The sequence below is a fragment of the Microcaecilia unicolor genome, chromosome 10, assembly GCF_901765095.1.
Source record: "Microcaecilia unicolor chromosome 10, aMicUni1.1, whole genome shotgun sequence".
Classification (NCBI taxonomy): Eukaryota; Metazoa; Chordata; class Amphibia; order Gymnophiona; family Siphonopidae; genus Microcaecilia; species Microcaecilia unicolor.
Genome location: NC_044040.1, coordinates 32,182,307 through 33,203,668, shown reverse-complemented (window position 1 = coordinate 33,203,668; position 1,021,362 = coordinate 32,182,307). Strand labels below are relative to the sequence as shown.

General features: G+C 43.4%; 4 protein-coding genes and 2 long non-coding RNA genes across 12 annotated transcripts; all 6 read right to left on the bottom strand.

The window, feature by feature from the left end:
* Window positions 1-8,207: 8,207 nt before the first annotated feature.
* Window positions 8,208-94,136, bottom strand: AASS (aminoadipate-semialdehyde synthase). Of its 3 annotated transcripts, none has more exons than XM_030216042.1 (24): window positions 94,064-94,136; window positions 88,172-88,390; window positions 86,978-87,154; window positions 86,717-86,801; window positions 85,350-85,417; window positions 85,122-85,268; window positions 81,190-81,268; window positions 80,973-81,100; window positions 78,471-78,619; window positions 66,862-66,984; window positions 54,460-54,571; window positions 50,572-50,631; window positions 50,408-50,475; window positions 44,428-44,549; window positions 41,338-41,467; window positions 40,169-40,279; window positions 36,457-36,565; window positions 33,885-34,025; window positions 29,567-29,734; window positions 27,063-27,158; window positions 15,400-15,515; window positions 14,880-14,968; window positions 13,260-13,436; window positions 8,208-10,879 (listed from the first exon to the last, which is right to left on the bottom strand). In XM_030216042.1, exons 2-24 carry the CDS (start codon window positions 88,379-88,381, stop codon window positions 10,761-10,763), a joined length of 2,784 nt encoding a protein of 927 aa, XP_030071902.1. In that variant the 5' UTR covers window positions 88,382-88,390; window positions 94,064-94,136; the 3' UTR covers window positions 8,208-10,760. The 3 variants fall into 3 exon arrangements, with proteins under 3 accessions (XP_030071902.1, XP_030071900.1, XP_030071901.1); XM_030216040.1 differs by lacking the exon at window positions 94,064-94,136 and adding an exon at window positions 93,622-93,704; XM_030216041.1 differs by lacking the exon at window positions 94,064-94,136 and adding an exon at window positions 92,450-92,582.
* A 64,677-nt stretch (window positions 94,137-158,813) lies between these two features.
* On the bottom strand, window positions 158,814-168,947 carry FEZF1 (FEZ family zinc finger 1). Its single transcript, XM_030216751.1, has 6 exons — window positions 168,546-168,947; window positions 168,168-168,392; window positions 167,783-167,917; window positions 167,374-167,506; window positions 166,469-166,676; window positions 158,814-158,847 (listed from the first exon to the last, which is right to left on the bottom strand). Exons 1-6 carry the CDS (start codon window positions 168,945-168,947, stop codon window positions 158,814-158,816), a joined length of 1,137 nt encoding a protein of 378 aa, XP_030072611.1.
* A 28,347-nt stretch (window positions 168,948-197,294) lies between these two features.
* Window positions 197,295-794,088, bottom strand: CADPS2 (calcium dependent secretion activator 2). Of its 5 annotated transcripts, XM_030215887.1 has the most exons (30): window positions 793,659-794,088; window positions 681,154-681,267; window positions 631,681-632,013; window positions 610,357-610,437; window positions 602,259-602,495; window positions 589,906-590,027; window positions 565,335-565,446; window positions 541,760-541,899; window positions 475,991-476,057; window positions 462,409-462,517; window positions 457,061-457,264; window positions 448,294-448,430; window positions 435,584-435,771; window positions 409,175-409,276; window positions 399,360-399,423; window positions 394,639-394,762; window positions 359,858-359,961; window positions 332,254-332,410; window positions 308,535-308,676; window positions 306,109-306,228; window positions 285,565-285,720; window positions 282,734-282,881; window positions 280,465-280,479; window positions 273,797-273,871; window positions 259,328-259,411; window positions 259,194-259,226; window positions 244,712-244,819; window positions 231,836-231,883; window positions 210,468-210,572; window positions 197,295-198,418 (listed from the first exon to the last, which is right to left on the bottom strand). In XM_030215887.1, exons 1-30 carry the CDS (start codon window positions 793,992-793,994, stop codon window positions 198,248-198,250), a joined length of 3,936 nt encoding a protein of 1,311 aa, XP_030071747.1. In that variant the 5' UTR covers window positions 793,995-794,088; the 3' UTR covers window positions 197,295-198,247. The 5 variants fall into 5 exon arrangements, with proteins under 5 accessions (XP_030071747.1, XP_030071748.1, XP_030071749.1 ...); XM_030215888.1 differs by lacking the exon at window positions 231,836-231,883; XM_030215889.1 differs by lacking the exon at window positions 306,109-306,228.
* Window positions 781,952-791,189, bottom strand: LOC115478504. The gene is made up of 3 exons (XR_003943536.1): window positions 791,096-791,189; window positions 783,454-783,459; window positions 781,952-781,962 (listed from the first exon to the last, which is right to left on the bottom strand). It is a non-coding gene; the product is annotated as an uncharacterized LOC115478504 (long non-coding RNA).
* A 113,612-nt stretch (window positions 794,089-907,700) lies between the features above and the next one.
* Window positions 907,701-908,902, bottom strand: LOC115478502. The gene is made up of 2 exons (XR_003943535.1): window positions 907,939-908,902; window positions 907,701-907,801 (listed from the first exon to the last, which is right to left on the bottom strand). It is a non-coding gene; the product is annotated as an uncharacterized LOC115478502 (long non-coding RNA).
* A 1,871-nt stretch (window positions 908,903-910,773) lies between these two features.
* SLC13A1 (solute carrier family 13 member 1) lies at window positions 910,774-1,021,141 on the bottom strand. The gene is made up of 17 exons (XM_030216750.1): window positions 1,021,037-1,021,141; window positions 1,010,699-1,010,869; window positions 995,420-995,548; window positions 978,622-978,758; window positions 960,521-960,708; window positions 959,884-959,941; window positions 959,745-959,787; window positions 958,388-958,426; window positions 956,280-956,437; window positions 951,702-951,821; window positions 937,045-937,143; window positions 936,833-936,934; window positions 929,754-929,857; window positions 921,327-921,436; window positions 917,310-917,471; window positions 912,370-912,507; window positions 910,774-911,064 (listed from the first exon to the last, which is right to left on the bottom strand). Exons 1-17 carry the CDS (start codon window positions 1,021,139-1,021,141, stop codon window positions 910,921-910,923), a joined length of 2,007 nt encoding a protein of 668 aa, XP_030072610.1. The 3' UTR covers window positions 910,774-910,920.
* Between the last annotated feature and the right edge of the window lie 221 nt (window positions 1,021,142-1,021,362).

Genomic DNA, 1,021,362 nt, shown 5'->3' with positions numbered 1-1,021,362 from the left:
TATTTAAATAACTTTTCACTAAAGTACTTAGCTTTCCAAATAGCATTAGTCGTACTGGAGACACATATTTGGAAAAGAAATTAATTTTGATAAAAAAAGAAAATAATATGAGGATCTATGAGGATTGCGGTGGTGCCCCTTGAAATCTGCATGGCTCAGTTAGCCAATATGGAAGCACACACGCTATCTGATGACCCCATATATTATATATATATATATATATAAGAAAAAGGCCTATATAGACCTGTATTGGATAATTGAGTGTTATCTTGATGTGAAGTTGAGCAAAACTTTTGAAGACATAGGAATATATGGGCATCTCTACCATTTAGCACATGCTAATGTTTTAAGGTGTATTGTGTTGATACTAAGTAGCAAACTCTGCTATACTGTAATGAATATTTTACTATTGTAATTGTTTATTCCCTATTCCTAGGTTATACTTACTGTATACTGCCTTGGGTGAGTTTCTTTAAAAAATGAGGTATATAAATCCTAATTATTTAAAATAGCACAGGAAGAAGGTGAAGAGTAGAGCACCCCAGGGATCTGTATTGGGACAAGTGATCTTTAACACATTTATAAGTGATCTGGAACTAGGAACAAGTAGTGATCAAATTTGCAGGAGACACAAAATTATTGAAAGTGGTTAAAGATCATGCATAGTGTGAGAAACCGCAGGACAGCTTTGGCAGACAGGAAGACCGGGCAGCCAAACAGCAGATAAAATTTAAAGTAGTCAAGTGTTAAATGATGTTGTACATAAGGAAGAGTAACCCAAATTATCGCTACACAATGCCATGCTCTACATTAGGAGCCACCACCTAGCAAAAGGGTGTAAGTGTCATTATAGACAATACAATGACATTTTCTGCTCCATATGCGACAGCCAAAAAAGCAGAGAGAATGTTAGGAACCATTAGAAAAGGTAGACAGGAATAAAGAATACCATTTCATTCCATGGTGCAACCATACCTTGAGTACTCTGTGCAGTTCTGGTCAAATTATTTGTAAACTGCCCTGCTGTTTTTACAAAAGTATATCAAGAATTGTAATTGGAAAAGGTACTGAGAAGGGCATCCAAAGTAAAAGGAATAAAATGTCTCCCTCATGAGGAAAGGCTGAAGATGTTAGGGCTGTTCAGCATGCAAAAGAGCAAACAAAGCTTATGAGCTGCTGCATCCACGTTGTCATTCTTTACTGTTGGTAGCATTTTTATTTAATCTTATTTATATTTTCAAATATGCCAGCTTGTGCAGCATAAGGATGTACACAGAGGAAGTATAATAACGGAATATCTTTTCATAGGTAGAGTAGTAATTTGTTATGAATTGTAATCAGTGTGTCATTTGGAGGGGCTGGTTATAGGGACAATCTAGCATGTGTTATATTCGTGCAGAGATTTTTTTTTTCCTCCTCGTAAAGGGCCACTAAAGCAGACATCGTGTTATGAGAATCAGGTGTTCAACATTCAGAGTCTCTATCTATTTACTTACTTATTTATGGCAGTTATATCCCACATTAAACATGGATTAGGTTGAAACCTGAGAATATTTAAAAAAAAACATTTATTTTCCTGTACCTACATCAAAAGAGATAGTTTGTGGGAAATTGCTTCTTTTGTTTTGTGGAATGCAGTGGTATATTATAAAAATGTATTACTACCATTTAAAAGAAAGAAGTCCAGTCAGTCTAAATGTGCCAACATTTTCCAGTTCTGTGATATATATATTTATTTCTTCTTCAAGTCAGTTTTCAATTGCATTTTCTCAAGTTAATATCCAAATGTGAACACAATTATGTTAACTAATACATTTTGGATGTTATTGAATTCTATTATTCTGTCTTGCTGTATTTCCAATTTTGGCACAGTATAAATCATCACAAGGACAAAATATAAGAAAACCAATGGACTGCATTAGGGGGCTTATAGGAAACAGGAGAACAAGTGTTGCTCACAAACCACAGAAATAGCAAACCCAGCAAAGGTGACACCAAAGAAATGAATAGGGCTAGATGCATGATATTTATTAAAACATCTAACAACTCAACACGAATCGTGTTTCAGCCACTGCGGCCTGCCTCAGGAGTCTAAAAATAGGATCCGTAGGCTTTATGTTGCGCCAAGGTTTCTCTCCTTTTACTACCCTGCCTATATCTCTTGTACAGACATGTATTTGCTCACTATCTGATTGCAGCAATTTTATTTTTTTATATACACATGCTAATGGCACCAATTGATGTTTGTATCACTTTTATTCTTCAGGTGTATTGATTTATGCTAGGTTTGAGAACAAGAGTGCTAGAGAACATCCATTTTGAAGGTTCTCTCTCACTTCATTTATCGAATTATGAAGCACTTTTGGTGTGGTTTAAGAGTGTCCAAGTGGAAAAAGGCTACAGTTTTTCATATGAGCCCTCCCGCTTTCAATGTTTTTTTAAGTGATGTTACAATATTTATTTAGATTGTGACTGATTTATTGATCTGTTTTTATATTTTGCTATTGTAATTTCAATTTGATTTAATGTATTTTTTAGGGTCTATTTAACTGTGTCATTTATACAATACTAGTAAAAAAGCCCCGTTTCTGATGCAAATGAAACGGGGGCTAGCAATGTTTTCTTCTGTGTGCATGTGGGAGTGTGTGTGTCCGTGCCCTCTGACTTCTCTCCCCTCCCCCCTCTGAGTTCTTCACTGTTACAGAGCCAGCGATTTGATTTCGTGCTCTGCTGTTTTCCTTCACTGACTGTGTTACAGAGAGGGCGGGGCAGACACTCATAGGGAAACCGGATATCTCGCCCCCTTCACACTTCCGGCTGGAGGCTTCATAGAACGTTGGTGTTGCCTTTTATATAGAGAGATATTTAATTCCATATGTATTGATTATTCTTTATTCTGAATATCTTGTTATTTTTAGACTCCTAAGGCAAGCCTAAGTGGCTGAAACACAATTTGTGTGGAGTCTTTGGATGTTTTATTAAATACCTTGCATGTTCTACACATCATCTAACCCTTTTCAGTGGAGTAGCAGCCTAGTGACTAGTGCAGCGGACTTTTATCCTGGGGAACTGGACTCGATTCCCACTGCAGCTCCTTGTAAGTCTGGGAAGTCACTTAACCCTCCATTGCTCCAGGTACAAATAAGTACATGTATATACTATATAAGCCGCTTTGAATTTAGTTGCAAAAAACCCCACAGAAAAAGCAGTATAACAAATCAATTTTCCCTTTGGTGTCACCTTCGCTGTGTTTGCTATTTTAGGGGCTTAGGCCATATAGTTATGTTTAAACAAATGAGAGATCTGCATGAAAGAAAATATTTATTTTTATTATTTTGACTTGTAAAAACCACTTGTCCCTGAAACATGCTCAAAACAGAATAATCCCATTTGTACAAAAGAGATATGGTGAAGATGTAATTCCATGTGTCCCACTGAAAGGAGAGTTTAATTTTACTTCCAATCTTTATAACACCAGGGTTCCCAAGGCAGATTACAACACTGAAATTTGGCCATGTAGTACTGTATTGTATAGAACACGGTACATAAATAAGCACAAAATACAGCCTTTATTAGTGCTGTTTCCACCAGCTACTATAATTTTTGAGGCTGTGATACTCAGTTTTTTATTTCATGATATTTATATCTACATATGGGAACCTTTCAAATAAATTAAAAACCTGTCAAGTAAAAAAAAAAACCCTTTTCTCCTCCATCTTTTAAGGCACTGCCTATTCAACTGAAACAGCTTTTGACTTTTTACAGATAGAGTACGCATAGGCAGTCCATTATTTCTAATAATCTTACTATTGCTTTCAATACGGTTTGCTATTGTTTTGGGTGTAGTTATGACTCAGCCTACTGCCAGAAACTACACCTACTGGCTTCAACCCATATAATGGGCTAGATAGCCTCATAACATCTCCTGTTCTCAATCTAAACTCCTTGGCTTAGGCACTGCCACACCCCACTCCTTTCTGATACAAACTTCCTGTTGGGAGGGAAGGCAGGCCATGGCAGCACTTAAATGTAGGCCTGCGCTTAAAGGGTGTGGGGCTAGGGTTACCATTTTTTGTCCTCATAAAAAGAGGACACTTGCCCCGCCCCATTTCACGCCCTCGCTCCGCCCCTTTCACACCATCACCCGCCCCTTTCACGCTATCACCCCACCCCCTGTCACTTCCCCTCCCCTTACGCTACTATCCCTGGTGGTCTAGGGGTACCTCTTCGCTCGGGGCAGGAAAGAAAGAGCCCCCTCTTTCCTGCCCGGAGCGCTGCCGCTAGCTGCCCTGCTGCATCCTGTGTGAGTCCGGCTCTCGGCGTTTCAAAATGGCCGCCGAGAGTTGACGCAGCCTCACGAGACTTCAACTCTCGGTGGCCATTTTGAAACGCCGAGAGCCGGACTCACACAGGATGCAGCAGGGCAGCTAGCAGCAGCGCTCCGGGCAGGAAAGAGGGGGCTCTTTCTTTCCTGCCCTGAAAAGCGAAGAGGTACCTCTAGACCACCAGGGATAGTAGCATAAGGGGAGGGGAAGGGAGTCCCGCCTCCGCTCCCGCCAGCCAGCCCGTTTTGTCCAGAAATCCGGACAAACGGGCAGGCTGGCCAAATCTGTCCGGACGCCCGGACATGTCCTCAAAAAGAGGACATGTCCGGGTAAATCCGGACGTATGGTAACCCTACCCCACACCATGCTGAAAGCAGTTAAGTACAGCTCTCCTGCACCACTGGAGCGGCGCTGCTGCCTTCCCAAATTAGACTGCCCTAAGCAGACATCTAGTGGCAGGGCAAGCCCCGAGTTTTATGGGAACCCACTAATAGTTATTTGTTCTTCATTTTCCTATCAAGTATACACAGCTGTGCTATAGGCCACTGGTTCTCAAACCTGATCCTGGAGGCTCCCCAGCTTTTAGGTATATCCACAATGAATATTCATGAGAGAGATTTGCATGCAGTGGAGATAATACATGCAAATCTCTCTCATGAATATTCATTGTGGATATCCTGAAAACCTGACTGGCGGGGGTGCCTCCAGGACCAGGTTTGAGAACCACTGCTATAGGCAGTTAAAAAAAAATTGGTAAGTCTTATTTATGTAGTTTCTAAATAAGCTGTAATATGCCTAAGCTTTCCTTCCTATAAATTGCAAAAGGTGCAAGGTACAGAAGCTCTAAGATCAGGCAGGCAGCCTACTTTAGTTACATTAAAAGATTGTCAGGACCTCTCAGCCCCCCCCCCCCCCCACCCCCCCGTGGTAACAAAATTCATCAGGAATTACTTCCTGCTGCAGCTCTTATGGGAGTGAATAGTTCTCCTGCCTGTCGTAGTCAGTCAACTTGGGACACATTTAGACTGGTCTCTTATGTCAACGGAAAACAAATATTGTAATCTGTTATATCGCTGGCAGTCTTGTTACATCAGGAACCCATTTCTTATTTGCTTACTTTTAGAGAGGTATTTAGCCCCTTCTTGGTTTAAAGATGAGTCGATACCTAGAGAGCTTAACAAATTATCCCAATCTTGAAAAAAGGAAAGAATGGGGATACTCAATATTCATTTTTAATTTTTATTTATGACACAGCAAAAACAGTACAATTAACCATCATTCAACTAGTTAGTCATAAGAATGAAAAATCCAAGGTACCACTCCTGCTCTGGTTGGACTCTTTTCCAAAGGAAGCAATACCAGATCCCATCTTCAGTGTTGTTTTATGCCCCTTGACTTTCAACCTATTTCTAATGTTATCAACTCAGCTATCTGTGTTTTTGGGAAACAGTCAAGTACTACACACCTGTCAGATTATAAGCAGCAATATCAGTTTTGCACAGCACACAGGTCAAAGCAAATCAGAGTTATGAGGCCCTCTGGGTTCACCTAGATCTACGTTCTCCTACTCTTGACACCATCCAGCATCATATGGGTCAGCATTCGACACTGTCCAGCTATGAAATACAGAGATTGGCCCTTAGTTGAGTTTCCTCTTATCTGGGAATAACTTTTTGTTTTTAAGGTTTAAAAGAGGGGTACTGCAGGGGTTTCTTACCTCCTATTATAAGCTAAGGTTTTAGAGTTTCACTTTTGTGCCAATGATATTCAATTGTTATTTTATGCAAAACGATCAGCTGAAAGAATCTTAGTGGAGATTGGGTGGCGACACCGGTAATTGGAGAGTAAAACCAATGCTGGGCGGACTTCTACGGTCTGCACCCTGATCGTGGCTGAATAGATATGGATGGGTTGGAATGTAAATTTTAAGGGGCTTTGACGTTAGCTTCAGAACTTTTAGTACAGGAACAGTGCTGGGCGGACTTTTATGATCTGTGCCCTGAGAAAGGCAAGGACAAATCAAACTCGGGTATACATTTAAAGTAGCACATACTATGTAAAATGAGTTTATCGTGTTGGGCAGAATGGATGGACCGTTCAGGTCTTTATCTGCTGTCATTTACTATGTTATGGTTGATTTAATGAGACCTTAAAAACACTTGAAAGGACTGGTTGCACTGGCCCTCTTAAATCTAGATAAATCCTCAGCAATGTGGAAATCTAGGAGAGATAATCCATTGCCCACTAAACCTACTGTGCAGGGAAGCTCAATTTAAATACAAGAAATAGTGACTTTGGGATTTCACTACAAGAAATAGTGACTTTGGGATTTCACTGTGCTAGACACTTAAGATTATCCGGACCTATCAATTTAGGATTAATTGAAACCATTCTTTACTCTCACAAATTTGATTAACGTGGTCCATGTAACTGTCACTAGCCAGCTTGATTATTGTAATTCAAGGACTGACAGAATATAGCTTAAAGATTTGCAACTTGTTCAAAATACTGCAGCCAAGTTGAAAAAATTTTGATTATGTAACGCCAACACCGGTGAAGCTACACTGGCTCCCGATTGCTGCACACATTTCATTTAAGCTATTGTGTCTGGTATATATGGCTTTCTACATGGAAGCTCCACTTTATTTATCATGTAAACTAGGTGAATATGCTCCTTCAGTAACACTGAATTCTCCTCATCAATTTTAGCTACAATTGTCATTACATAGTGTTAATCTGTTGTCAACAAGAAATAGAGCAATTTGTTATGCTACACCATCCTTACAGAATGCCTTACTGGCTAATTTGTGTGACAGTATCTATCCTTTTGGAAAGTTTCAAAAACTTGGCCTTTTGAGCACGTGGTCGATGGTTATCTTCTTTACTATTGTGTGTGTGGGGGGGGGGGGGGGGGTTAGTTAAATTGATGGCTGGATGCTTATTGCCGATTTAAAAATCATTTAATACATTTTTCTTATTGCTTGGCATAGGATTTTATTGTATATTGTAATAATTTCAATTATGCTTGTGCTTATAATATGACTATTGGAAACTGCTTTAATGTTTTGGTTGTGCTAAACAGTATATACCGTGACTAAAATCTAAAATTTTCACAATTTTAAAAGAAACAGAATATGACATTTTAAAATCAGGGAGATGTAATTGTATAAAACACACACACACACACCATTGTTAATATGAACAATTTTCAACAGCTAAGCCTTCAATATTTTTATAGCCAATAAATAAGTCAATCAACATTTATCAAAATTAGTGACTTTGATTTGCAGATATAGAGTACTGTAAAATGCACTTACAGAAAAATCAGCTCTCACCATGGGGTTAAATACAGAGCTACAAGTTTCAGAAGCATTTATAAACGTTCACTGTGTCAAATTACAAAACCCAGATTTTTGGTAATGTATTTATAAATTACGCATTTCTCTTCTGAATAGTATATAAAAAAAAAACAGCAGCTTATATTTCATTGTTTTGGTGAAGATCTGAAATGAATTTTGGGTGTGAGAACAGCTAGCTTCACATCAGAAACAAAGGAAAAAGAAACCCAAGTGGTCTCTTAAATTTGTCTACGTATGTTTTTAGCCAAAAGGCAAAACAGCAAAAGTAGAGGCTGACAAATGCGCAAACCAATAGGGAGATAATCTCAAAAACCAGTTTATTCAGAATATTCATATCAATATCAAGGACCCAACACGGTCCGTGTTTCGGCGCCAAAGCGCCTGCCTCAGGGGTCACAATCAACTTTCTCTGAGAAGAAGCTGATAGGCTTGAATTCCTTTATGTATGCAAGTTAATCCACAGAGAGAACAAAAGAACAGCCAACCGATCAGCAAACACCATGAGATTATCTCCCTATTGGTTTGCGCATTTGTCAGCCTCTACTTTTGCTGTTTTGCTTTGACTTTCCGTGAAGGCTCCTCCTGTCTTCTTGGATTTAGCCAAAAGGCAACCATGAACAAAATATCAATGGATTCCATTCTATTCTACTACACATTTCCCCACTGCCATGAAAAATGGAAACAATTGCATAGCTGAAAGAATGACCTACCTACATGAGCTGTTGTCATGCTACTAATGGAAAGACTAACACGGGTGGATAATGGACCAAGAGTGGAATGAACAGAGGATGCCCTAGGAGCACACTGGATCTCACAGGCACAACTGCTGACTCATGCTACCTCATCTATTTGGATTTAGCTTGTCATCTCCCTTTTCACTCTTACTCATGATTTGACCTCCTCACCCCCACTCCTCACCATCAGGTTTCATGTCATTGTAATTTCTTTAACCACAGTCATATTGCACCCATGTTTACCATCTTCATTAGCAATATTTCCCAAAAGGAACAAGTATTAAAGAACGTATTCTGGGGAAAAGGGGGGAAATCACTTATGTTCACTAATGCAACTGAAATCTCTCCACATGTCCCAGAATGTCAATGCGCAAACAAGGAGCATCAATGGACAAAACACATATATAAAAGGGCATTTCCTCTCATAGTCCGCCAGGAGATTAAAGGACTGAAGTCACATCACTAACAAAGAAGGGGTTTATCACAAACACTCCAGCTTAAAAGATCAGGTGGAACAAGCCTGAGAAAAGACGAGTAGTAAGAAACAGACCCTGAACTTGAGAACACTTCGGCTAGTCATGTCTAAGGCCTTGTTTATTCTTAAGCTGTTAAACAAAATTAAATAATATTAATTCAGATTTCAGAGAGAGAGAGAAAAAAAAACTATACCCATGCCATATTTCAACCTGCATTAGATTTACCTATAGTGCTTTGGTTCATACAGCCTCTCTGGCGGTACGGAACTGTATTATTTTTAGGCCTATATAATAAAGATTAATGTACACCTAAATAAATCAGGCTATATACATGAAGGCCCAATGTGTACACTAACTCAAAGTCTGGGATATCAGGAGGTTATGAATTAAACTTAACACATGGTCTGCCTGCCAATGGAGAGAATACCGTATGCATTGGGGAAAAAATGTATTTACTGTGGGCCTGCTCAAGCATAAAATTTAACTCCTACCCTGGGCCGAGTGTTAAAGGTTACCATGCCCTCAGAATTTGCCCCCCCCTCCTCCCGCCACAAGAGGCCTGCATGCCTAGACCCAGCTCCCGACAAAAAAGATGTCCGTATGGCAGGAAACAGCAATGTTTAGAACTTCTGGAAGGGGTAAGGCAGGAGGGGGGGAAAGAAAAAAGGGAGATGTGGAGGGGAGGGGAGGTGGGCAGGGGAAGAGATCAGGGCAGTCACATCTCTTCTGTTGAAGATGGAGAGAGGTAGCAGGGCATAGAGAAGGTGAGGTGAATCAGAGTTGACATGCTAACTTTGGCCTGGTTACCACACAGCATGCATGTCTTACATCTCTAGAGTTAGCAGGTATTTTTAAAGAGGCTACATAAGCTAGCAAGCACGCAAAAATACTACATTAAATACAATTTCAGCTTTCACCCTAGAAGAGGTTTTACACGTTAGTGCGTGGGTCCTTTAGGTTCAAATCAAAATTATGTGACAAAGCAGATGAAAAAGTAACACACATGACATTATAATTAGATGCATAATAGAGATTATTTGCTGGGTCAAACTGTTCAACCAGGCCTTCAATAAATGCTGTTAGTGCATGAATGATAAAGTGCTGCGTAATACTTTCTTGAACTAAAAATAGGAAATAACCTTCAAGCAAAACGATTTTGCAGCACAAAAGTACATGTGATGTGAGCCTCAGCAAGAGTCCAAACTGAACCATGAATGGGTTAATAGGCAGGCAGGAAGGCAGTTACACATCAAGGTTCTTGAAGAAATACAGCAGTTATCGTAGTGCACAATTCAGCATAATTATTAAGCACCAGCAAATTCAGCCTTACGGCTCATGTTAGTATAGTCTTGCACAAAAAAAATCCCTTGTTAACCAATACATAGCAACTGCAGTATTCACAATCAATCAATCTACATGGCTGTTCCTCAGCTGGAGAAGCAGATAAATTATTTTCAAAATGGATTAGGTCTTTGGCTTCAAGATTTTTTTCCTAGCAAGATGATCTTGGATCTGTCAATGTGTGTCCACCGGTCAGCTCAGTTCCAGACCATTTGCCATTCTCTACAACCTGATCCAAGCTGTTACAAAAAGTGGATTCAAGTTGCCCCCACCAGGCAAAGCCAATTAAGCTCCAGGATACCAAGACTAACTCTTTTAGGAGAACTTCCCAGTTTTCAAGATGCCGAATGCATTAAAGCATTAAAATTAAAGCCGTAAACTGAGTCGCTCAATTTAGCTGAAAATTTAGAAGCAAACTACCAGTTACTTTTGCAACATGATCCTCTCTGAAGAACGTCAAATAGAAAAATACTCCACCTTTTAGTATTTTCAAGTATATAAAATTACACATTCGGCTCACTGCAGTTAAAGTGAGAATGTGCTCTTTGAATTATATAAAATGCCTTCTTCTCGAATGCGTTCAAGCATTGGTCCATATATATCCTTCGTCATGGGAACTATCAGGCCTCTGGATTCAATCTCACCTGCAAAGAAACACACATACTACATTGTAATTGTTTTAGCGAAATTTCAGGGACAATTACAATTAGGTCTCAAAAATAGGAGTCCTGAAACAATCATACACAGGTAACTTGGTCAACTACTTCTACTCTCAAGTGTTTGTGGCTTTCAAAGTTGTTGGAATTTAGCACTTCTTGGACAGATGGTACAGAGTTCTCTTTGGTATTCTCACTAACACATATACTAGGCAGTGGATGTCAATCCAATCAGGTTTTCAGGAGATACACAATGGAAATTCATACAACAGGTTTGAATGCAAGTGTGTGCAAATCTCTCTCATGCATATTCACAAAACCAAACTGAATGGGAGTGTCTCGAAGGCTGGGTTTACTTGGAAAAACTCAATTGTTATAAACCTTTAGATGTGGGGTTCTCTTTACCCCAGATCATCAGGAGGGGCTGTACAAGTGCTTATCTAAGCAAGCTTGACTAACATGTTCTACCTTGCATAATCATGCTAGACCTACAGGAAAGTCACTGCAACCTCTGCATAAAGTAACCAAAAATGGTGGCATTTACCATTCAGGATCTGTGAATTATCATCAAACCACATAATGGTCTTAGGGGTTCTTTTACTAAGTCACGTAGGCATCTATGAGCACCCAATGCGTGTCAATTTGGAGTTACCGCCCAGCTACCGCAAAGCTCGGGCAGTAATTTCGTTTTTCACGCGTGTCCACTATGCATCATTCTACGCGCGTAGATGGTTACTGCCTTAGACCTTACCGCTAAGTCAATGGCTGGCGGTAAGGTCTCAGACCCAAAATGGAAGTGCGCCAATTTTTATTTTGCCGCACATCCATTTTCTGCAAAAAATTTTTAAGAAGGCCTTTTTCTACAGGCGCACTCAAAAATGGATCTATGCGCACCCAAAACACGCGCCTACACCATTTTTCAGCGCACCTTAGTAAAAGGACCCCTTATTTCTGTATATGGCATTGAAAAACATGAGCGCTAAGCGCTATTCTATCAAGGGCACTCTGAGTTGGGCGCAATTTAGAGAAAAGCGTTTGGCGCCAGGATCTGCACCAAATTTTAGGCGCAAAGATTTACACTAAGTGAAACCTGGTGGTAAACCCTCACACCTGAATTAGGCATGGATTGACCTTATTCTTTAATTCTGCGCAAATTCCACGAACAACCCTGGCCCGCCCATACCTTTCCCCTTGTCCATGTCCCCCTTTTCGGATTCACGCAGAAAAATCTGTGTTTGTAGTTTCACAGAATAGAGACTATAAAGATGCACACATAAATGTCAATTACTGCCAATTAGCACCACTAATTGTTAGCACCCAATTAGAGCTAATTAGCTGATTGCTGAAGTAATTTTGGGCGCCATATATAGAATTTGGGCAAAATGGTCTGTATACAAAGAATGCTCGGAAGCAGAGCATCGGCTCGAAACTAAATTGTGTCACGTTAGACTGAATTTCTTCATATTTGGACATTTAGAAAGCAGAGTTCAACAACATGCTGTTATTGTAACCTAAGAGTTTGAGATGAGTACATTTTTTCTACTTTGGGAATTTTTCAGCATTTATGTAGATTTTCAGTATTAATATGGACATTTCATATATATATAATTTAAATAAATGAGATGAATGGACACATGATAAAATCTGCTTGAAGCTTTCAACTGTTTACCAGTTATTACCAGAATATAGATTCTTATATTTGATGGTCCTTTATTTTCGCTTTGAAATTTTGCCTAAACGCTTTGTTGTCGCAGTGTCGTGGTTGTGTTATTTTACTGTCATAAATACAAAAACCTAAAGTATTTGCTACGCATAAAGAAGGCATCTATCAATATACTTACTTTAAAAATAAACCAAAACTATTCTTTTATAAAGGCAGTACTAAACACACAACACGCCCAGTTGTGAAACAGTCATGACAAACGGGACTAAAAAGCCGAGTTACCCAATTGCGAATTACTACTACTACTTATCATTTCTATAGCGCTACTAGACGAATGCAGCACTGTACACTTGAACATGAAGAGACAGACAAACAGGACAAACAAGAGATAAGGGAATATTAAGGTGAGGATGATAAAATAAGGGCTCTGAACAAGTGAATAAGGGTTAGGAGTTAAAAGCAGCATCAAAAAGGTGGGCTTTTAGCTTAGATTTGAAGACGGCCAGAGATTGAGCTTGACGTACCGGCTCAGGAAGTCTATTCCAGGCATACGGTGCAGCAAGATAAAAGGAACGGAGTCTGGAGTTAGCAGTGGAGGAGAAGGGTGCAGATAAGAGAGATTTACCCAGTGAACAGAGTTCCCGGGGAGGAATGTAGGGAGAGATGAGAGTGGAGAGGTACTGGGATCACAGATAACGCACTTACCATCCAGTACCATCTTTGCAGCAATGGCCGTGGGGTAGCCCACCGTTTTAGCCATTGCTGAATATCCGTTGACATCACCATACACAATCAGGCTAATGCTTTTGGACTCCAAGTGCCCTGATGGATGCTTGATACCGAAGTCATTTCTCATAACTATCATGTCTCTCTCTCCAGCACCTAAATAAAGAGAAAAATAAGTTATAATTTAGAGACAAATTGTGGAAGTCATGTGCTGTTAAAAAGCTTTGCACAACTGATGTGTTGAATGGCCACTGTGGTTTCTGAAAAACAGAAATTCTCTCTCTGAACAAGTTACTGTACAGAGGAGAACATGTAAATCGTAGCTTAAGCTATTGTATATGTATTAGAAAGTTCATCATGAGTTTTGAATGAAAAACAAAATCAACATTAATTATTTAATGCTTATGCAAGTTCAAAATCATTTGTGTTTTGTGAATATCTGGGACCACACAGTGCTGGAAAGAAGAGAAACCCAAAACGCTAGCATGAACAAAATAAAACTGTGACTGATTTTATAGTCAGTTAGCCCCCATGAGCTACCAACATGTCTGGCTTCCAATGTAACTGTATATACACACATTAACATGGATCACAGACCAAATATTTCTAACATTATTTTCTATAGATATCCTGAAACCCAAATCAGTTAATGGCTCTTTGAGGACAGGAGCTGGAGACCCAATGGTCAACAATCCACATGCAGTTGATTGAAGAGCGCAATACACAGTACCATAACAAATAAATACTCTCCTACATTTTTTTACTGGAGACCCTGGAAAGATCTTTATTAGTCATTCCCATAGTATTTTGTCTCCCAGTAAGACTCTTGTAACTTGTCTTGGTTGCTTAAGTCCCACTTATTAAACAAATAAATCCAACTGTACCTAATAATCACTTTCTCTCTGTTGTTCTTTAAATTCCTAAGTCAGTTCCAACCAACATAACGACTTTGTTGATTATTTATTGTCACAAACTCCAATATATATATTCACATTCTTCAATATTATAAAAATGTTTTAAAACTCTTCCAAAATATGCACTGCAAAATATGAAAAAGTGTTGATAAAATAATTGAATTTTTCAGCAAAGTCCTTATGTTGGTTGGAACTGACTTTAGGAATTTAAAGAACAGAGAGAAAGTAACTATTGGGTACAGCTGGGTTTATTTGTTTGATAGTCTAGTATCCCCGCTGGTGATTTTGGACCATTTAAATTGATAAGTCCCACTTCTTGGCAGGTACGGTTAGCCAAGAGGAGTGGCCTAGTGGTTAGGGTGGTGGACTTTGGTCCTGGGGAACTGAGGAACTGAGTTCAATTCCCGGCACAGGCAGCTCCTTGTGACTCTGGGCAAGTCACTTAACCCTCCATTGCCCGCCGCATTGAGCCTGCCATGAGTGGGAAAGCATGGGGTACAAATGTAACAAAACAAAACAATGTACTTCAACTGCTGTTGCCAATGGATTACGAATGCACTGAAAACAAGAAAGAGGAAGACAAGTCTAAGACAGCCGAAACACTGCAAATGCTGGAAGGCTGCCCGAGACACTCAGTTCTGTGATGTTTGCACACTACAAGCAATGTAAGAATTTTCTCACACACCAAAAGAAAGCTTCATCTCCATGTGTTTTGCAAGGGCATCCAAGATAGACTCTGACGCAGGTACCGGTTCATCTTCGAGTAACCCTAACCTGGGGGCAACAAACATTTTGTTTTTGAAATTTACATTGTGGATTTAGCTTTAAAGCAAAACTGCTTAAAAACCGCACACATACACCCCCCCCCCCATTTATACAAATGTACCGTAATCATTAAGAACACAGCTTTGGAGAAAACAATTCTGAATACAGTTCAGCAACGTTTGGAAAGTGAAATGAGTACGCAAACCAAAAGATAAATTTCTTTCCTCTCAAGTAATCAAGATGTCAAAGAAACAGTAATATCAACAGGACAGAGGAAAACCTATTACCTTCTTTTTTCCTGTAGTTATGTTTTATTTTTAATTGGAAACCACTTTAATTTTACTTGAAAGGCGGTGCATCAAACGTTTAATAAACTAACCTAAACTATGCACACATTACGTAAAAGGAGGCACAAGTATGACAAACTAGCATCTCTTTACCATTGCACTGCTTCTAACTGTATGTCATCTTTATCCAGAGCAGCACCGACAACTTCTTTAAGGTGGTCATGGCTGGAAGAAGTTTCAATTCCAAGAATGTTGCACAGCAGTTCTTTCTATTTTAAACAAGAAGAGGGGAATTTTATAACTAATCACCTGGATTCAGAGAGCAAAAAGGTGCCTGTTTTCGTCCAATTTTATAAACACATATAGGCACTTTTATCAAACAGTTCAAGTCAAAATACCAAAAAGCGGAGACACAACTTGCATTCAAACACAAAGTAAAATACGGACATTAACAAAGAGCCAAGTGTATTATATCACATTTGTGGTATTTGCAAACAAACAAAGAAAAAGACCTCAAAACACCCCGACACGTGGAACCCATGTCTATTTTGGGGTAATGAATTATATCATTAGTACTCAAAGCATTCCGAACAAAAAGTTGCAAGATTCTGATTGTATTCACAGAGACATTATTTTCAACGATGCCGCTCTCATATCAAGAATGACAAAAAAAGTGACTAGCGTAACGTATAGTGCTACGGGAAAACATTGCGTTGTGTCACTTTTTTTGTCATTCTTAAAATGAGAGTGGCATCGTTGAAAATAATGTCTCCATGAATTAAGAAAATCAATTTGAATTCTGCAACTTTTTGTTGAAACACAACCCCTGAAGAAGCCAGCGGAGTGAAATGGCTGGGTCACCGTTGGGCTAAAGTGTTTCTTTATATTTATTCATTGGGAACGCTATGAGTACACATGCATTCAGTTGCAGTTTTTTTATGCGCGAAATACATTTCTACAAATATTTTAAAAAGGGTTTTGGCACAACAAGGTTTTTTGACCAATGATATAATTCATTATTCCAGTAAAGATGCAGGGGTTCCAGTTGTCTGGGCAATTGAGGTCTTTTTCCTTATTTGTTTGCAAATACCATAAATATGATATAATAAACTTGGCTCTTTGTTAATGTCAGTACCGTCACCTTTATAAAACAGTATAACAAATCCTGCAGAAATCACAGGTAAAGTGAACCCAAGCATATTTACACCGGCTCAAGGTGTAAATAAATGCATATATTTCACAAAGTATGTGCATAAATCACAACTCAGGGGCGTAGCCAGACAGCAGATTTTGGGTGGGCCTAGGCAAGAAGTGGGTGGGCACCAAATGTTCTCTCCCCCACCCCCACATCAAAAAAATATCTCAGCTGCTGGGAAAATACTTCTCTCCAGTCTCCAACTTGGTAGTCTGCAGCAGGCATGCGCTGAAAACTGAGCATGCGAAGGTGCCAGTATTGTGGAGAGCAGCATTTTCATTACCACTGTGCTATTGTTGGATGGGCCTGAGCCCTATGTGGGTGGGCCCCGGCCCACCCAGGCCCACCTGTGGCTACGCCACTGCTCTGCACATGATTTGCCCAAACTCCGCAAGCACACAAGGAACAGAGGTGGCCGAGGTGCGAGTATGGGGACAAAAAGATGCTCACTCAAGAGTCCATCAAAGGAATAGAACAAACTTGATTGGCCACAGCCTTGCAATGGAAAATAGCTGATGACTAACATGGCTGTGTTTCGGTGATATGCCTGCATCAGGGGTCCTGAAAATACAGAATGTTTGGGTGCAGGATATACACAGTCACAATCTGAGAGCCAAAAATAACAAAAAGATACTTCAATCTTTGGAGCAAATTTCAGCAAAGCTCACGCAATCTCTTCCCTTAGCCATCTCTCCTCATTGTGTGTCTGTATATTGCTGCTGCAATTTGCGCTTCTATTTTTGCTTCATGTTAGTTTGAAGACTGCCCAAACTCTGTTTCAAAACATTCTTACCCTTAATGCGCATACAAGTACACATGATCTTGCCATTATGCATATTTTCACTCGTGGTGTAATTTTAAGGGAGGCAGTATTTGCACATATATCGGCATATACACATGAAAATGACTTTCTAAAATTATCCATGAAGTGTCTTCAGAAATCATTGCCATTAAAAATAGGACCCGAGACCTACCCTCAGTCTATCCATGACACTTCAAATGATGAAAAAGTCAACAATATTCTTTGATTGGCATTAATAAATCAAGGAAGCAGCAATTGTATAATGTATTAACAAGAGATACCTAAAGTGACCTGTAGAATAGCAGACTATTCTTTTTAAAGGGCTCGTTCTTTTTCTGCATCATTAAAAGCAAATGCATCAACTTTTTCGATGGAAAGTATTCTGATTAGTTTTTCTACTAAGTATGCTCTCCCCCACCCCCCCCGCCCCCCAAAAAACTGGGAAGTCACATGGATGCACCCGTTGCACCTGTCTCAAAAGGATAACATCCATTCCTATGTGCTTTTAAAAACAGACTACCTGAAAATTCCTGCACAAAACGTACATCTATTTCAAAGCAGGAATAACTATTCATATATATGCTTATGCCTGTATTTAAAATTCTGTGGAGCCCAGGAAACAAGTTTTAGAATGGACGTTGGGGGCTAAAGACCACCACCACCACCACCACCAAGCATTCCCTATATAAGTGATCCGGTCTCTGCTTTTAACTTAGAGAAGCAGTTGTGAAGGTCAAATATTTACATCAGGCATGGATGCTGTTCAAAAATACCATCCTGGAAGCACAGACCAGATATATTCCATTTATTAGAAGCAAAAAAGCCAGTAAAAGAATCAGTTGGACTACTAGATGACCGAGCGGTAAAAGGGGCACTCAGGGAAGACAAGCCACAGAAGAGAGATTAAAAATTATTTTTCGTTTTTACCAAGGAATATGTGGGAGAGATACCGGTGCCAGAAATGCTATTCAATGCTGATGAGTCAGAGAAACTGAAACAAATGTCTGTAAACCTGAAAGATGTAATGGGGCAATTTGATAAATTGAAGAGTAGCAAATTGCCTGGACTAGATGGTATACATCTGTAAAGGAAGATTTTAAAGATTGTTTTTCAACTCTGCCTTGACCGACAGTGCACTTGAGGTTTATATTTTTGATTAGAAGTAATTGTTTGTGTGAAATGATTTGGAATGTGGAAGAAGACACAGCTCTAATTAATTTGGTATGTGAAGGAAGAGGTGGAGCCTGTTTCGAGTTCAGACTGGCCACCTGGACTGAGAAACACATAACCATATTCCCACATGTCTCAAGCATTCTGTAATTTTCTTTAGCTCTGAACATGAGTTCTAAGCTTAATAAAAAGGGGAATTTTTGCCAGTGAAATTGGGAGCTCATCTGTGAGTAATGTACGTACTGAGCAGAGAACTATATTTCCTGGTCAAAGAAACTCCTGGCTTTAGATGTGAACAGGGCCCCTCCCCCAGCTGATAAGAGCCTGAATGTAGAGATTAAGGACCAGTGACATATGTATATTATGATGTATTATTGCTTCTTTTCCTGGTCTAGAAACTCCTAGCTTTGCTTGGATGTAGTGATCAGTGATGTAATGATTGTTTATAGGTATTGTTTCTTTTTAGGTATTGTGTATATATCTTAATCATTGTGTATCTTAGACAATAATGAACCTCTAATAAAAGTCTCATTTACCTAATATGAATCCAAAAAAATCCTGTGTCTGTGTGAGGCAGACTGTAAAACCAGGTCAAAACAACATCTCAGAGTACTGATAGAATTGAAAAGTGAACTTGCAAAGATATGTTTAGTAATATGCAATTTATATTTAAAATCAAGCATGGTACCAGAAGATTGGAGGGTGGCCAATGTAATGCCAATTTTTAAAGAGAGTTCCAGAGGTGATCCGGGAAATTATAAACCAGTGAGCCTGATGTTGATGCTGTGCAAAATGAGAGAGACTATTATAAAAGAACAAAAAAGATTGTGAAAACTTGCAAGAGGACCTTACGAGACTGGGCATCCAAATGGCAGATAACACCCAGGAAAAGGATCTAGGTGTCACTGAAACACTCTACTCTGTGTACAGTGGCAACTAAGAAAGCAAATAGAATGTTAGGAATTATTAGGAAAGGAATGGAAAACAAAAATGAGAATGTTATAATGCCTTTGTATCACTCCATGGCACCTCAAATACTGTGTGCAATTCAGGTCACTGCATCTCAAAAAAAGAGATAGTGGAAAGGTAGAGATAAGGATGATGAAAATGACAAAGGGGATGGGACGACTTCCCTATGAGGAAAGGCTAAAGCTGCTAGGGCTCTTCAGCTTGGAGAAGAGATGGTTGAGGGGAGATGTGATACAAATCTATAAAATACTGAGTGGAGTGGAACGAGTAGATGTGAATCGCTTGTTTACTCTTTCCAAAAATACTAGGACTAGGAGGCATGAAATGAAGCTGCTAAGTAGTAAATTTTAAACAAACCAGAGAAAATATTTCTTCAGTTAACAAGTAATTAAATTCTGGACTTCACTGCCAGACATGGTAAAAAGCAGTTAGCTTAGCAGGGTTCAGAAAAGGTTTGGATAAATTCCTAAAAGAAAAGTCCATAAGCCATTATTAAGATGGACTTGGGAAAATCCACTACATATTTCTGGGATAGGCAGTGTAAAATCTGATATACTGTTGTGGGATCTTTCCAGGTACTTGTGAACTGGATTGAGCACTGTTAGAAACAGGATACTGGGCTTGATGGTCCTTCGGTCTGTCCCAGTATGACAATGCTTATGTTCTTACATTCCACCCATTCTTCTCTCCTAGGAATGCCAACACATATATCACATAAAAAGAGGAACTATGGGGTCAATTTTTACAGGGTTTACGATCCTAACTTTGATATTCAGGGGCCTAAATTAGCCTCTTTAAAAATTTCCTAGGGCTGAGGTTTCTAAGGGATCCTTTTACTAAACGGCATTAAGCCCTTAACATGGGATTAACGTAGAGAAACAGGGGCTTTGCGTTAGGTTATCTTTTTCACAGATAAAACCGTTAGTTACTAAATTTTTAACAATTTTTCATTCAGAGGGAATGGCATGGGTGAAAACTGGGCATGGACGCATTAGCCAGCTAGCGCATTACACTTATTCTACGTTAACTGGCTAACAGCACCTCCTATATACAAGGTGGTTAAGTGCTCCCTCGTTAACTCAGAGCAGGTTAATCCAAATGTTAACATACAACCTGCAATTGTGGGAACAGCCCTTCCTGATGCAGTGCTACTTTTTGGGCTTGCCACTCGTTAAAATTCAGAGGGTGATGGATTTGACATACAACCAAAGTGGTTTACATTTACTATTATTCTGATGTACTTGAACCTGGGGCAATGGAGGGTTAAGTGTCTTGCCAAGGAGCTGCAGAGGGAATCAGACCCAGTTCCCCAGGTTCCCAGCCCACTGCACTAACCATTAGGCTACTCCTCCATTTATGCACCTATACCAGAGCGATTTTATAAGTGCCTACCTGCATGTATAAAAATATTGACCGATGTGCTCAAGTCATTTATAAAATTACTCCTTTAACCCTTTCAAGTCCCTGGTACTGAAATAAAGTGTAGGGTATCGACTAATTTGCTGTTATGGGCATGAGGGTTAATAAATAAAAGAATCTCAAGGACAATTAAGGTAAAATTATGTATAATCATACCTGATAATTTTCTTTCCATTAATCATAGCTGATCAATCCATAGACTGGTGGGTTGTGTCCATCTACCAGCAGGTGGAGATAGAGAGCAAACTTTTGCCTCCCTATATGTGGTCATGTGCTGCCGGAAACTCCTCAGTATGTCGATATCAAAGCTCCATCCGCAGGACTCAGCACATAAGAGAATTACACCCACGAAGGGACACTCTGCCCAGCTCACCACCGCCGAAACGGGGGAGGGGAATTAACCCAGCTCATCCCCACACAAGTGGGGGAGGGGAATCCGTCCAGCTCATCCCCGCGGAGCGGGGGAGGGACACCACACCCGCCGATGCGGGGGGATCTGGCTTATCCTGCAACCGCAACCGCGGGAGGAGCTGACTGACCCTAACACCGCCGAAGCGGGAGGGGTACAAAGCTGCCCTACAGCCGCACGAAGCGGGAGGGAGTGCCGGCAGAATTTATGTCTCAATCCAGCCCCGTAAAACGGGGGGGAGAGGAATGCAGCAGCTCACTGTAACACAAACTCGTCTCAACTCTTGAAGAATCCAGTGAAAAAACTTGAACACGAAGTCTTTCTGAAGTAACTGAAGACTAAACTTGAACCTGAAATGCAACCAGAATAAAAACAGTACAGATATCTGGGAGGGGCTATGGATTGATCAGCTATGATTAATGGAAAGAAAATTATCAGGTATGATTATACATAATTTTACCTTCCATATCATCAAGCTGATCAATCCATAGACTGGTGGGATGTACCGAAGCAGTACTCACCCAGGGCGGGACATTGAAATCCCTGACCTCAACACTGAAGCTCCAAACCGGGCCTCCGCCCGTGCAGCCACCGTCAAACGGTAATGCTTGGAGAATGCATGAGCTGAAACCCAAGTTGCCGCCTTGCATATCTCTTCCAAGGAGACGGATCCGGCCTCTGCCATCGAGGCCGCCTGAGCTCTTGTGGAGTGAGCCTTCAGTTGGATAGGCGGCACCTTCCCCGCGGCCACATAAGCCGCTGCCATGGCGTCCTTGACCCATCTTGCCACTGTAGGCTTAGCAGCCTGCAGACCCTTACGAGGACCTGCAAACAGGACAAACAGATGATCCGATTTCCGGAAATCATTGGTCACTTCCAAGTATCTGATGATGACTCATCTCACATCCAGATATTTAAGAGCAGAGTACTCCTCTGGGTAGTCCTCCCTACGAAAGGAAGGGAGACAGAGCTGCTGATTCACATGGAAGCGAGAAACAATCTTGGGCAGGAAGGAAGGAACTGTGCGAATAGTCACTCCTGCCTCAGTGAACTGCAGAAAAGGCTCTCGACAAGAGAGCGCCTGGAGCTCGGAAACTCTTCTGGCTGAAGTGATAGCCACCAAAAAGACTGCTTTCAACGTCAGGTCTTTCAGAGATGCCCTTGCCAAGGGTTCAAAAGGCGGCTTCTGCAATGCTCTTAGCACCAGGTTGAGAATCCACGCAGGCACCACTGAGTGCAGAGGAGGGCGCAGGTGATTAACTCCCTTGAGAAAGCGCACCACATCTGGCTGCGAAGCCAGGGAAGCACCCTTCAGGCGGCCCCTGAAGCAAGCCAGAGCCGCTATCTGGACTTAAAGGGAACTGAGCGACAGGCCTTTCTCCAGACCTTCTTGCAGGAACGCCAACACTGAAGAATTGGAGCAGTGAAGGGAGAAAGTGAGCCGTAGAAGTAGAGCGCTTCCTCGCTCTCAACATAGTGGCGATAACCTTGTCTGAGAAGCCCTTCTTCCTCAGACGCTGCCGCTCAATAGCCAGGCCGTAAGACCAAAGGGAGAGGGATCCTCCATCACCACGGGACCCTGATGTAACAGGCCCTGCTCCACTGACAGCCGCAGAGGATCGTCGACTGAGAGCCTGATCAAGTCCGCATACCAGGGACGTCTGGGCCAATCCGGACCCACCAGGATTACCCTGCCGGGATGCTTTGCCACCCGGTCTAGCACCCTGCCCAACATGGGCCAGGGCGGGAACACATAGAGGAGCTCTTGTGTCGGCCACCGTTGGAGAAGAGCATCTACTCCCAGGGATCGAGGGTCCCGTCCTCTGCTGAAAAAGCGCGGCACTTGGCAATTGGCCGATGACGCCATCAGATCTAGGCTCGGCTGGCCCCAGCGCTTCGTGATGTCCAAGAACGCCTGAGCAGATAGTTGCCACTCTCCGGGCTCCAAGGTATGGCGACTGAGAAAGTCCGCCTTGACATTCATGACTCCGGCAATGTGGGCCGCTGAAAGCTGCTCCAGGTTCGCTTTCGCCCACTGGCAAAGACTCATAGCCTCCTTGGCTAGAGGGGCGCTCTTGGTACCTCCCTGGCGGTTGATATAGGCCACAGCCGTGGCATTGTCCGACAGGACCCGTACAGGCTTCAACACCAGTACCGGGATGAACTCCAATAACACCAACCGAATGGCTCTGAGTTCCAGGAGGTTGATAGACCACTTGCCTCTGCAGGAGACCAGAGCCCCTGCGCTGTCCTTCCCAAGCAGTGGGCTCCCCAGCCCATCAAAGAGGCGTCTGTCGTGACGACAATCCACTCCGGGGTCACCAGAGGCATTCCTGCAGACAACTTGTCTGTCTGCGTCCACCAGCTCAGCGCCTTGCGCACTGCTGGGTCCAAGGGAAGGCGCACAGCATAATCCTCCAACATCGGAGTCCAGCGCAGCAGCAGAGATAGCTGTAGTGGTCTCATATGAGCCCTGGCCCAGGGCACTACTTCCATCGTGGCCGTCATAGAGCCCAACAGCTGCACGTAGTCCCAAGCCCGAATAGGAGAGGCTACTAGGAACTAGTCCACCTGAGCCTGAAGCTTGACCAACTGATTGTCTGGCAGGAACACTCTGCCCACTTGGGTGTCGAATCGAACTCCCAGATACTCCAGGGACTGAGTCGGGCGCAGCTGGCTCTTCTTCCAGTTGATGATCCATCCCAGGGAGCTCAAAAGAGCAACTACCCGGTCCATAGCTTTGCCGCACTCTGCATAAGAGGGGGCTCGGATCAACCAGTCGTCCAGATAAGGATGGACTTGCACTCCTTCCTTTAGCAGGAAGGCCGCTATGACCCCCATTACTTTGGAAAGGGTCCGCGGAGCAGTAGCCAACCCGAAAGGGAGGGCTCTGAACTGGAAGTGTCGTCTCAGGACTGTAAAACGCAGAAAGCGTTGGAGAGGAGGCCAGATGGGAATATGCAGGTACGCTTCCTTGAAGTCCAAGGAAGCCAAGAACTCTCCTGCCTTCACTGCCGCTATAACAGAGCGGAGAGTCTCCATGCGAAAGTGCCGCACTTTCAAGGCCCGATTGACCCCTTTGAGGTCGAGGATAGGCCGGACAGAACCTCCTTTCTTTGGTACCACAAAGTAAATGGAGTAACGTCCCTTGCCAATCTGATTTTTTGGCACCGGAACGACCGCACCCAGGCGGATCAGGTTGTCCAAGGTCTGCTGCACTGCCACAGCTTCGACCGGAGACTTGCAGGGAGAGAGTACAAACCCGTCTCTTAAGGGTCGGCAGAACTCTAGCTTGTAGCCGTCTCTGATGACTTCCAGCACCCAAGCGTGTGAAGTTACTGTGGTCCGCTCACCCAGAAACGAGGACAGCCATCCTCCAATCTGCACTGGGGCGTGGACCAAGGCCCCGTCACTGGGTACGAGACCCTGGGGGAGGACCGGAGGGAGCACCTCCGGGACGGCGGTCTCTGCGAAAGGAATGCTGCTTGGGGGAGAAATTCCTCTTGAAGGAAGAGGGGGCAGAGGAGCCCAGCCTAGCCGGGCGGTACCGACGGGCTTCCTGCAACCGTCCTCTGGAGGGACCGGGACGGGTACTAGCCCGAGCCCTGACCTCTGGTAACTTCTTGCCCTTAGACGTGCCGAGATCGGTCACGATTTTGTCCAGCTCGACCCCAACGAGCAGCTTGCCTTTAAAAGGCAATCTAGCCAGGCGGGATTTAGGGGCGTGGTCAGCAGACCAATGTTTCAGCCCAAAGCCACCGCCGCGCAGAGACTGTCTGAGCCATGCCTTTAGCTGAGGCTCTCAAGACATCATACAGCAAGTCTGCCAAATAGGCTAGGCCCGATCCCAGGGCCGGCCAATCAACCCTCAAGGAATGATCCGAGGGGAAGCCCGCTGCACCATAGTCAGGCACGCCCTGGCCACATAGGAACCGCAAACCGAGGCCTGCAAACTTAAAGCAGTTGCCTCAAAAGACGACCTTAAGGCCGCCTCCAATCTTCTGTCTTGGGCGTCCATTAGGGCCGTGCCACCTTCCACCGGCAAAGCCGTTTTCTTAGTCACCGCAGTGATTAAAGAATCCACAGTAGGCCACAGATAGGCCTCACGTTCACTTTCAGATAAAGGATAGAGGCGGGACATAGCCCTAGCCACTTTAAGGCTCGCTTCCGGGACATCCCATTGAGCCGAAATTAAGGGGTGCATGGCTCATGCACGTGGAAGGTTCTAGGCGGGCGCTTCGTCCCCAGCATAATGGCAGAGCCAACAGGGGCTGAGGGAGAGACGTCCTCCGGAGAGGAAATCTTCAAAATGCCCATGGCCTGCACTAACAGGTTGGGCAAATCCTCTGAGCTAAAGAGCCGCTGCAGAGGGGTCATCCGCTCCATCCGAGCGGGGATCCGTCTCCTCCAAGGAATCCGCAAAGGACCGTTGGGAGACCTCAGACACGCTGCCCTCATCTACATCGGAGGAGACAAAGTCCTCCAAGGCCTGGAAATCAACCCGAGGGCGTTTACCTCTGGGAACCTCAACCTCTTTATCAGAAGAGGGAGCAGGGGCAGCGTTTTGCATGAGGAAAGCCTGATGCAGCAGCAAAACAAACTCGGGGGAGAAACCCCCCATACTGTGCACTTCCGCAGCCTGGGCAACAGCCCTAGACGCACCCTCAACCGACGCTCGCAAGAGCGGGGGAGAGACATGCTGCGCATCCAAAATGGCGTCCGGCGCGACACTCCGCGAAGGAGCCGCGCGGGAAGAACGGCACTTAACTGTAGCCGCTTTTGTGCCGTCGCCCAAATTAAGGGCGTTCATGGCACTAATGTCTCCAACCTCAAGGGCGGCCCACGAAGAAGCCGTCCGAGCCGCGTGGCCGGCCAAGATGGCGGAGGCGAGGAGCGGGGGATGGGCATTTATGGCGGGAAAAACCGCCATGCCGGAGGAAGGACCGGGACATTCATCGGTCACGAAACTGTCACCCAACAAGGGCGAATCAGGCTGTAAGACCCCCGCATCCCCTCTAGAAGCGCTCAAGCGATCCGGGGAGCACCCTTTGCGCCCTCGCCCTCCAACGCCATATGCCACGAGGAGAAGAATCGGGGAACCCCCTGCCCGCTATAAAAAGGTAAAATTACCTGCTTGCCGCTCCGAGCTGTAACGAACTGGTGTCCCAGTGAGTAGCTGCAATGAACGTTTAAATAAACGTCGAAATAAACGCCTTTAAGGACGTTTAAATTTTTTTTTTTTTTTTTTTTTTTTTTTTTTTTAAACGGAGCCAGCGGGAGGGGGGAGAAAAGGAGGGACCTGGCACCACCAGGTTTGCACTTGCTCAAAAGAGCCCTCAACCCCAGGCCTCAACAAAACCTAAGGATTAGGCTTGGAGGCCTAGCCAGAGCTGCTGCTGTGTGTGACCACCACCTGCTGAGATAGAGAACATACTGAGGAGTTTCCGGCAGCACATGACCACATATAGGGAGGCAAAAGTTTGCTCTCTATCTCCACCTGCTGGTAGATGGACACAACCCACCAGTCTATGGATTGATCAGCTTGATGATATGGAAGCAATTATTCCTGTGCAGCAATTTGCTCGTCATGCTGCAGTCCGTTTCATTTCATTGCTTTGGAGTCACAGGCTAGAAAGCGATCCATTGGAGGCATCAGCACTTGCACTAGAAATTCTCCGTCCTCATCTCTAGAGATTACCTTACAATGTAAAAAAAAAAAAAAAAAAAACTCTGGAGGGTCAGATTCAGTAACAACTAACTGAGAACTTGGTTTTCTAGGAATAAAAACAGCAACCTGTTGAATAATTATTAATAAAAACATCACAAGCTGGGAGAGTTGTGTCTAGACTTACCCAGGTGATAGGCGGCGCACCCAAACCAAGCATTGGACAAGGATTTGCATTGATTAATCCCAATTTAACAAATCCACTCATAGCTCTAGAAAAACCCTACAAAGAAAAAGTTAACACTCGTCAAAGAAGGCATGAAATGTTCAATACACACTAGGTATCTCAAAGGACTCCATTCACAACAATGTACAAAATCAAAGAGTAGCAAAAAGCATTCGTGTTTAGCCAACCGGGGAAATCTTAAATTATCTAATCACATGGTCCATTTCATTTTTCCAGTTGAGTAAAAACTCTCGACACATGACTGTTTACTAGAGGTAAAAAAAAAAAAAATACTTAAATTGGGCTCTACATCAGAAAACATTTGCATCTTTCATAACCTGGAAAACTACTCATAGCACATTTGACATAGACAATCCAAAAAAACAAAACAAAAAAACACAGCAGTGTGGGACGAACAAAATACGTATGAAAACATAAAACAGTGCACTGTATTGTTACCAGATTTTATGGGCCAAGGTGGTGGTGGCTTTCTTCATGTTAAATTGTGAAGCACTGCGTACGACTGGTAGCGCTATAGAAATGATTTATAGTAGTAGTACTAGTTGTTTCAGCTGTATGCTTCAACATCGCCACAATGCGTCCTTTTACTGCACCAAGGACGCAACACTTGTTCGTTTGCTCCAGACAGCCTTTGGCGGAATTGCTGATACTCATTCTCAGACTCCAGCACAGTAATTATGAGTTTTTTTCTTTTGGACGCCTATTGTATTCCGTAATTAGCGTGCTCATCTTAAGTGGCTGTTGGTGAGTGCCAGTAGTAACTGATGGGGCAACCTCTTTACAGGAGCCCACAAGAGGGCACGAGGACCTCACCAGCAGTGGCATTTGGACATCAGTGGAGGGCAGTAACAGAGGCTCAACCAAGTTACTACTACTGCTACTTATTTCTATAGCACTACTAGATGTACGCAGCGCTGTACACTTGAACATGAAGAGACAGTCCCTGCTCGACAGATCTTACGATCTAATTAGGACAGACAAACGGGACAAATAAGAGATAAGGGAATATTAAGGTGAGGATGATAAAATAAGGGTTCTGAACAAGTGAATAAGGGTTAGGAGTTTAAAGCAGCATCATAAAGATGGGCTTTTAGCTTAGATTTGAAGACGGCCAGAGATGGAGCTTGACGTACCGGCTCAGGAAGTCTATTCCAGGCATATGGTGCAGCAAGATAAAAGGAACGGAGTCTGGAGTTAGCAGTGGAGGAGAAGGCTGCAGATAAGAGAGATTTACCCAGTGAACGGAGTTCCCGGGGAGGAATGTAGGGAGAGATGAGAGTGGAGAGGTACTGAGGAGCTGCAGAGTGAATGCACTTATAGGTCAATAAGAGGAGTTTGAACTGTTCTAAGAATATAGCTGTGGCCCAGTTACTTCAGACTGTGACATAATTGTCAGATCCTAGGCAGCAAACAAATATGATGTGTGTTGAATAGGGCCAAGTTTAGTTTTGTTTTTAGCACTGCAGGCATTTTTTGAACCCTGGGTTATTTGTCCTGTTGTTGGCATCTTTGTTTTTTGTCCCTTCTTTTGTCCTCCCCAATGGAAAACAGAATGGACACTAAGACAAATTGAGAGGAAATTTTAGAAAACAGAGGAAGCAGTATCAGAGTACACTGAGCGAATGGAAATGCCAGGAGGAGGCACACACTGTCACATGCTCATAAACTCTTCCAGACATTGCTAAGCTTCAAGGCAGTGCTTCTCAACCCAGTCCTTGGGGCACATCCAGCCAGTTCGGTTTTCCAGGATATCCACAAAGAATATGTATGAGGTAGATTTGCATATCAAGGAGGCAGCGCATGCATATTCATTGTGGATATCCTGAAAACCTGACTGGCTGGGTGTGCCCCAAGGACTGGACTGCGAACCACTGCTCTAGAGGGAGCAGGTCTGAGGGGACACCATCATGTGATGATGTCACCTATGTGTGGCAGCCTTATTCTGTTTGTCTCGAAAGGCCTAGGGCAAAGTTCAAAAGAAAAATGGCCGCTCTAGGGCAGGAGCTTTATAAGATCGGCTTTTCTGACAGAAGGGGGAGAAAGGAGGGAGTGAGGCATACACCAACGCCTAACAAAATTAAAATTAAAAAAATTAAAGGGAAACATCTCTGAACTACTGAAAGCAAGGATGAGAAAATCATTGCACTACAAGCGAAAGTAATAGGAAGAAGAAAGACAACGCAGAATAAACTTTTGGGGCACTCATTGTAAGTGCTCAAGTCCTTGTCAGATCCTCATGTGCCCTCCAATATGTCCTGAGTACACAAAGGTTATTAGGGACACAGACACAATAATTTCATAAGTCACCTTCTCTTTGGAAAGTAGGCTAAAAAGCCTTCCTGTGTTTATTTAGGGATATCTTAATATGGAAAGATAATGAAATGCAAATCACTAGATGCCTATGTCATATCACTGTAATATTTGTAGATTCCAAAACAGCTTACCTTGTATCTTAAAGTGCCTCTAATCAGGGTGTGAGCTGACTGAATACCATATGGTTCGGCATACTTTGTACTATCCCTGTTCGGAAACCCCTCCAAATTTAGTCCTGGGAAACAATCCATGACAGTAACCGAATCGAGCAGGGATCCACCAGCCGGAATGTTTACAATCTAAAAATAATGAGAAACAAGATTTGTGAAAGTAGTTAATTTACTGTGTAGGAAAGCAATTTCACAGCTACAGTTCAGGATGCCTCACTTAAACTGAAGCCTCTGATACATGGGACTAAAGGGGAAAGTTTGGAGCCAAGATGACAATGCCAGAGACCAATGAAGGAAAGAGGAGGACAGATTAAAGAAACCGAGGGACTATGTGGGAGGGTAAGAATTCATACTGTTACAAATTTGGAGGAAATTCTCTACTGCTCGTCTCAAACTGGGCACCAGGATGCTGTGCGCTGGACGCAGATTCTATAATAGCAACTGTGCGCGCAACTGCTGTTATGAAATATTAGCATAGCCACATTTACACACCCCAACTTAGGCACAAGCACTTAGGCTAGCCAAATAGCCAGTGTAAATGCTTGTGCCTAACTGTAGGCAGTTAGACACGTAACTACAGGTATTCTATAAACCTGTGCGTACAATTGCCAGACAGGGCCCTAACCCACCCCTACCCCTTCCAGCTCCACGTCCTCCTGGCAGTTGGGCACGCTGTTATTTGCGAGCACATTTTTATAGAATACTAACTAGGGGCAGTTACATGCCTAACTACTAATTCCTGCCAATTAGCACGAATTATAGCCCAAAAAATGGTTCTTTTAATGGCAATTAGTGGCTAGCTAGCTTATTACGTTATATAATAAGGGCAGTTGCGTGCACAACTTGTGCATGCGACTTTGACCACTAGTTGCAAAGTCCGGCACCCAACTTTATTTGTTACAATTGTACCCCGCACTTTCCCACTCATAGCAGGTTCAATGCAGCTTACATAGTATTAGGATTATAACACAAAGTGTAGAGAATACAGGCTAAGCATAATACAGTAATGAAGACATGTAAATAGGTAATATTATGGGGAGAAGGGATAGAGGAGGTAGGAGGAGGTGTTAGTTATAGGGAGAAGGGGTAGAGGAGGTAGGAGTAGGTGCTAGTTATAGGGAAGATAGAGATAATCGGGTGATAAGGTCGGGGTAAGCATAGGGAAGATGGAGGAGGCGTGGACTAAGTCATTGCCATTGTTACAGGATCAGGTGATGAATAAGGGTTAGGTTGTGGCGTTTGGGTAAGCTCCCTTGAAAAGATGGGTTTTCAGAGATTTTCTGAAGGGTAGTCTTTGATAGAGCGAACGGGTCTGGGTAGGGCGTTCCAGAGTTGAATACCTTTGAAGGAGAAGTTGGAATCAAATGAGGATTTGTACTTGAGACCTCTACAGTTGGGATAGTGCAGGTCAAGGTAATTTCGAGAGGATTCTGAAGTATTTCTGGTGGGTAGGTCGATCAAGTAGGTCATGTAACTCGGGGATTCTTCATAGATGATCTTGTGAATCAGTGTGTGGACCTTGAAGCTTATTCATTCTCTTATAGGGAGCCAGTGAAGCTTTTCACGAAGGGGTGTTGCACTCTCAAATCGAGATTTACCAAAAATGAGTCTGGCTGCTGTGTTCTGGGCAGTCTGAAGATTTTTCAGGATTAGAGTCTTACAGCCTTTGAAAATGCTGTTGCAGTAGTCCACGTGGGTCAGTACGGTGGATTGTATCAAGTTGCGGAAGGTTTTCAGGGGGAGATATTTGTTACATTTGTATCCCACATTTTCCCACCTATTTGCAGGCTCAATGTGGCTTACATAGTACCGTAGAGGCATTCGCCAAATCCGGTAAAGAAACAAATACAGGTGGTATTGTGATTGAATAAGGAACATGTGTTTCAGTTACAATGGGGATCAAGGAGAGGAAAGATTATGTAGTGTCCATTACAAGCCTTGGTTATGTTGTGTTGCAGAGTGTAGGCATTTATGTTGGGTCGGCGGGGTATGCCTGTTTGAACAGGTAGAATTAGGTAGAATTATAGAATTAGGGGGTTGGAGTGTAATTATAAAGTCACTGTTATAAAATCCTGACTAGTGTAAGATGTATTGGTATAGCAATACATACTTTGCCAGCAGCCATGTACAGCGGCAAATAAATAGGCAAATTTATACACACACAAATAATCTAGGTGCAGATTTTTACACCTGTTGAGCAGGTATAAATGTCAGCAGCTGCAATGCAGGTGCGATTTCTCCTGATTCAGCTTGTATTTTATAAGAGATATGAATGCCCATGTGTCTATGTAGGTGCCTTTTTGTCCTCAAACTTGGCACCTCCTGGTTCAGATGCCTCACAGGAGCAGTAGTACAAGAGGATACCTAATAATCATGAGGTTGCCACAAAGGCAGTATGGAATGCTGGGGTGAGGAAAAGGAGGTGGTAATATCATTATAAAAGTCTTCAGCTGGCCTGCAGTGCAGTTCTGAAGGTATGGCGTGCAGTGCAAAACAAGGAGAGCCTGTATTCTAAGGCTAAAGAGCTAGAATTTAAAGGCACATACACTGGAAGAGAGGGAAAATAGCATGTGTGGGCGTTGGGAAGATAAAGAGGTTGCCCAATACCTCTTGTGGTATAAACACTGCACAAGAGGTAAGCATTTCTCTGTAGGGTCCAAGAAAACAAAAGGGCAGACGATCTGCAAACTCCAAGGTGGAAAAATGACAAAGCAGATCAATATAAGACAAACAATAGTTTATTATTGCAAATCTAATGTACAGATCAGCCCGACACAGACCGTGTTTCGCCCAACAGGGCTGCTTCAGGGGCAACACAATGATCTTTTACTGCCAAAATATGGTGAATATGTACTGATGAAAACAAATGTACAGAAAACTGCAACCATTGGTCTTCTAAAATATGTTGAAAAAAACAGCTCAATTGAATAAACGAAAAGGAGTGGTAACATGAACGCCGTTCAAACACTCTCTTCACTCCGATAGTGCTAAAGTACAACGTGCAGGACGTCAGGCTCAGAACGAAGCTCTGTGCGGGAGGGAAGAAGAGGACCTTGGCTGGTGGGGGTTGGGGGTCCCCCGCCAGCAAAGGTAGGCGACGGCGGGAGGGGGGTCGAGAGGGTCATCGGCAGGGGGGTCCAGGGGCAAATCTACAGGGGCCCAGGCACCCGTGCCCCACGTAGCTACGCCACTGGTATAGATTATGTATCTGGCTGTGTTAAATGCATTTGTAATATTAGCAAAGTCATGGCCTCTTTACTACCAAGCATCATTACAAGTCCTTCGTATCATGTTAAACAGAAGATCTAATAGGTTCCACAGCATCACAGAAGGTAGAGACAAAAAAAAAGCAATCCATCTGCCCTCATATTCTGGGTTCCTATACATCAGCCCATAAGGTGATACAGTAGACTCTGCCCCATTGTAAAAGTGTAAACAAGGCCATTGGTGAAAGCATGGAGTCTCCTAAAACTTAACTAGGTTTTAAAACCAAAAATGATGACGGTTCATATCCCGCTGCTGCTCCTTGTGATCTTGGGCAAGTCACTTAACCCTCCATTGCCTCAGGTACAAACTTAGATTGTGAGCCCTCCTGGGACAGAGAAATAGCCAGTGTACCTGAATGTAACACACCTTGAGCTACTACTGAAAAAGGTGTGAGCAAAATCTAAATAAATATTTGAGGTTCTACATGGAATGTTGGTACTATTTGAGATTCTGTTGCTACTATTTGAGATTCTACATGGAATGTTGCTGTTGCTACTATTGGAGATTCTGGAATGTTGCTACTAGTTTGAGATTCTACATGGAATGAATGTTGCTATTCCACTAGGAACATTCCATGTAGAAGCCTGCCCTTGCAGATCAGCAATGCGGCTGCGCAGGCTTCTGTTTCTGTGAGTTTGACGTCTTGCACGTACGTGCAGGACGTCAGACTCACAGAAACAGAAGCCTGCGCGGCTGCTTTGCTGATCTGCAAGGGCAGGCTTCTACACAGAACACTGCTAGTGGAGGAGCAGCCTAGCGGTTAGAGCACCGGTCTTGCAATCCAGAAGTGGCCGGTTCAAATCCCACTGCTGCTCCTTGTGATCTTGGGCAATTCACTTAACCCTCCATTGCCTCAGGTACAAACTTAGATTGTGAGACCTCCTGGGACAGAGAAATATCCAGAGTACCTGAATGTAACTCACCTTGAGCTACTACTGAAAAACGTGTGAGCAAAATCTAAATAAATAAATATTTGAGATTCTACATGGAAAAAAAACAAAAATGATTTTACCTGTCCATTTTTTAAATATCTGGCAGGCTGCACAGTATTCCACAGAACTCCCAATGGATTCCAGCTAAATTTGTATCTTATAGGGTTATCAGAAAATTCTGGAGAAGGCAGCCCTCCGCAGAAAGAAACGTAGGACTCCACCTGCAAACAAAAACACGCTAGTGGACATCAATTATGCAAGCACAACACAGTTTTAGAAGAAATAAAACATAGATAGAAAAAAGTCTTACATTTATTACTGCCCACATGTGCCTCAAAAATTGTGTTCACTGCCCTCCGAGCCTGCAGCGATGTGTAAACACCTAGGATGCTTTAAGTTCTGTGATTTGTCCTGGAAGGCACTTACCATATTTTTTTCTATTATACAAGACACATTTACTCCTAAAGGCTCATTATTAGGCAGTTACCGTAGATGAAGAATAGGTTTCTTCTTCAAACCCTTTGAGAATTTTACATGGAAATAATTCTCTATTATTACATTTCCCCACAGTCAAAACATATTACATTAGAGTCTTTACTGCTTCCTTCTCATATCAGGATATTAAAACTTTGGAATTCCATACTGCCCGAGATCAGACAGGTGCATTTATATCTTACATTTAGGAAAAATCTGAAAGCTTTCGTATTCAGTCTTCATTTGTTTTGTTATTACTTCTTAATGTATACTATCCCGCATCGCTTTTTGTACTGTTAATCACAATAAGCTGTTAGCCACAATGAACCTGATCTATTGGGATAATGTGGGATACAAATGAAATAAATACAAAATAAAAAAGAGATTTTTTTTTGTTGTAATGATTAATGATTTCTGTCGTAAAGGATTATTATGTATTTAGGAGAATATTCTCTCTTCAGTTATTTTATTGTAATTTGCTCTAAACCTTTTGGTAAGAAGCAAAAAATAAATACAAGTATTACTATTAATATAATTAGGGCTGCACAATTAATGTTAACACGATTAACGCATTAAAACACTTAACGCCGGGTCTGGGTAGGGCGTTCCAGAGTTGAATACCTTTGAAGGAGAAGTTGGAATCAAATGAGGATTTGTACTTGAGACCTCTACAGTTGGGATAGTGCAGGTCAAGGTAATTTCGAGAGGATTCTGAAGTATTTCTGGTGGGTAGGTCGATCAAGTAGGTCATGTAACTCGGGGATTCTCCACAGATGATCTTGTGATCAGTGTGTGGACCTTGAAGCTTATTCATTCTCTTATAGGGAGCCAGTGAAGCTTTTCACGAAGGGGTGTTGCACTCTCAAATCGAGATTTACCAAAAATGAGTCTGGCTGCTGTGTTCTGGGCAGTCTGAAGATGTTTCAGGATTAGGGTCTTACAGCCTATGAAAATGCTGTTGCAGTAGTCCACGTGGGTGAGTATGGTGGATTGTATCAAGTTGTGGAAGGTTTTCAGGGGGAGATATTTATTTGTTACATTTGTATCCCACATTTTCCCACCTATTTGCAGGCTCAATGTGGCTCACATTAACTCCTTCCATTGGCTGCCTCTCTGTGTATTCCACGCCTCATTCTGGTGCTCCAATAGCCTTTCTTGGCGTTCCAAGCCTTATTCTGGCTCACTGAAGACATTGGAAGGAGCATGTCCTGCCACCTTGGTACAGCTGCCTATCCTCCCTCAGAGCCACCTGTGCTGCCGGACCCCTTCACAGCTACTGCCTCTGACCACAACCTCATAGCTGCTGGTGCCTCAGACCCCCCCCCCCCCCCTTCCCAAGAGCTGCTGGTGTCGCTGGGAACCCCCTGAAGGCAGTTATCACCGCTGGGTCATCCTCAGAGACACTGGTAAGAATTGGAAAATCAAGGGGTGGGGGGGGGGGGGGTGGAAAGGTTGGGTAGGGGGAAAAATACAATGTTGATTATGTATTACAGATGAGTTTGAGGGATTTTGGAGAGTTGGTAGACTTGTGGCTGCAGTTAAGTGTATTGTATGATTTTCTTTATTGAAATGTTGAATAAAAACAATCTTAAATTAAAAAAAAAAAAAGAATTGGAAAATCAGACAAAGCAGCTGCACTGTTCACTCTCCCTCACTGAAATCATACTGCAAGAGGAGGAGAATGAGCCTGGCTGCATATTGGGCTGCTTCCTCCTTCTGTGTATGCCTGGAGCTGACTGCTCATGTGAACTAAGGGGGCCTCTGTAGAGCCCTGTGGTTCACATTAAGGTTGAGCCCCGCTCAGCGCATCCCAGGATGCACCGGGCAGGGCAGGACACCATCATTTTGGGAAGCCGCCCAAAGAGGCGGGAGGGTGTGCTAGTCCCTCCCTCCTCCACTTAATACTACTACTACCACGGAGAGGTAGACCGATGGGGGGGGGGAGGGAGAGCTAGCTAGAACTGGACCTCCAGGGCATTTTTGTTTCATGTGGGGGTGGGAAGCAAGTGGTCCCACTGGAGGACCATCAAGGTTTTTGTGTTTTGGGGGGTTTGACAGGTCAACTTCTGCAAGAGGACTGTGCATTGGGCGCATGCCCAGGCACAATCCTCCCACAGAAGTACCCTTATGATCAGAGCTAATAGCACACTGCACTTTAATATTGTAAGTTTGGTTTACCTTTGCTCCAACTTCTCTTGCCATATCAAAGCATTCCATCGCCAACATGTGGTCAAGGCCTGGATCCAAACCCATTTCACCAACAATAATGACACCAGCTTCTTCTGCACTAGAACAGTTTCAGAAAGTGCTAAGTATGCAATCATTCCAGTGCTAAACAGTCATTTGCAGATATTACTTGAGTTATGCATACGCAGGCAATTCCCAGACATTTAAGCAAGTAATGCAGGCTTAATCATGGAGTGGAGGAGTGGTCTAGTGGTTAGGGTGGTGGACTTTGGTCCTGGGGAACTGAGTTCGATTCCCACTTCAGGCACAGGCAGCTCCTTGTGACTCTGGGCAAGTCACTTAACCCTCCATTGCCCCATGTAAGCCGCATTGAGCCTGCCATGAGTGGGAAAGCGCGGGGTACAAATGTAACAAAAATAAAATAGATACTATTGGAGATTCTACATGGAATGTTGCTACTATTGGAGATTCTACATGGAATGCTGCTACTATTGGAGATCCTACATGGAATGTTGCTACTATTGGAGATTCTACATGGAATGTTGCTATTCCACTAGCAACATTCCATGTAGAAGCCTGCGCGGCCACATTGGTGATCTGCAAGGGCCGACTTCTACATGGAATGTTGCTAGTGGAATAGCAACATTCCATGTAGAATCTCAAATAGTAGCAACAGTGGAGGAGTGGCCTAGTGGTTAGGGTGGTGGACTTTGGTCCTGGGGAACTGAGGAGCTGAGTTCGATTCCCACTTCAGGCACAGGCAGCTCCTTGTGACTCTGGGCAAGTCACTTAACCCTCCACTGCCCCATGTAAGCCGCATTGAGCCTGCCATGAGTGGGAAAGCGCGGGGTACAAATGTAACAAAAAAAAAAAAAAAATTAAAAATAAAAAACTCTCCCCCCCCCCTCAATTAGGGCAGGATGTGCTACCAGGGCCAGCCTTAGCAACTGTGGGGGCTCTGTGCAGACCAGTTTGGTGCCGCTACCCCCCCCCCCCCCCAATCCAAGACTGGGGTTTCAAATGAGGTGTCAGGAAGGAGTATAGAGCAACACTTCTGAGGAGCACAATTACCAAGGGGGAAGGGGAGGGAGAGGGAGATGGAAAAGAACCTTTAACTCTTGGTCAGCTGCCAGTTGCAAAGCTGACTGTTAAGTGTGGGGCCCTGTACAGTTGCCCCTGAATAAGGCAAGTCCTGAGTGTTACTTTCAGCTCTGGAAAGTATTTATATACCACTATTCCAAACACAATGAATGTATCACAGAGACAAACAGAATTTCAAAACACATCAATTAGAAAATAAACAGAAGAAAAATCAAATAAAAACAGAAAATGTAAAAAGTAATACTAAGTCATCATATTAACATTAAGCAAAAAAAAGTTATACTAAAAACGTATTCAGACTAGCAGCCTCACGTGACATAGCAGGGCTGTTTCTGAAGAACAAATACTTGGATTCCAGATCGAGCTAAACAGTAGGGTAAGGCATTCCCAAAGTCAGACTCCAAGAAAATTACCTACTTCGTGAGTCAGTAAACTGGTTAAACAGGAACATGTGGGTAAGTCTAACCCAAAGAACACAAAGGAATAAGGCAGTATGTGAAGACAAAACAAACGATCGGACCGTTTCTCTTTAAAAAGTTAAATGGAGGTAATTCTAGAACAGGGTGCCTACTGGAAAGGAAACTATGTATATACAGGAAAATATGAAGCAGCGACAGTAAGCAGTTTAGGATTCTTGGGGCAGCAGTAACTATACTTTATCATGCGAAACAGAAGGTAAAAGAATTTAAAACACGTAAAATATGTTAAAAGTTCAACTGAGCCAGCTGGTGGCTCATTGACAGTACAGTACGCTGCCATGCAGATCAATGATTCAATTCCCAAATCAGGTCCGGGGGATGCTAGGGGAAGACGGGGGGGGGGGGGGGGGGGGGGGGGGCTACCTTTTTTGGTGCCATAACCAATGCCTTTAGAAGGTGCCCCGACTGAACTATGTAGTTTGCTTATGGTTGTTATATGTACCGCCTCCTAATGTAATGCATGGCAATATCTGTTGCCTCCAGAACAGTAGCACCCTGTGGTTCCCAAACTTTCTCAGGTCACAGCACCCCCTAGGCTACATAGTTTCTCTCGTCTCTCCCCATCCCCCCCCCCCCCCCACTGCGGCCCAAGCACCTGACTCCCGCAGCTTTGAGTCCTAACTTTGCTGGTGGAGATGCCCAAGCCCTGTCAGCTGAAAAGGTCCACTGCCCGAGGCCCACCATGCTGCTTGTGCAGCAAGCAAATCGGTGGCATGCTTCAAACACCAACACCAGCATTCCCATACATGCCCTCCTTCTCTTTCCCCTTTCCATCCAGCCTCTGCCCTCCCTCTCTGCCCCCTCTTATCCAGCCTCTGCCCTCCCCTCTCTCCCAGCTTTCATCCAGCCTCTGCCCTCCAGGGTTGCCAGATAAAAATTTTCCCCTCCCAAAACTAGCCCCAAACCAGCCCAAAACCGCACAAAGTCAAACCCCGCCTCCGACATCATTAACCCTGCCTCCGTCAGCAGCCCGCCTCCATGGGGCTTCTATTGGGTCCAAATTGGACCAATAAAAAGCCGCCCAACCTGCAACACGGCCGCGAAAAAGCCACTCAATTTCCCGCAACCCGCAGCTGTCAAAAATTGCCCGCAGCCGGTCGCGGGAAGCTGCCCAATTGTGCAGGAAACCCGCAGCCCTGGCAACACTGCTGCCCTCCCCTCTCTCCCACCTTTCATCCAGCCTCTGCCCTCCCTCTCTCTCTCTCCCTCCTTTCATCCAGCCTCTGCCCTCCCCTCTCTCCCCACTTCCAGCCTCTGCTCTCCCTCTCTCCCCACTTCCAGCCTCTGCTCTCCTTTTCCCCCCTCCCTACTACCATCCATCTGCCCTCTCTCGTGCTCCCCCTTCCATCCAGCCCAAGATCCCTCAATTTCTCCCCCTCTGTCCTCACTCCCTTCACACACACACCCATCCCTGCTGCTTCTCTAGATCAGCAGTGGTGGCAGCAAAACAAGCTGCAGCCATGCAGGACTGGACTCTCCATACACGAGTCTGCTGGCTGTGCCCCAGAATAGGAAGTGATGCTCGAGGGGGCAGGATTGTCAGTCGTGTGTATAAAGAATCCGGTCCCGCATGGCTGCAGCTTCTTTTGCCACCGCAAGAAGCAGCAGAAGTGGTTCAGGTGGCAGAGGGAGGAAGGTCGGGAAAATATGCTGCGGCACCCCTGAAAGTTTGCTGCGGCACACCAGGATGCCATGGTGCACAGTTTGGGAACTGCCGAGTTAAACTGTAAAATCCATCTTTGAAAAAATTAAATGTTGATAATGACATCTAATTGTTAAGATACATTATCACATTTTTTAAAATTATTCTTCTTTCAAAACCAATGGAATGTTTGGGAACTACTCCATTCAAACCGCCCCACTCTTACCCCCTCCAAGTCAGACACACACAGATGCAGAGAGGTGGAAAAGGATTCCATAAGCCATGCTCCACATGTTTTCCCCACTTATTGATGCCATATCTAAAAACGTATCAATTCGCAGAAATTTATTTTCATCACTTGAAGCTCTAATGGGCCACCAAGTACAAACCCTTTCTATCAAATTTTCCGACAGGAAAGAGGACTAAAAAACCAACACGTACAAACAAGTGTAGCAAATTATTTTAAGTTCCTTAATAGTACCTTCTTTGTAGTTCTCTCATAGCAGGAGTTAGATAGCTAGCTGTGACTAGATTCACCTTATTGGCAATGCACTTCTTAGCAACCAAAGGATGTGCTGAATTAGGCAATAAGCTAAAAAAAAACACAAAACAAAACACAAAATAAATAGGTCCAGTGGGAATTATATTTAGCACATCTGATATACAACAGATGCTTTCACTAGGTGTACAGCGGTTAACAAGTACAATTTCCTAAGCAGGTACTAGTACTAGGGAGTGGAGGAGTGGCCTAGTGGTTAGGGTGGTGGACTTTGGTCTTGGGGAACTGAGGAACTGAGTTCAATTCCCACTTCAGGCACAGGCAGCTCCTTGTGACTCTGGGCAAGTCACTTAACCCTCCATTGCCCCATGTAAGCCACATTGAGCCTGCCATAAGTGGGAAAGCACGGGGTACAAATGTAACTAAAAAAAAAAAAAATACTGTCCCTAATGGGGGGGGGGGGGGGGGGGGGCACACTGTACTCTTCAATTGCTAGGCAGATAAATGTTAGTATATACACACACTTCTGAGCAGCGCCACACCAAGGGCTGTGTGAACAGTGCGGCCTCAAAGGGCACAAAAAAATTGTTCCCAGCCCACCGTCTCCTCTTATTGGCAGTGTCAGAGGGCGGGGGGGGGGGGGGGGGGGGGGGTGCCAGCGAGTCACACACTGGGGCTGATATTAAGACCACGAAGGTAGCCCGGCTAACTCCCGCAGTCAGCGGGTGAGACCAGATACTGAATGCTGGGTCATTTTTGACGAGTTTAAACTTAACCGGCCAAGCCTATATTCAGTGCTGGCCAGCAGAACCAAAGACAGGCCTGTATTATCAGCGGCCCGATTTGGCTGTCAAACGTAGCCAGCGATGCACTGAATATTAACCGGGTTAGCCGCTAAGCACTGACTGCGACTATTCAGTGGGAGATAACCAGCTATCTCCCGCTGAATATTCTTGTAGCCAGTTAAGTACTATTTAACCAGCCAGAAGCTGGTTAAACAGCACTGAATCGAGAGGGCAACTGTAGTTCACTCATGGGCCTGCTTCATGGTAACTGAAGGGCATCCTGAAACCCGAAAAGGGAAGAAAGGTCCAATGGAAGCAAATGGTATTAAAGCAGACCAGGCACACTTCTGAACGCCTGTTACCCACCTGACTACCAGCTCATGCTTCTTTATTAGCGAGGACAGCTTTTCGTCTTGCTTAAGCACATCCATAAAGAGAGATGTGGTGTTGTGGTATTTTTTCGCCAGATGCTCAACTTGATCCTTTGCCACAGATGCTGCAATTTTCACACACATATCGTTTGAAAATTTACACACATGAACCTTATCTTTTTCTATACATGATTAATAAGCTGTGGTTTCAGTTACTAGCCCCATTCGTTGGCAATCTAATGGTGTCAATGGGCATCTGCAAGACTCTCAGAAACGATCCACCCACCCCAGTAATACTGAACTGTCCTTGAGGCGTGACTAATTTTATTTATTTATTTAGAACATTTGTATCCCACAAATTCCACTATGTGGCTAACAACATTTAAGATTAAAAAAAAAAAAAAGAACATAGTAAGTCAGGGTTGGAACAGAAAATAAGGAACATCATGGGTGGGGAACAAACAACAGGCGATACAAACGAGGAACGGCAGGAAGTGTCAGAGGCGTAGGCTTTAGTCTTAAGGGACTTTTTGAACAGAATGTGGTCAGTAGTTTCCTTAAGTGTAGATGGTAGAGCATTCCAGTAACAAGGACTCACAAAGCAGAAGTTTTGTTATCTAGCTAAATATAAAAAGTAAACAAAATCAACAAAAATATGAGCCACACAAAGGTGCTCTATCTAGTTTAGATCCCATTTTATTACACTGTGGGTATAAGACTGAGCCTTAGAGTATCAGGAAGCAAAAACTTACCTACTTCATTATACACCAGATAGAATAAAGCTAATGTACCCAAGTGCCTCAGATACTTGCTGGAGGTGTGAGGAAGAGAAAGGGACATATTTTCACATTTGGTGGGAGTGCTCGCTTATACAAGAGTTCTGGAAGTCCGTCACTGGATTAATCACACAAGTGGCAGGGATCCAATTTCCCTATGATCCCAAATGTTGTCTATTAGGTTATGGGAACAAGGGAGGGAAGGCATGGCAAACTAGATTAAAACTGTGTTTAACTAGATTAAAACTGTGTTTAGCAGCAGCTAAAACCAAAAACAGGCCCCTCGGCATGTGACTGGAAAGACAGACTGCATTTATTAATGGAAATGGAAAAAATGACAGATAAACGTAGGGGAAAATATAAGCCCAATGCAGAGGAATGGCTACATTTGGAGGGGATCTTGCAAAGGGTAGAGGGAGAGTGAGGAATTCAGGTACTAGCAAGGGTGAAGTGGAGGGGCGGGGGGGAGAGAGGGTGGGAGGGAGGGTAGAACGGGTTTGGGGGAGGGGGAGGAAGAGGGAGTAGGGGGGGATGGTGGAATAAAAAGAAGGGGAAAAATGATTGTTGTCAAGGCTTGAGTGTTGTTGTCTTTGAATTATATAGGAGAATTGATCTCCGTGGTTTTGTACTGTTGATGATTTAATAAAAAAGTTTTGCAAATTAACAAAAAAAAAAATTAAAAACTTACCTACTTCAAGGACAGAATGCAACTTATATCATGGCAAGAGAACTTCAGAGAAGACCCTGAGGGGATCCAGAACTGGTTGCAAGTGGGTTCCCTTTTTCCTTGGATCACCGTCACAACAAGGGTTACTTGGGCAGACGTTATTACCACTGTCTCCTGCTAGGTCAGGGGTTCCCAAACCTGGTTCCTGGAGGCCCAGGTTTTCAGGATATCCACAATGAATGTTCATGAGAGAGATTTGCATGCAGTGGCCATTTGGGGGGGGGGGGGGGGGGGGGGGAGGAGGGCCCTTACCGCCACCCATTGAGGTGGCGGTAAGGACTCCAGGGCTAACTGGGCAGAGCGCGGCACTGCCCAATTACCGCCGGGTACACCCCGGTGCTACAAAAATAAATACATTTTTGTAGCGCTGGAAATGACGGTGCACTAGGGGTGGGAAGTACCGCTGGGCTGCTACAGTAGCCCGGCTGTACTTCCTGTATAGTGAGCGGTAAGCTGGCATTGGGCTTACCGCTGCTTAGTAAAAGGAGCCCTTAATTGTTAAAACAAAGTTAATGCTATATGGCCGAGTTTGGTGTTAATGCATATGCCTTTGAAAATAGTAGCCCCTTAACCTGCTTCCTAAAGTCAATATCCTAATTCCAGCTGGTAAACAATTCCACTCAAATGGACCAGTAATATTAAGGTAGCGATTGCTCTATCACATATTCACGGTACTATGTAAGCCACATTGAGCCTGCAAAAAGGTGGAAAAAGGGGGATACAAATGTAACAAATAAAAAAAAATATCCTAGCTCTGCCCTCACTAAACCTCGGTGTTACTTACACGCAAACCGCATAAACACAGCTATTATCTTTAAATGCACCTACTTTGTGTGTCTATACCCCTGCTCAATGAGCAAAACATTCTTTACACGTGGAAAAAGCTTCAAAGCATTACTCCCTAAAATCTTACACTATGATAAATGTTATCATTTCTACTCATACTAGCCGTTGAGCCCGTTAAAACGGGCTGGTGGGTCGCTGCCCCCCCTCCCCCCGAGTTCGCCACCCCCGCCGCCCCTCCACCCGGCCCGTCTCTTCGCTATTCAACTTACATCTCCGCAGCAAGCAGAGATCAGCTGAGCTCCCGTCGGCCTTCCTTCTCTGCCTGTGTCCCGCCCTTGTGTGACGTAACGTCAGCGAGGGCGGGACACAGGCAGGGAAGGAAGGCCGACGGGAGCTCAGCTGATCTGCCTGCTCTGGAGATGTAAGTTGAATAGCGAAGAGACAGGCCGGGTGGAGGGGTGGCGGCAGTGGCGACTCCGGGGAGGTACCAGTGGCGGCGACCTCGGGGGGGGGGGGGGGGGGTAGCGGTGGCGACCTCGGCGGTTCCCTCCCCTTCGCGCAGTTTCCATCTCTGTCCTGCCCCCCCGTCATCACGTATTGACGCAGGGGCGGGACAGACAGGGAAGTCTCTACTGCGCATTTGCGAGTGAGTACGGTCACTCGCCATTTATATGTTTGATTGTAAATACAATTCAATTCAATACAAGCATATAAAACTGTTTTTATTTGATTGGCATTCACTATTAAATTCCAAAACAAAGTTTTGACATAACAATATGCAAACGAGCAGACGTACCTACAGTGATTTCAACATTGGGATCTCTGGTAAGGTAGCTAATCACAGGTCCAGAAACGTAGCCAGATCCAAGCACTAAGATCTTCTTTTTTGCACCCATGGTCATCAGCTGAGCGTGCTCCCTACAATTATGAGATGTCCATGAACAATAATAGAGCTTTTATAAGCTCAAGGGAAACAGGATTTATTCAGATAAACTTCATGCTTAGGACCTGCACCAAGAGCTGATCCGAGAGAAAAATGTTTACTTAGCACAGCTGCTTGAATATACAGAAGTAGCAGGCCCAGCTCCTCCCACGTCATCATGACAAAAGATATTCTCCCTAACTCAGGCTACTAAAAATAGAGCAGGGCCCGGGGGGAAGACGCTGAAACAGACGCGCTTCTGGGAGAAGATTAAGTTCTATATTTATTCAGTTGCATGTGTGGCCTATTTACATACCATTCTACAGGCTGACTTTGGCTTCAAACCTCTCTCAATCAAGCTGACTTTCAACATCTTGTACAACTGGCAGTAAGAATTTACCAGCAAAATAAAAACACAGCAACACATTTAGGGGTTTTTTTTTTTTTACATTTTATTGTCATTTCTAGTAAAAAAAAAAAAAAGGCCCGTTTCAGTGAGAGATGAAACGGGCCCTAGCAAGGTTTTGTTGTCCTGCGAGCCTCCTGTTCCCCTGGCCCCCCTGCAGCCACCCAAGGCCACCGACCCAGCTGTCCCTCAGCCCCCCTCCAGGCACCTGTCCGCTGCTGGCGCTCTGTGATGCGGGTTCCGTCGGAAAAATCGCTGTCGAGGGGCAGGGGGAGATGGCGGTTCGTCGTCATCACGTAGTGACGTGAGGGCGGGGCACACACTCATGGGGAAAACGCAGTGGCGTACCAAGGGGGGGGGGGCGGTGGGGGTGGTCCGCCCTGGGTGCACGCCGCTGGGAGGGTGCCGCGCGCCTGTCGGCTCATTTTCATGCCCCCTTTGCCCCGGAACATTCCTGTTCCGGGGCAAAGGGAGCATGAAAACGAAGAGCCGGCAGGCGCGCGGCACCCCCCCCCCCCCCAGCGGCGTGCACCCGGGGGAGGGGGGTTCTTTCGCCGGGGGGGGGGGGGGGGTGTCGTGCTGTTCCTGGGGGGGGGGGGGGCGGGGCGCATCGGCGATCCGCCCCAGGTGTCAGCCCCCCTAGGAACGCCACTGGGAAAACGGATATCTCGACGCCTCAACTTCCGGGGGTGGCTTCATTTAGAACGTTGGGGCTGTGAATTATGTGCGGATGGGGCGTGGCTGAGGGCGGGTCTATGAGTGACAGTGAGTGGTGCATGAGTGAGTGTGAGTGTTGCTGACAGCCTAGCCTACCAACACTGCAGGGCTTCAGTGTTTCCCTCCCACAGAGTGAGCTTCAAAATGTTGCAGGTGAGAATTATTGTCATTATTATATATACACACAAGTAGCAATGAAAATCTAAAACACTCCACAAACTTAATAATTTCACACATCGCTCTTATTTCTAGCCCACATAAACTGTATAATAAAATACATTCAATAAAAAGACAAAAAAAATGGAAAACAAGATAATTAATCCTCACTACTTGCCTGTTTTCATAAACCTAGCTATCAATACACTTCCTGAAAGAGAAATAAAAAATTAAGTCTGTCCTTGTCTAGCTAAAATAAATGCTTCTGTGCAGGATCATAAAAAATGATTGATATTTTCAAAATCAAACATTTACATGGAAATTTATGAAAGAAATTTGCACCAAGAGAAAGTACTCAAGATTTTAAATTGAAGAAACATCTTACATTGTAAATGGGTAGCAGCTACATCAGGAAATATCTTCACTTTTAATCCTCAAAATAGGGGGTCTTTATCCGGGTCAGTGGGAAATGTGGCTAAGAAAGTAGTTTAAATTCCAACTGATTCCAAAACTTCTCTTAGACTTCCCTCAGTCACATTTCTGCTGGACCATTGAAACTGGTAGATAGTAACAATTTAAAAGGCCAATTAATTCTGAATTTGATAGAAACTTGGGAAATTTTAGAAAACACTGATTCCTAGATCCATTTTCATTCTCTAATGCTTCCATCTTATGATGAAGTGTTAAGCTCTCTTTAAGTGCAGAAGTACTAATTCCTTGCAAAGTTCAAATCTGAGTTTCAGTTTTTGCATTCAGTTTTCTAAGCGCCACTTAACTTATCCAAAGTTTGCTTAGACAAAATCAGCCAGATGGGACCAAAGATGGCTTCAAGACTGACTCCATTCTGATAACAGCCAAAATATCTATTAGACAAACCTCCTGCTTAGGACCAGAAGTCGTCTTAACCGTATCAACCAAGGTTAACGCAGCAACATGCAATGGAGTTCCACTAGGAGGAGAATTAGGTCCAACACTAGAAGTGTTGGGGATGGGAGAACTCAGGAGACCTCGGTCCCGTGCTCAAGGAGTGAGCCATGGGGTGTGAGGAGGTAAAACAACCCCCAGAACTCAAGGAGACCCCTGAGACAGTGAAGTGACTAAACTATGAGTAGACTTCAACTTGCTCAAGAAAGCATAAGATGCTTATCCATTGGGCCTGTGAATGTAGTAGGAGCTGTAACATTTTCACTTAACACTTGTTTTCCCATAACATAAAAAAATGTAAAGCACAGTACCGTCACAAGATAGATCCCAAGTCCTCAACAACGGTTCCACCAGGGTCCAGTGGATCTCCGAATGAGCTCAAAAGGGGCAAGATGCCCTTTTGGGCATGCCTCTTTGGACACTTGCCTATGACTATGCACCACAGAGTATGGTCCTGTACTCCATGAGAGATCTTCTGGTGTTTAGCAGATGCAGACCATCTTCCTCATCGCACAGCCTAAGACTATGCACCACAGAGTATGGTCCTTTCTATGCAGTGCCAGCCCCTAAAGATGACACTGCTTGTCACAAACAAGTACTCCATGAGAGATCTTCTGGTGTTTAACAGGTACAGACCATCTTCCTCATCGCACAGCATGCTCCTTTTTATGCCACGCCAGCCCCTAAAGATGACATCATGGGCTGGCACTCTTCTGAGAGTACTACGCATCAAACAAGGCCTCCAAGAGAGATTTTCTGGTGTTTAGCAGGTACAGACCCACTCCTCCGCCTCACCAGGGTAAATTTTATAAAGTCATTTTGTAAATACATGGCCATGCAGGCAAGTTAGTGGACTCTTACACACTTTGACCTTATGGTGTATACTTGGCCAGTAAGTATGTACAGGGTTGGAGTTTGGTAGAACATGCATGTATGTACGTAGACCATAAAATATGCTAATCTATGTGAGTAAAGACTGGTCTTTACAGGTGTAAACTCCCATGCCTGCACTGTAAGTACCATTTCTTGCACTTATAAAGATAAGTGCCTATTTGTCTTTATTTGTAAAATCTCTTAATCAGAACAATGAACAAAATATCACAACTCAACAGCTACATTGTGTCCATTGTATTCAGCATAGTAACATAGTAGATGACAGCAGAAAAAGACCTGCATGGTCCATCCAGTCTGCCCAACAAGATAAACTCATATGTGCTACTTTTTGTGTATACCTTACCTTGATTTGTATCTGCCATTTTCAGGGCACAGACTGTAGAAGTCTGCCCAACACTAGCCCCGCCTCCCAACCACCAGCCCCGCCTCTCACCACTGGCTCTGCCACCCAATCTTGGCTAAGCTTCTGAGGATCCATTCCTTCTGAACAGGATTCCTTTGTTTATCCGACGCATTTTTGAATTCTGTTACCGTTTTCATCTCCACCACCTCCCACGGGAGGGCATTCCAAGTATCCACCACTCTCTCCGTGAAAAAATACTTCCTGACATTTTTCTTGAGTCTGTCCCCCTTCAATCTCATTTCATGTCCTCTAGTTCTACCGCCTTCCCATCTCTGGAAAAGGTTCACTTGCGGATTAATACCTTTCAAATATTTGAACATCTGTAAGCGAACCACATTTTTTAAAATTTTGTTTTTTAATTTTTTACCCCTTCCAAAGAATGATCACACCTGCTTCTTCAATTTATCATGCTCCGTCTCCTCAAGATGTGCTTCCTGGAGCAATGCAATATTCGCACCTTGTTGGCTTTTTTTGTTTTTAAGCATGCAGTATTTTATGTAGGGTTACCATATGGCTCCAGAAAAAGGAGGACACATTGATCCAGTCCGGGTTTTGCTCCATTGAAAGCAATGGAAGTAAAACCCAGACTGGCTCAATCTGTTCTCCTTTTTCTGGAGCCATATGGTAACCCTAATTTTATGCCTTTTAAGAATTGACGATATTCCTCCCGCATATCACAAAATTATTCCTATTGATGTAATGTTACTGTCTCCCAAGAGTTGATATAAACCAGCAAGATCACTCAACACGTTTTCATTGAGAATTGTCCCAGCCACCAACCTCCCAGTTCCTTTTCCCATAATGCCACCAAGTTTGATCTCTGTTGGTTATGTATCTCTTGCTCCATTTGACCCAGTGACCTTCAGCCATATAATAGTACTTACAGCTGCTTCGCATCTCATTCCAGATTCCACCCCATCCCAGTCCCTGATTAACCCCCTCCTTACCCTCCAATGTCCCTCACCTATCTACAAAATAAACTACACAAAGTCCCCCCTCATGCCCAGAGGTCCAAACACTAAAAAAAAAAAAAAAAAAGTCAGCAGGGCCCATTCTCACACCACTCATGCTAACATGTTGACACAAAATTATAAGAAACATTCTGGAGTCTAAATACCTCTTAGTTGTAGCATCTAGCAAACTAATTTGTGATGGCTGTATTATTACCCCGGCCAGCATCCCAGAGGCTCCACTGTGCAGAAAAGGCCATATAGCTAGGAAAGCCACTCAGGTCCATGATAGCCAGTAGATCTTAACATCTAGAGTGTTCATAGTTACTATGTTAAGATAAAGAGAAGTTCTGTCTCTTTGCTTCCATCTGATGGATGGTCCATCATACTCCATTACCCCTTTTTCTTCTTTCTGCCCCCTCCCTGTCACTGAGGGATCCAAAAATACGGTGCTCCTCTCCAAGATAGCATCGAATCACCTTTGTCCCCTCAGAAGTAAACGTCCAACCAGATAGCTCTCCGACTGTAAAACCACGCTCTCAGTTTGATAATCCCCTAGGAAACCTCTTACCCCCAGCATTCACCTCTTCCAGGGTAGTGAATATCTTTGTTTCACCTTGATGGATGACCCATAGCTTAGTAGGATACAGGAGGGTGAACCAAACCTGTAACTATCAGCCTCTCACATTCTGGTGCAAATGTCCTCCAAGTTGAGACACAGGCCAAATGGTCTTGAAAACAAAGCATCCATGCCCATTGTAGTCCAACTGTTTACCTCCTCAGATCCCTCATTTGTGTATGAAATTTAACATACTGAGGATCACCATGCTTGGTCTATCATTAGCATACCAGTATGGGTTCAAACAGTGTGCAGACTCCATGAGTATAGGCCCTGCTGTGCTATACAGTTGCAAGCCAGGTTTCTAGAAAGTCCCGAGCTCTGTTTCTTCCAGGGCCTCCAGGATTCCTACCAGTCTTAGGGGGTCTTTTTCTAAGGCGCGCTAAACGTCAGAGACGCCTATGCATTCCTATGGGCGTCTCCGACGTTTAGTGCACCTACGATTTTAGCACGCCTTAGTAAAAGACACACTTAGATTGTTACACCGAGATCTGTTCTTGAGATCTCCCGCATCCCGATCCAATCTCTCTCCACAGCCTGCAATACATCATCCACTATGTCAGAGTGAGCTGCTGAGATTACAGCTGAAGTAATGGTAGCTGTGGAACATACGGTGGACAAAAATCTCATACTGGATAAACTAGAAGCAAGTTATAATCAAAAGGAATTTCAAGCAGCACTCAGGACTAAAAGGCAGATTACTACTGGCTACTGTATTAAAATTAAATAAATAAGCAAACACGATCACAGACTTTTGAGAAACAGGGTTAGAAATCATACTGTACCTGCTCTCTCTCAGTTTTTGGATGTATTTGTATTTGGGTGTCAGTGAACCATTTGATGCAATCACAGCCTACAAAAGACAGAACAAGAATTCAACTTAATACACATCTTGGCTTTATGTACTTAAAAGATTTAAGAAAAAAAATAAGGATCTGTGTTAACTTACATTTCGCACTACAGGGGAAAAATTCTGTTTTTCCAAAGACAGTGTTGCATCCGATTGCAGCTGTAAATATATAAGACCCCAGTTATAGAAAAATCTGAATGCTTAATTAGAAGTGCTCTACCCTCCAAATTAATAGTTTTTATAAAGAAAGTAATAATAATAGCCTATGGGAAATGTGAAGATTTTTAAAAAAATCATCATTAAACCATGTCCATGCACAGTAGTACAATATAATCTATATCTTGCTCAAAATACCCAGTGTACCTGAATGTAACTCAACTTGAGCTACTACTGAAAAGGTGTAAAATCCAAATAAATAAAATAAAATAAAATAGAGGTGGGAAAAAATCCCATAAATGATATTCCTCTACATATGCCACGAAATTATTCCTATCAATGTAATGTCACCTCCGCCCCAAGTGTTGATATAAACCAGTAAGATCACTCAACATGTTCTCACTGGACTATAAAATGTGGTACAGCATACAATACCACACGCTATTTAAGACTAGCAGCTCCTTGTGACTCTGGGCAAGTCACTTAACCCTCCATTGCCCCTGGTACAAAATAAGTACCTGAATATATGTAAACCGCTTTGAATGTAGTTGCAAAAACCTCAGAAAGGCGGTATATCAAGTCCCATTTCCCTTTCCCTATTTGAGATTCTACGTGGAATGTTGCTACTATTGAGATTCTGTTGCTACTATTTGAGATTCTACATGGAATGTTGCTAGTCCACTAGCGACATTCCATGCAGAAGCCTGCCCTTGCAGATCAGGAATGCGGCCACGCAGGCTTCTGGTTCTGTGAGTCTGACGTCCTGCACGCCAGACTCACAGAAACAGAAGCCTGCGCGGCCGCATTGCTGATCTGCAAGGGCAGGCTTCTACATGGAATGTCATTAGTGGAGGAGTAGCCTAGTGGTTAGTGCAGTGGACTTTGATCCTGGGGGACTGAGTTCAATTCCCACTGCAGCTCCTTGTGACTCTGGGCAAGTCACTTAACCCTCCATTGCCCCCAGTACAAAATAAGTACCTGAATATTTGTAAACCGCTTTGAATGTAGTTGCAAAAACCTCAGAAAGGCAGTATATCAAGTCCCATTTCCCTTTCCCTATTTGAGATTCTACATGGAATGTTGCTAGTGGTGGAGTAGCCTAGTGGTTAGTGCAGTGGACTTTGATCCTGGGGGACTGAGTTCAATTCCCACTGCAGCTCCTTGTGACTCTGGGCAAGTCACTTAACCCTCCATTGCCCCTAGTACAAAATAAGTACCTGAATATTTGTAAACCGCTTTGAATGTAGTTGCAAAAACCTCAGAAAGGCAGTATATCAAGTCCCATTTCTCTTTCCCTATTTGAGATTCTACATGGAATGTTGCTAGTGGTGGAGTAGCCTAGTGGTTAGTGCAGTGGACTTTGATCCTGGGGGACTGAGTTCAATTCCCACTGCAGCTCCTTGTGACTCTGGGCAAGTCACTTAACCCTCCATTGCCCCTAGTACAAAATAAGTACCTGAATATATGTAAACCGCTATGAATGTAGTTGCAAATACCTCAGAAAGGCGGTTTATCAAGTCCCATTTCCCTTCCCTGTCTATTTTATTTTATCAAAAAACGTATAATCTGTTTATATGAATATCTTAATCTCAGTAGACTAAACACAGGAGACAAGAAAAATAAGCAATCAAATCACAACTCTCAACTATAGTCACGCTGCTGCAATAAAAGCCAGCTGACAGTAAAAAGCCTCGACTTGTTTACAGAGGACTGAACAGTCTACATATTGCCACAGATGCCTCTGCAAATCAGTATTTTTTTTTTTTTTTTTTTTAGTCAGCTGGGCTGCCAGCAAGGCAGAAGTACCCACACAGACAATATCAGGTGCACATAGTGGAATATGCTTATGTGAGGAGGCAAAAGTGGTGTTACAGTTAGTGGAGAACCAAGAAGACAGAAAAAGTCTCTGGTCAATATTCAGCCAGCCACGGTGAGTGTTTTTTTAAAACCTGGATATTCAATGCCAGGCCATGTCCAGGCTCTGGCACTGAACATCTGGGTGAACAGTGATAGTTGGAAGCTTTGTACCATACCTGCAGAGCTAAACTGGGCAAAGTTAGGACTGCTATTTAAGTGGTCCTATTAGCCCAGGTGGATAAGCCGACGCCGGCACAGAATATCACCAATGCCTGCATAACTTCCGGGACTGCCCTGGCACTATCTGGACAGTGTCGTGGTGGACAAAGAAGATACTTGATGGCACTGCCCAGTTAAGTGCTGCTGAATAGTCCCTCCCAGCTTGCATAACGTGGTTAACCTGGGCAGGAGCCTCTCTTACCCCGTTAAACCCTTTTGAATATCAGGACTTCTGTTTTTCCCTAACAAAACGAAATTAACACAGAATCACATGCTCTCTCAGTCTTAAAAGTAATATTCTTCCATTTGAAGTGTGGATCAAATTAGGAAATTTGGTAAGGGCCTGCACAGACCACCACCAGACTGCACCATGGGAGCCCCAGAGCCAGTGCCCTGGCTGTAATGACCTTGAAGTGTCCACTGGGATGCAGAACTTCAACACTAAAGGGGCAGTTCTACAACCGGGAACCTCGATGTCGATGCCACGTGCTAATTCTATAACAGTGTCCGGACACCAAGATTCGGTTATGGAATACCAGAGTAAGTCAGAATTGGCACACCCACTTACACCATGTCAATGGGAGATGTAAATGGGTGCACCTAAGTGTGGCAGCCTTGGCACATAACTTATAGCAGCAATCTATGAGATGCACATACGCTGCAGATACACTCATGCCCCTCTCTGCTATGCCCCCTTGCAGTTATGACTACCAGTCACCCAGGTAATCATCGGGGGGGGGGGGGGGGGGGGGGGGGGAATAAACCCTAAAACAGAGCCAAGCATTACAGCAATCTAACTGCTGTGAAACCTAAGAGCAGTCTGACTGACAGAGAGCAGAGCAAGGTATTCCTGGCATAACAGAAAATTTAATTCTCAAGAACATAAGCTTTAGTGTTTAGAGATGTCACGAAATCACATGCAATAGGCCAGCTAATGTACTATGCTATATGCTCATAAGTCACTAGAGGAGAACACCGACCAAAAACAGGGTATGTGAGCTTTAGCACCACTATTTGGGCGCCACTGTTTGGGTGCCATTTGAATGCCAGACTTTTGGAGGTCCAGACAGCAGGGCCAAAAATTCCTCATTCCTCTTCCTAATTCCCCCCCCCCCCCCCCCCCCCAGTGACCTCTAGTACTGATTGGCGGAAACCGGGGCCCATGGCTGCTTGCTGCTTCAGGAATAGTAGGGAGATGTGGGCTGCGGGAGAACAGAAAAGGCTTCCTTAAAACCCATCCTCCCTCACAGGCAGCTCACATCCCCCTTCTGCTCCAAGCCCCTGGCCAAAGTAGTGAACAACTTCCATGGATGAGAACTGAAGGTCAGTGCGGGGGAGAAGTAGAAAGAGGAATTTTTGATGCTACATTTGTGTGTCAAAAGACCAGCAGCCAACAGTCTGGCGGCTAAAAGTCCAGAGCCCTAACTGTGGTGCCCAAATGGCAGTGCCAAAATAACAGCACCCAAAAGTCCTACTTCACCAAAAATAGATTGCAATTCACGATGGCTTCTATTCCTGAAATTCTGACACGGTTTAAAAAAAAAAAAAAAAAAGGTCATTCAGAGAAGCAATTCTCCACTGCATACAACCTAAAACTTCCTCCCAAGCTGGATCAAATCTCTTTCATACAAAGATAAAAATGTATGCTAATTACAGCTCTCTCAATATTATCTGAGATAATTATGTGATTCAGGAACGCTTGCAAAGTCTGACCTAATAAGCTTTTAGGATCTTCACTGCATGCACAACCCTTACCATTTCTTCAATGTAAGGGAAGAGCAAATCCCCAAAGTACTCTGTAGCTTCTATTGGAAGCTGTGCCGGCAAGTTGTCTATTGAGCACATCAGAATGCCACAACCTTCAACACTGGAAAAAAAAATGAAGGCCACATTACTTCACAAGATTTACTTCATGTTTCAAAATAAAAGGTCTCATCTACTAACCTGCAAAACATTTTTGTGGATTAGAATGTAATTTTGCAAAATCTAGCTACAGGATGCAAATGAGCTTCTGGCTCATTTGCAACCTCTTTGGCTAAATACTTAATATTGCATAATGTCTCATTTGTATTCCATTTAAAACATAAAACTATCTGACTTTTTTTTTTTTGCATGGTGGCAGCTTAGAATTAAAAGGGGACCAGCAGGCCTATAACTCAGATCCCCTGGTCACTCCCCCAATCCAAGTCTAGAGGCCCCCTCAAGCGCATGACAACCCCAATTCAGGTAACAGCATCCAAACCCCCAAGTTACATCCCCTCTTATCTCTCAATCCCTATTAAAAATATCTTGAGCACCAAGGACCCCTCATGCCCCTCCCAAGGCTGTGACTCACCAAAACAATGGCTCAGACGCTGGGACAGGAGTAATTTCCATTCACTTAATACCCCTGGCAGCTATCTAACGCCACCAAAGAATATTGCCAGACCAGTCAGCATGTGAAAGAAAGCAATAAAAGCATGCTACCCCTACAGTGTGCCAGTAAGTCAGGGACCAGGTGTTGTAGCCTATCCCCATAGCCGAGGAAGCTGGGAAGCCAAGCGCCACACCTGTAGATAAGGAAACTGGACATACCAGAGGCTAAGGGAGAATCAGGTGCATCAAGTGTGACATACACTTGGTCGCTGTCCATGCGACCACCAGCCGACCCGCAAGCAAGGCTACAAGCAAGAGGCCAAATGCCCTGTTCCATACAGCTAGCCACTGCTGCCTGCCAGTCAAGTAGCTGAGCTTGATATGTCTCCCCAGTGGCGACTGCTGATTGTCACTCATGGAGCTGAGACGATACGTCTCCAGGTAGCTGCAGCAGTCGAGCAAGAGAGCTAGGTCCCGCAGCTGAAGAGAACAGCAGGCTGCCAACTGAATGCTGGCTATTGTATACCTCCAGCTGTTTGCTGACGTAGGATAGCCGAACCTCTGGCAGGCAATACAGAGGGGAGTTGTAGGAAGAATATCAAGTTGACCCACACATGTACACAAGGCTCAGACAAGATAGGCTCAGTAATGGTGCCAAACTGGAAACCAAAGCCGACACGCTGCAGAGCTGACCACTGTGGTGCAAGCGAGGTACTCAGCCAAACCCAGTACCTGTGCGATAGAGCCGTGATCCATATATGATCTACAGTGTGTTCTGACTAGTCTTGCCCATAGCTGGTGCATACAGCTCAGCTCTTCAGAGGACGTGTTCCGGTACCAGAAACTGGTAGAAGAGCCATGCAAACTCTCCCACATGTAATTTGGTCACCGGTTATGTTTGTTTGTTTTCTGGGAACACCCTAACAGCAGGTGTCCTGGAAAGCTCATTACCAGCCTTAATGCAGCCAACAGCTGACCTGACCAAGAGCCAGGACACTGGAATGGACAATTCAAAGAGAGCCGAAGATGTCAGCACTTAAGAACTATGAACTGCAAACCCCGGCAAAACTCACAGTTCTGCACTGAACCTGACTGCAAAGTCCAACAACAGAGATGAACCCTTCGGCTGCGGAACGTAAGAGAGACTGCCCACAAAGAAGTGGAGCATTCTTCCCTGCGTGGGAGTCTATAGGATGCTGTCCCTCTCCCTTAGTAGCACTCTTTCCCAGTGGCACTTTAAAATCCATAGTTCCATCATTGTTATATTAATGGACCAGGGAACATCAACTATAATGGGTCTCCGTAGTACTTGGGCTCTGGGCCCACCCCCATTCACATTATCACTTATCCGCATGGACACATACATAAGGTGTCTTGCATGGGATGACCAGCTAAGCCACTCCACCCTGGAAAAAAAACTCAGATATAAATAGCTGACACCTGCCTCAATGCCGCCAGCCCCAAAGGCAGTAGCCCTGAATAGGTGGCGGCAACGGTGGGTGTTGGAAGTCCTATAGGTGAGATAAGGGGGCCAAGACAGACTAATTACGAAGAGCCAGCTCAAAACCCAAATAGAAGCAAGTAGTAGACCAACGCCTCAGAGATGCCAGTCTCAGTTGGAAGGTGCACATAGCTAACACATCCCGCTATGAAACCTCACAGCAGAGAAAAAAAACACCAGAAAATGTTTTAAGGAACAGGTGTAGCTAAAAAAAACACATGGCAGACTGATGCAGCTGAAAATCTCTGCCGCTCATTAAGAAGAGTCAGCAAGATATGAGAGGCCACAGAGGTAAGGATGGCAGATGCAGGAGGAACCTCCCTAGGTGACCATGAATGGAGAACCTCTAAAGGAGACAGAGTGAATTGCAAAGCACTCAAAGCGATAAGAGGAGCTGAAGAGCTCTGCGGGAGATAGACTTCAGTTAACAACTGCAATAAGTGACAGAAAAAAATGAGAACCTCCATAGGAAACAGAGACAACTGAGGATCACCAAAGGTGACAGAGACACCAGAGAACATCCACAGTTGCCAGAGGGAACCATGAACAGAAAACCTCCATAGGAGAGAGTGAACCTCCAAAGGAGACAGAGTGAATGGAAAACCTCCATAGGAGACATGTTTAACCAAGAATACACACAAGTGAAAGACTGAATCGAGAACCTGCATAGATGACCGATTCAGCTAAGATCCTGCAAAAGGAGCCAGGGTCAGCACAGCTGACAAACTGAGCTAAGGATCCTCCCAAGAGAAACAGCAAGGAAAACTCCCGGAACAAGAGAGGACGGTCAAGAATCTCTCCACAGTTGCACTGAGGAGGGCCTACCCCCTGCCTCAGGGGTACAATGAGGGACCCCCCAACCCTGTGCTGCAAATCTATTGGTAATACAGGCCAGAAAGACAGGGAAAATTGGCCTAGCATAGAACCCAGCCAAAAGTCTCGGGTGAGAATACAAGAAATAGATAGCGAGGAACATCTGAGAATGCTCATTTCACACACAAGGAGGCCCTGCCCCTGCAGGAGCGCTGGCATGATGAACAAGAGCCCCTCTATCATTTGATGTTTGCAGTTCACGACTATTTGCACCTTTGTCGATCCAGTTATTTAAATTACACATATGGACTGACCTAAACAGCTGAGACAGGAATGAAACCCAAGGATGCAAAGTAACTCTCTTAGCTTAAGACATACAGGAAAAATACCGAAGAACTAAAATTGAAAAGCTAGCGACAAAGACAGCATGAGCTCCAGACAACTGCAAACCCATGAAGGGCAGAGTGAGAAACACCCCTGCTGCTACTGTATGCATAGGCATACCTAAGAAGCAGAACAAAAATCTGCCTGTCTGCGCTAGATTGGGGCATCTAAAAAGGGGTGTTGAATGATCCAAGATGGTGGCTAATGGCAAACGGACAGATGTGGAGCCCGCCAAAACATCTGTCAATACCCTCTTCCAACCATCCAGATGAACTATCGTGGACCGACTTGGCAACAGGGGAGTCGCAAGCGGCTGTGAGCAGGCAATGCAGGGCCGACCAGTACCTAACAGCATCCACCAGGGCAGACACGAATGAAAATCAAGGCAAAAACTTACAGGTTCCAAGAGACCACTGAAGACAGAGGCAGAGCAATCAAAGAGCCAGTGCAAAAATATTCTCTGGCAAACCTTCCTCTAACGCTCTTTTTAAAGGGGTTTTGTTTTTTTGTGGTTGGGGGGGGGGGGGGGGTTGTTTTGTTTTAAGAGGCAGGAGTTCAATTTTTATGGTTAAGCATGTAGCCACAATTGAACGACAGAGATAAGAAAGGGATGGGGGAGGGACCTGGCACCACCAGGTGTAACCCCCCCCCCCCCCCCCCCGATAGACTGGAAGAGCAAAACCAACTGCTCAACTAAACCTGAGGTAACAGGCTAGGAGAAAGCAACATTCAGACAGCTGCACAGGATATGTCTATCCACCTGCTGAGATGGAGAGAACACTGAAAGTGAGGCTGATGCACAGTATCCCTCATGGTAGAGCTCGGGTGTTCCCTCCATCTCCATCTGCTGGTAGATAGACATAACCTATTTGTCTTTGGATTGATCTGTGAGATGTAATGGAACATACATTTATGCTTGCCTCCAAGCAGGCTTATATGTACAGGGGTGCATTTTAGCTACAATTATAACAGTCTCACAAAGCCTGCATAAAGACAGAAGGTCCAACATTGAGAATAGAGTTGAGATATCTAGGACAGTTGGAGTGTGTTCAATTCCAGTGGTATTTTACATAAGGCTCTGCCAAACACGAAGCTTTTTGTAAAATATCCTATAAGTCCATACAGGAGTGCATATATATTTTTCCAGCATGCACAGCAGGAGCAGCCATTTTACAAACATATACGAGCAAACAATGAACAGTACAGACTCGTCAGCTTCCATATGGATTTGTCAGCAATTCCACTTGGGAGGAAAAAATGTCTTGCCTGATAATTTTCTTTCCTTTAGTCCTAAAAGATCAGTCCAGAACTTGTGGATTGCGTCCATCGAACACCAGATGGAGACAGAGAAAGAAAGTAGCTCTTTGTGATCTGCCCAGCTCTCATGCACCCCTGAAACACTCAGTATTTTGAATGACAAAGCAATGAAGGTCATATAAAGAGTTCAGAGCACGGGTCACAATCATAATAAATAAATAAATACATACATACATATGCTACTTAAACCACGACAACATTTTTGATTACATTAAACTAAGGTAAAATTATGTATAATCATACCTGATAATTTTCTTTCCATTAATCATAGCTGATCAATCCATAGACTGGTGGGTTGTGTCCATCTACCAGCAGGTGGAGATAGAGAGCAAACTTTTGCCTCCCTATATGTGGTCATGTGCTGCCGGAAACTCCTCAGTATGTCGATATCAAAGCTCCATCCGCAGGACTCAGCACTTAGAGAATTACACCCACGAAGGGACACTCTGCCCAGCTCACCACCGCCGAAACGGGGGAGGGGAATTAACCCAGCTCATCCCCACACAAGTGGGGGAGGGGAATCCGTCCAGCTCATCCCCGCAGAGCGGGGGAGGGACACCACACCCGCCGATGCGGGGGATCTGGCTTATCCTGCAACCGCAACCGCGGGAGGAGCTGACTGACCCTAACACCGCCGAAGCGGGAGGGGTACAAAGCTGCCCTACAGCCGCACGAAGCGGGAGGGAGTGCCGGCAGAATTTAAATCTCAATCCAGCCCCGTAAAACGGAGGGGAGAGGAATGCAGCAGCTCACTGTACCACAAACTCGTCTCAACTCTTGAAGAATCCAAGTGAAAAAACTTGAACACAAAGTCTTACTGAAGTAACTGAAGACTAAACTTGAACCTGAAATGCAACCAGAATAAAAACAGTACAGACATCTGGGAGGGGCTATGGATTGATCAGCTATGATTAATGGAAAGAAAATTATCAGGTATGATTATACATAATTTTACCTTCCATATCATCAAGCTGATCAATCCATAGACTGGTGGGATGTACCGAAGCAGTACTCACCCAGGGCGGGACATAGAAATCCCTGACCTCAACACTGAAGCTCCAAACCGGGCCTCCGCCCGTGCAGCCACAGTCAAACGGTAATGCTTGGAGAATGTATGAGCCGAAGCCCAAGTTGCCGCCTTGCATATCTCTTCCAAGGAGACGGATCCGGCCTCTGCCATCGAGGCCGCCTGAGCTCTCGTGGAGTGAGCCTTCAGCTGGATAGGCGGAACCTTCCCCGCGGCCACATAAGCCGCTGCAATGGCTTCCTTGACCCATCTTGCCACTGTAGGCTTAGCAGCCTGCAGACCCTTACGAGGACAAACAGATGATCCGATTTCCGGAAATCATTGGTCACTTCCAAGTATCTGATGATAACTCGTCTCACATCCAGATATTTAAGAGCAGAGTACTCCTCTGGGTAGTCCTCCCTACGAAAGGAAGGGAGACAGAGCTGCTGATTCACATGGAAGCGAGAAACAATCTTGGGCAGGAAGGAAGGCACTGTGCGAATAGTCACTCCTGCCTCAGTGAACTGCAGAAAAGGCTCTCGACATGAGAGCGCCTGGAGCTCGGAAACTCTTCTGGCTGAAGTGATAGCCACCAAAAAGACTGCTTTCAACGTCAGGTCTTTCAGAGATGCCCTCGACAAGGGTTCAAAAGGCGGCTTCTGCAATGCTCTTAGCACCAGGTTGAGATTCCACGCAGGCACCACTGAGTGCAGAGGAGGGCGCAGGTGATTAACTCCCTTGAGAAAGCGCACCACATCTGGCTGTGAAGCCAGGGAAGCACCCTTCAGGCGGCCCCTGAAGCAAGCCAGAGCCGCTACCTGGACTTTAAGGGAACTGAGCGACAGGCCTTTCTCCAGACCTTCTTGCAGGAACGCCAACACTGAAGAAATTGGAGCAGTGAAGGGAGAAAGAGAGCCTGCTTCACACCACGCTGCAAAGATACGCCAAACCCTGGCGTAAGCAGTAGAAGTAGAGCGCTTCCTCGCTCTCAGCATAGTGGCGATGACCTTGTCCGAGAAGCCCTTCTTCCTCAGACGCTGCCGCTCAATAGCCAGGCCGTAAGACCAAAGGGGGAGGGATCCTCCATCACCACGGGACCCTGATGTAACAGGCCCTGTTCCACTGGCAGTCGCAGAGGATCGTCCACTGAGAGCCTGATCAAGTCCGCATACCAGGGACGCCTGGGCCAATCCGGACCCACCAGGATTACCCTGCCGGGATGCTTTGCCACCCGGTCTAGCACCCTGCCCAACATGGGCCAGGGCGGGAACACATAGAGGAGCTCTTGTGTCGGCCACTGTTGGAGAAGAGCATCTACTCCCAGGGATCGAGGGTCCCGTCCTCTGCTGAAGAAGCGCGGCACTTGGCAATTGGCCGATGACGCCATCAGATCTAGGCTCGGCTGGCCCCAGCGCTTCGTGATGTCCAAGAACGCCTGAGCAGATAACTGCCACTCTCCGGGCTCCAAGGTATGGCGACTGAGAAAGTCCGCCTTGACATTCATGACTCCGGCAATGTGGGCCGCTGAAAGCTGCTCCAGGTTCGCTTCCGCCCACTGGCAAAGATACATAGCCTCCTTGGCTAGAGGGGCGCTCTTGGTACCTCCCTGGCGGTTGACATAGGCCACAGCCGTGGCATTGTCCGACAGGACCCGTACAGGCTTCCACACCAGTACCGGGATGAACTCCAAAAGCGCCAACCGAATGGCTCTGAGTTCCAGGAGGTTGATAGACCACTTTGCCTCTGCAGGAGACCAGAGCCCCTGCGCTGTCCTTCCCAAGCAGTGGGCTCCCCAGCCCGACAAAGAGGCGTCCGTCGTGACGACAATCCACTCTGGGGTCACCAGAGGCATTCCCGCAGACAATTTGTCTGTCTGCATCCACCAGCTCAGCGCCTTGCGCACTGCTGGGTCCAAGGGAAGTCGCACAGCATAATCCTCCGACATCGGAGTCCAGCGCTGCAGCAAGGAGTGTTGAAGTGGTCTCATATGAGCCCTGGCCCAGGGCACTACTTCCATCGTGGCCGTCATAGAGCCCAACAGCTGCACATAGTCCCAAGCCCGAAGAGGAGAGGCTCCCAGGAACTGGTCCACCTGAGCCTGAAGTTTGACAATCCGATTGTCTGGCAGGAACACTCTGCCCACTTGGGTGTCGAATCGAACTCCCAAGTACTCCAGGGACTGAGTCGGGCGCAGCTGGCTCTTCTCCCCAGTTGATGATCCATCCCAGGGAGCTCAAAAGAGCAACTACCCGGTCCACAGCTTTGCCGCACTCTGCATAAGAGGGGGCTCGGATCAACCAGTCGTCCAGATAAGGATGGACTTGTACCCCTTCCTTTCGTAGGAAGGCCGCGATGACCACCATTACTTTGGAGAAGGTCCGCGGAGCAGTAGCCAACCCGAAAGGGAGGGCTCTGAACTGGAAGTGTCGTCCCAGGACTGCAAAACGCAGAAAGCGTTGATGAGGAGGCCAGATGGGAATATGCAGGTACGCTTCCTTGATGTCCAAGGCAGCCAAGAACTCTCCTGCCTTCACTGCCGCTATAACAGAGCGGAGAGTCTCCATGCGAAAGTGCCGCACTTTCAAGGCCCGATTGACCCCTTTGAGGTCGAGGATAGGCCAGACAGAACCTCCTTTCTTTGGTACCACAAAGTAAATGGAGTAACGTCCCTTGCCAAGCTGACTTTCTGGCACAGGAACGACCGCGCCCAGGCGGATCAGATTGTCCAAGGTCTGCTGCACTGCCACAGCTTTGACCGGAGACTTGCAGGGAGAGAGTACAAACCCGTCTTTAAGGGTCGGCAGAACTCTAGCTTGTAGCCGTCTCTGATGACTTCCAGCACCCACGCGTCTGAAGTTATTGTGGTCCACTCGCCCAGAAACGAGGACAGCCGTCCTCCAATCTGCACTGGGGCGTGGACCAAGGCCCCGTCATTGGGTACGAGACCCTGGGGGAGGACCGGAGGAAGCACCTCCGGGACGGCGGTCTCTGCGAAAGGAATGCTGCTTGGGGGAGAAATTCCTCTTGAAGGAAGAGGGGGCAGAAGAACCCGACTTGCCCGGGCGGTACCGACGGGCTTCCTGCAACCGTCCTCTGGAGGTACCGGGACGAGTACTAGCCCGAGCCCTGACCTCTGGTAATTTCTTGCCCTTAGACGTGCCGAGATCGGTCACGATTTTGTCCAGCTCGACCCCAAAGAGCAGCTTGCCTTTAAAAGGCAATCTAGCCAGGCGGGATTTAGAGGCGTGGTCAGCAGACCAATGTTTCAGCCAAAGCCACCGCCGCGCAGAGATTGTCTGAGCCATGCCTTTAGCTGAGGCCCTCAAGACATCATACAGCAAGTCTGCCAAATAGGCTAAGCCCGATTCCAGGGCCGGCCAATCAGCCCTCAAGGAATGATCCGAGGGGGAAGCCCGCTGCACCATAGTCAGGCACGCCCTGGCCACATAGGAGCCGCAAACTGAGGCCTGCAAACTTAAAGCAGCCGCCTCAAAGGACGACCTTAAGGCCGCCTCCAATCTTCTGTCTTGGGCGTCCTTTAGGGCCGTGCCACCTTCCACCGGCAACGCCGTTTTCTTAGTCACCGCAGTGATTAAAGAATCCACGGTAGGCCACAGATAGGCCTCACGTTCACTCACAGCCAAAGGATAGAGGCGGGACATAGCCCTAGCCACTTTAAGGCTCGCTTCCGGGACATCCCATTGAGCCGAAATTAAGGTGTGCATGGCATCATGCACGTGGAAGGTTCTAGGCGGGCGCTTCGTCCCCAGCATAATGGCAGAGCCAACAGGGGCTGAGGGAGAGACGTCCTCCGGAGAGGAAATCTTCAAAGTGTCCATGGCCTGTAACAACAGGTTGGGCAAATCCTCTGAGCTAAAAAGCCGCGCTGCAGAGGGGTCATCCGCTCCATCCGAGCGGGGATCCGTCTCCTCCAAGGAATCCGCAAAGGACCGTTGGGAGACCTCAGACACGCTGCCCTCATCTACATCGGAGGAGACAAAGTCCTCCAAGGCCTAGGAATCAACCCGAGGGCGTTTACCTCTGGGAACCTCAACCTCTTTACCAGACGAGGGAGCAGGGGCAGCGTTTTGCATGAGGAAAGCCTGATGCAGCAGCAAAACAAACTCGGGGGAGAAACCCCCCAGACTGTGCACTTCCGCAGCCTGGGCAACAGCCCTAGACGCACCCTCAACCGGCGCTCGCAAGAGCGGGGGAGAGACATGCTGCGCATCCAAAATGGCGTCCGGCGCGACACTCCGCGAAGGAGCCGCGCGGGAAGAACGGCGCTTAACTTTAGCCGCTTTTGTGCCGTCGCCCAAATTAAGGGCGTTCATGGCATTAATGTCTCCAACCTCAAGGGCGGCCCACGAAGAAGCCGTCCGAGCCGCGTGGCCGGCCAAGATGGCGGAGGCGAGGAGCGGGGGATGGGCGTTTACGGCGGGAAAAACCGCCACGCCGGAGGAAGGACCGGGACATTCATCGGTCACGAAACTGTCACCCAACAAGGGCGAATCAGGCTGTAAGACCCCCGCATCCCCTCTAGAAGCGCTCAAGCGATCCGGGGAGCGACCCTTTGCGCCCTCGCCCTCCGACGCCATATGCCACGAGGAGAAGAATCGGGGAACCCCCTGCCCGCTATAAAAAGGTAAAAATTACCTGCTGTCCGCTCCGAGCTGTAACGAACTGGTGTCCCAGTGAGTAGCTGCAATGAACGTTTAAATAAACGTCGAAATAAACGCCTATAAGGATGTTTAAAAATTTTTTTTTTTTTTTAACTGAGCCAGCGGGAGGGGGGAGAAAAGGAGGGACCTGGCACCACCAGGTTTGCACTTGCTCAAACGAGCCCTCAACCCCAGGCACTCAACAAAACCTAAAAATTAGGCTTGAAGGCCTAGCCAGAGCTGCTGCTGTGTGTGACCACCACCTGCTGAGATAGAGAACATACTGGGGAGTTTCCGGCAGCACATGACCACATATAGGGAGGCAAAAGTTTGCTCTCTATCTCCACCTGCTGGTAGATGGACACAACCCACCAGTCTATGGATTGATCAGCTTGATGATATGGAAGATGACATTTTTTATTACATTAACGACTGCCTTTATCAGAGATCAGAGGCAAGACTACTGACACTGAGTACAGCAGGAACAATAGTACTCCACTGAGAGAGTGAGTACAATGTAAGCAAGAGGTACCGATGGTAAGTGACACACAGAACATCAGCTGAGGCCATAGTTGCTTAACCCAAGCTATAGGGAAGCGAAATATCACTAACAGTAAGAGGTTGCAGCACCAAGATACTGTGAAGCAGAAGCACCTCAAACTCTAAGAGGGCAAAGGAAAGCACAAAATGAGAGGCCTAGGCCTCAGCAGCCACAGAGGCTAAAGCATAATTGACAGTAAGACAAATGTAGGAGGTACTGCACAGAAGAAGCATGTCAGAGGCCACCCAAATGAAGTCCAGTAGCAAGTGAAGCTGTGTGCCCAAAGAGTTTAAGGCTGATGTACAGCAGAAGAATGAAGGAGAGATAGAAGCTGAGAAACTGAAGATAGAAGCGAGACAGCTAATATGACAATACCAAAAAGCTATAGTCCACCAGATATTGGGAAGCCAAAACAGATGATACTTTGAAAAAGAAAGACTCCGTGAATATCGTGAAGACCTTTGTGCAACTTTCCTGATCAATCAGCCCATTCACATCAACGCTAAAAAGGAAAAAAGTATACTTGCTGTTCCCGAAGATGGAGACACCAGTGGGAAAGTGAGCTGGTGGGGGAAGGAGGAAAGGGACTCTGACACCTCTGAGTTATTGTCCTCAGGTTCAATTCGTCTCCAGTAGAGAGGTCCCCTCGCTCAACTGGACTGCACTAAAAACTGGTCCTGGTGCTGGCCTCTATTTTATTCAAACCGAGGCATCTCAACTCCAAGAACCCTTCCTGGGGAAAGAGGGAGCAATAGGAAAAAGGAGGCTTGAACACCACCAAGCACTCCCTAACAAACTTTCTTGTGATATTCATTCATTAGAGTATTTATATATCGCTTAGACCTAAGTGGTTTATAGCTTCACTTTACAGGTACTGGGTCTGTCCCTGCTGTTGTACCTGGGGCAATGGAGACTTAAGTGACTTGCCCAGGGTCACACAGAGCTGCAGAGGGAACTAAACCTGGTTCCCCAAGATCTTGACCCAATGCTGACCATCAGGCAGCAGCGGTAATTGAACCCAGTTCCCTAGTTCCGCAACCCGCTACACTAACCATTAGGCCAATTCTCCACTCCATATAGCTTAATCCTGTATACCGAGAAAGGATATAGCTCAACTTAACCCTTCAGGAGCTAATAAAAGCCTTTGCTGCCTAAGAGCTGCAAGTTGTACTAACACAATCCACTGGAGACAGAAAAATATCAAGTGCGCCAGAGATGAATGATAACCCTTAGGGGGCAGCAGATCATGAACTACTTTATCTCCATCCGCTGGTCAGTACACAACAAACAAGTTCTGGACTTATCTGTGGGATGCTAAGGAAATGATGATTTTGCAACTTTCACAGGTAAGTGGCACCATTCCCATGTGCAGCTGACCATTCTACAACTTCTACATCACTGATGTCCCACATGCAGTCAAATATATATATTTTTTCGTTTTGTGGCCATCACAGATTTGCCTAAAGTGTCCTCATGATGTGGTATTGTTTCATGGAATTTCTACTACTGTTTTACCTGCAAATTGCCCCACGTAATTAGAAATCTAAAGGTCCAGGGCATGCAAGACATCACTCACCTATCATGAATAATGTGCTGGTCTGCATCATACATACAGAATGGCTGGTCAATGGTGGTGCACTCTGTCATAAACTCAATTGATCCTCCTGTGTCAGCTGAAATATCACATATGGCCACAAACCTGGGAAAATTAAAAAAAAAAAAAAAAAAAAAGATAAACAAGTTTAAAAAATACAGGTGCAGAGAACATTAAATATCTGCAAACACAGCCATTACCAGAGAGGAGGATTAGCCTAATGGTTAGTACAGTGGCCTGAGAATCAGGGTAACCGGGTTCAATTCCCACTGCAGCTCCTTGTGACTTTGGGCAAGTCACTTAACCCTCCATTGCCCCAGGTATAAAACAAGTACCTGTATATAATATGTACACCTCTGGCAGTATATCAAATCCCTTTCCCTTATAATCATGAATTTCAAAAAATGGAGAGGTAGACTTTAAATCCTTATCTACTGCACATCAGCAAACACATTTGAACATTCCTAATTGTTATGCAGTAAGGATAAACCAAGCTATAGGTGACATCAATGTATGCTGTACTAGACTAACTTTTTGTTTAAGTATCTTGATGTTCAAAGGTCTGCTCCCTCCATCAGGCCATTGCAAAATCTGTTAAAAGGTGATGTCTGAACATAAAGCGAATGCTACATACCTGTAGAAGGTATTCTCCGAGGACAGCAGGCTGATTGTTCTCACTGATGGGTGACGTCCACGGCAGCCCCTCCAATCGGAAACTTCTCTAGCAAAGTCCTTTGCTAGTCCTCGCGCGCACCACGCATGCGCGGCCGTCTTCCCGCCCGAAACCGGCTCGAGCCGGCCAGTCCAGTATGTAGCAAGACAATACACTTCAAGGGAAGACACAACTCCAAAGGGGAGGCGGGCGGGTTTGTGAGAACAATCAGCCTGCTGTCCTCGGAGAATACCTTCTATAGGTATGTAGCATTCGCTTTCTCCGAGGACAAGCAGGCTGCTTGTTCTCACTGATGGGGTATCCCTAGCCCCCAGGCTCACTCAAAACAACAACCATGGTCAATTGGGCCTCGCAACGGCGAGGACATAACTGAGATTGACCTAAAAAAATTTACCAACTAACTGAGAGTGCAGCCTGGAACAGAACAAACAGGGCCCTCGGGGGGTGGAGTTGGATCCTAAAGCCCAAACAGGTTCTGAAGAACTGACTGCCCGAACCGACTGTCGCGTCGGGTATCCTGCTGCAGGCAGTAATGAGATGTGAATGTGTGGACAGATGACCACGTCGCAGCTTTGCAAATTTCTTCAATAGAGGCTGACTTCAAGTGGGCTACCGACGCAGCCATGGCTCTAACATTATGAGCCGTGACATGACCCTCAAGAGCCAGCCCCGCCTGGGCGTAAGTGAAGGAAATGCAATCTGCTAGCCAATTGGATATGGTGCGTTTCCCTACAGCCACTCCCCTCCTATTGGGATCAAAAGAAACAAACAATTGGGCGGACTGTCTGTGGGGCTGTGTCCGCTCCAGATAGAAGGCCAATGCTCTCTTGCAGTCCAATGTGTGCAGCTGACGTTCAGCAGGGCAGGAATGAGGACGGGGAAAGAATGTTGGCAAGACAATTGACTGGTTCAGATGAAACTCCGACACGACCTTTGGCAAGAACTTAGGGTGAGTGCGGAGGACTACTCTGTTATGATGAAATTTGGTGTAAGGGGCCTGGGCTACCAGGGCCTGAAGCTCACTGACTCTACGAGCTGAAGTAACTGCCACCAAGAAAATGACCTTCCAGGTCAAGTACTTCAGATGGCAGGAGTTCAGTGGCTCAAAAGGAGGTTTCATCAGCTGGGTGAGAACGACATTGAGATCCCATGACACTGTAGGAGGCTTGACAGGGGGCTTTGACAAAAGCAAACCTCTCATGAAGCGAACAACTAAAGGCTGTCCCGAGATCGGCTTACCTTCCACATGGTAATGGTATGCACTGATTGCGCTAAGGTGAACTCTTACAGAGTTGGTCTTGAGACCAGACTCAGACAAGTGCAGAAGGTATTCAAGCAGGGTCTGTGTAGGACAAGAGCGAGGAGCTAGGGCCTTGCTGTCACACCAGACGGCAAACCTCCTCCATAGAAAGAAGTAACTCCTCTTAGTGGAATCTTTCCTGGAAGCAAGCAAGACGCGGGAGACACCCTCTGACAGACCCAAAGAGGCAAAGTCTACGCTCTCAACATCCAGGCCGTGAGAGCCAGAGACCGGAGGCTGGGATGCAGAAGAGCCCCTTCGTCCTGCGTGATGAGGGTCGGAAAACACTCCAATCTCCACGGTTCTTCTGAGGATAACTCCAGAAGAGGGAACCAGATCTGACGCGGCCAAAAAGGAGCAATCAGAATCATGGTGCCTCGGTCTTGCTTGAGTTTCAACAAAGTCTTCCCCACCAGAGGAATGGGAGGATAAGCATACAGCAGGCCCTCCCCCCAGTCCAGGAGGAAGGCATCCGATGCCAGTCTGCCGTGGGCCTGAAGCCTGGAACAGAACTGAGGGACTTTGTGGTTCGCTCGAGATGCGAAGAGATCCACCAAGGGGGTGCCCCACACTTGGAAGATCTGGCGCACCACTCGGGAATTGAGCGACCACTCGTGAGGTTGCATAATCCTGCTCAGTCTGTCGGCCAGACTGTTGTTTACGCCTGCCAGGTATGTGGCTTGGAGCACCATGCCGTGACGGCGAGCCCAGAGCCACATGCTGACGGCTTCCTGACACAGGGGGCGAGATCCGGTGCCCCCCTGCTTGTTGACGTAATACATGGCAACCTGGTTGTCTGTCTGAATTTGGATAATTTGGTGGGACAGCCGATCTCTGAAAGCCTTCAGAGCGTTCCAGATCGCTCGCAACTCCAGAAGATTGATCTGCAGATCGCGTTCCTGGAGGGACCAACTTCCTTGGGTGTGAAGCCCATCCACATGAGCTCCCCACCCCAGGAGAGACGCATCCGTTGTCAGCACTTTTTGTGGCTGAGGGATTTGGAAAGGACGTCCCAGAGTCAAATTGGAGCAGATTGTCCACCAATACAGGGATTCGAGAAAACTCGTGGACACGTGGATCACGTCTTCTAGACCCCCAGCAGCCTGATACCACTGGGAGGCTAGGGTCCATTGAGCAGATCTCATGTGAAGGCGGGCTATGGGAGTCACATGAACTGTGGAGGCCATGTGGCCCAGCAATCTCAACATCTGCCGAGCTGTGATCTGCTGAGACGCTCGCACCCGCGAGACGAGGGACAACAAGTTGTTGGCTCTCGTCTCTGGGAGGTAGGCGCGAGCCATCCGAGAATCCAGCAGAGCTCCTATGAATTCGAGTTTCTGCACTGGGAGAAGATGGGACTTTGGATAATTTATCACAAACCCCAGTAGCTCCAGGAGGCGAATAGTCATCTGCATGGACTGCAGGGCTCCTGCCTCGGATGTGTTCTTCACCAGCCAATCGTCGAGATATGGGAACACGTGCACCCCCAGCCTGCGAAGTGCCGCTGCTACTACAGCCAAGCACTTTGTGAACACCCTGGGCGCAGAGGCGAGCCCAAAGGGTAGCACACAGTACTGGAAGTGACGTGTGCCCAGCTGAAATCGCAGATACTGTCTGTGAGCTGGCAGTATCGGGATGTGTGTATAGGCATCCTTCAAGTCCAGAGAGCATAGCCAATCGTTTTGCTGAATCATGGGGAGAAGGGTGCCCAGGGAAAGCATCCTGAACTTTTCTTTTACGAGATATTTGTTCAGGGCCCTTAGGTCTAGGATGGGACGCATCCCCCCTGTTTTCTTTTCCACAAGGAAGTACCTGGAATAGAATCCCAGCCCTTCTTGCCCGGATGGCACGGGCTCGACCGCATTGGCGCTGAGAAGGGCGGAGAGTTCCTCTGCAAGTACCTGCTTGTGCTGGAAGCTGTAAGACTGAGCTCCCGGTGGACAATTTGGAGGTTTTGAGGCCAAATTGAGGGTGTATCCTTGCCGGACTATTTGAAGAACCCACTGGTCGGAGGTTATGAGAGGCCACCTTTGGTGAAAAGCTTTCAACCTCCCCCCGACTGGCAGGTCGCCCGGCACTGACACTTGGATGTCGGCTATGCTCTGCTGGAGCCAGTCAAAAGCTCGCCCCTTGCTTTTGCTGGGGAGCCGCGGGGCCTTGCTGAGTCGCACGCTGCTGACGAGAGCGAGCGCGCTGGGGCTTAGCCTGGGCCGCAGGCTGTCGAGAAGGAGGATTGTACCTATGCTTACCAGAAGCATAGGGAACAGTCTTCCTTCCCCCAAAAAATCTTCTACCTGTAGAGGTAGATGCTGAAGGCTGCCGGCGGGAGAATTTGTCGAATGCGGTGTCCCGCTGGTGGAGATGCTCTACCACCTGTTCGACCTTCTCTCCAAAAATGTTATCCGCACGGCAAGGCGAGTCCGCAATCCGCTGCTGGAGTCTATTCTCCAGGTCGGCGGCACGCAGCCATGAGAGCCTGCGCATCACCACACCTTGAGCAGCGGCCCTGGACGCAACATCAAAGGTGTCATACACCCCTCTGGCCAGGAATTTTCTGCACGCCTTCAGCTGCCTGACCACCTCCTGAAAAGGCTTGGCCTGCTCAGGGGGAAGAGCATCAACCAAGCCCGCCAACTGCCGCACATTGTTCCGCATATGTATGCTCGTGTAGAGCTGGTAAGACTGAATTTTGGCCACGAGCATAGAAGAATGGTAGGCCTTCCTCCCAAAGGAGTCTAAGGTTCTAGGGTCTTTGCCCGGGGGCGCCGAAGCATGCTCCCTAGAACTCTTAGCCTTCTTTAGGGCCAAATCCACAACTCCAGAGTCATGAGGCAACTGGGTGCGCATCAGCTCTGGGTCCCCATGGATCCGGTACTGGGACTCGATCTTCTTGGGAATGTGGGGATTACTTAGTGGCTTGGTCCAGTTCGCAAGCAATGTCTTTTTTAGGACATGGTGCAAGGGAACAGTGGACGCTTCCTTAGGTGGAGAAGGATAGTCCAGGAGCTCAAACATTTCAGCCCTGGGCTCGTCCTCCACAACCACCGGGAAGGGGATGGCCGTAGACATCTCCCGGACAAAGGAAGCGAAAGACAGACTCTCAGGAGGAGAAAGCTGCCTTTCAGGAGAGGGAGTAGGATCAGAAGGAAGACCCTCAGACTCCTCGTCCGAGAAATATCTGGGGTCTTCCTCTTCCTCCCACGAGGCCTCACCCTCGGTGTCAGACACAAGTTCACGAACCTGTGTCTGCAACCTCGCCCGGCTCGACTCCGTGGAGCCACGTCCACGATGGGGGCGTCGAGAGGTAGACTCCCTCGCCCACATCGGCGAAGCTCCCTCCGCCGACGTAGTCGGGGAGCCCTCCTGGGAGGTGGCCGCAGTCGGCACCGCACGCGGTACCGACATCGGGGACCTCACCCGGGGCGATGGGCCAGCCGGCGCCACGCTCGACGGTACCGGAGGCGCAAGCACCGCCGGTACCGGAGGGGTAGGGCGCAACAGCTCTCCCAGAATCTCTGGGAGAACGGCCCGGAGGCTCTCGTTCAGAGCGGCTGCAGAGAAAGGCAAAGAGGTCGATGCAGGCGTCGACGTCAGAACCTGTTCCGGGCAAGGAGGCTGTTCCGGGCTGTCCAGAGTGGAGCGCATCGACACCTCCTGAACAGAGGGTGAGCGGTCCTCTCGGTGCCGATGCCTGCTGGGTGCCGACTCCCTCGGCGACCCAGAGCTCTCGGTGCCGACGCGGGGAGGCGACCGGTGTCGATGCTTCTTCGACTTCTTCCGAAGCATGTCACCGGAGCTCCCCGGCACCGACGAGGAGGACGTAGAATCCAGCCGTCTCTTCCTCGGGGCCGAGACCGAAGGAGGTCAGTCTCGGGGGGGCTGTACCGCAGGAGCCCTCAGGGTAGGAGGAGACCCACCCGAAGGCTCACCGCCACCAGCAGGGGAATGGACAGCCCTCACCTGCACTCCTGACGATGCACCACCGTCCGACGACATCAGCAGACGAGGTCCCGGTACCACCGACGTCGATGCAGTCGCCCGATACCTTGGCGCCGATGCAGAGGCCCGATGCCTCGATGCACTCGATGCAGTGGCGGCCGAGGAAGATGGTCTGGACGCCGACGACGTCGATGCACTCGAAGATCCCGGTGCCGATGCCGACGAAGAGCCCGAGAACAACACGTTCCACTGGGCTAATCTCGCTACCTGAGTCCGCCTTTGAAGCAGGGAACACAGACTACAGTTCTGAGGGCGGTGCTCGGCCCCCAGACACTGAAGACACGACGAGTGTCTATCAGTGAGCGAGATTACCCGGGCGCACTGGGTGCACATCTTGAAGCCGCTGGAAGGCTTCGATGTCATGGGCGGAAAATCACGCCGGCGAAATCAAAATCCGAAATGACGGAAAAAAGAGCACCAAAAATTTTTTAGGGAGAAAATCTCGACCGAGGCCAAAAAGAGGCCAACCCCGACGACGAAAGAAAACTTTTCGGGCAAAAAGCTGGAAGTACGGGAAGGGGTTGGCCCGAAACCCGGGAGGGGGTTTCCGGAGCACTTCCCGACACTTTTAAAGACTTTTCCGAAGAAAAAGAACACGTCAAAATAAATTTGGACGCGCGAGATCGACTTTCCGGGGCTCGACACGGCGAAACACGACCGTACCGAGTGCGGACAAAAGAAGACTGGCCGGCTCGAGCCGGTTTCGGGCGGGAAGACGGCCGCACATGCGCGGTGCGCGCTGGCGCGCGAGGACTAGCAAAGGACTTTGCTAGAGAAGTTTCCGATTGGAGGGGCTGCCGTGGACGTCACCCATCAGTGAGAACAAGCAGCCTGCTTGTCCTCGGAGAAACAAAGTTCAACGCCACCATCAGGGTGAGGGATAGGGAGGTAGATTTTACTAAGGCATTTTTATTTAGGTATGTTGGAGGATTTAAAAAGATTAGAGGAGAGCTCTTCAATGGTTTGCTGTGACGCTGCAATCTGTGCATGTATCAATTCCAATTCTTGTCTCATATCTTTAGATATATCCATATGATTGTGCATTTCCGTTTTAATGTTCCACAGTTCTTTAAGAATCAGATCATCTGAAAGGAGCTCGTTATTAAGCCCACCTGATTTATCCGGAGAGGGCAGGTTGGATTTGACGCATTTCAAATTAGTTGTAATGTTTACATTTCTGTCACATTTGTTTCTCTTCATTCTGCAGATGACCATCTTCGTCAAGGAGAAAAGAACGATAGAATTAAGCTCCTTTAAACAGTGTTTGTGATGAGAACTTACAGCGGGAGCATGCTACTCAGGCAGCCATTTGCTTCAAGCTCAAAGAGGAAGTCCCCCCAAACACCTATTGTACATCTCTAAGCCTAACTCTGTTTTAGAAAAGAGACGATCAATGGAAATGTCAGGGACAAAATTAACAAAGCAATAATACCAGTACTCGGTTGCTCTCATTTATGTTCAGGGATAAGGATAGCGGAATCTGGATCTTTCTGCAGATACGAGTTTGGTAGAAATAAATTAAGAAATATCTCATCTTTATCTCGGGGGTGAATATAAAGCAAAACTGAGAGATTACAATTACCAGCTACAGTGGGGGAAATAAGTATTTGATCCCTTGCTGATTTTGTAAGTTTGCCCACTGACAAAGACATGAGCAGCCCATAATTGAAGGGTAGGTTATTGGTAACAGTGAGAGATAGCACATCACAAATTAAATCCGGAAAATCACATTGTGGAAAGTATATGAATTTATTTGCATTCTGCAGAGGGAAATAAGTATTTAATCCCTCTGGCAAACAAGACCTAATACTTGGTGGCAAAACCCTTGTTGGCAAGCACAGCGGTCAGACGTCTTCTGTAGTTGATGATGAGGTTTGCACACATGTCAGGAGGAATTTTGGTCCACTCCTCTTTGCAGATCATCTCTAAATCATTAAGAGTTCTGGGCTGTCGCTTGGCAACTCGCAGCTTCAGCTCCCTCCATAAGTTTTCAATGGGATTAAGGTCTGGTGACTGGCTAGGCCACTCCATGACCCTAATGTGCTTCTACCTGAGCCACTCCTTTGTTGCCTTGGCTGTATGTTTTGGGTCATTGTCGTGCTGGAAGACCCAGCCACGACCCATTTTTAAGGCCCTGGCGGAGGGAAGGAGGTTGTCACTCAGAATTGTACGGTACATGGCCCCATCCATTCTCCCATTGATGCGGTGAAGTAGTCCTGTGCCCTTAGCAGAGAAACACCCCCAAAACATAACATTTCCACCTCCATGCTTGACAGTGGGGACGGTGTTCTTTGGGTCATAGGCAGCATTTCTCTTCCTCCAAACACGGCGAGTTGAGTTCATGCCAAAGAGCTCAATTTTTGTCTCATCTGACCACAGCACCTTCTCCCAATCACTCTCGGCATCATCCAGGTGTTCACTGGCAAACTTCAGACGGGCCGTCACATGTGCCTTCCGGAGCAGGGGGACCTTGCGGGCACTGCAGGATTGCAATCCGTTATGTCGTAATGTGTTACCAATGGTTTTCGTGGTGACAGTGGTCCCAGCTGCCTTGAGATCATTGACAAGTTCCCCCCTTGTAGTTGTAGGCTGATTTCTAACCTTCCTCATGATCAAGGATACCCCACGAGGTGAGATTTTGCGTGGAGCCCCAGATCTTTGTCGATTGACAGTCATTTTGTACTTCTTCCATTTTCTTACTATGGCACCAACAGTTGTCTCCTTCTCGCCCAGCGTCTTACTGATGGTTTTGTAGCCCATTCCAGCCTTGTGCAGGTGTATGATCTTGTCCCTGACATCCTTAGACAGCTCCTTGCTCTTGGCCATTTTGTAGAGGTTAGAGTCTGACTGATTCACTGAGTCTGTGGACAGGTGTCTTTCATACAGGTGACCATTGCCGACAGCTGTCTGTCATGCAGGTAACGAGTTGATTTGGAGCATCTACCTGGTCTGTAGGGGCCAGATCTCTTACTGGTTGGTGGGGGATCAAATACTTATTTCCCTCTGCAGAATGCAAATAAATTCATATACTTTCCACAATGTGATTTTCCGGATTTAATTTGTGATGTGCTATCTCTCACTGTTACCAATAACCTACCCTTCAATTATGGGCTGCTCATGTCTTTGTCAGTGGGCAAACTTACAAAATCAGCAAGGGATCAAATACTTATTTCCCCCACTGTATGTAAGTCAAAGTCTCAGTATTTTGCAGACTGACTAAAAAAGGCCCCATATTTACCTTTGAGAAAATATCCCATAACCTGACTCTGACTACCCCCTCGGCTGCTAATAGGGGGGAGGGGACCTTCTATCATGCCGATGCAGATTCCCTCTCCTTTTGTCCTCCAAAGTACAGACTTTGGTTGACTCACTACCATCATCTCCTTCAATCTCACCGTTCCTTCAGCCACCTCCATGGTTGTCTTTTCAACTTCAGAGACTTCATTCTCTTTCAAAGGCTATAACACAAATGAAACCTATATATTGCACCTTAGACCTATTCTCATCTTCTTGGCTTCATATTCCTGAGCTCAACTTACTACCACAAATCTTACCATTAACCAACTTGAGTCTTTCATCTGGCACTATGCCAAAATTATGGGAAAAAAATGCTCTTGAGCAACCTATATTCAAAAAACCCTCTCTTGGTCCTCACTCACCTGCCAATTATCGACCAGTTTCCAATCTTTGTTATCGCTCCAAAATTCTGGAGTGCATAGTTTTTGCTCAACTATCTTTGTTTTCAAAAAAAATCATTGGCTCTACATCCGAAACAATCTGGTTTCAGGCTGCACCACAGTACCGAGACAGTTCTCGCTGTGGTGTTAAATGAAGTTTATTCGCAGCTGGAAAACCATAGGATAGTTCTTGTCATCTCCCTAGATCGCAGCATTAGATTTGGTTGATGACTCTCTTCTGATTTGTCGTCTCTCCACCTTAGGGATTTCTGTTGCTCTTCTCTCTTGGTTCTGTTCTTGTCTTGAAAAAATAGATCCTTCACAGTTGTCACTCCTTCCGCCACTGCTCTCTAAAATGTGGTGTTCCCCAGGGTTCTGTTCTTGCTCCCCTTCTCTTTAATCTATTTTTGAGTCCTCTTGCCACACTTATTCAGTCCACTGGGGTGTCTTTTCACTTCTGTGCGGATGATCTTCTTCTTTATCCAACTGACCATTCTGGTTCCACTTTAGGTCCTTTAAATGACTGTTTAAGTCTTATTTCTAGCTGGCTGGCCGGCCGATCACAGGCTTGTCCTTAAAGAGAAAACGATTGGTTGCTGGTTTATGGGAGGACTGTCAGTCCCCACATTTCCCTTGAACATCTTCTATCCAACTACTGGAGTCCTTTCATTATCTGGGAGTAACTCTTGACTCCCAACTGACATTTATCCCCCAAATCAGTTTTGGAGGCCGTATATTGCTAAGGATGTAAAAAGAATTGAAGCGGTGCAAAGAAAAGCTACGAGAATGGTATGGGATTTGGGTTTACAAGATGTATGAGGAGAGACTTGCTGATCTGAACATGTATACTCTGGAGGAAAGGAGAAACAGGGGTGATATGATACAGACGTTCAAATATTTGAAAGGTATTAATCCGCAAATGAACCTTTTCTGGAGATGGGAAGGCGGTAGAACTAGAGGACATGAAATGAGATTGAAGGGGGGCAGACTCAAGAAAAATGTCAGGAAGTATTTTTTCACGGAGAGAGTAGTGGATGCTTGGAATGCCCTCCTGCGGGAGGTGGTGGAGATGAAAACGGTAACGGAATTCAAACATGCGTGGGATAAACATAAAGGAATCCTGTTTGGAAGGAAGGGATCCTCAGAAGCTTAGCCGAGATTGGGTGGCGGAGGCGGGGATAGTGCTGGGCAGACTTCTACGGTCTGTGCCCTGAAAATGACAGATACAAATCAAGGTAAGGTATACACAAAAAGTAGCACATTTGAGTTTATCTTGTTGGGCAGACTGGATGGACCGTACAGGTCTTTTTTCTGCTGTCATCTATTATGTTACTATGTATGGTAAATGCAATTGGGGGAACTTAGAGAGGGAGAGGAAATGCTAGGATATGTCCATTACGGTCTTTTTAATAATTAGAAAATAACTGGCACTAATTAGCAGTTATATGCATAACTGCCATTAGTCACTATTCTATAAGATGTACCCACAAACCCATTCTGGACATGGGAAGGACATTATTCAACTCTGGCCACCTTGTTGGACAGACTGGATGGACTGTGTAGGTCTTATTCACTGGCATTTACTATGTTACTATGCCTGGGAAGATGAGGATTTACCTAGCACTTATGCACACACATTAGAGAATACTAACAGTTACACACCAAACTGCCTACAATTAGGCACAGCCATTTGTGGACAAATAAATACCCAGTTATACTAGTATTCTGAGCAGCCATCATCATCACAGACTTCACACTTACCGTGCATCATCCCAGCACCTAATTTTAGGTGATCTGTATAGAATTACCCCCATTCTGTGCTAGATAAAGGAGATCTCTACTGCAAACTACCTCTCTCTCACTGGTTCAGTGTGAAGGACTAGTTCTTAAGGACCTTAAGAGATCAGCTTTCTCAAGGAACAATGGTTAACAAGCAGCTTACTTGTGCGGTAATTCTGGACAACCCTCAGTAGCTGAGGGAGAAGGTTTCAACGGGGCCAGCAGCCTCTGGGCATCCTGTCTGTTTAGCAAACGAGGAGTATGGGGGTCCCAGTATATTCCATTTATTAAACAGGTAGTATAAGGTGCAATCTGAAAAGCAGAAAACATCTTCAGAAATTGCAAATCACTATCCTCACTTGTCAGACTTAGTCTTTGTTTAATTATAAAATGAGCAACCTTTGAAACTAGACTGCTCACATCAGTCTCCTTTACCCTACTGCCATACACAAATACATCTGCACCCACATCACTTTTTAACACAATGTACCAGAAACGATACAGAAATGTTCCGTTACTAAAGAAAACTAAGAGCCCCTTTAAACCGTGCTAGCGATTCTCAGCGTGGCAATGCTTACAAAGACCATTCACTTTGAATGGGCTTCGACAGAAATCACTAGCACATTTTTGGTAAGAGGGGCCCTAAGATTTCTTATTAACAGATTCTAGTTGGAGAGGGCGATTTTCAGAAGCAGTTTACAGTAACAGACATGTGGATAAAGGTGAGCCGGTCGTTATTGTGTATCTGGATTTTCAAAATGCATTTGACAAAGCACCTCATGAAAGACTCCTGAGGAAATATGGAGGAGTGGCCTAGTGGTTAGGGTGGTGGACTTTGGTCCTGGGGAACTGAGGAACTGAGTTCGATTCCCGGCACAGGCAGCTCCTTGTGACTCTGGGCAAGTCACTTAACCCTCCATTGCCCACCGCATTGAGCCTGCCATGAGTGGGAAAGCGCGGGGTACAAATGTAACAACAACAAAAAAAAATTGGAGAGTCATGGGATAGGAGATAGTGTTCTATTGCAGATTAAAAACTGGTTAAAAGATAGAAAACAGAGAGTAGGGTTAAATGGTCAGTATTCTCAATGGAGAAGAGTAGATAGTGGGGTTCCCCAGGGGGTCTGTACTAGGACCACTGCTTTTTAACATATTTATAAATGATCTAGAGATGGGAGTAACTAGTGAGGTAATTAAATTTACTGACAATAAAGTTATTCAACGTTGTTAAATCGCAAGAGGATTGTAAAAAATTACAAGAGGACCTTACAAGACTGGGCATCCAAATGGCAGATGACGTTTAATGTGAGCAAGTGCAAAGTGATGCACGTGGGAGAGGAACCCGAACTATAGCTATATAATGCAAGGTTCCACGTTAGGACTCAACGACCAGGAAAGGGATCTAGGAGTCAATGATGATATGTTGAAACCCTCTGCTCAGTGTGCAGCGGCAGCTAAGAAAGCAAATAGAATGTTAGGTATTATTAGGAAAGCAATGGAAAACAAAAAGGAGGACATTATAATGCCTTTGTATCGCTCCATGGTGTGACCGCACCTCGAATATTGTGTGCAATTCTCAAAAAAAGATATGGTGGAATTAGAAAAGCTACAGTGAAAGGCAACAAAAATGATAAAGGGGATAGGGCAACTTCCCTGTGAGGAAAGGCTAAAGTGGCTAGGGCTCTTCAGCTTGGAGAAAAGACGGCTGAGGGGAGATATGATAGAGGTCTATAAAATAATAAGTGAAGTGGAATGGATAGATGTGAATCGATTGTTTACTCTTTCCAAAAACTCTAGGACTGGGGGGGGGGGCACACAAAGTAGTACATTTAATATGAATCAGAGACAATATTTCTTCACTCAACTTGTAATTAAACTCTGGAATTCATTGCCAGAGAATGTAGTAAAAGCAGTTAGCTTAGCGGGGTTTAAAAAAAGGTTTGGCTAGCTTCCTAAAAGAAAAATCCATAAGCCGTTATTAAAATGAACTTGAGGAAAATCCACTGCTTATTTCTAGGATAAGCAGCATAAAATGTATTGTACTGTTTGGGGATCTTGTCAGATACTTGTAACCTGGATTGGCCACTGTTGGAAACAGGGTGCTGGGCTTGATGGACCTTCAGTCTGACCCATTATGAAATATTTATGTACTTAAAAATACAGTTAAAAGTCTACAGAGGTTCAAGAACATGACATTTTCAGCCACAGGCAAGATAAAGTTATTACAGGGGGGAAGGGGTTAACATTTAGGCTGAGGGAGAAAACTAGCCAGTTTGAGATGCGACTTCACTAGCAAAACTGTCAAAATCTTTCAGTTTGAGAGGCAGCTTTTATCTTCTTTTTTTTTAATAGAATGTTAAGCTACTTCATTTATAAATTTATCTAAGAGTGTTGAACTCTGTTTGACCCCTAAGCCGAAACACGGTCCGTGAAAGGTCTTATGAATAAAGGACTCGTGATTAGAACATTTTTACTTTCGTTTTCTTAAAGCAACTATTAAAAACCTTACCAATTTATAAATGTCCCCGACACTGGTACTGCATGAGACCACTACAGGGAGGCTACAACCTGCAAAGAAAAGCCTCTGATGTGCCCTACAGCTCAACAAGATTATACAAGGAAAGACACAATACCAACAACAAGGCAAGAAATCCACAAATCCTTACATTAATATTAAATCGAGACATGTAAAGCTCCGGATGCCTGTCATACTCTAGAGGATCATATACACCGTCCGTCTTCCTCACAAGGTGGTGATGGCGACTTAAAACCGTAGCATACACTTTTCTTAGGTCTGGAAGAGACGACACCAGGTTAGTCCATTTGGAGAGGGGCCCTGTGATGACCTATCAGCCATTATAACCAGATGCTCATCATTCTCACCTCCAGTCTTAGAAACTTCTTTCAATTCATGCGGTTCCACGAACTCGCAAGGCAGCTGGTTAAAGATTTCTTGGGCACCCTACAGACAAGAAATTATCATAACCATCATACTAAAACCAAGAAGTGTGGCATGCAGAGGGTAACTTTATAACAAGGTATTTGGTTTAAGAGCACAAGTATGTGGCTATTTATGTAGCTTTATAAAATGCTGGTCTACTTGATTATATCGGTAAAAATGTAAGTGGTAGAAATTGCATACACCTATACCTGCTGTCAAGATGTCGTCAATTGTCCTCATCTAGATTATTCAAGTACCCACACAGATTAGTCTAGTTTATCATTTAGGTGTGTACTTGTGAACTCTGCCAAACCCCACCATCATACTTTTAGCTGGTTGGTATTTTATGAGGCCACAAACAAAAAATGGCTTTATAGAATTACCTCTGTAAAGTCATCTTATAAAAGGAGTGGCCTAGTGGTTAGGGTGGTGGACTTTGGTCCTGGGGAACTGAGGAACTGAGTTCGATTCCCACTTCAGGCACAGGCAGCTCCTTGTGACTCTGGGCAAGTCACTTAACCCTCCATTGCCCCATGTAAGCCGCATTGAGCCTGCCATAAGTGGGAAAGCGCAGGGTACAAATGTAACAAAAATAAAATAGATACTATTGGAGATTCTACATGGAATGTTGCTATTCCACTAGCAACATTCCATGTAGAAGGCTGCGCAGGCTTCTGTTTCTGTGAGCCTGCGCGGCCACATTGGTGATCTGCAAGGGCTGACTTCTACATGGAATGTTGCTAGTGGAACGATTCCTACTTCAGGCACAGGCAGCTCCTTGTGACTCTGGGCAAGTCACTTAACCCTCCATTGCCCCATGTAAGCCGCATTGAGCCTGCCATGAGTGGGAAAGCGCGGGGTACAAATGTAACAAAAATAAATAAAATTTTGGGAGGGGGAGGAAAAGAGACAGGAGATACTGCTTCATGAGGAAAACTGAGGGAGGGATTGGTGGGGAGGGATATGGGAGGGCTGGGAGGAGGGAAGAGGGGGGAAGTTTGGAACGAGGGGTGGATAAAAGTGAAGGGATGGGGGAAGGGGGGGAAATAAAATAAAAAATCAGATCAGGTTAGAGCTTATATGTTGATGTTTTAACTTTTGCATAGTACAAGAGACTAAGTCTCTCTGAATTTGTTATCTTGTGTTGCTAATAAAACTTTTTGCAAATAAAAAAAAAAAGAATTTTAGATGCCCTAAACAAACCTTCAAAATAAATAAATAAATAAAAAAGGCGGGTAGTGGAATGGAAAGAGGATTATGGCTTCAAATCATATTATGCTACGTACTATTGAATGCAACTTGTTTGCTTATCTGAGATTATATATACACATACACACACACACACGAAATAAACAGTAAAGCTTTATGGTTTTGTACAGATGTTGCAGCAATCCCCGTGGATCAATTGTATCAATTATGCTTATGTAATCCTTTAAAAGCTTCCAGTAGCATCTTGTCCATACCACTGACATCCTGATAGGGGTCAGGTGCTACCATTTTGCAAGATGGCAGCACAGGAGGCAGGACCTGCTTCTCAACTCAAAGGGGGGGGGGGGGATGTTGGAGATCACTGGACCAACAGGGAAGTGTGCTGAAAAAGAGTGTCCGAGACTGCCACTGAGGATTGCTCCTGAATGTGCTGGTTCTAATCTGAAAATGGCTGCCGAAACCTCCAGTGGCAGTCTCGCAAAACTGCCACTGGATGTCCTGGAAGCCATTTTGAGGCAAGAGCGAGTGGAGGATCACTCCTGCCCCCACTAGCCACCAGTGATATGTAGGCCCAAGAGGAGGCTGCTGCCGGAGGCGAGGGGGAGTGTGTGTGGCGGGGGGGGGGGGGGGGGGGGGGGGGAGTGTGTGTGGCGGGGGGGGGGGGGCTGTGAAGTATAGTTTCAGTTCCAGCTGAAATGGAAAGGCAGCCGAACATAGATTCCAGGCCACTTTTGGCCCTGAAGCTGAAATTCGGTCGGCCTCTAGAGATTAAGGTGTTCCATAACAGTGAGGCAGAACCAAATAAAGCAGATTTACATATAGATTTGAATGTGGTTCTAGAAACAGGTAGAATAATGAGGTAGTGGCTGTGAATATCTCAAAAAACACATGGTAGCATATTTGTGCTACCCTTTAGAGTGGTGGATTTGCTTCTGCATTTTTCTGTGCTAAACGTTCTTACTACATTGAGAGGAAGATTAATGCGAGAAAACTGTGAGTAAACTGTGGCACTAAAAAGATAGCACACAGGTGCACCGAACACCTTTTTGTTGGCAAGGTCAAGCGCTGCCCGCAGCTCTACCTCAACCTCACCCTCAACTTCCTGTCCCCAACCCTATCCCTATTAACTGTGTTACTTAGCCTTGTTCCCTTCTGCTACCTACCCTCAGCATCAGACTCCTTTCATCACCTCAATCATCTGCCACCATCGTCCCTCTGTGTCCCTCTCTTCTTTCCTCCCGTCCAGGGCCAGGTACTCTCCCTTACTTCTCTCCTCCTGAAGGTGTCTCTCTTCCCTCCTTCCCTGTACCCTGCCCCCCCCCCCCCCCCCCCAAGCATCTTTCTACTTTCCCCACAGGTCCCAGCATCCCTTCCTCTCCCCCACTCCTCCCCAAGTGGTGCTTTAAACATGCATTTATGGTCAGCAGCAACAGCTCTAAAGACACGCTGTCTCCAACCTTCCCTCTGATATGCCCTGCTCCACTGGAAACAGAAGTTGGGTCAGAGATGGTAAGACACTGCATAGGGAAGTAGAATGTGATTAAAGCCAGTTTTTTCGGTTTCGGATAAAACCAAACTTGTGGCCGAAAGTTACCACTCGGTTTCAGCTGAAGCCAAAGCCGAAACTGGCCCGGACCCTGAACAGAAACAGCCCCTCCCCCACCAAACAGAAGAAGCCTTCCTCCTGAAATCACAGGTAGTGCCTCTTGCCTCCTACCCTCCACCTTGAACATAAGAAACCCACCCCCCAGCCCAATACAAGGAGCTCCGCCCTCCTAGGGATGAGAACCATAGGTAGCCCCTCCCACTCCCCTCCTCCAGGACTACTATATCATTGCCAGGAAGGTTCCGGGGAGATCCCAGTGCCATTTTGAGATTGTACCCAGCATAGGCAGGAGCGAGCCACAGTTACTCCTACCCATGCCAGTGCCAATCTCAAAATGGCTGCCAGAACCTGCTACGATGGTCTCACAAGGTCCCAATAGGCAGGAGCGACTCAGCACCAGCATTTTCGGCCGAATCTGAATTTCAGGCCAGTTTCGGTGCCGAAACTGAAATTCGGTCAGCCTCTACAGAGAAGACCCTTGGCCAGCCACAGACATGCGAGTTTAGAGCTGCCACTGCTGGCCAAAGATAAGTGGGGAGGGCCACGGAGGGTGGGAAAGTGGAAGAAGAGAAGGGAATAGAGAGATGCCAGACCACAGGAAGCCATGTGTGACAGGGCATGCACCCTCCCCCAAACATTCTGACATGATAGTGCAGCTCATTTCAGACCCCTCCCCCCTCCATCCTTTCCCTTCCCCCTCCTTTTAGTCTCTCAGACTGCCTATTTCCCTGCTGTTTTACACTCAATGTATCACTGCTGGAATTAAGGTATACCAGAGAGGGGAGAAAACTCTGCAAAATAAACAGGTAAAATACAAGTACCCCCAAGAGAGAAAACCAGAATGTTTTGTACATCTGCAAGGGACATTAGTATTACCAGCTCAACTTGAATTGACCAACATGATGTGCCTCCAAATATAAAGAGATCAGTGATTTTAGAGGAATTCTTCAAGTCAAATTCAATTCCTCAAAACTCTTATTTTCCTGGTACTTGATGAGAAAAGAAATAACAAACACTTCTACAAATCAGAATTGAAGCGACATCGATGCGACATCTCACCTTTGAGACATTGCCGGTGCCTGTGAACACAAAGGTCAAGGGCCCGATAGACTTCGGCATCAAACCCAGAGAAATCTCATAGCCGGCATCTCGCACTGCCTGGACAGCCTGACTGCTGTTTCTGTAGTTGTGCGACATCCCAATGTGCTGGAAGCAGATACAGAACTTAGGCAGCCATTTGCTTTACAGCTCTTACAAATCATTTTAATGTTGTTTCTAGGTTCTTACCATGAAGGGCGTGTGATGCCCCAGTGCAAGAAATCGTAATCCAAGGCCATGCAAAATGTTGATCATTCCTATCTCAAAAAGGCACAACATGTTTCGTGTTAAAAGCATAAAGCTGTATGAAAATGTCTCCAAATGTATATATTACACACACAACACACATATTTATGTCTGAATGAACAAAGAAATCTAAATGACCTTTAGGCCATTTAAATGAAATAGGTTAGATGTAAGAAGGAACAGAATACAGTCTCATAACCACAGGTATAGTGTTCAGTGGGCATGGGAGGGTGGCACCCAAATGTTGAGGAAGCTAATGCTTCACCGGCCAATATAACTTCTTTGCCCTTAGCTCTCCCCCTTGCCGGTATGACTTCCTTGTTCTTTGCCCTCCCTCCCCCACATTAAGCAACCAAACTACACCAATGAACACATCCTAAATTTGTCATTTAACACCTTTGCCAGAATAGGCCTTTAGTGGTTTAGCTCTGTTAAAATCTGCATGTTCATGTAACAAACATCAGAGAAAAAAAATGCAGACAAGAAGGAGGAGGAGGAGATTCAGGAATGGCTCCTGTCTCCTTTCTCCACTTGAGCTAGACCACAAAACGAGGAAAGGGGGAGTAGGAGGAATAGGCTCTTGAACAACACTAGTAGGCGACCTCACGGAAGTGTAATTGAATACACTGAGCTGTTTTTCCTGCATCGGCAGTGGATTACAATTGTAGCAGAAGCCTTGCTTTCATTCTTTTTGAGCTTAATATTCGTATATCTATATATCACAAGACTCCTGAAGAAGGCGTCTGTAGCACCGAAACATGGCTGTGTTGAGTCGAGTGTATATTTAAATAAAGAGATTGTTCCTAACCTATGTCGCCTACTAGTGTTGTTCAAGAGCCTACTCCTCCTACTCCCCCTTTCCTCAGATTCTACTTTTCGTAGGAATTTGTGTACCTCCACCCTCGTGGTGGTTTGGCTTGCTAGACCACAAAACACCAGGGGCAAAACAATCTCCTTTTCCTCTCATTGAGTGTCAACCATGCAAGCTTGTGGTAGATCTCCATGGTGAGGTGATAACCTTTTGTGGAGAAAGTTACAGAACAAAAATATGGGGGCGTTTATGTGGATTGGGGGAAGGGGGTGGAAGACTGACACAAGCTTGAAACAAGCTCAGTGACCACCTTGTGCCTTTCATTTTCATAAGTCTTCTGCACAAGGTAGCATTTCATGCTGGATAAGTTCAAAGGGGGTGAGGGATTATGAAGTAGAGGGACATCCTTCCCAATGCTTCGATTCTTGAGCACTCAGCTGCTCAGTCCTACTGGGACCCCTCTTCCTCAAGTCCTTACTGTCATCTAACAGCACATTACCTGCAACACCAGCCCACTGTCCAAAGGCTACAACTCTGAGGCCCCTGTGATCCACCATTTTTTCATAATCAATCAGTCTAATGTCCTAAAGAAAATGAAACAACTATATAAGCATTGTAGGATTATAGAAGCAGAATTTTTATCCATTTGGTTGTAGGTATTGAGGATAAAATATGATCACCGAATCTATTAAACCACTACATGGACCTATCAATTTCTATCTTGTTCGAAAAGGGCAGAGGTGGCGATCGTACGACAGACCTGCTTCAGAATCTCATCCAGGAGGGCCATGTTTGCCTCTTGGGCTTTGATGGTATGCGAGAAAAATGCATAGGTCTTTTTTGGGATCAGTTTTTCCTCCGGAGGTCTCTTAACTCCCACAATCAGAGATGCCTGAGAAATATCTTCCTGTATAACACCACCGGCTTTGATGTAGTCCTACAAAATCACGAGTACACAGAAACAATTATGAAAAACCCAAGTCTATTTCACTACCTAAGTTCCACAACATCCACGTGGATTTTGTGCAACTTTTTCAAAACCAGAAAACATATGGTCATAAAATAGGCAGATGGGGAGTACAAAAAAAATGACAGATTTATTACAGAAAGAAAACAAAAGATCTTCCTTCATCGAAAAGAACCACACTGCCTTCATGAACTACGTGTCTCTTCTTTCTGGAACCCTACTGCCTGGAGAGCTACCCAATTCATTTTAACAACTGACAAACCCTGATGAAACAGGAATTAACCAAATTCATGTTTAAAACTTTACTATGTAGATATTGCTTTAAGTAAAATTGCATTAAAATCATATTAAAAGAAAAAAGTATATTCCCATGGTTGAGGTCGGAGGGCAGTGCTCCATCTGGAGTCGTCTACAAAAAGACAGCTAGAGGAAGGTCTACAGGTGTTCACCTCCAGTCCTCAAGACCACAAATTGGTCTGGGGTTCAGCATAAGTATGAGCTCTCTTTCCATATACTGTACCAACTAGAGCAAAATATCCCATGCAAATTCATTAGGAATATCCCAAAGATCAAAAGAGAAGGTTGATCTTGACCGCTGGTGAAGATCTTTGGACTGTTTTGAAAACAAAATAGAAAAAGGTTGTGTTGCTAGTTGTGTCCTTTGAAACTACCTACTCTTTCTATAAGGTTAAAGACTGCATCTTTGATTTCTGAAGCTAAAGGAATAAATTATATTGCTTAGTGCAATGAAAAAGGGCATTTACAGGTTAGCGCTGCTCACAAATTGAATTCCTGTAAACTTAGTATGTGCAATCCAAACCCTTTTACCATTTTTTTTCTGAGCACAGTAATGATGCATTTTTGCATATCATATCACTCATGTTAAACTTGACTACAAAACCATAACATACTCTGATATACATGGCAGTCAAAAACCGACCTAACTGTGCAGAAGTACACGCTACAATTAGCAATAAAACAAATAACCTTTTCATGGATGGCTCTTCGGTTTGATGGTTGTACAAGGACTTTGTAACCCAGATGGGTCAGCTCCCTGACGTGTTTTGGTGCGAGAGGTGCTCTCCTTTCCCATGCATTGACATCCTCTCTCCTGACTGCCAGCACAGCTTTATAATGGGTATGCCTTATAAGAGGGAATCTTAGTGCTCCACCTGGATGTCTCAACAAGCGGAGCATGGTTAAAACCTAAGGAGAACCAAGACAAAAACAATGTCAATCAACATACCTGGATATATCTCTGGAAGATTTGTTTACATAGTAACATAGAGGCATACTTTCAAAGCACTTAGCCTTCCAAAGTTCCACAGAAACCTATGGAACTTTGGAAGGCTAAGTGCTTTGAAAATATGCCTCCATAGTAACATAGTAGATGACGGCAGAAAAAGACCTGAACGGTCCATCCAGTCTGCCCAACAAGATAAACTCATATGTGCTACTTTTTATGTATACCCTACCTTGATTTGTACCTGTCCTCTTCAGGGCACAGACCGTATAAATCTGCCCAACACTATCCCCGGCTCCCAACCACCAGCCCCGCCTCCCACCACCGGCTCTGGCACAGACCGTATAAGTGTGATATTTACCAGTTGTGTTTTCCTTCATATTCCATAATGAAACATACCCACATTAGATTATGTTTAATAAATTTTCATAACCACCTTTCTGTACATTAATATGACTACATCTGGCTACCATTTAACACCAGGCATGAGACACCTAGGTGGTAACCTAAAAGCAAGGGAAGCTCAAAATAATTAATCATGACCTCCTTCTAGCGAGGTTGGAATAACAAGACATCATTCTTAACTGGTTTTGTTCTTACCTGAATGGCTGTACATTTTCACTCCAGTGGGGCGACTCGCTATCTACTCATCTTCCTCTGCAATGTGGGGCTCCCCAGGGTTCACTTTTGGAACCATTGTTACTTTAATATTTTCATGGCCCCTTTTAGCTATATTTATTCAGTCTAGACCTCACTCCATTTATACTGACAGCTCTTGATATACATTGTCCTCAAGAAATGCTACTCTCAAGCCAAAAACCTCAGCTTATAGTAAATTGCCTTACAAGGTAACAAACTGAAATTAAATCCCCAAAAAAGCTAAAGGACTCAATTCCACAGACAATAGCAGGATCTAAATGGTTAGCTTCAGGAGTGGAGGAGTGGCCAAGTGGTTAGGGTGGTGGACTTTGGTCCTGGGGAACTGAGTTTGATTCCCACTTCAGGCACAGGCAGCTCCTTGTGACTCTGGGCAAGTCACTTAACCCTCCATTGCCCCATGTAAGCCGCATTGAGCCTGCCATGAGTGGGAAAGCGCGGGGTACAAATGTAACAAAAAATTATTTGTTACATTTGTATCCCACATTTTCCCACCTATTTGCAGGCTCAATGTGGCTTACATAGTATCGGAGAGGGGTTAGCAGTCCCCGGTGTGAACAAATACAAAGTGATATTATGGTAAGATAAAGTTCGTGTGGCACAGACACATTAGGGAATCGTACAGCGGAAGAGTTGTGTTATGTCCATTACGTCCTTTGGTTTTGTTGTCTCGCAGAGAGCAAGCATTCAGGTTGGGTCGGTGGGGTATGCCTTTTGAAACAGGTAAGTTTTTAGTGTTTTCCGGAAGTTTAGGTGGTCATACGTTGTTTTCAAGGCTTTTGGTAGCGCGTTCCACAGTTGTGTGCTTATGTAGGAAAAGCTGGATGCGAAGGTTGATTTGTATCCGAGTCCTTTGCAGCTTGGGTAGTGCAGGTTTAGATAGGTTCGTGCTGATTTGGATGTGTTTCTAGTTGGTAGATCGATCAGGTCTGTCATATAACCCGGGGCTTCACCGTGGATAATTTTGTGAACCAGGGCGCAGATTTTGAATGTGATGCATTCTTTGATTGGGAGCCAGTGTAGTTTTTCACGAAGGGGTTTTGCACTTTTGAATCGCGTTTTACCAACTATAAGCCTGGCTGCCGTGTTTTGAGCGGTCCGAAGTTTCTTTAAGGTTTGTTCCATTACAGTAGTCTATGTGGCTTAGTATCATTGATTGTATCAGGTTGCAGAATGTTTCCCTCGGGAAGAATTGTTTCACGCGTTTGAGTTTCCACATTAAAATTCTGAGGGTGACCATAGATGTCAAATTAGGATTTCAGATCTCATATTCCTGCTCTAAGTAAAATATGTTACTCTACTCTTCATATGATACATTCTGTACATCCGCTAGTGACAAAAAAACAAAATCTGCTATATTTATCCATTCCTTAGCAGTGAGCACATTAAGCCTACTGTAATGTTTTTCTGCAAGGTAAACAAGTCTCGTATTTTGCATGACCTGTAAGCGTCAAAGATCTATCAACTTAACTGGTTCACAACTGTTCGGTTTCAACTGTAATCAAGTTGTGGATTCGGTTTTCTGGAAACAAAGCCACCAGTTTCAGTCAGCCTCAAAGGAAAGAGGCCAGTAGACAGCAAGGAATTTTTTTTTTTTAATTTTATTTATGCAATTTAAGATACAAAAATTACAGTTGCTTAAGAAAACGAGATATAATGGTGGAAATTAAATTCAAAGATAACACCTCAAAAATAAATAAATACAATTTCCATTACCTCACAAAGGGGCCCTTTTACAAAGGCACGTAAGGGCCTACGCGCATCCAGCACGTGCCAAATCGGCATTACTGCCCGGCTGCCGCATGCCTCGGGGGGGTAATTCTGAATTTGGCACACATTGAAAACACACGTGGCGCTTACCTGGTGGTAAAAGGCAGTGGGCGCGTGCTGCATGCCTACCATCTGGGTAGCATGTGAGACCTTACTGTTAAGTCAACGGATGGCGGTAAGGTCTCAGGCTGAAAACAGACGCCCGTGGTTTGTATTTTGCGCACCATTTTCCAGCCCTTTAAAAAAAAGCCCTTTTTCCAGGACGCGGTAAAAACTGGCCCCGCACGCACCCAAAAGATGCCACAGGCCACTTTTGGCCATGGCTTAGTAAAAGGGCCCCAAAGTCCACAAAATAAGAAGGCAGGAGCAATATAATCCCTGGAAATAATCCTAAAGGAAGTCTGAACTACAGTGTAGCCTATACTTACAGGAGCAAACTGGTCTAGACTTTATTCCAAAGCTGAATTAGGAGGGACGACCTGACTTGGAGTAGAAGTAACCACAGAAATTTTGTCAGCCAAAAACAGAGAGCTGAAATGATTTCAAGAAAGCATATCTTTTACCAGAATATTTAACAAGGTACTTACAGGGATACTTCAACAAAAATTTGCAATACTCTAGGACGTGTTTACCACCAGCTGATTTCTACTGCCAGCTTAGTAAAAGACCCCCTAAAATGGCAAAAAAAAAAAAAAAAGGAACTACAATGTTCAGATAGGAAGGTAGCAGACATTCAAACAGGTAATGCCAATACATGGCCATATTAGGAGCGAACAAAGAGAGGGGGAAGTAAAGAAGGGAAGAGGGATTAGGGTTTAAGCCAGCAGCAATAATCTACAAGCAACTAATTTGAGAGATTAAGCGTTGATGGAATAGCCAAGCCTTTAACGTGGACTTAAACTTTTTAAGAGATGGCTCTGCTCAAATTTCCTGAGGGAGGGAGTTCCAATATGCAGGGGAACTGAAGAAAAAGGCCGTCAAGTGGATTCCAAACTAGCTTGTTTGGGATTTCGCAAAACTAAACGGTAATCAGAGTGATCGTAATAAATGTATGAGCGAGTATGGGATTGTATGATTAGCCAAATAATCAGGAAGCCCAGCCAGAAAGCCCTAAATGTAAAGGTAAGGCATTTATGGGTGACTCTTTGTTCAATGGGAAGCCAATGGCATTTCTAAAGCAAGGATGAAGCATGACCTCAGTATCGAGGATTAAAAGAACCTGGAGATACAGCTGGTGAAGACTTTGGCTTCTTTGGAATATAAAACACCTTTGTAATAACTGGATGGTCCACTTCTGGAAGCTTCAAGGCCTCAACAAAGTATTTCCTTAACATTTCTTTGATGAAATTCTAGGAGCTTTGGGAAAATTAATAAATTACAAATTTTTTCCTCACAAAATATTTTCCATATTTTCAATTTTATTATGTAAAAGCAAGTTATCTTTAACCAATGAATTCTGTAAAAAAAAAAATTTAAGTCCACTTGGGATCCCATCTGTTGAATATCCAGTTTTAATTGTTGTTAAGAGTCCTAAAATTTATCTGCGAAAATCCAATTCTGTGAAGCCTGAGAAAACTGTGAGGCCAAAAACTTACCTAGCTCCTCGATGACATTCCAAATTGATATCAAAGATATTCACCAGGACACTGCAGAGTGAAGAAAAAAGCTAAATAAACAGTGGATCTTCCCTCGAGCAGGAACTCCCTGACCTTCCGCCTGGGAGGAGACTTGTTCTACGCTCTGAAGGCCTGAGTCCTTGTTGGGTACCTAACGCCGGGTCTGCTCCCAGTGTGCTCAACACTGAGGTACTTTCCAACGTGATGCCCGCAGATCTTTCCAGGGCTGGGTTCGATGAGGGATGTCACTCGCCCAGACTCAATGATGTATCCAGGGCAAATGCAGCCGGTGCCAAAGGCTCCTGTGTCACCACAAGTAGCAAAGATCCAGGCTCTAAATCTGACGCCCCTGGCTGAAGGTGACTGTCCATCAGGCTAGAAACATGGGGAGGCAGAGAAGCAGGTACATGCAAGGAAAGGTCCACACACCACTCACAGACCGCCAGACACCGCCTTGCTCTGCCCTCCAGCCCGATAGGTGGAATATTTTTTTTTTTTTGGGGGGGGGGGGGGGGGGATTGGGTCAGTGGAGAAAGGAGGCCACCAGACTACCATGAATTTTTATTTTTTTAATTTCAGGGACAGAGGGGTCTGGTAGGAGGAGGAGGAGGGTGCTACTGAAGTACCCCGCTGGCTTGCCCTTTAAACCAGTTCTAGCCACTGGGCCATGGCCCTACCAATTTTTTGTTCCCCAATCAGCAACTGGGGAGATTCAGAGCTTGGTTTGTTTAGTCCTCTCACGCAAAATATATTCTGCTGCCTCTGAACCTGAAAAGGGGTGCTAATGTAATGTAAGCCACATTGAGCCTGCAAAGAGGTGGGAAAATGTGGGATACAAATGCAATAAATAAATAAATGGTACTGGACCAGCGGCTCCAGTGTCTAGTCTGTACCTTTCTCTAAGACTAGAGGTAGAAGTCACTGTAAATCTGTGACCGTTTCCCTGAACCACACAGGCCAGTCCTTAAAGCAGCAGCAGCAACGTGCCTTTCATATTCTGAATACTCAGATAATACCCAGCACAAAGCCAGAGTCACATTTAGGCCCTGATATCATCTCGGCCCTTTACCGAGCAGAGATTTCAAACTCACAACGACACACGAAACCACCCTTTTACAGCAAAGGCAAAGCCAGCACCACCGAGACCTTACCCGGATTGCACCCGTCCAACTGATCAGACAGACTGCAAGAATTAAACTTGAAGAAGGAAAAGATGAAGAAGAAGCCGGGACACGCTGCGCCGGCCTCAGAACAATCAGACTCGGCTCCTAGTCGCAGCCAATCAGGGCTCTCCTCAACGCAACACCTTCCCTCCCAACCAATCGCAACGGAAGGCTTGGTTGGATGGAAACTCCGCCCGTTCACTGGTTCCCTTCCCTGAGTCCCGAGACGAGTTCAAAACTACTAGCTACTACTGTGTGGTATGCGTATGTATCTCACTGTCTGGCAAAGTGGATGAGAGGACAGAGGAGGTGGGGTGCGTGCGGATGTAGTAACGTGTTGTCCGTCAAGATGTTAATCGAGCTTTAAATGTGACCATCTCTGTTTTCCTAAAGACAGTTATATAGGTAGAAAAATGTAACTTAAATGCACCTTGGAGTTAAGAGGGAGAGAAGCACGGCTTGACCCGTCGGCTCGAGTAGAGCCGGCACGCGGCACCAGCTCAGGAGTCTTTTTCTCCCGCGAACCCGGAAGTACACACGCCTGCAGGAGGGGGGCGCGTGTGCGCTCCCTACATATAGAAAAACAAAGGTTGATTCGCGGGGCCGGCCGCGTAGATAGGGGTGAGCCACAGGGTTAGAGTTAGGAGTAAGTTTGTATTGAACCTCTTTGCTTACTTATAGAAGGCGGGAAGTGCAGTGCTGAAATCCTAGGTGAAGGTTGGGCTATATAGGCAAAGAAAGCTGCGGAGGTATATTGGAAGGCAGCAGTCAGCACAGCAGCTGTTGCACAGAGGGGGATGGGCGCAGGCGAGGGGAGGATGGAGTGGCGCGTGCAGCCGGTGCGTCTTAAACATTCTAAAAGATCCGTTTGGCAGTTAGGAGAGTTTTGTTAGAGAGGATGTGCTGTCAGTCAGCAGTTCACGTGGAAAACTGATGGGACTAACGGAATGAAATGTTCATGACTGAGAGGGTGAAGAACAATCGTTGGTTGCGTTAGTTTCGCTCCATGGTGCCACCACCCTCGAATATTGTGTGCAGTTCTGGTCACCGCCTCTCAAAAAAAAGATATGGTGGAATTAGAAAAGGTACAGAGAAGGGCGATGAACATGATAAAGGTGATGGGAGGGACGACTTCTCTATTAGGAAAGGCTAAAGCGGCTTGGGCTGTACAGCTTGTAGAAAAGACGGCTGAAGGGAAATATGACAGAGATCGTAGCCATGAATGATTGTTTACTCCTTGCAAAAATACTAGGACTAGGGGGGGGGGGCAGACAATGAAGCTACAAAGTAATACATTTAAAACAAATCAGAGAAAATAGTTCTTCACTCAATGTGTAATTAAACTCGAATTCATTGCCAGATGGAGTAAAAGCAGTTAGCTTAGCAGGGTTTAAAAAAAGGTTTGGTAGCTTCCTAAAAGAAAAGTGCAAGAGTTATTAAGATGGACTTGGGAAAATCCACTGCTTATTTCTAGAATAAGCAGCATAAAATGTATTGTACTATTTTGGGATCTTGCCAGGTATTTGTGACCTGGATTGGTCACTCTTGGAAACAGGATACTGGGCTTGATGGAACTTCTGTCTATTCCATTATGGCAATGCTTATGTTCAGCTTTCTATCTCTTTCCTTCATCCCAGGTCTTTTACTCCCCAGTCATTCACCAATTCTATCCTCTTCCCCTCTCTACACCATTCCCCCCCTCTTTTCTCCCCATCTTTCCATCCAGTCTCCTCCCTCTCCCTCCCATCCATCGTCTTTTCTCTCCACTCCAGAGTCTACCCTTCGCGCCTTCTGTTCCCTCCAGCCACTACTGCTGCTTTTCCAAACCAATAGAAGCTGTGACATGGAAATCTGACTCCTAGAGGTAGTCACGCCATTCTGGGAGCAACACTAGAGGGGGCAGGAGTGATTATCACTTCTGCCCAAAGACCCCTTGGATAGACCCCCCCCCCCAACTGGACCACCAAGGGGTCAGGGGCTGGGTGCTGTCATTTTGAGAGGGCTGGACCCAGAAGGAGGAAGCGTTGCTCAGGGGGATCAGAGGCCAGAGGGGGGTATTGATAAAGATGGGTGTTGTGGCTTTGCAGCTCAATGCTCCCAAGTGGTAAAATAACTCCAGCAAGAAGCTGGGATTATTTTATTGTGCTTTTTTAGGCGGGATTCAACAATCTACGGTACCAGGATCTGCAGGTTGCTGAATCCTGCGGGAGAGCAACATACAGTAAAAGGCAAATTTTTACCATACCTTGATGAATTCCACCCTCCCCCCCTTTCATGTGAGCAAGTGCAAAGTGATGCATGTGGGGAAGAGGAACCCAAACTAGAACTACATGATGCAAGGTTCCACATTAGGTCACCCACCAGGAAAAGGATTAGGTGTTATCATTGATATGTTGAAACCCTCCGCTTGGTGTGCATTGGCAACTAAGAAAGCAAATAGAATGTTAGGAATTATTAGGAAAGGAATGGAAAACAAAATTGAAATTATTACACCACCTTTGTATCACTCATGTTGCAACTGCACCTTGAATACTGTATGCAATTTTGGTCACTATCTCTCAAAAAAGAAATAGCAGAATTAGAAAAGGCAACGAAGATGATGAAAGGGAATGAGAAAACTTCCCTATGAGGAAAGGCTAAAAAGGCTAGGCTCTTGAGCTTGGAAAGAGATGGCTGAGGGAAGATATGAAAGAGGTCTATAAATGCTAAGTGGAGTGGAATAGGTAGACGTGAATTGTTGCTTACTTTTTCCAAAAATACAAAGATTAGGTAGTAAATGTAAAACAAATGAGAGAAAATATTTATTCACTCAAATGTTCAATTAAATTCTGGAATTAGTTGCCAAATAATGTGGTAAACGCAATTAGTAGGATTTAAAAATGATTTGGACACATTCCTAAAAAAAAAAAAAATCCAGCTTCTACATCAGCACACAACTGTGGAACGCACTACTAAAAGCTGTGAAAACAACGTATGACCACCTAAACTTCCGTAAATCACTAAAAACCAACCTGTTCAAAAAGGCATACCCCATCGGCCCTACCTAAATGCATAAACCTTGCAACACTACAAAACCAAAGCCTGATGCAGACATTGCATAACTCTTCCTCTTAATGAATCCCAATGTATCTATAACACCTGAACCTTCTTCGACCACAATAACTCTATGCATTTGCTTTTATGCCGGAGCTGGTGAACGCTTCTACGGTACTGTGTAAGCCACATTGAGCCTGCAAATAGGTGGAAAAATGTGGGCTACAAATAAATAAGTCCACAAACCATTATTAAAAGGGAATTGGGAAAATCCACTGCTTTTGGGTTCTGTGCCACATACTTGTGTCCAGGATTAGCTACTGTTAGAAACAGGATACTGGGCTTGATGGACTTTGGTCTGTCCTAGTATGGCAATACATGTTTTTAAGTAGCATAAGGCAACGCTAGATTGATGAAGACCAAACTTTGACAAGGAAGCCAGGGTACATATGTATATCCACACAGGAACAGAATGGCCCCCAAGAGCAAGTAACTATGGAGGGGATAGGAGTGGCCAAGCAGCCAGATGGAACACACTGATAACTACTGGTGTCACCTCAGCAAGGTTAAATACGGTGCCATGGGAAAACTTACTGAGTCACAAACAGCGGCTTGAAGCTGTCAAATACATTTGACAGCGGACCACAGACCACCAGAGTTTTTTTTTAGCTGTGCGGGGGGTGGGGTGCAGGAGTAGGTTCAACTAGATCCCCCTCAACTCAAAGACTCCCTGGTGGTCTAGTGGACCCCCTTCCTAACCCTGCACTCCTGAAACAAAAATCCCTGGTGGTCCACTGGATCGCCTCCTGACCATCCCCAAACAACTAACTCCCTGGTGGTCTAGTGTTTAGCCCCTCCGTGCAATCCAGGATGCACCGGGCAGGGGCTGGGTGCTGTCATTTTGAGAGGGCTGGGCCCAGAGGGAGGAAGCGTTACTCCTGCCCTTCTGCCTCCATAAGGTATATATGTGGGGGGGGGGGGCACTAGACCACCCGGAATATTTTATTGGGAAAGTGGAATGAGGTAGGGAGCACAAGCAGGCAGACTTTGACCCTGTGCTTTCCTCCTCTCCAGCAGCTCCAGAGCTGCTGTAAAATCTAGCATGTTAAAGCTAGATGCTCCTCTCTGTGCATCACATGGATTATTCATTATAATACTAATGAGCTTGTAATACATTTGCATAGGATTCTCCATAGCTGCTAATGGCATACGTTAGATCCATGGAATACCCCTTTGTGCACTACTTGCTAAATAACCTTTGCTTTAGACTGGCTACAACCAGTCCAAAGCAAAGGTTGCAGGCTCGGTAAGCTTTGTGCATTGGCCCCTAAGTCACCTGCAGGCTGGCAATGAAACCACACACCCAGGACCAGTTCTAGAAGCCCCATATTAATACACAACGTATTTCAGGTTCACAAGCACCACATGACCTTTTTCTTAGGCCAGTATAGAGCATATGAGGCCTCAGTAATCTCATTCCATAAATGCACACAGCAAGAATACTGCCGACAGACTCATATATGGAAAAACAAAATATGAAAGTGCAAAACCCTTAAGAGAGAAACTTCACTGGTTCCCACTTAAAGAACATATCGCGTTCAAGATTTGCACAATTGTACACAAAATCATCCACGGAGACGCCCCGGCCTACATGCTAGACCTCGTGGACTTACCTCCCAGAAATGCCAAAAGATCATCCTGTAAATTTCTCAACCTTCACTTCCCCAGCTGTAAAGGATTAAAATACAAGCTAACACATGCAACTATCTTCTCCTACCTGAGCACGAAGTTGTGGAATGCACTACCAACCGACTTGAAAACAATCAATGAAACAACTAACTTCCGTAAATCTCTGAAAACCTACTTCTTCAATAAGGCCTCTAATGAAAACCAATAGCTTAACCACACCACAATGCCAATCCACCCATGCGCTGAAAGTCATCTTTCTTTAACTCTTGACCTAGACCTTTTTCCATATCCTATATCTTTTTGAATCACCAATCGTATCTGTTAACCTGGAAGTCTCTGTAAGCCACATTGAGCCTGCAAATAGGTGGGATAATGATGTGGGATACAAATGCAATAAATAATAATAATAACTAACAGAGCTGCCAGGTTACCCAGTACCAGGAAGAAAGTTTTTACTCCAGTCCTGGATTTCTGACAGTCTCATAGTGGCCGCACTGATTTCAGTGGTTAAAATCAGGGGCTACAAAGACCACGCTGCTTTGGAATGTAAATTTATAACTGGGATTGGTCAAAAAGTTTGGCTCCTGGAACTGGGTAACTTGGTCTCTATGGCCTGATAAGCTAATGGCATTTTGATTGCAAAAATTTGTTTAATGCAGGTCAAGGTTGTTCAACTGATAAGAAGGACATTTGTGACAACTGCAAGAAAGAAGGTATATGATAACTGATCGTGGGTAGGGAAGGACTGTATTTGATCTTACAATTGCAGATTAAGTCTATGTAAACAACTAGACATGTTTAGGTATTTGAACACTGGAGTCCAGATTTTTATTTGTCTTTTCTGTTAATAAACACTCATATCCCAAAAGACAAAAAAAAAAGGGGTGGGGTGGGGGGAAGAACTATCCTGGACAAGGAAAAATCTTGCAGAAGGTCACACTCTGTGGCTGGCAGCTGACATGTATTCTTAGCAGCGTAAATAGAATAACTAAGCAGGCAGAATACACTAGATTGTTTTTACCTGTCATAATTTACGATAATTTTGTTCTTTTCTGCTGTTCAAACCTCTCTCCCTGTTTTCCTACCCATTTCTTCTCTTTTCTAATTTTCAGTTTGTACGGCCTTTATTCCTCATTTTTTTGGCTTCATTTTTCCCATTTGTTTCAGTAAAAATGTTGTAATCTACAGTAAGGGGCCCTTTTACTAAGCTGCGGTACACACTAATGCGTGCTTAGTACAGCAAAAAATGGCTGACTGTGGGGTGCACCGAGATGTCCTGTGGTAATTTTTGGATATGCTCGTGCTACCTATGGGGCGAGTCTGGGAGTGGAGAGTGGGCATGTTCTACGCTAATCATCTACACTGCTGTGTGCTAACCAATTAGCACATGAGCCTTTACTGCCTACATAATGGGTGGCGGTAGGGGCTCACTAATGTGAAAATTAGCTCATGGCCATTAATACTGAGAATAGAAAAAAAAAATCAGCCATTTTACCCCAGCGGTAAAAATGACCTTAGCAACCAGGAATGATCCAAGGAAGGACATGCTAAGGCCACTTTTTACAGCTGTTTGGTAAAAGGGCCCCTAATTGACTTACAACACATTAGTTTGTAGGTTTACATGCATTAAATCAAAAACTTTTATTTTATATTAAAATTTCAATTAACATTCTCACAAAATCTGAATGACAGATATTGCAAAAATCAAGAAAAATACCATAACTTAAGGAAATAGTTAAGAGATCCTTTTACAATCTGCGGTACACATCCCTTGTGCTTACCACAGCTTAAAATTGCTTGCAGTAAAGCGAAGATACTTATCTCCGCTCACAGGACAAATCCCTCCTCTCAGTACCCTTCTCCACCACCGCCAACTCCAGGCTCTGCCCATTCTGCCTCGCCTCACTCTATGTTTGGAATAAACTTCCTGAGCCCTTATGCCAAGCCTCCTCCCTACCCATCTTCAAATCCTTACTCAAAGCCCACCTCTTCAATGTTGCTTTCGGCACCTAACCTTTATACCTTTCAGGAAATCTAGACTGCCCCATTTTGACGACCCCTACTCGACTGACTGTACATTTGTCCTTTAGATTGTAAGCTCTCTGAGCAGGGACTGTCCTTCTATGTTAAATTGTACAGCGCTGCGTAACCCTAGTAGCGCTTTAGAAATGTTAAATAGTAGTAGTAGTAGTAATAGTATTAGGTATTCTCCGAGTACAGCAGGCTGATTGTTCTCACATGTGGGTCGACGTCCACGTCAGCCCAGGATTCGGATGGCATTTTGCAAGCAAAATTTAAAAACTTTGCCAGAGTCTTCTGGCGCGTGAACTGCGAGCACCGCGCATGCGCGGATGACTTCCCGCCCGTGGCACGAACGTGCTTCTTCAGTTTAATCAAAAAGCATAAATAGAAACCAACAATAGCAACTCCAAAGGGGAGATGGGCGGGTTTGTAAGAACAATCAGCCTGCTGTCCTTGGAGAATACCTTGGAGGTAAGTATCTTCGTTTTCTCCAAGGACAAGCAGTCTGCTTGTTCTCACATGTGGGGTGTCCCTAGCACCCAGGCTCACTCAAAACAATGAACATTGGTCAATTGGGCCTCACAACGGCGAGGACATAACATAGATTGGCACACAACATAGATTGACTTGAAACCATAAACAACTAACTGAGAGTGCAGCCTGGAACAGAAGAAAAATGGGTCTAGGGGGGGTGGACCGATGATAAGCACTAATAGCACTAAGGTGAACTCTTACGGAGTTGGTCTTGAGACCAGACTCGGACAAGTGTAGAAGGTATTCAAGTAGGGTATGTGTAGGACAAGAAAGAGGATCTAGGGCCTTGCTGTCACACCAGATGGCAAACCTCCTCCATTTGAAAGAGTAAGACCTCTTCGTGGAATCTTTCCTGGAAGCAAGCAAGACTCGGGAGACACCCTCTGAAAGACCCAAAGAGGCGAAATGTAAGCTCTCAACATCCAGGCCATGAGAGCCAGAGACTGGAGGTTGGGATGCAGAAGTGACCCCTCGTTCTGGGTGATGAGGGTTGGAAAACACCCCAATCTCCACGGTTTCTCGTGGGACAACTCCAGAAGAAGAGGGAACCAAATCTGACACAGCCAGAAGGGAGCAATCAGAATCATTGTTCCGCAGTCTTGCTCGAGTTTCAGCAAAGTCTTCCCTACTAGAGGTATGGGAGGATACGCATACAAAAGGCCTGTCCCCCAATGCGGGAGAAAGGCATCTGACACTAGTCTTTCATGGGCCTGAAGCCTAGAACAGAACTGAGGGACCTTGTGATTGATCTGAGTGGCAAAAAGATCCACCGAGGGGGTGCCCCACGCTCGGAAGATTTTGCGGACAACGTCCATGTTCAGTGACCACTCATGAGGTTGCATTATCCTGCTCAATCTGTCGGCCAGACTGTTGTTTACGCCTGCCAGATAAGTGGCTTGGAGAAACATGCAGTGACGGCGAGCCCAAAGCCACATCTGGATGGCCTCCTGACACACAGGGCGAGAACCGGTGCCCCTCTGCTTGCTGGTGTAATACATGGCAACCTGATTGTCTGTCTGAATCAATATAATTTGGTTGGACAGCCGATCTCTGAAAGCCTTTAGAGCGTTCCAGATCGCTCGCAATTCCAGGAGATTGATCTGAAGACCTTTTTCCTGAAAGGACCAAGCTCCTTGAGTGTGAAGTCCATCTACATGAGCCCCCCATCCCAGGAGGGATGCATCCGTCGTCAGCACTTTTTGTGGCTAAGGAATTTGGAATGGACGTCCCAAGGTCAAATTGGTCTGAATCGTCCACCATTGCTGAGAATTCTGGAAGTTGGTGGACAGTTGGATCACATCCTCTAGATCTCCAGTAGTTTGACACCACTGGGAGGCTAGGGTCCATTAGCTGATCTCATGTGCAGGTGTGCCATGGGAGTTACATGAACTGTGGAGGCCATGTGCCCCAGGAGTCTCAACATCTGCCGAGCCGTGATCTGTTGAGACGCTCGTACTAAGGACACTAGGGACAGGAGGTTGTCCCCCCTTTGCCTCGGGAAGATAAGCACGAGCTGTCTTTGTGATCAACAGAGCTGCAATGAATTCCAATTCTTGAACTGGGGTGAGATGGGACTTGGAATAATTTATCACAAACCCAGTAGCTCTAGAACTGGGGACGCCAAAGCATAGTCTCTAGTACTCCTGGCTCCCTTGAGGGCGGAGTCCACCACCATGGAATTGTGTGGTAACTGAGACCTCATAAACCCAGGTTCACTGTGGATCCGATACTAGGATTCAGCATTTTTCAGGACCACGGGGCCAGACAGAGGAGCTGACCAGTTTCGCATAAGGACTTCCTTCAGTACCTTATGCTGAGGAACTGTCACAGCCTCTTTAGGTGGAGAAGAATAATCCAGAACTTCGAGCATCTCAGTCCTGGGCTCATCCTCAACCTCCACAGGGAAGGGAATAGCCATAGCCATTTCTTGGACAAAAGAGAAGAAGGACAGACTCTCCGGTGGAGATAGTCTCCTTTCTAGTGGAGGGGAAGGATCAGAGGGAATCTCAAAGGACTCATCAGAAGAGAAGTACCTGGGATCCTCATCTGACTCCCACGAGCGCTCCTGTTCAGTGTCAGATAAAACCTGAGTTAAGGTGCTTCGACACTGGACCTGCCTCGACGCCGAGGAACGATGTCTTCTATGGCAATGTCGAGAGGCCAATGCCCGGTCCGACTGTGGTGAAGCTCCCTCCACCAACATCGAAGGGGAGTCAACCTGGGTGGCAGCCGACATCGCCACGCGGTCGGGGACCTCACCACAGGTAAAGGGCCAGACACCGCTGCAGCAGATGGTAGAGAAGGCGCAAGTGCCCCTGACACCAAAGCTGACTGATGTAGCAGTCCCTCCAGAAGTTCTGGAAACAGGGCCCGGATGCGCTCATCGAGAGCCGCCATCGGAGAAGGCTGCGGGGTCGGTGGGACAGGCGGTGTCAGAATCCGTGGAGGCGCAGGAGCAGGTATCGGGCTACTGGGAGACCAACGCATCGGCACCTCCTGTATCGAGGGTGAGCGATCCTCTCTGCGCCGACGCTTCTCGGATGCTGACTCTCTCGATGCACTGGAGCTCCTGGTACCGTGCATCGAAGGAGAATGATGACGGTGCTTCTTCACCTTCGCTCAACGCCCGTCATCGAGACTCCTCGGTACAGATGAAGAGGATGTGGAATCCTCATGTCTCCTCGGGGCCGGGTCCGACGAAGGTCAGTCCCGGGGGGCCTGCAGAACAGGAGGCCTCGAGGCAGGTGGAGACCCACATGACGCCTCACTGCTCCAAGCACGAGTAGGTCTCACGCCATTACCTCTCTTCCCGAAGACGATGCTCCCTTCAATGTCGACGCTGCCGACGCGGTACAGATGACGATGTTGACGTCAAAGGATCAAACTGAGCCCCAAAACGTTTCTCGTTGAGCTTCTCAAGACGCTTGAGTCCATTTCTTCATACGAAGACACAGACTACAAGCGGCTGGGCTATGGTCGGGCCCAAGGCACTGGATACACCAAGCATGGGTATCAGTACCTGAGATCGTCTGGTTGCACCGAGTACAACACTTTAAGCCGCTGGGTGTGTTCGATGACATGGAAGGAAAAACGGCTTCGGTGAAATCAAAAAACGCGATTGTGCTTAAAATACAGAAAAAGGCACAAAAGGAAAAGGGGAGTACCTGACCATGCGGCCTAATGGCCGGCCGCAACGAAAAAGAAAGAAATCAAAGTAGGGAAAAAACTAAAAGGAAACTACGGTCTATGGGGGCCTTTTTCATTATGAAGGTGGACTTTGTATAGCAGCCCGGTGGTTGTGTTTTTCAGGAATGTGATAAATCTATTTCCATACTGAAACCCTGACGTTTATCGTTTATTAATGCTTTTCTTTTCTTCCATCTACCAACATCTATGTAGACTAGGTCTTACACTCTATGTAACCTGCTTCCTCTTACGTCATTTGTCACTGACATTTGTCAGTGACGAATTACAAGTTTGTGGGCCCCTGGTGACAAATTGTGAGGGAGAACAATCATTCACACGTATATGGATGGATAAAAAATGAGCTGTGTACACAGATGAAACAGGAACAACTGACTTGAAATTCAACTGAAAGTGAACTTATTAAACAGTTAAACTTTGATGACGTGGCAGATGACCAAAATCTTCTGTAAAGATACTGTACTGTAGGCCCTATGTCTACCATGATCAATAGGCCTACTATTATCTGTTAGAAAGCAATTACTAATTACATGTACAACAGCTAGATCCTTGATGTTATATGCATATTTAACTTTAACACAACACATTCATGTATAAATTTAACACACACACATATTGTGTTCCGAGTGCAATGGATAGTAAAACTATGTACTCGGCAGTTGTGGTCCGGGAGGGGCTATATGCTAGTTGGTCAAAGGGGCGACAGACTTGTGATCTGTCCCTGGGAAGACTATAGATAACCACTTTCAACTCTTGCTTACAATTTTAAAAAAATAAAAAAAAGAGCCAAAACTGAATTCTGTGGGCTGGAAATAAAGATCCACCAGAATGGAACTTTCTACCAAGAATGAGGGTATAAAATGCATCCCCGAGACACAAGCTAGGAACCTTGCCTTTACTCCAGACACAGAGCTTACTTTGGAAACTCGGAGAATTAAAGTGATCAAATGGATCTAAGTGAAGCTATAGTTGATCTGTCAGCTTCATGCAAACTTTGATTGTGAGCCCTCTAGGGACAGGGAAATAGCAAATACCTACTGTACTTAAATGTAACATGTGTGAGCCAAATAATAAATCAATATTTTGATCAGGCTAATCTCAAAATTATGACACAGGATCTGATTCTGCCCAGTTTAAACTATTGTAATTCTGTGTACATAAGATTTCACAAGAAGTTGATTATTACAACATTGCAGGCAGATTAGCTTTGGGAAGGACAAGCAGAGACACAGTCTCTCTTCTACTTTGTGACGTTCTCTATCGGCCAGGCTGGTTCATACATATTTTAAGCTCTTGACTCTCATGTTTAGAGCTTTAAACACGGTCCAAATTATCTTCACACCTGTTTAAACTAGTACACACCAGGCAGTTCCTTGTGATCAGCACACAAATGGCTCATCTGCACTCCATTCAGGGCTGATGCAAGGACATTACTGTAGTTACTTATTAGGACTTATTTTATTTATTTGGAATTTGGTCTCACCTTTTTCAGTATTAGCTCAAGGTGAGTTGCATTCAGGTACACAGGGTATTTCCCTGTCCCTGTCGGGCTCACAATCTAATTTTGTACCTGAGGCAATGGAGCGTTAAGTGACTTGCCCAAGATCACAATGAGCAGCAGTGGGATTTGAACCAGGCACCTCTAGATATCAAGACTGGAGCTCTAACCACTAGGTTACTCCTCCACTTTTTTTGAAGAAATTCACCCAAGGCAATGCGCAGCAAGTATAATACAGATTTAAGCAACAAACCGTTATAGCAGTAAAAATATTCAAATAGCAGTACATATTTATATTCCCAATGATATTCGAATGTCTCGCACAACCCTGTTCAATGTAATCCATAACCTAGTTGTAACCAATGTATCTCTATTATTCATATCTTATTGTAAGCCACACTGAGCCCGCAAATAGGTGGGAAAATGTGGGATACAAATGCAATAAATAAATAAATAAATAAATAAATATTGTAGCATAGTATACTACCTCCAATATCAGCACAATATACATTAAAATGTCTTAATAGACAGGTGTAAGTGGAGCTAGAACACAGAGGGGCATAATCGAAAGGGGTGCCCAAGTTTTCCTGAGGACGTCCTTGCAGGACATCCCGGCAAAGGGGCAGGGAAACCCGTATTATCGAAACAAGATGGGCGTCCATCTTTTGTTTTGATAATACGGTCGGGGACGCCCAAATCGTGAAATTTAGGCCGACATTAGAGATGGTCATCCCCGATTTTCGGCGATAATGGAAACCGAGGACGCCCATCTCAGAAACGACCAAATCCAAGTCATTTGGTTATGGGAGGAGCCAGCATTCGTAGTGCACTGGTCCCCCTGACATGCCAGAACACCAACTGGGCACCCTAGGGGGCACTGCAGTGGACTTCAGAGATTGCTCCCAGGTGCATAGCTCCCTTACCTTGTGTGCTGAGCCCCCCAACCCCCCTCACCCCAATACCCACTCCCTACAACTGTACACCACTACCATAGCCCTAAAGGATGAAGGGGGGCACCTACATGTGGGTACAGTGGGTTTGTGGTGGGTTTTGAAGGGCTCACAGTTATCACCACAAGTGTAACAGGTGGGGGGGGGGGGGGTGGGCCTGGGTCTGGGTCTGCCTGCCTGAAGTGCACTGCACCAGGGATCTGCATACTGCTGTCATAAAGCTGGGTATGACATTTGAGGCTGGCAAAAAATATTTAAAAAGTTTTTTTAGGGTGGGAGGGGGTTGGTGACCACTGGGGGAGTAAGGGGAGGTGATCCCCGATTCCCTCCGGTGGCCATCTGGTCAGTTCTGGCACCTTTTTGAGGCTTGGTCGTACAAAAAATGGACCAAGTAAAGTCACCCAAGTGCTCATCAGGGACACAAGGATGCCTATGTGTTAAGCACGCCCCCGCCCCACCTTCACTACACTTTCAATACACCCCCATGAACTTTGGTCATCCCCGCGACGGAAAGCAGTTGAGGATGCCCAAAATCAACTTTCGATTATGACGATTTGGGTGACCCTAGGAGAAGGACGCCCATCTCCCGATTTGTGTCGAAAGATGGGCACCCTTCTCTTTTGAAAATAAGCCTGATAGAAGATAAGGGTAGGCACCTTAGGCAAGCCTTCAGCCTTGTGCTACTTCCAATTAACTTTCAGGCCGCTTGCGCACGCCCCCCAAAACCACCCCTTTCAAAATAATCAGGTTAAGTGGACTATTTGAAAACTGCATATGCTTCCTGCTGCTAAAAAGTACCTCCTGTTATTTCTTCTGAATTATGTGGTTGCTTTACTATGAATGCAGCTGAAGCTACTTCCTGAGGTGATCGCCTAGTCCTGCCTAATGGCTGGACAGGCCCTGACTCCATTTCTTCCGCAAGAGCTGTGTATAGTTAAGTTCAGAATTTCAGCTCTCTCAGCAATAGCACTAGATCTCTGGAAAGATCCAATTGTCCTTCAGGGAAAAAGTTTTTTTATGGGGGGGGGGGGGGGGGGGTTGGTGGTGGGGAGATGGGGGAAGGTTGTGGTTTGTTTTTAGTTTTAGGAGTGCTTATTTAATTAGTCCTCTAATAGACAGATCTTTAGCCAGTGTTTAATAGTTAAGTGGGAGAGATTGGTATGTATTCCTTTGTTGGAAAGTAGATTAGAACATTTTCTTTAGATGCTTGAGCTATGTTCATTCATATTCTATTTTAAACTTTCACCCACCCTTACAACATAAAGTAGAGAATTGCTGAATTACCTTATCACTGTGGCAAACCTCAATGACTACTATTTGCCAATGGTTCCTCGGTGGGGTGGGGTATACAAATAATGCCACCTTGTAGCTGTGTTATTTTTTGTGGAGGCAAGTTTCAGATATTTCCTGAGGTTTCTAGAGAAATTCAAGCTAGGCGAAAACAGTTTCTTTACTTAAGGCAAGAGTTTTAGCTTTAGATGCTATTTCCCTATAAATGTTTGATCTCTTTTCCTGATAATCAATATGTCTTCTTTGAACCAGATCAGCTGGAAAGGTTTCTGCTAGATAGGGAAGATAAGTAGCCAATACATAACCCCCAGACCCCTCAGCTCCCCAGAACATATCTCCCCTCCCATCGAAAATACCCTGGAGGTCCAGTGGGACCCTTGACTGGGCAGGGCAGAAGATAAGCCCTGCCCAGCGCATCCCATGATGCACCGGGCAAGGCACTACCATTTTCACGTGACGCCTGGATAGGAGGGAGGGAGTGCTAGTCCCTCATCCTTCTACTACTTTAAGTTATGAGGGGAAGGGGTCATGTCAAGGGTCCCATTGGACCACCAGGGTATCTTCGGTGGGAAGGGGGGGTTCATGTGGAGGGTCCCACTGGCCCACCAGGGTTTTTTGGTGGGAGGGGGGATATGTGAGGTCTGGAGGTCCACCAAACCTCCAGGCCTTGTGTTTGGCAGAGTGGATTAGTGGTGGGTGAGGGATCTGGGGGTCCACTGGACCTCCAGGCCCTTACAAGTGTGGGGGGGGGGGGAGCTTGGAGATACATGCAAATGCATGCTGAAAGGTCTCCCTATTCCTTCTCAATGCAGCCAGACTCATATTTGGAAAAAACGAAATATGAAAGCGCCAAACCCCTCAAAGAAAAATTACACTGGCTCCCACTAAAAGATCGAATTACATTCAAAATCTGCACCCTGGTTCATAAAGTCAATCATGGAGAGACCCCGATATATATGTCAGACCTCATAGACCTACCAGCAAGGAACACAAAACGTTTATCAAGCACTTTTTAAACCTCCATTACCCCAACTGTAGAGGACTTAAATCAATATATGCATCTAGCTTCTCCTACATCTGCACACAACTACGGAACGCACTACCGAATGCCATAAAAACAGCGCACGATCTTGACAGCCTTCCGGAAGTTACTGAAGACTAACCTGTTCAAAGAGACTTATAAAAAGAATCCTTCATAAAAGACTTGACATCAAAACAGTACCAGAACAAGCCAATATTGATCTCTTTTAATTTGGTTACTCTAATCACATTGCTATTATTGAATGTTATACCTTATCCTTGATCTCATATACCTGATATGAATTATTTATGTACTTCTAATTTACTTGTTATTTTATGTACCTTAATTGTAATAATACTCTGTACTTCTCAATCTGTTAATGGCAATCGCCATTGCAGCATAATATAAGCCACATTGAGCCTGCAAAGAGGTGGGAAAATGTGGGATACAAATGCAGCAGATAAATAAATAATGCCCTGGCAAACCCTAATGCCAGCTCTGAGCTGGTGTAGGGTTTGCCATGGGAGCAGCGCGGTGGTTTGGTGCTCTGCCTGCTGCGCATTGGGGAAGAATAGTGATGAACCTATTTAGCATGCAGTTAGTGTTCAGAGCCAGCGAGCTCGTTGTTTCACATGCTGGCCGGCTCTGAACATACCACAGGAACAAATGCGGGCTCTAGTCCAGCGTAAATGGCCTTTAGTGCCTGCATTTGCTTCTGAGCATCTGCATATGAAAGTGGCATTTTTGTTTGTAAAGATCGCCTTAGGATGAAGCCAGGATGAATGATGTTGTCTTTATAATTTTTTCTACTGATTTAATTGGGGGGGGGGGAGTTCCCCCCCCCCCCCCCCCAATGACATCAGCATTGTTCTCCTTTCTGTGATGTGGGTTAGTTATTTTCTGAGTGCCTTTGTACTTAATTTGAAATTTCAATTAAAAAAAAATATTGACGCATGAAATATGCCAACACAGCTAAACGTTTTTGCAGACATAGGTGAAGAGATATTGGAGTTGGTGAATTTCTAATACAAGTAATGCAAGTAAAACCAACGGTTCTTTTACTGGGAAGGAGACATGGACTTTTTAAAAAATGAAAAGTCACAGAAATGTCTTCTGCATCCACTGAAAATCTCCTAATGAGATCCACTATTAGGACACAATATGTGGATTCCGGCAATGAATATCTCTAGGCTTTGTGTGGGCTCTGGCCACGGCCAGAATACACTTGGCTAGGTCAGATATTCAGCCTGCTGCCCAGTTAGCACATAGCTATGGTAACAAAAAAAAGTCTATTTATACTATGTAAAGGCTCTTATTTTATAAACATCCACCGAAGAAAGTGACAGCATTTGCATGAGTACAGAGGCCTACACATATAAATGGCATTTCATAACATCTTGATGTCAAGGGGGCATAGATGAGGGAAGATGGGGATGGGGATATCCTAGGTAGACCAACAATACAGACGTGGATTCTCCAGTTCACCTTTCAGTTATTAGTTTATTTTAGTAACATTTCTTTGGGGCCCTTTTACCAAACTGTGGTAAAAAGTGGTCTTGGCGCGTCCTTACATGGGTCATTCCTGTGCACTAAGGCCATTTTTACTGCCAGGGTAAAATGGCCAATTTTTGCATTTTCCCTATTAAATGGCCATGTTTTTCCCATTACCATGTGAACCTCTACCGCCACCTATTATGTAGGCGATAAAGGCACAGACTCTAATCGGTTAGTGTGTGGCAATGTAGCTATGCTAACCAATTAGTGCAGAGCACACCAACTCTCCACCCCCAGACCTACCTCCAGTGCTAAAAAATAAATTTTTATTTTTTAGCGCGTGGGTAACATGCGCCAATCCTAAAATTACCATGGGACACCTGAGCACTCCATGGTAAGGCATTTTTAGCTGTGGTAAGCACGTGTTAGTGCTTACTAAAACTTAGTAAAAGGACTCCTTTGTCACTTCCAGGCAATTTGCACAGCATAAAAATTTTAAATACAATAAAATTATATTACACTAACATTATGAAAAAGGAATCATAAATAGGATTCCATTAGTTCAGACTAATGTGTTTCTCAAGTCCATTTTAGAGGCCGACCAAAACTGGGTTTTTCAGTTTTGGCAGTAACGTAAACTATTCTCTGACATCTCTCTGACCTCACGTGCAACTTTCTTCAAATCAATCACCTTACTTTCTAATTCTTCCTACTTTCTTACTCATCTATATGTTACAACTTTGCCTTACCCCTCACTACCAATTATAATGTTCTAGTACATATTGTGTTGTCATTGCAAGTAGTATACCATGCCGTACTTTGTATTGTTGTTCGAATATTTTTACTGCTCTAATTGCCTCCTGCTCATGCTTGATCTATTCTTACTATACACCGCCTTGAGTAAATTCCTTCAAAAAGGCGGTAAATAAATCCTAATAAATAAATAAATATTCATCCATTTTTGGCCATAACTGAAAATGTGACCGAAAGCAGGCCAATTTCAACCGAAACTGAAGCCCAATGTCTCTCCGTACCCCCCCCCCCCCCAACCTCTACGCTTCTCTCTGAAATGAATCAGTGGATACGTTTTTGTTTAAGGAACAGAAAGTTGCGTTTGTGTTTCCTACCTGCTGACACAGTGTCTGCTCTGCTAGCAAAGAAGAACTGACCGCCAGTGTGGCTATACTCATATTAGCCCTCTCCTCAAGTCACTTCATTGGTTCCCTATCCGTTTCCGCATACAGTTCAAACTCCTCTTATTGACTTACAAGTGCATTCACTCTGCAGCTCCTCAGTATCTCTTCACTCCTCTCTCTCTCTCTCTCCCTATGCCCCAGGAACTCCATTCATTGGTAAATCTCTCTTATCTGTACCCTTCTCCTCCACTGCCAACTCCAGACTCAGTTCCTTTTATCTTGTTGCACCATACGCCTGGAACAGACTTCCTGAATCAGTAGGTCAAGCTCTATCTCTGTATATCTTCAAATCTAGGCTAAAAGCCTAGCGTTTTGAGGCTGCTTTTAACTCCTAACTCCTATTCTCTTGTTCAGTACCCATGTCTATGTTATCATTCCCACCTTAAGTAATTCCCTTAGCCCTTGTTTGTTGTGCCTGTCTTGATTAGATTGTTGTAAGCTCTGTCGAGCAGGGACTGTCTCTCACATGTTTCGTGTACAGCGCTGCGTACGTCTAGTAGCGCTATAGAAATGATTAGTAGTAGTAGCAATTGACTCATACCCACACACTTCTCTCTGGAATAAATCAAATGAGATTTTTCTCAATGATATATATTTTTGTTCAGCAAGATACCTTTTACATTTGTGTTTTCTTTTCCCTACTGTACTCCCTGTATGTGTGAAGCTAGTCTCTTGTTCTGGAAGCAAAAGAACCAAGGTGGGAGGGACACACACTTAACTCCCCCCCCCCCCCCCCAAAAAAAAAGACTTTTTTCTGGCACCTTTACTCAACTCCCTCCAGGATCCTTCGCAAAACACACATGCACTTGCTTCTCTCTGGTATTAATCAACTGAGCACGCACCGCCCCCAACGCTTCTCTCTGGTACCTCACACACCTCCCTCCACACACAGTCTCTGGAATAAAGCAATAGATAAACTTTTAATCAAGGAAAAGACTTTTCTTACCTAATGATTCTGTGTCTGCTCTACTAACAAACCAATTGGCTCACACGTGCTCCTGTACTTCATACAATTATAAGAAGCAATTTAAACCATTCTTGAACGTCTCCAGTCCGGGATCAGAAAAAGAGGGAGGTGTATCTATTATGACAGCGCACCTCAGGCGTAGGAGGGACAGCTGGGAGTTGTAGTCCAGGACTCAGGAGAGCTGTGCACCAGAGCGCGAGAGGCACCTGTGCACTCACTTTCCCAGCAGCCCTAGCACTGAAGCAGCAGAGCATGGGAATGCTGATCAGCCATTGCAACCAATCTGGTTAGCTGATGGGCGGGTGTAAGTAACTTTTTTTTTTGTTTTCTGCCGGCGGGGCGAGGCAGGGCAGCAGGATAGTTTTTCGACAATCATTGTAAGCATGGGTTAAGTTTATGCCGTAACTGAAACCCATAAGCAATTCAGCACCACAAACCGAAACCTGCAGAAAACAGCTGTTCAGGTCGGTTTCTGCACCAGAACCGAAACCAAATTTCGGTCAGGCACTAGTCCATGTTCTAGCTCATCTGTTTACCAGGTAGGCCTTTTTAACAGGCGGTTCTGGAAGCTTGGATGATTTCATGGTAAATTTTGTTCTTTAACTGTGGTCCTGAAATAAGCTTTATTCTAGGAGAGCACACCTTACACTGGCATTAGCCACATCAAACAAAATTCCTTTCCATTCCCATTAATCCCAACAGCTCTTTTGCTTAATCCCTGCTGCACAGTATGGCAGATTTCACTGTTTGTTCTAAACTGTAAATAAAAATAATCACACTTCACTAGACCACCTTTCTAAATTCTTTCTTTCAAAACTGCAAAAGTGTACGTCGAGGTCAAGAAGGGGCACGTTATGGCTTATTTTATAGGGACACACAATTACTAATGTGGCATTTTAAAATACCAGTGCAGGTGGCAGCCAGTGTTTGTCTATATACATATATATATATTCTGTGGGATTATTTCTAGCTTTGTGGTACAAGTTGTCCACTTTCCTCACACTGAAGATAAAAGAGACCCTTAATTCGTTTGAGTTAAAAAAAAAAATACTAAGGGATCCTTTTACTAAGGTGTGCTAATTGATTTCTGCAGAAGTCAATGGGGTGTCTTCAGCCGCCGACACTGGAACTTCAACAGGAAGCAAATAGCATGAGTAGGAGGGGAGCGACAGTATTGTACTTATTTGGCTGGCAAGGCCTTGGCATTCCTGCCAGCAAAGGTATGTTTAAAGCGCGAGGAGGAGGGAGGAATATGTTGGGCCCCCCCCAGTCCATGCCCAAAATTTGAGGGCTAGCTACTTTTAACAACCAATTATTGGCCATAATTAGAATTAATTAGTGTTAATTGGCACTGATTGGCAGTTAATAGTGTAGCTACCCTTAGTTGAGATTCAACAAATTGTGCACTATAGATTTTGTGTGCACAACTGCAAAGGATCGTGAACCTGGAAGCAGGGCCACCGAGAGGGGGCAGGGGGGACAAAATTCCCCGGGCCTCCGAGGGGGGCCCGGCGCTGCAGTCCCACCCGTCCTCTGTCGTTGACCGTCTGCCACCGGGCCCCCGCATTGAAATCACAGCACCTCTCACCTCCATGTGAAAGCGCTGTAGGCAGCAGCAGCAGACCGCCTCCCTTCGGGCCTCCTTCCCTCCCTGTATCCTGCCCTCGTCTGACGTAACTTCCGCGAGGGAGGGAAGGAGGCCCGAAAGGAGGTGGTCTGCTGCTGCTGCTGCCTGCAGTGCTTTCACACGGAGGTGAGAGGCGCTGTGATTTCAATGCAGGGGGCCCAGCCCGGTGGAGGGGGGAGTGGCGGCGGCGGCCTTGGGGGGGCAGGGGCGGCCTTTCCCCGGGCACGGCCCAGTCTCTCTGCAGCCCTGCCTGGAAGGGGTTTGCCTAGCACTTAACATACGTGATGTATAGAATACTAATAGTTATATGCCTAACTCACACCAGTTAGAGGTGAACATTTATACCAGCCTTTGAGATAACGTAGTGGGTCTTTTACAGAGGCGTGTTAGCGTTATTAGCACATGCTAAAAATAAGTGTGTGCTAAACGCTAGAGATCCCCTTATATTTCTATTGGCATCTCTAGCATTTAACGCATTCTAAAAACTCTACTGCTCCTTTGTGAAAGACCCCCATAAGTGCTCATGCCTAAAGTTAGGCACATACTTGGGACTTACACTGGTGTTCTGTAATGACAATTATGCATGTAATTGTTGATATAGAATTTGCACTAAATACAGGACCTTATATCCTACCTTCCAAAAGCAATGTAGGAGACATCCCCTGACCTGTGACTGACAGACAGGCCCAACGTCCAATTCCTCACACTGTAAGGCAGGTCAGACAGGACGCCAGAATGTTCCTCTCTGAACCTAGAGGGCAGATGCCCGCATCCTCCTTCACTTACAGAATACTTAAATGCAGATTAAAGATGAATCAGACCATTAAATAAAATTTGTGCAAGGAAGGAACAGAGACTGGTTATAAAGTTCGGTCCCTTTGGCTCATGCAGCCGTTTGAGTAGTTGAACTAGCTAAGAGTGTTCAAGTTGTCGGCGGAGCCCTGGATGAATCACTAATTTAGTTCCCTGTTCATTACCCTTGATGGAAATGTTCATTTGTCACATGTTGCTGCAGAATACACCATTTCTGTCCACAGCAGAGGATTCTACTCTTCAGTTTGAGCTGGGTCAAGAAAACAATTGAGCTTTGTTCCGTAAGATTGTTGCACTTAACTGCCCTAAAGAGTGTATTACCTCAGCCATCAAAACCTCAAGGAGATATTGGCATGGTATCATCCAAGCCTATTGGTCACATAGTCCTGTTGTTCAAAAGCAAGGTTAGCCAGCACTGCAAGATAACAGCACAGACTGAATACTACCATAGCAACCCAGCTCATACCAGGGAGCAGTATCTTCTGTGCGACACTTGAGGAAACACAAAGAAGTGTAATGGGATGGTGCAGAAGTAGATGTGAATGTCTAGCACATGACAATTGGAGTGAAGCTGTCAGTCAGACCTGATGTGTTACAAAGAAATGCTATCATTATTCTTTTGAAAACCTGATGCCCTTCAAGCATAGAATGTGTGAGTAAAATAAATCCTTAATGACCCCCGATGTATGGAAGTAATCAAAAATGTTTTTTTTTGCACTGGTCACTAGGCTGAACACATGGTCTCTCCTATTGCACTGTACATTGTGTTGAAACAGACATATTGAAGGCCACTGCCCGGAGGAGTCAGGGCTCAGACATGCCCGGGAGGTGACAGTCCTGGCTTTTTTGGCCATGTAGTGGCCTTTGTCAGCCATAGGCCAGCATCAAAGATTGGAGGAGTAGCCTAACGGTGAGTGCAGTGGGCTGAGAACTTGAAAAATGGGTTCAATTCCCACTGCAGCTGCTTGTGACCTTGGGCAAGTCACTCAACCCTCCATTCCCTCAAGTACAAAAAACTTATGTGCGCTCACAAGGGGCAGAGAAAGTACCCGCATAGAGGGCTAGATTGTATATATATATGGCGCCCAGAAAAAATCGTCAGTGAAAAAAGTGCTATTCTATAAGCCGTGCTTAAAGTTAGGCGCGGTTTATAGAACAGCCCTTACACCTGGGAATTGCTCCTAACTTTAGGCACTGCCATTTGCAGCAGCTGAAATGTGGTTCAAACATGCATAGTAACAAAGATAGTAGATGACGGCAGAAAAAGACCTGCACGGTCCATCTAGTCTGCCCAACAATTTAAACTCATATGTGCTACTTTATGTGTATACCTGACCTTGATTTGTTTCTGCCATTTTCAGGGCACAGACCGTAGAAGTCTGCCCAGAACAAGGCCCACCTCCCAACCACCAGCCCCGTCTCCCCCCACCGGCTCTGCCACCTAATCTCGGCTAAGCCTACATTAGGCATGTATCTCCATTATTCTATAATAACACCCATGCCCCTCTCATTTCTGTGCCCCCTTTTTCATATTCAGTATAAATTTTAGGATTGGATCCCGCACCTAAATTTACATGTGTAAATGCCAATTAAATCTAATTGGTGCCAATAATTGCTTGGTGCTAATTAGCTCATTATTCAATTAAATTGTGCGGGCACCCAAATTTGTTGACTCAAGTTTTGGTGACTGTTGTAGAATTAGGGGGATAATGTAAACCATTTTAGTTGTACCACAGAAAGATGGTATATCAAATCCATGACCATGTCTTGTGATAGGCTATTTTCTAGCCTTATGTCTACAGCGGGTACATGTGTAACTTGTGGTAGTGAACTAGAGAGGAAGAGGTTAAAACAAAGGAAAAATTGAATGGAAAAAAAAATTAGAAATATGTCGGGAGGAAATAAAAGTGAAGCAAAATAGCAAATCATCTTTTGGAGAATCGTTCTGTATTATAAAAGCAGTTTGGCAGCAAGGAATGGTTCAGTGATGGGACAAATATCCATGTGGTCCCTGGGTTTTAGTTTCAGCAGCAGACACCACATCTACTGAGCCTTGTGCATGCCTGGGCTTTATACTGGAAAAAGGAGTGCAGCAACCACAAAACCTTGCTCTACTTTACTAGTTGTCTAGGAGTTAAAATAACTTTCAGAAACTCTTACAGCAAAATGATGGCCGTCATCGAGAAGTGGACCCATTTCCTTTGATTTGTAAAACTTATTGACCAAATGTTGCTTTCTAGAAACAAATTTTAGTAAGCTTAATTTTAAGGTAAAAATCATACTCCAAACAGATGAGACAAGCCACAATCTCTAACAGAGTAATTATTAGCTAATTAGCTTATCAGCTAATCAGCCATCTAGCCCTACCGAGCAGTAGCATCAGCTGCCACAGACTTCAGGATTACCTACTGGCCATATCTGAGCGTGTAGCTTCTACTGTGAACATAATATGCCTTGCAGAAAGTTTAAACATATTCATAAGTACATAAGCAATGCCACACTGGTAAAAGACCAAGGGTCCATCGAGCCCAGCATCCTGTCCACGACAGCGGCCAATCCAGGCCAAGGGCATCTGGCGAGGTTCCCAAACGTACAAACATTCTATACATGTTATTCCTGGAATTGTGGATTTTTCCCAAGTCCATTTAGTAGTGGTTTATGGACTTGTCCTTTAGGAAACCGTCTAACCCCTTTTTAAACTCTGCCAAGCTAACCGCCTTCACCAAATTCTCCGGCAACAAATTCCAGAGTTTAATTATGCGTTGGGTGAAGAATAATTTTCTCTGATTTGTTTTAAATTTGCTACACTGTAGTTTCATCGCATGCCCCCTAGTCCTAGTATTTTTGGAAAGCATGAACAGACGCTTCACATCCACCTGTTCCACTCCACTCATTATTTTATATACCTCTATTATGTCTCCCCTCAGCCGTCTCTTCTCCAAGCTGAAAAGCCCTAGCCTCCTTAGTCTTTCTTCATAGGGAAGTCGTCCCATCCCTGCTATCATTTTAGTCGCCCTTCGCTGCACCTTTTCCAATTCTACTATATCTTTCTTGAGATGCGGCGACCAGAATTGAACACAATACTCAAGGTGCAGTCGCACCATGGAGGGATACAATGGCATTATAATATCCTCACACCTGTTTTCCATAACTTTCCTAATACCCAACATTCTATTCGCTTTCCTAGCCACAGCAGCACACTGAGCAGAAGGTTTCAGTGTATTATCGACAACGACACCCAGATCCATTTCTAGGTCCGTAACTCCTAACATGGAACCTTGCATGACGTAGCTATAATTCGGGTTCTTTTTCCCACATGCATCACCTTACACTTGCTAACATTAAACGTCATCTGCCATTTAGCCACCTAGTCTCCCAGTCTCGTAAGGTCCTTCTGTAATTTTTCACAATCCTGTCGCGAGTTAACGACTTTGAATAACTTTGTGTCATCAGCAAATTTTATTACCTTGCTAGTTACTCCCATCTCTAAATCATTTATAAATATATTAAAAAGCAGCGGTCCTAGCACAGACCCCTGATGAACCCCACTAACTACCCTTCTCAATTGTGAATACTGCCCATTTAACCCCACTCTCTGTTTCCTATCCTTCAACCAGTTTTTAATCCACAATAGGACATTTCCTCCTATCCCATGACCCTCCAATTTCCTCTGTAGCCTTTCATGAGGTACCTTGTCAAACGCCTTTTGAAAATCCAGATACACAATATCAACTGGCTCCCCTTTGTCCACATATTTGCTTACTCCTTCAAAGAATTGAAATAAATTGGTCAGGCAAGATTTCCCCACACAAAAGCCGTGCTGACTTGGTCTCAGTAATCCATGTCCTCGGATGTGCTCTGTAATTTTGTTTTTGATAATAGCCTCTACCATTTTCCCCGGCACTGACTCACCAGTCTATAATTTCCTGGATCTCCCCTGGAACCTTTTTTAAATTTGGCATTACATTGGCCACCCTCCAATCTTCCGGTACCATGCTCAATTTTAAGGATAAATTGCATATCACTAACAGTAGCTCCACAAGCTCATTTTTCAGTTCCATCAGTACTCTAGGATGAATACCATCCGGTCCAGGAGATTTGCTACTCTTCAGTTTGCTGAACTGCCCCATTACGTCCTCCAGGTTTACCGTGAAGTCAGTAAGTTTCTCTGACTTGTCCGCTTGAAATACCATTTCCGACACCGGTACCCCACCCAAATCTTCCTCGGTGAAGACCGAAGCAAAGAATTCATTCAATCTCTCCGCTACGTCATATTCAGATTTTATGCATAGAGAACGTGCAGCTAATGGGGGAGGAGGGAGTGCCAAACACTTGCACACAAAGGTTTTGTGGTAATCATGAAAATATCACATCTTCTTTCCTGCATATACATTTTTGCAAGACTCATATTTAGGTGCAGAAGAACAGACATTGCTAAGTCAGTGGGTTGCAGTAAGGTCTCAGGCCATCCATTTTCAGCTACAAAAAAAGTGCCCCTTTTCCAGGCGTGCAGAAAAAAGTGACCTGTGCGGGTCCAAAACACGCACATACACTAGCGCAGGCCACTTTTAGGCATGCCTTAGTAAAAGGACCCCACAGTTTATACAATAGTTACGCATATAACTGGAGCTGTACCCAGTGGCATAGGAAGGGGGGGCGGTGGGGCGGCCCACCCCAGGTGCACGCTGCTGGGGGGGGGGGGGTGTTGGCTCCGCTGGTTCACTGCTCTCTCTGTCCCGGAACAGGTTACTTCCTGTTCCGGAGCAGAGAGAGCAAGGAACCAGCGGAGCTGATGCAGCTCCCAGCAACAATGTGCACTCAGGGCGGAGCGCCAGTGGTAAGAATGCGCTCCGAGGGGGGTGCACTTTGCTGCACCCGGGGGAGTGCGCAGCGGCGACCCGCCCCGGGTGTCAGCCGACCTCGCTACGCCACTGGCTGTACCAAATAGCATATTTTACTATTTGGCCGAATACGAGTAATGGGTTTTGAGCTTTAATATAACAAATAATAAAAGAAGCCTTTATTGTTCCCTGATCCACTATAGGGGGAATCAAAATTCAGACTCCCAGCTGTTCTTCTTTTCCCTTCTATGATCCACCCTACTTTCTGCTCTTTAGCTTGTGCATTCTCATTACGTGCAAATGATTTATTCGTTTCTTGTCTCATATTATAATTCCTTTCTGCCTATTTATGTACCCTACGTTTTGTGAACCGCTCAGGTCTGCAAGTTACATTGAGCGGTGTAGTAAATTTTAAGAAACTTTAAACAGAGATCAAGTGTTTATTTCTATAGGATTTAACATAGTAAAACCCCGAATTATTCATATTCTAATTTAAATCACTCTTCGGCTGAATATGAATAATATATTCAAGGTTGAGGCGAATCAAATACAAATATTAGCAGCAATTAACATTGCTTATTGGTACTTCAGGGCAATTGACACCTAATTTAACAATTGTTAGGAATGCAACTGCACTATTCCATAATTAGCATACCTAAATTTGTGTGGTAGTTGGAAATTTAGGGGCACAACTGTATAGAATCTGGGAATATGTGATAGTAGGTAATACTCAGTTGCTGTAAATATAGCTAAACTGTTTCATTTATTGCTGCTTTATGCAGTACCTTAACTAGATCGACTTTTACTCCTAGAAGCGGCAGCTAAATATGAAAGTCCATTTGAATACTGGTCTGAATATTCCTAAGCAAGTAACAAAATAATAACAATAGGAAGCATACAAATCAGAAACTAAAATAACTGAGGGGAAATAAACGATGCCAAGGATGGCTCTTGCATTTGCTATCCTGCTCTGCATTTCATGATGGCTCTGCTTCTCCACCCCTGAGACGGATCTCTTCTTGAAAGCAGCCTTATTTGCCTGCGAGCACGGTGCCCCCGCCAGGCAGTTCATTTCTCTTTCCAGATGTGTCACCTCTGGCTGCAGAGCATCTGCACTCCAGCTGTGACTGGTTGCCATTGTTTTTCTGGAACTCAAGTTGAGGCAGCAGGTTACCTGCCATAAATACCTGGTTTTCGCTACAGGGAAGCCATTGTCATTTCTTTACTGAATCTGTCACGGCACTTTGTTCACGCTGTCCGAGTGCCGTCCCCCATTGCCTTATTGCAGATTTCTGTGCATGGCCCTAAATCTCGTTTATATAAAATACCTTGATCGTTTACCTGCAAGAGTGTGTACAATTTACAGGCATTCTTTCAAGACTATACAGATACAAGATCAGAATGCCTTACTTCTACAATACACCCAAAGCTGCTTAAATGACACAAATCCATTTGTACAGGGTTTTAAAAAGAAACTTTCCTGTGCACCCTGCTGAAAGGACCCTCATAACCCAGGCCTGCTGTTGTGATGGTGGGTTATAAGAGGAATGTGGGGACCAAGTAAGGAGTGATTGGGGGGGGGGGGGAGGGGTGGAACTCTGAGAGGTACAAATCCCAGATCACCCTTGCCATTCACATACACAGTCCCCATCCTGAGTTCTGTTAGTGTCACAGAGATCAGGAATTAGTAAGTGAGCCCTTGTGCTGATCCGGAGACCAGCGGTCAGAAACCCAACACTTCACGTGCAGCGACCACCGTTCCCCAGCAGTTGAGCCCCTGGGTTCAGGCGGCCAGCGGGACTTAAAGAGTTGGGCGGTGAGGTGAGCTCAGAGCTGGCAGGAGTCAGGTCCAAGCAGTAGACAGGTCAGGCAGCTATCCAGCAGAGGTCAGGTCCAGGTGGCAGTCAAGGCAGGCGGCGATCCAGCAGAGGTCAGGCCCAGGCAGTGGTCAGGGCAGGCAGCGATCCAGCAGAGGTCAGGTCCAAGCAGTAGTCAGCAAGGAAGAACAGCAACGAGAAAAAAACGAACCAGACACCAGGAAGGTAGTAGCTCAGGCAATGAAGTAGTGAGAAGTTCCTGGTTTTAAAGTGAAGGCGCCTGACGTCAGAGTAAGCGCGCCTAGAGTCTAGACACACCCAGATGTAGGCGCGTCCAAAGTGGAGATACTCAGGAGAGAGGTATTAAGTGCGTCGTAGGTGTGTACATCTGGCTCCACATTTGATATTCCAGGTTCGTGACAATTAGGGCTGGAAACTCAGGTGTATCAAACCAATTTTAAATAAATTCAGTGTGTCCAAGGGCGTGGATCCAGTCAAACAAATCAAGCCCTTCTAAGCGAGTTTCATCCTGGCTTAGTAAAATCTGACCTAGACCCAGTGTTTTTTTTCTAACCAAAAAAAAAAAGTGGCAGCACTCACATGCAGGGCTATCCTTAAGGCAAAGGGTGACCACTGAGTGCCACAGACCCTAATGCAGTATCACAAATTTGCCTTTAGTGTAAAAATTGTGCAAATGATAGGCTGTTTTTAGCATGGTAAGGATGCATGCTGTTGTAGGCTATTTCGATCTGTCAGTTTGGAAAATATATGTTTCCAAATGACCTTCCTTCATAAAGATTTTCACATCCAGAAAACACATTTCAGGCCGATGGTAACCACACTGAAAAGTAACTGTACGATGACAACAAATTGTAATAATGTTGTCAAGGCAAATGACAAACACGTCATCAATGTAGCCCCACCAGCATAAAACATACTCAAACTTCAGCAAAGTATAAATGACCTTTTTCCAAATCGGCAAATGTGAAATTAATAGTAGGTAAGTTGGGTTGAAATTTCTGTCGCGATCCGCTTATACCACGATGTGATTCCTTGGACCCCAAGCACCGGGTTGAACTGTACTTATAAAGTGCTATTATTAAGTCTTATCATTCTGGACAACTCCTGTATCTTTCTCGCTATTTAATACCATATACACCATCCAGACCTCTCTGTTCATTGCAACATAATCGTCTCATTGTACCGACTCACCGGCAAATTTGCCTAGAGACGACTTGCTGTAAAGTTTTCAGTGTTAAAGGACCTTTTCTCTGGAACATGCTTCCGTTGTATCTATGTTTAGAGTCTTCTCTCTCACAATTCAAAGTAGCATTAAAAACCTTTCTATTTTCAGATGCATACGATAATCTTTAACATTTTATATCACATATCACTATATGGAATGGTACACAGTAACTTTTAGTTTATAGTTTATTTAATTTTGCTATACCATCTTACATAGTTCAAATACAAAAGTGGTTTATAATTATTGAATAAAAAATACAAATAAAGTTAAAAGCAGACCTACAATTAAAAAAAAGAGGAAAGCATATTAATAAGTCATTCATTCCAAATACAGAAATCCTCCAAAACTTGTCATCAGTTCCCACCAAAAGCCAAAGTAAAGAAGCTGTTAAAAGGGAAATGGGACTTGATATACCGCCTTTCTGAGGTTTTTGTTTACATTCAAAGTGGTTTACATATATTCAGGTACTTATTTTGTACCAGGGGCAATGGAGGGTTAAGTGACTTGCCCAGAATCACAAGGAGCTGCAGTGGGAATCGAACTCAGTTCCCCAGGATCAAAGTCCACTGCACTAACCACTAGGCTACTCCTCCACTAGCAGCATTCCAGGTAGAATCTCAAATAGGGAAAGGGAAATGGGACTTGATATACCACCTTTCTGAGGTTTTCTGCAACTACATTCGAGGTGGTTTACATATATTCAGGTACTTATTTTGTACCAGGGGCAATGGAGGGTTAAGTAACTTGCCCAGAGTCACAAGAAGCTGCAGTGGGAATTGAACCCAGTTCCCCAGGATCAAAGTCCACTGCACTAACCACTAGGCTACTTCTCTACTAGCAACATTCCATGTAGAAGCCTGCCCTTGCAGATCAGCAATGCGGCGCGCAGGTTTCTCGGTCTGTGAGTCTGATGTCCTGCACGTACGTGCAGGATGCCAGACTCACAGAACCAGAAGCCTGTGCGGCCACGTTGCTGATCTGCAAGGGCAGGCTCCTACATGGAATGTTGCTAGTGGAATAGCAACATTCCATGTAGAATCTCAACTAGTAGCAACATTCCATGTAGAATCTCAAATAGGGAAAGGGAAATGGGACTTGATATTCCACCTTTCTGAGGTTTTTGCAACTACATTCAAAGCAGTTTACATATATTCAGGTACTTATTTTGTACCAGGGGCAATGGAGGGTTAAGTAACTTGCCCAGAGTCACAAGAAGCTGCAGTGGGAATCGAACCCAGTTCCCCAGGATCAAAGTCCACTGCACTAACCACTAGGCTACTCCTCCACTTAAACAGGACTAAGGATCTTTCCTCCCATAAATACCCTGGCTATTTATTCCAAAAATCTGGACTTGCCACAAAAAATGCGCCTCATATATACCAGGCATCTATCAAACCTAAATTTCTATTTGGAACATAAGGTTGTATTAAAAGTAGCCAGAATATGTGGCATACATTCATAATATACTCCATGTACTAATACTAAAATCTTAAATGAAATTCCCCTTATAGCCAGTGATATTGGATATACAGGGGTTGTTTTACTAAAGCTTAAGTTGAGTTATCATTTTATTCCTATGGGCCCTGTTGCAGGGCTGCCGAGAGCGGGGGGCAGGGAGGACAAAATTCCCCGGGCATGGGCCTCCAAGGGGGGCCCGGCGCCGGGGTCAGGCTGCCGGCGCTGCAGTCCTCGGTCTCACCTGCCTGCCTGCCTCAGCTCCGGGCCCCCTGCATTTGAAGCGGCAGCCACAGATCACCTCACTTCGGGCCTTCCCTCCCTGTGTCCTGCCCTCGCGGAAACCGGAAGTTACATCAGATGGCCCGGAGCCGTGGAGGCAGGCAGGTAAGACCGGGGATGGCAGCGACGGGGAGAGCGGCAGGGGAAGCGATGGGGGTGGGAGGGGCAGGGCAGCTTTGCCCCGGGCCCAGCCTAGTCTCTCGGTGGCCCTGCCCTGGTGCAGATAACTCAAGCTAAGCTTTAGTAAAAGACCCCTACAGTGATATAACCAAATCAAATTTATGCAGCCCACCCAGTAACCAAAATCACCATATTTTGCATTGTCTGAAGTTTAAAGGCATTTCTTAGGCAGACCCATGCATTAGCATTGTCCAGTTGTGTCATATATAATAATGCATGCAATAATACCAAAAACGCTGGCTTATCTACATAGCCCCGAACAGGACGTACTTCACAAAGAGTCATTTATCCACGTCTGATCATAGCATTCATCTGCTGGTCAAACTCTAACTGGTAATCAATCCGAACTCCTAAATATCTAAACACTTCGAGCACAGCAGTATTTCCCCCAAGAATGTTACAGTAATTTGTGGCCTCTCTCTCTTCCCGGTGAACCAACATGCAGTCGTTTTATCCAAATTTAAAACCATTCGCTGCTTCATCAACCGACATTTTATACCCACCAAACAACTCTGGAGTATCCCAATATCACAAACGCCAGTTTATTATCTAATTCCTATCCTCAGGATGTTTATTTCCTTTCTTACTTTGTTTCATGATTCCTCTGTCCTATTGGTTTTGTTGTTCTTTTCAAACTTCTTATAATTTTAATTTAAATGGTTACCTCTGTGTGATAAATCAAATTTTAACCTGGAAAAGCAGATCTCAAGGGTCTCAAGACTGGCAAGGGCTACATTTATGTACTAAATATTTTTCCTCATTGACATAACTCATTCTAACTTCACTGTTTCTTCACTGACCTAAATGAAAAGGACAGCTCTTAGATGTGTGTAACAAATTAGTCCAATGAACTGGTATCGTCTACAGTTTGTCTGATGACCCCCTGCTTTCCACATATCCAAGTGGACTAACAGCAACCATAATTCTACTTTCATAGAATGGGGAAACCCTCCTGAGTCCACAAACCAGTATGAGCTCTGGATCTGTTTCCTGTTCAGTAGAGCTGTGGCTCCCTCTGGTGGACGCTTGGGAGAGCATCGGGGCCACAAGCTACTTTTGTAGAGTCTGCTTTGGGTGCAAGACATGTTTTGAACGAAACATCAACATGAAATCTGATTTAAAAATTGGTTCTTTTCATTATGTGCAATTTTCTTTTATAAATTTTCTCTATACAGATTCAAGGAGAGTAGAAAGTGTAATTATATAATAAAATCATTTCTGAGTGTTCAAAGGGACATCCCAAATACATGAATCTTCATCTTTGGGTGCAGAGGCAGAAAATTACACTTTGTCAGGTAGCATTTTCATTTCCTTCTAAATCAAAATCAGTTCCCATGTTCCAGAACTATGTGGCAGTGACCAATAACCAACTAAAACTGTCTGTAAAACACAACACTCAAAGCACTGTGAATATATGTGTGTAACATAGTAGATGACGGCAGAAAAAGACCTGCACGGTCCATCCAGTCTGCCCAACAAGATAACTCATATTTGCTACTTTTTGTGTATACCCTACTTTGATTTGTACCTGTGCTCTTCAGGGCACAGACCGTATAAGTCTGCCCAGCACTATCCCCGCCTCCCAACCACCGGCTCTGGCACAGACCGTATAAGTCTGCCCAGCACTATGCTCGCCTCCCAACCACCAGCCCTGCCTCCCAACCACCGGCTCTGGCACAGACCGTACAAGTCTGCCCAGCATTATCCCCGCCTCCCAACCACCAGTCCCGCTTCCCACCACCGGCTCTGGCACAGACCGTACAAGTCTGCCCAGCACTATCCTCGCCTCCCAACCACCAGCCCCGTCTCCCGATCTTGACTAAGCTCCTGAGGATCCATTCCTTCGGCACAGGATTCCTTTATGCTTATCCCACGCATGTTTGTATGTGTGTAGAAAGAACACTGGCACGGTTTATTTATGAGAGGAAACAGAGACCTCAGCGTTCGTGGGAAAACAATTTATTTATGCTTCCTTAAGCCACCATGGCATTATTTTGGAGTAAAGACACAAAAAGTCAAGCTGACAAAGGCATGCATTGAGAATATTGAATTTAGAAGATGTAACCCATGGGGAAGCCAGCATGTCTGTGTGAAATGGTGGCCCCGTTGGATTTAAGATAAGTGCTCTCCATGCCTGTATTTAAAGTGTCAGCATATTAAGTTAGAGTTAATGCACAGCATAGTGAATAACAATACTATTTTGGTATAAAGAAAATATCGCATGAATATCACCAGCAACACTTCAAACAAAGAGAGGTTTTAGATGGCCTATGAAAGACATTGGTACTGCTTGAGGAAATGTATAAATAAACTAGTAAAACAGGCCCGTTTCTGAAACAAATGAAATGGGCGCTAGCAAGGTTTTCCTCTAATGACAATTATGTTTTTAAGGGAAGTGTTAGGAGAGGGTATGTGTGAGAGAGTGAATGAGTATGTGTCAGAGTGTGAGTATCAGGCTTATTTTCGAGAGAAGGGAGCCCATCTTTCAACACAAATCGGGAGATGGGCGTCCTTCTCCCAGGGTCGCCCAAATCAGCATAAACGAAAGCCGATTTTGGGCGTCCTCAACTGCTTTCTGTCGCAGGGACGACCAAAGTTCATGGGGGCGTGTTGGAAGCGTAGCGAAGGTGGGACTGGGGCGTGCCTAACACATTGGCGTCTTTGACAAATAATGGAAAAAAGAAGGGTGTCCCTGACGAACACTTGGACGGCTTTACTTGGTCCATTTTTTGTTACGACCAAGCCTCAAAAAGGTGCCCGAACTGACCAGATGACCACCGGAGGGAATCGGGGATGACCTCCCCTTACTCCCCCAGTGGTCACCAACCCCCTCCCACCCTAAAAAAAAAAACTTTTTAAATATTTTTTGCCAGCCTCAAATGTCATACCCAGCTCCATGACAGCAGTATGCACATCCCTGGAGCAGTTTTAGTGAGTGCAGTGCACTTCAGGCAGGCGGACCAGGCACTGTACTCACATGTAGGTGCCCCCTTCAACCCTTACGGCTATGGTAGTGGTGTACAGTTGTGGGGAGTGGGTTTGGGGGGAGTGGGGGGCTCAGCACACAACGTAAGGGAGCTATGTACTTGGGAGCAATTTCTGAAGTCCACTGCAGTGCTTCCTAGGGTGCCCAGTTGGTGTCCTGGCATGTGAGGGGGACCAGTGCAGTACGAATGCTGGGTCCTCCCACAACCAAATGGCTTGGATTTGGTTGTTTCTGAGATGGACATCTTCAGTTTCCATTATCGCCAAAAATCAGGGATGACCATCTCTAAGGTTGACCTAAATTTCGCGATTTGGGTGTCCCTGACCGTATTATCGAAACAAAAGATGGATGCCCATCTTGTTTCAATAATACGGGTTTCTCCGCCCCTTCGCCAGGATGTCCTGGCACCCCTTTCGATTATGCCCCTCCACATTTAAGAGAGGAAACAGACCTCAGCATCCACGAGACAGCAATCTAATATAAAAATTTGCTCCTGCAACGTTCCAATGTGTCTCACTGGGATCGTAACCATCTCCTGACGTCACTCTGCTTGCCTGACGTCAGGAGATGTTACTATTCGAAGCAGGGAAGCGGAAAGCTATTCTACACGCCCCCCTCTCCTCCGAGTTCAACGCCCCCCCCCCCTGGAAGTGCAAGCAGGACCTGTCCTCCAGTAGCCCCTCTCCTTTCTGCGTGCCGTCTCCAATTTAAAAATTGTTACCTCAGGGTCTGGCATCAGCATTGAAGGCGAGCGGCGCTTCACACTGCCTTCCCATCTGTCTGAGCTCTGCCTCTGGTCCCGCCCTTCCGGAAACAGGAAATGAGGGTGGGACCAGAGGCAGAGCTCAGACAGATGGGAAGACAGTCTGTAGCGCCGCTAGCCTTCAATGTTCACGCCAGACGTTGGTAACAATTTTTAAATTAGAGACGGCACACAGAAAGGTGAGGGGCTGCCAGAGGACAGGTCCTGCTTGCACTTCCAGGGAGGGAGGCGTGGGGGCGTTAAACTTGGAGGAGAGGGGGGGCGTGGAACTCAGAGGGGAGTGGATGGAGGGAGGGAGGGAGGGGGGACTGGAACTCGGTGGGGGAGGTGTGATGCAAATGTAGGGGGGAGGACAAGGGACAGAGGAGAATTGCTGCACCACGATGGATGGAGGGAGCAGGGGAGATATGCTGCACATGGATGGATGGAGAGGGCAGAGCACAGAGGACGTTTGCTGCATATGGATGAATGCAGGGGAGAGAGCATAATTGATGCACACGGGACACACACTACACTCACTCACACAGACAGACAGACAGACACACACACACATACATTCTGTCTCTCAATCACACACACTCTCTCTCTCACACACATAGAGGGGAATTTTAGAAACCGACCATTTAACCATTGAGGCAGAAAGGTGCATAATTTTATAAAGGGAATGTCTGTACCTATCTAAGTCAAATTCCCTTCTCCAGGAGCTGCCCAGGGTTACACCTCTTCTGACTCTTTCAATCTCCAGGTCAAATTTAAGCAACTCTGAATATACTTTCTCCGAGGACAAGCAGGCTGCTTGTTCTCACTGATGGGTGACGTCCACGGCAGCCCCTCCAATCGGAATCTTCACTAGCAAAGTCCTTTGCTAGCCCTCGCGCGCCCGCGTGCACCGCGCATGCGCGGCCGTCTTCCCGCCCGAAACCGGCTCGAGCCGGCCAGTCTTCTTTTGTCCGCACTCGGTACGGTCGTATTTTTCGCCGTGTCGAGCCCCGGAGAGTCGACCTCGCGCGTCCATATTGTTGAACGTGTTTTTTTCTTCGGAAAAGCTTTTCTTGTACTCGGGAAGTGCTCCGGAACCCCTCCACCGGGTTTCGTTTCAATCCTCCCCGTATTTCCAGCTTTTGGCCCCGATAAGTTTTCTTTCGTCGTCGGGGTAGGCCTCTTTTCGGCCTCGGTCGAGATTTTCTCCCTCTAAAGTTTTTGGTGCTCTTTTTCCGTCATTTCGGACTTTGATTTCGCCGGCGTGATTTTTCCGCCCATGACATCGAAGCCTTCCAGCGGCTTCAAGAAGTGCACCCAGTGCGCCCGGGTTATCTCGCTCACTGATCGACACTCGTCGTGTCTTCAGTGTCTGGGGGCCGAGCACCGCCCTCAGAACTGTAGTCTGTGTTCCCTGCTTCAAAGGCGGACTCAGGTAGCGAGACTAGCCCAGTGGAACGTTTTGTTCTCGGGCTCTTCGTCGGCATCGGCACCGGGATCGTCGAGTGCATCGACGTCGTCAGCGTCCAGACCATCTTCCTCGGCCGCCCTTGCATCGAGTGCATCGAGGCATCGGGCCTCTGCATCGGCGCCGAGACATCGGATAGCTGCATCGACGTCGGTGGTAACGGGACCTCGTCTGCTGATGTCGTCGGACGGAGGTGCATCGTCAGGAGTGCAGGTGAGGGCTGTCCATTCCCCTGCTGGTGGCGGTGAGCCTTCGGGTGGGTCTCCTCCCACCCTGAGGGCTCCTGCGGTACAGCCCCCCCGAGACCGACCTTCTTCGGCCTCGGCCCCGAGGAAGCGACGGATGGATTCTACGTCCTCCTCGTCGGTGCCGGGGAGCTCCGGTGACATGCTTCGGAAGAAGTCGAAGAAGCATCGACACCGGTCTCCTCCCCGCGTCGGCACCGAGAGCTCTGGGTCGCCGAGGGATTCGGCACCCAGCAGGCATCGGCACCGAGAGGACCGCTCACCCTCTGTCAAAGAGGTGTCGATGCGCTCCACTCTGGACAGCCCGGAACAGCCTCCTCGCCCGGAACAGGTCCTGACGTCGACGCCTGCATCGACCTCACAGCCTTTCTCTGCAGCCGCTCTAAACGAGAGCCTCCGGGCCGTTCTCCCAGAGATTCTGGGAGAGCTGTTGCGCCCTACCCCTCCAGTACCGGCGGTGCTTGCGCCTCCGGTACCGTCAAGCGTGGCGCCGGCTGGCCCATCGCCCAGGTTGAGGTCCCCGACGTCGGTACCGCGTGCGGTGCCGGCAGCGGCCACCTCCCAGGAAGGCTCCCCGACTACGTCGGCGGAGGGAGCTTCGCCGATGCGGGCGAGGGAGTCTACCTCTCGACGCCCCCATCGTGGACGTGGCTCCACTGAGTCGAGCAGGGCGAGGTTGCAGACACAGGTTCGTGAACTTGTGTCTGACACCGAGGGTGAGGCCTCGTGGGAGGAAGAGGAAGATCCTAGATATTTCTCTGACGAGGAGTCTGAGGGTCTTCCTTCTGATCCCACTCCCTCTCCTGAAAGACAGCTTTCTCCTCCCGAGAGTCTGTCTTTCGCTTCCTTTGTCCGGGAGATGTCTACGGCCATCCCCTTCCCGGTGGTTGTGGAGGACGAGCCCAGGGCTGAAATGTTTGAGCTCCTGGACTATCCTTCTCCACCTAAGGAAGCGTCCACCGTTCCCTTGCACCATGTCCTAAAAAAGACATTGCTTGCGAACTGGACGAAACCCTTAACTAATCCCCACATTCCCAAGAAGATCGAGTCCCAGTACCGGATCCATGGGGACCCAGAGCTGATGCGCACTCAGTTGCCTCACGACTCTGGAGTTGTGGATTTGGCCCTAAAGAAGGCTAAGAGTTCTAGGGAACATGCTTCGGCGCCCCCGGGCAAGGACGCTAGAACCTTAGACTCCTTTGGGAGGAAGGCCTACCATTCCTCTATGCTCGTGTCCAAGATCCAGTCTTACCAGCTCTACACGAGCATACACATGCGGAACAATGTGCGGCAGTTGGCGGGCTTGGTTGATGCTCTTCCCCCTGAGCAAGCCAAGCCTTTTCAGGAGGTGGTCAGGCAGCTGAAGGCGTGCAGAAAATTCCTGGCCAGAGGAGTTTATGACACTTTTGATGTTGCGTCCAGGGCCGCTGCTCAAGGTGTGGTGATGCGCAGGCTCTCATGGCTGCGTGCCGCCGACCTGGAGAATAGAATCCAGCAGCGGATTGCGGACTCGCCTTGCCGTGCGGACAACATTTTTGGCGAAAAAGTCGAACAGGTGGTAGAGTCTCTCCACCAGCGGGACACCGCATTCGACAAATTCGCCCGCCGGCAGCCTTCAGCTTCTACCTCTACAGGTAGACGATTTTTCGGGGGAAGGAAGACTGTTCCCTACTCTTCTGGCAAGCGTAGGTACAATCCTCCTTCCCGACAGCCTGCGGCCCAGGCTAAGCCCCAGCGCGCTCGCTCTCGTCAGCAGCGTGCGACTCAGCAAGGCCCCGCGGCTCCCCAGCAAAAGCAAGGGGCGAGCTTTTGACTGGCTCCAGCAGAGCATAGCCGACATCCAAGTGTCCGTGCCGGGCGACCTGCCAGTCGGAGGGAGGTTGAAAGCTTTTCACCGAAGGTGGCCTCTCATAACCTCCGATCAGTGGGTTCTGCAAATAGTCCGGCAGGGGTACACCCTCAATTTGACCTCAAAACCTCCAAATTGTCCACCGGGAGCTCAGTCTTACAGCTTCCAGCACAAGAGGGTACTTGCAGAGGAACTCTCCGCCCTTCTCAGCGCCAATGCGGTCGAGCCCGTGCCATCCGGGCAAGAAGGGCTGGGATTCTATTCCAGGTACTTCCTTGTGGAAAAGAAAACAGGGGGGATGCGTCCCATCCTAGACCTAAGGGCCCTGAACAAATATCTCGTAAAAGAAAAGTTCAGGATGCTTTCCCTGGGCACCCTTCTCCCCATGATTCAGCAAAACGATTGGCTATGCTCTCTGGACTTGAAGGATGCCTACACACATATCCCGATACTGCCAGCTCACAGACAGTATCTGCGATTTCAGTTGGGCACACGCCACTTCCAGTACTGTGTGCTACCCTTTGGGCTCGCCTCTGCGCCCAGGGTGTTCACAAAGTGCCTAGCTGTGGTAGCAGCGGCACTTCGCAGGCTGGGAGTACACGTGTTCCCATATCTCTACGATTGGCTGGTAAAGAACACGTCCGAGGCAGGAGCCCTGCAGTCCATGCAGATGACTATTCGCCTTCTGGAGCTACTGGGGTTTGTGATAAATTACCCAAAGTCCCATCTTCTTCCAGTGCAGAACCTCGAATTCATAGGAGCCCTGCTGGATTCTCGGACGACTCGCGCCTATCTCCCAGAGACGAGAGCCAACAACTTGTTGTCCCTCGTCTCCCGGGTGCGGGCGTCCCAGCAGATCACAGCTCGGCAGATGTTGAGATTGCTGGGCCATATGGCCTCCACAGTTCATGTGACTCCCATGGCCCGCCTTCACATGAGATCTGCTCAATGGACCCTAGCCTCCCAGTGGTATCAGGCCGCTGGAGGTCTAGAGGACGTGATCCACCTGTCCACGAGTTTTCTCGAATCCCTGTATTGGTGGACGATTTGGACCAATTTGACTCTGGGACGTCCCTTCCAAATTCCTCAGCCACAAAAAGTGCTGACCACGGATGCGTCTCTCCTGGGATGGGGAGCTCATGTCGATGGGCTTCACACCCAAGGAAGCTGGTCCCTCCAAGAACGCGATCTACAGATCAATCTTCTGGAGTTACGAGCGATCTGGAACGCTCTGAAGGCTTTCAGAGATCGGCTGTCCCACCAAATTATTCAAATTCAGACAGACAACCAGGTTGCCATGTACTATGTAAACAAGCAGGGGGGCACCGGATCTCGCCCCCTGTGTCAGGAAGCCGTCAGCATGTGGACCTGGGCTCGCCGGTACGGCATGGTGCTCCAAGCCACATATCTGGCAGGCGTAAACAACAGTCTGGCCGACAGGTTGAGCAGGATTATGCAACCTCACGAGTGGTCGCTCAGCTCCCGAGTGGTGCGCCAGATCTTCCAAGCGTGGGGCACCCCCTTGGTGGATCTCTTCGCATCTCGAGCAAACCACAAAGTCCCTCAGTTCTGTTCCAGGCTTCAGGCCACCGGCAGACTGGCGTCGGATGCCTTCCTCCTCGATTGGGGGGAGGGCCTGCTGTATGCTTATCCTCCCATTCCTCTGGTGGGGAAGACTTTGTTGAAACTCAAGCAAGACCGAGGCACCATGATCCTGATTGCTCCTTTTTGGCCGCGTCAGATCTGGTTCCCTCTTCTTCTGGAGTTATCCTCCGAAGAACCGTGGAGATTGGAGTGTTTTCCGACCCTCATCACGCAGGACGAAGGGGCTCTTCTGCATCCCAACCTCCGGTCCCTGGCTCTCACGGCCTGGATGTTGAGGGCGTAGATTTTGCCTCTTTGGGTCTGCCAGAGGGTGTCTCCCGTATCTTGCTTGCTTCCAGGAAAGACTCCACTAAGAGAAGTTACTTCTTTCATTGGAGGAGGTTTGCCGTCTGGTGTGACAGCAAGGCCCTAGATCCTCGCTCTTGTCCTACACAGACCCTGCTTGAATACCTTCTGCACTTGTCTGAGTCTGGTCTTAAGACCAACTCCGTAAGGGTTCATCTTAGTGCAATCAGTGCATACCATTACCAAGTGGAAGGTAAGCCGATCTCAGGACAGCCTTTAGTTGTTCGCTTCATGAGAGGTTTGCTTTTGTCAAAGCCCCCTGTCAAGCCTCCTACAGTGTCATGGGATCTCAATGTCGTTCTCACCCAGCTGATGAAACCTCCTTTTGAGCCACTGAATTCCTGCCATCTGAAGTACTTGACCTGGAAGGTCATTTTCTTGGTGGCAGTTACTTCAGCTCGTAGAGTCAGTGAGCTTCAGGCCCTGGTAGCCCAGGCCCCTTACACCAAATTTCATCATAACAGAGTAGTCCTCCGCACTCACCCTAAGTTCCTGCCAAAGGTCGTGTCGGAGTTCCATCTGAACCAGTCAATTGTCTTGCCAACATTCTTTCCCCGTCCTCATTCCTGCCCTGCTGAACGTCAGCTGCACACATTGGACTGCAAGAGAGCATTGGCCTTCTACCTGGAGCGGACACAGCCCCACAGACAGTCCGCCCAATTGTTTGTTTCTTTTGATCCCAATAGGAGGGGAGTGGCTGTAGGGAAACGCACCATATCCAATTGGCTAGCAGATTGCATTTCCTTCACTTACGCCCAGGCGGGGCTGGCTCTTGAGGGTCATGTCACGGCTCATAATGTTAGAGCCATGGCTGCGTCGGTAGCCCACTTGAAGTCAGCCTCCATTGAAGAAATTTGCAAAGCTGCGACGTGGGCTTCTGTCCACACATTCACATCCCATTACTGCCTGCAGCAGGATACCCGACGCGACAGTCGGTTCGGGCAGTCAGTTCTTCAGAACCTGTTTGGGCTTTAGGATCCAACTCCACCCCCCGAGGGCCCTGTTTGTTCTGTTCCAGGCTACACTCTCAGTTAGTTGGTAAATTTTTTTAGGTCAATTTCTGTTATGTCCTCGCCGTTGCGAGGCCCAATTGACCATGGTTGTTGTTTTGAGTGAGCCTGGGGGCTAGGGATACCCCATCAGTGAGAACAAGCAGCCTGCTTGTCCTCGGAGAAAGCGAATGCTACATACCTGTAGAAGGTATTCTCCGAGGACAGCAGGCTGATTGTTCTCACAAACCCGCCCGCCTCCCCTTTGGAGTTGTGTCTTCCCTTAAGAGTTTGTCTTGCTACATACTGGACTGGCCGGCTCGAGCCGGTTTCGGGCGGGAAGACGGCCGCGCATGCGCGGTGCGCGCGGGCGCGCGAGGGCTAGCAAAGGACTTTGCTAGTGAAGATTCCGATTGGAGGGGCTGCCGTGGACGTCACCCATCAGTGAGAACAATCAGCCTGCTGTCCTCGGAGAATACCTTCTACAGGTATGTAGCATTCGCTTTATAAAATACACTTGTAAGTCACAATTATACCCCCCAGAATGCCTCCACTAATTCTGAATACAAATATACACAGATAGGCTATATGCACTCATTCAGGGGTGTAGCTACCATTGAGTGAGCCCTGCAAAATGCCCAGGGTGCCTGCTGTCCTACTGTTGTACTCTCTCAGGTCTTGAAATTTCTCCTCTTCTTTCTGCCCTCTTGAAGGTCGAGCATCTCCCCTTCCCCCTCCCAGGGCCCTCAAAGTGTGCAGCCAGCAGAGGTAGCGAAGTAAACGGATTGTCTCTGGCCGGCGCCAGCGGGACCTTTCCACTGTTGGGTCTCTTCCACAGGAAATGACAGAGGTGGGATGCAACATTGGAAAGGCCAGAGCAATCTGTTTTCCTCGCTGCCTCGGCTGGCTATGCCAACCGTGGATTTTGAGGTCTCCAGGGGGAAGGGGGGATACTGGGGGAAGGGGGGGGGAAGTGCTGGGGCCTGGGCTGGTGGGGAAGAGGAGGAGTTAGAGAGATGCAGGGACCTGTAGGGGGGCAGAGGAAGAGAGGGATTCTAGACCTGCTAGGAGAAGGGAGAAAGAGAAGATGCTGGGACCTGCGTGTGGGGGGGGGGGGGGGGGGGGGGGGTTGAGGCAAAGGGAACAGAACGAGACCTGAGTAAGAAAAGGTGAGTAGAAGGAATAGAGAGAGACAGATTGGAGCCTGGGTTAAGTGAGTGGAAGAGAAGCTAAAGCAGTGGAAGAAAAAAATGATACCAGTCTGTGGAGGGGAAAGGGGGAGAGATGCAGGGCTTGGGTGGGGAATGTGGAAGGAGGGGAACTGAGAAGCGACAAGCTGGATAAGCGGAGGGACACCAAGAGGGTAGGTGCTGAATATAAGGAGAGGATAGGGGCAAAAGATGGATAATGGACAGAGAACAGAAATGTCAGCTTTAGGAAATGTGCAACTCTAATATCTTGCATTTAGGTCTCTATTTCTGTTACTATGATAGATTTTCTATATAGGTCTGGAAAGTATTTGCTTTCTGCAGGGTTTGTTTACTGGAGCTTTGAAGGGGTTTCACCTCCTCCACCCTTCCCCCTCACTACTTTGAGAGAGATGGCATTATTGGAGGGAAGGGGGGAAGGGCATCTTAATTTTTTTCCCCGGGGTCCATTTAGTCCTAGCTACACCATTGGGCTGGGCATGTCTTGAGTACTGGATTGAAACCACTGATCTATCTGAACACATCCTTCAGAGCATTATGGAATGAAAAAGGTACATCTGAGCTTGATTAGTACATCATATAAATGCATTAGAGAGTTGCAAAGGGACAGAAATTTCACCCATCCCTGCTGGAATCTCCTTCATTCCTGCAAGTAAGCTCCATTCCTGCCCTTGCCCTGTGCTAAAGTAACCTGACTTGTGATAAAATAACTCCGCAACAGTAGCCCATGTTGATAACTTCCCCTCTCAGTGCTTATGGGGATTTCAATGCTATCAACCATATCCATTAATTTTATAGTGCTATTATAATTGCCATGGCACAAGGAAAGGATAGGTAGGTAGGCTGGCCTGGCACTAGACTTCCGTGGGACCCACACAGGACCCGCTTCCATCCCTGTGGGAGTCCCGTGAGTTTCCCGCTAACCCCGTTCCCATGCAGCTCCTTAATATGCATTCTACTCATACCCTGCCTGCTCTGCACCATGATGTCAACAGCAATAGGTTTCCACATATGACAAAGATAAATATAAAATGTAGAATTAACATTCAAAAGGATTACTACCTGGTTAGGTCCTGATGAGAGAGCTATTCAGCAGCACTATAGGGGTAATTCTCAAAAAGTTGCCTAAAGTCAAGCACCGTGATGATGTGCTAAGCGCAAATTCTATAATGACGGGTATGTATGTATCTATGTAACTGCCATTATAGGATACTAGTTTAAATCCACAATTATATTCTAACTTTAGGCACAAGCACCCAATGTCAGCTCAGTGGCTGGTATAAATGCTCACACCTAACTGTAGACGGGCATAATGTGCACATCAGTGCTGGGCACGTCCCCCAGCCTGCCCACACCCCTCCCAGGGGCACCGTCCCTTTGCACTTGCAAGCTATGGATTTTGTGCTCATACATACCAACTAAGCACAGTTTAGCATGTTAACTGCTAATTAATTATAGCCAATTATTGTTCTTTAATATCAAGTAACAGCTTATTATTGAATTAAGTTATGCGCAGAACTGCTACTATTCCATAACTTGCGTGGGTTAGACACCCGAGTTATCCGGGTAGAGACAATTTTCAGTGCCGGCATCTAATTAACTATCTGGAAAACTTCAATATAATCCATAATCTTCTCAGATAATGGCTGAATATCCCTGCTCTCTGGATAATACTGGTCCCTCACCGCTCTGTCTGTCTGTATATTCAGAGGCAGTCTATCCAGATGCTGTCACTGAATATGCAGATTATTTTGCCCACAGCAGCTGGTATTAAAAAAGAAAAAAAAAAAGAAATGTGGACGCTACCGGCTCCGTATCGGGGAGTATTTTGTTTTAAATGTAATGTGTTGCTTTAGAAATGTGGAAAAATTAAATTTTGTCATTTGATGTGTTTATTGTACTTATTCAGTGGCTCTGTATCATAGTGTGATTTCCTAATAACAGCTGTACTATATTTGATACATTGAATATATTTTGTAAAACATATTAAATTATGTCAGTCACAATTTCAGCTACTGAGTGCATTACTGGACATTTTCAATTAGGAGTATTTGATAGATTGCATTCTAAGATAATTTAATGCTAATAATGTTTTTATGTCATGGCAGTGTTGCTTGCCCTTTGAGATACTGTCTTGCATTGATTCAGTAAGGTTAATATTGTTTTTACAGTATAATGTCCTCCAACTAACAATTGTCAGTTCTTTATGTAATATACCTAGCTTTATTATAGAAATATTTGGCAGAGGTGATATTGACTCTAGTTGATTGCATGTGTAGGCTTAGCCCTGCTCACTTGATACAGCTGTCTGTGAGCATTCAAGCATTTTTTTCAAAACAAATTTCTACTTGTCATTGTGAAAGAAGAGTCAACTCCATGGCTTAGTGGCAACTTCATGGCTGCAGCTACCATGCAAGAGAACCGGGTTCAGTTCCTAAACTTGCCTCTGCTTTGGGGATGACTGAACCTGGGTATGCTGAGGAGGTAGCACTCCCAAGCACTGCTCAACAGATCCGAGGTGAATCCATACCAGTCCCTGAGACAGCAGTGGTCCAAGAACCATGACCAAAGATTATTACTTATGGGCAGTGTTGTTCAAAGTACTTGAGTAAAAATAAACGTATGTTTTAATGCTTAAGTACAATGAACAACACATTAAAAAATTTACTTAAGTGAAAGTAAAAAAGTTACTGTCCAATATAATACTTTGAGTAAAAAATAAAAGTACCGTAAATACAGTGAATGCATCCATTGTTAACATTTTTATCCCAACAATTTTATTGATCTACAATTCAATCTACTTCATTTTTAGTAAAAGTGAATTTTGAAATGACTGTCACTCTTGTGAGTGCACCTGTGAGTCTTTAATCCACTGCAGCTAAAAAGGTGTTCAACAGCTGCAATATCAGGAAGCGGATTGTTCAGTTTGATAAAATGGTTCTTCAAATCAGGCCAGGCTGCAATATTACTGATGCCTTTTAACTGTGTCTGCAGGTATTGATCAAAGGAATCTCTATCTGGAACACTTGAATTCTGTCCTTATAGCAAAGAATGCTTTATCATCATCATTGTCATTATCATCTGTTTTAGTAGGAGTCTAATTCATCACTTTCAGCTTCATCTTTGTTATCATTGTCATGCTGTACAATTACAGAAGAAGGCTTTCACAAATTTGAAATCATTGTCTGTTGTCCTATTTTTTATCTGTTGCAAACTCTGAATATCTTCAAGAACGGATACAAGAATGTCAAATGTATGGGAAAAAAAACTCAAGTCTTAAGGCCAGACAAGCAGACTATCAACCCAGTGGACTGTCACACCGATTGTAAAATTTTCCATGAGACGTCCAGCGGTCGGTTGTGCTAGAGACATATGTCTGTTCACCAAGAATTACAACCAGCTTCAGCTTCATCTCCACTTCAAAGTGACTAGGCTCATCACTGTTCTTTTTGGCTGGAGACGAGTAACCAGTTCAACAATCACAGGCAACTCTACAGTTCTCATAGGCTATGTTCCCTGATCCACTGTGTGACATGGAGGGGCATAATTGAATGCGAACGCCCATCTCCATGGGCGTCTATCTCCGAGAATGGGTACATGAAGGGGCGGGACAAACCGTATTTTTGAAAAAAATGGGCGTCCATCTTTGTTCCGATAATACGGTTTGTGCCAGCCAAATGCATCGGATTTGTGCAGATTTGAGCTGGGCGGTATCGTTTTTCAGCGATAATGGAAACCGAATGCGCCCAGCTCAAAAATGACCAAATCCAAGGCATTGGGTCGTGGGAGGGGCAAGGATTCGTAGTGCACTGGTCCCCCTCACATGCCAGGACACCAACCGGGCACCCTAGGGGGCACTTGTAACAATTAAAAAAAAAAAGTTAACTACAGTGAAACCTCGGTTTTCGTTGACTTCGGATTTCGTCAGTTTCGGTTATCGTCGATTTATTTCGCGAAATTTTCATCTCGGTTTTCGTTGATCGCCTCGGATTTCATCGCCGTGCCCACGCAGCTAATCTTGCGTTCTCACGTGTCGTTCTTCTGGGGCATTGTTTCCGGTTGTGGGATCACACTGCTGCTGTTTTATGACCAAAATGTCATCGTTTTGCCACACGACTGCTGCTGCTGGTTGAGTGCCTTTTTTATTAATTTAAAAGAAAAATTGTTGTTGCCTCGGTTTTCGTCGATAGTTTTCGGACGAATTATTGATGAAAACTATGGTTTCACTGTACCTCCCAAGTCCATAGCTCCATTCCCTTGGGTGCTGAGCCCCCCAAATCCCCCCCAAACCCACTCCTCACAACTCTACACCGTTACCATAGCACTTATGGCTGAAGAGGGGCACCTAGATGTGGGTACAGTGGGTTTCTGGTGGGTTTTGAGGGCTCCCATTTACCACCACAAGTGTAACAGGTAGGGGGGGGATGGGCCTGGGTCTATCTGCCTGAAGTCCACTGCACCCACTAACAACTGCTCCAGGGACCTGCATACTGCTGTGATGGAGCTGGGTATGACATTTGAGGCTGGCATATAGGCTGGAAAAAAAAAGTTTTTAAAGTTCATTTTTTTGGGTGGGAGGGGGTTAGTGACCACTGGGAGAGTCAGGGGTGGTCATCCCCGATTCCCTCCGGTGGTCATCTGGTCATTTAGGGCACTTTTTTGGGACTTGTTCGTGAAAAAACAGGGTCCAAAAAATTGAGCCAAATTCACGCTAAAAACACCTTTTTTCGATTATCGGCTGAGGACGCCCATCTCTCCTCGGCCGATAAACACGTCCCAGTCCCGCCTTCACCACACCTCTGATACGCCCCCGTCAACTTTGGCCGTTTCCGCGATGGAGTGCAGTTGAAGACGCCCGAAATCGGCTTTCGAATATACCGATTTGGGCGCCCATGGGAGAAAGATGCCCATCTCCCGATTTGGGTCGAAATATGGGTGTCTTTCTCTTTCGAAAATAAGGTGGAAGGTTTCCAATAGTAAAATCCTGTTCCACGTTTTGCTGTTTCTTTTGGTTTACTGAGGAATCGTCATTTTGATCTCTCTGCCACTTTTACTTTTTAACTGCAAGCATCAGAAGTAACTAGGTAAAAGTAGTAAAAATTGGTGAAATTATTACTTCGGTAAAAGTAACAAATCTTTCCTATACTTTTTTACAAATAAAAGTAAAAACTTTTACTTAAGCACAGTAACTGGTTACATGTACTAGTTACTTTACAACACTACGGCTAGACTAGACTAGGTGGGAAGGGTACTTAAAGCAGAGTGGTGGGCAGAAATAGAAGTACTTATCAATGAATCCTCCTGACATCATAGTACAGGTGCCAGCTCTATGTTCACAGTAGGGGGGGTTGAGTACCTCCAATATTGCACAGAATCCTTCTCTGTGTCTGAGGATGGGATAATTTATCTTGTTTAGTACCTTCAACTGTTCTGAAAAGTTGTTTCCCCATGCATCATACTTCCAGCGAAGGTCAATTCCAATTGGACAGCAAGTCTAAATGAGCAGGTGGAAACTGCTGGACAAATGTTTTGCAAAAGATGCAGGAAAGCTGCTGCTATGTAGTTTAAGCCCTATTTGTAAGACATTTTAGCCAAACACAGGTGGACGGTGAACTCTAGTCTCTGGGTTTCAGAATTGTCAAACTGCACAGAGTAGCCTGCTCCTTGGATCAAATGTATCCCAAATATTCACTGTGAAAATCCTGAAAGCAGACCTGTTCATAACACTCAAGGTACAGTGGTTGACATCCTTGCCTTTCACGCAACCTTCCCCCCAAAGCAACCTAATTGTATTACACTGGCATTTTTCCTTCAACAAGCAGGATTGATTCAGGCACACAAGTGGGCAATGTCATCCAGTGATGCTAGAACTTAGTGTAAACTTCTCAGCATGTGTGACCTTCCTGTGCACAGCGGGCTCCTCAGGGGCTGATGCAGAAAGCTACCGTGGGCCTAACTTCATGATTATCATGGGTGGAATGGGGATTAATGGATATACAGAAGAACAAAGGGCTCCTCAGACGTGAAAATACACACACACACACACACACACACACAAAACCCAGCGAAGGTGACTCAAAAAACAAGGAGGCGATGCTCCAGTGGTCTAAAAAGCTTTCTCCGAGGACAAGCAGGCTGCTTGTTCTCACTGATGGGTGACGTCCACGGCAGCCCCTCCAATCGGAAACTTCACTAGCAAAGTCCTTTGCTAGCCCTCGCGCGCCCGCGCGCACCGCGCATGCGCGGCCGTCTTCCCGCCCGAAACCGGCTCGAGCCGGCCAGTCTTCTTTTGTCCGCACTCGGTACGGTCGTGTTTTCGCCGTGTCGAGCCCCGGAAAGTCGACCTCGCGCGTCCAATTTATTTTGAGCGTGTTTTTTTCCTTCGGGAAAGTTTTCTCTTAGTCGGGAAGTGCTCCGGAAACCCCCCGCCGGGTTTCGTGTAAATCCTCCCCGTACTTCCAGCTTTTTGCCCCGGTAAGTTTTCTTTCGTCGTCGGGGTAGGCCTCTTTTTGGCCTCGGTCGAGATTTTTCTCCCTCTAAATTTTGGTGCTTCAAATTTCGCCATTTCGGCTTTTGATTTCGCCGGCGTGATTTTTCCGCCCATGACATCGAAGCCTTCCAGCGGCTTCAAGAAGTGCACCCAGTGCGCCCGGGTTATCTCGCTCACTGATCGACACTCGTCGTGTCTTCAGTGTCTGGGGGCCGAGCACCGCCCTCAGAACTGCAGTCTGTGTTCCCTGCTTCAAAGGCGGACTCAGGTAGCGAGACTAGCCCAGTGGAACGTGTTGTTCTCGGGCTCTTCGTCGGCATCGGCACCGGGATCTTCGAGTGCATCGACGTCGTCAGCGTCCAGACCATCTTCCTCGGCCGCCCCTGCATCGAGTGCATCGAGGCATCGGGCCTCTGCATCGGCGCCGAGACATCGGATAGCTGCATCGACGTCGGTGGTACCAGGACCTCGTCTGCTGATGTCGTCGGACGGTGGTGCATCGGGTGGAGTGCAGGTGAGGGCTGTCCATTCCCCTGCTGGTGGCGGTGAGCCCTCGGGTGGGTCTCCGCCTACCCTGAGGGCTCCTGCGGTACAGCCCCCCCGAGATCGACCTTCTTCAGTCTCGGCCCCGAGGAAGCGACGGATGGATTCGACGTCCTCCTCGTCGGTGCCGGGGAGCTCCGGTGACATGCTTCGGAAGAAATCGAAGAAGCATCGACACCGGTCTCCTCCCCGTGTCGGCACCGAGAGCTCTGGGTCGCCGAGGGATTCGGCACCCAGCAGGCATCGGCACCGAGAGGACCGCTCACCCTCTGTTCAAGAGGTGTCGATGCGCTCCGCTCTGGACAGCCCGGAACAGCCTCCACGCCCGGAACAGGTACTGACGTCGACGCCTGCATCGACCTCTCAGCCTTTCTCTGCAGCCACTCTAAACGAGAGCCTCCGGGCCGTTCTCCCAGAGATTCTGGGAGAGCTGTTGCGCCCTACCCCTCCGGTACCGGCGGTGCTTGCGCCTCCGGTACCGTCGAGCGTGGCGCCGGCTGGCCCATCGCCCAGGTTGAGGTCCCCGACGTCGGTACCGCGTGCGGTGCCGACCGCGGCCACCTCCCAGGAAGGCTCCCCGACCACGTCGGCGGAGGGAGCTTCGCCGATGCGGGCAAGGGAGTCTACCTCTCGACGCCCCCATCGTGGACGGGGTTCCACGGAGTCGAGCAGGGCGAGGTTGCAGACACAGGTCCGGGAACTCGTGTCTGACACCGAGGGTGAGGCCTCGTGGGAGGAAGAGGAAGATCCCAGATATTTCTCTGACGAGGAGTCTGAGGGTCTTCCGTCTGATCCCACTCCCTCTCCTGAGAGACAGCTTTCTCCTCCCGAGAGTCTGTCTTTCGCCTCCTTTGTCCGGGAGATGTCTACGGCCATCCCCTTCCCGGTGGTTGTGGAGGACGAGCCCAGGGCTGAAATGTTTGAGCTCCTGGACTATCCTTCTCCACCTAAGGAAGCGTCCACTGTTCCCTTGCACCATGTCCTGAAGAAGACATTGCTTGCGAACTGGACCAAGCCATTAACTAATCCCCACATTCCCAAGAAGATCGAGTCCCAGTACCGGATCCATGGGGACCCAGAGCTGATGCGCACTCAGTTGCCTCATGACTCTGGAGTTGTGGATTTGGCCCTAAAGAAGGCTAAGAGTTCTAGGGAACATGCTTCGGCGCCCCCGGGCAAGGACGCTAGAACCTTAGACTCCTTTGGGAGGAAGGCCTACCATTCCTCTATGCTCGTGTCCAAGATCCAGTCCTACCAGCTCTACACGAGCATACACATGCGGAACAATGTGCGGCAGTTGGCGGGCTTGGTTGATGCTCTTCCCCCTGAGCAAGCCAAGCCTTTTCAGGAGGTGGTCAGGCAGCTGAAGGCGTGCAGAAAATTCCTGGCCAGAGGAGTTTATGACACTTTTGATGTTGCGTCCAGGGCCGCTGCTCAAGGTGTGGTGATGCGCAGGCTCTCATGGCTGCGTGCCGCCGACCTGGAGAATAGAATCCAGCAGCGGATTGCGGACTCGCCTTGCCGTGCGGATAACATTTTTGGCGAAAAAGTCGAATAGGTGGTAGAGTCTCTCCACCAGCGGGACACCGCATTCGACAAGTTCGCCCGCCGGCAGCCTTCAGCTTCTACCTCTACAGGTAGACGATTTTTCGGGGGAAGGAAGACTGTTCCCTATACTTCTGGCAAGCGTAGGTACAATCCTCCTTCCCGACAGCCTGCGGCCCAGGCTAAGCCCCAGCGCGCTCGCTCTCGTCAGCAGCGTGCGACTCAGCAAGGCCCCGCGGCTCCCCAGCAAAAGCAAGGGGCGAGCTTTTGACTGGCTCCAGCAGAGCATAGCCGACATCCAAGTGTCAGTGCCGGGCGACCTGCCTGTCGGAGGGAGGTTGAAAGCTTTTCACCAAAGGTGGCCTCTCATAACCTCCGATCAGTGGGTTCTCCAAATAGTCCGGCAAGGATACACCCTCAATTTGGCCTCAAAACCTCCAAATTGTCCTCCGGGAGCTCAGTCCTACAGCTTCCAGCACAAGCAGGTACTTGCAGAGGAACTCTCCGCCCTTCTCAGCGCCAATGCGGTCGAGCCCGTGCCATCCGGGCAAGAGGGGCTGGGATTCTATTCCAGGTACTTCCTTGTGGAAAAGAAAACAGGGGGGATGCGTCCCATCCTAGACCTAAGGGCCCTGAACAAATATCTCGTAAAAGAAAAGTTCAGGATGCTTTCCCTGGGCACCCTTCTCCCCATGATTCAGCAAAACGATTGGCTATGCTCTCTGGACTTGAAGGATGCCTACACACACATCCCGATACTGCCAGCTCACAGACAGTATCTGCGATTTCAGCTGGGCACACGCCACTTCCAGTACTGTGTGCTACCCTTTGGGCTCGCCTCTGCGCCCAGGGTGTTCACAAAGTGCCTAGCTGTGGTAGCAGCGGCGCTTCGCAGGCTGGGGGTGCACGTGTTCCCATATCTCGACGATTGGCTGGTGAAGAACACATCCGAGGCAGGAGCCCTGCAGTCCATGCAGATGGCTATTCGCCTCCTGGAGCTACTGGGGTTTGTGATAAATTACCCAAAGTCCCATCTTCTCCCAGTGCAGAAACTCGAATTCATCGGAGCCCTGCTGGATTCTCGGACGGCTCGCGCCTATCTCCCAGAGACGAGAGCCAACAACTTGTTGTCCCTCGTCTCGCGGGTGCGAGCGTCCCAGCAGATCACAGCTCGGCAGATGTTGAGATTGCTGGGCCACATGGCCTCCACAGTTCATGTGACTCCCATGGCCCGCCTTCACATGAGATCTGCTCAATGGACCCTAGCCTCCCAGTGGTATCAGGCCGCTGGGGGTCTAGAGGACGTGATCCACCTGTCCACGAGTTTTCTCGAATCCCTGTTTTGGTGGACGATTTGCTCCAATTTGACTCTGGGACGTCCCTTCCAAATTCCTCAGCCACAAAAAGTGCTGACCACGGATGCGTCTCTCCTGGGATGGGGAGCTCATGTCGATGGGCTTCACACCCAAGGAAGTTGGTCCCTCCAAGAACGCGATCTACAGATCAATCTTCTGGAGTTGCGAGCGATCTGGAACGCTCTGAAGGCTTTCAGAGATCGGCTGTCCCATCAAATTATCCAAATTCAGACAGACAATCAGGTTGCCATGTACTATGTCAACAAGCAGGGGGGCACCGGATCTCGCCCCCTGTGTCAGGAAGCCGTCAGCATGTGGCTCTGGGCTCGCCGTCAGGGCATGGTGCTCCAAGCCACATATCTGGCAGGCGTAAACAACAGTCTGGCCGACAGGTTGAGCAGGATTATGCAACCTCACGAGTGGTCGCTCAATTCCCGTGTGGTGCGACAGATCTTCCAGGCGTGGGGCACCCCCCTGGTGGATCTCTTCGCATCTCAAGTGAACCACAAGGTCCCTCAGTTCTGTTCCAGGCTTCAGGCCCACGGCAGACTGGCGTCGGATGCCTTCCTCCTGGATTGGGGGGAAGGTCTGCTGTATGCTTATCCTCCCATACCTCTGGTGGGGAAGACTTTGTTGAAACTCAAGCAAGACCGAGGCACCATGATCCTGATTGCTCCCTTTTGGCCGCGTCAGATCTGGTTCCCTCTTCTTCTGGAGTTATCCTCCGAAGAACCGTGGAGATTGGAGTGTTTTCCGACCCTCATCACGCAGGACGACGGGGCTCTTCTGCATCCCAACCTCCAGTCCCTGGCTCTCACGGCCTGGATGTTGAGGGCGTAGACTTTGCCTCTTTGGGTCTGCCAGAGGGTGTCTCCCGCATCTTGCTTGCTTCCAGGAAAGACTCCACTAAGAGAAGTTACTTCTTTCATTGGAGGAGGTTTGCCGTCTGGTGTGACAGCAAGGCCCTAGATCCTCGCTCTTGTCCTACACAGACCCTGCTTGAATACCTTCTGCACTTGTCTGAGTCTGGTCTCAAGACCAACTCCGTAAGGGTTCACCTTAGTGCAATCAGTGCATACCATTACCAAGTGGAAGGTAAGCCGATCTCAGGACAGCCTTTAGTTGTTCGCTTCATGAGAGGTTTGCTTTTGTCAAAGCCCCCTGTCAAGCCTCCTACAGTGTCATGGGATCTCAATGTCGTTCTCACCCAGCTGATGAAACCTCCTTTTGAGCCACTGAATTCCTGCCATCCGAAGTACTTGACCTGGAAGGTCATTTTCTTGGTGGCAGTTACTTCGGCTCGTAGAGTCAGCGAGCTTCAGGCCCTGGTAGCCCAGGCCCCTTACACCAAATTTCATCACAACAGAGTAGTCCTCCGCACTCACCCTAAGTTTCTGCCAAAGGTCGTGTCGGAGTTCCATCTGAACCAGTCAATTGTCTTGCCAACATTCTTTCCCCGTCCTCATTCCTGCCCTGCTGAACGTCAGCTGCACACATTGGACTGCAAGAGAGCATTGGCCTTCTGCCTGGAGCGGACACAGCCCACCAGACAGTCCGCCCAATTGTTTGTTTCTTTTGACCCCAATAGGAGGGGAGTGGCTGTAGGGAAACGCACCATATCCAATTGGCTAGCAGATTGCATTTCCTTCACTTACGCCCAGGCGGGGCTGGCTCTTGAGGGTCATGTCACGGCTCATAATGTCAGAGCCATGGCTGCGTCGGTAGCCCACTTGAAGTCAGCCTCCATTGAATAAATTTGCAAAGCTGCGACGTGGTCATCTGTCCACACATTCACATCTCATTACTGCCTGCAGCAGGATACCCAACGCGACAGTCGGTTCGGGCAGTCAGTTCTTCAGAACCTGTTTGGGCTTTAGGATCCAACTCCACCCCCCGAGGGCCCTGTTTGTTCTGTTCCAGGCTGCACTCTCAGTTAGTTGGTAAATTTTTTAGGTCAATCTCAGTTATGTCCTCGCCGTTGCGAGGTCCAATTGACCATGGTTGTTGTTTTGAGTGAGCCTGGGGGCTAGGGATACCCCATCAGTGAGAACAAGCAGCCTGCTTGTCCTCGGAGAAAGCGAATGCTACATACCTGTAGAAGGTATTCTCCGAGGACAGCAGGCTGATTGTTCTCACAAACCCGCCCGCCTCCCCTTTGGAGTTGTGTCTTCCCTTGAAGTGTATTGTCTTGCTACATACTGGACTGGCCGGCTCGAGCCGGTTTCGGGCGGGAAGACGGCCGCGCATGCGCGGTGCGCGCGGGCGCGCGAGGGCTAGCAAAGGACTTTGCTAGTGAAGTTTCCGATTGGAGGGGCTGCCGTGGACGTCACCCATCAGTGAGAACAATCAGCCTGCTGTCCTCGGAGAATACCTTCTACAGGTATGTAGCATTCGCTTTATTGTCCGACAACAAAAACTCGACACAGCAATGAATCCTAAGGGGTTCCCATGGAAGTGAACACTGCAGCTGCGCCAGCTTTTCACCTACCAAGTTCTTTGAGTGCCATCTCCTCCGCCTCACTTTAACAGTGCAGACACGGAAAGTCTTCCATTAAGGAGGTGGTAGAGACACAAATGGTGATAGAATTCAAAAAAGCGTGGGATGAACATAGAGGATCTCTAATTAGAAAATGGAAGTTATAAAAAAACCAAAACTTAAGTGGCTGCATGTGTGTGGATGTGTTGAGCAACGCTTAGATGGTGACTCTGGCTGTGATGAACTAGGGCCGATAATGGGCAGACTTGTATGGTCTTGTATATGGCAATCTGGTTAGGATGGGCTGGAAAGGGCTTAGACAGCAACTTTAATGGCTGGTACATGAGGACAGTGCTGGACAATCTTTTACTGTCTGTCCTGCAAATGAGAAGATGAATAGACTGGAGTGGGCTTCGACGGCAACTCTAGCAGTTGGAACATAAGGACAGGGCTGGGGGACTTCCATGGTCTACAGTGGTGGAAATAAGTATTTGATCCCTTGCTGATTTTGTAAGTTTGCCCACTGACAAAGACATGAGCAGCCCATAATTGAAGGGTAGGTTATTGGTAACAGTGAGAGATAGCACATCACAAATTAAATCCGGAAAATCACATTGTGGAAAATATATGAATTTATTTGCATTCTGCAGAGGGAAATAAGTATTTGATCCCCCACCAACCAGTAAGAGATCTGGCCCCTACAGACCAGGTAGATGCTCCAAATCAACTCGTTACCTGCATGACAGACAGCTGTCGGCAATGGTCACCTGTATGAAAGACACCTGTCCACAGACTCAGTGAATCAGTCAGACTCTAACCTCTACAAAATGGCCAAGAGCAAGGAGCTGTCTAAGGATGTCAGGGACAAGATCATACACCTGCACAAGGCTGGAATGGGCTACAAAACCATCAGTAAGACGCTGGGCGAGAAGGAGACAACTGTTGGTGCCATAGTAAGAAAATGGAAGAAGTACAAAATGACTGTCAATCGACAAAGATCTGGGGCTCCACGCAAAATCTCACCTCGTGGGGTATCCTTGATCATGAGGAAGGTTAGAAATCAGCCTACAACTACAAGGGGGGAACTTGTCAATGATCTCAAGGCAGCTGGGACCACTGTCACCACGAAAACCATTGGTAACACATTACGACATAACGGATTGCAATCCTGCAGTGCCCGCAAGGTCCCCCTGCTCCGGAAGGCACATGTGACGACCCGTCTGAAGTTTGCCAGTGAACACCTGGATGATGCCGAGAGTGATTGGGAGAAGGTGCTGTGGTCAGATGAGACAAAAATTGAGCTCTTTGGCATGAACTCAACTCGCCGTGTTTGGAGGAAGAGAAATGCTGCCTATGACCCAAAGAACACCGTCCCCACTGTCAAGCATGGAGGTGGAAATGTTATGTTTTGGGGGTGTTTCTCTGCTAAGGGCACAGTACTACTTCACCGCATCAATGGGAGAATGGATGGGGCCATGTACCGTACAATTCTGAGTGACAACCTCCTTCCCTCCGCCAGGGCCTTAAAAATGGGTCGTGGCTGGGTCTTCCAGCACGACAATGACCCAAAACATACAGCCAAGGCAACAAAGGAGTGGCTCAGGAAGAAGCACATTAGGGTCATGGAGTGGCCTAGCCAGTCACCAGACCTTAATCCCATTGAAAACTTATGGAGGGAGCTGAAGCTGCGAGTTGCCAAGCGACAGCCCAGAACTCTTAATGATTTAGAGATGATCTGCAAAGAGGAGTGGACCAAAATTCCTCCTGACATGTGTGCAAACCTCATCATCAACTACAGAAGACGTCTGACCGCTGTGCTTGCCAACAAGGGTTTTGCCACCAAGTATTAGGTCTTGTTTGCCAGAGGGATTAAATACTTATTTCCCTCTGCAGAATGCAAATAAATTCATATACTTTCCACAATGTGATTTTCCGGATTTAATTTGTGATGTGCTATCTCTCACTGTTACCAATAACCTACCCTTCAATTATGGGCTGCTCATGTCTTTGTCAGTGGGCAAACTTACAAAATCAGCAAGGGATCAAATACTTATTTCCACCACTGTATGTCCCACAAACGCCAAAGAAAGACCATAATCAAGTATATAATATCACGTTCTTTGTTGATTTAATCACAAATTGATAATGAATGTGACTATTGGGCAGACTGGATGGACCGTTCAGGTCTTTATCTGTCGTCACTTACTATGTTACTATTAATCCTCTCTTCTCCTGGGCTGAGGTGCAGACCTCAGCACTGACACAGGCATGAGCATCAGAGGTCACCTGACCTACTGTCACTTGTATGTGGCGGCCTCTCAGTGCCAGTGAATCAGAGACAAGTCTTACATGTGCACACCAGAATGTTCCAAGTTCCAACTTCCGTTCCTTCCTTCCCTGCAGTTCGAACCCAGAAAGAGACCAAGAAAGACAACCGGAATTTTTTTAATGTACCATTAAATTCTTGCAAGAATGGGTGGGGACAAATTAAATTCTTGCGGGGACAGTTAAATTCTTGTAAGGATGGGTGAGTTCCAGTGGGGCAGATAAGATTTCAGCAGGAATGGGCGAGGACGGGTAAGATTTTTGTCCCCATGCAACTCTCTAGTTTCAATGCAACCATCCTGATGAAATGTTACCAGCTTATCTCTTTTTCAGACAATTCAAGTTACCCAGTTTCAGACTGGAGATTTTGGGCAGTCCTGGATTTCTGACCATCTCGTCATGGTGCATTAAGGAACTTGTAGCACTGATTTCAATGAGAAGGATCAGGCACTACAAATCCCACACTGCTTTCAGATTTATTTGTTTATTATTATTTATTTATTTTGCTGCATTTATATCCCACATTTTCCCACCTATTTGCAGGCTCAATGTCTTACAATATAATACAACTACAATCACATTGATGGAATAGAGAATCAGAGTATATATAACAGATAAGGTGCATAGGAATATTATGGCAATCATATTAACGGAGAAGAATTTCAGAATTATTGCTATTAAGGTTCATACGAAAATTATGTTGATTAAGAAGTGGGTAAGTGGATAACAACATAATATAATGATATCAGGACAAGGTATAATTGTCAGTAATTAGGATAAATGGATAACAACATAACATAATGATATCAGGACAGGGTATGATTATCAGTAATTAGGGTGTAAATAAAATAGGCAAAATAAAAGAGTGCCAATATAAAATTGTGTCTGGTGTAGTTTAGGAGTCAGATCGTTATGAGGGATCCATTTTGTATGCTTTTTTGAACAAGTAAGTCTTCAGTAGTTTCCGGAAGGTCATCAAGACGTGTGTTTTTCTTATAGTGGTTGGTAATTCATTCCATCGTTGTGTACAGATGTATGAAAAGCTAGATGTATGCATTGATCTGTATTTAAGTCCTCTGCAATTGGGATAATGGAGGTTTAAGAAAGTACGTGATGAACTTTTGTTGTTTCTCTCTGGTAGATCTATAAGGTCTGACATGTAAGATAGGGCATCTCCATAAATAATTTGATGAACTAAGGTGCATATTTTGAATGTAACTCAATCCTTTAGTGGAAGCCAGTGTAATTTTTCTCTAAGGGGTTTAGCACTATAGTATTTAGATGTAAGAAACAGAGAAAAAATGTAGGCAGATAAAGACCAGATGGTTTATCCAGTCTGCCCATCCATGCCATCTACTCTCCCTATCTCTCTCAGAGATTCTATATATTTATCCCAAGCTTTCTTGAAGTTAGATACTGTTTTCATGTCTACCACCTCCACCGGGAGGCTGCTCCATGAATTCACCACCCTTTCTGTGAAGAAATATTTCCTCAGGTTCCTTCTGAGTCTACTCCCTTTCACCTTCATCCTATGCCCCCCCCCCCCCACTCCAGAGCTTCCTTTCAATTGAAAGAGACTTGCCTCCTGTGCATTTCTGCTACGTAGGTATTTAAATGTCTCTATCATATCTCCCCTCTCTCCGCCTTTCTTCCAAAGTATACATATTGATATATTTAAGTCTGTCCCCATATACCTTATGTCGAAGACCACTGACCATTTTAGTAGCTGCCCTCTGGTTAGACTCCATCCAGTTTATCTCTCTTTGAAAGTGCGTTCTTCAGAATTGAACACAATATTCTAAATGAGGTCTCACCAATGTCTTATACAGGGGCATCATCACCTCCTTTTTCTTACTGGCTATTCCTCTCCCTATGCACCCAAGCATTGTTCTAGGTTTCGCCAACACCTTTTCTACCTATTTGGCCACCTTAAGATCATCATATACGATCACACCCAAGTCCCGCGCCTCTTTCATGCACAGAAGTTCTTCACCCCCTAAACTGTACTGTTACCTTGGATTTTTGCAGCCCAGATACATGACCCTACATTTTTTAGCCCAGATCATTCCTCAAGCTTTACTAAGTCCCTCCTCATGTTTTTCATACCATCAGGGGTGTCTACCCAATTGCAGATTTTGGTCTATGCGGAACTGTATCAGGGCTGTTAAAATCTAAATATACCACAGCTAGCGCTCTTCCTCAATCCAACCCTCTCGTAAGTTTAAAACCAGGACTGGCCAAAATGTTATTGGGTAACTTAGGATCTCTGCTTTTTGCAGAACGTGTTGGATAAATTTGGCAAGGATTCCTCAAAAGCTTTGAGTCATATTATGAGACTTGGATTTCCTTGGGAGGCCTGTGCAGTGTCATTTCTCTATAGGCTCTATATTAATATCATTCTTCACTTGTTGGCTGTTGTCCAGTGTTAATCAGACATTAATCTCTCTGCTCGTTATGTTCATCACTTAATATAGCAACTTTCCTCCTATTAGTGAATAAGTGCTCTAGTACCAACAGGAATATATTTCTTATTAAAGGTTTTTAGAAAGAAAGAGCTCATAAAAGACTGTAAGGAAGCACCACAAATTGTGATGGAGACAGACCACTTCTTCTCCAAGTCAAAACTCTATGGCCTCTGTAGCATGGTGAGGGAAATGAGATCTTTACTCAAGACCAGTGTGGTTTTTTTTCTCGCAAAAAAGGTGCCGGTACTCAAATACCAGGCCACCCTTCATGGGTGGGGTGATCACTGACGGATCCACCTCACAATGGCCAGGGCCCCTGCAACCAGTCACAGAATCTATTACAAGGCAGAATTGGTGTGTAGAGCATGGTCTCCTTCATTAAAAGTTAGGGTCCATAGGTCAATTTTAGCAGACAATGGAAAAGGTGCCGGTACTCAGTACCCCCTCAAAAAAAGCCCTGCTCAAGACACTATCTCCTGCTCAATTTCAGAGACCTCAACCATTTTTTTCTGAAGAAGGAATTCAGCATTACCATCATCTTCCCCATTTTCTTAAAGAAAAGAGAGAGGGGAACTGGATCTGTACCTGGGATCTCAGAGCTTCATATGCAACCTTCCTATAAGTGGAACCACATGTTTACCATTCAATCTGCTATTTCCAATTCAAAGTCCTCCCTACGACTTTTTATCAGTCCCAAGATTTTGATCCAAGTGCTTTGGGAGGGGAAGGGAGCAACTGCTTACCTTCACAAGCAAGGGTATTCACTTTTCCCATACCTGGATGACTGGCTTTTAATGACTAAGTCAACGGCACAGACCTTAATTCTTCCAGACAATCACTCTTTTATGATCTTTGGTGTTTTTAACTAACTTTCATAAGTCTACACTTTTTAACCAATAATAGTAGTAGTCTTGCACACCAGCCATTCTTAGAAAATGCTGAGACACCATTACAGTTGTTCATGTGTCTTCTCAGCTTCTATAAAAGTGTGATATCTTCATGGGATCTTGACTACTAGGACAATCCCAACCCCTCCCTTCCATGCTATACCCACCTCCTACCTCTGCCACATGTTACAATGGTAAAGGCATAAACCCGATTGAACAGGGGTATTTTGTTTTCATCAGGTGCTTCCACTCAAGGATGGGAACCTCATCTCAACAACCAACATTTCCCAAGAATCTGGTCAAGGTGCAACAATTCTTCAACTTAGCTATATGACACTTAGGCCATCTTCTATAATGGGATTCCTTCACATCCTTCGCAGTTCACTTCATTATCAAAGTAGCAATCTCTAACCACCTCAAGAAAGAAAAAGAACAAAAGAGCAAGAGGGCTCTGACTCTGTGGGTGATTAGTCAGAATCTGTTATCAACCATATTCAGCTGCAAGCAGGGGTGTGCTGGTAAATTTTTAACAACAGGCTCTTTCTCCGGTCCTAACCAGCTCTGCAGTTGGAAGGGCCAGGGGCGGCCGGGGGGTGGGGGGGGCAACACTTGCCTCTCTCTCCTCCCTCCCTTCGTGCGGGCACGCTAGGCATACCTTTGCTGGCAGCCAATAAATGGACTGCCACCACTCCCAACGCCTTGCTCCGAGCAGCATGCTGGAACTTCTCTCACATGCTCGAGAAGTCCCAGCCTGCTGCCCAGAGCTGGAAACAAGGAGCGGGGAGCAGCAGTAGTCTATTTACTTGGCTGGCAGGGCTCAGCATCCCCACCAGCAAAGTAAAAGAGAATTCAGTAGGGGGCCCAAGCCCACATTATGGGAGCCAGTTGTTAAAGTAGCCATGGAGGGCCCTACTTTAACAACCAGCTCTTGCGAGCCTGTGAGAGCCTGCTCCAGCACACCACTGGCTGCAAGCCACTCCCATGACCAGATCACATTCTCATATGGCCAGCTTCAGCAGGGTGCATCATCCTCGCATCTATTCCCTTGAAACAAATATTTAGGGGTGGTAAGTGCCTTTGATCAGCCTTTTTGTCAGTGATGAGACTCTCAAAGCGATATGTTGACACGTGCACATAAATGTTTATAGTACCAGCATTTACGAACATACTTGCTGCTAAATCTAGACAGCTCCTTATAGAATTACCTCATTATCTTTGTCAGAACCGATTCATTCCATCTCCTCACAAACTACTCCAATTCCCAGCTCTCATAACTCATCAAGATGACCGTCTTCAGCCCTCATGGCCTGGAAATTCAGCAGTTTCTATTTTTTTTCCCTTCCTCATGATGTCCTGCACCCATCCAGGATATCCTCATAGTTATTCAAGCCTTTCTCTAAGCAAGCCTATGATTCCAGGTAGATAGAAATCTCAGTCTGGCAGTTTACAAATTATTATAACCCTACTACTTGTCCTCCTGCAATGATGCCATAGTACCTACACCACTTGAATCATCTAGGCCTTCAAACCAATTCTATTTGAGTGTACATCAGTGTACCTTGGCTCCTCACATTCTGATGAATAATCATCCAATATTATAATCAAATATGGTGGCTGTATGCAGAACAGGTCTCATTCAAAGCCTCCACCGCAGAAACCCACTATGCCTAGGACTTCAGTTCAGATCTCACTTTGCTCATGGACTCTCCATTTGAGCGTCTACAAGTAAGATCTTTACAGTTCCAAATTTGCAAAGTAGTATTCATCACTTCACCTAGGAGAGTAAGGGGCTCATTTTCAAAGTACTTAGACTTATAAAGTTACATATTAACCTCTGGAACTTAAGTTCCAAAATGCTTTGAAAATATGTCTCTATGTAAACGCCAAGCATTAGTAATATATCAACCACATATCCCAATTCTATCATAACTAATGTGTTCCTTAAACAGCCCAAGTTCCTACTTAGAGTTTTCATACCTCTTTCACCTAAATGAAGAAGTAATATTTTTTACCCTTTTTCTGAAGCCCATTCAAATTCTTGTGTGAAAGCCCTCCATACTCTAAACTGTGAATATACTTTCACCTTCTACTGAAGAGGAACGGAATCATGTTGGACCCCACTCAGCATTTCATCTTCTTTAGTCCTAACAAAACTGGTATCTAATAATCATTATGAAAAGTCCCTATTTTTCTAAGCTCCAAGGTCATTAGATTAAAGCTTACACTCCCAAAGTAAGCTTCCTTAAGTGGGCCTTTCTGAATACCAGCTGCAACCTCTATGCGGTCTTTTCTTCATATGTTTATTTCACATTATTGTTTGGACCAGGATTCAGCACATGATAACACCTTTGCCCAAACGGTGCTAACCAAGCTGTCCCTAGAGATAAATGACTCTTGCATTTCACTGTGTGGGCTGCTAAGGGCTAAGACAACCTAACACTGAGCAGCCCTAAAGTTGTGAATCGCCCACTTATGTGACAGACTTAATCCTGCTCGTCAACATAAAGAACAGAATTGATCGCCTATAACAGATGTTTTTCCATAGAAAGTGGGATTGATAAGGCATGTTTGAGCTTTGGAATTAACCGAATTGCTGAGTACTGTAGACCACTGAGCGGAATGGTCTACACATGCTCAGAACTTTAAGCTCTGAGCTCTGGGAGAGCTGTTCTGTCCTGATGTGGTTGGATGACATCACCCACTTGTGCTCCTTATCAGCCCTGTTGCCTATGGAAAACATTTGTTACAAGTTTGCAACATTGTTTTATGCTGCCTTTTTGCTTATCCTATATAATAAAACGCACCTCCAACATTCTGAAGCTGACTGCATGGCTGAGGCATTCCTGCTCTCTGTATCCATCTCCTGAATTGACATCACGTACTTCCGGGTTCGTCACAAGCAGAAGTGACCAACCACATGAGGTTTCTCGGCTTCAGAATGTTGGAGGTGCATTCTATTAAATAGGATTGGTCAGTTCCTGGCAGCACAGCCAGAGCTCAGTGTCCTGCACAGTAACGCTCAAACACCAGAGAGAGAGAGGGGGGGCCTGACACCAGAGAGGGGGGGAGGTATCTCTGTCACACACACACTCTCTCTCACACAGTCAATGTCTTTCTCTCACTCTCACACACTCTATGTCTCACACTGTATCACATTCACTCTCTGTGTCACACAGTCACTCACACACTCTCTTGGTCTCATACACTCAGTCTCACAGAGAGTCTGTGTCTCACACACACACTCTCACTCGCACACACTGTATCTGTGTGAAACACACTCTCACACTGTCTCACATATGCACTTGCACACACACTCATTCTCACACACACACTCTCATTCTCACACACATACACTCGCACCCAGACTCTCACACACACACACTCGCACAGTCACTCTCTCTCTCACACACAGTCACTCTCACATACGCTCTCTCAAACATACACACTCCGAGGAAAACCTTGCTAGCGCCTATTTGTGTCAGAAACGGGCCTTTTTTACTAGTGTAATTATATTATGTTCTTGTGCTGTGAACCACTCTAAGTCCTATGGGTGTAGTATACAAATCTTAATAAAAAAAATAAAACCAAACTGCGACAATAAAACTTTTTGAACCACTTTTTGAAACTGCCTGTAAGCCAGGATTTATAGAAATGTTGGGAAAGTAGGGAATGGTGTGTTTCCTCTTGGTGAACAGGCTATTAGAAGGCGACTGAAATAGATGTTCTCACTGAAACCGAATCTGCGGTCAAAATTTGCCACAACTGAAGGCAAAACCATTGCCCCTGTCCCCCAGAAAAGACTGGGTCCTCCTGGGCTGTCCACCAGTCCCCCCTCCCCAGGCCTACATTTAGAAGCCCTGGTGGTTTAATAGCCTTCTCGGGGCAGGAGTGATGCCTAGTTGCTCCTGCCCCCACTGGCTCCAGCAGTCCGAATGGCTGTTGAGGCTGCTTTGGGAGATCTTAGTAGCCATTTTGCTCCTGCCCTTGCCAGTTCAAATCTGAAAATGGCTGCTGCGACCTCCTGTAGCAGTCTTACAAGGCTACTGTGGAGAAGTCATGGCAGCCATTTTGACTGCAGAGCTGGTAGGGGCAGAAGCGACTAAGGATCACTCCTGCCCTGAAGAAACCACTAGGCCACCAGCAGGGCTTCTAAAGTTAGGCCTGGGGAGGGCCTTCAGGTGGTGGGAGGTAGTACAGGTAGAAAGTGGTTGTTTTGAGGTCATATGGGGGAGGGGAGAGAGAAGTTTTAGTTTCAGCCAAAAATGCTCTGACATTTTCGGCTGAAACTGAAACATGGTCAAACCTGGATTTCAGGTCAGTTTTGATGCTGAAGCCAAAGTCAAAACCAAAATTCAGTTGGCTTCTACATGATATCAAATTATCTTCTCTGCCTCATCTTGGTTTTGTTCAAATGTGAGCTGAGGACAGAGCTTCTCAACCTTTTGGCTGAATTTTAGTATCTATAACCTGGGGTCTACCTGACTCCAGGGAGACATCATCAAGCCAGTAGGACCTGAGCCACCTTAGGTAACCTATACAGAAAAAGAACTATAAGGTCAAATACAATTAAATAATTGTAGTCTCCTCTGCACCTGATTTAAATTTGTAATAATTTAATCCATTTCTATATAATCCCACTCCTGTCTGTTAACCAGGTAAATAACAGTTATTATGGTATTGTACATCTAGCCCAGTCTTTGGCCGTTTTCAAGTCCAAACTTAAAACCCACCTCTTTACCACTGCTTTTGACTCCTAACCACTACTCACTTGCCCTGTCCTTTAACCTCTCACCTATTGTTCCCTTACCCTTAATTGCTCTGTCTGTTTATCTGTCTTATCTGGATTGTGAGCTCTTTGAGCAGGGACTGTCTTTTGTATATGGTGTACAGGGCTGCGTATGCCTTGTTGCTATAGAAATGATAAGTAGTAGTAGTACTAATACTGTGCCAAGTAGGCTACCCGACTTCCCTAACATTAATTTGTATTAACGGTAAAGTGTTAATTATGCATCCACTCTCCTCCTGCCCCAAAATTCTGAAAGAAATTATTGAGATACAAACATTCTGTTTTCTAGCAAACCTACTGGTGAACTTGCTGTATTCTTCAGGTCTCACACACACGCAGAGTAAATGACGAGATGGTGAACGGATACAATTCCCCTGCCCTTCTGCCATACAAGCAGCAGGTTCTCCGTGCCCTCCCTGGCACCTGAAGTACAGTCCTTGTCGACCTTATTTGTTGTCATCTACACAGGTCTCCACAGAAAAACGCAGACTTTGCAACAATAGACGTTTCAATTTTGTTAACCTGACCTGACGCAGCCGTCAGATCTCCATGCAATTAAAAAAATAAATAAAATCAGACTAATATCCATTGAATTAAATGAATAGATTCACCAGAGACACTCCTCCTGCTGTAAGGAAAAATAACATTTAGGGTGGTTTTCGGTAGCATAAGATGTGTGCGTATATGCTTTATAATTGTTTGATAATATAAGTGAAAAAAGTAGTGTGATTTTTGTGTGAAGATAAAAATAAAAATAGTCCAACGGTATGCGTACTAAAGTCTAAACCACGTGCATAGGAGAATCTGGTGGGCACATTATGGAAAAAAACCCGAACGGTTCAATTTTGTTTATAAGTGGCCACTACGGTCTCTTGCTGAGAACGATTTGACATTTTTCTAGGTTCTCCGAATTCCTCGCCTATTACCAAGAGCGTTAACTGCAAGATCCATTTAGCTTTTGCAATACACTTTGTTCTGTTTTATAATTATTGCAAGAACGACCTGAGGTTTTACCGCGCGTTATAAACAAGCAACTGTTATCACTAGCTGGGACTTAAGGTAGAGAGGATCGAGAACTGCTTTTCCTGCAGGATACTTTTAGCTTAGACCAAGTATCCACTGGTGGTGTGTGGTGGAGGGGGTGGGGGTGAAAAGTGTTAGAACTGAAACCTTTATTGTGATGTCTTCTGATTGAAATTCGTTTGGTTTCAGCTGGTATTAATAGGGATAGTGCAGTTCTTGTTCTGTTGGTTCCTCTTTTGCTCATTTTTGGGACGTTCTACTCCCTCCCTTTTTAACCCATTAGTGCCCAATGCTCCCATCATAATGGCTTATAATGGGAACATTGGACACTAATGGGTTAAGCTGATCTCTTCGTGCGTTTTCAGTATATAAATGTGTGCATGTGTTTCACCATTTTTAATGTCCTTTCGTTGTTCAACTTTGGGTTCTATGTATATGCATTAGTGTGATAGCTGTAAAGGGAGGGGGGTTGATAAAGATCTTCATTCACCCTCCCCACTCCCCCCCATGCCTCCAACTTCATTGGGTTCATAACGATTGGATGCGTTTAGCACAGGAGCTTTTAAAAAAATCCTTGGGAAGTCCTTGGGAATGAAATATAAATCAGAACTACAAAAGAAACCGTAATTATTGTCTTTCAACTACCCCATTACATTAAACTAAAGAGAAATTACATCAAGGCTGTGTTTAGCATTAGGGATAGCGTGTGTTCATTTTCAGGTGACCACCACCGTGCTCACGATTGTGAGATCTATAACTAATTCCCAGGATCACATCTACAAAAAAAATTAAAATAGATGACTGTTCCTTTTTATGCCAAGATGTGGTTGACAGACATTGAGATTGTCTCTCTCAGGTCAGGCATAATCCGAGTGAATACCTTAGGACACCAACGTGACCTCCAGGCTGTAGGAACGCAGCCCATTAGTTTTATGTTTGCCAGAATATATTGAAAGGGGAGATCCTTCGCCTTGTGCAACCTTGTAATATTTCAGATTAGAAAACAATAATACAGCTTAGCTCTTATGTTCCACTAAAAGGGGCCCACTTTAAAACAGAGACTCAATTAAAACTCTCAATTCATCAGCCGTTCTAATTGCTTTAAGGCGCAGCTTCAGTGATTACGCCTAATTAAAGTTTGTGTTTAATTGTTACTGGGTACATACATGTTTAACAGTATAAGCATATAGGCAAGCTGTAATGGTAGTCTTTGGTAACAGATATGTCTCCACTAATGTTTAGCGAGAGGAATTTGCTATGCAGAAATTAGTCTGGTCTATAATTTTTAAAGCTAAGACGTATGGGTGTAATAACGGAAGTGAACATCTTAGGTTCCTTTTTTTTTTTCCTGTTATATGCAAGGTTATTCTCTAGAGCAATTACTATAACTGCTACAACTGAAAATTGCATACACAGAAACGTCCAGAAAGGATAAAAGATCTAAAGATTTGATCTGCATCGGCCTTGCCCTTACAAAACATTTTGGAGTATTCAAAAAGATACTTTCAGACATGCGTAAACCAATCAGCCAAACTCATCGGCCAATAGAGGTGCTCTAGGACGCCTGAAGTACTCTGAACGCCTTAAGATAATATGTCTTGTACATCAGGGTCTGAGTTAATTTTGGTACTTTGGGTATATCAGATATTTAAAAAAAAAAAAAGTCGGATAGTAAATACCCATTGACTAAAAGGTCTTTTCAACCACACGCACAAATATTGCAAGTAGAAGAAATGAGACGATGAATCAATATCAAATCTGTGAACTAAAACGTATGAAATCTGAAACGAAAAAAAAATCTGAAGAACGAATTGCTAGTGATTTTGTCTGTCTCAGGTGCACCGATGTTGCTCGTCTGGAGGAACTGAGCTTTGTGCGGTTAGGGGAAAATGTCTTCTAAAAGACTATCTTTGAGTTTTAATTCCATAAAAGTGGCCATAGTGAAATGTTATTAAGCAAATGGTTTAAGAAATTGCTATGAATTAATATTTGGTTCAAATAGAGAAGCAATACATTGGTATATAGGAAAAAGCCAAAAGTGAAATATCACACTGACCTAAAAACACTGTGGAAGCTGTAAGAAATATCTGCTTTGAACTGTGGATTTCATTCGTATATCTCTCCCCCCATTTTTCTTTCCCACAATGTATTTTATTTCTTAAATTGTATTTTTTTTGTACGGATATAAATTGTGTGGTTTTCCTTAAATGTTTATTCCCAGAGCTCACCCGTCACAGGGTATGCATGGAGTTATTAGAAAGAATCATGCAATCGATTTAAAATTGAAAGCAAACACTTGGCGTTTTCAAAAATGTTAAATCCTAATATGTGCCTTGAATTAAAAATTTAAAAAGAGGATACAAAGGGTTTTGCTTTTTGTATATTGCTGTTGTGTTTATTTTGCTCTGACAAATTAATTGTTTTCTTAAAAAAAAAAAAACAGAAGATCTTTTACTGATGGTTTTGTGGGAGGGAGAAACAAAGCAAGTTATAATAAACAGGAGACTGCTTCTACAAGTTTCCTAGGAAGCAGGGTTTATTTGATTGCCAGCTTATCAAATAAACTGTTTAATTTACGGTCAGCCAGTTTTAGGAAACGTATGCAAAGGAGCCAGCTCTATGGGTGCTGAGCAGCCCCAAAATGGAGCAAGCTCTTTCATTATGTCCAGGGAGGGGTGATTTCTATTATGCTTGGCAACCCCCAATCGTTTTGAAATGTTGGCTGAGCATTCTTGCAGCGTCATCGATAACTCATCACATATCCTGACAGTTGAAGTTGCTCACCCATAACTTTTACACCCATGGAGGGGGGCACACCCAAAATAGCAAAAGTTAATTCGATCAAGGGGAAAATGACTTGGGGAAAAACAGCAGAATGTGCTTGGCTAGATTGAATTATTTGGAAACTTAGCCCTAACTGTTTCCACTTCAGCACAAGCTAGCCCACAATATTTAATAAAACATGATGATCGTGGGGAGAGATTCATTAACCAGTAAAGGGGGTCATGGGGCAGCGTGGCTAAGAAGGCTAAGAGGCAGAAATGGGACCACAATATAAACATATTCTAGCCTAAAAACTAAAGTTCACTTGGGCACTGAATGCCTCTGATTTCCCCCTTTACTGTAAAGTGGATTGTCTGCTTGTTTATTTGTAAATTTGATTTGTTCTTTGAGGGTTTTTTTTTTCTTTTGGGGAAAAGAGAAATTTAGACCCCCCCCCCCATAAATAGGACAGTCTAGTCACTTTCTTCCGGGTCCCCATCTTTCATACTCTGTCAAGCCCCTTAACATTTGGAAGGACGAGATTGGCAACTGATACTAAGAATTATATTCAGTGTAAAAAAAAACCTGGAACAGAAATTCTGTTTCTCGACCATTCTTTCAACCGCTACCCTGTGCAGTGTATTTTCTCTTTGGTGTCTCTGCTGGAACACTGAACCTTGAGCCTTCTGCTTTCTCCTGTTCTTTTGTTTCTTATTTTGCCTGTGCGTCTCCCTAGCTATCTATCTCTATCGAGCTGCAGTGCTGCCCCACTAAAAAGTAGCTACAACCGAATCTCACTAAAAACCTATTCATTCCCTTCTAAAGCCTGGCAAGATCTGCAGCAGTCTCACTGTCCTCTTAGCATTCACACTTCCAATCCGTGGGAGCTCATTCATCAGGCATTAAAGTCGGAGCTAAGACCTTTGTACTGCATAAAAGATTTTCAAGACTGGAATCGCTAATTGGACTTTTTTTTTTTCTTCCCATTTTAATTTTCAGATAATACAACAGTGCCCATTCATCTCACGTGCACTTTTTCTCCCAAAGCCGTAACTACAAAAATCAAGGATGATTCATGTTAGTTTTTAAATGTTACTAAACGTATCATCGGATTCTGAAGCCGTTTTTTAAACTCAGATTTCTAGAATCGGGGGCGTGTTTGTTCAAAACAGTGCCACTTTTTTCTCAAATGGAATCAAAATCGCTGAGCCGACAACAATGATTTATTTCAACTGCCCCCCCCCCCACTCCCGTCTTCCAAACCTATAGGTGACTCACAATCACAGCTGAAGTTTCTGTATTGACCACAAACAGCTTTACTGATGTCCCAAGTAAATCTGTGACTATTTTCTATCTAACTTTGCGGAACAGTATTATCCGATGATAGATAAAACACACACAGACACCTACATGCATTCTGTGTACACACGACAAGCACTTCAAATAAACAGTCATAACTCCTGTGGGAAAAGGATATCTCCCTGTCTAATATCAGGATGGAGGGTCTTAAGCCACTGATAACACACCACAACACTACACATGTTTACAAAGAAAAATCCTAACATTTTGTCTAGCACTTCCTAAAGGTCCAGTTGAACAAATACAGTTTTTTTTTAGTTCTCTGTCTTTTAATATTTCCTGGAAATTAATTACCCCATTACTTTGTTACTTTTTTTTTTTTTTTATTGTTGTACAAATAAGTGAATTTAAACATCTTATAATTTGGTTATACATTTCACTCCGTGCACAAAATACGTTCCTTGTTTCTATTTGTTCCTACATTGTCCCAGTTGTATTGTAAAATAGTAAAATCATTTTCACAGCGGAATCGGATTAAATAAATAAAGTTAAATTACAGAGATGCATTTTTTTTTCACACATGCATTCCTTGACAGATAAGTAAATACTTTCCAAACCTGTAAGTTAGCCGAGAAGGTTCGATCGATTCTATATATTTTATTTCAAGTAATTTGTTTACCTGGTCTAGGTACGAATATGTGCGTTGTTTTGTTTCATTTCCAGTTGAAAATAACACAGTTCTTTTCTGCCACTTTCTTTGTCTCGAAATACATTTTCATTTAAAAAAAAATATATATTGCACGACTTGGACAGACAGGAGAGTGTTTCACTAGCGAGTTTATACAAATTTGAAAGCGGGGGGGGGGGGGGGGGCTTCGTTTGATAATAAAATTAGCTCCTGGAGAACCTCTAATTACCCGTTCATAACCAGTCATTAGCTGAACTGGTAGGCGGTAACCAGTTTGCTTCGTTTTATTTTACAGAAAGAAAAAAAAAAAAAGAAAGAATTCACTAGATCGAAATTTTGTATCTCCAAGATTTCTGAAATCAAACGAAATCTCAAACACGGTCTCTCACTGCCCATTGCTTTTCCCCCTTTTGAGCACTGGTTCTAAGTAACTAGGGCTCATCTGGCAGCATTTGAAGAGCAAGCTAATGGTATAACAAGCAGTCTTTGATAAATCTGAACTAATTACCCCTCTTAATTAAAGCCTTTAACAGTTGTTTCAGTGTTTTGGCAAGAAAACAGGAGATACTTGCTGATACACCATTGATTGAGTACACAGCAGATTGCTGGTTAACACTTTCTTCACTTCAAGGACCTGGCACCGGTTATATTTGTGTTTTCATCCATTTTGCCGGCTTGAATTCAGATTTAATAATTATGTTTCCTAAGCGAACCCAGATAGCACAAAGCCGTTCATTTATAAATCTAGGTGAAAACAACATGGATTCAACAATACTCTCAACAAGATTACTATTTAGGATGAATAATTTACATTATCTACATATTTCCAATAATTAAATTAGCATATTCTGAGCATTTGTGTGCACCACAGTAAACAAAATTTTCACGTGCAAGGAGAAAGGGAAATGTAAAATCCGTACATATAAGAACAAGCTCTGTCCACCAAAGAATACTAGCAACAAACCAAAGGAGAACGAAAAGTAAACGACCATCCTAGAGACAGGCTTGAATTTGACACAATGGAAAATGAAAAATACATATAGAATATATACATTCAAATATATTTAAAGTGGTGCAGCATTCTGGAAGGATAATACATACCCCAATAAATATAACAGAAAATTCCATCTTACTCTTTGTTTTCTCTTTCTTACTTCTGAACCAGAGATGAAAAAAATCGAGACTTTGCAAAATAATAATAATAATAATCAATAATCAATACCCATGAAAACAAAATAATATAAAACAAAATTGGAAGTCCAATAATAGAATGTGAATAGTTGTAGAAAGCACAATACACATCATACACTTAAAAAAACAAAACCAACCCATAATCTGTAAAAGGTGCATGCAAAGGAGGGCTTTGTCCAGCAGACTGGCCGTGCAAGGAGAGGAAGCCAGGCCAAGTGACAGTCCGGGGACCCCCCCTTCCCTTCCTACTCTTTCAGGTCCTCAATCTGACCAGGTTGTGCTCGGCTCTGAAAAATCCAACCATCAGGGCCCGGCGCTCTGCGCTCTGCAAGGGGAGGGCATTGAATCGTCCGGCCCGCGGGGTTCCCCCTGTCCCCTGTGCGGGACCCCCTGCAGCCCAGACCCGCTGTCGTGCAGTTTGCGCACGTGTTTTTTCAGATCAAAGTTCCTGCAGAAGCCCTTGCCACAGGTGGGGCAGGTGAAGGGCTTCTTGTCGTTGTGGGTGTGCATGTGAAAGGTGAGGTTGTACACCTGGTGAAAAGCTTTATTGCAGATGGTGCACTTGAACTGCTTCTCCCCGCTGTGCGTCAGCTTGTGGTTCTTGTAGTTTCCTGTAGGAAATAAGGATAATATCACCATTAGGCATGGAAGGGGAGGGGCGGGGGGTTGACAGTGAAGAGAGTTTCAAACATAATCTAGTTCGTGTAATGTAATTATTATTTTACAGCCTCTTGGCTGTTTGTCCTTTGAAAAAGGACAAATTATAAAAATATAACAATCTGCGTAAAAGATAAATGCAGTTTAAACAATAAATACTTGTTTGTGATCTTAAATATTGCGTTGCACATGTATTGACGATTCTTTGTTTCTGTGTGGGATTGTGGTTTTTATTTCGTATTTTGTACTGTCTTCTTGTAACTTGTTAGCCACATTGAACTCGAATTTGTGCAAAATGTGGGGTATAAAAGTGAAATATACTCTTTTCTTTAAAACATAGCTTTATTCTAAGAAGGTCGACAGCAATCTAATGCTACAAAGCTATTTTAACCAAATACATGTACAGCAGAAAAGTTAGTACAAAATAAAATGTCTCTGCCATACATTCAATTCTAATGCAGCTTTTGCATTTTATTGCGTTAGTCTAAATATTTTTTTTAAGATACATTAAAATAATCTTCCCAGCTTTAAAAAAAAAATTGTGTTAACACTGTTATATTTGCTTAGGGTTAAAACAGCCGTGAATATTGCAATTCAGCTGACACCAACTTGTTGTTACGGAAGTCGGGAAAACTGTTTTTAAAAATGTACCTTTTTGATGAAATCCTTTGCCACAAAATTCACAGACAAAAGGTTTGTAGCCGGCATGTATTCTTGTATGTGTGTTTAAAGTAGAGCTTCTATTAAAAGCTTTGCCACATTGATTGCATTTATGCGGTTTTTCCTGTTAAACAAAAAAAGGTAAAGCATAAGTAGTTTCTGCACGTGCAATGCAGGTCATCTGTATATCTTCAAGTACTGTTTAGTAAGGTACAGTTTTTGTGATTCAGGATCCCTTGCACGGTTACGGAATAAGTGACCACAGAACCCAGAAAGATGTACACAACAAAAACGAACTTGGAAACCTCAAGAACAGACTCCGCGTACAATGCAGTAAAGGAGAGAGACATAAAAAACAGAAATAAGAAAAGTGGCCAGAAATGAAGGGACGGCATTTTACCTGGGTGTGAATGATCTTGTGTCTGCAGAGAGTGCTCGCCTGTCTGAAGCCCTTGCCGCAAACTTTGCATACAAAGGGTCTGGCTCCCGTGTGCACTGGCATATGACGCGTTAAATTATAATGCGCATTGAATACCTTGAAATAAAAAAAAAGATCTAGATAAGCGCTGTGAATTGATTTCATAGCATTTCCAATATTTTCTGTTTGTAAAACCAAAAAAAAATGACATTCATTCTGACCTTTTCCGTAAACACAGTTAATTAGATACACAAACAGATATAAATATCCACACAACCCTACATCCTGCAAACACAAATAAAGCTTTGTAAATAAAGTCACCGGTGAACACCCCCCTTTTATTTTTTTTTAGGAAATAAATACTTGCCTTTCCGCACACTTCACAAGTGAAAACTTTTGGTTTGTTGTTCGGGGAGCCGGCGCTGAATTTGGAAGAGGCTTTGAACGCGATTTTTTCCGACAGTAACTGCGCGCTCTCTTTCATGTAGTGCTGGAGCTGGGCTTGGGACAGGTCTTTGAAAGCCACTCCCGACGCGTACTTGTCCACGCAGGGGGCGAGCAGTTTGTTCCTCTCTGCCAGGTAGCCTTTGGGCTGGGAGTGAAGAGGGGAGCTGAGGAAATAGGAAGCCACGGGATGAATGTTGACACTGGCCGACGGGTGGCAAGGGCCGTCCTCTCGATTAAAGTAACAGAGAGCTGCCCCCATGGCATGGAAGCACGAGTGGTAGACCACCCTGGGTCTCACCAGCTTGTACTGCTGCAAGGGCAGCGCGTCGCGGGGCAAATCGGCCTTGAGAGACAGGGCGCAGTTCAAGAGATCGCTGCAGCTGAAAGGCGAGGACAAGTCCGGCTGGCTCTTCCTCGGCTCTGCCCCAGCCACCGTGGCTTTGGGACCACTGCTGTCGTAAGCCACGGGCACAAACGGGATCATGCATGGGATGGAAGAGGCGCTCAGGTGAAGGGCTTGCTTGGGGTCTCCTTTGGCCAGGGTTCCCTGCAGTATGTGTGGGACGGGCAGAGCCTTGGGCTCTGGAGTCCTGGCCATGATCCTTTCGATGGAGAAGGCAAGAGGCTTGGAAGTGCTGATCATGGTGCCCGGCGCAGTTGCAAAGGGCTTCGCCTTTGCGTGCGGGCAACTATTGTCCATGGCTTTGAGCGCACTCGTGGGTTCTCCTGCTTTGTCACTGCTCTGCAGCCAGGGAGCCCCGCCGGATCCCCAGCATCTCCCCCAGAACCACCATTAGCAGCCCTAGTGGACTGGTGCCAGCCCAGCGCAGCTTACATGGCGCAGCAGTGACTTTTGGCCACAATCAGCAACTCATTTCTAGCAGCGCCCGCTCAATGCAAAGTGTTGTGTCAATAACGCAGCCAAGATCTCGCCAATCGTTAACTTCCAAGAGGAGAAGGTAAACTAGATAATTGCTCAATTCGTTTCCAACAGTCAACAGTGAAACTTTTTTTTTTTTTTTTTTGCCGGCGAGTGACTACTTTTTATTGGTAGCTAAGAGTCCCCCGCCCAGAGAGGGAGGTTCCCTCCCCTCCCCCCTCTGCTTCCTTCTCTTGCTCTCTCTCTTTTTTTTTTTTTTTTCAGATTTGCAGTCTGTTCCAGTGGTTCGGGGACCAGCAGATCGATGATCAGTTTTCTTTTCTTTTCTTTTTTTTTTGTAGCACAAAATGGTAAAGTCTCTTTTTGAGCAAGAGACAGGCCAGGCGGGTTTAAGTCCCTGCCCCCCCCCCCCCCGGGTGCAAGAGCAAAATCGCGGGATTCGTCCCCCTTTCCCACCCTAATACCGCAATGCTGTGGGGCCTGGGAAAACCCAGATGCTGTGACAGTGCACTGAAAACCAGGAACAACGACATTGAACTGAAGGGGTTAAAAATAAATAGTAGCCAAAAGCCAGGGCAGCGGAACACCTTTTTGGTTGGGGAGGGGGCAATCAAAACAGCCCCTCCCCCTCCCCAAGTTTCCTAGTTGCTGATGCTGGGTGGGGGCCATGGTCTTGCTGACCACCCCATTCCCCTGCCCACTAAAAAGCTCTATATTGTTTGATACCTTTGATTTATAAAGACATATTAAAATCACAGATTTACAATTTAAATAGAAGTTAGGTTGAAAAGAAATTAAAAGAGGTATCAGAGACACACACACACTCTAACGTGTAATTATTGATGGAGGTATTAGAAGACCCAAATGGGGATTGGTGTCACTCACTTTGTGGTTCTTTTACTGGCCTGCTGATCATTGGGCCTAAACTTAAAAAGAAACATTAGCAAATGCAGATGCCTTTTATTAAGAAAGCGTCTCGCCTCCTGTGTATACAAATCATTTCTGGCTATGGAGTGATGCAATTGTTGCCTTAGCTGTAATGGTGAAAAGCCCAATTCAGTCCATCCAGTTACATTCTCTGCTGCCAGACTGAAGGCAGAAGTTTTGCAGTGTGAGCTGTGATGAGAACGGGGCTGCCTCCTCCTTGCGGGGTCCTGGGCCTCCTTCATAGCCCGGGACCCAGAGGTTACTCAGATCTGTTGTTATCAGTTCTTCAGAGACAGGACTCTAACCAGAGACTGCAGGCAGATTTGCTTAAGACATTAGAAAAAAAAAGCTGCTGACAAGGTGGGTCCCTGGCATGAAAAGATTTCCAGCAGAAAAGAGACCTAAAATGAACCAGGGCTTGGAAAGAGCTATTTTTCCAGGTAAGCCTGAACAATATCTATGTGATGTATCATTTACCAGAGCCACTGAAACGGCTCTTTGGAAACAAACACGCACAAGGGAGCGAAAATAAGCCTTCAGAAAAACTCACCAAAGTTAAAAATCGCAGAGTTGAGAGGACTTGAAAAGGTGGTAGTTGGCAATTATCCGGATGGCACACAAAAAAACAAAACTCCAGATTCAAAAGGAGAGGTTTACTTGGGAGGTATTGAAGCTTTTTAGTTCGTTGCCTGAATTTATTCGAATTAGCCGTGTATGAAGTGGGCGCTTTATGCGAAAGAGCGCCCCTCCCCCCACCTCCACTGACACGGTGGGACTATTTGTGCTTCTCAGTGAAGTCCCCCTATTTAGGATCTCAGCCACTTTAAAAGAAACTGACAGGTATTTCCAGCGTGCTTGGAAAATAGATTATTTAGGCCTATAAAGTTAGAGGTACTCGAGCACTGTGCGGAAAAGTTATGAAAGGTAATGTTAACACTGATTTTACCTTTAAGCAAATGGAAGTAGCAAACGGACGGAATGCGGAATTGTTATGGTGTCTTGAGATCAAAGGGATCTACAATTTTTCCCCCCTCATGAAAAGAGTGAAAATTGGATAAAGGCATCTGGCCAAGTAAGCACTTGGCTGTGGCCTTGAAAAGTGTGTATTTGGCAGGTAATTCGGTGGCCACGGTGTTTGAAAGAAAAGCAACTGAGTGAGAGGCATTAAATGCAGGAACGGGGTGGGGGAGGGGGGAGCAAAGCGGAGCTCCCTTAATTCTGTTTGGGATTTAGCAGTCAAACGATTCCGTTCTCATCATAGCCCCAAAATGTCTTTTATCACTCCCCCAACCCCCACCTTTGTTGTTGTTTATCGCTTATATTTTCAATTTCTCTTGGCTCGCAGACAAAGGCAGAGGGGTAGAGAGGGCAGAGGAACGGTGCAGCAGATGGATCTGTCTTAAGTCTTTAATTGCTGCCTTTTTTGCAGGTATCAGATTCACACGGGCTTACTCTACAGGGCTGGCTCTCGAGTACTTGTTGGCAAACCAGCATTGTACCTTCACGAAAAACGAGGGAGAGAGAAGAACGTATTCATTCCTAAATGGAAAATACTTCCAGATTGGAATTTAAGCGCCCATCAGCCCTCAATAAATGCAGATTTGGAAACACGGAAAGCCCAAAGGGTGGTTGCTCTATGAAATGCACATTATTATTATTTTGTATATATCCCCGCTTAATAATTCACTGCATTGCATTTTAAAGGAAAAGGAACAGGGCTTTTAGAGTACTAAATTATTTTTAGGATTGTATTTCTAGCGCAAAAAATTTCAGTGAAATGTACTCGAATACTGTAAACAACCCGTAACGGTTCAGTTGCATTTATATTAATCTTCTTTGCATGCAGTCCTTTTTCAGGTCGGAACCTGGATTTTTATTAATTCTTTAGGCTCAGACGATTTTGTTTTTAATTGATGTGCCATAACCTTCTGCAAACTTCAACGCACAGATCTGATTCAGGCTTCCGTCACCCCAAACACCCGACAAGCTTTTTTCCCTATAGCAAACATAAAACTTTCTCAGCTTGACAAATATAAGAAAACTGTAAACCCCACTATTTGATATAAATTCTCTTAACATGTAAATAATTTATTCTGAATTCCTGGAAGCCCAAATTGAACCCCACCAACAGGTGGGAAAATGTGGGATACAAATGCAGAAAATAAATAAATAAACGAAATAGCCAAATGAGGAACTGAAGACAGATCTAACTTTGTAATAGAATTATGATATATTTTGTTGAGGTTTGAGAAAAAAATAATTTTGTTCTGAACAGATGTTGCAGGTGGAAAGGTTGAATGATTTGCAAATTATATCGTTTGCAAGACATTGCCCTAAGAAATGAATGACATGCAATTCTATACTGCTGCTGTAATTTCATATTTTACTGTTGCTTTCATTGTAGAAGCTACATTTTTAAATAACTTTCTCAAACTGCCTCTGTGTTCTTTGAATATTTGCTTTTTGGCTACAGATACTTGAGTTATTTTTGTTAGACTGATTTTTTTTCCTCTCCAAAAACATTGTTTTTTTTCCTCCGTCTTTATATCCCAGATTACCTCCCAAAATTGTGAAGCAATTTGGGTGGTAGTGAAACTGCAAAGGCCTAATCATTTTTTTTGTTTTTGCTGTCATTCCTAGGCTCTTGGTTCTTATTCATTGATATTGTGTTAATAGAAAGAAGCACAGAGTTAAACCCAGTCCAGGTCAAATCCACCTCTCATTGTAGAGAGTAAAGTTGCTTGTGATTGCTGCAAATTTTTCTGGATTTGATTTCCTCTCTCTGAATACAACATAATTCCATCAAGCTTCATGAATTCAGAAGCTGAATCTTTTTTTTTCCAGATTATTAACCTATGCCCTTGGACCGTTTCTAGATCCCCCTCCCCATGGGGACAGAAAAGACAGAAAGAGTTTTCCATTCAGGACCTTAGGAGAGGCCTCATAGCCTTGACTCAGAATGTTTTCTCCTGTCTCTGTCTAACAATGTCTGCGTTTCTGTATCTGCTCACATGTCTGCCTGTCTTTCACTGCCTCTGCCTGTGGACACCTATGGTCATCAGCCTCTTCCTTTTTTATTGTCCCACTTTCTCTCCATGGTTGCTGATAGAAATTACAAAATGGCAAAAAAGACTCCTGTCTTTAGAAGTTGGGGGATCACGTCGTTTCAGGCGATTTTCACCTATCAGATGCCTTGTCTGATTTCCAGAGAAAAGATTTATCAAGTGGACAGTTCTACTGCCCTCCTGGTATAACTACTACCAGTTAGTGCTCTGATTCAAGAGAAAGTGCAGGTAGACCTGAGCTAGACACAAGGGTTGTAAGGGATGAGCAGCCAGAGGTGACATGAGTGCTGCTCGTTCCCCCTTCATTCTGGTCTTGCTCTTCTGTTTCTCTGCGACTGGATCCTTGGAGCACTTTCAGACATGCTTTAGTCGAGTGCAGTGGCATAGCTACGTGGGGCCACGGGGGCCTGGGCCCCCGTAGATTTGGCCTTGGACCCCCCTGCCGATGACCCTCTTGACCCCCCCTCCCACCACCAACCCTCCCCCAGAACGAAGCCTTGCGCCGGAAGAAGAGGACCTTGGCTGGCAGGGGGTCCCCTGCCAGGGGGAGGGTTGGCTGCGGGAGGGGGGGTCGAGAGGGTCATCGGCAGGGGGGTGTCAAAGTTGTTGTTGGTGGCAGTGGCCAGGGGGGGGGGCTAAAATATGCCCCCTCACCTCAGGTTCTGGACCCCCTCCTCCCGCCCAAGTCTGGATATGCCCCTGGTCCAGTGGTTCCCAAACCTGAACCTAGAGGCATCCCAACCAGTCAGGTTTTCAGGATATCCACAATGAATATTCATGAGAGAGATTTGCATGCACTACCTCCACTGCATGCAAATCTCTCTCATGAATATTCATTGTGGATATCCTGAAAACCTGGCTGGCTGGGGTGCCTTGAGGATCAGGTTTGGGAACTACTGCTTTAGTCTTAGAACAGCAAGTTGATCAATTTGATTCGTCGATTCCATGGAAATTGCGCATGATTCGGAAAATTTTTTCCAGTTTCTTCTGTTGACTCTGAGACTCTTCTCGCAGTTTGCCTCATTTTCTCTTCAATTGTACAAGAGAGTAAGGCTGAGGCAGCTTTTACCTGTGGGCCGACGCTCAGAACCCTGCTTGCTATAGGGAACAGCGCTGGAAAATACTGAGGAGCCAGCACACAAAAATAGCTTCCCGGTGCTCAACATTAACAGCATGCAAATGAAGGGCCTCTTTTATGAAACTGACTAGCGATTCCCTTGTGGTGCATTTGCCGCGTTTGGAATTGCTAACACAAATTAAACAAAGAGGCCCTAAATGTGCACTGTGCAAGGGGGAGGAAGCCTGGCGCATGTGCATAAACGTTTTGCGGTAAGCAAAGCTCTTGTGCACATGGCCATTCATAGTAAATGACAGCAGATAAAGACCTGTAAGGTCCATCCAGTCTGCCCAACATGCTGAAAGACAGGATTCCCTTGCTTCCCGGTTCACTGTGATTCAGTAGAACAGATACAATAGTAGAGAAGACAATGCTGTGCAAGGTCTTCACTGAAGGAGAATTTAGTAGCTATAAGTAGAGGAGTGTGGTAGCCGTGTTAGTCCACTCTTAAGGTTATCAGTAGAAATCAAACAAAATAAAACATGGAAAAGAAAATAAGATGATACCTTTTTTATTGGACATAACAATACATTTCTTGATTAGCTTTCGAAGGTTGCCCTTCTTCGTCAGATCGGAAATAAGCAAATGTGCTAGCTGACAGTGTATATAAGTGAAAACATTCAAGCATTACTATGACAGTCTTACAGGGTGGGAGGATGGGGGTGGGTCAGAGGTATGCATGGGGACATCAAAGCATATCATTGATATTCTAACAGGATGGGTGTGGATAGGTGAGGGGTGGGGTGATCAACAGAGACATACAGCTTTATGGTTTATAATGGGCTAGGAACCCCAGATCCTTGTTAAGTCCTTTCTGTTGGGTGTTAAACTATTCAATCATTGTGACTTCAAAGGTCTTACGTTCTTGTATGGTTTTAAAGTTACCTTTCAGGATTCTCACTGTGAAGTCACTGGTACAGTGTCCTGGTCCTGTAAAATGCTAACAGGGGTGGGAGCCCTACTGGCACCAGTATTGTTCATGTGATGTCTATGTACATTGAATCTTGTCTTAAGCATCTGGCCTGTTTCTCCAATATAGCATCCTTCGTTACATTTTTTTATAGCTATAAGGAAAGGGTGGAAGCTCACAGCAGTAGTACCCTTTATTGTACCCCAAAAGAGGTACACAGCCTGAAAATATGAACTTATTCCATATCTATATAGTCTAATATCTGCTCCAGGAAGACATACGTGTCCTAATGACAGAAAGGAGCATTGCAATGGGAATGGAGCACCCTACAATACACATGATAGGAAGCCAGATGCCATGAGTCCCCATACAGGGGTGATTCTACAGGCAATGCTAGAATAGAAACCGGAATAGGAAGATAGCTGAGTCAGCCAGAAGAGGGAACCTTATTTAATGGGTAGGACAGAAAGGATTCCAGAATAGAGAGCGAGAGAACAAGTCATACTAGATCAAGATACTAACGATCTCCCTATTCCCCTATTAGAGACGACCTTAGAGCTAAGAAAGAAGAAAAAAAAAACCCCACAACTTCAACCACATATGACTAGCGCAACCCCTTGAAGGAGGCAACCACAGCCAAAGAATCATAGCCATGGATATTATAGCTGCTAAAAAACATCTGAGTGGCATAGTGAGTGAAACAGCTGGGTGGTACAACCAAGCAAGACCACCAAGCAGCGGTGCAACCCCTCTGGGCAGAACAGGCATGTAATTACCTGAAATGACCAGATGTAATCAGGCTATGGTTATTTGCGTTATTGGAGGAAAAAGCCTCTGTATTCCCGATTCAGAATATTTTTCGAGTCTGATAAAGCGGGATGGAACCTTCATTGGCTGAAAAACCTCCATTAGTGTTATATACAGATGTAACTTTAATGACTATGTCAAAAACAAACACTTATCTTAGTGCTGTCGTTGCAGTGTGGTTTCACTTTTGTGTGCCCGACGGGGTCCCGTTTCGCTGTCACAGGCTTTGTCAAGGAAACAACCTCGAACCGCGATGCGAAATCTGTAAATAAAAGCAGCCGAAAAGCCCTTACAAAATGCCACTCTCGCATATGCTGATTCTGATTCGCATTCATTGATTCTGCTTACTTACTTGTCGTTATATACGGTTTCACTTTGTAAACCGGTAATGACTGCAAAATGGTGTCTTAAATACTAGCGCCTTGTGATGTCATTGCGTCCTATTGGTTAACGCATTTAAAGGGAAAACATTAGTGTGTTTTTAAAGGGGCACACCTTACAAAAAAGTGGCCCACTGTATAGTGGTATTTAAACCAGTGCCCATGTTGTAAAATTTATATTGGAAAAACCACACGACAGATTGTAAGCTCTCTTGAGCAGGGACTGTCCTTCCCCATGTTTAAACTTGTACAGCGCTGCGTAACCCTGGCAGCGCTATAGAAATGCTAAGTAGTAGTAGTAGTAGTAGCTCCACACACGTTTGCTAGAACACAAATCATGTTTAAAAAGGAAACAATTGGGATCACCCTTAGTTGCTCATTGTAACATCGCTAAACACGATTTTGTTCAATTCCGTTGTTTCATAATTGATCAGGTTAAATCAAACATGAGAGGAGGTGATAGAGCAAAACACCTCCTCCAAGCCGAACAACGGTGGATTTTCAGATTAAAATCTCTGGAACCCAATGGTTTAAATACCACTATACTATGCCACTCAACCTGGTCAATAAACTACTGTGATCAACCAGGTTGAAAGCACATGACAAATCAAACTGAATCACTATCGCTCTATACCCTTGACTTAGTAAAGCTTTACCATGCGTGATAATGGAGGCTACCACAGTTTCGGTACTATGTATAGTTCTTAAGGAGTTGCTTATTCTTTCCCTCAGGCCCAATTAGCATTTCAATAATCTTCATAAATTCACTTATGAATATTTTATTGGGGTCTGTAAGCAAGGGAAAGAGCACGAGAGCCAATTTAATCTTTTCTAAGTCCTTAAAATTTAACATACTGAAGGGTCCTTTTACTAAGGTGTGCTGAAAAATGGTTTGCGGCAGTGTAGACGCAGGTCTTGGATGCGCGCCAATCCATTTTTCAGCGCGCCTGTAAAAAAAGGCCTTTTTAAAATTTTTGCTGAAAATGGGCATGTGGCAAAATCAAAATTGCTGTGCGTCCATTTTGGGTCTGCGACCTTACTAACAGCCATTGACCTAGCGGTAAAGACGGTAATGGCCTACGTGCATCAAATGCTACTTGGCACATGTCCGATATGCGTGTCCGAAAATAAAAATTATTTTTCGGATGCGTGTATCGGACGCACACCAAAAATGAAATTACCACAGAGCCACATGGTAGCCGGCGGTACCTCCATTTTGGCACATGTTGGGCGCGCATAGACGCTTATGGGGCTTATTAAAAGGGCCCCTATAATTTTTATACCGCAGATGTTTCTGTTTATGGTAGTGACATATGACTGAAACAGCATTTAGACTATCAAAGTTCTTCATACCTAGAACATTAACATCATTTCATGGTTAAGCAGACAATAAAGCAGAGCCAAAGCTGCCTTAACTGGAGCTTGTGGTTCTTTCTAGCTCAGTGGTTCTCAGCCGGTGTGTCAAGAGTATCACCAAGTTACATGGTCAGTCTATTAGATCTTCCATCCAGAAACAGGTCACCATCTTCACGGACATACCTTAACCAGCACCTTCCCAATTGCAAAAGACTAAAGTATAAAACATATCATGCATCTAACTTCCCCTACCTGGGATCCCAACTCTGGAATGCTCTACCCAGATTCATTTGATCAACTAGTGAATACCTTCCCTTTAGGAAACTATTGAAAACCCACCTATTCAAACAGATTTACCCAAATGACTTGACCTACATAAGCAACCCATTCATTTACTGGTTCATCTAATCATTAAAAAACAATGGCTCAGAAATTACCTCCTACCAATCTTCTTACCCTCCATGCTCTTCCCCTACCTCTTCTTCATCGCTCCACTTCCTTACCTATCCCTATCCTTTCTTTCATACCTCTTTTATCCCATTTACCCTTGTTCATTTGTCCTACCACATACCGCCTTTGTTGATTCAGATACTACAGATTGTCTTCTCTTGTTACTATGTAAGCCGCATTGAGCCTGCGATGAGCGGGAAAGTGTGGGATACAAATGTAATAAATAAATAAATAAGACACATTGGTGTGTCAACAAAAATTTGACATAGATAGGAAGCCTGTGCTTTACAACCATTTGTACCTGCAAGCTGGGGAGAGAAGAGATCCAGAGATTCAGGGTATTGAAATCTTCATAACTGGTTACTATTTCTACTTCCTTGCTGCCACCAGCCCCATCTGGAAGTGCTGCAGGTCTTTCCATAGTTTCTGTTGATCATATTTGCAGAGTTTTGTATTACTTCATAGTATCTGGCAGTGGAGGAATTCTGTGTTGCTGTTGCTAAGATGACACCAGAATCTGAATATATATATTTGTTTTGTATGACAAGCTGTAAGGGGAAACATCCTATGTATAGACTCTAGAATAGGCAAAAGTTTCTTGATGTTGACAGTACGTTTAGTGTGAATTTACCTACCATTCAACCTCATATCGAAAAACAGTATGCAACACATCAGTTCCAGATTTCTTTCTGATAAAGTACATAAAAATTAAAACCCACTTTGAGTCAACAGGCATTCTGCCTTTTATTACCCAGCTCCCACAGTATGGAATAGTTTACCAAAAACTATCCGTAGTTAAGAATCTTTTCTTAAGTTCAAATCCCTTTTGGCCATGACTTCTGATAGCCTGGAGCCGGTCCCTGACACGTGGAGGGGCATAACTGAACAGGGCACCCAAGTTTTCATGAGAGTGTCCTCGCAGGACGGCCCCACAAAGGGGCAGGGAAACCCGTATTGTCTAAACAAGATGGGCGTCCATCTTTCGTTTCGATAATACGGTCGGGGACGCCCAAATCTCAACATTTAGGTCGACCTTAGAGATGGTCGTCCCCGGTTTTCAGCCATAATGGAAACTGAGGACGCCCATCTCAAAAATGACCAAATCCAAGCCCTTTGGTGGTGGGAGGAGCCAGAATTTGTAGTGCACTGGTCCCCCTGACATGCCAGGACACCAACCGGGCACCCTAGGGGGCACTGCAGTGGACTTCACAAATTGCTCCCAGCTGCATAGCTCCCTTACCTTGGGTGCTGAGCCCCTCAAAACCCACTCCCCATAACTGTACACCACTACCATAGCCCTAAGGGGTGAAGGAGGGCACCTACATATGGGTACAGTGGGTTTTGGGTGGGTTTTGGAGGGCTCACATTTACCACCACAAGTGTAACATGTAGGGGGGGATGGGCCTGGGTCCGCCTGCCTGAAGTGCACTGCACCCACTAAAACTGCTCCAGGGACCTGCATACTGCTGTCAGGGAGCTGGACATGACATTTGAGGCTAGGAATGACCTTCTTTTTTCCATTATCGGCCGAGGATGCCCATCTCTTAATCACGCCACAGTCCCGCCTTTGCTATGGTGCCGACATGCCCCCGTGAACTTTGGTCATCCCCGTGACGGGAAGCAGTTGGGAATGCCCAAAATCGGCTTTCGATTATGCCAATTTGGGCAACCCTGAGAGAAGGATGCAGATGCCCATCTCCCGATTTGTGTGGAAAATAAGCCTTATAGTGTATTTGGTTATGCTTATGTCTCTTCATATCAATGTTTGTCTTCTGTCCTATCACTACTGGTGTTTCTTTCTTATTATTTTATGTTAATGATTTTGATTGTACACCGCCGACCCATTATTTTGGAATAGGTGGTTTAGCAAATTAGAACAAACATAAGTATTCTTTGAGAAAAAAAATAACTTTAGTATTAACAACAGTTCATGAAACAAATTCTATTTATGAATATATTTCCCTTGCATCATTTTAAACAAAAGTCTTAGGTTTTTGTTTAGTTGTGAATTTTAGTGTTCAGTGTGTCATACACATGAACATTATCTGTCAGGCGTGTCACAACAGAAGAAAGGTTGAAAACCACAGTGATTGATGGGTATAGGGGCCAACTTCTCAAAATGATTAGGGGTGTTAAACTCAACACCAATTACCCCTCTCTGGACACAGTGCTCTATTTTGGGAGTACTCAAATACCCACTGCACCCACAGAGTGGAACTTATGCTGCTGGGTGTGTTCATGCACCTGCAGGAAAAAGGTTCAGTTACAAAAATATTATTAGGTGCTTAATGTAATACATTTCTTCACTGCTACAGGTATGTATCTTTGCTTTCTCTGAGGACAAGCAGGCTGCTTGTTCTCACACGTGGGTCGGCGTCCACGGCGGCCCAGGAAATGGCAAATTTTTTCAGAGCAAAAATAAAAAGGTTTTGCCAGAGCCTTCTGGTGCGCAAACCGCATGCACCGGCCATGTGTGGACACTTCCCGCCCGTCGCGTGAGTCTTCCCGCTCAGTTTAATCAAAAACCAAATAATAAACAACAACTCCAAAGGGGAGGTGGGCAGGTTTGTGAAAACAATCAGCCTGCTGTCCTCGGAGAATACCTGCTACAGGTATATATCTTTGCTCTGCTGGGTGTGTTCATGCACCTGCAGGAAAAAGGTTCAGTAACAAAAATATTATTCGGTGATTAACGTAATACATTTCTTCACTGATATTTGGAAGTTTGTACACTTTTGAAAGGGCATAAAGAAATGAGCAGACACACTATTTCAGCTGCTTGAAAATCATTATCCCCTGGATTCTATATAGAACGCCTAGAGGTCCGCACCAAAATCCAGGCATGTTCTATAACAATGCATGTAACTTAATTGGCTGAACAAGCTAATTAGTGTTGATAACAGCATTTAACAAGCAATAATGAGCACTAATTGGCAATAATTAGAATTTATACACACAACTCACTAAGAGGTATGTTTACTAAGGTGCATTAGCGTTTCTAATGCACCCTTAAATTTAAGGCACATTAAACGGTAACGCGCCTATACATTTATATGGGCGCCTTAGCGTTTAACCCGCGTAAACCATTTACATGCGTTAAAAATGCTACCACACCCATTGCACGCCTTAGTGAACATAGGTGTAAGCATATTCTGTAGTGACCTGTGCCTAAATTCTCATCTGCACAGTTCAAAAGGGGCGTGGCTAAGGTCAGCTGCTAGCATGGCTTTGTAAAAGAAGGGTAGTTTTCTACCACAGGGGGCATTTCTGGCGGTAATCAACAGTGGGGCCACATTGGCACACATTGCCTGATTACCGCACGAGTAGCGTGTGAACCCTTACTGCTATTATTTTCCTATATTAGTTGTTTCTGAATTGCTTTTATTTAAAGCAGTATTCAAAAATGTTCAATAAAAATATTTGATAAAAAAAGAAATGTCTGATGGAGGCTTGCCTTTCACGGACAGATTTATTCATTAAGCAGAAAACATTTGTAACATTGCCATTTCATGATAAATCATACCTACTCTCCAACAGACATTCTCATCTTGCTGTGTAGCATTTGAATGTCAGATAAGTTGTTTAAAGTACAAATTAAAGCTTTATTATGGCCTATGAATGTATATTATGCATTTAATATTATTATTATTATTATATAGTAACAATATTATATTATGCATTATTCTTTGTTATGTATCCTATACTCTTTATTGTAAGCCACATTGAACTCAAACTTGTTTGGGATAATGTGGGATTTAAACATCACAAATAAATAAGGCTCATACTTCGAAATCTGAGATGAAATGGCAGAGTTTATGGTTTTTTTTCCTCCTTTAATAAAGTAGTGTGGTTGCTATGTTAGTCCCCTTTAAGAGTTAATAAAAACAGAACAAAAATAGAATATGAGGTGATACCCTTTTATGGGATTAACAGTATTTTTCTGGCTGTTTTTTTGGGAGTCAGCAGAAACACGATGATTGGAAATCCATGGACCCTATGGGACAAAGCCAGGACTGGATCAGTCTTTTCCCAAGGACATGGGGCCAATTTCATCCCATTACATTCTTTCCTCACCCCGTCACTTCTACACTCCGTCCTAGTTTGGGAATCAGTTGTTACATAGAGGTGTTTGTTTAAATGTGTTTCAAGTGCGTGCTATGTGCAAGCCATAATTTGATATCTAATGACTCATTTCAAGCCAGTGTACTCTTGTCAGGTTGTTTCCAGTTTCCTTTCCTGTCTGCTTTAACATTTGAATCAAGGAGTGTAGAAATATGTGAAGAATAAAAGGCTCAAATCCTTATGAAGTTCATTCCCCAGCTGCCAAGCGTGACTAAATATATATCTTGACTGTGTGGAGTCACTTGGCTTCTGCCAGCGGTTCTGGAAGTCTGTGCCAGAATCAACACTCTGAGGGGAAAAAAACAGTATTTGTAATAAATATTTTCCCCAGTGATTACTGATTTCATATTTTTAAGGCTTCCTTGTGATGATGTGTGTCAGCTCTGTCCTCTCAGCATGGCATTTGTTGTTGATGTAGATCAATAATGCACAGAAATAAATGTTATAGGTTTTGCTTGTGATACTGGACTGTGCAGATGCAGAAACACAGATTGATTACACATCCCAAGGAGACCAGTGAAAACCGTGCTGAGAAGATACTGCTCATCAGCATCCCTGTGAGAATCCTTTCCTGTAGTCTACTGTGAGCAAACCTTTCATTTTCAAAATCCATGTTAGGACCAAGGGGCCCTTTTACAAAGGCGCTGAAAACGGCCTGCGGTAGTGTAGACGCGTGTTTTGGGTGCACGCAGTATCATTTTTCAGCGCACCTGTAAAAAATGCCTTTTGAAAATTTTTGCCGAAAATAGAAGTGCAGCAAAATGAAAATTGCCGCACATCCATTTTGGGTCTGAGCAGGGCCGTAGCTACTATGGGGCCACGGGGGCATGGTGGGCCCCTGTAGAGTTGGCCCTGGGCCCCCCTGCTAATGACCCTCTCAACCCCCCTTCCCGCCGCCAACCTGCCATCAACCCGCCGTCGCCGTCTGCTACCTTTGCCAGCCGAAGTCTTCTTCCTTCGTTTGGTTTCTGAGTCTGACGTCCTATACGTACAATGTGCAGGACGTCAGACTCACAGAAACAGAATGAAGCCCTGATCGCAAGGCTTCATTCTGTTTCTGTGAGTCTGACGTCCTGCACATTGTACGTGCAGGACGTCAGACTCAGAAACCAAATGAAGGGAGAAGACTTCGGCAGGCAGGGATTGGGGTCCCCCGCCAGCAAAGGTAGGCGACGGTGACGGCAGGCGGGGTCGAGAGGGTCGTTGGCAGGGGGGGTCAAGGTTGTTGGTGGGGGTGTCAGCAATGGCGCCGGGGGGGGGGGGGTGGGTAAAATGTGCCCCCTCACCTCGGGCTCTAGACCCCCCCTCCTGCTAAAGTCTGGCTATGCCCCTGGGTCTGAGACCTTACTGCCAGCCATTGACCTAGCGGTAAAGTCTCACATGGTAACCGGGTGGTAATGACATACATGTGTCAAACGCCACTTAGCACACGCCCAATATATGTGTCCGAAAATGATTTTCGGACGCGCATATTAGACACACACACCAAAAGCCGGGCGGTAACTCCATTTTGGCGCACATTGGGCATGCATAGATGCTTACGCAGATTAGTCAAAAGGCCTCCTAGTTACCTATGGACCCAGATTAATAAACCTCCCCCTCTTTCGTTTCAATGGATACAAGGGATATTTCAGAGGGCCTTTTTCAGTTGTGGGCTCTATATTGTGGAATTCCCTTCCCACTGCTCTCTGGGAAGAATCTGATTAAAAAAAAACTTTTTATTTGGTAAGGCTTTTGCCTGGTTTTGTGTTTATTAATTTATGATAAATGTTGTTTGTATTTCTGTTTATATATGTTTTAATGATTTTTGTGTTCCTCCATAGATCGTCTAGGATTGGTGAAATAAAAATGTAATAAATAAAATCTTTCAGAAACACATTGAAGTTGGAACTATGCCCATATATGGCGGGAAAATTTATAACAGAGTGCCTAATAAATATGAATCGTGTGCTTAGGGCCTCTTTTACCAACCTGCGCTACTGATTCCCGCACGGCGGTGCCGATGAAGCCCCTTTCATAGTGACTGGGCTTTTGCCGCATTGCCGTACTGGGATCACTAGCGTGGCTTGGTAAAAGAGGCCCTCAATTTATGCCTAGTTTAGAAAGGCAAACGAATGAAGTTTACTCCCAATTCCGCATAACTTAAAGAGTCTCATTGGGTCTTCAGAGATTTTAGCCCAAGTCGGTCCTGGAATACCCCCTTGCCAGTCAGGTTTTCAGGATATCCACAATGAATATGCATGAGATTGATTTGCATACACTGCCTCCAATGTATGTAAATCTGGACATCCTGAAGGCCTGACTGGCAAAGGGGTACTTCAGGACAAACTTGGAAAACACTGCCAGAAGTCATCATCGAGCCAATTTTGATCAAATTAGAATAAGCAGTACTGTTCAAAAACCAATTACAATATCTTTTTCTATTAACTTATCTTTTTCTGATTCAGACTTCTTCATGAAATCCAAAATTTACCATGTTTTGCTAAAAAGCTGTTTCAAGGATTAGTCTCCTTTACTGTCAAAACACTTTGGGGTCCTTTTACAAAGCTGTGGCAAAAGGGGGCGTCGGTGCGTGTTTTTTAAATTTATTTTATTTATTTGCTACATTTGTACCCCACATTTTCCCACCTATTTGCAGGCTCAATGTGGCTTGCATTATATTACAAAAGATATAGTTATGAACAGAGTAAGAGGTTTGTTCTAAATTAACATATTACTATGTAAGAAATAAGGAAGATATGTCTGTAGAATAATTTACATAACACATAATAAAAAACAATAATATATGATGACCAATAATGATAATATGGCTAATATAATCAATTCAGAGGGATCAGTAGGTGGTTGGTTTAGCTATAGAATAATCAAGTTCTTAAGGAGGATTTTTATTGTAAGTTTTGTTTCGAACAAGTGCGTGTTCAATAATTTCCTGAAGTCTGTCAAGTTACATGTTATTTCTGTAGTGTTCGGTAGTTTGTTCCATGCTTTTGTGCAGAGGTACGTGAAGGTAGATGCATGTAGTGATTTGTATTTGAGTCCTCTACAATTAGGGTAGTGGAGGTTTAGGAAGGTACGTGATGAACTGTTGATGTTTCGTGCCGGTAAGTCAATTAGGTCTGACATGTATGAAGGAGCTTCTCCATGGATGATTTTATGGGTTAAGGTGCAAATTTTGAAAGCAATACGATCTTTTAGTGGAAGCCAATGCAATTTTTCTCTGAGGGGTTTGGTGCTCTCATATTTCGCCTTTCCGAATATGAGTCTAGCTGCGGTATTCTGTGCAGTCTGAAGTTTCTTAATAGTTTTTTCTTTGCATCCTGTGAAAATGGAGTTACAATAATCCAGGTGGCTCAGTACTAATGATTGCACCAGCGTACGAAATGCTTCTCTTGGGAAAAAAGGCTTCACTTTTTTTAGCTTCCACATTGCAAAAAACATTTTCTTTGTCACATTCTTCACATGGTTGTCAAGGGTGAGATTTCGATCAATAGTAACACCCAGGAGTTTCAAGTTATTTGCAACAGGGAGAGTGGGGATGGTGTGTTTGTATTAGCGTAATTAGTATTATTAAACTGCGATGATAAGACATTGTGTTTTTTTCTGCGTGTGTGCCAAGGCCCCCTTTTACCACAGTGGGTAAAAGGCAGGTCTTTGTTTTTTTCAAGAAATGGCCATGTGGTATTTCGGGGGGGGGGGGGGGGGGGGGAGGGAGGGGGGAGCTAACCCGGTGGTACAAAAATTGAAACATTTTTGCAGCGCCAGAAATGGCGCATGCTGGGGGAGGGAACTATCACCAGGCTGCTGCTGTAGCCCGGTGGTACTTCCTTTTTAGAAAGCGGTAAGCCCGCATTGGGCTTATCACCGCATCATAAAAGGGCCCCTTTATTCTTCTTACCTAAAGATATGCACCTACATGCCTTCATAAAATACAAACTAAGGGGGTCTTTTACTAAGGTGCGCTAGCGTTTTTAGTGCGCGCTAAAAATAGGCATGCGCTAAACTCTAGAGACACCCATAGGAATACATTGGCATCTCTAGCATTTAGCGAGCACTAAAAACGCTAGTGCACCTTAGTAAAAGGCCCGCTTAAGAATGACTATGAATGCAAATGCACAAATTTACACCTGCTCTGAGACATACATAAAAGAGCACCCAAGTTAGGCGTGCTACTCGGTATTCTATAACTACACACCTAACTTTTCGGAATGACCCTGACATGCCAATGCCTCCTTTTGAGATATGCACTATGGGAGTTAGGAACCCTGCCTTATAGAATAGCACCCAGCCAGATACATGTGCAAATTTGAATGCATACCAACTAACATCAATACTTGGTTGTTGGCACCCAACATCTCATTAACCTTTTTAGTTTAATTTATTCAGAACTTGATAAACTACCCTTCACAGGGCAGAGTGGTTTACAGTAATACCCAGAGAGAAAAGGAACTCTATCAAAATTCAGACAAAGCGAATAGCAAGGGAAGAGTAGTCCCAAAACTGTTGTCTAAGAGTCACCGTGTGGCAACAGAAAGGGGAAAAGGCCAAGAGCGTGACCAGTTGGCTCACTGAGAATAACCTAAAATTGAATACTGCTAAGTTGACCTTTATGATCTTTTCTCCCCAACGTTCTCCAGATTATCTGCTCAATATCTCTATCAGGGGTACTCCCTTTCGCTACACCTGTACTGTTAAAGGTACCCAGTGTCACTCTGGCTAACAGTCTATCTTTTTGAACCCCACATTTCTAAAGTACTATCCTCATGCTTCTTTATCCTCAGACAGATACATCCTGTAAGATCCCTTCTTGAACCCTTGACCCTAGGTGACCTCCTGCATAGCCTTTGTGATTTTGAGATTAGATTACTGCAATTCACTACTTAACAGTCTTCCAAACACCCATATAAAGAGATTTATAACTCATACAAAACACCACCATCAAATTTATTCACAGTCAGAAGAAATGTGATCCTTTTACTCCCCTTTTCATAACTGAGCACTGGCTCCCAATTGCTTATAGAATAACATACAAGATCTTAGTCCTATGCCACCAGATACAGTCCTCGGGTCTCCTTTTTTGGCTTTGCTCTTCATCCCATATTTCCCATCCAGGAGCTCCATTCATCTCAAGTCTACTGTTTGTCCCCTCTTACCACCAAATATACGTGCTCTACAGTAGTTGCTCCTACCCTTTGGAATTCCCTTTTCCTATATATCAGGCTTGAACCATCATTGAATAAAATTAAATCCCAGTTAAAAATAATCTTTTTTCACCTTTCCATCTGCAACCCAAAACTCATTTCCATGGATGTTTCCCTCCATATTGGTTGCCTTAATCACGAGGAACAAGAAATGTCCTCTGTTGTACCAGTCTTCCTTGTCTTCTCCTACCTTCTTTCCCCTTGTGCTCCTTTTGTGATATCCCTCATCTATAGCTTTTGGCATCTGATGTCTTTAATAAGTCATTTTGTTCCCCTGTCCTTTGCTTTTTAACTGCCTCTATAAACTGTTTAGATTTTAAATATATTTGCAGTATATTAAATACATTTGAACTTGAACTATGCATAGGATCACTCCCAATATATACTTTTATGTGTGTGTATGGCAGAAAATTAACTCATTGATGTGGAAAAGTGCAAAGAGGAAAAAAAAAATCCCAATTATACGTACAAATCGTGGTGCTATATTAGGAGTTACTACTCAAGAAAAGAACCTTGGAGTTATTACAAACAATACATTGAAATCCTCAGCTCAATGTATTAGATTTATTCTATATTCTTTTCCAAATAACTCTAACATAATGTTTGGTTTTCTGACTTCTACTGCACACCCATAATAACTTTGTCGAAATCAATGGTTTAACTAAACCTTGAGTAGTGTGTGCAGTGCTGTTGCCCCCTTATTTATCATTTATTTATTTATTAGTATCTAGCTCACAACGTTTTCAGTGGCAACTCAAGGGGAATTACATTCAGGTACACTAAGTCCCTCTTCCTGGAGGGCTCACTTTGTACCTGTGGTGACAGAAGGTTAAGTGACTTGTCCAGGGTTGCAAGGAGCTGCAGTGGGATTTGTACTGGGCTTCCCCAGTTCTCAGCCCACTGCTCTAATCATTAGGCTACTCTACTCTGAACTAGAAGCAGCATAGAGAAGGGCAAAAAAACATGAAAAAGGGATTGGAATGGCTCCTTTATGAAGAAAGGCTGCATAGGTTAAGGCTCTTCAACTTAGAGAAGACAAAACCTAGGAGGTATAATAAAGGTTTATATAAAAGCATGTGTGGCATGGAGCAGTAATTTACCTTTTCAAATAGTACCAAGATTGGGGCAACACTCAAATTATGGAATTTGTTAAGGCAAGTATTACTTCTGGGTGTAAGTAAGGTTTGGCCAAGTTCCTTCGGTACAGCTCCATTAGCGAGCAATAGGAAGCAGACTTGAGGTTCATCACCTCTTCTGTGCACAAGCCACATTGAATGGATCTCTGCATTGGGTTCTGTCATGGAATTCCAAGTGATCCAGGCTGGCAACTGTCAGAGACAGGGTGGTGGGCTTGATGGACCACTAGCCTGACCAGCATGGTCCCTGTTATATTTTTATTCTCTCCTAAATCCCAGAATATGGTGTTCAGCCTTAAAGAACGCCTCATTAAATATTTCTTTATATGCTGCATTAAGAAAAACAAGCGTAATGATAAGAAAGTATCTTCCATTTAAATCACTAATTTAATTATCTATAATCACATTTCATGGCTCCCAATGACCTATTTTGCAGGATTAGGATGCTGGTGTATTTTGCAAACTCAGCTTTCATTGAGGGATTTTAAAAATATCCACTCACAGCAGATTTCTTCTGATCCCAGAGCAGTTGTCAGGAAACTCTGAAATGCTCAAAAGCAAACGCGAGTTGCTAGAGGCCATTAGCATTTTACTAGCGCCCGCAGAATGTTCAGAGGACTGGAGCGCAAGGATGAACAGCACAAGTAGCATGTTAATGTAGTCAAACTTATGTAAATGAGGCCATTCTGTATTCCTTCCCAATGATCAGAAAATAGCGCCCAAAACAAAACTGCAGGTCGGAGCAGGTGTTGGAAGAGAGGATTTCTCATGATTCTTGCCTCAAATCTGCTGGTTTTGATTTCTTTTGGAAGCGGAAGCCCGTGCAAGCCCTTAAGCGCTGGTCGTGAGAAACAAATATGCGTAAGTCACAGCAGACCTAAAAGTGAAAGCACACATTGGTATGTGTTTCCTGTATTTAAATATAAGCATCAACGCAAAAACAAAATTAAAAATGCTTATATTAAGGCCGTTAAAGGGAAGTGGGAAGTGGACCAATGACTCCAGGGAGACGGGATACTGATGTACTAAGTATCGCTTTATTCACAGACTTGACACAGTACCGTGTTTCGGCCACAGGCCTGCCTCAGGAGTCCTGAGTGTTTCTGGTACTAGGAATCGATCTGGAGGTTAAATGGTTTGGAAATAGAAATCAGTCTGAAGGTTAAATGGTCTTTAAAAAGACCTTTGAAGATTTATAACTCGTTCTGTTGAAAAACAGAACAGCGCGTAACTGCTAGTCGGTTGTAAACAAAAAAACAGCGTGTAGCTGCTTGTCGGGAAATCATATACCAATGTGTGCTTCATGTTCGGGTTTTCGCCCAAGAGCAGAGCTTACCTTAGAACTCCTCTGCGCATGCGCCAAGCACAATTCTCCCGCCGAACTCCCTAATGATCAATGCTATGAGCGTTCCTATATTTGCATCTCATTAGCTTTGAGCATTAGGGAGATGTTCTTTGACGCTTTTCTGGTGGTATTTTTATGGCGCTGTTCGGAACAGCGCAGGAGTTTTGATTATCGGGGCTTTCGAAGACTTTTGGAAAGCAGCTATTCCTCTGTGGCAGTGCATTTCCTTCTCTTCTCCTGTCTCCTTCTGCTCGCATGCAGGAAGTTCACACATTCTTTGCACTTGTTAGCTCATCTTAAGACCTGTGGACAAGTGCTAAGAGTTTAGTAAAATCACTTCCCTGCTAAAGAGCGCCAGCAGGTAGTGTGAATGTAATAATACGGTGAAGTGTTACAGCAAGGGATGTAATTTGTAAATCAGATTTGGATTAGACAACATGTAAATAACAAACATCAGTTTTATTGTTTCTTATTTCCAAAGTATTCATCATTATACATAACAGTAAGGATATATAATACCTTTCAGTGGAAAGCTGCTAGATGTTTTTGGCCTAGTAATAGATCCTTCTCCTTTTTCTTCCATCTCCTTCTTGGTATCAGCCTGCACAGTTCTTAATTTTGAAGCCAGGCCAGGAATTTGGTTGTGGCAGCAAATAAACAGTGGATCAGAAAACCTATCGCAAAGATGATTGATTTGCCTGGTGGTTGAGTCAGGGACGTATAGATTTGTCATACTATATAAATAATTGGAGTTGTAGGGACTCTAATGTACAAAAAGGACTTCTGTTTTTTTATTGGGGGCGGGGGAGGGTAGTTAAGAAATTTTGCTTTTTCACCAAGATCTAAAAGTCCTCTAATTTGAACCTGAAGGGCAAATGTGGTGTCTTGTAATTGTGTCCTGATCCTCCTATATAATTGTTCTTATCAAGAATCACAGTCCTGCCACCCTTGTCAACTGCTTTAATGATCGTGTCCTCGGTATTTCTCAAACTTACAATGGCTTTATACTCTCTCTCTTGTATTGTGCCACTCTTTTGTTCCAAGTTATCTATTTCAAAACGACTTTGTGAAAGGTATGGAAGAAGGGGTTATAAGGCTAAGGGGAGACTCACAGAAGATAGTCGTAATGAAGATGTCAGAAGCTCTTGCTGTCTCTCTTTTGAAAACAAACAACCCCCCCAAGAATACTCCTTAGTTTCTTAAGTGAATTGGAAAAGGTCTACTCTTGTCTGAAAATCATTTTACTTAGCAGTGGGGACAGAGGATAGACTTTTTTCAGAACACTTCTTCAGTGGGATCAGTTAATGATGGGGACATTTATCTGTGAGTGGTCCTCTGGTACAGTCATCTCTCTCATAGTGGAATTCTGTCTTCCTGTGTAGCTGCCTAACTTCTTCATTAAGCCTTGTTTCTGGTGTCGTATTCAATGTCGATCAAACCAAAAAGGTCTGGAGGTTGAAGGAGATGAGGTAGAAGGTTGAGAAATTGAGAAAGTTACCTGCCTAGACCATTTCGGATTTGCGTCTTCACTTGCTTCATCTATATTTTGGGTGTTAAATTCTGTTTTAGGCTGTAAAAAGCCATGTCTTGGACTCAGGGAAACCAATTATTATCTGACCTGCCCTAGGCAGTGTTTCCCAAGTCCGGTCCTGGAGTACCCCTTGCCAGTCAGGATATCCACAATGAATATGCATTTGCATTTGGAGGCACTGTATGCAAATCAAGTCCATGCATATTCATTGTGGATATCCTGACTGGCAAGGGGTATTCCAGGACTGGACTTGGAAAATACTGCCCTAGGACAGTGGTTCCCAAATCTGGTCCTGGAGGCACCCCAGCCAGTCAGGTTTTCAGGATATTCACAATGAATATTCATGAGAGAAATTTGCATATAGTGGATGTTGTGTATGCAAATCTCTGTCATGAATATTGGCTGGAGGTTGGGAGGCAGTGATAGTGCTGGGCAGACTTATACGGTCTGTGCCCTGAAAAAGACAGGTACAAATCAAGGTAAGGTATACACAAAAAATGGCACATGTGAGTTTATCTTGTTGGGCAGACTGGGTGGTCCGTGCAGGTCTTTTTCTGCCGTCATCTACTATGTAATATTCATTGTGGGTATCTTGAAAATCTGACTGGCTGGGGTGCCCCCAGGACCAGGTTTGAGAACCACTGCCCTAGGATATATGGAGTAGAGAAGGCAGTCATTTGCAGTGACATGTCCTATGTCATTGCACTTTATTACTAAAAGAAAACAAGCAGAAAACAACAAATTTTGTGTGTTGTCGTCTGCCAATACTAATGCACACTCTTTGGAAATGCTATGCACTATGTGGAAAAGGAGTGCACTTTTTTCCCATAACGCAGGGCTACTCAATTCCAGTCCTGAAGATCCAGAGGTAGACCAGGTTTTCAGGATATCCATAATGAATATTCATGAGAGAGAGATTTGCATGCACTGCTTACTTGGTATACAAACCTCTCTCGTGTATATATTCATTGTGGATATCCTGAAATCCTGCCCTGCAATAGTGGAATGGTCATGCATGAAACATTGTGCCTTTGCAAACTTGTGCGTGCATGTGCACCCTGTTTCCACTTTGGGGGGGGGGGGGGGGTGTTTCTATATATGGCACCTAAAAAATCCATGTGGAAAACATTTTCACCTAAGTGTATTTTATAAGTGGCGCCTAGATTTAGGCATGGTACATAGAATATGCTTAGTAACTATGCACATGCATTTACACCAGTGAAAACATGGTGTAAATCCTGGTGCATAGATTTAGGTGCACTGGGCCATATTCTAGAACAGTACATGTAAATGTCAGAACACCCATTTCCTTGCCCAAAACTACACCCCTTTTTGCACACATTAGAAGTTAGGCGCAGGGCATTATAGAAACAACCTAACAAAAATGAAAGTTCCTGTAAATGACATGGGAAATGACAAAAAAAACCCCCCAAAATTTCTGGATGCCCATCTTTAATATGGAGCCCCTCTTGTAATCTCTCTTATCTCTTTTGAAATTTTTAAATTTCATTTTTTCCTCTCTGTTTGTGTTCATTCAGGGTCCTGTATACCAGGGGCGTAGCTACGTGGGGCCACAGGGGCCTGGGCCCCCGTAGATTGGGCCCTGGACTCCCCTGCCGATGACCCTCTCAACCCCCCCTTCCGCCGTTGCCATCTGCTACCTTTGCTGGTGGGAGACCCCAACCCCTGCCAGCCGAGGTCCTCTTCTTCCTTCTTTCTGTTTCTGAGTCTGACGTCCTGCGATGTCAGACTCACAGAAACAGAACGAAGCCTTGCAGATCAGCCAGCAACGCGGCTGCGTTGCTGGCTGATCTGCAAGGCTTCGTTCTGTTTCTGTGAGCCTGATGTCCTGCACGTTGTACGTGCAGGACGTCAGACTCAGAAACTGAATGAAGTGTTGCGCTGGAAGAAGAGGACCTCGGCTGGCGGGGGTTGGGGTCCCCCGCCAGCAAAGGTAGGTGACAGCGGGTTGGTGGCAGGAGGGGGGGGGGGGGGTGAGAGGGTCGTTGGCGGGGGGGGGGGGGGGGCAAAGTTGTTGTTGGTGGTGGTGGTGGGGGATTGGCAATGGCAGTGGGGTGGCGGCGGTGGGGGTCTGCGGCACCGGGGGGGGGGGCTAAAATGTGCCCCCTCACCTCGGGCTCTAGACCCCCCTCCTGCCGAAGTCTGGCTACGCCCCTGCTGTATACTAAGCAGCATTAAGGGTGCATTAGCATTTTTAGCGTACACTAAATATTGGCGCAAGTTAAACGCTAAAGACACCCACAGAATGTATGGATGTTTCTAGTGTTTGCTGAATGCTAATTTTAGGTGCACGCTAAAAATGCTAACACGTCTTTGTAAACAGGACCCTCAGTTTATAATTAAAATTACCAATGAGCATCAGAAAACTAAAGTTTGTCAAATATCACCAAATACTGATTGTATGAATTGATGATTTGATGTTGTTTTATATTTTGTGCCCCTGCCAGGTTTTTAATTTTGTGTAATTTATTTTGATATAGCTACTGATTTGTGTCTTACATAACTGTTTAAATGATTATAAGGAAGATTGTTCCTCTTCTCGATTCCTTTGATATAGTTGGTATTTTGGTTCTCTGTTTTTGCTGTGTCTTGGTTACAGTTCATTGTTTATTGTTTTCAGGAGTGTGCAGGAAAACAAATTGTTTAGTTTCATGTGTCGTTTGCAGGTTTTCATTTTGTTTAATTTCTGTTTTATATATTTTTGTTTCAGGGCAATTTTGTTAAGTGGCATTTGTGGTTGTTCCCCCCCCCCCCCCCCCAAAACAAACAAACAAACCAACCAACTTGTGGCCAATCACCCCAAGCCCCAGGATCACAACACAAACCCCTAATGACATCTAGTACCCCTCTAGGAGCATCAGCAACCCACCAATGCCCCCTCCTGCCAGTACAAGCATTAGTGAGGGTCCCAAAAAACAACAAGGCAAACGATCTGCAAAATCCAATATGGGAAAGAAAGCCAGCAGATCAATGTCACAACAAAAAGATTTTATTGAAGATCCACGGTATGTTCAATAAAATCTTTTTGTTGTGACATTGATCTGCTGGCTTTCTTTCCCAGTACAAGCATTAGGAAATGTATCATTCCCTCATCCCCTACTGAAGAAACAGCTGATTCCCTCTGCACTTACCACTGCAGGGGCGTAGCTACGGGTGGGCCTGGGTGGGCCCAGGCCCACCCAATTCCAGCCCAGGCCCGCCCAGCGCCAGCTCCCATTGCCGCGGCGCTACAAAAAGAAGAAGCACTCAGCTGACTGAGCTGAGCGCCAACGCGTCGCTAAGAACAAGAAAAAATGTTTTTAAAAAAACGCGGCACCGCAGGCAGCCTCGAAGCATTGGCTGCTGGCTCTGTGCAGGCTCCTCCCGTCTCTTACATCACTGCCCCTGTAGCGAAGCAGGGGCAGTGACGTAAGAGACGGAAGGAGCCTGCAGAGCCAGCAGCCAATGCTTCGAGGCTGCCTGCAGTGCCGCGTTTTTTAAAAAACATTTTTTCTCGTCGGGTTAGCGACGCGTTGGCGCTCAGCTCAGTCAGCTGAGCGCTTCTTCTTTTTGTAGCGCCGGCCCTGCTGCTCATCAGGAAAAGCAGCAGTGGCCGGCAATGGGAGCTGGGGCTGGTGGGCCTGAATGGGAGAGGGAAAATGGATGGCAGGATGGGGAGACAGAGGAAAAATGGAAGGATGGGGAGAGAAAGAGGGAAAACAGATGGGAGGATGGCAGAGAAAGAGGGAAAATGGAAGGATGGAGAGAGAAAGAGGGAAAACAGATGGCAGGATGGGGAGAAAGAGGGAAAATGGAAGGATGGGGAGAGAAAGAGGGAAAACAGATGGGAGGATGGCAGAGAAAGAGGGAAAATGGAAGGATGGGGAGAGAAAGAGAGAAAACAGATGGGAGGATGGCAGAGAAAGAGGGAAAATGGAAGGATGTGGAGAGAGAGGGAAAACAGATGGCAGGATGGCAGAGAAAGAGGGAAAACGGAGGATGGGGAGAGAAAGAGGGAAAACAGATGGGAGGATGGCAGAGAAAGAGGGGAGATGGATGAAAGGATGCAGAGAAAAAGGGGAGAGTGGAAGGATGTGGAGAGAGAAGGGACACTGAACAGAAAAGGGTAGAGAGATAGACACTGGTTAGAAGGAGGGAGAGAGACATTAGATGGAAGGATCAGGAGAGAGGGTAGATGGGTGGAAGGATGGGGAGAGAAAGAGGGAAGACGCTGGATGGAAGGGTAGGGAGAAAGAGGTGACACTGGATGGAAGGATGCAGAAAGAAAGAGGGGAGACTATTGGAAGGATGGGGAGAGAGAGGGGAGACACTGGAAGGATGGGGAGAGAAAGAGGAGAGCTGCTGCATGGAAAGGGGGAGTAGTGAAAGATTGGAGAATAAGAGGAAGGGGCATGGGGAGAACAAGGGTGAGAAAAAGATGAAAAGCCATAAGTAGATGAAGGAAATTAAAGAATGGATAGTAAGAATGAATTAAATCAGGACAGAGAGAGAGAGGCAGAAAAATATTGAAGAAAGCAAAGAAAAAGGAGAGAAAAATGTCAAATGGCCAGGAAACCCTGGCAGAAGAGTCAAGCGAAAACGAAGGAAAGCAGAATCTAGAGACTGGGAGCAACACAATGAGAAAAAGTAAATGGCCATACAACAAAGGTAAAGAAAATAATTTTATTTTTAATTTAGGATAAAGTAATATGGTGTTAATAAAGTTTCAGAGACCAATACTTCCTTCCTTAGGTCAGGAGAGGATACCATAACAGCATTATACTGACCTGAGGCAGGAGGTTTTGGCCTCTGAAAGCTCACTGAAAAGGGTGTTAGGCTATTAAAATAAATTGTCTGAAATCTGATGCACTGAAAAGCAGCACTTTACCCTGTGTGACAAATGCATCTGAGTGTGACTACATTTTGCTGGGGGGGGGGGGGGGGGGGGTAGAGAGAAAATTTTGTGCCCACCCACTTTGGGTTCAGGCCCACCCAAAATTGGCAGTCTGGCTACGCCACTGCTTACCAGAGATATCAGTTATGTTGTAAGAAATTTTTAGTGTACACTGCCTTGTACCTGATGGGTAAAAATGGGATATACATGCGTATTATCCCATTTTTCAAGCAGTTACTTTGATTAAAAAACATCAATATCAGAGCCAAGATCAGCACTGGACAGAGCGGCTGACACCCAGGGCAAAGGGGTTTCTTTATCAGGCTGATCCGGCTCATTCAGAATGACTCATGTAACAAAACAAATTCTACTTTTTCACACACACACACTCTCCTTCCTTAAGCCTCTCTCAAGCCTCGCGCTGGAACAGTGAGGGGCTTTACCGCACTCTCTGTCTTCTAGTCCATACTTTCTACACACACTCCCCCCCCCAGCACCTCTCCTTCCTTAAACTTCTTTCACTACCACATTCTCTCTGTCTTCTTGTGTATACATCTCACACACATACTCCCCCCAGCCCCTCTTCCACGTGCTTTTTTTCAACATCCGCTTTCCCCCCTTCATTCTAGTCAGGCTTACACTCCATTTAGTCATTCTCCACCCCCAACTCCTTCAAACTGTCTACACCCCTCAAAAATCACTTGAAGCTTTTTAGTGGAACCACCTCTGCAATAGTTATTCTGGGGTTTTTTTTAAATGGTGCTCTATATAGTCTTAGTGCATTTGAACATAATGGCATTCAGATTCCTGAACTGCTTTCTCAGTCTTACAAAAAAAAAAAGCGTGATCAAATCTCCTATTATAAAAATGTACTTTCTTTTAAGAGACCCTTATTCCTTGGAAGTTGAATATCGAAAAAGAATCAGCAGTGCTTGGAAGCTTATTGGCATCCGACTTTATTCGGTATGATTAAAGACCGTACTGCACAGCAGCTAAGGTGCCAGACCCCTGCTTTCTCCATGTGGCCTGACAATCCCAGAAGTCAGCTGTGCGGTACAGTTATCAACTGGACAATGCTAGAAACCAAGACAGCACGATTTATGGAACATGAAAAAAATTAAATACAAACCGAGGAAACATTACAAACGAGATTCTGTACACAAACAAGACTGACATAGACTGTTTGGCACACAGTGATAGCTTCAAAGATGGACTCATGTATCATTTCATATTCTTAACACATGAATATGACTTGTCATGGCTTGGAATTACACCAGAAATGAATATTTAACACATGATATCAAAGTCCCCCATCCAACCCACAAATGGAGCTCAAGATTTAGGGGCCATGCACCTTCAGAGGTCAAATACATTTTCTATCACCCCCCCTTCCTAGAAAAGCTCTAATTTAGATGTATTTAAAAAAATCAATTCCAAAGAATTACTTCTTCTGTTCTGGAGTGGTCTAAGGTAAAAATATAAATGTAAATGAATTCAATGGGTGAGCTCCAAAGTAAACTCCAATGACAGCATACAAACTTGCAAGCCAATGAGCACCTCGCTCGCAGATGTAATGAGAAAACCAGAAATGGCCAGTTCAGTCTTTTGTGCATCTCTCTTTGTAAACCACCCCCCCTTCCTACATGGACAAGATGCATACGGTGCAACTTTGTATGTGGTGCTAGAGTTAAATCTTTCCTATCTAAATTCTTTCTTTATAACAAACTCTGCTTAAAACAAAGTATACTTGTGTCCCCCCAAACTAAATGACATACAGGATCCGTTACAACTGTCATAGTGTGCAATAACAAACTTTTCCTTATTAACAGGCTTCCTGGCTGCCAGTCCACTCTGTAGAAAGAGGTCTTTGTGATTTCTCATCTCATCCTTCCTCTTCATCACTGTCTCTCAGAGAGATGCCTTGAAGACCTCCTCCATCACTAACAGAAACAGTGGCCTCCTCAACAGTCAGACGGCTACGGACAGTCTCATAGTTTTTGTTATTTAGAGTTCCTTCCAGCACACCCTGTAGCCGAAAGTCTCGGTAGGATTTCTGTATTGCGGGGAAAAAAGAAGAAAATGAAACCTGGTAATATTTTCAAAACATTTTTTTCCGCATGAACTTGTGAGCACAGAGCAGTTAAGTTTTTCTACATTATAAAGAGACAGGCAGATGATTTTGTGGTGTGGTGTGGTGTCTATCTGCCATTGGAACACTGCATCTTGATGCTTCTGTCCTACCCCAAATATTTTTAATAGTTTGGCCTAAAACTAACTTTGAGGGGGATAATCGTACGTCGCCAGTGAAATAGGTCGCCGGCGATCTATTTTGGCGGCAGCGCTACAGCTGGCCGGAACCATATTTTCGAAACAGATGGCTGGCCATCTTTTTTTTCGATAAGACGGTTGAGGCCGGCCAAATGCCAGAGTTCGCTGGGTTTGAGATGGCACTTTCACTGGCGCGGCGACGGGAAAGCGGCGATGGTGTCAAAAATGCGGCTTTCGATTATACCGATTTCGCCGGCCATCTCCCGATTTATGTTGGAAGATAGCCGGTGATCACTTTCGAAAATAAGCCTGTTTATTTTTTTAAATCATAGTCGATCTGAGTTCTATAACGTCTGGCTCCTATTTCAAAACATAAAGTTTCGACATCTGATTTTCCTTAACAATTTGAAATTGCTAGATATTTTGACTCCTCTTTACTAATCTGTAATAACAGCAGCTTAGTAAATAGGCTTCAAAATGTCCAAATTTGGTGTTCAGTGCATGAGGAAAATACACTATCACAGGCTGCATTGGAGTGGAGGACTAGGCTAATACGAGATAAGGGGAGCCTTGTTCAAATATTCACATGTGAAAGAGTTGGAATAAAACCTAGGTGACACTTATGAACTACATAAACACCAAAAGATCAACCAGAGAAAAGGCCTGTATATTCAAAGCAAAACATAACAACTTTTACGCATCTTAAAAACTGGAAGAAAAAGACCTCAAACACTCTGTTAAAACTCAAGACTAAAGGCTGGTAACATGGGTTGTATGAATTTATCATTGGTCTAAAAACATCTCCTGTTTTTATTTTTATATTGCAATACCATTTGTGCCACTGCAAATATGTGCAGTATTTTACAACATGCAAAAAAAGTTATTTACTTAACTTATACAGAACCCCTCCCCCCCTTTGAAAGCTAATCAAAATATATATTAAGTTAGTACAATAAAAAGGTATCAGAGAAGGGTGATGAAAATGATAAAGGGGATGGGATGACTTCCCTATGAAAAGGCTAAAGCAGCTAGGGCTCTACAGCTTGGAGAAAAGGCGGCTGAGGGTAGATATGATAGAGGTCTATAAAATAATGAGTGGAGTTGAACGGGTAGATGTGAAGCGTCTGTTCATACTTTCCAAAAATACTAGGACTAGGGGGCACGCAATGAAGCTACAATGTAGTAAATTTAATCGGAGAAAATGTTTCTTCACTCAATGTGTAATTAAACTCTGGAATTCGTTGCCAGAGAATATGGTAAAGGCAGTTAGCTTAGCGGAGTTTTAAAAAGGTTTGGACGGCTTCCTAAAGGAAAGCTCCATACACCGTTATTAAATGGACTTGGGGAAAATCCACTATTTCTGGGATAAGCAGTATAAAATGTTTTGTACTTTTTGGGATCTTGGTATTTGTGACCTGGATTGGCCACTGTTGGAAACAGGATGCTGGGCTTGATGGACCTTTGGTCTTTCCCAGTATGGCAATACTTATGTACTTATTTTCTCTGTTTTGTTTTATTTCCATTTAGTACCTTTAAAAGTGGACTAACACAGCTACCACACTGCTTTACTCATGTTTCTCGAGACAGTGTACAATATAGGAACAGAATTAGTGTGTGAAGTAACACAATTGGCTAATTAGAATCAGGTGCTTAATTAATTGGATAACAAGTAAATCACCCTGCAGGGTACATCTTCAGAACTGAGGCCCCGATGCTCAAAAGGAAATGTGGGTGCTAGAGGTTATTAGTGCCTACATTTACCTGCACAGAATGTTCAGAGGCCTTGAGCGCGGGGACGAACAGTGGAAGTAGCATGCTAATGTAGTCAAGCTCATGTAAATGAGGCCATTTTGTATTCCACTCAAAACAAAACTGCTTTACTGCTGCAAAAAATAATTCCAGGTTGGAGCAGGAATTGGAAGAGAGGATTTCTCATGATTATTTCTTCAAAATCTGCTAGTTTTGATTGCTTTCGGAGGTAGAAGGAAGCCCGTGCAAGCCCTTAAGTACTGGTCATGAGAAACAAATATGCGCAAGTCACAGCAGACTCAAAAGTGAAAGCACACATTGGTGTCTGTTTCCTGCATTCAAATCTAAGCATCCAAGCTAAAATTTAAAAAGCTTATATTTAGGCCACAGAAAACGGACGTTGAAAATGATAAAGGGGATGGGACGACTTCCCTATGAGGAAAGGCTGAAGCGTCTAGGGCTCTTCAGCTTGGAGAAGAGACGGCTGAGGGGAGATATGATAGAGGTCTATAAAATAACAAGTGGAGTGGAATGGGTAGATGAGAATCATTTGTTTATTCTTTCCAAAAATTCTAGGACTAGGGGGCATGCGATGAAGCTACAAAGTAGTACATTTAAAATGAATCTGAGAAAATATTTCTTCACTCAATGTGTAATTAAACTCTGGAATTTGTTACCGGAGAATGTGATAAAGGCTGTTAGGCTAGTAGGGTTTAAAAAGGGTCTGGATGGCTTCCTAAAGGAAAAGTCCAAAGACCATTATTAAAATTGACCTGGGGAAAATCCACTGCTTATTTCTAGGATACGCAGCATAAAATGTATTGGGATTTTCAGGTACGTGTGACCTGGATTGGTCACTGTTGGAAACAGAATAATGGGCTTGATTTGGTCTGTCCCAGTATGGCAATACTTATGTTCTTCAATCCAATTAAAGCTAGTAGATGTGGTATTTAATGCAGGGGTGCTGTAAACACATTTAAATAAAGGCCCAATGCTTGAGAATGCTTGGAGTGAAGGAGTGGCCTAGTGGTTAGAACACCAGTCTTGTAATCCAGAGGTGGCCGGTTCAAATCCAGCTGCTGCTCCTTGTGATCTTGGCCAAGTCACTTAACCCTCCATTGCCTCAGGTACAAACTTAAATTGTGAGCCCTCCTGGGACAGAGAAATATCCAGTTTCTCCGAGGACAAGCAGGCTGCTTGTTCTCACGACTGGGGTGACGTCCGCGGCAGCCCCCACCAACCGGAAATAAGCTTCGCGGGACGGTCGACACGCAGGGCACGCCCACCGCGCATGCGCGGCCGTCTTCCCGCCCGTGCGCGACCGCTCCCGCCAGTTACTTTTTTTCCGCGACTGAGAGAGTTGTGTTTTCCCCTCTCTCTCGTTTCAGCCGCCGGATTTTTTCGACCGCGTTTACGCGGATCGTCGCTTTTGGCCTGTTCGGCCTCTTCTTCTTCTTCTTTCTCTTTTATTTAAAAAAAAAAAAAAAAAAAAAGAGAGAATTTTGCGCGTGTGGAGCACGCGCTCCTTCTTTTCCCTCGCTTTCTAGCGGGGACGCCTCGTTGCGGCCTAGTGGCCGCTCGGTCGGTTTCAGTTTTCGTGGTGTGATTTTAGCCACCATTGCCGACTTTGACTTCGCCGACGCGATTTTTCCGTCGATGTCCTCGAAGGTCCCGAGTGGATTTAAAAAGTGTGGTCGCTGCGGCCGGCCGATCTCGCAGACCGACACCCACGCTTGGTGCCTCCAGTGCCTCGGGCCGGAGCACAATCTCAAGTCGTGCGTTTTGTGTCTCGGTCTCCGGAAACGGACTCAGGTTGCGAGGCAAGTTCTGCGGGACCGTCTTTTTGGAACTTGCGCCGGCCCCTCGACGTCGACCTCGACGGCATCGGTATCGAAGACCGGTTCTTCGGTACCGGTATCGATGCCCGCGACATCGGCACCGATGGCAGCGACCCCAGGAGAACAGGTCCCGTCGGCCCGCCGGTCCGCCGGCGAGAGTGGGGTAGAGAGACCGCGTGGGCAGTCGGCCCCGGTCACTCCCTCAACTCGTGAGCCACGGGACCGAACCCTGTCGGACCCGGTACCTCGAGACCGAGGGGGATCGACCTCCTCCTCCTCCATGCCCTCCGGCGCCGGTGACGTGCACCGGAAAAAGGACAAGAAGCGCCGTCACCGGGAGCCCTCGGTGCACCCTGAAGGGGAGTCGACGCCGAAGCGTCATCGTAGAGAGGAGAGATCTCCGTCGGTGGTGGAGGTACCGACGCGTCGGGGTTCCGGCACCTCGGTGCCGTCTCCTGGCCCCCAGCAGCTTCCGGCACCGACACCCTTACCGGCCCCACCGCCTTTCCCGGCAGCGGGCCTGGACGAGTGCCTCAGAGCCATCCTTCCGGGGATCCTGGAAGGGCTGATGCGCCAGGCTGTGCCGGCGCCGGGGGTGCTTGCGCCCTCGGCGCCGATGACTGTGGCGCCGGCGAGCTCTAGCCCGGCGCCGGGGCAGTCGACACCGCCGCCGCTTGCGGTGCCGGTCTCGACAGCCACGCAGGTGGAGTCCCCGTCGACGTCGATGGAGGGAGCTCCGTCCCCGCCGGCGCGGGAGTCCACCGCTCGACGACACCGAGACCTCGGTGCCTCGACGTCGAGCCGGGCCCGGTACCGGACGCAGCTACATGAGCTAATGTCCGATACCGAGGATGAGGACTCGTGGGGGGAAGAGGAGGACCCGAGATATTTCTCCTCAGAGGAGTCTACGGGCCTTCCCTCGGACCCCACGCCGTCACCGGAGAGGAAGCTCTCACCTCCTGAGAGTCTCTCCTTTGCCTCCTTTGTGCGGGATATGTCTATAAGCATTCCCTTTCCCGTGGTCTCTGTGGAAGAGCCGAGGGCCGAGATGCTCGAGGTCCTCGACTATCCATCACCACCTAGAGAGTCCTCCACGGTACCGCTGCACAATGTCCTGAAGGAGACGCTGCTCCGGAACTGGGTGCGACCACTAACTAATCCCACCATTCCCAAGAAAGCAGAGTCCCAGTACAGGATCCACTCTGACCCAGAGCTCATGCGGCCCCAGTTGCCCCATGACTCAGCGGTCGTGGATTCTGCTCTCAAGAGGGCACGGAGTTCGAGGGATACCGCCTCGGCGCCCCCGGGGCGGGAGTCTCGCACTCTGGACTCATTTGGGAGGAAGGCCTACCAATCCTCCATGCTCGTGACCCGCATCCAATCTTACCTGCTCTATATGAGCATCCACATGCGGACCAATGTGCAACAGCTGGCGGACCTGGTCGATAAGCTCCCGCCGGAGCAGTCCAGGCCTTATCAGGAGGTGGTCAGGCAGCTGAAGGCGTGCAGAAAGTTCCTGTCCAGGGGATTTTTGACACCTGTGACGTGGCATCTCGTGCTGCGGCCCAAGGTATAGTGATGCGCAGGCTCTCATGGCTGCGTGCCTCTGACCTGGACAACCGCACCCAGCAGAGACTGGCTGACGTCCCTTGCCGGGGGGATAACATTTTCGGTGAGAAGGTCGAGCAGATGGTGGACCAACTGCATCAGCGGGAAACCGCTCTCGACAAGCTCTCCCACCGGGCGCCTTCAGCACCCGCCCCCACGGGTGGGCGTTTTTCCCGGGCACGGCAGGCTGCACCCTATTCTTTTGCGAAGCGTAGGTACAACCAGCCGGCCCGAAGGCCTCGTCAGGCACAGGGACAGCCCCAGCGCGCTCGTTCTCGTCAACAGCGTGCGCCTAAGCAGCCCCCTGCGCCTCCACAGCAAAAGCCGGGGACGGGCTTTTGACTGGATCCACGGGAACATAGCCGCCCTACAAGTGTCCGTACCGGACGATCTGCCGGTCGGAGGGAGGCTAAAATTTTTTCACCAAAGGTGGCCTCTCATAACCTCCGACCAGTGGGTTCTCCAAATAGTGCGGTGCGGATACGCCCTGAATTTGGCCTCCCTGCCTCCAAATTGTCCTTCGGGAGCTCAGTCTTTCAGCTCCCTTCACAAGCGGGTACTTGCAGAGGAACTCTCCGCCCTTCTCAGCGCCAATGCGGTCGAGCCCGTACCACCCGGGCAGGAAGGGCAGGGATTCTATTCCAGGTACTTCCTTGTGGAAAAGAAAACAGGGGGGATGCGTCCCATCCTAGACCTGAGAGGCCTGAACAAATTCCTGGTCAAAGAAAAGTTCAGGATGCTTTCCTTGGGCACCCTTCTGCCAATGATTCAGAAAAACGATTGGCTATGTTCCCTGGATTTAAAGGACGCATACACTCACATCCCGATACTGCCAGCTCACAGACAGTATCTCAGATTCCGCCTGGGCGCACGGCACTTTCAGTATTGTGTGCTGCCCTTTGGGCTCGCCTCTGCCCCACGAGTGTTCACAAAGTGCCTCGTGGTGGTGGCGGCGTATCTCCGCAAGCTGGGAGTGCACGTGTTCCCATATCTCGACGATTGGCTGGTCAAGAGCACCTCGGAGGCAGGAGCCCTCCGGTCCATGCAGTGCACTATTCAACTTCTGGAGCTGCTGGGGTTTGTGATAAATTACCCAAAGTCCCATCTCCAGCCTACTCAGTCTCTGGAATTCATAGGAGCGCTGCTGAATACCCAGACGGCTCAGGCCTACCTTCCCGAAGCGAGGGCTACCAATCTCTTGGCCCTGGCTTCGCAGACCAGAGCGTCTCAGCAGATCACAGCTCGGCAGATGTTGAGACTTCTGGGTCATATGGCCTCCACAGTTCATGTGACTCCCATGGCTCGTCTTCACATGAGATCTGCTCAATGGACCCTAGCTTCCCAGTGGTTTCAAGCCACCGGGAATCTAGAAGATGTCATCCGCCTCTCCACCAGTTGCCGCACTTCACTGCTCTGGTGGACCATCCGGACCAATTTGACCCTGGGACGTCCATTCCAAATTCCGCAGCCCACGAAAGTGCTGACGACGGATGCATCTCGCCTGGGGTGGGGAGCCCATGTCGATGGGCTCCACACTCAGGGTCTGTGGTCCCTCCAGGAAAAGGATCTGCAGATCAACCTCCTGGAGCTCCGAGCGATCTGGAACGCACTGAAGGCTTTCAGAGATCGGCTGTCCTGTCAAATTATCCAAATTCGGACAGACAATCAGGTTGCAATGTATTACGTCAACAAGCAGGGGGGCACCGGATCTCGCCCCCTGTGCCAGGAGGCCGTCGGGATGTGGCGTTGGGCGTGTCGGTTCGGCATGCTCCTCCAAGCCACGTACCTGGCAGGCGTAAACAACAGTCTGGCCGACAGACTGAGCAGAGTCATGCAACCGCACGAGTGGTCGCTCCATGCCAGAGTGGTACGCAAGATCTTCCGAGCGTGGGGCACCCCCTCGGTGGACCTTTTCGCCTCTCAGACCAACCACAAGCTGCCTCTGTTCTGTTCCAGACTTCAGGCACACGGCAGGCTAGCGTCGGATGCCTTTCTCCTCCATTGGGGGACCGGCCTCCTGTATGCTTATCCTCCCATACCTTTGGTGGGGAAGACCTTACTGAAGCTCAAGCAAGACCGCGGCACCATGATTCTGATCGCGCCCTTTTGGCCCCGTCAGATCTGGTTCCCTCTTCTTCTGGAGTTGTCCTCCGAAGAACCGTGGAGATTGGAGTGTTTTCCGACTCTCATTTCGCAGAACGACGGAGCGTTGCTGCACCCCAACCTCCAGTCTCTGGCTCTCACGGCCTGGATGTTGAGGGCGTAGACTTCACTGCGTTGGGTCTGTCTGAGGGTGTCTCCCGGGTCTTGCTTGCCTCTAGGAAGGATTCCACTAAAAAGAGTTACTTTTTCAAGTGGAGGAGGTTTGTCGTGTGGTGTGAGAGCATGGCCCTAGAACCTCGTTCTTGCCCTGCACAGAACCTGCTTGAATACCTTCTGCACTTATCAGAGTCTGGCCTCAAGACCAACTCAGTAAGGAATCACCTTAGTGCGATTAGTGCTTACCATTATCGTGTGGAAGGAAAAGCCATCTCTGGAGAGCCTTTAGTCGTTCGATTCATGAGAGGCTTGCTTTTGTCAAAGCCCCCTGTCAAGCCTCCTACTGTGTCATGGGATCTCAACGTCGTCCTCACCCAGCTGATGAAACCTCCTTTTGAGCCACTGAATACCTGCCATCTGAAGTACTTGACCTGGAAGGTCATTTTCTTGGTGGCAGTTACTTCAGCTCGTAGGGTCAGTGAGCTTCAAGCCCTAGTAGCTCATGCTCCATATACCAAATTTCATCACAACAGAGTAGTGCTCCGCACCCACCCAAAGTTCCTGCCGAAGGTGGTGTCGGAGTTCCATCTTAACCAGTCAATTGTCTTGCCAACATTCTTCCCCAGGCCGCATACCCGCCCTGCTGAACGTCAGTTGCACACATTGGACTGCAAGAGAGCATTGGCCTTCTACTTGGAGCGGACACAGCCCCACAGACAGTCCGCCCAATTGTTTGTTTCTTTCGACCCTAACAGGCTAGGGTCGCTGTCGGGAAACGCACCATCTCCAATTGGCTAGCAGATTGCATTTCCTTCACTTACGCCCAGGCTGGGCTGGCTCTTGAGGGTCATGTCACGGCTCATAGTGTTAGAGCCATGGCGGCGTCAGTGGCCCACTTGAAGTCAGCCACTATTGAAGAGATTTGCAAGGCTGCGACGTGGTCATCTGTCCACACATTCACATCACATTACTGCCTCCAGCAGGATACCCGACGCGACAGTCGGTTCGGGCAGTCGGTGCTGCAGAATCTGTTTGGGGTGTAAATCCAACTCCACCCTCCAGGACCCGAATTTATTCTGGTCAGGCTGCACTCTCAGTTAGTTGTTCTTCGTAGGTCAATTTCTGTTGTTTCCTCGCCGTTGCGAGGTTCAATTGACCTGGGTTCTTGTTTTGAGTGAGCCTGAGAGCTAGGGATACCCCAGTCGTGAGAACAAGCAGCCTGCTTGTCCTCGGAGAAAGGGTATGATACATACCTGTAGCAGTTGTTCTCCGAGGACAGCAGGCTGATTGTTCTCACCTTCCCTCCCTCCTCCCCTTTGGAGTTGTGTATTTCATATTTTTTGCTAGTCATTCAACTGGCGGGAGCGGTCGCGCACGGGCGGGAAGACGGCCGCGCATGCGCGGTGGGCGTGCCCTGCGTGTCGACCGTCCCGCGAAGCTTATTTCCGGTTGGTGGGGGCTGCCGCGGACGTCACCCCAGTCGTGAGAACAATCAGCCTGCTGTCCTCGGAGAACAACTGCTACAGGTATGTATCATACCCTGTACCTGAATGTAACTCACCTTGAGCTACTACTGAAAAAGGTGTGAGCAAAATCTAAATAAATAAATACAAATAAGTACTTTGAACATTAAGAATTATGGCTTGATGACCGTCTCTGATGCAGTAACATGGCCTTGTCGATATCGATAATTACCTCAGTAATCAGTTAAGGCCTGGAAGTACAGCTTTAGAAAATGGTAGACCCCCAGTTTGTGTGACTTGTAGGCTGGCAGGAGGGGTGTGGATGTGTTGGTCTGGTAAGAAATGATGCATCTAAAGGGTATATGTGTCTCGTTCTGTTGGAGGTAAGTCCACAGAGGTGTGCGTGCATGGGGGTGGGGGTAGAAATATATATGTGGAGGAGTAGGTGCATATGTGTATGTACGGAAAGATAAGAGGATGTGTATGTGGGGATGGGGTGGAAGTGTGTGTTAGAGCATATGGGTGGGAAATAGAGTTGTGTGCATGTACGGGGATATAAGGGGTCTGTGTATGAGTGATATATATGGGGACATATAGAGCTATGTGGAGGAGGATAAGAATATACAGTGCTGAAAAATGTTTTTGAACCTCAGGTAAAAGAAACGAGAATTACAAGTTCTTGACATGATACTCTTATTTAACTGAACCAAGTTTTTTCTTATGCATTGAAAAGGATATAAATTCAACAATTCCATATTTCCTGAGAAACAATAATACACAAAGTAGAAACAGTAAGATTAATTCAAAACCAGTGTGCAAAATAATTGGCTAATTAGAATGAGATGCTTAAATAACTGGGTAGCAAGTAAATCATCCTGCAGAATTAATCTGTCCAGCTGAGTTTGGACATCCTCTCCTACATAAAAGTCCAAAACATGCCGATGTTGATCTCTTCAAAAAACATTAGTGAGAACACAACATGCTATGATCAGAAGAAATTATGGAGGATCTACAAAAGAGAGGAGTTGCTGCAGATCATTCTGGGTAAAGTTACAAGTCCATTTCTAAACATTTGAGGCTGAGGACTACAGTGACTCTACTCAGAAAATATCATCCACAAAGTCACAAGGAACCCCAACTGACCATCTAAAGATCTGCAGGTTTCTCTCACTGTGGGTGATGTGAGGGCTCATCCATCAACCATTATGAAAATACTGAATGGGAGTGGTATTCATAGATTGTTTTTCTCTAAAACGTTACCTACCTCAGGTTTGCCAAAGAGCACATGGATGATCAACAAGATGTCTGGAATAATGCTCTTTGTTTTTTCGCCTATAAGTTTTGAATAGTAAGTGGTTTTTGCTCTGATAATCATGCTCTTGTAAGATTTTGTGAGTTTTTTTTCCAATTAGTCTATTTTCATTGGATTTGTTTCTGATCCAAATTATTTTTTGTCTTCTACATTTACGTTTCATTTGTAGGAGGTCTTTCTTAAACCATGGAGATAACTTCTTTTTTGGTCGAGATTTGTTTGTAATTGGTGCAAGTTTGACTAAAACAGTTTTGCAAGTGTTGTTCCATTGTTGAATGAAACTAGTAGATGGATTAGAGGAAAGTAAGTCACCAATTTGTTCATTTGACCAAACGTTTGAGGGGTCAATAATTTTACCTCTGATTTTGAACGTATGTGATATGTTAGTAGGCTAGATGAATGGGTGGATTCTTTTCAGTTTAGATTGAAAGAAAGGCTGCTATGATTTGACCAAGGTATCGGGGACCATCGTGGTTCAGATATGTGAAAATTAATAGAATGTGTAAATTTGGTTGCTAATAAATCTAGCTAATGCCCTTCGATGTGGGAGGGCATTCCATTGAAAAGTGAGAATTGCCAGACATTAAGGAAATCAAGGAATTGTTTTAGTATGTAGATTAATAGCATTTTCAAGATTTAAGTTGATATTTCCAATCATAATGATATTGCCATTATTGACACATATGTTGGATAAATTCAGTAAGTTCAGCCTCGGCCAAGTTCCAGCTATCGGGAGGACAATATAGTAATGGGAAGCAGATAGATTTGGATAGGGAATCGTATTTCAAAGAGTAGGCAACAATTTCTAGGTTAGGGGATTGCAATTCAGTAATAATTTTTACCTGGAGGAATGATTTATAAATAATAGCTAAGCCACTTACTCTCTTTTTGGCTCTGGGGAAATGAAGAACGGAGTATCCAGGTGGACATATGTCTAGGATTGCTGGATCATCTTTTGTATGTAGCCAAGTTTCGGAGTTAATGGCTAGACTGAATTGAGCTTCAGTTATCCAATCTTTGATGATTTCCATTTTGTTGACAACTGAGCGAGCATTGGTATAGCCTATGGGTAGGGGCAGGTAGGAATGTTTATCAGTAATTGACAGTGGGACTTTAGTGAGTATGCATTTGTTGTATGATGTTTTTTGTTATTATACTTAGTGGGAAGTGTGATGTTTGGAGCATTATGAACGTGGTATTGAGATTCTAAAGTAAAATGATTATTTTGGTATCTGGTAGAAAACCCATATGGATAGTGCCTACGGGTGTATATCACAGGGATATTATAGATGAATTCAAAAGCATTGGTGAAATGACTTGTGTGTCTTGATAGAAAGTGTAGGTCAAGTAACCAGTATAACAAGATTTTAGCAAACTCATTATACAGCACTGAGAAAAGTGATTTTGATGATGACTGGGACTGGCAGCATTGAGTCTTCATGATCCCTGCTGCTCCTCTTACCTACACTTGTGCTCCTCAGCTTGTGCCCACAGCATTTGGAAGGAAACTGTCACCGTTATGTGTCTCCCCCAGATTACACCCATGATCTCTATTTTTGTCTTTCACTAGTAACATTGAGCTCTAAGATACAATGCTTTGCTTACCTTGACTATCTTGATGAGAGTTTTCAGCTGGTAGACATGAAGCTGGAGATCTAATCTGTCAGCCAACCACACACAGATGACTTTCATGGAACTGTTGTACCATTGCTGGAAAGAAGGATAAAAAAGCCCCTCTGCAGTATTCATTTAACTGACATAGTAATGAGTGCTAATGAAACACTTTCAAATGATCACAGAGCAGCACTTAAAGTCAATAATGCTATAATTTCTTGATAAGAGAACAGCAGGGTTTTTTTCTCTCTTATATTTTTTTTGCCAGGAAATCAAGCAATCTAACCTGGCCATTCCTTATGTGAATTAGCACTCACTGTTTTGATTTCAAAATATAATAAAGTTGTTGCAAGTAGAATTTGATTTGCAATCCAGGACTATGAAATGGACCTTAACAGGTTGGTTCATAGGATTCTGAAACTGGAAAGGGGGCCGACACAGCAATTCGGACAGGCTGGCATATAAAAACAATACGTGCTGTTCAATGCTACTACAGTGGCTGAGCGACAGGCTGAACAGGGCAAACACAGACAGCATAAAATAAAGCATTTGAGGCCACACTGATACAGTAGTTGCCTCATTTCTCTATGTGTGAGCCACATTACCCCGCAGTGGACAATCAAAGCCACACTAACATATTGGTGCCCTATAGAGAAAGGCAGGGAATCAGCATTGAGCATGCTCAGAAGGGTTAAGTACCAGCCAGTCAGGTTTTCACAATTAAGAAATATGAAATAAATTTGCATACAGTGGAAGCAGTGTATTTAACTCTCTCTCTCATGCTGATTTATTGTGGATATCCTGAAAACCTAATTGGCTGCTGCTTCCTATAGGACAGGCTTGAAGATCTCTGATTTGAGAGAACCAGGCCCAAATCAACTGCCCATATTTTGACCTCTATGCCAGGCGCATAGCCAGATATCAATTTGTTTTTTTGTTGGGGGGGGGGGGGGGGGGAGGGGGCTGAGCCCAAAGTGAAGAGGCACATTTTGCCCTGCCTCCCCACTGCTCTGCGCCCCCCACTGCAACCCCAAACCCTACCAGCAGAAGCCTTCCTCCAGCGCTGTTCACCATTGCGCCGACTTCCCTGCTTCCCTCGCTGGTGTGCAAGCTTGGTTTTAATGAAACTGAGCATAGACAAAGCCTTGTGCAAGCTCATCTTCACTAAAACTGAGCATGTGCATGGGGGGGGGGGAGCAGGGGTGAGAAGGGAAGGCAGCGTAGTGACGAACAGCATTGGAAGAAGGTTTCTACTGGCCAGCCAAACCCAATTTGGGGGTCCAAGGTCCCTCCATCCCCCGTGGCTACACCACTGCTCTATGCTGCTTCATTTGTATACTCAGCAAAACTTTGTTTCACTAACTCCTTTGAAATCAATAGGGAAATCTCCATCAATTACAAATATAGGGGAAAAAATATTCAACTGGAAGTGATCAGTGATTTGTAAATGCTGACTGCTACTGGCTAACTTAGACCTGAATATTCAGTGCCAGACCCCATTCAGCCACCGGTACTGAATGTTCAGGTCTTTAGTGGCGCCCAGGAGTAAGTCATGCTGATACAGCCAATATTCAGTGCTGTACTTGCTTAGCTAACCAGGCAAAGTTCGGACTGCCTTTTGATCAGTCCTACATGCCTGATTAGCTCCTCCGCCACTCTGCCCCGTCACTATTTGGTGGGTGCAACATTGGTCCCACCAAAGTATTAGTGGCACTGTGTGGTAAGCAATGCTGAAAATCCAGGGATGGCCCACTCACCACAACTTATCTGGGAAGGCGCCTCAACCTGGCCAGCTAAGTTGTTTTGAATATTAATCCCCATGCTTTTGCCACTCGTAACTGCAACATACAAGACTGGTATGTGTCCAATGAAAACACTTGTTTACATGTACACAAGAAGAGACAACATTTACAGGTCACTACTAGCCACACATCTTTCCCTTACACACATCAGGCAAAAGGCTTTGGAGCTACATCTGTCACACACATGAGTTCATTATTGCACCAATTTCCCAGAATCGTTGTCATAATAAAGAGTGGTTCTGCCTTGGTACATGTTGACTACGTTGCATCTTTTCTCCTCTGTGCATCATGCCTTTTAATTTCTTGTTTATGCTTGTTAGTGTAACTGTACTGCTCGTGTATTTCCACTTCTCTTTTTTTTTTTCATGCACTGTCTCTAGTACGTGTAGCAGCTTTTCACATGCAAGTGAATTTTAAAAGAGAAACTTCGTACAGAATTTCCATTTCAAAATCCAATGGCTGACTGGTATGCTAGTGCACATTTATTTTTCATATTTTTGCACTCATGGCAGCTGGCATTTAAAAGAACGCTGACCACCGTGGACTCGATATTGGGGGTCACTCTTTAAGACTACACCTGTATTTTGGACATGGTTTTAGCAATATTTAGCACAACGGAGTAACTTACACTGCTTGAAAACATTTTTTTTTGTGTGTGTTACAGGCAGTTCATGACAGCTGCCAAGCACTTTAACAAAAACTAGGTGGTTTCTTTTTACTTTATTATTATTTTTTGCTGTTGTGGTTTCTTATTCATGGCTCACCCACCTCCTGTAAGGGCATGTATTACTCGCTTCATTTTCCCAAGACACCTCTGTTAAAGTAGAAAAAAAACCATAAGAGAAAAGGAAAGGCTGGGGTTGACTCTGTGAGACCCCTGTATTTATTCACACTTATTGTGCATGACTGCAGACAAGCAAATCATATTAGCGGCCAGTCTCCCCATCAAGCTGATACTTGCTTGCCAGCCCTGGGAAGGTTCAACAAATCAACGGGAGCACGGAAAACAGAACATCAGTCTAATCTAGTGTTTAAGGTAAAGTTTTCAAACCCTATCTAAGACGATCTTTAGAGCAACCACCAAGCTGAAGGGCTCAGAAGGTGGTATTGAATGAAAAAGGGTTGAAATATTGAGAAATACAGCACTTGTGCATTTTTTATAACAAAGTAGGTCAACAAGGACACAACACCCTCAGTGTCAATAGTTGCCACTGACTATGGAAATCGCCACACCAGGGCTATAAACGCTCTCACTTCATCATCTTTCTTAAACAGTTCATCAGCTTTCTTAAACACCCTAAATCCCCTCAGTGGACCTTTAGTCTTGAATTAACAAACCAAAGCAATGAAAGAGGGTGCAGTCTGAATGGCTAGCATTGATCCCCAACTGTGTTCAGCACTGCTACAGGCAGTGGAAAAAAAATCCTCTCCATTGTCAATAGAAATTGACAAAACTCCTCTCCTAAATAGTACAGCTGAGCCAGGCTGGATCCATGCAGCTGTAAAGGGTCCACTCGCAAGGCCTTGGTGTGCTAACAATAGAACAAGCATGAGCTCTTTGTCACTCACAGACTCTGCAATTTTCTAACAAGGATTAAAGTTGTTTCTCGGCCGTGCTACTGAAAAGAGATTTAGCAACATACCGTGCTTTCTTCATTCAACTTAAAGAGAAGTAGTTAAGGAATTTCATTTATTTGCTTGACCATTGGGGGAAAAAAAACATACATGAAAAATTCAGAAATCCCTTTTCTTGCCAAACCTAGAGCATGTTGAGATGGCTTCATTGAGATAACACATTTTCATAAAATAAGACATTTAGACTTATTTTTGAAGTTTAACTTTAAAAGGGTAGTTGCTGGCCACCAACAATGAGATTCATGGTGCAGCATCTGAGTATTGTCAGGTTTTCAAAACCTGGTTGCCTTGTACCTGAATCACAAAAATTACGGGGACATTCAGTTATATGTTTTGCACTGTGATAAATATATAACTGCTCTCTGGCTTTATTATTAATAATCTGTTTATAACAGGTCCTCAAGGGAAAGCACCTCTTTGCATGTGTAAGTGTAGGGAAAAATAGCCCTTAAACACATAAGTGCCCTGAGCCATATTCTATAAGGGTGAGTGTAAGTGCTATAGTATGCAAATGCAAGGGGGCGGAGCGTGGGCAGGACATGGGTGTGCCTCCCAGTTACGCACGTAATTTATAGAATACTATTAGCTAGTCACACCCTTACACATTTATGTGATGATGGTTGTTTGAGTTTGTTTGGCTGTTAGGACCTATTATTTTGCTTTGACTGCAGCTGCTCTGTGCTGCCCCAAAAGAAGCTGCTGCCCTAGCCGACTGCCTAGTCTTGTCTAATGTTTTAATAACCACCCCCCTGTTTACAAGCTTTGAATGGGCTGTATCGGCATTAGTGCACCGGCAGCCACTAGTACAGCTTTGTAAACAGGGGGGTAAGAAAGAGATTAAATTACTTTAGTCCTTAAACTTAATTATGAAGAAACAGCACACAACCCCCCTCCCCTCAAAAAGAGAGTTGGCATTCGCTATAATTATAATTAGAGCACTAACTCCTCCTGTAAAAGAAAAGAAAAAGGAACAATTAAAGATTCAAGTGTCACAGCTTCCCCTACTTGTCCAACAAAAGGGTCCCCAATTGAGAAGGATCTGAATAAACATAATTAACACCATGAAAAGTAATCAAACATCTGCATGGAAACCATAGGAACAAAGATGCACGGGCAGATAACACTCAAGTATAGGAATCATTTTCTATGAACTGGAAACCTCTTTAAAAATAGTAATTTTGAGGGAAATATTCATTAGCCGGATAGTGCTGTGGTTAAACCCTGACGGCCAGCTTTGTCACTGATTCTCAACGGCGCTTAACTGGTGAGTTCAATGGATATCGGGTCAGCGCTAAGGAAGTCCAGGACTGAGTCAGGGTAGAACCAGAACTTAGTCAGTTAGTGGTGATTTTCAGTCCACTAACCAGGTAAGTGCCCATATAAAGGTAGGGACAGCAAACAAGGCTGTCCCAAAGGGAACATATCGGTCAGCACCCAGATATCTTCCAGCAGCTGCCTACAGCGTGGATATTCATGCTGGCGCCTGGATTAGGCCGGGCATTGAACATCACAGTCAGATTCAGCCCATAGTGGTCAGCGCTTTTAAAATTTGCTGACTGCTTGGAGCCAAACATGGGGAGGGGGGTTTCAGTTCACAAAATGGGTTTTAAGAATAGCTATTTTATCTATTTCCAAACCAAAAGAATCCTTGATGTGCTGGTAGAAAGCACATCCCAGGAAAACTCGTGAAAATCAATTAAATTACTGCTAAACAGGTCCTCCAACTTCAAGGCAGCATCTCTTTCATATGAGGTTGAATTAACAGAGGAAATATAATAAGCTTTGGAAATAGAAACTGAATCAGATTTTGATAACTGAAGAACATCCTTAAAATAATTTCTATGCAAGATCACAGAAGAGAGTACAGGCGTTTCGGGGAAATTTTAAGAGTCTCAGGGCCCTGTTTACTAAGGTGCACTAGTATTTTTAGCGCACGCTAAAAATTAGCACGCACTAATGATAGAAACACCCATATATTCCTATGGTTGTCTTTACTGTTAGCGCACGCTAAAAACGCTCGCACACATATAGCGCAGCTTAGTAAACAGAGCCCTCAGTTTTTAACTCTCAAGAAACTCTATATGGGCTTGATATTAAACCAGCGGTGTTAAGCGGCTTGTAAGCCACTCACAGCCGCCGGCTGAAATAACCTTAGATGTTCAATGCTGAGGCATGTCCAGCTTTCAGCACTGAATATCCGGGTTATCTGGGGTCACCTGGAAGTTAATTGAGCACTGGCTGATATTCAGGCCCGTGCCCGGTTAATGGTGGACAGAGTTAGGATAGCGTTTTTGCTGTCCTAACTTTAGTGCTGTTCAAAATATGAGGCTAAAGCACTTAAGTAAAAGTAAAAATAAATGTATATTTTAATACTTAAGTAAAAGAACAGAGAAGAACAATTTAAAAATGTACAGCAGTTTGGTGGAAAGAGGTACCACACGTAGTGTGGAGGTGCACTTGATCCCCACGAAACAAGTAAAAGGAAAAAGAGAGGGAGGTGGGGAAAATAGGCTCTTTTCAAACAATGGGGAAGACGTATATTTTTAAAAAAGAATGTTTATTATAACAAGTCGGCTCAACACAGCTGTGTTTCGGCACCGTAGCGCCTTCTTCAGGAGTCTTCCAAAGGTATATCGAGCGCTTGAACAGAAAACACACCAAGAACAACACTGATGAATACCCTATTCCTTCCTATTGTCTATTAGATTGTAAGCTCTTTGAGCAGGGACTGTCTTTCTTCTATGTTTGTGCAGCGCTGCTGCGTACGCCTTGTAGCGCTATAGAAATGCTAAATAGTAGTAGTAGTAGTCCTTCCAAATCAATGGCGGTGCAACACATGACGAGCATAGTCGTAGTTGTACTTTACACCAGTCACTGAGTTTGCATAAGTACTAGTATTCTGTAACTGCAATTACACACGCAATTGCCATTACAGAATTTGCACTTAGCGCACCCTAGCACACACACATTAGGGGTGAATTCTATACATAGTGCCGAAAAATTGGAGCCTAAAAAGTGCTATTCTATAAGCTGCACTTATGCCCGGGAATCGTGCCTAACTTTGGTGCTGCCATTTCCAACAACTGAAATGTGATGGAAATATACATGCCTAAATTAAGTGCATATCCTTCATTGTATAGCAATGCACATAAGTGTTAGGAACGCCCCTCTTCCACTCATGACCATCCCATTTCCACACCCCTTTTTCAACTAGCGCCTAAATTTAGCTCATTATTCAATTAAATTGAGCACAGAAACTGGGCGCATGCCCATATTTGTGCAATTTTTTTAGTGACTTTTATTGAATTAATGGGTAGGCGCCTAATTTTAGGCAACCTTTTGAAAATTACCCAACCACTATTCTATCAAGGGCTCTCTGGGATGAGTGCTCTTTATAAAATAGCATCGGTCACCATATACTGTGCCCACCTTTGGGTGTGAGGACTTGACTTACCAACTGAAACCAGGTGAAAATCCTGATACGCAAGTTGAGTGCGCATCCACTTTATTCTATAATACCGCACGCAATTTTCTGGAGCGCCCCTGTCCTGCCCATGCCCCTCCCTTGGGAATGCCCCCTTTACAGTTAGAATGATATTTCTGTGCCGAATGTTGGGCGCTGAATGAGTGCCTAACTTGAGGTTCCATTTATAGAGTTTCCCAGTAAGTGTACAATCAGGATTACAAATATACTACCACCAATACTACTACTACTATTTAACATTTCTAGAGCTACAAAGTGTACGCAGCGCTGTACAAACACCACCGATACGATTGTTTTCGTTTATAGCCTTTGTCCAAAATTGCATTTGACATATCCCGTAGCACACAATCTGCACTACAGCCGGTGCTTGTTTCATCCTTTTTAGAAGGATGGATAACTGAGCTCCTCCTGCTGAATTCTGAATAGCACATTTTCAGAGATATTACAAACATAATTGCTGCTAAGTCATTTGCAGGTGTTTTTGATAGGGAATTTTTTTTTTGTACTTTGTGTTGTCAGTATTCTGGCGCTGAAGAGGCATGACGAATCACGATTAAGACTGTTCTGTTCAGCTTTCTAATTCAAACTTTGTCCCAAGTGCATGATGAATTCACAACACGATTAGTGTCACCTCAAAGGATGGAGTAATCCCTGCCAGTGTAAGGACACGTCACGAACGCTGAAGAAAAAGGCAGTTCAGCCGGAAGAAGAGAGTTTTAAAAAGTGGAGGCCTATATGACTGAGAAATTTTGCAGGTCACAACTTGTGTGTTTACTAAGATCCGTGGTGTTATAATGGTGGTAGTTGTGGTTTGAATGGCACTTTTAAAGTTTGTGTTTATCACACTGTAGCTGGTAGCCACGTTACATAACTCAACATTTTGTCTATGTAGATTTGTCTTTTTCTAGATTTTACAAAGACAACTGTATCAAAAGCTTTTTAACTTATGTTTTCTATTAAAATGGTATAGGTGCAAATAATTTATAATTCTAATGATGATCCCACAAATTAAACAAAACGTTGGTGTTCTGTGGGATACAAAAATATTTATTTTTTCAAACTTTGCCGCAGTTGACTTCCTTGGGGTTTATTCTTAAGATATTGAGTCCTAGTTTCTTGGCTACAGACATGTAGGGTGAATGTATAAATTGTTTTCAATAATAGGGAAGAGGGTAGTATTTTTCTTTATGGTCATCACTTGTTCCGTTTTAAGTGCGTTTTCTCTTTTTCACTACTCATATGGGGGCCACATTTTCTAACAGGTCATCCATGTGAGAAGTCCAAATGACATCTATTTCATAAGAGCAACACAGACACCTATTGCCTTTATACAACGGGCTCTCAGATACAACCCAATGGTGTGCACTTCTCTCGGAGAGGGTACAAATGTGTGTGTGTGTACTTTCTACACCTGTGTACTTGGGCGTTTTATAAAATACACATGTACACTGCAACTTTGCTCCAAAACTACTCCCTCAAGACGCCGACATATGCCTGTCTTCACTGCACATACTTTCATGCTTCTACATCATGAGGTAATTTTATGAAGCCCATTTCCATGTGAAAAAACTTGATATTTCCATTTTTTGGTTTGCCTAACCCGGACATGCTAAGAATATAGGGTCCTTTTTTTTTTCTTTTACTAAACTGTGTTAAATGCCAACACACACTTAATGTGGGAAAATAGCATGTTAAAGCATTTTGCAGTAATTTGTCTGTCAACACACAGTAGTTGCATGCTATTTTTTTTGTTAATTTTTTGGGAGTGGCGTGTCAGGCGTGGAAGAATTATCTAGCTAGTAAATTCACATAAGCGTTGTAAGTGCTCCTGCGTTAATACTTTTGCAGGTCTCGTGTGCTAATAGAAAAAGTAGCAAGAGACTTGCAAAAAGAAAAGAGCCCTATTTTTGGGTCACCTTAAAAATAGGTTTAGTTTATGGAGAAGTCTGATCTTAAAATGCACTAAAGCCCAGATTCTATATATGGCGACTAAACTTGAAAGTGCAACTTAATTTATTAATAAGCCTTAATTGGGAGTTACGCACACATCATATTCTATAACAATGTGTGCATAACTCCCATATCCTCAGATTCTATATAGCATGCCTAAAGATTGCTGTGGATTCTGTGATAATGCACGCAACTTAATAAGCAATAATGAGCACTAATTGGCACTGATTAGAATTTAGGCGACTAAAGTCACCATGCAATATTTAGCGCTTTCATATTCCTTGGCCCAAAGCATCGGCAGATTCAAAACACAGTGCAGCGCAGCACCATGTTTTGAATCTGGCAATGCTTCAGGCCAAGGAATATGAAAGCTCTAAATATTTGCAGAGTGTGGTCTCCAAGAAGAAGCCATTAGCAAAACGGGTCCACGTCGGGACACATACCGTCTAGCGCAGTATTATCCTGGAGGCAAAGCCGCATAGTAAGCGGAAGACATTGTCCAAAAACCTGAAAGAAGATATTATAGCAGGAAGAGAATGCTGTAATTGCCAGTTTCCCACCAAACGAGAATGCACTTGTTAGAGAAAGACATTGGAAATAAGCTAAGTGTGCTTTTTTTATTCACTCTAAAGTGGGGAATTAAAAATTGAATAAAGTTTTTGGCACTTTTTAAGGCAGTGCTTTTTTAGACCTATGATTACTTTTTGCTGGGGGCAAGCGAGTGGCGCATTAAGCTGCATTTATGTAGGATTTACTGCATTAGTTGCACCAGCTAAAGGCCCCTTTTACTAAGCTGCATAGGCGCCTACGCACGCCAAATTGGAGTTACCGCCCGACTACCGTGTGGCTCTTGCAGTAATTTCATTTTTTGCATGTGTCCGATACGCGCGTCTGAAATTTTTTAAAAAAAATTTTCTGGTGCGCCAAGCAGCATCTGACACGCATAGGTCCTTACCGCCCAAATTCTTTACCACTAGGTCTATGGATGGCGGTAAGGTCTCAGACCCAAAATGGACAAGTGGCAATTTTGATTTTGCCACACGTCCATTTTCAGCGAAAAAAAAGGCCTTTTTTTACAGGTGCGTTGAAAAATGATTCTGCGAGCATCCAAAACCTGCGCCTACACTACCGCAGGCCATTTTTCAGCATGTCTTTGTAAAAGGACCCCTAAATGAGGTCTTTTCCTCTCCTTTTTTCAATAATTTAGAATAGGCTTGGTTTGAATTTTAATATCAAGAAAAATTAACAATATTCGGAAGTAGTTTTCCTTTTTGTTTAAATTTCTTCTGAAGTAGAAATAATAATGGAAGCAAACTGAAGTCTCAGCTCCAGGTCATTTGGGTTAAGTGAATCCCAAATTGCTTTTGAGAGATGTAGTCTAGAGGATAGGCTCACTGCTGAAACTGACACTCTGTGCAACTGGGCAAGTTGGTATCTCCCTGTGACTCTGTATATTCCTTTGTAATTGGATAATAATAGCATTATTACTGCTTGCTTTTTCCTCTTGGAGGCACATATGTAATCTGAGAACTTGAAATCTTGTATGCATGAACCTACAAAGCATATTATGATCAGTTTGGGTTCTGTTGCTTTATATTTAGGGGGATCATTTTATAAGGGGTTTCAGTATGTAAAACATCTTTTACAGGCCCAAATTTAATGATCCTAATTGTTCAAGCTATTTTTGTCATGAATGAAGTTTTACCTATTAACTTTAGCTCTTATCATAGACGAACTTTCCTCCTGTAACCTAATCCAATCTGTCCCTGTACCTCAACTATGTATTTCTCCTATTCGGAACTGGTAATCACCACTTACGGAACTATGTAAGCCGCATTGAGCCTGCAAATAGGTGGGAAAATGTGGGATACAAATGTTATAAATAAATAAATAAATAGGCTCTTATAACATTTTCTATTGGTAAATGTGCACAAAAATACACAGAAATATGGCACCTCATTTATGACATATATCTATCGGTGTTTCCAGGGAAAGAGAAAAAGCAGAGTAGGGGTGAGTATTCTATAAAACACTGACACACACAGACACAGACACACAATGACATCAGCCTAACAGCAGGTGTACTTACTTTCCTTGGGGTAATTTTCTGAAGCACATGAGCGCACATAAAATAGGTCCAACATAACGCACCTATCTGCTTTGTAATACAATTACCCTCCTAGTGACTTTTATTGTACTAAAAGGTGGAGGAAGGGAAAGGAAGGTCAAATTGCTTCCTTTTGTCTTGTAGTTCATTCATACTATTTCGGTTAAAGATATATAAAGCTCTACAAGGGAAAAGAAAATGGTCAAAACCTAAAAATGTTGATAGCTTAGGAGCAGTGCTCAGAGTGCTGCAATGCACAAGATCCAAATTTCATTCCAGGATCTGACACTGTCCCTCAACAGGGACTACTAGAGGCTGGAAGGAACACACTTTGGTAGACCCTGGTGACCTTTAGGTTGTTGTGTCTGATAGCGTTTGTAGGGAACTCCAAACAGAAGGGAAAACTCAGCCATGTAGCATTTTAACCCCTGCTGTGTCTCTTGAAGGACTGGAGCAGGTCTGGACTGGCCTGGAATCCAGGGAGTCAGAGCCAGTCAAACCAAAAAACAAACAAACAAAAAAACAAACAAACAAACAAACCAAAAAACAAACAAACCCCAAAACATATGCCAGAAGCCCTTGTTGGATTATTATTTCTCTCTCCTTTTATTAACAGCTAGTCTTTTCATTATTTGCCAGTTTGCAATGTACAGTGCACCTTTTTATTTGCTACATAAAATAAAATATGAGACAAAATAAAAATACAAGGTCCAGACCGTTATACTAGTATATATACAACTTTCATGCACGTCTGATAACAAAAAACGTATTTTATCTTTTCTTTGGGAAATCTGAGTCTTCAGCTATGTCTGCTTGAAACTATTTTATCCCATTTCAAACTAACACCTCAGATCAGTTTGCAAGTCTTATTATTATTTTTTGGTATAATTAAAGGTAAGTTAGGGCTTTGGTGGAAATTTAAAAAGCATCAGCAAATCAGAACACTGTTTGGCTTTTGAATTGCATTTCTATTTCTCAGCTCTTTTAAATGGTTTTCTATGGCAGGGGAACATTTTTCTTGATTAGTCACAGCTAATTAGTGTTCTGGCATAGACAAGCAAATCAGAAATGTCAAGGCTGCAAGGGCTACATCTCCCTAATCCTTTGATAATAATTTAGTCTCCTGGGAGGGCCTCAAACTGCGGTAAATAGTGGCTGACAATAAGGCAAAATTAGGTGGGCAGCAGATTATTAGGGCAGAAAAATAAGCAGCTCTACCAGATCCTGCTGCGCACCAACAGGCAAGTTAACTGCAGTGCCAGATGAGGTGCCTGTTTAAGCCTGTGTTGTTAATTAGCTGATTCTACCAATCTTGCCACACATGTCCAGGTGCATCATGCAAAAGATGTGTCTTCCTGGTCTCTTGCCAAACACAATTGTGTTCACTGATCACATTTCAAGACTCTTGAGAAAGCAGCACCACATACTTCTGGAAGCATTAAAAAAAATTGCAAATTATCAAAAAGACGGGTAAGCTCAACAAGCTGAAAATACATTTTTCCTGTGCAGTTTCTTCTTGGTAATTAGCTAAGTCAATACTGCATTTCACAGGCTTTAGCTCAGGAGCAGCATTAAGATTCAAATGAACACCTTTCACTCAGTCTTAACCTGCCAAGGATGCTTCCGCACATGCATGGGATCCAAAATGCCCTCTCCTGTACAATTATGCTGACAAATACAGCATTAAAGCAGTGGAGGAGTGGCCTAGTGGTTACAGCACCGGTCTTGCAATCCAGAGGTGGCCGGTTCAAATCCCACTGCTGCTCCTTGTGATCTTGGGCAAGTCACTTAACCCTCCATTGTCTCAGGTACAAACTTAGATTGTGAGTCCTCCTGGGACAGAGAAATATCCAGTGTACCTGAATGTAACTCACCTTGAGCTACTACTGAAAAAGATGTGAGCAAAATCTAAATAAATATTTGAGATTCTGCATGGAATGTTGGTACTATTTGAGATTCTACATGGAATGTTGCTGTTGCTACTATTGGAGATTCTGGAATGTTGCTACTAGTTTGAGATTCTACATGGAACGAATGTTGCTATTCCACTAGCAACATTCCATGTAGAAGCCTGCCCTTGCAGATCAGCAATGCGGCCACGCAGGCTTCTGTTTCTGTGAGTCTGACGTCCTGCACGTACGTGCAGGACGTCAGACTCACAGAAACAGAAGCCTGTGTGGCCGCATTGCCTCCACATGGAATGTTGCCAGTGGAGGAGTAGCCCAGTGGTTAGAGCACTGGTCTTCCAATCCAGAGGTGGCCGGTTCAAATCCCACTGCTGCTTCTTGTGATCTTGGGCAAGTCACTTAACCCTCCATTGCCTCAGGTACAAACTTAGATTGTGAGCCCTCCTGGGACAGAGAAATATCCAGTGTACCTGAATGTAACTCACCTTGAGCTACTACTGAAAAAGGTGTGAGCAAAATCTAAATAAATAAATAAATTACTTATCGTGCAAGTAAAACTAAATAGACAAGAGATAATTTCAGAACATGTAAAGTTACAAATCCTGAAGGGTAAAAAGTAGCAATCAATGCCACTTACAGGAACGAGGGTAATTCTACAACTGGGTACCCTCCTGTATGCACCACTTATAGTCTAATGAATAGAGCTGCACACTGAGAACCTGGGAAGCCTGGCTCAATTCCCACTGTCCCAAGAGGAAGTCATTTATCCCTCCATTGCCCCAGGTACAAACTTAAGGATCCTTTTACTAAGCTGCAATATGCACTAGCACGCACTTACCACAGCTTAAAAGGGCTTACCGCAGGATGCATTCAGGTATCCTGCAGTAATTCCCAAATATGCACGTGCTATCCAAGCACTAAAATGGGATGTGCCTGGGGGTGGGGGTGGGGAAGAGAGTGGACATTTCTTCACTAATCAGCACACCTATTAATATGCACTGTCTCATTAGCACAGGATTACCGCATGAGCCACTACCACCTACAAAATGGGTGGAGGTAAGTACTCACATGGCAATCGACATTAGCACATGGCCATGAATACAAAAAATAGAAAATCGGCCATTTTACTGCTGCAGTAAAAACGGCTTTAACATGCAGGAAAGACTCAGGTATGGGCACGCTAAGGTCACCTTTTACCACAGCTTAGCAAATGGACCCTCCAGGGATAGGGAAGCACCTATTATTATTTTGGATTTAGTCCACCCCTTTTTTCTCGTAGCTCAAGGTGAGTTACATTCAGGTATACTAGGTATTTCCCTGTCCTTTGAGGGCTCGTAATCTAATTTTGTACCTGAGGCAATGGAGGGTTAAGTGACTTGCCCAAGATCACAAGGAGCAGCAGCGGGATTTGAACCTGACCTTGTTGGTTGCTCTACCATTCCCTAGAGTGGCAGAACGAAGTGACCTTGAACTACTAAAGAAAAAGCATGAGCTAAATCCAAATAAATAGAAACATCACTGCTGAATTATATTCACTGCCCATCTCATGTATTTATTGGAGACAATTGCTTTATTGCCCTTCTAACTACAATGGGCAGTTTACAATAAATATAAAAATGAAAACAAGAAAGAAAATAGACAGGAAAGGGACAGAAATAGGGGGAAATGAGTAGCTCAGAAGGAGGGAAGAGAGGGAGGTAACCGTGCGAGAGCAAAAAGCAGCAGATATCATCTTCCACCTTACTGCTGTTCTTTCCCAGTAACTAGCCCCTGCATTCTATATTTGGCGTTCAACATTGCAGTTGGAAATTTGGGCAACCACCCAATTTGCATGTGCAATTTTCCTGAGTAACGAGCCTATTACTGCCAATAACTGGGCACTAACAATTATCGGTGATAATTGGCAACAATTTGGATTTATCACATTTATACCCCACATTTTCCTACATGTTTGCAGGCTCAATGTGGCTTACAATAAACTGAAAAGGCTATCACCAGTCCAGTAGTTATACAATTACAATATATTGTGGAAATCAAAGAGAATAGATAGAACAAGGTAAAAAGGGGAGATGGGGAAAGGTAAGAGAGTTCAAAATGGTCCGTTTATATTCTGTTTTGAAGGACTTTAGGATTTATGTTGGATCCTGGTGGAATAGGCTGGTCTATAAAGATGCACGTGTAAATCTCTTGACGTGCAAATGAACAGGGGGCTCGGCTATGGAGAGAGAATGGGTGGGTTGGGGCATTCACTAAAGATACATTTAGTATCATAGAATTCAGGAGGATCTGCAGTTAATTTCAGCTGGTGTAAATTCTCACACTTAAAAGTTGGCTGCGGATTTTGGCGCAATGCCCGACTGTATAAAAACAGCAGCCAACTCAAAGCATCGCTTATAGTGCTAATGTTTTTGGCACCAATTTTTTAGTGCCATATATAGAATTTAGTGCTAATTGATTTGGTTACTATCTTTTCCTGACTTGGAAATTGTAAATGGTTACTACTAAATCCATAAATGGATTTTGCTATGGAGACAAAACTGATTTCCTAAAGGTCGAATTTAAATTTTGGGTACTATTTTTAAAGTGTTTCCATTATCCAGTTGATTCAATTTGCTACATCTTATGCAATGGAAATCCATAGGGGAAAAAATCTGTGCAGTAACATTTTTGTCAAAAAAGGACTTTAAGACTTTTGTCCAAAAGTGCTAAATTTAAAAATCCAGTAATTTCAAAGTGCTTTGTGCGTACACTTTGGTTTGCCTAATTTTCCTTTGTGGAGCATATTTTCTCACAGAAATTACAGGAAATTTAATTCTTGGCCAAATAGGGCTGATTTCACAGTTGTGCAAGGAAAATGACTTCTTGGTTCTCTTTTGGCAGCGATGATAAATCTGGCCTTGTAAGTTAATGCAAGCACACAGATATCTTTGGCTGATTCGAATATTTAAGCGACATATCAGACAGCCTGAACAACTTACATAGCCTGTGGACCCTTGCTTGTCTGACATTGCTATCTGGATGTCTCAACGCCACCTGAAATTAAACATGACCAAAACCGAACTTCTCATTTTTCCCCCTAAACCCACCTCCCCACTCCCCCCGTTTTCTATTTCTGTTGATGGCTCTCTCATTCTCCCTGTCTCCTCGGCTCGAAACCTTGGGGTCATCTTTGACTCTTCTCTCTCCTTCTCTGCTCACATCCAGCAGACCGCCAAGACCTGTCGTTTCTTTCTTTACAACATCCGTAAAATCCGCCCCTTTCTTTCCGAGCACTCTACCAAAACCCTCATCCACACCCTTGTCACCTCTCGTTTAGACTACTGCAATCTGCTTCTTGCTGGCCTCCCACTTAGTCACCTCTCCCCTCTCCAATCGGTTCAAAACTCTGCTGCCCGTCTTGTCTTCCGCCAGGGTCGCTTTACTCATACTACCCCTCTCCTCAAGTCGCTTCACTGGCTCCCTATCCGTTTTCACATCCTGTTCAAACTTCTTCTACTAACCTATAAATGTACTCACTCTGCTGCTCCCCAGTATATCTCCACACTCGTCCTTCCCTACACCCCTTCCCGTGCACTCTGCTCCATGGATAAATCCTTCTTATCTGTTCCCTTCTCCACTACTGCCAACTCCAGACTTCGCGCCTTCTGTCTCGCTGCACCCTACGCCTGGAATAAACTTCCTGAGCCCCTACGTCTTGCCCCTTCCTTGGCCACCTTTAAATCTAGACTGAAAGCCCACCTCTTTAACATTGCTTTTGACTCGTAACCACTTGTAACCACTCGCCTCCACCTACCCTCCTCTCTTCCTTCCCGTTCACATTAATTGATTTGATTTGCTTACATTTATTTTTTGTCTATTAGATTGTAAGCTCTTTGAGCAGGGACTGTCTTTCTTCTATGTTTGTGCAGCGCTGCGTAAGCCTTGTAGCGCTATAGAAATGCTAAATAGTAGTAGTAGTAGTAGTAACATGTTCCTGAATGAAAAATGATTGATTGGCTTCATGCTAACAGAGAGGATGACAGAATGTAAAAAGCAATCAGCAGCAGAGGGCAGGACACTGTGGAGCAACAAGAGATCATTCAGGTGATGACAATTCAGCTGATAACTTAATTGCCACAGAAAATAAGAATAAGCTAGATTTTAACTTTGGAAAATAAAGGAGAATTCTAAGGACAAATATAACCTAGAAATTAGTTTACAAGTAAAAGAGAAAAGCATGTACAGGACAAATCTCTAACAGGGCACCTGGTAGGTGCCTGTGTTTCTTTATAGAATACTAGAGTATAAATGCCTTGAGTATTGTGTTCAATTCTGGTTGCCACACCTCAAGAAAGATATAGTAGAATTGGAAAAGGTGCAGCGAAGGGTGACTAAAATGATAGCGGGGATGGGACGACTTCCCTATGAAGAAAGACTAAGGAGGCTAGGGCTTTTCAGCTTGGAGAAGAGACGGCTGAGGGGAGACATGATAGACGTGTATAAAATATTGAGTGGAGTGGAACAGGTGGATGTGAAGCGTCTGTTCACGCTTTCCAAAAATAGTAGGACTAGGGGGCATGCATTGAAACTACAGTGTAGTACATTTAAAACAAATCGGAGAAAATCTTTCTTCACCCAACGCATAATTAAACTCTAGAATTCGTTGCCAGAGAACATGGTGAAGACGGTTTGCTTAGCAGAGTTTAAAAAGGGGTTAGACGGTTTCCTAAAGAACAAGTCCATAAACCAGTACTAAATGGACTTGGGAAAAATCCACAATTTGAGGAATAACATGTCTAGAATGTTTGTACGTTTGGGAAGCTTGCCAGGTGCCCTTGGCCTGGATTGGCCGCTGTCGTGGACAGGATGCTGGGCTCGATGGACCCTTGGTCTTTTCCCAGTGTGGCATTACTTATGTACTTATATAAAAGTTAGGTACCTGCAAGGGTGGACTGATCATTTGGGCAACCAGGCAATGCCCGAGGGCCCAGAGACTCTAGGGGGCCCAGAGGTTCTGCCTGGTTGCCCTCTGCCGCTGGTCCTACCTTGAAGGGCCCTGGTGGTCCAGTGGCATCTTCGGGGGTAGCCAAGCAGGAAATAATCCCAATCTTTCCTGCTCGCTGCCGCTAGTGCACCCAGGGCCGGCAAGTTTTCAAAATGGCTGCTGTGACTTCCTCCGGCAGTCTTGCAAGACTGTCGAGACCCTCAAGATTGCCGCAAGAAGTCTCGGCAGCCAATCTGCAAACATGACGGCGCTGGCCCCAGGCATACTAGCAACAGTGGGCAGGAAACAGTGGGATTTTTTCCTGCCCGGCTGCCCCTGAAGAAGCCATTAGACCAGCAGGGACCTTCAAGGTAGGATCCAGTTGCAGGGGCCTGTAGTGTGTGGGAGGCACCAGCAACTGTGGCAGTGAGGGGACAGTGATGTGTGTGAGGAGGGCAGCGGTGCAGCAGTGTGGCAGCAGGCAGTGGTTGGTGGAGCCACGATGACCCTTACTGCCCGGGGGCTCCGACCACTGTCACAGTCCGCCCTTGGGTGCTTGTACTTATGCCAGCCACAGAGCTGATATAAGCTCATGCCTAAATGTCATTGATATGTGCATAACTTAACAGTTTTCTGTAAGTTAGATGCATAAATTTCAGCCCTAAGCTGTGCCCATGTCTTCCCCCTCCTTCTTAGCATGCTATGTAAGTTAAACAGGCATTTGCAGAATAGTGCTTAGGTGGAGTTTCGGCATTTACACACATATCAGCGCACATATGCGAAGAATGTGTATGTATGTATGTAAATGTTAATGCCTATGTTTTCAAATTGCTACCTTACAGCCTTAGAAAGGACCAATTGATTGGTTATAAATCTGCAGAGAAAACAAAGCTGAGAGCACTGAAGGCTGGAAAAAAAGAAATATCAGAGGCGTAGCTATGTGGGGTAACGGGGGGGCCTGGGCCCCCCAGATTTGGCCCTGGCCCCCGCCGACCCGACCCCCCATTTCCTGCAGCCGCTAACCCTCCCCCGCTGCCGCCATTGGGTACCTGTGCTGGCGGGACGTCAGGATGACTCACACAGAAGAAACAGAATCCTAGACTTCCACATCAGTTGCAGCAATGCGCCGGCACTGGAGACCGGCTGAGGAGGACTTCGGCTGGCGGGGGTTGGGGACCCCCACCAGCACAGGTACCTGATGGCGGCAGGAGACTCGGGGGAGGGTTGGAGGCGGCAGAAAGGGGAGGGGTGCCAGGGAGGAATTAAAGGTGGCATGGGGGTTTGCGGCGCCGAAGTCCCCCCCTCCTGCCGAAGTCTGGCTACACCCCTGATTATAGATATGGGTCAATTTACAAATTCTTTTCTCTCATTATTCCCCTGATTCTATAAAAGTTGCCAAAATTGTGCACACAATTTAATAGAATAACGAGCCAATTAGTACCTATAATTGGCTTTTTAACAAGCAATTATTGGCGCTGAGATTTAATTGGGGCTTACGTGACGCTCGAAAAAGGGAGTGTGGAAATGGGAGGGTCTTGGTTATTTTGGGGTGGATTGGGGGCATGGTTTTGAGTTACACATATAATTATAGAATAACAGTGCTCTGTGTGTACATTTAGGCTTTGGGAATTTTACACCACATTTTCGTTGCTGCAAATGGTGGTGCTGCCAAAATTATGCGCAATCTCTCTGCTTAAGCATTATTCTATAAGCCGCGCCAAAGCTTATAGAATACGACTGAAGCGGGGTTTTTTTGTTGCCGATTTTAAGGCCCAATATATAGAAAATATCCCTCGAAAAGATAAAAATATTTCCTGATTTAAATAAAGACACAGAAATGAAGATGAGAATTCATGGCGTTAAAACCTAGAATTCTCGCACTAGGTGGTACTTACATTTTAAAATTTCCTTGTAGGTGTCTTGTATCTATTAATAATGTAAACTATCTTTTCCTTGACCCAAAGAAAATGTCAGAATATATAGCATCTAAGGAAAAGGATGTTGTTTCAACCTGAATTCTTACACAGATATATGCTGTTAATACTGCCAGCAAGCAGATTCTTGTTCTCCCCTCTGATTTGATTATTGTTTTTCCTTTATTGTATAATTTCCTAAATCTTGTCTCCAAAAATTGTGGTCAAATGATTTGAGTTTAAATACCTTAACCGTAATTGGGAATTAGCTTTCGTCTTGCTGTTGATTTTCTAATGCTTTGCATTTGTATAATATAAATGTAATATTGAAAATGTGCAAATAAAAATAAAAAAAGAAACTATCCCTATGTGTTTATGTGGGGACTAGGGGGGGGGGAGGGCAAAGCTTAGTAAATCAGTTCCTAAAACAGAAAGAAATTAAATGTTAAACCTATAAATCTACGATGAGTTACATGAGGTGATAAAAAGATGCATAGGTTTACGCGACCTACATGTTCAGGGTTATAGTTTGGGCTGATAGCAGGCAGTCACAAAATACACACATGGGTTAAACATACACACTTCAGCCACATCCATTTGCACCAGCTCCCCAGCTGATAGAAATAGACAGGACTGTTTTTTTAGTCACAATGTTAACAGGTTGTATGAGGCTACCTATGTGTCTTTTTAAATGTGTCTGAGAATACACGCCTACTTGTTTCCCAACCTATAGGAGTCTTTTCTTAAGCCGTGGTAGAAATCAGCTGGCAGTAAACGCCGAGACACCCACAGGAATATAATGGGCATCTCAGCGTTTACCGCCAGCCGATATCTACCATGAGCTAAAAACGCTACTGCGGCTTAGTAAAAGACCCCCTCTGTGACCTGTTTAAAATAACCCTCAATAGGCAAAAATGCTCCTTAGTGAATCTGGTTCTTAATTTCTCTTTCAAATAATTACTTTTTGATTTTGGACCATCAAATGTTTTGACTTTTCCCCCATAGGGTAAAATGACATAATATGTAAAATCTATTCAGTTAAGAGTGCATTTTTTTTCTAACTTTTGTAGAATTTGCAATCCAAATTTCACCAAGTTTACAAAAAAAATGGCTAGCTTCCATGGAATTAATATTTTTGTTTGTTTGTTTTCTAAAGATACACCAGTCAAATGGAGAGCTCAACCCAATCTTGCTGCACCAAAGTTAGTTTCTCCCTCTCTCTAATACAGCGTTTTTCCAATCGCGGAATACATAATTTGCTATATAAAACGGCAAGTAGAAACGAAGCAGTGGCCATGCCTTTTTGTTATGAAAATCTAATTCAGGTTAAAATCCCCTTCCCTTCTGCAGGAACGACTGGCTGTTCTCACATGCCTGAAGCTGTTGCTCACCTGCACATTTTTCTAATTTCTGCACGAAACTGAGTAACACACACACACACCACTAAAAACATACAAATCCAGTTTTCACATGAGCTACTACCAGCAGACACTGTGACAAACATAACTAATGAAATGCACAATCTACCCCAACCCCCAGGGCACAATGAGGCACACAAAGTAATAATGTTTTAGTGAAAAAAATAAAGACACTTTTACCTCAAACAGCCTCAAGTACATCACTGAACTTATATCATCCATCCCTTTCTACAGATGCAAAAGGAAAACAACAGTCATGGCATGGACAAGCAATTATCATTCAAGTCAGCATTGATCTTTTGACCAAAATGACAGCGCAGTTGGTCTCGTTGCACAGAAATAGTTACCAGTTAGTGTCACGGTGGGTTAAAGAACAACTGAGCAATTAATGCAATTGAAGTAAACTGTGATTAGGGGGGTTTTCAGGTTTTGCTGGCCCAGAGCATAGCCCAGCATTTGGGACGCTAAGTACAGTACGTCCAGACTACTGTTTCCTATGAGTTTAGGGAACTGATGAGAGAATTCCTCAAAGGACAAGAAATGATTAGGCAGAACAGGAATCTCTCCTTTCCCCCTCTGATATTTCGGTGACATCCATAATGTCCCTGTCTTTCAAAACCCACATAATATCTGCATAGGGAGTATGAATAATACAAACAATATGGAACAGCTTTCAGGAAACTCAAAATGTGCAACTTAGAATTAATTGGCAAATACAAACACAGAAATGATTCTAAAAAGGATGTGATGGGGGGGGGGGGGGGGGGGACGGCATCTGTGCAAATTTAGCTTCTGCTTTCATAGAACTTACCTGTTATCCTAACTTTGGTTGCATTTAGTTAATTAATACATACTGGACCATAACGATAATGAAAGCATACAGGATCATAAGGCATAAAAGTGAGTAAATTATTAGTTGCTATTATAAGCTATCTATATCCACCTGTTTTACATACTTTTTTAAAAGAAATAATTTCATATTCATGAAGATAATTTAATTCCCTTTGTTATTGGTCTCGTCTATAACAGAAAATAAGAAAACCTCTTTAGCACATCAGGCCTTTAATGAGTCTTTTGTCAGCTAGAAGTGGACAGCAGGAGGAGGAAGAATGGTTATGATGAAGCATTTCTTCAGATATCTACACAGTAATTGGATTTGAATTATATTTAAATGTACAGATTTCCTCTAAAGCAAAACTCCTAGCTACTTGGAGCCAAGTCAGGATTCATGATTGCATTAACAGCTAACTTTTTTTATTTATCCAGTATGGATCAGGAAGTACTGCATGAATTTTATTTAGCCATCTGCTTACATGTGCTTTTTGATGCTGCTGGTAGTTTTTGGTGGTGTTTTGGCAGATCTAATTAGGACTTCCCCGCCTAACGTTTAGTTGTACAGTAGCACATTTTTGGAAACATCAGTACAGATACAATTTTTCCAGCAAAGGTTAAAAATAGTGCTATTAAAATTGTTTTATGATATTGGTGGAAAGGTGGGTTAAGCAATTATACATAATAATGAACTGCTGTAATAGATGCCTACGGTGTGTAAAACAGGCAGCAGTATCAGCTTTCCCCATCCTCCACATAAATATTTATTTCCTCCAAAAGATATTTTTTTCGGGCTGAAGGCCTACCTGTTTGATGCTGCTTTTAATTCCTAACTTGTCACCTGCTCATAACCTTATCTTGTCTTCCTCTCTTCAATAGTCCCTTTTCCCCATGTGTCCTATCTGTCTGTCCTACCCTTATCCCTTATTTGTCCTGTCTGTCTGTCCTGATTTAGATTGTAAGCTCTTTTGAGCAGGGACTGTCTTTTCTTCAATTGTGAAGCGCTGCGTACGACTGGTAGCGCTATATAAATGATTTGTAGTAGTTTTTCCTGGCCAAGTTAAGTCTATTTGCATTTAAAGTGGGAATACATTTTTAATACTTTTTTCTACGTTCTGAATTGGTCAGCAATTCTTTTTGCTGAGATTGCCTTACTTTTTCACCAGAAGGAACATTACAGGAACCCAAAAATTTCACTGGAGGACTCAATGAAATGCGGTTGGATAAAGCTACTGTGCTTTTGCCATTTATGTAATTATCTGGCATTGCGTTACAGCAACACTGCTTACAAGCATGTACGGAGGAACCAGTCGAGTTCTAACAAAATCACACTATCCATATCTCTTTTCTCATTGAGTCCTTGAACTTTCAAACAAAATTACTGGATTTGACCCAGTAACTAATAATAAACCTCTAACAAATCTCTGACACTAAGTTCACAAGTCTTTTGTTACTGTGATGCCCACAGAAATAAATATGTAATCTCTAGTCTCAGAGGGTCATTTTTGAAACCAATTGATTGACTGGGCCTTGAAGTGGATAACATATGCTAATGACATTACTCATTAAATGACCCCCTAAACGCTCATGTTATTCTTTTGAAACTGGAGATTTCCAGTCTTATTTTCTATTCATGTACTAAAAAACACTAATTCACAGTGGCATTTCTCCCAATGTGTCCACCGGAAAGAATTTAATGATCATTACTTTTACATAGTAGATGACGGCAGAAAAAGACCTGCACGGTCCATCCAGTCTGCCCAAGAAGATAAATTCATATGTGCTACTTTTTTATTTGTACTGTCCTCTTCAGGGCACAGACCGTATAAGTCTGCCCAGCACTATCCCCGCCTCCCAACTACCAGTCCCGCCTCCCACCACCAGCTCTGGCACAGACCGTATAAGTCTGCCCAGCACTATCACTGCCGCCCAACCACCAGCCCCGGCACAGACCGTATAAGTCTGCCCAGCACTAGCCCCGCCTGCCCGGTTTGATCATTACTTTTGGAATTATTGTTGCATTTTGTGTATGTTGCTTTGTTACCCACCTTGGATAAAGGCGGGATACAAATAATAAAACAAACATTATTTCAAAGAGGAATACTGAGGGAAAACATTTTTAATAATTAGGCATGAGCCAGAAAGACATCTGGCTTCCTATTAAAGCACTAACTTATTAATGTACTCATGGTTGCCTAGCATGAAATGTCAAAAAGTTGCTTTAGAGCAGGGGTTCTTAACCCAGCCAATCAGATTTTCAGGATACCCAAAAAGAATATGCATGAGATAAATCTGAATGTGCAACCTCAATCGTAAACAAATGTATCCCAGGCATATTCCCCATTGATTCTATATAGTGTGCTTAGATTTAGGCACCGAAATCGGCTTGGATTCTATAATACCACGCGAAACTTAATTGGCTTAACAAGCTAATGAGCGCTGATAACAGCACTTAACAAGCAAGAATGAGCACTAATTGGCACTCAGTGGCTTAGCAAGGGCGGGGCATGGGGATGCAGACAGCAGCCGCGCACCTGTCGGCTCCGCTGGCTCCCTCTGCCCCGGAACAGGTTACTTCCTGTTCCGGGGCAGAGGGAGCCAGCGGAGCAGACAGCCACGCGGGCTGCTCCCTGCAGCTAGGAATGCACCTGGGGGGGTGGAGTGTTGATGCGCCGGGGGTGTCATTGTGTCGGGGGGGGGGGGGTGTCATGCTGCACCCTGGGGGGACGGATGCCGCTGCACCCGGAGGGGGGGGGGTGCGCAGCGGCGATCCACCCCAGGTGGCAGACCTAGGAACGCCACTGTTGGCACTGATTATAATTTAGGTGCACAACTTGCTAAGTGTATTCTGTAGTGATGTGCACCAAACTTCTAACACATGCAGGCAAAAGGGGCGTGATTTTGGGTGGGTAAATGAGCGTTCAGAAATTTAGGCACCTAGCTATACAGTATGGCCCGGTGCGCCTAAATCTACACGCTGAGATTTACGCCGAGATTTAATCGGCGTTGGAATATCAACTAAGCATATTCTATAATCGGAGCCTAAATCTAGGTCCTGATTATAGAATACGTTAGTCGGTGCTGATTTTGTAGGCACCATATATAGAATCTCCTCTATTAGGTGTATCCTGTAAAGCTAACTTGTTGGATGTGTCTTGAGGACAGGGATGAAAACATCTGCATTAAAGAAAGCTGTTACTTTGGGGCTCAGGTTGAACACTGAGAAACATCAGGAGAACAAGGAAGTTAGACATAATTCCATTTTTGGTATAAATTGAATGTCATTCCTCCTCCTGCAGCTCCCTATTCACTGCTAAAACTCCCCAGATCTTAATGGGGAAGCAGCAATCCCCAATCAAGACTGCCTGCTAATGCCATGATCCTGAATTTGTACGGGATGACCACAGGTATTCCTCTTACCTAATGGTTAGAGGTACAGCCTGACAACCAAGAAAGCCAGGCTTGAAATCCCACTGCTGCTCCTTGTGATCTAGGCAGATCACTTAATCCTCCATTGCCTCAGGTACACATTTAGATTTTAAGTACTCCCAGGACAGGAAACTGCTTACTGTATCTGAATATAACTAGTTTTCAGCTAAAAAAGGTGTGAGCTCATTCAAAATATGTTTTTTTTAAAATATTAAGTACTTGTGATTTTTCAGTATTATGTATTGACTGATGTTGCATCTGTTCTCTGTATACTGTAAGCGGCACAAAGAAGAGTCCAAAATCTTTTTATTTCTTATAATTTCATCCGGCCAAATTTTAATTTCATAACACAATTTTATGATATATATTCTCTTTTCAATTTATTATTTTCCCTATTTAGTTAAATTTTTATTTAACTCAAAATCATTTAGGTCTGGTCTATAGTGAAACATTGGGCAAACCACTTCAGGCATGACCCTTCTACTAATCTATCATAACCATTCATAATTGCTTTTCATTTAAAATTATTTGTTGAACGTTCTTCATTTCATTGTTTTAGACAGTTTCTACTTGTAATCTTACTTAAACTTTGCTGATTCAAATGCTACTATAAAATTTATAATTTTCTACAATATCAGTATAGGTATATGCAAACAGATAGGACGGATGATCGGTTAACTCTAATCATCATAAGGAACTTTTACTTTGGTTTTCTGTTCAGGTATATACCTGCACATTTTTATTTTTTATTTTTATTTTTATCTTTTTATTGTTTGAGTTTCTTTACCATATCCATAGACTTGCTCAACTCTATTAGACTGTTCTAATTAAATAATCAGTCATAATTTCGGCAAAACTAATATATAGACATTCTAAGACATTGAATCCCTTAACTACTATTACTCTATATACGTCATTAATTGATTGAGACAGTTTAAAGCGTCACCATATTTTCTTTTAAACTTTGTGTATCTCAGCCATCATAGGCCCTTATGTGCAGCTTACATCACTCGCGACGTCAGCCTATTCATTACAAATAACAGCTGACTTACCATCACTCGCTTTCAACGTCTATATAGACAGTGCCGACGAATTCATTCTGATTGTATTAGTGGTAAGTTCTAAACTTTTTGTCTCATGACAACTCTTTTCTTGCCTATAACAATTGCCATTGCCGACCTTTAATGCATGAGTGAGTCCATGTAGATTAAATTTAAAACCTATATTTCCATTTCTATCACTTCCTATTTTTCTTTATAAGTATCTCTTCAAAAAACGCCGGTTGGAATTTAAGCTTTTGCTATTAACAAGATAAAACCATAGCGTATATTGTTAGAACAACGGAACTTTCTCATTTATGTTCTTACCAATACCAGCATCATCAATGTTCATTGTTACTATACATACCTTAAAATTTATATTAAAAACACCCTGTATACAGTTATAACTATCTCTTGAATTGACTTCATTTATAATGCTTGAATTGACTCCATTTACATTTTTGCTACCATTAAATTCATAACTTTCTACAATATCAGTATAGGTATATGTAAACAGATAGAACGGATGATCGTTTAACTCTAATCATCATAAGCCACTTTAAACACTAGCACTTTTACTTTTGTTTTTCTGCTCATTTTTATTTTTATTTTTTTTATTGTTTGTGTTTTTAAATCCTTAGTTACTTAACCATATCCATAGACTTGCTCAATTCTATTAGACTGTCCTAATTAAACAATTAGTTATAATTTCGGCAATACTAATATATAGACATTCTAAGATATTGAATCCCTTAACTTCTATTACTCTACATACGTTATTAATTGATTGAGACAGTTTAAAGCGTCACCATATTTTCTTTTAAATTTTGTGTATCTTAGCTATTATAGGCTCTCATGTGTAGCTTACATCACTCGCGACGTCAGCCTATTCATTACAAATAACAGCTGACTCACCATCACTCGCTTTTAACGTCTATATAGACAGTGCCGACGAATTCATTCTGATTGTATTAGCGGTAAGTTCTTCTTTTTTAGGGAATTTTTTGTCTCTAGGTAACTCTTTTCCTGTCTATAACATTTGCCATTACCGACCCTCAATGCATGAGTGAGTCTATGTAGATTAAATTTAAAATTTAAAATCCATATCCCTATTTCAATCACCTCCTATTCTCCCTTATAAGTATCTCTTCAAAAACGCCGGTTGAATCTTAAGCTTTTGCCATTAACTAGCTAAAACCATTGCATATATTGCTAGGACAACGGAACTTTTTCATATACGTCCTTACCAATGTTAGCATCATTCATGTTCATTGCCATTATACATACCTTAAAATTCATATTAAAAACACCCTGTATATAGTTATAATTATCTCTTGAATTGACTTTGTTTATATTGCTTGAATTGACTCCATTTACATTTTTGCCTAGATTATCTCACTATCTCTGTGAGTTCTTTTTCGGATGAATATTAGTATAAGCCAGCTTTGAAGGTATGATATTTACACTTATATCCATATAAATTTACATTCATGCAAAAAATTGGCATGTGTATAGTTTACAATTAACCTTATATACACCTATATCTGTGTCTATACCTTTATATGTATTTGAGTATATTATGTTCAATCATTTTTTCACATTACTTAATGCAGTATTTTCCCTGTATGTATTATGCATATATTTCATATTATGCATATATTCTATATTATGCATATATACACATTTTTGTCTAAATACCATTATATACATTTTGCTTTTAAACTAATCAAATTTTATCCAATCTTACCAAATATAAATCCATTGATAAAACTTTCCTGCGATTAATCACATACATATATATTTGTTTAAAATCAACACCAAATGTTATTTTAAAGTTAATTTTATTATATATAATATACTTTTATCTGTTCTTACTGTATCATTATGTTATTATTATATATGTTGTATTCTTGTTTTAGACCCCTGAGGAAGGCCTTTGGCCGAAACATGGACCGTGTTGGGTCATAATAAATTATATTTTTTGGCTTTTACATTTGCGAACTCAGTCTGGTCTCTCTGGATTGCTCCCGTTCATTTTTGTTTCATCTCTGTATACTGTAACCAGGGCTTTTTTTGAGGGGGTACTTGGGGGTACTGAGTACCGGCGCCTTTTCCACCCTCTGATAAAATTGACCCATGGACCCCAAGTTTTAATGAAAGAGCTCAAGCTCTACACACCAATTCTGCCTTGTCATAGATTCTGTGACTGGTTGCAGGGGGCCTGGCTATTGTGGGATGGGTCCATCAGTGATCACCTCACCCCTGAAGAGTAGCCTAGCATTTGAGTACCGGCACCTTTTTTGCTAGTAAAACCACACTGATTTTAATACACTGAGTACTGGGTCACGGATGGAATGTCATGACTTCCAAACTGAAATTTAATTACTTTACAGAATCCAAACTGAATGATATGTATGTGGCAACTTTCAAACTGTCTAGGTCCAAACTCCATTGGTACCTTGTACTTTATTTTCAAAGGGAAAGTATGTGTACAATTTCCCTTTCAAAACCATGAAGGACTCATGACTTCTGCCCCTCCTTCTTCTGCAGGTACAACTTGTACGCAGATTGTATTCTCCTTAGGTTATTCTCCAATCCAATCCAAAACAAGCCTCCAGTAATGTCTTCCCTTAGTCTGGCTAAAAGCACTCGTGCTATGGCAGCCCAGATTGAAAGAGAGCAATGTTCAGTCAATCCTCCTTTGAAAATTTCCCTTTAGAAGGGCAATTCAGTAATCTAACTGCCTGCATTTACACACACATTACACATGTCAGTGTGTAGAATACTATGGTGCTCATTTTCAAAGCACATAGACTTACAAATTCACATAGTAATCTATGTAACTTTGTAAGTCTGTGTGCTTTGAAAATGAGCCTCTATCTGTGCGCACACTAGACAGTATTCTGCAAATACACGCTTAACTTACATAGCTTATATTTGGAAGGGAGCGCACACAGGGGTGGAGCATGGGCAGGGCACAGGCAGGACCTCCCATTTATGTGCCTAACTTACAGAACATTGGGCTCATTTTATAAAGCCGCGGTAGTGATACCTGCATGGCAAATGTGATGAAACCCATAGGAATTGAATGGGCTTCGTCGCATTTGCCGCACCAGGAATCACTACTGTGGCTTTGTAAAAGGAGCCCATTGTAAGTACCATGGGTCCTTGCCATATGTAGGTTGCCACATTTATGCCAGCTCTATGGCTGGTATAAGTTCAAGTCCTAAATGTTAGGCATGCTGATACCAGGTTATGCTTGTATTTTATAATGGAACCTAGGCCTCTAGATTCGGTTAGAGAACAGATTCCTACAACGTGGCCTCCAAGTGCCCAGGTACAGAACTGCCCCTTATGGGACAGAGATAACACATTTATCACAGCAGCACTAGATCTGTTGAGAAATAAACAGTTTTCTTAAGATCTGCATGCTTTTAAGCTGGTGCAAAATATTTGCTACTTGTAATGTTTTATTTTCCTTGCAAATTTTATTAAATGCACTGAATAGTTTATTTTTGTAAAATAATTGTCACAGGTTAATGGATCTTTTCTTGACAAGTGCTTTTTAGTTTATGACCCCATCCTTGTGGAATAATTTGCCTATTTATATTAGAATGAAACAATCTTTTATAAGAAATTTACGAATATTTTAAATACTTATCTAGTGCATACTCTTAATTTATGAAAGGTGCCTTGAAGGCAGGTTATTACCTTGCAGTCAGATGTGCTGTAGTATAATGAGTGTGTTCTTGATATGAGTGGGATCTTTCCTGTCAGATACTGCGGTTCTTTCCTTAATGACTATCCCCCTGTTTATTAAGCTACCGCACAGCAATGCCGACATAGCCCATTCAAAGTGAACGGACTGTGTTGGCATTAGCGCACTGGCAGCTGCTAGAGTGGCTTAGTAAAAGGGGGAGGGTACGTATTTTTACTGTACACCTCTTTGACTTACATGTTAAAAAAAGTGATTCAAAATAATTTTAAATAAATGTAAACATTGTAAATTTGATAAGCTTCTCAGTTTCTGCATTGCTGGATCCTTTCATATATATGTTTTGCCATAGGCACACAATGGAAGAAAGAGCACCTCTCATCTGTATTTGTAAAACAGGTCAGAAAAGTCAATGAAAGTCCAATATCTACCATGCAAAGAATTAGCCCATAGAAGGCGTTAGGCTTTTATTTTCCTGTGGAAATCTCTGATCTGTGACTGCTATCAGAGTAATAAAAATAATAATAAAAAAATTAACAGGTAATTAATCGTCCTGCTTCAGACATGGTATTATAGTTTTTGTATCAACAAGGTGAGAAAGACAACTGTGGCCCTAACACATCAAATCTGCATAAATAATTGAAGAGTCCTGAATCTTCTTATATCTTATTCCTTTATTTACTTTTTTATACCTTAGCTAAGTGCTCAACATTTTTAAATTATGTATGTAAAAAATAAATTAAATAAAGGTATAATTAAAATTTTTTTTCCCCAAAAAATCCTTTCAAGGAAGGGAGACCAATGATGATTACACACTACCCTAAGTTAAACACATGAAAAATAACATTAGCGTCCAGGTGTATTGAGGTCTCCACCCTGTTGATAAACAAGATTAGCAGTATATATATATATATATATATTACTGTAACACTGGACTATTCAATTACTTATGCAGATTTTAATTTTTCTGCCCCTTGTGAGATCCTATGGCTGGGAAACTCAAATCAAAAGTCAAGAAGAGTCTTTCCTGAGCAGATAGGTCAGGTCTTACAATTCATCTCTGCCCAAAAGAGGCCAAGAAGTGATTAGATCAGAACTGTTTCCAGAATAAATACGATGGAAAGTAACGCAGTAAAGGCACGCAGGCTTTCTATGTTACCCTCCAGTCCGTGTATTTCTACAGAAATGCTACATGATGCAATTATATCCTTACATTCAGGGCAGGTACATTTAAAAAAACAAGATGTGCAAATCTCAACGCTGCCATTTTTTTTTGTTTGTTTTAAATCTCTCATCTACTTGAAAGAGAAAAATCATTTAGGAAAAAAACCTGCATGGTATAAAGATAAGATCCACATGCATGCATCATTAATTGATCACCCAATGACCGAACTTTTAAACAGGCAAATCTTTCATATATGAAGAAATCAGCTGAGGAGTTGAATATAACATCTAAGATATCCCTGAGATGCATTATGACAAGTTCAATTTAACCCTCCCGAGTGACAAAGAAATAAAAAATAAATGAAGAAACCCTTGAAACGTAAACATATGCTGGCAGATTCAGTGCTATACCAAACTGAGGCAGAAGTTGCTAATATGGTTTTAGTATTTCATGAAAGTGCCAGCTGGATGGATGATAATTTTTCTACCCCTGCAGGGCATCAAAGCTTTTATAATAAAATCATTCTTTTCACACATATTAACACTTGGCTTATTAAAAACAGATGATACTTTTGTTGTAAAGCTGCCTGGTAGAGGCCTACAAATGCATAATATGAGATAAGTCTCATTTTGAAAGCCCATTCTGACAAACAACAAAAACACTGACATTACAAATTGCAGCTGAGAGTCGACGTTTACAGGACCTTCCTGTGACTGCTGCAGCTAAAGTGTCACAGTAAGGGCTGTGAAGAACTGTTATGAAAACATTTGCAGTAAGTTGCATAATTAAATGTGGCTGCCAGAACAGCTTTTTCTAAAACGTGTACAAACGTCAATGAAACCAACGTGATTTGGTAGAATCAGTATCGCAATGGGCTCTGCTCGGCTGCATCCAAGTGCACACTTGTCTTCTGCAGGGATTTCCACTGATGTTAACAGAGCGTGTCATGCTCTAACTCTCACTTAGACATTATTCTGACGTGGAACAGAAATCTTGTTTTTTTTTTTTTTAAAGCTATTGATAAAGTAACAATATCAGATCTACCCTTCAATTCAAATTTTATAAAACGTTGTTGAAAAAGCTACATAAAAAATAAAATAATTAAAAAAAATTAATTGTAGATTCCCATGATATAATGCAGTGACATTATCTCACAGCCGTATGCTCAAGGCCGCTGTCAGAAATAGGATACTCGGTTTGATAGACTTTTGGTCTGACGCAGTCTAAAAAGCTTCTGTTTTTATGTGTAATGATACCCAAACTAGTTACTTAGAGAGTTACAGGGGGACAGAAATCTTACCCATCCCCACCCGTCCCCACTGGAATCTTACCCATCCCCACCCATCCCCGTAAGAATTTAATGGTACATAAATGAAAATTCCAGTCAGCTCCCTCAGTCTCTCTCTGGATTTGAGCCACAGCACTGTAGGCAAGGAAGGAATGGAAGCTGAAACTTACAACACTCTGGTGTGCACATGTAAGATTTGTCTCTGATTTCTGGTACTGTGTGCTGAGAGGTCACCACATGCACGCGCCAGTAGGTCAGGTGACTACCGATGTTCATGCCTGTGTCAGAGCTGAGGTCTGTGCATCAGCCCGGGAGCAAAGAGGATTAATTGTAACATAGTAAGTGACAGCAAATAAAGACCTGAATGGTCCATCCAGTCTGCTCAATAGTCACACTCATTATCAATTCATAATTAAATCAAGGAGTGTGATATTATATACTTGATTATGGTCTTTTGTGTTTCTGGAACATAGACCATAGAAGTCTATAAGGCCATATTCTTATATTCCAACTGATGGAGTTGTCGTTGAAGCCCACTCCAGTCTATTCTTCTTCTCATTTGTGGTACACAGACTGTAAAAATCTGTCCAGCACTGTCCTTATGTTCCAGTCACTGAAGTTGCTGTCTAAGCCCTTTCTAGCCCATCCTAAACCAGACTGCCATATATTAGACACAGACCATACAAGTCTGCCCGGTATCGGCCCTAGTTAATCACAGCCAGAGTCGCCATCTAAGCATCACTTGACACATCCACACACATGAAGCCATTGAAGATTAGGCTTTTTATAACTTTCATTTTCTAATTAGAGATCCTCTGTGTTCATCCCACACCTTTTTGAATTCCATCATCATTTGAGTCTCTACCACCTCCTTAATGGAAGACTTTCCACATTTGTGCTGTTAAAGCAAGGAGGAGGAGGAGGAGACAGCACTCAAAGAATTTGGTACTCGGTAGATGAGAGGCTGGTGCAGTGTAGCTTACACTTCTGCAGGAACCCCGTAGAACTGCTTCCGTCCCCGTGGGAACCCCGCAGAACTGTCTCCGTCCCTGCGGGAATCCTGTAGGATTCCCGCGAACCCTGTTCCCATGCAGCTCTCTACTAGTGATTCAAGTGAGTACCCCACGCATCCTAAGCATTCAACTGAAGAAAGAGATGCTATAGGTTTTGTTTTAAAATCCACGGCAGATGTAGTGTGCATAACCCATTACAATACTGTTCTAACTGTGCAGCCATAGAGAGAGGGGGAGGAAATGAGATAAAATGAAACTTCAACAAGTAAATAAAGAAATGAGTAAGAGAAAAGACAAATGAGGAAATGGTATACAGGTAGGCTAAAAATGAATCTTGAATTCAACTTTTAAATTTACTCAACCCAAGACAGCATGCATGCAGGAAAAACACTGAAAGAAAGCCTCCTTCAGAACCTGTAGGTTAAACACATAACTATGTCACACAGACAAAGCAAAATTGAGTGTAACAGGCAAGAATGACAAAAAGACAAGCATGCATAGTACAGTCAAAATGCAACTTATCCCTTCATTGTATAACCATGATGCCAGCATGCCTTGCAAGGGTAGCTACTTACATCAAACAACTTTTCAATATACATTTCCTCATTGACCTTTTCTCGGAGTATATCCTGGTTTTGACGGACAAACATAATGTAGGTGTCTGCCAGATCCATCCCGGGTTTCTGCAGGGAAGAAACATCAAGAGAACAGATATCTGTGACTCACCACGTCAAAAGAGTCTGAACTGTGAATGCATGAAATGGTTTTACTTCTGGGTCTGCACTTGAAAATAGTGCAGTACATATGTAGAAAAGTGTGACAAATTATCAGTAGACATATCATACAACATTATTTTCAGATATCCATTAAAAACATTTCTGTGGTTGAAGCAGACTTGCTCTTTTACATGGCTTTGCAAATTTAGTTTAAGTTATTTAATTGCCAGGAAAGGATGCAGTTTCTATGGATTAAATTCAAAGTCAAGAGAACTTTTCTGACAAGGCAAATTCGAATCACCACTTTATCCTAACCTGAAGGAGAGGTAGTCTGGAATGAGACAAGGACAATCCAAAACTCATTGCTGCGTGAGCTATTTTAATTCAAAAACTCTATTGTAAGAACATAACGTAAGAGTTGCTTGACTGGGTCAGACCAAGGGTCCATATAGCTCAGTATCCTGTTTCCAACAGTAGCAAGTTCAGGTTACAAGTTCTTGGCAGACTTCCAAAAAGTGGCAAACCTTTAACTGTTGCAACCACACTATGCACAGCCTGTGCCATGGGACCAGAAAGTGTTGTAAATCTGCAGAACAGGATATTTCTCTTCCTGAAAAAATGGTATATCAAAGCCATGACCCTTTACCTTTACTGAACTCATCCATCTAAATCTGCAAGCATATCAGGCTTTAAATATTAAAAACTAGTAAAAGAGGCCCGTTTCAGAGCAAATGAAATGGGCGCTAGCAAGGTTTTCGTCGCCAACACCCCCCCTTCCCTCCCTCCCTGGCCAACCCCTTCGTTGTGCTGCCATTGCTCCGCCCCCAACGTCATGACGTTTGACGCGAGGGCGGGGCCCGGAGCGATTTCCCCCCCCGCCTCCCTCCCTGCCAACCCCTTCGTTGTTCTGCCATTGCTCCGCCCTCGAGGGCGGGGCCCGGAGCGATTTTGGTGGCTTCACCACCACGAACCTTCTTGAAGGAAGTCAGGGCTTGGCTTCACTGACGTCAGTGTCCTCAGAACGTTGAGGGTGAGTTTTTATTATAGTAGATTCTTTCATTTTCCTGAGACTATCCATCTTTAGTAGGGTAACACTTGTCCTCTATCTCAGGAGTTAGCAAACATTCAAAATTGCAGAATATTGCTATTTGCTCATTAATTCTTGAGATGGAAACAACACAGATTTGCTAGAAAAGTACAGCACATTGGAATCCTGGTTGCTATAACCGCGATGCCAATGCTTGCGGGTACAGTCCACTGGAACCACATGTAACATTATGAGATATTCAGCAGGGTAAATCTGCCTGAATTCAGCGCTGTTCCCTAAAAGGCCATTTGGTGTCACTGTTCTCACTGGTGGCTGTGGTAGTAAGAAGTTATAACAGCACTGTTCCTGAGTAGGGTCACCATTTTTGCGGAGACAAAAAAAAAAAAAAGAGGACACAAAAAACAACAATGGTTGCTACCTTTGCTACAGAAATATTTAATCATAGCAAACGTGTAAATGGCTTTTAGAAAATAGTGACTGACTTGAGTATAGCAGTAGACAATCTACTTTTTCAAAACTTCCAGATTTGAGTTTGACTGAGCCTGAACCCAAGTGTACTTATCAGAAGAGCGGGGGTATCTCTCAACAACTGTGGCTGGCTTCTGAGACATGTGTAAAAGGTCTTTGCATGACATGCTTCAAATTGTGCTGTCCGAACAAAATTCCTCTGGCAGATTCAACCAGCAGGTAAACAGAGAGGAGATCAGCAATGCCTTTCTCTCTCTTTAGCACCCCCGTGTGTCCAGACTGATTAATAGGTCAGAGAGAGTTTCTTTCATTATGTGGGTAGGTGTGTTGGTCATAGGCACATAAAAGAAAGAGAAGATATTTTCCTAAAAATTAAAAAACCTGGAGGACATATCTGAAGAAGCCCAAAAAGAGGACACATAGAGGGGCATAATCGAAAGAGGCACCCAAGTTTTCCTGAGGTCGTCCTCGCAGGACGTCCCGGCGAAGGGGCGGGGAAACCCGTATTATCGAAACAAGATTGGCATCCATCTTTCGTTTCGATAATACGGTCGGGGACGCCCAAATCTTGACATTTAGGTTGTCCCTAAAGATGGTCGTCCTTAGACTTGGTTGTTTCTGATTTTCAGCGATAATGGAAACTAAGGATGCCCATCTCAGAAACAACCTTTGGTTGTGGGAGGAGCCAGCATTCGTAGTGCACTGGTCCCCGTCACATGCCAGGACACCAACAGGGCAGTGGACTTCAGAAAAAGCTCCCAGGTACATAGCTCCCTTACCTTGTGTGCTGAGCCCCCCCCCCTAAAAAAAAACCCACTACCCACAACTGTACACCACTACCATATCCCTTATGGGTGAAGGGGGGCACCTAGATGTGGATACAGTGGGTTTGTGGTGGGTTTTGGAGGGCTCACATTTACCACCACAAGTGTATCAGGTAGTGGGGGATGGGCCTGGGTCCGCCTGCCTGAAATGCACTGCAGTACCCACTAAAACTGCTCCAGGGACCTGCATACTGCTGCGATGGACCTGAGTATGACATTTGAGGCTGGCACAAAATATTTTTAAAGTTCTTTTTTGAGGGTGGGAGAGGGTTAGTGACAATTGGGGGAGTAAGGGGAGGTCATCCCCGATTCCCTCCGGTGGTCATCTGGTCAGTTCGGGTACATTTTTGTGCCTTCGTCGTAAGAAAAACAGGACCAGGTAAAGTTGTCCAAATGCTCATCACAGACGCCCTTTTTTCCCATTATTGGTCGAGGATGCCCATGTGTTAGGCACGCCCAAGTCCTGCCTTCGCTACGCCTCTGATACGCTCCCAGGAACTTTGGTTGTCCCCACGACGGAAAGCAGTTGGGGACACCCAAAATCAGCTTTCGATTATGCTGATTTGGGCGACCCTGGGAAGATCTTCACGAGAGATTGAGATCCCTGACAGTTGATTTTGTGTGCTGGTTTGAGGATTTTAATGATTGGACAATGATGGATTATAACAACTATTAAATCTGTGGAGCAGGGTAAAGGAACCCGCGATGAACTGTTTTGGACAGTGTGTATGATTCAACAATCGGGGTCAGAAGAAGTGGAATGCTATGTTAAAGGAAATTGTTATATGAAGTCTTACTGTGGTGGATTGGTAATGTTTGAATTAATAAATGTTTCAAAACAAGTAATTAAAAAAAGTAATCAAATAAGAAATGAATGCATTTATATTGATGAGTAATTAGCGAGTGTGTAAGGTAGTTAATACAGAGTGACTAATTACAAATAGAATGTAACCCCTGTATGATGCACTGACACTTAGGGATAAAAGCTTTCCCAAGTTAACACAGCTAATAAATGGTTTCTTGATCTTTCTTCCAGGAGTTAGTCTAAGTCCTTTTTAAACCAGCTATGGTAAACTGCTTTCACCACAAACTCATCAATAAAGTCCATAGATTCATTATGCGCTAAGGGGTCCTTTTACAAAGGCTTGCTGAAAAATGGCTTGCGGTAGTGTAGGCGTGGGTTTTGGGCGTACGCCGATCCATTTTTCAGCGCACCTGTAAAAAAGGCCTTTTTAAAATTTTTGCCGAAAATGGATGTGTGGCAAAATCAAAATTGGCGTGCGTCCATTTTGGGTCTGAAACTTTACCGCCAGCCATTAACCTAGTGGTAAAGTCTCACACGGTAACCGGGTGGTAATGACCTACGTGCGCCAAATGCCACTTGGCGTGCGTCCGATACGCGTGGCCTAAAATACAAAATTATTTTTGGACGAACGTATCGGACGTGCGCCAAAAATGAAATTACCACAAGAGCCGCGCGGTAGCCGTGCGGTAACTCCATTTTGGCGTGTGTTGGGCGTGCGTAGACACTTATGTAGCTTAATAAAAAGGCCCCTAAGTAAAGCACTCCCAAATAGTTTTAAACATGCCTCATATTAGCTTCATGGATTGTCCTCTAGTCTTAATACTATCTGAAATGGTAAACAACCATTCCAGCTGAAACATGATTTTATACATCTCTATCCTATGTCATTTCAGGTGTCTCTTCTCCATGATGATCATTAACCTCTGTAGCCTTTCTCCTAACAGATTGGTAAGACATGACTTTCCTCTCCTAAATCTATGTTGGCTTTGACCCATTAAGCCATGTATATATTTGGTAATTCTGTTCTTCAGAATGGCCTCTACCATTTTGCTAGCACTGATTACAGTGGTGGAAATAAGTATTTGATCCCTTGCTGATTTTGTAAGTTTGCCCACTGACAAAGACATGAGCAGCCCATAATTGAAGGGTAGGTTATTGGTAACAGTGAGAGATAGCACATCACAAATTAAATCCGGAAAATCACATTGTGGAAAGTATATGAATTTATTTGCATTCTGCAGAGGGAAATAAGTATTTAATCCCTCTGGCAAACAAGACCTAATACTTGGTGGCAAAACCCTTGTTGGCAAGCACAGCGGTCAGACGTCTTCTGTAGTTGATGATGAGGTTTGCACACATGTCAGGAGGAATTTTGGTCCACTCCTCTTTGCAGATCATCTCTAAATCATTAAGAGTTCTGGGCTGTCGCTTGGCAACTCGCAGCTTCAGCTGCCTCCATAAGTTTTCAATGGGATTAAGGTCTGGTGACTGGCTAGGCCACTCCATGACACTAATGTGCTTCTTCCTGAGCCACTCCTTTGTTGCCTTGGCTGTATGTTTTGGGTCATTGTCGTGCTGGAAGACCCAGCCACGACCCATTTTTGAGGCCCTGGCGGAGGGAAGGAGGTTGTCACTCAGAATTGTACGGTACATGGCCCCATCCATTCTCCCATTGATGCGGTGAAGTAGTCCTGTGCCCTTAGCAGAGAAACACCCCCAAAACATAACATTTCCACCTCCATGCTTGACAGTGGGGACAGTGTTCTTTGGGTCATAGGCAGCATTTCTCTTCCTCCAAACACGGCGAGTTGAGTTCATGCCAAAGAGCTCAATTTTTGTCTCATCTGACCACAGCACCTTCTCCCAATCACTCTCGGCATCATCCAGGTGTTCACTGGCAAACTTCAGACGGGCCGTCACATGTGCCTTCCGGAGCAGGGGGACCTTGCGGGCACTGCAGGATTGCAATCCGTTATGTCGTAATGTGTTACCAATGGTTTTCGTGGTGACAGTGGTCCCAGCTGCCTTGAGATCATTGACAAGTTCCCCCCTTGTAGTTGTAGGCTGATTTCTAACCTTCCTCATGATCAAGGATACCCCACGAGGTGAGATTTTGCGTGGAGCCCCAGATCTTTGTCGATTGACAGTCATTTTGTACTTCTTCCATTTTCTTACTATGGCACCAACAGTTGTCTCCTTCTCGCCCAGCGTCGTACTGATGGTTTTGTAGCCCATTCCAGCCTTGTGCAGGTGTATGATCTTGTCCCTGACATCCTTAGACAGCTCCTTGCTCTTGGCCATTTTGTAGAGGTTAGAGTCTGACTGATTCACTGAGTCTGTGGACAGGTGTCTTTCATACAGGTGACCATTGCCGACAGCTGTCTGTCATGCAGGTAACGAGTTGATTTGGAGCATCTACCTGGTCTGTAGGGGCCAGATCTCTTACTGGTTGGTGGGGGATCAAATACTTATTTCCCTCTGCAGAATGCAAATAAATTCATATACTTTCCACAATGTGATTTTCCGGATTTAATTTGTGATGTGCTATCTCTCACTGTTACCAATAACCTACCCTTCAATTATGGGCTGCTCATGTCTTTGTCAGTGGGCAAACTTACAAAATCAGCAAGGGATCAAATACTTATTTCCACCACTGTATCTGTAGCTTCCTGGATCCCCAACTGATCCCTTTTAAAAATTTGGTGTTACATTGGCTACCCTCCAATCCTCAAGTACTGCAGTCAATTTTAAAGATAGGTTACAGATGGCTACTGATAAGTCTGCAATTTCATTTCTGGGTTGTTTAAGATCCTAGTGTGCAAACTATCTGTTCCAGGTGATTTTCTACTCTTTAGTTTGTCAATTTGCAGTCTTGTATCTTCCAAATTCATTGTGATTTACCTGAGTTCCCCTGAATTACTACCATCAAAGACTATTTCCATTGTGGGTATCTCCCCAATATCCTTCTCAGTAAAGACTGAATCAAAGAATTAATTTTGTTTTTCCACTATGGCCCATCCAATAATCCAACTGACTCCCTCACAAGTTTTTTCTTGTAACAAGAAATCAAAGAGCAATACTTTTGCATCTCGGCTTCTCAAAGAAGTTGTTGCTTTTTGCAGCAATTAAAGTTAAAATAATCCTCATTTTGTCTTTCTCATCTTTGCTTTTATCTTTTAAATGTTTACCTATTCCAGAAACAGTGACATATGGGAATTTCACAGCCAGTGAGTATATTTTCATGCAACTTATGGCTTGAGACTACAATCATTAAAAGACTACACACGAGAAAAGAGTCACTGCAACAGCTGGTGACATTTGCCAAGAGGAATTTTATTTCTTTGAAAAGCCCACACTTTTTTCATTAAGTGCATCTAGCATATTTACTGAAATGAATGATTGAAATAAACCTGTAACTTTTAAGTGACCTCTTTTGGATGTGTTTTACCTAAGTAGAATCAAGAAAGTGCTCCCAGATCTCCTCTATAGAAGAAAACCTCAAAACCAGCCCTGCATACATTTTTTTTAAATAAATTCATTAAAGCGTGAAGCATATTTTTGTCATGACAGAGATGTCTGATCGTCTGTCTGTTCTGCAGTGAGAAACCTACAGAACTGTATGATTAGTAAAGAAATGTGTCACACACCAGGAAATAAAATACTTCAAAGCAGGGGCTATTCCACCTCCACTGGTTACACAAGTAACTGAATACACCGACAAGAGGAGTTTAAATAAGGGTGTAGGCTTCAGCAGATTCTTCCTAGGGTTAATCACTAGTTAACCTGGCAAGATGAACAAGCTGTTTAAAAAAAAAAAAATTCCTAGTTAATTATATGCTGCAAATGCTCTTGCTTCCTGCTGCTCTATCTAATCCCCCAGGTGCAAATTCTCGCTTTTACCAGACACTGGAAGGTGGGCCCAGATTCACTGTTTTTTTTTTTTTTTTTTTTTCATTTTACCCCCACAGCAACAGATTCAAATACAGGAAAAAGAGCTTAACCTTTCACTAGAGGTTAACAATAAGATAGAAAAACACAGTCATGGTGCCTACTTAACAAAGAAAGGCCCGATTTTAAATACTCTATTCCCGTATCAAAGACGGCCTAGTAGGCTCATTACAGCTGACTCCATTTGATAGTACAACGCCCTTTGGCTAGGGTGAAAAAAGTTTATTTTTCCGCAACAACAAACTAAAGATCAAGGCTTTGGCCTTTCGGTATTTCAAAAGAAGACGTCTCTATCCACTGAAGTATATAGATATAAATAAAACCAATAGAAATTAAATACATAAATAGAACATTTCTTAGAGGGAAATCATAGGATTCAAGACCTCATATAGATATAGATAGATTACATTCAGAAAAATAACATTATCACTTACTTTGGATAAATGTGGGCATGTATTATGACAGTAATTTTACCACGTCAGAAAGGCGCCTATTTTAGCCTTTTTAATAAAGACACACAGGCACCTCTGTGTCTTTATAAAACACCAGCGCAAATTCTACAGAAATAGTGCCTAGATTGTGGGAACTGAAACTTACGCTTAGCGCTCATTTTTTGACGCCCAAATTTGGGTGCCATTTACAGAATCCAGCCCTTAAGGGTGCACAAAACATACATAGAGCATAAATGCTGGGGGAGGGGGGGGCATATACATGGGCGGAGTTCCTCTTACCTACAGAACTTACAGGACACTGTATGTTACATGTAACCTACATAGTAAATGACGGCAGATAAAGACCTGTACAGTCCATCCAATCTGCCCAACAAGATAAACTCATTTTACATGGCATGAGATACTTTATATGTATACCCGTGTTTGATTTGTCCTTGCCATTCTCAGGGCACAGACCGTGGAAGTCTGTCCAGTACTCTTTCCTGTACTAAAAGTTCTGAAGCTAATGTCGAAGCCCCTTAAGATTTACACTCAAGCCCACCCATATCTATTCAGTCACGATCGTTTCTGCCATATTTATACACCTGCAGTTACAACAGCTCTATGGCTGGCATCAGTGCGGGTGAGTAAATGTTTAGGTGCCATTATAAAAGAGGCTCAATTACACAGTATCGCTCTTATTTTCAGTGATTGAATTGATAACAATAAAAGTTGGGATCTTATGGGATCAAATGAGGAACATCTGCCCACCATAAAAGTGCCTGGCTCACACTAGCCTGAATGGTGGTGACAGAGATGTCTGATGGATCCTATATAATAATACCTATATAAATAGTACAAAGAAGAAGTTGTCATATAGTATGTGAGCTGGGTACTATATGTTGCATTATAAAAGAGGCTCCCACCGAGAATCCTTGGGGCATCTAAATAGAGACACCCAATAGTAGAATTGCTCCACACATGTATTTCTATTTTTATTTCTGCAATGCAGGAATTTCCGTTTTATACTACATGAAGGTGCAGGGGTGCTTCAGAGGGGCTGCAGTTAGCTCCGGGCACACTAGAAGGGACAATCAAGATCCACAGCGGGTAATGATATAACACCTTTCTGTGGTAAAATCAAAGCAGTTAACATATACAGATACCTTCTCTGTCCTGGCCCACAATCTAAGGGGCCCTTTTACTAAGCCAGGTAGGTGCCTATGTGCACCCAACAAGCGACAAATTGGAGTTACCGCCTGGTTACCGTGTGGCCCTTGCGCTATGCGCATCCGAAAAGATATTTTTTTTATTTTTTGACGTGAGGCATTTGACGCGCGTAGACCATTTCTGCCCGGTTACTGCGTACGACCTTACCGCTAAGTCAATGGCTTGTGGTAAGGTCTCAGACCCAAAATGGACGCGCGGCAATTTTCATTTTGCCGCACGTCCATTTTCGGCAAAAATAATAATTAAAAAAAAAAAAGACATTTGTTGCAGGTGTGCTGAAAAATGATTCTGCACGCGCCTACACTACCGCAGGCCATTTTTCAGCGCACCTTAATAAAAGTACCCCTAAGTTTTCTTTTGGACCTGGGGCAACAGAGGGTTAAGTGACTTTGCCCAGGGTCACTAGGAGCTGCAGTGCCCCTGGTTCTCAGTCCACTGCACAAACCACTAGGCTACTCCTTCCATTGAGAATGGTTACTTTCACATTATTTCCTCTGACACTTAGGTAAATATTTATGTGATACCTGCCACCTAATTCTACAATTCTGAATTTTTAATTGTAATTTACGCCAAATGCTTTGCTTTTATTCTTTTATTTGAGGGCTGATAATACTATTTCAGTGAAAAGAAAACACAGAAGGAAGTATGCTGCCTATTTTCCAGCTATGCAGTGAGTCCCTGATGGTGGTCACTGCCAACAATTTCCCTTTTAGGTTAAACACATTTTCTTTAATAACTGTACTCCTGTACATACAATATATGCTATTCTTTTCTTTCTTTCCAGTACAGACTGAAGCTATTGTACTGCTTCCGATGCCACAACACTAAATACAGCACTGAAAAGCATTTCAGCTTTTCTTTCTTTTTAATATAAAGGAGGCCCTATGTTTTAAGAGACTGCGGAATAATTGCATTGATATATGTAAACCTGAAAAAACTGTTCCACACTCTGCCTGACCAGTATTAATGGCCATGGGCTAATGTTAGAGAAGATCCGCCAAAAACGGAGAACTCAAAACGCCCCACGGAATAACACAGAGGTAAGAAAAAAGTGGGAGGTTGACCACGGATGCCAAAGACTGGAGAGGTGAACACTTAAAGTCAAATTGTGTGCGGCCATGTGAGCACTTATCAACACCCATTTTCTAGACGGTTAAAGGCTCATGCAGTAATCCTGTGCTAATCAGTTAGTGCATGGTAATGTGGCTGTGCTGATTAGCACAGGAATGCCCACTCTCTGCTCCTAGACATGCCCCCTCCAACAGAAATGATATTTTAGTGCAGTTAGTGCATGCTGATTTGGAACTTACCACAGGACGCCTGAACACATCCCGCAAAGCCATTTTAAGTTGTGGCAAGCACGCGTTAACACTTACCGCAGCTTAGTAAAAGGGCCCCTTAATTGGGTAAAAACTACGTATTCCACAAAAGATCATTTAAAGTGACTAAAAACTAGGTTCCTTTCCTCGCTGGGACTTCCAGGAGTGGAGGAATAGTGCAGTGGGCTGAGAACCAAGGAAACTGGTTTTGATTCCCACTGCAGCTTCTTGTGGCCCTAGACAAGTCAGGGGTCCTTTTACCAAACTGCAGGGAAAAAGAAACCTTTGCTAGTGGGGGGGGGGGGGGGGGGGGGGGGGGGGGGGGGGTTCCTGTGCGCTAGGGCCATATTTACCGCAGTGGGTAAAAAGCCCCCCAGACAAACATGGCCATGCAGTAAGACAACTCTTCTGCATGGCCATGCAGCGGGGAGCCCTTACCGCCACCCACCGAGGTGGTGATAAGGGCTCTCGCGGTAACCCAGCATTAACCAGGAAAAACGGTAATGCCCGACTACCGGGTTACCGCCGCACAAGCCATTTCTGGGGGTTTTCTTTTTCCTCCGAAATTGGCGTGTGCTTGGGGTAGAACTACTGCCGGTGGCCGCACTGGGACAGCAGTAATCCTGATTTAGTATTCGGTAATCCCGTGTCGGGCTTTCCGACACTTTGTAAAAGACCCTCTTACTGAGGGGCCCTTTTACAAAGTGTCGGTAAGCCCAATGGAGCTTATCGCACGCCAAATCGGAACAACCACTGGCCCAATGTGGCCGCTGACGGTAGTTACAGCTTGAGTGCATGCCGAAAAATGTCTTCTTCTAGCGTGGTGCTAACCTGGTGGTAATCAGGCATCACCACGCACTGTCTGGTTATTGCTAGGTTACCACCTCAGTGGGTGGCAGTAAGTGCTCCATGCCACATAGCCACTCGGTAAGTCATCTTGCCGCATGATTTGGGGCGACTTTTTACCTGATGCAGTAAAAAGGGCCCTGGTGTGTGGGAAACATGGACCCCGCCACTACCGCAGGGCCCTTTTTCCCCGCAGCTTAGTAAAAGGACCCCTTAACCCTCCATTTCCTCAGGTACAAAAACTTGGATTGTGAGCCCACTAGGGACAGAGAAAGTACTTGTATACAATATTCCCTCTGATTCTATAAAGGTTGCCAAAAATTGCGCACGCAAATTTAGGCATATTCCAGATTTGCACACGCAATTTAATAGAATGAGTCAATTAGTGCCAATAATTGGCTTTTTAAAAAACAATTATTGGCACTAATTAGATTTAATTGGGACCAATGCACATAAAAAGTTAGGCGAAGGATCCACGCCTAAAATGTACATATGGTCCAAAAAAGGGGGTGGGAGGGTCTTGGGATTTTTGGGGGGCAGAACAAGGTGTGCATTCGAGTTACGCATGTAATTACAGAATAATGGTTCTCCACATGTAAATTTAAGTGTGGGCATTTGCACCATGTTTTCGTTGGTGCAAATGTCTGTGCCTAAATTTATGTGGGACTCCCCACTTAAGCATGTATTCTATAAACTGTGTCAAAGTTTAGGCACGGCTTATGGAATACCATTTAAGCGGGTATTGTTCAGTGCTGATTTTTTTTAGGTGCCATATACAGAATCTAGCCCTATATGTAAACTGCTTTGGTTGTACCACAGAAAGGTGGAAAATCAAATGCACTACCCTTACCCTTGAGTTGTTTTCATACTGATTCATTTCCAGTGACCCTCCAGTCCTTACAGGGGGTCAAGTCTTAGTAGTAGCAGCTAGCTAGCGTTCGTTGCAACCACTCTGTGATTTTGCGATTTAATTTGTGTGTCTGTTTCATATTTGTACTCACCTGTTGCGATACTTCTCAGAAGTATTTTGACCCCTGAGGCAGACGGTAGAACCGTCGAAACACGGTCCCATGTTAGGTCACATATATGTATTTCATGCAAATAAAGTGACTACAATCAACCCAATCAGAACTAAGCAACATGACAGGCACATGAAAACTCCACACATAGGATTCATTGGTAGGAATAAAAAGCACTGGTGTGGGGGGGGGGGGGGGGGGGGCGGTGGGGCTGTCCACCCCGGGTGCACGCCGCTGGGGGGGTGTCGGCTTTGCTGCTTCCCTGCTCTCTCTGCCCCGCGGGGCAGAGAGAGCAGGGAACCAGCGGAGCCAACGCAGCTCCCAGCGACATGCACTCGGGGCAGTTCGGCCCTCCCGCCCCGCTTTCGAAGTAAGTACGCGCTCCAGAAGGGAGGGTGCATTCCAGAGGGGGTGGTGCATTCCGGAGGGGGGAGGGTGCGTCATGCTGCACCCGGGGGGGGGGGGGGTGCGCATCGGCGACCCGCCCCGGGTGTCAGCTGCCCTTGCTATGCCACTGATAAAAAGAATGGATCAGCATGACAATATTTTACATCTAATTCAAGCGCCAACATCTAAAATATTTTTTTTTATTGACAATTTCATGGATTTATATGACACTAACTAACTTTAGGAAAATTGCGGAAATACATCATCTTTGATGACCAAAATGCAATAATAGAAAAAAAAATAACATAAATGAATGCAATAAATTACTTTCATAGTTCAGGTTTTTTGTGTTCTCGTGTTTTATTTCATGTTGAAGGAAAATGCAAAAATGAAGATTAGATTGATTTATTGGCACTGGGCTCATATTTAGACTATTATTAATTAAAATTTGATTAACTGTTCCTCAAGCCAGAAGGCACAGCAAGGCAAGTCACAAGGAAATAAAAAGTAACTATAATAAAACACTATCTGTCCCTTCATCCTAACAACAAAGTTCTCTACAATTCCAATTTCTAAACATAAATTTTGTGCTAATTATATAGTTACATAATTTTAGAAATTAACATAGAAATCAAGGTGTGCTAGAGAGACATAAAACGTATCGTGCGTTCGAATCACTGTTGTGGACTTGGATCTCTCTCCTTTCACCGGGGGAAGATGGGGGTGGGTGGGAATGTGCACCAGCAAAGACCAGCGGGTCTTATCTGAGTGGCCAACCAACATCTCTGGTATGTTATCTCCCTTCTATGCAGGAGATGTGAACCAGAAGCAAAATATGAATTAGTCTTCCATGGAGAACTAATATCTTTACGTATAAATTAGACAAGAAGAAGGCAGTGCTTGAGAGTTACATGGGATGTGTAGTATCAGCTGATATTCCTTTCTAATTATACAATCAAAGCTGTTTATCAAGTGCACAGCTGACAAAAGAGGTGAGGTGAATGGCACATAACTTGTCTACTATGGAGAATACAAACAAAAAAAGCAACACTGGGCCTTCAAGATTGGGACAACAGAAGTTCTTTATTGATAGGTGACCAGACACGGGCCGCGTTTGCAAATGAGACGGCTCTTAAGAGAGCCTGATCTTCACATTGTGGCGAATACCATCTTTTTCTACTACTGAGGCACTGGACCTATACAACGTATATATTGCAGAAGCATACCCAACTCACAAATTGCAGAACAGAACTTCGACCCCTGATTGACGCCAAAACACGGCTCGTGTCAGGTTACCTATCAATAAAGAACTTCTGTTGTCCCAATCTTGAAGGCACAGTGTTGCTTTTTTTGTTTGTATACTTTCTATGTACGCTGTATTACCCTCTCTATTTGTTCTCTACTATGGTGAATAACATAAGTAATTTTTTTAACTGGAAAACTGTACCAAGTTTATTTGCAATATCAGGTGTTTTTTCTATTGAATTTTTAAAATTATATCATCATTTGTTTTTTTAACAGATGCTATAAAGTAGAGATGTAGAAGCCAGTTATAGGTTTCCCAAACTTGACTTAAGTGACCCCACAATCAGTTGGATTTTTAGGATACCCAAAGTAAATTGATGTGCATACAATGCAAATGATACATACAAATCCACCTCATGCATATTTATTGTGGGTACTCTGAAAACTTGAATGGTTGTGGGGTACCCAAGACAGGTTTGGGAAGCTCCGATCTAGGTAATATGGCAAAATGGTGGGACTTTCCTCTAAAAGTCCATAACCCTGCCACTACAGAAAAGCGGTGTTAAGAAGACTCTTCTTGAGTTTTATCCAGAGTACAGGTCATTTGTTTATGGGAAACTTGGCTTAAATTCTCTCCGAAGTCAAATGTTCTCCAAGTGTGTTGTGAAACAGAATACAATACAGAGTGATAACCATAAAAAATAAACTGGAGACAACAGAAGGTGAAATAGATAGAAAGAAGGAAGAAAAGGATTATAAAGCCATACTTACAGGAACATCAACATATTTGGCAGCAGCTTTTACCTTTATAAAGCAGAGAAGATAGAAATGGATTGTGATCAATCAGTTACTGCCTCAGAACAAAGGTTCTAATGTGAATAAGCTGGTTCACTATTAATACTTACAGTGAAAGAGAGTATTGATGAGAAGAAAGTGCCTTCATCGTATCTTGACAATTTAGATAGTATACCTTCTAACACAGAAACAAGCTGCATGGAAAATATATAAAGCAAACATGTTTAAATAAGCAGAGCGAACGGTGGCACTTTACCAACCTCTACATTCATCCCAACAACCTACAAAAATGCACATTTAATCAAACAAAAAAAAATGGAGGAAGACAAAGTATAAACTATGAAGCCATAATTTGTCATGGGGGAAGTAAGCCATCTTATAAGCAGCTATAATTCTAGGCGTCTTCGTTGATGATATGTTGAAACCCTCTGCTCAGTGTGTGACGGCGGCCAAGAAAGCAAATAGAATGTTGGGTATTATTAGAAAAGGAATGGAAAACAAAATTGAAGACATTATAATGCCTTTGTATCACTCCCATGGTGCGACCACACCTCAAATATTGTGTGCAATTTCGGTCACCGCATCTCAAAAAAGATATAGTGGAATTAGAAAAGGTACAGGGAAGGGCAACGAAAATGATAAAGGGGATGGGACAACTTCCCTTTAAGGAAAGGATAAAGCGGCTAGGGCTCTTCAGCTTGGAGAAATGACAGCTGAGGGCAGATATGATAGAGGTCTATAAAATAATGAGTGGAGTGGAACGGGTAGATGTGAATCGTTTGTTTACACTTTCCAAAAATACTAGGACTAGGGGGCACGTAATGAAGCTACAAAGTAGTAAATTTACAATGAATAGGAGAAAATATTTCTTTCACTCAACATGTAATTAAACTCTGAAATTAGTTGCCAGAGAATATAGTGAAAGCAATTAGCTTAGCGGGGTTTAAAAAAAGGCTTGGATAGCTTCCTAAAAGGAAAGTCCATAAGCCATTATTAAAATGGACTTGGGGAAGATCCACTGCTTATTTCTAGGATAAGCAGCATAAAATGTATTGTACTGTTTTGGGATCTTGCCAGGTACTTGTGACCTGGATTGGCCACTGTTGGAAACAGGATGCTGGACTTGATGGACCTTCGGTCTGTCCAAGTATGACAATACTTATGTACTTATGTAATCAGTCATGCTTTGCAGCTGACAGCTAGGATGTATACTTACAAGTGTGGACAGAATAAGTTGGCAGACTAGATATGCTGCTTGTTTTTTTTCCTGCTGTTATTATTTACTAGGTTAGAATCTCAAGAGTGCAGGATTTAGATCTGGATTTCATTACTAGACTTTTCCAAACCTGACCTCATGGTGTAGCCTAATGGCTAAAGCAGTGAGCTGAGAGCCAGGGAAACTCAGTGTCCAAGTCCCATTGATGCTCCTTGTAATTTTGGGCAAGTTACTTCATCATCCATTGCCTCAGGTACAAACTTAGCAGGCAATTATATAACTTGATGCCAAGATGTAGGCATGCTTACTACCAATTCTACAACAGTTTCAGGGTGTGCCTAAGACACAATAGAATATCAGTGCAAAGCCATTTTAGCACGCTGGAATTTAGGCCACCCACGTACAACAGGGCAATGACCTGCCCAACTTGGAGCACCTAAATGTGGCATATAACCAGTGGTGTGCCAGAGCGGGCTCGCGAGAGCCGTTTGTTACGTTTTTAAGAATTTTGGGAGCCGGTTGTTAAAGTAGGCCTCCCCATGGCTATTCTAACAACTGACTCCCAAAATGTAGGCTTGGGCCCCCTCCTGAATTCTCTTTTACTTTGCTGGCAGTGATGCTGGCCCCACCAGCCAAGTAAATAGACTGCTGCTGCTCCCTGCTCCTTGTTTCTCTGAGCATCGGGCTGGGACTTTTCATGCAAGCGCAAGGAGGTTCAATCATGCTGCTCAGAACCAGAAACAAGCAGCAGAGAATGGTGGCAGTCCATTTATTGGCTGGTGGGGCTCGGCAAAGGTATGCCTAGCGTGCCTGCACAAGGGAGGGGAGAGAGAGGCATGTATTCCCCCTCCCCCCAAATTTCAGGGCTGGCTATGTCCGGAGAAGAGAGCCCATTTTTAAAAATTTACCAGCACACCCCTGCATATAACTGATAGTATGCTATAAACTGCATGCCTTGCTTGGTGACGTGCCCATACTCTGTCCACCAGTGGTCTGGACTCCCCCAAATTGGATTTGAGCTCTCCAAGGTCTGCTGGTTTGGCTGGCGGGGGTCCCCAAGCTCTGCCAGCAGAAATCTTCCTCCAGCACAGTTCACCACCACACTGCCTGCACTGCTTCCCCCCGCCCCTGGACATGCTCAGTTTTAGTGAAATTGGGCATGCATGAAACCTCACGCACGTGTGCACGGCGGGAAGCAGGGTAGAAGGTTTGGCAGAGGGAGAAAGCAAGGCAGACAGCGTAGGGGATGGAGAGCAGTGGGGAGGTGAGCACAATGTGCTCCTCCACCCCAAAATTCAGGTCTGGCTATGTGTCTGCTGTCCACGTGTGCTCCCCCTTGTAGTTATGCACTAATTTGGGATCTAACACTTACATGTATATTATTGGTGTCTCTGATGTGCGTAAATGCTATTACTCTATAATATATGTGCACATTGAACCCCTGATTCTATAAATGGAAGCAAATTTCCATGAGCAAAACTGTGCTCTATCCTGAGATGTGCGCGCAACTAAATTGGCTAATGAGCCAATTAAGGCCAACAATTGGGTGCTAACAATTATTGGCATTGTCAACAATTTGAATTTGTGCACACAATTTGCTAATAAATGTTCTATAAAACTCCATGCACAAATCTTATAGTGTGCAACTTAAAAGGGGACGTGGTGATGGGAGTGGCATGGGCGGGTCAGGGGCGGTCACTAATGATGTACACAGTATTACTGAATATCAAGGATTGGCACCTAAACTGCACACCAAGATTTACACCAGTTTCAGTAGACGTAAATCCTTGAGCCCAAAGTTTGGCACGGAAAACGGCTCTAAGTGCTATTCTATAAATGGCACCCAACTCAGAGTGCCATTTAAAGAATAGTGCTCTGCGTAGATTTTTTTGGCACCACTTTTTGAGCACCATTTATTGAATCTACTCACAGGTACCAAGCTATAGGATGAAGCGGTAAAACTGCAAGCCCTCAGGACATAAGGAAATACCTACTGTACCTCAGTGTAACTCACTCTGATCTACTACTGAAAAAGACATGAATTAAATCCAAACACCTTCCCTCACCTTCAGGTATCGGTTATTTCCTGGCCTAAACTGGCTCAGAATCTAAATCATACCTGAGGTAACAGAGGGTGAAGTGGTTTGCCCAAGGATACAACAAAGGAAGAGGCCAATCCGATTAGGGAGGCCAGACACAACTGGGCTGGAGGCCAGCAAAGAGCAGTGGTAAGGAAAGGGTTAAGGGAAAGAAGAGGATCCAGCGGGGGGGGGGGGGGGGGGGGGGGGGGGGAAGTGCATAAAGGCGAGCTCCGTAGGTAAGGAGGGGTCTTTTCGAGCAAGCAGCAGTGAGGCAGTGGAGTTTGCAATACAATTAAGGAGTACTGATGACATTGAATGTTAAAGTGCTTGGCTGCGGCCTTAATAAATTCCAAATTCAGTCGAAAGAAGTGGCTTCTGTGTCTTTTTGGTTGTAAATAGAGCGTGGATGAGTGGGTAGTGCCGAATGCACCAGTTGTGTGAGAACTGGGATTTAAAACCCTAACTTCACATATTGCTTCTCCAGCCACTAGGTTACACACTTGCACCCCATACTTCTGTATTGCCAATGTTTGACAAAGAGCCCTGCTACTCTTGTTCTCTTTCCTACCTTCTTCCTACATCAAAGGTAACAGTGAAACTGCTGTAAGTAGTTGGAGATAAAATATGCTATTCAGTTCCTCCACTGCTGTTATCAACATAGACTGAGTGGTCTGATAGAGCCATGTCAATTGTTGCAACAGAAGCATCAATGATAAGCAGTTTGTAAGTTAAAGGATGAATCCTTCCTTTATTATTTGCTTTGCTCTAAACAGCAAGCTAAGAATGGACAAAATAGTGGAAACTAGCCAAGGGAGGTCTTGCCTCACCAATTTGCTTCATTTCTTTGTAGGCGTGAATAAACATGTTGATAAAGGTGAGCTGGTTGATGTAGCATATATAGATTTTCAGAAAGCTTTTGACAAAGTACCTCATGAGAGACTCCTGAGAAAATTAAGAAGTCATGGGATAGGAGGCAATGTCCTTCTGTGGATTAAGAATTGGTTATTGGACAGAAAACAGAAGGCAAGGTTAAATGGCCATTTTTCTCAACGAAGGAGGATCTATACTGGGACTGATGCTATTTAACATATTTATAAATCATCTGGAAATTGGAAAGATGAGTGAGCTGATTAAATTTGCAGATGACACAAAACTATTCAAAGTTGTCAAAATTTTGGAGTGGTGGAGTGGCCTAGAGGTTAGAGCACCGGTCTTGAAATCCAGAGGTGGCCGGTTCAAATCCCACTGCTGCTCCTTGTGATCTTGGGCAAGTCACTTAACCCTCCATTGCCTCAGGTACAAACTTAGATTGTGAGCCCTCCAGGGTACCTGACTGTAACTCACCTTGAGCTACTAGTAAAAAAAAGGTGTGAGCAAAATCCAAATAAAATGCATGCCGATTGTGAAAAATTGCAGAAAGACCTTTGGAAACTGGAAGACTGGGTATCCAAATGGCAGATGAATTTAATGTAGACAAATGCAAAGTTATGTAGATGGGAATAATAATCCAAATCATAGTTATCTGATGCTTGGGTTCACTTTAGGAGTCAGCACTCCAGAAAAGTACCTAGGTGTCATTGCAGACAATACACTGAAATCTTCTTCACATCCTGCAAACTGGATGCTAGGAATTATTAGGAGAGGGATGCAAAATAAGGCCAAAAATATTATAATGCCTCTGTATTGCTCCATGGTGAGACCTCACCTTGAGTACTGTGTTCAATTTTGGTCTCCGTATCTCAAAAAAGATACAGAGGTATTAGGAAAGGTGCAAAGAAGGGATGGAACTTTTATACTATGAGGAAAAGCTAAACAGATTAGGGCTCTTTAGTTTGGAAAAGAGCCAGATGAGGGGAGATATGATTGAGGTCTACAAAATCCTGAGTGGTGTACAACGAGCAGATGTAAATCGATTTTGTACTCATTCCGAAAGTACAAAGACTAGGGGACACTCAAGGAAGTTACATGAAAGTACTTTTAAAACAAATAGGAAGGGATATTTTTTTCACTGAATGAATAGTTAAGCTCTGGAACTCTTTGCCGGAGGATGTAGTAACAATGGTTAATGTATCTGGGTTTAAAAAAGGTTTGGACAAATTTCTGGAGGAAAAGTCCATAGTCTGCTATTGAGACAGACACAGGTAAGCAACCGCTTACCCTGGGATTGTGTTAGCATGGAATGTTGCCACGATTTGGGTTTCTGCCAGGTACTTGTGACCTGGCTTGGCTACTGTTGGAAACAGGACACTGGGCTAGATGGACCATTGGTCTGACCCAGTATGGTCACCCACCATAAGGTTAGCACAAGCTGATGGTGAAACCAATGCAGAAGACTTTACTGCATCCTGAATTAGGCCATTTATGTTGCATTAAGTATGCGTTAGCGCTTCATACAGTTTAGTAAGAGGGCCCCATAGTTCGGAGGTTTTCAACCCAGTTCTTGGGGCACACCCAGCCAGTCGGGGTTTTCAAAAATCAATGGGGATAGCTGCCTTAGACTATAAGCCCTCTAGGTATAGAAAAATACCTACTGTACCTAAAATACCTACTGTTTAGGTACCTAAAATACCTACTGTACCTAAACCTACTCAGCCATCTCTCTCCTCTTCAATCTGTTCAAAATTCTGCTGCACGACTAATATTCCGCCAAAGTCGCTATGCTCATATCAGCCCTCTCCTGAAGTCGCTTCACTGGCTCCCTATCTGTTTCTGAATACAGTTCAAACTCCTCTTATTGACCTATAAGTGCATTCACTCTGAGGCTCCTCAGTATCTCTCCGCTCTCATCTCTCCCTACATTCCTCCCCGGGAACTCCGTTCACTGGGTAAATCTCTCCTAACTGCACCCTTCTCCTCCACCGCTAACTCCAGACTCCATTCCTTTTATCTTGCCGCACCATATGCCTGGAATAGACTTCCTGAGCCGCTACGTCAAGCTCCATCTCTGGCCGCCTTCAAATCCAGACTTAAAGCCCACCTGTTTAATGCTGCTTTTAACTCCTAACTTTTTCACTTGTTCGTAACCCTTATCTTCCTCACTTCAATAGTCCCTTATCCCTCTGTGTCCTGTCTGTCTGTCCTGACCCTTATCCCTTATTTGTCCTGTCTGTCCAAATTAGATTGTAAGCTCTCTTGAGCAGGGACTGTCTCTTCATGTTCAATTGTGAAGCGCTGCTTACGTCTGGTGGCGCTACAGAAATGATAAGTAGTAGTAACATAACTACAACTGAAAAGGTATGAATTATTTTACATATAAATCCCCTTCCCTCCCTTTTATTTCGTCTTTCTAGCAAGTGTAAAGCCCAGACATGTAACCGCTCACGGCAGTTCACAATGAGATCCCTGTGTGTGGGTGGCTGGCTCCACACTCCTCCACCAGACTCAAGGCTCCAAAAGTAGTTTTGATATTTTAGTTTGTTTCATATGCGCGTACATAAACACACACTTATTTGCTCATAAAGCTTCCAGAAAATAATGAAAATATGTTTAAACTGATTTAATACTTTTTGAGCACTGTTCTGGAACTACAAATAATAAAACAGATCTTCTTTGGTTAAACAGATGTGGCCTATTCTACAGAGCCAGTTGCTTTCACAGTGGTTAATGACATCTCAAAGTCATTTTAACACTTACTGTCAAATGAAAACAGCATAGTAAACATCTGTTTAACAAATGGTACAAAAAAATATAAATAATGGTTACCTATTTTATGCTAAATTTATTCTCACTATTGACTCATGGGAGGGGTGGGGGGGAAGAATGGAGAAATGGTTTCCACAGTTACTAAGAATAATGAGAATAAAACCTCTCTCTAATGGGAAAATATCATATATTTCATCAAAAAAAGAGTATATGATGATTTAAATCAGTGGCTCTGAAACCTGTCATACCTATACTTCCATAATTTGAAAATACGCTTCCACGCTACTATAGTATATGGTGTCTTATATTCCACAATATTCCAATTAGATTCAATGCGTATTACATCACCAGAGGTCTTCCAATTAGAGGAGAATTATAGTTTTTAGCAAATTTCTTCAGAATGCTAAAAAATAAGAAAAAAAAATACTAAAGTTTTCTTTCGAAACTACCAATAACAACAGCACTATGTTATATTAGAGAATAAATAAGTTTTTAAAGCTTTTCTGAAGGGGAAGCTGGTTCCATTCTTTGACTCCTTGAAACGCAAAAGAAGGTTCTAACATATATTTTTGAAGAATATTTTTTGCAGACGGATAGCCTAATGTCAATCACTGCGTAATGTGATCAGAAACAAGTGTTTTAGGTATATTTAGACTATGTCCTGGGCCTTTCAGAATTTAGTCCATATAAAGATTTAAAAACTAAACATGCCATTTTAAATTCTAACCTTGATTTTATTGGAAGCCAATGCAGCCTCTTCAACAAAGAAGATGCCTTCTTAAACGAATATAACCAAAAAAATCAACCTCACGGATGTATTTTCCAGTAATTGCAATTTTTTCTGTAATTTAACTGTAACCCCATAATATAGGGAGTTATAGTAACCTAAATAAGGAATTATGGCTGGACTTTACACTTGATGTCATGATAAAGCATCGGTCAATCATGTTTTTGTGATATTCAAAATGAATATGTCATGTCCCTCACCTATCTCCTGCAGCATTCCGTGCCAGAAGAGCATTTCCTTTATAACCCTGTCTACTGGTATATAAGGAACTTCCTGATTCTCAACCAGCGCCTTTGCAACAGGTTGCCTAGCTTGGTCTAGAGTGAGTTGCAGCCTACTTCCAATCTGTTTCCTCAACCTTGTTCCAGTCCTTGTCCAGCCCGTGCCTTCAGCCTTGTTTCAGCCCTCAAGCATTACACCAATGGTCTCTAATTGTTCTCATACCTCACACTAACATTATTGACTTTTGTCTCACCTAGAATGTAAACTGCACCGAACCCTGGAAAGGGGATATTTGCGGTATACAAGAATTGATTTAACTTGGTTCCAGCTACTCCATGGCTTCGACTCCATCAAGCCATTCTCTGCCCTGACTTGTCGGGGCACCCTCAAGGGCTCTTTTAAGAATCACTCTCTGGTTAGGTTTTTGTTGAGGCATGACTTGCCTGCCGCCAGCTGGGGCCCACCTAGCCTTCGGGTTGGGTAGGCAGTGGGAGGTTCACCTACCCTGAGCCGTGAGAGAATAGCTATGAGATTACTTCTGCTGAAGTAGAACAGCTGAATGAATATGCAAGGAGGAAGGTCCTATGGGCTCGATATTCAGCGCTATTTAACCAGCCAGGAACGGTTCCTGACCAGTTAAATAGCACTTAGCCAGCTAAGCGTTAATATTCAGTGTGAGATAGCTGGTTATCTTCACTGAATATTAGCTATTAACCAGCTATTTCGTGCGACTTAGCCAGCTAAGCACGAACTTTCAGTGCTAAAACGGCTAAGTTGAGTGGTTAAGATAGGCCACTTAAATAGCAGGCCTCTCTTTAACCGCTATTAACCAGCTAGCACTGAATATTCACTTAGCCAGTTAAGTTGCCATAGCGAAAAGTGAAACCGGATATTCAATGATGGTCGCCGGATATGGCCCGGCATTGAAAATCCAGGGTCAGCGCCAGCGGTGGAAGCTAACCGCACTGATTGCCACTAGCTGAATATGGGGGGGAGGGGGTATATATCTAATAATTATGGCCCAAGAGCAGACCCTGTGTTAGAGTAGGACAAGTGAAAGTGTACTGACCTGAATGATGCTGAAAGTAATTAGATGAAGAGTGTGATGCTTGGTAAAATTATATTGCCTGGGAACTAAAAGCTGTATTGTGTCAGTCAACATTAATTCATCAGACTAAAGAATAAGAATGAGAAAAAGCAGCAGCGTACTGTGGCCTCTCAGATAAGCAACATTGACCGCCAGTGTCTTTGTGAATACTCTGGGGGGTAGAGGAGAGTCCAAATAGGAGGACTCTGTAGTGGAAATGTAAATTTTGAGATGTGAAGCAGAGATATTTCCAGTGTTGGGTGGATAGAAATGTGAATATAAGTGTCTTTTAAATCCAGCTTCGCTAACCAAGAGCTTCGAGGAATGAGAAGCAGAATTGATTTGAGTGTTCATTCTGAATCCTTTCTTCTTGACAAACAGATTCACCTGTCTGAGATCGTGTATGGGTCTTACACCGAATTTCTTTGGTATAAGATAATACTGGGAGTAAAACCCTTGAAGCAAGGTGGATGGGTGGACTGCTTCTATCGCTTAATATGTGAGAAGGGATTGAATTTCTTCCTCTAAGATGGTAGATTAGGAAGTAAGTTTTTTTTGTTGATAGTAGGAGGAAGAGTTGTAAAATGTATTTTGTAGCCTTGTAGGACTAATTGAAGAACCCATTTTTCTGTGGTAATATTTTGCCAAGACTGGTAAAAGTAACGAATATGACCGTCTATGGGTAAAATTTCAGAAGCTAGGGGTAGATTTTGAAGGCAATGAAGTGGGCCGCAGATTATGTCTTCTGTTCCCATGGTCTGCAACATTGATAAGGTGGTTGCTGAGATGGTCTAGGCTGAGGTTGGCGAAATAAGACTGGAAGTGTTGTCGTTGAGGACAAAGATGATCCTCATTTATAGGAGAAGGTTTATTCTTGAGGAGGATTGGAAAGCTCCTTATAGATGGAACGACCCTCCTTCATCTGGGTAAGTGTATCCCTTACTTTTTCCTGCAAAGATTGCCTTCTAAGCAGGGGCATCTACAAGTCTGTCATGAAGGTAATCTCAGAGGCCTGAGGCCAGTAACCATGTTATGCGCCTGGTGGCAACTGAGATTGCACCTAGATGTGAGGTGGTGTCATACAGATCATAAGTATTAGTGATGAGATGAAAACTGATTTCCTCCATGGCAGATAATAATGCAGACAATGGTTCTGGGAGGGACAAGGAAATGGATTCTACATCAGAATACAGCTTTGAGTGTTGAAAATGTAAAACCTGTAATCGATAGGCTGCAATTCTGGAGGCCAACATAGCTCAGAAAAACCCTTTCTTCCTACCTCATCAAAAGTCTGATTCCTTCCCTGGATGATAGAAAAGATGAGACTTTAAAGCTTTAGACTTATTTATAACAAGCTTCAAATATCAAGGAATGATGTGTCAGTTGTGCTTTCTCAAGCCCTGGAGTAGACTGAACCTCGTACTTTGCGTCTCCTAGGCATTTAGAAATAGGTTGTTTGGAGTAAGGGGTCTGCCAAATTTTTGATTTTACACCCTGAAGGATGGAATGGATAGGAACTGCTACAGGTCCTGATGGAGAATCTACTGCCTACAGAATGCTCTGAAGGTCTTTTTTATTCATGGCGGCAGTTTGAGAACCAAGAGCAAGGTCATTGAGCAGTTTTTGGATGAACTTGCTGTAACTTACATCTTTTGAAGACAGATCTGATTTCCCAGCATCCAACTTGTGCGGCACAGTGGTAGAGGTAGAGGGTTGGTCAGGGTCAATACTTTCTGCAACTGGTCCTCATCTGAAGAAAACATCTCAATAGAATCTGTGAGTGGAGAGGGACTCTGAAGATCATGAGAAGGTGCAGGAGAGGGTGTGTGAGGAATTGGTATAGGCGCAGTGAGAAACTGTGGCTGGAGTGGAAGTTGAGATGGAGAAGGCTGCTGTAGTACCTTTTGAAAGAGCTGAAAAAGCAACCAGGCAGCAATCTGCACTGGCTGATAAGTAGTCATGACAGCAGACATTAAAGGAGAGTCCTGAGGGAGGAGTCATGGTGCCTGAGGCACAACTAAGGTAGCAGAGTTTTGTTTTTGCCATCTTTTTAATTTTCTTAGCTGGTGGCTGAATTGGAGGTTGAGCCAATAGTGGAGGAGTGCAGTCTCGGAAATGCTTAGGCGCTAGTGTGAGAGGGGAACCCGTCTTTGAAGAAGTGTGAATTTGAACCTGATGTGAAGGTGGCAGAAAAACCGCAAGAAGCTGTTTTGTACGCTGATTTGATTTTTAGGATTTGGAGTACAGCGCTTTTCATGTGAGCCTTTGTAACAAGGGCTGGCTCATTGGAGCCAACAACCGTAGGTACTCCTATGGAGCCTATGGGTTACAAGTGTACAGAAGGTTTTCCTGTATTTAAGCCCTCCAGTATCAAATCTTGGCCCTTTGGATTGGCACAATTCGGTTCCATGGTGAAATTTCAGAGTGTCTGGTTAGTATATATCTCAGCTTTTCCTTGTATGAGAAGTAACGTCCATCACGGTATGCGGAAAAGTTAAAACTGAAGAGATTTCGATATTCCACTGAGTGGGAAAGGCAGGACAGATCCAATTGGCTACTGCTACTGTTCAAACAAGCTACGAACAGCACATCCAACTATGCAGCTTGAGAAGAACCTAACCATGTGTGTCTGCATTGTCCTGTGGCATCGAGTAAGACAGATGCTGAGCCAAAGTTGAGCATACAGGGCAAGATGGGGTATAAGGGATAATAAGAGAACAGAAGTAAGAAGGGATCCCAGAAAGAATCTTGTGCGTTAAGATAAGAATCTTAGGGGTCCTTTTACAAAGGCGCACTGAAAAATGGCTTGCAGTAGTGTAGGCGCAGGTTTTGGGTGCATGCCGATCCATTTTTTAGCGCGCCTGTAAAAAAAAGGGCTTTTTAAAATTTTTGCCGAAAATGGATGTGCGGCAAAATGAAAATTCCCACACGTCCATTTTGGGCCTGAGACCTTACTGCCAGCCACTGACCTAGCGATAAACTCACACTTAGCGATAAACTGGGCGCTAATGACCTATGCATGCAAAATACCGCTTGGCGCATGTCCATTACGCGTGCCCGAAAATAAAAAATATTTTTCAGATGCGCGTATTGGATGCACGACAAAAATGAAGTTACTGCAAGAGCCATGTGGTAGTCGGGTGGTAACTCCATTTTGACGTGTGTTGGGCGCATGCACACGCTTACGCGGCTTGGTAAAAGGACCCCTCAAAGCGAATATGAAAGGGAATGTGATGTGATGTGCCAGAAGGGGAGTAACATGGTCTGACGTGGGCATGTGAGAGTAGTCCAATTGCGGTATTTTGGACAGTTTGTACACATTTGAACAGAGGAAGAATGGACAAGATAATATCATGGTATTATCACAGATAGATTATTGCAATTTTCTTTATTTCTGGGGTGCTCCAAACTGTTAATTAGAAAACTTCAAACTTTGCAGAATACTTTGATCAGATTAATTTTCTTTTTACCTAGGTTAAAATATCAATGCTTTATCAAAAATTACATTATTATTATTTATATTTTGCTCACACCTTTTTCAGTAGTAGCTCAAGTTGAGCTACATTCAGGTACACTGGATATTTCTCTTTCCCAGGAGGTCTCACAATCTAAATTTGTACCTGAGGCAATGGAGGGTTAAGTGACTTGCCCAAGATCACAAGGAGCAGCAGTGGGATTTGAACTGGCCACCTCTGGATTGCAAGGCTGGTGCTCTAACTGCTGGGCCACTCCTCCACTCCACATTGGCTCCCAATTGAGGATATGATTCTTTTTAAATTTATATGTGTCCTTCACAAAGTTTTGTATGGGTCATTGCCCCCTTATATATATGATCATTTTCAGATTGTACCGACAGGATGAAACCACAGAAAATATTCAGTCTTTGTTTTCATTCCCTTCTCCTAAAAGGAAGAAATTTTTGATCTTATTTCGTGCTTCTGTAGCCTGTCAGGCAGCTAAAGTATGGAATGATCTTCCAGAGGATTTACAATCTGTAACTCATTACTGATCTTTTAGAAAACGTTTTCAAACTTTTTTGTTTAGAAAATGTTTTAGTGATGTTGTCTTGAATTAGTATGCATTTAAGCTGCATTGTTTAGAGTCTGTTTTTTTTTTCTCGCTAGTACTGTTCTAGCTGACATTTTATTGGAATCTGCTTAGAACTTGTAATGGCTTTAGTGGAATATTAAATTAAAATGTTATGTTATATAATCGAGACATGAAGGAACAAGTGAGCATAATAGTGTTGCATCAAAGGACATGGGATGCGGCAAAGTCTCTAACAGTACGCAAGCGCAAAGGTTCTGTGGTGCTCATTACTGTTTTTAATTTTGCTTTCATTGCCCCATTGTAGGGCTCCAGCAAGGAAGGAGGTTTGAGAAGGGATAATGCTGGGCCATGGGGCTGAACAGGACAGTAGGGATCAAAGCAGTGGCTTTAAATTTTAAATATGCTAGAGATTATATGGCTTCTCCTTTCAAATGCTAGCCTGCAACACTGGGGGGGGGGGGGGGGGGAGGATATACTACTACTACTACTACTATAGAAATGATTTATAGTAGTAGTAGTATATTACCTGCTCTTGCCCCCCCCCCCCCCCCCCCAAATATACCCAGATTTTGAACACCTAGGGGAGAGGAGAGAAGGGAGAATTCTGTACAAGGAAGAGGGGTGGGAGAGATTTTGGACATGGAGTGGTTGGGCCTGAGCGGAGCAGGTAGCTGAAATTATGTGCTACAGCACTTACACATGCCTTTATTTTATTTATTTGTTACATTTGTACCCCACATTTTCCCACCTATTTGCAGGCTCAATGTGGCTTACATAGTACCGGAGAGACTTTGAAGTCTCCGGTGAACAAATACAAGGTAATGTTGTGACAGGATAGAGTTCATGTAGCCCTGTCACATTAGGGAGTCGTACAATGGAAGAGTTGAGTAATGTCCATTATGTACTTGAGTTCTGTTGTGTAGCAGAGTTCAGGCATTTAAGTTGGGTCGGTAGGGTATGCCTTTTGGAACAGGTTAGTCTTTAGTGATTTCCGGAAGTTTAGGTAGTTGTACGTCGTTTTCAAGGCTTTTGGTAATGCATTCTATAATTGCGTGCTTATGCAGGAGAAACTGGATGCGTAGGTTGATTTGTATTATGTCTTAAGAAAATGTTTTCTAAATTTCTTAAAGCAGTTCTTTTTACAAAACATGTACTTTCAGGCTAAGGTTGGTTATTGTTATGTTATGACTATTAAAGACTATTATGACTATTATATAATAATGCATAGTGCACTTACACATGCAAGGTGCAGATAACTGTAATGCATTCAGTTATAGCATTGTCTTCTAACTGCTTATCACTCTTCAGTAAAAGGGGCCACTTGGATAAAACATTCAGAGAACTCATTCTCTAAGTAAAGCCTTTATAAAGGTTCAGTGATATAGGTAAATTCTGTCTAAATTGGACATGCATTCCTACTGCACAGGACAAAGAAAGAAATACATCCTCTATTGTTTGGTGTCAGTAAATGCCACACATTATCGACAAACCTACCTTTGCAACTAGCAGTGAAATGACGTCCTTAACAGTTTCCTCAATCAAGTCGTCTATTTTGGAATGGTAGTGTTGCTGTGTTTTAAAAGACAGCAAAGAAAACAGTGCACACACATGAACCCAAAATGTGGTTAATGAAAGGAACTCTTAAACCTTGCAGATCAGATAATATTTAAAATTATCATTCTAAACACCAGGACAACAAACACCTTAACAAAAATCTACACAATCACCCCTCTCACTTGCTCTGTTGAAAAATTTCCCATATGTGCCATTGAGTTAAGCAGTTAATGGGGTTATTATTTCGGTGAATGGAGTTCTTACTCTTATTCAGGCACAGGAATGTGAAGGATACTTTTTGTCTTTCTATTAATTAAGGTGGCCCTGTATGTCTTCTAAAGGGTTGGTCTAGCTGGACAAGTAAAAAGACTGGAAAAAGATTTAATTAATACAGCTCATGTCTGACAACTCACATTCATAAGTTACTTTAAATGTACTCTAGAAATAAAATGAGCTCTCAATTGTTCAGCTTAAAAAAGGACTTCTCCATCAACACTTCACATGGCCACTCATACAAATTCTTACAACATGCTCAAGTGACAGCAAAATTAAAATCTGATCAACAAAGAATAGATAGTAACAAATCTGTGGCCCATCAAAAGATTAACCAACTAGCTCTCACGCTCTCTAGTATTAAAAAAAAAATCTTTTGTTTTTATATGCCTTCCTGAAAAAGATTGCATTTAAATAAGTCTTATTTAGAGCAATCCCAAAAGATCCTGCTCCCAACCTCTTCTGGAAATCACTATGGAGGCTCCATTGATGAGAGCCAAAGGTTTACGCCATCTCGCAGAGGCCTGTCTATTTAAATATTAATTCTTCCCTTGGAAACATTTATCCGACAGCAAAGATGGTTTCTCAATAGCCACTTCACGGGAAATGCAACTTGTAAAGATCAACACTATCTGAGAGTTCAAGGCTCCTTGGAGCAGCTAGCCCAGGGGTCCTTTTACTAAGCTGTGTAAACGCCTATGCGCGCCCAAGGGGCGCCAAAATGGAGTTACCGCGTGGCTCTTGTGGTAATTTCATTTTTGGTGTGCGTCCGATACGCACGTCTGAAAAATATTTTTTATTTTCGGGCATGTGTAACGGACACGCACCAAGTGGCATTTGGCGTGCATAGGTCATTACCGCCTGGTTACCGCGTGAGTCTTTACCGCTAGGTCAATGGGTGGTGGTAAGGTCTCAGACCCAAAATAGACGAGCCGCAATTTTCATTTTGATGCACGTCCATTTTCTGGCGCGCTAAAAAATGGATCAGTGCGGGCCCAAAACCCACGCCTATACTACAAGACATTTTTCAGGGCGCCTTTGTAAAAGGACCCCATAATGTTGCTCACAAAAAGCACAATGTCAGGACAAACTGGGCCTGATATTCAGTCGGTGGTGGATAGCATTTTTGCTGTCCACCATCGGCTTTAAACCAAGATATTCAATGCCGGGCCATTTCCGGTGACTGGCATTGAATATCTGGCATTTTTTTAAACGCTAAAAGTTAACCGCTTAAGCCGATATTCAGCACTAACTGGTAACTGGTTAACTTTTTAGCGGTTAAAGACAGGCCTGTTATTTTAAGCGCTGAATATCCGCGCCTAACCAGTTATGTCGTGCAATATAGCTGGTTAGTGGCTAGTTGCTAACTGCGAATATTTAGTGGTAGATAACTGGTTATCTCCTGCTGAAAGTCCGCAGTTAGGCACAGATATGCTATTTAACCAGTTGGTGGCCGTGTCTGACCGGTTAAATAGCTTTGACTGTTGGGGGAACTATACCTAACCAGTGGCGTTCCGAGGGGTGCTGACACCAGGAGCGGATCGCTGATGCGCCCCCCCCCCCCCGCCGAAGAGACACCCCCCACCTCAGCAAAAGAGTCCCCCCCAGGTGCACGCCGCTGGGGGGGGGGGGGGTGCTGCGCGCCGGTCAGCGTCGTTGGTTTCCATGCTCCCTCTGCCTCGGAACAGGTTACTTCCTGTTCCGGGGCAGAGGAGCATGGAAACCAACGACGCTGACCGGCGCGCAGCACCCCCCCCCAGCGGCGTGCACCTGGGGCGGACCGCCCCCACCGCCCTCCCCTTGGTACGCCACTGTATCTAACTTGACAGCTACCAGAACATTCCCTAAAGCTGTAACATTTGTTTCAAAAGCTAATTTTCTTCTGCAACCATGCATCACGATTTCTATTTGAATCAAACCTGAATCATTTTTAAACTGAAAAAAAAAATACATCTATTAATTTTCAAACAATAATAATTGCAATACTGCTGTAAACAAACAAGCAGGGAATGAGCATGAAGTTAAAAACAAATACAATATTGGCAATATATACATTTTTAAATAAAGTCAACTACAATATAAAATTGAATTTAGGAAGGATAACAGAGATTAAACCACATAATATCCTACGAACACCTAAGAAAAAGGAGGCCAGGAGTTCCGGTAGAGGGTCATCCACCAATTACCAGAGCTCAATATATTTCTGGAATTAGATCTCAATCTCAAGGTTCTCAACCTGGACTTAACCTCACTGAATTTCTGGAAAGTTCTTTAGATGTGGTAACTCAACGTACTACTCTCCTGGTGACTTTTGCATTGGAACTGGATGGAAATAATATCTTTCGCTTGTATTTTAAACATATGAAGGCATTATTCTTAGGAGTCAGGATACAAGTTTTTCCAGATTTGAACAAGGAAACACAGAAAAGGCGGCGAGAGTTCCTGGCGCTTAAACCACGAATTCTCGCACTAGGTGGTTCTTTTGTGTTGAAATATCTTTGTAGATGCTTTTTGTCTCTTAATGATGTTAATTTTGTGTTCCTGGACCCTGAGAAAATGCTGAAATGGTTAATTGCCAAAGAAGTGAGTGGTGGTGATGGAGCTACCTGAATACTCACACAGTTTATGCTAGTAATATCAGCTAGTTGACCTATGTGCTTTTCCTCTCAATTTATTTGAAAATAATGCCTGATAATTTCTTATAATTTATTCCTAGTATCTTGTCCAAATATTGTGGTCAAAGTAATAAGAATTATAATCTTGATATTGTTTTGGAGAAATCCTGTATCCTGAATAATTTAATTCTCACATCATGTACATGTATCACATGCTTTATATTATTTTTTTGAAAATTATAAAAAAAAAAAAAAAGAAAAAGGAGGCCAATTTAAAAATTAATTTCCTGATTGTCCAGACAATTGAACAGAAAGTCAACTCACCATATTTGCAAGAGGAAAATACACAACAAATGAAATTAAAGGAAAAATACCCAGTAGTAGTGAGGGACAAAAGAAAACACTATTTCACATTTGTATAAACAGACCGTGTAGAGGTACTTGGAACAGGCATCTGTTGGTCAACCAATAATACAGAGAGCTGAGATGATTGGTAGAAGATATAATGGACTCTCGGGAAGCTAATCATATATTTAAAAGAGTATTTTAGATAAAGGTTCACTGCTATCTACAACACATCAACCAACGATAAAGCTATCTCGTTTTTCTGGTAAGCCTTTGCAACATCAGGGAAGACCCTAAGCTTGGAGTTAAAATAAAAATATGTATCATCCCAAAGCCTGAGAAAAACATTGTGTGAGAGACTCCATCACAAAGGGCTTTTTTTTTAATTTTTTTACTAAACTGTGGTAGTGATTCCCGCGTGGCAAATGAAAGGAAGCCCATTCAATTCCTATGGGCTTCCTCTTACTTGCCATGCCGGCAATCTCTAGCGTGGGTTAGTTAAAGAGGCCCAAAACTATTACATTTGAAAGGCACCAGTTCCGCATTAGAAATGTTTCCCAGTAATGCTGATACTTCCAAGTTGTCAAAACAGTGCCTGGGGGTTTCAGAAAACTCTGTCCCTGAAGGAACCTTTATGCGGGTAGCAAATTAGAAATGCTATGAAAGAGATTCAACAGTAATTCTTTAAAGTGGTTCCTAATTTTATAAATGTCTGCATTGACCAGTGTAAAAAGTATGCATGTTCTCATGGTGGGTATGTGCATGGGTGGGATTTGTGCAAAGCAGTGGCGTTCCTACGTCGGTAGCCACCTGGGGCAGATCGCTGCTGCACACTCCCCTGGCGCATCACCTCTAGGTGGCTCCACCTCCCCGGTACATCACCTCCTGGGGATGCAGGGAGCAGCCGTGCAGCTGTCAGATCCGCTGGTTCCCTGCTCCGGAACAGGAATTTAGGTCAGGGAGCAGGGAACTGCCGGAGCAGTCAGCCACGCAGCTGCTCCCTGCACCCCCTTGCAGCATGCACTCAGGCTGCCCCTACCTTGGTACACTACTGGTGCAGAGTGTTGGTAGAATGCACAAGTACATGTGTATATTATAAAATATTATGATTTACAAGGGCTACAAACTGGTTTCACTTAAATCAGTGCCATTGTTTGTTTACCTTTTGTTTGGTTTTGCTTTTAATTTTTGTTTTTCTTAATTTATGTTGTCATTCTATAACTGTTTCTTATGTTTATATATGCAAGCCACTTAGCAACGTTTAGAAGTGTTGTGTTCTGGGTTAATTTGCCTTTCCAAGACTTGGCCTTGCTTCTTTTTGCCTTGAGGCGGGGGATGTTAACAGCTGTATTTTGCTGATTGTTCTTTTGTGTTTCCGTTGTAACTGTGTTTTTTGCTCTTGGGAATTTATATAGACTTAGCAAAATTATACAAAATTATATAAACTAAAAATGAAGTGGATCTGTAAAGATCAGAAACTAGAATGAGATATTAAAGCTCACTTTGTACAAATGGCCTCAGTAGCACGCAAGTCCACCAATGAAGAACACCACAGTCTTGCACAGACCATTGAACTAGGATTATATTTTAGACACAAAGTTGCATTACCTACTTGAAATAAAATGAATTTTTATAGCGTGCATTCTGATGCTGAAAATATAGGAAAACTAGGAAAATCCATTTTTCAACAATGAAGACAAGCAGGTTCATTTTGAGAGCTCTATTTCCACTAGAGTTGAAAACTTAGGGTCCAGTTTACTAAGCAGCACCAGAGGTGCGTTAGCGTTTTTAGTGCGTGCTAACTATGTAGGCACCCACAATATTCCTATGGGTGCGTACACAGTTAACACGTGGTAATTTTGTGCACACGATAAAAACACTAGCACACCTTAGTAAACAGGGTCCCAAATCTACCATTTTACATTTTGAAGAAAAGACTCCCTGGCCCATAGTCTATTAGAAATGACACTGTCTGTTGGAAAGAGAAAATCTTGATTGACATATCTGAAATCCTAACCTTAGTATTACATTTATTTATTTGTTGCATTTGTATCCCACATTTTCCCACCTATTTGTAGGCTCAATGTGGCTTACAATTTTCCATCATAGCATACGCCATTCCAGAATACAGATACAATTGGAATTGTGAAGAAAACATGGATGACATAATAAACAATCAGGTAAAAAGAGAAAACATTCAGTTGGTATTACATATAGGACAAGGAAGACATAGTAATAGTAAACACTCCGGTGTAAGGAATATTAAATAAGTGATGGTGTATTACAGCTCCTGCTATGAATCATTATGGCATGTCTTGTGAGTCTTCAGTGCTTTACGGAGGTTATTTAGGTTGTGAACTATTTTCAGGTCAGGTGGTAAAGCATCCACATCTGTGAACTCATGTATGAAAAACTGGACGCATGTATTAATCTGTATTTTAGACCTTTCCAGCTGGGGAAGTGAAGATTTAGGAATGTGCGTGCTGATCTTTTAGCATTCCTGGGTGGTAAATCAACAAGGTCCGACATGTAGGCCGGGGCATCTCCGTGAATTATTTTATGCACCAGAGTGCAAACTTTGAACGTTATCCGTTCTTTAAGAGGAAGCCAGTGTAGCTTTTCTCTTAGGGGTTTGGCACTTTTGTACTTTGTTTTTCCAAATATAAGTCTGGCTGCAGTTATAGTTTAAGTTATACTTTTTTTTTTTTTTTACCACACAATCAAATTACCTGACAACAAAAATACAGCAAAATGAATCATTAAAGCCCTCAACTAGTTCTACAGTGTTATGAAGGTCATTTTAAAAGCATCTCTACACGGAAATGGTAGCATTTATACATGCACATAGATTATATGTTTAAACAGTGATCTCAGAAAGCAGCTGGAAATGACCGTGATGCTGAAACTTGAAGGAGATGTGCCATAGACGTGATTTGGGTGATTTTAAAGACTACATAAGTATTTCCCATTTTACAATTGGAATATATATGCCAATGAATTTCAGCCTTGGCTTTCGCACCTGTTCTGAAGCGAGCACAACTTTAATAAAAGTGCTCAATTTGGTGAGTTCTTGACTTTATAAAATATGCACATGAGGCTGCTCTATTTTTCTGCACAAACTTTTGCACAATTACGCCTCCTATTGCCCATGTCCACAAATACATATGTTCTTGCCAGCTTCCTATGTATTTTACAAAAGGTTCCATGTTTGGCAGAGTCTTTTGTAAAATACTGGGGAATTGTCAACTCCCTGACCTGAATGTGCCACTTCCTCTCTCAATGACCTATGCAAAATGGACCGTCAATGTATCATAAACTGTTATGCTCATGGAGAATTAACGAATGGAAATACTTTCTAAAAAAAAAGGCACTTACCCATTGCCTAGCAAACTGGACCGTGTCATGGAAAACCAAAAACCGAAAACAGAGGTGGCAGGGAGATGAATATGAAAATGATGAAATAAAAAAACAAAAGAAAACAAAATTGTGAAATACCATGGAACCTAAAGAAATAAGAAAGACAGCTATCTGAGGTAAACATTGGGGTCAACATTCAAACACCCGCTAAGAGGGCAATAAAAACAGTTAAATTCACCCAGATGTTCAGTGGCATTTATCTCGCTAAAAATGCAGCCAAATACCCAACTTAGGGGGTCTTCTGTTAACTAGCTAGCATGGGTTTTACTGCATGGTAGAAGTCAGTGCAGACCAGGTTAACCTCTACTACACATTAAACCCAGCAGCGTGCTAAGCTGCTTAACACAGGTAGGAGTGGAAACGGGGCGTGACGGTTGGAAGAGTGGCTGTATGTGACAACTAGTGCATGACATACAAGCTGTCATGACTGCTGATAGCATGGCTGCACCTAGCGCCTCCTGAAGGGGAAACACTAAGTGCAGCCCCCACTACTGGAGTCTTCTGCAGTGGCATTGTGACCTGCACATCTGATGCCCCTCCCAGACACCCCCTCCATCCCATCAGCCCCTCCCCAAAGTCAAAACCACATCTACCTGATACCCCCTTGATCTGATTCCCTCCTGCAGTCTAATCCCCATCCCCCAACACCACCTCAATCCAATAAGCACCCTGAAGTCGCATAACCCTGCCTGAGGTTAAAAAACCCCCCACCCCCTGGCTACCAGTTCCTTCCCCCAGGGTCCGACCCTTATATGAAAGGAAACCAACTAGTGGTAATAACGTGAGACTACCGAGGTGTTGGTGGTGCTATTTTGGATCCCAGCGCAGTACTCGGCAGAAGCAGAGGTGCCCTCTCCTGCCCAGACCCATAACAAATACCAATGGTGACCCTCTGGAAAAAGCTGGGGATGGCGAGGGGAGGGGGGGGGGAGGGAGTTGACATCAGGGGCAGGCTTTTTTTTTTTTTTTACCTCAGTGGCAGGGTTTGGGACTGCCAGGGGCTGAATAGATCGAGGTGGGCTGTCAGATGATGGGGGATCGGTCTGCAGGGGACTGATCAGATTGAAGGGGGTTTGGGGGATGCAGTTTTTTTTTACACTGAGGGAGGTTGTTGGGGGGGGGGGATGGGGTTTTGACTACAGGAGGCTGATTGAAGGGGAGAGATGTCTGTGGTTGGGGGTGCGCCGCTGAATCAGTGCGTTATGGTTTCATTATTTTTCAGTCAGCCCACCCCACGATATACGCAGGGCCAGACAGTGTGCGAGTACCTACACTAACAGGCACAGCACGTGACATGGTGCACATACCCAGTGAAAAAGAAATAATGGTGCCACAGTGGCACACCTCCAGCAGACATTTCTCCCTTTGATCTGGTCAACTCCTCCTGCTCCACACCCTCCTATCCAATTAGCCCCCCCCACAGTCAGATGCCCCAGACAGTGACTTTACCCAAGTGCACAAATGTAGTAACAGTTACTGTACTGGCATAAAAGTCTATGTTGAATTGTGTGCTAACTGCATGCCATGTTAGGGAGTAGGAGTTGGGTGTGTAATGGGCATAGAATGGGTGTGGATCACACACTGCAGTTCACACATGGTATTTTCCATCTGCTTTCACTGTTCAATAAGCATAAAAAGCAGTTAAGTGCATCCATGCTAATTGCCAATATACTTACCATGCAATAAAGAACTTATCTGTGTAGTAACTGCATGATGACATGCTGGGACAAGCCCAAAGCAGACAGTGCATGGCCTTTCCACGTGCTAATTTTTGCATTTAACATGTGTTTGTGAAAAAGCTTAGCACAGTTTAGTAAACAGGCTCTGAATTTAGTTGCATGAAAGGGTGAATTTTGAATGGCTAAGGATTATTGGGCTAACACCCATTTTCAGCATGGTAAATCGCTTGAATATTGATCTGCAAGTCCAATCAACAGTAATTATATGCAATTACGCAGTCACAAGGATGTAAAACTCACAGAAAAATAAATCTTAAAAAAAAAAAAGCAACAGAACAGTGAAGGTGGACGAATGATTAAAAAAGATAACTATAACCAATGGAAAAGATTGCAAGTAGCAATACCACTCCTTCAAGGCTGCCTGAACAAACTGAACTAAATTTTACAACAGAGAAATCAAATTTTATATCAAGTTTTGATTTTTGTTTTCCACAGCGTGACTTTTGATTTATCCTAGAGTCCAGAAACAGTTCCATAACATCACCTACCTCCAGTCCTCCATCGAGAATGCAGAGTTTTGCACTTTGCTTCTTGGCATCCACTAACACATTAAGCATTGTGCATACAGAAGCAGGTATGCGCAGGTCTGTTGATTTGCTCATCTTCTGCAGCTTGAGTTCAAATGCAATTCGAGTTCTATTTATCAGGAGAAAAAAAAAAAGCAAGATAACCTAGCAGACACAAAACAGTCAAAATTCCAGACAACTGATGTGTGGTGTGCAAATGCTCAGAGCACTTTACTGTGAACTATACAGCAAAATACCGTGCTGTCCAATATAGCATTACAAAGACAGTGGATTTTTTTCTTATGCTTCTCAAGGTTGTACATTGACTTGTTCAAGGGGTTAGATGCCTGTTAGTTGCAAATATGAAACATTCAACAATATGCTTCAGAAAAGGTCAATGGTAAGAGCTTTACCGCCTCCGTGAAAAGGAAATTCATCTCTCTATTTTTCGTCTGTTCATTCTATGTTGCTCTACCTACAGTGACTTAAGCAGCAAAAAAACCCACTGATGTCACTGCCATACAATACACAAGCTATATTTTCAGGAAAGAAATATGATTGTAGAGAACAAAGCAGTAATTTGGGATGACTATTATGGTGCAAATAATAATAATAATAATAATAAAAGCTATGAACACTGTGTGTACTTGTTTTTCCCCTATAACATGTCACTTACAGAAAGTCTTTAATAAATATCATAAGGGAAGATACAGTGAGACATAGCCAAAGCAAAATGTCAAAGACCATGAATAAAGTCATTATATGAATTAATTCTGCCTAACCAATATTTTGTAAATATGCACATAACCTACGTGGTACGTATTTTGCAGGTGGGTATATACATGGCCAGACCATAGACCTCTCAGTTACGTGCTAATCTTCGGGATTTAGAAGAACGCACTAACACCAGCTCTATGGTTGGCATAAGTGCTTGTGCAATAGGCACATATCTAAGTGATTACATTAATATTCGATGAAAGGAAAATAGGCAGCTACTTCCTTTGTACTGTAGAGCAGGGGAGTAGCTAGTATGGGGCCACGGGGGCCTGGGCCCCCGTTGATTTGCCCCTGGACCCCCCTGCCGCCGCCTACCTTTGCTGGCGGGGGACCCCAATCCCCGCCAGCCGAGGTCCTCTTCTTCCCAATCCCGCGCAAGGCTTCGTTCTGTTTCTGTGAGTCTGACATCTGACGTCAGACTAGAACAAAGCCTTGCGCGAGATTGGGAAGAAGAGGACCTCGGCTCAGCTGGGGCAAAGTTGGTGGGGGGTTAGCAATGGCGGAGGGGGCTAAAATGTGCCCCCTCACTTGGGCTCTGGACCCCCCTCCCGCCGAAGTCTGGCTACGCCCATGCTGTAGAGTCTGTGCCAATCAAGCACCCTCTGGGTACTTATTCATAGGTGCCCTGTTGTCGAACTTCCTTCAAAGTGCTCTGGAAGTTGCTATGAAAATGAAAAAGATGGTTTGTTTATGTTATATATTCTAATTCTCTCAGGGGTCCTTTTACTAAGCTGCGCTGAAAAATGGGCTGTGCTGGTGTAGGCGCATGTTTTGGGCACACGCAGATCCATTTTTCAGCGCGCCTGTTAAAAAAAAAAAAGGCCTTTAAAAAAATTTACCAAAAATGGACGTGCGGCAAAATAGACAGTGGTAAGGTCTCACACGGTAACCGTACGGTAATCGTCTATGCGCGCAGGATGACAATTACCGCCCGATTTCCGCCGCGCGCAGGAAAATAAAACTTTTTTTCTGGCACGCGTAAAAAAACAAAATTTCCGTTCGGGCCATGCGGTAGCCAGGTGGTAACTCCAAACTGATGTGCATTATGTGCCTACATGGCTTAGTAAAAGTGCCCCTTAAAGAGGTGCTGCCATGTTGATATCTCATGCTATGCTTGAGAGACACATACAGCCGTGAGAGTACTACAGCTTCTGCTGCTGCCTCTGCCACTGGATTTGCTCCCCCCCCCACCACCTTAAAAGCTGCTGCTGAAACCACCACTAACTCCTCCCCCCCTCCGCCTGAAAAATCAAGTGCTACTGAAGCGCCATTTCTTGAATGCAAAACATGGTTTATAAAATTACCCCTTTATTGGGCACACAGGGGGGCACGGTGTAATTCTATGTGGGTACCTTCATTTAGGCACCCCAAAACTATACAGTGAGCGCCTATTCTATAACAGCATTTGGGCACCAGAATATCCATTATAGAATACTAGTGCAACCCAATACCGGGACATCTAAAACCAGGGCTTTTTTTGAGGGGGTACTTGGGGGTACTGAGTACCAACACCTTTTTCATTGTTTGCTAAAATTGACCCATGGCTCTACACACAAATTGTGCCTTGTCATAGATTCTGTGACTGGTTGCAGGGGGCCTGGCTATTGTGGGGTGGGTCCCTCAGTAATCACCCCATCCCTGAAGGGTGGCCTGGCATTTGAGTACCAGCACCTTTTTCGCTAGAAAAAAATGCACTGTCTAAAACCTAGGTGCCCACAGTTTCACCAGCAACAGACCTATCATAACTGTGTGCAAGGGCACATATAATTTACAGTATTCTGTATGCAATGCATGTAAGTGGCAGCATCGCCTATATCTTCCATGCTCTGCTCATCCAGAACAGTACTTAGCTGATTTGCTGCCACTTACCCGCGAAAGTGCTGATGTCCTGTACATTTATGCATGCAAGTGGCACCCTAAATAGGGAGCCCAGTTACAGACTTGCCCTTATCACGTCTAACTTCTGCTGTTTATTAAAACAATACCCATAAATAATATCATTGCACCCATCAAAACTGTTTCATAAAACATCTAACCTTTTAACACATGCCTCTATCATATCACTGGCCATCAGTTTAAGTCGTTGTTCTAAATGGTGTGCAAATTCTGCTTCTGGCCAATGTAGATCAAAAACAAACATCTGCAGTGCATCCAGTTTCCAAAAAAGATCTTCTGAAGTTGATGAACCATTGCTAAAAGAAAAGAAAAACCTTTTATTATGAAAATGATCTTTAAAAACCCATTTTTAATCACATCCATGGCCACCATTCCATTACCAGAGTCCTGTATATGGTGTATTTGGATTCCATGTAGGCTGCTATTGTTCATAACCTTCTGTAAGCATAAAGGTCCATTCTTCCAGTGATGGCAGCTGATATAATCTACTCTTAACATTTATACTCAGTGCCGGCATTGGGGAGGTGCAACCAGGACAAGTGCCCTGAGACTCCATGCCACAGAGTACCCCAAGCCAGATGGATTATTTTGGGGCCCCTTTCCAAATTTCTGCTCTGAGCCCAAGCATGTCTAACATTGGCCCTTATTTGTCCTTACTACCATCTCCCTTTTGATTCTTTCCTGCTTCCTGTCTGCATCTCTTACCTCCTTCAAGTATGCTTCTGCTATTCTACCCTCTGAATTATAGATCTATCTTTCCCTCTTCTGTACCTCTGTTTTCCTTACTCCTTGTGAGACTCCTCCTTCCTTTCTATGCTCCTCTGTGTGTTATAAGATCCTTGTGTGCCAATTTCTACAACAGATATCCTCAAAAATTGAGACCATCCTCAGAGTTGAACAAGCATTCCCACCTATAAGGAATGACTTTCAGAAAAACCCCGAAGATAACCATCGTGCCACTGGCCTGGTTCCAAGTCAAAAGTACTTCCAAGATGAGTTGTTAGTCATTGAAACATTGCCCCTGAACTGATAATTCAGAGCCCAACTAGGGGAGGAGATAAGCACATGGAGGAGACGGACCAATGGGCATCTATATGGCTCAGTGGGGGCTCCAACTTTGTTCAACTTGCTAATGATACCTGCCACTCAGGCTTCATCTTTCCTCTTTCTAGACTAGACCTTGAATAATGATAAACCTGATACACTGCTGCATCACATAGGGGCTCACATTAAGGCCTAGCAAAATGCTATCCACTACATGTTATTTTCACGGTCCCAGCACCAAAGAATACTGTAGCCTTTACATGGGTGGCCAGAGACTAAAATAATAGTCTCTGACCAATACATCAGGCTATCCAGACTGAATCCCGTCATTTCAGAAACACCTAAAGGGAATTCAAGCAAAGATCAAATCTTGAGTCAACTTGCTAGCCAAGCTTGTTGGATTCATATGGATAGCTGTAGCTACCAAGGAAGAACAATCCTTCACGCAAAGCACAAAACATCAAGAAACAGTAGCGACGACAAAAACACAAAAGAACAAGCAATGGTGCTCAGCTCTTGCTTTTTCACATACAGCAGTAGAATATTGCATACTTGCCAGACATCTTGTTGACAGTCAGCTGAATTCAACCATATGCTTTATAAATGGCGCTCTCCATGCCACTCTTAACCCCTTGCTTCCAGCTCTTGCAAATGTCACTTCCTCAAATATCCATTTCCTGATAACAACCTGTTGAACTTGGTTGAAATCATTCATCCTATACTTTACCTACGAATCCACATTGATTTATCTAACCTACCAAAGGCCTGCCTTTGCTCATGACACTCTATCTGCAGATACCCAGTTTTTGATCGAAAAGGTATCATGGAAAATCAAAACCAAATCCTTTGCATCAAACTCTACTCATTAACTTGCTGGCTCTAAACGATCATGAGAAAGATCCTAGATAATCACATTCAAGATAGGCATGGTTGTGATAATGTGCCAGCATTCTTACCTGGGCTAATGCCAGTCTCAACTGGAAGTAAGTATTCTGAAGTCTGAGAGCTAGAAAGGTCTTATGTGTGTATCTGGATGAACGGGTGTTTATAGACAGGCATTTGGGCATCTAAGGTAACTCTTGTTCATAAGCAATCCAAAAGATCTTATTTCATGATGTCACAAATATTTGTTTTTGGCAAAATAATTTTGATATATTTCTACATAACATTTCTTAGTCGGTAAAATGTGAAACAAATCTTATTATTCATGATACAAGGGATAGATATCCAAAGAATTGTCTTGGGCATTATAATCTTCCAGATCAGGATGGGCTGGAGTGGGCTTCAATAGCAATTCTAGTACCTGGATATTTGGGGAAGTAATGCTAGTGCCAGGCTGACCTATACAGTCTGTCTTGAAAATGGCAAAAGATTACTTTTCAAATACGTCAAGAACTAAACCACCTAAATCTGAGAACTAGTCACAACTAATCAGTGGTTTTTCTACTGTGTGGCTTTATTGTAAATGTTTCTTCAGAAACAGAAATTTTTTTATATAAATTTTTAAAAAATTTTAAACTTTTTCCTATTCTCTTGAGTAAATGAGATTTCAAAGAGGGAAAATGCCTCTGTATGTCGGCGGTCTGAATATTATTGTGTTTTACAGACTCGTTGAACAGCCTCTCTTCAATGGCAAAAAACCCTCTATTTTCTTGTCTTAAAAATCATTGAGTATAGCATATATATTGCAATATGTTGAAATACTGCAAATAGCATATATCAGCACAAATATCAAAAGTATTGAAAAATATCAAACTTATATATTTGAATCATCTTCTCTTAATGATCTCAGCAAATGGGTCCAGTTTCGCTCATTAATTTCATTGGGCTTCATCGGGGAAATCCATATTTTATTGCTGATATTCTATTTCACTTCTCAACACTTCTTCTTCATATATGTGGTGCTATACTTCTCATGACAATTTGTACGGCAGCTTCTTCCTTCCTTTTTATTTTTAAATATTTTATTTATAACGTATGAAAACATCTTACAAGTTAACACTTGCTTAAAGAAATAAAAATGTAAAGGAACCCCCTCCCCCCCACACAAGAGGATTGTGAAAAATTGCAAGACGACCTTATGAGATTGGGAGACTGGGCATCCAAATGGTAGATGATGCTTAATGTGAGCAAGTGCAAAGTGATGCATGTGGGAAAAGAGGAACCCGAACAATAGCTACATAATGCAAGGTTTCACGTTAGGAGTCACCGACTAGGAAAAGGATCTAGGAGTCATCGTTGACGATACCTTGAAACCCTCTGCTCAGTGTGCTGCGAAGGCAACGAAAGCAAATACTGTAGAATGTTTGGTATTATTAGGAAAGGAATGGAAAATAAAAACGAGGATGTTATAATGCCTTTACATCGCTCCATGGTGTGACCGCACCTTGAATACTGTGTGCAATTCTGGTCACTGCATCTCAAAAAAGATGTAGTGGAATTAGAAAAGGTACAGAGAAGGGCGACGAAAATGATAAAGGGGATGGGATGACTTCCCAATGAGCATAGGCTGAAAAGGCTTGAGCTCTTCAGCCTGGAGAAAAGACAGCTGAGGGGAGACATGGCAGAGGTATATAAAATACTGAGTGGAGTGGAATGGGTAGACGTGAATCGCTTGTTACTCTTTCCAAAAATACTAGGACTAGGGGGCACGCAATGAAGCTAGAAAGTAGTAAATTTAAAATGAATCGGAGAAAATATTTTTTCACTCAATGTGTAATTAAACTCTGGAATTTGTTGCCAGAGAATGTGGTAAAAGCAGTTATCTTAGCGGGGTTTAAAAAAAGGTTTGGATAGCTTCCTAAAAGAAAAGTCCATAAGCTGTTATTAAAATGGACTTGGGAAAATCCACTGCGTATTTCTGGGATAAGCAGTTTAAAATGTATTGTACTGTTTTGGGATCTTGCCAGGTACTTGTGACTTAGATTGGCCACTGTTGGAAACAGGATAATGGGCTTGATGGACATTCGGTCTGTTCCAGTATGGCAACACTTATGTACTTATCCAATCTATAGAAACTAACTTCATACGCTCTTCCTTAGACCTCAATTAAAGAGGGGGAGTGAAATAAAAATAAGGAGATCAATATTAGGAAACAAACATAGGAAAGGCTTAACCCAATTAATCCCACATATACTTCATAGCTTTAACCAGTTGTTTCCCACCGGAAAGTTTCTTCATATCCAAAAAGGTTCTCAATTGTTCTGGTACAAAAAACAAAACATACTTTATACCTAAATACCGAACTAAACATTTGCATGGATATGCCAGTAGAAAAGACGTACCAAGAAATAACTTTCTCCTACCTTGTGTAACCTTCGTTACATCTGGATATATCCAAATTCTATGACCACAAAGGGGTACTTGAGAATTTCTAAAATACAATCTCATCACTGCATTAAGATCTTGCTCCAATACAAATGAAGCAATCATGCCCCTCAATCAGAAACCTCGGTCAATGAATCTTCCAGCATTGCAGATAAATCTTGAATTCCAGTCTCTTGTGTCTAAACTGGATCACCAGGCCCCCACTGGCACTGCCCCAGTGATTGTCTTTATTTCAAGAAACTAGTTAATACATCTGTTTTCCCATGTATTCACTTAATTCTTTTCTCTCTTCTGCTTTATTTAATTTGAATTTACTTTCACTGTTTGAATTAGTAGATGCATGTGTGATTTTTATGATATATTCCCTGCATTTTTATAAATTTGGATATGAAGCACCCTGGGCTCTGTTCTGTCTAAGTAAATAAAATAAATAACTTCCACATCAGAGATCTATAAATAGTAGTAATCACCTCAAATCTGGGGCATTTGCTATGGCACTGGTGAATTAAGAGCCTGAGGCAAATCTGTAAGCCCTTAATTCCTCCCATCAGGCATTAAGTACTAGGAAGATTGTCAGCCATTACTATAATAAATCTCATGGGAGTAGTATACAATGCCAGAATGGGAATCCTGTATTTTAACTTCTTGACATCCAATCATCTCTTCTTGCAACAAAATTAGCCCTCCTTGCTACTTTTAGTTTAGTTACAGTGTAGGGCTTTTCCTAATTTCCAGCAATCAACGACATTCGCTGGGGGCTACTTTAGTAATCCGCAATTAGTAACAGAGACAATAAATTGGAAAATCCAAGCAACTACCACACATTGCAGTATGTACACTTGTCAGCAATGAAAAGGGTTGTGATACTCTGCAACAGGGCTGATTCACTCCAACTCCACTTAATATATCCCAAATTCATTGTCAGACAACTAGAATTCAATTGTTAACAGGAACAATGGCGCATAATAACAATAAGTAAAGTTGTCAGAACAGACTAGCAGCTAATTTATTTTGCAGAATATCATGCATGTGGTACTATGATACTAAATAACCAGTGCTGTTACTATACTTCATATGTAATTTTTGAAACCGAAATAAGGACATCATAGCTTTTTATTTTTAAGCTTACAGTTTTAGCATGGTTAACGTGCATTAAAAACGTTAACGCGCCTATAACCCTGCTTAGTAAACAGGGCCCTTAGTATGTGAAATGATGAATAAGGGGCCCTTTTACTAAACTGTCTTAAGCACTTACCCCTGGATTCTATAAAGGTCACCCAAATTTACGTGCCAAAATCTGGGCACAATCCTGAGATGTGCGCACAACTTAATTGGTTAACGAGCCAGTTAATGGCAATAACTGGGTGCTAACAATTATTGATGTTAGTTGACACCAATTAGGATTTACATATGCAATTGCCTACGTGTGATTCTATAAAATAATGCACCTAAATTTCCTCGTGCACATTCCAAAAAGAAGGGGGCATAGCCATGGGAGGGGCACGGACATTCACAAACGTTACGTGCAGTGTTACAGAATTGTGTGTGTGTGTGGTGGGGGGGAGGGGGGGTGCACACCCAACTTGCATGCTAGGATTTACACCTGGTTACAGCAGGCAATATGTCCTGGCACCTTATTATAGTCATGAGAATCAGCACTACGCTACAGAGGCATAGCCAGACAACAGATTTTGGGTGGGCCTAGGCAAGAAGTGGGTGGGCACCAAGTGTTCCCTTCACCCCCCCCCCCCAAAAAATTTTTTTTAATCTCAGCTGGTGAAAAAACGCTCTTTTCCACATGGCAGTTTGTAGCAGGCATGCGCTGAAAGCTGAGCATGCGCAGGTGCTGGTATTGTGGACAGTAGCGTTTTCGTTACCATCAGAGGGAAGTCTTCAGCTGGCAGAACTTGGGATCCCCACCGGCTACCGTTAAACGTGTGCTAATGTTGGGTGGGTCTGAGCCTTAAGGGCCCACCCAGGCCCACCTGTGGCTACGCCACTTCTATGCTATAAAAGGCGCTCATCTCAGAGTGCTTTTTACAGAATAGTTCTGAGCACCGATTTTTCCTAGCATCCAAATTTAGGTGCCATTTGTTAAATACTGGGGGAGATGCTCAAAGCAAAGCAGGCTTGCAAAGCTTCATTTTGATTGGTTTTTGCCAGTCTAAATAAAACGTTAATATGTTCCTAATGCACAAAGGCTTTCAGCGCTGCTTTTATTGTGCACGCAAGCAGTACCCGAAAGCTCTATGCAAACAAGCTCGCCAGTATTTAAAGGAGACTATTAGTGATTCCTTCCAATACTCAGAGAAACGGCACATGGAAACCCCATGCCCCACCGACTAAAACCTACCGACAGCTCCGAAGCTAGATTGGAAGACCGGTTTGCTCTGAGTTAAAGATTTGCTCCCCTCATCAGTTTGAACTTGTAGCCATGCCTCCTAAGTAAGCATGGCTGCATGGCACACCTCCCCGCACCAATTTTGCCACCAGAACAGCTTCTGCTCCTCAATCACCACTTTGATCCCCACCAGGCCAGGAGTCTGTGAAAAAAGTCTCCGGGGTAAGGGGCAGAACAGAGCCCAGCATTTGCAGTGCCCACTGACTGGGCATATGCACAAGAGCTATTCCATTTCTTTCTCCCCCCCCCCCCCCCAACTGTATGGCATCTTTTCCACCATTCCTTCCACCCAGGCCCATCATGTCTCCCCCTCTCTTCCCCTCCCTCTGATCCTCTGATTCAGCATCTCGCCCCCTTTTCCCCAGGTCCACCACCTCTCCCTCTCTCATCCCTCCTTGCCTCCTGTTGTCCAGTATTCCTCTCTGTCCCCTCCACTCCATGGGCCCACATTCTCTCCCTAGCTCCTGTTGTCCAGCTTCTCTCTCTCTCCCTCCCCTCTGTCCCCACGCTGTCATCTCTCCATCTAGTTGTCTCCTGGTCCAGCATTTCCCCCCTCAACCTCACCTTATACCTTAAAACAAAACATTTTTTTCTTCACAGGAGTTGCTGGCATGGCAGTGATTCTTATACAATGCTTTTGGTCAGCTCTTGCCCTTTTCCTCTTCCACATCCTACCTCCTCTGACATAATTTATATCTTATTTAAATTTTATATACTACTTATCCACAAAAGCGACCACAGCGGTTTACAATAATTACAACTAAAAAAGGAAAATAGTTCAGTACAATCATACCAGATTATTCAATCCAATTCTAAAACTCATATTAAAAATGTAAAATATAAAGGTTAAAAAAACAAACAAACAAAAAACTAAGCTAACTCCTCTGGAAGAGCAGCCTAAGGAAAAAAGTAAGATTTAAGAAGACGCTTAAAACATGATAACGATTCCATTTCTCAAAGAACTCATGGAAGATCATTCTGCAATGTTGGTATTGGCAAAAATCTGGGGCTGGCCACAAGTAGTGTATTAGAATCACTGATATGCCAGTGACTGCTGTGAAGAAAATTACATTTTAAGATATTCTAGGGGAGGGGAGGAGGAAAGGGGGAGATGTTGGGCTGGATGAGGGAGGAGATGCTGAACCACAGGGGTCCCTTGTAGCTCCAGGGGAGCTGCCCTGTTTGCCCTCCCCTAACACTGGCCTTGTGTAGCAGTAGTCATTTAGGACTAGAGTTTATATATCACTCCTAAAAAAATTGGTGCTGAAATAAAATTCGCTTAAGTGTATTTTATAAAGTACGCCTTAATTTAGGTGTACTTTATAGAATAAGCCTAAATTTCCATGAGGTATACAGAATACGCTGAGCACTGGTCCGCGCAGCTAAATTTAGCCACAGGCAATTATGCCAAGTAAAACTTGGTGGAAATCCCAACGCCTAAATTAGGCACGGTCCGGATGTATTATATAACAGCGTACACAGATTTTACAAATGATGACCTGCTCATGTCATGCCTACTTTTCAACTGTGACTTAGAATTTACACACAGCACATTATGGAATATGCTTAGATAGTTCTGCGTGTAAATTCTAATTAATGCCAATTAGTGTCAATTTCTTGTTAATTGGCAATTATTGGCACTGACTGGCTTGTTAATTTAATTGCACTCGCAAATACAGAATATGGCTGTATTTGATGTGCAACGTAAGTCGCGCTATATAGAATCCGGGGGTTAGATGGTAATTTTAAAAAGTGGCTGCAAGAATACACCTATTTGGAGCACCTAATATAATAATTTGCACCTCCAACGTTCTGAAGCTGACTCCGTGGCAGTGTGGCAGTGAAGCCGTGTAGTGTTCGTAAGGTTCGTAATCGCCCTGCCCTTGAGGGAACTCTGTATAGTTGCCAGGGAAACAAACGCGACATCAGAAGGAGAAGGGACCAACCACAGGCAATCGTACTTGCTCTCACTGCCCCACCCTCGGAGGGAAGGGAAGGCTGCATATTATATTCACCCACCGGAAGTTCAATCCCTCCCTTCGAGTTCCAGGGTCGTCGTCCGTCCGTCCCCCCTCCCTCCCTCCCAGTTCCAGGGTCGTCGTCCCTCCCTCCCTCCCAGTTCCAGGCCCCCTCCCTCCGAATTTTAAAAGTCATCCTGACTTCCCTCGTGCGGTAAAAAGCATGCAGGCTCGGCACTTACTTCAGTTTTCTCTTCTCTGTCTCTCAGCTCTGGTCCCACCCTTGCGGAAACAGGAAATGAGGGCAGGATCAGAGCTCAGAGACAGAGAAGGGAAAACTGAAGTGCCGAGCCTGCACGCTTTTTACCGCTGCTGCCGGCCGCCATAACCCCGATGAGGTAAGTCAGGATGACTTTTAAAATTCGGAGGGAGGGGGCCTGGAACTGGAAGGGAGGGAGGGAGGGTGGGACGATGACCATGGAACTCGGAGGGAGGGACGACGACCCTGGAATTGGGAAGAAGGGAGGGGGGACCCTGGAACTGGGAGGGGGAGGGAGGGAGGGGAGACGCTGGAACTTCCCTTAAAAACATTAATTGCAGAAGGTGATTACCTTGCTAGCGCCCGCTTCATTTCAATGAGAAACGGGCTTTTTCTACTAGTATTCTATAAAGAAAAACAGATGCCTACTTTTCTTTATAGAATATTATATTAATAGGTAAAAGGTCTGCCTATACTTTAAGTGCAAACATTTTTGCCACCCACAGAGCCAGTGTAAATGTTTGCACCTAGATTTTTAAATAACATGTGTTCATTACAGTATTCTATAATACACGCATGTAAATGTCTTCCCCACCCGTGTGAATGCCCAACTGCGAAGTATGCACCATCAAATATAGGTGTGCACTTACCGAATTATGTGTGAAACTGAGCATATATGGAGGCTGGCGGCAGCAGCTCAGGGACAGTGCCGGTGGCCGTTCAAAATGTAAGTTCTTTCGATGGGGAGGAGGTCTTCAGCTGGCGGAGCTTGTGGATCTTCGCCAGCACAGGTATTTCATTTACTCCGGGGGGGGGGGGGGGGGGGGGGGGGCAACAGGAGGGGAGGCAGAAAATAAATTTAGGTTCCGCTTTAGTTGGGGGTGGGGGCAGAGATTACTTTTTTGGGCCACCCACTTTGATCTCAGGGCTGCCCCTAAATCACAACGTCTGGCTACTAAACCCTTTAATGGGCTCTTATCACTGGCCTTGGTGTAAACCTGAAAAACAGCAGTGAAAAAACTCCAGGAGGAGAAAAAAATCCACTACTTCAAAAAACAGATATACCAAAACTAACACAAAAAAATCTTACTCACTTCATATGTGTTTCCCCAAACTGGTGCGGAAAATAAAAAGTAAACAAACTTCAAAATATTCCAACATGCACTAAGAATGAAAATCAAAAATCACTTATCTTCAGCTTTCAAAGTAAATGTTGACCTTCCGTAACCACATCTTCAATGACCGTCCTTTACAAGTCTTGTTCAAAATTTCCAAGCTGCACTTTCTACGACCCCGACAAGGACTCAGGACCCCCCCCTTTTTTTTCAAAATAACTGCATCAGGAGGAGGGGTGTCATACAAAATAAGTTCTTCAAAATGGTGCCGAGACTAAAACTCTCCTTTGGGAGTTTTTTCACTGCTGTTTTTCCCGTTTTACTGAGGCCAGTGGTAACAGCCCATTAAGAGGTTTGGTAAAAAAGTCTATGTCTCTCCCCAGGCAGTTGAGGCTTCAATTGTTAAAATTATTAGGGGTCCTTTTACAAAGGAGCGCTGAAAAACAGCTTGTGGTAGTGTAGGTGCGGGTTTTGGGCGTGCGCCAGTCCATTTTTCAGTGCACCTGTGAAAAAGGGCTTTTTTATTTTGGACGAAAATGGACATGCGGCAAAATCAAAATTGCACCATGTCCGTTTTGGGTCTGAGACCTTACCGCCAGCCATTGACCTAGTGGTATTTAAATCTTTTTATTAATAGTAACAGAGCTAATACAGAGTATGCTATGAAAAGAGACCATTACAAATTATCAATGTCATAACTCCAGTCACTATACAAATTTTCCATTTTATCCCCCCTCCCCCCTCCTCCCTCCCCCCCACCCCTCCCCCCCCTAATTACGTTTCAACAAATGTTATTGATGATATAACAAAGAATGCTTCCCCCAAGTTCAATATACAATGGATCGAAAACCTTAAACAAAGCAGACTAAGCAAAAGCTGACATTAACCACATTGATAAACTTTGTGACGTGCATGAACAGTCCCTCCCCCCTCCCCCTCCCAATACTTTAATAGCTCAAGGAGCACACAGATTATGATTCTATAACCAAACTCTCCTGGCCTTATACACTATAAGACCGCATACCCCTATCGCAAAGGACTGGTAGAGGGCCCGTGTTAGAAATTTAAAACGAATGAGAGGATTTTGTCTTATCACCTCCCATTCTTCTTTTGAGCCCCATTCTCAAGCCACGAAGCCCCCACAGAGAAGGAGAGAGAGAAGGGAAAAAAAAAAAAAAAAAAACCATTTAGTACTAAACTTCGTGCCCTTGGAGACAGGGACTGAACATAAGGCCCCCAGACCTCCAAAAAACCATTGACCTAGTGGTAAAGAATCTGGGCGGTAATGACCTACACGCGTCAAATGCCACTTGGTGGGCATCTGTAAATAAAAAAATATTTTTCAGATGCATGTATCGGACACGTACCAAAAATGAAATTAATGCAAAAGCCAGTCGGTAACTCCATTTTGGCATGCATTGGGTGCGTGTAGACGCTTATGCGGCTTAGTAAAAGGACACGTAAGGAATTTACACTCATGTTCTTTCCCAGCTAGTGTGAAAGCAAAACTATGGAATTGGTACCTTCATAAATCAGAAATAAAAGAAATGTTTTTAAAATTTTACATTGGTGCCGTTACTAAACCTCCACTACTCAAGCTGCAAAGGACTCAAATACAAATCAACCTACACATCCAGCTTCTCCTACATAAGCACACAAATGTGGAATGCATTACCAAAAGCTGTGAAAACCATGTACGGCCACCTGAACTTCCGGAAAGCACTAAAAACCAACCTGTTCAAAAAGGCATACCCATCCGACCCAATCTAAGTGCCTAAACCTCACAACACAACGAAACCCAAAGGTCGTAATAGACTTTATGCAAGTCTTCCCCTCTACAATTCCACAATGTGCCTATAACACATGAACCTTATTCTACAACTCTCTGTATTTGTTTCACTACCGGAAATGGCGATTGACTCTACGGTATTATGTAAGCCACATTGAGCCTGCAAATAGGTGGCAAAATGTGGGATACAAATGTAACAAATAAATAAATAAAATTACCCTCAAGGTGTCCACCTTTACAGCACACATCACGAATTTACTTAGCAATTATTTTATAATTTTTATATGTTTATAACTTTAAGGCACCCAAGGGCCCTATTTACTAAGCTGTGCAGTATGTGCACAAACTTTTTAGTGCATACTAAACATTAGCACGCAGTAATGCTACAAACACCCATAGGAATATAATGAGTGTCTCTATCGATAGAACGCACTAAAAAGTTAGCATGCACTCATTTTTAACGTGCACTAAAAAGTTAATGCGCCTTAGTAAACAGGGGTCTAAGTTTGAAAAGGCTCAGATCAGTGAGATCTTCTAAGTCACCGAAACGGCCACATTTGCTAGTAGGTATCTATTAAAGAAAGCTTTATTCAATGAAGAAATAATAAATCAATGGTTTTTTAGTGTGTTCATACTAATTGTACCTGAACATAGTTCACCTTGAACTACTGTTGAAAAGGCACGACATAAATCCAACAATTCCTACTTGGAAATTTCCATAAAACCGACAACTATATATCTACTTTTCAAAAGATACTAAGATGACATTCATAACTGTATCCTTTCCTTTAACTGCATTCAGAAGAGTTTCAGAACCAATATTTTTAGACTACATGTTTGGGGCACCTTACTTTCAATTTCCTTAAAGTAAGAAACTAACATAGTAACATTCATAAACATATCCTTTCCTGTAACTGCATTCAGGAGAGTGTCAGACAGGGGCGTAGCCAGACCTCGGCGGGAGGGGGGCCAGAGCCCGAGGTGGGGGGGGGCACTGTTTAGCTGCCTCCCCCTGCCACTTTGGACCACACCCGCTGCTGCAACCGCAACCCCCCCCCCGCATCAGGTACCTTGTTGCTGGTGGGGGTCTCCAATCCCCACCAGCCGAAGAGTCTTCTTCAGCGCCAGTTGACTCTGGCGCCTTCATGGTGTGATCATCTGTTTCTGACGCCTTACGTCCTGCACCGTGCATGTAGCCCCTTGAAGGGCCTAAGGCGTCAGAAACAGATGATCACACCATGAAGGCGCCAGAGTCAACTGGCGCTGAAGAAGACTCTTCGGCTGGTGGGGATTGGGGACCCCCGCCAGCAACAAGGTACCTGATGCGGTGGTGGTGCGGGGGTCGGTGGAGGGGGGGGGGGTCAAATGTAGAGGGGGCCAGGGCATAATCTATGGGGGCCCATGCCCCCACGTAGCTACGCCCCTGGTTTCACAACCACTATTTTTAGACTACATGTTTGGGGCACCTTACTTTTAATTTCCTTAAAATAAGAAACTAACATAGTAACATAGTAAATGACGGCAGATAAAGACTTGCACAGTCCATCCAGTCTGCCCAACAAGATAAACACATTTACATGGTACGTGATACTTTATATGTATACCCAAGTTTGATTTGTCCTTGCCTTTCTCGGGGCACAGACTGTAGAAGTCTGCCCAGAACTCTTCTTGTACTAAGTTCTGAAGCTAACGTCGAAGCCCCTTAAAATTTACACTCCAGCCCATCCCTATCTATTCAGTCACGATCAGGGCATAGACCATAGAAGTCTGGCCAGCTCCCGTTTTGTTTCCCAATTACAGGTGTCGCCACCCAACCTCCGCTAAGATTCCACGGAACCATTCCTTCTAAACAGGATTCCTTTGTGTTTATCCCACGCACGTTTGAATTCCAATACCATATTAAACTCCACCACCTTCAGCGGGAGGGCATTCCACATATCCACCACCCTCTCCGTGAAAAAATACTTCCTAACATTAGTCCTGAGTCTGCCCCCCTTCAACCTCAATTCATGTCCTCTAGTTCTACCGCCTTCCCGTCTCCGAAAAAGGTTCATTTGTGGGTTAATACCTTTCAAATATTTGAACGTCTGTATCATGTCACCCCTGTTTCTCCTTTCCTCCAAGGTATACATGTTCAGGTCAGCAAGTCTCTTCTTGTACGGTTTGCAATGCACTACTATTGTATGGAAAGGTGCCATCTATGATCCTAATCCCACCTAAAAATTACTGGTATAGTGTATTTTAGATTAATGACACTGTAAATTAATCTGGGGACTATTCTTTCCACTGGCATGTAAAGCTAATTAGTAGAACAGCATTTCTCTTTGAAAAAGTCTAGTATCTATGATTTTCCATTCCTCAATACTTAGGACACTTCAAATTTGTTATAAAAGTCTGCTCAATATAATTTGTCAGTTCCATAGATAGTACGTTTTAGCTCAAAAACACAAACAGGCTTATTTTTGAAAGAGAAGGGCGCCCATCTTTCGACACAAATCGGGAGATGGGTGTCCTTCTCCCAGGGTCGCCCAAATCGGCAAAATCAAAAGCCGATTTTGGGCATCCTCAACTGCTTTCCATTGTGGGGACGACCAAAGTTCAAGGGGGCGTGTTGGAAGCGTAGCGAAGGCGGGACTCGGGCGTGCCTAACACATGGGCGTCCTCAACCGATAATGAAAAAAAGAAGGGTGTCCCTGACGAGCACTTCGGTGACTTTACTTGGTCCATTTTTTTGTTACAACCAAGTCTCAAAAAAGTGCCCAAACTGACCAGATGACCACCGGAGGTCACCAACCCCCTCCCACCCTAAAAAACCCCCATTTTAAATATTTTTTGCCAGCCTCTAAGCCAGCCTCAAATGTCATACCCAGCTCCATGACAGCAGTATGCAGGTCCCTGGAGCAGTTTTAGTGGGTGCAGTGGACTTCAGGCAGGTGGACCCAGGCCCATCCCCCCTACCTGTTACACTTGTGGTGGTAAATGTGAGTCCTTCAAAACCCACCAGAAACCCACTGTACCCACATGTAGTTGCTCCCCTTCATCCCTTAGGGCTATGGTAGTGGGGTAAAGTTGTGGGGAGTGGGTTTTGGGGGGCTCAGCACACAAGGTAAGGGAGCTATGCACCTGGGAGCAATTTATGAAGTCCATTGCAGTGCCCCCTAGGGTGCCCAGTTGGTGTCCTGGCATGTGATGGGGACCAGTGCAGTACGAATGCTGGCTCCTCCCACGACCAAATGCCTTGGATTTGGTCGTTTCTGCGATGGGTGTCCTCGGTTTCCATTATTGCCGAAAATCGGGGACGACCATCTCTAAGGACGACCTAAATTTTGCGATTTGGGTGTCCCCGACTGTATTATAGAAACAAAAGATGGACGCACATCTTGTTTCGATAATACGGGTTTCCCCGCCCCTTTGCCAGGTCGTCCTGCAAGGACGTCCTCAGGAAAACTTGGGTGCCCCTTTCGATTATGTCCCTCAAATTGACTTTAATGAGTCTTAAAATGTCTCATGTATATCTGAATTGGAATAATTATTGAATAGAAAAAGTAACGAGAAAACAAATTCATAAGTACAATGGATAAAGACACATCTCCATCTTTAAAAATGAGCAGAAAATTAAAAAAAAAAAAATACTGCAATGACAGAGAAAATACAGAATACACATTAATTAAGTACTTTGCAAGAAAAACTCCCATCTTGGCTAATTAAAAGCATTTTCTTCTCAACAAAGTGTCCCAGCCCTTCCATCCCTCCTGTATGCCTCCTTCATCCATATCTGCCAACAATTTACAGCGCTCTTCACGTCTAGCCAAGATGTCCTTTGAGTTAACTTCTCAAGGGACCAATCACAGAAAAACACTGGATACTGCACAGAGCACTTTGCTCTTCTTATATTTCCCAAACCTTACTATACAATGCCCCAAATGTACCATTAAAAGACACAGAACAGTGAAAACAACTGACAACACAGTAACGAAGACACTGTGGAAGCCGGAAACCACCATGAAAATACACATTTTCTTTTCCGCTCTAAGACTTACTACCCATGCATTTAGATGGTGTTTAAGAGGAAAGTTTGAGAAGTTATGAATCTAATTGACTAAATATCTTTATGGTCCACTAAATTCTAAATATCCAGTGATAATCAACTATAGGGCCTCGATACTAAGCTGTGCTGTTTTGCACTTGGCATGTGTATACGACGCTAAGGTGTGTTAAGGGTAAAACCTCCCTGTAAACTGTTTTAAGGCATTCCCAGGATTTTAGTGAAGGCTGCCATGCCGTTATCAAGAAGTAACAGTCATTACTGTGCATTACCTGTATGGACAATTATGCAAAACGCAGATAGCTACACCTTACATTGTGATGACTTCCGCATTACCTTCATGACACAGTCCCTGCCACCAGTAGGAATTTCTGCAATAGCAGCTAGAATTATTAACATGTGCTACCGTGTTATTTCATGCCTATGCAGGTAATTTTATCATTTATGTAATGCAGGAGTTTTCAACCCAGTCTTTGGAACACACCCAGCCAGTCAGATTTTCAGGATACCCACAGTGAACATGCACGAGTTAAATTTGCATACAATGGAGGCAGTGTATGCAAATTTATGTCATGTATATTCATTGTGGATATCCTGAAAACCTGACTGGCTGGGTGTGTCCTGAGGACTGGATTGAGAACTCAAATGTGATGGGAGATAGTTATTAATGACACGGATTAATGGTGTTGGTGTTCACTAACAAAGGCGCAACACATAGATGTAAGAATTTAAACCTGCAGTTAGTATGCATTAAAATTCTAATTTGGACTAGTAAATAAGTCCCTATGAGTGGCTGGTAAGAAATCCATCATAGTACGTTCATTAACTTTTACAACTTTTAAAATTTGCACTCTGGTGCATAAAATCATCTACGCTGAAGCCCCAGCTTATATGGACACCCTTATCAACTTGCCACCAAGGAACTCTCACAGATCAGCTCGTTTATACATAAATCTCCATTACCCAATATATTGTGGCCTCAAGTATAAAACCACCTACGCACCCACCTTCCCCTATATTAGCGCTCATTTGTGGAATGGTCTACCTAAATTTGTAAAAATTACTTCTGATCATCCGACCTTCAAAAAAACATCTCAAGACCTTTTTATTTGGAAAAGCTTACGCTAAAGACCCGCCTAGCCAGTGGCGTAGCGGGGCGACTGCCACCCGGGGCGGATCGCCGCTGCACCCCCCCCCCGGGTGCAGACCAACACGACACCCCCCCACATCGGCGTCGACACCCCCCCCCCCCGGCATAGCACCACCCCGACACGGTTCCCACCTGCCTACGAGCTCCATCCATCTGCAGCGCTGCTGTAAAGAAGAAATCGCTTCATCGGCCCTTCCCTCACTCACTGTGTCCCGCCCTCTGACGTAACTTCCTATTTCCTCAAGGGCGGGAGACAGTGAGTGAGGGAAGGGCCGACAAAGCGATTTCTTCTTTACAGCAGCGCTGCAGATGGATGGAGCTCGTAGGCAGGTGGGGACCGTGTCGGGGGGGAGGCGCTGCGCTGGGGGGTGGTGGACGGATGCACCCCCCCCCCCACCCGTTGACACCCGGGGCCGAAAACAGTATAATTCTCCAACTAAAGAAGAGTTACTGCAAACTCATACGACCGGCTAAAATGTCCCTTGTTTTGCACCGAAATGCAAATAAAAACTCTTGCAAAACAGCAAAAATGTCACTATTCACAGAAATCCCCACACTTATTTCACACTTCTGGAAACTCATTTTACAACTGATCTCTGGTGGATTTTCAAAAGCAAAGTATGCAAATATTTCTGTTTTGAAAATGGCCTCAGGGAATCTACGTGGTTACATTTACAACAAAGTGAAAACGTTTCCTAGGTACATTTATGTACAATAAATGCATATTTTGAGAAGTATACATATAAATGCAAACCCCTCCCTCATCCTGTTCCTGGGAATGCCACTGCTCAGTCTGGGTAATTTTATGCATAAACAGGCTGTATATCCGCACTTTACATTCAATTTCTACAAATAAAGCCTTATTTCCTCACAGAAATGGCTTTCAAACTTGTCAACCCTATGGATAACTTATAAACCATAGGCAGAGAATGATTAGAAGATCTGTGCTGGCATTGAGTGCCTAATCAAATAGATGTAAATTAAAACCATTAAGCAATATTTTAAATATATAATGAAAATCTAAGAATGCACTGGGTGAGTTTATTCTTTTGTTTACATAAATAAACTTGAGAAGCATTTCCTACTATTAAATCATCGGTACTATAACCACTTTCATTATTTTACCGACATCCGTGCCTGTATCAAAACATTACCACTCTGTCCCTTAAGTATCTTTATTTCTGGGCATGCTGCCAAATAGTCCAATGGTGATAACCTCTATAGGGAAAGACCTCTTCCAGCTGGTGCCCGTGACTGTGAAATGTGTTATACACTTTTTGACTATGATAATGGCTCACTATGCCAAGAGACCACAACTATTGCAGGAATGATCATCTGGGTCTCAAGGTACCATGCTTAAAAAGGGGAGGGAGGTGCTGGGTGAAGAAGAGATTCTACTTAGAAAGTTACCTCTAGTGTATTGGAAGGATGAGAAGGGATGCAGAATTAGGATACGCGATGACTGCCAATGGCTGAGCGCGCCTTCTTTAGAACCTGCTGTGACTGTTATAAGCAAACATGCAAATGTGGCATTGGGTACAGAAGACTAAGAAGAAGTCAGAGTGAAACTTGTTATTGATGCTAACAGGGAATCTGGGACCACTCCCACCTCCAAGGTAACCAAATACAACAGACATAGTAATCCCCTCCCCAACAGCATTTGGCTCAGAGAATAAAACTCGGCACCATGAATTGGAATAAACTGGCCACAGTTTTGTCTATTGGAAAGTATTGGTGGAGGAGTAGCCTAGTGGTTAGTGCAGTGGACCTTGATCCTGGGGAACTGAGTTCGATTCCCACTGCAGCTCCTTCTGACTCTGGGAAAGTCACTTAACCCTCCATTGCCCCTGGTACAAAAAAAAACCCGCTTTGGATGTAGTTGCAAAAAACCTCAGAAAGGCGGTATATCAAGTCCCATTTCCCTCCCCTAATAATACAAAGCTAACTGAGCATAAATTCCTAAATTATACAGTAACTGGATTAATAAACATGAACAAGCACTCTGCCATCAACAGCTAGGAAGGCTGCTTAGCACAAAAATAATTGAAAACAGCTCTTAAGTGCCCCGACTTGCTCAGCTGGGACTTGTTGGGTTGCCATGGACCTTCATGCCACAATTCTGGGTCAAAATCCACTGAACAAGGGCCTAATGATCTCATCTGGGTGACCTCTGACTTTAAAGGCATCCTTTATAATTAAACAATTTAGCTCAGGTTACTCCCCTCCCTTTGCTGTGACAAACTGTTGGAATATGACCCCCGCTAAAGTCCAAATGGTATAATGATCCAATAAAAGGGTGAGAAGGGAGGGTAAGCTGTCTCTGAAGCGCATCAAGAAACCCGTGATTCAGAGGTGCTCCAATAAGCAAGTTCTTGCACTCTGCTCTTGACAGGATTTTTAGCCAACCAAGATTTGCCAAATTTCTCACTGCACACAATTTAAAAACATCCAGTGGGAAACCTTTTAATACCACTCAGGCTTACATTGCTCTGCCTCCAGGTAAGTTCCCCTATCACTCAAACTTTTTCACTTTCCCAGTCCTCCACCATAACCCCACTACTAGCTAAGTCCTCGCTCAAGGTACCTCTCCAGAAATGGCTGGCTAGGCCCAGCTTCTGGGTCAGCTCTAGCAATGTAGGGCAAGGGGTGCCTTATCCCCCCCCTCCCCCAGTTAATAGGGATGCTCGGGACAAGCCCTCTCACTGGGTTCAACAGACCACAAAAAAAAGGCAAAGATGTCCACCTGCCTCGATCCCACTCTCCCTCCTCCAATGTCCAGAAGCTGGAAATTAAAATGTTCATTACTACTTCAGGAGCTTTCTAGTTTCATTCTAGCCTTTGGTAGAAAAACAGAACCCATATCCACCGTCATCGCCCTCCCCCCTTTTAACTTGGTAACAACAAATCACTGCGATTTGGTAAAACAACCAAAAGAATAAATATAACAAGAATAGCCATTTTCTAATCTTCCCTGTAGTAGGCTTATTTTGAGAATACACTTGAAGCAGTACTTTCTTGTCATCTTACTAGGCATTAAGATCTGTGTCCAGTGGTAAAAAATAAGAACTAAATAGCAACAAATCCAGCAATATTAGATATAATAGATATAAACATTTTTGAATCCCATCCTGCTTCACCAGATGCAATATCTTATACTGTAAACAGTTTGTGATGGCATCTTCTAACCTTTTATGCTTTATGCCAGTCTTCTCCTTTGCAAGGGTGTAGATTTTATTTATTTCACCCAACTTATGCCATTTCACAACATCCATGTAACAGGGTGCTAAAACGTCACTTTGCAACCTGTAGATGGACACGAAAAGCCAGAACATGCACCAACCAGCTCCCCTGTGGACCTGTAGGTTGGTGGCACTTGCAGATAACAACAATAATCATAACAAAGAACGTGCCAGCCACAAACACTAGAAAAGCACAACCACACATTTCCACACGGCTCCTTACTGAAAAACAGGGGCAACTAAAACGACCAAAGGTAAAAATAAAAATCACGAGGCAAGCCAAATACAACATGAAAAGCCATCAGGTGGGTCATGCAGAGCTGGCATGCAACCTGAAGCACAGTCAGGGATACACACGTGGAATCATATAAGGAAGACATCCAGGACGGTGCAGAAAAGCTAGGTATCTGCGGAAGATTAAGAGTCAGACTTGGAACTTTTGGAAGAGGTACATTAGGAAGACTGTTGGTGATGCTCCTGTGAAAAAAACAAAACGAAAAATTCAGGAACATAATGAATTAAAAAAAAAAAAACCCAAACCAAAAAGAGATAATAAAAGTTAGGGGGGGGGGGGGGTCAGCATTAAAAATGATATAAGTGTGCTGGAGAGGTCCCTGCTTGGTTAAATCATGCCGTCTGACCATAGAACAGATACTCAGTGGCAATTGACCAGAGAGTACCACTAGAATATCTGTCTGACCACTAAGGCAGTTTTCAGCAAGTGTCGGGGTGGACCTGTAAGTTGTTCATGTGCTGTCAATATTCAGTGCCGAACCCAGATAACTATCCCGAATAAGGAGGACCAAAGAAACAACTATCCTAACTTGCCTGGTTATCCAGGTACCAGCGCTGTGTATCAGCTGTCACTCAGATAACTTGTTCTGCACTGCTGTAACATGTTTTGTCCTTTTATTAGGTTTAAATTTGCCATTTCCAAGTTCACCTCATTGATTGTATTTATGTTTTTATTTGGTCATTTATGCTGTTAACAAGATTGTAAATTTTATGTTAAACTGTACTTGAGATTCACCCAAGGCTGTGTACTGCTTCATAAAGGTAGTTAATAATATCCCAATAAATAAAATAAACTTCTGACAGCCAGGCAAGACCCATATATTTAGTATCAGTACCAATATTAGGCTCAGTATTGACTATTTGGGTTAAATTCAGTCTGCGGGCACTCAGTGCCTTATGCATTGCTGACCGCTGCCAGTTAAATATCAGGCCTTGCTGGAGTGACCAACAGCATTGTCCCATTAACTCACATCATAGCGGTCAAATGTTGGCAAAATGTCAGCTGGCTTTGCGGCTAAGAAGCAGTCCTTATTTATTTTAAACAGAATTAGAGCCTGTAATAATGCCTGCAAATTTAATTTATCTCATGCACAATCATTGTGGGCATCCTGGAAACCAGATCTATTTCTGGCTCCTGAAGACCAGAGCTGTCTGTCCAACCCAGCTGTAGATGCGCCAAGATCTTAACATTTTACCTTATACAAATATTCTCCAATATGCTGCCAAGTGACAAACTAGTTCAGATGTTCTTTATTGTGATCTGCCCTTATTTCTGACTATTTTAGACAGAAAGCATAGCAACCTGCTTCCTAGTGTGTGCCCTTTCAGATTAAGTAGGCTTTTTTTTAATCATTTAAATTTTTTACACGCAGAACATGCAATATGAAATACATTGTACAACTTGATCATTAAAGCAAAAATAATTACTGTATTAAGATTACAATACTTTCAATAAAAGGAAAGAGCAAGTTATACAATTGATTAGACCACAAATCTACCAGAGGGGGGAAGTGACTTAGATAATAGGAGATCTCAAACAGAAAAGGAAAAAAGCATTTATGGCCTGGCCTATCTACCCTTATATCTTTAATAATCAAATGATATCAATTACTCTACAGGTTTAATAGCTCATTTTTTCATCTCTAGGAATGCTTTAAGATGTTCCGGTTCAAAAAAAGTATATTTTACACCCAAATATTTAACCAGACATTTACATGGGTAAGCCAACAAATATATTGCCTCCAGGGCTCGGGTCTCTTCTCTATACAATAAAAATTTCTTTCTCCTGTCTTGAGTTGTTTTACAGACATCTGGGTATATCCACACTCTTTGACCACAAAAAATTTTCAAAGCTTTTTTAAAGTATAACTTCAGCACAGCGTTCAAATCTTGCTCAAAGATAAATGATATTAAAAGAGTTCTACATTGTTCAATATCAGATATAGATGTCTCCAAGATTAATGAAATGTCCAACTGTGCCGGAGAGTACATGGATTTTTTCTTACCACTATCTCCTGGTTCAGCTGACAGAGGACTAGGTAAATAATATACTCTATTTGTTAAGTAGGCTTTTATCAAAGATTCTACATGTACATAGTGTTAGAATTAGTGCCTTGACTTTTTTTTTTTTGCTAGTTGAACATAGTCTTGGTGAATATAAATTAGTAACCTTACAATGCTACTAGACCCTGTGTTCAATTTACTCAGAGATTTCACGCTGAAAGTAAGGAGAGTGGTTGGTAGGTTAGATTGCTTGAATATTTAGAAAAAAAAATGTCACCAAACAAGTGTAGGTAATGAGTTTGTACTGGACAACCCAGATATATACACAGTTTGACACAAATATCTTAAGCCATCACCCATGACTTCAATACTGACAGTAAAACTGCAGAAGTTAGACTTTCAACACAAATGTAGCAAAACCATTTCGTTAAACCTTTTCTGTGTTCCACCCGAGGGAATCATAATCTGGTGAGTAGTTTACTTACTTGACCGGCTGCCATGTCTCTTGTTCAAGCCCTCTGTGAATGGACTGGGCAATTGAGGACTCCATAAGGTCAATATAGCGGATAACCAGGGGAACAAAAGTATCCTGCAGGTGTTTATGAAACTTTCCATTGCACATAAGAGCTTCAAAACAAAGAAAAGCATATATAGCCTCTTCTGTATTTCAGACAAAGTAATACCAACGCAAAAGAACTTAAAGCAATACAGTAGGTTCTAGCCAATAAAAATATTTTCTATAGGGATGGACTATCCCATGTCGTTGCATGTCGCTAAATGAAAACGAGCAGAAAAAGCAGGACAGTTTGTATTTTTTCATTTGGTAACAAACGCAAAAGGGGAAGCTCGTTCAAAGTCAAACTCAACAATGTAATGGGAAACAAGCGTATTACTTGGTAGAAATTAACAACACTCAAAAAATGTGAAAAGACGGGGGAAAAGACCTCAGGCAAAGGTGAGACTGGTCACAATACTTGTGTGTAATCATCGGTCAACCCCCCCCCCCCCAACCAACCTGATTGTGTAAAACTTTTAAATCTTTTTTGGTTTTTTCTTATTGCATCATGTAAAAATCAAGAAAAGAAAAAAAAAGAAAGGGAATGTAATCAACAAATGCTCCCCACTGCAAGATTGTAAAGAGTACAGCTTGACTTAACTGGCTGAGCTTGTCCTGCATGTGGTAATCTCAACAGGGCACCCAACGGGCCCGTTTCACCATAGGGCTTCTTCGGGGGATGTAGGATACCAATCTTCTCAAAGCAGATTCTGACTCAGTAATGGTGCTCAGCGGTACTGCGGATTGCTGAGCACCATTGCTGAGTCAGGATACCAATCTTCTCAAAGCAGATTCTGACTCAGCAATGGTGAGAACCGCTGAGCACCATTGCTGAGTCAGAATCTGCTTTGAGAAGATTGGTATCCTACATCCCCTGAAGAAGCCCTATGGTGAAACTGGTCCATTGGGATGCCCTGTTGAGATTACCACATGCAGCCAAGCTCAGCCAGTTAAGTCAAGCTGTACTCTTTATAATTTTGCAGTGGGGCGCATTGGTTGATTGCATTCCCTTTCTTTTTCTTGATTTTTACATGATGCAATAAGAAAAAACAAAAAAAGATTTAAAAGTTTTATACAAACAATCAGGTTGGTTGGGGGCTTTTTGACTGATGATTACACATAAGTATTGTGACCAGTCTGCTTCAGCTGCTCTAACTTTAGAGCCCAGCGTCACCTTTGTCCGAGGTCTTTCCCCCCGTCTTTTCACGTTTTTTGAGTGTTATTAATTTATACCAAGTAATACGCTAGTTTCCCAATACACTGTTGTATTTTTTCATTTCCCAATAATAGTGCACACTATTTGCATAGAGGGCACACTCTTTCCCAATAGTGCATCCATGCAATTCATCGTGCATGCACATACTTTCAGGAAAGAGTACACACCCTTAAGAATATTGCTCCTATGATGACAGAATAGCCAAGAAAAACCTGAATAAAATGAAAATTCCAGTACATGACATGGGAAATGACACAAAACGAAACATTTCTGGCTGCCCACCCCCATTTCTCCATAGGCACAAAATTAGGATAATATTTTGAATAAGGCTAAATGTCTATATGAAGTAGATATTCTTCTTTATCTACATATTTATTATATTAACAATTTTACCGTGGAAAATACATGAAAACATTAATACCAGAAGGAAAGGGTCTGAAAGATCAATGTTACCACTACTTGTTCTACTGCTTCTAATCTATATACATGCATAAATCAAATGCTGTCAAGTAACTGTAAAAATACTGCCAAAATTACACTTAGGGATCTGTAAGATGCATGATGACATGGAGGCTTCTGGGATGTTTGACCATGGTCATAAAGCGTGAAGTGGTCTCTTCCATAATAACTGACAGTGCTGCCATAAAGTCCGTATTTTCATTTTTCTATAAAAAAAGATTGGTTGGAAAACTAAGGGCTTCTATTACAAAGCTGTGCTAGTGATTCCTGGGTGGTAAATGAGAGGAAGCCTATTCAATTCCTATAGGCTTCCTCATTTGCCATGCCGGAATGGCTAGCACGGCTTTGTAAAAGAAGACCTGAATAAGACGTTCCAACCACTATGAACTCACTTTCCTAACTAACCAATAAAATGAACTTGGGGGCCCTTTCAATAAGCTGCGTAAGCGTCTATGCAAGCCCAACGTGCACCAAAATAGAGTTACCACCCGGTTACTGTGCGGCTTTTGCGGTAATTTCATTTCTGGTGTGTGTCCGATATGCGCAGCTGAAAAATAATACCAAGTGACATTTGACGTGCGTAGGTTACCCGCGTGAGACTTTACAGCTAGATCAATGGCTGGCAGTAAGGTCGCAGAACCCAAAATGGACCCATGGCAATTTTGATTTTGCTGCACATCCATTTTCGGCAAAAAAAAAAAAAAAAAAAGGCCTTTTTTACAGGTGCGTTGAAAAATGGATCGGCACACGCCATTTTTCAGTGCAGGTTAGTAAAAGGATCCCTTGGTCTGTTAAAAGGAAAAACAACCCATAGCTGGTTTCATCAATCAGATTGTCTATCTTGATGTCCATTTATTTTGCATTAATTAGATTCATATACTCGATGTATATTCATATTATTTACAATCGATATATATACATAGATATAGAGAGATAGACAGATTATATATATATATATATATATATATATATATAAGATGGGCTAGAAAAAAAGATAAAGGCCTAAATAAAAATTCCATCGTTGGAATTCTACATCTGATGCCATCTGAAGCTCTATGCCTACTGCTCAACAAAGAAAGCATGTTTTCCTGATATTCCTTGGGAAGAAGCCCTTTTGTTTGAATTTCTTACTGTCCTTATCTGCATTCCTGATGAACAGATGCCACCAGACACTGAAGAGAGAGAACTTCTCTAAAGTAGTAATATGGGCTAGATTACTTAGTACTACAAGGTGAATTTGATACATCACTACTAATTGCAGAATTTATATAGTGGAGGAGTGGCCTAGTGGTTAGGGTGGTGGACTTTGGTCCTGGGGATCTGAGGAACTGAGTTTGATTCCCGGCACAGGCAGCTCCTTGTGACTCTGGGCAAGTCACTTAACCCTCCATTGCCCCATGTAAGCCGCATTGAGCCTGCCATGAGTGGGAAAGCGCAGGGTACAAATGTAACAAAAATAAAATAGATACTATTGGAGATTCTACATGGAATGTTGCTACTATTGGAGATTCTACATGGAACGTTGCTATTCCACTAGCAACATTCCATGTAAAAGGCTGCGCAGGCTTCTGTTTCTGTGAGTCTGACATCCTGCACGTACGTGCAGGACGTCAGACTCACAGAAGCAGAAGCCTGCGCGGCCACATTGGTGATCTGCAAGGGCCGACTTCTACATGGAATGCTGCTAGTGGAATAGCAACATTCCATGTAGAATCTCAAATAGTAGCAACAGTGGAGGAGTGGCCTAGTGGTTAGGGTGGTGGACTTTGGTCCTGGGGAACTGAGGAACTGAGTTCGATTCCCGGCACAGGCAGATCCTTGTGACTCTGGGCAAGTCACTTAACCCTCCATTGCCCGCCGCATAGAGCCTGCCATGAGTGGGAAAGCGCGGGGTACAAATGTAACAAAAATAAATAAAAATATCATTTAAAGTATTATGTGCATAACCTGTTCCATTCTGTACAAACAGAACAGAACCCATTATTAACCTTTTCAACAAAAGATTCAGGAGCATAGTTATCAATGTGGGCAACCGTTTAGACATTATTTTATTACTAACTTCTGCGAACAATAACTGGGACTAACAGTGAAATAATATATTTTAACAGTAGCCCACATTGATAACTTCCTCCTTATTGCCTGATCTGAAACTGGGATAACCTGAGATTTCATTTCTCAGAGAGGGTAGATTAGGTAATCCCCATATAACACAGCCTATAACGGCAAGTAAAAGGCAAATGGCTCCCCAGTCGGGCACAGTTATTCCCATTTACATTATTAAGGCTATATCTCAGTTGCCAGCTGCAGGCTTTTAACCACTTGTAGGACATAATAGCTTCTTCACCAATCAGATTTTCAGCCTCATTTTTTTTTTTAAATGGAAAAATCATTTTTATTAACAGCAGAAAAATGTACAGCCAAATAAATGAAAACGTAACTATGCCAAATAGCTAAAGTGAACAAATGTTCAGCAACAGATAACTATATTATGTTTTATTATATTACTAGTAAAAGAGGCCCATTTCTGAGCAAATGAAACGGGCGCTAGCAAGGTTTTCGTCGCCAACACCCCCCCCTCCCTCCCTGGCCAACCCCGTCGTTGTTCTGCCATTGCTCCGCCCCCAACTTCATGACGTTTGACACGAGGGCGGGGCCTGGAGCGATTTCCCCCCCCCCCCCGCCTCCCTCCCTGCCAACTTCTTCATTGTTCTGCCATAGCTCCGCCCTCGAGGGCAGGGCCCAGAGCGATTTTGGTGGCTTCACCACCACGAACCTTCTTGAAGGAAGTCAGGGCTTGGCTTCACTGACGTCAGTGTCCTCAGAACGTCGAGGGTGAGTTTTATTATAGTAGATATTGTGGAGGAGTGGCCTAATGGTTAGTGAAGTGGGTTGTAGACCTGGGGAACCGGGTTCAATGCCCTCTGTAGCTCTGTTTGACCCCGGGCAAGTCACTTAACACCTCCACTGCCCCAGGTACAACAGTAGTACAAAGTACTACTTAGATTGTGAACCCATTAGGGACAGATCCAGTACCTGTAAAACGAAACTGTAAACTGCTTAGGTCTAAGCAGTATATAATTCAACACCCGGGCCATCCTGCCATGTTTTGCCATAATCTAATCTATGCAGCTATCATAACCAGCATGGCGATTGCACCAACATCCAGCCACCTATTTCTCTGTAGCCTTGCTGGATTAGTATATGGCCATCACCTACCTGCCGGTTATCAACCTGGCTGTTTTCTGGGTACAGTGCTAGTTCTCACTTGATTGCCATCCCCAGTGGTTTCTATTGTCTGTAGCTTGTGTTTCTTGTATCCATGCCTGTTCTCCCCATCTTGCCTCTGCTAGAGGGATGAAGCATGTGTTGTTTGAAATACTGCAAATTCGTCAACTTTGTCATATCATTAGGGGGAATGAATCAGGAACTGGCCCAGGCCCTACATCATCACTGTAGACACAGCCCAACATGACTTCCTGAATCCTGACTGTTGGCAGGTAGATATATTAATGGCTGTGCTGTCGTAAACCTCAACTAGGGTCCAACTAGGGCCCTTTTATCCTAACACTTCAACCTCAGACACACTGACCTTGGCCCTGCAACCCCCTGGTGTCAGCCCTTGTTCCAAACGTGCTTGAATTCTGTCACAGTGTTAGCTATTACTACCTCTGATGATGGTCTAATTCCAGGAATTGGCCATGGTAAAAAGCATTTTTTCTTATTTCTAAGTCATCCTCCTGCAACTTAAGCTAAGGGCCACTTGACTTAACAAGGCCATAATATCATTAATTCAAATTAGCGTAAAATTAATATAAGTACAGAAGTATTACCATACTGGGGCAGACCAAAGGTCCATCAAGCCCAGCGTCCTGTTTCCAACAGTGGCCAATCCAGGTCACAAATACCTGGCAAGATCCCAAAAAAGTACAAAACATTTTATGCTGCTTAACCCAGAAATAAGCAGTGGATTTCCCCCTACTCCATTTTAATAATGGTCTATGGACTTTTCCTTTAGGAAGCAGGCCAAACCTTTTAAAAACCCTGCTAAGCTAACTGCTTTTACCACATTCTCGAGCAACAAATTCCAGAGTTTAATTACACACTGAGTGAAGAAATATTTTCTCAGATTCATTTAAAATTTACTACTTTGTAGCTTCATCGTATGCCCCCTAGTCCTAGTATTTTTGGAAAGAGTAAACAGACGCTTCCACATTTTATAGACCTCTATCATATCTCCTGTCTTTTCTCCAAACTGAAGAGCTCTAGCCACTTTAAACTTTCCTCATAGGGAAGTCGTCCCATCCCCTTTATCACTTTTGACACCCTTCTCTGCACCTTTTCTAATTACACTATGGGGCTCATTTTCAAAGCACTTAGATTTACAAAGCTACTATGCAACTTTGTAAGTCTAAGTACTTTGAAAATATGCCTCTATATCTTTTTTGAGATGCGGTGACCAGAATTGAACACAATATTCGAGGTGCGGTCGCACTATGGAGCAATACAAAGGCATTTATAACATCCTCATGTTTGTTTTCCATTCCATTCTTCAAAGTGTCAACATGCTTGTTGCTTCCTCCCTACACTTTACTCCCCAGTCTCCTTTCTCATTTGTCCTCATAGGCTTTACTGATTACATTTTCAAACAGCAAATCCAGACCTTTCAATTGATTAAACTTTTTAAAAATTAATTTCCTTTTTCCCGAGTCTATTTTTCATTTTATTCATGCTGTATACAGATTTGGCACGCTTCTGTGTGCTAACTACATGGGGTCCTCTTGCTGAGGAGTGAAGTAGCACTCAGATTCGCTTAGGTTTGTTTATTTTTATCTTACATTTCTATGCTGCTCCATCTGTTCAGGCTCACAGTGGAAAACAATAGAAAAACCTTAAACATTTAACATCCACTCAAGAAAAAAAAGAAAATCAGAACAGAGCTGGGGGATCTTAATTCTGTATGTTTTAGCCGATAAGTAAGCTATCTAGAAAACTGATATTCCTGCTTTATCTAAAATGTTCCTTGTTGCCCAGCAATGCCAAGGGTGGGCCATCCCGAAGAGTGACATTTACCACCCCAATGAGTGAGACTGAAGGCCAATCAATGATGTCTTTCTCATGGTGCATTCTGAGTATATATTGTGTGTGGTGGTGGAGAGACTGAGGCCTGAGGAAGGGCTGCTGGCTAGTCTTATTGACAAGCAATGCCTTCATGTGCAACTAAAAATGGATTTCTGCATCATGTCTGTACATAAGTACATAAATATTGCCATACTAGGAAAGACCAAAGGTCCATCGAGCCCAGCATCCTGTTTCCAACAGTGGCCAATCCAGGTCACACATACCCAACAAGATCCCAAAAATGTACAAAACATTTTATACTGCTTATCGCAGAAATAGTGGATTTTCCCCAAGTCCATTTAATAACGGTCTATGGACTTTTCCTTTAGGAAGCAGTCCAAACCTTTTTTAAACTCCGCTAAGCTAACCGCCTTTACCACATTCTCTGGCAACGAAATAAAAAACTAATCTGCTATAGTATAATGACCAACCATCTCAACATATATCAGATCTTGCAAAATGTTCTAAAACCCCATCTGATGTTATGACAAACTAATATTACATTAAAGTTTTCATGACACCTCAGTAAGGCCAGAACATCAATCCTTCCACTGCGAAGCAATATGCACAAACTTGTGTAAAAACACTCAAAACCTTATTGTACCGTAACAACACTAGCTTCCAGGACTCAAAATACAACCACCTTATTGTCTATGAAAAGGCAGCACTGTAAATATTACACCATGCCCTGAAACACCAGTATACCACCTAGTGAGAAAACAGAACAAATGGGACTTCTACAGATTTCTGCAAAGAAACTACATGTTAGCAGAATACTACACCTTGGTCACAAATGCATAACATTAACAGATGCTCAACAAATATGAAACAAGGGATCACAGATCAGTAATAGATCTATGAAGACAAAAAACTGAAATGGAAACTTCAAGAAGTCAGACTCTGCATATACAGCAATATTAGAGAAAAAGATTAGAAATAAAAGAGACACTGGGCCCAAAGTGAATAAGAAAAAAAAAATACTCAGACAACAAAGGTAGAAATGATTGTCTTTTGAATATATTTAATGGACTATGTCCACTTAGCGAAATGTGCAAGTGTAAAACAGATACAATACATTTCAATGCAGCTAGATTTTCAGAAAGACTAATCAAACATAGACGTCCAATTACTGTCAACGAGCTCAACCTAAGCAAACACAAATACCTAAATCTATTTGTAGAATGACAGAAGCATTCATAATATTCTGTGCAAAATCAATTCAAGCTATGTTAAAGGCATATTTAAATCAGGGGCGTAACCAGACTTCGGTGGGACAGGGGTCCAGAGCCCGAGGTGAGGGGAGCACATTTTAGCCCTCCCCCCGGTGCCGCCCCCCGCCATTGCCGCCCCCCCCACCAACTTTGACCCCCCCCCGCCGCCGACCCTCTCAACCCCCATCCCGCCGCCAACCGTCAGCTACCGTTGCTGGCGGGGGACCCCAACCCCCGCCAGGCGAAGTCTTCTTCCTTCGTTTTGCTTCTGAGTCTGACGTCCTGCACGACGTCAGACTCATAGAAACAGAACGAAGCCCTGCAGATCGCAAGGCTTCGTTCTGTTTCTGTGAGTCTGACATCGTGCAGGACGTCAGACTCGGAAGCAAAACGAAGGAAGAAGACCGGCTGGCGGGGGTTGGGGTCCCCCGCTAGCAAAGGTAGCAGACGGCGAGTTGACGGCGGGAGGGGGGGTTGAGAGGGTCATCGGCAGGGGGGTCCAGGGCCAAATCTATGGGGGCCTGGCCCCATAGTAGCTACGCCACTGATTTAGATGCCTCTCCCCATTCTCCGCCTGTCCATGTCATATGCTCTCTTCACGGCAGGAAAGCATCATTCTTGGATATGTTAGTATGTACCAAGTCCATTACAGCAATTTGAATCATTTTTCAGCGCGCCTGTAAAAAAGGCCTTTTAAAAATTTTTGCCGAAAATGGACGTGCGGCAAAATGAAAATTGGCACGCATCCGTTTTGGATCAGAGACCTTACCACCAGCCAAAGACTCATGCGGTAATGACCTATGCGCATCAAATGCCACTTGATGCACGTAGCTGACACGCCAGAAAAAAAATAATTTTTTGGACAAGTGTAGCAGACCCGCGCCAAAACTGAAATTACCACAAGGGCCACGTGGCAGCCGGGTAGTAACTCAGAATTGGTGCGCGTTGGGCGCATGTAAGCGCTTACGCCGCTTAGTAAAAGGGCCCCTTACCTACCTCAGTCAGCACATGATAGATGATACTCTCTCAAACTGATTACTCGGATATTAGCCAAGAATCAGTTTTTAACAGAGATGGCAAGCAAGTCATACAAAATGTGAAAAGAGGGGGCAATCAAGTTTATTTCCTTTCTCCGATTTTCTTTTTTCAAACATTTTGCATTAAATGAGTAATTGATTTGTGGGGGTTTATTTATAGACTCTCTCTGTATGTGTTTCTAGCTCTTCTGGCATGCTTTGTATGTAGGTTAGGGAGGAAGCAACATACCCTGCTAATGATTTTCAGTAAGTCTGAAAGGAACACCACTCCCTTGATCAAGGTAACCAGCAGTATTTCAAATTCATAAAGCATTATAAGGAAGGATTAAAAAGCATCAAGAGGAAAACATAATTAACCTTCCTTCTGCGTGAAACATATTACCTCTAGATATTTGTTCAAAATATACAATTTCATTCTGTTTTATCAGGTAATTGCAAAAATAAAAATAATAAAAAAAAAAAACAACTTCTATCCTCCTTTTGGGCTCCCTATGTCTGCTAGATCCTGCAAATGAAAACAGATACCTGCATCTCTGATTCAGAGCTCTTACCCAGCACTAGAGATAGTATAACATCCAGATGTCAGAAGTCCTCCAAATTTTAAAGCTTGCAGATTAACCTAATAGGCAATATGGTGATCTAACCGTTCTTCATCTGAAAATAAATCTGAAAAATAATCTGATAAAGCCATGGTGTAAGAATAACCCAGTGGGGATTCCACCTCTTCAGTTCCTAATGAGTTTTTTCTGATAATGAGAGGTGACTTTGCCAGTCACTCTGGGCTCTATTATAGCTAATTTAACTTCACTTCACTCTCCTTGTTAATTATTAACACTAGCCTTTTTATCCTCGTGAGGCTACAATCCAATTTTTTTTTCCTCTTTGGTTTTTCATGTCCAACTTTATAAGGATGAAAGTCTTCGGGAATAGGTTTACATTTAGCGTTCAGCCTGAACCGTTATTACCCATTTAAACAGAATTTGTGATATTTACAGTAGGAGCAGGGGTGTAATTTCTGCTGGCTTTAATGTGCGAGAAGTGTAAAAGGCTGTTAATTAAAGAGTAAGTGCTGTGATGTGTGTTTCACCGGGGAATCCATTCCCAGTAGAATGGTCATTTGCCACTTGCTCGCACATCCTGCGCAGATTACAAGCCAGCTAGCGCCCAGGGTTTCCTGCTCCACAGGGCTGAAGGAAATAAATCTGTACAATTTTCCAGATGGCTTTCACTTGTCAGGAATGGCCACTTGTTATGAAAAGACCTTCAGGAAATAAGACACCGCCGCAGGACTGGTTTTATAGCTACGTACACTATTGTATTAGAAGCAAGTGGTTGATTTTTGCATAACATACAAGATAAGCAATACATTTTTTTTTTAAAAAGGGGCCCAGAAAGGTTAACCTGGGCACGAAAGAACTATTCTTACAAATTTTCAATATTAATGGAGTATTAAACTCAGTGGGTAAACTGCTGTTCTTGTTGCCATCCACTCTGAACTTCCTCAATCATCTATCCTGCGCACTATCCAGTGTACCTGAATGTAACTTACCTTGAGCTACTACTGAAAAAAAGTGTGAGCAAAATCTAAATAAATAAACCGGATGTTCTGCTAAATGTGAAATTGTACAAAATACTAAGGGGCTCAGTGTATAGAATGGTTTTAATCAGTCGTGTGGAATATAAATGTTTTTTTTTTAAATAAATACAAATATATTCACACACATATACACACAGGGTAAGGAAAAAAAAAGTAACCTCCTAGAGGTTTTTGGTTGTTTTCAAATCAACCGCTTGGAATTTCAACATGAAATGACACAGCTTTATTTGTTGTTACTATCTACACTTATGTGCCAAGTGGAATCAGATTATTTTTAAGCACAGCAAAGTTACAGACTTTATAGCATGACCACCCACTAATTTTCACGCATTCAAAAATATTTGAACTGTAAAACTATCATTATTTGAAAAAACAAGGTACCAGTTTAAATATGTCACTCTGACAGGCTTTTGTAAACAATAATTTGAATAATTTGTATTTGATAATATGATCATTGACAAATAATTTCTTTTTAAAAGCATTTTGGATTGGAACGGCAATCATGGGCAAGGTGTCGGCAGATGATCTCGGAGAGCTTGTAATAGGGACCTATTGCAAGGTTCTTAAGAACTTTAAACGGCTGAAGGCCTGTGTTAAAGCTGAGGGTGGACAATTTGAGCATTCACAGTGACTGCAAAATTCTGACACACTGTTAATTATATCGTTTGAATGACGTTATTTTACTGCGTTTTAGCTCAAACATTTTTAATGAGCAAACATCGCTAGGTAGTAATGCTAAAATGTCAGTAACATCAACAGAGCTTAAGATAATTAAATGTTGTTTCATAGTAACATGCAAATATGATGACTAAATAAGTACGTAAGATTTGTCAGTGAAATTCAACGCAGTTGCTGAAAAAACTACAAAAACTGTAGGGTTGGTTTTTTTGCTTCACCCTGTACACACACACACAAATATATATATATATATACATACACACACACACACACATATCTATATCTACATCTATATATAAATAAAACCATTAATGAGAAATAAAATGTGCCCTGTGGCTAGTGCGATCTCAAAAGATCATGTGCAATAGCAGCTTTTGTACGTCCCTTGAAAGATATCCAAGAAAAAGAAGAGGCATCAAAAAACATCAGCTAAACAATGCAAATGTCAAAAGGAGCAGAAGGAGGAACCAACCAGTGGCTACTGAATAAGAAGTTTATTAAAACAGCAATGTGACAGTGTGTTTTAAACCTGTAAAATTGTCATTATTAATTCTGAAATGCATTTCTCTAGTTTGGTCAGCAGATGGTGAACGTTTATGTTCAAGTTGTTATAGAAAAGTGCATGCCCTCTTTTAGTTTCACTTAGTGAAGAAGTGAATCTACAGTACTGTGAGCAGTATACTTTTAAAACTTGTTGACTGGGCTCTGATTGGCCTGGAGTTTGAAATAACCAGCAGTTGTTGCTGGCTGTTGCTTCAATCTTAGCCTGGGAGGAAAGAGAGACAGATCTCTCTGCTGAGGCTCAGTGAATTATATGTCCTGACCTTCCTAGGTACTGTTTAGACAGTATATAGATGTTTAGTTAGTGTTATAATTGATCCATATACCTGTTATTGTTTGCTGATTGCACATTTTTTGTTCATTGTTCCATTGTTAGTGTGACAATAAACCTGTTTAGTTTGTTGGGTCTGCTGTCTGGACTGATAAAGAATCCTGGTGGTTTGTGTGTTGGGTCTGTGAGTGCTTTCTGGGATTTGTGGGACCACTGGAAGTGTGGACCCAGTAACCTTGAAATCACTGGGGATAATTGGAAAGTGGGAGACTCGACCAGAGGCAGATGTGACTCAGTCAGTGGGAGGAGGGTGCTAGTATGTAGCACAAAGTGGCTGGTGCAGGCGATCCTGAGCTGTGCTGCGGATAGACCCTGTAAGTGGCCATGGGGTAACCCCAGGTGGGTGGCTAGGCCAGGGGTAGGTAACTCCGGTCCTCGAGAGCCGCAGGCAGGTCAGGTTTTCAGGATATTCACAATGAATATGCAGGAGATAGATTTGCATACCATGGAGGCAGTGCTTGCAAATCTATCTCCTGCATATTCATTGTGGATATCCTGAAAACCTGACCTGCCTGCGGCTCTCGAGGACCGGAGTTGCCTACCCCTGTGTTAGGCGATTTGTGACAAGTAACCTTTGATAAAAGAACGTGTTCTAGTATTGTCCTACCATCCAAACATGTTAATAAAAGCCCAACATGTTTCAGCAGTGGAATGCCTGAATCCGGGGCACATATGGTCCTCATAAAAGGTACTACTACTATTTAGCATTTCTATAGCGCTACAAAGCATACGCAGCGCTGCACAAACATAGAAGAAAGACAGTCCCTGCTCAAAGAGTTTACAATCTAATAGACAAAAAATAAAGTAAGCAGATCAAATCAATTAATGTGTACAGGAAGGAGGAGAGGAGGGTAGGTGGAGGCGAGTGGTTACAAGTGGTTACGAGTCAAAAGTAATGTTAAAGATGTGGGCTTTCAGTCTAGATTTAAAGGTGGCCAAGGATGGGGCAAGACGTATGGGCTCAGGGGACATGTAACACATCTTAATTTGAAAGCATAAAGGATGCCTACACTGGGCTCCTCAAGGCCAGTGTGATTATCTTCAAAATTAGCTTAAAAACACTCATTTTGCTTAAAGGGACCATTTGTGCCCCTGATGTAGGCAGTTGGGATTTTACTAACACATTTGGATGGTAGGACAATACATGCACACATTCTTTTATCAAAGGTTGCTCTTTTAATAAACTTCACTGGTTGGATTCCTTTGGCGGCTGTTGCTGACCCTTGAAAGACATGACAACATATTAAGGCCCTGGTTATAAATAGTGCAGCTAGAAAAGGTAAAGAGAAGAGCAACAAAAATACTAAAAGTAATGGAACACATCCCTTATAACAAGGGGCTCAACTGGTTAGGGCTTTTCAACACGGAGAAAAGACAACAGAGAGGATATGACAGAATAATATTATGAGTGGGTGGATCAGTTTAACCAGTCAAAAGAGCACAAAAACAAGAGGACAAATCCAAATATATAGAAGAAGTAATTTCTGTTAGCATTTCACTGCTCGTTGAGGTGGATGATAGTATAACTCCATCAGTATGCGCCTCCTTTCACAAGTGACATCTCTATCCACAAAGATTCCATACTGCATTATGTTTTGTACAGAACTTGTACCATGCAAACATGCCATCCCCCCACCAATCTGATCGACCCTTTCATTTCAATTTAGACCCTGGTATCATAGTATCCCTTTGTTTGTCCTCCTTCGACCATGTCTCAGAGATGCCCATCTAACTTCCTTCACCGCCAAAGATTCTAATTCTCTCATCTTATCTTTTTAGACTTCTTGCATTTGCATACACTTTAAAGAATGTTTTTAGTTTCTGTTTACAACTAGACAGCTGCTTGGGAATGGGGTTAGCAGGAATCCCACGGTTACAGCCGGCATCCCCTCCAGGTCTGTGGGTCCTGTTCCTGCAGAAGTGTAGGCGAGTCAAGCCTTTTCCCTCCGTGAAGCCTCAAGGTGTCCTCCCCGATCATACCTCAATAAACCTTAGTGAACTAGTGGCCTCCAGGGCCGGAAAGATCTCCTCTTTCCTGCCCGCTGCTGCTGATCCTCTCGCTGCCACCATTTTTTCTAAATGGCTGCCGAGACTACAAGTGGAAGTCTTGTGAGGCCACCGCTTGAAGTCTCGGCAGCCATTTTACAAAATGGTGGTAGCAAGAGGATCAGCGGCAGCAGGAAAGAAAGAGTGGGGATCTTTCCTGCCCCTAAGAGACCACTAGACCACCAAGATGTACTGAAGTACCTTTGGGGAGGGCACCCAGGGTAGGAGGGGAGGTGGATTGGGAGGCATGGGTGGGAGGAAGTGAGGGGCATATAAAAACGGTGAAGAGAGGGGGGGGGGCTGGAAAAATTTTTTAAGGGGGGCTGTACATGGAGTGGGGGAAGGGAAAAGGGGAAATAGAGCACATCAGATAGAAGGGGATGGAGAGGAGAGAGGACATGCTGCTCATTGATGTTTGCTTTTTTTGGAAATGTGCATCTTTTAAAATTTTTATTTGGCAGAGTATGGAAGAAAATGCATTTATGTTACTTTCTTGGGGGGGGGGGGGGTGTCAAGGTGACTATGCGGCGAGGTGTGATGCAGTGCAGCGGGGGCAGGGCTGGGTGGGAAGGGGTAGAGATGGAGATTACTTGCAGCGGGAATGGGTAGGGATGGGCGGGGATAAGTTAGATTCCTGATCTATTTACAACTTGCACAGTAGTTAATGTGGTAGTTTGTAATCATCATTTATTTCTGTCTGTTCTTTATTTAAATATACCTGTGTTATATTATTGTCATAACCTTTCTGTTGGAATGCATTATCTTCTGTATCTGGCCAGTATTACTTGAAAATACTTTACTCCAAACCATGCACTCCTGAGCCAACTGTCAGCTTCCCTCTAGGTTACAAGCTGCTCTATCTCCTTTTAAAGATTAGGACCAGCAGTCCTGCTTCCACTGTAGTTAAGGTGAAGGCCATTCTTTCACAGTAGGTTCCCTTTTCCCCAGAATGTTGCCCAAATCTTAATAAATCTAAATCCCTCCTCCATGTACCGTCTCATCCATGCACTGAAAATCTGGATTTCTGCCTACCTATTGGGTTCTGTTTATGGAACAGGAAGCATTTCTGAGAATGTTACTCTGTGGTTATGGAGGTCAACTTTCTATCTAAAAGGCTAATTGTGGTTTTCAGAGCCCTCCTCCTGCATTTTCTGATGTCTCTGGTACCAACATGTACTAAGACAACCAAATCCTCCCATAGCACTGTCTAAAATTTTATCTAGCTGATGCGTGAGGCGATCTTCATGCTCACCAGCCATCTACAGGTCCAATGACAATCACCAACTAAAATGGTTGTCCACACTGGAGGTGGGACTTCTGTACTATAACCCTGAAGGTCTCCTCTATATACCTCTCTGCATGGTAAAATTACAGAGAAGGGTGGCCATAATGATTAAGTAGATGGAACAACTCTCATGTGAGAAAAGGCTAATGAGGTTAGCGTTGTTCCTCTTGGAGAAGAGACAGCTGAGGGGAGATACAATAGAGGTCTATGAAATTTAGAATGGAGTGGAACAGGTAAATGTAAATCAATTGTTTACTATTGCAAAAAAGTACAAAGACTATGGAATACTCTATGAGGTTACTTAGTAGCCCATTTAAAACAAATAGGAGAACATATTTTTTCACTCAACATATAGTTATGCTTTGGAACTCACTGCTGGAGTAAGTGGTAAAAACAGTTAACACAGCAAGTTAAAAAAAAAAAGGTTTGGACAAATTCCTGGAGGAAAAGTCCATAAACTGCTATTAAAGTAGATCTGGTGAAAGCCACTGCTTATCTCCAGGAGTAAGTAGCATGGAATCTTGCTACTTTTGGGGACTCTACCAGGTACTTGCAACCTGGATTGGCCACTGTTGGAAACAGGGTACTGTGCTAGATGGACCCTGGTTTGACCCCGTGGGGCAAATTTTATGTTTTTAGCTTCTCCAAGTCTGCTCCTCTAGCCTCCAGAGATCAGACTCATTCTCTGAGAGCTAGGAGCTCTTTGTATCCAAGTTTACACACAGCCCTTTCACCAGCTGGGAGACAATCCTATATAATAAAACGCACCTCCAACATTCTGAAGCTGACAATGGCTGAGGCATTCCTGCTCTCTGTATCCATCTCCTGAATTGACATCACATACTTCCGGGTTCCTCACAAGCAGAAGTGACCAACCACACGAGGTTTCTCGGCTTCAGAATGTTGGAGGTGCATTCTATTAAATAGGATTGGTCAGTTCCTTGAAGCACAGCCAGAGCTCAGCGTCCTGCACAGTAACGCTCAGACACCAGAGAGAGGGATGGAGGGAGGGGGGCCTGACACCAGAGGGGGGGGGGGGGGTATCGCTGTCACACACACACACTCACTCTCTCTCACAGTCAATGTCTTTCTCTCTCTCACTCTCACACACTGTCTCTCACACACACTGTCTCACATTCACTCTCAATGTGTCACACAGTCACTCACACACTCTCTTGGTCTCATACACTCAGTCTCACAGAGAGTCTGTGTCTCTCACACACACTGTGTCTGTGTGAAACACACTCTCTCTCTCTCACACAGTGTCTCACATACGCACTTGCACACACTCTCATTCTCACACATACACTCTCTCTCTCTCTCACACACACTCGCACATTCACTCTCTCACACACACTCGCACATTCACTCTCTCTCTCACACACAGTCACTCACATACACTCTCTCAAACATACACACTCCGAGGAAAACCTTGCTAGCGCCCGTTTCATTTGTGTCATAAACGGGCCTTTTTTCCTAGTTATACATAAAAGACTGGATAGCTCACATCTCCTTGCTGGACTGCTGTCTGCAACTTAGTCTTGGTGAGTTGTTTATTTGAAGTTGCTAAGGTGGTAGGAATACCTAAAAAATATTTGGTTCATTTCATGCTATTATTTTGGATTTGTTTCTCAATGAACTGAAAGTATAATCTGTTGTTAAGCGTTAATCACTTGGCGGTCCTTTTACTACAGCTTAGTGCACGCTAAATGCACATCCTATCTCATACCCATGAGCCATGTGGCACGTACTGCACCCTAAGCTTTCATAAAAGGGCTCCTTAATGACCTGTGGTGACAATTTCATCTTCTCTTAATTGGGATCAGTGACTATAAGTTAAGGGATGTTCCTGGGGTAGGTGGGAAAGAGACTATCTAAAGCTAACAGCAATTTTAAATTTCTATGCAATAGGGGCCCCTTTTAGCAAGCTGCGGCAAAAGAAGGCCTGCTCTGGCGTCAGCCTATGTTTTTCCACGTATGCCAAGGCCCCCTGTTACCGAAGCAAGTAAAAGGGAAGTCTCTCTTTCCTGCAGGAAATGACCGTGCAGCAAATAAAGCACTTGCCACGCGGTCATTTCAGGGGGGGGGGGGGGAGGGCCTTATGGCTGTGAGGGTTCCCATGTAAACGTGGTGTTAACCACGCAGCGTGTGACACTGCCCGATTACCGCCGGGTACACTCCGGTGCTACAAAAATAAGTATATTTTTGTAGCGCCGGATATGACGGTACGCTAGGGGTGGGAAGTACCGCCGGACTGCTGCAGTAGCCTGGTGGTACTTCCTATTTAGTGAGTGGTAAGCCACTAGGAATAAAACTGTCAAGTATGGGAGAAAAACCCCCTATTTGGCAGCTTTATCCCTAGAGTTACTACTGAGATACTACAGCTAGGATGACAATCCAGGATGATGATGAGACAGGAGTATTTGGGCTTTGCTCCTGCCCAACCACTATATCACCAGAGAAACCCCCAGCAAGCGTCAGGAGAAAGATATGGAAATGCTCTTCCGGGAGGAGCTTGAGGGGGGGGGGGGGGGGGGAGATTAGGCAGGTGATGCTGATGCAGTTCGGGGGGGGGGGGGGCTGGGAGTTCCTGATCTTCATCGGCTGATTTAACTATTTTTTTTTTTTTTTTTTTTGTGATTGGGCCATGCTAACTGCCTGGTGGTAGTACAGGTGCACTTAATGCCTCTGTTCGAGGAGGGCATTAAGTGCACCCTCAATATTTGCAAATGTGACAGTTAGTACACAGTAACTTGCTGTGCATTAACTGCAAGCATCATCCACACCTAATCTCCACTCCTATCCTGCCCAGTTCCTGCTCCATATCTAGGCAAGCAATTAGCACAGGATTTTTGGCATGCAGGCTTCTTTTTTAGTATGTGGAAGCCAATATGGTATGCTTGAATGTTTAGTACATGGTGAATCCTGCAGTAGCTGCTTAACAGACTTAGGGCCCTGTTTACTAAGACCCACTAGCATTTTTAGCACGCTCTAAAATTTAGCGCGCACTAATGCTAAAGACACCCATATATTCCTGTGGGTATCTGTAGTGTTAGCATGTGCTAAAAATGTTAGTGCGCCTACAGTGCGGCTTAGTAAACAGGACCCTTAAAGGCTTATTTTCAAAGCACATAGACTTACAAAGTTACATAGGTTACTATGGGGCTCATTTTCGAAAAAATGTCTAAAAAGTGGCTTAAAAGCAGCATTTGGACGTTCTCCAAAACTCAAGGGGGCATGTTAAGGGCAGGATTTGGGTGTTCCTAAGATTTAGATATTTTTCAGCCATAATGGAACAAAACAAAACCACCTAGGACTAAAAGTAAGACGTTTTGAGCTAGACCTCTATTCATAATGAATAAGACACAAAAAGGTGCACAAAATGACCAGATGACCACTGAAGGAAATCAAGGGTGATCTCCCAATACCACCCCAGTTGGTCACTGACCTCCTTCCACCCTCCAAAAATGTGAATAAAAATAAGACTGTGAATAAAAATATGACGTACCAGCCTCTATGACAGCCACAGATGTTAAAGCCAGGTCTATTAGAGCAGCATGCAGGTGCCTGGAGTATTGTAGTGGTCAGTGCAGTGCACTATGGAGTTGGGGACCCAAGTCCCTATCTCCTTCTACCTATCACATTTGTGATGGAAACTGTGACCCCTCCCAAAGTCACCAAAACCTTACTGTATCCATATAGAGGTGCCTCTTTCACCCATAAGGGCTATTGTAGTGGTGTACAGTGGGAGGTAGTGGGTTTTGGAGGGCTCATTTGGTGTACATGGGAGCATTTTTATGAAGTGCACAGAAGTGCCCTCTAGGGTGTCCCACTGTTCTCCTGGGATGTCTATGGGACCAGTCTACTAAAAATGCTGGCTCCTCCTACATCCTACTAGCATGAATCTCTACGTTTTGCACTTATTCTTTTTTTTTAATTTTTTTTCGAAAACGGACCAAAAAACAAAATGTCCAAAGCACAAAACCTTGTTCGAAACAGTATTTTGGAAAAAAAAAAAAAGATAGACTTTTTTTTTCCCCGGAAAATGACCTTTCCTATTCGGATTTTGGATGTTTTGTGCAAAACGTCCAAAGTCAGACTTAGATGTCATATTGAAAATGCCCCACCATGTAACCCTGTAAGTCTATGTGCTTTGAAAACGAGCACCATGGTAAACAAACCCCATAAGTATTAAAGTAGGCTTTTAAAAAAACGCTTCATGTCTCAAAATTATGAATAATCAAACACACTTCAACATAACTCCAGATTACCAGAATTGCTGCAGAAAAATATTGCATTTTAGTTATAACTGGAAGATCATCTCATGGAGAGGCTGCCTAGAATCCAAGGGCCCTTGCTGGAACATATCAAGTCACTCTTTTATTCAAATATTTTGGCTCAATTTTGTGAAAGGCCTTGAAGATTAGACAAACATACTTAAATTTAATTCTAAGCGCCAGTGGGAACCAATGTCGGTCATGCAACAATGGAGTCTCTCTATCACATCTACTATGTGTTATCACCGTAGTTAAGATTTTACTAGCCCTCCTTTCGGCAGTCCTAAATACATCTCATTACAGTAGTCCATATGATTCAAAAGTGTTAATTGGTCAACTATCTGAAAATCTTGAGGTCTCAAATATGACAAATTGCCTAACCAATCTGAGTCAAACCCAAGCTTTCCCATCACTATCTCAGTTTGAGTTTCCATGGTAACACACTGCTTACTACATCGGCCTCTCTGTGTGTAGAAAATGTTTTAAACACAGAAAATACTTTGCAGAATTACGCCATAAAAATTTATTTCATGCATATTCATTGTGACTGTCCTGAAAATTTAACTGGCTAGACGTACATTCAGGACTGGGTTGGGAAAGTGATGTAGCAGCCAAGTGTAACTTCAAGGACACTGTAAACAAAATCACAATTACATTGAGTGCTGAAGTGAAGGGGAACACAACTACCAAATTGTTTGCTTTGTTCTTATTCTATATCAGTGGCTCCCAAATCTATCCTGGGAACTCCTAGCTGATCAGGGTTTCAGGATAGGCACAAAGAAAATGCATGAGATAAAATTTGCATGAACTGCCTCAATCATATACATATTTATCTCCTGTATATTTAATGTGGATATCCTGAAAATCCAACTGGCTGGGGGTTCCCTAGGGCAGATTTGAGAAACATTCTTTTAGATCTAATTATGATGAAAGTACCAGGCAGGAATTTAAAAAAAACATCAGTTAAATGCATAATTCGAGTTGATTCTGCTGGAATATGATATTTGCCTTGACTGAGGAAAACATTTTTGACACCTGGAGTGAAGAAAGACTGTGCTAGACTGGGGGGGGGGGGGGGAGGGGGAAGAGACATTCTGTATATCATTGATGGAATCATTAGGACACACAGAATTTTGCTTTCCAGGCCAACTGGATTATGTGGCCTAAAATCTTGGAAATTAGAAAACGATGGCATTCTGGCTGGGCAAGCGCATTGCTATAATCTCAGACAATACTAATGTTTTTTATAGGCCTAAAGATTGATGACCACTGCTGTAAATTCTGCCTAAGTGTTCCTCACAGCACAAAAGGAGGCCCAATGATTCTTCGCTCTGGAACCCCTGAACCACATCTGACTCTCCCATGGTGCTATTTCTACTGCAGCAAACATGGAGTAGTGTAATCAACAGGCCACTTCCAGAAAAAAACCACGTGGACGATGAGGGTTTAAAACATATATTCCATAAAAGTATTTAAAAGCGCGACACAGCACTGTGTTTCGGTTGTAATGCCTGTGTCAGGAGTCTAAAAAAGAACATATACATAACAACTTAAACAGAGTATATGATAAAATAACATAATAAAAATAAAATACATAATTATAAAAAAAATATGTAGAACAAAAGACATATCTAGAAAATATACAATGATACAGGTAAGATATGCAATACAGAAAATCGTGCAAAAAGAAAAATAAGGTTTTTTTTTTTCATGGCTAATTCGAATAGATGGACTATATGCCGTCTGTTAAATAACAAGAGGGCAACACATTTTATGTACATATCGTTTTAATAGAAAAATTATAGCCATGTGGAGGGGCATAATCGAAGGGGACGCCCAAGTTTTGCTGAGGACATCCTCGCAAAACGTCCAGGTGGAGGGGCGGGGAAACCATTATTTTCGAAACAAGATGGACGTCCATCTTTCGTTTTGATAATACGGTCAGGGACGCCCAAATCTTGACATTTAGGTTGTCCTTAGAGATGGTCGTCCCTAGACTTGGTCGTTTCTGATTTTCAGTGATAATGGAAACTAAGGACGCCCATCTCAGAAATTACCAAATGCAAGCCCTTTGGTCATGGGAGGAGCCAACATTCGTAGTGCACTGGTCCCCCTGACATGCCAGGACACCAACCGGGCAACCTAGGGGGCACTGCAGTGGAGTTCATTATGCCGATTTGGGCGACCCTGTGAGGATGCCCATCTTCCGATTTGTGTCGAAAGATGGGCGTCCTTCTCTTTCGAAAATAAGCCTGATAGTGTACTCAAAAAGGAAATGTGTACATAATGTACCCAAATAACATAGCACATAGTAAGGGCCCTGTTTACTAAGGTGTGTCAGTGTTTTTAGCGCACCAACACTTAGCGCGCGAGCTAACCATGTAGACGCCTATAGGGATATTGTAGGCATGTACATGGTTAATGCATGTTATAAACGTTAACGTGCCTATAATGCTGATTAGATAAGGACACAGCCCAAACATATTTTTTTTTACCTCCTAGCGTACTTTTTATTTCTTAGCTCACCATTTTCAGTGTTGCCCTCTTATTTAACAGATGGTATATAGTCCATCTATTCGAATTAACCATGAAACCCCCCCTCTTTTTCTTTTTGCACAATTTTCTGTATTGCATATCTTATCTGTATCATTGCATATTTTTAAAGACATAATTTAACTGTCTTTTGTTTTACATATTTTTTATAATTATGTATTCGTTTATATATTTTAAAGATGTTATTTTATCATATACTCCATTTGTTACGTATATGTTCTCTTTTAGACTCCTGACGCAGGCATTACAGCCGAAACACAGTGCTGTGTTGAGTCTTTTAAGTACTTTTATGGAATAAACGTTTTAAACCTTCATCGTTGCCAGAGAATGTGATAAAGGCGGTTAGCTTAGCGGAGTTTAAAAAAGGTGTGGACAGCTTCCTAAAGGAAAAGTCCACAGACCCTTATTAAATGGACTTGGGGAAAATCCACTATTTCTGGGATAAGCAGTATAAAATGTTTTGTACTTTTTTGGGATCTTGCCAGGTATTTGTGATCTGGATTGGCCACTGTTGGAAACAGGATGCTGGACTTGATGGACCTTTGGTCTTTCCCAGTATGGCAATACTTATGTACTTATCGTCCACGTGGTTTTTTCTGCACGTGTCCTGTTGACTACACTACTCTTCCTTTGCAGCACCTACGTTCGTAGTGTTCCACGTTCCTCCACGTTTGTGGTTATCTTATGCTATTTCTACTGCAGTAATGAGCAGAAGGACAATGAGAAGGCACACATACTCACAGAGGCCTGACTTCAGCCCATTATTTGAATGGGTTTTCTTGGTCACACTGCAGGAGGCTGAGGAGGGTGGGCGAGTGTACGATTTGGTCACAGGTCCCATGTTGGTTTTCTTTCAATACTGCTTCTGAAAGATCACCATAGAATACTGACCCTGATTTAACAGCTCCATAGTAGAGGACCACTGGACTCCCTTTGTGCTTGTGCCAGAACCAGCCAGGTGAAGTGAAGACCAGAGAAGGATATGATAGAGTGGGAAAGAAGCAGGAAAAGATATGGGGGTGGGGGGGGGGAGAGGAGAAAGAGTGTTGAATTAAAAAAGTGTAGACTGACTATAGCCCCCACTCCTGGTGGACTTCTGGATTGTCAACGAAAAAGCACAACTCCCCTCAAGTACTCTTAGATCTTCATGAGAGGTCTGGAATCTGAATTTATGCCACTTCCGATGACTTTCCATGTTATGTGATTACAAAAAAAAAAAAAAAAACAGCTGGGATTATGTATGCAATTTAGATGACAAATTATAGAAGAAATTTCTTACGGTCATTTCTTAGGAAATTATTTAAAAGCTGGAAAAGTGGAAAGCTATCCCAGGAATCTTGCGATTGTCCTTCCAGTGCTGCATCCATATCAACAGAGAAGAGGGACCAAAATATTTCTGCATGTTCAGCCATTAAATCAGGCCACCAAGCAAATGCCTATGATGCAATGCAGGTATGTTAGTTAAATGGCAGATAAGAAAATATCATGCATGCAGTGATTCATCGTTTCACTTCTTTTTTCCCAACTGCCATCAAGATTTCAAACAAAATAAACACCTTAAAAGTGTCATTGATCAGCAGGTATCAACGTTGCATAAATTAAAAGCACATCTATACTGACAATGACTACAAGAACAAATCCCCGATATTCAGCTTGCTGTGGCCAGTGTATTTTTAAATGCCACCTACTACAGGCAAAAACATCCAGATTTCAGTGGCAGTATCCGGATAGTGACTGCCGCCGAATATTCAAATACTGTAATGACTGCCCAGCACTGGGTTGCTCATCTACACGGTATCCGGAAAAAAACAGGATCCTTTACATAGCTTCAAAATACTTTGCAATTGTTTACACATTTAGGATGACCTTTGAAAATACATTAGTCCAACCTTTATAAGGAAAGTCCCTTAGCAAACGCTTTGCACTGTATACCTTATTTTGTTGCAAAAATTTAATTGCAACTTTATTTTTTTTGCTAAATGTCATTTTGCTAAAACGAATCTTAATGGTCACTTCCTGATTGATGCCATTTTGAAAACTGGGATCATCCAGATTTTACAATAACTTGCAGTAACACCTTTCAATAATAGTAATAATTTTTTTTTTTTTTAATAATAGTACATTTGTTTTTGGGTTATTTGGAAAACTATTGAGGGTCCTGTTTTTTTCCGGACACCCTGTAGATACACTTAGAATTGCTTTCCCCAGTCCTAAGTTATTCAGTTATCTGGTAGCAGACTGACTATCATTACTATTTGGGTAACTCCCAGCTCCACTCAAGCTCTGCCCCTTGATAGAGCCATAGCAGTCTGTTACAATACCTAGTGGCATCATCCAGTGAGTGTCACTGAATATCCTTCTCAGCAGCAGGTGCTGCTACCTGGAAAATGCTTTTGAATATCAACCCCAAGATTTTCTCCTTAACCTTATGCTTGAGTTATTAAGGAGTCCCTGAAACACAACTCTTAGAAAGTAGAGAAAAAACTGAGGCTTTATGTTTTGTTTCCCAAAATTAAAGTGAAAAAGAGGATGAGCAAGATATATCGCAAGCAATTTCAAGACTGAAAGGGGGCAACTTTCAAACAATGTGCATATTTTTTATAGACGCTCCCATCCCATCTGTTTTCAAACGGAAGAATATCCCTTGGAGAAGTAGCCTAGTGGTTAGAGCAGTGGACTTTGATCCTGGGGAACTGAGTTCAATTCCCACTGCAGCTCCTTGTGACTCTGGGCAAGTCACTTAACCCTCCATTGCCCCTGGTACAAAATAAGTACCTGAATATATGTAAAGCGCTTTGAATGTAGTTGCAAAAACCTCAGAAAGGTGGTATATCAAGTCCCATTTCCCTTTCCCTATTTGAAATTCTAGATGGAATGTTGCTACTATTGGAGATTCTAGATGGAATGTTGCTACTATTGAGATTCTGTTGCTACTATTGGAGATTCTACATGGAATGTTGCTACTATTTGAGATTCTGTTGCTACTATTGGAGATTCTAGATGGAATGTTGCTACTATTTGAGATTCTGTTGCTACTATTGGAGATTCTAGATGGAATGTTGCTACTATTGAGATTCTGTTGCTACTATTGGAGATTCTAGATGGAATGTTGCTACTATTGAGATTCTGTTGCTACTATTGGAGATTCTACATGGAATGTTGCTATTCCACTAGCAACATTCCATGTAGAAGCCTGCCCTTGCAGATCAGCAACGCGGCTGCGCAGGTTTCTGTTTCTGTGAGTCTGACGTCCTGCACGTACGTGCAGGACGTCAGACTCACAGAAACAGAAGCCTGCGCGACCACATTGCTGACCTGCAAGGGCAGGCTTCTACATGGAATGTTGCTAGTGGAGGAGTAGCCTAGTGGTTAGTGCAGTGGACTTTGATCCTGGGGAACTGAGTTCAATTCCCACTGCAGCTCCTTGTGACTCTGGGCAAGTCACTTAACCCTCCATTGCCCCTGGTACAAAATAAGTACCTGAATATACAGTATGTAAACCGCTTTGAATGTAGTTGGAAAAACCTCAGACAGGTGGTATATCATGTCCCATTTCCCTTTCCCTTAGAAACCTGTCCTAGGAAATACACACATACAAATTTGCACCTGCTATTTGTACGGGTTCTTTTTCTGTGAAAACTTGTGCGCATATTCCTGGAAAAGTGAAAAATCCAAAAATTATGCACAGAAGTACACTCTGCCCAAACTCAGCACCAGAAATATCTGCCAGATATATATGAATGTGTTGGGCAATTTTCAAAACCACCATTTTGAATCTTTGTTTCATGGTCAGAAAAGGCTTTTGAAAATTTCCCTCCATCAGGCCAAAGCTTTAAAAAAAATGTTCACACTAAGGGGCCGTTTTATGAAGCAACGGTAAGTCCAAAGTGGGCTTACCGCTTTCTAAAAGGGAAGAATCACCGGGCTACCACAGCAGCTCAGTGGTAGTTCCCTCCCCAGAGCACGCCATTTCTGGCACTGCAAAAATATTTCAATTTTTGTAACGCCAGTGTGTACCCGGAGGTAATCAGGCAGTGTCGTGCGCTGCCCAGTTACCGCCAGGTTAGTGCGGGATTAAACTCTGGAATTAAACTCTGGAATTTGTTGCCAGGGAACGTGGTGAAGGCGGTTGGCTTGGCAGAGTTTAAAAAGCGGTTGGACGGTTTCCTAAAGGACAAGTCCATAGACCGCTACTAAATGGACTTGGGAAAAATCCACAATTTTGGGAATAACATGTATAAAATGTTTGTAAGTTTGGGTAGCTTGCCAGGTGCCCTTGACCTGGATTGGCCGCTGTCAGGGACAGGATGCTGGGCTCGATGGACCCAATATGGCATTACTTATGTACTTATGAGGTGGCGGTAAGTGCTCCCCCCTGAAATGGCCGCTTGGCAAGTGGTTCACTTGCTGCACAGCCATTTCTTTAAGGAAAGGGAAACCTGTCGTTTACCCACTGTGGTAAAAGGGAGCCTTGGCGCATGTCAAAAACATACGCGGATGCCAGCGCAGGGCCCCTTTTGCTGCAGCTTCTTAAAAGGACCCCTAAGTGGATGTTTGGCTCAGCAAATCCCCTTTCTGTACGGGAGGGGCCCTTTTGCTAAAGGGCATTAGAATCTGGGCTTAGTTCATCTTAACGCAGGGCTTTCCTGTGTCCTAAGCCCAGACTCAATGCGGCATTTTTAAAAAACATTTTCACTTTTTTTTTGCAGGCTGTATGCTGATGTTGCCATTAGTGTGAGATACCTGCAAAATGTTAGGGCTGGAGCACTTATCACCTACTGTTTAGAAAGCGCTGAGTTCTCCCATGTTAAGTCTGCATTATCCAGTTAGCATGTGCTAAACAGAACACGCTAGCTGAATAACAACTCCTTATCCAGTTAGCATGTGCTAAACAGAACACGCTAGCTGAATAACAATTCCTTATCCAGTTAGCATGTGCTAAACAGAACACGCTAGCTGATTAACAACTCCTTATCCAGTTAGCATGTGCTAAACAGAACACGCTAGCTGAATAACAACTCCTTATCCAGTTAGCATGTGCTAAACAGAACACGCTAGCTGAATAACAATTCCTTATCCAGTTAGCATGTGCTAAACAGAACACGCTAGCTGATTAACAACTCCTTATCCAGTTAGCATGTGCTAAACAGAACACGCTAGCTGAATAACAATTCCTTATCCAGTTAGCATGTGCTAAACAGAACACGCTAGCTGAATAACAATTCCACGTTCATTCCCCACAAACGGCATGTCCCCTCCAAAAACATTTTTAAAATAACGCACAGTTATTGAGCAGGACAGGGGAAATTACCGCAGAATGCTTTAACGCATTTTACGGTTAAGCGTTTTCTCATACGCTAGGGCTTAACACCCTTTAGTAAAAGGGCCCCAGAGTGTCTAGAAAATATTTTTAATAAGTGCCAATTTAAAGAATGCAACCACTAAATGAAACTCAAAGTCCATGCTTCTCCATGTCCTGCAAAAACAGTGATTTTAAAAAGCTGTATGTCAGAAAAACACAACCTGTGCTACCTCACCTGACATCTCAGCTCCTGGTCCCCCCCCCCCCTCCCCAACCAACCAGCTGCTCAGCTTCCCCCACCCTCTATAGTATCAGACCTCTTCCATACCCTCCTTAATATAACACCCCCCCCCACCTGATTTATCAGGACAACAAATGCCCCTAATGCCCCTTAAGTGAATGGGGACTTCTCCTGCTCTTAATAGACATTAAAGCCTCCAAGTAAGGCTGGAGATGGGACTGAGGGCTGGGGAAATCAGGAAGGATTTTTTTTCCTGGGAAGGCATCATGGTTGAGGTATTGATGTTTAGGGCAGAGGCTGTCATAGGAGAGTATTGATGTTTGGGACACTGTTAAGGACATATTCGCTCTCTTTTACTATACCATGCTAGCGATTCCTGGCCCGGCAAATGCACCGTAGCCTATTCATTTTGAATGGGTTGCATTGCATTTGCCGCGTGGGAATCAACTAGCACAGTTTAGTACAAGAGGCCCATTGATTGATGGGAAGGGGAGTGTTTGGAGGAGGGGGGTGGGCAGGTATAAATGCTGACATCCAAAATTATTGCTAGCACTGTGTATTCCTTTTGTAAAATGGGGATATCTTTTGCTATTGGAGGCCCGCCCACATTACTCCCTCTCCATGCCATAACCATGCCCCCTTGCCAGTTAGACATGGTATGGCTCTCCATGTGTAAATGGCAGCTTTCTAAAATTGCCTTTACACATGTAAAACCTGCTATTTTATACAAGATGATCCTTCTAACACAAGGGCTATAATCTCATATCTGGTTCAATAATATACTACTACTACTATTTAGCATTTCTATAGCGCTACAAAGTGTACGCAGCGCTGCACAAACATAGAAGGAAGACAGTCCCTGCTCAAAGAGCTTACAATCTAATAGACAAAAATAAAGCAAGAAAAGCAATTAATTTGTAGAGGAAAGAGGAGAGGAGGGTAGGTGGAGGCAAGTGGTTACAAGTCAAAAGCAATATCAAAGAGGTGGGCTTTTAAACTAGATTTAAAGATGGTCAAGGATGAGGTAAGACGTAGGGGCTCAGGAAGTCTATTCCAGGCATAGGGTGCAGCGAGACAGAAGGAGCGAAGCCTGGAGCTGGCAGTAGTGGAGAAGGGAACAGATTATAAGGATTTATCCATGGAACGGAGAGCACGGGAAGGTGTGTAGGGAAGGACGAGTGCGGAGATATACTGGGGAGTAGCAGAGTGAGTACATTTATAGGTTAGTAGAAGAAGTTTGAACAGGATGCAAAAACGGATAGGGAACCAGTGAATATAATCATTGTTCTTAAAAATACAGGGTTCTCTCTACTTTTTTGTTCAAGATTTTGTTCTCAAATATTGACAGGAGCTGAATGGACATACACCCTCAGTGGGAGAACGTTTAAATGTACCGAACTACGGATTATTTATCGTCTTATGTGGTCATAAGGTCTTTGATCACTGCGCCTTTTGATTATAGGCTTTTTCGTCGTAGGACCTTGTGGTCATACGCATAATGGGCATAGGAGCCGGCTCTGTGGGTGCTTGAGCACCCCCAATATTGAGAAAATTCCTTGTATATGTGCAAGGATCAATTATTTCCACTGAGCTTAGCACCCCAATAATTTTGAAAAGTTGGCTCCCATTAGGTCACTAGTATATTGGTCACAAGGTCTTTTTGTCACAGGGCCTTTTGTCATGAAAAACTTTGGTTTTATAGATTTAATATTGTTACACGGGCTTCAAAGTCTAGTAGGGATAAGACTATTTCTTTGGGTTTATTCTAAGTAAATCTCATTTATGCAAGTTATTGTTTATAATAAGAAAGCTCAAGGCAGAGTTTCCTTTGCCACTTGTACTTATGATGTTGCCAAAGAAGTCAACACTGACAGGAAAGATTCAATTGGAATGAAACATAGATCATTTCAAATGATCTTAACTTTGAAGTACCCATTCTCCACATTGCCCAGGACCACGTTTTCACACCATCCCTTACATGTAAAGTTCTTCCTAATATATTAAATTTCATTGCAAACAAAAAAATACCACAAAAGCCCCTGTATCTAAATCAGAATTACTCCCAAAGTTATAACTCTCTCGGGACCTTTTTTAAACCTTCAAAATATTAAAAACTGTTTTTATTAGGAAATTTAGCCATTGACACTGAGTAATATCTTTTTGGCATGAACAACTGCTTCTTCACACTGAAAAATATGTGCTCAACATTTCACTATCTTTAATTTTGTTGGGATTTTCTCCCATGTCTCTCTAATTTCCTCCACTCCACTTTTTACTGTTCCAGCAGCTCTGATTACCATGGGTTCCTATTGTTTCTCTATTGATAGATCCTACTACAGCAAACTTATCTATAGCTTCCTTTAAATAACTATTTCATAAATATTTGAGCCTCTATCTCCTTTCCCTCCAATCTCTAATCCAAGTACAATTACCATAACCTTTCAATTCTGTCCATATTTCATTGGCTGATGCTTTCAATTTATCTACACCTTCCCCAAGTGTCTGTTGTATAGTAAATTGAATTAAAAAAAAAATTGGTATGAAGATGAATGTCGTTGTACAGATAAATCTCTTAATTATTGTGTCCAGTATCTTTCTCCTCGGTAAAAAAACAAACCTAATACCTGTCCTTCTTGTATTTGTGCATTCTTTTACCCTCTGGGAAAATCCTAAATCCCCCCAACAGTCTGAAAAAGACTCTTGAAGAATCAGTCAATGACAACTTAATGGGCTATTAAAATCACTTAAAAATCAAGAGTTCATGATGTTTTGAAGCTCACTTGGAAATCCACTGATTCAAATTACCAAGTGTTTAAGTGTTCTTGCCATGGCTCTTTGCTGGTTTAATAGCATCAAGGGGTAGACTCAAGAAAGTCTCAAGGAAGGGAGTACCAATCAAGTTCCAACAAACTACAGAGGTGAATAAATATACATAAAGTAGTATTTATTAATAGACCAAAATACAAGAATGATAAACAATTTTCTAAACCAATAAAATATAAAAAACTGATTACCTGATTCAATTATATAAAGAAAAATGTTTACAATACACATGAAAATGTTGCCAGGCTTAACATAGATCTATGTTTTGGCAATAAACACCTGCCTCAGGAGTCACAAGATCTAGCCAATACCGTATCTGACGTGTATAGGCAAATGTCAATGAATCGGAATGTGTTAAGCAAAAAGGAAGAACAATCTGCAATCACTTCAAGGGTTAACAAACAGTCAAGCTGTGTGCTTGTAAAGAATCAGACAATGACAATGTTAATGGGCTACTAAAATCACTTAAAATCAAGAGTTCAGGATGTTTTGAAGCTCACTTGGAAATCCACTGATTCAAATTACCACGGGCCTCTTTTATTAAGGTGTGCTAGCATTTTTGGCGCACTAAACACTGGTGTTTAGCGTGCCCTAAATATTAGCACGTGCTAAAAACGCTAGTGCGCCTTAGTAAAAGAGGTCCCAAGTGTTTTTCCAATGGCTCTTTGCTGGTTTAACAGCATCAAGGTGTAGATTCAAGAAAGCCTACCAAAAGTTAGGCACCAAATATTTGGGTGCTAAGGGGGGAATTCAATAAACGGTGCCAAAACGTAGGTGCTGAAAGAAATTCAGCGCTAAGCACTATTCTATAAAGGGTGGGTGTTATATATAGAATAGGGTTTAGCACAGATCCCGTGTCTAACTTTTGGGCACCTGCTAATACCTGGTGTAAATGTCAGGACCCAAGTTAGGCATGGTTAAGCAGCATTCTGTAATTCTGCACATAGGAGCCAACTTTTCAAAATGACTGGGGGTGCTGAAATTTTTTTTTTTTTTTTTTTTTTTACAGGTGGTGCATTCCCTTGTCCCCCCCTCCTTGCCCCCTCCCTTCCCTCTCTCTCTCATTTCCCTCCCTCCCTCCGAGTTCAGGCCCCCCTCGAGTTTCAGGGTCCCCCTCCCGCCCTCCGAGTTCCAGGGTCCCCTCTCTGAGTTCCAGGGCTGTCCCCCCGCCCTCTGAGTTCCAGGGTCCCTCTGAGTTCCATGGCCCCCCTCCTCCCTCCCTCCCGAGTTCCAAGGCCCCCTCCTCCCTCCCTCTGAGTTCCAGGCCCCCTCCCTCCAAATTTTAAAAGTCATCATCTTACCTCGTTGGGGTTACGGCGGCAGCAGTGGTGAAAAGCGTGCAGGCTCGGCGCTTAGTTGTCTTCCCTTCTCTTTTTCTCAGCTCTGGTCCCACCCCTGGAACTTGAAGGAAGGGAGAGAGGAGGGATGAAGGGAACTTCCAGTGGGTGAAATATTGGGGGTGCTCGAGCACCCACAGCACCCACGGAGTCGGCGCCTATGATTCTGCATGCAAATTTTCAGAACACCTCCAATATGGTCCCTTTTCAGATACGAGCCATGGGAGGGAAGGGAATTGGGGGGGGGGGGGGGGAGGAATGGGACTTGATATACTGCCTGTGGTTACAATCAAAGCGGTTTACATACTATATTCAGGTTGTACCTGGGGTGATAAGAGGGTTAAGCGACTTGCCCAGAACCACAAGGAGCTGCAGTGGGAGTCAAACCCAGTTCCCCAGGATCTGCCACTAGGCTACTCCTCCTGGCCTTAGAGAATAGCTTGCATCCAGGCGCATGTGCAAATTTTAATGCATGCCAATTAACATCCATAATTAGTTGTTACTACCCAATTATTGGTGTTTCAGAGCACATTATTCAATTTATTTGAACACACAACTTTGGGCACCATATATAGAATCTGGAAGTAAGCCTCAATTTTAGAGCAGCAGCTCCGGTCTCCCACTTAGCCATCTTTCTCCTCTTCAATCTGTTCAAAATTCTGCTGCACGACTAATATTCTGCCAGTGTCGTTATGCTCATATTAGCCCTCTCCTCAAGTCACTTCACTGGCTTCCTATCCGTTTACGCATACAGTTCAAACTCCTCTTATTGACCTATAAGTGCATTCACTCTGCAGCTCCTCTCCACTCATCTCTCCTTACATTCCTCCCCGGGAACGCTGTTCACTGGGTAAATCTCTCTTACCTGTACCCTTCTCCTCCACCGTTAACTCCAGACTCCGTTCCTTTTATCTTGCTGCACCATATGCCTGGAATAGACTTCCTGAGCCAGTACGTCAAGCTCCATCTCTGGCCATCTTCAAATCTAAGCTAAAAGCCCACCTTTTTGATGCTGCTTTTAACTCCTAACCGTTATTCACTTGTTCAGAACCCTTATTTTATCATCCTCACTTTAATATTCCCTTATCTCTTGTTTGTCCTGTTCGTCTGTCCTAATTAGATTGTAAGCTCTGTTGAGCAGGGACTATCTCTTCATGTTCGAGTGTACAGCGCTGCGTACGTCTAGTAGCGCTATAGAAATGATAAGTAGTAGTAGCTCCATGAGGAACTGCCATTATAGAATACTAGAGTAAGTGCGCATTGACATGCCTAACTTTGGGTGCAAGCACTTATACCAGCTCAAAGGCTGATGCAAGTGTTCATGCTTAGCTGTAGCAATTAGGCACATAACTGCATGTATTCTGTAGCATGTGTACGCATGTCTTGGGCATGCCTCTGAACCACCCATGCGCCCCCCCCCCCCCCTTGCAATTGCATGCTATTGATTTTTTGCATATAATACTGATTAAAGTCAGTTGTGTGCACAACTGCTAATTAGCGCCAATTAAGTCTCATTAAACATTATACTACTTGGTGGTACCTATTGCTAGTTAACATTGATTATCAGCTCATTATTATACTAAGCTTTGCTTGCAACTGATCCTACTGTATAATTTACAGTCACAATGCTGCACACTAAGCAAAAAGTTGGGAGCCCAATTGTATAGACTTTGGGAGCAAGTAACTAACCTGTTTCTCCTTCAAAGTCTCAGGGTCCCAAATCTGTTTTCAGTACTTTACTCGCTTGCCTCTGAACCCCCTGTGTTTTGGCCTCTGCTACACACTTCCTTTGTCTGACCTCCTGAACCTTACCTGGACCTAGCTGTAACTAAGGATTCTGCTCATTAGGAACTGCTTCATCAGGTAATGACCCCAGCCTGCCTGATTGTTTTTTTTTTTATTATTCTGCTGTGATTGATCTTGCACCATCGCCTCAGCCCAGCCATAACAACTTGAGTGTTTATGTTGCATGATTTTACTAATCCTCCTCTCAACCACTATAGACAGACATTTATAGACCAGGAAGTTTTGCCTCCCAAAATGAGCAGCTCCTGGAGGAACTGCAGCCCTCTACATTTTTTTTACTCCCTTTTTTGTGGCTAAGTTATATCAGGGTCATTCACACATATTCGTAAGGGTAACAATGAAACCTGTATAATCAGGATAACAAAGAACATGCCAACATCCCACAAAAGGAAAAATTCATAATCAAAAAGTATTTCTTATTAAACCAAAACATCACTAAAGTGATCACACAAAACAAAAAGAATAAAAAAAAAAAAAAAAAAGAAAGTAAGAACTGATATTTGTGGTGAAGGCCATTTTCTTTTTTTTTACGATGAATACTGTCCTGTTGAATACAGCTGTTAAACTAGCAGACGCTGAAGCAGGCATGAAAGGTCTAAGCATATTCTTTAGAAATACCACACATTACAGTTATTTTAATCCCGTACTGTTAGGAAGCTGCAGAAAAAGAGCCTTCTTGCTTTCTGAAATGTTCTCAAAACAATGAGAATGATAAGAAAAAAAAAACCCCTACATTCCTTTCTCAGCTAATCAAAATGCAGTTAGGAAATATGATTATTTTTCCTTTACAAGGCCACACCAAACCACAGCCTGAAAATTGGATTATGTATTCATTACTTTAATTCTTGAGTGTTGGTGGAAAGGTTTTTGAAAAATGCAAATGAAGATAGGAAAATTGCACGTTTCCCACTTTTGGTAAAAAGATAAAAGATAGATAGGTTATGGGCTTAAAAAACCCCCCAAACAAAAATGGTTTCAAAGTATTTCATTTTTAAAGAAAAGGGAATAGAGAAATTCCAAATTGGTTACAGGAATCAGCTGTACCTTACGAGTACAGGGACATAGCCAGACACCCAATTTTGGGTGGGCCTGGGCTCAAGATGGGTGGGCAGAAGAACCCCACCCAGTCCTACAGGTGATTTGGTCTCTCCTTCTCTCGCCTGCACCTTGAGTATTGTGTTCAATTCTGGTCGCCGCATCTCAAGAAAGATATAGTAGAATTGGAAAAGGTGCAGCGAAGGGTGACTAAAATGATAGCGGGGATGGGGCGACTTCCCTATGAAGAAAGACTAAGGAGGCTAGGGCTTTTCAGCTTGGAGAAGAGATGGCTGAGGGGAGACACGATAGAGGTATATAAAATAATGAGTGGAGTGGAACAGGTGGATGTGAAGCATCTGTTCACGCTTTCCAAGAATACTGGGACTAGGGGACATGCGATGAAACTACGATAAAACAAATTGGAGAAAATTTTTCTTCATCCAACACATAACTAAACTCTGGAATTTGTTGCCGGAGAATGTGGTGAAGGCGGTTAGCTTGGCAGAGTTTTAAAAGGGGTTAGACGGTTTCCTAAAGGACAAGTCCATAAACCACTACTAAATGGACTTGGGAAAAATCCACAATTCCAGGAATAACATGTATGGAATTTTTGTACATTTGGGAAGCTCACCAGGTGCCCTTGGCCTGGACTGGCCGCTGTCGTGGACAGGATGCTGGTCTCGATGGACCCTTGGTCTTTTCCCAGTGTGGCATTACTTATGTACTTATGTATATATGCATGCCATATGGTCTCAAACATCCCCCCTCTCCCGCATACCTTTTAAATAGCAGATTTTCACTGGCAGTGAGAAGCAACTAATACACACTGGTCATGTTGGCCCTACAGCCTTCCCACTGCTGCAACTTCCTGTTTACGCATAGGCGGGAATACATCAGAGAAAAGGCTATGGGGCCGGTGTGAGCAGTACGTATCAGTCGCTGCTTGCTGCAGGTGAAGATCTGCTATTTACAAGGTATGCAAGAGGGACAGTTGTTGGGAGTTTTCAGCCAGTGGGGCTTCGGAATCCCTGCCAACCACATCACAGATGTGCTGCTACCGGGTGGGCCTGAGTCCAAAGTGGGTGGGCCTATGCCCACCCTTGGCTACGCCACTGCATGACACTTCTTATGCTAGATTCAGTAAATGACAATCAAAAACGGGTGCGGGAAAAGATCGGCACAAAGTGCAATTCTAAAGAGGGTGTGCATCCTTAATAGAATCAAACTTAAGTGCCGATCTTGTGCTTAACTTTAGGCACCAAACTTACGCCTGCTGAAACCAGCGCAGAACATTCTGGCATATCCCTGCCACTCCCCCAAGTCACACCCCTTTTCAGCTACTCACAATGGGATTTAGGCGCCAAGCTTTATAGAAAAGCATGCAGCCAGATGCATGCGCAAATCCTGAAGGATATCAATTAACTGCAATTGGTTGTTAGCACCCATTTATTGCTGGTTAAGGGCTCATTAATCAAATAACTTGCGCATGTATCTTGGGGCATGCGTCCAAATTTAGGTACACAAATTAGGGAGCCATATATAGAACCCAGAGATTTGTGATTTTGGGCAAGCCATTTCTCTCTCCAACTTAGGTTGTAAATCCATTTTTTTTTTTTGGGGGGGGGGGGGGGGGGGAGAACATATATACCTGTTTGTGATTCACCCTGAACTTGAATTTGGAAAGGTAAGTCGAAAAATGCAAACATGCCTGCCCTTATCATCTATGCAGGAAGCATGTGTGCTCAAAATGCCACACTGAGTCTCTGATGGTTTGTGACAAATTCACAAAATCCCAAATATTAGTTCTAGCTGTGATTTTGTATGCCAGCATCTACCTGTGTTTATATTAGTAATAATCTTGTTATTATTAACAGAAGCATTCATTGCAGTCTACTGGTAACCATGTAAAAATGTGCTATCAGGCCATCTGTGCCCAAGTTGTCAATATGAGTGTGCATGAGGTATCAAATGCAATCACTCTGCTTTAGGAAAAAGGTGTTATGAAGTGGAGGAGTCATCTAATGGTTAGAGCACCAGGCTGACAACCAGCAAAGCTAGGTTCAAATCTTTCTGTTGCTCCATGAGCTCTTGGGCAAAAGTCATGATACCCAAGTCAATGGAAGGTTGAAACTTAAATTGCGAGCCCTCTGGGGCAGTGGCGTAGCCAGAGGTGGGCCGGGGCCCATCCTATTAGGGCTCAGGCCCACCCAACAGTAACACACGTTTAGCGGTAGCTGGTGGGGATCCCAAGCTCCAGCAGCTGAAGAGTTCCCCCTGATGGTAAAGAAAATGCTACTCTCCACGATACTGGCACCTGCACATGCTCAGTTTTCAGTGCACACCTGCTGCAGACTGCCATGGTGGAAAGAAGTGTTTTCCCACCAGCTGAGATATTGTTTTGGTGGTGGTGGTGGTGTTGGCGGGGGTGGGAACACTTGGTGCCTACCCACTTCTTGCCTAGGTCCACCCAAAATCTGTTGTCTGGCTACGCCCCTGCTCTGGGAACATAAATGTAACTCACCTCGAGCTACTACTGAAAAAGGTGTTAAGCTAAACCAAAGCAAAGAAATAATGCTGTTAATATTTCCCATCATGTTAATAATCATGGGGCCCTTTTACTAAGCTGCGTAAGCGCCTACGCATACCATTTAAGAACTACCACCCAGCTACCGCGTGGCCTGGGCGGTAATTTCATTTTTACGCCCGTCCAATATGTGCGCTGGACATTTTCCGGCATGCGGTGCTAACCGAGAGGTAATCAGCATTGCATGTGCGCATTACCGCCCAGTTAACACGCGAGACCTTAACGCCATGTCAACGGGTGGCGGTAAGATCTCAGACCCAAAATGGATGTGTGCCAATTTTTATTCTGCCGCACACCCAGATTTGGCCAAAAAGAGGCCTTTTATTTTGCAGGTGCACTGAAAAATGGAACTGCGTGCGCCCAATATGCACGTCTACACCAGCGCAGGCCACTTTTCGGCACACTTTAGTAAAAAAAAGGACCCTCATGATTCTTCTTCAATTTTCTGGCCCTTCATGTATTTTCTTTCTAATAGTACCTCTGTCTTAGTTCTAGCTTGGGTGTGAGGAGAACGAGGGAGAAGTGCAGAGGACCTTTCCTTTCAAGAAGACAACATTGTGGGTCCAAGCTGGCCACTCAGATGCACTGAAATAACTGTAAGTGATAGTTCAAGAAAAGCTCTCTCTCCCCCAGGGCATCTAAATGTTAACACCATTTAGGTACATTTGCTATTGAATACTAACACTTTTGCACTTATACAGTGCACTTAAGTATATAAGTGTGATCTGTGCACTCAGTGGTATGCTATAAAATAGGCACAGAAATGCCTTAGGGGTCATTTTACTATGCTGTTATGCGCTAATGCATGCTTAATGCAGCAAAAATGGTCAAATGCAGGATGTGCTAAAGTGTTCTGAGTTAGTTTTGTGATCTGCATGCACTAAGCATACAACAATTAGGTTTCTTTATATTTTTTTGAGGGGGGGTGTGTCAGGGCGGAATGGGCATGGATGCCAATGCTCTAGTCAGCACACCAACATCACTGGTTAATGCATCTATAACTCAAGAGCCCTTAGCACCACCTATATAAAGGTGGTGCTAAGGGCTTAACCAAGGCCTTAACCCTTTCATCTATGCAGACGATGTCACAATATTCATTCCTTACAAATCTAAACTGACAGAAATCAAGATCAGCTTGAACATCATGGACTCTTGGGCAAATGCATTTCAACTAAAACTAAACAAAGAAAAAACACACTGTCTCAGCCTTGAAGGTCGTTTTCATGCACTGGAAGACTTTGAACCAAGCCACACATCAAGACTGGTAAAATCTAGTGTTTCAAATTTATAAATATGAAACATTCCTTGCTAAAAAAATCACTTTGTTTTGCCTTGCACAAGGAGAAGTAGTCTTTGTTTCCGACTTATTTTAAAGATGCGTGCTGAGAAGTGTTATACATAATTTTTTTTTACGTTCTTTGCGTATGTACATTATTATTAAAACACTGGTTTGTTCTACGCTGTTCTTCTGTAAATTAAATCAATAAAAATACTAAGACTAAAAAAAAAAAAAATTGCACATAGGTCCAAAAAGGGGGTGTGGCCATGGGAGGTTAAGGGGCGTTACCCACATGGTTGCGCCTAAAAGCAGTCATGGTTCCTGGCGCTAAGTGCTATTCTATAAATGGTGCCTAAGAGTGCCATTTACAGATAGCACTTTTTTTCAGTGCTGATTTTTTAGGCATTATTTATAGAATTTAGTCCTAAATGACTGCAGATAAAGACCAAAATGGATCATCTAGTCTGTCCAAAAGCAGTTGGTCCATTAACAAAGTATTTTGGTACCTGCTTTTTGTGTGATTAAAACTTTCCTATAGAAAACAGCATGCATAGACTAGAAACTACAAGTTAGGCAGTTTAGTTTCAGATCAACTCCTTGAAATCTCTTATAAATGCATCTAAAAGTATGCATCAAGGAACACAGTGAAGATGACACAAAAATGAAGATCTTAGATGATGTATTAAAAGTCCACTTTAAGTGCAGAACAATGTAGTAACTCGAGGTGACTCGACACGGCCATGTTTCGGCCAACCGGCCTGCCTCAGGAGTCTTAATGTTCTAAATTAAAACATATACAAAAGAAATACATTGCATATACTGTTAAATGAAAAGACACAATGTAAGAATGTAAATGATAATAAAATGTATTTATATATATATACTCAAAGAACGCATCACGTTCAAAATATGTACCCTAGTTCACAAAATCATTCATGGAGATGCCCCAAGCCTACGTCAGACCTGATAGACTTACCACCCAGGAACGTTAAAAAAACATCCCGCACATTCCTTAATCTTCACTTCCCCAACTGCAAAGGTCTAAAATACAAACTAACGCATGCATCAACCTTTTCCTACTTGAGCACACAATTCTGGAACGCGCTGCCGCGCAACTTAAAAATGATCTATGAACTAACTAACTTCCGCAAACTACTGAAGACCCATCTCTTTGACAAGGCATACCACAAAGATCAACAAATGTGAACTCCTACAAATATATCCAAAACTGCCTTACGATATTTGCTTGTTATATTACTATCATGCTTTATCATTATCATGTCACCCAAGATCTTTTTGCAATACTAAATGTCTATTTTATTATATATTTCCACTATTTATGATGTATTGTAAGCCACATTGAGCCTGCAAAGAGGTGGGAAAATGTGGGATACAAATGCAATAAAAAAATAAAATAAAATAAAATATATAAAAATGACAAAATGCAACACAATATAAATCAAGCTAAAAAACCATATAACGATAAATTCTTCTGGATAAAGAAATGACCCAAGGGATTTAAAAAGAGGAAAATTATTACATATGTTAGCTGTATTGATCTCAAGTTTTTCTTTGATTTAAATGAATAGGCACATATGAAGACACATGTGCCAAAACAAGGATCACAAGCATAAAAATGCTGACATTATCTGTTACTTACAAGACAGTCGTATGAATATCAACACAATAAAAACAAATATAAGCACAATGTGAACATTATTTGTTATTTACGAGACAGTCGTGTTAATATCAACACATTAAAAGTGTAAACACAATCAAAATGTTAATGCCGTGTCAAGTCACCTTGAGTTACAACATTGTTCTGGACTTATCCAAAAAGTAGACTTTTTATACATAGTCTACGATCTTCATTTTTGTGTCATCTTCGCTGTGTTCCTTGCTGCTTTGAGCTTGCGAAGACTGTGTTCTTCTGTGATTCATCATCATCTAAAAATATGCATGCCATGAACTTCACCCCTGCCCCCACTTTAACCATTTTCAAGGCAAATTTTCAGACCACCAATTCACACATAAAAATCACTATTGAAAACATCCTCAAGTTAAATTAAATGGATTTCTTTCCTTGTTTTTCTGTGACTGTAACCCTTCTTCCAAAGCTCCCCCACTCAAAATTTATCCCTACAGACCCCTGGGGGTCATTAGTGCTGAAAGACTGACACTCTCAAATATAAAAGTTAACAAAATACAAAGCTGCATTTTCATAATCAGAGTAGGACAACAAAACAAAACTTACAGAATAATATTTGTTTCAGTGCATTTTAATGTAGCAAAAGGAAGAAAAAGATGATCTGAATAAAGACGATACACACATTATTTCTTAGTTTCTCGAGCAAGAGAAACAGATGTGGCAAAACGAACCAGAAATGATCAGAATAATTTATGCCAACTGGTGAAGGCACAGTGACAGGTCTCTGCTATGAACGGGGAAAAGCAAGACTGCTTTGTTTATGGTGAACAACATACCTCTCTTCCCTGTGGGAAATCCATAAATTTGTAAGTGTTGCAGAATAAGAAAAAAAAATAGTTGTAATGTTATAGCACAAATTTCATGTCACAGTTTTGTTACAGAAGAATAGTTTTATTTCCTCATGTTCTTTCAGAGTGAAACCCAACTCATTAGTTCTTTAATATCAGCACAGTCTAAGATGGACGAAATGATTTTGTGTCAGCTTATATGGAGATCTTTTTTTAGTGTGTGTGCTGAGCATGATTTCCCCTTGATTCAGATAGTCTATTTCTGTTAAGGAAGAATAAATAAAATGCCAAATTTAAAGTGGTCTTCCATCCAAACTGAAGCTAGAAGACAATATAGGGATAATTTCATATAACAGGGCATCTAAATATATTTCAAAAACATGTGCATTTTTTTGCCTATTTTATAAAAGTAACATAGACACTTATATGACTTTATAAAATAGGATTCCAAAATGATTCCCAGTAGCACATAAATTCTCACCTGCTGCGAAGGTGTAAATATGTGTGCATACCCTATGCTTGTAAAAGCACATATTTAAAGTACACATATACATTGCAAATTTGACTCTGCTCCACTCTAGGTCCCCAGGAATACCTTGCACAAAGTAAAAAAAAAAAAAAAAGAAGCAAATCGCCACAACACTTTCATAAAAAGTTCAATTTATTCACCACTAAAACCTCAAACTAATAAATAATTAAAAGTCAGACATGGCTGCATTTCACCCTCTTCAAATCTCACAACTGTTAAACAGACACATAAAAGAACACATAACTACGTTTTGAAATGCATAAGTTCTGTGGATTTTTTGAAATTTTATATATTGTTGTTTGTGATTTGAGAGCTCTATTTTTCATCCATTATCCCCCAGATTCTATATAGCACGCCTAGAGATCCGCGCCAAAATCCAAGCAGATTCTACAACAACGCACGTAACTTAACAAGCTAATGAGTGCTGATAACAGCATTTTGATACCCTTCCAGAAGCTACGAAAGACTAAATTGTTCAAAAAGACTTATCAAAAGGATCGTTCATAAATGACCTGACATCTAAACTCAATCAGAACAAGTTAACAGTGAACTCTTCTACAATGAAACCTCGGTTTTCGTCGGTTTCGGATTTCGTTGATTTTTTCGACTAGAAATTTGTCTCGGTTTTCGTCGAAAAAGAAGGACGTCTGTCTCCCAATTTGTATCGGAATACGGATGTCCTTCTCCCGATTTTGGCCGTCCTTGTTAGCTGCCTCGGTTTTCGTCGGTTTCGGATTTCGCCGATTGTTTTTGGATGGATTATCGACGAAAACAGAGGTTTCACTGTATTTGATTATTTTAATTTCTTTTTCTTTACTGAACGTTATACATTACGCTTGATTTCAAATTCCTGAAATGTATTATATATCCATTTACTTCTAATGTGCCTCATATTTTTTGTACTTATTGTTAATTAATAATAATATGTATTTCTCACTCCGGAAATGGCTACCGCCATTTCGGCATAATGTAAGCCACATTGAGCCTGCAAAGGGGTGGGAAAATGTGGGATACAAATGCAACAAACAAATAAATAAATGAGACTAATTGGCACTAATTAGAATTTACACAAACTTGCTAAACGTATTCTTTAACAAAGTGCACTGAACTTCTAATGCATGCAGGTTAACAAGGAATATGGTTATGGCTGGGGAAATGGGCGTTTTGTGCGTGTCTGGAAATTTACATGCATAGTTATAGAATATGGCCCAGTGTGCATAAATCTATGTGCTGGGATTTATACTACATTTTCATTGGTGTAAATGGATGTGCGTAGTTTTAGGGGCTGAGATATCAATTAAGCCAGTGGTTCCCAAACCTGGTCCTGGAGGCACCCCAGCCAGTCAGGTTTTCAGGATATCCACAATGAATATTCATGAGAGAGATTTGCATGCAGTGGATGTAGAGTATGCAAACTTCTCTCATGAATATTCATTGTGGATATCCTAAAAACCTGACTGGCTGGGGTACCTCCAGTACCAGGTTTGGAACCACTGAACTAAGCGTATTCTATAATTGGTGTCTACATCTAGGTGCTGATTATAGAATACGCTTAGTCAGCACTGATTTCAGCACCAACTTTTTAGGCACCATATACAGAATTTCCCTCTCTGTGTTTACAAAGAGTTTTGAGTTATCTTTTGTTTTTATGATGTTTTAAGTAGCAATTTTTTGCGATTTTATTGCGAGATTTAATGTTTTTTTGTCATCCAGCCATCACTAGATAACATCTATGATACTTATGGGATTATGGTTGGTTAAAATGATCATTTAAGTACATTAATACATTGTTTTAATATCTGATTAACTGGGTAACCTTTGACCTCTGGAGCCTCTATATCAACTGTGTTATCAGCTGACTTTTGTTAAATTCACTACATTATTGGTTTGGTTCACTTAGCAGATCAGTCCACTACTGTGACACAGTCCAGTGGAGTTAGCAAGCTGTGTGATGTTCTTTCTGATCTATCACCGTTTCTTACTTTCACTGCTTTATCTTTGCAAAGATGTCTTCTTAATTTTATCACCTTCTGTGATAAAATTGTAGCTCCCCACCTTCATCTACTAGTGTATTAGGAGGAGTGGCCTAGTAGTTAGAGCCAGGGGCGTATCTGAACTGCGGCGGTAGGGGGGGCCAGGGCCAGAGTGAGGGGGCACATTATAGCCCCCCCCCCGTCGCCGCCGCTGCCATTGCCGATCCCCCTCCCCCCAGCTGCTACCATTTCCAACCCTCCCCCTCCGTTGCTTGCCTACCTTCGCTGGCGGGGGACCCCAACCCCCGCCAGCCGAGGTCCGCGTCCTCCTGCCGCTGCCGGCTGCCTTTGGTCCTTTCATTTGTCCATTGAAGCTGGCGCCGACGAAAGTTTCTTTTGACTCTGACGTCGCTGCACGTTGTACGTGCAGGACGTCAGACTCAGAAACATTTTCTGAGCCTGACGTCCTGCACGTACAACGTGCAGCGACGTCAGACTCAAAAGAAACTTTCGTCGGCGCCAGCTTCAATGGACAAATGAAAGGACCAAAGGCAGCCGGCAGCGGCAGGAGGACGCGGACCTCGGCTGGCGGGGGTTGGGGTCCCCCGCCAGCGAAGGTAGGCGAGCAACGGAGGGGGAGGGTTGGCAGCGGTAGGGGGGTCCAGGGCGAAATCTGCGGGGGCCCAGGCCCCTGAGGCCCCACGCAGATACGCCCCTGGTTAGAGCACCAGTCCTGACATCCAGAGGTGCCCGGTTTAAATCCCACTGCTGCTCCTTGTGATCTTGGGCAAGTCACAACCCTCCATTGCCCCGGGTACAAAATTAGATTGTGAGCCCTCCAGGGACAGGGAAATACCCAGTGTACCTGAATGTAACTCACCTTGAGCTACTGCTGAACAAGGTGTCAACAAAATCCAAATAAATATAAATAATATAAAATATTATGTTCCTGCTGCTTTTCAGTAGAGAAGGTATCTGCACATTGTATCTCCCTTATTAGGTGATGAAATGGCAAACTTTAAGGCAATGTCAGCTATATTAGTTTTATATTTTGATATAATGATTGTATATGAGTATAGATAAGATTTGTAATACACTCTTTTATTTTATATTTATATATTAAGTTAATTTGGATGTACATTTTAGCAAGTTAAACAAGTTATCACAAAGTTTTAGGTATATACCGTATTTTTTGGACTATAAGACGCACTTTTTTCCCCCAAATTTGGGAGGAAAATGGGGGGTGCGTCTTATAGTCCGAAGGTAGCGAGGTCCGATTTCGGGATCGCCCACCCCCCGAGTTCGGGATCGCCCTCCCCCCGAGTTCGGGATCGCCCTTCCCTACTCACGTCACGCGATGTTCCCTGGTGGTCTAGTGACGTCGGGGCAGGAAAGAGCCCCCTCTTTCCTGCCCAGCGCGCTGCTCTCCTGTATGCATGCAGCCTGACGGTCTCGGCGAGATTCAAAATGGCCGCCGAGAATTGAAGTCTCGGCGGCCATTTTGAATCTCACCGAGACCGTCAGGCAGTATACAGGAGGACGGAGAGCAGCGCGCTGGGCAGGAAAGAAGGGGCTCTTTCCTGCCCCGACGTCACTAGACCACCAGAGAACATCGCGTGACGTGAGTAGGGGAGGGCGATCCCGAACTCGGACAAGACGCACCGGAGCACCTAGGTTTTAGAGGAGGGAAAAAGGAAAATTTTTTTTTTCCTATTTCCCTCCTCTAAAACCTAGGTGCGTCTTATGGTCCGGTGCGTCTTATAGTCCGAAAAATACGGTATGTATTTGGATTTCAGCTGATTAAAATACAGCAGGTGGAACTTTTTAGACTGCACCACTGGGTACGTATTGAATGGATGATTTATTTATTCAGAATCTATTTATATACACATATATTAAGACAGTTAATAACTATTTCTTTTTATATTATGTGGTCTGTATATCATTAAGACACTTGTGTTATTTTATAATTTATTCTTATGTGTTCTTTTATATGTTTTTTTTTAAACAGTTGTGATTTCAAGCCTCTGACGCAGCCCTTTAAGAGGGTGAAACATAGCCGTGTCGAGCTTTTAATTAATTATTAGTTTGAGGTTTTAGTTCTGGATAAATTGGACTTTTAATGAAAGTTTTGTGGGAATTTGCTTCTTTTTTTTACTCCATGCTAGATTTTGTAAGTTGTCTGCCTACTTGTTTTCTTGGACCCAGGACTGAAAAAAATCTGCTGTTGTCTTTTAACACATGTACACTCCCACACAATTTTATAATAGTCATTTTCAGTGTGTAAAAAAATGCTTTTCATGAGCAAAGCGGTTCTTTTACTAAAATGTGCTAAAATTTGCAGGTTAACACTACCTTTTTTCAGGGCATTTTTCCTTTTGCTTTTTTTTTTGCAAGTCATACACTAATATTGCCATTAGCATGCGAGACCTACAAAAACTTAACGCTTAAGGTGCTAAGTGCTTCTATGTTAACTCAGTGATAACCTGTTAGAGCACACTAATTATAATGCAAACATGCCTATTCCCGCCCATGCCAAAGAATTAAAAAAATATATTACCGCATGATTTAGCACGCGGAAACATGGAAAACACTGCACAAAGTATTAATGTATTTGTGCCATAGCTTGTTCTCATATGCTAAGAGCTAGGCTTACTAAGTGGTGCTATGGGCACGTTAGCGTTAACGCACGTTAATGTTGTACGTGCGTTAAACACTAACACGCTCATAGAAATGTATAGTTTAACGTGATTTAAATTTACAGGTGCATTAAAAACGCTAACGCACCTTCGTAAACATACGCCTAAATGTTAAAGGTATACTAAATGTCTTTAGTATAAGGGCACCAAAATGCTTTATGAAATTACCCCCATAAGTGAATTTTAGCACTGCTTCTGAATATATTTCATTTGAGAAGGGGACAGACAAATAATAAGCCACAGTAGTGATTCACTGGGAATCACTACTGCGGCTTGGTGAAAGGAAGCCCAAAGGAATTTCAGGGTAGAAAATGATAGTTGGTTTTGATTTTCAATTAGAAACAGAAATTTCTGAACTCTAGCAAATGTCTTTCTATACCACATCTTTCCCTGCAAGAGCAAATACATATACACATGCATTTTAAAAAATTATTAATAATTATTTACAGTGATAATACTGGTATAAAAGATAACCCTCTGGGGAATTCATTTCACATTATTGAGACAGCTGTTTCTTCACACTAAAATAAAATATCCGTAACAGGTTCACACATGACAGATGCAAACTAAAAAACTAGATTCTGTTGTGTGAGCTAAAAGCAGATGTTTTGAAGCCTCATATTTATAACAATATGTATTATGCACCTCAGTTTTGCCTCTGTGTAACATTTCATGTAAATTATTCTTCAAAAAAAATCCTATCTGGCATCTTTCAACATTTCAGAAATCAGAAGCATTAAATTTAGATGTGCTCCTGTGTTTGATGTGTTTCTTATCAGATCACCATGGAAATAGTGCAGAAGAAAAATCAGTGCAGTTGCTTTATATTAAGATATCATCAATAACCAATGGGTTGCAAATCTAACAGTGCTTGCTGTGAGTAGTTTGTATTCAATCGGGAAGGAAAATAAATAAAGTTTCATGTATCTAAACCAGAAGTAGATTTTCACTCTTGTAAGTCAAAGCAAAGATGTCCCAGTCTCACAATAAACTAAAAAAAAAAAAAAAAAAAAGTGGAATAAAACTCTTGTACCCTCTTCCTATTGGATAATTTTACACAGTATTTGAAGGACAAACCTCTTTTGATAGACTTCAAAATGAAATAGACAGTGAGAAATCAAACATATAAACGGCAAGTGACTGACTCACCTGCAAGTGCGCAGTAGAGACTTCCCTCTCTGTCCCGCCCTCGCGTCAAGACGTGATGACGTCAGAGGGCGGAACAGAGAGGGAAACGGAGTTAGAGTCACTGTCGGACGCTGCCGCCTGGAAACGAACATCGCGCGCACCAACCTCCACCCTCCCCCCCATCCCCGCCGCCGCTCCCGCCCTCCTCCGCATCGGGCCCCCCTGCACTGACCTGACAGCGCCTCTCACCTCCGTGTGAAAGCGCTGCAGGCAGCAGCGATCTGCTGCTGCCTGTAGCGCTTTAACACGGAGGTGAGAGGCGCTGTCAGGTCAGTGCAGGGGGCCCGGCACGGAGGGGGGAGGGAGTGGCGGCGAGGAGGGTAGATGGAAATCTCGCCAGTTTTTACGGGCTTAACGGCTAGTTATTCATAAAATGGAGGAATTTTCTTCCTATCTGCACCAATTTCTAAAATCCTGACAAAAGTAAGATTCAAACTTTTACAACTATTTTATATATTTTTTAAGAAAATACCTCTATATCGAATCTAGGGGTCCTTTTACTAAGCTGTGATAAAAAGTGGGCTTAGCATGCCTTATGTGGGTTTTTCCCCACACGCTATGACCAATTTTCCATTTTCTGAATTAATGGCTATGCACTGATGCTACCATTACTGCACAGCCACAAACGGGGTAGGCCAGAACTAACAGGTCCCTGCCTCCCCCTCCCTTGCCCCTTCTGCCTCCACAGCTCATATTACCTCCTCCCCTTTCATCCCCTTTTCTCCTTCTCGTGAAGTACACGAACCACCTGCATTAATTCTTCCAAATGGTGGAATTTATTGCAATTGTCGCACTACAGCTACAAAAGAACATTTAAACCATTTACAAACTTTAACAAGGACCACCATATATCCCTGTTTAACTTGCTAACAATTCAACCTAACTGGCCAAGGGGGCTAGACATGTTGTTATAGCATGACTGAACCATCTGCATGTTGTACCACTGCTCTGCACAGGTACTGCTGTCCAAGCAGGTTGCCTTCTGTTGCATATCTCTTTGCCTGGGTGCTCATCCAAGCACACCTGGTTTTCCACCTTTTGTCCCCCACCCTCGACCATCCAAAGTCCAAAGTCAGGGGTGATGATTCGGTGGTCTCTGCTGATAGTAACACTGTCACTTCAATTGGATCCTCCCGCCTGTCCAAGACAGTGGCCCCTCCCCCTTTAGCTTCTGACGACAGCACAACCTCCACTCAAGAGGGTGTTTCCCTGCAGCATGCAACTTTTGTATGGCCCCTTTTTCTTGCACAAGACCTTTGGCTATCTCCCCTAGCCTCTGTGCCGCAACAGGAATGCCTCAGCTAGGGCTAAAGGATGGGCTAGGAGGGGGTTGTACAATACATGGCATCTCCGCACCCCTTTTTTTTTTTTTAATTCATTCCCTGTTTTCTTAATGGCTATCCCTGCCTAGATTCCTTCCCTCCTCTCCCTCCTCCTTTCTTTAGTAACCCTTACCCTGCCACCCCTTTTGTGGGAGCCCTGCTTTATCTTCATGGGCTCCTCCTATACCAAAAATTAGCACGAGTCTTTACTTCCACCTGTTTTGTAGGTGGTAAGGGCTCACATGCTAATCCTGCACAAATCAGTTATGGTAATGTGGCTACACAAACTGATTTGCACTGTAACGCCCACTCTCTGCCCCCCCCCCCCAGATATGCCCCCCTCCATGATGCTATTCTATAAGGGGCCCTTTTATTAAGCAGTAGTAGGGCTAATGCGCAGGTAGCGAGCGCCAGATCGACACTACCGCCGGGGTAGCACGGGTGCCTGGTGGTAACTTCTAAGTTGGCCCGCACTGTTTCCCGTGGCAGAAAATATTTTTCTATTTTCTACCACGAGGTGTGTCCGGTGGTAATCGGCAACGTGGCCACATTGGTGCAAGCTGCATGATTACCTCGTGAGTAGCACGTGAGCCCTTACTGCTAGGTCAATGGGTGGCGGTAAGGGCTCAAATAGCTGCGTACTACTTTTAATTTTAGCGCACGGCCATTTACTGCCACATTTTTTTTTCATTTTTATTATTTTTATTAGTTTTAAGTGTAACATCCATCCAAATGCATTACAAAGTACAAAGTAACTGCCATTCCATAAGAAGAACCATAAGATATCAAACATATAACTACAATACTGGTATAGATCATAAAATCAAATTAAGTATACAACAGGTATACAAAAATGGAAGAGGCCACATTTTTTAATAAAGCCTTTTTCCCCAGATGTGGTAAAAAAATGGCCCACCCCATGCTAATTTCATGCGTCCAAACTACCTTAGGCCACTTTTTACCACAGCTTAGTAGAAGGGCCCCTTAGATATTGCATAAGTGTCTTAGGTCATAACTGCAAGGGATGTACACTTTGGTGGGGTATGGGAGGAGAATGGTTGTCTCTCCAACGTACAGTATTCTACAAGTTACAGGTGTTGTGTGGCACACCTATGTGCCCGTCATTTGCCTGGTATAAATGGTCACATCTTAATGTAGACGTGCCAATTTGTGTTTACGGTTTATTCAGTTCTTTCTCTGTCTCCTTTCTGTAGGTCAATCAGTGCAGTTTAGAAGGAAAAAAAAAAAGGAGGTCAAGAGTTGACCAAGTTATAGAACAGCTCCTACTGTGTTTGAGCTCTAAAGACAGCGGCAACATTCTGTCACTTGTTCTATTATCTCGAACGCACATTTTTGCACTTGGCATGCAAAATTACATGCACAGGTTATGTACATACACACATATAAATTAGGTGCTAGCCAGAGAATGAGGTGTGTGAATTTAAGCTGTAGTGATATGCATGTAACTTATAGTATTCTGTAAGTTACATGAGTGTGAGTCTTTGCCCATGCTCCACTCAGACGCTGCTTATATAGGGCAGTGCAAGCAGTGTATAAGGCACAAGGGAGATGCGGGAGTAAAAAAATAGCTCCTAAACCATTATCTCCCCTCAGGTGGCTGAGGTGTGTTGCACAGGGTACAATTCTAGCTCGGGATGCTCCTGCAGTTACTTGTATGCCTATCTGTAAAATACACACTATGTAAGATGTATGCATATTTACAGAATAGAGTTTAGGTGGATTTTTAGCATACATGCATTTATGTGCACACATACGTGGGTATATGCCATTATTCTAGTAAGTTACGTGTGTAATCGGCATGTAAATGTAAGCACAGGCTTTATAGAACTACCTTCTAACAGCAGTGGTTGTACCTAGCTTAGTTGCCACCCGAGGCAGAGCCTCCCTTGACTCAGAAGGGGGTGCACTGAGTTGTTGCGCAGCTGTCAGCTCTGCCGACCCCTGCCCTGGAACAGCAAGATGATGTCAGAGGGGGCAGGAGACCAGCAGAGCCAACAGCCGCATGACTGCTTACTGCACACTCTTTGCTATCTGCACCTGAGGCGGACGGCATCCACCGCCACTGTCTTACCGTACACGTACCTTTGAATAACTGGCCCCCAAAGCATATTTCCTGTGAATTTGAGCCACTTCACAAACATCCAAAGACTTAGGTGAGAATGTGCCCTGACAGTGATAATGCACGTCATGGAGAACCTGCTTGGGAAATGACATGTGACCTATCAGCCTAACTAGTAGTTCTTACCTCTGAATGATGCTCTTCATTCTGCTGCAGTACTTCCATGCAGAGTTCAGCTAAATGAAGAATGTCTTCCAACTTTTTAGCGGGTGCTGCTTGGCTCAACATCTCTTAAGAAAAAAAAATAAAATTTGTTTCAGCCACTAGTATCACAGACACAGAATATACACATTGGGGTAGATTCAAAGAAAGGGTGCCTGAAGTTAGGTGCTGGCATACAATGCGCTAAGCACGGATTCTATAACAGCAGTTGTGCGTGCAACTGCCATTATAGAATACTAGTGTAAGTCTGTATATATGCACCCAACTTTAGGTGTGAGTAGTTATGCCATGTCAAAAGTTGGTATAGGTGCTTGTGCCCCACTGTAGGCAGTTAGATGTACAAATGTTAGTATTCTATAACATATGCACATAATTGCTAGGCAACGCCCCTGACCTATGGCCACATCCCTAGTTAAAGCCTGTGACAGAATTTGAGTGCATGCTAAAGAATATAGACTAAGGACAGTTGTGTGTGTAACTGTTAATTGGTACCAATTAGTGCCAATTAAGGCGATTGTAGCTTATTGCTCATTAACACCAATTATCAGTTCATTATTAAATTAATCTATGCATGCAACTGACCTTACTCTGTACCTTGAGCATATGACTTTCTGTGCTAAGTGTAAAGCTGGGTGTATAAGTTTATAGAATCTGGGGAATTGTTACTAGCTGTATCATAATATAGAATGTGTTGCCATTTAACTCTAATGGTAATAGAAATAAAACAAAACACAGAAAAGAAAATAACAGAACATAACAATATATCCTATATTCCGTCATTTACCTTGAGGTTTTAAGCGGAATACGTCAAGAAAACTGAACATAACCAGGAAAATAGATTTATGATTAAACTCAACCTTCAAAATAACTGCCCAGTAGAATTCAAGACATATTTCCTGAACAAATGTCTTGATTAGACCTCTAAAGTGCCTGTAATCAATAGCTGATACTAAAAAAGTCAAAACTATTTTATCCTATCTTGCTTCCTGAAATAAAAATAAGTTATCTAATAGCTTAATTCTCTCTATACTCCGTAAGGAAGAAAAAGTGAACAAATTATCAATTCTACTTACTCTAGACTTCTTTTGAAACACAAAGAGGGCACCTTCGCTCATTCTGTTTCTTCTACAATTTTGGGGACTACTAAAGAAGTTGTACAGCTCTTGGGTTCCAATCAATCCAAAGGATTATCCCGTTCCATTTTATGTTAAATCTTTTTTATTGCAAGGTAAAGTAAAACACATTGTTACAGAAACGCAATAATCAGAACTTGTTTTATATATACTTCCCCTCCAACTAACCCCTTTCCCTCCCCCCTCTCCCCCCTACTCCCCTTCCCCCCTTCCCCATCCCCTTATTACTAGTCTACAGAGTACCATTAGTAGTTCAATAGTCTACTCCTAGCTGTCGGAGTTAGTGTGTGAAGAAATGTGTTCCATACAACTTGAAACTGTGATCCAGCTTTGGAATTAAAGTCCGCTATCCCCATTCTCTCCAATCTCAATAGTGCTATCATGCGCGTCCTCCACTGAGTCCGCGTGGGACATTGTCGAGACAGCCAGCCAGCCATGATCACTTGTTTGGCAACTATAATTGCTTTCTGAACAAAAATTGTAAATCCTGCTGGGATTGGATAGATGAATTTTGGGTGTCCCAGCAATAACCCAGAGTCATATTTCCATTGTGCGGACCACAGGCCAGAGACATATTGGATCAGAAGTGTCCAGAATCGCGCTACACCCCTGCAACTCCAGAGCATATGTCCCAGTGTGGCTCCGACTTCTCCGCATTTGGGGCACTCTCCCCACGAGGAGAGCCCCATGTGGAAAGCTCTTCTCGGGGATATGTAGAGGCGGAGCGCTATTTTAAATTGCAGTTCCCAATGCATAGTCATGCTGGTTTGTTTCCGTATCTTTAACAGGTGCTCTTTAAGTTGAGATGCCGTCAAATCTAATTGTATGTCATTTTTCCACATGGCCAGTAGCTTATTATAATCCAGTTCTTCTGCTGTATCTTTAATATGTCTGTGATGGAATTTGAGTGGAATCTTTTGTTGCGCTGTGAGAGAAAAGGCTGAAGTTAGTTCCTCTTGAACGTCCTCTGCTAAGTCTTCCCACGGCAAAGATTGCACATAGTGCCTCAGTTGGAGGTAATGGAATTTGTCCGAGGGACGTAAAGAGTATTCTTTCTGTAGTTCCGGAAAGGATTTAAGTTTTCCCTCCGGGGTAACAACATGTAATAAATATCGCATCCCACTGCGTCCCCATCTCTGAAAAGCTGGATATAGTAAGCCAGCCTCAAAGGCCGGATTTCCACATATGGGTAGGTATGGAGTGGTCCTCGCTGAAAAGTTGTGAAGTTTACAAATCCATTTCCACACCATTCTTGCTGTCTTCATTATTCCAGAAACTCTCAAAATGTAAGGTATCTGGGGCCCCCTTACATGTAAGTAGGTACTAAAATGTATTTCAGGGTGCTGCTGTAGTTCAAGTGCTGTGTTTGTGAAATCTTGAGTTCCTCTGAACCAGTCATTTATATGGCGCATGCCACTGGCCACTGTCATAAATTTGATGTTCAGGAGTCCCAAGCCACCATATTCTGTCGGGATACATAGCACTGAGTATGGGAGGCGTGGTTTTTTCCCCCTCCATACGAAGACCTGCACTGTTTTTATCAGTTGTTGCTCATCAGTCCTCTTTAAAAAGAGCGGGAGGGTCTGAAATGTATACAGCCATCTAGGAACTATGACCATATTGACCAGGGCAATTCGTCCCATTAGAGAAAGTGGCAGCGCCCTCCAGGCCAACAACTGTTTTTTTGTGTCCCGCAAAAGCCGCTGTACATTGAGTTCATAAAGTTTGGACAAATCCATGGGGATGTGGACTCCCAGATAGGTCAGCGAGATCCGCGCCCATTGTAGGGGAAAAGTTCCAGGCCAGGTTGTTTGTATCTCCGGGAGCACTGGAAGTGCTGTGGATTTGTGTAGGTTTAATTGGAAGCCAGAGAGACTCCCATATTGTTCAATGATCTTTAGTAATCGTTCTAGGGTTCTGGAGGGCTCCCTCAGTACCACCAATAAGTCATCTGCGTAGGCCAGAATTTTTATTGTATGACCCACTAATGTAACCCCTTGTAGGTCTGGGGCTGCGAGGACCGTTCGTATCAGGGGCTCCAGAGACAATAGAAACAGCAGGGGAGACAGGGGGCAGCCCTGCCTGGTACCTCTGTAAATCTGAAACTCTGTCTCCCTGATACCATTCACCAATACACTCGCTCTGGGTTGACTGTATAGAGTTTCTACCGCTTGTGTAAACCACCCCCTTATACCCATCTTTTCCAATGTTTGAAACATGAAGTCCCACCCAACCCGGTCAAAGGCTTTCTCAGCATCAAGACTCAGAATCAGGGTGGGTACCTCGTTTTGTCTACTTGCTGCTATTGTCAAAAGGAGCTTCCTGACATTATGTACCGCCTGTCGGCCTCTCACGAATCCCACCTGCTCTGTACCTATCAGTGAGGGCAAGCATTGTGCCAGCCTATCTGCCATTATTTTCGCCAATACTTTTGTGTCTACATTTAATAGCGATATCGGTCTATATGATTCCACTTTGTCTAAGGGTTTCCCTGGTTTAGGTATGAGCGTTATCAACGCTGTGTTCGCATATCGTGGAAAGCTCCCTTCCTCAATGACCTCTTGGAAATATTCCAGGAGTGCTGCTAAGGCTTTACCAGGCAGGATTTTATAGTATTCCCCAGAAAAACCGTCTGGGCCCGGTGCAGACCGCAATTTTAACGCTTTGACCCCCCTCTGCAGCTCGGACATTGTCAATGGCTGGTTTAAAGTTTCCAGCTGTTCCTCCGTTAATTTGGGGAGGTCTATGTGCTGCAAATAATCTCGTATTGCATGTGCGTTTGGAGGTGATTGCTTTTGATATAAAGTAGTAAAATATTCTGTAAATGTCTGTCCTATCTTTCTATTGTCACTTATGAGTTCTCCCTTATGGCTTTTTAGGGAGGTCACCGTCCGTGGACCGCCTACCGTTTTAATTAATCGCCCCATCATTCTGCCTACCTTGTTCCCAAACCTCTCTAATTTGTATTTATAAAACAAAGAAGACTTCACCTCTTTCTCATGCAGCAGACTATTTAATGCTACCCGAGTGGCTTTTAAATTTTCCAGGGTAACCAAAGAGGGATGATGTAAGTGTATCTTTTTAGCCCTCTGTAGCTGTCGTTCTAAGAGTAATATGCTAGCTGCTTTTCGTTTATTCTTAGCGCTACAGTAAGCTATGATAGCCCCCCGCAGAACTGCCTTTGAAGCTGACCAGAACAGCTCAGGTTGGAGATCTGCATGTATACCATTATGCTCTATGTATTGCTCCCAGCTCTTTTGTACATGCGCCCGCAGGTGCGGGTCGGTATGTAGATGAGCCGGATACCTCCATCCTGTCCCCCCCTTGAACTCTGACCTAAGCTTAAGGTCTACCCATACCAGGGCGTGGTCGGATATTTCTTCGGGACCTATGGTTGCTGCCTCCACCAGATGAAACAAGGGACGGGCCAACATAATATAGTCTATCCTGGCATGAGAGCCATGTGCCCTTGACCTATGTGTATAATCGCTCTCCCCAGGGTGGAGCACCCTCCACGTGTCCACTAAATCTAACGTTTTATTAAACATTTGGAACTCTCGCGCCCTCGTCCCACGGTAGTCGGAGGCCAGGATATTAGTGCAATCTTGACGAGGGTCTATAACCGCATTAAAATCCCCTGCTACTATCAAATCTCCTCCCCCACTCTGCAAACATCTCCCGGCCAGATCTTTAAAGAATGCAGCATCAAAATTATTGGGCCCATATAATACCAGCAGCAACAAGTTCCTCCCTTCTAGCCACACTTTTAGCAAAATAAAATCCCCTCTATCCCCCCTTTCCAAGATTGTAGCTTTATAGGGGAGTCCTTTTCGAAATAGTACAGCAACTCCCCCCTTCTTACCGCGAGATGGGGAGGCAAATACTTCGCTAACCCATGATTTTTGCAGCTTTAAATGTTCTTTCTCCGTGAGGCGGGTTTCTTGCAAGCATGCCACATCAGCTTTATGTCTTTTCAATGCTGATAAGATCTTAGATCTTTTAATCGGGGAGCTTATTCCTCCTACATTCCAGGTTACAATTCTAGTGGACATGCTTACTAAACTCACCATTTTTAGTGATCCTGCCCCCCAACTTTACGGTCTCTCGCTGTTCTTTAACTGTAAGAATCCCCCAGCTCTCCGACCACTCACCCCAACTACCCAAGTTGCCTAAGTGTTTCATATTACCCCATTGATCTCTAACATACAGTGATTTTAAACTTCTGGTACTCTTTGATTTTGAACTGAATAACATCCCAAATCCCAATCCCCCCCTTACCCCCCACCCTTTCTTCCATCCCTCTGCCATCATCCAGGCCCAGACCTGCGCCTGGGTACGGCTAGAGTCCACCTGAGTAGCGAGGGGCCCTCCTCCCCGTATGATTTAAATTTCCTGTACTTACTGCTGCTGCTATATATATTATTCTCCGACTCACAGCAAGCGTTTTAGGACTTTCAATCACCCTCAGAGATGCCCTTCTCCTGTAATCCAGTCTTGGCTTCCTCTGATGTTTGGAAAGTGTGCCACTGTCCTTGTATCAGAACTTTTAGCGTAGCCGGGTATTGGAGCCTAAAGCGAATTTGTTTCTGTGCTAGCATTGAGCATATCTGATGGAATTTTTTCCGTTGCTCTTGTACGCCAAAGGAGTAGTCCTGAAACATCAAAACTGGGCGCCCCTCGTGTGTTAAGTCTCCCCTCCTAATCTTAAATCCATTCAGTATTTCCATTTTAGAGCGGTAGTTGAGCACTCGCGCCACTATGACACGAGGTCTCTTTTGACTATCAGTTTTGCGTCCCACGCGGTGTGCGCGCTCAAGTACTAAAGGCCCAAGGGAGTCTGATAAGGCCAATTCTTTAGATAGCCAGTCTGTGAGCCAAGGCACTAAATTTCTGTCCGGTATGTTTTCCGAGATGCCTACAATGCGCACATTGTTCCTCCTGGAGCGGTTTTCTAAGTCCTCCAGTTTATCGTAATGCTCCTGGAGCTGTTGTTTAATTTCGCGGATGTCCACGCTATAGGCCTGTGAGTCATCTTCTAAAGCCGAAACCCGCACAGAGAGATCTTCCGCGCGGGTCTCCAGTCCCTCCAACTTAGCGTGGAAAGTGTCTATTTTTTGTTCAACAGTGTCCCACCGAGGCTGCCAGGCCTTCGCCACCGCGGCTGTTAGTTGCTCCAGTTGCGACGTCGAAAATGCTTGTTCACATTGTTGTGGTTCGCCCGCCATTTTAGACTCGGAGGCAGGCAACTTAACCTTTTCTTTCTCTTTTTTCCCGGTCCGAAGCGCCATTCCAATCGGGGTTTTGTTCAGGTATTTGTCCATGCAGTTATGCTGTAGCCGGCGGCTATTTTATTAATGTTTTTTGAGCAGTATTTTTAAGAATACGGGGTTGAGGCCCACGAGCTGCAGCACTGCACGTCTGCTCAGCTCATCGCATCACGTGGACTCAATTTAAAAGCATTTAACATCCTCATTAATTTAAACATCAGAAATACCTGGCTGAGGGACCTATGCAGAAAGCTACTACTCATCCCGTTCCATTTTTACCCCATTTTATTATCTGACTCAGTATCATCTGCTTCTAAACAGGAGGTTTCTTTGAAAGATATTTATGATGTTTTGTTTAAGATGGATAAAAACTTTAAAGAGACTTTATCATTGTATAGTAAATTTACTTTTGAAACAGCAGAAAAATTTGTTGAAACTGATAAACGGTTTATTACATTGCAAAAGGACAAGGAGAAATTGGGTACTCAGGTTGCCTCTTGTCAAACAGCTGTAGTGTCTTCTGTTAAAAGATAGTCTTATGTTGCATAGGCATTTGGAGAATTCTGTAACTTGCGGTTTCTAAAACTTTTCTATTACTCTTTTTCTTTCTTCAATGGAACTTTTTAAGATGTACATGAAAGATGTTATGCAAATGGCATTTCATTCAGCTGATATAGGGGCCCTTTTCCTAAGGCACACCTTGAAAAATGGCTTGCAGTAGTGTAGATGCATGTTTTGGGTGTGCACAGAATCTATTTCAGAGCACCTGTAAAAATACCTGTTCTTTATTTTTGCCGAAAATGGACATGCGGCAAAATGGGTCTGACACCTTACCGCCAGCCATTGACCTAACGGTAAGGTCTCATGCAGTAACCGGGCAGTAATGGTCTACGTGTGTAGGATGCCGATTACTGCCCGATTACCGCCTACATGCCAGAAGATAAAAATATTTTCCGGCACACATAGTGGGCACGCGTAAAAAGTAATATTACCGCAAGGGTCATGATGTAGCTGGGCGGTAACTTGGAATTGCTGCACGTTGGGTGCACATAGGCGCTTACGCGCCTTAGCAAAAGGGCCCCATAAAGACTATGTATTATATGTCTAAAGATGTAAGCCAAATTAATCAAAACAGTGAGTTTGATAACTTAAATTCCCCTGATTATTTAGATCTTACCAAATTTCATGAATCCTCTAAGGATGTAATTGAGAACCGAACTGGTTACTTTTACTTTTTTTTTTTTTAGAAAAAAATGGCAATTCTTAGGACATATTTTTAAAAGAAGAATATATACCCTTTTGTGGTCAAAAAATGACAGTGTTTCCAGGCCAATGCAAATGCATCATAAAGCTTTCTTACAGCTTAACACAAAGGTTTTGGCTGTGGATGGCATTTTCTTCTTAATATTTTCATGTAAATGCCTGGTAATTTATTTATTTGTTTGTTGCATTTGTATCCCACATTATCCCATCCATTTGCAGGCTCAATGTGGCTTACAATGTTCCGTCATGGCATTCGCCATTCCGGAGTGTAAATTACAATTGATATTACATAAAGAACATGGATGACAAAATAGTATTAAGCAATCAGGTAAGAGAGAAAACAATCAGAATATCAAGTAAGGGGTGATGTGTTACAGTTCCTATTATGGATCATTGTGGTATGCCTTCTTGAAGAGATAAGTCTTCAGTGATTTACGAAAGTTGATTAAGTTGTAAATTGTTTTCAGGTCAAGTGGCAGTGCATTCCACAGCTGAGTGCCCATATAGGAAAAGCTAGATGCATGTGTTAGCTAGATGCATACGAAAGCAAATTATATATTTTCTTGGAACCTAATCATTTGAAAGTGTTTCTATCTTCTAAAGCAACAAACATGGAATAAGCTATATTGTAAGTGAGTTAGGTTAGTTTGGGATATTGTTGTTTATTTTTTATGCCTGAATAGTTATCTTTATATATATGACTAGTAAAAAAGGCCCGTTTCTGACACAAATGAAACGGGCGCTAGCAAGGTTTTCCTCGGAGTGTGTATGTTTGAGAGAGTGTAAGTGAGAGTGACTGTGTGTGTGAGAGAGAGAGAATGTGCGAGAGAGTGTGTGTGTGAGAGAGAGAGAGTGAGTCTGGGTGCGAGTGTGTCTGTGAGAGAGAGAGAGTGTGTGTGTGAGAATGAGAGTGTGTGCAAGTGCGTATGTGAGACACAGTGTGAGAGAGAGAGAGAGAGTGTGTGTGAGACACAGACTCTCTGTGAGACTGAGTGTATGAGACCAAGAGAGTGTGTGACACATAGAGAATGAATGTGATACAGTGTGAGACATAGAGTGTGTGAGAGTGAGAGAAAGACATTGACTGTAAGAGAGAGAGAGAGAGAGAGAGAGAGAGAAAGAAAGAGAGAAAGAGAGAGAGAGAGACCTCCCCCCCCCCTGGTGTCAGGTCCCCCTCCCTCCCTCTCTCTGGTGTCAGGCCCCCCCCCCCCCTCTCTCTCTGGTGTCTGAGCGTTACTGTGCAGGACGCTGAGCTCTGGCTGTGCTTCAAGGAACTGACCAATCCTATTTAATAGAATGCACCTCCAACATTCTGAAGACGAGAAACCTCGTGTGGTTGGTCACTTCTGCTTGTGACGAACCCGGAAGTAAGTGATGTCAATTCAGGAGATGGATACAGAGATCAGGAATGCCTCAGCCATGCAGTCAGCTTCAGAATATTGGAGGTGTGTTTTATTATATAGGATTCTTGGATTTTCTTAGTGACTCCTGCGAATCCCATGATGTGGACTTGATGCAAATATCTTTTTTTTGGAGTGGAGTTGCCTAGTGGTTAGTGCAGTGGACTTTGATCCTGGGGGACTGAGTTCAGTTCCCACTGCAGCTCCTTGTGACTCTGGGCAAGTCACTTAACCCTCCATTGCCCCTGGTACAAAATAAGTACCTGAATATATGTAAACCGCTTTGAATGTAGTTGCAAAAACCTCAGAAAGGCAGTATATCAAGTCCCATTTCGCTTGATGATTATGTTTTGTATTGCTTAATGCATCTTCTTGGTTTACTGTGGATGCTATATCTATAAATTCAATTAAAAAATTATTATAATGGAAGATAAAAATTGGTAATCGATGTGGTTTATCCTCACACTTTTTTTCTTCTTCACCTGAGTTACTAATTAGCAAAACCTTTTTTTGTGAATAGTTTGTGCCATTTCATCTGTAATTCCAAGGAGTAAATAATACTATGAATCAAAGTAGATTGTAATGAAACTAAAGAATCAAGTGATGATACTTCTACACCTTCAATCATGGGATATACTCTTATAGCATACAGTTATATAACCTTGGCTCTTGCGTACCTTTAGAGCACACTGGTGGCAAATCTGTAACAAGGGTGTCCCTGCTTATGTGTCCTAATGCTGTGCAAAAACTACCTTTTCAATAACAGCATCTGGGTGCCCAGATTCCACTACAGAATACTAGGGTAAACCCGCCTTGGTTCACCTACAGTGACCATTTAGCCCAGGTCAATGGCAAGCATCAATGGGCACACTTAAGTATGACATGCAACACATGTAACTTATTGCATTCTATAGGTTGCATGCATAAGTTGGGGACATGTTCATGCCCCATCCACATATATGTCCTCCTTACAGCTATGTGCTATAGCACTATCATATAGAATAGCGCAGTGTGCACTTACGCATGCAAACATGAAATTGCTCATCTACTGTTAGTGATATATATATAACCTGTCATTAAAATCATCCATAGTACCTGAAGATTGGAGGGTGTCCAATGTAATGCCAATTTTTAAAAAGGGTTCCAGGGGGTGATCAAGGAAATTACAAACCAGTAAGTCTGACATCAGTGCCAGGCAAAATAGTGGAAACTATTATAAAGAATAAAATTATAGAACATGTAGATAAACATGGTTTAATGGGACAGAGTCAGCATGGATTCAGCCAAGGGAAGTCTTGCCTCACCAATTTGCTTCATTTCTTTAAAGACGTGAATATACATGTTGATAAAGGCGAGCCGGTTGATGTAGTGCATCTAGATTTTCAGACAGCTTTTGAAGTTCTTCATGAGAGACTCTTGGGAAACTTAAAGAGTCATGGGATAGGAGGCAATGTTCTGTTATGAATTAGGAATAGGTTAATGGATAGAAAACAGAGGGTAGGGTTAAATGGCCATTTTTCTCAATGGAGGAGGGTGAATACTTGAGTGCCGCAGGGATCTATACTGGGACTGGTGCTATTTAACATATTTATAAACGATATGGAAATTGGAATGATAAGTGAGGTGATTAAACTAACGGATGACACAAAACTATTAAAAGTTGTTAAAACGCATGCGGACTGTGAAAAATTGCAGGGAGCCCTTAGAAAATTAGAAGACTGGGTATCCAAATGGCAAATGAAATTTTATGTGGACAAATGCAAAGTGATGCACATTGGGAAGAATAATCTGATTCATAGTTATCTGATGTTAGGGTCCACCTTGGGAATCAGCACCTAAGAAAAACATCTAGGTGTCATTGAGGGGCATAATCGAAAGGAGCGCCCAAGTTTTCCTGAGGACGTCCTCGCAGGACGTCCCGGTGAAGGGGCGGGGAAACCCGTATTATCGAAACAAGGTGGGTGTCCATCTTTCATTTCAATAATGTGGTCGGGGACGCCCAAATCTTGACATTTAAGTCGCCCCTAGAGATAGTAGTCCTTAGACTTGGTCATTTCTGATTTTTGATGATAATGGAAACTAAGGACGCCCATCTCAGAAATGACCACATGCAAGCCATTTGGTCGTGGGAGGAGCCAGCATTCATAGTGCACTGGTCCCCCTGACATGCCAGGACACCAACCGGGCATCCTAGGGGGCACTGCAGAAAAAGCTCCCAGGTACATAGCTCCCTTACCTTGTGTGCTGAACCCCCCAAAAACCCACTACCTACAACTGTACACCACTACTATAGCCCTTACAGGTGAAGGGGGGCTCACATTTACCACCACAAGTGTAACAGGTGGTGGTGGTGGGGGGTGGGCCTGGGTCCGCCTGCCTGAAGTGCATTGCACCCACTAAAACTGCTCCAGGGACATGCATACTGCTGTCAGAGACCTGAGTATGACATTTGAGGCTGGCACAAAAGATTTTTAAACTATTTTTTGAGGGTGGGAGGGGGTTAGTAACCACTGGGGGAGTAAGGGGAGGTCATCCCCGATTCCCTCCGGTGGTCATCTGGTCAGATCGGGCACCTTTTCGTGGCTTGGTCGTAACAAAAAAAGGATCAAGTAAAGTAGTCCATGTGCTCATCAGGGATGCCCTTTTTTATCGACTATGGGTCAAGGATGCCCATGTGTTAGGCACACCCAAGTCCCGCCTTCGCTACGCCTCAGACATGCCCCCAGGAACTTTGGTCGTCCCCGCAACGGAAAGCAGTTGGGGATGCCCAAAATCGGCTTTCGATTATGCCGATTTGGGAGAAGGACGCCCATCTTCCGATTTGTGTTGAAAGATGGGTGTCCTTCTCTTTCAAAAATAAGCCTGATTGTATTCAATTCTTTAAAAACAAATAGGAGGAAATATTTTTTTACTCAGCAAATAGTTAACACACTGGAGTTCATTGCTGGAGGATGTGGTAACAGCAGTTTGCATATCTGGGTTTAAAAAAGGTTTGGACAACGTCCTGGAGGAAAAGTCCATAATCTACTAATGAGACAGACATGGGGAAGCCATGGTCTGACCTAGTATTGCTATTCTTATGTTCTTATGTAAAACTGCACATGCCTATTTATAGAATTGCCTTTTATCTGTTCCCTTGTGCATTACTGGCTCTTCAATACCCAACAGCTCTTCTGCTTAAACCCAATGCAAATACTGCGCTCAGTGGTGGGAATTCAATTCCTATTCTTGTCTGTCAACATTCTTACAGTTTTGTTCCTTACTTCACTGTCACCTTGGAGCTCACTTGCATTATGGACCTCTGGCTACGTTTGTAGCCTTGGTTTTCTATTTAAAACAATTCCCGAGGTGGTATTAGTGTAGCCATACTATTGCCATTACTAGCCACTCCTCCATCAAACCACCATGCTCCACCTATTCTTGCGTTAAGCAGGTAGCATGGATTTGTTCCCCATACTGGCTTTCAACATGCATTAGACATTAGTGTGGGCCTGCACTAACATTTAACACGTGGTAATGCAGCTTAGCAAAAGGGTCCCTTTATTTTACTTATTTCATACTTATTTTATGACAGTATAATTCTCCAGAAATATTACAATGTGGATAAGATCATAACAATTATCAAAAGTCATGCCACCTCTTAAAATGCCTTAAGAAAAAGCAGTAAATGGGTTTTCATTAGAATAAAGGTGAGACAAAAGATCAAAAAGAGGGAGAACAAAACGGCAGATTAATGTGATTTACCATTTCAAATGACAATTTACAGTAATAAAAAAATGTGATAACAGCAGGTACATTTTGGTCTAAATCGAGAAATATCACTTATAATGAAAAATTGTTGCGAGGCATTAACCCCCCTCATTAAGCAATAAGTAAGCTCACAAGAATTGCTTAAAGAGCAAAATATGTCATTTTCAGTCAAAAAGAGTACATGCAAAAAAAAAACTTAAAACAAAGTTTAGATGGGTAGGATTAAAATGAACAGGGGATAGCTGAGGTTTTATTTATGACTGCAATCTACAGTTTTCAATAAGGATTACTTAACATAGCTACTGTACAGTAAACTGCACAATATCTTCTCTAGACCCCTTGAGAAAAATATATGAATGAAGAGGACTATGGTGTAATTTAAGAAATAAGACATTAGCCTCCTAGTTGATAAGGAATCCTAGTGACTGTGCAATTCAGTTCTGTAGAATGATTAAGGTCTTTGACTGTGCCACTAGAAGTCAATTTTCCAGATATGGAAATTATAGGCTGACTGAATTTCAGTTTTGAATGCACAGCTAAAACCCCAAATCCTTTTTAAACCTAGTTTCAGTTTCAGCCAAAAGGTTATTTTAAATTTTGGCCATGTTATCAGTTTTGGTGAAAAAATTGCCATGTATTTTGGTATAAGGCGAAAATTTGTGCTTTGTCCCATTTGTCTCCATTCCTCTCCTGAACAGGATTTTTGTTACATTTGTACCCCGCGCTTTCCCACTCATGGCAGGCTCAATGCTCCTCCTTCTAGACCCATCTACTTATATCTCCCACCCCCACCTGTAGACCCCCCCTTGGCCTATCTTGGTGGTCTTGGGGTGAAGTTGGGGCAGGAGTGATCCCCAGTTCTCAAAGTGGCTGCTGTAACTGGGGCATCACTCCTGCTCTGAGACCACCAGCAATTGTAAAGTAGTCCTTGGGGGGAGGAGGGGGGGGGGGGGGTTTACTGTTTGTATCTTTTAAAGTTGCAATTACAAGCAATGCAGTTATAAGTACATAAGCACAATAGCTTAAATGGCAAATAGAGTACTCCAAATAAATGTTTTTGATACAAAATTTTAGGAACAATTTAACGCTGGGGTTTACTAAGCTGCTAGTGTGGCTGGCTGTGCACTAGTGCAAACACAGCCCATTCACTTTCAATGGGCTGTGTCGGCAATGTCGCAGGGAAGCTGCTAGTGAGGCGTGGAGGGGCATAATCGAACGGGGCCGTCCATCTATATGGGCGACCATCTTTAAAGCAGGCCCCGTAACGCGGCATACCCAACTGTATTATCGAAACAACATGGCCGGCCATCTTTCTTTTCGATAATACGGTCGGGGACGGCCAAATCTCAACATTTGGGCCGGCGTTAGAGATCGCCACCATTGGTTTTCAGCGATAATGGAAACTAATGGCGGCCATCTCAAACCCGGCCAAATCCAAGGCATTTGGTCATGGGAGGAGTCAGCATTTGTAGTGCACTGGTCCCCTTCACATGCCAGGACACCAACCGGGCACCCTAGGGGGCACTGCAGTGTACTTCAAAAATTGCTCCCAGGTGCATACCTCCTTTATCTTGTGTGCTGAGCCCCCCCAATCCCCCCCAAAACCCACAACTGTACACCACTACCATAGCCCTTAGGGATGGAGTGGGGCACCTACATGTGGGTGCAGTGGGTTTTGGGGGGGTTTTGGAAGACTCCCATTTATCACCACAAGTGTAATAGGTAGGGGGGGGGGGCGAATGGCCTGGGTCTGCCTGCCTGAAGTGCACTGCACCCACTAAAAACTGCTCCAGGGACCTGCATACTGCTGTCAGGGAGCTGGGTATGACATTTGAGGCTGGCATAGAGGCTGGAAAAATAATGTTTTTAAATTGTTTTTTTTTGGGTGGGAGGGGGTTGGTGACCACTGGGGGAGTCTGGGGAGGTCATCCCCGATTCCCTCCGGTGGTCATCTGGTCAGTTGGTGCACCTTTTTGAGGCTTGGTCATTAACAAAAAGGGACCAAGTAAAGTCAGCCAAATGCTCGTTAGGGCCGGCTTTCTATTTTCCATTATTGGGCGATGCTGGCCATCTCGTAACCACGCCCCCATCCCGCCTTCTGTACCCTGCTGACACGCCCCCTTAAAGTTTGGCCGGCTCCTCGACGGGAAGCAGTTGAAGCCGGCCAAAATTGGCTTTCGATAATACCGATTTGGCCGGGTTTAGGAGGTGGCCGGCCATCTCCCGATTTGTGTCGGAAGATGGCCGGCCTTCTCATTCGAAAATAAGCAGGTTAATAAACAAACCCCTCAAGTCTGTAAATTTAGGATGATAAGCTCTTTAGGAATTAGCCCTCAGTTTCAGTTTTCATTAGCTGCAGTCCATGTGTGTGGAGGCTATTTTGCTTGGAGGTAATATACTGTCTTTTGTTATTTAAATTATTATATTCTGGCTTGAATACTGTGAGTTTAATAAAGGGATTCAGCCTGCAAGCTCCAACAATCCCCTGTGGCCTTCACATAACCAAACTTGAGTTTTCAGTTTTGGATGAAACCAGGTGATAAGTTTCAGCTGCAGTTTCGGTTTTGGCTGCAAACTTTCAGACACTTTCAGTTTTGGTCGAAAATTCTAACAGAAATACTTGATAGCCTCATTTAAAAAGGTGTGCAGCTGCTATGAGGCACTTCAAAATCTCCTATGGGGCTGAGGAAAGGACATATGGGAGGACACTGTCCTGGATTTGATTGGACTGAAAGGGAAACCAAAGGTATTTCTGATATGAAGGATAATTTGGAATGTTTGCTCATCAGAGGTTCCCAACATTTTTGGTAGTGAGGACCTGTTATTTAATTTCAAAATGTTCAGGGACCTTTAGTTCAACCCCTCTTCCCTGACCCCTCTGTGCCAAGCCTGTTCCTCTTAGTGTCCACTTTTTGCTGCATTTTTACACACACCAAGACACACATAGATACAGGCATGCAGTTACAGAATCGTCTTTTTAGCATGCATGTCAACGTTCTGGGTATAGACAAAACCCAGATTTAGAAGGGTGAGCCCTTAGGTGGTTGGCAGACTGCGGAGAAAGCCTACGGCCCAAGCCAGCCACAGATGAAGTCACCAGGGGCAAGGAACCTGGCTGAGCAGGATAAAAGATGCTAGAGAGCACTGAAAAGCCTATTCCAAAGGGGCTTCGGCTGAGCGGGATACAAGAATGGAGAAGCCCGTCCCAAAGGGGCTTCGGCTGAGCAGGATACAAGGTGCAAGAAAGCATGGATGCAATGCCAGTGACAGAAGGTCAACAGCTGCAAAGGCAAGGAGGCAGGAAGTTGAAGTTCTAAAGAGGACGCTCTCAGGATGACGTCACATGACCATGCCTTGCCCTGATCTCCAGAAAGGTGGATGTCAGGCACGCACCCATGCCTAAGAGGCCCTGCTCGAGTCCGCTGTGTGTTCCCCACACGCTGAAATGCCTGGGTTAGGGGTGTGATGCCAGCGCCACTCCCACACCACACTGACGCTGTGGGTGGCCCAAATTGGGACTCCTGAAGCTGAAGGTAAGTGCGACATAGGGAGTTTTCTTTGATTCTACCTTGTCATTTGAAATTCAGGTTAATAATTTGGTTAAGAAAGTACTTTTCAAGTTTAATTAACTGAAATCTATTCTCTCTAACTATCAAAAAGAGCATTTTGCTTTAGTGGTCCAGGCGTTGATATTATCTAGTCTAGATTATAACTATCTACTCTGCTGTTCCTCGAAAACTACAGACTAGGCTGCAATTGTTGCAAAACATGGCCTGCTAGATTGATATTTTGCCAAAACAAACATCATAGTGTTACTTGCTTTGTTACAGCTGTTGCGTGCTTTGTGTTGGCTTCCAGTGTCCGTGAGTGTGTTGTTTAAAGTTTTGTGTTTTATTCATAAATCCATTTATGGTTCTGTGCCTCGTTCCTTGGTCAACTGAATTTTATCTTTCTCTCTCCAGGAAACATATGTCATTCTAAAAGTTGTTGTTTATTGTTTTATCCCTCTCTTGCAGGTTTAAGATGGTGAGCACAGTGGAATGTTTTTTTTTTCCGACTTTTTCTGTTTCAATTTGGAATGATCTTCCTTTGGCTCTTAGGTTGGATTCATCGTATGTTTCTTTTCGGAAAAGACTGAAGACATTTGTTTGAGAAATTTTTATTCAAGTAATGCATGCTTTTGTTAATTTTATTCTGTTTTTAACAATGTTATTTACTGTATTTTAATGTATTGATTTTGTAAACTAGAATCTCAATTGTAAACCGATTAGGATCTTTTTAGATTCTGTGGTATATAAAACTTTAGATTAGATTATTAAAGTTTAGTGCACGCTAAATGCTAAGAAGCCCATTTTATACCTAGTTTATGCTAATTCTGTTTGCGCATACTAAGCTTTAGTAAAAGGACAGAATAGTCTTCTATCTAAAATAATTGAAGTAAACACAACAAAACCACAGGAGACCCTTGTTTCATGTCCATTTGGCTGAGAGAAAAAACAAAATTGAGGAGCTGAGGGACCGATGCACATTGGAAGAGCCACTTTATGCTAATGTTCTACATTCTGGAAGCAGCAGTTTCATCCTAGTACCATTGGATAAATGGATAAAGTCAACCATTTGTGTACCTGGACTCAATCTTGCTTGTCAGCAGAAAAACCAATGGATACCATCGAAACAGATGAAATTCACTTCATTATATACAAACGGAAAACCACCAATAAAAAGGGTGATCATAAAATTTAATTTAATTCAGATACTTAACATCCTTTTAATCAAAAGTGGTTTAAGGCAGATTACAAAAGAGATGAGAAACAAAATAAACCACAGGATATAAACATCTCAAATACAAAACAACTCAAATAGTTACATACAATAAAATAATTTACCTTGTAATATAAACATAGGAAAATAAAAGATGGATTAATATGCATCAAGCCATTATTACATAAAATATTTCTGAAATAGCCAGAATTTTAGAAGAAGGAAAAACCCATATAATTCGCTATTAATCTTATTTTATTTTTTATTTATTTTCTTATATACTGCCTGTAAACCAGAAAGCTAGGTACAGTAGATATTTTCTGTCCATGGAGGGCTTATGATCTGAGTTTGTACCTGAGGAAATGGAGGGTTAAGTGACTTGCCCAAGATCACAAGGAGCTACAGTGGGATTTGAACCTGATTCCCCTGATTCTCAGCCCACTGCTCTAACCATCAAGTTACTACCCCACTAAGGGCTAGGTTTACTAAGCCACGCTATGGGCACGTTAGCATTTTTAACGCATGGAAATGGTGTACACGCGTTAAATGCTAACATGCCCATAGAAACGTATAGACGTCTCAGCGCTTAATGCACCTTAAATTTACAGATGTGTTAAAAACGCTAACGCACTTTAGTAAACATACCCCTAAATTTACAAGACACCTCACAGTACACAGAAGGCTAAACACAATGTACGCAATTCTTTATCTTGTAGTAAATTATATAAATATATACACAGGAATGAAAAAAAGTACGAATATTACACGAACCAGGCTAACAGTGTCTTGGGGATCCTGGGGGGGGGGGGGGGGGGGGAGGGGGATTTGGATGGGCTTCTGGATTGACATTTTTCTAATGCCAATCTCCAGGTGAGATAACACTGAGGCAGAGCATGCATCTCCTTATATTCAAGGGGAGATTGTTCCAATAATTAGCAGCACTAAAGCTTATAATGTTATCATGCACTCACTTGTACACAAATTCTTTAGAAGAAAGAAGTATTAGCTTATTAGTGCCCAGGGGCGTAGCCAGATGGCCAATTTTGGGTGGGCCTGAGCCTAAGGTGGGTGGGCATGGAATTCATCCCCCCACCCCCCCGTTTGCTCCTCTCTCCACCCCTCCCTGCCCACAAACCCCAAATATTAAATACTTGAACTGGCGGAGATCCCCAAACCCTGCCAGCTGAAGATTTCCTCCTCCTCATGCAGCCAGCACTCTTCCAAACGGCAGCCAGCAGCACCTTGCTTCAAATTGATGCTGCTGCCGGCAGGCCGTGCATGCTCAGTGCTTTTGCATGTGCGAAAACTGAGCATATGCAGAAGGGCCAGTCTCAGCCTCGGTTCAAGGCAAGTGCTGCTGCCTGACATTGGGAAGAGTGGGGACTGCCCAAGGACAGAAAATCTTCAGCTGGCAAGAGTTGGGGATCCCCACCAGCCACTGCAAGAGTGTCACAATTTTGGGTGGGCCTGAGTCCAAGGTGAGTGGGCCCCGGCCCGCCCAGGCCCACCTGTGGCTACGCCACTGTTAGTGCCAACAAATATTTGACTGACTCAATTCGACCTCAGACATAATATAAAACAGGAGGCAATCCATGAATGACTTTGAAGGTCAAACATAATTTAAAAATATCCCTTGCCTGAAGTAGTAATCAATGAAGCCTTTTCAAATGAGGGGGTTGCTCATTCCCACTGCCTACCTCCACCAACTGTGCTCTTTAAAGTATGCAATTAAGTCAATCAAAAAAAACCCCACAATTTCATTTCCACAGACCATAAAAGGTTTGCATTAAACCCAAATTATTAATAGTGTTCATATTTGATTCGATTCAGCCTCGATTAGTGCCCCAAATACATTATTTGTATTCAGCCGAATAGTGATTTAAATTCGGATACGAATAATCCAGGGCTCTACTGTGCTAAATCCTACTGAAATAAACACCTGATCTCTAAATTCACATTGCTTCTTTTATTATTTGCTATGTTAAAACTCAATACCCATTATTCGTATTTGGCCAAATAATATTTTTCATTATTTGTATTCAGCTGAATAATAAAATATGCAAGTCAGTACAGCCCTAATTATTATTAATAAAAATAATATAAATAAATCCAGGTGACTTGGGAACACAAGACAATTAGAATGACTGACTCTAGACAAAACATCTAAAGTCCAAAATATCATAAACTCACTAATAAAAGTGAAAGATGAAACCTAGTCAGTTCCATAACAATATATTCATCTATAAAATTTTGCTGCTATAGCTACTGCTTCTCTTATTCCCCCCAAGGATGATACAAAGTATTTCCTGAGATTTAGTGAGATGTCTTTTCTCTGTCAGCTCTGGGAAATGCTCACTTCTTACCTTTGTGTTTTTCAAAGTACAGGAGGACACGAGTTTGCTTTTCTATCTGATTTCTTGAAGTTTCCAGTTCAGCTTTTAATTCCAGTTTCTGGTCACTTCTGTAATTGATGAGGGTATGTACCTTTGAAGTATTTTGCCCCAATTTGATTGGCTGCACTTTTTTGTCCTTTAGATTGTAAGCTCCTTCGAGCAGGGACTGTCCTGGTAGCGCTTTATAAATGTTTAGTAGTAGTAGTTCTGTGCAAGCTAGCTTATTTTGCTTTCCAACCTGTGCATCCCAATATGAGGTACACTAGTGCTCCAGGGCCACTGGGAATATTCCAGTGTTGCCTATTCATAGTCCGGTTGTTGCTGCTTTCAACACTGGGAATTAGTGCCACAAGGATAATGAGTGAATATTTTGCAGAGTTTACATTACTTTACAAATTGCCCGACAGTAGAGACTGTTTCTGTGTGACCAGAATTTGAAAATTTGTTTTTATATGTTGAGGAACATCCTAGTTCTGCCCTGCGCCCACTGCTTTTTTTGGGGGGTGGGGGGTGAGTGTTGGTGGTCTGTGGAAATGAAATGTTTGAATGTTTGTTTACAGAACTAGAGTGCCAGGTTTTTTTTTAATGGTATTCTGCATGGTTCTGGGTTAATGAGAGACCCTAGACCAGTCTCATATGGAAGATCTGACTTGCGGAATTATGTAAGCCACATTGAGCCTGCAAATAGGTGGGAAAATGTGGGATGCAAATGTTATAAATAAATAAATAAATATTATTTTAAGCAAGAAAATAGCTAAGGATTTCTTTATTGAATAGGATCTGGGAGAAGGACAACAAATGATAAAGAGGATGGAATGACTCTCCTATGGAGAAAAACTAACGAGATTTTACTAATCCACATAGGCGCTTATGCGCGTCAATTTTGAGCTGCTGCCCGACTATCGCATGGCCCGGGTGGTAATTTCATTTTTTTTTTTACACACGTCCACTAAGTGCACGGCACTAACCGGGCGGTAAGCGGCATTGCACATGCATAGACCATTACCGTCCTAATGCGTGAGACCTTACCACTAGGTCAATGGGTGGTGGTAAGGTCTTAGGCCCAAAATGGACGTGCGCCTATTTTTATTTTGCCGCACGTCCATTTTTGGCCAAAAAAGGCTTTTATACACGTCTATACCAGCGCAGGCCTTACTGAGGTGGCACCAAAACATCAGAAAGGGTGTAGAGCCTAAATCATGACACACTACCTCTTGAAGGATCTACATATGGTCGTTAAGAAAAGGAGCTCATTGTGAACACTATCCACCCTAAAAGGGTGTTTTGTGGCTCTACATGAGAATTGTGATATTATGATCCTTTGTTTCATATTGTTGACAGTCTGCATTTTCCGTATGGGTGGTATATTGGTGTATTAGGGTCTGCCCAGTGTAATATTTGTGGTACAGTAAGGTTCTGAGTGTGTTTTTGCACAAATTTGTGCATAGTGTTTTGCAGGAGCGATTGTGGTTAGTATATGCTTTGAGCAACCACTTTATTCTTTGACCTATGATACATATCTAACATCTAATAATAAAAGGTATTTTATTTTTACTTATTTTTTTTCTGTGTGTTGTCAGACAATTATAGAGGTAAGTTCCACCCCTGGCCCCACCCCTAACCCCACCCCCTTTAGCCTCCTCAAACAGTTGGGCCACCGAACGCCTATGCCCAGGACCTCACATTTACATGTGTGTTGTACATGTAAATATTTAGAATACTAGCATTTATGCACGCATGTGTGCACTTATATATATATATATATATATATATATATATATATAAATGTTAGTATTGTGCCTAAGCTCTATTCTGCAAATAGCCGCATAGCTTATATAGCATGTATGTGTAAAGAGAGCATACACTGGGGCAGAGCATAGGTGGAGGCTCCCATTTACACATGTAACTTACAGAATTTTGTGTCCCTGTCACACCTAGGCCATTGCACTTACACCAGATCTATGGCATAGAACACTAGATATCTGCCTAGGTTCCTTTATAGAATGAGTTCCTATTGGAGGTATCCAGTTATAGAATTGCTCCCGTAGTGGCTTAAAATACAGGGACAGGAGGTGGAAATACATTTACCGGTCACTGGTGACTACATATTTCTGAATATCAGGTCAAATGTTGCTATATTATAATCTCTGTTAAAAAAAAGAAAGAAAAAAAAAAAAAAAGAAACAGCAGATTATTGTGAAACTTGGTTTATGAAAAATATACATTTTGCTCCTGTAAAATCTTGATTGCTCTGATAGCTTCTACAATTACACAAAACAAGCAACCAAGATCCTCTGGGAAAGTACTTAGAATGTAACTCAATGGAGACACTGTAAAAATGAAAGCACCTGGGTGTTGGACCTGGGAACCTGGCAACAGCATAGTTGATAAAGATTCACACAGCATATGCAGTTTACAGTTTATCTCTGTGGAATGTTTTATACAATTCTCTTCTACAAGTTCCATCATTAACAAGCATATGTACTTGATCTACAAACAAACAAAAAATAAAAAAATCAAAAAAAAATCACAGGTTAACAATGGGGGGTGTAGTCTAGTAGTTTGAGAAGCAGGATGAGAATCAGAGAAACCACGGCTCAAATTCCAGTGATGCTCCTTGTGACTTTGGACAAGTCACTTAAACCTCCATTGCCTCACACAAAACCTAGATTGTAAGCTGTCTGTGGACAGGGAAATACCCAATTTATAATCAAATCTGTTTACTTTTTCAAAGAGTAGAAAGACTAGGGGACATAACAAGAAGTTATAAAATAGCACATTTAAAACAAATAGGAGAAAATATTTTTTCATGTAATACATATTTAATCATTGGAACTCGTTACCGGAGGATGTGGTAAAAGCGGCTGTTGCAGCTAGGTTTAAAAAAGGTTTGGACAAATTCCTGGAAGAAAAGTCCATAAACTATTATCAAGGCAGATCTGGGGAAAACATGGAATTGTGCTACTTTTTGAGATGCTGCCAGGTACTAGTGACCTGAATTGGCCACTGTCAGAAACAGGATGCTGGGCTAGATGGACCTTTGGTCTGACCCAATATGCTAATTCTTATGTTGTAACCTAGGTGGAACTTTTACCCTAAGCTACTAGCAAAAAAGGCAGGAGATAACTTCAAATAAATAAATTTGGGCACTTCTGTGGACTCTTCTTTCCTGACAAGTTTTGTGGGACAAAAGGGAAGGTGGGATCTCTGACTATGAAAAGTGTTGTGGGTTTGGGAGGACTAAGGAACTTCACTGCCCATCTAATTTGCCCACTTTGCTTCCCTTGGCCATAGAATAGACTTCACTTGATTTCTACCTTTACTTCCATTTTCTTGGCACTAAAGACGCCCAGTTCTTATTCTATGCTTTCTTGAATTCTTTTACTGTTTTTGCCTTCTCTGCCGCCTTTGGGAGGCTGTTCTACTGTATCCAATTTGTGTGCACCCAAATTTGCACATGCAATTTAGCTGAATAGCGAACCAATTAGCATCAATAATTGGCTTTTTAAACAATTATCGGTGCTAATTGGATTTAATTAAATTTTGTGTGTGTAAATTTTATGCACAGGTTCAAAAAGGGGGTGTGGCCATGGGAGGGACATAGGCAGATTGGGGGCATTCCCACAATTTATGCGCATTGTTATAGAACAGGGATCCGTGCCTAATTTAAGTGTGGAGATTTACACCAAGGATTTCATTTGTATAAATGGTAGCGTCCAAATATAGTCGCGGTTCCCGGCACTATGCATTACTCTGGAAGTGGTGCCCAACTTTAAGCACCGTTTATAGAATAGCGCCAAGCACTTTATTTCGACACCAATTTTTTAGGCGCCATTTATAAATCACCACATATGACACAGTAAAATCAAAATAAAACAAGCACACTAAAAACAAAAAAAGTAAGGGGATTACACACATCCAAAATGACACCTAATGTTATGATAAATAATTCCACTGGGATGCAGCAGATTCTGTTGCATGTTCTTATGTGTGCATAAGAAGTCTTCTTCTGATAATGTATGCATATTGCATATCTTATTGCTCTTTACATAATTTTGTAAGCAAGAAAATGCGTAAATAGTACATGCATACTTTTTCTGATTGAAACTAATTACTTGAATAAATTTACACCTGCTCCTCCCCATGCACACATTTTCTGAGTTATTATTAGGCATGCATGTTCAATAGTAAGTATATATTGCACTCCAGAGAATGCCTCTGCTCATTTTGGATAAAGTTCCATAGAACTATATGGGGATGTTGGAGGGACAATTTTATAAGGGTCCATTTCTACACATAAAAAACCCATACTTTTAAAATAATTTTTCTATTTTTAATATATTACAGTATGGATGTATTTTTTTATGTATTACAGTTTTGATGATATAATAGGTATATTTATATTCACACAGAGATATCTTATATATTGACTCCTGAGGTAGATGCAGTTAGAACCAAAACGCAGGACTGCGTCAAGTGTTTGGATTTTATGTTTGAATAAACCTGATGTTTGGATACCCCCTACTTCTTTTTTGGGGGGGATACTGTGAGGTTTGTTGCTAGGGGGGTACTTCTGTTTTGTTTGCACATTAAAAAAAATCACTTTCTGCCTGATTTTCGAAAGAGATCGCTGGCCATCTTCCGACACAAATCGGGAGATGGCCGGTGATCTCCTGAAGTCGGTCAAATCGGTATAATCGAAAGCAATTTTGGCCGGCTTCAACTGCGTTCTATTGCGGGGCCGGTGAAAGTTCAAGGGGGCGTGTCGGCATGGTAGCGAAGGCTGGATGGGGGCGTGCGTTGAGATGGCCGGCTTTGCCCGATAATGGAAAAAAGAAAGCCGGCCTTCACGAGAATTTGGTCTGCTTTATTTGGACCCTTTTTTTTCAGGTCCAAGTCCCAAAAAAGTGCCCGAATTGACCAGATGACCACTGGAGGGAATCGGGGATCACCTCCCCTGACTCCCCCAGTGGTCACTAACCCCCTCCCACCCTAAAAAAAAACAACTTTCAAAACTTTTTTTGCCAGCCTCAAATGTCATATTCAGGTCCATCGCAGCAGTATACAGGTCCCTGGAGCAATTTTAGTGGGTGCAGTGGATTTCAGGCAGGCGAATCCAGGCCCATCCCCCCCTACCTTTTACACTTGTGGTGGTAAATGGGAGCCCTCCAACCCCCCCCCCCCAAAAAAAACCCACTGTACCCACATGTAGGTGCCCCCCTTCACCCCTTAGGGCTATGGTAGTGGTGTATAGTTGTGGGGTTTTGGGGGGGGGGGGGGGGCTCAGCACCCAAGGTAAGGGAGCTATGCACCTGGGAGCTATTTTTATTTATTTATTTTTACTTTTTAGAAGTGCCCCCTAGGGTGCCCGGTTGGTGTCCTGGCATGTGAGGGGGACCAGTGCACTACGAATCCTGGCCCCTCCCATGCCTTGGATTTGGTCGGGTTTGAGATCGCCGGCTTTGGTTTCCATTATGGGCAAAAACTGAGGCCGACCATCTCAAACTCAGCCATCTCTGACATTTGGGCGGCCGCAACCGTCTTATCGAAAAAAAAAGATGGCTGGCCATCTTTTTCGAAAATACGGTTGGCTCTGCCCCTTCACGGCGCCGTTCTCGAAGATGGCCGGCCATGAAGATGGCTGGCGCCTTTCAATTATCCCCCTCTTTACATGCAGAAATGCCCTTTTGTTGATATGATAAAACTCCCTAGCATAATGGTCTCATGGTTGTTACATATCCCTTCAAGTTCATCAGAATTCATATTTACACTTTTAATGAACACAAGAAACAATACTGTTCATAATTCACAGTGGAAGCTTTACCATTCTGTATACTATATACAGGGGTTGGTACTACGGCCAATTTTGTTTAATATATTTGTGAGAGACATAGCTGAAGGGTTAGAAAGAAAAGTTTGCCTTTTTGCAAATGATGCGAAGATAGCCAATACAGTGGATACCATGGAGGGAGTAGAAACCAAGAGAAGGGATCTCCAAACGTTGGAAGAATGGCCAAGGGTCTGGCAGTTAAAATTTAATAAGCAACCTAGATACAGGAAACTAAAATATATCTAAAACACGTTTTACTCTCCTGCATTTTTGTGCGTTAAAATTTAATGCCAAGTGCAGAGTGATGCACTTGAGGAGCAGAAATCCAAAAGAAATGCACCAGATAGGAAGAGAAAGATTGGTAAGCTCGGCTCAGGAGAGGGACCTTGGGGTGATGGTGTCCAAGGATCTCAAGGTGATGAAACAATGAGACAAGTCAGTGGCTGCAGCCAGAAGGATGCTAGGCTGCACAGAGAGGGAATAACCAGCAGAAGAAAAGGAGGTGTTGATGCCCCTGTACAAATCGTTGGTGAGGCCCCACTCGACTTGAAGTGGTTCAAAGAAAAGCAACTAAAATGGTATGGGGTTGGTGGAAATGCAAACAGTAAAGAAATTCAAAAATGTGTGGGATAAACACAAAGGAATCCCTTTTAGAAGGAATGGACCCAAAGAAGCTTAGCAGAGATTAGGTAGCAACACTGGTAATTGAGAAACAAAGCCAGCACTGGACAGACTTCTACGCTCTGTGCTCTGATCGTGGCTGGACAGATTCATCTTCAAGGCCCGTGCTGGGCAGAGTTCTACTATCTGTGCCCTGTTCATGGCTGAATAAACTTGCTTGGGCTGGAGTGCAGCTATTTAGGGGCTTCGACGACAACTTCAGAAATTTTAGAACAAGGCCAGTGCCGGGCAGACTTCTACAGTCTATGCCCTGAAAATGGCAAGGTCAAATCGAGATCAGGTATACATATGCAGCATCTTCAAGTCTTTGCTTAAAACCCACCTCTTCATTGCTGCGTTCGGCACCTAACTCTTACCGTTCAGTAAATCCAGACTGCCCCAATTTGACTGCCCCTATCGGACTGACCGTTCACTTGTCTTCTAGATTGTAAGCTCTTTGAGCAGGGACTGTCCCTCTATGTAAATTGTACAGCGCTGCATAACCCTAGTAGCGCTTTAGAAATGTTAAGTAGTAGTAGTATCATATACCCATAATTTTGGGGCAGGTGATCTGGAAAGATGCATCACCCTCAAAATGTTAATCTAAGTAGTATTGTTCCTATAACCAAAAAAGTAGACATTAATGTACAAATGTGTTCAGTCTAATGGCAATGGATAATGGCTTTTATAAAGCTGAATGACTGTATACACACACATAAGTACATATACTGTATACACTATAAAGTTTGGGCATACCTATATGTGCATAGCAGAGGTATAGTCAGGGTGCAGCAGGGGTGGAGTTATGAAGTGTATATATATATATATACACACACATATATATAGATACAGATACAGTGGGGGAAATAAGTATTTGATCCCTTGCTGATTTTGTAAGTTTGCCCACTGACAAAGACATGAGCAGCCCATAATTGAAGGGTAGGTTATTGGTAACAGTGAGAGATAGCACATCACAAATTAAATCCGGAAAATCACATTGTGGAAAGTATATGAATTTATTTGCATTCTGCAGAGGGAAATAAGTATTTGATCCCCCACCAACCAGTAAGAGATCTGGCCCCTACAGACCAGGTAGATGCTCCAAATCAACTCGTTACCTGCATGACAGACAGCTGTCGGCAATGGTCACCTATATGAAAGACACCTGTCCACAGACTCAGTGAATCAGTCAGACTCTAACCTCTACAAAATGGCCAAGAGCAAGGAGCTGTCTAAGGATGTCAGGGACAAGATCATACACCTGCACAAGGCTGGAATGGGCTACAAAACCATCAGTAAGACGCTGGGCGAGAAGGAGACAACTGTTGGTGCCATAGTAAGAAAATGGAAGAAGTACAAAATGACTGTCAATCGACAAAGATCTGGGGCTCCACGCAAAATCTCACCTCGTGGGGTATCCTTGATCATGAGGAAGGTTAGAAATCAGCCTACAACTACAAGGGGGGAACTTGTCAATGATCTCAAGGCAGCTGGGACCACTGTCACCACGAAAACCATTGGTAACACATTACGACATAACGGATTGCAATCCTGCTGTGCCCGCAAGGTCCCCCTGCTCCGGAAGGCACATGTGACGGCCCGTCTGAAGTTTGCCAGTGAACACCTGGATGATGCCGAGAGTGATTGGGAGAAGGTGCTGTGGTCAGATGAGACAAAAATTGAGCTCTTTGGCATGAACTCAACTCGCCGTGTTTGGAGGAAGAGAAATGCTGCCTATGACCCAAAGAACACCGTCCCCACTGTCAAGCATGGAGGTGGAAATGTTATGTTTTGGGGGTGTTTCTCTGCTAAGGGCACAGGACTACTTCACCGCATCAATGGGAGAATGGATGGGGCCATGTACCGTACAATTCTGAGTGACAACCTCCTTCCCTCCGCCAGGGCCTTAAAAATGGGTCGTGGCTGGGTCTTCCAGCACGACAATGACCCAAAACATACAGCCAAGGCAACAAAGGAGTGGCTCAGGAAGAAGCACATTAGGGTCATGGAGTGGCCTAGCCAGTCACCAGACCTTAATCCCATTGAAAACTTATGGAGGGAGCTGAAGCTGCGAGTTGCCAAGCGACAGCCCAGAACTCTTAATGATTTAGAGATGATCTGCAAAGAGGAGTGGACCAAAATTCCTCCTGACATGTGTGCAAACCTCATCATCAACTACAGAAGACGTCTGACCGCTGTGCTTGCCAACAAGGGTTTTGCCACCAAGTATTAGGTCTTGTTTGCCAGAGGGATCAAATACTTATTTCCCTCTGCAGAATGCAAATAAATTCATATACTTTCCACAATGTGATTTTCCGGATTTAATTTGTGATGTGCTATCTCTCACTGTTACCAATAACCTACCCTTCAATTATGGGCTGCTCATGTCTTTGTCAGTGGGCAAACTTACAAAATCAGCAAGGGATCAAATACTTATTTCCCCCACTGTATATCTATATATAGATATATATATATGCAGGTACATGCTTAGAGGACATGCACTGAATATACTCACACATGTTTACTATCTTCAGGACAGGTGCAAATTTGTGCATTATTGGGCTTGGTTCTGGGTGCTTATTTTATAAAGGCATATAAGGCCCTTGTTGCCTCAATAAAATAACCATCTTTTTGTAACTTTGACTCAGACTCTGTCTAATACAATTACTCCCCAAAAGTGTAGACTTAACACAATGAAAACCAGGCTACATCCATGCAGACATGCATACGTAATCACCTGTTTCCTGTTCGGCTGCTGCTAAAATTATAAGAAAGAGATTGAAGGGGAAAAAATTACAGCGTAAACAGAAGGTGAGACAGAAGCAAGATTTTTTATATGAATTTTCTGACAGTTTATCGACAAAAACTGTATGATCATGTATGATCCCTAGTCAAAGAGAAATAGCACAATGGACAAAGACTGGCACATGAAAACATTCAAACTTGCTTTTCCGTTTTTAGGAAAATCATCACAAGAAGATGCCCATTTTAACCATTTTTGAACCTATCCTATGCATACCTTATCTAGGTATGAATGCAAGAGATCCCTCTAATGGCAAATTGCTCATATCGATTGTACTGTAGGGTAGGTTTATTTACAGGAAGGATAAAGGATTCTTAAGTCCTGTTTTACTAGATTTTATATACCTATAGCGATTCATCTAGACACGGTATTATATAATTTTATTTTTAGTATAGAAAATAATTGCAAAAAGGCCTTCGTTAAAGGCAATACGTTTCTGTTTTAGTTGAGAGACGAGCTGATTTAAGCATTTCCAGTCATAAAAATTGAGGTGAATACTGTATTTCTAAGCAAAAAATAAATTCATTATATCTTTCCTAACACAGCATAACATAATTAAAGATAGTAAAATGGTCATTAAGGAGTTTTCATTTTGTTATTCCTGTGATACAATATTGGTTGCTATGGTGACAAAATGGCCTTTTTGTTTCTTGTGATTACTCACGAGGCTGGTTAACTTTTGTTTGTGGGTAAGCTTGACTAGATTAGATAATAAATATGAAAAAGTTGAGTATACAATGCACCAGCGTTAAAAACGGCGGTTTCTGGAGCTTTTTATGATATCATATGTAATAAATTTACAGAGTTACACATTTTCTCAGTGTTACCCTTCCTTCTGAAGGAAAGGTGGCTTTGAAGATAGTCATGTTTGTGTGTGTGTGTCTTCATGTGCCCCACCCAAGCCTAATATCTGTACGTTTGATGTCCAATCCACACAATCTTTTATGATCCTGATGGGGTACTTCTGAGGGAATCCATGTATGTGTGCCTGTGACATAAAATAGACTCCATTATTTCTACATGTGTAACATGGTGTCAGAATTATTGAGCAGATTGTGCTGAATCAGATACAAATATATATATATATATATATAGCAACACAAAAATATAGCTTAAAAAATATATTTGACACTGCAGCAGAAACTGGCTCTGATAGCAGGGCTAGTCAATTACAAACACTTAACAGAGACAAAAGCTGGCTGGGAGGGTCATCAAGACATCTCCGAAAACCAAAGACCCAAGAGACAGAAAGTCTGGAGAACCCATTGAAGACAAAGACTTCAGAGGAAAAGCATAAACAAGGCATCTGCTTGTTGCCTCAGATATGTATATCTGCCCCCTCCCATCAGCTATCAGCCAGGACATGTGCAGTAAGGAAAGACTTGTAATGTGATCATATGAACAGACTGAAACCTGTGCAAAAGCCCTCAAGCTATAGAAAAGCCATTTGCCAGCAGATATCCAGGAAACATGTGACCATGCTTCCTTGCAAACTACAATACCCAAGATCCCCTGCAAACTACAATATACAGGACTCAGGGAACATTATAAAAGCCTGGGAGCAGCCCAGCTAGTCAGTTTTTCTCTTCTATCCTGCATCTTCCTGGGACCTGCAGCTCACCTGCCTGCCTGCTATGAGGACCTCTTCTGCAACCATGTGCTTACCTCATGCTGTTCATACTATGTAACAAGGACTTGTAAGTAACGTAACTTTTGATCTAGACCTGCTACCTTACTTTACTTAAGTACAGATTCTCTGTAAAGATCTGTAAGACCTACCTCTCGTTTGGTTTGCAATATTATTTACATGATTTGTACCTTAAATAAACCTTTTCTGAAGCTAAATAGATGGTCTTTGTGTCCTGGGTGCATGACTTTAAATCTGGAAACACAGGACACTGCATGTCAACAGAGATAATATTTAATTCATTACAATTGTAAATCGTTCTTACCTTATAGGTAAGTGGTGGAGAAACATTAGTGAGTGCTCTAGCTATCCCCAAGTATAAATTAATTCCTTGTAACACATGGAACTTCCTGGGATTTTCTTCTACTTATATGCATTACTTTACTCCACAGAAGTCGAAGTCGTGAAATTGGTCTTGAGAGTTTCTTGACCAAGTCAGTCCCAAAAATTATGGTACCACAGTGAATATGTTTTTTTAAACATATTAATATACCTCTGGTCAAAAATCAGATTACTGTTTTTATGCATATAATACATGCATTATATATGTTATTAAAACTGTACCTAGCCCCTGCTCAATATGTGTATGCATGCAATACCAGTATACCTTTACTAAGATGTGCTAAATGCAAAATTAGAACATTTATTTTTAAGGCCATTTCTTTTTAGGTTTTATGTGCTTATAATGCCTGCAAACAACTAAAAAGAAAAGTCCTTAAAAACAAACAAGGGCCTGGCCTAGGTCTCGGCAGGCAGCAGACAGAACAGTCTGGGTCCGCTCTGGGTCTTGGCAGGCAGCAGAGTCAGGGTCCGGGTCTTGGCAGGCAGCAGAGTCAGGGTCTGGTCCAAATCTTGGCAGGCAGCAGAGAGTCAGGATCCAGTCTGAGTCTTGGTAGGTGGCAGGCAGGAGAGAGATGGAGTCTGGTCTGAGTCTTGGCAGGCAGCAGAGAGTCTAGGTCCGGTCCGAGTCTTGGCAGGAAGCAGGCAGGAGAGAGTCAGGGTCTGGTCTGGGTCTTGGCAGGCAGGAGAGAGTCAGGGTCTGGTCTGGGTCTTGGCAGGCAGAAGAGAGTCAGGGTCTGGTCTGGGTCTTGGCAGGCAGGAGAGAGTCAGGGTCTGGTCTGGGTCTTGGCAGGCAAGGCAAGCAGAGAAGTCGCAGTTCCCACAAGCGAACAGACTTCTAGCCTAAGCTCCGAGGGACTATAGAAGCCCATGGAAAAAGGTGCGCAGGCGTCTGCTCTCAGCGCTCCGCCCAGCTGTCCTCTGCTTCCTGAGCGTCCCTCTGTCGGTTACGGCCCTTTATGTGTTCTTTGCAACTACTGCCTGATGCTCCTGGGCATCGGGTCGTTGCCTGGAAAGGAATCCTGCACGGTGTAGGAAGCTGCACTCCGTTCTTGCACAGCATTGAAGGTCCCAATTTGGTGAGTGATTGACACACCAGGGAACCATTTTTGATCCGAGACCAAGCTTTTACAGAAACAGAACCATGGTAAGCTTTTTGTTCACAATGAGTTTTATGCAGTACTGTGCGAACACCTATTCCTATTTGTTCATTTAGATTTACAGTGCTGGGCAGACTTGTACGGTCTGTGCCCTGAAGAGGACAGGTACAAATCAAGGTAGGGTATACACAAAAAGTAGCACATATGAGTTTATCTTGTTGGGCAGACTGGATGGACCGTGCAGGTCTTTTTCTACCGTCATCTACTATGTTACTATTGCCATACTGGGATAGACCAAAGGTCCATCAAGCCTAGCATCCTGTTTCCAATAGTGGCCAATCCAGATCACAAATACCTGGCAAGATCCCAAAAAAGTACAAAACATTTTATACTGCTTACCCCAGAAATAGTGGATAAGCAGCACAATCATGCCCTACACAATTCGTTTTCTTTTCTTTTTTGTTGTTGTTGCTGATCAGTGTCAAACAACATTTTAAATACAGATACCTGATGCCTGCTCTTCATTCATAAATTATGTTTTCCGTACATTTTTTAAGGGGTTACTATTGTTTACCGTATTATCCAACTTGTCATTTATCCGACAATGGGTCGGTCCCATTTCATTGGATAATTGAGACTGTAGTGTACATCTATCTTGTGTAAAGAAAGATAGATTTATTCTGAAATATTCAAATGTTTTTCAGTGTATCTCAAGCCACTTCCTTCGCTCATTCTCTCCCTCTCCTCCAGGTCTTCCATGCCTTGCTAGTCCAATATGAAAGATTTCTTTGATAACTTTAGGGTAGGGGGAAAATTTGAGATGCTTACTATCTAGCATGGAACTTCCTCAAAGGGAGGCTTCTTACTAAGTACCGGGGGGGGGGGGGGGGGGGGGGGGCTGGGTGAGCTGACAGGATGAAGCCTCTGAATCCTTACTGCTCGGTCTCAGTACTAATCACACAATGATAGCAATGATCCTAAGAATTAGGCCAATAACATGGAGCTTTTCAATTTCCATTTTAATACAAAACCTCTGTGCTTTGTGAGGCATGGAACAATGCTTGAAGAGTGTCTATGATATATCACTGTTCTATTTGAGAAGATATATTTGTGATGTGACTGTGTACAACCATTTAGACACGGACAACAATGGCTGAGACCTAAGCTGCCAAATTTTGAAGACACCCATCTATGCACGTCCTAATCCAGTGGTTCCCAAACCTGTCCTAGGGGCTCCCCAGTTAGTCAGGTTTTCAGGATATCCACAACGAATGTTGATGAGAGAGATGTATACGCACTACCTACACTGCATGCAAATCTTTCTTATGAATATTCAGTGTGGCTATCCTAAAAACCTGACTGGTACAGATTTCGGAATTACTGTCCTAATCTAAACTCTAGCCCTGGCCAAAAATGTATGTTAAGTTGTGTTTTATTTTGGTAAAGAGAAAAATGAATAAACGTAATCACCCCTAAGGGACTAAGGATACAATTATACAAGGTCCTCTCCTATCCATGACTTCAATTTCTAGGCCCTCTGTTTCCAGAAAGCTGAGCTCCCTCAAGAGTTTTCTCAGTTCAGTGTGATCACAGTATTTAGCTTGCCCTTGGTAAATAATGTATTCCGATTAGTAAATTAACACCAGATCCTAGCAGATATTAAATAGAAACCAGTTAGTGAGCTGTCCCCAAATGGCACGAAGGCTAAGAACATATACTATTTAATGAGAGCTTGGTAAATCCTCATTTGATTATATTATTCCTTCCTTTACATGTGCATACTCATGTTAAAGTCTTTTTGGACACCTTTAATATGTACCTTCCTACACAGGTTGCTATTTTAGCATGCACACTAAAGCTTATTGCATCATAATATTTTTGATATTGCATTTGTGAACTACCAAGTAGGTTGCTCCTGATTTAGCATTTCACAGCCTCGTCACTAATAATTTTCTCATCTTCAGTAATCTTAGCATGATCAGAACTGCATGAAGGAACGGCTAAAAGAAGTTGCATGGGAAATTTTGAAAACAAAATTGTAGATATTAAAGCATGTTTATTTAAATCATATATATATAAAAAGGAAAACATTTTTGCTTTACTGGAAACTCAAAACAAGCAATGACAAGGGAAAAGTTAATCTTGAGGCTTTCATTCAAGTAGGGTCCCAGGAGGCATATTAAAGCAGTGAATAGGAAAAAAAAAGCTGTGCAGTTCACCAGCTGAGATTTTAATGAGACATTTCCCCTTGCCCTGGCACAAGTTTGTTCAGAAGAGGGAAAGGGTTTCTCAGAGAATATTCAGTTAATAAGCACTGTTAGCTCTTAAAGGCACTTTGGCAGTTTCTTACTGTACCAACCTTCTATTCTGGCATATTCTGTAAGTCGCATATAATTGATCAACGCAGCCTTCTCCAGGCATTTTCTAACTACTTTCTTCACGTCTTCTGCGGGTACGGGTGTGGCAATATCTTTCATTAATACCTATGTACGAAACAAGTCCACAAAATTAACTCTTCAACAAAGCCTACAAAAATAATCCTTGATGAATCAAACTACAAATCCTTGAAGACATTTCTCCTCAACATAGCCTACAAAAACAATCCTGAGGAATCATACTACTCCATACATCACCCAAACGCTCTAAAACACTTCGACACGAACTTACCCACTACCTTCTAACTAACTCCTCTTTTACTTCCAACTTTATTACCGACTGTATCTAATACTATGTAATGATCATACCAAATTAACACCCTGTAAGCCACATTGAGCCTGCAAAAAGGTGGGATAATGTGGGGTACAAATGCAATAAATAATAATAATAACTTACTGGTTTCTCTTTCACATACACACACATGCATGTTAGAGATAGCAAATAATCTTTTAAAGCATGGACGAGTGATACCAGGTAAAACAGTAACAACTTAAAACAAGAGAAAACCTATATATCAATAGAGCAGTTGGGAGCTGACTAATACTCGCAGCCGAACAAACAGCATAATTAACTGGTGGATGTTGCCAAGGGAGCCCTAAGCCTTTCTTTTGAATTAATAAATTCTAGCAATTTCTTTGGGTCAACCCCCCCCCCCCCCCCCATATAAATTAATCAAATTAAGGGACACTAGACATCTACAAGGAAATTTTAACACAAACAATCCACCTAAGAACTCTTGGTTTAAAAACCAGGAATTCTCTCCTTTTTTGTGTATCCCTTGCTAAATCGGGGAAAACCTGGATTTTAGATTCCAAAAAAAGAGCATTTACAGTGGGGGAAATAAGTATTTGATCCCTTGCTGATTTTGTAAGTTTGCCCACTGACAAAGACATGAGCAGCCCATAATTGAAGGGTAGGTTATTGGTAACAGTGAGAGATAGCACATCACAAATTAAATCCGGAAAATCACATTGTGGAAAGTATATGAATTTATTTGCATTCTGCAGAGGGAAATAAGTATTTGATCCCCCACCAACCAGTAAGAGATCTGGCCCCTATAGACCAGGTAGATGCTCCAAATCAACTCGTTACCTGCATGACAGACAGCTGTCGGCAATGGTCACCTGTATGAAAGACACCTGTCCACAGACTCAGTGAATCAGTCAGACTCTAACCTCTACAAAATGGCCAAGAGCAAGGAGCTGTCTAAGGATGTCAGGGACAAGATCATACACCTGCACAAGGCTGGAATGGGCTACAAAACCATCAGTAAGACGCTGGGTGAGAAGGAGACAACTGTTGGTGCCATAGTAAGAAAATGGAAGAAGTACAAAATGACTGTCAATCGACAAAGATCTGGGGCTCCATGCAAAATCTCACCTCGTGGGGTATCCTTGATCATGAGGAAGGTTAGAAATCAGCCTACAACTACAAGGGGGGAACTTGTCAATGATCTCAAGGCAGCTGGGACCGCTGTCACCACGAAAACCATTGGTAACACATTACGACATAACGGATTGCAATCCTGCAGTGCCCGCAAGGTCCCCCTGCTCCGGAAGGCACATGTGACGGCCCGTCTGAAGTTTGCCAGTGAACACCTGGATGATGCCGAGAGTGATTGGGAGAAGGTGCTGTGGTCAGATGAGACAAAAATTGAGCTCTTTGGCATGAACTCAACTCGCCGTGTTTGGAGGAAGAGAAATGCTGCCTATGACCCAAAGAACACCGTCCCCACTGTCAAGCATGGAGGTGGAAATGTTATGTTTTGGGGGTGTTTCTCTGCTAAGGGCACAGGACTACTTCACCGCATCAATGGGAGAATGGATGGGGCCATGTACCGTACAATTCTGAGTGACAACCTCCTTCCCTCCGCCAGGGCCTTAAAAATGGGTCGTGGCTGGGTCTTCCAGCACGACAATGACCCAAAACATACAGCCAAGGCAACAAAGGAGTGGCTCAGGAAGAAGCACATTAGGGTCATGGAGTGGCCTAGCCAGTCACCAGACCTTAATCCCATTGAAAACTTATGGAGGGAGCTGAAGCTGCGAGTTGCCAAGCGACAGCCCAGAACTCTTAATGATTTAGAGATGATCTGCAAAGAGGAGTGGACCAAAATTCCTCCTGACATGTGTGCAAACCTCATCATCAACTACAGAAGACGTCTGACCGCTGTGCTTGCCAACAAGGGTTTTGCCACCAAGTATTAGGTCTTGTTTGCCAGAGGGATTAAATACTTATTTCCCTCTGCAGAATGCAAATAAATTCATATACTTTCCACAATGTGATTTTCCGGATTTAATTTGTGATGTGCTATCTCTCACTGTTACCAATAACCTACCCTTCAATTATGGGCTGCTCATGTCTTTGTCAGTGGGCAAACTTACAAAATCAGCAAGGGATCAAATACTTATTTCCCCCACTGTATATGACGGAAGTAGGAACGGAAAACATTACTTCTGTCCGTCTCTATGGCAAAAGTCACTAAGAGAGTAGTTCGTTCTGTCACAACTTCTAAAGAACATTCCAGAAATTCAGTCAAGTTTTACCTGGTATCTGGATCTAAAATGTTTGTGGACAAAGTATAAGGGAAAATTTCCATAATATGATTATATATATATTTTTTCCTTATTACATATTTGCAGATATTGCCTATACATTATGTTTAATATGTAAATGTAAAAAAATAAAGTATTAAAAAAAGCATAGACAAGTGTACATTCATTTTCATTGCTGCATATTTATTTAAACACACACACCCATATGCTCACAGTGTTGGAGCAATTTCTCCTTCTAAACACAAATGCAAAAATTCACTGTGTGTCATCTGTCCATGTCCAGTGATTCTCCTCTGCCCTGCCGTCCCCTCCGTGTCCCGCGATTCTGGCCTCCCCTCCATGTCCAGCGATTCTTCTCTTCCCTGCCCTCCCCTCCGTATCCCAGGATTCTGGCCTCCTCTCCATGTCCAGCGATTCTCCTCTGCCCTGCCCTCCCCTCTGTGTCCCACGATTCTCCCCTCCCTTCCATGTCCCATGATTCTCCCCTCGCCTCCCCATCCCCTCCATGTCCAGTGATTCTCCTCTGCCCTGCACTACCATCCGTGTCCCGCAATTCTCTCCTCTCCTCCCATCCATAGATTCTCCTCTGCCCTGTCCTCCACTCCATGTACTGTGATTCTGTCCTCCCCTATATGTCCAGCGATTGTTCTCTGCCCTGCCCTCCCATCCGTGTCCCGAGATTCTCCCCTCCCCGCGATTTTGGCCTCCCCTCCATGTCCAGTGATTCTCCTGTGCTCTGCCCTCCCCTCCGTGTCCTGCGATTGTCCCCTCACCTCCCATCCCTTCGAAATCCAGCAATTCGCTTCTGCCCTTCCCTCCCATCCCATCCATGTGCAGCGATTGTCCTGTGCCCTGCCCTCCCATCCATGTGCAGCAGTTCTCCCCTTCCCTCCATGGCCAGTGACTCTGTCCTTCCTTCCGCCCTGCCTTTAAGCCGTCCATCTTACCTCAGGTCGGAGTGGCAGCAGGCAGGTTGGGCTTGTATCGCTTTTAGCGTTCCCTGTCAGTGTCCCACCCTCCTCTGACGTAATTTTGTCTCTACACGAGGGCGGGACAATGAGAGGGAAGGGAACGCTGGAGGATTGCTGACGTCACCAACATGTTACGAACCCAGCCAGCCAGCCAGAGAACCTTGAGGTACAAATTATTATATAGATGAGCTTTCAAGGACAAGTGTTCACTTCATCATGCATATGATAAAGCATGGCTGGGTAGCTCGAGAGGGGGTGGGGTGGACAGAGAGTGATCAAGGGGGGAGGGGGGAAGAATTTCAGTTTCAGCCGAAAATGAACTGGCATTTTCGGGCAAATCCTGAACCCAGATTTCGGGCTGGTTTTGGTGCTGAATCCGAAACTGAAATTAAGCCGGCCTCTACTCACAAGTGTTGTTCGCTAATCGATCACCTCCTGTGTGGACTAACATCTTTAAAATGATCTTCCACAGGCAGGATGTGTGAATGTGAACTCTCTCACAGACGGAGTGTTTTGCTCATCACTCTGAGAAGAATAAAGTTCACTTGAGGGAAAGGACTTGTGTTTGAAGCTGAAAAGATGTATTCTGGAGCAGCAGCAGCAAGAACCAGGATGGGCCACAAAGAGAAGTTTAAATCTTTCTAATAGTTAACTGTGTTTCAAAAGCCCATCTCATTTGGCTCTGAACTGGATGCTCTATATTGCTGCAGAAAAATTTGTGACTTTGGCAGGAGACCACCTGGCAGAGTCAGGATTTGATTTTGTTTTACATCTATTTAAAGGGCCAGCATTATGCTACAGCTGTGATCCTGGCACCTGCCAACCTAAAACTGAACATACACGGGCTCATTTTCAAAGCACTTAGCCTCCCAATGTTCCATAGAAACCTATGGAACTTAGCCTTCCAAAGTGCTTTGAAAATATGCCTCACAGCCACTAAAATGTTCATGTTTTTTCTTGAGATTTTTTGGTGGCGGTCTGGAAAGCACGAACCCAATTTCACAGTAAGAAGTGATGCACCCTACCACAATACATGCTGTGATGGTCTAAATTGCTCAACATCAAAATATACTCCAGAAAATGCATTCCAAGCAGAGTAAAGAAAAGAAGCAGCATACCCTTTCAAGTAAGGACAGTGTGGCTTTTAAAGCACCTTCAGGCCGTCCAAAAGGAAAACAGTATCTTTCAAAAAGAAAAGAAAGTAAAATTATTCATTAAGCACCCACAGTTCACAGTTTGTATCTTTGCACTGGTCCATGAAGGAAGCTTCATCCAAAGAATTAGAGAAAAAAAATGGGTCATATCACGAAACACAGCTACCAATACAAAACAAATAATATGAGAAGGTCCAACAAAATAACATCATTTCAAAAGGATCACTTTTCCCTGTTATAAATGTACATAAAATGCATGAACATAAAAAGAAGAAGAACCACCCCCAAATCAGAATGAGGCTTGTTCCTTGACTCTGCATATCAGATGCTATTACTTATTAAGTTAGACGCCTTCGGAACCACTTTTATCACACTGCTGTTTGCCAATGTGAACGACGAGATCCTCTTTTTATTAGATAGAAGGTGCTACAGCACTTTTTTTCTTCTTGGACCTACTGATTGATATTCCAGTATTATCAAACAGACTGGTTTGTGTTTTCATTCCTGAAGCAGGCGCTTTTTGCGCTGAAATGCAGGACTGCATCAAAAATCTATTTCAGTCATACTTATAAGAAAGTACATTTTTTGCTTTGTCATTATTAAAGTTTATTTCAGTTATATCTACAAGAGAATACTTTTTGTTTTGTATTTATTAAACCTTGTGCTGGAATCTCATTGATTATACCCCCAATTTTGTGTTTTTTTTTTCATAAAAGCATGAATGCCACTAGAGTCATTAAAAAAGGGGGTCAATATTCAAAATCATTTAACCAGGTAGGAGACATCTAGCTGATTAAATGCTGCTCAGCTGCATATGCAGGAATATTCAGTGACACCTACTTGGGACACTGCCACTGAATATCCCTTCTAACCACAAAAATGGAATCTGGTTATTTTGTGAATGGTCTGGTTAAGTCTCGGTATTACCTCCTTAACTGATTAAGATAACCAGGGCAAAAGAGGACCACATAAATAGCATTCCTATCTTTGGCTAGTTTACCTTAACCGGTTAAGTGCTGAATATCGCACTTATCTGGTTAAGTGTCGTCTGACTACACACAACCGCATATTTAATTCTGGCGCCTGGATATGGCCTATTATTGAATATCTGGGCATAAAGCTGGCGGCAGCAAAAAAATCACTGACCGTCTTCCAGCTGAATAGAAATACTTTAAAAACAGGAGAAAATATTTTGTCACTCAACTAATAGTTCAGCTCTGAAACTCTTTGCCGGAGGATGTGGTAACAGTGGTTATAGTAACACTGTAACATAGTAGATGACGGCAGAAAAAGACCTGCACGGTCCATCCAGTCTGCCCAACAAGATAAACTCATATGTGCTACTTTTTGTGTATACCCTACTTTGATTTGTACCTGTCCTCTTCAGGGCACAGACTGTATAAGTCTGCCCAGCACTATCCCCGCCTCCCAACCACCAGCCCCACCTCCCACCACCAGTTCTGGCACAGACCGTATAAGTCTGCCCAGCACCATACCCGCCTCCCAACCACCAGCTCTAGCACAGACCTTATAAGCCTGCCCAGCACCATCCCCGCCTCCCGCCACCGGTTCTGCCACCCAATCTCGGCTAAGCTCCTTAGGATCCATTCCTTCTGAACAGGATTCCTTTATGTTTATCCCACGCATGTTTGAATTCCATTACCGTTTTCATTTCCACCACCTCCCGTGGGAGGGCATTCCAAGCATCCACTACTCTCTCCGTGAAAAAAATACTTCCTGACATTTTTCTTGAGTCTGCCCCCCTTCAATCTCATTTCATGTCCTGTCATTCTACTGCCTTCGCATCTCCGGAAAAGGTTCGTTTGTGGATTAATACCTTTCAAATATTTGAACGTCTGTTTCATATCACCCCTGTTTCTCCTTTCCTCCAGAGTATACATGTTCAGGTCAGCAAGTCTCTCCTCATACGTCTTGTAACGCAAATCCCATACCATTCTCGTAGCTTTTCTTTGCACCGCTTCAATTCTTTTTACATTCTTAGCAAGATACGGCCTCCAAAACTGAATACAATACTCTAGGTGGGGCCTCACCAACGATTTATACAGTGGTTATAGCATGTATGGGTTTAAAAAAAGGTTTGGACAAGTTCCTGGAGGAAAGTTCATAGTCTGCTATTGAGACAGATATGGGGAAACCACTGCTTGCCCTGGGATTTGTAGCATGGAGTGTTGCTACTAATTGGATTTCTGCCATGTACTTGTGACCTGGCATAGCCACTGTTGGAAAGAGGATACTGGGCTAGATGGAGCATTGGTCTGACCAAGTATGGCTACTCTTATTTTTTTTTTTTTAATCATTTTACTTAATTACATTCACATTTATCACGTAAATGTAAGGAAAAACAGAAATTAATATAAGGAAAAAGAAAAAACATTTTCTCACAACAATATATATAATTGTCCACAATTGGGGGATCCAAGATCAGGAAAACAATCTCAAAGAAAATAAGAAAAACACCAAGTGGTTAATCTTACAAATTCATATTTTCTGAGGGAGGAAGGTTAATCGGTAATTGCAGCCGGTACAGTGGTAACTAAAGGAAGTTGCTGCAGAGGGTTCTTCATCTGTTCTTTTAACTCCACAAACTCTTGTAATTTCTTGGGTTCAACAAATAAGTAATAAGGAAATAAAACACTTACAAAGGACTCGCTCTAGGAAGGTCCCACCTAGGGCAATGATTCTTGGTTTAAAAGCCAAGAGTTCACACCTCCTAGTCTGCGATTCCCTTGATATATCAGGAAATATATTTATCTTTGAACCCAAAAAACTATCAGCCATGTATCGGAAATACAATTTCAAAACATTGTTCCTATCTAAATCAAAGGCAAAAGTCACTAGTAATATAACTCTCTATATAGGGTATTTTAGGAAGATTAATCATTCTCAAGTTATTTTTCCTTAATTGGTTCTCCAGAAGTTCCACTTTTTTACAAGAAACATGACTGTCCTTCATTACCAGATTAACTGATTTTGTAGAGAAACCATTTCCGTAATCAAAGTCTCTATTTTTATATCTTGGACTTCCACTTTGTTAGGTAAGCATTGATATAATCACATATTTATTCCTGAAAAATTTTTGACATCTGAAGAAGAGAATTATTCACACTCTGCAGCACTTCCCATAGTGCGTCCATTATGACATTTTTTGGCTTCACCAGGTCCAATTTCTCCACAGAAACCGCTCCAGATATCTTTGGGGGGGGGGGGGGGGGGGGGGGGGGGGAAGAGCTCACTCTCCAATCCCCAGTGGGTTTATTATCCGGAGTCAATGCTGCGCCGGGACCTCCTTGGATCGCGTGAGAATCCTAACCCACTTCGGGAGTTTCCACTGTCAACCTCCATAGCGAAGTGTTACTGTTTCCGGGTCTTGGAGAGGTCATGCCAACAGAGGGACTCAAAATTACTCCCTCTCCACTGAGATTCGGCAATAAAGCCTTGCTGTTCCCCGAAGCAGGGACCGATATCCCCGACGTTATGACCCCGAATCTCTCCAAAGTAGACTGAGAAGTGGTGGGAACCCCAGCCGTGTTCGAGGAGGACAACACCACGGCTTTGCCTTTTTTCTTCCCCATTCTCTGGAGAGTGCGCCTACTTCTTCAGGTATTCTGGTGTAAAACGGGAACTCAACTAACGTACGTCCTCCCTCGACGCCATCTTGGATCCTCCAGTTTGGGACACTCTTTGTCTGGTTTCTCCTCAGAGGCCTGTCTGATATGGGTAACCCTTCAGCATAGCCCTCTAAGTCACTGAAACACGGAAGCCCCTTCACCACTTACAAGGTGGTGTCCCTTCGGAGGGGTACTCTTATATTCTTATGTTTACAACATGCAATGAAAGAGCCCTAGACTGAATCTACATCTTCAAAACCCTCACAGGCCTGTTTACTGAAGCACAATAATTTATTTTATTTTAATAGGATTTATTTACCGCCTTTTTGAAGGAATTTACTCAAGGCGGTGTACAGTAAGAATAGATCAAACATGAGCAGGAGGCAATTAGAGCAGTAAAAATATTCGAACAACAATACAAAGTAAGGCATGGTATACTACTTGCAATGACAACACAATATGTACTAGACATTATAATTGGTAGTGAAGGGTAAGGCAAAGTTGTAACATATAGATGAGTAAGAGAGTAGGAAGAATTAGAAAGTAAGGTATTTGATTTGAAGAAAGTTGCACGTGAGGTCAGAGAGATGGTTAAATATTATCTCAGCTAGGGTAGGAGTGGATAAACATGTCCTGCTGCAGTATGTGCAGCCCGAGTCTATCCTTGAATGTGTGAGTGAGACTAACAAGTTAGCTACTTCTTCCATTAAAGGCTTGGTTGAAGAGCCAAGCTTTCACCTGCTTCCTGAAGTAGAGGTAGTCTTGTGTTAAGAGGAGCCTTTCAGGCAATGCATTCCAGAGTGTGGGGGCTATTCCGGAGAAGGCTCGCTTGCGGGTATTACATCATGTAATGTCTTTTGGAGAGGGTGTAGTTAGTGAAAGTCCTTGGGAGGACCTTAGTGTCCTCGGCGGTGTGTGGAGGATCATCCTATTCTTCAGATACTCGGGGCCATTTCCTTTCAGGGCCTTGAAGATCAGACATAGAGTTTTAAATTTAGCCCTGTATTGTACTGGTAGCCAATGAAGTTTTTGCAAAAATGGTGTGATGTGGTCACATGGCTTGCTGCTGCATTCTGAATCAACTGGAGCTGGTGTAGGCCCTTTGTAGTCAGACCATTGTATAGTGCATTGCAGTAATCCAGTCTTGATGTTACCATGGCATGCACAACTGGGATAAGATTTACCTTCTCAATGTAAGGAGAGAGGCAGTAAGTAGTTAGCACATGAATTAGCATGTTAACTGTTAGCATGAATGCATAACTATGCGTGCTAATTCACATGCTATAGGCAGATTATGAGTGAAGAATGAGCATGGACTGCTCAGTATAGTTAGCGCATGGTACTTTACCACACACTGTGACTTATACAGTTAGCACGGATCCATTTACTGCCTCCAAAAGAGAAAGCGGTTAAGTGCATCCATACAAAAAATTGGCACATGGGCCGAAGACATATCACGAACATGCACTCAGAGCAGGATAGGATTGGGGCTGGGAAAGGGAAAGTGAGAGGACGTCACATATGACCCAGCAGCACTTACAAGGGCACATCCCACCTCATGTGCCCAAACACATGTCCCCACATGCAGTCAATGCATATATGTGTGGTGTAGTAAGATAACACATGTGGCCCCTGTGTTATGGGGGGGGGGGGGCAAGGACCCAATAACTTCCAGGACAAACATGCAATGAGCAGCAAAATCTTGTTGGTGGAACAGCCATTAGGAGGATAGGGGAAGGAACACCACATATGTTCACAGAGACAACAAATGCGAGAAGGGTCACAGCACATGTTCTATATAGAACATAGTTGCAACCTCCACCGTCTCAGACCAGGAAACTCTGTGCCTCCCTCATCACGTAAATGGTGTACACAGAGTTCTCATAAGAGAACACCACACTGGGGGAGATAGACTTGAAGGTGCCTGTGGGAGGAATGTAGTAGGATAGGTTGCCATATCAATGCACCATGGCCAGGTTAACAAGAGCCATCCATGTGCCACATATGCACCAATGAACCCCCAGAAGACTGCACTAGGAGACAGAGCCACACACATGCTATGGTGGGAAACACTCCCTGTTAATCTCTGACTCAGCCTCTCTCTACTTTTCCACACAGATTGAGAACTTGAAGGTGGCCAGGTACTGGCACCATAGGAAATCAGAGTGCCTCTTGGAGGGGGGGGGGAGGGTCAGTATCTGGATGGTTGGGGAGGCTGGTCAGTGCCAAGCACACACATATGCCGCCACAATGAGGGAATCCACACTTGACTGATGCCACCACAGCTGACCAAGCAATAGCACTTAACAGATACATTGACCAGTGAGCTGCACAGTGAGAGCCCATATCCAATGTACAGCAGTGGAAAGCACATATGCATAGCTGGCAGAACACGTCAAGCAATGCTGATACCTAATCCCAGGTCTCCCTCTAGGTTTTCCTTAGCATAGTTCCCCCCATCACTACCTCTTGTAATTTTAATTCTCTTGTGATTTAACAACTTTGAATAACTTTGTGTAATCAGGAAATTTAATTACCTCTCTAGTTACTGCCATCTCTAGATCATGTATAAATATGTTAAAAAGAAAAAGGTCCCAGCACAGACCCCTGAGGAACCCCATTATCTACCCTTTTCCATTGAGAATACTGACCATTTAACCCTACTCTTTGTTTTCTATCTTTTAACCAGCTTTTAATCCACAATAGTACACCACCCCTTATCCCATGGATTTGCCAACGCTGTACTTTGCGAGGCATTCATCTCACGCTACACCTACGGCCTCGAGATCCACTGGGAAAGGAATGAAATCAGAAACAGCAAATATCAAAGAAAAAAGTGTAAGTGCACACTAAAATGTAATTTACGTTAAAAAAACCCATTCATTTCAGAGGGCTTACTTGGGGTTGTGGAACCTAGCAACTTAAAAGATGGAGGATGTTCACAATAAGGTGAAAAAAAGTAATGTGGTCATGATGGGTAAAAGTAGATCCAGCCTATGAAGATACCTTTGGATATCATCACCAGCATGTAAAATTTAGTCTTATGTAGTCCATGACTCGGTAAGACTTTTTAAATCACTCATACTTCATTTTCTCTTCAGACCAAATAAGCTGCAGTACAGATCTCAGCTTTTTACTGAGATCCAGGTGCTAAGTCTAAGTTGTTGGCCCCTCTTGGACTTTTTGGCCAAGACTGAGAACTTCTATAACAGAGGCTCTTAACCTTTTTTTGGTTCCCACACCCTTTTAGCTGATTAATGAAACCCTTGCACCCACTTCCTAAACCATATGTCCACTAGAAGCTACTGTTAGCCTATAACAGTGCAAACGCTACTAAAATTACCATAGTACACAATTATACTACCAATAACTGTCGATGTGGAGCGTCTGTTTACGCTTTCCAAAAACACTAGGACAAGGGGTCATGCGATGAAGCTGCAGTGTAGTAAATTTAAAACGAATCGGAAGAAAGTTTTCTTCACTCAACACGTAGTTAAACTCTGGAATTCACTGCCAGAAAAGGTGGTTAAGGCGGTTAACTTAGCGGACTTCAAAAAAGGGTTGAACGGCTTCCTGGAGAAAAAAGCCATAGAATGTTATTGAATGGACAAGGGAATACAGTATTACTAGGATGGGCGTGACAAATTGCTTGTTCTTTTGGCCGCTGTCGGTGACAGGGTGCTGGGCTCGATGGACCCTTGGTCTGTCCCAGCATGGCGAAGCTTAAGTACTTAAATAAATTACTTCACTCTGTCTAGAAAGTTTAAAAAATTGCCTCAGATTTCAAGACCCTTCTCCCCACGGTTTGACTTTTTTTCTGCACCCATTTGGGGGGGGGAGTGCACCTATGCTTAAGAACCTCTGCTCTATAACATGGTAGGGGGAGGGCAAAGAGGTGTCAACACCCTGTCACCCAATCCCAGTGACGACGGGAAGAGGTTACCCCCACCGTGAAAACAGGAGATTCAAACCTTCTTCCAAAAACAAATTAAAACCAAAACGTAAAACCTGGTCTCTAAAGGGTTGCTAGATATCACGTTGTCTCTGTGTCCTTGAAATAAAATGAGGCAACGAGTTAACATTCTTGCAACTAATAAAAATGAAATCTTTGGGAAGTAACCACAAAAGCAAATATGGGATCTTGAGTATGATGGTTATACAACACTACTCTTCTTTTCATAATACAAGGCCACTTCATTTGGCAGATTTAAAACATTACACGCAGAGCTTGGTTTTCTACCGTTGTCTTCGCTCTCCGAGCCTTCCTTAAAAGAAAAAAAAAAAAAAGATGATTGTCTCCCCTAAGAAAGACCATCTTTTACAAGGTTAAAATAAAATGTAAGAAATTGGGTTTTAGCTTATTTAATATGGATATATAGGCTTCATTGTCTCCTGCAATTCTAGCCGTTAATGTAAGGATTAGACAATCTGTTATTCTCTTTGTAAAACACTTTCATTCTGCAGCCCGAAGAGCCAGGTCAGATAAATCTGCACACACAGCTCTGGTATACTACCTTCTGTTTCGCTGTGCTCCTTTCTCATTTACTATGTCGCTGCTTTAGCAGCAGCCCCTTGGGGGCATTAGCAAATTAGCAAAATAGACTTAATCAGCTTGTACCTCTTTATCCTTAATCCGTTTTAAATAAAATCCAAGTTTGGCCTTTGTATTTCTCTCCTCCTGCCTAATTCTTCTCCAGTATTTGCATAATCCTTGTATTATCTGTCCTTTTTTTATACTCCTATTAACCTGTAGGTGACAGAGTTTATGAATGAATGTCACAGATCCAAAGATTACACTTAGGATTTCAGATCAAGAGGTCCCACTGGGTATGTTCTGAAGTGTTATTAACTTCATATGATATGTAAATAATGTAACACTTGTAAAGTGCATGTGTTGCTGAATCAAAATGGGCAAAAGCAGTGCTCTAATTAACATGTATAATTATTCCATATTTAGCAATACAATAATCTATTTAAAGCAATTCTTGTCATAGACCCTGCACTGACCTGGAAAATACAGGACGACAGTTAATATTTACTGATTAGAGCCAAGAAAAACAATACAGGTATTAATTTTAATGAGGAATATTGGGCTGAAGAGGTTATTTGTGTGAGCTGTGCCTTCGGTTAGAACAAGAACCTGCAAATAAATCAAAATGTTTAACTGAGAAGGATGTTATCACAGATTCCAACATTTGTGTCACTCAGGGCTGGATTACAATTACAGGACAATGGAAATTATATCCAAAAACAGCTATCTTCTATTAAGTAATAACCTTTTCTCTGTGTCCTAAACAGAGCAGCAATAGTTAAGCACATATCACAGGAAACTTCCTGGCTTCCAATCTAGTAAGGGACTCCATTATAATCCCTAGCTCGTAATATTCAAATATTGACAAAATTTCCCAGCAATTCCTTACAAAATGAACAAATTAGCTGTAATCAGTGTGCATCCCATTATCTTTAATTTATGTTTAAATAAAATTCAATCTTAGCTGTGATATTTCCCCAGTTCTCCTTAAAGCACAGACACTTAATATACAGCGCATTGTTGTTGATCTTTTTATATTATTATTATTGTCTTCGCTGAGCTGTCCATCCAACAGCTGGAAGCACATATATAAACATACACATTATAGTACACCTCTCATCAGTTAAAATCACACAGGAAAAAAAATCTAAGCACAGATTTCCCTTTTTATATTGATCTACCGTGCAGGACATTAAGAAAGTATAAAGCCCATGTAACAGATCAGTGGGACGTGGACAATGGTTCTTCAGAGACAAACTATAAAGACTTCAAAAGTTCAAAGCGAGAATATTTATTGATGACCGTAGATGACAATCATCAATAAATACTCTCTTTTTGAACTTTTGAAGTCTTTTTGGTTTGTCTCTGAAGAACCACTGTCCACTTCCCATTGTTCTGTTCTTGTGCTTCCTGTGGGATTTTATTGTTCCTCCTTTACGGTGGACCCCTTTTCTGACATCCCATGTAACCCCACAGGTCCACAATATTCCTTTGCTAATCTATAGTGGTGATGTGCACTACAAGTTGTGAAAGATCACAAGCAAAGGAGAGTTTACACAACCATATCCCCAGAACTTGGAATGAAACTTAAGTAGATGTTGAATAAGTATTGCAAGTACCTGAAGTGGCTTATCTGGTTTTCTAGAAGTGTAGAAAGTCTTTCTTTTATCTCTTCAAATCTATCTTTCTCGTCAACCGTTAATGTTCCAATTCCATCAGGCCTGTAAAATATGTGGAGTATCCATTAAAATATACAGTGTACAAATTAGCAACAATAACCAACCCAATGGGTCCGTTTACTAAGCTGTGTCAACGTCTACGCATGCCCAACGTATGCCAAAATGGAGTTACTGCCCGACTACTGCGTGGCTGGCTCTTGCGGTAATTTCATTTTTGGCGCATATCCAATATGTGTGTCTGAAAAATATTTTTTACTTTCGGGCGCGCACCAAGTAGCATTTGGTGCGCATAAGGTCATTACCACATCTTTACCGCTAGGTCAATGGCTGGCGGTAAGGTCTCAGAACCAAAATGGACACGTGACGATTTTCATTTTGATGCACGTCCATTTTCAGCAAAAATGTTAAAAAGGCATTTTTCACAGTTGCGCTGAAAGATGGATCGGCGTGCGCCCAAAACCCGAACCTACACTACTGCAAGCCATTTTTCAGCGTGCCTTTGTAAAAGGACCCCCCCCCCCCCCCATGCATATAAGCAGTTAAGGCCTAATGCTTATTGATTTAGAATCTTCAATAAAATAGGGGGAAGATCACAGAATAAGTTTGGATTTCTAACTTTTTTAATTATTTCTATTTTATAGGATGCTGTCAGCCAGGGGGTTCTTTACAGCAGTAACAGAAATGATAGAGCTATAGTGGATGTTTTCAGGGGCAAGAAGCAAGGATTGGGTTGGGCCTGGCAGTTTCCTGCTGCTCATTTGCGTTTCCATTTCAATCAGAACTGACCTCTACTGGGAAACATTATCATGTGCTTTCATTAACAACTGGCTGAGATTTTTCCGCATCCCTCTATTTTTTTTTAAACCTCTTTCTTCTCTCTTACTTCTGCTTTCCCTCATCCAGTTTGATCATTGTAGCCCAAGTCTTGGCAAGGTACAGCAGAAAGCAGCTCCGTCCTAAACCTGGAACATCTGAGTCAGCCAGTAGGTGTCACCATTGTGTGGTAGAGAGAAGGCACCTATTCCCGGAACGGGGATCAACGCCTACATAGTACCCGTAGCCCCAGTTAGCCACAGGTGCCAAAGCTGGTCTCAGCTACAGCACTACAGTATTTTAAAGGACAGCATTCATGTATTTTCATTTATAGCAAACAATGACAGTACTGACGTTTAAGAAATATCATTAACAGTTAAATCAAATTACACAATAATCTTTCCCTCAACAAACATACAAAAATAAAGGTAAAAAAAAAAATCAAGATCTAGGATGGAACTATGGGCCCTGTTCACTAAGGCGCATTAGGGTTTTTAACGTGCCTACAATTAGCGCTTGTGCTGTGTAGGCACCTATAAGGATATTGTAGGTGCATACATTTATTTATTTGTATTTATTTATTGCACTTGTATCCCACATTTTCCCACCTATTTGCAGGCTCAATGTGGCTTACAAAGACCTGTTATGGTATCGCCATACCAGGGTAAAGAATACAATTGGTGTCACACAGAAGTCAAGGAAAACAAGAGGATCTGGTCAAGCAGACTAACTAGAAACTAGAAGCAGACTAACTAGAAACAAACAAGAATCACAAGCAAGAACCCAAACTAAACAGAAGTGCAGCAAGCACCAACAAACCAGGGTCTAAGGCGATGCAAAGGCAAAGCAGAAAGGTTTCCAAATGGCTAATAAGCCCAGCAGCAGCTGAGGCTCAAGCTGCAGCAATCACCAGGCAATTATGGATGCTGTGCAGGTTCTAACAAAAAGAGCAAGTCTGGCAGTCTGGAAGATCCGGACCAGACTGAGCTGAAATCTGGAACGGGTGACAGTAACCAGACAGTCCATTGCAGCCACCAAGTCTGGCCACCAGGTGGCGAGAAGAAGGAGAGCACGAAACATGGGAACAACTGTGACACTTAGCGTGAATTACCTGAAGAAGGCGTAGCTATGTGGGGCCAAGGGGGCTTGGGCCCCCCACAATTTCCTGTGGGCCCCTAGTTTTGCTGGTGGGGGACCCCAACCCCTGCCAGCTGAAGCATTGTCCGGTGCTGCCGCATTGCCTGCCCTGCTCTGTCTTCCCCTCACGTCCAGCACGCTCCGGCGCCGGAGACTGGCGCTGGACAATGCTTTGTAAGTCTATGTGCTTTGAAAATGAGCACCACAGTGTTACGGAATTTGGGGTTGCGTACCAGAATTTATACTAGGTATTAGTCTTCTCACCATGTGGGCACCAGAATATGTGCTAAGACAAGTGCTATTTTATAAAAGAGCACTCAGTCCGGAGCGCCCTTTATAGAAAAGCGTTGAGTGCAAATTTTTCCCGGCCTCTACTTTTCGGTACCATTTACTGAATCTGGCTTTATGTGGCTACGGACTCACTATATTTATGGAGGTGCCCAGATATAATGACTGCAAATAAGACTGCTCATTCTTCGCCTTTCTAGAGAAGTTCAAAAGGAGTTACACTAATAGGAAGACTGCGGTGCCCAGTGGCGTAGCTATGTGGAGCCACGGGGTCCTGGGCCCCCATAGATTTGGCCCTGGACCCCCATGCCGACAACCTTCTCGACTCCCCCCTCCCGCGGGCTACCTTTGCTGGCGGGGGACCGCTGCTGGCTGATCTGCAAGGGTTTGTTCTGTTTCTGTGAGTCTGATGTCCTGCACGTACAATGTGCAGGACGTCAGACTCAGAACGAAGCCTTGCGCCAGAAGAAGAGGACCTCGGCTGGTGGGGACTGGGGTCCCCCGCCACAGGCGGCGGCAGCAGGAGGGGGGGGGTCGAGAGGGTCGGCGGCGGGGGGGCGGGGTCAAAGTTGTTGTTGTTGGGTCAGCAATGGTGGGGGGGGGCTAAAATATGCCCCCTCACCTCGGGCTTTGGACCCCCTCCTGCCGAAGTCTGGCTACACCCCTGGCGGTGACTTTCTGATTAAGTGCAATTTTTACAGATTGTGTACTGCATTGTTGCCAGGAGCATATGATATGCTCTAATTTAAGTTTAAAAAAAAATAGTCTTATTACATCAGATGATGGATCTACAGAAAACTGTAGCAACACCCAGCACACACATTAAAGTCAATGACAAATACAAATGCCAAATGGTAAAGAATCATTTTGGAGTTTTTCCTCTCTCTCTCTCTGTCATGGAGACCTCAGCATGAGGTCTGCACCAAGTGAGCAACTGCTATTGCAATTACCTGGGACATAATGATTGCTGGGCTCTGTGAGTACACTCAAGTACCAAAAGAGCCTCTCCAAAGAAAATTGAAATGCTAAAAAACTATATAAGATTTTACACCGTTTCTTGAATGTGTACATTAAGGAGATGCACATTTTTGCTTATGACACTACAAAGTTATATACTCTTAACTGTTAAATTATGTATATGAATATACTTATGTAGTTTTTGAAATAAACACATACTTGCAGGATGCAGATTAATGAAAACATTTTAAATACGGAACTACGTAATCTTGAGACCTACACAATAAGCGGGCAATTCTATAAGTGGGTGCATCCTTTTAGATGACCCAATGCTGCGTGATAACATCTTATTCTATAATGGCATCTCAGCACCTAAATTCCATTATAGAATACTTGCGTAACCAGGCATCGGCAATCCTATTATTTACATGTCCCCAGTTACATCAGCCACAGACCTAGGAAAGGTGGTGGGGTGGTATTTGATTCTGGAAACAGCCCCATTATGATGATTATTGAATTTATATAATATTGAACTGCTTTGCAGGCTTTGCATCTCACTATTAGTTAACTTGTATTGTGCTAAAAAGCATATTGTTAAAAGCAAACCATAAAAAAAGCAGTTCTATAAGCTAAGTGCTCGCAATTACGCAACCCTTGTGCATGTAGAATACTGTTATGCAGACATGTTTGCGCTTATCTGCATAAGTGCTTGCAGGTTGCCTTCTGCAAATACTCATGCTAATTACAGTAGATACAGACAGATGATGAAAACCCTGCGCTGTTCCAAACAGCACTCCAAAAATAGCGCTGGAACAGAACGGGGCGTTATTAGACCTATGATCAGAGATAATTGCATGCAAATTTAAGCACACAATTATCTCTGATCATGAGGTAGAAGTGCAGGAAAATTGTGCCTGAGCATGCGCAACCTCCAGCCCCCCTGTCGCTGGGGGGTTGGTTGGTTGCCCACTAGGCCACCAGGGACCTTTTGGTGGGGGAGTTAGGGGGGGCTGGAGACCCACCAGATCTCCAGCCCTCCCTGAACCGGGGGGGGGGGGGGGGGGGGGGGGGGGAGATCATCGGGGGAACTGGAGGTCTGCCGGACCTCCAGCACCCTGGCAGGTTTGCTGTTGGGGGGAATGGGGGCCTGCCTGCATGCAAATGCATGCTGGACAGGGCTCACCATTCCTCCCAAATGATCTGCAAACCCTAACGCCAGCTCGGAGCTGGCGTAGGGTTTGCCGCGGCCAGCGACCCAATCTTTGGCGCGCTGGCCGCTGATCATTGGGGATGAATATGTTTAGCCCTGTTTAGCATACATTTACATACTAGTTGCGTTCAGAGCCCTCGAGCGCGTTATTTCACGTGCTTGAGGGCTTTGATCATGGGGCATTTGCTTCTGATCATCCCCTGATAGTGCGTGTTCGCTTGGGGGGGGGGGGGGGGGTACAGCATGGTTGGGACATAGGTGGGGCTCCTACTTACATGCATAACTTACACAATACTGTCAGTAACGTGCATCTCTTCCACACTGAAAGATGCCTGTGCTGAGGCCAGCTCAATGGCTGGTTTAACTGTGGGCACTTACATGTTAGGCACATTTATACTGGGTTACACTAGTATTCTATAATGAAACCGTGACGCCATTAGAGAATAGGCTCCTACCACGTGGCCTCAGGGTACCTAAATGAAGGAGCCCACTTAAAGAATTAATTATACACGCACCCAATGCGCACCAAAATGGAGTTATCGCCCGACTACCACGTGGCTCTTGTAGTAATTTCATTTTTGGCGCGTCTGAAAAATATTTTTTTATTTTTGGGAGCACGTAATGGACGCGCGCCAAGTGGCATTTGATGCGTGTAGGTTATTACTGCCCGGATTCTTTACTGCTAGGTCAATGGCTGGCGGTAAGGTTTCAGACCCAAAATGGACACGTGGCAATTTTGACTTTGCCTCACTTCCATTTTCAGCAAAAAAAGACCTTTTTTTACAGGTGCGTTGAAAATTGGATTGGCACACACCCAAAACCCGCACCTACACTACCGCAAGCCATTTTTCAGCGCGTCTTTGTAAAAGGACCCCTTAGATTGTGAGCCCTCCTGGGACAGAGAAATATCCAGTGCACCTGAATGTAACAACTTGAGCTACTACTGAAAAAGGTGTGAGGAAAATCTAGATAAATAAATATATGGAATGTTGCTGCTATTGAAGATTCTACATGGAATATTGCTAGTGGAGGAGTGGCCTAGTTTTTAGAGCACTGGTCTTACAATCCAGAGGTGGCCGGTTCAAATCCCACTGCTGCTCCTTGTGATCTTGGGCCAGTCACTTAACCCTCCATTGCCTCAGGTACAAACTTAGATTAGATTGTGAGCCATCCTGGGACAGAGAAATATCCAGTGAGCTACTACTGAAAAAGGTGTGCGCAAAATCCAAATAAATAAGTGTGTACCTATGTGGCACTTATTTTCCTTTACAGAATACTAGCATAACACGGGTATATATGTTAGGTGTGTGCACTTAGCTCTAGAAGTACTGTATATGTTCACGTCTAGTTGCAGCAGATACGGGTGTAATTTCTAATACTCTATCAGTTGCCACACATGCTCTAACCAGACTTCACCCATCTTTATGCCCACCTGTAAAATAAGTGCTATGGAAGATATGCATGTATTTACAGAACAGTGCGTATGGGGATTTTTTTAGCATTTACACACGTATGTTTGCATATCTGTGCCTATATGCCAGTGTTCCAGTCATTTACGCAAGTTATTGGCACGTGCATATTAACACGTTCTTTAGAGAATGACCCTGAAGGTACCCACACTTTAACCTGCTCTCAGGTTCGCATAAATGTCCTAGTTATTTTACGCCAAACTGCGAACATTTTATAACATACACGTGGCCACTACCGGTCTCCCCAGGATATCTCAGGGTTCTGCCTCCTCTTAGTTTGTATGACTTGCCTGTGTATTTATTTATTTATTTATTTATTGCATTTGTATCCCACATTTTCCCACCTTTTTGCGGGTTCAGTGTGGCTTACAATATGATATAAATGATGGAAATACAATTTGGTTATGGATTACATTGTGTAGATTTAAGCGAGACAGTCAAGTAACGTTAAGGAATATAACAATGGAACACAGACATTGAAACATTGGAAGGGGACAATGGGAGGCTTAAAGGGCAATATTAAGGCATGAAGACATATGGTATACATACTTCTCTGAGTGGAGGTATGAGTGGTGTGAGATTACGGGGAGAGGATTGTAGAATTGGATGTGTGATGCATTAGTGAACAGTGAGTATGGACTTTATGTGTTTTGGCTCTTTCCGTATGTTTTTTCAAAAAGATGGGTCTTCAATACTTTGCGGAAGGAAGTTTGTTTGTAGATTGTTCTTAACTTGCGCGGCAGTGTATTCCAAAACTGCGTGCTTATGTGAGAGAAGGTTGACGCGTGTAGCGTCTTGTATTTCAGGCCCTTGCATTTGGGGAAGTATAGCTTACTTCCCACAAACAATACAAATTAGGGCACTCTGTATAGATGAATGCTGTAGCCTTGAGTCACCATCACCAATATTCCTGGAAACAAAGTCCTCCGCATAAATAGATGCTGCCATTTTCCTAACAGTCCCAGCAGCTCTGAATCAAACAACTCTTCACAAAACAAATACTGCCGTTTTCCTGTCACCATCCAAGCAGATCAGAAACGCAGCCTCTTTATAATACAAATGCTGCCGCCCCTTAAGACACAGTTCCTGCAGAGCTTTGAGTCAAACAAGCACTCTAAAGCCAAAATACAGTATTGGCGCTGATGAATGCGGATACTTTTACCACCATCCTCTGTAAGGTCGCAGATGACCCAGCAGAAGTAATATCAGCTTAGAAAGTCTGAATATCTTTGGACGATTTAACAAAATACAAACAGTAAGCATTTACACTTCAATGTACTCCACTGCTTCTCCCTCAGAATTCGTTGCCAGAGAATGTGGTGAAGGTGGTTAGCTTAGCAGAGTTTAAAAAAAAGGTTTGGATGGCTTCCTACAGGAAAGGTCCATAGACCATCATTAAATTGGGGGAAAATCCACTATTTCTGGGATAAGCAATATAAAATGTTTTGTACTTTTTTGGGATCTTGCCAGGTATTTGTGACCTGGATTGGCCACTGCTGGAAACAGGATGCTGGGCTTGATGGACCCTTTGGTCTGTCCCAGTATGGCAACATTTATGTACTGTCCGGTAAGCGCCATGCGCTGAAACGTTTTCCAGCGCGCGAAACAAGTGCATGTACAAAATGAAATTACCACTCAGGCCACGAGGTAGCCGGGTGGTAGTTCAAAATTAATGCACACAGGACACGCGTACGCACCTACGCAGCTTAGAAAAATGGCCCCGTAGTTCTCTCTGAGGTTTTCATCATGTATGCTTCCTTCTTGATCTCTCCTGTATGGCTAGGCTTCCCCCCCCCCCCCCCCCCTTAGGATTCCTCCTTTTCCTCTGCTCCATTGTGATGGTAAGATTTCAGCGCCATCATAGCGCATAAGTTCTAAAGTACATATTTCTGAAAAATGTTTGTGCAGGTAGATTGTGCATCTACCCCAGACAATTCTATAAACGCCTATTTCTGCATGTAAACCATTCTTTTAACAACACAAATGTCTTGGTAATTAGCCCCTAAATAATAAATTTTCAAATGGATTTCCATTTTTAAAAAGGAGTACACTCGCAAAAAAAAAAAACAAAAAAAAAAAACTTTCCTTTGAAAAGTACCATCGCCTTTAAATGGGGAAATTACCTGCAATTTAAAGAATGTGTTTAATTTTCCCTACAGGAAAGGTAAGTGGCAATGGGAGCAGGGCAGGGCTGAGCTGGGCTGGGCTGCTGAAAGTAAGCATGAAAATTCTGTTTTGAAGTCCCTCATGCCCATAGGTAGCAGAATGGGTTGGGTCCCATCAATACTTGTCCCAAAACAGCCTCAGAAACTAGAGAATTTGGGAACAGGGCCAGAGATTGGTTTGTTTGGCTCCTCCATCTAGAAAGGCGCCTGCTTTCTTCTCATTTTCCATAAATACCTTTGCAGCGGTAGGGAAAAACATCTCTCTAATAGCCAGGCAGTTTTTGAAAGGGAACCTTCTTGGGAAGTTTCCCTACGCTTGTGGGTCCACTGAAAACTGTCCTCTAAATGAGAGGTTCAAAAATGAGTGAAATAAAGTTACGAACTGGGTAGAGAAACTTAGGATGGTAGTGGCAATGGAAAAGATGACGGACAGACTTAGAGACAGATTCCGTCCTACTGCAGATTGGGTGGCAGAGCCGGTGGCGGGAGGCGGGGATAGTGCTGGGCAGACTTATACGGTCTGTGGCCTGAAGAGGACAGGTACAAATCAAAGTAGGGTATACACAAAAAGTAGCACATCTGAGTTTATCTTGTTGGGCAGACTGGATGGACCATGCAGGTCTTTTTCTGCCGTCATTTACTATGTTACTATGTAAGGGCTGGGATAAACCAAAAGAATGGAGGAGGAGGGGTGGTCAGTAGGGGGGGAATGGGGTAGAAGAGGTAAGGGGAGAAAATATGGTTTGTGGGAACTATTAGACTACTTGTAGTTTGGAATGTTATTGGAGACAGTGGCTCCAGAATGTTGTTAAATTGGTTGATTAATAAAAATTTATAAATAAAAAAAAAAAAGTTACGAACACACTGGGAAGCCTTAGCTACTATACACTGCTTCCTCTGTACAGGCAAACCTTCTACATTCTCTGGATGCAAAATTTACCTAAAACATGCAATCAATACTGCTGTCCTGAATTTAAGGCACAAAAAAAGCATAAAAAGCAACCGAACTGATCTATGAAAAACTGGTTTTAGAACATTAAACCCAAATGAAAAGTGAATTTTCTCCATGAAATAACATTGACCAGGCACCACAGAAGGTCATGACGTGTTAACAGGCAAAACTAATGCGGTTTAACTCTTATCTGCGAAGGTTAAGCCTATTGGGTGCATGTTGCTTCTGGTCATGACACAATCTCCCATGAAATCAAAAGAAAACAATTTTGTTTTCTCCTTAAACTGAATCATTTATTTGTGACCTGCTGGGTCAAAAAGGAGATGATGGGTGAACTTTATAAATTACTATAAAGGCGGCCATGCAATCACTTACCGTAACTGTAGAACTACATATATATCCCAACTGTGTTTTATAAATTTGAGGTGAAGGAAGAAGTAACTTACTTTTTTCCTCCTTGAAAGAGAACTGTAACACTTTACCTAAGCATGCTGACAGATATAAGATGGCCTTAGCTGAGTAAATTTCACCGTGCTGGTAGGTTGTCAGAATATATAGTGGTCCATAGTGGTAGAGCAAATAGCTCTGTCATATTAAACCTCGCTGGGGCATGTCAGCTACATGACAGGAAAAAGCCAAGGGTTCAGCAATGACAAGTGAGAAAGGTGATCCAGGATAATGGCACATCTGTCAACCTGGTCTAAGGCTACAGTCACTTGCCTTCAGAAACCCTGTCACAAGACTAACTGGGTCTATCAACTCAGAAGCAACGATGACATGTCACACACAGTTCCCCAAATTTTAGACACTTGTGTTTGTGTGTGTAGTAGTATCCCCTCAGGAACCAATGTGACAAGGTTTTAATACACTTATTCCTGGGAAGAAATGAATGCAAACACGGATTATAGGCCTGATTTAGTAAGGTTTTTCTCTCATTCTCCATCTATGAAGAAAACAACTTAGTGAAATCAGGCCCATAAGAGATTGTAGATGCTGCCCAGGCCTTCAACAACTGGGAAGGAGAAAAGGATGAAAGGACACCATTTTTTCATATAAACATTTTAGGTGTTACATCCTATAGGAAAGGAAATTGACTCTTACCAAGTAAAATATATCCAGACAGTAAATCATCATCACTACCACAATATGAATGTTGCATAAAAATACAAAAAAGCAAAGGTGTCTCAATAAACTTGAAATATATATGACTAGTTCTGTGAAATGAATGAAAAAAAAAATGTAAATTGTGTACATGTATTCTGGCAAATCTTTGTATTAAACCAATATACGAAACCAAATTCCATCTTCTCTAGTTTCTTTCCTTTCTGGGGCACAACATATTGGTGCATACATAATTTGTATGTAATTTTCATAACAATGACTCACACTTTTCTGCTTATGAACTGATCTAAATTACAGTGCATGAAAGCAGGGGCGTATCTGCGTGGGGCCACAGGGGCCTGGGCCCCCGCAGATTTCGCCCTGGCCCCCCTCCCCGCCGTCAACCCTCCCCCGCTGCTTACTTTTGCTGGCGGGGGGCCCCAACCCCCGCCAGCCGAGGTCCGACCCGCAATCTCCATATTTCGTCTTCCTCCTCCGTGGCCATGTGCTTCAAGGAAGTAACGCTGCAGTGCTGATTGGTTGAATCCAGTTCGGCGTTACTTCCTTGAAGCACATGGCCACGGAGGAGGAAGACGAAATATGGAGATTGCGGGTCGGACCTCGGCTGGCGGGGGTTGGGGCCCCCCGCCAGCAAAAGTAAGCAGCAGGGGAGGGTTGACGGCGGGGAGGGGGTGGAGAGAGGCGGCGGCGGGGGGAGGGAGGCAAAAATGTGCCCCCCCTCTCTGGCTCTGGCCCCACCTACCGCCGGATTCCAGATACGCCCCTGCATGAAAGTAGTGCTTCTTGAAATCAGATTCCAATTTTGGGAGGGGGCACTTAAAGTGAAGCAAATACACATAGAAAAGGTTACACAATGAGCCACTGCAACTCATTAATTGCTACAAATAATTCAAAGTTAATGACAACTCATATTTCATTTCAAATTACATTTTTTAAACAAGCTACCTTCAGCGTTTCATTCACACAGGACAGAAATAATTTCAATTCGACATATTCCTGAAATTCATGCAATGAGAGACCAGATCACTCATTTCAAATTAAAGCTTTAAATGCAGTTTTAGTGAGTATGAAATTAGATTTGCTGAGGCTAAACTGTTAAGTGTACAGGGCTATAATTAAGCATGCATTTTTATAATTTTCTCTTTTGCTATTTACTTAGGTCAGTTAGTATAACCTTTCATTTACATCAGGTTAATTGAACTGTTCTGCACGTCTTGATTACTTCTCAGCTTTCATTATGATTACACATTTTGGATAAATTGTTTGGAACATTTCCCAACATAAAACAGCAGATAAATGAGTAAAAAGCAAAGTAAGTGGGAGAATGTGGGGGGTCTATTTAGTGGTGTTGATACTGCTACCTCATTTCAGCCATGTAGGCTGATACTTCCTTCTACCCCCCCCCCCCCCCCCCCCCCCATAGCTGGGTGCTGACAACTTTCGAGTTTCAACTGGAATTTTCCACAGGAGGGGAACTCTCTGCTTGTGCCAACCCTGGAGCCTTCTCTCTGATGTAACTTCCTGTTTCTACAAAAGTGTGAAGCGTCAGAGAGAAGGCTCTGGGGTTAGCAGAAGCAGGCTGTATGAAATTGCTGCTCATTGCCGTCAATTGCTAGAGACAAGAAAACATATAAAAGGTACATTGGGGTTGGGGGGGAGGGGAATCAAAAGAGACAAGGGGAGATGCCTGGTCAGCAGCTGGATAGAGGACAGGAGGGAGAGATGCTGGACTATTTTTGTGGTTGTGGGGGGTTCTCTATTTCTGTGGATAACACTCTCATCCTTCCTGTCTCATCAAGCTCGTAACCTCTGTGGATAACACTCTCATCCTTCCTGTCTCATCAGCTCGTAACCTTGGGGTCATCTTCAACTTCTCTCTCTTCTTCTCTGCACATATTCCACAGACTGCTAAAACCTGTCGTTTCTTTCTCTATAATATCAGCAAAATTCACCCTTTCCTTTCTGAGCACACTACAAGAACCCTCATCCACACTCATCACCTCTTGCTTAGACTATTGCAACTTGCTTCTCACAGGTCTCCCACTTAGCCATCTCTCTCCTCTTCAATCTGTTCAAAATTCTGCTGCATGACTAATATTCCGCCAGTGTCGTTATGCTCATATTAGCCCTCTCCTCAAGTCACTTCACTGGCTTCCTATCCGTATCCATATACAGTTCAAAGTCCCCTTATTGACCTATAAAAGTGCATTTACTCTGCAGCTCCTCAGTACCTCTCCACTCTCATCTCTCCCTACATTCCTCCCCGGGAACTCCATTCACTGGGTAAATATCTCTTACCTACACCCTTCTCCTCCACTGCTAACTCCAGACACCGTTCCTTTTATCTTGCTGCACCATATGCCTGGAATAGACTTCCTGAGCCGGTACGTCAAGCTCCATCTCTGGCCATCTTCAAATCTAAGCTAAAAGCCCACCTTTTTGATGCTGCTTTTAACTCCTAACCCTTATTCACTTGTTCAGAACCCTTATTTTGTCATCCTCACTTTAATATTCTCTTATCTCTTGTTTGTCTGTCCTAATTAGATTGTAAGCTCTGTTGAGCAGGGACTGTCTCTTCATGTTCAAGCTTACAGCGCTGCGTACGTCTAGTAGCGCTTTAGAAATGATAAGTAGTAGTAGTAGTAAGAAAAGGTAAATGCTGGACTATTTGTGAAAGTGGGGAAGGGGAAGAGATGGTAAATGTTGGACTATTTGTGAGGGTAGGGGAAGAGAAGGTAAATGGGTGTCGGTAAGTGCTTCACTTGCCGAACATCCAATTCTTCAAAAAAAATTTAAAAAACCTGCCTTTTATCTGCTGCGATATAAGGGGGCCTCGACCCGCATCAAAAACATGCACTGACACCAGCTTTGTCACGCAGCTTTGTAAAAGTACCCCTTAGGAAATTGACCTCCTGGGGGGGGGGGGGGGGGGGAAGTTATCAACATAGACTACCATTAAGACATATTTTACTGTTAACCCCAGTTATTACTAACTAGGTCTCACTGCATAAAATCTATGCTAAAATAGAATGAGTTAGAGATAAAACAACACATCTTAACAGTAGCCATCATTAATAACTATGCCCCTTAATCCTACATAATAAGCATCACCAGTATCACATTTGTTGACATATTTTACTTGGTATCATCTGAACTCAGTTCTCCCTTCCTCCTTCTGGTAATAAACAAAGATTAAAAAAAAAAAACAAATCATAGAAAATAAAATGTATAAATAACAGTAATAATTTAGATGATGCACACAGAACTGGGAAACATTTTTTCAACCCCAAGTATAATAATGAAAATTGCAAAATCTTTCCAGCAAATCAACCACAAAGTCACAAAGAATCTCAGTAAATATATAAAAATGTGCAGGCCTCTCTCACTGTTCATGCATCAACTATCATGAAAAAAAAATGGATGGGGATGTTCTTGGAAGGATAGCTACAAAAAAATCTTCTGCTCTCTAAAAAAAAAAAAAAAAAAAAAAAAAAAGAGTACTGGTGTATGCATCAGGTTTACAAAGAGCATCTGATGACCCACAAGACTTCTTGAATGATGTTTTCTAGTTAGAAGAGTCAAAAATTAACTTTCTGTTTTATTATCATGGTGGAGTTATCATGGAATGGGGCTGCTTTGTTGCACCATAACGTGCCTGGTTTGCCGTCACTGATAAAAACCATGAATTCTGCTTTATATCAGAAAATTCTAGAGGAGAATGTCTGACCAGGCATCTGTAAACTGAAGATGAGCCTTACAACAAGATGACAACTGTAAGCATTCAAGTAAGTCTATTACAGAAGAGTAGAAGACGAGGAACTGTCATGCTTTGGATTGGCCATGTCAAAGTACTAACCAAATCTCTACTGAAAACCTGAAGTAAGCTGCTCGAGTAAAGAAACCCTAAGCTGTTACAGGCTTGAAACATTTCTGTATGGAGGAATGGGCCAAATTTTCTTAAGGGTGACATGAGGGAGGATCATAAACAGTTACAGGATGAATTTAGTTAAGGTTCCACACACCACCAAATGAAGAGTTCATAAAATTGTTTTTACATGTTAATACTGAATCTTTTTATTGAATAAATGATCCAAATATATGTATTCTGTCAGAGTCACTTTTAATAGAGTTATTTTCCTCCTTATCAGAGTTTAGATTAGGACCTAATTATATTTTTGAGTATAAATTGTGCTAGACCACAACCATTCTAGGGGGTTCACAAACTTTTTCTCAGCATTGCATTATACAATAGCATGATAATAGTGTCCTAAATAAACAATAAACATAGTTAAAAGTAGCTATAAAACATACGGGCAGTGGTGTGCTGGAGCAGGCTCTCACAGGCTCGCAAGAGCCGGTTGTTAAGTTTTTAAGAATTTTGGGAGCCGGTTGTTAAAGTAGGGCCCTCCATGGCTACTTTAACAACTGGCTCCCAAAATGTGGGCTTAGGCCCCCTGCTGAATTCTCTTTTACTTTGCTGGTGGGGATGCTGAGCCCTGCCAGCCAAGTAAATAGACTACTGCTGCTCCCCGCTCCTTGTTTCCAGCTCTGGGCAGCAGACTGGGACTTCTTGAGCATGTGAGAGAAGTTCCAGCATGCTGCTCAGAGCAAGACGTTGGGAGTGGTGGCAGTCCATTTATTGGCTGCCAGCAAAGGTTTGCCTAGCGTGCCCGCACGAAGGGAGGGAGGAGAGAGAGGTAAGTGTTGCTCCCCCCCCCCCGGCCCTTCCAACTACAGAGCTGGCTATGTCCGGAGAAAGAGCCTGTTAAAAATTTACCAGCACACCCCTGCATACAGGGGTTCTTTTAATAAGCTACGGTAGTGTTTTTAGCACATGCTAATTAGCACGCGCTAAATGCAAGAGATGCTCATAGGAACATATAGGCATCTCTAGCGTTTAGCACGTGCTAATCATTAGCGCATGTTCTACAACAATGGAGAAATAAAAATTGAAATGCATTTCTTCTTGTACTGAATAAAATACAAAAACATCCACAATGCACATTTCCCAGAGCTAACATACTACAGTTAATAAATTCAAAATAAAATACATTTTTCTACCTTTTGTTATTTGGGCATTTTATTTTACCAATTGTATTGGTCTCAGTCTCTCTTTTCTGCTTTTTTCTATGTGTCCTAACTCTTTCAAATGTCTGCTATTTGTCATTTTTCCTCTTTTCTCCTGTCTTACATCTGACTCGTGACATATTGATTTTGCCTTTTTAGCTCCTTCCTCTATATCTTTCTTTTTTGCTCTCTGTCCAATCAAATTTTACCCTCCTTCTCACCCCCTAGTCCTCAATCTCTATTTTAACTCTTGACCTACCTATCAAACTTTCCATCTTTCTCTCACCTCTTGCCCAGCCCATCTTCTCCAGCTTTCCTAGTTCCCTGTCTTATTATTCCTATCTGCCTTTCACCCATTCCTCATTATCATATTTCTGCCCTCTGTAGTCAACACCCTTTTTCCATTCATTTCCTTGCCAACCCACTATTGACCAGGGGCGTAGCCACGGGTGGGCCTGGATGGGCCCAGGCCCACCCACTTTTGCTACAGGTCCGCCCCGCCCACCCCCTGCACTGACCTGAAGCGCGTTCTCCCTCCAATCCAGCACCAGCGATCATAGCCAGCCTTCTACCACGTCCAGCAGGAAGTTGCAGAGTAGGCGGGACGCGCCTGAGAAGACGCTCCGACGACGCGCGCTGGACGTGGTAGAAGGCTGGCTTTGATCGCCAGTGCTGGATTGGAGGGAGAATGCGCTTCAGGTCAGTGCAGGGGGCTGTCACGGGCGGGACGGTCGCGGGTGGACACAAAATGTGGTGGTGGCGGCGGCGGTGGGCGGGCGGTGGACAGTGGAGAGGTAAGAGGTCTGTGCCCACCCAGTCCACCTCCAGGTCCACCCAAAAATTAATCGCTGGCTACGCTACTGCTATTGACTTTCCCATATAGTTCTATCAGGACCTCTTCCTCACACTGCCCCCCAGTCTGCAGGTCAGCATCTCTCCATTACCTTATTCTTCCATCCAGTGCTGCAAACATGGGTGGGCTTAGGCTCACTCAGCAGTGGCACATCTCTGATGTGGCTGGTGGAGCTCTCCAAGCCCCGCCAACTGAAAACTCCCAGGATATTTCTCTTCCGTCCCCTTTAGGTGTTTCAGCATCTCTCAAATCTAGCCCCACCCCAATCCGCTCTACCTTTTAAAGTCTTCATTTCTTTGCCAGTAGCAACAGTGATTCATATCTGCTGAAAGCGCTGGCCCCAAGCCTTCCCTCTGATGCAACTTCCTGTTTTTGTATAGGTGGGACAAGGTCAGAGGGAAGGCTCAGGGCCAGTGTGCTCAGCGGTTATGAGTCACTGCTTGCTGATGAGAAAGAAATGAAGGTTTAAAGGTATGGGGACAGCTGGGTGGGGGAGAGTGTTTAGACACACCTGTCCATCTGGGGGGGAGGGGAGGGAGAGATTCAAGGTAGGTTTCTTGTGCCTACACATTCTGGGCAGGTTTACACAAAACTGGGTATTTGGCTATGTCTCTATTTCCACCCCATGGTCCACCATCTCCCCTCTTTCTCTTCCCCCTAATCCAGTAGCTTCCTATCCTCCCTCCTCTTATAGTCCAGCATCTCCACATACTCTATATTCTCTCTCCTTTGTAGCCCAGAATCTCCATGTCTCTCTCTCCCCCTTTATAGCCCAGCATTTACATATTCTCTCACCCACCCCACCCCCTTGTAGCATAGGATCTCCACACTCTCTCCTCTCTCCATGTGGCCCAGAATACCCCCCACAAAAATCCAGCATCTCCTCTCAGCCTCTTCCCTGGTTAGATAGGAGCTGCCTGTCCTTCTCCCCCTTCCTCCCTGTGTGCCAACATCTTCCCCTACCTTACTGCTAACACTGCCATGCTGAGAAAGGAAACACAACACAGAGCCTTGGAACCCAAGTGCATGGTGCAGTACCAAATGTCTCCACCATTAGGAAGTTATGTCAGAGGTGGTGGATATATGTCTGATGTACAGCACACACAAGGACCCCACAAGGTCATGCACCACTGTCTCTTTTATGTGGAAGATTTTAGGAGCGGTCCTGTTGCTGGTGTTGCCATTGCTGAGTACAGGAGAATATAACATAGTAACATAGTAGATGACGGCAGAAAAAGACCTGCATGGTCCATCCAGTCTGCCCAACAAGATAAACTCATATGTGTATACCTTACCTTGATTTGTACCTGCCTTTTTCAGGGCACAGACCGTACAAGTCTGCCCAGCAGTATTTCCCGCCTCCCAACCACCAGTCCTGCCTCCCATCACTGGCTCTGGCACAGACCGTATAAGTCTGCCCTCCACTATCCTCGCCTCCCAACCACCAAACCCTCTTCCCCCACCTGCTCCGCCATCCAATTTCGGCTAAGCTTCTGAGGATCCATTCCTACTGCACAGGTTTCCTTTATGCATATCCCACGCATGTTTGAATTTCGTTACCGTTTTCATCTCCACCACCTCCCGCAGGAGGGCATTCCAAGCATCCACCACCCTCTCCGTGAAAAAATACTTCCTGACATCTTTCCTGAGTCTGCCCCCCTTCAATGTCTGGTGCTGGTGTCAGGGCTGAAGAGTGGGGTGCCAGTGCCTCTGGAGCCCAGGCTGAAGCGCAGCCAACTTCGTGCTGGCTCCAGTGACACCAGCGCGCCATAGTTCAACCATAATCCCAGCGACACCAGTGCAGAAGTGCTTTTTTAGTCAGCTATGGTGGAGAGAACAAGGTAAGCTGCGGGTCAGTCACACACCTCCCCCATGCTTCCCGACACACTTGTGTGTCACAGTACACAGGTTGAGAACAGCTGGTCTACAAAGACAGAGAGAGAATGAATGCAGTGTCAATGCTAATCTCCAGACTTTTAGCAGAGCTAGAGAAGAATCGGTTAATGCTTTTATTCTCTCTTAGTAAAACAGATATGACTCATTTACTCTTTCTAGCTCCTATGTCTCTCTTAAAAGGGACGAGGCATATTTTCAAAGCACTTAGACTTACAAAGTTCCATAGTAACCTATGGAACTTTGTAAGTCTAAGTGCTTTGAAAATAAGCCTCATTGTATCACTAGCCATCTTTATCTTATTTATACAGTAGAATCACCTTTGCGCTTACTTTCACACTCAATAACGATCCTTTTTTCACTCTTGTACTTTGGCTGACTTGATTATATCTATTATACTCCCTAGGTTCTGAGTACTTCCTCAATCCCCTGTACCTTCAACGGTTTCAACACTCTCCTTTTCTCTGCTCTCTTTTCTATTGCTGCTGCTGTAAGTCTCATTTTCCCCTCACTTTCTGCTTTCTTTGTATGGGCCTGAACTTCCTGCCCTGTTCTCTGAATTGTTTCTTATTTTCTTTCAGCATGCTCATCACTGTGCCCTTTTATCAAGTTAACCTTGACGAGGAGACAAATGCCTTTAACCCGTTAGTGTCCAACGTTCTCATCAATCTGTTCCCATATGTCTTATTACGGGAACATTGGACACTAAAGGGTTTTAAACTTGGTTTTATAAAAAATACATAATCTTAAATCCCATTTGTGCTACTGCTCTCCAGGGAAAGAAATATCAAAAGACTGTTTTGCATGCCCACTAACAATTCAGTTGTAAATTTTTACCTGCACACATATTCATAAATAGTGCTTATACAATAGCATCTACGATAGGATCCCAGAAGGGGTTGTCGACATCCATTAATCCACTCGTATCCCAGATGTTCATGTGAGAACCGCCACATCCTACATGTTAAAACATCTGCCAGCATTATTTTTAACTACAGACTGATCTCTGATGAAATGGGGGGGGGGTTGGGGGGGGGGAGCTGGTGCAGTATTTTCACTCTTACACTTTGTTTTTCTACAAGACCGTTCTGTCTCTGGACTTCTTCCCTCTGTCTTCTCTCACTTCTGTACAGGCTTTATTCTTTTCCTGAAGGCACTGCAGACAGCATATGCATATTTGTTGCGGATACCATGAAAACCTGACTGGCTGGGGCTCATTCAGGATAGGTTTGGGTACCACTGATATAGAGCCCTAAGCTTACCCAATGCCCTTTTCACGTCTTTTCAACAGACCCGATGTTCAGGCATTCCCCTTGAGAAAGCTAGAACAGCGAAACAGGCACCTGTCGGGGTGTCAAGATTCGGGGTGTTAAAACTCTACAACGATGAGTCCAGATAAGTGTTATAAGTTGAGATATATCTGTAAGGACTGTGAAAAAATTGCTAAGCATAGTAACTGATAGACCTGCACTATTGAAACAAAGTAAAAAAGTAAAAAAAAGAATTCAGGTACAACAAGCAAATTGATTGTGTGCAGGTGTAGGGAGGAAGGGGGTTACGTCAATGATTACAAACTGTCACACAAAGGGTCTCACCAGAGAGCGAGTAAAAGATTACCCCGCGACTACATGTGAGACTTCCCCTTATAAAAACAAGAATTAGAACTTTAAACGTTTGATAAGCGTTTAATGAGTGCATCTACCTTTGAGATACATACACTAATAGTGATACGTAGATTGAAGTCGCACGGGTTTGACAAGTTATATTGCATATGCCCATCGGCAGGAAAGCTCAGCTCATTCAGACTTTGGGGTTTTGTTATCAATTCAACCAAATCTGTTATATGTGGAAATGAACAAAGTTCAACTCACTGATTTTATACTAAACAAATGGGCAGGGGAAAGAGAAATAAGATGCTCTTAAGGGTAGCTTAACATTTAAAGTAGCAAGCTAAGAATCAAGGAAACCAGTGTTCAAATCTCATTGACACTCCTTGTGACCTTGGGTAAGTCACTTCACCCTCTACTGCTCCAGGTACAATTTAGATTATAAGCTCCCTTGAGCAAGGAAAAATTACAGTACCCACAATGTAACTTGCCTTGAGCTCAGATTTGAAAAGACAGGTAATTAACAGCTAGAAGTTACTAATGTGTGTGGGGATGGCATATAAGTTCTGCCCATTAGAAACATCCCGGCAGCGATCTCTATTGCCTCTACTAGTAAGAAGTGTGTAAAATATTGACTTGAAAAGCTCTTGCAGTTCTCAGAACCAGAGCTGATCCTCCTGCCTGACATTAGTAGGAAGAGATACCCCTGTGGAGGGAAACTAAGAAACTTTAAATAACAAGCCCATAGGTTGTAGCCTTGGCTTTGGTTCCTGTTCCCTAGCCACTGCACCACAGACTTAAGAGGAACTTGTGACTGACTAACACAACCAAGGGGAGACATGGAGTGAAGAAAGCAGTACCAGAATGTACCAAGTTGCTGTGCTGAATGTTGGTGGATCTGGAATTGGGAAGAGACCACCATAACTCCCTTCGTAGGAGAATTAAGAGAGGGAGCATCTATCTAAGAGAAGCATGAAATCAGTACCAGAATGTACCAAGTTGCTGTGCTGAATGTTGGTGGATCTGGAATTGGGAAGAGACCACCATAACTCCCTTCGTAGGAGAATTAAGAGAGGGAGCATCTATCTAAGAGAAGCATGAAATCAGAAACCCTCAGTGGTGGGGACCCATTGGGAAAGGGATCCTTTGCCAAGACTGTGTACCTGGAAGCTCAAACAGCCAAGGTCCCTGAGAACCATTTAACTCATAGCGGCCCCTCTCTAGAACCCCAAGTTCAAGGAGAGTTTTCAGCTGCAAAGGACCTTCGGCAAGGGACCCCCACCTAATCAAACTACCTCATCAGAGACCGTGTTGGAGATGAACTATAGGCTACTTAAGGATTTTGACTGTGAATATTTGTAAAGCTATGCTGTCCCTTGGTTTTTTTTTTTTTGCCTCATCCAAGTTAGGTAAACTCTTGGTTGGAATAAGGGGTGTGTGGGCCAAAAAAATATTTTGTTTAGTTTTGTGTGTCATTTTTAAGTTTTATTCATTTTGTTTTTATTGTGCTTTTGTTTTGTTTATAAATTTCTGTTGTTAAGGGGTGGCTGTGACAGCTGCCTCTCCTCCCCCCCCCCCCAATAAAAACAGTTTGCGGCAAACCACCCCAATCTTCCTGATCATAACCTGAACCCTGATAACTCCCATACCACTAACAGCATCATCCAATCCTTTCTCCCCCCCCCACAACCCTAGCATTAGGCAAGGCAATTTTATCATTCCCCCCCCCCCCTTTACACCACAGAGACAACCAACCTCCACTGGCACTTACTGGGAATATTGGTGGTATAGTGTTAGGGCAGGAGAGGTGCTGTGAGAAGACTTCCAGAGAGGAAGAAAACTCCATTGGTCAGTATTTTACCTGTTGGTTAATTGCTTTTAAACTTGGAAAAAAGGTAGAGTTAAATAGGTAATCTCAGTGTCCTTATTTGAAGTTACTCTGCTTATTTAGTAGAAGTAGTTTAGGGAATAGTTTTATTTTAAGTCTCTCTTACAATTGCACAGGCTAGCATTTAAAAGTAATGTTTTAAAGTATCAGTGTAGAGCACAGATAATAGATCAAGGAAATCTTTGTTTAGTGTTTAATTCCTTCCCACCCATCCCAGCTCCCACCCACCCTTGGCCTGATCATAGATTCATAGACCTTTCAACCAATTAGGAGACTAGAAGGTTTAATTAAGGAATTTCTTTCAGCCAGTAATTAGCTCATAGAAATACAGTCTACTTAGGTCTATAGAAGCAAATTTACAACCCCCCCTCCCCGCTAAATACCAGCATAGCCTAGAACAGGGATGGACAACCTCAGTCCTTGAGGGCCACAACCCAGTTGGACAAAGTGCATGCAAATAGCCTAGAATATAAAAATCTGAAGTGGAACCATCAGCTGCAGATAGGAAACAGCACACAATCAATATCTCATTGCCTTTGTTTTGTACATCTACAGAGCGTAAATCCATAACTGTGCACCAATATATAGATGCCCAGATGGTGCCTGATTGGACATACTCTATAAAGGAAAGTAGGCACCTATTTCCTTCATAGAATAATAGCATAACTAGGTAGACACATGTGTACTCACTTAGGTATAAGCATTTATACCAGCCGTAGACCTGGCATAAGTATATTTCTCTACGTTCCAGAGATACATGAGTAGCCTTGCTCATCACACAGGGAAAACATTCACATTTCTTATTAGGATTCTTTTTGATTTTTTTTTTAATTATTTTGTGGTTGTCTTGATAACATTTTTAATGTAATCTGATTATATAATTAATGGATTGGATTTTTCTGCCCAAAGCTTGAATGTTCACAAGGAGCTGCAGTAGGAATTGAACCCATTTCCCCCAGGTTCTCAGGCCACTGTACTAACCACTAGGCTACTCCTCCACATCCACTGTATAATTATACAACTGGATTTGAATGGGATTACACAGTGAGTCATCATTTTTAAGGCAAGATTTGTCACACCAATTAATTAATATGGGAATAAGCTTTATTAACCCATAATTTCCAAACAATCAAAAGAGAAAAGTTCAATTACTTGGAGCTGAAACACTTGAATTCTGGATTAATTTAACTTTTATGCATTAATCAATCAGAGTGCTTTTATTTTTGTAACTGGGATGGCTTTTATGGGCTTCATCATTGCTGATTTCGAGGATGTACAAATGTTTTCAATTTTATTCTTACATCTTTGTTCTTATGCCGAATCCTGAGCACTATGTAACGTTACTCAGGACAAATACCATTACGTTCTTTTAGAGAAAAAAAAGAACATCTCTAAAGCAACTTGATTGTTTATGGCTGGTAGAAAAACTATTGTCTGTTTTAAGCAGTTTTCCTGGCTGCCTTCTCCCGACGAAACCTAACAGAAGGTGTTATACTGTTGTGGAGTGATGCACTGTCATGGCAACTTTGCTTACATTAATTTCTGGATTCTTGGCGCGTGATGGGGTGCCACCGTTGCTTATTTCAAGTATTTCTTCCATGGCAGTGCCAAACCAACATGAGTCCAGAGGGTGAAAACACCTACCAGATGGTAGGAGGATGTTCTTGGCCTTCCAAAAAAATTAATAATGCAAACTATTCTGGCATGCTACAGAGCAATAGCCAACATACTAGTTTTTTATGACGTCTGTGCAATTACTAAATGGATATCAGACTTGAAGAGAACGAGCAGATTCTTTAACCTACCTTTAATACTGGGCGCTCGCAACTGTTTATTTTAAAATTAAAAAAAAAGAAAATTCTTTTCTGGTTACAACCTCAAAACATTTCAACCTGAAGCGGCAGCTTCAATAGTAGTAAGAATACCGGCATGATTTTTTTTTAAATGCCATTTTTTTTTGTACACGGGGTTGCTTAACAGCACAGGCTATATAACATGAATCTAGACTAAATATGCATTAATAATCTTTATAACGCTGACTAATCTTATTACACAGAAACATGGTGCTCTGTTTACTAAGCCGCACTAGAGGAGTGCAAGCATTTTTACTGAGCGCTAACCATGTAGATGCCCGAAATATTCTTATTTATTTATAACATTTATATCCCACATTTTTCCACCCACTGGCAGGCTCAATGTGGTTGACATCAGACCGTAAAGGCAATCGCCAATCCGGTAAACAAACAAATGAAGTATAGTAAGGTGAATGGGAAGGTAGTAATTACAAGGGGCGAGGAAAAAGAGAGGAAGGGTAATATAGTCCATGAGGTCCATAAATAAAGTGTCTCTTATTCTACATGGAACAATCACAACTACTAGGCCTTTAGGACTAGATTCTATAAATGACACTGGAAAATCGGTGTTAAAAAGTTTATAAGCTGAGTGCTATTCTATAAAGGATCCTTTATAGAATAGCGCTAACCCCCCCCAGAGTCTATATAGCATGCCTAGAGATTCACGCCGAAATCCAAGCGGATTTTATAACAACGCACGTAACTTAATTGGCTTAACAAGCCAATCAGCATCTATAACAGTTCTTAACAAGCAATAATGAGCACTCACTGGCAATAATTACAATTTATGCAAACAAGCCGCTAAGCGTATTCTGTAATGCAGTGCACCTAACTTCTAATGCATGCAGACAAAAAGGGGCATGGCTATGGGTGGGGATTTGGGCGTTCTGAAATTTACACACATAGTTATAGAATATGGCCCAGTGCATCTAAATCAACACGCCGGGTTTGATACCGTGTTTTCACTGGCATAAATGGATGCGTGTAATTTTAAGCGCTGGGAAGCATATCCTATTTACTGTGCCAAAACCTAGGTACAACTTATAGAATACGCTTAGTCGGTACTGTTTTCTACGTGGATTTTTTAGGTGCCATATATATATAGAATTTCCCCCTAAGCACATAAATGGTGCCTAACTTTAGGTGCCGTCAATCACGCCTGCTGAAAGCAGGTATAAATGCCAGCACCTAAGTTAGGCACAGATTACATTACTACTGTAATGGATTATATGCAGGATGCAAAGAACAACTGGTAAAGAAACTTCAGACCGCCCAAAACACAGCAGCAATCTTTGGTAAATCCAAATTTGAAAGTTCCAAGCCCCTTCGAGAGAAATTGAACTGGCTCCCAATAAAGGAATGAATTAACTTCAAAATCTGCACCCTAGTCCACAAAAGTCTTTATGGAGAAGCCCCAGGATACATGAATACCCTAATCAATCTTCCAGCCAGGAATACATCAAGCACATCCCGTTCATGCCTAAATCTCCATTATCCTACCTGTAACGGCCTCAAATATAAATCCACCTACGCTTCCTCCTTTGCCTTTATCAGCACCCAATTATGGAATGCATTGCCAAAAGCTGTCAAAACCATCTCAACTTTAGGAAATTACTCAAGACCAGTCTATTCCGGAAGGCCTACCCCCAGGATCCAACATAAAACCTAAAATCCTTGAAAACAGCATATAAACGGATCATTTTGGACCATCTTACCTTTATCCTTTTCCCTTTATACCTTGTTCTTTCTATCCTCTTTGATTACCACAATCTACTTTATTTGTATAACTGCTGGACTGGCAATAGCCTTTTTGGTTTACTGTAAGCCACACTGAGCCTGCAAACATGTGGGAAAATGTGGGGTATAAATGTGATAAATAAATTAAATCTATATCTGTAACAATGTGAATAAATACTGTGACCAACCCCTTGAAATTATGCGCTAGAGGAGTAAAAGAATAGGATGTGTAAGTAACTCCCAATTAAAGTCCTATTAACACCAATAATTAGTTGTTAGCAGCCGAGAAGATGGGGAAGGATAGTTGGGGGAGGGGGGATTAGAGTTATGGAATGGGTGGGAGGGTTGGAACTCCAGAGGTCCATAATGAATATGAGGAATGTTATAAGAGTAAAGACATCCCCCATGTAGTTGATAGATATGACAAGGTGTAGCACTGGAAGACCGGACTGAATCCAACACTTCTCACAAGTCGCAAAGACCGCAGTTCCGATTAGATAGCGAATGTTAAGTGTGGGTGGGGAAGGTATTGCATTGGAATTTTCTAGCTGATAGTATGGAATGGAGGGAAGTTAGATCGGTAGGGAGAGTTATTCGTTGTTTATCGCGGGGGGACAGTGCTATGGGCGGGGGGAGGGGGGAGGGAATTGGGTGTGGGATGATAAAGAGAAAAAATGTATAGACGACTATAAGAATGTATGTTGATTATCTATATCTTTGATTTACCTCATTGAGATGTTTCAACTTGTTTATATTGGGGGGGGGGGTGTTCGTCAATAAAAAGATTTAAAATAATTAGTTGTTAGAATACAATTATTGGTGCCGATTGGCTCATTACTCAATTAAGTTGTATGAGGAAATTGGCAATGTGCACTGATTTTTGCGTGCGCAATTTTTACTTGCCGTATATAGAATCCCGGGGTTAGGCAATCTCCAAATGCCCAGGCTTTGTTATAACTTCAACAAGGAAACTCCTCCAAGAATGTAACATACTATATTTTGTATAGCATCATGTCTTGTTCTCTTTATTATTTGTAATTTTACACCCTGCTCTGTATTCCTTCCCTTCTTCTTCCAACCTCTCTTCTGCTTTTCACTGAGTTACAGAAGACAGCAATAGATTCTCTTGTCTGTTCCTGGTTAAGTTCTCGTCTGTTCAAATTCTCTGATGCTTACAGGTATGAGTATTCATCATCAGTACATGTTTTGCACTGCTATCATTTCAGTTTAGACTGGCTGTAAGGTACCCTGGGCAAAAGCACCTTGTAAAAGTGGAAATAAAAAATTCCATTACTGACTGAGCACTTCTTTTCCCTGCTTTCCCTTACATTTGTGTACCTGTTGCCATGAACATGAGATGCACAGAAGGCAAAGCTGTAATGAAGGAGGGTTGGGTCAATCACAGAACCACTATCAGCATGTTCCATTAATTCTGTAAGGTAGGAAAGATGTCGATGGCATCCTCGGACTCCATAACGAGCACAGTATTCATCCAGCACAAACACCTGGCCAGGGCTAAACCAACCCTAAAAGTAAAAGACAGACAATTTAGACATTTGATCTCATAGTTTTCTTAAATCGATCCGATAAAATGCAGTAAGTTAATATTCTGTATGACTTTTATGCACATCTCTTTTTAAGCTTGATGAAAGCAGGTGATTGCAACTTTGACAATACTGAGTTAGAAGGCATTCGAAACACTCTTGTCAGCTGTGACAGAGTTTCCATTTTTTCCATCCTCTCTAATGGTCAGACCTTACCCAAAACTTCATAAACCACGGTGCTCTAAAACTAGGATTCTTAGGAGCTTAGTGGATGAAACGATGGCAAACATAACCAAGGATGACACAGGTGCCCCCTTCCAGGCAGCACACAAAATCACCCAAAAATCCCCTTTTGTGCTCCTCAGCATGCCACACCACTTCTAGCATCTACTATCTACCATGTACAAGCTGCATTCATTACTCTTTCTGCAGGCCACAAGGGAGGAGATTTTAAAAGGCCTTAAAACAAAGACGAGTAAAAGAATAACAATCAGGAATATGGTTTAAGAAAAATGTTTTAATACACATGGGGGGGGGGGGGGGGGGGTCTATGCTGCTTATTTTTTCCATGTGTATGTTTGTAAAATGGCTGATCCTGCTGTGCATGTTGGCAAATACATGCGCTTTCCTGAATGTCCTTTTAGGAATTTTGCAAAACGCTCTGCGTTTGGCAGAGCTTTTTATAAAATACCACTTGCACTGAGCACATCCTGACCTGGATTCTAAATTCCAATCGATGGTCTATGTAAAATGGGCCTTTCATTCTGCAAAGCCAGTATCATTATTAGGACTGCAAAATTTTGGCAATATTGATGTTTTCACCGTGCATGTTGACTTATTCAGAAAAGAGAAAATCATTTAAATGGGATTAAAACAATTTATTTTTCACCTGTGGCACGGTACATCATTTTAACAAGAAAACTGTAAAGGTCTGGATCGGAAAATACACTTCCTAATGCAGATTTGAATCATTGGAGTTGAGATTGAGAAGGATGTCGCTGCATTTTTAAGTGCAGAACTTGCATAAGAATGCAAGGAAACAGAGGCTTGTTTTAGACTGAACATGCTAATTTCCTGACTAGAGTTATAAAAGTGCCTAAACAGCTCCTGCAAATAGAGGAGGAAACATAGTTGAGAAAAAAAAATCCAGTCAGGAAAATATAGCATTTTTCAATTAATCACCAGATTGCCGTGTTTTAGTCTTTTTATACTAGAAAGTGCTGGGGGGGAAGGGATTTCATAAGACCTGTTATTTAATAAGAAATGAAAAACGTGATGAAACTAGAGGAAGAAAATCATTCCACTCAATCCTTAGAACACCACAGGGGTGTTGGTTATCCTGAAATAATTACATCTAGGGAGCATCGCATGACACTTCATCAGAGCATTCTCTATTCGTATGGCAAGCAGTTTATAATGTAAGATATGAAGATGAATCTTATAATACACTTCTATAAAATCAACACCTTTACGCACACACGTGTGTGTGTGTGTGTGTGTGTGTATATATATATATATATATATATATATATATATATAAGCTTTAATTATTTTGATGAGATTTCTCCTTCATCTATTATTTATTTATTTATTCTCCTGCTTGCTATACCGCAAGTTGTCCATGGAGGCAACTATACTGTTTTCAATTCTAAAAACAGATGAGGGAAAGACTAAGAAACATAAGGAGAGGGGTAACACAATCAGGAGGGAGTATTAAAAGCCTCTGTGAAAAGGAAGGTTTTTAGCAAGGACTTAAATTTCGGGTAAGATGTTTTAAAGTAAAGATGGGGTGGACGAGAGTTCCAGAGAGAAGGTCCATGAAAACAAACTAGCTTCTCTAGAAACAGTATTTATTTATTTATTTATTAGGATTTATTTACCGCCTTTTTGAAGGAATTCACTCAAGGCGGTGTACAGTAAGAATAAATCAAACATAAGCGAGAGACAATTACAGCAGTAAAAATATTCAAATAACAATACAAAGCATGGCATAGTATATTTCTTACAATGTCAACACAATATGTAATAGAACATTTTAATAGACAGCAGAGGGTATAAGCAATGAAGAAGCATATAGATAGGTAAGAGAGTATGAGGAGTTAGAAAATAAGGTGACTAATTTAACGAAAGTTGCACATGAGGTCAGAGATGGTTAAATATTATATCAGCTAGGGTAGGAGTGGCCAAACATGTCCTGCTACAGTATCTGCAGCTCGTGTCACTCCTTGTGTATGTGAATACATATAGTAACATAGTAGATGGCGGCAGAAAAAGACCTGCACGGTCCATCCAGTCTGCCCAACAAGATAACTCATATGTGCTACTTTTTGTGTATACCCTACTTTGATTTGTACCTGTGCTGTTCAGGGCACAGACCGTATAAGTCTGCCCAGCACTATCCCCGCCTCCCAACCACCAGCCCCGCCTCCCGCCACCAGCTCTGGCACAGACCGTATAAGTCTGCCTAGCACTATCCCTGCCTCCAAACCACCAGTCCCACCTCCCACCACCGGCTCTGGCACAGACAGTATAAGTCTGCCCAGCACTATTCCTGCCTCCTGCCACCGGCTCTGGCACAGACCGTATAAGTCCGTATACTTCTTCCACTAAAGGCCTAGTTGAAGAGCCAAGCTTTCACCTGCTTCCTGAAGTAGAGATAGTCTTGTGTTAAGTGGAGCCTTTCAGGCAGTGCATTCCAGAGTGTGGGGGCTACTCCGGAGAAGGCTCGCTTGCGGGTATCACATCGTACAATATCTTTTGGAGAGGGTGTGGTTAGTGATAGTCTTTGAGAAGACCTTAGTATCCTTGGCGGTGTGTAGAGGGTCTTCCTGTTCTTCAAGTACTCAAAGCCATTTCCTTTAAGGGCCTTGAAGATCAGACAGAGTTTTAAATTTAGCCCTGTATTGTACTGGTAGCCAATGAAGGTTTTGTAAAAATGGTGTGATGTGGTCACGTCGCTTGCAACCTTCTACGAGTCTTGCTGCAGCATTCTGAATCAATTGAAGCTGGTGCAGGCCCTTTGTAGTCAGACCATGTATATTGCAGTAATACAGTCTTGATGTTATCATGGCATGCACAATTGGGATAAGATTTACCTTCTCAATGTAAGGACGAAACAGTAAGACATAACGAAGGGAGAGAGGGAACTAACAGAAACTTTCCAGATGAAGAACTAAGAGAATGGGAGGGTGTGTAAGGGGTAAGCAGAGACGAAAGATATTGGAGGGCAGTGGGAGGACGAGATATAGATTATAGAAAACTAAGGGCCATGTATTCAAACCAATCTAAGCAGGCAGGAAAAGCTCCTGACTGCTTAAATTGAGCTCAGTGAGCTGGCCACCGATATTTGGTGGCACTTAACTAGGCACTAACCGACTTTATAAAAACGTGGGCAGGAGAGGGGCGTTCTGAAGTGAAGTCGGGGTGCAGACAGGTACTATGAGGGTGCTGGCATGTAGGACTGTATAAATAGCAATCCTAACTTTGCCCAGTTAGCTATGCAGGTGCCAGCAAAGAGTATTATAGGCTGGCAACTGCGTAACTTCCACGTAGCAGGGCCACCAACCAGTTTAACAAAAACAGGCAACCCCACTGTTCTTATAGATTATATTCACTGAACAGTAAACTTTAAGATGAGATGATCCACTGTCTATATGAAAAGGTTTGAAATAGCAAAATCATGCTCCCAGTTTTGCTGTTTCATCTGGTTTCCTGAGTAATCATCATTTACACATTTCACAAGTCTTATATTCCACAAATACCATAGTAACATAGTAGATGACAGCAGATAATGACCTGTACGGTCCATTCAGTCTGCCCAAGATAAACTCATTGTATGAGCTACTTTATATGTATACCTGACCTTGATTTGTCCTTGCAATTTTCATGACACAGGCTGTAGAAGTCTGCCCAGCACAAACTTTGCTTCCCAATTACCAGTGTTGCCACCCAATCTCCGCTAAGCTTCTGTGGATCCATTCCTTCTAAACAGGATTCCTTTGTGTTTATCCCATGCATTTTTGAATTCCATTACCGTTTTCATCTCCACCACCTCCCGCGGGAGGGCATTCCAAGTATCCACCACCCTCTCCGTGAAAAAATTACTTCCTGACATTTTTCCTGAGTCTGCCCCCTTTCAACCTCAATTCATGTTTTACCACCTTCCTGTCTTTGGAAAAGGTTTGTTTCAGGATTCATACCTTTCAAATATTTGAACGTCTGTATAATATCACCCCTGTGTCTCCTTTCCTCCATGGTATACATGCTCAGGTCAGTAAGTCTCTCCTCATAAATCTTGTAATGCAAATCCCATACCATTTTTGTAGCTTTTCTTTGCATCGCTTCAAGTCAGGGGCGTGCCGATGCGGTAAGCGGGGTAAGCGCCGCAGGGGGGCGCCCACCTCTGGAGGGCGCCGCCGCAGTGCTTACTCTCGCCCCTCGCAGCCGAGGCCTTTAAATCTTTTACCTGGTCGCAGCAGCATCAGTGAAAGCGCTGCCGACGTCTCCCTTCCCTTGCACTCATTGGTTCCCTCAGTGTCCCGCCTTCTTCTGACGTCAGAAGAAGGCGGGACACTGAGGGAACCAAGAGTGGGAAGGGAGACGTCGGCAGCGCTCCGCTTTCACTGACGCTGCTGCGACCGGAAGTAAAAGATTTAAAGGCCCCAGGGCGCGGAGGAAAGAGCAGAGAGGCATAGGCGCCAACCATGACCTTTAAAACCGGCTCCGGTCCCCACCTGGCAGTGTCGACGGCGTCCCTTGTGCCTTTGGGCAGCTTACCGACACATGCAGCACTTCTCTTGTTTCTCCTCTTCGTTGCCGTCGCGTCCCCCCCCCCTTCACGCGATTCGCGAACCGCGCTGCCGCTTAGCACTGCTTTAAAAAAAATTTTACACGTCAGCAGGAACAGGCTGCTTCAGCCAATCCCAGGAGCCTTCCTTCAGCCCTCAGGGGCGGAACACGCTGAAGGAAGGTACCTGGGATTGGCTGAAGCAGCCTGTTCCTGCTGACGTGTAATTTTTTTTTTAAGCAGTGCTAAGCGGTTCGCGAATCGCGTGAAGGGAGAGGACAATTTGCTGGAAATGGAGGGGAGGGGAGGGGAGAGAGAGGAGGATTGCTGGCTATGGATGGAGGAGGGAAGGGCAGAGAGGGACAAGGATGGACAAGGGGGCCCAGGGAGAGGACAATTTGCTGGAAATGGAGGGGAGGGGAGAGAGAGGAGGATTGCTGGCTATGGATGGAGGAGGGAAGGGCAGAGAGGGACAAGGATGGACAAGGGGGCCCAGGGAGAGGACAATTTGCTGGAAATGGAGGGGAGGGGAGAGAGAGGAGGATTGCTGGCTATGGATGGAGGAGGGAAGGGCAGAGAGGGACAAGGATGGACAAGGGGGCCCAGGGAGAGGACAATTTGCTGGAAATGGAGGGGAGGGGAGAGAGGAGGATTGCTGGCTATGGATGGAGGAGGGAAGGGCAGAGAGGGACAAGGATGGACATGGGGGCCCAGGGAGAGGACAAATTGCTGGAAATGGAGGGGAGGAGGATTGCTGGCTATGGATGGAGGAGGGAAGGGCAGAGAGGGACAAGGATGGACATGGGGGCCCAAGGAGAGGACAAATTGCTAGAAATGGAGGGGAGGGGAGGAGGATTGCTGGCTATGGATGGAGGAGGGAAGGGCAGTGAGGGACAAGGATGGACATGGGGGCCCAAGGAGAGGACAAATTGCTGGAAATGGAGGGGAGGGGAGAGAGGAGGATTGCTGGCTATGGATGGAGGAGGGAAGCGCAGAGAGGGACAAGGATGGACATGGGGCCCAGGGAGAGGACAATTTGCTGGAAATGGAGGGGAGGGGAGAGAGGAGGATTGCTGGCTATGGATGGAGGAGGGAAGGGCAGAGAGGGACAAGGATGGACATGGATGGGAGGACAGGACCCAGGGAGAGAGAAGAAATTGCTGGAAATGGATATAGAGCAAGAAATGAAGAAGAAAGGAGGAAAGTAAAGAAATAAATGGAAAGGAAGCCCTGGAAATGGAGTTAAGAGGACAGATAGCAGCAGACTCAGATACTGGGCCAGCATGATCGGAAAAAGAAAGTCACCAGACAAAGGTAGAAAAAAATCATTTTATTTTCATTTTAGCGTTTGGAATATGTCTACTTTGAGAATTTACATCTGCTATCTTATTTTGCAATGTATAGCAATTTGTTTCTAAGAATATTGCTGACAATTCCTGTCAGTGTAGCAAGTGGTGAGCGATCATTTTCACCGGGGGGGGGGGGGGGGGGGGGCGCCAACTGATAGTCTGCAGGGGGGCGCCAGAGACCCTAGGCACGGCCCTGCTTCAAGTCTTTTTACATCCTTAGCAAGATACGGCCTCTAAAACTGAACACAGTACTCCATGTGAGGCCTCACCAATGACTTGTACAGGGGCATCAACACCTCCTTTCTTCTGCAGGTTACACCTCTCTCTATACAGCCTAGCCTACATACCATTTTATAGTTCACTTTTTACTTTTAACTGCAACAGATGTAACTGAGTAAAAGTAGTAAAAATTGTCAAAATTATTACTTCAGTAAAAGTAACAAATGTTATCCTGTACTTTTTTACAAGTAAAAGTAACAAAACTTTTACTTAAGTTCAGTAACTAGTTACAATTACTAAGTTACTAAAAAAAACAAGTAGTAAGGAAGAGGTTGGGAACCACAGGCCAATTAGTCTAACCTCTATGGTGCATAAATTAATAGATACACTTCTAAAACAGAGGATACCAAGGTTTCTGGAATCCAGTGGATTGAACAACCCGAGGCAACATGGTTTTGCAAGAGGTAACATAGTAATGAATGCAGATAAAGGCCTGAATAGTCCATCCAGTCTGCTCACAGTCACACTTATTCATGAATAAACCAACAATGACTGTAATATAAAATACCTAATAATTTCTGGGACATAGACCATAGAAGTCCACTCGGCACTGTTGCCATCGAAGTCCACTCAGGCCTGTCTGAATCCACATTGTCATTTACTGCACACAAACTGTCAAAATATGCCCTCTCCAGCCCATCCTAAACTGGATTGACATGTACAGGACATAGACCGTACAGGTTTACCCGTCACTGGCCTTAGTTCTTCGCAGCTGAAATCGCCATCTAAGCTTTTTATACCATTCATTTTCTAATTAAAGATCCTCTGTGTTTATTCCATACCCTTTTGAATTCCGTCACCGTTTTTGTCTCCACCACCTCCCTCGGGAGGGCATTCCAGGTATCAACCACCCTTTGGTATCTATCAACCAGTTTCTAATCCAGTACACCGCTGTGGGTCCCAACTTCAGCCTGTCAAGTTTATTGAAGAGCCTCCTATGAGGACCTGTGTCAAAGATTTTGCAGAAATCTAAGTAGATTACATGTAGCATGTCCTTGATCCAATTTTCTGGTCATCCAGTCAAAGAATTCAGATTCATTTGGCATGATTTATCCTTAGTAAAACCATCTTGCCTCAGATCTTGTAACCCATTGGATTCCAGGAAATTCACTATCCTTTCCTTCAGCAACGCTTCTGTTACTTTTCCAATAACCGAAGTGAGACGTACTGGCCTGTAGTTTCCAGCTTCTTCTCTTTCACTACTTTTGTGAAGAGGGTCCATATCTGCTCTTTTCCAATCCCACGGAAACTCTCCAAGGATTTATTAAACAAATCTTTAACAGGACCCACCAGAACTTTTCTGAACTTCCTCAATGTCTTCGGATGGATCTCGTCTGGTCCCATGGCTTTGTCTACCTTCAGGTAGATCTTGTCAGACAAATCTGCTGAATTTCTTTTACTGGGTTACCAAACAGTTGGATTAAGGTGGAGCACTAGAAGTGGTGCACTTAGATTTCAGCAAAGCCTCTGACACAGTTCCACTTAGGCAACTGATAAATACACTGAGTGCCCTTGGTCTGGGCCCTAAAGTGACTGATTGGGCCAGAAACTGGTTAAGTTAAAAATGATTGCAGGTGCTGGTAAATGGGGCTCGCTCTGAAGAAAAGGATGTTAGGTGCGGCGTGCCACAGGGATTGGTCCTTGGGCTGGCTCTTTTGTGAGTGATATTGTAGAAGAGGTGTCTAGTAAGGTTTGCCACTTTGCAGATGACACAAATATATACCTTACTAACTTGAGTGAATGTTTTTTCTAACGTAAAATGTGCACAGAGAGTAGTATTACAACAGGTTGCCTATGAGTGAAGAACAAGTACATTCCTATTTCAAATCTATTTTATAAAGACACATAAGCACATATGTTTTTTTATAAAATTACCAGCAGAAATGGCAGGTAAATTGAACCTGCATACATTTACACTTGCTCTGGAGGAGTTGTAAAAGCTTGCATGCAGAGTATATTGATATGCACATTTTTTATAAACTATGGTGGTCATTTTAGACACAGTATTTGCATTTTAGGCATGCATAAACCAGTATTAAATGTGATTATTGCTATAAAATAATGAGTGGAGTGGAATGGGTAGACATGAATCGTTTGTTTACTCTTTCCAAAAATACTAGGACTAGGGGGCATGCGATGAAGCTACAAAGTAGTAAATTTAAAACGAATCGGAGAACATTTTTCTTCACTCAACGTGTATTTAAACTCTGGAATTTGTTGCCAGAGAATGTGGTAAAGGCGGTTAGCTCAGCGGGGTTTAAAAAAAGGTTTGGACAGCATCCTAAAGGAAAAGCCCGTAGACCATTATTAAAATGACTTGGGGAAAATCCACTGCTTATTTCTGGGATAAGCAGCATAAAATGTACTGAACATTTTTTTTTTTGGGGGGGGGGGGGGTGGTCTTGCCAGGTATTTGTGACCTGGATTGGCCACTGTTGGAAATAGAATGCTGGGCTTGATGGACCTTTGGTCTGTCCTAGTGTGGCAATACTTATGTACTTATGTCTAATCCTAATTTTAGAAAGTCAGGATATATACATCTGAAATTTGAATATATGCATTTGGTAAGGGGGCATGATGTGGGCATATTTTGGGTGGGATGAAAAGATGCATATGCAGTGGCGTACCTAGCTTGCTTGCCACCTGGGGCGGGTTGACACTGCACCCCCTCTCTGAGGCGTGTCACACCCCCATCCCTAGTCCCACCTCGAAGCACATCACTCCACCACCTTTCCTCCAACCAAGGGGGTGCATGGAGCAGTTGTGCGGCTGTTGGCTTCAACTGTCCGCTGCCCTGGAACAGAAAGTAATGTCAGAGGGGGCAGGGGTCCAGTGGAGCCGATAGCTGCACATCTGCTCCATGCGCCCCCTTGCTGTCTGCACCTGAGGTGGACCACCTCCACCGCCTCTCCCTTGGTATGCTACTGTGCATATGTATTCTCAAGTTTCAGAAGAGGAATGTATTTGTATGTCTGTTGACATCAACATTGGGATTTATACCTCCTTTTGGGGGCGTCTAGGTGAGAGAAAGTTGCTGATTTTGTACAGCACTCCAGTGGAAGGTTAATCCTCAGTGCCCCCCCCCCCCCTCCCGAAGTGGTACAGGCAAAGGATATTGGGTTCTGTGACTGTCACAAAAAAAATGCATGTGTGTTTATAAAATGGCTGACATACACATGCATGTTCTGGCACATATATGTACATATTCTGGAACAGCAACATACAGGCATAGACACCAGCACTTACACATATATGTTACCGTGTTGAATCAGTTTATAGGTTAGACATTGATGCTTGCAAAATGGATGCTCCTGCTACATGTTAACTGGCCTGGATGTCTCAATTCCAATTTGTATGTCTTTTCTAAAATCCGACTCCACATGCGTAAATCAGGACTTTTCTGTGTTCCACCCAAAATCTGGCCCCGAATACAGCTACATTCGCATCAAGCAAAAGTACACGTGTTCTTGTCATAGCGCATACTTTTACACATAGGGGAATTTTTAAAAAAAGGCATTTTATGCAAGTATTCTGTTGTACAAGTGTAAAAAGCCTTCATAAAATTAACATCATGCTGAAGTATGCATGGAAGTGCAAACCCTATATACAGGAACGCCTCTTCAAAATGCAAATATATCAAGTATATAAACTGATACTATGAATGTACTTAAACTTGAACATAGGGCAATTAACCTTATAAAAGTCCATTTCTGAGGGTAACACACAGGGGCGTAGCCAGACTTCGGCGGGAAGGGGGTCCAGAGCCCGAGGTGAGGAGACACATTTTAGCCCCCCCCCCCCTGGCGTCGACGCCCCCCCGGCCGCCACCATCTTTGCCCCCCCCCCCCGCCGCCGACCCTTTTGACCCCCCTCCCGCCGCCAACCCGCCGTTGCCTACCTTTGCTGGTGCAGCCAAGGTCCTCTTCTTCTCGCAAAAGGCTTCGTTCTGTGAGTCTGACGTCCTGCACGTTGTACGTGCAGGATGTCAGAAACAGAAGGAAGCTTTTGCGAGAAGAAGAGGACCTCAGCTGGTGGGGGTTGGGGTCCACCGCCAGCAAAGGCAGGCGACGGCGAGTTGGACGCGGGGGGGGGGGGGGGGGGGTCGAGAAGTCGTCGGCAGGCGGGTCCAGGGCCAAATTTACAGGGGCCCAGGCCCCCCTGGCCCCACGTAGCTACACCACTGGTAACACACTGTCTTATCTTCAGAAATGGCTTTGAATTGCCTTCACAGTGTAACTTAAATATGTATATGGAGACAAAATAGACAAATATTTTAAACTGTTAGCTAATCTACTGGTATTTATTTTTTATACTATCCAGTAAGGGGTCCTTTTACAAAGGCACGCTAGTGTTTTTAGAACTTACTAAAAATAAGCACATGCTAAACATTAGAGACGCCCATAGCTCTCTATGGGCATCTCTAGCATTTAGCATGTGCTAATCATTAGTGCGCATTAAAATCACTAGTGCGCCTTTGTAAAAGGACCCCTAAAAGCAGTATATTTTCCTGAATCATAAACATCAGAAAGGCCTCAGGCTTTTCATGTTTCAAAATCATAAAATAAGATTGTTTCAAAATTTATTTTTATTTCAAATGTGTTTTAATTCGTTAGAACATTTACAGGAAGCCAACACTACATCATATACTGAACTCCAAGGCCTAAGGATACATTTTTATACAAATTACTCTCATGCTAGATTTTGACAAGGAAGAACGATGCTTATGAGTAATTGATTTCTTTTTCAGCATTTGCTTCTGGGGAAAAATATAATTATGTATTATACGAATATATGTTTATCAAAAAGGTAAAATAAAAGAAGTCAGATGAGAAATGCAACTAAGTCATGGTTGCTATAGCACTGCATATTTCATATAAATTCTTTTAAAAGTTATTCCAAGGTTACATTAAGTGCCTTCGTGCATTGTTAAGAAGAAAAGATTTTTTTGACCCTGGATGCACTGTTGGAAAGCCAAGCACCTACCCTTCAAGTGGCAATTATCTACCCTCCAAGCCTTTCTTGCGATTTTGCAACAACGTACGAATTAGAAAGTAGCCTTTAAATGTTATTTATAAGACAGCACTGAATTGGCATTCATAATGCGATGGAAATTGATAACGGTAAAGCCATTAATAGGGAGGATTTCAAGAGCAGAATGAATAAAAATAAAATTAATCAACTCAAATGTTTATCTTTCGTGAATTGTTTGGAAAGTTAATTGAAAATCAAGATTGTACAGGATGTATGTGCTGACATCACTAACATGTCTTGCATAAATGCTCACAGCAACGTACCAGCTCAGGCTACCTGAAACAAAGGAGAGAGCGCTCAGACCTTAATAAGAACAATATCAACTGCACTCTATCGCTCTTTCCTTTTTTTTTTCTTGGGAGGGGGGTGGTGTTGGTTACAATTGTGGAAAATGAGTAACAATTTAATCTACAGCTCAAACGTCCATACAGCTCAAATTCCCATTCTCCGGCATGTATGTTTGTGATATGTGCCTCCAAGAACACATTTCCTTCAAGTTTAAATTGCTTCAACTGAATCAGCCATTTACTCATTTCATCACACGGTTAACTGCATTCAAATTACACACATATCATATACAGCCCAGTTTCATGAAAACTTGCTTCAACTGAAAACAAACACCAAATCTATATTTTTCTTTTTCATGGGGTTTGGCGCAATTATTTTAGGTTTTGCTTCGCTATCTGTGAAGAGAACGAAATAGATGACATCATGTCTGACATCTGGAGAATAGAGTCTATACCTTAAAATGCCTGTACAGGTGTTAGCAAATCCTCCCACAGAGCTTTCCACCTTTATTAAAGCCTTCTGTTTTTATTCAGCCCTCCCTAGAGGAGCTGATAAACCACGGCTCAGAGTCAGTTTGAGTCTATTCACTTCTCTATTGAGTGGCACAGCAGTGGTCTTCAAGTGTATAATTTTCAAATTTGAAGCCAATCGATTGGAACCCTTTATCCCAACACTAAGCACAGTTATTAAGAGTCGGAAAGAAAAGACCACTTTGCAACAACTATTTCTCACGTCTTCATTTTTTTTTTTCTAATCCAGCTTTGCACTTACCAGACAAGAAAAGGAACCGTTGAGCCTGTGATCCAAGGTGCGCCTCTGAAGTACTTTGAAGAGAGAAGCATGGTCAAATCTGCATGGATTAGCTAAAATAAACTCATCCATGCCATGTTTCTGAGCACGATCTGCATCTGTTTACACAAAGGCAGAAAAAATATACATATATAATATATGTATTTGCAAAATGTGGACAATACTATATATATATCTCTTTAAAATGGAAACAAAATAGCTGGCCATATTTTTTCCTCATTTAAGATGAATAAAATAGGTTAAAAATCTGTTAGTGTCTGAAAAATCATATACAAAACTCATGTTTGTCTAATAAAAAGTACTACAGAATATACTGTGCTTTTATTAAACAAGTGTAGTACAATTTTTTTTAAAAACCCATCAAGTAGATGTTTTCTCCCTAGTTTTAAATCTTGGTCTTCATAAAAATTATATTTGGAGAATAGTTTTCATTAAAGCCGGATGGCAAACTTTATCTGGTACTATACTATTAATAATCTTATTCTGAACATTCTGTTGGCACGAATAAATCTTAAGCATTTTAATTTATCAGTCTTTTCTCCCAACTTCTTATCTGTCTGGGTAAAATAAATACATTTAGGACCTTGATGTTTACTTTTATTGTTCTCCCCATTGAGGAATACATCTATGGCAGTTCCAGCCATCCATTCATAAGAATAGATTGCACTGCCTATTTTTCAGATAGCAAACCGGAGCAAAAATGTACATAGCATGAGTTGAGTCATTTTCAGTCTTTGTTCTATGCTCAGCTTTTAATGAGACAAGCCTTAATGTAACAACAGAAACATGTGAAAAGATGAGCTTTATCCTTCCAACAATAAACAGAAAAGGGAAGCTGCATTATTGTCTCCATATTTGTATCAAGCATCCCCATCCCAAGTGGCATGTCAATGAAAGGCCTATATTTATTGTTCTTCACAGATGCATCTTTCAACGCCTTTAGACCTTGCGGCTCTATCTAAAGACAAGCTCTAGTGATTGCTTTTATTTACGGTACATTTTGACAAAACTCTTTATGTGAATTATTTACCAAGTATAGATAGAAAAACCTTGACAGTTCCTAAAAGGACTAGAGTCATGTCCTATAGTCTACATTGGATGAACAATGCACTATCAACCAAAAAAAAACTGGCTTTTGTAAGAAAAATAGTAACTTTAGACTCTTTGTTCCTTTAAATTCATACATAGGTCCTTTAATGCTCGTTACTAGATGTATACAGTCCTAATTGTACCTTAAAAGTAATTTTGAGGAACTGCGTAGTACAAACTGAAAATATCTGAAAAGGAAGACAAAAGCTTATTGATTAAAGTCAATTATACAGTCAGGTTCATAATAAAACTCAATATTGATCTGTGGGCATGATGCTAACATAATCAGTCAGATCGAGAAATCTAGTCTCAGGTCATATTGATCCATGTCAAGATCAAGTTTCAGCTGTATTTGTACATGGAAGAATTATTTAATTCAAGCTGAAAGATCTGCAGCAGCACATCTTGAAAAGACACACAGGCTAATTCATACCACTTGGATTTGCACTGTCAAAGCACGAGTCACATTCATGTGACAGATCCTACGAAGGTGGAGGCAGTATATAAATAGCTTGACAAAACACCGACGGTTCAAGGTACAAGGATTTATGTATGTTTCCCAGTAATCTCTAAAGCAGTAGACCGAAGGGCTGAATATTCTTCAATTATCCCTAAAACAACTATGCTCATCATAATATCATCAACTAGATACAGATGTGTCTTCATTCATGTGTGCAAGCCTTCTTGTTAACGGCCATTCAAAAACAAATAGCTTAACGTTGTACATCATTTGAATTATATGGCTAACAGGTCTATATTAACAAAATAAATATGTTTTCAAAACATTAAGCTATTAATAAAAGTTTGGGTCTTTGAGAGGGCTATATTATTGCAGGTCATCTATATTTATTTATTTGCAGCATTTGTATCTCACATTTTCCCACACACAAGCAGGCTCAATGTGGCTTACAAGACAATAAGAAATAGGGTCAGGTAAGGAGGGGGTATATGTGTAAAATAAGGTACAAAATAAGAAGGAGTGAAATAGTCCTTTGAGGCAATATAATGTAGGGTCTATTGTGTAGCACCAGTAGGGTAGGCCTTACAAAACAGAAAGGTCTTTAAAGATCGCCGAAAGTCTTGATGATCATGCAGCGTTTTCACACAGTTCGGTAATGCATTCCACATCTGCGTTCCCAAGTAGGAGAACTTAGACACGTAGGCGGTTTTGTATTTAAGACCAATGCAACTGGGATAATGAAGATTCATATAATTACGAGACGATCTGATTCTATTCCTCACCGGAAGATCAAGTAAAATCAATCATATAACCCGGGGCTTCACCATAGATTATTTTGTGGACCAGAGTACAAAGTTTGAATATGTGAAGGACAGGTATATTAACAAAATAAATATGTTTTCAAAGTATTATGCTACTAAAAAAGTTTGGGTCTTTGAGAGGACAATATTATTGCAGGTCATCTATGTGTGATGGACAGGTAGGCACCTATTTGTGGCCTATTTCACAAAGGTACATAGGCATCTATCCGCCTTATTTTCGAAAGAGAAAGACGCCCATATTTCAACCCAAATCGGGAGATGGGCATCTTTCTCCCATGGGTGCCCAAATCGGTATAATCGAACGCCCATTTTGGGCGTCTTCAACTGTAACCTGTCGCGGAAATGGCCAGAGCTGACGGGGGCGTGTCAGAGGCAGGATGAAGGTGGGACTAGGGCGTGTTTATCGGCCGAGGAGAGATGGGCGTCTTCGGCCGATAATCGAAAAAAGAAAGGCGTTTTTAGCGTGAATTTGGGTCACTTTTTTGGGACCCTTTTTTCAACAAGTCCCAAAAAAGTGCCCTAAATGACCAAATGACCACCGGAGGGAATCGTGGATGACTCCCCCTGACTCCCCCAGTGGTCACTAACCCCCTCCCACCCAAAAAAAACAACTTTAAAAACTTTTTTTCCAGCCTCAAATGTCATACCCAGCTCCATCACAGCAGTATGCAGGTCCCTGGAGCAGTTTTAATGGGTGCATGCACTTCAGGCAGGCAGACCCAGGCCCATCCCCCTCCCTACCTGTTACACTTGTGGTGGTAAATGGGAGCCCTCTAAACCGCCCCCAAAACCCACTGTACCACATCTAGGTGCCCCCCCTTCAGCCATAAATGCTATGGTAATGGTGTAGAGTTGTGGGCAGTGGGTTTTGGGGGGATTTGGGGGGCTCAGCACCCAAGGGAAGGGAGCTATGGACTTCAGAGGTAGTTAACTTTTTTTTTAATTGTTACATGTGCCCCCTAGGGTGCCTGGTGTCCTGGCCTGTGAGGGGGACCAGTGTACTATGATTCCTGGCCCCTCCCATGACCCAATGCCTTGGATTTGGTTGTTTTTGAGCTGGACGCCTTCAGTTTCCATTATCGCTGAAACATGAAACCGCCCAGCTCAAATCCACACAAATCCGATGCATTTGGCTGGCACAAACCGTATTATCGGAAAAAAGATGGACGCCCATTTTTTCCGAAAATACGGTTTGTCCCGCCCCTTCACGTACCCGTTCTCAGAGATAGACGCCCATGGAGATGGCCGTTCGTGTTCGATTATGCCCCTCCACGTGTCTTCCTAAAATACCAGGAGCAAAGTGACAGAAGTCATGCCTAGATTGAAGCTGCAGATGTTTGCCTCTGCTCAGGATCAGGCAAAGAAGTTTGCATGTACACATTAATATAATAAGCAACATGCATAAAAATTATGACTCAACCCACACTGCACCCAAACTTCACCCCGAACATGCCTACAGGAAGGTTGCATAAAAGTGCATGCCTTCTTGGCGCCACACATTTTTGTATAGAACCCGGGGGTAATTTTATAAAAGCCCTTTTATGCACAAAAAAAAATCATTTCTGAAATTGTCCCCAAATTGTTTAAATCACTGATTTAGGCCACTTCTTGCAGTTTTGTACTGTCATTCAATAAATAATTTTATTCATACTCTAAATAGTGTTAAGAAAGTATCTATTGCAATGAATAGCTAACATGACAATCACATTAAGGAGGTCATTATAGAGGGCTTGTGTGGCATTTGCATGTGGAAATGGCACAATGCATCCAAGTAGTGACTTTAGGAAAGCCACCACTAACACAAGTACGTCCCTTGTGCAAATACAGCAAAGTTACTTACCTGTAGTAGGTGTTCTCTGAAAGGCATATATTCTCACATGTGGATGGGGGCACAGTCTTAAAGTTTTAAAGTCCAAAAACAGAGATTGTGAGCCCTCTAGGGACAGAGAAAGTACCTGCATATAAAGTGTACAGCGCTGCGTACATCTAGTAGCGCTATAGAAATTATTATTAGTAGTAGTAGTAGTAGTAAAGTGACAGTGCACTATAGCAGTGTCCGCATCAGGCTCTGTGGATGATGTCACCCACATGTGAGAATATTATGCCTGCTTGTTCTTGAAGAACTCATATTTCCGATTTTGTGACTGCAATATATACATACTTTGAAAAATCTAGATGCCAGCATTTACATCTGATCTGAGGCGCATGCACACTACATAAATGCTTTTGAATATCAAGCCCACTGTTTCTATCTTTACAAGCACACAACTAGAAATGTACAACAAAATATCTCTGATTTAAAGAAGACCTTTTTTTTTGTATATCTTTTTATTGAAGAATGGCACACAGACAACACAGCAAGCCAGGGGCGTAACTACGTGGGTCCACGGGGGCATGGGCCCCTGTAGATTTGACACTGGCCCCCCCCCCCCCCACTGCCAACCCCTTCAACCCCCTCTCCGGCCGCCAACCATCCCCCGCCGCCGTCGGGTACCTTTGTTGGCAGGGGTCCCCAACCCCCGCCAGCCAAGGTCCTCTTCTCCGGCACGGCCGCATTGCTGATCTGCAGGACGTCAGACCCACAGAAACAGAAGCCTGCCCTTGTAGATCAGCAATGTGGCCACTCCGGAGAAGAGGACCTCGGCTGGCGGGGATTGGGGACCCCCACCAGCAAAGGTACCTGATGGTGGGGGAGGGTTGGCGGCGTCGGGAAGACGGGGTCGAAAGGGTTGGCGCTGGGGGGGTCAAAGGTGGTGGTGGCAGCGGGGAGGTCAAAAATGGTGGGGGGGGGGGGCTAAAATGTGCCCCCTCACCATGGGCTCTGGACCCCCCTCCCGCCGAAGTCTGGCTACGCCCCTACAGCAAGCCAAGAGGGAAAATTCTATAAACAATGCCAAAAATTAGGTGCTGATAAAAATCAGTGCTCAGTGTTTTTCTCCAAGGATGAGCGCGCTTTATAAAATGGCATTGAGCGCCAAATTCCACGCTCAACTTTGGGCACAAGGACTTACACTAGGCTAAAACTTGGTGTAAATCTTGAGTGCAAATTGGGCACGGGTTCCCGCTATTCTGTAGCACCGCTCACCTGTTTTGTAAATGCTCTTGACTCTTAACACACGAGCATGATCAAATTTAGACATCCATTGTTACAGAATAGCATACAGCCAGATCGGCATGCAAATCATAAATGGTCCAAATTAAGTGCTTGTTAATTCCAATAATTAAATCATTGGAGCCTATAAATTATTTTGGGTGCTAATCTGGGATCCGCACCCAATTTTGGGGCACCCAAATTTAGGCATCGTTTATTGAAGTTGGGGATTAACGCATGATTGGTGCATGGTAACAGGCTACTGTACAAACGCATTAAGGGGTTCTGCAGTTAGTTTGCCTGTTACCGCGTGTCAAACTACGCGCTACTGAATTTTTCTCTGAGGGGGCATGGTACGGGCAGAATGTGGGCATGGAAGCACACATTGCACTTAGAGGGTTGGCATGCGGCAATGTCAATCTGGAACTATTGCCGGGCTGCTGCAGGAGCCCGGCAGTAGTTCTCACTCCCAGCGCGCACTATTTCCAGCACTACAAAAATATTTTCTATTTTTGTATCATTGGTGTTTACCCAGCGGTAATCAGGCAGCACCGTATGCTGCTTGGATACCACTGGGTTAGCGCAGGAGCCCTTACCGCCACCTCAATGGGTGGCAGTAAGTGCTCTCCCTCCCCCCCCCCCACTGAAATGGCCGTGCGTTGAGTGGGTCACTTACCACACAGTCATTTCTTGCATTTAAGATCGCCTTTTACCTGCTGCGGTAAAAGGGGGCCTCAGAGCGCGTCAGAAACATGCGCTGATGCTAGCGCAGGCCCCCTTTTACCACAGTTTAGTAAAAGGACTCCAGCGTGCGCTAACTTGCTAATGCAGAGTTAATGCGGGAGTACCCAGTGCCTCCTAAATAGGAGGTGGTAAGTGGTCCCATGCGCTACTGCTTACATAAACCTACGATCTGCAATTAAAAAAAATACAGGGCAGCTCCCGAAAGGTGATGAATTAAATCTGGGCACAGAATGCAGTAATGTTAAATCCACATTTTACCGCACTTTAGTATAAGGGCCTGAGAGTGTTAAAAAAGTTTTACTAGACATTTGAAAATTAGTAGAGTTTTACAATGGGAATCACATACCTTTTCCAGCTGTGGGTAAGCAGGGAATAACAATAAGTGTAATTTAATAACATTTTCCAATGCAGTAACTCCATTTCCAATGAACTGTGAGCTTTTTAGAGTTTTACCTCTTCTTGATTATTTTATCCAATAAATAAGTTATGTTAATTAACTATCACTGAACCATTCTATTTAGATTAGTACTGTACATTAAAATTATTTCCTGCTGCTAACAAAACAAAGACATTACTCTACATTCTTAGCAAACATATTCATTATCCTTGATGTGGAATATTATAAGGTATAGAGAATCAAAGGGTATAGAGAAAGCTTTCCATTATTTATTCAAAACAGCAGAGAGAGACAACTTTGTGTTTATCATCAAACCCACATTAACTCTTAAAGCAGCTACTTGAAATTTATGGGGTAATTCTAAAAAGGAGGTGTCTAGTTTTAGATGGCAAGATCAGCAGAAATGACATCTTTCTAGTTATTAATGCACAGAAATGATGATAGTCATTTACATGAGTAAATGGATGACCTCTTAGATAATACCAATTAAAGCATATTCCAATGTCTTGATGGTTCATAGTTTGCCAGTAGCTGTGTGCAGGAGCAAAGTTTGTATGGGGAATATGGGTATATATGCCTATTATAGAAGACTATAATTTACATGAGCTTTCCCATAGATTTTGACACAGGTATTTATACCAGCAATAGGGCTGGCATAAGTTTTTGCACCTAAATATATGCACATTTTTTGGCCACTTAGACTTGTAATCTCTAAAGGAAGTTAGCAACTACTTTTCATTAAATAACTAGAGAAAAAGGCCCGTTTCTGTTAACAATGAAACGGGCGCTAGCAAGGTTCCATGGCCCCCTCCCTACCTGCCTCTGTGTGTGGTCAGGCATTCCTCCCCGTCGAGTTGCAGTGCCCCCCTACCTGCCTCCCTCCCTGTGCTCCGAGTTCCAGGGCACCCCTCCCTGTGCTCTGAGTTCCAGGGCACCCTTCCCCCCTCCCCTTCGAGTTCCAGGACCCCTGGACCCCTCCCTTCGAGTTCCAGGAACCCTTCCCCCCTGCCGACGACCCTGCCGCCACCGCCAACCCGCCGTCGCCTACCTTTGCTGGTGGGGGACTCCAACCCCTGCCAGCCGAGGTCATCTTCTTCCTGCAAAAGGCTTCCTCCTTCTGAAGTCCTGCATGTTGTACGTGCAGGACGTCAGACTCACAGAATGAAGCCTTGCAGATCAGCTCAGCAAGGCTTCGTTCTGGCGGCGGAAGGGGGGGAATATTGTGGGTGCCTACACAGCGCGTGCTAAAAGATTGTAAGCTCTCTTGAGCAGGGACTGTCCTTCCCCAGGTTTAAACTTGTACAGCGCTGCGTAACCCTGGCAGCGCTATAGAAATGCTAAGTAGTAGTAGTAAAAGCACTAATGAGCCTCTAGCGCAGCTTAGTAAACAGGGCACAAAGTGTTTTTGTGGTATTCTGCCTATTTGCGCACACCAATCCATGCATCACTGATTTAAAAATAAATACTTTTTGGAGGTGGGGGTGCCATGGGCAGAGAATGGGTATGGAGGCATTAACCAGGTAGCGCACGCTAACTGGCTAACATTGGGTTAATGCGGGAGCCCTTAACGCCTTCTAAATAGGAGGTGGTACATGCTCCCGTATGAACTTTTTGCAGGTACTGCGTGCTAATTGGAACATTGGACCTGCAAATAAAAAAAGAAAGCCCTAAAAAGATGACAATGTAAATCTGGGCTTCGCACGCGTTAAAATCCTACTTTATCACGAGATAAGTCCAGGTTTTACTGCACTTTACTAAAAGGGTCCCCGAGTTTACATTTGCAGATATATATTTATAGGTACAACATTCTAATCATCCTGAAATAAGCAACCATTTTTGTTTGACATATACTTTAAAACACACTGAAAACACAACTAATAATAACTGTTCTAATCAGGGGTGTGCTGGTAAATTGTTAACAGGGGGCTCTCTCTCGCCAGCAAAGTAAAAGAGAATTCAGGAGGGGCCCAAGCCCACATTTTGGGATCCATTTGTTAAAGTAGCCATGGAGAACCGGCTCCCAAAATTCTTAAAAACTTAAACGGCTCTCGAGAGCCTGTGAGAGCCTGCTCCAGCACACCACTGGTTCTAATATTCAAAATAAGCATAATATAATAGGCCCTTACAAAGTTGTGAGACATCTATCAGGGTATGTGCTCCTTTAGGGTTCAGCTTCTGTGCTTTGTTTGAAGGGATTGGCTTGTACGATTGGCCTGTTGCTCTGTACATGGCTTGTACCCATAATATTCTATCCTGCTCATCATCACTGGCAAATATAACGGTATCTCCTTCTTTAACAGCATTGAAGAACATTCGACCACCTTGAAAACCTGCAGACATTAGTTAATCAGAGTGCATCACAAAATTACAACTTTATCAGTTAATTAATAGAAAGAAAAATAAACGGAGCAACGTGCCATGCAAATAAATTAATAACCGCCACATCTGTTTGACAGGAAAACTCTAGGGTCAACTTTCGTATTGCTAACTGTTGAAGCATTTGATTAGCATAGCAACCTCATGGTTCCTATCAGAAGATAAAATCTTATTGAAAACAAAAATATCAGCAGGGTTTTCTTCCTAAGGCAGGTCCGAGAAAAAAAAAAAAAAAAAAAAAAAAAATCAAAATTTCAGCTGTGGTGTAAGTTAACTTTCTGTTTGCACCAGACTAAGGGCTAGGGGCGTCTTTTACTAAAGAGCGCTCACATTTTTTAGTGTGCGCTAAAATTGTGGTCACGCTAAACGTTACAGACGCCCTTAGGAATGCATTGGTGTCTCTAACGTTTAGCGTGCGCTAAAAACGTGAGCGCGCCTTAGTAAAAGACGCCCTAGGTTTACTAAGCGGCACTATGGGTGCGTTAGCATTTTTAACATGCGTAAATGGTGTATGCGCTTTAAACGCTAACGCGCTCATAGAAATGTATAGGCGTGTTAGCATTTAACACACCTTAAATTTACAGGCGCGTTAAAAACGCTAATGCGCCTTAGTAAACATACCCCTAAGATAGACTAAGAACATTTGGCAATTCCACTTGATTTAAGGTATTCATCAGGTACATTCCAAAACCTGGTACACAGCATATTTTTATGACCTGTTAGAACAATGTGTCAAGAATACCTAAATGACATCTTGGGGGACCTTTAACTAAGTACATTAAGCACTTAAATTGTGGTTTACTGTGCAGTAGCTGCTAGCACATAACTGCGGTAAGGGTTTTGCAGTATTCTAGTAGTTACCATGCGGTTAAGTGCTTTCTGAGCTAGGGAGTGCAGCAAGGGTGGAGAATGGGCGTGGAAGCATTATCCAGGTAGGACACTGCACTTTCTGCACACTAATCCCCGGATTCTTTATACCGCTTGCAAAATCAGCACACATAGCCGATTTGTGCACGGAACTTAATTGGATAACAAGCCAATTTGCGCAGATAATCAGACGCTAACAAGCAATTGTTGATACTAATGGGCACTAAGTAAGATTTATGCGCATAGTCACTACGCATATTCTATAAAGCAATGTGTGTAAACTGGACCATGCAGATCTCAAAAGGGATTGCATGGCCATGGGAAGGGCATTAGGCGGGTTGTGGACATTCCTAAAATTTATGTGGTGTTATAGAATATGCCTGATCCATGCATAAATTAGTCGTGCAGTTTTACACCAGGTTTTAGTTGGCGTAAATGGCCGCAACTAAATTTAGTCACAGGAATGGGCACTAAGCGTATTCTATAAACCACGCCTAACTTTAGGTGAGGTTTACAGAATAGCACTAAGCGCATTTATTTTTTTTGAAGCAGTGTATAGAATCTAGTCTTAACTGGCTAACATGTAGTTAATGTGAGACCAATTACTGCCTTCTAAATAGGAGGTGATAAGTGCTTCCATGTTAACTGCCGGAAGGTACTGCGTGCTAATGGAAACAAATGCAGGACTAAATAAGAAAATTCTGCTTACACCCCCACTAAGTACCATGTAAAATTTGCAACTACTGTGTAGAAAGGCCCGCATTATGCCACGGTAACCACAAATTTTACCGTGGTTTGTAAAAGGGCCTCTGAATGTCCTGTGAAACCCATTATCAATAGGTCTGTCAGATCTTAGATTGCTTAAGAAGGGAAGCTACACACTAGAGATATGTGAATTCGACAAAAAGTTACTGGAATATACAATTTCATCACAGGGCAAATACATGGACCTTCATATGATTTTCAGAGTTACAGAGTAGCAAGTTCCAAGGAATGCACTAAGTTAACACGATAGCTCACTTAAGTGCCATTTAATAAGATTTGCAATTACCATGCAGTTTAGTGCTGTCCGATTCACGGTTCGAATTGATTTGATTTAGGAAAAACTGGGCTTTCCCCACCTCCCTCCCACCATCACCTAAGCCACCACTGCTGCTGCTTCTTTAGAGCAGCAGAAGTGGTACTGGCAAAAGAAGCTAAACTCACCACGGAGCCAGACTCTGTACTGGAGCAGGTTACTGGCTCTTCCCCAGAACAGGAAGTGGGACATCCAAGGAGGCAAGGCTGGCAGCCACACCAATAGAGTGTCCAGCCCCGTGGCAAGTTTAGCTTCTTTTGCCACCACCGCTGGTCATCTAAGAGAAGCAACAGCATCAGGGGTATCAGAGCGGCGGGGGAGGGACAGAGGCTGGACAGAAGAAGTGGGGAGAGACAGAGGACAATGGCTGGATGGAAAGGGGGCAGAGGAGGGAACAGTGGATGGAAGGGGGAGGGAAGGAGAGCAGATGCTAAATGGACAGGGAGAGAGGAGGGCAGACACTGGATGGAAGAGGGAGAGAAGGAGAGCAGATGGATGGCAGGAGAAGGGATGAGGAGAGCAGATACTGGATGGAAGGGGAAGTGGAGGGCAGAGGCTGGATGCAAAGGGGGCAAAAAGGACGGCAGATACTAGACTGAAGGGGAGAAAAGGAAAGCAGACACTGGATGGAAGGGGGAGAGAAGAAGAGCACATCAGCGATGGAAAGAGGAGAAAGGAGGAGGACAGATGCCGAATAGAAGAGGGAGATGGAAGAGGGAGTGGACACTGGAGGGAAGGAGAGGCGAGAACAAGAGAAAAGGAAGGGACATGCTGGTCTTGGGGGAGGAAGGATAAAAGGGGAGAGGAGAGAAGGGATAGGAGAGGAGGAATAAGAGAAGAACAACAACATGAAGGGATACATAGATGCGATGCAGGACATGAGGAGGGGGGGGGGTAGGGACACAGAGGGGTGCTGCTGGACAGGGTAAAAATAAAGATACAGAGAGGGGAGATGCTCAAAAAGGCAGGAAGATATGGGCAGGGACAAAGAGGGAAGATGAATGACAGACATGGACAGAGAAGAAATGCCAAATGGACCAGGAAACCCTGGCAAAAGTGTTAAGAGGACGCGGAACCCAGAGACTGGGACCAACACAATTATAAGAATTAATAGACCAGATGACAGAGGTAGAAAAATGAAATTTGTTTTTTTATTTATTGACAGTTGCCTTAAAGAACTGAATCAAACCAAAAACTATTTGGCCGAATCGGACAGCATTAGTGTACTGTTCTATGTTAACTGTTGATGGCATGCCCACAAGAGAGAACACAGAAGCAATATACTTATGTCTCAATTGCATGGCAGACAGCACAGATGCACTTAATACCAACTACTGAGTTAAGTGAACTACGTTATGTGATCTACATTATCTCCTGCATTAATAAGTAAGCTACTGTATATCAACTACACAGTGCAGTCCATGCCCAATCTATGTTATCCCCGGAATTCTATAAAACTTACTAAAAACTGTGTGCGCAAATTTGCACACGCAGTTTAATTGAATAACAAGCCAATTAATGTCGATAATTGAGATAAGCAATTATTAGTGCTAATTGAATTAAAATTTACGTGCGTAACTTTTACACACAGGTTCAAAAAGGAGGTGTGACCCTGAAAGGGTCGGGGCAGATCAGGAACATTTCTTTAATTTATGTGCATTGTTACAGAATAAAGGGTATCCATGCCTAATTTAGATGCGGGGATTTACACCAAGGTGTTGTTGATTTAAATGGACACGCCTAACTGTAGTTGCGGTTCCTGGCACAACACACTATTCTATAAACGGCAGCTAACTTTAAGCTCCGTTTATAGAATAGCGAGCGCTGTGCTATTTTTTTGGCGCCAATTTTTAGGTGCCATTTATAGAATTTAGTCCTAATGAAGGAATACTAAATGTCAAGCCATCCCAATGACTGTTAACATGGTCGGGCACTAATTCCCACTTTAACCCCTAATTCTATACATAGTGCTCAAAATTGCACATGCAAGCCTGAGCACACACCCAAATTGTGCGCAAAATTTAATTTTTTAACGAGTCAATTAATGCAGATGAATGAATGCTATCAAATTACTGGCACTAACTGGCACTAATTGGAATTTCTGCGTGAGAGTTGGACCTGGAGGCGAGAAAAGGAAGATATTAAGTTTTTAATCAGTGGTATAGCCTCAGGGGAGGGGAGGGGGCTTGGAGAACAGGCCCCTCCCCACTTGGGCTCCTGTCCACTCCAAAGCTGCAGTACCTGTTCAATGACTGGATGCCGAAGCCAGGCCCCTGCCTGAGCCACACCTTTCCTCCTCGTACAGCCTCAGGAGCAAGGAAGTCAGTGGGGTGCCTCCAGCCAGTAATGCTTGCACTCCCCAAGCATGCTCAGTTTGTGCATGAACTAAGCATGCTCAGGAAGTGCGGGCATCGGTGGCTAGAGGCACCCAGCTAACTTCCTTGCTCCTAAGGCAGCACAAGGAGGAAGGGGCCGCTTTAGGAATGGATTTCTTCGACTGGCGGGGCTTCAGCATCCGCAACCCTACCAGCAAAGGTATGATATCTAATATGGCAGGGGGAGGGGAGGAATACAAACCCCCCCCCCCCCAGTATATCCCTGTGCCCCCTTCCCCTCCTGTGCCCCCCTAATAGACTATTGGCTATGCCCTGCCTTTAACTGCACGATTAATTGCAATTAAACATTTTCTTTTTCCAAGGTGAATTACATTAAAGTATATGTTTTTTCTTGTCCCCGGTGAGCTCATAATCTAAGGGCACTGTTTACTAAGCAGCGTTGTAGGCCCATTAACATTTTTAACGTGAGTTAACAATGTACGCACATTAACCATGTACGTGCCTACAATATCCCTTATAGGCACATGGTTGGCGCGCTAAAAACACTAACGCACCTTAGTAAACAGGGCCCTAAGTTAGTACCTAAGTTGTGCATATATGAGGGACAATTACCTATGTCCTGCCATGCTCCTCCCACATGTAGGACCTCTTGTATTTATATACTTGATTACTTACAAGTGCCCTACCAGAACAGCACTTAGAGCTCTTACATGTGTAAGTGCTAATTACCCCGCATTAACATGCACAAGGGGTGCAAAACTGCAGGAGCTCAGTAATAGAATTGCCCTTTATAATCACACTTTTATGGGTGTTTTACCTGGCTGAGGATCGGTATAATCCACAGTATATCCTTCAAGTTGCATCAGCTCCTGTGGCTCAGATTTCTTTTCTCTGTAACTGCACATCGCAAAGGTATACTGGCTTACCTACACAAGGAGACAGATTTGGAAATAGGAAACTGGTATTTTACAACCTGACTTATTTTAGAAAAAGACAAGAAAACGCATCAGTGCTAACAAGAACAGAATATTTGCTCATTTACAATCAGTAAGCTACCTTGAATGAACCTAGAGACTGGGGAGGGAGTACATACAAGTATTTAAATAAAATTGAACACTATGGACAAGTGATATTTTGAATTTATTACTAAGTAGTCACACCCTCAAAGGATTCTGTATTTTACCAAATTTTCCATCTTAAGTAGTTTATTCAGAAAATAAAAAGATTATTCTTCCATTAATTTCTATGAATTAGGTCACTTATACAGAAATGTGTACTAACAAGATTTAGTCAGCTCACGGAGAACCATGACTGGAATATAATTGTACCTGGCTAGAATCTACTCAGGAAGAACAGGGTAGGAAAAAAGGGGGAGGAGTGGCATTATATGTTAACAGTAATATTAATGTGACAGAACTGAAGGACGAATGGCATAAGGAAGAAGCGTCGTGGGTTAAACTGGAAAGGGGAAAAGAAAAATATATTTACATTGGTGTAATATACAGGTCACTTTCACAGTCAGAAGAACTGGACTGCGACTTAATAGAAGACATCCACAAGCTAGCTAGGAAAGGGGAAGTACTACTAATAGGTGATTTTGGATGCTGGACGTCGATTGTGGCGTCCCTGCTGTGGGATCATCTAGAAGCAGAGGGATCTCGGACTCTCTACAGGAAGAATTGTTTCAGCAGTGGGTGATGGAACTGACACGGGGTGGAGCTATTCTAGACCTGGTGCTTACAAATGGGGACAATGTTTCTGATTTTACTGTGGGAGATCATTTGGCATTAAGTGATCACCGAATGGTGTGGTTCAATACTAAGAGAAAGAAGGAGAGGGCTTATTTGAGATTGAAGGTCCTAGATTTCAAAACAACTAACTTTGCTGAGATGGAGGAATTTCTCAAAGAAGAGTTAGTTGGATGGGAACAGCTGAAGGAAGAACAGCAGTGGCTGAATCTGAAAGGAGCCAACTTAAAGGCGACAAACCTTTATGTTAGTAAACTACATAAAACTAAGAGGAAAAGAAGACCGCTCTGGTTCTTGAACGTAGTAGCTGAAAAGGTAAGGGAAAGAAAATTAGCCTTCATACGTTACAAGAGGACTCAGAAAGAGGAAGACAGGCAGAGTTACCTGGAAAAGCTAACAGACGCAGGAAATGTGTCAGGAAAGTGAAGAGGTAAATGGAAGAAAAGATAGCCGACATAGTAAAATTGGGGGGAAAATTATTTTTCAGATATATAAGTGACAGGAGGAAGTGCCACAATAGCATTGTGAGGCTCAAAGCGGAGTGGGAGGAGGGTGAATGTTGTCCTTCTGCACTAGAGCGGAAGTAAGAAGGAGGTTGGGAATTACAGACCTGTCAGTCTGACCTCTCTGATGAGTAAACTAATGGAAATGTTTCTAAAGCGGAGGATTGTAAGGTTTCTCAAATTGAATGGCCTGCAGGACCCGAGGCAGCATGGCTTCACTAGAGGCAGGTTGTGTCAGATGAATCTGATTGGCTTCTTTGACTGGGTGACCAAACAATTGGATGCGGGAGGGGCGCTTGATGTGGTGTACTTGGATTTTAGCAAAGCCTTTGACACGGTTCCGCACAGACGACTGATTAATAAACTGAATGCCCTCGGCAAGGGATCTAAAGTGACTGACTCGGTCAAAAAGTGGTTAAATGGGAGGAGTCAGAGGGAAGTGGTAAATGGAGCTTGCTCTGAGGAAAGGGATGTTATTAGTGGTGTATCACAGGGATCGGTTCTAGGGCCAGCTCTTTTTAACATCTTTGTGAGTGATATTGTGGAAGGGCTGTCTAGTAAGGTTAGTCTCTTTGCTGAGGGAGTGGATGGCATAAAGAAGGATCTAGTGAAGCTTGAATGGTCCACAAATTGACAACTTAAGATTTAATGCTAAGAAATGCAGGGTCATGCACTTGGGTTACAAGAATCCAAGAGCACAATACAATATAGGGGGTGAAGTGCTCCTGTTTGCAAACAAAGAGCAGGACTTGAGGGTAATTGTGTCTGATGACCTTAAGGTGGCCAAACAGGTAGAAAAGGCGATGTTCAAAGCCAGAAGCATGCTTGGGTGCATAAGGAGAGGGATGACCAGCAGGAAAAAAAAGAGGTAATAATGCCCTTTTATAAGTCTCTGGTGAAGCCCCACTTAAGAGTACTGCATGCAATTCTGGAGACCGCACCTACAGAAAGATTAAAAAAAGGATGGAGTCGGTCCAGAGGGCGGCTACCAAATTGGTAAGTGGTCTTGGTCATAAAACATACAGAGATAGGCTCATGAACCTCAACATGTATACGCTGGAAGAGAGGCGGGAGAGACGAGATATGATAGAGACATTTAAATATCTCAGTGGCATTAATGTACAGGAGGTGAGCCTTTTTCAAATGAAGGGAAACTCTGGAATGAAAGGGCACAGGATGAAGTTAAAATGAAATCGACTTAGGAAGAACCCAAGAAAATACTCTTTCACAGAAAGGGTGGTGGATACGTGGAATGGCCTCCCAGTGGAAGTTGTGGATACGAATACTGTGCTAGAATTTAAGAAAGCAAGAGACAGGCACGTGGGATCCATTAGGAAAAGGAGGGAGTTGGTGGTTACTGTGGAAGGGCAGACTGGATGGGCCATTTGGCCTTTATCTGCCATCATGCTTCTATGTTTCTATAAAATAGGTCACTATATGCAAAGAGGGTGTACTCTTACTAAAAGACTGTGCATTATGTATGCATGCACAGTGGTATGCAGATGAGCAATAGGTCACACGTGCAATAGTTCATGCACGCACAATGAATATCATCTTTGCATACAGTGCAAACTCTCTCAAAAGAATGCACACTATTAGTAACAAATGATAAAAATGCAAATTTTTATATTTTTTTCTGCACATTTTCAAGTCTTCATTTATTTTGATATACCGCAACGTAAGTATGCTTTCTGAGTAGTTTACAATAGTTTAAATTTAATACAAACAGCAGGAAAAGGAACTACAATAATTACAGGATGGGGAAAGAGGAAGGGAGGGGTAGGCGATGCCTCACTACTACTACTACTATTTAGCATTTCTATAGCGCTACAAGGCATACGCAGCGCTGCACAAACATAGAAGAAAGACAGTCCCTGCTCAAAGAGCTTACAATCTAATAGACAAAAAATAAAGTAAGCAAATCAAATCAATTAATGTGTACAGGAAGGAGGAGAGGAGGGTAGGTGGAGGCTCAGTCCACCAATAAGAGCCAACCTCATCAGTGATGTCACAATGGCTTGATTGCCTGATACTTGGCTCACTTCTGATATTGTGATGTCATAAGGGAAAGGGGGAAAGGGAAATGGGACTTGATATACCGTCTTTCTGAGGTTTTTGCAACTACATTCAAAGCGGTTTACATATATTCAGGTATTATTTTGTACCAGGGGCAATGGAGGGTTTAGTGACTTACCCAGAGTCACAAGGAGCTCCACTGCACTAACCAATAGGCTACTCCTCTACTACTACTACTATTTAGCATTTCTATAGCGCTACAAGGCGTACGCAGCGCTGCACAAACATAGAAGAAAGACAGTCCCTGCTCAAAGAGCTTACAATCTAATAGACAAAAAATAAATAAAGTAAGCAAATCAAATCAATTAATGTGAACAGGAAGGAAGAGAGGAGGGTAGGTGGAGGCGAGTGGTTACGAGCCAAAAGCAATGTTAAAGAGGTGGGCTTTCAGTCTAGATTTAAAGGTGGCCAAGGATGGGGCAAGACGTAGGGGCTCAGGAAGTTTATTCCAGGCGTAGGGTGCAGCGAGACAGAAGGCGCGAAGTCTGGAGTTGGCAGTAGTGGAGAAGGGAACAGATAAGAAGGATTTATCCTTGGAGCAGAGACTCGGCCTACAGCTTCCACACCAACTGACTCCAGTAATGGCTCATTAAGGGTCCCTTTTACAAAATGACAATTAAAAAAAATATATTAAAATGGCACAATGTAGGGTAGAAATAAGAGATAAAAATAAAAGACAGATGGTCTTATATTAATAAGTTATCATTTGCCATGCAATGAAACACAGAAACATAGAACATGTCAGGTGAGAATGACTGTGAGGCCCATCGAGCCTGTTCATTTTCCCTTTCTTTTGCAATATCACAACTTCATCTTCTATTTTATCATCACTTCACTTACAACTAAGGATCTCCTGTTCTTTTTCAATACTGTTAGAACGCACCAGTTTTTTTTTTTTAAAGTAGGAAACCTAGGGCAAAATTGAGATTTCAAATTGTTTTGTTCAAGGATTGTTATCATATTTAAAGTGTTGCCCAGACCACACCAAATTTACACTTAAAACAAAATATCACACCATTTCATACTGAGCTTCTTTTAATATCGCTATACATTTGGAAAATGTGTAAATGATTGCACCCCCTCATCCCCCAAAACTCAGCTTGCACAATTCTGAAAAGGTCTTAATGTACACCTAGAGGGGCATAATCGAACGGGGCGCCCATCTCTAAGGACGGCTCCGTAAATGGGTGGGACAACCCGTATTATCGAAACAAGATGGGTGTCCGTCTTTCGTTTCGATAATATGGTTGGGGCCGGCCAAATCTCAACATTTAGGTCGACCTAAATGTTGAGATCGCCGACCTTAAAGATGGGCAGCCTCGGTTTTCGCCTATAATGCAAACCGAGGACGCCCATCTCGAAAATGACCAAATTCAAGGCTTTTGGTCGTGGCAGGAGCTAGCATTCGTAGGGCACTGGTCCCCCTCACATGGCAGGACACCAACCAAACACCCTAGGGGGCACTGCAATAGACATCACAAATTGCTCCCAGCTGCATAGCTCCCTTACCTTGTGTGCTGAGCCCCACAAAAACCCATGACCCACAACTCTACACCACTACCATAGCCCTTAGGGATGAAGGGGGGCACCTACATGTGGGTACAATGGGTTTCGGGTGGGTTTTGGAGGGCTCCCATTTACCACCACAAGTGTAACAGGTAGTGGGGGGAATGGGCCTGGGTCCACCTGTCTGAAGTGCACTGCACCCACTAAAACTGCTCCAGGGACCTGCATACTGCTGTCAGGGAGCTGGGTATGACATTTGAGGCTGGCATAGAGGCTGGCAAGAAATGTTTTTTAAATTGTTTTTTTGGGGTGGGAGGGGGTTGGTGACCACTGGGGGAGTAAGGGGAGGTCATTTCCGAATTCTTCCGGTGGTCATCTGGTCAGTTCGGGCACCTTTTCGAGGCTTGGTCGTGAAACAAAAGGGACCAAGTAAAGTCAGCCAAATGCTCGTCAGGGACGCCCTTCTTTTTTCCATTATCGGCCGAGGACGGCCATCTCTTAACCACACCCCCGCCCCGCCTTCGGTACACTGGTGACACGCCCCCTTGAACTTTGGGCGTCCCCACAACAGAAAGTAGTTGAAGGCGGCCAAAATCAGCTTTCGATTATGCCGATTTGGTCGGCCCTGAGAGGACGACGCCCATCTCCCGATTTGTGTCGGAAGATGGGCGCCCTTCTCTTTCGAAAATGAGCTGGCTGGTTACCTCTGAAATAAGTGGGAGTGATGCTAACCAAAGGATACTACCTTTAGGAATAACGAAAATTTACCTCACAATCTATTTCTGAAATGAGCGCAAGCAGCACCTGGTTTTCCACAAATTGTGCATGCTGTTATATTGACAACTAGGATGAAACAAACGCAAAAGATGTCACCTTATAGTAACATAGTAAGAAAGATGCCATATTAGCTTTAACATGACGAGAAAATACATGTTAATATGAATATTTCTAACAAATTTTAAGTCGTCTTAATTCAGGCATTATGTTTATTTTGTTCCTTTAGAGCAATGGTCTTCACTACTCTTGGGGGCCACTTTGGAAAAAAATGAGCTAAGAGCCATCAAATACCTTCCCACAACATTTCTGACTGCTGTATGTCAATGACATCTACCCTACCAGCCCACCTTCAACCTTTTCATTCGGGGTATCCTCAAGTAGCTGGGCCTTTAATACATTCTCTTCTTCTATTAAGAAACTCCTTGTCCTTCAAGCATGTGGCTCTTCCTCCATACATTTCCCTTTTTCTATTGTGAGCTTGGGTAGAAAGTCAGAGAAAAGAAAAAAAATCAGCATGACGATGGGGGCCGCCCCAGAAGTCTCTAGGGGCCACCACTGGCCCCCGGGCCTTGCACTGAAGAACACTGCTTTAGATAAACAGCTGTCATTATTTAAAGAGAGCTATTTTCAGTAGTACTCCTAAGTGAGCACACAGGGGCTCTTTTATTAAGCTGCAGTAAAAAGTAGCCTTACAATGCTTTTACGTGGGTCTTTCCTGCCTACTAAGGCCATTTTTACTACAGCCTTAAAAATGGCTTTTTTTTGTATTAAAGGCCACAGCAGCAGCAGCAGCAGACAGACCAAGAGGGTGATGACCCCCTTCCCCACAGAGCTGACCAGGGACCACACCAGCTGGGGATCTGCCCCAGACAAAGACTCATACAGAACAATTTCCAGTAAAGGTCAGCAAAGTATTTATTTGTGCTCACAATATCTTATTCTAACCCCCCCCCCCCAACTCCCCCCTCCCAAACATACCCCCACCCCTTCAACAATCCCCTCAGAACACATAACCTACTCCCCCCCACCCCGCACACAGACACCCCACCCTTCCCCAGCACAGACAACTCCCTTCCCCCATGACAACCACACATCCTCCCCCTGTAGCACACACCACCACAGCATGGTATTTGCCTCACAGCCCTATCTTTCCCTCTTCCTAGCTGCTAGGGATGGTCCAGGCCTTGAGAAGCAAAAGCAGTGTCCGACTCCTCCCCTGTGGGGCTACCACTGCCCTCAGAAGTGTCAAGAGCTACAGCTGCTTCTGCTGCCCCATGAAAAAATTGAGCCGCCTGACTGGTGCTGCGCCCAGCACCAGGCAAGGCAGTGTACTAGCCCCAGAGAGCCCTGGCTGTAAGGTAGACCCACTGGCCTGGGGTTCTGTGAGTCCCATCCACGCCTGCTTGGATGCTGGTTGCCTGGCCAGAGCTGAGGAGGTTGCTGTAAAGATGGCCTAGGAGATGTGGGCACTGGTGACACTTGCGGCTGGGTGTGGAGGATGCTGCTTCTGGAATGCTGGCCTCATCCTGGGAGGGTCAGGTGCCTGCTGGGTTGGCAACATGCTGGACAAGGTCTCTGTGTAATCATGCAGATCTCACAGATTAGTGACTCTTGCAGTAAACTAAGGAGATTTAGGTGCCTTGATGCCACATGGTGAGAGCCTATTCTATAATGGCATCTGGACGCGCAATGGAAACTTAAACGTATAAGACCTTACTTTCCGAGGGATATATTCCGTAACTTGACACAATCAATGGTATTGAGCCACACAGATTATTGCAATGGAATATATGCGGGTTGTAAAGTACAGCTTATGAAAAAACTCCAGTCAGCCCAAAACACAGCTGCCAGACTGATATTCAACAAAAAAAGATTTGATAGCACTAAACCTCTTCGATTGAAACTACACTGTCTCCCTATCAAGGACCGCATCACTTTCAAAATTTGCTCTCTAGTCCACAAGATAATCTACGGTGATGCCCCAGGATATATGATTGATTTAATAGATCTTCCAACCAGAAACAGAATCAGTTCATCACGTACTTATCTGAACCTTCACTATCCAAGCTGCATTGGACTCAGACACAAATCAACCTATGCATCCAATTTTTCTTACTTAAGTACGCAAATGTGGAATGCATTACCGAAGAGTTTGAAAACGACACATAACCATCAAAACTTCAAGCGAACTTTAAAGACCTATATCTGTTTTGCAAGGCCTACCCTACTGATTCTACTTAAATGGCTCAACTCAGCAATGCATCTATACATACATTGCAATGAATATATTATTTCTTATTTCCTTGTCCCTTATTGTATCCATTTACCCCTACCTTGCCTGATCCTTTTTCTAATTGTATTTGTTTAAAACCTGCCGTACTTGGCGTCCACCATTACGGTATTTTGTAAGCCACATTGAGCCTGCTAATATGTGGGAAAATGTGGGATACAAATGTTACAAATAAATAAATTATAGAGTACTAGCATAACCCAGTAGTGGGTTACCTAAAATCTAGGCACCTGCAGTTACATCAGCAATAGAGTTGGTGCAACTGGTATCAGTGCTTCTTATGCTTTCATCTACTGAAATTATCCACAAGCTCAACAGTTGTTCAAGGCAAGAGAGACAATCCAAGAAGTATCTTTGGATTCTACACTTTAGATGCTTTACAATATGTTTTTACTTTAATTTAAAAACAGTTGTACAAATTGTTCCTTGAAACCCTGGATGGAAGAGTCCAACTGTAATTACTCTGTGACTGGCACTATTGACAGGCGTTAAGAGGCTAGGGGTGTTGGCAGGCAACCCAGCTGAATGCCCCTTGTGCTCTCAAATTGTTAAAAACACATAACTTCCCAGGCTGTCTTCTTGCCAGACTCAGTGCATGCCATGCAGAGTGATAGAATCATGCTACGTCCATAGAAAGATAAACTAATAAATATAATGAACATGAGGTGAATTTCCTTCCAGCCTGGATGATTTCTAGCGCCAATAAAAAGCCATTTTATGAAAATGATGATTAACTGCACTGCAGGAGGTGAGAAGAACATTACCCAAGGAATAAAGGTTTTAAAAAGGTAACTTTTCTATTACTATTGCAAAGGGATTAACTTTAAAGTTTTCACGTTAGTGTAGGCTCCTATAAGTTTATTATGCTTGATATGATTTTGAGTTGACATGTACAGATTCTCTATTTAACAATCATCTTCCTTAATGAAAGGACAAACTAAAGTACCATGAAATATCTTGGTACACCAGGTAACACTTCAACCTTCCAGAGAAGAAAATTGAGAAGTGTTAATTCTCCTGAAATGCTTGAATTTCAACTTCAAAGGACAGTCTATTCAAAGTTCTTATCTTCTGGCTACTTTATACTCCACAACTAATACTGATCAATAAATTAAAGACTTGAAATTTGCCTTCCAACATAAAAAGCTGACTTACTTTCTATATGTACCTGTAGACTTCTGTTTCCTGGTATTAGTTTAATTTGGAAGAGCTTATCAGAATTCATTCAGGAAATTACTTTTGTTTTTTTTATTGTTGCTTACCAACTAAGCTTAAAAGGATAGATTTCAAATAACAAAAGTGTAAAAAAAAATTAATATCTATACTCTCTTTTTTTAGTCTTCTATGATAATTTGATCTAGATTTTGTTTTACATCTTTACTCAAAATATTAACATTTGAAGTACAGTTTTCAAAGCTTCCAAAACTGCATTTCCTCAACGCTTTGATGTCCCCATGCATACTTCCTACCCACCCCCCTCCTCCCATCCTGTCAGACTGTCATAGTAATGCTTGAATGTTTTCACTTATATACACTGTCAGCTAGCAAATTTGCTTATTTCCGATCTGAGGAAGAAGGGCAACCTTCGAAAGCTAATCAAGAAATGTATTAAGTTATGTCCAATAAAAAAGGTATCATCTTATTTTCTTTTCCATGTTTTATTTTGTTTGATTTCTATTGATAACCTTAAGAGTGGACTAACACGGCTACCACACTCCTCTACTCAATGTGGACAAAAGCCAGTACATACTTTGAGAAAAAGCATTTTTGAGTTGTGTTATGGTTGGAGCAAAAAAAAAAAAAGGTTGGGTGGAGATTGCATTTTCAAAACTTTCTGTGTACTTTTCAGCAAAGTTCTATCTACAAAAATGTAAGTGCAAGTGACCAAAAGTACTTTCTACCCACAGCAGGTTTCCAAGTATACGTAGACTTTCACTTTGACTTACTGTACAGTCCATTTGTAAAATGTATGAAGGTCTTTGTCCTACTGCGAATAAGGTGAAAATTTGCCCCTTGAAGCATCACTCTGTGAAAATTGCTCTTCCATTTGTCTACTGTTTAACCATTCTGCTGTCTTTGGGGCTGATGTAATAAGTGTGGGAGACCTTTTCTTCTTTTTTTTTTTTTACCCCTTACCCAACTTGCTTCTAAAATTCCCTCCAGTTCCATTTCCACATTCTCTTATCCCTTCAAGTCCCGTGTCTCTTTACATTCTTTTAAAATGCCTGCCCAGACCTTCCAGACCCTTGATACCATCTCTCCAACTCTTCCCTCCAGACACTCCTCCCCATTTTCAGCCTCTCCATTACTAGAGGCCTCTTTCCTCTTCATACTCGCACATACCAGACACATCTTACCCCTTCCTGCCCCTCTTCATTCTTTACTCCTTTATACAAGACCCACTTTCCCTCTTTGAACCACACCCTTCCTCCCTCCTTCCAGGCACTCTTCCACTACCTTAACACCCCTCACTCCCTTACTCAATTCTTCCTCCCTCATTATAACCTCCATCCACTTTTCTATCTTTCTCACCCTCCCTCTTGTAGATCATACTATCTTTCTCACTTCTTCCTGCCAAACACTCTTTACTACTCATTCAGTTTCCCTCTTGGTGATAGTCTCCCTTTCTATCCCTTCTTCAAGACACTGGCACCTCTTTCCCACAGACTCAATCTGGACACTCCCTTCCTCTATTCCTTGATAGACAGACACCATCTCAGTGTCCAAGGGCTACTGAAGAGATGGTACCCATCTATCAGAGAAGGGATGACATGTTTTCTGCAGCAGACTGACTCCCAGATGTCAAGGCCTAAAATACAAATTTTCATACTAACCCAGCTTCACAAATATTTGCCCCAAGATATGGAACAAAATACCGGAAACACGCGAAGGACTACATAAACTTTCGAAAACACCTGAAAGCCCACTTCTTCAGGAAATTTTTCTTTTTACAAACCCACATAGTCAACCTGAATACTAACTAACACATCACAATGCTCAACCACTGATGGAAACCGAATAAGACACGCATCATCTCTAAGCGGCAATGTAACATGTATAACAGAAGTAAACTGTAAGCCACATTGAACCGACAACTTGATTGGAAAATGTGGGGTACAAATGCAGACAAATAAATAAATAAATAAAACCTACTTAAGAGGGCTTTAAATTAGAACCATTGGGGATGGGTGAACAAAGTTTCCAGGAAACTAAAAGCCCTCAGGAAAGTAAAACATTAAATAGCTCTACAGAAATGGGATAAAAGGGCAACATCTGGAAAGCTGCACAGACTAATGCCTGTAGTATGGGAAATAGGGTTCTGGATCTACAGGCTTTGATGGAAGAGGCTGACTTGAATCTTACTGGCAGTCAATGAGATATGGTTCATGAAGAACCATGACTGGGATATTCCCATACTTGGCTATAATATATTCAGGAAGGAGATGGTAGGAAAAAAGGAAGGAGAAATGGTATTATATATGAAAGATAATATGAAGGCAACAGAATTTCAGGGCTTATGGGGAAAGGAAGAGGCACTGTGGGTTAATCTGGAAAGAGAGAATGGATTTACATAGGTATGATATACAGGCCTCCTTCACAAACAGAAGAGTACAGAGATTTAATTGAAAACATTCACAAAATAACAATGAAAGGGCAAGTACTACTAAAAGATGATTTCAATATGCTAGATGTTGATTGGAGCATCCATATTATGACAATCTTCAACTTAATAATAAGAAAAACAAACAAACTGTGGTTTCATCCAGGTTTATTTCTTTTATGGCAGCAATTGAGGTGTGCAGAATGTCTCTGGCGTAAGAATAGATCTCCAATTTGTCAGAGTTTAAATGCTCACAGCACTACTACTCCCATCAATTAAAAAATGCAAAAAAAAAAGGTTACTAATCTAAATTAATTGCTGAAGCAACTGATCCCAATAAGAAGTTATTTTGCATTTTTGCTTCGCTAACACAGGGCCCTATTTACTAAGCCACATTATGGGCGCGTTAGCATTTTTTTACGCACGTTACCCATGTACGCGCATTAAAACTATAGGCACTTACAATATCCCTATAGGCGCCTACACGGTTAGCACGTGTGCTAATTGTAGGTGCGTTAAAAACACTAACGCGCCTTAGTAAACAGGGCCCACAGTCTTCTTCTCTAAACAATTTCCTAGTTATGCCCTCAGAAGATTCTTTAGCTCGTTAGTTTGTTGACAAGGTGTCATTGTTGAGCTCTTCTTTTGTAAATTGTTTGGTGAAATATTCAGTTTCAGATTCCGGTCTCGGCATCCAGAGGTACCCAGTTCAAATCCCACTGCTGCTCCATGTGATCTTGTGCATGTCACTTAGGGATCCTTCTACAAGGTCGCGCTAGCATTTTTAAGTGCACGCTAAATGCTAGAGATGCCCCATAGGAATATATGGGAGTCTCTAGCATTTAGCACATGCATATTTAGCACAGACACACTAAAAACGCTAGCACGCCTTTGTAAAAGGACCCCTAACCCTCCATTGCCTCAGGTATCAAAACTTAGATTGTGAGCCCTCCTGGGACAGGAAAATACCCAGTGTACCTGAATGTAACTCACCTTGAGCTATTACTGAAAATGGTGTGAGCAAAATCCAAATAAATAAATATATACATACATACCAAGGTTATCCATGAGTGGTCGGAAGATGTCCATTTAGTGGCAATATTACTACTACTACTACTATTTAGCATTTCTATAGCGCTACAAGGCATACGCAGCGCTGCACAAACATAGAAGAAAGCCAGTCCCTGCTCAAAGAGCTTACAATCTAATAGACAAAAAATAAATAAAGTAAGCAAATCAAATCAATTAATGTGAACGGGAAGGAAGAGAGGAGGGTAGGTGGAGGCGAGTTGTTACAAGTGGTTACGAGTCAAAAGCAATGTTAAAGAGGTGGGCTTTCAGTCTAGATTTAAAGGTGGCCAAGGATGGGGCAAGACGTAGGGGCTCAGGAAGTTTATTCCAGGCGTAGGGTGCAGCGAGACAGAAGGCGCGAAGTCTGGAGTTGGCAGTAGTGGAGGAGGGAACAGATAAGAAGGATTTATCCATGGTTAGACTGCTATAACCAGATAGCTATCCAGATAAAGTTAGGAGAGCAAAAACGTTGTCCCAGCCTTTTCTAAATAGCATTATCAATCTAAATATCACCATTAAACAGACAGGACCGAGGACCTCCAGGTCAATACTGAAACCGGATATTCAGTAACAGTCAGCAGCTGGTCCAGTCACTGAATAGTAGCTGCAATTTTTATTAAATGCTGATAACTGCAGTTCAATATCAGCCCATAGTTCTTGAAATGAATTTAACGAAAGTTCAATAAAACAATGTCACTTACAACTTGTTTGTTGACCTTTAGTTTCTATAACAGTAATTAGACTAGAACAGCAATCATATTACTTTACAGGCAGACTAGAAATTAGGATATAAATTTCATTATAAAGCATAAAATCAATATACTAACCTGCACCAAAACAAAGTATCGTTTTTTCCATCGTTTCCAAACCTTCTGCCCTAAAGCATACAGATACCTATGAAAGAAAAGCATAATATATTTTCTTTAATATTTGTGAATATGATTCATTTTATAGTTCTGTTTCTAAATATAATTCAGTTGCTGTATCGAATTTATAAAGAAATTACATGAGTGCCTAGGGGGCAATTCTACATTGAACCTATTTACATTTCTACATTGAGCCTATTCTATAAATGTGCACCCCACCCACCTTCTGCTAAGAGGTGCCCATGTGCATCCTTACCTATAAAATATATCAATATATAAGATACACACGTATTTATAGAATGGTGCACAGATATCTATATCTGGCATGTATACGGGGATGTGGACACATATGTAGGTATATGCTAGTATTCTGAACATTTATATACATAACCGGTACATAAATGTTAATACTTTACAGAATTATCCCCATATCACCGGTGCATAAATGTTAGTACTTTACAGAATTATTCCCAAATTGGCTATATACCAACAGACATTAAGGAGGTATTTTTACACAGTACTTGTCCTGTGTCTATGGCCACATATGCATGTAAATGTCCTCTTATAAAATAAAAGGCAATTCTATAAATTGACACCTACATACTCTGCTGCTGGAGGATCAGAAGATCCTTGGATTGGAGGGGGAAGTTTCCTTAGCCCTAGAATGCCTGAGGAATTTCTGGAACCGAAGAGAATGTTGGGAGTGGGTCAAGGGAAGAGCAGATAGATGCAGAATCCCTTATGATTATGGCGAGACAGTGCACTTCCAGCTCTGCGGTGGATTCAACAGTGACTTTGTGCCCTCCAGTACATGGATCTCTTATTTTACCTGTGGTGGCATCTTCTTTGCCCGAAAGGGCAATTTAACTAGACGTGAATTTGACACTGCATCCACTGCTCAATGCCGCAACCAGAGTTGCCAACGTGCTGTGATGCCAAAGACATACTGCGGGCCACAACCCATAATATGTCAAATAGCATCCCGTAAAGTAGGCAGACCCTGCATCCAGCTGGGAATTATGGTGCCCATCTTGTATTGCAGACTTCAGGCACAAACTCTAGACACAAACGAGATGCACACTGTCACTTGAAGACCCAAACAGACCACTTCAAAGGCTTGTTTCAGTAAGCCTTCTAGTTTCCTATCCTGTAGGTCAATTAGGGCAATGCCCCTTTCCAACGGCAAGGTGGTCCTCTTAGTCACTGCTGTAACAAAAGAATCCAAACTAGGAAGCTGGAATTTCTTTCTCCTCCAGAACCAACAGGTAGAGGCGAGAAATGGCTCTTCCCACTCTCAGCCCCACATCTAGTGAGACCAATTCTGCTGTAATCAGGTCTGGAAATGCCTGGATGCAGTAGGAAGCCCTTTGAAGGGCCACTAAGCCCACTCATGATTGACAAAGATGGAACTTCTGACACCGAAGCAGAAGGCTCCTCAATGGAAAGCACCACCAATGTCTCTGAAATAAGAGCATTGAGCTCCTCTTTATGAAACAATCTCAGTACTTGTGGGTCACCCCCCCCCCCCCTCAGGAGGGAGCTCTCCCTCCTCTAAAGGCTCTAATGGCTCCTCTGAATAGACCAAGGCGAAGCAGAGCTAGACCTCTAGGAGTGGGCAGATGAGGCTAAACAAGATCAGTTAGGAGCCAGAGGGTCAGCAAGGCAAGCACTCTGCAGCAACTCTGACTATCCCTGCTTCAGTAAATAGGCCAGGTGTGAGAGCAATATAAACTGCAGAGAAAACAAAGATCCTGAAGCAGCTGAACGCTCTGTCAGGACATGAGGTTCTAAAATGACAGCTGTGCCCCACACAAGATCAGAAACTGTTCCTTACTGCAAGTTGGCCTTGACAAAATGGCACTCATTCCCACATTCTCCTCAAAACTGCGCACCGGTCCTGCCAGAGAGCCCAAAGTCCCCAGCATATTGGAATGTTGCGCCAAATCTGAAGACATGCTGCTGCCAACCGTTTCCCCCGTGTCCTGCAGGATTCCCAGCTTACATGCACTGCAACACCCGATGCCAGCCGGTTGGTCCCACAGTGGGAAAACCACTTAAGTGCATCGTGGGAGTCGCCAATCACCCTGTTACAAGCACAGCACAATGCAGTCCCACGCAGTGAGTCAGGATCCCTCCAAGCGGTTCCGAGTCAAACTTTAGTCAGACTTATCACTTCCAGCTGCTCTTCCCAAGCTCACAGTTTCCACAAGTCTTACCCCAGATGAGAAAGAATCAGGACTGACAGTCTGTCCCATGCTGTCCAGTAAGCCGAAAACCTCCAGATATGACTCAAACCTCCCACAAAGCTCAACTGGGAATCAGTTGACCAACTGGACCAGTAGCAAATCACTCAGAATCAAAGGCCGAACAGCATGTCCACCCACTTGCTGGAAACAGAAAATACTGAGGAGCTGGACAGGATGCCAAGAGAGATACATCTCAGCTCAGTTTTCAGTTCTTTATCTTCACCTGCTGACTGATGGACACAGCTATCTCACAGATTCTGGAATAGTGGGAAGCTTCATAATAGAAAAGCCCTTTGTTCCCCCAGATTTCTCTTTTCTCTGACTTCACCGCAAACGTCTAAAGGGAAAACCAGACAGATTGGAAATGGAAACGGAAATTGCAGCCTTTGCCAAACGACCAGCACGCAAAAAATTTACAATTTTTCAATGCATCTCAGCTGTATCCATAGCTACTGACCACCTTGTACTCAACCATTAAATGAAAAGTTACTCTCACATCAAAAGACCAGGCACTAAAGGAGCCCTTTTACAAAGGCAAGATAAGGTTACCACATGAGTAGCATGCGCCAAAACAGCACTACCGCCGGGTGTTCCAAAGCGCTTGGCAGTAGTTCTGCGTTTGGCACACTATGGAACTTTGGAAGGCTAAGTGCTTTGAAAATATGCCTCACTGTTTCCCGCAGTAGAAAATAATTTTCTATTTTCTACCACGAGGGGAATTCCCGGGGGTAATCAGAACACAGCCCACATTGCCACGCGCTGCCTGATTACCACTGGGTTAGCTAGTGAACCCTTACTGCCTCCTAAATAGGTGGCAGTAACGGCTCAGGTAGTAAATGGCTGTGCGTTAATTTTAATGTTAGCGCACAGCCATTTAATGTTCCATTGAAAAAAAGGCCTTTTCCCCACCACAGTAAAAAGTGGCCTAGCCTGCGTCACTTTCGTGCACCAAAACTAGCGAGGGCCACCTTTTACTGTGGCTTAGTAAAAGGACTCCCTAAATCTTTAATGTTTACACAACAAAGTACATAAGTACATGCCATACTGGGAAAGGCCAAAAGGTCCATCAAGCCCAGCATCCTGTTTCCAACAGTAGCCAATACAGATCACAAATACCTGGCAAGATCCCAAAAAAGTACAAAACATTTTATACTGCTTATCCCAGAAATAGTGGATTTTCCCCAAGTCCATTTAATAACGGTCTATGGACTTTTCCTTTAGGAAGCCGTCCAAACCTTTTTAAAACTCCGCTAAGCTAACCGCCTTTACCACATTCTCTGGCAACAAATTCCAATTACACGTTGAGTGAAGAAAAATTTTCTCCGATTCGCATGCCCCCTAGTCCTAGTATTTTTGGAAAGCGTGAACAGACGCTTCACATCTACCCATTCAACTCCACTCATTATTTTATAGACCTCTATCATATCTGAACAGTTACCTGAAAGACGGCACCTTGTGCAGAACTGCTCCTCGAATATCAGTACAAAGCCATAGATTGAGAAATGGTCCAGAGGGAAAGTACTTCCAACATCACTTCTAGCCCTATACAGTATTTCTAGGTAGCTTCCTATCTGTCTATTGACCAGGCCTGATCCTGTTTAGCTTCTGAAATCTCCAGGGACAAGGAACCAAGGTGATAAAGCTACAATTTCTGTGAGAAGACAGACTGCCCCTTCAACAATCTAAATTTAATTTTCTGTCATTGCGAGAAATAATGAAGAGTTCTGGTGTTGCAGAGAGGAGCACTAAAAGCGAGGGGGATTTCAGCACGGTGGATGTCATTTCTTATCTATCCCACATTAGACTGTTGATACGTGTCTACAAAAAAAAAAAAAAAAAAAAAGCTAATCTCCCTGAAAAGTGAATGGTACACATGTAACTATGTAATATTTCCAGGGTTAAAAGGTTTCTTCACATGTGTTGATATTTTATGATGAACATACCAAAAGCACTTCCTACTTGAATCTCAACTCATAACTCTGAAATTTTACACAAGAGATTTACTAATGTACATTATCACGTTAGTATGTGCTAATGCAGAAAACGCATACTAAAGCCCTTTTACTAAACTATGTTAAGTGCTAATACGTGGGGGAAAAAAAGGCTTACTGCAAAACATGCTAAACTGTTTTGTGGTAATTTGCCTGTCAGTGCATGTAAATTGCCTGCTATGTTTTTAAAATATATTTTTCAGGCTGGGGCATGTCATGGGCAGGGAATGGGCATAGAAGCGTTATTCAGCTAGCATGTTCGTGTCAGCATGTGCAAACCTTATAATGTTAACTTAACGCAGGAGCATTTTGTGTCTCCTAATGGAAAAATGAGCATGGGGCCCGCAAAAATGAAAAAGCCCTATTTTAGGGACATGTAAGAAATGGGCTTGGTGTACGAGAAAGTCCCGTGTTAAAACACAGTAAGTCCATTTCTTAGCGAATGTTAGTAAAATGGCCCCTTTATAGGTCCCGTTACATAAAATAAAAGATTCTTGGTAAATAACATGCTCTGCGTTAGTATGCAGTAACATGGCAACACTTTTTATTAAATCTATCGCTGTATTTTATCACAAGCCTATTACGTTATTTATTTATTGTAAGCCACAATGAACTTGAGTACGTTCAGCACGATGTGAGGTATACATTTCAAAAATAAATAAATATTTAAATGAAAATGTCCAAATGAAGAATTAAAAATAGCGAGGTCGATATTCAAAGCAATCGGCTAGAAACAGACCCAGGCTCGTTAAATCGCTGGTTCAGAGCTATCCACTTAAACGGTTAGTGCCGCTGACGATCACCACAGACCATTAAACTCAAAGCTGGCCATTTTGTGGGCAGTCCAGGGGCGAAATCAGCACTTATGTGGTTAAGTACTGATAGTCAGGGCTTAACCGCCTAAGTTTAGTGATCAAATCAGACTGCATAAAAGTCTGTCCTATCTTTATGCAGTGTCACTTATGTAGTTAAGTGCCGAAATATCACACTTAACCGCATAAAAAGTAGTTGGTTGCATAAACCCGGATATTCAATGCCAGTGTCTGCTCATGGCCCGGCACTGAATATCCGTGAATTATACCACCAGCAGCTATAAAACCGCTTACCACCGCTGGCTGAATATCTCCCCCAGCATTGTTTTAAATACATGAAGACTTAAAAATAGCATTATTTTAAATAAACTTGCGGGCTTGACTTTACAAGAGATTTCTGACACAGAAACGGAAAATAAGGAAATTAACACCACTGACAGAAAACAGAATTGATAAAGAAGCAAAGCCTACAGCATTTGATTTCATAATTCACCACAATCACGTTACAGTATTCCATTACTGTTTCTTTTCGAACATGTTACAGTGACTTGGCTTATTACACATTGCAGACTAGAAGTGGATGCACTGTCTTCAAAAAATTGCTTATAGATTAAAAACAATTTTTTGAATTCAGAGTGGAGTAGCCGCCTACTGGTTACAGCATCAGGCAGACAGCCGGCAAAGACAGGTTCAAATCCCACTGCTGCTCTTTGCCTCAGGTACAAACTGACTGCAAGCCCTCTACAGAGAGGAAAATATCTGGTGTATCTTAATGTAACTCACTTTGAGCTACTACTGAGATTTATGTGAATTAAACCTAAACATACAAATAAATTTCAACATGCCTCTTCTCACTGGTTAAACTATTTCACATACGTGAAAATTTTGTAACAATATTCAAATATAGGAGGGTGGTGCTGGTTGCGGGGGGGGGGGGGGGGGGGAGTGATAAGGGGTCAGAAAGAGGCTGGTGATCAGTTCACCCAAGGAATACAGCAAAGTAGTAATAAAGTGCCAGAAGCTTCACTGTAGAAGAGAACATTAAAGACATTTTAATGGAATAATGCAAGTTATTTACCAAATTATTTATCGCCTTTTTGAAGGAATTCACTCAAGGCGGTGTACAGTAAATAATGACAAAAATGTGCATTATTCTCCCTTAACAAATGTTTTGGATTTTTACTGTAGTGCACGTTATCTAATAATGATATTCAAAGCATGCAAATCAGCTCATTATTATGCAAAAATCAATAAGGCAACTTGCGTGAAACCTCATAAGCTGTGTTATTCATGAAGAGATAACAGCACCTTCAGAGGTGACATCATTTTTCCTCTCTAGGGCCCCGAAGCTCAGAGGTAAACATGGGAACTAAAGGCCATTAGCGCCAGACTAGCACCCACGTTTACCTGCGCTTAATGTTCAAAGCCACAGAGCGCGGGAATGAATGAGCGCGCAGCTTATCAATGCAAGTAGCATGCTAATGCATGTTAAAAGTATGCTGATGTGCTCTTTCGCCAAAGCTGCCCCATTCTCAGAAAAACAGCGTGCTGAACAATGGCACCCTACCACCTTAAGCCTTACATTTATTTATTTGTTTCATTTGTATCCCACATTTTCCCAACTATTTGCAGGCTCAATGTGGCTTACATAGTACCGTTAAGGCATTTGCCCAGTTGGTTGATAGCAAATACAAGGTTGTATAGTGATCGAATGAGGTATATGTGGAGGGTCGGAAGGGATGAAGATTGTGTGTTGTCCAGTACGATCATTAGGCATGCTGTGCTTCTGGGTGAAGAGGTTTACGTAAGATCGTTGGGATAGGCCTTTTTGAAGAGGTTGGTTTTTAGTGATTTCCTGAAGTCCAGGTGGTCATGTTTTGTATTCACAGCTTTTGGGAGGCCATTCCATAGTTGTGCGCTTACGTAGGAGAAGCCAGATGCGTAGGTTGTTTTGTATTTCAGTCATTTGCAATTTGGGTAGTGTAGGTTTAGGTATGACCTTGACGACCCGACTCTGTTTCATATTGGTAGATCTATGAGGTCTATCATGTATCCTGGGACTACGCCATATATAATTTTGTGGACATCAGCTCGGAGCTGGCATTAGGGCAGGAGGGAAAGCAGACTAGACTGACAAGTTCCCTAACAGGGTTCCTGGTTGTATCAAAGCAGGGATGGAGCTGCTGTGCGAGCCTGATCAACCATTTAAAAGTGGCAACATAATAATTAGTCTCCCGAAATCTCAAGAGAAGAGCGGCTTTTTTATCACTCGGGACCATTGGCGTTGGTAGTACTGAGCCCACCTCTGAACTCCTGTAAAGGTTGCACTTCTTCCTCCTTCCTGGCATTCTGGGCATGTGCTGAGGATCGGTGCTTGATCCACAACTCTTCAGTGCATGCACCAGGCATCATCCTCCCACTTCACTTCCTCATGCTCAAAGCTAATAGCACGCATATCATTTGCATACTATTAGCTTCGAGCACGAGGAAGTAATTCCTTGGTGCTGTTGTGGAAGTAAAAGTTTGGCGATGTTTCATACAGCACTGGAGTTTTGAGCATCTGGGCACAGATGCATCAGGCTGCTAATATGTAGCCTGATGTATCCAGACAGCAATTTAAAGAGTGTGCTTGACAAAAGAATCCCCATCCCACACCCCTCTGACATACCCATACCTAACCCCCCCCCCAACAGCATCTATCGGGGATCTCCCTGGTACGTAGTGGGGGAGGGGCAGATGCGAGCCCCAGACACTCCTGCTTCCAAAGCTCCCAGTCTCAAAATGCAGTTTCAGTCTCCTAGCAGTGGTCTTGTGGTACTATAGCATGGGGTCAGACTGCGAAATAAGGGAGTGCTCCCTTATTTGGCAGCCTGAATTTATAGTGGTAGGTCCTGCCAGAATACTACTGGTCACATCTCAAGAAAGATATAGTGGAATTAGAAAAGGAACAGAGAAGGGCGACGAAAATGATAAAGGGGATAGGACAACTTCCCTATGAGGAAAAGTTAAAGCGGTTAGGGCAGCTTGAGGAAAAGATGACTGAGGGAGATATGATAAAGCTCTATAAGATAATGAGTGGTGGAAAATACTAGGACTAGGGGACACGCAATGAAGCTACAAAGTAGTAAATTTAAAATGAATCAGAGAAAATATTTCTTCACGCAACATGTCGTTAAACTCTGGAATTCTTTGCCAGAGAATGTAGTAAAAGCAGTTAGCTTAGTGGGATTGGATAGCTTCCTAAAAGAAAAGTCCATAAGCCATTATTAAAATGGACGAGGAAAATCCACTGCTTATTTCTAGGATAATCCACTGCCTATTTCTAGGATAAGCAGCATAAAATGTATTGTACTGTTTTGGGATCTTGCCAGATACATGTAACTTGGATTGGCCACTGTTGGAAACAGGATTCTGGGCTTGATGGACCTTCGGTCTGTCCCAGTATGGCAATACTTATGTTCTGATAAGTATTAGTATGCCCACGGCAATGATGAAAGCATCTTTGCTGAGCTCTAAAATGGTAGGGTTTCTCATACTCAAAATCATTATCAAATGCGTCATGACACCTACAAAGTTAATATCAGCAAGAAGATGCATTTGAATGATTTTGCTTCTCCTGCACCTAGAAGTTTAATTTATATATGGTACCTTACCATCATTTATATCACCAACTGAAAGTCAGTTGGCAGCATGAATGTTTTTAATGTGTGTAATAAACACAGCTTGTTTTAAAAAAACAAAACAAAACCTGATCTAAGCACTTTTCATAATCTACAAACACATCAGAGGGAGGGCCGAGCTAGCCAGTCTTCATATGTTCTGGGGCTGTCTGTTATGAATTTGTTATTTTTCATTCACTTAATCCCTCCAGCAGAATTATAGAAGACCAAATTATGAATTTGTTAAGCGCTAATTGGTACTGCACCACATTCATCCTTAAGAAAGTACCAAAGACTAGATGTAGGAATGCTTATAAGTGAAACACTGGTATACAAACAGAAATATTACTGGCCTACAAGGGCCATGTCAAGTCCTTAAACAAATATTCTGACAACCACATACTCTTAAACCCTACGTGCATCGTACTCAAAATGTGGATAGTCAAATTCTTTGGAACAGACCTGATTTTCCTAGACCTATCATAGTGACTCCACAGTCAGATGGGTTTTCAGGTTATCCACAATGACTTGATGACCTGAACATGTATACACTGCAGGAAAGGAGAAATGGGGTGATATGATACAGACATTCAAATATTTGAAAGGTATTAATCTACAAACTAAACTTTTCCAGAGACTGGAAGGTTGTAGAACTAGAGGACATAAATTGAAGTTTCAGGGGTGCTGAATCAGGAATGGAGTGGAGGAGTGGCCTAGTGGTTAGGGTGGTGGACTTTGGTCCTGGGGAACTGAGTTCGATTCCCACTTCAGGCACAGGCAGCTCCTTGTGACTCTGGGCAAGTCACTTAACCCTCCATTGCCCCATGTAAGCCGCATTGAGCCTGCCATGAATGGGAAAGTGCGGGGTACAAATGTAACAAAAAATAAAAAAATAATGTCAGGAAGTACATTTTCACAGAGAAGGTAGTAGATACTTGGAATGCCCTCCCGTGGAAGGTGGTGGAGATGAAAATGGTAACAGAATTCAAAAATGCATGAGATAAACACAAAGGAATCCTGTTTAGAAGGCATGGTTCCAAAGAAGCTTAGCGGTGATTAGATGGCAACACCAGTAATTGGGATGCAAAGCTAGTGCTGGGCAGACTTCTACATTCTGTGCCCTGATCTTGGCTGGACAGAATTGGATAGGCTGGAGTGGGGCTTTGATGACAACTGGACAATATACTGGACAATATACAATCTACATTCTCTTCGACCCTCATGGTGCCTGATACACACCTACCTCATTAGACCTCAATATAACCTGTATTTGTTATCAATTGGCGAACGCCATTACGGTACTATGTAAGCCACATTGAGCCTGCAAATAGGTGGGAAAATGTGGGGTACAAATGTAACAAACAAATAAATAAAAAAATACAACTTCAGTTGGAGGAGAAGAACAGTGCCAGGCAGACTTCTATGGTCCACATCCTGAAAATGGGAAGGACAAATCAAGATCAGACTGGATGGACTGTACAGGTTTTTATCTGCCATCATCTACTATGTTACTAACCAATCAGTGTGTGAGCCATTACCACCTATAAAATAGGTAGCAGTAGGGGCTCATGCAGTAATGGCCACGTGCTAATGGGAAAATTACTACATGGCCATTAATAGAGAAAATAGAAAAATCGGCCATTTTATCCCTGCAGTAAAAATGGCCTTAGCGTGTGTGAATGACCTTAATAAGGACGCATTAAGGCCACTTTTTACTGCAGTTTGGTAAATGACCCCATGGTGTGTAAATGCAAGAGGAGTCAACATGAACGGGACATAGGCGTGTCTCTCACTCAGGTATGTAACTTACAGAATACTGTAAATTATGCACATCCCTGCCGCATCTATGACTGGTGTAACTGTGAGCACATAAGGAGCATTGATAACCAGGGTACACCACCTACCTTCACCTCACTGCATTGGTGCACCTAAACAAAAGCACCCATGTAGAAGTTCCTCCTAAGGTCCCTCCCCATTCCTGCACCTGGGAACACCTCAGTTCAAGTGGATAAACTTATGCATACACAGAGTGTATACATATATTCCTTCACACAGATCACTGCTCTTTCTAAGCTGAGGAGTCCTCCACTTACACTCTTGCCAGTGGGGGGTGCTGTTTCACTATCACATTTTCAATAGAGAGAGACAGGCAAGCTGTTCAGGACTCCAAAGACCCTGCCTGTCCGTAGTGATTAAAAAAAAAACAATACTGAAGCACCCCTCCTTCCCCCTGGCAACAACGCAGTTGGAGGACTCCTGCTTAGCTTAGAGGGTACAGTGACATAGATAGTTCAGACAATTTTATAAAATCCTTTTGCACCCACAGAAAAGCCTTTTAAAATTACTTAAAAAAATAATCTTTATTGAAACATTCAGCGCATAGAGAAAAATAAATCAGCAGCATTTTAACATGATATCCAACCCTTCCACCCTTCCCACAAAATTCCTTCTTTAATGTATTAATTCATTTTAACTAACTTAATAGACCATAGAGAAAAATAAATCAGCAACATTTTAGCATATTTATTTATTTAATTGCATTTGTATCCCACATTTTCCCACCTTTTTGCAGGCTCAATGTAGCTTACAATACATCATGAATAGTGGAAATATATAAGAAAATAGACTTTTAGTATTACATAAGGATCTTGGGTAACATGATAATGATAAAGCATGGATAGTGGTATAACAAGCAAATATCGTAAAGCAATTCTGGATATATGTGTAGGAGTTCACATTTGTTGATCTTTGTGGTATGCCTTGTTAAAGAGATTGGTCTTCAGTAGTCTGCAGAAGTTAGTTCATAGATCGTTTTTAAATTGCGCGGCAGCGCATTCCAGAATTGTGTGCTCAAGTAGGAGAAGGTTGACGCATGCGTTAGTTTGTATTTTAGACCTTTACAGTTGGGGAAGTGAAGATTGAGGAATGTGCGGGATGATTTTTTAGCGTTCCTGGGTGGTAAGTCTATCAGGTCTCACGTGTAGGATGGGGCATCTCCGTGAATGATTTTGTGAACTAGGGTACATATTTTGAACGTGATGCGTTAAGTGGGAGCCAGTGTAGCTTTCCTCGTAGGGGTTTAGCACTTTCATATTTTGTTTTACCGAATATGAGTCTAGCTGCAGTGTTCTGGGCTGTCTGAAGTTTCTTGTTTATTTGCTCTTTGCAGCCAGCATAGAGTGCGTTGCAATAGTCTAGATGGCTGAGCACCATTGATTGTACCAGGTTACGGAAGACGTAACCCCACTTCCCAAAGAATTCCTTCTTTAATGTATTAATTCATTTTAAATAACTTAACAGAAAACACTTATTCTCTCTCACTTACTGAATTGAAAATAATATGCTCTCAGTTGACCTTTTTATTCATAATTCAGAGTTTCTATTAATATGCCTTCTAATGTAAAAATAGTCCAGTTTCTTTAAAGAAACTATTGGTGCAGTTAGGGATATATCTTAGGTAAATGTATGTTTCGCATTCAATGCTTTTATTCTCTCTACTGTAACACAGAAATAAGGAACTTTTGCAAACATATTTTGTTCTCTATACGGTATTCTCAAAGCATTGGGCAAAATACTATAGTTTCATTCGAGGTATAATGAGGATATAGAGAAAGAATATGGCAATTTATTTGCACTGAGCTCACACTGTGAGAGTTCATGATTCTACTGCAAGATGAAAAATCAACGCTAATGAAGAGTTGAAAAACATAATTGTGTATTGAAGACTAGAACTATTCACTACCAAAAAATGGAAAAGGGCAGTTATTAGTTTTGCATGGACCAGTTTTGAGTCCAGCTTTTCATTCTAAGGAATGAAGCAATCTACATCCTGAATGATAAATTCTCTATTTTTATTCCTTTTACAAGGCTTTACTTAGCTCACACAATGGGGAAAATAGAGAGAAAATTCAATACATGTAGCAGCTTATCCAGGAAAGGGCTTTCTTAAAGACAAACCTCAGTCAAGGTTGAAAGAGCAATTAATGCGGTCTCAAAAATCTGGGCCATTCTGATGGAGTTCGGTTAACATGTGGCAGAAGTAATCATCCACTTGTGAAAATGATTTTCAGTTCATTCTCAAACACCTTTCAGACACTCATGATCCCATTTAACTGACAACAATACAGACTATCTGTGGGCATCGTAGCATTCGAAGTGAGAACCAATAGGGACCAAATGCCCACAGGCACTTTCAGTTATCGGTTTATTCTCCGTTGCTTGCATAAAAGGAGTCTGCCTTACCCTGCATTCCTCCTTTTATTTAACTCTACGAGGTTCGGCTCTTTTTTTAATGTCATCAGTAAAGGATGACAAAAGCAACCAAAGCAAGACTACAAACAAGGCCCTGGGTCATCAGAAGCCTGGCAGTAAACACTCTTGGATTGATTTCAGTACTTCCTGCACTCTTCAGTAAGAGAGCGAAAGAAACCTTCAACAAACATGGGTGGATAAAAGAAAACAAACATAAAACTGCCATTGTAAAATGCAAATAAATAAAAATGTTGAGCAACCTAAGAACTGTGGTTCAAGAAGGATGTACAGCCTCTGTCAATTTCATCTGAATGGATTACTTAATAAAGTCAGTTCATTCAAATGAATGGCTCCTAGAATATGGCCATGCAGTATTTTATCTTCCTTATTTAAGGCCTTTCACCATAAATATTTTAAATATTGAAATTATTATTACATTTCAGAATGCATCATAACTTATAGCTACCTTTTTCACCTAAATGTATCTATTATTTACCTGTATCAGATTTGAGATGGGCATTACAATTCGTTTTAAATAATTTCCTACAGGCACATAAAAAAAAAGAACCTTCTAGAATCCAAAATTCAGTTTGTTAGAAAATGTTGCTACTTCTCACACAGACAAAATATTCATCTCTTATCTTGAAGTCATTTCACTAACTCTTCATTCCACATGGAATCGAATGGCTAGATTTCAAAGCCAGTTATGTCAGTCAATAGTCGTTTACATGTATAAAGCCGGTTGTTTGAAAACTACCCTCCGTCAATATGGCTAGAAATATGCCCATGTTTCAGGCAGAATTGGAAAATGTGCCTAGATTGTACTTTCAAGTCTAAGCATGTTATTTTCCACTGAAAATGAACTTGCACATAAGGCAGATGAAAAAATCTGCAAGTATTTTATACAAGCAGTAAGTTTTAATATTGACCATGCCAAGATCTTTCTTTTTTAAATGTTTTTTTTTTTCAATTTAATCCACTATTCTGTTTTATTTTATTTCACACTTACAAATATTACAAAAGGTGGCAGCAAAGTTGATATTTTGGGGATCAAAGATAGGCAGTTCCTTATTTGTGATCTCTTCTTTGGCTGCCTATTAAGGCTAGGGTTCAGTTTAAACTGTTGCTCTTTTTGTTCAAGACATTACACGGTTTGGTCCATAATTACATGGATACTTGGGTAACCTGGTGCGTTCCATCCCGACAGCTGCGCTCGGCTGATCAATATAGAGTTACACTCCCTGCTGTTAGTAATTTTACATTGCAATCTACAAAAAAAAATGATGCATAGATGGTATTAGTCCAGAGATGTGGAACTCCTTGTAACTCACCAATTACATACAGTTTTGGCCATATGTTAAAAACTTAGGGGTCCTGTTTACTGAGGTGCACTAACCTTTTTAGCACGTGCTAAAAATGTTAGCGAGCCTATAGCGCGGCTTAGTAAACAAGGCCCTCGGTTGTTCAGAAACTATTTTAATAATGATTAATTTTGTCTTGTTTTAATAATTTTGATCTGATTTTGTTAACTTCTTGTTGTTTTTTTTAATGTAATCTGCCTTGAGCCACTGCAATTGGTTAAGTGAAATAAAAATTTATGAATTAAGTTAAATTAGATCCGATCAGTTGTCTTAATCTGAAGAGCCCAAAGTGGAGATCAATCATACAACAAATCACACAGCATTCCGCATTAGAAGATGCTCAGCTTAACCACGTCATTTTCCCTCAGTCTGTCCTTAAAGCTGCTAAACTGCATAAAGTCAATAAAAGGCCTTTTTCGTCTTCTACCCCACGAAGAAGAAATTGTCCTCTCTTCCCTTCTAATTTATTTATTTATTTTATTTATTTGTTGCATTTGTGTCCCACATTTTCCCACCTATTTGCAGGCTCAATGTGCCTTACAATGCTCCGCTATGGCTTTCACCATTCCAGTGTAGAAGATAACAATTGGTGTTTCATAAAGATCATGGATAACATGATAGAATTAATTAAACAGATATCGGGAGAAACAGTTCAGCATTTAAGGCATTAATCCCTTCTCATTTTCAGATCTGATTTTGATTCCTCCCTTTTCCTTACCATGATCGCAATTTGATTTACTTGGGCTAGGCTTATTACAGAACAATTTTCAGGGACCGAATCTTCATTTCGAGGTAGTACACGCCATGGCGCTTTTTATTAAAGTGAGTTAGATTTTAAATTTACTGTGCATCCTGTCCCCCCATCTTTATATCTGCATTTGGCCCCTCAGCTATATGGTAAGCTGTATTGTACAAAAGCTTTAGTATCATAGCAATGTTATTTGAATGTTCTAATTGTGTGCTCAATTTGCTGTTTTTAAGTTTTCCTCTTTCATTATAATTATGTTTATACTTGTACATTTTACTATTGTTATGCTGTCAACCAAATTATAAGTTTGATGTTAAACTGTACTTCCTGTACACTGCCTTGAGTGAATCTCTTCACAAAGACAGTTAATAAATCCCAATGAATAAAAAAAATTAACATGTGGTAAGTGCAAAGACAATGTGGTAACTAATAGGGGCGTGCCCAAAATGTCCTCTGCCATTCTTGCATAAAAGTGTTCAATAGTACTCAGTACTCGGGTTGCAATTAGTGCATATGGATCCTAGATTCTGCGTGGAGATACGTGTAAATTAATTGGTGTAACAAAGTAATCAACAATTTTAACAGCATTTAACAAGCAATAATGAGCACTAATTGGCAATAATTACAGTTTATGAGCGGAAATCACAAAGCGCATTCTATAAAGAACTGTGGCTAAATTGCAAAGTGTGCAGTTGAAAATAAATGCACATAGCTTAAAAGGAGCATTTTTATGGGCATTTTGTGGGCGTTCTAAAATTTCCGCACGTAATTACAGAATACGGGTCAGTGCGCTTAAATCTACACCAGATTTTCACTGGCATAAATGAATATGTGTACATTTAGGCGCTACGGTATTGACTACGTGTGTTCTATACACCACGCCTAAATGATATAGAATGCGCTTAATTCTGCATGGATTTTTTAGGTGCCATATATAGAACCTGGTCCTTAGCGCTTCCTATTTAGGGGGCACTACATGGACCCTCGCTAATTGCACAAGTGACGGTTAGTGTGTGTTATGTGCATCATGCTAAACACATTCATTCTTTACCCATGCACTGCCTAGTTGCTGTCCCCTAACACAAAATATTAATGCACTTACCCCTGGATTCTATATAGGGCAACTACAGCTGCGAGCACAAATCAGTGCACACTGCCAATTTGTCTGCACAACTTAATCGATTAATGATCCAATCAGCACAAATAATTGGCTAACAACCAATTATTGGTGTTAACTGGCCTGAATTGAGATTTACACATGGATGTGTATTTTTTCGTGGGCATATTTAGGAGGCAATTACATGCATTTGTATAGAATATGCCTGATCCATGCCTAATTTAGGTGCTGTCAAAAATCTTGGGCCAAACTCTACTGAATCGTCTACACAACAAATACCAAACAATAGTAGAGATCAACTGGAGAGTCATTCAAGACAGACGTGCTCAGGGAAAGTCTCATACAGTCATTAGGGTACTTCTTGACACCTGTATAGGCGACCCCTAATACGTGACACTTATAATCATAGACTAACCCCCTCCTCCCAAAATTTGTTGCACGATTTTTAGATAAGGTTGGTTATTTGTTGGAGGAGTGATCTTCAACACGTTTGTCTATACTCTCTTTGAGCCATAAATGAAAAGTGATACGGCAATACAGTCTTATAGTCTAAAGTCACAGTTATCTGTGCTGACGCTGGTCCCTGAGTTGCTAGTCTGCTGATTTAGCCTGAAGTCCTGCACAGGTACTCCCAACAGGTGCCTGTTTCGCTACACTCCACTTTGTCAAGGGATACTGGTGCTCAGGATCATATGATGGCTTTGATTCGGACAGTCTGACAGCTTCGGGTTAATTTCAGCGTGCTGGCAGGAGATTTAAGCTAGGCGCTTAGGTGCTACTTTATAAAGTGCCGATGCATAATTTTTTCAATCTAGTCCTTAAAGTGCGAATTTGCACATGCTCTTAAAACAACAAGGTAATAGTTACTGCACTTATGTGGTATCAGTTAGTGTGCTAATTCACTTTTGAAAATTGCTCCTATATCTCTCTATAGGTGCTAAATTCGTATCTCTAAATTATCCAAAGACGTAGCAGTCCACTGGTTCTAAAACTGGGCTTTCAGATCACTTTTCCAAAATTCTTCTTCCCTTCTGTGTCCATGGGAAAAAGCACAGCGAATCAAGCCTTTGATGAGCTGAGGATGACATGCCCCTTTTTCTCCATACCAAACAAGTTTTCCCCAGATTTCTCTTCACTGCAAATGGCCAAAGGGAAAACCACAGGGACCGAAAATGAAAATTGCAGCATTTGCCACACGACCAACCCTAGCACAATTTACAATGACTTTTCAGTGCATCTCACCTGCATCCATAGGAACTGACCATCTTGCACTCAATTGTTAATTGAAAGGTTACTCTCATATCTAAAGCCCAGGCACAAACCCCCATAATTCTACAACTGGGTGTCCCCATTTAAGAGCCACTTGTGCACATGAATGTACAAGATACCTGCAGCAAAACACCTAAGTGCTATTCTGTAAGGGTTCACATTGAAGTGGCATAGCGCCTAAATGCAAGAGGGGGCATTTGCACCAGAGGGACATGGGCAGTTCTGACAATTATACAGTTGCATCTAGAATACTGAAGTTATGCATGCCCTTGTTGCATTTCACCCGCAGTTAGCCAAGTATACCTATGGGCACCTAAATATTGGGCATGCTGATGCCCGGTTATGCTAGTATTCTATAACGGAGTTTGGGTGCCCAGATGCCACTACAGAATAGGTTCTCACCGCACAGCATCAGGGCACATAATGGAGGCGCCCACTAATAGAATTGCCACCTAAATATTAATGTGTACACGACAGATAAAGTCTTGATGTAACATTCACCTGAAAGATGGCTAAGGCCATTAATGGAAATTTATAGTAAATAGGTCCCACTCCATAATATTTATTTATTTTATTAGGATTTATTTACCTCCTTTTTGAAGGAATTCACTCAAGGCGGTGTACAGTAAGAACAGATGAAACATGAGCAGGAGGCAATTAGAGCAGTAAAAATATTCGAATACAAAGTATAGCATGGTATACTACTTGCAATGACAACACAATATGTACTAGACATTATAATTGGTAGTGAAGGGTAAGGCAAAGTTGTAACATATAGTTGAGTAAGAAAGTAGGAAGAATTAGAAAGTAAGGTGATTGATTTGAAGAAAGTTGCACGTGAGGTCTGAGAGATGGGACCTAGGCTGTTTAATAAAAACTTGATATGCAGTGTATTGCAAATGCGAGGATCTAAGCAGTGTACATTAAAATCAAAATATAAAAATAAAAGGAAAGGAATGCAATTAATGATAGGACAGAATAAAATATTCATACATCAAATAAAATATTGGATCACTGCACGGTCCAGAGCCGACTCACAGCAGCTAAAGTCTTTAGCCAAAAATGTGTTTGTAATACTATGTCTAGTTTTAAATCCCTCCTCAAGACCATGTTTCTTCACTGCAAATGTGCCCAGGTAAGTTATTCCACAGTTTGGGAGCCAGGAAGTAGAAAGCAGTACAGTGAGTAGACTCATAATGAGTTTGTTTAGGATTAGGAAACACGAATCGGTTAGTGTTGAGAGACTGAAGGGTACGTGATGTTGTATAGGGAGTGATTACGGTAGAAAGGTAAGGGGGTCCCGGTATAGTAAGACTTATGTGCAAGCATAAGAATTTTAACAGAAATATGATATTTAACAGGAAGCCAGTGTAGATGAGATAGTAGAAGGGTCGCATGCTCAAAGCTAGTAGCTTTTCAAAGGAAACGAGCTGTGCAATTCTGTAGTTTTCAGCTGTTTCATTTGTGTAGAAGGAAGACCAGCACAGACTTCATTACAGTAATCCAATGTGAACTAACGCGTGTTAGCAATTGCTAATGTGGTAGCGTACACTCTATTAAATTTAGTATCCCCCTTTCTTTCTTTTACTAGCTCTTCTTTGTCCCCTCCCTGAAATATACTGTGACAAACTGGTACTGTCAAGGATAGCAGAGCTTTTGGTGACATTTTTGATCTGATTTTATTGCTCAACTTCTTGTTTTTTTTTGTCTTGAGCCATTACAATTAGTTAAGTGCGCTACAAAATATTATACCACTGCACTATAAATGCAAACCATGCGCTAATTTTGCTGTTAGTACATGACCATTAAAAACAGATTAGTGTGTGAACACTTACCACCACCCTTTATGTAAACACTAAGGGGAAGATTCTATATATGCTGCTTAAAAAAATCTGCGCAGAAAACACTAAGCGTATTCTATAAGCGGCACCTAGATTTAGGCACAGTATATAGAACTAGTAAAAAAGGCCCGTTTCTGACAAAAATGAAACGGGCGCTAGCAAGGTTTTCCTTGGCTCCCCTGCTGCCACCCATGTCCAGCGACCCTCCTCTCCCCCTGCGCCCACTGCAGCCACACATGTCCAGCGAACCTCCTCTCTCCCCTGCCCCCTCCAGCCACCCATGTCCAGCAACCCCCTGCCCCCCCCTGCAGCCACCCATGTCCAGCGACCCTCCTCTCTCCCCTGCCCCCCCTCAAAGGCACCCATGTCCAGCGACCCTCCTCTGGACATAGATCAGTTGTGAGGCATGTTTTTTTCCCCCGGGTTCTGAAGTTGACATCATAATGGCTACGGTGATGTCAGCCTGATCTATGGAGCCTAGCAGACCAACTCGGAATGAGCCACGGTCCCAGGCAGCAAGTCAGAACGTTGGAGGTGAGAATTATTATATAGGATATGCTTAGTCGATATCCCAGCACCTAAAACTTTGCGCCTCCATTTACACCAATGGAAACGTGGCATAAATCCTGGCATAGATTTAGGCGCACAGGGCCATACTCTACAGAATGCCCATGAAACGCCCATTTCCCAGCCCAGAACCATACCCCTGCGCACATTAGATGTTAGACACACTGCGTAACAGAATATGCTTCGCTAGTTGGTCATGTAAATTGTAATTATTGCCAATTAGTGCTCATTATTGCTTGTTAAGAGCTGTTATCAATACTGATTCGCTCATTAAGCACATTACGCACGTCATAGAATATGCTTTGGATTTCGGCACGGATCTCTAGGCGCTATATAAAAACTCAAGGGTGAGTGCTCACCTGCTAATCAGTTAGCATGCGGCAATGCAGCTATGCTAACCAATTAGCACAGAACACACCCACTCTCAGCCCCCCCCGCCCCCGACATGCTCTCTGTGCCCAAAAAATGTTTATTTTTTTTAGCGCATGGATAGTGCAAGCACATGGCAAAAGTACCACAAGATGTCTCAACGCCCCCCCCCCCCCCCGCCCATTTCTTGCTGCAGTAAGCATGTGTTTGTGCTAATGGCAGCTTTGTAAAAGGACCCTTATGTGTGCACATACATGTGTAAATGGCAATATTCTGGCTATATGCTATTGTGTAACATGGAACCTAATAGGCTGAGTCAGGGTGGAGTGTGGGTGGAGAGCACAGTTCTATGCATAAATTATAAATTAACTATAGCTTGCTTGCATGTTTTAGCAATTTAGGCCTGAGCATTTACACCAGCTCTATGACTGGCGAAAGCCCTCACACCTAAATTACAAGCATATATTTTACCTGTTACACTAGTATTCTATAGGGAAAGTAGGCACCTATTGTCCTTTATAGAATGGGTGCCACATGGACACGCTTTGGGTACCTAAACATAGGTGCTCTATTCAGGGCCGCTGAGGGGAGGGGGCAAAATTCCCGGGGCCCGGGCCTCCAAGGGGGGCCCGGTGCCAGGCCACCGGTGCTGCAGTTCCCTGTCTTACCTGCCTGCCTCCTCTGCTCCGGGCCGACTTCATTCAAAGCGGCAGTCGCAGATCGCGTCTCTTCTGGCCTTCCTCCCTGTGTCCCGCCCTTGTGGAAACCGGAAGTTACATCACATGAGGGCGGGACACAGGGAGGGAAGGCCAGAAGATACACGATCTGCGACTCCCGCTTTGAATGAAGGGGGACCGGAGCCGTGGAGGCAGGCAGGTGAGACTGCGGACTGGAGCGGCAGGGGGGGGTGTGGCAGCAGCAGGGGGAGTGACGGGGGCGGAGGCGGGGCAGCGGAGGCAGCTCGGCCTAGTCTCTCGGCGGCCCTGGCTCTATTACAGCATTATCCTCATAGTGCTAAGTATGTTTTACTTGAGGCATATTTTCAAAGAACTTAGAATTACAAAGTTCCATAGGTTACTATGGGGTCCTTTTAAAAAAGTGCGCTGCAAAATAGCTCGTACTGTAGGCGCAGGTTTTGGGCGCATGCTGATCCATTTTTTTAGCGCACCTGTAAAAAAGGCCTTTTTGTTTTTTTGCCGAAAATGGACATGCGGCAAAATTAAAATTGCCGCGCGTCCATTTTGGATCTGAGACCGTACCTCCAGCCATTGACCTAGCGGTAAACACTCACGTGGTAACCGGGCGGTAATGACCTATGCACGCCAAATGCCACTTGGAGCCCGTCCATTACAAGCGCCTGAAAAATATTTTTCAAGACGCGCGCCAAAAATGAAATTACCGCAAGAGCCACGCAGCAGTTGGGCGGTAACTCCATTTTGGCACACGTTGGGCACGCGCAGATGCTTACGCGCTTAATAAACGGGCCCCTATGTAACTTTGCAAGTCAAAGTGCTTTGAAAATGAGCCGCATTATAGTCGAACCAGGAAATCATAAGACAGTTAGAACTGGAAGAGGCTTTAAGAGGTCATCAAATACATACCCCTATTAAAAAAAAACCAGCCCTTGTTTAATGGCTGCTAATGTTTATTAGAATGTATCCAGAAATAACCAACAATAATTTACCAATGATCTTTCATCTCTTTTCATAAAGTAAACAGCAATGAAGGGTGTGGGGTGAACAAGTTCAGACATATCTTGTACCCCTTGCAACCTCCCAGATCTGTATACAACATATAGCATGTACAATAATACCTCATCGTCGGTTTCGGTTTTCATCGATTTTTTCCGCAAAAAATTTGTCTCGGATTTCGTCGGTGTCCCCACGTGACCTCGCTGCTAATTTTGCAAAAACAAAGGGCAACTCGTGCGTTCTCCTGCTCAGTGTGGCGTTGTTTCTCGTTGTGTGAGCATCACCCCGCAAGTTTAGCCAAACAATTCCATTGCCTTCCAGTGTTGATTCTTATGGAAATAATTGCCTCGGTTTTCGTTGGTTTCGGATTTCGCCGATTGTTTTCGGACGGATTATCGACGAAAACCGAGGTATCACTGTATATAAACTGGCAAATGGAGCTCAATTTATATTGTGACTATCAGAGCCATCTACTGGACAATCTACAGAGCACAAGAAGTATGATGCACAAATTTAACACTCAAGGAGACACTTCTGTTTTACTGCATAGACATCTGGGCAGAATGTATAATAGCCTGTACCACATTTAATATAACAAAAAAAAAAAAAAAAAAAATCAAAGCACCTAGTGATTATATTTTTCATCAAAGTACATATCAAGTTAAAACAGAAAGTACAGTGATGTGAAGGCCCATTTTGCATACGATATTGAGGGAAGAACTGAAAAAACTAGGCTGGCAAATTCACAATTTCCAGAGTAGTTTACAAAAGTATCTATTAAACACGTAAAGTACATAGAAAGCCATAAAACACACATGTATTCATCAGCATGTACAGTAGTAGAAGAAAAGGTCTATTTAGTAAAAAGCAGCATCACTCGGCAGCCTCCATGCATTAATACCAGCATTTCTTCACATAACCCCAAAGTCTAAAAATTGTGATATTCAGCACTTAACCAAATAGGTAATACCAGGTAAAGACAGCAGCACTATCTGACAACAAATCCCCAGTTAGCCCCAGACACACAATTTATTTTCATTTTGCTCATACCTTTTTCAGTAGTAGCTCAAGGTGAGTTACATTCAGGTACACTGGGTATTTTTCTTTCCCTAGAAGGCTCACAATCTAAGTTGATACCTGAGGCAATGGAGGGTTAAGTGACTTGTCCAAGATCACAAGGCGCAGCAGTGGGATTTGAACCAGCCACCTCTGGATGCCAAGCCCAGTGCTCTAAACACTAGGCCACATCTCCTCTCCTAGCCATTTAGAATCATTTTGAATATTGACCCCATAATTTCTTGTATTAATTTCCATTATTTCAAATGTCTAGCAGCACCAAAATGTTATCTGGGCAATTCTATAAGTTAGTGCCTAATGATGTCAAACGCGCCATTAATTAGGCACCTATCCAGCTCATTTTGGAAAGAGAAGGGCGCCCATCTTTTGACACAAATCGGGAGATGGGCATCCTTCTCTCAAGGTCGGCCAAATCGGCATAATTGAAAGCCGACTTGGCCATTCCGCAACTGCTTTCCATCGCAGGAACGACCAAAGTTCACGGGGGCGTGTCATCAGTGTTACGAAGGCATGACAGGGGGCGTGGTTAACAGATGGGCATCCTTGGCTGATAATGGAAAAAAGAAGGGCGTCCCTGACAAGCATTTGGCCGACTTTACTTGTTCCAATTTTTTTTCACGTCCAAGCCTCGAAAAGGTGCCTGAACTGACCAGATGACCACCGGAGGGAATCATGGATTACCTCCATTTACTCCCCCAGTGGTCACCAACCCCCTCCAACCCAAAAAAAAGACAAAATAAAAATTTTTTTCCAGCCTCTATGCCAGCCTCAAATGTCATACCCAGCTCCATGACAGAAGTATGCAGGTCCCTGGAGCAGTTTTTAGTGGGTACTGAAGTGCACTTCAGGCAGGCGGATCCAGGCCCATCCCCCCCTACCTGTTACACTTGTGGTGGTAAATGTGAGCCCTCCAAAACCTACCCAAAACCCACTATACCCACATCTAGGTGCCCCCCTTTACCCTTTAAGGGCTATGGTAGTGTTGTACAGTTGTGGGGAGCGGGTTTTGGGTTTTTTTGGGGGGGGCTCAGCACCCAAGGTAAGGGAGCTATGCAGCTGGGAGCAATTTCTGAAGTTCACTGCAGTGCCCCCTAGGATGCTCTGTTGGTGTCCTGGCATGTGAGGGGGGGATCAGTGCACTATGAATGCTGGCTCCTCCCATGACCAAATGGCTTGGATTTGGTCGTTTTTTAGATGGGCAGCCTCGGTTTCCATTATCGACGAAAACCGAGGTCGCCCATCTCTAAGGCCGGCGATCTCAACATTTAAGTCGACCATCTCTAAGGTTGACCTAAATGTTGAGATTTGGCCGTCCCCAACCGTATTATCGAAACGAAAGATGGACGCCCATCTTGTTTCGATAATACGGGTTTCCCCACTCCTTCGCTGGGCCGTCCTTAAAGATAGGCGCCCCCGTTCGATTAAGCCCCTCCACGTAACCTAGATGCTATTCTATAAGGCAGTGCCTAAGTGCCACAGCACTTAATTGCAAAAGTGGGGGTATATGTGGGAGGGACATGGACATCTCTCCCAGTTACGCAACTCCGTGCAGTAAAGATTTCTTCCTAAGAGTATTCTATAAGTCGCATCTAGATTTAGAAGCGGTATATAGAATATGCTTAGGTGGAAATCCAAGTGCCTAAAACAACGTGTCCATTTAGGCCAACGAAAATGTGACCTAAATCCCTGCGCATAGATTTACACATAGTGGGCCATATTCTATAACTGCGCATGTAAATTTTGGAACTCCCACAAAACACCCATTTTCCTGCCCATAGTCACGCCCCTTTTGGACTCCGCACATTAGAAATTAGGCACAGTTCAATACAGAATACGCTTAACAAGTTGTGCGCATAAATTCCACTTAGTGCTCATTATGGCTTAAGTGCTGTTATCAATGCTGATTAGCTTGTTAAGCCAATTAAGTTATGTGCGTTGTTACAGAATACGCCTAGATTTCGGCGCAGATCTCTAGGTATGCTATAGAGAATCTAGGGGATAGTTTGTAGAATATTATAAATTATGCACATCACTTGGCACTTCTAGGCATGCCAATTTCCACTTAGCATTGACATGGCTTAAGAGGACACGCCTAAACATGGGTTTACACTAATATTCTATAACTAAATCATGGTATCAAGATGCTGTTATAGAATGGATACTAAGTGCACAGCTTTGGGGAACCAATTTATAGAACTGCCCAGTATGTTTTTAAATCAGTGGCACTGAAGGCAACGTATCTCAAGTGAATTGTGATATCTTGAAAAAAGGCCAAGTAATTCTAACCATCCAAAAAGGACAATTTCTCCGCCCCTGAATATATGTAAACCGCTTTGAATGCAGTTGCAAAAACCTCAGAAAGGCGGTATATCAAGCCCAATTTCCCTTTCCCTTCCACCCCACCTCCAATGAATGTTGTGATGAAGAAAGATATAAAGTACCTCTAAAAGAAGAGAAATTTGAGCTGATTTTTTTTTTCAGGGGGTGGGGGTAGTTTTCTTCTAAAAGGATCTTCAGACCTAGTAGGTTTGTAAAATGAACAACAAAGATTTTATTAACTGTTAACAGGCCATCACCATGCTTGCTGCTCAACTCGTAGAAATTGAAAAGCAAAAAAGGTGGCAGAGCGGATGCCATGGTTTGTGTTATCGAGCCAAGAGCTCTATTTTTTTCCCCCTAGTCAAAGCAGCAGAGCTGACAAGTAATTAACCCTCTTGGGTCCTTTAGTAAGCCACATAAGTTCTTTATATAATTCAGTGTGTGACAGCCTTTTGGGGTACAAACAGAAAGCAGGAAACATTAAAGGCAATTTATTTATTTTTATTCATATGTGTGCTCCCTAGGATGTGGGAGCAGCACATAAACCATAGTCCCCTGGAGTGAGGTTTATTTCAATCATGGTAAACCAAAAATAAGAAAAATTACCAAAAGACAGGATTAGAACTCCACATGGTCGATATTCATTGCAATTTAACTGGTCAGAAACAGTTCCTAGCCCAGTGGTTCCCAAGCCTGGTCCTGGAGGTATGCCAGCCAAGCAGGTTTTCAGGATACACAATGAATATTCATGAAAGAGATTTGCATACACTGCCTCCCCTCCTCTTCCATCGGCGCCGCCTTGAAAATGGCGGCGCCCAGCCCTGCCTGGTGCATTCTGGGATGAGCTGGGCGGGGCTTCACACCATATAAGAGAGGCGGTGCCTATGGAAGAGGAGAGATGCCACCTCCCTCCTCCAATTAAGGTAGGGTGGGAAAGAGGGCCACTAGACCACCAGGTCGGGGCGGGGGGGGGTTGATATGCGGCCCACTAGGCCACCAGGGCTCTATTTGAGAGGATGCTAAGGGGGGTTAGGGGGGCTGGACACCCACTGGATCTCGAGCCCCCCCCCTTGAACTTGTGTCAGGGGGGGTCAGGGGGACTGTAGGTACTCCGGACCTCCAGCCCCCATGTCGCCTGGCTCAGGGTGGGGGTCCTAGGCCACCAGAGCCATGCTGTTTGGGGTGGTCCTATGGACCTCCAGCCCCTGTGTTTGACAGGTCTGAGCTTTTGACAGCCCAGACCTGTCAAACAAGTAAGGAAGGATTGTGCCTGAGCGCATAAATTTGTATGCTATTATCTCTGATCATTAACCCTTCATTGCCTCAGGTAAAAAATTATATTGTGAGCCCTCCAGGGCCAGAGAAATGCCCGGTGTACCTGAACATAACTCAGCTTGAGCCTACTACTGAAAAAGGTGTGAGCAAAATCAAAATAAATAAGTCTAGGTGTCCCTTATAGAACACGCTTAGGCAGAAATGTTTTTCGTGCAGATATTTTAGGCGCCATATATAGAATCCCTCCCCACCCCCACCCCCCAATTAGGACTTGCTAAGGTGTAAGGAACATTCACATATTGCTCTCCGCCTAAAGAAAAAATACAGGACATCAACATTAAATCAAATTCAAAGTTCTTCCCCCCCCCCCCCCCCCCATGTAGACCCCCTTGCACTGGCATGCTTTCATAAGCAAGCGCTAGTATTCTATGAATTTACACACACAAGCGGTACATAAATGCAGGTGCCCAGACTATAGAATTAGGTGGCAAAACCTCACGGAAATGCGTGTGTTAACTGCTTATTTGCCAGCTGCATACTAAGTGTGAATCAATCTTTGATGGGGCATACTTTGCAGATTTACTGTTTATTATTGAATATACTGCTTGCTTTCTGAACAACCCAAAGTGGTTTACAATAAAACAAACAGAATTAAAAGCAGGAAAGGAACTCCAGTTAGTGATAGGAAAGGGCAAAAATCCAAACATCATTCATTTAAAACAGATGTACAATCTAACGCTCCTGTTTACTAAGCCGAGCTAGCGGCTGTCCCGACGCTAATGCCGACAGAGTGCATTCAAATTGAATGACTTCTGCCGGCATTAGCGCCAGGACAGCCGCTAGTGCAACTTAGTAAACAGACCCCTAAGTTGAAAAAAAAAAACCCCATAACAAACTCGCTTCACAATTCCCCTGCCGCAGGACAACCACCAACAGAACAAAAAAGTGAGGACAGCTCAAGGAGGATGTCAAAAAGTCTTTAATATAACAGATAAAAAAATAACCCGACACGGACGCGTTTCAGCTCCAAGGCCTGTATCAGGGGTCTATTAAATCTCTTGTGTTTGGCTGATGGCTTAATCAAGAGAAAAGTAGCTGTTAGGCTTCCTTAGCTGAGAAAATCTAGTACTGCTGTACACCGTGACGGTAGAACCACCTTCATGTCTCAAACGCTGAATGGAAAAGACATATCTTCAGGTGGGCGTTCATATGGGCAGAGTGTGAGCGGAAACCACAATTATATGAATAAATTTAATAGAATATTAAGATTTACACGTTGTTTCACAGTCTAGGCATAAGTAGTTATGCCAGTTCTATGGATAGCGTAAGAAGTTGCACCTCATATATACACAACATGATACTAGTATTCTATATAGAAACGTAAGCGGCCACTTTACTTTACAAATAGGTGCCTTCTCTGTGCCTGAATATAGGTGCCCTTTTATAGAATTATCCTCTATGATGGTAATTTTATAAATAACTTAAGTGTGTACTACTGTTCTATATAGTCAAGAAAGTGCTTATAAATGTCCATAAAGCTCGCAGAAAACATAGGGCCTGATATTTACAAAATACAATAAAGCGAATGCTACATACCTGTAGAAGGTATTCTCCGAGGACAGCAGGCTGATTGTTCTCACTGATGGGGTTGACGTCCTCGGCAGCCCCCTCCATCGGAAAGTTTACTAGCAAAGGCCTTTGCTAGTCCTCGCGCGCGCATGCGCGGCCATCTTCCCGCCCGAAACCGGCTCGAGCCGGCCAGTCCAGTATGTAGCAAGACAATACACTTCAAGGGAAGACTCAACTCCAAAGGGGAGGCGGGCGGGTTTGTGAGAACAATCAGCCTGCTGTCCTCGGAGAATACCTTCTACAGGTATGTAGCATTCGCTTTCTCCGAGGACAAGCAGGCTGCTTATTCTCACTGATGGGGTATCCCTAGCCCCCAGGCTCACTCAACACAACAACCATGGTCAATTGGACCTCGCAACGGCGAGGACATAACTGAGATTGACCTAAAAAAATTTACCAACTAACTGAGAGTGCAGCCTGGAACAGAACAAACAGGGCCCTCGGGGGGTGGAGTTGGATCCTAAAGCCCAAACAGGTTCTGAAGAACTGACTGCCCGAACCGACTGTCGCGTCGGGTATCCTGCTGCAGGCAGTAATGAGATGTGAATGTGTGGACAGATGACCACGTCGCAGCTTTGCAAATTTCTTCAATGGAGGCTGACTTCAAGTGGGCTACCGACGCAGCCATGGCTCTAACATTATGAGCCGTGACATGACCCTCAAGAGCCAGCCCCGCCTGGGCGTAAGTGAAGGAAATGCAATCTGCTAGCCAATTGGATATGGTGCGTTTCCCTACAGCCACTCCCCTCCTATTGGGATCAAAAGAAACAAACAATTGGGCGGACTGTCTGTGGGGCTGTGTCCGCTCCAGGTAGAAGGCCAATGCTCTCTTGCAGTCCAATGTGTGCAGCTGACGTTCAGCAGGGCAGGAATGAGGACGGGGAAAGAATGTTGGCAAGACAATTGACTGGTTCAGATGGAACTCCGACACGACCTTTGGCAAGAACTTAGGGTGAGTGCGGAGGACTACTCTGTTATGATGAAATTTGGTGTAAGGGGCCTGGGCTACCAGGGCCTGAAGCTCACTGACTCTACGAGCTGAAGTAACTGCCACCAAGAAAATGACCTTCCAGGTCAAGTACTTCAGATGGCAGGAATTCAGTGGCTCAAAAGGAGGTTTCATCAGCTGGGTGAGAACGACATTGAGATCCCATGACACTGTAGGAGGCTTGACAGGGGGCTTTGACAAAAGCAAACCTCTCATGAAGCGAACAACTAAAGGCTGTCCTGAGATCGGCTTACCTTCCACATGGTAATGGTATGCACTGATTGCGCTAAGGTGAACTCTTACAGAGTTGGTCTTGAGGCCAGACTCAGACAAGTGCAGAAGGTATTCAAGCAGGGTCTGTGTAGGACAAGAGCGAGGAGCTAGGGCCTTGCTGTCACACCAGACGGCAAACCTCCTCCACAAAAAGAAGTAACTCCTCTTAGTGGAATCTTTCCTGGAAGCAAGCAAGACGCGGGAGACACCCTCTGACAGACCCAAAGAGGCAAAGTCTACGCTCTCAACATCCAGGCCGTGAGAGCCAGGGACCGGAGGCTGGGATGCAGAAGAGCCCCTTCGTCCTGCGAGATGAGGGTCGGAAAACACTCCAATCTCCACGGTTCTTCGGAGGATAACTCCAGAAGAAGAGGGAACCAGATCTGACGCGGCCAAAAAGGAGCAATCAGAATCATGGTGCCTCGGTCCTGCTTCAGTTTCAGCAAAGTCTTGCCCACCAGAGGAATGGGAGGATAAGCATACAGCAGGCCCTCCCCCCAATCCAGGAGGAAGGCATCCGATGCCAGTCTGCCGGGGGCCTGAAGCCTGGAACAGAACTGAGGGACTTTGTGGTTCACTTGAGATGCGAAGAGATCCACCAAGGGGGTGCCCCACGCTTGGAAGATCTGGCGCACCACTCTGGAGTTGAGCGACCACTCGTGAGGTTGCATAATCCGGCTCAGTCTGTCTGCCAGACTGTTGTTTACGCCTGCCAGATATGTGGCTTGGAGCACCATGCCGAGACGGCGAGCCCAGAGCCACATGCTGACGGCTTCCTGACACAGGGGGCGAGATCCGGTGCCCCCCTGCTTGTTGACATAGTACATGGCAACCTGGTTGTCTGTCTGAATTTGGATAATTTGATGGGACAGCCGATCTCTGAAAGCCTTCAGAGCGTTCCAGATCGCTCGCAACTCCAGGAGATTGATCTGTAGACCGCGTTCCTGGAGGGACCAGCTTCCTTGGGTGTGAAGCCCATCGACATGAGCTCCCCATCCCAGGAGAGACGCATCCGTTGTCAGCACTTTTTGTGGCTGAGGAATTTGGAAAGGACGTCCCAGAGTCAAATTGGACCAGATTGTCCACCAATACAGGGATTCGAGAAAACTCGTGGACAGGTGGATCACGTCCTCTAGACTCCCAGCGGCCTGATACCACTGGGAGGCTAGGGTCCATTGAGCAGATCTCATGTGAAGGCGGGCCATGGGAGTCACATGAACTGTGGAGGCCATGTGGCCCAGCAATCTCAACATCTGCTGAGCTGTGATCTGCTGGGACGCTCGCACCCGCGAGACGAGGGACAACAAGTTGTTGGCTCTCGTCTCTGGGAGATAGGCGCGAGCCGTCCGAGAATCCAGCAGGGCTCCGATGAATTCGAGTTTCTGCACTGGGAGAAGATGGGACTTTGGGTAATTTATCACAAACCCCAGTAGCTCCAGGAGGCGAATAGTCATCTGCATGGACTGCAGGGCTCCTGCCTCGGATGTGTTCTTCACCAGCCAATCGTCGAGATATGGGAACACGTGCACCCCCAGCCTGCGAAGCGCCGCTGCTACCACAGCTAGGCACTTTGTGAACACCCTGGGCGCAGAGGCGAGCCCAAAGGGTAGCACACAGTACTGGAAGTGGCGTGCGCCCAACTGAAATCGCAGATACTGTCTGTGAGCTGGCAGTATCGGGATGTGTGTGTAGGCATCCTTCAAGTCCAGAGAGCATAGCCAATCGTTTTGCTGAATCATGGGGAGAAGGGTGCCCAGGGAAAGCATCCTGAACTTTTCTTTTACGAGATATTTGTTCAGGGCCCTTAGGTCTAGGATGGGACGCATCCCCCCTGTTTTCTTTTCCACAAGGAAGTACCTGGAATAGAATCCCAGCCCTTCTTGCCCGGATGGCACGGGCTCGACCGCATTGGCGCTGAGAAGGGCGGAGAGTTCCTCTACAAGTACCTGCTTGTGTTGGAAGCTGTAAGACTGAGCCCCCGGTGGACAATTTGGAGGTTTTGATGCCAAATTGAGGGTGTATCCCTGCCGGACTATTTGGAGAACCCACTGATCGGAGGTTATGAGAGGCCACCTTTGGTGAAAAGCTTTCAACCTCCCCCCGACCAGCAGGTCGCCCAGCACTGACACTTGGATGTCGGCTATGCTCTGCTGGAGCCAGTCAAAAGCTCGCCCCTTGCTTTTGCTGGGGAGCCGCGGGGCCTTGCTGAGGCGCACGCTGCTGACGAGAGCGAGCGCGCTGGGGCTTAGCCTGGGCCGCAGGCTGTCGGGAAGGAGGATTGTACCTACGCTTACCAGAAGCATAGGGACCAGTCTTCCTTCCCCCGAAAAATCGTCTACCTGTAGAGGTAGAGGCTGAAGGCTGCCGGCGGGAGAACTTGTCGAATGCGGTATCCCGCTGGTGGAGAGACTCTACCACCTGCTCGACTTTTTCTCCAAAAATGTTGTCCGCACGGCAAGGCGAGTCCGCAATCCGCTGCTGGAGTCTATTCTCCAGGTCGGCGGCACGCAGCCATGAGAGCCTGCGCATCACCACACCTTGAGCAGCGGCCCTGGACGCAACATCAAAAGTGTCATAAACTCCTCTGGCCAGGAATTTTCTGCACGCCTTCAGCTGCCTGACCACCTCCTGAAAAGGCTTGGCTTGCTCAGGGGGAAGAGCATCAACCAAGCCCGCCAACTGCCGCACATTGTTCCGCATGTGTATGCTCGTGTAGAGCTGGTAAGACTGGATCTTGGCCACGAGCATAGAAGAATGGTAGGCCTTCCTCCCAAAGGAGTCTAAGGTTCAAGGGTCTTTGCCCGGGGGCGCCGAAGCATGCTCCCTAGAACTCTTAGCCTTCTTTAGGGCCAGATTCACAACTCCAGAGTCATGAGGCAACTGAGTGCGCATCAGCTCTGGGTCCCCATGGATCCGGTACTGGGACTCAATCTTCTTGGGAATGTGGGGATTACTTAGTGGCTTGGTCCAGTTCGCAAGCAATGTCTTTTTCAGGACATGGTGCAAGGGAACAGTGGACGCTTCCTTAGGTGGAGAAGGATAGTCCAGGAGCTCAAACATTTCAGCCCTGGGCTCGTCCTCCACAACCACCGGGAAGGGGATGGCCGTAGACATCTCCCAGACAAAGGAAGCAAAAGACAGACTCTCGGGAGGAGAAAGCTGTCTCTCAGGAGAGGGAGTGGGATCAGAAGGAAGACCCTCAGACTCCTCGTCAGAGAAATATCTGGGGTCCTCCTCTTCCTCCCACGAGGCCTCACCCTCGGTGTCAGACACAAGTTCACGAACCTGTGTCTGCAACCTCGCCCTGCTCGACTCGGTGGAACCCCGTCCACGGTGGGGGCGTCGAGAGGTAGACTCCCTCGCCCGCATCGGCGAAGCTCCCTCCGCCGACGTAGTCGGGGAGCCTTCCTGGGAGGTGGCCGCGGTCGGCACCGCACGCGGTACCGACGTCGGGGACCTCAACCTGGGCGATGGGCCAGCCGGCGCCACGCTCGACGGTACCGGAGGCGCAAGCACCGCCGGTACCGGAAGGGTAGGGCGCAACAGCTCTCCCAGAATCTCTGGGAGAACGGCCCGGAGGCTCTCGTTTAGAGCGGCTGCAGAGAAAGGCTGAGAGGCCGATGCAGGCGTCGACGTCAGAACCTGTTCCGGGCGAGGAGGCTGTTCCGGGCTGTCCAGAGTGGAGCGCATCGACACCTCCTGAACAGAGGGTGAGCGGTCCTCTCGGTGCCGATGCCTGCTGGGTGCCGAATCCCTCGGCGACCCAGAGCTCTCGGTGCCGACATGGGGAGGAGACCGGTGTCGATGCTTCTTCGACTTCTTCCGAAGCATGTCACCGGAGCTCCCCGGCACCGACGAGGAGGACGTAGAATCCATCCATCGCTTCCTCGGGGCCGAGACCGAAGAGGGTCGATCCCGGGGGGGCTGTACCGCAGGAGCCCTCAGGGTAGGAGGAGACCCACCCGAAGGCTCACCGCCACCAGCAGGGGAATGGACAGCCCTCACCTGCACTCCTGACGATGCACCTCCGTCCGACGACATCAGCAGACGAAGTCTCGGTACCACCGACGTCGATACAGTCGCCCGATGCCTCGGCGCCGATGCAGAGGTCCGATGCCTCGATGCAGTCGATGGAGCGGCAGCCAAGGAAGATGGTCCGGACACTGACGACGTCGATGCACTCGATGCCTCCGGTGCCGATGCCGACGAAGAGCCCGAGAACAAAACGTTCCACTGGGCTAATCTCGCTACCTGAGTCCGCCTTTGTAACAGGGAACACAGACTGCAGTTCTGAGGGCGGTGCTGGGCCCCTAGACACTGAAGACACGCAGAGTGCCTATCAGTGAGCGAGATTACCCGGGCGCACTGGGTGCACTTCTTGAAGCCGCTGGAAGGCTTCGATGTCATGGGCGGAAAAATCACGCCGGCGAAATCAAAAGCCGAAATGGCGAAAATTGAAGCACCAAAATTTAGAGGGAGAAAAATCTCGACCGAGGCCAAAAGAGGCCTACCCCGACAACGAAAGAAAACTTACGGGGCAAAAACTGAGAAATACGGGAAGGGCAGAAAACCCGAAAGGGTCTTCCGGAACACTACCGGAGCGCTTCCCGAACTTTTTCAAGGAAAAAAAGGACAAAAACACGTCGAAAAGGACGCGCGAGGTCGACTCTCTGGGGCACGAACGGCGTAACACAACCGTACCGAGTGCGGACGAAAGAAGACTGGCCGGCTCGAGCCGGTTTCGGGCGGGAAGACGGCCGCGCATGCGCGGTCCGCATGGGCGCGCGAGGACTAGCAAAGGCCTTTGCTAGTAAACTTTCCGATGGAGGGGGCTGCCGAGGACGTCAACCCCATCAGTGAGAACAAGCAGCCTGCTTGTCCTCGGAGAAAATTAAATTAAAATAAAGTTAAGCTAAAAAAAAGAAAACACGATTTGACAGTTACAGTGTTTTAGTTTGGAACAGCTATGTCATCTTTTGAAATTAACAGAAAAGGACATAACTATATGAAAAATTGTATTTCTGCATTAATTATTTTTATTTATTTGTAATTTAAAGCAATTTTGCTTAGGTTGACTTTCTTTCTCTTTCAGTTAACAATACTGCCCTCAAGTGGGCAACACTGTGCAGTGCTAAACAATAAAAAATATATTTTACACATTGTACTGCATATTTTGTACAATACAAGCAGGCACACTTTACAATACAATTCTTTATCGGGTTAGTATTTGTAATCTTCATAAAACTCCAGGGAGAGTTAACACAGAAACACCACAAATAATGGAAGAAAAAAAACTTAATCCAGTCTGCCCAGACAAACCTACAGTCGTGTCTCCTTAACCCCCTCTTCTCACCCTCAAAGATCGCAGGTACATAAGTTTCTTTAATTCTGATAGTGTCCTCGTCTCTATCAGCTCCACTGGGAGTCTCTTCCATGCGCCCATAAACCCTTCATGTATAGAAATATTTCCTTAGATAACTCCTCAGCCTAGCCCTTTTCATCCTCATCCTATGACCTCAGTCCAGAGCTTCTTTTCCATTGATAAAAGCTGGACTCCTGTGTATTTATACCTTGGAGGTATGTATCATATTTCCCCTTTTCTGCTTTTTTTCATTCTATATATGCTTACATCAAAGGGCCCTTTTACAAAGGTGTGGGAGGGCTAACATGCAGGAAGCGTACACCCAATTGGCATGTGCCCGGCTGTAATTCTGATTTTGGAGCACACCGAATCCCACGGTGGAAAATAATTTCTATTTTCTACTGCAGGGGCATTCCCAGCGGCAGGGGTGTAGCTAAGTGGGGCCACGGGGCCCCTGGCCCCCGCCGACCTTTTCAATCCCCCCTTCCCACTGCCGCTAACCCTCCCCCGCCACCACCATCGGGTACCTGTGCTGGCGGGGGTCCCCAACCCCCGCCAGCCAAAGTCCTCTTCAGCCGGTCTCCGGGCCGGTGCGTTGCTGCAGCTGATGTGGAAGCCTAGGATTCTGTTTCTGTGTGAGTCATTCTGACGTCCTGCACATTCAACATACTTCCCACCCCTAGCAATCCATCATTCCTGGCGGTAATCGTGTAGTGCGGCTCGGTGCCCGGTTAGCGCGGGAGCACTTACCGCTACTTCAATGGGTGGCAGTAAGGGCTTCCCCACCCCTCCACCCCCAAAATGTCCACATGGCAAGTGCTTTATTTGCTACCTGGCCATTTCCTGTAGGAAAGACTTCCCTTTCACCAGCTGCGGTAAAAGGGGACCTCGGCGCACAAGTAAAACGCGCGCCAACGCCAGCACCGGCCCCCTTTTGCCATAGCTTGGTAAAAGGGGCCCTAAGTGATCTGAAAGCCTGAGGGTTAGTGTAGTGGTGGATCTTTAGGTACAGTAGGTTTTCTCTGTTCCTGGAGGGATTGGTAAAAAACATCGAGGGGTTTAGGTGGGATTTGTACCTGGGTCCCTTTATCTGAAATAGGTTGCCCTTCCGCATTGTTCGGTTGTATGTGTGGCCAGTTTATTAGGAATGCTCCAGACAGAAATCCCTATGGCTTGTTATTCTACCTTTATCCTTGGGATATTTTTTTAAATGGCAATTACAGATGGATATGTTGAGCATGAAAACATCTAGCTCAAAGCCATGTAAATATTATACATAATGATAATTATGAACTGCAATGTGAGCAGCGAGCATGGAATTCTGGTACATTCTTTTACCCATTAAGTCTATAGATTTAAGGTCCTCGTTTGGAGAATAAGGCACATGGTCTTTAGATGTTTTGTTCTTCCTCATTGCAGATTTGACTATCAAAGAAACATGAGACAATTGTTGCTTGCCATGTCCTAAAACTTTCTACACTCAATATTTATTATCTGAATTTTGTTTAGTTGGTCTAACTGAATTAGGAGTTGACCAAATGGATATGTACAGGTCTTGAAGTATTTCATCTGTAGGGAGCCGCAATACTCTCCTTATGAAGGTCATATAATGGACATATAATAACTCTTCCTCTCAATGATTCCCTAATGTGTCTGTACACATGAACCTTATTCTACCACAACATTACTGTACTTGTTCATACCGGAATTGGCGAACGCCTTTACGGTACTATGTAAGCCACATTGATCCTGTAAACAGGTGGGAAAATGTGGGATACAAATGTAACAAATAAATAAATAAATAAATAATTGAACCAGAAATGTAGACATTTTTCTAGTTCGATTATGGCTCTAAGGTAGATGATTTTTTGAGACAGTTTCAGCAAAATGTCTTCATTTGGATTTAGACGCCGTATTGAAAATGCCCCTCCATGTTACAAGGTAATAACACATAGATAACAAAGGCAACATATTACTTTGTACTTATGGGCTGCTTTTCGCCAGAGCCAAATCAAGGGCTAAGCAAGTGGTGTAGCCACAGAGGGCACAAAACAGGGAAAGGCACAAGAAGTGTTCCCAGCCCATTTCTATTCTCACTGGCAGTAGTGAGAGGTGGGGGGAAGAAAGGAGTTCCATGCATATTATCCTATGAAATAATGCAAACAGTTCGATTTAGCTAAATTCACAAGCTGTAATTCAACTGATACAGTTGTAATCAACCCATTGATATGAACACTCACGGAAACCTATAATTTTAACCAATCACTTACTTTACGCAGGGGGTCTTTTACTAAAGTTTAGCTCGAGTTATCTGCAGCAGGGCCCACTTTATTCCTATGGGCCCTGCTGCAGATAACATGAGCTAAGATTTAGCAAAAGACCCCCCCCCCCCCCCATAAGGTTAAAACAGAAATGTTTCCTTCATTCAATAGTGGGGCTCTAACAAACGGAAATGCTGCATTTAATTCATGTATTATTATTATAATTACAACTGTAATCTTTTAGGCAAGAATAAGCATATTGTATCCAGCAGTAGCAGTCAAAAGAATGGTTGCAAACCACAGCCTTACAGCATCAACAGGAGTGCTAAAATTCATTACATCAATGTCAACGAGGCCTGGGAATGAGAGCAACATCAGTGCAAATTTAGTGATGAAATTCTTCACGCTAGGAGGATTATGAAGACAGCCTGCTATTTACTGTTCTCTCTTTAAAAAATACAAAACAAAAATTAAGACTACATACATTTTAAGGTGGTATGTAAGGCCAGGGTTTTTTTTTTTTTGTAAACCTTTGAACAATTCCTTTCAAATATGGAAACAAAGAACATTTCAATGACCTGTTTTGCAAGCAATATTTCAAATATTTTAAAATTAAATAAAAAAAATCAAACCTTGGGAAAATAAGAATCCCAGGGAGCTACATATATATCGTACAATTTAAATAAAAACATTTAGAGATCCTTTTACTAAAGTTAGTGAATGCTAATGGAATCAGCATGTGCTAAACGCTAAGATGACCATTTTATACCTATGATCTTCTTTGCATTTAGTGCATGCTAAAGGAATTAGTGCGCTCTAAGGGGTCTTCTACTAAACCGCGTAGGTGCCTACGCATGCCCAACGTGCGGCAATTTGGAATTACCGTCCGGCTACTGCATGGACTGGGCAGTAATTTCATTTCTTACGTACGTCGGAAAATATATTATATTTTCCAGCGTGTGGCACTAACTGGGCGGTAATTGGCACTGTATGCGAGCTGATGATTACCACCCAGTTAACACGTGAAACCTTATCGCTAAAGTCAATGGTGGTGGAAAGGTCTCAAGCCGAAAATGGAGACCCAAAATGGATATGCGCCAATTTTTTTTATTTTGCCGTACGTCCATTTTCAGCCAAAAAAAAAAGGCCTTTTTTTGCAGGGGCGCTGAAAAACGGACCTGCACACGTCCTAAACATGTGTCTACACCAGCCACATTTTGGCGCACCTTAGTAAAAGGACCCCTAAGCTTTAGTGAAAGGGCCCCTTAGTGAAGCCAAGTTGATCATTTAAACTATTTATCAATTACTAATATGTCAGGTTAATAAGAAAATATTTAAAAGTTTATCTAAATGATGGGGCTAATTAATGGGGGGGAAGTTATCAAAGTGAGGTAAAAAATGAGTTTTTATCACGAGAGTCATAAACCTGTACTATGAGTCCCTCAAGTTGCTGATTACCATGGTAAATGAATAACACTGCTTGCACGCCACCTCACCGGCAGCGCTATTCCAAAGGCCTGGGAGCACTGAGCTCCAAAGCCATGGCCTGATGTTCCCCCAGGGCCACCGAGGGGGCGGCAGGGGGGGATAAAATTCCACGGGCCCGGGGTCTCTCTCTCCTTTTCCTTCTCCCAGGCTGCTGGCGCCGCAGTCCCCGGTCTCACCTGCCAGCCCTCAGCTCCGTCGACAAGCCCCCTCTGTCCGCCATGGGCCCCCTGCATTCAAATCAGCAGCGCCTCACCTCCGTGTGAAAGCGGCAGGATCGCCTATCTTCATGCCCTCCCTCACTATGTCCCGCCCTCGTCTGATGTAACTTCCTGTTTCCGTGAGGGCGGAGCACAGTGAGGGAGGGCCCAAAGGGAGACGATCCTGCCACTTTCACAGGGAGGTGAGTTGAGGCGCTGCCGATTTGAATGCAGGGGGCCCGGTGGCAGACGGAGGGGGGGCTGTCGACGGGGGGGGGGGGGAGACCGGGGACTGCAGCACCAGCGGCCTGAGAGCAGGAGAGGGAGGTGACAGTGGTAGCGATTGGGGGGGGGGGGGGGCAGGGCCCGGGCCCGGCTCAGTCTCTCGGCGGCCCTGATGCTCCCCGGGCTGGGGCCTTACGGGCCTGTGCCTCCCTACCCTCCTCCTCCCTGCAAATTCAAGAGGTACCATTTTGGAGATAGTTCCAGCAGGGCAGAAGCAATCAGAGAAATTATGGTAGGCCCTTTAAGATGGGAGGGGGCGAGGGGTCTAGCCATGGAGCTTTGGGCCACAGCTCTGAGGCTCAATGCTCCTTGAAAGGTAAATTAGCCCCAGCTTTTGGCTGGGGTTATTTTACCATCAGTTTAAGCCCAGAATGTGGTTTGCAGGTTGCTTTCTGGCTTTTACATATTAATGAGATGCTTTACATGCTTATGTATAATTTGCATCTCAATACTTAGCAACCCATAGTGATTTAAATATCAGTGTGGTAGGGCAAGACAAGCTGCCTTATAGCCCTTTAAGTTGCATTATGGGGCAAATAACATGACTTAAGGCCAAACACAATTTCCCCCTTCCCTAAATGAAATATGATGAAAAAGAAACTTTAAACATCTGATGAAAATTTGCAACTGGAACTGTTTCACAATGTTATTTCTAGAATTTGAAGCAGTGTAGCTATATGCATAGAAGACAGAATGAAGGCAGATTTTAATTTATTTGAAAGAATCAGGTGTGTTCAGATACAACGCCTGCAGTGGAAGGTCTTGAATTTCTAAGCTAAAACTTGACATTTCAGCTGAAAACAAATTCAAGCAGTTATATGGAAATACACTTGCTGATCTGGTCTGGTGGCTCAATGACAGTGCTATGTACCCTCCATAAGAGAATCTGGGTTCAATTCCCAAACCAGGACCTTGTGCCCCCCCCCCCCCCCCCCCAGCCAGCCAGGTCTGTGGATACTGTAGAGACCCTTAACAGCCCCTGGGTAGGTGTGGAAAAGCCCCAGCCATCTTTCAATGACACTACCTAGTGGCCCGAATCAGCAGGAAGAAAGCTATGATGTGGGCCCTGGCAGATGACTTATTTATTGGCCCAACTGATGTGGCATCAGCACAGCAGGAACATAAAATAAGGGCTACAAAGCTACGTGTGTTATGAATAAAGTTGCACAGTGAGGGGTCAACACAGTTCTGAATCAGCTAAAGTAGAAGGAATCTGCTCTTCCTTTAAAAAAAAAAAAAAAAAAAAAGAAGTTGGGGAAGTCTTTTGGGACCCCAAACTGCAAGACTTCCCCAACTTCCTACACTGCATGGCTCAAGTATCTGTACAACCTAATGCATGGGAGGAAAAAGGACTCTGAGGCAAGGAGGAAGAAAATAAAAGCTGGAGCCTTGATGTTGAGGTAAATGAGGGGGGAGGGGAACAGGTCTGCATTAAAAAAAAAAAATCAGCCATGTTAATTGCCCACCCCTACTTGGAAGTCATTAGTGCAGAAAAAGCACAAAAGCTGAGGGAGGGGGGGGGATACAAAACAAGGCAGGAGCAGCACGAAAGAGTATTGGAGGGGGGGAGTTGGTGTTTATCCAATAAATACCTATTTTATTTTCTATGCATCAGGGTATTTTGACAATGTTTATCGCTAAAACCTAAAATCAGAAGCTCTAAATATGATTTTTAAAAGAAAGTCAAAAGGTTGGCTGTTTACTACATCAGACCATGTTTAGGGAACGGAAGATGCAGTACTAAATTATTCATGAGAGATCTTCAGGGAAATAACTGAATCTGCTTGCAAAGAATTAAGACTTCTGAAATATTGTTTTTTAATCTCAGGTATTCTTGCAATGCTTACTTAGAGGACAATTAATTAAGCTGTGTTACAAATTGACTGCACTAACAGCACATTTTAACATGGATTTCTGAATTATCGTTTTTTAATCTCAGGTGTCCTTCCTTGAAATGCTTACTTAGGGGACAATTAATTAGGCTGTGTTAAAAATCAACTACTAACAGCAGATTTCAATGTGGATTACATTATACTGAATAGACCTATTTGTTCAAAGTGTATTACTTTAGTGTATTTAGTTTCTTATATAGTGCCTGAAACTGCAAAAGCAATCAAAGTGGTGTACATTTATTTATTTGTTGCATTTGTATCCCACATTTTCCCACCTATTTGCAGGTTCAATGTGGCTTACATTGTTCCAACATGGCGATCGCCATTTCCGGAGTAAGAGATACAAGTGGTACATTCAGGTAACAGTATGTATTTTATTAGGGTTGTGCATGAAAAAAAAAGTTCTGGTTCACTTCATTTTCAGATCAGCATATATTTTCATTTGGTTAATTCATTTCAGTGGGGAAACCAAGTATGAACTCCACAATACGCTTGCAGTAGAATAACGAGGAGGATTAGGGGGTGCATAGCTGCACAGGATGCATAAGGAAATACCTGATGGCCACACCAGTCTGTGCAGGCTGGGGAAGGGGTAGCCTAGTGGTTAGGGCAGCAGGCTTTAATCTTTGAGAACTGGGTTCAATTCCCATTGTTGCTCCTTGTGACTCCGGGCAAGTCACCTAACCTTCCACTGCCCCAGGTACAAAATATTACCTGTACAGTGGGGGAAATAAGTATTTGATCCCTTGCTGATTTTGTAAGTTTGCCCACTGACAAAGACATGAGCAGCCCATAATTGAAGGGTAGGTTATTGGTAACAGTGAGAGATAGCACATCACAAATTAAATCCGGAAAATCACATTGTGGAAAGTATATGAATTTATTTGCATTCTGCAGAGGGAAATAAGTATTTGATCCCCCACCAACCAGTAAGAGATCTGGCCCCTACAGACCAGGTAGATGCTCCAAATCAACTCGTTACCTGCATGACAGACAGCTGTCGGCAATGGTCACCTGTATGAAAGACACCTGTCCACAGACTCAGTGAATCAGTCAGACTCTAACCTCTACAAAATGGCCAAGAGCAAGGAGCTGTCTAAGGATGTCAGGGACAAGATCATACACCTGCACAAGGCTGGAATGGGCTACAAAACCATCAGTAAGACGCTGGGCGAGAAGGAGACAACTGTTGGTGCCATAGTAAGAAAATGGAAGAAGTACAAAATGACTGTCAATCGACAAAGATCTGGGGCTCCACGCAAAATCTCACCTCGTGGGGTATCCTTGATCATGAGGAAGGTTAGAAATCAGCCTACAACTACAAGGGGGGAACTTGTCAATGATCTCAAGGCAGCTGGGACCACTGTCACCACGAAAACCATTGGTAACACATTACGACATAACGGATTGCAATCCTGCAGTGCCCGCAAGGTCCCCCTGCTCCGGAAGGCTCATGTGACGGCCCGTCTGAAGTTTGCCAGTGAACACCTGGATGATGCCGAGAGTGATTGGGAGAAGGTGCTGTGGTCAGATGAGACAAAAATTGAGCTCTTTGGCATGAACTCAACTCGCCGTGTTTGGAGGAAGAGAAATGGTGCCTATGACCCAAAGAACACCGTCCCCACTGTCAAGCATGGAGGTGGAAATGTTATGTTTTGGGGGTGTTTCTCTGCTAAGGGCACAGGACTACTTCACCGCATCAATGGGAGAATGGATGGGGCCATGTACCGTACAATTCTGAGTGACAACCTCCTTCCCTCCGCCAGGGCCTTAAAAATGGGTCGTGGCTGGGTCTTCCAGCACGACAATGACCCAAAACATACAGCCAAGGCAACAAAGGAGTGGCTCAGGAAGAAGCACATTAGGGTCATGGAGTGGCCTAGCCAGTCACCAGACCTTAATCCCATTGAAAACTTATGGAGGGAGCTGAAGCTGCGAGTTGCCAAGCGACAGCCCAGAACTCTTAATGATTTAGAGATGATCTGCAAAGAGGAGTGGACCAAAATTCCTCCTGACATGTGTGCAAACCTCATCATCAACTACAGAAGACGTCTGACCGCTGTGCTTGCCAACAAGGGTTTTGCCACCAAGTATTAGGTCTTGTTTGCCAGAGGGATTAAATACTTATTTCCCTCTGCAGAATGCAAATAAATTCATATACTTTCCACAATGTGATTTTCCGGATTTAATTTGTGATGTGCTATCTCTCACTGTTACCAATAACCTACCCTTCAATTATGGGCTGCTCATGTCTTTGTCAGTGGGCAAACTTACAAAATCAGCAAGGGATCAAATACTTATTTCCCCCACTGTATATAACATGAAAACCACTTGGACTGTAACAATAGTAAATCAAGTGTCCCCCCCCCCCCCTTCCTTTATGCCTGATTGTTGCCACCTCCCCTCTTGCCCTTCCCAGGATGCAACCTGGACTGGTTTATTCACGGACAGCAAATAAGCCAATCCCTATTCAGTATCATCTCTTGACTAGAAAGCCACAAAGCAGACATAATTGATATCGGTTGGATGGCCATCATGTTCCAAGACAGTAGGAACAGAAGAGGACACCAGAGGTGACATCTCGAGACAGGCTAAGTATTAATTGGCTTAATCACTGACAATCTGGACATGCATTAGGAAATAAATGGCAACACAACAAATGATTTTTCAATTCAAGACCCATAACCATTCGTTTCATTAGTAGTTTAGGGGGCCTCAAGGTCTACTTTGAGGGAAGTGGGGGCTCAGATACCAATAGATCCTTTAAATGCTGCTGTGCCAAATGGTTGAATTCAATTAAAAAAAACAAGAAAAGACTTCTGAAATATTTATAGAAGAGTTTCCTTCTTTAGGTAAAGGGGCCATCTTAAAAGTTATCAATGCAGTGGCGTAGGAAGGGGGGGGGCGGGGGCGGTCCGCCCCGGGTGCACACCGCTGGGGGGTGTCGGCTCCGCGCTGGTGCACTGCCCTCTCTGCCCCGGAACAGGTTACTTCCTGTTCCGGGACAGAGAGAGCAGTGAACCAGCGCGGAGCCGACACACCCCAGCAACATGCAGTTGGGGCGGATCGGCCCTCCTGTCCGTCCCTCGCCGTAGGTATGCGCTCCGGGGGGGAAGGAGGTATGCGCTCCAGCGGGAGGGTGCGTTGTGCTGCACCCGAGGGGGGGTGCGCAGCGGCGACCCGCCCCGGGTGTCAGCTCCCCTCGCTACGGCTCTGTATCAATGCACTGACACATTTGAAGAATTAAACACTTAGGGACACTTTTACTAAGTTGTGCTACATCCTAACACAGACTTAGCATGCCAAAAAAAGTCTTATTGCAGGATATGCTAAAGCATCTTTAATTAATTTTCCCTTTTGTGCACACACGAGCCACATGGAATATTTTATTTATTTTTGGATGGGGCATGACTGGGTTAGCATGGGAGCCCTTAGCATTGCCTACATAGGAGGCAGTAAGTACTCCCACATTATTTTCAGTTGCAACATTAGCGCACGACCTGAATATAAAAAAACAAAACAAAACAGGGATGTGTTACAAATGGGCTTAGTGCATGGGAAAGTCCCACATTAGGACACTCTAGGGCCCTTTTACTAAGCCGCGCTAAGCTTCTACGTGCGCCCAACGTGCGCCAAAATGGAGTTACCGTGTGGCTCTTGCGGTAACTTCATTTTTGTCATGTGCCCGATACGTGCGTTTGAAAAATATTTGTTTTTTTAGGCACGCGTAATGGACACGTGCCAAATGGCATTTGACACACGTAGGTCATTACAGCCCAGATTCTTTACTAGGTCAATGGCTGGCGGTAAGGTTTCAGACCTAAAATGGACGCGCGGCAATTTTGATTTTGCCGCACGTCCATTTTCAGCAAAAAAAAAATGTCCTTTTTTACAGGCACACTAAAAAATGGATTGGCGCGTGCCCAAAACCCACGCCTACACTACCGCAAGCCATTTTTCAGTGCACCTTTATAAAAGGACCCCTCTATGACCATTTTATAGCACATCTTAGTAAAAGGGTCACAAATAGAGTAAATATAAAAGCTGCTATTCACCTACTGAGAGCCCCAAACCCCTGGGAGCAAATCAACCCCTAGTGTGGCTGCTCATGGTTTGGTTTGAACATTATGATCAAAGCTGAAGTTTCTATGCTTTTGCAAAGCATTTGAAACTGTGGGCTTCAATGAGTTAACTCAAGATGCACAGGCTGCACATAACAACACCATAAAGGCAAATAATAGGAAAAGGATGTGACAGCTGCTTAAAGCAGAAGTTTGTAATTACATGAATATTATCTTCATAATTGTTTCCTAGCACCTTTTAAGTTTGAAAACAAATCTTAATTCTGATATCTGTGTTTTAAAAAGGGAAGGAAAAAACAGAAATGACATTATATGACACCGTGGTTACTATTAGGAAGAGTGACACTGCTAGTTTATCATTTACTTTGCTTAAGCATACATTATTTTAATGTACACACCGCTGAGAGCGAGTGGGTAGATTTCAATCTAAATCTATCTCTCAGCTATCACAAACATTTCCAACTAATTACTTCAAAATGAATGCAAAATGACAGCTTAATTAGCAATGCTTCTCTTGGCAATTAAAATGGCAGACACACTATTAGTGTCCCTAAGATTCCCCATTTCTGCCTCACTAGCAATTACTGTAGGAAACATTAAAAGTTAACTCATACTGCTAATCTGTTCTCTGAGGACGGGACCAGGGGAGAAGTGGTTTTGTCTCTTCTTTACCAGACCAGTCTTCCATGTAAACTCTGGTCTTCATTATCCAATGAATGATTAAAGCTTTCATTCTTTATTTTTAGCAGGTCTAGATTTGCCCCCTATTTAACATGATTGACTGTTGTCGATTTACTATACAGAAACGCACAACATGAAACCAATTCAATGAAAGCACTATTAATGTATATGGGCAGAAGCCTCTCTTTTCAACACTTAATTTTTTTTTTTTACTTTTCATTTAGTTATCGTTTGTTATACTTTCACTTGCCAAACATCATGGCGGTGTACAAAAATCCAGGTTATCAACTGTCACATTAAGTGGATAACCAGAGACAATTAAACAGTTTCAAACGCTTTACAAAAGTATAGAAACTTCAGCTTTGATCTAAGTTCCCCCCAATTGTACCTACCATACATGTACCTTATCTACCATAATATCACCTTCTATTCATTCATACCTTGTATTTGCTCAGACCGGAACCGGCTAACGCCGTTAACGGTAATATGTAAGCCACATTGAGCCTGCAAAAAGGTGGGAAAATGTGGGATACAAATGTAACAAATAAATAAAAGTAAAATAAACAGGAGACAAGAGGCAGGCCTGAGTAGCAGAACAATATCTTCTAGATACAATAAATTGAGGTGCTCTTTAATAAGCTGTGTTAAGCAGCTAACATGGAATTTTCAGTGCAGCAGACAGCAGCACATGCCTGTGATATAATTTAATGTGCTACAACAGGAGTCTTTGCATTAAAAACCCAGCATTAGCTGCCTAATGCAGGAGTGGGCTGGGTTTGGGCCAGTGGCGTAGCTACTATGGGGCCACAGGGGCCTGGGCCCCCGTAGATTTGGCCCGGGACCCCCCTGCTGACGACCCTCTCAACCCCCCCCCTCCCGCCGCCAACCTGCCGTCTGCTACCTTTGCTGGCAGGGGACCCCAACCCCCGCCAGCCGAAGTCTTCTTCCTTCGTTTTGTTTCTGAGTCTGACGTCCGTCAGACTCACAGAAACAGAACGAAGCCCTGCAGATCGCAAGGCTTCGTTCTGTTTCTGTGAGTCTGACGTCCACGTCAGACTCAGAAACAAAACGAAGGAAGACTTTGGCTGGCGGGGGTTGGGGTCCCCCGCCAGCAAAGGTAGCAGACGGCGGGTTGGCGGCGGGAGGGGGGGGGTTGAGAGGGTCGTCAGCAGGGAGGGGGGGGTCAAAGTTGTTGTTGGTGGTGCTCGCAGCGGTGGGGGTGTCAGCAATGGCAGCAGGGGGGGTGGCGGCGGAGGGGGGGCTAAAATGTGCCCCATCACCTCGGGCTCTGGACCCCCTCCCACCGAAGTCTGGCTACACCCCTGATTTGGCCATGACAAGGGCAGGCAGAGGTGTGGCCAGCTGTGACTGCCAGTGCACAAATCTTTACCGTGCATCATTACCTGTCCCAACTGCTGATAATGCAACCCAACATACTGTCACCTCAAGAGGAGGTGGTAAGTGAAGTTGCACTACCAGCAGTCTGGCAATGCAGCATATTCTCATAGCTGGTGTGGGAGTGCTTTCCATGATTTTCCATCCCCTTTCCCCGATGAGGTTGCTAACACAAGACAGTACACCTTGATCCACTACCCGACACTCCTCGACAAACCCCACTGACCGCCCCCATTCAACACTCCATCACCTCCTGGGCACCCCTGACATCATCCCGGATACCCCTGTTCAAAATGGGGGCGGCTGACACAACAAGGCCACTCCTTCACAAAACCTAGCTTCTTGGATTTGAAACCCCTGCTCCCCCAAGCTCAACTCTCTATTACCCCCTGGCACTTACCTATAGGTTGCATTGGTGACCAAGTGGTGCTGCATGGCAACGAGCCTCCTTAGCTGCTGCCCAGATCCAAAATGATGCCGATGACCCCTAGAGGTAGTCTCTCGATACTACTTCTAGGAATCATTTTTCTGAAGACTGACCCTTAGCAGATGTCAAGGTGTTGAATGGGGTGGTCAAGGTTGTATCAGAAGGCAGAGTCTATATCAGGGGTGGAGTTATTGTGTTAGTGCTGTCTTCTTTTGTGGGGGTGTGGGTAGTGGATGGGGTTGCTATGTTGTGTTAGGGGAATGATTGGGAATGGGTAGCACCACCGCCGGTACCTATCATGTTGTTTGTTAATGCACTGATACATGTTACATGCCCAGGCACATAACACGGCGGCCATATGCTATGTGTTGTGTCCTGTGTGATAAATGCATTTACTGCACAGCCTTTGCACTTACTGCATGATAATGCATGGCTAATGCCAAAATTAAGTGCAAAAATGACCACACTTTAGTAAAGGTAAAGGGCCCCTGAGGGGACAAAGGAGGGGAAGGGCTCATGCAACACTGGATTAGCAATCCTCGGAGAATGTAAAAGAAATAATGAACCTGAAAAGAGAATGGGATCAAAGCAAAGGAGATTATGGAAAGCCTTGTGTGAACAGCATGTCTTACGGAGGACCCAATATTTAAAATTACGTATCCAGACCGCAGCATCTATCTGGATACATGTGGCTGGCCAGCTCTATCCAGCCATTTTCAGCAATACTATCCAGATAATGCTGCTAAAATTAATTACTGATCACTCTAGCACTATCTGTATAGTGCCAGAATGGAGCATCGTCTGAACATAAGTAGTCCCAGGAATTATCCGGAAAGCGGACTGAATATCAACACTATCTGGATAACACCAGTTGTTGCTGCTCTATCTAGATATTTGGCATTGCTCACTATCCAGATAGGAGTGCTGCTGCATATTCAGATTTTTTTTTTTTTTTAATCATTGTGGTTGGAATTGAGAAAAAAAATAATTGATCGATTAGTCTTCAACTTTTTGTTTTTTAAAGAGCATTAGAATAGTGGCTTGCTCACCTCAGAGTACCACATAGCAAAACTGACAAATTCTCTAAAAGCAAAGTTGGGGAGGGGCAAAGATGGAATCTGGAGGAGGAAGCAGGATGCTGGGTTCCACGTCTGTAGCCTATGCCTAAACACTGACAACTACGATGAGTGGAGGAGTGGCCTAGTGGTTAGGGTGGTGGACTTTGGCCCTGGGGAACTGAGTTCGATTCCCACTTCAGGCACAGGCAGCTCCTTGTGACTCTGGGCAAGTCACTTAACCCTCCATTGCCCCATGTAAGCCGCATTGAGCCTGCCATGAGTAGGAAAGTGCAGGGTACAAATGTAACAAAAATAAAATAGATACTATTGGAGATTCTACATGGAATGCTGCTACTATTGGAGATTCTACATGGAATGCTGCTACTATTGGAGATTCTACATGGAATGTTGCTAGCAACATTCCATGTAGAAGGCTACGCAGGCTTCTGTTTCTGTGAGTCTGACGTCCTGCTCGTCGCATGCCCAAAACCTGCGCCTACATTACAGCAAGCCATTTTTCAGCACGCCTTTGTAAAAGGACCCCTTTGCTTGGTAAAATAGTCTCTTGACATATAATAACATTTGACGCTAGAGGGCGCTAGTGCTCTTTGATATCTTGATTCTGTTATTCCAGTAACATCAATGCTGATCTCATAAATACAAATGAAATCATCATCATATTTCTAAAAAGAACATTTTAGCAAAATTCACATCCTTCTAAATGGATATAGGAGAACTAGTCATGAGCCCTGATTCCAGTAAGCAATCCAGCTCTATTCTAAAGCAATATTTTGAAACATCAGAACCATTAACTTCTTGAAAAATATTAACTGTGCTTTTAGAAAATTTGCAGCTATTGACTGAGACAAAAAAAAGAGAGCCAGGTCTTTGATCAATATATGGAGAATATAGCAAATGCAAAAAAAATAATAATAATAAAAATAGGTGAACATGTATTATGGTTTATAGAGGATTAGCCTTTGACTCCTTGTTATCTTGGACAAGTCACTTCACCCTCCATTGCCTCAGGTACAAACTTAGTCCTCCTTTTAGTAAGGCGCGCTCACGTTTTTAGCACGTGCTAAAATTGTGGGCTTGCATTCCTATGGGCGTCTCTAACGTTTAGCGTGCCCACAATATTAGCACGTGCTAAAAACGTGAGCGCTCCCTAGTAAAGGGGGCCTTAGACCGTGAGCCCACTAAGGATGGGGGAAATAGCCCCTGTACCTGACACTAGCACAGTCGACTCTAACTTGCTTTGAGCTAACATGGTGAAGCTTACTCCTGTAAAGTACTGGAATTTGCTATACCGTCCAAACTAAACCACAGGTCTAGCGGTTTACACAACATCAAATGAAAGGCAAGAAAGAAAATCCATTTCATGAAAAGAATGTAAAAAAATTCAAACATACAGACAAGGCTAAAATAAGCAGCTCACTTGCCAACACATCCCTGTCTCCTTCCCCTTTTACCTATCCTATCCTTGTCTACCTCTCTATATTTCAATTCATACATTATTGGGCACTGTTGCCACCATGTTTATCACAGTTTATAATATTCTTCTTACATGTCCTTTGTAATACTTTTTTTTTTTTTTTTTTTTAACTATGTACAGTGGTGGAAATAAGTATTTGATCCCTTGCTGATTTTGTAAGTTTGCCCACTGACAAAGACATGAGCAGCCCATAATTGAAGGGTAGGTTATTGGTAACAGTGAGAGATAGCACATCACAAATTAAATCCGGAAAATCACATTGTGGAAAGTATATGAATTTATTTGCATTCTGCAGAGGGAAATAAGTATTTAATCCCTCTGGCAAACAAGACCTAATACTTGGTGGCAAAACCCTTGTTGGCAAGCACAGCGGTCAGACGTCTTCTGTAGTTGATGATGAGGTTTGCACACATGTCAGGAGGAATTTTGGTCCACTCCTCTTTGCAGATCATCTCTAAATCATTAAGAGTTCTGGGCTGTCGCTTGGCAACTCGCAGCTTCAGCTCCCTCCATAAGTTTTCAATGGGATTAAGGTCTGGTGACTGGCTAGGCCACTCCATGACCCTAATGTGCTTCTTCCTGAGCCACTCCTTTGTTGCCTTGGCTGTATGTTTTGGGTCATTGTCGTGCTGGAAGACCCAGCCACGACCCATTTTTAAGGCCCTGGCGGAGGGAAGGAGGTTGTCACTCAGAATTGTACGGTACATGGCCCCATCCATTCTCCCATTGATGCGGTGAAGTAGTCCTGTGCCCTTAGCAGAGAAACACCCCCAAAACATAACATTTCCACCTCCATGCTTGACAGTGGGGACGGTGTTCTTTGGGTCATAGGCACCATTTCTCTTCCTCCAAACACGGCGAGTTGAGTTCATGCCAAAGAGCTCAATTTTTGTCTCATCTGACCACAGCACCTTCTCCCAATCACTCTCGGCATCATCCAGGTGTTCACTGGCAAACTTCAGACGGGCCGTCACATGTGCCTTCCGGAGCAGGGGGACCTTGCGGGCACTGCAGGATTGCAATCCGTTATGTCGTAATGTGTTACCAATGGTTTTCGTGGTGACAGTGGTCCCAGCTGCCTTGAGATCATTGACAAGTTCCCCCCTTGTAGTTGTAGGCTGATTTCTAACCTTCCTCATGATCAAGGATACCCCACGAGGTGAGATTTTGCGTGGAGCCCCAGATCTTTGTCGATTGACAGTCATTTTGTACTTCTTCCATTTTCTTACTATGGCACCAACAGTTGTCTCCTTCTCGCCCAGCGTCTTACTGATGGTTTTGTAGCCCATTCCAGCCTTGTGCAGGTGTATGATCTTGTCCCTGACATCCTTAGACAGCTCCTTGCTCTTGGCCATTTTGTAGAGGTTAGAGTCTGACTGATTCACTGAGTCTGTGGACAGGTGTCTTTCATACAGGTGACCATTGCCGACAGCTGTCTGTCATGCAGGTAACGAGTTGATTTGGAGCATCTACCTGGTCTGTAGGGGCCAGATCTCTTACTGGTTGGTGGGGGATCAAATACTTATTTCCCTCTGCAGAATGCAAATAAATTCATATACTTTCCACAATGTGATTTTCCGGATTTAATTTGTGATGTGCTATCTCTCACTGTTACCAATAACCTACCCTTCAATTATGGGCTGCTCATGTCTTTGTCAGTGGGCAAACTTACAAAATCAGCAAGGGATCAAATACTTATTTCCACCACTGTAAGCAGCATTGAACCTGCTGTGTGTGGGAAAGCGCGGGGTACAAATGTAATAAATAATCCTATATAATAATTCTCACCTCCAACAGGATGTGCCTGGGACCGTGCCTGCCGGAAGTGGTCTGCTAGGCAGGCACGCACTGATGTCAGTGAGGTCAGTGACAGACAATTTGGCAAAGCAAAACAATCTGAGTGCTGGCCATTAGGACACAGGGTTGATAGGAGAGTTTTAAAAGACTGAAGGAACTGAAAGTGTTAAATGGGGGGAGGGGGGGAGTTCTGAACAACTGAAAGACATGAACATTTGGGAAAGGAAAACAATCTGAATGCTGGCCATTAGGGCACAGGGTAGATAGGAGAGTTTTAAAAGACTGAAGGAAACACAAGTGTTAAACTGGAGAAGGGGGGGGGGGGGAGTTGTGAAGGACTGAAAGACATGCAAATTTGGGACAGGAAAACAATCTCAATGCTGGCCATTAGCACACAGGGTACATAGTAGAGTTTTAAAAGACTGAAGGAACCGAAAGTGTTTGGGGGGGGGGGGGCAGGTTCTGAATGAATGAAAGAAATGAAAATTTACGAGAGGAACACAATCTGAATGCCGGGCATTTGGACACAGGGTAGATAGGACACTTAAAAAAAAAAATGAAGGATGTGAAAGTGTTACATCTTGGGGGGGGGGGTGAGGAGGAAAGCGGTGGGGTATCCGGATACTGGGCGTTAGGGCCAAGGGGGTACATAGACTTTTGAAAGCCTTAAGGAACCCAAAGTGTGGGAAGGAGGAGGAAAAGGAGGGGAGGGATCGGGGTGAGGGGCATTAGGAACAGGGGAGGGAGCCCTACCACACACTCTCATTCTCACACACACACTGTCAACACAGTCAGTCTCACTCTGTCACACATCCGCACATTCACTCTGGTTCTCTCTCTCTCTCTCTCTCTCTCAAACATACACACTCCCAGGAAAACCTTGCTAGCGCCCGTTTCATTCGTTCCAGAAACGGGCCTTTTTTACTAGTAATAATAATAATTCAAGCCATTTCTGCTGGTCTCATATCAAAGCCCCAGAAAAGGCACAGTTAATAAATGAGCTTTTAAAAGTGCTCTGACTCTGTTATAAGACAGTTCTTCTCCCAAGGAGATGAGTAACTTATTCCACAATTCCAGTGCAGCCAAGAAATGCAATGAAAGACGGACTCACTGATTCCCGCAATCCAAAAAACAAGCAAGCTGTAAGATACTCTCCCCCTAACCATGGTACTATACTGTCAGGCCACTTAAGAATTTACTGACAGCACTCAATCCGCTACAAAAGGACAACAGAAAGCATTGTATATAAGTTCCCAGCAGCACTGTGATTCCCGTCTGGCTTCACCATCTGTCCATTGGGCTCATCTTTGCTCCACCCGCGCCTCTGCATTTTTTTTTGGTTTGGCACCTTTTCTTTAGAATTCATTATCATCTTCCCTGAAGTCTGAGCTTTCACTCCCCTGTTCTCGCCGTCTCCTTAAAGCCCACCTGTTTTCCCCAAGGGTTCCCCTAACCCTATGGTTTTCAATCCCCTAGCGACGGCCTTCGGTAGGTAGTTGGTTGTTCCTGTTTCCCTACCTGCCTTCGCTGTTTCTCCCTTTTCTGACTTATTCTGATCATTTCCCCTGCTCTTCTGTTATTGGTATTCTTTTCCTATTTTCTCATTTTTTTTAAAAATTGTTTGTAAATCGCTTTGATTTGTTGTGAAAGGCGGTATGCATATCAAATCCCCAATAAACAAAGAGAAGACTAAAAACAAATATAAAATATATATATTTTTTTTTAATCTCTTCTGCACTGTTGTGTGAAGAGTGACCAAGGAAAAAGTATGGGACTGAGATTAAGCTGTGGTGGTCAGTGTATTTTTAAAATGTTGCATATTCAGCACCTGCAAGAGATACTTGCCAGGACTGAATATCCTATCCAGGAGTAAGTGCCAACTGATGGTGCTATCCGGCTGGTGTAATTATTCATACTAAGGGGCTGATATTCAGACCGTGGGAGTTAGCCAGACTGTTTCTCACAGCTAGCGCTGAGCCCAGATATTCAATGCCGGGCTATTTCCAATTCGAAATTCAGCGCTGGCTAAGTTTAAACCGGCCAAAGACATGCCTGCTATTTCAGCGGCCCAATTTGGCCACCAAACTTAGGGGTCCTGCTCCGCGTAGCTGCCTACGCAAGCCCAATGCACGCCAATTCTGAGTTACCGCCCCGCTATCGCGTGGCCTGTGCGGTAATTTCATTTTTGACGCTCGTCCGCTACGCGTGCCAAAAGAATAACTCTGATTTGACACTTGTAGGTGATTCCCGCACAGTTAATGCACTCAGACCCAAAATGGAGGCGTGCCAATATTTATTTTGCTGCACGGCCATTTTCGGCAAAAAGTTTTAAAAAAGGCATTTTTTTACGGGTGCACTGAAAAATGGATCTGTGTACACCCAAAAACACACACCTACACTAGCGCAGGCCATTTTTCACCACACCTTAGTAAAAGGACCCCTTAGCTGGCAATACACTGAAAATTCGTGGATAGCCAGCTATATTATGCAAAACAGCTGGTTATCTGCTAAGCACTGACCATGAATATTCGGGCAGGAGATAACCAGCTATCTCCCACTGCATATTTGCGGATAGCCAGTTAAGCAGTATTTAACCGTCCAGGAGCCATTCCTGGCCAGTTAAATAGCACCAAAAATCGGGGAGTAAGTTTTTTTTCCATTCTAGTTTTATCTATTCTGAATATCGCTATTTACCGGATAACCTTCAGCTCTGACCAAGCCCTTGAACTACCTCAGTACTGTCCAGATGGTACCAAGGCAGTCAGAGGGAACATCTCAAGGCATTACTTGGTTAATGCTGCTGATTATTCTGCTGACTGGCATTTATCTGGTTAGCAGCACCTGCTAACTGGATTAAGGGCGAGGGGGAGTAGTTATTAAAGTGTGGTACAGCCATCATATGCATTATTTGCCCCTTAAAGGGCAATAACCTTAGCTATATTACTTAACACGCCTTAATTTAAGGTATCACTAGATACAAGCAACGATATGCAAAGAATGCAAATGCATGAAAAATACCTCATTGTTACATAAATAGAATACTACAGCTTGCTTTGAACAATACAAGCTGTATTATTCTTGGAAAATCTTTCCTGGGTGAGAGCATTGGGCATCTAAGCTGTGATCTGATTCTCCTGGGTACTTCGTAAAGAGGAATTCAACAACTATTCCCACTTCCCCTTCTCCCTGCACATTTCCCCCTCCCAATGCTCCCCAATATATGCCCCCTCAAGCCCCAAAGACTCCCAAACCCCAACAGACCCCCCCCCCCCCCACCTGGGCAAATTCCTGGTTTGTAATGAGGCTGGTAGGAGTGATCACCAGTCAGTAATTCAGTGGTAACAATAAGCAGTTCCATGAAGAGGGACCCTAGGTTTCATTCCTGCTGCTTGCCAGCGCTGAGCTCAAAATGGCACCAACAACCCCCAAGCAGTAGGTCTTGCGGTACCACGGCTAGGAGAAGTCAAGCTCCATATAAGGAGAAGAAGAGAAGTGGGGGCAACCACTGAATTCATGTTGGCCCTTTTAAGAAGCGCCTGGGAGCAGAGCGTCGCCCGATGCTCCCCGACAGTGTGAATAACTTTGCTGATGAGATCGATCACAAGCAAGCAGCATTATTTCTCACAAAGTAACCTGCATGTTAGTCTCTTCCATGAGGAAGTTGGTAAAAACCTGACTTTTACTACACCTTAATAACTACCTCCCCTTCCCCCAAAGTATTTTTGAACATCAGCCAGTGTGTATTTATGTATTTCTTCAGTATAAGTGCATACACTAAGTGGCAGTGTAACATGCCTTTTCACCACACTCTCAGCAGGAACTCAAAATACTGCAAAGCTGAAAAATATCGTAGGCTGATACAAACAGTGCAAGTTGGCTTGAGGCTGTCAAATGATTATACAGTACACCAGGTAGTCCAACCACAGTCAATGCAATTTTAATGAAAAAGAGAAAAATAAATAAAATTGACCAACTCAGTAGTTCAGTGGCAGTGTTATGCAGTTCCAAAGGTTTGAGTCCCGATTCAGGTCTTTACTTCTCAGGTCAAATAGGAATGGGGATGCTGCAGAGGAAGTATGGACAGTGCTGGGGAAGGGGAAGAAAGGAGGTGGTGACTCGGGAAGTAATCACCATGCAGCGTCAATACCTAGTGGCCAATCCTTCATATTCCCACTTTCCTTCACGCTATATCAAGGGTGGGCAAATGCATTTGCCCCAGAGTTAGGACATGGGTGAAAAAGAGCACTTGAAAAGAATGAGGGACTACTGGGCTCACCCTTTTATGAAATTACCTCCTAAGTGCATAAGCTTACTTACATATAGGATGTGCAATTTTCAAAAAAGTCAATTTCAGGCATGGAAATTTTCCTTTTAAAAGTGGGAGGATGTATACGTGACGAGCAGTCAGGAGACAACATGAGAGAAGCAAGGAGAGCAGAAGAAATCTGAGAAGATTAATGAGAAAGGGAGGAAGATGGAAGGATGTTATTGAAAATACATTAGCAAGAAAAAGCTTTAAAAAAAAATAAGGGTGAGAAGCCGGTAATGGAATGTTTTAATAAGTGAGGCAATTCATAAAGGTAGAGGAAAGTAAAACCTCCTCAAATAGATCTTCTTAATGTTGTTTGCTAATGATAGCCAGTTAATGACATACGGACTAGGGTCAGCTAAATGGATTTCTTTAGTACCTCTGTTGGTCTATAAGGTGTCACTAGTCTCTGTGTTGTTAGAGATGGGTGTGCTGTCATTGCATTTAGAACATAAGTAAAATTAGAGGCTTTTAAAAACAAGGTATTCTGGGCTTTATATATTTTGTGTACTATAGAAAAACTCTAAGGGGTCCTATTACTAAGCTGCGGAAAAAGGGAGCCTGTGCTAGCATCAACATGTGTTTTTTGATGCATACTGAGGTCCTCTTTTGCCACAGTGGGTAAAAGGCTTTTTGTTTTGTTTTTAAAGAAATGGCCTTGCGGTAAGTGAACCACATGGCCATTTTACAGGGGGCACACTTACCACCAACCCACTGAGGTGGCGGTAAGGGCTCCTGAACTAACCCAGCGGTAACCAGGCAGTATTATTGCCGGGTAAACAACAGCACTACAAAATAGAAAATAATTTTGTAGCGTCGGAAATGGTGCGCACTGGGGTTAGGAACTACCGCCAGGCTACTGCGGTAGCCCGGCGGTAGTTCCTGTTTGGCACACGGTAAGCTAGGGGGCATGCAATGAAGCTACAATGTAGTAAATTTAAAACGAATCGGAGAAAATGTTTCTTCACTCAAAGTGTAATTAAACTCTGGAATTCGTTGCCAGAGAATGTGGTAAAGGTGGTTAGCTTAGCAGAGTTTTTAAAAAGGTTTGGACGGCTTCCTAAAGGAAAAGTCCATAGACCATTATTAAATGGACTTGGGGAAAATCCACTTTTTCTGGGATAAGCAGTATATAATGTTTTGTACTTTTTTGGGATCTTGCCAGGTATTTGTGACTTGGATTGGCCACTGTTGGAAACAGGATGCTGGGCTTGATGGACCTTTGGTCTTTCCCAATATGGCAATACTTATGTACTAAAGTAAGTGGGCTGACCGCCACTTAGTAAAAGGGCTCCTAAAAGCAGAACAACTCTGTGGAAGAGAGAGAGAGGTTGGAACTCGGTAGGATGTAGGGATGTACAGTACACAGGCAAATATTGCTGGTTCCTTTTCAAAATGCTCCTGATTTTGGGGGGCTTTCAGTTGTTTCACACGTTCTGTTTAATAAGAAAAACATTTTAGCATGTGTTAATCAGTTTTGTGTGTCTTAACTCATAGGTTAATAGGTGTTAAAAACAATGTGGCATGCACTAAAATTGTAAAGGTAAACTAAGAAACGAAATATTTGCTGAAGAATGCACACCCCTAGTAGGAAGTATGATATAACATACCACTGGACAAAAAAAACTGTTTACTGAAAAGTGTCTACGTTTAGAGCATGCATATATCCTCACTAAGATTAAAACAATTTAGTAGCTTCTGATAAGACATAATTACATTTTATAGAAGTAAATAGCATCTCTGCAAAACCATTTATCCTGAAATAACTATTAAAAATAGTTCCAGATTTGTAAGACTGACAGAGAAGACCCCTTGCTGTTTTTAATAAAATATACACGGCTTATTAAAATATTATAGGAAACCATGCAGAGTTATTGGTTGGTGAAGGGCTGCATGACAGAACATTAATCAATGATTAATTTTTCAATATGGGTTCCAAGGGCAAGCGCTACAGATAAATGATATACCACTTTCAAACTTACACATTCTTACCAAACTGTCTAACCTAAGCATTCATTACTGCAAGAATGATCTTTTCAGTTACTGTACAAAACTTACAGAGGCAATGGAAAAAACAGCTTAAAATCTGAAATATAAAACTGGCAATAATAAAATTAAATGCTATGTGTTATTTTTGACAAATGCAGAGTTGTAGCCTTATTACCCCTAGAGAAAAACAGAAGTCCTGGAACTATGTGGTACCCTTTTAAAGAACCAACCAAAAGAATATTGTAGTGCATGATTTGTTGAGCCCTCGTAGGCTGTGTCTTCAGATGACATCTCAAGAGGCAGCCTGTGAGGTATTAATTGTATTCTGTGCTTGACTTATCTGCCTCAAATCTTATGGAAACCCACCATGTTATATAAATGCAGTCTCAAATTAAATGCACAATATCCTCTCTTTGACTGACACTGAACTCAGATCATGAAAAATATTAAGGCTACTCTATCCAAGTCATTTAAAAATGTCTCTTCCAGTTCTAAAGCATCGGGTCACTGTACTTCCTAAAAATCAGTGATCACCAAACAGTAAGTCATTATTGACTGATCAATCAGGCTCTCCTAACAGTTAACTTCAGTCCTTCCTGAACTGCGGCAGTGGTAGCCCCAGCATTATCCTCCAGCATGAACCTCACCTCTCCCAGCAGCAGCACAAGGTATCAATTTATGGCAAGAAGGCCGAGAACAAATTGATAATCCTGTTTCCTAGGCACAGCTGTGTAGGCAAAGAAACGCCTGCTGCAGGATGCAGAAACCATGCGTCTGGAGGTGTGCACGGAGTCACTATGATACTAAGCCGTCACCTTCAAAGTAAAAAATGATCAGTTTTTCCCACAGACTACCAGGATTCCAGTTTTAACCAGCTGGTCCACTAGAATTATAGATTCCAATGAAACTGAGCTTAGATCTCAGAAACTATTACTGCAACGGATTTCCCTCATGTTGTCTATGATTTTCTCAAATTCCAAGCCTTGAATAGGGTGGAGAAGCTGGCTCTTTGGGACCACCAAAGTGGTTAACCCTTGCAGCAGTACCTTTTTAACTTGAGGCCATTACGACCTTGTCCCCTTTTTGGGTCCTACCTATTAAAATACATTTTAAAAAATGCATCAAACTTTTTAACACAGTCTTCAGTAAAGAGCATAGGGGAGAACTTATTTGGGACAAAGTTAAGGAAATTATTGACAGTATAAAGGAGGATTGCAAAACCTTGGACACCCTGGAGCAGTGGCGTAGCCAAGGGTGGGCTGGGGTGGGCACAGGCCCACCCACTTTAGGTTTAGGCCCACCAAGTAGCAGCACACCTATAATGTGATTGGCAGGGACCCCAAGCCCCACCAGCCAAAAACTCCCAACAACTGTTTGCTGCCGGTGAAAATCTGCTATTTAAAAGGTATATGGGGGGGGAGTGGATGTTTGAAAGACCATATGGCATGCAGGCAAGAGAGGGAGAAACCAAATCACTTGTAGGACAAGGCAGAGTTCTGCCCACCCACCTTGGGTGCAGGCCCACCCAAACTTGGGTGTCTGGCTACGCCCCTGCCCTGGAGGAGGACAATGTGCACAGTTCTAAATCTTCATACAAAAGATTACTGTATTACTCCTCCAAGGGTAGGTATCAGATGAGATGTAATTTACAGTATCAGAAATCCTCCTATAATCACAGGAACAACTATCAAAGACAATAGTTCAGTGCCAATGGAAGTAGGGACAAAAAGTGCTAAAAGTCAACTGTCTCACAGCCGGCGAAGACAAATTCTGGATTTTGACATAATTCCACATTAACCTAATTCTACCAGGCCCGATAATATGCATATGGTACTAGAAGAAATGCATGTGTTTATGCCAACAGCAATGTGTTACCAACCACAGTAATGCCAGCCTGACACTATATAGGACCATTCATGCCCAAAGTAAACCTCCTCCATCTTTGGCATGAGCACACCTTCTGGATATGTCAAGGAGTCCGAGCCCTGAAACTTTGAGGGGAGTTCTGAGCCCCAGAACCCCATTTACCTCATCTAAAATGGTGAAAATAAAAGGTAAGTGGAATGAATAATCATTTTGCTTAACATTTTTTTATCAGGAGAGCTCACAGAGTATCACAACAGATCAGAACGTTGAGCCGTGTAGAGAGTCCCACTTGCCCCAATGAATCAAATGGCATTGGCTGACATGACTTTCCATTTTGCTGCACATGGAGAGCATTAGGGTCAGCTGGCATCATCAGATGCTTTGGAGTGCATGGGGCCATTTTCACTGCTTTCGAGAGGATAGATGGATAGGAGAATCTGGAGGCTCCAAACCTCCATCCAAGCTCTGTTGGAGAAATACAGGAGACAACAAGTTTCAGAGCTACTACTACTACTAACATTTCTAAAGCGCTACTAGGGTTACTCAGTGCTGTACAATTTAAACATAGAAGGACAGTCCCTGCTCGAAGAGCTTACAATCTAAAAGACAAGAGAACAATCTAAAGACAAGTGTACAATCTAGAGGACAAGTGAACTGTTAATCTAAAGGGTGGATAGATTGGTGCATTCTATATTTCTCAAGCGGTTAGGCGCCGAAGGCAGCATTGAAGAGGTGAGTTTTAAGCAGAGATTTGAAGATGGGTAGGGAGGGGGCATGGCGTATGGGTAAAGGAAGATTGTTCCAGGCATAGGGTGAGGCAAGGCAGAATGAGCGGAGCCTGGAGTTGGCAGTGGTGGAGAAGGGTACAGAGAGAAGGGCTTTGTCCTGTGAGCGGAGGTTACAGGCGGGAACATAGGAGGAGATGAGGGTGGAGAGGTAGTGAGGAGCCGCAGACCGAGTGCATTTGTAGGTAAGGAGGAGCAGCTTGAATTGTATGCGATATCTGATTGGAAGCCAATGAAGTGATTTGAGGAGAGCGGTGATATGAGTATATCGGTTCTGGCGGAATATAAGACGGGCGGCAGCGTTCTGAACGGATTGAAGAGCCTGTTGGAATCCACCCCCCACCCCCACCGAAGGAAGGTTTCCAAACTTTGTTGGAGTGTGCTCCCACTGGGGTGAGAGGCAGTTATTTTGGTCTAGGGACGGTCCTTTTCTGGAAAGTAGTGGGTCAGGGCTGATGAAATCAACAGGTGTGTTAGTGCTTAAACTTTCAAAAAAAAAGGATAACTACACCTCTTGAGATCTGGTTAACCTTTATTGTATTAAAACAAACTGCATAGTATTATATGATTTGCAATAAGTTATTTTAATCATAATAATAATCTTATTTGCATGCGACCAGGGCCAGCATAAGGTAGGTGCAATCACAGCAATTGCCCTGGGCCTTCATGCAACAGGGGGATTTAAACATGGTTAAAGCTGAAAGAGATACAGACTGCTGGTGCTTTGGGTCCATCTGCCCTCGGCCCAAGCATGTCAAACACTGGCCCTGCACGTGATACAACCCATTAATACATCCCACCTTGGGATCTCGGAGTCTGCAACACTTTCAATGGCAACCTGGGTCTACCCCCTTCCAGAGATAAGATTGCAATGCCCTATTTAACTTTACCTCATCTCTTTTGGAGAGAAACACAGTCAACATTTGAAATCTGTACAACCATTTAGGTGCCAGTAACATATTCACTAAATAAATCCGTCCCCACAAAGAGAGCAGAAGCACCCCCCGTGTTTGCAAGTGCCCCAATGTATCCTCCAACAGAACTCAGATATTATTCACGTATAATTGTGTTAAATTATTAGAAAGGTAGACCCCTAATACTGCCAGTCACCCACTGAAATGGAAAAGGGCCCTGCCAGGTGGTTTGTACCGACTGCTGAAAAGGCAGGGCTATAGATTTATGATAATTCAAAGTGAAACCTGAGATAAATTCTAGTAATCTCGGTATGGACTCTTCAGGATTGGTCATAGAAACATCTGCAAGTGTTTTGATAGTGTGCTCATTACTCTGGAGACTCTATCATCCCCTTCTATGAGATGTATCTAAGGCTCAAGCGAAAAAAAAACAAAAAGAAGTGATGATAATGGGCATCCCAGCCTGGTTCCTCAAGAAATTGCGAATCAGGAAGTTCTTTCCCTATTTACTATTAGCTTAGTCGTTGGATTATGATATAAAACATGGAAGGCCTGCAAAAACCAACCTCCGCATCCCTATCATCTCTAGGACCTGAAATAGATAGCTCCAATCAACTTTATCAAAGGCCTTCTCAGCATCTAGACTGAGGACCAGCGTTGGAATCTCCTGTTTCTAAGTATATCCCATAGCTAGAAGAATTTTCCGCACATTGAGTACTGACTGTTTTTTTTTTACAAGCCCTGTCTGTGCGTCAATAAATTAGATGTGGTACAGCATCCACCAGGCGATTTGCTAAAATCTTAGACAATATTTTAATATCTACATTGATTAAAGATATGGGGCGATATGAGACTGCTGAATCAACTGGATTACCCGGTTTGGAATTAAGGTAATTAATGTGGTATTTTCATGAGAAGGGAATGCTCCCACCACCACCATCTCATTATAATAGTTCAGTAACAGCTTCACTAATGGTAGTTGTAACATTTTATAAAATTCTCCACAGTAGCCATCATCTCCAGATGCCATATGGGCCTTGAGAGATTTTATGACCTGTTGCAGCTCTTTTAGTTGGATAGGTGCATTAAGACTCTGCAATATTTCTGAGGGTGCAGTCGCTGCGAACATTTGAAAATGTTTTATAAATATCTGTGCAATGTAATCCACCTGCATGGTTCACATGCCTTGTGAGTCTTTTAATAAATGGACCGCCCTTGAGCCCCCCCCTCCCCCCCATGCCTTGACCAACTGTGCAAGCAGCCTCCCCGTTTTGTTACCAAATCTATGTAACCTGTCTTCTGATAGAGTAAGCCCCTGCATGTATGTTCGTGAATATATGTATTAAGTGAGGTCTGCACAGCGAGTAGGAAGTTCTTTCAATCTAGATATGGGGGAATGAGCATATTGCTGTTTTAACTTTTGTAACTTCCGTTCCATACTGACATTTTGTTGAGACGACTGACATAAGCGATTATATCCCCTCTAATTAATGCTTTAGCCGCTGGCCAGTATATCTAAGGTTGATCCTCATAGTGCACATTATATGTGATGTAATCCTGCCATTTAGTAAGTAAATACTTAAGAAAATCTAAATTATGAACCAAATAAGTGGGAAACCTCCATCCTCTACCCAATCCCCTTTCTGTCAAAATTCTTAGGTCTATCCATACCAGTGAGTGGTCAGATATGGCTCCCAACCCTATTTCTGTGGCATGAACTGAGGAGAATAATGTAAAGGAGACAAATATATAGTCCAATCTAGCAGCAGTACTATGTGCTCTTGACAAATGGGTATAATCCTTATCATTTGGGTGAAAGCACCACCATGGATCTAAAGCGTCAACATGAAACTCTGTAACGTTTTGTGGCTTATTACCCCCTTACATGCCCCTTTAGGTTCTCTGATACGATCTAATGTTGGATTAAACACCAAATTCATGTCTCCAGCTACTACCAGTCCTGCATCTCTATAAGGGAGAAGTTCGGCAATCAAAGAGGGATAAACGTTTGATGCAAACGGTGTGGGGGCATACATACACAGAACATAAGAGACTTTCCCATGTGTCCACACCCTGAGGAGGAGAAATCTACCCGAGGAATCCTTACAAATGAAAGAATCTTTGTAATTTAAAAGATTTTCAAAATAAAATAGCTACTCCCCTATGCCTGCCCCTAGAGGAGGCATAAAATACTTCACCCACTGTCTCCGGAATTTCAAATGCTCTATACCAGTGAGTCTGGTTTCTTGCAGACAAATGATGTCAGCATGCTGACATTGTAAGGCTGTTAATATTTTTGCCCTTTTAATGGGAGAGGTTATTCCCCCCCCCCCCCACCCCACACACACACATTCCAACTCACTATTCGGCAATCACCTGTTTTAGAGCCACTCAATTCCAATTAAAGCATATCAGACTTTAAAGCTGTAATAATCTAGGGTGCCCAGCCTCACCCCAGATTCAAAAAACTGACTGTTCTGAAGCCATATATCAGCACCCATAATAAAGCTCACTGCATCAGAATTCATACTTGCATGCACATATAGAGAATCACAAGGCATTTGAATAAATTCCCAGATGAGATACCCATATACTATCAAAGTCTGAATCCCCTCTCGGTTCCCCAAACCTCCCTTCCTCAACTTTCCACCTATTAAACCCCCCCAACAACTCCCTCTGCATTGAAATGCACAGAATGCACAGCAAATGCAGGAAGTCACTGAAATACGTGGGATTCCCACCACCCCCTCCCTCACACGCCACACCAAAATATTGCCAGTAATTTCCTGTCATATTACAATCGAGCACCTAGTACTATAGCAGTGTTCCCATGAAGAATTTACAATACAGCATAACTTCATATCAATTTTCATAACACACAAAACATTTTGTGCCCTCCAAAACCCAACCTCGCTAAGCAAACATTTGCAATACTCAAGTGGACAAAGTATTTAAATAATCTGTTGCCGAGGACTCTGAGTCATAGGTTATCCACTTTCCTTGCACTTAAACTTTCAAAACAGCAGGATACAAAAATGTAAATTGAATGTGTCTCTCGTGCAAGGCTGCCCATATTGGACCAAAGTGCTTCCTTTTTTCCTGCAATCTTGGAATATTTTAATAGGAATGGAATCATATTGCAAAGTATCTCTTTTTTGCCTGAATCCTCTCAATATTTCAATTTTATGTATGTAATTGTGCGGTTTTATAAGAACTACTCTCGGGCGGGAATTCACATCTCAAACTCATCCCACTTGATGGGTCTGCTGAATACAAAATGGGACAACACTGTCGGTTAGTGCAAATTCTTTTTCAACCATGTCTCCAACAAAGGTATCAAGTTGCATTCAGGCAATGATTCAGGAAGTCCAATGATATGGAGATTAGCTCTACGCGATCTATTTTCAAGATCTTCCAATTTTTCCTCCTGCTGCATGGCCTCAAGTGGAGTAGCATGTTGTGAAGTCAAGTCTTTCACATTCGAAATCCACTGTTCCAAGTTGTTTGTATGACCCAACAGATTGGTAAGAGACTCCATCTTCCTGATCTGTGTTATTACTGACTCCAAACAAGGTTGTAAAGCTTTGTCCACTGCCGCTGTCAACTGTGCTAGCTGTTCAGTGAAGGCCATTTCTGCTTGCTTTATGGACCCCGCCATCTTGTTGTCATTCCCCCGCAGCTTGTCTTAGAGAACGAGAGATTAGATATTTGTCCATACATCCAATGCACTAATGAGAAGTGAATCCACAAGTTCAGGTTATCTGTTTATGGTGTGGGAATGGGGGGAAGGAGATGCGGGGCCCCGGAGCAGAGCCGGCAAATGTCTTACTCCATCAATGCATCACGTGACCTCCTCTGCTTCAGATTTTATTTATAAAGTTTCATATTCAATGTGAAAAGCAGAGTATAAAGCAACATAAATATTAGACAAACCATATGGATAGAATGTAAACATCAAACTTACCCACTGTGTTTCATGTGAGGTGGTTTATCCATTCTCACCGCCAGCCTGATTTTCAAATCAGAGTCTTGGCTGTTTTTTGGGACTACCATTTTATGCAACTCAGGTGACTTAGAACTATTGGATGTTGGGGTTAATATTACCTGTAAATGACAAAGACAAAAAAAACATTTTAGTTCTCACAAAATTAAAAACCTATTGCCTGCCAATGATGGCTAATAGCTTTACTGTCTTCTCCAATTTAAAAATGAACCATCAAAGTCAAGATAATGTTAATAGAGCACTTGACTGCATCTTGTCATTTGCAGATGTACTTTTAATGTAGACTCATTCATTTTCTGACAAATGGGTGTTTTCATATTATCGGTTAACACGTTTTCCTTATGTTTCATTTCAAACAGGATAAATGGTTCAACAAGAACCAGTGGGATAGACAGCTAAGAAATAATAGTGTAACATTAAGCCATCAGCTAGAACCCTACAACACAACATTCTGCAGGCACAATGCCTACTGGAAACAAGATGAAACCATCTTATTATGAAAAGAATACTCTCACAATGAAAATATTTTTGTGTGTCTGTGAATACTGAGACTTACACTGATTTTTTTTCCTATTCTCAAAGGTACTAGACAGGGCTGTCCCCTGTCTCTGCTTATTTTTGCATTGGTGATGGAGCCTTTGGCGCAATCAATTTGTGAGAGTTTGGAGATTGGTGGCATTCGGGTTGCAGAGAAAGGAACATAAGATTCTTTTATATGCCGACGATATTCACTCTTATGAATCCTCAGACTTCTTTGCCGGCTGTTTTACAGCATTTGTGGATTTATGGGCGGCTGTCTGGGTTTGCACTTCATGTCGCGAAGTCGGAGATTTTTAATATCACTGTCCCAGCTTCTCAAGTGGCGGAGCTGAAAGCGCAGCTTCCCTCTGTGTGAGCGTTACAAAGTATCAGGTATTTAGGGGTCCACATCCTCCTGGATTTGACTTTTGTTTTCCCTAAACTATCCCCCCCTCTGTTACAACAGGTGGTTGCGGATTTGGACCGTTGAGGAAGGTTTGCGAGTTTCTTCGGTGGGTAGGGTGAGTGCTGTTAAATGTCTGTGTTGCCATGTTTTATTTATTTGCTTGTCTGCCTCTGCCTACTTCTAAGTTATTTTTGGTCAAATTGTAGCAGAGAGAGAGAGAGAGAGAGAAAGAGAGGTGTGGGGGGGGGGTATTTTGTATTTCTATGTTATGATACCGTTGACATTCTGCCTGTGTAATCATTTGCATTGGTTATTTTCTTTAATAAAATGTTAAAAATAAAAAATTTATATTTTCTGTCTCATTTATTCTACCTCCTTTCTTCAAAATACGGATACTAAGTAGCAGCAAATTTGAGCAAAAGGAAGTGCAGAGTATGTCTGCATCATGAAAATTTATATACACAGAAAGTAATTTTACAACAGGGTGCCTAGGTTAATAGGGCAGAAGGCACCTAATTTTGAGTCTATTTTATAAAGACACCTATGTGACGTTATACAATACTATTACAAATCCAGCTGCAATAGCGCCTACAATGAAGGCATGTGCAATATTACATCTGCTTGGGTGCATGTGTAAATGTTCACATGCACAGCATGCAATTATCAATATTTATCATCAATATTCATATTTCATGACTGCCTGCACTCTACTTGGACCATGCCCCTGACACTTTCCACAGTAAAAACTACGTGCCTTCATACCAATGCACATACTTTTACAAAAGCCATTTTAAACATATATACTTCATATACTGTGCATGCTAAAATAACATTATAAAATTACCCCGTAGAGGGTAATTTTATAACACATTGCTTAGTTTGAGAAGTGAAGGACCATATTTTTAGCCCATTTTTAAAAATCTGCCCCAGCAAAGCTTTTCAAATTTCAGCTAAAATGAAGCTGTGCACATTTATGGTAAAAATGTTCACACATAAAATACATACGTAGGTGTGTATTTATAAAATACTAGTAAAAGAGGCCCGTTTCCAACAGTAATGAAACGGGTGCTAGCAAGGTTCTAGGGCTCCCTCCCTATCTCCCTCCCTCCCTCTCTCGTCCGAGTTCCAGCCCCCCTACCTGCCCCCCACCCTCCGAGTTCCATGTCCCCCTACCTGCCTCCCTCCGAGTTCCATGTCCCCCAACCTGCCCCCCTCCCTGTCCTCTGAGTTCTAGGCACCCCTCCATGTCCTCCGAGTTGCAGGACCCCCTCCCCTTCGAGTTACAGGCCCCACCCCTTTGAGTTCCAGGACCGGCCCTCCCCTTCCAGGACCCCCCATCCCGGTCGAGTTCCAGGTCTCCCCCCTCCCGGTCGAGTTCCAGGTCCCCCTCCCCCCTCTCTCGTCCCCTGCCCCCTGAGTTCCATGCACCCACTGTCGTCCGAGTTCCACAACCCCGCGCCTCCCTCCCTCTCTGTGGCCTCCCAGTGGAAGCAGGACGTGTGCGGCTGCCCCTCCCATTCGCAAGTGCCGGCTGTTCTGTAAAACATTTTACCTCGTGGTCCGCCAGCAACAGTGAAGTCGAGCAGGCACGGCACTTCAGACTGCCTTCACTTTCGCGTCTGTTTCAGCTCTGCCTCTGGTCCCACCCTCATTTCCTGTTTGCGGAAGGGCAGGACCAGAGGCAGAGCTGAAACAGAAGCGAAAGTGAAGGCAGTCTGAAGTGCCGTGCCTGCTCGACTTAAATTAGTTTACATTGCATATTAACCATGGGAGGAAAATGAAGTAGCAAATTGTTCCTAGAATGGAAGCATCTTATGAGATTCCAAGATAAATAGATGGGAACCAGATCACGTAATATAAGGAAAACAATTCTATCAGTTTAAAAATACAGTGAGCATGTACCAGCAACCAATGTAATTTTATTAAAAAGGGAGTTACATGCTCTTGACATTGGGCATCAACACGTAATTGGGCAGCACTATTTTGTAGAATTTGTAAATCGCTAAAGAAATTCTCTGTACAACTAATATATAAAGGATTGCAATAGTCAAGGGAAGAAAGGGTAATAGACTGAACAATACTACTACTACTATTTATCATTTCTATAGCGCTACAAGGCATACGGCATAATAACAAGATGGCTTCCTAGAAGCAAAAGACTTACTAACTTGACTGCCAGAGATACCCCTGTCAAGCTTTGTACAATAACTCAGAAAAGGTGTTAAAGCAACTTATCTTAAAAACGAAAATGGTACATTTCAGGTCTTATTATTTACTCTAGAGTTTGGTATGGTTATAAGCAATGGTGATAGTGACATAGCATTTTCAAGAAAGTAGTAATCTTATGCTTTTAATAAAGTAATTTAATTATGCTATTTTATAGGCAACTTATCCATGTTAGAATTGATAACATTAATCAGCTTCAGACTTTGGAATGGCAACTTCCTCTTAAATGTGAGAGGCTTATTTCCTATTCCAATACGGATGGTCTATTTAGCAAAGTTTTAGTAGTTAATGGAGTTTTATATTTAGGCAACACAGATATATTGGGGTTTTTTTCCATAAATACTTGTGGTTGCTAAATCCAAAGGAGTAAATTTTGCTTTCTTCGGGATTTTGACTGCTATAGTGTGATATCCTCCCTATGAAGAAAGACTAAGGAGGCTAGGGCTTTTCAGCTTGGAGAAGAGACAGCTGAGGGGAGACATGATAGAGGTATATAAAATAATGAGTGGAGTGGAACAGGTGGATGTGAAGTGTCCACGCTTTCCAAAAATACTAGGACTAGGGGGCATGCGATGGAAGTACAGTGTAATAAATTTAAAACAAATCGGAGAAAAATTTTCTTCACCCAACGCATAATTAAACTCTGGAATTCATTGCCGGAGAACGTGGTGAAGGCGGTTAGCTTGACAGAGTTTAAAAAGGGGTTAGACGGTTTCCTAAAGGACAAGTCCATAAACCACTACTAAATGGACTTGGGAAAAATCCAGAATGCCAGGAATAACATGTATAGAATGTTTGTACGTTTGGGAAGCTCGCCAGGTGCCCTTGGCCTGGATTGGCTGCTATCGTGGACAGGATGCTGGGCTCGATGGACCCTTGGTTTTTTCCCAGTGTGCCATTACTTATGTACTTATCTTTCTACAATAGTAAACTGATCAGGAAGCATATGAAGTAGAGGATGTTCAGGGTATTTTTTTGAGTTTTCTTTAAGTCAAGTCCAACTTGAGCATGGCATCGCTGTAGATATTTGAGATGCCATGCTCAAGTTTCAATCAAAGAATGACAGGATACCCCTTCACTGTATGCAGGTGTGCAATGACAGCACCCAATAAGATATCCATACCTGCTGTTTTGCTGCTCACTCAATGCTACAGGAAGTGGAGTGCATAGCAGAAGATACAGCTGAAAAAATAGTATAAAACGCATGCTCTCTATATACTAATTGTGGTATACTACTGGTAGGAGGAATCAAATCAAATCTCATGGTTGACAGTGAATAGAACTTGTCATCTGTGTATAGATCTGCTGTTTAAGCTCAGTTTTCATATTAAATGTAGAGTGGAGGAGACCACGTGACGCTATGAGCTGAGCAAGACGTGTGGTGCTCTGGCTCCGGGGCCCTCACTCCTTAGACATCCATTTTTGCACTTGCAAGAGGCTCCAAAAGCGGTTTAACAGACGGGAAAGTGCTTATGGACAAGTATATTAATAAATCGCCAGCGGAGATGGCGCAAAGAGCCGCGAAAAGAGAAAAAACTAAGTTGGGAGCACAAGATGGCAAAATGGCGGACGGGCAAGCAGTGGCGGCAATGTCGATAAGTTTTTCGGAGCAACAATTGATTCAGCTGACCGCGGCCACTAAACAAGCCTGGGAACCGAAGTGGTCCGAGCTCCATGAAAAACTAGATCATTATCAAACAGCGCTAGACGGCCTGGGAATTAGAACAGGAGATTTGGAGGCCCGAATGTCAGCGCTTGAAGATGAGACGCGAGAACACGGGCCTGACATTCAAAGCTTATATCGTAAAATAAAAGAACAAGGAGAAAAACTTGAAGACTTAGAAGGCCGTTCCAGGAGGAATAATGTGCGCATAGTGGGACTGCCGGAGCAATTACCAGAACGGAACTTAAGTACATGGCTAGAAAGTTGGCTGGCAAAAGAATTGGCCCTCACGGATTCGGCAGGATCCCTGGTTATAGAGCGTGCCCACAGGGTAGGGAAGAAACCAGAATCAAACGCTAGACCACGAGTAGTGGTGGCGAAAATTCTTAATTACAAGCACAAGATCGAGATTCTACAGGGCTTCAAAGAACGGAGGGACTTGCTGAAATATGGGGACCGGAACATATTGATTTTCCAGGATTATACAATGGCGGTGCAAGAGCAGCGTAAAAAGTTTCACCCCCTTTGCTCAACTTTAATAGAGAAAAAGATCAAATTTGCGTTGCAATACCCGGCCAAATTGCGCCTATGTCTTCAAAACAATTGGTACTCTTATTCTTCAGTAGAAGAAGCCCGGAAAGCACTGATAGACAAAAAGCTTCTAGAAGAATCTTGAACTCAATTGCATGCAATTGTAAGTGAAAGAATGAAAGTTCCTTTTGCGGTGAATGTTGTTTATAGGATGTTGGGGAGTGGGGGTCCCAAAGCGAGGGATCGTGGTTCTCGCTTTTTCGTAGGCTAAGCGGCCTGGGAGGAGGCATAGGGAATACTGGAGGCAAAAAGGGAAGAGGGGGGGTATTCGGGGAAGAAGGGGAGAGGGGGGGGAGGGAGGGACATTAAGACATTAATATCTTCACCAGTGACAGGTATGAGGCTGGCAAGGGAACACATTAATTGGCAGTATATAAAAATAAGCGCTTTTGGGTGGCTCGCGCAAGGGAGATTGGCCACAGATAACACTTATAGGCAGCCTTGGAGGTTAGTCATGATTTATTTACCACTACTGACATGCCCACACGAATTATCACATGGAACGTAGGAGGGATATCGTCCCCATGTAAGCGCGCAAAGATATTAACAGCACTCCGCAGGCATGGCGCAGACATTGCTTGCTTGCAGGAAACTCGGCTTTCTGAGGTAGAACATAACAAATTGCAGAGAACATGGGTGGGGGAGGTTCTGGCCAGTTCCTCATCAGGCCGGAAGGGCGGAGTGGTAATTTTATTTAGGAAAGGCCTGTCGTATAAAGCCACATTACTAGATAAAGATCAAGAAGGACATTATTTGTTGGTAAAAATATGGCTCCAGGGGTTAGAGATGAACTTATTAGTGGTGTATGGGCCAAATAGACAAGATCCAGAGTTCTATCAAAAAATACAGCAGTTAATTCTTAAACATGGCGGTTTACCCCTATTGTTGGTAGGAGATTTAAATTTAATTATGGACCCAACTATGGATTGCACTAGCCCTACCTCACAGCACTATCGAGGTAATAGAGGGGACATCTTACCAAGCTTGGTGCAGGTTCTGGACTTGGTGGACACCTGGAGGGCACTTCACCCTACAGAAAAAGATTTTACACATAGGTCTAGAGCCCACGGGACCCAGGCTAGATTAGATTATGCTTTGATAACGCGTAACATGTTTCACAGAGTAACTAAGGTAACGATAGGCCCAGAGGAAATTTCAGACCACGCCCCGCTGTGGCTAGACTTAGAAACGAATACAGAGGGGCTTGGAGAACGGAGATGGCGGTTCCCAGCTTATTTATATAAGGACCAACACTTTCAGAAGTATCTTTCAGATAAGTGGGAAGAATATGCAACACATAATGCCCAGCATGAGGACCAGGCCTCCCTGTACTGGTCTGCCTCTAAGGCAGTTTTGCGAGGAGACATCATTGCATATGTGGTAAACATGAAAAAGAGAGCTGCGGCCAGCATCCTGGGGCTAGAAACACAATTGCAGGTAGCCCGGAGGGCCCATGCTAGGCACCCATCGGCACAGACACTTGAGACCTTAAAAGCGACACAGGTGTCCCTCAATACGTTATTGCATGAAAGAGAAACACACTCTCAGTGGTACAGGAAATATAAATTAGAGCGGTTTGGGAATAGACCGGGCCGGTTGATGGCCAGGATAATAAAAGCTGGAGGGGGCACGCGGGCAATAGACTCGCTGAGGGACGCCCAAGGGAAAATAACCAATCAACCTGCAGAGATCGTTCAAGTACTGGCCAAACATTTCGCCCAGCTGTACACCAGGGAACATCTAGGGAGCCCTCAAGACATAGAGCAGTATCTGACACAGGCCAGGCTCCCAAAATTAACAGAGACAGAGAGGCAGGCGCTGAATGACCCACTGACAATGAAGGAATTGCAGGCAGCTGTGAACAAATTAAAACTGTATTCAGCGCCTGGGCCTGACGGGTACTCTGGAGAATACTTCAAGCTATTATCATTGAAAGCTAAAGGGGCATTGTTAGAATACTATGATGAAGCCATAGAAAAAGGGGTCCTCCCGCGATATGCTAATACCTCCACTATCACACTTATCCCGAAGCCCAATAAACCAAAGGAGAAGGTCGAGTCCTATAGGCCAATATCACTTCTAAACGTAGATACAAAATTAATGGCAAAAATTTTGGCGGAGCGATTAGCTTTAGTTCTGCCTGGACTGATTGGGCCGGATCAAGTGGGGTTTGTCAGAGATCGGTCCTCCTCATGGAATGTTAGGAAGGCGCTCTTGGGTATGGCCAGTTGTCAAGAAAGAGGGGACCCGGCAGTGCTGTTGAGTCTAGATGCGGACAAAGCATTTGACAGAGTAAGCTGGGATTTCCTCTTTCAAACTTTACAACACATGGGACTTGGAGACTGGTTTCAGAAAGCTGTTAAAACACTGTATAATCAGCCCAGGGCAACTATAGTAGCAAATGGGGTTTGCAGTACAGAGTTTGACATAGAACGAGGCACGCGTCAAGGGTGCCCTTTGTCTCCCCTCCTGTTTGTACTTTCCTTAGAACCTCTACTGCAGCATATAAATCAAGCGGAAGCGGTGAGGGGGGTAGAAGTGGCAGGGCACCACCTTAAAACAGTGGCATATGCGGATGACCTGCTGATAATGGTTTCTGATGTCCGAAGCTCTCTCAGGCCACTGTTGGAGTTGTTAGAGCAGTATGGGAGAGTGGCGGGATTCACCTTAAATTTGAACAAGTCCCAAGCCTTAATACTAACATCGGACCTGTCAACAAAAGAAATTACAGGGCTGCCAATCCCAGCGGCAGACGGAGCGTTGAAATATTTGGGTGTGTTGATTCCGGCGGAGTTGGATCAGTTATACACAACTAACATTCGTCAGTTGCTGAGAGACACAAGGCAGAAACTGCAGGGGTGGGTGTCCCTCCCACTGAACCTTTGGGGTAAGATAGCAATGTACAATATGTTTATAATACCAAAATGGCTATATATCTTTCAATTATTGCCATTGTCATTAAAAGTCAGCGATGAATGTAAACTGAATCGAATGCTGAGACGCTTTTTGTGGAATGGGAAGAAAGCACGTATATCTTTGCAAGTTATGTACACACCAACTGAGTATGGAGGGATGGGACTAATCAGTGTAAAGAACATTACCGTGGCAAGTAGTATGCGCCACATAAGGGATTGGTTCTGCCGGACATCATATTACTCAAATACAGATTTGGAGCTGCAACTTCTGCCGAAGGCGCATTTTAGTAACTGCTTACATACAGGAGGAGCGGAGATCCCAAGAATTCTGAAATTAACAGGGATTATGAGTTCTGCAAAAGCAGCTTGGAGATGGATATGTCGTCTACATCGTTTCTCTGCAAAAGTAACACCGTTTTTGTCGGTGGCAGGTAACCCGGAGTTTCAGCCGGGGTGCCTTTACCCAGCCTTCACTCGTTGGAAACAAAAAGGGATTATATATTTGTCGCATGTCCTAACCGTGGAGGGAAGGCCTAAAACGTTCCAAGAACTGGAAGAGGAATATACAATATCTAAAATAGATAATTTTCATTACATGCAGCTGAGACATTACCTCCAGTCTCTACCCTGGACAGACTTAACGGAAGATGTCCAAGAGGAGTTATCGTCAGCCTTTTCTTTGGGGGCACAGGTAAAAGTGCCCCTGGCGTACCACCACCGTCATATAAAAGACACGATATCTGAAATGGATTACAAACGATTGGCGGAGAGCTGGGAGAAGGACTTGTTGATTACTCTAAAGCCAGATCAACTTAGAGAACACATAATATCTATCCGACAGCGATCGGTTTATGCGGCCCAATGGGACATACAATATAAAATAGCTCTGAGGATATATATAGCACCAAGGAGGGCATTCCATATGGGAGTGTCCCCCTGGGGCGAATGCCCGAAATGCAAAGCAGAAGGAGCAACATTGGACCATATGCTGTGGTCATGCAGAGGTATCAGAGTTTTTTGGGAGTCCCTGATGGCCCAAATTTCAACTTTATGGAAGGTACGTTGGAAAAGTGATGCCAGGTTGTTGCTGGGTCGTTGGTCGGTGCCACAGCGGAGCCCAAGGGGAATGAAGGCCTTTGTGGAAAAATCCATCATAATAGCAAAACAATGCATTCTGGCTGAGTGGATTACAAATAGATATCCCACTATACAGGGGTGGAGACTGCGGATGATACACCTAACACGGATTGAGAGGATGGACATAAAACAATGGCCCTCGGAAAGAGGTGAGAAATGGACAAACTGTTGGAGCCTATTCACGGACACCTTGACGCCAACCGCACGAAGCCGCATCTTAAACAGATAGTTGTGTAACCAGCACTGGTGGACAGAATGAGTGTAAAAGGTTGAGTTCATGAAGGGGTTGAAGGGGGAAGGTAGGGTGGGAAGGGAGGGATCAGGGAACGACTCTGACCCAATTGGAATCTCACTTAGAGGTGTAAGACTAACGAGTCAAGTCTGGGTAAGGGGAGTTGGGAGTAAAGTTTGAAAACAAATGACTTTCAAGTTATATGGTTATGTATGCACGTGACATGATGATTAGTGAAATGTTAAGCTTGATATGTTACTGACTAATAAAAAATGATTTAAACATAAATGTAGAGTGGAACTAGAACCATTTATCTGCCAAGAAAAAAAAATACTTCTGTGCTATTTGGCAATGTTAATAAGTTATAACAATCTTTCTGGAACTTTCATATCTGAAGACTTTGAAGGATTTGATAGATAAAAATGTAGATAAAGCAAAAATGTCTAGTGAAGCTTAAACAGTATGGGAAGAATTCCAACTGTGAAATCCTGATAAGCCAAAGCAGACCATCAGGGCCTCCATGATGGACAAGAAATCCATTTTCTCCATTCACTTATGAAACTGACAGCTTGCTTCAGCGCAGTGAAATCTTTACCTCAAGTTACAATGCATTCAAAATGAGAATCAAACTCTTTAAATTTACGAGGGAGTAGAAAATTACTAATTTATTACTGGGAACACTGACTACTTCATTGTAAAAAAAAAAAAAAAAAAAATCACAGTAAACAGAACCCACCTGTCTCAGCCAATCCACTTATACAGACACACAAAACTTTAGTCTTAAAAGATATCACTAAATTAAAAGATAAAAAGAACACGAATTCTCAAAATCTGACCAAAGAAGAAAAATAAGCACTTAAAAGAGATGAATCTATCATCATGAAATCAGCAGGTGCAGGAGATGCAATTGTGATAATCAACAAATGTGATTATGTCACTAAGATCAATAAACAGCTCAATAACACCTCCTTTTATAAGAAATTGAAACCAATAAAAGAGAAGATTATCTTTCTTACTGAAATTGCCAGGAAGTGGCATTCCTGACAGCAAAAGAAGCTGAGTTCCTTACAGTGGCCCACCCTATCACCCCGACAATATAAATATTACCAAAAATTCATTTGTCACTACAATCACCGCCAGGCAGACCTATCATTTCTGCCACTGGCTCCCTACTGGAACCTCTCTCCACATTTGTTAATCAATTCCTAAGACCATTTGATTGCAGAATACCATCGTACACTCAAGAGTTAACTGACCTCATAAATATACACAACACCACCACATGTGAAGGGAAAATCTGACTAGTAACATTTGATGTAGAAATTCTCTACACAAATATTCTCCAGAATGAAGCAGTAGAAGTCATTAGAGATAAACGAGCTAATGGAGAATTTTATTTAAGAGTGCCAACTGAATTTATTGTTGAACCAACAACACTAGAACTCACTGAGAATTATTTTGCATTTCAGAACATGTTCTACCAACAGATTAAAGGTACTGCCATGGGTGCAATCATGGCACCTTCAGTGGCAAATTTATATGTAGCAGACTCTGAGAACAAATACCTGGTAGACCATCAGTCTAAAGTCACTGGATGTTATAATACCTTTCTATCCCTCCATGGTGTGACCGCACCTTGAATATTGTGTTCAATTCTGGTCACTGCATCTCAAAAAAGATATAATGGAATTAGAAAAGGTACAGAGAAGGGCAATGAAAATGATAAAGGGGATGGGACGACTTCCCTATGAGGAAAGTCTAAAGTGGCTAGGGATTTTCAGCTTGGAGAAAAGACAGCTGAGGGGAGCTATGATAGAGGTCTATATAATAAAAAGTGGAGTGGAATGGGTAGATATGACTCGCTTGTTTACTCTTAACAAAAATACAAGGACTAGGGGGGAATGCAATGAAGCTACAAAGTAGTAAATTTAAAAAGACTGAGAAAATGTTTCTTCACTCAACATGTAATTATACTCTGGAACTTGTTGCCAAAGAATGTAGCAAAAACAGTTAGCTTAGCAGGGTTTAAAAAAGGTTTGGATGGCTTCTTAAAGGAAAAGTCCATAGACCATGAAATGGACTTGGGGAAAATCCACTGCTTATTTCTAGGATAAAACAAACAATTGTGCCTGTGCTCTGTCGAGCATCAAAATATAACAAAATATTCAAACACACATGAATACAAGTGTAATGCTTCTTCAGCTTATTGAGAGTGGAGTAGTCTCATATGTAACACACGATAAAGATTATTTGATTTTTCACCCAATGACTGGGTGTATTATCTGTGTGTATTGTCTAATCATTGACTAAACCTCCACCACCCTTTGCTAATCTTATATATGAAGATATATTTCTGTTTATCAATATGCTATCATCTAATTTTATGCAGCACTTAGCTTGAACAAGTTGGTGCTCTTAAAACCCCGACAGGTCCCCGTTTCGTGGCTACTTTTTCAAGGGGAAGTCACCAGTTCTAAAACCAAAAACAAGATGCAGCACAAAGTTACTTACAAAATTGTTCTAAAAGGCATATTAGTTGTGTAATTACTTGTATTCTAAATAAAAATGCTGGTGGCTTACCAAGTAACTGTCTCAAGTGCAACTGCAGCATAACTCTGTCTCTCTCAAAAATGGCCAGGCGTCTTTTTGTTAGTGCTCAGCCGTGCCAGCTGATTATGAAGCTAACTTCAAAATAAAAGTCCTTAACAAAGACTTCTAACTAAATAAAAGCCCTGTCTGAGACTAGTGTAGAAAGCTGCCACTGTTGATATTCATCTTGTATGTCTCGAGCGAACACTCCTTAATTGACCATTTGTTTGTGGCAAAAGTTTTAACATATCAAAAGATTTTTCTATATATTAAGAAATAGAGAAAATTGAAAAACATTGAAAAAAATTATGTTAAACTTAGTGCCTATTGATAACTCTAGAACTGATATGGGTATGTTCAAAAACCAGTATGCGTGTTTATTATGAACCATCCAACCAGAGACAAGAACTGAATTGCTCACTTCTTATATCAAAAGGGGAATATTGTGTTAGAAAAAACAACTCCACTGTGTGTAAGTGTTCAAACCCCTTGGTTCTATAGTATCCAATGTAAAAATCCAAAAGGTTTCACGCTGTAAAATTTTTCTGTTTAAATCCCTCCTCTAGTGGAGGGAATCACTTGTTCAATCACCATACATTTAAGATCTTCGATGGTATGATTTTGCGATGTCCAATGTTGTACCATAGGTGCTCCAAAATTTTGTGCAGTAATTCGTGAACGGTGTTCAATCAGTCTCTCATGTAATGACCTCATTGATTTCCCAATGTAGTATTTGTCGCATGGACATTTGATGTAGTAAATGATGCCCGTGGATCGGCATGTAGTTCTGCACTTTAATTTATAACTCCTGCCGTTACAGACGAAATCTGTCCCTTCAATGGTTATGGGGCATGTTTTGCAACGAGGTTTCATGCATTTAAATGGCCAAAGTTGCCTGCGTTGTCAATGGGAACCATAGGTAAAACCGCTGGACTTAAAATTTCTTTCAGATTTTTGGAACGTGAGAATGCCGTCCTGATGTTGTAATTTGTGAACACTGGGTGTGCTTTAATGATGTCCCAATGGCGGCGAATAATAGCAGCAGTAGCCTCTCCACCCGGAGTGTATCTTGTCACAAAAGTCATAATTTGTCCATCATGTTGTGTCCGTGGTGGAGATTGGAGCAATAATTCTCTATTGTTGTACTTGGCTCTGGTGTAGGCTCTCTTGATGGTTTGGTGTGGATAATTTCTCTGCAACAATTTAGAGCCAAAAGATTCAGAATGTGCCTTGTAATCGGCATCTGTAGTACAGATCCGCTTAAAGCGGAGAAACTGAGAAAACGGAAGACTTCGTTTTAATGCTTTGGGATGGCAACTACTGTATTCTAAAAAAGTGTTCCGGTCAGTGCTCTTAACAAAAACATTGGTAATGAATTGCTTCTCTGCAAGGAGAATCTCGACATCAAGAAAATGTATCTTGGATTCTGACCACGTTAAAGTAAATTGGATTCTGGCATGACATTGATTCAGCCAACTATGAAATGACTAATTGTTCGATACTACCATACCACACAATGAATATATCGTCGATGTATCGTTTCCATGTCCCTAGCATGTCATTGTAAGGAGATCTAGCCAACCATTTATCTTCAAACTGGGCCATAAAAAGATTGGCTAGAGTGGGAGCGAATGTCGCTCCCATGGCCACCCCAGATTTTTGTTTGTATAACTCATCTTGAAAGCAGAAAAAATTACTGCATAATGCTATTTCTGCCAGTTTACACAAAAAATCAGTGGGGACTTGATGTGGACTGGGACGATTGTTTAAGGTTTCACCAATGACTTCTAACAATTCATTTTGAGGAATCATAGTATATAGAGATTTTATGTCAAAGGTTGCCATAATAATATGTGAATCTGGTAACTGTATATCCTGCAATATATTGAGAAAGTGTGTAGTGTCCTTAATGTATGTAGGAGTTTTTTTCACCACGTCTTGAAGGAACGTATCTACATATTGGGACAAGGGTTCAAGCAGTGAGCCGCGGGAAGACATTATCGGTCTTCCTGGAGGGTTACTTATGTCTTTATGGACTTTCGGTAATGTGTAAAGAACTGGAACGATAGGGAACCGCCTGTTCAAATAATTGAACTCCTTCTTGTTTAGAAATCCTGCTTCCTCCGCCCTTGTGGTTATTGCCAATATGTGTTCTTGGAGCTGTTTTGTGGGATCCTGATCTAATTTAACGTACGATGTCGTATCGGCCAATTGTGAATGGATTTCAGTTATATATTGAGATCTGTCCAAAATTACAGTAGCCCCGCCTTTATCGGCCCGTTTAAATACAATATCGGTGTTTTTTCTCAACGATTGTAGAGCTTTGCGTTCATCTCGGGTCAGGTTATCATGGAAGCGGTGTGATTTATTATTGTTGGTGTTGTGTAACCGACCCACATCTCTTAAAACTAGCTGTTTAAACACTGATACTATGGGATCGGTCGGGATGGGCGGGATCCATTGGGATTTATCTTTAACTCGGGAAGAGGAATCATGTCTGGCCTTGTCATTGAAAAAGATCTTGAGTTGCAAAGTACGAATGAATTTTTCAAGGTCAATTCTAAATTGAAAATTATTGAAAAATTGAACAGGTACATATGAAAGGCCTTTGGAAAGCAGAGAAATTTCAGTCGAAGTAAAGGTATGTGTCGACAAATTCATTACATTCTGATCTATTGGAACTGGGACCGTGTCTGTGGACGTGGCCTGGATATACCTCTGTTCATACCTCTCCTGTTGCCTCTTGTTCAATGATTAGACAATACACACAGATAATACACCCAGTCATTGGGTGAAAAATCAAATAATCTTTATTGTGTGTTACATATGAGACTACTCCACTCTCAATAAGCTGAAGAAGCATTACACTTGTATTCATGTGTGTTTAAATATTTTGTTATATTTCTAGGATAAGCAGCATAAAACGTATTGTACTTTTTGGGGATCTTGCCAGGTACTTTTGACCTGGATTGGCCACTGTAGGAAACAGTATGCTGGGCTTGATAGACCTTCAGTCTGTCCCAGTATGTACTTATGGAGCCAATACATAGATGATATTTTTGTAACATGGAAGGGCAGTGTAAATGTTTTGAATTCCTTTCAGCAGTGGTTGAATAACAGATAAAATTTTGAAGTTCCAGATGCAATTTGATCAGAAAATATTCCATTTCTAGATATATTAACTTTGTATGAAAATAATACATTTAAAACAGATTTGTACAGAAAACCGATAGATGCAAACAAATTGATAGACTGTAAGAGCTGTCATAACAAATCACTGAAAACAAATTTACAGTTTCTCAGAATAAAAAGAATATGCTCAGATTCTTTGACCTTTAAAAAAGGATCAAGAGAAATGAAAGGATACCTTCATGCAGGATATCCTTTCTCCTTAAATCTATGAATGAGGGGTAACAACGAGCAGCACACCAAAACAGAGAATCTGTTTTAAATTCAACTAAGAAAACCCAGGAAGACAGAATCGGCTGTGCAACACCTTTCAATCATTTATCAAAAGATATCACTAAAGTATTTAAAAAACATTGGCACATTATTCAAAGCACTGAAAGTTTGTTAGGTAAAAGATTAATGATTGCACACAAGAGAGAAAAAATCTTGAAAGTAGTATTAGGCTTAGCAGTTCTACCAGAAACTTTAAAAGTAGACAGACGTCCAATAGCACATCATAAGTGTGGTAACCTTTTGGTGCCTATATATATATATATATATATATATATAGATGTATATTTTTTTTAATATTTATGTGATCGTTCACATTATATATGGCATTACATTCATTTATCATTTATGTTAAATTATTTTTAAATTTGTTTATGATCTTTTAGGATTGATTTGCCACACGTTAGATAGAATTTACTCATGTGATATGACCTATTGTGAAGTCTTGCAGACATGCCTCTGGATTCCATATAGCGCAACTTAAGTTGCATGCATAAATCTGGTCGTATTCTGGATTTGTGCGCAACTTAATTAGTTAACAAGCCAGTCATAACCCATAATTGCCAATTGACACTAATTAACAAGCAATTGACATTAATTAGAATTTATGCACAGAACTGTCTAAGCGTATTCTGTAATGTGATAATTCACATAGTTGAAAGGGGCTATGGAATGGGCGAGTCGTGGGCATTTCTAAAATCTATACATGTTGTTATACAGTACACACAGTTCATGCCTAATTTAGATGCTGGCATTTACACCAAGTTTTACTTGTAACTACCTGCAACTAAATTTAGTTGCACAGAAGTGCGCTCGGTGTACTTTATTAACCACACAGAAAATTAGGCGTATTTTATAAAGTATGCCTAACTTTAGATGTTTGTTTACTTTTATTTACATGATGGATAGTTTTTACTGAATTTGCTGTACTCTCATTTTGCATTTTAGATTGTATTCTGTTTAGTTTGAACTGTTGAAATAATGTAAACCCCACCAAACCCTTTTAGGGAAGGGTGGCGGTATACAAGAAATTGGTAATATGCCTAGGCGTATTTTTTTCAATGCCAATTTTTTAGATGCAATATACAGAATCTAGCTCATTATACATAACTTACTGAATGTTAACATATATAAAGTTCAAGATGATATTGTACCCTAAAAATAAAATGGCACTTTATATATATAAATTTTCACTTTTAAAAATCTATTTTTAAATACGAAATCACTTTATATACTCCATAAAGGTGTTTTGACACTGCACTGAGGTTCCTATAATGGTATATTGATCTTGTTATGCCACATTTCCTGAGCACATAGCAATGTAGTGTACAGGCTAAAATAAGTAAATAGGAAAGGGACTACAAATATAATGTGAAAGAGGAAGAAGAAAGAAAGGTAAGATGCAACAATCAGTCAACAATGCCTAGTGGCAAGAAAGCTCTAGATCAATCATCATCAGACATTGTCAATTAGTCATAGAGAACCAAACAAGCAAACAGGGTGAGGTCTTCCCCGAGAGACTCATATTCCTGCAGCCGCATTGCAATCAGCATCAATACCAAAGGTTTTGGAAAATAGGTATGTCTTTAATTTTGAATTTAAAGGACAGTTCCAGCCTAAGGGGTCCTTTTACTAAGGTGCACCGAAAAGTGCCTGCGCTGGTGTACACGCGTGTATCGGACGCGCGCAGGACCATTTTTCAGCACACCTGCAAAAAAGGCATTTTTTTTGGCTGAAAACGGACATGCGAAAAAATAAAAATTGGCGTGTGTCCATTTTTGGCCTGAGACCTTACCGTTACCCACTGACTTAGCGGTAAGGTCTCATGCGTTAACTGGGCACATACAATGCCAGTTACCGCGCGGTTAGCACCACACACCGAAAAATATATTTTCCGGCGCACATAATGGACACGCATAAAAAATGAAATTACCGCCCGGGCCATGAAATAGCCGAGCGGTATTTCCAAATTGGCGCACATTGGGCACACGTAGGCACCTACGCGGCTTAGCAAAAGTGCCTCTCAGATTGGCAGGGAGCAGGTTCCAAAGGGATAGAGCTACACAATGAAAAGCACAGTTTCTCATAGACTCAAGTCTTGCAGCTCAAATCGACAGAATATATAGTCTGTGATCAGAAAGGGACTGTAGAAGTACGTGAAGGGCATATGGAATAACAGCAGAAGACAAATATGAGAGGGTCCCTGACTGAAGGGTAAAACTTGGCCAAGTCGGGCAATTTGTTTTTCTTGTCAATCTTTCAGATTTAACTATTGGTCGTGCCTCGTCTTGCAAGCAGAAGGAAGCCCCTGTAAGTTTTAATGGCAGATGTGAAGTAACACACACTTGCACATATCGTAACAAAACTGAAAGTGAAAGCATACATCGGTGCTGGTATTTCTGCACTTAAATATGGGCCACCTAAAAATTTTGTGTGTAAACAATTTTTGCAAGGCTCATATATAGGCACAGAAGATCAAGCGCTGATATGTAATGATACTTCCGGTTTTCGCTTGGACATGCGCACAAGATTACTGCATAACCCTGTGCGCATGCGTCTGGCATAATCCCCCCCCCCCCACACACACACATTTGCCGCAGGTTTTCCATACACAATTAGCTTCTTGCATGCCATATGCTCACGCAGAAGCTATGTGCTTAGGAATCTGCACACGGCTCTACCTCGAGCCTTTCTGCATTGGTCTCTGAGTCTGAAATCAGAAGAGCAGCTTTACTACTGTGTGGCTGAAAAAGAGGAAACAAAAACAGCACAAGGTAGCAAGAATAAATACAATGGGAATCTTACACACCCAGATTAAAGAGAATCAAAGAAAAGAGACTGATCATGGGAATAGCCCATACAAGAAACAATAAGAAAAACAAGAGCAGAAGGATAGCTGAAGTCAGAGTGGCACCAATGTAATCAGTAAAATCCAACAGCATTGCTAAAAGGGTACAGGAAAGCTAGTAACGCTGACAAACAAAAATGAGCACAAATACAAAAGACCAATCCCCGGCCAATGATGACACATGGCAAATATGCTGCTTTCCTCTCTGAGCACACCACCCGTACTCTCGTCCACGCTCTCATTACCTCTCGCCTTGACTACTGCAACCTACTCCTTACTGGCCTCCCACTTAGCCATCTATCCCCCCTTCAATCTGTTCAGAACTCTGGTGCACGTCTTATATTCCGCCTGAACCGATATACTCATATCACCCCTCTTCTCAGGTCACTTCACTGGCTTCCAATCAGATACCGCATACAGTTCAAGCTTCTCCTTCTTACCTACAAATGCATTCAGTCTGCAGCCCCTCATTACCTCTCTACCCTCATTTCCCCTTACGTTCCCGCCCGTAACCTCCGCTCACAGGACAAATCCCTCCTCTCAGTACCCTTCTCCACCACCGCCAACTCCAGGCTCCGCTCATTCTGCCTCGCCTCACCCTATGCTTGGAATCAACATCCTGAGCCCTTACGCCAAGCCCCCTCCCTACCCATCTTCAAATCCTTGCTCAAAGCCCACCTCTTCATTGTTGCTTTCGGCACCTAACCTTTATACCTTTCAGGAAATCTAGACTGCCCCTATTTGACTGACTGTACATTTGTCCTTTAGATTGTAAGCTCCTTTGAGCAGGGACTGTCCTTCTATGTTAAATTGTACAGCGCTGCGTAACCCTAGTAGCGCTTTACAAATGTCAAGTAGTAGTAGGATGAGAGTCTACAATTGTTATGGTGCATCATAGATGATTTCTAAGTGGAACAATCTATCTGGTAACTACGTGGAGGGGAATAATCGAACGGCGCCAGCGAAATAGATTGGCGGCGATCTATTTTGGCGGCGCCGCAAACAGCTGGCTGAACTGTATTAGTGAAAAAGATGGCCGGCCATCTTTTCTTTCGATAATACGGTTTGGCCCGGTCAAATGCCAGAGTTTGCCGGGTTTGAGATGGCCGGGTTTGTTTTTCAGCGATAATGGAAACTAAAAGCGGCCATCTCAACCCCGGCTAAATCCAAGGCATTTGCTCGTGGGAGGAGCCAGCATTTGTAGTGCACTGGTCCACCTCACATGCCAGGCCACCAACCGGGCACCCTAGGGGGCACTTCTAAAAATTAAAAAAAATATATATACAAATACCTCCCAGGTGCATAGCTCCCTTACCTTGGGTGCTGAGCCCCCCAAATCCCCCCCAAAACCCACTCCCCACAACTCTACACCATTACCATAGCCCTTATGGGTGAAGGGAGGCACCTACATGTGGGTACAGTGGGTTTGGGGGGGGGGTCGGGGGGGGGTTTGAAGGGGTCAACACTTAGCACCAACAAGTGTAACAGGTGAGGGGGGGATGGACCTGGGTCTGCCTGCCTGAAGTGCACTGCACCCATTAAAAACTGCTCCAGGGACTTGCATACTGCTGTCAGGGAGCTAGGTAAGACATCTGAGGCTGGCATACAGGCTGGCAAAAAAGGTTTTTATTTTTATTTTTTTAGTGTGGGAGGGGGGGTTGGTGGCCACTGGGGGAGTATGGGGAGGTCATCCCCCATTTCCTCCAGTGGTCATCTGGTGAGTTGTGGCATCTTTTTGAGGCTTGGTCGTGAAAATAAAAGGACCAAGTAAACCCAGCGAAATACTGATTTAACGCCACTTTTTTTTCCATTATCCGCGAAAGCCAGCCATCTGGTAGCCACGCCCATGCCCGCCCATGTCCCGCCTTCGCTACTCCGCCGACAAGTCCTCTTGAACTTTTGCCGGCTCGGCAACGGGAAAGCGGCGATGGTGTCAAAAAAGCAGCTTTCGATTATACCGATTTCGCCGCTTTTGAGAGATCGCCAGCCATCTCCTGATTTATGTCGGAAGATGCCCGGCGATCACTTTTGAAAATAAGCCTGTTAGCCACCTAGTTAAATTCCTTTGAAAAATGTCCTTCGGATGTAGAATCTGAGGTGCCGATGATCAAAAGTAAACGCGGGCGCTAAAGTCCATTAGTGCCATACTAGTGCCCTCATTTACCAGTGCAGAATGATCAGAGGGATCTAGCGCAGCAAACAATGAAAGCACCATGCCTTAGTGCAAATAGCATGCTAATGTAGTATAGCTCATTTAAATGAGGTCATTTTATATTCCTCCCCAATGATTAGGAAAGAGCACCCGAAACCATGGTGCCTCACTGCTGTAAAAAACAATGTCAGGTCCAAGCAGGCATTAGTGTGTTGGAAGAGAGGATTTCCCATGATTCTTTCTGCAAAATCTACCGGTTTTGATTGCTTTTGGAAGCAGAAGGAAGCCTGTGCAAGTCCTTGAACGCTGGTTCTGAGAAACAGCAGACCCAAACGTGAAGCAAACATTGGCACTTTCGTTCCACATCTAAATTTAAAGCGGCCATGCTTAAAAAAAAAAACCCCAAAGCACACATTGGCGTCTGTTACTTGAATTTAAATACAAGCATCAAGAAAAAACAATTAAAAACAGTTACATTTAGGCTGCAGAAAACAAGACGCCAATGTGTTCTTCATGTTCGGGTTTTACCAGGCGCATGCGCACAGGAGTTGAGCTTTACCACTGAACTCTTCTGCACATGCGCCAAGAACAATCCTCCCGCTGAACTTCCTAATGCTCAAAGCTATGAGCATGCCTACATATTTGGATCTCATTAGCTTTGAGCATTAGGGCATTGTTTTTCTGCGCTGTTCCTGCACTATTCAGAATAGTGCCAGAGTTTTGATCAACTGCCCCTGAGTTGCCCCAGACTTACAAACACACCTGTTGCTGGAAACATACATACATGGTTAGAGAATTGTAACGAGAAAGGAGTTAGAAAATCAATAAGGATGAAGCCATCATTCAGAGGAATAAAATCCCTTCGGAAGACAGGACACCTTAAGAAAGAACCTTAGGTGGATAAGTAGAACCACCTTAATAAGAATTAAATCCTCATGAGGCTGTAGATAGGAAGAAAGACAGGAGGACAAGACTGAACAGGGTCCAGGTGAACTCACTAGTGGTGAGGATTACCAAGGGAAGGATCTGCTTCCTTGGGAAAATGTAAGTTGTTGCTTATAGATGAGGAAGGAGAAACAGGAATCCCACTTTGTAGAGAAGCTGGCGAGCGAGCCACTTCTTGAGTCTGAGTTGGACTGTATGGAGATTGGAGAAGAAGAGGAGATTCCTGGAATGAATGATGTGGCAGAAATGGAATTCATGGGGTACTTAAATATATAGAATGGTGAAAGAAATGTGGATAGTCTCTCTCTATGTGTCAGAAGGTAGATGGTAGCATTATTAAGAGGGGGGAGATATCAACACAGGCCACCGTTAAGACGGATTATTTTACTATTAACCCCGGTTATTAGTAACTAGGTCTCGCTGCAAAAAATGGGACATGTGGTAAAATAACCCATCTTAACGGCAGCCCATGTTGATAACGTCCCTCTTAAGCTATTGTCACTAATGAAGGTGGAGGTATTAAAAGAGCCCCTCTCTAGCCCTGAACACAAGAAACAAACACTAGGGCAGAGAGAGGTTAGAAGAATTTCTGTTTTTCCATTTTGGGATGCAATGGGCTGGAGCTGGAACCCAGCACAAATTTTGACAAAAAACACAACACAAACTGAATGGAACTGTTTTCAGATACTTATTATTATAATACTCACAACTCGCATGCAGTCCAGATATTTTTAAGTTCATGCTATACCCATGATTAGTGAAAGGACAAAAGAAGTTATATAAAGAAGAACTGGTACATTGTACGTTCATCCACAAGATGGTATAACTACTACTACTTAACATTTCTAGAGCGCTACTAGGGTTACGCAGCGCTGTACAATTTAACAAAGAGAGACAGTCCCTGCTCAAAGAGCTTACAATCTAATAGACAAGTGAACGGTCGGTCCGATAGGGGCAGTCAAATTGGGGCAGTCTGGATTAGGTGCCGAATGCAGCATTGAAGAGGTGGGCTTTAAGCAAAGACTTGAAGACGGGCAGGGAGGGGGCTTGGCGTATAACTGAAGAGATATTCTCAACAACTCAGCAAACAGCAGTTGATGGTATCCAACGATACTATGAGCATTTGCCCATGATAGTGTCTGATATAACAGAAATATCAACTTTTTTACTAACTGTATAATACTGATCAGTGTTGTCCACCCAATACAACTCCCCTCCCCAATTAACCTATTTACCTCAGTACAACATTCTCTCTTGTCCATGCCCCCCTCCCCCCCACCATTTTAATGGACAAGGAGTCTGCAGTCTAAAGGCAAACCACCCCAAATGCTGCCTAATTGTATGGGGGAGGGAAAGGTCTCTCCAGCAATAGTCTGAAAAACAAATGCAAGTTTAAAGTAAAAGTCAAGCAAATTGAAGACACAAGTAATGTAAGTTCATCTTATAGGTCTTAGGCAGTAATCCAAGACCTTTTAGTAAATTTGACATGTATGTTGTGAATAAGTCTTCTGTCCTATCTTCAAATGGTGTTTCTTTCTCATTTTTACCTTGTTTTTTTTTTTTTTTTACCAATTGTAAACCACCTTGACCCAGTGTGTTCAATTGTACTTTTTTTCCTCTGTTCCATCCATGTTTTTGGCATTCCTTTCCTTTTCTAATTATATTTCGATTGTAAACCGCTTTATGTGCCCATGAAGAGTGGTATAGCAAGTTTAATAAACCATAGGTTGTTATTTACACAAGGAAGTCACAAACAGGGTTTCTAAAATAAGGGCCATAAACATGACTGAATTTCTGACTCTTACGAACAGAATATATTGTATTTACAGGCAGGAATTTGACCACAGTACTTACTTTTCCTAGCTCTTTATCTTCAAGTGCTAGTACACCAGTGCTCTCTGTAAACAGTTTAACTTTGACAATAGGACGAGGATGCGTGGTAGTGAAATCTCCTTGGGTGCCCCATCTGCAATAAAAAAAAGATGTCAAAGATGTAAAAAAAAAAAAAAGATACAATTTGATTTAAAACTTGGAGGGTCTTTTACTAAGGCGCGCTCACGTTTTTGGGCATCTCTAATGTTTAGCATGCCCACAATTTTAGCACGCGCTAAAAACGTGAGCGTGTCTTAGTAAAAGACGCCCTTGGTGTCATTCCCTTGGCCATTCATGCCCATAGAAAGCAGCTTTGGGACTCTTTCATTAAAGTGCGCTATGCAATTAGTGAGCAATTCTATAAGTGGACGCCTCCAGTTAGGCATCCTGAGGTGATGCAGTGAGAGTCTATGTTCCATTATAGAATACTAGCAAGAAACCCGTATTGGTGTTCCTAACATTTAGGTATCTGCACTTAACACCTGCCATATGCGACAGGGGCACACTTAACTTACAGTGCTCTATGTTATGTGCGTAAACGGGAGCCCCACCTTTGTACCATCCATGCTCTGTCCATGTGTAAATTCAGTGCTTAATGTGTAGACGAAAAGGAAGAGGAACTATCCGTTTTCACATCCTGTTCAAACTTCTTCTACTAACCTATAAATGTACTCACTCTGCTGCTCCACAGTATCTCTCCACACTCGTCCTTCCCTACACCCCTTCCCGTGCACTCCGCTCCATGGATAAATCCTATCATCTGTTCCCTTCTCCACTACTGCCAACTCCAGATTTCGCGCCTTCTGTCTCGCTGCACCCTAAGCCCGGAATAAACTTCCTGAGCCCCTACGTCTTGCCCCATTCTTGGCCACCTTTAAATCTAGACTGAAAGCCCACCTCTTTAACATTGCTTTTGACTCATAACCACTTGTAACCACTCACCTCCACCTACCCTCCTCTCCTCCTTCCTGTACACATTAATTGATTTGATTTGCTTACTTTATTTTTTGTCTATTAGATTGTAAGCTCTTTGAGCAGGGACTGTCTTTCTTCTATGTTTGTGCAGCGCTGCGTACGCCTTGTAGCGCTATAGAAATATTCTCTGCTCTAGGCGTACCTTCTTTCCCGCAGGCTACTTGGAAGAGAGATTGAGTCTGAAAAGGTTACATTACATTACATCCGATACTTGTATGCCGCGATAACCATGAACGGATCAATACGACTTACATTTAAAAAAAAAGTAGGAACATAATCCTAGAAATTACAACATATTAAAACCTAAACAATGACTATAAAACAACTGCTAAACAATAGTATCCAAGTTGGTCATAATCATAAACAAAAAGAACAAATACTATTATCATGACAGTACCAACTTCTGAAACAGCCAACTTTTCAAATCTTTTTGAAAAATAGCATAATTGGACTGATGACTATAATACCTTGGTAACTTGTTCCACCACCTGGCTGCTTAATAAGTAAAAGACGCTTGGTCTTTCTTTACAACATCCGTAAAATCCGCCCCTTTCTTTCCGAGCACTCTACCAAAACCCTCATCCACACCCTTGTCAATCTGCTTCTTGCTGGCCTCCCACTTAGTCACCTCTCCCCTCTCCAATCAGTTCAAAACTCTGCTGCCCGTCTCGTCTTCCGCCAGGGTCGCTTTACTCATACTACCCCTCTCCTCAAGTCGCTTCACTGGCTCCCTATCCGTTTTCGCATCCTGTTCAAACTTCTTCTACTAACCTATAAATGTACTCACTCTGCTGCTCCCCAGTATCTCTCCACACTCGTCCTTCCCTACACCCCTTCCCGTGCACTCCGCTCCATGGATAAATCCTTCTTATCTGTTCTCTTCTCCACTACTGCCAACTCCAGACTTCGCGCCTTCTGTCTCGCTGCACCCTACGCCTGGAATAAACTTCCTGAGCCCCTACGTCTTGCCCCATCCTTGGCCACCTTTAAATCTAGACTGAAAGCCCACCTCTTTAACATTGCTTTTGACTCGTAACCACTTGTAACCTCCTCTCCTCCTTCCTGTACACATTAATTGATTTGATTTGCTTACTTTATTTTTTGTCTATTAGATTGTAAGCTCTTTGAGCAGGGACTGTCTTTCTTCTATGTTTGTGCAGCGCTGCGTACGCCTTGTAGCGCTATAGAAATGCTAAATAGTAGTAGTAGTAGTAGTAGTATATTTAACCCCAAGTGGAGATGGAAGTTGTAAATTCAAACAGTGCTGCGACATAGGTACATAATTCTTATCTAATAACATAATCAAAGATATCATGTACAATGGGGCTAAACCATACAAGATAGAAAACACCATACAACACAGCAGCCAATGACGCTTTATAAGTAGACGTATAGCACTCTCAAATCAAGAAGTCTTAAAAATTAAATGGGATGCCGTATTCTGTAGTAATTGAATCAGCCTGCAAACAGCTACAGAACAAGCCACATAAATAATATTACAATAACCCAAATGACCCGGTGTAAGTGTCTGTACTATCAGGCGGAAGACATGTATTTTGAAATATGCTCTGATACGTACGTCTCAGCTTCCATAATAATCGAAACACCTTGATGGATAACATATGGACAAGAGGTTCAAAAGAGTACGCTATCTAAAATTACCCCCAGGATTTTCAACTGTGATTCTAATTTGTAAATAATCCCATCAATTACAACATTGTCAGTTAAATTCAAATTACAAGAGTGATTGATTTGATAAGCAAAAACTTAGTCTTCTCAGTGTTCATTTTCAGTCTAACAGACCTTGCCTAGGCCTGGAGACAATTCAAGACATGTTTTATCTTAGCTATTATAAGTGAAATTACCACCATCAAAAGAGATAACAGCAGTGATGTCATCTACATAGTTGAATGGCTGCAACCCCAAAATCCTCCAAACTATGTACCAGCCATTCCCCCAGAAATTAAGCCTTGTGTATGCCCTCCTTCCAAATATTTGGGTATTTGAAGAATAGTGCTTAAGCATCCTGTTAGCACCCTCGTGGGTATGTGCGCCCAAGTGCTGCCTAGGTTACAGAATTGCCCCTTTAGGAGGAGATTCTATATATGGCGCCTAAAAAAAACAATCGGCGCTGAAATCAGTGCCAACTAAGCGTATTCTTTAATCTGCACCTAGATTTAGGCGCCGATTATAAAATATGCTTAGTTGATATTTCAGTGCCGATATCTGTGTGCATCCGTTTAGGCCAATGAAAATCTCAGCACGTAGATTTAAGCTCACTAGCCATATTCTATAACTAGGCGCTTAAATTGTGGAACACCCATGAAGCGCCCATTTCCCCACCCATAACCACAACCCTTTTTGCCTTTGCACGTTAGAAGGTCGACGGACATCATTACAGAATACGCTTAGCAAGTTGTGCACCTAAATCAGTGCCAATTATTGCTCATTATTGCTTAAGTGCTATCAGCACTCATCAGCTTATTTAGCCAATTAATTACGCACGGTGTTATAGAATTCACGCCAATTTCATCACCTATATCTAAGCGCACTATATAGAAGCCGGGGGATAGCGTGTGAATTAGCATGTAGTGCATGGGTGTGGTAAGCATTGCCACATTACCGTTAGCAGCATGTTCTAGTTCCATGTACTGTTTGCATACCGTACCACGGGACAGGGAATGAGCATGTTGTCAATCGATGCACACTAACTGTAAAACTCATTACGCTTTAGTAAAAGGGCCCCTTTATTAAGTGGAAAGTCCCACAGTTAATCTGATTCATCAGTTTAAAGTATTCTGCTATGTAAAATCCATTTACATAAATAATACATACTTTGAGTCAGGGTCTTAATCAGAGCAACAGTATAATGTTTCCTCTGTTTTTCAGCGCACAGTAGCTGCCCCAGGCAAATATAATTCTCATTAATTATTTTGCATCAAGAGAAAAACAGAAGTAAATCCATCATCAGCCATTTAAAATCTATACATTTTATAGCAAAAGAGAAATCTATCCATCATGTGAAGCAAATGTTACCATTTCATACTGAATCCTTCCCACTGAACTAGCTACATACTCACTTCATTATTCCAGTCTCCATAAAACAAAAGGGAAAATAAACTGGTGTGAACGTCGCTACCCACCGCAAAAATAAAAGCATTTCCACAGGAAACACTTTGCCCCAGATATTACTCCCTCTTCACACACCCTCTGTTTAATTTTAAAACTTTCCCACATGACAGACAAAAATATATCACCATCCCATGAAGTGTTCCTTTATGGTAAAAAATAGTGGCTTTTCAAACAGGTAATGGAAAGCATCATCCTCAGGCACGGGATAAGCTTAAAGGACAGGAACATATATAGGGGGAAATTTAAGAAATTTAGGCACCCCAGGATGATGCAAGATGAGTGTAAATTGTTTAACAGCAGTTCTGCACAGAACTACTGTTATAGAATACTAGTATTTTATTATTATTTTTTTTTAATTTTTTGTTACATTTGTACCCCGCGCTTTCCCACTCATGGCAGGCTCAATGCGGCTTACATGGGGCAATTGAGGGTTAAGTGACTTGCCCAGAGTCACAAGGAGCTGCCTGTGCGTGAAGTGGGAATCAAACTCACTTCCTCAGTTCCCCAGGACCAAAGTCCACCACTCTAACCACTAGGCCACTCCTCCACTGTTGCTACTATTTGAGATTCTACATGGAATGTTGCTATTCCACTAGCAACATTCCATGTAGAAGTCGGCCCTTGCAGATCACCAATGTGGCCACGCAGGCTTCTACATGGAATGTTGCTAGTGGAATAGCAACATTCCATGTAGAATCTTCAATAGTAGCAACATTCCAGCAACATTCCATGTAGAATCTCCAATAGTAGCAACATTCCATGTAGAATCTCCAATAGTAGCAACATTCCATGTAGAATCTCCAATAGTATCTATTTTATTTTTGTCACATTTGTACCCCACGCTTTCCCACTCATGGCAGGCTCAATGCGGCTTACATGGGGCAATTGAGGGTTAAGTGACTTGCCCAGAGTCACAAGGAGCTGCCTGTGCCTGAAGTGGGAATCAAACTCAGTTCCTCAGTTTCCCAGGACCAGAGTCCACCACCCTAACCACTAGGCCACAAGTCCTCATCTACGCATCTAACATTACACACAAGCACTTATTTATTTATTTATTTGCTGCATTTGTATCCCACATTTTCCCACCTATTTGCAGGCTCAAGGTGGCTTACATTATGTTGCAAAGGCATCATCATTAACAGAATACAAAATACATGAAAGCTCAAAGGCTGGTCTAAATACTCTTTCCCAACTGCAAGCAGATACATAAACGAAAGTATTCTATAAATTGCATGCCTAACTGCCTGACATACCCCTGACCCACCCATGCCCCTCCCATGTCAGGGATTTGAGCGCGCAACTTACAGAAGAGCGGCTAAGGGCATGGGCGTAGACTGGGGGGGGGGGGCAATGCCCCCCCAAACGACGAAGACGACGAAAACAACTTAATCTTCTTTCCCGCAGCGGCGAACGGGCGAGTGTAAAAACAGCAAGCAAGCGCAGCCAGGCTCAAGTACTCCGTCCTTCGCTTTCTGAATCCTGACCTCTCAGCGTCCCGCCTTCCTCTGATGTCATTTCCTTTCGGGCGGGACACTGAGAGGTCAGGATTCAGAAAGCGAAGGACGGAGTACTTGAGCCTGGCTGCGCTTGCTTGCTGTTTTTATGCTTGTCCATTCGCCGCTGCTAGAGAAGAGAAGCATTTATTTAAAAGTAGATGGGTTGGAGGGTGGAGAGGAGAGCTGCCGTATTGGTGCGGGTGAGAGAGAAGGAAGCTGGTCGATGGATGGAGTATTTGAGAGAGAGGGAGCTGCTGGATTACAAGTGCTGGTGGGGAAGCTTGAGAGAGAGGAGAGTTATTGGAATGGGGGGGGGGTTGTTTGAGAGAGGGAGCCACTGAATCACAGGGGCAGGAGGGGTTAAGAGAGGGGGAACTGCTGGATCACACATGCTGGGAGTGATTGAGATAGGGGGAGCTGCTGGATTACAGGCACCTGGGGGGTTGAGAGAGAGGAGAACTGTCGAATTGGAGGGGGTCAGAGAGAGGGAAGCTGCCAGATCAGTGGGGGGGGGGGGGGGGGTGAAAGGGGAGAAGCTGTTGGACTAGGGAGGTTGAATGAGCTGAATCACAAGGCTGGGGGGGGGGGGGGGGGGGTTGAGAGAGAGAAGGCCTGCAGAATCAGGAGGTGAGAGGGAGAAGGACGAGCTGCTGGACAATTGGAGGACAGTTGAGAGAGAGGCCAGCTGCCAAACTGCAGAGGAGAGGATGCTTGAAAGAGAGGGAACTGCAAATTAAGCATACATATCATTTGCAAATAGAGAAACTAAATGATCAGACAACAAAGGTAGAAAAAAGTATTTTATTCAGAATTTATTAACTGAAATGTGTCAGCTTTTTGAAATGTGCATCTGTGATATTTTGTCTGTAAATTTCAATTCCTTCCTCCATATTAGCATATTCATTTGCATATGTATATATGCAAATGAATATGCTAATATGCTCCGCCCCATCCTTTGCCCCCCCCCCCGAATGAAACAGTCAAACTACGCCTATGGCTAAGGGAAGTTGTGGGCACAACTACTAATTGTTGCCAATTAACACCAATTAAAACCAATTATAGTTAATTAGCTGTTAACTCCAATTAACAGCCAGTTATTGAATTAAGTTGCAAGCATAACTGACCTTATTCTAAATTTTGCACACATCTTTGCACACTAACCCCCAGATGGTGCTCAAAATTGCACGTGAACATTTGGGCAGGCACCCAATTTCTGCATGCAGTTTTAACTGAATAACGAACCAATAGGCACAGATAATTGGGCATTAATAATTGATGCTAATTGGAAACAACTAGAATTTACACTCGCATCTTGCTAGGTTTATTCCATCAAGATGTGGGCATAAATTCTAGTGCGTGGCTCTGAAAAGGGGGATTGGCCACAGGAGGGGCATTGGCGTTCCAAGAATTTGTGTGCACTATTACAGAATACACCTAAATTTAGGCATGGGGATTTACACCAGGCTTCAGTTGGTGTAAGTCTCTGCACCTAAAAATTAGGCACAGATCCTGGCACTATTCTATAAATGGCATCCAACTCAGACTGCCATTTATAGAATAGGGTTTATTGTTTTCAGCACCGATTTTTCGGCGCCATATACAGAATTTTGGCCTAAGCGTAAAGTTGGGCACCCAACTTTATAGAATTTGGAGGAAAATAATGAAGCACAGAAAGGGGGAGGGTGGGGCTTCTTGACTAAGTTGCATTAGCATTTTAAAATGCATTGTATTTTATCCAAAGGTAGCTTATTCACTAAGAATATGGGCTTTCAACATGGAAATTCTAATGCATCTTTGTGAGTCGGCCCCACCGCGTGTAAGGTTCAACTGTACAGTTTGTTTGTTTTAAACAGTCACACTTTTTGGGGTCTGTTTATTTATTCAAAGAGAGTTATGCATTTACCAGCAAGTGACAAATACAAACTAGAATATCCATGTATTTTCAGGCCTTATATGGATCTACTATTTAACTTGCAAAGCAGACAGATTTTAACTGTATCATAAAGGGCCCTCATTGGGGCTGGGTAAAGATGGAACTGGCCCTAATATGTTTAGCTGCAATATTCAGTCATTGCATGAATAAGCTGTGCATTTGGATTTAGGCCTGATAAACAGTCAGCAGCATTTTCACCACTTTTAAGTATATTCATCAACACTTATCCTATAGAGCTACATTTAACTACAATATCCTGGTTGTTCTGACTGAATATCAGTCCATTTCTTTTTAGATTATTTCGTTATTTGTTTTAACAACTTATCTGGAAAAAAAAAATCAACAAGGAAACAAGCAAATTAAAAACCTGCCACAACGATGTGACAAAAAAAGGAGAAATGCATCATAATTCATGTGAAACTCAAAAAGTAAGCGTTCTGTGTGGATTATAAAAATGCGCTTTAGGTAACAAATGACTGACATAAAATGCATTTTCAGCAATGAATAGATGACATTAAATGCCACACTGGGGGGGGGGGGGGGGGGGGGGAAGGGAAATCACACTTTTTGACATGCGCTACAGCAAAAAGGCATATTTCAAATATATCAATGTACATTATAAATAGCTTAAAGATCAACTTGATATTTTAGACAGGATTGCACTAAGTAAACCCCACAATCACAAAAGCACCAGTTGACTTTTACTTCCAGGCAGGCTGGAAATTTTATGTTTTTTTTTTGCCAGAAATGGCAAGTGAATAAATGTCAACAGTTTGCTGTAACTGGGGGTCTATTTACTAAACAGCATTAGCTGTTAATGTTAGTACAAGGAGAGGGTAATTTTATAGCAGGGTTCACAGCCAAGGGAGGCAAATAGGTACGTAAAGGTTGGAGTGGAGGTGGCCGGTTCAAATCCCACTGCTGCTCCTTCTGATCTTGGCCAAGTCACTTAACCCTCCATTTGCCTCAGGTACAAAATTAAATTGTGAACCCCCCTGAATGCCTTGAGCTACTTACTGAAAAGGTGTGAATAAAATCCAAATAAATAAATATACGAACCATAATCCCTATATAAAATTACCCCACCAAAGAGTAGGCTGGCCTCAGGAGGCACGAGTTATCCTCCTATATTCGTGCCACTGTGCTCCTATATCTCACAACTCTGCTCAAGGTCCACACACCCCTTCCCCAGAACATACAAGTTCACCTTGCAGCAAATTTTCACACAGCAACTATCCAGGGAGTTTCTCTTTAAAATGTATGTGGGTTAAAAAGTACCAGCACCAAGGACACTTGAACCATGTTTTTAAATATGGGCTGCAAAATAAAGAGGGGGGGGGGGGGAGGTACCTCATACAGTACTGAAAATCAGAAGAATGCATGCTGTTTTCCTCCCCTCATATAAACACACCCCAGGGAACCCCTCCTCAAAAGCTAGCTACAAGTAAGCACATTGTCAAAGCATGTCTGTTGTTTCAGGAGAGTCATTTGCAGACAGGCCTATTTACCAAGACAAATAGCTTTAAATGTCGTCCTTCCATGTAACATAGTTGTAGACCTAGATGATCCTCAGTTACACATGCATAATTTCCCTAAAGGAAACTGGATTGCCATTGTCAATTAAAATGCATGGAATTTCAACCACAGATCAGCTTTGGCAACTGAAGAATTTATCTTCTACCTGAGATGCTGTAGATAAACTGCAGATACACAGAGTCAGGCACTTCATTCTACAAATCTCAAGAGGCTCTTACAAATAGAAAGAAAACTTATTTGATTCAGTTCTACACAATTTGATGATTCTACTGCACAGGCATTTTTTCAAGTGTTTATTCCCACTTACTTGTAAGTGGCTTTATCACAAACATAAGAACTTAAGAATAGCTATACTGGGACAGACCAATGATCCATCTAGCACAGGATCCTGCTTCCAAGAGTGGCCAATTCAGGTCAAAAGGCCAGACAGAATCCCGAATAGTAGAAAAACTCATACTACTGATCCCAGGGACAAGCGGTGGCTTTCCCCGTGTCTATCTCAATAGCAGACTTTTCCTCCAGAACTTGTCCAAAACTTTTTTTAAACCCAGATATACTAATCATTGATACCACATCCTCTGGCAATGAGTTCCAGAGCTTAACTCTTCGTTGAGTGAAAAAATATATCCTCCTGTTTGTTTTAAAAGTATTTCCACATACCTTCCATGAATTTATTTGTACTTTTTGAGAGAGTAAAAAATCAATTTATGTTTACCCATTCTATACCACATTTTAAGCACTTAAACAAATTTATATTCTGTTGAGTAGGAAAGGGATATGAATAGCTGGGAATCTTCATTAAAAGTGACTGAATTTATTGTAAAATAATCCTAGTTAAACAATTATTAAATCCTACCATGAACGATTTTTAGCTAGCATAAATAAAATCTAAATACATTCATGCATATTAACATTATAGATATATTAACCAAATGAGAAAGAACTCATAGCCAGCATGGGCAGGAGCAACTGGAGATCACACCTGAGGCCACTAGACCACCAGAACGTCTAAGGTAGGCCTTGAGAGGGCCTACAGCTGGTGGAAGCAGCCTGCTTTTGGTCCGGGGGGGAGGGGATGCTGCCTAGATTTAGCTTTGGTTTTGGCCAAAACTCTGTGATGAATTTCGGCCGCAGCTTTGGTTTCAGCCCAAACCAAAACCCCCAATTCTGATCGCCCTCTAATTACAATTAAAACAGAGATAGTTACTGCACGTTAACACACCAGTGGGAAAGCGCGGGTTACAAATGTAATAAATAAATAATATGTCACAGCTGATGGCACTTCAATAGCTATGGCTAACTGCATCATGACATCTGCAATGCAATTAATGCACAGTAAAGAACTTTTCCTTGTGTTAGCAATGACAAATGCCTCTAACTCTTAATCTGAAGATTTTAATACTGTGTATTAATTTTGGAAATTATGGTACAGTAGCTGAAAAAAAAAACTTATTATGCATCAGTACACAGGCCCCCTAATGCAGAATTTTATTTAAATATGGGAGAGGGGTGTTAGGAAGAAGTGAGAACGTGGCACATATATCAGTATTCATTAGTGCAATGCAGAATGTTTCCATAGAAATTTAATTACACCTATAGGTATGTGGCTAACTGCTTCTGTGTGTTATTTCGCTAATGTACAGTAATGCTATGACTGCTTCCCCTCACATTTGGATTTTGCTCACACCTTTTTCAGTGGTAGCTCAAGGTGAATTACATTCAGGTACTGTGGGTATTTCCTTGTCCCTGGAGGTCTCACAATCTAATTTTGTAACTGAGGTAATGGAGGGTTAAGTGACTTGCCCAAGATCAGAAGGAGCAGCAGATGACACCTATACCCCTTTCACCACAAAATATTATTCCTACAAGGCATTCAATTTTGCTATTAATGGACGTTAATAGCAAAACCTTACTGTGGTTTAGTAAATAGAGACCTATGTTATTTCTCAATAGGAGAGTGGATCAATTTCCCTCTTCCAACAAATCACCCATTTACGAACAAGTCAGACAGTAGCATTCATGAGATCTACTGTAAAGATGGAACTACATAGCAGGATATTCTCCGAGTAATATGTTATAGAACCTACACAAGAGGGTGAGTTTGTTATTTAAAGTGCAATTCTATAAATGTTTTACATCTCCGTGGTTGATGTGTAGCTACTCATACCTACCCTGAATCATTTGTGAAAACTACGCTGCATCTCTCCATACATTCACGCCATAATAACATCACAACTGGATTACTGTAATGCACTTTCACTGGTCTGACTACAAATGGTTTACACCAGCTCCAGTTGATTCAGAATGCTGCAGCAAGACTGATAGAAGGTTGTAAGCAACATAACCACATCACACCATTCCCGCAAAAACGTCACTGGTAACCAGTACAATGCAGGGCTAAATTTTAAACTCTATGCCTCACCTTCAAGACCCTTAAAGTAAACAGGCCAGAGTACTTGAAGGACAGGATCTCCCTCTAAACACCTCCAACGTCATTAAGGTCCTCCAAGGAGTATGCCTAACCACAATCTCTCCAAAGGGCATCACATGATATAACATCCACTGGTCAGCCTTCTCTGGAGTAGCCCCACACTGTGGAATGCACTTCCTGAAAGGCTTTGCTCAACGCAAGACTATCTCTACTTCAGGAAGCAGGTGAAAGCTTGGCTCTTCTCTCAAGCCTTTAATGTAAGAAGCAATTAACTTGCTGGTCGACACACACAAGGACTCAACCGCACATAGTGTAGCAGGACTTGCTTACCCACTCCTACCCTAGCTGAGCTTATATTCATGCACCCTTCTGACTTCATGTGCAACTTTCTTTAAATTAGTCCCCTTATTTTCTAACTCATGTTACTCTATCTTATCTGTGTGTTCTACCTTTGCTTACACCCTATGTCTATTAAAATATTTTATTGCGTATTGTGCTGACAATTAAAGGTAGCATATCAAGACATACTATGTACTATTATTTGAATATTTTACAGCTGTAGTTGTCAGTTGTCTATGTCCAACTTATTATTGCTGTACACCATTGGGTGAATTTTTTCAAAAAGGTGGTAAATAAATTTTAATAAACAAACGTATGTAAATATGCAGAATACTGTCACTTCCAAAGGTATATATATTCTAACACATGTAAAGTGGCAGCAATTCAGCTAAGCACTGTACTGTAAGAGCACACATAAGTGACAATGCATAAATGCAAGAGGGGTATTCACATGGGAGCAGCATGGTTGGTACTGCCATTTATATGCACCACTTACAGAATACTGTAAGTTACATGCACCATTGCTGCGTTTAGGTATCTGCAGTTACATCAGGTCTATGGCTAGTTTAACTGTGGGTTGTGCTAGTATTCTATAAGAAAATCCAGGCACCCAGAAGCCATTATAGAATAGGCTCTCACCATACAGCAACAGAATAGCTAAAAGGAGGTGCCAACATACAGAATTACCACCCTAGTGCTCATAAGGACAATGGTCCTAGTGTTGCAGTAGATGACCACAGGGAGGCAGTGTGATTACTACAAGAACAGTAGGAACAGTTAGGCCATACAAAAGATGACGGCCCTATACTGCAGCAGTATCAGCTTTGCTAACATGGTAGACTGCCTCAAGACAGGACGACAGTTCTCACAGTACAAAAACCATGGGTAGAAAAACAGAAGTCATTATTGAGTGTCTCTTGTAGAATTATCATATCTAACATCTGAACTGATATCTCTACTAAATATCAGTTCTATCCCATCTCTGTCAAAGATGGTTTTTGATATATTACTTTATTAAAATGGAGACAACACAGACATTCACCAGAATAGAGTTCTGCGTTACATTTATTATCTAATTAGACATCAAACGGCACAAAACTGATTTACTTAGAGACTCAAGGAGCTACTCCTTGAGAGCCCTTTACGAGTCTTTTGGTGGGAAAAAGTGGGGTGATTTCATATTTCCTATCAACTCAGTTAGCCCTCTCATCGCAACAGTCCTTGATTGTGGGCCATGCACCAAGCTTCTTTTTAGAGTTGTCCTATTTTGGTCCCTAAATCCAGCTGTCACCTCTACAATATTTAGTACTCCTTACTTCATGGGGCTAGCCAACTCAGGGAGCAGAAGACCTAGCCTTGAAATCATACTGAACCACTTGGCTGTCCCTATTTCTCTCTCTCTGAAAATTTATCTCTTGGAGATAATTTTGGGAATGGATGAGATTTTGGATTTAGCTATGCCTTTTTTAAGTACAGTAAATATGTTCCTTCCCCCAGAGGACTTACAATGTAAGGCTATACCTCAATCAATGGAAACTGAAGCAATCTGCCCAACATCGGATTTAACTTCTTCAAGAATGACAACACAATTTTTTCTTTCTTTTGTCATTAAGCATTCACAATGAAGATGGATTTTATGACAGATTGAATATACATGTGGGATAGATTTAATATACAAATCTATCTGCACACATTTCTTGTAAACAGATAAGCTATTTCTTTTCCATTTTAATCATTCCCTTGACCCACCACCCTCCTGAATATACTTTCTATGAGCACAATATTCAGCCCACAGTAGAAAGCAGTTTATAAGTAGCTCACAGTCGCAGGCTGAAATAAACCCAGATATTCAATGCCTGGGTATGTCACTTGTACTTTCTGGCAACGTTACTGTTGGCTCATTCTTGTTTTCAGTCTGGAGGAAAGACAGCTGAGCTCCAGAAATGTATTTCATTATATTATTTTGTGTGATTGCTCATTAACCTTTATTTTTTCTATTTTATAAAACCTGAGCTTTCCTTGCTTATTAGTTTGAGCAGCTTTAAAAATAAATACAAACTTCAGTAAACTACAATGCTATCTTTTGATCCAACTACATACAGTGACCATAGGGGGGAAAAAAAGTATGTGTTCAATATTTTTAGATCAAACATACATTAAGCTTTCTATCAATTTAAAATTTATGAACATTAGGCTGCCTGAAGATAAATCTTCACCGGCTACCGCCTTTATGTTATGCCACCAATGGAGTACCAGGGATCTTCTCTTCTCAAACACAAAGACATTCATACATCTATGAACCACAAGACAGAACATTAAATATTCAGAGCAAAACTGGCTTCTTTAAACTTTCTGTTGTATTGCTGAATATGAACAAAAGGTCAGACTGCATATTTAATAGATGGCAAAAGCAACTTATTTTTAGGCTTTATATTTGCCCTGTTTTATTTTTAATTACATGGAAGCTTTGAGAATTTTACAAGTTTATAATTTGCATTAAGAACTATGTATAATGTAGAGGCATAGCCAGACCTTGATTTGGGAGGAGACATGAGCCCAAAGTGGAGGGGGGGGGGCACATTTTGCCCCACTTCCTCGCCACGTTTGGCTCCCATCATAACACCACATATCTGGGTTGGCGGGGGTCCCCCAAGCCCCGCCAGCAGAAGCTTTCCTGCAGCGATATTCACCGCTGCACTGCCTTTCCTGCCCAGGTGTGCAGGCTCATTTATAGTGAAATTGAGCATCTGTATTATTCACAGTAAATAAGATAATTGTAGCCACAGTACATCAATATATATAGCTCAACCCTCTTATAACACAGTGCTTGAGGTCCAAAGATTCATATCGCGTTATAAGCAGATCATGTACAAACTTTCAACCCATACAGTATCTGCTATCAATTTCACATGCACAAGACAATTGAAATACTACAGAACAACAATATTGTATATAAACCATGTTTCAATCTTTTTGATGTATTGTACAATTGCCTAAAATGAAAAAGAAAAAGGGAAAACATAATGCACTCTGCATTTATTCAAGAAATGAGGATAAATGAGAGTCTCAAAACTTCATCTTGTCCATACAAAAAATTATTTAAGACACCAATAATTGTTTTTAAATGAACTATGTGTCATCTAAGCATACTTAAACACTACCTTGAGTGAATTCCTTCAAACAGGCGGTACATAAATCCAAATAAATAAATAAACATTTAGAATCTACTTTAAAGTCGTTCATTTTTGTTTAAAAAGATATCGAGGGTTGACTGTTTCATTGCGTCTCTTTGCTTCTTTTTAAATTTGAAGAGGACCTTACAAGACTAGGAGACTAGACAGATGACATTTGATGTGAGCAAGTACAAAGTGAAGCATGTATGGAAGAGGAAACCCAAACTATAGCTACATGATGAAAGGTTCCACAATTAGGAGTCACCACCCAAAAAAAGAATCTAGGTGTCATCACTGACAATATGTTGAAATCATCTACTCAGTGTGCAGCACAGCGAAAAAAGCAAACAAAATGTTAGGAATGATTAAGCAAGGAATGGGAACAAAACTGAGATGATCATAATATCTTTATATTGTTCCATCGTGTGACTGCACCTCAAATATTGTGTGCAATTCTGGTCACTGCATCTCAAAAAAGATATAACAGAATTAGAAAAAGTACAGAGAAGAGCGACCAAAATGATACAGGGGATGGGATGACTTCCCTATGAGGAAAGGCTAAAGAGGCTAGGGATCTTCAGCTTGGAGAAAAGACAGCTGATGGGAGATACAATAGAGGTCTATGAATTCCTGAGTTGAGTGGAATACGTCGTTTACTCTTTCCAAAAGTACAAGGACTAGGGGGAATGCAATGAAGTTCCTAAGTAGTACATTTTTAAAGAATCAGAGAGAAAATAGTTCTTCATGCAACATACTCGTAAATTAAGCTCTGGAATTTGCTGCCAGAGAATGTGGTAAAAGTGGTCAGCATAGCACGGTTTTAAAAAAGGTTTGGACAAGTTCCTAGAAGAAAAGTGCAAAACCCATCATTAAGGTGGACTTGGGAAACTCCACTAATTATTTCTGGAATAAACAGCATAAACTCTATTTTACTCTAGGTACTTGTTGGAAGCAGGATACTGGGCTTGATGGACTGTTAGTCTGTCCCAATATGGCAATGGTTATGCACTTTTGTACACACGGCTCCTTTGGATTTCTACACCCTACGTGCACCACTCAATTTCTTCACATTAAAATTTTAACTGCCAAACATTAGACATTCTTCTAATTTTGTAGATCACTTTTCATGTTGTCCACTCCCCTCCAGGGTGTCCACTCTGTCGAAAATCTTTGTGTCATCCACAAAATGGCAAGCGTTTTCTAACCCCTCAGCAATGTTGCTCACAAGATCATGCATTGAAAAAAAATGGGTGGTAAGACTTGACTTGTGCCCTAGAACTTCTCTTGAATCACACAGCTGTGGTTTAGCCATTAGATCAATCCTGTTTTCAGAATAGCTACAGTTAATATGCATGAGGAAGATCTGCATATAGTGGAGGCCGTGTGCAGGGCTAGTAAAAGGGTATTTCATGCCTGAAGCAAATCTTCAGCTTTAAATCCCCCCCCCCCCACCCCCCAGTTACCTTCAAGGCCCCTAGACATTCTCTTGAAATTTTAATAAATTCAACAATCACGATCACCTCAATGCTACTCTTAGCAGATCAGTCCGGTAAAAATGCATAATTGGACAATATAGATTTAAATATTAAACTTTATTTCACATATAGAAATTGCTCTTATAATGTATAATCCATTTATCTGGATAAATGGTCTGTTTCGAAATTCCCACTCTCCTTGTGTGTGGAAGCACAAACTTCTGGTTCTTTTGAGTGTGTATGACTGCCAGGAATATTACTTTGCTTTGACTGCTGATGCTCTGTGTGCCCCCCCCCCCCCCCCCCCCCCGAAGCTGCTGTCCTAGGCAACTACCTAGTCTTGCCTATTGCTGGGCTGGCCCTATCAGTGTGCGCAAACCAATCCCATGCGTATTCAGTGTAGATATCCTGAAAATTAAAGTGGGCTGGGCGTGCTTTGAGAACTGAGCTGACAGCCGCTGCACTAAACTACCTGCTGCTCTTCTGCCCCTCACATACTGTGATATGGTCATTCAGTACGGTAAGGATAACACTTGCAATGTAGCACCTGTTCTGTGGATAAAAGAAGGCCTCTTATGTTTTCGTGCTGTCAATCTGCTCTTTTCCATTAGGCTGACCTGCGAACTTAAATGAAAAGTGCACAAACTCCTATTTTTGTTCTCTGCAAATTACAGTTCACATGTACAGAATTAGTAGTCTTATAGCAGACTTATCAAATAACTTATTACTAGCAATTTCTTCTCTCTTTCTCACCATGGTTCTGAAACAGGCATATTATATCCATCTGTTCCATTTAGGTAATTTTATAGGGCAATTTGTCACATCTTTTTCTATTACTTGTTCCAGTCATAGTAATTCTGAGACAAAAGTCTCAAATTTCATAGAAAAGCTTTCTCTTTAGGATCTCAAAAATACAAGCATGTACTCAGAGAATTAACCACGAAACGTTAATAAAAAACAACAGATGGGAGAAAAATACCAGGCAAAATAATTGACATTCAAAATCAGTGAACATTCTGGCATCAACATGAAATATCCTATCCTACAATAATTTCACTTATACCCCCAAAATGCTTTGCCTGCATTTTTTTTAATGCAGAAGAACCAGAATGGCAAGTGGCACAGTCAATACATGAGCTAAAACTCCCCCAAAATAATTAAAAAATAATCCACATGCCACTTGGGGATCATTTAACTAGGATGCAATAGGCGCTAGCGTGAACTTACCACAGTTTAAAATGGCTTACCTCAGGATGCGCTCAGGCTTACATAAGAGCAAAAGAGCAGCCATACTGGGTCAGACCAATGGTCCATCTAGACCAGCATCCTGTTTCCAACAGTGGCCAATCCACGTCACAAGTGCCTAGCAGAAACCCAAATCGTGGCAATATTCCATGCTACAAATCCCAGGGCAAGCAGTTGTTTCCCCATGTCTGTCTCAATAGCAGACTATGGACTTTCCTCCAGGAACCTGTTCAAACATTTTACAACCCATATAAGTTAACTACTGTTATCATGTCCTCTGGCAAAAAGTTCCACAGCTTAACTATTCATTGAATTAAAAAATATTTCCTCTATTTGTTTTTAAAGTATTTCCAAGTAACTTCCTTGAGTGTCCTCTAGTCTTTGTACTTTTGGAATGAGTAAAAAATCGATTTACTTCTACTCGTTCTACATCACTCAGGATTTTGTAGACCTCAATCATAGTTCCCCTCATCCGTCTCTTTTCCAAGTTGAACAGCCCTAACCGCTTTAGCCTTTCCTCACACGAGAAGAGTTCCATTCCCTTTATCATTTTGGTTGCTCTTCTTTGAACCTTTTCTAATTCCACTATATATTTTTTGAGATATGGCAACCAGAACTGAATGCAATACTCAAGGAGCGATCACACCATGGAGCGATGCATTGTAGTATTTTCAGTCTTAGTCACCATCCCTTTCCAAATAATTCCTAGCATCCTGTTTGCTTTTTTGGCCACTGCCGCACACTGAGCAGAAGATTTCAGCGTATTATCTACAATGACTCCTAGATCTTGAGTGCTGACCCCCAAGGTGCATACTAGCATCAAGTAACTATGATTTGGATTATTTTTCCAATGTGCATTACCTTGCATTTTCCACATTAAATTTCATCTGCCATTTGGATGCCCAGTCTTCCAATTTCCTAAGGTTTTCCTGTAATATTTTACAGTCCACTCTTAAAAACCTTGAATAGTTTTGTACCATCTGCAAATTTAATCACCTCACTTGTCCAATTTCCATATCATTTATAAATATATTAAATAGCACCAGTCCCAATACAGATCCCTGCAGCACTCCACTGTTCACTGCCCTCCATTTAGAGAAATTGCCATTTAACCCTACCCTCTGTTTACTGTCCAATAACGAATTCCTAATCCACACCAAAACCTTGCCTCCTACCCTCATGATTCTTTAATTTTCTCAGGAGTCTCTCATGAGGAACTTTATCAAAAGCTTTCTGAAAATCTAGATACACTACATCAACCGGCTCACATTTATCCACGTTTTCAAAGAAATGAAACAAATTGGTGACCCAAGACTTCCCTTGGCTGAACCCATGTTGACGTTGTCCCATTAAACCGTGTTTGTCTATGTGTTCTATAATTTTATTCTTTATAATAGTTTCCACTATTTTGCCTGCCACTGACATCAGACTTACTGGTCTGTAATTTCCCTGATCACCCCTGGAACTGGCTTTCCTGGGGTATTTTTCAAATCTGCACATGTAAAACATATGATAAAAAATATTTCTATTTGTATTGTAGAGGGAGGGGCTTGTTTGGAGGTTGAGAGTGGGTGTTTCTGACCTAATCAGTTAGAGCATTTACATTACTGTTCACTAGCCCTTACCGCCTAAAAAATAGGTGTCATTAAGTGTTTACACACTAATAGTTTTAATGGCCATGCACTAATGGCAAAATTAGCGCATAGTCATTAATTCAAAAATAAGGTAAATTGCCAACTTTCAGCTGGAAAGACCCACATAAGGGCATGCCAAGGCCTCTTTTTACAGCAGCTTGGTAAAAGAACCACTTGGACGTTCGCTTCTATAGAAAGCTATCAAATGATGGATAATCAATCATTATTAATGTACAATTCATGCAATCCACAGCAAATTTAAATATCTGCAGCTATGTACATTTTCAGAAAAAGTGAAGATTAAAATTTTAGCAGCCAATATAAAAAGAACTATGCTATGCAGTGACTTTCTGGGCAGAATATACATGAAAACAAATAAAATAAATAGATTATTAATGATCAATGCAAATACAATAGTTCATTTTATGTGGAATTTGTTAGCTAACCCTTTCGTGTGTTAACTTGTTACGATTACTGTATCTTATTTAAATTATTTCTTAGACATGTTCTATTACTTTTATGCACATCTGAAATACCTCATGAAATAAAGTTTATACCCAGGGGTGTGCTGGTAAATTTTTAACAACGGGCTCTCTCTCCGGGCATAGCCAGCCCTGAAATTTGGGGGTGGGGGGTGGGAATACATGCTTCTCTCTCCCCTCCCTTGTGCAGGCACGCTAGGCATACCTTTGCCGAGCCCCACCAGCCAATAAATGGACTGCCGCCATTCTCTGCTGCTTGTTTCTGGCTCTGAGCAGCATGATGGAACCTTCTTGCGCTTGCATGAAAAGTCCCAGCCTGATGCTCAGAGTCAGAAACAAGGATCAGGGAGCAGCAGCAGTCTATTTACTTGGCTGGTGGGGCCAGCATCACTGCCAGCAAAGTAAAAGAGAATTCAGGAGGGCGCCCAAGCCCACATTTTGGGGTCAGTTGTTAAAGTAGCCATGGGGAGGCCTACTTTAACAACCGGCTCCCAAAATTCTTAAAAACTTAACAAACGGCTCTCGCGAGCCCATGAGAGCCCGCTCCAGCACACCACTGTTTATACCCGAACCCGTGCTATTATCTCATCATGCCTCATTTTATGAAACAGATTGCATATGACCATACCAGTTGAAGGAACAGAGGGCACACTACTTTACATACAGATCATGAACTTTGTTACATAGACTGTGTGTTAACCACCAACCGGTCTGTGTGTAACATCTCACTGAACTGCAACTATCATCTGTATGAATAACATCAGCCTACCCCAGTGGCTCCCAAACTTGGAGGCACCCCAGCCAGTCAGGTTTTCAGGATACCCACAATGAATATTCACAAGAGAGATTTGCATGGACTGCCTCCACTACATGCAAATCTCTCTCATGAATATTCATTGTGGATATACTGAAAACCTGACTGGCTGGGGTGCCTCCAGGACCAGGTTTGGGAACCACTGGTCTACTCTGTATAGCAGTGAACTTAAGAAGTGTAAGGAGGAGGAATGGATATCCATGTGTATATAAGTTGGCATTTTATACAGCATTTCAGTGTTCTTGTGCTTCATTAATTGATAGTACAGTAAAGTTCCATTTAAGTTACTTCAGGGTGTGGTCTAGATTGTTTTTTTGAATGGACAGTCTTTTGCATGGCTTGCTTGGCCCTCCAGCCCCAAGACTGGCCCCAGCCCTGGGTCCCATCAAATACCTACCTTCTCATACCTTCCGGGCTGTATCTGGGCATCTGCCTAGGCACCTAAACCAGGGGGCTAATACTAATATAGAACTTGATTCAGTAAATGGCACCCAAATTTGGGCATTGAAAAAAAATAAGCCGTCTATAAACAGCGTTCTGAGTTGGGCGCCATTTATAGAATAACGTATAGTACCGGGATCTGTGCCCAACTGAAACCTGGTGTAAATCCTCACGCTGATCCCCCGAATTCTATGATACTGCACACATCTTTAGTGAATACCCCTAACTAACCTGCCCATGCCCCCTTTTTAGTTACATGCTGAAGATCTGCACGCTTATCTTTACAGAATAGCTCATAGCAAGATGCACACGCAAATCCAAATTGTTGCCAATTAATGCCAATAAATTATTGTTACACCCAATTATTGGTACTGATTGGCTCATTGCAAAGACAAATTGGGCCTGTGCTCAAATTTGTGAATGCAATTTTGAGTGCCGTTTATAAAATCCAGGGGATAATGTAATATTAATTAACAGAATTCAGGTGCACAGAATTTGTGGGAATGGCTACTTAAATCTTTGGGGCTCATGGAAAAATAGTCAGATATGCAAAAAGAGGGAATATTCTGCTGTTAAATTAATAATAAAGAAGGCAAAGACTATGTCTCCCTGGAATCACTGCATCAAGGTCAGACTCAGCTTGGTATAGCACGGCGGTAGCAATGGTTGGCAGCATGGTAGGGTAGGATGTGCTTCTGAAGATTTTATTAACTAGGCTTGGGCAGAAATGTCACTAGCTAGGTAGGTGGGCTACTTTGAAGCGATAAAAAGCAGGAAGCAATAGATAAACACACTAGAGCTTATTATTTTAGAATTTAAATGCTAATGAGTGCACACAGCCTACCACAATTTCTTTTTCATATTTTAAAGAGATTTACTTGATCCTGGGAACAATTAGCTACATCAAAAGGAAAGCTAACACACAAAGTGGTGCAGTTCCTAACTGCAGTTACAATGAGAGTGAGCACAATTATTAAAAAATGCTCTATAAACTCCTAAGTGGCAGAAGTGATGCTTCTCAGAGCTTTTATCGGTACTGTCGTAAAAGGGTTCAAGTGTAACATAGTCCCCAGAGAAGATTCCCCAAATCAATCCACAGCTGGCAACGGTGGTAGTCCTCAACCCTAACCCAACTGATGCATACAATTAACTAACGCAAATGCTGACATTACAGTTAGGCTCCATCAGTTGTGGTCGTATCCAGCCATCACATCAAGGTTAGTACAAGTGGTGCAACTGTGTGGAAGGCCATGATTAATGCTTTTTAAGGTAAAAAAAAAAAGGCTCACAGAGACAAATACAGATAGGGATACCAGGAAGCCATCTGATCATTCCTAAAGGAAGACTCCAGACAGCTGGAAGAACATATTGGAGAGCTCGTTTTATGGATAACTCAGTGCCTAGCCAAACCTAGACATAGTTGCTTGGGCTTTTTCTTTCTCTAAAAGCTTTCTTTGATCCCTTAACTAGGGTTACCATATTTTGACCCCCAAAAAGGACACATGCCCCGCCCCCTTTCACACCCTCACTCCGCCCCCTGTCACATTTCCCCTCCCCCCTGTCACACACCCCGTCACCCCCCTCGCCTTACCTTACTACTGCCCTTGTGGTCTAGTGACCTCTTTGAGGCAGGGAAGAGCCCCCCTCTTTTCTGCCCGGAGCACTGCCCTGCAAGCATCCTTCCTGTTGGTGATCTTGGCGCCGATTCAAAATGGCTGCCGACAGTTGAAGTCTCATGAGGTCACTTCAACTCTCGGCAGCCATTTTGAATCGGCGCCAGGATCACCAACAGGAAGGATGCATGCAGGGCAGTGCCCCGGGCAGGAAAGAGGGGGCTCTTTCCTGCCCCGAAGGCAGAAGAGGTCACTAGACCACCAGGGCATAAGCTTACATTCTGTTATTGTGTCATACAGTCTAATGCACTGTGATAGTTTCCATAGCAGACATACAGGTAAAATGACTGCAGTCCATCCTGGGACGAAGTTCCTGTGCAGTTCTGCACAGCCGTACCTAGAGTAGCAACTGTACTGAGGCTCATCCATCTCACATGCCCCAAACCAGGTAGACTGAGTCCCCAAGCCCCTGGCCTCTTACTCTCCTCAGGTTGGAGCAGAAGAGAGGGGAATATGCTATTTTCACCAAGGAGTGAGGACTTGACGAGGGCAGACCAAGCAAGTGCAGTCCTGTGAGTCTGCAACCATTAGAAGCTTCAGCAGCAGCTCTGTGCAAGTTCTCTCTTCCCTTTCGAATGTTTTTGTGTCAAGGGCACAGCAAACGGCTGGTGGACACTGCTTTGCACACTGCTGATTCTTTTCTCCGCTGTCAGCACTGTGCTGTTTCCACACAAGTCTCCTTCAGACAGTGGGCTTGGAAACCCCCTCGGTACACTAGTTTTTCTCCCATGGCACTACATCAGTCTCCTGCATTTCCTCTGTTTGCTGCCTGACTGCACATGCCCACAAGCAGGGGCGTATCTGCGTGGGGCCACAGGGGCCTGGGCCCCCGCAGATTTCGCCCTGGCCCCCCTCCCTGCCGTCAACCCTCCCCCGCTGCTTACTTTTGCTGGCGGGGGGCCCCAACCCCCGCCAGCCAAGGTCCGACCCGAAGTCTTCATATTTCGTCTTCCTCCGTGGCCATGCTGCAAGGAAGTAACGCTGCAGTGCTGATTCGTTGAATCCAGTTCGGAGTCTGACATCGCAGCACGTTGTACGCGCGTACAATGTGCTGCGACGTCAGGCTCCGAACTGGATTCAACGAATCAGCACTGCAGCGTTACTTCCTTGCAGCATGGCCACAGAGGAGTCGGAGGAAGACGAAATATGAAGACTGCAGGTCGGACCTCGGCTGGCGGGGGTTGGGGCCCCCGCCAGCAAAAGTAAGCAGCGGGGGAGGGTTGACGGCAGGGAGGGGGGTGGAGAGAGGCGGCGGGCGGGGGGGGGGAGGGAGGCAAAAATGTGCCCCCCCTCTCTGGCTCTGGCCCTCCCCCCTACCGCCGGATTCCAGATACGCCCCTGCCCACAAGTATCAATATTTTTGGTGGGATGGGCTGTTAGACAGATGAACAACGGGCATTTTCACCAAAACGTGCCTAAAAAGGAATGACACGAGTGCAATACTAATTTAAAGAAAGCAGTGAAAACCACATATTTGCCTATTGTCTACTGCTTTTCAAAATCACTCTACCAAAAATAACCACACTCTCATTTCCAGTAGTGTGTAACATAGGACCATGATAGACCACCTCATCTCCAAGTCTGGGGCCAACTGGAGACATTAGAGATAGACAGATTGAACTTGTTTATAAGCAAATTTATTATCATATGGATAAAAAAAAAAACCAATCCTCTCTGTTTTGTATATAATGATTTTAACCAGCAGATCCACATTTTAAATAAATAGATGGATAAATGGATAAAATGATTAAATAAAAGGTAATAAAACACTTACTGTGGCCTTGAGGCTTCTGCTTGGTCTGTCTGCAGTTTTTCGCCCCCCTCTACTTCCATCGTGCAGTAAACAATGCGATTAGGTGCCACTGACTTTAAACCTTGTACTTCCATGATAACAATCTAAATAAGAGATATAGTATATTACAATACTGTGCATGCCACATCTAAGAAACTCCTCCCCCCCCCCCCCCCCCACCAAAAACAGAGAAATCTTAAATATGACTTTTGGACCCTAAGGCAGTATATAATTGCCTGAACCTAAGCAAAACAGAGATTCTTTGGGTACCTAACACAAGTAGACAAATACCTAACTTCAAAATCCCTTTTGGGAAGTATGAACTCCCTAAAATCACAGGTCATGAATCTTGAGATACTGCTAGACCCTTCACTCTCTATGATCCCACACATTCATACATGTAAATATTGTCTCTATCACCTGCAGCAGCTACAAAATCTCTCTCCATACATTGATAAGACGAGTCTAGCCTTGATAACGACTAGACTACTGTAATGCATCAGCTCCAACTAATTCAGAATGCTGCAGCATGGCTGATAGAAGGCTGCAAGCAGTGTGACCACATCACACCCTTCCTGTAAAAACTACACTGGCTACCAGTAACTTACAGGGCTAAATTTAAAACTCTAGGGGCCCTGTTTACTAAGGTGCAATAGTGTTTTTCGCACATGCTAAACACTAGAGACACCCATATATTCCTAAAAATGCTAGAGTGCCTATAGCACGGCTTAGTAAACAAGACCCTTTGTTTGGTTTTCAAGGTCCTCAGACAAAATGGGCCGAAAGAAGGCCCTCTCAAGGAGCATCACTATCTGTACCCTCATCAAAAGAAACTGCATGATGTGATACCCACCAGTGAGCCTTCTCAGGAGTAGCCCCCACGCTCTAAAATTTACTCCCAGAAGGGTTATGTCTATCCGGAGACTCTCTCTGTTTCAGGAAGCAGGTGAAAGCCTGGCTCTTCTCCCAAGTCTTGCATACTACACACACCGAGGCATATTTTCAAAGCACTTAAACTTACAAAGTTCCATAGTAACCTAAGTGCTTTGAAAATGAGCCCCACTATAAACTTAGACCAGTTTCTTAGATCTTGTTTAACGGAACAAAAAACTTGCCTTGAGTTTAGCCACCCGTCTATTGATCCCTACTGACTCTGTACCACCCACCTTCTCCCTATCTGTACATCTGTACTTGACCACTCAGCTACTATAAGCTGTACTGTAGAAAAGCATTAGAATCATAATTTTCTGTTCTCGTTTACCTCATTTAATGTATTTATGTTTATATTTGGTCATTTTTACTGTTATTATGCTGTTAACAAAATTGTAAGCTTTATGTTAAACTGTACCTGCTGTACACCGCCTTGGGTGAATCTCTTCATAAAGGCGATTAATAAACCCAAATAAATAAGTATAGAGCTTCAAAGACCAGCACCCAGGGTCTTTCTCCACAAGGAGTAAAGGAGAGGCTGACTAGTTGAAGATAGAGCAGCGTATTCATTTTAAGGTAGCTTGATTGGTATATAAGAGTTTTTATGGTTTGGGGTCTGAGAATGTGACAACTCCTATCTATTCCACTTGTACGATTATTTTTGAGAAGTAGTTCTAAATTGACTTTGGATTATTCTTCAGTGAAAAACATTAAATTAACATCAGTTTGAAGAGCTCTTTTGTGTACCAAAGTGCTAAAATTTGGAATAGTGCTCCTGTTCATATTCGACTGATCACTTCATACTTACAGTTTCACAAAGCCGTAAAAATGCACTTGTTTTCTTTATACTGAGCTTTACTGGTACGGATTATATTTTATATTGTAAATATAACTTCCATTTAATTAGAAGCGATTCTTGATGTTACCCACTTTGCAGCTATGGTTAAAGGCAGAATATAAAAGATGAAATTGAATAGAATAGACTGTGCTCATCGGTTGGGGCCCAAGTTCAGCTAGGGTACTACATACTGGAGGACAGTTCCAAGCCTCCCAGTCAACAGAATGCGTTTTCATATATTATCAACTGTAGCCCTGATATGCAGTGGCACTTATCAGGGTTGGAGCTGCTCTTACCCAGATAAGTGCCACTCACTGGGATATACCCACATTTTTAGCTGCATTATCTGGATAATGATGCTGATTGCCCTAACACTACTTGGATAGCGCTGAGGAGGTCCAGAGGTGAAGATGGAAGTTATCTAGGTACTGTCGATTTTCAGCACCAGTACTCAGATAACTACTTGGGCAAGTTAGGACTGAAGGACCACAATCATTCCTTATTTTTATTTATCAGAGTGACCTCTAGAGGCAGTAATACAAGACTATCACCACAGATCAGAGGTGCCATTTTGAATCTGGACAGCAACAGGGCAGGAGCAAGGGGGGGGGGGGCTTCATCTGTCCTGTCCATTAGATGACCATGGATACCCCCAGGTAAGTCAGTCCTGGTAGGGAGTGATGAGGAATCAGGGGAGTGGGGGGAGACTTCTGTAGGCCTGCAGGAGGAGGGAAGACTTCAGACAGAGGAGGCTTGCTGATAAGGGGAAGTTATAGCTTCAGGGGGTCAGAGTTGATTGGGTTGGGGGGATTGAGTTGTGAATAGGTTATTAGCATGAGCGCTGTGTCAAATGCTTCATCAGATAGCATATTGGGCAGATGCCGATCACATCCCAAACATTTCCGCACGGAGCTGTGCAGTTACTGCACCCCAAGTTTTGCTCGGTATTTTAAGTACTTCCCTCCTTAGTATACATTAATTTAATATGCATGATGTCTATTAGTACAAGTTAAAAAGTTAAAGTCTAAAGAGCACGTTGCAGACCTTTCCATCATCCACACAAAATGCAAACTTTTCCTTCTAACCCTTCTGCCATATTGCTTAGAAAGATATCAAACAGAACTGGTTCCAAGAATGATCCCTCAGGCACTCAATCATGTTGCTCTCCTCAGAGTGGATTCTATTTATCATCAACCTCTGTTGTCTATCACTATCATTTTCCAATCCAACCCACCAACTTGAGAATCCAAGTAAACTATATACGCACTTGACCTCAATCTAATTCTCTAGCCATCCAATCAAATGAGAAATCAATCAGACTTGATTGGCACAATCCTGCCCTTGGTAAAACTATGCTGCCTAGGATCCTGCAACTCAATATATTACAGACAACTCACTATAGAGGCTGACTGAATTTCGTCTTCAGTTTCAGCACTGATACTGGCCCACAATCAGAACTTGGCCTTGCTTCAGTTTCGGACGGTGCATTTTCAGCAGAAAATGAAACTCTGTAAAGTATCCCATAGCACTCCCCAAACAGGAGCAGGCTCCACTCACTCACTCCTTCCTCCTCCCCTCTCCTCATTCCCCCTGAACAGAAGTAACTCCATTTCCTCCCCCATCCCCCAAGATCCACCTGAATGCCTCTCCCCTCCCCAGACCTACCTTACCATCACTGTTGGTCTAGTGGCATAATCAAGGCAGGAACAATCTCCAGTCACTCCTGCTCATGCCATCTGCTCTGTCAAAATGGCTGCTGCGACTTCCACTAGAGATTGTAGCAGCCATTTTGAGACTGGAGTCAACATGGAAAGGATTGACTAGGGATCCCTCCTGTAGATGAAGTGAAATAGGCTGGAGCCTGAGGAAGGAAAAGGCAAGAGAGGACTTCAGGCCTTATGATGGGAGAATTCTGGGGGAACATACTACAAATGAACTTTGAAATACTTTGTGCAGAATTTTCAAGAATTTTATACAGAATTCCTCCAGGAGTAGACTTTATACATGTTTCATATTGCTTTTATTTTTTGAGTTAAAATTTACAATTAATTATGATGAACTGTACCTAGAGTATCTAGAAAAGGCAGGAGATCCTCTATATAAATGATAGGCGTGTCAGACTTTATCATTATCATTTATCATTAATAGTTAAACCACTCTCTCGAGGTTTGAGGAAAAGGCCTCAAGAAGCTCCCAGCTTTTGATTTTAGCTTCGGGGGCTGGACTGCTTCATCATTGGCCCAAAACCTTGTGGTATTTAACTTTTATGGCTCAATTGCTCTATCACATTTAAATAGACTCTTTAAGCATGAAAACAACTTAGCTTGTCTCATTCTCCTTTTTGGTCTTTCTTGCACCTCACGTCCTGACCATGGCCTACGATGGCCAGCGTTTCATTCACCTGCCTCAGGGTCCGGTGGTCTGCGTTTATCTCTGCACACAGACCACTGGACCCTGAGGCCGCTGGCCATCGTCTACTTGAAAAGTAGAACTACAATAATATATTGAAATAGGGGGAAAGAAAATAAAGAGTAGAACAAAGAAAAGAGATAAGGAGATTATTAAAGTTGTCTGAACCAAAACTAGTGGCCATGCAGGGGCGCTTCCTGCCTCTCTTCATCCTGCCCTCCCCTCTTTCCAATGCTGCTGGGATGTGCAATTTAAACACACCTGTTTGAGCCATAGGGAGACCTCGCATGATTCAAACATCTGTTTCAACCACAGAAGCCTATACAGTTCAAACTAAATATGTTTGAAATGCACAGGACTCTGTACATACAGAGCCCCATGAGGTTCAAACAAATTGGTGTGATTTAGTAGCCACAAGAGGGGCAAGGTGGGTGGGAGGCAGAAATCATGAAACCGGAGCCACAGACCTAGTCTCACCAGTTTACATGTGATTGGGAGAGAAGGAAAAACAGGAGCTTTGGAGAGCAGCTGAGCAGGAGGAAGGGACTCAGGAAATGGGTGGAAGACAACAGAGCAGAAGACTGGGGGGGGGGGGGGGGGATGACAGAGCACTGCAAGGCTTTCTAAGGATTAGTGTCTTACTGCCTGTGCTCATTCTGCTGACTCAAACTCAAATATGCATCCGGAGCATGGTAATGAAAAATAAGCAATGTACCTTCATTGAGCACATCCCACCAGTCAATAAAATCTATCCTCATTTCAGCCACGTCGCCTACAAAAGTCCAGTACACAACTTTGAAAGCCCACAGGAAAGATCCGCATAAGGGTGTGCTAATGCTAATTCTAAGCTTTACCCACATAATACATGAATCAGTGTGCTTAAAGCATTGTTTCCCACCTGTTAACAAATGTTTTTTACATAGAAAGTAGGATTTATCAGCTACAGAAGTGGGTGTCATCATCTAATGCTCTTGGAATGAAAATAGAGCCAAGAACTAAAGTAAAGTTCACTGCACTTACTGCAGGATCTCAAAAAGTATAGAGAATGACACAGTTACCATAACAGCAACACTGAAAAAAAATTCCCATGGATGCGGGAACAAAATCTTTTACCACTCCGCAGGAATGGTAAAAAGCCTTGTTCCCACAGTTCAAAAAAAATCTTCTCCTTCCCATGGAGGTCACCACCTACACTTTCCTGCAGTCAGCCAGCAGCATCAGCGATTCACACAGACCAGCTCCATGACCTTCCTCCTGTCAATTCACGCCCTGTCTACTGCAACTTCCTGCTTGGTGTCAAACAGGAAGTTGCAGTAGAGAGGGTGGGACTTGATAGGAGGAAGACCACAGAGCTGGCCTTGGTGAACTGCTGCCAGCCGGTAGCAAGAAAGGCAGTATGCTTACTTACCTTACTGATGCTGTTGGCGGCCCAAAAACTGCAGGGAGCAGGAAGGGAGTGAGTACGAAACAGCTGACCGAGGAGGTCAGACTGAGAACCAGAGACAGACCGACAGGTGAAGCCCATGAGGTTTGTAGTCTCCCTTCCATCTCCTCCGTGCAGCCGTCATCCCCATTCACTCAAACAAAGCAAGCAAACCTATGAGCTGTTCTGTCCACTTTGTTGTTCTTTATTGTTGGTAGCATTTTTATTTTATCTCATTTATATTTTCAAGCATGCCGGCTTGTGCAGCATACAGATATACAATGAGTAAGCATTGTTTTTCATCCGTTAGAGTAGTAATTAGTTCTAAATTGTAAATCATTGCGTCATTTGGAGGGGCTGGTTATAAGGACGCCCTGTATTTGTGCAGAAATGTTTTCACCTAGTAAAGGTAAAGTAACAGAGAGAGGGAACCAAGTACAGAAAAAGTCCCAGCAAAAAATAAAAAGCACAAAGGGCCTTTAAAAACGAAAGGGAACAACGTTCTTTCATCAAAAAAAACCTTTTTAATAGTGAACATCAACAGTGTGTAAGCTCTGCATTTTATTTGGAGGAACACATCACACACAATTTTGGAAATCATCATCCTTTTGAAATTAGTCTGTTGAAGCCTCCTTTGTCATTGGTGTGACCCCTGACGCAGGTGCAGTAGCACCGAAACACGGCCCGTGTCGGGTCTTCCTTCAATCAAAGTTCACTATTAAAAAGGTTTTTTTTTTCATGAAAGAACGTTGTTCCCTTTCGTTTTTAAAGGCCCTTTGTGCTTTTTTTTTTTTTTGCTGTGCCTTCACCTAGTAAAGGGCCACCAGTGACTATCAGGTGCTTAACAATCACTTACTATTTATAAGTACAATTTTTAAAAAATCATTTAATTAGATTGAGACCTTGGCTTTTTCCTGTGCCTACACCAAAAGAAGAAGATAGCATAGCATGTAGGAACTTGCTCCTTTTGTTTTGTGCAGTGAGGTATTACATAATGAAGGGAAGGCTTCCTTCATGCAGAAATTCTGTCCAGAGTGTCCAGTTTGAGGCTTGTACAGATGGGAGTTAGAGCTCATGGGAACGGGGACGGAGACTGAGTTCGCAGGGACAAAACTGGCGGAGAAGGGGCGGGGACAGGGGCAAACTTTGTCCCCCTGTCATTCTCTAGTAATGCAACTCTCAGACAGGTGGGGAGGGATGATGAATCCTGCCTTCTACAGAAAATATCTATTACAATGCTTTTTCCCTTGACAATCACTGCCAACAAATGCAGCTGTACTCTACTGATACAAATCTCAACACACACAAAATTAGTAGAGAACTACCAGTGCATAGGAGGTTTAAGGGCAAAGTCTCATTTCAACACTGTAGCTACTCTTGGCGTCTAGACAAGCAGGACCAAGACAGAAACACAACTGGGTAACTCCTAAGTTCAAGGCTGCTGGATTTAACTATTTGTCCATTTTTCAACAGCAGAAAAGTGATAAGAAAAACAATGCAACAATTCATAGTATTAGAAAGGCAGGCTGGGCAACATAGCTTGACCAAATGGTCCAAGCAGCAGTGTGAAGTGCAAGACTGAAGCAATGAGAAAGCAGCTGCTCTGCATATGCTGGCCAGCAAAGATTTCATGAATGTCACTAAGTAGCTGCTTTGGCTATAAGTTAGCAAAGGTTTGATTTTACTGGTTAGAAGAGTTCCACTTTGTAACAGAACTAGATACAGGACTCTAGTCAATTTGGTGAAGCTTGTTTGGCTACTATCTCGTTTGACTACTAGCTTTAAATACTGACTACTTGCCAGCTAATTTACATAAGTACATAAGTAGTGCCATACTGGGAAAGACCAAAGGTCCATCTAGCCCAGCATCCTGTCACCGACAGTGGCCAATCCAGGTCAAGGGCACCTGGCACGCTCCCCAAACGTAAAAACATTCCAGACAAGTTATACCTAAAAATGCGGAATTTTTCCAAGTCCATTTAATAGCGGTCTATGGACTTGTCCTTTAGGAATCTATCTAACCCCTTTTTAAACTCCGTCAAGCTAACCGCCCGTACCACGTTCTCCGGCAACGAATTCCAGAGTCTAATTACACGTTGGGTGAAGAAAAATTTTCTCCGATTCGTTTTAAATTTACCACACTGTAGCTTCAACTCATGCCCTCTAGTCCTAGTATTTTTGGATAGCGTGAACAGTCGCTTCACATCCACCCGATCCATTCCACTCATTATTTTATACACTTCTATCATATCTCCCCTCAGCCGTCTCTTCTCCAAGCTGAAAAGCCCTAGCCTTCTCAGCCTCTCTTCATAGGAAAGTCGTCCCATCCCCACTATCATTTTCGTCGCCCTTCGCTGTACCTTTTCCAATTCTACTATATCTTTTTTGAGATACGGAGACCAGTACTGAACACAATACTCAGTGTCAGGCCCCATTTAAATAGTTCTGAATGTTTTCAAGTTTACCTCATTTATTGTATTTATGTTTATTCTTGGTTATTTTACTATTGTTATGCTGTTGACAAAATTGTAAGTTTTATGTTAAACTGTACCCACTGTGCAACGCCTTGGGTGAATCTCTTTACAAAGGCGGTAATAAAATCCCAATAAATAAATAAAATAGCAAATGTGGAATGAACTGTAAACTATAAAAAATTAACAAAATAAAATAAGCAAATTGGGGGGGGGGGGGTGGGAGGGGTAGGTGAAAATGATGAAAATGCCAGACACAAGTGAAGGTGAAAACCTGTTTCACAAAGGAGATATGTTGTCATATCTATTCAGAGGAGCAGAAAAAAAGTCAAAACTAAGAACTGAGAAGACTGCTGCCCATGGGAAGAGATGTGCATGCTCAGAAAGTTATGCCAATTCTAAGCTCTAGGAGAGCTGCCCCATTTTGATGCTATTGGATGGCATCTCCCACTGGTGTGCCTGAATCAATTCTGCTTGTCAACAGAAAAAAATAATGCATGCACATTTTAAAAAGGTGTATGCTTTAATCAAATTCAACATGCATTCATTTCTGAAATGAACCAAAAAATTTGAAAATCAGCCTCCCCAAAATGAAAATGATCTATAAATGAATTCAAAAATTTTCTGCGCATATCCCTAGCTAATGCAGTGGAAGCCAGTGCACTTTCATTAGCATACTCTGTATATAATATCTCTGTATATAATAATACATTGCAACATAATGTAAGCCACATTGAGCCTGCAAATAGGTGGGAAAATGTGGGGTACAAATGCAGCAAATAAATAAATAAATAAAAGATTCATCAAGGTCAACATTAATGTTAGCTGTAACAACCATTACTATGTTTAATCTGAGAAAATGTCTTAATTTTTTAAAATCAAAACAGAATTGTTTTGACTTCTATTTTCACACAAGCTAATTACAGCTGAAGAGCTTCACTCTGCCTTCAATTGTGTATTATACAAAAATAAACCAAGGAGAATCCTCTACCCTTTAGGCAGGAGCCCTAGAACATCTCCTATCCCAAAAAGTAAATTGTTTCTTTCCAGTATGTGAGTCCAGGAAGGAAGAACAACAGGGGAAGGGGGAAAAGCAAGAGGTGAAGAGACAATAAAGGAACACAGAATATATGGGACAATCAATAATTGTGTTCTTAAACCAATACAGTAGCTCACTGTTCAAACACTGCCATGTAAGGAAGTGGGTTTGATTATGAAGTCAGGACCTTCCCCAAGTCAGTCAGGGAAGGGGAAGCTACATCCACAGCCCCTTGTAGGGAACCAGTTTGCCAGCCCTCCTCCTGCAAGAGTAGCACCAAGCGTCAGATTTAGGACCCACACTTTTAGGGTTGGAGGAGGAGTTTTGGTGCAAGACTTCTGCCTGAGGACTGTCACTGCAATGACTGGGGAAAATTAGGTAGAAGGCAGATATAAAATAGTGGAAACAGTTGTGATTGGAGGCTCATGGTGCAATAGCCCAACAGAAGCCAGATTCAACGGAGATAAAAGCCCAAGGAAACAGAGAAAACTGCCAGTTCAAAATAAAAAGGACTGCACTCCTCTATTGTACATACTGGACTAGATTCTAAAAAAATATGCCAAGGCGTATTCTATAAAGTATATCTAAACCTAGGCATACTTTATATAATAAACCTAAATCTCCGTGCGCATTATACAATATACCAAGCTCCCGTCTGTGCAACTAAATTTAGTCGCAGGCAGTTACGCCAAGTAAAACTTGGTGTAAATCACAAAGCCTAAATTAGGCGTGGACCGGGTTAGAATTTACGAACATCACATTATAGAATACGCTTAGACAGTTGTGCGTGTAAATTCTAATTAATGACAATTAGTGTTAATAATTGCTTAAGTGGCAATTAGCACTGATTGACTTAACTAATTAAGTTGCATACGTAAACCCAAAATAGTCGCAATATATAGAATCCAGGGCATTGGGGGCAATTCTTTTAACTGGGTACTTCCATTTATGCACTCACAGACCACATGGTAGGAGCCTATTCTATAACAGAACCTAGGCACCTTTATAGAATACTAGCCTAACCCAGGATAGGCATACCTAACATCTAGGCATTTGCACTTACACCAGCCATACAGCCAGGATACGTGAAGACGCCTAAACGCAGCAGGGACGCAAACAATCTACAGTATATTATAACTTATGCTCAAAAAGTGGGACTCTGGTCCATGTCCCGCCCATGCTCCACATGCATGTGTACACCTATTGACAATACACACTGTGCAAGATAGTTGTGGAATTGCGTTTAGGCGTCATACTGGCATATACATGTCTAAGTGCGCACATATACGCGTATATGCTAGTATTCTATACATCTGTGCATGCAATGGGTGTACAAATGTTAGCACCCAGTTTATAGGATTGCCTTTTACGCCATAAATTTGTGCAATGGACTGTGAGCGTAGTATGATCAGATGGCCATGGTACACACGATATATTTCAGCCATCGCCAGGCTTCTACAACAAGCAGTTTAGGTATTCTACTGAAGTAGATAAGGCTATGCACTAGTTTGAACACTGGGCTCTAGATCTCCTCTCCTTTGAGTTGCTGTGTTTGGTCTTTAAAGCCTAAGAGGTCCTTTTAAAACTCACTTCTTTGCTGCCTACAATTTGAGGGGGGTGAGGGTGAACTTCTGGGTAAGATGGGTTTCCCCAGCTGAACACTGCGGATCTCAGGACAGCAGAAGCAGCAATACTCTGAAATCACAGACAAGTGTATCTTGGGAAACATCATGGCACAGGATGAGAAAAGGTGGCAAAATGGTTATAAGAATGCTGATCCTACAACTTAGTGTAGGGCAGCTGGTAATCTAGAAGTAGGGGTAACCAGGGCCAGCATTAGTGGGTGGCAGACAGGGCAATTACCCTGGGCCCCCGTTTCTATAGAGGGCCCCCAAGCCTGCCTCATGGGCTGAAGACTAGCTTTGGGGCCCCATCCCCAGTTTCTGCTTTGGGCCCTTGAATGTCTAACACTAGCCCTGGGGATACCTACTTAGATTCCCATTGCTAGTACTTTAACCAATAGGATCTCACCTTTTGTCTGACCTCAGTGATAGGCAAGCAGAATAAGAGATGACCATCTGAACATTCTGGCCTCTTCTAGAAAGGAGAAGCTAAGAGTAACATACTCAGAGGGAGGAACTGTTTGTGAAAGAAAACTCCTCCGACTATAAAACCTTGACTGTTGAAACCCTGCCTTAGGTTTATGATACTCCGCAGCCCCTGACTCTAAGCATAATGGGAGAACCTTCAAGCCTTACCCTTATAGCCCAGATGTTATAAGGACTACCCAAGGCAGTACCATAAAGTCAAAGGACTATTCAAGAGTATCTGTGCCAGAAAGACATTAAAGCACCTGCCCAGGTAGATGGCAAAGGGAATGGAGAACCCTCACCACCTTCTTGAGTTATTAAGGAGAAGGAGAAACTGGCCTATTCATGTATCTATTACAGCAAGTTGACTTGGATTTCATCCCATCCACTGGTGGTACAGGAATAACATGGGGCTAAAGGAAAGATACTATTCATCACATCTACAGGGTTCCTGAGAGTCCTTGCAGACATCATCAGATCCCAAATACAAGGACCCATGCCTGAGTCTCAGAGTTTCACCTGCTACTCTCAACAGTGGAAAGTAAGATTAAGAAATTGGGACGTTTCTATGAAAGTAAAGTTGAGTGTGAATAACCTAAGGGACTTTGTATATTTTGCTTGCTACTATTGCCTTTGTCATTGTGCCTACTGCTTCTGCCTTACTGATTGTGACTAATGAGAAAGTGACTGTAGTAAATAGTTGGTTCAGAAGAATAGCTTAGGAGTTCTTTGAGTTCTTGATTGGATTGAATAAAAATCTGAGAGAAGCTGTTTAGCGACCTCCTGGTGTACAGCAGTCCTGATCTGGCTACAAATTAATAAATACTGTTATATGAAGGATATATCCACAATCCAGGTATGCATTAGACAACCGACTAGATGACACAAGGAAAACCCCTGTTACATGGCAGTAGCACAGGAAAACAAAATCCTTACATTCCATCTTTGACTAAGGGACATATGTTAAACCATGTGCAAAAGACACTTCCCCTACTTCCTTTTTATGGATCCAGAAATAAATATGCAAAAATAATCCACTGATAAACCATGCAATGCATATATTCTAGAAATCTGACCTAAGAAATCAGACTTGTAAATTGAGAAAGGATTCTATACAAAGAATGTCACCACCTACCTCTAAAGTAAATGACAACACCACGTCTGATTTTGATAACTGGATCTCATTTTCATCTCCAATATCCAAGAAAGCAGAATTCTGTGACCGCTTTAACTTCTGCAGTTTAAATTCTGGGCCACCTCTTGACACTGGAAGACTTTCTAAATTGGCCATAAGTAAATTCACCGAAGAACGAAGCTCTTCTATATACATGCCCTCCATTTCTTTCACTACAAACTTTGGAAACTTTCTTTCCTAGAAAACAAATTTAAAAATACAAAAGTCACATATAATATTTCACAGCCAGTTGTAGTCTTGTAGACAGCAATTTTGAAATAGTTTACATAGACTTGAGCACTGCAGGCAGTTTTAATGCATGTAGGAAAACCACATGCACAGTTTCCCTTTGACAATTAAAGCAAAGTACATGTGTTAAAAACCACCTGTGTATTTGCGGATGCTCTTTTGTGTGTGCTTCCTAGAGAGAGAAAATACCACACATGATTTTCAAAATTTCAGCTGCATATGCTATTTTCCTCCCTGACTATCCCCAAAGGAACATTCCCCCCCTCCCCTCTTTACTTTCACAGCAGGAAAAAGTCTGCACATTGTAAACAGCAACGAACACAGCGAAGATGACTCAAGAATGTAAGCTTGAGATGACGTAGGAAAAGTCCAAATGTATTATGTAGCTCAATGGATACGAGTCCAAATCAACAGTATAATCGAAGAGACTCGATCGACACTGTCGTATTTCGGCCTGCCTCAGAAGTCTTTTTCGCCTAGATTAAAAATATATAAAAAAGCATTTTTATACACGTGTAACACATAGAACTAAAATTTCAACACAAACATATGAATGTGCGGACAATCAAATTACAGGAACAGAAAATGACATAGAAAAACTATGTAAAAACGTTGGTTTTCACAGAGTTTTTCTATGAGTCATTTTCTGTTCCTGTACAATATTTTTATTGGAATACTCCTTTATCTTATTGTAATTCTCTCTTACTATTTATCATACTTTATGTTTTCATATGTTTAGACTATACAATATGTTGTATTTTGCATATATATTGCTTTTTCAATTTTTATGTAATTTGAATGTCCGACATTCATATGTTTGTGTTGAAATTTTAGTTCTATGTGTTACACATGTATAAAAATGCTTTTTTATGTATTTTTAATCTAAGCCAAAAAGAGTCCTGAGGCAGGCCGGAAGTCCAAAACACGGCCATGTTCTTTGATTATACTGTCGATTTGGACTCATCACATCCATTGAGCTACATAATAAATTTGGACTTTTCCTACATTGGCTCAAGCTTACATTCTTGAGTCATATTCGCTGTTTTCGTATTTGCGAAGACTGTATTCTTCTGTGTCTATATCATCTGCACTATTCTCTAAATTGAACATATCTATAAATAGCCAACACTGGCTTCATTCAGTTAAAATCCTAAGATTTCAAAGTAGACCGTGATGATACTGTATATACTCTTCATAACACATCAAAGATAATTTTGTACATTTCAGAGTTCTGAAGTCCAAACTGAAGAACCTGTCATGCCCCCCCTGTACCTGGTTTCTTCATTAGAGATTTTTTTTATTTTTATTACATTTGTACCCCACGCTTTCCCACTCATGGCAGGCTCAATGCGGCTTACATGGGGCAATGGAGGGTTAAGTGACTTGCCCAGAGTCACAAGGAGCTGCCTGTGCCTGAAGTGGGAATTGAACTCAGTTCCTCAGTTCCCCAGGACCAAAGTCCACCACCCTAACCACTAAGCCACTCCTCCACTCCTCATGTCATGCCCTTATGTTTTCTTTAGAAAAAGAAGAAGTGAGACCCTATACACTGTCCTATGGTCTACAGCTGAAAGCTGCTCCATTCATTGAAAAGATCAAATATAGGGAAAATACTGGTTTGTAACATATTGTACTCCTGGGGGAAATCTGTACAATGCAGAATTTGTGCAGAATTCGGACCCCACCCCCATACAGAACTGACCTTTATCAATGCAGAGTTTTTCAAGAGCTAGCTGAAACATGGCTAAAAAGTGGGGCTCTGCAAGATGGTGGAAGAAAAAAAAACCCATTGTAGCTGTTAGTGCATGAAGAGCAGGGTGCATGGTACAGGAGGCTGAAGATCTAGTTCTCTCTTTATTTAAATTTCTTATATACTGCCTTTAAGCCTATCAAAATGGTGTACATTCAGGTACAGGAGGTATTTTTCTGACCCTGGAGGGCTCGTAATCTGAGGTTGTACCAGAAACAATGGAGAGTTAAGGGGCTCTTTTACTATGCTGCGGTAAAAGGGAATCTGCGCATGGGGCGGATGTTTTTGCCATGCGCTGTGGCCCTTTTTACTGCAGCAGGTAGAAGAAACAACCATGCAGTAAGACTGCACTTACTGCGTGGCCATTCAGGAGGGACCACTTACTGCCACTCATTGTGGTGATGTCATATGCTGGGAGTGGCCGCATTAAGCCGGTGGGGTAGTTCCGGATTGCCGCGTGGCAAGCCCGCAGTGGACTTACCACTGTTTAGTAAAAGGGCCCCTAAATGACTTGCCCAAGATCACAAGGAACTGCGGTGGGATTTGAACCCTGGCTATCCTGGTTTTTCAGCCTGCTGCTCTAACCATTAGGCTACTCTTCCACTCTCCTCTTCCAGAGATGCACCTCTCTGAGGTATAAGCCATGCATTGCCTGAACTCCCAAGATGGAGAACAACAGTGCAGTTCAGGCTCCATGCATCTTACAAGCTGAGAGCTTCACAATGCAAACGACAGCTGTTCCGAGGCAGTAAGCAGAAGACAGACTGAAAGAGGGGTAAGAAAACCAGATTTTGGATGCTAACGGCTGGGAGAGGCAGTAGGAAGGGGAGTGGGGGTGGAGTGGAAGAAGAGTGTGCACTGGCAGGACAAACTAGGGAGGAAAGGAGTGCTACTGGAGAGACCAGGAAGAAGGAGAATGTGTGCTGAGAGAGACACTTGTTCAGTACCCTTATCATCCCCACCTTAGTAATTCCCTTATCTCTTATTTGTCCTGTTTGTCTGTCCTAATTAGATTGTAAGCTCTGTCGAGCAGGGACTGTCTCTTCATGTTCAAGTGTACAGTGCTGCGTATATCTAGTAGTGCTATAGAAATGATAAGTAGTAGTAGTATATGGTTTTAAGGATGCAGAGAAGAGAGAGAGTGTATAATTTGTGGAGGAGGGAGTTTTGCAAGAGACAAGCTGGATAGAAGAGGCATAGAGGGAGTTGAGGACATGAGGAGGAAGAAACAGCAGCAGGTGATGAGCTGGGGTTGGGGGGAGAATGTTAGAGTTGAGAAGGGGAACAGAGTGTTGTAGGGGACATGCTAGGAGAAGGGAAGAGTATGTATGTTTAGGGGGGAATAAGCCGTAGGCAGGGGGAGAGTGGTATATTGCCTTATGGTTGGGGTTTCAATTTTCAGTGATTTTATTTGGAACTGGTGGAGCCTGAGAGAAATTATAATCAGCACCAATTTCTTTCAACTGCTGATATTTATAGTGATGATAATGGACACAGACGTGTTGCCAGAAGTTTGGGACTTTTTTTTTTTTTTTGCTGAAAAAGGTGCTAAAAAACAAACAGTAAAAACAGAGTGTGCAGCTCAAAGCTACCCATGGCTCAAGGAAAATCACTGAACAGCAGAAGCCATAGTTATTAAGAACACTATTATTGTATTACTGGAGGAATTTTGAACCAAAACTTATTTCACAGCTTTAGTTATAATATCTTTTCTTTGAAGTTTAAATTAATTAGTAGTCAAACACAGTGACTGTACTATTTTGATAAATACAGAATTTACATAGAAAATGAAGGCAGATAAAAACCACTAATGCCTAATTCTATTTGGCAGACAATTACTTCTTGTACGCACATGCAATGAGCTTAGAAATTCGCTCTCTCTAATTTTCTGCAGGTAAATTATTCTCCTTTTAGTCATGCTTTGTTTAGTGAAACCAGACAGTAGTTCTCAGTTCTATTCCCCAGGCTCCTTGCATCAAGCCTGGTTTACAGGATCTCCACAAAAGAATATTAATTGTAGCCAAGGTAATTTCCATATTATTGGCTGCTCTGAAAAACAAACCTATCAGGGAGAAAGCTGAAAAAAAAGGTACTTAGAGTCACTAAATTAATAGATCATTCCCATTTGAAATAAACAAACATGTAATCATCTTTACCCAAGAGAGCTCTCATCAAATTCAAACAATCAAAAATATATTTCTTTTCTCAGAATCAATTTATGAAATATTTACAATAAAGTAAATACGGCAGGCAGATACGATTGGAGTGTGATGCATGTTACTAAATGGAAAGTGCTGAATAGCAATCCCAGTTTTGCATAAGGCACATAAGGGCCCCTTTTACCAAACTGTGTTAAAAAGTGGCCTTAGGGTGTCCTTACGCAGGTCAGTCTCACACGCTAAGGTCATTTTTACCACCAGGGTAAAAAGGCCATTTTTACCACCAGAGTAAAATGGCCAATTTTTCTATTTCCCCCATTAATAGCCACATGCTACTTTTCCCAATAACGCATGGCCTATTAGCACATGAGCCCCTACGGTCACCATTATCCAGGTGACAAAGGTTCATGTGCTAAGCACGTGCTAATCGGTTAGCATGCGGCAATATAGCTAAGGTAACCAATTACTGCAGAAAATGCCCCACTCTCTGCCCCAGACATGCCCCAGCGCTATAAAATAAATTTTTATTTTTTACCACATACGTAGTGCACACACATATATAAATTACCTGTGCACACCCTGCAGTAAACAACAAGGCAGACGATCTGCAAACTCCAAGATGGAAAACAACAGAGCAGATCAGTGGAAAGGCAACATGAATTTCATTAATCAAATCATAAAAGAGCACGTGTTTCTCCCAATAGTGCTACGTCAGGGTCTATTCAAAGATCCTTACTGTCAAGTGTATTGCTTTCAAAGTTTGCACCCTGGTTCATAAGATCATACACGGTGAAGGTCCAGGAACTGGTAATCACCACTTACGGAACTATGTAAGCCATACTGAGCCTGAAAATAGGTGGGAAAATGTGGGATACAAATGTTATAAATAAATAAATTCTTGAATATGTATCAATAAGTTGTCATGAATATATAGGGGATCACAAGTCTATCCTTTCAAACGCTAAATTAAAAAAAACAGCCGATAGCCCCACATACAGGTGCCAATATCAATCAATGCATCATGACAACTTATTGATACATATTCAAGTACTGACAATAAGGATCTTTGAATAGCCACTAACGCAGCCCTATTGGGCAAAACACGGCCTGTGTCGGGCTCTTTTATGATCTCATTAATAAAATTCATGTTGACTTTCCATCGATCTGCTCTGTTGTTTTCCACACTCTGCAGTAAGGCATGTTTTTGCTGTGATAAGCCCATGTTACGGCTTACTGCAGCTTAGTAAAAGGACCGTATAGAAGGGATTGAAGAGTTCAGAATTCCTCGTGTATTTTACAAAAGGCTCACTGAACTTGGAGCCTTTTGTAAAATCTGTGTTCATGTGCCGGCACATCCACCAACAGCCATTTTAGTGAAAAACTATGTTAAAAATAATGAGCAGCAGCACAATTTATAAGTGCTGGCATTTACATATGTAAAGTAGCGATTTAACAGCCTGCATGTATAAGTGTCAGGCTCTACAAAACTGGATGTTCATGAAGAGCCAATAAAGATGCTGAGTGAAAAAAAAAAATTCTACGTGGTTTTAAACACCACAGAGGTCACTCATGCAGATCCCAAGTCTAAACACACAATTAGCTTACAGGTTTGCCTCAGCACAGATATAAATACAGACATAAAAAAAGTATATGGGTACTGTAGTTGCATAATTGAACATACATGTATACTTTTCCAGCCTACCCAAATATACCCACAACATGCCCTCTTGAAAACAGTATATGCTGCAGATTTACAAGTGTAAATAGTGGCTTTTTAAAATTATTTACATATGTAAAAGTCATGCATGTTGTGTTTTAGATTATGTAATGTTCTCTACATCCCAAAACTCAAATACAACACCATATAGAGGCTCCAACATACAATATATATATAACACTTTGAATAGCGTTAGGGAATGAAACGCCATAGGAGTGGAGGAGTGGCCTAGTGGTTAAAGCACCGGTCTTGACATCCAGAGGTGGCCAGTTCAAATCCCACTGCTGCTCCTTGTGATCTTGGGCAAGTCACTTAACCCTCCATTGCCTCAGGTACAAACTTAGATTGTAAGCCCTCCTGGAACAGAGAAAAACCCAATGTACCTGAATGTAACTCACCTTGAGCTACTACTGAAAAAGGTGTGAACAAAATCTAAATAAATATAATATATAATAATATGGCAGAATAGTAAGGATCAGTCCCTGATGCAGCAGAGTAAAACATGGCCCATGTAGCCGGGGTCCTATGCAGATAAGTTCTTGAAATAACTTTAAAATAATATTTAAAAATAAAATAGTATGATGAGATTTAGAATAAAACAAAGTGAGACCAATGAAGATTAAAGAGAGCCAAGGGGCAGAGCACCTCATTTGAAACAAGTCACTTGTGATGGCAGTAATAAAACAATTTATATATATCGAATGTTGAAGCCTCCATATGGTATTAAACTTAAGAACTGGGATACAGAGAATATTGAGATAAAGTAGCCCAAGCTGAGGAATAAGCTATGACCTAAATCCTATTAGATTATAGAATGTTCAGTGTAAATTCTTGAAGCTACTTTTCCAATATTAACAACCATAAATTACCCAAATTTTTACTTTTTTCAAAATATTTTAAAAACAAAAATATTTCATAACAACTCTTCTGTTAATGCTGGAGGTTTACTTATACATTTCAGGTGTAGGTGGTGCTTGGTTTCTGGTATTATGCAGCACACCACACCTAATTAATGTGGAACCTTTTGTAAAGGGCCACAGAAAAATATACCTGTATTTCCCTAAACATGCAGCAGGAGCAAGCATACTATAAAAAGCACACAATTATTATCACATCATCACATTTCTGAAAGTGGTAACAAAGTCAAAAGACCAAGGTACAGTCCTCGGGAATTACATAAACAAACAGGTCCTAGTATAAAAATGACAACCTCAACAAAATTTACATAAATTTATCTAAAACAAAAAGTATAGTTTACAAAATGAGTGTAATCTCTCAGCACCGTGTATGTGCAAATGCTGGCATATACAAGTGTGTCAATCTTTGCTACTTACATACATAGGAGACATATAACAGAAAATGACATGCATATGGAGCAGCCACCTAAGGAGCCAAGCTCCTAAAAGACACTTTTCATATTTTAAGGTAATTTTAAATTCCAAACTTCTAAGCACAATTGTCCCATCAATTACTTTTCAAAAGCCCTGGTGGGGAGGTGCATTTTGCTGTCATTTATGCATGCCTCTGAAGAGGTACAAAACCTGATGGGAATTTTTTTTTAATATATTTGCATATTCTCACCTAAACCACACCCAGAACACAACTCTTTAAATCTGTTCATCCCATGGCAATTACACATGAAAATAGCGCTATACAGGTGAACACCAGTTTTGCAATGCTGCTATCTACACCGGTATATGATTGCCATGCAAAGGTTCTAAAATGACCTTCGAAATCTCTCCAACTGCACAGCTGTGCTCTATTGTCATTATTTAAGCACATCCGTACAACTTCTTGCTTTCATACAGCTTTCTGAGCTGGATTTCCTCAACCAACTAAAATAGTCATGAACAAAAAAAGCTGTTCTCAGGCTGGAAGGCTCAGCAAGATTCTATCGTCAATTTACCTGCCGAATAGACTGTGACATCAATCCATAAATGAATAAGAACAGTTCCATTAGCAGGAGAATATCCTTTTATACAGTAGGAAAGGTTCAGCTCAATAAATATTAACATGTTAGCATTTGTTGAAGCTTTGTTTTCACAAACTATGTACTTGGGCATCACACAATTTTATATTTCAGGGAATGTTCCTCCCTAACGGCATCAGTAGATTCATTCTTATAATAAACATGTAAGAAACCACTGTCACAGAAATGAACACAGACATGGAAAATGGCCCTACCTTTGTCATCTGTTCCGCCAGCTGTAGACGCCCATCCAGCTCTCGGCGGATCTGAGCTGCCTGCTCATCTGCATTATCCAGCTGTGATAAAGAAAACACCACACAAAATAAGGTATGTTCTCTGTTTTCTATAGTCCATTGACTTCCTGCCTGCCTCCTGCCCCTCCACCAATAAAATGTATTAATATTTACTTCAGTTAATGATTTTTCTGAGGGATGGGGTGTTTCTGAAAGAGAACACAAGTACTGTTTTAAAAAGTGCTTTTTTTAACATAAAAATATAAGTTGATTAAAGCTGCAATAATAGTTTTAGCAGAGTGAATCATTAATTTTCCAGCAGCCTGTGTATACAGGACACCTAAGGGAATTGTCAAAATTCTACATTGCACATTGGCACAGAAGGCTTCCGTGCTGCACAGAATTTTGAACAGGGTCCAGAAATTGCCAGTGGCTTGCATCAAACCCTTTTCCTCAGCCCATCGTCCTCTGCAGTCTAAAATCCAATTGCTAATTTGAATTGTGTGGCTGTACAGCATCCCACAAGGCTCAGAACAGCAGTGAGCCCCAGGTACCAGAGGATGAAGTTATGGCTACTGTCCTCACCCTCTTACCAAGTAGGAAGGGGGAGGGGAGACAGAGGGAGAGAGTGAGGAAGTTAGAAATGTGTGTCCTGGGACAGGGACGAGAACAACTTGAGTATATGTGCCCTGGGATCAGAGATGAGAGCCAAAGAGGGACATTTTCAAAATGTCGTCCAAGTCGGACTTTGGACGTTTTGCGCTAAACGTCTCAAATCCAAATAGGAAATATAGCCATTTACGAAACAGCAAGACATCTATTTTTTCTTTTTTTTTTTTTTAAATGGCCACATACTAGATGGTTCTGTGCTCTGCGCATTCACTTTTTTGATCCATTTTGGTGGGTGGGGGGGAGGGGACGACACATCCAAGCACAACACACAAAATCAAGTCATTGGGATGTAGGAGGACACAGCAATCTTAGTGGACTGGCCACACAGACATCCCAAGAGAGCAATGGGGCACCCTAACATAGTAACATATTAAGTGACGGCAGGTAAAGATCTGAATGGTCCATCCAGTCTGCCCAACAGTCACATTCATTATCAATTCAAGATTTAAATCAACAATGAATGTAATATTAAATACTTGATCATGGTCTTTCGTTGGTATTTTTGGGACACAAGTCTATACAAGTCTGCCCGGCTCTGTCCTTATATTCCAACTACTGGAGTTGCCGTCAAAACCCACTCCGACTATCCAAATCCGTCTTGTCATTTGCGGGACAAAGACTGTAAAAGTATGCCTGGCACTGTCCTCAAGTTCCAAATTACTGGAGTTTTTGCTGAATCTCTCTCCAGCTCATCCTAAACCAGATTGCTACATGCAAGACTCAGACGGTACAAGCTAGCCCAGAACCGGCCTTAGTTGATGCAGCCAGAGTTGCCATCTAAGCACCATTTGACATGAAACACATATGCAACCCTTTAAGCTTTGTTTTTTATATCATTCATGTTCTAATTAGAGATCCTCTGTGTTCATCTCACGCCTTTTTGAATTCTGCCACAGTTCTTTTTTTCACCACCTCCCTCGGAAGGGCATTCCATGAATCAACCACCCTCTCCGTGAAAAAGAATTTTTCTGACATTACACCTAATGGGCTCATTTTCCAAAGAGAAGGATGTCCATCTTTTGACACAAATCGGAAGATGGACATCCATCTCACAGAAACGTCAAATCGGTATAATCAAAACCCAATTTTGGAAGTCTCCAACTGCAGTCCGGCGCAAGGACGTCTAAATTTCAAGGGGGCGTGACGGAGGTGTAGTAAAGGCGGGACTTGGGCGTGCCTAACACTTGGGAAGTCTTTGACCCATAATCGAAAAAAGCAAGGACGTCCCTGACGAACACTTGGACGTTTTTACCCGGACGTGCTTTTATTACGAATAAGGAACAAAAAGGTGCCAGAAATGACCAGATGACCACCGGAGGGAATCGGGGATGACCTCCCGTTACTTCCCCAGTGGTCACTAACCCCCTCCCACCCTCAAAAAACATCTTAAATATGTCATGCCAGCCTCGGATGTCATACTCAGGTCCATGACAGCACATGCAGGTCCCGGGAGCAGTTTTAGTGGGTACTGCAGTGCACTTCAGACAGGTGAACCCAGGGCCATACCCCCCCTACCTGTTACATTTGTGGAGGAAACAGCAAGCTCTCCAAAACCACAAACCCACTGTACCCATATATAGGTGCCCCCCTTCACCCATAAGGGCTATGGTAGTGGTGTACAGTTGTGGGTAGTGGGTTTTAGGGGGATTTTGTGGGGCTCAGCACACAAGGTAATGGAGCTATGTTCCTGGGAGCATTTTATGAAATCCACTGCAGTGCCCCCTAGGGTACCCGGTTGGTGTCCTGGCATGTCAGGGGAACTAGTGCACTACAAATGCTGGCTCCTCCCATGACTAAATAGCTTGCATTTGGACGTTTTTGACATGGATGTGTTTGGTTTTGAAAATCAATGAAACTCAAAGACATCCATGTCTAGGGCCATCCAAATCTAGGGATGTCCAAATTTAAGGATTTGGACTTCTCTGATGGTATTTTCAAAACGAAAGATGGACGTTCATCTTTTTTTCGAAAATACGGGTTTCCCCACCCCTGGATTTGGACATTTTGCAAAGACGTCCAAATCGCAACTTGGACGTTTCTTTGGAAAATGCCCCTCCAGGTCTACCATCCCACAACCTCAATTCATGTCCTCTAATTTTACCATTTTCTCTTCTCTGGAAAATATTTGTTACTATATTAATACCTTTCAAGTATTTAAATGTCTATATCATATCTCCCCTGTCTCTCCTCTCCTCTAGGGTATACATATTCAGGTCTTCCAGCCTCTTCTCATATGTACTTTGGCGGAAGTCCCATATCATTTTTGTCACCTTCCTCTGGACTGCTTTAAGTCTTTTTACATCTTTAGCAAGATATGGCCTTGAAAACTGAATACAGTACTCCAGTTGGGGCCTCACCAATGACTTTGTACAGGGGAATCAAAGCCTCCTGTCTTCTGCTGGTTTCATCTCTCTATATATACAGTCTAGCATCCTTCTGACTACAGCCACCACCTTGTCACACTGTTTTGTCACCTTCAGATCCTCAGATACTATCACCCCAAGATCCCTCTCCTTGTCTGTGCATATCAGCCTCTCACTGCCTAGCACATATGTCTTCCTTGGATTTCTACCCCCTAAATGCATCACTTTGCACTTCTTATCATTGAATCTTAATTGCCAAACATTAGATCATTCTTCTAACTTCTGCAGATCCTTTTTCATGTTTTCCACTCCCTCCTGAGTGTCCACACTCTTACAAATCTTGGTCTCATCCGCCAAAAGACAGACCTTACCTTCTAACTCTTCAGCAACATTGCTCACAAATATATTGAACAGAATCAGCCCCAACACTGATCCTTGAGGCACACCACTACTCACCTTTCCTTCCTCTGAATGAAGTCCATTAACCACCACCCTCTGGCATTTTTCAGTCAACCAGTTTCTAATCCAGTTCACCACTTTGGGTTCTCACTTCATCCTGTCAAGTTTATTCAAGAGCCTCCTATGAGGAACCGTGTCAAAGGCTTTGCTGAAATCTAAGTAGATTATATCTAGCGCACGTCCTCGAGCCAATTCTTTGGTCATCCACTCAAAGAATTCAATCAGATTCGTTAAAGGATTTACCTTTGGTAAAACCATGTTGTCTTGGATCTTGTAACCTACTGGATTCCAGGAAATTCACTATCCTTTCCTTCAGCATCACTTCCATTACTTTAACCAAAGTGAGGCTTACCAGCCTGCAATTTCCAACTTCTTCTCTATCACCACTTTTATGGAGAGGGACCATATCCGCTTTTCTCCAATCCCAAGGAACCTTTCCCATCTCCAATGATTTATTAAACAAAACTTTACGAGGACCCACCAGAACCTCTCTGAGCTCTCTCAATATCCTGGGATGGCTCCCGTCCAGTCCCATGGTTTTGTCCACCTTTAAATTTTCAAGTTGTTCATAAACACTTTCTTCCGTGAACAGTGCTATATCCACTTCATTCTCATATGTACCTTTACCAGTCAACCATTGTCCTTCTCCAGGATTTTCTTCCGTGAACACAGAACAGAAGAATTTGTTTAGCATGTTTGCTTTTTCTTTATCATTCTCCACATTGCGCTTCACAGCATCTTTCAGTCTCACAATTCCATTTTTAATCTTCTTCCTTTCACTAATATACCTGAAAAAAATCTTATCACCCCTCCTTACATTTCTAGCCATTTATTCTTCCGTTTGCGTTTCTGCCAGACATACCTCTCTCTTGGCTTCTTTCAGTTTCATCTGCTGTGGACGTCATATAAAAGCTCCCAGGTACACATCTCAATGCTACTCCCTTATCTTGTCTGCTAAGCCCTCCAAAACCCACCACCTCAACTATACACCACTACAGTAGCCCTTATGGGTGAAGGGATCACCTATATATGGGTACAGTAGGCTTTTGATCAGTTTTGGAAGGCTCACACTTTCCATCACAAGTGTAACAGGTAGACTGAGATATGGGCCTGGGTCCCCTTCTTTACAGGCCACTGCACCGACCACTACATTACTCCAGGTATCTGCTTGCTGCTGTAATAGAACTGGATATAAAATCTGAAGCTGTCATACAGGTTGGTAAGTACTATTTTTATTCACATCTTTGGGGATGGGAGGGGGTCAGTGACTACTGGGGGAGGGTCATCCCCGATTCCCTCCAGTAGTCATCTGGTCATTTAGGGCATCATTTTGTGACTTATTCATTCTAAAAACAGGTCTAGATCAAAACATTGAAGTTTTAGCCCTAGACATTTTCATTTTGTTCTATTATGGCTATAAAACTTTCAAGTGTTAGGAACGTGCTAAGCCCGCCCTAATCCTGTCCCTGAAACGCTCCCAACATGCCTCCTTGTGATTTAGATGCAATGCAGATGAACATAGATAAATGTCTGTAAAAAGATTTTGAAAATACCATTTGGACGTTTTGAGGGGAAATACGTCCAAAATGCTGCTTTATGACACTTTCTGGACGCTTTTCTCTTTCAAAAATGAGCCCCAAAGAGAACGTGAGAGCTGCGAGTCAGAGAGAGAACAGGGAATAGAAAAATACAAGAAAGCAGGTGGTGGAGGAAGAATGAACTATGGGGCTAAGAAGGTTCTCTCCACACTTGAGAAGGGGCAGAAAAGGCTGGGGTACTGAACCTGCTAGGCAGAGTGGATTCAAATTAAGTTACGAAGAAAGGGCTGGTGATGTTGGATCTTGAAGAGGGCGAAAGCTTGGGAGAGTGGTTTCAGACCTGGCGCCGAGAGGCACCAGACCTTATGATATTACAAATAAACTATATGTAATTTTTTTTAAATATTGCATGCAGAATCTAAAAGTTTTGTGTGGAATTTTTAAAAGTATTATTATTATTTGTTCACAGAATTCCCCCAGGAGTAGCAAAGTGCTTTAAAGCTGAATATTTATCATCTTTAAATTGGTTTTCTTTTTTGGAGTCCATCATTTCCTGAAATATTCATGTTTTAATTATATCTGCACTCTTAATCTTTGATGCTGACAGGGCACAAAGTATGCCTGAAAGGTAAAACTGAAAACATCTGCAGTTAATATCAGTAAACCCAACTTCTTCTGTTTGTACGTTAATCAATACAAAGTAAAAGCAGAAACGGCAAAAGCTAAGCAGACGGTGTTAATACAATGCTTCCCAAAGACAATCAGGTTTCCAGGCTACCCTAAGTCATAGGAGTATTTTGGGGTGCCCCCCCCCTAAATATTGTGGTTCTAATCAGGGGCGTATCTGCGTGGGGCCACAGGGCCCTGGCCCCTCTCCCTCCCCCACTAATGTTGTTTACCTTTGCTGGCAGGGGACGTGGTGCGACGTCAGACAGACTCCGAATCAGCAGCGTACAGCATGGCCACGGAGGAGGACGACGAACAAGAACTTTGAAGACCTCGGCGGCTGGCGGGGGTTGGGGTCCCCCGCCAGCTGAAGAATTATTTTTAAAAGCAGGCGAAAGCGGACCTCGGCTGGCGGGGGTTGGGGTCCCCGCCAGCAAAGGTAAACAACGTCGGCGGGAGAGGAGGTGGAGAGAGTCGTTGGTGGCAGGGGGGGGGCTCTGGCAATGGCTGGGGGGGGGAGTCGTTGGTGGCAGGGGGGGCTCTGGCAATGGCGGGGGGGGGGGGGTCGGTGGTGCCGGGGGGGGGGGCTAAATGTGCCCCCTCCCTCTGGCCCCCCCTACTGCCAGAGTCCAGATACGCCCCTGGTTCTAATGTTGAATTGATCCCCCCTCCCACCACAGTCAATATTCTATTCTATGATTTATATTCAAGGCGGATTACAATGCAAGAGATCTTCAACAAAATGAAGAGATAATACAATCATCAATCTACATTAAATACAAATGAAAGCTTGAGTCAAATATCTTCTAATATTGAAAACAGATGCGTCTTTAAAGTTTTTCAAAAGAGAAAATATGAAGAAATTTGTCTAATCTGTAAAGGGATAGAATTCCATATTTATGCACCTCGATAAGCAAATAGACTGCACTAACACTGATTTTAAACAAATTTTCTTCACAGAGGGATAACATAGTTTTTAAAGATTTACACAATTACAAGGAAAGTTTAGCATCTGTGCGAGTATAGAAGAATTCATATCATGCAAGGATTTAAATACTAAGCAAGCCATCTTAAATTTGATTTGCAGCTTAATAGGCATCTTTCAAACTTATCCAAGCTGTAAATCAATCTAACAAATGTGTTCTGGAGCAGTTGTAATCTGTATTGTAATTTTACTGAAATACCACTGTATAAAAGGGTTGCAATAATCTAGCTGGGGTAATAAAATAGATTGTGCTTCATTTCTAAATTTTTCTGGACTTAAAAAGGAACGTATAGTTTGAAGTTGACTCAAACTAAAAAAAAACGTTTTTCTTGACCAGCCAGCTCATTTTCAAAAGTGTTCGCCGGCCATCTTCTGACACAAATCGGGAGATGGCCGGCGATCTCCTGAACCCGGCCAAATCGGTATAATCAAAAGCCGATTTTGGCCGGGTTCAACTGCTTTCCGTCGCGGAGCCAGCAAAACATCAAGGGGGCGTGTCGGTAGGGTAGTGAAGGCGGGACGGGGGTGTGCTCACAAGATGGCCGGCTTCGCCTGATAATGGAAAAAAAAAGCCAGGCTTGACAAGCATTTCGCCGGCTTTACTTGGTCCCTTTTTTTTCACGAGCAAACTTCAAAAAGGAGCCCCAACTGACCAAATGACCACCGGAGGGAATTGGGGATGACCTCTCCTTACTTCTCCAGTGGTCACCAACCCCCTCCCACCCAAAAAATAAACATTTTTTTGCCAGCCTCTATGCCAGAATGTCCTACCCAGCTCCAGGACAGCAGTATGCAGGTCCCTGGAGCAGTTTTTAGTGGGTGCAGCGCACTTCAGACAGGTGGACCCAGGCCCATCCCCCCTACCTGTTACACTTGTGGTGGTAAATGGGAACCCTCCAAAACCCACCCAAAATCCACTGTACCCACATGTAGGTGCCCCCCTTCACCCCTTAGGGCTATGGTAATGGTGTAGAGTTGTGGGCAGTGGGGTTTGGGGGGGCTAAACAACCAAGGGAAGAGAGCTATGCACCTGGGAGCTATTTTTATTTTTTTGTTAAAATTTTTAGAAGTGCCCCCTAGGGTGCCCGGTTGGTGTCCTGGTATGTGAGGGGGGCCAGTGCACTACAAATGCTGGCTCCTCCCACGACCAAATGCCTTGGATTTCGCCAGGTTTGAGATCACTGGCATTATTTTGCATTATGGCTGATAACCGATGCTGGCCATCTCAAACCTGGCGATCTCGGACATTTGGCCGGGCCCAACCGTATTAGCGAAGAAAAAGATGGCCGGCCATCTTTTTCGAAAATATGGTTGGCTCCGCCCACTTACGGCGCCGGCCCCGGAGATGGCCACCAATAGAGATGGCCGGCACCATTCGATTATGCACCTCCAGATCATTTATTTGGGTTTCAAAAGTTTAGGGCCTCTTTTACTAAGGCGCTAAACATTAGCAATGTCCATAGGAATATATGGACGTCACTGTTTAGTGTGCCCTAAATATTAGCACATGCTAAAAACGCTACTGAGCCTTAGAGTCTAAAATGTTACCCAATACCCTTGATTTGTTTTAATTTGTAGAATTTCACCAGCAGAAAAAAATTCTCTCTTTCCTATTTGACTCAAAATTTATTAAGCTTAAGGAAATTATTTTGAGTCCATTATCAATAAATTAGATATTTTTTAATACTTGAATTACAGGACTCAAAATAAAGATAACATCCACGTATGACTTCCCTACTCTGTCCTCCCCCCCAGAGTAAGCAGGCAAACTACATATATGTCCACAACAAATATGTGTCCAAATGTGTGTGTATATATGTGCACCTTAATTTAAGCGTACTTTATAGAATAAGCTTAAATTTCTATGCAGTTTATAGAAAATGCAGAGCACCGCTCCACGCAACTAAATTTAGTTGCAAGCAGTTATGTCAAGTAAAACCTGGTGTAAATGTCAATGCCTGAATTAGGCATGGACCAGGTATATTCTATAACAATGCACATTGATTCTGGAAACGCCCACAACCTGTCCATGTTACACCCCCTTTCCAAATATGGGGCTTAGAATTTACGCTCAGGACATTACAGAATATGCTTAGACAGTTCTGTACGTAAATTCTAATTAAAGCCAATTAGTGTCAATAATTGCTTGTTAATTGGCAGTTATCAGAACTATCTGGCTTGTTAACCAATTATACACACTATTATGGAATACGCTTCGATTTCCACATGGAAATCTTGGCGCAATATATAGAATCCAGGGGTAAACGCTTAAGGTGCTTTAGTAAGATGGGCCCTAAAGTATATCTTTTGTTTTTACTGGTTGTAATCTACTTTGAACCTTTTCAGTAAAAGGAATATAAATGTCAAATTAACTTGTATATAAAATTAAATTGGAATTAACCTAAACCTTCATTGCACCCACCTGAAAAATCCCAATTCTAACTTGTAATAGTCATATACAGTGCTATATAGTAACTAAGTAAATGTAACTAGTTACTGTGCTTAAGTAAAACCTTTGTCACTTTTACTTGTAAAGAAGTACAGGATAATATTTGTTACTGTTACTTCTAAGGAAATTATAATTTCACCCATTTTTACTACTTTTACTCAGTTACACCTGATAGTTGCAGTTAAAAGTAAAATGGGAAGCAAATGTAAATGATTTGCTGCATTTGTATCCCACATTTCCCCACCTCTTTGCAGGCTCAATGTGGCTTACATTATGCCGAAATGGCGATAACCATTTCCGGAGATACAGTTAAAGTACAGAAATATGAAGTACATTAGAAATATGTGGATATACAGTACATTTCAGGAGTTTGAAATCAAGGGTAATGAATAACGTTCAGTAATGAAAAGAAATAGAAGTTAAAGTAATTGAATAGAAGAGTTCACTATTAACTTGTTCTGATTGAGTTCTGATGTCAGGCCATTTATGACGGATCCTTTTGATAAGTCTTTTTGAACAAATTAATCTTTAGTAGTTTCCGGAAGGGTGTGTTTTTATGGCATTCGGTAGTGCATTCCAAAGTTGTGTACAGATATAATGATTCTTCAGTACACCAAATGAAAAAGCAAAACTGAGAAGAGGATTTTGCTACTGCAAACCTCATTACACAAACAGTGGATCATCTCATCTTAACATTTTGCTGTTCAGTGAACATACCCTATAACAGTGGAGTTGCTTGTGGCTGTTGAACTGATTACTAGTCACCAGCCAAACAGACCAGTGATGAGCTGTGCCACTTTAAAGTGGAGATGAAACTGAAGCTTTTAGCAATTCATGGCGAACTGACCTTTGTCTCTACTGCCCACTGGATTGAGAGAGTCTTTAGAAAGGAAGTCTGCTTGTCTGGCTTCAAGACTGAAGGGCTCCCACTCATTTCCCGTTCTTACATCGGTTCTCGAACATATTCAAACAGTTTGTCATCAGATGAAAAACTGTTAGAACAACATGATTCAAACTTTCTGAAAGTCTTCTTTGTAATCGCACAGCATGACAATGATGATGAAGATGAAGATGCACGTGATGAATTAGCACTGCTTCTAATACAGATAATTACAATAATGATGACAGAATATTCTTTGCTACGTGGAAAACAAGTGTTTCAGATTCCCTTGATCAAAACAAGCAGACCCATTCAGAAGACTCAATAATTTTATTATTAGGATTTATTTACCGCCTTTTTGAAGGAATTAACTCAAGGCGTTGTACAGAAAGAATAGATCAAACATGAGCAGGAGGCAATTAGAGCAGTAAACATATTCGAACAATACAAAGTATGGCATGGTATACTGCTTGCAATGACAACACAATATGTACTAGAACATTAACATTGGTAGTGAAGGGTAAAGTAAAGTTGTAACATATAGATGAGTAAGAAAGTAGGAAGAATTAGAAAATAAGGTGATTGATTTGAAGAAAGTTGCACGTGATATTGCACCTGGCCTGATTTGAAGGAACTTTTTATTAAACTGAACAATCCACTTTCTGCTCGCCATTGTTGAACACCTTTTTAGATGTACTGCATTAATAACTCACATGAGTGACATTCGTTTTCAAAATTTAGTTTTACTAAAAGCAAAGTGGATTAAATTAAAATGTTAACAGTAGTTGCATTCATTGTTATTGCAGTACTTTTGCTCAGAAAGTATTATATTAGGCAATAACTTTTTACTTTCATTTAAGTAAATTTTTCAATGTGTTCTTCAATGTATTTTTACTAAAGTATTAAAATATACACTTATTTTTACTTTTACTTAAGTACTTTGAACAACACTGGTCATATGGTAATATTAGCAGCAACCACCACCAACAAAATTAAAGAATTTGATAGTCAAAAAGAAATGAAGATCTTAAAATTAGTCATTCTGTAAATGCACACACACACAGAGAATACCTAAAAGGAAGAGTGTTAACCCTTTGACACCTTTTATCTTCATTTATACTTAATTCTAGAAATCAGTGTGAATACTAAGGGCATTCATGCAACTATTCTGCTGTGATGAGTAAATAAGCTACTGGAAATGTAAGAATTTTCTTATGGTGATGAAGCAGCACTGAATTTTCAAACTATCAAAGGTTTGTCTCAAAGAACTATGGATTGCACTGCCTTAAGAATTTTAAATACAAAAACAGAGGAATGCAATTAAGGCAATGAATGTCAATAAATGTTGTTAGCGGTAGACAAATGGCATCCTGAATGTCACAGTAATAACTTCCACCAAATAAATTTCTTTGGCTGTCACGATCAGCTATCAATCTAAAAATGTTAACAGTTCATAGTATCTTAATTGCTGATTAGTTACAGCTTTTAAAATATTTCTTTGCCAAATAAAATAAACCTCATTATGTCAGTTTGGTTTAGAAAACTATTACAGTGTATTCCATGCCAGTTTTATCAGCTGCACAGCTCAGAGTAATGGAGGAGGGTAGAGGTAAAATATGTTCTCTACAGACATGGAATATATGTCTCTTTGGAAATCACACTTCAAAACAACCAATAAAAATAATTTCATGATCTTACCCATAATTGTGATAAGTTTTCAGCACAACATGCAGGAACTCAAAAATGTTCACCAGCCAACTGAGGTCACAGTAGCCAGGCATTGTAAGCAAGGCTGAGACTGGAGAAGTAGACCACAGAAAATTAAATATGTCAGCGATTCTGGAGTGGTCCTAGCTAACTCTGACTAAAACCCCACCTGGACTGTTTCTACTGATATCTCTCAGGGGCAGTGTCTCCAGATGGGTTAATTTTATGCATTTTATTTTAACATGGAGTTTGACAAAAAAGAAACGTGACAAAACTGAACCAATATTTTACCAATCCGCTAGAGTGTGACCGACTTCAAAGCAATGCTTGCTAACTTTTTTCTGAAAAAGGAAAAACGGGCCTCAAATATAGACCCAAAACAGATTGGGTCAATTTTCAATAATAGATCCAGAAAAACTTCTTAATGTATTCAAATCTAAAATTCAATGAAACTTAATAATCCTACTTCAAATTATTCTGTTTCAATACTCTCGTTTCAATGTAATTCACAAGCTACAACAAACTTATCTTTCTAAAAAAAAAAAAAAAAAAAAAAAAAAAGTCACCTTCATCTCTTTCAGAAAAAATTCAACAGAGGCTTTTGTTTTATATACAAACATGCTGCTTTAGGGCCAGAACTTTTTTCCCACTTCCTCTCATTACATCACTTCCATTTTGTGCATACCATGACAGTAATGAACCTCATCAGTTACATCAGGATGTGTGACTGAGATGCAGTGTATAGGAAGTTGCCAGTCTCCTTTAACAACACTCCCTCGCAGAGCCACCTTAAGAAGCCAGGTGTTGCAGTACAGAGCAGGGAGGGTGTGGCTCAGGTCAGAGCAGGGAAGTGTGTGGTTCAGGCAGCTTTATGGTGTATACCTCCACTACAGATGTCAAAGATATCAGAAACCTGGCTAAGGTAGACAAGCTTTATCTTGAATCTTGTGAGAACCCTGGTTTTTTTTGTTTTTTTTTAAAGCCTGGCTAGAGTCAGGCCAGGATTTGTCTAACACTGCAGCTAGGCTGTGCACACCAAGGAGGTTTGACTAAGAGCCGGAGAAGGCATGACGTCAAAAGGTTGAAGTCACTTAGGTTAGTCTATGTTTCCCACTTCCCTGCGCAGCCATCATTCTGCATACACTCAAAACAAAGCAAACCTATGAGCTGCTGATCCATGTTGCCGTTCTTTATTGTTGGTAGCATTTTTTATTTAATCTCACTTATATTCTCAAACAGATCGTCTTGTGCAGCATATGGATGTTCACCGAGGAAGTATAATAATGGAATACATTTTCATAAGTAGAGTAGCAATCAAACATATAAATGGCGAGTGTCGTACTCACTCGCAAATGCGCAGTAGAGACCCTCTCTGCCCCGCCCCCGCGTCAATACGTTATGATGGGGGCGGAACAGAGAGGGTCTCTACTGCGCATTTGCGAGGGACGAAACTGCCGTTGCTAATGCTCCCCCCACCCTCCACCCGGCCGGGCCCTCACTCCGCTATTGAAACAGTGAGGGAACGCAGCACACAGCTCTGCTGAGCTGCCGTCCTTCCTTCTTCTCTGCCTGTGCCCCGCCCTCAACGTTACATCACACGAGGGCGGGGACACAGGCAGAGAAGAAGGAAGGCCGACGGCAGCTCAGCAGAGCTGTGTGCTGCGTTCCCTTGCTGTTTCAATAGCAGAGCGAGGGCCCGGGCCAGATGGAGGGGTGGCAGCGACTCGGGGGGGGGGGGGGGGGGGCGAGCTCGGCGGTGGGGGGGGCCTTGCAGCGGCGACAGGAAGGGGCTTTCAACCCCCCCTTTCCTATACTAGCCCATTTTTACGGGCTCAACGGCTAGTTTGTTATAAATCGTAATCAGTGTGTCATTTGGACCCCTAGCACGTATTGTATTTGTGCAGAGATTTGTTTTCTCCTGGTAAAGGGCCACTAAAATGGACATGTTATGAGAATCAGGTGCTCAACATTCAGAGTTTCTATCTATCTATTTGTTTATTTACTTATTTATGACATTTATATCCCACATTAAACATGTTTTTCATGCCCTAACCATATTTTTGCTGGCAGGGATGCCGAGGCCCCGCCAGCCAAATAAATAAAGTGCCTCTGCTCCCCTCCTTCTTGGCTGCTTCCTTCCTGCAGAGTCAGCAGCACCGGGAGTTCTCACACATGCTCAGAGCATGCACAAGAAGTCACAGTGTTGGCGGCTCTAGGAAGGAACCAGCTGAGAAAGGGGGGGGGGGGGTTGCGAATGCACTGTATTTATTTAGCTGGCAGGCCTTCACCATCCCCGCCAGCTTTAAAGCACGCTGAGTAGACAAATCTTCAAGCTTCTTAATCCATTGTGTATTAATTTGTCACTGCTAGAAGTACCCCGGAATACAACTGAGAGACTCCATGGCCGACCACAGAGAGTCTAGAGTGACTTCTGAAGGTCTCTCTAACAGAGGACTTTTCATTCCCTCTCATGGTTCCTCAACTCCTCCAGCAGCTTGAATCAAATCTGCTCTCGCTGCCACTGGAAATCCATCCAGGGCATGACCCGATGTGATCTCTCCTGCAGAGGCTGCCAACAGTGTCTGTTCCAAGTGCTGCAACTGTGGCGCCAGGCCATACAGAGGAGCTGGAGGAGTAACAGAACCTAATGGGCTGAGCAAAACATCGTTCCCCAGCTCAGGGCTCTTCCTCTTGCCCTAAATGGTGGATCCACCCGGTATAGATGTTGGCTGCATCTAAGCTGCAATCTCCATCTGACAAAGTGAAGGAGGAGCAGGTGGGAAACCTCACCTTCCCTTGGTGCTTAGGCATTCTGAGCGCTCTGCAGAACCGGATTATAGGAAAATCTACCAGAAGGCAGGCGGTACGAAACGCGTAGCATTCTCAACACACCATCTCGTCCCTCCACTGCGATATATAGTTTGACTAACTTGATATCTGCTAAGCAGAAACCAGAGCAAGAACTCAAAACTCATATTGTAAGCATAAGAGAAGAGACATTGTGGCTAGGTGGGCATGGAACCTTGAGAACCTGTGCAAACTCAAGGCCCCAAGTTCGCTGGTGGCAATGCCTCTTCTGTTAGGCTGTCTATAGTGTCACAGCCCCAGAGAAGGGAGGTAAGAAAAACACCTCATGGGAGAGGGAGGGAAGGAATTTTTTTTTGGAGGGGGGGTACCATGGTATCTGTGGCTCCTCCCATTCTGACACCTATGTCCCCATTAAGACTACAAGTAGAACTAGCTACAATTTTAGAAATATCTACTTGCGTACATGTTTTACTCTATTGCGACTTCTGTGCATTTTATTTCCATGCCTCCTCTTCAGTCTGTGTAAATATATTTCTGCATATTTTAGGGAAGCAAAAAGTAGTTTTAATTATGTAATTGCTTAATGCAAGCATGTAAATTGATATATTTTGCTCATTCATTAATTCACAAAACTGTAATGATTTTGCATTTCCCCCATTAAGTCTAAAGATCTCATTTAGATTCTGCCTGCAGAAAGGTTTCATGAATAAATTTAGCTGTGAACTCCTCTCTCCTGTCCATCATCATTACCATACAAAAAAATGGGAGACTACAAGAGTGAACATGTTATCTTCACACTACAATGGCTCTTTACAGTTTCATTTCCATCTACATTCAAAATAACTTTCCCCTTGCATATTATTAAGAGGAAATTGGGACAAATTACAAAGGCTTAAAAAATATCTATTGTTTTAGGTCTTACATGCATTTTTAAATCAGTCTCTCCTACCTGCTAATTTCCTTCCTTTGTTCTTGCTAGACAAGTCCAAACAAGTTGTGCTCCCTAAGCAGCAAATGGATGTAGAGGACACTGATTTCCAGTGATAGCATCACCAGTACAAGTAGTGCTGTCCTGGAACTTGACAGAATAGTTGTCAGGTCCGCGAGGCAGGACCGGAATTCGTGAGCCCTTGGGCCACTGCCGAGGAGCGGCAGTGGCAGGCAAGACCACCCTGGAACTGGATACACAGAGGAGCAGGACTGGAACTCTGGACTGGAGTAGTAACTGAGGCCGGACACTAGAACAGGCAGAACAGGAACAACTTCACCTGCGCTTGACCACCGTTCCTCCAGAGTTGAGCTCCGGAGTGCGGGTGGCCGGCAGGACTTGCAGGAAAGGCAGGAACTGAAGATCCAGAGGACCCACCCTGGGTCTAGGATACACGAGGGAGGCTGGGCAAGGAACTAGACTAGGACTGAGAGCTACACGCAGCCACAAAGCCAGAAACAGAAGACAGACTAAGGAGACAAGACGTACACCAAGGCTAGGCAGAGACAGGATTCAAGATATACACTCAGGATATACACCCTAGCAAGGCAGAAGCAGGACTCCGGATATACTCAGGATATACACACTAGCTAGGCAGAAGCAGGGTTCAGGATATACACTCAGGAAATACACACTAGCTAGGCAGAGACAGGATTCAGGATATACACACTAGCTAGGCAGAGACACACAGAGAGTATCAGGGTTCAGACTATAGTCAGAGACAGGCAAGCAGGCAGAGAATATCCGGGTGCAGGCTGTAGTCAGAGACAGGCAGCATGCAGGGAATATCCGGGTTCAGGCAATAGTCAGAGCCAGGCAGCAAGCAGAGAATATCCGGGTTCAGGCAGTAGTCAGAGCCAGGCAGCAAGCAGAGAATATCCGGGTTCAGGCAATAGTCAGAGCCAGGCAGCAAGCAGAGAATATCCGGGTGCAGGCAATAGTCAGAGCCAGGCAGCAAGCAGAGAATATCAGGGTGCAGGCAATAGTCAGAGCCAGGCAGCAAGCAGAGAATATCAGGGTGCAGGCAATAGTCAGAGCCAGGCAGCAAGCAGAGAATATCCGGGTGCAGGCAATAGTCAGAGCCAGGCAGCAAGCAAGCAGAGAATATCAGGGTGCAGGCAATAGTCAGAGCCAGGCAGCAAGCAGAGAATATCCGGGTGCAGGCAATAGTCAGAGCCAGGCAGCAAGCAAGCAGAGAATATCCGTGTGCAGGCAATAGTCAGAGCCAGGCAGCAAGCAAGCAGAGAATATCAGGGTGCAGGCAATAGTCAGAGCCAGGCAGCAAGCAAGCAGAGAATATCAGGGTGCAGGCAATAGTCAGAGCCAGGCAGCAAGCAAGCAGAGAATATCAGGGTGCAGGCAATAGTCAGAGACAGGCAGCAAGCAGAGAATATCAGGGTGCAGGCAATAGTCAGAGCCAGGCAGCAAGCAGAGAATATCAGGGTGCAGGCAATAGTCAGAGCCAGGCAGCAAGCAGAGAATATCAGGGTGCAGGCAATAGTCAGAGACAGGCAGCAGGCAGAAGAATACACCAGGGAAAACAGAGTCAGGGCTGAAACTTCAGCAGCTCCAAACACAGACAAAGAGAAAATGGCTGAAGCTTCAGACTCCAAACGCAGAGCAAGGCAAAGGAAGGACTAGCAGTCCACAGACCCAAACAGCAGATGGGCAAGAGCCCCAGAGAAAGGCTAAGAAGCAGCGCAACAGTGCTCTCACTAACCTCACGACCTTTTGACATAACACCTTACTATGCAAAGGCCCTGAATGCAAGCACAGCACTTCCTTATGAAGGCTCTCACTGATGATGTCACCTACTGCAGGACAGGAGCAGGGAACACCCTCACACCAAGGAGAGGCTTGGAACACATAGGAAGTGAACACACAGGAAGGGCAAGCAGGAGCCATCTTGGAAGCTGGAACAAAACAAGCGGGAGCCATCTTAGATGCTGGCTCCTCAGAGAGGCATAGCCCACACAGGTGAGGTCTACTGAAGCTATCAGCCCACAGAGCCAGAGACAAAACTAACACAGAGACAGACAGAAGCAAGCACAGATGCTGACCCCCAGAAATAAGGTAAGGGTGAGAGGGTGGTCACGGCCACAGACGTGACAATAGTATTGACAAAGCAATATTCTATAAGTGGCCACTTATGCACACAAATAACTAAAATACTGGCATTTGCATGCATTCATAGTGGCTAAAACTAGGCAGCTCCTTTTTAATTTTTAAAGAGTATCTGAGGTTTTTTCAGGACATTAGATTTTTGTTTATCCTGATTTGTCATCTATAAGGAAAGCATGTCTGGACTAGAGAAAGTGTTAGGAGTGTGAGGAAGATGTGGAGAAAAAGGGATTAAGGAAAAACCTTGGATGAAATGCCCTAGTGTGCTGACCAAGGACGTGGAAGTCAGTACACCAACCTTTGACTCAGACACCTCTATTTTTCTATTTTCCAACTCCAACTTCTACTATGTATAGTAAATCTAAGAGAAGTTTGAATAATTACAGAAACAGAAAATATTTCTTTATGCACAAAATTAGGATTAATAAACCAAAAAAATGTATTTACTTGAAGTTTGAACAAAGAACCTGAATATATAAACTGATAAATTTACCATATATTATAACGTCATTTTATTTTGAAGCTGAAATCCAAGTCAGCACATTCTTACCAACTCCGGCTTCACCCAAAATTGCTTTCCAACTCCAGAGCTCTGGTGCTGACCCTTAGATCATGGTGCATTGAAAACAGCTGTAGTAGTGCCTGTCTTAACCAGAGATGCACAACAGCACCACCATCCATACTGTTTAGACTTTTGGGATTTATTTATTAATATTTATTCATTCAGACTTTCTATCAGGCTTATTTTCGAAAGAGAAGGACGCCCATCTTTCTACACAAATCGTAAGATGGGTGTCCTTCTCACAGGGTCGCCCAAATCGGCATAATCGAAAGCCGATTTTGGGCATCCCCAACTGCTTTCCGTCACGGGGACGACCAAAGTTCACAGAGCGTGTCGGAGGCGTAGCGAAGGCGGGACTTGGGCATGCCTAAAACATGGGCATCCTCGACCCATAATGGAAAAAGAAAGGGCGTCCCTGACAAGCACTTGGACGACTTTACTAGGTCCTGTTTTCTTACGACCAAGCCACAAAAAGGTGCCCAAACTGACCAGATGACCACCGGAGAGAATCGGGGATCACTTCCACTTACTCCCCCAGTGGTCATTAACCCCCTCCCACCCTCAAAAAAACATCTTTAAAAATATTTTTTGCCAGCCTCAAATGTCATGCTCAGGTCCATCACAGCAGTATGCAGGTCTCTGGAGCAGTTTTAGTGGGTGCAGTGCACTTCAGGCAGGCGGACGCAGGCCCATCCACCCCTAACTGCTACACTTGTGGTGGTAAATGTGAGCCCTCCAAACCCACTACAAACCCACTGTGTTGGGGCTCCCTGCCTACCTGCTGCTGCTGCTCTCGGCTCTGAGGAATCAGCATCAGGGCATGGTTCCACCCCCAGCTGTTCCTGCTGCTTCCTTCTATTGGCAGCTGACATCCTGGAATGCCCATCTCCCTGAAGATGGACTCGCATTGGCTGGCTGCTATCCCAACTCCTCCTCCCTGCAGGGCTTCCCTGATGACATCACTCTAGAGCTGTGAGCTGATTGGATCCGAACTTCCTGGTGTCCCCCTCCAGTAGTGAGTGGGCGGGACATCCCAGGCTGACACTGTCCAATTTGTTTAGCCCCTCTCTATTGTGCTTCTAAGCATGGGGGGATGCTGCTTCCCAGCAGAGGCTGTTTGACCCTTGTCTTCCTTGCATTTTTTGAAGTCACCATTACTTTTATGCTTTACATTTACTCCCCCCCCCCACCCCCATTTCTTGCCAGTAAAATGTCATTTGAGAAAAGAATCATGGCACGGCTCTCATACACGCAAAGAAGCTGCGTGTAAGCCAGTGTACTTTTTTTTGTGCGCTCCATCTTCCCTGCCTTTTTTCTCCCCTTCTCCTACTTGTGATTATGAAGAACCGGCAGGTCCAGACCTGCCGTTAAAATTTCCACGGTAAAGGTAGGGACTGCTTTTGTGCATGAAGTCAGAAACAGCAGTCCATCGCATTACATGCACATTATAATAGTAATTAGCTAATTATAATAGCTTTGCATTCCGTTTTCGTTAGCTGCTACCGTGACAGGAAAATGGCTCGAAGAACCCTTTTGTGCATGTCCCGGTTTACTACTTGCATGCTAAACTGGCTAGAACTAGTTTAAAAACCATGTTGCTGGCTCGTTAAGTTTGGTGCATCTGGCCCAGAATAAGCAGCCTTGGCTAGAATGCATATACATTTACTGATACTTCCCTAAGATCTAAGCCAGCTCACTGAAGCTGAAATTCTGCCACTGCTCTACTTATTTGGAATCCTGGGAGTCTGAACATTCTTAGAGTAATGTTTCACCCGGGTACAACTGCCTTTTTGGATTACAGACTCTGGATTTACTAGGCCTGGAAGAAACCTGTGCAATGGAGAATTTGCACAGAATCTCCTGCTGAAGGCAACAATGTTAATCAGAAAAGGATGAAATAAGCAACTGAATGGATCCACAGCATCAGAAAAAGAAACCATTTGTGCAGTCAGCATGGACCTAGAAAGCAAGAAAAAGGTAGCTCCCTGGGTCCACAAAGTTGAAAGAGAGAGGTGTTTGAATCAGACCTAAAAGGTGACAGGATGTGCTATTAAAAGCTAACGATGCCAGACCTGGAGGATGGCTAAAGAGATAGAGGTGAGGGGGTCAGTAGTGGAAAAGGGTGTTCAGCCTGGAAGTGTACTGAACAGGAGTAAAGCTCAGCAGGACGGATTTGGAGGAAGGGGGAACCAAGACATTCATGAGAGGCTTAAACTAGGGGGAGGGGCAGGATGAAATAAACTGGAGAAAAACTGGAGAGGTAGAAGGACGATAATAAGCTGAGGTTGGTGGGTGAGGAGCTGAATCAATGGGAAGGAGGGCAGAAAGTGAGAGCTAAGTGACAGAATAAGCAGAGTGTGTTATGTGTGGCATGCACACAAGGAAAGCTAGCTGGTTAAATTGGGAATCAGTGCTCAGAAAGGCCAGACCTTATCCTGGAGGTTCCCCAGCCTGTCAGGTTTCAGGATATCCATAACGAATATTCACGAGAGAGATAAACTAAGCTAAGCTAACCATCTTTACCACATTCTCTGGCAACAAATTCCAGAGTTTAATTATACGTTGCGTGAAGAAAACTTTTTTCCCGATTCGTTTTAAATGTACTACTTTGTAGCTTCATCGCATCCCCCCTAGTCCTAGTATTTTTTGGAAAGAGTAAACAAACTATTCACGTCTACCCGTTCCACTCCACTCATTATTTTATAGACCTCTATCATATCTCCTCTCAGCCGTCTTTTCTCCAAGCTGAAGAGCCCTAGCCGCTTCAGCCTTTCCTCACAGGGAAGTCGTCCCATCCACTTTATCATTTTCATCATCCTTCTCTGTATCTTTTCTAATTCCACTATATCTTTTTTGTCCAATATAGAATTAGTGCAAGTTTTGGAAATATGCCCTTCAATTAAAGACTCTAGTGAAAATTCATCCTTATACACATAAAGGAGGTCATTTACTAAGGACTAGCCCACACCATCTGTCACAGGACACATTTTATTCCTATGGGTCCTGCAGCAAATGGCTTAGCACATGCTAATGTTATTAGCACATACTGTTCATAAATGTCTACCAAAATGAATGTTTGTGAAAATGTTAGAGAGATGGAGAACTTACCTGACAAGCATTATAAAGCAACTGATGTTCAAATTTTTTGATCCCCAGAATCTGTTGAAACATTTCATAAAGCTGATCTTTACTAAGAATTAATTCCGACACAGCACTTAATGCCATTCTGTTTGGTTGTTTACGCAGGTCCTCCTCTCCTCTGTATATGGCATCATACTTGGCTATCCAGGAGCTCAGAACAGTCTCTTTGCTTAATCCATCAATTTCTGGCAAACTTCGAACTCTTTTTTCTATGTTTTTCTTGAAAACGTCTCTGAAGTCATTTGCAGAGCACCCTCCACTGTGGACCATTCTGGCAACACGATCACTCTTGAGAAAAATCTACACACAAAAACACAAAATTAATCAAAATTGCAAAAGACAAGCAAATATATGCAGCCACTTTGGGGGAGATTCTATATAGGGCACCTAAAAAATTGGCGCGGAAATCAATGCCGACTAAGCGTATTCTAGAAGCAACACCTACATGGCGCGGTATATAGAACAGGCTTAGTTGATATCTCTGCATCTAAAACTACGTGCCTCCACTTACACCAATGAAAATGTGGCATAAATCTCGGCCAGTAGATTTACACGAACTGGGCCATGTTCTATAACTATATGTGTAAATTTTGGAATGCCCAAAAAATGCCCATTATAACCATGCCCCTTTTTACCTGCACTCATCAGAAATTAAGCGCACTGTGTTACAGAATATGCTGCGCGAGTTGTGCCTGTAAATTCTAGTTATTGCCAATTAGTGTTCATTATTGCTCATTGAGTGCTGTTAGCAATATTGATTAGCTTATTAAGCTGATAGAATATTCTGATAGAATATGGTTGAATTTTGGTGCGGCTCTCTAGGCGAGCTATATAGAATCCAGGGGTTTGTGCTTAAATTTCCAAATCAAAAGTACATTTTGTGGTATGAAACGCATTCCCACTTCCAACAATCATGTAACTAATGCAATAAAACATTAGCACCACTTGCAGCTCATAAGAGAGTTCAAACAAAGTTTTAGTTTCATAATTGATAGCTCCATAATACTATAAACTAGAAGCTTTGTAGGGTGTGATACATTTCAAAGGGGTAAGCAAAAGATGTAATGTGAAACATGAGTATATTAGAAGGAGCCTATCTTAAAAGTTGATGTTCATATAACAGGTGGTTATTGGGTCCTGGGGGAGAAGCCTCTAAAGCCAAGTAGGGTAGAGATTCCCAACATGCTTTTCAAACAGGTATTATGGCCAGGAAAGGAAGCAGGAAGACTAGCAATTCGGGAGTGTTGCTGCTTCTTGTTAAAAACATTTTATGAACTGCCTTTTGGAACTGTGACATAAAGGATGAATATTTCTTGCAAAGAGGATCTCATGAACTGCCTTTAAGCTGTGAGTTTACAAACTGTGTTTATTGTTTCTTGGGTGAATTGAAAAGGAAAATTACTCAAAGGGTTATTGAAAAAGCCTGGGGCTGATAGTGTCTGTACAATAAAGGAAGTTGAAATACGGGTGCAATTTGTGCTCTGTTAGTATTCTTTCGGTCTGAACCTCGTATGAAGTTGGAACTGAGGCAAAGAATAATTGTGAAATTTCTTCAACAAGTGTCCTACTACAGATCTGATTAAGGCTTCAAGAAGGCCAGAAACTCCACCTACATTATCGCTTTTTTTTTTTAAGACATTTCCACCCCCAACCCCCCCCCCCCCAAGATTACAACCTACACCAAACTCTAGTTTTCTTCAGAACCAGTATGGCTACTAGAAATCTACATTATGTGAATATTAGAAAGATTATCAATTTTGTAAATAACATATTGGAACAAAATAACACATTTAAGGCACAGATACTACAGATCATCTGGCGAATTATTTTATAACAATGTGCCTATAAAACTTTCTAAAAACTGCTTGTTTTATGTAAGGGAAGAGAAGGTATTTGGATTTAACTCATGCCTTTTTCAGTTCTACCTCAAGGTAAGTTACATTCAGGTAAAGTAGATATTTTCCTGTTCCTGGAGGGCTTACAGTTTATGCTCCTAATTTTGAGAATGATGCTCCTTACCTGGCACCCCTTTGTATCTCTGCTTATTCCTTATACCTCGGGTCATTCACTTTGATCTCTTGACGCTCATTGCCCTCATACTGCCTACACTCTTTGAAAAGTTCACTATGAATCTACTAGGAACTCTGCCTTCTTTCTCTTAGCACCCAAGCTGTGGAATGAATGACCTTCCATATTTCATTTCTATCTGAACACTCCTTTACAAAATTTAAGTCCTATCTTAAAACCTATTTCTATGAACTTCCATATGGCTCTCCCCCTCTCAGATACTGTGTGTAACTGAGGTGCCAGTCCAAACGAGCAGTCTTCCCAGTGACTTCTTGCTGTGTTTCTGGCTGAATGATTGGTCTGTCCTTTGACATATGGCATTCTTTTTTTTTTTTTTTTGTTACATTTGTACCCCGCGCTTTCCCACTCATGGCAGGCTCAATGCGGCTTACATGGGGCAATGGAGGGTTAAGTGACTTGCCCAGAGTCACAAGGAGCTGCCTGTGCCTGAAGTGGGAATCAAACTCAGTTCCTCAGGACCAAAGTCCACCACCCTAACCACTAGGCCACTCCTCCACTGTTGCTACTATTTGAGATTCTACATGGAATATTGCTATTCCACTAGCAACATTCCATGTAGAAGTCGGCCCTTGCAGATCACCAATGTGGCCGCGCAGGCTTCTGCTTCTGTGAGTCTGACGTCCTGCAGGACGTCAGACTCACAGAAACAGAAGCTTGCGCAGCCTTCTTCTACATGGAATGTTGCTAGTGGAATAGCCACCAACAGAAAACGTATTTACAATATCAATGTCTCTGGTAACATTCAACCACTTGTATACACAAACCAGGACTCTTAGCCACCAACTTCAAGAAAGTGCTAGCAAAACAGTTCACACCAGTATAATGTGGCAGATCTATAATTTATATGTATAGAGTACCCTCAGATATAAACCACTGTAACTGCAGTCAATAATGCTGCTAAAAAGTGGCATAGCACTTCTTTCATTGGGTAACTCTGACAATTTTGGGGGGAGAGCAACATATGCTCATTTTTTTATGCATCCCAATCACCACAGTGCTATAAAATCACTTGTAACTTTTAAAATAGTATATACTAGGTGAAAACTGTGCACTTATCTTTTGAGTTCTTGCCTCCCAGGCAGAACTATCTTGCCTTGTTAAAACATTTATCAGTTGCCTTTCCCTGGAACTGCCCGACTCCGCGGGGTTTCAATCTCTTTCCTCAGGGACAAGGGTTAAGGCTGCATAGATGTTATCTTCCTCCTTCTTTGTTGCTTCTTTTCTTTGTTCAAGCAATCCACAAAACAAGGCCTTTGTGGATTGCTTGAACAAAGAAAAGAAGCAACAAAGAAGGAGGAAGATAACATCTATGCAGCCTTAACCCTTGTCCCTGAGGAAAGAGATTGAAACCCCGCGGAGTCGGGCAGTTCCAGGGAAAGGCAACTGATAAATGTTTTAACAAGGCAAGATAGTTCTGCCTGGGAGGCAAGAACTCAAAAGATAAGTGCACAGTTTTCACCTAGTATATACTATTTTAAAAGTTACAAGTGATTTTATAGCACTGTGGTGATTGGGATGCATAAAAAAATGAGCATATGTTGCTCTCCCCAAAAAATTGTCAGAGTTACCCAATGAAAGAAGTGCTATGCCACTTTTTAGCAGCATTATTGACTGCAGTTACAGTGGTTTATATCTGAGGGTACTCTATACATATAAATTATAGATCTGCCACATTATACTGGTGTGAACTGTTTTGCTAGCACTTTCTTGAAGTTGGTGGCTAAGAGTCCTGGTTTGTGTATGCTAGTGGAATAGCAACATTCCATGTAGAATCTCCAATAGTAGCAACATTCCATGTAGAATCTCCAATAGTATCTATTTTATTTTTGTTACATTTGTACCCTGCACTTTCCCACTCATGGCAGGCTCAATGCGGCTTACATGGGGCAATGGAGGGTTAAGTGACTTGCCCAGAGTCACAAGGAGCTGCCTGTGCCTGAAGTGGGAATCGAACTCAGTTCCTCAGTTCCCCAGGACCAAAGTCCACCACCCTAACCACTAGGCCACTCCTCCACTGTTGCTACTATTTGAGATTCTACATGGAATGTTGCTATTCCACTAGCAACATTCCATGTAGAAGTCGGCCCTTGTAGATCACCAATGTGGCCGCGCAGGCTTCTGCTTCTGTGAGTCTGACGTCCTGCACGTATGTGCAGGACGTCAGACTTACAGAAACAGAAGCCTGCGCAGCCTTCTACATGGAATGTTGCTAGTGGAATAGCAACATTCCATGTAGAATCTCCAATAGTAGCAACATTCCATGTAGAATCTCCAATAGTATCTATTTTATTTTTGTTACATTTGTACCCTGCGCTTTGACACTCATGGCAGGCTCAATGCGGCTTACATGGGGCAATGGAGGGTTAAGTGACTTGCCCAGTCACAAGGAGCTGCCTGTGCCGGGAATTGAACTCAGTTCCTCAGTTCCCCAGGACCAAAGTCCACCACCCTAACCACTAAGCCACTCCTTTCAATGCTGTATCTGTGTTTACTGTTTTTCTTGTTAACTGTGAACCACTTTGACCTGTATACTAGAAAAGGCAGCACAGCAAATACTTATAATAAGCAAACAAACATGGTTTAAGCAGCTTGGCATTGAACCATGAATACTTAATGGCTATTATGGTATATCAATGTATTGAGAGTAATATCATGTATTTGTGTAGTGTTTTCTGATATGTTTGTATGCTTTTAATTGTCTTATTGTATATTTTAATGCTGCAGATCACCCTGGTTTTGCAAGGAGAGTATGTGATTAATAAATGTATTTAAATAATGTCTGGGGTTCAATTGGGGAGGTACTATTGACAGTTTTCACATGGAGCATCATTTGCCCCAAAGTTGGCCTTTTCTTTACCCCCCCCCCCCCCCCCCCTTAGAGCATATCCACCACAGTTAGTGTTCGTACTGCTAACCTGATGTTCCAATATGCAACCCATTATGTTCAGTGTCCCACACTTTATCTAATATAGGTATTCCCAATAATTCTTTTTGGACAAAACCATGCACAGGGCCATAATATTTGGCAAATTCAAAATAAAAAAGGAATGATGGATAAATTCTTACAACTATTAAATTATTTTAATTGCCTTCTCTTTGCTGAGCTCTTCCACGTTTCAGAATTGAAACATCTCATAATAGTAAGTTTATGGCTGTCTAGCAGAACCACTTAACAACCGTCATGTGAAAACTACATGTAACTAACTGTGGAGTAATTATTACCCTAGTAAGCTTTTCATTAAAAAATGATTCAATTTGTCTATTTATTCTAAGGGGCCCTTTTACTAAGCTGCGTAATCATCTACGTGCACTCAACGTGCGCCAAAATGGAGTTACCGCCCAGTTACCGCGTGGCCTGTATCAGGGGTCTAGCAAGTGTGTTTGAGTGTGAAACCATATGAGCTTTGACTGTAATCCAACTGCTCTAGGAATATATACTGTATAACAAATTCCTAGACCCCTGACGCAGGCCGATAGGGCCGAAACACGACTCGTGTTGGGTCGCTGATTTTATCGATTTGAATAAAGAAAGACTTTGCTGTGGACACCATCTGAGCGAGGTCTTTTGGCTCCATTTTTTCGCTTGGCCTGCAGTTACATCAGCCTTAGAGTTGGCGTAAGAGCGGGCAACTAAATGTGGAGGGACACAGGCAACACCCATGTAAGTAGAAGCCCCACCCATGCTCCTCCTTTGTGTAGGCCCTTTTTAAAAACAAGTGTTCTATTCCTCTACATATGTAATAGGTGTGTAAATACAGCTGCCTAGATTACAGAATGCCCTTTTAGTGCTTTTTATAATTTTGGTAATAAATAGAAAGAAAAGAAAATAAGATGATACCTTTTTTATTGGACTAATTTAATACATTTTTTGATGAGCTTTCAAAGGTACCCCTTCTTCAGATCAGGAATGAGCGAATGACAATCTTGGAAATGTACTAGTTTTGATCTTTGCATCTGTCACAGGAACTGATCGTGGTGCTGAACTGCAGCAAAATCAGCAGAAAGAGGGAGCAGATGGGGTAATGCATGTGAGTGGACCAGACTAAAGGGTACGCAAAAATAATTTAACAAACCCTCCCACCTACCCCCCCCCCCTTTCTCATCTACCCCTTGCTCTTTTCTCTCAGACAAATATTTTGCTGCTGATTTCACTAAGGTGGGTTAGGCAAACTAATGTTTCAGTTGGACTCACCACTATTCAGACTCAGTACCCCAGCTCTGAGATACTTAGGTCACATCACTCCTTGTAACTGGCTCCACTTTTTTTTTAAATGTATTTATAACCATTTAAATTTTTACAAGCGATAAAACAGCTTGCCGGAAATACAGAGAAAATAATATATAGGAATTATTTCAGTCAGGTAATTCTATTCTCTTCCTTAGACCACTAAATAGGGAGAGTGAAACAAGACAAGGAGATCAAACAGTAAACAGAAAACAAAACGTGGTATTAACCTGATTATCCCCAGATATTACTCGTCTAATTCACTATTCCACATTGATCATCTGGTTGGCTTCTTCAAGGCCAATACGGTGTATAGTCAAAATCATTTCATTGAAAACATACTTATTGTCCAATATTAGTTAGAAATAATAGATCTGATTACATTCTCTCTCTTTTAAAACTGGCTCTACTTTTAAACTCAAAGACCAATCCCCACTTTCCCAAGTTCTGTCTATATTACTCATCTGTTTTTATTTGTCTGTAAGCGTCAAGAAGCTGAGACTACCTAGTATAAATGTGTCTGTAAAGCACCATGTACATCTGGCGGTACTATACAAATGACAGTAATAAAAAATAATTTATTTGATAACAAGAGCATGGACAAATCATCAGGACAAAAAAAAAAAGAGCTCTGGGCAGCTTGTATCTCAGTTGGAAGTCTAATTATGTTCCAGTTGGGAACTAGTCAGGTTATCAAAGGAAAGTTCTCTGTCCTATTGTAACTGCAGCAATTCAGTATGCTGGAAATGGTCTCTACTGGCTTTGCCTGCCTATGGATATTGGGACATGGGGCGTTGTTGGTATATAAAATATAAAAATTTTGATTGTATCACCTCAATACCTTATTTGAATTAATGGAATCTTTAAAAAGCAAAGACACCGATTTTAATTCTGTTGATCTAGATCACAGATTCTTAACTGGTGGTACTTGCACCTCCAAGAGGTGTAGAAAGAGGCCAAACAAGGTACAGAAGGGTCTTAAAGTCTGAGGCAATTTATTTAAACTTTCTAGACAAAGCAAATACAGTTATTAGGACACTTACTGGTAGTATAACTGTGTACTACTATAATTTTAGTGACATGTTAGCAGTTAGGAACATATGTAACTGTCAGTCACTAGTGGACATATAGTTTAGGCAAGGGGGGTATGAGGATTTCATTGATCAATTAAAGAGGTGTGGGAACCAAGATAGGTTAAGAACCCCTGATCTAGTTAACCTATTTTCCAAATTTTTCAAAAAAATATTCCTTTGAACAAACTAGAATATTTTAAAGATTTTATTTATACATTATCAGACAACCATTTCACCATATGCAAATAAGAAAGGCACCAGAAGCATAAGAAAAAATGTCCTTTCCTTTAGTCATATCAGACCAGTCCAGACTAATGGGTTATGTCCATCTACCAGTGGATGGAGACAGAGAAAAGTAGTTCCAAGTAATTTGCCCCTAAAGGGAACTGTGCAGCCTGGAATGTTCAGTATTTCGAATACCCAAGCTTTGGTGCTCCAAGATATATAGTTATGAACACTGAAGAACTCAGCCCGAGTTATATCATAAAAAGAGGCTGATGCTCCATAGATAAACAGAATCCACAGAAACAGGAGATGTGAAACATCTATAATGATGAAATGGATAACCAAAGAGGCAATATCTGTGAATAAATATTGAATGAAAGAAAACACCAGAGGGAAGTGCTCTCGACTGGTCTGGTATGACTAAAGAAAAGAAAATTTTCAGGTAAGAACGTAAATTTTTCTTCCTTGTCATCTATACCAGACCAGTCCAGAGCACTTTCCACTGGTATTTCTCTCTCTTCTCCTTTACTCATCTTCCAGTGCTGAACCAAGTCAGTTTAGGGGCAGCTGCTTGCTTTTTATAGCCAAGTGGCCATCATGGAGGCTGCACCCCAGTGTGGGCTGTTGAGTCCCCCCCTTGGGGTCCTGCAGTACACGTCTTTCACAAAAGCTCCTCTGGAAGGAGGAGAGAAAAACCATTGGCTACCTAAACTGGTCTTTTATACATTCCTCCAAAAAACAAGAGAAGACACCACCTGATCACTAAATGACACTGTAGAGCAAGGTTAGACTAGGAGCAGAATCTTCCTCTTTGTGGAAAAGAGGGGAAGATTTGAGTGTTCTGCTACATCAGAGTTACAACTGGTTGTCACACATCTCTCTATATAAAACGCACCTCCAACATACTAATGAAGCCTCACTTTCCCAACGTTCTAAAAGTGAGGCGGCAGAGACCGATTTTAGTCCAGGAGTGTCTGCCCCGCCAATGCGTCAAATGTGATGACGTCGAGGGCGGAGCTATGACACTCACCGACCGTGTTGCACTACTGATTGGCTGTGCCTTGGGTGAAGCCTCGGATGACGTCGCAAGCACAGACGCAAAACAGAAAATCTCCCAGGCAGGGGGAGGAGTAGGGAAACACGCGGAGCATGTTTCCCTACTCCTCACCCTGCCTAGGAATCAACTGTCAGTGCCCTCCCCCCCTTTGGCGACAAACCGCAAAAAAAAAAAAACAGTCACTGAGTCGCTCCAGGCCAGCCAGAAAAAGTCTATCACACTCCTCCACAGTGTACCAGCACGGGGATCAACCGCAAAGAAAGCGCAGGCGAAGACCGCCAGTAACCCACCTCTACATCGCCACCCTTACTCTGGAAGCTCTGTCTTGATGCGGTGATTCTCCAAGCTGGCGTTCACGCAACCCAGGAAGGAAATCAGCTGACAGAGATTCCTGCAAACGCCAGCACTACCAGCTCGAGCCACCGCATCCGCACCCAGTTCAGCTCCCCCTCCCAAACACTCACACGGACTTCTAAACCACCTTGCTTTAATCGGCGCCGCAGAGGAGCAGGAGGAGGACAGGAAGAAAAAGCAGCAGTGGCGTTTGGATAAAAAATAACACACAAGTCTCACCCCTTCAAACAGGGGAATGCACGGCTCCACTCCCACATCTGATTCAAAATTCGCTGTCCAGAGACGGAGGAAGTTTCGATGGCCCCAGCACTACAGCAACCGAACCAGACCCGAAGTACAGCAACGGAGCATGCCCATCTGCCGGGCCGATACAAAGAATTCAGTACAGAAGCAACAAAAGAGAAACAGCTCTCCCAAGCCTGACAAAAATAACGATACTGTCTCCAAAATACATCCAAGACCACCTCAAGGTCCCAGACAGTGCCAGACACAACCAAGCAGCACCAACATGACTGCGTGACAGAAGAGGGAGGAGGAGGGGGGAGGGGTACTGAGACCACAGAGAGGGAGGGGGGGAGGTATCTCTAGAAGCAGCAAAAGAGAAACGCCTCTCCCAAGCCTGCAAAAAATAACGACACTGTCTCCAAAATACATCCAAGACCAGCTCAAGGTCCCAGAGAGTGCCAGACACAAACAAGCACGAACATGACTGTGTGAGAGAAAGAAGAGGGGGGAAGGGATACCGAGACCAGAGGGGGAAAGGGGGTGTCCAGAGACATGAGAGGAAGGGGAGAGTGGAATCAGAAGGGGGGAGGGGTCCTGTGACCACACAGAGGGAGGGGGGAGGTACCTCTCCCACACACACAGTGTCTCTCTCACTCTCATACACTGACCACCACACACTCTGTCTCACACTGTGTCACATTCACACACTCGCATACACTCTCATTCTCACACACACACTCTCTCACAGACACGCTCGCACCCACACTCTCTCTCTCACACAAACACATTCACACTTCTCTCACACACAATCACTCTCAAACACACTCCATCAAACATGCACACCCCAAGGAAACCCTTGCTAGCGCCCGTTTCATTTGTGTCAGAAACGGGCCTTTTTTACTAGTACTGCAAATATTGTTCAGTATGAACACAACTGCCTTTCTCCAAAAATATTACTGAAATGCATAGCAACGGTGCTTAATTACTCATGAAGCAATTATTGAAAATCAGAAATCAAAGTAAAGAAAACACAATATTGTAATGCAAACTAGATAATAAGCAGATTTATCATGCCTGTCTCCATATGAAATTAGAAAAAAAAAAAAAACAGAAGTACATCAGAGCCCTGAACTCTAAAATAAAGCAACAAACCAAATAGATACAGAAAAGATGCAGGAAAATAACTAGTCTCAAATCAGTAAATCACAAAAATCATTTTGCAGAAACAGACCAACCTCCATCCCCTTCCCAAAGTGTTCCTTGCTCACACAGTTAAGAAATATAACAAAATGCTCTAATTCTGTAAAATATTTTTCAACTTCAACATCTAGGGAGGACATTTTAGAAGGGTTGAGTGGCTTTTACACATGTAAACAGCATTTATAAACAGCCAACGTGTAAACTGTGGTTTTGCACATCTAAACTATGCATGCTGTGGCTTTTACAAGGGGCCAGGGTTGTGGATGCGATGGACTGCCTATGATGGTGTAAGAGCTTGATATACACAGAGGGGGTCACATACCTTTGTTAAGGGTTACATTGTTTTTCCACTCATCGGTAGCTTAGACTTATATTGTGTAATCTTCCCCGTTTCTCCTCCTTTTCTAGGGAGGTGATAGGGATTTTGTAAAAAACGTCTAAAAAGTAGCATAATGCAGCATTTGGAGTTTTTTCTCTCAAAAACGTCCAATTCAGTTTTTTCGAAACCTATTTTTAGCCGTTTTTCTATGAAGTCCATCAGAAGTACATCCAAAGCTCAAGGGGGCATTTCAGGGGCATGTTCAGGGAGGGATTTTGGCATTCTTAAGGCTTAGACGTTTTTCTGCCATAATGGAACAAAACAAAAATGCCCAGGACTAAAAACTAAGATGTTTTGAGCTAGACCTGTTTTTATAACGAATAAGGTACATAAAGGTGCCCTACATAACCAGATGACCACTGGAGGGAATCAGGGGTGACCTCCCCTTATTCCTCCAGTAGTCACTAACCTCCTCCCACCCCCACCCCCAAAAATGTGATGAAAAACATTACTTGCCAGCCTCTATGCCAACCTCAGATGTTATACTCAGGCTCATTAGAATACCATGCAGGTCCCTGGAGTAGTCTCGTAGTGGTGCAGTGCATTGCAGACAGGTGGACCCCTACCTCCCCCTACCTGTTACACTTGTGGAGGAAACTGTGAGCCCTCCAAAACTCACCAGAAACCCACTGTACCCACATATAGGTGCCTCCTTCACCCATAAGGGCTATGGTAGTGATGTACAGCTGGAGGTAGTGGGTTTTGGGGGGCTCAGCAGACAAGATAAGGGAGCAATGGTGAGATGTGTACCTAGGAGCTTTTTATGAAGTACAGTGCCCACTAGGGTGCCCTATTGCTGTCTTGGGACGTCAGGGGGCCCAGTCTACTAAAAATGCTGGCTCCTCCTACATCCCAATGGCTTGAGTTTGTGCGTTTTGCACTTGGACATTTTTTTTTCTGAAAATGGATCTAAAAAACCCGTCCAAATCACAAAACGTTCACAGTATTTTCGAAAAAAAGATAAACTTTTTTTTTCGAAAATGACCTTCTTTTCTATTTAGATTTTATACGTTTTTTGCAAAACGTCCAAAGTCGGACTTAGACATCATATTGAAAATGCCCCTCCAGATGTGAGAAAAACTGTGCGTAAGCTCTCAACTTGAGTGAACATAGATCTTGTAATATAAATAAGTTTAGGGCACTTTTGGTTTCTCATTGCAGGAAGTTTCAACATGATTTTGGATCCTTCAAATGTTGGGTAATTGATTGTGTCTGGCAGTTCGTGGAGGGGAAACTGACAAGCGATTACTTCAACAGGAACGTTGGAATTTTTTATTTGAAAACTTACACGCCTTTGGACTGAACATGGTGCTGCAATAGGCAGCGTTTCTTTAATCAGTGAACCGTATGACGTCACTGAGTTGTGATTGGCTCTTTTCTTGAAGGCGTCTTTTTGAGAACTGGCGCCATCTTTGATGTTGGTTGAACATTTGCATTCAGGTAGCACTGAGTAAAGTATGTTTTTCAGTCAGACAGGTTCTTGAAATTTTCAATTTATTTTTTGGAATACTGATTTTGGTTTTTGTTTGTAGATATTTGTATAGTGAGGTCTCCATAAGAAGCCTGAAGTGAAACGGGTCCCCATTGGGACCTGCACTGTCCTGTTTATCTGCTCGAGACTGTGGAAAGCTACAGCACTGCGTGCAATTATTTTTGATCCTGACTATAAACTTCACATCGTTGGGCTGCAATAAGATAAGAGCTGTTTGTGTTATTGAGAATATGTTTGAGATTATGTGGGTACATATATGAAAAAAATATTATTTTTGGACACTAATTCATTAAAGGAGGTTTTTTGACTTATGATTACTGTTTTAACTGTGAGCAAAAGTGAATACTGACAAAATGGTTCACGATATTTATTACTTTCAAGAACTTTGGTATTCACTATTATTGCATTTAGGTGCTAAGCTAGTGGTGTACATCAATTCTAGAATAACACTGAGCGTTCAGCTACCACTTACAAATGTAAGAGTACATTTACCTGTGTTAACTGCTAGTATTCTATAAATTTGCATGTGCAGTCTGCTCATAAATTTAGGCAACATGTTATAGAATGAGATGGCAATACGCTGCATTTACTCAACCCTTGCACAAGTAAATGTGTAAAATAGAAGCACTTACACGCTTAAGTGTACACTTACCCACAAAGTGCCAGCAGAGCACCTAAGAACTATTCAGTAATGGTGTGCATAACTTATACAGCATGCAAATGCAAGGGAGCTTACATATGGGCAGAGCTCCCACTTATGCACATAACTTACAGAACATAGAATACTTGAGAGGCACTTCAGATCTGCACCAGTAATGATGCAGAGAAAAGAGCAGATCCAAATGTTTTGTTAATGCAAACATGACATGGTCCACGTTTCGCCCTTTCAAGGCATAATGGTGTCACTCACCTTACATTACTGACACCATTATGCCTTTTTATATTACACAGGCATGTTTTTTTTTATTCTATATTTTTTATTCTTTTTTACGCACCAATTATTATTTTTGTAAAGTATATTTTATATCTATATTTATATCTATTGTAAATGTTTATTTGCATGATGTTTGAAACTTTTTTTCTGTAAGTGCACACAATAATTAGACCGGAACCCCTTACATTTTGGCCCTCTTTTACAAAAGTCACACAGCAATGCCAACATAGCCCATTTAAAGTGAATGGGCTGGGTCAGCATTACCACACCAGCAGCTGCCAGTGTGGCTTTGTAAAAGGGGGCCTAAGTTGTTCAAAGTCTTTATGTTATTGAGTTATGATTACATTTTGCTTTGGTTATTGTTTTTAGTATTTTACCTGAGGCAGCCCTTGAAAGGGCAAAACATGGCCCACGTTGGGTTTGCAAGATTCACTGCTTCTACTGGTGAAGAGGAAGTGCTGCTGTTATTTTGGAGCATCTCCTGTTTTGGATTGAATTCAGCTTTTAGGGGAAAGTTTTGTTCTATCTGCTATTCATTTTAAATCCTGACGCAGCCTTAGGGCGAAACGTGACCACGTCGGGAGTCTGTGTTAATAAGTTGCCTACTTCTTACACCGATTGATCTGCTTTCTGCTGTGCTGGTTTGCTATTTGCAGATCATTGCCTCTCGTTTGTATCTACATTACCTGCAGAATTCAGAATTTAGGCACCCACAGTTGGTGTAACTGTAAGCATGTAAACGTTAGGTACACTGATACCAGGTTACCCTAGTATTCTGAAATGGAACCTGGGCGCCCAAGGAGTCAAAGACCAAGAAAGGGATCTAGGTGTCATCGTCGATGATACGTTAAAACCTGCTGCAGCTAAGAAAGCAAATAGAATGTTAGGTATAGTAGTAGTAATAGTAGTAGTAGTATTAGTAAAGAAATGGAAAACAAAAATGAGGGTGTTATAATGCCTTTGTATCGTTCCATGGTGCGACCACACCTCGAATATTGTGTTCAATTCTGGTCGCCGTATGTCAAAAAAGATAAAGTGGAACTAGAAAAGGTGCAGAGAAGGGAGACGAAAATGATAAAGGGAATGGGACAACTTCCCTATGAGGAAAGGCTAAAGCGACTAGGGCTCTTCAGTTTGGAGAAAAGGCGGCTGAGGGGAGATATGATAGAGGTCTATAAAATAATGAGTGGAGTGGAATGGGTAGATGTGAAGCGTTTACGCTTTCCAAAAATACTAGGACTAGGGGGCATGCGATGAAGCTACAATGTAGTAAATTTAAAACGAATCGGAGAAAATATTTCTTCACTCAACGTGTAAATCAACTCTGGAATTCGTTGCCAGAGAATGTGATAAAGGCGGTTAGCTTAGCGGAGTTTAAAAAAGGTTTTGATGGCTTCCTAAAGAAAATGTCCATAGACCATTATTAAATGGACAGGGAAAATCCACTATTTCTGGGATAAGCAGTATAGAATGTTTTGTACTTTTTTGGGGATTTTGCCAGGTATTTGTGACCTGGATTGGCCACTGTTTGAAACAGGATGCTGGGCTTGATGGACCTTTGGTCTTTTCCAGTATGGCAATACTTATGTACTTATGAGTATCACTAATATGAGAGACAAAAATGCCATTAAAATTATTAGGGGCACATACTTTGCTTAACATTATTTTTTTGTCCATCTAATAATCCAAGCGTTACGATGAATTTTGCTTCCGGGTCTTGCATTTGTTAATGGCAAAGGAGGCTGTTTTATCAATAAAAGACCAATTCATTTACACAGTCTCTGTTATTTCTTGTGTTCAATCATGTTCAAATAGGTCTCAGATACAAAGGTAATGGAGTAAATGCTTAGTAAATAGGACCTATTGTCAGCTTTGCCTTTTTTGTGTATATTTCAAAGAGTTAAGTGTTTTTGTTCTCTTTATAGGGGAATTACTACTTTTTAGATTTGAAGAAGCTAGAACAATGGTCTAAGGTCTGGCAATTAAAATTCAATGCGAAGAAATGCAAAGTGATGCACTTAGGGAATAGAAATCCACGGGAGACGTATGTGTTAGGTGGCGAGAGTCTGATAGGTTCAGACTGGGGAGAGGGACCTTGGGGTGATAGTATCTGAGGATTTGAAGGTGACGAAACAGTGTGAAAAGGCGGTGGCTGTATCTAGAAGGTTGTTGGGCTGTATAGAGAGAGGTGTGACCAGCAGAAGAAAGGGGGTGTTGATGCCTCTGTATAAGTCGTTGGTGAGGCCCCATCTAGAGTATTGTGTTCAGTTTTGGAGGCCGTATCTTGCTAAGGATGTAAAAAGAATCGAAGCGGTGCAAAGAAAAGCTACGAGAATGGTATGGGATTTGCGTAACAAGACTTATGAGGAGAGACTTGCTGACCTGAACATGTATACCCTGGAGGAAAGGAGAAACAGGGGTGATATGATACAGACGTTCAAATATTTGAAAGGTATTAATCCGCAAACGAACCTTTTCCGGAGATACGAAGGCGGTAGAACGAGAGGACATGAAATGAGATTGAAGGGGGGCAGACTCAAGAAAAATGTCAGGAAGTATTTCTTCACGGAGAGAGTGGTGGATGCTTGGAATGCCCTCCCGCGGGAGGTGGTGGAGAGGAAAACGGTAACGGAATTCAAACATGCGTGGGATAAATATAAAGGAATCCTGTTCAGAAGGAAAGGATCCTCAGGAGCTTAACCGAGATTGGATAGCAGAGCCGGTAGTGGGAGGCGGGGCTGGAGGATGGGAGGCGGGGATAGTGCGGGGCAGACTTATACGGTCTGTGCCAGAGCCAGTGGTGGGAGGCAGGACTGGAGGTTGGGAGGCAGGGATAGCGCTGGGCAGACTTATACGGTCTGTGCCAGAGCCGGTGGTTGGGAGGCGGGGATAGTGCTGGGCAGACTTATACGGTCTATGCCAGAGCCGGTGGTTGGGAGGCGGGGCTAGTGCTGGGCAGACATATACGGTCTGTGCCCTGAAGAGCACAGGTACAAATCAAAGTAGGGTATACACAAAAGTAGCACACATGAGTTGTCTTGTTGGGCAGACGGGATGGACCGTGCAGGTCTTTTTCTGCCGTCATCTACTATGTTACTATGATAGATTTACAGAAATCAGCTTTATAGCAGCCATCCATCATATTTTTTCAGCTTTAGGGCCCCTTCAGAGGCTACCTAGTAAAGCCTCCTATAAAGGGGTTTATAGGAGAAGACCCCAGTCCTCCTTAAGGAAAGCAAAGCTGAGTAACCTTGGAAGATGGAGAGAGCCCAAGTAAAGAGTTTAAAACCCCAGGATCAGAGTGATGAAAGCAGGCTCAATCTAGAGGAAGGCAAGCTGTAGAAGTACGCTAAACTCACACATGTGGAAAGGATTTTTTTTTCCTTTTATCATGTAAAGGACTTTGATAGAACCAGTTAAAAGACATGAGATCTTGAAAATAAACATTTTTCCTTTTTACTCTTCATCTGGGTTCAGCCAGTTTGTTTCTCTCCATATGCCTCAATGCAGGCCCAGAACTTGTTCATACCCATGCTACTACAGCTGTTTGAAGACATTTCCAGCTCTCATTGAAAGATATCTAGACTTCCAAAACTGAGTCGGGTATTAAAAAAAGATTTATGCATTCAATTACTGTAAACACATCAGTGGCTTCTTCCACTATGGTGACTCGTAGAATATTAGCATTTGTAGATGCATCTTTCCAAACTGTTTCTCTACCTTGCTCTCTTTTATCTGTTCCTCCCTAGGAATTACTCCAATCTTCCCACTGTTACTTCATCAGACCCTTCTTCTCCCTAGTTTACAATCTTCCAATTTCCATCTGCCAACTTATTAATGCTTCATTACTTCATTAGAAACATTTGGCTTACTCCCAGATTGGCTTAGTGCCTCAGTATCAAAATGAGTTCTCTAAGGTCTGTATCATCAGAGGAAATGTTAATTTATAATAAATAAATCGACCACTGCAAATTAATTCATCTGACGCAGACCTTTAAATGCAAATGTTGACAGGTTAATTTACTAGCAGTGATAGTTTTAACCACAGTCACACGGACCATGCCGAGGGATTTCTCTCCTGCTAAAGAAAATGGGAAATTCAATCCTACCTGTATTTTGTTCTCTGTATTTTGTTAAGTAAAAAGAGAACAACTGACTCAGAACTTGTACGTTCACCTGCTTTCTGCATGCCTCCTCCTCAGATCCATGCCTTTGTGCTCGCCTGATCCAGCACTCCCTTCAGCCTGCTTGCTGCAAGCTCCACCTACATGACACAATTTGCTTCTCAGAGCCTGGCTACCACAGTATTTGCTCCAGCCCACTCACTACAAGCCCCACCCACCCAATGCAGTCAGATCTGCACATCAGTGCCTGCCTGCCCTAACGCTTCAGCTTCACTGCAAGCCCCACTCATCTGATCCACCTATCTGCCCCAGCACTGGCTCCTGCCTACTCACTGAGGGCATCTTATATCAAGCCGAGCTAGCGGCTCCCATGTGGCAATGTCGACTGAGCCCATTCAAAGTGAATGGGCTTTGTCAGCATTGCCACACTGGGAACCCTCTAGTGCGGCTTGAAAAAATAGACCCTGAATGCAGAAACCTTTTCTAGATTGTACATTTGAGGTAATGAAAAATATAAATGCATCCAATAACACATACATTGAGAACAGTCATTTTGCAAAATACTTGTTGAAAAAAAGTAGCATCATTTGGAGCACTGAGCATGTAAGCAGTAGCACTTACATGCATATATAGAAAATTGCAAATCTCATATATTGAATTGGTGGCTTTCATAAAGCTGTACTTCCAAGGACAGCGAGAAATGGAACAAAGCTACAAAAAAAGTTTGGATTTTTGGAGGTGTTTTTTCTTTTTTAAAATCTTATTAGTTTTATAAGTATAATACAAAGAAATAATATACCATAATATTTACTGCATATAAAAAAGAATGGCCAAACCAATGTAAATGTTGATGTGGTTTTAAACACCAGAGTAGAGAATGACACAGGGACGAGGACCCACAGTAACCACGGGAATGGGGACAGAGCTTGCAGGGATGGGGCGGGGACAGATCTAGTGGGGATGGGCCAGGGACGGAGATGGGGATAGAGCCCACGAGGACGGGAACAAACTTTGTCCCTATGTCATTTTCTACTTTGAAACCTGTTAATGAATTGGACTGTTATTTATGTTTGAGTGATGCAGAGAACAATATTTTGATTTTTTTTTGGAAAAACAAGCAAACATTATGGCCACAACTAGCAAAATTTGCATGGATCTTGTACATCCTGCTACCAGCACATCTTCTAAGAAGACATCTTCTATTGCAGGAGGGACTGTGGAAGACAGGAGTGCTAGACTGAATCCTAAGAATGATGACTTCTTATTCATCCACAAATTAAAAAATCATAACAGTGCTACATAGGGCATACAGAATGGGTTGTATTTTGTACCCCTGGACATTTTAACAGGGTGGATTGGGGTAGTAGAAATCAGCTATTGTTGGAGTTGGAAGGGTAGAGGGTGATGGTGAGGAGGGTTATTATATCTGCTCATTGTTATTGTTTTCTATTTGCAATTTATACACAATAGTTGCACAGCATATTGTTTCTTTTTATACTTTAATACAAAGATTTAAATTAAAATCATAATTGTTTGAGACTTCTGCAGATGAGGACAAAGCCCATGGGGATGGAGTGGGGACGGGACGGGGACAGAGACAGGGCCTGCGGGGGTGGGATGAGGATGGAGACAGAACCCATGGAGACGGTGTAATGGTATCAGTTTATTACTGAAATATGTAGCATGATATTTTGCTGGATTATATATACACCAATATATTTGTGCAGCTTTTATATATATTTGACACTGCAGCAGAACTGGCTTTCATTCCAAAAACCCTCTTCCCTCTCCCTTTGGGGAACATTTAAAAGACAAAAGGTACTGCTGCAGTTGCAGGGACCTCACCTTGCCTTTTCTCATTCCTTAAACAAGACTGCTTTAAAGTTTTAAATTGACTCTATTCCTCTGATCAACACAACAAAGATTGGACGTAACCAGAGGAGGCAAGAAGACAGGCAGGGAAAGGTGTGAAATCCAACTTAAAGACAAAGGACACCTGCTGGCTGCCCCAGACAAATCTTATCTATCACAGAGAATCAAGCAGGAAGCCCTGTACATCAAAAGACCATTTGTCAGCAAAATCCAGACAGCAAGTCTCGTGATGTCATAAGACATGAGACCAAGACTCAGGGGTCGTGTGCAAACATGAGACCAAGACTCAGGGGTCATGTGCAAACATAAGACCAGGACTCAGGGGTCGTGTGCAAAAAACCAGGAACCCAGCAACCAGATGCACATGGCCTGCTTCCCTGCAAAATAAGAGTATAAAAGGACAAGCTGTTTCCCCAAGAAGGAGACTCTCTTCAAGACTCTCCCTCCAGGAGATTCTCTCTTCAGCACCAATCCAGATGCCTTGCTCCTGATCTGCAGTCCACCTGCCTCATGGCTCTTCAATGGACCACAAAATGCTTTGCAACAGACTGCTTTGTAAGTTATAACTTTTGATCTAGACCTGCTACTCTACTTTGCCTTACTTAAGCACAGATTATCTGTAAAGATCTCTTAAAACCTACCTCTCGTGTGCAATTGTATATTAAATCGACCTTTTTGAAGCTAAAAATACGGTCTCTTTGTGTTCTGAGTATATGGTATTTTTTATATATACTTAATTTATATAATTTATTGCAATTATCACCTTTGGTGATTGGTGGAGAAATTAATATCCTAAAACTTATAAATACAGCACCTGCTCTTAAATTATAAACAGTAGCGAGTGCTCTAGAGCTCTTTCCCCCCCAAGTAAATCATTTCTTGTAACGACGGGGACAAACTTTGTCCCTGTGTCATTCTCTACACCAGAGAGATCAGCAAAATTGCTCCTTCAATCACTCTTAATAAATCTAAGTTCAAACCAGCAGTTAAGTAACAACATGACTCAGAGCAGATATAAATGCCCATGGTCAATTGTTCTGAAGTATATGGGTGCTGCCATCATAAAATGGAATATACATGCATACCTTCTGGAGCAACCCAAACCCTGCCTACCTTATGCCCCCTTCAAAACTATACAGGTATACATGTAAGTAGCAGCTTTTCCAAAATTGCTACCCAAAGGCATAGGGCCATTTATATTTCTAAACCAGCTATTTATATAAAAATCACACGCATAGCTGCTACATGTGAAAGTTTTTATTTAATTTTATAAATAATGAGTTGCTGTGGCACAAAAATACACAGAGCAGCTCATTTATTAATTTGTCGAAAACTGGTGCAGAAAAAAAAGTGTTCACAGGCTGATTTTCACCAAAGGTAAAACTACACTTCCTTGAGGTATGATTATATATATTTTTTTCTGACTTTTCTGAACAACGTTTCTTGTAAGAGTTTCTGATGGAGCTCATTTGCATCTGTAGAAAAAGCAAGCTCTAAACCCATGGAATATTCCATGGGTTAGTACAGCAAACACAATATAGATGAGTCAAATAATTGCTTTAAAAGGAACATTTGATTTCTGCTACTTACTATATATCTGACTAGTGTCTATCATTTTCACACTAATTTGTAGGGATTCAATTTGGGTATATTGCTTTAATAAAGAAAAATTTGGCCTCACCTGCTAATTTTATTTTTTGCAGTTTCCACCAGATCAGTCCAGAATTAATGAATTGTGTCTGTCAGCCAGCAGATGGAGGTAGAGACTGAAGAGCTACAAGCAGTACCATATAAGGACACTACACAGGCAAAACTCTCCAGTATTCCTATAACAAGACTAAAAACTAGATCACTAACGTTACTAAAAGAATTAAACACCCCTAGAAGGAATTCACTTTGCTAAGAACAGCAACTCAAGGAATCATTCGGTGTCCCCAATACAGGTACTAAGACTGAGAAAAAGAGAACATTAATATCAGATAATATTATCACACAGGTTGAGTTTCTGGAGTGGTCAAGTTCCAACTCAAGGAAAGAAAATTAGCACGTGAAAAAACAAAGTTTTACCTCCTTTTCATCCCAGAAGACTAGTCTAGAACTAATGGGATATAGCAAAGAGATCTTCAAGCTGGATGAAATGAAAACACCCTTGGCAATAGAATGGATGCTCCAAAATCAGCATCTTCCCTAGCCTGAGCATATAATCTATAACACTTTGAAAAAGAATGCGAAGTAGACCAAGCAACAGCTTTGCAAATATCTAAGAAAGAAACTACCCAACTTTCTGCCCACAACACCGCCATACTTCTGGTCAAATCTTAAGTGAAAGTGGAGGCTCCAATCCTTTGAGGAGATGGGTAAAAAGTGATCAATTCAGCCTTACAAGCAATAGAAGGTTTAGTAGCAGATTTGTCCTTCTTAGAACCACCAAAAAGATGGTCCGACTTGCAAAACTCATTTGTGACCTCCAAATAACTCAACACTCTTCCAACATCTGAAGTCTTAAATCCTTAAATATGTCCCCTCAATATTCCTAATGAGAAGACAATCACCACCATTTTTACATTAAAAGATTATACTACATTCAGAAGAAAAGAAGGAACTGTCCTAAATAAAACTCCAGCTTAGAAGATCACAACATGAAAGAGCCTGCAATTGAGAAGTTTTTCTAGCTGAAGAAATACAGTAGCTACCAGAAAAACTGTTTTTAAAGATATCTTTCAAAGTAGCTTTCCTTAGAAGCTTAAATGGGCGAAAGCAAAGCACTTCCAGGCCAGAATCACAACACAATGGAGGATGCATATGGGCAACTCCCTTGGACAAAACAAACCACATTCAGATGATAGCTTATGAAAATCCCTTTTATGAGAGCTCTAAATAAAGCTAAGGCTATCACCTGGACCTTAACAGAAGTCAATGGTAATCCCATTAACTACTTTGTGGAAATCAATGTTCTCTGTTACGGGACCTGTTCTGATATGCATCAATTACAATCCCATTCGGAGTTCAGGGCAGCCCTGAAAACTTATTTGTTGAGGCAAGCATATGGAGATATGCTATGATTTTTGGACTTTTTGGGCCCTCTTCTTCCTGTCTTCTTTATTGTTTTGATCCTTTCCTTACCAGGTTGTCGGGTTGTGACTGCGTGCCTTGGCCTGTTGAATTGTTCCTTCTCCTTTCCCTTTTTCTTTCCTATAATTTTTGGAGTTCCTTTCCGTAATCTCTCCTATTAACATTATTATATTGTGAACCACTGTGATGGCATGCCCTTTAGCAGTATATCAAGACTAGCGTACCTTGAACCTTGAGATTATGCTTCACTTTACCCTCAGGAAGCAACAGGTAAAGCTTGCCCATTGCTCTCCCTACTCACAGGCCAGGCTCTGGAGTGTTCCAATCTGCCAAAATAATGGCCTGAACAGTTTAATAGAGTGGAAATGCTTTCTAGTACTTTCCAGAATAGGGTCCCCTAAAGTCCCAGGATCCTCCACAATGCTTAAACCCTCAAGCGCATAATCATCCAAGAAATTCTTCCTTCATCCCCCCCCCCCCCCCAACAGGGATTTCTCCTTCCTCTAAAGACTCATTCAAAGACCCTTTTGCTCAACAACATTGCAACCATCTGAAAACAAATTTTCAGGCATGAGAGAAAGAGTCTGAGCCCTCAAAGTCCAACCCTTGATCTCTTAGCCAAAGAGGAGTCCTGCAATAAGACGCTCTGCTATTTCATGTTTCCCACTAAACCTTAAGAGCATCACAGAAGAAAGGCTTTATGATGAGGAAGTACAAATTCCAGAGGGGAAAAAAAAAAGTCTTATAGCCTGCTGGGAGGGAGGTTCACATTGTAAAAGATGGGTTTTACTTATAAAGGCTTGGCAGGCAAAGAAACTTGAAAAAGAGGCATAGGAATCAAAAGCAATTGTTCAGCATTCTCAGATAAAATAGCTTACTCTCCAGTCAATTCTTGCAGACTTCTGCAAACTGGACTGAGAAGAGAGCAACTTCTTTACAGTGCTTTCACAAAGAGATTTAATTTACATAGACACCATATGAAAAATGCTAGTACCAACCAGGATGTCACCTCTGTGGGGCAGCACTTTACAAAACCAGAACACCTTACCAGTGATTTTATGGTAAGAATACTGAAAGGGAACTTTAAAACAATACAGGAACGTAAGACCTTTGAAGTCAGAATGATTAAATATTTTGACACCCACCAGAAAGGACTTACTTTATTTATTTATTGCATTTGTATTCCACATTTTCCCACCTATTTGCGGGCTCAGTGTGGCTTACAATACATTGTGAATAATGGAAATACAATTTGTTACAACTCGATTATGGGTTACATTGTGAGGAGTTGTGAAGACAAGGTCAAACTATCGTTAAGGGGAATAGAACAATGGAAAAAGAACAATGGAGGAACAACGAAAGCTGATAGGGCTTAACAAATGTCTGGGTTTTCTAACCCATTATGAACCATAAAATTGAACTGCTTTGTCACCCTCTTATCTCCTTGCAAATCTCCCTGTCCCTCATCCACCCAGCTCTCCCTGTCTCTCACCTAACCCACCCTCATCCTGTTAGACTGTCACTGAAATGCTTTGATGTTTCACTTATACATACTGTCATCTATCAACATTTGCTTATTTCTGATCTGATGAAGAAGGGCTACCTTCGAAAGCTAATCAAAAAATGTATTAAGTTATGTCCAATAAAAAAAGTATTATCTTATTTTCTTTTCCATGTTGTATCTTTTTCTATTTCTATTGATTACCTACAAACAAAAAAGGTAGAAGGGAGGTCCCCACTTCAAAAATAAGTTCCCTGAAATACTTTGATGGTTCCCATTGTGCAAACACCTCTTAGCAACTTCTGTCCGGACCACCATCAACTTAAACTGCAAGTGGGAGAAACTCAGCAATACAGCTGCCTCACAGGCATACTGCTTCTAGCACACAAATATCTGAATGGAAAGTACTGTCTGTGGGCAGGGCCGCCGAGAGACTGGGCCAGGCCCAAGCAAAGGCCCTCCACTGCCTCCGAGGTTGTCGCCACCACCGCTCCCCCCTCCGTCTGCCACCGGGCCAGGCCCCCTGCATTGAAATCACAGCACCACTCACCTCTGTGTGAAAGTGCTGCAGGCAGCAGATCACCTCCCTTCAGGCCTCCTTCCCTCCCTGTATCCCGTCCTCGCGGAAGTTACGTCAGACGAGGGCGGGACACAGGGAGGGAAGGAGTCCCGAAGGGAGGCGATCTGCTGCCCTGCTGCACTTTCACACGGAGGTGAGAAGCGCTGTGATTTCAATGCAGGAGGCCCGGCCCGGTGGCAGACGGTCGACGACGGAGGGCTGGTGGGAGTGCGGTGTCGGGCCCGGGGAATTTTGTCCTCCCTGCCCCCCCCCCCCACCTCGGCGGCTATGCCTGTGGGAAAAGCCTCTCCCAGCTGCAATAACATGGTCAATTTAACTATAGAGTGTTCAGGGAAGCTAATTCCCTAATGACACAAATAGGAATAACAATTTATCTGAATGTCAATATACAACCTGCAATAAATAAAAAAAATAGTGCAAATTACCCTTCTCGATGCAACGATAGTTCTATTAGATTTTAAGCTCTTTGAGCAGGGACTGTCTCTCTTTGTTAAATTGTACAGCGCTGCATAACCCTAGTAGCGCTCTAGAAATGTTAAGTAGTATTAGTAGTAGTAGTTTTGGGTTGCCACATGTTAAAATGTAACTTGATAGTGCATTAAGCCCAAAACTTACTAGAAGATCCTCAAAGTGCTTTAAAACATTTAAGGAGGATGTCTCAATGAAAGGAGGGTGCGAGCTTTATAAACATACATAGCAGAAAATTATCCTCCAATTAAGCTTTAAAAGTTGAACAATTTTAGTATTAGAAACAATGGAACCAGTCTGGATCAGATAATATAGTCTCTGATGAAAGAAAGGAAGCAGTGGCACAGAGCAATCTACATTATATAATCAAAGGGTTGGCTGAATTATTTTGGAAGGAAGGAAGGAAGGAAATGAATGAAAAATGATAACACTTTTTGCAAAAGGACATGGCATTACAAGACATTAGAAAGATATAAAATTGACTTTTAATTCTGAACCCTGAGCTCAAGATAGGCTTTTATAGTTTAATTTTTGCAATGCATGATTACTTTGCTTTTGTCTTCTAAAAGTTTTCATAAAAAAATAAATAAACTTGACACCGCTCTAGTTGGAACTGTTGGATTTGGTAGGACAGTTTATAAATAAAGGTGAAAATTTTACAACTTAAGTGAATTTTGCAGCCTACTTAGGGAGCCTTTTACTAAAGCTTAGCTCGAGTTATCTGCAGCAGGGCCCATAGGAATAAAATGGGCCCTGCTGCAGATAACTCGAGCTACGCTTTTTTTTTTTTTTTGTTACATTTGTACCCCGCGCTATCCCACTCATGGCAGGCTCAATGCGGCTTACATGGGGCAATGGAGGGTTAAGTGACTTGCCCAGAGTCACAAGGAGCTGCCTGTGCTGGGAATCGAACTCAGTTCCTCAGTTCCCCAGGACCAAAGTCCACCACCCTAACCACTAGGCCACTCCTCCACTCCACTTTAGTAGAAGACCCTCTTAGTTAAGTGTGCTAAGCAGTTAGTGTGTGAATTAAAGCATTTAATTTGTGTGCTAACTGCATGCCATGATGTAGGGCAGGAACTGGTTGGCTTATGGACGAACAATGAGCATAGACTGTATAATGAATTTGAAACTAGGTACTTTATACATGCTAATTCTTATGGCTACTAACAAGCACAGGTGCAGGTAGTTACTGCAACCAGGGCATGGGGAAAAAACAAAACAGATTCCCACCCTTATTGAGTCCTTAGTGGGTTAATGGAGAGACATGAGTGAACCCTAGGCATTACTACTACTACTACTAATCATTTCACTAGCGCTACCGGACGTACGCAGCGCTTCACACTTGAACATGGAGAGACAGTCCCTGCTCGATAGAGCTTACAATCTAATTATGACAGACAGACAGGACAAGTAAGGGATAAGGGTTAGGACAGACAGGACATATCAGGGATAGGGGACAGTTGAAGGGTTAGGTTTAGGAGTTAAAAGCAGCATCGAAGAGGCATTCCTGCCCCATTGCAAGGGGGGTGCAAAATGGTAGCTTTGACCTCTGGTAGTAGTTTCACAGTGACACCAATGGGGGGGGGGGGGGGTCAAGCTACCAAATAAGGAGCTAGAACCCTAGTGGTAGTACCGTTAGGGGTCACAGCCGCAATTCTGTACCCAGGTGAGTAACGGGGCAACAGCATCTGGGGTTCGCACCTACCCTCTGACAAGGATTCAAGGCATGGAATGAATTACTACCAGCCTTGCAAGTTGAGCTGAACTACATAGTATGTGGATTTTCAAAAGAAACTGAAAACTCTGCTATTTGTACAGTAGGTTTGATAGGACTGTGTAGGGTGGGTATATTGTGCAGTGTTTTTTTCTTTCTTTTAAATTGAAACTCATTACGACCCAAACTAGACACAAAGAAACAAATTTATATTGAGCAACTCTATAAAGGAAAAAAAAAGATGATTTAAAAAAACAGTACAAAGACATCAGCCTACATTACAAGGACAGGAAATGTCTAAGAAATAATTAAGTAATAAGATCAGGTGAAGTAAAACACCTAATTAAAAAAAAAAAGAAAAAACCCACATGCAGCAAAATACAAACAATGAATACTTCTTTTAAACCCGTTCCAATCAGAAAATGATAAACAAAAGAATTAAGAGGCCCTTTCACAGGAGGGCGCTGAAGTGTCTTGCAGTAATTTTGGGATGTGAGCATGCTACCCACATGCAAAAAAAGTATTTAAAAGAAACCGGCAGCTTTGAATCAGTAGAGAATAGAGGACTGTGTTGGCCAGCTTTGTGGAAAAATTTCAACAAACAAGATGAAGACGACATTGGGGGGGGGGGGGGGGGTACGGTGAATAGCGTGTTATTACTGGATCTGGGAGAAAGCATCACAGGACCAATACACCAACTGCTGCTCATTTGCTGGCACAGGAGAGGGTATTCTTCAGGTGACTTAGAGGGGCATAATCAAAAGGGGCACCCACGTTTTCCAGAGGATGTCCTTGCAGGACGTCCCAGTGAAGGGGCGGGGAAACCCGTATTATCGAAACAAGATGGGCGTCCATCTTTCGTTTCGATAATACGGTCGGGGACGCCCAAATCACGAAATTTAGGTCGACCTTAGAGATGGTTGTCCCCGATTTTCGCCGATAATGGAAATCAAAGATGCCCATCTCAGACATGACTAAATCCAAGCCATTTGGTCATGGGAGGAGCCAGTATTCGTAGTGCACTAGTCCTCCTGACATGCCAGGACACCAACCGGGCACCCTAGGGAGCACTGCAGTGGACTTCAGAAATTGCTCCCAGGTGCATAGCTCCCTTACCTTGGGTGCTGAGCCCCCCCCCCCCCCAAAACCCACACTCCACAACTGTACACCACTACCATAGCCCTTAGGGGTAAAGGGGGCACCTACATGTGGGTACAGTGGGTTTTGAAGGGCTCACATTTACCACCACATGTGTAACAGGTGGGGGGGGGGGATGGGCCTGGGTCTGCCTGCCTGAAGTGCACTGCACCCACTAAAACTGCTCCAAGGACCTGCATACTGCTGTGATGGAGCTGGGCATATGACATTTGAGGCTGGCAAAAAATATTTAAAAAGTTTTTTTTTAGGGTGGGAAGGGGTTAGTGACTACTGGGGAAGTAAGGGGGGGTCATCTGGTCAGTTCGGGCACCTTTTTGAGGCTTGGTCGTAAGAAAAAATGGACCAAGTAAAGTCATCCAAGTGCTCATCAGAGACACCCTTCTTTTTTTCCATTATCAGTCGAGGACGCCCATGTGTTAGGCATGCCCCAGTCCCGACTTCGCTATGCTTCCAACACGCCCCCATGAACTTTGGTCACCCCACGACGGAAAGCAGTTGAGGGCACCCAAAATCGGCTTTCAATTACGCCGATTTGGGCGACCCTGGGAGAAGGACGCCCATCTCCCGATTTGTGTCGAAAGATGGGCGCCCTTCTCTTTCGAAAATAAGCCTGATATTGGACCACTGCTATGTGCAACTGCAGTTTTCTCTGCCCCATTTTGCCCTCAGCAGTAGCGTAGCTAGGTGGAGCCACGGAGGCCTCGGCTCCCCCAAATTTGCTCTGGGCCCCTGGTTGGCTGGCGGGAGTCCCCAACCCCTGCCAGCTGAAGACTTCGTCCAGCGCTGGTCTGTGACAGTGCCGCCACATTGCCTGCCCTGTTCTCTCGTCCCCTAACGTCGGGCACACTCCTCTTAGTGAAATTGAGCATGTACACCATGCAAGTTTCAAAGCAAAAATAAAAGTGATGAAGTGTCTATGGTTAATAATAGTGACAGATCCAATACTTATTTAGAATTATATTAAATATATGCTGTTCACCTTTCAGTTGTATTGCTTTAATATTTAACAAGCTTGAAATCAATTATTCATCATAAACATTCATCCACATTTAGTATGAACATTCATTTTCACTCAGAAAAACAATCATCTCTAGAAGGTGTTTCCAGGTCTCGCATTTAGATTTTCTACTAAGTAATTTGAGCCAGCTCTTAATTGGGTTGCCCCCTGTTACTATCTAAATAATCAAAGATGATTCAAATTAAGCCAGACTGTCCATATAATTCAGACTAGATAAAGAGCACTTTTTAAAACAGAATTACCTTCTCTTCACTTTGTTTTGGCTAATTTGAGCAACGTGAAGTGATCCTGTACCTCCCCTGTAAGTAATCCATCAAGCTATTTGGCTTGTATCTTTCTCAGAATTGCTAGAAGAACATTGATTAATAATTTCTGCAGACCTAAATCTAAAATGTACTCCATAATTTCCATGATTTTGTTTGCTCTCATTTCTTTTGCTCAATATGGTCTATGAAAGTAATAGGGTGTTAGCAAAACTCACTGATTCACATACAGTTATGCATCAGTACATATCTGAAAGCCTTCCAAATAAGCTTGTATTACTTCAATTAATTCTCTGCATGCTCATTACATTTCACAGGAAAACTCAAAGATCTTTTTACATTGCCTAGAGACTTTGCAGGACTCTTAGGAGTCTGTTTACGAAGCGGTGTTAGCGGCTGTCCATGCGCTAGTACCGACACAGCCCATTCAAGGGCTGTGTCGGTACTGAGCCCGCAAAAAGGTGGGAAAATGTGGGATATAAATGCAATAAATAAATAAATAGTGCATGGACAGCCGCTAGCGCTGCTTGGTAAACCAGAGTGTTTGTTCTAATAACACTACACACAAACCTGGACAGTAAAAAGCCTACCCCCGGATCTGAAATTCTCAAACTGTACACATTTTACATGAATCAGTTCAAACAATACATTTTCTAGCTTTCGGTCCCTTCAGACTAGTCCAGTCGCTTTGGTTTGTGCTGTCCTGTCAGCAGATGGAGACCGAGAACTACTGAGCTGTGATGTCATCACTTAAGAACCCTGCGCAACCCCCTGGCCAGTCAATATTTATCATAACATAGCAGAAGAGCAAAGAGAATTAAAAGGAAAATCCTCACCTAGGAACTAATGAACTGCTCAATAGGAAACCCACTAACAAAGGATATAGCCCTCCAGACTAAAGATCCAACTAGATCCTGATGCTTCTATATCCTGGAAGTACATATAGAAGACTCAACCATGGCTATGGTTACATAGTTACATAGTAGATGACGGCAGAAAAAGACCTGCATGGTCCATCCAGTCTGCCCAAGACAAACTCATATGTGTATACCTTACCTTGAATTTGTACCTGTCCTTTTCAGGGCACAGACCATATAAGTCTGCCCAGCAGTATTTCCCGCCTCCCAACCACCAGTCCCGCCTCCCATCACCGGCTCTGGTACAGACCGTATAAGTCTGCCCTCCCCTATCCTCGCCTCCCAACCACCACCCCCTCTTCCCCCCACCTGCTCCGCCACCCAATTTCAGCTAAGATTCTGAGGATCCATTCCTTCTGCACAGGATTCCTCTATGCATATCCCACGCATGTTTGAACTCCGTTACCGTTTTCATCTCCACCACCTCCCGCGGGAGGGCATTCCAAGCGTCTACCACCCTCTCCGTGAAAAAATACTTCCTGACATCTTTCCTGAGGCTGCCCCCCTTCAATCTCATTTCATGTCCTCTCATTCTACCGCCTTCCCATCTCCGGAAAAGATTCGTTTGCGGATTAATACCTTTCAAATATTTGAACGTCTGTATCATATCACCCCTGTTCCTCCTTTCCTCCAGGGTGTACATGTTCAGGTCAGCAAGCCTCTCTTCATACGTCTTGGAACGTAAATCCCATACCATCCTCGTAGCTTTTCTTTGCACCGCTTCCATTTTTTTAACATCCTTCACAAGAAACGGCCTCCAAAACTGAACACAATACTCCAGGTGGGGCCTCACCAATGTCTTATACAGGGGCATTAAAACCTCCTTTCTTCTGCTGGTCACTCCTCTCTGTATACAGCCTAGCAATCTTCTAGCTACGGCCACCGCCTTGTCGCACTGTTTCGTCGCCTTCAGTTCCTCAGATACTATCACTCCAAGATCCCTCTCCCCGTCCGTGCCTATCAGACTCTCCCCGCCTAACACATTGTATCACATTGTGGTTGAATTAAGACATCTATTCCTTTTGACTTTCAATCCCTTCTCCAACTAAAAAAGGCTGGAACCTTTGTATTCTGACCTGTTGCCATCAGGTCCATGATCAGATAACCCCAACAGTGTACCACTTCCAAGAAAGAATCCTTCCTTACACTCTATTCTCCTGGATCCAAGAAATTCCTGTTTTGATAGTCCACCTAGATCAGTGAAACCAAAAGGTTTAAAGACCATCGCAGATTGAAAGGTATTTCTTTATATTATTTGGTGCTGCTGTCAATCAGAAAATTGCTGGATCCTGATAGGTGGTTTCTGCATGGCATTTGTTTAGAAGTCGGTGGCCATTTTGAAAGCCACAGAGGGAATAAATGAAAAGAGAAGGAACATATGGGTACTGTTGGTGCCGATAATGAAGGTTGCTCCTGAGGAAGCCTGAAGTGAAACGTCAACGCACTGTAGAGTGTATCAGCAATGAAATTAAGTGCCCGCTGTATAAGTTTTAATAACAGTCCTATTATTGGATACGTTTGGAATTTTATTATAAATAAAAAAATCTTTTACAAATTTATTTGAAGAGAATGGCAAACACAGTCATGAAGAATTAAAAGAAAGGAGGTGTTTTTTTTTTTTTTTAAAGACTCAGGAGGAAGCTGCTCAGCCACTAGTCCAGTGATTTGGAAAGCAGGACAGAATTCTGTGCTTCTGAAGTCTTTTTTCCTCCGTTTGAGATAGCGACATGTTTAAAATGACTTAGCTTACTAAAGTTATAATTTACCCTGAATAGATAGTGGCCATTTTATAACATGAATGTTCCTTTGCTGCCACAAAGATGTCCATATTCCTTGTTTTCCCCTGTTCATCATTTGAACATTTCAGTGTGTAAAGCAATGTTCATGCTGGACCTCTCCAGCACGTTTGTCAATTTCCCATGTATTTTAGAACAGGCTGTATTTTGGCAGATTCTGTCCTAAAATACATGAGAAGTGGACATCCATGTGTGATGCACAAACTTAGTAGTGGAGTGGAGCAGTGGCCTAGTGGTTAGAGCACCGGTCTTGCAATCCATTGTGGCCAGTTCAAATCCCTCTGCTGCTCCTTGTGATCTTGGGCAAGTCACTTAACCCTCCACTGCCTCAGGTACAAACTTAGATTGTGAGCCCTCCTGGGACAGAGAAAGCGAATGATACATACCTGTAGCAGGCTGATTGTTCTCACGACTGGGTTGACGTCCACGGCAACCCCCACCAACCGGAACAAAACTTTGCGGGTGGTCCCGCACGCAGGGTACGCCCACCGCGCAGGCGCGGCCGTCTTCCCGCCCGTGCGCGACCGTTCCCGCTCAGTTGAATGACAAGCAAAGGAATGAGGAAAAACGCAACTCCAAAGGGGAGGAGGGAGGGTAGGTGAGAACAATCAGCCTGCTGTCCTCGGAGAACACCTGCTACAGGTATGTATCATTCGCTTTCTCCGAGGACAAGCAGGCTGCTTGTTCTCACGACTGGGGTATCCCTAGCTCTCAGGCTCACTCAAAACAAGAACCCAGGTCAATTGAACCTCGCAACGGCGAGGGTATAACAGAAATTGACCTACGAAGAACAACTAACTGAGAGTGCAGCCTGACCAGAATAAATTCGGGTCCTGGAGGGTGGAGTTGGATTTAAACCCCAAACAGATTCTGCAGCACCGACTGCCCGAACCGACTGTCGCGTCGGGTATCCTGCTGGAGGCAGTAATGTGAAGTGAATGTGTGGACAGATGACCACGTCGCAGCCTTGCAAATCTCTTCAATAGTGGCTGACTTCAAGTGAGCCACCGACGCTGCCATGGCTCTGACACTATGAGCCGTGACATGACCCTCAAGAGTCAGCCCAGCCTGGGCGTAAGTGAAGGAAATGCAATCTGCTAGCCAATTGGAGATGGTGCGTTTCCCGACAGTGATCCCTTTCCTATTGGGGTCGAAAGAAACAAACAATTGGGCGGACTGTCTGTGGGGCTGTGTCCGCTCCAAATAGAAGGCCAACGCTCGCTTGCAGTTCAATGTGTGCAACTGACGTTCAGCAGGGCGGGTATGCGGTCTGGGAAAGAACGTTGGCAAGACAATTGACTGGTTAAGATGGAACTCCGACACCACCTTTGGCAGGAACTTAGGGTGAGTGCGGAGCACTACTCTGTTATGATGAAATTTAGTATACGGAGCATGAGCCACCAGGGCTTGAAGCTCACTGACCCTACGAGCTGAAGTAACTGCCACCAAGAAAATGACCTTCCAGGTCAAGTACTTCAGATGGCATGAATTCAGTGGCTCAAAAGGAGGTTTCATCAGCTGGGTGAGGATGACGTTGAGATCCCATGACACTGCAGGAGGCTTGACAGGGGGCTTTGACAAAAGCAAGCCTCTCATGAATCAAACGACTAAAGGCTCTCCAGAGATGGCTTTACCCTCTACACGAAGATGGTAAGCACTAATCGCACTAAGGTGATTCCTTACTGAGTTGGTCTTGAGACCAGACTCTGATAAGTGCAGAAGGTATTCAAGCAGGTTCCGTGCAGGACAAGAACGAGGTTCTAGGGCCTTGCTCTCACACCAAACGACAAACCTCCTCCACTTGAAAAAGTAACTCTTTTTAGTGGAATCCTTCCTAGAGGCAAGCAAGACATGGGAGACCCCCTCAGACAGACCCAACAAAGCGAAGTCTACGCCCTCAACATCCAGGCCATGAGAGCCAGAGACTGAAGGTTGGGGTGCAGAAGCGCTCCGTCATTTTGCAAAATGAGGGTCGGAAAACACTCCAATCTCCACGGTTCTTTGGAGGACAACTCCAGAAGTAGAGGGAACCAGATCTGACGGGGCCAAAAGGGTGCTATCAGAATCATGGTGCCGTGGTCTTGCTTGAGCTTCAGCAAGGTCTTCCCCACCAAAGGTATGGGAGGATAAGCATACAGGAGGCCGGTCCCCCAATGGAGGAGAAAGGCATCCGACGCTAGTCTGCTGTGTGCCTGTAGTCTGGAACAGAACAGAGGCAGCTTGTGGTTGGTCTGAGAGGCGAAAAGGTCCACCGAGGGAGTGCCCCACTCTCGGAAGATCTTGCGTACCACTCTGGAATGGAGCGACCACTCGTGCGGTTGCATGACTCTGCTCAGTCTGTCGGCCAGACTGTTGTTTACACCTGCCAGGTATGTGGATTGGAGAAGCATGCCGAACTGGCAAGCCCAACGCCACATCCCGACAGCTTCCTGACACAGGGGGCGAGATCCGGTGCCCCCCTGCTTGTTGATGTAATACATTGCAACCTGATTGTCTGTCCGAATTTGGATAATTTGACAGGACAGCCGATCTCTGAAAGCCTTCAGTGCGTTCCAGACCGCTCAGAGCTCCAGGAGGTTGATATGAAGATCTTTTTCCTGGAGGGACCACAGTCCCTGGGTGCGAAGCCCTCCGGTGCCCATCATCGGCGCTCAGTGGTACTGAAGAGGAGGAGGTAGATCCCCCTCAGCCTCGAGGGATCGGGTCCGACAGGGTTCGGTCCCGAGGGCCCTGGGTAGAGGGAGTGACCGGAGCCGACTGCCCATGCGGCCGCTCACCCCTGCCGTCTTCGGAAGACCGGCGGGCCGACGGGACCTGTACTCCTGGGGTTGGTGCCGTCGGTGCCGATTTCGTCGACATCGGTACCGGTACCGAAGATCCGTCCGTCGATACCGATGCCGTCGAAGTCGACGTCAAGGGGCCGGCGCAAGTTCCAAAAAGATGGTCCCGTAGAACTTGCCTCGCCACCTGTGTCCGTTTCCGTAAACCGAGACACAAGGTGCACGTCTTGGTATCGTGCTCCGGCCCGAGGCACTGGAGGCACCAAGCGTGTCTGTCTGCGAGATATGCCGGCCGCACCGACCACACTTCTTAAATACACTCGGGACCTTCGAGGACATCGACGGAAAAATCGCGTCGGCGAAGTCAAAGTCGTCGATGGTGGCGGTAAAATTCACACCTCGAAAAATAAATCGGCCGCAACGAGATGCCCCCGCTAAAAAGACGAGGGAAAACAAGTTCTTCTCGGTTTTTTTTTTTTTTAACAAAAATAAAACAAAGAAGCGAAGAAAAACACAACGAAGAAAATCTCACGGCGAAAGCGCGATCCGGTTTCCGGGGCTGACAGAGAGAGAGACGAACGCGGCTCTCTCCAGCGCGGAAAAGAAAAGACTGAGCGGGAACGGTCGCGCACGGGCGGGAAGACGGCCGCGCATGCGCGGTGGGCGTACCCTGCGTGCGGGACCGCCCGCAAAGTTTTGTTCCGGTTGGTGGGGGCTGCCGTGGACGTCAACCCAGTCGTGAGAACAAGCAGCCTGCTTGTCCTCGGAGAAATATCCAGTATACCTGAATGTAACTCACCTTGAGCTACTACTGGAAAAGGTGTGAGCAAAATCTAAATAAATAAAATAATAATAAATATATTTTGAGTCAGACGTCCTTTCTAAAATGCCATTCCACTGGACTGTGGTTCATTTTTGGTCATGGATAGAGAGGTTTAAGTTTCTCTTTCCTTGCTAGTAGACATTTTCTTAAGTACTGGAGGGTTCTGTTTGGACCTTGGGACTAAATGTGACACCACAAAAACAGTTAACTATTACAATTAAAACTGCAAAAAGACAAAACATTTATTCAAGCTTTTAGCTTGTTCCTCAGAGAACAGCTCTCATGCATCCATCTGGTGGAAAGCTCTCTAGCAATCCCCTCGTGAAAGGTCATTTTAAACAACTCCTTTCAGTGTTCTTCCACAGGCAATACAAGTTACCTTTTTTGTTCCATAAATGTCTGATTCTGTACCAAAGCAATGATTCATTGATGTCATAATTTGACATATAAACTATCACCGACTGCAGTCCGCCCTTAATATGATTTACTTCTTCATCACAGAATGTGAATTAGAGGCCTGAGAGGTCTGAGATGACAGAAGTGCACTTCCCTGTAAGTAATCTGAATTTAGTATTGTCCTCAGAAATCAAGCAGAGATGGCAGCTCAATGAAGACAGACTTAGGGCAAGACTGCACTGGCAGACTTCAGAATGGAAATGAGGAATCAAAATGGAAAATCTCTCTTTATAGTGTGCAGTCAAAAGATATAGCTACAAGTTTGATGAAAGAAGCTAATGCATTTTACAAATAAAGAACAGCACTGCTGCGGATCCTAGCATCCTACTGCGCAACAGCCAAGCAGAAGGTGGTAAAAGCGTGATGCAACTATGCTGGAACCTCCTCCACCTCCTATGCCCCAGAAGAAAGAAACATGAGGTTGCTACGGTATGGTAAATATAAAAGGTGAACAAACAAGCTAAAGAGCTCACCACTAAAAAAAAAAAAAAAACAGACGAATTGTCAACTCACAAGCCTGAAGATTCTGATTTGATTCACAAATTCACCATATACTGGTTTTCATGAGCTAGGGAAAGTAGCAGTCTACAGGGTTCTGAAAATCCACTCACTTTAAGCTAGTGGATTTTGACTCCTGAAATTCAGAGTTGGATTAGCAGTGGACTCGTGCTCTCACTGAGCAAGGGGCACACGATTAGGTCAATGTCCCAGCCCAATCTGCAGCACAAGGTAGAGATGGCCTCTTCAGTCCCTGAAAGGAAAAGCTCCAGCAGCTTCACAGAGCCTTCCACTGGCAGGCAGAGCAGCAAGGCTGGGACTTTCCACCAGTGACAACAGCAGAAGCACCGTGGACACACAGCCAAGTTACAGAGCTGCCAAGTACTTCAGTTTCAGGAGAGGCATTTTTAAGACAGTTCTGGATTTCCGAGACCCTCATCTTGAAGCATTATGGGACTACAGCACTGATTTCAATGAGTAGAATCAAAGACTACAAAAACCACACTGCTTTAGGATGCAAGATCAAAACCAGGATTGGCCAGAAGGCTCCCTGCTGGAACTGGGTAACTAATAGCTCTGAAACTGGTGGGACAATGAGGTGAGGCACCAAGGTTGTGGGCAGGGAAGAATAATGATACAGATGCATCATGGAGGGCTATACACAAATAGGGAGAAGAGAGCGGTAGTGGTCCTGATCTGTGGAATAAGCTGCCGTAAACAAATATAGTAAACATAGTAGATGACGGCAGAAAAAGACCTGAACGGTCCATCCAGTCTGCCCAAGAAGATAAATTCATGTGCTACTTTTTTATTTGTACTGTCCTCAGTGCACAGACCGTATAAGTCTGGCCAGCCCTATCCCTGCCTCCCAACCACCAACCCTGCCTCCCAACCATCAGCTCTGGCACAGACCCTATAAGTCTGCCCAGCACTATCCCCGCCTTCCAACTACCAATCCCACCTAGACTGTGAGACTTATGAGATTGGCATACCAAGGTCTGCAATGCCAATGTAAGATAATAAATGATATTATTCTTTTAGGAGGCCAGTTAAAGAAATGCTCATTGCACAATACCTAACAGGCATATAGACTAGAATATAAATGTCTAGAGATTAGAAAATGACAAGCTATCTTTACTGTAATTTGGGGGCATGTCCCCGGATCTGTTCTCTTTTATTTTGTGATCTGCCTTGAGCCAATTGGTAAAATGGAATAGAAATGTCCATATTAGATAAGATTAGATTACAGAGTGATAGAGAGCTGCACAGAGAGGTGGGGGGAGAGGAGGGGAAGATAGAGAGAAGCAAGAGATATTTAGTGGTGGGAAGGGAGAAAGAACATATGGTAAGACTTTGAAGAAATTTTGATTCCCCAAACATCTGAATTATTTAGTACAATACTGGGTACTCTGATGTTATTATATAGATTATTACTAAAATATCACTTAAGAAAATGCAGGGTGGCATGACTGGAATAAGAATTTGCAAAGCAGAAGACTCAGAATGGAAGTATATGGGGAAAAAAAAGAGAATACCTTTAGCTAAGAAAAGCTGTGGATTACCATTTGTATTATCAGAGAAATATAGTGAAAGTTTCTGTAGTAGATTACACTTAATAATTAGAAATGCATAATTTAGAGTGCAAACTATATGAAACTCCAAAGATCCTACATAAAATCTAAAAGTATATAAACATATGCCCCTCATACAGGCCTGATGACACTGCTGGGCAAGATGATAGAAACTATTATAAAGAATACAATTACTGAACACATAGATAAACATGGTTTAATGGGACAGAGTCAACATGGATTTAGCCAAGAGAAATCTTTCCTGGATAAAGGTGAGCCAATTGATATAGTGTATCTAAATTTTCAGAAAGCTTTTGACAAAGTCCTTCAGGAGAGACTCCTGTGAAAATTAAAAAGTCATGAGATAGGGGCAATGTTCTGTTATGGATCAGTAACTGGCTGAAAGAAAAAAACAGAGGGTAGGTTTAAATGGCCAATTCTCTCAATGGAAGAAGGTGAATAGTGGAGTTCCCCAGGGATCATCAATGCTTTTGATGATTTATATATGATTTTAGAAATGGGAATGACGAGTGAGCTGAGTTTTGTCTCATCTGCAAATTTAGGTTCCTGTTTACAAAGGTGCACTAGCATTTTTAGCGTATGCTGTGTAGAAGCCTATAATATTCCTACAGGCGTCTACACAGCACAAGCTAAAAACACTAGGGCACCTTTATAAACAGGGCCCTTAAATTTGTTAAATTACATGCAGACTGTGAGAAAATGCAGGAGGATCTTAAGAAATTGGAAGACCGGGCATCCAAATGACAGATGAAATGTGGACAAGTACATGGTGGTACACATTAGGAAGAATAAACCAAATCATAGCTACTTGATGCTAGGTTCCACATTAGCAGGTACCATCCAGGAAAAAGATCTAGGATTCATCTTTGAAATCTCCAAATGGCAGATGAAATATGGACAAGTACATGGTGGTACACATTGGGAAGAATAATCCAAATCATAGCTACTTGATGCTAGGTTCCACATTAGCAGGCACCATCCATGAAAAAGATCTAGGTTTTATCATTGAAATCGTCCGCTCAGTGTGTCGCGGCAGCCAAAAAAGCAAACAGAAAGTGAAGATCCTTACCTGTAGCAGGTATTCTCTGAGGACAGCAGGCCTTATATTCTCACAATTGGGTAACGTGAGCTTTGAGGAGCGCGAGCGTCACTCCACCGCGCATGCACAAGTGCCTTCCTGCCACCACAAAAGCGCAGTTACTGCAGTTAGATACTAATGCATAAAAAAGCAAAAGTAAATTTAGGAGACAACTCCAAGGGGAGGTGGGAGTAGTAGGCACTCCTCCTCAACTTTCCAAAATATCTCCTAGATGAGGAGGCAGATACAGAAGGGGCCCGGCGGGAGACAGAAGAGATGGTATATCAGTGTGTTTCTTGATCTGGTTAGCGACCTCCTCAACCTTCTCTCCAAAAACGGTTATCTCCCCCAACTTCTGCTGAACCAAAGGTTGCAAGTCAGAAACACACAGCCATGAGAGTCTGCGCATTGCTATTCTCTCAGCAGAGATCCTGGATGACATGTCAAAAATGTTGTACGTGCCCTGCCAAGAACTTACAACACTCCTGTTGCTTGACCAACTGGTGCACCGACTTGGCCAAGTCTAGCAACTTTGCACCGAGTCCCGCAAGTACATGCTCATAAAGAGCTGATAAGATTGTATACAGGACACGAAAATTAAGGCCTGGACATTTTCCTCCCAAAAGAGTCCAAGGTCCTACCTTCTCTGCCTGGGGGCGCCGATGCATAGTCTCTAGAACTCCTGGCTCTTGAGCACGGATTCTACCACCATGGAATGATAAGGCAACTGGGACTTATCAAATCCATGTGTGCTGTGGATCTGGTATATCGTGTTGATCTTTTTTGGGCAAAATAGGGACCGACAGAGGGGACTTCCAATTCCAAATGAGAACTTCCTGGAGTACTTCATGGAGAGGGACAATCACAGCCTCCCTAGGAGGAGACTCGTAGTCCAGGACCTCGAGCATCTTGACCCTGGGCTCGTTCTCCACCTCCAAATGAAATGGAATGGCCTCCTTCACAAAAGAGGGAAATAAAAGGCTCTCTGGAGATTTTCTCCTTTCAAGTAGAGAGGGAGGATTCAAATGGGATGCTATAGGACTCATCCTCCAAAAAGTACCTTGGATCCTCCTCTGATTCCCATGAGCATTCCTCATCGGTGTCAGACAGCAACTCCTCATGGTAGGGCTGAGACCGAGCCTGCCTTGGCTTAGAGGAGCCATGTCCTTGAGAGGGTCGTCGAGCAGTCAGCTCCCGCCTCAACTCCGGAGAAGCTTCCTCTACCGATGTCAAGGGGGTACTGGCTTGGGTGGCAGTGGACACTGGAGCCACATGCAACATCAGTGTCGGAGGCTGTACCACAGGCTGACGACCAAGTGAGGCCGCAATGGGAGGCACAGTAGGTGCAAGTACCCCCAATGCCAATGTACACCATTGCAAGAGGCTATCCAGCAGCTCAGGAAGGCCCGGATACACTCATCAAGGGCCAGGAAAAGCTGGGGTGCCAGCTCCGAGACAGGCTGCAGAACTGATGGGGCCGAGACGGGAGGTGGGTCCTAGCTGCTAGGGGACTGACGCATTGGCACCTCCTGGATAGAGATGAAGTGGTCCTCCTGGCATCGACATTTCTAGGGTGCCAAATCCCTTAACATCCCGGAGCTCCCGGCACCGTGTGTCGAGGAAGACCAATGCTGATGCTTCCTGGCCTTCACCAGAAGCTCAGCTTTCGAGGCTCCTCGGTGTCGCCGAGGATGATGTCGAATCCTCATGTCACCTCGGGGTCGGGTCCAATGTTGGATGGTCCCAGAGACACTGTCCAGACAGCGTCGAGATAGGTGGAGAACCACTCGACGCACTACTGCTTCCAATCTCCATGGGTCTCATAGCAGCTATGCAGACCGATACTCTCAGGTGCAGACCCCATGTCAATGCTGACACAGCCTGCCTCGATGCCAATGCAGACATCAAGGAATGAGACCTGGCTCCAAATATTATCTCGTGCTAAAACTCTTTGGACACCTGGGTCCTCTTCTTTGTCTGAAGACACAGTTAGCAGGGCTATAGTCAGGCCCTAAACACTAAAGACACCAAGAATGGGCACCTTTGCCAGAGATGGTCTGATTATACCAGGCACAGCGATTGACACCACTAGAAAGTTTAGTGGACATGGACTGGAAAACTTCTACAGCCAAATCAAACAATGCGATGGTGCCTAAGAAAGGGGCAAGGCACCAGAAAAAGACAAGGGAAAAACCCAGCCGAATTCAAGGCCTAAATGCAGCCTAAAGACACAGAAAAAAAAAGGAAACAAAAAACTTGGAAAAAAAGAAAACTAAGAAGCTACAGGGAGAAATAAATGGAAACCCGATCACGGGCACACCATAAAAAGGGCGAAAAGACACACTGAGAGGCACTATAAAAGCTCTTTCCAGACCGGGAATGAAGAGATGCCACAGTAGCAGCTTCTCCTCACTACGGTAGAAAAACAACTGCAGTAACCGAGCTCTCACAGCATACAGGAAGGCACTCGTGCATGCGTGGAGCGGCTCTCGCACTCCACAAAGCTCCATTTTGTACCTTGTTACAACCTCCGGACCAAGTTACCCAACTGTGAGAATTCATGGCCTGCTCGTCCTCGGAGAATGTAAGAAATTATTAAGAAAGAAATAGAAAATAAGACAAAAAATATTATGCCACCTCTGTGTCGCTCCAAGATGTCTCAGCTCACCTTAAGTATTGTGCAATTCTGATCATCACATCTCAAACCAAAAAGAAGACAAAAACCCCAAGCAAACTAACAAAGAAACAAAAACAAAAAAATGGGGGACGACCAATTCAATTCCAGCTAAAGGGTAACTTACTTTTTTTAAGACAAAAAAAGCACAAACTTGCAATAAAAACTAAAATGTTCCTTATTATTGACAATCAACTTATTAAATTCAATGGACTCTTGTTGGTTGTCGATAGATTCAATGCATTGTTGCTTGTGAATACCTTTAACATCAGATGTTTTTCTACATTGTTTCTATACAGTGAGCTCCACTGTGCTTTCTGTACACAAATAATTTTGAAATCGGACTTCTCTCTACATAGGCTGTATAGAGAGAGGTGTGATCAGCAGAAGAAAGGAAGTGTTGATGCCCCTGTACAAAGTCGTTGGTGAGGCCCCACCTGGAGTATTGTGTTCAGTTTTGGAGGCCGTACCTTGCGAAGGATGTTAAAAAAAATGGAAGCGGTGCAGAGAAAAGCTACGAGAATGGTATGGGATTTGCAATTCCAAGACGTATGAGCAGAGACTTGCTGACCTGAACATGTATACCCTGGAGGAAAGGAGGAACAGGGGTGATATGATACAGACGTTCAAATACTTGAAAGGTATTAATCCGCAAAAAAAATCTTTTCCGGAGATGGGAAGGCAGTAGAATGAGAGGACATGAAATGAGATTGAAGGGGGGCAGACTCAAAAAAGATGTCAGGAAGTATTTTTTCACGGAGAGGGTGGTGGATGCTTGGAATGCCCTCCCGCGGGAGGTGGTGGAGATGAAAACGGTAACGGAATTCAAACATGCGTGGGATATGCATAAAGGAATCCTGTGCAGTAGGAATGGATCCTCAGAAGCTTAGTCGAAATTGGGTGACGGAGCAGGTGGGGGAAGAGAGGTTGGTGGTTGGGGGCGAGGATAGTGGAGGGCAGACTTATATGGTCTGGGCCAGAGCCGGTGATGGGAGGCGGGACTGGTGGTTGGGAGGTGGGAAATACTGCTGGGCAGACTTGTACGGTCTGTGCCCTGAAAAAGGCAGGTACAAATCAAGGTAAGGTATACACATATGAGTTTATCTTGTTGGGCAGACTGGATGGACCATGCAGGTCTTTTTCTGCCGTCATCTACTATGTTACATTGCTATTTTTACATATTTTTGTGCACCAACAGTGCAACATTTGTTCATCTTATTTGGGCTTACTGACTGATGTCCTAGCATAGACAGACATCTTTGTACTATCAAGTAGACTGAATTATTTGAGACTCCTGAGGCAGGCGCCTTCTGTGCAGAAATGCTGGACTGCGTCAAGTCTATCGAACACAACAAAAGTCCATTGAATTTAATAAGTTGATTGTCAATAAGAAGGACCATTTTAGTTTTTGATGCACATTTGTGCTTTCTTGTCTTAAATAAATATAAAATTACCCTTTGGTTGGAATTCGATTGGTCGTCCCCCATTTTTCTTGTTCACCACATCTCCTAAAACATATAGCAGAATTAGAAAAGGTTCAAAAAAGAGCAACCAAAATGATTAAGGGGATGGAACTCCTCTCATCCGAGGAAAGGCTTAAGAGATTAGGGCTCTTTAACTTGAAGAAGAGACAGCTGAGGGGGGATTTAATAGGGGGGGGGGTCTACAAAACCTTGAGTGGAATAGAACAGATAAAAATGATTTATTTACTCTTTCAGAAAGTGAAAAGCCTATGGGATACTCCATGAAGTTGCAAGGCAATACTTTTAAAACAAATAGAAGAAAATATTTTCTCACTCATTGCCAAGGATGTGGTAAAAGCAGTTCATGTATCTGGGTTTAAAAAAATTTTTCAGCATGTTCCTGGAGGAAAAGTTCATAAATTGCTTTTAAGGTATACTCAGGCCAGATGCGCAAGACTCTGGCGCTATACTGAACAGCACTGTAGAAATACCACCACAATAACACGGCAACACAGCTCCCTAATGCTCAGTGCTAATGACATGCAAATGTAGGTGCATTGTTAGCGTTGAGCATTAGGGAGTTCAGGGGGAGAATTGTGCCAGGCGCATGCGCTCAAGAGTTCTGTGTTAAGCACAGCTCTTGAGCACATCCTGAAATGTCACAGGGGGGAAGGAGGAGATGCCGATCGCCCAGCTACGTGACTGCAGGTGCGAGATCACCAGGCTCCATTGCTCTGGCCCCTCTGCTGGGCAATCTGTCTGCTCCTGCTCTGTGGAGCTCTCAGTCAGACCACGCCAGTGAAGCCAGGCAGCAGGCAAAAGTGAGTGGACTGCTGCGGAGCTTTCTTACCACCTTCCACCCCCAGAGGGGCAGAAGATTCAATCGACTTCCAGCAAGGGTCCCTTAAAAAAAAAAAAAAGGAGAGGAAGAGGAGCAGGTTTATTAGTTTAATACAGGAACGAAAGGGGAACTGAACAGCGTAATGGGAAAACGAGCCTCTTACATCCTAACACCAGCTCCGAGCTGGTATAGTGTCTGCAGCGAGAGGAGCGCCCTTCTTTGGCACGCTGCCTGCTGAGCACTGGGGAGGAATGGAGAATGAGCTCATTAACATGCATTTATACGCCCTTTGCATTTTTTCTTCCTGCGCTCATTTGTTCCCACTCTCCGGTTGCCACATTTTCTTTTGAGCATCAGGGCCTCAGTGAAAGCTGCTACTTATTCCTGGGGTCAGTGGCATGGAATCTTGCCACTTTCTGGGATTCTGCCAAGTACCTGTGACCCAGATTGGCCATGTTGTAAGCAGAATACTGAGCTAAATGGACCTTTGGTCTGATCTAGTATGGCAATCCTTAGGTTCTTTATGCTCATAACCTTAAATAAACAAATATTAAAAGCACTGGAGAATAAGTACCAGAAATGGATAAACTGCACACAATACAATATAAGTGTTATATTACAAATATTCCTTATCTAATAACTATCTCTCTATATAAAACGCACCTCCAACGTTCGAATGAAGCCTCTGTTAGCCAAAAGTGAAGGGGGTGAGATCGCATTGTGTCTGCCCCGCCCACGCGTCAAACGTGATGACGTCGAGGGCGGAGCAATGACACTCAACCAATCGCAACGCTCGGCAGCGAAGCGTCAGGGAAGGAGGCGGCGCTCTCAACGTCTAGCCTTCCCTTCGCTGTGTTCCGCCTTCTTCTGACGTCAAGGATGACGTCAAAAGAAGGCGGAACACAGCGAAGGGAAACCTAGACGTCGGGAGCACCGCCTCCTTCCCTGACGCTTCGCTGCCGGAACCGCCACGGAGGTAAATTTAAAAACAAGAAAAAAAAAAAAACCATGTTGGGGGGAGCGAAGATGGCCACAAAAGAAAAACAATGGGACCGGGAGGGCAAGGGGAGAAACGACAGCATGGATGCGGGGGGGAGGGGGGGGGGGAAGAAGAGGGCGGCCCAGGCTGGGACATGGGAGAGAGAGGAGCATGGATGCAAGGGGGGGGCATGGAAGGGAGACAGGGGACTTGCTGGAAAAGGATGAATGGAGGCGGCAGGGGACAGAGGAGCATGGATGGGCATGGATTGGGAGGGCAGGGCTCAGGGAGAGAGGGCAATTGCTGGAAAGGGATGAATGGAGGGGGCAGGGGACAGAGGAGCATGGATGGGCATGGATTGGGAGGGCAGGACTCAGGGAGAGAGGGAAATTGCTGGATAGGGATGAATAGAGGGGACAGATGGGCATGGATGGATATGGATTGCAGGGCAGGCCTCAGGCAGAGAGGGGAAATGCTGGATAGGGATGAATGGAGGGGGCAGTGCCCATGGAGAGAGGGGAATTGCTGGAAATGGATGAATGGAGGGGGCAGGGGACAGAGGAGCATGGATGGGCATGGATTGGGAGGGCAGGACTCAGGGAGAGAGGGAAATTGCTGGATAGGGATGAATAGAGGGGACAGATGGACATGGATGGATATGGATTGCAGGGCAGGACTCAGGGAGAGAGGGCAATTGCTGCATAGGGAAAAATGGAGGGGCCAGGTGACAGATGAGCATGGATGGGCATGGATTGGAAGGGCAGGACTCAGGGAGAGGGGAATTGCTGGATAGGGATGAATGGAGGGGACAGATGGGCATGGATGGATATGGATTGCAGGGCAGGCCTCAGGCAGAGAGGGGAATTGCTGGATAGGGATGAATGGAGGGGCCAGGTGACAGAGGAGCATGGATGGGCATGGATTGGGAGGGCAGGACTCAGGGAGAGAGGGAAATTGCTGGATAGGGATGAATAGAGGGGACAGATGGGCATGGATGGATATGGATTGCAGGGCAGGCCTCAGGGAGAGAGGGCAATTGCTGGATAGGGAAAATGGAGGGGCCAGGTGACAGATGAGCATGGATGGGCATGGATTGGAAGGGCAGGACTCAGGGAGAGGGGAATTGCTGGATAGGGATGAATGGAGGGGACAGATGGGCATGGATGGATATGGATTGCAGGGCAGGCCTCAGCCAGAGAGGGGAAATGCTGGATAGGGACAAATGGAGGGGCCAGGTGACAGATGAGCATGGATGGCCATGGATTGGAAGGGCAGGACTCAGGGAGACGGGAATTGCTAAATAGGGATGAATGGAGGGGACAGATGGGCATGGATGGATATGGATTGCAGGGCAGGCCTCAGCCAGAGAGGGGAAATGCTGGATAGGGAAAAATGGAGGGGCCAGGTGACAGATGAGCATGGATGGGCATGGATTGGAAGGGCAGGACTCAGGGAGAGGGGAATTGCTGGATAGGGATGAATGGAGGGCATGGATGCATATGGATTGCAGGGCAGGCCTCAGGCAGAGAGGGGAATTGCTGGATACGGATGAATGGAGGGGCCAGGTGAAAGAGGAGCATGGATTGGAAGGGCAGGACTCAGGGAGAGGGGAATTGCTGGATAGGGATGAATGGAGGGGACAGATGGCCATGGATGGATATGGATTGCAGGGCAGGCCTCAAGCAGAGAGGGGAAATGCTGGATAGGGAAAAATGGAGTGGCCAGGTGACAAAGGAGCATGGATGGCCATGGATTAGAAGGGCAGGACTCAGGGAGAGGGGAATTGCTGGATAGGGATGAATGGAGTGGACAGATGGCCATGGATGCATATGTATTGCAGGGCAGGCCTCAGGGAGACAGCGGAATTGCTGGATAGGGATGAATGGAGGGGCCAGGTGACAGAGGAGCATGGATTGGACTCACACTTTCACTCTCAAACACTCACTCTCACATACACTCTCCCAAACATACACACTCCGAGGAAAACCTTGCTAGCGCCCGTTTCATTTGTGTCAGAAACGGGCCTTTTTTACTAGTCGTTTAATAATCTACATGGATTTTTTTCAACAATTCATGTAGATTATTATTATTATTAACATTTGTATAGCGCTACTAGACGCACGCAGCGCTGAACACCTGACACAGAGACAGTCCCTGCTCAATAGAGCTTACAATCTAAAAGTAATAGATAATAGATAGATAGATAATTACTAATGATTTAATTAGTATTTTAGAAAACTACAAAAAAATGTTTTGGTTCACCGTTTTTGATATATAAGTTCTTGAATCCTGCCCGAGCAGTGGGAATATCTCCTTCCCTTAAGCTGGGGGGAGATGGAGCAAATTTTTGCTCCATCCACTATATATTCCACTGCAACAGGTAGCCTTGTCACTAGTTTTTATAAAAAGCTGTCTCCATAGCCAAGTGCTTAGATTTCTTATTGCCCATCTATTGTTCAAAGTTTACATTCATATACCCACATATTCCTTTTTTCTTTTTGTTCTAAGTAATACAACCTATGACCTCTCTCTCTCCACACCCTCCACCCCCACTACCTCCGAATTCCTTGAGCAGGTTCTAAGGTTGGTCTGGCAGGACTCAAGGAGTGAAAATACCAAATGTAATTCTGGGTATTCAGTAAAAATCGGTTTCAAATTACAAAATTAGCAAACTATAACAGAAACCTTAGTAGAAATTTTAAAGTATTAAAAATATTCTCATTTACTCATATTGTATACATAATTACTTTTTATAAAAAGCTCAATAAAATTATATAAATATTTATTTGTTGTGCTCAGTTGTTTTGGTGTATTGCTGTGGACTACAAGTCCAAGCTTTGCAGGGACACCCCATTTACATCATAGCACATCCTACCTCCATCCTGATAATAATGCTCAATTGATGGACAATGTCCAAAAAAAAAAGATGTTAAAAACTGATGTTCAAAAAATTGAATAACAGCTATTTAGCTTAGGTAGAGATTGTGCAGAACCAAAGATCTTCTTCCTGCAAAGTTCTTGTCCACTGCAATACTTTTTTCAGAAAAATCACTCCGTGCAAGACTTAAGAACAAAAGAATCACTGTTCATCGATTTTAGTTCCCTACATGGGCCATGTTTCGCCAGACTAATGGCGTCTTCAGGGGAACTGATTTTTCAGCAAAACCAGGGAGGAGCACCACCCTGTCCGGTTCACAAACCTACTTCCGAACGCCCACACATGCGCAGAATATATGTCAGGCATCAGCCTGACTCAAGGAGTGACAGTTATCAGGTAAGATGCAGTGGTACTTTTCATCCATGCCAGACCAGCTGAATATACAAAAGCTCTCTTCATCTTTTGACTATTGCTCCAAAGAAGGCTTGTTTTCTTGCTAGGAGGTCCAGTCTATAATGTTGCTGCTCTACAGATATCTTCCTTCAACAGGGTATAATTGAAACCCTTCCTTAAGGGGTACTCTGGGGCTGGCTACTAGCTTGCAAAGCATCCCTTTTAAACCCAGGAGATGGGAGAAAGCGGAACAGCCAAACGCTATATTACTCACCACCAATGCTGAGTGATTTGGGCAGTGTGGCATCTCTGGGTGGTGGATCTCTAGCTGTACCAATTTGGGGACTCTGGGGCTGCAGCGGCGAAATTGCATGCTGACTTCTCCCACTGCTCAGCCTTTTTCTGAACATAAACTTTACCGCCAAGCCACTCCAGCCAAGAAGTCCTCAGTGAGAAATTTCTAGACCAGCTTTAACAGTGCCTTCCAAAGCCCAATGAAGGTGAAAGAAAACTCCATGCCACAGGCACCCAGGACCTGCCCAATGACAAAACCAAAGGCTACCAGAGCTTTTAGTTCTTTCTTGACCTGCTTCACCTGTCATCTTCTCTGCTGGAGACAAGAAATACTGACAGGTTACCTGCTGCACTGACACACATAGTGGATGTAGCATCAATCTGGTCTGCCTCCCTCTGTTGGATGGAGGGCATATTTGCCACTGGCCTGGATTGGGCTAGCATGGATGAAGAACGTCATTACATCAACATATTCTACTTTAACAACATTTCCAAAGAGGATTAAAACTGATATGAGAATAATGCCTAATGTACAGCAAACTTTGCACAGAAAAATAATTTATTAAGAGGATTAGAAAATGTTCCTTGTAAATGAAATCTCACAAAAGAATAACCAGTGTTTTAGCTGCTATTAAATTAATTCACATAAAAAACATATGGTGAAAAAGATAGCAATTGCCAGCCATATAAAAAAAAAATGTCAAATTTTTCTTGTGTGCCAGGGTTATTTTAAACAAGTGGATATTTTCCAATTCTGTTTATCTCCTCTCTTCAGGCGGCTAGATTTTCAGCTTTTAAATCGTTAAAAAAAAAAAAACATAACAGGTGTACTGTGAGGATCTAAAACCTTTAAATGTATCACAATTGTCTCTCAACATTAGAAGGAAGAAACAATGCCTTAATTAATTAAAAAAAAAAAAAATTTAAACGACAAGAAAATGCATTCAGCTTACCTGATAGTAACTTCGAACTGCATTGCAGAAAGCCTCATCTGCCACAATTTGTGTCTCCCCATTCAGGAAAGCCTGAAACCGTTCCTTTATTATCTGTAATTGCTGCTTATTGAGCTAAAAGTAAAAAAATAATAATAATAATAATTAGCATTTAAAAATAGGTTTATTCCATGAAAATTCAAAAATCAAACACTTGTATTCTCACTACAGACAGCACACTCATGGTATAAAGCAGAAAATATATTAAAAGTATTCTGAGATTTCCATGCAACAGTACATACACAGGCACATACACAGCACATCAGATTTTATTAAACCACTGCTGAATGTTCTGTTTATCTTTAAGAGCTTTGGGGCAGTCAGCGTCGGTATTAGCATGCACTGTTAGTGCTGCTAGCCCATGCTAACATCTAACGTACATTACAATAGCCAACGTGGGATAAACCTAGCGCTAACTGCTCAGTGCAGGATGCGGCATGGAACGGGCAAGGTATAGGTGGAAAGTGGACTGCACAGTAGGCAGCATGCACTGTTAAATATTCAGGTAACATGGGTTCACCTACACCACCCTCAAGAAGTGAGAGATGAACCCATCCATGCTCATCGGGCCTGCAAGTAACACGCATTAGCGAACCTGTCTGCACAGAAACTGCAGGGGGAACATAACTCTGAACATGCCCCCAACGGTTACTGCAGAGTCTTTGCACTTAAGGCATATTGATTTTGCCTGTTAACCCATGTTAAGTGCAAAAACTTAGCACAGTTTAGTAAATATACCCCTTTATTTATATCTATCAATGTTAAATGTCTTATTTATAATTTTGTGCTGCATGTTCTCTACTGTTCTTGTTTTGTTTTTTTTCTTTAATATGGCCCTTATTTTAGAAGATTTCATTCAGAAAACTCCATGTTTATTCTTCTATGCATACTTTGCACTCTCCTTCATGCATGTGGAAAGCATATGGGTACCGTTTGTGGTGTTTCTGATGTTATATGTTTTATTGTTACCTATCTAGATATTAAGCGGTCTAGAAATAAGATAAATATTTCTGTACCAAAGACAAAAAAGCAGCAAGGCAGGTGGTCCGCCAAGTTCAATATGGAAGATAAAACAACAAGGCAGACCTTGTAAAAAAAAAAAACACAGTTTTTATTAATAGATTACAATCTCCCAGAAACTTAACATAAAATGTTCGACATGGCCATGTTTCGTCAGTATAAAATAGCTGCATCAGGGGCAGTGGGTCACCAGCTGATATAAAATTCCAAAAATAGCCTGGCTGGTGTAACTAACAAAGCAAGCTAGATTCTGGGATATCCCTCTCATAAAAACACTGTGATTGTAGTGAAAAACTGCCCTTTAAATTTTCCAAATGCACAGAGGGCCAGGAGCATGTCACATCTACCGAGAGCAAATAATAAATGCTGAGGTTATTTTAATCTGTTTAACCCCATGAAGCTGCAAAAAAGCAGGCAGAGGAGGAAAGATCTAAGAAACAGATGGGGCGCTTTTGAATAGTTGTTTATTTGTGCGATTTACATCTAGTTTGTTTCTAGACCTATTGTCCATGCACAATTCCGGGAATAACATGTATAGAATGTTTGTACATGTATAGAATGTTTGTACGTTTGGGAAGCTCGCCAGGTGCCCTTGGCCTGGATTGGCCGCTGTCGTGGACAAGATGCTGGGCTTGATGGACCCTTGGTCTTTTCCCAGTGTGGCATGACTTATGTACTTATAGCTACAGACTCCTGACGCAGGCCTGTGGCCGAAACATGGTCTGTGTTGAGTCAGATTGAAGACCTGTCAATAAAAGATCTCCTGCCTCTTTCATCCACTCCGCTGTTTTTCTTTGCTTGCTTGCTTTGTGCGGATTCTTGTTTATACTTTTGCCGTTGCATTCTCTTAGTCACCAGAAAACGAATCTCCAAATTCAAAGACCACAAAATGGTCTGGGCTTCAGTATTTTTATTTTTCATGCTAAATATGTAAGGGATATTTTTGTATCGTTTGCCACCATTGTATGTAAATATCTCATGCATATTCATCATAGAAATCCTAAAAACTACCTTGATGTTTTATTATGAAAGATGGTAGATCAAACCCTCTAACAAACAAATATAAACCAATTTGCCACCCTCAAGGATCAGATATGGGGAGCTCTGTAGTAGAATGTTCATCAATAAACTAGCAATCAAGTGGACAGGATGGATTCACTTATTCAAAAACTAATAACCGGAGGAAAAAGACCTCAGATTTTGCATGGGCCTTATACCAAGCCCAAAATACGTTAGGCTGAACAACAGAGTCTCACTGCGATTGTTCAGTCATTGGCCAAAAAACCTCCGTGTGTTACCTTTCATTAAATACTCTAACCCGAACACTCTGCATTGTTACTCCAATCTATGTTGGTACTAAGACCCTGAGGTTACAGCGAAACGAAGGGGAAATATTAACAAAAGATTTTTAGAGTGAGAGCAGAGATGGATCCACTGCTTGAGATCACTGGAACCCCAGGGTCTTACTACCAATGTAGACTGGAGCTGTTTTTACTAACTATGAACGGTACAAGTTTTGTTTTGTCTGCCTCTATTCCAGCACGGTAGCCAACTGGGGAAGGGGTGTAAGCGTTTGTTTTTAAAATGAGCACCATTTTTATGTCTAACTTTATGCAGAAGCTAAGCTAATCAGAAGTAGGCACAGGTAACATTACAGGGCACTTGGGTTAGAGAATTTAATATACAGAGTCACTTTTTTGTTTCAATACATTAACTGCAGGATATTTCAGATACTTAGCAGGGAGATTCCCTCACGAAGCAATGCAGTAAAGCGGGTGCCTGTCGGGATCCTGTGTGAAAAGATAAGTGCCCCTTCAATTGGCTTTTGCAGTTGAAGTATTGAATGTTTTTGAATTATTTTTCTAAAATTGAATTGCACGAAACAAGAGACTATATGCACGTCAAGATGAAAGATTACACGCAGAGGTTTTTTGGCCAATGACTGAACGATCGCCGTGAGACCCTGTTGTTCAACCTAACATATTTTGGGCTTGGTATAAGATCCATGCAAAATCTGAGGTCTTTTTCCTCCGGCTGTTAGTTTTTGAATAAGTGAATCTATCCTGTCCACTTGATTGCTGAAGTGTTAACTTGTATTGACAGTGAAGGGTTATTGCCATTGGTTGATATATTAAGCGTCAATATACTAGTCACAAGGTTCTTAACTGTCATCCCCCCCCCCCCCCCAATAGCTATAGACTGGTCTGCTTATCAGCCTAGATAAGCTATGCAAATTAACTTTGTTGTCAGACCATATATATGCAAATACATCTGATGAATATTCATTGTGGCCATCCTGCAAACCAGACCCTGTTGATAACTTTTGCTAAGAAGACCTCCTCCTGCCTATTCCCCCCCCCCCCCCCCCCCCCCAAGACAACTTTGTCTTTGTTCTCATCCAAACCTGCAATATTTTTGGACTGCAAAACCACCTATGCGCCATGGCCAAGAATGGGTAAAGAAGTTGAGATGCCGAAGCATCATTCCTTGTGCTTGATTTATACCACCCCGGTGTTGCCTGATGCATCAATTTTATTGAAAGGCTTAAGGCCATTCTATTCTTTCATTCTTTCACAGTCCCCTGCAGGCTGCATATCACTTTAAATGGTTCTCCCAGCTGACAGCCTTATTTGCTGGAATGCTTAAGATGAGGGAACAGTAAAGTACTTCAACACTCTCTTTTATGAGACTTGTTGGAGAAAAACAGGTTTCTGGATCTTAAAAGAACTCTTTTTTTTTTGTTGTTGTTGCATTCCTCTAACTGGCCTCTCTTGCTTTCGCTCTTCCCAGTCTAAATAAGAACAAACTGTGTAACAAGAAAACAAAAACATAACTAGCACTGTACCGAGCATGGATATAATACAAGCATAGTAATAGTAAATGACAGCAGATAAAGACCTAAATGGTCCATTCAGTCTGCCCAAAGTCAATTCTTCTTTCCACATCCTTTAGTCAGCCTATTAAGTTGTACCACTGCCATTTAGGATTGCAATTGCTCCTCTGATCAAGTTATCCCCATGTGCTTCTTGTTTTGGGTTGTAAGTGGGATGTAACTGCCACTCCCTGCTGGTCTCCCTAGTGCTTTACTTCCATCCTCTTCACTCTAGAGTTCATCTATGTCAAGGCTTCTTAACTAGTGGTGCCCGCACCCCCCCCCCCCCCCAACAGGGAGTATAGGATGAGGTCAAATGGGGTGCACAAAAGGGTCTTGCAATCTGAGGGAATTTACTGAAATTTTCTACATAGTGTAAAGGCAGTAATTAGGGCCATTAGTAGTACAATTGCGCACTACTGTAATTTTACTTAATAAGAAAAAATGGTCACAATGATCCACGCAAATAAGTGAAAAACTTCAACACTGGGTGGACCCACCAGATTCACTACTTGTGCTACACTGGAGGAGAAAGACCTCAGACGTCGCAAGAAACATCAGCCCAAACCCTCAAAATGTCAGATGTTTTCAGGGTTTGGGATGATGATTTTTGCGGCGTCTGAGGTCTTTTTCCTCTAATATAGCACAAGTGCGAATCTACTGCAATTTTAGCAACATGTTAGCAAATAGCACTGGCATACCCCCATGTCTACCTCAACAGCAAACTATGAACTTCTCCTCCAGGAACTTGTCCAAACCTTTTTTAAACCCAGATACACTAACCCTCTAATTCTATAAAAAGCACTAAAAAATGTGCGCAAATTTGGGTGCATGCCAAATTTGCATACACATTTTAATAGAACAATGAGCTAATTAGCACCAATTGGCTTTTCAACAAATGACACTAATTAGATTCAATTAACATGCAAGTGCATAAATTTACTTTATTTCAAACCCACCAAATAGAAAAAAATGTGGGGACTAAACATTCAAAAACACTCATGTCCCAAACAATCTCATAAGCAGGATTAATTAAGAAATAAGCTTAAATTCTTCTGGGGGTCATCAGATTCACATGCAACTCACAACCATATGGACAGTCCTGTTCTATCGCTATAGGCGAAATGGTGTGGTGCAAATCATAGTAACATAGTAGATTACGGCAGAAAAAGACCTGCACGGTCCATTCAGTCTGCCCAACAAGATAACTCATATGTGCTAATTTTTGTGTATACCCTACTTTGATTTGTACCTGTGTTCTTCAGGGCACAGACCGTATAAGTCTGCCCAGCACTATCCCCGCCTCCCAACCACCAGCCCCCTCACAGAATCCCCCCTTTTTTTTTATTTTTTACAGCTTTTATATCCCAAAATTGCACAAAATAGCAAAAATATTTAAATATAGCACACGTGCTTCTTCACACAAACTTATCTTTTAAATGGCAGCAACTGAAAAGCGTCAAAGAACCCCCGCCCAACCCCGCGGGGGTTCTTTGACGCTTTTCAGTTGCTGCCATTTAAAAGATAAGTTTGTGTGAAGAAGCACGTGTGCTTGTGCTATATTTAAATATTTTTGCTATTTTGTGCAATTTTGGGATATAAAAGCTGTAAAAAATAAAAAAAGGGGGGATTCTGTGAGGATTTGCACCACACCATTTCGCCTATAGTGATAGAACAGGACTGTTCATATGGCTGTGAGTTGCATGTGAATCTGATGACCCCCAGAAGAATTTAAGCTTATTTCTTAATTAATCCTGCTTATGAGATTAATATTTGGGACATGAGTATGTTAGTGCATAAATTTAGACATGGGATCCACGCCTACATTTTATGTGCAAGTCGGAAAAGGGAGCGCAGAAATGGGAGGGTCATGGGCAGGTCGGGGGTGTAATTTACATGCGTAACTATAGAATAAGGGGGCTCCATGTTTTCATTAGTGCAAATAGCACTCCTAAATGTAGACGCAATCCACAGGCTTAAGCGTTATTCTATAAACCATACCTAACTTTGACGCTTTATTCGGCACCAATTTTATAGGTGCCATTTACAGAACTCCTCCCTAACGGCTGATACCACATCCTCTGGCAACAAGTTCCAGAGCTTAACTATTCGTTGAATTAAAAAAATATTTCCTTCTATTTCTTTTTAAAATATTTACAAGTTTCTTCATTTAGTGTCCCCTAGTCTTTGTACTTTTTGAAAAAGTGAAAAATCCATTCACTTTTACCTGTTCTACACTACTCAGGATTTTATAGACCTCAGTCATATACCCCCCTCAGCCATCTTTTTTCCAAGCTGAAGATCCCTATCCTCTTTAGCCTTTCCTTCTATGAGGGGGAGTTACATCCCCTTTATCATCCTGGTCGCTCTTCTTTGAACCTTTTCTAATTCTGCTATATTTGAGATACGGCAACCAGAAATGAACACAATACTCAAGGTGAGGTCGTACCATGGAACGATACAGAGGCATTATAGCATTCTTGGTTTTATTTACCATCACATGCCTAACAATTCCTAGCATTCCATTTGCTTTTTGGCCACCACAGCACATTGGGCAGAAGATTTCAGCATGTTGTCTACAATGACACCTAGATATTTTTCTTGAGTACTGACTCCTAAGGTGGACTCTAGCATCAGATAACTATGATTTGGATTATTCTTCCCAATGTGCATCACTTTGCATTTGTCTACATTAAATTTCATCTGCCATTTGGATGCCCAGTCTTCCAGTTTCCTAAGGTCTTCCAGCAATTTTTCACATTAGCTCACTAGTCATTCCCATTTCCAGATCATTAATAGATATGTTAAATAGGGTACCTGATAAAAATAGCCCCGACAAAAAGCCCAAGCAGAAAATAGCCCAGACAAATAAAAACCAGACAAAAATAAACCCTTGACATAATAGCTCAAGGCAAATCAGCCCCTGACAAAAGAGCCTGCCCTCAATATGGCCACTGACAAATGAGCCCTCTGACAAAAGGGCTCGCCCTTGTGTATCTTACCTGTTCTGCTCCTGCAACTGTGTGTCTTCCTGAGTCTCACTGCTGCTTTGAGCCAAGGTGTAGTACATCAAGTTTAAAATAAATATAAATTTTCATATCCTGCCAAATCTATAACTAACCAACTGTGCATGACTTTTGTCAACATTTTTTTCTTTTGAATTCCAGCTGTTCCCTTCTCCTCCTTTAGGCTTCCAATTAGACTGGATCTAGACCCTAGTAGGTGGGTTTATTTGAAATACTTGTAAACCGTCCATTCCCAGTTCTGGGCTGGGTACAATTAACAAACATATAATAAATAAAACACTGGACAAACAATAACTACTGTATAACAAAACCATACATAAAACATACATAATAAATCACTAGACAACAAATGACTGCCTTATAACATCATCCAAAGAACTACCAAGCCTTCCTCAATCAATTTTTTAAATGTCACAGCCAGAGACCTGACCCAAGAACAAACAAACTTTGCAACTGTTTCCTGAAACTCATTGTATTTTACATCAATCAATGCCAAAGGTAACCTATTTCAATCAGAAGCACCAGCAACTGTAATGCCCTGTTCCTAGTTTTGCATAAGTGGAACTGTCTCACCAAAGGAATGTGAGGTAATGGGGTCCTCCTCTCTGATTGTAAGCATCTTCCTGGTGTGTACATTGACATATTGGTGTGCTTCACTGTCCAAAACACATCAGCAATGATATCCTTCCACATTAACTCTGGATCAACATGATGTTGATCCAATCATGCACAATACTTAAATTTTCTGCTAAAATACCCCCGTGGCCATTGTGTGGATGCAAGAACAGATCTAATATGTTCACATCTCCTTACTTCCACCAAAATTCTGGCTGCAGCATTTTGAACAATCTGTAATGCTTTCACTAATGTGCTTGGAAGGCCCAAATATAATGAGTTAAAGTAATGAAGCCTAGTTAAAACCTGAGCATGCAACACAGTTCTAAAATCATCATGGTCTAAAATATTCTTCAATGTTCTACACAGCGACAAAAAAACAAAAAATGAAGGAGCTTTTCACCACCTCCCTTATATGTGGTTTCATAGAAAGAGAACAATCTAAGATCACAACCAAACTTCCCAATTCTGATTTCAATGAAACCATTTAATATCCTCTCCCAAATTAGACCAATCATTGCCAAGCACCATAGTTTAATCCCAAACCCTATGATCAAGGGCCTAAATCCACCTGCCCATGCACCACCCATGTGTGCACAGCCTTGCGAATACATGCTATGGAGTTAAATGGCTAACTTAGAAAAGTGTTTGGTGCCCTGCTAGTACTTATGCGCAGACCTAAGTGCGTTGAAATGTTCATATTCACAACATTTACATGCGTAATGGCCACCTAAATGTTAGTGCCAAGTTTACAGAACTGCTCTTAATGGGCCTAATTTTTCAATGATTCTTTCTAGAGGCACCAATTTGGAAACAACCTCAGTATATACAAGGCCCAAGAATTGTAAAAGCAATCTTATTTTTGAAATACAGTGTCCCCTAATTTACCTAACACCTTCTCCCAGTTCATGCCTGCAGGAAAAACCTTTTAGAAATCATATCCAACGTACTGATGATTGAATGTTACTCGGGGACTACAGGATTGCTTTTGCCTTACAGTTTAAGATTGGGGAAAAATGCTCTCTCTACAAGTGACAGAAAATATTACAACTGTAAATGCTGTACTTTAGCTTCCTATCATTCTAGCATATTAAGCGCTTTCCCTGTGGGCTCTATATATACCAAACTGTCACAAAAGATTTAACTAAACAAAGAATAACCCCCCAAAAATCGTCTTCTGTCATCTGCCAGTTGGTACACAGAAACCTTTCATCATATCTAATTTTAAGAAATGCTGCCTGAAATTTGACTACAACTAGCCTCACATCCCATATGGAATTATAACATCCAAAGTTCCTCAGAGGTAAGAAACAAAAATAGAAAGAAAAATGCACAGTAAAAACCACTGGACAATTACAATGCAAAAGGATAATAATCCAATAAATTGATTATACATACATAGATTGATGAAAACGTAATAGGAAAAACATATGAAATGTGAAATGGTTTGAAAAGGACACTTACGTAGTGAATCAAATGTGACAAACATCAACATTATGTATTCTGTATGACGTGGAGGGGCATAATCGAAAGGGGCACTCAAGATTTCCTGAGGATGTCCTCGCAGGACGTCCCCAGACAGGGGCGGGGAAACCCATATTATCAAAACAAGATGGGGGTCTATCTTTCGTTTCGATAATACGGTCGGGGATGCCCAAATCTTGACATTTAGGTCATCCCTAGAGATGGTCGTCCTTAGACTTGGTCGTTTCTGATTTTCGGCGATAATGGAAACTATTTATTACATTTGTACCCTGTGCTTTCCCACTCAAAGCAGGTTCAATGCAGCTTACATAGTAATTGGGATTACAAAGTATTGGTGGACGCCCATCTCAGAAACGACCAAATGCAAGCCCTTTGGTCATGGAAGGAGCCAGCATTCGTAGTGCACTGGTCCCCCTCACATGGTAGGACACCAACCAAGCACCCTAGGGGGCACTGCAGTGGACTTCAGAAAAAGCTCCCAGGTACATAGCTCCCTTACCTTGTGTGCTCAGCCGCCCAACCCCCCCCCCCCCCCCCAACCGGGCACCCTAGGGGGCACTGTAGTGGACTTCATGAATTGCTTCCAGGTGCATAGCTCCCTTACCTTGTGTGCTGAGCCCCTCTCCCCCAAAACCCACTACCCACAACTGTACACCACTACCATAGCCCTTATGGGTGAAGGGGGGGTACCTAGATGTGGGTACAATGGGTTTGTGGTGGGTTTTGGAGGGCTCACATTTACCACCACAAGTGTAACAGGTAGGGGGGGATGGGCCTGGGTCCGCCAGCCTGAAGTGCACTGCACCCACTAAAACTGCTCCAGGGACCTGCAATACTGCTGTGATGGACCTGAGTATGACATTTGAGGCTGGCATAGAGACTGGCAAAAAATATTTTGAAAAATGTTTTTTTGAGGGTGGGAGGGGGTTAGTGACCACTGGGTGTAAGGTGAGGTCATCCCTTATCCCCTTCGGTGGTCATTTAATGGGCACATTTTTGTGGCTTGATGTAGCAAATCAAGGGTTCGGATATTGCTTTAAAGATGGTTTATTCACACATCAATAGGCACACACATATTATATAACACTCTTATGCAGTTCACACATCAATAGGCACACACATTTTACATAACACTCTTATGTAGTATACATACATCACCACAGGATTGTAGCCTTCATCTGAGCTGCAACAGCAATCGGGAAAGCACCAATGACCGCCCAGAGATCTGCAGGAAATCCCACACTGGAGAGGCGTCCCTCGAACCAGGTACAGAGCTTCTGTTTCAGCCAGGGCCTCCCCTCTTTTTATAACAGCTCACAAACAAGTGTGCCTGGAACAGAACAATGAGTGGCCAATCTACATTCCTCTCTCCCAGGCACCCTCTGATGAAAACACCAGCCTTTGGACTTGTTTCTCAGCACAGTCCTGTAGTGAGTTACCCACCGCAACGGAGCGTTGTGGTAGCAACCTGTCAAACAAATATTCTGGTAGCAACAGGTCAAAACAAACATTCTGCATGTCAGAAAACAAATATTTTGGGTCAGCATAAGTATCATATCATAAGTATTATACTCCAACACACTTGATTGTAAGAAAAAAAGGACCACGTAAAGTCATCCAAGCGTTCGTCAGGGACGCTCTTCTTTTTTCCATTATGGGTCGAGGACACCCATGTGTTAGGCACGCCCCAGTCCTGCCTTCGCTACACCCCCAACACGCCCCCGTGAACTTTGGTCATACCCGTGACAGAAAGCAGTTGGGGACGCCCAAAATCGGATTTCGATTATGCTGATTTGGGCGACTCTATGAGAAGGACGCCCATCTTCCGATTTGTGTTGAAAGATGGGCATCCTTCTCTTTCGAAAATAAGCCTGAAAGGGTTCAGGATTGCACCCTGGGGGAGAAAGGCTTATGCAGAAGAAATTCTGCTGCACCACTCAACCTGTACCATCTGCTGGAGACAGAGAAATACTAGGAATATTCCTGGAAGCATCATCTATTATACTGATAATGTCATCTGAATCTTCTAGTCTCTGCTTCCTTTGGCTGATAGGGAGACAAAACCCATTAGTCTGGACTGGTCTAGTAGGATGATAAGGAAATTATATATGTAACAAGGCTTTCACTCCCACTGCTATCTGATTATAGGCTTGCTTAAGAGCAAACAGTGGCAAGGAAAAGAGGAGGAAGGAAGCAAAGACAATAGTGGAGGGTGTATACACAAAACAAGTGCAACTCGTTTTTTCAGGTGAAAGTTCTACACCACAATGATTTGTTTTTGTTTAAATCAATTAGGAACACTGTAACTATGTGTTCAATTACCAATATACCCTTTCCAGCTGTTTTTTTAAATCTTGTAGTGGAAACAAAAGGAGGTGAATGAGGCACCATATGGAACTATTTCACAATGCTAAGAGATTTTTATTTATTTGTTTATTCATTTCAGAGCAGATGGCAAGTCCTAAGCCAAATTCCAATACATGTTTACTCTGCAAGATATAACTTTATTAGGAGGAGTTAAATTGTATTGTTTATACCTGCTTTTAATTGACATTATTTAGTTATTTCAGTTTTATTATTATATATTGCTCATCATATATACTGGGAAGGTGCTTTACATTAGTTTTTATGCTTAAACTTTTTTTTTTTAATTAAAGGTTATAACGGCTTCTACAGGAAAAGTCAATAGACCATTATTAAAATGACTTGGAGAGAATCCACTGCTTATTTCTGGGATAAGCACCATAAAATGTACTGAACCTTTTTGGGGGGATCTTGCCCGGTATTTGTGACCTGGATTGGCCACTGTTGGAAACAGGATGCTGGGCTTGATGGACCTTTGGTCTGTCCCTGTGTGGCAATACTTATGTACTTATGACTCCACCCATGGACCGCCCACAAAACAGCCAGCTTTGAGTTTAGAGGTTAGTGGTGATATTCAGCAGCATTAACTGGTTAAGTGCCACTGAAATCAGCAGATAGCCCCAAACAAGCAATTTAACCAGCCAGGAGTCATTTTTGGTCAGTTAGTTCACTTTGAATATTGACTCCTGTTATTTATAACAGGATAACCAATACTAGAAACCTAACCATTAAACTTAACTAAGACAATCACGTGTAGTGTAATAGTGAATGTGCTCAGCATGCCCATGCATGCTACACAGCCGTAACCAGCTTAAAACATAACATTGGGACCCACCATCATAGCACAGCCCTCCCTACCTACCAGTTAAAAAAAACACAATGTTCAATAAAGTCACTGTTTTGTTAGATAATAGTAGTGGTGGTACTTAGCTTATAATGTAGATGTCTCATAATGGGGGGTATCCAAACGGGAAACGAGACTGTAGGTCCATAGGCATCCTCTCTATTTTTTCTTTTTTCCTTTTGTATTTGCTCGTGCTGGTGACGCTAATAAAAATAAAAAAATAGCACTATTTGATAATTATAGGGAGCCAGTGAAGGGTCTTGAGGAGAGGAGTAGTATGAGTAAAGCGACCCTGGCGGAAGATGAGACGGGCAGCAGAGTTTTGAACCGACTGGAGAGGGGAGAGGTGACTAAGTGGGAGGCCAGCAAAAAGCAGATTGCAGTAGTCTAAACGAGAGGTGACAAGGGTGTGGATGAGGGTTTTGGTAGAGTGCTCGGAAAGAAAGAGGCGGATTTTACGGATGTTGTAAAGAAAGAAACGACAGGTCTTGGCAATCTGCTGGATATGAGCAGAGAAGGAGAGAGAAAAGTCAAAGATGACCCCAAGGTTTCGAGCTGAGGAGACAGGGAGAATGAGAGAGCCATCAACAGAAATAGAAAACGGGGGGAGCGGGGAGGTGGGTTTGGGGGGGAAAATGAGAAGCTTGGTTTTGGTCATATTTAATTTCAGGTGGCTTTGAGACATCCAGACAGCAATGTCAGACAAGCACGCTGAAACTTTGGTTTGGATGCAAGGTGAGATATCAGGGGTAGAAAGGTAGATTTGGGAGTCATCAGCATAGAGATGGTAGGAAAAGCCATGGGATGAGATTAATGAACCAAGGGAAGAAGTGTAGATAGAAAAGAGGAGGGAACCAAGAACAGAACCCTGAGGTACGCCGACAGGCAAAAGGTTAGAAGTAGAAGAGGATCCACCAGAGTGAACACTAAAGGTGCGGAGGGAGAGGTAGGAAGAGAATCAGGAAAGGACAGAGCCCTGGAATCCAAGTGAGGACAGGGTATCGAGAAGTATGCTGTGATCGACAGTGTCAAAAGCAGCGGAAAGGTCAAGAAGAATGAGGATAGAATATTGACCTCTGGATTTAGCCAGTAATAGGTCAATATCGTGAAGATTCCTAGATAAATTAGACAAGATAGGACGGGACTGGGAGGGAGGAGATTTAAGTGTGAAAGTTATAAGATGGTGATCAGAGGAGGGAAGATCAGAGGCAAGGAAACTAGAGGGTGAACAGTTGGAGGAGAAGATGAGATCAAGACAGTGACCATTTTGATGAGTGGGGGAGGTGGAGCATAGTTGGAGATTAAAGGAGGATGTTAAAGCGAGAAATATAAGAGTTGGAAGGATCATTAGCAGGAATATTAAAGTCACCAAGGATGAGAGAGGGGGAGGAAGGATCATGGAAGAAGGCAAGCCAGGCGTCAAAGTCACTGAGAAAGGATGAAAGGGACTTAATCAGGGGGACGATAAATGACCACTATTCGAAGAGGCAGAGGAGAGAAAAGGCGGATAGAGTGGACTTCAAAGGAGGAAAAACAGTGAGATTGAGGTGGAAGAAGGGATTGAAATCTGGAGGAGGAAGGGAGAAGTAGTCCAACACCGCCCCCACGGCCAGCAGGGCGAGGAGTATGTGAAAATAGATAACCGCCATGGCACAGGGCTGCGACTGAAGCAGAGTCATCAGGGCAGAGCCAGGTTTCTGTTATGGCGAGCAGATGGAGGTGACGCGAGATAAAGAGGTCCTGGATATAGGCGAGTTTGTTACAGATAGAGCAGGCATTCCATAGGGCGCAAGAGAAGGGCAGAGAAGAGGAGGGGAGTAGAGAAATAGAGATGAGGTTAGAGAGGTCGCGGTGAGATCTGTAGAGTTGGGATAATAGTTGGTGAGGGGGGCCAGGACTGGGATTGATGTCACCGGCTAAGAGTAAGAGAAGGAGTAAAAGAGAGCGGAGGAGAGTAGGAGAGGTGTGGCCACGAAGGCGTCGAAGGCGAGAGGTATTTAGGTGGAATGGGGAAGGCAAGATGGACGGAAGAAAGAGGCGGAGATTAAAAGCCAAGAGGGAGGAAGAGGGTAGGAGAGAAGGTGAGGTGATGAAGTCGATGGATGGGCAGTGAGTTCCTGTAGCGGAGAGAGGTAGGGGGTGAGGGAAAAGATTAGGAAGGGACAGGGCTAGAAAGAGAATGTGAATAGGGGCCATAAATGACTGAGGTACTTTAGCAACTGGGAAGATGATTAGATGTAAAGAGAAAAATGCCCCGGCACACGGCACCTAGAGCGGAGGCCCTGAGTGGATCGGAGTGGACCTGGGTGTCACCCCGGAGAAGGCTGTAAGGATATGCAGATCAGCTGCAAGTCCTCCACAGCACCTGAAAGGCAGCCGGTGGTAGAGCTGGGCACCTCTCAGCTGAGGAAAGGCTTACCAGGGGTTAGGCCGAAGCCAGCATTCCTCCCCCTGAGGGTCGTCTGAGCATAACTGTGCAGGACGCTGAGCTCTGGCTGTGCTTCAAGGAACTGACCAATCCTATTTAATAGAATGCACCTCCAACATTCTGAAGCCGAGAAACCTCGTGCGGTTGGTCACTTCTGCTTGTGACGAACCCGGAAGTACGTGATGTCAATTCAGGAGATGGATACAGAGAGCAGGAATGCCTCAACCATGCAGTCAGCTTTAGAATGTTGGAGGTGCGTTTTATTATATATATATATATATATATATATATATATATATATATATATACATATATACACAAACCTATTTCAGTGAAAACAGGCACACACATTTAATTTGTTCTGACGCATATATAAGTGTGTGTGTGTAGAAGACGGAAGATGGCAGCCGAGTGAGCAGCTTGAGAAGCTGCTCCTGATTTACTCTTCACTTCGTTGTAATACTGTTTCATATCCCTATGCCTAAAAGACGAGGCAAACAACGCACCAGCCCCGCGGCGCCTGACTTGCCTTTGGTGGGGATGCTGGGTCTTTTGTCAGGAACTTCTTCGTTGCCGGTGAGTCTGGGGAGAGGTCTGCCACACTCCCGGCTGGAAGCGGAGACATCTTTCAGTCCTGAAATGCGAAATTCCCCTCCTATGCCGGTGGAAATCTAGAGGATGGTTCAGGAAACCCCGGATATTCAACAATCGATGGGGTCTCCAGACGCGGGTGCCGCCCAGAGAGCAGAGACGCCGACTATCCCTGCGATGGCAATGGCGGGTGAAGGGGAAGAGAATGCCTTGGGAGAAAATCATCTGGCATTGGAGAGACAGCTAACGATGGATTCCACTCCAGAGATAGACTTACCAAGTCTTTTTTGCCTAATAAACCTGCGATAATAACTTTAGACACTATATGGGAAGCTTTGGTTGGTCTAGAGATTCTCTCACAAAAGTTTAAATCCTTAAACCAACAGTTTAACTCTGTCTGAAAAAATACCTATATTGGATAAAAAGGTAGCCAACATGGGTAAAGGTATTGAAAATAATTCTAAGATAATACAAAACTGTCAACAAATCCAAGTCAACATGATTAAAGAAAATCTTTACCTACAAAACAGGAATGAAATTTTGGAACATTACCAATGTTCAAATACCCTAAGGCTTATAAATTTTCCAAAGCAACTTTCAATCTCACCTCTTCCTGCTTTTAAAAAATGCCTAACGAAGGTCTTAAACATTCCTGAACAGTCACATCCTCCTATATCAAAAATTTATTATATGCTGCCTTTCATAAAGAAAGATTTAGAACATGGAGAGTGGATGTGCCTGTACAGACATTAGATATGAATTTAACTCAAATACTTGAAGATGACAATGTGGGATTGACAACAGCAACACTTAAAGAGACTGGATACTGAAACAATATTTCCTTCATAGAGAAAAAAATTTCCTGGACTGTAAAATAAGAATGTATCCAGATGTCTCTAAAACTACACAAAAGACAAGACAATAGTTTCTTAAGCTACGCCCAAAAGCACTGCAACTAGGCGCTCTATTTTGGTTGAATTTTTCTTGCAAACGTGTCTTAAAGTTGAATTCCATTAAATATGTATTTTTTTTACTCTAAACAGTTAAATACTTTTCTGGAAACTAAGTTAGCTCAATCACCTATGCCACAACCAAGCAATGTAACAACTTCTACTCCGTAATAAGTATTTATACCATGGTAAATAAGTACATAAGCACCGCCATACTGGGGAAGACCAAGGGTCCATCAAGCCCAGCATCCTGTCTCTGACAGCGGCCAATCCAGGCTTCAAGAACTCGGCAAACCCCTCCCCCCCCCCCAAAAAAAAAAAATTAATAATGTTCAGTGGACTTTTCCCTCAGGAATCTGTCCAAACCCCCTTTAAATTCCGTAAGGCCAGCTGCTGTCACTACTGGCAACGAGTTCCAGAGTCTAACTACACGCTGAATAAAGAAAAACTTTCTCCTATTTGTTTTAAATCTACCATATTCTAGCTTCATCTTGTGTCCCCTGGTTTTGTTGTTGTTTGAAAGTGTAAACAAACGCTTCACATCTGTCCGCTCTACTCCGCTCATTATCTTGTAGACTTCTATCATATTACCCCTCAGCCGCCTTTTCTCCAAGCTGAAGAGCCCTAACCTTCTCAGCCTTTCCTCAAAGGGAAGTCGTTCCATTCCCTTTATCACTTTGCCATCTTTTTCCTTTAATGAAGATTATTCTATGTTTTTCTTAGTATTGTGTAAGGCCTCTAAATTGTGGACTAAAGATGAGTGTAACAAAAATAAAATAAATAAATAAAATAAAAGTAGCAGCATACATTTGCATGTTCTGTAATGCTATTCTGCAGATAAATATAAGCCACTCAAACATTTATTGCACGTTTGTGATGTTGATATTTTTGCACAGAATAACATTCTAGAACACATACAGAAGTATGCTGTCACCATGGGGGGGGGGGGGGTGAGTGAGGGAGAGAGGGAGAAGAGGGGGTTCAGGAGTGCCATGGCTGTCACTAATGCCATGGTCTTCACAATTTTAGCTGCTTCCTCCTCCCTGCTGCTTCTAGCCACTGCACTTTCTGTTCTGTTCCCCCCTCCCGTGCCACTTCTCTGCATGGCTGCTACTATTGGGGGGGGGGGGAGTGGTGGTCAGCACCCAAGGAAGTGAGGCTGCATCAGGAAGCATAGAAACAGCCCCACTCCTTTCCAAGAGAAATAATTTTTAATTTTTTACAAATTTACATTTTTTAAACTTTTCCTGTCAGCATTTACACCCACCCTGAAGAATGCATGTCAGCTACCTACTTATCTGGACCTAGGGTCTCCACCGGTGATTGAGGGGGCAACTGAGCTTTTTTCTTTAGTGTGTACCACCACCTCAAAAATGCCAATAAAATTAATTTCATTCTGCTCCCTAATTAGCTCCCTTTGTATGAATAAGTTTATGAAATATACCAGAAAATACACATGTATTTTTCTACATCGGCACGTTCTTAAATATCTTTGCATGGGTATTTACCAGTAGAGGGCAACAGAAACTGTTTTTTTCCCTGTTTTGGTTAAAATGAAATCTGAGGCTGAAATTCACTATGCAGTTTCGGCCAAAGCCAAAAACAGCATGGCAGGGCCTCACTCCCAACACCCGTGAGCAAAATCTGTCCCCCATCCAGTTGTGAGCCCTCCCCAAGTCAACCTTAAAACTCTGTGGGTCTAGTGGCCTAGTCAGGGCAAGAGCAATCCTCAGGCACTCCTGTCAATGTTGGCTCCACAGTCAAAATGTCTGCCATGACGTTGAGATAGTCTTGCTTGTGCATGCGCCTTGGATACCTATACTGGGCACTTGGGTCCTGTTTATGTCACTGAACTGGTAACTTGTACGCCATAGAAGCATTGCCCCTGCTGTCCTCCTGACTACTGATTCATATAAATAAACCTTTTTTTTTGCAGCTTACTTTGCAACTAAAACATTCATGAATAAATGCAAAATGAATGAGTGGAGGAGTGGCCTAGTGGTTAGAGTGGTGGACTTTGGTCCTGGGGAACTGGGTTCGATTCCCACTGCAGGCACAGGCAGCTCCTTGTGACTCTGGGCAAGTCACTTAACCCTCCATTGCCCCAGGTACAAATAAGTACCTGTATATAATATGTAAGCCGCATTGAGCCTGCCATGAGTGGGAAAGCGCGGGGTACAAATGTAATAAAAATAAAAAATAAAAAATGATCAGCAAATAAGTTGTAATTCTTTTTCTTGGTATAATTTATTCGTTATTTCAGTAGCTTTCAAAAGTTATGTTACCATCCTCAGGACTACGGAAATATTTCACTGACCAGATGAAAGAAGAAATGCCGTTCTCAAAAATTAAATTATAAGTAATATAATTCATTTTTCCTGAGTGGAGGAGTAGCCTAGTGCAGTGGACTTTGATCCTGGAGAACTGAGTTCAATTCCCACTGCAGATCCTTCTGATTCTGCGCAAGTCACTTAACCCTCCACTGCCCCTGGTACAAATAAGTACCTGAATATACTATGTAAACCGCTTTGAATGTAGTTGCAAAAACCACAGAAAGGCGGTATATCAAGTCCCATTAACAAGATTCCATGCAGACCTTAGGAAGTAGCAACATTCCATGTAGAACCCCAAAGAATAGCAAGATTCCAGAATCCCAGCCTATTTGAAATTCTACATGGAATGTTGCTACTATTTGAGGTTCCACATGGAATGTTGCTAGTGGTGGAGTAGCCTAGTGGTTAGTGCAGTGGACTTTGATCCTGGGGAACTGAGTTCAATTCCCACTGCAGCTCCTTGTGACTCTGGGCAAGTCACTTAACCCTCCATTGCCCCTGGTACAAAATAAGTACCTGAATATATGTAAACCGCTTTGAATGTAGTTGCAAAAACCTCAGAAAGGCAGTACATCAAGTCCCATTTCCCTTCCCTTCTTTTACACATTCAAGCAGCAGTACTATCCCCGTAAGCACTATGAAAACATTTTCTGAAAACTCAAACCATCCCAAATTAAGTCAAGCTTCATTTGGGGTGGTATGCAATTTCCTATCAAATTTTAAAATACAATAATTAAGATAGGTGATGCATTGAGTCCCCATGCAAGTGTTTGTTTCTTGCTTTTTAAATGCTTTTCACAATAGCAATCTAAAACACGAGTGTAAAAACTGGCTCCTCACTTACAGCCAGATGATCAAAACACCAGCGCTGCATGAAACAGCACTGAAGTTTTACTGTCAAAACAGCATTGAGGAATTACTTCCTCCTGCTTGATGCTAAAAGTATGCAAATGATATACACGCTATTATCTTCGAGCATGAGGAAGCAAAACAGGAGGAGGGTGCCTGGTGCATGCACTGAAGAGTTGTGCATCAAGCACAACTCTTCAGCGTACGCCCAGAATGCCAGAGCGGAAAGGGGGGAGGAGGAGAAAGAAGTGCCAACAGCATTCACAGGAGTTCAGAGGTGGACGCAGTACTACCAATGCCAATAGTCCCGACTCATAGAACATATGCTGTTCTCTTGATATTTCACAGATCCAAGGGAGTCTAACACGGCACTATCTTTATTAAGTTGCCACTTTACAGATCGAGCTCGCACAGCTTCTCCGTCCCTGCTTCAATACAACCAGGACCAAACATTCCCTGTTGGGGAACTTGTTCCTCTAGTCTAGTCTGCTTTTCCTCCTGCCCTAACGCCAGCTCTGAGCTGACATAAGGTTTAAGCTGTTTGGCACGCTGTTTTTCTGAGCATGGGGCAGCTTCAGGAGAAGAGTGCATCAGCATACATTAGCATGCTACTTGTATCGATAGGCTGCACTCTTGTTCGTTTCTGCACTCCGTGGCTTTGAACACTAAACGCAGGTAAATGCAGGCGCTAGTCCGGTGCTAATGGTCTCTAGTGCTCGCATTTACCTCTGGCATCCATTTTTCTTCTCATGCAGGAACATGATCACTATGTAGCTAGAACCTGAGGAAGTTTCTTGAAACCTGGCCAAGAAGGCTGAGGTTCTCCTGCGTTGAAATTTTGCTGCCAGCCAAAGATAAGTGGTGTTTCTATGTTAATCGGGACTTGTTGACGGCTTGAAAAATGTTTGATATGAAGTTAGATACATTGAAGTAATTTAAAAATCACTAATAGGTGGATCAATGTCGTTTTGCGCCACAACCACTGTTTCAAAAGAACGCTGTGTTCGTATGGTGTGAGCTGCAGTAGCATCTGAAGATCCCAATAAAAAAATGCATACAATACATAAAAATTGCATGAACTAAAGAATATATTGATTGCACTCCTTTATGTCGTTATGACGAAATACTATATAGAAGTTTAAAATATTTCTGTAAGGATTTTTGTCTGGGACAACGTATATACTTTGTTGCGCATTTACCTCTGAGCATCGGAGCCTTATTGTTTCAACAAAATAAGTATTTACAGTAACAGATCTCCCACACTTTATTTTTTTATTTCAGTTTGGGTATGTGAAAATGTTCTAGTAGCCTGTGAGAGTATATTTGTTATACTCTATTGTTCTGAAGGAAGAAAACGCTGTAGATATGATAAGCTATTGTTATTTGACAAAGAATCAATTATAACTGTACAATCTAAGAAAACAATCATGCAATCAGTCGTATTGTGGTTCTTTTTTTTTATTTTTTTTTTTATTTAAAGCATATTGGCATACTACCAGTAGGACTACCAGTTCTAAAATGAAAGGATTTCAATTTGCTACAATACAGGACTTTGAAATATAAATACACTCTAAACGTGTAAGCACAAAAATATATCTCCCTCCCAAATATTGTATTCTGTGTTAAGGAAAGTCATTCCTTCTGGAAGAGTAGCCTAGTGGTTAGTGCAGCAGACTTTGATCCTAGGCAACTGGGTTCAATTCCCACTGCAGCTCCTTGTGACTCTGGGCAAGTCGCTTAACCCTCCATTGCCCCAGGTACAAAATAAGTACCTGTATATATGTAAACCGCTTTGAATGTAGTTGCACAATACCACAGAAAGGCAGTATATCAAGTCTCATTTCCCCCCTTTCCCTTACTATATGCTGATGAAAAGATTCTGCTGTATGATGGACGAACTTCTTCTACTAACCTATAAATGTACTCACTCTGCTGCTCCCCAGTATCTCTCCACACTCGTCCATCCCTACACCCCGCTCCATGGATAAATCCTTCTTATCTGTTCCCTTCTCCACTACTGCCAACTCCAGACTTCGCGCCTTTTGTCTCGCTGCACCCTACGCCTGGAATAAACTTCCTGAGCCCCTACGTCTTGCCCCATCCTTGGCCACCTTTAAATCTAGACTGAAAGCCCACCTCTTTAACATTGCTTTTGACTCGTAACCACTTGTAACCACTCGCCTCCACCTACCCTCCTCTCTTCCTTCCCGTTCACATTAATTGATTTGATTACTTTATTTATTTTTTGTCTATTAGATTGTAAGCTCTTTGAGCAGGGACTGTCTTTCTTCTATGTTTGTGCAGCGCTGCGTATGCTTTGTAGCGCTATAGAAATGCTAAATAGTGGTAGTAGTAGTAGAAGCACAGTACCATTTAGAAAACTATTAGGTTTCCTACAGTTGGTTGTATTAATACAAGTAAAAAAGTGCTACTATGGATTTCCTGCAATAGGTCCTGGTGAAAACCAGAGATATCATTGTAAATGTGTTAGGGCCTGCCGGGAGCTGGTGTTATATATATCAAGACAAGCAAGCAGCCTGTACTTGTCTGCTGCAGCTGGACATTTCCCTCCGCTTCTCTAAGGGGCGCTGTTTTCCTGTCTTTCTTGCCCTGGTTGAAAGGGAACTGTCTTCCTGTCCTTTACTGAATGGGCATGGCTTGCCTGATTGGCCCTGCTGGGGCCAACCCAGAAAACTGGAGGCTTATCCACTCTGCTTCTGAGCTAGACCTACGCTGGGTCATTATCTGTGCTATTTCCTGCCTTGTATCCTGACACATGGCTAGCCTCTTGTCTTGTTCCAGCTTCTTGTTCTGTTCCTACTCCTGTGCCAGATTTTTGTCCAAGTCTTGCCCTGTTTCTGCATGTCTGCTTCTATTTGGATTCCTGCTTTGCACATGTGCAAGGGTGATTGCTGTTTAAAATTGGCCCTTATATTAACGATTGTGCTAATAAAAACATGCCTTTACTCAGCGCTGTGGATTTGCACTTCGCTTCTTCCAAAGGGATCCCTTCCCAGTGGCCGCCTATGTCCAAACTGGGGAACTCTTTACAAACTGTCGGAGAGTACTGTATTGGCATATAAGATAGCCCTGGATACAAGGCAAGTCACATGTTACATTCAAGTCAATACAGTACAAACAGCAAATCACCCTGGCTTTAACTTTCACTTCTATGTCTGCAAGACCACCTCAGTGATAGGAATCGTATAAGCTTCCCTGTGTGTTGATCCAAGAATGCAAGCCATTATAAAAGCATAACGCAAACTATGCTTTTTCAATAGTTTATTGTAGCTTTGCCATTTCTTTAACAAACCTCAACTAAATCTGAACGAAGTCTAGTACAATCTGTCTTTTTCAGCTATGCTGTCTGCATTGATGCAACAGACCCTCTGGATTGGTAGTTTACATATATGCATAAGCTGCTGCTTATATCTTGTTTTGTTTTTGTGATATTTTGGAAATGTTTTTATAGAGATTGGTTTTTTTATTGTGTATGTTTTTATGTGAACCGCCTAGAATTGTAAGATAGTGCGGTCTATAAATAAGCAACAAAAGGAGGCCTAAATCTGATACAGTTGATAGCATTTAGGCAACATTACTTCAGCAATTTAAATCAAATCTAGAGGACACTTCTCCTGCCATTAAATTTCCTTTGATAGCTAGCCAAGGCCACATGATCAAGTAACGTCTTTCTAGTTAAAACAAATGTTTACTCCATTGAATGAATCTGCCACTTTCATTTCACGTGAATGTGAATCATTTTATTAATATATTTCCACATAAAATAATATACACATTAAGACTATCCAGCATAATTACCACTTATTTCTACCCCCACAGCTTCAAATTAATAATTTAGTCATTTAATAACATTTAATCATCTCTCTGACCTCATATGCAACTTTCCTTAAATTAGTCACCTTATTTTCTAACTCCTCTTACTCCCTTAACTATCTACATATGTTCCATCTTTGCTTATACCCTACACTGTCAATTAAAATGTTCTATTATATATTGTGTTGACATTGTAAGTAGTATACTATGCCATACTTTGTATTGTTATTTAAATATTTTTACTGCTGTAATTGTCTATTGCTTATGTTTGATTTATTCTTACTGTATACCACCTTGAGTGAATTCTTTCAAAAAGGCAGTAAATAAATCCTAATAAATAAATAAAAATTTTGCATAAAGTCCCAAAGGTTCTTAATTGAAAGAACTCCATTGTTAGATCATAGTTCCTAGAAAGTTCCTGAAAATCCCAACTCATGAAAATTACTTATGCAATACTTTTAAAGTAGGGCTCTGTATTGCGTCCAGAGAAGACAAGTTGTTCACAGAGATTTCTTCTGGCTAAGGAACACCAGCGTTATGGTATAAACAAGACTTAAAATCCAGTGAAAACGTTGCAAACCAAACCATTTGTTCAGCAGCCTTTCCCAAGAGGCTAATCCATGAAGTAATATTCTAATTGAAAATGAGAGGGAAGGAAAAAAAAAAAAAAAAAAAAGAGGCTGGTGCAGTAGTAGTCCAAAGTACAGGAACAGGCTGCTAGTGAATACACAGGAAAGAAAACAATTCTATTTATTGTAATTATAAAAAAAAAAAAAAAAAAAAAAAAAAAAAAGAGATTACACTCTACCAAAATATTTTTTTTGTTACATTTGTACCCTGCGCTTTCCCACTCATGGCAGGCTCAATGCGGCTTACATGGGGCAATGGAAGGTTAAGTGACTTGCCCAGAGTCACAAGGAGCTGCCTGTGCCTGTGCCGGGAATCGAACTCAGTTCCCCAGGACCAAAGTCCACCACCCTAACCACTAGGCCACTCCTCCACTGTTGCTACTACATGGAATGTTGCTATTCCACTAGCAACATTCCATGTCGGCCCTTGCAGATCACCAATGTGGCCATGCAGGCTTCTGCTTCTGTGAGTCTGTCCTGCATGTACGTGCAGGACGTCAGACTCACAGAAACAGAAGCCTGCGCAGCCTTCTACATGGAATGTTGCTAGTGGAATAGCAACATTCCATGTAGAATCTCCAATAGTATCTATTTTATTTTTGTTACATTTGTACCCCGCGCTTTCCCACTCATGGCAGGCTCAATGCGGCTTACATTGGCCAATGGAGGGTTAAGTGACTTGCCCAGAGTCACAAGGAGCTGCCTGTGCCTGAAGTGGGAATCGAACTCAGTTCCTCAGTTCCCCAGGACCAAAGTCCACCACCCTAACCACTAGGCCACTCCTCCAAATAGGATTCTCTCTATTTGAAAAACTAAAGCTAACAAAGAACGTGCCAGAGTCATAGTAGCTGCTTAAAACCTGGCTTTTTTTTGTGAAGCTTATGGATAAGCTATGATGAGGAACTTGGAGGATATTTAATATGAATTCTAGTACTCTTAGAAGCTATGGTTGTCTTCCCTACTTTATAATTTTCAGCTTCTTTTTCACTGTAACATTTTGCCTGATATTATGTTGTTGGATGTGTTATTTATACTTATTCTGAATGTGACTGTATTTATGTTTTGCATGCCATTTAAAGTGTGCATCGCTTAGATGTACTTAATTTGAGTGGAATATGAAGCAAATAAACAGCATTTTGGCTGATTTAACACTCTGAGATTATTTCTTGTACCATCTCCCCTCCCCCTATTAGCCGTTCTTGGCTTCACGCCACTCTACCACATCCTTATCTGCTAGCAGGGGCTTGACCACCATCACTGTGGCTCTCCCCACACCACTGTTTCATCTTGTACATGTGAGCATGCTTGCATCTTCCTGTGACGTATGGCCAGGCACATGCTCCGGTGTAGAAGGGCAGACAAACAGACAGAAGGATACACCCTTGACAAAATACAATCTGGATGTTTTTTTTTTTTTTTTTTGGCGCTGATCCGCTGTCGCAGAACATTCCGTGACGATTAGCAGTCACACAAAAATCCACGCCAATTAAGTACGATGATGTTGACGAGTAATACGTGATGTCTTCATCCGCACAGGGACTGAGAAATATGGCAAGTAGCAGGAGGCAGCCAAATATTAGCAACAGAGACACTCTCCTCCTAGCCAGCCTGTTTATGAAAAGAAATTCTTAATAATTTCAAGGCACAGGAACAGGAGGTACAATTCCTATAGGAGGGCATGGCAGAGGCTGACTACATGCTATAATGAGCATGCCTCCCTCCCTAGGTTCCACTTGGAAGGCAATATGTCAGTGTAAGATTGCCATTTATGTCATTTGTCCTGGAAATAAGAACACTGAAGGTAGCATTGTGAAACATCTGCCATGTACCTGTCACTCAACCTCCCTCTCCCTTCCCACCCTTCGTCTCCATACAAATTGAGGATTTGAGGAAACATGGATGGTACCTGCAGCAGCACTAGGGGAGCTATCTCCAGAGAAGGGGGGGGGGGGGGCAGTGAGACAGCGACTGCAGGCACAGGCAGTTGAGTAACACTGCAGTATCAAATGCATACATCATTGGCTCCCTCTACTTCTCACTCATCCTACAGGAAATGAGTTACCCACTGAGCTGTCACCCTACCTGAACATAACATAGGCAGCCGAGAGACCTCGGTTTACAATTTTTATAGCAGTAACCGCATTGATACATCACACGACACAAGGCATTTGGTATGGTACAACTCGGCCGCAGCTTTATCTATATACAAACATCTTATACATGGGCATACCCAAGCCGCTCACAGCCTCCGGCTCAATGTCCACCTTCAGTCCGCCGTCCTAGCAGGACTGAGCAATCGTAACTTGAGCTCCCCGCCGTCTAGCAAGGGAGCTCCCCCGTACTCGCAGCTCGCCAGCTGCCTATTTCACATTAGGCTTGGGTACCCCGCCAAAGCTGCGACAGTATATAACATGTATAGCAACCTACAGTAATTGGGGGAGGGAGGGCTGGGTGCACCTGGAGCCCGGACGCGAAAGAGGCTGTCCAGGCTCCTCCCCAGGGCTTTTAAGCCCCGTTTCCTCTCCTCCTCTCTCTCAGCGGGGTGCCCCTCTTGCGGAGGGAGCTAGCCCACCTTGCTTCTCCCAGGGCTCCCCGCTGGCACAGTCGCGCATGTCCCCTCGGTGCACGGCGCCATGTTATCTTCGGCTCCATGCACCCGAGGGGGCACTACGCCTCCCTTTTCTAACAGCATTACTGTAAACAGGAGCTGCTCCTAGGGGGGAGGAGGAGGAGGAAGGAAGGAAGGAAGAGAAGGAGGAAGAAAAAGCGGAAGGAGGCCCAGCCTAACATCCCACCCCTTTCCTGCCCAACCAAGCCTCCCTGTGTCACCCTAGGAGCCACAAGACCAGCCTCAGGAGGAAGAGGTCAGTGGCCTGCTGCTGTCCCCAACTCTCTGTGTCAAGTGAGATGAGTCTCTGCCAGTTCCAGAGGCAGGTGCAGTAGCCCCTGGAACTGTATCTGTGTTGGAGGGGATGGGGTCAATACTGGAGGCCATGGACCTGAAACAGAGGGCCCTGGAAGCTGGTCAGGCTAGGAACCAACAAACTCTAGGCCGCATCTTATCTGGCCTATAGAATGCTGGCATCCTGCAACCTGACCCCTTCCCAGTACCCTTAGTCTGTTCCACTTCTTGAGGCAAGCTTCTGCAGCTCTTGGGGTGTCCCCCCCTTCCTTAACACTTTTTTTGTATATCATCATTTTATATTTGACAAATAAGATATTTAAAACTTTAATTTTTAGAATGATACCTTTTTAAACTAGATTTTATTGTTTCTTATAGTTTTCAAAATTTTATTAGCTATAGTTCAAATTTTATTCTATATTTATTTTTTATAAAACAGTTGCTTGTTAATATGGGTGTCCTGTGTTCTCCTCTCAATGCCCTTGAGCCCTTAATTTCCCTAACTGATAGTAGCTGTGAGGTTACTACACTGGGTTCCTGCTCACTGTGAGGAGCAGGAAAGGAGGGTTAAGGAAGGCTGTTGCAATGACCTGTCTGATCCTTGTGTCACTTGCAAGGGTATCAGCTGGGGATCTGTTTGCAACACTGCTATTCCAAGGGTTGCTCTGAATCCACATCACCTATGAGTCACAATGGGCCCTTGCCATCCTATATTATACTCCCACAACAGTGGCTGCAGATCCAAACACACACAAACCTCCCTGCATACAGGGATGGTATAGAGGGTCAGGGAGGGGAGCAGGCATGGGGGTAAGGGACAGCAGGTGAGTGGGAAAAGACAGAGTAGGAAGGACAGAATGCAAGTGAGTAGGATGTAGGAGTTGAAAGGATGGAATGCAGGGTGAGTAGGGTTTAAGGGAGGGTCAAGGCACACACCAATATTGCAAAATATCACCGGAAACACACAGACATACTCTCTGAGTCCCAAAAGACGAACACAACTAGATTTGAGTGCTATTTATAGCAAGTGTATGAATCTTTGGCATCATCAAGATCCATCCCATTTCCTGAATACGCTTTTCATGCAGAAATTCAAGGAACACCCATTCTCCAGCCATGTCTGCCTTTTTTTTAGCATAGAAAAATGGCCTCGATAGCCTAGTAACACGCAGAATGCTTAGTGTTTCTGGCACCTAAAGGTAAAATTATGTATAATCATACCTGATAATTTTCTTTCCATTAATCATAGCTGATCAATCCATAGACTGGTGGGTTGTGTCCATCTACCAGCAGGTGGAGATAGAGAGCAAACTTTTGCCTCCCTATATGTGGTCATGTGCTGCCGGAAACTCCTCAGTATGTCGATATCAAAGCTCCATCCGCAGGACTCAGCACTTAGAGAATTACACCCACGGAGGGACACTCTGCCCAGCTCACCACCGCCGAAACGGGGGAGGGGAATTAACCCAGCTCATCCCCACACAAGTGGGGGAGGGGAATCCGTCCAGCTCATCCCCGCGGAGCGGGGGAGGGACACCACACCCGCCGATGCGGGGGGATCTGGCTTATCCTGCAACCGCAACCGCGGGAGGAGCTGACTGACCCTAACACCGCCGAAGCGGGAGGGGTACAAAGCTGCCCTACAGCCGCACGAAGCGGGAGGGAGTGCCGGCAGAATTTATGTCTCAATCCAGCCCCGTAAAACGGAGGGGAGAGGAATGCAGCAGCTCACTGTAACACAAACTCGTCTCAACTCTTGAAGAATCCAAGTGAAAGAAGAACTTGAACACGAAGTCCTCCTGAAGTAACTGAAGGCTAAACTTGAACCTAAAATTCAACCAGAATATAAACAGTACAGATATCTGGGAGGGGCTATGGATTGATCAGCTATGATTAATGGAAAGAAAATTATCAGGTATGATTATACATAATTTTACCTTCCATATCATCAAGCTGATCAATCCATAGACTGGTGGGATGTACCGAAGCAGTACTCACCCAGGGCGGGACATAGAAATCCCTGACCTCAACACTGAAGCTCCAAACCGGGCCTCCGCCCGTGCAGCCACAGTCAAACGGTAATGCTTGGAGAATGTATGAGCCGAAGCCCAAGTTGCCGCCTTGCATATCTCTTCCAAGGAGACGGATCCGGCCTCTGCCATCGAGGCCGCCTGAGCTCTCGTGGAGTGAGCCTTGATATCGACATACTGAGGAGTTTCCGGCAGCACATGACCACATATAGAGAGGCAAAAGTTTGCTCTCTATCTCCACTTGCTGGTAGATGGACACAACCCACCAGTCTATGGATTGATCAGCTTGATGATATGGAATTGCCGATTACCACCTAATTTAAATGCCACTTTTTTTTTTTTTTTTTTTAGAATTGTACAGGTACTGGCAGAAAACAAGCACAACCATACACCCCGGACAAAGCCTGCAACAGTGGCCTATGTAGGCTGGAGGGTGGGGTAAGCTGCTGTGGTCAGTAATGGGAGGAACTAGCCCTAAGACCTACAGGTACTCTGGGACGGCCGTGGGGGAAGTTGGGGGTCGGGAGAGAAAGATGTGATATGAGAGACTGGGAAGGAGAACATAGGAATAGCCATCTAGCCTGGTATCCTGCTTCCAACAGTGGCCAATCCAGGTCACAAGTACCCTGGAAGATTTCCAAAGAGTAGCAACATTCCATACTACAAATCCCGGGGCAAACAGTGGCTTCCCAAGTTTATTCAAATTTGCTACCCCACCCTACAGCAAACCTTCAGGGTGGTTTGCAATCTAATACAGGGAAAAGGGGAAATAAAATTACTAAGACAGAATGAGATACGAAAGGGAAATAGGGGTAGAACAACATGTCCATCTCAATAACAGACTATGGACTTTTCCTCCAGGAACTTGTCCAAACCTTTATAAACACAGAAATGCTAACCACTGTTACCATACCCCCCGGCATCAAGTTCCAGAGCTTAAATATTCGTTGAATGAAAAAAATATTTCTTCCTATTTGTTTTAAAAGTATTTCCATGTAACTTAATTCAGTGTCCCCTAGACTTTACTTTTTGACAAAGTGAAAAATTGATTCTACACTAAGGGTGTTTGGCCAATGGCACTGCAGGTTACTTTTCCCCTCAGGGGTTTCCTCTGTTCCTTTTGGGAAGGTAAGCTAAAAAAAAAAAGAACAGACCTCTACTACAGGTATAATGTTGAGGTCAAACACCACCTGCTGGTCAATCAGGAAATGCACTGAAGGGAAGAAAAGTGTCATAGGGCAGCATTACAAATCACAAAAGCATGAAAGTTCCCAGTTTTGCCACAGGCTGCAAGTCAGATGCCCCTATTGTAAAATATAAGAATATTCATACTGGGTCAGACCAATGGTCCATCTAGCCCAGTATCCTGCTTCCAACAGTGGTCAGTCCAGGTCACAAGTACCTTCTCACCCAGTACTTTCCTCGCCCTTGTCTGTCTGTATTTTTTAGATTGTAAGCTCTATCGAGCAGGGGCTGTATCTCTGTGTCAGGTGCTCAGCGCTGTGTGCGGCTGGTAGCGCTATACAAATAATAATAATTCTACGCTACCCAAGATTTTATAGACCTCAATCATATCCCCCCCCCCCCCCCCCCCCCCCCCCCCCCCCCAGCCATCTGTTTTCCAAGCTGAAGAGCCCTAACCTGTTTAGCCTTTCCTCATACAGGAGGTGTTCCATCCCCTTTATCATTTTGGTCGCTCTTCTTTGAATCTTTTCTAATTCTGTTATATCTTTTTTGAGATACGGCGACCAGAACCAAACGCAATACTCTAGGTGAGGGAGTAAAGGGAAGAGAATTAAGGAGAGAATGGGGAGAAAATATATTCATTTTTTGCAAAACATTATATGGCTTGCAGCTAGATACATCACTTATACTATTCAGTTGAGTCTGAAAAATACATGCTTTACAGTTCCAATGTTGAATCACATTACTGAAAGGTTCCAGAAGGAGCACCAGCAAAGGACTGTCATTACAGTGAACAGGCTAAGGGTGGGGGGGAGGGGGTTAGAAAACAGGGATGGAAAAGAAGGCTCAGGGCCAAGGAGCAAATGGAAACCACTGGGGGGGGGGGGGGGGGGGGGATCAAAACCAAGGCATGCATCTCTTCCCAATCAACTAGTACTGTATAAGCGATATACACACACTTGTACAGACACCACATTCCTTGGGGGGGGGGGGGGTTCAAAAGATTTCTTTGATTTAATCCCTTGGACAGTGTATTTCTCACATATATCATATAAGGTAACCAATGCTGTGTATCATCTGCAAAGCACCACACAATCGTCAGCTATTACTGGCAAACAATGAAACTGACAGCCATTAATTTATAAAATGTCAACACTCCCCTGCCTATTGTAAACAAAACAAAAATTAAATACCAGCAAGCAAGACTGTGTTTTCCTATTTGATGGAATCAGTTCTTTTTTATTTTTCTATTTTTCAGGGCGCTCTTGTATACCCCTGAAGCTTATCTTCAGAGCCAAGAACATGCGATAGAGTGCTGGTGCTAATTGAGATATACTACTGTAGCCTGTCCACCTGCCAAGTCTGAAAACAAAACTTGGGAGATTTCCCAGAACAAATAAATCCCCCCAAGCCTCCCTCCTATGAGACAATGTGTTTACTTTGATGCTTTTATCTAAAATGTACAAGATTAAATAAAAACACTTTTTAAGCAGCATCCGAAATCCTTTGGCCAAGCTTCTTATCAATTTGTTAAAGCACAAAACTGGACATATTCCTGAAAAACAAAGCCACATTACTGGTTTCTTGGCTTTGTCACTTCCACTTCTAATCTCATTATTAGGTCTTTGTTCTTGGGTTTTTGGGTTTTTTTTTTTAGTTTTCATACTATTTTGGAATGAAATATATTAGACACGGTGAAGTGCATATTAGTATGGCTGCATCCCCCCAGTTTTCTCAATTTCCTGCTCCTGATGAGGCCCCCTCCCCCCCCTGCTTTACACTGAAGCTCTCTGTTTCCTGCAGCAGATTTATCAAGATTTGGTTGCAAGAGTTTAAAAATGGTGTGACACCTATAGTAAGTGAGCTATACTTAACTACCCTTACTCTTTTCGGTAGTTAGAAATCTTGATAATGCTGTTAAACTACCAAAATTCATAAAAGTTAAAAGATATTCTAATAAAATTATTCATATGATGAAAACTAAACCCCTAATATTCAACCTGCAGCAGTCAACAGTTTTAAATCCACTGACCACCATGGGTTGAATCTCACCTGGATATTAATGTCAGGGCCACATCCAGGCACTGGTGTTGAATACTCGGGTCAGACACAGACCCCAGAAGTTATGCAGGTGCCAGCTAATAATTCAATGCCCAACACCAGCATAGTTAAACGGGCAAAGGTAGGACTGCCTTATGTGCGGTCCTATCTACCCGCTTAGCTATGCGGCCACCGGCACACTGACTCTGCCCAAAGACCACCCCAGCACTAACCGCAAGTGTTGTATAGTAACTAAGTACAGTAAATGTAACTACTGTAATTAGTATAAATTTTGTTATTTTTACTTGTAAAGAAGTACAGGATAACATGTGCTACTTTTACTGAAGTAATATTGCCAATATAAGACTATATACGACCTAGACACAACCGAAATCTTATCACTTGACTGATTAACCTCTTTACTATTAGTGAACAAGCATTATCACTTCTATCCTTATGTCGAACATGGTCTCTCCATAGTCGATGACACACTGTATGTTATAATCCAATCATCACTCAGGAACCTTCATGCAATACCATAATGTATTCTTCTATACAATGTATGTATGCATATATATATATACCATGAACTGTTCCACGAATGTTATGTTCCATCTATGATACCATGTATGTATGCACCTTAACGCAACACCATTTGTAATTCTGTTACCTGGAAATGGCAACCGCCATTACGGAAAATGTGGGATACAAATGCTACAAATAAATAAATAAATGATTACTACTTTTACTCAGTTACATCTGATGTTTGCAGTTAAAAGTAAAAAGTAAAAGCAGAAGGGAGATATAATTGACGATTCCTCAGTAAACCAAAGGAAACAGCAGAACTGGGAACATGCTTTTGCTATTGCAAACCTTCTCATGCAAACAGTGGATCATCTCATCTTAAACTTTGCTGTTCAGTGAATATAACCTACAAGAACAGAGGAGTTGACTGTTTTTGTTGAACTGGTTATGGCGTCCAGTCAAACAAAACAATGATGAGTTGGGTCACTTTAAAGTGGAGATGAAGCTGAAGCTGGTAGCAATTCTTGGTGAACAGACATGTGTCTACCACAACAGACTGCTGGTCAATCCCATTGAAAATTTTACATTGGGGTGACTGTCCACAGAGTCTTTAGAGAGGAAAGTCTGCTTGTTTGGCCTTTAAGACTGAAGGGTTCCCACAAATTTGATGTTTTTGCACCAATTCTCAAAGATACTCAAACAGAGTTTGCCATCAGACAAAAAATTGTTAGAACAACAGGCAATGATTCCAATGCCTTCTTTGTAATTGGACAGCATGACGATGATAATGTAGATAAAGATGAAGATGTAAGTGATGAATTAGACAGCACTACTTCTAATACTGATAATGATGATGATAAAGTACTCTTTGCTATATGGAAGTCTTTCAGAGAGATCATAAGCTGAAGACCCAGTCAGAAGACATAGTAATACTGCAATCTGGCCTGATTTGAAGGAATTTATCAGACTGAACAATCCACTTTCTGCTAGTGCAATTATATTGAACCTTTTTAGCTCTGCTGGATTAATGACTCACAAGCACACTCGAATGAGTGCCAGTCATTTTCAAAAATTTAGTTTTACTAAAAGCAAAGTGGATTAACTTTTAGAGCAAAACAGTTGTTGGGATAAAAATGTTAACAATAGTTGCATTCATTGTAGTTGTGGTACTTTTACTTTGTACTCAAGTAGTATTACATTAGGCAATAACTTTTTTACTTTCAATTAACTAAATCTTTTTAATGTGTTCTTCACTGTACTTTTTATTTTTACTTAAGTATTAAAAAATACATTTATTTTTACTTAAGCACTTTGACCTAGTACTTTGAACAACACTACTAACCACATACAGTGATTTGGACATTTTGTTCTTTGGTCCATTTTCAAACAAAAAACGTCCAAATGTAAAACACACAAAATCAAGCCATTGGGATGTAGGAGCAGCCAGCATTTTTAGTAGACTGGTCCCCCAGACATCCCAAGAAAGCAATAGGGCACCTTAGGGGACACTTCAGTGGCTTTCATAAAATGCACCCAGGTATACATCTCAACATTGCTCCCTTACCTTGTCTGCTGAGCCCCCCCCCAAAACCCACCCAAAGCCCACTGCCCCCAACTGTACACCACTACCATAGCCCTTACGAGTGAAGGGGGCACCTATATGTGGGTACAGTGGGTTTCTGGTGAGTTTTGGAGGGCTCACAGTTTCCTCCACAAGTGTAACAGGTAGGGAGAGGTATGGGCCTGGGTCCACCTGTCTGTAGTGCACTGCACCCAACACTAGACTATTCCAGGAATCTGCATGCTGTTCTATGGACCGGAGGTTGGCATAGATGCTGGCAAGTAACATAGTAGATGACAGCAGAAAAAGACCTGCATGGTCCATCCAGTCTGCCCAAGTAATGTTTGTAATCACATTTTTAAGGGGTGGGAGTTAGTGACCACTGCGGAGTAAGGGGATGTCACCCCTGATTCCCTCTAGTGGTCAATCTGGTCATTTAGGGCACCTTTTTGTGCTTTATTCATTATAAAAAGAGGACTAGCTCAAAACGTCTTAGTGTTAGTCTTGAACGGTTTTGTTCTGTTAAATTACGGCTGAAAAATGTCTGTCAGGAACGCCCAAATCCCACCCTTAACACGCCACTGACACGCTCCCTTGTGATTTGAACGCACTTCTGACGGACTTCACAGAAAAACGTGTAAATATTGGTTTTGAAAATACCAATTTGGACGTTTTTTTGTGAGAAAAATGTCAAAGTGCAGATCTGTGCCACTTTTTGGACGTTTTTCTCTTTTGAAAATGAGCCCAAAAGGCACCTAAATGGAAATCAGTAGTTTATGTTTATTGTGAATATTTGATGTGGAGGAGTGGCCTAGTGGTTAGGGTGGTGGACTCTGGTCCTGGGGAACTGAGTTCGAATCCCACTTCAGGCACAGGCAGCTCCTTGTGACTCTGGGCAAGTCACTTAACCCTCCATTGCCCCATGTAAGCCGCATTGAGCCTGCCATGAGTGGGAAAGCGCGGGGTACAAATGTAACTAAAATAAATACCGCCTTATCTACCTTTGACAGGCCTTAGTGATGCTCACTTCTAGGCGCCAGCTTATAGAATTGTCCCAAAATTATCTTCAAAGCGATTTTAAATTTCACAAAGGATGTTTCCAGTCTCAAGTCCTTAGCATGAGCATTCCACAAACATACACATTTAAAAAGCTGCCTTAGCTTCAACACTGATGCTGGTGCAGTCCATTCTTTTCACATACCCAAGTGAACAGAACACTTCTGTGCTTATACAATTTATCACTCTGATACAGTCTGCAGGTTTAAGTGATCCCTTGATGGCAAGATAACATTTCTTGCTTTTATTTTGTAATTCATTTCAAATTCCATGTGGCTTATCCAGTTATGTTGCAAAAGCAAAATTAGAGTTATTCATATATTAAAGTAAGTCCCATTCTAGAGGAGACCATAGCGATTAATGCAGGCTAAAGATTAAGCTAAATGCCTTTTTTTCTTACTTTCTCTGCTTTCTAATGTATCTTCATAGAGATAAATAGTTCTAATATTCTTTACGTTTGTTTAATGTTCTCATTTTTGTATCTCAAGTGACTCTACCAAACCTAAAAACAGAGCAAAAGATAATTCAGACATTGAGAATTCAATTCAGCATAATGGAGGAGGGGGGTTAGAAATGGCTAAACTGCCACCATGGGGATGTACTTGAACTAAACTAACAGGTTTTACTGCTTGAAAGTTAGAAAGTTTTGAACTAAGAAGCCAGTTTAAGATCTATAGGTTTTCTATACCCCTTTTACAGAGGTTGTCCATAACAGATCATTTAGGAGTCAATTTTACAAAGTGCATCAAAATTTAGGTATCAAAATGCAGCACATTGAGTTTCAATTCTATAACAGAATCTGGATGCCCAGCTTCCATTATAGAAGTCGGCATTTACTACTACAAATCATTTCTATAGCGCTACCAGTCGTACGCAGCGCTTCACAATTGAACATGAAAAAAAGACAGTCCCTGCTCAAAAGAGCCTACAATCTAAATCAGGCCAGACAGGACAAATAAGGGATAAGGATAGGACAGATAGGAAACATAGGGAAGAGGGACTATTGAAGAGAGGAAGCCAAGATAAGGTTACAAGCAGGTGACAAGTTAGGAATTAAAAGCAGCATCAAACAGGTAGGCCTTTAGCCCGGATTTGAAGGCGGCCAGGGATAGAGCTTGACGTAATGGCTCAGGAAGTCTAGGCAAGATAAAAGGAATGGAGTCTGGAGTTAGCGATGGAGGAGAAGAGTGCAATTAGGAGAGATCTGCCTAGTGAACAGAGTTCCTGGGAAGGAGTGTAGGGAGAGATGAGGGTGGAGAGGTAGTGAGGGGCAGCAGAGTGAATGCACTTATAGGTTAACAAGAGGAGCATGAACTGTAGGTGCTAACATCTAGGTGCTAACATTTAGGCATGCCCACTTACGCCACATCAACAGCAGAGGGGAGTTCTGTTTAGTAACATGGTCTTTACGGGGGTGGGGTCAGTGAACAAAATGTGAAGTCAGCTCTCTACAATGGCATTGCAAAGGATGAGCTCTAACCCCTTAGGTAGAAGAAAAGTATGGGCATGTCTACTGCATCTTCTTGCTGGATTTTAGTATCCCTGGCCAAGAGTAGTCTTTAATACAAGATGGTAAAGAGGATGTATAATTTTTTTTCTTGCAAAATATGATGTTTGACAATTCTGTTGCTGGATTTAACTTTTTTTTTTTTTTTTTTTTTTTTTACTATCTGGAGTAATTGTATAATTAATTGCACCTCGATTTAAGTGCCACAATGGTGCACGCTGAGGGCAAACTCTATAATGACACCTAAGCCATTACAGAATACTAGCGTAAAATTACTCTGGTATACCAAACTTTAGGCGTGACCACTTATGCCAAATCAATGGCTAGAGTAAGTTGGGTGCACCTAAGTGTGCCATGAAACGCATATAACTGATAGTATTCTATAAGTTGTACACATTGCTTGGTGACATGGCTATGGCCTACCCATACTCCGCCCATGTGTTTTGCCCCCTTGCAGTGATGCACTATAGCACTTATGTGCTAACTTATAGAATAGTGCATAGTGTACTTAAGTGCCAATTAAAGTGCCTCTTAATCATGCAAGTTGAACGTACTGCACATGCCCAGTTTATGGAATTGCCCTGATCTCTTTTTTTTTTTTACATCAATGGACTGAAACATCCTGTTAAGAGTAAAAGTAAAAATATATTCAATACTTAAGAAAGGAGAAAGCTGATATTATATTTCTCTAAGAGATACGTTATTTACCCATGGCCAGGTATAAAAAAATTGAACACTGATAGCTGATCATAGTTTTATAGCAATGGTTAATAAGAAAAATAATGTATCTTATTCTCTTTAGGTCTTGTCTATCCAGATCCTAACCCACAGATCTGATGCTGGTAGATGGTTTTTGGAGCAGGTCCTGCTGAATAAATGTACTTATGTATTGTTGATGTGTATGCCCCCATCCAGGATGTACCAAAATTTGTTTCAATTGCTTCCTGGATTATAGGTTGAAAAGAGAAATTTGCTTGTCATTATAGCAGGTGGCCTTAATCAACCTCAAGATTTAATTCTTGATAGGAATTCCTCTTACGACCTAACCCAACTGAAATCTTGAGAAGATCTGAGATTGGATCAGCCGACCTGTGAAGAACTCTGAATCCTATGGAATGAGATTATATTTTGTACTCTGCTCCTCATGAAACTTACCCAAGAATAAATTTATTTTGGTCTCAAAGTTGTTAATATCTCATATTAGTGAAGCCAAGATGCATCCAATTCCTATCTCAGATTATGCGGCTATTTCACTTCCTATGGTATGTTTTGAATGTTCAGAGTGGTGTCCCCTTAGCACTTCAATAATAGACTGTTTGCAGGTCTGAATTTCTGTCAGTGAACATCAAATTTTATATCAGACTATTTTCAGAAGAATGGGCAGGCCCATTTACACCCAGGTCTGGTAAGGGTCACATATAAGGTCTCTCACAGGGGGAAAGTTTTAAGCTATTCTTCATGGGGAAAAAAACCAGAATATGAAGGACCCTGGGGGCCCGATATTCAGCTGGTGGTAATCAGCAATTTGCTGACCATTATCCCTAGAAATTTAGTGCTAGGCTATGTCTAGGCTCTGGCATTGAATTTACAGGTATACAGAGCCCGTGAAAACATAGCCAATTAAATGCGATATTTAGCACTTAACCAGCTATAGTGAACCGAATTAAGATAAGACTGACTTTTAAGCAGTCACCTTGGCAGTGCTGACTCCAACCTAGAATACCCCCAAAATAGCCAGTTTCAAGTTGGGAGCTAACCAGGCATTTTCAGTGGCACTGTCTGGTTAAGTGGCACTGAATATAACTGGTTAACCCTGAACAAGTGATTTAACCAGCCAGGAGCCATTTCTGGCCAGTTAAATCACTTTGAATATTGACCCCTGGGGATCTAGAACACAAGAACAAGCTTCTAGAGACAAATATATACAAAACCAAGACAGTAACATATACATGAAAACCAGTGGCGTAGCTACAGGGGGCCACGGGGGCCTGGGCCCCCGCAAATTTCATCTGGGTCCCTGGCTTGGCTGGCGGGGGTCCCCAACCCCCGCCAGCCAAAGCCTTCTTCAGCACCGGTCTCCGGCACAGCCGCATTCGCTGCCCTGCTCTTCTTTCTTCTTGCTCCTCCTGTGCACGCTGTCGCTCCTTTACATGAAACTGAGCCCTAAGACTCAATAAGTGCTGAGAAATATCATTATTGTAAGAAACACATCATATGTATTTATAAGAACACAAGAACAGCCATACTGGGACAGACCAACGGTCCCTCTAGTCCAGTATCCTGATTCCAACACTGACCAAGCCACACCACAAATAAATGGCAGAAACCCAAATACTAGTAATATTCCATGGCTTCCCCATGTCTATCTCAATAGCTGAATTTTTCCTCCAGGAACTTGCCCAAACCTTTTTTAAACCAAGATATGCTAACCGCTGTTACCACATCCTCTGGCAATGAGAGTTCCAGAGCTTAACTATTCTTTGAGTGAAAAAATATTTCATCCTATTTGTTTTAAAAGTATTTCCATGTAACTTCATTGAGTGTCCCCTAGTCTTTATACTGTTTGAAAGAGTAAAAAATCAAATCACTTCTACTCGTTCTACACCACTCAGGATTTTGTAGACCTCAATCATACCCCCCTCCCCCTCAACAGACTCTTTTCTAAGCTGAAGAGCCCTAACCTCTTTAGCCTTTCCTCATATGAGAAGAGTTCCATCCCCTTTATCATTTTGGTTGGTCAAATTCCACAATAGCTTTTTTGAGATATGGGGACCAGAATTGAACGCAGCACCATGGAGCAAACTGGAATATCAAAGAGGCACCAAGAGGCATATTTTCAAAGCACTTAGCCTTCCAAACCTATGGAACTTTGGAAGGCTAAGTGCTTTGAAAATATGCCTCCAAGTGTCTTACAAAGACAGATGAGAAAAACAGAAGGAAGACACAGAGTCCAAACAGGTTCTTTGTTTTTGCATTTGATTTATATTTATTTATTATTTAATTACATTTGTACCCCGCGCTTTCCTACGCATAGCAGGTTCAATGTGGCTTACATAGTAAATGTAGTTACAAAGTCTTGAAGAAGAGTAATAAGTTGTAATAAACATAGTAAAAACAGGTTTAAGGATATGTAGATTGAATAAGAAGAGGTAAGCAAGATAGGATAATCAAAAGGAGAGAGATTGGTAGGGGTAATGAGTAGGAAGGATGGATAAGAAAATGTAGAGGATAAGCATAAGGAGATTGGGAGACTTGGTCTTATGTATAATAATCGTAAGGACAGGAATCATGTGGGTGGGTTTAGGAAGTTAAGTTGGATCACTAGTGTAAGCTTTCTTGAAGAGATGGGTCTTCAGCATTTTTCTAAATGGTAAATGGTCGTTGATTGTTCGGATGGATCTTGGCAGAGAGTTGCAAAGCTGGCTGCCCAAAAAGGAGAAGCTGGATGCATAGGAGGTCTTGTATTTAATACCTTTGCAGTTTGGAAAGTGTAAACATTTATATGTGGTGTGTAAGAATTTATGTATTAAAGATTTAAATTGATGTGCTTTTTTATATATGTTTCTTGTATATCTTAAATTAACTATAAATGTAAATGCCATTTTATTATTTTGTGATATACCTTTTATTTTCTTTGTTAGTTGTTTTATGTTACTACCCCGATGCACCCTTATTGGCGGAAATGTGGCCATGTCGGGTCTGTACTAATAAAGAACCTGTTTGGACTCTCAGTGTCTGCTTTCTGTTTTTCACAACATGGAGCAATACAGAGACATTATAGTATTCTTGGTCTTATTTATCATCCCTTTCCTAATAATTCCTAGTATCCTGTTTGCTTTTTGGGCCACCACTGCAAACTGTACAGAAGACTTCAGAGTATTGTGTACAATGACAACTAGATCTTTTTCTTGGTGCTGACTCCCAAGGAGGACCTAGCATCAGGTAACTATGATTCGGTTTATTCTTCCCAATGTGTATCACTTTGCATTTGTCCACATTACATTTTATCTGCATTTGGATGCCCGGTCTTCCAATTTCTTATGGTCTTCCTACAATTTTACACAGTTTGCGTGTGTTTTAACAACTTTGAATAGCTTTGTATGTCATCTGTAAATTTAATCACCTCACTTGCTGTTACGATTTCCAGATCATTTCTAAATATGTTAAATAGCACCAGTCCCAGTACAGATGCCTGTGGCACTCCACTATTCACCCTCCATCATTGAGAAAAATGGCAATCTAACCCTACCCTCTATTTCCCGACCAATAACCAATTCCTACTCCACAAAAGAACATTGCCTCTTATCCAATGACTCTAATTTTTTCATGAGTCTCTCATGAGGAACTTTGTCAAAAGCTTTCTTAAAGTCTAGATACACTGCATCAACTGGCTCACCTTTATTGACATATTTATTCATGCCTTCAAAGAAATGAAGCAAATTGGTGAGTCAAGACTTCTCTTGGCTAAATCCATGCTGACTCTCTCCCATTAAACCATGTTTATCTATGTGTTCCATAATTTTAATCTTTACAATAATTTCCACTACTTTGCCCAGCACTGACATCAAGCTTACTGGTCTATAATTTCCCGGATCACCCCGGAACCTTTTTTTTTTTTTTTTAAATCGGCATTAAATTGGCTGCCCTCTAATCTTCACGTACTACGGACAATTTTAATGACAGGTTACAGATCACTAACAGCCGATCAAAAAAATTCATCTTTGAATTTTCAGTGCCCTAGGGTGCATGCCATCCAGTCCAGGTGATTTACTACTATTTATTTTGTTGATTTGGCTCAGTATGTCTTCCAGGTTCACAGAGGTTTCTTTCAGTTCCTCCGCATCATCACCCTTGAAAAACATTTTTGGTATAGGTAGATTTCTTACAGCTTCTTCCATAAAGAACTCATTTTGGAAAATGAGTGTGGCAGCAGTGAAAGAGTTAAGAACATGATAGCTAGGGGAAAAAATTGTGATACCCCCTTCCCTTGGTGCCCTAGGCATGTGCTTATTTTGCATAATGGTTAATCCAGGGCAGCTTACCCCAGAAGAACAAGAAAAAGAAGAACACAGAAGGAAACATAAAAATTGAGAGAATGTTTGGAAAAAAAAAAAAAAAAAGGTAAAATGGAAACTAATATGGAGAAGAGTTCAGGCATGCAAAGAAAGGAGCCAAAACCAAAACAATTGAAAGAAAAAAAAAAAGAGGAAAAGAAAAATTATCCTTTTATCTATGGTTTATGTACATATGTTTTTAGCAAATATAGGGGCCCTTTTACTAAAGCTTAGCACACACTAACAGACATTAGTGCATACTAAATGCTGCGTGTCATATTTTATACCTATGGACCATGAGGCACTTAACGCTCACTAATGTCTGACAGCATATGCTAAGCTTTAGTAAAAGGGCCCCATGGGTGCATGTTTATGTTTTTGTATTTAATTTTGTAGCTTTTGGAAATTATTTTGCAACTACAGATCCAAATATCTTAACAATAAAGTTTACAAAAGCAAACTTTATATTAAAAAGAAAAAAAGTGTGATTATGCATCCTAGCACTGTGTATTATCTAAGAAGATACTGCTCCCTTGCCTGGAAGTTAAAGGTGAACTATTGCATTAATAACATAGAACAAACTCTTAGGTGCATGATGAAAAAAAAATATCTTAATTTAGTATAATTATCTTGTGTGCATTTTACTGTATACAGATGCCTGCACTGATCTAATAGCTCAACAGCAAGTTCTGTGCACCAGCTGGCAGAGGAGCCGAGACAGATTCTCAGGTCAGGTTTTCTGCTCCCAGACTAAGGACAAGCTGAAGGGAATGCTGCAGAGCAACGGCAGGAAACTCTGCCTCCCCCAAGCCCTCCAGTAAATTTATTAACATGAGATTATCATTACTGGAGTTGATATTGAAAATGATTTAACCAGGCAGAAACGGCTCCTGGCAGATTGAATTGCCTGTTCGGGGCTATCCGCTAATTGTCAATGGCACTTAATTGGTTGTCATTGCTTAAAATTAGTGGTTAGCACCTAAGTGAAAACCAGCTATTTTGGGGGTATTCCGGGGGCAGAGTCAACACTTGGCCGGTTAAGTGTTGATATTCAGAACTTAACTGGCCAGGTCTACCGCATAAATGGGACCGCATAAAAGTCAGTCTTATCTTTATTCGGTGACCCACAGCCAATTAAAGGCCCTTTTACAATGCTGTGGTAGAGCTACCACGACATTGGCATGCGCCAATCCAGCACCATGGCTGGCCCACTGTGGGAGCTGGTGGAACTGCTGTCTCCCCACCCCCCCCCCCCCCCCATGCACCACTTCCGGTACAATGGAAATTATTTTTTTCTTTTTTCTGCCGGGGCTTACTCAGTAGTAAATGGGCAGAACCGTGAACTGCCTGGTTACTACTGGGTCAGCACAGGAACCCTTACCACCTCCTAAATAAGTCGCGGTAAAGGCTCCCCTCAGAAATGGCCGCACGGCAAGTGTGAACTTACCACAAAGCCATTTCCCTTTTTTTCTGCCTTTGACCCATTGCGGTAAAAAGGTCCTCGGCATGCGGCAAATCCACACACCGAGACTACAACAGGGCTCCTTTTACTGCAGCTTGGTAAAAGGGGCCCAAAGTGCTGGATATCGGACTCCACAAAACTGATATTCAATGCTGAAGCCTGGACAGGGCTTGGAATTGAATATCCAGCAATAATGCCAACAGCAGTCTGCAAAGCACCGAGTATTGCCGGCTAAATATTGACCACATTATTATTACTATATTGCTCCTCATTTACACAAAGTTCAAGCTTTTGAATAACTGTGTTACTTTATTTTAAAACATTTATTATTGCCTGCCTATCAAAATATAGTTGTAAGGGGCTCACAATAAACATCAGCAATAGTTTAAAAAAAACAACATATGCAGCAGGCAAAAGAATATATTTGAAACAGTTTTATTGAAAAGTAAATGTAAGCTCTGAATTCCCAGCCATGCACATTACCATCCGGAATATCTACACTGAAGTACAGGGCTTCTGAAACCTGTCCTACGATGCTGACCCCCATGGCCTATCTGGCTTTCACAATATTACTACTACTACTACTACTATTTAGCATTTCTATAGCGCTACAAGGCATACGCAGCGCTGCACAAACATAGAAGAAAGACAGTCCCTGCTCAAAGAGCTTACAATCTAATAGACAAGAAATAAATAAAGTAAGCAAATCAAATCAATTAATGTGAACGGGAAGGAAGAGAGGAGAGTAGGTGGAGGCGAGTGGTTACAAGTGGTTACGAGTCAAAAGCAATGTTAAAGAGGTGGGTTTTCAGTCCAGATTTAAAGGTGGCCAAGGATGGGGCAAGACGTAGGGGCTCAGGAAGTTTATTCCAGGCGTAGGGTGCAGCGAGACAGAAGGCGCGAAGTCTGGAGTTGGCAGTAGTGGAGAAGGGAACAGATAAGAAGGATTTATCCATGGAGCGGAGTGCACGGAAAGGGGTGTAGGGAAGGACGAGTGTGGAGAGATACTGGGGAGCAGCAGAGTGAGTACATTTATAGGTTAGTAGAAGAAGTTTGAACAGGATGCGAAAACGGATAGGGAGCCAGTGAAGGGTCTTGAGGAGAGGGGTAGTATGAGTAAAGCGACCCTGGCGGAAGACGAGACGGGCAGCAGAGTTTTGAACCGACTGGAGAGGGGAGAGGTGACTAAGTGGGAGGCCAGCAAGAAGCAGATTGCAGTAGTCTAGACGAGAGGTGACAAGGGTGTGGATGAGGGTTTTGGTAGAGTGCTCGGAAAGAAAGGGGCGGATTTTACGGATGTTGTAAAGAAAGAAACGACAGGTCTTGGCGGTCTGCTGGATATGAGCAGAGAAAGAGAGAGAAGAGTCAAAGATGACACCAAGGTTTCGAGCTGAGGAGACAGGGAGAATGAGAGAGCCATCAACAGAAATAGAAAACGGGGGGAGCGGGGAGGTGGGTTTGGGGGGGAAAATGAGAAGCTCGGTTTTGGTCATATTTAATTTCAGGTGGCGTTGAGACATCCAGGCACCAATGTCAGACAAGCACAACAACTATGCATCAGAATTTGACATACCGTTGAGAACCAGTGTAGGCAAATGTACAGACATTCTGGGTGTCCTAAAAACCAAGACTGGCTGTGAAGTTCATCATGACAGGCCAGGTAGGCGGATACCTGTTTTAGGATTCCTTAAGCTGCGGCAGAAGGGGGCTGGTGCTGGCGTCAGTGCGTGTTGTACACACGCGCCGAGGCCCCCCTTTACCGCAGCTGGTAAAAAGGAAGGTTTCACTTTCCTGCAGGAAATGGCCGAGCAGCAAGTAAGGCAGTAAGGGCTCCCGCGATAACCCAGCGGTAACCAAGCAGCGTGCGGCGCTGCCCAATTACCACCGGGTACAGTCCAGCGGTACAAAAAATAAAGTTTTGTAGTGCCGAAAATGACGGCACAGTAGGGGTGGGAAGTACCACCGGGCTGCTGCGGCAGCTTGGCAGTACTTATGTTATAGCAAGCGGTAAACACGCGGTCGGCTTTCCGCCGCTTAGTAAAAGGAGCCCTTTGTAATTAGCACATGTTTCAAGCTCATTATCACTGGGTGGCAGAAAGGAAGACCAAATTTAAATCATCGGGGATTACAGAAGAACTAGTGTATGTTCAATCAACACCCAGCCAGGAGACTTTACCCACTGGATTATTTTTACAGCAGTTAAGGCCCCCATAGGAGGCCCTCAGGACACCAGCAATGCAGCCTTCAGTGTTTTTCCACAGGCAATGTTTTAAAGAACAACTCTAGCAAAGTATTCTACTGCACGAGCTCTCTTCACCACACAAGTCCCTTTTTCAAATGTCGTCTGAAGGTGGGACCTATTCGCTCAAAGCACAAATCAAAATCAGATTTATAACCTGCTTTTCCTTTGGCAGCTCGAAGCGAGGTATACAGACTACAACCATAGCCTCTGGCTTCCTGCTGCTGCTCCTCAGGGAAAATTCTGTGGCAAGAGTTAAATAAGTACAAAATCGTGTGGAAATTATTTTTTAAAAAGATTTGCAGCCTACCTACCCTGCAATTCTAGGTGGGTTACAAATACACAAAATTAAGATGCAAATCATTAAAAAATGGATTAAAAAATAAAATACATGCAAGTATAATCACATAAACCTTCATTTGCCAACTATATCATTACCCTGCCTTTCAAAATAAAACTGTGAGATACAGAGAGGGCATAATCGAAAGGGACGCCCAAGGTTTTCTGAGGACGTCCTCGCAGGATGTCCCCCATGAAGGGGCAGGGAAACATGTATTATCGAAACAAGATGGACATCCATCTTTCGTTTCGATAATACGGTCAAGGACGCCCAAATCTCAACATTTAGGTCGATCTTAGAGATGGTCGTCCTTAGACTTGGTCGTTTCTGATTTTCGGCGCTATTGGAAACTAAGGACGCCCATCTCAGAAACGACCAAATCCAAGCCCTTTGGTCATGGGAGCAGTCAGCATTCGTAGTGCACTGGTCCCCCTGACATGCCAGGACACCAACCAGGTACCCTAGGGGGCACTGTAGTGGACTTCAGAAACTGCTCCCAGGTGCATAGCTCCATTACCGTGTGTGCTGAGCCCCCTAAAACCCACTACCCACAACTGTACACCACTACCATAGCCCTTATGGGTGAAGGGGGGCACCTAGATTTGGGTACAGTGGGTTTCTGGTGGGTTTTAGAGGGCTCACATTTACCACCACAAGTGTAACAGGTGGGGGGGGGGGATGGGCCTGGGTCTGCCTGTCTGAAGTGCACTGCACCAGGGACCTGCTTACTGCTGCGATGGACCTGAGTATGACATTTGAGGCTGGCAAAAAATATTTTTAGAGAACGTTTTTGAGGGTGGGCGAGGGTTAGTGACAACTGGGGGAGTAAGGTCATCTGGTCAGTTCGGGCACCTTTTCATGGCTTGGTCGTAATAAAAAAAAGCACCAAGTAAAGTCGTCCAAGTGCTCATCTGGGATGCCCTTCTTTTTTTGATTATGGGTCAAGGATGCCCATGTGTTATGCATGCCCAAGTCCCGCCTTCGCTACGCCTCCAACACGCCCCCGGGAATTTTGGTCGCCCCCGTGACAGAAAGCAGTTGGGGACTCCCAAAATCGGCTTTCGATTATGTCGATTTGGGCGACCCTGGAAGAAGGACGCCCATCTTCTGATTTGTGTCGAAAGATAGGCATCCTTCTCTTTCGAAAATAAGCCTGATACTGTATCTCGTTTATCAAGCAGATCATCAAAACTTTCTTAAATATGAGGTAAATCTACAAAAATAAAACCAGAGCTCAGTGAGCAGAGAATTATTCTTTACATCGAACTAGAACATGCACATTATTAATACTAGAAAGTAAATCAGCCAATGGACTGCGGTGCATTTCACCATTTGTACGATTTAGTAAAAGAAGCCCTCAAAGCCTTCATGAATGAACGTGCCATTATTGATTTTCTAAAACTAATACAATTGGACATTAACCTTAATTCAACTGGCAAGGAGTTCCAAAAAGTCAATAGAGATAATTGGTATTCATATTCCTCAAGTTGTATTTGCTTAAAATGATGGACTCTCTAGCTGGACAATACAAATGTAACAAACATGTAATTGATTGTGGCAATACAACATGTGGAGGCATTTTCGATATGATGTCCAAATCCAATTTTGGACGTTTTGCAAAAAATTTTCAAAACTCCAGTGCCAAATATGGAGAAATTAGACCTTACCTGCTAATTTGCTTTCCTTTAGTCCCTCTGGACCAGCCCAGAATGTGACTGATGGGTTGTGCACACCTTCCAGCAGATGGAGACTGAGAAAAAAAACTGACTCTAGAGAGAGCCAATAAGAGCCCTTGGCAACAAGAGAAAGATCCAGTAACAAAGTGCCAAATCAGAAGAAGTAAAACAATAAGTAAATGGTCTGTGCATACGAAAACCTGAGCAGCCACCGGCACATTGCCAACACAGGGTGTGTGCCACCAACAATAATGTGACCAATGACATGCCCCTGCATATATCATGCACAAAAGGTTACATACTGAACCATAGAATTTGTGTTTATTTGTTTTTTAAACAATGAAACCAGAAAACCAGCAACACAGCTCCCAAGAAAACAATATCACTTAACTCTTGAAGGCACAGAATACCTAAAGGAAGGGATCTGGGCCGGTCCAGAGGAACTAAAGGAAAGCAAATTAGCAGGTAAGGTCTAATTTCTTCTTCCTTAGCGTCTCTCCGGACCGGCCCAGAATGTGACTGATGGGAAGTAACAAAGCAGTAAGATTATGGGAGGGACCCTAACAGCCCCGCCGTCAAAACGTGTGCCCCGAAAACAACTTGCTGATGACTCAGGAGGTACAAACGATAGTGCTTTGAAAAGGAATGCAAAGAAGACCAAGTCGCCGCCATACAAATGTCATCCAGAGGCACCAGACAACGCTCTGCCCAAGAAGTAGCCTGACCTCTGGTAGAGTGAGCCTTAACTCCTTCTGGAACAGCTTCCCCAGAAAGAAGGTAAGTTGATGCAATAATTTCCTTAAGCCAATAAAAAATAGTGGGCTTAGAAGCCATAAGCCCTGTGCGTGAACCTCCGATGAGAACAAACGAACGATCGGATCGACAAATCTCCTCCGCAGACTTGACATAATGCTTCAGAACTCTTTTGACATCCAAACCTTCATTGCTGAGGACGGGAGGAAGACGAGAAAGAATTTCCCATTTCCCGACCGCTTCTACGACCACCCCAAAAGGACAGAGTCCTCTGAAAAAAACTTGGATCATTGAAGCGGAACTACTCTGCCTGGTCTATACCAAAAGCATGGCCCCTACCACGGCCAATCCTCGGGAAGCCTCAGAACTTTAGCCTCACCAAGGCTACGCAGCAGCTTATTGCCAAAGAGAAAAGAACCCTTAAAAGGAAATTTACTAAGCTTGGACTTCGAGCCCGCATCTGCAGACCAGCCACGAAGCCAAAGAGAGCGACGGGCCGCCACGCAAAGAGCCATAGACTTAGAAGAGGCCCGAAGCAAGTCGTAAAGAGTATCTGCCAAAAAGGCCAAACCCATTTCCAATTTCGCCACTTCATCAGAAGAACGGTCCAATCCGTTTTGCTGAAACTAAATATTCCTTTTTTGTTCCAGAACAGTTGAAATCTTTTCTAGATACTAAACAACTGAGATAATATAAGAATCATGTGAAGCCACCTCGTGTAGCCTTATTATATGTTAAGTTAATCCACAAATAACTCTTCTCAAGTTTTGACTATGTCCCCGAATAGTGAGTGGTCTAAGGAAACGTTGAATATATATATATAATGATATGTTATGAATAATAATGTATGATATTTCCTTTTTTGGTTTATATTTAACGTTGTATTTCTGTACAAGTAGAATGCTTGTTTAAATATTGAAACTAATAAATAGATTTAAATATTAAAAAAAAAAAAAAAAAAAAAGAACGGTCCAAGACCTTTTCAGACCAACGAAAACAGGCTCTCGCTACTAAAGAACCACAGATAGCAGCCTGCACTGCCAGAGCAGAAACACCAAAACTATTCTTTAACAAGGATTCTATACGGCGATCCTGGACATCCCCTCAAAGCCGTCCCGCCATCCATGGGAACCATATTTCGTTTAGTGACTGCAGACACTATGGCATCCACCACTGGAGGGCGTAAAAGATCCTTGTCTAAATCCAGAACAGGCTAAAGCATGAGCATGGATCTGGCAAGATGAAAGGCAGAATCCGGCACCTCCCACTGTGCCTGAATGATGTCCCTAATATCCTGATCCATTGGAAAAGTCTTACCTGGCCTACGAATACCTTTCACCAGTAAATCCACCTTTCTGGACTCCACCACTGGAGTCTCCTGCTCCTCAAATCGCAAGGTAAGTAGAAACCTGAGAAATAAGTTCCTGCAGGCCATCTTTATGAAAAATTCTCACCCCCGCAAGGAGAGGCTCCGCTACATCTTCCAGTTGACAGAGGTCCTCAGGAAAATGGCCTTCCTGAAACACCTGTATCTCCTCCAAGGACGGCATTTCCTGGTCCAAATCAGAAGAAAAATCCTCTTCTAAATCCCAAAATTGCCTGGGCCACTTAGCAGCCACTGCTTGGCCCTCCTGAGACCTCGTCACTGAAGCCTCTCCTGGAGCAGCTTTGTGCAATAAAAAAGCTTAGTACATTTGTATCACAAAGTCAGACGGGAAGCCACCTTCACCTGCTGAAGAAACAGGAGTCTGAGGCAGAGCCGGTAGAGAGGTCGGTAAAGCAGGCAGGGATGCAGCATTTAGAGGGGAAGACAAAATGGCGGCGTTTCCCACCAAAATTGGCGCTGCCAGCGAGGCTGACCCAACTGCACTTAAAACTGCCAAATCAGACCCCCCCCCCCCCCCCCCCCAGCTAACGGCACCGACATTTTTACAGCCCCTGCTCCGACGAACCATCTACCACAGTGCAAAACTTACAAGCACCGCTCGAGCCGACTCCCTGCCGCTGACAGACTGAACAGCGGCGGAGCTTCTCTGCCATCGCGTCTGCCTAAGCCAACTGCGAACCAAAACAGGAGCCAGAAAAAACAACAGCAAACCGTCACAGAGAGAAAACAGAAGCTGTCTTGCTCGTTTAAAGAGAAAGTAAAGGGCAGAGAACCAAAATCAAAGCTTGGCTTTTTGTTTTTTTCACGTGGCTGCCTTTTCCCTGCCTCAAAAGCTCTTCCCCTGAAGAGCTTGAGGAAACTGCCTTTTTGTGCTGAGAGTTCCTCTTTTTTTATTTTTTTTTTTTACTCAAGCACAGCTTAAAAGAATACCAGGGAGGACATGGAGGGAGGGATCCGGCCACCCGAGTTTGACACCCCCGAGGCGCTGAGACCCCCACGGGCCTCTGCCTCTAAATAACAGGCATCCAGATGCACAGAAGAAATAAATTAAAACCAACTAAAAGAATTACAGCAAGAAATAGAAAAAATATAAAGAATAGATAAATAATATAATATTATATCAAAGTATATATACCGCACATTACCCCCACAAACATGCAGGCTCAATGTGGCTTACAAAACCAGAGAGAGAGCGAGATCTCTGGGTGATATCAGAGACAAATTAGAAATGAAGAGCAAAAGTGCAAGAAAGAAAAGATACTTTACATAGAACGTTACAAAAGAATGGGTCCAACCAGCTACCACGTTTGCATATTTCCAGGGGTTAAAGTCCTACATAGTTAGAACATAAATATAATATAAAGAATGAGACTGAAGGGCTCACTATAAAGAATGAGACTGAAGGGCTCACCACCTTCCACCTGCTGGAGACTGAGATTACTGGATCTTTCTCTTATTGCCAAGGGCTCATATTGGCTCTCTCTAGAGTCTCCACCTCAGTCTCCACCTGCTGGAAGGCGTGCACAACCCATCACTCACATTCTGGGCCGGTCCGGAGGGACGCTAAGGAAGGTCATTTCTGAACCAGAAAAATCTCTTTTTGGTTTGAAAATCATTCTATTTTAGATGTTTTACTACTCAGTACATCTTTCTTTACAAGGCTGTTTTCAACCAAAAAATGTCCAAGGGAAAAATGCACAAAAACAAGCCATTGGGATGTCTGGGGGCCAGTAGTCTTATCGATTTATTTATTCCATTATTTAGCCTGTCCACCTGACAGCTCCCAGAACGGGTTACAGAATTACATTCATAATATAATAAAAAAAAAAACAGTGCAACATGTAACAAAATAAAATGAAACAATGGTCCCAGCCTGACAATTTCCATTTCAACTCATCAATTTGCTAAATTGAAACAAGTACGTTTTACCAGCCTTACTAGACTGGCCACACAGACATCCCAGCATAGAAGTGGGGCACCGCAGTGAACTTCACATAAAAGGTCCCACGTACACATCAAATCATAATCTCCTTATATTATATTGTGAGCCCTCTAGGAATAGCAAAACATATATTGTACCCAACTGTTCACCACTACAATAGCCATTATGCCTGCAAGTATCACCTCTATGTGGGTTTAGTAGGTATTTTGTGGTTTGGGGGGACACTCATACTTTCCACCGCAAGTGTACCAAGTTAGAGTGGGATATGAGGCTAGGTCCTCTCCTCTACAGTCCACTGCGCCAACCACTCGGCTACTCCAGGGACCTGTTTGCTGCTGTAAGAGGAATGATCATTATATCTGCAGCTGTCATACAGCCTTTATCACACATCTTGGGGGTGGGAGGGGGGTCATGCCTTTATCCTATCAGTGGTCATCTGGTCAGTTTAGGCACCTTTTTGGCACTTAAGTTTTTATTGAAACAGGTCGAATCAAAAACGTCCTATTTTTTGCCCTGGATGTTTTTACAATGTTCCATTATCGCAGAAAAGCGTCCAAATCGTAAGTCTGCCCTAGCCCCACTCACAACAGACCTCTAACACACACACACCCCCTTGAGATTTAGATGAACTGCATAGAAAAACGTCTTAAAAATTTGTTTCGAAAATAGCAATGTGGACGTTTCTGCAAAAAAAAAAAAAAAAAAGTTCATCTACTACTTTTAACTGTTTTTTTCTGCATTTTTCTGTTTCAAAAATGAGCCCCATACAGCCTTGTGAATACCGTGTTTCCCCGAAAATAAGACACTGTCTTATATTAATTTTTGCTCCCCAAAATGCGCTAGGTCTTATTTTCAGGGGCTGTCTTATTTTTCATGGAAACATCGGGGTTGGATCGGGGTTGGCCTGCCCCCCCCCCCCCCCCGCCCTCTGTCGCTCCCGGAACTAACCTTAAACGCCTCCTTTCACCTTCGCAGCAAGGAGCAGCAGGGCAGGCCACTCCTTCCTTCCGTGTCCCGCCCTCGCCTGACGTAACGTCTGCGAGGGCAGGACACGGAAGGAAGGAGAGGTCTGCCCTGCTGCTGCTTGCTGTGAAGGTGAAAGGAGGAGTTTAAGGTTAGTTCCGGGAGCGACGGAGGGTGGGTGGAGGGGGGGGGCCCAGCAACCTCGGGTGGGGGAGGGCGGCCCGGGGGCGGCCTTGTCCGGCTCTCAGCGGCCCTGCTTTCAAACAAAAATTTGCTAGGTCTTACTTTCGGGGGAGGCCTTATATCTACCAATTCAGGAAAACCTCTACTAGGTCTTATTTTCGGGGGATGTCTTACTTTCGGGGAAACAGGGTAAGAGAGAGAACTTAAAACTGAGCTATCCAAAAAAAAAAAATGGGAAGCCAATTCAACTTCGCAAGTATCAGAGAAATACGTTCAAATCAGGATCCTCCAGTTAGAAAGCGAGTGGCTGCATTTTCTGCAACTTGTAACTCTCTAAGAGGCCCTTTTACAAAGGCGCTCTGAAAAATGGCTTGCAGTAGTGTAGACACGTGTTTTGGGTGTGCACAGAATCATTTATCAGTGCACCTGTACAAAATGCCTTTTTTAAAATTTTTGCCGAAAATGGACGTGTGGCAAAATGAAAATTGTCCCGTGTCCATTTTGGGTCTGAGACCTTACCGCCAGCCATTGACCTAGCGGTAAGGTGTCAAGTGGTAACTGGGTGGTGGTAATGGTCTATGCACATAGAATGACAATTACCGCCCGCGCGTCAGAAAATAAAAATATTTTCTGGTGCACCTAGAGGACACGCATCAAAAATGAAACTACCACATGGGCCACTTAGTAGCCAGGTGGTAACTCAAAACTGATGCATGTTGGGTGCACATAGGTGCCTACGTGGCTAAGTAAAAGGTCCCCTAAAACAATTAAGTGGTAAGCCCAAATAAAGACCATCTCAATAATTCAAATAAGTTAACCAGAAACACAATTCTTTAGAAAGTTAAGACTATTACTCCATTTATCACATAATCCATAGAAATGGTAGAAGAACCAGCTAAAATTAGGATCTCTCTTTTTCAGATTCACTAAAAGACGGTTGGCTTTCAACCAAGCATTGATCGATCTCATACAGATGATAGAAAACCAATAGTATCATTCATTGATTTTTTTCCATTGAAACAAGGAATTGCACAACGTCAGCACAAAATATGTAGTTTACCCTAAGACAAGAGAGCAAGTTACAGATGGGTAACAAAAATTAAGTGGCTTTTTGCATAGATTTGTTTATTATATAATGGTAATTGACATTTTACTTAGGATGTATTCACCACCTTTTTGAAGGCATTTATAAAAATAAAGGCTATCTACTGACATTTTTTGTATATTTGGATAATTCATTTTGTGCTTTTTCTGGGGGAGGGAAGGAGGGATAATCAAGGATGTGAGGAGAGGGAAAGAGATCAATTTCTCACATCTGTATTCCCATCACTAATCCCTTTATTTAAATAAATACGCCTTCCAATGCCTTACCTCACTTCCCTGCCTCCCCCCTGATAATCCCTCTCACTCACTACTCCATTTTAACTCTTAGCCCCCTAAAATCACTGGTATATACCTAATACTCCTCTCTCACAACCTACAAACCCATGGAACCCCCAAACACATTTCCCCTGCGATTCCCTTACTTCCTTAAATAAAAGGGCTCCTTGCAGATCCTCTCTCCTCCCTTCCCCTCATTATCTCCCTCTTGCTGATATCCTCTATCCACCCCAACTCCTATGTTCAGTAATCTAAAAACAGCAGTGCCTCCTGCAGTTTCCTCTTCCCATACAGACCCAGGCCACAGTGGCATGCTGAGGTACTTTGCACTACATAGTTAAAAACCCGGATACCCAAGACCAAAATGTGGGGGTGGGAGGGGGAGAGAACAACAGAAGGCACTGCTGATTTTAAATGATCACAGCAGGATCAGCAAGCAGCCTCTGGGGACAGAAAAGGATGTGCAGTTGATACCAACACTGCTTCTGCTGTTTGACCCAGCTTCCGTCTCCTGTGGCAACTACGCAGGAAAAATCTTATTTGTTGGGTTTTATTAATCACTTTTATGTTCACCCAAGGTGGTGTACAGCAGGTACAGTTTAACAGTGGAGGAGTGGCCTAGTGGTTAGAGCACCAGTCTTGCAATCCAAAGGCGGACAGTTCAAATCCCACTGCTCCTTGTGTTCTTGGGCAAGTCGCTTAACCCTCCATTGCCTCAGGTACAAACTTAGATTGTGAGCCCTCCTGGGACAGGGAAATATCCAGAGTACCTGAATGTAACTCACCTTGAGCTTCTACTGAAAAAGATGTGAGCAAAATCTAAATAAACAAACATAAAAAAAACTTACAATATTGTTAACAGTGTAACAATAGTAAAAATGGAAAAATATAAACATTAATACAATAAGGGCCCTGTTTACTACGCAGCGTTATAGGCGCGTTGACATTTTTAACGCGTGTTAACCATGTACATGCCTACAATATCCCTATAGGAGCCTACATAGTTGGCACGCACGCTAAGTGTAGGCGCGCTAAAAACAGTAACGCACCTTAGTAAACAGGGACCTATATGAAGTAAATTTGAGAATAGCAAATTAACATACACAGATTTATCAGCACTGAAATTCAAACAACAGAGATACAATACAATGCCAGAATACTGATGAAACATCTAATAAGCACACATTAGAGCATTTAAATAACATAGATATGATGCTAATGCTTTTCTACAACACAGCTTACCATGTAGCCGAGGGGCCCTGTGCAGATATATAGAAGATAGGTGGAACAGAGTCAGTTGGGATAAATAGATGGGTGGCTAAGATCAAGGCAAGTTCTTTGAACAGTTAAACAAGATATAAAGAACTGGTTTTAGGGGGGGGGGGGGGTTGGGGGAGCTCAGCACACAAGGTAAGGGAGATATGTACCTGGGAGCAATTTATAAAGTCCACTGCAGTGCCCCCTAGGGTGCCCAGTTGGTGTCCTGGCATGTCAGGGGGACCAGTGCATTATGAATGCTGGCTCCTCCCACGGCCAAAGGGCTTGCATTTGGTCATTTCTGAGATGGACGTCCTTGGTTTCCATTATCGCCGAAAATCAGAAATGACCAAGTCTAGGGATGACCATCTCTAAGGACGACCTAAATTTCAGGATTTGGGCGTCCCCGACCGTATTATCGAAACGAAAGATGGACGTCCATCTTGTTTCGATAATACGGGTTTCCCCGCCCTTCCATCGGGACGTTTTGCGAGGACGTCCTCAGCAAAACTTGGGCGTCCCTTTCGATTATGCCCCTCTTTGAGCAGGGACTGTCCTTCCATGTTAAATTGTACAGCGCTGCGTAACCCTAGTAGCGCTTTAGAAATGTTAAATAGTAGTAGTAGTAGTCTATCTGATTCCAGCCCGCTGAGTTAGCTAGGAATGGTAGTAACGCAGAGATAGTATTCCACACCCTAAGGGAAAAGGAGAGCAATTCGTATTGCCTTGCAACAGCCCCTGGTAATTGGCCAAAGGTAGTCCTATAGCCTAGAGAAGTTGCCTACATTCTCATCCACTACAAAGAGTTGGAAGAAAATGGAAAAGTAATTTAAGAAAACAAAAACATTTACTATTACAATACCTGAAGCTGGACCAGTTATTATTGGAGGGAACAAATTCTCACCTCAGGTTTTCCTCTATCCGGGCCTACCAAAACTGGGAATGATATGGAAGGGATTGTGCAACCCAAAAATTGTTATTTTGTTTAGTTTCCCATGTCATATTATAAGAGCTTTTGGATTATTCAGATTCCGTTTTAAATATTTTCATTTCAGGAGCAATATTATTATAAGGTCATACTCTTTCAGAAGAGTGCACACTATTTATGGCACAGGAAAAATCATGAAATCGGGGAGGGGTCCTGTCATTTTGGGCAAAAAAAAAAAAAAAAAGACAAATGATATAGGAAATGTTTTTGACATCTCCCATGTCAATTCAAACAAATGCTTATCCCTACTATGGAGCCAGCTATCATAGCCTCTGGGTGTGGGGTGGGGGGGAGAAGAGGGGATCCTAATCATTGCTTAATGCTGACAACCAGTAACTGAATTTAACTGATTACAGAGTTCTGGAGGGAGCTCTGATGGATGAACCTCAGTCAAGGATTGTTATGGTGACACTTGTACTAAAGTAAGTTGGAAGGGGATATAAAACAGGAAATAATCCTCAGATAGTTGTGCATGAAGACTCATGGTGCCAGATTTCAGTCCTGAAAGTCCAAGTGAGCAAGAAGAAACTGCTAGATGAAAGCATTATCTGCAGAAGTGATTGCTATAAAACAGGGCCGCCGAGAGACTGGGCCAGGCCCGGGGCAAGGCTGCCCCCGGGGCCCCGCCCCCCTCCGCCACCGGCCCGGGACCCTGCATTGATCGCCTCCCTTCAGGCCTCCTTCCCTCCTTGTGTCCCGCCCTCATCTGACGTAACTTCCGCAAGGGTGGGGCACAAGGAGGGAAGGAGGCCCGAAGGGAGGCGATCTGCTGCTACTTGCAGCGCCTTCACACGGAGGTGAGATGCGCTGTGGTTTCAATGCAGGGGGCCCGGCCAGGTGGCAGACGGTTGACGACGGAGCCGAGGGTAAGCGGGTGGGACTGCGGCGCCAGGTCCCCCTTGAAGGCCCGGGGAATTTTGTCCCACCCTGCCCCCTCTCTCTGCGGCCCTGCTTTAAAAACTCCAAAGAGAATCTCCCCCAGCTAAGGCCTTTCCTTATGGGAATACCACTGACAGCAGGGCTTCCTAAAACTGTACTAGAGAACCCAGCGCCAATGAAATATACAGGAGACCTGAGTCTATGTGTTAGTTTATGCCAATGCATTTCATGATACATATCCATGACTGTGCAAGCTTGCATAGTACTACTACTACTACTACTACTACTACAGATACCGCATACAGTTCAAGCTTCTCCTACTCACCTACAAATGCACTCGATCTGCAGCTCCTCCTTACCTCTCTACTCTCATCTCCCCTTACGTCCCTACCCGTAGCCTCCGCTCTCAAGACAAATCCCTCCTTTCAGTACCCTTCTCCACCACCGCCAACTCTAGGCTTCGCCCTTTCTGCTTCGCCTCACCCCATACTTGGAACAAACTCCCTGAGCCCATACGCCGGGCCCCCTTCCCTACCCATCTTCAAATCATTGCTCAAAGCCCACCTCTTCAATGTCGCCTTCGGCACCTAATCACTACACCTCTTCTCAGGAAATCTCAACTACCCCAACTTGACATTTCATCCTTTAGATTGTAAGCTCTTCTGAGCAGGGACCGTCCTTATTTGTTAATTTGTACAGCGCTGCGTAACCCTAGTAGCGCTCTAGAAATGTTAAGTAGTAGTAGGTCATATAGAGATTTCTTTTTTCTAATTGTATTTTAATGAACAGCAGGAAGCAATGCTTCTTTTAAACAAGCAGTTACTAAACTTCTACCCTAGCTGAGATAATACGTAACCATCTCTCTGACCTCGTGTTCAACTTTCTTTAAATCAGTCACCTTACTTTCTAACACTTCTTATCCTCTTACCTATCTATATGTTACATCTTTGCTTTACCCTTCGCTATCAAATAAAATGTTCTATTACATATTGTGTTGACATTGTAAGTAGTATACTATCAAACATATAAACGGCGAGTGACCGTACTCACTCGCAAATGCGCAGTAGAGACTTCCCTCTCTACCCCACCCCCGCTTCAATACGTGATGATGGGGGCGGGACAGAGAGGGAAGTCTCTACTGGCATGCTGCAGACGTCGGAACCGCTCCCCTCCCCCCCTCCCCCAGAAACGCCGCCGCCCCTCCATCTGGCCCGAGCACTGTGAACTTACATCACCACGCAGCAGCAGGCACATCAGCAAAGCTGCCGTCGGGCTTCCTTCTCTGCCTTTGTCCCGCCCTCGCCGACGTTACGTCACACAAGGGCGGGACACAGGCAGAGAAGGAAGCCCGCCCTGACGGCAGCTTTGCTGATGTGCCTGCTGCTGCGTGCTGATGCAAGTTTACAGTGCTGCTCGGGCCGGGTGGAGGGGCGGCGGCAGCGACTCCGGGGGGGGGGGGGGGGGGCTTGGAAACCCCCCCCATTCCAAAAGTAGCCCGTTTTCACGGGCTCAACGGCTAGTTGTTATAGAAATGATTTGTAGTAGTAGTAGTAGTTATTTGAATATTTTTGTAATTGCCTATTGCTCATGTTTGTTTTATTCTTACTGTACATTGCCTTGAGTGAATTCCTTCAAAAAGGCAGTAAATAAATCCTAACAAACAGGGCAAAAAGCTTCAACAAATGCTAGTACAGTATCTATAGTGCTGTAGATTACTAGCTACAAGTTTACTCTTTATTGTGTGTCTTACAGAAATGCTCTACTATATATAAACATTTGATATTTCTCTTCTTGTAAACTGAATACAGAGAAGGAAAAATGCCTACAGTATGCTACTTGCAACATATCCTTTTACTTCTGCTCTGCTGTCATGATGAAAGTAAGGCTCAAAGCTAAGGGTGGAAGAATCAAAAGACCTAGGTAACAGAGCTAATTATGTAGTCTATGAAAGCAGCACTCTCCTTGTTACAGAGTCAGGCAGGCTGCCACTGGAAGTACCTCAGATTAACCAAGTAAGGAACATAAGGAATCAAATTCAAGTCTCCTAGAGATAAACAGAGGATGTACATGCACATCTTATGTGCTTCGAGGGATTAGCTGCGCTTATGCTTCCTAGCGGATAACAGTTTCGCCTGCTATTCAGACGCACGGAAATTTTAACACTCAGATGTGCTGATTCAGGGATGAACTCCACTTGCCTTGAAATAATGACATGAATTTTGTTTGCCTAGAGGATATATGCAGATCAAGTTCTTTAAATGTTTTTTTTCTCTCTCTCTCTCTCTCTCTCTGAATGCAAGGAAGAGAAAAATGAAAACAGGTGAGCAGTTCTGCAAAGGGTTGGAACTGATATACCGATGTGTTTCTGGCAAACTACGATACAGTTATAATATATTTTTAGACAAAGCAGAACTAAAATTTGTTTCACATGTCTGAGTTATATCGTGCCAGATGTTCTGCACCATAGTATCGGGAATGAAAAGGCTAAAAGGATAAATTAGACCTTACCTGCTAATTTGCTTTCCTTTAGTGCCTCCGGACCGGCCCAGAATGTGACTGATGGGTTGAGCATGCCTTCCAGCAGGTGGAGACTGAGAAAAAAAAACTGCGACTCTAGACAGCCAATAAGAGCCCTTGCCAACTAGAGAAAGATCCAGGAATAAAGTACCAAAGCAGAGTGGAGGAGTGGCCTAGTGGTTAGGGTGGTGGACTTTGGTCCTGGGGAACTGAGTTCAATTCCCACTTCAGGCACAGGCAGCTCCTTGTGACTCTGGGCAAGTCACTTAACAATCCATTGCCCCATGTAAGCCGCATTGAGCCTGCCATGAGTGGGAAAGTGTGGGGTACAAATGTAACAAAAAAAAAAAGAACCAATTGGTCTGTGCATCCGAAAGCTTGAGCAGCTATCGGCACATTGCCAACATAGGGTGAGTGCCTGCAAACATATCGTGTCCAAGATATACCCGAACATATCAGGATACTTAAAGATCTATTCAACTACAAAACCAGCAACACAACTCCTAATAAAGAAATATTTCCTAACCCTGGAAAAAACACAGAATACCTGAAGGGAGGGATCTGGGCCATCAGTCACATTCTGGGCCGGAGGGACTAAAGGAAAGCAAATTAGCAGGTAAGGTCTAATTTATCCTTCCTTAGTGTCCCTCCGGACCGTCCCAGAACGTGACTGATGGGAAGTAAAAAAAAGCCACTGAAAGCCAAACACGGGTTTCCTTTTTTTTTTTCTTTAAATAGCTGCCTCTCCCTTCTTCTCAAGCTCTTCCCCTGAAGAGCTTGAGGAAACTGCTTGTCTGTCTTTTATTTTATTTTTTAAGTCAGTGAGCTTTCCAGCAAATTAAAGGAGCCCAGCTCCAAAAAATGTCAGGGAGGATATGGGGGGAGGGACTCAGCCTCCCTAGTATAACACCCCCGAGGCACTGAGAGACACCCACGGGACTCTGCCTGTGAAAGCTTTTTTTTTTTTTAAACAAGATGCACAGACAAAGCAACTCAGCCGAAAGAACCTTTTAAATAAAGACAAAGAGAAATAATACAGAATAGAAAAAATATAGAGAATGAGACTGAAGGGCTCACCACCTTCTTCCACCTGCTGGAGACTGAGATTACTGGATCTTTCTCTAGTTGGGAAGGGTTCTTATTGGCTCTCTAGAGTCACGTTTTTTTTTCCTCAGTCTCCACCTGCTGGAAGGCTTGCACAACCCATCAGTCACATTCTGGGCCAGTCCGCAGGAACGCTAAGGAATGGGTCTTGTGGCCTTTATATGCCATCACCTTCTATGTTTCAATAGAAGTCAAACAATTTCATTTAATTTGTGAGAGCGAAGGAAAAAATTGTTTCTGCCAGTTTAGGATCCCTTCTACTAAGCTGCATTAGGTAGCTAATGCAGCGTTTTCAGAACAATAGACAGTAGCATAGGCTTGCTATGGTCTGCTGCACTAAAACAGGAGCCTGTGCATGAAAAACATTGCATTAGCTGTCTAACGAGGGTCCAGGCTAATGGTGGTGGGCTGTTGATTTGGGGGGGGGGGGGGTTGATGGCAGGGCTGTGAAGTCTGTGCACCAAACCTTCGACTCCAACGTCAATTGATATTAGGCTTTAAAATTTTTTTGTTCTGGATCTAAAGTACTACTTTAGATTCAGGACAAAGATACGTATACACAAGTATAAAATGTATTTATTGATTGGGATTTATTAACCGCCTTTATGATGAGATTCACCCAAGGTGGTGTACAGCAGGTACAGTTTAACATAAAACTTACAATTTTGTTAACAGCACAACAATAGTAAAATATCCAATAAACATAAATATAATAAATGAGGTAAACTTGAAAACAGTAAAATAATAGAACTACCATAAAACACTATCAAAAATATGCACATATAAAAGCATCAGGGTCTTAGAGGCTGGGTTTTGCATTTATGGTCACCTCCAGGTAGTGCATAGCGGAACCCAGCCTCTAAGACCCTGATGCAGCAGCGCGAAACGCTAGCCACCATCAGCTTGAGGCAGGAGGGTAAAGACTGCCGATAAAAGTGAGCAGTGAACCAGCTGTATACACAGACTCAACCTACAGGCACGAGCAAAGGAAAAGCCTACCGGCACTTGAACTAAGATAAGTGTCTTTTTCTTCATTTAAGCTCACTTGATGATAGCTGAGCCTGAAATGTATTTTTGAATGGAGATACTTTAGAAATGATTCAATGATGTATTGAATACCACACTTTTTGTAAAATGTATTTTGTGGGCAGTACTCCATCTCAGAATGTTTTTTTTTATTTTTACAGCTAATGATGAAGAGCGGATCTTTTCGATCCAGTTAGCTCTGTAGATATACCATATCCTTGAGCTCTTTGAGGCCATTTTTCCTTCTTTAGAAATCCCTTTGGGGGTGGAATTTCAGGCATTAGTATCCAGATGATATCATCATTTTCTGGGATTCAATATATTTTTTTGTATATTCTAGCAATTTGTTGATCCCACCCCCCCCCCCCCCCCAAATAACATTTTTACTGACTCCAACTCCGAAACCCGGGGGGGGGGGGGGGGTCTGGGTTGTATAGAAAATACAAGGTTTGCTGGAGGGGGGGGTGGAATCGCGAACCAGTTGCACCTGCCCAGCTAGTTGTCAGTGTCCTAATTAGCACAGGGGTTGTGTTACATAGACCAGTGGCACAGAGAAGCCGTGCTTTTGGCCTTGCTATGTAACATGGCACAGCCCCTGCATTTACTGCACAGCCTTTGCACTTACTGCACGGTAATTTTGGCATTAACCATGTGGTAAATGCAAATCTTACTGAAGTGCAGTAAAAGGGCCCCCTAGTGAATTCTCTTTGTGCATCATCTAATTTGGCTATTCTTTTTAGGTTTGAAACCTAATTTCGAGAAGGAAGCAATCGCATTTTGCTGTTCAAAACTATCATATGTATACTCACACGACAACATCACGATTATGACTGGCTCCTTGTATACAAGTCCAAATTACATGTCTTGCATAGCTACTTTTTTTTTTTTTATATACTACTATTTTTAGACCAGTTTCAATTGAATTTTTGGAAATATTTGATTTGATTCCCCTATTGTATTTGTTCCCCAATAATACTGAGAGGGCCTGAGCTTCAAAGATCTCTTATCATTACAGATCTGCCAATGCAGGAGCTACCTAGTCAATTCCTGGATCGGGACTTCCACACTCCTGTCAATCAAGGGCTGGGCTGTAATTCTTTATATTTGGGGTTGTCTGCCTCTAGATTGCATGCTCTAAAGGTCGTTCAAAATGCTGCAGCGCAATTGATCTCGGGTACATCATGTTACCAGCATGTCTTGCCAATTTTGCAAGCACTACATTGGTTGACAATTAGAGAATGGATTGTCTTTAAAATTTTACTGTTGATTGATATGGTGTTGAAGAATGAGTCTATTCATTATTTTTTTTTCTGTGTTACAAAAATATGTACCTAATCACAGGTTGAGATCTGAGCAGCTACACGTTTAACGATTCCATCTTTAAGGAATGTGCACCTGAAGGAAACATGCTAAAGTTCTCTCTCAATTGCTGGACCAATGTAGATACGTCACAGTTTAAGAGACATTTGAAAACCCATCTTTTTGTTCAAGCATATGGATCTGAAGTAGTTTTAGGAACTGCACAGTAAGAAGAGTTCATTAATGTCAGTGATTTGTATTGTGTTGCTGATTAGTTTATGGATTTGAGAGTTTTGCGGGGATGGAGTTTAGTATAGGATGGTGGAATTTTATATTGTGATTGATGTTTTGTATTTGTTTTATTGTTTTGTTTTATTTGTATTTCATGTATTTTTTTTGTACATCACTTGGCTATAGGCAGAATATAAATGAATAAACCTAAATCTAACCTCTTGGGTAAAGGAGGGAGTCATGGTTCTCAATACAGAAGTCAACTGACCACAGTTAAGTAATAACCAGTGCTGACCACCTATCTTAACTGTGCTCTGACATGCTACAAGGTATCCACAAAAAAATGTAATGGTCAGGGGGAAGGCAGGAGCAGGAATTCAAACAACAAGTTTAATCATCAACTTCTTTTTCCCCCAGCTTCCTTCCCCCTCCCCCTCAATGCCCAAAAGAGCACACCATACTGAAATCAACCCATAAGAACAGTCAGTATATTTAATTCTGGGGGCACAAGAGGTAGGAAGGTCGGTCAGTACACTGGAGTGAGGGGTAACACTCTTCCCTCCCTCCCCCACCCATCCCCACACTACCACTAAGATTGGTATGGATTGGGGGAGGGACAGGAGACCGGGTTCAAATTCTCTCATATACACACCCCATCTTTCTAGACACAACCCCAATTCTTCCAGCTGTTCAGTTGTAGCTGTAGCAAGGCAATTAAACACAAGTATTTGAAAGCAGTTTTATAATCTTCTATTTTCTTCTTTGATCATTGTTTCTTTTTTCTTTCATTTACATTTATTTTCATTGTTTATATAATTCTTTTTCCTCCCCTTTGATTTCTAAGTTTTCCTCCCTCTTTGATTTCTAAGTTTTTCCTTTCTGTACCCAGTCTATTCTCTCTGCCTTTTCACTAGGATTTATTTCATTTCTAGATTCCATGTATTTTATTTTCTCGTCTACTTTTTATTTCCCTATCCTACCTATACTCTTCCATTCTTCTCTTGTCTGCTTGACTCTCTCACATACCCATTTGTTTTCCTGTCAAACATATCCTTCCTCCCCAGCACTCACTTAGACACTGCTCTTCTCTCAACACCCTCCTTCCCCTTTTTTCACACTTCCTTCCTTCATCTTTCTCCCCTCCATTTTCTTCCTGTCTCTTCTCTATTCCCCTTCCTACTTTCACCTCCCATCTCTCTCCTTCCCTTCCACAATCACCCTCTCTCTTACTCATCTTTTATATTTCTTCCCCTCTCATCCTCTCCTTTTCATATCTATTCACCATACCCTCTCCACTTTCCATCTTTCTCCTCTCTCCTCGTCCAATCCTTCCTCCTTCCTCATCAATCCTCCTTTAACCCCTCTTTCACTTCCCCACAGCCAGCAGCACAGGCTGCCTGGGTGAAGCCGTAGCAGTTCTGGGTGTATGCATTGCTTCCAAGTCCTTGTGGCCCCTCCTCTCCTTACCCATAGCTTTCTTTAGACACAAGGGATGTCTGAATAGAGGGAGGAGGACGACTATAGAGACTGGCAGTACTGAGCATGCTCCAAGCCCCATGAAGAACAAACAGAATGCAGTATTGCAGCACCTACTTGCCAATCATCACCTGCCCCTCATTCACTGTGGGACCTTGGCACAAGTGCAGCAGATGCTGCCTCCTAGTCTTCCAGGCCATGCTTATGCGATACTGCTTCCTTCTTTGGGCTTGTAGAGGCCAATTCAGCACAGGAGCTTTTAGGAGCCATTGCCAACAACTCCCCCCTCCTCCCCCTCCACAAATCTGCTTAGGAATCTATTCTAACAAGGAAATTTTACAGAAAATATTTTTTTAATCCCTTTTGCTACACACTGCGCCTCAATTCATGCAATATGACAGGCAAACAGGCTTGAAATCAGCAGGCTGTCAAAAAGAATTAAGCACTCATTGCAACACTAAATTCCTTGGGCTGATTTCATCTTGCAAGCACTGACATGCAGACATGAAGCATATAGGTTGTCTGTCCATTACTGTACCAAAAATCACTTGTTACACAATTTAATTACTTCTTCCAGGCCATTTGAAATATTACTTCTTTTCCCCTCCCCCAGACCATCACTAAAGGATCCATTCAAATGGTGTGTCAAAGGCTGGAGTCTGTGGATAAATCAAGAAACTGACTTCCATCAAAGTCAATCAAAAGGAGTAGCCTAGTGACTAGAGAAATGGCCTGAGAACCAGGGAAGCCTGGTTTAACATCCACCACAGTTCCTCATGATCCTAGGCAAGTCTCTTAACCCTCTGTTGCTTCAGATAAGAAAGTCAGATTTTTGAGCCCTCCAGGGACAGAAAAGAACCTACTATACATGAATGTATACCACTTTTTGGGCTTGCAGGTGATATCAAACATATAAACGGCAAGTGACCGTACTCACTTGCAAATGCACAGTACATACTTCCCCCCACCCCCCCATCCCAGCCACCGCTCCTGCCCCCCTCCATATCGGGCCCCCTGCACTGACCTGACAGCGCCTCTCACCTCTGTGTGGAAGCACTGCAGGCAGCAGCAGAACAATCTGCTGCTGCCTGTAGCGCTTTCACGCAGAGGTGAGAGGCGCTGTCAGGTCAGTGCAGGGGGGCCCGGCACGGAGGGGGGAGGGAGCGGCGGCGATGAGGGTAGGTGGACTTGGGGTGAGAGCAGGGCACAGAGGAGGGTTGCTGGACATGGGGGGAGGGGGGAGGCCAAGGGAAAGAGGAGGGTCGCTGGATATGGGGGGGGGGGGTGGAGGCCAGGGGAGAGAGGAGGGCTGCAATACTCGCCCGTTTTTACGGGCTTAACGGCTAGTATAAGAAATTAAATAAAACTACAACCCAGTTAGTCAGAATTCTGTGGTGAATAAGTTAATGGAAACTGTTCTTCAACAGAGGACAGCAAAATTTCTTCTTTCCCATTAATTTCTTTTCCTTAAGTCCTGCCAGACCAATACAAGTCTTTGGGTTATGCCCCCTTACTAGCAGATGGAGGAGGTAGAGACTTGAAGATTCCAATGGCATCATTAGTATAACATATTGTACAACCAGGAACATTCTAGTATACTAATGCCAAAGCCACTCAACAGAGAAAGCAAAACAATTAATGAAAAAAAAACAAGAGAACCAAACTGAAGCCAGAACAGATGCCCCGCAGAACTACTTTTGTAAAACTGACTATATGCAAACAGGTGAATGACCTAGGACCAAGAAATTTACAGAATTCCTCAATCTTCCAGGGCAGCTCCTGGACTGCTCTAGCCGGACTCATGGGAAGGAAATTAACAGACAAAAACAAATTTCACTTCCTTATCCTCCCGCTAGACCTATGGGATATACCAGAGCTTTTGTCCCACAGGGAGGGAGGAAGACAACACCTTACTAAGATAAATACCAAACACCAATTACTCATGCTCCATAGTCATGAAATTCTGATTATTTATTTTTTTAAAGGAGAAAAGGAGACATCAGAGATCCTAGGGAAACCCTTAGGACATCCAGTTCAATTAATTTTGTACTGGTGTGTTATTTTTTTCATTGGCCTCCAAAAAACTCCCTTATTTTTTTATGTATATTTTGTAGATGCTAGCAACTTTATCTGTCAACTTAACTATTTAACTGTGTCACAAAAATATTGGAAAAAAAGTGCCTGAAAGGAGGAGTTTAGTTTGAAATTGGAAAAAGTTCAAGTATTCACAGCACAAGTTCCTGACAAAGCTGCAAGGGGTGAAACGGAGGCCCCGTTGAACTGAAGCTAAGTGCTGTTTCATTTAGTGACTTTCAGGTGCTTTTTTCCCAATATTTTTGTGGCACAGTTAAATAATTAAGACCCCCCCCCCCCCCCCCCGAAATGGCCACGCGGCAAGTGCTTCAATTGCCCCACAGCCATTTCTTTTCAAAAAGACCATTTACCAGCTGAAGCAAAAGGGGGCCTCGCATATCAAAAATACACGCCGACACCAGTGCAGGCCCCCTTTTGCTGCAGCTTGGTAAAAGGGGGCCCAAAATGAACTAGGGGGGGGGGGGGGAAGTTGACCCTGGTATAGAATCCTGCTACACTGCACTAAATTACTTTGTGTTACTGGAAAGTTTTTACACGGTGAACTCCACCATGGAGAAAATAACAAAAAGGTAATGCTTTAAAAATCAAAGACAATTACTCCAACCAGGTTTTAATAACCCGAGAGGCAACAGTTTTACAAAATGTTTTTAGGTAGAGAAGAGAAAAATGTGATAAATGTTAATATGTGTTCTAGCTTGAGACTCATTCACTGGAATGGCGGTGGGCCAAGCTACATAGCTCAAACCAGCTGAAAAGCACTGACTAGGTCTAATAACCAGCTGATGGCCTTATAGCAGAGAACCTGCAAGAGCAGGACTGCTTGGTGAGTCTTAATGAAACCTGGTACAACTTTCAAATTGAGTGTAACACTTAAGATGAGGAAATTAATGACAAAAATGGTAAAAAGTTTGGTTCTTAAGATGGAGATTGTCTTTATAAAATGGCTCCCAGTATCACAAGATATAAAGACACAGATCTCTCTCTTAGGATTAGGCAAGAGGTTTTAAAAGTGTCGAAATTGGCACTATGAAGCAATCTTTGAGAGGAGGGGCAGGTGGGCACCTGATCTGCGGTCAAGTGTGACTCAGAGATGAAGCAAGATTAGAGAAAAAAAGTCCCTTTCCATAGACTTGTATGGGGACCAGATTGTATATAAGAAGGGTGCATCAGAGCCCTCGTTGGAACGTTTCCCCAATTCATCTTAGGGAGCAAAGCTCTGGCCGGTTGGACCCAGAATCTGTCCACTGAATGTACCAGATTAAAGCCTGATTTGGGTAAGAATAAAAGACTATTTCTGTAACCAAACTGTTTCTGTCTTTGCTTCAATTTATTCTCTATCTTCCATCTGTTTTACAAAATAACACACACATAAGTAAGATTTCTCCCTGAAACAGTTTTATAGATATTTTATAGATTTTATGTGGGAACATAAATGGCCAAAGATTCACTTAGATCCAAATAGACAGAAAGCTGTGGTCATGGGAATTAGATTTGAACTGCGCCTTCTGATACCTCCCCAGCGCCGATACCCATGGGAAGGGGTGTCACTGGAATTCAGGGAGGCGGTCAACAAGCTCTTAGAAGAACAAACCCTCTGTACACCTCCGTGTGGAAGGGTCCTGCGGGGGTCTAGAGAGGGGTAGATAAAAACATAAGACAGCAAAGGAACAAACTAAGGAGTAGTATAAATTAATGGAAGAGACACCGGAAGAGGTGACCCTATTAAAAACAAACGTGGTTTGTCTTATGAAGCAAAGATGACGTACTGAGGAATTGAAAAGTCTAGATCAGGGTTGTCCAACCTCGGTCCTCAAGGTCCTCAAAACCAGTCAGGATTTCCTTAATGAATATGCATGAGATCTATTTGTAGGCACTGCCTCCATTGTATGCAAATGGATCTCATGTATATTCCTTAGGGAAATCCTGAAAACCCGACCTGCAAGGGCCAAGGGTAGACACCCCTGCTCTAGATCATACAGAATGAAGCTACTTGACTGATATTGTTACCCTCACTTTATTCTAGAGGATGCCCAGCTCTATAGTACCTGTTGTTTGTAGTCGTGACCAATACCTTGAGCTGGATCTCCAGATTACCAGGGAACAAATTAAAATTAACCTCCCCCTAACTCAAAATTAGGAGGAGGAAAAAGAAAGTAAGTTTGGATTTTCCCAGAAATAACAACCCGGAACTTATGGATGTTTTTTCCCACATATGTTACAAGTTACATATGTTTATGGACAAAAAAAATAAAAAAAAAAAACAGGCAATCTAATGATAGCAGCCCAAAACACAATTCTTGGGTAAGGGTTTTATTTTTTTTTTATTTGTTTTTTCACAATTAACTTAGTTCAAGTTATTTATTTTCTCACAGCTCTACTCTGCGATTTTGAGGACAGACATGAACTTCTAGCAAGAAAATTTGTCTTAAGTTGTGAACTTAACACTTTATTGTAATAATTCAAACCTTTTATTTAAGCACAGGAAAATATTCTTTGTGTCCTTGTTTTGTTTATCTATAGCTAGGTGAAAAAACTCTACCCTGAAACCAACTCAGGTAACAACTAAATGTTAATATTCTTATGTAATGCAACCCAATCTCTTTATTGTAAATGCAGGGATGACACAAACTCACTTAGCTGAATCTTTCTTGTTACACCAACACTTTGGTCTTTCTTGCGTGGGAGCTCATGGGCAGCAGCATTGTTCTCTATAAATCTTCTATAAGCTGTAAATCTAGCTTTAATCAAAATAAAATGGATACAAAACCCTAAATTCCTGTTCTATTTCACAATTCCTTTCTATCTGGGATATTCATTTTTTTAATACCGAGGCCAGATTAGCTAACTCAAACCAAAGAAATAATTTTTAACCTTGGCTTCCAAGGTCCTACACTTAAACTTAATTCCCTCACTAAAGAAGAGCTTTGCTATTTTTTGATATAGGATGTATCACACACACTCAAAGGCTCACTCACACCATCTAGCCAATCAGTGATCCATCTGCCCTTACACCTCAGTGACATTCAATTCTCTTTATGCCACTTCAATCAGTTAAGGCACAGGTCAGGCAAATATTTATATGTTTAACATTCAACTTTGTTACCATTTAAAATTGATATTAAACCAAAAATGACTATTAATCACAATCAGTACACTCGCCCTGTCTCATAAATAGTTTTAAATAGGTTTTTAACACCTCTAATTTGGACATATTCCCCTTCCCTCTTCCCTCAAAATTTGCCCTCTCCTTCCATCCATTCCTATTCTTCCCCATTATCTCTTGTAGGTTTGCTGTATTAGCTTCATTGTACTGCATTGGCGCCTGCCTCTGTGGTGCATTGTAAGCCACATTGAGCCTGACACTGTTGGGAAACTGTGGGGTACAAATGAGATAATAAATAAATAATCACTTATGGGACTTTTCTCACACACTTATGCTAGACACTGAAAACAGCATTTCTGTCTCTCTTGCCTCCCTCAGCTCTTCAGCCCAACCATCAGGGACGTGTTACCAAGGACACCCTGCCTCGGCTGGGTCATCTGAAATGGCTCAACCAATCAGGACACCATCTTAGAACTTAAAGTTTACAATGAAACCTCTTTGAAATCAGCCCAGCTCCATTTTGGTTTTTATTTTTCCCATAGGAAATAATAGAAAAATGCAGGTTTTTAGGATATCCACAATGAATATGCATGGAAGAGATTTGCATATAATGGAAGCAGTGTATGCAAATCAAGTTCATGCATATTCATTGTGGATATCCTGAAAACCTGACTGGCAAGGGGTACTCCAGGACTGGACTTGGCACTGTTCTAAGCTGTGCAGGAGTCCTCAATCTACAGCCTTGCCAGTTGGGGGTGCTGTTTCAATATCACATTTTCAATGGTGAGGGACAGACAAACTCTGCCGGACTCAAGGTAATCTGCCTTCCTCTAGCGACTGAAAACACAACACCCCCCACCGGCATCAATGCCTAGAAGAAATCTAACGTTCGATAGATGGTAATTACTTGGAAGTAGATGTAAACACAGAAGAACACAGTCTTCACAAACTCAAAATCACAAGGAACACAGCGAAGATGACAAAAGTAAAATGATCTTGGGCCAATGTAAAAAAAAGTTCAAGTTTATTATAAGGCTCAATATACACAAAAAGTCCAAAAGGATCAAGGAGGCTCGACACGGCCATGTTTCGGCCAACCGGCCAGCCTCAGGAGTCTTTAAATTCTAAATAAAACATATTAAAAAATACATGTATTTATATCTACAAACTACGAACACTAAAATAGGACACAATCAGAATACATATACAAATCTTAGGAATCTGACTTAAAAGATACAACTTAACCTTAAAGTTCAAAGTAAAAAAATGAAATGTAAAGAAACAAATATTAAAATGTTAAGAAGCATAAAATCTACATCAATATAAAAAAATAACAGGACTACTTCTATAAGTATAGTTTACCATTACAGCATTTGGGTAGACACATACTCAGAGATATATATGGAAAAAAAAATTTTCTAATAGATACAATGGTGACTCGGTTGAATTAAAACCGTCACAAACACTCGATCGAACACAATAAATGGGTAGGCACATGTTAAACAAATATATCAAGATAAGGGCAATAAAAAAACAATAAACTACATTATTTAAATTAAAAATCCAAAATAATGATTTGTTTGAAAATCATAAATCTGTGAATTCTCTCTATAATCTATCTCTCCCAAATACAAGTATTAGTGAATCAAATGTATTGCGACTTGTTTTACTCAAATAAGGACTAGGTATTATTACCTCCTAGGAGCAGTGTCATTATATGTGAAAACTCACTTAAATCAATACTGTCATACAGATTTTTTTTAACAAAGTTTCTACACCTTAACATGGAGTGCATATAAAGTGCAAAGCTATATAATAAAAAAAAAGTGTCTAACGTTTGAATACCAAAGTGATGGTCTTTGAAACAATATTGCAGAGAGACATAATGTGAAGATCAAGTTGGAGAACTAAATCATTTAGGGTGGCAGGACCAAAGAAGTGGAATAAATTACTTATGGAAATGAGATGTATATTTAATGTGCTTGACATTCAGGAAAATGCTAAAACATATTCTTATTCCCTAATTTATAGGAGAATACAGGATATAATGGTAATGGGTGGGATTGACAGTAATGCCTATGGAGGTTGTCAATTGTGTACGGTTTGCAAATGTGTTTTTATATACCCTTTATCCTTAGGTTTGTCATTTAAATTGTGTTTTATGGAGAAGTGTTAATCATTTTGATTGAAAATTTCAGAACATGGTATACAAAACCTTTATAAATATAAATAATGCACTTTAAGCAACAATCACGGGGAGGAAACAAGCTATGTTAAACATGCAAATAGTTCATGAACAATTTCCCCCCACAGCTCTTTTTAGAATAGGACTTTATTCTTCACCCATTTAGTGTACCCTGGGTGCAGAAAAAAAATCATCTACAGGAGACCACATGACTTTTCAAAGAAGCTTCTTTTGTTTTGTTCTTTTTTGTTTAAATAAGCTTATAAATAGAACAGCCAGAAAAGCACATAAAACTAATCCATTGTACATTGCTATACATCGATATACATTCTCCTTCATAAAAAAACATTAGCACAGATTATTTTTAATAGTATTTCTACGGAAATGGCAAAATTCTTCTTCCCGGAGGATAAATCTGGATGTTTATTGCTATGTTAGCATGTTTTGTTTTGTTTTTTGGACGCAGGGTCACAGGGGGATGTGGTACCATGAGAACTGATTACAAATGACTGATTGGGGAGGGGGGCAACGCTGGGCAAGACTTCTACGGGCTGTGCTCTGAAAATGGCAGATACAAATCAAGGTAAGGTATACACAAGTAGCAGCACATATGAGTTTATCTTATTGGGCAGACTGGATGGACCGTGCAGGTCTTTTTCTGCCGTCATCTACTACGTTACTATGTTTAGGAAAAATACTTGCTAGGAGAAATATCACCTAACGCATCTGAATCAATTTCACAATTATTATTATCAGACACAATTATGCACACAACAGATTATTGCAAACGTTTTCACTTTCACATGTGAAATCCTGTCCAGCGTCCTGGCCAAGACCTTTTTTGCCTGTACAGCCAGGGCTATCCATTGTGTGTGTCAGGAAGGACTAAAAATAACTAGTGATCAGGCAGAAGGTAGCAGGATGTTAGGTGTACTTCTGTATCTACAGTAAACAAGCAAGGATACCGATGTGCTTAGAATGAAAAGGAATCTGTTGCCAGTGCATGAAATCTGTTAACACACCGTCAACAACAGGAATACAATGCTGGGAGCAACGATGCTTCAGAAAATTCTGCATTCAATCACCAAGATGACAGCCGTGTCACATGATGATTGTGGTAGATGTTATCCACAGAAAAGCGATTGCTCTGCCCTTGGCGCAGCTATGCATTAAAAAAAAACCACCACACAGAAGTGAGCAGATCCGCCAAAGCGTGACAACATGTGATGAATCTACAACATGATGGGAGATCACGTCGACCACTAATGACAGCTCTAATAATTTTAGAGTCTTCCCAGCAAACCAACCCCACAGAACAAAAAGCTTAGCCATAATGACATTCTCATACAAGGCATGAGACTGAGGTTTTTAACTGAAACAGGTGCATCGCTGAATGAGACATTTGTATAAACATGTAGCATTGTCATTGTAGAAGCGAATACATGACTCCCTAATCCCTTATTCGTCCTGTTTGTCCATCTTGAATAGGCTGAGCTCTGTCAAGGAGGGACTCTCTCTTACGTGTTTTTGGACAGCGCTGTATACATCTAGTAGCACTATAGAAATGGTAAGTAATACTTAGGTTTGGGAAAGTAAATGCTACTTTTAACCCTTGAGACTCCAGAAGACAACAGTGAAAAGAAGCATTTGTTTCCCAAACCTAAGTCAGACAGATATTTAAGATATTCACAATTAAGATGCATGAAATACATCTGCACATTCTGAGCCCCCAAAGCCCTCATCTTCATCTCATGTATATTGACAGAGGACAGCCTCAAACCTGACTGTATGAAGCACCCCTAGTACAGGTTTGGGCTCTAGCATACCTAGGGTGGAGCGGTGAGGGCGGTCGGCCCTGGATGCAGGCGCAAGGGGATGTGTTGAGCAGGCATGCGGCTGTCAGCTCTGTTGGTCCTCTGCCCTGAAACAGAAGGGACATCAGAGGGAGCAGGGGACTGGCAGAGCCAACAGCAGCATGCCTGCTATGCCCACCCCTTGCTTGAAGGAGGGGGTTGTGCTCCACACGGTATGATGCTGGGTTTGGGAACCCTACCTTAAAAAGTGACCAGACACCAAAAGAAGAGCCACTGTCTGTTGACCCTACCCGTGTAGCACCTAAGCTTTGGCTAACCTGGAGCCAGAGGAATGATCGAAGAAAATCTGAATTAGGAACATGCAGGCACCGTCATACCCATTATCCCCCTAATTCTATACATATGTGTGCCCAAATTTAGGCTTAGAGTGCACATTTGTGAATCCATTTTATAGAATAAGGTCAGTTGCATGCTCAACTTAATATAGTCAGCTGTTAATTGGAATTAAGACTATTGGTGCTAATTGGCACCGATTAGCAGTTGCATGGGCAACTGCCCTTAGTAACTATTCTAGAAACTGTGTGCACAAATTATATTGTGCACAACTTCTAGCAGGTGTGGATATGGGAGGGGCATGGGCAGGTCAGGGGCACGCCCAGGAGTTAGGTGGACATGGGAAGAGCATGGGTGGGTCAGGGGCACCCCTATGAGTTAGGTGTGCAGGTTATAGAATACTAGGAGTTACGCGCAAGCACCTACACCAGCCTTTGACACGGCACCAATATAGAATTCATGCTTAGCACTCAACCCGTTGTCTAAATTTTGGTGCTCTTTCTTGAATCTACCCATATATGTGATAATTCTAACATACATAGCCACACAAACCACCACCAAATTTTATCTTCCTCAGCCAATGAAACCTTTACCCGTGTAATCAGGCACCCTTTTAAAAATAATTAACTAATAACTGATCCGAGCCCAGTCAACTGTGAACATTATTCAAGTCCATAATTACACAGCAATGAGGTTATCACATATGCTTGTAATAATTCTGCGTGAAACTGCTTTAAAACACCAAGAAAGCAGAATGTCAAATAGCCCAGTGTAAAAAGGGAGCAAATCCTTTCTTGTACATCAAACACTTTCAGTACTTCTTTATACTGTTCAAGCCAGGGTGCTGAAACATGTTTTACCCCTGTTTTGCTTGTTTTCAGTCCTAATGAGTTGGACAAGCTTAACAGCTGCAGTGCATTAGTGATTATGCTTCTCCCTCAATAATGCACAGTTTCTTAAATTTTTTTTCTATTAATACTGTGACTGATATGCTTTCACTTGAAAAATGATTGGCTAAAACAGAAGTGTAAAATATTTGTAGTGTGCCTGCCTCAGACCTACCAAATAGTAGCATGCAATGCCATTTAAATAGACAACCAAAACGAACACCACCATTTTCATCAATTTTAAAAAGGCAGGCTGCGTCCTTTGGAATATCAGTTGCTCATATGAAATCCCCAAGAAGATGGTGACTTGTCCAGAACAGTTATATAGACACTCTGAATGCAAAGTTAGGTATAAGGATCATCTCAAAGACTAAATTCAGCATTATCACATCAAGTCAGGCAAGATGGCATCTGGTCCCCATTCCTTTTCACGGTTGCCAAGGACTAGACTATGAAAGAAGACAGTGTCCGTCCATCCCCCCTCCCTCCCCAATCACCCAAACTCATTACAGAAAATCTGGACTATGCTGATTACTTCAGCCTGCTTTCAACCTGTCAGAAAGACACGTAAAGACAGAGATTGACTGAGATAGCTCAAAAGCTTGGGCTGAAAGTGAACACCAGCCAAAGATGATGCAAAGCTTTGCGCAGACATCAGCACATTAAAATCCATGCTAAAAGGAGATAGTGCTGGAGCTTTAAAATGTAAGGTCTGAGGAGGCATAAAAGGTTAGCTTGTTCATCTGTGGTCAGCATCAGTGGGCAATTTTTCATACTTGTTTCTTCTCTTTGCGAGTATACAAGATCTGCTACTTTTTTCTGGCATCCCCATAAAGAGCGTGGGTTACAAAAAAAAACAGGACAGAACTGAGGGGCAGTTGTGCTGGAACAAACAGCAAAGTGCTGAAATGTTAACAGCTGCATGCATGCACGCACTCACCTGGGCACAAAAAATATTATATCAGCAAGTGCAGCACATACATGTGCCCTTGGTTGGAATGCTATTCTGTGCATAAATATTGATGTCACAGAAATTTTATTAAGTCACAGAAGAGAGGGTAAAACAGCATATAAATATAAACAAAAACAAAAAAAAGCAACACTGGGCCTTCAGGATTGAGATAAATGTCATCCTTTTAATTCTGAAAATGACCCAACACGGGCCGTGTTTTGGTGTGCAAACGCCTGCCTCTGGGGTCAGAAAGCTCTTGAAGGTATAGTCACGGAAATTTAGAAATAACCAAACAATCAGGATATATTGCCCAGAGCGCAGTAACAGTGGCGATCCTAGGTCGGCTGCCACCCGGGGCGGATCGCCGCTGTGAACACCCCCCCCCCCCCTCCACCGGGTGCAGCAGCGTCCGTCCGTCCCCCCCCCCCAGGGTGCAGCATGACACCCCTCTCCCCAGTGCAATGACACCCCCCTCCCCGGCGCATCAAGCCCCCTCCCCCCGGGTGCATTCTTGGCCGCTGGAGGGTGCAGAGAGCAGCCGCGCGCCTGTCGGCTCCACTGGCTCACTGCTCCCCTCTGGCCCGGAACAGGAAGTAACCTGTTCCGGGGCAGAGGGAATCAGCGGAGCCGACAGGTGCGCGGCTGCCCTCTGCACCCTCCAGCAGCGTGCATCTGGGGCGGACTGCCCCGCCCTTGGTAGGCCACTGCGTAGTAATTATCCATGTAGTAAAAAATATAGCATTCTTTTTGACTACACGGATAATTACTGCGCTCTGGGCAATATATCCTGATGGTTATTTCCAAATTTCCATGACTATACCTGTAAGAATTTTCAGACCCCTGAGGCAGGCGTTTGCATGCCGAAACATGGCCCATGTCAGGTAATTTTCAGAATAAAAAGGACGACATTTATCACCATCCTGAAGGCCCCGTGTTGCTTTTTTTTTTCTACAAAAACTTTATTGGCAGAAGAGTATTCTAACACATGGGCAAATGTGTATGGGTAAGCATCTAACTACTGGTGTCAATTTGTGTACAAACAGAGGAACAGTATGATCAACAGGACACTTCTAAAAAGCCAAGGAGACGTGATGTAAAGAAATATCTTTTTAATAACAACTGGAATAAGACCCGACGTGGCACCGTGCTTCAGGACTCTGTGTGTAATGGTCACTTTGATCATAAAACTGGAGGAGAATGCATGAAAGTACATACCAAATCAAGTCTAAAGACTAGTGACTGGTGCAATGCAGGATAGATGACTTAATAATAAAGTGCTGTCAGTAAACACCAAGTGGAGTTCTGCTGAAGCAACCTATAGCTGCCACTAGTACAGTCTCATGTGCAGACGCATCCAGTAAGCTCTCCCATATTGCAGCACATTTTTTTCTACCAGATCTGTTTTGTTTGATTAGTTACATTTGTACCCCGCGCTTTCCCACTCATGGCAGGCTCAATGCGGCTTACATGGGGCAATGAAGGGTTAAGTGACTTACCCAGAGTCACAAGGAGCTGCCTGTGCCTGAAGTGAGAATACAACTCAGTTCCTCAGGACCAAAGTCCACCACCCTAACCACTAGCCACTCCTCCACTGTTGCTACTATTTGAGATTCTACATGGAATGTCACTATTCCACTAGAAGTCAGCCCTTGCAGATCACCAATGTGGCCGCGCAGGCTTCTGCTTCTGTGAGTCTGACGTCTGACGTCCTCACAGAAGCAGAGGCCTGCGCGGCCACATTGGTGATCTACAAGGGCCGACTTCTACATGGAAGGTTGCTAGTGGAATAGCAACATTCTATGTAGAATCTCCAATAGTAGCAACATTCCATGTAGAATCTCCAATAGTATCTATTTTATTTTTGTTACATTTGTACCCCACGCTTTCCCACTCATGGCAGGCTCAATGCAGCTTACATGGGGCAATGAAGGGTTAAGTGACTTACCCAGAGTCACAAGGAGCTGCCTGTGCCTGAAGTGGGAATACAACTCAGTTCCTCAGTTCCATGCTAATTGGTTGCTGCATTGGGGAACAAAACTTTGGCATTGCCCTTTCATTAGAAAGCCATGCACTAAGCATCAGCGCATGGCTCTAACTCAAGGTTTCTGCATCAGCCTTCAAGATAGTAAGGTTACAACAGAGATATATATAGAGAGCGACGTCAACACAAAAACTAGTAAAGTCAGCCTGTCCTTTTCTAAACTGAAGAACATCTGGACATCAGAACAACTGGAAACAAAGACAAAGCTAGGGGATTTGCAACAGCAAGAGCCACAGCAAGGTGTTAAATGGTTCAGATTTCTGGAAGATCATGAGATAAAGACCTTCCAAAACATGCAGAAGATCCTCAGAATATTTTGGCCAATAAAGAATCCTAAACCAAGAGAAAATACCAAAATGTATTGTCCAAACAATGAAAAATGGAGAAAAGATAAATGTCTTAGACATATGTGTCTAATGCCACTCAAAGTACTGTCCAGAACTGCACTACACTGACAACAGTTGGGAAGTGTGAAAAGGTTGACCTAAAGAGACTTAGCAAACAGCAGCAGAGAAAGGGGATGAAGACTTTCACTCTGATGGGATACCCTCACCGAAGTCTTGTTTCCCATTTACAAGCCTGCACTCAGGCACACTGCTGGATCATGACCTCTGCCTGACTTAAAATGTAGAGGAAGACCCCCACGCCAGCGCTAAAACTGTATTAGAAGCACAGAACAGTTATGAATGAGAGGAGGGGCACAGGGAAGAAGGGAGGACATTATACATGTAGCTGCTACCAGCAGGACTGGGGGAGACCCCAGGGGGAAGAGGGAGAAGAAGGAGAGATGCTGAAACCAGTGTGGGTAGGTGGTAGACTCACTTATAGGTCAACCCCTACTTTTAACCTTAGAAATGGTTGAAAATTTTGCAACCTATTCACAAGTATATACAGTAAACATCTCCAATCAGTCTCCATCCTTAAATTAGGACAAGAATTCCAAAAAGTAAAAAGAATTATGGGAGAATCCACTAGCACATATGGGGAAGGAAGCAACACAATTTGCAAAACAAAAGAAAAAAAATTATTTTAAAGAATCAGACCAGCAAACCAGAACAAACTGGTAAAATGCACAAATACAGTGGGAAAAAGTGTTGTAAAGTATGTGCAGTTGAAGTGAAACAGAAAATGAGATGTGCTTGTTATATACCATTAATATATCACGTTTTAATTTTTTTTAAACAGTAGCATAGTAAAGTATCAAACCAACAAGTTTAGCATTCAAGATCATACAGCACTATACTGAAATATATGTCTATCTCATTTCATGCAAAAATTGAACACAGCACTTTTGCTTTCAGGCAATAAAATGCAGATTCTGTAAAGCAGAAAAGACAACAGTTATTCATCTCATTACTGGCTGCAAACTTTTCTGATAGGAAAAATTTTGTATACAGACAGGCACAGCAAGACAGCAGATCTCATCCACTAGAAACTATCAGGTCAATATTTAACATCGTGGTTGAGCAGCGATGAAGAATGACAAATGACAGTTTGAGGTTAAATTCAGGGTTTGTTCTGAGCTATCAGACTATGTACTAGCTTAGGTAATGGCATGAGTTTACTAGATTAGTATGCAATGAGGATTTGTTTATGCTTGTACATGCTTGTGGAGAAATTAGGTCCTACCTGTTTAATTTGATTTCCTTTAGACCCTCCAGACTGGCCCAGAATGACTGATGGGTTATGCACACCTACCAGCAGGTGGAGACTGAGAATACTGATTCTTAAGCGAGCCAATAAGACCCCTGCTCAGCCCCTGAAAGCCTCAGTATTCCCATAACAAAGAGGAGGAAAATAAAGAAAGCCAGACGTCTGTGCGCCACTCAGTTCTCACAGCCACCTAAAGACAAAGGAATATTGCTGGCACCAGTCGAATAGTTCGACTACCCTATTCTGTGCCAGTAACACCAGTAGCATACCTATTTGCAACTGGGTATTCTGGTTGTTTTATTGGATTTTGTTTTGAATTTCTTTGGTTTATTTTATTTTTTTTTTTTCAAACAGCTCCCCATAGAGACAAGAGAGAATGGAACGAACAAAACCATAAACCAACCTATCAGAATGAATTAGAAACTGGAGGGACTAAAGGAAAGCAAATAAGAGGGTAGGACCTAATTTCCCCTTCCTTTGCGTCCCTCTGGATCGGCCCAGAATGACTGATGGGAAGTATCAGAGCAGTAATTAAAGGAGGGACCCCAACAGGAGCACAAGAAGAACATGCTGACCGAAAACCAAATCCCAGTGCACCTGGATGTCCATCTTGCAAAGCCTGACATAAGGAGGCCTGTAATATCAGGTCAACACTGGCCACCAGTGAACACTCAGGCCAAGAAAAGACCTTTGAAAGAGACTTGCCAGCCAGAAGAGATGCAGAACCAAGCGGCTCTTCAAGCCACCGAACAAGGGAAGCCAGGGAGAGCTCCAGATCTGGATGACCCACACCAAGAACACCTATAGAACCAGATCACTGTCCACACCTCCCAAGTACTCCAAGAACTTTGGTCCTGCGAACTCCAGGAAGCACCTAGGAACAGGACTAAAGAGTGGAAATACGAAAGGGCATCCAGACCTTCTGACGAAAGGAAGGAACTGGCCACAAAATATTCCATCCTCATGGAGTCCCAAGAAATGAAAGGAAACCTTACGAGAGAGAGAGACGGCAACTCAACATCCCAGCTCACTGAGGAATGGCACTAAAAATACTACCCGCAGAATAAGGTGTTGAAGGGAAAGCAAAGTGAAAGACAGGTTCAAAAGGAGGAAAAACCAGAGCATAAAGCCCAAGGCAGAGAGCACAAAAAGCAAAAGGAGGACACCCTGGAAGACAGACGAGACTAACACCATTCAGGAACCTCACAATATCTGAACAACTCCCCAGAACTAACCAGGAGGCATCCCCAAAGTCAGGCCAGCACCTCCACCTGAACCAAACGAGAAGCAAAGGCTAATCCTTTCTCAAAATTATTCTGCAAAAAAATAAATAAATAAAAAATCATCAAGTATCTGTGGCACCAAAGAATACAACAGGATGACCCTCAAAGCGGGCACATCGACCCTCAAAATATCTCCAAGTTATGGAAAACCAACAAAGGAGAGTAGCACCAGGAATCCAGCCCTGTGACAAACAGCAAAGCCAAAAATACTTGCTTCCTTAACCGCATCCTCCCAAGAGCCAAGCCATACAACAAAATCGAGCTGGGCTGGGCAAGGAAGTCAAACCCAGAAGGTAAGAACCATCACCTCGGGAGGAAGAAGCAGTGATGACTCCACTACCAGACACCACAGATCAGCAAACCAAGGAGTCCCAAACCTAACTGGAACTACTAGTACAAGACACTGGGCTGCTCAATCCACTAGAGGACACAGCATAACCAAGACCACAGAGGACATACGTACAGGAGACCATCCAGCCAAGACCACATCAGAGCAACCAGGCTCTTAAAGCCCTGCTTCCTTCAGCAACTGAAAACTGGAGGCATCTAGGCATGCCCTTGGGTTGCCACGAGGTCCAACACCAGCAAACTCCTCTGGTAGTTGACACAGTCATTTCATTGACCGACAAACCTCGAATTACTGTGGCTTCTAAGAGTATCTGAAATCTGCAGTGATGCAGTCGAAGCACTCAGTTTCTGGGATTATGGCCCTTGCAACAGCTGATGCTGACAGCAGACCCCCCCTAGCCCCTGGGACTGACATCAGAGACACTTCCATCCACAGAATGGACACTGGAGACTTCGACATATAGCAGCCATGAACAGCAGCTTGTCCCCCCAAAGCGCATGACAAAGGTGACCACTCCGAGGAGAGACATTTGAAAGAACCCCACAAGTACTGTGGCCCCTGGGACTGCCCCCATGCCCGCCACCTTCGATCCCATAACTTGAAAGGAAGCCCAGGCACACAGCACTGGTCAACTCACCAACTCTCGAAGCTTGGCCATCCACGACCATGCACAATACACTCAGCTGAAAGATATATCACAGGAGGCACCCGAGACTCCAAGACTGTGTTGGGAGTAAGAGGATCACGTGGGAATACAGAACTCATCATAAAAACTACTCGAGCAGGAGACCCAACTACCGCCCCGAAATGACTCAGGGCAAATTAACCAAACAACCAGGCATGGAAGAACCAGCACCCCTTCCTTGTGAAGGACCGCCACCACTACTACCACAACCATGGCCAATAGTGCCAGATTAAAAGGCAATACACTGAAAACGATAGTCACTCAAAGGGGCAAAGGGAAGGCATCACTAGAGAGACCAACTGGCCAAAATGCGAAGTCAGACTTCGAACAAAACTAGCACGAAAAGCAATTCCAAGAAAAGAACTGCTACCAAGAACAACCAACAGTCTTCCATGCAGAACGAGGGAACCCAAAGAGCTTGAAGAACACCTTGAGGTCTAGGAGGGGACGAAAAACCTCTTCCCTCTTCAGCACTACGACAGAGATAGAATACCAATCCCTCTCACCTTTGGACCCCGTAACCAGGCTCACCGCCCACAAGATGCAAGAGACAGGATGACTCCAAAAAAGCATTCTGCAAAGCATGAGCGAACTCAAGATCCTAACTTGGAAGAAAAACTTTGAAGATCCCCCTGGACTGAAGGAAGGTGAACCCACCTACCAGAAAAAAACTTCAATAGAGTCCCTAATGGAATAGATAGGCTTCAAAGCCCTACAGTGCACAGTACGGCCATGGGCCTGGGAAGTGTAACCACCGCCCCAACCTTCAAGCCTACTTCCAAGAAAAGACTGAGTACGCAGGAAGAAACGAGACCACTGAAAGCCAGCACCTCTGTCTGTACTACAATACTGCAACATACAGCCACACTTCTACCAGGCACAAACCTACGGCCAAAAGAGCTCAGCCAGCTCTCAGAAGAGACACCTAAGAGAAGCCTAGGCTGTGGACCAACACAACTTCTTCATCTCCAAACTACAAAGATCTCCGAAAGGGTGAATCACCAAGATTGGACACAGATGCTGCATCTGCAGACCAACCACACAGCCCAAGAAAAAGATTCACTACCACACTGCAGGAGATATACTTAGATGCCAGAAACATCACCAAAAGCTCACTGAACAAAAGAACTGACTCCCTTCCAAAGTGATCTACTTCCCGATCCATCAAGAAAAGGGCTCTTATCTAACATCCCTGGAGACCATGGAAAGCATGTCTTGATTACTACCTCTCCGCAGATGGCTACTTGAACTGCCAAAGCTGCAATAGTGAAATAATGCCAGAAAAGAAGAAAAAAACAACTCCAAAAAGCAGAGAAAGCGATCCCGACAAGACAGCCTAAAGCTCCAAAACCCTACTTACCGATGCAATAGCCACCAAGAACGCTGTCCTTAGTGTAAGATCGTTCAAGGAGGCCTTCTAGATCCAGAGTGGCTCAAAAGAAGCCTTCTGCAGAGCCCGAAGGACTAAATTAAGGTTACACTCTGGGCACGGCGTACAAAAGGGCTGCCGCAGGCGGCCTGTTCCTTGCAAGAATTTAATGATATCCAGATGAGCCACAAGAGATGTTGTCTTTCTGTAGTCTGCCCCTGAAACAGGCCAAAGCTGCAACCTATACTTTTATAGAACCCAACACCAACCCTTTCTGAAAGCCTGCCTGGATAAGAAGTTCCACACAACAAAACCGAAGATAGTGATAAAGGAGAAAAATAAGAGAATGGCATTGATAATAGAAGGGCCAAGTGATTGTTCTGTATATCACGTCGAGAGAGAAGAACCTTAAGTACCAAGAATTACAATCAGAGACCTGGAAAATGTGGTAGAAAGATGCAGAAATATTCCCCATCAAGCTCAGCACCACAGGCCTGAGTTAATGCAATTTCCAAGCACACCTTGGTAAGTTGCCTACACAAATTACATCTTATGAACTCCAGCTCTTTTTGGCATAACGCAAGTATTAAGGCAAACAGCAGTACTTTTGAGACTGTAATCATACTCCACATACCCTGGCTTAGAGGGAAGTTCATTACTTCCATGGATATGCACCTCAGTGGTGTAGCCATAGGGAGGCCTCAGGGGCCTGGGACCTCTTACCTTTGGCTCAATACCCCTCTGCTTTAATGGCTGGCAGGCATGCGAGGCTCCACCAGCCACCGACATCTCCTGCATGAGTCCCATCTGCAGCAGAAGCACTTTGACCACCAATGCTAGCTATCTCGCATATGCTCAATTCAGTGACTGAACTGAGCACGTGCAGGAGTGCCCATCACCGGCTGAAGTGCGCTGCGGACGAGTGCTGCTCAGCAGGCAGGATTCACACAGGAGACGCCTTCAGACGGCAGAACTCCCCATCAGCAAAGGTATATTTTAATGCAAGGGCAGGGAAAGGAATACCGGGCTCCCTCAGTCCACCTTTGGGACCCCCGATGGCCCTTACTAATCCAGTTGGAGATGTTGCCCCTTGAAATCCAGACTGCTGAAGTTAATTATGTTACACTGGGGTCAGATGAGAGTAAGCGAACTGCTGAATATAAAACACTAGAAATAGAAAATTAAAAATTGTATTTTGATGTAAAGAGCATTTTTTTCTGTTTTCCTTTCACCTCATCTGCCAAATGTTTATAAAATACCAGCAGTCGTGTTCTATTCGTTATTTCATTTAAGCTGAGTGACCACTGACCTTTCTGATAAGTGATCTAGCCAAATTCTTTCATCCTCAGAAACAGTAGAGAAATACTTTTAAGCGGTGGCATAGCCAGAGGGGCCTGCCGCCGCCCCCCCCCCACCCCCACCCCACGCACACATTTACTACCTATCCAATTACAAAAGTGCCTGACACTCAGTACAATCATTCAAACCCACAGTACAATCATTCAAACCCACAGGGGGAAGGCATTGTAAGTGATGTATCCAGCATTGTTCTTTATCAATTAAAAAATGTAAATGATCCCCTCTCCTCTGTAGCCATTCTATATATGGCCTCATATACGACTACCTTAGAACTCAAAAAATTCTTTAATCAATGGTGAGAAATATCTTTCAAGTGATACAGAAATATTTGACTAGTAAGAAATGCCCGTTTCGGAAAAAAATGAAACGGGCGCTAGCAAGGTAATTTCCCGCCCACCATCCTCCCTCCCTTCCAAGTTCCAGACCCCCCCGTCCCCCGTCCCTCCCTTCTGAGTTCCACACACCCCCTCTCCCTCCCTCCCTCAGTCACTTGGTTGCAAGTTTGTGATTAAAGTTCACAGCACTGTCCCCGCTGCTGTCACTGAATGTGTGGGACTCCCCGCTGCTGTCACTGAATCTCTGGAACTCGTGCATTGTGCGTTCCCCGCCCCGCCCTCTACGTCATCGCGTTTTGACGCAAGGGTGGAGCTACACTGACTGCAGGCCAAACCGGATCTCTCGGGCGCCTCAAGTTTCCGGCTTGAGGCTTAATTGGAACGTTGGAGGTGCCTTTTATATATATAGAAGATATTTACAGGAAGTGTTTTTTGAAGAATATTGTTTATAGTATTGTTTCCTTTTGCATGTTTGGTTTGATTTAACAAACAGGAGATACGATAAAACGACATGCACAGTTCCTCAAGGCATGGTTCTGTTGGAATGTAATTTGTATTTTACATGCATTGCCTGTCACCTATTATTTCTCTGTGATTACTCTGTGACCTCTGATGTGAATTACTTAGAGAGGTCACACAGCTATGCAACTTCCTGTGGGGGTTAGATGCAGCAGATGCAGCACATGGAGCACATGGAGCTCATGATCTCTCCTAACCTGAGAGGATCTATGGTGGTGTGAGCATCCATTACCATCTAAGCACATGGAAGGAGCTGATAATACAAATGTATAGTAATATGTATATATAAGCCTGTCTGATTATAATCTAACTACAAACTGTGAGTAAACAGATGTTTTGTTACTTCAACTTTAAAGTGACTCAGCAGTGAATTATTCAGGGGTGAATGAGAGAGAGATGAAGAAAGAAATTAACATTTCTAAAGCTGAAGCTGTGTGTACTAAAATCTGCTAATTATTTACTACAAATAATCCAACAAAAGGGTTATGGGCCCAGAGTCCAGGAATTGAAAAAGAAGAGAAATATTACCAGGCAGAAAAAAAGGCCACATTTTTCTCTTAAGTTTTAAAGGAAAGATTCAGTCTGTCTCTCTCTCCCCCCACACAGCAGACAGAAGGCTAAGAAAATGGCTGAGGGAAGAAATTCACCATTGTTCTATTCTCTCAAGGTGCCTAAATTAACTGAGTTTAATTATCGGCAGTGGGAACTAAGATTCATATGTCTCCTTCGAGCAAAAAGATTAAATATATGCTTAGACCAAGACAGAACAGCTGAAAATATGGCTGAATGGGACAATGCAAACTATTATGTGAAGTGCATGTTTTTGGAAGCTCTCTCAGAGAAACAAGCCATATTAGTGGAGGGAAAAGATACACCAAAGGACATTTTATATAAACTGAGAACTATGTATGCAACTACATATGCAAAGCAGCAACCAATTTGGCTGGCAGAGTTGAATGAAACCAAATTAAGGGATAAAAGTAAATGTAATGATCACATTATGCATCTTATGTCTTCATTTCAAAAGTTAGAACTTTCAGGAATTCCCATGTGTGATGCATTGAAAAGAGCATTTCTTTTTACCTCACTATCAAAGAAGTTTGATGTTTTTAGGTCTGTAAATGAGGCCATTGAAGGGCAATCTTTTGAACAGACAACATCAAAACTAAGGCAGGAATGCATAATAAATGATTCTGAGGAGATGTGTTCTCAAAGCAAGTCAGAGAGAAATGAAACAAATTTCTTGGCAAAGAACAGAGGAAGGCGGAGCTATGGGAAAACTCCACCCAAGGGCAAGCTGATTTGCTACTCATGTGGAAAGGAGGGACATGTATCTAAATGGTGTAAGGAAACACAAAACACTCCCTCTAGCTCACCTAAGCCAATGGAACTAAAGAATTTTCAAACCAGGAAATGTATGAAGGACAAAGATAAACACAAGGGCTTTCTAATGGCAGAAAAATCTTTGACTATGGTAAATAATAATTCAAATGAAAGTACTTGGATTTTGGATTCAGGGAGCACATGCCATTTAACCAATTCTAAAGATTTCTTTCAGGAAATGTGTCCAGAAGAAGGAATTCTTAAAACTGCAAACGCAGGGACTGCTAAGATCCAAGCAAAAGGTATTGGATTCTTAAAATGCAAAGTGTCTAATGAAGTTAAAGAAATTCCTGTAAGTGATGTCTTGTATATTCCCCAAGCAGTTTGCAATATGCTTAGTGTATCTACATTAGATAAGAAGGGATTTGCGATTCATTTTGAAAATAGTAAGTGCACAATCTCTAAAAATGATGAAGTATATGCTGAAGCTTTTATGCATAATGATGTTTATAAACTGAGCATTTCAGGTGAAGCCTCACATATGGCGCAAGTAAGGAAGAATGATGGTAAATGTAGTCTGGAAATCTGGCATCGCCGCCTGGGACATCGTGATTCTAAGGTGATCCAGGATCTTTACAGTAAGCAACTGGCCACCGGCATTCAGATAAGTGCAGATGCTGGTAAAATTGAGAAATGCATAGACTGTGTTACTCAAAAAGGTGTAAGACCCTCATTTCCTGCATACACAGGAAATAGGAGTAATAAAGTGCTGGACTTAATACACAGTGACTTATGTGGACCGTTTAATATCCCATCATTGGGAAATAACAGATTTGTGCTAATATTCTTGGATGATTTCTCTAGATACTGTGTGGTCTATTTGCTGAAAGAGAAAAGTCAAGTCACAGACATGCTGAAGAAATACGTAGCCATGGTGAGCAATAAATTTGAAAGAAAACCAAAGGTTCTTCAGACCGACAATGGTGGTGAGTTCACTTCACAAAGCATGCGCACATTTCTAGAACAAGAAGGCATTCAGCATATCACAACAGTAGCTTATACACCAGAGCAAAATTCTGTTGCAGAGAGAAAATTTAGGTCACTTGTGGAAATGACCAGATGTATGCTGTCAGATAGCAATCTCCCTAAAAGACTATGGGGGGAAGCCATTCTCACAGCAGTGTACCTACAAAACAGAATGCCAACTAAAGGCGCTGAGCGCACACCACATGAGACATGGCATGGTAGGAAGCCAAACCTGTCACACATAAGAACATTTGGAAGTACAGCATATGCTCATGTACCAAAGCAAAGAAGGCATAAGCTGGATTCCACAACAGAAAGGGGCATTTTAGTTGGCTATGCTCCAGGACACAAAGGATATAGAATTTTGAATCTGAAAACTGGCATTGTTGGCATAAGACATGTTACATATTTTGATGAAAACAAAAAGGGTTGATAAAGGCTGGATTATCCCAGATGAGCCTTATCATCCAGAATATGAAACTAGAACCATAATAGACATGCCAGTGTATATAAATGCCATACCAAGGCAGATGTCTGAAAGCAACTCATCTGTATCTAACGAGGAACAGGCAGAGGAAGCAGACACAGAAAGGATCATTGAAGAAGACAGTACAGTTGGAGAAGGGGAATCAATTGGAGAAGGACTCTCAGATTTAGAGGATGCGGAAAGGTCAGACCAACCTGTTGTCAGACGCTCATCCAGGGAAAACAAAGGTGTTCCACCCCCAAGACTGTCTTACCTAACAAAGTCAGCAGAAGCTCAAGAGCCCTTAACATGGGATGAGATTGAGAAAATGCCAGCAGAAGAAGCTGCTGAATGGCATAAAGCTGCACAAGAAGAAATTGATGCATTGGATAAAAATAATACTTGGATTCTTACAAAATTACCTCCTGGCAAGAAAGCTATAGGATGCAAATGGGTATTCAAGTTAAAAAGGAATGCACAAGGAAAAGTGGAAAGGTATAAAGCCAGATTAGTGGCAAAGGGATATCTTCAAAAATATGGAGAAGATTTTGATGAAGTGTTTGCACCTGTAGTGAAACACACGACAATAAGAACACTTCTGAGCATTGCAGTCTCAAAAGGCATGCAAGTCAACCACATTGATGTGAAAACAGCATTTCTTCACGGAGATATAACTGAAGACTTGTACATGGAACAACCAACAGGTTTCATAAATACAAAACAAAGACAGCTAGTGTGTAAATTAAACAAAGGTCTTTATGGATTAAAGCAAAGTGCAAAATGTTGGAATGAAAAATTGCATGAAATATTGACAAATTTAGGATTTAAGCAAGGTGAAGCAGATAAATGCTTGTACACTAGGTGCACAAATGGACAATATGCATACATTTTAGCTTTTGTTGATGATCTGCTCATTGCAAGCAAAAGTGAGCAAGAGTACAAGGACATTGTAAAGTGTTTAAACCTCAATGTTGAGATAAAAGAACTTGGTAATGTGTCATACTATCTTGGTATAGAAATTGAGAAACAAAATGATGGTTCTTATCTTCTAAGCCAGAAGCAGAAAATAAATGAGCTTATTGAAAGTTTAGGTATGCAAGATGCCCAAGTTGTAAGCACTCCCATGATCACTGATTTTCTGAAGGATGAAACAGTAAGAGAACCTTTACCAGATAACATCCAATATAGATCAGCCATAGGTAAGCTTTTATATCTAGCTACCACATACAGGGCTGATATAGCAAATGCAGTAGGAATTTTGAGCAGAAGGGTCAGCTCACCTACCAAATCAGATTGGACTGCAGTTAAAAGGATGGTAAGGTATTTAAAGGGTACCATTGATTGTAAATTAAAGATTTCAGCCAATAGTAATCCAAAACTAATATGTTACTGTGATTCAGATTGGGCAGGGGATCATTCTGATTATAAATCCACAAGTGGATATGTGTTTATGTATGGAAATGTACAAATTTCATGGGCCAGTCATAAACAAAGTATTGTGAGTTTGTCTTCTACAGAAGCTGAATACGTGGCAGTATCGGAAGCGTGCAGAGAACTGATGTGGATTGAAAAACTTTTGCTGGATTTTGGAATAGCTGAAAAGAGACCAATCCAGATAATGGAAGATAATCAGAGCTGCATCCGACTGTCACAGAATGACAAGGTTCAGTCACGCACCAAGCACATCGCAACGAAATACCACAACGTGCGAGAGTTGGCAAAAGAAGGGGTCATCAGTCTACACTATTGTCACACCAGTGAGATGACAGCTGACATCATGACCAAACCGTTACCCAGAGAACATTTTGTGAATCTGCGTATAAAGCTTGGACTTTGTATGAATAAATAATTGCATGACAGTTATGCATGAGAAGGGGTTTGTTGGAATGTAATTTGTATTTTACATGCATTGCCTGTCACCTATTATTTCTCTGTGATTACTCTGTGACCTCTGATGTGAATTACTTAGAGAGGTCACACAGCAGCAGATGCAGCACATGGAGCACATGGAGCTCATGATCTCTCCTAACCTGAGAGGATCTATGGTGGTGTGAGCATCCATTACCATCTAAGCACATGGAAGGAGCTGATAATACAAATGTATAGTAATATGTATATATAAGCCTGTCTGATTATAATCTAACTACAAACTGTGAGTAAACAGATGTTTTGTTACTTCAACTTTAAAGTGACTCAGCAGTGAATTATTCAGGGGTGAATGAGAGAGAGATGAAGAAAGAAATTAACATTTCTAAAGCTGAAGCTGTGTGTACTAAAATCTGCTAATTATTTACTACAAATAATCCAACAGGTTCAAGGACTCTAGCAATAGGGAGAGGCAAAAAAAAAACCACAGATCCAGAAAGATATGAAACAGCACAGGGAACAACAGTCTGGACAAACTGGGTGGTTGTAAACTGCCATCTTCTCTGTTTCTATAAAGCAAAGGATAATAATTTCAAGTTAGCACATAACTGGGGGTTTCAGGTTATGAATATTACTTTTTTTTTTTTTGCACAACAGAATTGTATCCTATCCAGAGACTTGAAGAATGACTATTGAAATACCTTCCCAGAATGTCAAATGCCATCATCTTAACAACATAAACTACAGACAGGATTATATATCTCCTACATGAAATTTCATTCACAATGTTCTACTCCATTGAATTTTAAATAAAACTATTTTGTTTGAATTATGAGCAGTGCCAGAAATGTTTTTTTTCTTTAGAACTCACTATTTTCATCTCTCAAAATAAACCAGCATATTTCTGGTTGCATAGCTTTTCAGGTGTTGTGCAGCGTAGTGCATTCAAGGATTAGACCTATGCAAGAAAAAATGCTTAAGAGCTGATGACTCTTTCTCCATCCTCAAGGCAAAGCTGTATTCTATCTTGCCTTCCTAGGAATGACCAACCAATTACAGTGTTCAATTTAATAAGCTCAAAAAATATGTTTCACAGCACATTACACTGCAACTTTCATCGGTATTTAATTTAAATTCATGAGTCTGAGATATCAATTTAAAAAAAAAAAAAAGGCCTCATAAAAAGTTCAAGAGCATTTGAATATTCAAAGTGACAACAGTAGAGGGTGATGAAAATGTGATCAGATATTATTGAAAGAAAATAACAATTCCTATCACATCAAAGCCAGACAAAAAGCCTGTCAGCATATAACTTTCTAGGAAGAGAATCAGACAGCGCACAAGACTGAACACTCCCATGTGGTGACAAGTCGAATGCAGTATGTATTTCAGGCTTCAAAATCAGAGGATGACAGCCTTTCATTCTCTCTTAAAACGTGTGACAGATGACTGCATCCAAAAAAAATATTGTTAGCAGTTTCACAGATTTAAAAAAATGCATTGGAAAACACTTTACAACCTGCTTTACACTACCAAGACGCCACTGGAGACTAATAAGATTGCATGTGAACAGAAGATCCCTACGCTGATTATAGGCAGGGGCGAGGCAAATGCTAAGTAGGAAATGTCCCAGAGATCAAATCTGAAGACAATTAAAAGAGGAAATCTGTGAAATAACCTACTGACCACATCAACGGCAGTGCTGCAACAGAATGCGTCATTACTGAACATGCAGAAAAAATAAAATAAAACCAAAGCTACAAAAACAACTCAGCAGCTTATTCCTACTGCCAAACATGCAACTTCAAGCCAAGAAGCAAGCAATCAAGCTAAAATATCAGAAAATTCTGGTTTTAAAACCGGGAAGATTTTAGGCCAGACTGGTGGTTCAGTGGCAGCACTGCAAACTGCCATGTGGAGGCTCCCTGGTTCAATTTCCGGATAAGACCTTCAGCAGCTGGAGATGCTACACAAGGCAATCTTGCAGCCACTGAGGAAGGGGAGTAGCGGGTAGAGAAGGTGTCACAATCATCAACCTTTTCACCTTGTACCGACAGCCGCAGTTATTTATTTATTTAGATTTTTTTTTTTTCACACTTTTTTCAGTAGTAGCTCAAGGTGAGTTACATTCAGCCACACCGGGCATTTCTCTGTCCCTGGAGGGCTCACAATCTAAATTTTGTACCTGAGGCAATAGGGGCACTGTCATTTCTTTTCTTCCTTGAGGCCCACTGCTGCTAGGGCCCCTCTCTCCTCTGGCACTGCAAAATTTCTGGCAGCACCACCGAGATCCCTGTACAATTTTTTTTTTAAATGAGCCACACACTGTTGATCTCTACAGAAGAGATGAAAGATGTCAGAGGATGCCAACCGCATAATGCAGTAAGGGAGTTGGTAGAGGGTGAGGTGGGGGACACGAGGAATGAACCAATGACAAAGTCTAGGACTAACATGGATGAGCCCAAGCAGTGCAGTTCCCCAAGACACAGAGCCTTGATGGGCACTAGAATCAGTATTCACCTACAACAAATGAACCCATTCTGAATGTTGCACATTCTGCACTTGAAAGGAAGAAAGCAGCTACAGATATCACTTCCTAAATAGGAAGAGGACAGAACTGGTCAACTCCATCACTCCCCTCCACTTAACAAGTGCTACCTGTGTGGAGCAAAGCAATGAAGTAGAGCACGCATAAAACAAAGCAGCCAGCAGCACCAGAGAAGTGCAGCCCCAGAACTGGATCCAGCTCGCCAAAGAATTAAAATGAGGCAGCACTGGTAGAATCCACTTCCAAGGAAAATGGATAGCCTGGGTTGATGCCAGTCCCTCCCCTCCACTGCAGAAGAATGGGCTGATCCACTTCCTACACGCCTGAGAAAAGAGGCAGCTGCTTGCTTTCCTCCAGGGAGAATAGGCCAGGGCCACCGGTTAATTCCTCCCACCTTCCAGGAGGAATAGAGGGAGCAGAAGTGTGTGACCATCAAGGACTACCTGAGCCCTAAATGATAGCTGGGGCTTTAGCAGTTACTCTTTCTACCTTCCTGCATGCCACTAACTGGGGAAATGAGGAAGAGAAGGTGAGTTGCTAAAGGAGCTTGATATGAAGTTTTAGTACCAAAAAATGCTGCTTTACCAAGTACTGCTAACTCTCATTACTAAAGTAATTTATAGAGAGACCTCACAGATAGATTAAAACCCAGGCACCCAGTCTAACACTAGGCTAAAGGGAACACAGCTGCTAGTTCAAATCAGCAGATACTGTACTGATTCTTCTAAATGCAGTACCCAGTACAAAACTAACAAACACTTTACATTGATACTCAATGTCTGCAGAGCATAAACTATTATTTTATTATAAGGAATACTGGTTTATTTCTGTTATCAATGGTTCACGGTGAACATTGTAAGGAGGTTGGAGGGTCTAAGCAGGTCAGGAGGAGGTATGGGGCCAGACTACATTCCCCACAAGGCCCTGAGAGAAGGGATCCGGGGGGGGGGGTAGGTCCCAAAACCCAGTATGGCCCCCACGTGGAAGGGAGGGGGAAAAGGACTGGAATGAGCAGCTGCTATGGCAGACGAGGGCCAGAAGGGGGAGCAGGGATGACAAAGCTCAATTCCCTTGGGTTAGAAATCAGTACAAGATTCCTTCCACCTGGGAGGGGGAGGAGGTCTCCAACCAACAGCCTAGCAGAGAAGCAGAGTTAATGGAGTGCTTGGAGGAAGGAGAGTCTGGAGGGACCAGCACACCAGGTTTGGAGGAGCCAGTTGACATGGTCTGTAATTGTACTTTGGGGCAGAGTTGCAGGGACTGAAGGTGGTGGGTGGTCACAGGAATCAATTAGCAGTGTTGTGGGCGGTGTACTGCCATTCTGCAACCACCCAAGCGGAAAGACTTTTAAAACTGAAACCCAGGCTGTTGAACTGGGGGAGACCTTGGATTTAAAGGGAAGTTTTTTTTTCTTGTTGCTTTGTTTTGGAAACTGAATGGGACTTTAACCCCCTTGAACTGAGATTTTGTGGAGGAGGGGAAATAAACTGGTGGTGAAGGCGGTTAGCTTAGCAGAGTTTAAAAAGGGGTTGGACGGATTCCTAAAGGACAAGTCCATAAACCGCTACTAAACGGACTTGGAAAAATCCAAAATTCCAGGAATAACATGTATAGAATGTTTGTACGTTTGGGAAGCTCGCCAGGTGCCCTTGGCCTGGATTGGCCGCTGTCGTGGACAGGATGCTGGGCTCGATGGACCCTTGGTCTTTTCCCAGTATGGCATTACTTATGTACTTATGTTTGGAACTAAAAGCTGTGTTGTCTGGAAGGACTTTGTGGACTGCTGAAGGGAGCCTACCACCCCCTGAAGGTTTGCTACCGGGATTACAGATATTACAACATCAACAGCCAAATTATAAACCGTGTATTTTTCAGTTATCTTAGAAAAGAAAACTGCATTTATTTCAAAATTTTTACGTGTGTTAAAACACATTGGCAGTGCAAAGCCAAAAACTAAGCAGCATCCCAGTGAAGGTAAAAATCATTCACTCTCTGAATCATTGTTCCAGCTATCAAATCTTTTACAGGAGTAATTGAGCCCTACTGGGACATTTGAAACAGCAAATACTGCAGTACTCAAAAATAGATACAGAACAAGGATTGGAATTTTTGTTTTACCTCACAATTCACCAGCCTGGCTTTGGAGCATTATTGTAAGGAATAAAGTATTAGAAATGTACAAGAAAAACAGTAGCTTGTACCTCCAGTGGACAAAGTCCTTCAAAAAATAGACTACATTTATCAGATGCAGGGCCGCCGAGAGAGGGGGTGGGGGCAAACTTCTCTCTCCTTCTCCTGCTCCCAGGCCGCTGGGGCTGCAGTCCCCGGTCTCACCTGCCTGCCCTCGGCTCCGTCGACAGCTCCCCTTCTATCCGCCACCAGGCCTCCTGCACTCACATAGGCAGCGCCTCACCTCCGTGTGAAAGCGGCAGATCGCCTTCCTTCGGGCCTTCCCTGTGTCCTACCCTCATCTGATGTAATTTCCTGTTTCCGCGAGGGCGGGGCACAGTGAGGGAGGGTCCGAAGGGAGGTGAGGTGCTGCTGATTTGAATGCAGGGCGCCCGGTGGTGGACCGAGAGGGGCTGTCGATGGGGCTAAGGGTCGGCGGGTGGAGACTGGGGATTGCGGCGCCAGCGGCCTGAGAGCAGGAGAGGGAGGTGACTACTACTACTTAACATTTCTAGAGCGCTACTAGGGTTACGCAGCGCTGTACAGTTTAACAATGAAGGGTGACAGTGGTAGCATTTGTTGGGTCAGCCTTGCCCCAGGCCTGGCAGTCTCTCAGCAGACCTGATCAGATGACTAAACTTACAGCTGTATAACATGGCCAGATGCTTTCCTTTCATAAAACTTGGAATATTTATCATCGCTGGAGAGCATCTGGGGGGTTGGGCTCCATATAGAGGCTCTGCGTACATCAACTGATTGGACATTTGGTTGGGTGAGGGAGGGTTCTTTTACTGAGTGCACAGGGGTGGAGTTTGGGTCTTGGTTGTTTGGTGATGGGTCCAAGGGTGGGGGGTGGGCGGGGGGAGAGAGTATGGGAAGGTATATTTGGATTTTGGTCTACATGAAGTATTGTGGTTGCATCCACCATGTTTTGTGATCTTCTGTTTCTTTTTTCTATTATTCACCAATAAAGTAAAAGAAAAAAAAAGAAACATATAAGAAAAATGGCAAACTCTCAGGAGAAAAGGCTGGGGTAAAGCAGGGGGGAGAGGAGTATAAAGTGTATACAAAGTCAAAACAAATACTGGAAGCAACAAGCTTCAGGCCGACAATACAGTTCAGCAAGTACTTGTCCCCTGCAAATTCTAACAAGGAGAAACAAGGTATTCAAGTTGCTTGGCTAGATATATCCCCCAAATTCTATAAATAGTGCTTAAAATTGCGCATACAATTTTAGGTGCACCAATTTGCGAGTGCAATTTAATTGAACAATCAATTAGCACTGATAATTGGGTGCTAATTGGAATTTACACACATTTTTAGTTGCATGGTTCTGCACATAAAATATACATACAAGGTGCGGACCGGATTCTATACAAGGTGCGGCGAGTAGCGCTTGTTAAATTGAGTATGCAGTCAATTTACGCTCGTTATTTAATTGAGTAACGAGCCAATTAGTCATAATTGGCCAGTTATAACTAACTGGCAATAATTAAAATTTACACGTGCTTTTTTTTTTTTTAGACATATTCTAAAAAGAGGCACATGTAAATTCCGATGCATGTAAACGAATAGGACTGTGGCCATGGGAGGAGTGTCAATCACATTTATGCATGCTGTTACAGAATTCGGGGGAACATGTGTACATTTAGGTGCAGGCATTTACATCAGGTTTTCGGTGGTGTAAATGACCACTCCTTGTATGTACACAAGTTTGCCCAGCCTATGCACTATTCTATAAACCACGTTTATAGAATAGCACTAGGCTCCTACATTTAAGATGCCTTATACAGAATCCTAAATTTTAGTGCAGTTTATAGAATAGCGCTTATCGCCAAAAAACTAATCACGGTATTTATAGAATTTGGTCCTATACTCTGTTTCAATACGATGCCACTTGTAACAACGTCTCTTTAACAGCTGTCAGACTTTAAAGAAATTTGTTGCCCAGAACTAACCTTTTAAGGGCTAGTTGAGTGGAAGTGTCAAGTGTTATAAAAGGGAGAGTGGAGGATCCCTTCTGCTGTATTAAGAGATTTTCAGTGCAGCCATTACAAGAGGACAGATGTGGGCCACATCTGTGCCTAATCTTCCACATGCTCTCTCTGAAATGATGAAGTGGACCATTTGGAGTCTTACATAAGCTGTATTCCATTCACTTCTGGTCATGGTGATTACTCAGGTTAATGAGGATTCTTAGTATAACATCCCAGTGTGTTCTCATGCAGTACTTACATGCATTCACAATATTTCTTGCTTGCTTTTCTTAAAAAGCAGAAGTTGTATATTATCTGCTTCCCAAGTTGGCAGATGAAAAGTCGAAGAACTAAGTAGGGCTTATCTAAAGAAAAGTAATGCCTTCTAGACATCATGTCATCTTTTATAATTCCTGCATTATTTATTCCTTCTGGAATTCTGTGTGACTGCAGAGAACAGAATTTTCACAGAAATCCGCAGCCGCACAGAATTTGTGCTCCGAGGGGAGCTGGCTAGCTGGCTCCCCACCGCCCTCCCGGGCCTACCCGAGGTCTAGTGGCCTCTTCAGCGGCAGGAGAGAACCCCACACTTTCCCGCCCACTGCCACCGCTCTCTGGCTTAGGCCAAAGCTTTTTCAAAATGGCTACCAGAGACTTCAAACAGTAATCTTGTGAGACTGCCACAGGAAGTCTCAGCAGCCATATGAAAAAATTGGTGGCACCAGCCCAGAGCAGCAGCAGGAAACAGTGGGGTTCTTTCCTGCCCCAAAGAGGTATTCCTATGCAGCTCCTCCTGCTCCTACCTCACAGGTAAGTGCAGGGACTGCTGGAAAAAAAAAAAAAACACAATTGATGGCGTGTGGGTGCAGAGAGGGAGGCAGGCAGGGAGGAAGGGAGCTGTTAAAAAAAAAAAAGGTGGAAACTATGTGTGGGTGGGTTTGTGGAGGTAGGGGGCCATAAAAAAAGGTGAATGCTATGTGGGTAGGTGGGTGGCAGGGGCTCTAAAAAGAAAAAAAAGGTGGATGCTATGTGTGGGTGCAGGGAGGAGGCTGCAAAAATATGGATGCTATGGGTGCTGGGAGGGGGCTGGGAAAAGTATGGACGGTATCTGTGTACAGGGAGGGGGGGGCTGTAATATGGGTTAAATCACGACAAATAAACGCAGTATTTTGAAATTGTTTTGCGCAGGATTTTGATTTTTTTTTTCAGGCGCAGAATTCCAGCAGGAGTAATTATTTACAAGATAAGAGGCCCTGCTTTTAAATCATGTAACGACGTTATCACATTGAGCCTGCAAAAAGGTGGGAAAATGTGGGGTATAAATACAATAAATAAATAAAGTAGAATTTTAAAAAAAGCAAAAATAAATGATGTTAATATGCACTTGAGATATTCCAGATCACAGCAACAGAAACTAAGAAAAGCAGTATTTTTACAAGATAAGCAGAAAGCAGGCTTCAGCAATGCAACTTTCCACTATGGTCCCTCAAAAGATTTATTAACCTTCTCCAACAGTTATGTCAACCGCATGACTAATGATGGGCTGCTACAGCATCTGCACTAAGGGCCCTGTTTACTAAGGTCCGCTAGCGTTTTTAGCACACACTAAACGCTAGAGACACCCATATATTGCTAATTTTTAGTGTGCGCTAAAAATGTTCGCACGTCTATAGCGCAGCTTAGTAAACAGGGCCCAAAGATATTCATCCTCCATGTTCTCCCCATTACAATTATTTGGGAGCCAAATTTACATTATGAAATTAACCAGATGTTAAATTTAGAATGCACATTAGATACTATGATGTGGGCCACACCGAATGTCCCCGCAGGTCAGGCCGCATGTTTGGCAAGCCTGACCTACAAAGCAACAACAACAGAAGCCTGTAAAATCTGTTTACAATTTACTAGTTTAATAACTTCACTTATGATCCTAGTTCTGACCTCTGAGGGTTAGCCACATTTTGAACCTTAAGGTGGAGACAAATCTTGCCCCAAGCTAAGAGGTGCGGAAAACAGAAGGGACACAAGAGAAACAGCTTGGAGAAAAGGGGGAAAGGGAAATGGGACTTGATATACCGCCTTTCTGTGGTATTTTGCAACTACATTCAAAGCGGTTTACATATATACAGGTACTTTTTTTTTTTTTTTTACATTTGTGTTCTGTTTGTGTTACTGAAGTATACTGTTAGCATGAATTTTCTATGTATCATTCTGTAGTAATCTGGCTTGTTCAGTTTTCCTAATAGTGAAGGGAATATTTATGAAGGTGGAGGGGAGACAGGGTTTTTTTTTTTTTAATCCTTGTTCTGTATTGGTTGTGATATATTAAATGACAGTTGTACAGAATATTGTCTTTTTTATAACTGTTCGAGGCATCTGCGGGTGGGATCAGAGCTCACAGGGACAACTTTGTCCTCATGTTATTCTCTAGGTAGGGTGGGGTGGGGAGAGGGAGAGAAGACGCTGGGCTACAAGAGTGGAGGGAGCGAGAAGGAGGGGAGATACTGGAATAGTGGAACCATGTGGGAGAGACAAAGGAGGGTGGCAAGGAGGAGGATGGTGAGTATAGAAATGTGGTAATGGGGAGTAGACGAAAGATGGAAGAGAACAGGAGGCAAGGGAAGGAGTGAGATGGGAGAGCTAGGAAGAAGGAGATGGAAAGTTGATAGGTAGCTAAAAAATAAAAAGAAACAGAATGGCGAGAAAGAGGGTGAAATCTAAATGAGACAGTAAAGAAAAAAGGAAAGAACTAAAAGGGAAAAGATCAACATGTCGGACACAGATGTAGTGAAGGAATGGAACAAGACATGAAAGAGAAAAAAAAAAGACAAGCCACTGGAAAGAGAATTAGCAGAAGATAGACTGGAGAGCAGAAGAGAGATTAGGGGGTCCACAAAGTGACATAAATCTGCGTTTGAATGTTTTTCCCACAAAAACATCCAAATTGATATTTTCAAAATCAATTTTTAGACTTGTCCTATGAAGTCCATCAGAAGTGCGTTCAATTCACAAGGGGGCATGTCAGGGGTGTGTTAAGGGTGGGATCTGGGCATTCCTAACACTTGGACATTTCCCTGCCGTAATGGAACAAAACAAAAATGTCCAGGGCTATAACCGCCCTAAATGACAAGATAACCACTGCAGAAATAAACACCCCCTTACTCCTTCAGTGGGGGGTGTCTATTTCTGACCCCCTCCCAGCCCACAAAATGTAAATGAAACAGTACAATCTAGCCTCTATGACAGCTTCAGATGTTATGGCCAGTCCTATTAGAGCAGCAAACAACTCCCTGGAATAGCCAAGTGGTCAGTGCAGTGCACTGTGGAGAAGGTGACCCAGGCCCATAATCCACTGTAACTATTACACTTGTGGTAGAAAGTGTCAGCCCCCCCCCCCCCCCCCCCAAACCTACTGTATCCACTCTGATACCTGCTGCCATAAGGTCTATTGTAGTGGTGTATAGTTGGGTACTGTAGATTTTTTTCCGTGGGTTTTGATGGACTCACCATACAATATAAGGGGGTAATAGTGAGGTGTGTACCTGGGTTCCTTTACGTGAAGTCCACCGCAGTGCCCCCTAGGGTGCCCCACTGCTCTGCTGGGATGCCTGTGCAGCCAGTCTACTAGGAAAACTGGCTTGTTTCTGTCCGTTTTTCACTTGGATGTTTTTGTTTTGAAAATGGTCCAAAAAAAATAGATGTACTAAGCATAGCAACATCTAGAAAATGGCTATTTTGAAAGAAAAAAAAGATACACATTTTTCTGGTTTGAAAATGGGTCATTTTCACTACTCAATTTTTCAGCAAAATGTCCAAAGTCGGATTTAGACGTCATATCGAAAATGCCCCCTCACAGTGACCAACACAATGAAAAGTAAAATGTCCAGACAGCAAAGGTAGATAAAAGTATTTTATTTTGAATTTAACAACTGTAATGCGCTGTCTTTGGGATATGCAACATCTAAAAAGATCAGTGTTTTAACCAAATGCTTGTCCAGCTTAAATATTTATCTAGTCCAAAATATCTTGTTAATGAGCACCTCAATATTTTTTTTTTGTTACATTTGTACCCCGCGCTTTCCCACTCATGGCAGGCTCAATGCGGCGGGCAATGGAGGGTTAAGTGACTTGCCCAGAGTCACAAGGAGCTGCCTGTGCCAGGAATCGAACTCAGTTCCTCAGTTTCCCAGGACCAAAGTCCACCACTCTAAGCCACTAGGCCACTCCTCCACTGTTGCTACTATTTGAGATTCTACATGGAATGTTGCTATTCCACTAGCAACATTCCATGTAGAAGTCGGCCCTTGCAGATCACCAATGTGGCTGCGCAGGCTTCTGCTTCTGTAAGTCTGACGTCCTGCACGTGCAGGACGTCAGACTCACAGAAACAGAAGCCTGCGCAGCCTTCTACATGGAATGTTGCTAGTGGAATAGCAACATTCCATGTAGAATCTCCAATAGTAACAACATTCCATGTAGAATCTCCAATAGTATCTATTTTATTTTTGTTACATTTGTACCCTGCGCTTTCCCACTCATGGCAGGCTCAATGCGGCAGGCAATGGAGAGTTAAGTGACTTGCCCAGAGTCACAAGGAGCTGCCTGTGCCGGGAATCGAACTCAGTTCCTCAGTTCCCCAAGACCAAAGTCCACCACCCTAACCACTAGGCCACTCCTCCACATACTCCTTAAGTATGTAAAAGAGCCCTCAGATATACTGATCATCTAAATCAGGTCATTCAAAAACAGACCTCCACGAATGCAATCACTTTTTTAATCTCATTCATAGGACTTCATAGTGCATCATCACAAAAGTGTCGTGTCTAATTAATTATATAGTGCTACTCAAATACATGTAAGACTTTCTTTAAAAATTATTAATAAATGTCCTGTAAAAGCTCATAACAAAATTAGGGCCTCTTTTACAAAGCAGCGCTACCAATTCCTGGTGCGGCAAATGAGAGGAAGCCCATTCAATTTCTACGGGCTTCCTCTCATTTGCCACGTGGGAATCTGTAGTGCAGCTTTGTAAAAGAAGTTCGGCTTTGTAAAAGAAGTTCTTAATACCGTAGTCATCACTTATCTTTTTTTCTGTAACAGTGGTGTAGCTATGGGGGGGGCCACAGGGGCCTGGCCCCCCAAATTGGCTCCGGGGTCCCCAACCCCCACCAGGTAAGGCGTTTATCCCGCACTAGTCTTACATTGCCTGATAACCTTAACATTTTAGCTGGCAGGGATTGGGGACCCCCCCCCCGCCAGCCAACGTACCTTCCAGCGGTGGTGGGGAGGAGCGGCGGCGGGAGGGCGTCAGCGGGGAGGCAGGCCAAAATGTACCCCCCCACACCTTGGGCTCTGGCCCCCCCCCCTCCCGTCGAGGTCTGGCTACACCCCTGTGAAGTATCCAATTTATCTTCCCCATCCTAAGACTCCATGTTGTGAAATTACATCGATTGTATGATTGAGCAAACAACTGTTTTAGACCCCCCCCCCCACACACACACACACACTAAAAAACTCAACTTCAATGCCCAACATCAGGTTTCGTCATGTCAGACGTTTTTCAAGGACTCGGGTATGCACCTCAGAGTTAAAGCAGGTCTCAGTCTTCAATACTCTTGAGAGGTTGGGTGTTGAAGTTGAGATTTCTAACAGGGTCCAAAACAGTTGCAAAACTGCATTGACTGTGTGATTCAGCAAACAACAGGTTTCAGCTGGTGTAAATCCTTGTACCTAAAAGTTAGGCGTGGCTTCCGGTACTATTCTATAAACAGCACCCAACTCGGAGCACCATTTATAGAATAGCGCTTATTTTTTTTCCATTGCCATATACAGAATTTGGCCCTATCTCCCAGATTCTATATAGCAAGCATAGAGATCCGCGACAAAATCCAGGCATATTCTATAACACACCTAACTTAATTGGCTTAACAAGCCAATCAACATAAACAGTTCTTAACAAGCACTAATTGGCATTAGAATTTACATGCACAACTGGCTAAGTATATTCTGTAATGAACTGTGCCTAAGTTCTAATGCAAGCAGTTCAAAAGGGGTGTGGCTATGGGCGTTCCCAAATTTACACACGTTATAAAATACGGTCCAGTGTGCGTAAACCTATACGCAGGGATTTACGCCATGTTTTCATTGATGTAAATGAAAGTGCGTAGTTTAGGCGCCGGGATATCAACTAAGCATATTCTAAATACCGTGCCTAAATCTAGGCACTGCTTATAGAATATGCTTAGGCAGAAATGTTTACTGAGCGGACATCTTGAGCGCCTTATATAGAATCTGGCCCTAAGTGTGTAAATGTCAGCCTGGCCTCTGCCCCACTCATACCCCCTTCCCTGTGAACACCCCCTTGCAATTATGCACTAAGCCATTTTGGCAAGCCATTATAAAATAGTAGTTGAGTGCACTACCGTCATTTATACACCCAAGTGTACACTTATCCATGTAAAATGCTAGCACTCCATTTATTTAAGTGCGTAACTGGCACTTAAATTTAGGCGACCTGTTACAGAATAAGGATAGTGCTGGGCAGACTTATACGGTCTGTGCCAGAACCGGTGGTGGGAAGCGGGGCTGGTGGTTGGGAGGCGGCGATAGTGCTGGGCAGACAGGTACAAATCAAGGTAAGATATACACAAAAAGTAGCACATATGAGTTTGTCTTGTTGGGCAGACTGGATGGACCATGCAGGTCTTTTTCTGCCGTCATCTACTATGTTACTATGTATGTCTACAAACGCCTTAAAAGAATTCTTATGTTCAAAAGGTTTCCTATCAGGAAATACTTCTGTCCAATGCAAACTAAATTATCTAACACCATAAAGACAAGCACATCAAACAAGAAAATGGTTACTTTGCTACAGTTTATGCGTTTGACTACTCATCACTTTACTCACATCAAAAATGCACACAGGCTCTGGATAGTGCTAGCCCAGTAATCACAAATGCCTGTTGTAGTGTGGATGCACCTGCTGACAAATCCAAAAAGACTCTTCCTAAATCAACACCATTCTTATCCAACAGCAGGAGCTCAGCAGGTCAGCACTGTTCCAGACAATAAGAGGCCTGCATGTTGTGTTTATATTTTTACTCTGATTTAAATACCATTCCCTTGATATTTGCTGGCCTCAAATAGATGAAAGAAAAAAAAAAAGTTAACTGCGCATCAGAAATCACGCAATTTGATCTCTGCTATTCAGTGACAACTGAGTTTAAAAGCCAGAGGCCAAGACAGTCAGCTTTCATGCCACCATTCTATTTCCTAGTTCTGTACGTAAGGGGGCTGATACCCTGTATTTCCAAATAACTCTGAAACCAGAAACCTGCATCACTTAGCATTCATGTGCATTAAAAAATAACAAAATCAGACACCACAGATGAAAAAAAAACAACAGTACAGGATTGCTTTCAGTGTCTGACAAATACAGCAGTATACAAATGCTTGAGCAAGATTAAATATAAGTGTCATATCATAGACAATCCATCAACTGCATCTGGAGTACATCAACTGCATCTGGAGTACCTGAAAATACATTTAAAAGGAAAAAAAAAAAACAGAGACCCTTTTCTCCTCAGAGAATTCGTATGACCCATCACAGACATGCTCTTCTCTATAATACGACACTATTTAGCACCTCAAAAAATATTCTGCGAGACAAATTGAGAAAAAATGTGGTTCAAATGTCATGTTACGAAACGTGGAAGCTTTGAAAGCTCTTTAAATAACAGAAACCACTACAAGCAGTTCTCCTTAGTACTTCATGTATACTACATGCTTGAATTTTTCCCTCTTACTTCCCCAAGCACCAGCTTTGGAACCAGTGTGGGATGCATTCCCTTCTTTTCTAAATATTATGCTAGTGATGATCTAACTAAGCATACAAGGAGAAGGAATTAGAGCAGAAAAGGAAAGAGCTGCCATGAATAAAAGCCAGACCTACAATCTCTCACCATCCAGTCCTCAATCCCATGTACAAAATATTTTTTTGGTTGCCATCCGAGTGACGTGAATACAAAAACGTAAGTTATCATTTCACCAACACCAAAAGAATGACTACTTCTTTCTAGATAATTAAGACAACCAATCACACAAGGCCCTGACTGAAAATACTGCAACAGGCACTTAATTCCTACTGAAAAGAGTTATGTACTAGAAAGAAAAGAAAACTGGCCCATTCAGATTTTCTATCACGCATCTACTAGGAACAGGTATGTATCAGCTGCAGTAATAAGTAGACCTTGCAGACTAAAACATTAAAATTATGTCCATTGGGTTCACTTCCTTCCGTTGTCTACACCAGAAAACTTTATTCACCTTCTGTTAATACCAGCACATCTATTCTTACACAGTGCTCAGGAAGCTATACAGCAATGCAGCATACACTGCCAGAGATGTAGCCATGGTGAGGGGGAGCCTGGATGGACATAGGCCTGTCCAAAATGGTGCATAAGTACATAAGTAATGCCATACTGGGAAAAGACCAAAGGTCCATCGAGCCCAGCATCCTGTCCACGACAGCGGCCAATCCAGGTCAAGGGCACCTGGCAAGCTACCCAAACGTAACAAACATTTAATACATGTTATTCCCGAAATTGTGGATTTTTCCCAAGTCCATTTAGTAGCGGTTTATGGACTTGTCCTTTAGGAAACCATCCAACCCCTTTTTAAACTCTGCCAAGCTAACCACCTTCACTACGTTCTCAGGTAACGAATTCCAGAGTTTAATTGCGCGTTGGGTGAAGAAACATTTTCTCCTATTTGTTTTAAATTTACTACACTGTAGTTTCATCGCATGCCCCCTAGTCCTAGTATTTTTGGAAAGTGGGAACAGATGCTTCACATCCACCTGTTCCACTCCACTCATTATTTTATATACCTCTATCATGTCTCCCCTCAGGTGTCTCTTCTCCAAGCTGAAAAGCCCTAGCCTCCTTAGTCTTTCTTCATAGGGAAGTCGTCCCATCCCCGCTATCATTTTTGTTGCCCTTCGCTACAAACCATTGGCTCCACAGAAAGTTTGGCAACAGGCAGAATAGCAACAGTTGACCCAGCATTTTTCTGTAATTAGATCGGCGCTGCACTCTTATGTCACAGCAGCAAGCGGTGCTTTTTCTTTTAAATTTAACAATTTCACTTTTTACATCACATTATTAAAATGTAACCAAAGAATAAGGGGGGGGGGGGGGAAGAACTATATACCATCAGTTATCATGAAAATGTTAATTAATCAATTAGTCCACGATTATTAGGTAATGAAACCAAGATTAAAGAAATAAAGAAAAAAAATAAAAAATTAACAGAACTGACGACAAATTCAGAAACAGTCCACAGCCGCCCTAAAGATATTCCCAAAAACTGCAAGAACCATGTCTGAACTTTCAGTTCCTCTTGAGAAACCCCAAACTCTTACATTTGCTTAGGATCAGTAAAGACATAGAAATGATTTTGAAAAGTAAAACAAGTACAAGAAAATTGAAGCAAATAATTTATTCCCGGAGACTGTGCCCAAGGGCGCAAGGCCAAGAATTCCTGGCATCTCCTCTGGATATTCCTCGATAGCTCAGAAATAAATACTCTTGACTTGGATCCTAAGAAATCACAATCCATATGATGAAAATATAATTAAGAACAGTATCTCTGTCCGGTTCGAAGGCAAAAGTCACCGATGAAGTGGTACGTTGAGTTACAAATTCCAATGATGATAATTCCAAAAAGGCTGTTTAATTAGCATCTTGATTATCTTTTCTTTGCTTGGCTTATAATGATTTAATTTCTGGAACACAATCCTTATTTGGCAGCTTGACCTCTAGAGGTCAAGGGCACCATCTTGAACCCAGCATCTGATGAGACAGGATCGACTGGGGATTGCTCCTTCCCCACCCACCAGACACCAGGGGAACCCCGAGTACGTCCCTGAGAGAGGGGTTGATAGGGGTGGTGGGGTCAGCATGAGGTACCATGTTTTACAAAAACTGTGAGATGCTTTTCATGTTTTGCATTTGAATGTAGCATGTGTTATGGGAAACTAATGTATGTTACCACAAAATGATGCAAGATATATGCCGTGTTAAATGGCAAAATCATACAGTATTCTCCTAAAGCATATTAGTAGCTGCTCCTCAGAGACAAAAGGAAATAGGCAGGAAGCTCTCGTTAATCACCTAACAACTCCAGTGAAATTATCTACTTTATAAGTTGTTTATGAACTGCTTTACAATTGTCATTGCAGATTAAATACATTTAATAAAATACAATTTTAAAGCATTTCATAAACAACTTATTTGGGGGTTAAGCTCACAACTTTTTTTCAATAGTAGCTCAAGGCAGCAGTTCTTAACTAGTGTGTTGCGATCACCCAGGTGGTGTGTCACATGCTGCCGACACCAGACAGAACAGTGACTTGCAGGCAATGTCTCTTCCCCCTCCCTCAAAGGGTAGCAGCATTGTCCTCATCTCTTCCTCCTCTGCCCCCCACCCAACCCCATCCGTGAGTCCAGCACACATCTCTCAGCTTCCCACCTAACCATACAAATCCAGTACCTCTTCCTTATCCTCCTTCAGGTTCATCCCCCTCACCACCATCAGGCGGACAGGAAGCTGCATCAGCAGGACAGGATGCAGAAGAAAGGCTTTGGGTCAGCCATGCAGCATGTTACCGCTAGCACTGCTGGAAGAGTAGTTAGGGGGATGGACAGGGAGGATAAGAGAGAGGTACTGGACTTGGAGACTGGCTGAGGGAGAGGTAATGGAATCATGGGGGGGGGGGGGGGCAGGAGCGATAATGGACTTGTGAGGGCACTGGGGAAGAAAAGATGCCAGACAGGTGAGGGAACTAGGAGGGAAATGCTGAACTATTGGAAGGGGGGCTGGAGAGAGGAGGAGATGCTGGTCTATGGGGTGGGGGGAAGAGAGTGATTAAGAGAGATGCTGGACTGTGGGATGCAGGGAAGAGAGAGGGAGAGATGCTGGACCCACAGGAGATGCAGCTATAGAAACCCAAACACTGCTCCTCCCCGAGTTGTGTAGGCAGTAAACCATGCTTAGCAAGCTTTCACATCTAGTGTGCGGTTTGCTGCCTACACAACCTGAGAAGAAGCACGGCATTGACGTTTGTGTAGCTGCCTCTCCTGCCAATGGTCTCACCTTGGAGCCACTGCCTTGACCACTTTTTTCAGGTGGAGGGAAGAGGTAGATGCTGGACCATAAGGGGGAGAGAGGGGAGAGATATGCTGAGCTACTGATCCATAAGGGGGAGAGAGATATGCTGAACTACAAATGTGAGTAGAGAAAAAAAAGAGGAAAGACTGGGCTACAGTGCTGTAAGAAGGGAGAGGGAGGAGAGGTACTGGGCATGATGGAACCTTGTGTGAGAGACCATGGGGGTTGTCAAGGAGATAAGCGAGAAGAGTATGGTGAGTACAGGAGGGTAGAAGTAGTAATGGATGGGTGAAAGAGCAAGAAAGAATGAGACACGACAGTTAAGAGGTGAGAGGGGGTGATGGAAAGTTGATAAGTGAAACAGGTGGAGGACTGAAGAGTGAGAGGGTCAAATTTGACTGGGCAGATAGAAAAAAAGAAAACATGTCAGAGATGGATGTAGTGAGGAAATGGACAAAGATAACAGGAAAGTGGAGAAAGGACAAATGGACAGTACCCATTGGAAAGAGCAGAAGACAGTAAAGCAGAAAAGAGCAACAGGGACCAATATACTTAGAAAAATAAAATGCCCAGACAACAAAGGTAGAAAATATTTTATTTTGAATTTATTAACTAGAATATGTTAGCTTTGGGAAATGTACATCACCAATGTATTCGTATGTTGTTCAGTACAGGAGGAAATGCATTTCTGTTTTAAGTTTCTGTGATGTTGTGGTACCTGCCTAATTTGACCTTTTGGTGTTCCCAGTTCAATTTTTGTCTTCATAGTTATATTTATAATTTGTGATCCCTTGTTCTGCATTTGTTGAGGGTTTGTCTATGTTTTGTGTGTGACTGAAATGTAGTATTCTGTTTGCATGTATCTTCTGTGTAGAACTTTGAAGCAGTCCCACTTGTTCAGTTTTACCAGTACTAGTTGTACTGGTGTTTTAGAGCCCCGTGTAATATTTCTAGCGCTGCCTATTCTTAACTAGGAACAGTGTTATAATTAGTGCTAACTCACACCCCTCTCCCTTTTACACAGCCGCACTAGCGGTTGCCATGTGGCAATGCCGACGCAGCCCATTCACTTTGAATGGACTGTGTCGGCATTGCTGCACCGGCAGCCACTAGCGCAGCTTTGTAAAAGGGAGGGGGGGTTCTGTTTGCTACATTTATGCTGAGTTTTGTATTATCTCACAGTGTGCCTGGTATTGGAGAGATTTATGCTGCTATTACTCAGATGACATGAGAATCAGAATTTATTTTCCTATGCTAACTTCCATGGAGAATATATGCTAATTATGATCTGCATCTGTTGTTGGGGGAGTGGAGGAGATAGGGCTTTTTGTAGATGTAGACCATGTTTATATTTAATTCATAAGAACTGCTATACTGCACCAGACCTAAGGTCCATGCAGGTCATATATGAAGTGTCACATATAGAAACATCATCCATCAGGTGTGTCCCGGCTGAAAAAAGATTGAGAACCACTGGCTCAAGGCAAGTTACGCTCAGGTACAATAGGTATTTCCCTATCCCTGGAAGGCTTACAATCCCACCCCCACCCCCTGTTCACAAAGCCACGAGGCAATGCCAATAACGCACCGGAGCCACACGCGATGAAGCTGCTGCAGTGTGCTAAATTTAAAACAAATCGGAGGAAATTTTTCTTCACTCAACGCATAGTTAAACTCTGGAATTCGCTGTCGGAAAAAAGTGATTAAGGCGGTTAACTTAGCGGACTTCAAAAAAGGGTTGGACGGCTTCCTGGAGGAAGCAGCCATAGAATGTTATTGAATGGACGAGGAAATAATACAGTAACTTCTAGGATGGGCAGGACAAATTGCTTGTTCTTTTGGCCGCTGTCGGTGACAGGGTGCTGGGCTCGATGGACCCTTGGTTCCTCCCAGCATGGTGATGCTTATGTACTTAGTAAACCAGAGGCAATGAAGAGTTAAGTGACTTGCCCAGTATTAAAGTGGGCTTCCCGGTTGTCAGCCTGGTTGCTCTAACAACTAGGTTTGTCAAAAATCAAGTGCAAAATATCAGCACCACTTTTGCATTTTCATTCCTTTTGGGATAATCTAACAGGGCTGATTTGCTCAGAGACCATGCTAAGCTCATTTTACTCCTCTGAAAAACTGCTGTCTCTTCTTTCATTACTAGTGCCAAATCTTTCTTTTACATATAACAGGTTGGCAGATATTCAGAAGTTACCTGGTTCGACCCTATGTTTTTTTTTTTTTAAGTTTTCCCAAGTAAGTAATCTTGTGTGACATTTCATCACATCCAGATCTTATGTTTGCATTTAAGTATGGAAAATGTCTTGCACTCTTGTTTTTCATAGAATGGATGCATGAACATCAGTATTTCTGTTCTTCCTCTCTGATGAATTGCAAAACCTGCTTCTTTTCAATTGTTCTCCACAATTGTTCTCCACTTTTGGATAAATAATAATGCAAAGTACCTATGGCTCAAGATTATCTTTACCAACATTAATAGTGGACTAAAATTAAGAATTACTCTCTGAATAGATATATCATTCACTAAATTTATAGACATATTTCAGGTAATATCTTTCACCTAAAATCTTTGTAAAGTCCAGCATTCCAGTGCTTCCCATAAGTCTCTATCTCTGCACAGTTGTCATACAGTTCCTGTTTTCCAGTTCCTGTCAACACTTTGGCTATTTCACTACTTTCCATCTCACCTCCTCAGCAACTGTGCTAGATATGGCTGTAGCTGATTTTGAAAATGAGTGAAGTGCAATTCCACATTTGACAACCTGAAAAAAATGAAATCTTAAGAACAGAAAATTGGCAAGGTTTCTGTACATATCTAGGCCCGACTTCTGAAAAAGGAAAAAAAAAATGATGGATAGGGGAGGGAGAGGGCAAGTAGCTTTAAGAATCTGTTTCCCACTTCCTATCACACCTGCCTGCAGAGCCCATAAGCGTGCAATGCAGCAGCACACAGATTCGAGACTCATTTTGCAAAACCTTAAAGACCTACTAGGAAAAAAAAAAAAAAAAAAAGGTTTTCCTGGTGCATACCCTGCTCACAATTAAAAACTAGACGGTGTGGTCTCCTGTTGCGCGTGTGCAGCGCAGTTTTATCACTATAATCTCTATTGGCCGGCGCTGTGTACAGCAAACCTGAACGACTTTGGAGGTAGATAGGCTGAAATGTCTATTTCTAAAGCACGGCAAGTAGCTAAACATCATTTACTGCAGAAATGCAAGCACATAAAATATGGAACTACTGTACACACAAAAAAATATTAAAAAAAAGTTCCCTTTCTATATCTCGTAGTCGTTCTTTCTGCTGTATCCTCTATTCAAATAACAAACCAAAACAAAATCAAAATCTCACTTTTCTTTTCTATAAGGATTATAGGAACGTTTTAGCTCTGTAGCTTCCACTAATCGTCCTTGATGGCACGTTATCACTGGATCTTTACTTATTTGGATTGATTTTATTTAACCCACTCCAAGCACTTTTGGCAGAAGAGGCAGTTCTCAAACCCGACACTAAATAATAATGCCTGTAAGGAAGCTCTGGAAAATCGCAAATTTAGTAGATTATTCTCTGCAAAGAGCCTCCAAGTCTCGACAACAGTCCATTCTACCAAGTCATACAATAGGAATGTTTGTTCAGTTAAGTCATGCACCTGTGTCAGTTATAGACTATATAGCACACCGCACAACAGGTTCCCTCAACTTATTTAAGAAAAAAAAATGGAACGAACGAACCTGTTGAACGAAGGGATTTTCTCAAGTATATGGCGCTAAAAAAAAAAAGAAAAAAACTGAAACAAATACCAATAGGGAAATAAAGACCTGTTGATTTCTCGCACAGCCAAGGCGGAATGTGAGCGACTCCTTGCATGAAACAAATGTTCTCAATGAACCTATCGGGACTAAATCACTGGCCGTTTCGCCCCCGAAGGAAGTGTAACTCCAGATTGACACTTCAGGATACATTTTTGCACAAGTCGGCGGAAAACCGGGGGGGGGGGGGGGGGGGGGGCTGAAAGAAGTCTGCAGCTCCCTCAACACTGGAAAGGTCCACGCAGATCGAGGCAAAACCCCAAATGATCAATAAAGCAAACCATTTCAACTAAAGAGCAGGTGCTCGGGCGCGTGCTGCAGGGTGGCCCGCCCCGCCCCCAACTCACCTTCTGCTGCCTGCGGGCCATGTCCGTGGGTTGCTTGGCGTTGAAGGGATACGCGATGCACCTCATGACGAACACATAGAGCTGCAGGCGGACCCTGCGCTCCCTCTCCTCGCGCTGTAACCTCTCCTGCTCCTCGCGGCCGTCGCTGCTGCTGCCGCCGCCCACCGACGGGCTGGGGCTGGCCGGTCTGCCCGCCTGTTCGCGGCAGTCCCGGCCGGGGGGCGGCAGAGACCTGTGCGAGCCTCCGGCTGTCGCCGCCGCCACCACCAGCACGTCGCGCCGCTCCTCTTCCACCAGCCCGTCCGACTCCTCTTCGCTGGACGACGGGTCCAACATGTCGGGGGGGGGTTCACTTTCTTCTTAAGGAAAAGTCTTGGAGCAATTCCTTGTGCTGTTGTCGGAGCACCTTGGTGGACACGTCGAGTTTTCTGCAAGCCCCGGACTATTTCCTGGCTTGCCAGAGAGGAGGAGGGAACGGGGAAGGGCTTCCAGATGGGGGGTGGGGGGAAGCCCGGGCCCATTCAGTCCTATGGCAGCAGGCGGCGACCTGTCGCTCCTCCCCGAGTGACGCCACGAGCTCCTCCCGGCGGCTGGAGCACAGGTGGCAGAAAAAACCTGTAGCGCCCACAACAATGCAACACGTGGAATGGAATGTTAGGGAGACGGCGCGCGCCGGTCACTCTACCCGAGGCGAGCAGCGGCACGCGCCCGGACTCCCAGCGCCCTCTGACCGCGCGCTTGTGGAATACTGGATGGAACTTGCAAAGCTGGGGCAAAGCATATCCTCGCTGCGTCTTGATTTATTGCTGCTGCCATAGGACCCAGCTCTGTGGGTGCTCGAGCACCTCCAATATTGAGCAAACTCCTTGCCTGTGTTCAGGGAGGGGTAGTTTCTATTGGGTTTAGCACCCCCAATTATTTTGAAGAGTTGGTTCCTGTGGCTGCTGCTGCAGCATCTGGCGCACCCGTTCCCAAGGCAAACACATTCATTGGTTTGCCACCGTCGCGGTTACGTTGTCAGTGTGAAAATCAATTTTTGAATAGAACAACAATTTAAAATGTGAGAAACTAGGTTTAAAAATTGTGCAGAAGAATCTGTTCCTTTGCTGTAGCCTGTTGCATGAAGGAATCTGATAATATGCTCAGTAACTGAAGCAGGGCATAATTCATTTTTCATTCATACCCACCTTGAAGTCTAAATCTTAGTTTCTTAATTTTATTAACTATGGGTAATGGGACTGCCTCACCTTGCTCTGATAATAGCACCCCCCCCCCCCCCCCCCCCCACACACACACACACACACACACTCTAAGCAGTTAAACAATGTATATAATAATAACAATCTTCACACAATTTGATATGAAAATTAGACCACAGCTTCATTTATTTGTGAATACTTTAGTAAATAACAACTACTTCACCCAAACTACAAATAATATAGCAATGATTACACCAATTGCCCTGACAGCCAAGGCTAATCATGGCATGATGAACCTCCTCCATGCAATCTGAGCCGGGCCATATGACCCCCAGTTGAAACTTGATCTTGCAGGAATACTTGTGCTCAGGCTCATCCCCTATAAGCCAATACCCCATAGCTTGTGTGTCTGCCAGCTACAACAGGTACATGAAGTCAATCTCAGACAGTTAATCAAATTGCAACAACACCAAAGGAAATTAAACAAGGGCAGGAGGGAAGGAAAAGCTGCCTTGAGGAGCTGAGAGAAAAATCCCTGCCCCAAGTGCCACTCCTAGAGAGCTTCTTTAATATACATGAATTGGCCTGTCCAGTCAATAGGTGTGTGGCCAATCATGATCCAGGAATCAGGCGGGTACTTGTATTCAAACTTTTAGCACCAATTAGGCTTGCCCACCTTTCCCCTGCTGCTCACCCAACCAATCCGTTTTCCTCCCCTGAGCCAACATTTCTAGACCTCAGCTTCTTGAACTTTCCAAGGACCAAGGCACAAACTCCCATCAGATTCCGTCTACTCTCAATCCAGGTGAGTTTTCCATGGACACGATCTTCTAGCCACACAAGTGAAATTACGTCACGCTGAAGTGACCGACCTGGCACTCCAATAGCATAGGCTCTAAATATTTTAAACTGAGGATGCTCAAAAATTCCCACCTAATATGTACTATAAGTACAGTAGAACACCTCATGAATATCAGTTTAATGAAAATAGCGAAGGACAACTTAGGAAGGGTGGGAGGGGTTGTATGGCTAGAAGATCTACTGTCCATGGAAAACTATCGTTACAGGTAAGCAACTATTATTTTTCCATGGACACGATCTTCTAGCCACACAAGTGAAAAATCCTTAGCATACACAGGTAAGAGAATGAAATAGAATATATATATATATATATATATATAAAACAAAAAAAGCAAAGGACTAGTACCTGTGTAAGGCAGAGGAGGAGGCAAGGTGTCGTTCAAGACACCTCGTGAAGAATCGTCTGTCCAAACGTGGAATCAGCAAGTTATGCAACATCTAGACAGTAGTGTTTGGAAACGTTGTATCGTTGACCAAGTCGCTGCTCGGCATATATCTAGTAGTGGTGTCCTGTGAAAATATGCAGTTGAAGCAGGCCATGCATGGCTCTAAGTTTACGAGCTGTGACATGAGGAATAGGTCTCAGCTCTTGAAAAGTGGATTTCATGTAACAAAATTGTATGCAACTGGCAAAAATACCGATTTGGATGTTTTGAGAATAAATTCATCCAAATTGTGCTTTACGACACTTTTTGAACGTTTTTCTCTTTCAAAAATGTGCCCCATAGTTAAAACTCTGGACTTCATTGCCAGAACAAATGGTAAAAGCAGTTAATGCAACTGGGTTCAAAAATGATTTCGACAAATTCCTGGATGAAAAGTCTATAAATTATTAAGGTAGAAATGGGGAAAGCCACTACATATTCCTGAGGTTAAATAACATGGAATCTGACCACTTTTGGGACTTTGTCAGGTACTTGTGACTTGATAGGATACTGGGCTAGGTGGCCATTTGGTCTGACCTAGTAGAGCAAGTTAGAGCAGCGGACTTTGATCCTGGGGAACTGGGCTTGATTCCCACTGCAGCTCCTTGTGACTCTGGGCAAGTCACATAACCCTCTCCATTGCCCCGGGTACAAATAAGTACCTGTATATACTATGTAAACTGCTTTGAATATAGTTGCAAAAACCACAGAAAGGCGGTATGACAAGTCCCATTCCCTTTCCCTTATGTTCTTATGGATGAATGATATTTCCAAATATATATCATGTATATTCTTTGTGGATATACTGAAAACCAGACACATTGAGTAATGCTGCAGGACTGGGTTGAGAAACAGTACCCCACAGAAATGGTTTTTCTGGTACATGCTGTGAGGAAAAAGGAAGGGGGACTGTAAGGGGCCTGCCAGCTCAAGCCCCTTTATGGAATAAAGTCAGCATAAGAAAAACAGCTGCAAGTAAACTTGCAGCCAACAGAGGGTGCCCAGTAGGCTGCTAAGCACCCAAGGAAAGGTGAAGAAGGTTCACGAAACATCCTGGTTACCCAGATAGTTTGGGAGGGAACTTCCTATAAAGGGGGAGGGCTTTAAAACTCCTAGCACTTGGGGCTGGGAAGGGGAGAAGGAGTAGCATTTTCCCCAACCCATGGAAGTGGGAGCCATTAATACTCCAGATGAAGTAAGGGAGGAGCCCATGGAGTTTGAAAGCTCAGTCACTGTAACGCCTGAAAAATGTGAAGAGATGGAAATGGAAAACTGACCCCTGAAAGGCTTGTGCATTGTATCCAACAATTGGATCCCTTTATTGCTCCTGGATGATTGAAAAAGTTGGTAGTTAATCCAGCTGTTTGCTTTGTAAGTAAAGTGTTGTTTTTTTTTTCTTAATTGTTGCTAGCAGATGAGGGGAGGGCATAATAGAGGTCAGACCTTCTTTATTATGAGCGATTGTACAATGGATCTGCTAGCTGTTTGAACCCTAAGCTTGTAGGAGGGCCAAACAGAAGATATGAAATAGATGTTTTTGTTTGCACCAGCATTTTCATGGAATGAGACTGTTTGGGGAGCAGGGAATTTGGGAACTTTCTTTATTGCTCAAAGATTGAGCCATAGACTGTTTCCCTGGTAAACTCTGTTTCAGGAAAAAGAGGAGACATTAAGTTGTTTAATAGAAAGGGACTTTCGTTTGAAAAGAAGTAAAGGGAACTGGTATGAAGGAGCTCATTTGCATAAAGCTCTTGGTTGGATTTTTTTTGGGGGGGGTTCTATACAAAGAAAAGGAAACTTAAACCTAGATATTACCAAAATGGTGCATGTCATCACTAAGTTTGTGTGTTTATTTTTTTCAATTTGTGATGCCCTATGTGCTCTTATTTCACCCTGAGCTAAAGGGGAAAGTGCACTTGTTGTCATGGAAAGTTGTTTTTTTGTTTCTACCTCTTTGGTTTCTTGCTGGGAGAGGCCCTATCACAATGCATACAGTGTACATGTGGTAATAATTTCAGTAGAGTTATGTGCCTTTCCAATAAGCTCTTTGAGCAGGGACTGTCTTTTTTGTGTATGGTGTACAGCGCTGCGTGTGCCTTGTAGCGCTATAGAAATGATAGATACACACTACTACTACTACTATTTATCTATTGCCTTGATGTAACTGTAAGGTCTTTGTTATACATTTGTGGTTTCATTACTTGTTAATCTAAATCTCATTTATTTTATGGTTCTCTGATGGTGGTTTATAAGTAGAGAAACAAACCATGCACTGCTGATTTTTTACCCTCTATGTCCCTTTACAAAGATGTATTATTAGTTGTTATAAAGGGACAAAGGAGCAATGGCAGAAATAAAATTTTGTAGAAGAGAACAGTGTTCCATCAACTATCCAAGGTTTCTCTGTTTGTCCTGTACAGGTACAATTCTATGAGGGCTCCCTGAGGTATTGGGATGTGCACAGCCAAGACATTTTTGGTTCATTTCTTTTTTTTTTTTGGTTTGCTTGAAACATCACTTTACTAACTTTTTAATGTATGTAAGCATATTATATGCAGATGTGTGCAACTGAGTTTGCACACTCTAAAATTTTTAAGGTGCCCAAATGAACTGAATGTTGGCTAAAAAATACATGTCTCTAATGAACTACTCTGTGTAGAACCAGAGGGAAAGAGCCTTGTGGACACAATGGTGAAACACGGACCAATAGATAGTCACATTAGTAAGAACTCCTGGTGGGAGGCGGGGATAGTGCTGGGCAGACTTATACATTCTGTGCCCTGAAGAGCACAGGTACAAATCAAAGTAGGGTATACACAAAAAGTAGCACACATGAGTTGTCTTGTTGGGCAGACTGGATGGACCATGCAGGTCTTTTTTTCTGCCATCATCTACTATGTTACTATGTAAGTGCAACCAGCTTGGTCATGTCAGGCTCTGTTTGCTGAGAGGAAAGGCTAGGAAGCAGAAGGAGATAGAGGGGCCTAACCTGCAGAAAAGAGAGGTCAGGAGAAACATGAGATGAACCATCCCCATCAAAAGAGACAAGAAGATGGAGCTTAGAGAGAGAGTAAGTTTAGCTAGCAGCATGCACTCAAGCCAGTTTAGTCAGTCTGTGGCCTACTGGAAGAGGAATGTGAGACAGTTCAATGGAGTGGGGGCCAAGAAGCTGGGTTGTTTCAGGCTATTTCTGAACACAGATGGAAGTGTCCATGCTGCTATGCTTTGCCAATACCATAGTTTAGACCATAGGAACCGACTCTGTGGGTACTTGAGCACCCCCCAATATTTAGGAAATTCCTTGTATGTGTCCAGGGAGGGGTTATTTCCAATGGGCTTAACACCCCCAATAATTTTGAAAAGTTGGCTCCTATGGTTTACACAGCTTAGGGATGTTGTTATGGATGGACATACAGTGCACTGGTGGCCAAGTCCTTGTAAAGACACTAACCTGGCTGAAGGCCTTGCCAGTTATGAATTTCTGCTGAAGCCACTTCATGAGCAGAGAGCAGTAGAACAGCCTGTCATAGTGGCTTAGACCACTGACATCTGGCAGCACAATGACCCAGCAGGACTCACTGGTATGACACATGCATCGCTTTCTTGTTTATTCAGTTGATGGGTCCGTGGAGGTTCACCTGGGCCAGGCTGGTCACCATTTTTAGCCACTGGCTATTTAGGAAGTCCAGACAACCAACGGTGGTGGTCCAGGAAAGGACAGCTTTCATCAGAGGTCAATACAGTCTTCAATATGAACTCAAAGGAACATAAGTCCACACATAATCTCCTTTTTAAAAGCTGGAACGTTTCTCTAGACAGCTTCTGCAAAATGGCCAGCTGCTGTCTGGAGGATCGTTCCAGCATTTAAAAGGAGCTTATGTGTGGACCTATGCCCCTTGGAGTTCACTTTGAAGTCTGTATTGACCCTGAGGGGGGTTGTCACTGAAACTCGGCCGAGTAGGGTCATTCTTCAGTAAAAACTTTTGTGAACCTTTGGTTTTCTCCTCCTTTCCTGGACCACCACCACTGGTTTCCTGGACCTGTGGAAGTTTTCTCCTTTTTTCTTCTTTTTGCTATTTAGGAAGCACAGGACCATCACAAAATGGAATCATACCCTGTGCAAAATGCCACATGGTGGTCCTGCCCTGCCCACTATGCTTCCATCATTATTTGAAGTCAGTGGATTGGGAGTAATATTGGTGCTCCCACTTGCTTGTGCTCCGTGCTGCCACACTGCACAGAAAGCCATTGGTACAGCCCTGAAGAAACATTTCAGGTCTATAATAAACCCAAACCCTGGACAAACTGAGGCTGTCATTCAGCAGAATAATAATATAGCATTTATTCTTTTGAAAATAAAGTTTAAGGCATAAAAAATGCTAGAGGCAGGCCTTGAAAGACAAATCTGATTAATTTCTTTGATTGGATGACCAGAGCGTTGGATCGAGGGAGAGCGCTAGATGTGGTGTATTTAGATTTTAGCAAAGCTTTTGACACAGTTTCACATACACAATTAATAAATAAACTGAGTGCCCTTGGTATGGGCCCTAAAGTGACAGACTGGGTTAGGAACTTGTTGAGTGGAAGGTCTCAAAGGGTAGTGGTAAATCGAGCTCAGTCTTTGTAAAGGGATGTTAACAGTAGTGTGCCAGAAGGTTTGGTTCTTGGTCTAACTCTTTTTAACATTTTTGTAAATGATATTGCGCAAGGCTGTTTGGTAAGGTTTGCCTTTTTGCTGCTGATATCGCAACACCTTTCCCATGGATGAGCTGACTGATTAAATGTTCTGTAGCTTTGTTCCTTTGGTCTTGGTGACTTTTCTATATATATTTCTATGGGTAATGAACGTATGGATGATGGATGAATGTATTTTTAAGGTTTTTAAGAAATTCTGATGTGTATTTATAGAAATAGAAGTTGAATTAGTAGTGTGTTTATATTGTTTATTAATAAGGATGATATGTTGATTATATAAAATATTTATATTTTCCTGTTTTTTTTAATACGCTAACATTTAATGCTAAAAAATGCAGGTTTGTGCATTTGGACTACAAAAAACCTGAAAGAGTAATATAGTTTAGGGAGTGAAGTATTTCTGTGCATGAAGGAGGAGTGAGACTTAGGTGTGGTCATTTATGATGATATTAGGGTGGCCCTGTATTAGTCTCTGATGTGACCTCATTTAGACTACTTTGTACAGTTCTGGAGACTGCACCTTCAATAAGATATAAATAGGATGGAGTCAATCCAGAGCATGTGGAGAGAGACTTAAAGATCTCAATATGCATATTTTGCAAGAAAGGCAGGAGAGGGGAGACATGAATGAGATGTTTAAATACCTCCATGGCATAAATGCACCTGAGGTGTGTCTCTTTTGATTAAAAGGAAGCTCTGGAATGAGTGTCCATATGATGAAGATGAAAGGGGACGGATCAGGAGTAACCTGAGGAAATACGTCTTCAAGGAAAGTGTGGTGAGTTCTTGGAACAGCCTCCTGGTGAAGGTGGTGAACAGAAAGACTACATTTGAATTCAAGAAAACTTGGGATTAGTACATAAGATTTCTAAGGGAGAGGAAGGGATAGTAGATGGTATAGGTGGGAAGACTGGATAGGCCATGTGGTCTTTATCTGCCTTCATTTTTTTTTCAAAATAAAAGCTATAAATTGTCTGATTAAAGTTTTTTTATTCAAAGGTGTAGCTCTGTTGCTCATTAGCAGCAGCAGCAGCAACAGTATTACAGTGCAGGAGATCCAGCTCCTTGGGTGGAAGCAGGGGTGTGCTGGTAAATTTTTAACAACAGGCTCTTTCTCCGGACGTAGCCAGCTCTGCAGTTGGAAGGGCCAGGGGTGGCCGGGGGGAGCAACACTTGCCTCTCTCTCCTCCCTCCCTTCGTGCGGGCAAGCTAGGCATACCTTTGCTGGCAGCTAATAAATGGACTGCCACCACTCCCAACGTCTTGCTCTGAGCAGCATGTTGGAACTTCTCTCACATGCTGGAGAAGTCCCAGCCTGCTGCCCAGAGCTGGAAACAAGGAGCAGGGAGCTGCAGTAGTCTATTTACTTGGCTTGCAGGGCTCAGCATCCCCACCAGCAAAGTAAAAGAAAATTCAGCAGGGGGCCCAAGCCCACATTTTGGGAGCCAGTTGTTAAAGAAGCCATGGAGGGCCCTGCTTTAACAACCGGCTCCCAAAATTCTTAAAAACTTAACAACCGGCTCTTGCGAGCCTGTGAGAGCCTGCTCCAGCACACCACTGGGTGGATGGGTCTGGCAATCACTGCAAAGGCAGCATTCACTGCCCCCAGAAAGGGCAAGAGTGTATCAATCCATGGCAGTTCTGGACAGATATGTAGGGTTACCATATGGCTCCAGAAAAAGGAGGACGGATTGAGTCAGCCGGGTTTTACTTCCATTGCTTTCCATTGAAAGCAATGGAAGTAAAACCCAGCTGGCTCAATTGCTTTCCATGGAAAGCAATGGAAGTAAAACCCGTCTGGCTCAATCCGTCCTCCTTTTTCTGGAGCCATATGGTAACCCTAGATATGGGCATAAATGTAGAGGGCTGCAGAGAGTGAGTCACAGTCTATAGTAACTTGGTTAAATGAGGGGGAGGAGAGCTAGATATAAAAAGTGGGGTAATAAGATTGGATAACTGCAAATGAAGGCCATGACACTGTACTCTCAGTAGTAGGAGGCAACACTAGCTGAGCAGCAAACCCAAAGGAGCAGGCGGAAGTTGCCAGAGCAAAACAAACAAACATTCTTTTTCAAATGGCAGGAAAACAATTTAAAACTTTTCCTGCCCTTTGTTTTTCTGGTGCTTTAGATTGCACTGTAATAGGAAGAGAGCTGTAGTAGGGAATCATTACATGGAGTCATTCTACTGCCTGATTCCATTAGGGAAACATAACAATTCAGAGCCTAGACATTATCCCTGTATTAGATATATTAACTGCCTTTAATTTGGAAGAATATCTTTTCCTCCTTTCTTAACTGGTTGTTTTCTGATCTTAGTGCAGTTTGTGAAACTCTACTACTTTTCAATTAGGTTTTTTATTGTCTTTATAAAGATAATCATTTATGCACTATTTAATGCAAATTATAATGTAAACAAGTAAAATGCATCCTTCTGTATAGCAAATCATTAACCAACTTGAAATATAAATAAACACGAATGCCTTTTTTTGTTGCTGTTGTTTTCAGAAAATTTCCAGAAAACAAATCGAGCCAATGCCTGACAACAGTAAAGGCTTACATTGCTCCAAATATAAAACATAAGAACATATACAAATCAAGGTCAGGTATACACATAAAGTAGTACATATGAGTTTATCTTGTTGGGCAGACTGGATGGACCGTGCAGATCTTTCTCTGTCGTCATCTACTGTGTTACTATAAGGGTTGCCCTACTGGGACAGATCAAAGGTCCCTCATACCCAGTATTCTGTTTCTAACAGTGGCCAATCCAGGTCACAAATTCCTGGCAAGATCCCAGAACCCCTCTCCCTCAAACCTATGTATGACAGATTTTATGCTGTTTATCCTAGAAATAAGAAGTAGATTTTCCTAAGTCCATCTTAATAAAGGCTTATGGACTTTTATTTCAGTAAATGATCCAAACTTTTTTTAACCCTGCTAAGCTAACTGCTTTTACCACATTCTCTGGCAACAAATTCCAGAGTTTAATTATACATTGAGGGAAGAAATATTTTCTCAAATTTGTTTTACATTTCTACTTAGAAGCTTCATTGTGTGCCCCTTAGTCCTTGCATTTTTGGAAAGAGTATACAAGAAATTCACATCTATCCATTTCATTCCAATCAGTATTTTATAGATCTCTATAATATCTCCCCTCAGCCATCTCGTCTCGAAGACTTTCCTCATAGGGAAGTCATCCTTTCCCCTTTATCATTTTCATTGCCCTTCTCTGTACTTTTTCAAATTTGGCTATATAAACACTATACAGCGATAAAAGGAAAACAATACAGCAGTCCCTAAGAGACCACAAAATGAGGAGAAACTAGAAAAGAACAACAAAAAAGGAGAATAATCCTCCAGCAAAGAAAATGCCACAAAGGAAAATGAATCAAGTTCTTTAACAGGCAGTATTTTCAAATTTCTTTACTGGAACCCACTCATCAAGATAATATCCACTTTAACAGGTCCAGATTAACTCCCCACTTTAACCACACATATATTTCAAAAGGCTTTCAAAATTAACATCTCTTGCCTCAGTAGTGCATGATTGTCCCACAATGATTTTTAGGGCAATTCCCACAGCACTAACTTCTTCATCGGCTTAATTATTTCTTTTGTAAATATATATTGAAGTACTTATCTTTAGAAATATTTTGGACTGGGGGCATTACGCTGTCCAACACGCATGTTTTGCCATTAGGTTTTATCAAGGACTTCCCCTAAAAAACAAGTACACAAAACCATCTCAATCTCACTGCGCACAAGTGATACATTAACCACCCCCACCCAGTGCCCATTTTAGATTCAAAAATTCAAATATTCATAATTACCCATACACCGTTCTAGCGCCAGCTCAATCAATATATCAAAGGAATCACTCCCATCAAGATGGCATCGTCGTCTCTGACTAAACCCTTTATTTACTTTACCCTGATGATGTATCTGGAACACCAAGCCCCCATTGGACAGAACTTAACATGATTAAATTAAAGGAAAATGAAGCATTAATGGTACTCTATTTTAAACAAGACTAATGAAAGCACTATAAAGACAATGTAGGAGAAGATAAAGCAAGTTGGACGGTGCACATCTAGCATCCAGATTTCATTGGATCAAATACACCCCACCCGACTTCAGCCTATGGTCCAACAATAAATTATAAATGCCCTTGAAGTCTCTCTTTCCTCTCTGCTGCTTCCTGATCTGCACCTCTATGAACCTTCACTGAATCCCTGGGCCTTGCAGGACTTCACACACATCCAGGATAAGACTTTCTCCAGGCTCCAGCAACAACTCTGTAACAAAAAGACTTCTTGTCCAGCAAGCATCTCCTTCATCACTCCAACCAGCAGCCTCCATCAAAGTGAGTTACTATTAATCCAGCCTAATTTATAATTCAGACTTTCTAACAATATTTATCTTGTGGCACATTTCCTGTGTGTAAGATCCCTAAAAACTGCCTCTTTTTAACATTATTGCATTACCTGTATTGTAAATAAACATTTTAGAGGTAAAAATCTGGCCTTTATGTTCTTAGCACATGTCCTTAAACCTTATAGTGCAGGTTAATGTAAGTCCCCAAATCAAATATATCCTTTCATTCCCCTTTTTCTGTTTTTTACATTTTTTTATTTTTTTACACGAGAACCTTCCAAAAAAAAAAAACCCCCAGTCATATCTAAAGTATCTGGTTCAACCCTCCTTCCACTCTCTGGGCTCCCACCTACTCCGGGTGTCCACATAAAAAGATCTGGTCAAAGATGGAAAAGAGTGTTTAGATATCTGAAGAATTTCCTCAAAATACTTCTTAATATCAAGTATGGAGATCATGGGTGACTAGGGGAAATTAATAAACCTTAAATTCAAATGTTAGTTAAAATTCTTGGTTAATTCCAACTTTTGATGTACTAAATTGTTGCCTTTTAACCGGTTCAAGTTGACAAGCCTAAATTTCCCCAAACGTCTTCCCCATATTTTCCAGCTTTCCTTGTTGGAGCCCCAAGAGCTCATGTTGTTTGACCTGGGTATGCTGGGAACCTGAACCCTTCACCATTTTGTCCAATCTTGACATTACCGATTGATCCATTTCTCCTATTGCCTTCCAAATCTCAGCCAACGTTACTCCATCTGTCTTCTTCATCTTCCCCTTCAAAGATGTTACTACAGTTCCACTCCCAGTAAAAGAAACACTACCTTTGATCATCATTGTGGGAACCACCCTACCAACCCATTCACCATTGTCCATATTGATCTTGCAAAAATGTCCTGGGCTGGAGTCACCATCTAAGTCAACTGTCTATGCATGTAGCCATAGAAGCATGTTCCACATCCATGGCATCTGCTCACCTTCCAGTAATACACCTGTTCTGGGCCAGGGAGAGTCTTGTGCTGTTTGGGGCTTAGTGAGACTGGCAAACTGTCTTACACCAACTGAATCAGTAAAAGAGACAAGCATTGCATACTTAAGAATGGATGGCTGGACCAGGGCCACTGCCCTCAGACTGGTAAGATACACGTCTGTCTGTGTACCCATCTCGCAGCACTAGTAATGCAGAGCTCACCACACTGCCTCTATGATTCCTGTTGCCCTCTTGCTCCCCAGTAATACTTTTTTCTTTTTTATAAAGAACTTGAGCAAGAAAGGATGTATCTCTGTTTACTCATTTGCCTTGTTTGGATTCTAAGGTACATTTCTTCCTCTCTTGTTTCAAGTCAGAAAACCAGGCAATTTTCCTGGATGCAGTGGCTGATCTCTGAAGAAGAGCTGCTTTGCTTTTGTCTATGACCGTATTTCTGATTGCATATGCCACGCCGATGGCTATAAAATCGTATTATTTTTGTAAAAAGAAGCCTTTAGCACTGATGCCACAGTTGTCAAGGCATTGCTTCTAATGACCCCTCTCCCTCAAACCTATGTATGACATCATCACTGTAGCAGTAGCTAGGTGTCGCTTTATTCTTTTATATCAGCAAGTAGACTATTGACACAGGCTGATGAGAAGCACGGTTTAATTTAATTGAAGAACCGATGTTCCGCTACCAGAAGAAAGCAGGTTACAACTTACAAGGCAGAAGGTAGGCATCAACAGCAGTGAAAGCCTGATCAATGTTCGCTTATAAAACAAAAACATTCACATTTGGGGATCTTTTGCATTTTTTTTTCTAATTCTGTTTCCTTGTAATGTCCGTGATCTTGGAAACAGATGCCTTTATTGCACATTTGCATATTCATTAGATGTTCTCACCTTTGACTTAGGACGTTTGACTTTATGCATGAACAATTAGCTGAATATAAAGTCGTCTTATGTCATTGCCGCAGCTCACATGGTATAAATCTGCAAATAACTAAACTTTTGTTCAGCTTCAAATAGAGGCCAGCTCTTGAACTCCATTACATTTATTGAAGAATAGTGCAAACTGGATCTTACTGGAGAATGTAAGGGAAGCAAGAACAACAACAACAACCTGGTTCAAAGTCTCTAAACTGTGTCCCAGATGGGTTGAGGCCTTCTGAGGATTCTCAGCTGAGCCAGCTGAAAAAGTAGTGCTTGTCTGAGAGACAGGTAGCAGGTGCTGCAGATTTTTGTGTGGATTGCTGTCTAAAACAGATGGTGCTCTTACAGGGGCCCATGCGGACAGCAACCACGAGTTCAATCATACAGTTACAATGGGATTTATGTGCATGTTCCTGACTGAGTGCGGGTGATAACTCGCATGGTATAGATGGCTGCAAACTCCATTAAAATGAATGGTAATGAGGCCATTAAAAGGGAAAGGGGATGGGATCTGATATACTGCCTTTCTGTAGTAACAATCAAAGTAGTTTACATATTATCTAGGGAATTCTATATATGGCGCCTAGCGTTATAATGGAAGCAAGGTGCTGAAAGGCCCAAAATTGGCAGATCGGCACAGAACTAGAGTTATGTGGCCTGTTATCAGGCCTTTTTTTGAGGGGGTACTTGGGGGTACTGAGTACTGGCACCTTTTCCATTGTCTACTAAAATTGAGCAATGGACCCCAAGTTTTAATGAAAGAGCTCAGGCTCTACATACTAATTCTGCCTTGTCATAGATTCTGTGACTGGTTGCAGGGGGTCTGGCCATTGTCGGGTGGGTCCCTCAGTGATCACCCCACCCCTGAAGGGTGGCTTAGCATTTGAGTACCGGCACCTTTTTTGCTAGAAAAAAACACACTGCCTGTTATAGAATAGTGCCTAAGGGCTCCTTTTACTAAGCGGCGGTATGCCCAATGTGGGCTTACCGCTCGCTATACAGGAAGTAACGCTGGGCTACTGCAGCAACCTGGTGGTACTTCCCAGCCCTATCACACTGTACCGAAGTGTACCCGGTAGTAATCAGGCAGTGTCATGCGCTGCCGGGTTACTGCCAGGTTAATGTGGGAGCCCTTACCGCCACCTCAATTGCTTTACTTGCTGCACGACCATTTCCTGTAGGAAGGTGAGACTTCCCTTTTACCAGCCGCAGTAAAAGGGGGCCTTGGCGCATGTGTAAAACACGCGCCGACACCAGCACCGGCCCCCTGTTTCCGTGCAGATCTGAAAAGTGGGTCATGGCAGTTCCCTTAGAATGCGCACGTGATCATAGAACTCAGGAGATCCGAGCCCAACTCGTGTGCGGGGATTTACACCTGCTGTAAATGCTCGTGCCCAAAGTTGGGTATGGATTCCGGCACTAGGTGCTATTCTATGAAGGGCACCCAACTCGGAGCATCCTTTATGGAATACTGTTCCGCAAGGATTTTTTAGTACCATTAGCCTTAGATACAGGTACTTATTTTGTAACTAGGGCAATGGAGAGTTAAATGACTTGCCGGAGTCACAAGGAGCTGTAGTGGGGATCAGGTTTGGGCAGTGGCAAAGCTACGGGGGGCCACGGGGGCCTGGGCCCCCTCAAACTGGCTCTGGGCCCCCAGTTTGGCTGTTGGGGGTCCCCAACCCCCACCACCTAAGGCGTTTTTCCCGCGCTGGTCTTACATTGCAGGCGCCCTGTCCTGTTTCAGTGCCATGCACGCTCATTTTAATGAAACTGAAAGCAGGACAGGGTGCCAGGCAATGTAAGAGCAGTGCAGGACAAACACTTTAGCCAAGGAACCTTCCAGTGGCGGCGGTAGCGGGGGGGGAGCGGTAGCGGTGGCGGGGGGAGCAGAAGCGGTACCTTCCAGTGGTGGTAGGGAGGCAGAAGCGGCTGTGGGGGGGGGGGGGGGGCAGCAGAGAGGCAGGCCAAAATGTGCCCCCCCCCCCACCTTGGGCTCCAGTCGAAGTCCGGTTTCATGATCAGGAGTCAAACCCAGTTCCCCTAGTTCTCAAACCACTGCACTCACCATTAGGTTACCCCTCCACTCTGCAATGTATCAAGCGCAATGCTGCAGTGCAAAGAAGGAAACAGTGGTCTACAACATGGGAAATGCTTTGCCAGGTCAGAGGCATTGCAGAAATTGTCTTAACTGTCCGCAAAAGACTGTGCATGTCATTTTGGGAATAATAATGAAAGCAGTAGCAAATATCCACACCTACCTGTTGTTCTGCAGGTCTCTCAACAGCAAATTGTCCCAAATAGCAGAATGCCCTAAACTTAAACTTAACCCAGATAAGTCCCGTGGACTTTATAGGCTGAAGAAGCCCCAAAACTCTTCCCATCACTCTGCTAGAAATGCCAGTCAATTTCGTCCCTTCACTCAGAATCCTAGGTGTTCCGCTTGATAAAACTATGACTTTTTAACCAAAAATCTGTTTCATCATCAAAAACTGCTTGTAGAAACTTAAACAAATCTGTTCCGTTCATCATCTCTTTATTCAATCCGCACTTCGAATTCTCATCCACTCATTTGTTATCAGTAGGTTAGATTATTGCAACTCCCTACTCGGTGGATCCAGAATTAAACACATGCGCCATCTTCAGATCATACAAAACATGGCTGTTAAACTAATAACAGGATCTCAGCAATATAACCATGTTACCCCTCTACTCCATGAAGAACACTGGCTACCTTGTCTCACATAGAATCACTTTTAAAATCCTTGTTTTTAGTACATTATACACCACATCAGTCAGGCCTACCTCGTTAACTTTCATGCATGTTAATACCATACCTACCAACTAAAATTTAAGATCCTTTCAAGCACATAACCTAGTAGTCCCATCCTTTAGAACCATTCGCTTTGATTTCATATGTGCATAGCTATGTGGAGGGCCACCCACCCAGCAGGTAAAAGTATGGGCTAATGATTCTTTGAGCTTGGGTAGCCACTCTTTGCTGCTCCCAAAAACTGCTGCCCTAGGCGATCACCTAGGGGTACATTTACTAAGCTCGCGCCCAACATGCGCCAGATTGGAGTTACTGCCCGGTTACCACGTGACCCTTGCAGTAATTTCAATTTTGGGGCGCTTCCGCTACGCGTGGCTGAAAAATATTTTTTATTTTCTGACGTGCGGCAGCTACACACGTCAAGTGGCTTCTGACAGGCATAGACCATTACCGCCTGGTTACCGCGTGAGACCTTACTGCTAGGTCAATGGCTTGTGGTAAGGTCTCGGACCCAAAATGGATGTGTGGCGGTTTTCATTTTGCCGCGCGTCCATTTTCAGCAAAAATTTTTAAAAGGCGTTTGTTGCAGGTGAGCTGAAAAATGATTCTGCACGCGCCTAAAACATGCGCCTACACTACCGCAGGCCATTTTTCAGCGCACCTTAGTAAAAGGACCCCTCAGTTTGTCTAACGATTAAGCCAGCCCTGCTCACTGGAAGACCTTTGCAGCTGAACTGATTGATGGTTATCACACTGCAAAATATTTCATTCAGTAGTTTTAAGGTACAGCGTGGTACTAATGTCACTTGCTACTTTCAAGTTTCAAGTTTATTAAAGACTTTCTATCCCACCCAACAGAAAACCATCTGGGTGGCGTTAAAAAAAAAAAAAAAGGAGAAAGAAGGAGAGGGCAAACAATACTGACATAGGACAAAAGGAATCAGGGTAGAACTACAATATATACAGGAAAGAAGGGTAATTGGGGAAAAAAACAATAAGCTGGGGGAAGTCTGTAGTCCAGGTACCCATACCTTCGTCAGTGGAAAAGCTAGGCATAGGCATCCTGAAAAAGGAACGTTTTTAGCTCTTTTTTTTAAAGAGGGGCAGTGAAGTAATTTTTCTAAAATGAGGAGGCTAAATGCAGTGCATGCAAATCTCTCTTGTTAATATTCCTTGTGGATGTCCTGAAAACCTGACTGGCTGGGCTGCTTCCAGAATCAATCAGGTTTGGGAATCCCTGCTCTACAGCATATAGTGATCTGAAATATGAAATTGTGACTCAACAAGGGAGACTAAATTGCAGGAAGAAGCAATGCACTCCTTTGACTGGCAAGAAACAGATAAGTAGTAGCAAGATTAATGGATTGTAGCCTTGGCAACAAATGGGATCAGATAAACCTTAGCGGAAAGGGAGGTTTTTGGAATTCTGAGTGGCAAATAATTGAGTGTACGTATCCTTCACCGAATGTAAAAGTTCAACCATATCTATGTGGAGTGATTAAGAGCACACAGTCTGAAAGTGGCTCTCTGGTGAAAGCATGAACCACAATAATAAATAATTGTATTATTATTGTATTATGCCTTACCACAAAAGTGCTCAAGGCATTTAACAAACCATTTGATTGATTTGTTATGTTGTACAAGATAAAACCAAGGCACAACAGAACAATAACGCAGACTAATGACATCATGGAATAGAAAACTCTGACTGCTATTTGCAGTAAGTGACAATGTTTGCCAATGGAAAGGTGTGATTAAAGCCCATTGCTTCCTGAATTAATTTATCCAGCATCCAATGCGTGGTTATTAGGTGTTAACCAAAGATGGCACTTCACCTGTAAATTGAGAGAAATGTCTGAACCAGTCACAAAGCAAGGCACATGTAGACTGGAGGGCACTCTTTTTAACAAATGGTGATCCATGACTGTAGGCTTCCTCCAGGTAGTTTACTCGAAAGCAACATAGAAACATGACAGCAGATAAAGGCCATATGACCCATCCAGTCTGCCCATCCTCTGTAACCCCTAATTCTTCCTAAGCGATCCCAAATGCTTATCCCATGCCTTTTTAAATTCTGGAACAGTCCTCGACTCCACCACCTCCACCGGGAGGCTATTCCACGCCTCCACTACCCTTTCTGTGAAATAATACTTCCTTAGGTTACTCCTAAGCCTATTCCGTCTTAACTTTGTCATATGTCCCCTCATTCCAGAGCTCTCCTTCATTTGAAAAAGGCTCTCTTCCTGTACATAAATGCCCTTGAGATATTTAAACGTTTCTATCATGTCTCCTCTCTCCCTCCTCTCTTCCAGCGTATACATGTTAAGGTTCATAAGCCTGTCCCTATAACTTTTGCATTCAAGACCGCTTACTAATTTCGTAGCTGCTCTCTGGACCGACTCCATCCTGTTTATATCTTTCTGTAGGTGCGGACTCCAGAACTGCAGGCTACTGAAGAATCTACAGCATTATATGTACATACTATACTGGTAATGTATAGATATTTTAACTTTAGGCCTAATAGAATATTACCAAATGGAGTAGACATTTCTGATGTACTCCCTAGACAAGGTGAAAATATAGGGGCCCTTATACTAAGCCACGTAAGCGTCTACGCACGCCCAATGCATGCCAAAATTGAGTTACCGCCTGGCTACTGCGTGGCTCTTGTGGTAATTTTGTTTTTGGGTGTGCGTCCAATGCATCCGAAAAATGATTTTTATTTTCGGACATATGTATTGCGCATGTGCCAAGTGGCATTTGATGCACGTAGGTCATTACTGCCTGGTTACCATGTGAGACTTTACTGCTAGGTCAATGACTGGCAGTAAGGTCTCAGACCCAAAACGGATGCGTGGCAATTTTCATTTTGCCACACATCCATTTTCGTCAAAAAGTTTAAAAAGGCATTTTTTGTAGGTGCGCTGAAAAATGATTCTGTGCGTGCCCAAAACCCGCGCCTACACTAGATGCCGAGAAGGCTTTTGACAAAGTGAACTGGGAATATCTATTTGAGGTGCTTAGTGAAATGGGTTTTCGAGGGTGGGTTTTCCAGGCGATTCAAGCACTGTACTCTAGCCCCTCGGCCACACTGATAGTTAATGGGGTCAGTACCTCTCCTTTCCCTATAGGATGCGGCACGCGTCAAGGCTGTCTGTTGTCCACATTGCTCTTTATTCTCTCTCTGGAGCCATTATTGTGGATGTTGAGGGAGGCTGAAGGGGTAGTGGGAGTAGAAGTGGGAGGCGCAGCTCCTTGTGACTCTGGGCAAGTCACTTAACCCTCCATTGCCCCATGTAAGCCGCATTGAGCCTGCCATGAGTGGGAAAGCGCTGATGATTTGATGGTGATGGTGATTATGAGGAACCCTCGAGCCTCCCTACCCGTGCTGTTGAGAATTCTTCAGAGATTTGGGCATTTTTCGGGCTTTACCCTGAACATGCACAAGTCCCAAGCTCTTTTGGTATTTGAGGGAGGGCGGCCTATTTGGGGAGGTGACTTCCCATTGACGTGGGCGGGGGGCTCCATGAGGTACTTGGGAGTGCACATCTCTCAGGATTTATCTTAATTATATGAGGCAAATGTTATGAAATTGTTATCGGATACATATAATAAACTGCAAGGGTGGCAAGCATACCCACTGTCAATCATGGGCCGCATAGCTCTGTATATCATGCTAATCATTCCACGCTGGTTATATGTGTTCCAAGTGTTGCCACTTTACCTTAAGCGTCAGGACGAGAGGAAAATAAATCGCCACTTACAGCAATTTCTTTGGAAAGGAAAGAGACCGAGGACTCCTCTCTTGGTTCTACAAATTCCAGTGGAATATGGGGGATTGGGACTGTTAAGTCTGCGTCAAATCACCATTGCAGGCGGAATGAGGCACATAGCAGACTGGTTTCGTGCCACTCAAGATTTTTTAGCTACGTCGATTGAACTGTCACTCACTGGAAGCGCTCATTTTAGTTCTTTGATACATTCTTCAGGAGGTCCTCTGCCTCAGGTGTTATCTTCTTCCTCAATATTGCCCACTGCAAGGGCGGTTTGGCAGTAGGTCTGTCGTCACCACCATTTTTCAACCAAGATTACGCCCTTTATGGCTATCTGTGGGAACCCAGTGTTTCCTCCAGGTAATCTCTACCCAATTTTTAAGAAATGGCAACGAAAAGGACTAATGTATTTGTTTCAGGTCCTCACGGAAGAGGGGCGGATGAAGCCCTTCAAAGTTTTACAAAAGTTGTTTTCCTTATCCCGGAAGGATATGTTTCATTATTATCAGCTGAAGCGTTACGTTGATAGCTTACCCTGGGAGCATCTTACTGAGGACATACAGGAGGAACTGTTTGTGGCTTATTCTCTTGCTGCACAACAGAAGATACCTTTATCCTTCTATCACAGACACACCCGAGATACCACACCTGAACTTAGATTTGCTTATATTGTGAACTTATGGACCATAGAGTTGGGAATAAACATATCCATGGTGCTATACAAGACACGTCATCGCAATGCGGAGATGTACTGTACCTTTGGAGGAGTTGCCTAAATGGAATCCAGAAGGATCGGTAAAGTTGGGTACTATCTACTTAGATACTCCTGAAGTTCAGTGGAAACCCATGTTAGAAAGCTGCATGCAAGGGATGAAAATTCAGCTATAAACTGAAATTCCCAGAGATGCCAAGTCTCACCCATTAGGAGGGTGTCACACTCGTTTGAAAGCTTTCACTCTCACATTATTTGAACACTATTTCTCACTCACCAGAGGTTCCGTACCAGTGCACTAATCTTGATCACTGCTTTCATGAGAGGGAAGTCTTAGAGAAGTAAACCAAGTGGTCCAACCAGTAAGAAGAAATCTGAGCACACCTTCCTGTCTATTGCTTTCCCTTTTCTCTTTAGTGCAAGTACATGTGCTCTGAAATCGATATACATACTTTTAACTACCAGGCGGAAGACAATTTTCAGCTCAAAACATTTACCCAATACTACATTTAAAATGTTCTAGATGTATACCTTGGATGTACCATCTGAAAAATCTCACTCTTTGGACTTCAATCTAACTTCTTGGTGAGGTAAATCTCACTCTTTGGGATGGTTCACCCTTGGCATCTCTGAATTCTTTAACTGGGACCAAATGAAAGGTAACAGAACTATTGCCTTGGAAGTTTGCTCCGGAATGTACTGCTTTAAACAAGGAACTGAGAACTGTTCATCTAGTTGTGTCCTGGGGGATGCAGCAGAATATTCAAGTTTGAATGTTTTACTGTAAATGAAGTCAGCCCAGTTTTGGGAAGCACCCCAGATGAATATATGTATATTTACTGGAAATCTGGGCCATAATGTATATGTGCAACAGGTGGTGGGTAACTTATGACCCATGGGCCAAATGCAGCCTGCCATCGAATTGTATATGGTTCCCAAGACCATGGGAATTTTATATAGAAAATGTCATTAACCAGAGTTTTGGCAATGTTAAATACTGTATTTTGCAAATATTTTCAGAGGAGTGGCCTAGTGGTTAGGGTGGTGGACTTTGGTCCTGAGGAACTGAGTTCGATTCCCACTTCAGGCACAGGCAGCTCCTTGTGACTCTGGGCAAGTCACTTAACTCTCCATTGCCTGCCGCATTGAGCCTGCCATGAGTGGGAAAGCGCAGGGTACAAATGTAACAAAAATAAAATAGATACTATTGGAGATTCTACATGGAATGTTGTTACTATTGGAGATTCTACATGGAATGTTGCTACTATTGGACATTCTACATGGAATGTTGCTAGCAACATTCCATGTAGAAGGCTGCGCAGGCTTCTGTTTCTGTGAGTCTGACGTCCTGCACATACGTGCAGGACGTCAGACTCACAGAAGCAGAAGCCTGCGCGGCCACACTGGTGATCTGCAAGGGCCGACTTCTACATGGAATGTTGCTAGTGGAATAGCAACATTCCATGTAGAATCTCAAATAGTAGCAACAGTGGAGGAGTGGCCTAGTGGTTAGGGTGGTGGACTTTGGTCCTGAGGAACTGAGTTCAATTCCCACTTCAGACACAGGCAGCTCCTTGTGACTCTGGGCAAGTCACTTAACCCTCCATTGCCCCAGGTACAAATACGTACCTGTATACAATATGTAAGCCGCATTGAGCCTGCCATGAGTGGGAAAGCGCGGGGTACAAATGTAACTAAAAACAAATAGTCACTCTAGCAGTTTGTTTCCATTGTTTTAGTTATTTTTTTTCATGTTTATTTATCGCAGAAGGTCTGCAGAGCTCTGTGCATTTCCAGTTCCAACAGTACATAATGTTGCAGCCTGGTAGTGGTAGAACTGATATATATGCGGTTCTCTGTGTATAAAGGTCACCCACCCCTGCACTAAACTATCTGTTAAACCGCTGAACAACGAACTCTAAATCTGATCAGGTCCTAGCCCTGAAACCAAAATTATAATGGACTAAATTCAAACTTCACTCATCTCTCTTCCTCCCTAGAATTTAATCTAGATGCACTTCCCTATGAAACCAGGGCTTCCATTCTAGAACTGAAGCTCCATTCTCTCTAGAATGATTATAATGGCTTCCAAAACCGTCTGAAAAGTAACAGGTTCTCTGTCCGATAGGCTGATTGACAGCTGGGAACTCCTCCTTTGCTCTTTGGTATTCCCAGCCTACCAGTACAGTTCATGAGAGTGAGAGAAAGATTAACATTCAAAGTAATCTGTGAAGACCACAATTCGTTGGCCCTTGTTTATTTTAATTAATGCACCAGTGGCAGCTGCAATCCACAAGAGCTCTGAAGACTAGCCAGCTTCTTCTGTTCATGTTATGTTCTGGGAAATAAATCAACGGAAGGTATTTATTTTCAAACCTTTAATTAAAAAAAAATTTAAAATACTGTGGCTGGTAAGAAGGGGGAGTCCATGTCACCTTCATACTGCCACAAAGAACCCAGGGAAATACTGGAGGGGGGAAGTTTTCATGTTCTGAAGACAATAATTGTCAGTCTCATGGGAGATGTCCTGTATGGTAGGATGTGGTTAAAATAAACACATTTTCTAAAACAGTGAACTCTTTCTGTTTGTTTTAGGGTTTATTTGGAGTGCTGCCTCCTAGCATCACGTTTAATTGGTTAAGAAAAAGAACAAACAGAAAATTCAGCAGGATCCTTTCAACTTGAGGGACCAAGCGGCTATAGTTTCCTTATTACAGGTACTATTTTAATTTAAACCACAGTTAGGGGCTGTCTTAAGCACTTTTTCCCACTCCACGAGCCACACAATAATGTAGAAAAGATAGAAAGGGCTCAAGTCATCTCTAGACCATGGACTTGAAAATCTTTCACAGAACAGCAACCCATTCTTTCTTGAGGTTTATGTTCACAGTGTAGACCCTGAAAAAAATTCACAATGGGCTCAAGTCATCCACATTACTGGAGACCAAATATAAAATATCTGAGTTTCATCAAATGACATCTGTCATAAGAGGAAATACTGACCCATAGAACAACATTTTGGGCATGCTGGAGAAGAAGTCACCAGAGAAGAATACATAATCAAAATATATCCTTTTTGTCAGAGTTATTTATTCAATTGGGTAGTGTTTCTCTCTTGTCGGGGTTTAGATTAGGATCGGATCATGTTCTGAGTATAAAATACAGACCATCTTATATCCTGTGATGCTTTCTGGCTGGACGAGGGGATTGTTGGTTGGTTGGAATCTGATTTTATACACGCTTTATGAAGAATGGTTTTGCATTTTCCACTTCTTTGGCTACTTCAGACACACATTTTCCTCTTTTAATCTTTTGAAAACAAGGGAAAAGAACCTACAAATCCCAATTATTATGGCCTGCAGCTACTCCGATACTGTCTGTGTCTTCTCTACGGCCCACCACAAAGGAGAGAAAGCAAACTGCTTCCTCCTCTTCCAGTCTATCAAAACCTTACACGTGACCACTACATACTCTAGAAGTCAGTACATTAAACCGCTGTGGCACCCCTCTGGGGAGTGCCTAGTGAGATAATAGGCTCCTCCTACCTACCTTATCACCACTCACATTTCTGGTCTAGAAAATGCATATGTACATGGTATAGATCCTCTGATTGGTGCTACAAGTAACCCCTCCTCTTTTAGTTAATGGTAAAAGACACGGGACCTTGATCAAACAGGAGAACTTGAAAAGGTTACTTTGACAGAGTGCATAGTTAGTGGCTAATTCAAGAAAGTCCAGCTGCATTCATTTCTTTTGGAATTCCATTGGTACCTGCATTCTCCCGGTGCATCTTAAGTAGAGGAGTGTGGTAGCCGTGTTAGTCCACTGTTAAGGTTATCAATAGAAATCAAACAAAATAAAACATGGAAAAGAAAATAAGATGATACCTTTTTTATTGGACATAACTTAATACATTTCTTGATTAGCTTTCGAAGGTTGCCCTTCTTCCTCAGATCGGAAATAAGCAAATGTGCTAGCTGACAGTGTATATAAGTGAAAACATTCAAGCATTACTATGACAGTCTGACAGGGTGGGAGGAGGGGGGTGGGTAGGAAGTATGCATGGGGACATCAAAGCATATCATTGATATTCTAACAGGGTGGGTGTGGATAGGTGAGGGGTGCATCTGTAATGCCTAGCAAACAAAGAAAATTGGACAATGAGTCACAGGCACTGTGGTACAAAAACAAAACTTCACTGATTGGGTACAGCCTGCAACTCTAGCCAACTTTCTTTCTTCGCTGTACATTTTGCATCTATAATGCCTCAATTGCACATGAGGGACAGAAAGTACTAGTGAGCTTATGCGAGATCTGGAGGATGAAGAGATCCTATTCAGGTGCGTACTCGATTCCCGAGCTCATAACCCCCCTATATTATCTTGTTCAGTATTGCGAAGTCACATATACTAAGCTGAGCTGAGAAAAAGACAAGCCAGGGTTCAAATCCCACTGTAGAAGCCCACGGGAATTGAATGGGCTTCTTCACATCTAGTGCAGACTAATCGGTAGCATCGTTTTATATAATGAGCCCTTAGATTCTGAGGCCTTGGGGGACAGAGAAATAACGACTGTGTCTTCATGTATCTCACCTTGAGCCACCACTGAAAGGCATGAGGACAGCAGTGCTCAAACCCATTAATTATCCACCCCCCCCCCCAATAAACCAGTAGTTTCCAAACCTGTTCTGGGGGATCCCAAGGCAGTCAGGTTTTTAGAATATCCACTATTCATTTATATTAGAGAGATTTTCATACATTGTTTCCGTTGCATACAAATTTATCTTATGCATATTCATTCTGAATATCCTGCAAACCTGACTAAATGGGCCCCCCCCCCCCCCCAAGACATGTTTGGAAACTACCGCTATAGGACATCTCTAATGAGTAGGCATGAAATATGCTTGCATACATAAATATGCTTATTGAGAGTGGTTGTTTAACAGGGCACCTAGGTTAATTGGGCAGGAAGGCACCTATTTTAGCCTTTATTGAATATGGCACAAAATTGAATGACCCAGCTACTGCTCCAGTCTTCCAGCCTTGCTTTTAGGAAGACTTAGCCTCCCGAAGCCTCTTTTACCAGGTGCCGATGCTTATCCCTATTTGGAAATACAGCAATCTTGTTCCAGTCATGAAATATGTCTCTTTGCTAATAGCCCAGAGGCACTTTATAATTCAACAACAAATTTTTTAATACTGCTCCTTTTGGGGCTTAAGATGGCAGCTTGGGAAATGTTAAGCATTCTCTGCAACTTTTTGCTTCTTTTATGGGCAAAATGAGAGGCTATCCTCACAGCCCCAAGAATCCAGGGCCAACCGTAGACAGACTAGGCATCTGCCTTGGATGGAGCAGTTTGGGGCAGCAGGGGGTGTAGCATGGAGGCAGCCATCAGCTTAGATCGAGCTCTCCAACAAGGTGCCCAACACCTCCCCTTCCCTATTTTCATTCCCTGAGGCATCCAGCATCCTTCTCCACTCCTCTGAGATGTCCAGCATCTCCCCTTCCCTACCTTGCTTCCCCGAGGTGTTCAGCAGCTTCCCTTCCTTACCCCCTCTAGGGTGGTATGGAGGTTGACAGTTTGTTTAAAGAAGCCTCATTATGTCGAGCACAGAACCTTGAGCATGGTCCAGTGGTGGACATAATGAGGCTTCTTTACCTCCTTATACTCAATGGGGTTAATATTCAACCTGTGGCAGAAAGCGGCTTGAAAGCTGCTTCCAGCAGTGGGCCGAGTTAACCCTGGATATTCAGTGCTGGGGCATGCATGGCTCCTGGCGCTGAATATCCAGGTATGTGCATTGGCATGGAAGTTAACCAGGCACCAACTGATATTCAGACCAGAGCCTGGTCAACTTGCCACATAAAGTTAAGACAAGCTGTTTTTTATGTCTTAACTTTATGTGTTAACTTAGTTGCCATTAACAGACTAAGTTGATGCTCTGCCCCTGGTCTGCCTCTAACTTAGACTAGCCGGTTAGGGGATGGCTGGTTGTGGGGATATTCAGCGACACGTGCCGCTGAATAGACGGGACTGGCTAGCTCAACGGGGTTTGGTTAAACCCTTTTGGATATCAACCCCAACATAAATACTTCCTATTTCGTTGAGGTTTACAGAATGAAAGAAACTGTTCTGTTCTTTGCTAGCTTTTTCCACTTTCTTTTTCTTTTGTGTGTTTTAATTGCAGGAGAAGACCTTCCCTAATCTATGTAACTCTACCCCCCAAAGCCCAATGTTAGTAATGCCGTGTGTGGGAACCAAGTTCTCTAAGCTGCAGTGCTCGAGGAGGAGTTAATCTAATGCAAGGAGGAAATAGGGGACCAATTAATCCTCAGATAAGCGTTATGTGCTTCAGTGCAAAGCTGCTTGTGGGAAGTGTGGGGAATTGGGCTATAGATAGCTTTCATGGGACTTCGGAGATATGTGTAAAAGCAGCACAGAAGGCGCCAAAGTGTTTTTCTGTCTGGTATATGATGTAACTAATTTAGAATTGATATTTAATGGAACATAAATAAAAACAGTGCTGGCAATGAAGTGCACCACTTCAGTGCACGGGGCTTTTGTTCATAGTACAATTTAGAGATTTCGGAATACTCAAAATGCAGGTAGTGAAGGTTCAGCTGAGTGCTGGCTTTTACTGTAATGCAATTCAGAGTATTGACACATCGCTATTCTATTTTTACATCTTGTAAAAGGAAATGCTGCTTAAAGAAAATTTCTTTCTGCTGTCTAAAACATACTAATACAAGCAGTTTTCAGCTTTGCATGCAATCATAGGAGGTACTTTTTATAGAGGTATTTTCAAACATACATGACAGAATAGATGTGTAAAATGTATACAGTATATATGACAGCGTTTTGCAGCATTTTGCTTGCTAGCGCGTGGTAACCTGTATGTTATATATGTTTTTAAAATAGTTTTAGGAGGAGGTGTGTCATAGGTGGTGAGTGGGCATTCCCACGTTATTAAGCTAGTGCGTAAGGTTTATCATGTGCTAACTAGATAAAAAAGGGGTAACAAGGGAGCCCTTAGTGCCCCTTAAATAGAAGGTGGTAAATGTTCCCATGTTAATTTTTTTGCAAGTACTGTGGGCTAATGTGAACATTAGTGCAAAACCTGCAAAAAACAACAACAAAAAAATCCTTAAAAATAGGCCGCAGTAGATCTGGGCTTAGTGTGTGGGAAAGTCCCACATTAGAATGCGCTTAGCCCAGATTTTACCGCACTTTACTAAAAGGGCTCCTTAGTGTAGGCATGTTCAAGGCTGGAGTTCAGGTGGAGCGTGTGTGGAGTCAATTTAGGTGCATATGTTTGGTTAATTTTACCCATGATTTCTGCACGATTTATGCTAGTTTCTTGAAAGGGAAATGGGACTTGATATACTGCCTTTCTGTGGTATTTTGCAACTACATTCAAAGCGGTTTACATATATACAGGTACTTATTTTGTACCTGGGGCAATGGAGGGTTAAGTGATTTGCCCAGAGTCACAAGGAGCTGCAGTGGGAATTGAACCCAGTTCCACAGGATCAAAGTCTGCTGCACTAACCACTAGGCTACTCCTCCACTCAAGGACAGAAAAGGAGTGGAGGAGTGGCCTAGTGATTAGAGCACCAGTCTTGCAATCCAGAGGTGGCCGGTTCAAATCCCACTGCTGCTCATTGTGATCTTGGGCAAGTCACTTAACCCTCCATTGCCTCAGGTACAAACTTAGATTGTGAGCCCTCCTGGGACAGAGAAATATCTAGTGTACCTGAATGTAACTCACCTTGAGCTACCACTGAAAAAGGTGTGAGCAAAATCTAAATAAATATTTGAGGTTCTACATGGAATGTTGGTACTATCTGAGATTCTGTTGCTACTATTTCAGATTCTACATGGAATGTTGCTGTTGCTACTATTGGAGATTCTGGAATGTTGCTACTAGTTTGAGATTCTACATGGAATGAATGTTGCTATTCCACTAGCAACATTCCATGTAGAAGCCTGCCCTTGCAGATCAGCAATGTGGCCACGCAGGCTTCTGTTTCTGTGAGTCTGACGTCCTGCACCCGTGCAGGACGTCAGACTCACAGAAACAGAAGCCTGTGCGGCTGCATTGCCTCCACATGGAATGTTGCCAGTGGAGGAGTAGCCCAGTGGTTAGAGCACTGGTCTTGCAATCCAGAGGTGGCCAGTTCAAATCCCACTGCTGCTCCTTGTGATCTTGGCCAAGTCACTTAACCCTCCATTGCCTCAGGTACAAACTTAAATTGTGAGCCCTCCTGGGACAGAGAAATACCCAATGTACCTGAATGTAACTCACTTTGAGCTACTACTGAAAAAGGTGTGAGCAAAATCTAAATTTAAAAAAAAATATATATATATATGTTCATTTGCCTTTATAAAATAGGCTACAAACATGCCCAATCTCTTTCCCACTCAACCTAGGCCATGGTTATAGTGGTTTTAGGAAGACTGAGGATACCGACTGTAGATGACTGTGAGCATTCCACCGTAGCTGATGTTGGAGTCTGCCATGTAAACTGCTGGCCCTTTAGAACATCTGGCGATTCATTGCAGTCCTGAAATCTTCATGACCTGACTGTAATTATGAACCACTGAAATACTACAGCATACACTGCATGTGGCCACTATCCCCCAAATTCTATAAATGGTGCTCAAAATCCCACATGCAAATTTGGGTGTGTGCCCAATTTGCGTTCACAATTTAATTGAGTAATGAGCCAATTAGCACCAATCATTGGGCACTAACGATCAATTATTGGTGTTAATTGGCAACAATTTGAACTTACCGAGATTCTGTAAAGATGCACGCATACATTTTTCAGCGAGTAACTGAAAACAGGGTGTGGTCATGGGAGGGGCATGGGCGGGTCAGGGACATTAACTACAGATGAACGCAGTATTATAGAATATGGGAGATCTGTCCCTATTTTAAACATGAAGATTTACACCAGGGTTCAGTTGGTGTACATCCTTGCACCCAAAATTGGGTGTGGAGCTCAGCGCGAAACACTATTCTATAAACGGTGCCCAAGAGCGCCATTTATAGAATATTGCTGAGCACTCATTTTTTTCTGTTACCAAATTTGAGCACCATTTACTACTTATCATTTCTATAGCGCTACAAGCCATACGCAGCGCTGTACACCATACACAAAAAAGACAGTCCCTGCTGAAAGAGCTTACAATCTAGATAAGACAGGTAAACAGAGAGAACAATAAGGTAAGGGAATAAAGAGGTGAGGATAAAAGGACAGGGCAAGTGAGTGGCTTGGCCAAAACAGTTGGTAAGAAGGTTGATCAGGGCAGTGAGAGATTGAGATTTGCATTAATTATGTTTGACTCATCTGCTTGCTATAATGCCTATGGATACTGTTTCTAGCATTTGATCCCCCTAAGCCCACTAACACTTGTTGAACGCGAATATAATTATACCATACTGTAATAAGAAATGTAGCAGAACCTGTCTTTTGGCCTTCTTAGTAGCTGTATTTCAAGGGCTTTCTTTGAGTTGTCAAAGGTGGATTATTTTGAAATTCAGAAAAAGTGTTCCAAATTGCCTTGACATGCTATAATTTAAACTTCTTACATCCACTGGGTGACCTGACTCATGAGGTCAAAGCGAAGTTTCTCAATCCACCAATTTTTAGCAAACCTAAGTATGAAAAGGAAGGCAAAACCCAGTGCTTCCCTTATACCAGCACAGTGCATCAAAGGTACTCATTAGTTTTACACCCAGCCCACTATGTTACTGGTATTCACTGATGGTTCTTGAGGGTTGCAACAGGTTGGGAATCTAGGATACCCTGAATGACTATCATGAGATACATTTGCATATAATGGAGGTAGTATGCATGTAAATCTATCTGATACATATTCATTTGGGTTAGCCTAAAAACCTGACCCATTTGCAGCCCTTGAGAACTGGAGATGAATACCTTTTCATTGCTCTTTCTATGACACAAAAGCCTTGTTCTCTATTCCGCTGCTTCTCAACTCAGTCCTTGGGGCACACCCAGCCAGTCGGGTTTTCAGTATACCCACAATGAATATGCATGAGATAAATTTGCATGCACTGCCTCATGCAAATTCACTGTGGATACCCAGAAAACTCAACTGTCTGGGTGTGTCCTGAGGACTGGGTTGAGAAGCACTGCTTTATTCCCTCCCTCCTAGGTCAACATGACATCTCTAAACTGCACAATACTGAGCACAGTACTTAAACATGGGAATGGGAAAAGGGACAGGGGAGCTATCTGGCTAGAGTACTGCATCCTCTCAGCCCTCTCTTGGGCACACATAACCAGTTAAGTTATTAGGATTACCACAATAAATATGCATGAAATAAACTTCCATATATTAGAGATATATATTCAATACAAATCTAGCTCATGTATATTCAGGATTACCATAATGAAAACCCAACCAGCTAGGTGTGTCTCCAAGAGGGATTGAGAGGCACTGGACTAGAGTACCCTAGCCATCCTTAGCTGCAGTGGCGTAGCCAGACCTGACTTTTTGGGTGGGCCCAGAGCTAATATGGGTGGGCACCCAGAAGCCCACCACCAGAGCCATCATTTTGGTTACAAGAGTAATCAAAATGCTCGCTGGTGGTGGGCTTCTGGGTGGAGGTGGGCTCTTCACTAGGGCCAAAAAAAGGTATATTTTAATCATTAAATATACCTTTTTTGCCTTAGGCAGTGGAGTGCTTACCCCACCCAGAAGCCCACCACCACCACCAGCAAGTATTTTCAGACAAAAATTTAATTAAATTAAAACATGACACGTTAAAAAATATTTTAAAATACATATGTATTTATTACCTGGCTCCCGTAGCTGTGTGGGGCAGCGGGGGAGTTCTGCTGCTGTGACTGTGCATAGACCCAGCCGGCAGGACAGGGCACAGGGTGGACTTGGAGCTGTGACTGTGACGCGACCGCGACCCTTCCCATGCGGCGCTGCGTGTGACGTGCTGTGCGCAACTGCACACTGTGGGCCCCGGCCAGGCTGGGGGGGGGGGGGCGGAGATGGCGGTGTGGTGGTGTGCGTGGCGCCGGCTGCAACTCTGCAAGACTTTCGCGCAAGATTACATGCGGCCCGGCGTTTGGCCGAGGAGGAGTTGCCAATGAGTGCGACTGCTGAAAAAACCAGGTGGGAGGTGGCTGAGCGGGCTGACAGCAGATTGGGCAGAAACTAAGGCTGAGGCTGCTCAGCTGCTGTAAAACTGGGTGGGCCTGAGCCAAGATCGGGTGGGCCTGGGCCCACCCAGGCCCACCCATAGCTACGCCCCTGCTTAGCTGACAACCCATGAGGATATGAACCATTATATAGAAACTCATTGGAGCCTCCTGACTTTCCATTAATGTTAGAAATATAACAGATGTGTTGGGGAATGAAAGAAAGCACAGAACCCATTTTAACTTCTTGTCACTTTTAAGAGTCAGTAGGAGGGCACGGTTTCAAGAAACTTCCAAGCAAGACTTTACCTGTCCTGCCACGGCGCAAGTTCTAAAGATACAGCACCCAAGAACCATCCACCACTGTCAACAAAATTTCGCCTGTGCTCTCATGCAGGAAATCCCCCACACGGACCGCAGTGCTAGCTCATTTTTAGCGCTGCTTAGTAAAGGGACCCCTTAGTGCGTGAAAAACAGGCTCACAGAAACACATTAAACGTTTTATGTAATTTTTCCTGTTTGTGAGCTCTAACCCACTGGTTCCCAATTTTTCAAAACTATTTTAGGAGGGGACATGTCGTGGGCGCAGAGTAGACGTTCCTACATTATCCAGCTATGATTAGCGAGTGGTAACTAGATAATGCAAAGCTAATGCAGGAAAGTCTTGTGTTAAAATGCATGAAGCCCAGGTTTTACTGCATCTTCAATGCCTATGCTGCCTTTATAAAAGAGTGTACCTTTTGGAATTTTGACATAGTGCTCTGTTATAAAATTATCCCTATGTGTTTCAATATTATATTTCATAAACATAGGAGTGGAGGAGTGGCCTAGTGGTTAGGGTGGTGGACTTTGGTCCTGAGGCACTGAGTTCAATTCCCAGCACAGGCAGCTCCTTGTGACTCTGGGCAAGTCACTTAACCCTCCATTGCCCACCGCATAGAGCCTGCCATGAGTGGGAGAGCGTGGGGTACAAATGTAAAAAAAAAAAAAAAAAATACATATGTGAACACACATACATAAATAATAAGAGCAAATTCCAAGAGTGATTTAAATTCAAAATCCCCCCAAAAATCCAAACCCAGGTAAATGGGCTATTTGAAAAGTATCCTCCCTTCCTGCATGTAATAGTAGATGGTCATGGTTCTTAAGTTTTGATGGGTGTCAGGACCTATTTTACTTTACCTTTTACCCTTTGACTGCAGCTGCTCTTTGATGTCCTCCAGAAGTTGTCACCATAGGCGACTGTCTAGTTTGCCTAGTTAGCCCTGATAATATGATTTAATGGGGGTTCCCTCTAGCACATTACTGAATTGATGGAATTCCTTTATAGTGTACGGGAAAAGCCTTCAAGAGGCTGATTCACTAAACTCCCTGAATGTAGATTACTTACAGCTCTATTTTATTTCTCTGTTTTATTTTTATGTTCAGTTTTACTGTTATGATTTTATTTACTGCTTAACTATTGTACATTGCTTTGTGTTTTGTAAAAGTGATTCATAATTTCAATAAAATGCAATGAAATGTTTCATGAAGTAAGAGTTGCCTGCCTTTCACAGACCAAGAACCCAAAATTCCTGGTGCATAATGCCAAAGAGCCACATATCTTTTTAAAATACTTTTACTACTTACAGATTAATATTCATAAAATAAAAATAATTATTAGTGGAATTACCATTATCTTTACTCTCTACACACTCGGCCTCTCTCCTCTGGCGGGTGTCAGGGGCTAGCACAGGTTCTTGAGAGGATACTCGGTGGCGGGTTGGACAGAGGAATTTATATGATGATCTATATAGGAAATGGAAGAATGCAACTGGGCAAATTGGTTGGGTCAGTGTTGGACATAGTAAATGACAGCAAAAAAAAAGAAGAAGTTCAAATTGGTCCATCCAGTCTGCTCAGCTGTGATTCTTCCATTTTGTAGTTTATTTATGTTCGGTCCAATTCTAAAAATTGGTGCCTCAGTCTAGGGCCCCAATGCCATGGACTTAGTGCCAACTCTATAATGGCATCTTGGCACCCAGATTTCATTATGGAATGCTAGCATAAGGTCAGCATTGGTGTGCCCATGTGTAGGTGCACCATCTTATGCCATGTCAATGGAAGGCGTAAGTTGATATGCCTAGATGCGCCGAGCCGATGTGCCAGCGATAGTTCCAGGTTATAGCATTCTATAGAGTAGGCATGAACCTGGGAGACACACCCATGCTCAGTTCACATGTATCCTCCTTTGCAGTTAGGTGCTACGGCTCGTAGGTGTTACCCTATAGATTAGAGCCTAATGCACATTGGCGCCTACCTGCCAATTCATGCACCTAAGTGACGCCTGCCTCTAAATGCCACTGCATAGAATTGCCCCTATTGTGACTAATGGTTCTTCTGTTAGCTGCTTAAGTCATTTAAATTTGTGGCATAGAAATAACTTTAAAGGGTCCTTTTACTAAGCTGTGGGGAAAAGGGTCCTGCGGTAGCGGCGGGGAAGAATAGTGCACACATGCATATACTATTAAGAAAAGGGTGTTCACTCTTTCACAACAGTGCACACTCAACGACTTTGCTCCCGTAATGATAAAATGGCCAAACAAAAATGCATAAAATGAATATTCTAACACAGGAAATGACATGAAACAAGCATTTTCTGGCTGTCTATCCCTATATGGTGATCCTCTTGCTTCTCAACAGCTACAATTTCCATTGGTACACTAACTGCTGAGAAGGGAGACGAGTAAGGATTAGCAGTTGTAACAGCTGTAAGCTCTGGAGACAGAAGGCATGGGGAGGATTGAGTTCCAGGGTGGCAGGAGGAGTGGAAACAACTGCAATTTGGACATGCAAGATCCACATGCTGATCTTGAGATGCCAGTTAGCCACTGCTGTACTAATGCTTCTTTCATACTCTTTCGTCACTCTTTTGGTTGTGGAGGAGTAGCCTAGTGGTTAGTGCAGTGGACTTTGATCCTGGGGAACTGAGTTCAATTCCCACTGCAGCTCCTTGTGACTCTGGGCAAGTCACTTAACCCTCCATTGCCCCCAGTACAAAATAAGTACCTGAATATATGTAAACCACTTTGAATGTAGTTGCAAAAACCTCAGAAAGGCGGTATATCAAGTCCCATTTCCCTTTCCCTATTTGAGATTCTACATGGAATGTTGCTACTATTGAGATTCTGTTGCTACTATTTGAGATTCTACATGGAATGTTGCTACTATTGGAGATTCTAGATGGAATGTTGCTACTATTGAGATTCTGTTGCTACTATTGGAGATTCTACATGGAATGTTGCTATTCCACTAGCAACATACCATGTAGAAGCCTGCCCTTGCAGATCAGCAGCGCGGCTGCGCAGGTTTCTGTTTCTGTGAGTCTGACGTCCTGCACGTACGTGCAGGACGTCAGACTCACAGAAACAGAAACCTGCGCAGCCGCATTGCTGACCTGCAAGGGCAGGCTTCTACATGGCATGTTGCTAGTGGAGGAGTAGCCTAGTGGTTAGTGCAGTGGACTTTGATCCTGGAGAACTGAGTTCAATTCCCACTGCAGCTCCTTGTGACTCTGGGCAAGTCACTTAACCCTCCATTGCCCCTGGTACAAAATAAGTACCTGAATATATGTAAACTGCTTTGAATGTAGTGGCAAAAACCTCAGAAAGGTGATATATCAAGTCCCATTTCCCTTTCACCCCCCCCCCCCCCCCAGATATTCAGCTGGCAGCAGGCAGTGCGGTTAGCTAGTGCTCACCCTAGATATTCAATGTAAGGCCCAGAGGCGTAGCTAGGTGGGTCACCAGGGGAGCAACCACTCCCCCAAACAGACTTGTGCTGACTCCTATTTTTCACGTGATCTGTCACGTTTAAAATAGGCACCAGGCATCATCAGCAGTCCCCTCTCCACTCCCCCTACACCCTCTTACCTGGCTACTCTTCTGGCCGAGCCATTTCTAGTGACCGGCATTGAATATTCGGCAGTTTCTGGCTGGTTCTAACTTAACCGGCTATGTGAATATTTAGCGCTGGCTGGTTAAGTTAGTGGTGGGGAAAATAGGACTGCTATTTATGAAATCTAATTTGCCTGCTAAAGTTAGCCAGCCAGCGCTTGAATATACGTGGATAGCTGCTATATGGCACTAATACGCAGCATCTGGCTATTTCATGCTGAATATTAGCGCTTAAGTGCTATTTAACCAGCCAGGAGCCACTCAAATAGTACTGAACATCGGGTGCTTTGTCTATGTCATAGATCAAAATAAATACTTGTGTCACAATGTCATTGATTTGTATTCTGGACAGCAGGTGGCGATGTTGTAGAGGTTACTTTTTTCCCCATTGACAGAAGGTGTTTTAGACATAGTGATTTTGACCGTGTCTACCTTTCCTCCCATAACTGGGTTAATTATTTAGTGAAAACGTTGAATAAATCTGTCGTGTCATCCATAGAAGACATTTGCATTTTCCCCTCAGAAGAACTGTGGAAAGTGGTATCTTGTTCCGTGTTCACACTTCAGCACATTAAAGATGCAAATTCTGGCAGTGTGGGAGATTTTCTACTGTGTAAGCCACAAATACATGGCTTGTGACTTTAGAACTGAAGTTATACCTTTTTTTCACATCTCGGGACTCGTTTTATATAGACGTTTATGATCGTAAAGATATATGTGTGGAGAATTTTGCAGCATGCAGAGTGAATGTGTTGTAGGGATATAATGACAGTGTAAATCCTGTTATTCTGATTAGTTGAGAGAGGAAATGAGACAATTCTCGGACATCTGTGACCTTCAGCACTTGTTACGTATACCACTGTACTTACATAGGTTTCCAAAGCTTGGTTACAAATGGATTCTAAAGAAAAAAAACATTCTACCCAGGAGAGCAGTAAGACTAGTAATTAAATTTTTAATTTTTGTTACATTTGTACCCCGTGCTTTCCCACTCATGGCAGGCTCAATGCGGCTTACTTGGGGCAATGGAGGTTTAAGTGACTTGCCCAGAGTCACAAGGAGCTGCCTGAGCCTGAAGTGGGAATTGAACTCAGTTTCTCAGTTCCCCAGGACCAAAGTCCATCACCCTAGGCCACTCCTCCACTGTTGCTACTATTTGAGATTCTACATGGAATGTTGCTATTCCACTAGCAACATTCCATGTAGAAGGCGGCCCTTGCAGATCACCAGTGTGGCCGCGCAGGCTTCTGTTTCTGTGAGTCTGACGTCTTGCAGGACGTCAGACTCACAGAAACAGAAGCCTGCGCAGCCTTCTACATGGAATGTTGCTAGTGGAATAGCAACATTCCATGTAGAATCTCCAATAGTAGCAACATTCCATGTAGAATCTCCAATAGTATCTATTTTATTTTTGTTACATTTGTACCCCTCGCTTTCCCACTCATGGCAGGCTCAATGTGGCTTACATGGGGCAATGGAGGGTTAAGTGACTTGCCCAGAGTCACAAGGAGCTGCCTGAGCCTGAAGTGGGAATCGAACTCAGTTCCTCAGGACCAAAGTCCACCACCCTAACCACTAGGCCACTCCTCCATTATTCATTTATTTATTTAAGGGTCTTTTTACCAAGCCGCGGTAGAAAGTGTCTTCACACGGGTTTTCCACACATGCTACAGCCATTTTAACCAGTTTCGCATTTTCCTTATTAATGGCCATATGCTAATGTAGTCATTAGTTCCCAGCCATTAAAATAAGTTTTCACATGAGTATTTACCAATTCCTATTTTGTAGACGGTAAGGGTTAATCCTGTGCTAACTACTCTCCACTCCCCAGACACACCCTTCCATGGAAAAATAAAAAATATTTTTTAGTTAACAGTTTGCACATGCAGATTAGGAACTCACCACAGGACGCCTGAATACATTTCATGGTAAGCCCTTTTGAGTTGGGGTAAGCACATGCTAGAATTTACCGCAGCTTAGTAAAAGGGTCCCTTAGTTGGGGGATTTGATATACTGCCCTCTGAAAGCAAGAACAATCATGGTGATTTATAGTAACTTCATTTTAATATCCAGCACATGAACCTTAAAAAGAAAAAAATACACACAGAGGCACAAAAGAAAGAGTATAGGAGCAATTCTACACGCAGGTGAATTTTTGAAAGAGAAGGGCGCCCATCTTCCGAAACAAATCGGGAGGTGGGCGTCCTTCTCGCAAGGTCGCCCAAATCGGCATAATCGAAAGCTGATTTTTGGCGCCCTCAACTGCTTTCCATCGCTGGGACGATCAAAGTTCATGGGGGCGTGTCGGCAGTGTAGCAAAGGCGGGACTGGGGCGTGCTTAGGAGATGGGCGTCCTCAACCCATAATAGAAAAAAGAAGGGCGTCCCTGACGAACACTTGGGCGACTTTACTTGGTCCTTTTTTTTTCACGACAAAGCATCAAAAAGGTGCCCGAACTGACCAGATGACCACCGGAGGGAATCAGGGATCACCTCCCCTTACTCCCCCAGTGGTCACTAACCCCCTCCCACCCTCAAATAAAATCTTTAAAAATACTTTTTTTTACCAGCCTCTATGCCAACCTCAAATGTCATACTCAGGTCCACAGCAGCAGTGTGCAGGTCCCGGGAGCATTTGTAGTGGGTGCAGTGTACTTCAGGCCGGCAGACTGAGGCCCATCCCCCCTACCCATTACACTTGTGGTGGTAAATGTGAGCCCTCCAAAACCCACCAGAAACCCACTGTACCCACATGTAGGTGCCCCCCTTCATCCCTAAGGGCTATGGTAGTGGTGTACAGTTGTGGGTTGGGGGGGGGGTTAGGGGACTCAGCACATGAGGTAAGGGAGCTATGCACCTGGGACCTTTTTCTGAAGTCCACTGCAGTGCCCCCTAGGGTGCTCGGTTGGTATCCTGGCATGTGAGGGGGACCAGTGCACTACTAATGCTGGCTCCTCCCATGACCAAATGGCTGGGATTTGATCGTTTTTGAGATGGGCGTCCTCGGTTTCCATTATTGCCGAAAACCGGGGACGACCATCTCAAAAACGACCTAAGGATGACCATCTCTAAGGTCGACCTAAATTTCATCCAGAATGGGTAGAAGTAAATCAATTTTTCAGCCTTTCAAAAAGTACAAAGACCAGGGGACACTCAGTGAAATTACCTGGAAATAATTTTAAAACAAATAGGAGGAAATATTTTTTCACTCAAAGAATAGTTAAGCTCTGGAACTCACTGCCAGAGGATTTGGTGACAGTGGTTAGCATATCTGGGTTTAAAAGAGGTTTGGACAAATTCATGGAGGAAAAGTCTATGGACATGGAGGAAGCTGCTGCTTGTCCAGGGATTGATAGCATGGAATGTTGCTACTAATTGGGTTTCTGCCAGGTACTTGTGACCTGGATTGGCCACTATTGGAATCAGGATACTAGGCTAGATGGACCATTGATCTGACCCAGTATGGCTATTCTTATGTTCTTAATACGTTTTCACTGTACACTACCTAGAACAGCGGATAATTGTGGTGTATACATATTTTAAATAAATAAATATTAGATAAGCATGGCAAATGGAAATGGTTATCTTTACCTGAATAAATTATAAGTAAAGGAAGTTTGTAAAACTTATGAAGTGTTTGAAAATAAAAACCTCATAAACATTTCCAGAATCTTCAGCGATGGCTATCTTGGTGTATTCCAGGAACATTTTATTGCCTGTAATTTATTCTCTAAGTGGACTCAAGCATATGATTTAACTGCACTAAAAAAAACATTTGCCCAGTGCTAGCAGTTAATGGCAGAGACTTTTAGAAAAATGCTCTTACATGCTGCTGGAAGCTGCTGAACTTTGGATAAACGGGGAAATTCCTCACAGGGTTAACGACAGTCCAGAAAGGCTTGCAGAGGAAAAGCACTTTATTAGCCGGTTACAATTGCATAGTGTGAAACAGGTGGTCCCTTCATCAGAGATCTCTTGTACAGGTTTAAAGCCCTCTGGTCAACTCTGCGCAGTAGTCTTCAAGGGACACTTTCCAAAAATACTAGGACTAGGGGGCATGCGATGAAACTACAGTGTAGTAAATTTAAAACAAATCGGAGAAAATGTTTCTTCACCCAACGCATAATTAAACTCTGGAATTCGTTGCTGGAGAACGTGGTGAAGGCGGTTAGCTTAGCAGAGTTTAAAAAGGGGTTAGATGGTTTCCTAAAGAACAAGTCCATAAACCACTACTAAATGGACTTGGGAAAAATCCACAGTTCCAGGAATAACATGTATAGAATGTTTGTACGTTTGGAAAGCTCGCTAGGTGCCCTTGGCCTGGATTGGCCGCTGTTGTGGACAGGATGCTGGGCTCGATGGACCCTTGGTCTTTTCCCAATGTGGCATTACTTATGTACTTATGAAGTGGTGTTTACTATTCAGTCCTTTGAAGTAAATTAGGCTTCCAAAAGATTCAAAAGGATAGCAAAGAGAAAATAATCTGTAACATTTTTTTTCTAGAGCGGTTTTGCACATAGAGGGTTAGATTCTATATATGGCGCCTGAAAATTCTGTGCGGAAAAAAATATGCATAGGTGTATTCTCTAAAGTACGCCTAAACTTTGTAGAATAGCCTTAAATTTCCATGCGGTATATAGAATATGACGAGAGCTGGTCCGCACGACTAAATTTAGTTGGGGTCAATTTCTCCAACTAAAACCTGGTGTAAATTTCGACACCTAAATTAAGCACAGAGCGGGTGTATTCTATAACACGCATAGATTTTAGAAACTTCCCATGACCCACCCATTTCACACCCGTAGCCACGTTTACTTTTCAACTATGCAACTTAGAATTTATGCACACCACTTTTCAGAATACGCTTTGACCATATTGTGTGTAAATTCTAATTAATGCCAATTAATGCTGAAAATTGCTTGTTAACATTCAATGATCAGTGCTGATTAGCTTGTTAACTAATTAAGGGGTCCTTTTACAATGCCGCTGTAAAAGGTAGCCTGCAGTAATGTGGGTGCGTCTTTTTGGTGCATGCTGGGCCACATTTTACCATGGCTGGGAAAAAGGCCATTTAAAATGGCTTGGGAAATGGGCATGCGCAAAAATTAAAATTAGCGCATGCCTATTTATGGCCTGAGCCCTTACCGCCAGCCATTGACCTAGAAAAAAAAAGTTATTTAAGTGGGTGAGCGCAACACCCCCTGAGTACTGGCACTGGTGTAACTGGTTAATGTTGATGGCACATAATGGGGCACATACATCTCCCGTGCGCAAAAAGTGTTTCTTTCAGTCTGGGAGCCCTGTATTCAGTCCCTATCGCCATGTCCTCATATTCTGGTGGATAGGTGTATTTTCTGGGATGGTGCTTTTTTGTTTTTTTAGGGGGGGAGGGGCTCCTTTCTTGGATAGGATGGATGGCTTACTCATTGGTCTCATGCTGTGATGCATTTTCTATTCATTCTGTTTCTTTGTATCTAAATCGTATTACTTCTTGGAGGCAGAAGACTATAAGAACCCAAGCCTTTTGCCTGATATTGTTTTCTGGTTGCACCATATGCCTGGAATAGACTTCCTGAGCCGGTACGTCAAGCTCCATCTCTGGTCGTCTTCAAATCTAAGCTAAACGTCCACCTTTTTGATGCTGCTTTTAACTCCTAACCCTTATTCACTTTGTTCAGAACCCTTATTTTATCATCTTCACTTTAATATTCCCTTATCTCTTGTTTGTCCTGTTTGTCTGTCCTAATGTCGAGCAGGGACTGTCTCTTCATGTTCAAGTGTACAGCGCTGCGTACGTCTAGTAGCGCTATAGAAATGATAAGTAGTAGTAGTAAGTAAGGGCTCACATGCTACCTGTGCAGTAACCATGCAGTGCATGCCAATGTGGCCATGCTGCCAATTACCGCCGGGAACGCCCCAGAGGTAGAAAATAGAAAAATATTGTCTACCACAGGATTTGACATATGCCAAACTCAGAATGACCATCAAGCGCATGCGCTATCCCAGCGCTAGTGCCAGCTGGCCCTCCCGTGGCTTTGTTAAAGGGTCCCTAAATTATGCGCATTGTTATGGACTACGCTTTGATTTCCGCCTGTAAATCTTGGAGTGATAGATAGAATCCTGGGGAAAACGCCATCCCTCTCATCCCAATTCACTAATTTCCACCTTAATTTACTAATTTCCACATTTAAGGTAGAAAGTCATTAGCTGACTTTGGTGAACACAATTCAGGGGCCATTTTACAACATTGTGGTAGGGCTATTGTGGCATTAGCACATGGCCCATGAGCTGGTGGTAGTGCAACCCCCACTGCTCTCCATTTCTGGCACAACCGGAAATATTTTTTATTTTTACTATTGGGGGCTTACCCGGTGATAATTGGGCAGCACCAAAAAGAACAGGAGAAGCCTCCACGAAAAATAGAACAAACCAAAGCGAGTAGAGGCCGACTGATGGACAAACCAACTCGGGAGATGATGTTGAAGATGTTTTATATATGTATTTTATGGCACCCCGACATAATAGACCATGACAAAAAAAAACCGACAAAAAACCCCCAACAAAACAGACTAAAACCAAAACAGACCATGACAAAAAAAAAAAAACCTCCAAAAAAACCCCCAAGACAAAATAGACTCTACACAAAACAGGGCAGGGAAACCTCCTTAATCAAGCTGGATTATCTTGTCAAGCAGATTTATGATTCTCACTAGATACCAAGTGTTGATAGTGAAGTCAAGCCTTAGGCAGGTGCCAGGACTTTCAAGTGACAAGCCCTGGACTTTCTCAGTAAATCTATTTCATCAGGCCCTTTTGTCAGGAGTCTATTTTGTCAGGGACTTTTATGTCGGGAACTTTTTTGTCTGGTTTCTTTTGACCGTTTTTTTTTTGACAGGGTGCCATATTTTATATATATTTTTGGCAATTGTTTTATTGTTGTAATGTCTTTTAGTTATATATATGTATAGTTTAAATGGTTTAATGGAACATGTTTTTTAATTTTTAAATTTTTAATTCTTTAATTGTTAATATTTAGTTGAGAATATATGTTTACAAAAAAAAAAAACCCGTTTCTGATGCAAATGAAACGGGGGCTAGCAAGGTTTTCTTCAGAGTGTGCATGTGGGAGTGTGTGTGTCTCTGCCCTCTGCCCTCTCTGCCTCCCCCCTCCCCCCTCCGAGTCCAGTCCTTCAGTGTTGTTTCCTGCTGTTCTGTGTTTTTGTTACAGAGAGAGTGAGGGCATCTCTCTCCCCTCCCCCCTCTGAGTCCTTCACTGTTTCGTGGGATTTCCTGCTGTGCTGTTTTCCTTCACTCATGGGGAAACCGGATATCTGTGGCGCTTCACACTTCCGGCTGGAGGCTTCAGTGGTGCCTTTTATATATATAGATTATAAATTTACATGTTTTGTTTAGATAATGTATGACATATCTGTCTAATATATGATATGTAAACTTTATACAGTCATATATATTATCATTTCCTTTGTGTTGTCCTTTAAATGTAATACATCTATATGTCTTTTGTACAATTTTATCTGTGGCCCCTGAGGCAGGCGCTCTTTGCGTCGAAACACGGACCGTGTTGGGTCCTCTGTGCAAGTTGTTTAATAAAACATCTTCAACATCATCTCCCGAGTTAGTTTGTCCATCAGTCAGCCTCTACTCTCTTTGATAATTGGGCAGCGCCAAGCACTGCCCGATTACCACCAGGTTAGCATGGGAGACCTTACTGCCGCCTAAATAGGAGGCAATAAATGCTCCCCCACGCAGAAGGTTTGTTCTTATTGTACAGCCATTTCCCTCTTTTTAAAAACCCGCTACTGTAAAAGGGGCTTTGGCGCACCGCAAATTAGGTACGATTCCCGGACATATGTGCTATTCTTTAAACCATGCCTAACTTTGAGCGCGGTTTATAGAGTAGCACTTTTTTGGCACCCACTTTTTCGGTGCCATGTATAGAACTCACCCTGTTAAGTGTTCTTATAGAATCATAGCCACCGAGAGGGGGGGGCAGGGGGGACAAAATTCCCCAGGCCTGGGCATTCAAGGGGGCCCAGCGCCGCAGTCCCACTCGCCCTCCGTCGTCGACCGTCTGCCACCTGGCCAGGCCCCTTGCATTGAAATCACAGCACCTCTCACCTCCATGTGAAAGCGCTGCAGGCAGCAGGGCAGCAGATCGCCTCCCTTCGGGCCTCCTTCCCTCCCTGTGTCCCGCCCTCGTCTGATGTAACTTCCGCGAGGGCGGGACACAAGGAGGGAAGGAGGGCCGAAGGGAGGCGATCTGCTGCCCTGCTGCCTGCAGCGCTTTCACACGGAGGTGAGAGGCGCTGTGATTTCAATGCAGGGGGCCCGGCCCGGTGGCGGACGGAGTGGGGAGCAGCGGCGGTGGTGACCTCAGGGGGGTGGAGGGGGAGCGGTGGCGGCAACCTTGGTGGGGCAGTGGGGGCAAGGGCAGGGTCCTGGGGGCGGCCTTGCCCCAGGCCCGGCCCAGTCTCTCGGCAGCCCTGTATAGAATACTAGCACAAACCCGCATCAACCCTCCAAAATTTAGGCACACACATTTACGAGTCAATGGCTCACTTAAATGATAGTATCTAAGAGGTCCTTTTATAAGCTGAGGTAAGCACTACTGTTTGCTTTCACACGTAAAAATGCACTACTGTGGGCTGCGCTTAGGCATCCCAGAGTAATTTTGGGATCAGTGCATACTATCTACACTGGGGCGTGTTTGGGGTGGAGAGTGGGCGTGGTTATGCTAATTGGTTAGTGTGTGGGCAAAAGTGCTGAACTCTCTACACCAGGATGTTCTTACTCCTCAAAGTCATCGGCTTTAAAGGGTTTAGAAGGACACTGCTGGATTGTCTGGATACATTTCTCATTTCTCTCTCCATCTCAAGGATTCTGCTAGCAAGTTTTAAAGGTCTGGCGCAGGAAAGTAAGGCACAGCTTTTTTGTCTAATTTCCCTGGAGGAGAAGGCGGAGAAGAACCAGACATTAGAAGTTAATTTGGTAAAAGATAAAAGTACTTTTTCAAAAACACAGAGCGCCTTAAAAATACTATTAGAAAAATTATTTTTGAAGTAGATCAGGCCTGGTCATTGGTAGCTCAAGGTATAGGTGATATCTCATCTCCCTGTTTCCAGATGACTTACTGTCTCAGAATAATGTTTGTTTTAAACATCTCCTGAATCAGACCGCTGGACCTTTAAGAAAATTAAGTTTATAATTTGCAGGGTTGGGGAGGGGAAAAGGGGCTAGGGCCCCCTAGGTAATTAACCAGTAATTCCCCCCCCCCCCCAGCTTGACTAGGAAAGTAAAGCACTTTTCACATGTTTATATTGCTGGGTTTAAGGCTTGAACATTTTTCACAGGTTCATCAGGCCCTTTAAGGATGTTAGAATAACAGAAACTAAAATGTAACTGCAATCAAAGAGCTATTAATTGTTTGATTGGGAGAGCAGAGTTTTGTTTTCAGCAACCTGTGGAGTTTGTTGCACTTCGGTTTCTTCTGTTTTGACTGAGAAGATGGAAGGCCTAGTTTTGCTGATCTGGAGACAAGCAGAGAGCAGAGTAATTGCTGAGAGAAAACTGGCAAGGGAGATGAGATTTCCAAGACCATGCAATAAAAAATCTTGTTTCTTTTTGGGGTGTTTCCAAATAGGTTAGTGTTGCACGTACCAGGACAGGACAATAATACACAGTAACACAGTAGATGACAGCAGAAAAAGACCTGCACGGTCCATCCAGTCTGCCCAACAAGATAAACTCATATGTGCTACTTTTTGTGTATACCCTACCTTGATTTGTACCTGTCCTTTTTCAGGACACAGACCGTATAAGTCTGCCCAGCACTATCCACGCCTCCCAACCACCAGCCCCGCCTCCCACCACCGGCACTGGCACAGACCGTATAAGTCTGCCCAGCACTATCCCCGCCTCCCAACCACCAGCCCCGCCTCCCACCACCGGCTCTGGCACAGATCGTATAGGTCTGCTCAGCACTATCCTCGCCTCCCAACCACCAGCCCTGCCTCCCACCACCGGCTCTGGCACAGGCACTATCCCCGCCTCCCACCACCGGCTCTGGCCGGTCTCTGAAGCCAGAGTCTCTCATATTTACTGTTAAAGCTCATTGTAGTACTTAAATCATGTAAGTACTACAACATGAAGCTCTGAAGTTTACAACATGTAATCTGTGCAGCAGTGGTTCCCAAATCTCTCCTGGAGGACTCCCAGCCAGTCAGGTTTTCAGGATATCCACAATGTCAGAACTGTGCATGCAAATCTCTCTCATGAATATTCATTGTGGATATCCTGAAAACCTGACTGGCTGGAGGTCCTCCAGGAAAGGTTTTGGAACCATTGGTGTATACCGTAGGCATGAAAATTCCTTTAAATCAGGCCAAAATGATGGGAAATATTTCTATATCCTTTCTTGGTCTCTGACTGCGTTGCTTGGTTTTTGTCTATAAAGGAGTGGTTAGAGCATAAGGCTGATAACCAGGGAAAGCCTGGTTAAAATCTTGCTGCTGCTTCTGGTGACCTTGGGCAAGTCACTTAACCCTCCATTACCACAGGTACAAACTTAAAAGGCAATTCTATAACATGCATATGCAGTTACGTGTGCCATGTATAAGTGCACAGAGAAGCTAAACGTATGCACATGAGTGCACTACATGCTATCCATTATAGGAGTATGAAAGTTAAACAGCACGAGGGTGGTGGGAGGAGCATGGGCGTGTCTCTGAATTATGGGTGAATTCTATACATTGCACCTAAAAAATCAGCATGGAACCCCCCCCCCCCCCTCCTTAGCTGCTATTCTATAAGCTGTGCCTAAAGTTAGATGAGATTTATAGAATAACACTTGTGCGCCGGGGTTGCGTGTAAATTTAGGCATGCCCATTTGCACCAATGAAAACCTAATGAAAATGCCTCATCTAAATTTATGCACGGAATCCCCTTATTTTGTAATTGCACATGTAACTGGAATCCACGCCCACGCGCTACTCTGAAACGCCCATGACCCTCCCATTTCCGTGCCCCCATTTCCAGGATGCGCATAAAATTTAGGTGCGGATCACACTCCTAAATTTATGCGCGTGCATGTTAATTGAATTAGAATTAGGAAGTATCCCCCAGATTCTATATAATGCAACTGAAATTGCGTACACAAATCTGGGCGTATTCTGGATTTGCCTGTGCAACTTAATTATTTAACAAGCCTATCAGTGCCGATAATAGCCACTTAACAAGCAACTATTGACACTAATTGGCTTTAAATTAGAATTTACGCCCAGAACTTGCTAAGCGTATTCTGTAAAGTAGTGCAAGTAAATTCTAATGTGCGCTGCCGAAAAGGGGGCATGGCCATGGGCGTGGAGTGGGCGGGCCGTGGGCATTCCGAAAATCTACACACAGGGTTATAGAATTCACCTGCTCTGTGCTTAACTTCAGCACCAGCATTTACACCAGCATTTACTTGGTGTAAATGGAGGCGCCTAGAGTTAGGCACAGACATAAACCGGTTAGGCTTATTCTATAAGCTGTGCCTAAATCTAGGAGCAGTTTACAGAATATACCTAGGCGGAAATATTTTCAGCGCCTAATTTTCAAGCACCATATATAGAGTCTAACCTTATGTGTGTAACTTATAGAATACTATTTTATGTACGTTGCATTTGGCACTTAGGTCCATTTACACTTGCTAGTGACCTGGCATAAGTCTTTGCACCTAAATTTCAGTGCACTAGTGCGGGTTTATATTAGTGTTCTATAACGGAATCAGCGCATTCAGATACCATTACAGAATAGGCGCTCTCCGCACTGCATTAGAATACATAAATAGGGCACCCTCTTATAGAATCACCATCTTAGATTGCAAGCCCTCCAGGGACAGGGTAATACCTAGCATACCTGAATGTAACTCACTTTGAGCTACTACTGAAAAATGCAACAACTAAATCATAATTTAATAAGGTCTGAGCATTCCATCCCATTTCTGCCCTATCTTTAAAAAAAAATGTCTATTTTCAGGAGCTTTGGACCAATATTTCATAAATCCAGCAGCAAAACAAAACAAACAAAACCAAACAATAAAACAAACAAACAAACAAACAACACTTCAAAGAAATTTCCTCAGGTAATGGTTAAGGTCTTTGGATGTAACTGTATAGGGTGATGATCAGATTCATCTGCTGTTTCCCTGCTATATCACCTTCCATAATCAATTAACAAAGCGGTTTCCTAAGTATGACATTGTGAAGGAAGAAAATGAATTCCATCAGAAAATGAAAAGCTGAAACTAGAAGAAAAAAAAAATACTGCAGGCTATGAGCAGTAATGTCAGCTCTCATGGCTTCTGCTGATCCCCTGGGCAGCCTCACAACTGCTCATGCCACCAAAGGCCAGCTCAAGAAAATGAGTCTTAAGGTTCACCTCGAAAATCTTATAAGAGGAGAGGTGGGCGGAGAGTTCCACTAGGAAAATGCTGCACACCTCATGGATTCAAGCTATCACAAGCCACAGGCGGAGGGGGGATGAGAAGGACAGAGTCTTAGGCCCAGAGGCATTAAACTCCCTGCAAAAAGCCTTTCCCATTCCTGTTGCAGCTTACTGATTCGGAAAAGCTGGCCATGCAGGAAGGAAATCACATGCAAATGAGCTGCTTGCAAAAACAGCAAGCAGCTCAGTAGTGGGGAGAGCCAATTGGTCTGCTGAGCATGCGCGGAACAGCTAATCGCGGCTGCTCTGCACATGCTTCAGTCATACAAGCTGCGTGTATGAAAGAAGTTTGTAGTCTCTTTTTGTTTTCCACCCCCCCCCCCGCCCCATGCTAGCTAAACGGCATTTTCTTTTCCACTGATGGGAGGGGAAATGTGGCGTGCAGATTCAGAGGCTTTTTTTAAATTATTATTATTATTTTTTTTAGTGTGGCAGAGAGCAGGGGCAGTGGCGGGAGATCCAGACTTGAGAAGACAAAAGGAGAGAATTTGTTTCCCAGACAGGACTGGCTGGTCCACAGCTCAGCTCTCCTCAGCCAGCCAGGCCTTACCGACAACTCTTGACCTCCCGGTAAAAATTCGTCGTTAGGGGAGGCGGTCCTTTCTGTGCATCACCAGGAAAACGGCTGTGCATTGCTCTGAATGCACCTTTGAATGGTAAGTAGCTCATTTAAATAACTTAGCATGCAATTATCATTAGCTGCTACCGTGACAGGAAAAGAGCTTGCAGAGCTCCTTTGTGCACGTCTCATTGAACTCCGTGCTCGCTTAACCGGCTACAGCCAGTATAAAACGCACATTGCTGGCTTGTTAGTTGTAGTGCATGTAGGCATATATGAAAACACAAAGTTGCTCAAAGGTAGGGCCGGTGCAGTGGTGTTCCTGGGGGGGGGGGGGGGGGGCGGTGGGTGTGGTCCGCCCCGGGTGCAGGCCGCTGGGGGGGTGCTGCGCGCGCCTGTTCTCCGTTGTTCCATGCTTCTTCTCTGCCCCGGAACAGGTTACTTCCTGTTCTGGGGCAGAGAAGAAGCATGGAACAACGGAGGACAGGCGCGCGCGGCACCCCCCCCAGCGGCGTGCACCCGGGGCGGGAGATCCTTCGCGGGGTGTGTCATTTCGCCGGGGGGGGGGGGTCTGCGCTGCATCTGCAGGGGGGGGCGCTGCACCCAGGGGCGGGGCGCATCGGCGATCCGCCCCGGGTGTCAGCCCCCCTAGGAACGCTACTGGGCCGGTGTTATAGATACATGAATTTTCTCTGCCTCTTTTTCTCTTGGGCCTACTGGTTTTGTGCTGCATGCAATTTGATATTTTCATGCTCACTGTCACAACATTTTATGGCATGTGGTTTAACATATTACTACTGGGTACTGTAAGGCAAATGCTTAAAACGCAAGGTCGCAGTTCATATTGTGCCAAATAAACAGATATAAAAAATGGAAGCTGACTCATGCTGTCAGTGCTTTGTTTATATAATCAAAATGCTCTCTTGACTGGTGTGCCCATTATCTTTGTTATAATGTTCCAGCCTTGACATCCCATCCCAGTGTTCTAACTAGGCCCTTTCAGTTCTAATTATAAATAATGGCATCCAGTGTTTAAGTGCAATTCAGTTTACAAATAGCAATAAAGTTAATTTGGTTTCATTAAGCATTCACTAATTCAGAATTTGTGACTAATGCAACACCCCATTACTATGCTGAATTATACAGTAATAAAAATTAATGCTTACAATAGTGTTACCGCATATCAGTTTCTGGTGAGCTTTTTTCTCCTGGAGTTAACTGACCTTTTGTTTTTCTCTAGGTTATTTCTAGTAACTCTTGGCCACTAGTTACTTCGGATCTTCTGGAGCAATTTGCAAAAATAACATGCTAGCTCCAAGTCTCTCAGGGCCAGTGTGACAGGGTATATATCCCCTCACTGGGAAAGGGCTTTTCACCAGTAGAAGAAATACTCCCAGCTGTATACAAGAAGACCATTTGTGTATAGTCCATGCTGTCTTAGTTAGGGTGAAGACCTGGGACCCTGCGTGGGATGGTAGTAGTCCAATAGAGAAGACTACGTGGGAGGTGGCAGGGAAGGACTAACTCATTTCTGAGAGGGAGAGGAGGTCATTTGGATATTCACAGGAGGACTGAGGAAAAGAAGAAGCCAGGGAAATAGAACGGAATGCTAATCAGCATATTAATCTGCATAAGGTGGACATCTAGGAGTTGGGATGGATTTCAAGGGAGGGTTGGAACCCCTCGGACTTAGTTGGGGAAGAGTTGAAGGATGGCCCGAAAGTTAGGGAAATCTCACCCTGAGCAAAGAGGGGATCCACCAAGAGGACCTGGCAGCAGCGAAGTCTAAGGAGACAGAGAATGATATTTCTCGTTTGGGAGCTGAGCGGTTGTGGACCCTGGATTGACCTTGCTACTAAAAATTACCACATCGGCCTACGCTTTTGGGTAAACAGTGACTGCATTACTAATTCAGCCTATGCTTTTTGATAGATGGCGATATCACAGCTGGATATTCTGGTTAAAGTGTTTCCGGAATATCCCTGTCCAAAGAGCATTTAACTCAGAATTCCTGAGCCAGAGAGTCTCTGCTTAGTGATCCCTAATGCTGGACCCTGGGCCAAGAACTCTCTGCTCTATTACCAACAGTTACTTTGCCTGGGCATCCCCCATCCAGAGATCCTCTACCCTGAGATAACTAGGCCAGAAAGCCTCTCCCAGCCCATTGGAAAGATAACTCGCAATAAACATCTATATGTGATGGAATTGGATCCTGCTTTATAAAAAATATGAACAAATTATTGGTTATTTTTCGTTAGGCATGCCAACCAGAATCAAGAAATGGAAAACTCTGGACCTTTTTCTTTTTGTTACCACGTCATCTTAATCTTTTTATTTGTGTAAAACTCAGCATTCAGTTCGTCAACATAATTATACATATATTTTGTTTAATTATGTTTGTATCTACCTATTATGTTTGAAATTTAATAAAAATAATTCATAAAAAAAAAAGCAGTTCCGTGTGGGACTGTCCTTATAGAATACTAGCTTAAGTCATTAACTTTAGGCGTGAGCATTTAGGTCTGCCAAACAGTTTTGTGCAAAGGCTCGCATCTAACTACTGTTAGACGCGGAAATGGAAGTATTTTACAACTCTGCATCTAAATTCAGGGAATGCCCATGACCCGCTCATGCCCCTTCCTTGGCCACGTCCCCATGTGGAGTTACACGCGAGATGAATTAGGTGCACAGGTTATAGACTAGGGACACAGAGCAGATACACACGTAACCAGTAATTAGCGCTTGTGAAGGCCAATTATGGATTATCACCAATTAAGTGAATTACTTTACCGGGTGTATCTGCAATCCATACTCAAAATTGTGCTAATGTATAAGCAATAACGTTTAAGCTCTGGATTTAAATTAAGGTGAATTTTCAGCTGAAAACTTAGGGGCTAACAGACATTAGCGTTCGCTAAGTGCCATGTGGCCCAGAGGTATAAAATAGAACATGTGACATTTAGAGTGAGCTAATTCCGATAACACACACTTGTAAAAGGGCTCCTAAGTTTGTCGGAAAATTGGTCACAAATTTAGAAGCATCAATTTAGGAGCTCAGCCTTTTTATGAATATTGGGCCCTGTGTTTCTGCAGAACACTTTACTGAGGATTATAAAGAGTCTGATTGCTCTGGGATTTTTTGGAATCATTGGAGTTTGGTTTTCATTTTATGAGAAGACATTTTCCTTAGCATGGACGATTTCTAATTGACTAGACATTTCAATAACCGTTGAATTTGTTGCCTCAGATTCTTTCATGAAAAGTTTAGCAGAATCCTTATTATGTAGCTTCTTTTCAATTAAATCACAAATCCGACTTTACGTTCTTTTCAATATGCAATATAACTTGAAATAAAGCTCCAAGACTAATTCTATCTGCTAAAGGTGAATTATTTAAAGCTGTGCTTAAGCCCCTGAAGCAGACATAGTAATATCCACAACACAAGCTTTATTTCTCACATTGAATCTGCATGCTAAAGAAGATTGACTCAATAAATTAACCTCAGAAAACCCAGTCATTCTGCTCAATATGAATTAGCTTAGCCAGGGGATTTGCTAGCCCCTCTATTTGAGGAAACTAAACATTGATCAGTGAATCCTACAGAAATGTTTACTTCAGCTTGAGATGGAGTTATATATAAATCAGAAGCAATAGGGCCCTATATGTTTTCCTCCATCTCCCTATATGACATTTGTTGCAAATTGTCTAGATTCTCCCTGAGAACAACTATGCCTGCAAACAATCATACAAACATAAGAACAGCTATACTGGCTTAGACTGATAGCCCATCTAGGCCAGTATCCTGTTTCCAACAGTGGCCAATCCAGGTCACAAGTACCTGGCAGAATCCCAAAGAGTAGCAACATTCCATGCTATCAATCTCAGGGCAAGAAGTGGCTTCCTCCATGCCTATCTCAATAGCAGACTATGGACCTTTCCTCAAGGAATTTGTCCAAACCTTTTTTAAACCCAGATATGTAAATCACTGTTTCCACATCATCTGCTATCGAGTTCCAGAGCTTAACTATTCATTGAATGAAAATATATTTCCTCCTGTTCATTTTAAAAGTATTACCATGTGCCTTCATTGAGTGTCCCCTAATCTTTGTAGTTTTTGAAAGAGTGAAAAATTGATTCACTTTTACCCATCCCTTACCACTCAGGATTTTGTAGACCTCTCTCCTATCCCCTCTCAGCCTTCTCTTTTCCAAGCCCCCTTCATAAACAAAATAAATAAATAAACACAAAAAACAAACACAAATAAACAAATAATCTATAATAAAATAATTGAGTTAAAAAAGAAGAGGGACCTCCCACCCCCCATTCAGACCCCAGATCTTCTAAGTGGACAACATTTCAGTCACTATGGGGATAATTCTGTGACTGGAGGCCTCCATTTAGACACCCTGAGGACACAGGGTAAAAGCCTATTCTATAACAGAACCAAGGTGCCTAGGTTCTGTTATACAATACTAGCATAACTTGGTATCGGCATGCCTAACAAATGGGTACCCACAATTGCGCCAACCATAGAGCTGATGTCAATGCAAAGAGCTAAATGAGCAGTGACACATGTAACTTACACTATTCAAGTTTCAAATGTATTAGTATTTTCTGCCCCGCTTTACGGACATACAATCTAGGCGGATTACAACCAATAAAAGGATAGAAATAGTGATGCACATAAGACAGACAGGGTAGGACAGGGGGGTAGAACTGCTATAACAAACAGGAAAGATAGGAGGATACACAAGAAAGGAAAGCACTGGTGTCTTCCAAGGATCCCTCGGTTGGATCTATAAGAATATATTGCGGAAGTTAGCGGAAGGCGTCATTAAAAAAGAATGTCTTTAAATCAATTTTGAATCCAGTAAGGGATGTCTGTAATTGCAAATGTGGGGACAATAGGTTCCATAACTGTAGCCCTTGTACTGAATATATAGAGTCTCTGGTATGCTCATGGATTATCTTTTTATAACTGGGCATAGTCAACCGGTTTTGATTAAGAGATCTAAGAGTTTGAGATGGAGAGTATTAAACTAAATGAGGAGAGTGATGAGCAAGCTCCCCCGTAGTTAATGTTTTAAAGACTAAATGATATAATTTATAAGTGATTCTGTGTATAATGGGTTGCCAATGGGCTGTTTTCAGATGGGGTGTAATATGATTGTATTTGCCAATTTTGTTGATGATTCGAATTGCTGTATTCTGCACTAATTGTGGCCATCAAAGATATTTAATCTTAATCCCTTTATATAGTGAATTACAGTAGTCTATGTGGATGATTACTAATGAATGAGTGAGAATATTTAATGCCAGTGGTTGTAGTAAAGATGAACTGATCTAATAAGGTGAAGTTTATAGAATGAGCGATGAACTACTTGTTGAGTTTGTGGCTGGAATGTGAGATCAGTATCTAAGATAACTCAGAGAATTTGCATAGTGTTGGCTTGTGGAACTGGGCTATTACATAGAAAGATTGGCTGACTAAGGATTTTAATAGAATGGTTAGTAAAGAGAAGCGTTTTTGTAGGATTCAATACAAAGTAGCTATCCTGAAGCCAGTTTGTTATTTGTAGTAGCTTATTATTGATAGTAGAGATTTCTTGGTGATCAAAGTGATTATGTGGTTCATTTTCAAAGCACTTGGAGGCATATTTTCAAAGCACTTAGCCTTCCAAAGTTCCATAGAAACCTATGGAACTTTGGAAGGCTAAATGCTTTGAAAATATGCCTCTTAGACTTACAAAGTTCCATATGTCCAAATACGTCTCTAAGTTTACAAAGAAGTTGAATGTCGTCTTCATAGGTGAACATAGTAAGATTGAGAGATTGCGCCAGTGTAAGTAAAGGAACTAGAAACATATTAAATGATGTTGGAGACAAGATGGAGCCTTGAGGAACTCCTGATTCTAGAACATATGGGGTAGAAGTTGTAATACCATAAAGAACAATAGAAAAAAAGGAGCTGAATGTAAATCACAGAAAACAACACAACAGCTATTCAGATAAATCAATCTAAACCTCCGGGAGAAGAATTTAAGAAAAGACTTCAGTAAACCTTGAAAGTAAGGCCTGTAACATTGTCATCTGACAGTCACTAACTTACCCAAGGGAAGCATCAACAGTCAGAAAAAGTCCAATAGCATAACATGCAAAAAAAAAATCAAACCCATCTGGTATATTTCTTCTGTAAATGTTTTTTCTCAATATATCAACTATAAAGTTCTAATAAACAGTACTTAGCTTTCCATCCACACGATACACAAATCAAGTCAAGCAATCAATTGCACTAACCACACACTGCCTGGCTCACATCTTCAAAAATGGATTCTCCTGAAGTGGCGTGAGTAAAACAGGGCCTTTATCGGGAATCTAGACGTCGCCTTCTGAAGTAGTGCTGAGACATGTCGGAGGTGCTTGTTCTGCCATCACTGTGCCAGAGGTTTTATATTCCTGATAACCTAGAGGGTGATGGATGTTCTACCTGCTTGATTTGTGCATCACTGTGGAAAGCTAAGTATTGTTTATTACAACTTTATGGTCAATATATTGAGAAAAGAACATTGCATGCAGGGACTTGTGGTTCTGATTTCCCCATTGGATTCCCTAAGAAAAGCAAGAGAAAAGCAAGGCTACAAGTCCCTAAAATGCCCAGTCAGGCGAATCTGGATTTAGTTGGCAACCCTAATTAAAGAAGGCCCTCAGATAGTATATTACCTACAGTGTAACAAATGTTATGATTTTTTTATTTTATTTTAGTCTGTTAGTTTCCTTGTTTGTTTGTTTTTTTTGGGGGGGAGGGGGATTCCAAATCAATCTGAACCATTTTTTGAGCTGTGATGTGCCATGAAGCTTCATTTACAACTGCCTGGGGGTTTCCCCCTACTTTACATCACCCTCACACCTCAGCCCAGTCAACACAGTGACGCTTCTGAGCCAGTGTTCTCCAGAGCCCTTTTAACATGGACCCCAAGTCTGGCCACAGGATGTCGCTATTGAGCAATGGCTGAGCCTGCTTTTCCCCAGAAGGTGTGATGTGAACACTGCTTCCGCATGTCCTATTTTCAACCTCAGGCAGGGCCAGCTCACCCATTATTTATTTTAGAGTACTTGATATACTGCCAGAACACATAATGCACCTCTAGGCAGTTTACAATAAAATTAAAAAGAAAATGAGAATGCAAACAACAAAAAAGGGGGAAGAAAGGAAAGGGTGGCTAATAGGAGATATAAAACTTAAATGGAATAACTGTATTTTGACCTAAATGTTGGATTTTTCTAAGGCACAATTAGGCAGATGCCTAGGGCAGCAGCTTCTTTGGGGCAACAAAAGACAGCTGCATTCAAAACACAAAAATAGGCCCTGACGTCCAGACAACTCAAAGAACCATCAGTGAGTACATTTACCTGCCAGAAGAATGACTAATTTTCAAATAGTCCATGTATCCTCATAAGGGGCATGAAAATTGTAATATTTTAAAAGTATATGTTCAAATATGCATTTGATAATGCAAAGGAAGTGGCAGAACGACCAAGGATACCAGAGACAGGAAGATGCTCCTTAAAAAAACTTTATTAAAGATGTGAAGACTCGACACAACGTCGTGTTTCGGCCGCTAGGCCTGCATCAGGAGTCTCTTGTGCAGAATATTGCTGAGAAATGATGAAATCAGTCTTCAAACTGGTGCATCAGACTGTTAGGGAAATGTCTCTGACGTGGGGTATTATTTTGAAGATGTTGAAGAGAATTTCTCAGAAGTTGCACAAAAGTCTTTAAAAAGACTCTTGGGAAGGTGAGCTCGTGGGTCTCTACAGATTGCTGCGCGCACGGCGAAACATCCAGTATGAATGGGAGAGTGCGTGATGAATATAGCAAAATTATAAACTTGCATTTGCACAAGATTGTTCTGATAGGGATTGTTAGGTTTAATTATAAAAATCTGGGGGCTGAGGGGGGATCTAGGGGGTCTAAAAGTTAATTGAAAGGGAGCACAAGGCTGAAGGTTTTCCTAGGATGCTTAATGCACTTTTACCAGCTTGGAACCCAGGTCCTCTGCCACCGATTTACCAGGCTGGCTGTTGTGATAGCTGTTTCTATTAATTGAATGCACTCAAAGATAAAGATGTGGGGTTTTCACCTTCTGTAATAGCTTTGGTGCTTAACTTATTCCAATGATATTCCTCCTGAGGCCGTATGTTGCTCTTTGGGGTTCTGCATGATTTCATTTGCCACACAATAAAATGAAATCAGTGTTTAAAATGGTAAAATTAAATGGCTCTGGCTGCTCGTATTTCTTTGAGATTCAGTTTACTGCTAAATTGTCTCAGAGTGACGTGGTCTTATTTCTTTTATTCTCCTTGACGTATTTGTGTCTAGAATTTTAAAAATATTTTGCTGGGCATCTGTTTTGTGTGCCTCTCCTTGAAATCTTCAGCAGGAAATAATTATCATAAGTTTATTGATTTTCCATCACCATGCCTCATAATTTCTCGCTGGGAGAATTTACTTATTTTCTTAGTCAAATGTAATACTTTGCCCTATCCATAATCTGTGCAAGGCGGTTTATAATGTAATACATTCCACATGCCGGTACAAAATCATGAATCTGTTGGTGCTTACCTAATTAGCACCTCTGTGTTGCATAAGAAGGGAATCAATTCAATATTTTTGAAAACAAATAAAAATGTGAATAACTCCTTGAAATGGAAATAAAAATGTGAATAACTCCTTGAAATGGAAGTACAAAGACATTTTTTTTTAACTTTCTGATTTCTCCAGGGGCATATTAGAAATTGTGAAACAAACAAACAAATCTCACAACCAATATAACCCTTGATTAAAGCAAGGCTAGAATAAAATGATCTGCATAAACACCCCTAGTGGTAGTTATTTGGGCATGGTGTGTAAGCCTTACAGAAGGAGATGAGTAGCGTGGAGGACATGGAACTGGAATGAGGAAAGCAATCTGCCTGAGTCAGCAATGAGGAATCTCAGGGGTCCTTTTACTAAGGTCTGCTGAAAAATGGGCTGCAGTAGTGTAAGTGCATGTTTTGAACGCGGGCAGATCCATTTTTCAGCGCATCTGTAAAAATGCCTTTTTTAAAATACAGACCGAAAATGAATGTGCGGCAAAATGAAAATTTGACCCGCATCCATTTTGGGTCTGAGACCTTACCGCCAGCCATTGACTTAGTGGTAAGGTCTCATGCGTTAACCGGGTGGTAAGGGTCAACGCGCATCAAATGCCTTTTACCGCCCAGTAGCGCCGCGCGCCAGAAAATAAAAATTTTCTGGCACATGTAGGGTACGTGCGTCAAAAATGGAATTACTGCCTGGCACTCACGGTAGCCAGACAGTAACTCAGAATTGGCATGCATTGGGTGTGAGTAGGACCTATTTTTTGTCTATTAGATTGTAAGCTCTTTGAGCAGGGACTGTCTTTCTTCTATGTTTGTGCAGCACTGCATACGCCTTGTAGCGCTATAGAAATGCTAAATAGTAGTAGTAGTAGTAGTAGTACCTAACACGGCTTAGTAAAAGAACACTTCAGAGTGCTGTTGGCCAAAGTCTGATGTGTAGAGCCTGGGAAAGGCAGTGCTAGCCAATTACCTGTCTGAGGAAGGAACATACTGCCGGCACCATTGACCAGGCAGAAGCTTGCTATTTCCCTGTATGGCTGTGTGAAGTTCTTGGTGAGGATTATGAAGCCAAACACCTGAAATGTTCGAAGAAGCAGGAGTATGGTGGGGTCATACTGAATGAGCTGAAGTAGGTTTGAAACCCTGGAGAGTCCGTCATACAATTACATTCAACAAAATTGTTTCTAGGCAGGGTCAGCAAACACCTTTTTGATCGGAAGACCCAAACAAACCAATCTAGCTACCCTCCAAAGCTCTCATTGCTGATGCTGTGTTGGGCAAAATAATGGTATGGCCCTATTGGTCCACCTTATTCCATTGCCTATGTTTCTAGGAGCAAATGGAAGCTGGTATAGCTCTACTTAATGTAGGACTTCGCAAACTGTGGATCATGACCCTAAATGGAGAAGCAAGGATAGGACTGTTTGTGAGGTCACAGCTGGAATCAGCAAGCTGAAAGATCAGAAAACAGAGTAAATCCACTCAATCTGCTCTCTCTTCTCATCTAGTAATGTAGTCCAGATCAATAATTGCAAACTCCAACCAAAATATACTTAACTTGGATGAGGCATGTAAAATGTGGGACACTTCACCAAACAACTATTTACAGTCAAGTATCAACCACAAAGTAGATGCCAACACTTACAATCACTTTAGTAATAGGAGCACTGATTTTAATGGATTTCAGGATATCCATAAATATTCAAGAGACAGATTTGCATGCAGTGAAGGCAGCGTATTTAAATGTCTCTCATAAATATTCATTGTGGATAACCTAAAAACCTGACTGGCTGGGGAACCCCAGGAATGATTTGGAAACCACTGGTCAAACAGGGTTAACATCTGTAACTTTAAGTGTATTCCAACCAAGGTCTACTACACCAGTGGTTCTCAACCCAGGCATTGAGGCATACCCCGCCACTTGGGTTTTCCAAATATCCGTAATGAATATGCATGAAATAGATTTGCATGAACTGCCTCCTACATATGCAAGTCTGTCTCGTGTTTATTGATTGTGGATATCCTGAAAACCTGACTGGCTGGGTATGCCCAAAGAACTAGGTTAGGAACCATTGTGCTACACCAGGGGTAGGCAATTCCAGTCCTCGAGAGCCTCAGGCGGGTCAAGTTTTCAGGACATCCACAATGAATATGCAGGAGATAGATTTGCATGTACTGCCTCCTTGGTATGCAAATATATCTCATACATATTCATTTTGGATGTCCTGAAAACCTGACCTGCGTGGGGCTCTCGAGGACTGGAATTGCCTACCCCTGTGCTACACCATCTGATAGACACATTCATCTGGGAACCTTAAGATTATTCAGGCATTGCCTCTAAATAACTTGTTACCCAACCTCCCCCCTCCCCCCCCAATGTTATCAATGCTGCATCTGCAAGGCATAAGCAATGAGGCCTGAAATGCCTTAATGCTAGTTTTTATTTTGATCTCTGAACCAAATGCAAGTCAGATCCCCAGATGGCATACGGTGGTTAATAGAAACATCTGGCTTTATTTATTCTTTTATTATATATATTTTTTTAATACTATAAACATTCCAGAAGGATTTCTTTAATGAGTCTGTTTGAATCAAATTTCATTTCTCAAAGCACCAGGCTGTCCTGCAGGGGGCTTCTGGTTCATCCGCTGCTACCTGCTGATCTGTATAGCAGAAGCTATAAACACCCCCTCCACCAAGCACTTCCGTCCTGCAGCGTCAATTGTCCAAGAATCCATGACTTGAAGGTTCATATATCTCTCACTACAGATTCATGATATCTGGATCCAATAACATTTACACAGTAAAACTGAGCAGCAAGTTGATTTTTAGAAGAGTTACCGATGTTAACTTTAAACTCTTCCAAAAATGAATTTGCTACTCGAGTATTCAAAGTATTGAAAATACACTGATATTTTAATGTTAAATATATTATTAGTATTTTGCAAACAATTTGGAAGCATTCATGGATCCTTTTGGTTCCCATGATTTATATATATACCCTCTGTAATCCAAACCTGTGAATATATATGCTTGGCCTACACAAATTTGAGACTTAGGAAATTTTATTTAAATATTGTAGGGGAAACCTTAACCCCCTGATTCTATAAAAATCACCAAAAATTGTGCACACAAATTTAGGTATGACCCCAATTTGCATGTGCAATTTAATGGAATAAAGAGTCAATTAGTGCCAATAATTGTCTTTTAAACAAGCAACTATTGTCACTAATTAGATTTAATTGGGGATTATGGGCCAGATTCTATATATGGCCCTTAAAAAATCTGTGCAGAAAACATTTCCGACTAGGTATATTCTATAAGGTTTAGGTGCAGTATATGTGGAGGAGCATAATCGAAAGGGGCGCCCAAGTTTTGCTGAGGACGTCCTTGCAAAACATCCCGGTGGAGGGGCGGGGAAACGTCCATCTTTCATTTTAATAATACGGTCAGGGATGCCCAAATCCTGAAATTTAGGTAATCCTTAGAGATGGTCGTCCCTAGACTTGGTCATTTCTGATTTTTGTCAATAATGGAAACCAAGGACGCCCATCTCAGAAACGACCAAATGCAAGTCCTTTGATCTTGGAAGGAGCCAGCATTTCTAGTGCACTGGTCCCCCTGACATGCCAGGAGACCAACCGGGCACCCTAGGGGGCACTGCAGTGGACTTCATAAATTGCTCCCAGGAACATAGCTCCCTTACCTTGTGTGCTGAGCCCCCCAACCCCCTCCCCCAAACCCACAACTGTACACCACTACCATAGCCCTTAAGGGGGAAGGGGGCATCTAGAGGTGGGTACAGTGGGTTTGTGGTGGCTTTTGGAGGGCTCACATTTACCACCTCAAGTTAACAGGTAGGGGGGATGGGCCTGGGTCCGCCTGCCTGAAGTGCACTGCACCCACTAAAACTGCTACAGGGACCTGTATACTGCTGCGGTGGACCTGAGTATGACATTTGAGGCTGGAATACAGACTGGCACAAAAGATTTTTAAAGATGTTTTTCGAGGTGGGAGGGGGTTAGTGACCACTGGGGGAGTAAGGGTAGGTCATCCCCGATTCCCTCCAGTGGTCATCTGGTCAGTTTGGGCACCTTTTTGTGGCTTGGTCGTAACACTGGCCTTGTTCTCCAACTTCTGGAGCTGAATCAGTCCAGCCACAATCAGGGCACACAGACCATAGAAATCTGCCCAACACTGGCTTTGCTTTCCAATTACCGGTGTTGCCACATAATCTCCACTAAGCTTCTTTGGAGCCATTCCTTCTAAATAGGATTCCTTTGTGTTTATCCCACGCATTTTTAAAATTCCATTACTGTTTTCATCTCCACCTCCTCCCGCAGGAGCGCATTCCAGGTATCTACCACCCTCTCCGTGAAATAATACTTCCTGACATTATTCCTGAGTGTAGTATGAACTACTAGCTTGACCCTGCATAAGCATTGGTAACTGTTTGCCTTTTTTTCTCTTTCCCATTTTGTCCACACCAATTTTCCAGTTCTGAGAATGGCACTGACCTTCTTGTCTTAAAGTGCTGAATGGTGAGCCAAGATTTCATTGGCTGCTTTTCTGAGACACGGAGAGGAATAAAAGTGAGGGTGTGAAGAAATTAGATGTAAGAAAACATGGTGAAGAATAAAGCAAGGACACATGCTGTAGGGAGAAGAGAGAAGCATGAATGCAAAGAAGGATAGATTATTCTGTTAAGATCCATCCTGGTCACAATATTAGCCTAAAAAAATTCCCATAATTCATTCATCTTCCATAAGGCATTTCAAAACTTAAAATTTTAGCATCATCACTTTTCTATTACAAAGATAAATTAGTGCAAGACTTCTGCATAAATTATATTGCCTGAAAACATAGAAATGGCTGCATCTGATGTATCGGTCCTGCATTTGCATTCCATGCAAAGCACAAGTTTGGCCCTAGACATTTAAGAAGGTCGTTTCCACTAGAGCTCCTGTGAAGTTACTTGTAATGCAGTGCCCGAGGGCAGCAGACTTTAAATGCTCATTTTCAGAATGTTGATGTTCTTCATTATGTATCTTGCATACAAGTTTTAGTTTATTCCCCCCCAATAAATTACTTCTAAGCAACATACTTCTTATTCAGTGCAAAACTGATATATTCAGCAGGTGAGAACCTTAAATGAATGCAAAAATGTTTTCTGCGATTATACGACTTCATGCAACCTCAGTGGTGGCTTAGTAAGACCTTGTAGCAGATTTTGGGTATATGTGAGCAGTTCTCAAAAAGCTCACATAGTGGTAAGCTAAGGTGTTTTTATTGCAGGTACTTTAGCAAACTTTCAGAGAAATTGTCTATGTTTCTCTTGGACCATCCAGAAGTCAAAGTACCCATGCAAAGCCATATGCAAACTTTGGATTTAGCTCATGCCTTTTGAGTAGCAACTTGAGGTGAGTTACATTCAGATACACTAGGTACTTCCCTGTCCCTGCAGGGCTTACTTTCTGCCTGGGGCAATGGAGGGTTACGTGACTAACCCCTGGCTTCCTGTTGCATCTGCTATTTGTATGGGAAGCCCAGTAGCTGCAAAGAAGCACATGTCCATTTGCAAATCGAATGTACGTGCTGTTTTCCTCCCTGAATCTAAGTACGCATACAGGAATAACTCATCTTGCAAGTATGTGCACTATGGAACCCGTGGCATTTTTATCTGCTCCAAGGAGAGCACATTTCACTCAAGCCATTTTACTCAGGTAATTTGCTATTCATCTACATAAATTGCTTAAAATTTTCCTCTAAAGCTTTTGATAGAGACATAAGTGAATCATTGGAAGGTGACACTAGTCACCGTGAATTTCATTTCTCATGGGAGTTTCCTCTGAGTTTACATAGTAGATGATGGCAGATAAAGACCTGTACGGACCATCCAGTCTGCCCAACAAGATAAACTCATTACATAAGGTGTGTGATAATTCATATGTATACCTGCTCTTCATTTGTCCTTGTCATTTTCAGGGCATAGACTGTAGAAGTCTGCCCAGCGCTGTCTTTGTTCTAAGATTTCTGAGGTTACTGTCAAAACCCCTGAAAAGCTGCACTCCAGCCCATCCAAATCAATTCAGCCACAATCAGGGCACAGGCCGTAGAAGTCTGCCCAGCACTGACCTTTTTCTTCAACTTCTGAAGATGAAGCTGAATCTGTCCAGCCACGATCAGAGCACAGATCGTAGAAGTTTGCCCAGTACTGGCTTATTTTCCAATTACCGGTGTTGCCACCCAATCTCCACTAAGCCTCTTTGGATCCATTCCTTCTAAACAGGATTCCTTTGTGCTTATCTTACGCATTTTTAAATTCCGTTACCATTTTCATCTTCACCACCTCCTGTGGGAGGGCATTTCCAGGTACTTACCACCCTCTCCTTGAAAGAATACTTCCTGACATTATTTCTGAGTCTGCTATGAACTACTAGCTTGACCTTTGCATAAGCATTGGTAACTGTTTGCCTTTTTTTCTCTTTCCCATTTTGTCCAAACCAATTTCACAGTTCTGAGAATGGCATTGACTTATCTTAAAATGGTGAGACAAGATTTCATTGGCTGATTTTCCAAGAAGTGAATACAAGTGAGGGTATGAAGAAATCAGATGTAAGAAAAAAAGGAGAAGAATAAAGCAAGGACGTATGCTGTAGGGAGGAGAGAAAGCAAAGAGGGCAATCCAGGTACCTACCACCCTCTCAGTGAAAAAATGCTTCCTGACATCATTTCTGAGTCTTCCACCTTTCAACCTCAATTCATGTTCTCTAGTTCTAGCGCTTTCCCATCTGTGGAAAAGGTTTGTTTGCAGATTAATTCCTTTCAAATAGTTGAATGTCTGTATCATATCACCCCTCTTTCTCCTTTCCTCCAGGATATACATGCTCAGGTCAGTAAGTCTTTCCTCGTACGTCTTGCAACGCAAATCCCATACTATCTTTGTAGCTTTTCTTTGACCCACCAAGTCTTTTTACATCCTTAGTTAGATAAGGCCTTCAAAACTGAACATAATACTCCAATTGGGGCCTCACCATCGACTTGTAGAGGGCCATCAACACCTCCTTTCTTCTGCCAGTTATACCCCTCTCTATGCAGCCTAGCATCCTTCTGGCCATGTCCACTGCCTTGTCACATTGTTTCTTTTCCTTCAGATCCTCGAACACGATCACCCCAAGGTCCCTCTTCTAAGCTGAGCTTACCAATCTCTCTCTCCTCCTATCTGGTACATCTCTTTTGGATTTCTGCACCCCAAGTGCATCACTGCATTTCTTGGCATTAAATTTTAATTTCAATATGCTATTGGGGTACTATAGTCTTGTTGGTTCCCAATAGTATTCAATAATCATTAAATACCGAAACCTCTCATCTGTTATTATAAATATTTTTTTTGCTTTACTTTACTAAAATATAGTTAATAGTGCTCAGATTGGAGTGCTGGTTGGAGCCCCAGGAGCCATCTCCTCTAATTAGCACTGCATACCACCATCATTGCAACAAAGTCCTCCATCCTACCTCCATACACATTATACTACTGTTATAATGTAAATGCTCAATCTTATGTATAGATATTCTTATATTAACTAGTCCACACTTACCTTTAGGCCTGATGTTTCCTTTATATGCAAAATAGTAAACCATCTCCTTGTTCTTCAACGAAGTTCTTTAACTGCTGTCCAACAAAGTTCCAAATAAGGTGCTCATTTTTGTGCTAATGTTTCAACGTTACAATTCCTCTTGTCCTCTATATGCTGGCATGTTTCACAGTCATCGGCGTCATCGGGAGAACATTAACTACAATGGAGACTACTACCGTCTTGATCCCTCAAACATATGCACCGGCGTTCTGCCAGTGTTGGAGGGATCGAGACCGGAGCAGTCTCCATTGCAGTTGATGTTCTCCTGATGACACCGATTGATTGATGTCTATAAAATCCTGAGTGGTGTGGAATAGGTAAAAGTGAATGGATTTTTCACGCTTTCAAAAAGTACAAAACCAGGGAATAATCAATGAAATTACATGGAAATACTTTCAAAACAAATAGTTCCTGGAGAAGAAGTTCATAGTCTGTTATTGAGATGGACATGGGGGAAGCCACTGCTTGCCCCAGGATTGGTAACATGGAATGTTGGTACTAACTGGGTTTCTGCCAGGTACTTGTGACATGGATTGGCCACTGTTGGAAGCAAGATACTGGGCTAGATGGACCACTGGTCTGACCCAATATGGCTATTCTTATGTTCTTATGAAGTGTGCTTTCACTTTCAGTTTTGCTTGGACTTGCACACATTTGTTTCTCACCATCAGTGCTTGGAAGCTCCACTGACTTCCTTCCGCTTCCAAAAGAAAAAAAACTGGCAGTTTAAAGTGAGAAATTGACCAGAAAACCTCTCTATGCTGCGCCTGAGCTGGTGGTAACTTTTGACCTTATATGCCACCATTTGCTGTGGGCATTGTAGCCATCTGAACATTGGGCAGGAATACTGACTGATCTCATTTGCATCCATACACTGTTTAGCACACCTGTTAACACCCACACTCCAGCCCTTTGAGCATTCTGGGGTGAAAAAAATCAGCACTTAAAAAAGTACTATTCTATAAGCTGCGCTTAAAGTTAGGCGTGGTTTATAGAATAGCACTTATGCTCAGAAATCACGCAGAACTTTAGGTACAACCAAATGCATCAACTGAAATGTGGTGCAAATACACACACCTAAATTAGGCATATACCCCCCTTATTCTATAACAATGTGTGGAAATGTTAGGAACGCCCCCATTCGGGCCATTTCCATACCCTCTTTTTTTTTTACTCGTGCATAAACTTTAGGTGCATTCCTAAATTTACTTGTGTAAATTCCAATTAAATCTAATTAGTGCAAATAATTGCTTGCTAAAAAAAGCCAACTATTGTTGTTAATTAGCTCGTTATTCAGTTAAATTTCACACACACATTGGGTGCGTGGCCAAATCTGTGCACAATTTTTTATTTATTTTTGTTACATTTGTACCCCACGCTTTCCCACTCATGGCAGGCTCAATGCGGCAGGCAATGGAGGGTTAAGTGACTTGCCCAGAGTCACAAGGAGCTGCCTGTGCCGGGAATTGAACTCAGTTCCTCAGTTCCCTAGGACCAAAGTCCACCACCCTAACCACTAGGCCACTCCTCCACTGTTGCTACTATTTGAGATTCTACATGGAATGTTGCTATTCCACTAGCAACATTCCATGTAGAAGTCGGCCCTTGCAGATCACCAATGTGGCCGCGCAGGCTTCTGCGAGTCTGACGTCCTGCACGTACGTGCAGGACGTCAGACTCACAGAAACAGAAGCCTGTGCAGCCTTCTACATGGAATAGCAACATTCCATGAAGAATCTCCAATTGTAGCAACATTCCATATAGAATCTCCAATAGTATCTATTTTATTTTTGTTACATTTGTACCCTGCGCTTTCCCACTCATGGCAGGCTCAATGCGGCTTACATGGGGCAATGGAGGGTTAAGTGACTTGCCCAGAGTCACAAGGAGCTGCCTGTGCCGGGAATCGAACTCAGTTCCCCAGGACCAAAGTCCATCACCCTAACCACTAGGCCACTCCTCCACAATGTGTGCCAACTTGTATAGAATTAGGGAGTCAATGCAAAATAATATGGGCGAAAATCAGGTGCTAACCGCTTCCTTCGTGCTGGCATTAGTTTGAAGCATCGGCCCCTATGTGACTCTTTTCCACACGTACGCACACATAAATACCCAGCCAAAGCGTTGAGACAATAAACGAAACTGAAATTAATGAAGCCAGGGTCTGCAGCTGTGGACGAGTTCTTAAATCACTGCACAGTGTGAAATGGCAAGTCCTAGCAATACCATATTAACACAGTCCACAGGAAACCGAACGGCTGAAAACAGACCTCTGAAATCCTATCAATCCTTATGTTCATACGGCTGTTCCTGGCAGGTTCTGCTTTCAGCAGACAGGTGATTTACTTCCCTGGGAAGGAAAGGCACAGAATCTACAGACCATGCATGCAGCTCTGTGATGCTTCTGTTTCTACTGTAAGCATAATAGGAGCCAACTTTTCAAAATTATTGGGGGGGTGCTAAGCCCAGTGGAAATAACCCCTCCCTGGACACATACAAGGAAGTTTTTGAATATTGGGGGTGCTCAAGCACCCACAGAGTCGTTATGCCCCAATGGAGTGGGTATATATTATCTGAGCCAGTACTAGTGGTGGGAGTGAGACATTAGCAGGCTTGAGATAACAGCCACCTATGCTATTAATGCTTGTGAGTAGCTCTATAAGCAAAAATGAACTTTATATGCTGTTTTCAAGTGGGAACAGTGACCTTAACAGTTACTTGTCTGGCAAAAGCTCTTTCTTATTTTATTGTTCCTTTTTCTCTCTGATATTTAAAATAGCATCTCATCCTATTTAATTGTAAGGTACAAGCCTGTTTTTCCCCTCTGCCCACACGTATCAGACTCTTGCCAGTTCTTCTCCTCCTCCACAGGGTTAACACAGAAATTGAAGCACAAGTTCAGAGTTACATAAATAGTCACTGCTTTATCAGATAACTGAAAAGGAGAATTTAGTGCAGGTATCCCAGCACCTGAGCCTCTGTACCTTCTTCTTCCTCCCTTTCTCCCTTGCCCCTGAGAAAATGTTGCTGGTGTTCAGCAGAGACTCATTAAATATTTCCCCTCAAGGCTATTGGTAAAGAAAGACCCTGTTCAGGCTTCCTGAGAAGTGTTCTCCAGGCCCACCACGTAATTCAAGGCTTCGCTTGTATGGTGCCCTGATTCATTAACCTGGCCTCACTCATTACCCTAGGTCCCACATGGCATAGAGGAGTATAACCTGCACAGAGCAACAGGTACAACCCTAAACAAAGACATAGAGGGGATTATTTGCATGGAGAGACAGGCACAACCCTGAGCAAAGGCATAGAGGAGGTAATAGATTGGAAAATGTAATCCTAGCTACCTTTCTAGGCAGACGAACTGGGCCATGCTGATCTTTATCTGCCATCAATGACTATGTTATTGAACTGGATTAGGGAACAAAATGGTTCTGCTGGGTACTCTATCTGCTCCAGGCTCATCTCCTGTTCCCAGTATTTTTTTTTGTTACATTTGTACCCCGTGCTTTCCCACTCATGGCAGGCTCAATTCGGCTTACATATTGTATACAGGTACTTATTTGTACCTGGGGCAATGGAGGGTTAAGTGACTTGCCCAGAGTCACAAGGAGCTGCCTGTGCCTGAAGTGGGAATCGAACTCAGTTCCTCAGTTCCCCAGGACCAAAGTCCACCACCCTAACCACTAGGGGCTAGAGCAGTGGTTCTCAACCTTTCTTCTGTTGTGACACACCTGACAGACAGCATTCATGTATATGACACACCGAACACTAAAATTCACAGCTGAACAAAGCATACCAAAATATTTCATGGTTTAACTGTAAGCTTAGCGTGAATTTGCCTATCTCATATAAAAAAAAAACTGTATGCAACTCATGAGTCCCAGATTTCTCACTTGTCATACAACAAAACAAATATATGTTCAAATTCTTGTGTCACCTCGGTAACAGCAACACAAAATCCCTCCACTGCCAGATACTGTGAAGCAACACAAAAACCTGAAACTATACTACTCGGAAACTATACAGCAAGCAATCTATGGACAGAAGACCTGCAAACAGTTGGGGATGGAGGCAGCAGTTATTATTGGGAGTAGTGGGGGAGCAGAAATAAGGACCAGTTATGGGGGACTTCAAGAACCTGACCCTCAAGACTGCTGGTCTTCTCAGCTTGTAGGCACTGATGGTTGTAAAGGAAACACAGGCTTGCTTTCTACATCAAACGTTTTGTGACACACACCTCACCTCTTGGGGACACACCAGATGAGAACCACCGGGTTAGAGAAAACATAGCCACGCCCTGCTCTGGGGTATCACTTTTTAATGTGCCTAATGGAAATGCTGCCACCAGCCATTGATGGTCCTTAAGGGCTTTTGGAGAAAAACAAATGCCATCCATGCTAGTCAGTTTCACAAGGCGAGAAGTTGCCCATTGCAGTCCAATTTTGTTAAATCTATTTGCCGTAACTGAAGGAACTCTTAATTTGTTGGCGCCTGATTTGCGATACTCATCTATAATTGAACTACTGTCACAGTGAGTGATAGGAATCATTGTTGTTCAATCTTAGAAGTAGCAATGCGGAGCATGAAACGTTGTAGTCATAATCCTCTGCACAGTTCGGCTTGAAAATTCATCATGTGCTGCAGCTCGGTCCTGAAGAACTGCTGGTTATGACATTGATAAACGGCAGCTGCTCAACAGATTCAGTTCTGTATTGGGTGTACAGAAGAAGACAACACTTCAACTTAATTCCAAGGGGGTTTAAAAACCTAGAGTCCCTTTTACTAAGTGATGGTAGGGCTACTGCGCAGGTAACGCGTGGCAAAACAGTACTAGCGCCAGGCACACCCAGGTGCCCGGTAGTAATTCTGAGTTTGCTGCACACCATTTCCCAGACTAGAAAATAATTTTTGGAGGCCGTATCTTGCTAAAGATGTAAAAAAGACTGCACGCGGTGCAAAGAAAAGCTACAAGAATGGTATGAGGTTTGCCTTGCAAACCGTACGATGAGAGACTTGCTGACCTGAACATGTATACCTTGGAGGAAAGGAGAAACAGGGGTGACATGATACAGACGTTCAAATATTTGAAAGGTATTAATCTGCAAGTGAACCTTTTCCGGAGACGGGCTCTTCAGCTTGGAGAAAAGGCGGCTGAGGGGTGATATGATAGAAGTCTACAAGATAATGAGCGGAGTAGAGCGGACAGATGTGAAGCGTTTATTTACACTTTCAAACAATAATAGAACCAGGGGACACAAGATGAAGCTAGAATGTGGTAGATTTAAAACAAATAGGCGAAAGTTTTTCTTTACTCAGCGTGTAGTTGGACTCTGGAACTCGTTGCCGGAGAATGTAGGGACAGCAGCTGGCCTTACGGAGTTTAAGGGGGTTTGGACAGATTCCTGAAGGAAAAGTCCATTGAACATTATTTAAAAAAAAAAAAAATTGGGGGGGGGGGGGGGGGTTTGCCGGATTCTTGAAGCCTGGATTGGCCACTGTCGGAGACAGGATGCTGGGCTTGATGTACCCTTGGTCTTTTCCCAGTATGGCGGTGCTTATGCGCTTAAGGTGGTAGAACTAGAGGACGTGAATTGAGGTCGAAGGGGGGAAGACTCAGGAGTAATGTCAGGAATTTTTATTTTCTAGTGTGGGGGGGCGGGAAGTAGATGTTCTCAGCAGTAATCGGGCAGTGTGGGCACATTGCTGCGTGCAGCCTGATTACCGCCTGGTTAGCACATGAGCCCTTATTGCCTTCTAAATAGGTGGCTGTAAGGGTTCAGGCAGTAAATAGCCTCCTGCTAATTTTGATACTAGCACATGGCCATTAATGACTCCAAGACAAAAAATGCCTTTTCCCCGTGGCAGTAAAAAGTGGCCTCAGTGCATAGCAATTCCACGCATCAACAGTACTGTGGGTCAAGTTTTACCGCCACTTGGTAAAAGGACCCCTTAATCTGATAGATATTAAAGTCTAACGTTGATGTGTTTTCCCTATGTGAAAAAATATAATAACATCAAATTTTCTGTGTTTTTGCTTTCGAATCCTATTCTGTTAGTGTTGTGTCAGTTCGAGCACTTAATAGACAAAAATTTTGACACTGCTATTAACACACTTAAATATTTTGTTAAAATCATCTGTTTAAATCTCTTTATTATTATTATTATACATTTTATACAAGCATATCACTTGCAAAAGAAAAATTCCACTATTGCAATTAGTTCTTAAGATATTATCCATACACAAATTAAACAATTCTATAGTTTCATATAAGTCCACTACCAGAGTCCAATAGTCCTATATTCGAGATAAGAAAATAGGAAATAATCTTTACATCAAATTGAGTTACAGACAAGTTTCTATTCGTTTTTTTCTTAAATAGGAGCTCTTCTAGCTGTTATAAAGGAGGACAATTGGTCAGGATCAAAATATACATATTTCACTGACTGATAGGAAATCAAACATTTACATGGGTATTTAAGATAAAATGTCGCTCCCTTTTGGAGTACCTCCTGCTTTATTTGCAAAAATCTTTGTCGTCACCTTTGCGTTTCCCTCGCTAGGTCTGGAAAAACACGAGTTTGCAAACCACGAAAAGTTTTATCTTTTTTCTGAAAAAACTTTTTAAAAATCCAGATCTTGTCAGAAGGTAACGCTACTGTAGCCAACAAAGTAGTAGCTGTTATTTGCTCTGTGTCTGACATTTCAAGCAAAGCTGAAAGATCAAGTGGTTGATCATTTTGAATATTATTCCTTTGTTGATTGTTAAAATCATCTAAGGCAGTGTTTCCCAAGTCGGTCCTGGAGTTACCCCCTTACCAGTCAGGTTTTCAGGATATCCACAATGAATATACATGAATTGATTTGCATATACTGCCTCTATTGTACCTTTCATTCATATTCATTGTGGATATCTAGAAAACCTGACTGGCAAGGGGGTAACTCCAGGATCGACTTGGGAAACACGGATCTAAAGACCATGGGCTAAGTGAAGAGGAAGATATCCTATGGGACTCAAAAATGAAGAAAGTGGTTCCAAGTACTTTACTTTAACTGGTGAAATGATATTAGCTGTCATTACAAAAATAAACATTATTCAGTGGGAAGCTACAGGAAACCAATTCTGACGGTGCTTGTGTGGCATCTGTAGCACCAAATTTACCAACTTCAGCACAATCACATTGTAATCTGCAAAATTTCGAATAAAGGAGCTTGTGGAATATACTATACCTGTGCATATTTCTGTCCATCTGCATCTCAATAAACTGGAATATTATTATGGAGCATTGCTAACCAATGTTTGCATTCAGAGAAGATACAGAAAACAAAATCATGGGGAAGATGTATCAAATCATTTCCTGAACGAACAACAAAAAAAGGGGAGCGACCACTGAGGTTCCAACCTTGGGATATTTATTAACAATTCAACACTATACAAAAAAAAACCCTAAATATGACTCGACGCAGTCCTGCATTTTGGCGCAGAAGATGCCTTCCTCAGGATTCTCAGGGATGAATCTAAGATCTCCCAGTCATCTTCCTTAGCAATTTCCTTAACCCATGGCTACAGATTTCAGAGGGATACCCTGACTGAGGAAGTGTCTGGATGGTGCCAAACTGTTTTGATTTTATAATAATGGATTTGAAAGTACCCAAAAGAATATTTAAACACACTGAAATTTTCTATAACCTTCCCCTAATCTGTACCTTTGACTGATTATATCCTGGGATTCATTGGTAGTTCTGTGTTTGACATGTTTAGACCTTTGCTTCAAAATCACTTCATACAACAGAAATAGCTCGATTCCTCATCCAGCAGTATTTGAATTTTCACAACTACTATGAGTGAACACTGTGAGCTCTATTTAACATATGGGTCTTGCTAAGGCATTTTTTGGAAAGGGAGCTACTTTGGCTTTGTTTTGAAAATGTTTGCAAATATTTCCATAGCTGTTCTTTTACTTTGAAAGTGTTGAATATGTTATGTAGATCATGAAAAGAGACTCCTACTTTAATGCATTTTGAGTTGTATTTTTTTAGATAGAAGAATATGAAAAATGTACATAGGTATGGAGTCTTTGACAAGGTACTGTGTTGGTAATAACCTTCTTTTCTATGTAATTGTGTGAGTAAATTGATATTCAGACACTATTATGAGGCTTTTGTAGATTCTGTAGTTGAAAACAGCCGGTTGTTAAGTTTTTAAGAATTTTGGGAGCCGGTTGTTAAAGTAGGGCTCTCCATGGCTACTTTAACAACTGGCTCCCAAAATATGGGCTTGGGCCCCCTGCTGAATTCTCTTTTACTTTGCTGGTGGGGATGCTGAGCCCTGCCAGCCAAGTAAATAGGCTGCTGCTGCTCCCCACTCCTTGTTTCCAGCTCTGAGCAGCAGGCTGGGACTTCTCCAGCATGTGTGAGAAATTTCAGCATGCTGCTCAGAGCAAGACTTTGGGAGTGGTGGCAGTCCATTTATTGGCTGCCAGCAAAGGTATGCCTAGCGTGCCCGCACGAAGGGAGGGAGGAGAGAGAGGCAAGTGTTGCTCTCCCCCCCCCCCACCCCGGCCACCCCTGGCCCTTCCAACTGCAGAGCTGGCTACGGAGAAAGAGCCTGTTGTTACAAATTTACCAGCACACCCCTGCCTACACCCATTCGGTCTTTTAGCTACTGTATCAACCACAGTAGGCAAAGAGAAGAAGTGGAGTCCACAAAAAGAATAGGAACCATAGATCCTTTATTACCAGCATTAATTCTATGACCACGGGAGTGTCACATATGATGAACTTTAGAAGGAAGCTCTCTTTGGCGCAATGCAAGTACTACAATGAGCATTAACAGCAAATTGGAGAGACTGAGATCATACTCCACATACCTTGGCTTAGGAGTGAGGTTAATTATATCATGAGATACACGACACTACCCAATTGGAGATGCCCCCCCCCCCCCCAATAAAAATCATCTAAAAATAGCAATTCTATGAAACTGCATAGCGATAGTTACCCTGTCTCTTTGAAAATTATTTTTGTTTTTTCCCCCTTCTATGATGGCCAACCTTGTCTCTTAATACAACTTCTTTAAAAATAGAACCTACATCGTTCCGATGATTCATTCCAATCATATGTTGCTGCAGATGTGCATTGCCATTTCAATGGTATATTGCTGAAATATTTCATCACTAAGCAGGCCATCGGCAATATCTGATGGCGTAGGCTGGTTTCACAACTTTACTAATTAACACAGTCCAAAATAAGCATTAAAAAGCTACTTTGAAAGTATGATATAGGGATTCATTGATAACCTTTGAATGGAACTCTCTTAGTTTTTAAAATGATTAACAAGGTTAGCAATATTCAATTAACTCATCTAGAGCAGCAGTATAATACCACGGAACGTGGCTACATAAACCTGCTCAGCTGGAGTAATGCTACCACACAGTGCAATGTAGTTGTAAAAACAACTGTGAATATTTATTTGGTTCACTTGTATCCCACATTTTCCCAGCTTATGCGGGCTCAATGTGGCTAACTAAGTTACTAGAAAATTACATAATACAACAGGATAAATTTGGTCCAGTATACAAAGGTTACAAATTTAAGTACAGAGTGGCTAAAATAAGAGAATACGGATGGGAATACAGGAGCAGCAAAAGGGAAGCTGACAGAGGGTGAAATGCGGGTAAACTAACAAAACGGGGGAAAAAAGGGGGTTAAGCAGCATTGTTGACTTTGGGGTAGGCTTTACTAAACAAATAAGTTTTTAGTAATTTTTTAAATGTTTGATGATCTTTAATGTTTCTTTCAGGAGCCTCGGTAAAGCATTCCAGGTTCGCGGGCTGATGAACGAAAAGGAAGAAGCGTAGATAGTCTTGTATTTTAAATTCCTGCATGAAGGATAGTGCAGATTTAGATAAGTTTGAGATGACACCAAGGAATTTCTAGCAGGTAAATCAATCAAATCACACATGTGAACTGGTGCTTCGCCGTAAATGATCTTATGAATTAAGGCATAGATCTTGAAATCAATACGGTCCTTAATGGGAAGCCAGTGAAGTCTCACACGAAGAGGCTGCGCACTGTCGAAGCAAGATTTTCCAAAGAATAATAGCATGACCTGGATAAATGACAACTGCACAGCAGTACAATAGAATAATATTAGGGGGCCTTTACTAAAAGGCATTAAGGCCTAATCCCCTGGATTCTATATAGAGTGCCTAGAGATTCGTACCGACATCCAAGCGTATTCTTTAACAGCGTGCGTAAGTTAATTGGCTTAACAAGCCAATCAGCATTGTTAGCACTTAACGAGCAATAATGAGCACTAAGTAGAGGAGTGGCCTAGTGGTTAGGGTGGTGGACTTTGGTCCTGGGGAACTGAGGAACTGAGTTTGATTCCCATTTCAGGCACAGGCAGCTCCTTGTGACTCTGGGCAAGTCACTTAACCCTCCATTGCCCCATGTAAGCCACATTGAGCCTGCCATGAGTGGGAAAGCGTGGGTACAAATGTAACAAAAATAAATAATTAGAATTTACACGCACAACCCCCTAAGCATGTTCTATAATGCACTGCACCTAAATTTGAATACACGTAGGGAAAAAGGGGCATGGTTATGGGTGGGGAAATGGGCATTTTGTGGGCGTGCTGAAATTTACGCATGTAGTTATAGAATATGGCCCAGTGTGTTTAAATCTACTTGCCGGGATTTACACCATGTTTTCTTTGGTGTAAATGGAAGCGCATAGTTTTAGGCGTTGTAATATCAACTAAGCGTATTCTATATAATGTGCCTAAATCTAGGTGCCGCTAATAGAATACGCTTAGTTGGCTATGTTTTCCGTGTGGATTTATTAGGCACCATATATATAGAATCTCTTCCAATGCGTGCTACCACAAAATGTGTTAAAGCGTTTTGCGGTATTTTGTCTGTTAGTGTGTGGTAACCTATACGTTACTTATTTTGAAACCTTTTTTTTCCAGGGTGTGTGTCATGGGTGGAGAATAGGTGTGCAAGCATTAACCAGCTAGCGACTTACAATTACTGTGCCCTAACTGGTTAACAGGGAGTACTTTTTGCCTCCTAAGGAGGCGGTAAGTGCTCCAAAATTAAATTTTTTGCAGGTATTGTGCACTAATGGGAACATTACCACAAGACCTCCAACCCCCCTCCCCTCCAAAAAAGTAAAAATCCCCCAAATGCTTTATGTTTCAACATTTTTATTTGAAGCATATCAATACTGTCACAGTGAGACTAAACAATATACTACGTTGCAGAACTAAACAGTGACTTCCAGTTGAAGGAACAATTATACAATTTTCTCTCCGTACACTCCCAATGTTATTCCTTCCCCCCTCCCACACTATGTTAGTTCACCTTCCAGCTTCAGTAAATTCCTCTTAATTACCTTAACAACATCTCCCCTTCCTTCCCGACCCCTCTCCAACAATCAACGGGCAACATATTAACATTTTTAACTCAGAAGATACCTTACCACTAATCATCACACGGTCAGTCTCCTCCCGATGCCCAATTCCAGCCCCCTCCCAAAATGCTTTAAAAATACCACATCAAATATAGATCCTGACCATTTACGTCACCTGTCCAGGGCTAACTGGGTATTTTCAGCAGCACTTAACTGGGTACTGCCACTGAAACTACTTCTACTACTAATCATTTCTATAGCGCTACTAGACGTACGCAGCGCTGTACACTTGAACATGAAGAGACAGTCCCTACTTGACAGAGCTTACAATTTAATTAGGACAGACAAACGGGACAAATAAGAGATAAGGGAATATTAAAGTGAAGATGATAAAATAAGGGTTCTGAACAAGCGAATAAGGGTTAGGAGTTAAAAGCAGCATCAAAAAGGTGGGCTTTTAGCTTAGATTTGAAGATGGCCAGAGATGAAGCTTGACGTACCGGCTCAGGAAGTCTATTTCAGGCATAAGGTGCAGCAAGATAAAAGGAACGGAGTCTGGAGTTAGCAGTGGAGGAGAAGGGTGCAGATAAGAGAGATTTACCCAGTGAACGGAGTTCCCAGGGAGCATGGGCGTAGCTAGACACCCAATTTTGGGTGGGCCTGGGTCCAAGATAGGTGGGCAGAACTCCACCCTGTCCCACAAGTGATTTCGTCTCTCCCTCTCTCTCCTGCACGCTATATGGTCTCTCAAACATCCCCCCCTTCCCTGCATACCTTTTAAATAGCAGATTTTCACAGGCAGTGAACAGCAACTAATACGCACTGTTCATGTTGGCTCCACAGCCTTCTCTCTGATGCCACTTCCTGTTTCCACATAGGCAGGAATACATCAAAGGGAAGGCTGTGGGGCTGGTGTGAACAGTATGTGTCAGTCACTGCTCGCTGCAGGCCAAGATCTTCTATTTACAAGGTATGCAGGAATGACAGTTGTTGGGAGATTTTGGCTGGTGGGGCTTGGGGATCCCTGCCGGCCACATCATAGGTGTGCTGCTACTGGGTGGGCCTGAGCTCAAAGTGGGCCCACCCTTGGCTACACCACTGCCGGGGAGGAATATAGGGAGAGATGAGAGTGGAGAGGTACTGAGGAGCTGCAGAGTGAATGCACTTATAGGTCAATAAGAGGAGTTTGAACTGTATGTGGAAACAGATAGGAAGCCAGTGAAGTGATTTGAGGAGAGGGCTAATATGAGCATATGGGCTAATATGAAACCTGCTCAGCTGGAGTAATGCTACCACACAGTGCAATGTAGTTGTAAAAACAACTGTGAATATTTATTTGGCTCACTTGTATCCCACATTTTCCCAGCTTATGCGGGCTCAATGTGGCTAACAAAGTTACTAGAAAATTACATAATACAACAGGATAAATTTGGTCCAGTATACAAAGGTTACAAATTTAAGTACAGAGTGGCTAAAATAAGAGAATACGGATGGGAATACAGGAGCAGCAAAAGGGAAGCTGACAGAGGGTGAAATGCGGGTAAACTAACAAAACGGGGGGAAAAAGGGGGTTAAGCAGCATTGTTGACTTTGGGGTTTAGGCTTAGGCTTTACTAAACAAATCAATTTTTTAAATGTTTGATGATCCGGTGTTTCTTTCAGGAGCCTCGGCAAAGCATTCCAGGTTCGCGGGCTGATGAATGAAAAGGAAGAAGCGTAGATAGTCTTGTATTTTAAATTCCTGCATGAAGGATAGTGCAGTGGGTGCCCAAGCCGAAACTGGCTATTTTGGAGATGTTCTGGGGAGGAGTCAACACTTAGCTGGTTAAGTGTCAATCTTCAGCATTTAACCAGCTAAGATAACTGCATAAATAGGACAGCATAAAACACTTTTCTGTATACCTGGATATTCAATGCCACAGTCCGGACAAGGCCCAGCATTGCATTTCCAGGTATAAGGCCAGCGGCAGTCAGCAAAACTCTGATCATCGCTTGCTGAATATCGGGCCCAAAAGTTTTAGTACTTATTGGGGTACTGGTGATAGTCAGACCGGAACCTGGATATGTAACTGGATAAAATTAGAACAGCCTTTTTGCTTTCCTAACTTTATTCAGGCAGTTACTCAGTTAGTGGACTGAATTTGACCGCTACCTGGATAAATGGAAATTCAGCACAGGCTTTGCCCCCCAAACAGCCCTGAGCACTGCTTAGAGCTGAGGCAGTCTGTCTGCCTGTTTTAGTGGCAGTGCAGTATCTGGATAATGACACTGAAAATCTAGGTATGGACATGCTGAATGGGACTTATCTGAGTAGGAACTAAGCTGACCTGGGCAAGTTTCACTGTAGCCTAATGGTTAGTGCAGTAACTTAAGAACTAGAGGAAGAGGGTTCAAGTCCCACTGTAACTCCAGGTGACCCTAGGCAAGTTACTTAACCTTCCATTGCCCAGGTACAAAATAAATACTTGTATATAAGAAGTAAACAGCTTTGATTGTAACCACAGAAATGTGATATATTAAATATCAACACCTGACTGTTTTTACTTTGGTGCGTTCACTAGCTCACATGTAAAGAAGAAAAACACTTCTACAGTACTCATTTCAAGGGCAGCTCTCCACAGAAGGATAATTAATTCTTTATTATACATCCTGCTCCTCTTGGAGGGGGGGGGGGCACTACATACCATAACCATGTTTTCGGGGTTTCTGGAAACAGGGGTGTACCACCCTGTCTCTTTAAAAGAACTACATGTAAGGACTGGGCAAAATGTCATGCACGAGATTTTGGATCTGGAACATTTTTCTATCTGGGGGAGTTGGGAAGGGGTGACTTTTATTTCTCCAGAGCTCAGGGAGGAAAGGGAAATCTGTGAAAGCTGCCCAAAGTGAAAGGGCTACAGCTAAAGTGAACATTGGGGCCCCCGCCAGCAAAACCAGGGACCCAGAGGATATTTGGGGGGCCCAGGCTCCTATGGCCCCACGAAGCTACGGCACTGCCTTAACGGGAAGCCAATGCAAATGTATCAGCAAAGGAGTAGCCTGCTCAAAGTGTGGTACATGCATGACAATTCTAGCCATGGTATTCTGGGCAGTTTGCGGTTTCTTTAAGATACATTCTTTACAGCGTGCATAGATAGAATTACAGTAATCAAATTGGGTCAAGACAAGAGACTGGACAAGTAATCTGAAAATATCAATTGAAATAAGAGCCTAATACGCTTCAGCTTCTGAAGTAATTTAAAAGATTTAGTGGTCCTTTTACTAAGGTGCGCTGAAAAATGGCCTGCAGTAGTGTAGACGTGTGTTTTGGGTGCGCACAGAATTATTTTTCAGCGCACCTACAAAAAATGCCTTTTTAAAATTTTTGCCAAAAATGGACATGCGGCAAAATGAAAATTGCCGCGCATCCATTTTGGGTCTGTGACCTTACCTCCAGCCATTGACCTAGCAGTAAAGTCTCATGTGGTAACTAGGTGGTAATGACCTACGCGTACCAAAATGCCACTTGGCGTGCATCTGATATGCGCAGCAGAAAATAAAAATTATTTTTCGGTGGCGCGTATCAGACGTGCGGCAAAAATGAAATTACTGCAAGAGCCACGTGGTAGCCATGCAGTGGCATGCATTGGGCACACGTAGACGCTTATGCGCCTTAGTAACCACCGAGGACACCTGAGATTGAAAGGTTAAGTGCCGATCAACAACAACCCCTAAAACTTTTAGAGTGGACTCCAAAGGATAAGAAACACAGTCAGTGCTAGAACTACTCTAGAGATCGTGGTCAAAAATTTAGTCGTCTCCTGATTTAATTTTAGCCTGAATTCAGAGGCCCAGGATTCCATTGAATCAAGGCCAGTTTTAATTTTATATAGAATTCTCTGGAGGTCACCTTGAAAAGGGATGTAAATGGTGACATCATTCGCCTTTGTACTCCGTCATATTGTAGGACATTGCATGTGCCGGTGATTACTATGCAGCCGGGCTATGACCGCAGGATAGATTCATACACTTTATACACAGATGACCGAGGGTCTAGGAAATGAGCCATTCTTTGCACTGATTTCTTCTGCTTCTTACTGCTGGTTCACCTCTACTCTTAAACCCAAAATATCTGAGGTTCAGTGGTGCACTTTGACAAAGGCTGAACTTGCCTACTGATTTAATCCTCAGATGGATTTCTTTGAAAGGAACTGGTCTGAAGCCTAAAGGCAGCTTTGGGCAATACAAATTTGGAAACGTCAATAGAATCTGAAAAAGGATTACCGCTGAAACTTTTTGAACAGTGGAATAGAGGCATGCAATTCTTTTTATTTATTTTTTTTGTTACTACAAAGAAAGCAGCTTAAAGGTTGCACAATGCAGGTCAGATCAGGTTAGAACAGCAGAGGTTCCCAAGCTGAATTCATTTATTCTCAGAACAACTGGGTCAGAAAAGCTTCCTGCCTCTCTTGTTTTATGCTTTCTTAAAAGTACAAAAACAGCTATATTTACATATTAATATTGGCTGGATTTAGGGCTAATCTACAAAGCAATACCAAAACTGACAATTAAGTTTTTAACGTAGTCATTCTCTCTTGCAAAATAACACGTTAAAGCCCTTTTACATAATGTGTTAACTGCTGGGCAAGAACGGTATTAACGGGTTTTGTGGTATTATTGCAGTTAGTGATGGTAAACCATGCATTAAGAACTAGACTCAGTAAATGGCACCCAAATTTGAGTGCTGAAAAAAAATCCATAAGGAACGCTATTTTATAAATGACGCTCTGAATTGCACGTCGTTTATAGATTAGTGCAGTGTTTCCCAAACATTTTTGGTTCACGGCGCCCTTAGAGCCAAAGCAAATTTTTCAAGATGCCCCTCCCAGCCATACATATCTTCTTCCCTCCCCAGGCCACACATTTCTTCTTCCCCCCAGCCATACATTTTTTCTCCCCCTCCAGGCCACACATTCTTCTTCCCCCCCCCCCCCCCACGTACCACAACTAATCAGACAGGAAAGGAACAGGCAGGGATGGGGAAAGGGAAAGGGGAGAAAGGGACTCAGAGACACTGTAGTGCTGCAAGCCTCCCACCCAACTTAAAAGACATTGCTGAAGGCCTTAATAAAAAAGGTGGGTCTTAAGTAAAACCTTAAACTGAGAATTTGATGGCTCAGAAGAAAGGTCTGGTGAAGAGAATTCCAGAGGAAAGAACTAGTAAAGAAAATTCACACAGTACAGTCCTCCCTGGTCCTACCTTGAAAGACGCATCGCTGGTGATCTAGTGGCCTCTGCGAGTGGGGGGGGGGGGGGGGGGGGGGGACGGACGGACATATTCTTTCCTGCCCGCTGTGATGCCGCTATTTCCCCTACCCAGCACCACCGTATTTTAAAAATGACATCTGAGTTTCCCTTTGGAAGTCTCATGAGACTATCGAGACCTGTGAGACTACCGCAGGAAGTCTTGATCACCATTTTGAAAACATGGCTGCAGGCAGTGGAATAGCAGCAGGCAGAAGACAGGAAAGAACATGCTCCCCCCCCCCCCCCACAGAGACCAATAGACCACCAGGGCCCTTCAGGTAGGACCGGGGAAGTGGGGGCATCAGCTGCGGAGGTAGAGGGGCAGCAGCATGGTGGTAGGAGAGTGTCGGGCAGCATCCAGGCAGGAGGCCCAGACCATTCACAGTTCCCAGGGGCCCAGGCCACTCTCAGTACGTCCCTGAATGCTGGCACCCAAGTTAGGCGTGCTAAGACTGTATTCTGTAACTACGTGAACAGTTTTTCAGAATGTCCCCCGATACACCCATTGCCATGCCCCCTTTTGAGTTATGTGCTAGTTGAGTTAGGCATCATGCCTTATAGAATAGCACGCAGTCAAATGTGCACGCAGGGGTGTGCTGGTAAATTTTTAACAACAGGCTCTCTCTCCGGGCATAGCCGGCCCTGAAATTTTGTTTTGGGGGGGGGGGGGAAAGAATACATGCCTCTCTCTCCCCTCCCTTGTGAGGGCACGCTAGGCATACCTTTGGCGAGCCCCACCAGCCAATAAATGGACGGCCACCATTCTCTGCTGCTTGTTTCTGGCTCTGAGCAGCATGATGGAACCTTCTTGTGCTTGCATGAAAAGCCCCAACCTGATGCTCAGAGTCAGAAACAAGGAGCAGGGAGCAGCAGCAGTCTGTTTACTTGGCTAGTGGGGCCAGCATCACTGCCAGCAAAGTAAAAGAGAATTCAGGATGGGGCCCAAGCCCACATTTTGGGAGTCAGTTGTTAAAGTAGCCACAGGGAGGCCTACTTTAACAACCGGCTCCCAAAATTCTTAAAAACTTAACAAATGGCTCTCGCGAGCCTGTGAGAGCCCGCTCCAGCACACCACTGTGTGTGCGTAAATTCTAATGAGACCAATTAACTTCAATAAATAGTTGTTAGCAGCCAATTATAGATAGCTAAGTGCTCGATACTCAATTAACCAGTGCATGAATCTTGGGTGTGTGCTCAAATTTGAGTGCCATAAATAGAATCCGGGGGGTAAGTGCTTAGCGCACTTTAGTAAAAGGGCTCCTGTTTCTCATGGCAATATTCAGAAATAGAATACAATTTTTAACGGAGAAGGCCTCCACAAGACAATCATCCAGTTTTAGGGGTCCTTTTACTAAGCTGCAGTAAAAAGTGGCATGCGGTAATGTGAGCGTGTCTTTTGGGTGCACGCTGCGCCATGTTTTATTGCATTTAGGAAAAAGGGCCTTTTTTTAAGGGGCCAGAAAATGGATGTGTGCTAAAATTGAAACCAGTGCGCGTCCATTTTCAGCCTGAGATCTTACTGCCGCCATTGACCTAGCAGTAAGGGCTCATGTGCTACATATACGGTGACCAGTCGGCATGCGCCATCTGCCAACTAATGCCAGAAATGCCACACACTTGGTAGGAAATAAAAAATAATTTGTCCAGGCATAATGGGCGTGCACCAAATCCGAAACTATCGCCAGGGGGCGTGCTAGCCTGGCAGTAGTCTCGGTCTGGCACACGCTGCATTGGCGTAGAGCCTACCGCACCTTTGTAAAAGGACTCTTTACTGTTTTAGGGGCCCTTGTACCAAGCTGCAGTAAAAAGGACCTTGCGGTAGTGGTAGTGGCTGTTTTTCCCACGCGCTGAGGCCTGTACTAGGCTGCGCGTTTGATTGCTATTCTTATAAAAAAAAACTCAGGCTAAGTTAGAAGAAGAAAAGGAATCTTTATTTCTCACTGCAACAGCACAAGAAATATTATTGGCTCTTGGCATTAGTAGTTTTACAGAACAGAGTCTAACAATAGGAAGGAAAGTTTTATTCCTCACTGTCATACAAACTTACAAAGGTCATAGAACAGAGAGAAAGAAAGGAAGAAAGAGTCTTAGCTATAGAGAATTAGTTTGTATGGGGGGTGGGGGGGAATAGGCTGTGACAAGGATATGAAACTCTCCTGCCATCCGGACTATTTCAGAGTCTCGTTAGATGATGAGCAGGGTTGCCAGCTGGGAAAAATTTTCCCAGCCCCAAACCAGCTGTAAACCCGCCCAAAAACCGCCTGTAGCCAATCCCCGTCTCCCGCGTCACCGAACCCCACCCCCGCATCACCAACCACGCCCCCACATCACCTAACCCCACCCTGCGTCACTAACCCCGCCTCCCACATCACTAACCCCGCCTCCCATGTCACTAGTCACGCCCCCTACGTCATCTCTGATGTCAACCCCGCCCCTGAAAGGCTTCTATTGGTCCAATTTGGACCAATAGAAGCTTTTCCGGGGCTTCTATTGGTCCAAATTGGACCAATAGAAGCCCCGGAAAAAACCACCGAACTCGCATAGCAGCGACGGGAAAACCTCCCAAAAAACCGCGTCCTGCGGCCGGCGAAAGTTTCCCTCTGCCGCTGGCGAAAACCCGCCCAATTGGGCGGTAAAACCGCCCACCTGCCAACCCTGATGATGAGCAATTACTTATATACCCTTCCCATCACAAAAGACCACCTCATATATCACCCAATCAGCAATCCTGCAAGTACATAGGAGACCTGTGATAGGGCCTTAGTGTCCTTGCCACACCTCTGCTGAGTAACAAACAGTTGGGATGTCATGACAACAGGGGGTCTGGTCAGTTTGTTTGTAACAAGACAGTTGGTTGAGATGTCACGGCAATGGTCTTGTCAGTTTGTGGTCAGCCAGAAATTCCTGTCTTGCCACTATCAGTGGAAACTCACAGAAACACAAACAGAAATAAGCAGGCCCCAAAGAAAAGGCCAGAAAATTCCAGAACAGGCCCTTTTTACCACAGCGGTTAAAAAGGCTGCAAAAATACATGGCCATGCGATAATATTGCTCTTACCGTGTGCCCATGAGGGAGGGGGGCACTTACTGCCACCCATTGAGTAGGGGGTAAGGGCTCGCACGCTAACCCAGCAGTAAACAGGTAGCGTGCAGTACTGTCCGATTAGCGTCGGGTAACCACCACGCAAAACTAATCGAGCCCTATTTTCACCAGAGCCGGAAATGGCACGTGCTGAGGCAGGAACTTACCACCAGCACCCACGTTGGGCCGGCTGTACCTCCAAATTGGCGCACGGGCTTACCGGCACTTTGTGAAAGGGCCCCTTAAATCGGTGACCCACTCCATTTTTCGATGCTGCTCATGTAAGCTAAATATAGACTCAGAGGGTTAACACAGGTTACCTTAGCTTTCCTGCTAGTTTCATTCATGAAAGTTGAAAGTGATGCCTTGACAGCGTCTCCAACTGTAGAAATGTTACACACTGGAAATAACATCAGGAAATCCACGGTTTCATTATTTCTACTTTTTATATTACCTGCCGCGGCATGACAGGTAGTGATCCAAGATATAAAATGTCAACTCAATAATAGCGAACGACAAGACGTAGTTCCAGAATAGATTTTTCTTTTCTATACTTTCATTTTCAGGTCCATAAGGAAATGTCATACACAGCTTGCATAGAAGCCACTGGGGAAACAAACATTCAGATTCTGAAAGAAAGAGCAGGAGATGGTTGCTCATCTTTTATCTTTGCAAACCGTTTTCTTATTCATGTGGAGGGGCACTTTCAAAAAAATGTCCAAGTCAGAATTGGGAAGTTTAGCTCATTATGTTCCCCCCCTGTCCCCCCCCAAAATGTCCACCTTAGAGCCATTTTCGAACAGGAAAATCATCTGGCTCTATGATGGATGTAAAGTAGATGGATGCAAATGTCTGGTGGGAAAAAAATTAGGAGCCTTTTTACAAAGCTGCGGTAAAAGTTGCTGTTTGCTGCGGCTTAACATGTGACTTTTACCATGCAGTAGCTGCAAATGTCATGCAGCAACCAATGGAGGCGTTGCAAGCGTTTGCTCTTACAGGAGCTGTGTTAAAGTTGCAGATAGCGTGTGGTTCTGTGCTTGGAGACTGAGGTGAAATCACTTGGCACCTCCTACTTAGTAAGTGGCAGTGCATTTTTTTCTAGCAAAAAAGGTGCCGGTACTCAAATGCTAGGGGTGAGGTGATCACTGAGGGACTCATCCTACAATAGCCAGGCCCCTTGCAACCAGTCACGGAATCTATGAGAAGGCAGAATTGCTGTGTAGAGCTTGAGCTCTTTCATTAAAACTTGGAGTCCTTGGGTCAATTTTAACAGACAATGGAAAAGGTACCGGTACTCAGTACCAGTGGTGTGCTGGAGCAGGGTCTCACAGGCTCGCAAGAGCCGGTTGTTAAGTTTTTAAGAATTTTGGGAGCCGGTTGTTAAAGTAGGGCCCTCCATGGCTACTTTAACAACTGGCTCCCAAAATGTGGGCTTGGGCCCCCTGCTGAGTTCTCTTTTACTTTGCTGGTGGGGATGCTGAACCCTGCCAGCCAAGTAAATAGACTGCTGCTGCTCCCCACTCCTTGTTTCCAGCTCTGGGCAGCAGGCTGGGACTTCTCGAGCATGTGTGAGAAGTTCCAGCATGCTGCTCAGAGCAAGACATTGGGAGTGGTGGCAGTCCGTTTATTGGCTGCCAGCAAAGGTATGCCTAGCATGCCCGCACGAAGGGAGGGAGAAGCAAGTTTTGCTCCCCTCCCCCCCGGCCCCCTGGCCCTTGCAACTGCAGAGCTGGCTACGTCCGGAGAAAGAGCCTGTTGTTAAAAATTTACCAGCACACCCCTGCTCAGTACCCCCAAGTACCCCCTCAAAAAAAAGCCCTGGTAAGGGGCCCGTGCTAAGTGCAAAAGTGCCAATTATCACACTTTTTTTTAGTTTGTAGTGTGCTAAAATGGCAAAATTCTGTCTTCCATACCCATGACATGCCCCTAACATAAAATGCACCTGTGCAAATGTGGTTTACTCCCTTCAAAGATAAGTGCTGGTACCCAGATTGAGTGCGATTTAGTATATAATAATCACAAGAAGTGTAGCTATGTCTATACTATACTATTTACGTAGCAGGAAGCTATACACATCTCGAAGGTTTTTTGGCCGATGATGAAGGCAAGATCAATGTGATCTGTTTTAGCTCCGTTAGATTAAATCATCTTGGAGCTTTTTGAGGCCTTTTTCCTTCCTGCATGGCACACACTATTTAGTGTATGCCAAATATTGAAGTCATTTTTTGGTAGTGGAAATTTTTGTGAGAGTATTCTAGTGCACTAGTACTTCCACACCCCATCAGGTTTTTGGCAAATGTGGTTTACTGCATGCTAACTGCAAAAATACCACAAAGTCCCTTGGTGCGGTTCTGCGGTAAACCATGCACAAAGATTTGTTTGATTGTCAAGATAAGTGCTGTTTATTTATTTATTGGTAGCATTTGTATCCCACATTTTCCCACCTATTTGCAGGCTCAATGTGGCTTACATTGTTCCATAATGGTGATCACCAATTCCGGAAAAGAGAAATACATATTTAAAGTAGAGGAGACAGAATGGATTAGGTATTCAGATAAAGAAAGTACATATTCATAATCAGAAATAAAAGGTATCGGATTAAACTTCAATCGTGATAAATTAGCTTGAACAATCAGGAATATTAAACTTCAACCGTGATAAGTAGGTATGGACAATCAGGAAGTAAAGTGTTGCATTTAGTGAAGATCTGGTGTAAATTTTTATTAATTGGTATTTATGATGTGCTATTGTGGTAAGCCTTTTTGAATAGGTTGGTTTTCAGTAATTTACGGAAATTATTTATGTCGTGTGTTGTTTTTATGGATTTTGGTAATTCATTCCACATTTGCGTGGTTATATAGGAGAAACTGGATGCACATGTTCATTTATACTTCAGTCCTTTGCAGCTGGGGTAGTGGAGATTCAGGAACGTTCGTGATAATTTAGTAGAGTTCCTGGTTGGTAGGTCTATAAGGCCTGACATATACCCCGGAGCTTCACCATGTATGATCTTATGAACCAAAGTGCAGACCTTGAACGTAATGCGTTCTCTTAGTGGAAGCCAGTGTAGCTTTTCTCCTAAGGGTCTGGCGTTTTCATATTTCGTTTTGCCAAATATGAGTCTGGCTACCGTGTTTTGTGCAGTTTGAAGTTTCTTAATAATTTGTTCTTTGCAACCGGCATAAATTGCATTGCAGTAGTCTAATTGGCTTAGTACCATTGATTAATATGTTAATGTTAATATGGACAATGACTCATTCTGAAATGTTGAAGGGCTGCAGTACGTAGACATTTGGATGCTGTGAAGCAGGGACTGTCTCTTACATGTTCAGTGTACAGCCCAGGGCCGCCAAGAGGGGGGGACAGGGGGGACAAAAGTCCCCGGGCCTCCGGGGGGGGGGGGGGCCTGGCGTCGCTGCTGCAGTGTGGCCCGCCTGCCTCGCTCCGGAACTAACCTTAAGTCTCCTTCTTTCACTTCGCGCAAGCAGCAGCAGGGCAGGCCACTCCTTCCTTCCATGTCCCGCCTTCGCCTGACGTAACGTCCGCGAGGGCGGGGCACGGAAGGAAGGAGGAGAGGTCTGCCCTGCTGCTGTTTGCGCAAAGTGAAAGAAGGAGGCTTAAGGTTAGTTCCGGGCCCGGTAGCAGGTGGAGGGGGGCCCGGCGACTTCAGGTGGGCGGCGACCTCGGGTGGAGGGGCCCGGGGGTGGCCTTGTCCCGGGCCCGGCCCCGGCTCTCGGCGGTCCTGGTACAGCCCTGCATATGTCTAGTAGCGCTATAGAATATGATAAGTAGTAGTAGCAGTAGTTAGAGCCACTCCTCTTGTATATGCTTGTTTAAATACTTTAATTGATTACAGAGAAATGATATGTTTGTAGTAGTTTTCACTGGATAGCACTGTTGACTTTGGTGCACATTTATTCACACAAAGGGTCATGGGATAGGAGGAAATATCCTAATGTGGATTAAAAACTGGTTGAAGGATAGGAAACAGAGAGTGGGGTTAAATGGACAGTATTCACAATGGAGAAGGGTAGTTAGTGGGGTTCCTCAGGGGTCTGTGCTAGGACCGCTGCTTTTTAATATATTTATAAATGATATAGAGATGGGCGTAACTAGCGAGGTAATTAAATTTGCTGATGACACAAAGTTATTCAAAGGCGTTAACTCGCGACAGGATTGTGAAAAATTACAGAAGGACCTTACGAGACTGGGCGGCTAAATGGCAGCTGACGTTTAATGTGAGCAAGTGCAAGGTGATGCATGTGGGAAAAAAGAACCCGAATTATAGCTACGTCATGCAAGGTTCCACGTCGTCGTCGATAATACACTGAAACCTTCTGTTCAGTGTGCTGCTGCGGCTAGGAAAGCGAATAGAATGTTGGGTATTATTAGGAAAGGTATGGAAAACAGGTGTGAGGATGTTATAATGCCGTTGTATCGCTCCATGGTGCGACCGCACCTTGAGTATTGTGTTCAATTCTGGTCGCCGCATCTCAAGAAAGATATAGTAGAATTGGAAAAGGTGCAGCGAAGGGCGACTAAAATGATAGCGGGGATGAGACTAATTCCCTATGAAGAAAGACTAAGGAGGCTAGGGCTATTCAGCTTGGAGAAGAGACGGCTGAGGGGAGACATGATAGAGGTATATAAAATAATGTGTGGAGTGGAACAAGTGAATGTGAAGCATCTGTTCACGCTTTCCAAAAATACTAGGACTAGGGGGCATGCGATGAAACTACAGTGTAGTAAATTTAAAATAAATCGGAGAAAATGTTTCTTCACCCAACGCATAATTAAACTCTGGAATTTGTTGCCGGAGAATGTGGTGAAGGCGGTTAGCTTGGCAGAGTTTAAAAAGGGGTTAGATGGTTTCCTAAAGGACAAGTCCATAAACCACTACTAAATGGACTTGGGAAAAATCCACAATTCCAGGAATAACATGTATAGAATGTTTGTACGTTTGGGAAGCTTGCCAGGTGCCCTTGGTCTGGATTGGCCGCTGTCATGGACAGGATGCTGGGCTCGATGGACCCTTGGTCTTTTCCCAGTGTGGCATTACTTATGTACTTATGTAAAGTTGCGTCCGATGATGGTGTGAAGCTTCTGCTGTTTAGTAAACATTGTTTTGCTCGGCTGTATATCTGGGAAGAGTACTGTCTCTATATCCCAATTTGAAATTTTACACTGAGGACTCAATTATTTACAAATTATATTTTATTGTTACACATTTTATGTTATCAGTTTTGTAGAAAGTATTTTTGAGTTCTATATTTTGCATTACTTTTTCAAGGGTTTTCTATATTGTTGAATTGTCTGACATTGCTGCCTAGATGTCTCACTGCCATCTGAAACTAAACATGGACAAGACTGAGCTTCTTCTGTTTCCCCCTGAACCCACCTCTCCTCTTCTCCCATTCTCTATCTCTGTTGATAACAGTCTCATCCTCCCTGTCTCATCAACTTGTAACCTTTGGTCATCTTTGACTCCTCTCTCTCTTTCTCTGCACATATCCAACAGATTAGTAAATCCTGTTGTTTCCTTCTCTATAATATCACCAGACTTCGTTCCTTCCTTTCTGAGCACACTACTGAAAACTTTATCCACACTCTTATCACCCCACGCTTAGATTAGTGCAACTTGCTTCTCACAGCTCTACCACTAAGCCATCTCTCGCCCCTTCATTCTGTACAAAACTCTTAATATTCCGTCAGTGTTACTATGATCATATTAGCCCTCTCCTCAGGTCACTTTGCTCCCTATCCATTTCCGCATAAAGTTCAAACTCCTCTTATTGCCTTACAGGTGCATTCACTCTGCAGCTCCTCAGTACCTCTCCACTCTTATCTTTCCCTACAATCCTCCCCTGGAACTCCATTCACCCGGTAAATCTCTCTTATCTGTACCCTTCTCCTCCACCGCCAACTCCAGACTCCGTTCCTTTTATCTTGCTGCACCATACGCCTGGAATAGACTTCCTGAATCAGTAGGTCAAGCTCCAGCTCTGCCCGTCTTCAAATCTAAGCTAAAAGCCCATCTTTTTAACATCTAACCCCTTAGTCACTTTTTGGGTACCCATGTCTGTTTTATCATTCCCGCCTTTACTAATTCCCTTATCCCTTATTTGTCCTGCTTGTTTGTCCTGATTAGATTGTAAGCTCTGTGAAGCAGGGACTGTCTGTTACTTGTTCAGTGTACAGCCCTGCGTACATCTAGTAGCGCTATAGAAATGATAAGTAGTAGTAGTAGTTAGAGCTAAAAATGTTATTTTATTTCCAACTGTAACTTCTCAAATCAAGGATAATTTGAATAGAGTGCCTGATTTGCATACAAATATATGTAAAAATATCATTATCATTTTGCTTAAGAATTCCGTGAACTATACTGACCATTATTATCATTTCTGAATTGCTATCTGGCCTTACTGTGTATTACCTAGAGAGTCATAAGAACACATCATGTTCTCAGATTTGAAGGACAGCAATCGTGCAGAAGACAACAGATGGCATTTCTGAAAATTCACGGAACCGATGGCCAAACAGCAGTGGGGAGGAAAGACTTGGCCTGAGATTTGCATCCTGACATGGAGTTTTAATTATGAAGTCAGCTTGTGTGCTATTGTTGCTTCTCAGGAGCCTCAGGATCGACTTTTTGCTGGTTTATTTTAATGGGTAGTATGGATTCAGGGCATCAGAAATTGGCAACTGGGTGACAGTTCGGGAGGTTAATACATCTTGCTTTAGTGCACGGAGATTCAAACTAGCTCAGTGAAAACTACTAATTGAAAACATGACAGAGTTTTAACATAACGCTAGGAGATAAATGTTATTTATTTATGATTATTTTTTTATTAGGCGAAAATGATCTAGCCCATGCAAAATCAGCTGATTTTCAAGGTTAGATGAGTGGGCTGATAACGAGGGAAACTACGGTTCAAATCCCACTACTGAAAAAGCATGAGCTATATCCACATCCCTTATAATGTCTGAAGGTCGCCTTCTTCTGCAGTGACATATACAAATGTATATTTTCATGGAGTAAAACAATGGCATCAAGTATGTGAATTAGTGGCCGGCTAAGGACTGCACATGTGCACATTTTGAAAATGGATATATATGCATAAAATGAATGCAGTTCTGTAATAGTGTATCTATATTTATTTATTTATTTATTTCAGTACATTTATACCCTGCCTTTTGCCACAGTGTTGCGGCCCCAAAGCGGCTTACAATGAACTTATTAAAAATAAATAAAAACAAATACATTGCAGTTACATTTTAGTAAAATTAGAGTGGGAAAACAGGGAAAGAAGGGAAAAAGAAAGGGAGACAGAGATGACTGACGAAAGTCCAGCAAAATGATCCCCATTCCGGACTGCTGCTGGGCCCAGGTGTTACAAATGAAGCTGGACACAGGCATCCACGGCGACGGAGTCATCAGAGCAGGGAACAAGATGGTGGAGCAACGGTCATCCTCCGCAGCTTCAACCGTCGGGGCACTCCAGCCAGGGACCACCACCACTGCACTTGGAGGTCATTGTTCCCTCTAAGCTGAGTGGGAGTCCTCCACCTACGGTCCTGCCAGCGGGAGGTGCTGTTCACTCTCACATTTTCAATAGTGAGGGACAGGCAAGATCTGCAGGACTCCAGGAAATCTGCCTGCCCCTATCAATTGAAAACACAATACTGAAACACCGCCATCTACTGGCAGCAATGCAGTTGGCGGACTCCTGCTCAGCTTAGAGGAAACAGAGGTGCCTACTTTTCTTTATAGAATGCCAGCGTAACACAAGCCTATAATATATGCATTTGTGCCAGACATAGAGTAGGTATAAATACTCGTACCTAAATGCTAGAGATACACTCGCATTTTATAGTATTCTATAATTTACATGCCTGAGAATCTCTGAACTCAGCGCTTGTATGCCCCCTACTGGTGACAAACCTTGTAACAACCTTCCCAAAAAGGTAGCTTGATCTTTGGCCTCACAGCATGTTGAAAGTTATACTCCCCTGCATGTCTTGCGTAACCCACTCAGTCTCAAGCAAGCCATTCCCCTAATCCCTCTATCATTAGGGCAAATACCCCCAGTCTAACTGGGGATATCTGTTCCATCTAAGGGGTCTACTATCCCTGCCCATCCCCTCCCCTCCACTCCCTTTCCCCTTCATTACAAATGTATCTAAGCTATATAAATAATAAAATTGGGTCTCCAAGTCAGCGCTCAGTCCCAACCAAAAAAATTTAATTCAAAAAAGAAAGTACTCCACAGGCAATCTTGAAAAGAAAAAAAAATAAATAAAAGCTCTGGAATTGTCCTGTGCTCTGCACATTCCTCCAGCCTACACAGAGTCACTTATCCTCCGAAGGCAGCATCTCCATCACCTTCGCTATTTTGACCCGATAGCTATTCTGCTTTAGGGGTGACCACCCTTCCCTCTCTGCTCCACCACCACCCAAAAGAGATATCATGTCGCTTTGCTGGATAAAGCATATTTCGTGGAAATTTATGATCAAAAAATAATGCTTCACTTCACTGAATTGATGATGAGCTTTATCCATCTCCTGAAAGATCATGAGTTTATTATTCTTATACTTCAAATTCACAGCTTTCCTGGTGCCATAGAGGGTCATAAGAGTTGCCCTACTGGGTCAGACCAAGGTGTCCATCTAGCCCAGTATCCTGCTTCCAACAGTGCCCAATCCAGGCCACAAGTACCTGGCAGAGTCCCAAAGAGTGGTAAGATCCCATGTCACTGATCCCAGGGATAAACAGTGGTTTTCCCCAGGTCTAACTTAGTAACAGTTTATGGATTTTTCCTCCTGGAAATTTGACAATTCTTTTTTTTTTTAACCCAGCTACATTAACTGCTTTTACTACTTGCTCAGGCAATGAGTGCCAGAGATTAAATATTGTTGAATTTTTTAAAAAATGTTTTTTATATTAGTTTTAAATGTGTTACTATGTAACTTCATGGAGTGTCCCAGAGTCTTTGTACTTTTTGAAAGAGTAAACAATCAATTTGCATTTACCAGTTCCACTCTATTCAGGATTTTATAGCACTCATAACTTCGTTTAACTGTCTCTTCTGCAAATGAGAGCCATTCCATTCTCTTAATCATTTGTGACTATTTCTTGGAAAACAAGACTAAAGTGGCAGATCCATTCTGAACTTTCAAATCTAAATTTCTTGGAATTTCTCATTTTCAGAAAGTCACTTTACACAGGTAACTTGCTGTTTACCCGCATAAATGGCTGTGCAGATCAGCATTGACAAAAAGCCATAGGTTTGCTGCCTGTAAAGGAGTGAGATTTTGAGGGGAGGGGTCTGCTGTGGTGATATTTTTTGGACGGTTTGTCATGAAAGTTGGCTTCTATAGTTGTAATTCTGGATGTTTCTGAGGATGGTTCAGGTGTGCCCATAAAACACTGCTCAGATATCGACTCGGATGAAAAGAATTAGTTTCTTGTTTGGGTCCAAGAGTTTACCTCAAAGATTGCGTTTTCTTGCCAACGTCATCACAATGTCAGCATCTGCTTCTGTAATAGCTCTGAACAGGGCTTTTTTTGAGGGGGTACTTGGGGTACTGAGTACCGGCACCTTTTCTATTATCTGGTAAAATTGACCCATGGTCCTCAAGTTTTAATGAAAGAGCTCAGGCTCTGCACACCAATTCTGCCTTGTTATAGATTCTGTGACTGGTTGCAGGTGGCCTGGCTATTGTGGGGTGGGTCCTTCAGTGATCACCCCACCCCTGAAGGGTGGCCTGGCATTTGAGTACCGGCATCTTTTTTGGTAGAAAAAACACACTGGCTCTGAATCTCTTTTCTTTTAAGCTGAACAGCTAAAAAACATAAAAAGTAAATGAAGAAAAGTTGCACTGTTATACATGACACTTTTACTGTGAGCACTGTGATTTTACCTTCTAGGTATATTTACCATATTAGTACTGACTGCACTGACTGCAGAGCTGGTTGCTGTGTCATTCTCACTGCAGGGACACTGGTGCAGAGGAACTGTGTCATTGTCACTTCAGTTACACTGGTGCAGAGGAGCTATGTCATTGTCGCTGCATGGACACCGGTGCAGAGGAACTGTGTCATTGTCACTTCAGTTACACTGGTGCACAGGAGCTGTGTCATTGTCACTGCACGGACACTGGTGCAGAAGAGCGGTGTCATTGTCACTGCAGGGACACTGGTGCAGAGGAACTGTGTCATTGTCACTGCACGGACACTGGTTCAGAGGAACTGTGTCATTGTCACTGCATGGACACTGGTGCAGAGGAACTGTGTCATTGTCACTGCATGGACACTGGTTCAGAGGAACTGTGTCATTGTCACTGCATGGACACTGGTGCAGAGGAACTGTGTCATTGTCACTGCATGGACACTGGTGCAGAGGAGCGGTGTCATTGTCACTGCATGGACACTGGTGCAGAGGAACTGTGTCATTGTCACTGCATGGACACTGGTGCAGAGGAGCGGTGTCATTGTCACTGCATGGACACTGGTGCAGAGGACCTGTGTCATTGTCGCTGCACGGACACTGGTGCAGAGGAACTGTGTCATTGTCACTGCAGGGACACTGGTGCAGAGGAACTGTGTCATTGTCACTTCAGTTACACTGGTGCAGAGGAGCTGTGTCATTGTCACTGCAGGGACACTGGTTCAGAGGAACTGTGTCATTGTCACTGCATGGACACTGGTGCAGAGGAGCGGTGTCATTGTCACTGCAGGGACACTGGTGCAGAGGAACTGTGTCATTGTCACTTCAGTTACACTGGTGCAGAGGAGCTGTGTCATTGTCACTGCATGGACACTGGTGCAGAGGAGCGGTGTCATTGTCACTGCACGGACACTGGTGCAGAGGAACTGTGTCATTGTCACTGCATGGACACTGGTTCAGAGGAACTGTGTCATTGTCACTGCAGGGACACTGGTGCAGAGGAACTGTGTCATTGTCACTTCAGTTACACTGGTGCAGAGGAGCTGTGTCATTGTCACTGCAGGGACACTGGTTCAGAGGAACTGTGTCATTGTCACTGCATGGACACTGGTGCAGAGGAGCGGTGTCATTGTCACTGCAGGGACACTGGTGCAGAGGAACTGTGTCATTGTCACTTCAGTTACACTGGTGCAGAGGAGCTGTGTCATTGTCACTGCACGGACACTGGTGCAGAGGAACTGTGTCATTGTCACTTCAATTACCCTAGTGCAGAGGAACTGTGTCATTGTCGCTGCATGGACACTGGTGCAGAGGAACTGTGTCATTGTCACTGCGGGGACACTGGTTCAGAGGAACTGTGTCATTGTCACTGCATGGACACTGGTGCAGAGGAACTGTGTCATTGTCACTTCAATTACCCTAGTGCAGAGGAACTGTGTCATTGTCACTGCGGGGACACTGGTTCAGAGGAACTGTGTCATTGTCACTGCATGGACACTGGTGCAGAGGAACTGTGTCATTGTCACTGCATGGACACTGGTGCAGAGGAACTGTGTCATTGTCACTGCACGGACACTGGTGCAGAGGAACTGTGTCATTGTCACTTCAGTTACCCTAGTGCAGAGGAACTGTGTCATTGTCGCTGCATGGACACTGGTGCAGAGGAACTGTGTCATTGTCACTTCAGTTACCCTAGTGCAGAGGAACTGTGTCATTGTTGCTGCATGGACACTGGTGCAGAGGAACTGTGTCATTGTTGCTGCAGGGACACTGGTGTGGTGTGGAGGAGTGGCCTAGTGGTTAGAGTACCAGTCTTGCAATCCTGAGGTGGCCGGATCAAATCCCTTCTGATCTTGGGCAAGTCATTTAACTTTCCATTGCCTCAAGTACAAACTTAGATTGTGAGCCCTCCTAGGACAGAGAAACATCCAGTGTACCTGAATGTAACTCACCTTGAGCTACTAATGAAAAAGGTGTGAGCAAAAATCCAAATAAATAATAAACTGTGTCATTGTCACTGCATGGTACACCAGTACAAAGAAACTGTGTCACTGCAGCCACGCTGGCACAAAGGAACTGTGTCATTGTCACTGAGGGGCACTGGTGCAGAGGAACTGTGTCATTGTCACTTCAATTACCCTAGTGCAGAGGAACTGTGTCATTGTCACTGCAGGGACACTGATGCAGAGGAACTGTGTCATTGTCACTTCAATTACCCTAGTGCAGAGGAACTGTGTCATTGTCGCTGCATGGACACTGGTGCAGAGGAACTGTGTCATTGTCACTGCGGGGACACTGGTTCAGAGGAACTGTGTCATTGTCACTGCATGGACACTGGTGCAGAGGAACTGTGTCATTGTCACTTCTATTACCCTAGTGCAGAGGAACTGTGTCATTGTCGCTGCATGGACACTGGTGCAGAGGAACTGTGTCATTGTCACTGCAGGGACACTGGTGCAGAGGAACTGTGTCATTGTCACTTCAATTACCCTAGTGCAGAGGAACTGTGTCATTGTTGCTGCACGGACACTGGTGCAGAGGAACTATGTCATTGTCACTGCAGGGACACTAGCACAGAGGAACTGCATCATTGTCACTGCAGGTATACTGGCACAGAGGAACAGTGTGGTTGTCACTGTCATGTTGGCAAGGTATGCAAAAAGATGGGTTATTTTACTGTCTTGGGAGCATCAGGCTGTAAAGCTGTAGCTCAATGCTTCCAGGGGTCAGGTAAAGTTACTGCAAGATGCCCCTCCAGCACAAACCCATTCCAGAAGTCCCCCCCCCCCCACCCAGAAGTGCCCCCCATTGGAAGACCCTACAAGTCATGAGACCCAACCTAGCAAGCCCCCCCCCCCCAGCCTCCAGAAGGACCCCCCCCCCCCAAAGCCTACTTTACAGTATCTTCCCTATATGTTTTTATAAAACAGACAACTACCTGGTCTTCATACATAAGTGACCTGCTATATTACCCTCCACTGCTACAGCATTTCATTGATAACACTATTCTGGAGGAGCAGCCTAGTAATTAAATCATGGGGTGACCACTAGGGAACTAACTGCTGCTTCCTGCCTCAGGAACAAAAACAAGATTGTGAGCCCTCTAGGAACAGGGAAATACCTAGTGTACTTGAATGTAGCTCACCTTGAGCTACTAGTACTGCAAAAAAAAAAAAAAAAAAAAGAAGGCGGAGCAAGAAGATTCAGGACACTTCTCAAAGTTCCTGTTGGCTGCCTGCACAGTGTCTTGTGTCCTGACTTTTCCTGCCCTTGCTTTTGCAAACTCACATTGTCTAGCTTCTCCCAGGAGCTAGAGTGTGCAGATTCACTGTTATACTGCAGTTTGTTTTGGGGAAGAACTAAGAAAGAGGACAGTGGTTCCTTTTTTGTAAAATTCACAACCCCTGATGCAGGCATCTGCTGAAACATAGCTTGTGTGAATAAACATTCCCTGGTATACCCATTTCAGAAGGGTCCTTGTGCTCGCTTGTTCACTTTGTGCATTTTGGACTCTCTGGTTTTTTCAACCTAACTTTTAGATACGTATATACCTAGTATGCTAGTGCAGTGACATAATTGTTGACCTGGAAGTTTCTCCTATTTATTTGCAACCAGGGCTTGGGGGGGGGGGGGGGGGGGTAGGTCATATAATATGATTTCTTCCAGATGCTATCTAAATCTAACTGCCAGGTATCACCATGACAAAATAACTGTGACACTCCCTTCTCATTGCCTTCATACAATCACTGCTCCTGGTCAACTGCTGGAGAAGAAGACCTGAGTTAGGAATGGAATCCAGGCCCTCTGCTTGGCAGTGCACAACATGGCCAGACCATAACAACTGTGTTCTGATGCATTTCATAGCTGCACTTTTCATCAACCTTCGAATAAGTGGGGACATCTTTGGGAAAGTGAAACTTGCCTAAATCAGTCACTTTGCATTTAAAGCATTACTTCATGGAGGACATGATGGTTTGTTTGGATGATTCGGTTATTCTTTTGAAGCTGCCACTAGGACCGCACCTCGAATATTGTGTTCAATTCTGGTCGCCGTATCTCAAAAAAGATATAGTGGAATTAGAAAAGGTGCAGAGAAGGGCGACGAAAATGATAAAGGAGATGGGACGACTTCCCTATGAGGAAAGGCTAAAGCGGCTAGGGCTCTTCAGCTTGGAGAAGAGGCGGCTGAGGGGAGATATGATAGAGGTCTGTAAAATAATGAGTGGAGTGGAACAGGTAGATGTGAAGCATCTGTTTCTTTCCAAAAATACTAGGACTAGGGGGCATGCGATGAAGCTACAATGTAGTAAATTTAAAACAAATTGCAGAAAATGTTTCTTCACTCAACGTGTAATTAAATTCTGGAATTTGTTGCCTGAGAATGTGGTAAAGGCGGTTAGCTTAGCGGAGTTTAAGAAAGGTTTGGACAGCTTCCTAAAGGAAAAGTCCATAGACCATTATTAAATGGACTTGGGGAAAATCCACTATTTCTGGGATAAGCAGTATAAAATGTTTTGTACTTTTTTGGTATCTTGCCAGGTATTTTGTGACCTGGATTGGCCACTGTTGGAAACAGTATGCTGGGCTTCATGGACCTTTGGTCTCTCCCAGTATGGCAATACTTATGATGACACCTCTGTGTTGCAGAAACCCATACATTATTATTCATTTCAAAGAGAACAAATAAACATATTCTTGATCTATTTTAAACTTTCAAAGGCATTTTAAATTTTTCTGATGACTTAGCAAAGAAGAATTTAAAATCAAATAAAAGAAAACGTGAAGATCAGGTAGAGTAAGGGCCTGATGCAAAGATTTGCTGAGTACGTCCCAGTCAAACAAAGACAAAAGGTCAGTATGTCCCACCAGTCCGGCAGATTCATTCTTTTATGACATATTTCCTTGAAAAATAGTATGAGGTTCTACAACAGTGGTTCTCAAACTTGAGCTTGGGGAGCACCAGTCAATTGGGAGTTTTGAATATTCACAATAAAAATTAAGCACACAACATAGAACACGATGGTAGAGAAAGATCATATGGCTTATCTAGTCTTCTCTTCCATAGCAGTTGTTTAGTTCTAATGTAATGGTATCAGTTTATTACTGAACTATGTAGCATATTTGCTGGATTATATATACACCAATATATTTGTGTATCTTTTAAAAATATATATTTGACACTGCAGCAGAGAAAATAGTCTCATTCCAAAAGCCCTCTTCCCTCTCCCTTTGGGGCCTCACCTTGCCTTTTCTCATTCCTCAAACAAAAGACTTAAGACTGCTTTAAAGTTTTAAATTGACTCTATTCCTCTGATCAACACAACAAAGATTGGACCTAACCAGAGGATGCAAAGAGACAGACAGGTGGGAAAGGTGTAAAGAGCCCATTGAAGACAAAGACTTCAGAGGGGAGACCATAAACAGGACATTTGCTTGTCAAAGGTATACCTGCCCCTCCCATCAGCTTTCAGACATGTGCAGAAAGGAAGGACTTATAATGTGGTCATGTGAACAGACTACATTAACCATAATGCTTTGCAAAATATCCAAGACATGCACACACCATGCTTCTCTGCTAACATTATAAAAGGCCTGGAAACAGCCCAGCTCGTCCTCTTGGAACCTGCCTCCTCTTCGGACCTGCCTCTCTTGGGACCTGCTGCTCTCTTTGGGGTCTGCTGATGCCTCCTGTCCTCAACATGTGCTCATCAATCAGCTGGACCACAGCATGCTTGTAACAAGGACTTGTAAGTTAACCTACCTGCTACTTTGTTCTATTTTAAGCACAGATTACCTGTAAAGATCTCTTAAAACCTACCTCTCGTGTGCAATTGTATATTAAATCAATCTTTTTGAAGCTAAAAATGCGGTCTCTTTGTGTTCTGAGTATACTTAATTTATTTAATTTATTGCAATTATCACCTTTGGTGATTGGTGGAGAAATCAATATAAATACAGCACCTGCTCTTAAATTATAAGCAGTAGCGAGTTGCTCTAGAGCTATTTTCCCCAAAATAAATAATTTCTTGTAACACTACAACCCCTTCCTTGGAGATCTTCTGTGCTTGTCCCATATATACTTTCTTGAATTCAGATGATGTCCTTGTCTCCATTACCTCCACTGGGAGGCTCCATACATCCACCACCCTTTCTGTAAAGAAATATTTCCTTAGATTACTCCTGAGTCTACTCCCTTTTACCCTCATCCTCACTTTAGAGCCTGTTTTCTATAGAAAAAGGCCTGCCTCTTGTACATTTATATGTTGGAACTATTTAAATGTTTTTATCGTATCTCCTCTATTCTGTAAGTCTGTTCTCATTTATGATAAAGACCATTGGCCAATTTAGCAGTCGCCCTTTGGACCCACTCTACCTGGCTTATGTTCTTTTAAAGGTGTGGTTTCCAGGATTCCACACAATACTCCAAATGAAGTGTCACCAGAGACTTAGACACAAGAAATATCACTTTTGTTGTATGCAGATTTAGCTCATGCCCATTCATGGTGGACATCCTAAAAAGTTGACTGACCAGCTCTCCCCTGTTCAGGTTTGAGAATCACTATTGTAAAAGATTTCATGCTTCTGGGTACAAGTGACAAGAGTGAGTATCCTGAAATAACACAAGTCCTCAGTTTACTCTTATACATACTTACATGACATCCACAGAGAACAAGCTGTTAATAAAAAAAATAAATACAAAAATGCAATTGACATTATAGAATTGGCACTTAATGCCAATATTTTTCATGTCTACCTTGGAATACAGTTAGGTTCAACACTTACTCTGATTCCCCAAATCCAAGCAATCTTCAAGAGCTGCTTCTACTATTTGCGACAGCTACGCTGCCTCTCTCCTTACATCGAGAAGGCAAATCTTATCCCAGTTGTGCATGCCATGGTAACATCAAGACTGGATTAGCGCAATGCACTGTACAATGGTCTGACTACAAAGGGCCTGCACCAGCTCCAGTTGCTTCAGCATTCATTCAGCAGCATTCAGCAGCAAGAGTCATAGAAGGTTGCAAGCGATGTGACCACATCACACCATTTTTGTAAAAACTTCATTGGCTTCCAGTACAATACAGGGCTAAATTTAAAACTCTATGTCTGGTCTTCAAGGCCCTGAAAGGAAATGGCCCCGAGTATCTGAAGAATAGGCTGAACCTCCACACACCGCCAAGGACACTAAGGTCCTCCCAAGGACTTTCACTAACTATACCCTCTCCAAAAGACGTTACACAATGTGATACCCGCAAGCGAGCCTTTTCCAGAGTAGCCCCCACACTCTGGAATGCATTGCCTGAAAGGCTCCGCTTAACACAAGACTACCTCTACTTCAGGAAGCAGGTGAAAGCTTGGCTCTTCAACCAGGCCTTTAATGGAAGAAGTAACTAACTTGTTAATCTCCCTCACACACACAAGGATTGACTCGGGCTGCACATACTGTAGCGGGACATGTTTATCCACTCCTACCCTAGCTGAGATAATATTTAACCATCTCTCTGACCTCACGTGCAACTTTCTTCAACTCAATCACTTTACTTTCTAATTCTTCCTACTTTCTTACTCATCTATATGTTACAACTTTGCCTTACCCCTCACTACCAATTATAATGTTCTAGTACATATTGTATTGTCATTGCAAGTAGTATACCATGCCATACTTTGTATTGTTGTTCGAATATTTTTACTGCTCTAATTGCCTCCTGCTCGTGTTTGATCTATTCTTACTGTACACCGCCTTGAGTGAATTCCTTCAAAAAGGCGGTAAATAAATCCTAATAAATAAATAAATGTCTAATTTTTGCCACACTTTCTTGAACAGTACCAAGGTAGTCTATCACTGAATGTCTGTTGACAAGACTTAATCCCCCCGCAGGTTTTAAATCTCATTATATATTGAATATTTATGAATTTCAATTGCTACTTTTCTTATACTGTAGCTGCTAAAGTTTATTATTTCTTTTTTTCTTCAAGATACATTTTATTGTATATATTAAATAATAGAACAAGGAAAAACAGAAATTAACCTCACGTGAAGGTATAATTCAAAAGTAATTACATAATTAAACAATCAAATTATTGATATCAAGCCCACATCATGACGAGAAAAAAAAAGCAATAAATCAAATAATTAAAATGCAACCTAGTGAAAAAGAGATATAACCCTCTTCACATCATGGTGCACTATAATAGTTTTAACCCCTTTCTATCCAGAGTCTTATTGCTTTGAATGATCAGACAGAATTTTTTCTAATTGAGTAGGGTTATAAAATACACAGGGCCTTTTTTTTTACAAATCTGCGCTACTGATTCTCAGTGCGGCAAATGAGAGGAAGCCCATTGAATTCCTATGAGCTACCTCTCATTTGCCATGCGGGAATCGCTAGCGTGGCTTTGTAAAAGAAGCCCGTATTGAGTACCCTGCAATGTAATTAAAAATTTGCAGGGAAACTTAAGGTAAAACGTAGCATTCAAAGCCAAGACCCTAGACTTCAATGAAAGAAAAGCTTTCCTTCGGACCTGTGTCACCCGAGAAACATCAGGAAACAATTGTACTCCAGCTAATTTTTGGTACGCTTCCTTGAACAGTACCAAGGTGGTCAATCACTGAATATCTTTTGGCAAGACTAATCCCCCTCCCCCCCAGGTTTTAAATCTCATTATATGTTGAGGGGCCCTTTTACAAAGGCATGTAAAGGCCTATGTGCATGCGTCAAATCAGCATTACAGCCTGACCAGAGTGTACGCCTGGCAGTAATTCTGAGTTTGGCGCACGCTGAAAACCCGTGGTAGAAAATAATTTTCTATTTTCCATCGCAGGTGCATTCCCGGTGGTAATTGGCAGTTGGTGCGTGCTGAGCGGTTATCGCAAGGTAATGTGTGAGCCCAGGGCCGCCGAGAGGTGGGGGTGGGGGGGGGGCAAAATTCCCCAGGCCCGGGCCTCCAAGGGGGGCCCGGCACAGGGGTCAGGCCGCCAGCGCTGCAGTCCCCGGTTTCACCTGCCTGCCTCCTCAGCTCCGAGCCCCCTGCATTCGAAGCGGCAGTCACAGATCTCCTCCCTTCAAGCCTTCCTTCCCTGTGTCCCGCGCTCGCAGAAAGCGGAAGTTACATCAGATGAGGGTGGGACACAGGGAGGGAAGGCCAGAAGAGACGCGATCTACGACTGCCGTTTTGAATGAAGGGGGCCCGGAGCCGTGGAGGCAGGCAGGTGAGACCGTGGACTGCAGCGGCGGGGGGAGCGATGAGGGGGGCAGCAGGGGGAGCAACGGAGGGCGGCAGTGGTGAGGGGGCAGAGGTGGGGCAGGGGGGGCGGCCTTGCCCCAGGCCTGGCCTAGTCTCTCGGCAGCCCTGCCCTTACCGCTAAGTCAATGGGTGGCATTAAGAGCTCAGGCTGTAAATAGATGCTCACCGCTTTTCATTTTGCCACACGTCTATTTCCTCGCCCAATAAACCTCTCTTTTTTTCCAGACGCAGTGGAGAAATGGTTCAGTGTGCATCCAACACACGCACCCACGCTACCACAGGCCACTTTTGGGCGTGCCTTTGTAAAAGGGACCCTGAATATTTATGAATTTCAATTGCTACTTTTCATATACTGTAACTGCTAAAGGTTTTTTTTTTCACGTTTACCCAAACATTATGTGGTCAATATTCAGAAGAATTATCCAGATAACAGAACATGCTAACTGAATAAGTGCTGCTGACGGAATTATTTAGAGGCACTATCCAGAAAGGGCCACTGATAGGGCTGAGGTGGAGTGTGGGTGGAGCCAGGGCAGTCCTAGAACTTATCTGGACAATGGAAGATTCAGTCTGCTATCCAGATAGGTTGCTCTCCAGATTGCATGCTGGGCTAAGATATCTAGACAACAGACATAATGTTGCCACTGCCCACATAAGTTCTGGTGCTGATCGTCTTATGCAGTTATTCAGCATTAGCCATTATCCAGACAGTGGCATTAAATATCTGGATTTTTTTTTTTTGCAACAGCAGTTGATATTGACTTGATATTGACATTTGATCTTCTGAAATGAGTTTCTTCTATATTAGTTGCTATCAAATGTAATAGGCAGAACTGCAATTACGAAGATGTTTGTAAAAACTTTAAAGAGGCATTTGGGGTTGAATTCTATATATGACGCTGAAAAAAGCAGCACCAAAAAAGCACTATTCTATAAGCCACGATTTATTTGTTATTTATTTATTTGTTACATTTGTATCCCACATTTTCCCACCTATTTGCAGGCTCAATGTGGCTTACATAGTACCATAAAGTCGTTCGCCAACTCCGGTAGAGAAACAAATACATGGTGATGTTGTGGTTGATTAAGGTTCAGGCACAATGGGGACTGAAGAGAGGAGAGATTATATAGTGTCCATTATGAGCTTTGGTTTTGCTGTGTTGCACAGTGTAGGCATTTATGTTGGGTCGGTAGGGTATGCCTTTTTGAACAGGTTGTTTTTTTAGTGATTTCCTGAAGTTTAGATGGTCGTAGGTTGTTTTCACAGCTTTTGGCAGTGAGATCCATAGTTGTGGTCTTATACAGGAGAAACTGGATGCGTAGGTTCCTTTGTATTTGAGTCCTTTGCAGTTTGGGTAGTGGAGGGTTAGGTATGTTCGTGATGATCTGGTTGTGTTTCTGGTTGGTAGATCTATGAGGTCTGTCATGTAGCCTGGGACTTCGTCATAGATAATTTTGTGGACCAGGGTGCAGATTTTGAAGGTAATACGCTTATGCCAGGGAATTGCACCTAACTTTAGGCATGGCCATTTGCACCAACTGAAATGTGGTGCAAATGTATTAGACGTGTATTCCCCCTCATTCTATAACAACATGCGTAATTGTTAGGAACGCCCCCATTACATTCGTGACCCTCTTATTTCTGTGTCCCCTTTTAGAACTCACATGTAAAATTTAGTTGCAGATCTCAAATATCCCAATTAAATCTAATTAGTGTCAATTGCTTGTTAAAAGGCCAATTATTGGTGCTAACTACCTCATTCAATTAAATTGAGCATGCAAATTGGGCACACATCCAAATTTGTACACACAATTTTTAGCAACTTTCATAGAGGGTCAGTGACACAGTCTTCTAGATTGCAAAATTGGCTCGGTGTAATATTTTTCCAAAAGAGTGGAATTTTATGAGCACAATTCTGAGAAGCTTAGGCACTGTAATATTACTAGACCACTAAAATTATTATCTAGTTACAAACATACACATTTAATTCACTGTGAATAATTTTAGGACTAAAGGTACCAAAATGGACAACATACTTTACCAAGGGGTCTGTTTGCAAAGCAGCGCTAACCGCTGTCCATGCAATATTGCTGACGTGTCAGCACTAGCGTACGGATAGCCACTAGCAGTGCTTAGTAAACTGGAGAGTTCAAGCCTCTTACCTATATGCTGAGCAAACCCATATAGTTGACAACTGTTGACTTAATAAAAGCATAAGTATTGGTACCAATAAATTGGAGGTTTATAAATCCACGGCCAAATCAGATGGCACAGTTTCTGCAGGGATAAATGGTAAAAGACATAACACAAAGAACGCAAGCTGGAAAAGCTCGAGGGATGGGAGGAGGGAAAGATGAAAGATTAGTACTTGGGTGATAGAGTGGGCTATTGGTAAGAGCATTAAACTATAATTCAGGGGACTGGGACAGGAATTCAACTCTTGCGCTAGTAATATTACCCTTCTCCACCACTGCCAACTCCAGGCTCCGCTCATTCTGCCTTGCCTCACCCTATGCCTGGAACAATCTTCCTTTACCCATACGCCATGCCCCCTCCCTACCCATCTTCAAATTTCTGCTTAAAACTCACCTCTTCAATGCTGCCTTCGGCGCCTAACCGCTTGAGAAATATAGAATGCCCCAATCTATCCAACCTATCAGATTAACTGTTCACTCGTCCTCTAGATTGTACACTTGTCTTTAGATTGTTCTCTTGTCTTTTAGATTGTAAGCTCTTTGAGCAGGGACTGTCCTTCTATGTTTAAATTGTACAGCGCTGCGTAACCCTAGTAGCGCTTTAGAAATGTTAGTTAGTAGTAGTAGTTGCGCTAACTCTTTGTGTGAAATTGGGCAGGTTAATTTTTCTCCAAAATGAGATCTTTGCCTTAACTTGGCCTTAGTGGTTAAAATTTTTTTTTTTAACCTTGATACCAGTAGCTTCCAAAAACAAATACTAGAAAAGAAAACGTGCTGTACTTTAAAACAGCTGTATAAAAAAACTGTACACATAAAACATTAACAGCAATTCAAATGGACACCTGGTATCTTTGCTGTTCTCAGGTTCCAGCTGTGGGGCTCTTTCCAAAACAAAAAGACTTCTTAGTGTAGTTTTAACTTGGCAGTGCCATCCCTTTAATCACTGAACCATTGCAAAGGTCCAAGTTCACTGAACAACTAGATAAGGACAATAACAAAGCACTAAAAAGTCTCAAAACTGACTCTGCAATTTTTATCTCTTGGAAGGTTTTAAAAAAGAAAGAATACCAGTAAATGTCCAAATGAGCAGCAGCCATGCTGCTCTAGGCACTGTCTGAGGGTGTTATGATTCTGCTGCTAGTTCTGTTACATAGGGCCCTTCTGATAAAAGAGAAAGGGAATTGGGGCTTGATATACCACCTTTCTGAGGTTTTTGCAACTACATTCAAAGCAGTTTACATATATTCAGGTACTTATTTTGTACCAGGGGCAACGGAGGGTTAAGTGACTTGCCCAGAGCCACAAGGAGCTGCAGTGGGAATTGAACTCGGTTCCCCAAGATCAAAGTCCACTGCACTAACCACTAGGCTACTCCTTCACTAGCAACATTCCATGTAGAATCTCAACTAGTAACAACATTCCATGTAGAATCTCAAATAGTAGCATCAGAATCTCAATAGTAGCAACATTCCATGTAGAGTTTCAAATAGGGAAAGGGAAATGGGACTTGATATACCGCCTTTCTGAGGTTTTTGGAACTACATTCAAAGTGGTTTACATATATTCAGGTACTTATTTTGTACCAGGGGCAATGGAAGATTAGGTGACTTGCCCAGAGCCACAAGGAGCTGCAGTAGGAATTGCACTCGGTTCCCCAGGATCAAAGTCCACTGCACTAACCACTAGGCTACTCCTCCACTAGCAACATTCCATGTAGAAACCTGCCCTTGCAGATCAGCAATGTATGTGCAGGATGTCAGACTCACAGAAACAGAAGCCTGCGCAGCCGCGTTGCTCATCTGCAAGGGCAGGCTTCTACATGGAATGTTGCTAGTGGAATAGGAACATTCCATTCCATGTAGAATTTCAAATAGTAGCAACATTCCATGTAGAATCTCAAATAGGGAAAGGGAAATGGGACTTGATAAACCGCCTTTCTGAGGTTTTTGCAACTACATTCAAAGCAGTTTACATATATTCAGGTACTTATTTTGTACCAGGGGCAATGGAGGGTTAAGTGACTTGCCCAGAGTCACAAGGAGCTGCAGTGTGAATTGAACTCTGTTCCCCAGGATCAAAGTCCACTGCACTAACCACTAGGCTACTCCTCCACTAGCAACATTCCATGTAGAATCTCAACTAGTAACAACATTCCATGTAGAATCTCAATTAGTAGCAACAGCAACATTCCATGTAGAATCTCAAATAGTAACAACATTCCATGTAGAATCTCAAATAGGGAAAGGGAAATGGGACTTGATATACCGCCTTTCTGAGGTTTTTGCAACTACATTCAAAGTGGTTTACATATATTCAGGTACTTATTTTGTACCAGGGGCAATGGAAGATTAAGTGACTTGCCCAGAGCCACAAGGAGCTGCAGTGGGAATTGAACTCGGTTCCCCAGGATCAAAGTCCACTGCACTAACCACTAGGCTACTCCTCCACTAGCAACATTCCAAGTAGAAGCCTGCCCTTGCAGATCAGCAACGTATGTGCAGGATGTCAGACTCATAGAAACAGAAGCCTGCGCAGCCGCGTTGCTCATCTGCAAGGGCAGGCTTCTACATGGAATGTTGCTAGTGGAATAGGAACATTCCATTCCATGTAGAATCTCAAATAGTAGCAACATTCCATGTAGAATCTCAAATAGGGAAAGGGAAATGGGACTTGATATACCGCTTTTCTGAGGTTTTTGCAACTAGATCGGTCTCATCTCATCCTGTTGCCACTGTCCAATCCACTGTATTTATAGGCAGGGAAGGAGGGTTCAGCCTATGCCTCAGCCTCCAAGTATCAACTGAAGTCCTTCCTACCATCTATTTATGGCCCATTTTGGACTTTCTCACCTTTCCTTTTTGTTTCTTTTTATCTAATCAATTTCTGCTTCCCCTTCCCTTCTCCCTCTGATTCTTCTGCCCTCTTAATTGTCATTGTACTTGATTTCACAGTTCATTGTAAGCCGCTTTGAGGCTGCTTTAAGTGGTATAAAGCGGGGTATAAATGTTCTGAAATAAATAAATAAATACATTCAAAGCGGTTTACATATATTCAGGTGCTTATTTTGTACCAGGGGCAATAGAGGGTTAAGTGACTTGCCCAGAGTCACAAGGAGCTGCAGTGGGAATCAAACTCAGTTCCCCAGACGGGAGGAGCCTGCGAGCCAGCAGCCAATGCCTCAGCAGCCAATGCCTCAAGGCTGCCGAGACAGTGCCTGCCGGTGCCGCGCTTTTTAAAAAAAAAACATTTCTCGTCCTTAGCGCCGTTAGCGCTTCTTCTTTTTTGTAGCGCCGGCCCTGCTGCTCAACAGGAAAAGCAGCAGTGGCCGGCAATGGGGGCTGGCGCTGGCATGCAGGGCGGGCCTCGTCGAGGAAAAGAGGGAAAACATGGAAGGATGGGGAGAAAAAGAGGGAAAACAGATGGAAGGATGGGGAGAAAGAGGGAAAACATGGAAGGATGGGGAGAAAAGAGGGAAAACAGATGGAAGGATGGCAGAGAATGAGGGAAAACATGGAAGGATGGGGAGAAAGAGGGAAACATGGAAGGATGGGGAGAATGAGGGAAAACATGGAAGGATGGGGAGAAAGAGGGAAAACTTGGAAGGATGGGGAGAAAAGAGGGAAAACAGATGGAAGGATGGCAGAGAATGAGGGAAAACATGGAAGGATGGGGAGAAGAGGGAAAACATGGAAGGATGGGGAGAAAAGATAGAAAACAGATGGAAGGATGGGGAGAGAAAGAGGGAAAACGGATGGATGGGGAGAGAGACTCTGGATGGAAGGATGGGGAGAGAAAGGGGAGAGACTGGAAGGATGCAGAGAGAAAGAGGGGAGACTACTGGAAGGATGGGGAGAGAGAGGGGAGACTGGAAGGATGGGGAGAGAAAGAGGAGAGCTGCTGCATGGAAAGGGGGAGTAGTGAAAGACTGGAGAATAAGAGGAAGGGGCATGGGGAGAACAAGGGTGAGAAAAAGATGAAAAGCCATAAGTAGATGAAGGAAATTAAAGAATGGATAGTAAGAATGAACTAAATCAGGACAGAGAGAGAGAGGGGCAGAAAAATATTGAAGAAAGCAAAGAAAAAGGAGAGAAAAATGAGAAATGGCCAGGAAACCGTGGCAGAAGAGTTAAGCGAAAACGAAGGAAAGCAGAATCTAGAGACTGGGAGCGACACAATAAGAAAAAGTAAATGGCCATACAAGAAAGGTAAAGAAAATAATTTTATTTTTAATTTAGGATAAAGTAATATGGTACCTGTGTTAATGAAGTTTCAGAGACCAATATTTCCTTCCTTAGGTCAGGCGAGGATACCGTAACAGCATTATACTGACCTGAGGCAGGAGGTTTTGGCCTCTGAAAGCTCATTGAAAAGGGTGTTAGGCTATTAAATAAATTTTCTGAAATCTGATGCACTGAAAAGCAGCACTTTACCCTGTGTGACAAATGCATCTGATTAGCGTGACTAAATTTTGCTGGGGGAGGGGGGTAGAGAGAAAATTTTGTGCCCACCCACTTTGGATTCAGGCCCATCCAAAATTGGCAGTCTGGCTGCGCCACTGCTCCAGACCGCCCAAAATACAGCAGCCAGGCTGATATTCAGCAAAACACGCTTCGAAAGTGCCAAACCCCTCTGAGAAAAATTGCATTGGCTCCCAATCAAAGAACGGATCATCTTCAAAATCTGCACCTTAGTCCACAAAATCATATACAGCATAGTCCCAGAATACATGACAGACCTCATAGACTTACCAATAAGAAACAAAGTCAGATCATCAAGATCCTACCTAAACCTACACTACCCAAGTTGCAAAGGATTGAAATACAAAACAACTTACGCATCTGGCTTCTCCTACATAAGCGCACAATTATGGAATGGCCCCCAAAAGCTGTGAAAACAATCCATGACCACCTGAACTTCAGGAAATCACTAAAAACCAACCTCTTCAAAAAGGCCTACCCCAACGACCCCAAGTAACCCTCTTCATAAGTACATAAGTAATGCCACACTGGGAAAGACCAAGGGTCCATCGAGCCCAGCTCCTGTCCAAGACAGCAGCCAATCCAGGCCAAGGGCACCTGGCAAGCTTCCCAAATGTACAAACATTCTATACATGTTATTCCTGGAATTGTGGATTTTTCCCAAGTCCATTTAGTAGTGGTTTATGGACTTCTCCTTTAGGAAACCGTCTAACCCCGTTTTAAACTCTGCTAAGCTAACCGCCTTCACCTACCAACACAGCATGACTATGATCGAACAGGACAACACGCAATCTTCATCCATTCTGACCCTCCACTTATACCTCATACGATCACTATACAACTTTGTATTTGTTATCCACCGACTGGGCAAATGTAAGCCACATTGAGCCTGTAAATAGGTGGGAAAATGTGGGGTACAAATGCAACAAATAATCATAATAATAACTGACTCCAAAGGATTTACTCAATGTCTTTTAAATTCATTTATAACAGTGGCAAGGCAAACAACATGTGACAAGGAGAACCGCAACTGTAGCAAAAATATACAAAGTCTCTCCTATACTCCACTTCTATGTTTGAGCAGTGCTTTACTCCTGTAAACTCTTACGTCCTACCACTGGGAGTGGCAGGGGTCAAACACAGTTCTCCATAACACAGTTCCTACTGCTGGGTGCAGATAGGATTAGTAATTCTCCCAACAAGATTATTAATGCTGTTATCAGTTAGATATCAGTTACAGCTGGCTGACCCTCTTGAGTTCCACACAGTGACTTTCTAATTATGATCCTGTTAACTGTATCTGGACCCACACAAAAGCCCTGCAGAGGTGATAAATACTTTCATCCTTCAGTCTTGAGATGTTCCTGGCACACAAAAGACTGGGACCAGGGTGCCTAGCTGGAAATCACAAAAACATGGGTGGTAGAGGCCTTTAGCGCTGGACTAGCATCTGCATTTACTAGCGCACAATGCTGAGAGCCGACGAAAGCGTGAACCAATGAGCTCACCAGCTCACAGCGCAATGAGTATGCTATCAGTGGCGTTCCTAGGGTGGCTGACACCCGGGCCGGATCGCCGATGTGCCCCCCCCCCCCGGGTGCAGCGTGACCCCCCCACCCCCGGCGAAAGGACACACCTCCCCCTGGCGAAAGGACACCCCCCGGGTGCAATTTTACCTGCTGGGGGGGTGGTGCCGCGCGCCTGTCGGCTTCGCTCGTTCCATGCTCCCTCTGCCCCGGAACAGGAAGTAACCTGTTCTGGGGCAGAGGGAGCACGGAACGAGTGGAGCAGATAGGTGCGCGGCACCCCCCCCCCGGCGGCGTGCACCCGGAGCGGACCACCACCACCACCCCCTTGGTACGCCACTGATGCTAATGAATTCAAAAGCATGCTGTTGAGGTAATTACCTATTCCTCTCATATGCTCAGAGGACAGCAAGCTGAACAGGACACCCTTGTCACCACAAATCCTGCACCAGCTGGCGTTAGGGTGTTGTGCTGAGCCAGTGCTTGACCTTTGCTGTTCCTGCCTGCCACTGCAACCAACCGCACCAGCGAGCAGGGGACCAGCTGCGCGAGTCTGTCATCTATTACCAGTGCATCTTTTCTAGCAAAAAAGGTGCAGGTACTCAAATGCTGGGCCACTCTTCAAGGGTGGAGTGATCACTGAGGGGTCCATCCCACAATAGCCAGGCCCCCTGCAACCAGTCACAGATACACAGTCTGATACACCCAGCAGAAAATATTTTTTATTTTCTACCGCTTGGTGCTAACGAGGCTGTAATCGGCAATGTACATGCACTGACGATTACCGCCCGGTTAACGCACAAGACCTTACTGCTAAGTCAATGGGCGGTGGTAAGATCTCAGGCCCAAAATGGACACGCACCAATTTTTATTTTGCCGTACGTCCATTTTCGCCCTCCGCCCCCCCAAAAAAGAGGCCTTTTTTTTTTTTGCAGGTGCGCTGAAAAATGGACCTGCAAGCATCCAATACACACACCTACAATAATGCAGGCCATTTTTCAGCACACCTTAGTAAAATGACCCCTTAGTGCATACTAAAATGATAGAAATGAAAAAAAAAACCAAATAAAAACAAAAGCAAAATACATGGACAATAAATCCTATATAATAATTCTCACCTCCAAAGTTCTATGCTTGGTACCGTGGCTCCCTGGCTGCAAGTGGTCTGCGAGGCAGACACGCACGGACGTCACTGATGTCAACACAGCTGATTCCAAGGCAAGGGGAGGAGTAGGGAAACACGCGCAGCGTGTTTTCCTACTCCTCCTACTGCCTCGGAATCAGCTGTCACCCCCCGCGCTATGGCCCCCTTGAAACCCACCCCCTCCCACGAACCTGTCGATCCCCCCCCCCCGGAACGCCGAAAACCGCACCCCTCCTCCCGCCGCTGTTGTGCACTACCTTCGAGTGGGTTCCTCAATCATCTTCTCAGAAAGTTTAACTCCATGCGTCTGACGTCAGACGCACGCAGAGGAACTTCCAGACAAGATGATTGAAGAACCCACCCGAAGGTAGTGCACAACAGCGGCGGGAGGGGGGGTGCGGTTTTCGGCGTTCCGGGGGGAGATCGACAGATTCGTGGAAAGGGGGGTTCGAGGGGGTTGTAGCACGGGGGGGGGGGGGGGGGGGAGGGAATTGCCTGCCTAAGGCCCGTTTCCTTGCCTACAGAAACGGGCCTTTTTTACTAGTGAACAATAAAACAAAGCAAAAGTTTATTTCCCGAGCAGGTACCTACTGCCCTGTCTCAGAACTCTGAAAGCATGGTTTGAGTTTGTGGATGTTTTACTACTACTACTTAACATTTCTAAAGCGCTACTAGGGTTACGCAGCGCTGTACAATTTAACATGGAAGGACAGTCCCTGCTCAAGGAGCTTACAATCTAAAAGACAGGTGTACAATCTAGAGACAAGTGTACAATCTAAAAGACAGGTGTAATTCTTTAAAACTGGAAGCACTCCTGTATGCAGCCACAAGCAAATCCATCTCTGAAGATCCATTAGTGGTTAGAGGGTCATGGATTTAATATACCTGGGGTACAACCAAAGTGGTTTACATTTATTACATGCAGATACTTTCTCTGTCCCTAGTGGGCTCACAAATTTAAGATTTTGTATCTGGGGCAAAAGACAGGTGTGACTGGTCTACAGTCACAAGGATCTGGGGTGGGAATTGATCCCAGTTTCCCATCTCCTCAACCCACTGTGCTAACCATTAGGCCACTTCTCCACAGTAAAGTGACGGACTGTTGCTAACTTGTCCTCATACTGTCGGTTCTTCATAACAACAGATGTTCACGCGCAATCACTGTTCCTAACCACTTTAGCCAACTCTAGAGCTTGTAAAGTGAGATTGTGTAGGATGTCATAATTAGTGTATCAACAAATAGATTTTGTGATTGGCTGTGAAACAAATCTGTATTACTGACCTCCATTAATGGTGATCATGATGGACATAAGAGCACAAGATAAGTCATGCTGAGTCACATCAGTTCCAGCATCTTGTCTCCAGCAATGTCCAGTCCAGATCACAAGGACACAGCCGATCCCAAAATTAGATCAATGTTCTCATTGCTTACTTCAAAGAATAAGCAACAGGTTTCAAGGCTACTGGGCTAAAATCTTTTCCTCCAGGATCTTGTCTAAACCTGTTCTGAATCCCACTATGTTAGTTGCCTTGCCCTCTGGCAACAGATTCCAAAACTTAATTACGTCCTGTGCGTAAAAACACTTTCTATGATTTGATTTCAGTCTGTTGGTTGTTCATTTCAACAATCATTCTCCGTTTAACTCTCCCACACCACTCAGGGTTTTATATATTTCTATCATATTCCTTCTCAGTTGTCTTTTCTCCCAGCTAAAGAGTCCTAACCTCATTAGCTTCTCTTCATAAGGGAGGGGCAGTGGCGTACCAAGGGGGGGTGGGCGGTTACTTCCTGTTCCTGCCGGGGCAGAGGGAGCTGCAGCGAAGTTAGCAAACTCAGCTGACAGGCGCACGCCGCGGCACCCCCCCCCCAGCGGCGTGCAACCGGGGGAGGTGTCATTTCGCTGGGGGGGGGGGCCGCGCTGCACCCGGGGGGGGGGCCATCGGCGATCCGCCCCGGGTGTCATGCAGGCTAGGATCGCCACTGGGGAGGGGTTCCATTGCCTTTATCATTTTTGTCATCCTTCTCTGAACCTTTTCTAGTTCCTCTGTATCATTTTTGACATAGGCAATCAGAAGTGCACACGATTCTCAAGGTGCTGAAAGAAAGACGAGTTTCTTTGTTCAGCGCTGTTCTGTGAGTGACTTGCTCATTATAATCGCAGAAGGTGCGTCTTAAAAATGTTTAGTTAGTTTTTTGACTATGATGGCAAAATGCTCGCACTGACAATTTAATACAATACACTATCTGGTAAAGTGTGCGGAAAAATGTTTTCTGTTGGCCTGGCGGCCCTTTCCCTTTTTTTCCTCCAGCTCAGTTGGGTCCAGTGCTGGGATTCTCTTGGAGATTTTTGACCCCTCGTTTTCAATAAATACGATATCCCATAGTTTCTGCTCTGGTCACAGCAACAGGAAAGGCCTGAAGCCACAAAGCAGCTCTTCTTCCCAAACTCCATATTGCAGACCCTGTATCTAACCTTTGGGCGTCACCTTTAATGATGAATATGACTTTTCCCCCCCCTCCCCCGCTTCCCCTTTCCGGTTGACCTGGGGTATGGAAGACTGAATTAAATCAGGAACCTTTTGGAGGAAGCACATAATACTTTTTACTGAGCCACTGGATCGGCCTGGAACAATGACTTCCGAACGTGTGGTCAGGTCCTACCATAGCAAATTTCTGAATTTGTCAGTTCTGCATCTGATGTGTGACTATCCTGTTTGTGTGAAAAAGTACCACAAATAGTTTAAAAGCAGCATTCAGATTATTGCATACGATAACTCCCTGTGTTTTACAACCCTGAGAAAAGGGTCAAATTGTCATTCTAAAAGAATATATAATGGTTATTCTAGGATATAAGAGTGAGCTAGAACTGAGCTATAAACTTGAACCAAAAACAAGAAGCTCCACTCAGAACTTAAAGGAGTCAACTTTCCTGGACACATGCAAACATGTATCTGTGGTCCATGCTTATGCAGGGATGTAAAAGAAAAACTCTGTTATACACACCCACACAACAATGAAAACTTGTAAAGTCCAAGTAGACGCAACTTCATGTCCAAATTTGCCTTAAACTTTTAGAAAAAAGTTTGTCTTGTATTCTCGCCTACTGTACTATACTGTAGATTCACATGATCCACTGAGCCGTAGAGGTGAAGGAAGAAGAACCAGTTTGGCACAAGACTCTTAATTGATGGAAGAACACATGTAGACCTGACACTGCCATGTTTCGGCCGATGCCTGCAACAGGAGCTGACCTTCTTGCTGAATTGCTGTGTTGGTAAACACAAATGTGCATCCAATGTTGAACAAAAGTCTTCTTGGTAGCAAGTCTCATGCCATATTGGTTCTCTTGTCCTTTCTCTACTTGGACTTGTGTCTTTCAATAGAGTTCACCTTTCAATGCCTCCCCTGTGTCTCCACTGAGTCATAGCACAACCTATTCTCTTCCCAATCTTGCAGTTGGACTTCGTTTAAGAAACATGCTACGAAACAATCTGAGTTTGCAAGTCTCAACTGCTTTCACTTGATTGTTTTAACCCAAATTTGCGAACAGTAGAAACTAAAATGCAGTGAGGATTGGATATGTCTAGATAGATCTGAATTAATGTCAGGGCACAATGATGTCCATATTAAAATATCCATATAAGATGAAATTATCATCAACAGCCAAATCGCTGGATCTGTGATTCATTGATTCTTCTGCATCTTCAGGTTCCACTGGCCTAATGCTCTTCATCCATCCAGAAATCTGTTCCAGAGGTTATGCATCTAGAACCCTGTTGTATTTAATGCAACGCTATTTGGTGCCCAAGAAGGATATGTGAGGAGATCAAACATGGGGACTGCCCAGGTTGTTGTAGCAAGCATCACTACAGCAACCCCAATGATGTTTATACCCAAGCCAGCTTTTACCTACAAGAAGAATAACACAAAACATGAAATTAAGAATTAAAGAAATTATCTACTGATGGCATTTAAAATCAGTGGCCTGATGGTGAACTGAAGCGGCCTCCGCAGTGACACTCCATATACTAAGGGCCACTGAATATGTCTACATGATGACTGCTGCCAGCAACTACCCATGCAGTTTTTTAGGCCTAAATTAAGTGGATAACCTACGCATTTCTGAGGTAATTATTTTTGTGTGTATGGGGTCACATATGTGCATAAATAGAGCCTCTTATAAAATTCCAGCCAACATATTTAATGAAACAATGGCCTGTACTTTGTTGTAGAGGTATGTACAGGGGCAAGGTCAGGCAGAGCATGGATAGAGTTCACAAGTGCGCACCTAGATTATAAATTACAGTAATCTATGCCTGAGGTTCTCAACCCAATCCCCAGGACACACCCAGACAGTTAGGATTTCAGGATACCCCTAATGAATATGCATGAGTTAGATTTGCATATACTACTTCCATTGTATGCAAATCTATCTCAAGCATATTCATGGTGGATATCCTGAAAACTGGCTAATTGTTTGAGAACCACTAGCATAGACTTGAATACAATGGAGGAAGTGAATGCAAATTTATTGTAGATATCCTGAAAACCTGACAGGCAGGATATGTCGCGAGGATTGATTTATGTGCCTACTTGCAAAATCTAGGTGTGGAAAGAGTGTCCCTTAAAAAACATAAATGTACAGACCATGGGCTTGATATTCACGGGATTTATGCTTCTGACTTTGAGAGTTATGCTCCTAAATTGATATCTTTGAAATTATACTAGGGTTGAGTTCCTAAATTTATACTCAAAATTTCACTAAATTCCTACATTAAGGAGCATAAAAAGTGGGTGGCATCGGGAGTGGATTTAAGGTGGAGGAAAATGGAGCTTAGCACTTATTTTCAGCAGTAAGTTCATAAATCTAGGCACATGGATAGCAGTCCTAAATTTATAAGCATAACTTTTAAGTCCCAAAAGTTAGATCTATTTTCAGTGAAAACTTAAGGGGGTCTTTTACAAAGGCATGCTAGCGTTTTTTTTTAGCATGTACTAAATGCTAGAGATGCCCATAAGAATATATGGGGGTCTGTAGCATTTAGCGCATGCTTATTTTTAGCACATGCTAAAAACGCTAGCGCGCCTTTGTAAAAGGACCCCTTAGGGTGCTAAGTTTAGCTGAAAATAGGGCATAATTGAAGGGGCCTAACCTAGAAGCATAAATTTAAGAATTCAGCTTGCACATGCTCCTGGAACTTGCCAGCGACTCACCATGTCTATGACTTGCAGATGTCCATATGCAAACACGATGGCATTGGGTGGATTTGCTACCGGTAGCAAGAATGCAAACGAAGTACAGAGAGTGGTCGGGATCAAGATGTAAAGTGGGTTCACGTGAATTGCTTCTGCCTGTAACAAGAGGTAAAGACAAAGCACATTTCAGCTAGCAAAATTAAGTCCTAAAATATCAAAGCAGTGACTTTCAAAGTGGAGAAGGAGCCTACCGATTTAAGGAGCAGGCTAAGAACCTGGGGAGTCAGGGTTCAAATCCCATCGCTGTTCCTTCGGACCTTCACCAAGTCACTTAGCTCTCCATTATCTCAGGCACACACTTTAGTAAACTGTGTTAAGCGCTAATGCGCACTTAACCTAGCAAAAATAGCCAAATGCGGGATACACTAAAGTGTTGCACAATAGTTTTGGCATGTGCACATGCAAAGCACACGGTGATTATTGTTTTGTAAAGTTTTTGGAGGGGTGTGTCAGGGCGGAGAGTGTGCAATGATGCTACAAAGTAGTAAATTTAAATGGAGAAAATATTTCTTCACTCAATGTGTAATTAAACTCTGGAATTCGTTGCTAAAGAAAGTAGTAAAAGCAGTTAGCTTAGCGGGGTTTAAAAAAGGTTTGGATAGCTTCCTAAAAGAAAAGTCCATAAGCTGTTATTAAAATGAATTGGGGAAAATCCACTGCTTATTTCTAGGATACAATACAAAATGTACTGTTTTGGGATCTTGCCAGGTACTTGTGACCTGGATTGACCACTGTTGGAAACAGGATGCTGGGCTTGATGGACCTTTGGTCTGTCCCAGTATGGCAATACTTATATACTTACGCACACTCCAGCGCTAACCAATTAGCTCATCTACATTACTGCGTATCAACTGGTTAACACAAAGTTAATGCGAGAGCTCTTACTGCTATCTAAATAAGTGATGGTAAGTGTTACGTGGAGGGGCATAATCGAACGAAAACGTCTATCTCCATGGGCGTTTATCTCCGAGAACGGGTTCGTGAAGGGGCGGACCGAACTGTATTTTCGAAAAAAATAGACGTCCATGCTTTATACGCCAAATTGTGAGCTGGGCATTTTTGTTTTTCAGCGATAATGGAAAATGAAAGCGCCCAGCTCAAAAACGAATAAATGCAAGGCATTTGTTCGTGGGAGGGGCCAGGAGTCGTAGTGCACTGGTCCACCTCACATGCCAGGACACCAACCGGCCACCCTAGAGGGCACTTTTACAAAAACAAAAAAAAAAATGGTAAAAGAGCTCCCAGGTGCATAGCACCCTTCCCTTGTGTGTTGAGCCCCCCAAATCCCCCTCAAAACCCACTGCCCACAAGTCTACACCATTATTATAGCCCTAAGGGGTGAAGGGGGGCACCTACATGTGGGTACAGTGGGTTTGGGGGGGTTGGACGACTAATAAGCATTAAACAGCACAATTGTAACAGGTAGGGGGGGATGGGCCTGGGTCCACCTGCCTGACGTCCACTGCACCCCCTAACAACTGCTCCAGGGACCTGCATACTGCTGCCAGGGAGGTGGGTATGACATTTGATGGTGAAAATAAAAAGTTGTGAAACATCATTTTTTTGTGGTGGGAGGGGGTTAGTGACCACTGGGGGAGTCAGGGGAGGTCATTCTCGATTCCCTCCGATGGTCATCTGGTCATTTAGAGCACTTTTTTGGGACCTGTTCGTGTGAAAAAAGGGTCCAACAAAAGTGTCCTAAATGTTCGCTAAAAAAGCCTTTATTTTTTCGATTCTCGCCCTAACGCGTACATCTCTCCTCAGCCGATAACCACGCCCCAGTTCCACCTTCGCCACACCTCTGACACGCCCCATCAACTTTGTCCGCATCCGCGACGGAGTGCAGTTGAAAACGTCCAAAATCGGCTTTCGATTATACTGATTTATTCATTTTTGTGAGATAAACGTCTATCTCCCGATTTGGGTTGCAATATAGGCATTTTTCTTTTTCGATTATAAGCTGGATAGTAACATAGTAGATGATGGCAGAAAAAGACCTGCATGGTCCATCCAGTCTGCCCAACAAGATAAACTCATATGTGCTACTTTTTGTGTATACCTTACCTTGATTTCTATCTGTCATTTTCAGGGCACAGACCATATAAGTCTGCCCAGCACTATCCCCACCTCCCAACCACCAGCCCCGCCTCCCACCACTTGCTCTGCCACCTAATCTCAGCTAAGCTTCTGAGGATCCATTCCCTCGGAACAGGATTCCTTTATGTTTATCCCACGCTTATTTGAATTCCGTTACCGTTTTCCTCTCCACCACCTCCCGTGGGAGAGCAGTCCAAGCATCCACCACTCTCTCCGTGAAAAAATACTTCCTGACATTTTTCTTTAAGTATTTTTTCACGGAGAGAGTGGTGGATGCTTGGAATAATTCTCTTGATGAGTTTGCATTTTGTATCTTTATCTAAACAGTCTCTCTTTGCAGTCATAGTTGTGATTCCATATGAACCTAAACACTCTTTATATTGTGATAGTGTGTATAATCTGTATTTTCTCCATTACCTTTTTCTGTGTAAAGATTTTTTTTTTCTATTCAATCAAATGTGCTGTAAACCATGGAGCCGATTGAAAAAACAAAATTAAGACAGCCACTTCTAAAGGTGCCACCAAATTCAAACAAAGATGACAAATTTTCAACAGCTAAACTTTACCAATTTGTTTAATAAAATAATCCAAGTATATTTCATTCTATTTTGACCAATTGGGCCTCACGTTTGTACACTAAGGGGATCTCTATCACTGCTATCCTATGCAGAAATTGCCACAGTAATTTTTAATGACTGCGTTCTAATGTTCCTTTGTATCTACTGTTGGCGCTTTGGAAATAAAATCTGGAGGCTGGCAGCCCCCACATGCACTAGCTTTGAGATTAGGGCAAGAGCTAATACGATTTATAGTAGTGCAAATCTGTATATGATTGAATGCCCTTACAGACTGATATATATAGGGAGAAGTCATCATCCTATTAAAGTTAGGCTTAATGAGCATAAATCTAGAATAGCTGCAGGCAATTTGCAGGCTCCCCTTGTAGCCCATAGGCAGGAAAATCATGTCATTCAAGATTTGAAATGGAGAATTATTGATCTCCATTTCAAATCTTGAATGGCATGATCAAGTTCTTGAAGAGTGGGAAAGTGGTCATTTAGAAAATCGTCTTAACTATAAGGAAAAGGGGACCTCAGCGTGCGTCAAAAACACACGCTGACACCAGCGCAGGCCCCCTTTCAGCGCAGTTTGGCAAAAAAAACCCCTTAGATTGTAACCTCCCCCCAGGGACAGGGAAATACTTCAAGTACTTGAATATAGCTCAGCTTAGGGTACCGTTGAAAAAGATGTGAACTCAATCCAAAATGTTTGTACGTAGATAATAAGGGTGATTTCCAAACTGATCAGAGTTAGCCATCTGGATCCACTGCATGAAGGCTAAATCATACTTGCATATTTCACACTTTTAGCCACTTTAAAAAGGGACATTTCAGGGTTTGTGTTTAAGCTCTGCATTTAATTGAATTTTTTGAGGTGCACATGTGTATTTTCTTCCAGACATGGGGAAGCCACTGCTGTCCCTGGGATTGGTAGCATGGAATGTTGCTACACTTTGGGATTCTGAATAGAATCCTGATACTATTTGAGATTCTGAATGGAATGTTGCTACTCTTTGGGGTTCTACATGGAATGTTGCTACTATTTGGGATTCTGACAGGTACTTGTGACCTGGATTGGCCGCTGTTGAAGCAGGATACTGGACTGGATGGACCATTGGTCTGACCCAGTATGCCTATTCTTATGTTCTTGTGCAGATGTAGCAGGCACAGGTTACATGTGCACTTTGGGGCGTTTTAAAGAGAACAGGCCTAGGCAGTACCTTCAAGAGTTAGGTTACACAGCGTACATCACCAGTAGGTGGAGAAGTGAAAACAGTACCCAGTGTGTACAAGATCTCTTTTATCTTACAGAACTTTTTGTCGGAGATATAAATGAGACTGTCAGTCAACTTTTAATTCTTTATTACTGTGTCTTTTATTAGCATGGGGGACCTGAAGTGAATACTTGTGGCTGTGAAGGGACTGTGAAGTAGTGTGAAGGGATGACTTCTGTAAATAAACGTTTCCTCAGGCTTCTTTCACTGTTAGAGATATGAAAAATAATAAAGCTTCTTTACAAGTACAAGACGGGGTAGCCTTTTGAAACCTCTGACTTAAGCTAAGTTGTGCCAACCCTTTTGTAATGTGGAATTTCTTTTCAAATAAATACATTGTGAATCAAGCAAATCCTGAGCGTGATACCTGTCACAGAGATCAAAGATAATGGTTTTTCCAACAACCTACCAATGAGGTGATTCTGTAACGGGGGAGCAAACATTTAAGTGCCAAGAATGCAAGGGAATGACCAGAATACTGGCATATGTGTGCCAATGTTCCAGCTATGCACTATTCTGTAAGATGGCATCTAAATGCAACGGTGCATAGTTTGAAGATGGCACAGAAATGGGCAGAGTCTAGGTCAGGGGCAGACTGAGGGTGGTCTGGGCCTCCTATCTAGCCACTGCCTGACACCCTCCCTGCCGCCCCTGCCACCACAGCCAACGCCCCCACTGCCCCGGTCCTACCTGAGGGGTCCTGGTGACCTCTGTGTGTGTGTGTGTGGGGGGGGGGGCTATTCCCTTGCCTGGTCGGCACTGCAGTGTTTTCAAAATGGCGGCCGGTTGCCCAAATGGTCAGTCTGCCTCTGGTCTAGGTAGAGAATGGATGTGGGTACACAGTCACGTGCGTAAATTATAGAACTTCAGCAATCTAGGCATGAGCATTTACACCAGCTCTATGTCCAGGCAAGGTAGCCCTCAAGATTACATTTCATGCAAGATGAGGTTGATCGGTGGTACTCACCAAAGGTGCCAATATAGGTAAGAAGATAGTAATTGTAGCTGGATTACTGGCCACTTCTGTTACGGAGGTCACGATCAGAGAGGCTATCAGAATAATCAGCCATGCTGGGAGGGATCCAAGAGGTGTCAGTTTACTTCCGATCCAGCTAGAAAGATTTGAATCCTGCACACACACACACACACACACACACAAAAACCCAGGTTATTGATGGTCTTGACAAATTTTCTGAATGGAGGAGAGGAGTTGTGTACAGTATACAATATTTAGGGAAGGGAGATCAATATGAAGACTTGTATTTCATTTATTGCATTTAGGCTTATTTAATACTGGTTGAGACCATCCTTTGGGGTGCACAATATACAGTGGTCAGGAGTGGCATCAGGGGTGTGCAATCAGGTAACTACCCTGGGCCTCCACCTACCCAAAGCTCAAGGCTACACAGTCTGTGGACAAATTTGGGGTCTCCTCTTGAATTTCTGCCTTGGGCCCCAGCATGTTTAACACCAGCCCTAAAAGTAGGCTCCTATATGGAATTACCTACCCTCAGATATTTAAAGCGAGATTCAAAAATAATTTAGAAGGGCCTAGGAGTGCTGAGAGGTAGGGAAAATGGTTGCTGCTAATGCAGTGGCATCGTGGACAGAGTCAGAGGATCAGGACACACATGTTGCCTGAGAGTAGCTTTTTGGAAAGGAAACATAGGGAGAAACCAAAGTTCTGAAATAATGTATTTTTCATGCCTGAAGTAAATGACTTTGGTGCTTTTTTACTAAGCAGTGGTAAAACAACGCATGACTTGACAACCTTCCGGAAGTTATTGAAGACGCACCTGTTCGAAGAGACTTACAATAAAAATCCTCCTTAATGACTTAATTCCATTCTACATCTAAACCAACTAATACTGATCCCTTCTAATTTGATGATGTTAATCACATTATCACTATCGGTCATTATATCTTACCTGTTTTATTTTGTGTTATGTAACTAATTCTACTGACCTGTCTACCTAATTTCTTACAGAGTAATATGTTAAATTAGACCACACCTCTTACTCTGTTTATGATTATACCTTTTGCAACATAGTGTAAGCCACATTGAGCCTGCAAATAGGTGGGGTACAAATGCAGCAAATAAATAAATAAAAAGTGGCCTACATTATCAGTAGCTCAAGGTTTCCCCCTGTGCTGAGGCCACTTTTGGTGCAGCTGTAAAATGGCCGTATTCAACGTATCTTCGATTAATGTGTAGCCATTAGCGCGTGAGCCCTTCCTTTGGGTAGCGCATGGCGGTGCAGCTGCGCTAACTGATTAGCACTGGGCATGTCTACTCTCCTCTCCCAGACATGCCCCTAGTGCTACAAAATATATTTTATTTTTTAACACGTGAGTAGCGCGCACTGAACACAAAACTGCTGTGGGACGTCCGAGTGCACCTCACGGTAGTGGATTTTAACCTGCGGTAAGCGCATGTTAGTTCTTACTACAGCTTAGTAAAAAGTCCTTTTTATCTTTAGTGAGTTTTCAGATTTTACTGATGGCAATAACTTTTAGTTCTACACAACTAGGGTTACCATATGGCTCCAGAAAAAGGAGGACAGATTGAACCAGCCGGGTTTTACTTCCATTGCTTTAAGCAATGGAAGTAAAACCCGGCTGGCTCAATTACTGTACTTCCATTGACAGCAATGGAAGTAAAACCCGGCTGGCTCAATCCGTCCTCCTTTTTCTGGAGCCATATGGCAACCCTATACACAACAACAACAACAAAAAGGGGAAGCGAAAATGAAACCACTAAAGTAAAAAGAAAAAGAAAAATACTCCCCTTGATCACATGCCACTCTTACCTCAGACACAAATAAATTCTTTTTTTTCTACTTTTAAACTGTTGTAAATCAAAAACACCCAAAATGGAAGAAAAAAAAGCCTCACATACCATTATCACTTAAGCTAGTATGGAAGGCAGCACAGTACAATAGTAATATGGGGTCTCTCTTCATTTGTATGTAGAATAACAAAGAGGATATGAAGTGAGCTTATGTATATAGAAGTCAATATTCAGCTCTGGAGATTCCCAGTAGCAGGTATATTGGTGCTCTAGGGCTCAGTCTAACATTCATAACACTGTCTTTTCATAGGTGGGTCAGGGCTGAGTTTTCCCTATATAGGTTTTGAGTATCTTTTTTGCAGGGTTTCGTATTACTTCGCAATACCACCTTCAATGAATTCTTTCAAAAAGATGGTAAATAAATCCTAATAAATAAATGTATCTGGCCTGTCTGAAAGCAGGGTCTGGGGTATTGTCACCTAAAATAAAAATACTCAGGACTAGTGGTCTCCACATCATGTAAAGTCCCCACACAAACAAAAACCTCTCTCCTTTAAACAAAGTGTCTGGCAGTGGAAGGAGCATGTGCTGTTCATTGAGGTGATAATTATAATTTGAATATTTTTTGCATGGTGAGTTGAAAGGGGGATAGCTCCATGGTTGAGGAATTTGAAGTTTGTGATACAGAACTGGAGCTTCAGGGTGTATGTAGAGATTCTGACCAATCCTGTAGAGAATCCAGACTTCATGCTCGTACAGAATAATTTGTTGAATGATGCTATCAATGATAATTCATAGAAACATAGTAGATGACGGCAGAAAAAGACCTGCACGGTCCATCCAGTCTGCCCAACAAGATAACTCGTATGTGCTACTTTTTGTGTATACCTTACCTTGATTTGTATCTGTCTTTTTCAGGGCACAGACTGTATAAGTCTGCCCTGCACTAGCCCCGCCTCCCAACCACCAGCCCCTTGATTTGCTAACATCAAGGCCCCTTAAAATTTACACTCCCATCTATTCAGTCACGATCTGGGCGTAGACCGTAGAAGTCTTTTTAAAAGGGAGGTGAGAAAGTGGTATGATGTATGAAAATGTCACTTTGACTTGCCCCCCAAACACCACTGCTGAGAATGAAAGTTCTGTGTGTGTATGAAGCTAGGCCTGCCTTTCTATTATGTGGACTAGGTGTCCGCTTAGGGTGGCAGCATTCAGGGCAGCGGCATAGAGATGCCCTCAAGACCAGCAAGACAAGCCAGACAGCAGCAGCACCTGTGACAATTTGAAGACCCAAGTGTGGCCAAGGCCAGCAGCATCCTGCCTCTTCTGACTAGGAGTTTGGATTAGATGAGGCAGGATGCTGCAGGCTTGGAGCCAGGGCTGCTGAGATGGGGGGGGGGGGGGGGGGGCAGTGGGTTTAAAATTCCCCGAGCCCAAGCCTCCAAGGGGGGGCCCAGCACCAGGGTCTCACTCTCCTGCTCCTGACGGGCCCCGAGTGATTGCGTCCCAACAGAAGCAGGAGAGAGAAAACTCTGGTGCCGGGCCCTCCTTGGAGGCTGGGGAGGACTCAGAAGAGTAGACACTGCAGGTCTTCCTCCAGCGCCGCTCTTCTGCCCATTGCTTGCTGAGTGACTGCTTTTCCTCTCAGACGCGCATGCTCGGTTTTGAAACCAAGCATGCCCTGAGAGAAAAAGCAGCCGCAGGGGCAGGTAATCGACAGAAGAGCAGTGCTGGAGGAAGACGTCTTCTGCTGGTGGGGCCTTGGGATCCTTGCCAGCCAACAAGGTACTTCAATTGCGGCAGCGATCCAGGGGTGGGGGCGGTGGCCCTGTCCCGAACCCGGCTGCAGTGGCTCTGCCCCGGGCCCAGTTCAGTCTCTCAGCAGCCCTGCCTGGAGCAAGCATAGATCGTCAAAGACTCCATGCTGCGTTTTGGAGGATGGAGGTAAAGTGGTTGTGATAGCGACAGCAGCAAGAGGTGAAGATGCTGGACAGGCAGAGGAAGGGGGAGTGAAGAAGAGATGCTGGACCTGGTGGTGGAAGGGAGAAGGGGAAGAGAAAAAGAGATGCTGAATATATTGGGAGGGGTTAGGAAAGGGGAGATGCTGGACTATCAGGAAAGGGTTGTGCATGGCTGAAAGTTCACCTAGGGAGCTACATATCCTTGGGTCAGCCCTGCTATAAAGTGCATTACCTCACAGCCTTGTGCCAAAGCAAACCCGCCACCGACAAGAATAGCAATTTCCCAAGGCATACATTTCTGGAATTCTTTCCAAGTAATCAGAGGTGCATAATCAAATGAATCTGAAAAGAAAATTTGAAAAGTGTGTTTTTGTAATTGAATATGTACTTTTTATGGAGACAGCAGATAGCCTGGACTAGGAACCAGGGACCTTTCAAATCCTGATTCTATCACTATCTTATGGTGTGACTTGATATCTCATTGGTCTACTTAGGGGTCCTTTTACTAAGCGGTGGTAAGTACTAATGTGTGCTTCCCATGCACAAAAAATGTACTAGCACGGGGTGCGCTCAGGTGTCCTGTGGTACTTCTGGCATTTGCGCATGCTTCCCCAGCTGAGGGCGTGTTTGGGGGGGGGGGGAAGAGAATAGGCATGCCCAGCATTAATTGGTCAGCGCAGCTTCATTGCCACACACCAACCGATTAGCACATGGTTAGCGCATGAGCCCTTTCCGCCTATTAGACACAGTGCTGCGTAACCCTAGTAGCGCTTTAGAAATGTCAAATAGTAGTAGTAGTAGTGTCAGTAAGGGCTCACACGCTAATGGGCACACGCTAATTGGGAAATTAGCACCTGGCCATTAATAGGAAAAATAGAAATGCAGTCATTTTACAGCTTCACTAAAAGTGGCACGCATTAGTCACCTTTTAGCGCAGCTTAGTAAAAGGGCCCCTTAGATTATAAGCTGCTCAGGACAGGGATACATTGTATCTTAATTGTCTGTCAGCTGTCTGGGGAGATTGACAGTTGTCCCATACGTGGCTAATTTTGGTGTCCTTTTACCAAGGTATGCTAACAGATTTAGTGCATGCTAATGATTTGCACGTGCTAAATGATAAGACGCCCGTAGGAATATAATTAGCATTTTATCATATAGTGCATGCTAATCACTAGCATGCAGTAAATTCATTAACGAACTTTAGTGAAAGGACCCCTTTATAAAGCACTTTTGTGCAGAAATCAACTTTTATAAAATGGTCCCAAATTTCTGTGCATACACCCTATGTACATTTAAGTATGTCTGGCCTAATCAGAGGTATTCCAGGGGACAGAGTCTGCACTTCTGTCTGCATTTTAGAAACATAAGCACATAATTGTGAAAAGAAAATCAGCAAATTTGTGTGTGTCTAAGAGCAGATGTAAATGCATTTCCCAAGGGAAACTTTTCAAAGGTAAAGTTTGTACATATTTTCCATTTTAAAATTGGTTTTTCCTTATGTGCATTCCTGGTGTACAAGTTAGGCAGCCTGTTAAGAAATAACTTCCCTGTAAGTCAGAGTCTAAAAATGACAATATCTGGGATTTATGTGTCTTTCCTGAGACACACAAGGCCTTTGAATACATTTTTCTAAGGCCTGGAACCTTTTTATAAATCAGCGTTACATTGGCCACCCTCCAATTTTCAGGTATTATGGACGACCCTCCAATCTTCAGGTATTATGGATGATTTTAATGACAGGTTACAGATCACTAACAGTAGATGAGCAATTTCATATTTGAATTCTTTCAGTACCCTAGGGTGCATACCATCTGGTCCAGGTGATTAACTACTCTTTAATTTATCAAATTTGCTCAGTTCGTCTTCCAAGTTCACCGAGATTTCTTACAGTTCCTTCACATCATCACCCTTGAAAACCATTTCTAGTACAGGTGGATCTCTTACTTCTTCTTCTCTAAAGACTGAAGCAAAGAATTCATTCAGTCTCTCCACTGTGGCCTTGTCCTCCCTGAGTGCCCCTTTTGCTCCTTCATGATCTACGGATTTCCTCACAGGCTTTCTGCTTCTGATGTACCTGAGAAAGTTGTTACTGTGAGCTTTTGCCTCTGCAGCAAGTTTCTTTTCATATTCTCTTTTAAACTTTTTTTATCAGTATTTGCATCTAAATTGCCTGTGCTTATGTTGCTTCTTATTTTCTTCATTTGGGTCCTTTTTCCATGTTTTGAACAATGTTCTTTTGGCTCACTTCACCTTTTAACCATGCTGGCTCTCATTTGCTCTTTTTTCCTCCTTTGTAAATACGTGGAATGCATCTGGTCTGGGCTTCCAAGATGGTGTTTTTAAACAACGTCCAAGCCTGATTTAAAGTCCAAACCTTTGCAGATGATCCTTTTTGCCTATTTTTAACCATTTTCTTCATTTTATTGTGGTCACCCTTTTGAAAATTAAATGCTGCTAAAGTAGATTTCCTTTGTGACTTTACTCCAGATATTAACTCATATTTGATGATATTATGATCACTGTTTCCCAGAGGGAAAGGGAATGGGACTTGGTATACTACCTTTCTGTGATTTTTGCAGCTATATTCAAAACGGTTTACATGGTATATACAGGTACTTATTTGTATCTGGGGGCAATGGAGGGTTAAGTGATTTGCCCACTGTCACAAGGAGCTACAGAGGGAATCAAACCCAGTTCTCCAGGCCCAAAGTTTGCTGCACTAACCACTAGGCTACTCCTCCACTCACTGTTACTTTTTCTACTGTGCCCTCCATTCCACTAAGGACTAAATCTAAAATAGCTCCCCCTTTTGTTGTTTCCTGGACCAGTTGCTCCAAGAAGCAGTCATTTATTATGTCTAGGAATTTTACTTCCCAAGCGCTCTCTGATATAACATTTATCCAGTCAATACTGGGGTAATTGAAATCACCCATTTTTATACTATTGCCCAATTTGACAGATTTCCAAATTTCTGTAAACATTTCTTCATCTATCTGTTTGTTCTATCCTGGTGGATGATAGTACAGCCCTACCAGAACACTCCTTCCCTTGGAGCTTTACCGTGTAAAGCTCCATTGGCTCCCTATTACTGAACGAGTATACTTCAAAGTCCACACACTGATTCACAGGATTATCTACGGAGAAACCCCAGGCTGTATGTACAATCTGATTGACTTCCAGCTAGAAACAGCTCAAAATCTTCTCGAACTTATCTCAACGTACACTTTCCCAATTGCAAAGGACTTAAGTACAAAACATATTACGCATCCAACTTCTCCGTCATAGGCAGCCAACTCTGGAACGCCTTACCAAGATCCATTCGAATAGTCAATGACCATCTACCCTTCTGGAAGCTGCTAAAAAATTACCTCTTCAAACAAGCATACACAAATGACCTGACTTAACTGTGAGTCCATCTGCACTACCCAGATCAGACTATGAAGACGGAACCTGGAATATGCTCCCCTATTTAATCCTTTCTAAGTACATCCCTCTTCCTACTCCTCCCTATATATTCTCCCATACTAAACAACATGCTAATCCCCAATACACACCCTCCTCCCACTTTCCTTCCTCTTCCATCTTCCTCCCTTGCCTATCTTCCCTATCCTCATCTAAACGATCACCTCTTTATTTACTATATTGCAGCTATATCCATTCTATGTCACTTTGTAAACCTGATATACTATGTAAGCCGCATTGAACCTGCTAATAAGTGGGAAAACGCGGGGTATAAGCATTACAAATAAACAAATAAAGATTCCATGTTGCTATCTGTTTCATGTAAATTTAAAACAAATCGGAGAAAATGTTTCTTCACCCAACGTGTAATTAAACTCTGGAATTCATTGCCGGAAAATGTGGTGAAGGCCGTTAGCTTAGCAGAGTTTAAAAAGGGGTTGGACGGTTTCCTAAAGGACAAGTCCATAAACCGCTACTAAACGGACTTGGGAAAAATCCACAATTCCAGGAATAACATGTATAGAATGTTTGTACGTTTGGGAAGCTCGCCAGGTGCCCTTGGCCTGGATTGGCCGCTGTCGTGGACAAGATGCTGGGCTCGATGGACCCTTGGTCTTTTCCCAGTGTGGCATTACTTATGTACTTATGTAGAATGTTTATTTGGTTTGACTTTATTGCCTCTTTACCATACAGTGCAACTCCTCTCCAATTTGATCCACTCTATCATTGTGATATAATTTGTATCCTGTTAACGATAGTGTCCCTTTGATTGTCCTGCTTCCACCAGGCCTTTGAGATACCTATTTTATCTACCTCTTCATTTAGTACGATATACTCTAACTCTCTCATCCTATTTTGTAGGCTTCTACCATTTGTTTATAGACACTTCAAATTGTTTTTTCTACAAGCTGCTTAGAAGTTGACAGGGCTAATCTGCATCCTTTACTCTGTTCTCCCCTTCAACACTTCTGGCTTTCTTCCACCATTGCTGAAACCTCTTTATTAGTTTCCCCTAAATGTCCTGTTTCAATAGTATCCTTCAAGGATACTCCACACCCAACCATGCACCCCTGGGTGACTGTCAGCTCCCCCCCCCATTTTAGTTTAAAGGCTGCTCTATCTTCTTTTTAAATATTAGTGCCAGCAGCCTGTTTCCATCCTAGTTAAGGCGGAGTCCATCCTTTTGAAATAGGCTCCCCCTTTCCCAGAATGTTGCTCAGTTCCTAACAAATCTAAATCCCTCATCCCTGCACCATCGTCTCAACCCGTTGAGACTTCGGAGATCTGCTTGCCTCCTGGGTCCTGCACATGGAATGGGGAGCATTTCTGAAAATGCTACCCTAATCCCTGCACCATCGCCTCAATCCATTGAGACTTTGGAGCGCTGCCTGCCTCTTGGGTCCTGCACGTAGAACGGGGAGCATTTCCGAAAATGCTACCCTGGAGGATCTGGATTTCAGCTTTCTACCTAAAAGCCTAAATTTAGCTTCCAGAGCCTCCCGCCCATATTTTCCTATGTCATTGGTACCCACATGTACCAAGACAGCTGGCTGTTCCCCAGCACGATCTAAAATCCTATCTAGGTGACACGTGAACTATGACCTAGTGAAACCTACAGGGAAGATTACATAGTGATGTGCAAAACCTGTAACAGGACATCGGGTACTACATGTTTTTGTGCTGGTTCACTAAACTGCATTAATCTTGCTATAAAAATAATCGAAAGCTTGGATCTGGTGTAATTTTCTACTGTGGAGTTAATAGGCAAGAACACAGTAGTTGCCTTTACTGAAGTTACTGACCTTCAGGAAAACTGCTTTGGTATTTACTGCGTACAACATTATTCTGACTCCAGAAGAATGTCATGATGTACCACGGTGTTTAAAATATGTATATAATATATGGAAGAGTAATATGAATGTGAACTTAGAGATACACTATCCCCAAGACTGCAAGATTATTTTCAAAGGAAAAATGCACATATGCCCAATACAGGTACAAAGTCTTTGTGTATTTTGTACCCACATCACAGCAGGTGTAAAGTACCCATGGGAAATTATACACAGGCTGGAGTAATCTCACGGCATAATTTCCTTCCCTTGACCTGCCTCTGTCCTGAGAAGTTCATGCATTGTGAAGATTGCCTGCGTTTACCGTGAGATCATGTGTTTGTGGGGGGGGGGGGGGGGGGGGGGGGAGGAGGGCAAAAATCAGCCCATGATATTACATTGGTAAACACAAGTTTATTCACTTAGGGGTCCTTTTACTAAGCTGTGGCAAAAAGGGGTCTGTGTTGGTGTCAGTGCGTGCTTTTGATGTGCGCTTAGGCCGCCTTTTACCGCAACAGGTAAAAGGCTGGTTTCTTTAAAGAAATGGCCATGTGGCAAGTGAAGCACTTGCTGTGCAGCCATTTGGGGGGGGGAGCACTAACCTGGCAGTAACCGGCAGTGGCGTAGCGAGGGCTAATGGCACCCGGGGTGGGTCGCCGCTGCGCACCCCCCCCAGGGTGCAGCACAGCGCGACCCCCCCCTCTGCGGCGCACCCCCCGAAGCGCAACCCCCCCAGACCGCATTCTTACCTGCGGGACGGCCGATCCGCCCTGAGTGCACGTCACTCGGAGCTGCGTCGGGCCCGCTAGTTCCCTGCTCTCTCTGCCCCGGAACAGGAAGTAACCTGTTCCGGGGCAGAGAGAGCAGGGAACCAGCGGGGCCGGCACCCCCTGAGCGCATGCACCCGAGGCGGACCGCCCCTCCCGCCCCCCCTTCCTACGCCACTGGTAACTGGGCAGCACTTGGCATGCCCGATTACTACCAGAAATGATGTGTGCAGGGGGTGGGAACTACCGCCGCCCTGCTGTGGTAGCCTGGCGGTACTTCCGGTTTAGCGAGCGGTAAGCCTGCGTTAGGCTTACCGCCGCTTAGTAAAAGACCCCCTTAAATTGCTTTGGTTATTGGTCCATATCAGTTTGATAGTCAAGCTGATTTAACCAGCTAGAAACAGCTCCTGATCAGCTAAAGTGGCACGAACTGGTTAAGTGCTGCTGAAAATAACAGTTAGCCCCTAACTCAAAATTGGCTATTTTGAGGACTTTCTGGTGGATAGAGTCAGCACTTGCTGATATTCAGAACTTAACTGGCCAGGTTAACTGCATCAATAGGACCATCCTGTCTTTACGCGGTAACCCATAGCCAGTTAAGTGCTGAATATTGCACTTAACCGGCTACAAGTTAGCCAGTTTTGCAAACCAGAAAGCCTGGACATAGCCTGGCATTGAATTTCCAGGCATAACGTTGGCGGTGGTCAGCAAAATGCTGATCGCCGCCAGCTGAATATCAGGTGCTAAATGTTTTGTGTATTGTGATGTATCTGCACTTATGCCAGTGTTTTTCAACCCCAGCCTTTCAATTTGTTCCAAACAGGTCTGTTGTTTAGCAAAACAAAAATATACAAGTCAATACTAATCTATCTCTCCAATATTTATCCCAAAGATCCTAAAATCCAGACCTGTTTCAGGAGGGGCTCACAAGGGGCAGAACTAAGAACTATTTGTAGAGATCTCTAAGGTTCTGCTCTACGTGGATCACAGATACCACTAGTGGCTGTACTAAAATACTGGACTTTGACTTGTAAATGCTCCCACAGCTTCTGGAAGAAATGGAGGGCTGTCCTGAGCAGTGGCATAATGATGGGAGGAGGCATCTTTGGAGGGAAACTATAGCTGGTATAAAACCTCCAGCCCTATTTGAATTTCTGGCTCCTGTTTCCCTGACCACTGTACCACACAATAAGTAGAAGAAGGTTAGCTCAGCCAGTGAATTAGGAGAATGGAGTGGACAGCAGTGACAGGGCTACTGTGGTCACTGCACTAGCCTTTAGGTATAAGCTAGAATGTGGAATCAGCCCATTGCCGCTCCTGCGGAAGAGGTTAAAGGAGAATGCAATAGGAGAAACTGGATGAATTAAGGAAGATGCTCATCACGAGAATAAGGAGGAGACATAAAGGATGTCCCTCGGATCTACTGAGATAAGGACTCACCGAGGAACTCAGTTCTGGGGAACAATAAAGTCAGAGAGGGTACATCTTTAAGAGAATTACCTAGGAGTCTCTGAAGAGTGGAAAGTCCTAAAGACACAGATAAAAATCTGTATAATGCTATTTCATTTTTCTGTCTGTGCCTGTAATTTTATAATTGTGTGAATTCTTGTTCCATTTTGCTTAAAGACTTTGCCTTTCTTCATGCCCTTTCTCTTTGCATCTATCAATGAACTCATTCTGATACCAATGCATTAAAGTTTAGAGGTGTATTGCATTTTGTTGGATCTCATATGCATTTTATGTAAATGCAAGATATTTGGAATATTCTAGAATGAAAGGTACTCTCAAAAATGTGTTTAATGTTTATTTCAGCTTATACGTGGCCATAGTAATTTTTATTTTCATTCTAAATTGATGCCTTTGAACTGAGTTCATCAAAACCGCTAGGTTGTTTAAATGGACAACTACCTTAATATAGGGGCTCACAGCATGATCTCCCAGGCTGCTAAAAGATGTTCAGACAGCTTAAGAAGTTTGCATAGTAGCACAGGAATGTAGTAGATGACAGCAGATGAAGCCCAAAGTAGCTCAAATAGGGGCCCTTTTACTAAGCTGCGTAAGCGTCTACGCGCACCCAACGTGCGCCAAAATGGAGTTACCACCCGACTACTGCGCGGCTCTTGTGGTAATTTTTTATTTCTGGGCGCGTGTAACGGATGCGTGCCAAGTGGCATTTGACGCTTGTAGGTCATTACCGCCCGGATTCTTTACCGCTAGGTCAATGGCTGGCGGTGAGGTCTCAGACCCAAAATGGACTCGCGGCAATTTTGATTTTGCCACATGTCCATTTTCAGCAAAAAAAAAGAGGCCATTTTTACAGGCACGCTTAAAAATGGATCGGCGCTTGCCCAAAACCCAAGCCTACACTACCGCAAGCCATTTTTCAAGCACGCCTTTGTATAAGGACCCCATGGTCTACCCAGTAATTTGGCTAATTGGCTGTTTTTCATGGAGATTTGTTTCGGAATGTGTGGAGAAAAAGGGGAAGAGGCATCGATTTATTGGGGTAGATGGGCAAAAGTGGGTGTTTTATTCAAGTCGAATCCAGCCTACTTTTAAGAGTGTCATAAAACAAGAGTTTAAAATCCAAAAGCACTCAACTGTTGTCTCCAGATGAAGAGCTGGAAGTCTTCCTTGCAGGAATAATGAAGAAGAGGAGTCCCAGTAACAAGGCAGACGTTGAATCATTGGCATAACCGAAGTACCTATGCAGAATCCAAAAATATTAAGCAATTACTTGTGGAACAGTCAAGATGTGCAAATAATTAGAAGAATTTTACCTTAGAGATGTGCAAATAATTAGATGAAGTTTGGCTGAATTTCAGTCTGGTTTGAATTTGATGGATTACAAAAAAAATTTCACAGATCTGATTGGAAAATTCATCAGACCTTCCCATAAGAAGCTGGAGACACTCTGAATAGATTACCCCCCCCCCCCCTTTTACACAGCTATGCTAGTGGCTGCCACGTGGCCAGGGCCGCCGAGAGCCGGGGCCGGGCCCGGGACAAGACCGCCCCCAGGCCCCCCCACCCGAGGTCGCGTCACGCCCCGCCCCCCCACCCGAAGTCGCCGGGCCCCCCTCCACCCGAGGTCGCGTCGCGCCCCTCCCCACCCGAAGTTGCCGGCCCCCCCTCCACCCGCTGCCGGGCCCTCCGAACTAACCTGAAGCACCTTCACGTTCGCATCGCAGCAAGCAGCATCAGCAGGGCAGACCTCTCCTTCCTTCCGTGCCCCGCCCTCGTGGACGTTACATCAGGCTGCGATGCGAACGTGAAGGCGCATCAGGTTAGTTCAGGGAGCTACGGAGGGCGGGCCGGACTGCAGCGGCGCCAAGCCCCCCACCGGAGGCCCGGGCCCGGGGACTTTTGTCCCCCCTGTCCCCCCCTCTCTGCGGCCCTGCACGTGGCAATGCCAACACAGCCCATTTCAAAGTGAATGGGCTGTGTTGGCATTACTGTGAGGCTTTGTAAAAAGGGGGTAAGCAAGATGCAGTGAGGAGTTGCTGATTCATAGAAATCCACATTACATTTTTACAGGAAAATGCTTTTACAAAGCAACGGCAAAACATGGCCTTACCACGCCCTTACACAGGTCTTTCCCATACGCTAATGCCATTTTTAGCACTGCAGTAACATGGCTGATTTTCTATTTTTGGCATTAATGCCCAGGTAGTAAAGTTGCCCTTAGCACATGAGCCCTTAACATCACCATTTTGTAGGCGGTAAGGGCTCACGTGATAATCCCACTTGACAATGCGGACATTCTAACTGATTAGCATAGACGCACCTACTTCCTGTCCCCCAAGACACGCCCCCTCAGCAAAAAATTAAAAATAGGAAGCGCACATTTGAATCTTACCATGTAGGACACCTCAGCACACCCCACAGTTAGATCTTTCAGGGACCCTTTTTTACTAAAGGGTTACTGCGTAGCAACAGGCTTGCCACACGGCAACCCAGAACTACCGCCAGCCCAATGCGGCAACCGGCAGTAGTTCCACCCCGATCATGCATCACTTCTGGTGCTACAGAAAATAATTCTGTATTTTCTAGCGCAGCGCTAAGCTGGCGGTAATCGCATGGCCATGTGGTAAGAATAATCTTACTGCATGGCGGCCTTGATGTGTGGCAAAAACAGCCCCTGCCGCTACCACAGGGCCCTTTTTACAGCTTAGTAAAAGGACTCCTCAGACCGCAGTAAGAACGCTTTATTCCTTACCGCAGTTTAGTAAAAGGACCCTAATGACAGAAAAACTCAGGGGCTCTTTTACTAAGCCGCGTAAGTGTCCACACGTGCCCAACGTGTGCCAAAATGGAGTTACCACCCAACTACTGTGTGGCTCTTGCGTAATTTCATTTTTGGCGCTCATTTGATAAGCACGTCTGAAAAATATTTTTTTTATTTTCCGGTGCACATAACGGAAGTGCACCAAGTGGCATTTGGCATGCCTAGGTCATTACCACCCGATTACCGCGTGAGGGTCATTACCACCTGATTACTGCGGTCACCAATAGGTCAATGGTTGGCGGTAAGGTCTCAGACCCAAAATGGACGCACGGCAATTTTCATTTTGACACATGTCCATTTCCCTCAAAATTTTTTAAAAGGCCTTTTTTACAGGCGCACTAAAAAATGGATTGGCGCGCACCCAAAACCCACGCCTACACTACCACAAGCCATTTTTCAGCGCGCCTTTGTAAAAGGACCCCTCATTTTGCTAAACATGAAATTCTATCTTTTTATTTTCTTCACATTAAACCTCAAACTTTAAAAAAGTTTTTACAGTTCTATTTGAAATCAAACAAAGTAATAAAATTGTAAAAAGGCATTATTGATGGATATGTTTGAACTTTCTTTATCCAGCTGCTATATCATTTTCAAGCTGTCTGCAATGGGACAAAATCCACAGGCATTTTTAACTCCTAGATATTACACTAATCCACAATAGAATACATCTGTGAAATGTGTGTACCTGTGGATATATGCACCTTCTTTTTGTGGAGCCACTTTTATCATTGAAAATCAGGGGGATAATTCTATGTGTAGCTATAATTTGGCACCCAGAGGGCACCTGGTGTATCTACTTGACTCAATAAAGATATTATAAAAAAAAAAGTAGGCACCTTCTTTCCTTTATAGAATACTAGCTTAGTGGCATAGATTTATTTTTTGTTACATTTGTACCCTGTGCTTTCCCACTCATGGCAGGCTCAATGTGGCTTACATGGGGCAATGGAGGGTTAAGTGACTTGCCCAGAGTCACAAGGAGCTGCCTGTGCCTGAAGTGGGAATCGAACTCAGTTCCTCAGGACCAAAGTCCACCACCCTAACCACTAGGCCACTCCTCCACTGTTGCTACTATTCCATGTAGAAGTCGGCCCTTGCAGATCACCAATGTGGCCGCACAGGCTTCTGCTTCTGTGAGTCTGACGTCCTGCACAGGACGTCAGACTCACAGAAACAGAAGCCTGCGCAGCCTTCTACATGGAATGTTGCTAGTGGAATAGCAACATTCCATTTAGAATCTCCGATAGTAGCAACATTCCATGTAGAATCTCCAATAGTATCTATTTTATTTTTGTTACATTTGTACCCCACGCTTTCCCACTCATGGCAGGCTCAATGCGGCTTACATGGGGCAATGGAGGGTTAAGTGACTTGCCCAGAGTCACAAGGAGCTGCCTGTGCCTGCAGTGGGAATCGAACCCAGTTCCCCAGGACCAAAGTCCACCACCCTAACCACTAGGCCACTCCTCCACTCCTTATGTGCTTAGCCATGACTACAGATGCCACCCATAGAGCTGGAGTAAGTGTGTGCGCATTAGTTCCTGTGTTACATCTGTAATTCTGCACCCTGCCCATGCTTGGCCAAGAGCCAGCCCTCTGTACGCCCACCTGCGAACTATGTGCAACTGAAGATATGCACATAGTTATAGAAGGGTGCTTAGAAAGAGTATTGACATATATACACATATGTGCACACGTGCTAGGATTCTAAACATGTGCAAGTGCAACTGGTGCATAACTTTTATGGCCTTCTTTATAGAATTACTTCCAATTCCCCTAATTCTAGAAGGTTGTGGGCCCATATTTACGTATAGTATGCAAATTTGCACAAGTTAGAGAATAAGTTAGGTTGCACACGTAATTTAACGTATTAATGAGCTGATAATTGGTATTAATGAGCAATAATAGGCTATAATCAGCACCAATCAGCATTTAGGCACATAACTGCCCCTAGTCTCTATTCTATAAGTTGTGCATTCAAATTCCATAGTGCGCAACTTCAAGGAGGAATGGACCTGAGAGGGACATAGGCGGGTCAGGAAAGTATCAACTAGTTATGCGTGCGGGGTATAGAATGTTAGCATTTATGTATTTTTTCACCGAGAGGGTGGTAGATGCCTGGAACACCCTACCGCGGGAGGTGGTGGAGATGCAAACGGTAACAGAGTTCAAAAATGCTTGGGACAAACACAAAGGAATCCTGTTGAGAAGAAAAGGATCCAAAGAAGCTTAGCGTAGATTAGGTAGGAAAGCCAGTACAGGGCAGACTTCTATGGTCTGTGCCCTGATCGAGGATGAATAGATTGGATGGGTGGGTGGAGATTTTCAGGGGCTTTGAAAGCAACTTCAGAAATTTTAGAACAAGGCCAGTGGCGGGCAGACTTCTACAGTCTATGCCCTGGAAATGGCAAGGATAAATCAAGATCAGGTGTACATATGAAGTATCACATCATACCCTATGTAATGAGTTTATTTTGTTGGGCAGACTGGATGGACCATACAGGTCTTTATCTGCCATCATCTACTATGTTACTATCAGGCTCATTTTCGAAAGAGATGGACGTCCATCTTTTGACATAAATCGGAACATGGACGTCCATCTCCCAGAGACGTCCAAATCAGTATAATCGAAACCCGATTTTAGACATCCCCAACTGCAGTCCGTCGCAAGGACATCCAAATTTCAAGGGGGTGTGCCGGAGGCGTGGTGAAGGCGAGACTTGGGCGTGCCTAACACTTGGACGTCTTTGAGCCATAATCGAAAAAAGCAGGGACGTCCTTTAGTAAAACTTGGACGTTTTCACCCGGACGTGGGTTTTTTTTTATGAATAAGGCACAAAAAGGTGCCCGAAATGACCAGATGACCACCGGAGGGAATCGGGGGTAACCTCCCTTTACTCCCTCAGTGGTCACTAACCCTCTCCCAACCTCAAAAACATCTTTCAAAATATTTTGTGCCAGCCTCTATGCCAGCCTCAGATGTCATACTCAAGTCCATGACAGCGCATGCAGGCCCTGGAGCAGTTTTAGTGGGTGCAGTGCACTTCAGACAGGCGGACCCAGGCCCATACCCTCCCTACCTGTTACGTTTGTGGAGGAAACAGTGAGCCCTCCAAAACCCACCAGAAACCCACTGTACCCACATCTAGGTGCCCCCCCTTCGCCCGTAAGGGCTATGGTAGTGGTGTACAGTTGGGGGTAGTGGGGATTGGGGGGTTTTGGGGGGCTCAGCACACACAGTAAGGGAGCTATGTACCTGGGAGCAATTTATGAAGTCCACTGCACTGCCCCCTAGGGTGCCCGGTTGGTGTCCTGGCATGTCAGGGGGACCAGCGCACTACAAATGCTGGCTCTTCCCACATCCAAATGGCTTGCATTTGGACGTTTTTGACATGGACGTCTTTGGTTTCGAAAATCACCGAAAGTCAAAGACGTCCATGTCTAAGGACGTTCATCTCTAAGGACGTCCAATTCCAAGGACGCCCTTGGTATTTTTTGAAACGAAAGATGGACATCCATCTTTTTTTGAAAATACGGTTTTCCCCGCCCCCGGATTTGGACGTTTTACAAAGACGTCCAAATCTAAACATAGACGTTTCTTTCGACAATGCCCCTCCATGTTAGGTGCCTAACTGCCTAGAGTTAGACATGAGCATTTTCGTCAGCTATTGAGCTGGCTTAAGTGCTCTCACCTAAAGTTAAGTGTGTAAATGCAATTGTCGAATTTGCATTTACTCCCCAGACTCTATATATGGTGCCGAGAATTGCAAACCCAAATTTATGTAGGTGCCCAAGATGAATGTGCAAATTAACATAACATAACGTAAAGGCTTATATCCTGTTAATACCTTACAGTTCTAAGTAGATAACAAAGCAGAAGAATCCTCTGGAGAGACACAGAAAGAGTGAAAAAGGAGCTTGGCTTAAATAAAGCATTATTTGATGGAATGAATTTCTGGAATAACAAGGTTACATATGTATGTTAAATATGGAAAATTGTTAGCAAGACGTCTATGATGAAGCTTCCCATTTAAATTTGGATAGAGTCAGCTGTTGGTTGTTGGAAGGTGCTGTGAAAAGACGTAAAGTCCGGCTCCTTAAGAAGCGTAGAGCGAAACGGGAGCTCGCTGTTGGGTGCGGACATTCGCTAGTATTCCAGCACAACCACAGCTAAGTACTTTTTCAGTACTTATATAGCACAGCATGTATAAGAAAAATTGAATAATTATTACTAGTGCTTTAGAGGATTTAGACTAATGAGGATTCTCGCCAGCGTGAGCTTAATATTTAGCCACGCGGAGCAGTGCAGTCAGCGGTCCGGTTATAACTAGGGCCAGCTGGAATAGAGTTTCTGAAGTCTTTTCCTCTATCCTTTATGGTTATCGATGCAGCAGGAAAAGTTTGCTTGCCCTAAATTGCTATTGTATTTTCTAAAAAAAATCTATGCAAATAGTACACCAGTTCCTGCTCATTCATGATAAAGGAAATTAGTGCTGAATTTCTGTCCCAGAGAGAAACATTTACCACAACGCATAAAGCACATACTCACATTGAGAGCAACATTTGAGTGTTGATATGTGCATGCTACTGGAACTGGTTTGGGGAGCCTATTTATAAAGGCCCATAGGAACCTATGCTTTAATACATTTGTACCCCACGCTTTCCCACTCATGGCAGACTCAATGCAGCTTACATGGGGCAATGGAAGGTTAAGTGACTTGCCCAGCGTCACAAGGAGCTGCCTGTGCCTGAAGTGGGAATCGAACTCGGTTCCTCAGGACCAAAGTCCACCACCCTAACCACTAGGCCACTCCTCCACTGTTGCTACTATTTGAGATTCTACATGGAATGTTGCTATTCCACTAGCAACATTCCATGTAGAAGTCGGCCTTTGCAGATCACCAATGTGGCCGCGCAGGCTTCTGCAAGTCTGACGTCCTGCACGTACGTGCAGGACGTCAGACTCACAGAAACAGAAGCCTGCGCAGCCTTCTACATGGAATGATGGAATGTTGCTAGTGGAATAGCAACATTCCATGTAGAACCTCCAATAGTATCTATTTTATTTTTGTTACATTTGTACCCCGCGCTTTCCCACTCATAGCAGGCTCAATGCGGCTAACATGGGGCAATGGAGGGTTAAGTGACTTGCCCAGAGTCACAAGGAGCTGCCTGTGCCTGAAGTGGGAATCGAACCCAGTTCCTCAGGACCAAAGTCCACCACCCTAACCACTAGGCCAGTCCTCCTCCTAGGTTTTTTACCTAGGCACCCTGTTATAAAATCAGACCTTATTTATTTTTCTTGAAAAAGATTTCAAAAAGAAAGTACAAGCACTTTGCCCAGTACACAGTAGTTTTTACCATGCTCTCTATTTAAAATATGCATACTTACTCTGGAAAAAGAGATGCCCATCCAGGAAAAAATCCAGGATCCCTTGTAAACCAGAGCAGGGCCATTAGGACAAACAGAATAAGAGTCATGCTTTCTTCGTAGCTGCAACACAAAGTTCTTTTTATTATCAGAGCTATTTTCTTTACAGGAACTCTGCACATCAATCACACTGCTTCCATTTTCCCTGCCTGCTGTGTGCATAACAGCATTACCTTAAACGGCCAAGTTTTTTGTATTCCTCTTCAATTACGTGTGCCGAGGCTTTCTCTCTAACTGTCCTTTCCTTGCCACATCTGAACATGCCTTTGAAACTGAAATTCAGAAAAATATATCACCTTACATTCAGATGTCAACGTATTTAAGAACAAGCAGTAAATTTTACCCAAGAAAATGTGAGACCCCACACACACACTACCACCACCATTTCATATATTTTATTTATTTATTTATTTTATTGCATTTGTATCCCACCTATTTGCGGGCTCAGTGTGGCTTACAATACATTGTGAATGATGGAAATACAATTTGTCGCAGTACGGTTATGGGTTACATTGTGAAGAGTTATGGGAAGACAAAGTCAAAACCAAGATATCATTTGGGAATAGAACAATGGAAAGTAACAATGGGGAAATGATAGGGCGATAGAACAATAGCACGAGGGCATTAGGGTATAACCATTTTATCTGTGGGTAGAGTTTTAAGTGTGGTGAAAGTATGGGGAAGAGAATTCAGAAAAGAGTGTATTGATGCAATTCTATTACATAGTAACATAGTAGATGACGGCAGAAAAAGACCTGCACGGTCCATCCAGTCTGCCCAACAAGATAACTCATATTTGCTGCTTTTTGTGTATACCCTACTTTGATTTGTACCTGTGCTCTTCAGGGCACAGACCGTATAAGTCTGCCCAGCACTACCCCGCCTCCCAACCACCAGCCCCTCCTCCCAACCACCAGCTCTGGCACAGACCGTATAAGTCTGCCCAGCACTATCCTCACCTCCCAACCACCAGCCCTGCCTCCCAACCACCGGCTCTGGCACAGACCGTACAAGTCTGTCCAGCACTATTCCCGCCTCCCAACCACCAGCCCCGCTTCCCGATCTTGACTAAGCTCCTGAGGATCCATTCCTTCGGCACAGGATTCCTTTATGCTTATCCCACGCATGTTTGAATTTCGTTACCGTTTTCATTTCCACCACCTCCCGCGGGAGGGCATTCCAAGCATCCACCACTCTCTCCGTGAAGAAATACTTCCTGACATTTTTCTTGAGTCTGCCCCCCTTCAATCTCATTTCATGTGTTCTCGTTCTACCACCTTCCCATCTCCGGAAAAGGTTCGTTTGCGGATTAATACCTTTCAAATATTTGAACGTCTGTATCATATCACCCCTGTTTCTCCTTTCCTCCAGAGTATACATGTTTAGTTCAGCAAGTCTCTCCTCATACGTCTTGTAACACTTATTAGTGTGTATGTGTTTCATGTGTTTTGATCCTTGCAGTAAATTTTCTCAAAGAGATGAGTCTTCAATAGTTTGCGGAAGTCGGTTAATTCATAGATTGTTTTCAGGTTGGGTGGTAGTGTATTCCAGAATTGCGTGCTCATATAAGAGAAGGTTGATGCATGCAGTACTTTGTATTTTATGCCTTTGCACTTAGGGAAGTGGAGATTGAGGAAAGTTCGGGATGATCTTTTAGCGTTTCTGGGTGGCAGGTCTATTATATAGAACGTAGAAATCAGAATTGAGACTTTCAGGTCAGAATGTGTCAATTTCTAGTAGTGTTTTAGGGCTGCTCAAGGGATAGCTGTGCCCTGAGTCAACATGCATCCCCACAGCATTGCTTCCAGCACCCCATCCCTCCTTCCCCCATGAGGTTCAACATCTCTGCCTCTCATGGGCTGGACGAAGGCAACCTACATAAACTTTACAAGATGACTGGGGAGTAACAGAGATGAGGCAACAGTGCCAAGTCCAGAGGAAGGGGAAGAGAGAAGGGGAGAGACTGAACTGGGAGGGGGGGGGGGGGGGAGAGAGAGAAGAGGCTTAACCTGTACACCAGGTGAAGTCAGAGACTGGGTAGTTTGGTTAAGCCAGTCCTGTTTGCGTAAATGCCTGGCCACTGCTTTTTTCTAGGATAAGCAACATAAAATCTGTTTTACTCTTTTGGGATCTTGCCTGGTACTTGTGACCTGGATTGGCCACTGTTCGAAATAGGATACTGAGCTTGATGAACCTTAGGTCTGTCCCAGTATGGCGATGCTTATGTTGTTATGTCTTTCGACACGGAAGTAGGGCTTCTAAACTAACTTCTTCAATCTGCCATTATTGCCAAATGGAACATGTCTTCAATGGAAACTGCTTCTACTTTGCTGTTTCCAAAGCATTAATTCATTCGATGATTTAAATGTAAAATCATGTTTTGCTTGCTTGGTTTGTACTATTTTTATTGAAATCTATGCCCATCCTTGAAGATGTAATTGAGAGAGAAAGATATAGATGACCTGTTGGGTCATCTGGTAGCTGGTAGAGGAAAGCAAAGGATACATTGTCGAACATGTAAATAGTGCAAGATATGCTGGAGCTAAAACTCTGATTCAATTATGGAAACTTTATTACAACAGGAGAGGACAGGTTAGGTTCTAATTGAACTTGACAGGAATATTGAACGAGGTTAACTTTATGATTACTACTATTCTCTTTTCATGAAAATGACTGAATAATTTCAATATTATTACTATGTTCTGGGTTTTCAACATGCTTAAGGGTTAGATATGGTCGTTCCTATCCAGTCTCTAAAGAGCAAAAAAAGTGAGGTACAACAAAACGAAGAATTCAAAATGCGGAGACAAAAACACATTTTTTTAGTGCTTCATAGTGAGTGACTCACTATCTCACTTGTGAATCTGCCAGTCCTGTTCATTTGACACAGTACACATGTACAGATAGTATGTGCATAACACCTTTTGCTCTACTGCTGTTCAAATATCAACAGGCTCTTGATGCAGGCGTTATTGCCGAAGAACGGCCACGTCAAGTCTTTTTAATACACTGACTTTTCTAAACAAAGTTATTTTTGTCTTCACATCCTGGATTCTTCGTTTTGTTAGACCTCACTTTTTTTTTTTGCTCTTTCAGCCATGAGGTCCTACTGCTCCTTTACTGCTGTTGCCTATCCAGTCTTTCCCCTTCTAAAGTTTTCTAGGATAGTGGCAACAATGCGTATGAAAACTTATAGATTTCATAAATTTTCAAAATAGCTTATGGAAGCGATGCTGAAGGCAAGGATAGTGAATTTCCTGGAAGCCAATAAGTTGCAAGATCCGAGACAACATGGTTTTACCAGAGGGAAATCGTGCCAAACGAATTTCATTGAATTCTTTGACTGAGTGACCGGAGAATTGAATCATGGATGTGCTATAGACGTAATCTACTTAGATTTCAGTAAAGCTTTTGACACGGTTCCCCACAGGAGGCTCTTGAATAAACTTGACAGGCTGAAGATAGGACCCGATGTGGTGAACTGGATTAGGAACTGGTTGACGGACAGACGCCAGAGGGTGGTGGTTAATGGAATTCGATCGGATGAGGGAAAGGTGAGCAGTGGAGTGCCTCAGGGATCGGTGCTGGGGCCGATTCTGTTCAATATACTTGTGAGTGACATTGCTGAAGGGTTAGAAGGTAAAGTTGGCCTTTTTGCGGATGATACTAAGATTTGTAACAGAGTGGACACCCAGGAGGGAGTGGAAAACATGAAAAAGTATCTGCAGAAGCTAGGAGAATGGTCTAAGGTTTGGCAATTAAAATTCAATGCAAAGAAATGCAAAGTGATGGACTTAGGGAGTAAAATCCACGGGAGACCTATGTGTTAGGTGGTGAGAGTCTGATATGTACGGAATGGGAGAGGGATCTTGGGGTGATAGTATCTGAGGATCTGAAGGCGACGAAACAGTGTGACAAGGCGGTGACCGTAGCTAGAAGGTTGCTAGAGAGAGGTGACTGTAGCTAGAGAGAGGTGTGACCAGCAGAAGAAAGGAGGTGTTGATGCCCCTGTATAAGTCGTTGGTGAGGCCCCACCTGGAGTATTGTGTTCAGTTTTGGAGGCCGTATCTTGCTAAGGATGTAAAAAGGAAATTGTGAGACTAAAAGATACAACGAAAACGCTATGTAGAAAATGATGAAGAAAAAGCCAATTTGCTAAATAGATACTTTTGTTCTGTTTTCACTGAAGAAAATCCTGGGGAAGGACCGAGAGGGACTGGCAAAAGTACACCTGAGAATGAGGTGGATAGAGCACCGTTCACGGAAGAGAGTGTGTATCAACAACTTGGAAAGCTAAAGGTGGACAAAGCCATGGGACCGGACGGGATCCACCCCAGAATACTGAGGGAGCTCAGAGAGGTTCTGGCGGGTCCTCTTAAAGACTTGTTTAATAAATCCTTGGAGACGGGAGAGGTTCCGAGGGATTGGAGAACGGCGGAGGTGGTCCCTCTTCACAAAAGTGGTGATAGGGAAGAAGCTGGAAACTACAGGCCGGTAAGCCTCACTTCGGTTATTGGAAAAGTAATGGAAGCGATGCTGAAGGAAAGGATAGTGAATTTCCTGGAAGCCAATAAGATGCAAGATCTGAGACAACATGGTTTCACCAAAGGGAAATCGTGCCAAACGAATCTCATTGAATTCTTTGACTGGGTGACAGGAGAATTAAATCAAGGACGTGCTATGGACGTAATCTACTTAGATTTCAGCAAGGCTTTTGACACGGTTCCCCACAGGGGGCTCTTAAATAAACTAGATGGGCTGAAGATAGGACCCGAAGTGGTAAACTGGATTAGGAACTGGTTGATGAGCAGACGCCAGAGGGTGGTGGTGAATGGAGTTCACTCGGAGGAGGGAAAGGTGAGTAGTGGAGTGCCTCAGGGATCGGTGCTGGGGCCGATTCTGTTCAATATATTTGTGAGTGACATTGCCGAAGGGTTACAAGGTAAAGTTTGCCTTTTTGCGGATGACACCAAGATTTCCAACAGAGTGGACACCCCGGAGGGAGTGGAAAACATGAAAAAAGATCTGAAGAAGCTAGAAGAATGGTCTAACGTATGGCAATTAAAATTTAATGCGAAGAAATGCAAAGTGATGCACTTAGGGAGTAGAAATCCAAGGGAGACGTATGTGTTAGGCGGGGAGAGTCTGATAGGCACGGACGGGGAGAGGGATCTTGGGGTGATAGTATCTGAGGACCTGAAGGCGACGAAACAGTGCGACAAGGCGATGGCCGTAGCTAGAAGATTGCTAGGCTGTATAGAGAGAGGAGTGACCAGCAGAAGAAAGGAGGTTTTAATGCCCCTGTATAAGACGTTGGTGAGGCCCCAGTTTTGGAGGCCGTATCTTGCGAAGGATGTTTAAAAAATGGAAGCGGTGCAAAGAAAAGCTACGAGGATGGTATGGGATTTGCGTTCCAAGACGTATGAAGAGAGACTTGCTGACCTGAACATGTATACCCTGGAGGAAAGGAGGAACAGGGGTGATATGATACAGACGTTCAAATATTTGAAAGGTATTAATCCGCAAACGAATCTTTTCCGGAGATGGGAAGGTGGTAGAACGAGAGGACATGAAATGAGATTGAAGGGGGGCAGACTCAGGAAAGATGTCAGGAAGTATTTTTTCACGGAGAGGGTGGTGGACGCTTGGAATGCCCTCCCGTGGGAGGTGGTGGAGATGAAAACGGTAACGGAGTTCAAACATGCGTGGGATATGAATAAAGGAATCCTGTGCATAAGGAATGGATCCTCAGAAGCTTAGCTGAAATTGGGTGGCGGAGCAGGTGGGGGGAAGAGGGGTTGGTGGTTGGGAGGCTAGGATAGGGGAGCCGATGATGGGAGGCGGGACTGGTGGTTGGGAGGCGGGAAATACTGCTGGGCAGACTTATACGGTCTGTGCCCTGAAAAGGACAGGTACAAATTCAAGGTAAGGTATACACATATGAGTTTGTCTTGGGCAGACTGGATGGACCATGCAGGTCTTCTTCTGCCGTCATCTACTATGTTACTATATGTTAAAAGAATTGAAGCGGTGCAAAGAAAAGCTACAAAAATGGTATGGGATTTGCGTTACAAGATGTATGAGGAGAGACTTGCTGACCTGAACATGTATACCCTGGAGGAAAGGAGAAACAGGGGTAATATGATACAGACGTTCAAATATTTGAAAAGTATTAATCCGCAAACAAACCTTTTCTGTAGATGGGAAGGTGGTAGAACTAGAGGACATGAAATGAGATTGAAGGGGGGCAGACTCAAGAAAAATGTCAGGAAGTAATTTTTCACGGAGACAGTGGTGGATACTTGGAATGCCCTCCAGCGGGAGGTGGTGGAGAGAAAAACGGTAACGGAATTCAAAAATGCATGGGATAAACATAAAGGAATCCTGTTCAGAAAGAATGGATCCTCAGAAGCTTAGCAGAGATTGGGTGGCAGAGCCGGTGGTGGGAGGCGGGGCTAGTGGTTGGGAAGAGGGTCTAGTGGTTGGGAGGAGAGGCTAGTGTTGGGCTGACTTCTACGGTCTGTGCCCTGAAAATGGTCAGGTACACACATAAAGTAGCACATATGAGTTTATCTTGTTGGGCAGACTAGATGGACCGTACAGGTCTTTCTCTGGCGTCATCTGCTATGTTACTATGTAAATACAGTAGTTGTGGAGTGGAAAGTCAAAATTTCAGCCCCTGAAAATATCATTACTGTTTTGAAAAGGTTTTGTGAACCTCAGCTATAGTTAAATCATATGAGGAGAAGAATTGGGAACTAAGGATAGTATATTGGTCCAAACTAGAGTAAATGTTGTTTTTTCTGCGGTGGATGGGTGGGTGGGGGGGAGAGTTGGAATTAGCTCATGCCTTTTACTGACTTACTTCCCAAGGCCCTGAGGACAGGAACAGCATAGGTAACATTTGAACCAGCTGGTGGTGTTTTAATAACTATAGTGCATAAAAGAAATTGAAATCTCTTTCATAGGTTTTAGAAAAAGAATTTAGGCTACTCTGTGTGCGGTAAATGAGTAGCAGAGAATGAAGGAGACCTTTTCACTAGTTCTCTGATGCATGTAAAATTATTCTTTCAGTCCCATGAATTAATTAATCTTTATGCTGCACTACTGTCTTCCTTTAACTTTCTCCATAAATGCTTGTTACAACAAATTGCTGACATCTGCCTAGAGTGGTACAATTTTGGGGGGCTGGGGAGGGGGCAGCACAGTCACAGCAATCAATGTGTCTGTGGTCATCATCTCCCCTTCCTTTCTCCAAGGTATTCACTAGCTTTTCTTCCCGTGCTTTCCATTTCTTCAGGGGCACTGGCATGAAGCTTGCTGACACAATAATTGCACCCCGTAAGGAAGACCCAATGGGTCCCGCTCCTTCCGAGCTTCCTGTTTGAGAAGGGGTGATGCTCAGTGGTCATTAAGCATGAACAAATGTTCAGAAGGGTGCGATGAATGTTGTGCAGGCAAGCTGGCATATTAGTGCTGCCCTGGAGAGGTAAGGAAAGGAAGAGGAGTTGCTGAACTCCTTAGGGGGGAGGGGGGGGGGGAAGGAAAGATGCCAGACACCAAGGGGGAGAAAGATGCCGGACACTACAGGGATGGAGATGGGGAATAGGGAAGGAGAGATACTGGACACCACAGGTGGGGGGGAAGAATAGGGAAGAAGAGAAATACTGAACAACATGGGGAGGGGGGACAGAGAAGATGAGAGATGCTGAACACCATGGCAGGAGGAAGAGGGAAGAAAGGAGATGCTGGATACCACTGAGGGAGGGTAGGAAAGGGGATGCTATATGCGAAGGGGTGGGGGCTGGGCCTTGAGCTGCCCTAGAGGGGGGGGGGGGTGTATATCTGAAGGTTTATCTAGAGTGTCAAATACCCTTGGGCCAGCTCTGATTGCTTCAAATTACTTCCAGGATAATTGAAGACAGCTAAAGTTTTAGATGAAACTGGTTTAAAACATTTCAAAAACTGGGTTTAAATCATTTGAGTAACTTAAGGGCTCTATGTATTAACCCATGAAAATGTTCTTGGATTAGTACCCATTTCTGTGAAATTTCACTAAGAGATGCAAATGAGGTCTTGGCTCAGTTACATCCTTAGCTAAACTTTGCAAAGGAATTTCTCATGCATTGCCATAGCCAGGATGAAACTACATGCATTCCAGGCTGTCCCTCCCTCTCCCCTGGATTGGGGGTCCATCCTGACCCACTTCCTAGAGAGGAATCTCAACTTCCTGGTGGCTAGGGGCCTTTCCCCAGCCCATATGAGGAGCTAAAATATTTTTAAAGCTCTTCCCTCCCTGAAGCTCTACCTCTCCTGTCCTGTTAAACCTTTATGAATATCAACACCTAAATGTTTAATTATTTAAAACTAGTGGAACCATGTCCGTTTCCTCAACAATGAAACGGGCCCTAGGAAGGCTGTGATGTAAGCTTTTTTTTCCTCTCTCTCCTGCCCTTCCCTCCCCTCCCCTCCCATCCCATCCCCTCCATGTCCAGTGATTCTCCTCTTCCCTGCCCTCCCATCTATGTCCCGCGATTCTCTCCTTTAGTGTCCTTCCATCCCATCCATGTCCATCTATTCTCCTCTGCACTGTCCTGCCCTCCCCTTCCCCTCCCTCCCTCCCTCCCCTTGATGTCCCGTGATTCTCTCCTCCCCTTGATTTGTACCTGAACGTTCTCTGGCTGGCTGGCGCTGGCTTCCGTTCCGTTCGTAACATCCCTCCTGATGTGAGCTCGCCTCCAGCGTTCCCTTCCCTCTCACTGTTCCACCCTCTGACGTCATTACGTCGACACGAGGAAGGGACAGTGAAGGGGAATGGAACGCTGGAGGCTGGCTGACGTCAGGAGATGTTACGAACCCAGCCAGCTAGCCATGAAATGTTGGAGGTGCAAATTATTATATAGGAAACGTATATCTCGCTTAAAACCTATGTGGAACAAGGAAAGATGCTGTTTACGTGCTGGAGCGGCAAAAGCCAGACCTGCCATTTTGGGTGGGGCCCCGAGCAAATCACTGCTGCCACTTGCAGTTTTCAGGTTGGGAGTGGAGGGGAAAGGGGAAGTTTTTGAGCTGTGGGCAGGGGAGGGGCAGATTCCAGATCCAGGGGTGGAGCAGAGGGGGGAGGGGCACTCTGAATGAGCACATGAGCAGCAGGACAACACTAGAAAAGAGAGTTCGAATGCACTTATGCATGCACCGCTGTAAGGCAGCTTGGAGTCAGTCACTCGAGACGTAACTTGCTCCTTTGATTTACTTATTTGGTGATTATGCTTTATATTTAAGCATTTGAAATTTTCTACAAATCTTGGATCATTACCTTAATTTGGGATCGATAGTAGAATATATTAGTGTGACTGTTAGAATATTTTCTTTAGTTTACAAATTGCTGTTATGTGTATTATCACTCATAAGGATTTATTATGTTTGATAAAAGTATACAGTGGTGGAAATAAGTATTTGATCCCTTGCTGATTTTGTAAGTTTGCCCACTGACAAAGACATGAGCAGCCCATAATTGAAGGGTAGGTTATTGGTAACAGTGAGAGATAGCACATCACAAATTAAATCCGGAAAATCACATTGTGGAAAGTATATGAATTTATTTGCATTCTGCAGAGGGAAATAAGTATTTGATCCCTCTGGCAAACAAGACCTAATACTTGGTGGCAAAACCCTTGTTGGCAAGCACAGCGGTCAGACGTCTTCTGTAGTTGATGATGAGGTTTGCACACATGTCAGGAGGAATTTTGGTCCACTCCTCTTTGCAGATCATCTCTAAATCATTAAGAGTTCTGGGCTGTCGCTTGGCAACTCGCAGCTTCAGCTCCCTCCATAAGTTTTCAATGGGATTAAGGTCTGGTGACTGGCTAGGCCACTCCATGACCCTAATGTGCTTCTTCCTGAGCCACTCCTTTGTTGCCTTGGCTGTATGTTTTGGGTCATTGTCGTGCTGGAAGACCCAGCCACGACCCATTTTTAAGGCCCTGGCGGAGGGAAGGAGGTTGTCACTCAGAATTGTACGGTACATGGCCCCATCCATTCTCCCATTGATGCGGTGAAGTAGTCCTGTGCCCTTAGCAGAGAAACACCCCCAAAACATAACATTTCCACCTCCATGCTTGACAGTGGGGACGGTGTTCTTTGGGTCATAGGCAGCATTTCTCTTCCTCCAAACACGGCGAGTTGAGTTCATGCCAAAGAGCTCAATTTTTGTCTCATCTGACCACAGCACCTTCTCCCAATCACTCTCGGCATCATCCAGGTGTTCACTGGCAAACTTCAGACGGGCCGTCACATGTGCCTTCTGGAGCAGGGGGACCTTGCGGGCACTGCAGGATTGCAATCCGTTATGTCGTAATGTGTTACCAATGGTTTTCGTGGTGACAGTGGTCCCAGCTGCCTTGAGATCATTGACAAGTTCCCCCCTTGTAGTTGTAGGCTGATTTCTAACCTTCCTCATGATCAAGGATACCCCACGAGGTGAGATTTTGCGTGGAGCCCCAGATCTTTGTCGATTGACAGTCATTTTGTACTTCTTCCATTTTCTTACTATGGCACCAACAGTTGTCTCCTTCTCGCCCAGCGTCTTACTGATGGTTATGTAGCCCATTCCAGCCTTGTGCAGGTGTATGATCTTGTCCCTGACATCCTTAGACAGCTCCTTGCTCTTGGCCATTTTGTAGAGGTTAGAGTCTGACTGATTCACTGAGTCTGTGGACAGGTGTCTTTCATACAGGTGACCATTGCCGACAGCTGTCTGTCATGCAGGTAACGAGTTGATTTGGAGCATCTACCTGGTCTGTAGGGGCCAGATCTCTTACTGGTTGGTGGGGGATCAAATACTTATTTCCCTCTGCAGAATGCAAATAAATTCATATACTTTCCACAATGTGATTTTCCGGATTTAATTTGTGATGTGCTATCTCTCACTGTTACCAATAACCTACCCTTCAATTATGGGCTGCTCATGTCTTTGTCAGTGGGCAAACTTACAAAATCAGCAAGGGATCAAATACTTATTTCCACCACTGTATAAATAAATAAATTAAAAAAAAAGTAAAAAAGAAAGAATGCACTTGTGCACATTTCTGTGTGTCTGGTGAGGACAGTCTCATATAAATTAAGTTTCCCTTTGAAAATCTGGGCTGGAGTGAAGAAGTCTGGTGAAGAGAAAGTTTCAACTCATAGAATTTACGCTGTTAAATATTAAATTACCTGGGCAAATTCCTTTGAACACTGTCCTAATGCTGCCTCCACTCTGCCTATATTCTTTCAGAAGCATAAAAAAAGGCTAAAATATGTTATTCTGCTTTTTCCATTTGTGAACCTTTTTTCACATGTAAAACTTTGTAAATTTACATTTTAGACACATTATTATTATTATTAGCATTTGTATAGCGCTACCAGACACACGCAGCGCTGACTAGAGTGAACATGGCTTACCCAGCTTCCCTGGTTTTCAGCCCAGTGCTGCAGGGCTGCCAAGTTACCCAGCTCCGGGAGGGAAACTTTTTGGTCAGTCCTATTTTTGAACTTATATCCCAGTTCAGTGATCTAGTGTAGTCCCTGAAACCACCATAGAAATCAACACTTCAGATCCCATAATGTACCAGAATGGGGTTGCAGAAATCCAGGACCGACTCAAAATTTCCCTCCTGGAACTGGGTAACTTGGCAGCTTGCATAATCCCCATGCTCACTCACAAACTATAATGTTATCATAGTCACAGCTGGGCTGTGTACTTGTTGCTGCTACTTCTGGAGAAGTGAAATGATGGTGGGGGATGAGGGTCTCTGGTAGGGGGGAGGGCCCACAAATACGTCTGCCTAGGGAGCCAAACCAAGAAACATAAGTACATAAGTACATAAGTAGTGCCATACTGGCAAAGACCAAAGGTCCATCTAGCCCAGCATCCTATCACCGACAGTGGCCAATCCAGGTCAAGGGCACCTGGCTCGCTCCCCAAACGTAAAAACATTCCAGACAAGTTATACCTGAGACATGGAGGGGCATAATCGAACGAAAACGTCTATCTCCATGGGCGTTTATCTCCGAGAACGGGTCCGTGAAGGGGTGGACCGAACCGTATTTTTGAAAAACATGGACGTTTATCTTTTTTTGAGCTGGACGTTTTTGTTTTTCAGCGATAATGGAAACCGAAAGCGCCCAGCTCAAAAACGAATAACTCCAAGACATTTATTCGTGGGAGGGGCCAGGATTCGTAGTGCACTGGTCCCCCTCACATGCCAGGACACCAAACGGGCACCCTAGGGGGCACTTTTACAAAAAAAAAAAAAAAAAGGTAAAACAGCTCCCAGGTGCATAGCACCCTTCCCTTGGGTGTTGAGCCCCCCAAATCCCCCTCAAAACCCACTGCCCACAAGTCTACACCATTACTATAGCCCTAAGGGGTGAAGGGGGCACCTACATGTGGGTACAATGGGTTTGGGGGGCGGTTTGGAGGGCTCCCATTTACCAGCACAAGTGTAACAGGTGGAGGGGGGATGGGCCTGGGTCCACCTGCCTGAAGTCCACTGCACCCCCTAATAACTGCTCCAGTGACCTGCATACTGCTGCCAGGGAGGTGGGTATGACATTTAAGGGTGAAAATAAAAAGTTGTGAAACGGCATATTTTGTGGTGGGAGGGGGTTTGTGACCACTGGGGGAGTCAGGGGAGGTCATCCCCGATTCCCTCCAGTGGTCATCTGGTCATTTAGAGCACTTTTTGGGGCCTTATTCGTGGAAAAACAGGGTCCAGAAAAAGTGCCCTAAATTCTCGCTAAAAACGCATATTTTTTTTCCATTATCGGCGAAAGGCGCCCATCTCCGATCGGCCGATAACCACGCCCCAGTTCCGCCTTCACCACGCCTTCGACACACCCCCATCAACTTTGTCCGCATCCGCGACGGAGTGCAGTTGAAAACGTCCAAATTCGGCTTTCGATTATACCGCTTTATTCGTTTTTGTGAGATAAACGTCTATCTCCCGATTTGGGTCGCAATATAGGCGTTTTTCTTTTTCAATTATAATCTGGATGATGTCCCTTCTCCCCCCCCCCCCCCTCCAAGTTTGTCAATGGTCTCCTGCCATCTCTTCCTGCTGCTGCTGTGCTACTTCTGTAGGCTCATATAGCCCAGTGCCCCCCCCCCTCCCACCATTTCTACCTCCTATGGAATATAATGGGGTAATAATATTTTTTAATTTTTGTGAGGAATGGGAACAGTGCTACTCGTCAATCTGTGTATAACTCTGAAGGATAGATTTTGAAAAAGTGCTGTTCCTGGCTGGTTAAATGGTTTTGAATATCAGGGGGATAATATAGAGATTTATCTATGTGAAGGGAAAGAAGAAAATCCTTCTTCAAGAAAAAAAATATATAGTCCCTCTGATATTTAAATTATGTGGTCAGTATTGCTTTAAATCATTCACCTTGGCACCAGGCCGACCTTGAATACCAGTGCTGAGCATCTGAGTATAAAGAGGCAGCTGAATGTTATCTGGGTACCACTGATATTCCATACCGCTACCCAGATGATACCTTGTGGTTTCCCCTTGGCTCTGCTCCTGGACCATCTTTAAGGGCGCCCATCTCTAAGTACGTCTCGGCTAAGGGGCGGGGCATCCCGTATTGTCGAAACAAGATGGGCGTCCATCTTTCATTTCAATAATACGGTTGGATACGCCCAAATCTGAACATTTAGGTCGACCATCTTGACATTTAGATCGACCTTAGAAATGGGCGGCCTCGGTTTTCATCGATAATGGAAACCGAGGATGCCCATCTCAAAAAACGACCAAATCCAAGCCATTTGGTCTTGGAAGGAGCCAGCATTCGTAGTGCACTGGTCCCATCTCACATGCCAGGACACCAACTGGGCACCCTAGGGGGCACTGCAGTGAACTTCACAAATTGCTCCTAGGTGCATAGCTCCCTTACCTTGGGTGCTAGGCCCCCCAACCCCCCCCCCAAAACCCACTACCCATAACTGTACAACCCTACCATAGCCCTTAAAGGGTAACGGGGGGCACCTAGATGTGGGTACAGTGGGTTTCGGTTGGGTTTTGTAGGGCTCCCATTGACCACCACAAGTGTAACAGGTAGGGAGGGATGGGCCTGGGTCTGCCTGCCTGAAGTGCACTGCAGTACCCACTAAAAACTGCTCCAGAGACCTGCATACTGCTGTGATGAAGCTGGGTATGACATTTGAGGCTGGCATAGAGGCTGGAAAAAAATGTTTTTTAATTTGTTTTTTTTTTGGGTGGGAGGGGGTTGGTGACCACTGGGGGAGTAAGGGGAGGTGATCCCCGATTCCCTCCGGTGGTCATCTGGTCAGTTTGGGCACCTTTTCGAGGCTTGGTCATGAACAAAAAGGGACCAAGTAAAGTCGGCCAAATGCTCGTCAGGGACACCCTTCTTTTTTCCATTATCGGCCAAGGATGCCCATCTCTTAACCACACCCCGTCCCGCCTTCGGTACACTGCCGACACGCCCCCTTGGACTTTGGTCGTCCCTGCAACGGAAAGCAGTTGAGGACATCCAAAATCGGCTTCTGATTATGCCGATTTGGGTGCCCGTAGGAGAAGGACGCCCATCTCCCGATTTGTGTCGGAAGATGGGCGCCCTTCTCCTTCGAAAATAAGCAGTATTGATGAAAGTCAATAGCTGGCCCCTGTGAGTGGCACTTATAGTATTTGGGAAGGAGCCGCATCCACCCTGATAAGGGTGACTATTTGGCCCAATATATCCTGTCAATCAGCAGTCAGCCTGACATAGAGTATCAAAGTGAAGAGTCACATTCATTTCTGAATATAAGGTAGAGTATTCTTACTTGAAGCCAAGGAAAAGCCACTGAATCCAAGCCCAGGAGAGAACCATAAGAATAATAGCTATGGGAAAGGAAAGACCAAACCAGGTTCCAAAATTGATACTTGTACAATTTGGATAGCGCCTAAATGAAAAAAAAAATGAGAGAGAGTTTTATACAGGGCACTGCTATAGATAGAAACTCTACCTCTGTACTGAAATACGATTTGTTTGCTGAAAATAGTAAAAGCAGTCTAAATAACCATTTTACCTTATAATTTACTGTTTAGCTTTTAACTAAATGTGTCCTATATTTCCTGTCAGATAACACAGCAGGATGCAGGCTAGTCTCTGAAACTTAAAAACTGAAGTTCATGATACCATATCTCTCACACACTGTATTGTTATATTGAGAACTATAGAGCATGTATCAGAAACTGTGGAATTACACTGTATATTAAAAAAAATTGTTACATTTGTACCCCGCGCTTTTCCCACTCATGGCAGGCTCAATGCGGCTTACATGGGGCAATGGAGGGTTAAGTGACTTACCTAATGGGGCAAAAAAACAAACAAGTGTACCATGGGAACAGGAACCTTCTGACCTATCTGTGGTGCGTTCCTGGGGTTTTTATTTGTAAGATGAGTAACAGGAGAGGACTGACCATTTGAGCAACTGGGCAATACCCGAGGGCTCAGAGGATCTGGGGGGCCCAGAGGATCTGCCCGGTTGCCCGCCACCACCAACCACTACAGCCCCTGAGTACACCATCCCCGGTCCTATCTTGAAGAGTCCTGGTGGTCTAGTGGCCTTTGCGGTGGCAGGAAAGAACAACATTCTTTCCTGCTCACTGCCACTATTCTGCCTGGCACCGCTATTTTTCAAAAATGGCTGCCAAGACTCTCTGCGACAGACTTGTGAGACTGTCGAGACCTGAAGACTACCGTGGGAAGTCTCGGCACCCATTTTGAAAACACAGCGGCGCTGGGCAGAATAACAGTAGTGGGCAGGAAAGAGTGGGGTTTCTATTCTGCCCCCCCAAAAAGTCACTAGACCACCAGGCCCTTCAAAGTACAACTGAGAAGGCCCCACTGAGGCTCAGGGGGTTGTAGTATGTGGGAGGATGGCAGCAGATAGCAGCCAAGGGGTGGCGGTCAGCGGTCAGGGGGGCCCAGATCACCCTTATTGCCCAGGGGCCCAGATCACTGTCAATCTGCCCCTGTTGAGTTCTATATTGCAGATGTGTCAAGGACAAAGCAACTGAATGGACCTCTGTGTACGGTAATATCACTGAAGATATATACTGTAGTGCAGTTCCTTCTAAGAAGCAAAAGCTAGATGTTTAAACACATTTAGAAAATATTCATGTTGAAGTACACACACATTTTGTATATACACAGGCTACTGAACATTCTAGTGCATCCACTACTTTGTTCTGCCTAAAAATAGTATTGTGAGACCATCTAACATATTCTGTAACCTTTATCTATCTATCTATCTTGATCGACCTACCCATCAGAAATACTTCGGAATCCTCTCGAAATTACCTCAACCTGCACTACCCTAACTGCAAAGGACTCAAGTATAAATCCTTATATGATTCCAACTTTTCCTTCAAAGGCAGCCAACTCTGCAAAGCCCTACCCAGACCCATTCGCTCTATTAAAAACTATCTACTCTTCAGAAAATCACTGAAAACCCATCTATTTAAGGAAGCTTATCCAAACGCCATGACCTAACCCTACAAACCCATCCATTCATCACTGATCCTGCGACAACGGAAACGACTCAGACCACGCCCCCTCCATTTTTCCCTATGCTTACCCTGACCCTATCTCAATCTAGCCTAATACTAGCACCTCCTCCTACCTCTTCTACCACCTCTCCCTTATAACATTACCTATCTACACATCCCCACTACTCTGTTAAGCTTAACCTGCTTTCTCTGTACTATACTTTGTAATCCTACTACTATGTAAGCCGCATTGAACCTGCTATGATTGGGAAAGTGTGGGGTACAAATGTAACAAATAAATAAATAAATCTATCTATCTATCTATCTATCTATATAGACACACACACACACAGACACATACATAGTATCCCCCAAATTCTATAAAAGTCAATAAAAACTGCACGTGTAAATTTAGGCATACAGGCAATTTATGGCCCAATATAATTAACAAGTCAATTAGTGCACATAAATGGGCCTTAACAATCAATTTTCACTGCTAATTGGCTTCAGTTAGAAATTACATGTGTAAATTTAGGTGCTGAGATCAGTGTGTAAAAATTACACATGAGTCCAAAAAGGGGATGTGGCCATGGGAGGGTCATGGGTAGATCAGAGGTGCTCTTTTAATTTATATGTGTTGTTACAGAATAAAGGGGATCCATGCCTAATTTAGGTGTAGGGATTTACACCAAGGTTTTGTTGGTGCAAATAGTCGTGCCATTTATAGACTAGCGCTAAGCACTATCTTTTTCAGCGCTATTTAGAGAATTTAGTCCTATATAGCTACATCTATTATTAGGAAAGGAAGGGAAAACAAAAATGAGGACATTATAATGCCTTTGTATCGCTCCATGGTGTGATTGCACCTCGAATGTTGTGTTCAATTCTGGTCGCCGCATCTCAAAAAAGATATAGTGGAATTAGAAAAGGTGCAGAGAAGGGCGACGAAAATGATAAAGGGGATGGGACGACTTCCCTATGAGGAAAGGCTAAAGCGGCTAGGGCTCTTCAGCCTGGAGAAAAGGCGGCTGAGGGGAGATATGATACAGGTCTATAAAATAATGAGTGGAGTGGAACTAGGACTAGGGGGCATGTGATGAAACTACAAAGTAGTAAATTTAATACGAATCTGAGAAAATGTTTCTTCACTCAACGTAGAGGAGTGTGGTAGCCGTGTTAGTCCACTCTTAAGGTTATCAATAGAAATCAAACAAAATAAAACATGGAAAAGAAAATAAGATGATACCTTTTTTATTGGACATAACTTAATACATTTCTTGATTAGCTTTCGAAGGTTGCAACTCTAAGCTAGGCAAATCAATTAATAAACTGTCAACTGTGGTAAAATCTCTAAAATTATTTATGAAGTATTTATTGGGACAATTACTATAAGCCACGCAGCAGCAAAATGGGTCAACGGGGCTGGGCTCAAGGGCCAGACTGACCACTGAGACAATAGGGCAGTGCCCGAGTGCCCACAACAGTAAGGGGCTTATTCTCCCCTACCATTCATCTATTTTAATCATTTTTGATAGGTGGTTAGGGGCCCATGACCCTTAGTGTCCAGGGGTCCAGATCACTGTCAGTTTGCCCTTGGCTATAGCAGGATAAACATGTATAGCTCCCTGGGGGAGGGAGTCATGGTAATCATTCAAGGGCGATACCTTGTAGCAAGTTTAAGAATACATGATTGGAAGGTTCCAGAGGAAGCCCTAGTGCATGTGTTCTGGCCAATGACTGTAGCTGCACTACGAGTTTTCAAAATGGCCATTTCCGTGGCCAAATGTATGATGCGTGATATCCAATATATGTTTTTTTTTACATTTTTGAGGGAGGAGGAAGCAGTGCTTTAGTAATTAAAATCTTAAATGGAACTTTACTAGGACTAGGGGGCATGCGATGAAGCTACAATGTAGTAAATTTAAAATGAATCGGAGAAAAATTTTCTTCACTCAACGTGTAATTAAACTCTGGAATTCATTGCCAGAGAATGTGATAAAAGCGGTTAGCTTAGCGGAGTTTAAAAAAGGTTTGGACGGCTTCCTAAAGGAAAAGTCCATAGACCGTTATTAAATGGATTTGGGGAAAATCCACTATTTCTGGGATAAGCAGTATAAAATGTTTTGTACTTTTTTGGGATCTTGCCGGGTAATTTTGACCTGGATTGGCCATTGTTGGAAACAGGATGCTGGGATCGATGGACCTTTGGTCTTTCCCAGTATGGCATTACTTATGTACTAATGCACTTTACTTCTATAGGTCTGAGTGCTGTCAATAAAGTACCTAACAAATTCTCTCTGTTGCACATAGGCACCATTTGTGGCTTCTCTCTCTCTCTTTCTCTCTGTCTCTGTCTCTGTCTCTCTCTCTTCCTCCCTTCCTCCCTCCATCTCCATATTTCCCTCTTTGTTTCTGCAGCCTGAGCCTAAAGAGAGCAGGAGAATGGCTTTAGTGGTTTGATGGGTTGGCACTTCTCTATTCTGCTCTTCCTGTTTCCAGCTTATCTTTTGCCTTCTTCAAAGTTCTTTGAACCACACAGTATGCTGTAGAAATTAATGGAGAGCTATGCAGGCCAAAAAGTTGACCTTAGCAGTGAACTGGACAGCAAAGGCATCAAAGGTGTGAAATAGAGATGTGGGAGCCCACCATGCCATCAGCTGCACTGTCCTGCTGTCAGCTGGAATTGTGTGGCTGCAGGTGCCACCAGGCACTGGGGATACGCCACTGGTAAACCATGACTGTCTCCAAAACAATCAACAGAGTCTCAAGAGGTTGTGGCAGCAACCCGTGAATCACGTACAGAATAAATGTGAATCTCTGACAGTTATAAGCTGCCTGAAATGAAAACATGGAAGCTACATTCTTACATGTTGAATTGTTCAGCAAAAATCAGATTAGTTGATGTCCCTGTAATAGTAGTCAATCCTCCAATGGTGGACGAGTATGCAATACAAAGACACATCGCTTTGCAAATCATGCGATCTTTCTGACATCTGTATCTTCTATCTGATCCATTGGCTTGAATCTATCAAAGAAGGATATTTGATCCTGTTAAAATGTGCTCATTTGGTGATCATACATAACAGACTACAAAAAAAAGCTTCAGATTCCTACAGCCTCTGCACACCCAGAGAAAATGCCCTGACTTCCACCTCAGGTTTCGATATCAGAGTACATTTGTATTTCCTTTAAGAAAATTGCTAAATAAGAAAGTATCTGTGGACACTTGCAGCTCTGTTTTTTGCGGGTTCTTTTTCCAAAGTAGAAACACATACTTACTTTGGAAAATTCCCTGCCCAATTCCAAAGCTGCTACCCTCAGGAAACACCTACTTCAGATACAATTTTGCAGGCAGTGGGGTCATTCTACAATACAGGCTTTAACATTTATAAACCCTTTGCACATGTACATGTTTAGGTCATGGCATTTATATTTTATGCAGAACATTTATACCCCGCTTTATACCACTGAAAGCGGCCTCAAAGCGTCTTACAATGAACTGATGAAACAATACGACAGTAGAGAGGGTAGAAGGAACAGAGGAAGAAGGGAAGGGAAAATTATGTGTGCCATAATTCCACCTAAGTGCTTATCTTACATAGGGAGCTTTTACCAAGCTGCGGTAAAAAGGGCCCTGTGATAGCAGCAGGGGCCGTTTTTCCTGTACATCACAGCCCTTTTTCCAGCAGCGGGTAAAACGCCCCTAAAAAAATGGTCTTATGGTAAGATTGCTCTTACTGCGTGGCCATGTGATGGGGAGCACTTAATGTCACCCATCGAGTTAGCAGTAAGAGCTCCCACAGTAACCCAGCAGTTAGCGCCGTCATCAAAATTATATAAAGATGTGCACATAAATTCTAGTGCGTGGATCTGAAAAGGGGCATGGCCATGGGAGGGGCATGGGCATTCCAAGAATTTGCAATGCAGTATTACAGAATACTCCTGGTTTCAGCTGGTGTAAATCCTTGCTCCTAAAAGTTAGGCACAGGTCCTGGCACTAGACACCAGGGCTGCCGAGAGACTGGCCCGGGCCTGGGGCAAGGCTGCCCCTGTGGCCCCGCCCCCCCTCCACTGGGTCAGGCCCTGCCCCCTACGTTAAAATCACAGCGCCTCTCACCTCCGTGTGAAAGCGCTGCAGGCAGCAGGGCAGCAGATCGCTTCTCTTCGGGCCTCCTTCTCTTCCTCACGGAAGTTATGTCAGACGAGGGCGGGACACAGGGAGGGAAGGAGGCCCGAAGGGAGGTGATCTGCTGCCCTGCTGCCTGCAGCGCTTTCACACGGAGGTGAGAGGCGCTGTGATTTCAATGCAGGAGGCCCGGCCCGGTGGCAGACAGTCAACGACGGAGGGTGGGTGGGACTGCGGCGCCAGGCCCCCCTTCGAGGCCCGGGGAATTTTGTCCCCCCTGCTCCCCTCTCTCGGCGGCCCTGCTGGACACTATTCTATAAACGGCACCCAACTCAGAATACCATTTATAGAATAGCGGTTTGTGCTTATGTTTTTTTCGGTGTCGGTGTCAGTTGATGTTAAAGCGGGAAATATATCTCTGAAATAAATAAATAAATACATACATACATAAATGTTTAGCATCTAATCCTAAGTGCAGCAACAGAGGTAAGAAAGAGAAACTGCTTAAAGAAAGAGACAGCAGGCATTTAAAAACAGAATGGGCTGCATTGGTATAATTTGGATGGGGTGCGTTGGTGTACTTTGGGGTGGGCAAAGGGATGGAAATGCCCCCAAATATTGCAAGTGCTAATGCTGAATTGGTTCCCCTCCCCTCCCCCCCCCCCCCAGCCAATATGACTTCCTACTCTCTCAATCTGAAAGTAAGCAAACTACACAATTGGGTGGATTTTATGAATATTAAAGAGAAGCAGTGTGAGGAAAGTAGAGTGGAAACCCTCTGACAGATTGTCTGGGGTCTCTTGGCTTGTGCTCTAGGATCCTGGAAGAACTTACCGATGTGGAATTTACCTTTGTTTGTTCAGATGTAACAGAAATGCTGTCCTTAGACTACGGAGAAAGAGAAAGTAAAACAGAGAGGATGAATGGTGGATAATATTTTTGCTTGAATACATACTATGTTATAATGTAAATTACAAAATAAACGTCATTTTCTCTTCCGATAAGTAACAATCAGGTGCTTGGGAGATGGAAATATGTACTATTGCAATTTTCAGACTGGCTGTGGTGTAGTTGAATTTTCAAAGGGATATTCCCTGTGGTGCTCCTGTTTGAAAATGCAAACCAGTAGAGCAATGTGTGTGCCTGGTAGCAAGTGCAAAGTACACACTCTTTGAGTACTTTCCCCCTCCAACCTAAACATGAGCAGTTTTACCCACATGAAGGGGACACTTTTCAAATTACATTATTATGTGGAAATTGTTCCTTTTATGTGATAAACTAGTAAAAAAGGCCCGTTTCTTACACAAATGAAACGGGCGCTAGCAAGGTTTTCCTCGGAGTGTGTATGTTTGAGAGAGTGTATGTGAGAGTGACTGTGTATGAGAGAGAGAGTGAATGTGCGAGTGTGTGTGTGTGAGAGAGAGAGAGTGAGTCTGGGTGCAAGTGTGTCTGTGAGAGAGAGAGTGTGTGCTTGTGAATGAATGAGAGTGTGTGCAAGTGCGTATGTGAGACACAGTGTGAGAGTGTGTTTCACACAGATACAGTGTGTGCGAGAGAGAGAGTGTGTGTGAGACACAGACTCTCTGTGAGACTGAATGTATGAGACCAAGAGAGTGTGTGAGTGACTGTGTGACACATAGAGAGTGAATGTGATACAGTGTGAGACATAGAGTGTGTGAGAGACAGTGTGTGAGAGTGAGAGAAAGACATTGACTGTGAGAGAGTGTGTGTGTGTGTGACAGAGCTACCTCCCCCCCTCTCTGGTGTCAGCCCCCCCCCCTCTCTCTGGTGTCAGCCCCCCCCCCCTCTCTCTCTGGTGTCTGAGCATTACTGTGCAGGACACTGAGCTCTGGCTGTGCTGCCAGGAACTGACCAATCCTATTTAATAGAATGCACCTCCAACATTCTGAAGCCGAGAAACCTCGTGTGGTTGGTCACTTCTGCTTGTGACGAACCCGGAAGTATGTGATGTCAATTCAGGAGATGGATACAGAGAGCAGAAATGCCTCAGCCATGCAGTCAGCTTCAGAATGTTGGAGGTGCGTTTTATTATATAGGATGATTATTGATTCTTTTCCAGATCTGACAGGCTATGGCAATCTGGTTTCAATCAAGTAGTTTATAATTTTTTGCAGGGTGAGGAAGAGGAACTATTGAAGTGATGGATTCAAGAATTTTATTTTTTATTGCATAAAGAATGTAGCACCTTTTCAAGCTCTATGCTGCATGCTGCATGACCATTGCTGTATCTGAAACAAACACAAGACAGTAAATAAGTCATTAAATTATCTATTTTTTTGTAGAAATCATTATGATTGTATGAATGATTAAATCTGTGATTTTACCCATTAACATGTTTTGTTTTCTCTTTCAAGCCATTCGCTTCGCATTCATTAATGTTTTCTGTAATACATTAAAACAAGAGCAGACAGTTAAAATATAGGAAAACATTGCTCTTTTGAGTTTTACAGCTAGCAAGAGCAGAGCAGAAGGTGCAGAGAGAAAAGCCCCTGGATTCTGTATCGGTCACTTGAAGTTGGGTGTGCAATTTTGGTTGCGAATTGCAGATCCAGCGTAAACTAATTGGCTAACTCGGCGTTAACAATGAATTGTTGGCATTAACAAGCACTAATTGGCTGTCATTAGTAGATGCTGATTTGCCCTACGTCTCTATTCTATAAACTGCACACCTAACTTATCTCGCAGGCAACTCCAAAGGGACATGGGTGGGTCAGGGGATATTCCGTGATTTAGAGACGCATGATTACAGAACACTTGCATTGGGCGTGAGGATTTACGCCATAAGGAGTCATGAAATTGCACGTTAAGCTAGTATTCTATAAAGCTAGCTCCATGCAGAACTGCCTTTATAGAATTTGCACTTAGCACACGTCATCCTGGCGTCTAACGTTGGGTGACCTTTACTGAGTTCCCCCCCCCCCCCCAAGTTGTGTAAATGTGCAAAGAAAGAAATACGCATACCATCAAGTTCTAGGCCACCATTGACGACACCCTTTGTATTATTCATCTGTATTGCATCGACTTCTGCCTCTGCATTAATGATCTGCTGTGCCACGGCCTCTACAATTGGCATCACCATGGCAGCCGTGGAGGTGTTGCTGAGCCACATTGATAAGAAGCCTGTGCTCACCATAAAGCCCAGCATTAGCCTGTAGATGAGACAGATTGATGCTATCAGCAGTACAATTTATGCCATTAAACACACATTATTTATTTATTTTATTAGATTTTGCTCACACCTTTTTCAGTAGTAGCTCAAGGTGAGTTACATTCAGGTAGACTGGATATTTTTTTGTCCCAGGAGGGCTCACAATCTAAGTTTGTACCTGAGGAAATGGAGGGTTAAGTGACTTGCCCAAGACCACAAGGAGCAGCAGTGGGATTTGAGCCGCCCACCTTTGGATTGCAAGAGCGGTGCTCTAACCACTAGGCCACTCCTCCACACCTAATGTCAACTCTATAAAAGAACAGCCACTATCTCCCCAATTCTATAAAAGCAGCCAAAACGTGTGCATGCAAATTTGGGCATATGCCCAATTTGTGCATGCAATTTAATGAAATGAGCTAATTAGTGCCCATAATTGGCTTTTTAACAAGCAATGATTGGCACTAATTAGATTTAATTGGAATAGACATGTGTAAATTTAGGTTTGGGATCTGTGCCTAAATTTTATGAGTGAGCTCAAAAAGGGGGGGGGGGTGGAAATGGGAGGGTCATAGGTGGAAGGGGCGTTCCTTACATTGTTATAGAATGAGAGGGGGTTACACTCCTGATTTAGGCGTATACATTTGCACCACGTTTCATTTGTTGTTAGGCACAATTCCTGGGTGTAAGTGCTATTCTATGAACCGCACCTAACTTTAAGCGCGGCTTACCGGCGCTGATTTTTTTACCGCCATATATAGAATTCACCCCTACAGGCAATGGTTATGGCATCTATTTTAAGCCTAGCCTATAAAGAAAAGAAGGCACCTATTTTCCTTTAAAGAATACTAGTAAAAAAGGCCCATTTCTGCCTTTGATGAAACGGGCCCTAGCTGGCACCGGACTCCCTTCCCCTCCCCTTATGGTTGTGTCCCTGGTGGTCTAGAGGTACCTGTTCGGTCGGGGCAGGAAAGAAAGATCCCCCTCTTTCCTGCCCGTAGCGGTGCTGGTAAGTGCCTTGCTGCATCGTGTGGGATTCCGGCTCTCGACGTTTCAAAATGGCCGCTGAGAGTTGAAGTCTCGCGAGGCAGCGCCAACTCTCGGCGGCCATTTTGAATCGCCAAGAGCCGGACTCAGACACGACGCAGCCGGGCAGCTAGCAGCAGCACTCCGGGCCAAGAAACTGGGGGTTCATTCGTTCCTGGCCGTGCGAACAGGTACTGCTAGACCACCAGGGATAGTGGCGTAAGGGGAGTGGAGGTGACAGGGGGGAGGGAAGGTGATGAGGGCAAGAGTGTGCTTCCGGGTGCGGGGCGGTACGTTGAAAGGGGCGGTGCAATGGGCGAAAGGGGGCGGGGTGATGGGCACGTCGTCGGCTGCAGGTATTTTTTTGAAGGGGAGGAGTAGGGAAACACACTGCGCGTGTTTCCCTACTGCTCCCCGTGCATTGATTTGCCCCGCCCTCGACGTCATCACGTGTGATGCGAGGGCGGGGCATGCAGACATGATGAGTGTTGTGGCTTCACCACCATGAAGTTACGAACCGGTGTGTGAGTGCCTGCAGTGACGTCAGTGTCCTCAGAACGTTGAGGGTGCGTCTTATTATAGTAGACTAGAGCAAAGGACCAAAAACATGCCTACATTAAGCCACAGAGTATAGTGAGTGTAAATGCCTGTGCCTCGATGTTAGCATCGAGGGGAGCTTTTTATTGCTTTTCCTTATTCTTGAATAAGGTTTCTACGATATTTTATTTTGATTTCATCTGGAAATGATGTCACTTAAGTTGACGCTTTATATAAATTGGCCAGCGCCATTTTTAAAGCATGAATGAGTTCGATACACAGTAACACAGTGGCACTTATGAGATGAAATCAGTGTGGAAAATGGTAAGATACACTCTGCTATATAACATATGTGAGGAGCTTCCTCGCTGAGTAAAATCTTTTAATGCAAAAATGTTACAAACACAAAAACATAGGGGCCCTTTTACTGAGCCACGTAAGCGTCTATGTGCGCCCAATGCACGCCAAAATGGAGTTACCACATGGCTACCACGTGGCTCTTGTGGTAATTTCATTTTTGCCGCAAAGCCAAAAAACGTATTATCTGCCGCACGTATTGGACGAGCGCCAAGTGGCATTTGGCTCGCATAGGTCATTACCGCCCGGTTACCGTGTGAGTCTTTACCGCTAGGTCAATGCCTGGCGGTAAGGTCTCAGACCCAAAATGGACGCACAGCCATTATTCAAAATATTTACACATGTAGTCTGTGTATAAATGTTAGTGCTCACTTTATAGAGGGTAATTCTATAAAAGCACGCCCTCTACAGGTGATGGTTATAGCATCTATTTTAAGCCTATACTATAAAGAAATATAGGCCTCTATTTTTCTTTATAGAATGTTTACTTTTAAGGCCCTACAGCTGCGTCTAGAATCAGTGGCATAGCCACAGGTGGGCCTGGGTGGGCCGGGGCCCGCCCAACAGCAGCACATGTATTAGCGGTAGCAGGTGGGGATCCCAAGCTCCGCCAGCAGAAGACTTCCCCTGATGGTAATGAAAATGCTATTCTCCAGGATACCAGCACCTGCGCATGCTCAGTTTTCAGTGCGTGCCTGCTGTAGACTGCTAAGGTGGAAAGAAGCGTTTTCCCACCAGCTGAGATTTTTTTTTTTGGTGGTGGGTGAAGGGGAGAACACTTGGTGCCCATCCACTTCTTGCCTAGGCCCACCCAAAATCTGTTGTCTGGCTACGCCCCTGGTCTAGATGTTAGCACTATCCCTTAGATTCTTTATATGGTGGCAAAATATGCATGCAATATAATTGAGTAATGAGACCTTAATTATCAATAACTGGGTGCTAACAACCAATTATAGATAATTGGCACCCATTATAATTTGCATGTGCATCTAGGCACCTAAGGCAGGGCACATAACTCTACCAGCGCATAACTCAAAAGGGGACATGGCCATCGGCATGTCAGGGGCATTTTGAAAAGTTGCATGCAGAATTATAGAATATGATCTCAGTGTGTCTAACTTGGGTACCAGCAGTGGTATTCCTTGGTGAGCTGCCACCTGGGGCAGATCGCCGCTGCACCCCCTCCCCCCCCCCCCCCCCCCCCGGAGCAGCGTCGTCCTCCCCCCCCCCTCTCCTGCAGAGCATAATCCCTTCCGTGTGCAGTGTTATCCCCCCCCCCCGGCACATTACCTCCAACCCCCCCCCCCCCCGGGTGTATTGCTGTTACCTCCTGGGGTGCTGGAAGCAGCTGTGTGGCTGTCGGCTCCGCCGGTTTCCTACTTCCTCTTCCCCGGAACAGGAAGTAACATCAGAGGGAGCAGGGAACCGGCGGCACCAACAGCCATGCGGCTGCTCCCAGCACCCCTCCTGCACCCGAGGTGGACAGCCCCCACCGCCCAACCCTCATTACGCCGCTGGGTGCCAGGAATTACACCAGGTTTCAGCAGGTATGTCGGGCGCCTAAAGTTAGGTGTGAGAATTGCCGCTAAGAGTGAGTCTATAAAAGGCGCACATCCTGTATAGAATCACACTTAGCACCGATTTTTCTTGTTGTTGTCCAATTCTGAGCACCGTTTACTGAATCTGGTCCTATGTGCATAAATGATATCCTATATAATAAAACGCACCTCCAACATTCTGAAGCTGACTGCATGGCTGAGGCATTCCTGCTCTCTGTATCCATCTCCTGAATTGACATCACGTACTTCCGGGTTCGTCACAAGCAGAAGTGACCAACCACACGAGGTTTCTCGGCTTCAGAATGTTGGAGGTGCATTCTATTAAATAGGATTGGTCAGTTCCTTGAAGCACAGCCAGAGCTCAGCGTCCTGCACAGTAACGCTCAGACACCAGAGAGAGAGGGGGGGCCTGACAACAGAGAGAGGGAGGGGAGGTATCTCTGTCACACACACACTCTCTCTCTCACAGTCAATGTCTTTCTCTCTCTCACTCTCACACACTGTCTCTCACACACTCTGTGTCTCACACTGTATCACATTCACTCTCTATGCGTCACACAGTCACTCACACACTCTCTTGGTCTCATACACTCAGTCTCACAGAGAGTCTGTGTCTCACACACACTCTCTCTCTCGCACACACTGTATCTGTGTGAAACACACTCTCTCTCACACTGTGTTTCACATACGCACTTGCACACACTCTCATTCTCACACACACACTCTCTCTCTCTCACAGACACACTCGCACCCAGACTCACTCTCTCTCTCTCTCTCACACACACACACTCGCACATTCACTCTCTCTCACACACACAGTCACTCTCACATACACTCTCTCAAACATACACACTCCAAGGAAAACCTTGCTAGCGCCCGTTTCATTTGTGTCAGAAACGGGCCTTTTTTACTAGTACTTTTATAATTTGCACATGTACCTGTGTATTCCACCTGCACGCTGCCCAAACTCTACCCATGCACATGCCCACGGGCAAAGTACACACCATCAATTCATGGGGATGGGACTTGATGTACCGCCTTTCTGTGGTTACATTCAAAGCAGTTTACCTAGTAAATACAGGTACTTATTTTGCACCAGAGGCAATGAAGGGTTAAATGCTTTGTCCAAACTCACAAGGAGCTGCAATGGGAATTGAACCCAGTCAGGGCCGTGCCTAGGGTCTCCGGTGCCCCCCTGCAGTTGGCCTCCCCGGCGGCCCCCCCCCCCGAAAACGAGCGCTACACTACCCGCGCTCTTCTCCCCAGATCCTTTTTTTTGTTTGTTTAAATTTACCTCTCCGGCGCGTGGCAGCGTAGGCAGCGTTAGTGAGAAGGAGGCGGCGCTCCCCCGCCCCAACGTGTCTTCCCTTCGCTGTGTCCCGCCTTCTTCTGATGTCAGAAATGACGTCAGAAGAAGGCGGAACCGAGTGAAGGGAAGACACGTCGGGGCGGGGGAGCGCCGCCTCCTTCTCACTAACGCTGCCTACGCTGCCTACGCTGCCGCGCGCCGGAGAGGTAAATTTAAACAAAAAAAAAGGATCTGGGGAGAAGAGGGCGAGGTAAGCATGGTGCGGCGGGGCGCCCCCCAGAGGATGGCGCCCTCCTGCCATGCTTACCTCACTTACCGCATCGGCATGGCCCTGAACCCAGTTCACTAGGATTAAAGCCCACTGCCCTAACCACTAGGCTATTCCTCATGTAAATGAGTAGAATACTACCTTCCTGGCACCTAAAACTCAACAGTTCCTTACAGAAGTACTTTCATTAGGTCTCACATCACCTTAAACTACATGTGATAGAAAATATCTGTGGTTAAGCAATAGTAGTTTTGTAATAAGGACCTAGCCAGTCATCCGAGGCATGCACGACAGTAAATGTCTTTCCTTTTCTTGAAGCATTAAGAGGATATCAGTTTTACAGAACTTTTTTCACTAAATGCATATGACTTTCTGTTATTAAATATTATTTTGCTGTCACAGTTTGCTTGAAGAAAATCACAAAATCATTTCATGAAAAGATAATTACTCTGTAATGTAATCTTTGTGTTCCAAACAGGGTTCGTAATGGGAAAAAAAAACCATTATCAATCAAAGCTCTACTCCTTGTTTGGCACATTGCATTACTGTATTTTCATTAGCTTGTGTTAGTATTGATTTTGAAAGAAAAAAATCTTGTTAGTTGCTTTGTTTTTGAACTGCAGCGATTTGCATTCCATCCTTTCTCCATACAAAAACAAAAGACAAATATAACAAAATAAATAAAAATTGAAGTGCGCATCATAGCAAAATTTTAAAATGTGTGTAGGTTTCTGTTAACATAATTCTGAATCAATTTACAGGTTTAGTATTGATGTCAAAAGTGGAAGGGATCACCAGGCATGCCGCATAAATTGATGGATATGTGTTTCTTGGCAGCTGTGTTACACAAGAATGTATTGATTTGAAGCAGACATTTGGTGGAGCGAGTCACAGAGGATTAGTGAACAGCATGGAGCATTACAGAAATGGAAAGGAAATGGGGGAAGTTGAATGCCTCCCCCGTCCCCGATATTGGACATTGATGGATCACTCAGAAACTGGCCTCAACGGTTTTAACTGGTGCTTAGAAATTCTCGGTTCTTCCTCGTCTTCCCAATTGTTTTCTAACACCACGACATCTCTAATCCATGATACACCCGGATGAAGAATGGTTTGGGGAGAGATGTGGTATTGACTTTGTATAACAACAATACACAAATAGGATTCCTAACAATTCTAATAACTTTCTCACATAATACTGCATACAAAAAATAGAAAGTTTACAAAGAATTTTTTCATATACTGTATAAGTACTTACAAGCTTATTACAACACAATTAAATGTTATTATATATCAAAAGAACAAAAAACTTCTATGTTAAAATGTGCACTGACCCTCTTAAATTCACATGGATAATACCCTAGTCCATGTGGAATATTTCAATTGTTTTTCTTGAAGTCCTGTATTTATCCACTAAATGTCCATTAATTGTTTTTAATTCAGGTATATCACTCATACTAGATTCTTCTTCTTCCTCAATGATGAATAATTATAATCCATCCACAAGCACTGCCACATCAGTTAGAGGCAAAATGTACTTCGTTCTTCTGGACTACTTTTCAACTCTCCTTAGTTCTTCTACATCAGTACATAAGTATTGCCATACTGGGAAAGACCAAAGGTCCATCAAGCCCAGCATCCTGTCTACTGTTCTAGACTACTGTTGAGCCCACTTTTCAGCCTGACACAAATTTGTGTTTCACCATAAGGCGTCCTCAGGAGCTGTTGACCATGCACTGGCGTTTTCTGGCATCTGTTTAAGGGAACCGGTACTTGGAGGTCCTGCAGCTATGTCCTGCTATAAGTAATCATTTCTTCTTTTTATGGTCAACAGCTCCTGAGGACACCTTATGGTGAAACACAAATTTGTGTCGGGCCGGAAAGTGGGCTCAACAGTAGTCTAGAAGAACTAAGGAGAGTTGAAAAGTCGTCCAGAAGAACAGAGGACATTTTGCCGTTAACAGATGTGGCAGTGTTTGTGAATGGATTATAATTATTCATCATTGAGGAAGAAGAAGAATCTAGTATGAGTGATATACCTCAATGAAAAACAATTAATGGACATTTAGTGGATAAATACAAGGCTTCAAGAAAACCAATTGAAATATTCCACATGGACTAGGGTATTATCCATGTGAATTTAAGAGGGTCAGTGCACATTTTAACATAGAAGTTTTTTGTTCTTTTGATATATAACAAAATTTAATTGTGTTGTAACAAGCTTGTAAGTACTTTTATAGTATATGAAAAAATTATTTCTAAACATTCTATTTTTGTATGCAGTATTGACTTTGTAGGACCCATCTTGCCCCCGCCTGTATATCTGAACTGCCCCTCTGGCTACATTATGAACAGCATTAGCATCAAATCTATGTTATTTGAATTTTCTTCGATGCTGTTATTATGTTATCATTTGTATTGTACTGACATTTATTATGTTATATGACTGTTCTATAGTACTGCTAAATGTTTATATTTCTGATACCGTATCATGTAACTCCTATTACTAGGATTGAATTTACCATTACACAGGTTTACCTCGTTGACTATATTTATGCTTATATTTGGTCTTTGTACTATTCTTATGCTGTAAACAAAAATTTTAAGTTTTATGTTAAACTGTATCTGCTGTATACCACTTGGTTGAATCTCTTTATAAAGGCAGTTAATAAATCCCAATAAATAAATAGTCAGAATTTTGAAACTCAGGACTGGGAAAGAATGTATTCAGAATGTTAAAAAAAAAAAAATCAAACAATTCCATTTTTGGTGCTGTCAAGTTTTTTATGTTTTAAAAACTAATTCAATCTGTTTCACATATTGCTTGCTGTAGATCAGTGTTGCCAGGTGGGCAGTTTTACCGCCCAATTGGGCGGTTTTCCGCGACCCGCCACGGGAAATTTTTGCCCGCGGCGGGTTGCAGTTTTTTGGGCTTGTTTTGTGTCTTTTGGGCGTTTTTTTAAGCGTTGTTTTCGGCCGCGGGGGGGCGGGGTTAGTGACGTTTTGGGCGGGGTTAGTGACATTTTGGGCGGGGTTAGTGACGTTCTGGGTGGGGCCGATGCCGGGGGAGGTGGGGCCGATGACGGCGGGGACGGGGTTGATGATGGCGGGGGCGGGGGTGATGATGCGGGGGTGGGGGTGTCAGGGGTGGGGTTTGAGTTTGGGCGGGTTTTGGGTTGGATTTGGGCTCGTTTGGGTGGGAAAAAAATTTTCCACCTGGCAACCCTGCTGTAGATCAGAGGGCTCTCAACCCTGTTGTTGAGGATTGCAGACAGGTCTGATGGCTATGCACAATTAACCTGTGTGCAAATACCTCTGATTAATATTTATTAAGATAAGATAAAAGTGGGAGGACGACCAAGGATTCCAAAGACTGAAAGGATGTATAATAATAAAGATGTTTATACCTCAATAAACATCTTTATTATTATACATCCTTTCAGTCTTTGGAATCCTTGGTCGTCCTCCCACTTTTATCTCATTTTGTTGTTGTCCGTGGGGTTTCTAGAGTTCTCCGCCCTTTGGCGGATTTCTTTCCTAATATTTATTAAGGGTATCCCCAAAAGAGAAAGAGTAAATGGTCATATACAGCTTTCTGTGGTACAAAGAAAGGTCTCTGTGCACTAAGCCGCTTTATAGGCGCGTTAGCATTGGTAACGCGCATTGACCATGTATGTGCATTAAATGTGTATGCGCCTACAATATTCCTATAGGCACCCACATGGTTAGTGTGCGCGCTAATTGTCGGCGCATTAAAAATGCTAACGCGCCTTAGTAAACACGGCCAAAGTGATTGCATTTACTATGTGCAGGTACTTTCTCAGTTCCTAGTGGGCTCAAGTTTTGTACCTGAGGCAGTGGAGGGTTCAATGACTTGCCCAGAGTCACAAGGAGCCACAGTGAGAATTGAAGCCACTTCCCCAAGTTCTCAGCCCACCGTGCTAATGATTAGGCTACGCCTCCTCTCTGTCTGTAGTTATAGTGAAATCCTCCAGCAATTGCAAGCTAGCTATATTTATTAATCATGTAATCAGCTAACCTCTACCCTGACTACATAAGTCAATAGCAAGAAAACTGTACAGTGTGATAGGAAGTTGAGTTTGAAAGCAGACCTAATGGCTGAATTTCACTGAGCTTAATTTAAAACCCAGTACTGATCCATTGAATTTGATACTCATTGGACTACTCTTTCTTTTCTCCATCTGATGTCGAGGAAGTGCAAGAAATGGTCATAAGCACTTGATGTTGCTTTTGCCCTGTCTTTTTGATATTGCTTCATGTATCTTCTATGTTAGCTTTCCATCTTCTATATGGTCTTCTTCCAGTTTTCCAACCATTCTGTTGCTGCATGCATAGTTTTGCAAAAGTCTAGGCATCTCAGTCAAATTGTATGTTTCAATGAATCCCTAAGGGGTCTTTTACAATGGCGCACTAGTGTTTTTAATGCACGCTAGAAATTCACATGCACTAAATGCTAAGATGCCCACAGGAATATAATAATAATTATTATTATTATTTATTACATTTGTATCCCGCGCTTTCCCACTCATCGCAGGCTCAATGCGGCTTACATAGTAACAAGAGAATGCAATCTGTAGTATCAGAATCAACAAAGGAGGTATGTGGTAGGACAAATGAACAAGGTAAATGGGATAAAAGAGGTATGAGAGAAAGGATAGGGATAGGTAAGGACATAGAGCGATAAAGAAGAGATAGGGGAAGAGTATGGAGGGTAAGAAGATTGGTAGGCGGTAATTTTTAAGTCATTGTTGTTAATGATAAGATGAACCGGTAAATGGATGGGTTGCTTATGTTTGCTTATGGTAGGTCAAGTCGTTCGGGTAAATCTGTTTGAATTGATGGGTTTTTATTATTATTTATTATATTTGTATCCCGCGCTTTCCCACTCATCGCAGGCTCAATGATGGGCGTCTTAGCTTTTAGCACACTATAATTTTTATCGTGCATTAAAAATGCTAGTGTGCCTTTGTAAAAGGAGCCCTAAGTGAACAGAAGCTGATACAACCTCTAGATCAGGGGTGGGCAACCACGTGTCTTGAGAGCCACAACTCAGGTTTTCAAGATTTCCACAATGAATATGCAAGAGATTTATTTGCATACAATGGAATTAGTATACGTAAATCAATCTCATGGATATTCACTATGGAAATCTTAGAAGCCCAACTAGGTTATGGCCCTACTACTACTACAAATCATTTCTACAGCGCTACCAGATGTATGCAGCGCTTTATAATTGAACATGAAGAAAAGACAGTCCCTGCTCAAAAGAGCTTACAATCTAAATCTCAAGGACCATGGTTGCCCACTCCTGTTCTAGATGGTATAAAGATTAAAGCAACAGCTTCCTCAATTTTTTTTTTAAATTCTTTATTTATAAGTAAAAAAAATGATATACAAGCAAAAAAATAACTTGCATAAAGAAACAGGTACCTTGAAATAGGCACCATTACAAACGCCTTTAAGCCAGATTGTATAAGTAGCGCCAAAAATTCAGTACCAATAAAATTTGACACTCAACGCTATTCTCTAAAAAGCGCTCTGGGAAGAGCACTCTGTAGAACAGTGTTGATTGCCGAATTTGGCACTGAACTTTGGGTGTGAGGACTTATGCCGCTGAAACCTGGTGCAAATCCCGGAGCACAAACTGGCCACGGATCCCCCGCTATTCTGTCATACTGCAACCTATCTTTAGTAAATGCCCCTAACCTGCTTGTGCTCCTCCCATGACCCTTTTAAGTTGCATGCAATCCAATTTAGGCACCCATTGTTACGGAATAGCATGTAGCCCGGGGGTTCTCAACCCAGTCCTGGGGGCACACCCAGTCAGTCAGGTTTTCAAGATACCCACAATGAATATGCGTGAGACAGGTATGCATGTAATGGAGGCAGTGCAGACAAATTTATTTCATACATATTCATTGTGGTTATTTTTGAAAACCAGACTGGCCTGGTGTGTCCCAAGGACTGGCTTGAGAAACCATGATATAGCCAGATTAGCACCCAAATCATACTTAGTGCCAATGAAGTGCTTTAGCTGCAATAATTGGAACCCATTAACTAATTATTTTGGGTGCCAATCTGGGATCTGTACCCAGTTTTGGGCAAGTGTTATAGAATCTGGGGGCATATGTCCTTTTCCACTGGCTGCCACGCAGCCCAAAGCATAATCGATCCATCCCCATACTCAAAAGTCAGCAAAATATTCTTTTCTACAAATGCTGCTGTGATGAAGTCATAGAAAAGCTTTCTTTCTGATGACTTTCCTATGTAGACTCTGCGTAGGTTGGTCCTGCAGCTCCTCCTCACTGAGGTCATTTGGTCACTCTGGTGTTAGGAAAGGCATATCTGGTGTCTGATGAGTGCTGTCAGTCGCCATCAGCATGCTGCTAATATTCTAACACTATCAAAAAAGAGCTGAATGGGGAAGGAACAGTGCCGTAGCGAGGGCGACTGACACCCGGGGCGGGTCGCCACTGTGCACCCCCCCCCCCCGGGTGCAGCACGGCGCCCCCCCCTCGGTGCGCACCCTCCCCCCTCCGGAGCGCACCCTCCCCCCCCAAAGCGCATTCTTACTTGAATTAGGAAGCGAGGGGCCGGCGAGAGGGCCGATCCGCCCCGAGTGCACGTCTCTGGGAGCTGAGTCGGCTCCACTGGTTCCCTGCTCTCTCTGCCCCGGAACAGGAAGTAACCTGTTCCGGGGCAAAGGGAGCATGGAACCAGTGGAGCCGACACCCCCCCCAGCGGTGTGCACCAAGGGCGGACCGCCCCACCGCTCCCCCTTCCTACGCCACCGGGAAGGAACCCTGTAATTGCTGTACTCGTTCACTGTGCTCTGTGTCTGGAGGTTACAGATTAAAAAAAAAAAATCTGAACCACTCAATGGATGGTGACCCTCACTCCACACACTGAGCCTGACAATCTCACCAGGCTGCCACCAAAATAGGACAAAGGTCTGTTGTCCAGGGGCGAAGCTAGGCAAGGCCACGTCCAGGCCCCTGGTTTGGCTGGCAGGGGTCCCTAAACCCTGCCAGCCGAAGCCTTCTACAGCGCAGTCTCTGGCGCAGCCGCGTTCGCTGCCTACCCCCTGCTCTTCTTTCTTCTTGCTCCTCTTGTGCACACAAGAAGAAAGAAGAGCAGGGGGCAGGCAGCGAACGCGGCTGCACCGGAAACCGCACTGTAGAAGGCTTCAGCTGGTGGGGGGTTTTCTGTATCCCATTTTTTACATGTGATATCCCCTTTTTATATCCATAACATATGTGATCATATCCTTCTTATCTTGTTTTTATGGACATGATGTGTTTATTTACTTAAACATTTGCTCTAGATACCTCTGTTAATCTACAACAAACTGTGAGTTATCGGATTTATAAGCTAATTATTTATACATTTGTTCTAGATATCTCTGTTTACCTATAATTGACTGTGAGTCATCTGTTTTACAAGGTTTTTTTTGCATTAAAGATCAATAGGTACGTTCCTTGCAATACATGTTAATTATTGTATTTTATGTTTATTATTATTTTTTATATAGATTATATCATCTTTGAACAATGTTTTTGTGTTTTGAATATGTATTTGTTTTATATATATGGTTTTATAAGATGTATGTACACTTTTTTATTTTTATGTTTATTTTATAGACCCCTGGCGCAGGCCTTTACGGCCGAAACACGTCACGTGTCGGGTTGTTTTTATTGACTTGAATAAAGACCTTGTTTAGAAAGACACCAACCGTGAGAGGACTTTTTTGGATCCACTGTTTGTGCGGTTGGGGACCCCCGCCAGCAAAAGTATTTGTTTGTGAGGGGGTGGGGTGAGGCAATGCAAGGTGGTGGTGGTGGGGGGGGAAGGGCAAGGATGTGAGGCGAGGTGTGGCGGGGGGGCGGCACTCAAAATGTGCCCCCAACCTTGGCCTCTGGCCCCCTCCCACCGTGGAGTCTGGCTACGCCCCTGCTGTTGTCTAAGCAGTAATGTTCTATGGACCTTAGAACAGATACTCGAATATGAGTTAAACTATTCAGAAGGTTGTTTGCAAGTCTGTAGATTCTGTTTTGCAGATCAACCAGTTTTGAGGGCAGAGATGTTTTTCTTCTACATTTTGCCTTGATTTCAATAGCTCCACATAACTCTCATTTCTTAACAATGTTTCTGACAGTTGAAATTGCCGGCTGGAAGCATTTAGAGATTTTTTTTTGATAGCCTTCTTTGAAAGAGTGAATTATCTTCATTTTCAAATGCTCAGAAAGAGAAGGCTATAGTTGTTCAAAGTAGACAGAATAATCATAAGCTGAGTGGCTAGAAAGGTCAGTGTTTGTTCAATTGTAGACTTGTCTTCACCTGACTAACTGAAAGCCTAACAAGCCATTAAACTTTTTAGCCATTATTAATAACTTTTTAAAAATTAGTTATGAATCGACTGGAATGGTATCCAAACTTTTAGACGGCTGCTGCAATCATCAAATAAATAGTAATTATGCAATAACATTTGCAGAAAGAAGCCAGGGTAAATATTCAGCCGGTGGCAGTGGACGTTTTGTGTCGTTATTCCTGGCTATTCAATGCCGGACCATGTCTGGGCTTAGGCACTGAATATCTGATTTACACAGTACCTGCTAACACATAGCTGCTTAACTTGATATTCAGAACTTTGGCCAATCAAGTGCTGACTCCGCCCCCAGGACACTCCCTAAATAGCCAGTTTTCATTTAGGCGCTAAGTCTCAGCAGCTATAACCGCTTATGCGCTCCTGAAAATTAATAGACAGCCCCAAAACAAGCGATTTAATCGGTCAGTGGCCGTTTCTGGCCGGTTAAATCGTTTTGAATTTTGACCAGGCCACGTTTAACTTCGTATCTTATAGAGGTTCTGTTCACTTAGGGGCTCACTGAGGCATACAATTTGACCAGGGGTGGCTCAACCTTAACACATAAACTGTAAGCTTTCTGAAGTAGTATTCCACAAGCGCGAAGCAGCAGTGGTAATATTCAAAGCGAGGATGCAAAAGTACTCGCTGTATATAAGGGCAGTAAACGTCTCTCCCAGCCTATCTTTCTTGATTTAATTAAAAAGTAGTTACTGGTATATAATTGCTACAGTCTTATTCTTCCAAAGCGGGACAATGTGATGGTGACCTGCCAGTCTTTTGGAATTTCCTGTTGGATCCATTCTACTTGAAATACTCTGTACAAACATTTTATCACTGTTTCACCGGTGAGTTTAATTATTTCTGCTGTTAATCTATGCTCTGTTTTTGTTGGTGTACATTTAAAGGCATTGTCCAGTTCTGAATGGAGAATATTAGTTCATATTCAGTCACCTTTCCACTATACCCTTTTCTTGCACTATTGACCTTCCTTGTTCACCACTCAGGATTTCTGTCAGATTAGATTAAGCAGAATGTGTTAATCACTAACTTCCCTGCCTTTGCTCACTCTTTGCTTTCTTATTTCCCTATTTACCTCTCTTCTGGATCATATATAAGCTATGCATTTCTCTTACATCCTACGCTTCCCAAGATTGTATGTTTCTTGGTCCTTTTATCTGTCTCCCTAACTTCATCTGTCCGTACAGACCTCACAGTGGGAGGGGGTACATTTTGAGTGCTGCCCTGCTGCCCCGCTTCGCCACCTCCCCCTCCCCCCCCCACCGCCTCGCCTCACAAACAAATACCTTTGCTGGCAGGGGACCCCAATCCACGCCAGCCGAAGCCTTCTTCAGCGCCGGTCTTTGGTGCAGCCGCGTTCGCTGCCCTGCTCTTCTTTCTTCTTGCTCCTCCTGTGCACGCTGACGCTTTACGTGAAGGAGCGTCAGCGTGCACAGGAGGAGCAAGAAGAAAGAAGAGCAGGGCAGCGAACGCGGCTGCGCCGGAGACCGGCGCTGAAGAAGGCTTCGGCTGGTGGGGGTTGGGGACCCCCACCAGGCAAACCAGGGGCCTGGATAAAATTTGTGGGGGCCCAGGCCCCCATGGCCCCCCATAGCTACACCCCTGGTCCACACATTTATATTTTTACATCTTCTACTCCTTCTCTGTTTAATTCCAGACCTCATATGTTCTTAATTCGTATATTTTATAATTTTTGCCATTTACTTCTACCTTGGCTGGTTAAATAGTTTTGAATATCAGAGGGAGTGGAGGGGCTGTGTCTATTTTACCAAAGCAACATAGAAAACCTATGTGCCTTTATAAAATAACCAGAAAATCATCTCAAAACCTTGCTCATAATATTGTTGGGTTTCTTTCTCACAGGAATACTATAAATGCTAATAATAATAATAATAATAATAATAAAATGAAGAAAAAAGACCTCAACTAGGATAGAGAACCATACTCACTTTGGACTATATAATCATTGATCAGAAAAAAATTCCATCTCCATTTTTCTGGCCAATGATTATATAGTTTACATGTAAACAGGAAAGAAGAGATTTCTTCAATAGTACACCAATAACTCTCCTTTTAGCTGACAATTTTCGAAGTCCCACTTGAATGTATTTAAAACAATAAATAGCAACCCAGTATGATTATTATAAAAAGAGTAAAAGCCTCAGAACCCAACCTTCACTTTATGACTCTCATATGGAGTGATAGGATTACAGGGTAATCATAGGCATTAAAAAAAACTTTCATGTCAAATCATTAACAGGCTCATTTTCGAAAGAGAAGGGCCCCCATCTTTCGACACAAATCGGGAGATGGGCGTCCTTCTCCCAGGGTCGCCCAAATCGGCATAATTGAAAGCCGATTTTGGGCGTCCCCAACTGCTTTCCGTCGTGGGGATGACCAAAGTTCCCAGGGACGTGTCGGAAGCATAGCGAAGGTGACACTGGGGCGTGCTTAACACATGGGCGTCCTCGGCCGATAATGGAAAAACGAAGGGTCTCCCTGACGAGCACTTGGCCGACTTTACTTGGTCCATTTTTTCTTGCAACCAAGCCTCAAAAAGGTGCCCAAACTGACCATATGACCACCGGAGGGAATCGGGGATGACCTCCCCTTACTCCCCCAGTGGTCACTAACCCCCCTCCCACCCTCAAAAAAAAACTTTTAAAATATTATTTGCCAGCCTCTATGCCAGCCTCAAATGTCATACCCAGCTCCCTGACAGCAGTATGTAGGTCCATGGAGCAGTTTTAGTGGTTGCAGTGTACTTCAGGTAGGCGGACCCAGGCCCATACCCCCTACCTGTTACACTTGTGATGGTAAATGTGAGCCCTTCAAAACACACTAGAAACCCACTGTACTCACATGTAGGTGCCCCCTTCACCCGTAATGGTTATGGTAGTGTTGTACAGTTGTGGGTAGTGGGTTTTTTTTGGGGGGGGGGTTGGGGGTTCAGCACCCAAGGTAAAGGAGCTATGCACCTGGGAGCAATTTCTGAAGTCCACTGCAGTGCCCCCTAGGGTGCCCGGTTGGTGTCCTGGCATGTCAGGGGGACCAGTGCACTACGAATCCTGGCTCCTCCCATGACCAAATGGCTTGAATTTGGTCATTTCTGAGATGGGCATCCTCGGTTTCCATTATCGCTGAAAACCGGGGACGACCATCTCTAAGCACGACCATCTCTAAGGTCGACCTAAATGTTGAGATTTGGGCATCCCCGACCGTATAATTGAAACGAAAGATGGACACCCATCTTGTTTCGATAATACAGGTTTCCCTGCCCCTTCGTGAGGACGTCCTGCGAGGACGCCCTCAGGAAAACTTGGGCGTCCCGTTTGATTATGCCCCTCTAAGTCTCCAGTAATCATAGGCATAAAAAAACCCTTCATGTCAAATCATTAAGTATCCTTGCTATGTTAAATTTGCTGGTTTACCCTTATTCAATGTGACAAATAAACAAAAATCAACTCAGCTTTTCCAAAATACTGTGCTTCTTGTTACATACTGTAGACCCCACTGACTGTGGCCAGAGTTTCAAGGTGCCATGGTCAAATCTAAAAAATGGATCTCACTACCGGGCTCAAACACATGTGAAATTATTCACATCAAACAATTAAAAATGTTGTTGTTTTTTTTAAATGTCAAGTACTTGCCAGCTCATGTTAGCGCTCCTTTATGTAGCATTACCAGGTTCCCTTCAACATGGCTGTGGGACGCCTTCCTTTTTATATAGTTCAAATCTACTGATGTCATATCCCGATTACATCATATCCTGTATACTTATACCAATTGCCACTATTGTAGAGCATTGTATTGCGAATGGACACACTTCATTGTGGTGTTGTGCTGTGGACATGTGAGAGCAGATCAACCTAATCTGACAAAATGTATTTCACGAAGGGAACAACAGTGGATCTTTCATTTAAATTCTGAAGAACCGAGGGGTCTAAACCAACAAAGAGAACGGAAAAATTTCTTTTGTAAGGTTTGAGGCACTTGGTATGAGTGTACGGGATATGACGTAATCAGGATATGGCATGAGTAGATTTGAACTATATAGAAGGGAAGGTGTCCCACGGCCATGTTGAAGGGAACCCGGTGATGCTACATAAAGAAGAACTCTATAACCCCACACCTAAATCCTGGGAATGCCCATGACCCACCCATGCCCCTCTCTTGGCCACATCCCCTTTCAGAGAAGTTAGTCGCTCGGTTAACAGAATAGGGGCATTAGTGCAACTGCTAATTAGTACCAATTAGGGCTTCTAAAAGTCAATTATTTGTACTTATCTCTAATTAAGTGCCAATTTAGCACCAATTAGCTAATTATGTTATGCGCGTATCTGACCCTATTCTGTAACTGGGCATGATAGAATTTAGAGGTTGTTTTATTTCAAAATCACCCATCACAAAGATCTTCTACTGCTGACGTGACTTTGAAGGTTGTATCTTATACTTACCACGCTGGGTTGACCCCCACCATCATCACCATCTTTAAGGCTATTCTCTTGTGCAGGTTCCATTTTTCTATGGAGGTGGCTAAACAAATCACGCCAGTTAACAATAGGTGGAAATCCTTGAAATAAGTACTTGCAACCTGGAATTAAGAGGGTACCAGCATAAACGGTTTGCTCTGTTTCTCTTTTAGCAAAAACTTAAAAAGGAATCATAGTAACATACATAGTAGATGACGGCAGAAAAAGACCTGCACGGGCCATCCAGTCTGCCCAACAAGACAAACTCATATGTGTATACCTTACCTTGATTTGTACCTGCCTTTTTTAAGGCACAGACCATACAAGTCTGCCCAGCAGTATTTCCCGCCTCCCATCACCGGCTCTGGCAAAGACCGTATAAGTCTGCCCAGCAGTACTTCCCGCCTCCCAACCACCAGTCCCGCCTCCCATCACCGGCTCTGGCACAGACCGTACAAGTCTGCCCAGCAGTACTTCCCGCCTCCCAACCACCAGTCCCGCCTCCCATCACCGGCTCTGGCACAGACCGTACAAGTCTGCCCAGCAGTACTTCCCGCCTCCCAACCACCAGTCCCGCCTCCCATCACCGGCTCTGGCACAGACCGTACAAGTCTGCCCAGCAGTACTTCCCGCCTCCCAACCACCAGTCCCGCCTCCCATCACCGGCTCTGGCACAGACCGTATAAGTCTGCCCTCCCCTATCCTCGCCTCTCAACCACCAACCTCTCTTCCCCCACCCAATTTTGGCTAAGCTTTCACTTGTACACAAGGAGAACAGTTTTCAGTCATTTCCCCAGATACATTGAAATATCCAAACACTGCTGTCTTCTGCCCTATTCTAAGTATATATGGGCTTTCTGTAGGATGCTTAGGTGCAGTCAGGTGACAGCCATTATGGGGCTGAAGGAGCTGGGAGTAAAGCAGCATGCGTATATGGGCTGGGAGCGGGGCTCAGGGCCAGTTTTAGACATGGTGGGGCCGAGGGCAGAAATTAAGGAGGAGGCCCCTGATCTCTGATCCCCCCCCCCCCCCTTCTCCTGATCTCCCACCCTGCATTGCTACTATGCGGTCCAGGCATCTCACCCCTTTCTCCCCACCACAGTCCATGGCCAGAATAAAAAGGATACATCGAGGAATTATGAACTGAGGCAGCTTTCCGAAGGGAAGGAATTTAGTTTGTGCCTTTATCAGTAGTAGTTCGGGTACCATAGGTATTTTCCTGTTCCCAGAGGTCTTACAACCTGTTTGTAGGCTGAGGCATTGAAAAGTAAAGTTACTTCTCCAAGACTACAAGAAGCCACAGTGGGATTTAAACTGAGTCTTCCTGGTTCTCAGACTGCTGCTCTAACCATTAGGCTACTCCTAGTACTAAAGGCAAGCGCAACGCGGTGGAAGAGAGAAGGAAAAATATAGACCAGCATAATTGTTTTGGATAATATGTGGAATGGAGTGAACAGAATCCTCTAATCCTGACCAGCTTTTCTACTGAGCATCCAGGAGGTGGTAAAGCTGCTGTGGAAAATCCTAGCACTGAAACACCGTGTACTGCTAATAAAATGAAAAGATGTCAAGATTAGAGAGAGACTAAAGGGTAAACTCCTGAAGATTGTATGTAAATATCTCTGCCTTCCTCTGATAACTCCATGTAGCCAGGTGAAAGTATTCCCCTCAATAGTGCAGGGGGCACCTAGGAGAGCTGAAAGTGCTTTGCTTCCTGCCCATAATCCAAAGCAGAGTTTCTCAACACAGTCCTCAGGACACACCATGCCAGGAATAAACATGCATGAGAGAGAGGTGCATACAACGGGGACCAAGCATGCAAATTTATCTCATGAATGATCATTGTGAATTTCTTCAATGAGCCAAACAGAGAGGGTAACCAGCGTACATAAAAAATACACAAACAAAAAAGCAACACTGGGCCTTCAAGACTGAGACAACAGGAGGAGTCTCAGGCTTGAAGGCCCAGTGTTGCTTTTTTTGTTTGTGAATTTCTTGAATGCAAATTTATCTCATGAATATTCATCGATCAAAACGTAACTGAGTATCCTAACTGCAATCTAGTTACAAACATAATTATTACACTACTAGTAACCACTAACAACTCTTATACAGTGGCATTCCTAGGGGCGCTGACACCCGGGGCGGATTGCCGATGAGCCCCGCCCCCCCCGGGTGCAGCGCTCCCCCCCCCGTGCAGCGCAACCCCCACCCCGGTGAAAGAACCCCCTCACACCCAGGTGCACGCCGCTGGGGGGTGCCGCGCACCGGTCAGCGTCGTTCGTTTCCATGCTCCCTCTGCCCCGGAACAGGAACCTGTTCCGGGGCAGAGGGAGCATGGAAACGAATGACGCTGACCGGCGCGCGGCACCCCCCCCCCAGCGGCGTGCACCCCCCTTGGTACGCCACTGCTCTTATACTTTGTAAATATATATTTTTATTGAACTCATCTTTGTACCGCTTTCTAAATATAGAAAACTATATAAAACCTCATGTTCTCCTCACTATTCACTATACTTCATTCATACCACAAACACTCAACGTGTAGCTTTGGGACTACAAACCACATTGCTTATATTTTTTTTTTTTTTTTTTACATTTGTACCCTGCGCTTTCCCACTCATGGCAGGCTCAATGTGGCTTACATGGGGCAATGGAGGGTTAAGTGACTTGCCCAGAGTCACAAGGAGCTGCCTGTGCCTGAAGTGGGAATGGAACTCAGTTCCTCAGTTCCTCAGGACCAAAGTCCACCACCCTAACCACTAGGCCACTCCTCCACTGTTGCTACTATTTGAGATTCTACAAGGAATGTTGCTATTCCACTAGTAACATTCCATGTAGAAGTCGGCCCTTGCAGATCACCAATGTGGCCACGCAGGCTTCTGCTTCTGTGAGTCTGACGTCCTGCACGTACGTGCAGGACGTCAGACTCACAGAAACAGAAGCCTGCGCAGCCTTCTACATGGAATGTTGCTAGTGGAATAGCCAACGCTATCACAGATACTCTACAATCAATACAGATAATCTCAATGTGTATAAAGCAGAGTTGTTTGACTATGAGGGAAAAGTCTCAACCGCTACAGCTATATTGTATACACCTAAGTGTTCATTTTATAGCCTGTAGAAAAAGTCATCATAGACTTGAAAAACCCTCAATTTTTTACTTATATAGAATTTTTTTGTTTGCTTGATCAAAAAAGTAAAATCATCACTTATCTTGCCAAAATGTTTCTTTAGAAAAGGCGCTTAGTCCGGTTACATAATGAAAATGCAATGGTTCCTACGGTCCCGCTTCGAGTATCTTCGTCAGGGAACCTCCTTGCACCTAAAAATATTGCGCCAAATAATTAAGTCAAAGCGGGAAAAATTCAAATTCAAATACTGTAAACTACTATTATAGTACTAATACCTCACAGGCAAATCATGTCATCATACCTTTGTTCAAAATCTTTGTTCCAAAACTGAATTAGTTTTTCTATAAGGAAGATCGTGTCTTCTGTGAAGAAATTTGTTGGCGTCCTCACCTGACTTGGGGAAGAGGTGGCTAATTTATTTAGAAAAAACTGGGACATTGTACAGCAACACTCCATGTTCAATAAATCGGAGCTACAAATAGCTTTTTCAAGAGAACGTAATTTAAAAGAAATATTATGTCCAGCTGACATTGTTTTGAGAACTAAAAACCTGAATGGATTTCATACAAAATGTGGATCTTGTCCGTTTTGTGATATGATGATAGAAGGTGACAATTTAGCAATCCATCAGACAACAAAGTATATAAACGAAGATATTTGACCACATGCAGGACTGATCATGTGATATATTTTTTGAAATGTCCATGCAACAAAATATACGTTGGCAAGACAGACAGGAGTTTAAAAACAAGATTGAGTGAACATAAGTCATGCATTAACTCTTTAAAATTAGGAGCTCCTTTAGTCTCCCACTGTAAAGAGTTCAAACACAATTTTGGACATCTTCAATGTTCAGTGATAGACCATGTGACAGAACATATTAGAGGCGGAGATCGCAGCAGACAGCTATTACAAGCTGAACAACGATGGATCTATAGATTAAACACTCTGGAACCCCGAGGGTTAAATATGAATGTACATTGGGGAGCTTTTTTATAATTCATCAACTTTTTTCATTTCATAGTTCCGTGAATGGCGGTAATCACGGAAATATATATATATTTTGTAAAGGACAAAAAGGCCCCTTTAAATTGACTAATTAAATCTATTCGGTTTGAGCAGTGACGCTTCAGTCCGTGATTGGACTGAGTCAGCAGTGCAGCATATACGTTCTAATGCTCGATTGGGTAAAACTCTCTTTTAATCGCCCAACCAAGTCAGGTGAGGACGCCAACAAATTTCTTCACAGAAGACACGATCTTCCTTATAGAAAAACTAATTCAGTTTTGGAACAAAGATTTTGAACAAAGGTATGATGACATGATTTGCCTGTGAGGTATTAGTACTATAATAGTAGTTTACAGTATTTGAATTTGAATTTTTCCCGCTTTTGACTTAATTATTTTGGCGCAATATTTTTAGGTGCAAGAAGGTTCCCTGACGAAGATACTCGAAACGGGACCGTAGGAACCATTGCATTTTCATTATGTAACCGGACTAAGCGCCTTTTCTAAAGAAACATTTTGGCAAGATAAGTGATGATTTTACTTTTTTGATCAAGCAAACAAAAAAATTCTATATAAGTAAAAAATTGAGGGTTTTTCAAGTCTATGATGACTTTTTCTACAGGCTATAAAATGAACACTTAGGTGTATACAATATAGCTGTAGCGGTTGAGACTTTTCCCTCATAGTCAAACAACTCTGCTTTATACACATTGGGCTAGTGGAATAGCAACATTCCATGTAGAATCTCCAATACTAGCAACATTCCATGTAGAATCTCCAATAGTATCTATTTTATTTTTGTTACATTTGTACCCTGCACTTTCCCACTCATGGCAGGCTCAATGCGGCTTACATGGGGCAATGGAGGGTTAAGTGACTTGCCCAGAGTCACAAGGAGCTGCCTGTGCCTGAAGTGGGAATCGAACTCAGTTCCTTAGTTCCCCAGGACCAAAGTCCACCACCCTAACCACTAGGCCACTCCTCCACTCTAAGCAGGGTTTCGAATATAAGCAATGTGCTTTGTATTAGTAGTGTAATGGCTATTCATTGCGAATATCTTGAAAACCAGACTGCCTTGGTGTGTCCTGAGGATTGGGTTAAGAACCCCTAGTCCAGAGAGGGTCCTGTGAAAACAGCTAAGAGGCCAAGCTAGGGCTAACTCCCAGAGAGAAATGGGCAGTGCAGACAGACTTCAGCCAGCTTGCTAATGCCTCTACAAGGAAATCCCTAGAGAAGAATGGCTGTCTGATTAAAGACACAGACCTCCAAATCTCCCTCAAGAAAGCCCTAGGACAGGCTTGTCCAACCTTTTGTTTTTAATCAGGGCAGTGGCATAGCCACAGGTGGGCCTGGGTAGCCCGGGGCCCACCCATTTAGGGATCAGGCCCTCCCATCAGTAGCACATGCTTAGCAGTAGCTGGTGGGGATCCCAAGCGCCACCAGCTGAGGACTTCCCCCCTGATGGTAACGAAAACGCTACTCTCCATGATACTGGCACCTGCACATGCTCAGTTTTCAGCGTAAGCCTGCTGCAGACTGCCAAGGTGGAAAGAAGTGTTTTCCCGCCAGCTGAGATATTTTTTTCATGGTGGTGGTGGTGGGGGAGGGGGGGGTAGGGAGAACACTTGGCCAGGCCCACCCAAAATCTGTTGTCTGGCTACTCCCCTGAATCAGGGGCCACATTTAATATTTCATAAAATTCAGAGGGCAAGACACACATGTATGCGTACAAGCATGTGCTTACTTTCTCTCTCTCTCTCTCTCTCTCCCATGCCCCCTCCCAGCCTTTCTCTCTCTCATATATCCCCCCCCCCCTGCCTTTATCCAATCTCTCTTTCTGTCTCATGTACCCCCATCCCCTGCCTTCACAGACTTTTTCTCCTCATCTACCTTAAGCTGCAGATTCTTTCTGTGGGATTCCTTCCCCGCTGTGACTCTTCTATCTATGAGCTTGAGCCATGCAGTGCTGGAAGTTTGGATTGGTCTTGCAGCTTCAAGTCTTGCAAGACTTGAAACCACAAGACCAATCTAAACTGTCCCTGCAGCACTGCTCAAGCTTGTAGGTGGACAAGCCACAGCGGGGAAGCAGGGATCCTGCATCAAGAATCTATGTTTCCCCACCAAAACTTCCAAGCTTCTTTAGGCTGAGAAGGTACTTGGTGGGCTGGGTTCTGGCCCACAAGCCGTAGGTTGGACAAGCTTGCCCTATGTACAGAAGGAACTAAAAGGTTCCATCATAGACTCAGGGCATGTTGCAAAGACCTTCTTCAAGAGCTACAAGCAGAAAGCTGAATCCTGCCTAAGCACTAACCAAGTTCTCAAAAGTATGTGAATCTTTTTGTGATATGCTGAAGTGAAGCTATTTTTGTGCATTTTGGATTATGATGTCCAATCTGTGCTCCAGGGGCGTAGCCAGATAACAGATTTTGGGTGGGCCTAGGCAAGAAGTGGGTGGGCAGCAAGTGTTCTCCCCCCCCACCAAACATGCGTAGGTGCTGGTATCGTGGACAGTAACATTTTCGTTACCATCAGGAGGAAGTCTTCAGCTGGTGGAGCTTGGGATCTCCACCAGCTACTGCTAAACGTGTGCTACTGTTGGGTGGGCCTGAGCCCTAAGTGGGTGGGCCCTGGCCCACCCAGGCCCACCTGTGGCTACGCCACTGCTGTGCTCTATTTACTACTGAAAGCTTTCAGAATAGACTTTTTCTTGAACCATTTGCTGGAGTAGCTGAGTTGATAAACCTACTTCCCCACTCCAGTTTCTAAAATACCTAACGAAGGTATCATCTTATTCTCTTTTCTCTGTTTTGTTTTGTGTCTTTTTCTTACCTTTAAAATACCTCAGGAAAGGTGCACAAAGAAAAGCAGAAAAGGATTTGAAACAGAGTGTAAACAGGTAATGAACGTAAGTGGAGAGACTGAGAATGAGAAGTAATCGTCATTATGGATGAGCATGAGGATAAGTCTAGTCATTATAGAGAAGAAGAGGGATAGGGGAGATACAATACAGTGTTTAAATACATGAAAAGTATTTAACAAACAAACCTTTTACAAAGTCAAGGAAGCTGTAGAACTAGAGGACATGAAATGATGCTACAAGAAGGTAAACTTAAAAGCAACAACAGGAAATACTTTTTCACGGACCCGACACCGAACTGTGTTTTGGCACAAATGCCTTTGTTTTTTTGTATTCTTATGTTGACTAGTGTACTACTCTTTTTTTGTGTGTATGTGATTTATTCAATTCATTACCTAATTTTTACCTCTACTGCCCTCTCTCTTTTTTGGTTGATTCCCCGTGGTCCATCCCTACTCCTATTAGCTGAATAATTATATACAGTGGCAAGCATTGCCTCTATAAATTTAGTCAGTGATATCCAGCCGCTATCCATATAGCTACATGGATAAATTTAGGTAGCGGCTGAATTTTGTCACTCTCCATAAACATAGTGGAATGCCCACATGCCACCTTTGCTCTACCCTAGCACTATCCAGCTAGTGCTGATGTGGCTTGTAAAAATTTTGGTGGTACTATCTATATAATCACAGATAGAGGGTTTGTATATTCAGTGGTCGCCACTAAGGAGGGGATTCTATATATATGAATTCAGTGCCGACTAAGCATATTCTATACTCAACACCTAGATTTAGGCGCCAATTATAGAAGATGCTTAGTTGATATTTCAGCGCCAATATCTGCACACATCCATTTACGCCAACGGAAACCTGGTGTAAATCTCAGTGCATAGACTTAGGTGCACTGGGCCATATTCTATAACTAGGTGCCTACATTTTGGAATGCCCATGAAACCCCCCATTTCCTGCCCATAATCACACCCCTTTTTGCCTCCGCACGTTAGAAGTTCAGCGCACATAGTTACAGAATACGCTTAGCGAGTTGGGTGCCTAAATTCTAATCAGTGCCAATTAGTGTTCGTTATTGCTTAAGTGCTATTATCAGCACTCATTAGCTTGTTAAGCCAGTTAAGTTACATACGGTGTTATAGAACCCACGATGATTTCGGCGCCTAAATCTAAGCGCACTATATAGAATCCGAGGGTAAACGTATAAACCAGTGGTTCCCAAACTGTGGGGGTTACATCATCAGTGGATGGGATCATAGAAACAGGGCAACTCCAACTTCCCATCTCTTTGGAGATCCACTGTGACCTTTCCCTAGTAGTAGTAGGACAACGAACTCTCAAAGGTCCCCAGCCCCTCCTGGGTAGGCTTCTTGTTAGACTGGATCCCATGGAGAATATTGGAGTGTGTGAGAACACACTGACTTAAGGACCCTGTGCTGATTGCTGCCACTGATGCTGCTACCTTCTTGCTGTAGATGAGTGAGGATCAGGAGGAAGTAGATGTTGCCTCTTTCCGGCATATCCATTAGAGGAACATTGATCAGCTATGTTTTATGTGGAAGGTGCACCACTCTGGAATTCTCTTCCCTGTGAATTAGGTAGTGTCAAGGATTACCAGCAAAGCTTTCCTGTTCGCAGAAGCTTTTGATATGAATACTGGTTTCTAATTTGTTGTTATCCGTTTTTTTGCTTATCTGAAATGTTCTTTTTACGTATGTATTGTTTTCATCAGATTTTATTATGTATATATATATATATATATATATAGCTGTAAACTACCTAACACTTGGGATAGTATGGTCTAGAAATCTCTATATATAAAAGGCACCACCAACGTTCTAAATGAAGCCTCCAGCCGGAAGTGTGAAGGGGGAGAGATATCTGGTTTCCCCATGAGTGTCTGCCCCGCCCTCGCTCTCTCTGTAACACAAACAGTGAAGGAAAACACAGCAAAGCACGAAATCAAATCGCTCTCTCTGTAACAGTGAAGGACTCAGAGGGGGGAGGGGAGAGAGGGCAGAAGCCCTCACTATCTCTGTAAACACAAACACAGCACAGCAGGAAACTTAACACTGAAGGACTCGACTCCGAGGGGGGGGAGGGGACAGAGAGGACAGACAGCACAGGGGAAGGGAGAGAGGGCAGGGACACACACACTCCCACATGCACACAGAAGAAAACCTTGCTAGCCCCCTTTTCATTTGCATCAGAAACGGGGCTTTTTTTACTAGTTTTTAAATAAATAAGAGGGTAGGAGGCTGATGTGTTCATCATCCATCTAGGTAAGGGGTTCTCAACCCAATCTCTGGGACACAGCTAGCCAGTCAGGCTTTCAGGATACCCAAAATAAATATGCATGAGATAGATTTGCATAGAATGGAGGCAGTGAATACGAATTTATCTCATGCATAATCACTGTGGATACCCTGAAAACCTGACTGGATGGTGTGTTCCGAGGACTGAGTTGAGAAACTCTGACCTAAGGTCATGTAAATTTTCATGTATTAAAATAAGGTCATACTGCATAAAAGTTTCAGAAGAACTGGTATAAATCCTTTTGAATATTGACTGACGTCTGGATATGTTGAAAACCAGATGTTCCAGGAGTTACACGGATTAGATTTCAGAACCAGTGAGTCAGAGAAAGCAACAGACACTTGAGTTACTTATCCTTACAAGGAATGTCAATTAAATAATAAGTTCAAAACCGACATCGTACCCAGATTTCAACAGAGGGAGAAAAAGTGATAGTGTACCTACTTTAAAACTGAAGAAATAAAGAAAGGTACAATGTGAGGGGGAGAAAGTAATTTACTTGTATTAAGCCAGTTTGCGAAAATTGCTCTAGTGTTATTTGCTCACAGACAGCAGAGATAAAGTTGGAAAGAAAGAGATAAGATTTAAGTGGAACTGCATGAAGATGATAGCCATCTTGAAATGCAAAGATGAGAACACAGAGGAAAATGTCATGAAGAGAAAATAGTAGGTGAACATAAATGAATCCCTGGGGGGATATCAATTGAAAGACATTGAGAAGGAAAAAAGAGAATCAGACTGTAAAACTCAAGAGGCATCACCAGTAGAACTGGAAATGATCCCAGAATGCATCAGGAAGCTGGTGAAATAAAAACTTGATGGTCCAGTATATGGAAACCAGTGAAGAAATTTGGAATACCTGGAAGACTGTAGTCAGAAGAATAGTGGAGAAGCAGTAAAAAGGTCAAGCCAAAGTGGATCAAGGTGATAATTAGTAGAAAGACAATTAGGATTTGGGACTAAGGGCCCTGTTTACTAAGCCGCATTATAGGTGCATTAGCATTTTTAACGCACGTTAAACATGTACGCTCGTTAACTATGTACGCGCCTACAATATCCCTATAGGTGCCGATACAGTTAGCGCACGCACTAATTGTAGGTGCGTTAAAAATGCTAACATGCCTTAGTAAACAGGACCCTAAGTGACTCACTTAAAAATTCAAGCAAAGAAAGGAAGAAAAATTGGTTCATACATTTAGGGGCCTTTTACAATGGTGCGGGTAGAACGTGCCAAATTGGCCCTACCGCCAGTGTGACGCGGGAGCCCGATGCTAGTTCTGAAGTTGGCGTGCGCAGTTTCCCATGGTAGAAAATAATTTTTTCTTTTCTACCGTGGGGGCCATTCCTAGTGGTAATCAGCAGGGCAGCCACATTGCTGCGCACAGTCTGATTACCATGAGGTTTGAGCGTGAGCCCTTACCACCTTCTAAGTAAGTGGCGGTAAGGGCTCAGGCAGGAAACAGCCGCGCCTTTTTGATATTACCACATGACCATTTACTGCCCCATATTTTTTAAAAAGCCTTTTTCCTGCTGCGGTAAAAATTGGCCCAGCGCAAGACAATTTGATACGACAAAACTAGCGCAGGGCCACTTTTCACTGTGGCTTAGTAAAAGGACCCCTTAGGAAGGAGAGGAAGAAGAAACCCATTCTGATGATATTAAGGGTACACTGATTTTTTCAAACCTACAAAGGAGAATGGGAAAGCCAAGTGAGGCATTGAGTAAATGATAGTGAGAGTGGCAGTAGGAGTGGCACCTAGCGTCCATGATGGAAGCAGAAATGGAACATGAGGAGGAAAAATGCTAATGTTACGAGATGGGCCTTGGTATGATTATACCCATCAAACAAAGGAGTAGCATGATCAACAAAACTCTTCCAAAGACACCAGATGAAAGATCCGCAAAACCAAGTGGGGTTCACAATTTCCACAAACATTCAACAGCACGAAAGGAAGTGGAAAAGAAACCAACTTCAAGAGATCAAACAAAATACCAGGATAAGATGCTCCAAAACACAAACTTTATTCTGACCCTACACGGGCCGTGTTTCGGCTTTTACAAAAGCCTTCCTCAGGGGTCGATCAGTTAGTGCACAGTTGTATACTGATTGTACCTGTTGGTGCAAGGCATTATACCTCCCTGTATTTAGAGATACCAATTTATGTGCTCCACTGTCAATCAGTATACGACTGTGCACTCACTGATCGACCCCTGAGGAAGGCTTTTGTAAAAGCCAAAACACGGCCCGTGTAGGGTCAGAATAAAGTTTGTGTTTTGGAGCATCTTATCCTGGTATTTTGTTTGATCTCTTGAAGTTGGTTTCTTTTCCACTTCCTTTCGTACCAGATGAAAGATGTCATATATATTTTACTCCATACATGAGAGGGTGTTAAAATCGATGACTCGACATGGCACCGTGTTTCGGCTAAAGTGCCTGCCTCAGGAGTCTGTGCATATGTGAAAAAGCTAAAGTGTACCAGAGATTGCTCCAGAAAACAATGGATATAGTCTCTAAAGACTAAGGTTACCATATGGCTCCAGAAAAAGGAGGACATATTGATCCAGTCTGGGTTTTGCTTCCATTGACAGCAATAGAAGTAAAACCCAGACTGGCTCAATCTGCCCTCCTTTTTCTGGAGCCATTTGGTAACCTTACTAAAGACTAAAGATCTAAAAGAAAAACCACCAACGCTGTATGATGCTGTGACTGCGATGCAAGCTGCTAAGATCAAAACCTGGCCAGTTCTTAATGGAAATATATTTGGGCAAAATACAAGAAAAGGGGCAGTCTTTGTGTTCTTTTTCAGCATTTACCAACTTCCTTTGTTTATTCTATGGAACTGTCAAGTGCTGACATTTTTTTCCATTTTCTCATAGAAATTCTCTCATTAAAGTCAGAGGCAGATGTTTTCACAAATGTGTGAATGCTTCAGAATATTTCTGCTAAGTCACGATGCTGTTTTTAGAGCTGAATCTGTGCCCCACAGCACCGTGAATGCAAGCAGCTGACTGCCTTGTGCTTAAACGTAATTGTACCAGATCCAGCGCTAGTATTCAGTCCTAGTGGTGCACAGCAAGACTTCTATTCAGATGATTCAAGTTCCAAAAATACTGGATCTGACTTCAGCTCCCCAGGAGGAGTGTGGGACTCGCTGTGCAGCACAACACGTAACTCTGAATGGCAACACAGCTCTAGCTGAGGCAAGTTCCGATTGAATTTGGGATGGGAGAAAGGACATGCAGCTTGCAAGTAGGAAGATATGGCTAGGTCATTGTGGTGGGGTTCATAGGACACTGCCCCTCACCCTTAAGAAAAGTCTCTCTTTAATGATCTTGGGCCACCTTAAGAGTGCAGACTCCCCCCCCCCCCCCCACCTAAGGAAGTTAGCCAGGAGGGGCAGAGTCACTATGGAGAAGTTCAAAATACAGAGACAGGCAGAAGTTAAGGAGGCCCAGGAAGGAAGGAACTGAAGTCAAAGCCTATGCCCTTGCTGAATATGTATAGCTGCTGTGATCTGGCTGAGGTAAGCCATTGATAATGGAGAAGACAAGAACTAAATGGCTGTGTTTGGGGCGTGGCAATCCCATTAGTCACAAACTGTGTTAAGCCTGCTGCTAGAGGCCTGCTTGATAACTGTGATAAATTGGGAGATGGGCGTCCTTCTCCCAAGGTCGCCCAAATCAGCATAATCGAAAGCTGATTTTTTTGCGTCCTTAACTGCTTTCTGTCGCGGGGACAACCAAAGTTCACGGGGGCGTGTTGGCAGTGTACCAAAGGCGGGATGGGGGCGTGGTTAAGAGATGGGCATCCTCAGCGGATAATGGAAAAAAGAAGGGTGTCCCTCACGAGCATTTGGTCGACTTTACTTGGTCCCTTTTGTTTCATGACCAAGCCTCGAAAAGGTGCCCGAACTGACCAGATGACCACCGGAGGGAATCGGGGATGACCTCCCCTTACTCCCCGAGTGGTCACCAACCCCCTCCCACCCTAAAAAAATATTTAAAAACATTTTTACAGCCTCTATGCCAGCCTCAAATGTCATACCCAGCTCCATCACAGCACTATGCAGGTCCCTGGAGCAGGTTTTAGTGGGTACTGCAGTGCACTTCAGGTAGGCGGACCCAGGCCCACCCCCTACCTGTTACACTTGTGGTGGTAAATGGGAGCCCTCCAAAACCCACCCGAAACCCACTGTACCTACATGTAGGTGCCCCCCTTCATCCCTAAGGGCTATGGTAGTGGTGTACAGTTGTGGGTAATGGGTTTTAGTGGGGGTTTGGGGGGCTCAGCACCCAAGGTAAGCGAGCTATGCACCTGGGAGCAATTTGTGAAGTCCATTGCAGTGCCCTCTAGGGTACCCGGTTGGTGTCCTGGCATGTGAGGAGAAACAGTGCACTACAAATGCTGGCTCCTCTCATGACCAAATGCCTTGGATTTGGTCGTTTTTGAGATGGGCATCCTTGGTTTCCATTATGGCCGAAAACCGGGGTCGGCCATCTCTAAGGTCGACCATCTCTAAGATCGACCTAAATGTTGAGATTTGGGTGTCCCCGACCGTATTATCGAAATGAAAGATGGACGCCCATTTTGCTTTGATCATACAGGTTTCCCCGCCCCTTCGCCGGAACGTCCTTAGAGATGGACGCCCTTAGAGATGGTCATCCCTGTTCGATTATGCCCCTCCACGTCTCAGGTCCTGTGAAGGAACAGGCTTGGGGAGTTCTGTAAATAAATACTTATTTAAAGTTCATCCCATTTGTCCAACTGCAATGTTTCACGGGCTCACTTCCAACCCTTGCTTGGGGTCTCACAGTCGTAAATAAAATGTGCTCATTTTTGGCATTTTCTTTGTAGCAAAGGTATTCACAACAGACATGAAAAATCCAGAACTACAGTATTTTCCCTCCCTCCCCCATGACTAATTCTTCAGTCTTTTTGTAGTTTAAAAACCAGTATTGGCACATTAAAGGCAATTCTATAACTGGGCCCCCTGCATTTACACGCCACTTGAGCGTAGAAATGTACAGAAGAGTAGCACCTTTGCGAGTTAATGTACTCTTACACATAAGTACATAAGTATTGCCATACTGGGACAGACCAAAGGTCCATCAAGCCCAGCATCCTGTTTCCAACAGTGGCCAATCCAGGTCACAAATACCTGGCAAGATCCACCAAAAAGTACAAAACATTTTATGCTGCTTATCTCAGAAATATTTTCCCCAAGTCCAATTTAATAATGGTCTATGGAACTTTCCTTAAGGAAGCTGTCCAAACCTTTTTTTAAACTCTGCTAAGCTAACTGCCTTTACCACATTCTCTGACAATGAATTCCAGAGTTTAATTACACATTGAGTGAAGAAAATTTTTCTCTGCTTCGTTTTGAAGCTACAAAGTAGCATGCCCCCCAGTCCTAGTATTTTTGGAAAGCGTAAACAGATGCTTCACATCTACATGGTACATGGTAGTAGGGCCACTAAGCTTTATTCAGTAAAGGTGCATAATGGGGCACAAAATACAAAAAGCAAAAGTAGGGGGTGGCAAACTCACCTTCCAACAAAAACAAATGAAAGGCACCAGAAGGTTGAAAGATAAAAAGAAAATGTACATAAGAACAAAAGAATAGCTATATTCAGTGGCGTACCAAGGGGGGCGGTGGGGGCGGTCCGCCCCGGGTGCACGCCACTGGGAGGGGGGGTGCCGCGCGCCTGTCAGCTCTTCGTTTCCATGTTCCCTCTGCCCCGGAACAGGAAGTAACCTGTTCCGGGGCAGAGGGAGCATGAAAATGAAGAGCTGACAGGCGCGCGGCACCCCCCCCCCCCAGCAGTGTGCACCCGGGGGGGTTCTTTTGCCGGGGGGTCACGCTGCACCCAGGGGTTATTTCGCCGGGGGGGGGGGTTGCGCTGTTCCGGGAGGGTGCTACACCCGGGGGGTGGGGCGCATCGGCGATCCGCCCCCGGTGTCAGCGCCCCTAGGAATGCCACTGGCTACATTGGCTCAGACCAAAGGTTCATCTAGCCGAGTATCCTGCTTCCAGAAGTGGCCGTTCCAGGTCACAAGTATCTGGCAGAAACCCAATTAGTAGCAACAAACCATGCTACCAGTCCCGGGGCAAGCAATGGCTTCCCCAATGTTCATCTCAATAACAGACTATGGACTTTTCCTCCAGGAACTTGTCCACACCTTTTTTAAACCCAGATACGCTAACCACCATTACCACATCCTCCAGCAACTAGTTCCAGAGCTAAAACTTTATTAGAAAAAAACAGCAATGTAGGGCCCAAGGAGCATTATTACCGAACAGTGGACTCGACACAGAACTGTGTTTCGGAAAACCTCGCCTGCTTCAGAAGTCACAAAATCTAAGGCACTGTAGGGCCTAACTTGCACATGTAAAATAGCCTCTACGAAGAAACTAAAGACTGACTGGTGCTGTTGTTAGCGCCCGCTTATAGTATTATCCCCAATATGCACCGTAATGAGCCTCATCAACCACAGAAGTCCAGAGCTATAATTCAAGTGCAGTTCTTTGCAAAATAAAGAGCAAAAATGTCAGCATCTACAATGCAATTTGCAATTGGAGAATAAATTCTACTTAAAAATATAGTCCACACTCGGGACGAAGTAATGGAAAGACAAGCATGTCAGCGCATCCCCTGAAGAAGCAAGGGTGAAATGGGTCCCTGGCGGGATTGTCCACATGAAGATAAGTGCTTTTCTTCCCGCATTGATATCTATATATAAAGTATGATTAAAACACAGGAATCTTTATACTTTGGATATAAATGGAAAATAAGAAAGTTTAATAATGAAAAAATGAATAAGAAAATTAACAAATATTGATATTGGACTTTATTGGAGGTCTTTTATGCCAATGTTAGATAAGCACTGGAAGCGATGGGGAGATTGTTTATAGTAACTTAGTAGATGATGGCAGAGAAAGACCTGCACGGTCCATCCAGTCTGCCCAACAAGATAAACTCATATGTGCTGCTTTATGTGTATACTTGACTTTGATTTGTATCTGCCATTATCTGCCATTTTCAGGGCACAGACCGTAGAAGTCTGCCCAGCACTGGCCCCTCCTCCCAACCAGTAGCCCCGCCTCCCCCCACTGGCTCTGCCACCCAATCTCCGCTAAGCTTCTGTGGAACCATTGCTTCTGAATAGGATTCCTTTATGTTTATCTCACACATTTTTGAACTCTGTTACCGTTTTCATCACCACCTCCCGCGGGAGGGCATTTATATTCCCTTTATTGCTATTGAGTGTCTCAAGTAATTAGTCAGGCTTTTTCCTCTAATATTTTAGAAGTTCAGCTTTGTGAAGTATATGAGGAGTATATTGACCCCCTCTTAGTGAAGAAATTTCATTATTCCACTGTTTCATTTGAGTGTGGACTATCGACAATGCAAACATAGGAGAAGAACCCAGTATGTGAAGAAGGGGACAGGCTCACTCACCTCTTTGGATTTCATGATGCCAAATAATGGGAACATAAGAGCAGGTAAGAACGCGGTCACAGCCAGAGGCAGCGCTTCGGAGAGCCAGAAAATGGCAACTACAAAGAGCACGTAGGCACATTCTGCCTCCTAGTGGAAAAAACAAAGAACAGTCTCATGTTATCATTCGAAGCATTTAAACGATTTGATCCAATATGAAAACACAATAATACAGGGGTCCTTTTACTAAGGTGCCTGCGGTAGTGTAGACGCATTTTGGGCGAGCGCAGAATTATTTTCTGGCACACCTACAAAAAAATGCCCTTTTTTGCCCAAAATGGACGTGCGGCAAAATGAAAATGGCCGTGTGTCCATTTTGGGTCTGAGACCTTATTTATTTTATCCATCAACCTAGCGGTAAGTTCTCATGTTGTAACCGGGCGGTAATGGTCTAAACATGTCAAATTCCACTTGACATGCATAGCTGCCACGCGTCAGAAAATAAAAAATATTTTTCAGACGCATGTAGCGGACGTGCGCCAAAATTTAAATTACCGCAAGGGCTATGCAGTAACCGGGCAGTAACTGCAATTTGGCACACGTTGGGCGCACGTAGGCGCCTACATGGCTTAGTAAAAGGGCCCCACAGTGTTATGTAGAAACTGCCAGTACATTTCCATTAAAAAGAGGTTAACATTATCCACTAATATTGATACGAGAAAGGCATGGGGAGGGAGGTGGAGGATATAAGCTTGATTCTCAGCACAGGTGCTCTGCACTCTGAGGCCCCAATGCTCAGAAGCAAATGTGGGTGCTAGATGTCATTAGCACCAAACTAGCACACGCATTAGCGAGCGCAGAATGCTCAGATGTGGGAAACGAGTAAGCCAGAGATCAATGCAAATAGCATGCTAATGTAGTCAAATGTATGTTAATGAGCTAATTTCCTATTTTCTCCCAATGCTCAGAGAACAGCGCACAAAACAAAGCCACCTTGACACTGTAACAATTAACGCCAGCTCGGAACAGGCATTAAGGTATTTGAAGAGAGGATTTCTCACGATTCGTTCTTTAAATTCTGCCCGTTTTTATACAGCTTGGATGCAGAAAGAAATGCATGCAAAACCCTAAGTGCCAGTTGTGAGAAACAAACGTGCATGAGTTTGAGCAAACCCAAAAGTGAAAGCACACATTGGAGCCTGTTTTTCCATTTAAACATTTTTTTGAAAAGCTCATATTTAAAGGTGCAGAAAACAGATGCCAATGTGTGGGTTTTGCCTGGTGCATGTGCACAGGAGCTAGGCTTACTGTGAAACTCTTCTGTGCATGTGCCAAGCACATCTTCCCTCTTTGCTTTAGCAGCACACATATAATTTACATGCCATTTCCATTGAGCCTTGCCTGCGGCAGTTATGGGATCTATATCTTTTTATTGCCTCTCCTCTGTCCTTCCTTCCCCCTTCTCATTCTTTTTCTTTCCTTGTTTTAGCAGTGTTGGTTTATTTATTTATTATTTAGATTTTGCTCACACCTTTTTCAGTAGTAGCTCAAGGTGAGCTACATTCAGGTACACTGGATATTTCTCTGTCCCAGGAGGGCTCACAATCTAAGTTTGCACCAGAGGCAATGGAGGGTTAAGTGACTTGCCCAAGATCACAAGGAGCAGCAGCGGGATTTAAACCGGCCACCTCTGGATTGCAAGACCTGTGCTCTTACCACTGGGCTACTCCTCCACTAGCAACATCCCATGTAGAAGCCTGCCCTTGCAGATAGCAATGCGGCCGCGCAGGCTTCTGTTTCTGTGAGTCTGACGTCTGCATGCACGTGCAGGACGTCAGACTCACAGAAACAGAAGCCTTCTACATGGAATGTTGCTAGTGGAATAGCAACATTCCATGTAGAATCTCAAATAGTAGCAACATTCCATCTAGAATCTCAAATAGTAGCAACAGAATCTCAAATAATTTATTTGGATTTTGCTCACACCTTTTTCAGTAGTAGCTCAAGGTGAGCTACATTCAGGTACACTGGATATTTCTCTGTCCCAGAAGGGCTCACAATCTAAGTTTGCGCCAGAGGCAATGGAGGGTTAAGTGACTTGCCCAAGATCATAAAGACTAGCAGTGGGATTTGAACCAGCCACCTGTGGATTTCAAGATCAGTGCTCTAACCACTAGGCCACTCCTCTGCTCCACTTGGTTGTTGCACTTTTCTATCTACATTATGGAGTTCCTTTCTTGCTAATGTTTAGTCTGTAAATCGCTTGGTTCTGGTTTCAGTTATAGCAGTATAGCAAAAGTGAATAAGGAATAAAGAATTTTCTGCGCTGTTCTGGGGGCATTTTTTTCCTGCACTGTTGGCTTACCGCAGCAATTCTGAGCATCGGCCTGTGAGTTGGCCAGGGTTGAAGAGGCGGCTGAGGCAGAGCTGAAATCTAAGGCATCACACAATGGGGACACGTGGAGAGCAGCTAAATTAAGAGGCACCTACATTTAGGAGCCTAGAACGTGCCTACTTGAAGTCTATTCTTAAAGAAAAATATACATGTACCTTTCATTAAAGATATAGATATCTATATGTTAACCATCTCTCTGATTTCATGTGCAACTTTCTTTAAATTAGTCGCCTTACTTTCTAGCTCATCTTACTCTCTTACCTATCTACATGCTCCGTCTTTGCTTATATCCTTCACTGTCAATTAAAATGTTCTATTACGTATTGTGTTGACATTGTAAGTAGTGTACTATGCCATACTTTGTATTGTTATTTGAATATTTTAACTGCTGTAATTGCCTATTGCTCATGTTTGATTTATCCTTACTGTACACCGCCTTGAGTGAAATCCTTCAAAAAGGTGGTAAATAAATCCTAATAAATACCGTATTTTTCGGACTATAAGACGCACTTTTTTCCCCCAAAATTTGGGAGAAAAATGGGGGGTGCGTCTTATAGTCCGAAGATAGAGATTTGGCTGGCTGGCTGGCTGGCTGGCTGGCTGGCCGGCCGGCTGCAGGCAGGCCGCCCTCCCTCCCTCCCTCCGAGTTCGGGATCGCCCTCCCCCCGGCCCTGTCACCACTTCTCCCTACTCACGCGATCTTCCCTGGTGGTCTAGTGACGTCGGGGCAGGAAAGAGCCCCCTCTTTCCTGCCCAGCACGCTGCTCTCCATCCTCCTGTATGCAGCCTGACGGTCTCGGCGAGATTCAAAATGGCCGCCGAGACTTCAATTCTCGGCGGCCATTTTGAATCTCGCCGAGTCCGTCAGGCAGCAATGCATACAAGAGGATGGAGAGCAGCGCGCTGGGCAGGAAAGAGGGGGCTCTTTCCTGCCCCGACGTCACTAGACCACCAGGGAAGATTGCGTGAGTAAGGGGAGAGGTGGTGACAGGGCTGGGGAGGGGGGAGGAGGTAACCCTGAGGGCGATCCCGAACTTGGAGGGAGGGATTCGGACAAGACGCACCGGAGTACCTAGGTTTTAGAGGAGGGAAAAAGCAAAAAAAAATTTTCCTATTTCCCTCCTCTAAAACCTAGGTGCGTCTTATGGTCCGGTGCGTCTTATAGTCCGAAAAATACGGTAGATAAATTAGGCTACCAACTGGATCCAGATTCGCAGGACAGGGTTGATCTGGTCCTGGGTTTACCCCGTTGCATTCAGGGACTTCTGGTTCTGATTTTTCCCCAAGAAAAGCAAGACTATAAGTCCCAGGGCTGGATCAACCCTATCCTGCAAATCTGAATCCAGTTGGCAGCCTTATTTGTAGAGTACTAGCATAACACGTTGCATATGTGATATTAACGAGCAAAGGCTTGCAGCAGCCATAGAGATCACAAAAGACTGCGTGTATTTTATAATCCATGCACTCCACCCAAACTCTGCCCTTGTGTATGCCTACCTGCAAATATTTTCTCAGATTTGTTTTAAATGTGCTACTTTGTAGCTTCATTGCGTGCCCCCTAGTCCTAGTATTTTTGGAAAGAGTAAACAAGCGATTCATATCTACCCATTCTACTCCACTCATTATTTTATAGATCTCTATTCAGAGCTATTTAACTGGTCAGAAACGGTTCCTGGCCAGTTAACTAGCATTTAGCCGGCTAACCACTAATATTCTGTGGGGGATAGTTGGTTATCTTCCCTGAATATTTGTGATTAGCACACGGGGGCCAAAAAAGTGCTTTTCTATAAGCTGTGCTTAAACTTAGGCTTGGTTTATAGAATAGTGTTTATGCCTGGGGCTCATGCTTAACTTTAGGCATGTCCATTTGCACTAACTGAAACGCAGTGGAAATGTACATTTGGGCGCATATCCCATGATTTCTATAACAATGCATGTAAATTTGAATTTGATCCAGTTGGATGTTACATACATTTTAACCAAGTGATAGATATTCATGCGCTCCATCATCAATCGATATATAGCTGAGCACTCATCGATTGACCCCTGAGGAAGGCTTTTGTAGCCGAAACACGGACCGTGTAGGCTCCAAATAAAGTTGTGTTTGGAGCATCTTATCCTGGTGTTTGGACTGATCTCTTGGACTTGGTTCTTTTCCACCCTGTTTTTATTGTGTTCTGTTCTTGTGGAAAGTGTGAACCCCATTTGTTTTTGCGAATGCTAGGAATGCCCCCATTCTGTCCACGACCCTCCCATTTCTGCAGCCCTATTTTATACTCGCATAAAATTTAGGTGCGGATCCTGTGCCTAAATATACACACGTAAGTTCCAATTAATCTAATTAGTGTCAATAATTGGTTGTTAAAAAAGTAAATTATTGGCACTAATTACCTTGGTAGTCAATTAAATTACATGCACAAATTGGGCGCATGCCCAAATTTGAGCATGCAATTTTTGATGGCTTTTATAGAATTAGGGGGATACCAGCTAACCAGCTATATGGTGTGGTCTGGCCAGCTATCTCTGAATATTCAAGTGCTGACTGGCTAAGTTTAGCGGGCAACTCAGACCGCATAAATAGAAGTCCTGTCTTTGACCGTTAAGTTAACCAGCCAGCGCTAAATATTTGCTTAGCCAGTCACTGGAAACGGCCTGGCATTGAAATCCGGGGTCAGTGCTGACCGTGGCACTTACGCAGGTTGACTCCTGTTAGCTGAATACTACAAACTACACACATCACTTGGCATGTCTAGGTTCACCAACTTACACCTGCCTTTGACATGTCATAAGAATGCACGTCTACACAAGGCACACCAATGTCAGCCTTATGCTAGCATTCTATTCAGGAATCTTGGTACCAAAACGCCATTATAGAAATGTCACTAAGCTCGTAGCATTGAAGTGCCTAGATTCAGCTGTCAATTTATAGACTCGCCCTTATAATACATTCAGTACTTTATTGTATGATATCAATTTGATTTAATATGCTTATTAAAAATTGCAAAATCGCTGGTCATTAAATTGTAAGTTATAGGATTCATGCTTTATGCTCACTATTACCTGTGATATAGTTCAGGTCCATATGTGAAGGCAAAATTGGTTGCATGACCCTGGCAGTAACTTTTAAAATGTTCTGAATTTAAAAGCTGTTTTACACATGGAAAAGGCCTTTTATAAAATTAAACCACAGTATTCACATGTGTAAATACATGTGGTGACCAGACAGAGTGTACATATGTATGTGCTGCATGTGGGAATTCCCGGGGCATAGTTTGGGTGGAGCAGAGGTGGGGCTGTGATTTTCATAAAATATAGTACACGAGTAGAGTAAATGTACACATTCACACCTGCTCCAAATCATTTACACAGTGTAGGGGCTGTTTCTAGGAGCCAGCTTCATCAAGCCACATAAGCTACTACTACTACTACTTATCATTTCTACAGCGCTACTAGACGTACGCAGCGCTGTACACTTGAACATGAAGAGACAGTCCCTGCTCGACAGAGCTTACAATCTAATTAGGACAGACAACCAGGACAAACAAGAGATAAGGGAATATTAAAGTGAAGATGATAAAATAAGGGTTCTGAACAAGTGAATAAGGGTTAGGAGTTCAAAGCAGCATCAAAAAGGTGGGCTTTTAGCTTAGATTTGAAGACGGCCAGAGATGGAGCTTGACGTACCGGCTCAGGAAGTCTATTCTAGGCATATGGTGCAGCAAGATAAAAGGAACAGAGTCTGAAGTTAGCGGTGGAGGAGAAGGGTGCAGATAAGAGAGATTTACCCAGTGAACGGAGTTCCCGGGAAGGAATGTAGGGAGAGATGAGAGTGGAGAGGTTCTGAGGAGCTGCAGAGTGAATGCACTTATAAGTCAATAAGAGGAGTTTGAACTGTATACGGAAATGGATAGGGAGCCAGTGAAGTGACTTGAGGAGAGGGTTAATATGAGTATAACGACACTGACGGAACATTAGTCATGCAGCAGAATTTTGAACAGATTGGAGAGAGATGGCTAAGTGTGAGACCTGTGAGAAGCAAGTTGCAATAGTCTAAGCGAGAGATGATAAGAGTGTGGATGAGGGTTCTGGTAGTATGCTCAGAAAGGAAAGGGCGAATTTTGGTGATATTATAGAGAAAGAAACAACAGGTTTTAGCAGTCTGCTGAATATGTGCAGAGAAGGAGCGGGAGGAGTCAAAGATGACCCCAAGGTTACGAGCTGATGAGACAGGAAGGATGAGAGTGTTATCCACAGAAATAGAGAATTGGGGAAGAGGAGAGGTTGGTTTAGGGAGAAAGATAAGAAGCTCAGTCTTGGTCATGTTTAGTTTCAGATGGCGCTGAGACATCCAGGCAGCAATGTCAGACAGGCAGGCTGATACTTTGGCCTGGATTTTGGCTGAGATTTCTGGTGTGGAGAGGTAGATCTGGGAGTCATCAGCGTAAAGATGATACTGAAAATCATAGGATGAGATCAGAGTACCAAGGGAAGAAGTATAGATGGAGAAAAGAAGAGGTCCCAGGACAGATCCCTGAGGTACACCAACTGACAGTGGGACAGAAGTACAGGAGGATCCACTAGAGTATACACTAAAGATACGTTGGGAGAGATAAGAAGAAAACCAGGAATGAACAGAGCCCTGAAATCCAAGTGAGGACAACGTTTATGTTTCCTTTACACACAAGACTTGGTGGATTTTTGGCTTAGGCGCTTTCTCAGAAAGGGTGGTGGATGCCTGGAATGCCCTCTCAGGAGAGGTTGTGAAGACAGAAACAGTGATGGAATTCAAGAATGAGTGAGATAAACACAGAGGAACACTATATAGAAAAAGGATGAATTCAATTAAAGCAAAACTTAAATGACCTCATAACTTGAGTGGCCTTTGATGACAGTTTCCAGAGGTTGGAAAGTACAATCAAGGCCAGGCAGACTTCTATTGTCTGGGTCCAGTAAATGGCAAAAACAGATCAGGATTGAACTTCAATGGCAACTCTAGTGGTTGGAGGGAATGGGTCTTGATATATAGCCTTTCTGGGATTTTTGCAACTACATTCAAAGTGTTTTACACAGTGTATTTTCTCTAATGAAAAAGGTGCCAATACTCAAATGCCAGGCCAACCTTCAGGGGTGGGGTGATCGCTGAGGGACCCGCCCCACAATGGCCATGCCCCCTGCAACCAGTCACAGAATCTATGACAAGGCAGAATTGGTGTGTAGAACGTCGAAATACCATGAAATGAACAGATACAAAGAGAAGTGGGAAGTGGACTAATACTACTACTACTTAACATTTCTAGAGTGCTACTAGGGTTACGCAGCGCTGTACAGTTTAACAAAAAGGACGGTCCCTGCTCCAAGGAGCTTACAACCTAATGGGCGAAATGTCAAGTTGGGGCAGTCTAGATTTCCTGAATACAGGTATGGTGGTTAGGTGCTGAAGGCGACATTGAAGAGGTGGGCTTTGAGCAAGGCTTTGAAGATGGGCAGTGAGACTACAGAATCAAGTTCGAAAATCTTTATTGTAGACTCAACACAGCTCTGTGTTTCGGCCACAGGCCTGCCTCAAGAGTCTCGATAGTATCTGTGGTCAAAGGAAATTCCACATGGGAACCAATACTGATGGTCTTGAGAAAGACCTTTAGAGCAAACAATGAGAGAAAGTATTGCAGCTCTAGGGCTGAAGCAAAATGCCCAAGACTCCTGAGGCAGGCCTGTGGCCGAAACACAGATCTGTGTCGAGTCTACAATAAAGATTTTCGCACTTGAATCTGTAGTCATGGTCTCTTGAGTCATTAGTCCACTTCCCACTTTTCTTTGCACCTAACCTAACTGTGCAGACGGAATGGACCAATCTTGTGTTTTTATGCTGTTATTGATTTTACTATGGTACCGCCAGAAAGAACAAGGTGGAAACATAACTTCTAAAAAACATTCTTTTTCTTTTAAAAATTAGCATGAAAGTACTTTCAAATTTTATAAACTTCCAAAAAATTAAAATGTAACTTAACTTCTGGAGTTAAGGTAGATTATTAAACCTAAGTTAATAGATTACTTTAATGATTTCCAAACAAAATATCAACTGTTGCAGAAAGTCATTATACTCTCATTTAACATATAATGACTCGTAGTTAATATTTAGCATTTATGTGTACAGTGACTTGTTTTATTTTAATCCATTTTTGACCTATAAAGATCAAATATTACCTCATGTTTACAATTCCTTGCATTTTTGTTTCTAGATTTCACTGTGCCCTCACTAACATGTAAGCACTGAGGGGGGTGCTGCATTGGGTTGCTCTAATTCTTGGGATGTTGAGGACCTATAAATTTTGCAAGCTAATCACAAATGTATTGAGTTCTTCATAGAAAAGGTATCACCCACAACTTGTCTGTTTGCCTGTATTTCTAGATAGAAAAAAATGCATTCTTCAAGAAACAGATAAATCTATAGGAAGTCTTGAACTATATTGAAAGATTAAAACACAAATATAAAAGGGATTCATTTTCTATGTGTTTAATACTATGGAACTCAACCTTCCACAACGAAGCTATGGAAAACCTGTAGCTGGACTTACAGGTAAAGAAATTGCAGTTTTTCTACCTGCTTTATTGACAAACAAATATGCATGACAGGTAAGCTTTTTTTTCAGTTGAAATCCAGTGTTTCTCTGGATATGTTGGCAGTGCAGTGAAAGCTAATATGTGTAACTTGTAATGTGTAACCTAGTAACATAACATAGTAAATGACGGCAGATAAATACCTGTACGGTCCATCCATCCAGTGTGCCCAACAAGATAAATTCATTTTACACGGTATGTGATACTTTATATGTATACCCAAGTTTGATTTGTCCTTGCCCTTTCTCAGGGCACAGACCATAGAAGTCTGCCCAGTACTGTTCTGAAGTTAACATCGAAGCCCCTTAAAATTTACACGTAGTGGTACATAAGAATTTTACTAATACTACAACTTATCACTTCTATAGAGCTACAAGGCATACCCAGCGCTGTACATTATACATAAAAAGACAGTCCCTGCTCAGAGCTCACAATCTAAGTAGGACAGACAAACAGACAGACAAACAAACAGAACAACTAAGAGGTAAGGGAATTAAAGAGGAGGGGATAAAAGGGTACAGAGTAGTGGTTAGGAGTCAAAAGCAGCGTTAAAGAGGTGGACTTTTAGCCTGGATTTGAAAACGGCCAAGGACGGGGCTAGACGTACAAAGTCGGGAAGTCTATTCCAGACGTGAGGTGCAGCAAGATAAAAGGAACAGTCTTGAATTAGCAGTAGAGGAGAAGGGGCCAGACAAGAGAGATTTATCCACAGAACGGAGTACCCGAGGGGGAGCGTAGTGAGAGACAAGAGTGGAGAGGTGTTTGGGAGCAGTAGAGTGAATGCATTTATAGGTCAGTAAGAGAAGTGTGAATTTAATGCGGAAACGGATAGGGAGCTAGTGAAGTGACTTGAGGAGAGGGCTAATGTGAGCATAGTGACTCTGGTGGAAAATGAGTCGTGCAGCAGAGTTTTAGACTGATTGAAGAGGAGAGAGATGGCTAATAGGGAGGCCGGTGAGAAGCAGGTTGCAATAATCTAGGTGAGAGGTGATAAGAGTGTGGATAATGGTCCCGGTAGAGTGCTCAGAGAGGAAGGGATGGATTTTGCTGATGTTATAAAGAAAGAAATGACAGATTTTGGCAATCTGCTGAATGTGAGCAGAGAATGATAGAGAGGAGTTGAAGATGACCCCAAGGTTACGAGCTGATGAGACAGGGAGAATGAGAGTGCCATCCACAGAAATAGAGAAAGTGGGGAGAGGAGAGGTGGGTTTAGGGGGAAAGATGAGAAGCTCGGTTTTGGCCATGTTAAGTTTCAGATGACATTGAGACATCCAGGCAGCGATATCAGATAGACAGGCTGATACATTGGTCTGGATGCTGGTTGAGATTACGGGGGTAGAGAGGTAGATCTGGGAGTCATCAGCGTAGAGATGGTATTGAAAGCCATGGGATGATATCAGAGAGCCAAGGAAAGAAGTGCAGATGGAGAACAGGAGAGGACTGAGAACAGAACCCTGGGGGACACCGATTGATAATGGGATAGAAGTGGAAGCGGATCCACCAGAGTGTACACTAAAGGTGCGAAGCGAGAGGTAGGAGGAGAACCAGGAAAGAACAGAACCCTGGAATCCAAGTGAAGACAACGTATCAAGGAGTAAGCTGTGATCAACAGTCAAAAGCGGCGGATAGATCGAGAAGGATGAGAATAGAATAGAGACCTTTGGATTTGGCCAGTAACAGGTTGTTAGAAACTTTAGTAAGTGCAATTTCAGTTGAATGAAGAAGGCGCAAGCCAGACTGGAGTGGGTCAAGAACAGTTTGAGATGAAAGAAAGTCAAGACAGCGGTGCGTTCAAGTATCTTGGAGGGGAAGGGGAGGAGGGAGATGGGTCGATAGTTGGAAGGACAGGTAGGGTCAAGTGAAGGCTTCTTAAGGAGTGCTGTGACCACAGCATGTTTGAAGGCATCAGGAACAGTTGCAGTGGAAAGTGAAAGAAAATTTTAGGGGTTCTTTTATGAAGCTGCGGCAAAAGGGGGGTCTGCGCTGGCATCAGCGTGCATTTTTGATGCGCGCCGAGGCCCCCCTTTCCCGTGACAGGTAAAAGGCAGCTCTTTGGGTTTTTAAAGCAATGGCCGTGCAGCAAGTGAAGCACTGGCCGTGTGACCATTTCAGGGGGAGCACTTACCGCCACCCATTGAGGTGGCAGTAAGGGCTCCCGTGCTAACCTAGCGGTAACTGGGCTGCATGAGGTACTGCACAGTTACCACTGGGTACACACCAGCGCTACAAAAATGGAAATATTTTTGCAGTGCCGGAAATGGCGCTGTCTGGGGGAGGAAACCACTGCTGGGCTGCCGCGGTAACTCGGCGGTGCTTCCCTTTTAATGAGCAGCAAGCCCACGTTGGGCTTACTGCCACTTCATAAAAGCGCCCCTAAACAAACACAAACAATGGATTGACAGAACTGAAACATATTAGTAACATAGTAGATGACGGCAGAAAAAGACCTGCACGGTCCATCCAGTCTGCCCAACAAGACAAACTCATATGTGTATACCTTACCTTGATTTGTACCTGCCTTATTCAGGGCACAGACCGTACAAGTCTGCCCAGCAGTACTTCCCGCCTCCCAACCACCAGTCCCGCCTCCCATCACCGGTTCTGGCACAGACCGTATAAGTCTGCCCTCCACTATCCTCGCCTCCCAACCACCAACCCCTCTTCCCCCCACCTGCTCCGCCACCCAATTTCGGCTAAGCTTCTGAGGATCCATTCCTTCTGCACAGGATTCCTTTATGCATATCCCACGCATGTTGGAATTCCGTTACCGTTTTCATCTCCACCACCTCCCGCGGGAGGGCATTCCAACTTCATAGGATAATGGCGTGGGAAGAAATGGAAGTAGAAGATGACAAAAAAGATGAATCGGTCCATCCCATTCCCCACTTATTCCTCTCCACCCTGCTAAGGATATATTCCAGCTGTTGGTTATAGAGCATGGCCATTTGTAATACATCGCTTCTTACCTGGGACTGTATTTTTCCCAGCTCTGTATTCCTCCTTCTTGAGTACATGAGCATGCAAGGCTCTCCCCTTTCTCTGCCTATCCACAAAGCTTTGCAATAATAATATGAATGTTGTCTGAACATTTATCCTCCTAGGTCCCCTGTGCAGTCTGCCAGAGACCCAGTTATGGGAATTCCTGCCCTGTCTCTTTTGCTAAACTTCTTGATACCACTCTACTTGCAGTGGCTAGAGGTGCTGGCCAGTGTATCTGCTAACTAGAAGTCACAGATATAGGTTAGGTCAAAATGCTAATAAAGCAACTAAATCTGCATGCAGATCTATTAATACTTTTCAGGAGGAAATGTTTAGAAACATTTTCTACTTGTAAAACACCTCTCATGAAATTACTCCAGGGGTTGTACATAAACGTATGCACAGTGATAAAGCAGCATGTATGTTTCTGCGATGTGAATATAATTGTCTTGTGGGACTGATTTACACCAGCTTGCAAGCTAGTATAAACGCCTCAGGGGTCCTTTTATTAAGGTGCCCTGAAAAATGGCCTGCGGCAGTGTAGACGTGTGTTTTGGACGTGCGCAGAATCATTTTTCAGCGCGCCTGCAAAAGAGGCCTTTTTAAAAAATTTGCCGTAAATGGACCTGCGGCAAATAAAAATTGCTGCGCGTCTATTTGGGTTCTGAGACCTTATCGCCAGCCACTGAGCCTCACATGGTAACCGGGTGGTAATGACCTACGCGCATCAAATGCCACTTGGCACGCATAGCTGACGCGCGCAAAAAAAATGTTTTTCAGCATGCGTAGCGGACTCACGCCAAAAATGAAATTACCACAAGGGCCATGTAGTAACCATGTGGTAACTCTATTTTGGCATGCGTTGGGGCGTGCGCAGATGCTTACGCGGCTTAGTAAAATGGCCCCTAAGTCTCCAGTCTTAGCTGCTATTTCCACCAGGTTAAACTGGTGTATTTTATAAAGTCATATAAGCTTGAAACAGGCACCTAATTTGCCTGCACCCTCTTAGTAATTGTGATAATGTGATCGACGGACAGGCATGGAAACCTCATAGGCAAAGTTCAGTATAAAGCCAAAAGAAAACTTTATTGGATGAAAATAAGCAAGAAAGTCTGCTCTCAAAGGTTCACTTTCTCCTTGGCAACATTGCTCCCTTCTCTCTTCAATACAGTTCCAGTTACTCAAAAATCCAGGCCTGGCTCCAGCTAGGACACTCAGGACTAGGGTTACCATATGTCCGGATTTACCTGGACATGTCCTCTTTTTGAGGACATGTCCGGGCAACTGGGCGTGTTTTGCCAATCTGCTCGTTTGTCCGGATTTCTGGACAAACGGGCAGGCTGGTGGGCGGGCCCGTCCCCGCCCACCAGCCTGCCCGTTTGTCCAGAAATCCGGACAAACGGGCAGATTTCTAGCCTCCCCTCCCCTTACTTACTACTGCCCTGGTGGTCTAGTGACCTCTTCCGCCTTTGGGGCAGGAAAGAGCTCCCTCTTTCCTGCCCAGAGCCCTGCCCTGCATGCATCCTTCCTGTTCCTGATCTTGGCGCTAATTCAAAATGGCCGCTGAGAGTTCAAGTGACCTTGTGAGACTTCAACACTCGGTGGCCATTTTGAATCGGCGCCAAGATCAGCAACAGGAAGGATGCATGCAGGGCAGCGCTCTGGGCAGGAAAGAGGGAGCTCTTTCCTGCCCCGAAGAGGTCACTAGACCACCAGGCCAGTAGTAAGGTAAGGGGAGGGGGTGATGGGGAGTGATGGGGTGTGGCAGGGGGGAGGGGAAAAAGTGACAGGGGGTGGAGTGAGGGCATGAAAGGGGTCTGGGAGGAGTGTGAAAGGGGGCGTGGTGGGGTGTGGTGGGGCGGGGCATGTGTCCTCCTTTTTGGGGGACAAAATATGGTGATCCGCATCTTCACAGATAAATAAAGGTACTCTTTTACCTTTTGCTGTCTTCAGTTCCTCTTTCATGCTCTCCCTGGGCTTCTACAGGATGCAAACCTCTGAGCTAGGGCCACTCTCCACAGATACTACAGCCTAGCCACACTTTAGGGAGGGTTCCTTTCCTTGGAGCCTCCCTCCAGGAGATCTCTGCTCTCAGAATCTCTCTCTCTCCCTCCTGAAGACCTCTGTATCGGGGTCTCGCTCCTGGAGACCTCTTGCCTCGGGGCCTCTCCCCCCAGGGCATTTAACCACCTCCCAGTTTGAGTCCCACCCCTCTGACTCAGCCTCTGACATGGCAAGTTTAGCGCCACCTACTGAAAGGTGGCTAACCTGCAACCTCAGTGAGGGAGTACTCTTAGGGACACCACTCACTCTCTCACAGTAATTAAGTACATGATTTCATAATACACTTTGGCTGGCTGCTTCGCAAGATGAAGGTTTGCAGCTTTTAGAGGAACAATTAGGTAAATTAATTTTGGTATATTGTAGTCACCCTGAGCATTCACTCCCCCCCCCCACCCCCAAATATTCTAAAGGGTAAACAAGCCCAGAGCTACCAAGTCATTCTTTTTTTCAATATTTTATCAGCATGTCAGATTTCTGCTCCTCAGGTTGGCGAGGGCTAGGGATACAGTGGAGGCAATATTCAGAGTCCCTGGGGAAGGGGTCATAGGACACCTAGTGATGGGATTGAAGATCTATGATTGCAGGGTTCCATGAGGAGCCCTGGTGCATAATCTGAGCCAAAGACTGTGGTTGCAATGACTGGAATAAAATAAATAAAAAGAAAGTATTAAAAGTGTTTGGGGGGGGGGGGGGGAGGGGGAGGGGGAATCGCCATAGAAAGTGAACAAAGTCTCATGGTGCCAGATCTCAGCTCTCTTGTTCCATATAAGTAGGAAGCCAGATGCAGCCAGAATGAGCAGGTCAGATAAAACTGTTTTATTCTTCTTATCATAATTATTTATCTATTTGTGTGGTATTTTTAGGGAAACTACAGTGGTATTAAAGAACACATTGAAAAAGCTTTATTTTCCTGAATTGAAATCATTTCTTTTACAGATTGGTCAAATGGAAGCATTAATTCTGTCTCTTCTGCTGCCAAATCTATTCAAAGAAACAAAAATGTCTTTAAAATAAGAAAGAAAGAAAGAAAGAAAGAAAGAAAGAAAGAAAGAATGCTGTATTCAAAAGAAAATAATTTTAAAAACTAATTGTGAATATTAATGTTATGGAAAATACTTCCTGAAATAATATGTTTACACATTCGTCATTATTAAAAACATGAAAGTTAGGTTTACAATTCTTTGACGGCAGTGAAAGACCTCATGTGGAAAGGTGGCTTGGGTACAGGTCAGTTCACTTACCTTTGTCCTGATGACAAGAGGCAGAGGAAGCAAAAGCAGCGGAGTGAGAAGAATGACAAACAGCCTACGGTACGTCCACAGGTGAATTAGCGATCTCATCGCTGCAGGTGGGTAGCTCTGTGTCCCTGCAAAAGTTGTCCAAAAAAAAAAAGTTTCATGTCTCTTAAATAGCTAACCTTGATTAATATTTCTCCAAACCTTCACTTCAATTCACTGGATTGCCTTTTTCCCCAAGCTTGGTTAAACATAAATATTTATTGCTTTAGTATCTCTGCCATTTCTTTGATAGCAGCAGAGTATCTTACAATTACATAAAATCACATGGTAAGACATTTGCTGTCAGTCTGCTGTTTTAATGTTCTTTTGAAAGGTTAGATTTGTAAACGTTGAATAACCTAATGATTAGCACAGTGGGCTGAGAACCGGGGCAACCTAGTTCAAACCCATTGCAGTTCATTCAGATGTTGGGTGCGTCGCTTAATTTTCCATTGAAACAGGTACAAACTCAGCGGTCCTTTTACAAAGGCGCGCTGAAAAATGGCTTGCAGTAGTGTAGGCGCGGGTTTTCGGCGCGCGCCGATCCATTTTGTAGCGCACCTGTAAAAAAAGGCCTTTTTTTGCTGAAAATGGACGTGCGGCAAAATCAAAATTGCCACGCATCCATTTTGGGCCTGAGACCTTACCGCCAGCCATTGACCTAGCGGTAAAGAATCCAGGCGGTAATGACCTATGCGTGTGAAATGCCTGGACGCACGCCAGAAAAGAAAAGATATTTTTCAGATGCGCGTAGCGAACATGCGCCAAAATTGCAATTACCACAAGGGCCACGTGGTAACCAGGCAGTAACTCCAATTTGGCGAACATTCGACATGCGTAGGTGCCTACATGACTTAGTAAAAGGGCCCCTCAGATTGCGGGCCCTCCAGGAACAGAAAAATGCCTGGACTACACTGCCGCAATAGCTTTGGGGCTTCCAGGTAGTATAAAATAAATATGCAGAGCAGGTATGTACTTGAGCTCTCATTTATATCAACCTAAAGGGCAAAGTTTATTAGCACTAACTCAGAATTGCCCCTGCACAGTAGAATTAATTTCACAGTCAGCTAAGCAATGACATAAAGGCTTTCCTTTCAGAAACGTAGCCATGCGTAAGTAGCTGCAGTATACACATGCAACTGTTGATTTCAGAAAATCATTATTTACACGTGGAGTTTCATGCCACGCAGAGATTTCAAGGAGGGTGCGTTGGATAGGACAAAAATCTACATGCTTGTTCTCCATTTTACAAAGGGAATACACGTTTGTGGGGAAAAAGTTTTACGCTACCCAGAGGCTTAGCCAGACTTCGGCGGGAGGGGGGTCCAGAGCCCATGTTGAGGGGGCACATTTTAGCCCCCTTCCCAGCACCGCCGACCCCCCCGCCACTTTTGACCCCCCCCCCCCCGGCGCCCCTCCCTGTCTTTTTCGACCTTTCCTCCCCCCCACCGCCAACTCGCCACCGCCAGGTACCTTTGCTGGCGGGGGTCTCCAACCACCACCAGCCGAAGTCTCCTTCAGTGCCAGTCTCCGAGTCCGGCACGTTCGCTGATCTGGATTCTGTTTCTGTGAGTCCTGGACTCACAGAAACAGAATCCAGATCAGCGAACGCGCCGGAGACCGGTGCTGAAGAGGACTTCGGCTGGCGGAGGTTGAGGACCCCCGCCAGCAAAGGTACCTGATGGCAGCGGGGGAGGGGGGGGTCTAATGTGACGGGGGAGGGTTGGCGGCGCGGGGGGGTGAAAGCAGGGGGCCATGGCCCCACCTACCTACGCCCCTGACACTACCTCAGATGCCGGCACAGATTATTTTAAAGTGCTTGTTTCAGCCAGGTCTTGACATGAGGGATTAAGGGAGTAATTGTCCGTAATTCCCCATCCCCCCTCTAAAATGGAGAAAAATAAAAATAGCATGTAGATGAGGAAAACAGGACAATTACACATGTAAACTGAGAAACAGCCGCAGCTATATGGAGGTGTCAGTTTAGCAGATCGTTTTTTGACACGTATTGGTGTTTTCTCATTTCTGAAATATCCCGCGTCAGCTTGCAATACTACCTTTTTAGATGGTGGTTATTACGTATTTTGCTGTATCCTGACAACTATACAGATTGGAATTCTTAGTCATCCCTAAGACTCCTGAGGCAGGTGCACTCTGTGCCGAAACACAGGACTATGTCGAGTCATATTTAGGGAATTCTTTCTAGAGAGTTCAAATGTTGATAAATATCCCAGAGTTGGAACTTCAGTGGTCGCTCCCCTTTTTTGTTTGTTTTTGGTTCTGTGTGGCCATCTCCACATGGAAGTAGCCGAGCCTTGCCATTCATTCGATGTTAAATGAGCCTTCACTCAGCTTTCAGGTGGTGATGATTAATCGTTATACAATAGTTCCCAAATGTTTACATTTGTTTTAAATGATATACCACTCTTCAACACAGGACATCAAAGCAGTTAACAACAGTTACATTCAACACAATAAAAATATACTGTCATAAAAATAAATATTTATGTATTAGTCTTTATTGACCACCTTTTTGAAGAAATTCACCCAAGGCAGTATACAGCAAAATAACATGGAGACAGGCAATATAGGATTAAAGCAGTAAAAATATTCAAATAACAGTGCACACTATAACATGGAGGGGCATTTTCAATATGACATTTAAATCCGACTTTGGACGTTTTGCTCAAAACATCTAAAATTGAAGTGGTGAATATAACAATTTTCGAAAACGAAAAAGGCTTATCTTTCTGTTTCGAAAATGGCCTTTTTCTAGACATTGCTGAACTCAGTGCATTTATCATTTTGGACCATAGCCACACTACTGCTGTAATAGCTGATTGCTTCATCTTTGTAGATCTTCTGTGACCTATGCTCACATATTAAAAAAAAAAAAACACCATGCTACTATAACACCCTTCCTTCCTTGAAATGATTAGAAACCACAGATTGACCTTAGACAGGTCACCACACAGAGAGCTGCCAAGTCCCCTAAAATTCCTCTTCTCGAAATCATTTTCCAAGTCTCACATCATACTTTTTACCATTCCAGTGCATATCAATGGGAGATTGAGACTTCTCACTGGGGTCAAAATGCTGTAAATACTTTGCACAGATATAATATACTGGCAGTTCTCTGTAATTCAGCGTGCTTATCTGACATTGCTGTCTGGATGTCTCAACGCCACCTGAAATGAAACATGACCAAAACTGAGCTTCTCATTTTTCCCCCCAAACCCACCTCCCCGCTCCCCCCATTTTCTATTTCTGTTGATGGCTCTCTCATTCTCCCTGTCTCCTCAGCTCGAAACCTTGGGGTCATCTTTGACTCTTCTCTCTCCTTCTCTGCTCATATCCAGCAGATCGCCAAGACCTGTCGTTTCTTTCTTTACAACATCCGTAAAATCCGCCCCTTTCTTTCCGAACACTCTACCAAAACCCTCGTCCACACCCTTGTCACCTCTCATTTAGACTACTGCAATCTGCTTCTTGCTGGCCTCCCACTTAGTCACCTCTCCCCTCTCCAATCGGTTCAAAACTCTGCTGCCTGTCTTGTCTTCCGCCAGGGTCACTTTACTCATACTACCCTCAAGTCGCTTCACTGGCTCCCTATCCGTTTTCGCATCCTGTTCAAGCTTCTTCTACTAACCTATAAATGTACTCACTCTGCTGCTCCCCAGTATATCTCCACACTTGTCCTTCCCTACACCCCTTCCCGTGCACTCCACTCCATGGATAAATCCTTCTTATCTGTTCTCTTCTCCACTACTACCAACTCTAGACTTCGCGCCTTCTGTCTCGCTGCACCCTACGCCTGGAATAAACTTCCTGAGCCCCTACATCTTGCCCCATCCTTGGCCACCTTTAAATCTAGACTGAAAGCCCACCTCTTTAACATTGCTTTTGACTCGTAACCACTTGTAACCACTCGCCTCCACCTACCCTCCTCTCTTCCTTCCCGTTCACATTAATTGATTTGATTTGCTTACTTTATTTTTTGTCTATTAGATTGTAAGCTCTTTGAGCAGGGACTGTCTTTCTTCTATGTTTGTGCAGCGCTGCGTACGCCTTGTAGCGCTATAGAAATGCTAAATAGTAGTAGTAGTAGTAATTGATAAACTGCTGATACGCTTAATAAGAGAACTGTTGTAAGCTAGGAACTTTCCATATATGTGCACAAGAAATAGAGATGAACTGTCACCTTTTACTGCATCTCCTTCTCTGGTCATTCCAGTCTCCGCTGGGATATTTATTCTGCTTGATGTAGACTGAGCACTGTATCTGAACTCTGTGTCCATGAAGATCAGGTTCAGCAGTGTTCTGGCATCCTATTGAACCTTGATTGTAAAACACACTTTTCTTTTATATAGTCCTTTGAGGATCAGTTTCTGTTGATGAATCTGGTCTTACATAAGTATACAAGCATTGCCGTACAGGGACAGACCAAAGGTACATCCTGCCCAGTATCCTGTTTCTAACAGCAGCCAATCCAGGTTACAAGCATCTGGCAAGATCTCAAAATAGTAAAATAGATTTCATGCTACTTACAATAAACAGTGGATTTTTCCAAGTTCACCTTAATAATGGTTTATGGACTATGCTTTTAGGAATGTGGCTATACCTTTTCTAAACCCTGTTGTGCTAACCACGTTTACCGCGTTCTCTAGCAATGAATTCCAGAGCTTAATTACACAATGAGTGAAGAAATATTTTCTCTGATTTGTTTTAAATGTACTATTTAGTAGCTTCATTACCTGTCCCTCGTATTCCTTGTACTTTCAGAAAGAGTAAACAAGCAATTCATGTCTACCCATTACACACCTCATGATTTTATGGACCTCTATCATGTCTCCCCTCAGCTGTCTCTTCTCCAAGCTGAAGAGCCCTAGCCTTTTTAGCCTTTCCTCATAGGGAACTAGTCCCATCCAAATTATCATTATGGCCACCCTTCTCTGTACCTTTTGTAATTCCTTTACATCTTTTTTTAAGATGCAGTGACCAAAATTGCACACAATATTCAAGGTGCTGATGTACCATGAAGCAATATGAAGGCATTATAATATTCTCAGTTTTGTTCTCCTTTCTTTCCCTAATAATTCCCAACATTTGCTTTCTCAGCAGCTGCTGTACATTGAGCAGAGGATTCCAACATATCATCAACAATGACACCTAGCTACTTTTCCTGGGTGGTAATTCCTCATGTGGAATCTTGGAACATACAGCTATATTTGGGGTTTCTTTTCCTACATGAATCATTTTGCACTTGCTCACATTAAATTTCATCTGCCAGTTGAGTGACCAGTCTCATAAGGTCCCCTTGCAATTTCTCACAATCTTCTTGTGATTTAACAGTTTTGAATACCTTTGTGCCATCAGCACGTTCGATCACCTCACTCGTTATTCCTATTTCCAGGTCATTTCTAAATACGTTAAAAAGCAGCAGGCCTAGTACAGTTCCTTGGGGAATCCCCCCTTCTCCACTGAGAAAATTGACCATTCAATCCTACTCTTTGTTTTCTATTGGACCGACCATTCACTTGTCTATTAGATTGTAAGCTCTTTGAGCAGGGACTGTCTCTCTTTGTTAAATTGTACAGCGCTGCGTAACCCTAGTAGCGCTCTAGAAATGTTAAGTAGTAGTAGTAGTATTACATATAGCAGTGATTTAACCAGAGCTGAGATTGTGATGTCATAATGCCTCATTCCACCAATGCCTAAGAGCCAGCCTCATCAGTGATGTCACAATGGCTTGATTGTCCTATATTTGTCTCACTCTTATCTATTAGATTGTAAGCTCTTTGAGCAGGGACTGTCTCTCTTTGTTAAATTGTACAGCGCTGCGTAACCCTAGTAGCGCTCTAGAAATGTTAAGTAGTAGTAGTAGTAATTGGTACTTAATCCACAGTAAGACACTTCCACCTATCCTATTACGTTTCAATTTTCTCAGAAGTTGTTCATCAGGTACTTTGTCAAATTATCTTCTAAAATCCAAATACACAATCCACCTTATAACTGAAAGAGAAAAACGCCTAGATTTCGACCCAAATCGGGAGATAGACGTTTATCTCACAAAAACGAATAAATTGGTATAATGGAAAGCCGATTTTGGACGTTTTCAACTGCACTCCATCACGGAAGCGTACAAAGTTGACGGAGGCGTGTTGGAGGCGTGGCGAAGGCGGAACTGGGGCGTGGTTATCGGCCGAGGAGAGATGGGCGCCTTTCGCTGATAATGGAAAAAAAGTATACGTTTGTAGCTAGAATTTAGGGCACTTTTCCTGGACCCTGTTTTTTCACGAATAAGGCCCCAAAAAGTGCCCTAAATGACCAGATTACCACCAGAGGGAATCGGGGATGACCTCCCCTGACTCCCTCAGTGGTCACTAACCCCCTCCCACCACAAAACATGATGTTTCACAACTTTTTATTTTCACCCTCAAATGTCATACCCACCTCCCTGGCAGCAGTATACAGGTCCCTGGAGCAGTTGTTAGGGGGTGCAGGCAGGTGGACCCAGGCCCATCCCCCCCCTACCTGTTACAATTGTGCTGCTTAATGCTTAGTCGTCCAACCCCCCCAAACCCACTGTACCCACATGTAGGTGCCCCCCTTCACCCCTTAGGGCTATAGTAATGGTGTAGACTTGTGGGCAGTGGGTTTTGAGGGGGATTTGGGGGGCTCAACACACAAGGGAAGGGTGCTAGGCACCTGGGAGCTCTTTTACCTTGTTTTTGGTTTTTGTAAAAGTGCCCCCTAGGGTGCCCGGTTGGTGTCCTGGCATGTGAGGGGGACCAGTGCACTACGACTCCTGGCCCCTCCCACAAACAAATGCCTTGGATTTATTCGTTTTTGAGCTGGGCGCTTTCATTTTCCATTATCACTGAAAAACAAAAACGCCCAGCTCACAAATTGTCGAATAAAACATGGACGTCTATTTTTTTTGAAAATACGGTTCGGTCTGCCCCTTCACGGACCCGTTCTCGGAGATAAACGCCCATAGAGATAGACGTGTTCGTTCAATTATGCCCCTCAATATCAACTGGCTCACCTTTATCTACGTGTTTACTCACCCTTTCAAAAAATGTAGCAGGTTGTCGAGGCAAGATTTCCCTCTGCTAAATGCATATTGACTTTGTCCAACTCATCCATGCCTTTTTTTTTTTTTAAATATATTCAGTAATCTTGGGTCCATTTTACCAAACTGCAGTAAAAGGTGGCCTGAGCATGTCCTTAACGAGTCATTCCTGTGTGCAAGTTCCATTTTTCCACCAGGGTAAAACGGCAGATTTTTCTATTTTCGTATTAATGGCCATGTGCTAAGCTTTCTATTAGCATGTGGCCATTAGCACATGAGCCAGTACTGCCACTTATTTTGTAGGTAGTAGGGACTCATATGCTAAACCTGTGCTAATCAGTTAGCATATGGCAATGCTCATTTATTTATTACATTTTTACCCTGTGCTTTCCCACATACTGCAGGTTCAGTGCATCTTACATAATAAATAATTACAATTACAATCACAAAGTCTTTAGGGAGAATCTTATAAGCTGTAGTAAATGGAGTGAGAGTGGGGTTTTGAGGAATAAGTGAGTTGAGCATGTCGGGGGAAAACAAAGGTAGGATAAGCAAAAGGAAAAGGGATAGGGAGGGGTGAGGAGAGGGAGGATGAAGAGGAAAAGATAAAGGGCAAAGGATGGATAGGAAAAGATAAGGGGACAAGGAGATTGGGAGATATAGTCTGAGGTGTAATGATCATCAGGACCAAAATTAGGAGGAAGAGTTTAAAGTTAAGTTGGGTCATACACTGATTGGTACAGAACATGCTCATTCTTTGCCTGAGCAAAGCATGTGGGTAACTCAGCACGTCCTGTGGTATTTCACTTTTTACTGCAGTTAGCATGTATTCATATGTACCGCCAGTGGCGTAGGAAGGGGGGCGGTGGGGCGGTCCGTCCCGGGTGCACGCTGCTGGGGGGGGGGGGGGGGGGTTGGCTCCACTGGTTCACTGCTCTCTCTGCCCTGGAACAGGTTACTTCCTGTTCCGGGACAGAGAGAGCAGGGAACCAGCGGAGCCGACGCAGCTCCCAGCGACGTGTACTCGGGGTGGAGCGGCCCTCCTGCCCTCCCCTTTTGGTAAGAATGCACTCCGGAGGGGGGTGCGTGCTCCGGGGGGGGGGTGCGCCATGCTGCATCCGGGGGGGAGAGTGCGCAGCGGCAAGCCGCCCTCGCTACGGCACTGTGTACCGCAGCTTAGTAAAAGGGTCCCTTTCTTTGTTATAATCTCTACCATTATGCCGTGCACTGATGTCAGGCTCACCTGTCTATAATCTGCTGGATGACCTCTGGAATATGTTTTCAAAATTAGCATTGCATTAGTCACCCTCCAATCTTCCAGTACAATGCTTGAGTTTAAAGATAGATTACAAATTACTAATAATAAATCTACAGTTTCATTTTTTAGTTCGATCAGTACTTTGAGATGTATACCATCTGGTCCAGGTGACTTGCTACTCTTTAGTTTGTTAAACTGCCCTATTACATCTTTCAGGTTTAAAGAGATTTTTTTTTCAGTTCCTCCAACTCATCACCATTAAATACCATATCTGTCATGTGTATCTCTCTCACATCTCCTTCAGTGAAGATTGAATATTTAGCAACCATAGGGTCTCTTTACAAAGGCACATTAGGTGCTATGCGCGTGCAGCATGTGCCAAAATGAGACTACCACCAGGCTACCACGCCCCCTGGTGGTAATTTCAGATTTGGTGCACACCCATAATGACTGGATAATTTATTTATTTATTTATTTATTTCCTCCCACGTGCATCGTTTCCAGTGGTAATTGGCACTTGACGCATGCCGACCGGTCACCTCATGTATAGCACGTGAGCCCTTACCCGCTAGATCAATGGGTGGTGTTAAGGGCTCAGGCTGACTTTGGATGTGTGCCGGTTTCAGTTTTACCACATGCCCTTTTCCCATCCCTTTAAAGACGCAGTTAAAACTGGTCCAGTGCACCCAATACACATGCCTACACTCCCACAGGCCACCTTTTACCATGGCTTAGTAAAAGAACCCCATAGTTAGTGCATCTTTTCAGCAGAGTCATTTCCCATTATCATTAAAGAAAGTTTCTGTTAGACCTATTGTAAAGAAATCTTTGCTTGTTATTGACTTATCATCCAATATCAAGCCTTTCTCTAGAAGCCAAGTGTGAGAAAGTGGGTGGTATAGTGAAGAGCACTCCCTCACTGATATTTCAACCACCTTTCAGCAGGAGGCGCTAGCTCACTGATGCTAAGAGTAAGCCACTTTAAGGTAGGTGGGACAACCCTGTTGAGTCAAGACGGAGAAGCTCAGTCAGGGAGGAGTTTAAATGCCCTGTAACTGAATAGATTGAGGAGACCCTGAATGCAGAGGACTCCAAGGGCGTGGCAAGCAGAGCTGCAGTTCCTCAGAAGCAAGGGCGTAGCCAGACCTCACGGTGGGAGGGGGCTAGATCCCGAGGTTGGGGGCACATTTTGAGTGCTGCCCCTCCATCCCCCCACCGCCTTGCCTCACCTCGCCTCGCCTCTTCACCCCCCCCCACTGCCTCACCTCGCCCCCTCACAAACAAATACCTTTGCTGGCGGGGGACCCCAACTCCCACCAGCCGAAGCCTTCTTCACCGTGGTCTCCGGCGCATCTGCGTTCACTGCCTGCCCCCTGCTCTTCTTTCTTCTTGCTTCTCTTGTGCACGTTGACACAACCCCCGCCAGCCAAACCAGGGGCCTGGATGAAATTTGCAGGGGCCCAGGCCCCCGTGGACCCCCATAGCTACGCCCCTGCTCAGAAGAGCCTGGGAAGAAGTGTGGCTTTAGCAGAGGGTGCTACCCTGTAAGTGACAGAAGCAGAAGCAAATTTGAGATAGAATAAGTTTATCTTACAACCTGGTTGACAGTGAGACTGAGGATTCTAGAAGGAGACAAAGTGATTGGGATGCCTGGTGGAGGGATGGCCAGGTGTATACCATGGGCCCACAGGAGCAGGTCATGGGAAGTGAATTGTATGTTTAGTATCCCTGACCTGTGGAGAGAACAGGTTACACATTTCTCTGTATGTAAATAAATATTTTCCTTTCACCTTTAACCCCTGTGTGGCTGTGTTTACTAAGGGCCCAGGGCCTGTCCGTGGAGTCACGTTACCACACCAAGATACAATGCAAGAATGTATCATGAAGAAAAAGCTTTGTAGATAAATTTAGTTTTGAGGTTAGGCCTATTTTATAATACAGAACTGTCACTAGCTTCTACCCTGGATACTTGGCTGTGGCAGGTGAAAGTTATTGGCACAATCATAGTGGCCTTCATGGATATTGATACTTTAAATCGTTTCTTATTACTGTAGTGATTGAATGGTGCTGCCATAGGGTCCACTGTTCTGGCATGGTTCACTTTTTATTTGTCAAAGAGAATGTAGCAAATTAAAGATAGAAATTCAAAGCTCAGCTCCTTTTGTTCCATTGAGGGGGGTCCCAGCGGGCGCTGCTCAATCAGCAATGTTATGAAACCTATACATTAGAGCTCTATATTATATATAGCAAGATCTAGACCTAGACTATAGAATTTATGCAGGTGATATTATGCAA

Bases quoted from the DNA above. Each gene is read 5' to 3' on its own strand.
- CADPS2 (XM_030215887.1), bottom strand. From the start codon at position 793,994: ATGTTGGACCCGTCGTCCAGCGAAGAGGAGTCGGACGGGCTGGTGGAA. The intron at 590,028-602,258 runs GTAGGTGGTGAC...TCTCTTATTTAG, and splicing joins TGTTGTCATTTACTTTAGAG to ATTGTTATCATGGAAGTACA. The intron at 259,412-273,796 runs GTAGGTTTGTCG...TTTTCCATGCAG, and splicing joins TTTCACTGCTAGTTGCAAAG to CTTGTTTCTGTGTTAGAAGG.
- AASS (XM_030216042.1), bottom strand. From the start codon at position 88,381: ATGCTCCGCTTGTTGAGACATCCAGGTGGAGCACTAAGATTCCCTCTT. The intron at 40,280-41,337 runs GTGGGTAACAGG...GTTTTTTTTTAG, and splicing joins AAGCATGAGCTGGTAGTCAG to CTTATTGCCTAATTCAGCAC. The intron at 34,026-36,456 runs GTAAACCAAACT...TTTTGTTTGCAG, and splicing joins CAAGAGAAGTTGGAGCAAAG to GTGGAGTCCTACGTTTCTTT.
- SLC13A1 (XM_030216750.1), bottom strand. From the start codon at position 1,021,141: ATGGCAGCACCATTCAATCACTACAGTAATAAGAAACGATTTAAAGTA. The intron at 960,709-978,621 runs GTAAGTATAAGA...TCTCATCTACAG, and splicing joins GTGGGGGTCAACCCAGCGTG to GCTAATGCTGGGCTTTATGG. The intron at 958,427-959,744 runs GTGCTACATTCT...CTTTCTCCGTAG, and splicing joins GCAGCATAGAGCTTGAAAAG to TCTAAGGACAGCATTTCTGT.
- FEZF1 (XM_030216751.1), bottom strand. From the start codon at position 168,947: ATGGACAATAGTTGCCCGCACGCAAAGGCGAAGCCCTTTGCAACTGCG. The intron at 168,393-168,545 runs GTGAGACCCAGG...CTTCACTCCCAG, and splicing joins CCTTGCAGCAGTACAAGCTG to CCCAAAGGCTACCTGGCAGA. The intron at 158,848-166,468 runs GTCTGGGCTGCA...TTTTCTGTATAG, and splicing joins CGCAAACTGCACGACAGCGG to GTTACCTAAGGTGGCTCAGG.